At 44.8% G+C, this 1,153,433-nt stretch overlaps 3 protein-coding genes and 2 long non-coding RNA genes across 6 annotated transcripts; 2 read left to right on the top strand and 3 right to left on the bottom strand.

The window, feature by feature from the left end:
• Positions 1-83,011: 83,011 nt before the first annotated feature.
• LOC141084370 (uncharacterized) lies at positions 83,012-112,459 on the bottom strand. The gene is made up of 3 exons (XR_012230988.1): positions 112,025-112,459; positions 107,314-107,437; positions 83,012-83,633 (listed from the first exon to the last, which is right to left on the bottom strand). It is a non-coding gene; the product is annotated as an uncharacterized lncRNA (long non-coding RNA).
• An 11,407-nt stretch (positions 112,460-123,866) lies between these two features.
• LOC141084369 (hexokinase-2) lies at positions 123,867-165,419 on the top strand. The gene is made up of 18 exons (XM_073569067.1): positions 123,867-124,066; positions 136,817-136,979; positions 146,895-147,043; positions 148,154-148,273; positions 148,879-148,974; positions 149,907-150,006; positions 150,092-150,275; positions 151,252-151,407; positions 151,992-152,225; positions 152,335-152,639; positions 154,170-154,318; positions 154,451-154,570; positions 156,368-156,463; positions 156,923-157,022; positions 158,624-158,807; positions 160,318-160,473; positions 160,833-161,066; positions 163,671-165,419. Exons 1-18 carry the CDS (start codon positions 124,004-124,006, stop codon positions 163,813-163,815), a joined length of 2,754 nt encoding a protein of 917 aa, XP_073425168.1. The 5' UTR covers positions 123,867-124,003; the 3' UTR covers positions 163,816-165,419.
• A 47,049-nt stretch (positions 165,420-212,468) lies between these two features.
• Positions 212,469-222,795, bottom strand: LOC141084442 (uncharacterized). The gene is made up of 3 exons (XM_073569165.1): positions 222,225-222,795; positions 220,747-221,731; positions 212,469-212,551 (listed from the first exon to the last, which is right to left on the bottom strand). The coding sequence occupies exons 2-3, from the start codon at positions 221,717-221,719 to the stop codon at positions 212,469-212,471; spliced, it is 1,056 nt and encodes a 351-aa protein (XP_073425266.1). The 5' UTR covers positions 221,720-221,731; positions 222,225-222,795.
• A 252,954-nt stretch (positions 222,796-475,749) lies between these two features.
• TACR1 (tachykinin receptor 1) lies at positions 475,750-841,296 on the bottom strand. Of its 2 annotated transcripts, XM_073569066.1 has the most exons (6): positions 840,442-841,296; positions 690,169-690,366; positions 524,864-525,014; positions 522,839-523,029; positions 516,565-516,617; positions 475,750-479,983 (listed from the first exon to the last, which is right to left on the bottom strand). In XM_073569066.1, the coding sequence occupies exons 1-6, from the start codon at positions 840,825-840,827 to the stop codon at positions 479,847-479,849; spliced, it is 1,116 nt and encodes a 371-aa protein (XP_073425167.1). In that variant the 5' UTR covers positions 840,828-841,296; the 3' UTR covers positions 475,750-479,846. The 2 variants fall into 2 exon arrangements, with proteins under 2 accessions (XP_073425167.1, XP_073425166.1); XM_073569065.1 differs by lacking the exon at positions 475,750-479,983 and having other exon boundaries at positions 509,963-516,617; positions 840,442-841,294.
• A 7,635-nt stretch (positions 841,297-848,931) lies between these two features.
• Positions 848,932-956,668, top strand: LOC141084366 (uncharacterized). The gene is made up of 2 exons (XR_012230986.1): positions 848,932-849,161; positions 954,636-956,668. It is a non-coding gene; the product is annotated as an uncharacterized lncRNA (long non-coding RNA).
• The last annotated feature ends 196,765 nt before the right edge of the window (positions 956,669-1,153,433 follow it).

Below are 1,153,433 nucleotides of genomic sequence, written 5' to 3'. Positions count from 1 at the left end.
TTCATATTTTCTTCCTCTGTTTAGTGATCATTACATGATATTTTGTCTACACCGCATTGATGACGGATGGTGACACTTGTTAGTCATGGAACTTTCCCTGGGTCACAACAGCCGACTCCTGTCAGTCTTCTGTGACCCTTGCCTCACACATTCTGGTGTTACTCCCATTGATGAAGCTTGCCGCTTTCTGACTTTTGACCCCTTGTCATTTACTTCTACTTTCTGGACTAAATTTACCTGCTGACAGCTGATGGGAATTTCACTGCTATGTTCAACAATGTTTAATCGTAGCAATGAAATATCATCATAAATAAAGCAGAACTTTAGTATATACTGTATAAGACACTGTGTGTGATGTTTCCTGTATTTTCTCTCTAAGTCTTCCCTATTGGAAGGTATAGGTACAAGGAACGACCAATGTTCTAAAATAACAGCGGTTGCATGGGAGCAAGAACAAACCGAACTGTAAAGGAACAGGTTTAAGATATAAAAACAATATACCGCACTTAATCAAGAGGATGTGTCACCTCTCCTGATTTGTCATTTAGTAAGTATCTCTGATAGTAGTGTTAAATGGCTGTTCACTAGTTTTATGCTAATGACCCATCTATAAAACAGAATAACAATATCAGATTGTGGGGGTTCAGGGCCATGGACCCCATGGATCTCTGCCAGATGTTTGCAGTTGCGTAGTAACCGCAGCCAGACGCTGCAGATCCACCTCTATTTGAATGACTAGGAACAGATCTGCAGTACCTGGCAGCAGCCACTACACAGCTGGAGGAGCTGTGCTGAGTGCTGTTGAGCTTTATCTCTACTACTACATGGTGGTGCTGGGTTTTGGATGACCCCTACCAAGCTTTGCTGTTGACTTTTTCTTTGGATGGGTCATCAATATTAAAGTATTGGAACAGCCCTTTAAAGCAGGATGTTGCATTGTCTATATTTGTTGTCTCCCTGAAATGAGTTTGTGAAAGACAAGTGTGTTTTGCATAAATTATTGTGAATCATGGTACACTTGTCCAGCAATTGTCCAGTCAGGACAAAAAAAATTTACTGTTAAAATTTGGGTTTCTTAGTTTTGCTGTTTTGCTTCGTCAAAGAACCAAAACAGAGAAATTATCAGAATGCAGGATCAGTTATCTTCTGAACTTCCGGTTATGCGCAGTTCACTCCTCTGAAGCTGGGAAGCGTACACCAGAGACGCAGTGACACTGCCGAAATGAGCAGCACACATGCGCGAGATTTGCATGAGCTGGTGATGAGACTGACCCGTACAAATTATGTGATCACACCCACAGGGGCGTGATAACATGGAAAGAGGGCTGACTAGTCTGGGGAACTAATGCCCCATCGAATAGTCAACGCCCTCATTAGGAAAAGAGGAGGTTATAAATTATTTTTTAAAACATTTATTTAACTGAATAATATTATACAGGGCTGGTTAGGCAGGGAGATAACTCATATATAGGTGAATGCTGCTGGGTTGGAGGGCATGGGGAACCTGACAGGTTCCCTTTAACTGGGGACAGGTCTTAAAAGGGGCACAGTTTGCCAGGCTAATGAACCCTCACAATCTACAACATTTCCGTCATCCATTTTGTTATTTTCTGTGTGCCATGTTAACACACTCAAAGTGCATTTGTCTCCATCTTTACAGCTTTGTATAATGTACCTGGCATTAATGTGCCATTATAGCCTTATGAATGTGCACTATATTGACAGAAGCGATAAGCCCTCAAGTGACTGCGTTATCAGCCGGTGGGTAAATATTTGAACAGAATCTAATAGACTGATGTTGGCAGAGAGAGCATAACAAATATCCTGGTGGCGCAATTAGCAGTGTCCAGCCTACCTCTATGTGTGTGCCTTGGCTGCAGGTCTTCCTCGTTATCAGTCCAGTGTTCTAGAAATGGGCTGAAGAGTTGTGATTAGTGAACTTCTACATTGGCATAACCACAAAACATGTATTATAAAACTATAACCAATATTAAATATTAAAACTAATGCTTTATCTGAACTACACTAGTTACTGTCATGTAGCAAGACCAAACAACCATGAATCCAATACAGTTTGTTCCCCAGGATGATTTGGAAAAACACAGAAACATATTTAGATCTGTTGGACAAATTTGGCCACAGCTTTACTTAAGATTTATTTTAACCAAACTCTTCTGCCCATTCATGTGCAGCAAGACATTTCTTAAGTGCTGTTCCAGCTATGGCCATTAGATGTCATAGTTGTCCTCTTTTCCCTATTCTTGAAGATAGGGGCTCCTCTCCCTTTAATTGTTGTTCTGTTCAAAACCACCCCTTCATCTTCCCGGGCTGTAGCATGTAGCCATTTTCCCTCGGATCCCTGAGGTACTCACAGGTGTCCAGCTCCCTGCAGAATCATTGCTTCAACCAAGCGGATTCCGGTGGGGGTTTAATGCAGTTATGTGTTGTGCTATGTATCTGTGTTGGTTAGCCATAATGCAGCCCCCCATGATATTTGCTATGTATTTTCAGCTCCTTGTAATGCTCTTGCTCTGCCTGTAGTTATATGCATTTCTGTTTGTGGTAGTGCAATGCTAGCAGCCTAAGTTTGTTTAGATATCTCTTTTCACTGCATTGTGTTGTATCACTCAGCTTCTGTAATAATGCCTGCTACTGATATAACAACACTCTGTATCATTGCTTTACTGTTATGATAGCACCTTGTATTATTGCTGTGATTTTATATGCCAGCACTAACATACTGCAGTTTATTTCTTCATAGTTTTTACCTGATCTCATCCACTATTGTGTTCACCAATCTCCCCCACTATATCATCCATTATCATCTACCATTGTTTTTCATGTCATCCTAATAATTATAGACTTAAGCACCCATACAGTCTTTTTACTGGGAGTGGATAAAGGGTTTAGCCATTTGCTGGAATCCACACAGCGTCATACGTGGAAGAAGGCAGAACACAAACAACTCTTTTACACACAACACCAGAACCTGAAACTATGCCCCAGCAGACTCCTGTTGGGCAAGCCCATGTTCAGTTCTTTTAACTGTCCAACCAGATAATTTTAACCGCCATGGAGAGGTTTGTATAAAACTACACTGAGCCCAAAACCCCACTCCACAGAAATTATGCCTATTCGACCCTATACTTTAGACCAGAAAGAATTGTGTCCAAGCCTATATCATTTAAGTGAACACCATCTTAGCCCATAAGATGACAATTTTCGTTGTCTATGTGCTGTTCGGCTAATCGTGGAGGAATATTGGCAGTGTATTATACTATATGGAGGACTATAGGGTGTGCATTATACAATATGTAGCACCGTGGTGCACATTATACTATATGGAAGACTGTGGGGTGGATTATGCTATGTGGAGGACTATGGGGTGTATTATACTAAACAAGCAAAATGCTGCCTATTCATCAAGTGATTGAATTGTTTATGCCGAAACAAAAATCATTGTTCACAGCAGCATATTGCCCAGAGAAAACTGCAGATATGCTGCTGATAACATGATACTGTACGGGGACAGATTTATCTACTAGTGATTGTTCTCTCCCCATCATTGTTCCTCAGCCAGTGTAAAGAGGCCGGGAAATAAGTGGTGAACGACTTCAATATTGTTGATCACACTCGTTTAGCAGCTTGAAATCAGCACATGAAAATACAACAAAAATGCTTCTGTGTGATGTGCAATATGCTAGCATTTGAGGCCCCATTTTAAACTTTTTCCCAGGGCCCCACTTTGTCTAAAACCGATCCCGGATAGAGTAGACAGAGTGAGACAGTTGGGGGCTGGGACATGCAAGGAACATAGGTGAGAGGAGTAATAAATGTGCTAATAGTATTAAATGTCTACTCGCAAATGAAAGACGTCTATTCGAGACTTTCATGTCAGCCACAGAATACGATGTGGTGGGCATTACATAAAACTGGCTGGATGAAAGCCATGACTGGGTGACAAATATAGAGGGTAATACTACATTTAGAAAAGACATGAAAGACAGAAAAGTGGAGGCCATGGCACTCAGCAAAGGTTCAATATACATTGTCTAGGTCAGGAGCAGAGAGGTCAGGTCAGGCTGTTACAGAACACAGTAGAGACAATACCAGAAAGCACCTTGCAGGAACCTAGACAGGAACTGAACTAGCACATAGATCAGAAGAACAATAGTGGGAGGAGTTGCCCAATTAACGCCCTGCTGTTTGGGGATAGGCCAGAGAATCTAACCTCTGCAATACACTAAGACAGGTTGGGGTTAAGTCCCTGAAGAAAGTGGCCATGCCTACCTATAGGCAGGTGGAGACTTATCAGCAGCAGGAGGATTCAGCAGTGTTTAAAATTCAAAATAGAAGCAGCTCAGTGAGACAGGCCATATCTGGGTAGAGCAGAGCGGTGATCGCAGTGAGTAGGACAGCGCTTATTGCCCATGCGAGTGACCAGCGTGACACTCTGATCGTATCACATCTGCTGCACCCTGTAGTAATTGAAGTTATACAACATTGGAATCAGTGTCTCTTTTCCTACATTATGCTGCTATCAGATGAAGTAGAAAAAAACCTGTTGACAAATTGTCTTTAATCATATTAAAAGTATGTCAGAAGACAAATGCACAACAAGAGAATGTACAGGGGTTAGACTAGAAACACCTAATGTTTTGGCATCATAATCTTCGAACATGTTATAAACATGCAAACCGTGACATATGGTAATGTTTTGTAGTTGATTATTTGTGTTATGTGATATGTGTATGAAAATTAACTGTTTGTTTTGCAGAATTGTAAGAACATTGATGAGAACCTGATACCAATGGCAGACCTCTCAGTTTTCAAAGAGGCCAAATTGTTGATGCTCGTATGGCAGGTGCTAGTGTAACAGAAAGTGCCTGTATGCTTGGCGTGTCAAGAGGTACTGTCTCCAAAGTAATGACTACGTTTGAAATAGAAGGAAAAACGTCCGCAGCAAAGGACAGGTCCGGCCGAAAGTCGAAGTTGACTGAGGGAGACCGTCGGACTCTAAAGCGAATTGTGAGAGAGGATCGCAAGACCACGGATCCAAAAATCACTGCTGAGTTCAATGAACACCTACAGAACCCAGTTTTCCACGAAAACTGTTCGTCGGGAGCTGCACAAATCTGGATTCCACAGAAGAGCTGCAATTAGAAAACCGCTGCTTTCAATGACAAATGTTTCCAAGCATTTAGAGTGGTGTAGAAACCTCCAGAATTGGTCCCTCGAGCAGTGGAAACATGTGATATTCTCAGACAAATCATCGTTTACCCTATTTCCGACCTCCGGCCGAGTGTACGTTTGGAGACAGCCGAAAGAAGCATTCCATCCAGACTGCCTTCTCCCAACCGTAAAACATGGCGGAGGTTCTGTGATGATCTGGGGTGCTATTTCGGGGAGATCCGCCAGGCCAATGATATCCCTTCATGGAAGAATTAACAGCCGAGATTATTTAGGCATTTTGGGCGACCAAGTGCATCCTATGGTTCAAGCACTGTTCCCGGAGGGGAACGCCATCTTTCAGGATAATAATGCACCAATTCATACAGCTAGAATCGTTAAAGCATGGCACGAGGAACATTCTCATGAAGTTGAGCATCTCATCTGGCCCCCACAATCCCCAGACCTCAACATTATTGAGCATTTATGGTCGATTTTAGAGATTCAAGATAGACGTCGATTTCCGCCGCCATCGTCGCTCAAAGAACTGGAGGGTGTTTAAACTGAAGAATGGGCTAAAATTCCTTTGGAAACAATTCACACCTTGTATGAATCCATACCTCGGAGAATTGAGGCTGTAATCGCCGCAAAAGGTGGACCTACACCATATTAAACTAACTTTTGTTGATGTTTCCAGGTGTTTCCATTATTTTGTCCAATCCCTGTAAAACAAACTCTAATGAGAACAGGAAAGGTGTATATCTTTGTACCGTGTTAGCCAGTAGATAGAAAAATATTCAGAATTGAGAGTCCTCAGTGGTTGATACCTTTTAATGGCTAACTGAAAAGATGGTAACACATTGCAAGCTTTCGAGACTACTCAGGTCTCTTCATCAGGCATAGACGAATACAAAATCTGAAGAGTCACATATTTATGCACAATACAACACAGAAAAAATGCAATAGATGAGATCTAATGAGAACATACTAACTTCTTCTGTGACTTGACCCTAGAACTTTCTGAAACACAAGATGGCATTACTACATACTATCCCACTATTTTATCCTCCAAATAAAATGGACAATTTGAGTCATAAAGCTTATACATTATCATGGGATAGTTTGAGAAATATAAAGTAGTTCAGCTGTAACTGCCTACAACATGCACGGGAAACGTTGTGTGCCATGAGAGAACAATACAAGCAGGCTCCATTGGGGAGGCGGTCACAGTCTACTTCGCTGGCAGGTTGTGCGTGACTATTTGTAACAAAAATGGCAGTGGATAAGTAATGTCTCATAGAACAATTGGATGCAATAGCCAATCCATACAGGAATCACAAAGCACACTGACTAGAGGGTATTTTTTGCCAGGCGGCTTATGGATGCATCTTTCACAAGAGAATGGGAGAGTGATTTTCCAAGAATCCCAAGGTCAAAGGTTATGTATTATTCTAGTCAGCACATTTTTACTCTAATCGTTTGATCCATGGTGGACTTTATGCACGAGATCCATGTTTATACAGTATGATGTATAAGCCATACAATGCTTCTATAGACGTTTTGTCATCAGGTATATACGTGTTTGGCTATCTTTCAGTGCAGTAGTCCTGTTGACCGTGTGACCTAAATACAATACAGCGCTGGCAAAAATTAAGAGACCACTGCACAGTTTTATAAAAATCAGCTTCTCTACATGTCTGACAGCCATTCCATACCAGTGTCAGTTGAATTCCAACCAGAGTACACATCATTCTACTTAATGTGCTTCTGATTAGGTGATCACCTGAACCAAATCTTATTTAACGAATGAAGGTATAAAAAACTCTGCTTTGGTGTTCACAATCCTCTTGCAATAGGACAAGCTGGATGGCAAAACAAGTGCTAATAATATCCCAAAAGTAATAGGAATGAAAAAATAACTTTTAAACATGCCAAAGGAGTTGAAAAGAAAAGTCTTGAGTCAGGAAAAGAAGGGCTCAATTCTGGTCTTACTAGCAGAGGGTAACAGTGATCATCATGTTGTCTCCATCCTTAAAATTTCTAAGACGGCAGTCCATTACAACAAAGTCAAGCAGTAGACATTTGGGACATCAAAAGCACAGACCGGCAGAGGGCGAAAACGACTCTCCACTGACCGGAATGACTGTCATCTTATTTGAATGTCACTCAGCAACCGCAGGATGACATCAAGTGACCTACAAAAGGATTGGCAAATGGCAGTTGGGGTGATGTGCATGGCAAGAACAGTTTATAACAGGCTCCTAGAGGCAGGGTTCAAGTCATGTAAAGCTAGAAAAAAGCCTTTCATCAATGAGAAGCAAAGGAGAGTCAGGTTGAAGTTTGCCAAAGACCATAAGGATTGGACCATAGAGGACTGGAGTAAGGTAATCTTCTCTGAAGAATCTAATTTTCAGCTTTACCCAACAACTGGTCATCTAATGGTTAGACAGAGACCTGGAGAGGCGCACAAGCCACAGTGTCTTGCATCCACTGTGAAATTTGGAGGAGGATCGGTGATGATCTGGGGATGCTTCAGCAAGGCTGGAATTGGGCAGGTTAATCTTTGCGAAAGATGTATGAATCAAGCCACGTTCAAGGTTATCCTGGAAAAACAGTTGACTCCTTCTGCTCAGGCAATGTTCCCCAACTCTGAGGACTGGTTATTCCAACAGGACAATGCGCTATGCCACACAGCTAGGTCATCAATGTGTGGATGAAGGACCACCTCATCAAATCCCTGTCATGGCCAGCCCAATATCCAGACCTGAACCTAATTGCAAAACTCTGAAATGTAATCAAGAGGAAGATGGATAGTCACAAGCCATCAAACAAAGGAGAACTGCTTAAATTTTTGTACCAGGAGTGGCATAAGGTCACCCAAAAGCAGTGTGACAGACTGGTGGAATGCATGCCAAGACGCATGAAAGCTGTGATTAAAAATCATGGTTATTCCACAAAATATTGATTTCTGAACTCTTCCTGAGTTAAAACATTAGTGTTGTTGTTTCTAAATGATTATGAACTTGTTTTCTTAGCATTATTTGAGGTCTGCAAGCACTGCATGTTTTTGTTCTTTTGACCATTTCTCATTTTCTGAAAATAAATACAAAATTTAGTGTGCTTGGAAATTCAAAGACATGTCAGTAGTTTATAGAATAAAAGAGCAATTTACATTTTACTCAAAAATATACCTATAAAGAGAAAAATCAGACAAACTGAAAATTTTGCAGTGGTCTCTATTTTTGCCAGAGCTGTATATTGATTCTTGCTTTAGATAAACATGCAGATTGTTTCAGAGTGGTGATTGGTTTGTTATCTTCATAGAACTTTCTAGTTTGGGATAGTTTGTGTTTCCTCTCTAATGTTTGACCTCTGTATTCATAATTCTGACAATGTTTAATGTATCACAAAAGGCTTGTGCAGGACCAAATGAACTATCTTGGTGTTATGGTTCAAAGCTGATCACCAACATATCAGAGGCTCCTCTAATGGTCCCAATTTATAATACCGTAATAGGCCCAGAATGTGCAGAATGACTTTATTTGGGGTTAAATATGGAGTCAATATAGATCAATCTGGGCTCCCACTGTGGTACAGAGCTTTACCACTCAAGACCGGCCAATTTCTCACTCTCTTGTAGACCAGTTCCGATGCAGAGAAGACTCGACGAGCAGCAAAAGGTCAAAAAGCAGCGCGATAATCACAAGTGTAATCTTGTGTGTAGTCCCTTTGGAAAAAAATCCTCTAGTGACATTCAAGAAATTCCAGCAGGTCAGAAATATCGACATGAGAAGCTGTGACTAATATACGTCCAGTCTGAACAGTAGGAGATCATGCCTGAGGAAGGGAGCTAAAAGATAACACAGTTGTTCTGATAACTGACCTTTCAAGGGGTCGTCCCATTACTAATATATTTCCATAGGATAAATAAATGATCTCTGTGGGTCTGGCTGCTGAAACCCTCATTGACAAGAAAAATAGGCAATCCAAAGTCCACTACGTGAATGAAGCTTTACTGAGCATGTGGAACCACTTCTCCATTAACTCTCTATAAATTCTATGTATCAGTGGTTACACATGCTCAGTAATGCTTTATTCACGATTGGGACTTTAAGTCCTTGTTTTCCGGGATCAGTGGAGTCTCAGCAATTGGGACCCCAGAAATCATACAATTGTCAGATGACAATTGTAGCCACAACATATAGCCACAATCCTGTGCATTGGTGATATATGTTGATTGAGACAACCCCACTAGTAGGTGGTGTATGAGATATCCCTATAACTTAGAAAGCAGGGAAGCTTACAAATTTGTGGCTATAATACCCAAGGAGCTTCTTGCGTCACAGGTTAAAGCTATATGCCAATGTTGCTATGATGCTGTGAGACTTCATTGTCCATGTACCCATCTTAAAGTATCCTGCATGCCCTCTGGCTGTTCCTATGCCTATGCTTATGCAAAGGTTTACTGGCATTATCCTTTCACCTTTTAAGCAACTGCTTCTAATGTCATTCATTGACTTCTGCATTAAAAAGAATAAGCAGAAGTGTTAAGCATACCGACCTACGAAAATTCTCCACCAATTAATAGAAATAACCCCTTGATAGCCTATATGAAGCCAAAGTTTTAATTTTCCAGAAGGGCAAATGACTGCAATGTCAATGATGGACAGAGGAAAAAAGTAAAAAAAAACAACAAAGGGGCAACCAAAACAGTAAAATATTGCATAAGGTTTATTAATAATAATAAATAATTAGAAGATAAACAAAAATGGTAGGAAAAGGTAAGACTAAAGAACATACATAGGAAATTGGATGGAACTGGATCCACAATAAGGATCAAATAATCCCTAAGGGTTCTTTCTCACTGCGATTTGTCCCATGTTCATTGGTCCAGTCGGGGTTTACGTCCGAATCGCCCGCAAAACAGGAATTAGGCATATACACTGATGGGGCCATAGACTATAATGGTGCCAAAAGAGTCAATCTGTGCTGACGTGTATCAAATTCGGGCTTATGCGCCTCCTGGAGGTGTCGCACCGCCTTGTGGGATGCAGGCCCTAGTATCTCGGGTGGTTCCGTCGCGGTGACTCCGATGGCTCTAACAATCCCTAGGTTAGGTGGCAATTATAAAGGTGGAGTTGACGGATATATTAGACTGAGTTATGTCGATGCCCGCAAGGTATGAGGCCGCAAATGAAAGAAGCATACACCGGGGGTCTCATGCAAACTTGAAAGATAAACTTTACTGAAGACTGGTAACAATTATTATATTTTTTTCAATATAAAAGTCTTGGTAGCAGATACAGCTTTCCTTAAGCATTGTGTTGGTCACAGCCTTTTCTCCGTCCTGGCCTTGGGAAGATGGCAGTAACTTTTCATTTGACTAACTGTGCTGCGTGCTGGGGGAGGATCAGCCGACCTTAATCGGATTGGAGTATCCATGAAATCTGCTGCGCAGTTCCTTCTCTTGTCTCAGCACTCTGTGGCTGTAAAAGCAGGGCACTCCGAATAGGGTGCTATTTGTACTCCTCGCTTGTCCCAGTCAAGAATCCACAATTTTCTACCTCCTCTCACCACCAAAACCGCCCGTAACTGGACCTTTTCAGTCTCTCACACATTACCTCCAACTGCCACTTATTTTCAAATCAGAAAAACAAGTTGCAATGCCAAACTAAGGCAGAAGAGGGCAGCATAGTACTACAAGTTGTAATACCAAAACAAGGCAGGAGAGGGCAGCAAAGTATTAAATTTACCTCCTCCCAACGCAAGACGGGAAGCCGGTGTCACAAATGTAATCATGTAAGGAATAGAGAACACACTTACCATATGACATATACATACATTAGTAATGGTTTTTCTGGTCACTACAGAGGCAGACACTCAAACTTAGACTGGAGTCACACTAGAGAGGAATACGAACGAGTGCTCTGCTATAAAAAATCGCATAGCACTCGGACCAATGTTAATCTATGGAGCAGCTTCCATCATGCGTTTTTTTCTCTGCCATATTATATGTGCGAGAGAAATTGCAGCATGCTACGATTTGCACCATATCTTTGCCAAGACTCGCCAGTGCAAGTCTATAAGTGCAAGAAAAAAACGGATACCACACGGACCATGCGTGTGACTTGCGAGAAATACACACCGGTGTCCTTTGAAAAGCCAGCAATTCATATGCGGCCTTACAGTAAAATCACACTGACATGTTATAATAGAAGAGATAGAATACATGTATACACATAGAATAGGTGTATGTATGTATATATATATATATATATATATATATATATATATATAGTCAGTGACACACATATATATATATATATATATATATATACATATCTTTATATTTCATAGAGAGATACATAGTAGAATAGCCATTAATTCATTTGTTGGCTTGTGAAAAATCATTGCAGAACCCGACAGGATAGAAGACATGGTTTACATACAGTAAACCATTGCAGAACAATTAGATTTATATATGTCAGTGACTAGTAGTGTTAGTAGTGTCTGTAAAATTTTGGACCTGTAGGTATTTAATAAAAGACTGTATTCATGGGAAAAACTGGCGTGGGCTCCCTCGCAATTTTCTGCACCAGAGAGGGAAAGCCAGTGACTGAAGGCAGATATTGATAGCCTAGAGAGGGACCATGGTTATTGCACCCCCCTGGCTAAAAAAAAATCTGCCCCCAGCCACCCCAGAAAAGGCGCATCTGTAACATGCACCAATTCCAGCACTTAGCCTCTCTTCCCATTTCCCTGTAGTGGTGGCATATGGGGTAATTAAGGGTTAATGTCACCTTTGTATTGTAAGGTGACATTAAGCCTGGTTAATAATGGAGAGGTGTCTATAAGACACCTATCCATTACTAATCCTGAAGTTTGTAAAGGGTTAAATAAACAAACACACGCAGAATAAAGTATTTTAATGAAGTAAAAGAACACACAATTTAGCCATATTTATTCTTCTGCTAAATCCAAATGAATCCCTCGATCTCTTATAAAAATAAAAAACAAACAATATACCATACCTCTCCAGCGTACAGTCAGTCCCACGGCGTAAATCCATATCAGGGGGTTAAATAGTTTACAACCGGGAGCGGTGCTAATGTTATCGCACTGGCTGTAGTCCACAGAGGAATGAATGAGAAGCTGCCGGCTTCAGCATCAGTGACGTCAGCGCAGCCTCCCAGCCTGACCTGCAATAAACTCGGCAGCATGGGAAAATGAACTGTCACTTTCCCACACTGCAGAGTTCACCGTGGGTCAGGCTGGGAGGCTGCGCTGACGTCACTGATGCTGAAGCCGGCAGCTTCTCATTTACTCCTCCGTGGTTTACAGCCGGGGCGGTAGCATTAGCATTAGAACAGATCCATGGTGGGTAACCCGTAGCAGCCTACACTTGGGGGCTGTCCTTGTGAGGACTGGAGCAATGAAGAGGTATGACAGGGAATAAGATGAAAACTCCCCCTTCACATATGGACTATATTTATTATTTTGGTATAACGTGAACCTGCTACAAAGATCGTTCAACATATTGGTGAGACCAAACCATTTTTTATTGAACACTGGTTAAGCACTAGCACTTTATGTATGTGTCTTTTGTAGTTTTGTGTCACTTTTTGTTGTGTCCGAAGCAATTTATTTTAATTTTATTCAAATGAAGGTTATATTTTATATAAAGGGAGATTCTCCAAGCTATAGTCCTGGCATGTCTTGTGCACACTGCACTTCCTGGCAGCGTGCCTAGTGTTAAAGGGGCAGCGCACATATAGTGAAATGCCTTCACCCTATTGCTGAAAGGCATATAGCATAATTGTTCACCTGCAAGATTGCGCCCAGCCAATTGCTGAGAGGCATTCTATATAAAAGACTTCCTCTCCCTTAGGGAGTCACCGAAGCAACAGCATTCAATAGTATGCTAAGAAACAATTGGCAAGCCGTCATGAGGTCCCACAAAAGATATACAGTTAAGGTTTGGGCACCCCTATTAATGTTAACCTTTTTTCTTTATAACAATTTTGGTTTTTGCAACAGGTATTTCAGTTTCATATATCTAATAACTGATGGACTCAGTTATATTTCTGGATTCAAATGAGGTTTATTGTACTAACAGAAAATGTGCAATCTGCATTTAAACAAAATTTGACCGGTGTGACCTTCTTAACATTGTCCCCTGATCCTGGTGCGGTCAGTCCTGTTCCTGAACTCCCCTGGTCCTGGGACAGCCAGATCCTGAATATTGTCCCCTGGTCCTTTTGAGGACAGTCCTGTTCCCGAAGTCCCCTGGTTCCGGTGCGGCCAGTATCTGAACATTTCCCTATCTGAATCTGTTTCAGTTACATTTCTGCAGTTCCTGACCTAAACCTATTAGTATGAACAGAGCCCTATTCAGTGTCAGCATACCTGACCCATGGGAGTCTGCCAAGGAGTAGTACCTGGCGGCTAACTGCTGCACAAGCCAGACCTCACCAATACAGGCTCCAGTGAACACCAGGTAGCCACTTAGTTAAGCCCCTTCCTGGGTAGACCCGATCCTGTGGCATAGTGGGTCTACTAATCCAAGAGCGCCACCATCGGGCGTAACAAAAGCTATTACAGTCTATATATCTAATCCAAAAAAAGTAGGCTGCGTTTATAAAAATATACAAAAAATGTTACAAAATGGACAAAACAATACAGTATAAGCAATTACATAAAATAAAAGGGATAAACTGAAGAAATGTCCTAAACCTGATGACGAAGGGTTGACATTGACTTTTAAGAAGGGGAGCTCTTCGGTTTTGTGGGGCAACGGCCAGAACTATAGTAAACTGCATCTACCAGGATTGACAAAGATTATAATTTGGGATTTACTTTTATTAACACAGGTTACGCCCACATGGCTCCCCTCCAGTGACTCAAAACAGGGCTGGTCTAGATGCCTCTATTGCAGATTCCTAGGAAGAGGTAAATTGTTTGTCACCAGATTTCATAATACAAATTGCGTTCATTACTACGTAGATCTCTTAAACGTGATGAGGCTGGTGTACTTTCTTTGTATATGCATGTCAGAATGGATGTATGATTCTTTTTGAAAGTTTAAACTCCATCTTCTACCATCTAGCCTGATTGATAGCTTCTCAGTGTTCCTCCTCTTCTGCTGAGATCTCACACCACTCCGTACAAGCTGCAGCTGTCAATCTGGCTGGTTAGGCAGAGACTGAGTACAATTAGACTTGTGACCTCTCATTCCAAAACTGGAAAGCCATTCTGACATGGATTTCTTTAGTAAGTACATCAGATTCAAGTCTGCGAGATCTATTTGATAATGTATGCAGTTTATGCTTTAAAATCTGGTGATGTATCTGCTTTAAAGAGGTGGCTGGTTGGGTATGTGTAATGTGCAGGAGCTGAGGCTGTCACCCCGGATCAGAGACAGACCAAACGTTAAAGGGTTTATTTACAGGGGACAGAATCTCCTTGCAGGGAGAAGCAGTGGGGGTTAAACTGACAGAGTAAACGTGATCTAACGGTAAAATTAAGCTAAGCAGGGTTATCAAACATTTCAGCAAAACATCAGGAGTTAAACGTGTATTCTTGCAACTTATCAGTCTGATGAAGCCTTGACTGAAGGGTCTATACAGGCAAAAGAGAGGAACAGCATCCAAATCCAGGTGAAAAAATCTTCAATCTTTATTCTGCCATCATTAGATACAACGTTTCGACCCCATCAAGGTCTTTATCAAGTACAAATCATGACAATAAGTGCGGCCATATAAAGTGTGGACAAACCAATCACCATCATGGCAACGCCTCATAATATAGAATCACATAAAAAATGATCATACAAAACATCAAATGCATACAAAAGTACATACATCACATACAATATATTGTGCAACTATATTGACACAAAATTCATTTAAAAAAAATAAGCACCAATACTTATAAGCAAAAATCCAAAGAATACCGATCTAATCGCCATGTTGTATAACTGTCACCATGGTGATGACCCACCTATCACCGTCTCACTTCCACATACCACTCCCTCAGACCTATAGGGTCGCTACATAGCGTTTTGCGCCAAAAAATATAGCCAATAGCTGCATCCAATGTAGGCGGTACACATCGCACCAGCCGCCTTGTTAACTATATGGTACCTTATGGGTAGATCATAATAGCATCGCGCGTCCATAGGGGGATGGAGAACAGGCAAAATCCCGCGATGCATCAACGTCGGAACTCCCGCGCATGCGCGGTAATAACGACGCGACGTCATCAGCGGGAATAGAGTGTTTCTATATTATGAGGCGTTGCCATGATGGTGATTGGTTTGTCCACACTATATATGGCCGCACTTATTGTCATGATTTGTACTTGATAAAGACCTTGATGGGGTCGAAACGTTGTATCTAATGATGGCAGAATAAAGATTGAAGATTTTTTCACCTGGATTTGGATGCTGTTCCTCTCTTTTGCCTGTATGTACTGCTGGTCCTGACGGGCCCCGGGACCTTTGGAGCGTGCATCCCATACATCTGTGTGCTGTTGGCTGCTTTTTCTATATACTGCTGTGGACCCTGGCAAGCGTGCACTGGATACAATATGGAACCTATTAATCCAGAGGTGGGTGAACTGGATAATGCCATGACGTTTTCGTATACGGATGATGATGCAATGCGGATTCTATCTGGCACTCAGGCCGATATGTCTTTTTTGAACAAACCCACTGCAGATATGCTCCGGAAAAAAACTTGAGAGCGAAAAAAGAAGGCTCATTTCATTTGAGCTGCATGCCACCACACTGTGAGTACTATAAGATATATAGGATACCATGTGGTCTACGGCCACATTTACGGCGGACACTAATGGCGGACAATATACAGTTCTGCAAGAGGTTTGAATTCATTTCAAATAAATTTGCATTTGATTTAATGCTCTTAAACATAGAGTTTCTCCATAGTGAATTGGAAATTATCAGGAAGAGGATATCTGATATTGAACAGCAGTTATCAGCCCAGATGACAGCACATGATGTTGATGCCTTCAAAATCCAATTGGATGAAAAGTTGGTGAAATATCGCAATGACATCGAGGAGACTAAGAGAACTAAATGGTTTCGTGATGCAGATGACTATAAATCTGGCCGTGTTTTTTCTTGGCAGGCTGGTATTAACAATTTTTCTCACCATAGAAGGGACAGATTTGTCAAACCTGGATGAAAAAGGAGACAACAAATGAGAGAACAGTATAAGTTTGGTTTTACAAAAGCAGAATCAGAATCTACGGATGATTCAAGTGTGAGTGCTGCTCCAACTTCCGTTTTTTTAGGAAAGGAGAGGTTGGACAAACACGCAGCAAGAGGAGGTCCCGCCGTGGTGGGAGGAAACACAGGAGGAAGAGGTACACAGAGTTCCGTACGCAACAGTCCGGTGAGGACACGCAACATGGAGGGGAAGAAGGGCCAGTGAGACATCAGAACCTGGTGGTAAATATATCCTCATATGTATTATCTGATATTGAGGTTAAATTGCTGTCTAAGAGGTTGACATTTTGCCCTACGAACTCACCGGACTGGTTTGAACTTGAATGTGACCTTTTTGCTTTTTTTAGGAGATTAAGATTGACCTCCCATTTTTCTGAAACACAGGGGACATCCCCTATGTCCGAGAATGTGATCTCTAATGGCTTTACTTTACAAGGCGTCGGTTTACTTAATAAGAGTGATTTCCAGCCTCCTGTGAAAAACAATTTTGTTGAGGCATATATTCAATTGGTAGAAAAGGATTTTCTTTTAATAAAAAAGATTTTCATAGATCTACAAAGGGGAACCTTAATAGTGCTGAGAGAAGGGCCTTGACACATTTGTCCAATAATTCTACCATTACGATAAAAAGTGCGGACAAGGGTGGGGCTGTGGTGATAATGGATACCACTAAGTATAAAGCAGAGATCTTACGTCGGTTATCAGATACAGCTGTGTACTCGAAATTACCCTGCAATCCTACAATACAGTTTCAGAGAGACCTACAGCTCTTGATCAGTGAGTCTCTGCATGATGGACTCATTGATCAGAAACTTTATTCCTTGTGACACCATTGCAGTATACCTTACCGAAGATCCACAAGGATCTATTGAACCCCCTGGACGCCCTATAGTGTCAGGGAGGGGTTCAATGTTTAATAATATTTCTATCTTTTTGGATAAGGTTTTGAGACAATTTGCCACTTCTGCTAGGTCATATATTGTGGATACTAATGATTTCCTAAGTAAGATCAATGATTGTGATGTGACTTCCTATACAGTGCTGGCTGTTATGAATGCGTCACCGAAGGATAAAAAACTGAAACCCAATCATCCTGATCAGCAGAAATAAAACATCTCAAATACGACTCCAAAGTCTGGTTTGTTCTCTCCGTCTGCCCATTGGTCTGAGGGTGAAACGCAGAGGAGAAGGACAACTGAATTCCCAACTTGGAACAGAAAGTCCTCCAAAATCTAGACACAAACTGAACTCCTCTGTCAGATACAATATTCTCAGGAATCCCGTGCAAGCGAACCACCTGTTGAAAAAACAAAGGCACCAACTCTGAGGAAGATGGCAACTTAGGGAGTGGTACAAGATGGACCATCTTAGAGAATCTATCACAAATCACCCAAATAACAGTAATTCTCTGAGAGACAGGCATATCAGAGATAAAATCCATTGAAATATGGGTCCATGGCCTCCTGGGCACCGGCAAAGGCATCAACGACCCACTAGAGCGAGAACAAGGTTTAGACCGAGAGCAATTCCCACAGGACTGCACAAAATTCCTGACATCACGAGACAAGGCGGGCCAAAAAGACCGAGTCACCAAATCTCTAGTACCAAAAATACCTGGATGACCAGCCAATGCAGAGCAATGAACTTCAGACATCACTCTCTTCCTCCACTGGTCAGGAACATACAATTTTCCAATGAAACTCTTCCAGAGCACGTCTCAAATCGGGAGAGATGGCAGAAAGAACTACCCCCTCACCTAAGATGGTAGCAGGCTTGGTCACAACAGGAGAATCAGCAAAGATATTCCTAGAGAGGGCGTCTGCCTTGACATTCTTAGTGCCCGGAAGAAAAGAGACCACAAAATCAAAACGTGTGAAAAACAAGGCCCACCTAGCCTGTCTGGCCGACTCAAGGTAGATCAAATTCTTGTGGTCAGTAAGGACCACGACTTGATGTTTAGCTCCCTCCAACCAATGTCTCCACTCCTCAAATGCCAATTTCATGGCTAACAGTTCCCGATTCCCCACATCATAGTTACGTTCGGATGGGGAGAACTTTCGGGAAAAGAAAGCACAGGGATTCATTTTAAATGTTACAGGATCTTTTTGGGACAAAACAGCTCCTGCACCAATCTCAGAAGCGTCCACCTCTACCTGAAACGGGAGTGAGACATCAGGTTGCCGCAAAACCGGAGCAGAAGTGAACCTTCGCTTCAGCTCCTGAAAGGAAGAAACAGCCTCCGGAGACCAATTCAGCACACCAGCCCCCTTCTTAGTCAAATCAGTCAATGGTTTGGCAATACCAGAAAAATTAGCTATAAATTTCCAATAAAAATTAGCAAAACTCAAAAACTTCTGGAGGGCCTTCAAAGAAGTGGGCTGAACCCAATCATAAATGGCCTGTACCTTGGCCGGGTCCATTTCAATAGTTGACGGAGACAAAATAAATCCCAAAAATGAAATCCTCTGTACACCAAAAAGGCATTTCGATCCCTTGACATACAGGGAATTCTCCCTCAAAATCTGGAACACAGTCCGAACATGTTCCACATGAGAGTCCCAATCCTTGGAAAAGATCAAAATATCATCCAGATAGATGATCAAAAATTTATCCACCAAGTCTCGGAAAATATCATTCATGAAGCACTGGAAGACAGAAGGGGAATTAGTGAGCCCAAAAGGCATCACCAGGTACTCAAAATGTCCCTCTGGAGTATTAAACGCCGTCTTCCATTCATCCCCATGCTTAATGCGAATAAGATTATACGCCCCCCTGAGGTCAAGCTTTGTAAACCAGCAAGCACCTTTAACTCTGGAGTATAGATCAGAATTCAGGGGTAACGGATACTGATATTTAACAGTAATTTTGTTGAGGGAACGATAGTCAATACAAGGCCTTAATGACCCATCTTTCTTAGCCACGAAAAAAGCCCCAGCACCTAAGGGTGAAGAGGATGGTCTAATATGACCCTTCTCCAACGACTCCTTAATATAGGATAGCATAGCCTCGTGCTCGGGTACAGATAAATTGAAAAGTCGACCCTTGGGAAATTTACACCCAGGGCTCAGCTCAATTGCATAGTCATAACTCCTATGAGGAGGCAAAGACGCAGACTCATTCTCACTAAATACATCATAATAATCAGCCAAATAGTCAGGAACATCATGCGACTGGGGAGAGGTGGAGAAAACAGGAGCATCACTAAGGGCACACCGACAACCCCAACTCACCACAGACACAGATTTCCAATCCAAAACTGGATTATGGATTTGCAACCAGGGAAACCCCAGAACAATGGTATCATGCAAATTATGCAACACCAAAATCTGCAATTCTCTTGATGGTCTGGGGCGACCCGCATTACCACCTGGGTCCAAAACTGAGGTGTATTCTTCGCCAAAGGAGTAGCATCAATACCCCTCAAAGGGATAGGCGTCCGCAGAGGTGTCATAGGAAATCCACAACGTTTAGCAAAATCCAAGTCCATCAGGTTCAGAGCTGCTCCCGAATCCACAAAAGCCTTAGCGGAAAATGTGGACAGGGAGAAGATCAGAGTAATTGCCAGAAGAAACTTAGGTTGAACACCACCCACAACAAATGTGTGTGCAAAACGTTTCTCTCGTTTAGGGCAGACAGAAATAATATGCGAGGCATCACCACAGAAGAAACACAGCTTATTACGCCTTCTGAACTCCTGACGTTGCGCCCTAGACAAAACTCTATCACATTGCATAGGTTCAGACATTTGTTCAACAGGTGGCAGCACCTCTCGTGCGGTTTTGCGTTCACGCAAACGCCGATCAACCTGAATGGCTAATGACATAGAATCGTCAAGACCAGAGGGAACAGGAAATCCCACCATAGTATCTTTTACGGTTTCTGACAAACCCTTCCGAAAGAGAGCTGCCAAGGCACCATCATTCCAGGTAGTAAGGACCGCCCACTTTTGGAATTTTTGACAGTACAACTCTGCAGAATCCTGACCCTGGCTCAATGCCAACAGGGCCTTTTCAGCCTGATCAATTGCATTAGGTTCATCATACAATAACCCCAAGGCTTGAAGAAATGCGTTCACATTAGTAAGAATAGGATCATCTGGTTTCAAAGAAAACGCCCAATCCTGGGGATCGCCACGCAGCAAAGAGATGACAATTTTAACCTGCTGCACGGAGCTCCCCGACGAGTTAGGCTTCAAGGCAAAAAATAATTTACAATTATTCTTAAAATTCAAAAATTTAGACCGATCCCCAAAAAACACATCAGGAGTAGGATCTTTGGTTCAGCAGCATGTGAATGAGCAAGATAGGCGGAAATTCCCCGCACTTCAGCAGTGAGCTGCTCCACACGATCAGACAATTGCTATGGGCAGCATGGTGGCTCAGTGGTTAGCGCTGCAGCCTGGAGTCCTGGGTTCGAATCCCACCAAGGACAACATCTGCAAGGAGTTTGTATGTTCTCCCCGTGTTTGCGTGGGTTTCCTCCGGGCACTCCGGTTTCCTCCCACACTCCAAAGACATACTGATAGGGAATATAGATTGTGAGCCCCACCGGGGACAGTGATGAAAATGTGTGCAAACTGTAAAGCGCTGCGGAATATGTTAGCGCCATATAAAAATAAAGATTATTATTATTCATCTCCATTGAGAAAGAAAAAAAAATTCCCCCTACGGCCTCAGAGACATTGAGGAAAAAATATACACACACAAAAAAAAAAATTCTGACACACTTTTTTTTTTTTTTTTACAATTCTTTCCTGCTATTGAGTACCCTAGGATCTGTGGTATGGCTGGTGATTCTGTTATGAATGAGTCACCGAAGGAGGAAAAAAACAAAAATACAAGCTAAGTCCAGAAAACCGGAGAGGTTGGTAGCTATCGGATTGCAGACCCCTGATCCTATCCACAACAACTAACAGTAGCCATGGGGGGTTCCTACGATGCCCTAGACCCCTCGAACACAGCCGGAGAACTAAATAGGCCTAAAGAAAGAAAGGGGAAATCTAAACTGCCCCAGAGCAGACCCCAAAGCAATAGGTAGCCCCCAACATATAATGATGGTGAAGCAAGATGAAAACACTAACACAGATAGAAAGATAGGTTGCGCAAACGATGGGGCCCAAGCTAACTAAAAAGGACAGGATAGAAAAGCTGCTGTCTGCAATCCGTAAAAAACCCTACCAAAATATGTCCCAACCGTCTGATAGGAAAAACAGGCCCTGAAGTCGCTAGGACTTCAAAAAGACTATATCAGCACTCAGGTAAATTCTGAAGACAGAGCAAAGAGACAAACTGATCAGAGACAAAAATGGAACTCAGCACACCCCCGACCGGGGATGGCTGAACTCCTAAAAACAAGGTAAACAAAACAAAACTAATAAGTTCAGTAGCAGAGCAAAAACTTATCTTTGGGAAGCAGGAATCAGACTGGTCTCCAAGAATCCAGCAGAGAAATCACCAGCGACTTAGAAGGGCGTCGGCTGCCTTATATCCAGTCAGAATTTCCTGTTACCCAGTCATCATCTACCAGATCAGGTGTTTGGTAATCAGCCTCACTACCTTCCTTCACCAGAAGAGGGAGTTCATCAGACATCGACGGTGAAGGGGAAAATGAACTCACAACAGCTGGCCTCATTTGATGTGGTCTCGCTATACACTTCCATTGAACATGAGAAGGGTTTACATGCCATCGATGTGCTATCGAGCTCTGACATGGCTTCCGGGTGTGCAAAGCTGGTCCTCTCCCTGTTAGGTTTCATTCTCAGAAGGAATTTTTTTGTTTTTGAGGATGATTATTACCTACAGGAGAGGGGTACCGCCATGGGGTCCAATGTGGCCCCCACGTGTGCTAACATCTATATGGCAGTATTCGAGGACCAGCATGTGTACTGTTCCAACTACTGGTGCCATGTCCGGGCCTGGTGGCGCTACATCGACGACATATTTTGTATTTGGGATGGGAGTATTGATGATTTGCTGAGCTTTCAGGTTGAATTGAATAATATATTCCCTGAATTGAAATTTATTTTGACATACTCGATTGATAGAGTTCAATTCTTGGATACTATGGTATACAAACATGATGGAGTTTTATGTGCTGATATTTTTGTGAAAGAAACAGATAGGAACAGTCGTCTTTCTTATTGTAGTAATCACCCCAGGAAAATGGTTGAATCATTACCTTGGAGTCAAATGTTGTGGGTTAGAAGAATTGTTAAAGATGGAGGTAGAGTTGACTCCAGACTTGATGAAATGTGTGACAGATTTATTAAAAGGGGTTATCCGACCAAGGATGTTAAGCGCTACAAAGAAAAAGCTTTGGTTTTGACACATGATGAGATTTGCCACAAACTTGATAGAGGGACCACTAAACGTGTTCCGTTTGTATCTACTTTTTGTCCAGTGAGTAAACAAATTGGGGACATCTTAAATAGACACTGGAGTTTTTTACAAAAGGGTTTACCGCAGATTGATGAATTCATCAATAGACCTATTCTTTCATACAGGCGGGGCCGTAATTTGAAGGATAAACTTGTTAAATCTGATGTGGTTAGCACTAGAGGTCTAGTTCAACAAACACTCTGTCCACCAAGGTTTGGAAATTTTCCATGCCTGGGGTTTGTGAGCTGTGGCAATATGATCAAGGGGGATAGCTTTAGTCATCCAAGGTTGGGTAAGAAGTTTTTTATAAAAGAAAGATATACTTGCTCTTCTAGTTTCGTTATTTATTTGATTTCCTGCCCTTGTGGATTTATGTATGTGGGAGAGACGTCCATGGAATTTAGGGCGAGGATCAGCAAACACAAGAGTACTATCAGAACTAAACTTTTAGATCTACCTGTGCCTAAACATTTTGTTGAGTGCAAACATTCAGTGAATCAATTGCGCTTTAGAGTTATTGATGGAGTCCCTGTGTTGAGGCGTGGAGGGGATAGGGTCAAGCTTTTGAAACTAAAAGAATTTAGGTGGATATCCACTTTGGACACATTACAGCCGAGAGGCTTGAATGTGGATTATAATTTGCATATTTGTACCCATTAAATCCTTTTCTTGTCCTCTTATCACATTGACATCATTTTCCTTTTGTCAAGTGTATATATTTAATTGTTTTTAATTTTGTATTTCTTAAGTTATAGGTGGTGTTTGGGGAACGACTGGAGGTCATAGGGACAGAATAGTCCCAGAAGCACTTAGTCCATTGATGTTCTATTGTTCTGTCCGGTCCCTGTGCCCTCTATCTTTCCCTACATACCATTATTATTGTTGCTATTAAAATAAAGATTGAGTCTTTTCTGCATGATATATCTATATGTTTTTTTTATAATATCTATGTGCACACTGTTTATATTGCCATGGATTTGGCTATTTTTTGCTTTCTGACTCATGCTGGCTTTTGTGGGAGGTGTCCTAGTGGCGATGGGATGTTTGTTTACATGGCAGGTCTTGTGACCTGTCATGTGACATACACCCTTGTCCGATTGGCCCCTGCTGCTGGGCCGATATGTTTGAGCCATGGATTGTGCCCATTGCCATTTTGGAAGCTTCTGCGCATGCGCCATTGTGTTGAGATGGGGCGGGACTCTATTCCCGCTGATGACGTCTCGTCGTTATTACCGCGCATGCGTGGGAGTTCCGACGTTGATGCATCGCGGTATTTTGCCCGTTCTCCATCCCCCCTATGGACGCGCGATGCTATTATGATCTACCCATAAGGTACCATATAGTTAACAAGGCGGCTGGTGCGATGTGTACCGCCTACATTGGATGCAGCTATTGGCTATATTTTTTGGCGCAAGACGCTATGTAGCGACCCTATAGGTCTGAGGGAGTGGTATGTGGAAGTGAGACGGTGATAGGTGGGTCATCACCATGGTGACAGTTCAGTGGCGTAGCAACTGTTTGTGGCGCCCAGGGCGGTCGAAAAATTTGCCGCCCCTTTGGTCGTTGATAATCCGGAAGCATCCGAAGAGCCCACACTACACTCAAAGATCTAATTTTTAGTCTGCTACTAACTCTGCTGTTATTATTTCTATATTTCTAGACTTTCATCCAGCCTGTGATCAGGATGACAGCTGCCTGCACACAGGGCCGCCGGGGGCAGCCGCAGATCACCTTACCCCAGCCCCGCACTCACCAGCTCAATGCTTGGCTCTTCCTAACATGGCTCCTTGTGTGCATCACATTCCTAGCAGCCGCGCACCATCCCACCACGACAGTCCTCCAGTGCAGCGGGGCTGTCGTCAGCACTGCCTCTGCCCAGCGCAGCGCTGCTCACTGAGGGTCCAGGCGGAGAGGAGGGAGAAGCTGCTAGGTAGCAGGGGTACAGCGGCTCCCGATAGGCGGAGGAGAAGGATGGAGGAAGGGTGGGAAGAAGAGGCTGCATTACCCCCTCACTGCACAGCCCCGCAGGCCGAAATGTACAGTCTGTGAGTCCAGGCTCTGCGCTTCTCCCACAGAGGAGAGGAATTGCTTCTGCTGCTGCGCCGCCCCCACACGCGTGCCGCCTGGGGCGGACCACCCCCCCCCCGCCCCCCACGCTGCGCCACTGTGACAGTTATACAACATGGCGATTGGATCTGTATTCTTTGGATTTCTGCTTATAAGTATTGGTGCTTATTTTTTTAAAACGAATTTTGTGTCAATATAGTTGCACAATATATTGTATGTGATGTATGTACTTTTGTATGCATTTGATGTTTTGTATGATCATTTTTTATGTGTTTCTATATTATGAGGCGTTGCCATGATGGTGATTGGTTTGTCCACACTATATATGGCTGCATTTATTGTCATGATTTGTATTTGATAAAGACCTTGATGGGTTCGAAACGTTGTATCTATTGATGGCAGAATAAAGATTGAAGATTTTTTCATCTGGATTTGGATGCTGTTCCTCTCTTTTGCCTGTATGTACTGCTGGTCCTGACGGGCCCGGGGACCTTTGGAGCGTGCAGCCCATACATCTGTGTGCTGTTGGCTGCTTTTTCTATATACTTGATTGAAGGGTTGTCTTCTCCAACATAGGCACCGTCAATAGCGGCACTTGTAGTCTCTGCAGTCTCTCTCCTCACTTGGGAAACGGGAACTCCGGGGTTAAAGCGGTAGGCAGGGGGACGCTGTGGAACTGGGTCTTTTCTGCTCTGAGTCTCTTTATATCTAGCTAACAGTCTCTCAGCAGGAACGATGTTGCGCACACTGAAAAGTCTCTCTGCCACACTCAGGGCTCTGACCTGTCACCGCGGGCACAGGGGCTGCGCGCACGTGTTTCGGTCTCTGTACTGTCAGGGGGGGAAGTCTCCTCTGGTCACCGGGGCTTCCGCGTTCACGTACTTACAGACAGCACTCTCTATAACACATCCTTCTGTCTCAGTACTCTGACCGGGAGTCCACTCTCTCCCAAAGCGCGATGCTGCAGCCTGCTCTCTCCGTGACGCGCGCTCTCTGCTTTCGCACCCTTAGCCTCTCTAGCTTTTGGTCCACCGCGCTTTCCCTTCCCCCACAGCTCCTGACGGTCACATGGTGCAGTCGGTCCAGGTCAGTAAGTCTTCCCCCCCGGCAACCCCGCTGCCCAGCTATCTGGTTCCGGACACGGTCTTCACCCCCTTACACATGCACCGAACCACACTTTCCACAGCCTATGGTACTGACAAACAGACGAGAACTGCCTTTGGCTGTCATCATCTCTACTTCTGACAATGTATGCAGCGTCAGGACGCATGTGCCATCAGCTGCTCCATTCAACTTGGAGAATGTAAGTCCCTTGTGGCAATTGGTGGCATTCCCATATCCAGTGAATAGGTGATCATTTTTATAGACTGGAATACCCCTTTAAGCACATTGTGCTGACATCATTTAGAACAATGAAGTTGAGAGCACAATGCAGAACAGGTCGGATTGAACCAGGTCATTGTGTTCCAGCTCTGCCTGGCTGCACGCCGTATACGCTGGGACCTTTGGATCACCTTCTTGCCTGTACTCCCTCTCTTACCTAATCGAACATGTTCTGCACGATATAGGAACGTGATAATGTCTAGGTGGAGTGCAACAGAAATGCTTGCTTAGGCCGCACCCTGAACACTCCATCTAGGTGTCAAGGGCTGGCAAAAATCCAGCTTGAGGCTGATTATATGATGTTCAGTCTCAGATAAAAGGACTTTATAAAGACATACAATCTTAATAGTCTATCCTTAAACTAGGTCAGTAATATCATACGTGTCTGAGCTAAGCCCTAAATCAGTATCAGCGTACCTGACCTTTGGGGTCAGCAGCTGCAGTACCGGGACCACCACCAAGTAGCTGGTGAAAGGGACCAGGCCCTCCTTACTAGGCATAGTTCTGTAGGGTTCGGAATAACTGTGTCTGGTATTAGCTCTCATTAAAAGTCTATACTTAAAGAGACTGTGTCTTGTTGAAAATGGTATCTGATTTGTAGGCAGGATATTATAGAGCAGGAGGAGCTGATCAGATTGATACACATTTTTGAGGGAAAACTTAAAAAAAAATTTATTTTATTCATTGAAACCTCTAGTGTTTGTATGTATGTGTCCAGTAGGTGGTCCTACTAACGATTGACAGTCTTCCTATTATGACTGTTCATACCTTGGACCAGGGTATGCTCCCATCCTCTACTACTCGACCTGAACTACGCCGTACAGAGCGGACAACAGCCAGAGTACCTCCCACTCATTATGATCAAGACCAGTTTATTTGGCAGCGAATTGTTCAAGAAATGGAATAGTGTGAATGACTGATAAAGGAACTCTCGCCCATGGAATGGTGAGCTAAAGGAGAGGGGGAGTGTAAGAAGGAAGACTGGGCGGCGGGTGCCTGCACCAGGTCGAGTCAGGAACTGCTAAGGCTGCGTCCCATGTTGCCCGGGAGAAAGATAGGGGACCAGACAGGCCCCATGACCTGGGGAAAGGGGGTGTGGCTAAGCCGGGAAATGAGGAGAAAGCGTGCAAAGGAACAGTCAGTTTCCCACCATTAGGCAGAGTGCAGCAGGGTGTGCAGCATGCTCTGCACCCAGAGCAGCAGCGCCGACATGTGCCGCGACTACTTACCCGCACGCTCCAGCAAGACAATGGACGGTGGAGAGCGCCGTGTGCCCGGATGGGCAGCGTTCGTACGGAGAAGTGTGGGCTGGCTACAGGACGCTGAGGTGCGGTTTCCCTCGCTGGCCAGCATGCATCAGCCCATGCTTGATACAGGGACTCCTGCAGCTTCCTTTACTTTGGCTGCACAGGTTTACGGACTAGGGGCTCAGTGGGCAGAACCAGAGACCACCCATTGTCGCCAGAAGTCGGATTGTTAACTGTGGACCCCTTCTGAGGATTCTACGCTGGCAATTGCCGTCACTACAACCCCCATCAGACTGTATACGAAGATAGACCAGCCGATGTCACAATAAATGCTGTTTAAACTTCAGACTGTTGCATTAATCCTTGTTCTTTCCTTAATTGTTGCTTACTGTTTATCAACTCACTGCGAGGAGATTTGCAACTTTACTGTTAAATTAAACAATATTGTTATACTGCATTGCTCTGCAATCCCTGCGTACTGCATCTCAGCACCTGCTTACATCAGATTCCTCCCACACTCCAAAGACATACTGATAGGGAAATTAAATTGTGAATTCCAATGGGGACAGTTCAGATAATGTCTATAAAGCGTTGTTGAAATAATGGAGCTATATACAGTGGGGCAAAAAAGTATTTAGTCAGTCAGCAATAGTGCAAGTTCCACCACTTAAAAAGATGAGAGGCGTCTGTAATTTACATCATAGGTAGACCTCAACTATGGGAGACAAACTGAGAAAAAAAAATCCAGAAAATCACAGTCTGTTTTTTTTTCATTTTATTTGCATATTATGGTGGAAAATAAGTATTTGGTCAGAAACAAAATTTCATCTCAATACTTTGTGATATATCCTTTGTTGGCAATGACAGAGGTCAAACGTTTTCTGTAAGTCTTCACAAGGTTGCCACACACTGTTGTTGGTATGTTGGCCCATTCCTCCATGCAGATCTCCTCTAGAGCAGTGATGTTTTTGGCTTTTCAATGGCAACACGGACTTTCAACTCCCTCCAAAGGTTTTCTATAGGGTTGAGATCTGGAGACTGGCTAGGCCACTCCAGAACCTTGAAATGCTTCTTACGAAGCCACTCCTTCGTTGCCCTGGCGGTGTGCTTTGGATCATTGTCATGTTGAAAGACCCAGCCACGTTTCATCATCAATGCCCTTGCTGATGGAAGGAGGTTTGGACTCAAAATCTCACGATACATGGCCCCATTCATTCTTTCATGTACCCCGATCAGTCGTCCTGGCCCCTTTGCAGAGAAACAGCCCCAAAGCATGATGTTTCCACCACCATGCTTTACAGTAGGTATGGTGTTTGATGGATGCAACTCAGTATTCTTTTTCCTCCAAACACGACAAGTTGTGTTTCTACCAAACAGTTCCAGTTTGGTTTCATCAGACCATAGGACATTCTCCCAAAACTCCTCTGGATCATCCAAATGCTCTCTAGCAAACTTCAGACGGGCCCGGACATGTACACGCTTAAGCAGTGGGACACGTCTGGCACTGCAGGATCTGAGTCCATGGTGGCGTAGTGTGTTACTTATGGTAGGCCTTGTTACATTGGTCCCAGCTCTCTGCAGTTCATTCACTAGGTCCCCCCGCATGGTTCTGGGATTTTTGCTCACCGTTCTTGTGATCATTCTGACCCCACGGGGTGGGATTTTGCGTGGAGCACCAGATCGAGGGAGATTATCAGTGGTCTTGTATGTCTTCCATTTTCTAATTATTGCTCCCACAGTTGATTTCTTCACTCCAAGCTGGTTGGCTATTGCTGATTCAGTCTTCCCAGCCTGGTGCAGGGCTACAATTTTGTTTCTGGTGTCCTTTGACAGCTCTTTGGTCTTCACCATAGTGGAGTTTGGAGTCAGACTGTTTGAGGGTGTGCACAGGTGTCTTTTTATACTGATAACAAGTTTAAACAGGTGCCATTACTACAGGTAATGAGTGGAGGAAAGAGGAGACTCTTAAAGAAGAAGTTACAGGTCTGTGAGAGCCAGAAATCTTGATTGCTTGTTTCTGACCAAATACTTATTTTCCACCATAATATGCAAATAAAATGAAAAAAAAACAGACAATGTGATTTTCCGGATTTTTTTTTCTCAGTTTGTCTCCCATAGTTGAGGTCTACCTATGATGTAAATTACAGACGCCTCTCATCTTTTTAAGTGGTGGAACTTGCACTATTGCTGACTGACAAAATACTTTTTTGCCCCACTGTAAGTGAGAAAAATAAATAGACAGAATAAGAAAAAATGTGTTGAGAAATGGACAGTATTATTAAAGTTGATCTAGTTGGACGTTTTCTTGTAGAAGATGAAATCAACACCCAAACCTGCTGCCATTTTTGTATAATACACTTTCTTACGCTTCAGTTTGCCTACAAGGAGAATCGTTCGGCAAACGACACTGTCAATCTGGCACTAAAGTACATTTTGGATCATACAGATGAACTGCACTTATATGTCCGGATTCTTTTCATGGACTTTAGCTCAGCGTTCAATACCATTGATCCGAATTTACTTCATAAGAAAATGGTAGCTCTTGGAGTCCCTCTCAACTTATGCTTGTGGATTTATAACTTCCTGACAGCCAGGATACAGAGTGTAAAAGTTGGACCATTCACTTCGGACACCTTGGTCACAAACATCGGGGCACCTCAGGGGTGTGTTTTGTCCCCGTTACTGTTTTCTCTCTATACGAATGATTGCATCTCTTCAGCAGACTCAGTAAAAATCTTGAAATTTGCCGATGATATGACACTGATTGGTCTCATCAGGGGAAATGCTGAAGACTTGTATCGGAGTGAGGTGGAAAGAATATGTGACTGGTGTAAAGCCAATAATCTTGTACTCAACACTAAAAAAAACTGCTGAGATGGTTGTGGATTTTAGGAAAGATCAACATGAGATACTTCCAATCTACATCCATGACGAAGTGGTTCTTAGGGTCACAGAGACCAAATTCCTTGGTGTTATCATCTCTCATAATCTTAAATGGGGGAAAAACGTGGATGCTGTTATAAGAAAAGCACAACAGAGGATGTTCTTCCTGCGTCAGCTGAAAATATATGGTTTGTCTAAGAATCTGCTCATCTTATTCTTTAATGCTGTCATCAAATCTGTGATTTGTTCCTGATAGTCTGGTATGGGGGAGCCACTGGGCATGACAAACTCTGCTTACAAAGGACTTTCAGAACAGCAGAGAGAATTATAGGTTCCCCCTGCCTAAAATCCAGGATCTTTATGATAAGAGTATTCGATCCCACGCATTGAAAATTTCATCCGATCCCTCTCACCCGGGACACTCCTCATTCCAACTACTCCCTTCAGGACGTCGCTTCAGAGTCCCCAAATGCAGCACCAACCGCCATATGAACAGCTTCTATCCACTCTCTGTTCAACAATTAAATCGTCACGTGTAGACTATATACTTTATCTGTCTTGTTAGATGTTACTTGTTGTATCTGTTGTTATATATTATGTTGCCTCTTTGCCACAAATAATTCCTTGTATATATGTAATATGTACTTGGCGATAATAAATTTGATTTGATTGATTTGATTTGATTTACAAATAGTACAGGAAAAAGTCTGTCTTTAAAGAAAACTATGATAATTATGCAGGACAATTTTCCAACATAAAGGCCTTAGAGATGAAAGAATAATACATGGCCCCTTCTCACATAAACCCTATTGAAAACTTGTGGTTCCCTTCTTAAATGGGATATTTTTGATGAAGGAAAATAGTTATCGTATTTTTCGGACTATAAGATCTACTGGACCATAAGACGCACCTAGGTTTTAGAGGAGGAAATTCGAAAAAAAATTGAAGCAAAAAATGTTGTACTGCCTTCATACACGTTGACACGGTGTGCATTTTAGCATACAGCATAAACCACTTCTCTGTCTTCCATATAAGCACACTGTTCTCTGTAGTCTAACTTGTTTATTGGTGAAGAGTATAGAACATGCGGTAAAATTATAAAGAATGCAAACGACATGGGGGTTAGTATTGGGCAGATGATCACACAGCTAACACAATTACAGGAAGCATTCAGTGTGATGCAAACTTTACATAGAAACACACAGGTGCCTAATTACATCAACTGAACACTGACTGCTATACAGCTAATAACATCTCTGAACAAAACTGCATTGCAAGAAAGATATTAATCTTACCAGATATGCTTTACCCAGATAACAAACTCAAGTAGGGGAGTTACAGGAGGACAAATAAACACGTGTGTCCTTATGAAATACACTGAAGAAAATGGCATCTCCCTCATCCCAGAATACATTGCTTCAATTCCACAATGCATTGTTTCAATCTAATAGTGCAACACTCTGTTAAAGACACAGGCTGTAAATGCTATCAAAGACACAGCTATAAATTCAGCCACCACTAGATAGTTCTATAACTAAACCAGCACATAATACAAACATATTTGCCCTATTCAGAGGGCAGAACACTCCCCGCTTGGCATTAACTAATTCCACTTCATTTTCCAGGTTTGGAGCGGTAAAGGTGTGCTTGCAGTGGTGCCAACCTTTACAGGACTTCTGACTGGTGGGTGATGTTGACTTGTAAGACTGAGCCACATGAATTAAACAAGCAATGGCACGAACAAGCGAGTTCCAGTTTGAAAACCTGCTGAAATGCTGGGATGTGAGGTGATTATCTGAAGTCACCGTACTTAGAACGGATACCTGAGAGCATATTTCTTCATCTGCATCTGGATCTACCAGTTCAAAAGTGTCTGATTCATCACTGTAAGACGTTGAACGGTATAAGAATGCAGGGCCCATACACCAGGTTGTGCCCTTATGGTGTCTAGATTCAACGGCTCTAGTTGTGTGGTCCGCAGGATTGTGGTGTGTGGACACATAGTGCCACTGTTTAGGGCAAGTGGATCTCCTGATCCTTAGCAACCAATTGCTGACGTAATCATAAAAGCATCGCGTTTCGTTGCAAATGTACCCAAGCACTACCTTGCTCTCTGAGTAAAACTCAACGTCCTTGATTTCCAGGTCAATTTCTGTAGAGATAAGTTCAGCTAACTCTACTGCTAGCACAGCCACACAGAGTTCCAGTCTGGGTATTGTGTGCTCCTGGACTGGCGCTAGTTTTGTCCGGCTCATAAGAAGCCTTACATGGCCTTGTTCTTTGATGTCAGTAGTTTTCAGAAATGCTACTGCTGCAGTCACTTTGGATGAGGCATCGCAGAAGATACAGAGCCTTTGCGTCTTGACTTCTGTATGGTCGTGCCACGTAAAGATCTGACAAGGCTTCTAAAGATTTCTTCCATCTTGCCCACAGATCTCTCTTCTCCATGGGAAACGGATCATCCAATTCAGACATCTTTTGGGTAAAGTCTCTCAACATCATTTTACCTTGGATAGTTACAGGGGTTACAAATCCTAGAGGATCGTACAGGCTGTTTATTACGGACAGGACGCCTCTATGTGTGAAAGGTTTTTCTTCATTGATCCGAAAGGTAAATGCATATCTCTTCAAATCCCAGAGCAAACCAAGGCTCCGTTGCATGGGAAGGGAGTCTGTGTCTAAATCCAAGTCTTTTAGGTCAGTTGAGTAATCGAGAGGGAAAAGCTGTCATCATTTTTTGGCTTTGGAAGCAATTTTGTGTAGCCTCAAATTGGACAAAGCAAGCATTTCTTGTGTCCTGTTTAGGAGACTGACTGCCGATTCATCTGTGGGTGTGGATTTCAAGCAGTCATCCACATTGAAATTCTTCTCCACAAACGATCTAACATCCGACCCATACTTTGCTTCGCCCTCTCTGGCTGAATGTCTAAGACCATAGATGGCGACAGCAGGGGAAGGGCCATTCCCGAAGATGTGTACTTTCATCCGATACTCCACGATGTCTTTGTAGGGGTCATTATCGCGGTTACAGAAAAATCTCAAATAGTTTCTATGTTCTTTTTTGACAAGGAAGCAATGAAACATCTGTTGTATGTCAGCCGTGAATGCCACTGCATCTTTGCGGAAGCGAAGAAGTACTCCTAGAAGTCTGTTATTGAGGTGCGGGCAAGACAAAAAGACATTGTTTAGCGAGACACCTTCATATCTGGCGCTTGAGTCAAATACTACTCTTATCTGACCAGATTTCTTAGGAAGATACACGCCAAAAATGGGTAGATACCAACATTCCTCGGAACCTTGAAGTACAGGTGCAATTTCTGAATGGCTGTTCTGAAGTATTTTGTCCATGAAGGCAAAGAAGTGCTCTCTCATTTCAGGCGCCTTCTGAAATTTACGTTTGAGGGAGACAAATCGACCGTAGACAGGTTCTCTGTTGTTGAGTAAGTGTTGCCTCTGGGGTTTAAATGGTAGAGGGGCCATCCAACTCGTTGACTCATCTCTTACCATCTCTCGATCCATGATGTCCAAAAACAGTCTGTCTTCTATGGACATTGCTACCTTGTTGTCTTCTCTTGTTCTGTGGAAAACTGCACACCCTATGTGATCTTGGTCGCCGTCACATGTGTGGTCTTCACAGGAAGGATCAACTAACCAACAAGGTAGAGGAGCATTGTGTGGCAACTCTTTATCCAGGAAGCTACTCTTACATGGCTGGAAAAGAGACGGACGTCCATTTTCAAGAATATTGGTAAGCATGCTGTCATCTAAGACCGGCATGTGTGCTCCTACTAGGAAGACTTCTATGATAACCCATCCAAGGTCGTGCCTGTGTGTACGGAGCGTTCCTGGAGCCATTTATACATTCTCTAGCCTTGTGGACTTGTAATATATCTCTTCCCAGGAGTAGAGCTATTGGGGTTCCTGGATCCATCTCAGGTATCAGGTGGGCTATACACTTTAGATGGGGGTGATGTGTCGCCACCTGCCGTGAAGGTATTTCTGACCTGTTGTCAGGAATCTGGTTGCACTCCAGGATGGTCGGTAACGATAGGCAGGTTTGGCCATCTATGGACTCCACCTTGTATCCGGTAGCTTTTCTCCTCATCGTCTCAACGGTACCTGAACACGTCCTCAGGGTGTAGGGAGAACCAGGGCCTACAATGCTGAAGTTGTCAAAGAAGATGGACCTGGCTAGGGACCTGTTACTTTGGTCATTCAGGATTGCGTTTATCTTGAGGGCTTTGTCCTTGTGGTCTGCAGGATAGACTCGGACAAAGCAGATTTTTGAACAGGACCTTCCTCCTGTGAGTCCCTTACAGATCTCAAGAATGTTTCCTGACATCCTGAGGCTTGCTTTCATCCAGAGGAGGTTTATTCACGTTGTGAGTAGGGCCTGTGGAAACAATGTTAGTTTTGTGGACTACCATGGGTGTCCTACTGGGTTTGACAGCGGGGGCAGTGGAACAAGACCGAGTAAAGTCAAAACTAGGGTCATTTCTAATCCTAGATTATTTGATGCCAAAATCAACAAATACAGTGAAAGGAGGGAATGATACATTATGATTTTGTTTATACTCTGAACCACATGTAATCCACTTTTCTTGTAGGTTGTAAGGAAGTTTCTGTACTATCGGATTGACACCCTTAGGCTGGTTTCACACTAGCATTTGATTGCGCAGCGCATCGTGCGCTATCGGGCGCACGCGCAATGTTACCCTAGCTTTAACATGGTGATCGCAGGGTCTTGAGAATGTACGCGCTCATCAGCGTTTAGTGTGCGCTGCGCATTTTACAGGTGTGCGCCCAGACGCGCCGAACGCTACATGTTGCATTTTTTGTACCGCCTACATACTTAAAAAAAAATTGCGTGCGCACGTGTGCGCTTCGTGTGCGCCCAAAAATAGCATTACAGTCTATGTGGTCGCTGACGAGCGCTTGGCACCGCGCACATCAGCGCCTTGTGCGCGCACGAACTTTGAGTAAACAATGTCTAGACACTTGTCTAAAACTCCCCCTAAACAAGCAACATTGTTTGGGAGGAGTGTAGATAAAAGAAGGTGTCTTCAGGGTCAGACCATTACTCTACAGACAGCCTTGGAGAGAGCAGACAAAAGCCCAGAAGAGCCTTCCAAGTGTGGATTCAAGCTTCAGGAGCCAAAATGTGAGTATTCTTCAACATAATGTCTGTGTGTCCTGTGCAATTTTATAATGTACTAATGTTTAATTTGTTTTCATTTCAGCATGTCTTCTTCTGGATCGGTCTATTCGCCATCTCAGCAAGAACTGGCCCAAGCTGATCGTGAGGTGAGGATGTTGCTGCCTTTTGGTAAGTATAGCTGCCTCTAGAAATGTGTTTTAATTTTTTATTTCTTTACAGACATTGGACACGGGCAGTGAAGATGGAGTGCGGGAGCGGTCTGAGCGGGAGCAGTCTGAGCGGGAGGATTCTGAGCGGGAGCAGCATAGTCAAGTCGTGGCGAGGAGACGCAATGTGAGTAAATAATGTGCTTTTTTTTCTGACTTTATTTTCATTCTTTTGTCTTGCTTCCTTTCTGTTTCTTTTTCTATCTTTTTCATTCTCCAAAATTACAAATATTCTAATATATTTCTTTTTTTCTAGGTTCCACAACGGGAAGACAAAGAAGTCTACATCGACAACAAGCACCTGATCCGCCTCGTTGAGGAGCGTATCCCATTGTGGGACAGCCATGACCAGCAGTACAAAGACACAGTGGTGACCCGGCAGCGCTGGAATGAGGTGGCCGCAGCGATGATGGATGGCTGGGACAGTGCCTCTGCAGCTTCCAAAAGGGCGTTCAGTAAGTATAAAGATGCTCTGTGATACTGCATTGATTTTTTCTCCTGATGGTGCTGGTGTTTTTTTGGCAAGATATATTCTTGAATTGAAAACACCAATGCCATGTGGCACACGGTGATTGATTTTGGTCTTCAACTGCTGCATTGATTGATGGTCCAGATGGTGCTGGTGTTTTTTTGGCAAGATATATTCTTGCCTTAAAAACACCAATGCCATGTGGCACACTGTGATTGATTTTGGTCTTCAACTGCCGCATTGATTGATGGTTCTGATGGTGCTGGTGTTTTTTTGGCAAGATATATTCTTGCATTTTTACATTTTGGCAAGATATATTCTTGCATTCTTGCATATATATATTTAGCTCTGGTTGGGATAGCCCGCGTGCGGGCTCACGCGTGCAACAGATATTAAGTGCAACGGGATCAAGTGTTTTGCAGTTAGACAATGCATTGAAGCTGATGTTCCTCTCTTCTCTTCTTCACACAGGTATTTCATTCCATCATCCATGTATGCTGTCTGACAAGTGTGAACTGCATCATATATTGCCAGATATTTTTATAGTATTTCATTCCATCACTCCTGTGGTGGGTCTTTAATTTTTTTTTTTAACTATTTGGTTTCTGCTTTGAAGTGTAGAAAGGTTTTTTTTTTTTTTTTTTTTTCTTCCCTTTCTCTGTTTGATGGCCTTGTCCAGCGTTAGTTATTTACCCTGCATAGTAATGCCTGCTCTGGCCTTGTGCTAATTGGTTAATTACTGAATGTGGCCTTTTGGTGGCTGAAGCTAGCAGACATTTCATTTCATATATATTTAGCTCTGGTTGGGATAGCCCGCGTGCGGGCTCACGCGTGCAACAGATATTAAGTGCAACGGGATCAAGTGTTTTGCAGTTAGACAATGCAGTTGGACAGGGCAGGAGACAGGTAAGGTGCATAAGTTTTTCATGCACGCATGCTTCTTGGTCAGTCGTACTACATTTGCATTGATCATATCAACCTGCTGCTTTTTGTCTTCACCTCTGCTTTCTAACAACTCGCCTGCCCTTTTACACATTCTGTGCACTCTCTGCATATCTACCCCTCCCTTTTCCCCTCTCCCATGTATAACTCTGAGGCTCTATTGACATTTCTTACCCACACCAAACCATCCAAAACCACCATGCAGCACTCAAAACGTTCATACAAATCATCCCACCACCTGCTTTTTCTGTTTTTTCTCCTTTTAATAGTTGCAGGTGACATCTCCCCCAACCCTGGGCCTCCCTCCACCAGCATACGTTACTCTCCTCCATCTGCATATAGAAACCCTGCTAATCTTATTAACATTCAGTGCATGCCTTCTCCTCTCACTTTCCAATGTGCTCTCTGGAATGCACGGTCTGTGTGTAACAAACTGACTTACATTCACGATCTTTTTCTCTCTAATTCCCTTAACCTTCTGGCTATTACAGAAACCTGGATCCAGCATTCAGACACCACCGCTGCTGCCGCTCTCTCGTTTGGTGGGCTAAAATTTTCACATACCCCCAGACCTGAGAACAGACAGGGTGGAGGTGTTGGTTTGCTCCTTTCATCACAATGTGCTTTCCAGGTCATCCCCCTGGTTCCCTCACTTACATTTCCTTCCTTTGAAGTCCACGCCGTCAGACTCTTTAAGCCCTTCTCCTTACGAGTGGCGGTCGTTTATCGCCCTCCAGGCTCCTCCCGCCAGTTTCTAGACCACTTCACCACCTGGCTTACTCACTTTCTATCCTGTGACATCCCCACCCTCATCATGGGAGACTTTAACATCCCCATCAATGATCCGCTCTCCCAGTCTGCCTCTCATCTTCTTTCTCTAACTTCTTCATTCGGCCTCTCACAGTTTACTAATTCTCCTACACATGAGGACGGGAATACTCTGGACCTGGTTTTCTCCCGTCCCGGCTCGCTGCACGACTTTACTAATTCGCCCTCCCGCTCTCGGACCACAACCTTATTTCCTTCTCTGTCAAGAATTGTCTCCTCACCCGGAACACCCCCACTTACCACACTTATCGGAATACACGTACCATTAATACCCAACAGCTTAGGGACAATCTCCACACATCTTTAGCCCCCATCTCCACCCTCTCCTGTCCAGACATAGCATTGTCACACTTCAATAATACACTGAAGAATGCCCTAGATGAAGCAGCACCTTCTATACGCAGAAAGACCAGACACAGACAACGGCAGCCCTGGCACACAACGCAAACACGCTTTCTTCAGCGCTGCTCGAGGTGTGCAGAGCGGCAGTGGAGAAAATCTCTCTTAGCAGAAGACTTCATCCACTATAAGTTCATGCTCAAAACCTATAACTCTGCCCTTCATCTGGCCAAACAATCCTACTTCACCACCCTCATCACCTCACTATCCAACAACCCAAGACGACTTTTTGAAACCTTAAACTCCCTCCTGAAACCTAAAGTACAGGCCCCCATCACCAACCTCAGCGGTGAGGATCTGGCCACTTATTTCCTAGAAAAAATCAACCACATCCATCAGGATATCTCAGCCCTATCTCCTCAGTGCCTGGATCCCCTTCCCTGCCGCACCTCAAGCTCACTAGACATCTTTGAGCCTGTTTCAGAAGAAGAAGTTTCCAAGCTCCTCGCTTCTGCTCGGCCTACAACCTGCAACAGTGACCCTATTCCTTCACAGCTCCTGCAGTCTCTCTCACCAGTGGTCACCACTCACCTGACTAAAATATTTAACCTCTCTCTTTCTTCAGGTATATTTCCCTCCTCATTTAAACATGCCATCATAACCCCTTTACTTAAAAAGCCATCCCTGGACCAGAACTGCACTGCTAACTACAGACCTGTCTCTAACCTTCCCTTCATCTCTAAACTCCTGGAACGCCTGGTCCACTCCCGTCTAATCCGCTATCTCTCGGATAACTCTCTTCTCGACCCCTTACAATCTGGTTTCCGCTCTTTACACTCTACTGAAACTGCCCTCACTAAAGTCTCTAATGATTTAATAACAGCTAAATCGAAAGGTCATTGCTCCCTGCTGATTCTCCTGGATCTCTCTGCCGCATTTGACACTGTGGATCACCAGCTCCTCCTCACTATGCTCCGCTCTATAGGCCTCAAGGACACGGCCCTCTCCTGGTTCTCCTCCTACCTCTCTGACCGCTCCTTCACTGTATCTTTTTCCGGCTCCTCTTCCTCTTCTCGTCCCCTTACTATCGGGGTCCCGCAGGGCTCAGTCCTAGGCCCCCTCCTCTTCTCTTTATACACTGCCCCTATTGGACAAACAATCAGCAGATTTGGGTTCCAGTATCATCTCTATGCTGATGACACCCAATTATACACTTCTTCCCCTGACATCACCCCTACCCTAATTCAAAATACCAAGGATTGTCTGTCTGCTGTCTCTAGCATCATGTCCTCCCTCTATCTGAAACTAAATCTCTCTAAAACTGAACTTCTTGTGTTTCTCCCCTCTACTAACCTCACTCTACCTAACATCGAAATAACCCTGGAGGGTTCAACCATAACTCCCAAGCAGCATGCCCGCTGTCTTGGGGTCATATTCGACACTGAACTTTCCTTTACTCCGTACATCTGATCACTCAGTCGCTCTTGTCACCTGTATCTTAAAAACATCTCCAGAATCCGACCTTTTCTCACCTTTGAAACTGCTAAGACTCTTACTGTCGCTTTTATTCATTCTCGCCTGGACTACTGCAACTCTCTTCTGATCGGTCTCCCTCTTACCAAACTTTCTCCTCTCCAATCCATCTTGAATGCGGCAGCCAGGGTCATATTTCTGTCCAGCCGCTTCACCGATGCCTCCATCTTGTGCCAGTCATTACACTGGCTACCTATTCGCTACAAGGTCCAGTATAAACTCATCTCTCTCACCCACAAAGCTCTCCACTGTTCTGCACCGCCTTATATCTCCTCTCTCATCTCTGTCTATCGCCCTACACGTGCCCTCCGTTCTACAAATGACCTAAGACTAACATCCCCCGTAATCCGAACCTCGCACCTCCGCCTCCAAGACTTCTCTCGTGCTGCTCCAGCTCTCTGGAATGCACTTCCCCAGGCGATCAGACTGATACCTAGCCCTGACCTATTCAAGCGCGCTTTGAAAACCCATCTCTTCAAACAAGCCTACCACATCAACTACCCAGCAAGCTAACTTTGCCCTGTTCCCTCCTTCCAAATATTATTCTGAATCTGCACCCTACTATTCATCTGTCTCCACACCCTTCATGCACATGATAACTGCACTTGATACTTGTCTATTGCACTTAAACACACGGGCTGATGACCGGATCATGCAGCTTTATATGAAAATCCCTATTATAATTGCCAGACCTGAATTAACAAGCATTTTTCACCTACTGTGTCCCCCCATTTCCTTGTAGATTGTAAGCTTGCGAGCAGGGACCTCACTCCTAATGTCACTGTTTGAATTGTCTTAACTTGTATTGAATTTATTGTCTGTACATGTCCCCGCTTAATTGTAAAGTGCTGCGGAATATGTTGGCGCTATATAAATAAAAATTATTATTATTATTATTATTGCATTGAAAACACCAATGCCATGTGGCACACTGTGATTGATTTTGGTCTTCAACTGCGGCATTGATTTATGGTCCTGATGGTGCTGGTGTTTTTTTGGCAAGATATATTCTTGCCTTAAAAACACCAATGCCATGTGGCACACTGTGATTGATTTTGGTCTTCAACTGCCGCATTGATTGATGGTCCTGATGGTGCTGGTGTTTTTTTGGCAAGATATATTCTTGCATTGAAAACACCAATGCCATGTGGCACACTGTGATTGATTTTGGTCTTCAACTGCCACATTGATTGATGGTCCTCATGGTGCTGGTGCTTTTTTGGCAAGATATATTGTAGTGAAAAGTTCAATCTGTTGTGTGTACTGATAATTAAGTTGCCTTAAGTGCATTTTATAATTTATTTTTTTTTAATTATTTTTTTTTTTTCCTAATAGTGATCAAAATCTGCACACGTTGGCGCTCGATGAAGGACCGCTTCAACACTGATGTTCGTGCTGAGGGACAGGTTCGGAGTGGTTCAGCGGCAAGGCGCAGAAGAAAGTACCGCTACTATCGAGAGTTGGCTTTCCTGAGACCGGTCCTTGCCAGCAGAGCGTGTTTTTTTTTTTTTGTTTTGTTTTGTTATTACTATGTGCTTTTCAATTCAACAGGTGATGCTTCTTGTAAATACATGATACTAATGTTTTCCCTTTCTTTCCACAGCACTTGGAGCAGCACCCTGCAACCTGTCCCGGGAGCGGTTCTTCATCGATCGACCTCGGACCCGTCCCAGCCATCCGACAGCCAGGAAGCATTTTGCAGGTCAGCAGCACAGACAGCTGGTGACCAGGAAGCTGGTCCATCAGGTGTTCCCCTGTCCGAGGTCTCTGTCACTGGTTATGCGGGCACTACCCACCAGCGGCAGAGGGCCTCAGACAGGCCTGTCATGCCCGAGTTCATGCTCTTGAGCGAGGCCTTTAAGGGCAGCCTCAAGGCGCTGTCCGCCAGAATGGAAAGCGTTTTTTCCCTGATGGAACGTGGTTTTAACCACATGGAACACCGCTTCCACTCTGTCAACCAGCGCCTTGACTGTCTGGAGGCCGACCTCAACAGACCGGCGCACAATTTTTTCAGTAAAATTGAACAGGGCATGGCGGAACACCTTAGTCCTGAGCAACAGCTGAGTGTGTTACAGGCCTGCAACACTGCTTACTTGTAGGCTATGCAGCAGAATCGGTATGTTCAGCAGTCAGTGGTGTCATTTCCAACAGTTCCACCGCTGACTCGCTTTACCACACTACAGACTTCTGCTGCATACCACTGCATGGCCACCTGCATTCCCAACGAAGCGGACACCACTACACCACCCCAAGTCTGAGTGCTGCTGGACACTCCTCCACCACCACCATCAAAGGAGCACCACCACCACGCCTCATCGAAAGATAACCGCCACCAATTCTCCTCCTCGGAGTCCCCAAAGAACTTTGCCTGAGATACCAGACAGGCAGCCTCCTGCTCGGAGCACCGACCCAACTTTCTCCCCTTCTAGGAGCACCGTCACTGCCACTTCCAGCAGCACCGCCACCACAGAGCAGCAAAGTGGGGATCCGCATTCCCTTTTTTACAGGACAACGCCACAGTCCACCGTCACCAGGCGGTCAACAAAAGTAAGGCGTTCACAGGCTGCCAGTCGGTCCGGGCAGTATATTCCTGCGCCAAAGAAAAAGAAAAAAAAAAAAACTTTGTTCGTCCATCCACCCTCTCCTCCTAATGTCTCTCAACATGCTTCCTTGTCCATTCCAGAGCTCCCTTCCCCCAGGACTTTCGTCGCCCCTTCTCCTAGAACCCCTTCCTCAACCTCCAGTCGTTCCTCGTCTCTCCACACACCCAAAGTATCCCAAACTTCCACCAAAGGTCATTCCTAATAAAATATTTTTTTTTTGTTTGTTACAAAATAAATGTGCACTTGTGCTTTCACAAAATCTGGATTGGTTACTGTGTCTATCGCCAACTACACACACTGCACCATACACACACTGCGCCGTACACTTAGCGTTTTTGCCACCAGATATCTCCATTACTGACATGTTTTTGTGTCAGTCTTGCAGATATGTGTTGTCAACGCAACAAATCTACATAACTTGTCTTTTCCACAGCAATCTCTACATTCTTGTAATATTGCACGGTTCCCCAACTCCAGTCCTCATGGGCCACCAACAGATCATGTTGTATGGAATCCTCTTTTTATTTCATTACAACTTGATCTGTTGGTGGACCTTGAGGACTGAAGTTGGGGAACCTTGAGTATTAGTGAATTCATGATGCACAAAACACAGCATCATGATGCACAAAACACAGCATCATAAATTCACTGATACACCTGGCTACTTGCTAATGGTATTGGGAGTGTAAAAACAGAGAATGCACTCAGTACAGGTATCAAAACAGTTTTTTTTATTAACATACCAGAAACATGCAATAACATTTTTTTACAACATTTGCTCTTGCCATTCCACCCATCCTACATCTGAGTTGAAGTAGGCCGCAAATTGGTCCCTCATTTGGCCAACTTCAACGGATGACCTGAGAGGGTGCTGTGTAAATTCTGGCAAAGGATTAGGAGCAACATCATCAAGATCAAAGTTAAGGTGCTCTCGAGAAATTACAAAATTATGTAGAACAACACAGGCCTTGACCACCTCATCCAGTGTTTCCAGTTTAAGATTAATAGCTGTGCCAAGAATGCGCCATCTCGATACAAGTATACCAAAAGCACACTCTACTGTTCTGGCCCTGATCAGCCTGTAATTAAAAATTCTTTTTTGTAGGTCCAAGTCCCGGCTGGAGTAGGACCTACAGCCGGGACTTGGACCTTAAGCCTTTGGTTCAATACATGCCATGAAAAAATTACCGCAGCTTTTATTAGTTAACGACATGGCAGAACTGTAATTCTGCAAGATTTGGAAGAGTACATGTCACAACCAAGAAAAATCAGCAGCCATTGGTTTATGAAAACTACGTACCTTAATGTGACCAGGAACCGTTCCTCAGGAGTAATCGCACGCCGGAGCTGCGTGTCCTGTCTCCGGATGACTTCTGGTACCCGACCAAGCAAATAGTGAAAGGTTTCTTGGGTCATCCGGGTATAATCCGTAAATTTCTCCGGGTTTGCCTGGAGCTCGCTGTAGAGGGTGTGGTACGCTCCACGGCTCTCCCGGAGTTCAATAATGGGATGTATCCACATACGCCGCTGCTGCCGTCTTCGCTGCCTCTCTCTCTCCCTCTGTTCATGGCAAGCAACGGCATAAGCCTGAGCCATCCTCATGTCCAGATCCAAGACACAGTAAAAGCTCTTCCAGCGCAGATCCATGTTTCTCAAGTCAAATGCAAGCAAATGTGAAGAATTCAGCTGTAAAAAGGGGCTATATAAAGAATTTCCATAAGACACGCCCACTGATTTCCCATTGCTTGAGTGTGTTGCAAGAATTTTCCAAGGATTTTTTCTCTAGTTTATTGCGCATAAAAAATGTAAACGCATGAAAAACGCTTACAAACGCATAAAAACGCTGCGATTTTTGGTCGTTATGCGCACAATAATGCTACAAAAAAATGCAGCGTTTACAAGCGTTTGTATGTGCTTTTCACATGCGTTTCATGTGCGCTCCTAACGCAGCGCAAAAAAAACGCTAGTGTGAAACTAGCCTTAGCATTGTCTTAGTATGCCAATCCGGGCAAATCTCCTTCCTCCTGGGCAACCTGTAACTCTATCAATAAATCACTCAAATCTCTGAGCTTTTGATAACCTTTAGGTCCTATCTTAGGAAAATCATCAATTATTTTATATAAAGCATTTTCTATGACTTCTACTGTCCCATAGCATTCATCAAGTCTTTCCCACACTTTACGTAGACCTGTGCGGGGATGCTTAACATTAATGTCTCTCAGTCTTGGCATGTTCGACCGACTCACTTCCGAGCCACTTTACTAGGAGATCTAACTCCTCACTACAAGAAAGGTCCAGACCATGAATGGTGTTCCTGAACGAGGCTCCCCATGACCAATAGTTCTCGGGTTTGTCAGTAAACTTTACAAGTCCTTTTGTAACCAGTTCTTGGCGGGCAAAGAACTTTGCAAAGGGCATGGTGGCTCAGTCAGTGCTGGCATGAACCGGTGTATTATAGTCATGTCTAGTGTGTGGTGTATGACCATACCTGTAAGACGCTTCTGACTCTGGATAGTCTGCGGTACCTTGTCGGAGAAGAATGTGTCTCTTTAAGGCGGGATGGGATCTGTACCACCTTCTCAGTGGAACGGTAGCTGTGGTTGACATCTCTGTGCTGGACGTCACCTCGCCGATGGTAGTGAGGTTCAGATTTGGATCGCTGGTAATCGGCATGGGCTGATCGATATGATGCTTCAGGGCTGTCATCCACACCAGAATGTTGACGGACGTACTCTGTGACACGCTGCACTGGATCTTGCTGCTCTAGATTTGGTCCGGGAATGCTGCTGCATCTCTCATAATCAGGATTCTTCATAGCCTTCAAATACTCAGCCTTAGCTATTGCAGCTGCTGTCTCTTTGTCTGCCGCAAGTCTTTCTAGCTTTGCCTGCAGACGTGCAGTTTCGGCTTGCAAGCAGGCAGTTTCCATTTGCAGTCGTGCAGTTTCTGTATCTTGATCTGCTTGTCTCAGCTTTAGATGCATCTCTCGTTTGGTGAAGGAGGATCTTGCTTTGGCTGTTTTGGCCTCGGCATGAGAGACAGCAGCGAGCTCTGCTATTGATGACCTGCCAGAACTTGCTTGTAACCTAGTTCTGAGTGAGGATATGCTGTTTCGAGACATTGTGCGCTTAGCTGCGTACTGCTGAATATACTGGCGGGAAAGTCAATGCACAGTGGGCTTCCGCGTGGCAGGAAAAATGAAGCACTTGATGGTGGGCTGCACTCTCGGTACTTGTGACTGTATGATGGCCGCTGCAGTATCTGCAGGCAGTGCAGTGTGGATACAAGCGGCTCCTTAAGTCGTTTTCACTATCGCAGGCGTCTAGCATCTGTTTTACTTTTCTGCCTTCATACACGTTGACACGGTGTGCACTCTAGCATACAGCATAAACCACTGCCCTGTCTTCCAAATAAGCAGACTGTTCTCTGTAGTCTAACTTGTTTATTGGTGAAGCGTATAGAACATGCGGTAAAATTATAAAGAATACAAACAACATGGGTAAGTATTGGGCAGATGATCACACAGCTAACACAATTACAGGAAGCATAAAGTGTGATGCAAACTTTACATAGAAACACACAGGTGTCTAATTACATCTACTGAACACTGACTGCTATACAGCTAATAACATATCTGAACAAAACTGCATTGCAAGAAAGATATTAATCTTACCAGATATGCTTTACCCGGATAATAAACTCAAGTAGGGGAGTTACAGGAGGACAAATAAACACGTGTGTCCTTATGAAATACACTGAAGAAAATGGCATCTCCCTCATCCCAAAATACATTGCTTCAATCCCAAAATGCATTGCTTCAATCTCACAATGCATTGCTTCAATCTCATAGTGCAACACTCTGTTAAAGACACAGGCTGTAAATGCTATCAAAGACACAGCTATAAATTCAGCCACCACTAGATGGTGCTATAACTAAACCAACACATAATACAAACATATTTGCCCTATTCAGAGGGCAGAACAAATGTAGTCAATTCTATACTTAACCCCTTTACCCCCAAGGGTGGTTTGCACAGTAATGACCAGGCCAATTTTTACAATTCTGACCACTGTCCTTTTATGAGGTAATAACTCTGGAACGCTTCCATGGATCCTGGTGATTCTGGCAATATTTTCTCGTGACATATTGTACTTCATGTTAGTGGTAAAATTTCATTGTTATAACTTGCGTTTCTTTGTGAAAAAAAATGGAAATTTGGCTAAAAGTGATACCATTCTAAAAACTGCACCCAAGGTGCTCAAAACCACATTCAAGAAGTTTATTAACCCTTCAGGTGCTTCACAGGAATTTTTGGAATGTTTTAAAAAAAAATTCACTTTTTTTCACAAAGAAATTATTTCAGGTCCAATTTTTTTTTACATTTTCCCAAAGGGTAACAAGAGAAATTGGATCCCAAAAGTTGTTATCCAATTTGTCCTGAGTACGCTGATACCCCATATGTGGGGGGGAACCACTGTTTAGGCGCATGGCAGAACACGGAAGAGATGGAGCGCCATTTGACTTTTTCAACGCAATATTAGCTGGAATTGAGATCAGACGCCATGTCACATTTGGAGAGCCCCTGATGTGCCTAAACAGTGGAAACCCCCCACAAGTGCCTCCATTTTGGAAACTAGACCCCCCAAGGAGCTTATTTAGATGTGTCGTGAGAAGAAGTGCTTCACAGAAGTTTATAATGTAGAGCCATAAAAATAAAAAATCATATTTTTTTCCACAAAAATGATATTTTCGCCTCCAATTTTTTATTTTCCCAAGGGTAACAGAAGAAATTGGACCCAAGAGTTATTGTGCAATTTGTCCTGAGTATGCCGATACCCCATACACCATTTGACTTTTTCAACGCAGAATTGGCTCGACCCCAACACACCCTTAACCCCAATCTCAACCCTAACCATAATGGGAAAATGGAAATAAATACATTTTTTTAAATTTTTTTATTTTTCCCTAACTAAGGGGGTGATAACAGGGGGTTTGATTTACTATTTATAGCGGGTTTTTTATGTTTTTCAGCTTTTCTTTATTTAGGAATTTTTAAAAAATATTTTTACACGTTTTTTTTTTCACTTTGTCCCAGGGTGGGACATCACTGTATTATAGCAGATCGCTGATCTGACACTTTGCAGAGCACTGTATCAGATCAGCGATCTGACAGGCAGTGCAGGAGACTTCTCAGCGCCTGCTCTCAGCATCCACTGAGAAGCCACCTCCCTGCAGGACCCGGAAGGAATCCATGGCCATCTTGGATCTGGGGTCCTGCAGGAAGGAGACCCTCGGAACAACGCAATCACATCGCGTTGTTCTGAGGGTCTCAGGGTTAAAGTTCCGGGTGTCAGCTGTGATAATCAGCTGACACCTGGCTTTGATCAGCTGCCCTCCCCCCGTGAGCACGGCTGATCGCGTATGATGTACTATCCCATCCATGGGCATTAATGCCCAGGGCACATGGACGGGATAGTACGTCAAATGTCAGAAAGGGGTTAATATCCCCCATCCTGGTATGCATGGCCCCCTCATCCCTATCCTGGTATCCGTGGCCTTCTCATCCTTATCGTATGTATAGCCCCCTCATCCCTATCCTGGTATGCATAGCCCCCTCATCCCTATCCTGGCATGCATGGTCCCCTCATCCCTATCCTGGTATCCATGACCCCCTCATCCTTATCCTGGTATACAGTGGGGCAAAAAAGTATTTAGTCAGCAATAGTGCAAGTTCCACCACTTAAAAAGATGAGAGGCGTCTGTAATTTACATCATAGGTAGACCTCAACTATGGGAGACAAACTGAGAAAAAAAAAATCCAGAAAATCACATTGTCTGTTTTTTTTCATTTTATTTGCATATTATGGTGGAAAATAAGTATTTGGTCAGAAACAAGCAATCAAGATTTCTGGCTCTCACAGACCTGTAACTTCTTTAAGAGTCTCCTCTTTCCTCCACTCATTACCTGTAGTAATGGCACCTGTTTAAACTTGTTATCAGTATAAAAAGACACCTGTGCACACCCTCAAACAGTCTGACTCCAAACTCCACTATGGTGAAGACCAAAGAGCTGTCAAAGGACACCAGAAACAAAATTGTAGCCCTGCACCAGGCTGGGAAGACTGAATCTGCAATAGCCAACCAGTTTGGAGTGAAGAAATCAACTGTGGGAGCAATAATTAGAAAATGGAAGACATACAAGACCACTGATAATCTCCCTCGATCTGGTGCTCCATGCAAAATCCCACCCCGTGGGGTCAGAATGATCACAAGAACGGTGAGCAAAAATCCCAGAACCACGCGGGGGGGACCTAGTGAATGAACTGCAGAGAGCTGGGACCAATGTAACAAGGCCTACCATAAGTAACACACTACGCCACCATGGACTCAGATCCTGCAGTGCCAGACGTGTCCCACTGCTTAAGCGTGTACATGTCCGGGCCCGTCTGAAGTTTGCTAGAGAGCATTTGGATGATCCAGAGGAGTTTTGGGAGAATGTCCTATGGTCTGATGAAACCAAACTGGAACTGTTTGGTAGAAACACAACTTGTCGTGTTTGGAGGAAAAAGAATACTGAGTTGCATCCATCAAACACCATACCTACTGTAAAGCATGGTGGTGGAAACATCATGCTTTGGGGCTGTTTCTCTGCAAAGGGGCCAGGACGACTGATCCGGGTACATGAAAGAATGAATGGGGCCATGTATCGTGAGATTTTGAGTGCAAACCTCCTTCCATCAGCAAGATTGATGATGAAACGTGGCTGGGTCTTTCAACATGACAATGATCCAAAGCACACCGCCAGGGCAACGAAGGAGTGGCTTCGTAAGAAGCATTTCAAGGTCCTGGAGTGGCCTAGCCAGTCTCCAGATCTCAACCCTATAGAAAACCTTTGGAGGGAGTTGAAAGTCCGTGTTGTCAAGCGAAAAGCCAAAAACATCACTGCTGTAGAGGAGATCTGCATGGAGGAATGAGCCAACATACCAACAACAGTGTGTGGCAACCTTGTGAAGACTTACAGAAAACGTTTGACCTCTGTCATTGCCAACAAAGGATATATCACAAAGTATTGAGATGAAATTTTGTTTCTGACCAAATACTTATTTTCCACCATAATATGCAAATCAAATGAAAAAAAAACAGACAATGTGATTTTCTGGATTTTTTTTTCTCAGTTTGTCTCCCATAGTTGAGGTCTACCTATGATGTAAATTACAGACGCCTCTCATCTTTTTAAGTGGTGGAACTTGAACTATTGCTGACTGACTAAATACTTTTTTGCCCCACTGTATACAGCCCCCTCATCCCTATCCTGGTATGTATAGCCCCCTCATCCCTATCCTGGCAAGCATAGCCCCCTCATCCTTATCCTAGTTTGCATGGCCCTCTCATCCCCATCCTGGTATGAATGGAACTCTCATCCTTAAACTGGTATGATTGGCCCCATACCTATCCTGGTATGCATGGCCTCAATCCCTATCCTGGTATGCAGGGACCCCATCTCCATCCTGGCATGCATGGCCCCTCATCCCCATCCTTGTATTCAGGGCCCCCATCTCTGTTCTGATCTGCATGGCCCCATCCTTATCCTAGTATGAATATCCCCATCCACATCCTGGTATGCATGACCCCCTCATCCCTATCCTGTATGCAGGGATCCCCTCTCCTTCATGGTATGCATGGCCCCTTCCTTGTCCTGGTATGATTGGCCCCATCTCTATCCTGGTATTCAGTGATCCCATCTCTGTCATGGTATGCATGGCACCAATCCCTATGCTGGTATGCAGGGACCCCATCTCCATCCTGGTAGGCATGGTCCCATCCCTCGCAGTGTCTTGTTCCGATGCCAGCAGCTGCTTTATGCTTGTAAGCATCACTTGGCAGTGATGTCATGTGCTGCTTACAAGCCGAGGACATCTGCCAGAATACTCACCTCTCTCCACACCAGGACTATGTGCATGGAGGGCAGTGAGTATTCATTGCTGTTTAGTGAGCATAGTGTTAGCAGCAGCTGGCTGTTTCCTGCAGCTGCCGAACTTTCATGTGTGCTGCTAATAAAGGGAATGCATATTCATTGCATTCCACACCTATGGGAGTGGAATGCAGTGAATATTCATTACTTTAAGTGGCGAGTATACGTGAACGCCCGGCAGCTGCAGGAAGCCGGCTGATGAGGCTAACAACGTGTCCGCTATTAAACAGAAATTAATATTCACTGCCCTACACACCCATGGGCGTGGAATGTAGTGAATATTAATTTCTCTTTAGTAGTGGGCACCTGGAGTTAGTTGCAGTAGCTGTCTCCTGCCCCTGGTGAGATGCACTGCTCCGCCGCTGCCGCTCCCCCACCTCCCCACCACAGCCAGACAGGTACATCCAGACTATAAGATGCACCCCCTATTTTCTTCCACATTTTTGGAAGAAAAAAGTGCGCTTTATAGTCCGAAAAATACGGTACATTTCTCAAGTGTCTAAGAGGCTATGGTTGGTACTGCCCAAAAAAGTTTGTCAAAAGTTTGTCAAGGAACTGACATACTCCATGGACAGAAAAACCAGTACCAGTGTTATCTGTGTTTGAGTGTTATCCGTGTGACATCCATGTGGATGTGTGTGCTGTCAGGGTGCAGTCCGTGTACACCATCCATGTGAAATGTACTGGAATTGAATGTGTTAAAGATATGCAAAGATACAGATAGATCGATAGATAGATAGACAGCTATCCCTGAGATATCTGAATAGTGTCTTGCATGTGTAGTATACTGTAGTTGTTAATAAATAAATGAAAAAAAAACTACTTGGGGTCCTCCCTATTTTTGATAACCAGCTAAGGTAAAGTAGACAGCTGCAGGCTCATATTATCAGTCTGGTTATTTGACCATTCCCAGCCTACAAATAAAAGCCCACAGCCTCCCCACAATTGGCACATCACATTAGATGTGTCTGTGCCAGTTCAAGCGCTTTGCCTGCCTCTTCCTGCTTGCCCTGGAGCTGGGGTAATGGAAGTTGGGTTTGATCACAGCTTTGATTTGTCAAAAATCACATCTGCCATCACGCCCTGAGGTTAGTAATGAAGTGTCACATAGTGACAAGGGACTGTAAGCCGATCCATCCCTCCGTATTGCCCTGAATGGTGGAGATGCCAGGGTCTCACACCTATGCTCCTATATTACACTTTTCTGTTTCCTTATATCTTGATGCAACAAACAGAAATCATAAGGTGGAAACAGCTTGTGACATCGGCGGCTGAGCCTCTCACCTCCGCCGCTCCTCTGTCAGCGCGCTCTCTTACCCGGCCTTCCGCTCTGCTGCATCCCCGCGCTCTGTCCTTAGGTCGCGGGCGCGCGCCCGTCCGCTTCCTTCATCCAGCGGTGGGCATCGCTGAAGGCGGGGCCTGCCGCTCACTTCCTGGCCAGTAGGTATTTCAGGCGTCCTCCCTATGGGGAAGACACCTGATGATTGTGTGGCATCCCTGAACTCTCTGTCCGCTATAGTTTTCCCACAGTACACCTGCCTTGTGTCTTGCTCTGTTCCCCTCTGCCTGCCTCAGCCTTTTCCTTCCGTCCTCTTCCCCAGTTCTTCTCCTGCCTGCCTTCTGGGTAACTTACCTCCAGGTCCCCCACCTCCCTTCCTGGGTGTCCCTTCCCTCCGGGGTTCCTGTCCTAGGCCCGTCCGCTCCTTTCCTCCCTCCCGTGGCTCTCTCCTCTGTACTTCCTTGCCTCCTGTGGCAAAGTCTTGCTACCCTACTGCTAATTTCTGCCTGGGTTCCTCCGTTACCTCGCCCTGGTACTCTGGTCTCTGTCCGACTTCTCTGCCACCCCTCTGTCCTACCGTGTCCTTCGAGCCGTCCCTCTTGGTACCGGCTGTCGCGGTTCTGCCCCCTGCGGTCCTGCCCCTAACGATCCCTGTATAGGGGTCGGTCTTCACCTGACGTGCTCGGCCCAGGGGCTCCAGGTCCGCGACCCAGAGGGTCCACACTTGGACGTAGTCGGTTCCGAACATCACAGTATCATCAGGCCATGGATCCCGCCGGTGCCGCGGCCGCTACACAGAAGTAACTACTTTTTCTACGTGAAAACCAGACCCGGATAATGTCCTTCATGAAATCCATGGACACCCGGCTGTCTGCCCTGCAAACCTCTGATCCAGGGCATGCCCCCCTCTTAGCTAGTCTCCAGCAGGAGCTCGCGCAGCAACGCGATGCTCAGTCTCACATCTTGGGTTACATGGCATCCGTTGACGATTGACTGCTTGCCTTGCAGTCCTCGGCGGCCGCTTCAACCCCATCCCGGGACGCAGCTTCATCCCCGCTCCCTCGTCTGGGAAAGCCTCCCAGGTATGGCAGAGACCCTAGGTTGTGTCGGGGCTTCTTAAACCAGTGCAGATTGCACTTTGAGCTTTTGCCCCAGCAATATCCCACAGATCGCGCCAAGGTGGCGTTCATTGTATCCCACCTTGAGGGAGAGGCCCTGGCCTGGGTGAATCCTTTATGGGAGAGGGATGACCCCATAGTTTCTAGTATCTGGAACTTTCTGGAGATGTTCCGCCAAGTATTCGACGAACCCAGACGCGTAGCATCCACCACGGAGGCCCTTGTTAACCTTCGCCAGGGTTCCCTGACTGTGGGACAGTACGCCATAGGCTTTCGGACATTATCGTCGGAGCTGGGGTGGAATAATGAGGCACTTGTGGGTGCCTTTTGGAGGGGTCTCTCAGGTAAAATCAAGGACAAGCTTGCCGGGCGAGATACCCCTACCACCCTGGAGGATCTCATATCCCTGGCCACTCGTATCGATCTGCGGATTTTGGAACGCGCTCGAGAATCGGCTGGGGAGAAAAGACCCTTTAGGCACTATCTGGCTCCTATTCCACGCTCCTCTGTGCCCTCCACTAGCGTCGCCCCAGAGCCCATGCAGGTTGATTAGCTCCAGATTCCGGTCGTCATCCTAAAAGACCCGCGCTATCGCCTCCGTTGATGGCAAACCTCTCCCCGAGCTCGTCACCAGGGTTACAGCTGAAGTAGACCTGCAAATTGGAGCACTTCATCTCGAGAGGATTGCCTTTTACGTCCTGCCGCAATTATCCCATGCCGTTCTCCTTGGATTACCCTGGCTCAGGCTGCACGAGCCGGTTGTTGACTGGCGCTCTGGGGAGATTCTCCGGTGGGGTCACTCCTTCCTTGAACGTTGCCTGCGGTCCATCGTCCTTCCTCGTCCGCTGCCTAAGCCAGTCGAGCTCCCGGGCCTTCCCGAACCGTATCACGCGTATGCCGATGTCTTTAGCAAAAAAGAAGCGGATTCACTGCCTCCACATCGGGCCTATGACTGCCCTATCGACCTGATTCCCGGGGCCACCCCTCCCAGAGGGAGAACGTATCCTCTATCCCCAGCAGAGACCACGGCTATGACGGAATACATTCAAGAAAACCTGGCCAAGGGGTTCATTCAGAAGTCCTCGTCCCCTTCTGGCGCAGGCTTTTTCTTTGTTTGGAAGAAAGACGGATCACTCCGACCATGTATTGACTACCGGGGTCTGAACAACATCACCGTTAAGAATCGATACCCGCTTCCGCTCATCCCTGAACTCTTCGACCGGCTGAGGGGGGCTCGGGTCTTAACGAAGTTGGATCTGCGGGGAGCTTATAATCTAATCCGGATCCGTGCAGGGGACGAGTGGAAGACTGCCTTCAATACCCGGGATGGGCATTATGAATATTTAGTCATGCCATTTGGCCTCTGCAACGCTCCAGCCGTGTTTCAGGAATTCGTTAACGAGGTGTTTTGGGATCTACTGTTTTCCTGCGTGGTGGTGTACTTAGATGATGTTCTCATCTTTTCGCCCGACCTATCCTCTCATCGGAGAAGCGTTCGCATGGTCCTGCATCGCCTTCGGGAGAATCATCTCTACGCCAAGAATGAGAAATGCCTCTTTGAGCAAACCTTATTACCCTTCTTGGGTTATATAATCACAGATTCCGGCCTGAAGATGGATCCAGAGAAGCTCTCAGCGGTGCTCAAGTGGCCTCGTCCTGTTGGTATAAAAGCCATCCAGCGTTTCCTCGGATTCGCTAATTATTACCAACAGTTTGTGCCTCATTTTTCCACCGTGACCAAGCCCCTTACGGCTCTGACCAGTAAAGGAACCAAGTCAAACAGCTGGTCTCCCGAGGCTGAAGAGGCCTTCCTTGCCTTGAAACGCTCTTTTGCATCAGCACCGATCTTACATCGCCCGGTGGTTAGTAGGCCTTTTGTCCTAGAGGTGGATGCCTCCTCCACGGGAGTCGGGGCGGTCCTTTCCCAGCAGGCTCCATCTAGACGGCTGGCTCCCTGTGGGTTCTTTTCTAAATCCTTTCCACCTGCAGAGTGCAATTACTCCATTGGTGACCGGGAATTGCTGGCCATTAAGATGGCTCTGGAAGAATGGCGGTACCTGCTTGAAGGGGCAGTGCACCCCTTTACTATCTTCACGGACCACAAAAATTTGGCCTATCTGCAGTCCGCTCAGAGACTCAATTCCAGACAAGCTAGATGGGCTCTGTATTTTTCTCGTTTTGATTTCAAGCTGCACTTCCGTCCCGGCAATAAGAACATCAAAGCGGATGCTCTCTCCAGGTCCTTGCAGTCGCCTGAAGGGGATGAGGGTCCTTCTTATATTATCGAACCTGTCAAAGTTATCACTGTGGCTCCTGTGAATTTCTCTTCCCCTCCACCAGGCAAAACCTTCATTCCCCAGAATAAACGCCCGGAGGTGCTGTGCTGGGGGCACTCCTCCAAGGTTGCCGGGCACGTTGATACCAAGAAGACCCTCCTGCTGCTCTCCTGTTACTACTGGTGGCCCTCCCTTCTCCAAGACGTGGTGGATTATGTAGCCTCTTGCACGACCTGTGCTCAGAACAAGGTTCTGAGAACCCGGCCTCCCGGTCTTCTTCACCCGCTACCGGTTCCGGAGTCTCCTTGGCGGCAAATCGCAATGGATTTCGTAACGGACTTGCCCCGCTTAGCTGGATGCACTACCATCTTAGTCGTAGCAGATCGCTTCTCCAAGATGGCCCATTTTATACCTTTGCCCGGACTGCCCTCAGCCCCAAGGTTGGCCGAGATCTTCATCCACCAGATCTTCAGGCTACATGGCCTTCCTCAGCGGATTGTGTCTGACTGTGGGGTCCAATTTACCTCTCAATTCTGAAGGGCTCTCTGTCGGCGTATGGGCACATCCCTCGACTTCTCCGCTTATCATCCACAGACCAACGGGCAAGTGGAATGGATTAATCAGGTTCTAACAATCTACCTATGCCACTTTTCCAACGCCCATCAAGACAATTGGGTCTCTCTCCTACCTTGGGCAGAATTTGCCCATAATAATCATCCCAGCGAATCCACCACCAAGTTGCCATTCTTTGTAGTCTCTGGTCAGAACCCGGGGGTTCCGCTGCCCTTTTTCACGTCATCAGGAGTTCCCGCGGCAGATACTCTTGCCATGGAATTTTTGCAAATCTGGAAAGAGACCAGAGAAGCCCTCGTGAAGGCCAGTACCTGAATCAAGAAGCATGCGGACAAAAGACGAAGAGACCTTCCTCCGTATCATCCTGGCGACAAAGTTTGGCTTTCGACCAAGCATATCCATCTAAAAGTTCCTTCCTACAAGTTAAGTCCCCGATACATCGGGCCTTTCGAAGTACTTGGACGCATTAATGAGGTGGCTTATAAGCTGAGGTTGCCGGCTTCGCTTCGAGTCCCTAACGCCTTTCATGTCTCGCTCCTGAAACCTGTGGTTCTGAATCAATTTCAACCTACCTCCACTGCTCCTCCACCAATTGGGGCTGAAGACGTCTTTGAAGTAAAGGACATTTTGGCTATGAAAAGAGTTAGGGGGAAGACTCTTTTTCTCATTGAGTGGAAGGGTTTTGGTCCTGAGGAGAGGTCCTGGGAACCTCGAGAGAATGTTAATGCCCCTCTTATACTGAAAAAGTTTTTGGCCACTCTCAGAAGGGGGGGACGTAAGGAGGGGGGTACTGTGACATCGGCGGCTGAGCCCGCCGATGCCCCTTCTGCGGCGGTACCCGCCGCTGCCTCTCACCTCCGCCGCTCTTCCGTCGGCGCGCTCTCTTACCCGGCCTTCCACTCTGCTGCATCCCCGCGCTCTGTCCTTAGGTCGCGGGCGCATGCCCGTCCGCTTCCTTCATCCAGCTGTGGGCGTCGCTGAAGGCGGGGCCTGCCGCTCACTTCCTGGCCAGTAGGTATTTCAGGCGTCCTCCCTAAGGGGAAGACGCCTGATGATTGTGTGGCATCCCTGCACTCTCTGTCCGCTATAGTTTTCCCACAGTACACCTGCCTTGTGTCTTGCTCTGTTCCCCTCTGCCTGCCTCAGCCTTTTCCTTCCGTCCTCTTCCCCAGTTCTTCTCCTGCCTGCCTTCTGGGTTACTTACCTCCAGGTCCCCCACCTCCCTTCCTGGGCGTCCCTTCCCTCCGGGGTTCCTGTCCTAGGCCCGTCCGCTCCTTTCCTCCCTCCCGTGGCTCTCTCCTCTGTACTTCCTTGCCTCCTGTGGCAAAGTCTTGCTACCTTACTGCTAATTTCTGCCTGGGTTCCTCCGTTACCTCGCCCTGGTACTCTGGTCTCTGTCCGACTTCTCTGCCACCCCTCTGTCCTACCGTGTCCTGCGAGCCGTCCCTCTTGGTACCGGCTGTCGCGGTTCTGCCCCCTGCGGTCCTGCCCCTAACGATCCCGTATAGGAGTCGGTCTTCACCTGGCGTGCTCGGCCCAGGGGCTCCAGGTCCGCGACCCAGAGGGTCCACTCTCGGACGTAGTCGGTTCCGAACGTCACACAGCTAGAGGTTGATATAATCCTATTTATATACAACAGTAACTTTTAGACTGCTTTTACATACCTTAACCTGGATGATCTTGTATAGCCTGAATAATGAAAACAGAGCAACTTACAGTTGGGTGGAAAAATGGCCACAGCTTTGTTTATTAATTTCCATCATTAAAAACACCACAATCACTTGACCCTATTTTTTCCTTAACCACTCTCAACATGCCTCTCACTGTACCACAGTGAGCATGTTATCTCACTGGGTCAAAATTTTCTGCTAAGTGAAGAGGTCAAAAAACCTCTTCAGCCCTCCGAACACCGCCACCCAGCAAGGATAAAGCATTTTCAACTCCCTCTTGCAAACCAGTTAGCAAAATGTCATTACCGAGAGTATTCAAATGAACGCAGTCGACTAACAAAAGATCTTTATTGTCGTCCTCCAGCATACGATGCAGAATGGCCACCCCTCCTGTAGAATGCGTAAAACGGGACACCCGCATGTTGAGCAATCTCTGATCCCTCTCCAGGGCCGCTAAATCACATGCTCCTCTCCAACATCTCTGAGGGACTACCTCGGACCAAACTAAAATGCATTTCTGAGTAAACAGTTTTCTAAACCTACCACAATTCGATTTTATTAGACCAATGAGTTCAACCATCTTTATTTTACCCAAATCATTACCCCCTGCATGTATTACTAGCACAACTGAAGTCCCGCAGGTCTTGATTACTGTTTCAATCCTAACAAGCATTTGAAACCACTGTAAACCTCGATAGCCTTCCCAATGAAAAACGGTATCAATTTGACCTAGATTCAAACCCAAAGGGAGCATGCTCACCTGTCTCTCTGCCCGATATATGTTTAAGGGAGGGACAGGACTGTAGTTGTGACCTGTATTCTGGTGGCAGCTGTGTCCAGTCCTTCCCCTACATGAAACAATACTATGCTCCTCGGCATACATGCATCTCCAGATTCATCTTCACCCGGGCACTTCCCAGGCCATAACGGTCCCTCTTCTAGGTGACCCCCATCAATGGAGACACAGTCCGAGACAACTTTAACACTTTCTTTACTTAGGATTTCGCACGTTACATTCACAGTTTGGTACATTATAACATTCACTTGCTTCCTGATCTTTCCCTTGCTTGTTGTCACTTCTGTGCAGTACACGCCCGGACCGGACCGGACCGTACTAGACTGCTTCCCAGTTTCTTCCAGGCCTGATCTCACTGTAATGACATTTCCTTCAGCCTGTTTCGCCCCAGACATGAATTCATCAATCACTACGTTTGGTGACCCCTGGTGAAGCATCCAGCCCGTCTGTACCGATCTCGTCGAAGCTCCAACTCCTTTCATCTCTTTAGTCCAGCCAACAAGCATTGGTCCAGGCGGTAAGATGCCACATCTTGCTTTTCCTGTTCTGACCCACTGCTAAGGCCCGCAGTGGCTGTGGGTAACGTGGGCTATAATGACTTAACGTTACGTGACTGCCAAGGTGTCCAGGCCTATAACCCATGTGGACACTTGGGCGACCTGGCCCCGTCTGACTAAACCACTCTTCAACACCAACCTTAACTCTCAGCAGCCCCTCCTATAATTAACCCTCTAAGAATCTCCTATCAGGCCCCACTAGTATACCCCCATCTAGTGGCCTGCAACATACTTACAGCTACCCGGTCTATGGGGGAAACTATATGCTAAGAGTGCCCTCCTCTAAGCAGTAATACATAGTTATACATGTAGCAGTACCGCAGGTAAACATTTAGAACTGGAAGACGATCAGAGGGAAGGGGAGCATGAAAGAAATCATATCTTACCCCCTTACATATATATGAATGACAGATTATTCAGAAATCAGGAGTTGATGTATCTGAAGTGATAAAAAAAAGAAAACAACAAATTTCTATCTATCATTTTACAAGTCCGGTCTCACATATGTAAGGACCATGAAAAAGGGAGGATGATTGACCTCATGGAGATCAACATCCGACACTGCGGAGACACCATCACGTGTTTCTCAACGCAGTGATTCTAGAGCAATGCCCCCATCCCTTATGGGAAATATGTAAAACATGCAAAAACATAAGCCGCGGAGACACCATCACGTGTTTCTCAACGCAAGCAATGACTAGCCAGGTCTTTCACCGGGAAGGAACAACCACGGGAAGGGCAGTCTCCAATGAAGGAAACCACCTATGCCAAAACATGGTATCCATCCACAGACAGCTGTTTCGGGGTATTGCCCCTCATCAGTGTGGAGTAGGAAACTGGCTAGTAGGAGCAATGCCTAGTAAAAGACCATGAAAAAGGGAGGATGATTGACCTCATGGAGATCAACATCCAACACTGCGGAAACACCATCACGTGTTTCTCAATGCAGTGATTCTAGAGCACTGCCCCCATCCCTTATGGGAAATATGTAAAACATGCAAAAACATAAGCCACGGAGACACCATCACGTGTTTCTCAACGCAAGCAATGACTAGCCAGGTCTTTCACCGGGAAGGAACAACCACGGGAAGGGCAGTCTCCAATGAAGGAAACCACCTATGCCAAAACATGGTATCCATCCACAGACAGCTGTTTCGGGGTATTGCCCCTCATCAGTGTGGAGTAGGAAACTGGCTAGTAGGAGCAATGCCTAGTAAAAGACCATGAAAAAGGGAGGATGATTGACCTCATGGAGATCAACATCCGACACTGCGGAGACACCATCACGTGTTTCTCAACGCAGTGATTCTAGAGCACTGCCCCCATCCCTTATGGGAAATATGTAAAACATGCAAAAACATAAGCCGCGAAGACACCATCACGTGTTTCTCAACGCAAGCAATGACTTACATATGTAAGGAAACACGAAGACTTCCATCAACCCAATTTCTTTACTGCCTAAGGCATTTGCTTCGGTGGCTGCCTCTATTCTAAAAGAATGCGTTCGGAACTGTGACACATCCTTATCCACATGTTTCAAGCATGCTTTGAATATGGCTTTAAACTGATACAATGTCAAAGAAGCACCAGAATCATTAACCAAAAATTGCCCGCACGCAGGGTGTCTAAACATGTACTCTAACTAATTGAACAGGGCAAAATAAACCATCTAAAGACTTTATTGTGAGCCAGAACCCTTTTTCCTCTTGATCTGTTTTTGACCTGCGTACACAAACAATCAGACAACCGTGTTGTATGATAACATCACCTGCTGCCAAATGACCCACACCCTTTGTGCTTGGGGCTACCAACTCGCTGACGCGCAATGCAGCAAAAAAGGCCAACGAAAAAGCTGCTGAAAACAAGCATGATTCGAAAGAACTATTAGTAACCACCACTAAGCAATTAATGAGCTGTGTCAATAAAGCAAAAGACTCTGGACGTCTCTTGTACTGTGATTGCTTCTCCTTCCAACCTTTCAAAATCTGCCTGATAATAAATTCCTTCATTACACCTCCAAAACGCCAAAGCTTTAACATAAAAGCTATGCCAGTGAGCCTTTTTTATATGCTAAAACCTGACAGACCTCTTTCCTCCAAACATCCAACAAGGACAAAGTAGCTTCTAGATGACACCCATCTGACAACATTCACTATTTATTCCATGGCATACCATGACCAACTAAATGTGCCAGCTCTACTCTACGATGATCCACAAGTGGTCTGGGCAGACGAAACCTGTTTCTTCTACCCATGGATGTGGATCCCTGAAAAGTTCCATCTGCGAACGACACAAAGCATCCGCGACTTTACTATCCGCTCCCTGCATGTTGTGCTCTCCGAACCATGGTCTGTCTGGAGTTTCTCTTACGGTCCTTCTAGGGTTAATCCTATGTGACCTCTCTTTGCATTGGGGAGGGCTATAAGTAGCAGCACTGGTGCTATGCTCGTTGTCAGTGATACATCTGTTCCTGGCTGAGTAGCTGACCCTTGTATACCTGTGTATATTGCCTGCCTCTGTACGATTGCTCTGTGTATGACCCGGTCTGTTTCCCATTTGATATTCGTCTGCTGATTCTGTACTTTCTGTGTTACTCTTGGTTCGACCCAGCTATGTCCCTGATTTCCTGTCCGCCTGTTCCCCTGGCTTCTGACTCCCGGCTTGCGCCTTACCATTCTATTTGTGTTACCAGCTTGTTACTGCGCTGCCCTCTGGTCTGACCTCAGCTTTACTGACTATTCTCTCGGCTCTGCTGGGTCCCACTATCCCCGCTAGGAGTTCAGGACGTAGCTCTGCCCCCAGTCACTCCTCCAGTGGTCACGTGCTTCAGGTCCTGTTCCTCCAGCACACTTTCATCCGTGTTCACATTCCACTACAGGAGTCGTCGGGTTTCCCCAGCAAGTCTTTAGGACACGCGTAAAGTCTCTAGTGGTGAGTGTCTACCACATTATCACTGACCTCTTAAAGTTTTTCCCTCTCTCTGTGTGGGGCTTCCTGGAACATTTGTGTGTGTGTTATGGATCCTCTGTGTGCTCTATCTGAACAGGTTAGCAATCTCACTCAGATGATGCAAAAGCTGTCTGTTGAGCAGAAAACCCTGGCTCAGTCTCAGCAGCAAGTTCACAGGGAGGTTGCTGCTGCCGTGCAGGGTGCTTTCTCCTCTGGGGCTTGGGGTGCCGATGCCGGTGATATCTCACTTATTACCCCTGAACCGCAGGTTAAATTACCTGATACCTTTTCTGGTTGGTTTTTTTTTCACTGTGACCCCGTTCTTCAGGGGATGAGAGTTAGAGGGTGGGAGTCATTATTTTGTTATTAAGGGAGGCTCCGCAAGCTTGGGCTTTCTCTTTCTCCCACGGCCCTTAAAAGAGTTTCTGTAGATCGATTTTTTCAGGTCCTCGTGCACTTTTATGATGAGCCTGATCGTGTGCGTTTGGCTGAGGACATGGTGATGAGTGTGGCGCAGGGAAAGCACTCAGCCAAATGGTTCTGTTCAGAGTTCATGCATTGGGCTGCAGAAGTATCATGGGACGACACAGCCCTCAGGGGTTTGTTCTGACAGGGGGGCCTATCTGAATGTCTGAAGGACACATTGGCATTACATCCTCCTCCTGACTCGCTTGAGGACGCCAAGACACAGGCTGTCCTCATGGACTGTAGACTTCATGCCAGGGGGATGATGCAGCTAGAAACCCCTATATATTCCAACAAAGATGATATGTCATCGGTTGCTGATCCCATGGAGGTGGGAGCTATCTCATTAAAGGAGAAGTAGAGGAGGCGCCGCAGGGAAAAACAGCTATATTTCTACTGTGGAGCTGCAGGTCACTGGTAAAAGGACTGCCCTTCTTGCCATTCATCTGTAAAGCCATCAGGAAATGTCTAGGTCTGGGTAACGGTCGAGGAAGTTACCCAGATCCTCAGGTACAATTTTCCTTATTCTCTAAGATTTTACTCCAGGTGGAGCTGGAGGTAGACGGTGATCTATCACTAACCACGGCTTTTGTTGATTGTGGCTCTACCATCAACCTGATTGACTCTCGCTTGGTGATTCAATGTAAGACAGGGACAGTTAGGCTTGAGACTCCAGTCAAAATTGTAACCATTTACTCCTCTCCTCTCACCAAGAAGGGGATCCTCTTTGTCTCAGAGGTCTTCTCACTCAAGGTGAGCCCAGTTCATGTTGAAAATATAAGTTGCTTTGTGGTGGACAATTTACTTGCGGGGTTGGTTTTGAGAATGCTTTAGTTACAACGTCATAACCCTGTTATTAATTGGGAAACTGGGGAAATTGTTCAATGGGGATCAAACTGTACCAACCAATGTTGTAAATCTGTGTCCTTAGCTAAACCCTTGAGATCTGTATCTGTGTCTTCTGTCAGTCTGGAAGGTATTCTGGAGTACCTGAACAACTTTGAAGACATGTTCTCCGAAAGCAAGGCTGAGGTTCTACGCCACATCGATCTTTTGATTGCTGTTTAATCTGTCTGGTCCTGAGCGGCTGGCCATGACAGAGTATATTGCTGAGAGTCTCCGTAAGGGGCATATCCGTCGTTCTGTTTCTCCTGTGTCAGCTGGCTTTTTCTTTGTGAAAAAAAGATGGTAGTTTGCGTCTTTGCCTCGACTTTCGGGAACTTAACAAGATCACTGTGAGAAACACGTACCCACTCCCTCTCATCCCTGATCTGTGTAACCAATTATCAGTAGCAAAGTGGTTTTCTAAATTGGATTTACGGGGAGCCTATAACATGATAAGAGTTCGAGAGGGGGATGAGTGGAAGACGGCATTTCTCACATCAGAAGGTGTTTTTGAGAATCTAGTTATGCCTTTCGGCTAGACAAATGCCCTGGCCATTTTCCAAAATTTTATTAATCTGATGTTTGTGGACCTTATCGGTCGCTTTGTTGTTATTTACCTTGACAAAATCTTAGTTTACTCCTCTGATAGTCAGACCCATTTGCAACATTTACGTACTGTTCTTCAGAGAATCAGGGAGAACCAACTCTTTGCAAAATTGGAAAAATGTTCATTTTTTGTACAAGAATTGTCATTTTTTGGGTTTAATTGTTTCTAATGAGGGGTTTCGCATGGATCCTAAGTAGGTGCAGGCTATTAGGGATTGGGTTCAGCCCCGGGATTTGAAGGGTTTGCAATGTTTCTTGGGGTTTGCAAACTACAACCCGAAGATCATCAGGGGTTTTTCTCAGGTGGTTAAGCCACTTATTGATCTCACGGTCAATGGGGCAGATGTAGAAAATTGGTCAAAGTCTGCTGTAGAATCCTTTTTGAAGTTGAAAAGAGTGTTTTAAGACAGCCTCGGTGTTGGTTCAGCCGTATCCATCCGAACCTTTTATTGTGGAGGTTGACGCTTCTGAGGTGGGGGTGGGGGCAGTTTTGTTCCAGGGCCCGCCACTTTGACCAATCTCAAACCATGTGTTTTATTTTCCAAGAAGTTCTCTTTAGCAGAGAGAAATTAGGATGTGGGCAACAGAGAAATTCTTGCGGTTTAGTTGGCTTTTTAGAGGGCATTTTGTAAAAAATTGGGGATTGCTTTGTCTTTTTCATCGGCTTTTCACCGTGAGTCTAATGGGAAAACCGAACATACTAATCAGTCCCTGGAGCAAATTCTGCGGTGTTTGGCCTCTACCAGGCAGGATTATTGGTGCAAAGCTTTGCCTTTGGTTGAGTTTGGTTTCAACAGTCGTGTGAGTCAGTCCACTGGTATGTCTCCCTTTCTCGTTAACTATGGGTTTAATCCGCATTTTAAGGAGTTTTCACGCTTGGACGCTGGTTGTGCTGGGGCTGAAGGGACTGTGCAGTGCTTGAAAGGTCTGTGGGCGGAGGTCTGTCGAAACATCTCTAAGGCTCAGGGGAGGTATAAGTTTTTTGCAGACAAGAAAAGCATCTCAGGTCCTACGTTTCAGGTTGGGGAGAAAGTCTGATTATCCACACGTAACATAAGGCTCAAGGTTCCCTTTGCCAAGTTGGCTCCGAAGTTCATTGGTCCATACGAAATTGTGGAGATTATTAATCCGGTAGTCTGTAGGATACGTCTCCCAGCTGTTCCCCGGTATTGGTGAAGGGTCACATGGAGTATGAGGTGGCATACATTGTGGATTCCCGACGGGTGAGCTGTACCTTGCAGTATCTGGTACACTGTAGGGGGTATGGTCCAGAGGATCGGTCGTGTGTCCCGGCTCATCTGGTCCGGGCGTTTCATGCCAGGCATCCTGAGAAGCCTGGGGGTCCGATGGCCCCCCGTTGAGAAGGGGTACTGTCATGGTCTGCCTGGAATTTCTGTTACGGTCCTTCTAGGGATAATCCTATTTGACCTCTCTTTGGATTGGGGAGGGCTATATGTAACCGCACTGGTGCTATGCTCCTAGTCAGTGATACTTCCGTTCCTGGCTGAGTAGCTGACCATTGTATACCTGTGTATATTTCCTTCCTCTGTACGATTGCTCTGTGTATGACCCGGTCTGTTTCCCATTTGATATTCGTCTGCTGATTCTGCACTTTAAGTGTTACTCTTGGTTCGACCCCAGCTACGTCCCTGACTTCCTGTCCCCCTATTCCCCTGGTACTGCATTGCTCTCTATGGCTTCTGACTCCCGGCTTGCTTCTTACCACTCTATTCGTGTTACCCACTTGTTACTGCGCTGCCTTCTGGTCTGACCTCGGCTTTACTGACTATTCTCCCGACTCTGCTGGGTCCCACTATCCCCACTATGAGCTCTGCCCCTGCTCATCTTTAGGACATGCGTACAGTCTCTGGTGGTGAGTCTGATACGGTGTCCATCACAATATACAGCTAGAGGCACCTAAGCACTAAATGTCTAAAGGTGCTGTCACACTTAGCGATGCACCAGCGATCCCGACCAGCAATATGACGCGGTCAGGATCACTGGTGCATCGCTAAGTGGTCGCTAGTGAGCTGCCACACAGGCAGATCTCACCAGCGACATAGCAGGGGTCGGGGGTTGCTACTTACCTGTCAGACGCGGCGATCCTGACGTCCTCCCGCCCGCGTCCACGCGTCGCTCGTCTCCACAGCAGGAAGCCCAGCAGGAAGCTGACGACGAGAAACGGCCTAGGTCGTTCTCGCGCGATCAGCGATAACCAGCGGGGGGAGCCATCGATGGTAAGTATCAGTCAGACATAGCGATATCGCTAGCAATATCGCTATAACGTCACAAAAAACAGTGACGTTATAGCGATATTGCTAGCGATATCGCTTAGTGTGACAGGCCAATAAGCAAAGCTAGCACCAACAGAGAAGATGATAATGAAGAGCATGAACTACAGATAGATTATCAGACCAGAAATGAATACGTTTATTCATTAGGACATGACCCCAAATCTCAATAGCCACAATATTGGTAAACAGTTCCAACAAAGAAACATTATTAGAGGTAAATCATGCCACGCAGGTGGCCAATCCAATCGGAACCACTACAAATTGAAAACTGCACCTAACCCACAGCGACCTGGCGCATCTGTAACTAACTGCAAATAGAAATTTGACACTTCGTCCTCTTGAAATATCAATTTACCATCAAACGTGTGCAAAAAGTTTGCCATACAAACAAATCCTCCTTAATAGCCCTAGAAATTCTAACAAGATAATTGCGTCTCTCTATGCCAGTGACAGACGCTTGGGAAAAACACGGCCAATCGGAATTATCCAACAGGCAAAAACTAGCAAACCTAAAAGGGATTGAACCTGTTTAAACTTGGCTTTCTTAGCCACTATGAACTGATCGATAAGAGATGTCAACTTTACTAATTTTTTCGTCTGGCAAATGGAAAACCATCAAAACTGTTTTTAACTCAGTGCCCCAAAATTAAAGGTTTGTAACCGAACCTTCGGTCTTTTCTACTGCAATCGGTACCCCTATTCTATCCATCAAATGGCGGAAAACATGCAACATCTACGCGCACATGTTAACGTTGCCTGGACCGATAAAAAGGAAGTCGTCCAGACAGTGTATGACTGATGGGGTGGTCCCACTTGAACCTTACAATCCATTCAAGGAATGAAGAGAACACCTCAAGATAGTAGCATGAGATCGCGCATCCCATGGGCAAACACATATCCACGAAATAATAATCATCCAAGCAACCTAAAAGATTGTAGCATGAAGGATGAACTGGCAACAGCCGAAAAGCTGACTCTATATTTGCCTTAGCCAACCCGTAACAATTCACCCATTGCACTGCTACAGCGAAAGAAGTGCCTCCTTTGAAATGGCGTTGTTAACCGAATCACCTGGTGGATATGTTGTATTAGACAGAACTTTTCTGGTTCCATTTTTGGAACCAGACCCAGAGGGGTCACTCTCAGGTTAGAGAAGGGGGAGGGGGAAAGGGGCCCACCATGCGAGATGCCCTGACCTCCTTTCATTTTTTTTCCCTTGTCTCCTCTGGGGGTTCCAAAACTCATTTTAAATTCTTGGAAAATGTACAGCCGGATGAGGGTTAAAAATGTATCCAAAAGCAAACTGAAAAACCTTCAAAGAGATGGTTTGCCTCCCCTTCCATGGGGTACTGGTCTAGCCAATGCCACATCTCTTGAATGTGAACTGGTGTTTTTTTCTGAATGGGGTACCGCAGCTTTTTCACACTGTCTGACTCCTCTAAAGTAGCGGAATGCCAAATGCGTGCCTCTGCACACTAGCCACTCGTGCCTAAATTTGCATGTAGCAAAAAACCTGCTGTGCCCCTCATTGAATAGCTAGCAAGCTGCTGTGGTGCGCTGTGCCGCTGCTGAAGTCGACGGTGCTCCCTTATCAACTTCCCCGTGAAAGGAAGAGTGTAACTGTGGTCGCTGTATCCACACGTCAGTTGCCTTCGACACCCATCCTATGGCAGGGGACAAAGCCAACTGACTAAACTCTTCATCATAGCGCCACCAAGCTGCGCCTCTGTGGAGCTTAGAGGCACAATGATTCATGTCTAAATAAACAAAAGGCTCAGGCCCTCTCTCTGGAAAGCGCTGAGCAAGAATATACGATCCAATTTCTGAAAGTTTTTGCTTACCTAGCCTTCTTGTCTGAACCCCGCTCATAAATTCACTCCTTGTCCACCGTCACATAACCACGAATTTGTGTATTAGCATTTTTTCCCTCACTTCCGCAGACACGTGAGTCCCTAAAGGGGCTTTACCGCAAAACATCATATCCCTAAACGCAAAGTTGGCACTAAGGTCTGGCTCGCCAGGCGAAACCGGATGTTTCCCTGTTGGACCCATACTCACGGACCTGTCATCCTTCTGCTCCAACTCTGCTAAAAGCCTTTTAACATATCTAAAAAATTATCACATTTTGATTGAGAAACAGCAACTGCCGTGGGCCACGCTGCACTGCAGCTCAACTCACCCCCAGCGGGTGTTTCAGCTGGTCCAGCTGCTGCCCCAGCTGCTGCCTCGGACTGTGGTGGAAGTATTAATCCAGGATGGACCCAACCAGAGGTCCCTGAGCCTGGTCTTAGGCGACTGTTGTTTTGCTTCTCCCTTGGCTCCTGACGACTGTCTTTGCGATGCCTTCTTGTTCGACGTCTATGCCTATGACCTACATTTGCTGACGATTCTATGGTGGATGTAGAAGTAGCCTCAGAAGATGAAGGGGTCTCTGGACTTTTTCTGTGATCATGTCTACAGGTTTCTTTCCTATGCTTGCTGCGGTGATGGATAGGCTTCGGACACCACTGCTGCCTTCACTTCCTGTAAAAATTAACGGAGAGCCAGAGACCGGCCTGGTGCTATTTGACGTATTGTCCCGCCTACTGGATCTACAGTCATATGTTAAAGTTTAGGCACCCCTATTAATGTTAACCTTTTTTCTTTATAGCAATTTTGGTTTTTGCAGCAGCTATTTCAGTTTCATATATCTAATAACTGATGGACTCAGTTATATTTCTGGATTCAAATGAGGTTTATTGTACTAACAGATAATGTGCAATCTGCATTTAAACAAAATTTGACCGGTGGAAAAGTATGGGCACCTCAACATAAAAGTGATATTAATATTTCGTAGATCCTCCTTTTGCAAAAATAACAGCCTCTAGTCGCTTCCTGTAGCTATTAATGAGTTCCTGGATCCTGGATGAAGGCATTTGTGACCATTCCTGTTTACAAAACAATTACAGTTCAGTTAAGTTTGATGGTCGCCGAGCATGGACAGCCCGCTTCACATCATCCCACAGATGTTCAATGATATTCATGTCTGGGGACTGGGATGGCCATTCCAGAGCATTGTAATTGTTCCTCTGCATGGATGCCTGAGTAGATTTGGAGCGGTGTTTTGGATCATTGTCTTGCTGAAATATCCATCCCCTGTGTAACTTCAACTTCATCACTGATTCTTGCACATTATTGTCAAGAATCTGCTGATACTGAGTTGAATCCATGCGACCCTCAACTTTAACAAGATTCCTGGTGCCGGCATTAGCCACACAGCCCCAAAGCATGATGGAACCTCCACCAAATTTTACTGTGGGTAGCAAGTGTTTTTCTTGGATTGCTGTGTTTTTTAGCCTCCACGCATAACGCCTTTTTGTATGACCAAACAACTCAATCTTTGTTTCATCAGTCCACAGGACCTTCTTCCAAAATGTAACTGGCTTGTCCAAATGTGCTTTTGCATAACTCAGGCGACTGTTTGTGGCGTGCTTGCAGAAACAGCTTCTTTCGCATCACTCTCCCATACAGCTTTTCCTTGTGCAAAGTGCGCTGTATTGTTGACCGATGCACAGTGACACCATCTGCAGCAAGATGATGCTGCAGGTCTTTGGAGGTGGTCTGTGGATTGTCCTTGACTGTTCTCACCATTCTTCTTCTCTGCCTTTCTGATATTTTCCTTGGCCTGCCACTTCTGGGCTTAACAAGAACTGTACCTGTGTTCTTCCATTTCCTTACTATGTTCCTCACAGTGGAAACTGACAGGTTAAATCTCTGAGGCAACTTTTTGTATCCTGCCCCGGAAAAGCTATGTAGAATAATCTTTGTTTTCAGATCATTTGAGAGTTGTTTTGAGGAGCCCATGATGCCACTCTTCATAGGAGAATCAAATAGGAGAACTACTTGCAAGTGGCCACCTTAAATACCTTTTCTCATGATTTGATACACCTGGCTATGAAGTTCAAAGCTCAATGAGGTTACAAAACCAATTTAGTGCTTCAGGAAGTCAGTAAAAAGTAGTTAGGAGTGTTCAAATCAAGAAAATGATAAGGGTGCCCATACTTTTGCACTGGTCAAATTTTGTTTAAATGCAGATTGCATATTTTCTGTTAGTACAATAAACCTCATTTGAATCCAGAAATATAACTGAGTCCATCAGTTATTAGATATATGAAACTGAAATAGCTGTTGCAAAAACCAAAACTGGTATAAAGAAAAAAGGTTAACATTAATAGGGGTGCCCAAACTTTTACATATGACTGTATTTTGACCCCCAGTCCCAATCATGTTGTTTTATCCCCATTAGAGAAGTCTATAGTGTATGGGGGCTGAATCCATACTGACACCAGGCACAGTTTCTCCTAACTACCCTGTGGGATTGTCCCTCCTAACCACTGTTGGTGGAGGGGTATAACAGTTCCCTTGCATGGGGTTCCCAGCCACGGTCCTTCCTCTTGATCATTGAGCCCTACTACTTGACCCGTGATCCTGGCTACTGTGAGCGGGTGGCCTACTATACAAGCTTGGCTGCCTACCTGAGGTATATACAGATGCCACCCAGCCTGCAGCTCCTCTCACTGTAGGCCCAGATTCAAACACAGGAGAGACCCACCTCTGCCCTTGCACGCTGCAGTCCCCAGCTCCCAAGATTGTAAGGACCTGCCCTGGCCGTCAACCCCGCCTTCAGGTCCTGTCTCCCTGCGCGCCTCAGGCACCGCCGACTGCTGGCAGTCTAACCCCTCTGTGTGTGCCCGATGATGACCAGCAGCCGCGGGTCTCAAAGTGATGGCGTCACCAGCTGGTGACATGCTATCTGGTCTGATTGTGCATGCGCAAGGTACCGCTCGTGTGGCGCCCCCAGGAGTATGGCCACCACAGTGGCTTTGTCTTCCTCCAGGGGAAGGTAATGCCAGGCTTGGAGGCAATGATGGGTCTCTCTCGCAGTCAATCCATACATGCAACACAGTTCCACTCCAGGCCAGCAGGGGGAACTCTGAACCAGGATTAAGGGGAGGGGTGCCCTCTGAGGGCCAAGAAGAAGGTGTCGTCAGTCTGCGGAGGGTGAAGTGTGCAGACGTAGAGAGAGAAGCTGGAGGTTGAGCTAGGAAGGAGAGCTCCCTCAGCTTGAAAGTGCATGAACTGGAGCCTGGTCTCCACGGCTATACGGAGACTAACGGTCCTACAGCAGATACCAGAGGAGTAGGAGGCTGTAAATGCCCTACTCCCATCTAAGACTTGAGGCACAACAGCAGCTTGGATAGAGAACCAGGACTCAGAGAAAGAGGAGTCCCCGAGAGAGGCTACAGCTGTCTGACGTGCAAGTACGGTTCTTGGGAACATCTGACAGGAGGAACTTCAGAGTAACTTAGTACTGGATTAATTCATTCAAACAAGCGCTAGGAAAGAGACTGCACAGCCCGTCTGCTGAGAGAGAATCCCTGAGTTGCTTCCAGGCTAGCCTGCTCCGTTACCATCTGTAATCAGGACCCTGGACTGCAGTTATCAAGTTAAGGTACAGAAATTGCACCCTGCTGTGTCTTGTCTGCTTCCTACCCTTACAGCACTGCTACATCACCGTGCCATCCACCTCTACACTGCCCTGGGACTATAGCTTCACCTGTGGGGAGCTTTTACACCCTTGCTGCACCCTTCCATCAGTCCCAGCGGATCTGTATGCAGCGTCGGCTTAACAACTCCCTTGCCGAGCACCACAGGTGGCGTCACGAACTATTCCATTCCATTAACTACATTCCCCCATTGCTTGGGCGCCCAGGGCCACGGACCGGGTCACCGCTGCTGACACATTCCCCTGACACCGGCCCGGTACCGAGTACCCCACAGCCCTGGGAGGGCAACCCACTCGCACAGCTCTCAGGCAGGGGTGAGGATACAAGCGGTTTGGAATCTGTTACAACCACGTCAGATGGGGTCCGCCGCACTCTGTTGCTGGGTCCACACCAACACCTTCAGGAGCCTGTACGAGCCTTGCTGTGCCACCCGGTTCAGCACCATTCTTTCCAGGGCGTTACTCATTGTGGTACCCACTCTGCTCCTGATGTTAGGACAGAGGTAGGAAAAAGGGAGTTTTCTTCCCACCCTTAACCTATATATCCCCTTTTTGACCCTCCCTCTTTCACTATAACCAATTATCATCCCCCCATGTACCATATTCAAAAGATATCATCCCAAACGTGATTTTATTTAACCCTTGCAGTCCCTGGCACCTTCATTAACTATTGTGCTAGCAAAACAATTAGTGCTAATAGCTAAGCAATTTAACAGTAGAGGGAATAACAACAGGTTTAGAATAAACAAAAAAGTCTTTCACTACTTAAAGGGGTTGTCCAATACTTTTTATTAACCCCCCATTGTACCCCCCGGGGCCCCTAATGAATATTGTCATTACCTTGTGCTGCCAAAACTGCCTGTGAGTGGCGCTATGCAGGCAGCTGAGTCTGGGTCACGTGACCCCCAGGCTGCAGCAGCCACTCATATGCTCCAACGTCATGTCACATTGCTGACTCTGAAAACTGACGTGACGTCAATAGCAGGCGTGCCCCAGCCTCTGCACACTGCTGTCACTCATCAATAGTGACAGCAGTCTGTGGGCGGAGCTGCACCGCACGTCACGGGCAGTCGCATCACTCTGTCTGCACTTTGCAGCGTCTGTCTCCTCTCTGCATCCAGAGTGATGGGGCTGTGTGTGCCGGCTGTTGGGGGAGCTGTGCAGTCTGCGAGGGGGGGGCTCTGCTGGCTGCGTGGGCTGTCCGCTGGTGTGTGGGTATGTATGCAGGCAGGCATCGTTCGATGGGACTACAAGTCCCATCGGGCGATGCCTGCTACCCTGACAGTGAGTGACACATTAGCCAATGATGGGACAGTAGTAGTAGTAATGGGTTGAATGTAAAACAAAAAAAAAAAACACATACAGAACATACAACATAGAACATACAACACACAGAACATATAACATACAACATATAACATACAGAGCATACAACATATAACATTCAACATAGAACATACAACATATAACATAAAGAACATACAGACCGTATAACATACAGAACATAGAACATATAACATACAGAACATACATATAACATACAGAACATACAATATACAGAACATACATAAAACATACAGAATATTTAACATACAGAACATATACAGAACATACATATAACAAACAGAACATACAACATCACGGTATCGGTCCATCAGAAAGTACCACTGTACCACTCCAAACGGAATAGAAACGCTTAGAGCTAACTAGTGAGTACAGTGAATATACAAGGGTCAGTGTGGGTTATTAACACTACTGTTATTTTAATTTTACTTTTATTACTTTATTAGCATCATCGGCTACTACAAGAAAACATCACCACAAAACCATTGGCGAAGTATTCGCTAGAGAGCCACCTCAAACTACAGAGAATATTCTACAACTCCTTCATTTGAAGTAAGTGCTAACAACTAAATCAATGTCTTTTATCCACCCACAACCAAAGACCTCTCCCCTTTTTCTTCACATCCGCTCAGTATAGCGCGGTAAGCCACATAATTACATTTTTTTCAGTTTTAAAACAGGAACCGACACAGTCCTGTCTCCTTACCAGCTGCATCTGAGTTCTAGTTCTAAGGTAGCGCCCGTGTACACTATATCCTATATTTACCTTTCCGTTGTAGTCCAATTAATATCGAGGGTCCCACGACGATCTCCCGTGGAGAACAGCCACATCAGCTGATGCGACCACTCTCCAGGGGCTCCAGCACTGAAATGACAGAAGGTAATCCTCAACAGTGTATCCCTCCGCAGGGAAAGAGGTCTCTAACCCTAACCCTATTTCTCACGCAGCAGTGCTGTAAAGTGAGACTCTGAACTCAGGTAACCTCAGTGATGGACTGCAGGAGGTATTGTCTCCCGTCAGTTCATCAGTTTAACTATCCTTCTATCCATCTATCTATCCATCTATCTATCCATCTATCTATCCATCTATCTATATATCCTTCTATCTATCCATCTATCTATATATCCTTCTATCTATCCTTCTATCTATCCTTCTATCTATCCTTCTGTGTGTAATGGAGTGTGGGTTGGACAAATGTAAATGAGGAGGTTAGACAGAAATTACATCACAACTCTTTTTTTTTGTTAAATAACATATCTTTATTTAGCTTACAAAAACGCATCAAATCCGCGTGTGCACATAGCCTTATGCTGCGGATTTCACCTGCGGAATCCGCACAAAGAATTGACATGCTGCAGAAATGAACCCGCAGCGTTTATACTGCACATTTTTCTGCAGCATGTGCACATTGTTTTTTGTTTTACATTGAAATTATGGTACTGTACAATGCAGGAGAATCTGCTGCAGATCCGCAGAATCCAAAACGTGTGCACAGACCCTTACAATAAGATACTTCAGATTTAAGCTAGAGGATGGAGGGGTTTGGGTGTGTTTAGGAGTGGGTGTGCTTGTTGCATGTAAGACAGCAGTGCAATGCATCATGGAACTTGTAGTATTAGAGCACAATAAGTCAGGAGAAAGGAAGTTGTTGATTAACCCCATGAGAGCTGAAGCCAGCACTGAAAATGTGCTGCGCGAGGATGATAAAAGGTAATATTGCTAAAATAAACACAGTGGATGTTTTTAGTGGCACATAATAGCAAGATTTATGAAAAAAAAAAAAAAGTTATAGTAGTGGACAACTTCTTTCACGTTAGTGTCCTTTTCACATAGGTGATGCACCCAGTCTTGGGGGTCACCACATGAGTTCTCATTCAAAGCTCTGGCCCTAGCGGGTGTCATCGGGTTTTCCCGCTAGGCCGCAAAGCATTTCCTGACGTAGTCTATTAACCCCTTCACGACCTTTGACGCCACGTAGGCGTCATGAAAAGTCGTGCCAGAACAACCCATGACGCCTATGTGGCGTCATGACTTTAAAGGCCCCCTGCGGGTCGGGTGACCTAGGTCACTGAAATGTCACCCGACCCGCAGATACAGGGGGCTTTGTTCTTCACCGCAGGGGGCGTGGCTTCGCCCCCACGTGGCTACGATCGCTGATTGGCTGTTTCACTTTTAACAGCCAATCAGAGCGATAGTAATATTTCATCAATGAAAATTGATGAAATATTACAATCCAGCCATGGCCGATGCCGCAGTAGCATCGGACATGGCTGGAGACCGTGATCCGACCCCCCCCCCCCCACGGCTCACGGGGCCGATCGGCCCCAGATACCGACTGACGGCGGCAATGTGCCGCCGCCGTCATTATCGGCTCCCCTCCCCCTTCTCTGGACTCCCCCCACCTTCCGTCCCCCCCAGTACCTCCGATGTCCCTCTCCGCCTCCCGGTGTCCCGGGGTCCCGGACCATGGGCGCCGCCATCTTGAAAATGGCGGGCGCATGCGCTGTCCGCCCGCCGGCTGCAATTTCCCTTCATTCTATTATGATCACTGTGATAAACTCTCACAGTGATCAAAATAGAATGAAAAGTAAATAAACCCCCCGTTTATCACCCCCATAGGCAGGGTCAACTAATAAAATAAAGAAATTATTTTTATTTTTCCATTAGGGTTAGAGTTAGGGTTGGAAAGAGGGTTAGGGTTAGGGTTGGAAAGAGGGTTAGGGTTGGAAAGAGGGTTAGGGTTGGAATTAGGGTTAGGGTTGGGGTTAGAACTAGGGTTAGGGTTGGAATTAGGGTTAGGGTTGGAATTAGGGTTAGGGGTGTGTTGGGGTTATGGTTATGGTTGGGATTAGGGTTAGGGATGTGTTGGGGTTAGGGGTGTGTTGGGGTTAGGGTTGGAGTTAGAATTGTGGCGTTTCCACTGTTTAGGCACATCAGGGGGTCTCTAAACGCGACATGGTGCAACCATTGATACCAGCCAATTTTGCGTTCAAAAAGTCAAACGGTGCTCCCTCCTTTCCAAGCCCCGACGTGTGCCCAAACAGTGGTTTACCCCAACATATGGGGTATCAGCGTACTCAGGAAAAATTGCACAACAACTTTGGTGGTCTACGTTCTCCGGTTACCCTTGGGAAAATAAAAAATTGGGGGCTAAAAAATTATTTTTTTGGAAAAGAAATGATTTTTTTATTTTCACGTCTCTGTGTTATAAACGTCTGTGAAGCACTTGGGGGTTCCAAGTGCTCACCAGACATCTAGATAAGTTCCTTGGAAGGTCTAGTTTCCAAAATGGGGTCACTTGTGGGGGTTTCTACTGTTTAGGCACATCAGGGGCTCTGCAAACGTAACGACGACCGCAGACCTTTCCATCAAAGTCTGCATTTCAAAATGTCACTACTTCCATTCTCAGCCCTTACGTGCACCCAAACAATGGTTCCTCCCCACATATGGGGTATCAGCGTACTCAGGACAAACTGGACAACAACTTTTGGGGTCCAATTTCTCCTGTTACCCTTGGGAAAAAAAAATTTGTGAGCTAAAAAATCATTTTTTGAGGAAAAAAAATGATTTTTTATTTTCACAGCTTTGCGTTATAAACTTCTGTGAAGCACTTGGGGGTTCAAAGTGCTCACCACACATCTAGATAAGTTCCTTGGGGGGTCTAATTTCCAAAATGGGGTCACTTGTGGGGGGGGTTCCACAGTTTAGGCACACCAGGGGCTCTGCAAATGTAACATGACGCCCGCAGACCATTCCATCAAAGTCAGCATTTCATAATGCCACTACTTCCCTTCCGAGCCACGACGTGTGCCCAAACAGTGGTCCCCACCCACATATGGGGTATCAGCGTACTCAGAACAAACTGGACAACAACTTTTGGGGTCCAATTTATCCTGTTACCCTTGTGAAAAAAAAATTGTGTGCTAAAAATCTTTTTTTTTGAGGAAAAAAAATGATTTTTTATTTTCACGGATCTGCGTTATAAACTTCTGTGAAGCACTTGGGGGTTCAAGGTCCTCGCCATACATCTAGATAAGTTCCTTGGGGGTCTAGTTTCCAAAATGGGGTCACTTGTGGGGGGTTTCCACAGTTTAGGTACATCAGGGCTCTGCAAATGTAACATGACGCCCGCAGACCATTCCATCAAGGTCAGCATTTCATAATGTCACTACTTCCCTTCCGAGCCCCAACGTGTGCCCAAACAGTGGTCCACACCCACATATGGGGTACCAGCGTACTCAGGACAAACTGGACAACAACTTTTGGGGTCCAGTTTCTCCTGGTACCCTTGTTAAAATAAAAAATTGTGCACTAAAAAATAATTTTTGAAGTTAAAAAAAATATTTTTTATTTTCACGGCACTGCGTTATAAACTTTTGTGAACCACTTGGGGGTTCAAAGTGCTCACCACACATCTAGATAAGTTCCTTGGGGGGTCTAGTTTCCAAAATGGGGTCACTTGTGGGGGGTTTCCACAGTTTAGGCACACCAAGGGCTCTGCAAATGTAACATGACCCCCTCAGACCATTCCATCAAAGTCAGCATTTCATAATGCCACTACTTCCCTTCCGAGCCACGACGTGTGCCCAAACAGTGGTCCCCACCCACATATGGGGTATCAGCGTACTCAGGACAAACTGGACAACAACTTTTGGGGTCCAATTTATCCTGTTACCCTTGTGGAAAAAAAATTGCTGGCTAAAAATCATTTTTTTTAGCAAAAAAAAATGATTTTTTGTTTTCACGGCTCTGCATTATAAACTTCTGTGAAGCACTTGGGGGTTTAAAGTGCTCACCACACATCTAGATAAGTTCCTTGGGGGGTCTAGTTTCCAAAATGGGGTCACTTGTGGGGCGTTTCCACAGTTTAGGTACATCAGGGGCTCTGCAAATGTAATGATGCCTGCAATCCATTCCATCAAAGTCTGCATTCCAAAACGTCACTACTTCCCTTCCGAGCCCCGACGTGTGCCCAAACAGTGGCCCCCACCCACATATGGGGTACCAGCGTACTCAGGACAAACTGGACAACTTTTGGGGTCCAGTTTCTTCTGGTACCCTTGTGAAAATAAAAAATTGTGCACTAAAAAATAATTTTTGGAGTTAAAAAAAATATTTTTTATTTTAACGGCACTGCGTTATAAACTTTTGTGAAGCACTTGGGGGTTCTAAGTGCTTACTATGCATCTAGAAAAGTTCCTTAGGGGGTCTAGTTTCCAAAATGGGGTTATTTGTGGGGGAGCTCCAATGTTTAGGCACACAGGGGCTCTCCAAACACGACATGGTGTCTGCTAACGATTAGAGGTAATTTTAATTTCAAAGTCAAATGGCGCTCCTTCCCTTCTGAGCCCTGCCGTGCACCCAAACAGTGGTTTATGACCACATATGAGGTATCGGTGTACTCAGTGGAAATTGCCCAACAAATTTTAGATCCATTTTATCCTGTTGCCCATGTGAAAATGAAAAAATTGATGCTAAAAGAAAATTTTTGTTGTAAAAATTAAAATGTCCATTTTTTCTCTCCACGTTGCTTTAGTTCCTGCGAAACACCTGAAGGGTGAATAATCTTCTAGAATGTAGTTTTGAGTAGCTTGAGGGGTGCAGTTTTTAGAATGGTGTCACTTTTGGGTATATTCTGCCATATAGACCCCTCAAAGTGACTTCAAATGTGATGTGGTCCCTAAAAAAAATGGTTTTGTAAATTCTGTTGTAAAAATGAGAAATCACTGGTCAAATTTTAACCCTTATAACTTCCTAACAAAAAAAAAATTTGTTTCCAAAATTGTGCTGATGTAAAGTAGACATGTGGGAAATGTTATTTAGTTACCACTTTGTGTCACATAACTCTCTGGTTTAACAGAATAAAAATTCAAAATGTGAAAATTGCAAAATTTTCTAAATTTTTACCAAATTTCTGATTTTTTCACAAATAAACGCAAAAATTATCGACCTAAATTTACCACTAACATGAAGCCCAATATGTCACGAAAAAACATTCTCAGAATCGCTAGGATCCGTTGAAGTGTTCCTGAGTTATTACCTCATAAACGGACACTGGTCAGAATTGCAAAAAATGGCCAGGTCATTAAGGTCAAAATAGGCTGGGTCATGAAGGAGTTAAAGCTTGTGGCACCTCCTACGCACTAACTGGCCCCCTCCAAACCTGTACTCCTAGCGCCAGCCGACCCCGGTACTGTTTATGATAGCTGGAAGTGACGTCCCTGCTCATTCGCACTGTTCCTCCGCAATCGCAGGCGTGCCTCTTCTGTTGCAGTCTCCGCACGGCTCTTCTCAGCTTGAACGTTGGCAGAAATATCTCAGGCTCAAGGTGGAGAGGACTGGGCCTCAGCTTTTGACAGACGTAGTCGAGCCTCAGAGACTTACCAGCGCAGGGCGCAGCTTCTGTCTCTGACCAGTGTTAGCTGTTCTTGGGGATATCTTCTGAGGAATCTGGACCTTGCCAGGCGGTGACCGGCACTTAGGTAGTGTAAACTCCCCGCTGAGGGCTGTCACGTTGGTCTCAGTGGTGGCTCTGGCGCACGTCTGCCCCGCTCCCTTCCCTGGTGCCAAATCTCCTCATGGTTGGGCACACATGGCTTTTTTACTGGAGAAGTCCTTCCTGTGGGTCACCTGATCCAGTCCAGCACATGAGGTCACTCCCCCTGCAAATCTTCCAGCATACTTTGGTTCTGCTTGTTTTCGGCTGGCCAGCAGATGGCAGCCTCTCGTCATCAATGGCACCTCGTGCAAGAGGTCTCAAGATATGTCATGGCTTCTTGTTACAGATGAACATGTGTAACAGTCTCCAGTAAGTGTGAAAACTGTCACCACACATACTGGAGACACTGACTTGTGAAGGGGGCCTAACAGATGAAAATAAACAAATGAGATGGGGAAAAATAGTTGACCAAACATTCTGCACACATAAATATTCTTCTAAGAAAGGCAAAACCTCACTTTTACTTTCTTAAATATTCAGGTTTATTCTTCTTTTTGATCGACCAACAGCTCTGTAGCTGATTAATAATAAAATGAATCATCAGAAATACAAATTGCCCTATAGTTGTGAATACAGTGTATGTACATCATCCATAATAAATGAAACCTGACTGACAAATGACTACAAATAAAGGTGAGGATAACCTGACAGCAGACATGGATGGCGTCTGGTGGAAGTCTGTAATCAGCAGTCTGGGCGGCTATGTGTGCTGCATCACGTCTGCTTGTCTGGAGAAAGTCCTGCCGCACTTTATATGCACTTCAGATTAAGTGTTGTGCTTTCACACTAAGTTCTCATTAAGCTTCATTGGTTTTTATGAAGCGTCTTATACCAACAGCGGAGACTTTATGAGACTTATGGCATTAGACATTTAAAATGATATAATTACATTTGAATACAATTTGCCTTCACCGAATTTGTATATATAACCCCAATAGAAGAAAGAACTTTGTCACCCAAAAAATGTAAAACTTTATTTATACAAATATACATAAAAGAGTATAAACCATATGTATATAAGAAGATAGCACAGGTGAGGCTGATGATGGGTACACCTGGAACTAAGCATTTCAGTGGGAAACGCGCGTCGGGTGAGGTGTGTCCCTACACAAATATCCCAAAGGTAATATATATCTCTGCTTTACTATATTAATGATTATTAAATACAATCTGTACTCAGGAATTTATACCTACTCTTATTGGATAACCTCAGATGGATGGGTTTGATGCATGTGTATATGTATCATAAAATTGTTATTATGGTTATTATTTATTTTAGAGCACCATTTATTTCCATGGTGCTGTATATGAGGGAGGTTTGCATACAAAATACAGTGAACAAATTAATAGTAACAGACAGGTACAGAGGGGAGAGGACCCTAACAAACAGGCAATCCCCACATGTATTCAGGCTGACTAGCGGCCACAAATTATGCAGCTACAGCGACAGAAACTAAATCTCCGAGGACATCCAAATATTCGGAGGTCACCCAAGCATGCTGGGGAAATCTCGAGTGACGAGTATACTCGCTCATCACTAATCGGGAGATTAGTTTGACGGAATATGGATGAGACAGATTATAGATGGCTTGTAGGTCAGTGCTAGTAGTTTGAACTGGATATGTTGGAGAATTGGGAGACAATGAGGGGGTTTGCAGAGGGGAGAAGCAGAGGAGAAACCAGGGGAGAGGTGGATTAATCGTTCAGCAGAGTGAATGAAGGATGGACTAGAGAGGTGCGAGAGTGTTAGCAGAGAGGCCACAGAGGAGGATATTGCAGTAGTCGAAGCGGGAGGTGAGTAGGGCATGCATTAACATTTTTTAGATTGAGGATTCAGAATAGGATGGATTCTGGAAATATTTTTGAGTAGGAGGTGGCAGGAGGTGGTGAGGGGTTGGATGTGCAGAGTGAAGGAGAGGGCAGTGTGGAGGGTTACTCCGAGGCAGTGAAGTATGTATAAATGTATGCGAAGTATGCAAACAATGTATATATTGTAGATATCGAGCGGCATATTTGATTTTGTTTTTGCCATACTTCTCATTACTTTGCAATATTTGAATATAATTCATTATATACTACCATTCTCTGTGGCGCATATCAATGTGTGGTGTAGATGACTTTATTGGTTGTCATTATTATTATATCTGTTACTGAACTGCAGAATACAATATATCACATATACTATAAATGTGTGGAATATTTATATTCCCTTTTCTGTTGTACCCATCATCAGCCTCACTTGTACTGTGTCATTTTACACATATGGTAGGTTTTTAAACTCTTTTATTTATATTTGCATGAATAAAGTTATGAATTTACTTGGCTTGTGATTTTTTTTCTTCTATTGACTTTATTTATAGCTATGCTTTTTGGCCCAGTTACATGAATTGTTTTATTTCAGAAAGATCGTTCATTACATTATTACAGTAGTGGTATTGTGGATGAGATTTTACAAAATCTCAATCAAAAACTGCAGAGGAAATCAATTTATGCTTTAGATTTCGCCGTTGGTTTCATACTTTGCAATACAACAGTATGTCTCTACTGTGGAGTTGCTACAGTGTTGAATCTGCAATGAAATCCACAGCTGTGTTACATAAAGCAGTCTCGCAAGGTGAGGGAGATCCTCCAAGTTCAAGGTCCAGTTGGGCACAAGGGCCAAGCACATCGGTAGAGCAATCGAAACTTGGACAGCTGAGAGGTTGAAAACTGCAGGTAGATAGGTGGAATGCTGAATGCTGGAAACCGAAGGCAAGCGGAAGATGTCCAAGAAACCACAGGCAAGTAGGCGGTCATATAGAAGGCAAACTAAAAGTCTAAAAAGAGTCCGTGAAATCGCAGGCAAGCGGGCGGGACGCTGGAAATCACAGGCAGGGGGGAAAGGTCCAGGGGACCACAAGCAGGTGGGATGCTGGTAACCCCAGGCAGGTGGGAGACATCAAGAAGATCACTGGAACGCAGGCAGGATACTGGAAACCACTGGCAGGCGGGAGACATCCAGGAAATCACAAGCAGATAGCAGAGTTACAGGAGACGTTAGGCAGATTGCAAAGTTACTGAAGAACGTAAGCAGACAGCAGAGTTAAGGGCCTGTCACACTAAGCGATATCGCTAGCAATATCGCTATAACGTCACTGGTTTTTGTGACGTAGTAGTGATATTGCTAGCGATATCGCTATGTGTGATACTTACCTCCGACCGGCTCCCCCGCTGATTATCGCTGATCGCGCGAGAACGTCATGGACCGTTTCTCGTCGTCAGCTTCCTGCTGGGCTTCCTGTGGCGCCGACGAGCGACGCATGGACGCGGGCGGGAGGACGTCAGGATCGCCTCGTCTGACAGGTAAGTAGCGACCCCCGACCCCTGCTATGTCGCTGGTGAGATCTGCCTGTGTGGCAGCTCACTAGCGACCACTTAGCGATGCACCAGCGATCCTGACCGCGTCATATCGCTGGTTGGGATCGCTGGTACATCGCTAAGTGTGGCAGTACCTTTACTGTAGACCTTGGGCAGATTGTAGAGTTACTGAAGACCTCGGGCAGATAGCAGAGTTACTGGGGAACGTATGCAGAAAGCAGAGTTACTGAAAGCCTTGGACAGATTTCAGAATTTCTGAAGAGCTCGGGAAAATTGTAGAGTTACTAAAGAATGCAGGAAGACAACAGAGGTACTGAAGACGATAGGCAAATAGGAGAAAATAAAATGGACCGGGGCATGTGCACAACAAGCTGCAAAAACTTATGCTGATTTTATTGTACAAACACAACTGATTTGCTGCCTATTTCACCCTTCACGTTTTAAAGGATGAAATCCGCAGTGTGAATTGACATGTGGGACTTTCATTTATGCCAATTTATGTTGTGGATATTCTCTGAAGCATGCGATTTTAAGAAATAACATCCACAATGCTGCATCTGTGATAAAAAATTGATTTTTTTTCCTGGAAAAATTCCACTATTTATTCCCTCAGTTGGAACAAACCCAAGAGGTTGCAATGTGCAGCAAATCTGCAGCATTTCTGCAACAAAATCCCGCTGCGTTTTTTGCTGTTGCTCATGTCACTTCTTTTTTCGATGCCCCACGGGAACATACCCTGATGGTTTTAGTCTTCTGAAATTGAAGAAAAATACACCAAAACCTTGCATTACACTGTAGTCTGCTACGTCAGTGACATCCATCATGAAATACGGCTTCCAGCATCAGACATCCCGACAATGTGAATCTGGTCATTCTGTCTGAGCTCTCTCCCGCTCTTCTGCTTAATTCACAGGTTTCAGAGGGGAGTGGAAACTTCCCAAATGTGCATGCCTTCCCTCACGTAGTAACAGCCACTCATGGAAAGTGGGCTCAGCTGTGGAAACAATTGTACAGCACAATTATCGGATCCTTTGACGGTATTTGGTGAACAGTAAATGATATATACACATGCAGGGATCACTTAGGGTTTTCATAGGCTACGAAATTATTTCAAAGATAAAGGAACAATAGTAAATGTTTTATTCATTGACGTGTACTGACATTTTTATACATTGACAATTCTGTTATAGGATAATACAACAAGAAAGAGTTTGTCCCCAGAGCTAACAGTCTATTTACTGTCAAGGAACACCATTAAATGAAGGTCTTATTATTTAGCGCATTATTATACATTGACCATATCTATGTATATATATATATATACACACACACCAAGAAAACCAGGCAGCACTCCAAATTATATGTGAAAAAAGTGTATACTTTACTGATCCTTGGTTGTTTTACAGATTTTCTGGCTTTTTTGTTTAGTTTTCCCTGACATTTAGTTTTGCCTTTTTTTTTTTTACATTTTTTTAAGTACAGTCAGAAGGTATTCTTGCGCAATACATGAAATTCATGGCTTTTTTTGTAAACCAATTAAGGCCTGTTTCACACTTCCGTTTGCAGGTGTCAGTCACAATTCGCCGTTTGGGGAAAAAAACAGATCTGACGGATTTGCCTCACAGATCCGTTTTTCTCGCCATAGACTTGTATTGGTGGCGGATTGTGACGGATGGCCTTCCATTGCGTCCGTTGGGCGGCAGATCCGTCATAAAATTGAGGTCCGTCTGGAAAATAAACGTCCATAGGAACGTTTTTTGTCTGCGTCGAAAAGGCGGACGGTGACGTATCCGTCGGCGTCCGTTGTCTGGTAGATTGGATGCCTATGGGTGATGGATCCATCCCTGTCAGACACATGATGGAATCAGTTGACGGATTCCATTTCTTTCAACTGAGCATGCCCGGAAGAATTTCCTTTCATGAAATTTAATCCCAAAACTGGTTCAGGCACAAAAAATATATCTCTCTCTCTCCAGAATCTGTCCCTTTAACATTCCACCAATTACTGCTTCAACGGATCCGTCAAAAAACGGATCCGGTGCATCAGTTGTTTGCAATAATAATAATAATTAATAATAATTTTTATTTATATAGCGCCAACATATTCCGCAGCACTTTACAATTAAGCGGGGACATGTACAGACAATAAATTCAATACAAGTTAAGACAATTCAAACAATGACATTAGGAGTGAGGTCCCTGCTCGCAAGCTTACAATCTACAAGGAAATGGGGGGACACAGTAGGTGAGAAATGCTTGTTAATTCAGGTCTGGCAATTATAATAGGGATTTTCATATAAAGCTGCATGATCCGGTCATCAGCCCGTGTGTTTAAGCGCAATAGACAAGTATCAAGTGCAGTTATCATGTGCATGAAGGGTGTGGAGACAGATGAATAGTAGGGTGCAGATTCAGAATAATATTTGGAAGGAGGGAACAGGGCAAAGTTAGCTTGCTGAGTAGTTGATGTGATAGGCTTCTTTGAAGAGATGGGTTTTCAAAGCGCGCTTGAATAGGTCAGGGCTAGGTATCAGTCTGATCGTCTGGGGAAGTGCATTCCAGAGAGCTGGAGCAGCACGAGAGAAGTCTTGGAGACGGAGGTGCGAGGTTCGGATTACGGGGGATGTTAGTCTTAGGTCATTTGTAGAACGGAGGGCACGTGTAGGGCGATAGACAGAGATGAGAGAGGAGATATAAGGCGGTGCAGAACAGTGGAGAGCTTTGTGGGTGAGAGAGATGAGTTTATACTGGACCCTGTAGCGAATAGGTAGCCAGTGTAATGACTGGCACAATATGGAGGCATCGGTGAAGCGGCTGGACAGAAATATGACCCTGGCTGCCGCATTCAAGATGGATTGGAGAGGAGAAAGTTTGGTAAGAGGGAGACCGATCAGAAGAGAGTTGCAGTAGTCCAGACGAGAATGAATAAGAGCGACAGTAAGAGTCTTAGCAGTTTCAAAGGTGAGAAAAGGTCGGATTCTGGAGATGTTTTTAAGATGCAGGTGACAAGAGCGACTGAGTGATCGGATGTACGGAGTAAAGGAAAGTTCAGTGTCGAATATGACCCCAAGACAGCGGGCATGCTGCTTGGGAGTTATGGTTGAACCCTCCAGGGTTATTTCGATGTTAGGTAGAGTGAGGTTAGTAGAGGGGAGAAACACAAGAAGTTCAGTTTTAGAGAGATTTAGTTTCAGATAGAGGGAGGACATGATGCTAGAGACAGCAGACAGACAATCCTTGGTATTTTGAATTAGGGTAGGGGTGATGTCAGGGGAAGAAGTGTATAATTGGGTGTCATCAGCATAGAGATGATACTGGAACCCAAATCTGCTGATTGTTTGTCCAATAGGGGCAGTGTATAAAGAGAAGAGGAGGGGGCCTAGGACTGAGCCCTGCGGGACCCCGATAGTAAGGGGACGAGAAGAGGAAGAGGAGCCGGAAAAAGATACAGTGAAGGAGCGGTCAGAGAGGTAGGAGTAGAACCAGGAGAGGGCTGTGTCCTTGAGGCCTATAGAGCGGAGCATAGTGAGGAGGAGCTGGTGATCCACAGTGTCAAATGCGGCAGAGAGATCCAGGAGAATCAGCAGGGAGCAATGACCTTTCGATTTAGCTGTTATTAAATCATTAGAGACTTTAGTGAGGGCAGTTTCAGTAGAGTGTAAAGAGTGGAAACCAGATTGTAAGGGGTCGAGAAGAGAGTTATCCGAGAGATAGCGGATTAGACGGGAGAGGACCAGGCGTTCCAGGAGTTTAGAGATGAAGGGAAGGTTAGAGACAGGTCTGTAGTTAGCAGTGCAGTTCTGGTCCAGGGATGGCTTTTTAAGTAAAGGGGTTATGATGGCATGTTTAAATGAGGAGGGAAATATACCTGAAGAAAGAGAGAGGTTAAATATTTTAGTCAGGTGAGTGGTGACCACTGGTGAGAGAGACTGCAGGAGCTGTGAAGGAATAGGGTCACTGTCGGATCCGTTTTTTCAACACTTTGATGGATTGTGTCTGACACCAGCAAACGTGAGTGTGAAACAGGCCTAAAGCACGAAAAAACACTACATATGAAACAAGGGTAATAGACTAAGCCCACCTCAGATACACATTATTACCCTTTCTCAATGCCACTTTAAGTGTCTACACCTACAGACCATTTAGGGTATGTGCACACCATGTTATTTTAGATGTGTGTAAACCCGGAGAGTTTTTGAGGAACGAGTGCATCTTTTTGATGTGGAAATGCAACAAAAAAACACAACAATACAATTCCAGTTCAGTTATTTTTTACCTAGAGATTTAGGATCCCCATTAAAATCCCTCCAAAAAGTGCGTTTCTGCAACAGAAATTAATATTTTAAAAAAGTAACAAAAGCCAATATCCACACAGATTATGCACCAAAACAAAACTACAACTCATCCCGCAAAAAAAAAAAAAAAAAACAACAAGCCCTCAGACTGCTGTGTGGATGGACAAATAAAAAAGTTATGGCTCTTGCAAGAAAGGGAGTAAAAAATTAAATGGCAAAAACAAGAAAAAACACCCAAAACGTTCCATTCATAAAAGTGTTAATGCCTATGGATTTACAATGGGATGTCATAAAAACCCCTGCAGGTGCAATGTGTATTTCAGCCTTAACTTCTGTCCTTCTGTACGAACTACTACTGGTAATGATAGTGAAGGGGGTCTGCTGTCCCTCCATCTGGGAGCTCTCTTCCTCCTTATTTCTCACCATTTTACACCTGGAAGGATTTTAAAATTTAACAATTGGCCAAGGCAAGCGAAGGCCAACGTAGAAAGCCACTACAGCCCCTGTAACACATAGCGACGCACCAGCGATCCCGACAACGAAATTACCTGGTCAGGATCGCTGGTGTGTCGATACATGATCACTGGTGAGCTGCCAAACAGGCAGATCTCACCGGTGATCAGGCCCAGCGACGATGCGGGTAACAAGCGCGCGCGTCGCTTAGTTACTGGCTGTTTACCTTGAATACCAGCTCCCAGCGCCAGCACGCTGGTATCCAAGGTACACAACGGGTAACTAATCGATGTGCGTGCTTAGTTACCTGCGGTTTACCTTGGATACCAGCTCGCTGATCGATGGTCTCCCGCTGCCACACGCAGTGATGTGTGCTGGCCAGCGGGAGACCAACGATCAAAAAAATGTCCAGGGCATTCAAGCACGATCAGCGATACCCAGCGGGGGGGGCCGGTCGCTGATTCATGTCACACACAGCGAAATTGCTGGTGAGATCGCTGTGGCGTCACAAAACTTGTGACTCAGCAGCGATCTCGCTAGCGATCTCGCTGTGTGTGACGGGGGCTTTAGGGGTCAATTGAGGAGGGAGGCACAGTTTATGCATAAAAAAAGTTCTGCCTTTATACTTCTTTATACAACCTGTTGGATGCTGATAAAAATGTAGAAAAGGATCAACAAGGGACAGTAAAATGAATAAATGCATAAAGCATAGCAATCTGGGAATGATCATACTGAGTGTCAGGGACAAAGGGTGGACACATTCTGAAATACCAGTCCAGGACACTCAAGGTAAATACAAACATAAATCCACTCAAAAGCCAAATAGATGTAAACATAATTACAAAAGACAATAACATTACATCATATAGTTATTAATAAACAAATTGATAATACAAAACACAAACATGAATACCACAAGCCAAAATTAAAAATTACATATTACAAAGAGGAAGAAGCTAACGAGAAATGAGCGTTGGATTGCGGGGCGGAGGAGTGGCACTATTTATGGTATAGTGGATCGCCCGCCAGGGATCGCCAGGACGGCGGGGTACTCGGAGCCGGGCGCGGTGGATTTCAATGGGAGATGTCACGGTAGCTGTGACCCGGTCCGTGGCCCTGGGCATCCATTGTAAAAGGGGAATGTGGAGTGTGCGGATGATGATGAAAGTTTGAGTGAATGATTCGTGATGCCACCTGTGGTGTTCGGCAATGAAGATGTTAAGCCGACGCTGCAGACAGATCCTCTGGGACAGATGGTGTGGTGCAGCAATGATGGTGTAGCCCTCCACAGGCAGGGCTGTAGTCCCAGGGCAGTGTAGATGGAGAGCTAGTGAGGAGAGCGTAATGGTGCAGTGTTAAGCACAGAGATGTAGCAGTGCTGATTGGGTTGGCGCAGGAATAAGCGGAGGACACCAGGGCATGTAGTTCCAAAGCTTTACTCAGTCTGTTGTGCATACAGATGCCTGCCTCAGTGCCGTGTCCTCCAGGTCAGGGGCTCAGCCAACCACCAGGCAAGATGAAGTACTCCGTTCCACCACTCCGCCAACATATGTGCCTTTTCTGAACGTCTCCCTCCTTAGCGCTTGTAGTGAAGTACTCACAGTACTGAGTTACACTGGAGTGCCTCCTTTCAGATGTTCTTAGAACTCTACTTGTACGGCAGACAGCTGTAGCCTGCGGCGGGGACTCCTTACTACTAAGTCCCGGCTCACTCTCGTTGCTGTTGTGCCCCCAAGTCTTGTGTGGGAATAAAGTGGTGACAACTTCTATTCCTCCGGTGTCTGTCGCAGGACCATTAGTATCCATACAACCTCGTGGTCCGGACCCCGGCCATGCGCTTAGAACTTGAGGAAGGGCTCTGCTCTAACCCTATCCTTAGTTCTCTTCTCCTTACGTTCCGTACAAATCAATCTTTCTTATGGAGAATTAGGCTTTCTGAATATCTCTTTCCTGTGCCAGCAGACTCAGGTCACTGAGGTCTGCTGCAGGACTTCCTTCATCCATCCCTCTCCGGGGAGCTTCTCTCACAGACTCCTAGTCAGACTGACTGGCTCCTAATGAACTCCAGCTCTCTTGTGCAGACTAAGCTTCACCCACCTCCCACCACTCTTCGTGTTCCAAGCAGTGAGCCACCAAAGGTGCTTTGCTGCACTACTATGTTGTGTGGGATGCAGGTGTTGGAGTGTGGTCAGGGGTCTCCACCTTACCTGAATGGTGGGGTATCACACCTCAGGGGGAGGTGCAGTACCTCTGTGGCGACTGAACCCTCAGGGGCGCCACAATAGCATTTACTTTCGGTCTGATCTGCAATTGCTTATGTTATTACCTATATTGTTTATATACACATGTGGTCAAAATTGTTGATACCCCTCGTTTAATGACAGAAAAACCAACAATGGTCACAGAAATAACTTGAATCTGACAAAAGTAATAATAAATAAAAAAATCTATGAAAATGAACAAATGAAAGTCAGACATTGCTTTTCAACCATGTTTCCACAGAATTAAAAAAAAAAATTAAACTCCCCCTGAAAATAATGTGACAAAAGGGAGATGTTAAATGACGGTGTGTCCACTTATTAGCATCATAGGTGTCTACAGTCTTGGAATCAGTGAGTGGCCTGTACAGACGGTTACAGATACTCACTGTGCTGTTTGGTGACATGGTGTGTATCACACTTAACATGGACCAGAGGAAGCGAAGGAAAGAGTTGTCTCAGGAGATTAGAAAGAAAATTATAGACTAACATATTAAAGGTAAAAGTTATAAGACCATCTCCAAGCAGCTTGATGTTCGTTCCAGTGACTACAGTTACACATATTACTCAGAAATTTAAGCTCCATGGGACTGTAGCCAACCTCCGTGGACGTGGCCGCAGGAGGAAAATTGATGACAAATCAAATAGACGGATAATACGAATGGTAACAAAGGAGCCCAGAAAAACTTCTAAACAGATTAAAGGTGAACTTCAAGCTCAATGAACATCAGTGTCAGATCGCACCATACGTCGCTGTATGAGCCAAAGTGGACTTCATGAGAGACAACCAAGGAGGACACCATTGTTAGAAAAAAAATCATAAAAAAGCTAGACTGGAATTTGCCAAACTACATGTTGACAAGCCACAAAGCTTCTGGGAGAATGTCCTATGGACAGATGAGACAGAAATGGAACTTTTTGGCAAGGCACATCAGCTCTATGTTCACAGATGGAAAAATGAAGCATATCAAGAAAATAACACTGTCCCTACTGTGAAACATGGAGGAGGCTCTGTTATGTTCTGGGGCTGATTTGCTGCATCTGGCACAGGGTGTCTAGAATCTGTGCAGGCTACAATGAAATCTCAAGACTATCAAGGGATTCTAGAGAGAAATGTGCTGCTCAGTGTCAGAAAGCTTGGTCTCAGTTGCAGGTCATGGGTCTTGCAACAAGATAATGACCCAAAACACACAGCTAAAAACACCCAAGAATGGCTAACAGGAAAACATTGGACTATTCTGAAGTAGCCTTCTATGAGCCCTGACCTAAATCCTATTGAGCATCTTTGGAAAGAGCTGAAACATGCCGTCTGGAAAAGGCAACCTTCAAACCCGAGATAACTGGAGCAATTTGGTCTTGAGTAGGCCAAAATACTTGTCGAAAGGTGCAGAAGTCTCATTGACAGTTACAGGAATCGTTTGATTGCAGTGATTTCTTCAAAAGGTTGTGCAACAAAATATTAAATTAAGGGTACAGTCATTTCTGACCAGGCCTATTTCATGAGTTATTTTTTTAAATTCTGTGGAAGCATGGTTGAAAAGCAATATCTGACTTCCATTTGTTCATTTTCATAGATTTTTTATTTATTATTACTTTTGTCAGATTCAAGTTATTTCTGGGACCATTGTGGGTTTTTCTGTCATTAAACCAACAATTTTGACCAAGTGTGTACACTTGCCATGTTGTCTTTGTGGGTCCCTTTGGGCACAGAACACTTGGGATTTAATATAGTTCCTTCACATATTATTTACATCATTGATACTTGCTTTATGTGGTTTATACCAGGGGTGGGCAATTAATTTTCCCAAGGGGCCACATGAGAGACTGTGACTGTTGTGGAGGGCAGAACAAATAGGATGAAATTGACAATCAATATACATATTATAATTATTATATTAATTGTGTCACTTAATATTGAGCAGAGTTAAGAATGCTGACATCCCCCTGTATATCTTTTGAACCCAAGTACAGCCCCTTCTGTATATTGTATGAGCCCCCCCACAGCCCCTTATTTACTGTAAGAGCCCCACACCTTCCTCCCCCATAGGCGGCATGAGCCCCACAGCTTCTCCCCCATAGGTGGCATGAGCCCCACATCTTCCTCCCCCATAGGCGGCATGAGCCCCACACCTTCCTCCCCCATGGACGGCATGAGCCCCACGCCTTCCTCCCCCATAGGCGGCATGAGCCCCACGCCTTCCTTCCCCATAGGCGGCATGAGCCCCACACCTTCCTCCCCCATAGGTGGCATGAGCCTCACACCATCCACCCCCATAGACGGCATGAGCTCTAAACAGCCTTGCCCATATGCAGCATGAGCCCCACACAGTCTCCATATATACACTGCATGAACCCCACACAGCTTCCCTATATACACTGCATGAGCCCCACATAGCCTCCCTATATACACTGCATGAGCCCCACATAGCCTCCCTATATACACTGCATGAGCCCCACATAGCCTCCCTATATACACTGCATGAGCCCAACACAGCCTCCCTATATACACTGTATGAGCTCAACACAGTCTCCCTATATACACTGCATGAGCCCCACACCGCCTCCTTATATACACTGCATGAGCCCAACACAGGCTCCTTATGTACACTGCATGAGCCCACACAGCCTCCCAATAGGCATTGCATGAGGTCCCCATAGCCTCCTCAAGTGCAGCATGACGACCCCATATGCAGCACCATGTGCAGCATGTCGCCTCCATATGCAGCACCATGTGCAGCATGTCTCCCCTATGCCCACCCAAACATCCCATACACATGAAAAACAAACAAAAAAAACAACACGCATATGGAGACAGCGAGCGGGCAAGCACCGTGCAGCCCGTGGACCTCTGGTTTCCAGCCCTACGGCTGTCTCTTGCCCAGGTCTGGTTTATACACATTGTGTGTACAGTATGTGTGCATACAGTGCCTTGCGAAAGTATTCGGCTCCCTGGAACTTTTCAACCTTTTCCCACAGATCATGCTTCAAATATAAAGATACCAAATATAAATTTTTGGTGAAGAATCAACAACAAGTGGGACATAATTGTGAAGTTGAACGAAATTTATTGGTTATTTTAAATTTTTGTGGAAAATCAAAAACTGAAAAGTGGGGCGTGCAATATTATTCAGGCCCTTTAACTTAATACTTTGTTGTGCTACCTTTTGCTGCAATTACAGCTGCAAGTCGCTTGGGGTATGTCTCTATCAGTTTTGTACATTGAGAGACTGAAATTCTTGCCCATTCTTCCTTGGCAAACAGCTCGAGCTCAGTGAGGTTTGATGGAGATAGTTTGTGAACAGCAGTTTTCAGCTCTTTCCACAGATTCTCGATTGGATTCAGGTCTGGGGACTTTGACTTGGCCATTCTAACACCTGGATACATTTATTTGTGAACCATTCCATTATAGATTTTGCTTTATGTTTGGGATCATTGTCTTGTTGGAAGACAAATCTCCGTCCCAGTCTCAGGTCTTTTGCAGACTCCAACAGGTTTTCTTCAAGAATGGTCCTGTATTTGGCTCCATCCATCTTCCCATCAATTTTAACCATCTTCCCTGTCCCTGCTAAAGAAAAGCAGACCCAAACCATGATGCTGCCACCACCATGTTTGAAAGTGGGGATGGTGTGTTCAGGGTGATGAGATGTGTTGCCTTTACGCCAAACATATTGTTTGGCATTGTTGCCAAAAAGTTCGATTTTGGTTTCATCTGACCAGAGCACCTTCTTCCACATGTTTGGTGTGTCTCCCAGGTGGCTTGTTGCAAACTTTAACACTTTTTATGGATATCTTTGAGAAATGGCTTTCTTCTTGCCACTCTTCTATAAAGGCCATATCTGTGCGGTGTACGACTGATTGTTGTCCTATGGACAGACTGTCCCACCTCAGCTGTAGATCTTTGCAGTTCATCCAGAGTCATCATGGGCCTCTTGGCTGCATCTCTGATCAGTCTTCTCCTTGTTTGTGATGAAAGTTTAGAGGGACGGCTGGGTCGTGGCAGATTTGCAGTGGTATGATACTGTTAGGAGTCAGGTTCCTGTGTCTGCTCTGCAGGAATCCAGACCCTTACATTCTGCGGTCTCTTGCTCTTTATCTACCGCAGAGGAGATTGCCTTGCAGCAAATCTCTCCAGGGGCTAAGTCCCTCTGTCCTCCTACTGAGCATGCTCATGAGACGGAAGGTCCCGGCTGCTATAAACAGCGTGCATGGCCGTACCGCCATGCGCTAGTATAGACTATACTGCTATGTGTGAATGATGACGGATGTATGATTCTGGTGACTGACTTATTATGAAACCCCTTCCCTCTGATATTACGCTTGTGGTTAGTGAATTAGTTCAGTAGGCTGCGACAGTGTGGCAAGCCTTAGGCCACTGTGCACACCGCACCTCTGCGCTAGCGTCCGACATAGCGCCTGCTTTGTATCTGTGTCATCCAGCGGCAGTGTGTGCGCCACACTGCAGTTGCAGCCCTTCTTGGCATTCGCAGTAGCGACGCCGCACACACGGTAGGTCTAGACGGACGCAGCCCCTCTGTCTTAGTTCCTGCTCCTGTGACCTTATACCGTGTGTGCATTTACCTGAGGCCTGTGACTCTAACAGGCTCAGCCTTTTTGTATGTTTTTGTTGCGGCGCCTCTGTGTGAACAGAGCCCGCTCTGCAATCTTCGGGTGAAGTTGAACCCGTGCGCATTATATCGCCATATTGCTCATCTGCCATTACTCAGCAGCGGTTGTAACACCTACTACACGGTGGACCCCGAGCGGCGAACGCACTTTATTATTTTTATTTAGTGCGTTCCGCCATTCCTAACATTATACTAGCGCCAGGGTCTGGCTAGTAATGGCAGATCAGCAGCAACTCCTTCAGTGTATTCGCCAGCTAGAGGGCCGGTTGGCTACTCTTGAGAGTGTTATCGCAGCGGCGAAGTCTTCGGAGGCTGCTGTACAGGCAATCGCAGAGGCGGTTTCTTGTATGTCCACGTCCTCCCACGCACTGACAGTTACCCGCCTCCCGTTGCCCGATAAATTTTCTGGCGAAGGCGCCTCCTGTAGGGGTTTCGTCAGCCAGTGCTCTATCCAGCTGGAGTTACTGGCTGCGCGATTCCCTACGGAGCGTGCCAAGGTGGTTTATTGTTTCCCTTCTGTCAGGCAAGGCATTGGAGTGGGCTACACCACTATGGGAGCGTGGTGACCCAGAGGTTCGGACCGCTGCTCAGTTTTTAACCGCTGTTAAGCAGGTCTTCCTGGGACCACGGGTCACGCACGACACCTCTCTACAGCTACTGGCTTTGACTCGGATCCCTCTCGGTTAGTCAGTATGCCGTTCGTTTTCGGACACTGGCTTCCGAGCTGGAGTGGTCTGACAAAGCCCTCATCCCTGTGTTTTGGAGAGGTTTAGCTGAGCATGTTAAGGATGCTCTTTCTACAAGAGAGGTTCCTGCAAGTCTGGAGGAGCTGATTGCCATTGCCACCCATATTGATCTCCGTTTTTCGGAGCGCGGGCTGGAGCGTGCTCAATCCAGACGGAAGGTTACTCCGGCTCCCAAACTCTTTGAACCTCTGGAATCACCCGAGCCAGAGTGTTCACTCCCAGAGCCCATGGAGGTGTCTCACGCCAGTCTCGAGGCGCATCTGACACTAAGTTCCACTTGCGGCTGCCACTGTCAGCACTCCGTTCACCAGGATAACGGGGCCCCGCAATGGCCAAACTCTGTGCTGCCGGGCAAGACCTTTGTCCCCCCTCGCCTTCGGCCGAAGGTCCTCACGTGGGCACACGCGTCCAGGGTGGGTGGTCACTGTGGCTACATGCAGACCACAAAACTCCTGGTAGGGTCGTATTGGTGGCCGCACAGGGCTCGGGACATTAAGAAATATATTCAGGCATGCGCCTAGTGTGCTCGGGTAAGCTTCCTTAAACAGAGAGTGGAGACGGTCGCCGACACACCTCGGCGTCCCACTTCAACTTATGCTCCGGGCGGTTTTGCCGCTCCTGTGGTCTCCCACGTGTCCCTTCTTAAACCTGGCGATCTTGCCACCTCTGATACCTTCCACGTGTCCCGGTTTTCAGTGTCACCTACCGGGACATCAGACTTGCCTTCGGACGAGTCTGAGGCATATGCCTCTGATAGGCACAGGGTGGTGGAATGGAAGGCTCAGAGAGGAGGGGGCACTAAGGGGGGGTAATGTTAGGAGTCAGGTTCCTGCGTCTGCTCTGCAGGAATCCAGACCCTTACATTCTGCGGTCTCTTGCTCTTTATCTACCGCAGAGGAGATTGCCTTGCATCAAATCTCTCCAGGGGCTAAGACCCTCTGTCCTCCTACTGAGCATGCTCATGAGACGGTTTCGCATTGGAGATCGGGAGTCATGTGCTCAGGTCCTGCTCCAGATCTCTTTGGTCCATCTCGGAGATCTGGAAACTTCTGGAAGGTCCCAGCTGCTATAAAAAGCGCACATGGCCGTTCCGCCATGCGCTAGTATAGACTATACTGCTATGTGTGAATGGTGACGGATGTATGATTCTGGTGACTGACTTATTATGAAACCCCTTCCCTCTGATATTACACATGAGGTTAGGGAATTAGTTCAGTAGTCTGCGGCAAGCCTTAGGCCACTGTGCACACCGCACCTCTGCGCTAGCGTCTGACATAGCGCCTGCTTTGTAGCTGTGTCGTCCAGCGGCAGTGTCCTGCGCCGCGCTGCAGTAGCGACGCCGCACATACGGTAGGTCTAGATGGACGCAGCCCCTCTGTCTTAGTTCCTGCTCCTGTGACCTTATACCGTGTGTGCATTTACCTGAGGCCTGTGACTCTAACAGGCTCAGCCTTTTTGTATGTTTTTGTTGCGGCGCCTCTGTGTGTGAACAGAGCCCGCTCTGCAATCTTCGGGTGAAGTTGAGCCCGTGCGCATTATAGCGCCATATTGCTCGTCTGCCATTACTCAGCTGCGGTTGTAACACCTACTGCACGGTGGACCCCGAGCGGAGAACGCACGTTATTATTTTTATTTAGTGCGTTCCGCCGTTCCTAACAAATACTCCTTCCATTTCAATATGATCGCTTGCACAGAGCTGCTTGGGATGTTTAAAGTTTTGGAAATCATTTTGTATCGAAATCCGGCTTTAAACTTCTCCACAGCAGTATCACAGACCTGCCTGTTGTGCTCCTTGGTCTTCATGATGCTCTCTGTGCTTCAAACAGAACCCTGAGACTATCACAGAGCAGATGCATTTATACGGAGACTTGATTACACACAGGAGGATTATATTTATCATTAGTCATTTAGGACAACATTGGATCATTCAGAGATCCACAATGAACTTCTGGAGTGAGTTTGCTGCACTAAAAGTAAAGGGGCCGAATAATATTGCACGCCCCACTTTTCAGTTTTTGAATTTCCAGAAAAATTTAAAATAACCAATAAATTTCATTCAACTTCACAATTGTGTCCCACTTGTTGTTGATTCTTCACCAAAAATTTACGTTTGGTATCTTTACGTTTGAAGCATGATAAGTGGGAAAAGGTTGAAAAGCTCCAGGGAGCCAAATACTTTCGCAAGGCACTGTATATATATGCATACACTGCTCAAAAAAATACCAGAATGGGAGACCATATACCAATAAAAATGCTCGCCACCTCGGTGTAGCACGGGTTCATAGCTAGTAAAAATATAAGGAAAAAGGAAGGTGAATCAGTTTCTGGCTAAGCTGGTGGTGACTCAGTGCTGTACAATATCTCCCTAGATATAAACAGCCGGCCTAGGGATCCTCTGGAGCTAAACAGCCCCGACTCCAGACTGATAAACTTTACTTTTCCTAATACACAGAAGTAAACTATCAGCCAGGAGAGAGTCTTGTGCTGCTGTTATGATTTACCCCAAGACATTGCCTGGACTGGAGGCCGTGGAGCAAAACGGCTGACTGCAAAAAGTCTCAGTCTCTGCAAGTGACAAAGTTTCTGAGTTTATTTTGACAATTAGGCTATGTGCACACGCTGAGGTTTTTGCTGCGGATCCGCTGCGGTTTTGGCCACTGCGGATCTGCAACAGTTCTGCAGACAGTGTACAGTAGCATATAAATCTATGTAATTTACAATCTGCTGTGCACATGCTGCGGATTTTTAACTGCGGATTTGCTGCGGTTTTGAACCCGCAGAAAGAAATGACATGTGACTTCTTTTCTGCGGATTCTGCTGCGGTTTACCACCTCCTCCATTGTAGAGGTGATAAACCGCAGGGGAAAACCACAGGCCAATCCGCAGGTCATTTTACCTGTGCTTCCGCAGATACAAATCCGCAGCGTGTGCACATAGCCTTATAATCAATGAGATTAGCTGCTAAGTGGGTGTTCCAAAATTAAAGGGGTTTTCCCACAAAGATTATGTTAATCACCAGCTCTTGGAATAATAATTACCACAATTAAATGTGTTGAAATAAAATGTTCCTGTGCGGAGATAATTGTATAAATGTGCCCCTGCTGTGTTCTGTGTAATGGCTGTGTCTCACCATGCAGGGACATGGTCCGATCATACCACAGCTCCTGGGCAGGGGAGGAAGCAGAAGAGAGAATACAGACAGGACAGCACAGGATCAAAGTTGATTTTTTTTTTTTTGTGAGGTAAACCCATTTGCTTGCTTGTTTTTAAACAATGTTTTACCTCACAGAACCCATCATCTGTGGTCCCCTGCTGTAATGTCTGTATACTCTCTTGCTTCCTCCCCTGCCCAGGAGCTGAGGTATGATCAAACCATGTTCCTGCACGGTCAGACACAGCCATTACACAGTACATAGTAGGGGCACATTTATAAGATTATCTCAGCACAGGAACATTTTTTTAACTCATCCAATGGTGGAACTTATCAGGGCCGGCGTCAGCACCCGGAGCACCCAGACAAGTGCCAAGGCCCTGACGAGACGGTATCCCACTCACGCTGTGTGGGATACCCGCCACCACGCCCCCCCATGCACCGACCCCATTCTCGCCCTACCAGACACCCACCGCAGCCAGCAATGAGTCATTTCTGGGCTGCTCTCTTCTGGCACAGGACCTGTGATGAGGTCACAGGAGGGGAGGACTCAGGGGTCACATGATCAGAAGCCGTGTCTGCAGGACTCTGCTGTGCTGGTGGTCGTCATGGTGCTGGATGAGGGGTCCACCATGCGGTAGGTGTAGAAACCGCTGCTAGATGGTAGCAGAGCACTATGGCGGTAATGTGCACGGTTAATATCACCCAGGTGCAACAAGCAATCTCTGTTGTAGACACAGAGCTGCTATAACAAATAATAAATATGGCAACGCTTGAGCCTGTTAGCAGCACAGAGACTCAGCGGCACACATGCGGTAGATGGTCACCGGAGTAGTTGAATATAACAGCACTACATCCGAAAAGACCTACCGTAGGGACTTGTGTGCAGAGCGTCGCAACCGCGGACGCACAATTAAGCTGCAACTGCAGCGCGGCGAGGAAGGTGCCGCAGAGAGACACCGCTGCAAATGCAGGCGCGATGTCAGGCGCTAGCAGGTGTTGCTGTGGAGCTATAGCGCGCTGGCGCAAATACTGGCTCTAACACATTCCCTCCCACATCTGTAATATCATAGGAATGGGGGTTTCAAATGAGTCATTCACCAGATCATGCATCCATCAACAAACACACAGCAGCAAGTATGGCTATACTAGCGAATGGCGGAACAGCCATGCACACTTTTTATAGCAAACGGGACCCTCTGGAAGTCTCCAGAATCCTGAGCTGAACCAATGGAATCAGGAGCAGGACCTGAGCACCTGACTCCTGAACTCCAATGGGAGATCGTCCCACGAGCATGCTCAGAAGATGGAATGAAGGATTTAGCCTCCGGAGAGAGTTGCTGTAAAGCAATCTCCTCTGCAATCTCTTCTGCAGTGGAAAGAGAGCAGGAGACTGCAGGATGTGAGGGTCTAGATTCCTGCATAGACAGGGCAGAAATCTGACTCCTAACAGTTAATATCTTTCTACTGAGCCTGCCAGGTCTTCTCCTGTGAATCTACTCCTACTCTGGAGGAATACTCCTTGTCTTGCCTAGTACCTTTGTCCTTGAGTCTTTGTCCCTGTACCTTGTCTGAACTCTGTCCTACCCCTGCCTCCTTGGCTTCTTTCCCTGTTGTGTCTTTCCTTGTGTCCTCCCTGTCTGTACTCTGCACCCTTGCAGCTCCGCTTGCCCTGCAGCCTTGTAGCTCCGCCTGCTCTACTCCCTTGCAGCTCTGCTTCCTTGCAGCTCTGCCTGCTCTGCTCCCTTGCAGCTCTGCCTGCTCTGCTCCTGCTGCTGCAGAACCTCTTGCTGCAGCTTCTTTCCACAGACCTTGTGGTTCAGCTTTGCTCCGCTCCTGCTGCCGCTGCAGAACCTCTTGCTGCAGCTTCTCTCCGCAGACCTTGTGGTTCAGCTTTACTCCACACTCCTGCGGCTCCGCCTACTCCGCACTCATGCGGCTCCATCTACTCCGCACTCATGCGGCTCTGCCTACTCCGCACTCATGCCTGTATCCATACCTGCATGTCCTGCGTGAACAGGTCCAAAACCTGTTTCTTCATATTCCACTCCTTCCTGCCTGTATCTGTACCCGCTATGTGAACAGGTCCAAACCTGTTCCTTCATATTCTACTCCTTCCTGCCTGTATCCGTACCGGCACCCGCTGTGTGAACAGGTCTATACCTGTTTCTTCATATACCACTCCTGCCTGCCCTGTGTCTCAAGCCGTGCCCGCCTGCCCTGTGTCTTAAGCCGTGCCCGCCTACCCTGTGTCTCAAGCCGTGCCCGCCTGCCCTGTGTCTCACCCGTGCCCGCCTGCCCTGTGTCTCAAGCCGTGCCTGCCTGCCCTGCGTCTCAGCCTGCCTGTCAGTCACACCTGTCCAAGTGACTTGTCCCCGAGTGGGATCAGCAGCCACAGCCAGACACCACCCTGGAGTCGTACCCGGCAGCTACCTGCCGCACAAGCCTGACCTCGCCATCAGAGGCTCCAGCGAAGACCGAGGTAGCTGTTGTAGTCACGCTTCCAGGGTAGTCTGGTTTGTGGCACAGTGGGGCCACAACCCCCCGGCTCGCGCCAATCAGCCAAGGCGCGAGCGTGACACTTTATTTTTCTTTCCTTCTCTTTCTTTCCCCTTGTTCTCTCTGTTCGTTCTCTCTCTCTGTTATTTCTTTCCCCTCTTTATTTCTGTTCTTTCTCCCTCTCGCTTTCTTTCTTTCCTCTTTCTCTCTCTGTTCTTTCTCTCTGTTTTTTCCCATCTTTCTTTCTCTTTCTCTCGTCCTTCCCCTTTCTTTCTCTCTACCTCTCTGTTCTTTCTTTCCCCTCTTTCTTTTTTTCTCCCTGTTCTTTTTTTCTGTCCACTCTTTCTTTCTTTCTGTTCCTTCTTTCTTTCTCTGTTCTTTATTTCTTTCCCCTCTTTCTTTCTCTCCCTCTCTGTTCTTTTCCCCTTTCTTTCTCTTTCTCTCTGTTCTTTTTTCTGTCCACTCTCTTTCTCTCTGTTCTTTCTTTCCCCCTCTGTTCTTTCTCTTCTTTCTTTCTATTCGTTCTCTCTCTCTCCCGTTCTTTATTTCCTCTTTTATCTCTGTTCTTTCTCTCTTTCTTTCCTCTCTCTCTCTCTGTTCTTTCTTTCTCTGTTCTTTTTTCCCCATCTTTCTTTCTCTCTGTTCCTTCCCCTCTTTCTCTGTACCTCTTTGTTCTCTTTCTTTCCCCTTTCTTTTTTTCTCTCTCTCTGTTCTTTTTTTCTGTCCACTCTTTTTCTCTCTCTGTTCTTTATTAATTTCTTTCCCCTCTTTCTTTCTCTCTCTCAGTGTTCATTTTTCCCCTCTTTCTTTCTCTCCTTTTTTCTGTCCACTCTCTCTCTGTTCTTTCTTTCTCCCTTTCTGTTTCTCTGTTCTTTCTTTCCCCTCTTTCTTTCTCTCTCTAATCTTTCATTCTCTCTGTTCTTCCTTTCTTTCTGTTCTTTCTTTCCTTCCTCTCTGTTCTTTCTTTATTTTCTCTCTCTCTGTTCTTTCTCATCTTTCTTTCATATATACACTACTAATCAATAGCCTCCTTCACATGAACATGTTTTCCCACAGAGCATATGTCCGTGTGGACCACATGTGTGTCCGTGTGATCCACACGGAGAAAAGTCAGTTTTTGGCTGGCACCACGGATGCCACACGGCATGAATCGTGGTATGTGTTAAAGGGGGGCCCACTGAGACTCTTTCGCCCGGGGCCCTCAAAAACCTGGAGCTGGTGATTAAAATGAACTTTAAGTTACCACCAGTCCATAAGATAAGTGATGACTACTAGTTAACCCACATTTGTGACCAAAGTGCCGGACTTGGGTCCCTTTTTTAATTGGTCATTCTTCTCACATGCACGCTACTGCTCCAATTAGTCATTATGGCACTAATGATTCCCTACAGTGTTTCCTTATCTCCACCAGTGCCATAGTGATTAAAGGCAGTGTTCAGGCAGGAGTGCAGCTTTAGACATAAGTCCCCCAATTCTGGTGATCTATGGGGGTCTTCACAGATAACTCATGGTTATCACTGACGGATAGGTATAATTCCAGGAATTCTCCTTAGGGTGATAGTACACACTAGGGCTGACCGCATGCCTCCGAATCACCGCCCAATATAATGGCCATTGTCTTCATGATTTGGTGTGAAAATCTTTCGGCATCATGGTGGGCAGAGTTTCAGACTGGTCCCTTCACTATAAAGTAATGTTAAAGTGTCCCCTTGCTGGTACCCCAGCAATAAGTCATTATGTTATGGAGAAAAGTCAAAGTTTCCATGCATGTCCCCACACGTACATTGCACATTAATTTCACAGTGCTGTATGCATTATTTAGGAAAAGACAGGTTTTTCAGATTAAGACCACATTCACATGCTCAGTATTTGGTCAGTATTTTACCTCAGTATCTATAAGCCAAGACCTGGAGTGGGTAACCTCATCAAATACTGAAGGTTGAATGTGGCCTAACAGATATTTTTGTATACCACTCTCTGCTCTGACAAAGAATTAAGAATCTTGAAAATGGGACCCCCAATTAATTAATTCAGAATTACATAATAAGGGAAGGAAAATTAACATTCTGAACTGGACAATCCCTTTAAATAATTTCCTAAAATATATATTGCTGCTGGTTTTGTTTTACAAATTCTGATGCAAAATTCTGACCAAGTTACTGCCAGGTGAATACAGTTGTGGCCAAAAGTATTGACACCCCTGCAATTCTGTCAGACCTGGAGCCGTTTGCCAAAGAAGAATGGTCTAAAATTCCAGCAGAGCATTGTAAGAAACTCATTGATGGTTACCGGAAGCGGTTGGTCGCAGTTATTTTGGCTAAAGGTTGTGCAACCAAGTATTAGGCTGAGGGTGCCAATACTTTTGTCTGGCCCATTTTTGGAGTTTTGTGTGAAATTATCAAGGTTTTGCTTCATTCTCTTTTGTGTTTTTTCATTTAAGACAAATTAAATGAAGATAATAATACCAAAGAATTTGTGTTTGCAATCATTTTCAGGAAGAAACTGAGTATTATCTGACAGAATTGCAGGGGTGTCAATACTTTTGGCCACAACTGTAAGAGCAAAGGAGGAGCGAGTCTCAGAACTCCAACATTTGCAGTCATGAGTTCTAAAAACTCATTTTGAGAAACTTCTGCCCTCATAAATACTCCACCATTACCTGTGAGTGGTATTATACATAAGTGTAAGGAACCGCAGCAAGTCCTAAACGAAATGGAGACCACATAAAATTACAGAGCAGGGTCACCCAGTGTTAAGGAGCATAACAGTCACCAAAGCTCTGCTGACTCTGTAACTGTAGAGTCCAAACCTTGTTTGAGTTTCCATGGCCGAGTTGCTGACTGCCAGCCTTACATCACCAAGCACAATGTCACATATCACATGGAGTAGTATAAAGCCACTATTGGAGTCTGGAGCAGTGGAAATGTATTCGGTGGAGGGATGGATCATGTTTCTCCATCTTTCATCTTTTGGACAGGTCTGAGTTTGGTGAATACGAGGAAACCGTTACCTGCCCGATTTCAATGTGTCAGCTGTAAAGTTTGGTGGAGGAGGGATAATGTTATGGGGTTGTTTTTAATGATTTGTCTAGGCCCCTTAGTTCTAGTGAAGGGAAATCTTAATACTTCAGCAAACCAAGACATTTTGGACAATTGTCAGAACAGCTTGATGAAGGGGATATTCTGTTCCCCATGATTGTGCCCCAGTGCAGAAAGCAAGGTCCATAAACTCATGGCTGGGGAAGTTTTATGTGGAAAAACACGACCAGCCACACTGAGCCTGGACCGCAACCAGCACCTTTAGGATGAACTAGAATGGAGATTTTGAGCCTGAGCCTCTCCTCCAACATCAGTTTCTGATCTCATAACTGTTCTATTGGATGAATGCGCAAAAATTCCCACAGACTACTCCAAAGGTTTGTATACATCCTTTCCAGAAGAGTGGGAGCTGTTACTGCTGCAAAGGGAGGACCAACTCCATATTAATGGCTATCTACTATATAATCGTCTAATTCTGTCTGTCTGCCACACACACACACAGCCACACACAGCCACACACAGCCACACACACAGCCACACAGCCTCACACACAGCCACACAGCCTCACACACATACACACACACATAGCCACACACATAGCCACACACACAGCCACACACACAGCCACACACACAGCCACACACACACATACACACACACACACAGCCACACACACAGCCACACACACACACACACAGCCACACACACATAGCCACACACACATAGCCACACACACATAGCCACACACACACAGCCACACACACACAGCCACACACACACAGCCACACACACACAGCCACACAGCCACACACACATAGCCACACACACAGCCACACACACACAGCCACACACACACATACACACAGCCACACACACATAGCCACACACATAGCCACACACACAGCCACACACACACACATACACACAGCCACACACACACACATACACACAGCCACACACACACAGCCACACACACACAGCCACACACACACAGCCACACACACACAGCCACACACACACAGCCACACACACACAGCCACACACACACAGCCACACACACACAGCCACACACACACAGCCACACACACACAGCCACACACACACAGCCACACACACACATACACACAGCCACACACACACAGCCACACACACATAGCCACACACACATAGCCACACACACAGCCACACACACACACATACACACAGCCACACACACAGCCACACATACACAGCCACACACACACAGCCACACACACACAGCCACACACACACAGCCACACATACACAGCCTCACACACATACACAGCCTCACACACATACACAGCCTCACACACATACACAGCCTCACACACATACACAGCCTCACACACATAGCCACACACATACAGCCACACACACACAGCCACACACACACAGCCACACACAGCCACACACACAGCCACACACACACACACACAGACACACAGACACACACACATACACACAGCCACACACACATAGCCACACACATAGCCACACACACAGCCACACACACAGCCACACACACATAGCCACACACACATAGCCACACACACACACATACACACAGCCACACACACACAGCCACACACACACAGCCACACACACACAGCCACACACACACAGCCACACACACATACACACAGCCACACACACAGCCACACACACACACAGCCACACATACACACAGCCACACACACACAGCCACACAGCCACACACACAGCCACACACATACACACACACACAGCCTCACACACACAGCCTCACACACACAGCCTCACACACACAGCCTCACACACACAGCCTCACACACATACACAGCCACACACACATACACAGCCACACACACATACACAGCCACACACACATACACAGCCACACACACATACACAGCCACACACACATACACACACAGCCTCACACACACACACACACACAGCCTCACACACATAGCCACACACATAGCCACACACAGCCACACACAGCCACACACACACAGCCACAGCCACACACATACACACAGCCACACACACACAGCCACACACACAGCCTCACACACATACACACAGCCACACACACACAGCCACACACACACAGCCACACACACACAGCCACACAGCCACACAGCCACACACACACACACAGCCACACACACAGCCACACACAGCCACACACACAGCCACACACACAGCCACACACACAGCCACACACACAGCCACACAGCCACACACACACACACAGCCTCACACACACAGCCACACACACACAGCCACACACACACAGCCACACAGCCTCACACACATACACAGCCACACACACATACACAGCCACACACACATACACAGCCACACACACATACACAGCCACACACACATACACAGCCACACACACATACACAGCCTCACACACACACACACACACAGCCTCACACACATAGCCACACACATAGCCACACAGCCACAGCCACACACACAGCCACAGCCACACACACAGCCACAGCCACACACACAGCCACAGCCACACACACACACACAGCCACACACACACAGCCACACACACACAGCCACACACACACAGCCACACACACACACAGCCACACACACACAGCCACACACACACAGCCACACACACACAGCCACACACACACAGCCACAGCCTCACACACATACACACCCTCACACACATACACACACACAGCCACACACACAGCCACACACACAGCCACACACACAGCCACACACACAGACTCTCCTCTGTGGTGTCGGGGAGGCTGGTGTACATGTACAGCTTTTTAGCTTCTCCTGCTCACAGCAGCACTCTCCTCTCTACCGGGATACTAGCAGATGAGCGCAGGAGAAGCTGTCACCTGCTGACAGGAGCTTCTCTCTCCCTGGGAGCAGCCACCTATGCTGACTTGACCTTTTGCTGACGTTTCATCTTGATGCTGCTCTGGCTGTCTCCCCCAGAGGAGCTGCACAGGAGGACAAGAGCCCCGGAGTTTTCATAGTGAAGCCCCTGGAGGAGAGCAGAGAGGCGTCCTGTGCACGCCCAGGCAGCCCTTTCAAATTTCTGACCTGGGCCCTGTGTGCGCGCACTCTCCTGCCTGCCCGCGCTCACACACTGCGGCCCTTATCAGCGCGTGCACCAACAGGAGCGGGAGCGCACACAGAGCCTAGTCAGAAGTTTTAAAGGGCCAGCAGCCCATTTTGTAGTTCAGAGCCGCCAGCCCACTGGGAATCTGCCTGGTTCGCCAATTATCAATCCGGGCCTGGTGGAACGTGTAGGCATCCAGATGCTTTATTCCATATAGTCTTGTTACCAACATTGCTGTTAGCAAGGACGTTTCAGCCTCGCTCTTCACATCAGCATCCATTCATGAGAGTTCATCAGAGGTTCCTCTGGGACCTGCTAGATAGACTGACTAGTACTGATTCTGTCTGTCTGTTGCCTTTTTAAGCCAATGGCTTCAGACAGACTATAGAATAGCTAACCTTAAAGGGAACCTGTCTCCTTGAATAAATGCCGTTTACCTGCAGGTATAGAGTTAATCTGAAGGTAAATAGTGTTACAATGCTGACCAGCCTCCTTACCGAAAGTGCAGCTACTGGTAGAAAATTAACTTATTTCCTCTCTGAAGCCACTGGCTTCTAGTCACAGGGGAGTTTATGGAGAGGATCCGGTCATCATTCCAGATGAGCTGTCAATCAAAGTAATCTAATAAGATAACAAAAAAAGAGAAAGGTTTTAAATGTCAGAGAGAAAAACAGAAGAGCGTAGAGAATTTAGCACACAACAGTAACCCTGTACTGGCTATATATAATATTCATTTCCAGTTTATGTTTAACTACAAATTATACTTTCAAAACACTCAGGCAATCCCAATGAATAAAGCAGGGATTGAGCATGTGCACCTCCGCTCCGCTCCACATGGGGCCCTGCAGACCCCAATACTTGGGTTCTTGAGTTCGGTATTGAGATGGTGGGGGTCCCCGCAGCTAAACCCCCAGCGATCAGTGAGTTATCCCCTATCCATTAGATAGGGGATAATTTAATATTTTGTTCCTTTAATCCAGCCCACTATGAGAATTGCCAATCTGACACAGCTTTGTGAAAGAAGGTCATGAGCTTTGATCATGCATCCATACTATGGGATGGAAACATCTCTTGGCCATGTGGGTTTGCTTCAGCAGGTCCATCAGAATAAACAATGGGATTTCCAGGAAAAAATGACCGTGTTTCAAATTTTGGAATAAGTAATATGACATGTTGAAGCGATTTCCGAAACTCCTGCAGAAAAATCTAAAGGCAATGTGTATTTTTCTTAGAAACTATGGGAGGTTTCTTTGCGGTTTTTAAGTGGGTTTTGACTCAGAAGACGAAACAAAATCCAGGTGTATCAAGATCCTTGTGATGGAATCCTAACTCTATAGGACCAGAGTGATGTAACTTGAAGCTCGTGGGCCCCAGTGCAAAATCTCCAACAGGACCCCCACATTTCTTTAATAGTATTTATCTTCTTATGGGCCAAAGGAACCTTTTGGTTCCCCTCAACTCTAGGTCCAGGGTACAACCACAACCCCTGCATCCACTAAAGTTAGACTCCTCACTCTGTACTGTGACCATGTATTACATGGTTGACTAATTCAAATTAATAGGTGCAATCAGATACCATTCCCCTAGCTTTGCACACTACTGATTGTGCCAGTGGGTTCACTTTTAGAAAAGACCAGTCTGATAGTCCAGCACCCAACATCAAGAATCAAGAGATTTCGATGATTAGAAAAAAAGGCAAATATAGCGCCACTGCTGTCTATTGGCTATGTCAGGTATTGCAATGGGATGGGGCTCAGCTGTAATATGAAACAAAGCCCAAGGAGTTGTGCTCTTTCTAACAAAACCCAAAAGTAGGCATATAGGGTCATGTGTCGAGAAACCTGAAGACTCTTTATCTTCCATGTATTCTGTCCATTGTACTCATTGTCGTCAATTACGAGATTGCATCAGCCTACATCCGGTGTAAGTATACATTCCTGGTGACATTGCAGTGCCCAACCCACGGCCGAGCCTCCAGCATGCTGACAATGACACAATGCAAAATGCTGCCCTGGAAACCCTACAGACATAGTAACCATGTCCCTGGGAGGTGACAGCGCTCTCGTCACGCTATCTCGGAGGAAGATGATGGGACCAATGTGAAATACTGAACCACTCTCTGGCATTACACATATCCTGTGATGTCCCATGTGCGACACCGCGCTGCAACCTCCAGTCATCAGTCACTATTGCTGCAGGCTACTATTAACCCCTTCACCTCCGGGGTTCCGTTTACATTTTTCGCTCCCCTTCTACCCGGAGCCATACAGTTTTTATTTTCCCGTCAATATGGCCGTTTGAGAGCTTGTTTTTTTACGGAACGAGTTGTACTTTTGCCCGACAACACTGAATTTACCATAAAATGTACTGGAAAATGTGAAAAACTTCCAAGTGCGGTGAAATTGCAAAAAAGTGCAATTCCCAAATTGTTTTTTTTTTCTTTTACCATGTTCACTAAATGCTAAAACTGACCTGCCATTATGAGTCTCCAGGTCACTATTAGCTCAAATATACCAAACATGTCTAGGTTCTTAATTTAAGTGGTGAAAAACAAAATCCAAGGTTTGTAAAAAAAAAAAAAATTCAGTGCCATTTTCCGAGACCCGCAGCGTCTCCATTTTTCCTGATCTGGGGCTGGGTCAGGGCTGACGTTTTTATTGATACAATTTTGGTGCAGATATGATATTTTGATCGCATGTTATTGCAATGTTGCGGTAACCAAAAAAACATAATTCTGGAGTTTTGACTTTTTTCTCATTACGCTGTTTACAGATTGGGTTAATTATTTTTATATTTTGATAGATTGGGCGATTCTGAACGTGGCGATACCAAATATGTGTATTTTTTTATTATTATTTTACTTTGAATGAGGCAAAAGGGGGGTGATTTGAACTTTTATATTTTATTAACGTTTTTAAAAACTTTTTTTTTTTTTTTTACTCTTTTTACTTGCTTCAGCAGTCTCCTTAGGCCTCTTTCACACTTCCGTTTTTGACCATCAGTCAAAATCTGCCAGTTTTTGAAAAAAACGGATCCGCCATGTTTTTTGGCGGATCCATTTTTTTCCCCATTGAGTTGCATTACCGGCGGATCTTGACGGATGGCCATCCGTTGGATCCGTTTTTTTGCGGATCCACCAAAATGTTTGCGTCCGCCGGCATGCCTGGACGGAGCCTGCAACGTTTTTTTGTCTGTAGGATCCGCACTTTTCAGTGCGCATGCCCAGAGAAAGGAAGTCAGCCGGGGATTTAACCCTGAAATCCCTTCTGGTGGTGGAAAATTCTCTCTCTCTCTCTCTCTCTCTCTCCCCCCCCCCCCCCCGAACTGCGGTTCCCTTAAAATTCTGCATTCAACGGATCCGTCAAAAAAACGGTCCGGTGGCATCCGTTTGCATCAGTTACAAACGGATCCGCTTTCCGCCATTTTGGCGGATTTTAACTGACAAGAAAAAACGGAAGTGTGAAAGAGGCCTTAGGAGACATGAGGCTGTGATCTTCTGGTCGCTTGTGCTACAAACACATGTAGCAGAAATGATCATCTGTTATGAGTGCCGGCTACCAGGCGGCATTCATAAAACATCAGCAATGACAAGCAGGTTGAGATTGACAGCAGCATTTAACATGTTAACAGCCCTGAGTGGATTGCAACTTCAACCGTGGCTGTTATGGGCGCTAAGCCCAGAGAATATGAGGGCTCAAGACTGGAGCCCGCATCAAAGGAGGAGATACAACATATGATGTGCATATGAAAATGTCATATGTCATGAAGGGGTTTTCATTCATTGTGACTGCAGATTGGCAATTTCTGATGGTTTGCATTATGGTCACAATGTCAGGATTCCTCAGATTGATCCGGCGGTCACGTGCCAACTGGATTCTTATCCGCTTTTTTCAACAGGACATTGAAATAAGTGGATGAGAATCTACAATCTGGCAATTAAAGGGTGTTCCCACAAGCAAAAGTTGATTTTAATCTATAAATCTTGGAATAATAATAATAACTTTCACAATCGGATTTAAATAAAATGTTCCTGTGCTGAGATAATCTTATAAATGTGCCCCTGCTATGTACTGTGTAATGGCTGTGTCTGACCGTACAGGAACATGGCCTGATCACACCACAGCTCCTGGGCAGGGGAGGAAGCAAAAGAGAGTATACAGACAGGACAGCAGGGAATCACAGCTTATTCTTTCTTTGACGTAAAACATTGTTTAACCCCTTAATGACCGCCAATACGTCTTTTAACTGACCTGAGATATAAGAGAAATAGCATCCCCATACAGGAGACAATCCAGCAGCTGTTGACTGTACACTATAGCTGACAACTTGCTGTATCAGGCACAGTCATTGTTGGCATCGTCCATATCTGTTTAACCCCTTAAATTCTGCTGTCAATAATGACTATATCATATAAATGGTTAAAAGAGTGTGGGGGCTTCCTCTTTATCCCCTTCAGCACCCTGAGATCGTGATTGTGCAGTTCTGATGTTTGCCATGGCAGTTCAGACTCTAAGTCTCATGGCTATAGTGGCCTGTTCAGAAGTTACTGACATTTAGGTGGTAAAAATACGCTTTTTCATTTCTATCATGCCACTTTGTATTAATTCCTGAAAAGCACCTGAAGGGTTAATAAACTACCTGACTGCAGTTTTCAGAATGTCAGGGGGTATTGTTTTTAAAATTGTATCACTTTTGGGGGTTTTCCAATATGGAGGACCCTCAAAGTCACTGCAAACCTGGATAGGTCCCTAAAAAAAATAATTTTGTAAATTTCCATGCAAAAATGAAAAATTACTGCTACATTTTAAAACCTCCTAAACTGCTAACAAAATAAAAGAACATTTTACAGATGATGATGCTGATGTAAAGCAGACATGTGATAAATGTTATTTATTAATGTTTTTTCTGTGGTATGACTCTCTGGATTAAAGGGATAATCATTCAAAGTTTGAAAATTGCTAATTTTTTTACATTTTTGTCAAATGTCTGATATCTTTTATAAACAAACACATCAATCTAAATTTATTATTATCATAAAGTATACTGTGTCACAAAAAAACAAAAATCAAAATCACTAGAATTTGTTGAAGCGTTCCAGAGTTATCACCACATAAAGTGACACTGTTCAGATTTTTAAAATTTGGCTCTGTCACTAAGGGGTTAAAAATAGGCAGGGAAATGTTTGACACAGCTTCTCCCACACATTACCTTGTTCTCTATCCAGTCACGGTAGTCCAGGTAAATCAGACTCCAAGTAGGCAACTGTTGTCCAACAGGGAATAACTTCTAATGAACAGGAATGGAATAGAATGAAAAGAGTACAACACTGGATTCCTGATCCCTCCCTGACACTCTCCACAGCTGCACCCACTGCAGCAGCCGAAGATTTACAGTGGTCCAGGCGCTGAGATCAGGGTGCCCAAAACCCCTACTGTGGGGACCTTCCAGAGTCCTGGGGCCTGTGTTGCGGTTCTTAGTCCTTTTAGTCTTTGAGACCCCTCTTGAGTCCTCTCAAGTCTTTTAGGCCCCTCTGAGTCCGTGGAGTCTGGGGCAACAGATCTCTCCCATCTGGAAGTCTGGCAGTGCCCTGTTCCTTTTTGAATGTCTGCTCAGGACTCATGTACCCAAGCTTCTGACCCGGGACAGCAGCTTCCTCCCGCCTTTCTGCTGCTGGCCCAGCCCCTAACTTAACCCCTGACTATCTATTAGCAACAGCAATTAAAGGGGAACTCCCCATAACACAATACATAGTAAACAGGTGCAACATATGGCGGTATACACATTACGAACACATCACAGCATTATACACAGCATAACAAATACAGCACATACATTAAGAACATGTTTATATAAGGTGCACGTGGGGGCCACACAAAGAAGGAAAGGGCGCAACTGAGGGGACCTGCCTCCTCCTTACACCTGTACGGTCAGACACACCATTACACAGTACACAGCACGGGCACATTTATAAGATTATCTCAGCACAGGAATATTCCTGGACAGAATCAGCCTGAAAAAGCAGCAAAAAAACGCCCCATAAAATCAACATAGTACACAGCAATGTCAACACGGCACCACTGCGCACATGTTCCGTCCTGTGTCACTTCTTTTAATGGCTTCAGGGTTAGTAAATTGTGAAAAGGTTAATAGAAGTGACATATTCATTCTTCACAGTATAGAGTGGTGGACATCAGCGGTGGAGCTGCTGCAAGAACAATGGCAAAGCAGCCTCAGGAAAATGACCGCCGATGTTCTCCTCAAGTGGCTTTGCCTGGGAAAGCTCAACAGCCTCTAAATAACGCAGTGTACACATAGTCTGGGGGTGTGTGCACACAATGTCTTGTGCTGGTTAATTCCATCTGGAACCGGCATGAAAAAACACTAAAAAAAAAAGCAAACACGAATAAACAGTCAAAAGTGAAAAAGATTCAAAAAGCCTTGCCGTGCACATATTCTGTTTTTTTGCAACATATTTTGATGCCTTCACTCTTCGAAAGCTGTGAAATGCCTAAAAAACTAATATTATCTGTATCGAAAACACAGTTGTCTGAACCCTGCCTTAGAATAAGGGCAGGATGAGATGGCTGTATAACTCGTGCGAGAATCGCATTGCACTGCACGGACTTGCTCGGAACCTCTCCTGACCTGAGCAAGACAGCATGATGGAATACTATGCAGCTGTCAAGCTCAGGTCAGGAGAGCCGACAGCCAGGAGGAGGTTTACCATGCGATTCTTGCACGAGTTATACGGCCGTCTGACCCTGCCCTAAAACAGATTAACATCAGTTTTTTCTCTCAATGGCATAAAAAATGTATATGGCGCGGTGGACTTTGTTTTTGATGGTCAACCCCTTCCTGACCGTGTTATTTCCGTTTTTTTTCGTTTCTGTTTTTACAGTGGGTTCGGAATCTATTCAGACCCCTTTAAATTTTTCACTCTTTGTTTCATTGCAGCCATTTGGTAAATTCAAAAGAGTTCATTTTTTTTCTCATTAATGTACACTCTGCACCCCATCTTGACTGAAAAAAATAGAAATGTTGACATTTTTGCAAATTTGTTAAAAAGGAAAAACTGAAATAAGTATTCAGACCCTGTGCTCATTATTGAGTAGAAGCCCCCTTTTGAGCTAGTACAGCCATGAGTCTTCTTGGGAATGATGCAACAAGTTTTTCACAACTTGATTTGGGGATCCTCTGCCATTCTTCCTTGTAGATCCTCTCCAGTTCCGTCAGGTTGGATGGTGAACGTTGGTGGACAGACATTTTCAGGTCTCTCCAGAGATGCTCAATTTGGTTTAGGTCAGTGCTCTGGCTGGGACAGTCAAGAATGGTCACAGAGATGTTCTGAAGCCACTCCTTTGTTATTTTAGCTGTGTGATTAGGGTCATTGTCTTGTTGGAAGGTGAACCTTCGGCCAAGTCTGAGGTCCAGAGCACTCTGGAAGAGATTTTCATCCAGGATATCTCTGTACTTGGCCACATTCATTTTTCCTTCAATTGCAACCAGTCATCCTCTCCCTGCAGCTGAAAAACACCTCCGAAGCATGATGCTGCCAGCACCATGTTTCACTGTTGGGATTGTATCGGGCAGGTGATGAGCAGTGCCTGGTTTTCGCCACACATACCACTTAGAATTATCACCAAAACGTTCTATCTTCGTCTCATCAGACCAGAGAATCTTATTTCTCATAGTCTTGGAGTTCTTCATGTGTTTTTTAGGCTTTCATATGTCTTGCACTGAGAAGAGGCTTCTGTCGGGCCACTCTGCCATAAAGGCCCGACTGGTGGAGGGTTGCAGTGATAGTTAACTTTGTTGAACTTTCTACCATCTCCATACTGCATCTGAGGAGCTCAGCCACAGTGATCTTGGGGTTCTTCTTTACCTCCCTCACCAAGGCTCTTCTCCCACAATTGCTCAGTTTGACTGGACGGCAAAGTGTTGGAAGAGTTCTGGTGGTCCCAAACTTCTCAAGGAGGATCACAAGGAAATGGACAGCATGTGACTTAAATATGAGTGTCTGAGGAAAGGGTCTGAATACTTGATACTTGTGATATTTCAGTTTTTCTTTTTCAATAAATTTGCAAAAATTTCTACATTTCTGTTTTATTAGTCAAGATGGGGTGCAGAGTGTATATTAATGAGAAAAAAAATGAACTTTTTACCAAATGGCTGCAATGAAACAAAGAGTGAAAAATTTAAAGGGGTCTGAATACTTTCTGTACCCACTGTACCTCCCTTTCTTCCAAGAGCCATAACTTATTTTTCATCCCCCATAGCCGAATGAGGGCTTGTTTTTTGCGGGATGAGATGTACTTTTGAAGGATGCCATTCATTTTATCATGTCATATACTGGAAGGTGCATTAAATTTGCAAAAAAGTGCAATTACACAATTGCGCCTCTTACATTACATTTTATTGCAATGTTGCAGGGTCCAAAAAAAGTAATTCTGGCGTTTCAATTCCATTTCTTGTTACACCGTTTACCTATAGGATTCATTTATTTTATGTTTTGATAGATCAGAATTCTCTGAATGCAATCATACAAAATATGTGTATTTTTTTAATTGCTTTATTTTTAATGGGGCAAAGGGGGGTAATTTGAACTTTTGTATTTTTATATTTTATTCATATTTTTCAATTTTTTTTTCACTTTTTACTCTATTTGTCAGTCCCCTTAGGGGGCTTCAAGCTGCGATCATCTGATAACTTGTGCTATACAAGCGATTATCCTACTGCTTATACTTCAGCACTGCTATGTATAGCAGAAATCATGATCTCTTATGAACGCCGGCCTGGGCTGGCTTTCACAGGAGTATCGCAATGACAGGTATGGGGGGCTGTCATAGCAAACCATCAGTACCCTGCAATCACATAACTGGCACGCTAACGGGAGCATGAAATGATGCCCCCCTGCCGATGCATTTTGAATGCCGCTGTCCGAGATTGACAAAGGCATTTAACATGTTAACAGCTGCCAATGGAATTCGGCGTGCGAGTTAACATCAAAGTCAGGGACCCGACATATGATGTAACTGTATGTCATATGTTGTGAAGGGGTTAAAGAAAGGATTCCAATGCATACTACGCTGACATAGAACTTGTTTTGGCCTCAGTCAGATGAAAGACGTCCTATTGATTTATTTGACGTATGTGACGACACAGCATTTAATCTTAATTATGCCAGATGTCTATTTTCAGTAGGTGAGGAGACATAGGCTATTGTCTGAACGTTGACTATTGAATTTATGTGGTTTTCTTCGGTTGGTCAAGAAACACAGACTATTATTCGCATGACATACAACAAGGCCTATAAATAACTAGACCTCAAACAAAAATGAAGGAAGTGTGGACCACAATTTCATAACAGACATTCAATTTGGTTAAAGCCAACATTTATCTCTTTCATAAAGTGCTATGTGCAAAGTGCAATAAGATATATACTTACCCCCCTATTGAAGAAGCTCACGCGAAACGCGCGTCGGGGAACTGCTGCCACTGACAGGTCAGGTATTCGCATTTAGCTGCCGTATGAGTTGATTCTTGAATTGATATTTGTGAATTTCTGAATGGCTGCTGTTTACCTCTTATATCAGTGCCTACAGGTTATTGTCTGCTAACCTTAGAGGACAAGGAAGCAGGGTCATTGAAAATCGATGTTTGCTAATATGTTGATTACCCATTGTACCAGACAAAGCACTTTGTTGACTTGCAAACAATGAACCCTCAAACAATGTGATATGAGATCCTGCCACCTTCCCCAATACTATGGAAAAATGCCCGAATAAGAGATGTGAAATACAAAAGGGGGATATGCCTCTGTTTCCAGGAACACTCTACAAAACAGCAGCCAGGACACCATGGCTCTGGGTCGCCCTCCCAGGGCTGTGGGGTACTCGGTACCAGGCCCAATGAGCTTCAATGGGAGATGTCACGGCAGCTGGGACCCGGCCCGTGGCCCTGGGTGCCCATTGTAAAAGGAGTTGTTGCAGTGTGCTTATGGTGATGAAAGTTTATAAGTGATTCGTGATGCCACCTGTGGTGTTCGGCAATGGAGATGTAAGCCGACGCTGCAGACAGATCCTCTAGGACAGATGGTGTGGTGCAGCAATGATGTTATAGCCCTCCACAGGCAGGGCTGTAGTCCCAGGGCAGAGTAGGTGAAGTGACATGTAGATGGTATAGTGTCTGGCGCAAGGGATGTAGCAGTGCTGGGCAGGTTGGCGCAAGAATGAGTGGAGGACACCAGGACATGTAGTTCCAAAGCTTAACTCACAGTCTGTTGTACAAACAGGTGCCTGCCTCCATGCCATGTCCTCCGGGTCAGGGACTCAGTCAACCTCCAGGCCAGATGGAATACTCCTTTCCAACACCCCGCCAACATGTGCCTTTCTGAACGTCTCCTCTTATAGCGCCTTTAAATGAAGTACTCCTAGTACAGAGTTACACTGGAATTCCTCCTGTCCGATGTTCTTATGAACTCTACTTGTACTGCAGACAGCTGTAGCCTGCTTCGGGGACTCCTTGCCACTAAGTCCTGGCTCACTATCCAGTTGCTGTTGTGCCCCCAAGTCTTGTGTGGGAATAAAGTGGTCACTACTTCTATTCCTCCGGTGTCTGCTGCAGGACCATTAGTATCCATACAACCTCGGGGACTGGGCCCCGGCCTTGCGCTTAGAACTTCTAGAAAGGGTTCTCTTCTAACCCACGTCCTCTGTTCTCTTTTACTCCTCACGTTCCGTGCTAATCTTTCTTTCTTTGCTAATCAGGCTTTCAGTCTATGTTACTCTCTCTCTCTCTTCCTTTCCTGTGCCAGCAGACCCAGGTCACTGGGATCTGCTGCAGCACTTACATCCATCTATCCCTCTCTCCGGGGATCTCCTTCTCTCTCCAACTCACTAACCAACTAACCTCTAAATCCTAAACTCTTCCCGCTCTTTGTAATGTAAACTAACTCCACCCACCTCCCAGCACGTTTCGTGTTCCAAGCAGGGAGCCACCAATGGGTGCTTTGCTATACTCCAAGCAGGGAGCCGCCGAAGGTGCTTTGCCACACTACTTTGTGGTGTGGGGTGCAGGTGTTGGAGTGAGGTCAGGTGTCTCCACCTTACCTGGATGGTGGGGTACCACACCTCAGGAGGAGGTGCAGTACCTCTGTGGCGACTGAGCCTCAGGGGTGCCACAGCTCCATCAAGAGTGACTTGACAGAACAACAGCCAGGACACCATGACTCCATAAAGAGAGAGTTTCTACAGAACAACAGCCAAGGCACCATGGCATCATCAAGGCATACACAGATTTGACATTCTACTGGTCACCAGCTTATGGAACTACAGTCCTAGCTGGGAGAATACAGAACTGTTCCATTGACCATTACTGAACCCATGGAGACGTTTGTGGAAGTGAGGATTGAGACCCACTGGTCACCTGGCGCCATTGAGACACTCAGAGTGGCCAGATTGTGACCCTCCAGTCACCTGGCCCCATAGAGACATTCAGAGAAGCCAGGTTGTGATCCTCCGGTCACCAGGCCACGTGCCTCAATGGACTGTCAACTTCCTCAGATTGTCATTACCTCCTCTCTGTGGATGCCCGCCAAAAGCGGGTTGCCACTGGTGGAGGTAGTCGGCCCTGGAAGCTCAGAAGTTGTAGCTGCTCTAATCCAGTCGAGTCTGTGGAAAATTGAGACTCTGTAATTTTGCACCATCTTTGGTATTTTGCTAGGATTATTCTATGTGTTATTGCCTGTTTTGTGGTTAAATAAAGTATTGCCGCACTGTTTTACTGTCACCCTGTGTTGTCTGAGTAGTATTCTGCCTACGGGAAAGGAGAGCGAGCATTTAGTGGGTTGAGCCCTGATCCATGCGGTCTCGGGCCAGCGGACTATAGCACCATTGACCTCCAATGTATATACTGAAAACCTTTCTTGGAGAATATGCCAGATACAAGGATCGTACACTGTACGCACAGGGCCGAGCATGGCTATGTACTGATCCTTGTCCCAGTACCTACTGTTTGATTAGATCAGTCCCACTTCTAAAGGAACAAATCTGAGAATTGCTGCCTTAACCAAATCTACAATATCCATAACAACGTCCCTAGCATCACCCGTGTCACTGTGTAGACTCCTACTACGAGTTTTCATAGGAGACCTGAAGCAATCAGTCTTCTTCCAGAGCAGATGCTGACAGCAGACTTCTCACTTCTCAGTCGCTGTGGGCTACACCGGCTGTCTCCATTGTGTTTGCTGTGCCCGTAGAACATCATCCTGGTTATCGGGTCAGGAGTTATGTTCTTCAGTATGATTAGGACTAATAGGAGGTCAGCAGGTGACGGTCTCTTGTAATAATAAATGGGTTAAACAGGTGCATGCTGAGTGCGGAGCCGCAGGCCACATATCAGGAGCAGCCCTACCCAAGAGACGTCTCCTGATCAGACATAGCTGAGGGGAGCGGTGATCATGTGCTGCTGTGACCTAAATGCTGCAGGTGATAAATGTACGTACAGTGTGGAGATGGACGCTCCCTGTAGCCTGCAGAGCCGCTCTGACCTCCGCTATATATAAACCTATTTACTGCTGACCTCAGTGCTGAGGTCTGAGCTCCGGCCAGGGTCAGTAATGACAGTCAGGGACAATCCTATACTTATACAGTTGTGGCCAAAAGTATTGACTCCCCTGCAGTTCTGTCAGATAATACTCAGTTTCTTCCTGAAAATGATTGCAAACACAAATTCTTTGGTATTATTATCTTCATTTAATTTGTCTTAAATGAAAAAACACAAAAAGAATTGTCCTAAAGCCAAATTGGATATAATTCCACACCAAACATAAAAAAGAGGGTGGACAAAAGTATTGGCACTGTTCGAAAAATCATGTGATGCTTCTCTAATTTGTGTAATTAACAGCACCTGTAACTTACCTGTGGCACCTAACAGGTGTTGGCAATAACTAAATCACACTTGCAGCCAGTTGACATGGATTAAAGTTGACTCAACCTCTGTCCTGTGTCCTTGTGTGTAACACATTGAGCATGGAGAAAAGAAAGAAGACCAAAGAACTGTCTGAGGACTTGAGAAACCAAATTGTGAGGAAGCATGAGCAATCTCAAGGCTACAAGTCCATCTCCAAAGACCTGAATGTTCCTGTGTCTACCGTACGCAGTGTCATCAAGAAGTTTAAAGCCCATGGCACTGTGGCTAACCTCCCTAGATGTGCACGGAAAAGAAATATTGACAAGAGATTTCAACGCAAGATTGTGCGGATGTTGGATAAAGAACCTCGAGTAACATCCAAACAAGTTCAAACTGCCCTGCAGTCCGAGGGTACAACAGTGTCAACCCGTACTATCCGTCGGCGTCTGAATGAAAAGGGACTGTATGGTAGGAGACCCAGGAAGACCCCACTTCTTACCCCGAGACATAAACAAAGCCAGGCTGGAGTTTGCCAAAACTTACCTGAAAAAGCCTAAAACGTTTTGTAAGAATGTTCTCTGGTCAGATGAGACAAAAGTAGAGCTTTTTGGGCAAAGGCATCAACATAGAGTTTACAGGAGAAAAAAAAAGTCATTCAAAGAAAAGAACACGCTCCCTACAGTCAAACATGGCGGAGGTTCCCTGATGTTTTGGGGTTGCTTTGCTGCCTCTGGCACTGGACTGCTTGACCGTGTGCATGGCATTATGAAGTCTGAAGACTACTAGCAAATTTTGCAGCATAATGTAGGGCCCAGTGTGAGAAAGCTGGGTCTCCCTCAGAGGTCATGGGTCTTCCAGCAGGACAATGACCAAAAACACACTTCAAAAAGCACTAGAAAATGGTTTGAGAGAAAGCACTGGAGACTTCTAAGGTGGCCAGCAATGAGTCCAGACCTGAATCCCATAGAACACCTGTGGAGAGATCTAAAAATGGCAGTTTGGAGAAGGCACCCTTCAAATATCAGGGACCTGGAGCAGTTTGCCAAAGAAGAATGGTCTACAATTCCAGCAGAGCATTGTAAGAAACTCATTGATGGTTACTGGAAGCGGTTGGTCGCAGTTATTTTGGCTAAAGGTTGTGCAACCAAGTATTAGGCTGAGGGTGCCAATACTTTTGTCTGGCCCATTTTTGGAGTTGTTTGTGAAATGATCAATGTTTTGCTTTTTGCTTCATTCTCTTTTGTGTTTTTTCAATTAAGACAAATTAAATGAAGATAATACCAAAGAATTTGTGTTTGCAATCATTTTCAGGAAGAAACTGAGTATTATCTGACAGAATTGCAGGGGTGTCAATACATTTGGCCACAACTGTATAATGTCTGCATGGATTATTGGAGGAGACTTAATGTTACCCCATCCATAGGGGAGAAGCATCGCTAGGAGTAGCTGTCAGGTGACTGATGGTTGGGTAGATCGCTCTGCTGGCAGTTGTCTCGCCAGCCTCTCCCAAACACAGGAGCACTCACTCTGTCGAGCACTGTGTTCTCTATGAGAGCATGGCTGGCAGACACCCCCAGCGGTGGCTTATCTCACCAAAATAAAAGGATCAGCAGTCATAAATCGGATATGCTGTGTCGCAATCATCTGTCAGGGACCCTCATGCACAGTAGACTGTTGGCCGAGCCCGTCTATATCAGTGGGTCCGGCTGACAATAGGATTATGTGGATGGGGGTCTTAGAATATGAAATGGAAAGAATTCAAAAGCGCAAAAAAATCACAGTAAGGCCTCATTCACATGTCACTTTTTCACATATTTATTCTATCATCAGTGTTTTTCTTGGAGAGAACACAGAACCATTGCAGTCCCCAGCTGTTCACCTCTGTACAAACTGAGCTCACCTACAAGACACAAGGTAGTTATACTGCATCAGCAAGCTCTGTCCCAGGCAACCATGTCAGAGCTGACTGGGGGGTCAACATGTGCAGCTCCAGCTTAGATGCACTGAGAAATGGTCAATACTGAGGACCACAGATGGGGCGGCCGGCCACGGACACAGTGCAGCAGACGGAAAGCTCATCATGTAAATTGGCAGAGTGCCAGCAGCTCAGACATAGCAGTAACCAATGGGATCAGCTACTAGTTAGGGAAGTCTGACCAGAAGTGATCTTCATGAAATAATTGAAGCCACAAAGCATAGTCTGACATGGAAAGGACAATTGACTATAGAATTCCCCAGGGGATGATTGTGTGGCGCCCTGCGTCTTTGCCACCACAAAATGGTTAAATATGTAATGTTTTGCATGTGTTTTGTGAGCAATGGAAGTTATGCTTTCTCTGCTAGAGACCACAACACACACAGAATTTACCTCACTCCCTTACTCGTCTGAAGCTTAGAGCTTTGCAGACATGCCCTAACTGGGAGGGGGAGGAGTCGAAAGTTGTTGTTTTCAGTGGTGAAGATGGTGGAGGAAAGATTGGAAGCCAGGCCATGTGCTCCCTCCAGGAGTAAAGCTAAGACGCATCAGGGAGTCAGCCGCTAGTCCATCCATGCTTTCAGAGCAGGGTGGTAAGCTGAGAGACTGTGTGAGTTTATACAACCAACAGCATTGTGTTTTCCCCGGGAAAACTGCCGCAAACTAGGATCAGTGAAGGATTGTGCAAGAAAGAACTGGAGCTTCACACAGGATCCAAGCTGCAAGTTGCCAGAGGAGGCATGCACAGTGAGTAGTGACTATACTGGACGTTCCCAGCTCCGGGAAGCCTTGGTCCCAGAAGGGACTAGAATAGCAGGAAGCTTACACCGAGGCATAGCAGGGAAAGATAACTCCCATTCTGCAGAACAGACTGTAACCTGGTGAGAGTTGTAATATCTCCTCTGAACTACAGTAAATGATAAAGTGACTGTCCTTGTCTCCTGCCTTATTACTCTGTTCTGTCTACTTCCATCACAATCTCTTGGGGGTCAGCCCTGGTTGGAGAGGGTTAAACATCTGCACTGCCATCACCATCTACTCCCCCAGGGATCATCTGCAGTGCCAGCTATACTACAGTCTACACTCCAACTGGCGTCACGGATCACTACATAAACTTTATCCCTAATCAATACTCCCCTTTTACATGACTGCCTGGGGTCGCAGACCGGGTCACTGCCACTGTGACGCATCCCTTTAAGACGACCGGCCCGGTACCGAGTATCCCACGACCCCTGGGGCGCATCAATTGCATGGCCTATCAGCCTCCTCACCCTGACATGTCACTCTCCACAAGCTCCCTGCATAGAGGGCTGTCACCTATACACTGTGTGTGTGTGATCCATCCCTGCTCCACCATCACAGCTGTACACCCCACATTACATAACCCCCTCCCCCGCCAGATGCGGACACGTGACCGCTGCTCTCCGCACGTTCCTGCACATGACGTAGTCGGGGGCGGTGCCAGTCATTGTCACCTCTCCATCCTGGGGGAAATTCCAGGACCACCAAGAGCGGCCGCAGACAGCCCCGCCCACCTCCATCAGCCCAACTACTGACCAATTCTGGTGCAGCATCCATCACACACCCCATTCCCAGCCAATAGGCTGCCGTGCCGGCTCTTGCTGATGTTAACCACTGAAGTGCCGTTCGGGATGCTGCAGACATGTATATACATAGCGGTCCATGCTGAGTATACAGACGGTGCAGTGTGGTGTGCACGGAGGAGGCTGTCACCTCCCGGCATTAGTCATCACTGGTGGCGGCAGCTGTGACTCACCCGGGACATAGGATGCTCCGGACGTGCAGCGGCAGTGCAGGGGTTAATCACGGGCGTGACGTCAGTGGGGGCTTGGCTGCCGGGTATCAGTGAATGAAGTAGCACATTGTAAAGAGAGACAGAGAGGGAAAAAGCCGGCAAAGAGGAGCAGAGCAGAGAAGAGAGGAGCGCGGAGTACAGAGGAGCAGAGCAGAGAGGAGCAGAGCATCGGGCAGCAGAGCAGAGAGGAGCAGAGCAGAGAGGAGCAGAGCACCGGGCAGCAGAGCAGAGAGGAGCAGAGCAGAGAGGAGCAGAGCACCGGGCAGAGGAGCAGAGCAGAGCACCGGGCAGCAGAGCAGAGAGAAGCAGAGCAGAGCACCGGGCAGCAGAGCAGAGAGGAGCAGAGCAGAGAGGAGCAGAGCACCGGGCAGCAGAGCAGAGAGGAGCAGAGCAGAGAGGAGCAGAGCACCGGGCAGCAGAGAACAGAGGAGCAGAGCAGAGAGGAGCAGCGGGACAGAGCTGCTACATCTCTGGGGCGGCCACAGACATGATCGCCTCACATCTACTGGCATACTTCTTCACAGAGCTCAACCATGACCAAGTGCAGAAGGTGAGGAAAGAATCTATCTATCTATTATAAATTCCAAAATATGCAGCAGCGCTCCAAAGTCACATGATGAAAAAATGGATTTAATTAGCTTAATTAAGATTATTCTTTCCATGGAAAAGTGCGACCTATCTATCTATCTATCTTTCATCCATCCCTCTATCCCAGGTAGGTGCCGGAGGACACCACATAACTCCCATATAGTCACTGACGCCCACACATCTTTCTACAATAAAGTGGTCCCTGCTGGATGACTTCACCACAGTGTCCTATCCTCAGATGAGATCTTCTGCAGAGCAGTCGGCCATATTTGCCATTTTTGGTCCATTCCTGAACTGTCATTGCGTGTCACCAATATCTCCTCCGGCCGTACATCGGCCACTACTCGCCTGGTGCAATCTGACAATCAGTCTGGCTGCTGTGAACCACTAGAATAGCCAATAGCAAGGGAAAAGAAAATGTATATGGCGGAGCGATCGGTCACCTGATCAATGGTTGTTTAACCATCAACCTACTTCTGTCTGTGTATGGTCATCTAAAGGGGACGTGTCTGATAATAGAGTCCAGGGAAAGGGGGTGGGAGTCACGCTAGAGCGCGGCAGGCGGAGGCGAGTCTGTTGCCAGAGCGCGGCAGGCGGAGGCGAGTCTGTTGCCAGAGCGCGGCAGGCGGAGGCGAGTCTGTTGCCAGAGCGCGGCAGGCGGAGGCGAGTCTGTTGCCAGAGCGCGGCAGGCGGAGGCGAGTCTGTTGCCAGAGCGCGGCAGGCGGAGGCGAGTCTGTTGCCAGAGCGCGGCAGGCGGAGGCGAGTCTGTTGCCAGAGCGCGGCAGGCGGAGGCGAGTCTGTTGCCAGAGCGCAGCAGGCGGAGGCGAGTCTGTTGCCAGAGCGCGGCAGGCGGAGGCGTGTCTGTTGCCAGAGCGCGGCAGGCGGAGGCGTGTCTGTTGCCAGAGCGCGGCAGGCGGAGGCGTGTCTGTTGCCAGAGCGCGGCAGGCGGAGGCGTGTCTGTTGCCAGAGCGCGGCAGGCGGAGGCGAGTCTGTTGCCAGAGCGCGGCAGGCGGAGGCGAGTCTGTTGGTAGAGCGCGGCAGGCGGAGGCGAGTCTGTTGGTAGAGCGCGGCAGGCGGAGGCGAGTCTGTTGGTAGAGCGCGGCAGGCGGAGGCGAGTCTGTTGGTAGAGCGCGGCAGGCGGAGGCGAGTCTGTTGGTAGAGCGCGGCAGGCGGAGGCGAGTCTGTTGGTAGAGCGCGGCAGGCGGAGGCGAGTCTGTTGGTAGAGCGCGGCAGGCGGAGGCGAGTCTGTTGGTAGAGCGCGGCAGGCGGAGGCGAGTCTGTTGGTAGAGCGCGGCAGGCGGAGGCGTGTCTGTTGGTAGAGCGCGGCAGGCGGAGGCGTGTCTGTTGCCAGAGCGCGGCAGGCGGAGGCGTGTCTGTTGCCAGAGCGCGGCAGGCGGAGGCGTGTCTGTTGCCAGAGCGCGGCAGGCGGAGGCGTGTCTGTTGCCAGAGCGCGGCAGGCGGAGGCGTGTCTGTTGCCAGAGCGCGGCAGGCGGAGGCGTGTCTGTTGCTAGAGTGCACATGTTATACCGTAAAGTGCATAAGAGTGTACACTTTGAGGTCACCTCGGGGGCTGGCAGAGATCTATGTAGCATTCTAGGACACTGGTAATTCATGCGGCACGTCCTGTAAGACGCAGCCTCCCCAGCCTGTGCACGTCTAGTAATAGGCTTGTAATGAGGGGAAGCGATGTGACGATACCATGGCTGTGATGACACCTATGTCACAGTGGGATTTTCCCTGCTCCATCTTTCCTCATCACTAAGCATTGATTACCACAATGTGGAAAATGTAAATTCCGCCTCAAACAGGAAGTTTGTTTAGTTGCGTAAAAAACTGACATAAAATCCTGCCCCGATCTCGGTCTGCATATTAACCATTTCCTTCCCCTTGACACGAGCGGGTGCCATCCTGTAACACGGTGACACCGTTGATTTGATGTGAGGCGACGTTTGTTGATCCCTCTGCAGTCCAGCAGTCAGGGCTGTAATATTCATGGCGATGATGGAAGTGGATTATTCTTAGCTTCTAATTGGGATCAATATAAATTTGTCATTTAAAAGGGAACTTCTGGGAATAAAACATGGCCACACTATTGTGGAAAACCCTAGGCTGTGTGCACACGCTGCGGATTAGGTGCGGATTTTGTAAAATCCGCAGGTGAAACCGCAGGTCAAAATACCTGCGGCTTTACCTGCGGATTGCTCTGCGGTTTTGCCCTGCGATTTTTCATCTCCTCAATGGAGGAGATGGCAAACCGCAGCGGAATCCGCAGAAAGAATTGACATGTCAATTCTTTCTGCGGATTGAAAACCGCAGATAATCCGCGTGGAAAACTCCGCACCGTCTGCATTGCGGTGTTTGATTCCCATAGGGAATCATGGTACTGCACACCGCAGCAAAAACTGCTGCGAGTCCGAGGCGGCCGGAACCGCAGCAAAATCCGCAGCATGTGCACACAGCCTTAGGGATGACCGTCCCAATAGCAGGAATCCCAGGGCCGGTGTGACTTCTGAGTCTTTGGGCTGCACTGAGGAGAAATCCGCACCTGCATGGATAAGAGGAGCTGTCGCCATTTTTCTAGAAGTATTCCCTTGAAGGGGGTCTCCAAGAGTCTAAAAATGTTAAGAAAGAAAGGAAAATGTCATCATGAATACTTTCCTGAGCACCTTTTAATTAGCAATTTACACTCCTTTTTGCCTAGAGGTAATGATGATTAGAGAAAGTAAAATGGCCGCCGTCTTTTTCCAATGACAGAGGCTTGTCCTGGAATATTAACGGTTCAGGGGTCTGTGAGCGCGTGCCCTGGGGGAGCTTCACAGTCGCTAGGTCACGGCAGCGGAGATGCATATTGCACATGCTCACGGCCCACAGTCCTGTTCACATTGTAGGATAGATTTCTGTCAGTGTAACAAGACAGCGGCCATCTTAATTCCATTGTCATTACCTCTCTAGACAAAATGAGTGTAATTAAAAGGTATTAAGGAATGTATTCACAATGACATTTTCTTTCTTTACATGTTTCTGTTCCTGGAGACCCCCTTTCAGGGTAATTACAGGTACCTCGCTGCTGGAACACGCAGTGATCCCTGAGGAAATATGTCAGCGTCACCAGGGTGACTAAGCCTTTACATGGGGCGTGTTGGAGCGAGCGGACTGTCCATGTAATGCACAGATATGACGGTGATCTCTGATCTGACTGGCTAATGAACGTCCTAAATGGGGGGGGACCCTCCTATTCAGTCAGAAGGGTTTTCAAACGCAAATGACAATTGACGCCGGGAGCCATTTTGATTTTTCTAGTAGCCAGGCGATATGAACCATAGACCTCTATAGAAGAGATGATGTCAGCAGTCTGTCTATGGGAATTTCTCTGTTGGCAGACTTCCCATATCACTGTAGATAATAATTGCTTTTCCTCCATGTTCATTGTCCGCTGGATTGTGTATAGTAATTTATTGGTTGCTAGGGTGTTTCTAGGAGAATTCTCTGAGCAAGCGAGCTGATGAGCATGCTTTATCCTAATGGGCAGAGTGGTGATGGCATTTCAAGGTTTGCTGAAATCTCAAGGACAGGAATGGAAAGTCTGTATGGAACGATCCAGGTCAACGAAGGGGAAATCGATGTTAGAATTCGTATGGCATTAGCGTCTGAAAATCTTTGTAGCTACCGTTGTATGTAGTGTACCTGTTGTCACCAGTGGCCATTAGTGATGAGCGAGCGTGCTCGACACTCGAGTGAACATCGATGTGCTCGGGCAAGCATTGAGGGTAAAAGTTGCCAGTAGTGATGAGCTAGCGATGTCGCTGTTGCATCACAAAATCGGTGACGCTTTAGCGATATCGCTAGCGATCTTGCTATGTGTAATAGGCCCTTAATTTCATTGAAAAGATAACGAGACTTCTGAATGAAGTTGAGTCATTATAGATCTGCATAAATGAGTCAGAGTACAGAGATGAGCGGCACGTGGTTGTATCAGCTCTTCGTTATATTCCTTCTCATCTAAAATCCTATATTGAATGGTGCCAGTACATGATAAATGTATGAAACACATTCTATAATGCAGCTGCAGCATTTTAGCCTGTTGGTATTTTAATTTTTAAAGTGGATTTGATGAGGCTGATGTGTTGGCTATGAAAGTCTGTCAGAATGGCTGTATAATCTTTTTGTGAAAGCTTTGTAGGAAGAGCATCTGGACTGAAAATGGTCATGTTAATATCAGTATTGTACAGCCATTTTGACATGGATTTTCAGAGTAAGTACACCAGTCTCATTAAGGGGTTATGTAATAATGTATTCTGAAATCTGGTGACCCATCCTCTTTAATCTTTAGTCACTCTCCATTAATATGTATGTTTTTTACTACCTAGTGTAAATGGCGCTGTGCTACTTTTCTTTTGTTCCTGTTTGTCCTCTCTTCCCGGTCTATAAATCTAGTTTGTGTTTTTTTTTTTTAGTTTTTTTTTTAGCTAAGTGGGTGTGATCCTAGAGAAGACTCCTACTGTTCTCTATGGGACTATTCAAGACTTTACCCACTTGGCTTAAAAGGCTAGATTTATATACGCTGAAGAAGGGAGAGGAGCGGGAACAAAGGAAATGCACGCCAAATTCAGGAGAACAGGGGCAGGTAAAAAAAATGACATATTAAAGGCAGATGTCGGGATATCTTTAAAAATAAATGGAGCGCCCCATGCCAGGGCTGTGGGGTACTCGGTACCGGGCCCGTTGGTTTCAATGGGAGTTGTCACAGTGGCAGTGACCCGGTCCGTGGCCCTGGGCATCCAATGTAAAAGGGGAATGTCGAGCTTGTGGGTGATGATTAAAGTTTGAGTGATTCGTGGTGCCACCTGTGGTGTTCGGCAATGAAGATTTTAAGCCGACGCTGCAGACAGATCCTCTGGGACAGATGGTGTGGTGCAGCAAGGATGTTATAGTCCTCCACAGGCAGGGCTGTAGTCCCAGGGCAGTGTAGGTGAAGTGACACGTAGATGGTGCAGTGTCAGGCGCGGGGGGACGTAGCAGTGCTTAGTAGGTTGACGCAGGAATAAGTGGAGGACACCAGGGCATGCAGTTCCAAAGCTTTACTCACAGTCTGTTGTGGTACAAGGGCCCGCATCCGTGCTGTGTCCTCCGGGTCAGGAGCTCAGCCAACTTCCAGGCAAGATGAAGTCTTCCTTTCCAACACTCCGCCAACATGTCCCTTTTCTGAACGTCTCCCTCTTAGCACCTAGAATGAAGTACTCAAAGTACTGAGTTACACTGGAGTTCCTCCTGTCAGATGTTCCTATGAACTCTACTTGTGCGGCAGACAGCTGTAGCCTGCTTCGGGGACTCCTTACTACCTAGTCCCGGCTCACTCACGATGCTGTTGTGCCCCCAAGTCTGGTGTGGGAATAAAGTGGTGACAACTTCTATTCCTCCGGTGTCTGCTGCACGACTATTAGTATCCATACAACCTCGGGGACCGGACCCCGGCCTTGCGCTGTGAACTTGGGAAGGGTTCTGCTCTAACCCTAGTCCTTAGTTCCCTTCTTCTCCTCACGTTCCGTACAAATTCTTTCCTTCTTATGGAGAGAGTCAGGCTTTCTATCAATGTCCATTTTTTGTGCCAGCGGACCCAGGTCACTTAGGTCGGCTGCAGCACTTCCTTCATCCATCCCACTCAGGGGATCTTCTCTCACAGACTCTCACAGACTCCCTCAGTCACTCTCTGCCTGACTGACCGAATCCTAAACTCTTCCCGCTCTTTTTGTGCAAACTAAACTCATGCACATCCTTTAGCCAAAATAACTGCGACCAACCACTTCCGGTAACCATCAATGAGTTTCTTACAATGCTCTGCTGGAATTTTAGACCATTCTTCTTTAGCAAACTGCTCCAGGTCCCTGATATTTGAAGGGTGCCTTCTCCAAACTGCCATTTTTAGATCTCTCCACAGGTGTTCTATGGGATTCAGGTCTGGACTCATTGCTGGCCACCTTAGAAGTCTCCAGTGCTTTCTCTCAAACCATTTTCTAGTGCTTTTTGAAGTGTGTTTTGGGTCATTGTCCTGCTGGAAGACCCATGACCTCTGAGGGAGACCCAGCTTTCTCACACTGGGCCCTACATTATGCTGCAAAATTTGTTTGTAGTCTTCTGACTTCGTATCGCCATGCACACGGTCAAGCAGTCCAGTGCCAGAGGCAGCAAAGCAACCCCAAAACCTCCGCCATGTTTAACTGTAGGGACCATGTTATTTTCTTTGAATGCCTCTTATTTTTTCTCCTGTAAACTCTGTTGATGCCTTTGCCCAAAAAGCTCTACTTTTGTCTCATCTGACCAGAGAACATTCTTCCAAAACGTTTTAGGCTTTTTCAGGTAAGATTTGGCAAACTCCAGCCTGGCTTTGTTTATGTCTCGGGGTAAGAAGTGGGGTCTTCCTGGGTCTCCTACCATACAGTCCCTTTTCATTCAGACGCCGACGGATAGTATGGGTTGACACTGTTGTACCCTCGGACTGCAGGGCAGCTTGAACTTGTTTGGATGTTAGTCGAGGTTCTTTATCCAACATCCACACAATCTTGCGTTGAAATCTCTTGTCAATTTTTCTTTTCCGTCCACATCTAGGGAGGTTAGCCACAGTGCCATGGGCTTTAAACTTCTTGATGACACTGCGCACGGTAGACACAGGAACATTCAGGTCTTTGGAGATGGACTTGTAGCCTTGAGATTGCTCATGCTTCCTCACAATTTGGTTTCTCAAGTCCTCAGACAGTTCTTTGGTCTTCTTTCTTTTCTCCATGCTCAATGTGGTACACACAAGGACACAGGACAGAGGTTGAGTCAACTTTAATCCATGTCAACTGGCTGCAAGTGTGATTTAGTTATTGCCAACACCTGTTAGGTACCACAGGTAAGTAACAGGTGCTGTTAATTACACAAATTAGAGAAGCATCACATGATTTTTCGAACAGTGCCAATACTTTTGTCCACCCTCTTTTTTATGTTTGGTGTGGAATTATATCCAATTTGGCTTTAGGACAATTCTTTTTGTGTTTTTTCATTTAAGACAAATTAAATGAAGATAATAATAACAAATAATTTGTGTTTGCAATCATTTTCAGGAAGAAACTGAGTATTATCTGACAGAATTGCAGGGGTGTCAATACTTTTGGCCACAACTGTAAATATTTCCTGTTAGTCCCAAGATTGCATCCTTCATTCGCAGCAATGTTTAGTATCCATAATTTATACATCTAAAAAATCTATAGAGAAGAACAACTATGACTATATCCTGACTAGCAGAATGGGAATAGTAGTAAGGTTTGGACACTCCTCCATTTCTTCTATTCCGAGAAAACCCCTCTGCAGTTAGAAGTTCTCCCCCTGTCACGTACATTGGGCTGAAACCAGACACCCTGGCTGGAGGAAACTGAGTCATTTCACCATCCACCTCCTGCACTGCTGCTGCCCCAGCCTGGAGAGAGCGCAGCATGTGCTGTGGGAGCATCATTTGTTTAGAGAGCGGACCGGTTTCTGGCAGGCGTGGCGGTGGCTTACACAACTATTAATTACCTATAGCATTCCCATGAAGACGCTTGTGTCTCGTTTTATAGCACTTATCTCAAGACGGTATTAAATCTAGGAGAGTGGGCTCACTTCTCAGCCCCTGCGCTCAGCGAAAGGGACCTCTGAAGGGATCACATATTTAGAACACCTTGATAAGTTTTACCTATTAGGCTGCGGTCACATACCCGGGAGCAATCTCCATTATATATATATATATATATATATATATATATATATATATATATATACATATATATATATAAAATAAATCTTTATATAGCGCTAACATATTCCGCAGCGCTTTACAGTTTGCACACATTTTCATCACTGTCCCGGGTGGGGCTCACAATCTATATTCCCTATCAGTATGTCTTTGGAGTGTGGGAGGAAACCGGAGTGCCCGGAGGAAACCCACGCAAACACGGGGAGAACATACAAACTCCTTGCAGATGTTGCAGCGCTAACCACTGAGCCACCGTGCTGCCATATATATATATAAAAAAAAAAAATATTATATATATATATATATATATATATATATATATATATATATATAATGTATAATAATTTTTTTTTTTTTTATATATCAGAAAGCAGTCAGACTCATCTGAATTAGTATTGAGCGAGTATACTCATTGCTCTGGTTTTCCCGAGCATCGGGCGATCTCCGAGTATTTGGATGTGCCCGGAGATTGTCTCTGTCACAGTAGCTGCATGATTTGTGATTTGCGGCTGCTAGCCAGCCTGATTACATGTGGCAATTCCCTAACAAACAGGCATTCCTCACATGAATTCAAGCTGTCTAGCAGTCACAAATCATGCAGCTGCGGCGACGAAAACTAAATCTCCGAGCTTTCCAAAATACTCGGCGGACACCCGAGCAACGAGTATACTCGCTCATCACTAATCTGAATACATCCATTCTACCCAATATCTGTTACAATCACAGATCTGAGAGTGAAATCTGTCAGACTCGAATCGTGTCCTATTTTCATCCAATTTTGAGGATCAGAATCTGCCATTACACAATGGGTCCGTGGGCTGTTCGATTGAAAAAAAAAAAATCAAACAGGAAATGGACATTTCACAAGGATGTCTGAAGCTGGAGACACACAACGTTTTTTGTTCCAGGCCACATTGAACCACTTCAGCAGAGGCAATCAATAGTAAAGCTATGGCCATCCGAGACCTTTATGGCATATATTTCTGAGATGTCATAAATGTCTGATCTCGGCTCTGGGTTTCCACCTACTGGGAGGGTGAGGATGTTCTGTGACCAGTCATCACTTTCAGAGATGAGGGAACCATGAGTCCACGTGGTTCTCTCCTCTGCAGAATATGTGGGTAATTAGGGCCTAACATCCTACAACTACCATAAACTACAATGAGAAGAACCACATGCACAAACCACCACCTTTGTGCGCTCTCGTACATTTTACTAGCGGTGGACGCCGCAGCATCACACAGGTGCTGAGCTCCTAGCATTCTCAATATTGCAATCTGCACAGTATCATATACACTTTTCCCACTTGTTTGCAAACCACCATCTTTAACTCATTTACTCTTTCAAGGGCCCCATTCTCCATGTATTTTGGAGGAATAGAGATGGCCACACAAAGTAACATTAGTACGTGCTCCAAAAAAAAAAGAAAAAATGGGGTCTGCACACCTTTAATATTAATAAACGGGTGCAGAAATCTGCTATGTGGCCAATGCACTAACATATATATGGGTCGCCCCGTCCCAGGGCTGTGGGGTACTCGGTACCGGGCTGGTGTCAGGGGGAGAATGTCACAGCAGCGGTGACCCAGTCCGTGGTCCTGGGCGCCCAATATCAATGGCGGGTGATGTTTGTGATGTAGTTTATATGGATAGTTCGTGACGCCACCTGTGGTGTTTGGCAAGTAAGATGTTAAGCCAACGCTGCTTGCAGATCCACTGGGACTGATGGTGTGATGCAGCAAAGATGGTATAGCTCCCCACAGGTGGAGCTGTAGTCCCAGGGCAGTGTAGGTGCGATGGATGAGGAGAGGCGCAGAAGGGTATAGATGTAAGTACCCAGATGTAGCGGTGCTGAAGGTGCTAGCGACGAATCAATGGAGGACACCAGAGCTTGCAGCTTCAAATCTTTACTCACAGTTCGTGGTACACACTGGTGCCTGCCTCCATGCCGTGTCCTCTGGGGTAGGGACTCAACCTCCAGGGCAAGTCAGGGCTCTCCTCTCCAACACTCCGCCAACATGTGCCTTTCCTGAACGACTCCGCTATTGCGCCTTTTAGTGTGAAGAGCTCCAGTACCGTGGTTCTCTGAAGTTCCTCCTGTCAGATGTTCCTAACAACTCTACTTGTATGACAGACAGCTGTAGCCTGCTCGGGGATGCTCCTGGATCCCGGCTCTGTCAGTTTGCTGTTGTGTCCCAAGTCTTGGATGGGAGTAGTGCATTTACAGCCAACTACTCCACCGGTGTCTGCTGCAGAACCATAAGTGTCCATACAACCTCGGGGACCGAGCCCCGGCCTTGCGCTGAGAACCTATAGGCAGGGTTCCAATCCAACCCACGCTTCCTCTCTGTTCTCTCTCCTTCGTTCCGTACTTGTCTTTCTCTCTATGGAAACTTAGGTTGCAGTTCTACGTCTTTCTCCTTCTCTTCTCTTTCCCGTGCCAGCTGGCTCAGGTCACTGAGGCAGCTGCAGCACTCCTTCCTCCATCCCTTCTTCCCGGGATCCCTCACTCCTCACTGAGTGGCTTCCTACTCCGCCGACCTTCTGTCAGACTGACCCGTGAGGGACTGAGCCCTCTCAGGGACTGAACTCCAATTCTAAACTTTCCCACTCTTTTATATGGATCTCAACTCCACCCACCTCCCAGCACATCTCGTGTTACGAAGCAAGGAATCACCAGAGGTGCTCTGCTACCCTCTAAGCATGAGCCGCAATGTGATCAGTGCTGAACTATCCTGTGTGTGGGATGCAGGTGTTGGAGTGCGGAGAGGAGCTCCCAACTTACCAGGATGGTGGGGCACTACACCTTAGGAGAAGGTGCAGTACCTCTGTGGCGACTGAGCCTCAAGGGCGCCACATATACACGATACGTCAGCACACTACGACTAATGAATACATGAACTCCAATATTGCTGCAAAACGTTACAAATGTAAAGGTACTTTGCGTTTTATGATCAAAGAGCGCCAACCATGCCAAGGTGACCTTTTTAATATGGATGGTCCCTAGCCACTAAGTTACTTCTCTGTGTGCCAAACCAACCTCATGTGAATGGGGAGTGAGAAGGAAACTAGGTGTAGCGCTGAATTAAATCTTAAGTGGGCAAAATGTGCATAAGGGTACTGAGCCCTGGAGGGGGCAACACTCCCCCAATATGTACTGCACAAAAAGGAAAAAAATAGGGCCTGCACACCTTCAGGGACCAAAAAAACCCCGCTAAGTACCTTTTACGTTTTTAATATTTGCAGCAGTGTTGGAGTTTGTGCATTCATTAGTCGCAGTGTACTGACGCATCGTATGTGCGGTATATATTAGTACGTGCCCATCCTGCGCTTTGCACCATTCCTCTCTGACATGTATGGTGAAGAAACCTTCAGTAGGAAAAGCACATAATTTTAATTCTAACACTTTAGTAGTCAGTACAGTTATTACCTTATTGAAGTGGAAACGATGCCGTATAATCAGACTTTCTTGACTATCAGAATCTGGAATAAAGGCACTACTGTAGATATGTTTTTACAGATTACCATAGGCGTAAAGAGGAAGATCCACAATCCGTTATCATCTATCCTTACTATAGATGTTGTGAGTAGTGAGGCAGTGTACGTGTGACCATGGCTTTCTTCAGACAGGATTTACAGGGCTGAAATTTCCCAAACCATTAGAAAAATAAGTGTTTCCAAACACAAGACAGTGCCACTCTTTTCTTGGGCTGTATGTGCTAATACAACATAGGCAACAAAAATAGCTGAGCGATAATACCATGTCTGGCTTAAAGACCAGAATATACAGTATGTGCATGCAGCTTCTGTCACTCCAGCTCTATTCCCCGACAAATGCCGCCTGCTTCTGCTTGATAGCCTCTATGCTGTGTGACTTCAGGCAAAGGAACCATCAGTTAAGCAGAAGGAAGTGGAGCTGGGGTGACAGAGGCTTGAGATCTACCATAGATCTTTAGCCTCATTTGCATATAAATTTAAGCACTGCTTTCTCAGTACCGCGGTAACAGACTGGCCATGTAAAGGTATTGCTGTACTTGTGTTATGAAAGGGCTATATGCGCATATAAATAGTTTGTGAGGTGAAATCCTGTTGACATTTTCCCTTAAGTCTCAAACAACACCCCTAGTGTGTTTAAGACTGCATGAAAATCCACAGCCACACCAATTTTACATATTTCGCCTGTGAAAACAATCTCACTTAATTTTGCAGGGAAAGGCTGTTTCTATGAGCTGTTCAGTTTTGAGGGTGAGTCGCCTGTTGGGCGCTAACGGTAGATGCCACCCTGAGAGAATGGCCGTCTTATGTAACACGTGATACTGGATCAGGCAGGAGGACACAATGAGACTTCCCTGTAAGGCCTTTTCCAGTCCAGTTTAGCGTACACCTCGCCCTCTATGTTCTGTTTCGTTGGCAGCGTCTTCGACAGACCATAGCCCGATACTGCCATGGTCATCACGGCCGCTTACCAGGTGACTGGAGATGTTGATGTCAACCAGGAGGCTTTTTTAGCTCTGAGTCTATGTTGCACTAAGGTTACATCTTCATTATTTAAGGATTAACACAATCTCTGAGTTCTGGCTTCAGGACATCCTGGAGAAGACGGAAAGCGTGACTAGGTATTGTAGGGAGTGTTCTGCCATTACAGTGTAATTACAGGCCATACCAGAATCATCATGGACTGCTTAACTCCTTCTGTCTCAGACGTTCTTTTGTTCCTTCTTTCTTATTAGCATCCTATTATCATATATGGTAACATTTCGTAAACAGCAGCACGCCCGGCTTTTGTCTCTAGACTTAGAGGACATAGAGTATCTATACCGTGAAGGGTGCCCCCGTGTGCCAGCCATGCCTTGGCTTTGGTATCAAGTCCGCTCAGATCTGTGGGAAACCAGTAGAAGAAATTAGCAGCAGAAGCTCACAGCCAACTGTTGTGTTTTCTCTCCAGGTGGACAAGTACCTCTACCACATGCGCCTCTCTGATGAGACCCTGTTGGAGGTATCGAATAGATTTGGCAAGGAGATGGAGAAAGGACTCGGGACAGAAACCAATCCCACCGCCTGTGTGAAGATGCTGCCCACATTTGTCCGGTCCACACCAGATGGCACAGGTAGGTCGGGGCAGGTGTGACACCAAAAGGGACAATGCTAGAACTTCATGATAGTGTGACACGTAATGCAATTGTCTATTTTAGACCAATTCATTGTCTAAAGCTCCACCTTGAAGCCAGACTGATAATGGTGTTGGAACAACTTTATGATCCGTTTCGAAAATATCTATTCCCATAATATCTGACTTTACAAGTGAGAGAAGTATTGGATGCAGAGTATGGGAGGGGAGGAACCAAGTTTTTCCTGAATCGGCATGGTCGTAGAATTCGGGCCATGTTTTTGTCAGCCATGTTGACAAGTGGAGTGTTGAGGTTGGGTTCATTTAATGACAATCTAATGGGTATTTATATCTTGTTATTTGTACAGCTCCAACATATACCGCAGCACTTTACAGACATCATCGCTGACCCCATTGGGTCTCACCATCTAATTCCCAATCAGGATGTCTTTGGAAAGTGGGAGGAAACACACCTATTTAGGGGAGAACATAGAGTAGAAGAAAGGAACCTCGACTCTCCAAGGGATGCAATCCGAAATCCTATGTACCGTAGTTTTATTTTGGTATACTGGTCATTGCACACGCTGGGGCGATATGCTGACATTACAAAAAAAAACTACTTATGATTTTATGATTGCATCCCTTGGAGTGCGGAGGTTCATTTCTTCAAAATTTGGATGGATTTCCAGGACTAGTGAATGCCCAACCATTATGTTTAGCGGCACAGACACCATGCACATGTAGGCTGTGTCTCAACTGCCCCCACAGCAGGCAATGTCGAGAAATCTGCCATTTTACATTGCAACATGACTACCTTAAAGGGAACCTGTCACCAGTTTTGGCCGATAAAAGTTACGGCCATCACTTTTCAGGGCTTAGCTACAGCATTCTATAATGCTGTATATCTGCCCCCAACCCGACCTGTAAGAGAAAAAAAATTTACCTTTTATTATACTCGCCTGGGGGGCGGTGTGGTCCGAGGGGTTTGGCTCTTCTTGGTCTGGCACCTCCCATCTTATGATCGCCGCCCTCCTGCTTGCTTTGCGTGGATGAGGCGTCCCTGCATCATCCACACAGACTCCTCGGCTCCTACGCAGGTGTACTTATCTAGTCAGGGCAGATCAGTACGCCTGTGCTGGAGAACGATGCCGAGCAGACTGTGTGGATGATGCAGGGGTGCTTCAGCTACACGAAGCAGGAGGGCGGCGATCATAAGATGGGAGGTGCCGGACCAAGAAGAGCCAAACCCCTCGGACCAGACGCCCCTCAGGTAAGTATAATAAAAGGTTTTTTTTTTTTTCTCTTACATGTCTGGTAGCATTTTTTTTTTTTTTTTTTCCCCTGTTCTTACCACAATGATGAAACAAATACCCACAGACAAAGACTTTAATATTGGAGGTGGTCTATGTTGGATGGAGAGGCGTCAATGGGTATGTTGGGTGTATGTACCAAGAGCTTTCTTGGGTCATCCGCTCCATTATAAACAGTGAGTAGAAAATTCCCCAATTCTAGACTGTAGTTCATGCTGTAGTGTACAAAAGCAGACTATGCCCCCCAAAAATGATCCGGTGATTAGCTGTTCATCCCAGGGAAAGCTCCTTTCCTCTTTCCAGTACCACAATACATATGTTTGCTCCCTTGTAAGATTCCCTTGTGGTTTCCGTCCTCTATACTTAGAGCAGCAGACGTGCCACAGCCTGGCATTTTGGCAATTATGCAAACACAAGAATGTCTTTGGGCAGTGAATCTCTCCCTCGTAGAAACATGTCTTTGTGCTAAAACACTGGAAGGACTGTAGTCGGCAAAACTCCGGTACGCTGGCACGGTGCATGGCTGCCACATTGATAACATATCCTGCTATCGCTGCAGGATCGTTTTATTGCCCTTGTAAAGCACAATGGAGCGTCTGTTAAAGCCGTCTAAGCATGCCAATTGTGTGTACTGATATTATAGTCAGATTTGGAGAGAGCTGTGCAAATTACTGCTCCAAACAGTAAAAATGACACATATCGGGAGTCTGCGATTGTAAAAGAGGGACTGTATAATGAAGCTACACATAGTATGTCCTCATAGTAATATCCGATAAAATGAAAAACTGGCACTCAACTTAATGCTTGGTGAGGCAGTTTATTGTAGCACCAGAAAACGTTTCGGTCAATATAGACCTTCATCAGTTACGTGCTAGTATGTTTGAAAGTAGCTTGAAGGAGGGCGCTTTTTATGTTATTCACTGATAACACCAGCCTGGTCCTTCTGGACGTGGGTAAACACCACTTGTGGACAAGTGGTGTTTACCCAAGTCCAGGAGGACCAGGCTGCGCTGATATTTTCAACCATTAAGATTATCCTGCGTTACAGCAGCATTCTGACCATTTGATTACTGGCGTTATCAGTGAATAACATAAAAAGCGCCCTCCTTCAAGCTACTTTCAAACATACTAGCACGTAACTGATGAAGGTCTATATTGACCGAAACGTTTTCTGGTACTACAATAAACTGCCTCACCAAGCATTAAGTTGAGTGCCAGGTTTTCATTTTATCATATATGGTTTGGGAACCTAACTTGGCACCACTACAGTAGTGCACACTGTGTTTTCTACTCCTAGTAATATCCAACATGATGGCACCATTACACATGCCACCATCGTTATGTCAATGTCTGTCCATGTGAACAACTTGTTTCTGGGAAGACTCCACTCTAATAAACATTGCCCAAGATATATGGCAGCACAGGCATGTCACCATTCTCACTAGTAAGGTCATATGTGGCCTTATGTAAGGGATAAAGGGGATGTGTCAGTTCTCCTGACATGTCAGTTTTTTTTCCATGAAATTCCAGTTGTTGTGGTTCCATTCTTGCTATTTTACATTTTCAGCCCCTCTGTTATTCATGCCTAAAACATGCATAAACCGACAACTGGGGTTACCACTTGCCATATCACAGGGGCGTGTTCATACAGTGTAATACTAGCTGCACTGATTGGACAGTGTAAGTATTCAGTGACCCACCCCCAACTTGTAACTCTCAGTTGTCATTTTACTCATAAGTTTATTACACAGAATAAAACAGACATGTCGGGAGAGCTGATGGGGCCACTTCAAGGTTTTCTTGGCTAAACTGATAGAATGTTAGAGTTGGAAGGGACCTCCAGGGTCATCGTGTCCATCCCCCTGCTCAATGCAGGAGTCACTAAACCATCTCAGACAGATGTCTGTCCAGCCTCTGTTTGAAGACTTCCATTGAAGGAGAACTCACCACCTCTCGAGGCAACCTGTTCTACTCATTGGTCAAAAATGCATCACTGTCAAAAAGTTTTTTCTAATATCTAATCTATCTTCTCCCTTTCAGTTTCATTCCATTGCTTCTCGGGTTACCATGTGCAAATCAGTATAAAGATGATCCCTCTACACTGAGAGATCCCTTCAGATATTTGTAGACAGCTATTAAGTCTTCTCTTTGCCTTCTTTTTTGCAAGCTAAACATTCCCAGATCCTTTAACCGTTCCTCGTAGGACATACTCTGCAGTCCGCTTACCATCCTGGTAGCTCTTCTCTGAATTTGCTCCAGTTTTTCAGTGTTTTTTTTTTTTTTTGTCAAAATGTTGTGCCCAGAACTGGACACAGTATTCCAGATGAGGTCTAACCAGGGAGGAGTAGAGGGGGATAATTACTTCACCTGATCTAGACTCTATACTTTCCTTAATACATCTTAGAACTGTGTTTGTCATTTTTGCTGCTGCATCACACTGTTGACTCATGTGCAGTCTGTGATCTATTAGTATACCCAATTCTTTTTCACACATGCTGTTGCTTCCTCCCATTCAGTTGATGTAATTTTCATTTTTCTTCCCCAGATGTAGAATTTTGCATTTCTTCCTGTTAAATACCATTTTATTAGTCGCTGCCCATTGTTCAAGCTTATCTAGATCCTTCTGAAACCTTTCTGTCTTCTCGAGTGTTAAGCCCCCGTTACACACTGCGATATCTCTAGCAATATCGCTGTAAAGTCACCGATTTTGTGACGTTACAGCGATATTGCTAGCGATATCCCTGCATGTGATACTTACCTCCGACCGGCTCCCCCGCTGATTATCGCTGATCGCGCGAGAAGCTGCTGGTGCCGGGGCGGGAGGACGCAGGATCGCCGCGTCTGACAGGTAAGTAGAGATCCCCGTCCCCAGCGATGTCGCTGGTGAGATCTGCCTGTGTGGCAGCTCACTAGCGACCACCTAGCGATGCACCAGCGATCCTGACCGCGTCATATCGCTGGTCGGGATCGCTGGTCCATCGCTAGGTGTAACGGTACCCTTAGCTATCCTTCCTAGATTTGCATCGCCTGCAAATTTGATTAGTTTACCTTCAGCTCCCGTTTCTAGATCATTTATAAAAATGTTGAACTGGGGCCAGGACAGATTCTTGTGGTACCCCTCTTGAAACACTTTTCCAATTGGATGTTCAACCATTTATTACTGCTCCTTGAGTATGATCACTGAGACAGTTATGAATCCATCTAACTGTAGCCTTGTCAGTCCCATTTTTGGTCACTTTTTCAATAAGGATAGCATGGGATACTTTATAAAATGTTTTGCTGAAGTCGAGATATACTATAGCATTTCCCTAATCCACCCAGTCAGTGATTCAATCATAGAAGGAAATTAGGTCAGTCTGGCATGAGTTGTTTGCTACAAACCCATGCTGACTCTGGTTAATTACTGTATTCTTATCCAAGTACTTACATACATGTTGTTTAATGGTGTGAACCTGTGCAGTGGGGAATGTCTTCCACAGATTGCTCCCAGATTCAGAGCAGATCAAAGTAACTCAAAAGAGCATTTGTGTGGTGGGAGCAGCCATGTCTCCTCTCCACAGCTGTGCACATAGAGGAATAGCTCAGGTTATTGGTTTCCATTATGTTTACACAGGTTGGGCACCCATTGTTTGAATACATAGGGCCGGTGTCATGTAAGAAAAGCCGCTGCTGTCATGCATGTGAGACGTCAGCCCATCAGGACAATAGTTACATCAGAACAGGGTGGAAAAGTGCACGGAGCAACAACTGTAAATCCTGTGATTGCTTTGTGCGCAGACCTTATACGATACCTCTAATATCTGAAGTGTTACAAGATCCTTTGGGCTCCACTTATTATAAGTAGAAATTAAGATTATGACCCAGATGAAATATTAACAAGACTGATTCACTTTATATCAAAAGTAGTAAAAGTGAGCATGATGGCTAATGTCTTCCTAGATCAGAGTTTCCCAAACTCCAGTCCTCATGGCCCCACAGGTCGTGTTTTCAGGATTTCCTTAGTATTGCACAGATGGTGGAAGTATCATCAAGACAACAGCGATTCTCTCACCTGGCTAATAGTATGGAAATCCTGAAAACATGACCTGCTGCGGGCCGTGAGGCCTGGAGTTAGGGAAACGATGGCCTAGAGGAGACTATTCTGATGGTCACACATGGACACCAGCTGGACATCAGCTTTCCATGTGGATCTCCTCTATATGATACTATCAGCCATTGAGCCTTGTATATACCACTAGGGCAGGCACAAAGTGGCGGCAGTGCCCATCACGACCAAACTGAGTCTCGCCTGTCACATCCTGGATCTGGACTGTCATTAGCGACTGTCAGACAGCAGCTGCTATTACTGGAGGAGACCAGGGTAATCGCGAGACAGCTCAACAGAATATTAGATTCTACCCAAGAACGAGTATGGTTGGGGTACTGTTGGATAACAGCTCAAAAGTAATGCTGACCATACATATGCATATTAGCTGAACCCTCCAATTATGGCGACACCGGATGTTCTAAGGACAACAGGTGTCAGCGGAAAGGAGGATCAGGCATGTTAAGGGATTTCATCTGCTTGGCCCTTTTTGGTTCTCCGAGAAAAATGATTTCGGGACACAGTCATTTGGATTACTATCCAGTTTGCCTAATGGTAAGAGTTTTAAAAAATGCTATGTCCCTCTAGACAGATACTCAGTGCACACACCCTGTACGAGGCCGGGGCCCGAGGGTTGGATTAGACGAGTTTTCATAGTGAGACTGCAGCCAACTAATAGCAAAGCCTAGATAGTGACGTATACTTGATATGCAAGAAATTCCAGTCAAGCCCCTACAAGGCAGTGTTATTAACAGTATCTGCTGCTAAGTTACAGCCATTATAGGGATTTTTTTTAAATTAATTGCTCCTCCTGTAATAAATGAAGACTTTGGCGCCTTTTGTGGTGTAACTTTCCTCTAATGGGTATACCATGCTGTCCCTTTCTGATGTGTACCAGTCCCCAACTAACCTACATGGCTTTCTATCAGTTGTCAGGCAGAATTCATCGCCTCACTGATGGAGGAAAGACGTGGTGCTGTTGTAGGGTTTTTTTTTTCTCTCCCTTTTTCATTTTTAAACCTCTGAAATAGATCTGACTGGTGCGATCAACATGGTTGTTTTCACACAGCAATCTAGCTTTAATGGGTTAAATCCGTTGGTATCCTTTGGTTTGTGCTGCCATCTGATTGTAGGAGCACAATGGTGTAATCCTACATATTACTGCCAGCGCAGCAGATCCACTGCCTGGGATGGAGAGTTGGGGTCATTCCAGGGCGTCTACGCTCATCCCAGGCCGTGCCAAGCAGGGTCTCACTATGGGAGACGCTGATTCACGTTTATACCAGCAGGCTGCATGCTCCATTGACGTCTGTGTGCACCATTATGGGGTCCTCTAAGACGAAGGATATGGGCCCTTCAGTGCCACTCTTGAGCGATTGGATGTCACGAGATTGCCAGCTTTCTTCTTAGGCTATGTGCACACGCTGCTGATTCACCTGCGGGTTTTTCCGCGCGGATCCGCAGGTAATACCGCCGGTAAAGTGACCTGCGGTTTTCCTGCGGATTAGCCTGCGGTTTTGCCCTGTGGTTTCACACCTCTACTATGTTATAGGTGTGAAACCGCTGCGGAATCCGCCCAAACAATTGACCTGCTGCAGTTTGTAAACCGCAGCAAAATCGCACGGAAAAAACCGCATCGTGAGCACAGCAGTTTTGAAATGCCATTGGATAACATGGTACTGTACCATGTCTGCGGAACTGCTGCGGAAAAAAACGCTGCGGAAACGCAGCAGAATCCGCAACGTGTGCACATAGCCTTAGAGGACAACTAGTTGGCATTGCCAATAATTTTACCTACACCACCGTCGTGGTTGCTGCAAATTTGCATTGTGAACTGCCCCAGATCTCCATGTCATCCAGTGGGGCCAATCCTTGGCTCTTCTATACAGATCATCTTAAAAAGTAGCACACACTGGGTTTTTCCTGTTACATTTGCTTTGGATTTCATAAACCTCATGCAATGTACCGGTATGTGGTTTATCAGAAACATTTTTTTGGTGCTTTTAAAAAAAAAAAAAAAAAAAAAAAAATTGTTTTGGCTAAAAATCAGTTTTGCAATTGGGCTTTATTAAGAGTTTTGTATCATTTCGCTTTTACCGGATTTTTGTCTTCCTGCACATTCTACTTTTTTGTGGTTGGTGGTGATAAATCAGCAGAGAAGAGCTCAGAAAAAGACAGATCATCAGGGTTACAAAGTCTCCCATCCGATCATCCCTACAAGCTGACTGATGGATTATTAGTTTACTTAGGCCGGTTTCACACGTCAGTGTCTCCTGTACATGTGGTGACACAGACACACGTAGACTCATTCCCGCAGACATGTCCGTTTTTGAGCGACAGCACGGATCACACGAACCCTTATAAGTTAATGGGTCCGTGTAAACACGTACCCCACATGGATGGCGTCCGTATGCCATCCATGTGCCATCTGTGTGTGTTTTAAAAGTCATAGGGTTAACATTGAAACAAACATGGATGCCACACGAATATGACAAATTGACACACAGACGTGGATATCTCCAGCTCCGTTTTTTCCGGTACCGGAAATATCAGGACGCGTGAAACCGGCCTTAATGGAGGCTACAGAAGGAAACCGTGCAAAAATTTTAATGAAACACAACCGAAAAAATGATTTTAAGTCCCAATGACATGCAATAAGAAAAAAAAAAACAAAAAAAAATTACGGTACTCCCAAAGGGGGACAGCTTCTGGATTTTGGTGCAGAATCTGCACTAAAATCCGTCATATCCCACCCATGTTGACTTTTCCTAAGCGATGTTGCTATTCTAGGTGATGATGTGACTATTCCCAGCCCCTGGTCTGGAGACTGGTTAGATCCTTTCTGAGATGTAGTTTTTGTAGTGCCTGTATATTGTGTAGGATGACATCTTTTTTTGGCCTCCATAAATAACCAGAATTATTGGTGTCTTCCATACATTAATCATTATTACTGAATATCCCAATTATCTCCAGACCCTGAAGACACATTTCCCCAGAAGATGTCCATGAAAAAGGACAATGTGGATGTAGGCGTCTTCCTGTTCCTACATCTTCATTGGACTTTTATGATTAGTTCTGGGAATATCTGGGTCGCCCTCCCAGGGCTGCGGGGGTACTCGGTACCGGGCCGGTGTCAGTGGGATGTGTCACAGCAGCGGTGACCCGGACCGTGGCCCTGGGCGCCCAAGTAATAGGAAAATGTGAATGGTGGAATGTAGTTAAATGAATAGTTCGTGACGCCACCTGTGGTGTCCGGCAAGTGAGGTGTTAAGCCGACGCTGCATGCAGATCCTCTGGGACTAATGGTGGGTTGCAGCCAAGATGGTGAAGCTCCCCACAGGTGGAGCTGTAGTCCCAGGGCAGTGTAGATGCTGGTACCCAGATGTAGCGGTACCCGGTTTGTTGGCGCAGGAATGAATGGAGGACATCAGGGCTTGTAGTTCCAAAGCTTTACTCACAGTCTGTAGTACACACAGTTGCCTGCTTCCGTACTGTGTCCTCCGGGGCAGAGGCTCACCTAACCTCCCAGTCCGATGGAGTGCTCCCTTCCACGCTCGCCAACATGTGCCTTTCTGAACATCTCCTCTGTAGCGCCTTTAAGTGTGAAGTACTCCCAGTACTGAGTTACACTGGAGTGCCTCCTGACAGATGTTCCCAAGAACTCTACCTGTATGGCAGACAGCTGTAGCCTGCTTCAGGGACTCCCTACTCTTGAGTCCCGGCTCACTATCCAAGTTGCTGTTGTGCCCCCATGTCTTAGATGGGAGTAGTGCATTTAAAGCCCACTACTCCACCGGTGTCTGCTGCAGAACCATTAGTGTCCATACAACCTCGGGGACCGGGCCCCGACCTTGCGCTTAGAACTTCTAAGCAGGGTTCTTCCTCTATCCCACGTCCTCTCTGTTCTCTTCTACTCCTTCGTTCTGTACTATTCTTTCCCTCTTATGGAAGATCAGGTTTTAGTTCAATGTCTTTCTCCTTCTTTCCTTTCCCGTGCCAGCTGGCTCAGGTCACTGAGGCAGCTGCAGCACTCCTTCCTCCATCCCTCTTCCAGGGATCTCCTTTCCTCACTCCTCTCTGAGTGACTTCCTCCCTCAGACTGACCTGTAATCCTAAACCTCCCTGCTCTTTTATGTATTCTCCTCTCCACCCGCCTCCCAGCACGTTTTGTGTTCCAAGCAGGGAGCCACCAAAGGTGCTCTGCTACACTCTAAGCAAGGAGCCGCAATGTGGCTTTGCTGAACTACTCTGTTGTGTGGGGTGCGAGTGTTGGAGCGTGGTCAGGAGCCCCCAACTTACCTGGATGGTGGGGCACCACACCTTAGAAGGAGGTGCAGTACCTCTGTGGCGACTGAGCCTCAGGGGCGCCACATATCCATGAGCTCCTAGACTTCTGTTCTCTTCATTTAGCCACTTCCCTATAGTAATCCAGACCTTGGAAATGTGTATTTTATCTCGATGGAGAGACGACTAATAAACTCTTTGGATTACATACATCTCCTATGTTCTTTATTTTGTTCAGAAAATGGAGATTTTCTGGCTTTGGACTTGGGAGGAACGAATTTTCGAGTCCTTCGGGTGAAAGTTTCTGATAATGGAATGAAGAAGGTGGAAATGGAAAACCAGATTTATGCCATACCGGAAGACCTGATGAGGGGCAGCGGAGGACGGGTAAGAGCGCAGATAAAAAAGAGAGACATTGGTGACTGGAATTTTTTCATGTGGGCAACTCATGGATTTAATTTGCCTAGGAGTTTTCTTTTTCATCATGTAATTTTCCATGGCCGTATATCTTGTACAGGTCGTGTGTAAGTGGTGACTTGAACAGTTTTCCTATACATTACTATACAATGACATGACTGAGGGGAGTCATGCTGAATGCAGCCAAAGTTCAGAATGTGCCCCCCTCAGCACCGCCGGCTGCACGCTGCTCCCCGTCACACGCAAGTGTCGTTTTTCTGCCAACGAGTGATTTCCAGAATAATAGCACAAATGCCCAAATACAATAACTCGCACAATGCCGGCTCCGATCTGCCCGGCTCCTGCCATCTTTAATGCCGTGAATCACTTTGACATGTTTTGTTGGGGGCTTGGACAAAGAAAACCGTTCTGCCGGCCGCGACTGAATGTCCCTTTATAGACAGGGGGCATGTTATCAGATAATACGTGCTTGCCGTAATGGAAATCTGTGACTGGCCAATGTTGTGGTAGCCACGTGGCCCCTTGTGGACTCTGTAGCACTAAGGGATAGTGCACGCGATCGGCTTTCTGGGGGAAGTGCTATCCGTGGTATTCATGGCTAGCACTCTTGCCTATAATATTTTATGAGCCTGTGCACCTGTCCGATATTATTTTGTCTCTTTTTCTTGAACGGAGCGGTCCGATTTTTGATCAATGTCTGATTAAAATTGGCAATACTAGTCTATGGGTCCGTGAAAAAAATCTGATGTCATCAAGTGCAGTCAGTCCACACTGACAGAATGGAAAAAGTGGAGAAACTTTTTTTTTTTTTTTTTTTTTTTTTTTTTTATTCTCTCCATGCCTGAGAGAAAAATGATCAATAAGTCTGATTTTGACGGTTTTGGTGACATCAGTCTTATGAACCTACCCTACGACTGGTTCCATATGGCCAACATTCATGATTTCAGTACAGACGGCGATCTCTGGAGATTGAGGTCTTGATTTGGATCATGAAGCTGGAAGCCTGTCTTTGGGGTCTTCTCAGGGTAACCTAGATTGGTCTCCATTACTTCTCATATTGTGTTCCTTCTCCAATTCCAGCTGTTTGACCACATTGCTGAATGTCTGGCCAACTTCATGGACAAGCTGCACATCAAAGACAAGACGTTGCCCTTGGGATTCACCTTCTCGTTCCCCTGCCACCAGAGTAAACTGGACGAGGTGAGTGGCAGACAGTCCAGTGTGATGGACATTTCCTTGTAGAACTTTTTCAGGTTTCTTAGATCATTATCAGGACACCAGAGCTTTTATATTAAAAGCTGAGGACAGACGTAGCCAGGGGGACACAACTATACACACTAAGGTCTAGGCTAATCTGCACTACGGCCGCTAGGGGCAGATCAATGGCTGTCATTGGTGGCCTACAAAAAACATATTTTCTGCCTTTGGATAATCCCTTTTTGTTATGAGTAAAGCAGATGGCAGGGCGTCCTGGTGCTGCAGGCAAACAATGGCCTGTGATCTCTTGGGGAACGTTTAGAATTACAGTGCCACCACAGGACAAAGTAAGCATTGCATGATGCCCATCGGGCAGTCCTAATACTTTGTAGCTGATCTGGCTAATTGGGGACTCCTCAGTTTATAGGGTATTTGTGCAGGTATTTTGAATGTCTTCATTATGGCAATTACAGATTTATAAATCCATAATAATGGGGTTCTTGTTCCTGACCCCAACGTTCTAAGCCCTGGGGTTTTAGATATGGAGTCTGACATTTTCACAAGTTTTTCCAGCATAATGTTAGTTGTTCCAATTAATCTCTCTGCAGAGCATCTTGGTGAACTGGACTAAAGGATTCAAGGCATCCGGAGTGGAAGGAAGAGATGTGGTTACTCTGTTAAGGAAGGCTATTAAGAGACGTGGGGTAAGCGGGAGCTTCATTGTGCCCGGCCTGGGCTATAGTAGGTATCCTCTGCCTGTTATGGAGGTGAATTCTAGAATAATCTTATTTATAACGCAGACTTGACATGGGGAAACTGCATACGACTGTTACCAAGCTGCCCATCCCCTCTGTCGTCGATGCAGTTACCAATCTACCTAGCTCCGGGGAATGAATGCAGTGCCGGCGTGTATGTGCCTGTCTGTGACACTGACGGAGATAAGAAAATGCTTGGCTGTCTCCATCAGTCCCACAGACTCTGAAAGGGGTGGCAAGGCAAATGCTTATATCCCTGCTCTAGTCATAATGAAGGCCCTAAGGCCCCTTTATTGGTGGAGGTCCCAGCTTTGGCACCCCCTAAGGTCAGAGCACCTATCCTACAGGCAGGTGCTGAGTTGTACATGTACGACATTCCCTATAAATGGGGCTGTGTGTCGCAGCTCCTTGGCCATCTGGTGGAATTCTTCCATCATCCACACTTTTCTTACACAATTGCCTCCATGTTAATCACATTTTGTAACCATAGATTCTGGTTCTGAGCGCAGCATGATGTAAGGGTGAAGATCATGATTCCAGTGATGTGTCACTTTCTGGTCTGCATGTTGTCATTTTGATACGATCACAGTTTTCTGCTGCCGCCGACATCACTGATTGGCAGCTTTCTGTCAACCAGTGGAGAGACAGGGTTACACAGAGCAGTTGACCAGGCACGAGTCACCTAGTCCTGTAGTGATAATCTCCTGCTGATAAAACACTGATTTTTATTGAAGAATCTGTGTGGTGCAGTCTGGGCCAGTGGTGAGACAATGCCGCTGGTCCGAGCGGTCACTCATTCATGGGCAGCAGGGAGCGGCGCGCGCTTCTGGAGAGAGATCGTTAGAATGATCCTTTTACCATTCTCCCTCTTCTGATTTCAGGACTTTGACATTGATATTGTTGCGGTAGTGAACGACACGGTGGGCACGATGATGACCTGTGGATACGACGACCACAACTGTGAGATTGGACTGATCGTTGGTCAGTGGGTTATTGTGTACTGTGCGCACTATAGCTGTACATACCTGGCCTATTGGAGCTCATCAGCACTTTCTGTTCCTTTCAGGTACCGGTACCAATGCCTGCTACATGGAAGACATGCGACATATAGACCTCGTAGAAGGTGACGAGGGGCGTATGTGCGTGAATATGGAGTGGGGAGCTTTTGGGGATGACGGATCTTTGGATGACATCAGAACGGAGTTTGATCGAGAGATTGACAGGGGATCCCTAAATCCCGGGAAACAACTGTAAGCATCTAAGGGTGGAAAACGTAAACTTCCCGAGTGCCGTTCTATTCAACACAGATTGGCGCATTGCACCATATATTAACACCAAAAAACTTCTTACAATGGCGTCTTATGATCGCATTTGTCACGTGATCGTCTCACACCGGTGCCTGGGACAGCCTGTTCTGCAAGTTGTGTCACTCTGCTCCTCTAGTTCCAGCTCCTATTATTCATGGCGCCGGTCCATTGTTCTCCTGTGATATCAGATTGTGAAATAAGAATACGACTCCTTCCCAGCCATATGATTTACACCCTAGATTTTTGATTTGGGTAACCCTCCGGGTGCTTTCACACTGTGCTTATCTTCATTTTTATGGGACCCTTCAGGGCTTCCGTCCGAACCCCATGGCCATGCCTTACAGTGGTGCCAGCAGAGCGAACCTGCCCTCTGCCGTGCATCATCTTCAGTCATATACACCTACTGGAAGTGGACACTCAGATGCAGTGTACTGTAAGTGTATACGCCTGAAAGTGATGCACGTGCTCTATGCCGGCACCTCTATAGTCCTTGGCACCATTTGGGTCATACATCCGAATCCCGTTTGCGTGGGGGGAGGGGGTCCGGACGCAAGCCCCTACGAGACCTACGAATCTGCAGGAAAGGTTAATGTGAAAGCCCCCCCTAAGGCAACATAGCTGTTCCAGTAGACCCTGTAACATGGCACTAGGTGTTGTGCTGTGCTATAGAGCAGTGGTTTTTTGGTACAGAGGTGCCGAGTGCAGATGCAGGCGGTAATAATCACAACGGTATTACACAAGGGCCAAGATTTTTACAACTGTAAAAGATCGCCACCTGCTGGTGGATACTGACACCTAGACCCAATGACGATGCAGCCATAGTGGATATTGTGTCTGCTGTATTATCTGGGTACTGTAAGTGATGTAGATGTTTGTGAAGTGCAGCTGATATCCGTATAATGGAGACTGTCTCCCGCAGGTTTGAAAAGATGATCAGCGGGATGTATATGGGTGAGCTAGTCCGGCTTATCCTGGTCAAGATGGCTAAGGAGGATCTGCTATTTGAAGGAAGGATCACTGCTGACCTTTTGACCACTGGACATTTTGAAACCCGCTACGTCTCTGAGATCGAAAAGTAAGGTCCATAGATATTTTGCTAATTAACTTTAAGCAGTTCAGTTAGCTATCTTTAAGTATTTAAAGGGGCAGTGCAATGAACAACATATACACAAGATGGCTGATAAATGTATGATCACTAGGGGTTCAACTGTTCAGACCACCACAGATTACAAGAACTGGAGTCCCCTGCGTGAATGGAGCTGTAGCCACCATGTGTGACCCCTGCTATATGCACCGTCTATAGGAGTGGTGGTCTCACATGTTCACTACTGCTCCATTCACAAGGGGGACCCTCATTCTTGTGATCCATGTTGGTCCCCAGAGGTTATTTATAATTATTCCTGAATATAGATTGATGTTTTTTTTTTTTTTTTTATGAAATAACTTTTTTAAAATGTTTCCCATCTATAAAAAAAACATATTTACCCATCGTTGGCAGCACTATAATAATAGTGCAGCTTTCTTGACTCTTGGTGCCACCATCTTTGAGCCATGATGTCATACTCTGTGTATGATGTCATCGCCCTATATATGATCTACATATTACCTTATAAATGTCATGAGCTGCTATTAACTCTGTGGATTCTGCTGTTCTTACAGAGATAAGGAAGGGATCAAAACTGCTCATCAGATCCTGAGTAAGCTGGGGCTGGAGCCCTCCCACGAGGACTGTGTGGCCACACACCGCATCTGTCAGATAGTCTCTTCTCGCTCCGCCAACCTGTGCGCTGCCACGCTTGCCGCTGTTCTGAGACGTATCCGAGAGAACAAAGGTGTGGAGCGATTGAGATCAACGGTTGGCGTGGATGGGTCCGTCTACAAGAATCACCCCCAGTGAGTCCCTGAGATACTGATGGGTGATAGAAGCCACTATGCCTTTTCTTGGTGACATGAATATAAAGCTGCCCGATATTTAGTTCTGTCCCCTCATCTCTTTCCTTAGCTTTGCACGGCTACTTCAGAAGACCGTCCGCAGACTTGTGCCGGAATGCGACATCCGATTGATCCGATCAGAGGACGGCAGTGGTAAAGGAGCCGCCATGGTGACAGCCGTAGCTTACCGACTGGCTGACCAGCGCCATGAACGTGAGAAGACGCTTGAAGGTCTCAATCTCAGCACCAAGCAGCTGCTAGAAATAAAGAGGATCATGAGGGTGGAAATGGACAGGGGTCTTAAAAAGACGAGCCATGACGAGGCCACAGTCAAGATGCTACCGACCTATGTAAGGTCAACGCCGGATGGCACAGGTAAGACGAGGCTGCCAGCGCTGTGCTCACGGGATTCAGGAGCTAGAAGTTGCTGTCAAGTGATGCAGACTCTTTATGGTGTTCACACTGCATCTTATTTCTGTCAAAAATTTCCTTTTTCCATTCACGCAGAAGGCACTTTAGAAATCGCTCCTTCTGTCTGGCGTTTAGAATTCTATCTTTTTTTTCACATGATTTTTTTCTTTTTTTTTTTTTCCCCACAAGTATTTATTTTTCGATGCTAGCGTTTCCCCCCCCTTTTTTTTCCATTGCTTTATGGATTTCATAAAACTTTCAGTGATCTAAGGGGTAAGGTTTCTCCTTGCGGAGAGTGACATGCCAGGTCTGGCATGCCAGTATGAGGAGACTTAAATCCTGAAAAACGGCTTTTTTTTTTTTTGACATGTTAGAAAAGCAATGAAGAAAAACCCTAGCGGCATTTCAGATAAAAATGCCTACAAACCACTATAAAAGATGCCCTGGCGCTTTCTGAGCCTCTTTATAGCCTTCCCGCTGACTTGCATTGTATAGGGTGTAGCATCTTCCTTGCAGCAAACGCCGGAAGAATGGGCAAGTTCTTCTTTTAAACGTTTGAACATCTGATGATGAATAGGATAAATCTTTCTAGTGTTTTGTGAGCGCTTTCTGCTGCGTTTATATGTGCAGACACGCCCAAAAATCGCACAAAAAACACCCAGTGTGAACATACTCTTATACAAATTCTTTTTGAGAGAGCATGCTACATATAATTTAAAGGGAATCTGTCAGCGGGTTTTTACTATGTAATCTGAAGACAGCAGGAGATGAAGGCTGAAGCACAGAATTCAGGGATGTGTCACTTGTCACAGTGTGTGCTGTTGTTTACAAACTGTGAAGGACTTGGCATTCAGAGATTAACATTGCCAGACTAGTCCGACTAGACTAGTCCGACTCCGCCCCCTTCCTGTGATAAGCAGCTCACTGTCTATGGACTTTGTACACAGAGAGCCTGGTGTGGGCGGGGTTAGCTTGCTCACCTCTGCCTCATGCTAAATCTTATAGTCCTGATTGTGTGAGAACGGCTACACCCGGTATTGTAAGTGACACATTGTTGGATTCAGCTTCTCTTTCCCTACATTATGCTGCCCTCATATGAGGTACAAAAAACCTGCTGACAGACTCCCTTTAAGCAGCTTTCCAGGTGATAACGTTGATGTTCTATGCTTGGGATGATTGCTTTCTCCACCAACTATACTGTGATGGGACGTTAATCCAGGGAACTAGTCAGATGTGGGGTCTGGAAGGAATTTTTCTCCTTCTGTGAGGTAATTGGCATCTGCCTCATGGGGTTTTTGACTTTCTCAGGATCAACATTTTTTGCTGTAGGATTTGGATCTTCTTTCAACCCTAAAACTATGAAAGTCTCCAGTCACGTGCTATCGCCAATCTTGGATAGCTCGTGAATGTATCCTAGAAAGCTGCGTTACTTCTGGAATGTAATAGTTCAGATCCTCCGCTGTAAATGCTGAATGACACACTGTAATCTTTCAGAGAGAGGTGACTTCCTGGCGCTGGATCTCGGGGGCACAAATTTCCGCGTTCTGCTGGTGCGTGTCCGTAACGGTATGAGACGTGGGGTGGAAATGCACAACAAGATCTACACCATCCCACAAGATGTCATGCAAGGAACCGGAGAGGAGGTGAGCATTGCTGTCCATTATTTCCCCCATGTGGAGACTACACCTCAGCCTCATACTGTCTGTACCCCCCGATATTGCGATCATATTGTTGGTATAAGATATTCATTCTATATCATCTGTGCTTTATTGCAGCTGTTTGACCACATAGTTCACTGCATTGCCGATTTCCTAGAGTACATGGGGATGAAAGGAGTATCTCTGCCCCTGGGGTTCACCTTCTCCTTCCCGTGCCATCAGAACAGCCTGGATGAGGTAATTGGAGGCGATGGCAGACTGATCGCTGCCGGATGTGACCCATAATTGGATGATTGGTCCTGATCTGATTGCTAGTACATCAGAGGAGGCCATACCCTGCTGAACGTGTCTGTGCTTTCATTGTGGAGAGGGGAATAAGGCACAGTAGGGCATAAAAATTCACGAGCCTGATTCTCTCGCTCTCTCCTAAAATCTGCTGTGGGGGTGTGTGTGGCCAATCCAGGTGCATATGAGATGGTCGACCATTCCGACTGCAATCTCCTGGTTTGTCCAACGTTAATCTAATGTGCATGGCCACGATTAGGGAAGAGCCAGACTGCTGTATAACTCAGAAGAGGATGGCAATGCAATGCTCAGACTGGCCGAGCATTGTGTGATCCTCGTCTGTGTTATATGACTGTCTGACTCTTCATGTAGTCTGTGCAGCAGAAAGATATGGTGGTAACAGAGCTGAGTTATGCCATCATGGTTGTCTTTCTGCAGCTTTACGTTGCACTGCAGGTAAAGCCATTTCTTTTTCACTATTATGCGACATAACTCCTTTAGCTCCAGTGAGTCAATAACAGAGTCAGCTCTGCTACATCTATTCACTGCACACTCAAGGTGGTTTAATTGCAAATAAAGTGTTCAATTTAATAAGGATGAACAAGTGATTTCAAGGGAGCATACAAAAAAATATAGATGGCAAAGTGACAAGAAAACGCGACCTTTCGACCCCTCCTGGGTCTTAATCATACAGTCGCTGAAAGACAAAATAATAACATATCAGATAAAAAATCCAAGGTGTAAATAAAATTAACAGAATTACAATAAATACACAATCATAAAGAAGTCCCCAAAACAGCAAGCTAATGTAAAGGAGAAAGCAAGGAAGTCAGTTATGGAGGAGAGGGAAGAGAGGATGCAGGTGGTAGTTTCTGTGTGGCATAAGGAGCATGTGGAGTTGGGTCCCAAATTGCTGAACACAAAGATATTTATAGTGCTGGTGAGAAAAGTCTAAACAAGGTACCTGATAGAAGGGGCTCAATACCCACAGTGTTTTGTCTGCCTGGATGTATAAGGACCTAAGATATAACAAGGTCAATATTGGCTAAAATGAATTGGGGAGAAGAGATTTAGTTGGCTCAGTAGTAGAAGATGGTTACCTAGTTGTCAGGATCTGTAAAAGTGTCTTCTGTAATGTCGCGTTTTCTAGTCGCTTTGCCATCTATGTTTTTTTTTTGCATTCTCCCTTGAAATCACTTGTTCATCCTTAATAAATTGAACACTTTATTTGCAATTAAACCACCTTGAGTGTGCGGTGAATACTGACTCTTTAAGAGGCTTATACAGTCCGTTACACCAGCGCCTCACATTTTTCGGACAGAGTGCATACTATTGGGACTTGTTACATCTATTCTGTGAACATCCATTCTTGGAAGTCTCTTCAACGTCACACCCTTATGACCCACTTTCTGAGTATGTATATCGTCCCTTTTGTAAAACAGATCAATATGATTATGCGAGCTTTTCCCACTGAGCCTAAATCCCATAATTTTCACCAGCATTGTACAGTAATCGCTGTGGATTAATCAGCTTCTGAAGCAATCAAAGATTTTCTTAAGTTCTAATAGTTCAGTTGAGTTCAGCTAAAAAAAAAACCCCAGAAAGTGTGAGAGGCCACGACTGAGTATATGAGCCTGCTTTGGGGCCTTGGTGACTCCTCTGCCGCTCTAGGACTTCTCGTCTTCATCCCCCATCCCATAGCTTTCCGATCTCGGGCCGTACAAATAAATGTCTTTTTTTTTTCCATAGGGCATTCTCCTGAAGTGGACCAAAGGTTTCATAGCATCTGGCTGCGAAGGAGAAGATGTGGTAAATCTTCTGAAAGAAGCCATCCATAGACGGGAGGTAGGTGTCCTGCACCAGGCACATAGGAGATGCACGACCACACGGGCTACACGGAGATGAGTCGCACAACCAATAGCCCCTTTGCACCTTGTCTGTGATTTGTCACATCACTATATTAGGGTTGCCATTTTGCTTTAAAAATCCGCCAAGTCGCATGTGACCTGTAGTGGCTAGTGAGTCACATGCGATCAGCGTCATAAAACTGAACTAATTTGTAAGAATTTGCAGCTGCATCGCAAATTGTTAGATGCCATGTCACGCTGTCATGTAGCCTTGGCCGTATTCTGTCAGTAAGTGGCATGGCTAATGAGCAGATTGTCCAATATGTGGATCGGGCCCCTGCGACCTCGCCCAGAAGACTATATACCGTCCACCGCCTTCTGCCAGGTCTCCAGATTTACCCTTGTTGCCTCCATTACTTGTGTTCTAGTCTTCACTCATCTGTTCTTTTATCTGTAGGAGTTTGACCTGGATGTAGTAGCTGTCGTGAATGACACCGTGGGGACTATGATGACTTGTGGCTATGAAGACCCTTATTGTGAAATGGGACTGATTGTCGGTAAGACAGAACATTACCCTGTGGTGTAAACGGAGCCATAACCAAGTGGCCAGACTGGGAAACGTCGTCTGTCTTTTTACAGTATTAGGGAGAAGCCGTGTCGTTATTCAGTGGTCCTCTTAGGCCTTATTACTAGTTGTGCTAAAAGGAGTTTTACCCAAAATCCAACTCCACTAGGTGGCACTAGTGAGACTGTTTGTTTTCTTTCTTTCCTTCTGGGAGAGGGCTAATTTACATTTTTTCCCATACTTAATAAAGCCAATACATTAGCCGGGCATCCCATTCATCCAAGAAAGTACCCCGAAACTGCAGTCTACAGACGGTTGTCTGGTTTAGCTAATATGGCCAGTAATGCTGTAAGGGTCTGATATTGACGTACAAGGTATCTTCCATAGGCAAAACCAGCGAGATCATTTTCTTTTCCTCAAGATAATTAATTTGCAAGCCTTCATTAATAATTCATTATCTTACAAAGTGAATATCTGTCAAACGAAGCTAAAGAAGGCCGGCATTAGATACATTTTAGCATAATGATCACCTACAGAATATTGTGATTTATTTTACTGTTTTGATCATGCTGAAGTGCAGGATAAACATTGATTGTGATTCCTGTATCCGTTCAGCAAAGTGTTTCATTGCTTAAGGTGGTGTTCCAATACCTATGAATCCCTTTATGAATATCATTAAGCACTAACCACTTGCGTAGTTAGATTTATTAGTGAGCTCCCTAAACTTCTCCCTATCCTCTTTTTTTTTTTTTTTCCTATGTGTTTTTTTTTATTTACTTTCTGCAACATTTCATTGAGAGGAGTCTCAAATGGGACATCACAGGCAACTGGGGCTGCACTTGCTTTCCTGCAGTGTCCATCACCCCTCCTGAAACAGCACATCATGAGGGGGCAGCGGTGCGGTCACTTGCCAGAGCTACTGTCACCACTGTCCCCAGATGACATCCTGGTTCAGTAGAGATGATCAAGAAGTGATCGTATTTTCAGTCGCCACCACCGCAGTGATACGTCACTGCTTCTAACAACGCAGCTTATTTCCCTGAAACAAATCATCATCGGGACGGTGATGGAAGCAGTGTGAGTAACACCAGTCCCACCCCGATGTCCCCTTTAGGAATAATCTGCAGCTAAATGGCATTACAATGCTGTCCGGTCGCCTTACTGAAGGTGCAGGTAATGGTAGAAAATGAACTTTATTCCTCCTGGGAGACATCAGCTTTCAGTCATACATGTGTTCCCGGTTGGCTACAGTAGTGATGTGAGCGGTGATTGTCTCCACTCCGTGCATGCCTTTGACAAAGTTGGCAACTCCCGGGAGGGATAAAGTTAGTTTTCCCCCGGTGGCCAGGCAAAAAGAGAATGCTGTTAACCCTATATCTACAGGCTAATACTGTTTGTGAACAAGTTTCCTTTAAAAGACCAGGACCATTATTGTATATGGAGTTACTGGCTTGGGAAAAAATTAGTAAAAAGGAGTGATGGGAATATAATCCATCTCCTCGTGTTTGGCAGGTCATTACTCAGACTAGTTTCCATACTCGTGTATATGGGTTTTATATGGATCATCATTTTTTCTTCCTTTTTGCTCCTCAGGTACTGGCAGCAATGCTTGTTACATGGAGGAGATGAGAAACGTGGAGCTGGTAGAAGGGGAAGAAGGCAGGATGTGCATCAACATGGAGTGGGGAGCGTTCGGGGATAATGACTGCCTGGAGGATTTCAGGACGGAGTTTGACAGAGTGGTGGATGAACTGTCGCTGAATCCTTGCAAGCAGAGGTATGCTACCTAGTACAACAAATGGCCCGAATCCTAGAACAACACGTCAGCTCACAAGCCTAATGAGCTGTCATAGACCCGCGCTGGGCTTATGTAACATGACGTGTTATTGCAGCTGTGGGATTGTCTTGGCGTCCTGTTCCTTACAGAATATTATTGGTGTCATACTGTGCACAAAGGAAGGTGGGAGATGAGAGGACCTGCCTGAGCATGGGACATGTCTCCTGAAGTCCTGGCCCTGTTCTCTTGTAATCATGTACATCGCAGTGCTGTACGCCGGCAATATTGTCCCTTTTCTGTATTCACCTTGCATTACTCTTAGAGTACTATAGTGGTAGATGAGGTTTATACAAATTATTTTATCTAGGGAAACTATTTGTTGGGGGAAGAATTGCTTCTGAGATTGCCTATCGGCATGTTTGCTTCACACACGTAGTGGAGCGTATCTTTAAGCAGTTTCGATTAAAGATTGAAAGTGATCCCCTTATTCATCTGCCTTGAAGGAATAGAGGTCATGCATATGTACCTCTGCTCCATTCATAGGCTACGGACAGCCAAAGCACTCGTCTATCGGGGGCAGTCCCATAGACAGTGAGTGGAGCGGAGGAGTGCAGGCTTGACCTCCATGTTATTCAGATGGCACACTACAAGATCACTGGAGGTATGAGCAATCCGATCCCTAGTGATCTGTAACTTTATCCTATCTATAATTTATTACCCTTTTAGCGGGTCATGGATTTTGGACAAATATGGACATGTCCGTCCTTATCTCACCATCTATAATTCAGAGACATGTTAAACGCAGATGGAAGATAAAAATGAATACGTGCTATATAGATTCCTTGAAATATCCCATCTGTCAGCTATCCATCACCTAAAGGCTTCCATGTTTAAAAAACTAAAACAAAACTATGATTTTTTTTTTTTTTTTTTTTTGACTGGATGTCACAACATTTGTATTAAATTGGTATTGTGATGAATTGTATAACTCCATGCAGTCCAATGAAACACTATGTGAACAGATTTGTAAACTGGGCATCCTGCTGTTGAGACCTCCATCACCTGGCCGTAAAGTATAGAAACCTGACTGCAGGGTTTTAATTAACTACAGCTCCACCAAAGGGGGGAAAAAGCATTACACAGTTCCCATTGATAATGATGGCCAGCAGATGTTATAAATGGATGTAGCCGCTCCTTTAGAAGAGAACAAAGCGGCTTCTGTCTTCATAATAGATAAGGGGCCTAATTGCAGGACCCTCCTCTATTAGGCTTTATCCCCCTACTATAGGACAATAAAATAGGATATCTGGTTTAGAAAACCTAATAAAGTGTCCAGAACCTTTAGGACTAATATAGATGAATTAATTTTTTTTTAACATGTAACGCGGGAGGTAGACCTTACGTTTTTGGTTGAATTTAGCGGTGTGCTTCAAGGCGTAATAAACTCCTCTAAAAATGTCCATTGTTTAATTGCCAAGCTCATTAGTAACTGTGATCTTTCACCTTGCAGGTTTGAGAAGATGATCAGCGGCATGTACCTGGGGGAGATCGTTAGGAACGTCTTGATTGACTTCACTAAACGGGGGCTGCTTTTCCGTGGAAAGATATCTGAGAGGCTGAAGACGAGGGGCATTTTTGAAACCAAGTTCCTGTCTCAGATTGAGAGGTGAGTGATGGTACTTTTTGATTGTAAGGCTAGGTACACATTAGTAAAGTACTCCCTGCCGTGCACTATCATGATTTCTGTCAGAATCTTCAGAAAACTATTCCAACGGGATCCTTGACGGAGCCATTCACTTGAATAAAGCTGACAGTCACCGAAACACGGTTTGCCACAGTTTCTCATCAGCTTCATTTCAGTGAATGGTTCCATCAGAATACAGGGTTTGATTCTGATAGAAACCCTTTTGTAGATGTAGTGCTTGGCGCAGACCCCTGTACAAATGTGAACCTAGTCTTGGCCCATATGAAACAACTCATGAGTCGTGGGCCTTAACTTATTTCTTTCTCATCTTATGTTGGCAGTGATCGCTTGGCATTGCTTCAAGTTCGCTCCATCCTTCAACATCTCGGCTTGGACAGCACATGTGACGACAGTATCATTGTAAAAGAAGTGTGTACGGTGGTGGCACGGAGAGCTGCTCAGCTTTGTGGGGCTGGAGTAGCTGCGGTTGTTGACAAGATCAGAGAGAACCGAGGGTTGGAAGCCCTAAAAGTCACTGTGGGCGTAGATGGCACCCTTTATAAACTTCACCCACAGTAAGTTATCTGGGCATACAATTACTGTACTGATCCCTACCACCATACAGTGCCCAAATGACACCGCCACGCAGTGCCCAAATGACACCGCCACGCAGTGCCCAAATGACACCGCCACGCAGTGCCCAAATGACACCGCCACGCAGTGCCCAAATGACACCGCCACGCAGTGCCCAAATGACACCGCCACGCAGTGCCCAAATAGCTTTGCCACTCGGTGCCCAAAGAACACTGCCATACATAGCCTGAATGTAAAGACTAATGCTAATAATAACAACGCCAAATGTATGGCATATATGCATACTAAAATGGTGATGGCTTAGCTTGGGGTGCTGCGTGAGGAACACAAAAGCAGCAAATAAAGAGACAATACCACCTAAACAATAAAATAATAATTATAATTATATAAATATTTGCGCTAAAAAAGTGTGTCCTAAAATCCAAAGAAAAAACACCCTAAGGTGTAACATGCAATACCCATAAAAAATAATAAATAAAGATAAAGCACTAATATGCCTAGAGGAATGGGCTCGGGGTGATTTTAAGATAAAGCACAGTTATGTTAACCAGACGAGTACCTTTGAACACCTTCAGGTGTTGCATGTTACACCTTATGGTGTTTTTTCTTTGGATTTTAGGACACACTTTTTTTAGCGCAAATATATATATATATATATATATATATATATATATATATATTATACAGTTGTGGCCAAAAGTATTGACTCCCCTGCAATTCTGTCAGATAATACTCAGTTTCTTCCAGAAAATGATTGCAAACACAAATTCTTTGTTATTATTATCTTCATTTAATTTGTCTTAAATGAAAAAACACAAAAAGAATTGTCCTAAAGCCAAATTGGATATAATTCCACACCAAACATAAAAAAGAGGGTGGACAAAAGTATTGGCACTGTTCAAAAAATCATGTGATGCTTCTCTAATTTGTGTAATTAACAGCACCTGTAACTTACCTGTGGCACCTAACAGGTGTTGGCAATAACTAAATCACACTTGCAGCCAGTTGACATGGATTAAAGTTGACTCAACCTCTGTTCTGTTTCCTTGTGTATACCACATTGAGCATGGAGAAAAGAAAGAAGACCAAAGAACTGTCTGAGGACTTGAGAAACTAAATTGTGAGGAAGCATGAGCAATCTCAAGGCTACAAGTCCATCTCCAAAGACCTGAATGTTCCTGTGTCTACCGTGCGCAGTGTCGTCAAGAAGTTTAAAGCCCATGGCACTGTGGCTAACCTCCCTAGATGTGGACGGAAAAGAAAAATTGACAAGAGATTTCAACGCAAGATTGTGTGGATGTTGGATAAAGAACATCGACTAACATCCAAACAAGTTCAAGCTGCCCTGCAGTCCGAGGGTACAACAGTGTCAACCCATACTATCCGTCGGCGTCTGAATGAAAAGGGACTGTATGGTAGGAGACCCAGGAAGACCCCACTTCTTACCCCGAGACATAAAAAAGCCAGGCTGGAGTTTGCCAAAACTTACCTGAAAAAGCCTAAAACGTTTTGGAAGAATGTTCTCTGGTCAGATGAGACAAAAGTAGAGCTTTTTGGGCAAAGGCATCAACATAGAGTTTACAGGAGAAAAAAAGAGTCATTCAAAGAAAAGAACATGCTCCCTACAGTCAAACATGGCGGAGGTTCCTTGATGTTTTGGGGTTGCTTTGCTGCCTCTGGTACTGGTCATGGCATTATGAAGTCTGAAGACTACTAACAAATTTTGCAGCATAATGTAGGGCCCAGTGTGAGAAAGCTGGGTCTCCCTCAGAGGTCATGGGTCTTCCAGCAGGACAATGACCCAAAACACACTTCAAAAAGCACTAGAAAATGGTTTGAGAGAAAGCACTGGAGACTTCTAAGATGGCCAGCAATGAGTCCAGACCTGAATCCCATAGAACACCTGTGGAGAGATCTAAAAATGGCAGTTTGGAGAAGGCACCCTTCAAATATCAGGGACCTGGAGCAGTTTGCCAAAGAAGAATGGTCTAAAATTCCAGCAGAGCATTGTAAGAAACTCATTGATGGTTACCGGAAGCGGTTGGTCGCAGTTATTTTGGCTAAAGGTTGTGCAACCAAGTATTAGGCTGAGGGTGCCAATACTTTTGGTCTGGCCCATTTTTGGAGTTTTGTGTGAAATGATCAATGTTTTGCTTTCTGCTTCATTCTCTTTTGTGTTTTTTCATTTAAGACAAATTAAATAAAGATAATACCAAAGAATTTGTGTTTGCAATCATTTTCAGGAAGAAACTGAGTATTATCTGACAGAATTGCAGGGGTGTCAATACATTTGGCCACAAGTGTGTGTGTGTGTGTGTGTGTATATATATGTGTGTGTGTGTGTGTGTATATATATATATATATATATATATATATATATATATATATATATATATATATATATATATATATATATATATATATATATATATATATATATATATATACACACACTAATCAGTAATTATACAGGATACAACTAAAGGTTGGCTTCACACATCATAATACACACTATGCAGTTATAACTGGTTGTTCCTGAAATGTTCAGAACCATTTATATATTTTTATATTTTTTCCCCTTGTAGCTTCTCTTCCATCATGCATGAAACTGTGAAGGAGCTTTCTCCAAAGTGTCAGGTGACATTTCTCCAGTCTGAAGATGGCAGTGGAAAGGGAGCCGCCCTCATCACGGCTGTCGCTTGCAGGATTCGGGAAGCAGGACAGCGTTAAAGAGGAGAGGAGCCAAAAGATTTTTTTTTTTTTTTTTTTTTAAGCGCACTCCTGTATAGAGACTTATTACTGGTTCCTTACAGCCTCATTAACTTTTGTCTCCAACCCTTGGGAAGGGTCGCTTAGTTGGATGCGGCTTAGGTGACAAGGAGCATGTTTGCCCACACCCAACCAGGGACATGTAAATAGGCAATTTATTTTTATAGAATAGACTCTTGGAAAAAGGCCACAAAGATTATACGTAAGAAACTAAGCCTGGTAGATTATATATATATATATATATATATATATATATATATATATATATATAATCTCCCGTTGGCTCATCTGTCTAGCAGTGATTTCTTCTGAAACCCTCCCCATAAACATGCATGCTCGGCTTGGCCAAACGTGCATGTATGCCGAACAGGGAGAGAAAAGTAAGCACCCCTGGTGATAGCTTATCTACCCAGGGAACAAAAGTAAAGGTGAAAATGTACTATGTCTTCCTCCTTTACCTGGACATCTGTTGGGGCAGTCTCGGGAGGCCTCCATATGCATTACATGGTCGGAGGGTCCTGCCAACTTTTCGGTATTGTGTTTGGGCTTCTGTACTCTGTTTACATGCCTCTGCAGAATCTGGTTTCTTCTCTTTGGGTTTGAGTTGTGACCACCTTTAAATTTAAAGTATTGGTCACAGGAAGTTGCTGTACCGCAGACTGCCTCTCCATTCTGTACAGACTTGTTTTAGGTTCCCCTAAGTTTAAATGAAGATAAGGCTTTCAATTTTACCCTTTATCTGGGTGAACAGAACATTAGGTAACGCCGCATAGGAGAAAAATGCCTTAATTTACTTTTCGTTAGGAAATATTTACCTTTGTATTTTCCGAATAGTCTAATTCTATTTTCTGTGTCACTGAATGTGTAAATTAATGTATACACGTGAGTCATGATATCCTGCAAGACTTGAAAACCTCATGCAGCCTTGAGGACTGTACATTGTGGCTCTAGGAATAAAGCTTTTGGGATTAGTCTCGGGCTAACACATAAGTTCAGCAATAATTCATCTCTCTAGGGTGAGCCACCTCCTAATGGACCATGTACTTTTTTTTTTTTTTGTGGATTATTATATTATAATTATTATTGTAATATTCCTTTATGCTCAGGTCACGTAGGATGCTAGAGGCATGTTACCGGTGTGAAACGCCTTGTAAACCCTTGAATGCTGCTCTTTCCCAAAGAATCACAATGTAGGAAGCGTCAGACTGATGGAGAATTCTCCGTGCGTACCGGACAGACGCCAGGCGGCCGCAGCATCTGGAATGTGCGCAGAGTTTACTTTTTTTATGTATAGACCTCACTGTATTTTGTAGTTGTACAGGTACGTAAGACTCTTCCCCTAACTGAGGGTCGCCGCATAGAACGTGGGGACTCCTCTTAGGATCTGACGGTCGCGCTGGTTGGGGTCCGCTCTTCGTGCACCGTAGCACTGTCCGTCTGGTAGACTCCATCGGTTTCATGTACATAGTTTTACCGTAGTTGTGTTTTATTTATATTTGCTATTTTATTGGCTTTCTGTACCTGTAACTTAATAAACTTGCTGAATGCTTTATAGAAAGATGAAATCTGCCTGGATCTCCTTTTTTGTTTAGTAATAAACGTAAAGGGATTGTCCAGGACTTGGATACAGATGACCGAGCTTTACATTTTATAAGACTTTCTAACTAGATTAGTAAATATGTCCTAATGTGTATTGGCTAGGTTCAGCATCGGCAAATGGCAAAGCATACCTGAGTGGGCTATAGAGAAGCTATGGAGATTTTGTGTAATTATAGGGGGTACACCTTAGCAGATCGCCATGCTGTTACTGAATAACGTTCACTACACAAAGACCAAAACCTATATCGCCACCTTATAGTGGTAGACACTAGAAAATTAGAATTGGCCTGTTCATGTCAATTTTTTTTTTTTCCCCTGAAATTTGATTTCCGTATAAGTTATTCTCCACCAAATTAATTCCCCTTGTTATGCTCTGGGGGGGGGGGCTCTCCAGAGCATAATAAACAGAAGAGCAAACAAAAATGTTTAAAAAAAAAAAAAAAAACCCTGATACTTCTCACTGCTCACATCTCTGGCCCCTGCGCTCCTCACCATCCGTCTGGTCCTCATGGCGTCTTCAGTTCGCCGCTGCTCACTGTTGTCCTTTCTGATGGGAGTCGTTCACTTTTCCCATCTTTTCCACCAGACCCAGATCGTTAAAACAAATTCTCCCAGCTACAAGTTTGCAACAAAGATACAGCTGACTGTTCCCAAACGGCACAAATTCCTCATCCTGCTGACAATCCGAAAGCTGACCCACCCTGCTGCTGCAGCCGTATGTGTCCCCATTACTGCCCCTGCTGTGCTGCGCAGTATCCGCTCCGAGTACTAATACCCCTTGTTTATGTCATCTAGACAGTAAAACTGCCACCTAAAAAAATAATAATGCAAGGGGGATTATTTTAATCCCATATCTGCCCTTCTAGTAATAATGTCATCTTTTTGCCCCCTAAAAAAGTGATAATGTTCCCTGTGTGCACTTTTTTTGAAGATTATAATACCCTAAGTGCTCACTATAAACTAAAAATACTCTTTTAATGCTCACTTTACAATTTTATCCCCAAGCACCCCTAAAAAGTAGTAACTCCCCCTGAGTGTTCCCTTAATAATTCCCCTTAGTGCCCTCAGAGAGTCAAAATGCCCCCTGCCATGGGTCTACCATGGCATAGAGCAGGGGTGGGGAACCTCAGGCCCCAGGGCCATTTACAGCCCTCGATGACCTTTAATCCGGCCCCCGGGCAGAATGTCAGGGACCACAGAGCCTTGGCAGGGAGTTATATTTTGATTGCCACCAGGTCCTTAATTTCTTCTTGCTCTGTGAGCATACACAGGCAGTGTTCACTACAGAACACTAAAGGGCATGCAATGAAAGATTACGTCCTGACACCAGTGCCAGAGTCGGGGTGTACTTTGTGGGCGGAGATTGTACGGCCCCCGAAGGATGGAATAAATATCCAAATGGCCCTTGGCAGAAAAAAGATTCCCCACCCCTGGCATAGAGAGTCCAGAAGATTGCCGCTTCCTCCTGCACTGATTAAAAGCACTTCATCTTCATAGTAAACAGTGCAGGTTTCAGATGGCAGTGCAGGGGTTAATCTCTTCTCTCAGCTGATCAGTATTGGTTACTTCCCTCTACTATACTGTATATACTTGTCTCTGGTGGCAATCTAGATTGCCAGTGCTAAGTCCTGTACTGCCTGGGGTGGATCGGACAAGTCTGTTGTTGGTAAGGGCGTTTTGGAGCGTTTCTTTGACTGCTGCTAGGTGTTTCGGCTGTGTGCGATCCCTTGTCCTCTCCTATTTAGTTTCCCTATCTTTTCTACCCGGTGTTCCCCTCTGTTGCCTGTGAGCGCATATTTGTATGATTGCTAGATTCATTTATCCTTGTATATCCTCTCTTGTTTGTCTGGTTTGTGTATATACATACACTATTCCTCCCCACTTCCCTGGGTGGGGGGCAGATACATAGCTGATCCAGGAGTTCAGCAAGATTCATGGCCCCAGCATCTTCACCACCACAAGTAATCTGGTGAGCAGGGATAGCTGGGGTGCCCCTAGGGGCAGGGAAGGAGCGAGCCCCTGGTAATCTGACAACAGAAACATGACACCCCCTCAGTGCCTGACAAATAGTAATGCCTTCTGAGTCCCTCCACACAAAAAATTATTGTGCCTTGAGTAATCTAAAAAGGAATATATTATAGTAATAGAATATACAAGTGCTTCTCACAAAATTAGAGCATCATTAAAAAGTTAATTTTATTTCAGTTCTCCAATACAAAAAGTGAAACTCGTATATTATATAGAGTCATTACAAACAGAGTGATCTCTTTCAAATGTTTATTTCTGTTAATGTTGATGATTATGGCTTACAGCCAATGAAAACCCAAAAGTCATTATCTCAGTAAATTAGAATAATTAACAAACACCTGGAAAGGCTTCATAAGGCCTGTTTCACACTTCCGTTTCTTGACGGAAGGCCAAATCGGCCAGAGCTGTTAAAAACGGATCCGCTGCCGTTGCGGGCCAAACGGTCGTCACTGGATCCGTGTTGTGTACGGATCCGCTGGAGTCGGCATGTGGGCAAAATTTAAAGTAGCCGCGGTCCGGGAAGGACAGAGATTTTTTTTCGGCGCTTCTAGAGCGGTATACTCACAAGGGGAAATCTGCCGGGAATGCGCACTGTAAAATAGACTGTCGCTGCAAAAAAAGTTGCATCTTCCGTCTCTTCCGCCCGGGAGACGCTAAAATTTTCACGGATCCATCAAAAAACGGATCTAACGGACGATCATTAGTCAAAATCCGCCGCTAATGCAAGTCTATGGGGGAAAAAAAACGGATCCGCCGAAAAATGGGCGGATCCGTTTTTTTTCTAAAAGTGGTGGATTTTGACTGACGTCAAAAAACTGAAGTGTGAAATAGGCCTAAGCGTTTATAAAGGTCCCTTAGTCTGTTTCAGTAGGTTCCACAATCACGGGGAAGACTGCTGACTTGACAGATGTCCAGAAGGCAGTCACTGACACACTCCACAAGGAGGGTAAGCCACAAAAGGTCATTGCTAAAGAAGCTGGCTGTTCACAGAGTGCTGTATCCAAGCATATTAATGGAAAGTGGAGTGGAAGGAAAAAGTGTGGTGGAGAAAGGTGCACAAGCAACCGGGATAACCGCAGCCTTGTAAGGATTGTTAAGAAAAGTCCATTCAAAAATTTGGGGGAGATTCACAAGGAGTGGACTGCTGCTGGAGTCATTGCTTCAAGAGCCGCCACACACAGACGTATCCAGGACATGGGCTACAAGTGTCACATTCCTTGTGTGAAGCCACTCATGACCAATAGACAACCCCAGAAGCGTCTTACCTGGGCCAAGGAGAAAAAGAACTGGACTGTTGCTCAGTGGTCCAAGGTGTTGTTTTCAGATGAAGGTAAATTTTGCATTTTATGTGGAGATCAAGATCCCAGAGTCTGGAGGAAGAGTGGAGAGGCCACAATCCAAGCTGCTGGAGGTCTAGTGTGAAGTTTCCACAATCAGTGATGGTTTGGGGAGCCATGTCATCTGCTGGTGTAGGTCCACTGTGTTTTATCAAGGCCAAAGTCAGCGCAGCCGTCAATCAGGAAATTTTAGAGCACTTCATGCTCCCCTCTGCCGACAAGCTTTTTGGAGTTGGAAATTTCATTCTCCAGCAGGACTTGGCACCTGTCCACACTGCCAAACATACCAATACCTGGTGTAAAAACAACAGTATCACTGTGCTTGATTGGCCATAGAGAATCTGTGGAGTCTTGTCAAGAGGAAGATGAGAGACACCATACCCCACAATGCAGACGAGCTGAAGGCTGCTATCAAAGCAACCTGGGCTTCCATAACACCTCAGCAGTGCCACAGGCTGATCGCCTCCATGCCACGCCGCATTGATGCAGTAATTGATGCAGAAGGAGCTCCGACCAAGTACTGAGTGCATTTACTGAACACACATTTCAGTAGGCCAACATTTTGGATTTTTAAATCATTTTTCAAGCTGGTGTTATAAAATATTCTAATTTACTGAGATAATGACTTTTTTGTTTTCATTGGCTGTCAGCCATGATCATCAACATTAACAGGAATAAACACGTGAAATAGATCATTCTGTAATGACTGTAAATAATGAGTTTCACTTTTTGTATTGAAAAACTGAAATTCACTTTTTGATAAAATTTTGTGAGAAGCACCTGTATATGTGTGTGATCGACAAACGCACTAGCACAATCTGCGTCGAGGTGTACCCTGAGGAAAGTGATGATGACGTTGTGCTGCCAGTGTGGGGATGCTGACATCCTGTGCGTGTCCCCAGCCCCTCTGGTTTCCATTGGTCTAAAGCAAACTGTAGACTAGAAAACTGAGAGCAAGTTCCCTGCTCAACCACAGGGTTTATCTTTATGCCCTATGCTGATGCCGTTGAGGATGGACATTGCTCTGGGTGGTCCCCACTATGTATGTTGGCCTTACACCCTGCTAGCTATGCTACTCGTGTGTGGGTATCCTGTGCTGACATAAACATCTGCCCAGGAATCTGTCCTCAGGTTTATGCTACCTCATATAGGAGCAGCATCATGCAGGAAGAGACCCCGATTCCAGCGATCAGTCATTTAGTTTACTGGGTGCTGCAGTTGGGACACAATTAGAGTTTTAGATGTTGACATGTAGCAGAGCTTAGAAAACTAATCCCGCCCAACACCCATGATTGGCAGCTTTCTGTGCACAATGTTCATTGACAGTAATGTGCTAACGATTAGTTCTAGTTGATGTTGGACCAGTGGGCATATGGGCACCAGGCCGGGCAGTGATAATCCCCTGCTGATAAAGCATTCATTGTATTGAAACGGTGCACAGCCAAGTAAGTGACACATCTCTGAAATCAGTGTCTCAGCCTCCACCTCACTCTGTCCTCAGATTACATAGCAAAAACCTGCTGACGGAATCCCTGTAATTTATTCTAATGCAACTGCGCCAAATTAGAGTAATTTGTCAAAGGAGACCAGTTGGAGGACAATGAGTACTGCGCTCCACTATTTGGCCTGTAGGGGCGCAGAATAACTGTATAACAGAAGCACAGCCCAGTATGCCTCCATATTGCAATGTGAAAAGTCCTAATTATACGTCTACTGTCGGGTTATTGTCCCATGAGATTAGCGTGATTTAATCGCTGCCCACTACAAGTGAGAACTTTCCATTAAATGAAACAAATCCACTTTGTTTAATCTGCTAATGAATTACTGATTGAATAGAATAATTGGATTTCTTGGTAACGTGTTCTGTACAGTGGATTCCTGCTAGATAATAACAATCATCCGGCTGCAGGTCATAATTACCATCATCCTGCAAGTGCAATCGTTTCACTAGACGTTAGCTCCGCCCGTATACACGCTTTAACCTGTTCATCCCCATGACTGTATTACAGTGCGATTACACAATGGGGCAGTTATCAAGCGTTACCCATTAGCAACCAATCACAGCCCAACTTTCATTTCGTAACCTGTTCTGGTAAAATGAAAGCTGTGTTGTGATTGGTTGCTATGGGTAACAGACAGTTTTGCTTTTAGACACTGGATAAATCAACCCCATGATTTATCTGTTAAAAAAAAAATATCCCAAAAATTGACATATTTGGTATCGCCACCTTCGTAAAGACCTATACTAAGCAACTGTACTATAAAACTGTGTTAAATTTCATCCCATACAGTGAATGCCGTAAAAAATAATTAAATATTATCCATAATTTACTTTTTTTAAATAGCGCATAGTGCATCGGTGTCCCCGACGGTGAGTGGGCCCTCCGTCTGCATTTGACCGAGAGCCCCAGGAACTGATGCCGGCCATGGTTGGAGACACCTGATTCAGGACATGTGGGATCATTCCCTAGGGATGGAATCTCAGAATGTCAAGTAGTAGAGATTTTTTTAACTTTTATTCAAATCCACAGTTTAATAGATCACAAACTGGTTTTCGTCCCCGGACAAGAGCCTTTCATTAGGTGTGTACACAAAAGGTGCATCGGGAATTGTTTAAATGCCCTTCTTGGTGGTAAAAAACTGAGAAAAAGTTTTACATTTATGAAAAACATAATAAACAATTAGAGAAATAGCTCTATAAAGACAGTACAGACTTTTGTAGCAAAGATCAACAAATAGAATTAACTAAATTCTTAATCCGATAGACTCTCAATTAATCCTAATTATGATATTATGAATGTATTAATGTATTTTTAACTTTTTATTCTTAATTTGCAGTTTTTATCTGTTATTATTTTTATATTAATTAATTTTCTGAATCAATCAGTGTTGATAGACAACATTGAAGCTATGGCTCTAATTGTTTTTTATATGTTCTTCATAAATGTAAAACTTTTTCTCCATATTTTTACAGCAAAAATAGGGATTTAAATAGCTTCCCCGCTCACCTTTTTGTGTAAATACCTTGTAGGAGGAGGAGGGGTCCCCGCTATGTGTCCGGGCCCGAACCAAGGGGACTGTCACCAAGGTTCCTAGGGGGACTGTTTCCGGGGGACAGAATTGGAGGATGGACCACAGAGGGTTCCAAAACAGTTGGGGGTGGAGCGACTATAAAAAGGGGGGAGGGCGCCCAGAGACATCAGACGCTAGAGCAGGAGAAAAGGCGTCAGGAAGCTTAAGGGCGCCAGAGAGCCAGAGCAAGAAGGAGAGCACAGCGACGAGAGACTGAAGGGAAGCTCACCACCGACAGAAGGGGGACAACACCGAGCTGCCCAACAGAAGGACACTGACCGCCTGGCCGCACTCCCAGCATCCACGACCGCTACCGCCTGCCTCCATCCCGCGACTGCAGCCTGTCAGCTACCGCCCACAGCCGCTCCTCTCCATCCCGCAATCGAGGCCCGTCCACTACCGCCACCACAGCTTGGCTCTGGACCATGGCTGCGGACAGTACACTGCCTCCTGCGACCTTTGCTGCCTGCCTGCAGCTGGTGGCCGCGGCTGACATGTCCCGGTCCCCAGGCTACGCCAACCCGCCTTCATCAGGAGATGCAACGCAGAGGGAGTCTTCATGGGCCTGCTGTACCCCCACTTCGCTGGGGCGTAGGGACACTCAAAGTCTTCGCCAGATCCTCGTTAGCTGGGCCCAGCGGCTGAAACGCCGAAGCAGCACCGACCATCACTCTGCCGGACGTCAGATAGGATAAGTGACATGGTGTAACTAATACTTTGGACCCGTAGTCGGCCATACCGTGGCCCTATAGTGACCAGTCATCGCCGGATTAGTTGTGTTTGTGTTGCCATTGTATTTTGTGTTTGATCCCTGCATGGATAACCATTGTTAGTTTGCTAGTTGCTCAAGCTAGCCTAAGGAATATATATATAAAAGTTACATCTTAAGTTCATCCCATCTCCCGTCTCGTCACTGCATCCTGTGTACCTGCTATTACTACATTTGGCGTAGTCGGCAGGATGCAGTCTCCGAGCGCGAGCGGAGATGCCGTAGACAAGGGAGGGGCCGTGGACTCGACAGGCAATGATGGCCCCCGGTCCAGTATATCCCTGGGGGCTATGTTGCTCACCTGCCCAGGTTCTCCGGCACTAACACCATGCTGTGGAGCTGGACTGAGTGGATGTGGGGAATGTTTCGCATGCATCCAATGACCCCCGACTTAGAAGCCGAGGTGGCCCTTATGGCCTTGGACGGAGAGGCCCGGGATTCCGTGATGTTGAGACCCCCAAAAAAACGTAACACCTTTGTTAGGGTCCTACAGATGTTGGAGGAGACCCATGGGGATCCAATGAATGTGGGGGAACTGAGAACCCGGTTGTTCAGTTGGATGCAGGGGGAGGGAGAGACTGTCACCCAGTACATGAACGCCCTTCAGGAATTATACACGGCCATCGAGGTCAAGGATGGAGTAGGCGTAGGACCCATTGATATCACCCTACGCGACCTTTAAATGACTGGACTCCGCGACACTCTGACTAAGCAGGCATTACGAGAACAGGTCCGGGTCAACCCGTGTATAGCTTTCTCTGAGGTGGGAAGTCAGGCGCGTGCGCAGGAACAGGGACCGACAGTCCCCGTGGGGAAGGTCCGGAGCTATTGGGGAGCCCCAATGGGTAGAAGAAATGAAGCAAGAGTTGAAGAACATCAGGGGCGAACTGGCCGAAGTAAAGAAAAGGGCCGAGGCCACCAGCGAACGGCCTGGTGCGGGTCTGGGGCCCTGGGGTCCTCGCAATCCCTGGAGCGGGCGGCCCCGGGAATGTTATGAATGTGGAGCACCTGGCCACTTCGCTCGAGAGTGCCCGTGGCGTGGGAGATACCCACCCCGGCGGCCATTAAACTAGAGGGCTCTGAGCTGGGGGGACGCCGCTCGGAGCCAGAAACCACAGCATGGGCTCGTGGAAGTCTCAAAAATTTGATCACAAAGTGTCCAGTGATATGGGCAGAGTTCGAAGGCCATGCTGTAAGTTGCTTGGTGGATACAGGGTCACAGGTAACGACCATGCCAGAGACTTATTTCCGGCGGCATTTTCCTGAAGCAGTGAGATCTCAGTGGGGGTCCGTGATAAAGTTGCTAGCCGCCAATCAGTTAACAGTTCCTGTTGTCGGGGTACTCTGGATGCAGATTTCACTCTGCGGCAAACTCCTCGGCCACCGAGGAGTGATCCTGACCCAGGGGGATACAAACAGCAAACATCCCGTTACCCTGGGTATGAACATACTGCAGGAATTCGGCAGCCTACTCCTCAACGAGCCCACCCAAGAGACTCTGGGCCAGTGGGGCTCCCGCATACCCCAAGGACAGGTCTTCCAGCAGTTGGTGCGGGGAGCGCCGGTCCTGCAGGACTGCCAGGAGGGTGAGGTGCTGGGGAAGGTGATGGCGCCGGCAGCTCCTCCGCTCATGCTACCGCCCGGGCAGACAGTAGTGGCCTTGCCTGTCCGGGCCCCTGTGCCCCTGGAAGGAGTGAAGATGCAGGTGGAGCTGTGCTTCTCTGAGCGCTTACCCCCTGGAGCCCTGGTGGCCTGCGCTCTGACCACTGTGCGGAAAGGGACTGTTCTGGTGCGCTGCATCAACTTAGAAGACCAAGACATCATCCTGAAACCGCAGGCCGAGCTGGCAAAACTGGTGAGACCTCTGGAGGAAGTGTTCCAAACCCCCGCTTTCCAATTGAAAGTGCAGGCAGTGGACCCTCGGGAGGTGTCTATTCGATCTTTTCAGACCCCTGGGTCCTCGGCCGAAGAGAAGGGCCGAACCATCCTGAAGAAAATACGAGCAGAGCTCTCTGGCCTTACTCCGGCCCAAATATTGCAGGTAGAAACACTCCTGGGGCAATACCAAGAAGTCTTCGCCAGCCATGAGGATGACTTCGGATGTAACACGGCTATCATGCACGGCATTCCCACTGCCGGAACGGCTCCTATCAGAGAGAGGTACCGACAGATTCCCCCACAACTATATCAAGAAGTAAAAACCCTGCTAAGCCAAATGCTCCGGAAAGGAGTCATCCGAGAAAGCCAGAGTCCCTGGGCGGCCCCCATCGTGCTTGTCCACAAGAAGGATGGCACCTTACAGTTCTATGTGGACTATTGGAAACTGAACGCGTGTACCATCAAAGACTCGTATCCACTGCCTCGGATAGAAGAATCCCTATCCGCCCTGGAGAAGGCAACATACTTCTCAACCCTAGATCTGGCCAGCGGGTACTGGCAGGTGCCAATGTCAGAAGAAGACCGCGCTAAGACTGCATTCATCCTCCCCATGGGACTATTTGAATTTAATCGGATGCCATTCGGGCTGGCCAATGCCCCAGGGACCTTCCAACAGCTGATGGAACGGTGTCTTGGAGATCTCAATTTCGAGGCCACGTTGATATACCTGGACGACATTATCATCTACACCGCCACATTTGAGGACCATTCGCGGTGGTTGGGGCAGGTGCTCGGACGGTTGCAGCAGTACGGGTTGAAGGTCAAACCCCAGAAATGCCACCTGTTTCGTACACAGATCGAGTACCTGGGGCATACTGTCACTGCCGACAATGTTAGACCGACCGTGGAGAAGGTCGCCGCGATCCAAGGGTGGCCTACTCCTGAGATGGTAAAAAACGTCCGAGCTTTTCTGGGGTTGGCTGGATACTACCGGCGTTTCGCAAAGAACTTCGCCCGTCGAGCCCGGGCCCTGCAGGACCTACTGAAGGGGGCCCCCGCCGGAGCAAATGGATGGAAGATTCAGTGGCGGAAACCGCAAGAAGAGGCCTTCCGAGATTTAAAGGCCGGATTCTCAGACGCCCCAGTGTTAGCTTATGCGGATTTCTCGCAACCGTTCATACTGCACACCGACAGGAGTCTACACAGGCTAGGAGCTGTCACAAATCCAGGACGGTCGGGAAAGAGTGATCGCTTACGGCAGTCGGTCACTCCACGACTCAGAATGTAATCCCGACAATTACATCTCCTTCAAGCTTGAGCTCCTCGCGGTAGTGTGGGCCATGACGGAGCGGTTTGCAGAGTACCTGGCGGGCTCTGACGTAGTGGTAAGAACCAACAACAACCCGCTTACCCACCTCGATAATGCCCAGCTAGGAACCCTGGAACAGCGATGGGTGGCCCGGATGGCCAAATTCAAATACAAGATCATTTACAAGTGGGGAGCGGAGAATATACATGCCGACGCACTCTCCAGGATTCGAAGTACAACCCCAGGGCGAAGCCGAGATGGCGTGCTGGAGGGGGAAGAGACGCCGTTCGCCCTGGTCCCCGCCGGGCTCACAGCTATCACTCAAGAACAATCCCACATAGGACTCACCAGGGGCCTGTTAGAACAGTCCCGGGACAAATGGATCCAGCAGCAACAAGAGGATGGCGAAATCGGGCCTCTACGGCGATGGGTGGCGGCAGGCAAAGTACCCACTGACACTCAGTGACAGACTTTGACCCAGGATGCATTGTTAATGTTATGACAGTGGGAGAAGTTGGTACTCAAATGAGGACTGTTATACCGCAAACCAGTATCGCCGACAACATCAGCAATAGCTTGGCAAGTAGGAGTACCCGGCACCCAACTTGGTGAACTAGCCCGAGGGGCCCATGAAAAAGGGGCTCAGTTTGGGCCTCAAAAGACTTTTCAGTGGTTACGACAAATGGCCTACCACCGTTGCCTGCAGACCGCAGTGGAAGAGGCCTGCCGTGCGTGTCGCCCGTGTGAACTGACTAAGCCACCCACCTAGCGGGCCCCAGTCCAAACCATCGTGACGGCAGCACCTCTGGAGCTCTTAATGATAGACTATTTGACCATTGGCCCTGCGCACCAGAGGTATGAACACTGTCTTGTCATGGTGGATCATTTCACTAAATCCTGAACCACAACGTACCACCCACAAGGGAATGGGGCTTGCGAACGATTCAATCGGACATTGATTCAAATGTTGCACACCCTAGAAAGCGACCGAAGGGCCTGCTGGCCTGAATATATCCCCGAATTGGTGTGGGTTTATAACAACCGGGTACACTGGGTCACCGGGTACACCCCTTACGCGCTATTATTCGGCCGGGAAGGCAAAGGGATCACGGAAGTGGAATTAGACCCAGAAGAGGAAAAACCATGGACAGGGTCCTCCTCGTGAGTCCGGAATCACCGACACCGGCTACAAACCCTGCACCGAATTGTCCACACGAAACTTCAAGATCTGGAACATCCAGGGGGGACTCTGCCTCAGGCCACTGACCTCCGGTCTGGAGATCGAGTACTCGTACGGGAGCAGCGCCCTCAAAACAAGCTAGAGCCGCGCTGGGAGGAAAGCCCCTATCGGGTGTTACGCCGAATAAGCCCCGACAGACCGGTATATGAGATACAATCTGAAAACGATGGGGCCCACTCTACCCATACCGTACACCGTAATATGTTACCACCCTGTACCTCTACTGATCCCGCACGACCTGAGGCCCCTCCTCAGGTCTCAGAACCCCCGCCAGCAGTATGGGATGAGGATGACGAGGAAGATCACCCCACCGTACAAGCGGACACTTTGAAAGATAGTACTTCGGTGACCCTGGTCGACCCACCAAGCACGGTCGACTCTCCACCTTCCATCACCCCAGAAGATTCCACCATCATTGAACCACGACGCTCCAAACGGTCAACAGCTGGAAAACCCCCCGAACACTACAAACAGGACCAGTTTCTATGGCAAAAAAGACTGATCACTCAAAGAAGCGGCCCAGGCCGGCCCTCACCCTCGCCCCAAGGACTGGCAAGCATACAGGATGGGGGAGTGTAGGAGGAGGGGTCCCCGCTATGTTTCCGGGCCGGAACCAAGGGGACTGTCACCAAGGTTCCTAGGGCGACTGTTTCTGGGGGACAGAATTGGAGGACGGACCACAGAGGGTTCCAGAACAGTTGGGGGCGGAGCAACTATAAAAAGGGGGGAGGGAGCCCATAGACGTCAGACGCCAGAGCAGGAGAGAAGCAATCAGGAAGCTAGAGGGTGCCAGAGAGCCAGATCGAGAGCCAGAGCAAGAAGGAGAGCACAGCGACGAGAGAGACTGAAAGGAAGCTCACCACCGACAGAAGGTGATGACACCGAGTTGCCCAGCAGAAGGACACTGACCGCCCGGCCGCACTCCCAGCATCCGCGGCCGCTATCGCCTGTCTCCGGCCCGCGGTTGCGGCCTCTCCGCTACCGCCCACGGTCGCTCCTCTCCAGCCTGCAGTCGCGGCCTGTCTGCTGCCGCCCCCGGCCACCGCAGCTCGGCTCCGGCCCACGGCTGCGGACAGTACGCTGCCTCCTGCGGCCTTTGCTGCCCGCCCGCAGCTGGTGGCCGCGGCTGTCACGTCCCGGTCCCCAGGCTACGCCGACCCACCTTCATCAGGAGATGCAACACAGTGGGAGTCTTCAGGGGCCTGCTGTACCCCCACTTCACCGGGGCGTAGGGACGCCCGAAGTCTTCGCCAGATCCTCATCAGCTGGACCCAGCAACTGAAACGCCGAAGCAGCACCGACCATTACTCCGCCGGACGTCAGAGAGGATAAGTGACATGTTGTAGTTAATACTTAGGACTAGAGTTGAGCGAAACGGGTCGAAAAAATTCAAAATTCGCCGACTTTTGGCAAAGTCGGGTTTCATGAAACGAAACCCGACCCTAGGATGAGGTCGGCCACGAGGTCGGCGACTTACGCGCCAAAGTCGCGTTTCAAAAGTTTGTTTTGCGCTCTTTTTCAGCCAATCAGGATCCACGGACACTGTGGGCAACGTGATGACATAGGCACGGGTCACCACCATCTTTCAGAAGGGCATTCAAGTGATTGGCTTGCTTTGGTGGGCGTCACAGGGGGTATAAAAGGGCGTGCACGCCGACCGCCATCTTACTTCTGCCGATCTTAGTATAGGGAGAGGTTGCTGCTGATTCTGTAGGGAGAGCGTTAGGCAGGGAAGAAGACAAAAAAACTGCTTCTGCTGCTAGCGATTTGGCCTGCACAACACACAAGTCACTGTGTGTGCAGTGCAAGGGGAGGCTATATTGTGGTGTATCAGTGGTGTTGGTTGTTGGGCTGCCTTCTAAGGCTTCCTGACACGCTGGCATAGCTGTTTACCCACTGCTCCGCAAACTGCTTTTTTAAAAGCAATCCAATCTCCCTTATCCTCTCGTCACTTTGGTCACAGGCAGCTGTGCCATCGAGCGTGTCACATAGCGCTCAGATATCAGTGGGCCGCACACAATCCACAAGTGTCCACTGTCCACAAGTGTACGCAGAGATTCAAAATCTCCATTATCCTCTCGTCACTTTGGTCACAGGCAGCTGTGCCATCGAGCGTGTCACATAGCGCTCAGATATCAGTGGGCCGCACACAATCCACAAGTGTCCAGTGTCCAAAAGTGTACGCAGAGATTCAAAATCTCCATTATCCTCTCGTCACTTTGGTCACAGGCAGCTGTGCCATCGAGCGTGTCACATAGCGCTCAGATATCAGTGGGCCGCACACAATCCACAAGTGTCCAGTGTCCAAAAGTGTACGCAGAGATTCAAAATCTCCATTATCCTCTCGTCACTTTGGTCACAGGCAGCTGTGCCATCGAGCGTGTCACATAGCGCTCAGATATCAGTGGGCCGCACACAATCCACAAGTGTCCAGTGTCCAAAAGTGTACGCAGAGATTCAAAATCTCCATTATCCTCTCGTCACTTTGGTCACAGGCAGCTGTGCCATCGAGCGTGTCACATAGCGCTCAGATATCAGTGGGCCGCACACAATCCACAAGTGTCCACTGTCCACAAGTGTACGCAGAGATTCAAAATCTCCATTATCCTCTCGTCACTTTGGTCACAGGCAGCTGTGCCATCGAGCGTGTCACATAGCGCTCAGATATCAGTGGGCCGCACACAATCCACAAGTGTCCACTGTCCACAAGTGTACGCAGAGATTCAAAATCTCCATTATCCTCTCGTCACTTTGGTCACAGGCAGCTGTGCCATCGAGCGTGTCACATAGCGCTCAGATATCAGTGGGCCGCACACAATCCACAAGTGTCCACTGTCCACAAGTGTACGCAGAGATTCAAAATCTCCATTATCCTCTCGTCACTTTGGTCACAGGCAGCTGTGCCATCGAGCGTGTCACATAGCGCTCAGATATCAGTGGGCCGCACACAATCCACAAGTGTCCACTGTCCACAAGTGTACGCAGAGATTCAAAATCTCCATTATCCTCTCGTCACTTTGGTCACAGGCAGCTGTGCCATCGAGCGTGTCACATAGCGCTCAGATATCAGTGGGCCGCACACAATCCACAAGTGTCCACTGTCCACAAGTGTACGCAGAGATTCAAAATCTCCATTATCCTCTCGTCACTTTGGTCACAGGCAGCTGTGCCATCGAGCGTGTCACATAGCACTCAGATATCAGTGGGCCGCACACAATCCACAAGTGTCCAGTGTCCAAAAGTGTACGCAGAGATTCAAAATCTCCATTATCCTCTCGTCACTTTGGTCACAGGCAGCTGTGCCATCGAGCGTGTCACATAGCGCTCAGATATCAGTGGGCCGCACACAATCCACAAGTGTCCAGTGTCCAAAAGTGTACGCAGAGATTCAAAATCTCCATTATCCTCTCGTCACTTTGGTCACAGGCAGCTGTGCCGTCGAGCGTGTCACATAGCGCTCAGATATCAGTGGGCCGCACACAATCCACAAGTGTCCAGTGTCCAAAAGTGTACGCAGAGATTCAAAATCTCCATTATCCTCTCGTCACTTTGGTCACAGGCAGCTGTGCCGTCGAGCGTGTCACATAGCGCTCAGATATCAGTGGGCCGCACACAATCCACAAGTGTCCACTGTCCACAAGTGTACGCAGAGATTCAAAATCTCCATTATCCTCTCGTCACTTTGGTCACAGGCAGCTGTGCCATCGAGCGTGTCACATAGCGCTCAGATATCAGTGGGCCGCACACAATCCACAAGTGTCCACTGTCCACAAGTGTACGCAGAGATTCAAAATCTCCATTATCCTCTCGTCACTTTGGTCACAGGCAGCTGTGCCATCGAGCGTGTCACATAGCGCTCAGATATCAGTGGGCCGCACACAATCCACAAGTGTCCACTGTCCACAAGTGTACGCAGAGATTCAAAATCTCCATTATCCTCTCGTCACTTTGGTCACAGGCAGCTGTGCCATCGAGCGTGTCACATAGCGCTCAGATATCAGTGCGCCGCACACAATCCACAAGTGTCCACTGTCCACAAGTGTACGCAGAGATTCAAAATCTCCTTTATCCTCTCGTCACTTTGGTCACAGGCAGCTGTGCCATCGAGCGTGTCACATAGCGCTCAGATATCAGTGGGCCGCACACAATCCACAAGTGTCCACTGTCCACAAGTGTACGCAGAGATTCAAAATCTCCATTATCCTCTCATCACTTTGGTCACAGGCAGCTGTGCCATCGAGCGTGTCACATAGCGCTCAGATATCAGTGGGCCGCACACAATCCACAAGTGTCCACTGTCCACAAGTGTGTGCAGAAATTCTAAAACTCCCCTGTCCTATAGACACCTTGTACCTTGTTTTACATTACTATATAGTTTGTTGAATTTTGTCTACATTTCTACCAAAAATGAGGAAGGCTGGTGGAAGAGGCTGTGGAATTGGGCGGGGGTTGGCAGCTGGTAATGATGGTGTTGGTGGTGGATCTGATGGTAGTGGCAAGAGCAAAATAGGACCAAATGCAGGAGGTGCTGACCCTGCGTCATCGTCTGTCTACATAAGGCCTCGAACGCTTAGTTTTCTAGGAGTTGGCAAACCGCTTTTAAAGGCAGAGCATCAGGAAAAAGTTTTGTCTTACATTGCTGACTCAGCCTCCAGCTCTATCGCCTCCTCTTCTTCAGTTGTAAAAAGTAAAAGCACTGAGTCGTCATTGGAGGCTCATGTTCATGAACCACACCTTTCCTTGTGTCCTTCACCCCAACCAAGATTGAAGGATGACGCAGGCCATACTACTGATTACTCCATGGAGCTGTTTTCACATACCATGCCTGGATTATCAAGTGAAATGGTGAATTACCCAGGCCAAGATGAATCTGACATGGAGTGCACTGATGCACAGCCGCTGATGGATGATTCTGCTGGTACATTCACTCAGAGCACTACATTGTCCTCGCAGTGTACAGAGCCAGATTTTGACCCTGATGAGACTCAGGTGCCCCTTCCCGCACACTATACCACCATACACGGTGACACAGAGAAAGGTGCACATGACATAGAAGAGGAGGTGATGGATGACCCAGTTGTTGACCCAGATTGGCATCCATTGGGGGAAGAGGGTGCTGCTTCCAATAGCTCAGATGAGGAGCATCCACAGCAGACATCGACATCGCAACAGCTGTTATCTGGCAGGCCCGGAGCACTCCAAAGACAGGTTCCAAACATCAAAAGAGTTGCTGGACAGCTTGTCCAGAGGGTCAAAAGATCACAGCGTGCTAGGCCACAAAATGTCTGCCAAAGTAGGAAGAGTGCAGTGTGGCAGTTTTTTGAACAAAATCCTCATGATCAGGCCAAGGTTATCTGTAAGAAGTGCGCAAAGACCTTTAGCCGAGGGAAAAATCTGAAAAATTTGAATACCAGTTGCATGCTTAGACATTTAACCAGCATGCACTTGCAAGCGTGGACACAACACCAAACCTCAAGTGCCACATGTGCAACTGATCACAACGAAGGTAGTCAGCAACGCTACATTGTTTCCCCCACTGTAAGCCCACCGGTTAGCACAGCAGCAAATGTTGAGGTGTCGTTGCAAGGCCACAGCAGTCAGGGAATCCCACTGTTATATCAACGAAAGACTGATTCTAGGCCATCAGAAGGAACACCAACTCCATCACCATCATCAACCCTCTCTCAGTCCGCCCTGTCCACCGCTACTTCCACCATATGCAGCTCTCAAGTCCAGCTCACCCTCCCAGACACTATGAGTAGGTCAAGAAAGTACTCAGTCTCTCATCCGCGTACACTGGGTTTGAACGCCCACATTTCCAAACTAATCTCGTTTGAGATGATGCCCTTTCGGTTGGTGGAAAGCACAGCTTTCTGCGAACTCAAGGCCTATGCAGTACCACGCTATGACCTACCCAGTCGCCACTTCTCTCGCAAAGCCATCCCAGCCCTCCACCATCATGTGAAAGACCGCATTGTCCATGCACTCAAGCAGTCAGTGAGCGGAAAGGTGCACCTCACAACTGATGCATGGTCCAGTCGGCATGGCCAGGGCCGTTACGTGTCCATCACTGCGCACTGGGTTAATGTGGTGGATGCAGGGTCCACAGGGGACAGCGGTGGTGGGACAGTGCTGCCTAGCCCACGGTATAGGAAACAGTTGGCTGTAGGCGTTCAACCCTCCTCCTCCTCCTCCTCCAGAAGCGACAGCTCGTCCACAGAGCGCAGTCGTACGAGCACTCCATCTGCAGCTGCCACTGTTGCACACGATGTGTCCCCCTATCGAGCAGCTAGTGGAAAGCGTCAGCAGGCTGTGTTGCAGATGATGTGTTTGGGCGACAGACACACCGCCGAGGTGCTGGCCGAGTACTTGAAGCGACAAACTGAGTCATGGCTGGGCAGTGTACATCTTGAGGCAGGCAAGGTAGTTAGTGATAACGGCCGTAATTTTGTGGCAGCCATAGCCCTTTCAAAACTCAGCCACATACCTTGCTTGGCTCACACCTTGAACCTGGTGGTGCAGTGCTTCCTCAAAAATTATCCGGAGTTAACAGCCCTGCTCCAGAAGGTGCGAAGACTGTGCGCGCACATCCGCCGGTCGCCTGTACACTCCGTTCGTATGCAGAAGCTGCAGCGATTGCTCCACCTTCCCAACCACCGCCTCATTATCGACATTGCAACAAGGTGGAACTCCACCCTGCACATGGTGGAGCGGCTGTGCGAGCAGAGGCAGGCCATAATGCATTTGTGGGAGGATACACGGCCAGGCACTTTGAGAGCAGACATGGAGTTGACAGGCGTGCAGTGGTCGAAGCTGAAAGACCTTTGTAAAGTCCTTCAGTGTTTTGAGGAATGCACACGGCTGGTAAGCACAGACGACGCCATCCTAAGCATGAGCATCCCACTTATGCGTCTGCTCATGCAAACTTTGACGCACCTTAAGGAGCAGGCGTCTGCAGCCAATGTTGATGAGGAGGAAGAGGAGGAGGGAATCCTTGATGACATTCAGCCATTGTCTGCTCAGGGACCTCTCCTGGACGAGGTGGAGGAAGAAGAGGAGGAGGAGGAGGAGGATGATGGGGATGATTACTTAGGGGAGGAGGATGCATCTCGTGGGGCAAGTGAAAATGTTGGCGTGGCAAGGTCTGGTACAGGGTTTGTGCGTGACTGGAGGGATGTGGATTTGCCAGAAAGTGCTCCTCCACCCAGCACTCGCAGTGCATCATTGACACCGGGAACATTGGCCCACATGTCAGATTATGCCTTGCGGATCCTAAAAAGGGACCCCCGCATTGCCAAAATGATGAACGATGACGACTACTGGTTGGCCAGCATCCTGGATCCACGCTATAAAGGCAAATTACAAAACATCATGCCACAGGAGAACCTTGACCTAATATTGGCTAATAAACAAGCAACTCTGGTAAATCGGTTGCTTGAGGCATTCCCAGCACACAGCAGCGGTGATGGTTCTCACACGAGCCGTACGGGCCGGGGGCAGCTTGGCAGAGGTGTTTGTGGTGCACACAGCAGAAGTGGCGTTGGAGACAGGGGTTTCATGACAATGTTGTGGACTGATTTTTCAAATACCGCTCACACAACTGGTAATACTGCATCGCTGGAAAGTGACAGGAGACAGCAGTTGTCAACTATGGTTACAAACTACTTTTCCTCCCATATCGATGTTCTCCCACACAGGTCATTCCCCTTTGACTATTGGGCCGCTAAACTGGACACCTGGCCTGAATTGGCACAATATGCCTTACAGGAGCTCGCTTGCCCAGCTGCAAGTGTGCTATCGGAAAGAGTCTTCAGTGCAGCTGGATCAATCCTGACAGAAAAAAGGACCCGTCTGTCAACCCAAAATGTGGATGATCTAACCTTCATTAAAATGAACCACGCATGGGTTTCCAAGGATTTTGTCCCACCTTCCCCTGATGACACATAGGGTGACAGAAAAATGGCTTGCTTTGGTCCACCTCTTCCTGGTACTTCACCTATTTCGCCTTTTGCATCAGTTGAATGTCCAACATCAACATATGCCACTTTCTAAAACTCCCTAACTGTGCTGACTCCCCCCCCATGGCCGGGGTCACCACCTAGCGCACGACACCGTGCGAGTGCCGTTGCCCTGGACAGGTGGGTAGGCCGACTCTTGGGCGCGGGCACTGGCACAGGGTCCCTCATAGTGCAATCAAGTGTCTCTGACGGTGGTGGTGCACACCCGCCGTCAGACACACCGCTGTACTATGAGGGGCCCAGTGCCAGTACCGACGCCCACGAGTGGGCCCCCCTTGCTTGGCCAGGGCCCCAGCATTTGCAATCTTTACCTCTCCCTGCTCCTCCGCTGTGTAATCTGGGCCGTCAAATCCATACTGTGCCTGACACCGTCTGAGCCTGCCTCCTGATGTATAGACATATATTTTGAATGTGTACGCTATCCATACATGTTATCCGGGGATACGTTACCCCTTCTAAACTTTGTGCAATGACGTGCAATCCATACTGGGCCTAACACCGTCTGAGCCTGCCTCATGCTGTATAGACATATATTTTGAATGTGTACGCTATCCATACATGTTATCCGGGGATACGGTACCCCTTCTAACCTTTGTGCAATGACGTGCAATCCATACTGGGCCTAACACCGTCTGAGCCTGCCTCATGCTGTATAGACATATATTTTGAATGTGTACGCTATCCATACATGTTATCCAGGGATACGGTACCCTTTCTAACCTTTGTGCAATGACGTGCAATCCATACTGGGCCTAACACCGTCTGAGCCTGCCTCATGCTGTATAGACATATATTTTGAATGTGTACGCTATCCATACATGTTATCCGGGGATACGGTACCCCTTCTAACCTTTGTGCAATGACGTGCAATCCATACTGGGCCTAACACCGTCTGAGCCTGCCTCATGCTGTATAGACATATATTTTGAATGTGTACGCTATCCATACATGTTATCCGGGGATACGGTACCCCTTCTAACCTTTGTGCAATGACGTGCAATCCATACTGGGCCTAACACCGTCTGAGCCTGCCTCATGCTGTATAGACATATATTTTGAATGTGTACGCTATCCATACATGTTATCCGGGGATACGGTACCCCTTCTAACCTTTGTGCAATGACGTGCAATCCATACTGGGCCTAACACCGTCTGAGCCTGCCTCATGCTGTATAGACATATATTTTGAATGTGTACACTATCCATACATGTTATCCGGGGATACGGTACCCCTTCTAACCTTTGTGCAATGACGTGCAATCCATACTGGGCCTAACACCGTCTGAGCCTGCCTCATGCTGTATAGACATATATTTTGAATGTGTACGCTATCCATACATGTTATCCGGGGATACGGTACCCCTTCTAACCTTTGTGCAATGACGTGCAATCCATACTGGGCCTAACACCGTCTGAGCCTGCCTCATGCTGTATAGACATATATTTTGAATGTGTACGCTATCCATACATGTTATCCGGGGATACGGTACCCCTTCTAACCTTTGTGCAATGACGTGCAATCCATACTGGGCCTAACACCGTCTGAGCCTGCCTCATGCTGTATAGACATATATTTTGAATGTGTACGCTATCCATACATGTTATCCGGGGATACGGTACCCCTTCTAACCTTTGTGCAATGACGTGCAATCCATACTGGGCCTAACACCATCTGAGCCTGCCTCATGCTGTATAGACATATATTTTGAATGTGTACGCTATCCATACATGTTATCCGGGGATACGGTACCCCTTCTAACCTTTGTGCAATGACGTGCAATCCATACTGGGCCTAACACCGTCTGAGCCTGCCTCATGCTGTATAGACATATATTTTGAATGTGTACGCTATCCATACATGTTATCCGGGGATACGGTACCCCTTCTAACCTTTGTGCAATGACGTGCAATCCATACTGGGCCTAACACCGTCTGAGCCTGCCTCATGCTGTATAGACATATATTTTGAATGTGTACGCTATCCATACATGTTATCCGGGGATACGGTACCCTTTCTAACCTTTGTGCAATGACGTGCAATCCATACTGGGCCTAACACCGTCTGAGCCTGCCTCATGCTGTATAGACATATATTTTGAATGTGTACGCTATCCATACATGTTATCCGGGGATACGGTACCCCTTCTAACCTTTGTGCAATGACGTGCAATCCATACTGGGCCTAACACCGTCTGAGCCTGCCTCATGCTGTATAGACATATATTTTGAATGTGTACGCTATCCATACATGTTATCCGGGCATACGGTACCCCTTCTAACCTTTGTGCAATGACGTGCAATCCATACTGGGCCTAACACCGTCTGAGCCTGCCTCATGCTGTATAGACATATATTTTGAATGTGTACGCTATCCATACATGTTATCCGGGGATACGGTACCCCTTCTTACCTTTGTGCAATGACGTGCAATCCATACTGGGCCTAACACTGTCTGAGCCTGCCTCATGCTGTATAGACATATATTTTGAATGTGTACGCTATCCATACATGTTATCCGGGGATACGGTACCCCTTCTAACCTTTGTGCAATGACGTGCAATCCATACTGGGCCTAACACCGTCTGAGCCTGCCTCATGCTGTATAGACATATATTTTGAATGTGTACGCTATCCATACATGTTATCCGGGGATACGGTACCCCTTCTAACCTTTGTGCAATGACGTGCAATCCATACTGGGCCTAACACCGTCTGAGCCTGCCTCATGCTGTATAGACATATATTTTGAATGTGTACGCTATCCATACATGTTATCCAGGGATACGGTACCCTTTCTAACCTTTGTGCAATGACGTGCAATCCATACTGGGCTTAACACCGTCTGAGCCTGCCTCATGCTGTATAGACATATATTTTGAATGTGTACGCTATCCATACATGTTATCTGGGGATACGGTACCCCTTCTAACCTTTGTGCAATGACGTGCAATCCATACTGGGCCTAACACCGTCTGAGCCTGCCTCATGCTGTATAGACATATATTTTGAATGTGTACGCTATCCATACATGTTATCCGGGGATACGGTACCCTTTCTAACCTTTGTGCAATGACGTGCAATCCATACTGGGCCTAACACCGTCTGAGCCTGCCTCATGCTGTATAGACATATATTTTGAATGTGTACGCTATCCATACATGTTATCCGGGGATACGGTACCCCTTCTAACCTTTGTGCAATGACGTGCAATCCATACTGGGCCTAACACCGTCTGAGCCTGCCTCATGCTGTATAGACATATATTTTGAATGTGTACGCTATCCATACATGTTATCCGGGGATACGGTACCCCTTCTAACCTTTGTGCAATGACGTGCAATCCATACTGGGCCTAACACCGTCTGAGCCTGCCTCATGCTGTATAGACATATATTTTGAATGTGTACGCTATCCATACATGTTATCCAGGGATACGGTACCCTTTCTAACCTTTGTGCAATCACGTGCAATCCATACTGGGCGTGAGAACGGCTGGCGAGCTGTTAAGCAAGCTACAGCACCTGTCCAGACAAGTACAGGGATTCCCTAGCGAGGAGACTTATTTGATTGTTTTCTATGTTGGGACAGCAATTTTTGGGGAGCACTATACTCTGGAGAATGATAGATGGGGCCCACCATACACTGGAACATTCCAAAGGTGGACATCAGACACTGGAGCAGCATTTACAGGGCCCATTATACACTAGAGCATTAGAAATGGGACCCATTATGTTTGGAGCATTATTTGGGCCCATAAGACAGTGGAGCTTCATCCATGGGGACCAACATATACTGTAGCATTATGTGGAGCTCATCATATACTGTTTCAAACATTATATGGGACCAATGATTTTGTATGGAGAAATAGATGGGCCTCGTCATGAGATGTAAAAAGTGAGGTATTTTTCATTGTACTATACCGCTATTTCTCTGCCGTATCGGAGCATGATGAGTTGTGGTATGTGTTAAAGGGGCGCTCTTTCGCCCAGGGCACATGAAAACCTGCAGCCAGCCCTCCCCCCCCACAAATTTAGCCAAATAACCCCCATTTTTCAGTGCGTAACTTGTATTATGAAGTTAATTAAGGTTGACAAGCTTAAGTAAGAAGAATTGATGCTTTTGGCATTCAAATGGGCACTGTAGGTGTGTTTCCTGTCCTCCTCTCACTGCCGACTTTTATTCCCCATTGACTTACATTGGGTTTCGTGTTTCGGGACGACCCCGACTTTTCCCTATAATCGGACGATCTTGCTTGACCCGACTTTTGGAAAAGTCGGGTTTCACGAAACGAAACGCGACCCTAAAAAAGAAAAAGTCGCTCAACTCTACTTAGGACCCATAGTTGGCCATACCGCGGCCCTATAGTGACAGGTCCCGTCTCGTCAACCTGATGAAGGCTCCCGTCGCAAACAACTTGGTAGCAGACTTATTAAAGTGAATCTGTCAGCAGATTTTTGCTATGTAATTTGACAGCACTATGAGGTAAGGACAGAGGCCGATTTCAGCAGTATGTCACTTACTGGGTGCAAAAGTTATGAGAGAGTCACAGTTTTCCCTACTGAAGATCCAGTAGAGCTCAATTGTTGATCTCTGTAAAACCTGGCCATATAACTGCTTTCTGTGTACATTGTTTAATGACAGACAGCAGCTAATCAGTGAGGTGATGGTTGGACTAACCTGCACGTGCCAAGTTGTTCTGTAATGATAATCTTCTGCTAATAAAACACTGATTGCATTGAGGCAACAAAACAAAGCCACATAAGTGACACATCCCTATATTCAGGGACTCTTCTCCTACATCACATTGATCTCAGATTTTACAAAAACTGGTGACAGATTCACTTTAAGCTCCCAGACTGATTCAGGAGGAGTGGTCTCTCAATCAGGAAGTCTTGATGCACATATTCCAGTTATGAGAGAGGTCAGCGATATATAGATGCCGCAAGAAAGAACACGAAATGCCTGAGATATTTCTGTCGTTTTCCCAAGGATCGGCCCATGGAGTTGGATGCCCTTTCTCATGCTTGCAAGGGATTTATGGCTTATGCATTTTCTTGCCGTTGTCATCCGTCAAGGGTGATTCATAAGACAGGACAAGATCGGGCTCAAATAATCCTAATAGACCATTTTTTGCCAAGAAGAGTTGGGATCACTTGACTCAAGAAGCTCTCCCTTTCATATCTATGAGTATTCCAGTGATGAAAGACTTTCGGTCTCCTGGCTGAGTGTCTTTCGTCCAGAAAACGAAATGCTCCACATTACAGTTTGGAACTTGAAGGGAAAATGTTAAAAAAATAGTTGTTTTTTCTGCCCATGTTATTTTTTCCCTTCTACCAAGCAGGAAGAAGGATCTACATGAGAATTTAGATTGCCTTTTTTACATTTTTCGGTCAGTCTCTAGACGTTGCTAACAATGCTAATTTTGCTTGATTTTTTTTTTTTTTGCAGGAAAGTCTTAATAGACATAAATGCTGCTATGCATTGGGGTGGCTAGGGGGTCATTCCCTCTTTTAAAGAGATCCTGGAGGAAGTCCGTTCCTGTTTTCTCCCTGGATAAGGAGGGCCTACTCACTGGGTCTGTCTGCGCTCACGTAAAAGTCTACAACTTAGTGCAATCTAAGTGTTTTTCGGTCTAGAGGTTTGGTATGATCAGTGATACTGGTCCATCCCATGGGATGGGAGTGTTGCAGGTATAAGTGGTAACTGGAAATATAGATAATGTAAAGGCAGATTCACATGCAACATATATTTGTGCTACTGTAGTACATGTGCCGACTGGGGGGTGGTCCTTTTTGGCTACGAAACAGACTGGAGCCAGACGCAGAAGTACGTTCAATCAGGTCCACTTTATTGGGTGTCTTCTTTGACATCCAGAGCAATACGACAGCTCCTGCACACAGGCCTGGGTACCTGTCACCTCCTCCTGTTTGTGACTGCCCTCTAGGTTGTTTCACTGTGGCTGCCATAAGGCCCATGGCCACAGAACTTCCCCCGTTCGAGTCCGTCCGCTGTGACACTTACTACCCTTTCGGTGTCCTGCCGTCCTGGGAATTCCCCTCCTTAGTCCCCGTAACTCCGCCCACCATGACTTGGTGTTTCCTAGCTACAGCTGCTGTTAGGTCCTCTTCTCACTATCCCTATGTCTCCATCTAGTGGCCAAAACAGTACTACACTGTCTCTAACTAATTCTTGCTGTTGTTGACTTGCCCCCAGAGGCCGTGGGGTACTCGGTGCCGGGCCCGTTGATTTCAATGGGAGATGTCACAGTGGCAATGACCCGGTCCGTGGCCTCAGGTGATCAATGTAAAAGTGATGGGGATAAAGTCATTGAGAAGATTCGTGACGCCACCTGTGGTTTCTTGTCAGTTTGACCAGCGCTGCAGGGTTGCCTCTCTGGGACAGATGGTGTGGTGCAGCAATGATGTTGTAGCCCTCCACAGGTAGGGCTGTAGTCCCAGGGCAGAGTAGATGAGGCTGTCAAATGAGAAGATAGTGAGAAGTAGATGGTGCAGTGTTAGGCACAGAGATGTAGCAGTGCTGAGTGGGTTGGCGCAGGAAGAAGGCAATGAGACAGATGAATGCAGTTCCAGTTCTTTTCCTCACGTTCTTGGCACAGACAGGTGCCTGCTTCAATGCTGCGGTCTCCAGATCAAGGGCTCAGCCAACTCCCAGGCAGGCGGAATTTACCTTTCCAGCTCTCCCTTTCGTGTGCCTGTTCTGAAGTCTCCTTTCTATCGCTTATACTGAAGTACTTGTAGTTGTGTGTTAAACCCAAGTTCCTCCTCTCAGATGTTCCTTGGAACTCTACTCGCATGACAAGTGACTGTAGTGTTGTGAGTTCATTTTCCCCTTCATTACTGAGGCCCAAGGAACTCCCTCTTCTGGTAAAGAAAGGTAGTGAGCCTGATTATCAAACACCTGAGGCTGATGATGATGACTGGCTGAGTGGAGTTACTGACTGGATATAAGGCTGCCGACGCTCTTCTGCCCTGCGGGTGATTTCTCTGTGGGATCCTTGGAGACCAGTCTGAATTCCTGCTCCTCTAAAGCTAAGTTTGCTGCTCGGCCTTTTGCTTTGGTGCTTTGACTTTGTTTTGCTTTGTTTTTCTGGATTTCTGCCATTCCCTGCTGGGGTGTGCTGAATTCATTTAGCTCTGTCTTCTGAAAATACCTGAGTGCTGATTTAGTTTTTGAAGCCTAGCTGCTTCAGGGCCTTTTTCATATCAGCTTGTTGGCTTATATCTTTGATAGGGTTTTGGCAGATTGCAGACAGCAGCCTTCCTGTCCTTTCCTATCTAGGTAGTTTTGGGCCCCGTCTTTGCTCAGTCTATCTTTCTGTCTGTGTTAGTATTTTCACCTTGCTTCACTGTCATTATATGTTGGGGGCTGCCTATTGCTTTGGGGTGTGCTCTGGGGCAGTTTAGATTTCCCCTTTCTTTCTTTAGGCCTATGTAATTCTCCGGCTGTGATCGAGGGGTCTAGGGCATCGTAGGAACCCCCCACGGCTACTGCTAGTTGTGTTGATAGGTTCAGGGGTCTGCAATCTGATAGTTGCCAACTTCTCTGGTTTTCTGGACTTGTATTTCTGCTTTTGCCTCCTACGGTGACTCATTCATAACAGAATCACCCGCCATACCACAGATCCTAGGGTACTCAATAGCAGGAAAGAATTGTAAAAAATATACGGTGTATATTTTTTCCTCTATATCTCTGAGGCCGTAGGGGGAATTTTTTTTTTTTCTCTCAATGGAGATAAAGCAATTGTCTGATCGTGTGGAGCAGCTCGCTGCGGAAGTGCGGGGAATTTCCGCCTACCTTGCTCATTCACATGCTGCTGAAGCAAAGATTCCTACACCTGATGTATTTTTTGGGGATCGGTCTAAATTTTTGAATTTCAAAAATAATTGTAAATTATTTTTTGCCTTGAAGCCTAACTCGTCAGGGAGCTCCGCGTAGCAGGTTAAAATTGTCATCTCTTTGCTGCATGGCGATCCCCAGGATTGGGCGTTTTCTTTGAAACCAGATGATCCTATTCTGACTAATGTGAACGCATTCTTTCAAGCTTTGGGGTTGTTGTATGATGAACCTAATGCCTTTGATCAGGCTGAAAAGACCCTGCTGGCATTGAGCCAGGGTCGTGATTCTGCAGAATTGTACTGTCAAAAATTCCGAAAGTGGGCAGCACTTACTACCTGGAATGATAATGCCTTGGCTGCTCTCTTTCGGAAGGGGTTGTCAGAAGCCGTAAAAGATACTATGGTGGGATTTCCTGTTCCTTCTGGTCTTGACGATTCTATGTCATTAGCCATTCAGGTTGATCGGCGTTTGCGCGAACGCAAAGCTGCATGAGAGGTGTTGCCACCTGTTGAACAAATGTCTGAACCTATGCAATGTGATAGAGTTTTTTCCAGAGAGCAGCGTCAGGAGTTCAGAAGGCGTAATAAGTTGTGTTTTTTCTGTGGAGATGCCTCGCATATTATTTCTGTCTGTCCTAAACGAGAGAAACGCTTTGCACACACGTTTTCTGTTGGGGGTGTTCAACCTAAGTTTCTTCTGGCTATTACTCTGATCTGCTCCCTGTCCACATTTTCCGCCAAGGCTTTTGTGGATTCGGGAGCAGCCCTAAACCTAATGGACTTGGATTTTGCTAAACGTTGTGGATTTCCGATGACACCTCTGCAGACGCCTATCCCTTTGAAGGGGATTGATGCTACTCCTTTGACTAAAAATAAACCCCAGTTTTGGACCCAGGTGGTAATGCGGGTCGCCCCAGACCATCAAGAAATTTGCAGATTTTTGGTGTTGCATAATCTGCATGATACTATTGTTCTGGGGTTTCCCTGGTTACAGATTCATAATCCAGTTTTGGATTGGAAATCTGTGTCTGTGGTGAGTTGGGGTTGTCGGTGTGCCTTTAGTGAGGCTCCGGTGTTTTCCACCTCTCCTCAGTCACATGATGTTCCTGATTATTTGGCGGACTTTTATGATGTATTTAGTGAGAATGAGTCTGCGTCTCTGCCTCCTCATAGGAGTTATGACTGTGCAATTGAACTGAGCCCGGGGTGTAAATTTCCCGAGCACGAGCACGAGGCTATGCGATCCTATATTAAGGAGGCGTTGGAGAAGGGTCATATTAGACCATACTCGTCTTGGCCGAATTTGCTTTAAATATTAGAGCTAGTTCTGCCACTTTGATGTCACCTTTTTTTTGTAACTTTGGGTTTCATCCTCGATTTTCTTCAGGGCAGGTGGAGCCCTCTGCCTGCCCAGGTGTTGACACTGTGGTGGAGAGAATGCACCAGATCTGGGACCAAGTGGTGGATAAGTTATCTCTCTCCCAGGAAAAGGCCCAGCGGTTTTCCAACCGACATAGGACCATTGGTCCTCAGTTTAAGGTTGGTGATATGGTGTGGTTATCATCAAAAAATATTGCTATGAAGGTGGCTTCTCCTAAGTTTAAGCCTAGATTTATTGGACCTTACAAGATTGTGGAGATTATTAATCCGGTCTCTTTTCGTTTGGCTCTTCCTGTCACATTTAAAATCCATAATGTGTTCCATAAATCTTTGTTGAAGAGGTTTGTTGAACCTGTTGTTCCGGGGGTGGCACCTCCAGACCCTGTATTGGTTGAAGGTAACATGGAATATGAGGTAGAGAAAGTACTGGATTCCCGTCTGGCTAGACGGAGACTCCAGTATTTGGTTAAGTGGAAGGGTTATGGTCAGGAGGATAATTCCTGGGTCTCTGCCTCTGATATTCATGCCAAAAGATTGGTGCGTGCCTTTCATCGGGCTCACCCTGATCGCCCTGGTGGCGTGGTTGAGGGTTCGGTGACCCCTCCTCAAGGGGGAGGTACTGTTGTGAGTTCATTTTCCCCTTCATTACTGAGGCCCGAGGAACTCCCTCTTCTGGTAAAGAAAGGTAGTGAGCCTGATTATCAAACACCTGAGGCTGATGATGATGACTGGCTGAGTTGAGTTACTGACTGGATATAAGGCTGCCGACGCCCTTCTGCCCTGCGGGTGATTTCTCTGTGGGATCCTTGGAGACCAGTCTGAATTCCTGCTCCTCTAAAGCTAAGTTTGCTGCTCGGCCTTTTGCTTTGGTGCTTTGACTTTGTTTTGCTTTGTTTTTCTGGATTTCTGCCATTCCCTGCTGGGGTGTGCTGAATTCATTTAGCTCTGTCTTCTGAAAATACCTGAGTGCTGATTTAGTTTTTGAAGCCTAGCTGCTTCAGGGCCTTTTTCATATCAGCTTGTTGGCTTATATCTTTGATAGGGTTTTGGCAGATTGCAGACAGCAGCCTTCCTGTCCTTTCCTATCTAGGTAGTTTTGGGCCCCGTCTTTGCTCAGTCTATCGTTCTGTCTGTGTTAGTATTTTCACCTTGCTTCACCGTCATTATATGTTGGGGGCTGCCTATTGCTTTGGGGTGTGCTCTGGGGCAGTTTAGATTTCCCCTTTCTTTCTTTAGGCCTATGTAATTCTCCGGCTGTGATCGAGGGGTCTAGGGCATCGTAGGAACCCCCCACGGCTACTGCTAGTTGTGTTGATAGGTTCAGGGGTCTGCAATCTGATAGTTGCCAACTTCTCTGGTTTTCTGGACTTGTATTTCTGCTTTTGCCTCCTACGGTGACTCATTCATAACAGAATCACCCGCCATACCGCAGATCCTAGGGTACTCAATAGCAGGAAAGAATTGTAAAAAAAAAAAAGGGTGTATATTTTTTCCTCTATATCTCTGAGGCCGTAGGGGGAATTTTTTTTTTTCTCTCAATGGAGATAAAGCAATTGTCTGATCGTGTGGAGCAGCTCGCTGCGGAAGTGCGGGGAATTTCCGCCTACCTTGCTCATTCACATGCTGCTGAAGCAAAGATTCCTACACCTGATGTATTTTTTGGGGATCGGTCTAAATTTTTGAATTTCAAAAATAATTGTAAATTATTTTTTGCCTTGAAGCCTAACTCGTCAGGGAGCTCCGCGTAGCAGGTTAAAATTGTCATCTCTTTGCTGCATGGCGATCCCCAGGATTGGGCGTTTTCTTTGAAACCAGATGATCCTATTCTGACTAATGTGAACGCATTCTTTCAAGCTTTGGGGTTGTTGTATGATGAACCTAATGCCATTGATCAGGCTGAAAAGACCCTGCTGGCATTGAGCCAGGGTCGTGATTCTGCAGAATTGTACTGTCAAAAATTCCGAAAGTGGGCAGCACTTACTACCTGGAATGATAATGCCTTGGCTGCTCTCTTTCGGAAGGGGTTGTCAGAAGCCGTAAAAGATACTATGGTGGGATTTCCTGTTCCTTCTGGTCTTGACGATTCTATGTCATTAGCCATTCAGGTTGATCGGCGTTTGCGCGAACGCAAAGCTGCATGAGAGGTGTTGCCACCTGTTGAACAAATGTCTGAACCTATGTAATGTGATAGAGTTTTTTCCAGAGAGCAGCGTCAGGAGTTCAGAAGGCGTAATAAGTTGTGTTTTTTCTGTGGAGATGCCTCGCATATTATTTCTGTCTGTCCTAAACGAGAGAAACGCTTTGCACACACGTTTTCTGTTGGGGGTGTTCAACCTAAGTTTCTTCTGGCTATTACTCTGATCTGCTCCCTGTCCACATTTTCCGCCAAGGCTTTTGTGGATTCGGGAGCAGCCCTAAACCTAATGGACTTGGATTTTGCTAAACGTTGTGGATTTCCGATGACACCTCTGCAGACGCCTATCCCTTTGAAGGGGATTGATGCTACTCCTTTGGCTAAAAATAAACCCCAGTTTTGGACCCAGGTGGTAATGCGGGTCGCCCCAGACCATCAAGAAATTTGCAGATTTTTGGTGTTGCATAATCTGCATGATACTATTGTTCTGGGGTTTCCCTGGTTACAGATTCATAATCCAGTTTTGGATTGGAAATCTGTGTCTGTGGTGAGTTGGGGTTGTCGGTGTGCCTTTAGTGAGGCTCCGGTGTTTTCCACCTCTCCTCAGTCACATGATGTTCCTGATTATTTGGCGGACTTTTATGATGTATTTAGTGAGAATGAGTCTGCGTCTCTGCCTCCTCATAGGAGTTATGACTGTGCAATTGAACTGAGCCCGGGGTGTAAATTTCCCAAGGGTCGGCTCTTCAATTTATCTGTACCCGAGCACGAGGCTATGCGATCCTATATTAAGGAGGCGTTGGAGAAGGGTCATATTAGACCATACTCGTCACCCTTAGGTGCCGGGTTTTTTTTTGTAGCCAAAAAGGATGGATCATTAAGACCTTGTATTGATTATCCTGCCCTCAACAAAATTACTGTTAAATATCAGTATCCGTTACCCCTGATTTCTGATCTATTCTCCAGAGTTAAAGGTGCTTGCTGGTTTACCAAGCTTGACCTCAGGGGGGCGTATAATCTTATTCGCATTAAGCATGGGGATGAATGGAAGACGGCGTTTAATACTCCGGAGGGACATTTTGAGTACCTGGTGATGCCTTTTGGGTTCACTAATGCCCCTTCTGTCTTCCAGTGCTTCATGAACGATATTTTCCGAGATTTTGTCGATAAATTTTTGATTATCTATCTGGATGATATTTTGATCTTCTCCAAGGATTGGGATTCTCATGTGGAACATATTCGGACTGTGTTCCGGATCTTGAGGGAGAATTCCCTGTATGTCAAAGGATCTAAATGCCTTTTTGGAGTACAGAGGATTTCTTTTTTGGGATTTATTTTGTCCCCGTCAACTATTGAAATGGACCCGGCCAAGGTACAGGCCATTCACGATTGGGTTCAGCCCACTTCTTTGAAGGCCCTCCAGAAGTTTTTGGGTTTTGCTAATTTTTATCGGAAATTTATAGCAAAATTTTCTAGTATTGCCAAGCCATTGACTGATTTGACTAAGAAGGGTGCTGATGTGTTAAATTGGTCTCCGGAGGCTGTTTCTTCCTTTCAGGAGCTGAAGCGAAGATTCACCTCCGCCCCGGTTTTGCGGCAACCTGATGTCTCACTTCCATTCCAGGTAGAGGTGGATGCTTCTGAGATTGGTGCAGGAGCTGTTTTGTCCCAAAAGGATCCTGTAACATCTAAAATTAATCCCTGTGCTTTCTTTTCCCGAAAGTTCTCTCCATCTGAACGTAACTATGATGTGGGGAATAGGGAACTGTTGGCCATGAAATGGGCATTTGAGGAGTGGAGACATTGGTTGGAGGGAGCTAAGCATCAAGTCGTGGTCCTCACTGACCACAAGAATTTGATTTACCTAGATTCGGCTAAGCACTTGAACCCTAGACAGGCTAGGTGGGCCTTGTTTTTTACACGTTTTGATTTTGTGGTTTCTTTTCTTCCTGGAACAAAGAATGTCAAGGCAGACGCCCTCTCTAGGAGCTTCTTTGCTGATTCTCCTGTGGTGACCAAGCCTGCTACCATCTTAGGCGAAGGGGTAGTTCTTTCTGCCATCTCGCCCGATTTGAGACGTGCTCTGGAAGAGTTCCAGGAGGACAAACCTGAGCGTTGTCCCAGTGGAAAGTTGTATGTTCCTGACCAGTGGAAGAAGAGAGAGATGTCTGAAGTTCATTGCTCTGCTTTGGCTGGTCATCCAGGTATTTTTGGTACTAGAGATCTGGTGAGTCGGTTTTTTTGGTGGCCCTCCTTGTCTCGTGATGTCAGGAATTTTGTGCAGTCCTGTGGGACGTGCTCCCGGTCTAAATCGTGTTCTCGCTCTAGTGGGTTGTTGATGCCTTTGCCTGTCCCCAAGAGGCCATGGACCCATATTTCAATGGATTTCATCTCTGATATGCCTGTCTCTCAGAGGATGACTGTTATTTGGGTGATTTGTGATAGGTTCTCTAAGATGGTTCATCTTGTACCACTCCCTAAGTTGCCGTCTTCCTCTGAGTTGGTGCCCCTGTTTTTACAACAGGTGGTTCGTTTGCACGGGATTCCTGAGAACATTGTATCTGACAGAGGAGTCCAGTTTGTGTCTAGATTTTGGAGAACTTTCTGTTCCAGGCTGGGAATTCAGTTGTCCTTCTCCTCTGCTTTTCACCCTCAGACCAATGGGCAGACAGAGAGAACAAACCAGACCTTGGAGTCATATTTGAGATGTTTTGTTTCTGCTGATCAGGATGATTGGGTTTCATTTTTGCCCTTGGCCGAATTTGCTTTAAATAATAGAGCTAGTTCTGCCACTTTGATGTCACCTTTTTTTTGTAACTTTGGGTTTCATCCTCGATTTTCTTCAGGGCAGGTGGAGCCCTCTGCCTGCCCAGGTGTTGACACTGTGGTGGAGAGAATGCACCAGATCTGGGACCAAGTGGTGGATAAGTTATCTCTCTCCCAGGAAAAGGCCCAGCGGTTTTCCAACCGACATAGGACCATTGGTCCTCAGTTTAAGGTTGGTGATATGGTGTGGTTATCATCAAAAAATATTGCTATGAAGGTGGCTTCTCCTAAGTTTAAGCCTAGATTTATTGGACCTTACAAGATTGTGGAGATTATTAATCCGGTCTCTTTTCGTTTGGCTCTTCCTGTCACATTTAAAATCCATAATGTGTTCCATAAATCTTTGTTGAAGAGGTTTGTTGAACCTGTTGTTCCGGGGGTGGCACCTCCAGACCCTGTATTGGTTGAAGGTAAAGGTAACATGGAATATGAGGTAGAGAAAGTACTGGATTCCCGTCTGGCTAGACGGAGACTCCAGTATTTGGTTAAGTGGAAGGGTTATGGTCAGGAGGATAATTCCTGGGTCTCTGCCTCTGATATTCATGCCAAAAGATTGGTGCGTGCCTTTCATCGGGCTCACCCTGATCGCCCTGGTGGCGTGGTTGAGGGTTCGGTGACCCCTCCTCAAGGGGGAGGTACTGTTGTGAGTTCATTTTCCCCTTCATTACTGAGGCCCGAGGAACTCCCTCTTCTGGTAAAGAAAGGTAGTGAGCCTGATTATCAAACACCTGAGGCTGATGATGATGACTGGCTGAGTTGAGTTACTGACTGGATATAAGGCTGCCGACGCCCTTCTGCCCTGCGGGTGATTTCTCTGTGGGATCCTTGGAGACCAGTCTGAATTCCTGCTCCTCTAAAGCTAAGTTTGCTGCTCGGCCTTTTGCTTTGGTGCTTTGACTTTGTTTTGCTTTGTTTTTCTGGATTTCTGCCATTCCCTGCTGGGGTGTGCTGAATTCATTTAGCTCTGTCTTCTGAAAATACCTGAGTGCTGATTTAGTTTTTGAAGCCTAGCTGCTTCAGGGCCTTTTTCATATCAGCTTGTTGGCTTATATCTTTGATAGGGTTTTGGCAGATTGCAGACAGCAGCCTTCCTGTCCTTTCCTATCTAGGTAGTTTTGGGCCCCGTCTTTGCTCAGTCTATCTTTCTGTCTGTGTTAGTATTTTCACCTTGCTTCACCGTCATTATATGTTGGGGGCTGCCTATTGCTTTGGGGTGTGCTCTGGGGCAGTTTAGATTTTCCCTTTCTTTCTTTAGGCCTATGTAATTCTCCGGCTGTGATCGAGGGGTCTAGGGCATCGTAGGAACCCCCCACGGCTACTGCTAGTTGTGTTGATAGGTTCAGGGGTCTGCAATCTGATAGTTGCCAACTTCTCTGGTTTTCTGGACTTAGCTTGTATTTCTGCTTTTGCCTCCTATGGTGACTCATTCATAACACTGTAGCCTGCTTCGGGGACTCCATCTGTCATGTCCCGGCTCACACATAGGTTGCCACCGTCTCTTCGAGTCTTTTGTGAGAATAGAGTGGTCACAGCTCCTACTTCCTTCACTCCATCCCTCTCAGGGGATCTTCTCTCACCAACTGACCTTTTCCTAATATTCTCCGGATGTGCAGTCTAAGCTCCACCCACCTCCCAGCACTCTTCGTGTTCCAAGCAGGGAGCCATGAAGGTTTCTCTGCTTCACTACTGTGTTTGTGTGGGATGTGAGTGGCGGAGGCTGGTCAGGTGTTCCATCATACCTGGAGCGTGGGATACTACACCTCAGGAGGAGGTGCAGTACCTCTTTGGCGACTGAACCCTCAGGGGCGCCACATTGTCCCACACATATATATAAATTAAAATAAAGCATTGTACACAGCACCTTTTACATTTGACTTCTTCATCAGACACGTCCACATATCAGTCTACCCTCCTACACTACCATGCAATGCAGAGGTTGTAATCTGCAGCAATTCCAAAGTAAATCCACATCCATTTCTGCACCATAATCTGCATGTAACATGTCATATCCACAAAGCTAAAATACTATATTTATAAATCGAGTCATTGACATCAGTCTACCATGCTGAAAAAAGTGCAGTAGTCACAATATATGGGCAACAATCATCCCCAGGGGGCAGGACTTGTGCCCATTGATACAGACTGATAATGTGGCACCAAGACAACAGTGCCTTGGCTAAGGAATTCAGATAGAGGACAAGTCCGCAAACTTAAAACTTTACCGTTGGTGTAAAAGCGATTTGTAAAACTGAGCTACACCACTGCCCAAATGGCAGGTTTCAATAAATGAGACAGCTGCTCTTTCGGGATATGAGTGTGTGATCACCTAATATGACATTAATCCTGAATCACACAGAGCAGATTCTCCTGGGGACTCATTGTACGATGTGAGAGCATTGTATGGTGTAATCACGTTGGGCTTTTCATGGAAGGTTTTTCCGAAAGAAGTCTAATAAGCGGTGACTATCCATTAATCTTCCATTTCTCGCTGACAATACGAATGTTAATAACACTTTGACTAATTGCGTACATTTAAGAACCGTGTATGCTGTATTTCAATTTATGTATTAAATATACAAAGGTTTGGAAAGTAACTGGTATTAGTTCAGTCGACTGTGCAGATTGCCCCTGACTAGGAAGCATCATCGCATATCCTGAGTAATTACAGACCTTGTGTAATTGGATTAATGGAAAAGAATTACCTTAATTATAATGCAATCAAACTCACATTCAGAACTCACAGTTAAAGACTGAAAGATGCGAGACGAGATGTAAAGAATTTAATGAAACCGCTTAAATGATATTAACTAATTATTTGCTGGTGGGAACAGGTAAGCTAAAGCTCCGATTTATTAAGTCTGGCATTTAGTATGCTAGTCTTAATGAGGGGTGTGCCAGAATAAGATGCCCTGAATTCATTAAGAGGCACACACCACTTAAATGGCACATCTTATTGGTAGCATGCAACTCCCTGCGCCTCACCAGAAATGTTACTTCAGTTAAGCAGTGGAGTAAAAGTTTTGGCATAAGAAACGCAGCCACTTTCCGTAAATTTTACAAGTTGGCATAGCTACGTCCTGTCCCACAGAATGTTAAAGTAGGAAGGGACCTCGAGGGTCATCGTGTCCAACCCCCTGCTCAATGCAGCACAGGATTCACTAAGCCATCTCAGACAGATGTCTGTCCAGCCTCTGTTTGAAGACTTCTATAGAAGGAGAACTCACCACTTCTCGAGGCAGCCTGTTCCACTCATTGATCACCCTCACTGTCAAAAAGTTTTTTCGAATATCTAATCTGTATCTTCTCTCTTTCAGTTTTATTCCATTGCTTCTCGTGTTTCCATGTTCAAATGAGAATAAATGTGATCCCTCTACACTGTGACATCCCTTCAGATATTTGTAGACAGCTATTAAGTCTACTATTTGCAAGCTAAACATTCATAGATTCTTTAATCGTTCCTCGTAAGACATACTTTAGAGTTCGCTCATCATCCTGGTAGCTCTTCTCTGAACTTGCTCCAGTTTTTCAATGTCTTTTTGAAAATGTTGTGTCCAGAAGTGGACACAGTATTCCAGACGAGGTCTGACCAAGGAGGAGTAGAAGGGGGTAATCACTTCATGTGATCTAGACTCTATGCTTCTCTTAATACATCCTAGAACTGTGCTTCTTTTTTAATGCTGCATCACACTGTTGACTCATGTGCAGTCTGTGATCTTTTAGCATACCCAAGTCTTTTTCACACTTGCTGTTGCTTAGTTCTATTCCTCCCATTCTGTCGATGTATTTTTCATTTTTCTTCATCAGATGTAGAATCTTGCATTTCTTCCTGTTAAATACCATTCTATTAGTCACTGCCCATTGTTCAAGCTTATCTAGATCCTACTGAATCCTTTCTCTGTCTTCACTTGTGTTAGCTATCCATCCTAGCTTTGCGTCGTCTGCAAATTTGATCAGTTTACCTTCAGTTCCCTTATCTAGATCATTTATTAAAATGTTGAATAACATTGGGGCCAGGACACAGCCTTGTGGTACCCCACTTGAAACACTCTTCCAATTAGCTGTGCAACCATTTATTATCACCCTTTGAGTACGATCACTGAGCCAGTTATGAATCCACCTAACCGTAGCCTTGTCAATCCCATACTTGGTCATTTTTTCAATAAGGGTAATATGCGATACTTTATCAAATGCTTTGCTGAAGTTGACATATACTGAATCTACCACATTTACCTGATCCACCCAGTCAGTGATTCCATCGTAGAAGTAAATTAGATTTATCTGGCATGAGTTGTTTGCTACAAACCCAATCTCTCTCTGGTTAATTACTGTATTCTTATCCAAATACTTGCATACATGCTGTTTAATACTTTGTTCAAAGATCTTTAGCTAAGTGTTCCCTCACTATGTCTCTGTTTATAAATAGTGTGGATTATTTTATTCCTTCAATAGCACTGTGAAGATCAGTTGATCTTACAGCTGCTTTCTTAGAGAACACAGATGCAAAATAAGAATTTAAACGTTCGGCCTGCTCAACGTAATTTTTGATCAGTTCACCCTTGTCATCCTGTAAAAATCCTATAGCATCTTTGAATGTTCTTTTGCTTTTGACATACCCCCAAAATCCTTTTTTACTGCTTTTGGACTCCCTTCCAAGCCTTACTTAATTACTGGCTTTAGCTCTTCCAATGCTTGCCCTGCATTCCCTGCAAACAGCATTATATTCTTGTTTACAGGGCAGGCATCACCAAACGATGCACCTGGGCAAATGCCGGGCCCTGAGCAAGTGGGGGGTCCACTCACCATCAGTGACACTGGCACAATATGGGGCTTATGAGTCAGGGGTGCTTGATGCCAGTGCTCTCGAGTGGACTCCCGCTTCCCCAGGGCTTAGGCAGTTGCAATACTTACCTCTCCCTGTTCTTGAGCAGCTCCAATGTCTTTTGCGTCTCCTGACTCTGTGACATCTCAGAGCAGAGGGCGCGATGACATCACTACTGTGCGACCTCTGCTCTGAGCAGTCAGTGCAGAGAACTGGAAGACTGCGACAGTGAGGAGTCTGGATCTGGAGCCAGTGAGGAGAGGTGAGTATATCATTTTTTTACTGTACGTAGCAATATGTGGGGCCAATGCCATATGGAGCATTATATGTGGATAATACAGTATGGAGCATTATATGGGGTCCAATCTGTATGGAGCATTATATGGAACCCATTCTATATGGAGCAATATATGGGGTCCATTCTGTATGAAGCATTATGTGGGGTCCATTCTGTATAGAGTATTATATGAAGCATTATATTATATTGACCATTATATGGGGCCCATTATTCCATCTCGAGCATTATATGGTGCCTATTATTCTGTTTGGAGCATTATATGAGGCCCATTATTCTGTTTGGACCATTATATGGGGTTCATTATACTGTATGGAGCAATATATGAGGTCCATTATTCTGTATGGAACATTATATGGGGCCCATTATACTGTATAGAACAATATATGGGGCTCATTATACTGTATAGTGAGCTATAAGGGACCCATTATAACCATTACAGCATAGCATAGCAATAAACACAGAATGAGGGCCCTGCTCACAAGCTTACAATCTACACTCACTGGCCACTTTATTAGGTACACCTGTCCAACTGTGTGTTAAGACTTAATTTCTAATCAGCCAATCACATGGCGGCAACTCAGTGCATTTAGGCATGTAGACATGGTCAAGACAATCTCCTGCAGTTCAAACCGAGCATCAGTATGGGGAAGAAAGGTGATTTGAGTGCCTTTGAACGTGGCATGATTGTTGGTGCCAGAAGGGCTGGTCTGAGAATTTCAGAAACTGCTGATCTACTGGGATTTTCACGCACAACCATCTCTAGGGTTTACAGAGAATGGTCCGAAAAAGAAAAAAAATCCAGTGAGCGGCAGTTCTGTGGCCGGAAATGCCATGTTGATGCCAGAGGTCAGAGGAGAATGGGCAGACTGGTTCGAGCTGATAGAAAGGCAACAGTGACTCAAATTGCCACCCGTTACAACCAAGGTAGGCAGAAGAGCATCTCTGAACGCACAGTGCGTCGAACTTTGAGGCAGATGGGCTACAGCAGCAGAAGACCACACTGGGTACCACTCCTCTCAGCTAAGAACAGGAAACTGAGGCTAAAATTTGCACAAGCTCATCGAAATTGGACAGTAGAAGATTGGAAAAACGTTGCCTGGTCTGATGAGTCTCGATTTCTGCTGCGACATTCGGATGGTAGGGTCAGAATTTGGCGTAAACAACATGAAAGCATGGATCCATCCTGCCTTGTATCAACGGTTCAGGCTGGTGGTGGTGGTGTCATGGTGTGGGGAATTTTTTCTGGGCACTCTTTGGGCCCCTTGGTACCAATTGAGCATCGTTGCAACGCCACAGCCTACCTGAGTATTGTTGCTGACCATGTCCATCCCTTTATGACCACAATGTACCCAACATCTGATGGCTACTTTCAGCAGGATAATGCGCCATGTCATAAAGCTCGAATCATCTCAGATTGGTTTCTTGAACATGACAATGAGTTTACTGTACTCAAATGGCCTCCTCAGTCACCAGATCTCAATCCAATAGAGCATCTTTGGGATGTGGTGGAACGGGAGATTCGCATCAGGGATGTGCAGCCGACAAATCTGCGCCAACTGTGTGATGCCATCATGTCAATATGGTCCAAAATCTCTGAGGAATGCTTCCAGCACCTTGTTGAATCTCTGCCACGAAGAATTGAGGCAGTTCTGAAGGCAAAAGGGGGTCCAACCCCTTACTAGCATGGTGTACCTAATAAAGTGGCCAGTGAGTGTATAAGGAAAAAGGGGAGACATGAAAGGTGGATGATAACAATTGCTTCTTTTGGTTCTATTGTTTAGACCATCCCTAGTGTAAGAATCGGGTGTTCCTGTTGCTGCATGAACCAGTTAACAGTCTAAATATGTAACAGTACAGACACAGAGGGCTATTAAATGCAAAAAGCATGTGAGAACATGATGCGAGGAACCTGGTTATGGTTAAAATTTTTGAAATGAGCCACACAGGGATATTAAGGTTAATGCGTTGAGGCGATAGGCCAGTCTGAACAAATGCATTTTTAAGGCACGCTTGAAACTGTGGACATTGAGGATTAATCGTACTAACCTGGTAGTGCATTCCAAAGAATTGGCTCAGCACGTGAAAAGTCTTGGAGACGGGAGTGGGAGGTTCTGAGGATGTTAACCTCAGGTCATTAACAGAATGGAGGGCATGGGTAGGGTGGTAGACTGAGACGAGGGAGGAGATGTAAGGTGGTGCTGAGCCATGGAGGGCTTTGTGGGTGAGGGTAATAAGTTTATACTGAATTCTGGAGTGGGTGGGTAGCCAGTGTAAGGACTGGCACAAGGTAGAGACATCGGTATAATGATTGGTGAGGAATATGATCCTAGCTGCAGCATTCAGGACGGATTGGAGAGGGGAGAGTTTGGTAAGAGGGAGACCGATTAGTAGAGAGTTACAATAGTCCAGATGAGAATGAATAAGAGAACAGTAAGAGTTTTTGCAGAGTCGAAATTAAGAAAGGGTCGAATTCTAGAAATGTTTTTGAGGTGCAGATAGCAAGAGCGAGCCAATGATCTGATATGGGGGATGAATGAAAGCTCTGAATCAAGTATGACCCCAAGACAGCGGGCTTGTTGCTGGGGAGTAATGGTGGAACCACACACGGAAATGGCATAGTTAGGTTAGTAGAGGGATGAAACACGTGGAGTTCAGTTTTTGACAGGTTCAGTTTCAGATAGAGGGAGAACATGATGTTAGAGACAGCGGTAAGACAATCACTGGTGTTTTCCAAAAAGGCAGGTGTGATATCAGGAGAAGTGTGTCATCAGCATAGAGATGGTACTGGAACCCAAATCTACTGATTGCTTGACCAATATGGGCAGTATACAAAGATAAGATGAGGGGGCTAGAACCGATCCTTGAGGAACCCGAACAGTAAGGGGAAGATCAGAGGAGGAGGAGCAGCAAAAGATACAGTAAAGAGATAGGAGGAGAACCAAGAGATAATAGTGTCCTTGCGGCCAATGGAATGGAGCATAGTGAGGAGGAGCTGATGATCCACAGTGTTGAATGCTGCGGAGAGATTCAAGAGAATTAGCATGAAGTAGTGACCATTAGATGTAGCTGTAAGAAGATCATTAGAGACTTTAGTGAGGGCAGTTTCAGTAGAGTGTAGAGAGCGGAAACCGGATTGTAGAGGGTCGAGGAAAGAGTTATCTGAGAGATAACTGATAAGATAGGTGTGGACCAGGCGTTCCAGGAGTTTAGAGATGAAGGGAAGATTAGAGACAGGTCTATAGTTAACGGCACAGTTTTGGTCGAGGGATGGTTTTTTAAGTAATGGCTGGATAATGGCATGCTTAAATGAGGAAAGAAAGATACCAGAAGAGAGTGAAAGATTGAATATTTTTGTTAGGTGAGTGGTGACAGCAGGGAAAAGGGACTGGAGGAGATGTGATGGAATGGGGTCACTGGTGCAAGTGGTAGGGCGAGAAGATGCAAGGAGCCTGATTACTTCTACTGTCACTGGTTCAAAATCAGAGAGTGAGCTAGATGCAGTGGGGGAGGGGGGACAGTGCATAGTATGAGGTGATTGGGAGATAATTTCCTTTTGGAAATGGTCAATTTTTTCTTTGAAATAATTAGCCAGATCATCAGCATGGAGATCCATGGTTAGGGCCTGCACTCTTGGGTTAAGTAGGGAATGAAAAGTGTCAAAGAGACATTTCGGGTTATTGGATAGTGAGGTGATGAGGGTGTTGAAATAGGTTTGTTTTGAGAGGTAAAGGGCAGTGTTGTTTGTTTTAAGCATAAACTAAACATATAATGGATGAAATCTTCGGGTAGATTGGATTTTCTCCACAGACGTTCGGAGCACCTGGAGCCCCGCTGTAGGAAGCGTGTTTGCAGCATGTGCCAGGGTTGTCGCCGTCTGTGCCAAGTTGTTCTATGTATAGGAGGTGCATTTTCATCCAGGGCACTTTGAAGTGTTTATTGTAATGCTTCAGTGCAGAATCAGGACATGAGCGTTTCCTTCCGGTTGGTAAGAATTAGGTCCAAGATTGCAGATCCTCTTGTTCTCTCTTTTACCTTTTGAAAGATAAAGTGACAGCAAGGAGCAGATAAGAATTTTCTGGGCCCAGAACTTTTGCCTGAGAGAGATTCCCGACTATATCTGGATAGGTAAAATCTCCCACAATCACTATGTCATACTTTTTTGCGAACAGAGACATCTGATGTAAAAAGAGTTCATCCATATCTTCAGTTTGTCCAGGTGGCCTATAGTAATCACCAACAATAGTGTCCTTTCTGTTCTCTCCTTGTATTCTTACTCAAACTGTTTCTACAGAGCTACCAGTCTCTGAAGCTTGGATCTCTTTGGATTTATGGTTTCCTAACATACAATGTAACACCTCCTGCTTGTTAATCCTGTTTCTAATAAATAAATTGTAACCTTCAAGGTTTATAGTCAAATCATGTGTATCATCCCACCAACTTTCAGTGATGCCTATGACATCATATCTCTCTTCCTGTGTTAGGAGTTCCAATTATCCTTGTTTATTTCTCATGCTCTGTGTTCCTCTGTTTTCACTCAGAGTTTGTTATTTTTATTTTTTTTATTTCCATTTCTAAGAGCAGGATTCTCAAAAGAATTCATTAGCTGCTTATTTTTTCTTGGCCATATATTTTCTATCCCATATTGCTCTAGTTTAAAGCTCTCCTGATGAGTGTAGCAAAGCATCTATCAAATATGTATTTTCCTGTTTTCGTAAGATGCAACCCATCTCTAGCAAGTAGTCCATCATACAGATAATTCACTCCATGGTCAAGAAACCCAAAACCTTGCTCACGGCATCATCAGCGTAGCCAGTTGTTCACCTGTAGAATCCTGTTTAATCTCCTTGGTCCATATCCATCCGCTGGGAGGATGGGTGAGAAGACGACCTGAGCTCCCAGTTCTTTCATTTTCTGGCCTAAGTCTGCAAAGTCTCTGCATACAGATTCCATTTCTTTTTTTTGCTGCGTCATTTGTTCCTATGTGTATTAATAGCTAGCCATCTCTAGTCGTCTGTAGCACTAAAGAGTTTTGATACTCTATCAGACACATCTTTGATTTGGACACCTGGAAGACAGCACACTTCTCGTGAGGTAATGTCCGCAGATGGTGGCTTCTGTTCCTCTCAGTAGAGTATCCCCTACGACCATAAATCTCCAGTTCTTCTTAACCACAGTGCTTCTTTTTCTCCCTTCAAGAGGCTTCTGATTTCTTACTAGAGTGTTCTTTGTGGGCAAAGCAAATTTTTGATGTACATCTTCAGAATTGTCCTGCATGAAAGTGTGTTGTTCGTTCTTCAGAGGTATGGATGCTGACTGCTTCCTCAACATCCTGCTTCTTTGGGTCATGTGCTGCTTCCATTTCTCTTCTTCTGCAGGTACATTGAAAGTTGCTTCTCTTTGGACATTCTAAACAGTTATTTCTACTCTGTTGTTAGCTTCTGCATGAACACTGAAAGGTTCTTCTTCTGCAACTGTAGGAGTGGGAGTCGCCGCTATGAAACTGGTCCGGAACCAAGGCGGCTGTCACCAGGGTTCCCAGGAGATCTGTTTCCGGGGGACATAATTAGAGGACGGACGGGAGACAATTCTAGAAGGTGTGGGGATGGAGCGGGTATAAAAGGAGCACCGTACGCCAGCAGGGGGCACTCTACGGAGAGGGAGAGAAGGAGCAGGAAGCCTAGGTGGTCCCGGAGAGCTGAAAGGAAGCAGCGCCTGCCTGAGAGACTAGACGGGGACTCACCGGTACCAGGAAAGGGACTGCAGCGAACAACACAGCAGAGTGACACTGACCCAACCCTCGTGGTTGCGCTCCTGACACAGACACCCGCGACTGTTGCCACTGCGGCTGCGGCCTGTACGCTGTCACCCGCGGCCACCACTATTCACCTCCGTCCCGCGGCTGCGGCCTGTACTCTGTCGCCCACGGCCACCACTGCCCTCCTCTGTCCTATGGCTGCGGCCTGTACGCTGCCACCCGCGGCCTCTACTGCCCCACTCCATTCCATAGCTGCGGCCTGTACGCTGCCACCCGTGGCCGCCACTGCCCCACTCCATCCCGCGGCTGCAGCTTGTACGCTGCCACCCGTGGCCGCCACTGCCCCACTCCATCCTGTGGCTGCGGCCTGTACACGACCACCCGCGGTCGCCACCGTCCCAATCCACACTGTGGCTGCGGCCCAGATGCTGCACCCCGCGGCCGCCACTACCCCACTCCAGACAGCAGCTGTGGCCTATACATCCCGGCCAGCGGCTGCCACCACCTCGTCTCCACGAGGGACCCCATCACTGAGGAACTCACCTCGGGCCTGTTGTGCCCCTTCTACACCTGGGCATAGGAACGCTCGAAGTCTACGACAGCTCCTCATCAGCAGAGCCCAGTGGCTGAGACGCCGAACGGACATCGCCAGGACAACAACTCTGCAGGACGTCAGAGAAGGATAAGTGACACTCCGTGTGTAGTTAATAATAAGTCCAGGACTCGTAGTAGGCCATATCGGGGCCACCTAATTACCGGCACTGGCCAGATAGTTTAAATCGGGTTATTCATGTGTATTATTGTTTAACTCCCCACGTGGAAAACTGTTGTCAGTTTACCAGTTACCCCTATAACTCATATATAAAAGTTGTGTTTAAGCTTGCTCCGGCTCCGACTCGTCACTGCATCCTGCGTACCTGTGAATCTCACATTTGGCGTAGTCGGCAGGATGCAGTCTCTGAGCGCTAGCAGGGATGCTGCGGACCCCGGTCCAGTTTATCATTAGGGGCTATGCTGAGCAACCTGCCTAGGTTCACCGGCAGTAATACCAGGCTGTGGAGCTTGACGGAGCGGATGCGAGGGCTGTTTAGAATGCATCCGATGACCCCTGACCTGACCGTCCCCTAACGGCGTTGGACGGGGATGCCCAGGACTCCGTGATGTTAGGGCCCCTGGGACAACGGAACACATTTGTCAGGGTATTACAGATCTTAGAGGAGACCCATCAGGACCCGACTGATGTGGGAGAATTGAGAACCCAGATGTTCAGCTGTATGCAGGGGATAGGGGAGACGGTCACACAATGCATGAACGTCCTACAGGAGCTATACATGGCCATTGAAAGGAAGGATGGGGTAGGTGTAGGGCCCATTGATATAACCCTACGCGACCTCTTAGTGACTGGACTGCAGGACCCCCTAACCAAGCAAGCCTTGCGGGAGCTGGTAAGGGTGAACCCGCATATGACCTTCTCCGAAATAGGGAGTGAGGCATGCACACAAGAACGAGAACAGGGGGTGACAGCCCCCGTGGGGAAGGTCCGGAGCACTGAAGTTTCCATGAACGTCATGGGTGAGCCCAAATGGGTGGAAGAAATGCGACAGGAGCTGAAGAACATTAAGGGCGAATTGGCCGAGGTGAAGAGAAGGGCAGAAACTACGGGTCCCCGAGGCGGCCGGTCCACACGGCCTCTGGCTTGTTTCGATTGTGTATCACAAAGATTATGTCACTGTCAGGTGACCCAATAACCAAGAGTGTCACTCATTTCATAAAATACATGTTTTATTAAACATTAATTGACAAAGAACCATAAAACCATTGCCTCAAACCAACACTTATAGGAAGGAGAAACAGCAAAAGGATACAAATTCAATTATATAATGAGTCAAAATTTAAAGAAAATGACTACAGTATCCTGGCATATTACCTAAGCAGTGTGCAAAGTGGAGTTAGGCATAGAGTAGGATGCTGCTTCCCCGCACCCCTTCTTTTTAACGCTCGTTTCACCCGTGCTTCTTCCTGGGGTTGTGTCTAGTTCTCCCACGTCACCCTTCTTATACTCATCGCAGTCCAATGAACACAGGGAAAACTGGGAGGGCATTGTTTTTGAATCATGAAAGTAACGTCCAATGAAATCATTGAAAGGAGGAGCTATATGAATCAAGACCGCCCACTTGCAGTCAAAGTATTCTAAGAGGAGTATTTGCCTGATATAACGCCTCCCATCAGTCAAATCATCATACAGAGCTACCATTTACCCTCAGCGCACATTGAAACAAACACACAGCGCTGACCATCAAACCTGCACATGGCTGAGCAGAGCGCAGACAGTCTCCCCTGCAGGAAGGAGACACGCCGCACTTCTTACCCACCAAATGCCTGAAAAACAGACAGCCGTGCGAGTGAGACAAACCAGGCCGGTTTATTGTACCAGAGTTCACTATTTTAATTCCCACTAAAACTACAAATAGCGTGCAAGTGAATAGAATTATTATTGACTTAATTTGATACACTTAATATTATCACTGACCTAAACAGCCAGTGCCTAGATTTATTTAATATTAATATATAAATGTGTGACGCACTAAATACAATAAAGTGCGAAGTGACATAAAAAAGTGCAGTGAAAATTAATTATTATTTTTAAAAAAATTTTAATTACAAATTTTTATATTTTTATAAAAACCTATCCATTAAATATAATGCATATAGGTGCAAAAAAGTGAAGTGAACCCAGTCTTTATATTTATGTTTTTATATATTTTTAACTTTAAAAAATAGTGAATATATATTGATTATAGTGACTGTATATCATATGCCACTACTGAGGTGACTAAAAATAAATCTAAGGCTGGTTTCACACTTGCATTTTTTTGCGCTGGATTTTAGCGCTAAAAAACGCATGCTTTTTTTCCCCCTATATTTTGCATGGGATGCGCTTATGTGCGCATACACATGCGTTTGTATGCGTTTTTCCGCGCATGCGGTTTTTTGCGGTATGCGCTCGGGCGCACAAAATGCATCCTGTTGCATTTTTGGGCGTCCGACTTGCCTCAAAAAAACGCATGCGCGCGCAATGCGTTTTTTTTACAGCAAGACACCCATTATAAGTCTATGGGTGCGCATATGTGCACATTGGCATGCTTATGTATGCTTTTTTTGCGCATGTGTTTTTTTTTACCATTAGTTAGACAATGGAATTTAGGGGTTTGGGTTAGAGTTAGGGTTAGTTAAGGGGGTTTAGGGTTAGGGTTAGCTAGGGTTTAGGGTTAGGGTTAGGGTTTGGGTTAGGGTTAGGTTAAGGGTTAGTAGGGTTTGGTTAAGGGTTAGGGTTAGGGTTAGTATGGTTTGGTTAAGGGTTAGGGTTAGGGTCAGGGTTAGGGTTAGGGTCAGGGTTAGGGTCAGGGTTAGGGTTAGGGTTAGGGTCAGGGTTAGGGTTAGGGTCAGGGTTAGGGTTAGGGTTAGGGTTAGGGTCAGGGTTAGGGTCAGGGTTAGGGTTAGGGTTAGTAAAGTCATGGTTTGGGTTAGTGTGAGGGGCCACCTAATGTTGGAAAAAAACGCAAACGCAGTAAAAACGCACTAAAAACGCATACAAACGCATAAAAACGCTGCGTTTTTTTCATGCATGCTCAAAAAAATGCTTGAAAAAAAGCAGCATTTGTATGCATCTGTATGCGTTTTTTCAATGCGTTTTTTTGCGGGAAAAACGCGCTGCAAAAAAAGCAAGTGTGAAAGTAGCCTAAGAAAGAGAAAAAAAAAAAAAAAAAAATACACCGCTCCGATACACTAACATAAGCTTTGGTACTGTATATTGTGTTGACACCACCAAAAGTGGAGATATTAATGAAATAATACATTCCTACCAGCCCTACCCTATCTGATCCCCCACATAATAATAATCATCTCCTCTTATTTCTCAATAACACAATCTTGATGGACGAAAAAATGTCACATATACTTCCAAGTTCTGTTGAATTTTATAATAGTTGACACCCAATATTCATTTTTCAGACTTGATTCTTCCATTTTTCTTTTATCCACCCTGAGAACTTGGAGAAAGGGTTCACATTCATTAAAATGCATATCAGACTGCAGATAATGGGTGATCCATCTAGGTGAGACAAAATGACAATTACTCATGTGCTAAAACCATACATGTAAACATATCCTAATCCCACCCTGATAAAACTAGATAAAATCAAAATAAAAATAAAAAACTGATGCACCAATATGAAAGAGAAGAAAAGTCTACTAGCTGAACCATTAACAGAAATGCCCCAAAGCTGAGATTCTCATTCAGGCCCTGAGGAGTGAGGGTACCTAATCTAAAAATCCATCGACTTTCTATCTGGGCCAACTGTTTACCCAGATCCCCACCCCTCGGTCCCACAGATACCATATCTATACCTTTAATCTGTGAACTGCGAGAATCACAGTTATGACATTTCTTATAGTGTCTTGGAATAGTTTTAAGACTAGTTATATCCTCCATAGTTTTTGCCTTCTCTATATCTAAAATGTGTTCGCGGACACGAATCCTCAATTCTTGGGTAGTTAATCCTATATATATTTTCCCGCAGGCAGAGGTGGCATGGTAGATAACCCCTTTAGATGTGCAAGTGATGAATTTTCTAATCACATAGATTCTTGATCCATCAAAATTTTTGAAATCTTTTGCTTTTACACAATTTGCACATGCCTTACACCGCCCGCATGGGAAAAAAACGGGCATCTGGGAATCCATAACTGGCTGTTGTTTTTTTGGTTCATAGTGACTATGCACCAAAATATCCCTTAGGTTTCTAGATCTTCTTGCTACAATAGAGGGAGCTGCTGGCAAAATATTCTTAAGTATAGGATCCGTGTGTAATATTGGCCAATGCTTGGTTACAATATTAGGGAATTCTCGCCACTTATTATGGTATGTCGTTATGAGACGCACTTGGGCATCTCTGTTAATTTGCTCTTTCTGTTTGTTTTTATACAGGAGCTCATTCCTTGTTATGGTCTTGGCCCGATTATATCCTCTATAGATAGTCCTTTTGCCATATCCTCTTTCTTGAAATCTTTTCACTAGATCTTTAGATTGTCTTTCAAAATCATTTTCTTGAAAGCATATTCGCTTTACTCTGAGGAATTGACTGATGGGAATTCCTCTTATCGTTGATGGCAAATGGGCCGACTGGGCGTGCAATACTGAGTTTGTAGCCGTAGCTTTACGGAACACATCAGTAGAAATACTCCCATCGGGCCGGATGTCAATCTGCAAATCCAGGAAATCCACCCTGGTGCCATAATTGAAAGAGAGTTTTATATTAGAATTATTTTGATTCAAATTAGCCATAAATTTTTCTAAATCCACAATACTGCCCTCCCATATAAACAAAATGTTGTCAATATATCTCATCCATTCCTGGATGAGATGATTCTGGGGAATGGGGTTACATTGAAAAATATGTCTCTTTCCGATGCCCTCAAAAAAAGGTTGGCGTATGAGGGGGCACAGCAGGCCCCCATTGCGGTCCCCTGAAGTTGCAGATAGACATCCCGCCCAAACAAGAAGACATTATGTGTCAATATGAAATTTAATAACTCCAACAGGAGACCTATCATTGATTTATCCAAATTGCTAGCTTCCAAATACATTGACGCTGCTTTTATCCCATCCACATGCTTGTTTGTTTTAATGTTTTATTTATTGAAATCTGCAAGTTACATCCGAAAGAAAGCAATCAACAGGGTAGCTTACAAAATTATTATATAACCTACAAATTCCACTTTTCGGGAGATAAACAGATAGTTTGAAATATCAATTCATGGCAAAAACTATTGATATATAGAGGTTTAAGGACACCAACAGCCTTAAAGGAACTTCCAGCAGCAGGATTATCTGGGTTCAAATCTGGGTTCTTCCCATCCACACGCCCCTGCTACATCACATATGCCATGATTTCAAACAAAGATGAAGAAGAACAAAAAAGAAGAAAAGAGAAGAGAAAAAAAAACAGTATAGGGAGTAAAGGGACAGGAGGTCAAGTAATTAGAGGAAGAAGTTGGGATATAGGGGTGGAATATAAGGGAGATAAGGGGAGGGGGGGGGGAACACTAGGCAACAAGGATTTCGTCCACTCTGATAAAGCCAAGCAAGGAGGCCACCATAGCCTTATCAACTTCTACTAATGGATCTGAATCGGGTCCATGGGTGCCATACTCTTTCAAAAGCTGAAAGTGAGCCATTCACCAAGGCAGCCAGTTTGGCTACTTGATATAGCATATCTACCTTCTCTTGCAATTGGGATATAGATGGAATGGTAGTTGACTTCCAGTTCATAGGTATCAAAAGTTTCGCTGCTGAAAGAATGTGTTGAGTCAACAGAGCAGTATTTTTATGTCCAGTCGGTGACAGAAAATTTAAAAGCACTATCTCCGGTGTCAATGTAAGCTTTTTGCCCACAATTTCCCCGATATAATCCTCTACTAGTCGCCAGAACTGCAGCAGGGGTGGACAGGACCACCACATATGTAAGTATGTTCCCTCCGAATCACAGCATCTCCAGCATCTAGCAGAAGACCCCGTCCGCCAATAAGTGTTCTGCTGTGGTGTAATATACCATCTGGCGACTATTTTAAAGGAATTCTCTTGTGCTCTAACACATTGTGATGGGCCATGAGATGAATTATAAATGTGTGATATTTGATTTGGGGTAAACTTGAATCCCAAATCCTTTTCCCAATGTGTTATATAAGCTCTTTTGAGACAACAGTCAGTTATATTTAAAATCTGGTAAATAGACGACATTATCTTTTTGGGTTTATCCTTTGTTGCACAGAGAGTCTCAAATGCAGTCAGTGGGCGGGTAACGTCTGCTCCTAAAAGATACCGTGCCAAGGAGTCTCTTATAGAGCCGAATTGTATAAAGGTCAAGTTGGAAAGCCCTGGTTGCTTCTTCAGTTCCTGAAAGGAGGGGAGTGCCCCGTCCGCCAAGAGGTCATCAACCGCTACATTTGCCAGGGAACCGGGTTTGATTACATCATTGTCTCGGGAATAAGATGCATGTGGCATTATATCTGCCAACTTGAGTAAGGGGGACAAAGGGGGAACTAGAGTTTTCACCAATCCCTTCCATAATTTTAAGGTAGCTTTGGTGTGTATATTAGGTAGATTTTTGTTTATGTTTTTACAAGGATATGCCAAAAGGATGGATCTCAGGGGATAAGGTGCTAGGGCTTCCTCCACCTCAATCCACTGCTTATTGTTAGGAGACCGCAACAGGTCTACCACTCTGGTAAGCATTGTCGCTTGGTAGTACCTCATTATGTCTGGTGCACCCATCCCACCCCTCGATTTGTTTAATGTTAATGTCCTGTATGCTAATCGGGGCTTTTGCTTTTTCCAAACATATCTGCGGAATAATGTATTAATTTTAAAAAGATACGATTTGGGGATGGTGATAGGGAGCATTTGGAAAATATATATGAACTTGGGTAAGATTAGGCTCTTCAGTAAATTTTTCCTTCCCATCCACGACACATACGAGTCCCTCCATGATTTCATGATGGTTTCTACTGAGGCAATTAGGGGGGGAATATTCTGTTGAAAAAGGTCTCTATCCGATCTTCCTATCTTTACACCTAAATATTTGATATATTGTTTTGGCCAGGTGAATGGGTATGTACTTTTTAGTTTAGCTAAGGTATTCGGGGATATATGTATGTCTAGCGCTTCCGACTTAGACATATTTACTTTAAAATTGGAAATTTTGCTATATTGATCTATAAGAGCCATCAATGTTGGGAGTCCCAGCAAAGGATTAGTCATCAAGACTAAGAGATCGTCCGCAAATGCCGCTATTTTATAGTGTGTCTTATTGATGCGAATACCCTCTATTCCCTCATGTACTTGTATGGCCTTTAAGAGAGGTTCCATTGCTAGCACAAATAACAACGGGGATAGGGGACAGCCCTGTCTTGTTCCGTTCTTTATAGTAAATGCATCTGTTGTAAAATCGTTAATCCTAATATGTGCTGTGGGCTTATCGTACATTGCCATTACGGCTGCTATAAACGCTTCGGGTATCTCAAACTTGATCAGCACTTCCCGTAGGTATACCCAGTCCACCCTGTCAAAGGCCTTCTCTGCATCTGTTCCAAGAAGCATCAATGGTAGTTTACGATTTTTTGCGTATTGAAGAAGGTGCAATACTTTATGGACATTATCCCTTCCCTCCCTTCCACCCACAAACCCGGTCTGATTTAAGGAAATCAAATTTGGCAATGACTTGGCCATTCTTTTTGCCATCAGCCCTGCTAGGATTTTTAGGTCCACATTAAGGAGAGAGATTGGCCTATAGCTACTACATTGTTCAGGATCCTTCCCCTCTTTGTGTATTAGGGATATTCTGGCTGTAAGCATTTGGTTTGGCAATGGGTGGCCTTGTAAAACTGCGTTGCAAACGTTCAATAAATGTGGGAGTAGGAGGCCAGAGAAGGATTTATAGTAAAGTGCTGAGAATCCATCTGGACCGGGCGCTTTCCCCTTCGGGCACTTTGACAGGGCGGACTGCAACTCCCCCAGTGAAAAAGGTCTAGTAAGATATTGTTTTTGGGAATCAGACAAGACAGGCAGATCTAAAGTGCTTAGGAAGGACCTAGTGTCCATGCTTCTTTTAAGTGCGGAATCGGCGTTATCTTCCGGACGGAGATTATATAATTTCTTATAGTAGTCAAGGAATGCCCGCTCCATGTGCTCAGGAGCTTGCGAGCTGAACCCTTGTTCATTCTTAATTGAGTTAATCAGCGTACGTGACTGCCGCTTCCTTAGTTGCGATAACATTAATTTGGATGCTTTGTCTCCATGGACGTACATTCTGTTTTTCCATGTTGCATATAGCTTAGCAGATCTCGAGTTTAATATGTCTTTAAGTTGCTGTCTTTTTTGTTGCAGCTTCTCTAAGCTATGTTGATCTATTTTATGTTTATGTGTAAGCTCCAGCTGTGATATACTATCATAAAGATCCTGGATTTCTTTTTGTTGCAGTTTATTTAGAAAGGAAGTGATAGATATCAACTCCCCTCTGACAACTGACTTATGTGCTTCCCATAGTATCTGTGAGGAAATTTCTGGTGAAGCATTTTGCTCAAAATATTGGGAGAGCACTTTGTTTATACGTGTCTGTACCTCGGTACTTCCAAGTACTGACTCATTGAGCCGCCATATTCTATGTCGGGGAAAGGCTTTAGATAATGAGAATTTTAACAAAACCGAAGAGTGATCGGAATAAATATTCGGAATTATTTTCGCCTGTTGTATATTGGCAAGCATTTTACTGGATATAAAAATATAGTCTAAACGGTGGTAAGATTTATGAGGGTGGGAGTAGAAGGTGTAGTCTCGGTCAGAGGGGTTTAGATATCTCCATGTGTCAATCAATTGTAGAGATCCCAGTTGTGACTTTATTCTGTAAAGATCTTTAGGTGAGAGCGAACTTTTCTGTTTAGTCGTGTCTAGCAAAGGCTCTAATGCAACATTCAAGTCCCCACCCACTATCAATGCACCCTCTCTAAAGCCATCAATTTTTTTCAGTGTTGAGAGTACCCATCTCAATAGTTTTTTATTTGGTGCGTATAAACTGCACAATGTTACCAGGGCACCGTTTAGTAGACCTTTGACAAAGATGTAACGACCCTGAGGGTCCGCCATAGTTTCTCTTAGCTGGAAGGGCACTCCCCTTGCCACTGCTATTGACACTCCTCTGGAACCGGACTGGGTGGTTGTCGCATGAAACCATTTATCATAAATCGAGCTTTCAAAGGAGGGCAATTTATCCGGTTTGAAGTGCGTTTCCTGAATAAGCAATACTGCTGCCTGCTGTTTTTTGAATAGTTGTAATGTGTGGCGTCTAGTGTTTGGAGAGTTCAGCCCATGTGCGTTAAAAGAGATGAATGTGTGTACCTTATCCGAATCCATCATGTTTCTGTACACAGCAGCATCCTTGCAGCTCACGACGGGGACGAATCCTTGTGCCTATAGGTGTGGGGAGGGGGTCTAGGACAAGTAGACCAGACGAAAGAAAGAAAAGGGTAGAGAAAACAGAAAGGTAAAGAGGGGGAGAACACGATATTAACATTATCCATGTTATTAAGTTGCACAATATCATTGACCAATATGCCAACGTACCATAGTTACCTACTGACATTGTTTCATAGAATGCCAGCTTGAGGAAAATTCCAATCAACCTATAAACTAAATATGAAATATGAAATGCTCCATTCTAGGAGAATGCCCAGTTTGGGCTGTAACTAAATCTAGGTTGAAACCTTACAACGAATTATTGGATAGATGTGGCAGCAGTGCTTACCCATATTTGGAAAAGCACGCCAACCCCATCAGATTTGCTTCAACCACATTCAATACCCCAACTGGGGTAGACACCAAGAAAAACTTAACTGCAAAATCTGGGTCTAACCCAAAGATCAAGTATTGTCTCTGGAGTCCTTAGGAAGCGAGGTCTTTGTCAGCTTCCTTTTCAGCCTTTGTGATTTTGGCGTCAGGGCTATCTGCCACGCCGGGTCACCTGGCAGCGGATGCAATAGGGTCGCCGAATGGAAGGACTCCAGATCCGGGTAGGCCTCCAGCTCAATCCCCAAGGACTCACATGCCTCTTTGATGTCTTGTGATGTTCTTGCTGAGATACCTTTGTCTCCATTTGTGATATGTACTCCAAACGGGAACAACCATCTAAAACGGACGCCTTTTTTTATCAATGCTTCAGTGAACGGTTTCAAGATCCTCCGCTTCCTGAGAGTGCTGGCCGATAAATCCTGGAAAAGTTTAATTTGTGAGCCTTCATACGAGATCTCCTGCGCCTCCCGCGCTCTGCGAAGAACTAAGTCTTTTGCTCGATAATCGAGGAAGCGACAGATCACATCTCGTGGAGTTTCCCCTTGAGAAGGCCTCGGACGCAATGCTCTGTGTACTCTCACCAGTTCGATTTCCTGCGGATCTGATTCATTAAGTAGTTCTTTGAATATCTCTTGTGTTGCTTTCCATAACGCCTCAAAGGCCACCGTTTCAGAAAGGCCTTTAACTCTTATGTTGTTACGACGTTCTCTGTTCTCATGATCTTCTAGCACCGTGTGAATTGTATGTAGTTGGATTTCATGGACTTTTAAAGAGTCTAGTACAGCGTTCGAACTTTGCGTCATGGCAACTTGCGAATTTTCCAATGTCTCAAGTCTGTGGCCTTGAAGTTTTAGGTCGTGTTTTATCTCTGCAAGTTCTTGTCCTATTGGCTCAAGAGCTTTAGACAATATGCGTTTGATGAACGAACGAGTGACTAAGGCCTCTCTCGCTGTGCTGCCCGTGTCAGAGTCACTCTCCGGTTCAGAATCTGAATCTCCTAATGAGGTCAAATCACGAAGCTTGGATGGTTTAAGAGAATCTGACGGAACCGTTTGTTTTGTAAGAAAGTCATCCATGTCTGTTTGCGTAGTGGACTTTGTAGGTTTGGGCATGCTCTTTTGCGTTTTTACGCTGGATCTCCCCATTTTTGCAGTTATCTAAAGCAGAGAAGAATAGAGCAGTTTGAAGATTAGAATTCCTCTCGCTGGCTATGAATTTAGCTAATGTTCCATTTTATGCCCAATCTTATAAGTGATAAACAATGGAAAGAGATGTCGTTCTGGCTCTGGTCACTAGATGGCAGTCTATAACCACTTTCTGCTGGTTTTCCAGAGAATCCTCTCTTATATTCGTACAGCTAGGTATAACATGGGTTAATTAGAAAGCAAATAAGGGGGGGATGAAAGATGTAGGGACAGCACTGGTGGGGGGGGAGCGCTTAATACAGATCTAAGGCTCCTTATATTACTCCCTTCTCTCCTCGCACCCCTCGGGTCAGACAGTCTCAGGCCCCCACTTGATTAATTGATTATCTCCTTTATTGCTACGGAGTTAGGGAGAATGACCATGCTCTCCTGGTCCTCTGTCCCCTGAATCAGACCCCTCTGCTTAAGACACTCCGTCACCTTGCTTCTGTTATTTCAATGTTACCTCAGCTCCAGGAGACGCTTGAATTCCTCAGATCTCTCTCACTGACTGCAGAGAGGGGAGGAGGCTGAAGCGTGCCGCTGCACGTCTATTCTAGGTCCCGGGCCGCGTGTCTTCTGCAAGCCCGACGGGACTATTTTCAATGCTGCGGCGTGATACACACTCTCTGTAGCCGTCCCCCAGCTATGAGAATAGTAGCGATTTTATGTGTCCTGGTCAGGGGGTTTCGCAATGGTACCTTATTTGCAGGGGAGGGTTAGCTCCGGGGTCTCTCTTATCTGACAGCCTTGGGTCAGGGGTGAAGTCCTCTACCCGAGGCGATGGTGCTGTTAGCAGTATATCCTTCCGCCACTCCGGCAATCTCCCGCCTGCAGGGCCACAGTTATATGAATCCCTTCTTTATCCCGAACGTGACTTGCCACCCAGGGTCTATGCGATCCAGTGGGGTCCTGGTTTGGGTTGTAATGCGGGGATGGTATAAAAAGAAGGCTCTGGTGATATTAGAGCCCCTTTTGGTGCATTTGTCCGGGAGCTCAGGTTTCCTGCTTCTTGCTCCACCAACGTTCAGGCTCCGCCCCCCCATCCACATGCTTAATCGACGTATATAACGCCTCTACATCTGCCGTGACAAAAATACTATCTGGGTTTAAATTTAAATTGTCCAGTTTTCGTAACACTGCCGTAGTGTCTTTTACGAAAGACGGGAGTTCACTTACCAGAGGTTTCAGGTAGTAATCCAAAACTTGTGTTATAATTTCACACAGTCCCCCATTGCCAGACACAATGGGCCTCCCTGGGGGATCTGTAGGGTCTTTATGGATTTTTGGGATCAAATATAGCATCGGCATACGCGGGTGCAGGTTCTTTATTGTAGCCCACATTTTCCTAGGGATAATTCCCTCCATAAATGCTTTTTCCAATATATTGCACAACTCCTCCTGAAAAGATTTAATAGGATTAATTACCATTTTTTTATAACAATTTTTATCATTGAGGAGTTTCAACGCCTGTTTTTCATACATCGTGTGGGGCCAAATTACAAGATTCCCACTTTTGTCGGCAGGTTTGAAAACTACATCCTGCCAATTTTTCATTTCTTCCAATGCTGCTCTATCCAATTGATTAAAGTTGGTATGTCCATACCCCCTTTGATTAAGTAATTCAATGTCTTGTGACACCATCTTGGTGAATACCTCTACCGCTGGACAAAGGCTCAATGCTGGAAATTTTTTAGATTTTCCTAATAGATGTGACGGGAAATTACTTACCTCAATGGATTCGTTCTCCATAGCCAGAGATTCAAGGGCCGCTAATGCCTCTTTTTCTTCAATAGTATCAAAAGTATCTTTCCCTTGGCTTTTATTGTGCCATCTGTTTAAAATCAACTTTCTCGAGAACAAATGTAAATCCTTTATGGATGAAAACGCATCTGGAGAATATGAAGGGGAAAAGGTAAGTCCTTTTTCTAGAATTTTAGTTTGGTTATCAGTCAGAATGTGAGAAGACAAATTTATCACCTTAAATTGATCATTTCTTTTGTTCGTTTTTTTCTTAAAGAAATCAGCTGCTTTCTGATTATTGCCATATCTTGTTCGTCCATTCCAAGATGCATTATTCTCGATATTGGACTGAGATGTACTAGTGTCAGAAGCAGATGACATGGAACTATATGAAGTTTTTCTGAAGCTCTTATCCTTCTCTCCAGTTTTAGGATTCTGCCATTTGTAAACCTTCTGATTTTCATAATCCATGCGGTCTCTTTGATATTTCTTAGCTTTAGTTTGACATATATCTTTTTCCCATCTTTCAAGATCATTATTTATATCCTTCAAAAGGTCCTCAAGATGTTCTTTCCTCATGTCTTTTTTGAGGTTAGTTTCCAATCTTCCTATTTCTTCCTCAATCTTATTGATGGACATGGAATTGCTTTCTATAATAATTTGAAGAAATTCCATAGAGCATGTGGTAGCAGCTGCCATCCATCGTTCAACCAATTTCTGTTCCCCAAGATCAAAAGTTGGGAATAATTGTACTCTCAGACCTCTAGGGATAATTTTTTGGCTCACATAATTTTCAAGTGTAGTTTTTGTCCACCAAATTTTAGTTTTTTTGTGAACAAAATTTTTATATTGTTTAATCAGATCTCTTTCACTATTGGATGCATCAGTAGATGGTTGTGAGGCAGTAGTACGAAAAATATTCGACACTTTAAGACGCCAAGAAGATTCCTTAGGCGAAAAATCCATAAATTTACGGGTACACTGTCTAAACACAGAGAAACAATTGGTAAGCACAATACCCAAGCCCATTATCCTTCAAAGGAGCGGGCTACACTCTCAATGCACAAATATATCACAAAGGTTATGTCACTGTCAGGTGACCCAATAACCAAGAGTGTCACTCATTTCATAAAATACATGTTTTATTAAACATTAATTGACAAACAACCATAAAACCATTGCCTCAAACCAACACTTATAGGAAGGAGAAACAGCAAAAGGATACAAATTCAATTATATAATGAGTGAAACTTTAAAGAAAATGACTACAGTATCCTGGGCCTGTAGGATACTGTAGTCATTTTCTTTAAAGTTTGACTCATTATATAATTGAATTTGTATCCTTTTGCTGTTTCTCCTTCCTATAAGTGTTGGTTTGAGGCAATGGTTTTATGGTTTTTTGTCAATTAATGTTTAATAAAACATGTATTTTATGAAATGAGTGACACTCTTGGTTATTGGGTCACCTGACAGTGACATAACCTTTGTGAGATATTTGTGCATTGAGAGTGTAGCCCGCTCCTTTGAAGGATAATGGGCTTGGGTATTGTGCTTACCAATTGTTTCGATTGTGGCGGAGTGAGCCACCTCGCCCGAGAGTGCCCTCGGTGTGGGAAGTACCCACCCCGGCAGCCATTAAACAAGAGGGCTCTGAGCTGGGGGGATGCCGCTCACAGCCAGAACCCACAACACAGGGTGGTGGAAGTCCCGAAGATTTAATTGCAAAGTGTCCGCTGATACTGTATGGGCAGAGTTTGAAGGACGTGCGGTGCGCTGCCTAGTGGATACGGGGTCACAGGTCACGACCATGCCAGAGACTTATTTCCGGCAGCACTTTCCCGAAGTCATAAGGCCCCAGTTGGGGTCTGTGATAAAGCTACTGGCCGCCAACCAGCTACCAATCCCCGTAGTCAGAGTGGCATGGATGCAAATCTCGATGTGCAGCAAGCAATTGGGCCGGCGAGGTGTGATCCTGACCCAGGGGGATACGAATGATAGACACGCTGTCTCCCTGGGCATGAATATATTGAGGGAATTTGGCAGCCTGCTCCTCAGCGAACCAGCCCAAGAGACTCTAAAACAGTGGAGCCCCCGCACTCCTCAAGGGCAAGTCTTCCAACAGCTGCTGAGGGGGGTGCGGGTTTGGGAGGCCTGCTAGGAAGGGGAGGTGCTGGGGAGAGTGACTGCGCCTGCGGCCCCCCAGCTTGTGTTACCGCAAGGACAGACAGTAATTTCTCTGCCCGTCCGGACCCGTGTACCGCTGGAGGGAGTAGAGGTGCAGGTGGAGCCATGCTTCTCCAAACACTTTCCCCCTGGCGTCCTGGTGGCTCACGCCCTGGCCACCGTGTGGAAGGGGACAGCCCTTGTCTGCTGCGTCAACCTGGAAGATCAAGACTTCATCCTAAGACCTCGCGCCGAAATGGCGAAACTGGTGAAACCCCTGGAGGAAGTGCTCCCTACCCCGGCGTTGCAGCTCGAAGTAAATGCGAGGGACCCTTGGACTGTAACTATACAGTCCATCCAGACCGCGGGGTCCCCGCCCGAGCAGGAGGGGATAGCAATCTTAGAAAAGATGCTAGCGGAACTCTCTGGCTTAGCTCCCACTCAAATACATCAGATAGAAATTCTCCTGGGCCATTACCGAGAGGTATTCGCCAGCCACGAAGACGACTTCGGGTGCACCACAGCCATCACGCACGGCATTCCCACTGAAGGAACGGCCCCCATCAAAGAGCGATATAGGCAGATTCCTCCGCAACTATACCAAGAGGTGAAAACACTGCTGAGTCAAATGTTGCGGAAAGGGGTTATCCGGGAAAGCAAAAGTCCCTGGGCCGCCCCCATCGTGTTGGTGCGGAAAAAAGACAGTACGTTGCGGTTCTGCGTGGACTACTGGAAGTTGAACGCCTGTACCATCAAAGACTCATACCTGCTTCCCCGCATAGAGGAATCCCTGTTGGCCCTGGGAATAGCGACGTATTTTTCTACCCTGGGATTGCCAGCGGATATTGGCAGGTGCCGATATCGGAATAAGATCGTGCAAAAACCACCTTCACCTTACCCACGGGAGTGTTCGAATTTAATCGTATGCCGTTGGGGCTAGCCAACGCCCCCGGGGCCATTCAACGACTGATGGAGCAGTGTCTGGGTCACCTCAACTTGATATACCTGGATGACATCATCATCTATGCCGCCACGTTTTGGACCACTTGCAACGTCTGGGTCAGGTGCTCGGTCGGCTGCAAAAGTACAGGCTGAAGGTAAAGCCCCAGAAATGCCACCTGTTAGGCACCCAAATCGAATATCTGGGACATGTCGTTTCCGCCGAGGGTGTGAAACCGTCGATAGAGAAGTTCGCCGTGATACGGGAGTGGCCTACCCCCCGAGACGGTGTAGGATGTGCGGGCCTTTCTGGGGCTGGCCGGATATTACCGTCGCTTTGTAAAAAACTTCGCCTGCCGAGCCCGAGCCCTACAGGACTTGCTGAAGGGAACTCCCGCCAGAGCCAACAGCTGGAAGGTGCAATAGCATGAACCACAGGAAGAAGCTTTCCGAGACCTCAAGACCGCACTCGCGGAAGCCCCGGTATTGGCCTACGCAGATTTCTCGCAAACGTTCATCCTGCACACCGACGGGAGCTTGCACGGGCTGGGAGCTCTGTTGTCCCAAATGCAGGATGGCCGAGAGACTGCAAACGCAATCCCGATAACTACAGCTCCTTTAAGCTCGAGCTTCTCACGGTCGCATGGGCCATGACAGAGCGATTCGCGGAGTACCTGGCAGGCTCTGAGGTGGTGGTACGAACCGACAACAACCCTCTGGCCCACTTCGAAAATGCCAAATTAGGGGCTCAAATGTGGGTGGGTGGCTCAAATGGCCAAGTTCAAATACAAAATCATTTACAAACGGGGAGCAGAGAATGTGCACGCTGACGCCTTGTCCCGAATTTGACGCACGGCTCCCGGACGGAGCCGAGATGAAATGCTGGAAGAAGAAACACCTTTTTCCCTAGGCTCCACCGAAACCACAGTGGTGACCCGGGGACAGTCTCACGTGGAACCCCCCAGGGGCATCCTAGAACAGTCCCGGGATGAATGGATACGACAACAACAGGAAGATGGGGAGATCGGCCCCCTACGTCGATGGGTGACCACAAGACAGCTGCCCAATAACGCCCAAAGAGAAACGCTGTCTAGAGACACTTTGCTAATGCTACGCCAGTGGGAGAAATTGGTGATTAAAGGAGGAATATTGTACCGAAAGGCAGTACTACGTACAGAATCGATGGTAGCATGGCAGGTGGTAGTACCGGGGGCCCAGCTCACTGAACTTACTCGGGAAGCTCACGAAAAAGGAGCTCATTTTGGGGCACAAAAGACTTTGCAGTGGCTGCAACAAATGGCCTAAGATCCCCGATTACAAGATGAGGTGGAGGAAGTTTGCCGTACATGCCACCAATGTGAGCTGACTAAAGCACCTGAGCAATGGGCTCCTGTACAAACGATAGTAACAACAGCACCCCTCGAACTACTAATAATAAACTATCTAACCATTTGCCCGGCCCATCAGGGGTACGAACACTGTCTGGTTATGGTGGACCATTTTACCAAATTCGCCGTGGTGACCCCGACCCGAGATCAAACATCGGAATCGGCCGCCTATGCGATCTGTAAGAACTTTATTCAAGTTTACGGCTGCCCCCAACGGATTCATTCGGACCAAGGCACCTGCTTCTTGGGGAATGTAATGGAGGAACTACATCGTCTGTACGGCATCGACAAGTTCCAAACCACATCATACCATCCGCAGGGGAACGGAGCCTGCGAAGATTTAACCAGACCCTAATCCAAATGTTACGTAGCCTGGAGGACGATCGAAAGACCTGTTGACCCGAATACATCCCTGAGCTGGTCTGGGTATACAACAACCTGGTACACCGAGTCACCGGCTACACCCCATACTCGCTACTCTTCGACCGAGAAGGCAAGGGGATCACCGAGGTGGAGTTGGACCCAGTGGAAGAGCAACCATGGGCAGGGGTCGCCTTGTGAGTCCGAAATCATTGGTATCATCTGCAAACTCTGCACTGACTAGTACAAACCAAACTCCTGGAACACCCAGGGAAAGCCCCGTCACAACCCGCCAAATTCCAGACACGGTATCGCGTACTCGTACGAGATCAGCGCCCCCAAAACATATTGGGCCACCGCTGGGAAGAGTCACTAGCTGGGTACTGCGACAGATAAGTCCGGATGGACCGGTGTATGAGATACAGTCTGAAAAAGAGGGGGATCACCCCACCCGAACAGTACATCGCAATATGTTGCGACCCTGTATATCCACAGACCCCGAGCAGCCTGAGGCCTCTCCTCAGGCTCCAGATCCTCTACCAGTTGCATGGAATGAAGACGAGGAGGACCTTCCGGTAGTACAAGCGGACACCTCTGGGACCAATACCCCTATGGTCCAAATCGCCCAACCACCTTCCACCACCCCAAAAGACTCCATCACGACAATCGAACCGTGAAACCGGTCCGGAACCAAGGGGGCTGTCACCAGGGTTCCCAGGAGATCTGTTTCTGGGGGACATAATTAGAGGACGGAGGGGAGACAATTCTAGAATTCTAGAAGGTGTGGGGGCGGAGCAGGTATAAAAGGAACATCGTACACCAGCAGAGGGCACTCGACGGAGAGGGAGAGAAGGAGCAGGAAGCCTAGGTGGCGCCAGAGAGCTGGAAGGATGCAGCCTGCCTGAGGGACTAGTCGGGGACTCACCGGTACCAGGGAAAGGACAACAGCGAGCAACACAGCAGAGTGACACCGACCAAATCCCCGCGGTTGCGCTCCTGACACAGAGACCCGTGACCGCCGCCGCTGCCCGATTCCGTTCCGCGGCTGCAGCCTGTATGCTCTCACCCGCTGCTGCCACTGTTCTCCTCCGTCCCGCGGCTGCGGCCTGTACGCTGCCACCTGCGGCTGCCACTGCACCACTCCATCCCGCGGCTGCTCCTTTCGCAGTGTCTGATGAGCTGAACTGCCAGTGAACCGCTCAGCGCATCAGACACTGCCAAAGCAGCAAAACTAAAGAGGAGGAGGGAGATGTAGGCAGACGAAGCTAAAGCTGTTCAATGCGCAGGTGCAAGATTCCCAGCCCCGCAGTGTGAATACTTCATAACACACTGCGGGGAGAGATGAGGGGATTCCAAAACATGCAGGCTTCATAGCCTGATGTCAGTTCTCGGCACCCTCCAGCATCCAACACAGGAGGAGGCAGTGCCGGACGCTACAGGGGGGTTTATGGACAGATGGGAGGCGGCTTATACAGAGGGACACGCCGTACCTCTCTGACTGATTGCAGGTATGAGGACCTAGTTATAAAAGTCAATATTTCGCCATTAATGGGGGTCAGAAACAGAAGAGCCACCTGAAGGTGGCTCTTTTAGTTAAAAACGTCCAGGGTGGTGACAGGTTCCCTTTAAACCCTCACCGGAATCCGCTTGAAAGAAGCAGTAATTTTGAAGAGCAGGAAACATGTGAGTAGCTCAGTGATCCAGGAGAAAATGGCTACAAGCTTCCAAGCCCGGGAAACCTGAAGGGGCGGTTCTAAACAGAACAACTATTAAAGGGAATGGATTCTAAATCCATGAACAGGAAAGAGAAGGGAAACTATGACATCTAATGGCTATAGCTGGAACAGCACTTTAGAAATTTCTTGCTGCACATGAATGGGCAGCACAATGTCTAAGGATGTGGACTGTCTTGCTCTGCTCCTTCCCCTGAAGACAACAATCGCGCTGTGTGTATAGTGTCATGGGGGTTATACATGTAATAGTGATGCGCGTCTTATGTAATGCGCTAGGGTAATGTAAAGTGTTAATGCATAATATGAGTAGTGCATAGCCAAGATTAGATTAGGGATAAAATGAGTACTGCTTATATAGTAAGTTGTTTAGCAATGGCATAGGACATGGACAATAGGTTTAGTCTATAGCAGACCTTGGCAAAGTGCGGCCCACGGGCCACATCCGACCCTCTGGTTGACTCCGTCTGGCCCGTTGACCAAGACAGCCATGAGGCTGGAAATCAGAGGTCCACAGGCCGCACGGTGCCCGTCCACTTGCTGTTTCCATGTGCGGCTCTGCGCCAGCTGGGTATTCCGGAGAGTCCGAGCACTGGAAACAGGGAAAGAAGCAGAGCGCCGGGGCATGGAACCGAGCTGAGTATGAGGTGTTTTTTTTTCTCATGTGTATGGGCTGTTTGAGTGGGCATGGGGAGGCTATTGGGGTGTGATATGGTGCTGCATATGTGGCGCCCCTGAGGATCAGTCGCCACAGAGGTACTGCACCTCCTCCTGAGATGTGGTGCCCCACCATCCAGGTAAGTTGGAGGCTCCTGACCACGCTCCAACACTCGCACCCCTCACAACAGAGTAGTTCAGCAAAGCCACATTGCGGCTCCTTGCTTAGAGTGTAGCAGAGCACCTTTGGTGGTTCCCTGCTTGGAACACTAAACGTGCTGGGAGGTGGGTGGAGTCAGAGTACATAAAAGACCGGGAAGGTTTAGGATTTGAAGTCAGTTAGTAAGTGAGTCGGAGGGAGGAAGCCACTCAGAGAGAGGAGTGAGGATCCCTGGAAGAGGGATGAAAGGAAGGAGGTGCTGCAGCAGACCTAAGTGACCTGGGTCTGCTGGCACGGGAAAGGAAAGAAAGAGAAAGACATTGAACTGAACCCTGATCTTCCATAAGAAGGAAAGAATAGTACGGAACGAAGGAGTAAAAGGGAACAGAGAGGACGTGGGTTAGAGGAAGAACCCTGCCTAGAAGTTCTAATCGCAAGGCCAGGGCCCGGTCCCCGAGGTTGTATGGACACTAATGGTTCTGCAGCAGACACTGGTGGAGTAGTGGGCTGTAAATGTACTACTCCCATCTAAGACTTGGGGACACAACAGCAACTTGGATAGTGAGCCGGGACTCAGGAGTAGGGAGTCCCCGAAGCAGGCTACAGCTGTCTGCCGTACAAGTAGAGTTCTTGGGAACTTCTGTCAGGAGGCACTTCAGTGTAACTCAGTACTGGGAGTACTTCACACTTAAAGGCGCTATAGAGGAGACGTTCAGAAAGGCACATGTTGGCGGAGCGTTGGAAGTTAGCATTCTATCTTGCCTGGAGGTTGACTGAGTCCCTGACCCGAAGGACACGGCACGGAGGCAGGCACCTGTGTGTACTACAGACTGTGAGTAAAGTTTTGGAACTACAAGCCCTGATGTCCATCATTCATTCCTGCGCCAACACACCTGGTACCGCTACATCTGGGTACCAGCTTTTACACTGCCTGCGCCTCTCAGCTTCCCCTGCATCTACACTGCCCTGGGACTACAGCTCCACCTGTGGGGAGCTTCACCATCTTGGCTGCAACACACCACCAGTCCCAGAGGATCTGCATGCAGCGTCGGCCTAACATCTTACTTGCCGAACACCACAGGTGGCGTCACGAACTATTCATTCAAATCATTACATTAATTCCCCCATTACTTGGGCGCCCAGGGCCATGGACCGGGTCTCCGCTGCTGTGACACATCCCGCCGATACCGGCCTGGTACCGAGTATCCCACAGCCCTGGGAGGGCGACCCAACTCATCGGGTGACATGGTGCTGCACACATGGAGTGACATGATGCTGCACACATGGGGTGACGTGGTGCTGCACACATGGGGTGACATGGTGCTGCCCACGGGGGGGGGGTTGACATGGTGCTGCACACAGGGGGTTGACACTGCTGCACACAGGGGGGTTGACATTGTGCTGCACACAGGGGGGTTGACATGGAGCTGCACACAGGAGGGCTGACATGTTGCTGCACACAGAAGGGTTGACATGGTGCTGCACATAGGAGGGGTGACATGGTGCTGCACATAGGAGGGGGTGACATGGTGCTGCACATGGGGGGCAACATGGTGCTGCATATAGGGGGGTGACGTGGTGCTGCACATTGGGGGTGACATGGTGTGGCACATGGTGCCACACATGGGGGGTGACATGGTGCTGCATATGGGGGCAACATGTGGCACATGGTGCTCCATATGGAGGTGACATGCTGCACATGGGGAGGCTATGGGGGCGAGATGCAGTGTATATAGGGAGGCTGTGTGGGACTCATGCAGTCTATATAAGGAGGCTGTGTGGGGCTTATGCAGTATATGGGGAGGCTGTGTGGGGTCATGCAGTGTCTATAGGAAGGCTGTGTGAGGCTCATGCCGTATATGGGGAGGATGTGTGGGGCTCATGCTGCATATGGGGGAAGCTGTATGGGGCTCATGCCGCATATGGGGGAGGCTGTGTGGGGCTCATGCTGCATTGGGGGATGTTGAGTGGGTCTCAAGCCGCATATAAGGGGCTGTTGGGGGCTCATACGATATACAGAAGGGGCTGTGCTCGGGTTCAAATGATATATAGGGGGATGTCAGCATACTTAATTCTGCTCAATATTAAGTGATACAATTAATATTAATAAAACTATCAATAATATTATAATTATAATATATTAATATTGAGCAGAATTAATTTCGGCCTATTGGTTCGGCCCTCCACAACAGTCACGGTTTCTCATGTTGCCCCTCGGGAAAATTAATTGCCCACCCCTGATCTACAGTATAGGATATAAAATAGTTAAAAGTAGAAGTAGCCCAGTGGGTGGGAACTAGTGTTAATAAAATAGGGGCACTTCCTGCTAGTGGTTGGTTGGTAGAGAAGTGCAGTGTCAAGGTCAAGTTCAGGTGCAGTGGGCTGCTAGGGGCAGCATGGGTCAAGTGTTTGAGGCAGTAGGAGGCCGTACTGAGATCTCTGATGCACATTTCTGTAACACCTGGGGCATAGGGTATTAAGGGAGTTAAGTATTGTGATAGACAGGCCTCTACTCCTTATATTTAAAGACTCTATAGAAACAGGGTCTGTTTCTTTTGATTGGCGGCAAGCAAATGTGGTACCAATATTCAAAAAGGGGTGTAAAAGGGAACCTGGAAACTATAGGCCGGAAAGCTTAACATCTGTTGTGGGTAAAATTTTTGAAGGGTTTCTAAGGGATACCATTATGGAATATCTCAATGTTAATAAATGTTTAACTCCATATCAACATGGATTTATGATTATCGCTCCTGTCAAACTAACCTGATCAGCTTCTATGAGGATGTAAGCTCTCAGATGGACCAAGGAGAATCATTGGATGTCATTTATCTCGACTTCTCTAAAGCATTTGACACTGTCCCACATAAAAGATTGGTAAGTAAGATGAGAAAGCTTGGGCTAGGGGAAAATGTGTGTAGATAGGTAGGTAGCTGGCTTAGTGATAGAAAACAAAGAGTGGTTATTAATGGTGCATACTCAGATTGGGCCAGGGTTACTAGTGGGGTACCACAGGGTTCTGTATTGGGCCCCCTACTATTTAATATATTTATTAATGATCTAGTGGATGGCTTACACAGTAAAATATCAGTATTTGCAGATGACACAAAACTATGTAAGGTAGTTAACACAAAGGAGGACAGTTTGCAACTACAGACAGATTTGAGTAAATTGGAGAACTGGGCTGAAAAATGACAAATGAGGTTTAGCACATGGGAAGGAGAAGAAGATGCTACAATTACTTACTAAATGGGAAACTGCTGGGGAAATCAGACATGGAAAAAGACTTAGGCATCTTAGTCAATAAGAAGCTAAATTGGAGTGCCCAGTGTCAGGCAGCTGCCACCAAAGCAAATAGGGTCATGGGATGCATTAGAAGAGGTCTGGGGACACGAGAGGAAAACATAATTCTCCCTCTGTACAAATCACTCGTCAGACCACACTTGGAGTATTGTGTGCAATTTTGGACGCCGGTGCTCAAGAAAGACATTACTGAACTTGAAAGGGTTCAAAGGCGGGCTACTAAAATGATAAATGGAGTTGGTTCACTACAATACCCAGAAAGGTTATCAAAATTAGGTCTATTTACTCTAGAAAAGAGAAGACTTAGGGGAGACCTAATATATATGTACAAGTATATCAGAGGGCAGTACAGAGATCTCTCCAATGAACTGTTTGTACCAAGGACTGTGACAAGAACAAGGGGGCATTCTCTTCGTTTGGAGGAGAGACAATTTCTGCACCAGCATAGAAGAGGGTTCTTCACGGTAAGAGCAGTGAGGCTCTGGAATTCTCTTCCTGAGGAAGTGGTGATGGCCAACTCACTGAATGAATTTAAGAAAGGAATGGATGCTTTTCTTGTGAGTAATAGTATAGAAGGTTACGAATAACATAATATTATAGGTAGATGGTTGACCCAGCTTAGGGGAAGGAATTTTTTTCCCTATGGAGAAAATTGGCTTCTACTCTGTGGGTTTTTTGCCTTCCCCAGGATCAACAATGCAGAACAGCTGCACTAAAAATAGGCTGAACTAGATGGACATAAGGTCTTCCTTCAGCCTTCAAAACTATGTTACTATGTATGGCCAGGTACCAAGAAGCGGGCCTGGTCTTCTGATATCTTGAGGTAAGTTGACATGGAATTACATGTCACTTACCTCAATTACATTACATTGCACTCCTGAAGTGGACAGGAAATCCCTGAAGTTGATGGAGTGAACGCGTTTGGGGGTAGTCCAGGACAAATGAGTGGCAGGGCTGAAGAGGTACTGTACTAAGAAAGGAAGAAACATGGCCTAATCTACATGTTATCACCAGATGAACATGAATTGAGTAGTAAATATTTGCCTGCTGTCAAGAACTTAGTGTCCCCTGAATTTTGGTGACACTGTTTGTCTGTGAAGTGCCAGAGCGTAACTGGACAATAACTCAGTTGCGACTACCGCTCTGCCGCACTTCACACATGCATGATTTAAATATTTGATGGCCAGCTTTGTACATGCTAGCAATTCTCACAGAGGAGAATTTCTAAAAGTTGGCAAGTATGCCTGTAATCATTGATGTTGACCGGGACAATGTTTCACATCTTGAAGTAAATTTTTCATAAAATCTTTTAGCTTTTTTTGTGCATGAAAAATTGCTTTTGAAACCTGTGCAACATTCCCTATTATTCCTCTGCTTATTGAAAAAGTAATAATTAATAAAAGGGGAATTAGGCAGTGACAGTAATGTTGGTAATGTTATGTATGCTATGTTGTAAAAAAAAAGCCACCGCATTTGGTTATGTCCAGATGTCTTCTATTATTGCACATTTGCTGCACTATATGATGTCTGGCCTTTCTACTAAATGTAATAAAGCCACCTAAGTAATCATATAACTTACAAGGTAAATGTGATGCCATTTTTACATAATCACAACTAAACCATAAGAATTGCTGCAAAATTGGGATGTGTGATGGCAGCCTTGCAGTGAAAAAGTTGCCCATTGTTGCCTTCACTAACGTCAAAAAGTGAAAAGCTGCCTTAGCCTAAAGGGATCTTCTGATCACATGTCAGTTTCTACAAATAGCCGGACATGGCATAAAATAATAGTAGGAGTAAGAGCTGCTTGACTGTTCTGTAAGAGGGTGAACTGTGATAACATCGTGAGAGCACTAGGACCCTGCAGGGTTTGCCTGTTGGAGCTAAGAGCAGGTGCTGCCTGGGAAACTGTGTGTGCTGTGGGGTGGGGCCTAGTGTCTGCTGTCAAGAACGCTGTGAGATGAAACTTCCAGAAGCTGAAAGACTGCCATGTGAGATGCAGCGTGATGCAGCTCATGAGAAGTAAGAAGTCTGGACTTTGTAAAGACTGTTTGCTGCCAGCGTTTTTGTGAGAGTGTTAACCCCTTTTGCTAGTGAACTGGTGGTTTTGCTGTGAAACAAGGACTCTGAGAGCTGTGTGACTGTGAAGCTTCATGGAATCCCTGCCCTGCTGAGCTGAAAAAGGACTGAAGTCATCCTTTCAAAAACTGAACTTCTGCTCCCGCCATCTACTAACCTCCCTAAATCTGACATTTCCCTCTCCGTGGATGGCACCATAATAACACCCCGGCAGCAGGCACGCTGTCTGGGTGTCATGTTTGACACCAACCTCTCCTTCACATCCCATTTACAATGTCTTGCCCGCTCTTGCCGCCTACACCTAAAGAACATCTCCAGAATTCGCCCTTTTCTCACCATGGAAACAACAATAACCCTCACTGTAGCAATGATCCACTCCCGCCTGGATTACTGCAATGCTCTGTTAATTGGCCTCCCCGCTACTCGACTTTCCCCTCTCCAGTCCATACTTAATGCAGCAGCCAGGGTCATCTACCTGGCTAATCGGTACTCGGACGCGTCCGCTCTTCGCCAGTCCCTACATTGGCTGCCCATTCATTATAGGGTCCAATTCAAAGTACTTGTTCTCACCCACAAAGCTCTCCACAGTGCAGCATCCCCCTACATCTCCTCCCTCATTTCTGTCTATCAGTCTAGCCGACCGCTGCGCTCTGCAAAAGACTTTCAACTAACCTCTGCACTAATCCGCACCTCTCACTCCCGACTCCAAGACTTTTCCCATGCTGCGCCAATCCTCTGGAATGCTCTACCACAAGAAATTAGGACTATCCACACTTTGCACAGTTTTAGGCGCTCTCTCAAAACACATCTATTCAGAGCAGCCTATCACGTTCACTAATCTGTCATTTTATGTGCAAGTGTGAGTATGTAGCCCATTCACTATCTCTGTCCCCCACCTTCTCAAGATGGCTGGACCCATCATTGTAAATACATCATTGTAAATACACACCTGTACTTTGTATATCCCCCACCTCATTGTAGATTGTAAGCTCTCCCGAGCAGGGTCGTCTTATTTTACTTTAATTACTGTTTTGTTAGCGTTGTTACTTATTACTTGTGTTTTGAAACTGTTAAACTGTAAAGCGCTGCGGAATATGTTGGCGCTATATAAATAAAGATTATTATTATTATTATTATTATTATTATTATTATTATTTCTGTGCAGATTCAGGTGGTCTGCTCCCAGAGGAAGCTGCTATTGACTGTTAGAGGAGAGACGGTATCCTGTATCATCCATATTGAGAGGGATCCCCGCAAGCCCCATTGAAGTGTTATTGTAATACCATGGTCGCCGAGGGGTAGCCTCATCAGCCGCTCCAGTACTCACTGTGCTGGAGGCTGCTTCATCCCTGGTACGTTGCTCACTTTTGGGGTTCAAAAGACTAGGCAGAGGCCGGAATAACTTTAAACAGTTCAACTATATTTTCCTCAGGACACAGCACATCCCACACACCTTTAGGACTCTTGACACGGTACCAACAATACATCTTCATCTACAGCAGCACATCAATTCTTCAGACACACTTGGGTGGACCACACAATGACAACGGAACGAGGAGATCGGTGAATATGACACTTTGACCTCTCTTCCTGCGACCGACTTCAGTCCAAGAAGGTACCCGTCTACTAGGTCGTTCACCCCTTTATGGTAATCCTGTCCATGCAATCGGCTAGTGGTGGCCCACTCGACTTCTTGGTCAGCTTCCACACACTGGCTGTCATCTCCACAGGGACTCTTCTACTGATCTCCCTGGCTTAACAGCTCCCAGATTAAGGCTGACTTTTTTCCACAGACTGGCTTCACTATCACATCAGCTTCCAGTCCCAGGCTGACGTGTTATGAATGGGTCACCGAGGAGGAAAACAAGAACAAGCCAAGTCACAGAAAACCAGAGAGGTTGGTAACTACGCGGATTGCAGACCCCTGATCCTAACCACACAACTAACAGCAGCGGTGGAGCGTACCTACCATGATTCTAGACGCCTCATCACAGCCGGAGGACTAAATAAGCCTAAAGCAAGAAAAGGGGAATCTAAAACTTCCCCAGAGCAGTAGACAGCCCCCACACATGTATTGACAGTGAGACAAGATGAAAACATAAACACAGGTAGGAAAATAGGCTGAGCAAACGATGGGGCCCACACTAGCTAGAAAGGACAGGAAAGGAAAGATACTGTCTGCAATCATGCCAAAAAACCCTGCAAAAATGTCCAACACTTCTGATAGCAAAAAATAGCCTGAAGTCACTAGACTTCTCCTACTATATCAGCACTCTGGCATATTCTGAGAACAGAGCAAAATATGCCAATATAATAGGGGACAAAAAGCAAACTGGCACATACAGTGACATAAGAGTGGGAATTCAGCATAGCCCCAGCCGGGGCTGGCTGACCACAGAAAAAACTGAATAGACCAAACCAAATCAAATGTGAACATTAGCAAAGACAACTTAGCTTGAGAAGGCAGGAACTGAGCTGGAAAGTAAGACCTCAGGAGGCAGGAAAAAATCAACAGCATGGGAATAGGGAGTTGGCTGTCTTAAATCCAGTCTGAGACTTCAGATGTCCACTCCTCTTCCTCATTATCAGGTGGCAGGTCTCTGTTAATTAGATGAGCTTCACTACCTCCTGCCACCACCAGACGGAGCCCGGAAAGAGAAGTCACAATTCCTCTGTCAGCACAACCAGCTCCCTCACCAGAAACCAGAGGCAGACCAGAAAATGAGTTCACAACAGTACCCCCCTTGAGGAGGGGTCACCGAACCCTCATCCACGCCACCAGGCTGATCAGAATGGGCCCGGTGAAAAGCACGAACCAATCTATTGGCATGAATGTCAGAGGCAGAGACCCAAGAATTATCCTCCTGGCTATAACCCTTCCATTTGACCAAATACTGGAGTCTCTGTCTAGCCAAACGAGAATCCAATATTTTCTCTACCTCATATTCCACTTTGCCTTCAACCAATACAGGGTCAGGAGGTGCCGCCACAGGAGCTACTGGCTCAACAAACCTCTTCGACAGAGATTTGTGAAATACGTTATGGATCTTAAACGTAACTGGAAGAGCCAATCGAAAAGAAACAGGATTAAGAATCTCCAAGATCTTATAAGGTCCAATAAATCTTAGCTTGAACTTTGGAAACAAAGAAATGGGGGCACCACCGAAAGGATAATTAAGGGGATCCAACCTAGACCTAAATAGTACATATGTTTGACAAAAAGGAGAGAAAGAAATAGGCCATGAGCAGGGGATCACCCTGAATAGGACATAGCATATATAATACAAATTTTATTAAACACAGCAAACAGCAAAAATTCTTAAAAACATTAAAAATGGTCACAAATGTGACACATACACAAATAATACAATGCTCATAAGAGAGCAACCCACCTGCTACCAACTATCACCCTCACAGAAAATGATGCCTATATCCCTAGGTCCATGTAAACAGGATTCTCAATAGGAGAATTAGTAAGCCCACACTTAGGTAATATAGAGCATATGAGTCAGAAACACCAATAATATACAAATACAATGAAAAAATGATGCAATTCCAACCCAATAATTACAAAAAACAGTACAAGGGATAATGTAAACCCAAGAAAGTGGCTTCGCCCCCTAGAGTGGCGACACGCGTCGGGTCTCTGGCTCTACCTGCCCCACTTCACTTCTCATGGGTTTTGTATTGTGCTGATTTGTATGTGTGGTTATCATTTGGGGTGGTTATGGATATTTTCTCTGTCCACTTAGACCCTCTCTAGCCCCTAATGGTCTGGCTGATCTGGTCCTTGATGTTCCCTATGCCTGATCTTGGGCTGGGGTACCTCTACGCATATATGAGGTCTATTTAGTGTGCATTTCTATCTTTTTTGTACACCTCATAGTGATCAGCACTTTCTTGGGTTTACATTATCCTTTGTACTGTTTTTTGTAATTATTGGGTTGGAATTGCATCATTTTTTCATTGTATTTGTATATTATTGGTGTTTCTGACTCATATGCTCTATATTACCTATGTGTGGGCTAACTAATTCTCCTATTGAGAATCCTGTTTACATGGACCTAGGGATATAGGCATCATTCTCGGTGAGGGTGATAGTTGGTAGCAGGTGGGTTGCTCTATTATGATGAGCATTGTATTATTTGTGTATGTGTCACATTTGTGACCATTTTTAATGTTTTTAAGAATTTTTGCTCTCTGCTGTGTTTAATAAAATTTGTATTGTATATGCTATGTCCTATTCAGGGTGATCCCCTGCTCATGGCCTATTTATTTCTCTCCTTTTTGTCAAACAGCTTGAACTTTGGAGACGCAACCTTCATAGAGATATTCTTTGACGACAACCAAACCATATCACCCACTTTAAACCGGGGACCAATGGTCCTAGTGTGGGAGGAACGGCCCCCGTCGAGTGCCCGGGCCGGAACCATGGGAGCCGTCATCTGGGTTCCGGGGGAAACTGTCCCCGGGGGACAGGATTCAGGGACGGACCCCTGTGACAGACAGATGGGCTAGGGGAGGGACCAATATAAAGAAGGTGGGGAATTCCCGCTGCGATGAGTCAGCAGACCGACACAGAGATAGCAGGAGACAGTGGAAGCTGCTGCAAGGGAGAGCGAATCACCAGTGCCAGGGAGGACGCTCACCGAGGACTCCAGAGGGCCGGTACCGAGGTGACTATCTGTGACTTGCTGCCCCTCTCCAGCCCGCGACAACTGCGGCCCCAGTCCAACCCGTGGCCACTGCCGCTCCCCTTCAGCCCGTGACCACTGCGGCCCCAGTCCAACCCGCGGCCGCTGCCGCTCCCCTTCAGCCCCTGACCACTGCGGCCCCAGTCCAACCCGCGGCCGCTGCCGCTACCCCCTCAGCCCGCGGCTGCGGCCTGTTCGCGGTCACCCGCGGCCGCTGTCGTCCCACCCGAGCCCGCGTCGGCGGCCTGTTCCCCGCCGCCGGCAGCCGCCCTGTCCTCACGAGTGGCCGCGGCAAGTACAGCACCGCCGGCGGCCATCACTGTCCCGCTCCGGTTAGCGGCAGGGTCCGGGCCTCTGCTGGCCGCGGACTCCCCGTCGCCACCGTTAGCTGCGCAGGTGGCGTGTCACCTGCCACCACCCATCGCTGCCGCTTGCCCCAAACCGGGGGCTGCGGCCCAATCGTCCAAGGACCCCGCCGGAGCCTGTGGGACTCCAGTGTCATCAGTGCGCCGGAGCGCGCGAAGACTTCGCCATCGTCTCAGCAACTGGACCCAGCAACTACTACGCCGAAAGACCACCAACCCGAACAGCGAGGGACATCTGAACGGCTAAGTTGACTTTATGATTAAGGACCCGTAGTCGGCCATACCGCGGCCCTATAGTGACCGACTATTGCCGGAAGTAGTCGTGTTCTATCGTTTGTGTTTATTTGTTTTGAGCCCCTGCGAGGGCAACCCGTGTTCCCCCTTTTTGCCGGTCAGGCCGAGCCTGAGGAAAGTCACCTCTAGGCCCATAAACGTTATTACAAAAACACCAAACCGTCTCGCGACTCGTCACTGCATTCTGCGTACCTGCTAGTACCACACTATGCCGGTTGGAAAACCACTGGGCCTTTTCCTGAGAGAGTGACAACTTATTCACCACTTGGTCCCAAATCTGCTGCATTCTCTCTACCACAGTGTCCACACCTGGGCAGGCTGAAGATTTCACTTGCCCTGAAGAAAATCGAGGATGAAACCCAAAGTTACAGAAAAAGGACGACATTAAAGTGGCAAAACTAGCTCTATTGTTTAGCTCAAACTTGGCCAAGGGCAAAAATGAGACCCAGTCATCCTGATCAGCAGATATAAAACATCTTAAATAGGACTCCAAAGTCTGGTTTGTTCTCTCAGTCTACCCATTGGTCTGGGGATGAAACGCAGAGGAGAAAGAAAACTGAATTCCCAGATTGGAACAAAAGGCTTTCCAGAATCTGGAAGCAAACTGGACTCCTCTGTCCGACACAATGTTCTCAGGAATCCCATGCAACCGAACCACCCGTTGTAAAAACAAGGGCACCAACTCTGAGGAAGATGGCAACTTTGGGAGTGGTACAAGATGGACCATCTTCGAAAATCTGTCTCAAATCACCCAGATAACAGTCATTCTCTGAGAGACATGAAGATCAGAAATAAAATCCATTGAGATATGGGTCCATGGCCTCTTGGGCACCGGCAGGGGCATCAACAACCCACTAGAACGAGAACAGGGTTTAGACCGAGAACAAGTCCCACAGGACTGCACAAAATTCCTGACATCACAAGATAAGGCAGGCCACCAAAAAGACCGACTCACCAAATCTCTGGTACCAAAAATACCTGGATGACCAGTCAATGCGGAGCAATGAACTTCAGACATCACTGTCTTCCTCCACTGGTCAAGAACATACAATTTTCCCATAGGACAACGCTCAGGTTTATTCTCCTGAAATTCCTCCAGGGCGCATCTCAAATCGGGCGAAATGGCAGAAAGAACTACCCCCTCACCTAGGATGGTATTAGGCTTGGTCACAATAAGAGAATCAGCAAAGAAACTCCTAGAAAGGGCGTCTGCCTTAATCTTAGTGCTAGGAAGAAAAGAGACCACAAAATTAAAACGCGTGAAAAACAAGGCCCACCTAGCCTGTCTAGGATTCAAGCGTTTGGCTGACTCCAGATAAATCAAATTCTTGTGGTTGGTGAGGACCACAACTTGATGTCTAGCTCCCTCCAACCAATGTCTCCACTCTTCAAATGCCCATTTCATGGCCAACAATTCCCGATTCCCCACATCATAGCTGCGTTCAGATGGGGAGAACTTTCGAGAAAAGAAGGCACAGGGATTCATTTTAGAAGTCACAGGATCTTTTTGGGACAAATCAGCTCCCGCACCAATCTCAGAAGCATCTACCTCCACCTGAAATGGAAGTGAGACATCAGGTTGCCGTAAAACTGGAGCAGAAGTGAATCTCCACTTAAGCTCCTGAAATGCCGAGACAGCCTCTGGAGACCAATTCAGCACATCAGCGCCCTTCTTGGTCAGATCAGTCAGTGGTTTGACAATACCAGAAAAATTACCTACTGTATAAATTTACGATAGAAATTAGCAAAACCCAAAAACTTCTGGAGAGCCTTCAAAGAAGTGGGCTGAACCCAATCATAAATGGCCTGTACCTTGGCCGGGTCCATTTCAATAGTCGACGGAGACAAAATAAATCCCAAAAATGAAATCCTCTGTACACCAAAAAGGCATTTCGATCCCTTAACAAACAGGGAATTCTCCCTCAAAATCCGGAACACAGTCCGGACATGTTCCACATGAGAATCCCAATCACTGGAAAAGATCAAAATATCATCCAGATGGATGATCAAAAACTTATCCACAAAGTCCCGGAAAATAGCATTCATAAAGGATTGGAAGACAGAAGGGGCATTAGTGAGCCCAAAAGGCATCACCAGGTACTCAAAATGTCCCTCCGGAGTATTAAACGCCATCTTCCATTCATCCCCGTGCTTGATGCGAATAAGATTATATGCCACCCTGAGGTCAAGCTTAGTAAACCAGCAGGCACTTTTAACTCTGGAGAATCAATCAGACATCAGGGGTAACGGGTACTGATATTTAACCGTCATCTTGTTAAGGGAATGATAGTCAATATAAGGTCTTAATGAACCATCTTTCTTGGCCACAAAAAAAAACCAAGCACCTAAGGGTGAAGAGGATGGTCTAATATGACCCTTCTCCAACGACTCCTTAATATAGGATCGCATAGCATCATGTTCGGGTACTGATAAGTTGAAAAGCTGACCCTTGGGAAATTTACACCCAGGCATCAACTCAATTGCACAGTCGTAACTCCTATGAGGAGGCAAAGACGCAGACTTACTCTCACTAAATACATCACAAAAATCAGCCAAATAATCAGGAATATCATGAGACTGAGGAGAGGAGGAGAAAACAGGAGTGTCCCTAAGAACACACTGACAACCTCAACTCACCACAGACCCAGATTTCCAATCCAAAACTGGATTATCAGTTTGCAACCAGGGAAAACCCAGAACAATAGTATCATGCAAATTGCACAGCACCAAAAATTTACAATTTTCTTGGTGGTCTGGGGCAACTCGCATTATCACCTGGGTCCAAAACTGAGGATTATTCTCCGCCAAAGGAGTAGCATCAATACCCCTCAAAGGAATAGGCGTCCGCAGAGGTATCATAGGAAAACCACAACGTTTAGCAAAGTCCAAATCCATCAGATTCAAAGCTGCTCCTGAATCTACAAAAGCCTTAGTGGAAAATGTGGATAAGGAGCAGATCAGAGTAATTGCCAAAAGAAACTTAGGTTGTACACTCCCCACAGCAAATGTGTGTGCAAATCGTTTCTCTCGTTTAGGGCAAACAGAAATAGTATGAGAGGCGTCTCCACAGAAAAAACACATAGAATCTTAGAATTATAGAATCGTAGCATTGGAAGGGACCTCCTGGGCCATCTGGTCCAACCCCCTGCTCAAAGCAGGATTCGCTAAATCATCCCAATCAGATGTCTGTCCAGCCTCTGTTTGAAGACTTCCATTGAAGGAGAACTCACCACTTCTCATGGCAGCTTGTTCCACTCATTGATCACTCTGTCAAAAAGTTTTTTCTAATATCTAATCTGTGTCTCCTTCCATTCAGTTCCATCCCATTGCTTCTAGTCTTTCCTTGTGCAAATGAGAATAAAGTTGATCCTTCTACAATGTGACAGCCCTTTAGATATTTGTAGACAGCTATTAAGTCTCCTCTCAGTCTTCTCTTTTTCAAACTAAACAATCCCAAATCCTGCAACCTTTCCTCATAAGACAGGGTTTGCAGTCCGGTCACCATTCTGGCTGCTCTTTTCTGAACTTGCTCCAGTTTGTTGATGTCTTTTTTAAAATGTGGTGCCCAAAACTGAACACAATATTCCAGGTCTGACCAAAGAGGAGTAGAGGGAACAGCTTATTACACCTTCTAAACTCCTGACGTTGCGCCCTAGACAAAACCCTATCACATTGCATAGGTTCAGACGTTTGTTCAGAAGATGGCAACGCCTCTCGTGTAGTTTTACGTTCACGTAAATGCCAATCAACTTGAATGGCTAATGACATAGAATCATCAAGACCAGAGGGAACAGGAAATCCCACCATCATATCTTTTACGGTCTCTGATAAACCCTTCCGAAAGAGAGCTGCCAATGCACCATCATTCCATGTAGTAAGGACCACCCACTTTCGGAATTTTTGACAGTATAACTGCAGAATCCTGACCCTGGTTCAATGCCAATAGGGTTTTCTCAGCTTGATCAATAGCATTGGGTTCATCATACAACAACCCCAAGGCTTGAAAAAATGCATCCACATTAGTCAGAATAGGATTTTCAGGTGTCAGAGAAAAAGCCCAATCCTGAGGATTGCCTCGCAGCAAGGAGATGACAATTTTAACCTGCTGCACAGAGCTCCCCAATGAGTTAGGCTGCAAGGCAAGAAATAATTTACAATTATTCTTGAAATTCAAAAATTTAGACCGATCCCCAGAAAACACATCAGGAGTAGGGATCTTTGGTTCAACAGCATGTGACTGAGCGAGATAGGCGGAAATTCCCCGCACTTCAGCAGCGAGCTGCTCCACACGATCAGGCAATTGCTTAATCTCCATTAGAGAAAAAATCCTCCTACGGCCCCAGAGAAAAAGAGGAAAAAATACATATAAAAAAACAAATTCTGACACTTTTTTTTAACAATTTTTTCCTGCTTTTGAGTACCCTAGAATCTGCGGTATGGCTGGTGATTCTGTTATGAATGGGTCACCGAGGAGGAAAACAAGACCAAGCCAAGTCACAGAAAACCAGAGAGGTTGGTAACTATGCGGATTGCAGACCCCTGATCCTAACCACACAACTAACAGCAGCTGTGGAGCGCACCTACGATGACTCTAGATGTCTTGTCACAGCCGGAGGACTAAATAAGACTAAAGCAAGAAAGGGGGAAATCTAAAACTGCCCCATAGCAGACCCCAAAGGAATACACAGCCCCCACACATGTATTGACGGTGAGACAAGATGAAAACATGAACACAGGTAGGAAAATAGGCTGAGCAAACGATGGGGCCCACACTAGCTAGAAAGGACAGGAAAGGAAAGATACTATCTGCAATCAAGCCAAAAAAACTGCAAAAATGTCCAACACTTCTGATAGCAAAAAATACCCTGAAGTCACTAGACTTCTCCCACTATATCAGCACTCTGGCATATTCTGAGAACAGAGCAAAAAGAGGCCAATCTAATAGGGGACAAAAAGCAAACTGGCACATACAGTAACATAAAATTGGAAATTCAGCACAGCCCCAGCAGGGACTGGCTGACCACACAAAAAACTGAATAGACCAAATCAAATGTGAACATTAGCAAAGACAACTTAGCTTGAGAAGGCAAGAACTGAGCTGGAAACTAAGACCTCAGGAGGCAGGAAAAAATCACCAGCATGGGAATAGGGAGTCGGCTGTCTTAAATCCAGTCTGAGACTCCAGATGTCCACTCCTCTTCCTCATTATCAGGTGGCAGGTCTCTGTTAATTAGATGAGCTTCACTACCTCCTGCCACCACCAGAGGGAGCCCAGAAAGAGAACTCACAACTCCTCTGTCAGCACAACCAGCTCCCTCACCAGAAACCAGAGGCAGACCAGAAAATGAGTTCACTGACGGTTCCAGTGGCTCGCCCACTGACTGCTGCTGTAGGCACTTCACTCTTCTCCTCTACCTAAGATGGCTGAGGGACTCTGCCTCCACATCAATACAAGAGGCTCCCCGAACTGATCAAACCAGGGAACCACTCCTCTAATGTCCCCCTAGTTAACTCTCTAGTGACTTCTCAATGACTCCAATAGAAATATGCTCATTACCCCCATCTTGTGTCCATTCTCTATAATTACCCTATCTCTACCAAGTATACCTATATAACACAATATGGCAGTAAACACATATACACATGTTACATATAATACACACAAACATGTCAATCATAACAAGATAAACAATGTCAGCAATATCTACAGGACCTAGTCCTGGCACCTTCTTACACTATCCCGGATCGTATCTGAAGGCTTCAGAACTGTAAGCGTGTGAGCTCGGCAATGGCCGTCAAGACACAGAGCTTTGTTTTGCTGTAACTGTTTGGTGCCGAAAATTCTGGGACTGGCTGCAACCGATGCAAGATATATACCTGAGTAGAGACTCATCTCAGGTTAACGGTACCATAGTAATAGATACCTGGGTATCCCTAGATTAACTGTTTAGGAACATTTGTTATATTTACATATATATTCATATTGTTGGTATTTGGTATTTAGTCAGTGTGCCATCCCAGAGTCTCAAACACCTCTCCATTAGATTTACACCTGCTTTTCAGATAGTTCACTAGAAGACTTTTTTTAACCTAGTGGTTAGGTAAAATTCTTTTGTCACTTCAGTGTAATACACATAACTTGGAGATTTTGGGATTGGCACGTTGATTTCAAGCTTGGCTGATTGAGTGTAAATAATTGGGAAATCTCAGACAGTTTCAAATAATCTTGAATTTCATTTCAATTCATATCCCAGTAAAGGGAGTTTTGGTATTTCTGTCTCTGCCTCAGTTTGTTACCCACTGGATTTTATTAGGACCTCTAGTCATTACAGTTCTTGGATGAGAGGTTGCCTTTTTGACTATTAAAGGGTTGTCCTGTCCAATCACAGAGTGACTGCAGACTTATGAATCCCCCAGCCCATGTGCTGTGGGGATTCACTGGTTTGTGAGCCGAGACCTGAGTGTATATACTGTATGAGTAAGCCCAGGGTCAGACATGCAAGAAACTCGCATGAGTCTTGCATGTCAATACCCGGCTCTGCCACCGGCACTCGAACTGGAGCGTGCGGCTCCATGTATTTCTATGCAGCCGCACGATCCGATCCCGAGTGCCGGCGGCAGTGTCGAGTATTGACATGTGAGACTCGTGCGAGCCCATCCAGTCAGCCCGACCTTGCTCTCCACGCAGTTGTATGGAGCCTGTAGTCGGCCACAATCACTTGATGGCCGCGTCACTAGATGGGGCACGGCCTAGCTCAGTACAAGTGTATGGAGCGAGACTGCGCCCACTGGACCAGTTTGGCTAGGGAGTTTGTAGGCCCCTGTCATCTAAGTCTAACACTGAGTACACATTGATATTATACTTTAGTTTGTAGAGCGATGCATTTAAATCCAATAATGTTCACCCTCATTATTTGATATCCGGGTCGTGATCTGAAGGCTCTCCATAATGATATCCTATAATCATTGGCATGCTAATTATGAAGAGAGAGGCATAGGATGAGAGGTAATCTCTGCTAGTGTCTGTCCTGTGAATCAGATGCTGATTGTAAGTATAGATCATTGACATTGCTCTGAAAGCAGCTGACGATTCTCCACATTGATAAACAGCTGCATAGCTAAATACTCTTATGTTTATTTCCAAAAGAATGAGAAGGTCCCGTCTGCCCGTCCACCCTCCACCGATCCTCACAGGAGTGGACAATGCATATTCAGTCTGTGCTGCATGTTTTCCTGAGATTCTGAGAAGTTGGCATCAGTAGGTGCTCAGAGTAGAGGAATGTGTTCACATTTAGGTTCTCCAGCTTTCTATGCAAAAATGTAATTTACATGGCAAGAATGTGCAGAGAAATCATAGGGCCCTATAGCAAAGCTCAGAATGGGCCCCGCTCCCTGAGAGCTCGTCCAAATGTAATATTATAGCGGTATTGTACACAATTTGTGATGATTCATTTCATATCATATCACCTAATGGAGATTAGGTTTTCAAATGCTGAATTATATAATTGCTTTTGAAGTGGTGGCTGGAGGTGCCAGCTATAGAAAAATCATGGCATATAAAGGTATTGGGTGGATTAGTTGTTGGAATTTGGTCTGTGTATTGGAGTGAAACGCTTTTATAAGACAACATTTAGGATGGCGTGCTCATTTACATCTAATAGTTTGTGGTGGCCCTTGATGGTAGTAGAGTGGTTTCCAATTTAGAGATGGCAGAAGGGATGCAGGTGAACACTGTTTTGCACTGAACCTCACTCACAAAGGGGCAACAAGCATTATGGTTTCAGCAGTCTCACATTAGTGTAAGTGGACTCTAACCACTCTCTTATCAAATATGTTGCCATAAAGTTCGGTGAGGTTGACCCTCCTTGGTAATTTTAGGCAATTTTATATACTTGCCTTGTCCCACTATAAGAAGATGGAAGTTGTGCCCATGTCCCCCTTTGGTCGTACTGACCGAAGCATAAAAAACGGCCTTATCAATTTTACCACACACAGAATGGCATAACCCCTTCCAAAAAAGTCCTGAATTGCTGTTTTTTTGTTCATTCTGCCTCACAAAAATCAGAATAGAAAGCGATCAAAATATGTCATGTGCCTGAAAATGGTACCAATAAAAACATCAACTTGTCCAGCAAAAACAAACCATCATATGACCCTGTGGGCCAAACATATGGCAAAATTATAGCTCTCAAAATGATGCAAAAACTATTTTTTGCAATATAAAGCATCTTTTAATGTGTGACGTCAGCCAAACATAAAAACCAGCTATAAATCTGGTATCGCTGTAATCACATGACCTGAAGAATAAAGTCGCCTAATCACTATGTCTGTCGTTTTAGAATTGCATAAAAGTGCCGTCGGCCACAGTTTTGTGCACTTCTGAAAAGAAGGACACCGCTGACCAGACGCAAATGGCATTCAGAGTAACTCTGCTGCCTCATTATAGTGAATGGATCCCTCAGGGGTTTCATCTGAATCACGTCATTCTGAGATTTAGATGGAAACCCTTAAGTAAGTGGTCAGTGTAGAGTGCCGGATAACTGTGATCCTAAAAGTTATGTAAAATGTTCCCAATAAAAGTTTCAACTCAATCCACAAAAAAAAGCAAGTCCCCACTCAGATCAGTTATCTGTTAATAGAAATATAGGGGGGTTACACGTTACTGGTAGCACAAAGGCTCTGGAAAAGCAAAATGGCTCCTCACCCGCCAAAAGAAATTCAGCAAATTTTTCGCTCCCAAATCTAAATGCCCCCCTCCTTTCTGAGCCCCATAGTGTACCTAAACCACATAATGCATCCACATTTGGCATTTCTGAAGCATTGATAGCCAACCTAACTTACGGGTGCATGCCATCAGAAGCACGGGCTGGGCATAACGTACTGGTGACTGCAATGTGGTGCTGGTGACTAACTTCTGGTACCTTTCCTTCTGCTTTCAAACATGCCACAATCATGCCTATCCTTAAAAAGCCAACCCTCGATCCAACAGCCACGTCCAGCTATCGCCCAATATCGCTGCTCCAATTCCCTTCTAAACTCCTGGAGCAGCATGTCCACGCTGAACTTTCCTCCCACCTCTCATCTAACTTGCTCTTTGACAATCTCCAATCTGGCTTCCGCCCCCATTATTCTACTGAGACAACCCTGACCAAAATTACTAATGACCTACATACAGCCAAAGCTAACGGACAATATTCTATAATCCTGCCTCTAGACCTGTCCTCTGCTTTCGACACAGTTGACCACTGCCTCCTACTACAGATCCTCTCCTCCTTTGGCATCAAAGACCTCACCCTATCCTGGATCTCCTCATACCTTTGTGGCGCCCCTGAGGGTTCAGTCGCCACAGAGGTACTGCACCTCCTCCTGAGGTGTGGTACCCCACCATCCAGGTAAGGTGGGGACACCTGACCACACTCCAACACCTGCATCCAACACAACATAGTAGTGTAGCAAAGCACCATTTGGTGGCTCCCTGCTTGGAACACGAAGAGTGCTGGGAGGTGGGTGGAGCTAAGTCGGCATCAAAAGGATTGGGAAGAGTTTAGGATGTGGTCAGTCAGTCAGTGAGTCTGACGGGGTGAGAAGGAGAGAGAAGATCCCTGGAGTGGGATGGACGAGGGAAGTGCTGCAGCGGACCTCAGTGACCTGGGTCTACTGGCACAGGAAAGAGACATTGATGGAAAGCCTGACTCTTTATAAGAAAGATAGATTTGAACGGAACGTAAGGAGACGAGGAGGACTGAGGATTAGGTTTAGAGCAGAACCCTTCCCAAGTTCACAGCGCAAGTCCGGGGTCCGGTCCCCAAGGTTGTATGAATACTAATGGTCCTGCAGCAGACACCAGAGGAATAGAAGTTGTCACCACTTTATTCCCACACAAGACTTGGGGGCACAACAGCAACGTGAGTGAGCCGGGACTTTGTAGCAAGGAGTCCCCAAAGCAGGCTACAGCTGTCTGCCGTACAAGAAGAGTTGATAGGAACATCTGACAGGAGGAACTCCAGTGTAACTCAGTACTGAGAGTACTTCACTATAGGTGCAAAAGGGGAGACGTTCAGAAAAGGCACATGTTGGCGGAGTGTTGGAACAGAGTACTTCATCTTGCCTGGAGGTTGGCTGAGCCCCTGACCCGGAGGACACGACGCAGATGCGGGCACCTGTATGCACAACAGACTGTGAGTAAAGCTTTGGAACTACATGCCCCGGTGTCCTCCACTTATTCCTGCAGTCACACACTCCACACTGCTACATCTCTGTGCCTGGCACTGCACCATCTAAGTCTCCTTTCTATCTCCTCACCTACACTGCCCTGGGACTACTGCCCTACCTGTGGAGGGCCACAACATCATTGCTGCATCACACCATCTGTCCCAGAGGATCTGTTCGCAGCGTCGGTTTAACACCTCTCTTGCCGAACACCACAGGTGGCGTCGCGAATCATTCCTATACCAACTTTCAACCATTGCCCACACGTGCAATGAACATTTCCGCTGTCTACAATGGGCGCCCAGGGCCACGGACCGGGTCATAGCTGCCGTGACAAAACCCCCTCTTGGAGAACCACCGGCCCGCTACCGAGTACCCCACCAGCCCTGGGAGGGTGACCCAAACTTGGCATCACGAACAGGATTATGAAGCCCGGTACCACCGGGTTCTGTGTGCCGAAGATTTATTGGACTTAATTGCTGAGAATGTGCAAAATAACCAAAATTATAGACTGTAAAATGGACTCTCAAAATGGCCGCCGGCGTGGTGAAAAAGGGTGTGACAACATGGGTGGTCCCAAGAAAAGAGTGCTGACTGTCCTGGGCCTCCCCTGCCTTAACTTCTATGCTAAAGCAACATGGCCCACCCCCAGAGGGGTTCGTATACTGGCTTGGTATGGAGGAGTAGGAAGAAGACGCCGCCCCCAGAAGGAGGAGCGAGGCCCTGTGGCGGGAAAGGAGCCCGGGAGGGAGAAGGAATGCCAGGACACCATGATGGAAGAAGGACGGAGGCCAGGAGAAAGCGGTGGAGAAAAACAACTCTCCCCCAGGCAGTACCTGCGGAACATACGACCGCTGCGATACCCTTTGCAGCGCCAGCCACCACCGCCAAGCCGGTACTGCCACTGGATGCGGCCTGCAAGGAGGAGATACATGAGGGTCCCGGAGCCGACTGTGGGGCAGGGACCGAGTCCCGGCCCGAACCTGGCACGGCCGCGGTTCCCATCAGAGGCCTCGGCGGTTACCAATCCTGTGCCAGCTCGGATCCAGCTGCCGCCCGCTCACCAAGCAGCTCAGGAGGTTGCAGCTATCACCGTTCACCATATGGCACCCGCGCAGGAGCTGGAATATCCGCAGGAAACACCAGTTTTTCTTCAAGTTGCCTAGTTGCGTTGGCAGCCTTTATTATGAAAAATTGAACTGCTGTGATCATGAACTTGGAGTGTATCACAAACTTTCTTGTAAATAGTTGCACCTCTTTAGGTGCCCTTTCTTAGTTTTACATAGGCCTTTTAGGAATAAGGACTACTTCAACTTGGAGCATTGCTCCAACCTAAGGACACTGCAAGAAATCCCGGCTGGGAGCGGTGTCCAGCACTTACAAGAATTGTCATGTTTTAATGTGAAGAGTTATATAATGTGTCTTATGAGAGTATTAATAGTTATAGAATAGCTTTTATATAAAATTTAAACTGATAGTAATGACTAGGTATCTGATTAGGAGTAAAGAGATGGAAATTTGAATAAAGAATATTCAGGTGACCAACCAGGTACCAGCGATGGTCACTTATGGTCAAGAAGAAGTGAAAATGTGGAATGTGATAAAAGGGTATTGAATAGTACTTTAAATTAGGTAACATAACTTTAAAATAAGGTAATGCAATAAATCATAAGTTAAGTTGTTTGCAATGTTCAAGAGTCACTGCCTCCCACATTGGGAAGTTTAGATAAGAATTGTTTATCAGCATCCCAAAAATTTTTGTATGTTCCTTTGTTTTGTCTAACTTTGTTCACTTGCAGCCCTTGGACATGCTGTGTTTAATGGGGCGGTATGTGGCGCCCCTGAGGGTTCAGTTGCCACAGAGGTACTGCACCTCCTCCTGAGGTGTGGAACCCCACCATCCAGGTAAGGTGGGGATACCTGACCACACTCTAACACCTGTATCCCACACAACATAGTAGTGTAGCAAAGCACTCTTTGGTGGCTCCCTGCTTGGAACACGAAGAGTGCTGGGAGGTGGGTGGAGCTAAGTCGGCACCAAAAGGATTGGGAAGAGTTTAGGATGTGGTCAGTCAGTCAGTGAGTCTGACAGGGTGAGAAGGAGAGAGAAGATCCCCGGAGTGGGATAGATGAGGGAAGTGCTGCAGCGGACCTCAGTGACCTGGGTCTGCTGGCACAGGAAAGAGACATTGATGGAAAGCCTGACTCTTTATAAGAAAGATAGATTTGAATGGAATGTAAGGAGAAGAGGAGGACTGAGGATTAGGGTTAGAGCAGAACCCTTCCCAAGTTCACAGCGCAAGTCCGGGGTCCGGTCCCCGAGGTTGTATGGATACTAATGGTCCTGCAGCAGACACCGATGGAATAGAAGTTGTCACCACTTTATTGCCACACAAGACTTGGGGGCACAACAGCAACGTGAGTGAGCCGGGACTTAGTAGCAAGGAGTTCCCGAAGCAGGCTACAGCTGTCTGCTGTACAAGTAGAGTTGATAGGAACATCTGACAGGAGGAACTCTAGTGTAACTCAGTACTGAGAGTACTTCACTATAGGCGCAAAAGGGGAGACGTTCAGAAAAGGCACATGTTGGCGGAGTGCTGGAAGGGAGTACTTCATCTTTCCTGGAGGTTGGCTGAGCCCCTGACCCGGAGGACACGGCGTGGATGCGGGCACCTGTATGCACAACAGACTGTGAGTAAAGCTTTGGAACTACATGCCCCGGTGTCCTCCACTTATTCCTGCAGTCACACACTCCACACTGCTACATCTCTGTGCCTGGCACTGCACCATCTACGTCTCCTTTCTATCTCCTCACCTACACTGCTCTGGGACTACTGCCCTACCTGTGGAGGGTCACAACATCATTGCTGCACCACACCATCTGTCACAAAGGATCTGTTCGCAGCGTCAGCTTAACACCTCTCTTGCCGAACACCACACGTGGCGTCACAAATCATTCCTATACCAACTTTCAACCATTGCCCACACATGCAATGAACATTTCCGCTGTCTACAATGGGCGCCAAGGGCCACGGACCGGGTCATAGCTGCCGTGACAAAACCCCCTGTTGGAGGACCACTGGCCAGGTACCGAGTACCCCACCAGCTCTGGGAGGGTGACCCACCTTTCCAACCGCACATTCAGCGTCTCCCACTCCCACAATACCTCCTCATCCCACCCTCTCTCTGTTGGAGTCCCCCAAGGCTCTGTTCTAGGACCCCTACTCTTCTCAATCTAGACACTTGGCCTGGGGCAACTCATAAAGTCCCACTGATTCCAATACCACCTTTATGCCGATGATACTCAGATCTACCTCTCTGGCCAAGACATCACCTCTCTGCTCTCCAGAATCTCAGAGTGTCTATCAGCCATATCCTCCTTCTTCTCTTCTCGCTTCCTCAAACTCAATGTGGACAAATCTGAACTGATCAGCTTTCCCCCATCTCACAGATCATCCTTACCTGACCTTTCTATAACAATCGACAACATCACGCTTTCCCCCGTACCAGAGGTCCGCTGCCTCGGAGTAACCCTTGACTCTGCCCTGTCCTTCAAACTGCACATCCAAGCTCTCTCCACCTCCTGTCGCCTCCAGCTCAAAAATATTTCCAGAATCCGTCCCTTCCTCAACCCTCAATCTACTAAAATGCTTGTGCATGCCCTCATCATCTCCCGCCTCGACTATTGCAACATCTTTTTCTGTGGCCTCCCTGCTAACACCCTTGCACCTCTCCAGTCCATCCTCAACTCTGCCGCCCGACTAATTAATCTCTCTCCTCGCTACTCCTCCTCTTCTCCCCTCTGCAAATGTGGCGCCCCCAGGAGTATGGCCGCCACAGTGGCTTTGCCTTCCTCCAGGGATGGTAATGCCAGGCTTGGAAGCAGTGAAGGGTCTCTCTCGCAGTTAACCTATACATGCAACACAGTTCCACTCCAGTCCAGCAGGGGGGACTCTGAACCGGAATTGAAAGGAGAAGTGCTCTCTGAGGGCCAAAAGGAAGGAGTGGTCAGTTAGTGTGAGGAGGGTGAAGTGTGCAGACGTGAGGGAGAAGTGCGGAGATCGAGCGGAGAGGAAAGGCTCATCTCCAGTGAGAGCGCATGAACTGGAGCCTGGTCTCCACGGTTGTACGGATACTAATGGTCCTGCAACAGACACCAGAGGAGTAGGAGGCTGTAAATGCCCTACCCCCATCTAAGACTCAGAGGCACAACAGCACAGAGTGAGCCAAGAGAGGAATAACGGCTACAGCTGTCTGCCATACGAGGAGTGCTAGTAGAAGAGAATTAGGAGGAACTTCAGTGTAACTCAGTACTAGGAGTACTTCACTCAAATAAGCGCTAGGAAAGGAGACTGCACAGCCCATCTGCTGAAAGAATCCTGAGCTGCTTCCAGGCTAGCCTGCTCCAGCACCATCTGTAATCAGGACCCTGGACTGCATTTATCAAGTAAAGGTACAGAAATTGCACCCTGCTGTGTCTTTGTCTGCTTCCTACCCCTCCGGCACTGCTACATCCCCGTGCCAACCACATCTACACTGCCCTGGGACTACAGTTTCACCTGTGGGGAGCTTTTACATCTCTGCTGCACCATACCTTCAGTCCCAGTGGATCTGCATGCAGCGTCGCTTAACATCTCACTTGCCGAATACCACGGGTGGCGTCACAAACTATTCATTTAATCAACTACATTCCACCATTCAATCTCCCCCATTACTTGGGCGCCCAGGGCCACGGACCGGGTCACCGCTGTTGTGACACATCCCGCTGACACCGGCCCGGTACCGAGTACCCCACAGCCCTGGGAGGGTGGCCCACAAATCTCCTCACTGGCTCCCATTCCCTCAGCGTATCCAATTCAAATTACTAATACTGACCTATAAGGCCATCTACAACCTGTCTCCTCCATACATCTCTGAACTAATCTCCCGATACCTTCCCTCACGTAATCTCCGATCCTTCCAAGACCTCCTTCTCTCCTTCACACTTATTCGCTCCTCACCCAACCGCCTCCAAGACTTCTCCCGAATAGCCCCCATCCTATGGAATTCCCTGCCCCAACACGTCCGGCTATCAACCACACTCGGATCCTTCAGACGAAACCTGAAAACCCATTTCTTCAGGAAAGCCTACAGCCTGCAATGATCCCCGCTGCCTCCTCACCACTACTGGAGCTAACGTCTCACCATCACTGGAGCTGCTGCAACCCCCAACCTACTGTCTCCTTACCCACCATCCTGTAGCATGTAAGCCCGAAACGGCAGGGTCCTCTCTCCCCTCTCTATCAGTCTGTGATTGTTAGTTTGTTTACTGTAAGTGATATCTGTAATTTGTATGTAACCCCTTCTCATGTACAGCACCATGGAACCAATAGTGCTTTATAAATAAATAATAAAAATAATAATGTGCTGGACACTATGGCAGTTTGCAATTTTCACTCGGCAACATTCATTGCTGCTTGTTTTTGGAAAATACCCATGGAGTCAAAATCGTCACTACACCTGTAGATAAATTCCTCAAGGGATATAGTTTCCAAAATGGGGTCACTTGAGAGGGGATTCTGCTCTTCTAACAATTAGGGGCTCTGTATATGGAATCTGCAAACTGTTCTAGGAAAATCTGTGCTCCAGGAGGCAAATAGCGTTCCATTCCTCCCGAGTCTCTCCATATGGCTAAGTAGTACTGTACAGCCACATATGGGGTATTACTACGTTCAGTAGTAATTGTGAGACAAATTTTGGTGCCATTTTTACCCACTTCTTGTTTGAAAATGTAAAATCTGGGGCTAAAACAAAATTTTGGTGGTAAAAATTTAATTATTTTGTCTTCACTGCCCAATGGTATAAAATTCTGTGACACACCCATGGTGTCAATATGATCACTGCACCCCTAGATGAATTCATTGAGAGGTTTAGTTCGTAAAATGGGGTCACTTATGGGGAGCTCTGCTGTTCTGGCATCTCATGGGCTCGCCCAGTGGGTCATGGCACCTGCAAACCATAACAGTAAAATCTGGCGCTCCTTGCCTTCTGAGCTTTGCACTGTGCCTGAAAAATATTTCCCGATTACATGTAGGGCAGTGGTCCCTAACCTTTTTTGCACCAGGGACCGGCTTCCAGCAAGACCATTCTTCCATGGCCCAGCGGGGTGGAGGTGGGGTGGGGGGGTATATATATATATATACCCACGCACGCACACAGATACACACATGCACAGATACACATACATACATACACACACACATACATACATACATACATACATAAACACATATATACAAAAAAAAACCCTCTCTTCCTCTCTTCATTCTCTGCTGCTTCAGTCGGGCCACGGCTGCAGTGTTACCATGGCCACGGGCGGGAAAGCAGAGGGCTTGCTCCCTGCCCACAGACAGTGCTGACACATAACAATGTCAGCGTGTTCCCGCCTGCAGCCACACATGCGTTGCAGTGTTCACATGTGATGAGCGCTGCGTGCCTCTACGCGCGACTCGCCCTGGTGATAATGAACAGCCAGGTCAGAGCACACTGTCAGTTTTTACTGCTGGTCTGCGGCAGCTCCACGGACCGGCAAAAGAACCCCAACGGCCTGGTCCTGGGCTGCGGACCGGTGGTTGGGGACCCCTGATGTAGGGTATTGGCGCATTCAGGAAAAAACAGAGCTGAGTGTGTTGTAAAATCCTATTAGCCCTCAGAAAAATTAAAAACTTGGGGCTAAAAGAACATTTTAATGGTAACAATGTAAATTATTCTTTCTTCACCCCTCAGTGGGATAAAATTCTGTGAGGCACATGTGATGTTAATATGATCACTGCACCCCTATATGAATTCATTGGGGAGTGTAGTTTGTAAAAAGAGGTCACATATAGGGGGGTTTCAGTTGTTCTTTCACCTCAGGGGCTCTGCCAATGTGACATGGCACCTGTTACGTGTTACAGAACCACTCAGCACCCAGAATATGTTGTGCAGTTATATGTAAGTATAATAGGTTCTATGTGAGATGCATGTCCCTAATGCATCAGCCCACAGGCTGCACCCTGGGCAGAGGGGACACAATATTCTCCTTTTCTCCGCCCTCCCCCCACCTTTGTAATTCCCACAGTAAACATCGGCAGGCTCCGGCCACCTGCGGCTTTTGTAATGCATGTCTGGCCTGCCGATTTTCTATTGGCCTGCCCTCTGTATCTGTGTGATATATTCTGTGTCCTGTGAGTAAAGTGTTGTCAGACTGGAAATACGTGGAGAAGCAGTGATCTTTTATAAGCGCCCATGTAACCAAGGAATTCCAGCCAGCGTCATTCATTCAGACTCCAGCCAACACAGAGCGGACCTCCGAAAACACGGGGTGGTACTGAAAGAGGTACTCCAGCTTGGTAGACCCCGTTACACTGGTGGCAGACAGCGGGATATGATACCCCTTCTACAGGAGGAAAGGAATGAATGGAAAATAACTACCAGAAGTTAAAGAGGACTACATTAAAAGATCGGGTGGAAGCCCGAGTGTTGATCGCCAGCAACAAAACAAAAGCGGATTTGATAGCAGCCATCATGGAACATGACAGTGCAGTGCCCCCCAATGTGAATGTGGAGGAGACCGAATTCCAGAGGGATGTAAAGAACAGACTGGCGTTCTATGGCCTAAACCCTGCAGTAGAAATCATACGAGAAGTGATGGCTGATGTGCGTACTGATCTGAAGGAAAAGATGGCCGAGCGGACCAGGATAGAGCTAGCCAAGATGGAGATGGCAGAGCGGACCAAAGTGGAGCTGGCCAAGATGGAGATGGCAGAGCGGAGAGAGGAGAGTCAGCGAGCAGGGGGAGCTCTGGCCTTCGACCAGGTACCTTCAACAGTAAGCCACAAAAAGATCCAGTATAATGCCTTCCGACAGTTGGGGGAGGCAGAGGAAGACATTGATGGCTTTCTGCAGGACTTTGAGCGGCAGTGTGCCCTTCATCAAGTGAAGCCGAAGGAACGGGTTCAGATTCTGGCCAGCAAGCTGACAGGCCGGGCAGCGGACGCCTATCGCACGGTACCTGATGAGGACTGTATGGACTATGACTGGATCAAAGAAGTGATCTTGGCCCAGTATGCGCTGACACCAGAGGCCTACCACCAAAAGTTCCGCGGACTTATAAAACGCGTAACCGATAACCACGTTGAATGGGCCTGTAAATTACGGCGGTCACTACTACAGTGGGTACAAGGAAGCCAAGCAACCACTAAGGAGGACGTCCTCCAGCTCTTCCTGTTAGAATGATTCTTTAATGGACTAAACCCCGAGACACAGGAATGGCTTCGGGACAGGCGGCCAACGACTCTTGAGGAAGTCGCTCGTCTGGGCGATGAACATCATGATGCCAGGAGGCCGCAGTTGTCCGGATCAAAGGTGGCCACTAGGGGCCCGCCCATGGACCTGGAGGACCCCAAACCACCGAAGATTGTAGGGGGACCAGCTAGAAACCCGGCCTACCACAGTCCCCCTGGGGCGCGATGCCACACCTGTCGTCAGCTGGGCCACCTGCAAAGACAATGCCCCAACCGGACTCAGCATACCCAGTAGCCAAAGGCGGGAACAGCTACCTTCAGCCGGGCTGCTGTACACTGCTACCAAGGCGAAGCTGACCCGGCATTGGGGGCTACGACTAACAAGGGGTGGAAGAGATGGAGGAAGAGCTGCATGAAGTAGACCCCGTGCAGGCAGCCCAGGCAGATAATCGACAACTGCATCGACAGGTCGTGTGGGTTAATGGGAAACGTATGCAGGGACTAAGAGATTCTGGGGCAACTTTGACCCTTGTGAAGCCTCATTTCATCCGGGACCAAGAGAATACGGACCGGACAGTGGCAGTCCGTGTAGCAGGGGGAGCTATACATCGACTGCCCATTGCCAGGATTCACCTGAACTGGGGAGTCGGGGATGGCCTTGTTGAGGTCGGCTTGATGGAGGATTTGCCAGCAGACGTCTTGCTGGGAAATGACTTGGGGCCCATGTTGTCTGCATTCTCGGTGGCCCCTCAGGCTGAGACCTATCCTGTGACCACCCGGAGACAAGCTCGAGCTGCGGAGGCGGAATCACACTCAGAGGAGGCTCAGGTAAGACATCCCAGCCCTACATGTATTCCCATAGCCAGACACATTTCTTGGGCCACCCCAGATGAATTTAAGAGGTAGTTACTTGAGGATCCTTCATTAGAGGGATATCGTGGGAAGGCACAGGAGGGGAGAGGAGTACTGGAAGAGGAACAGTTTGTATGGAAGCAGGGACTCCTCTACCGGATCACAGAGCAGCACCACACAGGGACGAGCCCCACTATAAAACAGCTGGTAGTTCCCAAGAAGTATAGGCAGGAGTTACTGCGAATCTCTCATGATATACCCTTGGCTGGGTACTTCAGCATCAGTCGCACCAGGCATCGTCTGACACAAAACTTCTTTTGGCCGGGGGTGACCTATGATGTTCGTCAGTACTGCCAGACCTGTGACAGTTGTCAGCGCATTGGCAAGAGGGGGGATCGATGCAAGGCCAAATTACGCCCCTCCCCATTGTGGAGGAACCATTTAGCCGAGTAGCGGTCGATCTGATAGGGCCGTTAGCCAAACCCAGTCCGTCAGGGAAAAAGTATATATTGACAGTGGTAGATTATGCCACACGGTATCCAGAGGCGGTTGCGTTACCAAACATACTGGCAGAGACGGTGGTGGCTGCCCTGCTCCAGGTTTTCTCACGGGTTGGATTTCCCCGGGAGATTATCTCGAACCAGGGTACCCAGTTTACAGCAGAGGTGACCAACCAACTGTGGAAGCTGTGCGGTGTAAAGTCCATTAGAAGCGCCCCATACCGCCCGCAAACCAATGGGTTGTGTGAACGCTTTAATGGGACATTAAAACAGCTCATTGGGACTTTTACCAGGACCTACAGGGACTGGGAGAAATTCTTGCCACACCTCCTGTTTGCCTATTGGGAGGTGCCCCAAGAATCCACAGCGTTCTCCCCGTTCGAGCTGGTATACGGGAGACGGGTAAGGGACCCCTAGACTTAGTGCTGGAACACTGGGAGGGGGAGGGCCTCATAGAAGGGGTACCTATTGTACCCTATGTGCTGGAATTCCGGGACCACCTACAGGAGCTGACCCAGCTTGTACGTGAGAACCTGCAGGTGACCCAGCGGCACCAGCGCGTATGGTACGATCGGAGGGCCAGATAGCGCACTTTGGAAATAGGACAGAAGGTCCTGGTGTTAGAGCCCACTAAGCAGAATAAGTTTCAAGCTGCATGGCAGGGGCCCTATCAGGTAGTGGGGAAAATAGCCGACACAACCTATAATGTCGCCGATTGTGACGACCCCAGGGTTATCCGCATGTTCCACGTGAATATGCTGAAGCCCTACCGGGAGCGCCTTGAAGAGGTAGTGGCCATCTGTGCACCTGAAGCAGAGGATTTAGCCGGACTTCCCTTGCCGGATGTCTTAGGGGAAAGGACTCAGTTTAAAACATGGGACCAGGTACACTTGGGTGAAGACCTAGGCCCCCGGGAGAGACAGCAGGCGGAGGCGTTGTTGAGGCTGCGACAGAGGATGTTTTCAGAGAGACCGGGGTACACTCGCCTGGCACAACACAAGATTGAGACCCAGGATCAGACCCCCCTATGACAAAACCCCTTCCGTGTCCCTGAGTCTGTACGAGAGGGGATGCGACAAGAGATACAAGAGATGCTGCGTTTAGGGGTCATTGAAGAGTCAGATAGTCCCTGGGCATCCCCGTAGTGTTAGTGCCCACTAAGTATTTGACCACCATCGATCTATGCAAAGGCTACTGGCAGATTCCCCTTAGTCCTGATGCTATTCCCAAGTCGGCATTTCTCACCCCGTTCGGCTTATTCCAGTTTCGAGTTATGCCATTCGGGATGAAGAATGCCCCGGCGACCTTCCAAAGGCTGGCTGACCGGCTTCTGGATGGTCTCCAGGACTATGCTTGTGCCTACCTGGACGACATCGCCATCTACAGTGCGACAAGGGAAGAGCATCTAAATCACCTAGAGACAGTATTGGACAGGATCCACCAGGCCGGAATCACCCTGAACCCAAACAGATGTCACGTGGGCAAAGCAGAGGTTCAGTATTTAGGGCATTGGGTGGGAAGTGGGAAACAGCGACCAGAACCAGCCAAGATTGAGGCCATAGCCAAATGGCCCATCCCACGCACTAAAACCCAGGTCATGGCGTTTCTAGGGACAGCGGGGTATTACAGGAAATTCGTTCCCAATTACAGCAGCGTAGCCAAGCCCCTCACTGATCTGACCCGTAAGAACCAACCCCGCCAGGTAACCTGGACCTCAGAGTGTGAGGAAGCCTTCCGCCAACTAAAGGACGCCCTCACGAATACCCCTGTATTGGCCGCACCCGATCCAACTAAACGTTTCCTGGTTCACACAGACGCTTCTATGTTTGGATTGGGGGCAGTACTGAGCCAAGTCAGGCCGAACGGCCAAGAACACCCGGTAGCTTACCCGAGTCGGAAACTACTGCCCCGTGAAGCTATGCGGCCATCGAGAAGGAGTGCCTGGCGGTAGTATGGGCACTCAAGAAGTTGCAACCATATTTGTATGGATGACAGTTTTCCCTCCTAACGGACCATAATCCCCTAGTCTGGCTTAATCGGGTCTCCGGAGACAACGCCAGATTGCTGTGGTGGAGTTTAGCCCTACAACCTCTGGACTTCACCATCCACCACAGATCCGGTAAACAAAACGGTAACGCCGATGGACTAAGTCGACAAACGGAACTTATACCAACCCCATAAACTTCGGTCATCCCCAAACCGATCCGTTGAGGATCAGACTGTGTATGGTACTCCAGCTTGGTAGACCCCGTTACAGCACCCTCAAAACCATTCCATCAAAATCTGAACTCCAATATGGCGCCTCTGCCCTTCTGAGCTTTGCATTGTGCCTCAAAAGTAGCAATCCCCCACATATGGGGTTTCGGCATACTCAGGAGAAATTGCACAACAAACTATATCGTGCAATTTCTTCTGTTACCCTTATGAAAATGCAAAATTTGGGACCAAAATAACATTTTTGTGGGGAAAATATGACTTTTTTTTACTTTCATGGCTCAATGTTATAAAGTTCTGTGAAGCACCTGGGGGTTTAAGGTGGTCACCACACATCAAAATACTTTCCTTGGGGGGGTTCTAGTTTCTAAAATGATGTCAGTTGTGAGGAGTTTACACTGTTTAGGCACATCAGGGGCTCTCCAAATGGGATATGACGTCCGCTAATGATTCCAGGAAATTTTACATTCAAAAAGTCAAATGGTGCTCCTTCCTTTCTGAGCCTTGCCATGCGCCCAAACAGTAATTTTCTCCCTCATACGTGGTATTGGCATACTCAGGAGAAATTGCACTACAAATTGTATTGTGCAATTTCGCTTGTTACCCTTATGAAAATGGAATATTTTGTGCTAAAATCATATTTGTAGGGAAAATTTTATTTTTTGATTTTTACGCCTTAACGTTATAAACTTCTGTTCAAGGTGCTCAATACACATCTACAGAAGTTCCCTGAGGAGACTAGTTTCCAAAATGGTGTCAGTTATGACTTCAAATGTGATGTGGTCCCTAAAAAAATGGTTTTGTAAATTTTGCTGGGAAAATGAAAAATCTCTGGTCAACTTTTAATCCTTATAACGAAAAAATTTTTTCGTTCCAAAATTGTGCTGATGTAAAGTAAACATGTGGGAAATATTATTTATTATTTATTAACTATTTTGTGTGCCATATCTCTGTGATTTAAGGACATGAAAATTCAAATTTGGAACATTGCTAAATTTTCGCCAAATTTCCTTTGTTTCCCACAAATAAATACAAGTCATACTGAAGACATTTTACCACTATCATGAAGTACAATATGTCACGAAAAAACAAACATTCTCAAAATCACCGGGATCCGTTGAAGTGTTCCAGAGTTATTACCTCATAAAGTGACACTGGTCAGAATGGTAAAAAATTGGCCCGGTCATTATTGTGCAAACCACCCTCGGGGGTAAAGGAGTTAAAGGATCTGGGAATGTTTAGCTTGCAAAATAGAAGGCTAAGATGAGACTTAAAATACCAAAACCAAAGAAATAAGGCGCATCAAAGATGAAAATAAATGCAATAAATTTTATTAAAGCCCATATAGCATCAACAAGGAGAAGAAACAAACAGGTGTGAACATCACCCAATGGAGAACATGGATACACATCAATGGGCCACATAAAAAGGAGCCCCAAAAAATTGTACATATGCTCAATAGAGTCAGTCTGCAGTAATATCACATAAACTATGTTAGTAAAAAGCTCCAACTATAATCCACTGAAAATGAAAGCAGAGCAGATAGAATAAAGTGCCATGTGCATATCTAGGTACATTGTGTATAGTCATTTACTATTTGGCATAGATATACCCACAAAAAACGTTAAAATAAAATACATATACCGTGCATGTCGTAATATGAAGGAGGTCACAAAGACCAACACAGGGTAAATACCCCAAAAAGTGTATACACTAATAGTAATACACGGAATATGTAGTTAACGCATAGTAGCAAATTGACATAACCATACTATTGCATCAATGCCCACTTATCTATTAGCCCAGATGCTGGCGTATAATCAAATATACACCAATTGGTAGCGCCAGTGTCAGGCCAGTATAGTATACAGGCATCCATGAAATTTAGACACCAATTATTGCACAATGCCCACTTCCATAATGGCCCATAGTCTTGCAAATAAACTTCCAGTGAAGTATCACATGCATACCTGAGGGTGAAGAGGTAAACCCTGACGCGCGTTTCGCGTCAGCTTCCTCGGGGGGTTGTAAAGAAGTGGAGAGAAGATGGCCATTATATAGTCCAAGTAAAAACCTCATAGTACTGCGGTGTAGCGGCTCTTCCGGTACTAGCGCCGAAAACCGGAAGCCACGGAGCCCGCGTCCGACGTCACAGGGGCCGGCCAAGCAGCGACGCGTCAGCTGAAGGGCGGGACCCGTGACGCTGGAAGGACGCGCGTCCATGGCAACCATCAAGCGGCCGAGCTCCCGGAAGCACTCCATGCAGAGAATAGACTGAGAGTTCATATACAAATTAATTCATATATCTAAAGTGCGGTGCTATATTGACATGCATACTTGTCCCTCAATTTGTACTACAATGTAATAATCACAGAGGAGTAATAAGAGACTATAACAGACAAATATATAATATTGTTGCAGCATATAGCACCAAGCTGGTGGAGTGCCACACGTTACAACACACAATCCCATGTTCCAGTCTATATTGGTCAATCCGTACTGCATTATAATCCCAAAAGAATATTAAGAGATATATACACACAGATCAGATATATAGTATTTTTTGCAGCGTATAACACCATGATAAGAGGATTTAAAGGCATATCAACATATTATCTACATAAATCAGACTGGACATATATATACACATACATATATCTTCCATAATCTTATATACTTAGTCAGTCTTCAAGCCATGTCATTCAAAAAAACACACATGTCCAGCTGATCAAACCCTCAAACAAAAGGAGAAACCAGACAAAAATTCAAGAGACAAGAAAGAGAACTCTTCATTCTTTTCATCGTAGATGGAATATCTTCAGAACTGTGTTAGATATATGACGTGATGAACATGTCACCCAGCAATCCAGGAGCATAGAAATACATGGACTAATGGCCTAGGAAATCTAGAAAAGAGAAATAAAAAGTTAAAACAAACCAACAACAATAAAACATTTTATAAAAATGGAGCAAAGCTCAAGACCTCATTGAGGCCTTTGGGTCGTACACAATCCACCCTCATAATCCACTTGGCCTCCAACTGAGAGACTCTTTTTCCAATCACCTCCCCGACCATCCATGTCAATATAGCACCGCACTTTAGATATATGAATTAATTTGTATATGAACTCTCAGTCTATTCTCTGTGTGGAGCGCTTCCGGAAGCTCGGCTGCTTGCTGGTTGCCATGGACGCGCGTCCTTCCAGCGTCACGGGTCCCGCCCTTCAGCTGACGCGTCGCTGCTTGGCCGGCCCCTGTGACGTCGGACGCGGGCTCCGTGGCTTCCGGTTTTCGGCACTAGTACCGGAAGCGCCGCTACACCGCAGTACTATGAGGTTTTTACTTGGACTTTATAATGGCCATCTTCTCTCCACTTCTTTACAACCCCCCGAGGAAGCTGACGCGAAACGCGCGTCGGGGTTTACCTCTTCACCCTCAGGTATGCATGTGATACTTCACTGGAAGTTTATTTGCAAGACTATGGGCCATTATGGAAGTGGGCATTGTGCAATAATTGGTGTCTAAATTTCATGGACGCCTGTATACTATACTGGCCTGACACTGGCGCTACCAATTGGTGTATATTTGATTATACGCCAGCATCTAGTCTAATAGATAAGTGGGCATTGATGCAATAGTATGGTTATGTCAATTTGCTACTATGCGTTAACAACTACATATTCCGTGTATTACTATTAGTGTATACACTTTTTTGGGTATTTATCCTGTGTTGGTCTTTGTGACCTCCTTCATATTACAACATTCACGGTATATGTATTTTATTTTAACATTTTTTGCGGGTATATCTATGCCAAATAGTAAATGACTATACACAATGCACCTAGATATGCACATGGCACTTTATTATATCTGCTCTGCTTTCATTTTCAGTGGATTATAGTTGGAGCTTTTTACTAACATAGTTTATGTGATATTACTGCAGACTGACTCTATTGAGCATATGTACAATTTTTTGGGGCTCCTTTTTATGTGGCCCATTGATGTGTATCCATGTTCTCCATTGGGTGATGTTCACACCTGTTTGTTTCTTCTCCTTGTTGATGCTATATGGGCTTTAATAAAATTTATTGCATTTATTTTCATCTTTGATGCGCCTTATTTCTTTGGTTTTGGTATTTATGGTATTGAGAAAGGGCGGTATACATAGACCTCTTTTGGACTAAGATGAGACTTAATAGCTGTCTACAAATATCTCAAGGGCTGTCACACTGTAGAAGAATCATCTTTATTCTCATTTGCACATGGAAACACGAGAAGCAATGGAATGAAACTGAAAGAGAGAAGAAACAGATTAGATATTAGAAAAAATGTTTTTAAAGTGAAGGTTATCAATGAGTGGAAGGCTGCCACCAGAGGTGGTGAATTCTCCTTCAATAGAAGTCTTCAAACAGAGGCTGGACAGACATCTGTCTGGGATGATTTAGTGAATCCTGCTTTGAGCAGGGGGTTGGACCAGATGACCCAGGAGATCCCTTCCAACTCTACCATTCTATGATTCTATGAGTTGCTCAATGCACTTGTTTGCTGCATTATATGTGCTGTGTGTTTACAGAGAGGCCTCAGTTATGCCAACGTTGAAGAAGCCACGCCAGTTAGAGGTTATGTTTGTCGATGACACATGTGAATCTATGCAGAAAGAGGGAATCTAGGTGATTTGCCTCTGTGACTGTGCCTTGCATAGTAGACTGGCTTCCCCTAAGTGAAAGAGGATATTCCTAGGAGGTGGTAGGAGCTTGGGTAATCAGGGCAAGTACATGCCTCCTGAAGTTGCTATAATAGATAAACCCTGGGTGAGCAAAGTTATAGAGAGACTAAGGGACCAGTGTTGGCCATCTGAAGTGACAGCTAGGTGGGGAAGCCAAGTGGGGAAGATTGCAGCCCATCTCTCTTTGTAACGTTGTAACGGGCAGGGTGGAAGTCATGGCCGAGGTGTGTAGTCATGCCCCATCACACTACAGAACAATGGGGATCCTGGCTGAGTGTGTGTGCTGTTATTACACCTCTGGAGACCCCATGCTACCTCTTGACATGACAGGCTAGGACCAGATGGAATAAAGATGAATGAGGGAGTCTGGTGTCCAGAAATACACTTTTCTTTACTGAACAACTTGATGAGAAGTATGTACATCAGATAGCGGACACAACACTTTGCGAATATTTCTTATGGACAATCAAGAGGCTGGAACTTCACGATTACAGGTGGCGGTACATTACTTCCATTACATGTTACATTAGTCCAGCAAACCATTATGGAAAGCGCCATCTTCCCCTGTGTGAGGTGTGTGGCTACGGTGCGTCGGTACAACTCCTCACTACTATTTTCAAAGTCCATTCGATGAGGGCCACACGCTCCTTGTTGTGCCACTGCATCTTCAGTTCCCCTTTGGAGAACTCATGTCCCATCCTGGCCATTTTCTCCTTTATAATGCTTGGGCCTCTTTACCCTTTAGCTTCTTTTATAGTATAGATAACGGGTAGCTTTAGGCCTCCTTGTCTGAGTTAAATCTTTCTGACATTTAGTACTTGTTTCCTTCAGAACATACTATCCAATTTATGATTGTCATGATCCAGGTTGGATTATGACAGATAAATGCACTAGTAACCTTTTTTATTCTTCAAGACCTTTGGCTTTAAGGTAGTTTTGCCCCCGGTGGCCATTAGGGTCATTGCACTGTGGTGATTTCAGTTCTAGTTTTGACCCCGGTGGCCGGTAGGGTCATTGCACTTTGGTTACTTTAGTTTAGTGCACGTGATTATGAATCAGGTGTGATTGCTGGCTCTTACCTATAAAAGAGTGTCAGGTGGTTGCAATCACTGTTGGTGATATTGCTCATTTCCAACCAAGTCTGGTGGAGGAAGGAACTACAGAGAGGAGTTACTTGCAGCTCAGGCAGAGCTCTGGTGTAGTAGCTTAAGGTGGAAGCTGAATTCTGGTGGTGGACTCTGTTGCTGGGAGCAAGAGCAACAGAGCAAAGCTAAGTGGTGTTACCCCTGTTTTGTAACTTTCCTTTTGTGTGTTTCAGTGCAGTGGTGGGATTAGTTTCTGCACCGTCCATTTCACTAGTAAGGGCTAGGTGCAGGGCGAGCTAGGGTTTTTAGGTTCCTGATCGGCGCCTGGTGCGGAACCGGCCGAGGGATCGTTAGGAGTGTAGAGACACTGACTCAGGGGAGTTCAGGAGGTCTCCATGCCCCCGTTCCCTATCGCAGGGCCCTCCATTGTATCAGTTTCCCTGGTGTTTCCCTTTATTATTTAAATTCGCCCTGCTGGAGGCGGTGTATCCAGTTATACGTGTAATTCTGAAATTCGCCTGCTGGAGGCGGTGTATCCGGCTGCACGTTATATTATTTAAATTCGCCCTGCTGGAGGTGGTGTATCCAGGGTCACGTGTGCCATAGAAATTTGCCCTGCTGGAGGCGGTGTGTCCAGTCACACGTTGACCATCACATTATCACCATCCATATATTTTTTTTTCTGCTGAGCCATGGACCCAATGCAGACCTTTGCTCAAATGCTGCAAATCTTTACTGATGAGATTAGGGGGTTACGCGGTGAGTTGCTGCAGCAGCTGCAGCTGTTGGTGGGCTTTGGGGGTCTGGTTCAGGCACAGGCTCAGCCAGAACCCAAGATATCCCTCCCTGACAGGTTTTCTGGAGGGAGAGATCAATTCTTGGTATTTCAGCAAGCTTGCAAATTATATTTAAGGCTGCGTCCTCGTTCATCAGGGAGTGAAGAGCAACGGGTGGGAATCATTATGTCCCTCCTTAACGGGGATCTCCAATCCTGGGCCTTCTCCCTGCCAGACGATTCACCATCATTAGAGCCCGTGGACGAGTTTTTTGCGGCTTTAGTGCTAGTGTATGGAGATCCTGATGGCGTCGCCCTGGCAGAATCCCGACTTCGTAGGTGTAAACAGGGAGCCCGTATTGCTGAGGAGTACTGCTCAGAGTTTAGGAGGTGGGCCAATGACCCTGCATTTAGGAGTCAATTTGTGCAGGGTCTGTCTCCAAAGTTGCAGGATACTTTAGTGCAGTACGCCGCCCCCAGGTCGCTGGAGGCCGCCATGTCCCTTGCCATCCGGGTGGATAGACGCCTTAGGGAGAGACATACACAAAATGTGCCCTCTGTAGTCCTCGCTAGGGAGGAGGACCCACCAGTGCGGATGGAGGAACCCAAGCAGCCCGGTGTGTTTGGTACAAAAAAGGGGTTGTCTGCGGTTCGTCGTGGTGGTGGGGTATGCTTTTTCTGTGGGAAGCCGGGCCATTTCATGAGAGCCTGCCCAGTGCGTGCCAAATCTCCAGATGAACCTATGCAAGTAGGAGGAGCTAGTTTGTGTTCAGGCTTGCCTACGGTTCAGGGTGTGGTGGAGGCATGTTTTTTCTGTGGGCTGACTGGTCATGTCTTGAAGGCTTGCCCAACACGCGCCAAATTATCTGTGCCATCTCAGAAGCCCCAACCCCCTGGTCGCTTGGAGGGAGGTGACCAGGGAGTGTATATTTCCTCCATTTTGCCCTCCCAAGGTACTATGTCAGCAGAGGTGTTGGCTGGTGGGGTACCGGAGGTGATAACGGTGCTTGTGGACAACGGAGCAGGAGTCAGTCTGGTGGATGCTCGCTTTGTCCAGACTCATGGCCTGAGGTGTAGGACGCTAGCCCATCCTATAAGCGTTCAGGCCATAAACTCTGTTCCACTGAGCCAGGGGAGCTTGACCCAAGTCATAGAAAATATCCACCTACGTATAGGACATCATGAGGAGTCCTTGTCATGCTACGTCTTGGAGGGAATGCCAGTACCTATCGTTTTAGGCCTCCCTTGGCTGAAAAAACACAACCCGGTAAAAGATTGGCGGGCGAGGGAAGTGGTCAGCTGGGGGCAGTCGTGTGAGGGCTGCTGCCTAGGGACTACTGTCTCTGCCGTCTCTCTTCAACCGACCCCTTTCTCTCCAGTGAGAGCAGCAGATGTGCTGCAGGAGAGTAGGGGCAAGTCTCAACCCTCGTCATTAGCCAACCCTGGGAGGCGCAGACCTCGTGGTGGAAGGGGTTGGGGGGTGGTGTACCCCGTGGTGAATTGCGGGGGTGTGAGTGTGGTGACACAGGGGGACGCCTCTGTTGTCAATCCCAGAAAGAGTTCACTGAATTGTGACAAACGAGTGTGTGGCAATAAACGTTCAGGTCCGGACCTGTGTGTGAACGAGCATGTATGGGTGGCCACCAAAAAACATCCAGTGTAAGCGTGTTGCGGAGTCTTACCAGCTCGAATTACCCCCAAACATACACATACAAAACTCGTTCCCGAGGTCGGCGCTTCGGAGATGTGTGGTGCCTCCAGAACATACATTGCCGATACCAGCGGTGCTCGTTTGCAATAAACCTGAAGTTCAGGAAGTTGCTGGGGTGAATTCTGGACTTGGGCATCCCCGTTGTAGGTGGTTCCCTGATGAGGGGCAGTCTTGAGGGTCCAGAGGCCCCTCATTGAGGGAAGGTACTGTCATGATCCAGGTTGGATTATGACAGATAAATGCACTAGTAATCTTTTTTTTTCCTTCAAGCCTTTGGCTTTAAGGTAGTTTTGCCCCTGGTGGTCATTAGGGTCATTGCACTGTGGTGATTTCAGTTCTAGTTTTGCCCCTGGTGGCCGGTAGGGTCATTGCACTCTGGTTACTTTAGTTTAGTGCACGTGATTATGAATCAGGTGTGATTGCTGGCTCTTACCTATAAAAGAGTGTCAGGTAGTTGCAATCACTGTTGGTGATATTGCTCATTTCCAACCAAGTCTGGTGGAGGAAGGAACTACAGAGAGGAGTTACTTTCAGCTCAGGCAGAGCTCTGGTGTAGTAGCTTAAGGTGGAAGCTCAATTCTGGTGGTGGACTCTGTTGCTGGGAGCAAGAGCAACAGAGCAAAGCTAAGTGGTGTTACCCATGTTTTATAACTTTCCTTTTGTGTGTTTCAGTGCAGTGGTGGGATTAGTTTCTGCACCGTCCATTTCACTAGTAAGGGCTAGGTGCAGGGCGAGCTAGGGTTTTTAGGTTCCTGATCGGCGCCCGGTGCGGAACCGGCCTAGGGATCGTTAGGAGTGTAGAAACACTGACTCAGGGGAGTTCAGGAGGTCTCCACGCCCCCGTTCCCTATCGCAGGGCCCTCCATTGTATCAGTTTCCCTGGTGTTTCCCTTTATTATTTAAATTTGCCCTGCTGGAGGCGGTGTATCCAGTTATAAGTGTAATTCTGAAATTCGCCTGCTGGAGGCGGTGTATCCAGCTGCACATTATATTATTTAAATTTGCCCTGCTGGAGGCGGTGTATCCAGGGTCAGGTGTGCCATAGAAATTCACCCTGCTGGAGGCGGTGTGTCCAGTCACACGTTGACCATCACAATGATCTCCCCTCCTTGCGCACAACACTCATTTCATTGCAGGTTTGCTTCATAGGTCCTTTCTCAATACTTTTCTCTATCTGTACAACAACAGGAAACTGCTTTTTGTATGCCCACTTAACTCCTCCCATCATGGGCTGGTTCCAATAGTAATCCCTATCTGCAGCTAACCTACTGTTGTAGAGCACAAACCAGATAAAACATTTAACTCTTGATAAAGCACTATATAACCATGAGATCTTCAAGGGGGGGTGTGGGTAGCGTCTCTCTAGTCCTTTACAGTATGGTGATATATAACCTTTAAAGCCTGTTACAGGCAAGTAGGATTCCACATCTATCATGTGCCCAGTTTCTACGGTGTCCACACCACATAGAGAAAAACCTGTTTGCGTCCATCTCTGTTGTTATCTTAATTCAAGGGAACTGGAGCGCCCGCCAGGGCTGTGGGGTACTCGGTATCGGGTCGCTTCTTAAAGGGGCAGTGTCACGGCGGCGGTGACCCAGTCCGTGGCCCTGGGTGTCCAATAAAAGGGGATATTTACAAGGAAATGATAAAGAGTTTTTGTAATAAGTGTTTGTGACGCCCCCTGTGGTATCTGGTCAGAAGGGACCAGCGCTGCAGTACAGATCCTCTGGGACTGATGGTGGAATGCAGCAGAGTTGGAATAGCTATCCACAGGCAGAGCTTAGTCCCGGGGCAGATGAAAGATGTTGAGGAAGATAGTGATGTAGTATTTGGCAAGAGATGTAGCAGTGCTGAATGGATGTTGCAGAAAGAATTCAGAGGACACAGCTGTGTGCAGTTCCAAAGCTTTACTCACCGTTCTGGTTCGCACAGATGCCCGCTTGGTGCCATGTCCTTCAGGTGAGGGGCTCAGTCAACTCCCAGGCAGATGAAGCACACCTTTCCAGCACTCCCTTCAGTATATGCCTTTCCTGGTCATCTCACTGTGTTGCTTTCTAGCCTCTTCCTGCACAACACGTCACAGCCAGTGTCCCAGGCCAGCAGCCACGGACCTTATCGGATAACATGCACAGTTCGTTTCCTTGCTTCCTTTTGGCTGCCTTTCCGGCGAAGATAACCGTGGTTAGTGGCTGTGACCCATAAAGTTGCCACAGCTGTTGGCTTTCTAGCTGAGTCCTGTTGACCACTCTACTAGGCTAGGGGCCAAGACCCTTCTGTGGCCTGATGCCTCCACATGATGGCCGTCAGCATGTAACGAGCCCCACGGGTGGCCTATGCTCTGCCCGTACCTCTGGGATCCCTTCCCTCTACAGGGAGCTTCCTTCAAAAGCTACTCCATCCAGCAGCTCCTCCCAACTAGGAGCTGCTCTATCTATGTCCTTCCACTGATCTTGACTTCCTTTCAGTTCTCCCACTCTGAAAACTTAAGCTCCACCCACCTCCCAACACCCTTTCCTATCCAGCAGGGATGAGATCATCCTCCCTTAGGGTCCATACAGGGTGCTCTGCGGCTATAAGTGAGTGTTGGATACAGGTGTAAGAGTGTGGTCAGGTGCCCCCACCTTACCTGGGTAGTGGGATACTACACCTCTGGATGAGGTGCAGTACCTCTGTGGCGACTGAACCCTCAGGGGCACCACAGAACCTGCTAGGAGCTATAGGGCCACCAGACGACTTACATTGTTGGTTAGGTAGTAAAGGATAGGTGGAGACATAACTTCACAGACACAAAGTTCTATTCATTGCTGAGAAAATCAACATTGAATCTTTACATAAATGCGTCTGTAAGTGCGCTGAGGACGGAAAGCGCATTATAGCTCTCTGAGCACCGCTAAATTATACTATTAGAAATAACTTAAAGGGGTTTTCCTCTGGCTGCAGTTTTTCTCAAGAAAACAAACCCTGCTTTACTTATCCTCACCGGGTCCAGGGCTGAGCCTCTGCTGTTTGTTAGGGACTGCAGTGCTGATGTCAAATCGTCGACAGCGCTGCAACCAATCACTGAGCTCAGGAGCTCTGCCCGAGTTGACAGCTGCTGAGCTTTCTGATTAGCTGCAAGGTCAGCGCTGCAAACAATAACAGAAACCCAGTGAGCAGCAGTGGAGACTCAATGTTGAATCTGGGGAGGATAAGTTAAGAAGGGTTTCCTGAAATCTGAAAAACCCTTTAAGTCACCTAGAGTTTCATTTAAATTGTTATTTCTTAAAGAATGTGGTCTGGGGTCTCAGCTAGATGAAGGGCCCAAGCCTTTTTCACCAATGACTTTTAGTGATATTTGCATCATGCATTTTTCCAAACTAAATGCTGACCATTCTCCCTTTCTTGCTCCAATATTCCTGTTCTTAAGCAGTTCAATGAATGTCCACTAGATGTCGCCACAGCTCAATAAAAGCCTGAACTCTCCTCCACCTGCGCCCAGAAGCATTGTGTCTGCACAGTACAGATACACGCCCGGTGACGTGCTGCTGAATTACTGTAGAGAGATTGCTTCCCTTTACTCACACTCTGTCAATGATAGGGTTAAACGTTCCTTGATTTTACATCCTCCCTGCCTCCCTGTACTGGCTCAGTATTTGCCTCATCGCCCCATCCCCTCGTTGCTATGTCAACAGTACCCGGGAATAAATTAAAAGTTCCAAAAACCCTATCAGGAGATGGGATCAGAGCCCGCAGAGGATGGCGGGTTTTTAGCGATTCTCCTCGTACTTTTCTTATTAGTTGTAAATCTTTTGCTTCTGGGATACGTCATCTTTCCCAATTATATCAATAGCCTTAAAATGTCTGAAACCACTAAGCTTACACCTATACTAAAACTAACCATGCCACACAATGCAGCTATAATACCGCCATACAGTGCGGCAACCAGACAATGCAGCCATAATACCGCCATACAGTGCGGCAACCACACAATGCGGCCATAATACCACCATACAGTGCGGCAACCACACAATGCGGCCATAATACCACCATACAGTGCAGCAACCACACAATGCAGCTATAATACCGCCATACAGTGCAGCAACCACACAATGCAGCCATAATACCGCCATACAGTGCGGCAACCACACAATGCGGCCATAATACCGCCATACAGTGCGGCAACCACACAATGCGGCCATAATACCGCCATACAGTGCGGCAACCACACAATGCAGCCATAATACCACCATAAAGTGCAGCAACCACACAATGCAGCTATAATACCGCCATACAGTGCGGCAACCACACAATGCAGCCTTAATACCACCATACAGTGCAGCAACCACACAATGCAGCTATAATACCGCCATACAGTGCATCAACCACACAATGCAGCCTTAATACCACCATACAGTGCAGCAACCACACAATGCAGACATAATACCGCCATACGGTGCGGCAACCACACAATGCGGCCATAATACCGCCATACAGTGCGGCAACCACACAATGCAATATGTGACGAACAGCCCACCGCCGTTCGTCCAAATACGGAGGACTAACGGGGGTCCCGCTGCCACCAAAACGCGACGGACAGCGGACCCTGCTTCACCACTATGTCACAGTCCCACCACTGACACGGGTGTATCAGCGGACGGAGGGACGAGACACAATGCCGGCACACGGCTATCACAGGCACAGTTGGGGCTTATCTTAGTTATCCCACCACTGGCACCATGTGACAAAAATATCCAGCAAGCTAATCTCGCTCTACAATTTGCCGCAGGGGGAGTTTAATTTGGATGCCCCACCACTGCTATCAATCTTCCAAGTACTGCGGGGATTTATGTACATCCCACTTTCTCAGTTCCACTTTGGAACTCGCAGCTCTCCGGCGCCCCCCTTACCCTCAGGTCAGTCAGGGAACTGCACCTAGGATAATTAGTCGCCGGACGGGCTGCCTGTTGTGAACCGGCAATTAGGCTTCTGCAGTAAGGGAATTATCAATGCTGTGGCCGCAGCCCCTCATTCAGCAATATAAGACCCTTCTGTACTGCCAGCAAGCCGCAATAGCCGTACACAACGTGCTGCCACCAGTCACGGTTACTTAATTCACAGTGTTAAATTAAGAGGGTCCGTGGCAAACCCCTTGAATTAGTAGCGATTATCTAACAAAGGCGTATAGTTCGAGTCTTAGAGCATGGAGACAGATCTAAATAATTATATAATTTATTCCCCGAAAAAGTAGGGCAGTGATTACAGATAAAAGTTGCTATAAAATTGAGACATAAAATATGTACATTAGACAAGTATAAAGCAAAGTGGATGAAAGAAGAAGGTACACTCACATTTAGTCAATTGTTGTTAGGCATCCCATGTGGCTTTAAGGGGGGTGGAGACGGAGCTGCACGTCTCCGCTCATCTGGGTTCTGCTCAGCACAAGGATTGGAGCTCTTCTTTAGTGTGATTTCTATAAGTGTGTTCTAGAAGTGTGAAGATTAATTTAAGAATTAAAACCAGAATTGAACCAGAAGTGAACTGAAGGTAACTGTACACAGTCACTGTAAACAATGTTTCTGTTTGTTTTCACCCCTATAATCCTTCACTTTCTGCTAATTCCCCTAATCCCTACTCCTAGTAAGGAACTGTTCATCTCTTCTTCAATCCTCCCCATCCACCTCACCTCTGCCTCAAAACTGTTCCTTACCATACAATCCTCTGTCTCCAAACACAGACAGCCCCCTCATTCCCTCTCCTGCTCCCACCTGCTAACACTTTCTCTGCTCCTTCTCACTGCTGGTGATATCTCCCCAAATCCTGGTCCTCCTCACCACATTCCCACAGTCATTTCTACCTCCCATCCACGCTCTATCACAACCTTCCGTAACCTCTCCAACCTTATACCCATTCACCCAGCCCCCGCTTCCCCAGTCCCACTAACAGGAGCTCTGTGGAACACTTGCTCTGTCTGCAGCAAGCTTTCCTACATCCATGATCTTTTTGCTACTACCAAACTTTCCTTCCTCGCCATCACCAAAACCTGGCTCACCCCTTCTGACACAGCCTCTCCTGCTGCACTTTCATATGGTGGCTTCCACCTTTCTCACACCCCCCGCCCCAGCAGCAAACATGGCGGAGGAGTTGGTTTTCTCCTGTCAGATACCTGCTCCTTCACCCCAATCTCACTGCCACCCTCTGTTACCCTCCCTTCCTTTGAGGTGCACTCTGTGCGCATCTACTCCCCCTCCAACCTCCAACTGGCTGTCATCTACCGCCCCCCAGGGCCAGCCACCACCTTCTTTGACCACTTCACCACCTGGTTACTTCATTTCCTTTCCGCGGACATCCCTACTATCATTATGGGCGACTTCAACATCCCCATTGACACTTCCCTCTCAGCTGCCACTAAACTCCTATCTCTCACTTCCTCCTTCGGCCTCACTCAATGGTCTTCTACAGCCACCCACAAAGATGGCCACACACTGGACCTCATCTTCACCCGCCTCTGCTCCCTATCTAACCTCTCTAACTCACCTCTTCCTCTCTCCGACCACAACCTTCTCACATTCTCTTCCCTCTTCACTCCATGTCTACAATCCCCACCCCACAAACTTTCACACCCTCGCAGAAATCTTAAACACCTTGACCTACACTCATTCTCTGAATCCCTTCTCCCTCTCACAGATATAAGTTCCTTACACAATGCGGATGACGCTGCCGCTCTATATAACACCACAATAGCTGTAGCTTTGGAATCCGCTGCCCCACTTACACATACCAAAGCTCGCAAAATCAACAGACAGCCCTGGCACACCAGCCTGACCAAAGAGCTGAGGCGAGCTTCCAGGGCTGCTGAGCGCAGATGGAAAAGATCCCACTCCAACGAGCACTTCATCGCATTCAAACAGTCCCTCACTACTTTCAAGACCACACTCGCCACAGCTAAACAAACCTACTTCTCATCTCTCATATCCTCCCTGTCTCACAACCCTAAACAGTTATTCAACACCTTCAATTCTCTCCTCCGCCCCCCAGCACCTCCTCCCTCCCCACTCATCTCAGCTGAAGACTTTGCCTCATTCTTCAAGCAGAACATTGATAACATCAGAGAAAGTTTTGGTCAACAACCCCCAGAACTCTTCCTCCCGACTTCCCAGCCCTCCACCTTCAAAACCAACTTCTCCACCATTACAGAAGATCGACTCTCCACTCTACTCTCAAGATCACATCTCACCACCTGTGCACTCGACCCGATCCCATCCCACTACATACCAAACCTCACCACAGTCTTCATCCCAACCCTAACCCATCTCTTCAACCTATCACTAACAACTGGTGTTTTCCCCTCAAGCTTTAAACATGCCTCCATCACACCTATCCTCAAAAAGCCCTCTCTTGACCCATTCTCTGTATCTAGCTATCGCCCTATATCACTTCTCTCCTACGCCTCCAAGCTACTGGAACAACACGTCTACCTTGAACTGTCCTCCCATCTCTCTTCTTGCTCCCTCTTCGACCGCTTACAATCTGGCTTCCGGTCACACCACTCCACTGAAACTGCCCTTACTAAGGTCACCAATGACCTCTTAACCGCCAAGAGCAAGCGACACTACTCTGTCCTCCCCCTCCTGGACCTGTCGGCTGCCTTTGACACAGTGGACCATTCCCTATTATTACAGACCCTCTCATCCCTCGGCATCACAGACTTGGCCCTATCCTGGATCTCATCATACCTAACAGACCGGACATTCAGCGTCTCCCACTCACACACCACCTCCTCACCTCGCCCCCTATCTGTCGGAGTCCCACAAGGTTCAGTCCTTGGGCCCCTGCTGTTCTCTATTTACACCTTTGGCCTGGGACAGCTCATAGAATCTCATGGCTTTCAGTATCATCTCTACGCTGATGATACACAGATCTACATCTCTGGACCAGATATCACCTCCCTACTAACCAGAATCCCTCAATGTCTGTCCACTATTTCATCCTTCTTCTCCGCTAGATTTCTGAAACTCAACATGGACAAAACAGAATTCATCATCTTTCCCCCATCTCACGTGACCCCCCCTACGAACCTATCAATTACAGTAAATGACTGCCCACTCTCCCCAGTCTCACAAGCTCGCTGCCTCGGAGTAATCCTTGACGCTAATCTCTCCTTCAAACCACATATCCAAGCCCTTTCCACTTCCTGCCGACTTCAACTCAAAAATATTTCACGAATCCGTTCATTCCTCACCCAAGAATCTGCAAAAACCCTAGTCCATGCCCTCATCATCTCTCGCCTTGACTACTGCAACCTCCTGCTCTGTGGCCTCCCCTCAAACACTCTCGCACCCCTCCAATCTATTCTAAACTTTGCTGCCCGACTAATCCACCTGTCCCCCCGCTATTCCCCAGCTTCTCCCCTCTGTCAATCCCTTCACTGGCTCCCAATTGCCCAGAGACTCCATTACAAAACCCTAACCATGACATACAAAGCCATCCACAACCTGTCTCCTCCATACATCTGTGACCTCGTCTCCCGGTACTTTCCTGCACGCAACCTCCGATCCTCACAAGATCTCCTTCTCTACTCCCCTCTTATCTCCTCTTCCCACAATCGCATACAAGATTTCTCTCGCGCATCACCCCTACTCTGGAACTCTCTACCACAACATATCAGACTCTCACCTACCATCGAAACCTTCAAAAAGAGCCTGAAGACCCACCTCTTCCGACAAGCCTACAACCTGCAGTAACCACCGATCGACCAAACCGCTGCACGACCAGCTCTACCCTCGCCTACTGTATCCTCACCCATCCCTTGTAGATTGTGAGCCCTCGCGGGCAGGGTCCTCTCTCCTCCTATACCAGTTATGATTTGTATTGTTTAAGATTATTGTACTTGTTTTTATGTATACCCCTCCTTACCTGTAAAGCGCCATGGAATAAATGGAGCTATAACAATAAATAAATATTATTATTATTATTATTATTAATAATAATAATAATAATAACAATAATAATGCGGCCATAATACCGCCATACAGTGCGGCAACCACACAATGCAGCCATAATACCACCATACAGTGCGGCAACCACACAATGCGGCCATAATACCGCCATACAGTGCGGCAACCACACAATGCGGCCATAATACCACCATACAGTGCAGCAACCACACAATGCTGCCATAATACCACCATACAGTGCGGCAACCACACAATGCGGCCATAATACCGCCATACAGTGCGGCAACCACACAATGTGGCCATAATATCACCATACAGTGCAGCAACCACACAATGCAGCCTTAATACCGCCATACAGTGAGGCAACCACACAATGCAGCCATAATACCGCCATACAGTGCGGCAACCACACAATGCGGCCATAATACCGCCATACAGTGCGGCAACCACACAATGCGGCCATAATACCGCCATACAGTGCGCCAACCACACAATGTGGCCATAATATCGCCATACAGTGCGGCAACCACACAATGCGGCCATAATATCACCATACAGTGCAGCAACCACACAATGCAGCCTTAATACCGCCATACAGTGCGGCAACCACACAATGCGACCATAATATCATCATACAGTGCGGCAACCACACAATGCGGCCATAATACCACCATACAGTGCGGCAACCACACAATGCGGCCATAATACCGCCATACAGTGCGGCAACCACACAATGCGGCCATAATACCGCCATACAGTGCGGCAACCACACAATGCGGCCATAATACCGCCATACAGTGCGGCAACCACACAATGCGGCCATAATACCGCCATACAGTGCGGCAACCACACAATGCGGCCATAATATCACCATACAGTGCGGCAACTACACAATGCGGCCATAATATCACCATACAGTGCGGCAACCACACAATGCGGCCATAATACCGCCATACAGTGCGGCAACCACACAATGCAGCCATAATACCACCATACAGTGCGGCAACCACACAATGCGACCATAATATCACCATACAGTGCGGCAACCACACAATGCGGCAATAATATCACCATACAGTGCGGCCACCACACAATGCAGCCTTAATACCGCCATACAGTGCGGCAACCACACAATGCAGCCATAATAAAACCATACAGTGCTGCAACCACACAATGCGGCCATAATATCACCATACAGTGCGGCAACCACACAATGCAGCCTTAATACCGCCATACAGTGCGGCAACCACACAATGCAGCCATAATAAAACCATACAGTGCGGCAACCACACAATACGGCCATAATATCACCATACAGTGCGGCAACCACACAATGCGACCATAATACCGCCATACAGTGCAGCAACCACACAATGCGACCATAATACCGCCATACAGTGCGGCAACCACACAATGCAGCCATAATAAAACCATACAGTGCGGCAACCACACAATGCGTCCATAATATCACCATACAGTGCGGCAACCACACAATGCGGCCATAATACCGCCATACAGTGCGGCAACCACACAATGCGGCCATAATACCGCCATACAGTGCGGCAACCACACAATGCGGCCATAATAGCGCCATACAGTGCGGCAACCACACAATGCGGCCATAATATCACCATACAGTGCGGCAACCACACAATGCGGCCATAATATCGCCATACAGTGCGGCAACCACACAATGCGGCCATAATATCACCATACAGTGCGGCAACCACACAATGCGGCCATAATACCGCCATACAGTGCGGCAACCACACAATGCGACCATAATATCACCATACAGTGCGGCAACCACACAATGCGGCCATAATACCACCATACAGTGCAGCAACCACACAATGCGGCCATAATACCGCCATACAGTGCGGCAACCACACAATGCGGCCATAATACCGCCATACAGTGCGCCAATCACACAATGTGGCCATAATATCGCCATACAGTGCGGCAACCACACAATGCGGCCATAATATCACCATACAGTGCAGCAACCACACAATGCAGCCTTAATACCGCCATACAGTGCGGCAACCACACAATGCGACCATAATATCATCATACAGTGCGGCAACCACACAATGCGGCCATAATACCACCATACAGTGCGGCAACCACACAATGCGGCCATAATACCGCCATACAGTGCGGCAACCACACAATGCGGCCATAATACCGCCATACAGTGCGGCAACCACACAATGCGGCCATAATACCGCCATACAGTGCGGCAACCACACAATGCGGCCATAATACCGCCATACAGTGCGGCAACCACACAATGCGGCCATAATATCACCATACAGTGCGGCAACTACACAATGCGGCCATAATATCACCATACAGTGCGGCAACCACACAATGCGGCCATAATACCGCCATACAGTGCGGCAACCACACAATGCAGCCATAATACCACCATACAGTGCGGCAACCACACAATGCGACCATAATATCACCATACAGTGCGGCAACCACACAATGCGGCAATAATATCACCATACAGTGCGGCCACCACACAATGCAGCCTTAATACCGCCATACAGTGCGGCAACCACACAATGCGACCATAATATCATCATACAGTGCGGCAACCACACAATGCGGCCATAATACCACCATACAGTGCGGCAACCACACAATGCGGCCATAATACCGCCATACAGTGCGGCAACCACACAATGCGGCCATAATACCGCCATACAGTGCGGCAACCACACAATGCGGCCATAATACCGCCATACAGTGCGGCAACCACACAATGCGGCCATAATACCGCCATACAGTGCGGCAACCACACAATGCGGCCATAATATCACCATACAGTGCGGCAACTACACAATGCGGCCATAATATCACCATACAGTGCGGCAACCACACAATGCGGCCATAATACCGCCATACAGTGCGGCAACCACACAATGCAGCCATAATACCACCATACAGTGCGGCAACCACACAATGCGACCATAATATCACCATACAGTGCGGCAACCACACAATGCGGCAATAATATCACCATACAGTGCGGCCACCACACAATGCAGCCTTAATACCGCCATACAGTGCGGCAACCACACAATGCAGCCATAATAAAACCATACAGTGCTGCAACCACACAATGCGGCCATAATATCACCATACAGTGCGGCAACCACACAATGCAGCCTTAATACCGCCATACAGTGCGGCAACCACACAATGCAGCCATAATAAAACCATACAGTGCGGCAACCACACAATACGGCCATAATATCACCATACAGTGCGGCAACCACACAATGCGACCATAATACCGCCATACAGTGCAGCAACCACACAATGCGACCATAATACCGCCATACAGTGCGGCAACCACACAATGCAGCCATAATAAAACCATACAGTGCGGCAACCACACAATGCGTCCATAATATCACCATACAGTGCGGCAACCACACAATGCGGCCATAATACCGCCATACAGTGCGGCAACCACACAATGCGGCCATAATACCGCCATACAGTGCGGCAACCACACAATGCGGCCATAATAGCGCCATACAGTGCGGCAACCACACAATGCGGCCATAATATCACCATACAGTGCGGCAACCACACAATGCGGCCATAATATCGCCATACAGTGCGGCAACCACACAATGCGGCCATAATATCACCATACAGTGCGGCAACCACACAATGCGGCCATAATACCGCCATACAGTGCGGCAACCACACAATGCGACCATAATATCACCATACAGTGCGGCAACCACACAATGCGGCCATAATACCACCATACAGTGCAGCAACCACACAATGCGGCCATAATACCGCCATACAGTGCGGCAACCACACAATGCGGCCATAATACCGCCATACAGTGCGCCAATCACACAATGTGGCCATAATATCGCCATACAGTGCGGCAACCACACAATGCGGCCATAATATCACCATACAGTGCAGCAACCACACAATGCAGCCTTAATACCGCCATACAGTGCGGCAACCACACAATGCGACCATAATATCATCATACAGTGCGGCAACCACACAATGCGGCCATAATACCACCATACAGTGCGGCAACCACACAATGCGGCCATAATACCGCCATACAGTGCGGCAACCACACAATGCGGCCATAATACCGCCATACAGTGCGGCAACCACACAATGCGGCCATAATACCGCCATACAGTGCGGCAACCACACAATGCGGCCATAATACCGCCATACAGTGCGGCAACCACACAATGCGGCCATAATATCACCATACAGTGCGGCAACTACACAATGCGGCCATAATATCACCATACAGTGCGGCAACCACACAATGCGGCCATAATACCGCCATACAGTGCGGCAACCACACAATGCAGCCATAATACCACCATACAGTGCGGCAACCACACAATGCGACCATAATATCACCATACAGTGCGGCAACCACACAATGCGGCAATAATATCACCATACAGTGCGGCCACCACACAATGCAGCCTTAATACCGCCATACAGTGCGGCAACCACACAATGCAGCCATAATAAAACCATACAGTGCTGCAACCACACAATGCGGCCATAATATCACCATACAGTGCGGCAACCACACAATGCAGCCTTAATACCGCCATACAGTGCGGCAACCACACAATGCAGCCATAATAAAACCATACAGTGCGGCAACCACACAATACGGCCATAATATCACCATACAGTGCGGCAACCACACAATGCGACCATAATACCGCCATACAGTGCAGCAACCACACAATGCGACCATAATACCGCCATACAGTGCGGCAACCACACAATGCAGCCATAATAAAACCATACAGTGCGGCAACCACACAATGCGTCCATAATATCACCATACAGTGCGGCAACCACACAATGCGGCCATAATACCGCCATACAGTGCGGCAACCACACAATGCGGCCATAATACCGCCATACAGTGCGGCAACCACACAATGCGGCCATAATAGCGCCATACAGTGCTGCAACCACACAATGCGGCCATAATATCACCATACAGTGCGGCAACCACACAATGCGGCCATAATACCGCCATACAGTGCGCCAATCACACAATGTGGCCATAATATCGCCATACAGTGCGGCAACCACACAATGCGGCCATAATATCACCATACAGTGCAGCAACCACACAATGCAGCCTTAATACCACCATACAGTGCGGCAACCACACAATGCGACCATAATATCATCATACAGTGCGGCAACCACACAATGCGGCCATAATACCACCATACAGTGCGGCAACCACACAATGCGGCCATAATACCGCCATACAGTGCGGCAACCACACAATGCGGCCATAATACCGCCATACAGTGCGGCAACCACACAATGCGGCCATAATACCGCCATACAGTGCGGCAACCACACAATGCGGCCATAATACCGCCATACAGTGCGGCAACCACACAATGCGGCCATAATATCACCATACAGTGCGGCAACTACACAATGCGGCCATAATATCACCATACAGTGCGGCAACCACACAATGCGGCCATAATACCGCCATACAGTGCGGCAACCACACAATGCAGCCATAATACCACCATACAGTGCGGCAACCACACAATGCGACCATAATATCACCATACAGTGCGGCAACCACACAATGCGGCAATAATATCACCATACAGTGCGGCCACCACACAATGCAGCCTTAATACCGCCATACAGTGCGGCAACCACACAATGCAGCCATAATAAAACCATACAGTGCTGCAACCACACAATGCGGCCATAATATCACCATACAGTGCGGCAACCACACAATGCAGCCTTAATACCGCCATACAGTGCGGCAACCACACAATGCAGCCATAATAAAACCATACAGTGCGGCAACCACACAATACGGCCATAATATCACCATACAGTGCGGCAACCACACAATGCGACCATAATACCGCCATACAGTGCAGCAACCACACAATGCGACCATAATACCGCCATACAGTGCGGCAACCACACAATGCAGCCATAATAAAACCATACAGTGCGGCAACCACACAATGCGTCCATAATATCACCATACAGTGCGGCAACCACACAATGCGGCCATAATACCGCCATACAGTGCGGCAACCACACAATGCGGCCATAATACCGCCATACAGTGCGGCAACCACACAATGCGGCCATAATAGCGCCATACAGTGCGGCAACCACACAATGCGGCCATAATATCACCATACAGTGCGGCAACCACACAATGCGGCCATAATATCGCCATACAGTGCGGCAACCACACAATGCGGCCATAATATCACCATACAGTGCGGCAACCACACAATGCGGCCATAATACCGCCATACAGTGCGGCAACCACACAATGCGACCATAATATCACCATACAGTGCGGCAACCACACAATGCGGCCATAATACCACCATACAGTGCTGCAACCACACAATGCGGCCATAATACCACCATACAGTGTGGCTAACACCATACACAGCTCTATAAATGTCTGCACAGTGCTCCTCGCCTCAGACGGCAGACTGAGGTGTCTCCCAGGGGACGGCAGCCTCTCTTCAGCCAACACATTTTTGTCCAAAGTTTAAAGTAAGTGAACGGGTGTGATGTGATAAATCCTACCTGTTAGGATTCCCCTTAGTATTGCTGTGCCAGGACCTCTCATATCTGCACACTCACGGTCACAGACTGACCACTCTCCTGCTTCTCTCACTGAAGTATTCCCCGCTGTTAGGAATCCGTATGCTGAACCCGATCATTAATCTTAAGCATGGACCAGGATTATTACTGTAATGTCTTCCCCATTCCTCAGTGGTGCCTGATTCTCCCCCACCATCACCCTTTTATTCCCAATGTATGATTATATAGATGTATATTTCTTGGGTCACCAACTCCCAAATTCACTGACAGATGAAAATATTTGTGGACATAAACCCCACACCATTATAGAGACCATGCCTCCAAGTCACATTATTATTATTATTATTATTATTATTATTATTATTATTATTATTATTATTTATTTATATAGCACCATTGATTCCATGGTGCTGTACATGAGAAGGGGTTACATGCAAATTACAGATATCACTTACAGTAAACAAACTAACAATCACAGACTGATACAGAGGGGAGAGGACCCTGCCATTTCAGGCTTACATGCTACAGGATGGTGGGGAAGGAGACAGTAGGTTGGGGGGTTGCAGTACTTTAAGAAGAAGCTCACGCGCGTCAGGAATCAGCATGCCTAACTCAGGTCATATGCCCTTTACTATCTATTCATTGTCATCTATTCTGATGTGGTCATAGTTAGGAAGTGCCTTTTTTTCTAGGCCCTATATACTTTGACAAGAGTTAAGGATGGACTAAAGAGGTGCGAGGGTGTTAGCAGGGAGGCCAGAGAAAAGGATGTTACAGTAGTCGAGGCGGGAGATGATAAGGGCATGCACAAGCATTTTAGTAGATTGATGGTTGAGGAAATATAAAAAAGAAACAAAACAAAATAATGCCCTTAAATGGAATCTGTCAGCAGGATTTTGCTATGTAATCATCTGACAGCATGAAGTAGGGGTTAAGACACTGAATTCAATGAGGTGTCACTTATCAGGTTGTGTGCTGTTGTTTACTTACACTGAATGTTTCATCACCAGGATATTATCATTGCTTTGACTAGCTGGCAGGAGCTTGCTACTCTGCCCCCTCATACAGAGCCTGGTGGGGGCGGATTGTATCCCAACTACTGCACCCAGTAAACTAAGTGAAGAAGGAGATTCCAGCAGCAGGCGAATCCAATAAAAAAATCCAATGTTTTTTAGATTATATAAAATTCATAGAAAAACCTAACCCATCACCACTTGAAAATTTTTTAAGAGTTTGGCAGACGTGTTTTGGATACATGTCTTTAGTCATTGCACTAGTAAACTAAGTGGTACATTGCTGGAATCAGGGTCTCTTTCCGACATTATGCTGCTCTTAGATCAGGTAGCAAAAACCTGGAGTCAGATCCCTTTAATATAGAAAGAGCTCAAAAAGAGTGGTCCAGGAATAAAACAATGTGTGCAGTACTGCAAACCCTCTTGAAATTGCAATACACTGCCGAAGAGCTGCTTGTAATTCTCATATGCTGGAAAAGAACCTCCTGCAATTCCCACACACTGCTGCAGAACCTCTTATATTTCCCCTATGATGTTGCAGAACCTCATATATTTCCCCTATGATGCTGCAGAACCTCTTATATTTCCCCTATGATGCTGCAGAATCTCTTATATTTCCCCTACGATGCTGCAGAACCTCTTATATTTCCCCTATGATGCTGCAGAATCTCTTACATTTCCCCTATCATGCTGCAGAACCTCATATATTTCCCACTTACTGTTGCGGAATCTCCTATATTTTCCATATGCTGCTGTAGTATCTCTTATAGTACCCATACTCTGCTGCAGAACACCTTATATCACTTACATGCTGCTGCAGAACCTCTTATATCTCCCATATGCTGCTTCAGAAGCTCTTCTATTTTCCATATTCTGCTGCATTATATCTTATATTTCCCATATCACATCTTGCTGCAGAACAAATTCTACTTTCTATATACAGCTGCAGAACCTCTTATATTTCCCCTATACTGGTGCAGAACCTCTTACATTTCTCATATGTCGTGACGTGTCAACATGTAAAGGCAGCTTTGTAGATGCAGTAAATGAGTAAAGTTCTTTTTGTTATTTTGACACTGGACATGCTTAGGGAGTAAAATAATTAAAGTGGTTGTCCAGAACTTGGGCAACCCCTTCTCTGTTGGTATGTTTGCCCTCAGTAAAATAATAACACTTATACTCTCCTCCGTTGTCGGCAGCATTCCAGCGCTGACGGCACTGGATCTCCTGGGGATTGCGTGACATTGGCCACAGGGATTGCATAACACAACGTCATGCGATCCCTGGGGGAGCCAGTGCGGACACCACTGGAGGGGAGTATAAGTGTTATTATTTTACTGAGGGCAAACATACGAATTTAGAAGTGAACAACCCCTTCAATCCTGGAAAACCTATTTAGCTTAGGTTGCAAAGGCAATAATAATAAAGCAATAACCACAATACTCATTTTTGCATAAAGCTATTATTTTTTATAAATATACAAATAAACAGACTTACTAAGTAATAAAGTAATCAACAATTCAAACAAGAGGAGGGTGGACATTGCTATCTAAGAGTAAGTGTGGATGACAAGATGTATGTGCTTGTTCAGTAAAATGTTCCTGTCACCGATTATCCATTAACCAGTCACCCAGCTATTACCTATGGAAGATGAGAGGTTTAGGCACAAGAAATGTCTTACAAGAAGAAGTCAGGATCTGAGAGCAGGGGTCATCTGGAGGAATTGGTTGATATGAGCGTGCGATGTAGGTAGTGAAGGAAATATCGATATCAAAGATAACCCTGAGGCTGCGGGCGTGCTGACCAGGGGGGATGGTAGTGCCGCACGCTGGAATCAAAATATTCAGCTTAAGTAAGCAAGAAGAGTCAGAATTTCCTGCATTATTTATGCGTAGAAAGACTAAATAGGGAATTAATCTAAAAAGAAAACTATGAATAAGAAACTGTTTAACCTACAAAGAAATGGCGACCCTTTAAGCTGTAAAGTACATGTAAAGTACATTATCAGGTTACTGGTTCGGGAAAATAGTAAAATATTAAAAGAAATACATTGAATCAATGAAACATAACCGTGCATGTCATCTGGACAGAGTTGTGATGTATCTGAGTACACCGTGTCACAACCCTGACAACCTCTGTCATACTGGATGAGTTATACACACGAAATGCAAGTATATACATATATATATATATATATATACATATATGTATATGATATATATATTTTAATGTATGTGTTGTATCTGTTTGCCTTCATTTTTTTCTATTTTTGAATGGATCCTTTTTGTTAAAGACATGGAGGGAATGTCAGGAGTTCATGTGACTCGCCATCTGGTAAAAGAAAGTGAACAAAAAATAAAACAACAAACATGAACAAAAAATATATGGAAGAATGGATACAAATGCATTATGTCTACATTTGTCTTCCATAGACTTCCATACTTGGTCCATGCACACCATGGCTGAACGTCCCAGTGCTAATCGATGATTGATCTCTGCTGTTGAATCACCAGTGTGATTAATGGGGAGCTCAAGAAAAATGAAGCTGTCGACCGCCTCTATTTCTTTAGTGTTGATCTTTATGTGGACTTCCTTGTTGGTGGTTGTCATGATTTTAGTTGTTGGAGTATGTTTGGTGCATCACCTTCATTCCTGTCTATGAGTGTTCAGTTGCTAGAGTTGCCTGCTGTTCATAAAGAACAAAAAAAAAAATCTCCCAGAGGCTCACACAGGGATAGCATGTGACTTTATTTCCTGTTTTCCTGTGTCTGTGTATGGAAGATGAAGCAGCCTGCTGTAGATGCTGAACAGATAGAGAAACACAAATGATTTATTCCTGATCTATTAAGCTTATCATATATTGTTCCTGATTGTTCCTGAATAAAGAAGCTCTGTTGTCACACGCTTGGAGAGTATCCTGAATAATCCACTGCCAACAGGTTATTGACCCAGAGTGACACAGAACCCCAGAGTAGCACAGCAACAGAAGCCCAAAGCAAAAGCAACAGAGAACATGTCCACTAGCAGCAATCATGTCAAGTTCTCAGTGCCAAGCCTCGCTAACCAGAACTACCAGTCCTGGAAATTAAAGGTGAAGATGCTGCTCATAAGAGAAGGTACGTGGAAATATACTCAGGAACAAGTGCCTCATCCATTACCAGATGATTGGCTAGAGAAGGATCAGAAAGAACAAAGCACAATCTCCCTCAGTGTAGATGATAATCAGATTGGGCATATATGCAAGTGTGCAACTGCAAAGGAGATGTGGGATGAGTTACAGAAAGTGCATGAAAGATCAAATCTCAGCAATAAGCTTAATCTCATGAGAAAGCTGTATGAGTCTAAGCTAAGTGATGGACAGAATATGCAGGACTATATAAGAAACACCCTAGAGATTGTGGAGCGTCTCAGGGGTATTGGAGAAGAAATTAAAGATTTTCATGTTGCTGCACTTCTATTAAGTGGTCTTCCAGAAAGTTATGACACACTCGATGCACTGCCAGATGATGAGCTGACACTAGAGCATGTTAAAGGAAAACTTGTGGATGAATTCAAGAGAAAAATGCAGCATGTAATCCTCAGTAATGAATCCAGAGCAGAAACAGTATTAAAGACACAGGATTTCCCTAAATATAAGAGCAATATAAGAGAAACTCATGAATGTTTGTCTGTAAAAAGCCCGGCCACCTTAAAGCAGACTGCAGAATTTGGAAAGCAAGAATGAGTCAGCTTAAAAAGCAGAACAGTCATCAAAGGGTTAAAATAGCTGTAAAGGAAGATTCTGCATGTGTTTAAGCTGCATTTAATGCCAGTACAGGCCCATCTGCAAAGCATATATGATGTATACATTCTGGTGAAAGCTGTCATATGACAAATAACAGGATTTCTTCACCTACCTTAATAAAAGCGAGTCAGAAAAGGTCATCTTAGCTAATGGTCACTATATGACTTCAAAAGGAGTAGGAGACTGCTACCTCCACTGTCCAGTTTACTCAGCACAAAGCAGAAACATCCCAATAAAGGATATTCTCTATGTTCCCAGCATTGAAAGCAATCTTCTGTCATCTTCTGTCAGTAAAGAAGCTCACGCAAAAAGGGAATATCGTAACTTTTAGAGATAACAGCTGCATCATCTCAAAGAAGGGTCACACTCTTGCAGAAGGAAAAATCCAAGATGAACTTTATCAGCTAAAATGCAAAGAGAGAGTGTACAGTGCTAGACAAGATCTACATAAGAACTGTATCCATGTATGGCACAGTTGTCTTTGGCACAGAGACCCAGAAGCAGTAAGGAAGCTAGCTCAATTTGCAAATGGTACTGAAATCAACCAGTGTAGTCAAATGATGAAGTGCACTAGCTGTCTTAAAGAGAAAATGTCCAGAAAATCCTTTCCTAAAATAAGCACCACTAGATCTGCACAGCCACTGGATCTGATACATACAAATGCATGTGGTCCAATGAGTGTTCAAGCTCCTAGCAAGAAGAGATATTTTCTCACATTTATTGATCACTACTCCAGATATACAGTTGCCTACCTGCTTCACAGTAAGGATGAAGTTCCACAGAAACATGAAGAATATCTTGCTGTGGTGCTTAACAAATTTAGAAGAATGCGAAAAGCCCTGCGTGCAGATAGTGGAACCGAACATACAAGTGGTAAGGTGCAAACCATTTTGAAAAAAGATGGAATCCTGTTCCAGACTACCATTCCATACAACCCAGAACAAAATGGTATTGCAGAGAGAAAGAACCATACTCTCTGTGAAAGTGGAAGAAGTATGTTGTTTGATGCAAATCTACCTACAATGTATTGGGGAGAAGCCATCATGACAGCTTGCTATCTTCAAAACAGAGTGTCAGGTAAGGCAACAACTAAAACTCCATATGAGCTATGGAACTGTGAGAAGCCTAACCTGAAGCACCTCAGGATATTTGGAAGCAAAACGTTTATGTATGTTCGCTGTGATGACACCTAAGGCGTCACTGACGCTGCCTAGGGGGCGCTATCAGGGGTCACGTGAACGAGCGCAGGGAGTGCAGGAACGCAAAGACCTGAGACTAATGCAGTGAGCACAGGACCTGGCACTATGCAGTCACAGCGGGTGGAGTCACAGCGGGTGAGTACAAGGAAGAAAACTGAGCAAGCTGAGTGCAGGGCACAGACAGTAAACGTTGTCAAGGAGAGGCGAGAGTCAAAATCCAGACAAGCACGTAGTACAAAGAGTAAACGGAGACAAGCCAAGGGGTCAGAGAACCACGAGGGACAGGGCAGTACAAAGCAGGATGCAGAGGTGAAAGTCAGGGGACAAACTGGGTCATACACAGCAAACCACACAAGCACAGAAGCACAACGTTTACGGATGAGTAACCTTGGTCAGCAACCACAAACCGAGTATACGGAAATATCCAACACAAAATCCAGGAACTGCCAACATTAAATAGCTGCCCCAGAACCAAAGAGAGGCGGACTAAAATTAACCCTTACCTGACCAGGATGGAGGCATAACCATCGTGTCCAGAGTCATGACATTCTCAAAGAAAAACGTTCCAATTGGGAATCACATGCAAAGCATGGAGTCCTAGTGGGCTATAGCAAAACTCAAAAGGGATACAGAATCCTGCACCCAGAGACCAACACAGTAACAATCAGCAGAGATGTAGTAATTGATGAAAACTCTGTATCCCTCAAATTCCATGAAGTTACACCAGTTATTCAACTTAAGAAGCAAGAACAAGAATCTCAATTACCAAACTCAGACACCGAAAAGGAAAACACTGAAGTGTGGATAAGCTCTGAAGCCACCAAGGAAGACACAGAAGAACCAAGTCATCCTCCAGTCAGGAGATCAGAAACGCCAAACAAAGGTATCCCAGTTAGACGCCTTTCTTATATGGTCAAAACACTTCCTAAACCAGTTTGGATTGTCAGAAGCCAAAGGTGTGTCATCACCAATGGATCCATCCTACTTAAAGTTGGATGGAGAAGATCTGCTACCCAGCAATGAGAGGTACAGACAAGCATTGGGGGTGCTTCTGTACATAGCAACCACAACTTGTCCAGATATCACAGCCACAGTCGGAATTCTCTGCCGACTTGTAAGCAAGCCGTGCCAAAGAGGCTGGAATGTAATTAAGAGAATTCTTCAATATCTTAAAGAAACTGAAAGGCTAAATCTTAAGATATCCACATTAGTAGATCTCACTCTCAGAGGTTATGTGGATGCAGATTGGGCTGTGGATTCAAGTGATCGGAAATCAACAAGTGGTTACTTGTTCAGGTTATGAGAAAATTCAATTTCTTGGTTCAGCAGAAAGCAAATGTCAGTCGTATTATCTTCTACAGAAGCAGAATATACAGTATGTCTGCTGCTTATGCAAGTTAAGAAGTAATTTGATTGAAACAACTTTTGGAAGATTTTGGCAAGCCATTAGCTCAACCAACAATTATCTATGACGACAACCAAGGATGCATTAAACTTGCCAGCAGTCACAAGATTAGTGCAAGGACTAAGCACATTGATGTAAAACATCATCACTTACATGACTTAGTGGAACATGGTGTACTCGAGTTTGTTTATTGTGAGTCTGGCAAGATGATAGCTGATGGTATGATGAAGCCATTATCAAGAGCCAAGTTTGTGGACTTCAGAACCACAGTGGGGCTAACAAGATAAGTAGTTGTTGAGTGGGGGTGTTGGAATATGTTTGGTGCAACAACTCCATTCCTGTCTATGAGTGTTCAGTTGCTAGATTGGTATGCTGTTTATAAAGTTAAAAATAACAAACTCCCAGGGGCTCACACAGGGATAGCATGTGACTGTATTTCCTGATTTTCCTGTGTCTGTGTATGAGACAAGCAGCTTGCTGTAGATGTTGCACAGATGTTCCTGAATAAAGAAGCTCTGTTGTCACACACTGGTAGAGTATCCTGAATAAACCGCCAATCCTCTCACTTTCTTTTTTCAACTTCAAGATCAACTTCTTCAGGTTCAGGTTAGATTGCTGCTGGGTTTTCACTTTTCTTCAACCCAACACTCGAATAGTCTAAGTCCAGCTTCTTAGTGATTATTTCTGCATAGAGGTTTAAAAAAAAGGAGAGAAGTTTGAATTGGCCCACTGGGGAAAACTGGTGGGTTTCTGATCCTTAATAGGCCCCTGAAGCAGGGCATAACAACCACAGTTACACTGTGTTTGGCCTGGGTGGAAGGTGGCCAACCTGTTACCACCACTAGTTTCATCCGGTTGTGCGTCGTCGAATATACATGCAGTTGAAAGATATTGCAGACCAGAGAAGCACTGTCTCTTTACCCCACAATACCTACACATGCCGCCAGCCTAACAGAGGCCAGCGGCAGTAGATGACGTATATGTCACTGCACTGTGCCGCACCCGAAATGCGTGTTATGGAACCAGAAGAATGAGCCACTCATCATAAGAGCAGGTGAAGGTGAGTTGGATTGTGTTTAATTTTTTTCATTTCCATGAGTGCCAGAGAGGGGGATATTATACAATATGGGGCCAGATAGGGGTCATTATATTACATAAGAGCCAGAGCGGGGGACATTATACAATATATGGGCAAGAGAGGGGGACATTATATTTAATGGGGGCCAGGGATGGGGATATTTTGCTACGTTGGGGTCAGAGAGGGGGAAATTATACCAACTGAGAGCCGAACAGGATCTTTACACTGTATGGGGGTCACAAAGGGGGGCAGTATACTGTTGGAGAACCTCAGAGAAGGATATTATACTACAATAGAGGCAAAGAGGGAAACAGTATACTGTATGGAGACCACAGAAAGGTATATTACTATTATATTGGAGGCCAGAATGGGAGACATTATACTATTTGTTGTGAGTTCTTTATTTATGTATGTGGCCACAATGGGGGTATTGTTAATTTAGACCCATACATTAATAGTTAATAATGACTCAGTTGAGACTTCATACATTACCAATGCCCTCCATGTTGCCTCATACATTAACAGTGTCCCAATTGCGGCCCCATACATTAACAATGCCATCATTTTGGCCAATGCATCACCAATGCCCACCTTGTCGCCTCATATATTATTAATTTATTTGTTTGTGGACATTTCATAGAAATAAGTAGGGTTGTCTTACAAATAAGAGGGTTTTCTTAGAAGTGGCACATTGCGCCCAAACACATAATAATAATCACTGATATAATATGATCTGCCAATCTTGCTTTTTTCTCTGCCAATACAGTGGCAAACAAGAATTTAGTCAGTCACCAATTGTGCAAGTTCTCCCACTTAAAAAGTTGATTTCATCACACCAAGCTGCTTGCCTATTGCAGATTCAGTCTTACCAGCCTGGTGCAGGGCTACAATTTTGTTTCTACTGTCCTTCGGCAGCTCTTTGGTCTTCACCATAGTGGAGAGGTTGGAGTCTGACTGATTGAGGTTGTGTCTTTTATACTGATAACAAGTTCCAAGAGGAGCCATTACTACAGGTAATGAGTGGAGGACAGAGGAGCCTCTTAAAGAAGAAGTTACAGGTCTGTGAGAAATCTTGCATGTTTTTAGGTGACCAAATACTTATTTTTCACCATAATTTGCAAAATAAATCTTGCAAAATCAGACAAGGCGATTTTCTGCGTTTGTTTTCTCATTTTGACTCTCATAGTTGTGGTCTACCTATGATGTCAGTTACAGGCCTCTCTCATCTTTTTAGGAGAACTTGCACAGTTGGTGGCTGACTAAATACTTTTTTCCACAGCTGAACTTTTAACATCTGAATATAAATGACTATGACTCCAGAAGCATGTAAGTGCCTTACAATTATTTTTTTTCCTAATATTAATGTTTAGCAATAGTTTTGTCCTGAAAACTGGAGGCTATTTTGTGGTAGTTGTAAAATTTTGGTTCTTTTTCTTTTATTAATTTCATGGTTTTTAAATGTTTTTTTTTTTTGCATCTGATTTTGTGTACTCTCTTTTCATACATCCCTATAATGGTCACTGATTACTTTTAGATTGCAGAAATTGAGAAAAGATTAGACATTCTAAGCGGATTTCTAACCTGTGCCTGTCACGCACACTGCGCTTGAACTCGGGGGTGCCAGAGATGCGCCTGATCCAGGGTTAAGTCATGTGTTGTAGAGTTAAGACCACAGTGTTGGGCAATGTTTGGTTTGGATACTGCTTGTCTATTTTGGTTGTTATGTGCTTTGCTGTTTCTAGTACTGCAATGCCTTTAGGGTGTGAAAGCTTCTATTTTGATGTATTGTTAAGTTTGAAATGTACAGAAACATATGTGCTACAAGTATATTATTCCATGTTCTTCCTCTGAGATGTGTACGTTCTTTGTCTTTGAACTGTAGGTTGGGAATTCCAATTTTAGTCCCATCGTATAGTGGTCTAATAACCTCAAGCGGGTGGTGCAAGTTAAAGATTATCTATTGCATTATCAACCACTGAAGACTCTCAATTCTAAATATTTTTCTGGCCAATAATTAAAAATTATTCAATTCTATCACAAATCTTACCCGAGAACCCCAACATTATTTTCCATAGGAGCATGAATTCAAAGAATTATATTGTGCCTACTAGGATTAAATTGATTAGACCACCAAATATAACCTAGTAAGTCACCAATGTTAATTTCCTATACAATCAGTACATAATAGAATGAATAAACACAGGTATGACATTTGTAATGGAGTCACTAATCATAGTTTATCAAGACATTATTTGACAGAACACAACAAAGATCAGAGTGACCTAAAATTAATACTAATAGAGCAAATACCAGACAATATTTCCAATCGCTATCAAACATCAAAAAAGAATCTTTTTGGATTTTTAAATGATCAAGGCTAATACCCGATGGTCTGTATGAGTGCATTGAAAACACGAGCTAAGAAAGGGTTAAATTGATAAGTCCCTCTAGTGTTTGGCCCCTACTAATATGATGCATCATTGCAGCAGGAAATAGTCTTGCTTTTGTAATACTATATACATATGATTGTAATAGAATATTTTATATTTTTTTTGTGATTACTCAATGTAAAATTAATTACGTCAGCAAGTTGTATAAAAGCATGCTCGGGTGCTAACTGAGTGACTTCGGCGTGCTTGAAAAATATATTCCAATCCCCGCGGCTGCATGTCTCACGGCTGTTCGACAGTCGCAACACATGCATGGTAGGCCTGTTTGTTAGACAGTCCCTGCATGTGTTGCAGCTGTCAAACAATAGTTAAACATGCAGGTGAGGGAACTGGAACATATTCTTCAAGCATGCCAAAGTCACTCAGTTAGCACACGAGCATGCTTGGATAACACCTTGGCTCATCACTAGTATGTCCAGGGGTGGGCTGGGCCGGGTGGCAGGGAGGCAAATGCCCCCCCGGGCCGCTTCTCCAGCAGCTGTGCAGGGCAGGCCGCCTGATGGCCCTGCACAGTGATCTGCGTGCGGCCGTGTCTGCTGTCATGTGATGTGATGCGGCCATCGTACTGTATATATGGGGGGGTTTGAAACTGTGGCCATCATACTGTATATATGGGGGGTGAAACTGCGGCCATCCTACTATGTATATGCGGTGGAACTGGGACCATCATACTGTATATATGGGGGGCTGAGGCCATCATACTATATATATGAGGGAACTGGGGCTATCATCCTTTATATATAAGGGAACTTGGGTCATCCTACTATATATGAGGGAAATGGGGCCATCCTACTATATATATATGGGGGAACTGGGGCTTTGCTACTATATATTATATATATAGGGGAACTGGGGCCATCATACTATATACAGGGGTGAAAATGGGGCCATCTTACTATATATATGGGGGAACTGGGGACATCCAACTATATATATGGGGAAACTGGTGGCATCATACTATATACAGGGGGGGTGTCTGGGGCTATCATACTATATACATGGGGGAACTGGGGCCATCATACTATATATATGAGGGAACTGGGGTCATCATACTATATATATGGGAGAACTGGGGCCACCTTACTATATACATGGGGGAACTGGAGTCATTCTACTATATACTGTAAATAGGAGTGAACTGGGGTCATCACATATATATGAGGTGAGCTGGGGATATATATATGGGGCTGTGGGACCATCATACTTTACATATGGGGGGACTGGGACCATTCTACTATATACATGGGGGCAACTGGGGCCACCAAACTATTTATTTGGTGCAGTGGGGACCTTTATACTATATATACAGGGCAGTGGGGCCATCATACTATACAGTTGAAACCAGAAGTTTCCATACATTATATAAAAATGACCTAAAACAGGAAAGGTTTTTTCTGATTTCATGTCAGATATTGAGAAAAACATGCAGATTTGTATTTTTATACAGTATATAGTGGATGTACACTTCTGGTTTCAACTGTATATACATAGGGGGCAGTGGGGACTTTCATACTATATACAGGGAGCAGTGGGGACCTTCATACTATATATAGGGGGCAGGGGGACCTTCATGCTGTATATAGGGGCAGTGGGGACCACCATACTATATATAGGGGCAATGAGAACATCTTATTTTATATAGGGGCTATGTAACCATTTTACCATACAGTGGGGCAAAAAAGTATTTAGTCAATCAGCAATAGTGCAAGTTCCACCACTTAAAAAGATGAGAGGCGTCTGTAATTTACATCATAGGTAGACCTCAACTATGGGAGACAAACTGAGAAAAAAAATCCAGAAAATCACATTGTCTGTTTTTTTTTTCATTTTATTTGCATATTATGGTGGAAAATAAGTATTTGGTCAGAAACAAAATTTCATCTCAATACTTTGTGATATATCCTTTGTTGGCAATGACAGAGGTCAAACGTTTTCTGTAAGTCTTCACAAGGTTGCCACACACTGTTGTTGGTATGTTGGCCCATTCCTCCATGCAGATCTCCTCTAGAGCAGTGATGTTTTTGGCTTTTCGCTTGGCAACACGGACTTTCAACTCCCTCCAAAGGTTTTCTATAGGGTTGAGATCTGGAGACTGGCTAGGCCACTCCAGGACCTTGAAATGCTTCTTACGAAGCCACTCCTTCGTTGCCCTGGTGGTGTGCTTTGGATCATTGTCATGTTGAAAGACCCAGCCACGTTTCATCATCAATGCCCTTGCTGATGGAAGGAGGTTTGCACTCAAAATCTCACGATACATGGCCCCATTCATTCTTTCATGTACCCGGATCAGTCGTCCTGGCCCCTTTGCAGAGAAACAGCCCCAAAGCATGATGTTTCCACCACCATGCTTTAGAGTAGGTATGGTGTTTTATGGATGCAACTCAGTATTCTTTTTCCTCCAAACACGACAAGTTGTGTTTCTACCAAACAGTTCCAATTTGGTTTCATCAGACCATAGGACATTCTCCCAAAACTCCTCTGGATCATCCAAATGCTCTCTAGCAAACTTCAGACGGGCCCGGACATGTACAGGCTTAACAGTGGGACACGTCTGGCACTGCAGGATCTGAGTCCATGGTGGCGTAGTGTGTTACTTATGGTAGGCCTTGTTACATTGGTCCCAGCTCTCTGCAGTTCATTCACTAGGTCCCCCCGCGTGGTTCTGGGATTTTTGCTCACCGTTCTTGTGATCATTCTGACCCCACGGGGTGGGATTTTGCGTGGAGCACAAGATCGAGGAAGATTATCAGTGGTCTTGTATGTCTTCCATTTTCTAATTATTGCTCCCACAGTTGATTTCTTCACTCCAAGCTGGTTGGCTATTGCAGATTCAGTCTTCCCAGCCTGGTACAGGGCTACAATTTTGTTTCTGGTGTCCTTTGACAGCTCTTTGGTCTTCACCATAGTGGAGTTTGGAGTCAGACTGTTTGAGGGTGTGCACAGGTGTCTTTTTATACTGATAACAAGTTTAAACAGGTGCCATTACTACAGGTAATGAGTGGAGGAAAGAGGAGACTCTTAAAGAAGAAGTTACAGGTCTGTGAGAGCCAGAAATCTTGATTGCTTGTTTCTGACCAAATACTTATTTTCCACCATAATATGCAAATAAAATGAAAAAAAAACAGACAATGTGATTTTCTGGATTTTTTTTTCTCAGTTTGTCACCCATAGTTGAGGTCTACCTATGATGTAAATTACAGACGCCTCTCATCTTTTTAAGTGGTGGAACTTGCACTATTGCTGACTGACTAAATACTTTTTTGCCCCACTGTATATAGGGAGATGTGGGGTCCTCAATGTATAATAAAGGGCTTTGGGGACCATCGTATTTTGTTTTGTGGTATGTAGGACCATCATTCTGTATATTCAGAGCTTTGTGGGCACTCAGAGGACATTATTTGTTATAAATGGGGACATTATTAGTTTTGATAGGGACACTCACATTCCATTATTTTTTTCTTAGGGCTCAGTTCTGCTCCCATATCTCTGTAGTAAGCTCCGTTCTGCTCCTATACTTCTGTAGTAAGCTCAGTTCTGCTCCCATATCTCTGTAGTAAGCTCCGTTCTGCTCCTATACTTCTGTAGTAAGCTTTGTTCTGCTCCCATATCTCTGTAGTAAGCTCCGTTCTGCTCCTGTACTTCTGTAGTAAGCTTTGTTCTGCTCCCATATCTCTGTAGTAAGCTCCGTTCTGCTCCTGTACTTCTGTAGTAAGCTCAGTTCTGCTCCCATATCTCTGTAGTAAGCTCCGTTCTGCTCCTATACTTCTGTAGTAAGCTCAGTTCTGCTCCCATATCTCTGTAGTAAGCTCCGTTCTGCTCCTATACTTCTGTAGTAAGCTTTGTTCTGCTCCCATATCTCTGTAGTAAGCTCCGTTCTGCTCCTGTACTTCTGTAGTAAGCTTTGTTCTGCTCCCATATCTCTGTAGTAAGCTCCGTTCTGCTCCTGTACTTCTGTAGTAAGCTCAGTTCTGCTCCCATATCTCTGTAGTAAGCTCCGTTCTGCTCCTATACTTCTGTAGTAAGCTCGGTTCTGCTCCCATATCTCTGTAGTAAGCTCAGTTCTGCTCCTATATCTCTGTAGTAAGCTCGGTTCTCCTCTCATATCTCTGTAGTAATCTCCGTTCTGCTCCTATACTTCTGTAGTAAGCTCTGTTCTGCTCCCATATCTCTGGAGTAAGTTTGGTTCTGCTCCCTTATCTCTGCAGTAAGCTCCGTTCTGTTCCCACATCTCTGTAGTAAGCTCCGTTCTGCTTCTATACTTCTGTAGTAAGCTCTTTTCTGCTCCCATATCTCTGTAGTAAGCTCAGTTCTGCTCCCTTATCTCTGTAGCAAGCTCCGTTCTCCTGTACTTCTGTAGTAAGCTTTGTTCTGCTCCCATATCTCTGTAGTAAGCACCGTTCTGCTCCTATACTTCTGTAGTAAGCTCTTTTCTGCTCCCATATCTCTGTAGTAAGCTCAGTTCTGCTCCCTTATCTCTGTAGTAAGCTCCGTTCTCGTATACTTCTGTAGTAAGCTTTGTTCTGCTCCCATATCTCTGTAGTAAGCTCCGTTCTGCTCCTATACTTCTGTAGTAAGCTCAGTTCTGCTCCCATATCTCTGTAGTAAGCTCCGTTCTGCTCCTATACTTCTGTAGTAAGCTCGGTTCTCCTCCCATATCTCTGTAGTAAGCTCAGTTCTGCTCCTATATCTCTGTAGTAAGCTCGGTTCTCCTCTCATATCTCTGTAGTAAGCTCCGTTCTGCTCCTATACTTCTGTAGTAAGCTCTGTTCTGCTCCCATATCTCTGGAGTAAGTTTGGTTCTGCTCCCTTATCTCTGCAGTAAGCTCCGTTCTGTTCCCACATCTCTGTAGTAAGCTCCGTTCTGCTTCTATACTTCTGTAGTAAGCTCTTTTCTGCTCCCATATCTCTGCAGTAAGCTCCGTTCTGCTCCCATATTTCTGTAGTAAGCTCCGTTCTGCTCCCATATCTCTGCAGTAAGCTCCGTTCTGCTCCCATATCTCTGTAGTAAGCTCCGTCCTGCTCCCATATCTCTGTAGTAAGCTCCGTTCTGCTCCGTTATCTCTGTAGTAAGCTCCGTTCTGCTCCCATATCTCTGCAGTAAGCTCCATTCTGCTCCCATATCTCTGTAGTAAGCTCTGTTCTGCTCCCTTATCTCTGTAGTAAGCTCCGTTCTGCTCCCATATCTCTGCAGTAAGCTCGGTTCTGCTCCCATATCTCTGGAGTAAGCTCGGTTCTGCTCCCATATCTCTGTAATAAGCTCCGTTCTGCTCCTATACTTCTGTAGTAAACTCAGTTCTGCTCCCATATCTTTGTAGTAAGCTCAGTTCTGCTCCCATAGCTCTATATTAAGCTCAGTTCCGCTGCCATATCTCTCTAGTAGGCTCAGTTCTGCTCCCATATCTCTGTAGTAAGCTTGGTTCTGTTCCCATATCTCTGTAGTAAGCTCCGTTCTGCTCCTATACTTCTGTAGTAAGCTCGATTCTGCTCCTATACTTCTGTAGTAAGCTCCATTCTGATCTCATATCTCTGTAGTAAGCTCCGTTCTGCTCCCATATCTCTGTAGTAAGCTCCGTTCTGATCTCATATCTCTGTAGTAAGCTTGGTTCGGCTCCCATATCTATGTAGTAAGCTCAGTTCTGCTCCCATATCTCTGTAGTAAGCTCAGTACTGCTCCCTTTGTAGTAGGCTCCGTTCTGTTCCCATATCTTTGTAGTAGGCTCAGTTCTGCTTCCATATCTCTGCAGTAAGCTTGGTTCGGCTCCCATATCTCTGTAGTAAGCTCCGTTCTGCTCCTATACTTCTGTAGTAAGCTCAGTTCTGTTCCCATATCTCTGTAGTAAGCTCAGTTCTGCTCCCTTATCTCTGTAGTAAGCTCCGTTCTGCTCCCATATCTCTGTAGTAATCTCAGTTCTGCTCCCATATCTTTGCAGTAGGCTCCGTTCTGTTCCCATATCTTTGTAGTAGGCTCAGTTCTGCTCCCATATCTCTGCAGTAAGCTTGGTTCGGCTCCCATATCTCTGTAGCAAGCTCAGTTCTACTCCCATATCTCTGCAGTAAGCTTGGTTCGGCTCCCATATCTCTGTAGTAAGCTCTGTTCTGCTCCCATACTTCTGTAGTAAGCTCAGTTCTGCTCCCATATCTCTGTAGTAAGCTCAGTTCTGCTCCCTTATCTCGGTAGTAAGCTCCGTTCTGCTCCCATATCTCTGTAGTAAGCTCAGTTCTGCTCCCATATCTCTGTAGTAAGCTCCGTTCTGCTGCCATAGCTCTGTAGTAAGCTCCGTTCTGCTCCCATAGCTCTGTAGTAAGCTCCGTTCTGCTCCCATATCTCTGTAGTAAGCTCAATTCTGCTCCCATATCTCTGGAGTAAGTTTGGTTCTGCTCCCTTATCTCTGCAGTAAGCTCCGTTCTGTTCCCACATCTCTGTAGTAAGCTCCGTTCTGCTTCTATACTTCTGTAGTAAGCTCTTTTCTGCTCCCATATCTCTGTAGTAAGCTCAGTTCTGCTCCCTTATCTCTGTAGCAAGCTCCGTTCTCCTGTACTTCTGTAGTAAGCTTTGTTCTGCTCCCATATCTCTGTAGTAAGCTCCGTTCTGCTCCTATACTTCTGTAGTAAGCTCAGTTCTGCTCCCATATCTCTGTAGTAAGCACCGTTCTGCTCCTATACTTCTGTAGTAAGCTCGGTTCTGCTCCCATATCTCTGTAGTAAGCTCAGTTCTGCTCCTATATCTCTGTAGTAAGCTCGGTTCTCCTCTCATACCTCTGTGGTAAGCTCCGTTCTGCTCCTATACTTCTGTAGTAAGCTCTTTTCTGCTCCCATATCTCTGTAGTAAGCTCAGTTCTGCTCCCTTATCTCTGTAGTAAGCTCCGTTCTCCTATACTTCTGTAGTAAGCTTTGTTCTGCTCCCATATCTCTGTAGTAAGCTCCGTTCTGCTCCTATACTTCTGTAGTAAGCTCAGTTCTGCTCCCATATCTCTGTAGTAAGCTCCGTTCTGCTCCTATACTTCTGTAGTAAGCTCGGTTCTGCTCCCATATCTCTGTAGTAAGCTCAGTTCTGCTCCTATATCTCTGTAGTAAGCTCGGTTCTCCTCTCATATCTCTGTAGTAAGCTCTGTTCCTATACTTCTGTAGTAAGCTCTGTTCTGCTCCCATATCTCTGGAGTAAGTTTGGTTCTGCTCCCTTATCTCTGCAGTAAGCTCCGTTCTGTTCCCACATCTCTGTAGTAAGCTCCGTTCTGCTTCTATACTTCTGTAGTAAGCTCGATTCTGCTCCTATACTTCTGTAGTAAGCTCCGTTCTGATCTCATATCTCTGTAGTAAGCTCAGTTCTGCTCCCATATCTCTGTAGTAAGCTCAGTACTGCTCCCTTTGTAGTAGGCTCCGTTCTGTTCCCATATCTTTGTAGTAGGCTCAGTTCTGCTCCCATATCTCTGCAGTAAGCTTGGTTCGGCTCCCATATCTCTGTAGTAAGCTCCGTTCTGCTCCTATACTTCTGTAGTAAGCTCAGTTCTGTTCCCATATCTCTGTAGTAAGCTCAGTTCTGCTCCCTTATCTCTGTAGTAAGCTCCGTTCTGCTCCCATATCTCTGTAGTAATCTCAGTTCTGCTCCCATATCTTTGCAGTAGGCTCCGTTCTGTTCCCATATCTTTGTAGTAGGCTCAGTTCTGCTCCCATATCTCTGCAGTAAGCTTGGTTCGGCTCCCATATCTCTGTAGCAAGCTCAGTTCTGCTCCCATATCTCTGCAGTAAGCTTGGTTCGGCTCCCATATCTCTGTAGTAAGCTCTGTTCTGCTCCCATACTTCTGTAGTAAGCTCAGTTCTGCTCCCATATCTCTGTAGTAAGCTCAGTTCTGCTCCCTTATCTCGGTAGTAAGCTCCGTTCTGCTCCCATATCTCTGTAGTAAGCTCAGTTCTGCTCCCATATCTCTGTAGTAAGCTCCGTTCTGCTCCCATAGCTCTGTAGTCAGCTCGGTTCTGCTCCCATATCTCTTTAGTAAGCCCGGTTCTGCTCCCATATCTCTGTAGTAAGCTCAGTTCTGCTCCCATATCTCTGTAGTACGCTCCAGTCAGCAATCTTGGTTCCGGTCTCGTGTCTATGTAGTCAGCTTACTTCTGTTACATTTTCTATGTAGGCAGTAAGCTTGGTTCTGCTTCCATATATATGCAGCTAGCTCCGTTCTGTTCCCATATCTATGTACCACCCTGTTTTTAAAGCCTGTTATCTCTGCTTTTTTAATGCAGCGGCCAGAGACAAACAGGGCAAAAGCACCGCAACTGGAGGGCCACTGCCTTGTGATTGCCCCCCAGGCTGATAAGTGCCAGCCAGCCCCTGAGTATGTCGTTATATACCTGATGAAGGGGCCAGACCAGTTCTGAAACGCATAGTTTTAATAAAGGTTTACTCCCCCTTTGGATCCTTCTCCTCCTGGCAGTGTTTGACCAGCACTTAAATTTTGTTCCATATTTCTTTAACAGAAATATTTGGAAAAGAAGAGGATAATATAGTCTATAAAAGCACTAGGTAGAACAAATGTTAAAAATAGCTGTCTCTGTAGCCTATAAGTTTTTATTATCAAAACTTGAAACACCTAATTATGTAAAGGAGAGGGAGGAAGAACTGAAGAACCCCTTCACAAATGAGAAGAAATCACATAGTCTTAAAAATGCTCACTCAGTTTCCGTTTCGACTAGACTCCAAGAACTTAGTTATAAAGTGGTAACTAGATGGTAGAGAGCACCATGACTTTTAGAAAATATATAGAAATTATAGTCCTTTATGTTGGCATTGTAATAAAGAGATATACAGCTTTTTACATATGTGGCATAGCTTTGATAAAATCCATTTCTGCTGGATTACAGTTCAAATTATTATAATCGATTATTCAGAAAAGTGATACAATTTACTTTAGAAATTCTTCCACTAAACCTAGATAAGACTTAAAATGCAGAATAAATCCACAGGTATCCATCATCTATTACAGGAAACCTGATAGCTCTTACATGCTGCCCGTGGAGCGGGCAGCATGTACCTGGCACTGGCTGTATGATCTCAGCTACGTACTCGTATGTCTTTCTATGAAATACTATTCAATCCGGAGAAAAACAAACTTTAAAAACTGGCCGGGGACTGAGCTGCATGGGAAAAAAGATTCTTCCTGCATGCGTGTATAGGAAGAGACCTGTCACTCAAGGGGAGTGGGAGGACAAAACTAGCTGGGGATCTCCAGCTGCGACTAGTTTCCCGTGTTGCTCAGTCCCTGGTGGCTTCTAAAACATGTTTTTCTCTGAAATGCTGCCAGCGTCTCAGAGTCAACCATACCTGGCTGAGATCATACAGCCAGTGTCTGATACATGCTGAATGTGAATCGAACACCATGTATCAGCTGTCAGATTCCTTTAAGATACCAGCAGAGGTTTTCCTAAGCAAAGCTTCAGGAAAAAGCTGGCGGCAATTGGATTGGCAGCATGTATCAGCGGTCAGGTTCTCCTTAAGTTCAGCCAAAGCTAGCTAGGCTTTGGAAACCTGAAGCCTAGCCCTTGATTCCCTAATGGTTGGAAGAAATAAGTATCTTGATAAAATATGAAAAATTAAGATAGCAAACTGCACATAAATTCAATTTATATACCAAAAATATGGAAGTACTGGCACATCTTTCAAGAAACTGGCAAGATGGACCCTAAGCTGCTCACTTGCGAGAAGAAATTACATTTTGCACAGTTGTCAGTGGACACAAATCTTCTTCTTACTGTCACCTTTGTTACTGTTTTCTTCTCTACTTTGTATCTGTTTCTGATAAAGCAAAATAAAGAATATAAAATTGTAAAATGATAATTTTTATACTGATGGAACCAGTGTACTGTATAATAATTTTAACAGAGTATTTGTAGAGGCCACTTAAGTTACCAGCCTGTGGCAATTATTAAAAGGTTGATGAAGCGTCCTCCTTCCCAATATGTAATAAAACAGCTGTGATACGACCATACCGAGAGTTGTGATATGACCATACAAAGTGCTCGGCACAGCCTGCAGCCCCAGCGTAATGATCTGATGACTGCGCCTACTGAGGTGAAATGACAAAAGTCTTATAAGAAATGGAAAAGGAAATTGTCTCTTTGCCGTTCTTTAATGTCTAGTAATGTTCTAAATCTTGCAGATTTCGAGTCAAGAGGGAATATGAGTCAGAGACATCTAAAGTGTTTGTCGCTCAAATCAATGACACAAAATATTTTTGGATTTATTGAGTTTGAAATGAAAATCTTGGTGACGTCAAATGATGTGTGAAGGAGAATTACAATGTGCAAGACCAATCTCTATTACAATAGTACCTTGCAGCATGCGGAGATTATTTGGCACAGAATGTAGCTCTGAATTATAATGCTGTCATGGTGGAGCTGTAAAGTCTTATTTCTCGTCTTATTTTCGTACCTAGATACATTGAACTGTTTTTCACAACCAATAAGAAGTTTTTTATTGCTTTTTTCCTATTGAACGTGGATATAAATAAAGAGCGCCATATACCTGTCGACCAGGCAATCTGCAGAAGTTTAATATCAAAATGGGGTTCTGGATGTACACTAACATGATTGACTCCCAGGTGCTGGTCCTTGATTGGTGACAGCACAACCAGATGTAGATTGATTCAATTTACCATATGGTGACCAAATAATAAAAGTCTAAGTTTTGAAACAACACAATGCATTGATTTTATTTCAAAATCATGTACGGTATATTATAAGAAATCCTAAATTACTACAGCCATTTACTTCCTCCCTGCCGAGAAAGGTGCATAGCTAGAGTAACTGGAATATTTTATCCTGTGTGTCTGGTTATGGTTAGAGCACAATTTGCACTAATATAAATGAAGAATATCTTCATAGTTACAACTCCTGAAAGTAGTGGAAGAAATATGCAGCACTCACCAGTTCGAAAAAAGTGTAATAGTCCTTTATTCCGTACTTAGGGACATGGACAAAGGCGAGGCATGCAGATTACAGAGGCATGCGGAAATTGACAGAGTGGACAACGGCTGTTTCGCGTAGCAGCGCTTCAACGAGTCCACCTGAAAGTGTGTGTACCTAAAGAGAGTTTGTGAGTACAAAATAGTTGTTCAAAACAAACCCAGTAGATACACTCTTGGCGTGACTCAATTGTTCTGTGCCTCTTCCTACCTACTTGTCTTGCATCTACACCTCCTCTTCCCTGGTTGACAGCTCTGGCTTTACAGAATCAAGAGGTGAACAGATATAGATGAAAAATAAGTAGATGGGAAGGAGGGAGCTCTTACTAAGAACTAAAGAGTCACAGATTTTATAGAAAACTGACAATAATAATTTATTTAACGGCCTTCTGCTCGATCTCAAGCCACGGAGACTTGATCAATGAACGCTCTGTAGGAAGATAGATCTTATGCAAGCCTAGATAGGTCCATCAGGGTCTTTTACGCTGTTATCGTGATTGTATCAAGCCATCAAGTTGCTGGTCTTCCTGCTCACCATGTTCCTTCTTTTCTTCTGACCATGATGTCATATGTACCTATTACTCCAAATTCTTGCTTTCCCCTGTGACTGCAGCAGTATATGGCACCCTTAGGGCATGCAGTTAGCTCTGTCCACAGATGCCAAAGAGCAAACTGGCTTTACGCACCCTCCCAGCGTCCAGCACTGAGTCTCTGCCGCTGCTCCTCTTCTCTGTTCTCATCACGTCTATAGCACTGCAGCGGCAGAGTCATTGAGCTCAATTATTGGCTGCATTGCTATCTAAATGATGTCATCATTACAGAAAAGTGAACATTCCTCAGTTCCACCTGTCATGAAAAAACGAAATGGATGCCAAACCAGAGTAGTTTGAATATTTTTGATCATCATTTATTTTTCATGAAATAAGAATACTGGGGCAACTTCTCTTACAGCTTTGTGCTGCAGCACCTACTGTTAATTCTCCTATACGCCTTTTATTAAGACTTCCTTAAAGGAGACCATACCTTAGTGGACACATGAGGGTTATAGAAAACTGACAAAACTCAAATGATCATTTAACCCTCCTGGAAATACAAACTCAAACCAGAATATCCATCTTGTTTCACATTGAAGGATTTTTTTTTATCATAATCCCCTAGTCTAACCAGGGGATTGATCACCTCAATGACCCTAAATGAAAGCATATTGATGTCACCATTGTGAATCTTATAAACACAGAGTGAAAGAGCTGTGTCCCTGCCATTATGAATATCCCCCAAGTGTTCACTGATACGTACTCGAAGTTGCCTCTTCTTGCTTATATGATCCATAGAACAAGAACATGTGCATAAATAAACCACACCAAATGTTCGGCAAATCGCAAAGTGTCTCATGGTGCATTTTCTCCTTGTTACAGTGCTTTTGAATGATTTACATAATGTAATATACTGACAAAATCTGCATGAACCACATCTAAATGTGCCCAGAGGTCTTCGGTGGCACCAAGTACCAGTAGAATTGGGTGATGTACAATGGCTATGGATCAAATGGTCCCTCAGGGATTTTCCCTTCCTGAAGTTAACGGATGGTGTTGGTAAGATACAATTTCCAATATCCAGGTCCGCTCTAAGAAACCCCCAGAATCTTCTCAGGATACCAATAATTTTAAAGATTTAATTATCAAATGAGGCGGTGTTAATAAAGTCCTCCTATCTCTGAAAAGTGCATGATGGTATGCTACATAACTTCCATTTGTTGGGTACCCTTTCCTCCCAAATCTCCCTTTCAGGTCATTACCATGCTGTTGGAAATCCATGAGATGTCAGCTGTTTCACCTTAGTCAAAGAAATTGGCCCTTGGGGATGCCTCGCTTTAAATTGGTGGGGTGGGGGGTGACTCTCCCATCTAAACAAATTGTTAGCTGATGTTTGTTTGCAAAAGATAGACCCGTCCCTTTCTTTTGAAATGATTATGGAGAGATCCAGAAACGTGATGTTGTCCCCTCCTTTTTCATACATAAAGGCCAAACCTATACAGTGTGAATTGAGAAGAGTCACAAACGATTCAAAGGGCAATCTATGCCTGTCCAAAGTACCAAAATGTCATCTATGTAACTCCCCCAATATCTAATTTGCAGGCACCACGTGGCATCTTCCTCCCTGAACACAATTGTGTCCTCAGACCAGCAGAGGAGCAAATTTCCATATGAGGGAGCACAATTATTGAAATATTGTGCTTACAACAACCCTGTTGATATTACTTAATTTCTAAGGCTATTGCGCAAGTGCAATCTGTATTTATAGTTCCCCAAAGAACATTACTAGACTCAGATATTAATGAGGCTTTTTGTTATTCTGAATGGTGCTTGCTATCAGCTTCTTGGCTAATGAGTCATATGTGACATGTGAATATGTTTGTATGGGATTATTTCCCACAATGGACTGTCTAAAGATCTCTCATTTGTGATCTTGGTCACATATGTTTCTTTAATTTCTATCTTTCACTGTGGTGTCACTTTTTGCAGGGCACAACAGGGTCATGGAGGGTAACCCAATGGTAAGCAGGGGTGCCATTTCGCTTTTTAAGGTGCCAACCTCAGCGGCAAGGCAAGGTAAGTAATAGGCTGATTTAGGGCCAGGACCCCTGCTCTATTACGTGTGGCCCATCCCTGATATACTGAACCCTCCTTTTTAATATTCATGTATTAAAGTTGTTATAATATAGTAGGAGGCTCTTTTTTACCTATTTGTTAAAAACAAGTCAGGATAGCCGACAGGTCCTTTTTATGCAAGCAGTCTTACTCTCAGCAGTGTGAGAAAATTGATGGTATAGTTACCAAGTGTAATGTAAGCTAGCAGTCCTGTAGAAATAGGGACCATTAGCCAGCTGTAACGTCACAGTATTGGTAACATGGCAGACAATATTAAAGTGAACCTATCAGTAGGCTGAAACCTTCTAAGCCATCTACAGTATATGGGCATGCAGGTCATAGGAAGCTGAATATATTGATATGTGTGATCCGATGTCTTATTCTAGAGATGTACAATTTTTTCTTAATATGTAAATAATCTGCTAAGATCCATAGGCCGGACATAGATCTCCATGAGAATCTGCCTCCAGAGCTCATTATAAATGAAAGGAGGCGTTACCAGTGTGAGACATGTAATGACTGACAGGTGTCTCTGGAGTAAGACATCAGATTGCAGATATTAAGCATTGGGTTCCTGCAGCAGTTCAACAGGAATCCAGAGCCTCACATTCTGTGGTCTCCCATTATCTTTCGACCGCAGAGGACATTGCTCAGCAATCCTGGCTTCCCAGATGCTCTGCCCAGACCTGCTCTGTTGGGTTGGCTATCGCTGCCACCTTTGGGTCGGCTATTGCTGCCACCTTTGGGTCGGCAATGGCAGTGCAGGCTGCTCAGCAGCAAATCTCTCCAGAGGCTAAGTCCCTCCGTAGCTCTACTGAGCGTGCTCACAAGACGATCTCCCATTGGAGATCAGGAGCCACATGTCCAGGTCCTTGTCCAGATCTGATTGGTACATCTCAGGGATCTGGAAGCTTCGGGAAGGTCCTGGCTATAAAAGTTTGCATGGCCGCTCGGCCATGCGCTAGTATAGACTCTAGTGGCTAACTGTGTGAATGATGATGGATGCATGTATCTGCGAATTACTCAATAAGATCCCCTCCCTCTGATATTACGAGTGTGTTTAGGGACTTAGGTTTAGAGTCAGCGCCAGCCAGTGGCAAGCTACAGCCACAATAGCATCCTCCACAGTGCTAGCGTCCGACAGTGCGCCTGCTACCGGGCATTGTCGATTAGCGGCAGTGTCTGTCGCTGCGCTGCAGTCTGCAGCTCCTCTTGGCGTCCGCAGTAGCGACGCCGCACGCACGGTAGGTCTAGATGGACGCTGACCCGCTGCCTAGGGCCCAGCTCCTGTGACCATATACCGTACGTGCACTTCTCTGAGACCTGTGATGTAAACAGGCTCAGCCTTTTGTGTTTAGCACATAGGCGTCTCTGTGACTAAACAGAGATCGCTGAGTGCACCGGGGTGATGTTCAACCCGCATACGTTATACCGCCATATTGTACGTCCACCATTATCTAGCAGCAGGGTTCACACCTTCAGCACGGTGGACCCCGGGTGGCGAACGCACTTTACGTTATTTAATATTTAGTGCATTCCGCCGTCCCTAACATTATACTAGCGCCAGGGTCTGGCTAGTAATGGCCGACCAGCAGCAGCAGCAGCTATTGCAGTACATTCGGCAGCTGGAGGGCAGGTTGGCGACTCTTGAGAGTTCTGCCTCAGCTGCGAAGGTTACTGAGGCTGCTGCGCAGGCAGTCGCTGAGGCTGTCTCGCGTGTGACCACGTCCATGCCTGTGCCGATAGTTTCCTGCCTGCCGCTGCCAGATAAAATTTCTGGCGACAGCGCCTCCTGCAGGGGTTTCGTGAGCCAGTGCTGCATGCAGCTTGAGTTACTGGCCGCGCGATTCCCTACAGAACGGGCTAAGGTGGGGTTTATCGTTTCCCTTCCGTCGGGCAGGGCGTTGGAGTGGGCCACGCCACAGTGGGAGCAGGTCTTTTTGTGGCCATGGGTCACTCATGATACCTCTCTCCAGTTACTAGCATTAACACAGGGATCCCTCTCGGTCAGCCAGTACGCTGTCCCTTTCCGGTCACTGGCTTCCGAGCTGGAATGGCCTGATAAAACCCTCATCCCTGTGTTCTGGAGAGGTTTGGCGGAGCATGTTAAGGATGCTCTATCTACCAGGGAGGTTCCTGTAAGTCTGGAAGAGCTGATTGCTATTTCCACCCGCATCGATCTCCGTTTTTCGGACCGTGGGCTGGAGCATGTTCAATCCAGACGGAAGGTTAGCTTGGCTCCCAACCTCTTTGAACCTCTAGAACCTCCCGAGCCAGAGAGTTTACCTCCAGAGCCCATGGAGGTGTCCCGCGCTGGTCTCAAGATGCGTCCGGCACAAAGCTCCACACGCTGTTACCAGTGTCGACAGTCTGGTCACCTGGCTAACAGGTGTTCGCAGCGGCCGAAAAAACAAACGCATCCACTGGTAATTGGTGGGGGTCTATTCGCTATGGAGACCTTCTTCCCCAAACCGGCGCTCCAAGGGACGTTAGATAGCGGTGATTCCTCCTGGGAGGTACAGGTCACAGTGGATTCCGGGGCAGAAGAGAACTTTATGTCCTCGTCCTTCGCCCAACAGCACGCTATCCCGTTGGTACCACTTCCTCACCCATTGCCAATTAGGGTGGTAAACGGGTCGACCTTGTCATCCCAGATTACCCACCAAACAGCACCCCTTAGGCTCTCAATTCCACCATCTCATCAGGAGACGCTGTCCCTGTTCATTATGCCAGAGGGCATCGATCAGGTGCTCCTCGGGGTTCCATGGCTCCGTTGCCATTCCCCTCATATAGAGTGGTCCTCGGGGAAAATATGGGGATGGAGCAAGGACTGTGTGGGAAGGTGCATGGGGGGCAGCATCCAGGTAGCCCCTGTGGAGGTGCCTGCGGATCTTTCCGCACCCCCTACTGGGAATCTGAAGACCGTGGCTCCGGTCGTCCTCGAGTCAGTGCCGCCATGCAAGACCTTTGTCCCGCTCACCTGCGGTCCAAGGCTCTTGCGTGGGCACACGCGTCCAGGGTGGATGGTCACTTTGGCTTCAAGCAGACCTCAAAACTCCAGGCAAGGTCATATTGGTGGCCACACAGGGCTCGGGACATTAAAAAATACATTCAGGCATGCACCTCTTGTGCTCGGAGCAGCTCATCTAAACTGAGACCGGCTGGATTACTGAATCCCTTGCCGTGGCAGAACGGGCAATGGAGGTTCGCGACAATCTGGGTCGCACCCTGCATGTCACTCTTTCCTCTAAAGTGAGAGTGATGACGCCCACCGACACACATCGGCGCCCCCCTTTAACTTCTGCTCCTGGCGACTTAGCCATCCCTGACGCCTTCCACGTGTCCCCTCTCAAACCTTTTCACATGTCCCGGTTTTCCGAGTCATCTGCCGGGACATCAGACTTGTCTTCGGACGAGCCTGAGGCCTATGCCTCTGTGGGACACAAGGTGGTACGTGGCAAAAAACTTTATTTGGTGGATTGGAGGGCTCAGGAGGGAGAAGGCCCTGGGGGGGTAATGTTAGGCGTCGGGTTCCTGCAGTGGTTCAACAGGAATCCAGAGCCTCACATTCTGTGGTCTCCCATTATCTTTCAACCACAGAGGACATTGCTCAGCAATCCCGGCTTCCCAGATGCTCTGCTCAGACCTGCTCTGTGGGGTTGGCTATTGCTGCCACCTTTGGGTCGGCAATGGCAATGCAGGCTGCTCAGCAGCAAATCTCTCCAGAGGCTAAGTCCCTCCGTAGCTCTACTGAGCGAGCTCAAGAGACGATCTCCCATTGGAGATCGGGAGCCACATGTCCAGGTCCTTCTCCAGATCTGATTGGTACATCTCAGGGATCTGGAAGCTTCGGGAAGGTCCTGGCTATAAAAGGTTCTCATGGCCGCTCGGCCATGCGCTAGTATAGACTCTAGTGGCTAACTGTGTGAATGATGATGGATGCATGTACCTGCGAATTACTCATTTAGATCCCCTCCCTCTGATATTACGAGTGTGTTTAGGGACTTAGGTTTAGAGTCAGCGCCAGCCAGTGGCAAGCTACAGCCACAATAGCATCCTCCACAGTGCTAGCGTCCGACAGTGCGCCTGCTACCGGGCATTGTCGATTAGCGGCAGTGTCTGTCGCTGCGCTGCAGTCTGCAGCTCCTCTTTGCGTCCGCAGTAGTGATGCCGCACGCACGGTAGGTCTAGACGGACGCTGACCCTCTGCCTAGGGCCCAGCTCCTGTGACCATATACCGTACGTGCACTTCTCTGAGACCTGTGACGTTAACAGGCTCAGCCTTTTGTGTTTTGCACTTAGGCGTCTCTGTGACTAAACAGAGATCGCTCAGCGCACCTGGGTGGCGTTCAACCCGCGTGCGTTATACCGCCATATTGTACGTCCGCCATTTTCTAGCAGCAGTGTTCACACCTTCTGCACGCTGGACCCCGGGCGGCGAACGCACTTTACGTTATTTAATATTTAATGCGTTCCGCCGTCCCTAACATTAAGGTATCATTTTATTCAGTCAGATTCCTATGACCAGTGTGCCCAGATCGATGGCTTAGGAGGATTAATCCTACTGACAGATTCCCTTTAACAACTCCCTCTTAGTGAAGTGGAAGTCTCTGGTAAAAAAAATGGCTGAGATTTGAAGGTAAAGGCTTTAGATGGCACACAACAGGATCTAGGAGCATTGTGAAGTTTTTAATTTTCACCCAAATTATACTTTAAGTATATCCAACCATACTCTGCCTGAACTGTAATATTTCAATGGCACGTGAATAATAATTATTTTCCTACTATACTTGGTGCTCAAATCTTTGTGCCCATCAGGCACGGCAGGGCGTACCTTTCTAAGCATGGTTTTAATTCGTGCTGGATCCTACTCTCACTTTTAAATTTGTAGGCCTCATCCTAGGAGCGGTAAGTCTAATAAAGTTAGGAACCCATCAAAGAAAAGTACTCCTTGCTTTGATATGGCTGGTGGGCACACATGAATTTAACAATTTGTACTCTAAGTTCCTCACATTTATAAGTACAGTCTATTTGGCAATAATACTGTTTTAAATTCATATTGTTCTGTCTCTGACATCTAATTTGCAATCTCTGATTATCTGTTTGTTAATATTTGCAGTGTTTTGGCTCCCTCTAGTGGCCAGAGTCATATTCACAGTCTTTGTTGCTGTTTTTTCCATTCTTAATGTCTGAATCTCCTCCCTTCTTTTGCAAAGCATTATGGTAGCTTTCCCTCCACTTTCCTCCATTTTCCTTCAGTCTGTATCTGAGAAGGATCTCTCCCATTGCTTTCCCCTTGCGATTGCATTGCCGGTAGGTATTTATGTTCTTTATAGCTAATTCCTGTCTTACTTTCAGCCTGGTTTAGTCAGTCCTGCTCCCTGGTCAGCTACTAGTGTGTAAATGTTCATTCACAATGTATGTCATGTATAATGTGTATATCTGTTGTACCCTGTACTGATTATGTGTATTATATTGTTTTCAGTTTCACCGCATCATTATACCATCAAGTTCAATAAAAGCACAGACCCAACCACAGTCTCCTTATTGGTTTAGCTGTCTGGATAGCTGCAATAGTCTGCTTCATTCAGTGAGGACAGAACACATATAATCAATGTATGTATTTATCTTGGTACAGGCAGTAAGCTGATGGCAATATACTGGTAATATGCTGTGAGTTCTTGCTAGGAGGGAGAAGCAGAGTTACTTCTTTTAATTTCAGTGTTCTGATGTGTTTACATGTCTGAGACACTATAACAAGTGAATTATTCACAAATTAATGAAAATGAGATGAAAGTATTTTTCACAAATGTCATGTACATGGGGAGGTTTTTGTGCTTGCAACCTCTTTAACACCTACTTTGACTATGATGAGGCTCATTACACCAGAGTGCACAGAGCTCACTTTCTCGTGGCATTGTCAAGTCAGGTGTTAATTAATCCTGTAATTAATGCAAATTTGTGAATTTACTGAACTAAAAGACTTTTTCTAATTTTAGAAACAATAACAATCTTTAATTGTACTTTTTGATAAGCCGCGTTTCATTGCTGGAGCCATTGTCTCATGGTGAGGTGATTAGGTAAATTTGATTGAAATTAATAATGAGATTCAATCAATGTAATTACATGTTACAGTAAATAATGAAATACATAGCTGGTTGTGTTCTTACATGCTAGAAAATGCAAGAAGTGCAAAGTAACAAAAATAAATAATCAAAAATAATGTCTGAGATCTATTCCCGATTGCAAAATAGAGATTTTTGAACTTGGTGAAATAAACCCATAATAAAGTGTACAACCCATTTGCAATAGCTTCTGCCGCTGTCTTTCTGTCTCCAGTAATATCTATAAAAATAATCTAACCCAATACAAAATTATAATGGATTTATTTGGGTCACCTGGTGAATCCTCCTAGTCTAAGGTGGGCACACGGGACATGGGTGTCGATGCAGCAGGCAGGGGAGAAACGTGTAATAGAGGCACTAGAGGCCGCAGGCAGACAGGAGACCAGGAAGTAGGTAGTAGAGATACTGGAAGCCGCAGGCAGACTGGACTCAGGGACACAGTCTAAATACCAAGACACTGGTGTGTGTCTTGGTGAGATTTATATAGGCCTAGGAAGATGATCACATGGGAGCCTGCCGGACCACCTGCAAAGCCCAACAATGAGCAGCAGACCTGATTGAGGGAAGCGAAGCTCGGATCCAGGATTTGTGTGTAACAGGATTGCACTAACATAAAGGACTACCCAAAATTTTTTCGACCTTACAACAAGAACATTTTTGGACCTTTTATGCAGTGCAGAGCACAACTATAAATTTAGCCTACATCAAATAACTTTATGAGTGTTTTGCCCAGTGACTTGTGGTCTGTGATGTCTGGTGCCACTGTACCCCTATGATTCTTAAGACAGCAGACATGAATCCACTATAGAATGGGTAACCCTAATAAAAAAAATGTATAATATAAGCAGTCTCAGGAGTAACTTATTGACTTGATCACATTTCAGAAAAGATCAACATGCACAGTTCTTCTACAGTGGCTGACGAAAGTATTCAACCCCCTTGCCATTTTTTGTGCTTTGCTACCACACAACATGGAATATCACTGTGTTTTTTTTGGTTTTGCATCAGTTTATGTAAAGAACATGTCTACAACTGTGAACATTTTGTTTTCTTTTTATTGTGAAGCAAACAGCAAATAGGACAAAAAAACTGAAAACTTCAGTGTGCACAACTATTCACCCCTCTAAAGTCAGCACTTTCTAGAGCCTCCTTTTGGAGCAATTACAGCTGCAAGTCACTTTGGATAAGTCTCTAAGAGCTTTCCACATGTGGCCACTGGGATTTTTGCCACTTCCTCAATGCCAAACTGCTCCAACTCCTTCAAGGTAGGTGATTTCCATTGGTGAACTGTAATCAGACCACAGATTCTCATTTGGACTAAGGTCTGGGATTTGACTAGGCCACTTCAAAATTTTTACACGTTTCCCTTTAAACCACTTGTGTGTTGCTTTAGCAGTATGCTTTGGGTCATTGTCTTGTTGGAAGGTGAACCTCTGTCCCAGTCTCAAATCACCGACAGACTGAAACAGGTTTTGCTCAAGAATATCCCTGTACTTCACACTATCAATCTTCCCCTTGACTCAGGCCATTTTCCCTGTCCCAAAAACATCCCCACAGCATGAGGCTGCCACCAACATGTTTCATTGTGGGGATGGCATTCTTGGGGTGATGAGCTGTGTTGGTTTGGCATCAGATTTAACATTTACCTTAGTGTCCAAAAAGATCAATTTTGGTCTAATCTGACCACAGCACCTTCCTCCATACATTTGGGAAGTCGCACACATGTCATTTACATTATATATTAACATTGTTCCTAGGTATGGCAACACAATTCTGAAAATGGACAGATAGCATAGAATATGAGATACCAGAACCCTAGATCTTAGTTTTCATACTATTAAAATTTTAATGGTAGTAGTGATATGGTGATGATTACGGTATATGAAATTAGTGGCACACAAGCCTTAAAACGAGCTGCTCTGATTCTTTTTCCAAATGTCAGTGGATATTTCAGGTACAGATATTGGCCCCATAAATGGCAACTCTTACAAATCACAGTCTCATGTGCAAGATCTATAAATAAAGCGAGATGAGAGATTCTTGCTGACCTGTGGTTTTCACTGCGGTAGGTTTTAGCATATTGATGGGTTCAGCAAATAAATGTTATTAAAGAGGAACCACAATAATATTGTTCTTCATTAAGTCTATGTATATGTGTATGGTGTGTAGTCTGTTTGTGTTACAGGATCTAATATTTTTTTGCTCCAAAAGATGGTTTAGGGCTTATATCCAGGGGATGCCTTATGTTTTTTCCATGAGCAACAGTCCACATATATTCTTTAACAAAAAAATGAATACTTATTCAAATGTAATCATGTCATCACGCACACACACACTGCACATATATATGTATACACACACATGTACAGTAGATACACACACTGCACATACAGAAGTATTCTGCTGTAAAGATTTATCTCATGTAAGCTCCAGCAGCTGCCAGTGCCAAATATAAGTGTTCAAATCCAGGCACAGTTCACACTGAACAGACTACAGCTTCCACATGTTACGCTGCAGCTAGAACACACAGATTGCCAGGCTTGCCTAATTGATCCATGCAGTCTTCATTTAGAGACTCTGGCTTGTTTCTCTCCCAGCTACAGCTCACATTTTGGATGGCCACTCACCAGCTTCAACAAACTCCACTCTGCTCAACATCCTTAGCAGACTGAGAGCTTCCTAGTGAACACATGCCCTGATTCTTAATCAAAGCTAGTCAGGTACATCTAATCAAGACCGCAGTGCTAGGATTTAACCCTAGTCCACCTGGCCTTGCTACAATATAAACACACCCTGCACATACACATGTATATACACACATACACTACACATACATACATACACATGTATATACACACACACTGCAAATATATTATATACCAGCCTAGTTCCTCTAGGCTCCATAATTAATGGACCTTTAGTGACATCATGGTCACATGACTGCGATGTCAGCAAAGGGCCTTAAGCAGTCTTAACTTCAGAATATAAATGCTGGGGGCCCCTAAGAGCGTGAAGGCCCTGAGAAATCATCCAGTTTGCTCTCCTCCTCATAACCCCGGCTCTGCATACCAGCCTTTCTCCTCTTCAGTTCCTCTAGACTCCCACATATAAAGAGCCTTCTGTAACATCATAGTCACATGACCACAATGTCACCAAAGGTCCTTAAGCAGTCTTAACCTTGGATTGTCATTGCACAAGGGCAATTGGGAAGATCCACGGCGAAGTGCCATAATTGGTGCTTCTAATGTGATGCGCCAATTCTGAGGTGGCTGCAGGCTTATATTTTTAGGCTGGGAAGGGCCAAAGCAGGGAGTAATCTCTTGCTCCTGGGATATAGTACCTCTGTAGCGCAGGATGGAGCTTCTGTCACTCTTCTATTTGACCTTATCTAGGTTCTTGTGATGACACACTGATTGGTAAATATTATTCACTAGCTTTATATTTCAGTTTTTTTGCTTTGCTACACTTTGAAAACATCTAGAGGAATTAGCACCACCATGTCTGTTCTACAGGTAGCAATAGGTGATCACACAGTAATACTCTGTGATATTTACAACGTGCTGGGGAACCCATTTTCAATCCTCTTTCACTGTCCCTGACACATGTTTCTGGAAACAAACCTGACAAAATCATCAGTGGATTATTCTCCATCATGAATGGATGATGCTTTATCATCAACCATTGTAGACCCAGTTCATCCGCTCCATTTGTTTATGATTACACCGTCTCTGGGTTGGTTATTGCTCTACATGCATTTTCACTGTAGCTGCTACGACAGGGAAAATGTAGTATAACATGTAGGGACAGAATATCCTCAAGCCATGAAAATGAAAGCAGTTTCTAGTGAGTGTCTCTCCATTCTGATTCTTTCCGAAAGTTTCCTTCCTTTCTTATCTCTAAATTGCCTAAGTATGTGCATTTTTCACCTTTGCCATCCCATTCAATCATTTATTCACTGATGATCACTGTCAATCCCTTAGTTAACAATTTTTTTGACATATACAGAATTTTACTAGGAGGTCTTCCTTGAGTTCATTACTTGTTTAGTCATGAACTCTTCCATCAGCTACTGTTGAAAATGAAGGAATCCTTCATTACCTGCTGAAGAGAGCACTGAGCAGAACTCCTCACTAGTATTGCTGACTATTCCTTTTCCTACCCTAAATAATGATTTGGGAACACATCAGGCAGAGTCATAGCATTAATTTAGCTGCAATTATCCGTGGAGACTAAGAATAATTTAACAATTTCTGATTAGGTGCTTTGCTTTCCTGTTTTTCTTTTCATTTTTGTTGGTTGAAAATTAGATTAAGTCATATAATAGAAGCAAGAATAAAGTTTTGTTAAGTTCTCCACACAATGATGCTTCCTGTGAATGTGACACACAATAGAAAAGTAAACTTTAGTTTGGAAGAGAAGTTTGTTCTCCAATGCGTTTCTGTAGCACAAGAGGCAAATATTTTGAGTAAGTTTATAACCATCATCATGTGGTCTAACATCATGGGGTCTAAATATGAGCTAAGCAATTGGCAGGGTCTACCTTTTATAGATTTCCTCTACCTGGAACGAGTTTAGAGAAACCCACAAGGTAAATAGTTTAGAAATACACACAGCTGCTGTGTCTCCTTTGGGGTCAGTGGGCCCATTCAAGTGCAGAAACATTATGACTTTTGTGCCGAAGAAACACATTGAGGAATTTGCCGTAGTCTACTTCCATGTTGACTTCTCTTTGTGTAGAAGGTCTCGTGTATGACTGCTACAGCTCATCCTTTCTTTTCTGCTTTATTCAGATTGATAGTAATTCCAATTCTACAGCTCATTAATGTCAATAAGGATAGGACTTGTTCCATAGGTTCCAAGACTAAAATCAGCTGGATATGAAGAAAATGGGTATTGTTATCATGGAAGACTATTTGCATATCTAGATAAATATGGGGAGATGGCAGTGGACTTGTGAAATGCTTAACTCTGTTCCAATGATTTTAAGTTCAATACTGGAAGTCATTCCTATTTATAATACAAAGATTAAAAGATGGACATTGAAAAATCACCCTTCCTCTGTGACCACCTGCGGTGTGATACCTTTGCCTGAAACAGCAGTATAGATTCTGTCCTGTGTGTGAATGGTCTGTTGTCTGTGGTCTGTACACTTAATGATGCTGGAGCCAGAGGGCCTGTAGAGGAAGATGTGATCAGAGGTGACTAGTTCTGCTGTGGCCTGAAACAAGAAGCTAGCTGTGATCTGAATAACAAGCTTTCCATGACCTGAGACAACAAGAGCGAGATTATGGCTTGCAATCGGAGACTTGTATTGAGTGCATTTGTGTCTATAATTGTAATTTGCATCTGTCAGTGCAACGTATGCCTGATAATTGGCAGGAAATACAAACTTGCTGGGCTGTTTTTCTTGTTGACTGATTGCCTTCAATCTGGAACAAACTTTGTTATTCCACAAACTGTCAAATTTGGTGTATTATAGCAGTATAACCCACAAGCTCTAGGTGTACTGGTCATATAAAAGCCAAGCTTGGATACAGTTTCTGCTGTAGCGCAACTACCAAGCTTGGTGCTTCAACAATGAGGTGAAACCAACAAGACTTGTGCCCAAATTCCTCATCCTAACAATTAAGCGTGTGCCCTTTTTGCATGACTATGACTAACATACTTGCCTTCCTTTTCCTGATTAAAGTTGTATTGGTTAATTTGTCACTATGCTATCCTTGAATCAAGATACATGTTTGGAGACAGAGGGCCAGACACAAGTTTTATCTGCTAAGCTTAGTAGATTTTTAGTAGTATAACCATCAAGCATAGGTTTAATTGTAGTACAAAAGCCAAGCTTAGAGACTACCAAGCTCATTACCTCAAGATTGAGGTGTAACTAACAAGAACTGTGCCTACATTCTGCTGTGTAACCATTAAGCTTGTGTCCTCATTGAGAGTCTGTGACCTCCATGTTTTTCTGCCTTGTTTGGAGCATGGTTGTCACTATGCCACCCTAGAATTGAAATCTGTGTTTGAAGTCAAAGGACCACATATAACTTTAAAAATATATTCTTACATACAGACTTTCCCATATTCTCATGTCTCCTTAAGTAGAATCATATACTACCTTTTAAAGGCCTTAAAACTGGATCTCCTTTTGCCCCCTTCCAGTAGAAGTTCATTGTTCTCCATTATGGAAAATTTCAGCAGAATCTTACGTCATACGGCTCATTATGTAGGTAGTGTTCCTAGGAGAACCTGGATCCAATCTTCTCGTCTTTGTTTGACCGCTTTATCGTAAATGTTATAAACACTCTGCCAACTAGCATTTCAAACAAAGTAGTCAACCACTGTTTTGATCACCTTCCAAAAGCTAACCAAGACGCTTAAGTCACACTCCACATTCTACAAAAAGGAGAAATGGAATGTGAATTATTAATTATCATTTATAGCGGATGATGTGGGGGTTACATTTGCTCAGAATAATTTTTCGGACACTGAGCTTAGAGTGGTTCTGGTCTAACGCAGCAATAAATCGCTTCCTATTCATATTGGCTCATTTTGTTTTTAATACACTTAACCACGTTGATTGAGGAGCACGAGTCAGCGGAATATTTCTAAGCTGAGGTCTGCTTTAGTCAAACCAGAGATGCAATATATACTATATATATACACACCACTTGTATTAGCGGGATGAAGTAGAAACAGTAAAATCCTATTTTGGCTTTGTCTGATTATGTGTTTTCACCGTCAGTAATCCCATTGTGGCAGTAGGGCTATTAAAACTGTGCATTTTAAGCCAACGTGATGGAAAACGGCATCCCACTTGGACATAATTGTCATTTCATCTGAAGGCTCTAATGAGGTTGCCTACTGCTATTTAATCTTATTGATTTGCTAAGGACGAAGACCTAGGAAATTGACAGAAAAACAGAGAACTGAAAGGAGACTTGTACTATTAACTCTTTGTTGAAAGAAAAACTAAGATGGATTGTGGATGTTCTGTCCTCACTAAATGAAGCAGAATTCATGTAGCTATACAGGCAGCTAAATCGCTATACCGGGGTCCAATAAGGAGACTGTGGTTGAATCTGTGCTTTTATTGAACTTGATGGTATATTGATGCGCAGTGAAACTACAAGCAAAACATATATATATATATATATATATATATATACTCAATCAATACAGGGTACATCACAAGTACATATTATACATAATACATTATTAAATCAACATCAGCACTAATAGCTAACTAGGGGAAGGACTAATTAACCAGGCTAATATGAGACAGGAATTAGATACAGGAAGCATAAATACGTACCAGCGATACTATCACAAGGGGGGAAGAGAAATGAGATGCTTCCTGAATGCAGGCTGAAGGAAAATGGAGAACTGGAGGGAAATGGAGGCTGAACTAACCATAATGCTTTGCAAAAGGCTACCAGGATACACTGCAAAACTTACCAGAATGCACTGCAACGGAGGGAATAATACAAGCATCAAAGTGAAAGTAAAATAACACAATAACACTGTGGTTATGACTCTGGTCACTAGATGGAGCCAAAAACACTGAAAGCATTGACAAGCATAGATAATCAAGGATTACAAATTAAATTTTGGAGACAGAACAGTGGAATTTGCTTCTGTTATGCTCTAAATACATAGGAACAACAGAGAGAATATCCATTGCCACAGGGTGAGGTGATGAAAAGTAGGAATCGATATCTCTTTCTTGTTTTATCTCATAGTCAAGGATAAGCTCCCACCAAGTCGTTGTCCATATGTCTCCACCAATCCACAGGTGATGGAAGGAGTTTTAGTATAAGCCACATTAAGTGAGAATAAATCACTAAATCACAAAATATCACTAAGAAAATTTGTCTTTTTGCTTATCCTTTAGGCTACATTGCCACTGGGCATTCATAATGCGGAGGAAATGATATCTGCAGTATTGGTGTTCCTCACACTTCACCAGATGCATTGAAAAAAATGCAAAACACAATATCCACTGTGGGTTTAAAATCTTCAGTACTAAAAAGTGCGCTGTTCTTCTATTAAGCCTCCTGGAAATGTATAAATGACTTAGCTAGACACGTGTAAGACACAAGCGTATTTCATGGTCTGTACGCGGACTTCAATGCCCGGACTGACCTTCGTCAGAACTTAGAGTCTCGTAAACAAATATGAGGCTGCATATTTAGGTCAGCTGACTCGTGCTGATATTCAGGCACTGTGGTCCAAATCAAGAAATGAAATGCGCGTGTGTGAACCTGGCCTTATATACAGTCACATATTATTATTAGTTTCAAAGAAATAGTGATTTTCAATTGTTAATATTTGGTTATGCAGAAACATCTGATGCCTTCCCAGAAGTGTTGGCCTGAGACTTCATACCAGGAATGTATTCTTTTAGTATGACTTTTGTATCTCAGCGTATTTAAATGGCTGAAGGTGTCACAAAAATTGTAGGATTTCATTTTTATCAAGACCAGTAATTAAGTCTTAATATTTGCAAACTCAATGCAGAGCGCAAGTCCCACTGAGCCCAAATTAGACTGCAGAATGCAGGAGGGAAAGGAACGAGGAGCTCGGGGCCAGAACGGGACATCCAGCCTTATAAATAAAGAACGAGGTACAGGGAGAATTCATTAGTGTGAGCAATGCCGCCGCATGCAGGGAACATACGCTTTTCATTAATAACTGCTAATCAGCGGCGTCTATTAAATCATTAATGCAGTTTAAAAAAGACAGGAGAAAACATTGACTTTTTATCCACAAACAAGGGATTTAACTATTTCACTAAGTGATATGCATTTTTTTGGTATTGGTAGTAAAAACTAGCTTTGAAATTTAAGGGGCTCTGTCAGCAGGTTAAGGCCCCCAAACCACCTCCAGGTGGTTATCAAGGATTGTGACCTTTACATTAATAAGTTAAAAAAACTTTGCAATGCTAAAAAGTTCCAGGGGGGGAGCCATGTACCTGAACAGTCAAGCTGGTCCCCCCTGATGTCTCGATTGTCTCACAGACTGGTTATGTCTTTACAAGTGGCCCCCGCAGCATCCTGTGTGTTAGTAGTGAGAGGGATTTGTACTGGTCTCAAAGCTTCTCCAAAAGCTGCTGATGGAGCTTGGTGGCTCATACTGCAGCCTTGCAGTGCTGGGGTCCTGGGTTCAAATCTCTGAAAGAAGTTTGTATGTTCTCCTGGTGTTGGCGTGGGTTTCCTCCGGGTTGTCCGGTTTCCTCCCACACTCCAAAGACATACTGATATGGAATATAGATTGTGAGCCCCATCGGGGACAGTGATGATAATGTCTGTAAAGCGCTGTGGAATTAATGGCGCTATATAAATGACTAAAATAAATAAATGGAGGCTTGTTATACTATAACCAGCCTGTGCGAGAGCAATCAAGAGTGCGGTCCTACCTTTGTGCCTTCTTCTTGCAATTTCAATATATAAAGATCAAGATTTTTCTTCTATGTCAAATCTGTCACAGGTAAAAATAAAGCATAATTGTGCACAAGTATTTATTGGTGGAATTTTAAGAGCTTAAATCTTGCTGATTGGTTTCCCTAATTTTGCTTCTGCTTTGTTATAAGTAAAACTAATACCTTACAGGGGTTGTTCCTTTCTGTGGTTGTGGATGGTATGAGCCGCTAAGACTAGTGACTAGCTTCAGCGGTTATGTAATCGTGTTGACACCAATGCAGCTGATCCACAATGAGAAGCAGCACAGGACCTGGTTGGAGAGAGTAAGGGTATGTGCACACGTTGCGGATTCTTGTGCAGATGCGCAGCGGATTTGGCCCTGCGGATCCGCAGCAGATTCTCATGTAGTGTACAGTACCATTTTATCCAATGCAAATGAAAAACACTGTGCACATGCTGCGGAAAATTCCACGCGGAAACGCAGCAGTTTATTTTTCACAGCATGTCAATTCTTTGTGCGGATTCTGCAGCGTTTTTACACCTATTCCATTATAATAATAATAATAATAATAATAATAATAATAATAATAATAAATTTTATTTCTATAGCGCCGACATATTCCACAGCACTTTACATTTCAGAGGGGACTTGTACAGACAATAGACCTTACAGCATAACAATAATCACATAGATCATAACAGATACGAAGAGAAATGAGGACCCTGCTCGCAAGCTTACAATCTATGAGGAAAGAGGTAGACACGAAAGGTGGGTGGTAACAGTTGCCCTGATTGTTTGGACCAGCCATAATGTTAAGTGTGTAACAGTACAGACACAGAGGGCTAATGGATGCATAAAGCATGTCTGAACATGATGCGGGGAACATGGTTATGGTAAAACTTTTTGACTGTGCCACCCAGGGATAGATTAGGTTAATGTGTTGAGGCGGTAGGCCAGTCTGAATAAATGCGTTTTCAGGGCACGCTTAAAATTGTGGGGATTGGGGACTAATCGTATTGACCTGGGAAGTGCATTCCAAATAATTGGCACAGCACGTGTAAAGTCTTGGAGACGGGAGTGGGAGGTTCTGATTATTGAGGATGTTAACCTCAGGTCATCAGCAGAACGGAGGGCGCCGGTAGGGTGGTATACTGAAACAAGGGAGGAGATGTAGGGTGGTGCTGAGCCATGTAGGGCTTTGTGGGTGAGGGTAATAAGTTTATACTGAATTCTGGATTGGATGGGTAGCCAGTGTAATGACTGGCACAAGGTAGAGGCATCGGTGTAACGATTGGTGAGGAATATGATCCTGGCAGCAGCATTCAAGACAGATTGGAGAGGGGAGAGTTTGGTAAGAGGGAGACCGATTAGAAGAGAGTTACAATAGTCGAGACGAGAATGAATAAGATAAACAGTAAGAGTTTTTGCGGAGTCAAAAGTAAGAAAAGGTTGAATTTTAGAAATGTTTTTGAGGTGCAGATGACAAGAACGAGCCAGTGATCGAATGTGGGGGGCAAAGGAAAGCTTGGAGTCAAGTGTGACCCCAAGACAGCAGGCATGTTGCTGGGGAGTAATAGTGGAACCACACACGGAAATGGCAATGTTGGGTATAGGTACATTAGTAGCGGGAGGAAACACAAGGAGTTCAGTCTTTGACAGGTTCAGTTTCAGATATAGTGAGGACATGATGTTAGACACAGCGTTTAGACAATCGCCGGTGTTTTCTAGAAAGGCTGGCGTGATGTCAGGAGGAGAAGCATATAATTGGGTGTCGTCAGCATAGAGATGCTCCTGGAAACCAAGTCTACTGATTGTTTGACCAATAGGGGCAATGTACAAAGAGAAGGGGAGAGGGCCTAGGACTGATCCTTGAGGAACCCCAACAGTAAGGGGAAGGTGAGAGGAGGAGGAACCGGCAAAAGATACAGTAAAGGAGCGGTCAGAGAGATAGGAGGAGAACCAGGAGAGAACGGTGTCCTTGAGGCCAATGGAACGGAGCATAGTGAGGAGGAGCTGATGATCCACAGTGTCGAATGCTGCAGAGAGATCCAAGAGAATTAGCATGGAGTAATGACTAGAGTTGAGCGAAACGGGTCGAACAATTTCAAAAGTCGCCGACTTTTGGCAAAGTCGGGTTTCATGAAACGAAACCCGACCCTAGGATGAGGTCGGCCACGAGGTCGGCGACTTACGCGCCAAAGTCGCGTTTCAAAAGTTTGTTTAGCGCTCTTTTTCAGCCAATCAGGATCCACGGACACTGTGGGCAACGTGATGACATAGGCAGGGGTCACCACCATCTTTCAGAAGGGCATGCAAGTGATTGGCTTGCTTTGGTGGGCGTCACAGGGGTTATAAAAGGGCATGCACACCGACCGCCATCTTACTTCTGCCGATCTTAGCATAGGGAGAGGTTGCTGATTCTGTAGGGAGAGCGTTAGGCAGGGAAGAAGACAAAAAAACTGCTTCTGCTGCTAGCGATTTTGCCTGTGCAACACACCAGTCACTGTGTGTGCAGTGCAAGGGGAGGCTATATTGTGGTGGATCAGCGGTGTTGGTTGTTAGGCTGCCTTCTAAGGCTTCCTGACAGCTGCATTGCTGTTTCCCCACTGCTCTGCAAACTGCTTTTTTAAAAGCAATCCCAATTTTTTTTTTGTCCTGCTAAGGTACTGAGCGTGCATTTATTCACACCATACAGCGGTGTACGCTCCTCACACAGTACCGTGTAACGGCTGTTATCACAGCCACAGTGAAGCTATCTGTGTGTCACTGTGGAAGGATAAGTGGAGGACTTGTTCCGTTCTTACAGACCTACACTCTAGGGAGATTCCTATTCTGCCCAATTCTACAATTCACTTTTTTCACACCTGTGCCATCGAGCCTGTGACATAGCGCTCTGATATTCAGTGGGCCTCACTCAATCCAAAAGTGTCCAGTGTCCACAATTGTCTGCAGAAATTCAAAATCTCCCTTATCCTGTAGTCACTTTTTTCACACCTGCTGCATCGAGCCTGTGACATAGCGCTCTGATATTCATTGGGCCTCACACAATCCAAAAGTGTCCAGTGTCTGCAGAAATTCAAAATCTCCCTTATCCTGTAGTCACTTTTTTCACACCTGCTGCATCGAGCCTGTGACATAGCGCTCTGATATTCATTGGGCCTCACACAATCCAAAAGTGTCCAGTGTCCACAAGTGTCTGCAGAAATTCAAAATCTCCCTTATCCTGTAGTCACTTTTTTCACACCTGTGCCATTGAGCCTGTGACATAGCGCTGTGATATTCAGTGGGCCTCACACAATCCAAGTGTCCAGTGTCCACAAGTGTCTGCAGAAATTTAAAATCTCCCTTATCCTGTAGTCACTTTTTTCACACCTGTGCCATCGAGCCTGTGACATAGCGCTGTGGTATTCAGTGGGCCTCACACAATCCAAGTGTCCAGTGTCCACAAGTGTCTGCAGAAATTCAAAATCTCCCAGAAATTCAAAATCTTCCTTATCCTGTAGTCACTTTTTTCACACCTGTGCCATCGAGCCTGTGACATAGCACTGTGATATTCAGTGGGCCTCACACAATCCAAGTGTCCAGTGTCCACAAGTGTCTGCAGAAATTCAAAATCTCCCTTATCCTGTAGTCACTTTTTTCACACCTGTGCCATCGAGCCTGTGACATAGCGCTGTGATATTCAGTGGGCCTCACACAATCCAAGTGTCCAGTGTCCACAAGTGTCTGCAGAAATTCAAAATCTCCCTTATCCTGAAGTCACTTTTTTCACACCTGTGCCATCGAGCCTGTGACATAGCGCTGTGATATTCAGTGGGCCTCACACAATCCAAGTGTCCAGTGCCCACAAGTGTCTGCAGAAATTCAAAATCTCCCTTATCCTGTAGTCACTTTTTTCACACCTGTGCCATCGAGCCTGTGACATAGCGCTGTGATATTCAGTGGGCCTCACACAATCCCAAGTGTCCAGTGTCCACAAGTGTCTGCAGAAATTCAAAATCTCCCAGAAATTCAAAATCTCCCTTATCCTGTAGTCACTTTTTTCACACCTGTGCCATCGAGCCTGTGACATAGCGCTGTGATATTCAGTGGGCCTCACACAATCCAAGTGTCCAGTGTCCACAAGTGTCTGCAGAAATTCAAAATCTCCCTTATCCTGTAGTCACTTTTTTCACACCTGTGCCATCGAGCCTGTGACATAGCGCTGTGATATTCAGTGGGCCTCACACAATCCAAGTGTCCAGTGTCCACAAGTGTCTGCAGAAATTCAAAATCTCCCAGAAATTCAAAATCTCCCTTATCCTGTAGTCACTTTTTTCACACCTGTGCCATCGAGCCTGTGACATAGCACTGTGATATTCAGTGGGCCTCACACAATCCAAGTGTCCAGTGTCCACAAGTGTCTGCAGAAATTCAAAATCTCCCTTATCCTGTAGTCACTTTTTTCACACCTGCTGCATCGAGCCTGTGACATAGCGCTGTGATATTCAGTGGGCCTCACACAATCCAAGTGTCCAGTGTCCACAAGTGTCTGCAGAAAATCTAAATCTCCCGTATCCTGTAGTCACTTTTTTCACACCTGTGCCATTGAGCCTGTGACATAGCGCTGTGATATTCAGTGGGCCTCACACAATCCAAGTGTCCAGTGTCCACAAGTGTCTGCAGAAATTTAAAATCTCCCTTATCCTGTAGTCACTTTTTTCACACCTGTGCCATCGAGCCTGTGACATAGTGCTGTGATATTCAGTGGGCCTCACACAATCCAAGTGTCCAGTGTCCACAAGTGTCTGCAGAAATTCAAAATCTCCCAGAAATTCAAAATCTCCCTTATCCTGTAGTCACTTTTTTCACACCTGTGCCATCGAGCCTGTGACATAGCACTGTGATATTCAGTGGGCCTCACACAATCCAAGTGTCCAGTGTCCACAAGTGTCTGCAGAAATTCAAAATCTCCCTTATCCTGTAGTCACTTTTTTCACACCTGTGCCATCGAGCCTGTGACATAGCACTGTGATATTCAGTGGGCCTCACACAATCCAAGTGTCCAGTGTCCACAAGTGTCTGCAGAAATTCAAAATCTCCCTTATCCTGTAGTCACTTTTTTCACACCTGTGCCATCGAGCCTGTGACATAGCGCCGTGATATTCAGTGGGCCTCACACAATCCAAGTGTCCAGTGTCCACAAGTGTCTGCAGAAATTCAAAATCTCCCTTATCCTGTAGTCACTTTTTTCACACCTGTGCCATCGAGCCTGTGACATAGCACTGTGATATTCAGTGGGCCTCACACAATCCAAGTGTCCAGTGTCCGCAGAAATTCAAAATCTCCCTTATACTGTAGTCACTTTTTTCACACCTGTGCCATCGAGCCTGTGACATAGCGCTGTGATATTCAGTGGGCCTCACACAATCCAAGTGTCCAGTGTCCACAAGTGTCTGCAGAAAATCTAAATCTCCCTTATCCTGTAGTCACTTTTTTCACACCTGTGCCATCGAGCCTGTGACATAGCGCTGTGATATTCAGTGGGCCTCACACAATCCAAGTGTCCAGTGTCCACAAGTGTCTGCAGAAATTCAAAATCTCCCAGAAATTCAAAATCTCCCTTATCCTGTAGTCACTTTTTTCACACCTGTGCCATCGAGCCTGTGACATAGCGCTGTGATATTCAGTGGGCCTCACACAATCCAAGTGTCCAGTGTCCACAAGTGTCTGCAGAAATTCAAAATCTCCCAGAAATTCAAAATCTCCCTTATCCTGTAGTCACTTTTTTCACACCTGTGCCATCGAGCCTGTGACATAGCGCTGTGATATTCAGTGGGCCTCACACAATCCAAGTGTCCAGTGTCCACAAGTGTCTGCAGAAATTCAAAATCTCCCTTATCCTGTAGTCACTTTTTTCACACCTGTGCCATCGAGCCTGTGACATAGCGCTGTGATATTCAGTGGGCCTCACACAATCCAAGTGTCCAGTGTCCACAAGTGTCTGCAGAAAATCTAAATCTCCCCTGTCCTATAGACACCTTGTACCTTGTTTTACATTACTATATAGTTTGTAGGATTTTGTCTACATTTCTACCAAAAATGAGGAAGGCTGGTGGAAGAGGCCGTGGAATTGGGCGGGGGTTGGCAGCTGGTAATGATGGTGTTGGTGGTGGATCTGATGGTAGTGGCAAAAGCAAAATAGGACCGAATGCAGGAGGTGTTGAGCCTGCGTCATCGTCTGGCTCCATAAGGCTTCGAAGGCTTAGTTTTCTAGGAGTTGGCAAACCGCTTTTAACGCCAGAGCATCAGGAAAAAGTTTTGTCTTACATTGCTGACTCAGCCTCCAGCTCTATCGCCTCCTCGTCTGAAGTTGTAAAAAGTAAAAGCACTGAGTCGTCATTGGAGGCTCATGTTCATGAACCACACCTTTCCTTGTGTCCTTCACCACAACCAAGATTGAAGGATGACGCAGGCCATACTACTGATTACTCCATGGAGCTGTTTTCACATACCATGCCTGGATTATCAAGTGAAATGCTGAATTACCCAGGCCAAGATGAATCTGACATGGAGTGCACTGATGCACAGCCGCTGATAGATGATTCTGCTGGTATGTTCACTCAGAGCACTACATTGTCCTCGCAGTGTACAGAGTCAGATTCTGACCCTGATGAGACTCAGGTGCCCCTTCCCGCACACTATACCACCATACACGGTGACACAGAGGAAGGTGCACATGACATTGAAGAGGAGGTGATGGATGACCCAGTTGTTGACCCAGATTGGCATCCATTGGGGGAAGAGGGTGCTGCTTCCAATAGCTCAGATGAGGAGCATCCACAGCAGACATCAACATCGCAACAGCTGTTATCTGGCAGGCCCGGAGCACTCCAAAGACAGGTTCCAAAAATCAAAAGAGTTGCTGGACAGCTTGTCCAGAGGGTCAAAACATCACAGCGTGCTAGGCCGCAAAATGTCTGCCAAAGTAGGAAGAGTGCAGTGTGGCACTTTTTTGAACAAAATCCTCATGATCAGGCCAAGGTTATCTGTAAGAAGTGTGCAAAGACCTTTAGCCGAGGGAAAAATCTGAAAAATTTGAATACCAGTTGCATGCTTAGACATTTAACCAGCATGCACTTGCAAGCGTGGACACAACACCAAACCTCAAGTGCCACATGTGCAACTGATCACAAAGAAGGTAGTCAGCAACGCTACATTGTTTCCCCCACTGTAAGCCCACCGGTTAGCACAGCAGCAAATGTTGAGGTGTCGTTGCAAGGCCACAGCAGTCAGGGAATCCCACTGTTATATCAACGAAATACTGAATCTAGGCCATCAGAAAGAACACCAACTCCATCACCATCATCAACCCTCTCTCAGTCCGCCCTGTCCACCGCTACTTCCACCATATGCAGCTCTCAAGTCCAGCTCACCCTCCCAGACACTATGAGTAGGTCAAGAAAGTACTCAGTCTCTCATCCGCGTACACTGGGTTTGAACGCCCACATTGCCAAACTAATCTCGTTTGAGATGATGCCCTATCGGTTGGTGGAAAGCGCAGCTTTCCGCGAACTCATGGCCTATGCAGTACCATGCTATGACCTACCCAGTCGCCACTTCTTCTCTCGCAAAGCCATCCCAGCCCTCCACCATCATGTGAAAGACCGCATTGTCCATGCACTCAAGCAGTCAGTGAGTGGAAAGGTGCACCTCACAACTGATGCATGGTCCAGTCGGCATGGCCAGGCCCGTTACGTGTCCATCACTGCGCACTGGGTTAATGTGGTGGATGCAGGGTCCACAGGGGACAGCGGTGGTGGGACAGTGCTGCCTAGCCCACGGTACAGGAAACAGTTGGCTGTAGGCGTTCCACCCTCCTCCTCCTCCTCCTCCTCCAGAAGCGAAAGCTCGTCCACAGAGCGCAGTCGTACGAGCACTCCATCTGCTGCTGCCACTGTTGCACACGAGGTGTCCCCCTATCGAGCAGCTAGTGGAAAGCGTCAGCAGGCTGTGTTGCAGATGATGTGTTTGGGCAACAGACACACCGCCGAGGTGCTGTCCGAGTACTTGAAGCGACAAACTGAGTCATGGCTGGGCAGTGTACATTTGGAGGCAGGCAAGGTAGTTAGTGATAACGGCCGTAATTTAGTGGCAGCCATAGCCCTTTCAAAACTCAGCCACATACATTGCTTGGCTCACACCTTGAACCTGGTGGTGCAGTGCTTCCTCAAAAATTATCCGGAGTTAACAGCCCTGCTCCATAAGGTGCGAAGACTGTGCGCGCACATCCGCCGGTCGCCTGTACACTCCGTTCGTATGCAGAAGGTGCAGCGATTGCTCCACCTTCCCAACCACCGCCTCATTATCGACATTGCAACAAGGTGGAACTTCACCCTGCACATGGTGGAGCGGCTGTGCGAGCAGAGGCAGGCTATAATGCATTTGTGGGAGGATACACGGCTAGGCACTTTGAGAGCAGACATGGAGTTGACAGGTGTGCAGTGGTCGAAGCTGAAAGACCTCTGTAAAGTCCTTCAGTGTTTTGAGGAATGCACACGGCTGGTAAGCGCAGACGACGCCATCCTAAGCATGAGCATCCCACTTATGCGTCTGCTCATGCAAACTTTGACGCACCTTAAGGAGCAAGCGTCTGCAGCCAATGTTGACGAGGAGGAAGAGGTGGAGGGAATCCTTGATGACATTCAGCCATTGTCTGCTCAGGGACCTCTCCTGGACGAGTTGGAGGAAGAAGAGGAGGAGGAGGATGATGATGGGGATGATTACTTAGGGGAGGAGGATGCATCTCGTGGGGCAAGTGAAAATGTTGGCGTGGCAAGGTCTGGTACAGGGTTTGTGCATGACTGGAGGGATGTGGATTTGCCAGAAAGTGCTCCTCCAACCAGCACTCACAGTGCATCATTGACACCGGGAACATTGGCCCACATGTCAGATTATGCCTTGCGGATCCTAAAAAGGGACCCCCGCATTGCCAAAATGATGAACGATGATGACTACTGGTTGGCCAGCATCCTGGATCCACGCTATAAAGGCAAATTACAAAACATCATGCCACAGGAGAACCTTGACCTAATATTGGCTAATAAACAAGCAACTCTGGTAAATCGGTTGCTTGAGGCATTCCCAGCACACAGCAGCGGTGATGGTTCTCACACGAGCCGTATGGGCCGGGGGCAGCTTGGCAGAGGTGTTCATGGTGCACACAGCAGAAGTGGCATTGGAGACAGGGGTTTCATGACAATGTTGTGGACTGATTTTTCAAGTACCACTCACACAACTGGTAATACAGCATCGATGGAAGCGATAAACGCTGGCCTTTTCAGTGTAGCGCACATGCAGCCACGTACATGTAAGGGCATGACACACCAGTTATTGGCCAATCTCATGTGCCAGAGCCTCACGTGTCCCTCTAGTAAGCCGGACTCGGACCGCGGGGCATGACGGAGTCTCGTTCGTTAACGGAATTAAGCTTGCAATGTGTGCATCTGTTCTGTAGCTGGCATGGTTGAGGTTGCCCGTGTTGAGTCAAATTACGCCGTAGGCTCCACTCCTGGTGGTGCCCTTCTGGACATTCCTTTAAGGTTCAGCTTTGCAACCATACTGCCCACGTAAAACAAACACTTTGCCTTCATGAACGCTGTTTGGAGGGTCATGACTCGTGGGAATAACGCCGCCCAATCAGTTAACCTGCTAGAGAGATCCTTCGTTGCTCCCAAGCATGACATCACACTCCCTAGGAGGAAGGTAATGCCACTGTGGCGACCGTACTCCTGGGGGCGACACAAGTGCACTGATGCCCAGCCACTGCTCGATGAATCTGCTGGTACATTGACCCAGACCACTACATTCCCCTCGCACGCTACCCGGCCTGAATCTGACCCTGATGAAACTCAGGTTACCCTTCCCATATACAGTTCCATCTTACATGGTGACAAAGAGGAAGCTGCAGATGAAAGTGCAGGTTCGGCCCACCCGCCATTAGACACACCACCGTACTATCAGGGGCCCTGTGCCAGTGCCGTCGCCAACGAGTAGGCCCCCCCTGCTTGCTCAGGATCACAGCACTTGCAAGGTTGAAATACTGTGCAGTGAGATGGAAGATGGGGACGACGAGGAGTCCAGACTAGTACAGGGATTCCCTAGCGAGGAGACTTATTTCATTGTTTTCAATGTTGGGACAGCAATTTTTGGGGAGCACTATACTCTGGAGAATGATAGATGGGGCCCACCATACACTGGAACATTCCAAAGGTGGACATCAGACACTGGAGCAGCATTTACAGGGCCCATTATACACTAGAGCATTAGAAATGGGGCCCATTATGTTTGGAGCATTATTTGGGCCCATAAGACAGTGGAGCTTCATCCATGGGGACCAACATATAATGTAGCATTATGTGGAGCTCATCATATACTGTTTCAAACATTATATGGGACCAATGATTCTGTATGGAGAAATAGATGGGCCTCGTCATGAGATGTAAAAAGTGAAGTATTTTTCATTGTACTATACCGCTATTTCTCTGCCGTATCGGAGCATGATGAGTTGTGGTATTATGTGTTAAAGGGGCGCTCTTTCGCCCAGGGCACATGAAAACCTGGAGCCAGCCCTACCCCCCCACAACTTTAGCCAAATAACCCCCATTTTTCAGTGCGTAACTTGTATTATGAAGTTAATTAAGGTTGACCAGCTTAAGTAAGAAGAATTGATGCTTTTGGCATTCAAATGAGCACTGTAGGTGTGTTTCCTGTCCTCCTCTCACTGCCGACTTTTATTCCCCATTGACTTACATTGGGTTTCGTGTTTCGGGACGACCCCGACTTTTCCCTATAATCGGCCGATCTTGCTCGATCCGACTTTTGGAAAAGTCGGGTTTCACGAAACGAAACTCGACCATAAAAAAACAAAAGTCGCTCAACTCTAGTAATGACCATTTGATTTAGCTGTTAGTAGATCATTAGAGACTTTAGTGAGGGCAGTTTCAGTAGAGTGTGCAGAGCGGAAACCGGATTGGAGATGGTCGAGAAGAGAGTTATCAAAGAGATAGCGGATAAGACGGGAGTGGACCAGTCGTTCCAGGAGTTTAGAGATGAAGGGAAGATTAGAGACTGGTCTATAGTTAGTGGCACAGTTTTGGTCGAGGGATGGTTTTTTAAGTAGTGGATGTATGATGGCATGCTTAAATGAGGAGGGAAAGATACCAGAAGAGAGAGGTCAAATATTTTAGTTAGGTGAGGGGTGACAGCATGGGAAAGGGACTGGGGGAGATGTGACGGAAATGGGTCACTGGTGCAAGTGTTTGGCCGAGAAGATGCAAGGAGCCTGCTTACTTCTTCTTCTGTGACTGGTTCAAAATCAGAGAGTGAGCTGTGACGGCTGTCTGCGAATCTGGGCTGCAGTAGGAACAGCCCCCCGAGTAACCCCATGACCCTTAACCCCTATACAGGGATCTGGAATTGTAGCAAGGCTCAGGGGGTAGCTGTTTAGAGGAGCAGTGGACCAGAGCAGGACGGCCGCAAAGAGGTCAAAACTAAAACCCATAATCAAAGTCAGGAGGCAGGAGTCGGAGGCCAGAGGGCAGCAGAGGTACGAAATCAGTAGACAGAAGGAGAGTCAAAAGTCCAGGCCAGGGTCAGTAAAACCAGGAGGGCAGCAAGGTACAAAATCAGCAGGCAGAAGGAGAGTCGGGAATCCAAGCAAAGGTCAGAGTCAAAATATCAGAATAGAGGCAGAGGTACAAAAACGGCAGGCAATAGAATGGTCAGAAATCCAGGCTGAGGTCAGAGTTTAACTATAGCAAAATACACAGTAGCACGCAGGGGAACCAAGAATATATCCGGCGGCTTGCAAGATCAGTCCCAAGGTATTTGAGGGATCAGGTCATCCCTCACAGGTTCCCGGACTGATGATGTAACCAGGACCGCCCCCAGGACCAGGCCAGACGGACATGCTGTAAGCCCTACATGATTGACAGAGGGGCGGAGCCTGCAGCCACCAGATGCTTGCGCAGGGGCCTCTTCTCTGTCACCACCCTCACCCTGAGGCGAACCATGGCGCCTCCCAGTGGTCGAGGCAGGAACAGCCGTCCCCGAGTCTGACGGCGACGTGACGGCCCGGCGCCTCCTAGTGACCGAGACCAGAACAGCAGGCCCCGAGTCTGGCGGCGAAGTGTCAGTCCGGCACCTCCTAGTGGCCAGAGCCAGAACAGCAGGCCCTGAGTCTGGCGGCGACGTGCCAGTCCGGCGCCTCCTAGTGGCCGAAGCTGGAACAGCAGGCCCTAAGTCTGACAGCGACGTGACAGAACTAGATGCAGTGGGGGAGGGAGGACAGTGCATGGTATGAGGTGATTGGGAGATAATTTCCTGTTGAATCTGGTCAATTTTTTCTTTGAAGTAATTGGCCAGATCGTCAGCTGGAAGCTCCGTGGTAGGGGCCTGCACTCTTGGGTTGAGTAGAGAATGAAAAGTGTCAAAGAGACGTTTAGGGTTATTGGCCAGTGAGGTGATGAGGGTGTTGAAATAGGTTTGTTTGGAGAGGTGAAGGGCAGTGTTGTATGTTCTAAGCATAAACTTATAATGGATGAAATCTTCGTGTAGATTGGATTTTCTCCACAGACGATCGGCGCACTTGAAACACCGCTGCAGGAAACATGTTTGCAGGGTGTGCCAGGGTTGTCGCCGTCTGTGTTGTGGTGTTCTATTTATAGGATTATAAGAATCCACAGGTATAAAAATGCAGGGCAAATCCACACAAAATCCACAGAAAATCTGCAGTAAATCTGCAATGAATCCGCAGGTAAAACGCAGGTAATTTTACCTGCGGATTCTGTAGATTCCAAGCGGAAAAATCCGCACAGGAATCCGCAATGTGTGCACATACCCTGATAGCTCTGTTTATTAATTTAGACCTCTGTAACCCTATGGTGTGATAACAATTTAAAAGGGACAACCACTTTAATAATTACAAATAAGCCTGTTACAAAAGTTCTAAAGTATAAAGCTAACAGAGGTGGTATAAAAAGTTCCATCTTGGATCTTAAACCCAATGAATGTCTGTACACTATTCCTTGAATTTACTGTTGGCAGTTGGAAACGTAAAGACCCGTCATTTGCCATAGGTGCTTTACTTGATGCATCCACTTCAATAGATACTAGCTGAAGAGCCGGGCGCTGCCCGGGCATAGTAACTAACTACGGTTAGTTATAGCAAATTATAATGATTCTATCTATCTATCTGTATATATATAGATATATATAAAGCTGAGTTTATAGCCACATTCACTATAATATACCACATCATCCCGTCAGCCAGGGCTACCAGACTACTACCCCTAATATCCCACATCGTCCAGTCAGCCAGAGCCACCGGACTACTACCCCTAATATCCCACATCATCCCGTCACAGCTGCCGGACTACTACCACTAATATCCCACATCATCCCGTCAGAGCCACCGGACAACTACCCCTAATATCCCACATCATTCCATCAGAGCCACCGGACTACTACCCCTAATATCCCACATCATTCCGTCAGCCAGAGCCACCGGACTACTACCTCTAATATCCCACATCATTCCGTCAGACAGAGCCACCGGACTACTACCCCTTATATCCCACATCATCCCGTCAGCCTGGGATCAGAACCAGAGCGCTGAGTGGAATGGTCCTAACTTCCATACCAATGATCTCTTTAATAGAAGCCTGGGGTGAGAATCAGAGCACTGAGGGATTTACCCTAACTTCCATACTGGAGATCCCTTTAAGAGAGGCCTGGGGTCAGTACCAAAGCGCAGTTTGGATTTGCCCTCACTTCAATACCGGGGATCCCTTTAAGAGGGGCCTGGGGTCAGAATCAGAGAGCAGAGTGGATTTGCCCTCACTTCCATATCATGGATCCCTTTAAGAGGGGCTTGGGGTCAGAACCAGAGCGCTGAGTGGAATTGCCCTAAATTCCATACCAATGATCCCTTTAAGTGAGACTGGGGTCAGAATCAGAGGGCTGAGTGGAATTGCCTTAACTTCCATACCGGGGATCCCTTTAAGAGAGCCTGGGATCAGAACCAGAGCGCTGAGTGGATTTGCCCTGACTTGCATACCAATGATCCCTTTAATAGAATCCTGGGGTCAGAATCAGGCGCTGAGGGATTTGCCCTAACTTCCATACAAGAGATCCCTTTAAGAGAGCCTGGGGTCAGTACCAGAGCATTTGAAGGTAATTGCCCTGACTTCTATATGGGGATCCCTTCATGACCCAGCCTATTTTGACATTAATGACCTGACCATTCTTTGCAATTCTGACCAATGTCCCTTTATGAGGTAATAACTCAGGAACACTTCAACGCATCCTAGCGATTCCGAGACATTTGAAGTCACTTTGAGGGGTCAATATGGCAGAAAATACCCAAAAGTGACACCATTCTAGAAACTGCACCCCTCAAGCTACTCAAAACTACGTTCAAGAAGATTATTAACCCTTCAGGTGCTTCACAGGAACTAAAGCAACGTTGAAGGAAAAAATGGACATTTTAATTTTTTCAACAAAAATTTTATTTTAGCATCAGTTTCTTCATTTTCCCATGGGTAACAGGATAAAATGGATCCTAAAATTTGTTGGGCAATTTCTCCTGAGTACACCGATACCTCATATGTGGTCATAAACCACTGTTTGGGCGCATGGCAGGGCTCAGAAGGGAAGGAGCGCCATTTGACTTTTTGAATGGAAAATAAGCTCCAATATGCTTGAATATTTAGCGGTTGCCATGTCGCGTTTGGCGAACCACTGTGCGGCTAAACATTGGAGCTCCCCCACAAATGACCCCATTTTGGACACTAGACCCCCAAAGGAACTTATCTAGATGCATAGTGAGCACTTTGAATCCCCAGGTGTTTCACAAATTGATCCGTATAAAAAAAAAGTACTTTTCTTCCACAAAAATTTTATTTAGCCTCAGTTTTTTTCATTTATACATGGGCAACAGGATAGAATGGATCCTAAAATTTGTTGGGCAATTTCTCCTGAGTACATCGATACCTCATATGTGGTCATAAACCACTGTTTGGGCACATGGCAGGGCCCGGAAGGAAGGAGCGCCATTTGACTTTTTGAATGGAAAATTAGCGCCAATCGTTAGCGGACACCATATCGCGTTTGGAGAGCCCCTGTGTGCCTAAACATTGGAGCTCCCCCACAAGTGACCCCATTTTGGAAACTAGACCCCCGAAGGAACTTATCTAGATGTGTAGTGAGCACTCTGAACCCCCAAGTGCTTCACAGAAGTTTATAACGCAGAGCCGTGAAAATAATAATATTTTTTTTCCTCAAAAAATGATTTTTAGCCCACTATTTTTTATTTTCACAAGGGTAACAGGATAAATTGGACCACAAAAGTTGTTGTCCAGTGTGTCCTGAGTACCCTGGTACCCCATATGTGAGGGGGACCACTGTTCGGGCACACGTTGGAGCTTGGAAGGGAAGTAGTGACGTTTTGAAATGCCGACTTGATGGAATAGTCTGCGGGCGTCATGTTACGTTTGCAGAGCCCCTGATGTACCTAAACAGTGGAAACCCCCCACAAGTGACCCCATTTTGGAAACTAGACCACCCAAGGAACTAATCTAGATGTGTGGTGAGCTCTTTGAACCCCCAAGTACTTCACAGTAGTTTATAACGCAGAGCCGTGAAAATAAAAAATAATTTTTTTTCCACAAAAATAATTATTTTAGCCCCTGATTTTTTATTTTCCCAAGGGTAACAGGAGACATTAGACCCCCAAAGTTGTTGTGAAATTTTTCCTGAGTACGCTGATACCCCATATGTGGGGTTAAACCACTGTTTGGGCACACGTCGGGGCTCGAAATGGAGGGAGCACTGACTTTTTGAACGCAAAATTGGCTGGAATAAATGGTGGCGCCATGTCACGTTTGGAGACCCCGTGATGTGCCTAAACAGTGGAAACCCCTCAATTCTCTCTCCAACCCTATCCCCAACACACCCCTAACCCTAATCCCAACCCTAATCATAACCCTAACCCCAACACACCCCTAACCCTAATCCCAACTCTAACCCTAATCACAAACCTAACCATAATCCCAACCCCAACCCACCCCTAACCCTAATCCCAATCCTAATTACAACCCTAACCCTAATCCCAACCCTAATTCCAACCCTAACCCTAATTCCAACCCTAACCCTATTTCCAACCCTAACCCTATTTCCAACCCTAACCCTATTTCTAACCCTAACCCTAATTCCAACCCTATCCCTAGCCCTAACCCTAACCCTAGCCCTAACCCTAGCCCTAACCCTAACCCTAATGGAAAAATAAAAAAAAGTATTTTCTTTGTTTTATTATTAGTCCCTTCCTATGGGGGTGATAAGGGGGGCGGTGATTTACTTTTTTTTATTTTGATCACTGTGAAAGTTTATCATAGTGATCAAAATAAATGAATGAATTTGCAGCGTTGCAGATTCGATTCGGCGCACTGCGCATGCGCCTGCCATCTTCCAAGATGGCGGCGCCCATGATGCTGGACAGCGGGCACCGGGACGGCTAGAGGGAGTTCGGAGGCACCGTGGAGGGTGAGAGGGGGTGATCGGAGGGCGGGAGAGAGCGGAGGGAAGGCGGGGGGGACAGATTATGACGGTGACCGCTGATCGGTGCCGTCAGTCGGTGTGGGGGGGGGTCAGGTCTTGGTCTCCAGCCATAGCCGATGCTATTTCAGCATCGGCCATGGCTGGATTGTAATATTTCACCAGATTTCATTGGTGAAATATTACAATCGCTCTGATTGGCAGCTTCACTTTTAACAGCCAATCAGAGCGATCGTAGGCATGTGGGGGCTAAGCCACACCCCCAGGGGTTAACTATGAAGGGTCCTTTGTGTGCGGATCGGGTGACCTTTCAGTGACCCCAGTCACCCGACCCGCAGGGGGGCAATCAATTCATGACGCCACATAGGCGTCATGGATCATATTGGCACGACTTTACATGACGCCTACGTGGCGTCAAAGGTCGGGAAGGGGTTAACAGAGCCTGGGGTCAGAACCAGAACGCTGAGTGGAATTGCCGTAATTTCCATACTGGGGATCTCTTTAAGAGAGGCCTGGGGTCAGAATTAAAGCGCTGGATGGATTTGCCCTGACTTCCATACCAATGATCCCTTTAAGAGGGAAGATGTGCCTATGGGATGGATGTGTGATGGGTATATGGGCAGGGAGGGGGTGGTTCATTTCTGTCATGTGCTCTCTGCTCTTTTCTGGGGGGGCAGACAATGGCTGGGAGCTTATGTTCCCGGGGATGCTAGATTTCTCCCATCTGGTCAGTGTGTGCAGAGGTGTTGTCGTGGAGTGGCCAAACTGTTGCTCATAGCAACCAATCACAGCTCAGCTTCTTTTAAACAGCTCTGGTGAAATGAAAGATGCTTAGTGAATGGTTGCAAGGAAAACTGTTGCTCATATCAACCAATCACAGCTCAGCTTCTTTTAAACAGCTCTGGTGAAATGAAAGATGCTTTGTGATTGGTTGGTGATACGCACATACACACATACATTCAGTTTTATATATATAGATGAACACTTGTGAGGTTAATATATTTTTCTTTTTGCAGTAGTCTTTCAGTAAATATTTTGGACAATTTGGATTCTGTGGATCACATTACATAGAAGACTACAGTGAATCTGTTAGCGATCGGACGGCTGGGTCTGTAACTCTTATCTCTACTCTGTTGACCCAAGTTTGAAGCAGATTTATGACCAAATCAAAATTCAGTTCTTATCTGGTCATAAATTATGTTGCAATATTATTCAAGAGGAGGTAGATTACAGAAATATGTCATTTAACCAACTCATCTGTCTGACTTGGAGGGTTGTCTCATTGGCACATGCAATTTCCACCACCCTCATTCAAGTAAATGTGAGAGATGCAGAACTTTTTGGAATAAATCTGCCATGTGTAAACTTACATTAAGGGTAGGTTCACAAGAACAAATGAAAAGTTGTTCAGAGTGTCACCCAGATAAAAGGGATGATCTTTCGATCTTTTCTCACTTGTCATCTGTTCACCAAAGTTCATCAGCTGATCAGCTCCGGTGATCTCCCTTACGGCACCACCACTGCATGAGCGGTGGTGCCATAAGTGAGAGCATCAGAGCTCATTGTTGATGAATTCCAGTGAACTCTCTCACAGCAGCTCAGTGATTCACTGCGGGAGTGATTACCTCCTGTCAGTGTATCGTTGGTGGCCGGGTGTGTGTTGTGTTTTTTTAAGTGTGAGCACAGGCGCTGTCTGACAAGAGACTACTTCTTCCATCAGCGGCTCCTGCTATCACTGTTATCAGTGACAGCAGACATAGCCTGATGGGATGAGTAGTTTCACCAGCCCACGCCTGCTGACCTACGGTATCACAGTATCTCTGCAGGATCATGCTGACATCTGACAGCATGAGCCCGCAGCGCTCTGACCGATGGTCTTACCGGCTGTAACTTTACAGCCGTTAAGAACCACCGCGCCAGTGTTTACCACGCTGTCACACAGATGACATCAGGGGAAACACCATAGGAAGTCAGTAAAAACGAAACAAAAACTGCAATTATTTTTATACTGTACCTGCGATTTTGCTGCTGATTTGATGGACTCAATTGAAGTCAGTGCATGAAAAACTCCAAAAATCCGCACAAAAAATTGACATGTTGCTGAAAAAATGCCCTGCAAATACTCAAAGAAAATTACTGATCATGTGCATAGCACTTCAGGATTCTCTTTGAATTAGCTGGCATAAGGATTCCATAACGTTTTTGGCCCATTTCCGAGCGGAAAAAATGCAGCGAAAACGCACCAAAACCACACCATGTGCACATAGCCTAATAGTATCCTGAAATAGGGCTTGGACAGCCAAATCAGAATAAGTACAGTGAAGGAAATAATTATGTGATCCCTTGCTGATTTTGTAAATTTGCCCACTGACAAAGACATGAACAGTCTATACGTGATGAACAAAGCAGGATTTAGGGCTCCAATGTTGAATAACCAGGCCTTTTAGTATGATAATGAGATAAGGCCCAAAACAGAACTTTAAAGCTTGAGTAGGAGCCACGTCAGCATGGGGTAGGGAGGCGCCAGGGGGGCCTCAATTAGAATATACCTGTCAGCTACACACAGGAATACACATCCATTGTCTCTCCCAGCCGCTCTGGCCCCATCCTAGGATCATGGATTATGAGCACATCTTTCAAGTTATGGACTCATGGAAAATATCCGAGTGACCCTGAGGAAATCGAGCATCTGGCAGTGCGACTCCTGAGGTGGTGAGGGTTCTGGGGCCTGAGATACATAGATTGGCCCTCCACAGTGACCCAATGGGGCCATGTTTGCTCTCCACACAACAGGCAAAACAAACCACATTCAAACCACATTCACTGGTACCTCTCATGTCCTGATCCGATCATGCTGTTGAAAGTTACCCCCCTTTCTTAAATATTGGGAATAAGTTCTGCAGGGAGCTACAGTGTGGAAATTATTAGCCCACCTTCTGACACAGGGGGAGGGACCTAGCATTCTTAAGAACTAGCAGCCCATGGCAGAGGGTCACTCTCAGAAAAAACAGACGATGATGATCTAAGAATGAACTGGTGACAGATCTGCCAAGGGGAACAGTGGCCAATGCTTTGGTGTCTGTCCGGCAGCTAAGATTCTTGTACCTGTGGACTGCAGAGCACCCGGCAACCAAATGCAACCTACAAGCTGGTAAATTGACCACCAGCTTAATATGTCTAATTCTTGTACTCTTATTGTTATATTTTACTCTGACTGCAAATCCACTGTAATTCCATTGTATAGCTTGCTGTATATTTCTGTAATTATCTCGTGCGCCCTTAAGGCAATTAAACCATAAAATTAATTTTGGGCTGATGCTTTTACTCTGATTACGAATCTTAGAATACCCAGCGGGTAACAGGACATCCTCCCCGGCGGCCATTTGCTCTAGGTGCAGTTCCCTTACTGACCTGAGAGACAAAGGGGACGCCGGAGAGCCGTGGCTGTGTAGTTACGTCACATTGGTGACGTGGGAGGAACAGGTCCTGTTTCCTCCACACTGGTGGCAGTGGTGGGATCAGAGTAATAGTGTGCGTGGGACCCCTACTCCCAGACACTAGAGACTACCAGTGGTAACTTTCACTGCTGGGGTCTTAAGGTCAGCCCAGCACTAGACGGTCAGAGTGCAAATATAATAAGTTGTGTGCGAGGTCAGGGTGGCAGCTGTGTCAGTAACCAGAGGTTCCCAAGATGGCAGAAGGCACCAGGAGTAAGGCAAAGGGGGAGGTCAATGCTATGGTCTATGAGGAGGCGGTGGAGGACAATACCATTGAAGGCGAGGGGGAGCTCAGCCAGGGCTCCCCAAGGAGCCAGACCCGCATGATCAGTCCCACAGTGGACTGTCCACCACCTGCCCGCCCCAGCCTGTCCAGATCGGAGGCCCTTTTCCAAGCGGCTATGGCACAGCTCGAGGCTGGTAACGACGCCACCCATGACAGACTCCTGGTGGCGGCAGAGAAAGCAGCGGAGTGTGAGCAAGTGGCGGCAGAGAAAGCAGCAGAGCGTGAGCATGCCGAATGTGTGCTGCAGGCTGCAGAACGCTGTGAAGCTGCGGAGCGCCGGCACCGACTGGAGATGGCTCAGCACCGGCTCCCGCTGGACGCTCCAGCCCCACCGGGGACCAAGGCTTCCAAGGTCCGGGTGGAGGACTTCCCCCTGCTTGAAAAGGATGGACCCCCGTTTGAGGGGTAAGTCCCTGGAAGTTTTGGGGGACTTACCTGCCATGGAGGAGCAGGACTACAACAGCATCAAGCGGGCCCTGATCCAGCACTACAACCTCACCCCAGAGTCGTACCGCAGGAAGTTCCGGAGCCTGCAGTGGGGCTCAAAGGACACCTGGACCGACCACATGCGGGCACTGCTGAGAGCTGCGGAGCACTGGACCTCGAGTCTAGAGCTCACCACCCGCCAGGAGGTCCAGGAACTGTTTGTCACGTAGCAGTTCTTGTGGAACTGCCCAGAGGACCTCCCGCAGTTCCTTCGTGACCGGAAACCAAAGGGGGCTTCTGCTACAGCCGCCCTGGCAGATGAGTATGCCGACAACAGGGCGTCCGAGCCAAAGAAGCCTGCCAGCAGCACCTGGAGAGGGGGTAAGCCCAATCCTGCCCCTATCCCCTCAGCCCCCAGAGTGCAATAGGTGTACCCCCCTGCTGCCCTCTGCAGGCCAGGAACAGTACCCAGACGTTGTCATCATTGCAACCAGCCGGGACACTTTAAGGCTGCGTGTCCCCAGCGCCAGAAGGCCCCATCCCTGTCCCAGAAACCGTCCACTGTTTTGTGTGTGGGAGGGGGTGGTGGGAGGTCCCTGGACAATTACCAACCCGTCACCATCGGCCGCTCAGCGGTCATAGGACTGCGGGACACAGGCGCTGAACGAACCCTGGTACGTCCTGAGGTGGTGTCCCCTCAAGAATTTGTGCCTGGGAAAACCCTTTCCATCTCCGGAATTGGAGGTGTTGAACCGTCGCTGCCCGTCGCCAAGGTGTTTTTGGACTGGGGCGCCGGGAGGGGAATGCGGGAGGTGGGAATAACGCCAAATATTCCTGCCAATGTGTTGCTTGGGACCGATTTGGGGTGGCTAGTGTCTCAATATGTGGCCACTGAACCCCCAAGTCCGGCTCCCCAAGAATGTCATGACTCTACTGTGACTGCTAATGTTAATGTGTTGAATGTGCCTCCAACAGTGAAGGTGGGAGTAACGCCTAATATTCCTGCCAATGTGTTGCTTGATGCCGATTTGGGGCGGCTAGTGTCTCAGTATGTGGCCACTGAACCCCCAAGTCAGGCTCCCCGAGAATGTCATGACTCTACTGCGAATGCTAATGTTAATGTGTTGAATGTGCCTCCAACAGTGGAGGAGGGAGTTAAACCTGATGGTAAGCCATGCACTGACACTACACACATAGGGCTCACAGTGAGGACAGGTGAGAAGACTGCAGGGGAGAGCTCAGAGGTGGAAGGAGGGGCTGCTATGGGCAGTGTAGGGCCCCTAAGTGAATCCAGCCTGCTGAGTCTAGGGCCTATGCAGAAAGAGGAACAGGCCATGGGGGGAGGGGGCATCCAGGGAGAGGAGCCACCAGGTAAGACCCAAGGGCAGGAGTTCCCCGCATCCGGGATGTCAGGAGGCCAGGGAAGTCTGTCTGACCCGGCGACTTGGTCGGGTGCCGAGGCGCTACCGGTGGTCTCAGCGGTCGTGGCCGCTGTTACCAGGAGTAGGAGCGCTGGAGCCCAAGGAGCCTCGCGGAGGTCTGACTGTTTCCCCCTCTCCGACCAAGTGGCTGCCGAGTCAGACAGCAGCCAGGAGACAGATCCCGGGGAGCTGACAGAGGATGTGGCAGTTTTGTCAATTCTTGTCACATCGAGTCAGGGATTTCAGGCAGAGTTGGAAGCTGACGCTAGCCTGAAAGCTCTCAAGGAGCAGGTGGCACAGCCTCCCCTGGAGTCCGACCGCGAGCGAGTGGTATGGGACCAGGGACGGCTGTACCGGGTAACGGTCCAGCAGGGTTCACCGGAGGCGTGGCCCAGGGACCGACAGTTAGTGGTACCCTATCCGTTCAGGGCAGAATTGTTGTGGATCGCACACGAGATTCCCATGGCCGGACACCTAGGTATCACTAAAACCAGGGCCAGGCTAGCTCAGCATTTCTACTGGCTGGAAATGAGGACCGAGGTGATTGCCTACTGCCGTTCGTGTGACATCTGTCAGAGGGTGGGGAATGCGGGGCGGCGCCCCAAAGCCCCACTGGTAACTCTGCCCATCATCGAAGAGCCTTTCTCGAGGGTGGCTGTGGATCTCATTGGACCTCTGTCCACTCCCAGCCGCTCCGGGAAATGCTTCATACTAACGGTAGTGGACTATGCCACCTGGTACCCGGAGGCGGTAGCTTTGTCATCCATTTGGGCTGACAAAGTGGCCACTGCCTTACTGGAGATTTTCTCCAGAGTGGGGTTTCCCCAGGAAATGCTCACCGACCGAGGGACCCAGTTCATGTTGCAGCTGATGAAGTCTCTCTGTAAGCAGGTACATGTGCAACATCTGGTAGCCAGCCCGTACCACCCACAGACCAATGGCCTGTGTGAGCAGTTCAATGGCACCTTAAAGCAGATGCTGAAGATGTTGGTCGACTCCCACGGGAGAGACTGGGAGCGGTATCTCCCACACCTGCTGTTTGCCTACCGGGAGGTCCCACAGGCCTCAACGGGGTTCTCCACTTTTGAGCTCCTGTTCGTGCGACGTGTACGGGGGTCCCTTGCTCTGGTGAAGGAAGCATGGGAAGGGGATTTGGCCACCCCTTGAGTGTCGGTTATTGAGTATGTTGTGCGCTTCCGGGACAGAATGATGGCCTTGACACGGCTGGTGCATGACAATATGGCCCAAGCCCAGGCTTACCAGAAGCGGTGGTACGACCAGAATGCTTGTGAGCGGACCTACCAGGTGGGTCAAAAGGTGTGGGTACTGGTCCCCGTACCTCAAAACAAGCTTCAGGCGGCCTGGGAGGGTCCATACCTCGTGCACGAGCGGCTCAACGCTGTCACCTATCTGGTCACCCTGCACCACGCCCGTGGAAGGAGGAAGGCCTTCCACGTGAACATGATGAAGGCCCATCATGAGCGGGAGGCTTGTTCCCACCCAGTGTGCAACCTTCCCGAGGAAGGAGAGGTAGAAACCCTCCTGGATCTGCTCACCCAAGTCAAGGCGGGTGGATCCATCGAGGATGTGGGGGTTGGCCACCAGCTCTCGGAGGACCAACGTTCCCCGCTGGGGGTCACCCTACACCCCTTTTGGGAGCTGTTCAGCAGCCTGCCCAGAAGGACTGAGACAGCCGTCCATGACGTGGACACTGGCAATCACCCCCCGATCCGGCTTTCAGCATATCGGGTCTCCCTTGAGGTGCAGCAGCACATGCGCCAAGAGATAGACGAGATGCTGAAGCTGGGGGTGATCCAAGTGTCCAACAGCGCGTGGGCTTCGCCTGTAGTCCTCGTCCCTTAAAAAGACCGAACTACGCGGTTCTGCGTGGACTACCGGGGGCTCAATGCTGTGACAGTCACCGATGCGTACCCAATGCCACGCATCGATGACCTGCTCGATCAGCTGGCCAGGGCCAAGTACCTGACCATCATGGATCTGAGCATTGGGTATTGGCAGATTCCCCTGGCCCCTGGGGCACGGGAACACTCTGCCTTTATCACCCCATTCGGACTGTACGAGTCCACGGTGATGCCATTCGCATGAAGAATGCCCCTGCAACTTTTCAGAGGATGGTCAACACGCTGCTCGAGGGACTGGAAGGGTATGCAACCGCGTACCTAGATGACATCGCCATCTTCAGTCCCACCTGGGAGGATCACCTAGAGCACCTGGCGCAGGTGCTCGGGCGGATCCAGCGAGCAGGCTTGACCATTAAGCTGGAAAAATGCCAGCTGGGTATGAGTGAGGTCCACTACCTGGGACACCGGGTAGGTGGGGGAGCTCTGAAGCCAGAGCCCGGGAAGGTGGATGCCATCGCATCCTGGCCCACCCCCAGGACCAAGAAGCAGGTGATGTCCTTCTTGGGGACTGCCGGGTACTATAGGAGGATTGTTCCACACTATAGTGCCCTGGCCAAGCCCCTGACCGACCTCACCCAGAAGAGGCTGCCCATCGCAGTCGACTGGACAGTCACCTGCAAGACAGCTTTCCAGGCGTTCAAGACCACCCTTTCTAGCTCTCTTGTACTACAGGCAGCCAACTTCACGTGGCCGTTCGTATTGCAGACCGACTCCAGCGACTTTGGCCTCGGTGGTGTGCTCAGCCAGGTCGACACTACGGGCCATGAACACCCCATTCTGTACCTGAGCCAGAAGCTCCTGCCGAGGGAAGTGGCCTATTCCACGATGGAGAAGGAATGTCTGGCAATTGTGTGCGCCCTGCAGCATCTGCAGCCATACTTGTACGGACGCCAATTCACCGTGGAAACAGACCACAACCCCCTCAGCTGGTTACACACGGTCTCTGGGACGAATGGGAGGTTGCTACACTGGAGTCTCGCTCTCCAGCAGTATCACTTCACCATTCACCACAAAAGAGGCAGGGACCATGGTAACGCTGATGGGTTGTCCCGGCAAGGAGAGGGTGCGGAAGGGTGCATGGGGAACACAGGAATGTGATACCCCCTAATGCCCTCTAAAGCAGGGAGGTGTAATGAACAAAGCAGGATTTAGGGCTCCAATGTTGAATAACCAGGCCTTTTAGTATGATAATGAGATAAGGCCCAAAACAGAACTTCAAAGCTTGAGTAGGAGCCACGTCAGCATGGGATAGGGAGGCGCCTGGGGGCCTCAGTGAGAATATACCTGTCAGCTAGACACAGGAATACACATCCATTGTCTCTCCCAGCCCCTCCGGCCCCATCCTAGGATCATAGATTATGAGCACATCTTTCGAGTTATGGACTCATGGAAAATATCCGAGTGACCCTGAGGAAATTGCACATCTGGCAGTGAGACTCCTGAGGCGGTGAGGGTTCTGGGGCCTGAGATACATAGATTGGCCCTCCACAGCGAACCAGTGGGGCCATGTTTGCTCTCCACACGACAGGCAAAGCAAACCACTTTCACTGGTACCTCTCATGTCCTGATCCGATCATGCTGTTGAAAGTTACCCCCTTTCTTAGATATTGGGAATAAGATCTGCAGGGAGCTACAGGTGGAGATTATTAGCCCACCCTCTGACACAGGGGGAGGGACCTAGCATGCTTAAGAACTAGCAGCCCATGGCAGAGGGTCTCTCTCACAGAAAAAAACAGACAATGATGATCTAAGAAGGAACTGGGGACAGATCTGCCAAGGGGAGCAGCGGCCCATGCTTTGGGGTCTGTCCGGCAACTAAGATTCTTGTACCTGTGGACTGCAGAGCTCCCGGCACCCATATGCAACCTACAATCTGGTAAATTGACCTCCATCTTAATATCTCTAATTCTTGTACTCTTATTGTTATATTTTATTCTGACTGCAAATCCACTGTAATTCCATTGTATAGCTTACTGTATATTTCTGTAATTATCCAGTGCGCCCTTAAGGCAATTAAACCATAAAATTAATCTTGGGCTGATGCATTTACTCTGATTACGAATCTTAGAAAACCCAGCGGGTAACAGGACATCCTCCCCGGCGGCCATTTGCTCTAGGTGCAGTTCCCTTACTGACCTGAGAGACAAAGGGGGCGCCGGAGAGCTGTGCCTGTGTAGTTACTTCACATTGGTGACGTGGGAGGAACGTGTCCTCTTTCTTCCACACTATAATTTTAAGGGTAGGTTAATTTTAACATTGAGAGATAGGATATCAAAACTAAAATCCAGAAAATCACATTGTATAAATTATATAAATTTGTTTGCATTTTGCAGAGAGAAATAGGTATTTGATCCCTCTGGCTAACAAGATTTAATACTTGGTGGCAAAACCTTTGTTGGCAAGCACAGCAGTCAGATGTATTTGCAGTTGATGATGAGGTTTGTGCAAATGTCAGGAGGAATTCTGGTCCACTCCTCTTTGCAGATCAACTCTAACATAGTAACATTAAGATTTTGAGGCTGTCTCTTGGCAACTCTGAGCTTCATCTTCCTCCATAAGTTTTCTATGGGATTAAGTTCTGGAGACTGGCTAGACCACTCCATAAGCTTAATTTGCTTCTTTTTGAGCCACTCCTTTGTTGCCTTGGCTCTATGTTTTGAGTCATTGTCCTGCTTAAAGACGCAGCCTCGACCCATTTTTAATGTCCTGGTGGAGGGAAGGAGGTTGACACTCAGGATTTTACGATACATGGCTCCATCCATTCTCCCATTGTTGCAGTGAAGTAGTCCTGTGCCCTTAGCAGAGAAACACCCCAAAAACATAATGTTTCCACCTCCATGCTTGACAGTGTTCTTTGGGTCATAGGCAGCATTTTTCTTCCTCCAAACATGGTGAGTTGAATTAATGCCAAAGAACTCAACTTATCCAGGTGCTCATTGGCAAACTTCAGATGGGCCTACACATGTGCCTTCTTGAGCAGGGGGACATTGCGGGCACTGCAGGATTTTAAACCTTTGTGTTACCAATGGTTTTCTTGGTGACTGTGGTCCCAGCTGCCTTGAGATCATTAGCAAGTTCCCCCGTGTAGTTTTAGGCTTATCTCTCACCTTGCTCATGATCAAGGATAGCCCACGACGTGAGATTTTGCATGATTACTCAGATCAATGTTGATTGACAGTCATTTTGTGTTTCTTCCACTTTCTTACTAATGCACCAACAGTTGTCTCCTTCTCACCCAGCATCTTACGTATGGTTTTGTAGCCCATTACAGCTTTGTGCAGGTCTATGATCTTTTCCCTGACATCCTTAGAAAGTTCTTTGGTCTTGCCCATGTTGTAGTGATTAGAATCTGACTGGTGATTAATTGAGTCTATGGACAGAAGTCTTTTATAAAGGTGACTATGTAAGACAGCTGTCTTTAATGCAGGTAACAAGTTGATTAGGAGCTTCTAACTGGTCTGTAGAAGCCAGAACTCTTAACAGTTGGTAGGAGATCAAATACTTATTTCTCACTGCAAAATGCAAATAAATTTATATAATTTATACAATGTGATTTTCCAGATTTTATTTTTGATATTCTATCTCTCAATGTTAAAATTAACCTACCCTTAAAATTATAGATTGCTCATGTATTTGTCACTGGGGAAACATACAAAATCAGCAAGGGATCAAATATGTTAGGTGTCGGATTTCTGGCTCTTCACATCAGGAATCCAGAGCCATACATTCAGCGGTCTCCCATTCGGCTCCGACCGCTCGGGGCCCTGCTCAGCAATCACGGCGAGCCAGGCGTGCTGCTCAGACTTATTCTGTGAGCCTGGATGTTGCTGTCACCTCTGGTGCAGCAATGGTAGTGCAACCTGCTCCGCAGGGAACCGCTCCAGAGGCTAAGTCCTCGTGCCGTGCTACTGGGCATGCCCGCAACTTGACCTCTAACTGGAGAACAGGGGTCACGTGCTCAGGTCCTGCGTCGGATCTGATTGGTCTCTTCCAGGGTACTGGAAGGTCCCGGAAGCGCATGGCTATATAAAGCCCGCATGGCGGCTCGGCCATGCGCTAGTGTAGCATATTATGCTGAGTGTGAATTGTGATGGATGCATGTCCAGGTGACTGACTTATTAAGAAACCCCTTCCCTCTGATATTACGAATGGTGACAGAGTGTTGGTGATAGTCAGCTCCCATTGGTGGCAAGCTAAGCGCCACTGTGCTTCCTGCACTGCACACTTCCGGTGCCGTCATTCAGTGGCTGTAGTTATTGCCGCGCTGCGGTAGCAGCGTCCATTGGCGGGTGCGGTTGCAACGCCAGCCGCTGGTTATCCTGTGAGGCTAACAGGGCCAGCGTCTTTATATCCGTTACTGTGTAGCGACTCTGTGTCTGAACAGAGCCGCTTTTAGCGTTCGGGTGACGTTAACCCGAGTGCAGTACATCACCTTGTGGTGTATCTGTCATTGTCCAGCAGCGGTCTTATCATCTACTGCACGGTGGACCGCGGGCGGCGAACGCACCTCCTATTATTTATATCTGGTGCGTTCCGCCGACCCTAACAAAATACTTATGTACATCACTGTAACTTTTTTTAATGTTACTTCTCCGTTTTTCTTGCTGTAAGCAATGGAGAATTCACAGTCCCGCTAGTCAAGCGTATGTAAATCCAAAATGAATACGCTGTGCTCCCCACCCCCTAATCCTCTCGGCACCAAAGTTTAATCTTCACTGTAATTTACTATCACTGACGTCGGTGCTGAGAGGTGGGCACTACTGATTGACTGCAGAGGTCTTGTGACAAAACAATGTCACATAACCGGTTGGAAATGGCAGCGCCATCATCACTTTAAATATAATCTGCAGTCCATCACAGTCAATTAAAAGAAGCATGGAGACTGGTGCAGCGTGGTGGAATGGCACTGGTTTATTAGGTGACTAAATGTGAGTTTATAACCCCATCGGGCTAATTTATTATAAAAAAAATGAACCAGACGATCCCTTTAATTCGAGGGACCTTTGGAAAAAAAGGAATTGTCCAAAGAGCACAACTCCTGTTTATTTTTAATCATAAAAAAAAATAACATATAAAATCCACCTTTATTTAGAAATTACCTTGAGAATATCTTGTTTGCATGGCATTTATACATTAAAATTCTTCAGGTTGTCTTCTCGGTATGGCACGCATTTGGCCATTTTTTCAAATAACAAAATATGAGGTCTGATGATCTTGTACTGCTGAATGAGTTCATTGCGTTCAGCAGAAGCTATCATAAATGATATTTAATCAAAAGAACATTTCCTTTTGTGGCCACTGTGAATATGTTATTGGTTTTCCTGCAACTCATTAGGAACAATGAAGAATTTGTCTTTTGAACACCAGTCAACCAAGAGTAGATTCAGCCTTTATAAAGAGGGTTTATAATCAGACCTCAATCTATTTATCTTTTTATTTCCAGAATTTCCAGTATGTCAGGTTGCTTGCCCATTTTCTCGTATATCAGGATCAGTTGAGTAATTTTTCACCTGTAAATACTGATTCTTTCATTTGATTGACAGTTATTAGGCTTTTAGGATCTGCAGTGTATATTTTATTTTTGAGCATATAGCATTTTACAGACTAAGTGCCCATGGCATTCACAGAAATGTACATTATAACTTTGCTAGAAAAGTTTAGGTATTCTTTAACAGCATACATTTACAATTGTATAGATTCTCTTAAGTGCTAGATTAATAAATCATGAAGCCAGGTTACGTGGGGCAAACATTCTGTATGTAAGTTCACCTACCATCATTTGGGATGAAATGTAACATTTTGATTTTACAGGCTGAATAATCGGCATTCATTATTAACAGTTCCTAAATATTATCACCATACAGTAGCAAATAGCATAATTCTGGAAGAATCTAATCACCACTGTCCTCTGATGACATGCAGAATCAATAACCAAGATGGAGGCAAAGAGAAGGGACTGCAGCGCTGGCTCACAGCTTTATCACCACTGCCACACTTCTGTTGCTGCCCCCCTCTGTGTTTGCGCTTCCTCTTTCTATGAAACAAGAAGTCATCAAGGGGCGAATATAGAAGCAAGGTGAGTGACAGCACTGCCAAGTTGGTGACAGAAGCTGTGGGATGGTGCTGCTCTCACGCACCCTATTTCTATCACCACCCACTGATGACGTATCTTTCACATAAAACATAACTGTAAGTTAAGTATCAAATATCCAAGAAGTATCATTTCTCCTTGCGGAGAATGACATGCTTCATTTTCCGCAAGGAGAAATGATACTTCTTGGATATCGGTCAGACGCCTCTCTCACAGCCAAACCAGATCTCCCACTTTGCACTGACGAGGGGCAGTACCCCAAACACAGTGTCTGCAAATGGAGATTCTGGCTTAGATTTTATCCTAAGTCATGTAACTAGGCTCGTTAAAGGGTTAACATTGACTTTTAGGATTGCTACCTCCAATAGGTGGCACTAGAGTTCTTGTCCTCTTCCTCTCTGAAGAGACAATTTGCACATTCTCCGCAAGGAGAAATGATACTTCTTGGATATCGGTCAGACGCCTCTCTCACAGCCAAACCAGATCTTCTCCCACTTTGCACTGATGAGGGGCAGTACCCCGAAACACAGTGTCTGCAAATGGAGATTCTGGCTTGGCTTTTATCCTAAGTCATGTAACTAGGCTCGTTAAAGGGTCTACATTGACTTTTAGGATTGCTACCTCCAATAGGTGGCACTAGAGTTCTAGTCCTCTTCCTCTCTGAAGAGACAATTTGCATAATTAAGTATCAAAAAAACATATACTGTGCGTGAGGGGCTATTGGGGAATCATGCTGTATGTGGGGTGCATCATACTTTAGGGGGAGCTGGAGGAGCATCAGATTGTGTCGGCATGGACTCTGTTGGAAAATCATACAATACGTGTCATGGCTGCGGAGACAATATACTGTGTGTGGTAGGCTGTGGGGGAATCGTACTGTATGGAGACTGTTGGTACAAACTGTGTGTGGGGGCAACATGCTGTGTGCAGGCTGTGTGGGCATCATTCCATGTGTGGGTGTGGCATAATACTGTGTGTGGGGGGCTGTGGATGCATCATACTGTGCATTGGTTGGGGACAGTGGGAGCATCATATTGTGTGTGGAGAACTATGGGAACATCATACATTATGTGTGAGTGACTGTAAGGACATCATTCTGTGTGTGGGAAAGCTGTGGGGGGCATTATACTGTATGTTTTTTGGGGACTTTGGGGTTCATCTTACTGTGTTGGGAACTGTGGAGACATACTGTGTGTAGGGGCTTGTAGAGGCATCATAGTGTGGGTATGGTTGTGTGGGGGCATCATATTGTAGGCTGATGTGGCATCATGATGTGTGTATGGGGGCCAGAGGCGTAGCTAGGGTTTCGGTTCAGGAGTGGTGAAACTTCTGAGTGGGCCCCTAAGGCCTCTTTCACACTTCAGTTTTTTGTGTCAGTTAAAATCCGCCAAAAGGACGGATAGCGGATCCGTTTTAGTACTGATGACAAGGGATGCCACCCGTCTGTTTTTTTTTGACGGATCCGCCAAATGAAGAATGTTAAAGGAATCGCAGCCTGGAAAAGGAGAGAGAGAGAGAGAGGAGAGAGAAAGAGAGAGATTTTTTGTCCGGCACCCAGACAGAATTTCGGGTTAAATTAGTGTCTGGAGGGTCCGCCGGCCAAAAAAACATTGCAAGCTCCATTTGGAAGTCTTTGAGGATGTTGACGGACAGCAACATTTTGGCGGATCCGCACAAAAACGGATGCAACGGACGGCAATCCGTCAAGATCCGCCAATAATGAAAGTCAATGGGTAAAAAAACGGATCCGCAAAGAAAAATGGCGGATCCGTTTTTTTTCCAAATCGGCGGATCTTGACTGATTGTCAAAAACGGAAGTGTGAAAGAGGCCTAACTAGGTAACTGTGATTACAACTCGGTGACGCACCCTAATAGTGGATGTAGGAGATGACTGCGCTGTTACTGAAAATAATCCCTATATAAAGACCAACATGGATATTACCGCAATATGGTCAGTGGTAAATACCAGTCCTACAAAACATATGTGGTTACTGCACAGGTATAGTTGGTGTCTTACCGCTGACGTTCTTTCTGATGGAATCGGTCACTTTTCACGTCTTTTCCATCTGGTCCAGACCAACATGATGACTCCTCCAGCCAGGACTCGGTTACAGAGAATACAACAATGACACGTTTCACTTCTCATATTCCAGCCCCATCACCATCTCCAACCTGCACAAACCCGTCATCCTGCTGATACCCCAATACTGAGCCGCTGCTGCCGTATGTGTCCCTATTACAGCACCTGATACCCCAATGCTGAGCCGCTGCTGCCGTATGTGTCGCTATTACTGCACCTGATACCCCAATACTGAGCCGCTGCTGCCGTATGTGTCCCTATTACTGCACCTGATACCCCAATGCTGAGCCACTGCTGCTGCCGTATGTGTCCCTATTACTGCACCTGATACCCCAATACTGAGCCTCTGCTGCCGTATGTGTCCCTATTACTACACCTGATACCCCAATACTGAGCCTCTGCTGCCATATGTGTCCCTATTACTGCACCTGATACCCCAATACTGAGCCTCTGCTGCCGTATGTGTCCCTATTACTGCACCTGATACCCCAATACTGAGCCTCTGCTGCCGTATGTGTCCCTATTACTGCACCTGATACCCCAATGCTGAGCCGCTGCTGCCGTATGTGTCCCTATTACTACACCTGATACCCCAAATGCTGAGCCGCTGCTGCTGCCGTATGTGTCCCTATTACTGCACCTGATACCCCAATGCTGAGCTGCTGCTGCCGTATGTGTCCCTATTACTGCACCTGATACCCCAATACTGAGCCTCTGCTGCCGTATGTGTCCCTATTACTGCACCTGATACCCCAATACTGAGCCTCTGCTGCCGTATGTGTTCCTATTACTGCGCCTGATACCCCAATACTGAGCTGCTGCTGCCGTATGTGTCCCTATTACTGTACCTGATACCCCCTATACACACACGGCTCTGCTCCATACCCCCTATACACACACGGCTCTGCTCCGTACGCGCTGTACACATGCGGCTCCGCTCCGTACACCTTGTACACACCTGGCTCCGCTCTGTACACCTTGTGCATACACGGCTCTGCTCCGCACATACGCGGCTCCGCACCATACACCTTGTACACATACAGCTCAAATCCGTACACCTTGCACACATGGCTCCTCTCTGTACACGCCGCACACACACGGCTTCGCTCTGTACACCCCGTACACACACGGCTCTGCTCTGTACACCCCGACCCGTACACACTTGGCTCCGCTCCGTACACAAATGACTCTGTTCACCTCATACACACGCGACTCCGCTCCTCTGTACACCTCATACATGCATATCTCTGCTCCGTACACCTTCTACACACACGGCTCCACTCTGTACACCTCATACACACAGCTCTGCTACATCCACCCTGTAAACCCCTCCTGACCCCACACAGAAACTTACTTCACCTCATCCAGCACCATGACAACCAGCACAGCAGAGCCCTGTGCTGAAGCCCCTGATCATGTGACCCCCTGACTCCACCCCTCCTGTGACCTCATCACAGGTCCTGTGCGCACAGAAAAGCTCAGGGCGACGTTGCTGGCTGTGAGGTGGGGGGCCCACTGCTGGCACCGGTGCACCCCACCGCCCTCTCAGGGGCCCATAGCGGCTGGGCGGCAGAGTAGGGAGATCGATTCTCCCTGCTCTGCCGCAGAATGTAACTGTATGGGCGCACTGTGCACGCCGATACAGTTGCAGTAGCATAGCTCAGTGGGACCCTCAGAGCTCGGGGCCCAGGGCGATCGCCCCCTCTGCCCCCCCGGTAGCTACGCTACTGATGGGGGCATTATATTGTATGTGTGTGGGAGGCTATGAGGGCATTATACTCTGTGGGTGGTCGGCATCATACTGTATGTGGGGGGAACTATGGATTTGTAAGGGGTGTACCGGACGCTATAATGCTCTACTCCCTTCCTTTATGTAAATATTGCCTTTATGTATAACTGTGTGTGTATATTTATATATATATATATATATATATATATATATGTGTGTGTGTTTTGCTATGTGTACAGGAATATGAGAAACATCCGGTCCCCCCCGAAGAAGCTACCGCGAAACGTGTGTAGGGGCGCGTGCCTGCATATGGACTCCAGCACGGGTAATAGATGAGTATACTCCTTCCATCCCCTTCATGCCCCTCCTTCCTAGGCAATTTAGCCATGTTACTATTAGATTTGTGGCAGTGTCTCGGTGTTAGATGCCAGAGGGAACAAATGTGTTGTGGATGGAGTAATTAACTTGGCCTTCCATGTACCAAATCTGACTGCACAGGCAGCTTATATCATTCTTTAATGTCTTTTTGTACTGCTATGGATGATTTTATTATGACATATACGCTGAACATAGTGGACCTTGCCCATGCTGTGTGATCATGTAATGGCATGGTTTTTCATAACCGGTGCACCTTGATTCGTACCGTCTGATCTCTGCTTTTGTTTATCACATTAACTAAATAATTGCAGTCTGTTCTTATATATGTGTATAATTAAAAGCATTTTCATATTTATACCTTTTCAGACTTTTTTTTTGTAGTGGATTATATGCTCCATGTTCTCTGTGTGCTTTTTTTGTGTATAGGAATATGTAATGTTGTAATATAGGGAAAACGTAGTACCCTGTTCGGCCCACTAGATGGGGCACATGACACCGTAGTATAAAAAGTAGTGTATATAGTTAATTGTAGGAGAAGTTAACGGGGGGGGGGGTAAGGCAGGAACAGTTGCCTATCTCGCACAATCACCTGCTGTTGAACCAAAAATCCCTACTCCTGATGTGTTTTCTGGGGATCAGTCTAAATTTTTGAATTTTAAGAATAATTGTAAACTATTTCTTGCCTTAAAGCCTAACTCATCGGGGAGCTCTGTGCAGCAGGCTAAAATTGTCATCTCCTAGCTGCGCGGCGATCCCCAGGATTGGGCTTTTTCTCTGACACCTGGAAATCCTATTCTGACTAATGTGGATGCATTTTTTCAAGCCTTGGGGATGTTGTATGATGAACCTAATGCTATTGATCAAGCTGAGAAAACCCTATTGGCATTGAACCAGGGTCAGGATTCTGCAGAGTTATACTGTCAAAAATTCCGAAAGTGGGCGGTCCTTACTACATGGAATGACGGTGCCTTAGAAGCTCTCTCGGAAGGGTTTACCAGAAACCGTAAAAGATGTTATGGTGGGATTTCCTGTTCCCTCTGGTCTTGATGATTCTATGTCATTGGCCATTCAAGTTGATCGGCGTTTACGTGAACGTAAAGCTACACGAGAGGCATTGCCGCCTTTTGAACAAACGTCTGAATCCATGCAATGTGATAGGGTTTTGTCTAGGGCGCAACGTCAGGAGTTCAGAAGGCGTAATAAGCTGTGTTTTTTTTGTGGGGACGCCTCTCATACTATTTCTGTCTGCCCTAAACGAGGGAAACGTTTGCGCACACATTTGCTGTGGGCAGTGTACAGCCTAAGTTTCTTTTGGCAATTACTCTGATCTGCTCCTTATTTTCATTTTCCGCTTTTGTAGATTCAGGAGCAGCTTTGAATCTGATGGATTTGATCTTTGCTAAACGTTGTGGTTTTCCTATGATACCCCTGCAGACTCTTATCCCTTTGAGGGGTATTGATGCTACTCCTTTGGCGGATAATAAACCCCAGTTTTGGACCCAGGTGATAATGCGGGTCGCCCTGGACCACCAAGAAAATTGTAAATTTTTGGTGCTGCACAATTTGCATGATACTATTGTTCTGGGTTTTCCCTGGTTGCAAACTCAAAATCCTGTTTTGGATTGGAAATCTGTGTCGGTGGTGAGCTGGGGTTTTCAGTGTGTTCTTAGTGACACTCTTGTTTTCTCCACCTCTCATGATATTCCTGATTATTTGGCTGATTTTTCTGATGTATTTAGTGAGAGTAAGTCTGCGTCTTTGCCTCCTCATAGGAGTTATGACTGTGCAATTGAGTTAATGTCCGGGTGTAAATTTTCCAAGGGTCGGCTTTTCAACTTATCGGTACCCGAACATGATGCTATGCGATCTTATATCAAGGAGTCGTTGAAGAAGGGTCATATTAGGCCATCCTCTTCACCCTTAGGCGCTGGGTTTTTTTTGTGACCAAGAAAGATGGTTCATTAAGGCCTTGTATTGACTATCGCTCCTTTAACAAAATCACTGTTAAATATCAGTACCAGTTACCCCTGATTTCTGATTTATTTTCCAGAGTTAAAAGTGCCTGCTGGTTTACGAAGCTTGACCTCAGGGGGGCGTATAATCTTATTCACATCAAGCACGGGGATGAATGGAAGACGGTGTTTAATACTCTGGAGGGACATTTTGAGTACCTGATGATGCCTTTTGGGCTCACTAATACCCCTTCTGTCTTCCAATCCTTTATGAACGATATTTTCCGGGACTTTGTGGATAAGTTTTTGATCATTTATCTGGATGATATTTTGATCTTTTCCAGTGATTGGGATTCTCATGTGGAACATGTCCGGACTGTGTTCCGGATTTTGAGGGAAAATTCCCTGTTTGTTAAGGGGTCGAAATGCCTCTTTGGTGTACAGAGGATTTCATTTTTGGGATTTATTTTGTCTCCATCGGCTATTGAAACGGACCCGACCAAGGTACAGGCCATTTATGATTGGGTTCAGCCCACTTCTTTGAAGGCTCTCCAGAAGTTTTTGGGTTTTGCTAATTTCTATCGTAAATTTATAGGTAATTTTTCTGGTATTGTCAAACCACTGACTGATCTGACCAAAAAGGGCGCTGATGTGGTGAATTGGTCTCCAGATGCAGTCTCGGCATTTCAGGAGCTTAAGCGGAGATTCACTTCTGCTCCGGTTCTACGGCAACCTGATGTCTCACTTCCATTTCAGGTGGAGGTAGATGCTTCTGAGATTGGTGCAGGAGCTGTTTTGTCCCAAAAAGATCCTGTGACTTCTAAAATGAATCCCTGTGACTTCTTTTCTCGAAAATTCTCCCATACTGAACGTAACTATGACATAGGGAATCGGGAATTGTTGGCCATGAAATGGGCATTTGAAGAGTGGAGACATTGGTTGGAGGGAGCTAGACATCAAGTTGTGGTCCTCACCGACCACAAGAATTTCATTTATCTTGAATCCGCCAAACGCTTGAATCCTAGACAGGCTAGGTTGGCCTTGTTTTTCACGCATTTTAATTTTGTGGTCTCTTTTCTTCCGGGCACTAAGAATGTTAAGGCGGACGCCCTTTCTAGGAGTTTCTTTGTGGATTCTCTTATTGTGACTGAGCCTACTGCCATTCTAGGTGAGGGGGTAGTTCTTTCCGCCATCTCGCCCGATTTGAGACGTGCCCTGGAGGACTTTCAGGAGGACAAACCTGAGCGTTCTCTATGAGGAAATTGTATGTTCCTGACCAGTGGAGGAAGAGAGTGATGTCTGAAATTCATTGCTCTGCATTGGCTGGTCATTCAGGTATTTTGGTACCAGAGATTTTGTGAGTCGGTCTTTTTGGTGGCCTGCCTTGCCTCGTGATGTCAGGAATTTTGTGCAGTCCTGTGGAACTTGTTCTCGGTCTAAACCCTGTTCTCGTTCTAGTGTGTTGTTGATGCCCTTGCCGGTGCCCAAGAGTCCATGGACCCATATCTCAATGGATTTTATTTCTGATCTTCCTGTCTCTCAGAGAATGGCTGCTATCTGGGTGATATGTGATAGATTTTCTAAGATGACCCATCTTGTACCACTTCCAAAGTTGCCATCTTCTTCAGAGTTGGTGCCATTGTTTTTACAACAGGTGGTTCGGTTGCATGGGATTCCTGAGAACATTGTGTCAGACAGAGGAGTCCAGTTTGTTTCCAGAGTTTGGAGAACTTTTTGTTCCAATCTGGGAATTCAGTTATCTTTCTCATCTGCGTTTCATCCTCAGACCAATGGGCAGACTGAGAGAACAAAACAGACTTTGGAGTCCTATTTGAGATGTTTTATATCTGCTGATCAGGATGACTGGGTCTCATTTTTGCCCTTGGCCAAATTCACGCTAAACAATAGAGCTAGTTCTGCCACTTTGATGTCGCCATTTTTCTGTAACTTTGGGTTTCATCCTCGATTTTCTTCAGGGCAAGTGGAATCTTCGACCTGCCCAAGTGTGGACACTGTGGTAGAGAGAATGCAGCAGATTTGGGACCAAGTGGTGGATAAGTTGTCTCTCTCTCAGGAAAAAGCCCAACGGTTTTCCAACCGGCATAGGACCATTGGTCACCGGTTTAAAGTGGGTGATATGGTTTGGTTGTCGTCAAGGAATATTCCTATGAAGGTTGCATCTCCAAAGTTCAAGCCAAGATTCATTGGACCTTATAAGATTTTGGAGATTCTTAATCCTGTTTCTTTTCGATGGGCTCTTCCAGTTACGTTTAAGATCCATAACGTGTTTCATAAATCTCTGTTGAAGAGGTTTCTGGAGCCAGTAGTTCCTATGGCGGCACCTCCTCACCCTGTATTGGTTAAAGGCAATGTGGAATATGAGGTAGAGAAAATATTGGATTCTCGTTTGGCTAGACGGAGACTCCAGTACTTGGTCAAATAGAAGGGTTATGGCCAGGAGGATAATTCTTGGGTCTCTGCTTCTGACATTCATGCCGATAGATTGGTTTGCGCTTTTCACCGGCCCATCCAGATCGGCCTGGTGGCGTGGATGAGGGTTCGGTGACCCCTCAAGAGGGGGTACTGTTGTGAATTCACTTTCTGGCCTACCTCTGGTTACTAGTGAAGGTAGTGGAGCTGGTTGTATTGACAGAGGGGTCGCAAGGTTCTCTTTCTGGGCTCCCTCTGGTGGTTACTGGAGGTAATGGAGCTGATCTAATTAACAGAGGCCTGAGGTGCTGAATTTCCATCCTTATGTTATTGCTTGTGCCAGTTTGTTTTTGTCCCTTTTTAGATTGGCTTCTTTTTGCTCTGCTTTCAGAATATGCCAGAGTGCTGATATAGTGGGTGAAGTCGAGTGACTTCAGTATTTTTCTATCCGATGTTTTGGACATTTTTTTTCAGGGTTATTTTGCGCGATTGTAGACAGTGTCTTTCCTTTCCTGTCCTGTCTAGTTATTGTGGGCCCCATCGTTTGCTCAGCCTATTTTCCTACCTACGTTTGTGTTTTCATCTTGTCTCACCGACAATATATGTTTGGGGGCTATCTTTTCCTTTGGGGTCTGCTCTGGGGCAGTTTAGATTTCCCCTTTCTTGCTTTAGGCTTATTTAGTTCTCCGGCTGTGTTAAGGTGTCTAGAATCACAAGGTACGCTCCACGGCTACTGCTAGTTGTGTGGATAGGATCAGGGGTCTGCAATCCGCTTAGTTACCAACCTCTCTGGTCTTCTGTGGCTTAGGCTAGTTTCACACTTGCTTTTTTTTGCAGCGCGTTTTTCCCGCAAAAAAACGCATTGAAAAAACGCATACATAAGCATACAACTGCTGCGTTTTTTTCAAGCATTTTTATGAGCATGCATGAAAAAAACGCAGCGTTTTTATGCGTTTGTATGTGTTTTTAGTGCGTTTTTACCGCGTTTGCGTTTTTTTCCAACATTTTTAGGTGGCCCCTCACACTACCCAAACCATGACTTTACTAACCCTAACCCTGACCCTAACCCTAACCCTGACCCTAACCCTAACCCTAACCCTGACCCTAACCCTTAACCAAATCATACTAAACCCTAACTAACCCTAACCCTAACCCTAACCCTGACCCTAACCCTAACCCTAACCCTGACCCTAACCCTAACCCTAACCCTAACCCTGACCCTAACCCTAACCCTAACCCTGACCCTAACCCTTAACAAAACCATACTTAACCCTAACCCTGACCCTAACCCTAACCCTAACCCTAACCCTGACCCTAACCCTTAACCAAACCATACTTTAACCCTAATCCTGACCCTAACCCTGACCCTAACCCTAACCCTAACCCTAACCCTGACCCTAACCCTTAACAAAACCATACTTAACCCTAATCCTGACCCTAACCCTGACCCTAACCCTTAACAAAACCATACTTAACCCTAACCCTGACCCTAACCCTAACCCTGACCCCAACCCTAACCCTAACCCTGACCCTAACCCTAACCCTAACCCTGACCCTAACCCTTAACAAAACCATACTTAACCCTAATCCTGACCCTAACCCTGACCCTAACCCTTAACCAAACCATACTTAACCCTAACCCTGACCCAAACCCCAACCCTAACCCTGACCCTGACCATAACCCTAACCCTAAACCCCCTTAACTAACCCTAACTCTAACCCAAACCCCTAAATTCCATGGTTAAAAAAAAAAAACGCATATGCAAAAAAACGCATACATGAGCATGCCAGTGCGCACATATGCGCATCCATAGGCTATAATGGCCATTTTTAGCGCAAAACGTGCGCATATGTGCGCATGCGCTTTTTTGCAGGGCCAAAAAATGCAACATGCTGCGTCTGGAAAATACCAACGCACACCCCAAAAAAATGCAGCGCATGAAAATCGCATACATGCGCTTACCAGTGCGCAGGTATGCGCACCCATGTTAAATATAGGGGAAAAAACGCATGCGCAGGTATGCGTTTTTTTCCAGCGCTAAAAAACGCAAATGTGAAACCAGCCTTAGCTTGGTCTTGCTTTCCTCCTCTGTGATCCAATCATAACAGATGTGCTGCGACAAGGAAAAGCTCTAAGTACATCTTGCCTTAATGGGCGAGATGTGGCTTCATTTTACTGTGTATGAGGAAGATGTGGGGTATCATACTATGTGGGGTCACTCAGGGAGTATCATATTATGTGTGGAGGAGCAGTGGGGTATCAAACTATTCTGATCAACATTAAACAGGTTGTCTGGGGACTTTTTTTTTCTTAAATGTATATATATGGTGCTAAAAATCAATCTTGCAGTTGGGTTTGCATCATCTTAAAGGTGCTGAGATAAGATAAAAAAAAACCCAGACTATCAGGATAACCTCAAGGACATGTATTATTAACACAGTAAACATGTGATTAAACTGCAGCACAGGTGACACAACCGGCACCTGCCTGGAGAAGGTTTTTTTTTAAATTCAGTATGTACAGTATATTACATACAGTATATTCATTATGCAAACTAGGGGGCGGTAAAATTACATGCAGTTAATAAAAAAAAATGTCCTCAAAGGTGGACAACCCCTTTAGGAAACCTGTCACTTGATTCATGATGCCCAAACTGTTAGTATATGTCCACTGAACTTTCACCTTAGAATGTATTACTATTATTATTATTCTCTTTGTATATCTTGTATGTATTTTCTTATATCTTTTGCTGCTTTTTGTTAAATATGCTTTTGATTATCAACCAAGACTGCTGTATTCCATTGTTTCCAAATGACATATTAGTACATGAAAGAACAGATATCTGGATGAACCCCCAGTAACTCTATCATTAAAAGCACAATATTTTTTAATGTGATTGATGCAATCATTTTCCTTCCCTTTTTCTTCTCTGCTCTATGACGTGACTGTAAAACACATGAAGGATGCATGTAGAGATTTTCACAATCTACAGATTTTTTTATTTGTGCAACCCTGCAACCCAGTAGCGTAAGACAATGTTCCACTAATTGTTAGAGAAAGTTTGGAGAACAGAGGATTTCCTACTGGATGGTAACATACATCTCACTTGAGATCGCACATTCCTCTGTCATGGTTAGACTCACCCATAGAAGTTTATTTAGCAAACACTGAGGACACAGAATGCCTTGTATACAGTTCAGTGAACCAGAGACAAACTGATTGATGCAGTAAGTTACATGTATTGCTTTGTGTTCTAGTACATAACTTGGGATTTTCAGTTTTATCAATTTTTGATTTTTTTTAAATAAATTTTACTGCAGAAATTCACTATTCACCAGGTTAGTACAAGATATTCACAGCCACCTATTTTCTTTGGAACTTCTACTTATCGCCAAACCATCCTAAAACCAGTGGGACATTGATGGATTTTGAAAGATCTCTGGTTACATTAGTGATATGTTGTGGTTTGAAGTGTATATTCCCCTTTAGGACATAGAGACTGTTGAAATTAATGGTGGAGTAGGGAGCTGTCAGCTCCCTGCTCCACATCCAGCTTGTGCATATTCCCTGCGCTGTCTGAGGCCCAACAAAGGAGACATTACTATTATTGCCGTTATTAGAAGATGCCCGCTGAGCCAAACCTCATACGGCATAAAGCTGTCTGGTCTATTTGTGCCACTTATGAGGTGGCACTATGAAGGCATTATCCTGTGCGAAAGGGCATGAAATGGGTATTATAGTGGGAGGGAACCCAAAGGAGCTTCGCTAAGGGGACTAATTTTGTGAATGAAAAGGCATTCACAGAGATGTGGCTTATTAAATGAAAAATTTTCAGTGTGCATGTCGCATTGCTTGTGCCTCTTTGTAATAATAACACATTTTATTTCTATAGCGCTGACATATTCCGCAACACTTTACATTTCAGAGGGGACTTGTACAGACAATATACATTACAACATAACAATAATCACATAGATCATAACAGATACCAAGAGGAGTGAGGGCCCTGCTCGCAAGCTTACAATCTATGAGGAAAAAAGGGGAGACACGAAAGGTGGGTGGTAACAGTTGCCCTGATTGTATGGACCAGCCATAATGCTAAGTGTGTAACAGTACGGATGCAGAGGGCTAATGGATGCATAAAGCATGTGGGAACATGATGCGGGGAACCTGGTTATGGTGAAAACTTTTGGCTGTGCCACATAGGGATAGATTAGGTTAATGTGTTGAGGCGGTAGGCCAGTCTGAATAAATGAGTTTTCAGGGCATGCTTAAAATTGTGGGGATTGGGGACTAATCGTATTGACCTGGGAAGTGCATTCCAAAGAATTGGCGCAGCACGTGTATAGTCTTGGAGACGGGAGAGGGAGGTTCTGATTATTGAGGATGCTAACCTCAGGTCATCAGCAGAACGGAGGGCGCGGGTAGGATGGTATACTGAAACAAGGGAGGAGATGTAGGGTGGTGCTGAGCCATGAAGAGCTTTGTGGGTGAGGGTAATAAGTTTGTACTGGATTCTGGAGTGGATGGGTAGCCAGTGTAATGACTGGCACACGGTAGAGGCATCGGTGTAACGATTGGCGAGGAATATGATCCTGGCAGCAGCATTCAAGACAGATTGGAGGGGGGAGAGTTTGGTAAGAGGGAGATCGATTAGAAGGGAGTTACAATAGTCGAGATGAGAATGAATAAGAGAAACAGTCAGAGTTTTTGCAGAGTCAAAAGTAAGAAAAGGTCGAATTCTAGAAATGTTTTTGAGGTGCAGATAACAAGAGCGAGCTAGTGATCGGATGTGGGGGACAAAGGAAAGCTCGGAGTCAAGTATGACCCCAAGACAGCGGGCATGTTGCTGGGGAGTAATAGTAGAACCACACACGGAAATGGCAATGTCGGGTATAGGTACATTAGTAGTGGGACGAAACACAAGGAGTTCAGTCTTTGACATGTTCAGTTTCAGATATAGTGAGGACATGATGTTAGACACAGCGTTTAGACAATCGCCAGTGTTTTCTAGAAAGGCTGGCGTGATGTCAGGAGAAGAATCGTATAATTGGGTGTCGTCAGCATAGAGATGGTACTGGAAACCAAATCTACTGATTGTTTGACCAATAGGGGCAGTATACAAAGAGAAGAGGAGGGGACCTAGGACTGATCCTTGAGGAACCCCAACAGTAAGGGGAAGATGAGAGGAGGAGGAGCCAGCAAAAGATACAGTAAAGGAGCGGTCAGAGAGATAGGAGGAGAACCAGGAGAGAACGGTGTCCTTGAGGCCAATGGAACGGAGCATAGTGAGGAGGAGCTGATGATCCACAGTGTCGAATGCTGCAGAGAGATCCTAGAGAATTAGCATGGAGTAATGACCATTTGATTTAGCTGTTAGTAGATCATTAGAGACTTTAGTGAGGGCAGTTTCAGTAGAGTGTGAAGAGCGGAAACCGGATTGGAGAGGGTCGAGAAGAGAGTTATCAAAGAGATAGAGGATAAGACGGGAGTGGACCTGGCGTTCCAGGAGTTTAGAGATGAAGGGAAGATTAGAGACAGGTCTATAGTTAGCGGCACAGTTTTGGTCGAAGGATGGTTTTTTAAGTAGTGGAAGTATGATGGCATGCTTAAATGAGGAGGGAAAGATACCAGAAGAGAGAGAGAGAGGTTAGATATTTTAGTTAGGTGAGGGGTAACAGCAGGGGAAAGGGTCTGGAGTAGATATGACGGAAATGGGTCACTGGTGCAAGTGGTTGGGCAAGAAGATGCAAGGAGCCTACTTACTTCTTCTGTGACTGGTTCAAAATCAGAGAGTGAGCTAGATGCAGTGGGGGAGAGAGGACAGTGCATGGTATGAGGTGATTTGGAGATAATTTTCTGTCGGATCTGGTCAATTTTTTCTTTGAAGTAATTGGCCAGATTGTCAGCTCGAAGCTCCGTGGTAGGGGCCTGTACTCTTGGGTTGAGTAGAGAATGAAAAGTGTCAAAGAGACGTTTAGGGTTATTGGACAGTGAAGTGATGAGGGTGTTGAAATAGCTTTGTTTGGAGAGGTGAAGGGCAGTGTTGTATGTTCGAAGCATAAACTTATAATGGATGAAATCTTCGGGTAGGTTGGATTTTCTCCACAGACGTTCGGCACACCTGGAGCACCGCTGCAGGAAATGTGTTTGCAGAGTGTGCCAGGGTTGTCGCCGTCTGTGTTGTGGTGTTCTATGTATAGGAGGAGTAAATTCATCCAGGGCACTTTTAAGAGTTTCATTGTAATGCTTCAATGCAGAATCAGGACATGAGAGGGAGGAGATAGGGGCCAATGAAGACTGCAAGTTCTTCATAAGTTTCTGGGTGTTAATGGATGGAATGTTTCTATAAGTATGGACAGTGGGGGTGACCTGAGCAGCCTGGCAGTTATTGATAGAGAATGAAAGAAGGTTGTGGTTAGAGAGCGGGAGAGGGGAGTTTGCGAAATCATCCACTGCACAAAGCCGAGAGAAGACCAAGTCGAGGGAGTTTCCATCTTCATGCATTGGAGAATTAGTAAGCTACAAAAGGCCAAACGAGGAGGTTAGAGATAAAAGGTGAGTAGCAGATGGGGAGAGGGGAAGAGCAATGGGGATGTTGAAATCTCCCATGATGAGGGTAGGGATGTCACAGGAGAGAAAATGTGGAAGCCAAGTGGCAAAATCATCCAGGAACTGATGGGAGGGGCCGGTAGGACGATACACCACCACCACTCGCATGGAGAAGGGGATGTAGAGTCTGACGGCATGGAACTCAAAAGAAGGGAAGACTAGTGAGGGTAGTTCAGGGATAACCTGAAAGGTACATTTTGGTGATAGAAGCAGACCAACGCCTCCACCTGCTCTATTGTCTGATCTTGGGGTATGAGAGAAGTGTAGTCCACCATATGAAAGAGCAGCAGCAGCGGTAGTGTCTGACTGCTGGATCCAGGTTTCAGTAAGAGCCAGGAGATTAAGAGAATTAGAAAGGAAAAAGTCATGAATGAAGGAGAGTTTGTTTCACACTGAGCGAGAATTCCAAAGTGCACAATTAAAAGAGACAGAAGGCATGCAGAGAATATTAATAAGATTAGAGGGGTTTCTGAGTGTAGCAGTTGGGGGGGTTTGACTTGCAATAACATGGGGGGCCGGGGTTGGGAGAGATATCTCCTGCAACTAGGAAAAGGAGGATACTATTTTATATGATGCAAAGATGAATGATAAAGGTTGAACACATGCAGGATTCAGTGAAGTTGCTTTGTATAGTATTTAGGCTGCCATTAACAACTTCAATACTATTACAATGCTGACTAGTTGATCATAGGGGATTTGATTCTCAGGCAGTCTGCAAAGTTATTATCCATAACCATTAGAACACAAATTGTCACGATACAGCTGTTGGGTGACTCAGGCTGAGTGGCTCCTTTCCTGGCCTTAACGCTAGGGGGCACCCAAGCTCACCCTGCTCCTCGGGAAACTTCAGATGGTTAAGATGACGGGACCTCAGCCCTTGCCTTATCTCCTAAGTTAGCCCTCCGTCTGTTCCCTTCCCCCACCCAGGGAAGAGGGGTCGCTACTGTGCACCTCAGTACACCAACCTGACAAGCAGAGCAACACAGACAAGGGTTAATGGAAAACTACAGACACATAAAATATTCACTCATATATAACAGAGGAATCCACCGGGGTGTGTAGGAAGGGGAAAAAAGCAAAATAGGCACTAAGAACTCCTCCAGCTCTCCATCTCATACCAACTTCTCTCCCTCCTTTAGCCATGCAGCAAATGCTAACTGATGAGGATTAGTAGCAGAGACCAGATTATATAGGGAAAAGGAGTGGGTTACTGAGCACAGCTGAGCACAAGGATTTCCAACATAGCCGATTAACTAACCCCTGTTCTGCAGGGAGAAATAAACAAATTTAATATGATGAAGAAGTGCTTCTTCTCAGAGCCGTCTGCAATCAGAGGCTGGGTCCTCTGGCTCCACTCTGTCACGGTAACCTCGTGAAACTAATTCATATTCTTTAAATGGTGAATTAAATTTACAGTATCTGAGTAAATCTTGATTTTATTATCTTTAATTACAAATATTATTATTAATTTATCCACAATTCAAATACTTGCCTTGCCCTGAACGCAATGTCATACAGGATGCTCCAGCAAAACAACCACCTATCACCTGTGCAGCAGATAGCACACAAGTATGTAGCATACATACAATTGCTTCTCAAAAAGTTAATTTATTTCAGTTCTTCAATACAAAAAGTGAAACTCATATATTATATAGAGTCATTACAAACAGAGTGATCTATTTCAAGTGTTTATATCTGTTAATGTTGATGATTATGGCTTACAGTCAATGCAAACCCAAAAGTCATTCTCTCAGTAAATTAGAATACTTTTTAATACCAGCTTGAAAATTAATTTTAAAATCCAAAATGTTGGCCTACTGAAATGCATGTTCAGTAAATGCACTCAATACTTGGTCGGGGCTCTTTTCGCATCAATTGCAGCATCAATGCGGCATGGCATGGAGGCGATCAGATGAAAGCAGTCCAGTAAAGGATACATCTGTCCCTACATTATGCTTCTCTCGGATTACATATCAGCAACCTGCAGACGGATTTTCTTTAAAACAAATAAGGCTCCCTGTGTGCCCACTTTAGAAAATATTAATGTATCCTTAGCATATCTTAAAGAGTAATGATGCCCCCTGTATTCTTACTCCATAACTAGGTTGTGAGTGTGGGGCTCTTGAGACAGAATTTCTATGGATGTCTTTATGTACTAGTACTCCCACCAAAAAACTTCATCACATAGCTTGACTCGACCACAGAGGCACATATAAAGATTCTACAGTAGAAGAAGGTTTTTTCTCAATCTGAATTCTTGTATTACGCACAATAGTAACAGCAGTAGCTGCAACAGCTGCAGTAGGTGAAAAGACAATTCTGAACCAGAGATGTACAGAGATGAACCTAGCAAGATGGCTGACAAACACTAACTGGGGAAGAAGGGAGGGGTTACTGACATCAGATCTGGGCTACAGGAAGAGAAACAGGATAAACTTATAGAATGCAAACTGATTCCATAGCAGTGTAATAGCAACAATACAATGACAATACAATACTGTATGATTCCCAAGTTGTGGGACATGACATACTGACTACCCCCTCGAAAAGTATGAATGCAACTTTGTGCCACCGTTCAGAAAATAAATTATGAAAATCTGAGCCCCCAAGTCCTTTTCTCTTCTGCAAACAAAAAGGGCCAGCACAAGAGTGGCAATGTAGTGACGTCATTGTACCACACCCACTGGGACGCTGATGGCTTGTAAGTCAGGTCAAAGTGTCTCTCGCCCGTAGATCCTGTCCACTGTCCTAAATCTTCAGTAGTTAGTTCCTTCTCATTTTTTTAATTAAATTTTGCTCCTCTAATTATTTTGTGCCCAAAACAGCTGTTTATTCCCCTATACTACTATGATGGGGTGGACAAGCTGTCATGCTCCTCCCATGAAGACATCATTGAGTTAAAGTTGAAATATGTTTTATTATGTGTTATTATAAAAAATTATTTATCCTTATGGCCGTGATCTGTGTCAAGTTCCTGCAGGGTTAACTGCAAGGGCGTCCTCTGATGGGAGGCGGATTGCTAGGGGGGACAGTGGAGAGTTATTAGGTATGGAGGTTGGAGAGGAGGTGAAAGGGAGTTCACAGGTGGACGAGTGGTGAAATTTACAAGGCTCAGCATGAAGAGAGACTAGTTACAGAGGCCCATTACATCTCAGGCAAGTGGGAACCCCCTTGAAAGGAAAAGGCTTACAGTCCAGAAATCGCACTATCCAGCGGAAAAAGAACCTTAAAGGAATATTTAGCACCCTGCTGTGTGTGCTGATATGGGGAGAAACTATTCTATGAGTGGCCCCTTGAACTAGACTAAGCAAAGAAACAAGGTAGGAGGGTAATAGTGACACTCTGGGACCTGTTTGTCCCTTCAACCCGGAAAATGCAGGCATTTCAAGTGTCTCCCTATTCCTTTGCTGTACCCATTGCTGGGAACAAAATGCTAACTGTAACTATGGAGAAGGGGCCAGTATACGGTTTGGAAGGCAATGGAAAATGCATAACCAGTTACTCCCTGTTCACCAGTTTGTCCATGCATAAAAATGACATTGTTTGTAAAAGCTGGTTTGGCCTCCTGATTGAAAGGGTTAAAGGGAATGGTGCTGCACCAAGTGTATGTGGAAGTATCAGAATCTGAAGTAAGCACACTCACAACACTCATCTTTCTGTAACTGGCCCCTGCGTGGAAAAGGCGGCCCACTCACACTACTACCATCTTGGGTCCAGTTACTGACTGTGTAGTCTACATCAGTTGGCCCCAACCTTTCTGACCTTGAGAGCCACATTCAGCACTGAGAGAGGGTCACGAACCACATTCAGCACTGAGAGAGGGTAATGAGCCACATTCAGCACTGAGAGAGTGTCGCGAGCCACATTCAGCACTGAGAGAGGGTCACAAGCCACATTCAGCACTGAAAGAGGGTAATGAGCCACATTCAGCACTGACAGAGGGTCACGAGCCACATTCAGCACTGAGAGAGGGTCACGAGCCACATTCAGCACTGAGAGAGGGTTACGAGCCACATTCAGTACTGAGAGAGGGTCACGAGTCACATTCAGCACTGAGAGAGGGTCGCGAGCCACATTCAGCACTGAGAGAGGGTCGCGAGCCACATTCAGCACTGAGAGAGGGTAACGAGCCACATTCAGCACTGAGAGAGGGTAATGAGCCACAATCAGCACTGAGAGAGTGTCGCGAGCCACATTCAGCACTGAGAGAGAGTCACGAGCCACATTCAGCATTGAGAGAGGGTAACGAGCCACATTCAGCACTGAGAGAGGGTAATGAGCCACAATCAGCACTGAGAGAGGGTCGCGAGCCACATTCAGCACTGAGAGAGGGTAACGAGCCACATTCAGCACTGAGAGAGGGTAATGAGCCACAATCAGCACTGAGAGAGGGTCGCGAGCCACATTCAGCACTGAGAGAGGGTCACAAGCCCCATTCAGCACTGAGAGAGGGTAATGAGCCACATTCAGCACTGAGAGATGGTAATGAGCCACAATAAGCACTGAGAGAGTGTCGCGAGCCACATTCAGCACTGATAGAGGGTCACAAGTCACATTCAGCACTGAGAGAGGGTCACGAGCCACATTCAGCACTGAGAGAGGGTCACGAGCCACATTCAGCACTGAGAGAGGGTCACGAGCCACATTCAGCACTGAGAGAGGGTCACGAGTCACATTCAGCACTGAGAGAGGGCCGCGAGCCACATTCAGCACTGAGAGAGGGTCGCGAGCCACATTCAGCACTGAGAGAGGGTCACAAGCCACATTCAGCACTGAGAGAGGGTAATGAGCCACATTCAGCACTGACAGAGGGTCACGAGCCACATTCAGTACTGAGAGAGGGTCACGAGTCACATTCAGCACTGAGAGAGGGTCGCGAGCCACATTCAGCACTGAGAGAGGGTCGCGAGCCACATTCAGCACTGAGAGAGGGTAACGAGCCACATTCAGCACTGAGAGAGGGTAATGAGCCACAATCAGCACTGAGAGAGTGTCGCGAGCCACATTCAGCACTGAGAGAGAGTCACGAGCCACATTCAGCACTGAGAGAGGGTAATGAGCCACATTCAGCACTGAGAGAGGGTAATGAGCCACAATCAGCACTGAGAGAGGGTCGCGAGCCACATTCAGCACTGAGAGAGGGTAACGAGCCACATTCAGCACTGAGAGAGGGTAATGAGCCACAATCAGCACTGAGAGAGGGTCGCGAGCCACATTCAGCACTGAGAGAGCGTCACAAGCCCCATTCAGCACTGAGAGAGGGTAATGAGCCACATTCAGCACTGAGAGATGGTAATGAGCCACAATAAGCACTGAGAGAGTGCCGCGAGCCACATTCAGCACTGATAGAGGGTCACAAGTCACATTCAGAACTGAGAGAGGGTCACGAGCCACATTCAGCACTGAGAGAGGGTCACGAGCCACATTCAGCACTGAGAGAGGGTCACGAGTCACATTCAGCACTGAGAGAGGGCCGCGAGCCACATTCAGCACTGAGAGGGTCGCGAGCCACATTCAGCACTGAGAGAGGGTCACAAGCCACATTCAGCACTGAGAGAGGGTAATGAGCCACATTCAGCACTGAGAGAGGGTAATGAGCCACATTCAGCACTGAGAGAGGGTCACGAGCCACTTTCAGCACTGAGAGAGGGTCACGAGCCACATTCAGCACTGAGAGAGGGTCACGAGCCACATTCAGCACTGAGAGAGGGTCACGAGTCACATTCAGCACTGAGAGAGGGTCGCGAGCCACTTTCAGCACTGAGAGAGGGTCACGAGCCACAATCAACACTGAGAGAGGGTCGCGAGCCACATCCAGCTCCCACCGCCCTCAAAGTTGTGTTATCTAAAGCCCCCATTAAAGGTATAATGATAACCAAAGCTTTTCACAGAAATTACTCCAAAGCAGTACACTGAGATCCAGGGGTTCCCACAATACCCCCATTCAGTAAATTCACCATTTTAAGATGTACTCTTCATATCTGTTTGCTAGACCTGGACTTAATGCACCAAGCTGGCAGACAGTCGCGAGCCACAATTCATGGGACCGCGAGCCACATGTGGCTCCCGAGCTACCGGTTGGGGACCCCTGGTCTACATTCACTGCAATAAAGGCCTCATCCATCAGCCCTTACTACTATGGCCTTATGATATCGAAGCTATTTAGCGAGGAGAAGCCACACACTGTGGAGGGAACGTGCTTCTATGAGAGAATAGCTTTAAATCCAAGAGATCAGAACGTAACCTCTAGTAAATCATTTTACTAACATGAGGTTTTAAGAATAATATAGAAAACTCCATTAATGCTACCAACTATCAGATCTTTGAAAAATATAAAGTGAAAACTTTTAATACAGTGAGAAATTCTGACTTTGACACAATAATCCGAAAAATAAAGGCTCATAAGTCATAACTGCTGAGCAAAGGGATCATATTTTCCTCCAGTGCACAGAGGACAAAGCTGAAATACCTGTTATTACAGAGGTCTTTGCTGTCTATGGAGCACTCTGCCTGCGCTCTCATGGACTCCGGGAACATCGATTATAATATGCATCATCTTCTCAGTACATTCTGTGAGAACATATGTCACACCTGCTATAAGGATACATTATATAATAGGAAGTAAAGTGATTTATACATTAGATATCTGAGCGGGAATCACAACCCATTCACAAAGAACATGACTTTCTATGACACCACCAGGGAAGAATGGTTTATTGGGACTTGTTTCAAGTATAATATACCAGACACATTCCCTGTCCTTGTATCCTAATGTGATCTTACAACAGATATCATATCACGATTAACGTCTTCATGACCGGAGGTATTTTGGTTTTGCGTTTTCATTTTTTGCTCCCCTTCTTCTCAGAGCCATAACTTTTTTACTTTTTTGTCAATCTGCCCGTGTGAGGGCTTGTTTTTTGCGGGATGAGTTGTACTTTTTAATGACATCATTGGTTTTACCATTTCATGTACTACAAAACTGGAAAACAATTCGAAGTGCGGTGGAATTGCAAAAAAAGTGCAATCCCACACTTGTTTTTTGTTTGGCTTTTTTACTAGGTTCACTAAATGCTAAAACTAACCTGCCATTATGATTCTTCAGGTCATTACAAGTTCATAGACACCAAACATGTCTAGGTTCTGTTTTGTCTAAGTGGTGAAAAAAAATTCCAAACTTTGTTAAAAAAAAAAAAATTGTGCCATTTTTGGATACCCGTAGCGTCTCCATTTTTCATGATCTAGGGTCAGGTGACTGAGGGCTTATGTTTTGCGCACCGAGCTGATGTTTTTCATGATACCATTTTGGTGCAGAAATGATCTTTTGATCGCCCGTTATTGCATTTTAATGCAATGTCGCAGCGACCAAAAAAACGTAATTCTGGTATTTTGACTTTTTTCTCACTACGCTGTTCAGCGATCAGGTTAATCCTTTTTTTTATTGATAGATCAGGCGATTCTGAACGCGGCAATACCAAATATGTGTATGTGTGATTTTTTTATTGTTTTATTTTGAATGGGGCGAAAGGGAGGTGATTTGAACTTTTATATATTTTTATTTTTTTAAAAACCTTTTTTTTTAACTTATGGCATGCTTCACTAGAAGCTGCCACAACCTGATCGGCTCTGCTACATAGAGGTGATGTATCAACAAAGAGCCATATCTCAACTATTAAGTGAAAATTAAGGACCAAAAGAGTTTTAGCATAAAAAATAAATTTTATTGCATAATAATTAAAAACAACAGCAGAGCAACAATGCTAAAACAGGCAGTGGTAGACATAAATGGTAGATGATATCTAGAAAAGAATCCAAGTGGAAAGGGCATTACTCCCTCAAAGTACTCAATGATAAATCACATCCATGTAGTGTAAATATAATCTAGAGTGCCTTATTCATGAATCTGCCATATTTTATATAGTAGAGGTAATAGAGAGTATATCTTTTGCCAAAGAATTTATTTTAATAAATTCACTAGAATGTAATTCTCAGCTGAGAAAAAAATGGGACCAATATAGTGTAATGTACATGACGCCGTGAGCAGTAACCACCACACGGAGAATAGATTAAATAGGTTACAAAAAGCTGCACCAAACATATGAGCTCACATAAAGTGGCAAAAGTTACAAATAAATACAAGTAATTGCCACAATGTGAGCCGGCATATTCACGAAGAGCAACATAAATAAACAGTTAGTTGCTCAGCAGAATAAACCACATATTAATGTGAATAAAACTGGGTGCAAATTGAAAAGAAAATGCAAATAATAACCTCAGCAAATATTGGCACATAGAGGTGATGTAGTAGAATTGCTCACTTGGTATGAGCGCCAACCGCCGGAATCAAAGATCTGCACCGTCGCACATCCCTGTGCTCTACTGAACAACCAGGGAGCTGGTGACGTACAAGAGAAGCCTGCACCTTACTCACTCTCCACTGCGCCAAGGTGAGACTTTGAGCAGTATGTGATTGGTGTAGAGACGTCATCAACTTCCATCCAGATAGAGGCAGCGTTTGAAGGGACTGGGGACGTCGCTGATTGCAATCTGCATTTGCCCATCAGACCGGACCGCACAATTTACATGCAGCTCGGGACATGTATAAAACTTTTTCAGAGGTACACAGGGGCACCTCTGAGAGTATAAAGGGATTGTAGAAACCCTATTTACATGATTTTAAAGGTGATGGGCACAGTTTATAAGTAAAAAAATTAGTGACAGGTTCCCTTTAACGCTTTCACGCCGTCCAATGTTCCTTTTGTGCCCCCCCTTCTACCAAGAGCCATACCTTTTTCTGTCATTATAGCTTGTGTTCTTGTTTTTTGCGGGAAGAGTTGAACTTTTGAATGACACTATCCATTCTACCACATAGTGAACTGGAAATGGAAAAAAATCCAAGTACAGTAAAATTCCAAAAAAAACGCGCAAATCCGCAATTCTTTTTTTTTTAACCATGTTCACTCTATGGCAAAACTGACCTAGAAATATCATTTTCCTGGTCCGTATGCAAAGCTCCCAACCTTCCCGGATTTGGCGGGACAGTCCCATTTTTGATTGCAAGTCCCGCTGTCCTGGGCGGTAGTTTATTTGTCCCGCATTTCACTGAGCCGCACACCCGCAATGACATCGCCAATCATCATCGCCGGGCTGTTCAGTGCGCACAGAACTTGTGATGAGGTCACAGGAGTGGAGGACTCAGGAGGTCACATAATCAGGGGACTCCATCCAAGGCCACTAAAACATGACCCCTGACTCCTCCCCTCCTGTGACCTCATCACAGGTCCTGTGCGGACAGCCCTCGTGTCTGCAGGACTCTGCTCTGCTGGTTGCCATGGTGCTGCATGAGGGGAAGTTTATGTGTGGGGTCAGGAGGGGTTTTCAGTGTGGATGTAGCAGAGCCGAGCATGTACGAGGTGTACGGAGCAGAGGCTAGCGTGTACCAGATGTACAGAGCCACGTGTGTATGTGTGGTGCCCCTGAGGCTCAGTCGCCACAGAGGTACTGCACCTTCTCCTAAGGTGTAGTGCCCCACCAACTAGGTAAGTTGGGAACTCCTTTCCACACTCCAACACCTGCATCCCACACACAGGATAGTTCAGTAGATCCGCCTAGCAGCTTCAGGCTGGGGGTAGCAGAGCACCCTTCGTGGAACCCTGCTTCGTAACACGAGATGTGCTGGGAGGTGGGTGGAGTTGATATAAAAGAGGGTGAAAGTGAAGACTTGTAGGTCAGTCTGACGGAAGGTCAGGCGAGAGAAGTTCAGTTCTGAAGTTAGTTTTGAGTTCAGTTTAGAAAGAGTGCTGCAGCTGCCTCAGTGATCTGAGCCAGCTGGCACGGGAAAGAGAAGAGAAAGAGAAGGACATAGACCTGCAACCTAAGCTTCCATAAGAGAGAGAAGGAACACCGCGGAACGAAGGAGTAAGAGAACAGAGAGGAGTTGTGGGTTGGAAGAGGAACCCTGCCTATAGGTTCTCAGCGCAAGGCCAGGGCCCGGTCCCCAAGGTTGTATGGACACTTATGGTTCTGCAGCAGACACCGGTGGAGAAGTTGGCTGTAAATGCACTACTCCCATCCAAGACTTGGGACACAACAGCAACCGATTTGCAAGCCAGGACTCTGAGAGGAGTCCCCGATAGAGGCTACAGCTGTCGTCATACAAGTAAGGTTCTAGGAACATCTGACAGGAGGAATTCCAGAGAACTATGGTACTGGAGTTCTTCACATTAAAAGGTGCAATAGAGGAGTCGTTCAGGAAAGATACATGTTGGCGGAGTGTTGGAGAGGAGAACCCTGACTTGCCCGGGAGGTTGATTGAGTCTCTACCCCGGAGGACACGGCACAGAGGCGGGCACCAGTGGGTACCACGAACTGTGAGTAAAGCTTTGAAACTACAAGCCCTGGTGTCCTCCATTCATTCGTCACTAACACCTTCAGCACCGCTACATCTGGGTACCAGCATCTATACCATTCTGTGCCTCTCCTCGTCAATTGCACCTACACTGCCCTGGGACTACAGCTCAACCTGTGGGGAGCTACACCATCTTTGCTGCACCACACCATCAGTCCCAGCGGATCTGCAAGCAGCGTTGGCTCAACATCTTACTTGCCAAACACCACGGGTGGCATCACTAACTATTCCAATAAACTTTAACACCATTAACATCACGCCCATTGTTATTGGGCGCTCAGGGCCATGGACCGGGTCACTACTGCTGTGACACCGACCCCTGACACCGGCCCGGTACCGAGTACCCCGCTGCCCTGGGTGTGAGGGTGACCCATATGAGGTGTACGGAGCAGAGCCGTGTGTGTACGAGGTGTATGGAGCAGAGCCACATGTGTACGGAGCGGAGACGTGTGTGGACGAGGTGTACAGAGCGGAGCCGCGTGTGTACGACGTGTACGGAGCGGAGCCACGTGTGTACAAGGTGTACGGAGTGGAGCCGTGTGTGTATGAGGTGTACGGAGCAGAGGCACGTGTGTATGAGGTGTACGGAGCGGAGCCGCACGTGTACGAGGTGTACGGAGCGGAGCCGCACGTGTACGAGGTGTACGGAGCGGAGCCGCATGTGTACGAAGTGTATGGAGCAAAGCCGCATGTGTAAAAGGTTTACGGAGTGAAGCCATGTGTGTACAAGGTGTACAGAGCATGGCCGCATGTGTATGAGGTTTACGGAGTGGTGCCATGTGTGCGAGGTGTACGCAGCGGAACCATGTGTGTATGAGGCATGCAAAGGGGAACCGTGTGTGTATGAGGTGTCCCGGATCCAGCGGGACAGTCCCGATTTTGAGAGTCTGCCCCGGCCGGGAGCTTACTTTTCCTGCGAACACAGGAGTACACGGCGGAGCCCCGAGGAGCACTTTAAATTTCACACTTGACTTTCCACCGGAAGCGACGTGCTAGAAGCTGACCGGAACTGAGGTAATTTCGGGAGGAGATTGTGATGGAACCATGGATGCACTTCAGGGAATGCTTCAGATCCATCACCGTGTCCTCCTCCAATAGCGCGGACAGCGGGATCGCCTTGGACTCAGGGATGCCGGCCATGTGAGTGGATCATGATATGTCCTGCACCGGGAGGCTCAGATGGGCATTACAATGGGAGCCTGGCTGCTATAGTATCTTTATAGAATCTTTCTTTTTCTCTCTGTTTCTTTCTTTCTCTCTCTAATCTTTCTTTCTTTCCTCTCTTTCTTTCTCTCTGTTCTTTCTTTCCCCTCTTCCTTTCTCTCTCTCTCTGTTCTTTCTTTCACTCTGTTCTTTCTTTCTTTCCCCTCTCTCTAAGCTTTTTTTCTCTCTGTTCTTTCTTTTGTTTCTTTCTCTCTTCTTTCCTCTCTTTCTCTCTTCTTTCTTTCTTTCTCTCTCTCTACTCTTTCTTTTGCTCTCTTCTTTCTTTCCCCTCTTCCTTTCTCTGTTCTTTCTTTCCCCTCTTTCTTTCTCTCTCTGTTCATTCTTTCTCTCTCTCTCTGTTCATTCTTTCTCTCTCTGTTCTTTCTTTCTCTCTCTGTTCTTCCTTTCTCTCTCTTTCTCTGTTCTCTTTCTTTCTTTTTCTTTCTTTCTCTCTGTTCTTTCTGTACCATCTTTACCATCTCTCTCTCAGTTCTTTCTTTCTCTCTGTTCTTTCCTTCTTTCCCTTCTTTCTTTCTTTCTTTCTTTCTTTCTCTCTCTCTGTCCTTTATTTCTTTCCCCTCTTTCTTTTTTTCCTCTCTCTCTGTTCTTTCTTTCTCTCTGTTCTTTCCTTCTTTCTTTCTTTCTTTCTTTCTTTCTCTCTCTCTGTCCTTTATTTCTTTCCCCTCTTTCTTTTTTTCCTCTCTCTCGGTTCTTTCTTTCTCTCTGTTCTTTCCTTCTTTCCCTTCTTTCTTTCTTTCATTCTTTCTTTCTTTCTCTCTCTCTGTCCTTTATTTCTTTCCCCTCTTTCTTTTTTTCCTCTCTCTCTGTTCTTTTTTTCTGTCCACTCTTCCTCTCTCTGTTCTTTTTCTTTCTTCTTTCTTTCTTTCTTTCTTTCTTTCTCCTTTCTTTCTCTCACTGTTCTCTTTCTTTTTGTTCTTTCTTTCCCCTTTCTTTCTCTTTCTATGTTCTTTCTTTCCCCTCTTTCTTTCTCTCTCTAATCTTTCTTTCTGTCTTTCCTTCTCTCTATAATCTTTCTTTCTTTCTATGTTCTCTTTCTTTCCCTCTCTGTTCTCTTTCTTTCCCTTTTCTTTCTTTCTCTCTTTCTCTTTCTTTCTCTCTTTCTTTCTCTCTGTTCTTTCTTTCCCCTCTTTCTTTCTCTCTCCCTCTCTGTTCTTTTTTTCCCTTCTTTCTTTCTTTCTTTCTTTCTTTCTTTCTCTCTCTGTTCTTTCTTTCCTCTCTTTCTTTTTTTCTATCTCTCTCTTGCTGTTCTTTTTTTCTATCCCCTTTCTCTTTCTCTCTGTTCTTCCTTTCTTTCTCTCTGTTACTTTCTTTCTTTCTTTCTCTCTGTTCTTTCTTTCTTTCCCCTCTTTCTTTCTCTCTCTCTCCTTTCTCTCTGTTTTCTTTTTTCTCTCTCTGTTCTTTCTTTTCCTCAGTACCAGTCAGTGTGCCCACAGTACCAGCCACTGTGCCCTCAGTACCAGTCAGTGTGATCAGCAGTGCTAAATGGGTGTGTTTGGGGCAAGGACATGGGTGTGACTAGTTGTGAAATGCATGTGGTAGGGGGTGTGGCCTAAATTTTGCCACGGTGCGCTGTGAGCCGCAGCCTTTGTCTCTCTTTCTCTTCTTCAAAGAATAGGAGGTATGCATATGAGTACACAGATAACAAACATATAGTATATACAGGTGCTTCTCACAAAATTAGAATATCATCAAAAAGTTAATTTATTTCAGTTCTTCAATACAAAAAGTGAAAATCATATATATAAAGTCATTACAAACAGATTGATCTATTTCAAGTGTTTATTTCTGTTAATGTTGATGATTATGGCTTACAGTCAATGAAAACCCAAAAGTCAATATCTTAGTAAATTAGAATACTTTATAACACCAGCTTCAAAAAATGGTTTTAAAGTCCGAAATGTTGGCCTATGGAAATGTATGTTTGTAAATGCACTCAATACTTGGTCTGGGCTCCTTTGGCTTCAGTTACTGCATCAATGCAGCGTGGCATGGAGGTTATCAGTCTGTGGCACTGCTGAGGTGTTATGGAACCCCTGGTTGCTCTGATAGCAGTCTTCAGCTCGTCTGTATTGTTGGGTCTGGTGTCTCTCATCTTCCTCTTGACAATACCCCATAGATTCTCTATGGGGTTAAGGTCAGACGAGTTTGCTCGCCAATCAAGCACAGTGATACTGTTGTTTTTAAACTAGGTATTGGTACTTTTGGCAGTGTGGACAGGTGCCAAGTCCTGCTGGAGAATGAAATTTCCATCTACAAAAAGCTTGTCAGCAAAGGGAAGCATGAAGTGCTCTGAAATTTCCTGGTAGATGGCTGCGCTGACTGGTATTGAGAAAACACAGTGGACCTACACCAGCAGCTGACATGGCTCCCCAAACCATCTATGATTGTGGAAACTTCACACTAGACCTCAAGCAGCTAGGATTGTGTGCCTCTCCACTCTTCCTCCGGACTCTGGGACCTTGATTTCCAAATGAAATGCAAAATTTACTTTCATCTGAAAACACCTTGGACTACTGCCTAGCAGTCCAGTTCTTTTTCTCCTTGGCCCAGGTAAGACACTTCTGGTGTTGTCTATTGGTCATGAGTGGCTTGACACAAGGACACTTGTAGCCCATGTCCTGGATACGTCTGTGTGTGGTGGCTTTTGAAGCAATGACTCCAGCAACAGTCCACTCTGTAAAGACACACACACACTGTGTGTCTTTCTAGCAATTGCTGCTCGTGAGACGCAGTCAGAGAGTGCATGGGCACCACAGTGCATGAGGTGCACGGAGCAGGGGCTGACAGATCACAGCCTGGCAGATGACAGCCATGGAGGCGCCTGGAGGGGGCCGAGTCAAGCTCTGTAAACGGACGAGAGCTGACAGCTAGATGAGAGCTGAACACCTAGTCAGGCAAGCCAAGGTCAGAAGCCGGGAAGACGAGCAGTAGCCAGGGACGAGACAGAAGGATGGTGGGGGAAAAGCCGAAGTCGGTAGCCAGACGGGAGCGCGGGTTCAAAGGGCAATACAGAGAGTGGTCAGGGACAATCCCGGGACTCAGGACCTAGGAATACAAAGCAGTACTGAATCATGAGACAGAAGGAGAAACAGAGTCTTAGCCGGGTCATCCACTGAAATACACAAGCACACAGAGGCACAACGATATCAGAACGATAACCAGGGTCAGCAACTCAAGCCGTGTAAGCAGAAGTATCACTGACACAGAACCAGTCCAGAAGCAGACCTAAATAGCCCTCCCTGAACCAAACAGATGCTCAACAAAGTTAACCCCAACCTGACCAGGATGGGAGAAAAAACCCCATCCTGTGTCATGACAGACTCCTTGTGAATCTCACCCAAATTTTTGAATGGCCTTTTCTTATCAATCCTTTTTCTAACACACTTTTTCATTCCACTCAACTTTCCATTAATATGCTTGGATACAGCACTCTGTGAACAGCCAGCTTCTTTAGCAATGACCTTTTGTGGCTTACCTTCCTTCTGGAGTGTGTCAATGACTGCCTTCTGGACATCTGTCAAGTCAGCAGTCTTCCCTATGATTGAGGAGCCTTCTGAAACAGACTAAGCGACCTTTTGAAAAGCTTATGAAGCCTCTGCAGGTGCTTTTTGTTAATTATTCTAATTTACTGAGATGATGGCTTTTGGGTTTTCATTGGCTGTAAGCCATAATCATCAACATTAACAGAAATAAACACTTGAAATAGATCACTCTGTGTGTAATGACTCTATATAATATGAGTTTCACTTTTTCTATTGAAGAACTGAAATAAATTCACTTTTGGATGATATTCAAATTTTGTGAGAGGCAACTGTTGTTTTTTGTTAAAGTGGTGATTAAAAATTTCCTAAAATTTGAATGGCATTCTTTATATTTTGTTGCCCTTTTCTGAGATCTGTACAGTTTTCCTATTTTGGGATATAAGGCTGTGTGATAGCTTATTTGTTGTGCCCTGAGCTGACGTTTTTACTGATATAATTTTGGAGTATATACTACATATTGTTCGCCTTTTACTGCAATGTAGTGACAACCTCAAAAATATAATTATAGAGGTTTGAATCTTTTTTTATTACACCGTTTACCGATCATATTAATCTATTTTATGTTTTGCTAGATCAGAAATTTCTGAATGTAGTGATACCAAATATGTGTATTTTTTTCTAAATGTTTTATTTTCAATTGGGTAAGGGGGAGGGGGTGATTTGAACTTTTGTGTTTTTGGATTTTTTTCATACTTTGAAAACTTTTTAAATTTTTTTTATTGTATTTAATAGTTGAAATTGGAATTATTTGATCACTTGTGCTATGTAAAACAGTGTATTAACACTGCTATGAATAGCAGAAATCACGATCTCCTATGAGCGCTGGCCACAAACCGGCGTTCACAGAAGGATCATAATGACGGCTCTCATAGCAAACCATAAGCACCCGTGATCATCTCATCGCTCATCAATCCACCCACTACTATTAAAGGCACTTGTCAGTGGATTAAATGAGCCATCAAGTGCAGGAAAAGATGCGGGCTCAGCGTGGTAGCCCGCATCAAGGGCAGGGACACAACATATGATGTAAATATATGTTGTCATATATGTCGTGAAGGGGCTAAAATATATGATTTGTGCATCAAAAAGAGATCCCAGACTACTTTAAATGTCTTCTTTACTCCATTGACCCAATAATGACCATATCATTCTCATCAGTCCCAATGTTTTAGGCATGATATGATAAACGTGCTTGATTTGTATTCAGTGTAGATTTCAATGTTTTCTTTGTCTACAAGTTTCATGCTGATCATGTTTTACCCTGATTAGAGTTTGCTGCTTATTTGTAAACTTGAGCTTTTTAATCAAGCATAATAAAAAAAAATTAAAATATCCCCAAAACAAAAACTGAAAAAAAACAAACAACAAATGTCCCTATTCATCATAGTCTTTTCTCATTTTTTTTTCTAAAAAACTTTTTGTTTGGGCCTTATTCATTAATTAATTTGTGCTTTTTCTGAGTTTTCGACTATTTTTTTTATTGTTTGAGGATGTAGATATGATTTTCCTTATTCAGATGTTTTAGCCTAATTCATCATTTGTGACTTTTTGAAATTATGCTAAGTTCTTGCCCAATTGTACTCTAGTACCCAGTACTCCTGTATCCTACTGGAATACAAAGTCAATCTAATTTTATTTTTTGCACTGTTAAAGACGATCTTGTAACTTGTGCGATCGATGTCATGTAAGATAAGCGCTTATCCTCCGCAGCATCGATCGCACACCACAACACGCTGTCCTGCGCAGGCTCCTCTCCGGCATCCAGAAATCTTGAATTCCTCTTGGAGTATCAATACACAGCAGGATACCTATATCGGGATATAGAATCTTCTCACCTACTCTACCGAATCAGTTCTGATGCAGGTCCTGGTGTGGACCGAAAATGTTTAACGTGATTATTGGATGCTAAATAAATGGAACCTTTTCTTTCATGCCAAATTGCTCTCTGAGAGCCAAGTTTCTTCTACTTTTGATATTACGGGCTGTATACCCTACTTGGGCACCACTAACTGTCCATCGTATGAGTGCCGTGTCCTTCTACTTCATTCAGTCTAAGAGAAAAATAATATATATGAAAGGATTATAAAAGGAGGTGGAGAATTGTTGGATGATTAGAAAAAGGATCACTATATATTACATAAAATGTGGAAGCAGGATTCTAACTGATGAGAGGAGTGCAGTGATTTTAAGTGTAAAGAGCACGCACAACACCAAATATAAGGAGCAATAAGTGCTATATGTAAAATGAACAGCTAATATTAAGTGAATGTGAAAAATGAATCAGTTTCAACAGGAGCATGCAGTTAAATATTAGAGGGGATAAGTACCATAGGTGTCGGAAGAACGATATGAGCGGATGCACTTCTGAAATAAAAGCACACTATACCAGAACTTTAAGGTTTGAATATGTGTAAACCAGTGAAAAAATAATAATTATTAAACATCACTTGTTCCCTTACCAAAGCGGTTACTGGGATTGTCAATTTAACGACCGACAGGTGGACAAGCGCTTGTGGCCATGAACACTACATTTCCCTGATATAACACTGGATGAACATTGTGGAGGCCAGGGCCGAGTCCTGCCCTGGCATGGCATATGTGCTACCGATGCCAAGGATTGCTGGTCCTACTTCTACCATGGTTTCCTCTACCTCCTACACCAGTTCCTGCACCCTCTTCTCATCCTCCATCTCTGATGTGCTATCTCAGAGCCTCTTTTGCCTCAGCGAAGTGGCAACAGGCTCTGCTGCAGCTAATTTGTCTAGGAAACAAACCACACACCGTAGTAGAGTTATTGAAAGGAATAACAGATCAGACAGACCTGTGGCTTTCGCTACTGTGCCTCCAACCAGGCATAGTTGTGTGTGATAACGGCTGTAACCTCGTGGCGTCTGTAAAGCTTGGCAAGCTCACACATGTATCATGCTTGGCCCATGTACTCAACTTGGTAGTTCGGCGGTTTCTGAAAACCTACCCAGATTTGCCAGAGTTTCTGGTCAAGGTACGTTGCGTCAGCGCCAATTTCCGCAAGTCAGTTACAGCTGTCGCCGCTCTGACAGTGCTGCAGCTGCCCATGCAAGTGACAGCTCACCAACTGGTGTGCAACATGATCATGCTCTGGAGCTCCATACTGCACATGCTGGCAAGGATTTGAAAGCAGCAGAAGACAGTTGTGGAATACCAGCTCCAACAGGCCATCAGTATTCTGGCCAGCCTCCACACATAACAGCTGAAAAGTGGGCATGGTTTTGTGACATTTGTGTGGTTCTCCAAGTCTTTGAGGACTCCACAAAGATGGTGAGAGGCGATGATGAAATCATCAATGTGAACGATCTCGCATCTGTGCCTACTTAAACAGTTGCTGCTGACATTTAAACATGCTCTGAGCAGATGAGATGAGGCTGGGCTGGGTAGTATCTCCCTTCTTGCATCTCTCTTTCCTTAGGTGGAGAGGTCTACTAAAATGGTGCTATACCAGAAGGCAATTGTGGGAAATATGTTGAAAAAATTCCCATCAGACAACGCAAGCGGCAGGAGGAAAGTTTCATTGTCCAACTGAGGAGGAGAGGCAAGAGAGACACACACCAGGTACAGCAGTGGCACACTGTGAAACGCCTAGGCCAATTTAATGACACCCTCCCAGCATCCATGCCTTGATGATCAGGTGTTTTTGACAAGGAGGAAAAAGTTTCTAAAGATGGTGAAGCAATACCTGGCCGACAAAACCAGCACACTCCATAAGTCCTTTGCGATCTTCAGCTATTGTGGCTCAAAACCTAGCATGAGCTGTTCCTCTATGCCTTGGTGGTGTTGTGCTGCCTTGCTTCTAGCATCTTGTCTGAGCGGATTTTTAGTGCCGCCGTGGGGGCCTAACAGACAGGTCCGTTTGCCTGTCAACAGAAAGTGCTGACAGGCTCACATTGATAAAAAATTAACAAAGCCTGGATTAGACCTGATTTTTCCACACCACCAGATGATAACAGCACATAAAGTGTTTTAAATGTTCAATATTTCAATGAGGCCTGCCTGTTTTTGCCAGTTGAATGGCCACCAAGGTCTCCCGATCTGACCCTCTTAGACTTTTATCCTTGGGGTCATCTGAAGGCAATTGTCAATGCTGTGAAGATACGAGACGTGCAGCATCTGAAACAATGGATACTGGGAGTCTGTGCTAGCATTTCTTCTGCAGTGTTGCTATCAGTGTGTCAAAAGTAGGAGAAGAGGGTTGCATTGACAATCCAACACAATGGGCAGCACTTTGAACACATTTTATGTGTTCATAAACTTGTAAATAACTCATGAAAGAATAAACTTATGTTAAAACCAAGCAAACCATTGTTTTTCTTGTGAAATTATCAATAAGTTTGATGTGACACATGACCCTCTTCCCATTGAAAAAAATAAAGTTGGATCCAAAATGGCCAACTTCAAAATGGCCGCCATGGTCACCACCCATCTTGAAAAGTTCCCCCCCTCCCATATGTGCCACAAACAGGAAGTTTATATCACCAACCATTCCCACTTTATTTAGGTGTATCCATTGAATTCTCTGAGGTATTCAGAGCCATACTGTGTGCTCAGATCCAGCCAAATGAAGCCAAACTGATTGGTCATCTTGGTCGTCGTTTCATACTACAGATGGACAATGACCCAAAACATAAAGCCAAAGCAACCCAGGAGTTTATTAAAGCAAAGAAGTGGAATATTCTTGAATGGCCAAGTCAGTCACCTGATCTCAACCCAATTGAGCATGCATTTCACTTGTTAAAGACTAAACTTCAGACAGAAAGGCCCACAAACAAACAACAACTGAAAACCACCGCAGTGAAGGCCTGGCAGAGCATCAAAAAGGAGGAAACACAGCATCTGGTGATGTCCATGAGTTCAAGACTTCAGGCAGTCATTGCCAACAGTAGCGTACGCTACTGTAACTGTATCAGCGTGCACAACGCGCCCATACAGTTACATTCTGCGGCAGAGCAGGGAGAATCGAACTCCCTACTCTGCCACCCAGCCGCTATGGGCCCCTGAGAAGGCGGTGGGGGGCCCCGGTGCCAGCAGTGGGCCCCCCACCTCACAGCCAGCAATGTCGTCCTGGGCTATTCTGTGCGCACAGGACCTGTGATGAGGTCACGGGAGGGGTGGAGTCAGGGGGTCACATGATCAGGGGCTTCAGCGCTGCAGTGCTCTGCTGTGCTGGTTGTCATGGTGCTGGATGAGGTGAAGTAAGTTTCTGTGTAGGATCAGGAGGGGTTTACACGGTGGATGTAGCAGAGCTGTGTGTTTATGAGGTGTACAGAGCGAAGCTGTGTGTGTAGAAGGTGTACGGAGCTGAGATATGCATGTATGAGGTGTACAGAGGAGCGGAGCCGCGTGTGTATGGGGTGAGCGGAGCTGTTTATGTACAGAGCGGAGTCAAGTGTGTACGGGGTGTATGGAGCAGAGCTGTGTGTGTACGGGGTGTACAGAGCAGAGCCGTGTGTGTGCAGGGTGTACGGATTAGAGCCGTATGTGTACGAGGTGTATGTTGCGGAGCCGCGTGTGTACGGGGTGTGCGGAGCAGAGCCGTGTGTGTACAAGGTGTACAGAGCGGAGCCAGGTGTGTACAAGGTGTACGGAGTGGAGCCGCATGTGTACAGCATGTACGGAGCAGAGCCGCGTGTGTACGGGGTGTGGGGAGCAGAGCGGTGTGTGTACAAGGTGTACGGAGCAGAGCTGCATGTGTACAAGTGCACGGAGCGGAGCCAGGTGTGTACAAGGTGTACGGTGCGGAGCCGCATTTGTACAGTGTGTACGTAGCAGAGGCGCGTGTGTACAGCGTGTACGTAGCAGAGGCGCGTGTGTACAGCGTGTACGTAGCAGAGATGTACAAGGTGTACGGAACAGAGCCGCATGTGTACAAGGTGTACGGAGCAGAGCTGTGTGTGTATAAGGGGTGTGGAGCAGAGCCGTGTGTGTATAGGGGGTATCAGGTGCAGTAATAGGGACACATACGGCAGCAGTGGCTCAGCATTGGGGTATCAGGTGCAGTAATAGGGACACATACGGCAGCAGAGGCTCAGTATTGGGGTATCAGGAGCAGTAATAGAGACAAATACGGCAGCAGTGGCTCAGTATTGGGGTATCAGGTGCAGTAATAGGGACATATACGGCAGCAGCGGCTCAGTATTGGGGTATCAGGTGCAGTAATAGGGACACATACGGCAGCAGCAGCTAAGCAGTGGGGTATCAGATGCAGTAATAGGGACACATACGGGAGCAGCGGCTCAGCATTAGGGTATCAGGTGCAGTAATAGGGACACATACGGCAGCAGCGGCTCAGCATGGGGTATCAGGTGCAATAATAAGGACACATGCAGCAGCAGCGGCTCAGCATTGGGGTATCAGGTGCAGTAATAGGGACACATACGGCAGCAGCAGAGGCTCAGTATTGGGGTATCAGGTGCAGTAATAGGGACACATACGGCAGCAGCGGCTCAGCATTGGGGTATCAGGTGCAGTAATAGGGACACATATGGCAGCAGCGGCTCAGCATTGGCGTATCAGGTGCAGTAATAGGAACACATACGGCAGCAGCGGCTCAGTATTGGGGTATCAGGTGTAGTAATAGGGACACGTATGGCAGCAGCGGCTCAACATTGGGGTATCAGCAGGATGAGGGGTTTGTGCAGGTTGGAGATAGATGGTGATGGGGCTGGAATATGAGACGTGAAACAAGTCGTTGTTGTATTCTCTGTAGCCAAGTCCTGGCTGGAGGCGTTGTCATGTCGGTCTGGGACAGATGGAAAAGATGTGAAAAGTGAATGATTCCATCAGAAAGAACGTCAGCAGTAAGTCACCAACTATAACTGTGCTGTAATCACTTATATGTTTTGTAGGACTGGTATTTACCACTGACCATATGGCGGTAATATTCATGTCTTTAGATACAGTTTATTTTCAGTAACAGCGCAGTCATCTCCTACATCCACTATTAGGGTGCGTCACCGAGTTGTAATCAAAGTTACCTAGTTAGGGGCCCACTCAGGAGTTTCGCCCCCCCGAACCAAAACCCTAGCTACGCCTTTGATTGCCAACAAAGGGTTTTCAACCAAGTACTAGAAATGAACATTTTATTTACAATTATTTAATCTGTCCAATTAATTTTGGTCCCTTTAAAAACAGGGTGGCACATGTTAAGAAGCTGAAACTCCTAAACCTTTCATCCAATTTTAATGTGGATACCCTCAAATGAAAGCTGAAAGTCTGAACTTCAGCTGCATCTGAATTGTTTTGTTTAAAATTCATTGTGGTAATGTCTAGAACCAAAATTAGAAAAATGTTGTCTCTGTCCAATATATATATGGACCTAACTGTATACAGAGGAAAAGAGAATCACCTTGGATGAGATTAAATTGACTTTGAAATCTAAGGCTACGTTCACATGTCCAGTTAGAATGGATCCACAGCAATCCATTGACAAAAAAGTTGTGTAGACAACATTGGGAACAAAACTCCCCAATGACAGCAACATCATTCATTAGGAGGGCACTAAGTATGTTGACATACTACATGTGTAGTCAAATTTTCATCTTGAGGTAGATGCCTCCTATAAGTAACAACATCAGTTGGGTTGGCAAATGCCAATTTGCAGTTACCACCCAGTATCTTGGATTGTTACTATACAATAAACCAGACCTATTGTATTCCGTCAACCTACATTAGGAGACAGTTTGATATTAAACATGAGATGACCAATATAAGACTTTCATTGCTGCTATTGCTGTAGACCTTAGTAAACTGACAATCTTTATGTTATCTCCAGCAAATCAGCAGTGTTGATCAGTTACTAGCTGCCAGGTTCAGTAATGTCATGTTTTATATTTTTCTTGATGTTAAAATATAGTTTTGTATTTCTGTGTATTTAGTATTATAGTGTATTGGCACTTTGTATTTATTTTTTTATTATCATGCTTACTACATGCAAAATAGGTAGGTTTCTCAATAGTCCTTATTTTCAATTTCCTGCTGCAGCAGAATTAATCCAACGACTTCCCATAGTAAGTTGTCCTGCTATTTCTGACAAAGATCCAAGAGTACAACAGTTCACCTTGCTGTGCTTTCACTGTCCTCCATCTCCATTCTCTCAAATATTCCAAATTGCACAAAACAGATCTAAGGCTACTTTCAGACTTGCGTTAGGAGGTGCAGCACAGAGCCACCGCTAAGCTCCACCCCCGGCCACGCCTCCTCCGGTCAGCTCCTCCTATGGGCGCATGACGCTGCATGGGATCAGCGTACCCTATATTTAGCGTTGGGTATGCTGGCCGTGCGCTGGTATGGTTTTGCTGAGCGCACAAAAATACGACATAGTGCGTTTGGCGCACGTCGGCGCAGAGCAAAAAGGGCGCATGTGTCGGCAAAACCATATCAACACACGGCCAGCATACCCATCGATAAATATAGGGTACGCTAATCGCATCCAGCGTCATGCGCCCATAGGAGGAGTTGACCGGAGGAGGTGCGACCAGGGGCAGAGCTTAGCGGCGGCCCTGTGCTGCGCCTCCTAACGCAAGTCTGAAAGTAGCCTAATTGTGGAGAAAAGCCCCCAGGTTCACATAGACGACAGATCACAAAGGTACTATTTTATAGTGTGGATAGGGATGAAAACAGAAGATGAAAATGGTGTGACTTACATCAGTGCTGTGAGGCAGTGAGGGAAATCATATATGAAGGTCGTTCGTTACGAATTCCCCAAAATGTCCATAGAAGCATAATAAACCCCTGGAGAGCATTGTGGTTACAGTGAAAAGTAAAAGAGAGTGAGGACTTGGTCAAGCTATTTGACCAAGTCTGATTTAGGAAAACGTGAAATGGGCTTTATTTTTGGAGAGATCTGCAGGATGGTGGTGGGGTGGATCTCTCACACCACACTGGGTCTTGGGAGTGTCCCATGTCCACGATTCCCATTTAAACTTTCAGTTAAAGTTTGGCAGTGTCACTGTTTTCTTTGGAAGTATCTGAGCACGAGGCTCTATATGCTGTACAGGTCTGTGTGAAACTGCACACAGAGCCAGAGAAAGCAAAGCCTCCAACGAACCTACGAGTGATACGGTGGTGCAGTTGCCCACGGCAAAAGACTGATATGGACGTTCCAACTGCGAATGAGGATAAAGTTCTTGATTTTGCTTGTGAGTTTGTCAATAAAGATGTTTATGTTGAACTTTTTTGGGTCACTGCCTAATTACTGCATGGACAAGAAAGTCGCTGCCTTACAGTGCACAGAAAGAGGGGAGTACCCCCTGAAAACTGGAAGCATGCACCTCCTAGAATCAATGATGCAACTTAGATGACCTTAAACAGACCTCAGATCCATCATTTATTGCAGGAACAGACACTCCCAGAGAAAAACCTGAAACTAGGAGGAGGTTGCAAAATGCATATCATAGTGTTTGAAAATAAAAGAAATAGGGGAAATTTCATCCCTAAACTCAGTGCAACTTTTTAACTTAACCACTAACAAACTTAATATTTTTTATGTGTTTTTACAGTTTCTAAAATAAGTCTGTTTTTCAGTAGATGATGTCTAGTAACTATTTTTCATCAGACCGTTTTTGTTTGCTCTTTACAATTTTGCTCATTAAGTGGAATAGAAAAAATACCCAATATCAAAGTTTATTTAATTGCTTTCTCCATTCCAAGTAATTATTTTACAAAAATGACTAAGCAACATTTAAGCAGACTTTGTACTCTCAAGGCATGTAAATGGGTGTAAAGTTAGGGCTATCATAGAATCATAGAATCGTAGAGTTGGAAGGGACCTCCTGGGCCATCTGGTCCAACCCCCTGCTCAAAGCAGGATTCGCTAAATCATCCCAGTCAGATGTCTGTCCAGCCTCTGTTTGAAGACTTCCATTGAAGGAGAACTCACCACTTCTCGTGGCAGCCTGTTCCACTCATTGATCACTCTAACTGTCAAAAAGTTTTTTCTAATATCTAATCTGTGTCTCCTCCCATTCAGTTTCATCCCATTGCTTCTAGTCTTTCCTTGTGCAAATGAGAATAAAGTTGATCCTTCTACAATGTGACAGCCCTTTAGATATTTGTAGACAGCTATTAAGTCTCCTCTCAGTCTTCTCTTTTGCAAACTAAACATTCCCAAATCCTGCAACCTTTCCTCATAAGACAGGGTTTGCAGACCGGTCACCATTCTGGTCGCTCTTTTCTGAACTTGCTCCAGTTTGTTGATGTCTTTTTTAAAATGTGGTGCCCAAAACTGGACACAATATTCCAGATGAGGTCTGACCAAAGAGGAGTAGAGGGAAATAATGACTTCACGTGATCTAGACTGTATGCTTCTGTTAATACATCCTAGAATTGCATTTGCCTTTTTTGCTGCTGCATCACACTGTTGACTCATATTCAGTCTGTGATCTATTAGTATACCCAAGTCTTTTTCACATGTGCTGTCACTTAGCCCTATTCCTCCCATTCTATATATGCTTTTTCCATTTTTATTGCCCAGATGTAGTACTTTGCATTTCTCCCTGTTAAAAACCATTCTGTTAGTTGCTGCCCACTTCTCCAGTTTATTTAAATCTTTTTGAATCCTCTCTCTCTCTTTTCTAGTATTAGCTATCCCTCCTAGCTTTGTGTCATCAGCAAATTTAATCAGTTTACCCTCAATTCCTTCATCTAAATCGTTGATAAAGATGTTGAACAATACAGGGCCCAGGACAGAGCCCTGTGGTACCCCACTTGAGACATTCTTCCAACTGGATGTGCAGCCATTTACGACCACTCTTTGGGTCCGATCACTAAGCCAGTTATGAATCCACCTAACAGTTGCCTTGTCCATTCCATACTTAATCATTTTTTCAATAAGGATTGTATGAGAGACTTTGTCAAATGCTTTGCTGAAGTCAAGATATACTATATCTACAGCATTTCCTTGATCCACCCAATCAGTGATACCGTCATAGAAGGAAATTAAGTTAGTCTGACATGACTTATTAGTTACAAACCCATGCTGACTCTGTTTAATCACTTCATTCTTATCCAGGTATTGACATACATGTTGTTTAATAATTTGTTCAAAGATCTTTCCTGGTATAGAAGTCAGACTCACCGGCCTATAGTTACCTGGGTCCACCTTCTTCCCCTTTTTGAAGATAGGAACAACATTTGCTCTTCTCCAGTCTTCTGGCACTTCTCCTGTTCTCCAAGAATTTTCAAAGATTATAGAGAGGGGTTCAAAAATTTCTTCTGCTATCTCCTTCAGTACTCTGGGGTGTAATTCATCTGGACCTGGAGACTTGAATTCATTTAGGCTAGCTAAGTGTTTCCTCACTATCTTTCTGTTTATAGATATCCTGGATTCTTCTATTCCCTTAATAGGACAGTGAATAACAGTTGATGTTACATTTCCTTTCTGAGAGAAAACAGATGCAAAATAGGAATTTAAAAGTTCAGCCTTCTCAACATCCTGTCTTACCATTTCATCATTTTCATCCTGTAAAAATCCTATAGCATCTTTGACTTTTCTTTTACTTTTGACATATCCCCAAAATCCTTTATTATTGCTTTTGACATCTCTTGCAAGCCTCAATTCATTTTCAGCTTTAGATAATCTGATTTGTGCCCTGCAGGTTCTGCAGACAGCATTATATTCTTCTTTAGATATGCCTCCCTCTTTCCATTTTATAAACATTTTTTTCTTCCTTTTTAGCATGTGCTTAAGTTCTGTGTTCATCCATCCTGGTTTCCTTAACTGCTTCCTATTCTTCCCTCTTTTCGGAATTGTTAACAACTGTGCTTTGAGAATTTCATTTTTCAAGATTTCCCATCCTTCCTGGACATTTTTGTCTTTAAGGATATCCAGCCATTGGATCCCTCCAATTCTCTTTCTGAATCCCTTAAAATCTGCCTTTCTGAAATCTAACCTTGACGTCTGAGTCTTCACAGGTCTTCCGCCTCTAGTTATCCAAAATTCTAAAATAGCATGGTCGCTACCTCCTAGGGTCCCAGCCACTTTTACCTCCTCAACCATTTCCTCCCTGTTTATAAGGATTAGATCCAAGGTAGCAGTTCCCCTTGTTTTCTCCCTTACCTTTTGGAAGATAAAGTTGTCAGCAAGAGAGGATAAGAATTTCCTTGACCTGTTAGTTTTGCCTGAGAGAGATTCCCAACAAATGTCTGGATAGTTGAAATCTCCCATGACAACTATGTCATATTTTTTGGAGAACTTGGCCATTTGATGCATAAAGAGTTCATCCATAGCTTCAGCTTGCACAGGCGGCCTGTAGTAAATGCCTACAATGGTGTCCTTTCCATTGTTCTGTCCTTGTATTCTTACCCAAACAGTTTCCACAGAACTCCCAGTCTCTGAAGCTTCAATCTCTGTGCAGATATACGCGTTTCTAACATACAATGCGACACCCCCTCCTCGTTTATCAAGTCTGTTTCTTGCAAATAAGTTGTATCCTTCTAGTCTTGTATTCCAATCATGTGTATTGTCCCACCAAGTTTCAGTGATTCCAATGACATCATATTTCTTTTCCTGTGTTAGTAGTTCCAATTCTCCTTGTTTGTTGCCCATGCTTTGTGCATTAGTATAGAAACATTTTAGTTTGTGATTGGTTTCTCTTTCTCCAATATTTTTATTAATTAGATTCTTTCGTCTTTGTTCTTCCTTTCCACTTCTAATAGCAGAGTTCTCAATAGCATTTGTCAGGTGTATGGCTTTTTCTGGTCTTTTGCTTCCCTTCCCATGTTGTTCTAGTTTAAAGCTCTCCTTACAAGTGTAGCAAGGCGACTTCCAAATACATGCTTACCAGTCTTCGTAAGGTGCACCCCATCTCTAGCAAGTAGTCCATCGTATAAGTAGTTCACTCCGTGATCCAGAAATCCAAATCGTTGCTGACGGCACCATCGACGTAGCCAGTTGTTCACCTGCAGAATCTTATTCCACCTCCTTGTTCCATGGCCATCCACTGGGAGGATGGAAGAGAAGACCACCTGCGCTCCCAGTTCTTTCACTTTCTTGCCTAAGTCTTCAAAGTCTCTGCAGATGGTTTCCAGGTCGTTTCTTGCAGTGTCATTTGTCCCCACATGTAGTAGCAGGAATGGGTAGTCATCTGTAGGTCTGAAGAGTCCTGATATCCTGTCAGACACATCTTTAATTTTTGCACCTGGAAGACAACACATTTCTCTTGAAGTTATATCCGGTCTGCAGATAGCGGCCTCAGTTCCTCTCAACAGGGAATCCCCCATGACCACCACTCTCCGTTTCTTCTTCACAACATTTTTCTTTCTCCATCCAGGAGGACTCTGAAGGCGTACAAGGTTGCTGCTTGTTGGCAAAGTCTTATCCTGATGTATTTCTTCATTGTTTTCCTGCGTGAGAGCCTGGTACTGGTTTCTGAGCAGTATGGGTGCTGACTGCCTCCTGATCCTCCTGCTTCTCTGGGTCACATGTCTCCATTCCTCTGTTTCTTCAGGTGCACTTCGAATTTCTTCTCTTTCTGTAACATGAAGAGATAATTCTGCTCTGTCCAAGAACTCTTCACCTTCCTTAATGATCTTCAACGTAGCTAACCTCTCTTCGAGATTTTGCAACTTTTCCTCCAACAGGGACACAAGCTTGCATTTGTGGCATGTGAAGTTTGGCTTTTCCACTGGTAAGTCTGTGAACATGTAGCAAGAAATGCAGCTCACCAAATGGCTCCTGGCCTCTTCCATCTTGAGATTTCTTAAAAACGATGAAAGATGAGCCCAAATTCCGATTTCCTCTTTTCAGCTGCAACGGCCAAAACCCAGTGATCGTTGAGCTCGCGGAGACTCTTCACTTATCCCAGAAGGCACTGGGAATATGCAAATGATCTCCTCAAGACTCTTCCCCTGGTTTTCCGATTTCCTCTTTTCAGCTGCAACGGCCAAAACCCAGTGATCGTTGAGCTCGCGGAGACTCTTCACTTATCCCAGAAGGCACTGGGAATATGCAAATGATCTCCTCAAGACTCTTCCCCTGGTTTTCCGATTTCCTCTTTTCAGCTGCAACGGCCAAAACCCAGTGATCGTTGAGCTCGCGGAGACTCTTCACTTATCCCAGAAGGCACTGGGAATATGCAAATGATCTCCTCAAGACTCTTCCCCTGGTTTTCCGATTTCCTCTTTTCAGCTGCAACGGCCAAAACCCAGTGATCGTTGAGCTCGCGGAGACTCTTCACTTATCCCAGAAGGCACTGGGAATATGCAAATGATCTCCTCAAGACTCTTCCCCTGGTTTACATCTGTATCGGAGCCCTCATTCTAAGACCTCAAAAGGAAAGTATAATATAAAAGGAAGGGCTTGCACTTCTTCCTGCTGAATCCATATCTGTATTTCACTTGTTTCAGTCTTCAGAATTTATCAAGTCGGAAAGTAATAGACCATACCCACAAGTAGTAAAACTTTCCAACTCTTTGGTACTTTTCAAAACTGTCAGAAATACATTGTACACCATGATTTGCAACTTTTCTACATAAAAACCTGGTGGAAAACCATTGTATTATATCATGTTTTGATACCGTTTTGGAGCATATCTGACGTTTTGCTCAATTTGCCTATTTAACCCCTCCCCGAGATGCACTGTATGCTCAATTTGCCTATTTAACCCCTCCCCGAGATGCACTGTATATACTGTATACAGCACTGTGGGAGCTGCATTGCTGCAAATCGTCGTATATATACGGTGTGAGGATCGTGTGGGCTCATGCTGAGCGCCACCACGATTAAATATGGCTGTCAGCTCTAAATGAGAGCTGATACCCTGCTTCAATGCCCACGATCGGTGCTAGCACCGTTTCCATGCGTTTAACACCTCAATAGTGACAGCGACATCGCGGGGTATCGCAGAGGAAGGAGGCTCCCTCTGTGCTCCCATCGGCACAACACAATTATGATCGCATTGTGCCACTGGTCTCCAAGGTGACCCCGGGCGGAAAGATGATCGTAGTGTCACCCAGGGACGGAGGCCTGTCAGCTCCTGCTCAGAACAGGAGCTGACAGGCCTCCTCTGTGTGTGAGAGATGCCAATACAATGCCCTGCAATGCAGAAGCATTGCAGAGTATTAGATCAGCGATCTGTCAGTATAAAGTTGATGTCCCATCCTGGGACAATGTAAAAGAAATTATTAAAAATTGTAGAAATATTTTTAAAAAATCACTAAATAAACAACAACAAAAAAAGAAAAAATATTAATCTAATAAGTACATTTATTTACAGTATGTAAAATTAAAACAAGCAACAAAAGTACACATATTTCGTATCGCCGAGTCCGGAACGACCCGACCTATAAAACTGTTGCACTAGTTAACCGCTTCAGTGCACACCGTTAAAAAAAAATTAAAAATAAAAAACAAAGCAAATACTATGATTTATCATCATACCGCTGAACAAAAAATGGAATAAAATGTAATAAAAAAGATGAATGTAAATAAAAATGGTATCTCTGAAAACCTAATCTTGTCCCGCAAAAAATACGCTGTCATACAGCTCCGTCAGTGGAAAAATAAATTAGTTATAGCTCTCAGAATAAAGCGATGCAAAAATAATCATTTTTTCTATAAAATAGTTATTTTTGCGTCAAAGCACCAAAGAATAAAAAAAGATAGAAATATGGTATCGCTGTAATAGTACTACTGACCCAAAGAATAAAGTTGCCTTATAAATTTACCACATGTGGAACGGCATAAAAAAAGCAAACAAAAAAACAATTCCTGAATTATTGGCGATTGTTCACTCTGCCTCCAGAAAATGATAGCAGCCAAACATAAAAACCCGATATAAATTTGGTATCACCGTAATCGCACGGACACGTAGAATAAATTTGTCTAATCACTTTTACCGCATGAGGAACGGCGTAAAAAATAAATAGAACCAATTCTTCACCTGCTGTTAATTTTTTTCATTCTGCCTCTGAACGCTTAGATGATTTCCTATCGTGAGGCAGACAGAGGCATTGAGGACACCGTCTGACCTGTGGTTCGGTGATGACAGTCTTTATAGAATTGCATAAAGCGGTTGGCTACAGTTTTGTGAATTTCTGAAAAGAAGTACACTGCTGAACTGAGGCCAGATGGAGTCCAGAGTAACTCTGCTGCCTCATTATAGTGGGTGGATTCCACGGGGTTTCATCTAAATCACATTACTCAGAGATTTAGATATAAACCCCGATGAAAGTGCTCAACGTAGAGCTGAGATTGCTAGATAAATGGGATCCCAAACATTTTGTAAAATGTTCTCAATAAAAGTGTTCTGCCTTCTTCCACGTATGATGCTGTGTGTATTCCAGCATACAGCTAAACCCTTCATCCACTCCCAGTAAAAAGACTGTATGGGTGCTTAAGTCTATGTTTATTGAGATGATGATGAACTTAGTAATGGAGAACATCAATGGTAGATGATAACGGATGATATAGTGGATGAGATTGGATGATATAGTGGATGAGATCGGATGATATAGTGGATGAGATTGGGTAAAAACTACAAAGAAATAGACAGTACAGTACATCAGTACTAGCAGATAACAAACAAAAGCAGTAATACAGGGTGCTAATACATCAGTAACTGGACTGTTACAGAGGTTTCACAATACAGTACATTATGCATTTAAGAGGATATCTAAGGCATACTTAGGCTGTCAGAATTGCACTACCCTAAACAAGGATGCATCTATCTAACATGCAGTGCAAAGAACATTACAACTAGCTGGAAAATACATTGCACCATATACCTCTCTAATAAGACACTGCATGGAGGTTGCATAATGGCTAGCTTACACAGATTCATTGCACAAACACACAACTGCATTAACCCTCACTGGAATCCGCTTGACAGAAGCAGTGATTTGCAGAGAGCAGGAACAAGTGTGTCAGTAACTCAGAGATCCGAGGAGAAAGTGGCTACAAGTTCCCTAGTCCAGGGGAAACTGAAGGGGCAGTTCCCATCAATCGGTGGTTTAATATAGCTCTCTGGTACCGGATAATAACTGGGCCCTGGCATCGCTAGATGCAGCTAAGGCCTTTGATTCCCTTGAATGGCCATTCCTGTCTGCATGTTTGCAGAGATATGGCTTTGGTGCTAAATTTCAAAAATGGATTGGTGTAATATATGCAAAACCTAAAGCTTGTATAATCATAAATAACTCTGTATCTGAATCCTTTTCTCTATCTAGGGGAACGCGCCAGGGGTGCCCTCTTTCCCTGGCCCTCTTTGCCCTTGCTATAGAAGCATTAGAAATACGTGTGAGGTTCTCTCCGAGTATTAGAGGTAGAAATATAGCAGATTGTCTAGACACTATTGGTTTATACACTGACGACATGGTGGTGTTTATGGATAAAACAGGTGAGACATTGCCACACGTGATTACTACCATAGATAAATTTAGCAAATACTCCGGCCTATATATCAACTTGAGTAAATCCGCTCTCTTGCCACTCTCTCATGGCCCTACGACCCATCCTAATTCTTTGTCCTTATTGCCTATGGTTTCTCATTTTAAATATTTAGGAATCAACATATCTAAAAGTAGTGAGCTTGACTTACAACTTAATATCCTCCCATTACTGGAACTAGTCAAACTCAAATTTGCCTCTTGGAGTAAACTTCCGCTATCTGTTGCCGGGCGTATTAATCTAATTAAAATGATTCTACTTCCCAAACTTGGTTACTCTCTCCAGCATAGTGCGGTGCTGATTCCTAAATCCATCTTTACCCGTCTGAACTCGGTGACCACCTCCTTTATATGGGGGAAATCTAGACCTAGGCTTTAACTATCTACTTTACAGAGGTCTAGGCGGATGGGAGGAGCGGCGCTGCCGGATTTTTATTTGTATTATCTAGCAGGACAGATTAAAGCTTTGAGTAAGTGGATGACGGATAATTATTTGCCCAACTCGGAAAATCGTCTTGTTCATGCTGCCGAGATTGCCTGTGTATTGGGTTTTCTTGAAACAGATAAACTTAATGCCCCCCGATTGTTACCTCTACTTCGTTTGGCGAGGTCGGTCTGGAGACAGGTGAAAAAAGGGATCCACTTTAAGGGTACTATAGCTGGAATGCCACTGTGGAACAAAAACTATTTCCCGGTGCTGTTGAACCACCCGTCTGCTGGCTTTGGATCTCACATAATGCTTCCTCGATTAAAAACTTACACGAAGGTAATATCCTAATGTCTTTTGAAAAAATCCAACTTAAATATAATGTCCCTAGATCCCAATTCTTTCGCTATCTGCAACTCAAATCAGCTGTCCAGTCGCATCTATGTTACTCAGGCACGACCCAACCTATCTCATCTCTCCCTTTAATGGGAATCCTTAAATCCAAAGGTCCTCAGGGCCTTATCTGTACTCTTTATACGTACATGTTTTCTGCGGGAACTGACTCTGCTATGATGATGATTAGAGGGAAATGGGGAGATCTCATTTCTGATGCTCAGGCTGAGGATTGGGAGGAGATTCTTGAATCTTCAACTAAAGTATCTCCATCTATTAATAATAGAATGACTCAATTATATATCTTACACCAGTCGTACCTAACTCCATCACGACTTTTCAAAATGGGTCGTTTCCAGTCCTCGGAATGTTTGAGGTGTCATATAATGGAAGCAAATTTTATACATATGGTGTGGGGATGCCCCATTGTCTTTCATACTGGTCTGTAGTAACATCATTGTCAACATCCTTAGTGCAAACTTCTGTTCCTCTCAGTCCATTAGTTTGTTTATTCGGGATTAGTGTTGAGCATTCCGATACTGCAATATCGGGTATCGGCCGATATTCGCGGTATCGGAATTCCGATACTGAGTTCCAATACTTTTAGTATATTGAATACCAGAATTGGAAGTTCCCATAATGCAGTGAGTCAGTTTGATTTTATTCAGCCAATGAGGATTCTAAGAAGTGTGGGCACATCCTGTTAGAGCATGTTAGGCATGTAACTAATGGCATGGCTGTGATTGGCTGCTGAAATGATGTCATGATGCACTATAAAAGCCGCCGCCACCATTTTGGGCTCACTCTGCTGTGAATTCAGTTAGGGATAGGATGCTGCTGTTCTGAGGGACAGTGTGACCTAGCAATTTGCTATATTGTGCTTTACCCAGGCTACTTTATCAACCGCTGTAGCTTTCTTTTACCTTGCAGCGCTGTTCACGGCTGTCTGCGAGGTCTCTGTGTGTGAGTGCAGCTCACACTGTAGTGTGTTCTGCAGCCACCTCCGGTTGTAGTCCGCTCAGCGTGTGTCACTGCCTCATACATTGTCCTTTTTTGCATTAGTGCTGCTCATTTTTCCAGATTTCTCCTATTAGTGTGGTTCCATCCGTATCCAGCTAGAATATTTGCAAACACTATATAGGAGTAGATAGAGGAGCCTTTCTGCTGGCTTGTGCCCTGCAGCCCCAGCCAGATTAGTATTAGCCTATTTTTTGGAGCCTCATCTATTGCATTGTAGGTTACCTTCCTGCATTGTAATAGCTACAAAAAGTTTATTATACTATTGGTTTTACATCTTTGGGCACATCCAGTGTCTTTTTGTGAAGAAAAAAAAAGTTAATAAAGTTCACCAAACACTCCACTTTACAGTTGTGTAGGCCACATTAGCTCATATTAAAGTCTAGTACACACTTTATAAAATTAGTGTTTCTTATACCTGTTAGCAGCTGTTCAGGAATAAGCACACAAAGCCCTTAGTGCTTTTCTGCCTATCTTTATCAGTCTACCAAGATGAAGAAGGCAGGGAGTAAGGCACGTGGTCGTGGGCGTGGAGTTTCTCCAGGGAGAGGACGTGGGGATTCTGTGCCTGCTGCGGGCACCAGTGACTCAGCATCCCCCAGTTTTCCCAAGGAACAGTCCTTTATGCGCAGCTTTGTAGGAGCTCGCTGTACCCCACTGCTGCGGGATGAACAAATTGAAGCCGTTGTCGGATGGATCGCAGCTAACGCATCGACTTCAATTAGTTCCAGATCCTCTCAGGTCCAGAGCACTGAAGAGCTCCCATCTGTCTCTTCACCACCTGCCTAATTGCCCAGGCAGTCAGAGAGCCCTGGGCAGGAGCCATCTCTACTTCTGTTCTCTGAATCTGTTGGCTTGGAAAGAGGGGGCCAGCCAAGCAGCATTCGAGAATTTGAAGAAGAGGTAGTATGCAGTGATGCGCAACAGCTTTGTCTCTCTGAATCTGAAGAGGCAGGTGGGCCAGTGCCTATGGTCAGCACACCTCAGTACGCATCTGATGATGAGACTCAGGTGCCACTTTCTGGTGCGTACTGTGCTGTCGAGACTACCCAGGAGAAGCAGTTGTTTGAAGAGGGTAGTGTAGATGATGAGGTCCTTGACCCATCATGGCGTGAGGTACAGGAAGGTGGTGGGAGCAGCTCTGAGGAAGAGATTCCCCGAAAGGTCAAAAAAGGAGTGAGAGGGAGGGGGCAGACTCGGTTGTCTGTAGCCTTCACTTCGACACCCATTAGGAGCATGCTTCTTCCAAAACCCAAAACGGGCGCTCCCAAGACTTGCAGTGCCTGGTCCTTTTTTGACACAGTTGCAGATGACATTTGCTTTGTCAAATGCAAGCTGTGTAATCAGAAATTGAAAAGAGGGAAAAGTGTCAGCAACCTCAATACCACGAATATGTGGAAATATGTGCGGACCAAGCACGTGGTGGAGTTACAAAGACACACTGAAGACCTAGGCCAACCTACAGCACCACCTACCACCTCTTCAGCTCATGTTGTAGCCTCTTCCTCCAGCTCACACACAGCTGGTTCGGCTTCCTCACAGGATCGCCATGGAAGAACCTCTGGCCCTGTTGTACAGAGACACAGTGTCTTTCCACCCTCAGCACCACGTTCCCTGTCATCCTCACACTCCCAGGCCAGTCTACAGCCATCGGTAGCACAGGCATGGGAGAAAAGGCGCCCATACTCGGCAAACCACCCCCGAGCACAGGCTCTGAATGCTGGCATTGCAAAACTACTGTCCCTTGAAATGCTCTCATTCAGGCTGGTGGAGACTGACACCTTCCGTAACTTCATGGCATTAGCAGTCCCACAATACAACGTGCCCAGCCGCTTTTATTTCAGCAGGCAAGCCGTCCCTGCCCTGCTAAAGCATGTGGAGGGAAAAATTAAACATGCGCTACTAAACGCCGTCAGTAGCAAGGTCCACCTGACCACCGATGAGTGGACCAGTAACCATGGACAGGGACAATATCTTTCCCTCACTGCCCATTGGGTAAATGTTGTGGAGCTGGGTACAGATCTTGAGAGTGGCGCTGTACGTGTTCTGCCAACTCCAAGGATTGCAGGAATCCAGTCTGTACACATTGACTCCTCCTCATACTCCTGTTCCTCTGAATCAGCGCTGCAGGAGCCGTCACAGTCTACCTCCACATGGACCCGTGAACGCGTACCTGTTATGACCGATATGAGCACAGCCGTGGCCAAACGTCAACAGGCTGTATTGAAATTAATTTCTTTGGGGAATCGAAGCCACACAGCGCAGGAGCTCTGGAATGCCATCAAGCAGGAGAGCGACGTGTGGTTTGTGCCAGCGAATCTCCAGCCAGGCATGGTAGTGTGTGACAATGGCCGAAATCTGGTGGCAGCTCTGGGCCTAGGCAACCTCACTCACATCCCATGTCTGGCACATGTGCTCAACTTGGTCGTGCAGAGTTTTTTGAGGGACTATCCGGATCTTGATGCACTGCTGAACAAGATCCGCATAGAGTGCGCTCACTTTCGGCATTCCAGCATGGCAAGATCACGCATTGCAGCTCTACAGCGCCGATTCCGCCTTTCGGAACATCGCATCATATGTGACCTACCCACCAGGTGGAATTCAACTTTACATATGTTGGAGAGGTTGTGTGAGCAGTAGGCAGGAGTAATGGAGTACCAGCTGCATCAGCCGCAAAAAAGTCGCACTGCGTGCCGTTCACACTTCACCACCACTGAGTGGGCCTCTATGAAGGACATCTGCCACGTTTTGCGTGCCTTCGATGATTCCACGTGGATGGCGAGTGCAGATGATGCACTAGTCAGCATGACTATCCCCCTTATCTTCCTGCTTGAAAAAACACTGCAACCACTAAGGGAGGAGGCAGTGGAAGAGGTGGAGGATGAGGAGTCACAAATGCCATCTGCTTCTGGACAGTCTGTGCAACATGGTTCCTCACAAAGGCCTAGGCAGGGGACACTTTGTGAGGTGGATGAGGAGGAGTCAATGGAGGAGGAAGACATCTGTCCAGAGGAGGGAGGTACACAATGCTCTAGTAGTCAGTATGTAGAGCGAGGGTGGGGTGATGCAGAGTAGGCAGAGATGACCCCTCATGCAGGGGACAGCGTTTCTTGGCCAGTTGGCAGTCTGCAGCACATGGTTTATTTCATGCTGTAGTGCCTGAGAAACGACCCCCGCATCGCCCACATTCTCAACACGGCTGATTATTGGGTGCACACCCTCCTAGATCCTCGCTACCGGGACAACTTACAAAGCCTCATAACACCTTTGAACCGGGAGCATAAAATGCGGGAGTACCAATACACACTGGTGCATTCCATCATGTTCTCCATTCCGAGAGCAGTGCTGCTAGTGCTTTACAAAACAGCTCAGTGCGTCGAGGCAGTGGAGGAAGCTCTGCACAAAGAGGAAGCAGATGCAGCGCCTCAGCACAAGGCAAGACCAGTATGGCCCAAATGTGGCAAAGTTTTGTGTCCCCGCTACAAATGTCTACACCATCACAGAAGACTCCAGTCAGCAGGAGGCAACGTTTCCGTCAGATGGTGACAGACTACATGTCTTGCCCTCTCAGTGTTCTCCCACACGGCTCTTCCCCCTTCAAGTTTTGGGTCTCTAAGCTGGATACATGGCCAGAGCTTAGCCAGTATGCATTGGAGGTGCTGGCTTGCCCTGCTGCTAGTGTATTATCGGAAAGCATCTTTAGTGCCACAGGTGGTGTACTAACAGACCGTCGCATGCGACTATCCTCCAATAACGTTGACCAGCTTACTTTTCTGAAGATGAACAAGGCCTGGATTTCGCAGGAATTTGCCAGTCCTCTTCCAGATTAAATAATTGGTTGGCAACAGTATCCAGGTCTCCTGTTGTGTTCATGTTTCTACCACCTGAACTGTAATCCCTGGGCTCCAACACCGCCAGTTGCTGCTCATAAGTGCCGTCTGCACAGTCAACACATGCTCCAGTGTCATTGGGGTTCAGTAACGTCAGCTGATCCCCTGCTGTGTGTCCGGCAATTTCTCCTGCTCTGTCCACATTCACACTTCTACAGATATTAAACTTGCTCCAATTAGGCCTCTGCCTCCACTCTGTTTCTATTATTTACCCTGGGCTCCAACACCACCAGTTGCTGCTCAGAAGTGCTGTCTGCATCTGCACAGTCAACACATGCTCCAGTGTTATTGGGATTCAGTAACGTCAGCTGGTCCCCTGCTGTGTGTCCGGCAATTTCTCCTGCTCTGTCCACATTCACACTACTACAGATATTAAACTTGCTCCAATTAGGCCTCTGGCTACACTCTGCTTCTACTGTAATCCCTGGGCTCCAACACCACCAGTTGCTGCTCAGAAGTGTCTTTGGCATGGGTACTCCCACCTGCCCAGCCTGGTTCCAGCACGCCAGCTGTTTCCGGGTAGTGTCAGCGTCACTTTGCCTCCAATACGTTGTACTGTCGTGTTGCGGTCGGGTTAGCCGACTCTATGGTGCCTGCAGATTAGGTGCTTCCTATGTGGGCTGCGGGATCTGGCAATGAAGGCTGGTTCTGTAGTGCCAATAGGACAAGCTCCCCCTGTAGGACTGTGGGTTTCAGTAACTCCGGCTGGCTCGCGGCCTTGCAACTTTTTTTTCATGTGTACCTTCTGCTGCCTATCTGAGTTCCAGTACCATTAGCTGGTTCTTTGGAAGTCAATCTTGAATATGTCCCCCTGGGTTCCAGTAACGTCAGCTGCTTCCGGGCAGAGCCTTTGGCTTAGATGCCTCCTTCTCGATATCCGAGTTCCACCAACGTCTGCCGGTCCTTGGTAGTGCTTTCTGGCACAGGTACCTCCTGCTTAGTAACCGGGTTCCAGTACCATCAGCTGGTCCTCAGTAGTTCCATTGGCTCTTGTACCTTTGGCTACCCATCCAGGTTCCAGTACCGTCAGCTGGTTCTCAGCAGTTCCTCAGCCTTCTTGTACCTTCTGCTACATTTCCAAGTTGAAGCTTTTTGAAATGCTTTTTGGTAATAAGTCTGGATCTCCCTGACGACTACCCTAAAGACGACAACCCTGAAGACCACCCCGAAGAAGACGACGACCCCGAAAACGACGACCCTGGAGACGACGACCCTGAAGACCACCCCGAAGAAGACCAAGAAGATGACCCTGAAGAGGATGGTGAAGGAGAAAGTGTGGGAGAATTAAAAACGAAGGTGAAGGGCATGGAAGTAGTGAAACTTAAATATCTGACAAAATATAAAAAAGCTTAACATAGTCAATATCTTTGTAACTCCGAACGTCTTACAAAAAAAATTAATTCCTGCTATTCCATTTGATTGGGCTAAACCTCTATGCCTTTAATGTCTCCTCCACCTCCCCCAATACATTCTACATTATTCCTAGTTGTTTTCCTTCATGTAGAATTAACCTACAAGGAAAGTAAGGGTTTATTTTCATTACGATATTTGTGTCCCATTGACTTGCATTGGTTTCCGGTATCGGAATCGGCGATATCCAATATTTTTGGGGTATCGGTCTGATCCAATCCGATCCGATATTTCCCGATATCGGAAGGTATCGCTCAACACTATTCAGGATGCTAGTCAAGGATACATGGGGACACTATGCTAGTATCTTTCTATGTGAGACACTTTTTTTTGGCTAGGAAGGTGTTGGCGCTACGTTGGATGGGAGGGTCATACCCCTCTCTTAGAGCCTGGATTGACCTGGTAAACTCGGTCATTCCATATGAGCGAACACTCTACCAAAACAGGGGTTGTCTAGGGAAATTCGACAAAATCTGTGATAAATTAAATTCCTCTCATCTCAATATTTCGGGGAGTGGAGGCTCGGTATCACCGTGACTGTTATAGTTGAAATACATTGAGATATATTTATGGCATCACATAATTTTTTTTTAATACTGTGTAATGTACTAGGCAGCATGTTAGATATAGTTGTAGTTTAGTTAGATTTGTAGTGTCTTGGTGATATATACTTTCAAAGGATATAGAGCTTAACAAAGCTTCTGTTCACCTGTTCATCAATCTACTATTTAAGCAGTAACTCATAGACCTGTGAAACTAACATTGTATAAACAATTTAATGTGTGAATTGCTATTCTCCCATAATTATTTTGACAAAATGCACTTGTATTATTTTGATGTATGCATATGTGTACATGTTGTTTTCTTGTTTTTCTTGGTTAATAAAGAAATTAAAAAAAACAAAAACTTTGGTCCACTTCTTACCCATTTCTCAGTGTAAAATGTAAAATCTGGGGATAAAACAAAATTTTGGTGGAAAAAATATAATTATTTTTTTCTTCACTGCCCAATGGTATAAAATTTTGTGACACACCTGTGGTGTCAATATGATCACTGCACCCCTTAGATGAATTCATTGAGAGGTATAGTTTGTAAAATGGGGTCACTTATGGGGGGTTCTGCTGTTCTGGCACCTCAGGGGCTCTACCAATGTGACATGGTACCCTCTAACCAGCCTAGCAAAATTTGATCTCCAATATGGCACTTATTCCCTTCTGAGCTTTGCACTGTGCCTCAAAAGCAGTTTTTCACCACATATGGGGTATCGGCAAACTCAGGAGAAATTGCGCCACAACTTTTAGGGTTCATTTTCTCATACCCTTGCTAAAATAAAAAAAAATTGGGGCGAAAATAACTATAGAGGAAAAGGGAAGTCAGGGAGGTGGAGCTACCACAACGGTGGTAGAGGAAAAGGCTACTTTCTCAACCAGGGATATAGCACAGGGAGACAATGATGCCTGAGGCATCTGGGGGAGGCTTTAATACTTCCTAGAGGGTTGACAGGGAATATCCACAAATCAATGGATACTTCCGACAGTCTCTCACGGATACAAAGTAAAATTCACCCACACGCCTCCCAAAAGAATCTGCCTTACATCTGCCCAGTCCAGCAAACACTTCTAAAAGACATAAAGGCGCTCCTAGATTTAGAAGTGGTGGTGCACGTACCACATTTGTAAGGAACTGACCGGTCCCTCCAATTGCGCCCGCTCCTCATTCAGTATTATCCTCTTGCCTTCTATGTCTTAACCGCCTTAACCCCCAACTGGTGAGGTGGGGTTTGCCACACCCCAGGGAATTTTTGTTCGGCTGCCATTCATTGAAAAATGCTGGTATGAGGATACGTGTCTCACTAGCTTCCATCCATTTCCTTGTCAACAGGATGTCGTCAAGGCCTCTCTCTTCTGGCCATGCATAACAGAGCTACCTATCGCGAAGTGCTGTCTTGGCCTTGCTGAACCCCACATCACCACTCATGTAATTCTTTTTTACACATTTTCAAATTTCAAAAAAGACAATATTCCTTCTATTTTTCTCTTGAACGGCTTGTGGTGTTTTCAATTTTCATGTTAATATTGACATTCACTTGTTTTTGAAAAATTTTTGTGATTTTTATTTACATTATCCTAAAAGTCATGTTTCATAAAGCCCTCGGATTGAATCATCAAAGTATTACATTTTCAGATACTTGTGGGTGTCAAAAATTTGTGTAATCAATCGCCAATAAGAAAAGGATTAAAACAAACGTGATCTTTGCATTTTCTGTAAAAATAAGAGATTTCTAAACACTGGGGTATAGGAAACCCCACATCATCAGATGCGTGACAAAAACCCCACCTCACCAGTTGAGGGTTAAGTGTACTGTGTATCCTTATATTTTATGTAATGTGTGTGTTGTAACTATTATACCTTGTATTGTGGGTGTTTTACTGCATAAGTAATGTATAATATCCTGTAGTTCCATTGTAAGCTGCTGTGCTATGTTCCTGTTGATGTCACTGTGGCAGAGCTATGGACAGTCGATGGTTAATAGTTGTGGGCTGGACTTGCAGCGAGGTGAGGGGAATCTGCCGTTTCCCTCCAGAACTGCCTGGGACCTGAGACAGGACAGACACATATGGACACATGAAGTTGCCAGGCCTCCAGGATGGGAGGGAACTGTTGCCCTGACCTAAGGATTGGACAATAAGGGCAAGGACTGCAATACGGGCCTCAGGACTTCCAAAAGGCCCCTGCTTCTGCAGGGCTATGCCCAGCATGTGGAATTCCTCCTAACTTTGACTGCTGCAACTGCGGTTGGAGAGCGTGACAGGGAGAGAGCAGGAAAACCAGTATTGTATCCGTGCTGTTCCTTCATTTCACTACTGTTTATTAAAGAATCGATTTTTTTCCCCGTTGGAACGCGGTTGCCTTTTTGTGGATCCCGTGTCACCTGGACTGCTAAGATCAGAAGAAAAGGTAACTCGTGGGGAAGAACTGCAGCAAACCAGTATTGCATGTACCATGGATTGGGGGGGAAGTACTCGCTGACTGTGTTCTCAGTAGACTCCGTGTGGGAACTGTCTCTTTAAATATCTCGACCACAACTAACACCCCTGTTGCCCTTGTATTACATTTGGCGTAGTTGGCAGGATGGACCCCCGCAGCCTAAAGACTTGTGAATCTGAAAGGGGCGATGTGCTGTCCGAATTGGAAGAAATGGAGCAGTCGGCTGACAGTGATTCTAAATTTTATTACTGTGAATTTGGAATTTGTGCTTTATTGCCCGCTGTTACAGTGTTGCAGGCAGATGATAGAAATTTTGAGCAGTGGACTGCCGCAAAATAAGTAAAGATGGCGGATGTTGCTGATTTACAAATGACGCTGACCCCTATGGAGAAGATGGCGGTCGTTGGCGTGAAAAATGGGGAAATTGCCGCCTTTTGGGGGCACCAGGCAGAGAATTTGGTACCAGGAGAAAATAGGCCACACCCTGTGATGGAGGCCCACCTTAACTGGGTGCTGGTGAAGACAGAGCTCCCGCCCCCCACAGTGAAACTTAGAGAAACGGGTGGAGCCGCAGGAAGTAACCCCACCCACGAATGGGTGGAACCTGGAAAAGATGGACTGCTTGTCAACAAATGAGGTGCTCTTACCGGCTGACATGGAGAGGAACAGCATGTCGTTCTACCATGGCATCAGCCGCTGGGAATGGAGGCGATCCAAGGTCTGGGTAGAGGTGGGCCGGAAGTTTAATGCCTGGTGGTCAGAAAAGTTAGAGGAGTGACCCCGATTCCGCGGCTGAATAAAGCAACCAGTGGAGGACGACAAGGATTACAGGGGCCTGGTCATGCCCTGATGGGAATCTGCGGGAGACCGGAAGGCTCTGGAAGCGGCTCTTCAGCGCATGATGTTGGCCGCAATCAGTGATGTGGGAGGCCACGCCAGAGTACTACCAATGGCTTTGACAGTGAGTGAGAAATCCCTGCCCCACCATCCTGCTGCCCTGCCTGTGGCTCTCTTACCCCCCTTGCCTCCGCCGTCATCTCCAGAGAAGTCCCGGCCATCTGCCCCTTCACTGGCATAGGAGGCGCCTCGACAACAGACTTCGCCGTTGCCTGCAGCAGTGATGGTCCCTGCGCTTCATTGCGCTGCCCCCATTCCGGCTGCCGCCCGTGGTAGAGAAGTGGAGAGGCCCTGTGCACCTGCGGCCACGGAGGACCCATGAATCCAGGAGGACATCCAGGGAAAGAGGCGACGGGAGCATCAGATCGTGTGGGAACTACAGCGCCCTGGCAGAGGGACCACAGCAGGCCGGATGACTCGCGGCCTAGTCCGGTATTTGAATAGGAAGCAAGGTTATGGCTTTGTGTAGGAGTTAGAGACCGGAACCAAGGTCCATATTAACATTGGCTCCCTCATGTTCCGTGGACCCCTCCGAGAGGGGGATTACATCTCCTTCATCGAGGAAGAAAGACCTCGGGGGCCTTTTGTGATGGCCATAAACCTGGCCTCAGGTTGGGAGGCTAGTCCGCCATAGGAGGTCCCGCCTGATGAACGGCCGGCTGCTATGGTCGCAACTGACCCGGCTGCACAGGAGCAAGCGGTGCCTCGGAGCAGTGAAGCAGCCGCAGAGGTGTTTACAGAGCCAGAGACTCAAGGAGTTGCAGGACCACCACTGGAGGGAGTGCGGAGCCAGTTGAATAGTAGGGACTCTTCCTTCTCTGGTGGGTCCTCATCTATTGTGTACGTAGTAGAACAGGATCCCCATGCGGCCCATTATGCAACCCAGAGGCTGTCTACGGACTAAGTGACCCCTTTAAAAAAAAAAGTTGTTGGTGCCCGTTGCACTCTATGGAGCAACACTGAGGGACTGTTCCGCATCCCCAAGAGGACAATGGACCTCACATGGTGACCAAGGATGATGCCATTTGTGGTGGCCACCTGTTGACGGCCAAATTTGTTTGTTTTCCCCTCCTCCCAGTTTTGTGGACACCCATTGGTGTCCTCCCTGTTGGATAACGGAACCAAGACCCAATGGGGGTTAATGATGGTGGAGTCCGGATGAGGGCAGGACTGCCTGTTCCTGAACTTTGTCCCCATTCTTATCCCTGGACTGGCTCCATGTTCAAACGCAGTCCACTGCTGTCAAAATGGCCCATGATCCGCTGAAAGGAGGGAGGGGGAGACTGTCCTCAGAAGGACTGCCGGGTCTGAGTGAGCCCTGCTTTAAAGACTTTGGCCGCCCAGGTTAAAAAGGATGAACGGCCATTTAAGAACTGAATGTATTTTATGGACTGCTGTTTTATGCGTTGCCAAGTTTGCCATGACTAGGAACGGCCATGTTTAAGGAGGGAGGAGTGTAAAGAGGTGTCCGGGTCCCCTGTTTCGCCATCTCCTCCTTCGGTATCATCCTCGTGCCTTCTATGTGTTGACCGCCTTAAGTATACAGTTTATCCTTGCATATTTTATGTAATGCATGTGTTGTAACTATTATACCTTGTATTGTGGATGTTTTACTGCATAATATATAATATCCTGTAATTCCATTGTAAGTTTCTGTGCTATGTTCCTATTGATGTCACTGTGGCAGAGTTAAGGACAGCCGATGGCTAATAGATCCTTCATATCAAAAATTCCTCCAGTTTGCAGTAAAAGGTTAGGTTAAAATTCTGCATTTCCATTTTTGCTGCCTACTATTCAGATACTCTACCACACTCCGGATTTTTACAAAACTCATGGTAGAGGTAATCACCTTTCTAAGGAAGAAAGACATACTAATCATGCCATACTTAGATGATCTACTGTTAATAGAGGATTCACCAGACCAGATGAACTCTCATCTGACCACAACCAATTCAGTGTTGGAGAGTCTGGGATGGCTAATAAACTTTAAAAGATCATAGCCCACACCAGAATGGAAGAAAATCTTCCTAGGAGTACTGTACTTCTGGACTCAGAACAACATTACTTCCTGCCACTACACACGCAAGAGACAGTCAGGGAAGAGATCCAGGCCATCCAGAATATAAAGAGGATTTTGATTAGGAAAGCAATGAGGATCTTGGGTTTAATGACGTGATTCAACATTCAGTGGAGTCAATTCCTCTCAAGGGTCTTACAGCGAGAAATTCTATCAGCCTGGGATGGCAACAAAATGGAGAAATTTCAGCGCACACTCCAAAATAATGCAAGTTTTTATATCTTAATCCAGGAGCAGGTAGAAGACAAGATTAAATATATAGTGCAAATGATAAAAAGCGACCTAACGTTTTGACCGGATCCCAGGTGTTGTTCACATAGTCGCTCTAAAGGGGAGGGGACACAATGAACAGATTGTCAGTATATATTGATAAACAATATATACATACAGTACAATATATACAACATATATAAACTTGAAAAGACCCAATTTTAAATGCTTGTATGGAAATAGTCAAATAGAACTATGACTTTTCATTTCATTGATCCAGCGTCCATAATACTGGAACATTGTAGTGCACTTTAAACACAAAAGCGATCACACTGATTGTGGTAACAAGTAATGAGTCAGGACAGAGCCCTCAGGTTATGAGGGAGGAAGGAAAGGGAGAATGAGGTAGATGTATATATACCTTGATATATTGAGTCTGTTCATGAGATGTTAGAATTCCCTGATGGGATGAATTGTATAAGTATCCCCTGGCAGGAGCGCTCATTCAGACCCCCCCCAATAAAGGTTATGACTATGGGGGTCAGCATCTTGCACCTCTGAGAGTTCTCTTACTGCCTATTCCCTATTTTACCTCACAAGAGATACTCCTACACTTCATCCCATCAGGGATTTCCAATATTTCATGAAAAACTCAATATATCAATGTATCAAGGGATTTTCAATTAACAACCGCCTTTCACTCTTCCTTGTCCATCCTAGGAGCTTACTTTTCAACCCCCCCATACATCTACCTCTACCCATATGAACATTCAGACCAGGCAGACCTGAAGTCCATATCACTTAAGACTGTCTTCCTAGTAGCAATAACATCAGCAAGACGTAAGCTGAAATTCAGGGCCTTCTTAAAAAAATAAGATCCGTGTTTGAAAATTCAGGACGATTGTCTCTTTCTAAGACTGGATCCCACATTTCTACCTTACGTGGTCACTGACTTCCACAGAAAGCAAGAGATTATCTTGCCTTCCCTTTGCCAAAATTATAGCAATAGCAGTAGTTTTCATTCCACTCCTTGGACGTAAGGAGCGGTCCTACAATACTTTAGTGTCACGGAGGATTGGAGAATCGGCTCAAACCTCTTCATCCAATTTGGGGGGAAAAAGAAAGGGAAGAAATCATCGAAATCTACACTTGCTACCTGGATAGAATCAACCATCAGCTCAGTGTAAGTTGCAAAAGGATGTTGTCCCCCAGAAAACATCAGAGCTCACTCAACGAGAGCAGTATCGACTTCATGGGCGGAGAGCAGGTGCCTCAGTAGATCAGATTTGCAGAGCAACAGCTTGGTCAAACTTAAATACTTTTTGTAGACATTACAAATTGGATGTTCTGTCAAATCAACAGTGGCCTGTGGAAGGAAAGTCCTTCAATCTGCAATCCCAACCTAAAGGAGTTATTTGGTATTTCTCTTGGTGGTATTGTCAGAAGAGATCTTCAGGAAACTAGGAATTAATTGTACCTGTAATGATGTTTCCAGGAGTCCATCATGACAGCACCCCTTATATTCCCTCCCTTGGATTTCCTATATGCTTTGTGAGGCAAATGTATGTAGAAGGAAATTCAATAAACAGATTGTTATGGTACTTAAAAAATCACTGTTGGGTGGTGGGGATGAGGGGCTATTAACCTCTTCTGTGTTCCTGTCCCTATCAAGGATAAGATGGACTACCTCCTGGTGGTGCTGTCATGATGGACTCCTGGAAACATCATTACTGGTAGGACTTATTCCAACCTTTAAGGCAATATCTAAAAAGATAAGGTTGTAGCATTACTTTACATGATAAATAAACCTAAAACCAATAAATACATGGATTAAAAAGAATAAAAACCTTTTTTTTTACCTGTACTGAGGCCTAATGGGAGAGCGGTTAGCAGGAGAGGTTACATGGAGAATTGCATGGAAGAAGAGATTCTTCCAAAAGAACATTGATACTGGCACTGATAGGAGTTCTTTCTCTTTTCTGCCTGTCTCCGATAAGAGCTCATGGGGATGTGCACAGGGTAAGAGCCACCACATGACCATACATTTTTTCAGTTGAAAGGGTAGCTAGTCATGAGGCGCCCCCCGGAAGAAGCATTTTTCGAAACGGCACTCGTCGGATGTGAGGGGAACCCAGCCAGCCTCACAGTCCTCCTTGTCTCCTGGTACTACTCTCCATTAGGTAACACCCATAGTATATTATATGATTATTTACTATGGTTATCAGTTCCAGGGGATCCATGAGGGATCTTCTTCCCTTGGTGTTTCCAATCAATGTGGTGTAGTGCAGATTCCATGACTGCACTCACACACTGACATATTGGCTTCCCAGGATTTTCAACTGGGCATGTGATATTCAACACCAGCATCATAATTCACTATATTGCACCTAATTAGCAGTCCATTGCAACCTCAGTGTAAAGCATTATTCTATGTGACCACTGAGGTCTTGGTGTCATTATTTTCTGGACACATTAATCCTTCTGACATGGTTTTTCTTTTTTTCAGCTAGTCCAAATTTCCTCCCTCCCATCTACCTGTTTGACATATACTAACAATTGCTGCTTTCGTCCCTTCTTTGTTGGAGACTCCATTGCCCTGTCTTTTTAATTGCTTTTAAATATATTATTTTTATATCTAATAAAAACTTTTGTTTTAACATAGTTAGAATTGCTTCTTATCTTATGGTGGTCAGCCATAGATTATATTGATTTACTTGTCACAATTGTATAGTAAAAAAGGAGTAATCTGTTAAACTGTCTCGAGAGGGGATGTGTCACCCTCATATTGAGCGTAGAACCATGGCTTTATTAGTAATAGAAAATGAAAAAAACCTTAAACTCCCATTTTGATTTCTTTAGTCTATGACCCCCCGCTGTCATGTAGTCACCTCCTGTGGAGTGGACAGTGGGAATAGTATATAATAGGCTTGTATGATGATAAGTCTTTCCTAGCTTCAAAGCAACACATGGCCATGATTGCAGATTCGATGCAGCTGCATACCAGATATGAGTATTGTTTTTTTGTGTGACAGGTGTAGATTCTAAAGTTATGGGAGACATATTTTCATCATCGTGGCGTAGTAGTGAACAAAACACATTTGCTTCCATTGCCGTGCAGTCTGCGAATCAGCCCACAATTAATATCAGACAGATGGATAATGCCATTTATGCTATCTCTCATATCTATAGAAAGCTAAAATCAAGATAGGAAAAATGTGTTAATATCTCCCACCTGGGACCTATAGAGGGGCAGACATCCTTAACATTGGAGATATCATAATTTTTGGGACCCAAGTGGCATCTGATTTACCGGCTCCCATATGTGGCCACAAGGGGAGTGACTCATACCTGGTAAGAGTGTTTTTTGACCTGTTCAGCACTTGGAGTTATAATTCACTGTAAGACTGCACCATTTCCTAATTGGAGTGCTCCCCTCGCAAGATCTGTGCAATTCCCATGACAACAGGTCTAGTAATTTTCTTTTGTTTCTGCCTTTTATTTTTATGTAACTATATACTGTATAGTTTTATACCCTTTGCAACATTTTGTACATTTATACAAACCCTGCCTAATTGTTGGATTAAATGAAAAAAAAACCCACTTTTTTCTTCCAGCTTTGTAAACCACAACCCTGAAGCCTCATGAGGCCCCATGTGACCAGTAACGAGTGTTCAATCTAGTTGTATATACGATTGATGATGACAGCTCATTTTTGTGTGGTAATTGTGTTATTTGGCAGTGACCATATTGAACTACTGTATATATACATATAACCATTTGTTGGAAGCGGGTGTGTTTATACTATACGTTCACTGGGAAGTGCTCAATAACCTGCCTAGTGCTAAAGCAGCCGTTGCCTCGTCCCTCAGTTGTCAGTGAATTGTGTGTTTGTCCTGACGATTGTTGGTAAGTGGAGTGCTGTTTGTGACCCTATTATCATTATTTCATATTATTATTAGTAGCATTTAATAATAATAATAATAATAATAATAATAATAATAATAATAAATAATAATTATGATGATATTGTTATTAGTTAGTTAAATCCTATTGTTTAGTGTATATTAACCATTAGGCTGGTGTTGCTAAATTCTGAAATAATTGACTTTAAATAGTAAGCCCTCATTAAAACCTGTCCTGTGGATCCCCACACATGAATAATTAAAAATAAAACCTGAAACCCCCAAAATTGTTAAAAATGTATGTTATTATTTGGGAAACAAGATGAGAAAATGAAGTACATGTTTCGAGATGCTCAAAATAGGTTCTCAAGGTTGAAAAATATCCTATAAAATATTCAGTACTGTGATCAAACATGATGAGACTTCAGTCCCAGGATAGTTAGTGAGAAAGACACATTAAAGGGCCTCGGCATACGTGCTGCGGGTAATCATGATACTTTATAGCCTATATTTTTTGCCCATAAGGGCACAATGATTCTAGAATCTACTGAATTACAGAAAATGGAAACTAATTGTGTGTTTTTGTTTTAGATATTCTTACTACTGATTTTATATAAAAATATCGTAAACTTTAGTTGCTAACATAATTAACATAATTCTAATATTCAGTTACTGTGGATTACTCATAAGTGTAGAAGTCAAAGAGGTCTTTTCACCAAATCTTTCATCTTAAACTGGACACACAATTTATTATTATTTTCTAATAATAACAAAATAACACAGGGTCCTCACATTTCTTGGGACTTAAATAGGAAAGTAAGAATCTCTCCTGTTTGTGTTGGCCTTTGTAAAACAATTTTTGCATTGACTGTCTCAACTTTTGTTGTAAAGGCTCTGGTTCAGCATAGGTGATTATAAAAGCCAAATGACTGTCTCATTTACTTTTTTGCTGTTGTTGAATCTATGAGAACATTTAATTTTTCTGATTTGCCTTTTGTTCATAGTGAGTTAAGGCCCCCATACTTGTAAGACTAACATCAACTGAACTCACCAATATCAGTAGGTTTGGCTGAGAGTCTAGTGTTTCCCCCAACAAATGAGATTTCGACCTGTTGAATATCACTGTCCAATCTTCTTGTTCTTACCACATATAAAGGCCTGCCAAATGTGACTCTCTCATGAAGAACACAGGAGTGACTGAATGTTCCTATTATGCACGTGGTTTGTGGAACCACTGTACCACGGTCCGGGGAGAACCTAGAGGGGCCTAACGATGCAAAAACATGGTTATTCACTTGAGACCCTGATGTTGGGTAGAGATGAGCGAATTTGTTTGGATTTTGTCCCGGAGTCAGATTTTGACATATTAGAGCCATATTCGAACAATATTCATGCCGAATGTATATCTTATGATTGGTTCCGACCATATTTGGTAATTTCTACTCCCATTGACTCTAATGACGTTCGGCTGTGTTCGACGAATATTGCAAAAACAATATTCGATTTTGATTGTATTTGGAACGGAATCTGAACAAATTTGCTCATCTCTAATGGTGGGGTTAGACTTGAACCCAGGGGATGCCAGATACTTCGCCAGAAAGGACCCTTGTACCAATGGCAGCTGACCCCCAAGGAGATAGGGAAGCAGGAATGACCAGAAACTGGATTAACAAGAGGCATACAGCTGGTAGACAGATGCAAAATTGAGGCACAGGCCGGACATGTAGAGGAACATGGGATGGCCACAGATACGGTATCTCAGGACGTGGCCTTTAAGAGGCAGGGAGTGCGAGCACGCAGGAAGCACTCACCCAGGAGACTTGCTTGCTGTGCGCAGGTCCTGGGAGGATATAGATGCTGAGGGAGCGAGGATGAGTACGGGAACACGTCCCTTCAGGGAGATGGAAAGGGACATCTGTAGGGGCTGTACTAACAGATCATATGTATGTGTAAAGGTAGTCGTTGGCAAGCTGTGGCTCCTAAACGCTCTGGCACTCTACAGACATCACTTGTCCCCATCTCGGTGTGCTGCTATATGTGTGGTGCATCACATTTACTTCTGGCCCACGGGACTCCATTGGCTCCAGGTTTTCCTCTTCTGGAACCTCAGCAGCAATCAATTCAGGGGACACAAGGTTTTAAAAAAAACAGTCCAACTTTTACTTAATGAATGGCAGACTTTACAAGCAGACATACAGGATAAGGCCCAAAGGGTTGTTGTCTTTCCCATAGCTATTGTACACAACTTTTGCCCTAGTTCTCAGTATGGGTGGAGTGTTACTCTCGCTATATTCTCTAGCACTAGAAATTCTTCTCCACCTCTAGCAGGACACCCTGATTGCAATACCTTCCGCTCCATGTAGTCTGAGTACATCTTTCCCTGTAGCTTCACAGGCTGAATGCATCCAATGGGTCCAAGTCCATTTCGAGGTACCCCAGGCTGGTAGACGGAATCACATGGAAGGGTATTCTTGGCAATCCACTGCCACGAGGATTAAGTTCACATTGTCCCTAGCAGTCCAATGTGTGAGACTGCTGCTGAATCTTCACACTAGTATCTGTTGTGAATTCGCTTTCTGGCCTACCTCTGGTTACCAGTGAAGGTAGTGGAGCTGGTTATATTGACAGAGGGGTCGTGAGTTCTCTTTCCAGGCTCCCTCTGGTGGTTACTGGAGGTAATGGAGCTGATCTAATTAACAGAGGCCTGCCACATGATAATGAGGAGGATGACTGGAGATCTGGAGTTTCTGACTGGATTTAAGACAGCCGAATCCCTCTATCCCTGCTGGTGATTTTTTCCTGCCTTCTGAGGTCTTAGTTTCCAGCTCAGTCCCTGCATGCACAGCTAAGTATTCTTTTGCTATTGTTCACATTTGATCTGGTTTTGTCTGTTTCAGTTTTGTGTGGTCATCCAGCTCCAGCTGGGGCTGTGCTGAATTTCCATCCTTATGTCACTGCTTGTTTTTGTCCCTTATTAGATTGGCCTCTTTTTGCTCTGCTTTCAGAATATACCAGAGTGCTGATATAGTGGGCGAAGTCTAGTGACTTCAGTATTTTTCTATCAGACATGTTGGGCATTCTTTGCAGGGTTTTTTGCATGATTGCAGACAGTCTTTCCTTTTCTGTCCTGTCTTGTTAGTGTGGGCCCCATTGTTTGCTCAGTCTATTTTCCTACCTGCGTTTGTGTTTTCATCTTATCTCACAGACAATGTATGTTTGGGGGCTATCTATTCCTTTGGGGTCTGCTCTGGGACAGTTTAGATTTCCCCTTTCTTGCTTTAGGCTTATTTAGTTCTCCGGCTGTGTCGAGGCGTCTAGGATCATCATAGGTACACTCCACGGCTACTGCTAGTTGTGTGGATAGGATCAGGGGTCTGCAATTGGCTTAGTTACCAACCTCTCTGGTTTTCTGTGGCTTAGCTTGGGCTTGCTTTCCTCCTCGGTGACCCAATCATAACAGAATCACCAGCCAGAACCGCAGATTCTAGGGTACTCAAAAGCAGGAGAGAATTGTAAAAAAAAAAAAAAAAGTGTCAGAATTTTTTTTTTATATATATATTTTTTCCTCTTTTTCTCTGGTGTCGTAGGAGGATTTTTTTTCTTTGATGGAGATTAAGCAATTGTCTGATCGTATTGAGCAGCTCGCTGCTGAAGTGCGGGGGATTTCCACCTATCTCGCTCAATCACATGCTGTTGAACCAAAAATCCCTACTCCTGATGTGTTTTCTGGGGATCGGTCTACATTTTTGAATTTTAAGAATAATTGTAAACTATTTTTTGCCTTGAAGCCTAACTCATCGGGGAGCTCTGTGCAGCAGGTTAAAATTGTCATCTCCTTGCTGCGTGGCGATCCCCAGGATTGGGCTTTTTCTCTGACACCTGGAGATCCTATTCTGACTAATGTGGACACATTTTTTCAAGCCTTGGGGTTGTTGTATGATGAACCTAATGCTATTGATCAAGCTGAGAAAACCCTATTGGCATTGAACCAGGGTCAGGATTCTGCAGAGTTATACTGTCAAAAATTCCAAAAGTGGGCGGTCTTTCAGAAGGGTTTGGCAGAAACCGTAAAAGATGTTATGATGGGATTACCTGTTCCCTCTGGTCTTGATGATTCTATGTCATTAGCCATTCAAGTTGATTGGCGTTTATGTGAACGTAAAACTACACGAGAGGTGTTGCCGCCTTTTGAACGAACATCTGAACCCCTGCATTGTGATAGGGTTTTGTCTAGGGCGCAACGTCAGGAGTTTAGAAGGCTTAATAAGCTGTGTTTTTTCTGTGGAGACGCCACTCATACTATTTCTGTCTGCCCTAAACAAGAAAAACGTTTTGCGCACACATTTGCTGTTGGCAGTGTACAACCTAAGTTCCTTTTGGCAATTACTCTGATCTGCTCCTTGTCTACATTTTCCGCTAAGGCTTTTGTAGATTCAGGAGCAGCTTTGAATCTGTTGGATTTAGACTTTGCTAAACGTTGTGGTTTTCCCATGATGCCCCTGCGGACTCCTATCCCTTTGAGGAGTATTGATGCTACTCCTTTGGCGGAGAATAAACCCCAGTTTTGGACCCAGGTGATAATGCGGGTCGCCCAGGACCACCAAGAAAATTGTAAATTTTTGGTGTTGCACAATTTGCATGATACTATTGTTCTGAGTTTTCCCTGGTTTCATAATCCTGTTTTGGATTAGAAATCTGTGTCTATGGTGAGTTGGGGTTGTCAGTGTGTTTTTAGTGACACTGCTTGTTTTCTCCACCTCTCCCCAGTCTCATGATATTCCTGATTATTTGGCTGATTTTTCTGATGTATTTAGTGAGAGTAAGTCTCCATCTTTGCCTCCTCATAGGAGTTATGACTGTGCAATTGAATTAATGCCCGGGTGTAAATTTCCCAAGGGTCGGTACCCAAACATGATGCTATGCGATCTTATATCAAGGAGTCATCGGAGAAGGGTCATATTAGACCATCCTCTTCACCTTTAGGTGATGGGTTTTTTGTGGCCAAGAAAGATGGTTCATTAAGGCCTTGCATTGACTATCGTTCCCTTAACAAAATCACTGTTAAATATCAGTACCCGTTACCCCTGATTTCTGATTTATTTTCCAGAGTTAAAAGTGCCTGCTGGTTTACCAAGCTTGATCTCAAGGGGGCGTATAATCTTATTCGCATCACACACGGGGATGAATGGAAGATGGTGTTTATTACTCCGGAGGGACATTTTGAGTACCTGGTGATGCCTTTTGAGCTCACTAATGCCCCTTCTGTCTTCCAATCTTTTATGAATGATATTTTCTGGAACTTTGCGGATAAGTTTTTGATCATTTATCTGGATGATATTTTGATCTTTTCCAGTGATTGGGATTCTCATGTAGAACATGTCTGGACTGTGTTCCGGATTTTGAGGGAAAATTCCCTGTATGTTAAGGGGTCGAAGTGCCTCTTTGGTGTACAGAGGATTTCATTTTTGGGATTTATTTTGTCCCCGTCGGCTATTGAAATGAACCCAGCCAAGGTACAGGCCATTTATGATAGGGTTCAGCCCACTTCTTTGAAGGCTCTCCAGAAGTTTTTGGGTTTTGCTAATTTCTATCGTAAATTTATAAGTAATTTTTCTTGTATTGTCAAACCACTGACTGATCTGACCAAAAAGGGCGCAGATGTGGTGAAATGGTCTCCAGAGGCAGTCGCGGCATTTCAGGAGCTTAAGCGGAGATTCACTTCTGCTCCGGTTCTACGGCAACCTGATGTCTCACTCCCATTTCAGGTGGCGGTAGATGCTTCTGAGATTGGTGCAGGAGCCGTTTTGTCCCCAAAAGATCCGGTGACTTCTAAAATGAATCCCTGTGCCTTCTTTTCTCAAAAATTCTTCCCATCTGAATGTAACTATGACGTGGGGAATCGGGAATTGTTGGCCATGAAATGGGCATTTGAAGAGTGGAGACATTGGTTGGAGGGAGCTAGACATCAAGTTGAGGTCCTCACCGACCACAAGAATTTGATTTAACTTGAGTCAGCCAAACGCTTGAATCCTAGACAGGCTAGGTGGGCCTTGTTTTTCACGCGTTTTAATTTTGTGGTCTCTTTTCCTCTGGGCACTAAGAATGTTAAGGCGGACACCCTTTCTAGGAGTTTCTTTGTGGATTCTCTTATTGTGACCGAGCCTACTACCATTCTAAATGAGGGGGTAGTTCTTTCCGCCATCTCACCCGATTTGAAACGTGCCCTGGAGGAATTTCAGGAGGACAAACCTGAACGTTGCCCTATGGGAAAATTGTATGTTCCTGACCAGTGGAGGAAGAGAGTAATGTCTGAAATTCATTGCTCCGCGTTGGCTGGTCATCCAGGTATTTTTGGTACCAGAGATTTGGTGAGTCAGTCTTTTTGATGGCCTGCCTTGTCTCGTGATGTCAGGAATTTTGTACAGTCCTGTGGGACTTGTTCTCGGTCTAAACCCTGTTCTCGTTCTAGTGGATTGTTGATGCCCCTGCAGGTGCCCAAGAGGCCATGGATCCATATCTCAATGGATTTTATTTCTGATCTTCCTGTCTCTCAGGGAATGACTGTTATCTGGGTGATTTGTGATAGATTTTCTTAGATGATCCATCTTGTACCACTCCCAAAGTTGCCATCTTCTTCAGAGTTGGTGCCCTTGTTTTTACAACAGGTGGTTCGGTTGCATGGGATTCCTGAGAACATTGTGCCGGACAGAGGAGTCCAGTTTGTTTCCAGATATTGGAGAGCTTTTTGTTCCAAACTGGGAATTCAGTTATCTTTCTCCTCTGCATTTCATCCTCAGACCAATGGGCAGACTGAGAGAACAAACCAGACTTTGGATTCCTATTTGAGATGTTTTATATCTGCTGATCAGGATGACTGGATCTCATTTTTGCCCTTGGCCGAATTCGCGCTAAACAATAGAGCTAGCTCTGCCACTTTGATGTCGCCCTTTTTCTGTAACTTTGGGTTCCATCCTCGATTTTCTTCAGGGCAAGTGTAATCTTCGACTTGCCCAAGTGTGGACACTGTGGTAGAGAGAATGGAGCAGATTTGGGACCAAGTGGTGGATAAGTTGTCCCTCTCTCAGGAAAAAGCCCAACGGTTTTCCAACCGGCATAGGACCATTGGTCCCCTGTTTAAAGTGGGTGATATGGTTTGGTTGTCGTCAAAGAATATTCCTATGAAGGTTGCGGCTCCAAGTTCAAGCCAAGATTCATTGGACCTTATAAGATTTTGGAGATTCTTAATCCTGTTTCTTTTCGATTGGCTCTTCCAGTTACGTTTAAGATCCATAACATGTTTCATAAATCTCTGTTGAAGTGGTTTGTGGAGCCAGTAGTTCCTATGGCGGCGCCTCCTGACCCTGTATTGGTTAAAGGCAATGTGGAATATGAGGTAGAGAAAATATTGGATTCTCGTTTGGCTAGACGGAGACTCCAGTACTTGGTCAAATGAAAGGGTTATGGCCTGGAGGATAATTCTTGGGTCTCTGCTTCTGACATTCATGCTGATAGATTGGTCCGTGCTTTTCACCGGGCCCATCCTGATTGGCCTGGTGGCGTGGATGAGGGTTCGGTGACCCCTCCTCAAGGGGGGGTACTGTTGTGAATTCACTTTCTGGCCTACCTCTGGTTACTAGTGAGGTAGTGGAGCTGGTTATATTGACAGAGGGGTCGCGAGTTCTCTTTCTGGGCTCCCTCTGGTGGTTACTGGAGGTAATGGAGCTGATCTAATTAACAGAGGCCTGCCACATGATAATGAGGAGGATGACTGGAGATCTGGAGTTTCTGACTGGATTTAAGACAGCCGACTCCCTCTATCCCTGCTGGTGATTTTTTCCTTCCTCCTGAGGTCTCAGTTTCCAGCTCAGTCCCTGCATGCTCAGCTAAATGTTCTTTTGCTATTGTTCACATTTGATCTGGTTTTGTCTGTTTCAGTTTTGTGTGGTCACCCAGCTCCAGCTGGGGCTGTTCGGAATTTCCATCGTCATGTTACTGCTTGTGCCAGTTTGCTTTTGTCCCTTATTAGATTGGCCTCTTTTTGCTCTGCTTTCAGAATATACCAGAGTGCTGATATAGTGGGCGAAGTCTAGTGACTTCAGTATTTTTCTATCAGACAAGTTGGGCATTTTTTGCAGGGTTTTTTGCGTGATTGCAGACAGAGTCTTTCCTTTCCTTTCTTGTCTAGTTAGTGTGGGCCCCATCGTTTACTCAGTCTATTTTCCTACCTGCGCTTGTGTTTTCATCTTGTCTCACAGACAATATATGTTTGGGGGCTATCTATTCCTTTGGGGTCTGCTCTGGGGCAGTTTAGATTTTCCCTTTCTTGCTGTAGGCTTAGTTAGTTCTCCGGCTGTGTCGAGGCGTCTAGGATCATCATAGGTATGCTCCACGGCTACTGCTAGTTGTGTGGATAGGATCAGGGGTCTGCAATCTGCTTAGTTACCAACCTCTCTGGTTTTCTGTGGCTTAGCTTGGGCTTGCTTTCCTCCTCGGTGACCCAATCATAACAAGTATCCCTCAACTGTCTGACACTTCCTGAACCTGACACTCTGACACAACCCTGCCTAGGCTAGACTGCAGCCCCAGTGAGTGCTATCCTTTTAGAACAGGCATGATATAAAATACAATTAACCCTTTAGAGTGTCAAGGAGCAGACCATCAGCTCCACCACTCCTACATATGGGCGAGTCCAGACAGATAGCTGTCAGCCAAAAGACAGGAAAGGAGCTTTCATATTGGGCAAGACGGGAGTTTAGGGGTTATGTATACACACCCTCCACCACCCCATTTCTTTCTAGTGCAGTGCCTCCATGAACAGGTGTCTCAAGATAAGGTGAGATCCCTCCATTTTTTACTTACACTGGATGCATTGTGGGCACTTTATATGTTATATCTGAAACCATGTACGGTATTGTTATATATATTGTATGCTTATAGCTAATCTAATACCCAATTGGGGATTTTATTTGGTTTAATTAAAAGTTATGTTGTAAGGTACTCTTTGCTGTATACACACCGAAGAACCGAAAAGCAACAAAAATCCACGTGTGAACATACAGTGTGAGGATACAACACTCTGTGAGCAGCCAGCTTCTTTAGCAATGACCTTTTGTGGCTTACCCTCCTTGTGGATTGTGTCAATGACTGCCTTCTGGACATCTGTCAAGTCAGCAATCTTCCCCATGATTGTGGAGCCTATTGAAACAGACTAAGAGACCATTTTAAATGCTTAGGAAGCCTTTGGAGGTGTTTTTTTTGTTAATTCTAAATTACTGAGATTATGACTTTTGGGTTTTCATTGGCTGTAAGCCATAATCATCAACAATAACAGAAATAAACACTTGAAATAGATCACTCTGTTTGTAATGACTCTATATAATATATGAGTTTCACTTTTTGTATTGAAGAACTGAAATAAACTAATTATGCAAATTGTCTCTTCAGAGAGGAAGAGGACTAGAACTCTAGTGCCACCTATTGGAGGTAGCAATCCTAAAAGTCAATGTTGACCCTTTAACGAGCCTAGTGACTACATGACTTAGGATAAAAGCCAAGCCAGAATCTCCATTTGCAGACACTGTGTTTCGGGGTACTGCCCCTCATCAGTGCAAAGTGGGAGATCTGGTTTGGCTGTGAGAGAGGCGTCTGACCGATATATAACTGAAATAAAGTAACTTTTTGATGATATTCTAATTTTGTGAGAAGCACCTTTATATGCTGCCACTTGAAACGGTAAAACATGTACCTCTGTATAGTGCAGAAGATTTAATTTTTCAGTTTAATTCCTGCTACATATGTTCTCCCTACCAATTCAGAAAAAAACACTTTTATATTCCTGATTGTCTCCTTCCTTAAGAGATTATTGGCTCCTGTTCTGTTATATCATCCAGCGTTATGTGGTCTGAAAACTGATCCAACTATCACACACCCAGGGACGCATGCATTTGGTGATTAGGGCCTCTGAGTCACTCCTTGGCCAGAGTTATCTCTTATATCTATACTAACAAAAATTGTAAAGCTTTAACTAATGGCATATTAATTGTAGTGACAGAGATTGCGGCCATGGTTCAGCTTGGAGGGGAGAGTGGTCTGCCTGGATCTCAGGACAGGCACAGCTTTCAAAAATGTCCATGTCTTCATGAAGCAGATAGAGTTTAAAATTGTGGCAAAGTAGGGAACCATTGACTCCCTGCTCCACTCTTAGTCTATCTTACGCTATTCAGCCACATTCTACTTTAGGTCTGTGGCTTACCAAATGTCTGAAGAGCAGGGAGCCTCTCAGGTGGTGAAAAAGCATCACTTCATCACATTGCCTGCATGGAGAAGGAGCAGAGCTCTGTCCCTCATACAGGTTAGGTGAGTTTCAACATTTTTTTTAAGATACAAAGAAAGTATGGTGCTATTATTTTAAAGGGGCACAAAGGGGATGCTAACAATACGGCCTGGAATGGCTATATCAGGATTTTCCAGGCCTCTAAAAATGGTTAAGAACCTATCTAGTTAACTAAACTTTCTAATAAAAAGACTAGTGATGAGCGGACCCGTGGAAGTTCGGGTTCTTTGGATTTTGCCAAACTTTTGTCCAAAGCTCTGTTCCGGTACCAGAACTTGTACCTCACTTGATCCCGAACCTGAACCCCAAAGAAGCCAATAGGGACCCGAACTTTGGTGCTGTAGAAGGGCTGTAAATTGCCCTGTAAACAAACGTGGACTTTCACAGCCTATTAATACAGCCCCCAGCTGTCTGCATAACCTTAGCTGCTTATTATAAATATGGGAGACACCACATAATTGTCATGATCCAGGTTGGATGATGACAGTTAAAAGCACATGTAACCTTTTTTTTTCCTTAAGCTGTGTGCTTAAGTTTGGTTTTACCCCCGGTGGCCATTGTTAGCACCGCACGCGGCAAGGCGGAATTCACTGGAGTGGACCCTCTGGGCCGTGGCACCGAGGGGCACCGGACGAGCAACCAGGTGTGGCCGACCCCTATACAGGGACCGTTTGGGGCAAGTCCAGGGACTCAAATGCCACGAGGGGCGGCTCGGAATGGATCACAGAGCTGCAGACGGGAAGAAGAACTGCGTAAGGACGGCTGGAACAGACACCGGTAGACTAGACTAGAACAGGACAGCAGGTTGAAGCCCGGGTAGGCAAGGCTTGAGGCTGACAGCAGGTACGGACTCGGGTAGGCAGGGCTGGAGCAGGTACGGAGACAGGACTGGAACAGGCACGGACACAGGACTTGGAGCAGATACGGACACAGGACTTGGAGCAGGTACGGACACAGGACTTGGAGCAGGTACGGACACAGGACTTGGAGCAGGTACGGACACAGGACTTGGAGCAGGTACAGACACAGGACTTGGAGCAGGTACGGACACAGGACTTGGAGCAGGTACTGACACAGGACTTGGAGCAGGTACGGACACAGTATTTGGAGCAGGTATGGACACAGGACTTGGAGCAGGTACGGACACAGGACTGGAGCAGGCACGGACACAGGGACTGAAGCAGAGCTGGAAGGAAACACAAAGATTAGGAAGGGAGTCTGATGCCAGGCGAGAGCACAGGGCCTAAGGTGCTGCAAGAACAGCCACGGTCAGGCGCCTCCACTAAGGGAGGGCGGCCTGATATAGCTGCCGCTGTGCCCTCATTGGTCCGGCGGCTCAATCGGGGCAGGGCACCGCCAGAGACCAGCTCAGATGTGGAGAGCCGGCTGCGGCCTACGGCGCATGCGCGAGGCCTGCGGTGACGTCACCAGCCGCGGGCCGGACGGAGAGAGACGCCGGGGCTGGAGGGACCGCGACTGCCGCGCTCTGGGACGCCTGGCTGGGAGCGTGACTGGGGAACTGGGGGCCGTGATGGCAAGGCCAGGGGCCGTGACAGCCATTAGGGTTATTACACAGTGGGGTCTTTTGCTCTAGTTTGCCCCTGGTGGTGGTTAGCGTTATTACATGGGAATCACTAACAGTGGAGCAAAAGTCAGTCTGGTGGATGCTCAGTTTGTCCAGACTCATGGTCTGAGGTGTGAGACGCCGGACAAACCCATAAGCGTCCAGGCCATTAACTCTGATGGGTCAAGAGAGGGCTTTTTGAGGATAGGTGTGATGGAGGCATGTTTAAAGCTTGAGGGGAAAACACCAGTTGTTAGTGACAGGTTGAAGAGATGGGTTAGGGTTGGGATGAAGACTGTGGTGAGGTTTGGGATGAAGTGGGATGGGATCGGGTCGAGTGCACAGGTGGTGAGATGTGATCTTGAGAGTAGAGTGGAGAGTCGATCTTCTGTAATGGTGGAGAAGTTGGTTTTGAAGGTGGAGGGCTGGGAAGTCGGGAGGAAGGGCTCTGGGGGTTGTTGACCAAAACTGTCCCTGATGTTATCAATTTTCTGCTTGAAAAATGAGGCAAAGTCTTCAGCTGAGATGAGTGGGGAGGGAGGAGGTGCTGGGGGGCGGAGGAGAGAATTGAAGGTGTTGAATAACTGTTTAGGGTTGTGAGACAGGGAGGATATGAGAGATGAGAAGTAGGTTTGTTTAGCTGTGGCGAGTGTGGTCTTGAAAGTAGTGAGGGACTGTTTGAATGCGATGAAGTGCTTGTTGGAGTGGGATCTTTTCCATCTGCGCTCAGCAGCCCTGGAAGCTCGCCTCAGCTCTTTGGTCAGGCTGGTGTGCCAGGGCTGTCTGTTGATTTTGCGAGTTTTGGTATGTGTAAGTGGGGCAGCGGATTCCAAAGCTACAGCTATTGTGGTGTTATATAGAGCGGCAGCGTCATCCACATTGTGTAAGGAACTTATATCTGTAAGAGGGAGGAGGGATTCAGAGAATGAGTGTAGGTCAAGGTGTTTAAGATTCCTGCGAGGGTGTGAAAGTTTGTGGGGTGGGGATTGTAGACATGGAGTGAAGAGGGAAGAGAATGTGAGCAGGTTGTGGTCAGAGAGAGGAAGAGGTGAGTTAGAGAGGTTAGATAGGGAGCAGAGGCGGGTGAAGATGAGGTCCAGTGTGTGGCCATCTTTGTGGGTGGCTGTAGAAGACCATTGAGTGAGGCCGAAGGAGGAAGTGAGAGATAGAAGTTTAGTGGCAGCTGAGAGGGAAGTGTCGATGGGGATGTTGAAGTCGCCCATGATGATAGTAGGGATGTCCGCAGAAAGGAAATGAAGTAACCACGTGGTGAAGTGGTCAAAGAAGGTGGTGGCTGGCCCTGGGGGGCGGTAGATGACAGCCAGTTGGAGGTTGGAGGGGGAGTAGATGCGCACAGAGTGCACCTCAAAGGAAGGGAGGGTAACAGAGGGTGGCAGTGGGATTGGGGTGAAGGAGCAGGTATCTGACAGGAGAAAACCAACTCCTCCACCATGTTTGCTGCTGGGGCGGGGGGTGTGAGAAAGGTGGAAGCCGCCATACGAAAGTGCAGCAGGAGAGGCTGTGTCAGAAGGGGTGAGCCAGGTTTCGGTGATGGCGAGGAAGGAGAGTTTGGTAGTAACAAAAAGATCATGGATGTAGGAAAGCTTGTTGCAGACAGAGCGAGCGTTCCACAGAGCTCCTGTTAGTGGGACTGGGGAAGCGGGGGCTGGGTGAATGGGTATAAGGTTGGAGAGGTTACGGAAGGTTGTGATAGAGTGTGGATGGGAGGTAGAAATGACTGTGGGAATGTGGTGAGGAGGACCAGGATTTGGGGAGATATCGCCAGCAGTGAGAAGGAGCAGAGAAAGTGTTAGCAGGTGGGAGCAGGAGAGGGCATGAGGGGGCTGTCTGTGTTTGGAGACAGAGGATTGTATGTTAAGGAACAGTTTTGAGGCGGAGGTGAGGTGGATGGGGAGGATTGAAGAAGAGATGAACAGTTCCTTACTAGGAGTAGGGATTAGGGGAATTAGCAGAAAGTGAAGGATTATTGGGGTGAAAGTGAAAACAAACAGAAACATTGTTTACAGTGACTGTGTCCAGTTACCTTCAGTTCCCTTCTGGTTCAATTCTGGTTTTAATTCTTAAATTAATCTTCACACTTCTAGCACACACTTATAGCAATCACAATGCAGACTGGAGTCTATGCAGACTTGTGCTCTGCAATATATGTACAACTAAGTGCAGTCAGGTGTGAAGCAGAGAGGAGTGGTCTCTGCTCATTTTGGTCAGACAATTAAGAGTGGACCAGATGTATATGATCAAGCCAGAGTAAACAAGGTCATAAATAACACTGGGGTAAGCTGGGGTTAGCTGAAAGGCATACCATGTGAATGCTAGGTGCAGCGGCAAGTCTATGTGCAAAGCTGGGTGATGCACTGTGTGTCCTTCATAGACAGACAGCAGGAGAGCAGGAGAGCTGGGTGGATGGACATACCATGTGAATGCTAGGTGCAGAGGCAAGTCTATGTGCAAAGCTGGGTGATGCACTGTGTGTCCTTCATAGACAGACAGCAGGAGAGCAGGAGAGCTGGGTGGATGGACATACCATGTGAATGCTAGGTGCAGAGGCAAGTCTATGTGCAAAGCTGGGTGATGCACTGTGTGTCCTTCATAGACAGACAGCAGGAGAGCAGGAGAGCTGGGTGGATGGACATACCTGTCGGAAGAATAGAGATGCTTGTTAGAGTGCGATGGTGGCAGGTAGCAGGGCACAGTCTGTATACATCTTTCTGGTTTTAATTCTTAAATTAATCTTCACACTTCTAGCACACACTTATAGCAATCACAATGCAGACAGAAATCCAGCACCTATCGTTGTGGGCCCCCTTGGTCTAAAAAACACAACCCGGTTTTAGATTGGCGGACTAGGGAAGTAGTCAGCTGGGAGCTGTCGTGTGAGGGCTGCTGCCTAGGGGCTACTGTCCCTGCCGTCTCTCTACAATCGTCCCCTTCCTCTCCAGTGAGAGCAGCGGAGATGCTGCAGGAGAGTAGGGGCAAGGCTCAACCCTTGCCATTAGCCAACCCTGAGAGGCGCAGACCTCGTAGAAGGAGGGGTTGGAGGGTGGTGTTTTCCTTGGTGAATTGCGGGGGTGTGAGTGTGGTGACATAGGGGGATGCCTCTGTTGTCAATAAACGTTCAGGTCCGGACCTGTGTGTGAACGAGCATGTTTGGGTGGCCACCAAAAACATCCAGTGGAAGTGTGTTGCAGGGGTCTGGAATTCTCAGGTGATCGGGCCGTATCTGGCGTCGGCTATCCAGGGCCCGGAGCCTTACCAGCTCGAGTTACTCCCAAACATGCACATACACAACTCGTTCCCCTGGTCGGAGATTCGGAGATATGTGGTGCCTCCAGAACATACATTGCCAATACCAACGGTGCTCGTTTGTCATAAACCTGAAGTGCAGGTAATTGCAGGTGTGAACTCTGGATCTGGGCATCCCCGCTGTAGGTGGTTCCCTGATGAGGAGCGGTCTGGAGGGTCCAGAGGCCCCTCATTGAGGGAGGGCACTGTCATGATCCAGGTTAGATGATGACAGTTACATGTAACCTTTTTTTTTCCTTAAGCTGTGTGCTTAAGTTTGGTTTTGCCCCCCGGTGGCCATTAGGATTATTACACAGTGTGTCTTTTGTTCTAGGTTGCCCCCGGTGGTGGTTAGCGTTATTACACGGGAATCACTAACAGGTGTGATTCCTCTGGCTTAACTATAAAGGTGTGTCATGTGCTCTCACTGGTGTTGGTGATAGTGTTCATTTCCAACCATCCTTGGGGGAGAAAGGAGCTAGAGAGAGTTCCTTGCAGCACAGTCAGAGTTCTGGTGTGGAAGGAGTCAGAGGGGATTTCCTTGCAGCTCTGACAGAGCTTGGTGGCAGCTGTTCAGGAGGAAAGCTGTGTTCTGGTGGTGGACTCTGTTGCTGGGAGCAAGAGCAACAGAGCAAAGCTAAGTGGTGTTTCCCTGTTTGTGCCTTTCCTTTATGTGTGTTTCAGTGCAGTGGTGGGATTAGTCTCTGCACCGGCCATTTCACTGGAGGGGGGTAGGTGCAGGGCGAGCTGAGATTTAAAGGTATCCTGAGCGGCGCCCGGTGTGGAACCGGCCTGGGGATCGGTGGGAGTGTAGAGGTGCTGACTCGGGGGAGTAGGGGGGAACCCGTTCCCTATCGTGGGGCCCACCATTGTAATTGTTTCCCTGGTGCTTCCCCTTATTATTTAAATTCGCCCTGCTGGTGGTGGTGTATTCAGTTTCATGTGTATTTCTGAAATTCGCCTGCTGGTGGCAGTGTATCCGGCTGCACGTCTTATAATTTAAATTCGCCCTACTGGAGGCAGTGTGTCCAGGATCGCGTGTGTCATAAATTTGCCCTGCTGGAGGCGATGTGTCCAGTCACACGTTGACCATTACAATAATTGTTTAAGGGTCCCTCATTTTTAATAACCAGTCAAGGGAAAGCAGACAGCTGTGAGGTGGTCTTAGTATGCTGGGAAGTGGCCAATATCCATCGACCTTCCAGCAGCCTATTAATATCAGCTCTCAGCTGACTGGTTTGCCTTTGCTAATTATTAAAAATGGGAGGACCTTTAAAAAATAATATGGGGTCACTCCTATTTTTAATAACCAGCTAAGGCAAAGAAGACATCTGGGGTTGATATTAATAGGCTGGTAAAATCCATGGATATTGGCCCCTTCCCATCCTATTAAGACCAGCCTTCATTCACCCCAGAAATGGCACATCCATTAGATGCGCCAATTCTGGCGCTTAGCCTCGGCTTTTTCTGATTGCCCTGGTGCGGTGGCAATCCGTGTAATAGTTTTTTGGATTTATGTCAGCTGGCATCAAGCCCGATTACTATCCCTGCATTTAAAAATAAAAAGACACACACAGGAAAAATAAGTTTATCTGAATAAAGACACCCGACACATTTCCTGGTTCACCCTTTTATTATTGAAAAATAATTCCCTCAGTTCTGATGTAATCCATTACTTGGCATGGCTGTGATGGTTGCGGAAGTGCTCACAGCCTAAAAGCTTGTTGATTGGCTGCGCTGGAGTCTTTTAATAAACCTTTTTTTCAAAACCCAAACCTGAACAGTAAAACAATCTTAAGAAAAAAGTCTGTGTTCGGAGTTTGCTTATTCCTAAAAAAGACATTTTATTAAAATAAGAAACATATTCTGCATTTCTGGTATTAATGTATTCTTGAGTTTTACACTAGTTATCCGTGGTAGACACATGCAACCAAATGGCATTTAGCATATAGCGCATTACATTTTCCCAGGGTATAAATACTTTGTACTTGCTGGATGAGCTCTATTAAAGTTTTAATTTATCAATAAAAAATTGATACTTATTTGGAACAATTAATTTCTGTCTTCAAAAACCTTGAATTCTGCATATCACAATTAATAAAAAGGAGTGAGGTTGATGGTGATGTGATTGGAGATATTGGTAACCTCATGTGTAAGGTTACATGGCCACAGGGTTCCATAGAGGTCACATATCGCTGCTTCCCCAGTGTTTGCAAAAACTAAAATATTTTAAGTAGATGCCCTGAGCTATACTGGACATTTCTTGTTTCTAAACATTTAGATGCTTGATGCTCATTTCGCACCATGTGGGCAAAGACGGAAAAAATTTCTGAAATTTCCCAAATTTTGAAAAATTAGAAATGTTCAAACTTTGAATACTTACACCTTTAAACAAGATAGTTATACGCACAAACTAGTTAACAAAAACATTTTACATACAGGTATGTCTAATTTAAGTCACCTTCATTTTTTAAATTACATTTTATTTTTTTAGGATGTTTGAAGGGTTAAGAATTTGTAGCAACCTTTCATTTTTTCAAGAGAATTGCAAATCCAATTTTTTTAAATAACCTATTCAGGTTTGAAGGGCCTATGCATGGGAAACCTCCCAAAAGTGATGCCATTATAAAAATTGCTTCCTTGAAATGTGTTAACCCTTCAAGTACATCACAGAAATTAATGCAAAGAGGAATTAATTTTTTTTTTTTTTTTAAATTACATTTTTCCACTGAAATATTGATGTAGTCCCATATTTGTCATTTTCAAAAGGGGTAGTAGAAGAAAACGGAAAAAGAATTGTCACGCTACTTCTCCTAAATGCGGCAATTTCACATTTATGCTCAAAAACCGATGTCTTATCACATGGCAGAGTTCAGAACAGATGAAGCGCGCTTTGATTTTTAGGGTGCAAATTTGGCTGGAATATATTGCATATGCCATGGCTTATTTACAGGCCAGCTGAGGTGCCAAAACAACAGAAACCCCCACAAGTAATGCTATTTTTGAAAATGTAACCCCTCAAGGAATTAATCTAAGGGTGTAGTGAGCATTTTGAATCCACAGTTGCTTCATAGAACTTAATAAGATTGGGCCATGAAAAAAAAAAAAATTGCCTCAAATTTTTCAATCTCCCAAGAGGTAAAATAGGAGAAAATGGACTCCACAGTTTATTAAGTAATTTCTACAGAATGCAGAAAAACTAATGTAGGGGGAAAGACATATTGCTTTTCCAAAGCTTTTATGCTACCAGTAAATGATCTGTTCGAAAACTAATGTTTGAGTGTAGGGCTCAGAAGGGAAGGGGCTCGATTTGATTTTTGGACTGTAAATTTGAATTGAATAGATAGTGAATGCCATGTCAAATTTTCTGAGCCCCTGAGGTGCCAAAACAACAACCCCTTCCATCAGTGACCTTATCTTGGAAACTAAACCCCTTAAGAAATTCATCTAGGGGTGTAGTGAGAATTTCTAATCCACAGAAGTATCAGAGAATATTATAAGACTGGGCAATGAAAATGAAAAATTAATTTTTTTCCACTGAAATGTTACTTTATCCTCAAATTTTTCATGCTCACAAGGGTTAATAGGGAAAAATAGATATTACAATTTGTTATGAAACTTGCCTCATATATTATCGGAAACTTTTCTTTGGCTGCAGCACTCAGAAGAAAGGAACTCCATTTGACTTTTGAAGTGCAGATTGAATCCATTTTGAAAACTAGACCCCTCGATTAATTAATTTACAGGTTCAGTGACTATTTTAACTCCAAATTTGTTTTCCAGAAAAGAATGGATGTTAAAAATTCAAATATGCCAGTTTATTTCCCAATAGTGCCCAATGTGCCCAGCTTGTGCTTCCGGAGACCCATAACCCGCAAATGGTTAAGTAGGCACTTCCTGCATACATGGCGATACTAATTGCGGAGCTCAGAAAAAAGGGGCCATTTGGATTCGTGAGAGAAGATTTCACTGGATTTTATTTGGAGGAGAAGCTTGTTGCTTTTCTAGAGCTTATGCGCTACCAGTAATATGAAAACCTCTATATTTCCATTGACAGACGATGGACCGGAATGGGGGCTTGTTATTTGGTGGATGAGATGAAGTTTTCATTAGTACCATTTTGTGGTACATAACATTTTTTGATGGACTTTCAGGCTAGATTCACATTTAATTTGTGCTCTATTCTGAGCACTTATGTATGGGTTTCCATCTAAATCCCTCAAAAATAAGATTCATATCACATGAGATTATTTTCCTTCTGGGAATAGTGTTGTTATGCCAAGGGATGCCTCCAATGGGATCCATACACAAACTTTCCCCACTAAGGAATTAGAGCCTTCCGGATCGGCTCTTCCTGAAGGACAATTTTGTTCTTATTGTTTTTGTGTCTGTTTTGTTTTTGGTTTCAAATAGGTATATAGTTTGAGGTTTTTGGACAACTAAGTCTACAAAGGTAGGTGCACTCTGGTTTCTGCATTTCCTTTACCCCACTTCATACGAACCCAGCCATTCTTGTAACATGAAAATAAAATTTGTATCATACAATGTCAGGGGGCTAAATAGCCCTTGGAAGAGATTTTCCATTGGTAGGGAGATTAACGGGATGCATCCTGAGGCTGTATCCCTTCAAGAAACCAAGTTCAAAAAAGACAACCACCCTTCTATAAATCTCAAAAATTTCCCATTTGTATTTGAATCTTGCGGCCCACGAAAGAAAGCTGGGGTTTTAACCCTGATTAATAACTCAATTTCCTTTGAATTGCTTTCTGAAGTTAAAGACGAAAAAGGACATTATCATATTCTCCTGTGCAAATTGAACAGCCAAACCTTCACAATAGTTAATACTTATGTTCCCACCATCAGACAAATTAGCTTCCTGAATAAGCTAATGAAAAAATTAGACACCTTACGATCAGGAACCCTACTTTTGTTAGGGGACTTTAATATGGTGCCAGATGGTGTACTAGACTCCACCTCTCCCAGCAGACAAAAAACGCAATCCTTGAACAGCTGGATTTATAATCACAAGCTATTCGACTCATTCCGCTGTTTGAACACCACATCTAGAGAATTTACTCATTTTTCTGATGGCCATCAGTCGGCATCTAGAATAGATCTGATACTCACAGATGTCTTCTCCGTGCCAAGGTTCTCCTCCAGCTCCATACTTAATAAATCTATTTCAGATCATTCCCCGGTAACTGCATAACTGATAATAGGGTCCCCAATTCATCCCCAATTCATGTAGAAATTCAACTCCTCTCTGCTTCATAACCCCACCATCAAATCTGAAATCAGCTCAGCCTTCAAAATTATTTTAGTGAAAACGAATCAAACCTCCTCAATCCGTTTACCTATTGGAATGCTCACAAGGCGGTGTTGAAGGGAGTCTTGATTCAAATTTCCTCCAAGCAAAAAAAATGAATAGGGATAAAATCCTTACCCTACAACAGTCTATTAAATCTAAAGAAGAGGAACTATGTCGATCCTCTGTTTCCTCTAACAAGCTGTATTATCAGAACTTACTGATCTCAGGTTGCAGTTAAGGAAAATCATATTCAATTTTTACGACTCAGCTATTAGATCAGCAAAATGCAAACATTACTTATCTATAAATCGCCCTTCAAAATACATGTCAAACAGAATTAAGAATATACGGAAACGGAATAGAATTGACAGTATAACTTCCTCTAATGGTACATCCCTGGTCCACCCTGAAGATATTGTAGGAGCTTTTGCCGATTATTACAAAAATCTGTACAATATCAACCAAGACAACCACAATATGCAGCCATCTACCTCAGGGATTGGATCATTTCTTTCCAGCATGAACCTTCCAAAGGTTAACCCTGAAGACTTATCATTTTTGTCTTCTCCCTTCAATGAACAAGAAGTCATAGATAAGATAAACAAACTTAAAACATTCAAATCACCCGGCCCAGGCGGGTTTAGCAATGATTATTTCAAGTCTTTTAGTAATATATTAACCCCCCACCTTGCCAAAGTATTTAACTCAGCTTTCCAAACAGGTCAATTTCCTAAAGAGATGCTGGAAGCGACAATTATCGTAATCCCAAAACCAAATTCTGACACTAGCCAAGTTTTTAATTATAGACCTACAGTTGTGGCCAAAAGTATTGACACCCCTGCAATTCTGTCAGATAATACTCAGTTTCTTCCTGAAAATGATTGCAAACACAAATTCTTTGGTATTATTATCTTCATTTAATTTGTCTTAAATGAAAAAACACAAAAAGAATTGTCCTAAAGCCAAATTGGATAGAATTCCACACCAAACATAAAAAGAGGGTGGACAAAAGTATTGGCACTGTTCAAAAAATCATGTGATGCTTCTCTAATTTGTGTAATTAACAGCACCTGTAACTTACCTGTGGCACCTAACAGGTGTTGGCAATAACTAAATCACACTTTCAGCCAGTTGACATGGATTAAAGTTGACTCAACCTCTGTCCTGTGTCCTTGTGTGTACCACATTGAGCATGGAGAAAAGAAAGAAGACCAAAGAACTGTCTGAGGACTTGAGAAACCAAATTGTGAGGAAGCATGAGCAATCTCAAGGCTACAATTCCATCTCCAAAGACCTGAATGTTCCTGTGTCTACCGTGCGCAATGTCATCAAGAAGTTTAAAGCCCATGGCACTGTGGCTAACCTCCCTAGATGTGGACGGAAAAGAAAAATTGACAAGAGATTTCAATGCAAGATTGTGCGGATTTAGGATAAAGAACCTCGAGTAACATCCAAGCAAGTTCAAGCTGCCCTGCAGTCCGAGGGTACAACAGTGTCAACCCGTACTATACGTCGGCATCTGAATGAAAATGCACTGTATGGTAGGAGACCCAGTAAGACCCCACTACTTACCACGAGACTTAAAAAACCCGGCTGGAGTTTGCCAAAACTTACCTGAAAAAGCCTAAAATGTTTTGGAAGAATGTTCTCTGGTCAGATGAGACAAAAGTAGAGCTTTTTGGGCAAAGGCATCAACATAGAGTTTACAGGAGAAAAAAAGAGGCATTCAAAGAAAAGAACACGGTCCCTACAGTCTAACATGGCGGAGGTTCCCTGACGTTTTGGGGTTGCTTTGCTGCCTCTGGCACTTGACTGCTTGACCGTGTGCATGGCATTATGAAGTCAGAAGACTACCAACAAATTTTACAGCATAATGTAGGGCCCAGTGTGAGAAAGCTGGGTCTCCCGCAGAGGTCATGGGTCTGCCAGCAGGACAATGACCCAAAACACACTTCAAAAAGCACTAGAAAATGGTTTGAGAGAAAGCACTGGAGACTTCTAAGGTGGCCAACAATGAGTCCAGACCTGAATCCCATAGAACACCAGTGGAGAGATCTAAAAATGGCAGTTTGGAGAAGGCACCCTTCAAATATCAGGGACCTGGAGCAGTTTGCCCTTAAGAATGGTCTAAAATTCCAGCAGAGCATTGTAAGAAACTCATTGATGGTTACCGGAAGCGGTTGGTCGCAGTTATTTTGGCTAAAGGTTGTGCAACCAAGTATTAGGCTGAGGGTGCCAATACTTTTGTCCGGCCCATTTTTGGAGTTTTGCGTGAAATGATCAATGTTTTGCTTTTTGCTTCATTCTCTTCTGTGTTTTTTCATTTAAGACAAATTAAATGAAGATAATAATACCAAAGAATTTGTGTTTGCAATCATTTTCAGGAAGAAACTGAGTATTATCTGACAGAATTGCAGGGGTGTCAATATATTTGGCCACAACTGTATATCCCTCATCAATACAGACGTAAAAATGTATGCAAAGATCCTGGCCAATAGACTAAATCAATTCCTCCCGAGTTTAATTTCCAATGATCAGATAGGCTTCATCAAAGGAAGACAATCCATAGATGGTACGAGAAGGCTTATTAACATAATTAAGCTTATTTGCTCAAACAAACTCAGGGCCATTGTTATCTCTCTTGATGCTGAGAAAGCGTTCGACAGCCTTAATTGGTCATATCTCGAAGCAGCTCTCAAAAAATTTGGAATGGCTTCTCAGATCACGAGAGGTATTATGGCTTTGTACTCCGACCCTGGTGCGAGGGTTTATTCCAACAATCATCTTTCCACTACGTTTAATATAGCTAATGGGACCAGACAGGGTTGCCCATTATCACCGTTGCTTTTTGCATTAGCTATTGAACTTCTGGCCCAACTAATCAGGAACAGCACAATGATCTCGGGAATCAAAACTTTGCACAGAGATTTTAAAATAGTGTTGTAGGCAGACAATATTATTCTTACCCTCACAGATCCAAGCAACTCTATCGCTGCCTTACAAACCTTAATCCAGACTTTTGCTAAAATCTGTTATTTTAAAATAAACGACTCAAAATCCAAAATAATTGGCTTTAACCAAGGATCAGACCAAGAGGAAATTGAGGGCCTCTCACCTTGGGGGTGGTCCACTGATGGGCTGACATATCTAGGCCTAAAATTCGTCAAAAGCGTAAACTCTCTAATTAAAATAAACTTTGAGCTGCTTACTAAAAAGCTTTTTAATGAATTTTCCCAAAAATCCTACATCTACTTCACTGCCTTTAAAAATACCCACTTCCTCTCTCACAAACCTTCAAGCCTCATTAAACTCCTTTATATGGAATAACAAAAGACCCAGAATAGCAAAAAATATTCTATACAACCATAAATCTTATGGTGGAGCTGGTTCCCCAAATATTACGGCCTATTACATTGCAAATTTAGTCAAACAAAGCTCATACTGGTGGCCTCATAATACGACACCAGCTTGGCATGAACTAGAACTGTTCTTTAATAATTATAAACCTCTTCACCTACGAATTCTTTTTTTTTTTTTTTTTAAATTCTTTATTTAGAGTTTTCAAAAAACAAGAAGTAACAAATCAACAATGACCTACATCTGCGCCAAAGAACAAAAAAGATCAGGAGGCTAGTCATAACCTCCAGAAATTCACAAAACAGCAGACTAGAGTCATACAATGAATGTAAAAGAACAACTGTCAGGTATATAGCGATAGGCAAAAGATCCTTGACCAATGGTTCCGGGGAACATGACCCCAAAAACCCAAGCAATTTACGGAATCAAGACATAAAAAAGAATATATGATGGGCAAAGGATCTTTGACCAATGGCTCCGGGGAATATGACCTCAAAAACCAGAGCAAATTACAAATTCGAGACATAATGAACCAAATAAGATAATGGAATCCAAGTTAAAGAACATGTCGAGTAGACAGAGCAACAGGAAGGCTAAGCTGAGAAACAAATTAAATTAAGAGTTCAAGTCCATCCACTGTGGCCTAGGACAACATGCAAGGGCGTATGTAAACAGATCAATAGGGGAGGAGTGCAGGAATCATGTGGGCGCAGAAGTAATGCGTAGCCAGGGAAGCCAAATATTAAGAAATTTGTCATGTGTGCGTGAGTCCCAACTGGACAGTTCTTCCATCCTACGAATATCATTGAGTTTAGTTATCCATTCGCTCAATGAAGGAGGGGACGTTTGTCTCCAGTGTAAGGAGATCAGATGTTTGGCTGCGGCCACCAATAGAGGGAGCAAGTCATGTTTCTTAGGGTTATATGATTTAGTGGGAAGAGACAGCAGAACTTCTTGAGGAGTTAAGTTTTTTTTATTAAACCTAACTGACGAAAGTATTGAAATATTTCGCCCCAATAAAGAGCAATTTTTGGGCACTGCCAGAAGATGTGGAAAAAGGAACCCACCGAACCCAAACATCTCCAACAGAGAGGGGAAGAAGCAAGGCCTAAGTGATAGAGTCTTTCTGGGGTTCTATACCAGCGTGAGAGAATTTTAAAAGTGTTTTCCTGTAGTAAAACACACCTGGAAAAACCGTGTGCATTACCCAGAACCTGTCCTGTCTCCCGAGAAGACAAAGACAGTTTAAGTTCTGTTTCCCAAGAAGATAGATAAATTGATTTAAATTGCACAGGGGGAGAAGTAAGATTGACGTATAATTTAGAGACAAGTTTAGGGGGTATGGATTTTAACCTAAGGAGAAGCTCAAGCCAGAGCCACTCAGTGTTATGCATGACTTCGGACTTGAACTTTGAGACGACATGTCGTACGTGGTATATTTGTAAAAAGTAACACTATCGTTTATTGGCCTGCCTTGGCCACATATCCTCGTACCGAATTTGATTAGAGAGAAGATGCAAGATAGGCATATTAGGTAAGGTGTCCCACAAACCATATGCATCAACATAGTTCGAGTCCGTAAGCCAAGGGATGACTTTTAAAGGGATGTTATCCAGAAACAGGCACTGCGGTAGTCCATTGGGGTTAAGATCTCTTCTAATAGCTAGAGTGTTACTTGTTATAGCATCTATAGAATGGGGCAGGGGGACACAAGAGGTCCATAGATAGATCTCCGCTTTCTTACCCAACAGAGTAAGTTCGAGGTTAGAAGTTTTGCGGTCAGGTCTAGGCTTAACCAAGTTCAACCACCGAGCCATGTGAATAGCGTGGTAGTATGCCCTGAAGTTGGGAAGGCCAAGGCCCCCGGCATTTTTTGGTAGGGAGAGTATTTTAAAGGGAAGTCTAGCTATCTTAGCTCTCCATGCGAATTTAGATACCAGTCTATTCAGAAAGGAGAAAAACAACTTAGGGAGAGATATTGGGATCATGTTCATAAGGTAGAAAATTTTGGGGAGAATATAGGATTTGATTATATTAATCCTTCCTATCCAAGAAAGGTAGGGCAAATCATATGATTTGAGTAGGGATTGCAATTTATCTATCAGAGGAGGTAAATTATATTTGTAAAGCATGGAGGGATCTTTTGTTAGGAAGACACCAAGATATTTTAGTTTCTCAGAAGGCCATTTAAAAGGAGTAATTTGTTTAAGTCTAAAGACAACTCTCTCCGGAGCCAGGACATTTAAAGCTTCGGATTTGTCCATATTGACCTTAAAATTGGAAACAATTCCAAACTCCTCAAGTAATGTCAGAAGTCTGGGAAAGGCCGTCTCAGGGTTCGAGACAAGGAGCAAGAGGTCATCAGCAAAGGCTGCCATCTTAAATTCGGATTGTTCTATTATGAGGCCTCTAACCTCGGTCTCCTGTCTTAGTCTCTTAATCAGGGTCTCCATCACCAGCACGAAAAGGGTAGGGGAGAGAGGGCAGCCTTGTCTGGTGCCATTTCCAATCACGAAGGGGCCTGACAGCAAACCATTCACTCTGACCCTGGCAGTCGGAGCAGAGTAAAGAGTCACAATGGCATCGACAAATGGAGGGGGAAAATCAAATTTTCTTAAGGTGCAAACCATATAATGCCAACTGATTCTATCAAAGGCCTTCTCGGTGTCAGTTGATAGGATAGTCAGAGGAAGACCCGAGCGCTTCGCATAGGAAACGGCTAAGAGAATTTTCGTGGCATTATCCTTACCCTCGCGGCCTTTAACAAAGCCAACTTGATCAGTGTGGATCAGAGAGTCCAGAACAGTGTTGATTTTGGAGGCAAGGATTTTTGCCCATAATTTTATATCCGTATTAAGCAGCGAGATAGGTCTATAATTGCCACAAAAGCCGCCATCTCTCCCCTCCTTAGGCATAACAGCGTGTGAGCCTCTAAGGAATGCTTAGATGGGGTGTCTCCTGTAAGAAATGTATTGAAGAGAGAAACTAGATGAGGAAGGAGCAAGTCCAAAAATTTCTTGTAGTAACCCACAGAAAAGCCGTCTGGGCCTGGAGTTTTATTATTCGCCATTGATTGTAAGATATCCTTAATCTCTTGAGGAGTGATTTGGGAAAGTAGAGCTGAGTAATCTTCGGGTTGAACTTTTAGGAGGGAGAGGGGGGACAAAAATTTCTGGAGCCTTTCCTCACCTACTAATTCTGAACCAACTCCTTCATAAAAAATTAATTACAAATTCTCATCCAATTTTTCAAGCTATTTCTGAAGCTTGGAAAAAATGTTCTGCTCCAAAAAGAGGCTCTAACAAAGAAGTCACAATAAAAAATCTGGCTCTATCAGTTATCTTTCAAGCATCTAATCAGACCATTGACCCAATTTGGTCTGAACTTGGACTTAAAAAAATTAAAGATTTATGCGATGGCGTTACTTGTACAAATTACAATAAACTCAAGGAAAGATTTCAATCTACTACCCCTGCTTTCTTACAATGTTATCCTCAAAGACATAATCCATGAGTTCCTTACTATCTACGCGAGAATCTCTGAACCAGCAGTTAACCTTATTTGTAATATAGATCATAATATTTTTTGGAGCTTTGAATACACGTACAAATGGTGTAACAATAGCTTTGAAGCGGTAAAGACTCAAAATATTGTTAAATGGGAAACCGAATTGCACACGACAATTGACCCTTCTGACCTTGAACAGGCATGTACCCTCTCGTATGCCTCTTCCATTTCCTTATCACTACAAGAGACCCACTTCAAGCTTTTAACGAGATGGTATTATACCCCCGTTAGACTTCATAGAATCAACCCTGACAATTCTCCGCTCTGTTGGAGGGGTTGTGGAAGGCCAGGAAATATCTTGCATATATTTTGGCAATGTCCCAAAATTGTTCCCTTTTGGAGAAAGATTTCTAACCTAATTGATTTTATCCTAGGAACACAACTTATTTTGTATCCTCGTCTGGCCCTTCTTTCTCTGGACGCAGACAAAATTGATACTTCTAACAGGCTATTGATTATGCACATTTTACTAGTCTCCAAACATAGTATTGCCTTTCTTTGGAAAAACCCAAAACCTCCACAAATTAATGAAATTATAGACAAACTTAGCCTTCATCATTCTTTTGAATTGAAATTTGCAAATGTGCACGATCAATTTGCTAAATATTCTAGGAAATGGTCTAGATGGCTGGAGTTCTCTTAAGTCTTCACCCAGAGTGCACCTGCCTAAGGCCCCTTGTGTTTGGGTCTTTGGAACATATATATTAATATATTATATGCTTAAATACCTACCTTTGTAATAATTCACTGCATAATATGCTTCTGCATTAACTTGTTTCATTTTATGTCTTCTTTATATTTGGACCTTATTGTCCTTCCTTTTTCCTTCTTTCCCTTTACATTTTTCCCTCCCCCCATTTTTTTCCCCATCTTTCCTCCCCCATCCTCCCCTTTTATTGAAACTCAAATAAAACATTTGGAAAACAAAAATAAGATTCAGACAAAACTGCTAATGGACCCATTCACAATAATGAGGCATATGCAGTCATTTTGAGCACTGTCTGGCCTCTATTCTGGGGTGTTCCAATTTTATAGTCATGAAAAATATGTGGTCAACACTTTTGTGCCCTAAAAAAGATTTCTAAAAAGGAGGGACACTGCCAGATCAGAGGGACTCCATTTGCTTCATTATAGTGAATGGATTTGGTGGGGATTTTGTCTGAATCACATCTTTTGTGGAATTAGAAACCGTGAAGTAAGTGCTCAGCGTGGAGCACAGGATAAATGTCAACCGAGCTGTGTTCGGGACAGTACAATTACAGCAATACCAGATGTATATTTTTTTATGCTTCTGCTTGTTTTACACAATACAAATTTTTTTCTTAATCAAAAAATTTTTTTTCATTGCCATATTCTGAGAGGTAAAGCTTTTTTTGTTTGCTGACACAGCTGTATGAGGGCTTGTTTTTTGGGGGAAGAGTTGTAGTTTTTCTTGGTGCCATTTTCAGGTAAATAACATTGTTTCATTGTTCTTTTATTCAGAACTATTTGACACACAATGAACAACAACCAGCAATTCTGAAATTGTTTTAAATTATTTATTTTTATGCCATTCACTGTGCGGTAAAATTGGTAAGACAGATGTGTTCTCCAGCTTAGTAGCTTTATGGCAATACTAGGTTTATACACAGGTTTTTTATGCTCACTAAAAGCAATATCTTATAAAAATGTATTTTGTTTTTGCATTGCCATATTCTGAGAACTGTAACTTTTTTAATTTTGGGCCAGCCAAGCCTTATGAGAGCTTCAGCTTTGAGGATAAAGTCAATGTTTTTAGTGATATCATTTTTTACGGATGTGTTTTGATCACTTTTTATTCCCTTTTTGTGTCAGTATGATGATATACTGTAGCTACATTTTAGTTTTTTGTTCATTTTATTTACAATGTTTACTACATTGAATAAATAATGTGACAGTTTTATAGTTTGACTAATTCCGGGAGTGTGATATCAATAACGTGTACTGTGTTTTGTTCATTGTTATTGTTACTTAGAGAGTTCATTGGCAAAACAGTTTTTCTCAGTTTTTGGGGCTTTTTTTGTGTTAATTTTTTTTTTTACATTTGTTTCACAATTTTTGTTCGACTTATTTTTATATTTTTTTACTTGGGCTTGAATATTTTTCACTTTGCTAGTATGATACACTGCAATCAATACTTCAGTAAGACAGTGCATGAGACTTGTCAGTCCTCCAAGGTGTGTCATGGCAACTATCGAGAATTGCAATAATGGGTTTTCTGATAGGGTTGCAGAGGGAGCCCTCTCCTGTCAGCCATCTAGATGCTGCTGTAATAACTGAAGGGTTAAGAGGCCATGATTGGTACTAAAACTGATCGTGGCCAATGCAGCAGGCTATCATCAATAATATACAGTTTATACAACTTGTAGGGGGCGCTATTCACTTAGTACTTAGCACTGTCAAAGAAAGTGTTGAGGATTAAAGCCCCTAAGTGACTGCTGTATTGGCAGATGTAAAGGGGTTAAAATCTAAAAATATAATGACGCAATTATCTTCATTCTTCAGGACACATTTAAACTTTCACTGGGCCACATCTTTTAAGTATCTTCATTTTATGGCCTACGTTAATGAAAACTAATTTGTATATTTTTCCCATGAAGCATGTGCAGTCAGTAAGTGTTCATAAAGCAGCTGGGTCTCCTTGATGGAAAATCAGTACTTCGCTGACGGTGATTCATCCAGACAATCAGGTCTCCAATCCGAACCGATGAGAGGAAGGAACACTGAAACAAATATCTACAGATATGTATCCCTTTCTTTTGGGGAAGTTTCTGGTGTAGCCACAATGAGCTAGTTTCTACCTTCTCGAGGAGAGTTCATTTATATATTACACCTCTTACTAATATATGTCAATTATCTTCTTACTCCTGTATTTTAAATTGGTGTACAAAGTTCTGTGGAAGCTCATGGATTGTTATTACAGAGTCAGGTTATCCAAAAGGGCTATTTAGAAGTTTTGATTTCGACCCATTAATGAGCATTCCTTGACTACAATGGCTTGTGAAAGTATTCATTCCCCTTGAATTTTTACCCATTTTGTTTTTAAACATTATTGTAATCTGATTTGTGTGCAATCCATCAGCACTAAATAATCTAAGTTGGTGAAGTGAAGTGAGAAAAATATAGACATATATTACATTTATGGGATAAAATGACTAAAAATTGGCATGTGCATATGTATTCGCCCCTTTTGCTATGAAGCCCCTAAAAATTTCTGGTGCAAGCAATTACCTTCAATTCTGTGAGCAATCTAAGTGTCACCTGGTCTGTCGGTATATACACACCTTTTCTGAAAGGCCACAGAGGATGCCAAACCATTAAGCAAGAGGCACCACTAACGAAACAACACCATGAAAATTCTCAACACGGGCAAGGAGGGCATTAATCAGAGAGGCAGCACAAAGACCAAAGGTAACCCTGAAGGGGCTGCAGAGTTCCCAACAAGAGTCTGGAGTATCTGTTCATACAACCACAATAAGCTGTACACTGTATAGAGGTGACCTTTATGGAAGTGTAGGCAGAAGAAAAGCCTTTACTTTCACACAAAAATTGTAAAGCTTTTTTGAGTTTTCCAAAAGATATGTAGCAGACTCCCCAAATGTATGGAGGAATGTGCTGTGGTCAAATGAGACCACAACTGAACTTTTTGGCCACCAAGGTAAACACTATGCCTGGTGCTAAACCAACACAGCCCATCACCCCAAGAACCTCATGTTTTTTGGCAGCAGGGACAGGGAATATGGTCAAGGGAAAGATGGATGGTGTAAAATACAGAGATATTCTTGAGCAAAACCTGTTTCAGTCTGTCAGTGATTTGAGACTGGAATGGAGGTTCCCCTTCCAAGAAGACAATGACTCAAAGCATACTGCTAAAGCAACACTCGAGTGATTTAAGGGGAAATGTGTAAATGTTTTGGAGTTGCCTAGTCAAAGCCCAGACCTTATTCCAATTGAAAATCTGGGGTCAAGCTTGAAGATTGTTGTTCACCAGAGGAAACAGTCTTAATTGAAGGACCTGGAGCAGTTTTTCCTTGAGGAATGTGCTAAAATCCCAGTGGCAAGATGTAGAAAGTGTTAGAATACAGCTGGTGCCCCTGCACGAGTCCCCCTCTTCCTCCCTGCACAGACGTCGGCATGTTAACTTACCCGTTCTCACTCTCTCGGAAGCTGCTTACTCCCAGAACATTTGCACGGGCGTGTGCTCCCTGCTTCCCTGCCTCTTAAAGGGACAGCATGCACACTTCTGAAAAGTTCCCAGTCAGTCAATAACTGGGAGACGTCTGACATTTCAGGCACCTTCGACTCTTGGGAGGTGTCTTAACAAATTCAGTATTCAGTCTGTTTTCTGCTACCAAGTTGTAAGGCCCCTGTACCCCATCTGAATCTGACTCTGTCCATCCTGCCCACCCAGTCTGAATGAGAGCCTGTCCGTCCTGACTACACCTGATCCTGCCTGCCCTATCTGAACTCGTTCCTGTCTGCCCTGTTGTATCCTGTTCCAGAGCCTGTCCTGCCTCTTCCAAACCCTGAGCATGATCGATCTCGTTCGCACCTATACTGCTACCCTCACCTGTCCAGTCTGGACCTGCACCTGCACTTTACACCCACAGTCTGTCCTGTGTTCTTAAACTCATCCTGTTATGAGCTCATTTTCTGCTCCACCAGTTGAGAGTTCTCCTTCCATTCTCCCTCTTGTGGTGACAGGAGGTAGTGAGGTTGGTTTAATTGTAGTGATCTGCCACCTGATGAGGAGGATAGCGATTGGATCTCTGGAGTATCAGACTGGATATAAGACAGCTGACGCCCTATCCTGGTGCTGGTGATTCAGTCTGCTTCTCAGGTCTTGGACTTCAACTCTGTTCCAGTCTTCTCAAGTTAAGTTTGTTTTTGCTAATGTTCACAATTGTCTGGTTGGTCAATTCAGTTTTTTGTGTGGTCAGCCAGCCCGGCTTGGCTGTGCTGAATTTCCACTCTTATTTTTCTGTATTTGCCAATTTGCCTTTTTTTTGTCCCTTATTAGATTGGCCTCTTTTTGCTCTGTCTTAGAATATTTCAGAGTGCTGATATAGTGGGAGAAGTCTAGTGACTTCAGGGTTAATTTTTCTATCAGAAGTGTTGGACATTATTTTTGGTAGGGTTTTTGGCAGATTGCAGACAGTGTCTTTCCTTTCCTGTCCTTTCTAGTTAGTTTGGCCCCATTGTTTGCTCAGCCTATTTTCCTGCCTTTGTTTGTGTTTTCATCTTGTTTCACCGTCAATACATGTGGGGGGCTGTCTTTCCTTTGGGGTCTGCTCTGGGGCAGTTAGTTTTCCTCTATTCCTGCTTTAGGCTAATTTAGCTCTCCGGTTGTGACGAGGCGTCTAGGACCATCGTAGGAACGCTCCACGACTGCTGCTAGTTGCGTGGTTAGGATCAGGAATCTGCAGTCTGCATAGTTACCAACCTCTCTGGTTTTCTGAGACTTAGCTTGTGTTGTTTTTTTTTTTCTCCTCGGCGACCCATTCATAACATCATCCTGTCTGTTCCTGATCCAGTACCTGTTCTATCTTCCAGCTCCATACCCCCCTGTGATCCAGTTCCTTGCCTGTCCTGCTTACCTGTCCCTTTGGAGGTCAGCTGCTGTGGCTCCGGGGTCTATCCTGAAAGTGCACCTGGCATCCACCTGGGCTTAATTTTAACCACACTATCAGGGGTTCTAGTGAAGACCCAGGTGTTTGCAGGGCCAGTTTTAGACAAAGTGGGGCCCTGGGTAAAAGTTTAAAGTGGGGCCCCATATGTTCAGAAATTGCACCATCACACAGAAACATTTCAGTTGTATTTACATGCGCTGAGTTCAGGTTGTTAAATGAGCCTGATCGACAATATTGAAGTCGTCTGACGCTTGTTCCCGAGTTTCTTTACACCGGCTGAGGTAGAATGATGGGAACAGATAGTCCTCGATACAGAATAATGCAGGTCCCATGTAGTACATATAGTATAATGCACTCCCCATGGTCCTTATAGTATAATGCAGTCCCCTCATAGAATATAATGCAGCCCCCCATACATATACAGTATAATGCAGACACACACACAGTATAGTACACCTGCCACACACAGTATAATGCAGGCCCCCCACCCACACAGTATAATTCAGGTCCCCCACATACAGTATACTGCAGCCCCCACACAGTGACACAATATAATGCAGCCCTCTTCATAGAGTATAATGCACCCCCCCAAACACACACAGTATAATGCAGCCCCCTCAAATGATAATGCAGCCCGCTTAGACTATACTACAGCCCCCTCAGAGTATACTGCAGCCCCCTCAGAGTATAATACGGTCCCCTCACAGTATACTACAGCCTCTCTCATAGTATACTGCAGCCCCCCTCAGAGTATACTGCAGTCCCCACACACAGTATAATGCAGCCCCTTCCACATAATATAATGTAGGCTCCCCACACACACAGTATAATACAGCCCCCCACTCACAGTATACTGCCACACAGTGACACAGTACAATGCAGCCCTCCTCAAAGAGTATAATGCAGCACCCTACACACACAGTATAATGCAGCCCCCACAACACAATATAATGCAGCCCCCCACACAGTGTGACACAGTATAATGCAGCCCCTCCCACAGTATAGAGCAGCCCCCCACACAGTACAGTGCAGCCCCCAACACACAAAGTATAGTGCAGCTCCCCCGCACACACACAGTATAATTTTATGGCACCTATTGATGTATTATGGCCAGTGGCCTTGGGCAGAATTATTGTCTCGATACTTACATAAATTTTTATGGCCATATCCCTTGTTAATTATCAGTTGCATGGGGAATTTTTTGCCATCTTATGGGTCTGAGCGTCCTTGTGTTTTTATGGCACCACTGTGCCTAATGGTTGTAACCAACTGGCACTGTTTCTGTATACCTGTTTAATAAAGATTTATATATTTGTGCAAATGGACTGTGTGGTCGTAATTGTGGTCCAGACAGACCACCTTTGCCTTGCACACACAGTATAATGCAGCCCCCCACTCACAGTATAATGCAGCCCCCTCACACATAGTATAATGCAGAGACACACAGACTATAATGCAGACACACACACTGTATTGCAGCCCGCATAGTACACACACATACATTCACACACACAATACTCATCTCTCCTCCTTGTTCCACGCGCTGCTGCAGGCTCTGCTCCAGTCTCAGCAGCGCCAATCCTGGCACAGCGTGGCGCACAATGATGTGACATCCTCATGCACCCTCTCACCCTCATGCATTGTTCACCCTCTGTTTTTAATTGGTATGTCTGCTGAACCCGCTTCAGAATACTCACTGCATCCCTGAACCCTCATGCATTGTTCGCCCTCTGTTTTTAATGGGTATGTCTGTACTCTGTTTTTTCCCCTGACTTTAATTCCATGTATCATACTTTAAATTGACTGTATGCATATTAATATACCCATCCTCCTCACACCTAGTCTTATCTGTCCATCCTGTCCTACCTCTTTCTTCAACTTTGGTGCTAGTCAAATGTCCCATTAACTACAATCTGTTAATTGCCCCCTGCTGTGAACTGTCCTCCAGCCCCCTTCTCCCCCCTCCCTCACCTGGCTTAATTTCATGGACATTTGAATGGTATAAGTTGAAGAGAGCAGGTCAGATATGACTTGGTCAGATGTGACATCATATGAAGTGACATATTTAAAGTGATACATGAGAAATATTACCAGAAATAGTCCAGAAATCGGTCAGACGGTAAGACTAACCACTGCTTTCTTCCTTTACTTGCTTTTTTTTCCCTCCTCTTTAACCATACTCACTAGAGTTGAGCGAAACGGGTCGAAAAAATTCAAAAGTCGCCGACTTTTGGCAAAGTCGGGTTTCATGAAACGAAACCCGACCCTAGGATGAGGTCGGCCACGAGGTCGGCGACTTACGCGCCAAAGTCGCGTTTCAAAAGTTTGTTTTGCGCTCTTTTTCAGCCAATCAGGATCCACGGACACTGTGGGCAACGTGATGACATAGGCACGGGTCACCACCATCTTTCAGAAGGGCATGCAAGTGATTGGCTTGCTTTGGTGGGCGTCACAGGGGGTATAAAAGGGCGTGCACGCCGACCGCCATCTTACTTCTGCCGATCTTAGTATAGGGAGAGGTTGCTGCTGATTCTGTAGGGAGAGCGTTAGGCAGGGAAGAAGACAAAAAAACTGCTTCTGCTGCTAGCGATTTGGCCTGCACAACACACAAGTCACTGTGTGTGCAGTGCAAGGGGAGGCTATATTGTGGTGTATCAGTGGTGTTGGTTGTTGGGCTACCTTTTAAGGCTTCCTGACACGCTGGCATTGCTGTTTACCCACTGCTCCGCAAACTGCTTTTTTAAAAGCAATCCAATCTCCCTTATCCTCTCGTCACTTTGGTCACAGGCAGCTGTGCCATCGAGCGTGTCACATAGCGCTCAGATATCAGTGGGCCGCACACAATCCACAAGTGTCCAGTGTCCAAAAGTGTACGCAGAGATTCAAAATCTCCATTATCCTCTCGTCACTTTGGTCACAGGCAGCTGTGCCATCGAGCGTGTCACATAGCGCTCAGATATCAGTGGGCCGCACACAATCCACAAGTGTCCAGTGTCCAAAAGTGTACGCAGAGATTCAAAATCTCCATTATCCTCTCGTCACTTTGGTCATAGGCAGCTGTGCCATCGAGCGTGTCACATAGCGCTCAGATATCAGTGGGCCGCACACAATCCACAAGTGTCCAGTGTCCAAAAGTGTACTCAGAGATTCAAAATCTCCATTATCCTCTCGTCACTTTGGTCACAGGCAGCTGTGCCATCGAGCGTGTCACATAGCGCTCAGATATCAGTGGGCCGCACACAATCCAAAAGTGTCCACTGTCCACAAGTGTACGCAGAGATTCAAAATCTCCATTATCCTCTCGTCACTTTGGTCACAGGCAGCTGTGCCATCGAGCGTGTCACATAGCGCTCAGATATCAGTGGGCCGCACACAATCCACAAGTGTCCACTGTCCACAAGTGTACGCAGAGATTCAAAATCTCCATTATCCTCTCGTCACTTTGGTCACAGGCAGCTGTGCCATCGAGCGTGTCACATAGCGCTCAGATATCAGTGGGCCGCACACAATCCACAAGTGTCCAGTGTCCAAAAGTGTACGCAGAGATTCAAAATCTCCATTATCCTCTCGTCACTTTGGTCACAGGCAGCTGTGCCATCGAGCGTGTCACATAGCGCTCAGATATCAGTGGGCCGCACACAATCCACAAGTGTCCACTGTCCACAAGTGTACGCAGAGATTCAAAATCTCCATTATCCTCTCGTCACTTTGGTCACAGGCAGCTGTGCCATCGAGCGTGTCACATAGCGCTCAGATATCAGTGGGCCGCACACAATCCACAAGTGTCCACTGTCCACAAGTGTACGCAGAGATTCAAAATCTCCATTATCCTCTCGTCACTTTGGTCACAGGCAGCTGTGCCATCGAGCGTGTCACATAGCGCTCAGATATCAGTGGGCCGCACACAATCCACAAGTGTCCACTGTCCACAAGTGTACGCAGAGATTCAAAATCTCCATTATCCTCTCGTCACTTTGGTCACAGGCAGCTGTGCCATCGAGCGTGTCACATAGCGCTCAGATATCAGTGGGCCGCACACAATCCACAAGTGTCCAGTGTCAAAAAGTGTACGCAGAGATTCAAAATCTCCATTATCCTCTCGTCACTTTGGTCACAGGCAGCTGTGCCATCGAGCGTGTCACATAGCGCTCAGATATCAGTGGGCCGCACACAATCCACAAGTGTCCACTGTCCACAAGTGTACGCAGAGATTCAAAATCTCCATTATCCTCTCGTCACTTTGGTCACAGGCAGCTGTGCCATCGAGCGTGTCACATAGCGCTCAGATATCAGTGGGCCGCACACAATCCACAAGTGTCCAGTGTCCAAAAGTGTACGCAGAGGTTCAAAATCTCGATTATCCTCTCGTCACTTTGGTCACAGGCAGCTGTGCCATCGAGCGTGTCACATAGCGCTCAGATATCAGTGGGCCGCACACAATCCACAAGTGTCCACTGTCCACAAGTGTACGCAGAGATTCAAAATCTCCATTATCCTCTCGTCACTTTGGTCACAGGCAGCTGTGCCATCGAGCGTGTCACATAGCGCTCAGATATCAGTGGGCCGCACACAATCCACAAGTGTCCAGTGTCCAAAAGTGTACGCAGAGATTCAAAATCTCCATTATCCTCTCGTCACTTTGGTCACAGGCAGCTGTGCCATCGAGCGTGTCACATAGCGCTCAGATATCAGTGGGCCGCACACAATCCACAAGTGTCCACTGTCCACAAGTGTACGCAGAGATTCAAAATCTCCATTATCCTCTCGTCACTTTGGTCACAGGCAGCTGTGCCATCGAGCGTGTCACATAGCGCTCAGATATCAGTGGGCCGCACACAATCCACAAGTGTCCAGTGTCCAAAAGTGTACGCAGAGATTCAAAATCTCCATTATCCTCTCACCACTTTGGTCACAGGCAGCTGTGCCATCGAGCGTGTCACATAGTGCTCAGATATCAGTGGGCCGCACACAATCCACAAGTGTCCACTGTCCACAAGTGTATGCAGAGATTCAAAATCTCCATTATCCTCTCGTCACTTTGGTCACAGGCAGCTGTGCCATCGAGCGTGTCACATAGCGCTCAGATATCAGTGGGCCGCACACAATCCACAAGTGTCCACTGTCCACAAGTGTACGCAGAGATTCAAAATCTCCATTATCCTCTCGTCACTTTGGTCACAGGCAGCTGTGCCATCGAGCGTGTCACATAGCGCTCAGATATCAGTGGGCCGCACACAATCCACAAGTGTCCAGTGTCCAAAAGTGTACGCAGAGATTCAAAATCTCCATTATCCTCTCGTCACTTTGGTCACAGGCAGCTGTGCCATCGAGCGTGTCACATAGCGCTCAGATATCAGTGGGCCGCACACAATCCACAAGTGTCCACTGTCCACAAGTGTACGCAGAGATTCAAAATCTCCATTATCCTCTCGTCACTTTGGTCACAGGCAGCTGTGCCATTGAGCGTGTCACATAGCGCTCAGATATCAGTGGGCCGCACACAATCCACAAGTGTCCACTGTCCACAAGTGTACGCAGAGATTCAAAATCTGCATTATCCTCTCGTCACTTTGGTCACAGGCAGCTGTGCCATCGAGCGTGTCACATAGCGCTCAGATATCAGTGGGCCGCACACAATCCACAAGTGTCCAGTGTCAAAAAGTGTACGCAGAGATTCAAAATCTCCATTATCCTCTCGTCACTTTGGTCACAGGCAGCTGTGCCATCGAGCGTGTCACATAGCGCTCAGATATCAGTGGGCCGCACACAATCCACAAGTGTCCACTGTCCACAAGTGTACGCAGAGATTCAAAATCTCCATTATCCTCTCGTCACTTTGGTCACAGGCAGCTGTGCCATCGAGCGTGTCACATAGCGCTCAGATATCAGTGGGCCGCACACAATCCACAAGTGTCCACTGTCCACAAGTGTACGCAGAGATTCAAAATCTCCATTATCCTCTCGTCACTTTGGTCACAGGCAGCTGTGCCATCGAGCGTGTCACATAGCGCTCAGATATCAGTGGGCCGCACACAATCCACAAGTGTCCAGTGTCCAAAAGTGTATGCAGAGGTTCAAAATCTCCATTATCCTCTCGTCACTTTGGTCACAGGCAGCTGTGCCATCGAGCGTGTCACATAGCGCTCAGATTTCAGTGGGCCGCACACAATCCACAAGTGTCCACTGTCCACAAGTGTGTGCAGAAATTCTAAAACTCCCCTGTCCTATAGACACCTTGTACCTTGTTTTACATTACTATATAGTTTGTTGGATTTTGTCTACATTTCTACCAAAAATGAGGAAGGCTGGTGGAAGAGGCCGTGGAATTGGGCGGGGGTTGGCAGCTGGTAATGATGGTGTTGGTGGTGGATCTGATGGTAGTGGCAAGAGCAAAATAGGACCGAATGCAGGAGGTGCTGACCCTGCGTCATCGTCTGGCTACATAAGGACTCGAACGCTTAGTTTTCTAGGAGTTGGCAAACCGCTTTTAAAGGCAGAGCATCAGGAAAAAGTTTTGTCTTACATTGCTGACTCAGCCTCCAGCTCTATCGCCTCCTCTCCTTCAGTTGTAAAAAGTAAAAGCACTGAGTCGTCATTGGAGGCTCATGTTCATGAACCACACCTTTCCTTGTGTCCTTCACCCCAACCAAGATTGAAGGATGACGCAGGCCATACTACTGATTACTCCATGGAGCTGTTTTCACATACCATGCCTGGATTATCAAGTCAAATGGTGAATTACCCAGGCCAAGATGAATCTGACATGGAGTGCACTGATGCACAGCCGCTGATGGATGATTCTGCTGGTACATTCACTCAGAGCACTACATTGTCCTCGCAGTGTACAGAGCCAGATTTTGACCCTGATGAGACTCAGGTGCCCCTTCCCGCACACTATACCACCATACACGGTGACACAGAGAAAGGTGCACATGACATAGAAGAGGAGGTGATGGATGACCCAGTTGTTGACCCAGATTGGCATCCATTGGGGGAAGAGGGTGCTGCTTCCAATAGCTCAGATGAGGAGCATCCACAGCAGACATCGACATCGCAACAGCTGTTATCTGGCAGGCCCGGAGCACTCCAAAGACAGGTTCCAAACATCAAAAGAGTTGCTGGACAGCTTGTCCAGAGGGTCAAAAGATCACAGCGTGCTAGGCCGCAAAATGTCTGCCAAAGTAGGAAGAGTGCAGTGTGGCAGTTTTTTGAACAAAATCCTCATGATCAGGCCAAGGTTATCTGTAAGAAGTGCGCAAAGACCTTTAGCCGAGGGAAAAATCTGAAAAATTTGAATACCAGTTGCATGCTTAGACATTTAACCAGCATGCACTTGCAAGCGTGGACACAACACCAAACCTCAAGTGCCACATGTGCAACTGATCACAACGAAGGTAGTCAGCAACGCTACAATGTTTCCCCCACTGTAAGCCCACCGGTTAGCACAGCAGCAAATGTTGAGGTGTCGTTGCAAGGCCACAGCAGTCAGGGAATCCCACTGTTATATCAACGAAAGACTGATTCTAGGCCATCAGAAAGAACAACAACTCCATCACCATCATCAACCCTCTCTCAGTCCGCCCTGTCCACCGCTACTTCCACCATATGCAGCTCTCAAGTCCAGCTCACCCTCCCAGACACTATGAGTAGGTCAAGAAAGTACTCAGTCTCTCATCCGCGTACACTGGGTTTGAACGCCCACATTGCCAAACTAATCTCGTTTGAGATGATGCCCTTTCGGTTGGTGGAAAGCACAGCTTTCCGCGAACTCATGGCCTATGCAGTACCACGCTATGACCTACCCAGTCGCCACTTCTTCTCTCGCAAAGCCATCCCAGCCCTCCACCATCATGTGAAAGACCGCATTGTCCATGCACTCAAGCAGTCAGTGAGCGGAAAGGTGCACCTCACAACTGATGCATGGTCCAGTCGGCATGGCCAGGGCCGTTACGTGTCCATCACTGCGCACTGGGTTAATGTGGTGGATGCAGGGTCCACAGGGGACAGCGGTGGTGGGACAGTGCTGCCTAGCCCACGGTATAGGAAACAGTTGGCTGTAGGCGTTCGACCCTCCTCCTCCTCCTCCAGAAGCGACAGCTCGTCCACAGAGCGCAGTCGTACGAGCACTCCATCTGCAGCTGCCACTGTTGCACACGATGTGTCCCCCTATCGAGCAGCTAGTGGAAAGCGTCAGCAGGCTGTGTTGCAGATGATGTGTTTGGGCGACAGACACACCGCCGAGGTGCTGGCCGAGTACTTGAAGCGACAAACTGAGTCATGGCTGGGCAGTGTACATCTTGAGGCAGGCAAGGTAGTTAGTGATAACGGCCGTAATTTTGTGGCAGCCATAGCCCTTTCAAAACTCAGCCACATACCTTGCTTGGCTCACACCTTGAACCTGGTGGTGCAGTGCTTCCTCAAAAATTATCCGGAGTTAACAGCCCTGCTCCAGAAGGTGCGAAGACTGTGCCCACACATCCGCCGGTCGCCTGTACACTCCGTTCGTATGCAGAAGCTGCAGCGATTGCTCCACCTTCCCAACCACCGCCTCATTATCGACATTGCAACAAGGTGGAACTCCACCCTGCACATGGTGGAGCGGCTGTGCGAGCAGAGGCAGGCCATAATGCATTTGTGGGAGGATACACGGCCAGGCACTTTGAGAGCAGACATGGAGTTGACAGGCGTGCAGTGGTCGAAGCTGAAAGACCTTTGTAAAGTCCTTCAGTGTTTTGAGGAATGCACACGGCTGGTAAGCGCAGACGACGCCATCCTAAGCATGAGCATCCCACTTATACGTCTGCTCATGCAAACTTTGACGCACCTTAAGGAGCAGGCGTCTGCAGCCAATGTTGATGAGGAGGAAGAGGAGGAGGGAATCCTTGATGACATTCAGCCATTGTCTGCTCAGGGACCTCTCCTGGACGAGGTGGAGGAAGAAGAGGAGGAGGAGGAGGAGGATGATGGGGATGATTACTTAAGGGAGGAGGATGCATCTCGTGGGGCAAGTGAAAATGTTGGCGTGGCAAGGTCTGGTACAGGGTTTGTGCGTGACTGGAGGGATGTGGATTTGCCAGAAAGTGCTCCTCCACCCAGCACTCGCAGTGCATCATTGACACCGGGAACATTGGCCCACATGTCAGATTATGCCTTGCGGATCCTAAAAAGGGACCCCCGCATTGCCAAAATGATGAACGATGACGACTACTGGTTGGCCAGCATCCTGGATCCACGCTATAAAGGCAAATTACAAAACATCATGCCACAGGAGAACCTTGACCTAATATTGGCTAATAAACAAGCAACTCTGGTAAATCGGTTGTTTGAGGCATTCCCAGCACACAGCAGCGGTGATGGTTCTCACACGAGCCGTACGGGCCGGGGGCAGCTTGGCAGAGGTGTTCGTGGTGCACACAGCAGAAGTGGCGTTGGAGACAGGGGTTTCATGACAATGTTGTGGACTGATTTTTCAAATACCGCTCACACAACTGGTAATACTGCATCGATGGAAAGTGACAGGAGACAGCAGTTGTCAACTATGGTTACAAACTACTTTTCCTCCCATATCGATGTTCTCCCACACAGGTCATTCCCCTTTGACTATTGGGCCGCTAAACTGGACACCTGGCCTGAATTGGCACAATATGCCTTACAGGAGCTCGCTTGCCCAGCTGCAAGTGTGCTATCGGAAAGAGTCTTCAGTGCAGCTGGATCAATCCTGACAGAAAAAAGGACCCGTCTGTCAACCCAAAATGTGGATGATCTAACCTTCATTAAAATGAACCACGCATGGGTTTCCAAGGATTTTGTCCCACCTTCCCCTGATGACACATAGGGTGACAGAAAAATGGCTTGCTTTGGTCCACCTCTTCCTGGTACTTCACCTATTTCGCCTTTTGCATCAGTTGAATGTCCAACATCAACATATGCCACTTTCTAAAACTCCCTAACTGTGCTGCCTCCCCCCCCATGGCCGGGGTCACCACCTAGCGCACGACACCGTGCGAGTGCCGTTGCCCTGGACAGGTGGGTAGGCCAACTCTTGGGCGCGGGCACTGGCACAGGGTCCCTCATAGTGCAATCAAGTGTCTCTGACGGTGGTGGTGCACACCCGCCGTCAGACACACCGCTGTACTATGAGGGGCCCAGTGCCAGTACCGACGCCCACGAGTGGGCCCCCCTTGCTTGGCCAGGGCCCCAGCATTTGCAATCTTTACCTCTCCCTGCTCCTCCGCTGTGTAATCTGGGCCGTCAAATCCATACTGTGCCTGACACCGTCTGAGCCTGCCTCCTGAGACATATATTTTGAATGTGTACGCTATCCATACATGTTATCCAGGGATACGGTACCCTTTCTAACCTTTGTGCAATGACGTGCAATCCATACTGGGCCTAACACTGTCTGAGCCTGCCTCATGCTTTATAGACATATATTTTGAATGTGTACGCTATCCATACATGTTATCCGGGGATACGGTACCCTTTCTAACCTTTGTGCAATGACGTGCAATCCATACTGGGCCTAACACCGTCTGAGCCTGCCTCATGCTGTATAGACATATATTTTGAATGTGTACGCTATCCATACATGTTATCCGGGGATACGGTACCCCTTCTAACCTTTGTGCAATGACGTGCAATCCATACTGGGCCTAACACCGTCTGAGCCTGCCTCATGCTGTATAGACATATATTTTGAATGTGTACGCTATCCATACATGTTATCCGGGGATACGGTACCCCTTCTAACCTTTGTGCAATGACGTGCAATCCATACTGGGCCTAACACCGTCTGAGCCTGCCTCATGCTGTATAGACATATATTTTGAATGTGTACGCTATCCATACATGTTATCCGGGGATACGGTACCCTTTCTAACCTTTGTGCAATGACGTGCAATCCATACTGGGCCTAACACCGTCTGAGCCTGCCTCATGCTGTATAGACATATATTTTGAATGTGTACGCTATCCATACATGTTATCCGGGGATACGGTACCCCTTCTAACCTTTGTGCAATGACGTGCAATCCATACTGGGCCTAACACCGTCTGAGCCTGCCTCATGCTGTATAGACATATATTTTGAATGTGTACGCTATCCATACATGTTATCCGGGGATACGGTACCCTTTCTAACCTTTGTGTAATGACGTGCAATCCATACTGGGCCTAACACCGTCTGAGCCTGCCTCATGCTGTATAGACATATATTTTGAATGTGTACGCTATCCATACATGTTATCCGGGGATACGGTACCCCTTCTAACCTTTGTGCAATGACGTGCAATCCATACTGGGCCTAACACCGTCTGAGCCTGCCTCATGCTGTATAGACATATATTTTGAATGTGTACGCTATCCATACATGTTATCCGGGGATACGGTACCCTTTCTAACCTTTGTGCAATGACGTGCAATCCATACTGGGCCTAACACCGTCTGAGCCTGCCTCATGCTGTATAGACATATATTTTGAATGTGTACGCTATCCATACATGTTATCCGGGGATACGGTACCCCTTCTAACCTTTGTGCAATGACGTGCAATCCATACTGGGCCTAACACCGTCTGAGCCTGCCTCATGCTGTATAGACATATATTTTGAATGTGTACGCTATCCATACATGTTATCCGGGGATACGGTACCCCTTCTAACCTTTGTGCAATGACGTGCAATCCATACTGGGCCTAACACCGTCTGAGCCTGCCTCATGCTGTATAGACATATATTTTGAATGTGTACGCTATCCATACATGTTATCCAGGGATACGGTACCCTTTCTAACCTTTGTGCAATCACGTGCAATCCATACTGGGCGTGAGAACGGCTGGCGAGCTGTTAAGCAAGCTACAGCACCTGTCCAGACAAGTACAGGGATTCCCTAGCGAGGAGACTTATTTGATTGTTTTCTATGTTGGGACAGCAATTTTTGGGGAGCACTATACTCTGGAGAATGATAGATGGGGCCCACCATACACTGGAACATTCCAAAGGTGGACATCAGACACTGGAGCAGCATTTACAGGGCCCATTATACACTAGAGCATTAGAAATGGGGCCCATTATGTTTGGAGCATTATTTGGGCCCATAAGACAGTGGAGCTTCATCCATGGGGACCAACATATACTGTAGCATTATGTGGAGCTCATCATATACTGTTTCAAACATTATATGGGACTAGTGTTGAGCATTCCGATACCGCAAGTATCGTTCCGCACTGTATTCCTCCGCCACTTAAAAAAAAAAAGTCCCTAGTCTCACTTTATGCCATTGCTGCGTGGGAAATTCCCACACAGCAATGGCATAAAGTGAGACTAGGGACTTTTTTTTTTTTAAGTGGCGGAGGAATACAGTGCGGAAGGATACCTACCTTCCGTCATTGGATTCCTGCAGCCCGTAGAGAACGGCAGCATCATCTGATGCTGCAGTTCTCTACCCAAGATCGTCGTGGGACACACTCGTGAACTGCTTCGGATCGTGGGTGAGTATTTTTGTGGTTTGTTATGTTAATATTTATTCCGGAAAAGACAATGGCTTCGGGGAACAATGTGACAAGTATCGGTAAGTATGTTACTCTATGTTATATGTACTGTATGTCTATGTATGTATTGTATGAATGTATTGTATGTATGTAGTATATATGTGGTATGTATGTAGCATGTAGTATGTATGTAGTATGTATGTAGCATGCATGTAGCATGCAGTATGTATGTAGCATGCATGTAGTATATATGTAGTATGTATGTAGCATGCATGTAGTATATATGTAGTATGTATGTAGCATGTAGCATGTATGTAGTATGTATGTGGTATGTATGTAGCATGTAGTATGTATGTAGCATGCATGTAGTATATATGTAGTATGTATGTAGCATGTAGTATGTATGTGGTATGTATGTAGCATGTAGTATGTATGTAGCATGCATGTAGCATGCATGTAGTATGTATGTAGTATGTATGTAGCATGTAGTATGTATGTAGCATGTAGTATGTATGTAGCATGCATGTAGTATGTATGTAGTATGTATGTAGTATGTATGTAGCATGTAGTATGTATGTAGCATGCATGTAGCATGCATGTAGTATGTATGTAGTATGTATGTAGCATGTAGTATGTATGTAGCATGCATGTAGCATGCATGTAGTATGTATGTAGTATGTATGTAGCATGTAGTATGTATGTAGCATGTAGTATGTATGTAGCATGCATGTAGTATGTATGTAGTATGTATGTAGTATGTATGTAGCATGTAGTATGTATGTAGCATGCATGTAGCATGCATGTAGTATGTATGTAGTATGTATGTAGCATGTAGTATGTATGTAGCATGTAGTATGTATGTAGCATGCATGTAGCATGCATGTAGTATGTATGTAGTATGTATGTAGCATGTAGTATGTATGTAGCATGTAGTATGTATGTAGCATGCATGTAGTATGTATGTAGTATGTATGTAGTATTTTTTTTTTTTTTTTTTTTTAACATTTAACACATTAGCCGGATGATGGGACTACTACTGTCCCATCATTGGTTAATGTGTCAATCACTGTCATGGTAGCAGGCATCGCCCGATGGGACTTGTAGTCCCATCGGACGATGCCTGCACAGACCCCCGAAGCCTGCACAGACCACTGGCAGGCCGGCACAGCCCCCCGGCAGGCCGGCACAGCCCCCCGGAGCCTGCACAGACCACCGGCAGGCCGGCACAGCCCCCCGGCAGGCCGGCACAGCCCACCGGAGCCTGCACAGACCACCGGCAGGCCGGCACAGCCCACCGGAGCCTGCACAGACCACCGGCAGGCCGGCACAGCCCCCCGGCAGGCCGGCACAGACCACCGGAGCCTGCACAGACCCCCTGGCAGGCCGGCACAGCCCCCCGAAAGGCCCGTACAGACCCCAGAGAGGCTGTACAAGGCAAAAACAGGGTTTTTCTTATTCCGATACCGGAAGTCCCATAGACTTGAATGGGACTTCCGGTATCGGAATCGGCGATACCGATACTTTTTTTAAAGATCGGCCGATCCATTCCGATCCGATACTTTGAAGTATCGGACGGTATCGCTCAACTCTATATGGGACCAATGATTTTGTATGGAGAAATAGATGGGCCTCGTCATGAGATGTAAAAAGTGAGGTATTTTTCATTGTACTATACCGCTATTTCTCTGCCGTATCGGAGCATGATGAGTTGAGGTATGTGTTAAAGGGGCGCTCTTTCGCCCAGGGCACATGAAAACCTGCAGCCAGCCCTCCCCCCCCACAAATTTAGCCAAATAACCCCCATTTTTCAGTGCGTAACTTGTATTATGAAGTTAATTAAGGTTGACAAGCTTAAGTAAGAAGAATTGATGCTTTTGGCATTCAAATGGGCACTGTAGGTGTGTTTCCTGTCCTCCTCTCACTGCCGACTTTTATTCCCCATTGACTTACATTGGGTTTCGTGTTTCGGGACGACCCCGACTTTTCCCTATAATCGGACGATCTTGCTCGACCCGACTTTTGGAAAAGTCGGGTTTCACGAAACGAAACGCGACCCTAAAAAACCAAAAGTCGCTCAGCTCTAATACTCACGTTTGCCACCACCGTTTTTGCTCCACTAATCTTCACTCTCCTTCGCTATCCCCAAACCCCTGCACCCTTAAACCAAATAACTATCTCCCCCTCCTTCTTACCCCCCCACCCCACTTTATCTGCAGACATACTCCTTAACCTCAGGCCTCTCCTACTAACATACAATACAAGACGATCACTCTCCTTCACCCACCTGCTTTCCCTTTCTCTGCTTCTTCTCACTGCTGGTGACATATCCCCCAATCCTGGCCCCCCTGCCTCACACATCCCACTAATTCTCACCCCTATCTTTCTCACACTAAGAGAAACTACGGCAATCCCTCACACTTAAAACCAGTGCCACTGACCCCTTCCCTCCAGCACCCTCTTTCTGGGGCACTTTGGAATGCTCGCTCCATCTGCAGAAAGCTCCACGTGATCCACAACCTCTTTACCTCCCGCAACCTTTCCTTCCTGGCCCTCACTGAGACCTGGTTGACACCCCCTGACACGGCCTCCCCTGCCACACTGAGTTATGGCGGCCTCCACTTTACCCACACTCCTCGCCCTGGCAACAGACATGGTGGAGGAGTGGTTTTCCTCCTTTCTAAAAACTGCTCCTTCAACCCTATCCAACCCCCAGCATCCCTGATCCTCCCTTCTTTCGAGGTTCACTGTCCGTATCTACTCTCCCTCTAATCTCCAAATGGCTGTCATATACCGACCACCTGGCTCAGCCACTACCTTCATTGACCAATTTTCCACCTGGCTCCTCCACTTTCTCTCTCCCGACGATCATCATGGGGGACTTCAACATCCCCACTGACACCCACCAACCAGCAGCCTCCAAACTCCTGTCACTTACCTCATCCTTTGGACTTACTCAGTGGTCCTCCACAGCCACCCACACAGATGGACATACATTAGACCTCATCTTCACCCGCCTCTGTTCCCTATCTAATCTCACAACCTCTCCGTTCCCCCTATCTGACCACCATCTACTCACCTTCTCATCCTTGTCCTTCTCACCTGCCCCCCATGTCCAGCCACTAGCACATCCTCGCAGTAACCTCGCACACCTAGACATTCACAGACTCTCAGACTCTCTTTTACCTCTGTCCTCCATATCTTCACTCCACAACACGGACAGTGCCACTGCTTTCTACAACGCCACCCTCACATCAGCCATAGACTCAGTCGCTCCTCTCATGCATGGCAAAGTGCGACAAACCAATAGGCAACCCTGGCACAACAACCTCACCAAAAAACTTTGACAAGCATCCAGGGTCGCAGAATGGCGTTGGAAGAAAACATGCCTGCCAGACGACTTCACTGCTTTCAAACAAGCTACACTTGCCTTTAACCCTTTAAGCCCCAAGGGTGGTTTGCACGTTAATAACCAGGCCAATTTTTACAATTCTGACCACTGTCCCTTTATGAGGTAATAACTCTAAAACGCTTCCATGGATCCCAGTGATTCTGACAATGTTTTCTCGTGACATATTGTAGTTCATGTTAGTGGTAAAATTTCATTCAAATAACTTGCGTTTATTTGTGAAAAAAACGGAAATTTGGCGAAAATTTTGAAAATTTTGCAATTTTCCAACTTTGAATTTTTATGCCCTTAAATCACAGAGATACAGCGCACAAAAAACTTAATAAATAACATTTCCCACATGTTTACTTTACATCAGCACAATTTTGGAACCAAAATTTTTTTTTGTTAGGAAGTTATAAGGGTTAAAAATTGACCAGCGATTTCTGATTTTTGCAACACCATTTTATTTTTAGGGACCACATCACATTTGAAGCCACTTTGAGGGGTCTATATGATAGAAAATACCCAAAAGTGACACCATTCTAGAAACTGCACCCCTTAAGGTGCTCAAAACCACATTCAAGAAGTTTATTAACCCTTTAGGTGCGTCACAGGAATTTTTTGAATATTTAAAAAAAAATGAACATTTAACTTTTTTTCACAAAAAAAATACTTCAGGTTCAATTTTTTTTATTTTACCAAGGGTAACAGGAGAAATTGGACTGCAAAAGTTAATGTGCAATTTGTCCTGAGTACGCTGATACCTGATATGTGGGGGGAACCACTGTTTCAGCGCATGGCAGACCTCAGTAGGGAAGGAGCGCCGTTTGACTTTTTCAATGCAAAATTGGCTGGAATTCAGATCGGACGCCATGTCGCGTTTGGAGAGCCCCTGATGTACCTAAACAGTGGAAACCCCCCCAAATGACCCCATTTTGGAATCTAGACCCCCAAGGAACTTATCTAGATATGTGTTGAGAACTTTGAACCCACAAGGGCTTCACAGAAGTTTATAACGCCCGGGCGTGAAAATAAATCATATTTTTTCCACAAACATGATCTTTTCACCCCCAATTTTTATTTTTCCAAGGGTAAGAGGACCCTAAAAGTTATTGTGCAATTTGTCCTGAGTATGCTGATACCCCATATGTGGGTGTAAATGACTATTTGGGCGCATAGCAGAGCTCGGAAGGGAAGCAGCGCCATTTGACGTTTTGGGCTGGAATTGAGATCAGACACCATGTCGGGATTGGAAAACCCCTGATGTACCAAAACAGTGGAAACCCCCCACAAATGACACCATTTTGGAATCTAGATCCCCCAAGGAACTTATCTAGATGTGTGGCGAGAAGTTTGAACCCCCAAGGGCTTCACAGAAGTTTATAACATACAGCCATACAATTAAAAAATCATATTTTTTCCACAAAAATGATCTTTTCACCCTCAATTCTTATTTTTCCAAGAGTAACAGGACCCTAAAAGATATTGTGCAATTTGTCCTGAGTGCGCTGATACCCCACATGTGGGGGTAAACCACTATTTGGGCGCATGGCAGAGCTCGGAAGGGAAGCAGCACCATTTGACGTTTTTGGCTGGAATTGAGATCGGACACCATGTCGCGTTTGGAAAGCCCCTGATGTACCAAAACAGTAGAAAGCCCCCACAAATGACAACATTTTGGAAACTAGACCCCCCAAGGAACTTATCTAGATGTGTGGTGAGCACTTTGAACCCCCCCAGTGCTTCACAGAAGTTTATAACGCCCGGGCGTGAAAATAAAAAAATCATATTTTTTCCACAAACATGATCTTTTAGTCACCAATTTTTTCATTTTCCCAAGGGTACCAGGAGAAATTGGACCCCAAAAGTTGTTGTCCAATTTGTCCTGAGTACGCTGATACCTCATATGTGGGAGAAAACTACTGTATGGGCACACGTCGGGGCTCGGAAGGGAAGTAGTGACGTTTTGGAATGTAGACTTTGATGGCATGGTCTGCGGGTGTCATGTTGCTTTTGGAGAGCCCCTGATGTACCTAATCAGTGGAAAACCCCCACAAGTGACCCCATTTTCGAAACTAGACCCCCTAATGAACTTATCTAGATGTGTGGTGAGCACTTTGAACCCCCTAGTGCTTCACAGAAGTTTATAACGACCGGGCGTGAAAATAAAAATATCGTATTTTTTCAACAAACATCTTTTAGTCCCCATATTTTTTCCACAAACATGATCTTTTAGTCACCAATTTTTTTATTTTCCCAAGGGTAGCAGGAGAAATTGGACCCCAAAAGTTGTTGTCCAATTTGTACTGAGTACGCTGACACCCCATATGTGGGAGAAAACTACTGTATGGGGACACGTCGGGGCTCGGAAGGGAAGTAGTGACTTTTTTGATCGCTTTTTATTCCGATTTTTTGGGACGCAGAATGAACAAAAACCAGCGTTTCATGAATTACTTTTGGGGGGGTGCGTTTACACCGTTCCGCGTGCGGTAAAATTGATAAAGCGTTTTTATTCTTCGGGTCAGTACGGTTACAGCGATACCTCATTTAGGTCTTTTTTTAATATTTTGTCGGTTTTTTGCAATTAAAACAATTTTATATAAAAAATATTTATTTTTGCATAGCTTTATTCTGAGAGCTATAACTTTTTTATTTTTTTGCGGATGATGCTGTATGGTGGCTCGTTTTTTGCGGGACAAGATGACGTTTTCAGAGGTACCATGGATATTTATATGCGTCTTTTTGGTCGCGCGTTATTGCACTTTTTGTTCGGTGGTATGATAATAAATCATTATTTTTTGCTTCGTTTTTTATTTTTATTTTTTAAGGGGTTCGCTAAAGGGGTTAACTAATGGGACAGTTTTTTTTACTAATCTATTTAGAGATTTTTTAAAATTATTTTTTACACTTTTTTTTTTTTAACTTTATTACATAGTCCCAGGTGGGACATCACTGTCCTGTGACAGATCGCATCTGTCTAATGGCAGAAAGGGGTTAAATCAGCCCTCACCTCTGCTAAACAGACCTATTTCACAAACCTTGTTTCTTCACTATCCCACAACCCAAAACAACTGTTCAGCACATTCAACTCTCTCCTCCGCCCTCCAACTCCCCTCATCTCTGCTGAGGACTTTGCCACCTACTTCAAAAACAAGATTGACCAAACAAGGCAAACCTTTACAGTTCCACCACCCCAACCGCTCCACATACCAGACCTCTGCTCCTCCCTAATAACCTCCCTCTCCAACATCACTGAAGGAGAGCTTACTCATCTCCTTTCCAAATCACGCCTCACCACCTGTGCACTTGACCCCATCTGTTATGAGCTTATTTTCTGCTCCAGCAGTTGAGAGTTCTCCTTCCGTTCTCCCTCTGGTGGTGACAGGAGGTAGCAAAGTTGGTTTAATTGGTAGTGATCTGCCACCTGGTGAGGAGGATAACGGGTCCCGTTGAAGCGCAGTAGCACGAAACGGCCATAGTCCGTACTTTGCACATTTCTCCCGTGCTGATGCCTGCATATTCCTGAATAAAGCCTTGCATCATTGAATGGTGAGTGCATCCTTCATTCCTTTGCATTTGGATATTCGATATTATGGCTATATGGATTGAGCACCCGTTCTAACCTCTTGGATTGCATTTTGAGGTTGGGGCGGCACAGCGGTGCTAAGTTTTTTCTTTCACTTGGCATTTATGTATATGCCCGAGAATGAGAAACCAGATCTATTGTCTCTGGGACTAAGCAGCGCTCAGGAATATGTTGCTGCTACATAGAAAGCAGAATGAAAATATTAAAGTACTAGAAAGCTCTTTCCCTTGAGTACTCAATGCATGCCAGACAAAGTCAATTCAGTGAATGAATGCACATTTTTTTGGTAACACCTCGTGACGCTCCCTGCATTCACGATGTTTCGATTTCTTTCCACAAACAGACAACACAAAATTGAAGGACTCATTGAAATAATTCACATTTACTTTTCACAAAATAAACCACACGATTGTCACTTAGCACAGAATAAAAAAGAGTCACATCTTTGCACCCTGCAGAGAGTACACTGGTAAGTACCTTCTTGTATATTCTGCTTCTGTAAACCCATCGATTTGTAAGAAAAGCTGTTGATTTGTAAGAGGTAGATCCCATTTTACAGTAGAGGAAACAAACAAAGACAAAACGATCATGTAAGCAGGACATCAGTTGTTTGTGTTTTAAAGCATAGTGAACTTTAAAGGCATTTTCAGAGGACATGTCGTTAATTTATGATGGCGGGGATTCTACTTCCCGGAGCTCATAGTGATTAAAGGAAAGAAGGCACAATGTCAAATCCATGTCCACGTGAGTGCGGCTATGCTTGGCACTGCAGCTCAGACCTTTCAAGTAAATAAGGGTGAGGCGCAGTATCAGGCATGGCCAACCTTAGATTGAAGTTACTCTTTCTGGTGTTGGCGTTGAAGAGGTTGTCCACTAGCTGAACAACCCCTTCTTAAAGGGAACCTGTCAGCAGGACTGTGCTCAGTAAGCTACATGCAGAGTCAGGTCGGTGCTGTTATACTTATTAAAATGATATCTTGGTTGGTGAAATCTGTCTTGTGGTTGTTATGTAATCTTTATTTTCAGTTTTGAGTTAATGATATGCTCGTGCGTCAGGGCGGCCTGTGGGGGGTCTTTATGTGGTGCTCTGATTAGGCATTCATAATGAAGACTGCTGACAGGTCACTGATCCCTCACTAACCTGCCCCCTAGTTTACATAAACCTCTTCTGTAGGCACGCACCAGCCATGGCACCTGCACTGTAGCATAATTGCATATGTACTGTGCATATAATTATTATAGTTAATGTTATCCTGATATTTTAAAAAAAATCCAGTAGCAGCTATTGGTGCATATAGAGATGGTCCGATAGCTGCTACTGCGCTTCGGGGTGGCCTGTGGACAGGTCTTTCCTTGGTTTCTCTGGCTTAGAGCAGGATGATAAGACTCTGCTTACAGTCCCGCCCCAGAGCACGGGCATCCCATTAACTGAAAACTGAATACACAAGAACCACAAGACGGATTTTTTCACCGCAGTTATCATTTTAATCAGTATAATTCTGCCAACCTGACAGTGTCTGTAGTTTACTTTACAAAATCCTTCTGACAGATTCACTGTAAATAAAGTCACCCTTATAACATAGAAACACCATATACCCACCACCCATACAGGTGTCATCCTGGCAATGTTAGCACTGGATCCCGGGGCACGTGCCCCATAGTTATGCCACGTGAGCCCTGCAGCTGATCAGCGGTCCATATTAGACTTCTTTATTCATTTTTTTGGGCTGAAGGTGTGAACGTCAGACAAAAAGAAGTGAGCGTGCAGCAGCCATTAGCAGGCATCACAGGGCATAACAATGTCACATGAGCCCCAGGAGACCCAGCGCCAAAATCGTTGGAACAGTGCTGCTACAGGAGTCGAGTATAAAGTGTTTTTTTAATTAGGGAGGCTACTTTATTTAAAAAAGGGGGTCAAGTAGTGGACAACACATTTAAGAATAAAATATAATTAGAATCCCTCTAAAGACGACATTCGTGGTCATAGATTTTCAAATTACAATAATATCTTAATAGTTTCTGGTGTAAATTATTGTCTGCCATATGTGATAAAAACAAAACAGGCGATGACACAATTGAGGCCAATCACTCATTGTTCCTGCAAATTTGACTGTATGTGTATGGTGCATAAAATATTATATTATATTTTCTAGTAATATTATGTTTACAATGTTGCAAAAGCCAATACTCTTTTTAGACACTTAAATGGAATGTTTCATAAGAAAATGACATACTGTTTAAATCAGGTTTTTGTTTTTAGGCTAAAAGTTTGTTAATGTTTTTTGTTTTGTTTTTTTAACTTTTTTTCTCCATATCATGTACAAAAAAAGAAATATAAATTTTGCAATTTTCTCACTGTCCACTGGGGACAATCTAGATTCATACTTACTGTTCTTTCAGAAAATACACAAGTACATTAGCAGCAATATAGTGTCTCAGTCCCTATCTTTTGTACTGAAGCATCTACTGAGCATGTGCAAAGGTCATTGTGAAGGGAGGGGGAGCAAGGTCTGCTGTGCCATCGCCTACTGTAATTGGGGGATCCTGCATAATAATGTGACAATAATGATACAGGAAGTATGAGTCTAAAATAACATTAGTGGTCAATGTGAAGATTGAAAGATTTCCTTTTTTTTTCAATATATCTACAAAATCGTAATTTTAAACAACAGATCTTTTCTTGATGATACAATCTCGTTAGGTGCCCTGCTATTAGGTAGTTCTAACATGTCGAGTTACAGAAGCTTTATGGGTTTGCCCAGTCTTAAACTACAAGTCTGCAGTCACTCTATGTGACTGTACACATGTGAAACCTCACATTGCGCACACTGTGTGCGGTACGGGTTCTCAGGTGCCAGCACTGAGAGAGGAGGGGGTATGTCTGCAACTATGTGATTTGCATTCATGCGGCCACCTGCCCACTAGACTGTATCCGGCCTCTCTCAATGCAAGTGTATTGAGCGTGGCTGGAAACAGTCTTGTTGGAATGTGGCCTGGAAGTATGCAAATCGCCCACTTGACTACTTGCTGCTAATGCTGGCACTGGAGAGTCCTCACATCACAGTGTGCATGATATGAGAACTCACAAGTCTATAGTCACAGAGTGACTGCAGACGTGTAGTTTAAGATAAGACAATTCCTTTAAGTGCTTGGACATTGAATGATTTCCATTTGTTGTGGATTTCATTGTAGAAAGCTCTAGTTGCTATAAAAAGTCATGGCAAATATGTGCGATTGTCACATTGGTTTTTGCAACATAGTGGCAGCCAATAAAGGGAATCTGTAAGTAGGATCAGCCCCCTTAAGCTATCTATATGGCATGTAGGTCATGGCCATAGGAAGCTAAATAAACTGGTCTATGGGCTGGACACTGGTTTGTAGGAGAATCTGCCTCCAGAGATTATTATGAATAAAAGGAGTTACTAGTATGATATGTAACTAACAGAGGACAGAAGAACTGCACTTTGTCTTATGACAAATAACTTAGCAGCTGCAGCTTTCACACCTCTGCTGAATATGCAAACCTGGCTGCCTGTCAAATGGAAGGTTAAGCTGAGAGGAACCTGCATATGTGTCAGGTATAATCACACACAGCTCTGCAGTGGGATCGAGAGAGCGGAATGCTGCCATTACACATCACACTGGTAATTCACTGGTACTACACTCTGGTAATTGCCATTGCACATCACACTGGTAACATAGATCTTCCTGAGAATCTGCCTCCAGAGCTTATCTTACATATAGGGGGTTATGTAAAGCTCTGGAGGCAGATTCTCAGAAAGATCCATGTCCAGCCCATAGACCTAGCAGCTCATGAAACATAGCAAAAAAAGTGAATTTCTCTGGCGTAAGATGTTGGATCACAGATAACAAGGTATCTTTTTTTTCAACTTTCTATGACCTAGACTTAGAAAGATGACTCCTACTGACAGATTCCCTTTAACTGGTCAGATGGCCGGACATGACATTAGTAGACTTCTAAATCTAATAAAGTAGACATCATCTACAACTGAATTCTCCATTATTTTCCCCCAGAGGTTTATCATCATCTGAGCAAGGCTTCATAAAGCTAAATTGTTTACTTCTATGACATTGTTGAACATAAATGTTGATAAAAGTGATAAATGAAGCTTTCCTACTGGTTGTACTGATAGTGATCCTGAATACATTTCACAGTGCTGCTTAAACCTATATTTAGACTACAGTTTCATAAAATCCATATTTCTAAAATAGGCTTGACCCTTTTCATTTTGGGTCTTAGGTAAAATTAATCCAACATATATTATATGGTCTTGAGTTATAAAAAATAAAGTACACAAGTTTTCTATGTGGAATCTATCAAAACAACGGCCATAAACAAGTCCAAAAAAAGTTTGCAAAGCGTGAAATCTAAAGTTGTAACATAGAAAAATAAAAAACAGATTGTGCTTTGGTTTTCCATGTAATCACGTCCTCATTGCTCAGGGAGTCTCCTCCTTTGCTCCTTGTAGGGTGCCATTGTTTGCTGGGCTTTTCTGTTGACCATTCATGTTTTCATTTCTCCTAGACTCAGAGGGCTTTCTTGTTCTCATGTTATCAAGCTCTTTATGGTTCTCTCCTGTCATGACAATATGAGGAGGTTGTCACTCTTTGCCCATAAATATTACTGCTAAGATTGGATGGATACATACTGATTTTTGCAAGATTAGGTTTAATAAAGAACTCCACACTAATCACAAATAACAGACTACAAGCACTCCCAGCAAATATGATATCCCCTCTTTATAAATTTTTCTAAATACATAAGCATATCGTGTGTGTGCATAGTCTTACCTTGTGGAAGAGACTAACAGTCTACACATAAACCGCTGTGTAATCTGGCTAGCCTGATTTCAGCTCAAATGACCGAGAAGAGGACCACTGGAAACTGGGGAAGACCGTGATGAGCAACTAATTTAATGCAACTACACTACATCACATAGACAGAAGAGATTACAAGATGACATTTTAGATGTAGATCATTTTTAAAAGAGGTTGGCCACTACTTTTCTATTGATATTAATAGGATAGGCCATCAAAATCAGATCGGTGATGGTGCGACACCCGATATCACCACGATCAGCGGTCACCAGTGGCAGACGGAAGTTCTCAGAAACACAGAAGCTTGGTTAAAACTATAGGGGCCACTAAGTACTAGAGATCTAGAAGCTGGGCTGGACTCTATTTTTCCCCTGACTATAGATCTACCCCCCTTCACTATAGAAAATTACGGAACTACTGTGTTCTGCCAACATCTGATAACGTCTGGCTGTCGGAAACAAGTGATCGGTGAGGGTGATATGTGTCTCACCCAAGACCAGACATACCATTAGTATAACCTGTGCAGCCATACAGGGGCCCAAGAGGTAACAGAGCCCATTTCCACCTACAAAGCCCATGAAATTGTACATTATGATGAGCTATAGGACTGCGAAGGGCCCAAATATTGTTCTTACACAGGGGCCCTGTTCTGTTTGTGTCCACTACTGGTCACACTTCCACAGATCAGCTATGGATGGCTTATGAGAAATAAAGTCCAGCTCACCATGATTGCATCTTGAGGGTGTTAGGAGCACGGAAACACCTTGTCAAGACACGAAGAAAGCAGAAACGAGGAAAATCCAGCTCCACAAACTGTGATTCTTTTATTCACACGAAATATATGGAGGACATACAGAGTCAGCAATACAACTTTATATGACACGCGGCCACTCGATTATCCTCATTTCTGCATTACTGGCTTATCCCAAGGATAGGCCATCACATAAAAAGTAGAGATCAAAATATCTCTTAGTTGTAGAAATGTTAAAAATATTTTGTACTCTTACACATTTACGTTTGTAGAGGAAGAAAACGCGGAAAAATCAGTGGCAATTAAACAAATTGGATGGCTGCTAAACATCTGAACCCTTTGGTAGAGAAAACATTTTCCAAAAACTGATTCCACTGTTGGTAGATTTCATATCTAGCGATCAATTGCATTCACTAATGCTAGGAATACACTGGTGTAAGGCGTTGTCAGAAGGGGCCCCTTTGGTAAGGCTGAGTTCAGACACCTGTGTTACACATTCCGTATGCGGCATGCAACGCCCGCACCATTTCGGTGTGTCCTGACCTGCACTAAATGCCTCATATATGGCAGTTTATGAATGCATTATTCCGTTTTTAATGGCTTAAAAACTGTGATACATAACATAGGGCAAAAAAATTGCAAGTTGTATGCATACAATATATTTTTGGACCTATTGAGCTATTACTACATAATTTAAAAGCAGCAAATATAATATTTTATTCAAAAAAGTGTCTTAAAAAAATCTATAAAATAATCCTATAGAAAAGTATCAGTGTTTTTTTTTTTTATCCCTTTGCCTTTCCGTAGTTAACATCCCTCACATTGGCTAATGAAAAGAAAAATCAAATAAAAATAAATGGACCCGATTTGTCTACGCCGATCTTGATGAGGAGGTGTGCTGGAGTCAGACACTACTGATTTATGAAGAGGCACATTCCTCTTAGTGAACCATGAACCAGGAGCATCTGATGAGTGGTGTGCTCCTCCATGTGCGCCTCACACAAATTCTACTCCAGTTACTGTTGGAATAAGATTTGTTAAATAGCGAATGCTACGGCTTGTCATAAATTTGACGATCGGTACCACCAGTTGTGCCAGAATTTTGCGACTTTTCAATGCTTTTTAGCCTTGGTGAATCGGGCCAAATGTATATAAACTGTGTTATGTGAACCTGAAAAAAAGAGTTTGAAGGAGATCGGTGAAATTTTATAGATCTTCTTGAGGAGTAACTCAATGGTACTAGCTAGGAAGGCGTTATGAACCATTGTAGGAAAAATGTGGTGTAAAGAAGAGCCAAATCAATGACTTGTTCTAGATTATACATTTTGTGCATCTCGATAAACCTGTTCTGATTAATGTTTTTGCACTTTAAACTGTGCCCCATGAGTGTTCTGTATTCTCTAGTGGACAAATGGCACAGTATTTTCCTCCCAGAAGAAAGGATATGAGCGCAATTCATGGGTTTGTTTAGTAGATCATCATCACACGTTTGCAGGATGTATGGAAGCTGATTAGGCAGGTGATGGTGTGGGTTACGTCAGATAGGTGTTACGTCATGGGATAATTCTAGAAGCCTATTATTCACGTGTAAGATACCAGCTAGCGTTAGGTCAGGTTATATCACAAAGTTGTTCAATTATGTTTCAGAAAAAAAAATGGACCAAGAAGACCATTGTTAGCTGAGCTCCATGTGAGAAGTCACCAACAACAAATGCTAGAAGATAATAAATGTAGGACTTTTACTCCAAATCTTGTTCCCTCGTGTGACACTATATAATCTTTATTGGGTACTAGCTGAAGAGCCCGGCGCTGCCCGGGCATAGCAACTACGGTTAGTTATAACAAATTGTAATGATTATATCTATAGCTATAAAGCTGAGTGTAGAGACCCGCCCAATCCACATAGCCACATTCACTATAATATCCCACATCATCTCGTCAGCCAGAGCTACCAAACTATTACCCCTAATCTCCCACATCGTCCCGTCAGCAAGTGCCACCGGACTACTACCCCTAATATCCCACATCATCCCGTCAAAGCCACCGGACTACTACCCCTAATATCCAACATCATCCCATTAGCCAGAGCCACCGGACAATTACCACTAATATCCCACATCATCCCGTCACAGCCGCCGGACTACTACCCCTAATATCCCACATCATCCCGTCAGCCAGAGCCACCGGACAACTGCCACTAATATCCCACATCATCCCATCAGAGCCACCGGACTACTACCCATAATATCCCACATCATCTTGTCCCCCAGAACCACCAGACTACTACCACTAATATCCCACATCACCCCGTCAGCCAGAGCCACCGGACTACTACCCATAATATCCCACATCATCCCGTCAGCCAGAGCCACCGGACTACTACCCATAATATCCCACATCATCCTGTCAGCCAGAGCCACCGGACTTCTACCCCTAATATCCCACATCATCCCGTCAGCCAGAACCACCGGACTTCTACCCCTAATATCCCACATCATCCCGTCAGCCTGAACCACCGGAGTACAACCCCTAATATCCCACATCATCCCGTCAGCCAGAGCCACCGGACTACTCCCCCTAATATCCCACATCATCCCGTCAGTCTGGGGTCAGAACAAGAGCACTGAGTGGAACGGTCGTAACTTCCATACTGGGGATCCCTTTAAGAGAGGCCTGGGGTCAGTACCAAAGCGTAGAGTGGATTTGCCCTCACTTCCATACCGGGGATCCCTTTAAGAGAGGCCTGGGGTCAGTACCAAAGTGCAGAGTGGATTTGCCCTCACTTCCATACCGGGGATCCCTTTAAGAGGGGCATTGGGTCAGAACCAGAGCGCTCAGTGGATTTGCCCCAACTTCCTTACTGGGATCCCTTTAAGAGAGCCTGGGATCAGAACCAGAGCGCTGAGTGAATTTGCCCTTACTTGCATACCAATGATCCCTTTAATAGAACTCTGGGATCAGCATCAGAGAACTGAGGGATTTGCCCTAACTTCCATACAGGAGATCCCTTTAAGAGAGCCTTGGGTCAGTATCAGAGCATTTGAAGGCAATTGCCCTGACTTTCATACCGGGGATCCCTTTAAGAGAGGCCTGGGGTCAGAACCAAAGCGCTGGATGGATTTGCCCTGACTTAAAATACCGGAGATCCCTTTAAGAAAGGCCTGGGGTCAGTACCAAAGTGCAGTGTGGATTTACCCTAGCTTCCATACCAATGATCCCTTTAAGATACCCTGGGGTCTCTCTCTCCTTTTCCAGAGTTCTATTCCTTTAAATTTCATACACCGGCTACTGCGACGGATCCGTCCAAAAACTGGATCCGGTGCATCAGTTTTATATATATAGATAATGCATTTCTTGTTACTCCCAACTAATCAATACACAAGGAGGATATTTCAGTTACTGATGTTTTGGGACTGAATGAAAAGATTTTGCTTATCTAAGATTGGGGTCTTTGAACAGAATTTTTCTAATATTAGTGCACTTATACTCTTAGCACAGATCCAGCTGTTATCCTATTATACATATTAGAAATGATAAGGAAACGGATTGAACAAATTGTCCTAATTCTAAAACCATGATGTTAAGTTGAAGGAAGGCAGAGCAATGCATTCCCCATTGAGTAGTCTGTAACACTGAGCTTAAAGGGGAGCGGTCATGTAAAATAGAGCTTTTAACCTGCAGATATGGGGTAATATGCAGATTAATAGTGTTCTGCGGCGTCAGCACGTAGAGCCCCGCTGCCGGGAGGGGTTGAATTTTATTCCTTCCCCCGGCAGCGTTCGACTTCCAGTCATAGAGTCGGTGCCGAAACCATTTCATTCACCACTCTGTGACAAGTCTCTCAGTATTAGGGCCGGCTGTCAGTCAGTGTCGGGGGCACTGTTACATCCCCCACTCTCTATACACAGAGTGGTGACTGAAACCAAGCCAGTGTAAGGAAGTGAGGGCCTAGCCCTGTAAATATTGTTATTATGTATTAACAGTGTTCCTTACGTGTCTGTGTGCAGGATATATGTCATGTATATGTGTGTTTGCGGCCGCATGACAATAGTTAGAGAGAGAGTTAGTTGTAATATCATTAAGGGACACTAGATGGGCCACCGAGCATAACTGAGGGAACCTTTGGAGAGGGTTAATTTAGAGGAGTGGCTAGCCTGGACAAAAAGAAGGTAGCTTTTCCCTCATGAGTTAGTTGAGCCGGGGGTAGCCATACTGGACATTGGAGTACAGCAGATGCCTACAGCAGCAGTCAGTGAGGAAGGTCACTGGAGGTCCTACAGTTTGAGAATGGGAACTGCAGGACTAGGGAGACTCAGGAGTCTCAGCGGTCAAGTCAGCTAGCAAAGAAGAGCTGAAGTGACAACCAAGCCAGTCAATGGAATTGTAAACTAAGGGAGGCCCGTGGGAGAACCGCCTGTAGAAATGGCAGCTGGAGTACGGGAGCTTTGTGAAGAATCTAGTGAGCTGCAAATCTAGGACACGAACAGGAGCAACAGTGCCGTAAAGGGGTGAGCTGTAACGGATAAGTCAGGTACCTTCGTGGGCTGAAGTCGGTCTCAGGAAGAAGGGTCATAGTTCAGTGTTCACCGTGTTCCGTGTGACGTGTCCGCTTGCTTGTGTGGTTCATATGTGTGTAACGGAGGAAGAAGTGACATACTGCTGTAGATGAAGTTGTATTGCTGTTACCGAGTAAAGAGCCCTGTAGCCATTGTGGATATGCTGTGCCCTGAAGAGAATAAAACTGAGCTGTTTAAGTTGTTTCTAGCCTCTGTCTGCAGTCAATTGAGTGCCCAGAGTGAACAACATACCGGAGATGGAATAACCTCCAGCACAGTGAGTACTGGAGCGACCGAAGAAGCTACCACCCGGCGCCCATGGTATTACACCAGTACCGCCCCTATGATTGGAAGCCGAACACTGCCCGGGGGTAAAAAAAAATAGTTAATTTGCACCATACAGTGTTCGAACACTATAACCTTCAGATTAACCCAATATCTGCAGGTTAATAGAGTTATTTTACATGAGATTATCCCTTTAAAGGGAACCTGTCAGCAGTTTTTTAAACAATAAACTAATGTCATGTATCTAAAGTCCCTGTAATGGTTTTATAGGTCTATGACTCCATTTTATATAAATACATTTTCTTGCAAATGAGTGGCAAGGGCATGAGCTTGGCCATACTCTTACACTTCGGCTGCCTTTCTCACACTTTCCCCGCCCACTGTCGGCTTCTTGTCAATGACTGACAGGTCACTCTTCTCTGTAAACTGCTCCGTGCCTGAGATCTAGGGAAAGTGCCATCATTCCCGGAGGTGACATAAACACAGATCGATAATCCTAGTTTCACAATGACAGCACTTACATGAGATTATGGGTGGAGGAGCAGGTCACAGAGAAGTGTGACCTGTTAGCAGAGGTGTAATTAGGTTTTCAGGCACCCTGAGTAAGAATTTAGTTTGGTGTCTCTTCCCCAGCACATACTGTATGTGATTTGCACACTTAGTCACGTGCCAACGAGCTGCTCTCCGGAATTCAATCTTCTGTGAAAAACTGAGAGAAGCTGGAAAAAAAGCTAATTGCTATGTTGCTATAAGATTGAAGATCGCATATGAGTGAAGTGTCCATGTGATGACTGCTGGAACCTGCAAGCAGAGCAGAGTCTTGACAGTGACGATATTACATGATGTTAGAATTGGCCACAGGGCTTCATTTTATAATTAAAGGGCTCGCCCAGGTTTGAGATGTAAGGGCCCCGTCACAAATAGCGACACACCAGCGATCCCGACAATGATATTACCTTGTCAGGATCGCTGGTGTGTCGCTACATGATCGCTGGTGAGCTGCGAAACAGGCAGCTTCACCAGCAATCAGCACCAGCGACACGTGGGTAGCAAGCAACGCACGTCGCTTAGTTACCCACTGTGTACCTTAGTTACCAGCGCGCTGGTGCAGGGAGCTGGTGACCAAGGTACACATCGGGTTTCTAAGCGGCGCGCGGCACTTAGAAACCCGATGTGTACCTTGGTTACCAGTTCCCTGCACCAGCGTGCTGGTAACTAAGGTACACATCGGGTTTCTAAGCGCTGCGCGTAGCTTAGAAACCTGACGTTTACCTTAGTTACCAGCTCCTGCTCGCTGATCGCTGGTCTCCCGCCTGTCACATGCAGCGATGCGTGCTGGCCAGCGGGAGACCAGCGATCAAAAAAATGTCCTGGCCATTCCAGGACGATCAACGATACAGGGGGGCGGTCGCTGAGAAATGTCACACACAGCGATCTCGCTGGTGAGATCGCTGTTGCGTCACAAAACTTGTGACTCAGCAGCGATCTCGCTAGCGAGAACGCTGTGTGTGACGGGGGCTTAAGTCTGCAGTTACTTTATGTGACTGCCAGCTTCAGAATTCTCACAGAGTATGCATTAGCATTCTCCCTTGGACAAGTATGTGATTTGTATACTTCTGGCCACCTTCTAAATATACTTGTCCAGCCTTGTTCAATTCATTTTCATTGAGTGAGGCCACATGTCTAGTCAACATGTGACCACATGTATACACAAGAGTGCACTGCGCACTGTGAGAATTCAGAAGTCTGCAGTCAAATATAATGACTACAGACTCATCTGAAACCTGGACAGCCCCTTTAATGCGCATAACATAAATAAAAATATGAGAATTAGTCAGTATCACAAAAAACATTTACATAGTAACATAGTAACATAGTTATTAAGGTTGAAGGGAGACTTTAAGTCCATCTAATTCAACCCATATCCTATCCTAACTTGCCCTAACATGTTGATCCAGAGGAAGGCAAAAAAAACCCATGTGGCAACAGTAAGCTTCACATTGGGGAAAATATTCCTTCCCGACTCCACATACGGCAATCAGACTAGCTCCCTGGATCAACGCAATATTAAGGAAACTAGTGTATATACCCTGTAATATTATACTTTTCAAGAAAGGCATCCAGTCCCTTCTTAAATTTTAGTAGTGAATCACTCATTACAACATCATATGGCAGAGAGTTCCATAGTCTCACTGCTCTTACAGTAAAGAATCCGCATCTGTGAGTATGCTTAAACCTTCTTTCCTCCAGACGTAGAGGATGCCCCCTTGTCCCCGTCACAGGTCTAAGAGTAAAAAGATCATTAGAAAGGTCTTTGTATTGTCCCCACATATATTTATACATTGTAATAAGATCACCCCTAAGCCTTCGATTCTCCAAACTAAATAACCCCAAGTGTAATAACCTGTCTTGGTAATGCAGACCCCCTAGTTCCCTAATAACCTTGGTCGCTCTTCTCTGCACCCGCTCCAGTTCAGCTATGTCTTTCTTATACACCGGAGACCAGAACTGTACACAGTATTCTAAGTGTGGTCGCACTAGTGACTTATATAGAGGTAAAATTATGTTCTCCTCATGAGCATCTATGCCTCTTTTAATGCATCCCATTATTTTATTTGCCTTTGCAGCAGCTGCTTGACTCTGGCCACTAAATGTGAGTTTGTCGTCCACCCATACACCCAGGTCTTTTTCAGTGACTGTTTTGCCCAGTGTTTTACAATTAAGCACATAATTATACAACTTGTTCGTTCTACCCAAGTGCATGACCTTACATTTATCCCCATTAAAGCTCATTTGCCATTTATCAGCCCAAGCTTCTAGTTTACATAAATCCTCCTGTAATATAAAATTGTCCTCCTCTGTATTAATTACCCTGCAGAGTTTAGTGTCATCTGCAAATATTGAAATTCTACTCTCTATGCCCCCTACAAGGTCATTAATAAATATGTTAAAAAGAAGCGGGCCCAAAACTGACCCCTGTGGTACCCCACTGCTAACCGTGACCCAGTCTGAGTGTGCTCCATTAATAACCACCCTTTGTTTCCTATCCCTGAGCCAGCTCTTAACCCACCTACACATATTTTCCCCTATCCCCATTGTTCTCATTTTATGTATCAACCTTTTGTGTGGCACCGTATCAAAAGCTTTTGAAAAGTCCATGTACACCACGTCCACTGCATTCCCTTGGTCCAGTCCGGAACTTAACTCTTCATAAAAGCTTATCAGATTAGTCTGACAGGAACGGTCCCTTGTAAACCCATGTTGATATTGGGTCATAAGGTTATTGTTCTCCAGATACTCCAGTATAGTATCTCTTAGAAAACCCTCCAGGATTTTACCCACAGTTGAGGTTAAACTTACTGGCCTATAATTTCCAAGTTCAGTTTTTGTCCCCTTTTTGAATATTGGCACCACATTTGCTATACGCCAGTCCTGTGGTACAGACCCTGTTATTATGGAATCTTTAAAGATTAAAAATAGTGGTCTATCTATGACTGTGCTTAATTCCTGCAGTACTCGGGGGTGTATCCCATCCGGGCCCGGGGATTTGTCAATTTTAGTGATTTGTAGACGCCGCCGTACTTCCTGCTGGGTTAAGCAGGTGACATTTAATGGAGAATGTTTATCCCTGATCATGTTATCCGTCATGGTATTTTCTTGTGTAAATACTGTTGAAAAAAAGTCATTTAGCATATTGGCTTTTTCCTCATCCTCATCCACCATTTCACCCAGACTATTTTTAAGGGGACCAACACTATCATTTTTTAGCTTCTTACTATTTATGTAGTTAAAAAATATTTTGGGATTATTTTTACTTTCTCTGGCAATGAGTCTCTCTGTCTAAGTCTTTGCTGTCTTGATTTGCTTTTTACAGAATTTATTTAATCTTCTGTATTTATTTAATGCCTCATCACTACCTACTTGCTTTAATTCTCTAAATGCTTTATTTTTATCTCTTATTGCGCCCCTTACAGCTCTATTTAGCCATAGTGGTTTCCTCCTATTTCTCGCATATTTATTCCCATACGGTATATATTGTGCACAGGTCCTATTCAGGATGCTAATAAACGTCTCCCATTTTCTTTGTGTATTTTTATGTCTCAGGATATCGTCCCAGTTAATTGCACCAAGATCATCTCTCATCCGTTGGAAATTTGCCTTCCTGAAGTTTAGTGTCCTTGTAACCCCTCTACTACACATCTTATTAAAGGATACATGAAAACTTATTAATTTGTGATCACTATTACCCAAGTGACCCTCAACCCTTACATTTGATATGCGGTCTGGCCTGTTGGTTAATATTAGGTCTAGCAGTGCCCCCCCTCTTGTTGGGTCCTGAACCAGTTGTGAAAGGTAATTGTCTCTCATCGTTGTCAGAAACCTATTACCCTTGCTGGAACTGCAGGTTTCGGTTCCCCAATGTATTTCAGGGTAGTTGAAGTCCCCCATAATAATGACTTCTCCTTGAGTCGCAGCTTCATCTATTTGCTTTATGAGGATATTCTCTGTAGCTTCCATTATTTTTGGAGATTTATAACAAACCCCTATCAGTAATTTATTATTTTTCCCCCCTCCCCTTATCTCTACCCACAGGGACTCTACATTTTCATTAGATTCATATATATTATCACGAAGGATGGGTTTTAAGGATGATTTTACATATAAACACACGCCTCCCCCTCGCTTATTTGTACGGTCATTTCTGAACAGACTATAGCCCTGTAAATTAATAGCCCAGTCATGGCTCTCATCCAGCCATGTCTCAGATATCCCCACCATGTCATAATTATGTTCCAACAACATTAACTCCAATTCCTCCATTTTGTTGGCGAGACTTCTGGCATTAGTATACATGCACTTTATGTATCTCTCTGTACCTCTATTCTTTCTTAAATTATTAACTGTTCTAACCCCACCCCCCATGCCACCTCCACCCCCAATGTCATTATTTGTGCCCAGGTCTCTATCTGCACTGTCTTCCCCTCCTATAAAAGGAATACCCTCCCCCCCGTCCCTAGTTTAAACACTCCTCCAACCTTCTAGCCATTTTCTCCCCCAGCACAGCTGCACCCCCCCCATTGAGGTGCAGCCCGTCCCTAGCGTAGAACCTGTAGCCAACTGAGAAGTCGGCCCAGTTCTGCAGGAACCCAAACCCCTCCTTCCTACACCAATTCCTGAGCCACTTATTAACCTCCCTAATCTCCCGTTGCCTCTCTGGCGTGGCACGTGGTACAGGAAGTATTTCCGAAAATACCACCTTGAAGGTCCTTGCTTTAAGCTTACAGCCTAATTCCCTGAAATCATCTTTAAAGACCTTCCACCTACCTCTAACTTTGTCATTTGTGCCAATGTGCACCATGACCGCTGGATCCTCACCAGCCCCTCCCAGTAATCTGTCAACCCGATCAGCGATGTGTCGGACTCGAGCGCCAGGTAGGCAGCACACCGTTCGACGATCCCTGTCTTCGTGCCCTATCTGTTCCCCTAATAATTGAGTCTCCCACTACCAGAACCTGTCTGGCCTGCCCTGCTCTCCTACTTCCCCCCTTAGTGGAGCAGACACTCCTCCGGCTTTCAGAGGACATGCCTTGCTGCAGCAGTGCTACTCCTGCACTAACACTCCCCTGATCTGCCAACTAAGCAAACTTATTGGGGTGTGCCAGATCAGGACTAGCCTCCCTGGTGCGCTTCCCTCTACCCCGCCTTCTAACTGTCACCCAGCTAGCTGCTTCATTGTCCTGCAGCTCCAACCTAGCATCCCCCCTCATCTATCCCATTGAGCGTCTGCTCAGTGAGCAGAAGACTCCTTTCCATATTGTCTATGGATCTCAGTGTTGCCAGCTGCACATTTAGATCCAGTATCTGGGCTTCCAAATGCACAACGTGCTCACATCTTGAACAGCAGTATGCACCCTCGACCGGCTGTTCAAGGATTTCATACATGCGGCAAGACATGCACCAGATGGCATTGGCAATAGTGGAGCACATCGTAATGGGGATTGCACCAGACAATAAGATAAGCAAAAATAAATAAAAAAAGTATTAATATAACAGCAATTCAGTAAGACCTCCCTTGGAAACTCCCTGAATCTAAAGTCACTGAATTTCAAGTCACACACTTACCACAGTTCACACTTACGCTCAGGTCACACTCGCTCAGGAAGAAGATTTAAAAGAGTTTTTTTTTTTTTTTTTTTTTCCCCCTTTTACCAGCACACCACCTTGCTGCTCAATGCACTTCCAAAAGGTAGGTACCTTATAGATGACGTCGTCTCTTGAGTCGTTCTCTTTCTTTTCATCTTCATCTTGTCTGGACGCCATGATGAATTTTCTCATCCACTTCTCATGTCTGCAGACCTCCATTTTCTCAGGTCTTCTGCAGCACATCTCCACATGAAGCTCTTAAAGATAGCAATGTCATTATTAGAGATGGGCGAACTCGAACAGTAAAGTTTGGCGTCCGTACCGAACACCTACTGTTCGGGCACAGACACCGAACACGGACTTCACCAGGACGTCCGTGTTACTGTTCAGGTTCGGCTGCCCGAATACCAGGTGTTTGTCGCGATGTCTTGTGTCACAGCGCGGCAAACATCGCTTCTGAACGGTGGTGAAATCATCTCTGCCGGTCAGAGAGCTGCGGTTCCCACTCTGTCAAAAGTCAGCGTGAGCGCTCAGCTGTGATCGGAGGTATAAATTTTACCTCCGGTCACTGGTGTCAGCTGATGGGACTACTGATCCCATCATCCCGACACCTCCTGCCGCTAATTAGAGTGAGTGCAGAAGTGGCGGATGGGAGTATTCATTAGCCGCTCCTGCGCTGTAAATAAATTATTAAAAAAAAAAACAGCCAGGCAAAACTCACAGCTGGGGGCTGCAACCCTCAACTGTCAGCTTCAGGAAGGCTGGTTATCAAGCATAGAGGGGTCCCCACCCTGTTTTTTAATTATTATTTTTGACAACCAACCTTGCTAAAACTGACAACTGGGGGCTGGTATTCTCAGGCTGGTAAGGAGCCATGGATATTGGCCCCCCAGCCTAAAAATAGCAGCCCGCAGCTGCCCAGAAAGGGCATATCTATTAGATGCACCAATTCTGGCACTTTGTCCAGCTCTTTCCACTTGCCCTGTAGTGGTGGCAAGTGGGGTTCATATTTGTGGGGTTGATGTCACCTTTGTATTGTCAGGTGACATCAAGCCCACGGCTTAGTAATGGAGAGGTGTCTGTAAGACACATATTAATTACTAATAATATTAGTGTGCGCTTGGAACACTCAAAGAAGAGGGAAATCTAAATTGGGTGGTTATAGAAAAAAAAAAAAAACCTCTTATAAGTGCTCTTTATGTAGCTGGATAATAGCGAGAAAATAGCAATTAGTAATAGTCAATTGTAAGACCTCAGAAGAAGTGCTTAAGGGAAAAAGAATATATATAGATGCTGGTGGTAATCTTAGTTCCAACCTGAACAATCACAAACTAAAAAGGCATGAGTGAGGGTAAAAACCTGGACTCACTGAACAGGTTATATACTGCAGGTTAATTCTCCCTGATAGCGGCTTAAAAAAAAAAAAAAAAAGTCAAAGTCAAATTGCAGCCTGTGAACGGCTGTGCAGAGTAGCCGCTATAGTAAATGCACAAGTCAGAGAGTGGTACCTGTAAAGATAATGCGATGCGAAGTCCTCACTCCAGTAAGCGGTGCAAGTTAAAATAGCGCTTTTTGCTCCAGCGCTTGGAAAAGGAGGGGGGGGGGTTTGTACACTGGGGTATAGACGAGTTACAGGGGCTGCCCCGGCCGGTGGCAGCCTCCTGTCAGTGTACCTCCAGCTGTGGAGCAGACGTGAGCGGCCTCTCGTGCTCCCGGCGTCTGTGAGCTTCTCCAGGTATACAGGACCTTCGTGATGTGAGTCAGCACATGACCACGTCAGTTTCACTTGCTGGTGGCTGCGACGGGGACCAATGGACTTTCCAACATGTTTCAAAGACTAACTGTCTTCTTCCTCAGTCCATTGTTTTTTTTTTTGTTTTTTTTTCTATAACCACCCAATTTAGATTTCCCTCTTCTTTGAGTGTTCCAAGCGCACACTAATATTATTAGTTATTTTACCTTATTTCTTTGACACCCTTGTGACAGGTGTCTTAGTGTTTGCTGCTGGAATTACACTCATACACAAGCGCCACTGAATCTCCATTTACATATTAATTACTAATTCAATAGTTGTATGGTAAATAAAGACACAGCCAGAATAAAGTCCTTTATTTGAAATAAGACTAAACATAGTTTTCTATTTTCATTTAAATGCCTAATTCCACCGAAGCCCTCGATTGCCTGTCATAAAACTAACATAAAAAAAAATATACCATACTTGTCCGTCATTCTGTCCTACGCTGTAATCCATGTCTGGGGGATAAACAGTTTTCAACATGGACAGTGCCAAGATGCGACCGTCCATGCTGAGAACCACTGGTGACTGAACTGCTGCAAGCGCAGCCTCAGAGATCGCTGGTGACGTCATCGAGGTTACCTCTGGTCAGTGAGGCTCCGTTCTCAGCCGGGCTGAACTGCCGTGACCTCGGTGACATCCCCACTAGCACTGTGAGAGTTTTTCTCACGGCGCTAGCGGTGATCTCACCGAGGTCACCGCAGTTCAGCCCGGCTGGGAACGGAGCCTCAGTGACGTCACCGCTAGTCACTCAGGCTGCACTAACAGCAGCTCATTCACCAGTGGTTCTCAGCCTGGACTGTCGCATCTTGGCACCGTCCAGGTTGAAAAACTGTTTTTCCCCCAGACATGGATTACGGCATGGTACAGAACGATGGACAGGTATGGTATATTGTTGTTTTTTAATTTTTGATTTATTACAGGAGATCGAGGGCTTTGGTGGAATTAGGTGAGGAGTCTGTGTCATTCTTTTAATTAAAGGACTTTTTTCTGGGTGTCTGTGTTTTCTTACAATGTGACTATGGGATTAGTAATGTAGGTGTTTTATTGACGTCTCTCCATTGCTAACCTCAGGGTTTGATGTCACATGACAATACAAAGCTGACATCAACCCCCCAGCTATCACCCCACTTGCCACCGCTACAGGACAAGTGGGAAGAGCTGGGCAAAATGCCAGAATTGGTGCAATAATAATAGATGTGCCTTTTCTGGGCAGCTGCGGGCTGCTATTTTTAGGCTGGGGGGGGCGAATATCGATGGCCCCTTAACAGCCTGAGAATACCAGCCCCCAGGTGTCTGCTTTAGAAAGGTGTCTTGTCAAAAATGGGGGTGGAGCCCACGCTTTTTTAAATTATTTATTTAAATAATAAAAAAAACAGCGTGGGGACACCTCTATTCTTGAAAACTAGCCTTGCTGAATCTGACAGCTGAGGATTGCAGCCCCCAGCTGTAAGTTTTGTCTGACTGGTTAGCAAAAATACAGGGGAACCCATGCCATGTTTTTTTAAATTATTTATTTACAGCGCAGAAGCGGCTGAAGAATACTCCCATCGTCCGCTCCTGCTCTCACTGTAATTAGCGGTAGCAAGTGTCAGATGATGGGATCAGTAGTCTCATCAGCACACACCAGTGACCAAAGGTAAACTTTATACCTCCGATCACAGCTGAGCTGTCTTTTGACAGCTTGGGAACCGCGTCTCTCTGACCGGTGGGGATGATTTCACTGCTGATCAGAAGCGGTGTTTACCACGCTGTCATGCACAGCGCGGCATTCAAGTGAATGGGGTCCGGGTTCGAGTCCGGGTACTGTTCTGGTACCCGAACTTTTTGTAACTGTTCAGCCGAACCGGCCGGACCCGAACATCCAGGTGTCTGCTCAGCTCTAGTCATCATAATTAGAGATGGCTGAACCCAAACAGTAAAGTTTGGTGTCTGTACCAAACACCTACTGTTCAGGCATGGACATCAAACACGAACTTCACAAGTGTTACTGTTCGGGTTTGGCGCCCCTGAACACTTGGTGTTTGTCGCGCTGTCCTCCATTTTGATAACCCACCTTGCTAAGGCCTGTTTCACACTTTAGTTCTGTTTTTTGATGGATCTGCCAAAATTTTTCTGTCTCCCGGGCGGATGGAACAGACTCTGCCACGTTTTTTGTGCTTGACGGTCCGCAATATTCATGTGCGCATGCCCGGAAGCTTTGCTCCGGGATTATTTTTAACCCAGAAATGCCGTTCCGGGATCGTCAAAAATTCTTTCTCTCTCTCTCATATCATGGAGGCCCGCGAGATCGCGGCGATATCATGGATGGCTGCGGTCACTTTAAATCACGCTGCTTTCAATCTTCCATGGATCCGTACTACAACGTGGTCCGCTGTCATCCGTGCATCACTGAACGACGACGGATCAGTTGTTTTTCTCCTTTGTCGGATTTCAGCTGACCGCTGACAACGTAAGTGTGAAACAGGCCTTAAGCAGACAGTTTGTTCCTGGTAGTCTCAGGCTGGTAAGGAGCCATAGATATTGACCCACCCAGCCTAAAATAAGCAACCTGCAGCCACCAAGAAATGACACATCTATTAGCTATCAGTTTTGCCTAGCTGGTTATCAAAAATACAAGGGAACCCACACTGTTTTTTTTAAATTATTTATTTAGCGTGCAGGCGCCAGCTGATGATTACTCCCATCAGCTGCCGCCTGCTCTCATTCTTATTAGCGGCAGCAGGCGTAGTCTGATGGGAGCAGTAGTTCCATCAGTCTGCGACAGTGACCAGACGTAAACTTTATACCTCCGATCACAGCTGTGGGCTCATGCTGTCATTTGACAACGTGGGAATCGCGGCTGTCTGACCAACGGTAATGATCTTACCACTGATCAGAAGCAGTGTTTGCTGTGCTGTTATGCACATGTAAGCATGGCAAACACTGGATGTTTGGCCCCCCATTAAAGTGAGCCCAAATCCGAACTTTTTTAACAGACTTTCCAGACCCGAACATCCAGGGGTCTGCCCATCTCTAATTATAATGCCCCTGAATAAAAATATCTTTCCTCTCCTGAGTCCCTCAATAAATAATTGCCAGTCACTGTATTCGCTGCACAAAATATGATCCCCACACTGTCCCTCTTATGGTACATGACCTTCACACTGGCCTCTCCTTTCCATACTGGGCCCCCACTTCATACTGGTTCCCTCGTATAGGGCCCAGTCTCTATACTGTACCCCCTCAACACACTTTTCTTTGGAATACTGTTCCGTCCTGGCTTTGCCCGTACACTGATCTCCCATGCTGCCCCCCACACTGCTCAATCTCTAGTCTGTCCCCACTCACACTTTTCTTCCCCCATACTGTCTGCTCGCACTATTCCCCTCAATAATCTCCTCACATGTTTCCACCTCCCTCTTCATATGTTTACCCTCTCACTTTTCATACTGCCTCCTCACACATCCATCCAACTCTCCATACTGTATCCACATACATTTTCCCCTCGCTCCTCATACTGTGTCTGAACCCATCCCCCATGCATGCCCACCATTTCATACCTTCCTCCTCATATTTTGTCTTCAAATTTCTCATGCTGCACCATTCCCTTCTTTGCTTCCCTCTTACACTAAATAACCCATATCCAAGAAGTATCATTTCTCCTTGCGGAGAATGACATGCTAAGCATGTCGAGATGAGGTGAAGAGATGAGGAGACTTAAAGCTGCAATGCTCCTCTGGGAAATATGCTAATTATGCAAATTGTCTCTTCAGAGAGGAAGAGGACTAGAACTCTAGTGCCACCTACTGGATGTAGCAATCCTAAAAGTCAATGTCGACCCTTTAACGAGCCTTGTTACATGACTTGGCTTGGCTTTTATCCTAAGTCATATAACAAGGCTCGTTAAAGGGTCGACATTGACTTTTAGGATTATTACTTGTCTGAAGAGACAATTTGCATAATTACTAAATAACCCATCACAGTAAATCTCCCCTACACAAATGCCCCCCTAAACACATAGTAAATACCCCCACACACATTAAATACCCCCCACATGCAGTAACTACCCTCCATGCGATAAATATGACGCGGTCAGTGATTACTCTGTGCTGGCAAAGAGTTGCGATCTGCAGAACAGTCCTTAGTCTTAAGGGTACAGTTACACTTAGCGATGCACCAGCGATCCCGACAACGATATGGATCGCTGGTACATTGCTAAGTGGTCGCTAGTGAGCTGCCAAACAGGCAGATCTCACCAGCGACAAAGCAGGGGTCGGGGGTCGCTACTTACCTGTCAGACGAGACGATCCTGACGTCCTCCCGCCCGCGTCCACGCATCGCTTGTCGGCGCCACAGGAAGCTGACGACGAGAAACGGTCCAGGACGTTCTCGCGCGATCAGCGATAATCAGCGGGGGAGCGGGTCGGAGGTAAGTATCAGACATAGCGATATCGCTATAATGTCACAAAACCAGTGATGTTACAGCGATATTGCTAGCGATATCGCTTAGTGTGACAGGCCCTTAAGACTGTCAGCTTGACAGCCGACTCAGAGAATGGCTCATTCCCATTCCAGGGGGCAGCAGAATGTCGGCGCCAGGGGAGACACTTCTGAATGCTGCATTAGGCAACCCGACTGCACCCACATGCCTCAGCTGCCCCCCCCAGATACGTCACTGCCTGTTAGTCACTGATTGGAGGCTGGTGGTGATGGGGGAAGAGGAAGAGAGGCTAGAGATGTCTAAATACATGGACAAGCCTCCTGTGGCTCATTTGCATAACATTTTGCAGATTAATTTCCATAAGGCTGGGTGCAGAGAATCGTATTTTCTCTCTTCCGAAAGAATCTGGCCGGATTATGCAAATCACACTCTGATCAAAACTGTGATTTAATTAGTGTGTGATCATAGTGAGATATGATTATCTTGAATGAGAATGCAGAGAAAAAAATGTGTCCATCTTTTCCCTTCTGTCAGTGCGCGGAAATCGGACTGCACTCAGTTGTCATCCGAGTGAAGTCCGAAGTTTTCTATGGACTCACTGACTTGCTGAGTGCAATCTGAAAATCAATCAAACTCAGGCATGACACGATTTTTTTCACGGGGGTGGTTCTGAGAAAAAAATCAGACGTGTGTGGCTACATAGTAACATTTACAAAATACGACCATGTGCACAAGCCTTAAAATGGGGACAAGGCCTTCTATAACAAAGGTATAGAAGTTATCAGCATTACAGGGACTTTCCATAGACTGTTAGTTTGGGGTCTAAAAACCTGCTGGCAGGTTCACATTAAGCCCAGGTTCACTAGAACATGAGTAAAATCATCTTTTTTTTATTTAGAAAAAATAAGGATTCTTCATATGTATTGTCCTCCTATGATATCTGTATGTTTATTTTTTTAACACCCATTGCATTCATTTTTATACATTAACTAGCTGAAGAGCCCGACGCTGCCCAGGCATAGTAACTAATTGTGGTTAGTTATAACAAATTATAATGATTATATATATATATATATATATATATATATATATATATATATAAAGCTGAGTGTAGAGCCCCGCCCATTCCACATAGCCACATTCACTATAATATCCCACATCATCCCGTCGGCCAGAGCCACCGGACTACTACCCCTAATATCCAACATCATCCCGTCAGCCAGAGCCACTGGACTACTACTCCTAATATCCCACATCATCCCGTCAGAGCCACCGGCCTACTACCCCAATATCCCACATCATCCCGTCATCCAGAGCCACTGGAGTACTACCCCTAATATCCCACATCATCCCGGCAGCCAGAGCCACCTGACTACTATCCCTAATATCCCACATCATCCCATCAGAGCCACCGGACTACTACCCCAAATATCCCACATCATCCCGTCAGCCAGAGCCACTGGACTACTACCCCAAATATCCCACATCATCCCGTCAGCCAGAGCCACTGGACTACTACCCCTAATATAATAATAATAATAATAATAATAATAATAATAATCTTTATTTATATAGCGCCAACATATTCCGCAGCGCTTTACAGTTTAACAGTTTCAAAACACAAGTCATAAGTAACAACGCTAACAATACAATAATTAAAGCAAAATAAGACGAAATGAGACGACCCTGCTCGTGAGAGCTTACAATCTACAATGAGGTGAGGGAGATACAGAGTACAGGTGTGTATTTACAATGGTGTATTTACAATGAAGGTCCAGCCATCTTGCGGGAGTGAAGGATGGATGGAGATAGTGAATGGGCTACACACGCACACTTACACAGAGAATGACTTTGATTAGTGAATGTGATAGGCCGCTCTGAACAGGTGTGTTTTGAGGGAGCGCCTAAAACTATGCAAATTGGGGATAGTCCTGATTTCTTGGGGTAGAGCATTCCAGAGGATAGGAGCAGCACGGGAGAAGTCTTGGAGTCGGGAGTGGGAGGTACGGATTAGTGTAGAGGTTAGTCAAAAGTCGTTTGCAGAGCGCAGCGATCGGCTAGGCCGATAGACAGAAATGAGAGAAGAGATGTAAGGGGGTGCCGCACTGTGGAGAGCTTTGTGGGTGAGAACAAGTACTTTGAATTGGATCCTATAATGAATGGGCAGCCAATGTAAGGACTGGCGAAGAGCGGACGCGTCCGAGTACCGATTACCCAGATGGACGATCCTGGCCGCTGCATTAAGTATGGACTGGAGAGGGGATAGTCGAGTGACGGGGAGGCCAATTAATAGAGCGTTGCAGTAATCCAGGTGAGAGTGGATCAATGCAACAGTGAGGGTTTTTGTTGTTTCCATAGTGAGAAAAGGGCGGATTCTAGAGATGTTCTTTAGGTGTAGGCGGCAAGAGCGGGCAAGGGATTGTATATGGGATGTGAAGGAGAGATTGGTGTCAAACATAACACCCAGACAGCGCACCTGCTGCCGGGGTGTTATTGTGGTACCACCCACGGAGAGGGAAATGTCAGATTTAGGGAGGTTAGTAGACGGCGGGAGCAGAAGAAGTTCAGTTTTGGAGAGGTTGAGTTTCAGCTAGAGAGCGGACATAATATTGGAGACTGCGGACAGACAGTCACTGGCGTTCTGTAGTACAGCGGGGGTAAGGTCGGGGAAGACGTGTATAGTTGTGTGTCATCAGCATAAAGATGGTACTGAAAGCCAAATCTGCTGATGGTCTGTCCAATTGGGGCTGTGTAGAGAGAGAAAAGAAGGGGGCCAAGGACTGAGCCCTGAGGTACCCCGACAGCAAGAGGAAGAGGAGATGACGTGGAGCCAGAGAACAAAACACTGAAGGAGCGGTCAGAGAGATAGGAAGAGAACCAGGAGAGTGCAGTGTCCTTAATGCCTAGTGACTGGAGCCACTGGACTACTACCCCTAATATCCCACATCATCCCGTCAGAGCCATCGGACTACTACCCCTAATATCCCACATCATCCCGTCAGAACCACCGGACTACTATCCCTAATATCCCACATCATCCCGTCAGCCAGAGCCACTGGACTACTACCCCTAATATCCAACATCATCCCGTCAGCCAGAGCCACCAGACTACTACCCCTAAAATCCCACAACATCCCATCAGAGCCACTGGACTACTACACCTAATATCCCACATCATCCCGTCAGCAAGAGCCACCGGACTACTACCCCTAATATCCCACATCATCCCGTCAGCCAGAGCCACCGGACTGCTATCCCTAATATCCCACATCATCCCGTCAGAGCCATCCGACTACTACCCCTAATATCTCACATCATCCCATCAGAGCCACCGGACTACTACCCCTAATATCCCACATCATCCCATCAGCCAGAGCCACTGGACTACTACCCCTAATATCCCACATCATCCCATCAGCCAGAGCCACCAGACTACTACCCCTAATATCCCACATCATCCCGTCAGAGCCACCGGACGACTACCCCTAATTTCCCACATCATCCCGTCAGCCAGAGCCACTGGACTACTACCCACAATATCCTACATCATCCCGTCAGCCAGAGCCACCAGACTACTACCCCTAATATCCCACAACATCCCGTCAGAGCCACCGGACTACTACCCCTATTATCCCACATCATCCCGTCAGAGCCACCGGACTACTACCCCTAATATCCCACATCATCCCGTCAGAGCCATCGGACTATCCCACATCATCCCGTCAGAGCCACCGGACTACTACCCCTAATATCCCACATCATCCCATCAGCCAGAGCCACCGGACTACTACCACTAATATCCCACATCATCCAGTCAGCCAGAGCCACCGGACTACTACCACTAATATCCTACATCATCCCTTCAGAGCCATCAGACTACTACCACTAATATCCCACATGTTAGACGTCGTATTCCTGACTCTGCACAGGAGGAATCTCGAGCCTTGCCTTCTGCGGTCTCCCATTCAGTCCCAGCTGCAGAGGAGCCTGCTCAGCAAAGACGTCGTTGCTCAGGCTAGTGCGGTCAGGATGGTTGCTTCTGGCACCTCTGGGTCAGCTTTGGCAATCCGCACTAGCCAGCAGCGAGCAGCTCCAGAGCCTAAGTCCTTTTTGCAGCCTTCTGAGCATGCCCATGGGACGACCTCTCATTGGAGGTCGGGGGTGACATGCTCAGGTCCTTCTCCAGCTCGGATTGGACCAACAGGAAGGTCCCGAAAGGACGCTGCTATAAAAGGTTTGCATGGCCGCTCGGCCAGGCGCTAGTATGGTCTGTAATTTATAGTGGTGTGTGTGATGATGGATGCCTGTGAACCGCTGACTGACTCATTATGAAACCCCTTCCCTCTGATACGCATGTTAGTAGGGTTTAGAGTCTCGAGTCAGCGCCGAGTAGTGGCACTGCCTAGCGCCGCAGTGCCTCCAGCTCCTATCACATGTTAGCGCCAGTGTGTGCCACGCTACATTAGGCACTATGGTACCGTACGTTCAGTGATATCAGTCAGAGCGGCGCTATGCGCCATTAATGCACTTTCCAGACCAAAGCTTAGGCTGGTTAGTGGCGTCCGCCAGAGCTGCGCTGTACGTACTCCGTGCGGTATTCTTCTATCAGCTGCACCCTGTGTCTGTTAACAGGGCACAGCGTTCAGTAAGGGTTTCTCCCTGGCATTGCAGTTGCGGCACTGGACGCTAGTGGGTCTAGAGGGACTCTAACCCCGTGTCCTTGGGGCAGGCCCCTGTGACCAAGACACTAGCGTTCACTCTGCGGTATCGCGGCCCTCTGAGGCAACAGGGTCCGCCTCCTATTAAGCGGGTGAAGTTAACCTGAGTGTGTTTGCCATACCGCCAGTTTCTGTCCACCATTACCGAGCAGCAGTCTACCATCTCTACACGGTGGACCCCGGGCTGCGAACGCACCTCATTACCATATTTTATTATTTGACGCGTTCCGCCAGCCCTAACCCAACATCATCCCCTCAGAACCACCGGACCACTACCCCTAATATCCCACATCATCCCATCAGCCAGAGCCACCGGACTACTACCACTAATATCCCACATCATCCAGTCAGCCAGAGCCATCGGACTACCACTAATATCCTACATCATCCCATCAGAGCCATCAGACTACTACTACTAATATCCCACATGTTAGACGTAGTATTCCTGACTCTGCACAGGAGGAATCTCGAGCCTTGCCTTCGGCGGTCTCCCATTCAGTCCCAGTTCGCAGAGGAGCCTGCTCAGCAAAGACGTCGTTGCTCAGGCTGGTGCGGTTAGGATGGTTGCTTCTGGCACCTCTGGGTCAGCTTTGGCAATCCGCACTAGCCAGCAGCGAGCAACTCCAGAGCCTAAGTCCTTTTTGCAGCCTTCTGAGCATGCCCATGGGACGACCTATCGTTGGAGGTCGGGGGTGACATGCTCAGGTCCTTCTCCAGCTCGGATTGGACCATCAGGAATGTCCCGAAAGGACGCTGCTATAAAAGGTTTGCATGGCCGCTCGGCCATGAGCTAGTATAGTCTGTAATTTATTGTAGTGTGTGTGATGATGGATGCTTGTGAACCGCTGACTGACTCATTATGAAACGCATGTTAGTAGGGTTTAGAGTCTCGAGTCATCGCCGAGTAGTGGCACTGCCTAGCGCCGCAGTGCCTCCAGCTCCTATCACATGTTAGCGCCAGTGTGTGCCACGCTACATTAGGCACTACGGTACCGTACGTTCAGCGATATCAGTCAGAGCGGCGCTATGCGCCATTAATGCACTTTCCAGACCAAAGCTTAGGCTGGTTAGTGGCGTCCGCCAGAGCTGCGCTGTACGTACTCCGTGCGGTATTCTTCTATCAGCTGCACCCTGTGTCTGTTAACAGGGCACAACGTTCAGTAAGGGTTTCTCCCTGGCGTTGCAGTTGCGGCACTGAACGCTAGTGGGTCTAGAGGGACTCTAACCCCGTGTCCTTGGGGCAGACCCCTGTGACCAAGACACTAGCGTTCACTCTGCGGTATCGCGGCCCTCTGAGGCTACAGGGTCCGCCTCCTATTCAGCGGGTGAAGTTAACCTGAGTGTGTTTGCCATACCGCCAGTTTCTGTCCACCATTACCGAGCAGCAGTCTACCATCTCTACACGGTGGACCCCGGGCTGCGAACGCACCTCATTACCATATTTTATTATCTGACGCGTTCCGCCAGCCCTAACCCAACATCATCCCCTCAGAACCACCGGACCACTACCCCTAATATCCCACATCATCCCGTCATCCAGAGCCACCGGAATACTACCCTTAATATCCCACATCATCTTCTCCACAACTTTATCCATGACCTGACTGGTGTGTTCCTTGGATTTCATGATGCTGACTGATCCCTCATGTCCTCACACAAACAATTGAGGCCTTCACAGAACCGCTGTAGTTATATTGAAAATACAATACACACAGGAGGACTCAATTTACTATGTAACTTCTTGAAGCAATTAGCCACAGGATTTTATTTAAGGGTATCAGACTCCAAGGGTCTGAATTCAAATGCACGTTGCAATTTTCAGATTTATATTTTTAAAATATTTTGAAAACCATGTATCAAATACTTTCTACTTTATGTTGGTATATCACATAAAATCCCAATAAAATACATTTAATTTTGTGAATGTAATGTGAAGAAATGTGGAAAAATTCACGGGTATGAAAACTTTTTCAAGGCACTGTAAATAGCATTCTTTTTTCCCCAGAAATAGTGCTACTCCTACTTGTTAATACCCTATAAGCTACTGGAATTGGCTGCAAATCTTCCAACATATTCTACAACCAAAGGTTTGGATGTTTTTGGATGGAACACCGCTTTAGCTGTAGCCCCTTTATATAAGCTATACGTTGCTGTGCTTTGATTCCTTGCACCTTGTTATATCAGTCACTATGTATAAACCAGGCCGGCAGCCTGTAATCGAGGCTCCTTTCTATAAATATGTGTTTTAGAAATACTTTAGCTTCAGCGGGGTCACATTAATACGGGTGTGTTAAACGCTATGTCAGACTGCATTAAGGCGCTGAATCACTTTGGTTTGCCGCTCTGTGACACAGAGATTGCATGGCGGGTTACTTGACAGTATATTGTGACAAGATATATAAATTCCACATCTCCTGAGATCTTTGCACCCACTTCATTACCGCTGTCGGATATCGTAGGTTTGTTTAAGCAGATTTTCGCAGATTTCGGCAGTACAAGTGGAAAATCTTGAATGTGTCCCTACGTGTATTGTCAGAATCTTATATTCATTGGGTGACGGCTTTATTTCACTTAAAGCCGCTATCAGATGATATATCTGCTCATCTGCTCTGGTTTATCTTCTGTCATCACCGGTGATGTTAAAGGGTAAGTACTCATATCCCATATATAATTCATTACAGACATTCCCATGGAGATAATGGCTGAGAAGGATCTGCGCTTTGTACACAGATTCTTTCATCGAGCAATTCAATATCTTGGTCCAGATGAAAGGGGTTAAAAGTAGATCTTTACTTTGAATGACATTTTGTGCTACTCATAAGCATCAGTGTACTTAGCAAACCATATTCTATTGTGCATGTAAGAGCACGTTCACATAGCAAACCACATTTTGTGCCACCCGTAAGGGCCCATACACTTAGCAAACTTCATTTTGCGCTCCCGAGATGGTCCGGGCACTTAGCAAACTACATTTTGTGCTGCTCATAAGGGTCCATGCTCCTAGCGAACCCTATTTTATGGTTCCTGTAAAGGCCCATTCACATAGTGAGCCACACTTTGTGCCTCCTGTAAGGGCCCGTGCACATAAAGAACCAAATTTTGTGCCGCCCTCAAGGGTACTCACACATACCAAACCACATTTTTTGGTGCCCATAAATGCTTTGGCATACAGTGAACCACAATTTGTGGTGCCCGTAACAGCCTCTGCACCTAGCGAACCACATGTTAATTAATAGGTCATTTTCTAGTGCTAGCTACCCCCCTCTTGAAATCTTGTCATAGGTTCTTAGACCGGCACACAGAGATTGTGTCTTAATGGTTAAACTGCAGTGATCAGAGCTTTGTTTTTTGATCTTTGAGGCAGGTCTTAGCTGTATAGTACTGCCGGCACCTGCCTGATATGTTCCTGAGCCCATTCCATACACCACAACACGATGGTATGTCATGGTGCGGGAGGTTTCCAAGATCACTTGGTATGGAAGTTCAATTGCCACATCAGTATGGAGATGTGTTGACACCTTTTGCCACCTTGCCGAGGCACAGACCATGACATAGTGGTCCTGTCAGTGACGTAAAAGTTTCAGAGGTAGCAGTGGTACCAGGACCCTGATGCCTAAGGAGTTTAAAGACCTCTTTGTCTCATAAGAGGACAACAATGTTGGAAAGAGCTAAGGGAATGGAGTGGGCAGTTACAGATTTTGCATTGGTGCCTGGAGTGGTGCTTCAAGGTTTGTCTATCCTCACTATAGTCCTCACATCAGTGAGAAGTCAGTCAAATGCCCTGAAATACTCTGATCAGTTAGTTATTAATTTTCTGTGGCTACTTTGGATGTCATGTAAGATTACTTCTAAAAAGGTGTCTACGTTGCCTGTAGCCACCAATTAGAATTTGGATTCCACTTTTCAAACAGTGCATTGTTATGGGCAAGAGTGGCTCCTTCTTTTAGTCTGTTTTCCTTCACCAGGCCTATTAAATCCTACAATATTGACAGAATGAACGTGGAGATCCGACCAAAAGTGTCCAAGCCTCAGTCGTAAGTAAGTAAACGTTCTGTATCGTCTGTCTCCACTGACTGGTGACTGCACTTGGAAGTGATTTCTGTGTGTAAATCTATCAAATTGCTGAGTAATGAGAAATAAAATCTAGATCTATGTCTACTGTGCTGACAGTTCGAGACACTCCAGACAGAAAAACTTCACACATAGTTGGAAATAATGCTGGAGGGGTGTATATCGATTTGGTGGGATCTCGGGAACATGTATTCTTTGTTCTTGTCATTGCACCCACAGGACGTACCATCAATAAGATTGAATGACTAGTAATGGGAATCAATCCATAATAGACCCTGGTGGCAAGTGATTGGTCCTAATTAGTGATGAGCGAATGTGCTCGTTACTTGAGTTTTCCGAGCATGCTCGGGTGTTCTCCGAGTATTTTGGGCGTGCTCGTAAATTACGTCTGAGTCCCCTCAGCTGCATGATTTGCGGCTGCACGACAGCCTGAATACATGCAGGCATTGCCTGTTTGTTAGGGAATCCCCACATGTATTCAGGCTGTCTAGCAGCCGAAAATCATGCAGCTGCGGGGACTCAGACATAATTTACGAGCACACCCAAAATACTCGGAGGACACCCGAGCATGCTTGGAAAACTCAAGTAACGAGTATACTCGTTCATCACTAGTCCTAATGTCAGTTCCAGATGGGAGATTCTACTAGACCAGTGGGGTGTTAGGGACCCCTTAGTGTCTGTCTGGGTCTCTGAATGGGCCAAGTCCAGCTCTGGATATGCATATGGTTAGGCTTTATGAAATACGATTTTGACAATTGTACACAATAGAATCAGACATAGATGATAAATATTTTAGACTGGAATACCCCTTTAGATGTTTGGCTTTTTAGCCATACAGAGCCACAGCCTTGTTAATCTGATGTGAGTCTTTAGGTGATAAATGAAGTCATTTTGTTAATGTGCAGATAAATACAATGATAAGTGGAATTATCGTGGCTAATACTTTAAAGCATTTACACTCCTCCGAGGGTAATGTTTTTATATTTAAGGACATGTATTTTGATCTAAAAAATATTTTTTGCAAATGGGTTTCATTAAAAAGGTTGCTTTTTTTGGCTTTTTCACGCTCTTTTTGACCTTTACATTGCTGGCTGTATAATGAGATGGAGGGCTCGGGCACATGTCTGATTTTTTCTTCTACAGCATGTCCGAGTTTCATCCATTATTGGGATCACACCCAGACATGCAAGTCAATGAGTGCATACATTAGACTGCACGCAGATCACATCTGAGTGCAGTCTGATTTATACAGACTGACACAAAGGAGAAGATGGAGACATTTAGCAAAGACCACTTGGCTTTTACAGGATCTTTGTTTCCTAGCACATTCCACTTTTGATTTGGCCTGTGGTCACAAATCAACTGAGAGGAGCTCAAAAAGGGCAGATAAAAGAGTTAGAAACTCTCCCTCTTGACAATCAGAAAGAGTTCACGGACAGACTCTCATTAACCTATACTAAAGCCAGACAATAACATGTCATATTGAGACTATAGAAAGCAATTTGTGTGTTTTTTTAATGAAACCCAATAAAAAAAAAGAAGTATACATATACAGTATAGTTGTAAGAAGAAGTACCCAAACGTGGACAACTCTTTTGAAGTCTCAACCACTTTAAAGGGAACCTGTTATGTAAAATATTGCTATTAACCTGCAGATACGGAATTAATCTGCAGGTTAGTAGCATTCTGACACCGTGCGGCACCGGCACTGATAGCTCAGGTGCCAGGAGGAAATGAGCTTTCAGTCATAGGGGTGGTGCCAGAACAGTTTCAGTCACAGCTCTGGGTATAGAGAGTGATGGCTGTAATCGCACTCCCAGCACTGACAGCCGGCTCGTCACTAGAGCTCATATTAGAACGATGACTGAACCCACACTGGCACCACCCCTATTGTCATGGGTGTGTTAGGTGTGACAGACAGTCATCCCAGATCTGGCTGTAGAAGGTCTTTGCGATTAGCTCAAGCACTTTCTTGATTTTTGCATCTCTGTAATGGAGCGATATCCTTCTCCCTCTAGGACCCAACAGTTACCTCCACCTTCTGCTGCTAATTACACACCTTTGCTGAAGGTTTAAATACATTCAGTTTCTGCAGCATGGTGCTGGTGTTAGCTCAAATTTGCCTCTGTCTTGTTGGAAGTACTAGCAGTCGGTTAGTGTCTTCTCAGAGGACTCTTGGAGGATTGCTGTCTTGCCATCTCGGTGGTTTTCTCAAACTAAATGTACCCCCTCATTCGTCCACCCCTCTGTCTTTAGTTGTAGTGGGGGTTGACTAGTGCTTACCCTGTCCCCTTCCTATCCAGGGCCTATCGCTAGGGGCAGTCAGGGATTAGGTTCCTGCTCAGTGATAAGTGCAAAACGTTTTTAGGGACATTTAGTGTCGACAGGGTGTTGTTATATCTGCCTAGGGGTCTCCACTTCCCCTTCCCTAGTGTTTGGGCCTCCCTGTCCCTCTCCCTGTTGTTGTGCCCTTTACTTCTCCCTCACCCAGCATGACACCTATGACTTGAAGCCGAATGCTGTTGAGGGGAATAAAGTGAATTTCCTCCTGGCAGCGGGGCTCTTAGTACAGTGGCCACACGGTGTCAGAACACTACTAACCTGCAGACTAGCCCCATATTTGCAAGTTAGTAATGCTATTTACATGATAGTTCACTTACCCTAACACTGCCATTAAGGGAACCTAAGAGTTATCATATGCAAAGCCAAATACCTGCTCTGCCCCCTACTCAGAAAAAGGAAAAATTATAAATTGACAAATACAGACAAAAATATTGTTACAAAAAACTGATGAAATCATGTCAGTGAAAATAAAATCTGTTTCCAAAAATGTTGACAAAATTGATTGTGTGTCACAAAGTGCCCCATGCACAGAAGTGGCGACATATGTAGGTGCGAAATTCAGGAAAATCGCCTTTAGAGAATTGCCGTTGGGCACTCTATCCACATGAATCCCCTTCAGTGCAAGATTACGATTCTCCACTACAGACCACGTAATGAAACAACATGTTTATTTGTGAAAATACTGCTTTTGTCTGAACAGTGAAAACATGTACAGCGTTTTACAGATATAACAAAGGCAGATCATACTCATATACAGCACATCTATATGACAGCTCTTGGAGCACAACGTACAGAGTTATATACTGGGTTTATCAAGAAGGCTGCACAACAACATCTTAAAGGGGTTGACTGGGACTTTAACATTGATGGCCTATTCTTAGATTAGATCATCAATACCTGATCGGTGGGGGTTGCGACAACCAGCACCCCGTCGAACAGCTGTTCCCAGTGTCGGACGGAACTGCTAAGTAACGGAGCTGTACAGCACAGCTTCATCAATAGTGGCCGCGGCAGGGTACTGTACATCCACACCCTAATGATTTGAATAGAGGGCGGATGTGCAGTACTCACTCGCGGCCACTATACTGTCAAAAGAGCTGTTTAACTTTGTAACTGAGCAGTTCCAGCCGCCGCCAACACTGGGAACAGCTGATCGTTGGGATGCCAGGTGTCACACCCTCATCGATCAGATATTGATGACCTATCCTAAGGATAGGCCATTAAAGTTAAAGTCCCGGACCAACTTTATGCCCGAATTCTACATTGCAAAAATACACCAAAAATAAATTCCCTTTAGGTCTAAGGGTTTATATACACTAGTAATTAAAGCAGTAACCATCGGATGGCTTCATTCTAGGCTATACTCTATATACATTCCTTCTAGAATGGAACTTTCCATCAGAGAACACTAAATCCATCATATCAACAATGGCCACCAACCCTCTCGACAATGTTCCATTGCACTGTAATGCGGAAGTACGGGTGGCTCAAGATATATTTTATTCACATATTTTTCACATTCATATTCAGTAGATACCCTGTTAGAATCTTTTGTTGAACACTATATTCATCTGAAGACATATAAGAAACATAGGTTTCACTTCTACAACATAATATGATGTTTTTGAAATAAAATTACAAAAAAAAAAATATAGAACTACAATCTGAACCACAGAGGCTAAGATGAAGCATTTGCAAAATAAGTGGAATAAAGGCAGTGCCCTTTTGAATGCAAAATATACATCTATAAAGAATATATTAGATTTTGATCAACACTTGTGTTTTCTCCATGACGGAAGCAGCAGGAATGTGTGGAAAATACTGATTTTCTTTTTTTGGTGTGTGTGTGCTTACTTTGTAACGAAAAAACATTTGGCACTTAATAAAGTAGAGTAAAAAAAAAAGAGAGACAAAAAGTAGAATTGCTAAATCCCCTCACAATATACATGTCAAGTAACTAAATTTACATAATACAATCATAAAAGTAGCATTAATGCATATTACTATTAAAGCTAAACTCCGCCCCAAACCCCAAGATTCAGGTAACCTGAAAATCTTTTATCAAACTCCCACTGGTCCAAGAAATTGAGATTTGGGATTTGGAAAGATGTTTTGCAAGGCTTCTTCCTAGTCCAGGAAGGTCAAAGAAAATCCTTTTTTTGAGCCCTTGCAGGTGTTTTCCAGGACTATATTAATTTTTACTGAAGGCCTAAAGACTAAAGGGCCTGTCACACTAAGCGATATTGCTAGCAATATCGCTGTAACGTCACCGATTTTGTGACGCAGCAGCGATATTGCTAGTGATATCGCTACATGTGATACTTACCTCCGACCGGCTCCCCCGCTGATTATCGCTGATCGCGCGAGAACGTCCTGGACCATTTCTCATCGGACGCTTCCTGTGGCGCCGACGAGCGACGCGTGGACGCGGGCGGGAGGACGTCAGGATCGCCGCGTCTGACAGGTAAGTAGCGACCCCCGACCGCTGCTATGTCGCTGGTGAGATCTGCCTGTTTGGCAGCTCACTAGCGACCACTTAGCGATGCACCAGCGATCCATATCGTTGTCGGGATCGCTGGTGCATCGCTAACTGTAACTGTACCCTTAAGACTAAGGACTGTTCTGCAGATCGCAACTCTTTGCCAGCACAGAGTAATCACTGACCGCTCCGGTCGACAATTCTAACAGTGGCTTCCCCTCTGCTCTATTGACTTGGTGTGACTGCCGATGTCATGCTGATTGACAGCCGGCTCCCTGCTGACGTACTGCGGAGAGCTGGCAGTCAACAGCAAGATGTAGGAAGTCACACTCTGTTGATAGAGCTCTCCAAAAAAGAGCTACTTTGTTGAAATGAAGCGACCGCTCTGAGCCGAGGTTGGCAAGCTGCCTGTTTTTTAGATTTCTGGTTCGTAGTAAAAAAATGATTTAGCTTTGGATAAACCCCTTAAGGTTATCCCCAGCTTAAAAATTGATTGTATATTACTAAGATATGGCATATTTTCATGATTTCTAGGCCCATCATTGACCCTGAGATGAAGAGATTGTGAAGGAAAGCGATACGGCGCTCTTTCATTTCCAGGACTGGTGAGGGTCCCAAAAGTCGAATTACCACCGATTATAAAGACTAATATGACTTGACTTTATAAGTTGGGAATACCACTTTAACCTCATAGAGAAACTGTTTTCTTTGGCCACCAACTTTGTTATGTGATAATTCCTCAAATCTTAATTTCTTGGATCAGCCCCGGACATCCTGGACCATGTCGGTGTGGACTGCACAGGATATCAGAATAGGGCTTTAAAATATTAGTATTGAATATATACATTCAAATAGAATATAGTCACACAGCATATTGCACGTTTTTTCCATTTTTTTTTTTTTTTTGCTTGAAAAGAGTAATTACATTGTCAAAGAATTTTGACACTACAGAAATAAGGTACATTTGGGTAATTCTACTCAGATAGAAATAACCCATAATCTCCTCCGTGTCCCTTGGTCATGGATATTTTTGAAAGACAGAAATTTAATTCTTAATTGTTTTTTTTTTTTTAGTTATTTTGGCTTAACTAGATAAAATCTCCTTAAAATACCAATATTGTGTGTTACCATATAGCATGAAAAAGAGAAACCCCTTTTCATCAGACTTTAAGACACATCTGAACCTAAATGGACAATTAGCATTAAAGATTTATTTTTTTGTGGCTTTGAATAAAATTAAATACAATTGAACTCTTTAATATTTATTAAAAAAGCAACACAGATGCATTTTAGGGAATAACCACTATAGTAGCGCAAGACAAACGAAAATGTTGGTTTTAGGTACTCACTAGGGGGTCTCCCCAATGCTTAGTAACAGCTAAAATGGTGATTAGGGGATGATCCATGGACTGATCTCACGGGAGTATCCCCAATGGGGTCCGGGCAATAAAGAGCCCTTACCTACTTTGCCAGACATAATGCAGGGTCATAAACCTCTCCGGTACAAGTGCCTGTGGGCACTGATATAACGCCCTAATGGTCAATTGACCATTTTGTGCTGTTACTGTTTATAAAGTGGGACCTACCCTTATGCGCCCAAGATACAGACTTGAATTTTTATTAAAATTAAACATATTAAAATATGTCATTTGTTTCTGTGAAAATCAAATTCTATCATTTGCCAAACTTACTTTATTGGACAGGCTTATATTGGCAACCTTACCTCTATACAGGAGTGTATAAAGCCAGTTCATGATCCTTAATAATGGGCAATAGTCTGTTCTTTTCCACTTTTACATATGACTTTTTTTTTTATTACAAGTTATGAACAAATCGGGAAACATTTAATTCAAAGAACTGCAGTACCTCTTAGAGCCTGTAGGTGTCTCTGTATTCTGTATAGACAAAAAAGCCAGAAACTAAAGAAAACAGTAGAACAATCAAATCTAGTTCTGTAAAGAGTTCACTTATATTTAATTTTATGTTTTAAGCCAGATTCCTATTTTTGTGAGTCAACATTGAGTTTCACACGTGTCTGGAAAATGAAGTGGTTTTATTTTCTTCCTTCATCTATGTGCTTATCTGAGGTGTCCAATACTAAAGTGCGTTTTTTCCTAGGCATGGATAGTTTTAAAACCATAAATGGAGGTCCTGCACCGACTCCACAAGCCGTGTCTGTTCTGGAAGTCATCACGACTGCTGCAACCTGTGATTGGCTGCAGCTGTCAGATAAGTAGAAGAGCGTGTCATCAGATGTTTTTCCGATGACACCCTCTTCGGTTCACCTGATCGCTGCAGCCAGTCACAGGCTGATGTGGTCCTGGTGACTATCGAATTAAGCAGACATCACTCCTGGAGATGACACAGACCTCGGAAGTGGCGGTGCCAAAGGTTAGTATGCCTCCATTTATAGTTTTAAAACCAACCATACAAGAGAAAAAAAAAATCAGTATGAGACAAGCCCTATCTAGACCTAGACAACAGTTCCATCCTGAAAAATACATTTCCAGAATGAGAAACAGGTCAGTCTTTCACAAAGGGACGCTTACTTGGAGGCAGCGATTAGTATCTGGACTGAACCTCTTGTTTAAACAGCGTGTAACATCCTTCACTAACCGGTGTTTATATGCGCCTGGTCCTAACCCCATTACTGTCACTGGAGATGAATGATCCCGACAGTTCATACACATTTTATTCCGATAATCACTAAAAAAGGTGTTTTTTAGTGATTATCGGAATAAAATGTGTTTTTAAGGAGATTTGCATGTTCACACATTTATTTTTTCAAATTTCCATGAATTGGTTGATATTTTCTTTCTTCGACAGTTCATACAACAGGAATATTATTAGGATCCGGCTGGCACAATGGAAGCCTGTCATCGTCTGCAGTTTAGTTCTCACTTTTATAATTTTGGATCAATACTAGGAGGAACCCCTTAAAACATTTTTCCGATCCTGGGGAACCAAACTGCTTTCTTACTTAATAAAGGATTTTTTAAGGGTAGATAAAAAAAATAATTTATTCTATGTTATGGCTTTAAATTATTATTTGGCTGCGCAAAACCAGGTATCCTTCAGGAGGCAGAAAACAAGTGGCGAAAGTTTTCTTTTCATTTTCATATATGCAATGAGAAAACTATCTCCTATACGCCAAATCAGGCAGTCATGGATACAGATGGGGGTCTTATTTGGCTAATATGAGATAGATTTCTTCCCGGGGAGCTTTGCCTGTAGGTTCAGCCTCCATTTGCCATCCTGGATGTTTTCTCTTATCAATGGACCTGAAAGCTCTTAACGAAATCCCACACAAGGACTGGGATTTCCATTTAAAATCAATCTGTCAGCAGGTTTTTGCTATTTAATCTGAGAGCATCAAAAGCTAGGAGCTTAGAGACTGATTTCAGTGATGTATTACTTATTAGGCTGTGTGATGTTGTTTCAGCACAATGAGTGTTTTATCAGAAGGACATTATCACTGCTGGACTAGTGCTCCTGTGCATCGTGGTCCAACCGTGCCCCCTCATCTGATAAGAAGCTCACAGTGGGCGGGGTTAGCTTTCTGAGCTGTGCTACATGCTACATCTAAAAACTCTGATTGTATCATAACTGCTGTACCCAGTAAACTAAGTAACACATCACTGAAATCAGTGTCTCTTTTCCTACATCATGCTGCTTTCAGATAAGGCAACAAAAACCTGGTGGCAGATTTCCTTTAATTATACCTGTGATTAGATTTCTGTACATTAACCACTTGTATGATGGTATACTGCTGGAAAATAGCATTTTAAAAGTTGCCTCTTTTACTTATGGAGTTTTATATAACACAGAATGATATATGTAAATTACTGGAGAGGGGTCAAGGAGCATATGGCTCATATGCAGTGTGTAGATGAAGCCGAAGCGTAGACTTCTCCCTTCACTGGTGACATGGCTATGCTCACGGAGCTATTTTAGTATTAGAGCGGCATGGTGGTGGTATATTGTACAAGAATCTAGTGACAGATTACATTTCAGGGACGGTATATGTTATACAAGTTTCCTTTTTAGGATTCTGCATCATCATTATTTTATTTGGATCATCTTTGAGGGGACTACAACGTGAACTACTTAAAGAAAACCCTCATTCCCAGCTATGGCATCTAGAAATATGGTCTTCAAAGAACATTCATCATTCCCTGAGGTGCAACAAGGAAAATTATTTAGATTTCATGTTGGAATTTTGTTAAATGTGTGGAAAATTTAACCAGATTGTGACTGGGTTTAGTGTCTCCTAGACCTTGACCTTCTTCATGTTTGGCGAAACCTAAATAAAATATCTATAGATGGAAAACTTGTCAGGATGTAAACATCTCTCAATCACAAAAGGAACAGAAAAGACCCTGACACTGTAAACAATATCTATTTCACTTGCAGTCAGGGCAAAGATGGATAAAAAAAACGATAGTACCCCATAGTAAGGGTAAAGTAGCCTAGCGCAGGTTCGAACCACGGAATGAACACCTAGGGATATCCTGGTGTTGGTGGGACATAACTTATGATAAATTATTGGAGTAGAAGCTGGATGAGTCAGACATGGTCTTACAGACACTGCGAGAAGAACCATTGGAAGTGAGGTCCAATGACAGACGTTTGTTGCTCTTCCCATTCTCCTCGGCTTCTTCATCGTTGGCACTTAGGACAGACGATACGGTGGTCTCAATACGACTGATTTTGTACATGCTGCTCTGGGTTTGAAGGTAGCGTGTAGATTTCATTTCCAGACCTTCATACTCACCCGCACGGATGAACGGGCACCATCGAAAGACATGCTTAAATCCTATACGGAACCTTGGGATAAACAAAGGTGAACTTTAATTTTATGCACACGTTTTACTTCATAGGCAATGTCTGATCATTTGTGGAAATATTAATTACATAGGAGAAACCAGGAAATGGAAAAAATATTTTATTCATTTAAAAAAAAAATCATAAAAGGTGAAAATATGCTCTTGATTTTTCACTTTTCTACTGCTAGCATAATGCCTTAATATGGATCACAGAGTAATTTCAGACAAGACTGGATGCTATGGCTTTTTAATGCCTATCAACCATTCTGTAGTGGTTTACTTACAGTTGTGGCCAAAAGTATTGACACCCCTGCAATTCTGTCAGATAATGCTCAGTTTCTTCCTGAAAATGATTGCAAACACAAATTCTTTGGTATTATCTTCATTTAATTTGTCTTAAATGAAAAAACACAAAAGAGAATGAAGCAAAAAGCAAAACATTGATCATTTCACACAAAACTCCAAAAATGGGCCAGACAAAAGTATTGGCACCCTCAGCCTAATACTTGGTTGCACAACCTTTAGCCAAAATAACTGCGACCAACCGCTTCCGGTAACCATCAATGAGTTTCTTACAGTGCTCTGCTGGAATTTTAGACCATTCTTCTTTGGTAAATTGCTCCAGGTCCCTGATATTTGAAGGGTGCCTTCTCCAAACTGCCATTTTTAGATCTCTCCACAGGTGTTCTATGGGATTCAGGTCTGGACATATTGCTGGCCACCTTAGAAGTCTCCAGTGCTTTCTCTCAAACCATTTTCTAGTGCTTTTTGAAGTGTGTTTTGAGTCATTGTCCTGCTGGAAGACCCATGACCTCTGAGGGAGACCCAGCTTTCTCACACTGGGCCCTACATTATGCTGCAATATTTGTTGGTAGTCTTCAGACTTCATAAAGCCATGCACACGGTCAAGCAGTCCAGTGCCAGAGACAGCAAAGCAACCCCAAAACATCAGGGAACCTCCACCATGTTTGACTGTAGGGACAGTGTTCTTTTCTTTGAATGCCTCTTTTTTTCTCCTGTAAACTCTATGTTGATGCCTTTGCCCAAAAAGCTCTACTTTTGTCTCATCTGACCAGAGAACATTCTTCCAAAACGTTTTAGGCTTTTTCAGGTAAGTTTTGGCAAACTCCAGCCTGGCTTTTTTATGTCTCGGGGTAAGAAGTGGGGTCTTCCTGGGTCTCCTACCATACAGTCCCTTTTCATTCAGACACTGACAGATAGTACGGGTTGTCACTGTTGTACCCTTGGACTGCAGGGCAGCTTGAACTTGTTTGGATGTTAGTCGAGGTTCTTTATCCAACATCCGCACAATCTTGCGTTGAAATCTCTTGTCAATTTTTCTTTTCCGTCCACATCTAGGGAGGTTAGCCACAGTGCCATGGGCTTTAAACTTCTTGATGACACTGTGCACGGTAGACACAGGAACATTCAGGTCTTTGGAGATGGACTTGTAGCCTTGAGATTGCTCATGCTTCCTCCCAATTTGGTTTCGCAAGTCCTCAGACAGTTCTTTGGTCTTCTTTCTTTTCTCCATGCTCAATGTGGTACACACAAGGACACAGGACAGAGGTTGAGTCAACTTTAATCCATGTCAACTGGCTGCAAGTGTGATTTAGTTATTGCCAACACCTGTTAGGTGCCACAGGTAAGTTACAGGCGCTGTTAATTACACAAATTAGAGAAGCATCACATGATTTTTCGAACAGTGCCAATACTTTTGTCCACCCTCTTTTTGTTTGGTGTGTAATTATATCCAATTTGGCTTTAGGACAATTCTTTGTGTTTTTTCATTTAAGACAAATTAAATGAAAATAATAATAACAAAGAATTTGTGTTTGCAATCATTTTCAGGAAGAAACTTAGTATTATCTGACAGAATTGCAGGCGTGTCAATACTTTTGGCCACAACTGTAGGTCTTCAGCTTAAAGCACCTCTCCAGTGTTTTTTTTTTAATTTCACCATTGGAGTGGTGTCACTAAAGTAAGTTTCCTGTCTGTAGTAACATACTTATCAGCCACCGTCTTATTCTGTTATAGATGCTGCTTCGGTCGTCTTCTGTAGGTTGTGACCTGCCGGATCGCTCCAGCGTTTGCTGGATGAGCCGGAACTGACAACTCAATGTAAGGTGCCTGAGTGTTGCGTCTGTGGATGAGCTGCTGCTTCTGCATGCTCTGGCACTCTACAGGAAAATCGTGTCCCAGGCCTGGTGTGCTGCTATGTGTGGAGTGCATCCACAGACTTGTGGCCCATAGGACTCCACTGGCTCCAGGCTTCCATCATACAGAAGTTCACAATCCAGGGGACACTGAACAATTTAAAACAGTCAAACTTTTACTGAGCAGTTTGCTGTCATTACAGTGGAGCATGTGGGACAGGGCACAACAGGTTACAGTCTTTCCCCCAGGTATCGGACATAACATCAGCCCTTGTTATCGGTCTGGGTAGAGCATCTCTCTTGCTAACTTCTCTAGCACTAGGAATTCTTCTCACCGAAGGAAGTGCACCTGGATTCCATTACCTTCCACCTCTGAGAGACTGAGTCCATGTTTTCTTGCAGCACCGCAGGCTTAGTGTGCCCAAAGGCCCTGATGTTCATTTTGTGGTTCATTTTGAAAATGTATATATACAGAAGGGTTCCATGGCAATCCACTGCCCAGAGTAAAAGACTCATGTTGGCCCTTGCAGCCCACTACATATGACCACTGCTAGCACTTCGCCACACTCCCTTGAACGTGACACTTCCTGACCTTGACAATAACTCTCAGTTTTTCCCTGCCCAATCGTGGCCGACAATTACAGTTAACCCTGTTTAGGAAATACTGCAGCCCCAGGGCGATATACTTTCAGATAATATACATTACTATAAAATACATTTAACCATTTGAGATGTCAGAGAATGGAACACCATCTTCACCGCTTGCACATCTATGAGAACCAGAACAAGGCCAGAACTATGCTCTCATAAACTCACACTAACAGCTTGTGACCGTTACCTCTGACTTTCGCTCAGTAAAGAGCTGAAGTCACAAGATGGTGGAACTGGACTGGAGCGGCACCAGGAAGAGCAGAAGACAGCGGCAGGTAAGAATAATGCTAGGGGCAAGAAACCTGCAATATTGGTAGCACTCCAGCACTGAAATAAAAAAAGTGGTGGAATGGCGATCTAAAGGGAACCTGTCGTCAGGTTTCCAGTTATTAGACTGCTGCCGGTTTATCCTGTCCCTCCTAATTAGAATCATAACAATCATCCCATGTGCCACTGTATCCTGCCGGGTACCAGGGTCTAGGTGTGACTGTTACCCCCTTGGCTATTTCTAGTAATGTCCGACACACAGTATAACAAAGATGCTTCATACTTAAAGGGAATATACATATTGAGGGTTCTTCTTGGTTAGAAGAATTTTATACAACCAGTTTGGAGAAATCATAATTTAATAAGATTTTCTGTAACAAAACACATCATCATGGCCTGTAGTAATGGATGATACAAATCTAAATGGATTTTCTCTATGGCAGCAGATGCCCTGCAGCACCAATTACATTTTTATATCACTATACTTAAAAAGAAATTGTTTATATGGTGTATAAAATGCCCGTGTAATACTATTATTTTTATCTATTACCTTACAAGTGCTACCGGCACCCACAAAAGAAAGGTGCTCTGATTGCTGATAAATTGACTGACTGGAGTAAATTACTCATTTTCTGCACTTTGCTTTATAGTCTATGTTTTTCATTAGCTGAATTTCGTATATCATCTTTATTTTGCCTTAAAATAGTGTAGGATTTTATAATATTAGAAAAAAAAAGTCTTTCTTTATGTAGAAACAGCGCCACTCTTGCCTTTGAAGAGTTTCTGGTACTGCAGATCATGACGTAAAAGAACTTAAAGGGGTTGTATCAAGTTTTCAAATTGTTAAATGTATTTAAAAAAAAATGAGCGACTTTGGAATGTTATCGCTTATTAAAAATCCTCTCTGTTCTCAAGAATGGGTGGATTTTTAATTCTATAATTTACGGTTTATTGCCTATGCTACTGGTCACCATACGGTCTCAGAGTGGCTGCTTATCTAGATAATGAGCGACATTAGCAGGCTCAATGCTTTAGAGCGGGCTCATGCTGCTTTAGAGGTGGACAGATTGTTGGCCACCTTTATTCCTTTTGTGCTTCTTCGACGTTGCGAAATGTGTTTAGCATGTACTGCATACCAAAAAGATGTATGAAGAGCAGTATACTTTTTTTTCAATATATGTCAATGACAAAGAAATTGAACTGTATATATACAGTTGTGTGAAAACGTGTTTGCCACCTTCCTGATTTCCTATTCTTTTACATGTTTGTCACACTTAAATGATTCAGATCAGGAAACAAATTTAAATATTAGACAAAGGCAAGACAAGTAATCACAAAATGCAGCTTTTTAAAAGAAGGTCTTTATTAGTAAGGGAAAAAGAAATCCAAACCTACAGGGTCCTGTGTGAAAAAGTGATTGCACCCCCCCTTAAAACCTAAATTAACTGTGGTTTATCACTTGCCCAAATTTTCTAGCCACACGCAGACCTTATTACTGCCACACCTGTTCTCAATCAAGAAATTACTTAGATAGGACATGCCTGACAAAGTGATGCAGACCAATAGATTGTCAAAAGCTAGACATCATGCCGCCATCTAAAAAAATTCTGGAACAAATGAGAAACAAAGAAATTGAGATCTATCAGTCTGGAAAAGGTTATAAAATCATTACTAAAGCTTTGGGACTTCAGCAAACCACAGTGAGAGCCATTATCCACAAATGGCGAAAACACGGAACAGTGGTGAATCTTCCCAGGAGTGACCGGCCGAACCAAAATTACCCTAAGAGCTTATTGAAGACTCATCCAAGAAGTCACAAAAGACTCTACAACCACATCCAAAGAACTGCAGGCTTCACTTGCCCCAATTAAGGTCAGTGTTCATGACTCCACCAAAAGAAAGAGACTGGGCAAAAATGGCATGTATGGCAGAGTTCTAAGATGAAAAGCACTGCTGAGCAATAAGAACATAAAGGCTTGTCTCAGTTTTGCCAGAAAACATCTTGATGATCCCCACCACTTTTGGGAGAATACTCTGTGGATTTATGAGACAAAAGTTGAACTTTTTGGAAGGTGTATGTCTCATTACATTTGATGTAGAAGTAACACAGCATTTTATGAAAGGAACATCATACCAACAGTAAAATTTAGTGGTGGTAGTGTGATGGTCTGGGGCTGTTTTGCTGCTTCAGGTCCTAGAAGACTTGCTGTGGTAAATGGAACCATGAATATTGCTGTCTATGAAAAAATCCTGAAGGAGAATGTCCAGCCATCTGTTCATGATATCAAGCTGAAGCGCATTTGGGTTATGCAGCAATACAATGATCCAAAACACACTAGCAAGTCCATCTCTGAATGGCTTAAGAAAAAATTAAGATTGCAGTTGTTGCTGCAAAGGGTGGCCCAACCAATTATTAGGTTTAGGGGCAATCACTTTTTCACACAGGGCCCTGTAGGTTTGGATTTCTTTTTCCCTTAATAATAAAGACCTTCATTTAAAAACTGCATTTTGTGTTTACTTGTGTTATCTTTGTCTAATATTTAAATTTCTTTGGTGATTTTAAACATTTGTGACAAACATGCAAAATAATAGAAAGTCAGGAAGGGGGAAAATATTTTTTCACACAAGTGTAGGTAGACAAGTAAAAACGTCTGGGGCATATATTTAATAGAATATTAAAATACTAAAGCTGTCATAAACATTAGATTATTGGTCGATAAACTCACCAATTTTGGCATTACTGTCTGATCCTCTAGTGCTTATGGGAGTGTCCCGACTTTCCCAACAGCAGATACAATGGGACTTGCCAAGTTAGGCATTCCCGATTAGGTATTTGGTTCTCCTGGGAGACAACCTGCTTCCAAAGATGTCTGGCATTATCTTACTTTCTTCTTCTGAGTCATGCTCAATCAAGCTGAGAGTACATGTGTGTGGAGGGTGGCAAGGAACAGCAGCAGGCTGAACGCTGTCAGCTGCCATCTAAAGTTTATGGTTGGTCTTAGCCATACTAAGAAGCCATTGAGTGAAGCATTAAGAATCTAGAACTTTCTCTTGTAACTAAAAAGTATTTTTCATATTACACGAAGCAGAGAGAGACGCTTTGGTATAAGATAGGCTCAAGTCCATGCAGTAGGTGTGGTACACTCACCTATCATTCAGGCAACAATAAATGATGGGGTTGTACATGGTGGAGCTCATTGCAAGCCACATAATGGCCAGGTAAAGTTGCTGGTATAACTTCTGATTGCTGTAACTGAGGGTCTGCAGCAGAAAGTAAATATGATACGGCAGCCAGCAAGTCGCAAATGTGCAAACCACCACGATCATCATCTTCACAACCTAATGGATGCAGAAGAGAGCAGTTAGCCAGATATCGATCAGGTCAATCACAATGGACATAAGATTCAATGGTCAACAAGGCGTTATCATACTACAGAATGTCTTGGAGTTTGAGAATAAAGGTGGACGCCATACAGTTTTGAAGCCATCATTTATCCTGGTCTCATCAGTCCAGAGTCTAGAGTCCCAGTAGTCTTCATATTTTTCAGCATGGGCACTGGCAAATAGTAGCTGTTTTTTGGGCATTGGCTTTCGGAGAGGCTTCCTTTGTGGATGACACCCATGTACGCCATTTCTCTTCCGTGTGCACCTTATCATGTCACGGGAAACACTCACATCTAGACCATTATCGGGAATGAGACTTCCAAGTAATGCTTGTATTCTGATAATTGTGCATTGTAAACAGGCTGCCGGATGCTCACTCGTCGGCAGCCTTAAAAATGATTGTTCTCGGCAGCACCTTGTCCTGTATAAAGGGATCATGTGCTGCTGAGAACAATGGCAGCTTAGGTGCAGAAAATAATCTAGTGCAGATTGTTCTGTGTACATTGGAAGCACGTTTGGCCTATCTAAACAGGTTCCAAAACGACTGCCTATCAGGAAACATGTAGCCAATCGTCAGTCTCTTAATGACGCATGTCGGCCAGTGTAAACCCACCCTTAGGATGCGTCCACAACTACTTATTTTCTGCTTACTGATTGTCTGCAATTTTGGCTGTGTATTTTGCTGCATATTTGCCATAGATTGCACTCTGCATTGTGAAAGGTGATATCTTGCATTAAAATAGTACATGTTGTAGAAATAAAATGGGCACCGCAGGTCCGTGTCCGCAGCGGATAGATTAGTTTTGTTACAATTATATCCACTTTGCTTCTACTGTAATACATCATAGGCCAGAGGGGCAGTGCATGGCACGGAGATGATGATCAGTTTTCTTTCCCTTAAATCCCTGTGTCATGCCCCGTTCCCTCGGGCCCATAACTGGGAATAATACAGGTTATACGTTTTGCTCGAAGTGTTCCTATAAATGGAAATTGGTAAATTTGCAAATCATTCCAATGTAAGAAGCTAAACAGTCCAGCGGGAGGTTGTAGAGAATGATGCTACTGGACATATTTTTTTTTCCATATTTAAAGGCCAGGGGGATAAAGGGATTGTCTGGGATTAACAAAATAAATCTGTTAAAAATACGCAATGGTAAAGGGATGGTTTGCTTTTTCTTTTTCTAAACCAGTGCCATGCTTGTACATGGGCTATATCTGGTATCACGGCAGGGTCGGACGCACCGCTGCTGCACAGGGGCCCGAGAGGTTTATGATGATGAACTAATGCTCTTGCACAGCGGCTCCCTTCTGTCCATGTCCACCATGAATAGAACTGTACTGCTATACCAGCCACAATATGCCGTGTTTCCGTGGGTTTCCTCCAGGTTCTCCGGTTTCCTCCCACACTCCAATGACATACTGATAGTGAACCAAGATTGTGAGCAAAAATGGGGACAGCGATAATAATGTGTGCAATATAAATAAAAAATAAATAAATTGTCCCATATTAAATGGGACTCCTGGGCTAAAAGGGTTGTGGTTTCTGTGAACACCCCCCAAAAGCAGAAATTGTGGGGTAGGTTGGGCTGGGGGTATTATTGTGAGGGGTAGGAGTGTTTATAAAATGGGCAGAGTTGGGACAAGACTTTAGCTTCTATATAAATTTGGGCAACGGAGTATTCACTTATTGTGTAGATAAAAAAAGTCAGCTAACTTACATGTGTGAAGACACCCACATGGGGTACTGTTTTAAATAACCAGCCAATGGTTAGATGTCTATATCACTTACCTTACGTTTTGCAACCACCTGCTCGTGGTATCGGTCTGATGAGTCTCCAGGGATCTCACTGGCCCAAAGAGTCATCCCAATGAAGGTGTAGGCACACCCTATTACCAGCAAAGGCAGGACGTAGATGAGGCAAAAAACAGAAACCTGATACCTATAGGAATAAGATATATCACCAGGTAAATAATCTGAAGGATAAAACTTGTAAGATGATTTCTATGCATGGTAATATGTGAGATGTTCAGCTATTCATATTGTATAGAAGAGGTTTTTTTTTCAGTGATCGGATTTCAAATTTTGGGACTACCACTATGCATGGATAAAGCCTGGTGTTCCTGAGTAATAGAGGCATATACTTAAAAAATTCCACTACTTTGATATTCATTACACAAGGATGGGTCATCAATATCAGATTGATGTGGGTCCGACACCTGGCAACTCCACCAATCAGTTGTTTGCCGTTCCCGTTGCATTCGGATATACACAGTGTATGGAGCCAGAACAGCACAGTTCCGTACACTATGTAGTGGCCATTCTCAGGTACAGTAACTCATTTCCTATTGAAGCAAGCTGAGATTCAGTACCTAAAATCAGCCAACACATGGTGTACAGAGTTGTGCGGTTTCGGCCCTTCCCATTGTGTACATTTGGCCTCAGTGGGAGATGCCAACAACTGATGGCTGTCAGATCTCCACTGATCTGATATTGATGACCTATACTGAGCTAAGAAATCAGTTTACAGGTCTCTTTAAGCTTGATGGACGTATATTTTTTTTCAACCATACTAACTAAGAAACCATGAGTTTGTGGCATGTATTGAGTTTGACGCTTTGCTCATCTCTCCTAGATTTATTTGTGAGGTCAGTAGAAATCTTGTGACATGGACTTCACCTATCCAAACTTCTGACATGTCAGACGTCGTCGGAAACAACAGAGATCCTTTTTATCCTTGCATAGACCTTGAACGGTGATATACGGGCGGCAGTGATTCTTCTCCCAAAACCATCACAATTGAGTATAAATCCGGATGTCCAGCACCAGCACATGACTTGAGTTGGCAAGCGACTTCAGAGACTGCTTGTGCGGCAACCTCTAAGAGCTTCTAATGACTGATTATGTTACTGGAAGAGGGACACACATCCAAACACACTCTTCCGATAAATATACAGTTTAATTCCTTTATTTAGCAGACACAAGGCAGGCTGCAATCAGCTGGATGTATTGACAATATATTATTACGAGAAATAAACAGTTTAGACATTGATATTGTTTTTTTTCGAAACAAGAAACGTGATTTAATATCCCCGTCAGTGCTGGGCCCAAGTGTGTGGAAACTGATCACAACACATTTGTGCTAACAATCACCATGATGTAGCATGTCTTGTTATACTATAAAACAGACAGTTGTCAGAGTATACTGCATAAATGGTCACTGTCGTTGTAGCAAACTTTACATCAATTTAGTACAAGTAAATATATAAAACATTGTGACATACTTTATGTTATCAGAGTATACTACTACTTTCTCCACTTATAAGCCACTTCTCCTCCCTCTGTCTCCTAAATGCACCATTCACTCTGAAAAACATCTAAAACCAGTCTTATAATAAGACCCCTAATGAGATGTCAGATTACAGCTACATTTTCAAGTCTACAGAGAGGGTTGGAGGGAAGAGTGGAGTGAAAAGAAGAGTGGACGCGATAAAGACACCGCCACCAACTGACAGCTGCAGCTGCTCCCTTTAGTAAGTGTTCTATCTCACTCCAGAGCTGGATTCACAATTACACTGCTCAGTTCTGTTTTATAATGTCCTCCATGCTACTGCTTCTGAACATGTGCCACATACTGTAGACACAGAAACACAGGAATCCCTCATGTTTGTATGTGATGTGTATGGAAACATCATAACTAGGGACTTTACCAGAATTTGAACAAGAACCTGAACCTCATTGAAATGTATGGGTATCGAGCTGGAAAATTCTCTCTTTCCTGCACGCGAAACTCCGAACATTTAAAGGGACTTCAGAGAAAAGTCTGTGTTCGGAGTTCACCAACCCCGATCTTTAAAGTTCAGGTCTGCTCATCTCTAATGATAACAGCTAATCTCCTTCCACTAGCTCAAAGATTACTTAAAACTAAAGATAGAGGCTGGAAAGGGGAAAAACTGGTGAGAAAAACAAAGAAAGAAACAGTATAATCTTGCAATTTTCTCACTGGCCAATTGGACTTTTTTAGACTCATACTTCTTGTCCTTTCTGGAAAGGTTTACAGCAAGACTTTATATTATCAGTGACAGGGTTATAATGATAGGTAACACCTATGAACAGCTGATAACACAGGATCCACCATTCACATTAACTGATTTTAAACCTGGCCGTGGCCGTACTCCTCCGCCTTTCACAGTGACCTTTGTACACGCTCAATCACTTCAATACAAAGTATATGGTTAGAATCCCACCATTGTGACTATGTACATGTGTTGTTTCCTGAAACAATAGGAAGTTAAGCCCTGATTTATCATTGCTGTTTCTCCACATTTTTTAATAGCTTGCTAATTTTCATTGGCTTTACTATTTTACTTTTTAAGTTGTCATTCATTTTTAAGTCTTTTTTTATTTTGCCTTGACTACTTTGCTTATCCAGATATTTTATGAAAGATTCAAGATATACGACTTTTCTCAGACGTTGCTTTTTATTTGCACATATACCTGCAATACCACCTGTTTGTGACAGAGATTTCACTTTGACGCATTTTTTTTAAACTTCTTGAAGGTTTTGCGACTTTTAGTTTTAAAAAGATGCAAAAACAATTAAAGACAAACATAAAGAACATTTTTATTATTTTACGTCAAATTCAGAAACCATAAACGCTGTTTTGTAGAATTGGCAAAAAAATGTCAGTGAATACCACAAGATGTAATAAGAAAAGTGACTTCAAAATGTCACATATGATGAATAGGGATGAGCGGACCCATGGAAGTTCGAGTTCTGGTACCCTACCCAAACTTTATTCCACACTTAGGTTCAGGTTCAGAACTTTACCCGAACCTGAACCAGATCCCGAACCCCATTAAAAGCAATGAGGACCCAAACTTTCGAGCTGAAAATCTTTCTCTCTCCTTGACTTCCCTGAACACTGAACATTGCAACGGACTTCCGGAAGAATTCTGTGTTCAGTGTTTACCTCCGAACACAAACTGCCCGACACCAACCTCAAACATTTACATTTGGGTTCTCTCATCTGTAATGATGAATTTCATAGTCTATAAAAGCTGTAATGGCAAATAGGTAAATTGCAAGATTTGTATTTTTTATTTTTAATATAGATTGTGAAAAAATACATGTGTAATACAAAAGCTGAATTTAAACAATAGGTCATTTTCTGATGATAGCTTCACTTTTATGGAAAGAAGGCACAATGGACAATGTGCAGAAATCCTAATATTCTCACAAGGCACATGTGGCACACATGTAAGGGCTGTTACTATACTTTGAAATAATTTATAGCATGTTTAGATGTTTTTTCAGCATTTGTTTTTTCTTAAATAAGCACTGTCATAAAAGTTTTATTCTCTTAATATATTGCAATCATCATATCATATTATATAGCACTGTGTACTTACAGTTACTCATTTTGCCTTTCTACCCTGTTAACTCTTCTCTTTTCTCTTCTCTATGTAGAAACAGGAAGTATTTTTTCTCTGCATAAATCATTCTCCTCTTCAGCTCCTGACCCAGCTGCTCCGCTTCACTCCCTGCCAGAGACTTTTGCAGTGATGAGATTCTATGATTCTATGAGTGATGACTCATGCAGGAAAAGAGACTTCCTGTTTCTACATGGAACTTAGAAGGATTCAGCTAGTCAGTTTTTAATCATGTGATGTCGTAGATCTAATGGAAAACAGAAGAATTAGCTGGGTAGAAGGGCAAAATGAGCAATTGCATCTACACAGTGCTATATAATGGATGACTGCAATATATTAAGAGAATAAAAACTGATGGGAGGAGGAGAGCTTCTTTAACATTTATTCTTATGATTGTAATAACAACTTATACGCGTGCTTATACACACGCCTCCTGAAGAAGTTACAAAGACGAAACGTGCGTTGGGGCGACGGGGACGCTTTCTCCTATTTATTCATGTAAGTGTGCTCTTCCTGCTGTTTTTTCTTATACATGAGCTGTGTGAATTAATGCTTAGCTAGGCACAGAGAAAGGTGAATGTATATAAGTAGTCAGTAAAGCAGCTTCAGGTTGTTACCAGTCACTACAATATATGTCCTGTTTGGATATTACTTTAGCATCCCTCTTCATTTTATTTTGTATTTTGATCTTCAGTAGCATTGTCTTTATATTTTAATGTATTCCTTTGTGAAGATAAATAAATAAAACTTATTTTTAGGGTTTATACTCGTTCTGGGTTATTTTTTAACCATTTTTTTTGTAGTTCATATACTATTGAGTTAAATTACCCATTTATTTTGGTGGGCTTTCTTGGTTATTCATTTGCTTAGCATTGTAGAACTCTTTCCCTAGCTCTGTTCTTTTACTCAGTTCATGAATCTTCACAATGATGCACAGTGGACACTAAAGTTCGCACATAAACTAAGACTTTATTAATAAACGTCATTTTCCTTATCTACTAACTATAGTTGGTCGATGTATTTTGAATCTATTTTTTTGTGTCCAAAATCACCATTAATGCTTTACATATGCTCAAGGTTGTAATAAGCTAGGCCACAATTTTTGCTCTATAAATGTTTTTTGCAAAGATGTTGATCAAAGATAAAGTGTAGTTTGGCTGACACAAGACATGCAGTAGACTGGTGGTCCATGAATCTCTGTGTCATGCTGGTCCCCACAGGCCATACAATGTCTACAATATGTCGGGGGCGCTCCTTTACATGTCGCTTGCAGGGTTCATATGAAGAAAGACAATAAGGATGTAGTTGACTGAAGTCTTTGTCTTCAGTGTCGCCTTGAGGAAAAACACTGACCGGATAAAATGAAGTTTCTGAGCAGAGTAGTATTTCAGAGCCTCTGTTCCCTCACTTTCCTTATATCTATGTCCTATTTATGGCCACATTTGTTTTTATAACTGATTTGATCAGTAAGAATGCAGTTTTTGTACTCCATGGCAGAAGATCAAAAAGTCTTTACTCTTCACTTACGCAACTGGATCATTTTTAATGTTTTGATGTGCTTTGGACATATATCCTATATCAGTGGGTACTGTAAGCTTATATTTATTATGCTATCTAAATCTTGAGATCAATATGAATGTTACTTACGCAGGGGGTCAAGTACTTTCCAGAGATTTCAGAACCTAATACTTGGAAATGCGTGGATATTTTCCTTCTGGAAAATGAAATTTGATATTACACCTGGTTATGGGTTTGCTAAAAAAACCTTCCCTAGCTTTTATTTATTTTTTAACCCCTTTCTGCCATATGACGTACTATCCTGTCCATGTGCCCTGGGACTTAATTCCCAGGGACGGGATAATACGTCATAGCGATCAGCAGCGCTCACGTGGTGAGTGCCGCTAATCGCGGCCGGGTGTCAGCTGATTATCATAGGTGATACCCGGACCGCCCCTGACACGTTATCCCCTGGCACACTGCGATCAAACACGATCGCTGTGTACCAGGGGTTTAGGGAAGCATCGGCAGGCAGGGAGGGGGGCTCCCTCCGTGCTTCCCTGAGCCCCCGGAGCAGCGCGATGTGCAGCGCTGCTGCGGGGGTCTCATTCCCTGCAGGTCCCTGGATCCAAAATGGCAGCGGGGACCTTCGGGGGCCTGCAGGGAGCCGGCTTCCTCATGCCTGCAAAGCGCCGGCACGAGGAAGTCTGCAGCACTGCCTGTGACAGATCGTTGATCTGTCACAGCGATCTGTGATGTGACAGATCAGCGATCTGTCACATGACAGTGATGTCCCCCCTGGGACAATGTAATAAAGTTAAAAAAAAAGTGTAAAAATAATTTATAACAAAAATCGCTTAATAAATAAAAAAAAAATATACTCTAATGAATTCATTTTTTGTAAAAAAAACCAAAACAATAAAAGTACATATATTTGGCATCGCCGTGTCCGTAACGACCCGTCCTATAATACTGTCCCATTAGTTAACCCCCTTAGCGAAGCCCTTAAAAAATAAAAATAAAAAACAAAGAAAATAATGCTTTATTATCATACCGCTGAACAAAAAGTGCAATAACGTGCGATCAAAAAGACAGATATAAATAACCATGGTACCGCTGAAAACATCATCTTGTCCCGCAAAAAATGAGCTGCCATACAGCATCATCAGCGAAAAAATGAAAAAGTTATAGCTCGCAGAATAAAGCGATGAAAAAATAATTATTTTTTATATAAAATGGTTTTCATTGCATAAAAGCGCCAAAACATAAAAAAACTATAAATGAGGTATCGCTGTAATCGTACTGACCTGAAGAATAAAACCACTTTATCAATTTTAACGCACGCGGAACGGTGTAAACGCACCCCCCAAAAGAAATTCTTGAAATGCTGGTTTTTGTTCATTCTGAGTCACAAAAATCAGAATAAAAAGCAATCAAAAAATGTCACATCCCGAAAATCATACCAATAAACCAATCAACTCGTCCCGCAAAAAATAAGACCTCACATGACTCGGTGGGTCAAAATATGGAAAAATTATAGCTCTCAAAATGTGGTGATGCAAAAACTATTTTTACAATAAAAAGCGTCTTTTAGCATGTGACAGCTGCCGAACATAAAAACCGCCATAAATAGTAAATCAAACCCCCCGTTTGTTAGGGAAACCACCCCTTTAGTTAGGGAAAAATAATAAAATTAAAAAAATGCATTTATTTCCATTTTCCCAATAGGGTTAGGGCTCGGGTTAGGGCTGAGATTAGGGTTAGGGGTGTGTTGGGGTTAGGGCTGGAGTTAGAATTGGGGGTTTTTCACAGTTTGGGCACATCAGGGGCTCTCCAAACGCAACATGGTGTCTGATCTCAATTCCAGCCAATTCTGCGTTGAAAAAGTCAAATGTTGCTCCTTCCCTTCCAAGCTCTGCCATCCATGTGCCCAAACAGTGTTTTATATATATATCAGCCTACTCAGGACAAATTGCAAAACAACTTTTGGTGTCCAATTTCTCCTGTTACCCTTAGGAAAATAAAAAATTGGGGGCAAAAATATCCATTTTTGTGGAAAAAAATATGATTTTTTTATTTTCACGCCTGGGCGTTTTAAACTTCTGTGAAGCACTTGGGGGTTCAAAGTGCTCACCAAACATCTAGATAAGTTCCGTGGAGGGGGTATAGTTTCCAAAATGGGGTCACTTGTGGGGAGTTTCAACAGTTTAGGCACATAGAGGTTCTCCAAACGCGACATGACACCCACAGACCATTCCATCAAAGTCTGCATTCCAAAATGTCACTACTTCCCTTCCGAGCCCTGATGTGTCCCCATACAGTATTTTTCTCCCACATATGGGGTATCAGTGTACTCAAGACAAATTGGACAACAACTTTTGGGGTCCAATTTCTCCTGTTAGCATTAGAAAAATAAAAAAATTGGGGACTAAAAGATCATGTTTGTGGAAAAAATATGATTTTTTTATTTTCACGCCCGGGCATTATTAACTTCTGTGAAGCCCTTGGGGATTCAAAGTGTTCACCACATATCTAGATAAGTTCCTTGGGGGGTCTAGTTTCCAAAATGGTGTCATTTGTGGGTGGTTTCCACTGTTTAGGCACATCAGGGGCTTTCTAAACGCGGCATGGCATCCAATCCCAATTCCAGCCAAAAAAGAAATGGCACTGCTTCTCTTCCGAGCTCTGCCATACGCCCAGTAGTGGTTTACCCCCACATGTGGGGTATCAGCGTACTCAGGACAAATTGCACAATAACTTTTAGGTCCTGTTACCCTTGGAAAAATAAAAATTGGGGCTGTACGTTATAACCTTCTGTGAAGCCCTTGTGGGTTCAAAGTTCTCACCACATATCTAGATAAGTTCCTTGGGGGGGTCTAGTTTCCAAAATGGGGTTACTTGTTTGGGGTATCCACTGTTTTGGTACATCAGGGGCTTTCCAAACGCGACATGGTGTCCGATCTCAATTCCAGCCAAAAACGTCAAATGGCGCTGCTTCCTTTTCGAGCTCTGCCATGCGCCAAAATAGTTGTCTACATCCACATATGGGGTATCAGCGTACTCAGGACAAATTGCACAGTAACTTTTAGTTCCAGTTACCCTTGGGAAAATAAAAATTGGGGGTGAAAAGATCATTTTTGTGGAAAAAAACATGATTTTTTAATTGTACGGCTGTACGTTATAAACTTCTGCGAAGCCCTTGTGGGTTCAAAGTTCTCACCACATATCTAGATAAGTTCCTTGGGGGACCTAGTTTCCAAAAGGGGTTTACTTGTGGGGGTTTTCCACTGTTTAGGTACATCAGGGGCTCTCCAAACGTGACATGGCGTCCGATCTGAATTCCAGCCAATTTTGCATTGAAAAAGTCAAATGGCGCTCCTTCCCTTCTGAGCTCTGCCATGCGCCGTAACAGTGGTTCCCCCCCAAATATCAGGTATAAGCGTACCCAGGACAAATTGCACAATAACTTTTGCAGTCCAATTTCTCCTGTTACCCTTGGTAAAATAAAAAAAAAATTGTACCTGAAGTAACTTTTTGGGAAAAAAAGTTAAATGTTCATTTTTTTTTAAACATTCAAAAAATTCCTGTGAAGCACCTGAAGGGTTAATAAACTTCTTGAATGTGGTTTTGAGCACCTTGAGGGGTGCAGTTTTTAGAATGGTGTCACTTTTGGGTATTTTCTATCATATAGACCCCTCAAAGTGACTTCAAATGTGATGTGGTCCGTAAAAATAAAATGGTGTTGTAAAAATGAGAAATCGCTGGTCAACTTTTAATCCTTATAACTTCCTAACAAAAAAAAAATTTGCTTCCAAAATTGTGCTGATGTAAAGTAACCATGTGGAAAATGTTATTTGTTAAGTTTTTTGTGTGCCGTATCTCTGTGATTTAAGGGCATAAAAATTCAAAGTTGGAAAATTGCGACATTTTCAAAATTTTCGCCAAATTTTCATTTTTCACAAATAAATGCAAGTTATTTGAATGAAATTTTACCACTAACATGAAGTACAATATGTCACGAGAAAACAGTGTCAGAATCACCGGGATCCATGGAAGTGTTTCAGAGTTATTACCTCATAAAGGGACAGTGGTCAGAATTGTAAAAATTGGCCCGGTCATGAACGTGCAAACCACCCTTGGGGGTTAAGGGGTTAAATAGTCCCAGGTGGGACATCACTGTCCTGTGACAGATCGCTGATCTGTCACATCACAGGCAGTGCAGAAGGCTTCCTCATGCCTGCGCTTTGCAGGCACTGAGGAAGCCAGCTTCCTGCAGGCCCCCAAAGGCCCCCGTCGCCATCTTGGATTCGGGGGCCTGCAGGAAAGGAGCCCCCCGCAGCAGCGCTGCACATTGCGCTGCCGTGGGGGGCTCAGGGAAGCACGGAGGGAGCCCCCTCCCTGCCGATGCTTCCCTTTAACCCCCGGTACACCGCGATCATGTTAGATCGCGGTGTGCAAGGGGTTAACGTGTCGGGGCGGTCCGTGACCGCCCCTGACACATTGTGTCGGGAGTCAGCTGTGATAATCAGATGACACCCGGCCGCGATCAGTGGCGCTCACCACGTGGGCGCCGCTGATCGCGGTAGACGTAGTATCCCGTCCATGGGCATAGGGGCCCGGGTCCCATGGACGGGATAGTACGTCGGATGTCAGGAAGGGGTTAATAAAGTTAAAAAAAGATTAAAAAAGTGTTAAAATAATTTTTAAAAAAATCGCCAAATAAATTAGAAAAAAAAAAAAATATTCCCCCAAATAAATCCATTTTTTGGAAATAAAAAAGACAAAAAAACAATAAAAGTACACATATTAGGTATCGCTGCGTCCGTAATGACCCGCCCTATAAAACTGTCCCATTAGTTAACCCCTTTAGTGAACCCCTTAAAAAATAAAAATAAAAAACGAAGCAAAAAATAATGATTTATTATCATACCGCCAAACAAAAAGTGTAATAACGCGCGATCAAAAAGACGCATATAAATATCCATGGTACCGCTGAAAACTTCATCTTGTCCCGCAAAAAACGAGCTACCATGCAGCATCATCAGCGAAAAAATAAAAAAGTTATAGCTCGCAGAATAAAGCGATGCAAAAATAATTATTTTTTATATAAAATAGTTTTCATTGCATAAAACCGACAAAACATAAAAAACGACCTAAATGAGGTATCGCTGTAACCGTACTGACCCGAAGAATAAAACCGCTTTATCAATTTTACCGTACGCGGAACGGTGTAAATGCACCCCCCCAAAAGAAATTCATGAAACGCTGGATTTTGTTCATTCTGCGTCCCAAAAATCGGAATAAAAAGCGATCAAAAAATGTCACGTGCCCGAAATTGGTACCAATAAAAACGTCAACTCGTCCCACAAAAAATAAGACCTCACATGACTCGGTGGGTCAAAATTCGGAAAAATTATAGCTCTCAATATGTGGTGATGCAAAAACTATTTTTACAATAAAAAGCGTCTTTTAGCGTGCGACAGCTGCCAAATATAAAAACCGCCATAAATAGTAAATCAAACCCCCCGTTATCACCCCCTTAGTTAGGGAAAAATAATAAAATAAAAAAAATGTATTTATTTCCATTTTTCCATTAGGGTTAGGGTCAGGGCTAGGGTTAGGGTTAGGGCTTGGGTTAGGGTAGGGTTAGGGCTAGGGTTAGGGGTAGGGCTAGGGTTAGGAGTGTGTTGGGGTTTGGGTTGGAGTTAGAATGGGGGGGTTTCCACTGTTTGGGCACATCAGGGGCTCTCCAAATGCAACATGGCATCTGATCTCAATTCCAGCCAATTCTGAGTTGAAAAAGTCAAATGGTGCTCCTTCCCTTCCAAGCTCTGCCATGCGCCCAAACAGCGTTTTACCCCCACATGTAGGGTATCAGCCTACTCAGGACAAATTGCAAAACAATTTTTGGGGTCCAATTTCTCCTGATACCCTTAGGAAAATAAAAACTTGGGGGCAAAAAAATCATTTTTGTGGAAAAAAAATGATTTTTTTATTTTCACGTCCGAGCGTTATAAACTTCTGTGAAGCACTTGGGGGTTCAAAGTGCTCACCACATATCTAGATAAATTCCGTGGGGGGTCTAGTGTCCAAAATGGGGTCACTTGTGGGGAGTTTCAATAGTTTAGGTACATCAGGGGCTCTCCAAACGTACATAACACCCGCAGACCATTCCATCAAAGTCTGCATTCCAAAACGTCACTGCTTCCCTTCCGAGCCCCAACGTGTGTCCATACAGTAGTTTTCTCCCACATATGGGGTGTCAGCGTACTCATGACAAATTGGACAACAACTTTTGGGGTCGAATTTCTCCTGTTACCCTTGGGAAAATGAAAAAATTGGGGACTAATTGATCATGTTTGTGGAAAAAATACAATTTTTTTATTTTCGTGCCCGGGCATTATAAACTTCTGTGAAGCCCTTGGGGGTTCAAAGTTCTCAGCACACATCTAGATAAGTTCCTTAGGGGGTCTCGTTTTCAAAATGGGGTCATTTGTGGGGGGTTTCCACTGTCTAGGTACATTAGGGGCTCTCCAAAGGCAACATGACACCCGCAGAACATTCCCTCAAAGTCTGCATTCCAAAACGTCACTACTTCCCTTCCGAGCACCGACGTGTGTCCATACCAGGGCCGCCATCAGGGCATGACAGCCCTTACTGCTGTATGGGGCCCGATGAACAGCAGTATTGAAGGGGGCCCGCAGATCAGGGGCCCCGCTCCTGTGCTGCCAGTCATCGGGCCCCAAGTGCTGTGCGTCATAGGGGCACCGGGCAGGCCCCAAGTGTGCGCTGCGATCGGGCCTGCAGCGCACACATCAGCAGAGTCGCCACAGCGCCCGACATCGGAAAGATAGAGAAGAGCTGAAGGACCTGTGGTGACGTCATCATTATCACAGGCCTTCAGCATTGATCAGATCCGCCCCCTGATCACATGACGATGACGTCACCACAGGTCCTTTCAGCTCACACAGCAGCAGCTCCATCTTCAGCGCAGGAGCGAGGTCAGGTAAGAAGAAAGTTTTTATTTTTGAAAGGAGCAATATGTATCCCTGGCAGAATGGAGACAGGGGGGGCAGGACTGGAGACACACAGTGGCAGGATTGGAGACACACAGGGGCAAATATGGAGACAGGGGGCAGGATTGGAGTCACACAGGGGCAAATATGGAGACAGGGGGCAGGATTGGAGTCACACGGGCAGGATTGGAGACACACAGGGGCGAATATGGAGACAGGGGGCAGGATTGGAGTCACACGGGCAAATATGGAGACGGGGCAGGATTGGAGTCACACAGGGGCAAATATGGAGACAGGGGGCAGGATTGGAGTCACACAGGGGCAAATGTGGAGACAGCAGGCAGGATTGGAGTCACACAGGGGCAAATATGGAGACGGGGCAGGATTGGAGTCACACAGGGGCAAATGTGGAGACAGGGGGCAGGAGTGGAGTCACACAGGGGCAAATATGGAGACGGGGCAGGATTGGAGTCACACAGGGGCAAATGTGGAGACAGGGGGCAGGATTGGAGTCACACAGGGGCAAATATGGAGACAGGGGGCAGGATTGGAGTCTCACAGGGGCAAATGTGGAGACAGGGGGCAGGATTGGAGACACACAGGGGCAAATATGGAGACAGGGGGCAGGATTGGAGTCACACAGGGGCAAATATGGAGACAGGGGGCAGGATTGGAGTCACACAGGGGCAAATATGGAGACAGGGGGCAGGATTGGAGTCACACAGGGGCAAATATGGAGACAGGGGGCAGGATTGGAGTCACACAGGGGCAAATATGGAGATAGGGGGCAGGATTGGAGTCACACAGGGGCAAATGTGGAGACGGGGCAGGATTGGAGTCACACAGACGCAAATGTGGAGACAGGGGGCAGGATTGGAGACACACAGGGGCAAATGTGGAGACAGGGGGCAGGATTGGAGACACACAGGGGCAAATGTGGAGACAGGGGGCAGGATTGGAGTCACACAGGGGTAAATATGGAGACGGGGCAGGATTGGAGTCACACAGGGGCAAATGTGGAGACAGGGGGCAGGACTGGAGTCACGCAGGGGCAAATATGAAGACGGGGCAGGATTGGAGTCACACAGAGGCAAATGTGGAGACAGGGGGCAGGATTGGAGTCACACAGGGGCAAATGTGGAGACGGGGCAGGATTGGAGTCACACAGGGGCGAATATGGAGACGGGGCAGGATTGGAGTCACACAGGGGCAAATGTGGAGACAGGGGGCAGGATTGGAGTCACACAGGGGCAAATATGGAGACGGGGCAGGATTGGAGTCACACAGGGGCAAATGTGGAGACAGAGGGCAGGATTGGAGTCACACAGGGGCAAATGTGGAGACGGGGCAGGATTGGAGTCACACAGGGGCAAATGTGGAGACAGGGGGCAGGATTGGAGTCACACAGGGGCAAATATGGAGACGGGGCAGGATTGGAGTCACACAGACGCAAATGTGGAGACAGGGGGCAGGATTGGAGACACACAGGGGCAAATGTGGAGACAGGGGGCAGGATTGGAGACACACAGGGGCAAATATGGAGACAGGGTGCAGGATTGGAGACACACAGGGGCAAATATGGAGACAGGGTGCAGGATTGGAGACACACAGGGGCAAATGTGGAGACAGGGGGCAGGATTGGAGTCACACAGGGCCAAATATGTAGACACGGGGCAAAATGCAAGACATGGAGGCAGAATGCAGACATGGGGGCAAAATGCAAGACATGGGGGCAGAATGCAGACATGGGGGAAAATACGAGACATAGAGACAGAATGCAAGACATGAGGGCAGAATGCAAGACATGGGGGCAGAATGCAAGACATGGCAGCATGCAGACATGGGTGCAGAATGCAGACATGGGGGCAGAATGCAAGACATGGGGGCAGGCAGAATATGACAGTGAGACACAGGAGGGGGCTGAATGTGACAGTGAGACATGGGGCAGAATGTGAGACATGAGGGCAGAATGTGAGACGTGAGGGCAGAATGCAGAACGTGAGGGCAGAATGCAAGACATGGGGGCAGAATGTGACAGTAAGACACAGGGGGGCAGAATGGGACATTGAGACACAGGAGGGGCAGAATGTGACAGTGAGACACAGGAGGGGGCAGAATGTGACAGTGAGACACAGGAGGGGGCAGAATGTGAGACATGGGGCAGAATGTTACAGTGAGACACAGGAGGGGGCAGAATGTGACAGAGACACAGGAGGGGGCAGAATGACCATGGGGGCAGAATGTGAGACACGGGGTCAGAATGGACATGGGGGCATAATGTGACAGTAAGACACAAGAGGGGGAAGAATGTGACAGTGAGACACAGGAGGGTGGAGAATGTGACAGTGAAACACAGGAGGGGACAGAATGTGAGGCACGGGGGCAGAATGTGACAGAGACACAGGAGGGGGCAGAATGTGACAGTGAGACACAGGAGGGGGCAGAATGTGAAACGTGGGGCAGAATGTTACAGTGAGACACAGGAGGGGGCAGAATGTGACAGTGAGACACAGGAGGGAGCAGAATGACCATGGGGGCAGAATGTGAGACACGGGGTCAGAATGGACATGGGGGCATAATGTGACAGTAAGACACAAGATGGGGCAGAATGTGACAGTGAGACACAGGAGGGTGGAGAATGTGACAGTGAAACACAGGAGGGGACAGAATGTGAGGCACGTGGGCAGAATGTGACAGAGAGACACAGGAGGGGGCAGAATGTGACAGTGAGACACAGGAGGGGACAGAATGTGAGACACAGGGTACAGGATGGGAGACACATGGTGCAGGATCATGGGGCAGGATGGATACGATATAGACAGATGGGGCAGGATCTGGAGATCATGTGGGGGCAGAATGGATACTCATGAGGGCAGGATGAGAGAAAATATGGCTGGAGCCAGGATGGGGGATATTATTACCATAGGGGCTAATTAAGGGATATTATTAATGCAGTGATGTATTTATTTTATTTTTTTGAGGATACTGTTTTAAATGGGGGGAGGTTCTGTTACTGTGCAGAGCGACACTATGTCGCCTTTTTTTCTTCATCTGGTGTAGTGTAGAAGTTGGGGAAAAAATTAAGTAATGTGTTCTGCAAGTGGAGCTCTAGATAACTGTGTTATTTCCTGCAGAGACAAGCCCTGGCTGGAAGACGTGATGGCGATCTGTGTTGGATGAAAGATGAAAAGCAAAGATGAAGGACTTCACCTAGAGACATCACTGGTGAGTTTGTGTTACCTGTACAATGACACTATACACTATATACAGAGTGCCTTTGTACAATGTCACCAGTGATCACTGTATTACCTGTACACTGACACTATATACAGAGTTACTGTGTATAATGTCACTGGTGATCACTGTATTACCTGTACACAGACACTACATACTAAGTACAGATCTCCTGTGTATAATGGCACTTATGGTGATAGTAATATGTTTTTTTTATTAATGATCAGTATTGTAGTATTCAGTCACCATGTGCTGGTAATATGTGGTCTGGTCATGGTGCGGTGGTATTTGTCCCTTGTATGTGCTATTATTCTGTCACTGGTGGTAATATGTGGCCTGGACATGGTATGGCTGTATTTGTTCCCTGTATGTGGTATTATTGGTCACCATGTGGTGGTAATATGGTGTCTGGGCATGGTGTGGTTGTATTTGTCCCTTTGGATGTGATATTATTGGTCATTTTAAAAATTGAAAAATAAATAAAAAAATATACCTAAATTGTATTGGATATTTTAGCAAATGTTTAGTAGGTTAGAGTAGAATAGGTCATAACAAGAGCTGCTGGCTATGTGTGTGATCTGGAGATGGGAACTGTTAATGTGTGATTGGTGAGAAGTGGAATTTTTCTAAGAGAGAGCGGTCGGGCTGTGGACAGTTTGAGGGGTGAAGGGCGGGGCTGGGGTGGAGCCTGGGTGGAGTCTCAAGGGGGCCCCAAAAATTTTGCCAGTATGGGGCCCCAAAATTCCTAGAGGCAGCCCTGGTCCATACAGTAGTTTTCTCCCACATATGGGGTGTCAGCGTACTCAGGACAAATTGGACAACAACTTTTGGGGTTCAATTTCTCCTGTTATCCTTGGGAAAATAAAAAAATTGGGGACTAATTGATCATGTTTGTTGAAAAAATACGATTTTTTTATTTTCATGCCCGGGCATTATAAACTTCTGTGAAGCCCTTGGGGGTTCAAAGTGCTCACCACACATCTAGATAAGTTCTTTAGGGGGTCTCGTTTCCAAAATGGGGTCATTTGTGGGGGTTTCCACTGTTTAGGTACATTAGGGGCTCTCCAAAGGCAACATGACACCCGCAGACCATTCCATCAAAGTCTGCATTCCAAAACGTCACTACTTCCCTTCCGAGCCCCGACGTGTGCCCATACAGTAGTTTTCTCCCACATATGGGGTATCAGCATACTCAGGACAAATTGGACAACAACTTTTGGGGTCCAATTTCTCCTGGTACCCTTGGGAAAATAAAAAAATGGTGACTAAAAGATCATGTTTGTGGTAAAAATACGAATTTTTTATTTTCACACCCGGGCGTTATAAACTTCTGTGAAGCACTGGGGGGTTCAAAGTGCTCACCACACATCTAGATAAGTTCCTTGGGGGGTCTAGTTTACAAAATGGTGTCATTTGTGGGGGGTTTCCACTGTTTAGGTACATCAGGGGTTTTCCAATCGCGACATGGTGTCCGATCACAATTCCAGCCAAAAACGTCAAATGGCGCTGCTTCCCTTCCGAGCTCTGCCATGCGCCCAAATAGTGGTTTACCCCCACATGTGGGGTATCAGCGTACTCAGGACAAATTGCACAATAACTTTTAGGGTCCTGTTACCCTTGGGAAAATAAAAATTGGGGTGAAAAGATCATTTTTGTGGAAAAAATATGATTTTTTAATTGTACCGCTGTACGTTATAAACTTCTGTAAAGCCCTTGTGGGTTCAAAGTTCTCACCACATATCTAGATAAGTTCCTTGGGGGGTCTAGTTTCCAAAATGGGGTCACTTGTAGGGGGTTTCAACTGTTTAGGTACATCAGAGACTCTCCAAACGTGACATGGCGTCCGATCTGAATTCCAGCTAATTTTGCATTGAAAAAGTCAAACGGCGCTCCTTCCATTCTGAGCTCTGCCATGCGCCGAAACAGTCGTTCCCCCCCACATATCAGGTATCAGCGTACTCAGGACAAATTGCACAATAACTTTTGCAGTCCAATTTCTCCTGTTACCCTTGGTAAAATAAAAAAAATTGAACCTGAAATATTTTTTTTGTGAAAAAAAGTTAGATGTTCATTTTTTTTTAAATATTCAAAAAAATTCCTGTGATGCATCTAAAGGGTTAATAAACTTCTTGAATGTGGTTTTGAGCACCTTAAGGGGTGCAGTTTTTAGAATAGTTTCACTTTTGGGTATTTTCTATCATATAGACCCCTCAAAGTGGCTTCAAATGTGATGTGGTCCTAAAAATAAAATGGTGTTGTAAAAATGAGAAATCGCTGGTCAACTTTTAACCCTTATAACTTCCTAACAAAAAAAAATTTTGGTTCCAAAATTGTGCTGATGTAAAGTAAACATGTGGGAAATGTTAGTTATCAAGTTTTTTGTGTGCCGTATCTCTGTGATTTAAGGGCATAAAAATTCAAAGTTGGAAAATTGCGAAATTTTCAAAATTTTCGCCAAATTTCCGTTTTTCTCACAAATAAACGCAAGTTATTTGAATGAAATTTTACCACTACCATGAAGTACAATATGTCACGAGAAAACAAAGTCAGAATCACCGGGATCCATGGAAGCGTTCCAGAGTTATGACCTCATAAAGGTACAGTGGTCAGAATTGTAAAAATTGGCCCGGTCATGAACGTGCAAACCACCCTTGGGGGTGAAGGGGTTAAACTGGATTCTGTTCAGCTCGGAAAGCTATCAGATAGCAAAACGCCTAACTCCATTACTGTGCGTCTGTTGATGTCCTGTCTACACAGAAAAAGTACATACTATTGCTTCATTGAATGCTCAGAAACAATTGTTTTACAGCACACCTGGATGTACGCCAGAGGAGATTTACAGAAGAAGCGTGATTATTACCCCCTGTATCCACGACCACAGAATCCATGGGCCAAATCTGTATAAATGCCAGGTGTAATACATATATGTGGTGGGATACATGGTTAGTTACAGGGTGACTTTAGCCATTTACTGTTTGGCACAATCACAAAATGTCACATAAATTACATAAAGTGGGATCTGATGACATAGTTTTAGTATATTGAAATCAATGGAAGCTTATACTTCTCTTGTAACTGTTTTTTTCCCGTTGACTTTTTCACTGCCAGAGTGGACTATACAAGAGGGGCCTGTTGCAAATCTGAATGCTACAAGAAGTTAATGAGTAACCTGTTTGCAGCAAAAGTATAGCACATGAGGATGGTATAGTCAGCTATAATCAAAATTATTGACTCCCCATTTCTAGTTAGGTTATCAGCAAAATGTACAAAATTCTCTGCTGTTTGCTATAAACCAATCTAACAAGAACAATGTAAAAATGCCACTTATACTATCAGAACGCCTTCTATACAAGCTTGCTTAATACTGAGTAAAGCCCCTTTGGCTGTTACAACCTGCTGCAAATATGGTGCATAGCTAAAATCAACTGCTGATAACGTTCCTTAGTAATCTTAGCCCATTCCTCAAGGGCATTGGCTTCCAGTTCATTAATTTTCTTGAGTTTTCTTGCTTCAATCACAATTTTCAAATCCCACTATAGATTTTCCAATAGGTTCAAGCCACGCGGCCACTCCCAAAACTTTCAGGAATCTACTGAAATCAAGCCTGGGTGGACTTTGAAGTGTGCTCATTGTATGATCCTTGTCCTATTAGAATGTCCAATGACACCCAAGTTTCAACTCCCTCACAGAAGGCATGAGGTTCCCTTCTAGGATTTTCTAACCGTTGAATTTTTCTTGCCCTTTAAGTGCTACAGGTTTCAAGTGGCAGAGGAAGAAAAACCGCCCCAGATCATCACTGAGCCCACCTACATGCTTCACTATAGAGTGCTCTTTTCTTCCTATGCTTTAGTCTTTCTCCTATAGTCATACCGCTAATCTATAAGTACAAAAAGGATCATCATTCCACAGAACAAAAACTCAAAACTTACGCTGCTTATTTACTTGGGTTTCAGCATATTGGAGCATTTTTTTTTCTTTCTTTGAGTCAGCACAAGTGTACATCTTGGAGATCTGACATGTGGACCTTCAGCCAGCAGAACTGTACAAACTGAGCCCCAAATCTTGGTGCGTGTCTTTTGCAGTCACTTGAGGGTTTTTGACTTTCTGCCTCTTCAGGAATCTGATGGCAATCAGTGATCGCCTCCTCTTTCTGCCATGACAGGTTGTGTGAAAAGATGATCGTTCTGCAATGTGACAGCCCTTGAGATATTTGTAGACAGTTATTAAGTCTCCTCTCAGTCTTCTCTTTTGCAAGCTAAACATTCCCAAATCTTGCAACCTTTCCTCATAAGACAGGGTTTGCAGACCGGTCACCATTCTGGTCGCTCTTTTCTCAACTTGCTCCAGTTTCTTGATGTCTTTTTTAAAATGTGGCGCCCAAAACTGGACACAGTATTCCAGATGAGGTCTGACCAAAGAGGAGAAGAGTGCAATAATGACTTCACGTGTTCTAGACTGTATGCTTCTGTTAATACATCCTAGAATTGCATTTGCCTTTTTTTGCTGCTGCATCACACTGTTGACTCATATTCAGTCTGTGATCTATTAGTATACCCAAGTCTTTTTCCCTTGTGCTGTTGCTTAGTCCTATTCCTCCCATTCTGTATATGCTTTTTTCAATTTTATTGCCCAGATGTAGTACTTTGCATTTTTCCCTGTTAAAAAACATTCTGTTAGTTGCTGCCCACTGCTCCAGTTTATTTACATCTTTTGGAATCCTCTCTCTCTCTTCTCTAGCATTACGTATCCCTCCTAGCTTTGTGTCATCAGCAAATTTAATCAGTTTACCCTCAATTCCTTCATCTAAATCGTTGATAAAGATGTTGAACAATACAGGGCCCAGGACAGAGCCCTATGGTACCCCACTTCAGACATTCTTCCAACTGGATGTGCAGCCATTTACGACCACTCTTTGGGTCTGATCACTAAGCCAGTTATGAATCCACCTAACAGTTGCCTTGTCCATTCCATGCCTAGTCATTTTTTCAATAAGGATTGTGTGAGATACTTTGTCAAATGCTTTGCTGAAGTCAAGATATACTATATCTACAGCATTTCCCTGATCCACCCAATCAGTGATTCTGTCATAGAAGGAAATTAAGTTAGTCTGACATGACTTATTAGTTACAAACCCATGCTGACTGTTTAATCACTTCATTCTTATCCAGGTACTGACATACATGTTGTTTAATAATTTGTTCAAAGATCTTTCCTGGTATAGAAGTCAGACTCACCGGCCTATAGTTGCCTGGGTCCACCTTCTTCCCCTTTTTGAAGATAGGAACAACATTTGCTCTTCTCCAGTCTTCTGGGACTTCTCCTGTTCTCCACGAATTTTCAAAGATTATGGAGAGCGGTTCAAAAATTTCTTCTGCTATCTCCTTCAATACTCTTGGGTGTAATTCATCTGGACTTGGAGACTTGAATTCATTTAGGTTAGCTAAGTGTTTCCTCACTATATTTCTGTTTATAGATATCCTGGATTCTTCTATTCCCTTGATAGGACAGTGAAGAACAGTTGATGTTACATTTCCTTTCTGAGAGAAAACAGATGCAAAATAGGAATTTAAAAGTTTGGCCTTCTCAACATCCTGTCTTACCATTTCATAATTTTCATCCTGTAAAAATCCTATAGCATCTTTGACTTTTCTTTTCTTTTTGACATATCCCCAAAATCCTTTATTATTGCTTTTGACGTTTCTTGCAAGCCTCAGTTCATTGTCAGCTTTAGATAATCTGATTTGTGTCCTGCAGGTTCTGCAGACAGCATTATATTCTTCTTTAGATATGCCTCCTTCTTTCCATTTTATAAACATTTCTTTCTTCCTTTTTAGCATGTGCTCAACGTCTGTGTTCATCCATCCTGGTTTCCTTAAATGCTTCCTATTCTTCCCTCTTTTTGGAATTGTTAACGATTGTACTTTGAGAATTTCATTTTTCAAGATTTCCCATCCTTCCTGGACATTTTTGTCCTTAAGGATATCCAGCCATTGGATCCCTCCAATTCTTTTTCTGAATCCCTTAAAATCTGCCTTTCTAAAAACTAACCTTGACGTCTGAGTCTTCACTGGTCTTCCTCCTCTAGTTATCCAAAATTCTAAAATAGCATGGTCGCTACCTCATAGGGTCCCAGCCACTCTTACCTCCTCAACCATTTCCTCCCTGTTTATAAGGATTAGATCCAAGGTAGCAGATCCCCTTGCTTTCTCCCCTACCTTTTGGAAGATAAAGTTGTCAGCAAGAGAGGATAAGAATTTCCTTGATCTGTTAGTTTTGCCTGAGAGAGATTCCCAACAATTGTCTGGATAGCTGAAATCTCCCATGACAACTATGTCATATTTTTTGGAGAACTTGGCCATTTGATGCATAAAGAGTTCATCCATATCTTCAGCTTGCACAGGCGGCCTGTAGTAAATGCCTACAATGGTGTCCTTTCCATTGTTCTGTCCTTGTATTCTTACCCAAACAGTTTCCACAGAACTCCCAGTCTCTGAAGCTTAAATCTCTGTGCAGATATACGTGTATCTAACATATAATGCGACACCTCCTCCTTGTTTATCAAGTCTGTTTCTAGCAAATAAGTTGTATCCTTCTAGCCTTGTATTCCAAACATGTGTATCGTCTCACCAAGTTTCAGTGATTCCAATGACATCATATTTCTTTTCCTGTGTTAGTAGTTCCAATTCTCCTTGTTTGTTGCCCATGCTTTGTGAGTTAGTATAGAAACATTTTTGTTTGTGATTGGTTTCTCTTTCTCCAATATTTTTATTATTTAGGTTCTTTTGTCTTTGTTCTTCCTTTCCACTTCTAATAGCAGAGTTCTCAATAGCATTTGTCAGGTGTATGGCTTTTTCTGGCCTTTTGCTTCCCTTCCCACATTGTTCTAGTTTAAAGCTCTCCTGATGAGTGTAGCAAGGCGACTTCCAAATACATGTTTTCCAGTCTTCGTAAGGTGCACCCCATTTCTAGCAAGTAGTCCATCGTATAGGTAATTCACTCCGTGATCCAGAAATCCAAATTCTTGCTGACGGCACCATCGACGTAGCCAGTTGTTCACCTGCAGAATCTTATTCCACCTCCTTGTTCCATGGCCATCCACTGGGATGATGGAAGAGAAGACCACCTGCGCTCCCAGTTCTTTCACTTTGTTACCTAAGTTTTCAAAGTCACTGCTCATGGTTTCCAGGTCGTTTCTTGCGATGTCATTTGTCCCCACATGTATTAGCAGGAATGGGTAATCATCTGTAGGTCTGAAGAGTCCTGATATCCTGTCAGACACATCTTTAATTTTTGCACCTGGAAGACAGCACATTTCTCTTGAAGTTATATCCGGTCTGCAGATAGCGGCCTCTGTTCCTCTCAATAGGGAATCCCCCATGACCACCACTCTCCGTTTCTTCTTCACAACATTTTTCTTTCTCCATCCAGGAGGACTCTGAGGGCGTACAAAGTTGTTGTTTGTGGGCAAAGTCTTATCCTGATGTATTTCTTCATCGTTCTCCTGTGTAAGAGCCTGGTACTGATTCCTGAGCAGTATGGGTGCTGACTGCCTCCCGATCCTCCTGCTTCTCTGGGTCACATGTTTCCATTCCTCGGTTTCTTCAGGTGCACTTCGAATTTCTTCTCTTTCTGTAACATGAAGAGATAATTCTGCTCTGTCTAAGAACTCTTCACCTTCCTTAATGATCTTCAATGTAGCTAAACTCTTTTCGAGATTTTGCAACGTTTCCTCCAACAGGGACACAAGCTTGCATTTGTCCACAGGCTGTGTCCAGTACTGTAGTTTGGGCTCATTTCCTTTAATGTAATTTGGATTTTCATTTAACACAGCTGCCCTCTCAGGTTTGAGAGTAATAATTCTGATGTAGATTGTGTGGCAGCAGAGATTTCAGGCTCTTACAGGGCTCTAGTGTAACTCAACCTATGCAACTGATAAAACTAAATACTTGTCAGTCTTAAAACCTAGAGCCCTTATGCCATACCACTGACAATACTTGGTACTAGCCGGCTTTTGTATGTTAGAACAAATAAAACACATTCCTAGAAGCAAACGTGACCACTGAGACGCAGATTGGACATAGATGCATTGGCAGCAAAAGTGCTCTATGTCGGGGCTAGTGTTATCAATGTTCAGTAATTCCACCTACTACCTGACTCACAAGATGAATGGACCTCCCGGGGCTATAAAGCCAAGGACATAGCAACTATGGAGACTGCATACTACATCAACTGATACAGCCAGCTGTGTCCCTTGCTCTTTGACCTATCCTGTAAACCTTGTGCTATGTGACTGGATGGAGGGGATTTGGTATCTAACTAGAATCTCATTACTCCCACAATCCTGTAGCTAGCAAAACACCTGGGAATTAGTCATGGAAATTGCAGCTTGGTAAGTGGAGTTTTACAATTTTTGGTATCTCTTAATGGAGCCTAAAGATGAAGTTCAACCTTGTCCTATCTCTAAACGATGGGTCCAGAATTGAGATAACAGCACAGTACTGACTAGACTGTACTTACACATGTCTGAATAAGACTTAAAGCCTCCCTGAAAAGGACTCACTTATCACAGCTATCTTCACTCCTGTGCAGAATTGTCTGGCCTCATACTTCATGTACCAATATATGGTAATTAATTGCCAGCAGTGTTAAATGGTAGATAGGATTCTCTGACATCTCCAATTAATTGCTGGGTAGGGATGAGCAGACCTGTAAAAGTTCGGGTTCGTCGGGTTCGACCAAATTTTAGTGAAAGTTCAGTTTGGGTACCAGAACTCTACCCGAACTTGGAACCTGAACACAAACCCCAGAGAAATCACTCTCTCATTTCCGAAATGTAAAATGGACATCCAAGAGAAGTCCGTGTTCAAAGCTCAGCATGAACCTCGAACTTTACAGTACAGGTTTGTTTATCTCTAGTGGTGGGGTGTTGTTGGGGCATCTGGTCTGGAACCCATTACCTCCCATGCAGAGTGATGGGGGATTTGCACATCAGCCGTCACCACGTTGTGACACAGAATTGCAGTTTTTTTTCAGTTGTTGCAGCTCCCCTGCATGAAAAATCAGTCTAAATATACAGGTGCTTCTCGCAAAATTAGAATATCAACAAAAAGTTAATTTATTTCAGTGAAACTCATATATTATATAGAATCATTACAAACAGAGTAATTTATTTCAAGTATTTATTTCTGTTAATGTTGATGATTATGGCTTACAGCCAATGAAAACCCAAAAGTCATTATCTCAGTAAATTAGAATAGTTACCAAAAAACACCTGTAAAGGCTTCCTAACCATTTAAAAAGGTCCCTTAGTCTGTTTCAGTAGGCTCCACAATCATGGGAAAGACTGCTGACTTGACAGATGTCCAGAAGGCAGTCATTGACACACTCCACTAGGAGGGTAAGCCACAAAAGGTCATTGCTACAGAGGCTGGCTGTTCACAGAGTGCTGTGTGCAAGCATATTAATGGAACGTTGAGTGGAAGGAAAAAGTGTGGTAGAGAAAGGTGCACAAGCAACCGGGATAACCGCAGACTTGAAAGGATTGTTAAGAAAAGGCTTTTCAAAAATTTGGGGGAGATTCACAAGGAGCGGACTGCTGCTGGAGTCATTGTTTCAAGACCCACCACACACAGATGTATCCTGGACATGGACTACAAATGTCACATTCCTTGTGTCAAGTCACTCATAACCAATAGACAACGCCAGAAGCGTCTTACCTGGGCCAAGGAAAAAAACAACTGGACTGTTGCTCAGGGGTCCAAGGTGTTGTTTTCAGGTGAAAGTAAATTTTGAATTTCATTTGGAAATCAAGGTCCCAGAGTCTGGAGGAAGAGTGGAAGGGCCACGATCCAAGCTGCTTGAGGTCTAGTGTGAAGTTTCCACAATCAGTGATGGTTTGGGGAGCCATGTCATTTGCTGGTGTAGGTCCACTGTGTTTTATCAAGACCAAAATCTACCAGGAAATTTTAGAGCACCTCATGCTTCCCTCCGCCGACAAGCATTTTGGAGATGGAAATTTCATTCTGCAGCAGGATTTGGCACCTGTCCACACTGCCAAATGTACCAACACTTGGTTTAAAAATAACAGTATCATTGTGCTTGATTGGCCAGCAAACTTACCTGACCTTAACCCCATGGAGAATCTACGGAGTATTGTCAAGAGGAAGATGAGAGACACCAGACCCAACAATGCAGATGAGCTGAAGGCTGCTATCAAAGCAACCTGGGCTTCCATAACACCTCAGCAGTGCCACAGGCTGATCGCCTCCATGCCACGTCGCATTGATGCAGTAATTGATGCCAAAGGAGCCTCGACCAAGTATTGAGTGCATTTACTGAACATACATTTCAGTAGGCCAACATTTCGGATTTTAAAATAATTTTTTCAAGCTGGTGTTATAAAGTATTCTAATTTACTGAGATAATGACTTTTGGGTTTTCATTGGCTGTAAGCCATAATCATCAACATTGACAGAAATGAACACATGAAATAGATCATTCTGTAATGACTCTATATAATAGATGAGTTTCACTTTTTGTATTGAAGAACTGAAATAAATTAAATTTTTGATGATATTCTAATTTTGTGAGAAGCACCTGTATCATGGCCCCTGAAAAAGGTAAAATAAAATGTATAGCTCACCACATAAAATAATACAAGCCCTCACACATCCATCCACAGAAAAAATTAAATAAGACTTATAAATCTCAGAAAATGGTGACACAAACTAAAATCTACAAAGTTCAGATTTTTTGTACATTCTAAATTCTAAAAGAAACTATACAAGTTTAATATTGCTACAATCATACTCACCTGGTAAATCACATTGCCTTGTCAAATTATACCACAGAATGATTACTTTAGAAGTTAAATTCCAAAAATAGCAGAAATCAATTTTTCTTTTTCCACCACACTTGTATTGTTTTTTTTGCCATTTTACAGTAAATTGCATAGTAATTTTATTTATTTAGTGCCAACATATTCCGCAGCACTTTACAAATGAATATTGTAACATGAATGCTGTCATTCAAAACCACACATAAAAAACAAGCCCTAGACACTTGTTGGAAAAATAGGAAAACAAGAAAGTGCAAAAAAAAAAAAAAATGACCATGGCGGATAGAGGTTATTGTGCAAAACACATAAAATCAGATTAATCCATTGGTGGCCACATAAATTAGTAATTTTTCTCTTAATGCAAATCGATTCCATATTTTCTTCATTCTGCCTGGTTTTGCAGCCTACTCTACCTGCCCCGTCCTCGTAATGAATAAGTCAACATGTGGTCATGGAACATATTGAGGGCACTGAACTAATTTGCTTAAAATTACCCAGAATCCTTAGCAGCTGCTTAAGCGACAGTCTTGACAAGTGGAAAAAGAATTTTGGATCCTTCATGTAAATCCCAAACACCCAGCTGTCTTTGCTTTATGGACGCAGCCACTGGGAATGGCTGTGAAGTTTTCATGGGTGATTTAAACATTTACTGATCTGCTTTCCTGCAGTTTCCTTGAGAGGTCTCTGGCTTCCTGCACAATAGAGGGAGCTTACACAGGAGGTTTAGAGAGGGAGCCCGAGCCCCGCGGCTCCTCTGTCTTCTCTCCTCATTAGCAGAGACTCCGTGCCAATGTATACGGAGCTGATAAATATTCCAGCCTTGCAGCAGCAGCAACTCTCAGGAGCACAGACAACTTTGCATTCCATTATCATCGACTAAAGGCCCCAAATTTTCTTATAAGGAATTAAGGATGTGAAGAACACCATCATTACCATTAATTATCTGCAGTATTTCGCTTTTTCACTAGATGCATAAATCAATCACTGATCGCATCACTTGTCATGTTGCTTCAACAAAAATAATAGGTGATAGATGGAAATTTGCTTTTACCTCATGTTATCAGTATCAAGTGTGAAGCATAATAGATAATGGGCCAAATGGTATTTAAATACTTACCAAAAATATGATAGTCGTCATGAAATCTGCAGTTTTTTCTCCACGCGGACAGGGATTCATGACCTGTGTGTTTACAGAGGGAGCATCAGCTGTTCCTGATGAATGGGGAGCCCCATATGTCAAGTCACTTGCAACTTGTGATGGCCACCAATCCTATTTGTGCAGCAGTATTTTTGAAGAATGTAATAACATTCTTATTAAACTACCTTACATGTGGAGTTCGTATTTGTTCACTATATGTTGATATCTTTTGAGCACTGTCCCTACTAGACTGCATCAATATATGTTGGAATATGTTTGGTGCAACAACTCAATTCCTGTCTATGAATGCTTATTTGCTAGATTTGTATGCTGTTTATAATGTAAAAAAAAACTCCCAGAGGCTCACACAGGGAGAGCATGTGACTGTATTTCCTGTTTTCCTGTGTCTGAGTATGAAAGAAGCAGTCTGTTGTAGATGCTGCACAGATAGAGACACACAAATGATTTATTCTTGATCTATTAAGCTTATCATATATTGTTCCTGATTGTTCCTGAATAAAGAAGCACTGTTGTCACATGCTTGGAAAGTATCCTGAATAATCCGCTGCTAACAGGTTATACGCCCAGAATGAAACAGAACCCAGAGTAACACAGCAACAGAAGCCCAGAGCAAAAGCAGCACAGAGCGACAGAGAAGATGTCCTCTAGCAGCAATCCTGTCAAGTTCTCAGTGCCAAGCATCACTAACCTGAACTACCAGTCCTGGAAATCCAAGGTGAAGATGCTGCTCTAGAGATGAACGACTTTGCCTTTTTTAGGGTCGAGTCGGGTTTCATGAAACCCGACTTCCTCAAAAGTCGAGTCGAACGAAATCGGCTGACTATAGGGAAAAGTCGTGAAAAGTCGTGAAACACGAAACACAATGCAAGTCAATGGGGAGAAAAGTCGGCAGTGAGTGGAGGACTGTAAACACACCTGGCATGAATTTTAACCCTAGAGGCGGTGAAATCTCTCTCTCTCTCTCTCCCACTCCCACTCCAGCTATGTTCCCGCTTCGCTTCTCTCATTCGCTGAAAAAAGTCATGTGCAAGCATTCGGCGAAACCCGACTATGACACTTGGGTCACCGACCGCATGGCCAACTTCACACTGTGGTCGGGTTTCGTTTCATGAAACCCGACTTTGGCGAAAGTCGGTGACTTTTGAATCTGACCGACCTGTTTCGCTCAACTCTATACTGCTCATAAGAGAAGGTATGTGGAAGTATACTCAGGAACAAGTACCTCATCCATTACCAGATGATTGGCTAGAGAAGGATCAGAAAGCACAAAGCATAATCTTCCTCAGTGTAGATGATAATCAGATTGTGCATATATGCAAGTGTGCAACTGGAAAGGAGATGTGGGATGAGTTACAGAAAGTGCATGAAAGATTAAATCTCAGCAATAAGCTTTATCTCATGAGAAAGCTGTATCAGTCTAAGCTAAGTGATGAACAGAATATGCAGGACTATATAGGAAATACCCTAGTGATTGTGGCGCGTCTCAGTGGTACTGGAGAAAAAATTAAAGATTTTCATGTTGCTGCCCTTCTATTAACTGGTCTTCCAGAGAGTTAAGAAAAACTTGAGACTGCACTAGATGCATGGCCAGATGATGAGCTGACACTAGAATATGTTAAAGGCAAAGTTGTGATTGAATTCAAGAGAAAAACGCAGCATGTAAGCAGCAGTAATGAATCAATAGCATAAACAGCATTAAAGACACAGGATTTCCCTAAATATAAGAGCAATCTAAGAGAAACTCGTGAATATTTTGTCTGTAAAAAGCCCGGCCACCTTAAAGCAGACTGCAGAATTTGGAAAGCAAGAATGAGTCAGCTTAAAAAGCAGAACAGTCATCAAAGGGTTAAAACAGCTGTAAAGGAAGATTCTGCATGTGTTGAAGCTGCATTTAATACCAGTACAGGCCCATCTGCAAAGCACATAAGGTGTTTAGATTCTGATGCAAGCAACCAAATGGCAAATAACAAGGATTTCTTCACTGACCTTAATGAAAGCAAGTCAGAAAAGGTCATCTTTGCTAGTGATCACTATTTGACTTCTGCCTCCACTGTCCAGTTTCCTCAGCACAAAGCAGAAAGATCCCAATAAAGGATGTTCCCAGCCTTGAAAGCAATCTTCTGTCAGTAAAGAAGCTCACGCAAAAGGGGAATGTAGTTACTTTTAGAGATAACAGCTGCATCATCTCAAAGAACGATCACACTCTTGCAGAAGGAAAAATCCAAGATGAACTTTATCAGCTAAAATGCAAAGAAAGAGTGTACAGTGCTAGACAAGATCTACATAAGAACTGTATCCATGTATGCCACAGACATCTTGGCACATTGACCCAGAAGCAGCAAGAAGCTAGCTCAACTTGCAAATGGTATTGAAATCAACCAGTTTAGTCAAATGATGAAGTGCACTAGCTGTCTTAAAGTAAAAATGACCAGAAAATCCTTTCCTAAAATAAGGACCACTGGATCTGCAGATCCACTGGATCTGATACATACTGATGTATGTGGTCCAATGAGTGTTCAATCTCCTAGCAAGAAGAGATATTTTCTCACATATATTGATGACTACTCCAGATATACAGTCACCTACCTGCCTCACAGTAAGGATGAAGGTCCACAGAAACTTGTAGAATATCTTGCTGTAGTGTTTAACACATTTGGAAGAATGCCAAAAGCCCTGCGTGCAGATAATGGAACCGAATATAGAAGTGGTAAGGTGCAAACCATTTTGAAAAAGGATGGAATCGTGTTCCAGACAACCCAGATCAAAATGGCATTGCAGAGAAAAAGAACTGTACTCTCTGTGAAAATGGAAGGAGTATGTTGTTTGATACAAATCTACCTAAAACGTATTGGGGAGAAGCCATCATGACAGTTTGCTATCTCCAAAACAGAGTGTCAGGTAAGGCCACAAATAAAACTCCATATGAGCTATGGAACTGTGAGAAGCCAAACCTGAAGCATCTCAGGATATTTGGAAGCAAAATGTTTATGTATGTTTCCAAAGAAAAATGTTACAAGTGGGAATCACATTCAAAGCAAGGAGTCCTGGTGGGCTATAGCGAAACTCAAAAGCGATACAGAATCCTGCACCCAGAGACCAAAACAGTAACAATCAGCAGAGATGTAGTGATTGATGAAAACTCTATATCGCTCAAATTCCATGAAGTTACACTAGTTATTCAACCTAAGAAGCAAGAACAAGAATCTCTATCACCAAACCCAGATGCCGAAAAGGAAAGCACTGATGTGTGGATAAGCTCTGAAGCCACCAAGGAAGACACAGAAAAGCAAAGGTCCCGTTACATTTAGCGATGCACCAGCGATCCCGACAACGATATAACCTGGTCAGGATCACTGGTGCATCGGTAAATGGTCGCTAGTGAGCTGCCAAACAGGCAGATCTCACCAGCAATGCAGCAGCGATAAGCGATTCGTCGGCGGTCGCTGTTACCTTTCACACCGCAGCGATGATGACTACTTCCGCCTGTGTCCATGCGTCGCTAGTCGGCGGCAGTGGGACACCAACAACGAAAAAATGGTCCAGGACATTCAAGCGCGATCAGCGATATCCAGTGGGGGGGCTGGTCACAGGTACGTGTCACACAAAGCGAGATCGCTAGTGATATCGCTGTTGCGTCACTAAATCGGTGACGCTTTAGCGATATCGCTAGCGATCTTGCTATGTGTGAAAGGCCCTCAAGTCAACCTCCAGTCCGGAGATCAGGAGGGCCAAACAAAGGTATCCCAGCTAGACGCCTTTCTTATATGGTCAGAACACTTGCTGAACCAGAGCCACAGTCATGGCAAGAGATGCAAAAACTGCCTGTTCACGAGAAGCAGAAGTGGATAAATGCTGCTAATGAAGAGATGGAGTGCCTTCACCAACTCCAGACATGGGAGCTTACTGAGCTACCACAATGAAATAGAGCTATCAGATGTAAGTGGATCTTCAAATACAAATATGACTCAGAAGGTAAAGTTCACCGGTTTAACCGCTTCCCGACCGCCCACTGTAGATAAACGTTGGCGCTTGCTGGGCTTTGTGCAGCGCCAACGTTTATCTACTGTCGGCGGTTTTGTGCCCCCCGGGATCCCCACATACCTTACGCGGGGATCCTGGTGCACAATGCATGCTGGAACCCCCGATGTCATCGAGACCTGATTGGTTCAGGTCCTGATGATGTCAGCGTCACAGCAGCCAATGGAAGCGATCGCTGGGAAAGCTGCTTGTTTCCCGGCGATCTCACTCATTGTAACGCGGCTTCTCCTCTGATCTCACACTGACAGATGATCAGAGGTGAAGCAGCGTTACTGTGTGACTAGATCGCTGCCTGGCACAGCTGATCGCTGCCTGGCACAGCTGTGCCAGGCAGCGATCTTGTCACACAGTAACGCTGCTTCACCTCTGATCATCTGTCATTGTGAGATCATAGGAGAAGTCGCGTTACTATGTGCCAGGCAGCGATCTTGTCACATAGTAACGCTGCTTCACCTCTGATCATCTGTCAGTGTGAGATCAGAGGAGAAGTGGCGTTACTATGAGTCAGATCGCAGGGCAGCGATCTTGTCACAAAAAGAAAAAAGTAAAGAAAAAAAAAGCAGGTACTCAGGTTAGGGCTAGGGTTAGGGCTAGGGTTAGGGTTAGGGCTGGGATTAAGGTTATGGGTGTGTTGGTGTTAGGTTTGTGGTTAGGGTTATGGTTAGGGCTGAGATTAGGGTTAGGGGTGTGTTGGGGTTAGGGTTGGAATTAGAATTGGGGGTTTCCACTGTTTAGGTACATCAGGGGCTCTGTAAATGCAATATGATGCCTGCAGACCATTCCATCAAAGGCTGCATTTCAGAACGTCACTACTTCCCTTCCGAGCCCCACCGTGTGCCCAAACAGTAGTTTTCTCCCACATATGGGGTACCAGCATACTCAGGACAAATTGGACAACAACTCTTAGGGTCCAATTTCTCTTGTTACCCTTGTGAAAATAAAAATTGGGGGCTAAAAGATCATTTTTGTGGAAAAAAAATGATTTTTTTATTTTCACGCCTCTACATTATAAACTTTACTGAAACACTTGGGGGTTCAAAGTGCTCACCACACATCTAGATAAGTTCCTTGGGGGGTCTAATTTCCAAAATGGGGTCACTTGTGGGGGGTTTCCACTGTTTAGGTACATCAGGGGCTCTGCAAACGCGACATGACACCCGCAGACCATTCCATCAAAGTCTGCATTCCAGAACATCACTACTTCCCTTCCGAGCCCCACCGTGTGCCCAAACAGTAGTTTTCTTTGACATATGGGGTACCAGTGTACTCAGAACAAATTGGACAACAACTTTTGGGGTCCAATTTCTCCTGTTACCCTTGGGAAAATAAGAAATTGGGGGCTAAAAGATCATTTTATGGAAAAAAATGATTTTTTATTTTGATTGCTCTACGTTATAAACTTCTGTGAAGCACTTGGGGGTTCAAAGTGTTCACAACACATCTAGATAAGTTCTTTAAGGGGTCTAGTTTCCAAAATGGGGTCACTTGTGGGGGTTTCCACTGTTTAGGTACATCAGGGGCTCTCCAAATGCGACATGGCATCCGATCTCAATTCCAGCCAATTCTGCATTGAAAAAGTCAAACGGCACTCCTTCCGTTCTGAACTCTGCCGTGTGCTCAAACAGTGGTTTAGCCCCACATAAGGGGTATTGGCGTATTCGGGAGAAATTGCACAAAAAATTTTGTGGTTCATTTTCTCTTTTTACACTTGTGAAAATAAAAAAAATGGTTTTGAAGTAAAATGTTTGTGAAAAAAGTTAAATGCTTATTTTTTCCTTCCATATTCCATTCATTCATGTGAAGCACCTGAAGGGTTAATAAACTTCTTGAATGTGGTTTTGAGTACATTGAGAGGTGCAGTTTTTAGAATGGTGTCACTTTTGGGTATTTTCTGTCATATTGACCCCCCAAACTCACTTCAAATGTGAGGTGGTCCCTAAAAAAAAAATGGTGTTGCAAATTTTGTTGTAAAAATGAGAAATCGCTGGTCAACTTTTAACCCTTATAACTTCCTAAAAAAAAAAATTATGTTTCCAAAATTGTGCAGATGTAAAGTAGACATGTGGGAAATGTTATTTATTAACTATTTTGTGTGATATCACTCTCTGATTTAAGGGCATAAAAATTAAAAGTTTGAAAATTGCAAAATTTTCTAAATTTTCGCCAAATTTTGATTTTTTTAACAAATAAGCGCAGATCATATCTAAGAAATTTTACCACCATCATGAAGTACAATATGTCATGAGAAAACAATGTCAGAATCAGTAGGATCCGTTGAAGCATTCTAGAGTTATGACCTCATAAAGTGACACTGGTCAGAATTGAAAAAATTGGCCCGGTCACGAAGGCAAAAACAGGCTCGGGTGCGAAGGGGTTAAGGCAAGATTGGTCGCAAAAGCGTACTCTTAAAAGAATGGTGAAGATTATGATGCTACATTTTCTCCAGTTGCAAAGCAAATCACATTCAGAAATTCAATGTCCGTAACTGTAGTTCAACAGATGACCGCAAGAAATTTTGACATCAAAACAGCCTTCCTACATGGTGACATTGAAGAAGAGTTGTACATGAGCCAACCCGGGGATTATACTAAAAAGGGTGAAGAGCACCTTGTTTGTAAAATGTAAAAATCTCTCTATGGACTTAAGCAGTCGGCAAGAGCTTAGAACTCGAAAATGAACAGAGTTTTGATGGATGAAGGATTTAAAAGATCTCAAGCTGATCCATGTTTGTATATGAAAAATGTAGCAAAGGAGTGGATGTATGTTCTCCTATATGTAGATGATGTAATCATGTCTCATCAAGATGAAAATGAAATTGCAAAAGGACTTTGAGACTAAGGACCTTGGAAATGTTATATATTATTTGGGAATCCAAATTCAGAGAGAGGAAGATGGGAGTTTTCTTCTCAACCAAAAAGTTCTAAAATTTCCGCAATCCTAAACCAGTTTGGAATGTCAGAAGTAAAAAAATGTGTCAATACCAATGGATCTATCCTACTTAAAGTTGGAAGCAGAAGATCTGCTATGCAGCAATGAGAGTTACAAACAAGCAGTGGGGATGCTTCTGTACATAGCAACCACAACTCGTCCGGATATCACAGCCACAGTTGGAATTCTCTGCCAACGTGTAAGCAAGTCACGCTATAAAGACTGGAATGCAATTAAGAGAATTCTTTAATATCTTAAAGAAACTCAAAGGCTAAATTTTAAGATATCTTCATCAGGAGATCTCACTCTCAGAGGTTATGTGGATGCAGATTGGGCTGTGGATTCAAGTGATTGGAAATCAACAAGTGGTTACTTGTTCAAGTTAGGAGAAAATTCAATTTCTCGTTCAAGCAGAAAACAAGTGTCAGTCGCAATATCTTCTACAGAAGCAGAATATATGTCTGCTGTTTATGCAAGTCAAGAAGTAATTTGGTTGAAACAACTTTTGGAAGATTTCGGCAAGCCATTAGCTCAACCAACAGTTATCTATGAGGACAACCAAGGATGCATTAAACTTGCCAGCAGTGAGAAGATTAGTGCAAGGACTAAGCACATTGATGTAAAACATCACCACTTACGTGACTTAGTGGAACGTGGTGTAATCAAGTTTGTTTATTGCGAGTCTGACAAGATGATAGCTGATGGTATGATAAAGCCATTATCAAGAGCCAAGTTTGTGGACTTTAGAACAGCAATGAGACTAACAGGATAAGTAGTTTTTGTGTGTGGGTGTTTAAATATGTTTGGTGCAACAACTCTATTCCTGTCTATGAGTGTTTAGTTGCTAGATTTGTATGCTGTTTATAAAGTTAAAAAAAAACCTCCCAGAGGCTCACACAAGGAGAGCATGTGACTGTATTTCCTGTGTCTGTGTATGAGAGAAGCAGCCTACTGGAGATGCTGCACAGATAGAGACACATAAATAATTTATTCCTGACCTATTAAGCTTATCATATATTGTTCCTGACAGGGAAAAACAGCGAAATGGATATGGTACACCAGCCCATGAAATATGAAATGGAAAAACTTTTTTCCGGCATGTCAAACTGTATTAAAACCATTGGAAATATATAGAAAGAGAGCTTATTTCCAGTAGCACAAGGGCAGAATAGTTATAAAATACAGTTTACTAAACCCCAAGAGAAAAAAAATCTGAAAATGTGTTATAGAAAATGGGCATTATAAGAGGGAAGTCTTAGTAAAGGGCAGCCTGGAATCCTGCTTCAAGGGTAGGATACCTACCAAAGGTGGCATGCAATTTTGCCTGTATTCGTGCTTTCATATACTAATGATGTGATTTATTATATACTGTACATGACCTGTACACTGCATAAGACTTCTATATCACTTTCTAACCCTCTTTCTACAACTAGTAATGTTTTTTAAAAATTTTTTACTTTCTTTAAATATGCAGTTTTTTTAACCTGGTGTAAATGCCACGGTTCTAAATCTGAGAGGTGTAGTGGATATCCACATTTGTGGTGCTGCGCTGCTTGGCACATGGCTTCACATGGAAAGAGATGCACAAGAAGACAGTAGTTTATTCAGTCCATGTGTTTTGGAGCCATACCTGTCCTTTTTCAAGACAAAAACCACTGTTATAAAACTGTTCTAAATCTGACATTCTTCCTGTATCTCTGTTCCTAAAGATGTGCCCTCCTTTTCCAATGCATCTTCGGATGTTTTCATGCCATTCACTGAGGTGTAATGGGACTGACGTGGTGACCCTCCACTTGTCAAATTTATAGCAAGTGGCGTTGTTCACTTTGCTCTGTCAATCTTACTTAAGCAGAGGCTGACACAATTTCAGAATTACAATAAGTAAACCAGTTGTTCTAATATTGGATCCATCACATTACAATAATTCAAAGCCTTTTTTTATATGCTGTAAGAAAAAGTGGGAGTATTATAGAAAAAAACATAAAGAGGACCACATGATGTTAAATGGGTCACATCATAGAATAGTGGCTGCAGAGCAGTGTAGCTTTTATTTTTGATATCACGATATTGCGTTGATCCAGGGAGCTAGTCTGATTGCCGTATGTGGAGTCAGGAAGGAATTTTTTTCCCCAATGTGAAGCTTACTGTTTGCCACATGGTTTTTTTTTTTGCCTTCCTCTGGATCAACATGTTAGGGCAAGTTAGGATAGGATATGGGTTGAACTAGATGGACTTAAAGTCTTCCTTCAACCTTAATAACTATGTTACTATGTTACATTAGATTGCAAAGTTTAGGTTACAGTTTATCATAAAGCCCAACAGAAATTTTCAGAAATTTTTCTGAGTCCCAAGGACTCTTCCGGAAAAACAACCCTGGAGCCCTGGAAGTGTTCTCTGTGTGTATGCTTTTCCTCCTACATGATGTTGACAAATCTTCAGGAAGCGAATAGCAGGGGAAAAAAGAACACGTCCTCTGAAGGTCAGAAGAAAAGTTTTTCTCTTGTGAGACATGTAATGACAGACTGCCCTACTCTCCTCTGTGATTTCTGTAACTACTGTGTGGTACAGATCAGCGCTGAGAGAGATTACAATCACTTCCAGCTTTCAGATCACAGCAGTCAGTGATGGTGGGAGGGGGATTACACTAGAGCTGACAGCACTGTGAGAGGAAATCTGAAGCTGTAAATATGTTTGTAATCACAGTCATCTCAGCTTTACTCTCCCTTTCCCCACTCTCCCCTAGCTGACTGCTGTGATATAAAAACTGGAGGTGTTTGTAATCACACTCAGTTCTGCTCTGAACTACACAGTGGATGCAGAGATAGACAATAGCAGATCTGTGGGACATTATATGACTTACAGGGAAAGGCATGTTCTTCCGACCTACTGGGAGAGTTGTCTTTCATTCTCTGAAGTATCCTGCTTATTACTGGTCAACATCACGCAGGGGAAGAAGCATACTCCCCCAGATTGGAATCACTGCTAATGCCTAATTTGGCTTATCATTAATTATAACCTATGCAATGGAGACATTTTATTCAACTCTACAGCCACTATTCCATGATGTGGCTAGTTCAACATACTCTAAACTGATGAAAGGTCCTTTTTAATAAAGTGAATGATCATACAGGGAACGCATGTGACTGCTATTGTGCAAGGGGTTTGAAGAGATTCATTCAATTGACCTTATTTATTTCAGAGAACTCGAAATAGATAAGGGTTAAGCTATAAACCTTCAAAACAACTGAGGATGAAGCCAGCCCCAAGGTCATGCCGCGTTCCTCTTCTACAAGAGATCAGTAGGAGCATGAACAGCCACTCTCCTCCATAAGAACTGAATTTCTGAATTTGTGTACAATTTGAAGCTTATTGTTATCATACTCACCCCAAGTCACCCCACCATATTTTACCAACTGAACCGTGCTAGTCGCCCTAACCAGAAGTGCCACGTGCCTGATGCTGCAATCATGAGGAGGGCAATTCAGCATCAGAAATGTGGTACTTCTGGAAATGACGCTCCTGATATTATACCATCTACCAGCATGACATCATGATCTGATACACTGTACCCTACATTTCCTGCAAAATAAAAAAGCAGTACTCTATCACATGAAAATGGTAATGCAAGATATATGTATGTTGTGGTATATACAACTATGGATGAATTTTAGAGATGAGCGCATCTTTTGAAAAAAAAAAACCCCCAGATTTGAAAAAATTTGCTAGGAAATTCAATTTGCGGTGAATTGATTAGCCAAAAATCAAAGGGCTGCGATAATCCCTTCAGATAGTCTGTGCGGAAGATGTAAGGTAGGATAATGTAGCCCACCTAGCTGCGCCTGAGGTCATGTGATCATTCTTTAGTTGATCCAATCTTTTGCAATGTTTAAAATGGCGACAGCAATTTTAGGTGATTTGTGTGAAACAAATCGCATATTGTTCGAATTCGCTGGGTCCATAGAATGCCTAAAAATTTCACACAAATTCAATTTGCATTAATTCTATATGCTCATCTCTAATTAATTTACTGTCTATTTACAGTAGGTGTGACAGATTTGTGAAGAAATGGCATACAAAGTAAAACATAAGGTTAGACAAAAACTGTCAGTTATGATTGCTTAATAGGTAGGAAATCTAGTCCACAATGTTTCAAAGACGATTTCTGTTCTAAATTAGGAGGCCCGCTTTCTTTTTTATGTGAAATAGTAACACATTTTCACATTTTGCATGGGGAGTTATGCTGCTATTCATGTGATTTTATATTATTACTAATAGTAATTAATATATATATATATATATATATATATATACACCCCATCTGTGGATGTCAGGCACTCAGACCATCCTCATGGAGTCGGTTTTTAACCGTTTGTGCAGACACATGCACATTCATGGCCTGCTGGAGGTCAATTTGCAGGGCTCTGGCAGTGCTCCTCCTGTTCTTCCTTGCACAAAGGCTGAGGTAGCGGTCCTGCTGCTGGGTTGTTGCCCTCCTACGGCCCCTTCCACGTCTCCTGGTGTACTGGCCTGTCTCTTGGTAGCGCCTCCAGCCTCTGGACACTATGCTGACAGACACAGCAAACCTTCTCGCCACAGCTCACATTGATGTGCCATCCTGGATGAGCTGCACTACCTGAGCCACTTGTGTGGGTTGTACAGTCCGTCTTATGCTACCACGAGTGTGAAAGTACAACCAACATTCAAAAGTGACCAAAACATCAGCCAGAAAGCATTGGTACTGAGATGTGTTCTGTGGTCCCCACCTGCAGAACCACTCCTTTATTGAGGGTGTCTTGATAATTGCCAATAATTTCCATCTGTTGTCTATTCCATTTGCAAAAAAGCATGTGAAATTGATTGTCAATCAGTGCTGCTTCCTAAGTGGACAGTGTTCCCTTTATTTTTGTGAGCAGTGTGTATATATATATATATATATATATATATATATATATATATATATATATATATATATGATTGTTATGGCAATGGCAGGGAAAAGCAAGAAAGTAACTTCTAAAGAAAAAATGATTGACAAGTATGTGTCCTGCACAGGACCTTGGGCCCTGCAGGTAGGCAGAAAAAGGGAGAGATTTGGAGAATTGTAGAAACAGGATTATCCAAGGTCTGAGGAACAGAAAAAAAAGTCCTGACGGCTTTTCGAAGACGGCGTGCTGTGTAGCACACACACTAACTCTAGCGCACATTATCGGATTAGCAGAAGATTACAGTAATTAACAGAAGGACCAAATTAACTACGCTTCCAGCTGTTTTTGAAAGGGATCTGGGTATTGAAGAGTGAACCGAGTCACCAGGATAGTAGAACTTACAGACTACTAGTACTGTACTGTCATAAATGGGCCAGGTTACATTTACAGGCACTCTACATAATAATTGTGAATTTGTGTACTTGGATCCGAGTAGAAAGAGGAAATGACATAACACAATGAATTCAGTTGCCTTACAAGCAGAATTTTGCTTATATGGCAGAAATAGCTATGATTACTTAAAGGGGTTGTCCACTACCTGGACAGTTCCTTTTTAAATTAAGCAGTCCCCCTTGTAAAAAAAAAAACAAAAACATACAAGGTATACTCACTTCCCAGATCGGTGCTGTTCCAGGGATGCCAGCATCAGCTTTGCCAGGGTTCGCTTGGCAATTTTATGCCCCATGAGCCTTGCAGCCAATAAGAGGTCACTAGTGGATAACTGCACTGTTACTTCCCCTACACGAATGTCAGACAAGAGGAAAACATGAGAGCACAGAAGCCCAACAATGGCTGCTGTTTGGCTGCAGAACCCACAAGGCAAAATAAATCTCACGCAAATCCTGGCACCGGCATCACTGAAACACTGCCAGTATAGGATGTGAGAAAATGTTTTTTTCCTTTTGTAACTTGGATTAATTTAGAAAGAGGTTGTCAAAGTAGTGGACAATTCTTGCAAAGCAATTGCACCTTTTTCCAAGCAGTTTTGTTTGCTTGACGGCCATACTTATACAACCTCGGCCTTGGTCAGACTTACTAATATCTTATCACGTGAGAACATTATTTTGAATAGAGAAATATCAATAACTTTTTTTATCATTATATTCCAAGAAGAACTTTATTGAAGGCGCAGAGCAACAACGTGTTTTGGAGACGCTCTCTCTTCTTTGCCAGATAAGTAACACCCTATTATGAAGTAACACCTGACGTCAGGGTGTTACTTAGGCTAGTTTCACACTAGCGTTTATTCGACGCAGTGCACGGCGCTGCTAAGCCCCGCCCCCTGCCGGCTCCCTGCCCGCCCCATCCGGTCATCGCCGCCTACTATCGCACATGGACACTTGCGATCTGCGCACCCTATCTTTAGCATAGGGTGCGCAGATCGTGCGCTGGCCGTGCGCTAATAGAATTTTGGCGTGCGCTGCGCACTTTTGAAGGTGCGCCGTGCACGACGAAATGCAACATGCGTTCGGCGCGCACGGGCGCACCTTCAAAAGTGTGCAGCGCACGCCAAAATCCTACTAGCGCACGGCCAGTGCACGATCTGTGCACCCTATGCTAAAGATAGGGTGCGCAGATCGCAAGCGTCCATGTGCGATAGTAGGCGGTGATGACCGGATGGGGCGGGCAGGGAGCCGTCAGGGGGCAGGGCTTAGCGGCACCGTGCGCTGTGTCGAATAAACGCTAGTGTGAAACTAGCCTTAGTTGATAAAACACAAAAATTGAGCTTGGTTTGAGTTGGTACACATGCAGCATATAAATGCATGTTCACATGGCCAAAAAGCATACAAAACCTACAAAAGACAAAATGAAAAAACCCTGCTGTAATTAAGTAAGTAAAAAGCAAAAGTGCATTTAAATCATACAGAGTTCTTAGTAATACTGTATTTGATCAAACATAGCATAAAAGCCGACCCACCATCGACAAGGTGACTCTGTGGTCGGGGCGGTCCTACACTGTCTAGTATTAGTAACCTTATCATGTGTCAAAGTTGACGTCTGTGTGAATAAGGGCAGACACGGACCTGGTCCCAACCACCAGACACCAGTCAGGGGAAGCCTTTAAATGCAATTTCCAGCTCAGGAGAGGGAGGCCACACCCCAGCTTGCACAGAATGCAAAAATACAAATACTTATTTAATTATAGCAGGGTTTTTTTCATTTTGTCTTTTGTAGGTTTTGTATGCTTTTTGGCCATGTGAACATGCATTTATATGCTGCATGTGTACCAACTCAAACCAAGCTCAATTTTTGTGTTTTTTCTTTGTATTTTTGCATTCTGTACAAGCTCCCTAGTTTTTACTCCCTTCTCTTTCCTTTCCCATCCCTTTCCCTTAGAGTTAATTCCCTTCCTCTCCCCTCCCTTTCAACCCTATATTATTACTAAAATTCAATAAAAATGTTTGAAAAGAAATGTCCTTATGATAGGAGCAGAGCTCCCAGTCCGAGGTAGTTCATATTTAAAGAAGGCCTATGTAAAACCAAGAGAGGGCACCTTAAAAAGGCGCAACTATATACAAGAAAGTCTGTGAATCATTCCAAGTTCATGTTCACGGCAGTTTTTATTTCAACAATACTAATGCCAACAGGCAAAACCGAAGAAAACATGATAACCAACTGGGGCAGAATGGTGCTAATACCCTCCTGGGTAACAGTTATTTAGCTATGAGCATGTTCTTTATTGGTGGTCTTCTCCTGGGGTAGTGGAAGCTGACTTCTTTTGCTGCTTCCAGGAAAGACTGTCTGCTTTTCCTCCTGGTGGGTTAATGAATTGTTGGTATTCCTTCTCCCAAGGAGTTAAGTTGGTGGCTGCCTGTGTAGATGAGGTGGCAGCTGGTGGAACTGCTGCCTGTGGTACAGCAGGGGTAGCAACTTGTACCAGTGGATGTTGTACTGGAGTAGAGGTGGCTTGCTTAGCCTTGGCTTTTGGTCTGACAGCGGGTGAAACTTTTGCCTGTGGCCGCTTGTAGGGTGAAATGCGGGGATCATGAATCTCTGGAAGGGGGAACCCATGATGCATAGTAACACCCATCAGCTGCTCAGACTCCTCTGCTGAGATCAGAAGATGTCGAATGGGACACGCCTGTTCCAGCCTTGCTCTTTTTAGCAGAGCCCTCTTCCACTTTCCCATCGCAGTCAGCTTAGTGCCTTGGAATTGAGATCACAGCTCTTCCATTTGTCCCATGCGGAGTACAGGCCCGTTGCACGAGGTGAATGGAAACTCAGGGAGCAACCCGCTTGCAGGGGCGGCGGTCATACCTGATGCTTCCCGGTGGTGTCTTGGCTCCGGTGCCGGTACTGGACAGCAGCCGGTGGCAGCGGTGGTTGCTGGAGCTGCCTGGTCAGAGGCCAGATACAGTGGTGGAGCGGATGGAGTCTTCGGGTCCGCAAGGGCCTCCAGCGGGACCTGCACGGCCGCTCTAGGTCCAGGTGGGAGCACAGCGTCTTCCTCCTCAGCTCCCAGGCCCTCGGGTGCCTCCTCCTGGCAGGCAGCGGTCAGCAGCGGTTGCAGCGTGGAGGTGGTAACAGGCGCTTCCGATGGCATCACAGCAACCTCAGGTTCCGCAGGTGCTGCCTGTGGGAGAACCAGTGCATCAGCGGTGGGTACCGGTGGTGAAGGTACCGTTGGTGTAGGCCCCTCCTGGGCGCGCTGCAGGTTCAGAGTCCAGAAAGCATCCTGCTTCAGCCGCAGACAGTGGGTCAGCTGGGCAATTTCGTCCTCCAGCTGCTGGCGGTCCATTGTGGAAGCGGGGTTGGAGCCTTCAATCAGTGCACCAAGGAAGATCAGCTCGGCCTCCTCACGCTCTTCAGGCCTCCGTGCTTCTTCCAATATGGCGTCCTGGCGTTCTCTCTCCTTCCCAGGCTCCTTTCCCGCCACAGGGCCTTGCTCCTCCTTGTGGGGGCGGCGTCTCCTTCCTCTGCCTCCATACCAAGCCAGTTTACGAACCCCTCTGGGGGTGGGCCATGTTGCTGTCGCATAGAAGTTCAGGCAGGGGAGGCCCAGGACAGTTCGCGCTCTTTTCTTAGGTCCACCCATGATGTCACGCCCTTCTTCACCGCGCCGGAGGCCATTTTGAGAATCCATTTTACAGTCTATTAATTTGGTTCATTTGCACATTTTCAGCAATTTTAAGTCCAATGTAATAAATCTTGAGCACACAGGACTCGGTGGTACCGCACTTCGTCATTCTGTTCGTGACGCCAAGATGGATCGCCCGCCAGGTGGGGTGCCAGGGCAGTGGGGTACTCGAAGCCGGGCCCGTTGATTTCAATGGGAAGTGTCATGGTAGCGGTGACCCGGTCCGTGGCCCTGGGCGTCCATGTAAAAGGAAATAGTGTGGCTGATGATTAAAGTTTATAAGTGGATAATTCGTGACGCCACTTGTGGTGTTCGGCAATGAAGATGTTAAGCCGACGCTGCAGACAGATCCTCTGGGACAGATGGAGTGGTGCAGCAATGATGTTGTGGCCCTCCACAGGTAGGGCTGTAGTCCCAGGGCAATGTAGATGGGGAGATAGTGAGGAGAGCGTAATGGTGCAGTGTTAAGCACAGAGATGTAGCAGTGCTGAGTGGGTTGGCGCAGGAAAAAGCGGAGGACACCAGGGCATGTAGTTCCAAACCTTTACTCACAGTCTGTTGTGCATACAGGTGCCCGCCTCAGTGCTGTGTCCTCCAGGTCAGGGGCTCAGCCAACCTCCAGGCACGATGAAGTACTCCGTTCCAACACTCCGCCAACATGTGCCTTTTCTGAATGTCTCCTTTCTAGTGCTTGTACTGAAGTACTTGTGGTTGTGTGTTAAACCCAAGTTCCTCTTTTCAGATGTTCCTTTGAATTCTACTTGTACGGCAGACAGGTGTAGCCTGCTTCGGGGACTCCTTGCTGCAAAGTCCTGGCTCACTCACGTTGCTGTTGTGCCCCCAAGTCTTGTGTGGGAATAAAGTGGTGACAACTTCAATTCCTCCGGTGTCTGCTGCAGGAACATTAGTATCCTTACAACCTTGGGGACCGGACCTCGGCCATGCGCTTAGAACTTGAGGAAAGGCTCTGCTCTAACCCTAGTCCTTAGTTCTCTTCTTCTCCTCACGTTCCGTACTAATCTTTCTTTCTTATGGAGAATCAGGCTTTCTAGTTCTCTTTCCCGTGCCAGCAGTCTCAGGTCACTGAAGACTGCTGCAGCACCTCCTTCACTCCATCCCACTCAGGGGATCTTCTCTTCCAGACTGATCTAGTCAGACTGACGTCATCCTAATAATCTCCAGCTCACTTGTGCAGACTAAGCTCCACCCACCTCCCAGCACTCTTCGTGTTCCAAGCAGGGAGCCACCAAAGGTGCTTTGCTACACTACTATGTTGTGTGGGATGCAGGTGTTGGAGTGTGGTCAGGTGTCTCCACCTTACCTGAATGGTGGGACACCACACCTCAGGAGGAGGTGCTGTACCTCTGTGGCGCCTAAACCCTCAGGGGCGCCACAATAACACCATAGAAATGATAAGAATAATAGGCCTCAGTTATCACAACTGTCTACAAAGAAAACTGTTGCTGATACCAACCAATCACAGCTCATTTTTCATCTTTTAAACAGCTCTGGGACAGCGTGGCGAGTTTTGAGTGGCGACTTTTGTGTTTCGACTTTTACGTGGCGAGGTTGGTGTATGTGTGGTGAAATGTGTGCTGAGGGTGGTATATGTGTTGAAGCATGTGGTAGTGTGTGGCGCATTTTGTGTGTGTTCATATCCCCGTGTGTGGTGAGTATCCCATGTCAGGGCCCCACCTTAGCAACTGTATGGTATATACTGTTTGGCGCCATCGCTCTCATTCTTTAAGTCCCTCTTGTTCACATCTGGCAGCTGTCAATTTGCCTCCAACACTTTTCCTTTCACTTTTTCCCCATTATGTAGATAGGGGCAAAATTGTTTGGTGAATTGGAAAGTGCGGGGTTAAAATTTCACCTCACAACATAGCCTATGACGCTCTCGGGGTCCAGACGTGTAACTGTGCAAAATTTCGTGGCTGTAGCTACGACGGTGCAGATGCCAATACATACACTTTTTCCCCATTGTGTAGGTAGGGGCAAAATTGTTTGGTGAATTGGAATGCGTGGGGTTAAAATTTCACCTCACAACATAGCCTATGACGCTCTCGGGGTCCAGACGTGTGACTGTGCAAAATTTGTTGCTGTAGGTACGACGGTGCAGATGCCAATGCATACACTTTTTCCCCATTATGTAGATAGGGGCAAAATTGTTTGGTGAATTGGAACGCGTGGGGTTAAAATTTCTCCTCACAACATAGCCTATGACGCTCTCGGGGTCCAGATGTGTGCCTGTGCCAAATTTTGTGGCTGAAGCTGCGACGGTGCGGATGCCAATCCCGGATACACACACACACACACACACACACATACATACATACATACACACACATACATACACACACATCAACATTGAGCTTTATATATTAGATAACACAGTCTCTTATTATGCACTATCCTCTCTAGTAATGTATGGGGCCGTCCCTTATAATATAGCTTCCTCTGCTGTTATGTACAGAACTATCTCTTACGTAGTGTATTCTTGTTATTTTTTGTTACTCACAGCGCCCTCTTTTATTACATAGTGCCCTCTCTTGTTAGATATAAAATGACTGCTGATGTAGCAGCCGGTAACCAGAAGACCAGTCCATCAGCTCCTTCATCAGAAAACAAGCTTTCCCATGCTCCATCAGCCATCAATACATTATATATCTAACAAGAGAGGATGGTATGTACTAAAAATCAGGGCACTGTATAATTCGATATGTAATGCACGGTGCTGTATATATAGTTGTGGTCAAAAGTATTGACATCCCTGCAATTTTGTCAGATAATACTCAGTTTCTTCCTGAAAATGATTGCAATCACAAATTCTTTGGTATTATTATCTTCATTTAATTTGTATTAAATGAAAAAACACAAAAGAGAAAGAAGCAAAAAGCAAAACATTGATCATTTCACACAAAACTCCAAAAATGGGCCAGACAAAAGTATTGGCACCCTCAGCCTAATACTTGGTTGCACAACCTTTAGCCAAAATAACTGCGACCAACCGCTTCCGGTAACCATCAATGAGTTTCTTACAATGCTCTGCTGGAATTTTAGACCATTCTTCTTTGGCAAACTGCTCCAGGTCCCTGATATTAGAAGGGTGCCTTCTCCAAACTGCCATTTTTAGATCTCTCCACAGGTGTTCTATGGGATTCAGGTCTGGACTCATTGCTGGCCACCTTAGAAGTCTCCAGTGCTTTCTCTCAAACCATTTTCTAGTGCTTTTTGAAGTGTGTTTTGGGTCATTGTCCTGCTGGAAGACCAATGACCTCTGAGGGAGACCCAGCTTTCTCACACTGGGCCCTACATTATGCTGCAAAATTTGTTGGTAGTCTTCAGACTTCATAATACCATGCACACGGTCAAGCAGTCCAGTGCCAGAGGCAGCAAAGCAACCCCAAAGCATCAGAGAACCTCTGCCTCTTTTTTTCTCCTGTAAACTCTATGTTGATGCCTTTGCCCAAAAAGCTCTACTTTTGTCTCATCTGACTAGAGAACATTCTTCCAAAACGTTTTAGGCTTTTTCAGGTAAGTTTTGGCAAACTCCAGCCTGGCTTTTTAATGTCTCGGGGTAAGAAGTGGGGTCTTCCTGGGTCTCCTACCATACAGTCCCTTTTCATTCAGATGACGACGGATAGTACGGGTTGACACTGTTGTACCCTCGGACTGCAGGGCAGCTTCAACTTGTTTGGATGTTAGTCGAGGTTCTTTATCCAACATCCGCACAATCTTGCGTTGAAATCTCTTGTCAATTTTTCTTTTCCGTCCGCATCTAGGGAGGTTAGCCACAGTGCCATGGGCTTTAAACTTCTTGATGACACTGCACACGGTAGACACAGGAACATTCAGGTCTTTGGAGATGGACTTGTAGCCTTGAGATTGCTCATGCTTCCTCACAATTTGGTTTCTCAAGTCCTCAGACAGTTCTTTGGTCTTCTTTCTTTTCTCCATGCTCAATGTGGTACACACAAGGACACAGGACAGAGGTTGAGTCAACTTTAATCCATGTCAACTGGCTGCAAGTGTGATTTAGTTATTGCCAACACCTGTTAGGTGCCACAGGTAAGTTACAGGTGCTGTTAATTACACAAATTAGAGAAGCATCACATGATTTTTCGAACAGTGCCAATACTTTTGTCCACCCTCTTTTTTATGTTTGGTGTGGAATTATATCCAATTTGGCTTTAGGACAATTCTTTTTGTGTTTTTTCATTTAAGACACATTAAATGAAGATAATAATGCCAAAGAATTTGTGTTTGCAATCATTTTCAGGAAGAAACTGAGTATTATCTGACAAAATTGCAGGGGTGTCAATACTTTTGGCCACAACTGTAACAAGAGAGCGCACTGTGTAATAGAGGACGGTAATATCTAATATATAAAGCTCAAAGTGTGTATGTATGTATGTATGTGTGTATGTATGTATGTGTGTGTGTATGTCCGGGATAGGCATCCGCACCGTCGCAGCTACAGACACAAAATTTGGCAAAGTCACACTTCTGGACCCCGAGAGCGTCCTAAGCTATGTTGTGAGGCAAAATTTTAACCCCCCGCGTTCCAAGTTTCCAAACAATTTTGCCCCTATCTACATAATGGGGAAAAAGTGTGTGCGCTTCAAGCCCTGCCCCTCATTATGATGTCATAATGCCCCTATTTACATAATGGGGAAACAGTGTGTGCATATCAAGCCCCGCCCCTCATTATGATGTCATAATGGTTGCCATGTCGACGCTGATGTCATCATAGGTTGCAAGCCCCGCCGCTCATTATGATGTCATAATGGTTGACTATGGGATGGAGTATGTGTGATGGGTATATGGGCACTGGACTATGGTATGGAGGATATGTATGACGGGTATATGGGCGCGGGACTATGGGATGGCAGATATGTATATGGGCACGGGACTATGGGATGGAGAATGTGTGATGGGTATATGGGCACTGGACTATGGGATGGAGGATATTTATGACGGGTATATGGGCACGGGACTATGCGATGGAGGATGTATGATGGGTATATGGGCACGGGACTATGGGATGGAGGATGTGTGATGGGTATATGGGCACTGGACTATGGGATGGAGGATATGTATGATGGGTATATGGGCACGGGACTATGGGATGGAGGATATGTATCATGGGTATATGGGCATGGGACTTTGAGCTGAAGGATGTGTGATGGGTATATGGGTACTCGACTATGGGATGGAGAATATGTATGATGGGTATATGGGCATGGGACTATGGGATGAAGAATATGAATGATGGGTATATGGGCATGGGACTATGGGATGAAGAATATGAATGATGGGTATATGGGCATGGGACTATGGGATGGAGGATATGTATGATGGGTTTATGGGCATGGGACTATGGGATGGAGGATATGTATGATGGGTATATGGGCACGGGCCTATGGGATGGTGGATATGTATAATGGGTATGTGGGCACTGGACTATGGGATGGAGGATATGTATGATGGGTATATGGGCACGGGCCTATGGGATGGCGGATATGTATGATGGGTATATGGGCACGGGACTATGGGATGGAGGATAATTATAATTTGTTATAACTAACCACAGTTAGTTACTATGCCCGGGCAGCCCCGGGCTCTTCAGCTAGTACATAATAAAGAAGATTATGTAAGATATATATGTGTCTGCTTATATATATCTGTAGCTTTGTCACCTTAAAAGGAGCGGGGCCCAGACACATTTCTTGCACAGGGACCCCATGCTGTCAGTTTCTGCCCCTGTGTGAATGTAGCCTATAAGTGACACTGAGATCCTGCTGTAGCTTCCCCTTCTCTCTTTCTAATAAGTACCATTTCAATCTAAAATTCAATTTATTTCCTACACTAACTTTTAGCTCCTATTATTATTATGCATCATTTATTTTACATTAGCCATGTGGATGGATAATATTATACTGTACATAATGTAAAATATAATGTATTTCTTCAACCAATATCCCCTTGTTGAAAAAAATGCCTATTTTTTTTCTAACCAAGCATTTTCAAAGACTCTTTTAAAGTATCAAAAAGTGAAGTGACTCAGTCATTGAATTGTTCTTATTCAACAACTCTCTGACTGGATGAAAAGAGACATCTTCTTGACCAGAAATTAGACTTTAAGTGAACTCAAGTATTCTATCTATGGGATGAAGGAAAAAAAATTGTTGATTTGTCTTACAAGTCTCATCATTCCTACCACCAAGTTCTTTAAACCGACCTATAAGGCTGTGTTCACACGTTCAGGATTTTTCACATTTTTGCCCCATTTTTCCGCGGCAAAAACACTGAAAAAATGCATACATTAAGCGTCCAATTAATAGAATGAAATCTGCAATTTTTGTGCCCAAGATGCGTATTTTTCCGCAAAAAAAATGCATCGCGGAAAAAAACGCAGCATGTTCATTAATTTTTCAGAAAATTTTCGGATTTCATTGTATCAGGAAGCTCAGAAAAAAAAAACGCGAAAAAAACGTGATAAAAACGCAAAAAAAATAAAAAATGGCAGATTTCCTGGGAAGGAGTCCAGTTTTTCTCAGGAAATTTCTGCATACGCGGGCACATAGCCTTACTGTTATGTATAATTGCTGTATACTATCTATGGCAGCATATCGTCATTTGATTTATTGTTGACCAGTATGGACTGATAATAATTTACTTTTACATGGCAAATACAAGGTTATCACTGATGAGCAAGATCTACTTCTTAGTTCCGATAATTGGCCTTTCTAAACCGTCTGCCCGCTTATTTGTGTGAAATGATTTTGAAAAGGGAATCTGTCACCACATTTGACCTATCTAAACTATTAATATGGGCATACTATAAACAGCTGAGGAGAGTGATACATGTATGTCTCATTTCAGATGCCTTGCTGTTGAGAAATCATCTTTTATTACTTTATGTCAATGACTTCTTCCAGGCTATGGGGAGGACACTGCCCGGAGATAACTCTACCTCCAGAACCTATTTTACATGAAGAGAGAGTTACCAGTGTGATGTGTGATGGGCCGCTCTCTGCTCTCCTAATCTCACTGCAAAGCTGTGTTTGATTATAGCTGATACATCTGCAGGTTCCTCTCAGCTTCAGCTTCCATCTCACAGGCAGACAGGGTTTTAATACAGCAGAGCTGTGAGAGCTGCAGCAAATGTGCTTGCAAGAAGACAAATTTAATTTCTCCTGTCCTGTGTTAGTTACTTGTCGCACACTGGTAACTCCCCCTCATGTAAAATAAGCTCTGGAGGCAGAGTTATCTTCCAAGCAGCATTATCTCTATAGCCTGGAAGAGGTCATTTACATATAAGAAAAATGTGGATTTCTCTGGAATAAAACATTAAATTGCAGATCTCAAAGTATCATTTTATTCAGCTTCCTATGACCTACATGCCCACTTCGACAGCTTAGAAGGGTTGATTCTACTGACAGATGCCGTTTAAGCTGGCCGAAAAATCATCTTTCTTGGCAGCACAGTGTCTTGTGTAAACTGGAAATTGGCTGCTGAGAACAGTGATAATCCATGTGCACAGACTGATCATATTAACAATCTTGCTGTTCACATGGAAATGTGGAAAGCTTATCTATGCATGCTATTAACCAACCACCGATAACTTCTATGTAGCTGAATGGAGTTTGGTTAATGAACACTGGTGGGCCAGGGTAAATGTACTCTAAGCCAGTCATATGATTTAATGTGTATGGGTAATCTTGAATATTAAACTACTGGGAAAATCCCTTCTTGAGCTAAATGTTTGGCACCAATTAAAATAAAAAAGCTTATATTTACCTCCAGTGCCGGCGTAGTTCCAGCGGTGTCGGCACTCGTGTTCCCGGGGCTCTCATTCAGTTGTTATGACACGTGAGCTCTGTGTTCAATCACCACTGGCCTCACTGTACCAGCCTTCTGACGTATTGAACATCAAGAGGAAGCCAGGGCTATGGCTGCTCTCTCACTTCCTCTTGATGTTCAATTTGTTCGAAGGCGGGGGCAGTGAGGCCCGCGCTGATTGGGTCCAGGGCTCACTTGTCATAATAACCGTTCGAGAGCCCCGGGAACACAAGTGTCAACACCGCTTCGGCACGGGAGGTGAGTATAATCTTTTTTATTCTATTAGCACCAAACCTGTAGATCAAGAAAGGGTTGTCCTAGTAGTGGGCAACCCCTTTTAGAGAAGGAAAATTAGGAAGTTTAACACTTTTTAGGAGATAACAAAAACAAAAAATTGACCAGAACCTCTATATAGTGTGAACATGTGCAAGCTGCAATGACTGCACAACATACAGAAAAAGAACACAGCAGTAGTAGAGATAAGCAAATTTGTTCGGAGTTGGCTCCGCATATGATCGAATTCGAATATTGTTTTTGCAATATTTGTTGAGCACAACCGAACGTCATTAGAGTCAATGGGAGTAGAATTTACCGAATATGTTCGGATCTGATCATAAGACATACATTCGGCCCGAATAGTGTTCGAATATGGCCCGAATATGTCAAGATCAGATTCGGGGCCAAAATCCAAACAAATTTGCTCATCTCTAAGCAATACTCTGTAAGGGCCAAGATATATGTAAACACTGAATACATGAGATCTGTACTGCATTATTGCTAAATAGAATGTACTTACAAAAATGAAGGTTCTTAGCGCATAAACTGGCCAATTTATGTATGCCCATCAACCAGGTGACTTTTCTCCAATGGATACCTAATCTAATACTTATCAAACATGTCTCTCCCTTACTATAAGCTTATATTTAATTGCACAGGTAGGAACCAGCAAACATACTGTTCAGAGCTCATGTGTTCAGTGTTTGCATAAATTGTGGCCCTTACAAAGCATGCTGTGGTGTTCTTTTTCTCATGTTGTGCAGTCAATGCATATTGCAGCGGTTGACACTATACAGAGGTGCTAGTCAGTTTTTTTTGCAGTTTACTATTGGAAGTTGTGACTGCCTCCTTTTCTGACTCTGCACTCCTCTCATTAGCACAAGGGTGCTTTTAATTAGTGCTGGTTCCTATCTGCCCATTTAAACGTAGGCTTATAGCCCGGGAGTGGCAGTTTTGATAAGTGTTAGGTACCCATCAAATAAAGGTCACCTTGCCGTGGTTGATGGACATACATGAATTGGCCAATTTATGCATCAAGAACCTTCATTTTTGTAAGTAATATTTGGCAATAATGCAGTTCAGATCTCATGTATTCAATTTTTAGGAGATAATCCAAAGCTACAGGCTGTTGTCAGTGACCTATTGCCCTTTTCCTATTAATATTGGTGGTTTGGGAAATCTTGTCTCACAGCTATCTCCTGTATTTGGCCATTGGGCTTGATTTAGTTAACCCCTTCACGACATGCGCTGTACATGTACAGCGCATGTCGTGTCCCTCCCTTTGATGTGGGCTGAGCCCACATCTTTCCCGGCACATGTCAGCTGCTTTCAACATTAAACTAAATATTTATATTGTCTCTTCAGAGAGGAAAAGGACTATAACTCTAGTGCCACCTATTGGGAGTAGCAATCCTAAAAGTCAATGTCGACCTCTTAATGAGCCTTGCCACATGACTTAGGATAAAAGGTTTGGCTTTGCAAGGTTTGAGAAAAAAATACTTGTGTGTAACTATTGTGTCTTTATTTTTCTGTTTCTTGAGCCCCTGTTTTATATTATTCACACTAGTCACTGGATATGCCAATGGGTTGGGCAGCATGAATCAACTAACAGGTTCACTTTAAAATGATTTTTCCATTTTGGAAATGTTAGCATATCCAAAAATAATCCACATACCCAACATCTCCCTCTCCCGTCTCCAAGACTACTCACGAGCTGCACCACTTCTCTGGAATGCACTACCTGGGACAATTTGAAGAATTCTGAATACGCACAGTTTAGAGCGTGCCCTAAAAAGGCATTTATTTACACTGGCCTATGGCCTCACCTCACTTATGTAGCAATTTACACTTTGCCCTTCCAAAAATTTCTTGCAAATCTGGTCCCTCACAGCAAATAATAATAATAATAATAATAATTTTATTTCTATAGCACCAACATATTCCACAGAACTATACATTAGAGAGGACAAGGGAGGCAGCGGCAGCAGCAACATGATGGGGCCACACACTGTGCCGAAAAGCTGGGGCCACTCACTGTGCCGAAAAGCTGGGGCCACTCACTGTGCAGAAAAGCTGGGGCCACTCACTGTGCAGCAAAGCTGGGGCCACTCACTGTGCAGAAAAGCTGGGGCCACTCACTGTGCAGAAAAGCTGGGGCCACTCACTGTGCAGAGAAGCTGGGGCCACTCACTGTGCAGATAACTGGGGCCACTCACTGTGCAGATAACTGGGGCCACTCACTGTGCAGATAACTGGGGCCACTCATTGTGCAGCATAACGGGCCACTCATTGTGCATGATAACTGGGGCCACTCACTGTGCAGCATAACTGGGGCCACTCACTGTGCATCATAGCTGGGGCCACTCACTGTGCATCATAACTGGGGCCACTCACTGTGCATCATAACTGGGGCCACTCACTGTGCATCATAACTGGGGCCACTCACTGTGCAGCAAAGCTGGGGCCACTCACTGTGCAGATAACTGGGGCCACTCACTGTGCAGATAACTGGGGCCACTCACTGTGCAGATAACTGGGGCCACTCACTGTGCAGATAACTGGGGCCACTCATTGTGCAGCATAACTGGGGCCACTCACTGTGCAGCATAACTGGGGCCACTCACTGTGCAGCATAACTGGGGCCACTCACTGTGCAGCATAACTGGGGCCATTCACTGTGCAGCATAACTGGGGCCACTCACTGTGCAGCATAACTGGGGCCACTCACTGTGCATCATAACTGGGGCCACTCACTGTGCATCATAACTGGGGCCACTCACTGTGCAGCATAACTGGGGCCACTCACTGTGCAGCATAACTGGGGCCACTCACTGTGCAGCATAACTGGGGCCACTCACTGTGCAGCATAACTGGGGCCACTCGCTGTGCAGCATAACTGGGGCCACTCGCTGTGCAGCATAACTGGGGCCACTCACTGTGCATCATAACTGGGGCCACTCACTGTGCATCATAACTGGGGCCCAGGGCCGGCTCCAGGTTTTTGAGGGCCCCGGGTGAAAAAGTCTCAGTTGGCCCCCCCTTAACACATACCACGACTCATGCCGTGTGACATCCGTGGTGACGGCCAAAAACGGACTTCTCTCTGTGTGGATCACACGGACACGCATGTGATCCACACGGACACTCGCTCTGTGGCAAAACACGTTCATGTGATGGAGGCTACTGATTAGTAGTGTACGCATGAAAGAAGAGAGGGGAAATAAAGAACAGAGAAAGAAAGAGAGAATGGAAGGAAGAACAGAGAAAGATACAGAGAGAGAAAGAAAGAAAGAACATAGAAAGAACGAACAGAGAAAGAAAGAAAGAAAGAAAATAAAGAACAGAGAGAAAGAAAGGAAGAACAGAGAGAGAAAGAAAAGAACAGAGAGAAAGAGAAAGAAAGAGGGTAAAGAAAGAAAGAACAGATAGAGAAAGAAAGAGGGGAAAGAAAGAACAGAGAGAAAGAAGAAAGAAAGAAAAAGAACAAAGAGAAAGAAAGAGTGGACAGAAAAAAAGAAGAGAGAGAGAAAGAAATAAAGAAAGAAAGAAAGAAAGAAAGAGGGGAATAAAGAACAGAGAGGGAGAGAAAAAAGGGGAAAGAAAGAACGGAGAGAGAAAAAGAGTTGACAGAAAAAAAGAACAGGGAGAGAGAGAAAAAGAAGGAGGGGAAAGAACAGAGAGGAAGAGGGGAAAGAAAGAACAGAGAGAGAGAAAGAAAGAGAGGAAAGAGAGAACAGACAGAGAGAAGAACAGAGACAGAAAGAAAGAAAGAGAACAGAGAGCGAAAGAACAGAGAGAGAGAAAAAAAATTAGAGAGAAAGAACAGAGAGAGAAAGAAACAGAGAAAGAAAAATTCTATAAAGATACTATAGCAGCCCAGCTCCCATTGTAGTGCCCACCTGAGCCTCCTGGTGCAGGACATATCATGATCCGCTCACATGGCCGACATCCCCGATTCCAAGGCGATCTCGCTGTCCGCTGTCAGAGGAGGACACGGTGATGGATCTGAAGCATTCCCTGAAGTGCCTCCATGGTTCCGTCACAATCTCCTACTGAAATGACCTAATTTCTGGTCAGCTTCCAGCACGTCACTTCCGGTAGAACGTTACGTGCAAGTTTTAAATTGCTCCTTGGGGCTCTGCTGTGTACTCCTGTGTCCGCGGGGAAAGTAAGCTCCCGACTGGGGCAGTCTCTCTCTCAAAATCGGGACTGTCTCACTGGATCCGGGACAGTTGGGACTCGGGAGGTATAAATGCTCCCCACCATACACCTCGTACACGCACGGCTCCGCTTTGTATGCCTCGTACACACACGGCTCCGCTCCGTACACCTTGTACACACGCAGCTTCACTCCGTACACCCCCGGCTCTGCTCCGTTCCATAAACACACGGCTCAGCTCCGTACACACAGGGCTCCGTTCCGTACATCTCGTACACACACGGCTCTGCTCCGTACACCTCGTACACACACGGCTTCGCTCCGTACACCTCGTACACACACGGCTCTGCTCCGTACAACTTGTAAACCCCTCCTGACCCCACACAAGTACACACACGGCTCTGCTACATCCACCTTGTAAAACCCCTCCCTGACCCCACACAAGTACACACACGGCTCTGCTACATCCACCTTGTAAAACCCCTCCTGACCCCACCCAAGAACACACACGGCTCTGCTACATCCACCTTGTAAACCCCTCCTGACCCCACACAAGAACACACACGGCTCTGCTACATCCACCTTGTAAAACCCCTCCCTGACCCCACACAAGTACACACACGGCTCTGCTACATCCACCTTGTAAAACCCCTCCCTGACCCCATACAAGTACACACACGGGTCTGCTACATCCACCTTGTAAACCCCTCCTGACCCCACACAAGTACACACACGGCTCTGCTGCATCCACCTTGTAAAACCCCTCCTGACCCCACACAAAGTACACACACGGCTCTGCTACATCCACCTTGTAAACCCCTCCTGACCCCACACAAGTACACACACGGCTCTGCTACATCCACCTTGTTAAACCCCTCCTAACCCACACAAAGTACACACACGGCTCTGATACATCCACCTTGTTAAACCCCTCCCTGACCCCACTGTCCCACACATAAACGTTACCTCATCCATCCAGACCAGCACCATAATGAAAAGCGACCAGCACAGCAGAGTCCTGCAGCCACCCTGATCATGTGACCCGACTCCTCCCCTCCTGTGACCTCATCACAGGTCCTGTGCTGGCACCGCACACAAGATTACAGCCGAAGGAAGCGATGATCATTGCTGGCTGTAAGGGGCTGCGTCACTGCGTGGGTCCCTCGCGGAGGGCGCAGGATGGGGTCAGTACATGGGGGGCGTGGCGGCGGCCGACGGGTATCCCAGACAGCGTGAGTGGGCCCTCCCATCTCGCCAGGGCCCCGGCACTTGCCCGGGTGCGCCGGGTGCTGACGCCGGCCCTGCTGGGGCCACTCACTGTGCATCATAACTGGGGCCACTCACTGTGCCGAAAAGCTGGGGCCACACACTGTGCATCATAACTGGGGCCACTCACTGTGCATCATAACTGGGGCCACTCACTGTGCAGCATAACTGGGGCCACTCACTGTGCATCATAACTGGGGCCACTCACTGTGCAGCATAACTGGGGCCACTCACTGTGCAGCATAACTGGGGCCACTCACTGTGCAGCATAACTGGGGCCACTCACTGTGCATCATAACTGGGGCCACTCACTGCAGATAACTGGGGCCACTCACTGTGCAGCATAACTGGGGCCACTCACTGTGCATCATAACTGGGGCCACACACTGTGCAGCATAACTGGGGCCACTCACTGTGCAGCATAACTGGGGCCACTCACTGTGCATCATAACTGGGGCCACTCACTGCAGATAACTGGGGCCATTCACTGTGCAAATAACTGGGGCCACTCACTGTGCATCATAAACTGGGGCCACTCACTGTGCAGAAAAGCTGGGGCCACTCACTGTGCATCATAACTGGGGCCACTCACTGTGCATCACAACTGGGGCCACTCACTGTGCAGAAAAGCTGGGGCCACTCACTGTGCAGAAAAGCTGGGGCCACTCACTGTGCAGCAAAGCTGGGGCCACTCACTGTGCAGATAACTGGGGCCACTCACTGTTCAGATAACTTGGGCCACTCACTGCAGATAACTGGGGCCACTCACTGTGCATCATAACTGGGGCCACTCACTGTGCATCATAACTGGGGCCACTCACTGTGCATCATAACTGGGGCCACTCACTGTGCATCATAACTGGGGCCACTCACTGTGCATCATAACTGGGGCCACTCACTGCAGATAACTGGGGCCACTCACTGTGCAGATAACTGGGGCCAGTCACTGTGCATCATAACTGGGGCCACTCACTGTGCATCATAACTGGGGCAACTCACTGTGCATCATAACTGGGGCCACTCACTGTGCATCATAACTGGGGCCACTCACTGTGCATCATAACTGGGGCCACTCACTGCAGATAACTGGGGCCACTCACTGTGCAGGTAACTGGGGCCACTCACTGTGCATCATAACTGGGGCCACTCACTGTGCAGATAACTGGGGCCACTCACTGTGCAGATAAGTGGGGCCACTCACTGCAGATAACTGAGGCCACTCACTGTGCACCCTTGGCTTATACACGAGTCAATAAGTTTTCCCAGTTTTTTGTGGCAAAATTAGGGGAGTCGGCTTATACTCGGGTCGGCTTATACTCGAGTATATACAGTATATTGTGTTTGCATTATGTGCTGGGTTTAGTTAGCACCATCTAGTGGTGGCTGAATTTATAGCAGTGTCTGCAATAGCATTTACAGCCTGTGCCTTTAACAGAAGTGTTGAACTATGGGATTAAGGCAATGCTTTGTGGGAAGGAAGCAATGTATTCTGGGACAAAGAAGGTGCCATTTTCTTCTTGTATTTCATAAGGACACACATATTTATCTGTCCTCCTGTTAACTCTCTAACTTGAGTTCATTATCCGGGTAAAGCATATCTGGTAAGCTTAATATCTTTCTTACAATGCAATGTGTGCAGAGATGTTATTAGCTGTATAGCAGTCAGTGCTCAGTAGATGTAATTAGACACCTATGTTTTTTCTATGTAAGTTACATCACACTGAATGCTTCCTGTATTTGTGTTAGCTGTGTGATCATCTGCCCAATACTTATGCATGTTATTTGTATTCGTTTTAGTTTTACCGCACGCTCACTCGCATGTTCTATACTTTTCACAAATAAACAAGTTAGACCACAGAGATCAGTCTGCTTATTTTGGAAGACAGAGCCGTGGTTTATGCTGTATGCTAGAGTGCACACCTTGTCAACGTGTATGAAGGCAGAACAGTAAAACAGATGCTAGATGCCTGTGATAGTGAATTCAGGCTGTAAGAGAACGCTATCACCCAGACTGCTCCGCATACCGGTACTACAGCAGCAGCCATACAGCCGCAGGGGACAAGTCCAGGGCCCAGTAAAACAGATGCTAGACACCTGTGATAGTGCATACGACTTAAGGAGCCACCTGTACCCACACCGCACTTCCTGCAGATACTGTAGCGGCCACCATACAGTCAAAAGTACTGAGAGTGCAGCCCGCCATCAAGCGCTTCATCATTCCCGTCACACGGAAGCCCGCCACGCATAGACTCAGTTTCCTGCCAGCATATTCAGCAGCATGCAGCTGAGCTCACAATGTCTCGACACAGCACATCCTCACTCAAAATGAGGTCATGAGCAAGTTCTGGCAGGTCATCAATAGCAGAGCTCACTGCTGTCACTCGTGCCGAGGCCGAGGCAGCCAAAGCAAGATCCTCCTTCGCTGAATGAGAAATGCATTTAAAGCGAGACAGGCAGAGCAAGATGCAGAAACCACAAGTCTGCAGGCAGAGAGAGAGGCAGAAACTGCACGCCTGCAAGCCGAAGCCGCACGTCTGCAGGCAGAGAGATAGGCAGAAACTGCACACCTGCAAGCTGAAACCACATGCCTGCAGGCAGAGAGTGAAACGGAAACTGCGCGTTTGCAAGCAGAGCTAGAAAAACTTGCGGCAAACAAAGAGATAGCAGCTGCAATAGCTAAAGCAGAGTATCTGGAAGCTATGAAGAATCCTAATTCTGAGAGACGCAGCAGAATTCTCGGACCAGATCTAGAGCAGCAAGATCCAGCACAGCGCGTCGCAGAGTATGTCCATCAACATTCCGACATGGGGACAGCCCTGACGCATCATATCGATCAGCCTATGCCAATTACCAGCGATCCAATCCCAAGCTTCACTACCATAGGCGAGGAGACGTCCAGCACAGAGATGTCGACCACAGCTACTGTTGCACGGAGAAGGTACAGCTCCCATCCCGCCTTAAAGAGCCATCTTCTTCACCGACAAGGTATGGCACAGACTATCCGGAGTCAGAAGCGTCTTACAGGTATGGTGATGCACCACACACTAGACATGACTATTACACACTTGCTCATACCAGCACTGACGGAGCCACCATGGACCTTGCAAAGTTCCTTGCCCGCCGAGAACTGGTTACAAAGGGACTTGTAAAGTTCATTGATAAACCCGAGAACTATCGGTCATGGTTAGCCTTGTTCTGGAACGCCATTCATGGTCTAGGCCTTTCTTGTAGTGAGGAGTTAGATCTCCTGGTAAAGTGGTTTGGAAGTGAGTCAGTCGAGCATGCCAAAATACTGAGAGACATTAATGTAAAGTATCCTCACACAGCCCTACATAAAGTGTGGGAAAGACATGATGAATGCTATGGGACAGTAGAAGTCATAGAGAGTGTTTTATATAAAAGAATTAATGATTTTCCTAAGATAGGACCTAAAGGTTATCTAAAGCTTAGAGAACTGAGTGATTTATTGAATGAGTTACAGGTTGCCCAGGAGGAAGGAGACTTGCCAGGGGAAGAGTCTTGAGGAGATCATTTGCATATTCCCAGTGCCTTCTGGGATAAGTGAAGAGTCTCCGCGAGCTCTACGATCACTGGGTTTTGGCCGTTGCAGCTGAAAAGAGGAAATCGGAAAAACCGCGCTCATCTTTCATCATTTTTAAGAAATCTCAAGATGGAAGAGGCCAGGAGCCATTTGGTGAGCTGCATTTATTGCTACATGTTCACAGACTTACCAGTGGAAAAGCCAAATTTCACATGCCACAAATGCAAGCTTGTGTCCCTGTTGGAGGAAAAGTTGCAAAATCTCGAAGAGAGGTTGGCTACGTTGAAGATCATTAAGGAAGGTGAAGAGTTCTTGGACAGAGCAGAATTATCTCTTCATGTTACAGAAAGAGAAGAAATTCGAAGTGCACCTGAAGAAACAGAGGAATGGAGACATGTGACCCAGAGAAGCAGGAGGATCAGGAGGCAGTCAGCACCCATACTGCTCAGAAACCAGTACCAGGCCCTCACGCAGGAAAATGATGAAGAAATACATCAGGATAAGACTTTGCCAACAAACAGCAACCTTGTACGCCTTCAGAGTCCTCCTGGACAGAGAAAGAAAAATGTTGTGAAGAAGAAACGGAGAGTGGTGGTCATGGGGGATTCCCTGTTGAGAGGAACAGAGGCCGCTATCTGCAGACCGGATATAACTTCAAGAGAAATGTGCTGTCTTCCAGGTGCAAAAATTAAAGATGTGTCTGACAGGATATCAGGACTCTTCAGACCTACAGATGACTACCCATTCCTGCTACTACATGTGGGGACAAATGACACCGCAGGAAACGACCTGGAAACCATCTGCAGAGACTTTGAAGACTTAGGCAAGAAAGTGAAAGAACTGGGAGCGCAGGTGGTCTTCTCTTCCATCCTCCCAGTGGATGGCCATGGAACAAGGAGGTGGAATAAGATTCTGCAGGTGAACAACTGGCTACGTCGATGGTGCCGTCAGCAACGATTTGGATTTCTGGATCACGGAGTGAACTACTTATACGATGGACTACTTGCTAGAGATGGGGTGCACCTTACGAAGACTGGAAAGCATGTATTTGGAAGTCGCCTTGCTACACTTGTAAGGAGAGCTTTAAACTAGAACAACATGGGAAGGGAAGCAAAAGACCAGAAAAAGCCATACAACTGACAAATGCTATTGAGAACTCTGCTAATAGAAGTGGAAAGGAAGAACAAAGACGAAAGAATCTAATTAATAAAAATATTGGAGAAAGAGAAACCAATCACAAACTAAAATGTTTCTATACTAATGCACAAAGCATGGGCAACAAACAAGGAGAATTGGAACTACTAACACAGGAAAAGAAATATGATGTCATTGGAATCACTGAAACTTGGTGGGACAATACACATGATTGGAATACAAGACTAGAAGGATACAACTTATTTGCAAGAAACACACTTGATAAACGAGGAGGAGGTGTTGCATTGTATGTTAGAAACGCGTATATCTGCACAGAGATTGAAGCTTCAGAGACTGGGAGTTCTGTGGAAACTGTTTGGGTAAGAATACAAGGACAGAACAATGGAAAGGACACCATTGTAGGCATTTACTACAGGCCGCCTGTGCAAGCTGAAGATATGGATGAACTCTTTATGCATCAAATGGCCAAGTTCTCCAAAAAATATGACATAGTTGTCATGGGAGATTTCAACTATCCAGACATTTGTTGGGAATCTCTCTCAGGCAAAACTAACAGGTCAAGGAAATTCTTATCCTCTCTTGCTGACAACTTTATCTTCCAAAAGGTAGGGGAGAAAACAAGGGGAACTGCTACCTTGGATCTAATCCTTATAAACAGGGAGGAAATGGTAGAGGAGGTAAAAGTGGCTGGAACCCTAGGAGGTAGCGACCATGCTATTTTAGAATTTTGGATAACTAGAGGCGGAAGACCTGTGAAGACTCAGACGTCAAGGTTAGATTTCAGAAAGGCAGATTTTAAGGGATTCAGAAAGATAATTGGAGGGATCCAATGGCTGGATATCCTTAAAGACAAAAATGTCCAGGAAGGATGGGAAATCTTGAAAAATGAAATTCTCAAAGCACAGTTGTTAACAATTCCGAAAAGAGGGAAGAATAGGAAGCATTTAAGGAAACCAGGATGGGTGAACACAGAACTTAAGCACATGCTAAAAAGGAAGAAAAAAATGTTTATAAAATGGAAAGAGGGAGGCATATCTAAAGAAGAATATAATGCTGTCTGCAGAATCTGCAGGGCACAAATCAGATTAGCTAAAGCTGAAAATGAATTGAGGCTTGCAAGAGATGTCAAAAGCAATAATAAAGGATTTTGGGGATATGTCAAAAGTAAAAGAAAAGTCAAAGATGCTATAGGATTTTTACAGGATGAAAATAATGAAATGGTAAGACAGGATGTTGAGAAGGCTGAACTTTTAAATTCCTATTTTGCATCTGTTTTCTCTCAGAAAGGAAATGTAACACCAACTGTTATTCACTGTCCTATTAAGGGAATAGAAGAATCCAGGATATCTATAAACAGAAAGATAGTGAGGAAACACTTAGCTAACCTAAATGAATTCAAGTCTCCAGGTCCAGATGAATTACACCCCAGAGTACTGAAGGAGATAGCAGAAGAAATTTCTGAACCACTCTCCATAATCTTTGAAAATTCTTGGAGAACAGGAGAAGTGCCAGAAGACTGGAGAAGAGCAAATGTTGTTCCTATCTTCAAAAAGGGGAAGAAGGTGGACCCAGGCAACTATAGGCCGGTGAGTCTGACTTCTATACCAGGAAAGATCTTTGAACAAATTATTAAACAACATGTAAGTCAATACCTGGATAAGAATGAAGTGATCAAACAGAGTCAGCATGGGTTTGTAACTAATAAGTCATGTCAGACTAACTTAATTTCCTTCTATGACGGTATCACTGATTGGGTGGATCAAGGAAATGCTGTAGATATAGTATATCTTGACTTCAGCAAAGCATTTGACAAAGTCTCTCACACAATCCTTATTGAAAAAATGACTAAGTATGGAATGGACAAGGCAACTGTTAGGTGGATTCATAGCTGGCTTAGTGATCGGACCCAAAGAGTGGTCGTAAATGGCTGCACATCCAGTTGGAAGAATGTCTCAAGTGGAGTACCACAGGGCTCTGTCCTGGGCCCTGTATTGTTCAACATCTTTATCAACGATTTAGATGAAGGAATTGAGGGTAAACTGATTAAATTTGCTGATGACACAAAGCTAGGAGGGATAGCTAATACTAGAGAAGAGAGAGAGAGGATTCAAAAAGATTTAAATAAACTGGAGAAGTGGGCAGTAACTAACAGAATGGTTTTTAACAGGGAGAAATGCAAAGTACTACATCTGGGCAATAAAAATGAAAAAAGCATATATAGAATGGGAGGAATAGGGCTAAGTGACAGCACATGTGAAAAAGACTTGGGTATACTAATAGATCACAGACTGAATATGAGTCAACAGTGTGATGCAGCAGCAAAAAAGGCAAATGCAGTTCTAGGATGTATTAACAGAAGCATACAGTCTAGATCACGTGAAGTCATTATTTCCCTCTACTCCTATTTGGTCAGACCTCATCTAGAATATTGTGTCCAGTTTTGGGCACCACATTTTAAAAAAGACATCAACAAACTGGAGCAAGTTCAGAAAAGAGCGACCAGAATGGTGACCGGTCTGCAAACCCTGTCTTATGAGGAAAGGTTGCAGGATTTGGGAATGTTTAGTTTGCAAAAGAGAAGACTGAGAGGAGACTTAATTGCTGTCTACAAATATCTAAAGGGCTGTCACATTGTAGAAGGATCAACTTTATTCTCATTTGCACAAGGAAAGACTAGAAGCAATGGGATGAAACTGAATGGGAGGAGACACAGATTAGATATTAGAAAAAACTTTTTGACAGTTAGAGTGATCAATGAGTGGAACAGGCTGCCACGAGAAGTGTTGAGTTTTCCTTCAATGGAAGTCTTCAAACAGAGGCTGGACAGACATCTGACTGGGATGATTTAGCGAATCCTGCTTTGAGCAGGGGGTTGGACCAGATGGCCCAGGAGGTCCCTTCCAACTCTACGATTCTATGATTCTATGATTCTATGATTGACATTCTTAGACACTGCTAAGTGTGTCAATCTGATAGTACAGAAACTTCCTTACAACTTACAAGGAAAGTGGATTACATGTGGTTGAGAGTATAAACAAAATCATAATGTATCATTCCCTCCTTTCACTGTATGTGTTGATTTTGTCACCAAGCAATCTAGGATTAGAAATGACCCTAGTTTTGACTTTGTCGTGTTCCACTGCCCCCCGGTGTCAAACCCAGGACACCCGTGGTAGTCCACAAAACTAACATTGTTTCCACAGGCCCTCCTTACAATGTGAATAAACCTCTTCCGGACAAGAGCAAGCCTCAGGATGTCAGTAAACATTGTCCTCTACACAAGAAACCACATCCTCTACTAAAACGCAGAGTCGTCAGGGAGAAGTCTTTAAAGGATCGCAAAGGTTTCCTCAAGGAGAACAACATCTGCTTCAAATGTTGTGCCACAACCTCTCACTTCGCCAGGAACTGTGAAGCTAGTGTGAAATGTGCAGAATGCAGCAGCACAGATCACAATACAGCCATGCACCCTAGATCAACCTCACGAGTGTTGTCACAAGTAGAGGAGCACAATGAGAAGCAGAAAGACACAGACGAAGACATCCCTGAGGTCAGCTCTAAATGTATGGAGACCTGTAAGGGACTCACAGGAGGAAGGTCCTGTTCAAAAATCTGCCTTGTCCATGTCTATCCTGCAGGCCGCAAGCACAAAGCCCTCAAGATATATGCAATCTTGGATGACCAAAGTAACAGGTCCCTAGCCAGGTCCATCTTCTTTGACAACTTCAGCATTGTAGGCCCTGGTTCTCCCTACACTCTGAGAACGTGTTCAGGTACCGTTGAGACAGCGGGGAGAAAAGCAACTGGATACAAGGTGGAGTCCATAGATGGCCAAACCTGTCTATCGTTACCGACCATTCTGGAGTGCAACCAGATTCCTGACAACAGGTCAGAAATACCTTCGCGGGTAGTGGCGACACATCACCCCCATCTAAAGCGTATAGCCCACCTGATACCAGAGATGGATCCAGAAACCCCAATAGCTCTACTTCTAGGAAGAGATATACTACAAGTCCACAAGGCTAGAGAATGTATAAACGGCTCCAGGAACGCTCCGTACGCACAGAGGCATGACCTTGGATGGGTCATCATAGGAGACGTCTGCCTAGGAAGAGCACACAAGCCGGCCTTAGTCGACAGCATGCTTACCAATACTCTTGAAAATGGACGTCCGTCTCTCTTCCAACCATGTAAGAGTAGCTTCTTGGTAAAAGAGTTGCCACACAATGCTCCTTTACCTTGTCTGTTAGCTGATCCATCCTGAGAAGACCACACATGTGACGGCGCCCAAGATCACATAGGGTGCACAGTTTTCCACAGAACAAGAGAGGACAACAAGGTAGCAATGTCCATAGAAGACAGACTGTTTTTGGACATCATGGATCGAGAGATGGTAAGAGGTGAGTCAAAGAGTTGGATGGCCCCTCTACTGTTTAAACCACAGAGGTAATGCGTACCCAACAACAGAGAACATGTCTACGGTCAATTTCTCTCCCTCAAATGCAAATTTCAGAAGGAACCCGAAATGAAAGAGCATTTCTTTGCCTTCATGGAGAAAATACTTCAGCATGGCCATGCAGAAATTGCACCTGTACTTCAAGATTCCGAGGAATGTTGGTATCTACCCATTTTTGGCGTGTATCATCCTGAGAAACCTGGTCAGATAAGAGTAGTATTTGACTCAAGCGCCAGATATGAAGGTGTCTCGCTAAACAATGTCTTTTTGTCTTGCCCAGACCTCAACAACAGACTTCTAGGAGTACTTCTTCGCTTCTGCAAAGATGCAGTGGCATTCATGGCTGACATACAACAGATGTTTCACTGCTTCCTTGTCAAAAAGGAACATAGAAACTATTTGAGGTTTTTCTGGTACCGCGATAATGACCCCTACAAAGACATCGTGGAGTATCGGATGAAAGTACACATCTTCGGGAATGGTCCTTCCCTTGCTGTCGCCATCTATGGTCTTAGACATTCAGCCAGAGAGGGCAAAGCAAAGTATGGGTCGGATGTTAGATCGTTTGTGGAGAAGGATTTCTACGTGGATGACTGCTTGAAATCCACACCCACAGATGAATCGGCAGTCAGTCTCCTAAAGAGGACACAAGAAATGCTCGCTTTGTCCAACTTGAGGCTGCACAAAATTGCTTCCAATAGCCAAAAAATGATGGCAGCTTTTCCCTCTCAAGATTACTCAACTGATCTAAAAGACTTGGATTTAGACACAGACCCCCTTCCTATGCAACGGAGCCTTGGTTTGCTCTGGGATTTGAAGAGAGATGCATTTACCTTTTGGATCAACGAAGAAGAAAAACCTTTCACACGTAGAGGCATCCTGTCCGTGATAAACAGCCTGTACAATCCTCTAGGATTTGTAACCCCTGTAACTATCCAAGGTAAAATGATGTTGAGAGACTTCACCCAAGAGATGTCTGAGTGGGATGATCCGCTTCCCATGGAGAAGGGAGATCTGTGGGTAAGATGGAAGAAATCTTTAGAAGCCTTGTCAGATCTTGGCACGACCATACGCTTCCGTGCCATCAACAGAAGTCAAGACGCAAAAGGCTCTGTATCTTCTGCGATGCCTCAACCAAAGCTATTGCAGCAGTAGCATATCTGAAAACTGCTGACATCAAGGATCAATGCCATGTAAGGCTTGTTATGAGCCGGGCAAAACTAGAGCCAGTCCAGAAGCACACAATACCCAGACTGGAACTCTGTGCGGCTCTGCTAGCAGTAGAATTAGCTGAACTTATCTCGACAGAAATTGACCTGGAAATCAAGGGCGTTGAGTTCTACTCAGACAGCAAGGTAGTGCTTGGGTACATTTGCAACGAAACTCGACGCTTTTATGTGTAAGTCAGCAATCGGGTGCTAAGGATTAGGAGATCCACCTGCACTAAACAGTGGCGCTATGTGTCCACACACCACAATCCTGCGGACCACGCAGTTAGATCCATTGAATCAAAACACCTTAAGGACACAACCTGGTTTACGGGCCCTGCATTCTTATACCGTTCAATGCCTTACAGTGACGAATCAGACACCTTTGAACTGGTAGGTCCAGATTCAGATGAAGAAATTCACCCTCAGGTATCCACTCTAAGTACGGTGACTTCAGTGAGTTTTCAACCTGGAACTCACTTGTTCATGCCATTGCTTGGTTAATTCATGTGGCTCAGTCTTACAAGTCAACATCACCCACCAGTCAGAAGTCTTGAAAAGGGTGGCACCACTGCAAGCACGCCTTTACTGCTCCAAACCTGAAAAATGAAGTGGCATTGGTTAATGCCAAGCGGGATGTGTTCTGCCCTCTGAATAGGGCAGATGTGTTTATATTATGTGTTTGCATTATGTGCTGGGTTTAGTTAGCACCATGTAGTGGCAGCTGAATTTATAGCAGTGTCTGCAATAGCATTTGCAGCCTGTGCCTTTAACAGAAGTGTTGAACTATGGGATTGAAGCAATGTTTGTGGGAAGGAAGCAATGTATTCTGGGACAAAGAAGGTGCCATTTTCTTCTTGTATTTCATAAGGACACACATATCTATCTGTCCTCCTGTTAAATCTCCAACTTGAGTTCGTTATCCGGGTAAAGCATATCTGGTAAGCTTAATATCTTTCTTACAATGCAGTGTGTGCAGAGATGTTATTAGCTGTATAGCAGTCAGTGCTCAGTAGATGTAATTAGACATCTGTGTTTTTTCTATGTAAGTTACATCACACTGAATGCTTCCTGTATTTGTGTTAGGCTAGTTTCACACTAGCGTTTATGAGCGCAGCGACGGCCTGCGCATGGCCGCCGCTAAGCCCCGCCCCTGCAGCGCCCCCGCCGGTAGCTCCGCCCACCGGCGCATGACGCTGCATACGCCCTGCATCCCCTATCTTTATCACGGGGCGCAGGCTGTGCGCAGTATGCATTTGGCGGCGCATGCGCCTTTTTGACGGTGCGCCGATGCAACCAAACTGCAGCAAGTTGCGTTTGGCGCAGGTCGGCGCACCGTCAAAAGGACGCATGCGCCGCCAAACGCATACTGCGCACGGCCTGCGCCCCCTGTGATAAAGATAGGGGATGCAGGGCGCATGCAGCGTCATGCGCCGGTGGGCGGAGCTACCGGCAGGGCGCGGCAGGGGGTGGGGCTTAGCGGCGGCTGTGCGCAGGCCGTCGCTGCGCTCATAAACGCTAGTGTGAAACTAGCCTTAGCTGTGTGATCATCTGCCCAATACTTATGCATGTCATTTGTATTTTTTATAGTTTTACTGCATGCTCGCTCACATGTTCTATACTCTTCACAAATAAACAAGTTAGACTACAGAGAACAGTCTGCTTATTTTGGAAGACAGAGCCGTGGTTTATGCTGTATGCTAGACTGCACACCGTGTCAACGTGCATGAAGGCAGAACAACAATAATACATAAATCAGCAGATACCAGGAGGAGTGAAAGCCCTGCTTGCAAGCTTACAATCTATGAGGGAATAGGGGAGACACGAAAGGTGGATGGTAATAATTGCTTTCATTGTTCTGAGCAGCCATAATGTAATAAATCGGGTGTTCATGTAATGCTGAATGAATTGGTAACCAATCAGTACATGTTAAAGTACAGACACCGAAGACTTTTAAATGCATTTAGCGTGTGAGAACATGATTCAAGGGTCCTGGTTATGAAGAAAATTTTGAATGGACAACATAGGGATAGTTAGAAAAATATGTTAAGGCGGTAGGCCAAACTGAAGAAATTCGTTTTTAGAGCAAGCTTAAAACTGTGGTTGTTTGTGATTATCCTGAGTAGTGTATTTCAAAGAATTGGAGCAGCACGCGAGAAGTCTTGAAGACAGGATTGGGAGGCTCTGATTATTGAGGATGTTAACCTTAGATGATTAGTAGAATGGAGGGCATGGTTAGAGTGGTAAATTGAGACGAGGAGCCACTACAGGAAGGAAAGAAGAGGACGGCATCGTATGAAGATGGGAGGCGCCGGACCGGATGCCGGGGTGAGTATAATCTAACTCTTTTTTCTTCTCTTTCAGGTTACATTGGGGGCTTATCTACAGCATTACAGAATGCTGTAGATAAGCCCCTGATGTCGGTGCCGGCAGCTCCTATTTGAAAAAAGGGGTGACAGATTCCCTTTAATAGCACTCTGTATCTGTCCTGTACAGATACTCTCTGGTCACCAGTTCATGCAGTGTTCTTTGAATACCTTATGTATTACTATATATTAATGGCTGGACCATACAGTCATGGCCAAAAGTATTGACACCCCTGCAATTCTGTCAGATAATATTCAGTTTCTTCCTGAAAATGATTGCAAACACAAATTCTTTGGTATTATTATCTTCATTTAATTTGTCTTAAATGAAAAAACGCAAAAGAGAATGAAGCAAAAAGCAAAACATTGATCATTTCACACAAAACTCCAAAAATGGGCCGGACAAAAGTATTGGCACCCTCAGCCTAATACTTGGTTGCACAACCTTTAGCCAAAATAACTGCGATCAACCGCTTCCGGTAACCATCAATGAGTTTCTTACAATGCTCTGCTGGAATTTTAGACCATTCTTAAGGGCAAACTACTCCAGGTCCCTGATATTTGAAGGGTGCCTTCTCCAAACAGGTTTTCTATGGGATTCAGGTCTGGACTCATTGCTGGCCACCTTAGAAGTCTCCAGTGCTTTCTCTCAAACCATTTTCTAGTGCTTTTTGAAGTGTGTTTTGGGTTATTGTCCTGCTGGAAGACCCATGACCTCTGAGGTAGACCCAGCTTTCTCACACTGGGCCCTAAATTATGCTGCAAAATTTGTTGGTAGTCTTCTGACTTCATAATGCCATGCACACGGTCAAGCAGTCCAGTGCCAGAGGCAGCAAAGCAACCCCAAAACATCAGGGAACCTCCGCCATGTTTGACTGTAGGGACCATGTACTTTTCTTTGAATGCCTCTTTTTTCTCCAGTAAACTCTATGTTGATGCTTTTGCCCTAAAAGCTCTACTTTTGTCTCATCTGACCAAAGAACATTCTTCCAAAATGTATTAGGCTTTTTCAGGTAAGTTTTGGCAAACTCCAGCCTGGCTTTTTTATGTCTCGGGGTAAGAAGTGGAGTCTTCCTGGGTCTCCTACCATACAGTCCCTTTTCATTCAGATGCCGACGGATAGTACGGGTTGACACCGTTGTACCCTCGGACTGCAGGGCAGCTTGAACTTGTTTGGATGTTAGTGGAGGTTCTTTATCCAACATCCGCACAATCTTGCGTTGAAATCTCTTGTCAATTTTTCTTTTCCAGCCACATCTAGGGAGGTTAGCCACAGTGCCATGGGCTTTAAACTTCTTGATGACACTGCGCACGGTAGACACAGGAACATTCAGGTCTTTGGAGATGGACTTGTAGCCTTGAGATTGCTCATGCTTCCTCACAATTTGGTTTCTCAAGTCCTCAGACAGTTCTTTGGTCTTCTTTCTTTTCTCCATGCTCAATGTGGTACACACAAGGACACAAGACAGAGGTTGAGTCAACTTTAATCCATGTCAACTGGCTGCAAGTGGGATTTAGTTATTGCCAACACCTGTTAGGTGCCACAGGTAAGTTACAGGTGCTGTTAATTACACAAATTAGAGAAGCATCACATGATTTTTCGAACAGTGCCAATACTTTTGTCCACCCTCTTTGTTATGTTTGGTGTGGAATTATATCCAATTTGGCTTTAGGACAATTCTTTTTGTGTTTTTTCATTTAAGACAAATTAAATGAAGATAATAATACCAAAGAATTTGTGTTTGCAATCATTTTCAGGAAGAAACTGAGTATTATCTGACAGAATTGCAGGGGTGTCAATACTTTTGGCCATGACTGTACATGGCAAGCACTTTTTACCATTTACGTTTCTTGATTCCCCTATTTCCTCATAGATTGTAAGCTTTGCGAGCAGGGCCCCCACTACTCTTGGTATCTGGTAATTATGTGTTATTCTGTAACGTGTATACAAATCCCTCTGAAATGTAAAGTGCTGCACTATATGTTGGCGCTATAGAAATGATAATTATTATTTATTATTATCCCCCCCAAACAAAAAAATCCAGCACCCTACAAACCATACAAAATGGAAAAAAAAGTGCAAACCTTAGGACTTAACCCAGCTCCTTCTTACGCCCATAAAACAAGGAAGATAGCAGCACGCACAAAATATTCCACCTTGGCTTATAGACTAGACTTCCAACTAGAAGATTATTATTATTATTATTTATTGTTATAGTGCCATTTATTCCATGGCGCTTTACATGTGAGGAGGGGTATACATAAAAACAAGTACAATAATCTTAAACAATACAAGTCATAACTGGTACAGGAGGAGAGAGGACCCTGCCCGCGAGGGCTCACAATCTTCAAGGGATGGGTGATAATACAGTAGGCGAGGGTAGAGCTGGTCGTGCAGCGGTTTGGTCGATCGGTGGTTACTGCAGGTTGTAGGCTAGAAGATGACTACCTACTGGGGAAATGACAAGGTTAATTGCTTTTAGATGCTTCTGTATATGGCATAACCTGTGACTATACCATATACTGTATGTTGAATGTGCGTAACCCTCTTTAAGTCTTTAAGGGGTTATATCAAGATAAGATTGACATTCAACCAGAATAAAATATGGGGGTTAGGTAAACTGGATTAGCACTGAGAAATTATTTACCACAATAAAATTGAATTTGGTGTCTTGCATGTACTTGCCCATATCACTGTACTATTGAGGCAACAAAGAGGTTAATCTCATTATATATCAAGCTTGGTTACTTCAGTGCTCTCCCTGGGCTGCACTGAAGCGTAATTTGTCTCCAGACCTTACAGATATTGTGTGGGAAACAATAAAAAAGGAAAATAGAAAAATGCAATTTAAACCTAATGTGTGAGGATCTCCGCTGCGTGCTGGCTGGTTTATCAGCCACATGAAGGAAATTGTAATAGTCTGGAAGGGTCACAATAGTCTGGAATCCTTCCTCTTCGATGCTACATCAGTGAACAGTTCCACTAAGACTATGAGCTCAAAATAAATCAAACCTGAGGTTCACACTTACAGTTGTGTGGAAAAGTGTTTGCCCCCTTCCTGATTTCCTATTTTTTTGCATGTTGGTCACACTTAAACTTTTCAGATCACCAATCCAATTAAAATATTAGACACAGATAACAAAGATAACACAAAATGCAGTTTATAAATAAAGGTCTTTATTATTAAGGTCTTTTTGGGAAGCTGAGTTCAAATTCCCTAATCACACCTATAAGACTCCTGATCTTATAGTCAGTCATATTGTTAATAAACACACAGCCAGAATAAAGTCCTTTATTTGAAATAAAAAGACACACCGTTTTACTTTTTTACTAACAAATACAGCTATACTCATCTTACGCCCATTCCATTGAAGTCTTCTTCCCCTGTAAAAAAAACAAAATAATAAACAACAACACTCATCTAATGCTCATTCCATTGAAACCCTGGTCTCCTGTAAAAAAAAAATAAAAAAAAAATAAATAAAAAACAGCCATATTCCTCAGCGGTCCGACGTTCTGTCCCACGACATAATCCGCATCTTCGATAAATGGTTTTAATCTGGACGGTGCCAAAATGTGACCGTCCAGGCTGAAAACCATTGGAGAATGACCTGCTGCCTTAGTGACCAGCGGTACATCATCGAGGTTACCGCAGGTCACTGAGGCTACGTTCCCAGCTGGGCCAATGAACTGCAGTGTCTCACGGTGCAGCGCAGAGCTCAGTGAGTTTTCTGCAGTTCACAGTGAGAACGGTGATTTATATAAAGTTTGGTGAATTACAAGTTTTGAGGTGAGCTACAAGACTTATGTACCATTCTGATTGGGTACACCTTGTTGCAATGGGATCACCTTTACATTTTTTTTAATTAAAACAATGTCAACTAAGTAACTTATGTTATTTACATGTACTATTACTATTTATTCATTTACCGTAGTTCCTACAGGTTATTTGCTCATTTTGTTTTATATCCTACGTTTTGTCTGTTAAATGGTCTCAGTGTGAATGTGCACCTACACATTCCACTTATAACAACATATGTTCCGGCTCATTTTTTTGGCTTGTGTATTCCCTTTTTATAGTTATTGTGACCCATTCTGTCCATAAAGTAGACAGCAAAGATATGTCCATGGAATTTAATACTGCCTCTCCCTCAAAAATCTGCCCTTTGACTAACTTGAAAAGCAGATAATACATTACAATTTTATTTCAGGTATTTCATATTATTTTATACTTGCCACAATAAAAAGCAAATACAAAACAAAGTTCAGAAATAATAATGTCAGCAAATAATAGTGTAACTGCCCCCTTAAAGTTTCTAAAACCCTCTCTGATTTCAGTGGAAAGGGGCCATGCAGACGCCTGAAAGAAGGAATCTGATCTTGATAGCGAGAAGGGTTACAGAACCAACGACTCCCAGCTGACTATGGCCCAACATGGAGCGCATTATACCCTGCTGCTGATTATTAGTTCCAGCCTAGCTCTGACAGTATTTCTTCATTAAATCATCTCACCCAAGGCATTTAAAGCTGACTTCATGAAAAAAGGCAGGAACTACATGATAAATCCCTCCAATTAAAGCAGCATCTACCAACTCTACCTACCGTCAGTAACATTTCATCACTAGGTTATCAGGCAGCAAGGAAAACGTGACCATTTTTTATTCTACAGAAAAGTGGTAATGCAACATGACCATGCTGATATTTTCTGCCAAAAGGAAGATTTCTACCTGTGCACAATAAACTTCCAATATAAATGTATCCATCAGATATCAGATACAATAACAGGAGAGAGATCAAAATTATTTTCTCTTTTATTATACTTTTTTTTTTCATTTTCAACTAAATCGGATTAGGATTTGACATTCAAGAGACATTAAATTTCAAGCTTCCTACGATGTGAGGCAAATAAAGGGAAGGAGGGAATCTCATCTGATCAAAGACTGATTTTGTATTGTATAAGAATTGGTAAATGGATACTTTGTAGCACTGTGTAATGTGGAGTTCTGATGTGCATAATGTACATGGATTACACTTTTGGAGCACATTATACCCCCCACAGTACAAATTAAGGCTAGGTTCACATTCTCTGTGAATCTCCACCCACTGCCGCACCTCCTCCAAACAGCTCCGCCTACATCTGCATGCTGTCTGCGTACCCATCTTTAACATTGGGTACGCAGATCATGCGGATGTATGCGGATGCCTCAGAATGTGTCGTTTTGACACATTCTGAGGCATCCGCGGTGGTGCGGCAGTGGACGGAGCTTCACAGAGGAAGTCCGCAGCCCTCCGCAGCTCGGCCAGCCGCAAATGTGAACCTAGCCTAACCAAGTTAGTGACACAATACTGAAAGAAAAAATGTATAATCAGCTTGGATTCTTAGGCTAGTATTAGTGTATATGAAATGTATTATTGTGACGATAGTGTATCAACTCACTTGGGAAAATAAGTAACACCCTAAAAACTGCAACTGACCCTGCCAGTTTCTGTACAGTAGAGAAATTCTGAACCCGCAAATCTCTAGTGGTTCCTGCATGAGCTGAGATAGCCCCAATCACAGACTCGACGATGGCAACTCGGACCTATGCTGCATAAAAGGTTGTTGAGCGTTTCATTTTCCTCCTAAAGAACTGGAGGGCAGAGCAGAGTGCAAATTATCTACAGAAGGAGAAGTGTGCTCAAATAGATAGAGATTTCTGAGTGTATCAAACAAACCACGAAATACAAAATGAAGGATTAAATGCGTACTGTTAGAGACTATGCCACCTACTTCCTAAAAAGAAACAGAAGATAGGTGCAGGGTAAAGAACATAAACAGCAGACAGATATACCCTAGCTGGTCTTTCACTGACTGGCTTACACTACAGCAGTATGGCTGGATATCCAAATGAGGCTATCACCAGCAGGAAACACCAGCAGGGGGAAGTATATAAAGCTGCACCCAAAAGGTGATAGGGCAGAAAAATGAGTAAATGAAAACACCTGTTACCTAAAATGACTGAAGTAAGGAAAACAGAAACTAAACACCTGGAGAAAAAGGGTATCTTGCATGGCTCAGTGGACCGAGAAGCTGACCACAAAGCACCCAGGTTCAAGCGTTTGAAGACTGACACATTACAGTTATACAGTAGGTGTAAGTTTAATAAAGAATAATTATCACAATTAAGTTTGCTGATCATGTATTTAGTAAGTACAAAATACTATTATGCATTTTAAGGCAAAATTGAATTCAGTATTCTGCTAGTTTTTTGCTGGAAGCAGACAACAGTTACACCATTATACCTCACCCAGATGTTTGTGAATCACATTTGTGTTCTAGCCTTGATATTTTCAGCAAGAACATGTATCCATCAAAGTCTATGGTGCTATTCACATGACCGGGTTTATATATTCTGGGTGTCTGCCTGAGAGTAAAATCACCCATGCAAATCTATGAGTTCATGAAGATCACGGACAGTACATGTATGCCATCCATGTGCAATTTGTGTGCTGTCTGTTTCTAACATTGTCTTGGATAGGAGAAGCTTTGCAATCTTTATTCTAAAGCAACACTATAACATCACTAAAGTGCGGACACTGAGAGCAATCGGTTTTCCTGTGAGAATTGTCTTTGAACCCCACTCTTTAAAAAAGGTTTTCCATTTTAATTGTCCATATGCTAGCATAAGGGAAAAATCATACCAAAGTTGATAATCCTTCCCGAGTTAAGCAACACCTCTTCATTACAGTTCCTTGTCTGCTTACAGTAGTCATGAAGTTATGACTACACCTCACATGAATACTATAGCGAAACAATGGGTTCAATAGCTTGTGCTTCTACCTCAGCATGATTGTGGAGCTCAGTGATTGGCTGCAGTGGTTACATGTACAGTAGTTATAACGTCACCCCTATCATCTAAAACCAGAGCAGTAGTGGATAGGTATTGCTTGACCTGGGAAGGATAAGGGAGTGTGATTTTATTATTTTTGACTAGCATAAGAAAAAAAAATGGAAAATCGTTAAAAGCAACACATTTCATACAACAAAAACATATTGGACACACTTATAAGTATAAAGCACACTTCACACAAGCATTCCGCACCTCTCACAAGCATAGCGCACGCATCAGACACAACAAAGGCATAAAACACATGTCGCATAAGTACTCCGCACATTTCATATACCCACAGCACACACATCATACATGTTGCACAACCACAGCGCTCACATCAGAAACATAAGCACAACATATATACATCACACATGGTACACGAGCTCAGCACACACATCAGACACGTCACACAAGCAAAATGCACACGTCAGCACTGCATACACATTGGAGACATCACACAAGCCCTGCAAATATGTCAAATATGTCACACAAGCACAGCGCATGCATCACAAAAGCACTGTATACACATCAGACGTATCACACAAGCACTGCGCCCACACATCTAACACATCACACAAGCACTGCACACATCACACAAGCACAGCACACACATCAGACACATCACACAATCACAGCACACACATCAGACACATCACACAAGCACAGCACACACACATCAGACACATCACACAAGCACAGCACACACATCAGACACATCACACAAGCACTGCACACACATCAGACACATCACACAAGCACTGCACACACATCAGACACATCACACAAGCACAGCACACACACATCAGACACATCACACAAGCACTGCGCACACATCAGACACATCACACAAGCACTGCACACACATCAGACACATCACACAAGCACAGCACACACACATCAGACACATCACACAAGCATTGCACTCACATCAGACACATCACACAAGCACTGTGCACACACATCAGACACATCACACAAGCACTGCACACATCACACAAGCACAGCACACACATCAGACACATCACACAAGCACAGCACACACACATCAGACACATCACACAAGCACTGCACACATCACACAAGCACAGCACACACATCAGACACATCACACAAGCACAGCACACACATCAGACACATCACACAAGCACTGTGCACACACATCAGACACATCACACAAGCACTGCACACATCACACAAGCACAGCACACACATCAGACACATCACACAAGCACAGCACACACACATCAGACACATCACACAAGCACTGCACACATCACACAAGCACAGCACACACATCAGACACATCACACAAGCACAGCACACACATCAGACACATCACACAAGCACAGCACACACACATCAGACACATCACACAAGCACAGCACACACACACATCAGACACATCACACAAGCACAGCACACACATCAGACACATCACACAAGCACTGCACACACATCAGACACATCACACAAGCACTGCACACACATCAGACACATCACACAAGCACAGCACACACACATCAGACACATCACACAAGCACTGCGCACACATCAGACACATCACACAAGCACTGCACACACATCAGACACATCACACAAGCACAGCACACACATCAGACACATCACACAAGCACTGCGCACACATCAGACACATCACACAAGCACTGCACACACATCAGACACATCACACAAGCACAGCACACACATCAGACACATCACACAAGCACTGCACACACATCAGACACATCACACAAGCACTGCGCACACATCAGACACATCACACAAGCACTGTGCACACATCAGACACATCACACAAGCATTGCACTCACATCAGACACATCACACAAGCACTGCACACACATCAGACACATCACACAAACACTGCGCACACATCAGACACATCACACAAGCACTGCGCACACATCAGACACATCACACAAGCACTGCACACACATCAGACACATCACACAAGCACAGCACACACACATCAGACACATCACACAAGCACTGCGCACACATCAGACACATCACACAAGCACTGCACACACATCAGACACATCACACAAGCACAGCACACACACATCAGACACATGACACAAGCATTGCACTCACATCAGACACATCACACAAGCACTGCACTCACATCAGACACATCACACAAGCATTGCACTCACATCAGACACATCACACAAGCACTGCACACACATCAGACACATCACACAAACACTGCACACACATCAGACACATCACACAAGCACTGCGCACACATCAGACACATCACACAAGCACTGTGCACACATCAGACACATCACACAAGCATTGCACTCACATCAGACACATCACACAAGCACTGCACACACATCAGACACATCACACAAACACTGCGCACACATCAGACACATCACACAAGCACTGCGCACACATCAGACACATCACACAAGCACTGCACACACATCAGACACATCACACAAGCACAGCACACACATCAGACACATCACACAAGCACTGCACACACATCAGACACATCACACAAGCACTGCGCACACATCAGACACATCACACAAGCACTGCACACACATCAGACACATCACACAAGCACTGCACTCACATCAGACACATCACACAAGCATTGCACTCACATCAGACACATCACACAAGCACTGCACACACATCAGACACATCACACAAACACTGCACACACATCAGACACATCACACAAGCACTGCGCACACATCAGACACATCACACAAGCACTGTGCACACATCAGACACATCACACAAGCATTGCACTCACATCAGACACATCACACAAGCACTGCACACACATCAGACACATCACACAAACACTGCGCACACATCAGACACATCACACAAGCACTGCGCACACATCAGACACATCACACAAGCACAGCACACACATCAGACACATCACACAAACACTGCACACACATCAGACACATCACACAAGCACTGCACACACATCAGACACATCACACAAGCACTGCGCACACATCAGACACATCACAAAAGCACTGCGCACACATCAGACACATCACACAAGCATTGCACTCACACCGAACACAACATCATCTCCACATGACACAAGTCCAATTGATTCTAATTAGTCTTCATTTAGTATTTCTTCCATTTTGCTGCGGCAGAGTGTCTGCAAGTTCTTAATTTACCACCATCTCCATTTATTCAGTGTCAGAGAAAGCAGCAGTTAATAAATTGCAGAGTTCTCCAGTGTTATAAAAGGAGACAGTTTCTACAGTCTCAGAGAGGGCATATAAAATATGCAGCAAAAATGGAGGAAAGCATATATATAGGACAGAAGCTGGGCTAATACTTGTGCTAATGAAAACAGCAGCAACCTGAGTACATACAAGTCTCACATCCTGCCTGTATTACTGGAAGGGACACTCCCACAAGAGAAAATCTGAACCATGCAAACTGCATTTCAGTGAGTCTGAAAATGAATGAAGAAAATAAGAATGCAGATTGAAATGTCAATTGTTTTTTAACTAGGGGTAACCAATAGCATATAAAATTATTTTGGCAATGTTAAATGAGTCTCAAGCCTTTAAAGCAGGGATGGGGAACCTCAGGCCCCAGGGCCATTTACGGCCCTCGATGACCTTTTATCAGGCCCCCGGGCAGATTTTCAGGGACTGCATTCTTGTGCAGGGAGCTGTATTTTGATTTCCACAAACTCATTAATTTCTTCTTGCTCTGTTAGCACATACACGCAGTGTTCACTAATGAACACTGAAGGGCATGCAATGAAAGATTACGTCATGACACCAGTGCTAGAGTCAGGATGTAATTTGTGGGCGGAGTTTGTACGGCCCCCGAAGGATGGAATAAATATCCAAATGGCCCTTGGCAGAAAAAAGATTCCCCACCCCTGCTTTAAAGCAACCTGACAGCTGACACATGCTGCCCAAGCCACAGGTAGCATGAACCTGGCCATGGGTGTGTGGCGCCCCTGAGCCTCAGTCGCCACAGAGGTACTGCCCATTCTCCTAAGTTGTAGTGCTCCACTAAATAGGTAAGTTGGGAACTCCTTTCCACACTCCAACACTCGCATCCCACACACAGGATAGTTCAGCACTGATCACATTGCAGCTCATGCTTAGAGGGTAGCAGAGCACCTCTGGTGATTCCTTGCTTCGTAACACGAGATGTGCTGGGAGGTGGGTGGAGTGGAGATCCATATAAAAGAGTGGGAAGGTTTAGAACTGCAGGTCAGTCTGACGGGAGGTCAGGCGAGAGGAGTTCAGTTCTGAAGTTAGTTTTGAGTTCAGTTTGAGTTCAGTTTAGAAAGAGTGCTGCAGCTGCCTCAGTGATCTGAGCCAGCTGGTACGGGAAAGAGAAGAGAAGGAGAAAGACATAGAACTGCAACCTAAGCTTCCATAAGAGAGAGAAGGAACAGCGCGGAATGAAGGAGTAGGAGAACAGAGAGGAGTTGTGGGTTGAAAGAGGAACCCTGCCTATAGGTTCTCAACGCAAGGCAGGGGCCCGGTCTCCGAGGTTGTATGGACACTTATGGTTCTGCAGCAGACACCGGTGGAGTAGTTGGCTGTAAATGCACTACTCCCATCTAAGACTTGGGACACAACAGCAACACGGATAGAGAGCCGGGATCCAGGAGGTCCCTGATCAGGCTACAGCTGTCTGTCATACAAGTGAGGTTCTAGGAACATCTGACAGGAGGAACTTCAGAGTAACCACGGTACTGGAGGTCTTCACACTAAAAGGCGCAATAGAGGAGTCATTCAGGAAAGGCACATGTTGGCGGAGTGATGGAGAGGAGAACCCTGACTTGCCCGGGAGGGTGATTGAGTCTTTACCCTGGAGGACACGGCACGGAGGCAGGCACCAGTGGGTACCACGAACTGTGAGTAAAGATTTGAAACTGCACGCCCTGGTGTCCTCCATTCATTTGCCGCTAACACCTTCAGCACCGCTACATCTGGGTACCAGCATCTATACCATTCTGCGCCTCTCCTCATCCATTGCACCTACACTGCCCTGGGACTACAGCTCCACCTGTGGGGAGCTTTACCATCTTTGTTGCACCACACCATCAGTCCCAGTGGTTCTGCATGCAGCGTTGGCTCAGCATCTTACTTTCCAAACACCAAGGGTGGCGTCACGAACTATCCATATAAACTACACTATTAACATCACCGCCATTGATATTGCATGCCCAGGGCCACGGACCGGGTCACTGCTGCTGTGACATCCCCCTGACACCGGCCCGGTACCGAGTACCCCGCTGCCCTGGGTGTGAGGGCGACCCAGGTGCAGAACTTCAGCCATTTATGTCTGACTCTGAAACACTGCTGCTGCTAGGGACCGAGCGGCACGCAAGACTAAATGGAAAGGTGGGTCCCTGACAGATGTATTTTCATTACCGTGTGTGAGAGATAAGAGTGAGTATGAAGCATTTTAATATAGAATTTAGGGAGTTGTATAGAAAAGAACAGTGATATAAAGTCAGATCCATTTTTCAGCAGGATAACACTGTTATGACATGTATACAAAGTTACACTCCGGACAGTTCCACTGGAAGCTAGGGTACTACTGAATGTATATAGCCATTATCCTAACGTATGATACACATTCCTAGACAGACTAAACACTTTTAGACTAGATGACCAGCTAAGATTATTAAACCCTCGAAACAGAATGGAATTAGACGAGAACGGAGCCACATTCAAATGCTTGTGAAATCATCCATAACAATGTAGACTTCAGGAAACCAAACGGAGGAGAACTGTCGACAAGCTGATTTCTTGGATGCACAAAAACTTTTTACGCATGGCCATACAAATTAGAGAGGGACACTTGGATACGGCGTTTCTTCCAGACCTCCAATATATACATGCTTGCTTGGCTTGTCATGTGTTCTCTACTGGGAGAAGGACAATGCGCTGGCACACACCTCTGGCAGTGACTTAACCTCTTAAAAACAAAGAATTAGGTACGAAAAATCTAGTATGTGCAATCCTTCTTCCTCTGACATCTACAGTCATGGAAAAGCTGTAAACCCTACATACAAGCCTGATACCCGGCTGTTTCCAATGAAATGTATGAGTTCAGTCAACTTTCTGATTCAAAGGAGAGCTATGGATGCCTGTCTATATAGCATCATGTGCTTTTAAATATCCATATGCATTATTTGTGTTTATATAGATTTACCTGTCTTGTATTTTATTATTTGGTTTACTTTATCCATTTGTCGTCTATTCTACAACTATACGGCTGTAGTGAAAATAGCCCGAGTACATATTTTACATGGATCATATACGAATTAGGTACCTTTAAAAGCTAAAGCCGTTTTAACCATTTGTTTAATTAAAAATATTTTATTGTTGGGTGTCTACAGCTCCAATGCAGACAAAAGCATCTCCATTATACGAGGCAGCAAAGATGACTGTAAGCAACGAGAAGGATAAAAAGTGAGAGAAAATGGACAGCTGCGCCAGCCCACGATTTGTTGTCTGCTACTATTAAGTTACATAAGCCCTGCAATGTGTAGCTAAAATGATCCTTTGATATGAGAGCTGGCCACAGGGTGGTGCTCATAGCACATCAGTAATGACTGAGAGCCACAGGGATTTCCTGCAGATCCAGGGTTGTCATGCCAACCCATCGGCAATGGGTGGGATTAGTGACGCGCCTCCGGCGGGGCCATGTTAAATGATGCTGTCGGAGATTAACAGCGACATGTTAACAGCCATGAGTGGACCGCGATTCCACCCGTGGCTGTTAGGGACACATGTCAGCTGATGAAATCAGCTGACATGTGCCGGAGCCCACATGGAGTGCAGGGACATGTTCAATGGTCGTGAAGAGATTAAAAAAAATATATACTTTATTGCATTTTTGTCACAACTCATTTTTGGAGTTGTGACAGCTCTGGTTCTGCTATAATTTAAATGTGTTTTTTACTTTTGGGCCAGCAAGTAGTGATGAGCGAGTATACTCGTTGCTTGGGTCTCCACGAGCATGATCGGGTGGTCTCCGAGTATTTTGGCGTGCTCGGAGATTTAGTTTTTGTCGACCTCAGCAACATGATTTGCGCCTGCTAGTCAGCTTGAATACATGTGTGGAATGCCTGATTGTTAGGAAATTCCCACATGTATTCAGCCTGCCTACAAGTCGCAAATCATGCAGCTGAGAAGACGAAAACTAAATCTCCGAGCACGCCAAAATACTCGGAGACCACCCGAGCAACCATGCTACTCGCCCATCACTACAGCAAAGGTTAATGTCAGTTTCCTTGCTGACACCATGGCCAGGTGTCAGGCCAGGACCATGACCATGGCAGGTTGTCAGGCCAGTTGTTTTGAAGCTAAGACCAAAGCAATGAAACTCTCAGAACCTTCTTAAGTTTAGAGTTGAAAATCTATATCTGTTAAAATATTAGATAGGTTGTTACTTGCTCCAATAAATCTTTCAGGATATGGAATAAGAATTTATCCTGCTGACAATTTTAGCACTGCTCTTAGCAAGGGAAATATAAATATAAAATGGTCGGTGCTCAGTCTACATCCTGAAGCCACACTACACCAAGACTCCTCATGATCCTTCATCCTGATCCTAATTGATTTTGAGATAACATGATTTTTTTTTCTCATATAAACACAGCATAATGGATTTTTGAGTTGTGATGGCCCCTGGATTTTCTTGAAATTGTTTATCTTTCATTGCTAATGCTTCAAGTCAAATACCAGTATGCAAAATTGTCAATGCACTACCGTGCTCGCACTATAGTGAGCCAACCACAGTACATGGGAAAATCAGTTAGGATTTGCTTTGTGGATTTTGGGGACCTAAAATCTGTTATTACGATAATGTTTTAGAAGACAGGCACTGCGACCATTACAAGCAAGTCACAAAAAATCCAACTGGCTCTGACTTCTGTGTCTGGCTTCTCATGCAATCATACACCTGCATTATGTTGGGATGTAGCAATGCTATACTGCAACTTCTGGGCATCAGACCTGTGTTGCGGTCAAAGTTGTCAAGTAGTCCCAGCGGTAAAGCGATCTGTTGCTTATATGGCATATATTATTAATTACAGTAGATCTCTTAGATCCAGTGTCATACATAGAAAATCATAGGGCCCTTCCTTGTAGTATGATATCTCTCATTGGTAGGGCCTGCACACACAGTATGATGGTCCCCACAGCCTCCACTGGCGGGATGAGGTACACCAGCCCATGAACACAGTATATTCCTCACAACCCCTTAGACAATTTGAAGGCCCCCACAACCTCAACACAGTATGATGTCCTCCACATCTCGGAGATCTGGTAGCTTCCGGAAGGTCCCGGCTATAAAAGCATGCATGACCGTTTGGCCATATCCGTTTGGCCATGCGCTAGTATAGTCTCTAGTTGCTGCTGTGTGAATGGTGATGGATGTATGAACCTGCGAATGACTCATTAAGATCCCCTCCCTCTGATATTACAAATGTGTACAGGGACTTAGATTAGAGTCAGCGCCAGTGCGTGGCAAGCCTTAAGCCACTACACCATCATCCACAGTGCTAGCGTCCGACATTGCGCCTGCTTCCTTGCTTTGTCGACTAGCGGCAGTGTCCTACGCCACGCTGCAGTTGCAGCCCTCCTTGGCGTCCGCAGTAGCGACGCCGCACGCATGGTAGGTCTAGACGGACGCAGCTCCTCTGCCTTGGGTCCTGCTCCTGTGACTAGATACCGTGTGTGCATTTTCCTGAGGCTCAGCTTTTTGTATGTTTATTTTACAGCGCCTCTGTGAGTGAACAGAGTCCGCTTTGCGCACTTTGGGTGAAGTTGAACCCGTGCGCATTATATCGCCATATTGCTCGTCTGTCACTACTTAGCAGCAGTGTAACACCTACTGCACGGTTGACCCCGAGCGGCGAACGCACTTTATTATTTATTTTTATTTAGTGCGTTCCGCCGTTCCTAACAAAAAGTTGGAGTCCTTTGAAAAAAGCAGTTTGCACAGCAGTGTGCACACAGCAATGCAGCTATCAGGGAGCCTTAAAAGGCAGCCTAATCACCACCAGCACTGCTGCACACAACAAAAGTCCTCAACTTTCACTGCACACTAACTGTGGTCTGTGCTGTGCTGGTTACGCTATATAGACGATATTTTGTTACTGTGGCGGGGGACGGTGCAGCAGTTGAGGATTTTATGGTAATGCTAAATACCAATTCTTTCAACATAAAATTAACATACAGATATGACTTGACAAAGATTGATTTCCTGGACATCAGTCTTGAGGTGGACAGTACCCAGTCCATCCAGACTGATGTTTTCTGAAAAATGACATCTGTAAACTCGTTTTTATATGCCAAGTCAGCACATAACCATACTATAGTCGGGCCATCCTGGTCGGACAGTTTTTGAGGATGTGGCGGATCTGCTCCACGGGCCAAAAATTCGAGGCACAGGCTGGTGACCTTAGGGAAAGATTTAAGCAACGGGGTTATAGTGGGAGAAGCATAAAAAGAGGTTACAATAGGGCTAAAGCTACGCCACAAAACCAATTGTTGTATCACAAGGTCAATAAAAAGAGAGATGACAATATACGCTTTATTTCTGTTTTCAACCATGAATGGGAGAACATGAGAGAGATTTTTGTTGGCACTGGCCAGTACTGATGACCGAACCCTGTTGTGAGTTAATTTTCCCCTTCGTCACTGAGGTCTGGTGAACTTCCTATTCTGGTAAAGGAAGGTAATGAGCCTGATTATCAGGCACCTGAGCCTAATGAGGATGACTGGCTGAGTGGAGTCACTGACTGGATATAAGGCTGCCGACGCCCTTCTGCCCTGCGGGTGATTTCTCTGTGGACTTCTAGGACACCAGTCTGATTCCTGCTTCCCTAAAGCTAAGTTTTCTGCTTTGCCTGTTTGCATTTATGTTTTGTTTTTGTTTTCCTTGCTTTTCTGGATTTTGCCATTCCCTGCTGGGATGAGCTGAATCTCCTTTTGCCGGTTGCTCTGTCTTCAGAATATTCCTGAGTACTGACATAGTTTTTTTGAAGCCTAGCGTCTTCAGGGCCTTTTTCACTGTCAGTATATTGGCTCTTATTTTCATAGGGTTTTTCACGGATTGCAGACAGCAGCCTTCCTGTCCTTTCCTATCTAGGTAGTTTGTGCCCCGTCTTTGCTCAGTCTATCTTTCTGTCTGTGTTAGTGTTTTCATCTTGCTTCACCGTCATTATATGTTGGGGGCTGCCTATTGCTTTGGGGTATGCTTTGGGGCAGTTTAGATTTCCCCTTTCTTTCTTTAGGCTTATTTAATTCTCCGGCTGTGATCGAGGGGTCTAGGGCATCGTAGGAACCCCCCACGGCTACTGTTAGTTGTGATAGGATCAGGGGTCTGCAATCCGATAGCTGCCAACTGCTCTGGTTTTCTGGACTTAGCTAGCATTTCTGTTTTTGCCGCCTACGGTGACTCATTCATAACAGAATCACCCGCCTTACCGCAGATCCTAGGGTACTCAATAGCAGGAAAGAATTGTGTTTAAAAAAAAAAAAAAAAAAGTGTGTATATTCTTTCCTCTATATCTCTGAGGCCGTAGGGGGAATTTTTTTTTCTCTCAATGGAGATAAAGCAATTGTCTGATCATGTGGAGCAGCTCGCTGCGGAAATGCGGGGAATTTCCGCCTACCTTGCTCGTTCGCATGCTGTTGAATCAAAGATCCCTACACCTGATGTATTTTTTGGGTATCGATCTAAATTTTTGAGTTTCAAAAGTAATTGTAAATTATTTTTTGCCTTGAAGCCTAACTCGTCAGGGAGCTCCGCGCAGCAGGTTAAAATTGTCATCTCTTTGCTGCGTGGCGATCCCCAGGATTGGGCGTTTTCTTTGAAACCAGATGATCCTATTCTGACTAATGTGAACGCATTCTTTCAAGCTTTGGGGTTGTTGTATGACGAACCTAATGCTATTGATCAGGCTGAAAAGACCCTGTTGGCATTAAACCAGGGTCGAGATTCTGCAGAGTTGTACTGTCAAAAGTTCCAAAAGTGGGCGGTCCTTACTACCTGGAATGATAATGCCTTGGCTGCTCTCTTTCGGAAGGGTTTGTCAGAAGCCGTAAAAGATACTATGGTGGGATTTCCTGTTCCCTCTGGTCTGGACGATTCTATGTCATTAGCCATTCAGGTTGATCGGCGTTTACGTGAACGCAGGATTGCACGAGAGGTGTTGCCACCTGTTGAACAGACGTCTGAACCTATGCAATGTGATAGAGTTTTGTCTAAGGCGCAACGGCAGGAGTTCAGAAGGCGTAATAAGCTGTGTTTTTTCTGTGGAGATGCCTCGCATATTATTACTGTTTGTCCTAAACGAGAGAAACGCTTTGCACACACGTTTTCTGTTGGTGGTGTTCAACCTAAGTTTCTTCTGGCAATTACTCTGATCTGCTCCCTGTCCACATTTTCCGCCAAGGCTTTTGTGGATTCGGGAGCAGCGCTAAACCTAATGGACTTGGATTTTGCTAAACGTTGTGGATTTCCGATGACACATCTGCAGACGCCTATCCCTTTGAGGGGGATTGATGCTACTCCTTTGGCTAAAAATAAACCTCAGTTTTGGACCCAGGTGGTCATGCGGGTCGCCCCAGACCATCAAGAAAATTGCAGATTTTTGGTGTTGCATGGTCTGCATGATGCCGTTGTTCTGGGGTTTCCCTGGTTGCAAATTCATAATCCAGATTTGGATTGGAAGTCTGTGTCTGTGGTGAGTTGGGGTTGTCGGTGTGCCTTTAGTGAGGCTCCGGTTTTTTCCACCTCTCCTCAGTCGCATGATGTTCCTGACTATTTGGCGGACTTTTATGATGTATTTAGTGAGAATGAGTCTGCGTCCTTGCCTCCTCATAGGAGTTATGACTGTGCAATTGAACTAAGCCCAGGGTGTAAATTTCCCAAGGGTCGGCTCTTCAATTTATCTGTACCCGAGCATGAGGCTATGCGGTCCTATATTAAGGAGGCGTTGGGGAAGGGTCATATTAGACCATCCTCTTCACCCTTAGGTGCCGGTTTTTTTTTTGTGGCCAAAAAGGATGGTTCTTTAAGGCTTTGTATTGATTATCGTGCCCTCAATAAAATTACTATTAAATATCAGTATCCGTTACCCCTGATTTCGGATCTATTCTCTAGAGTTAGAGGTGCTTGCTGGTTTACCAAGCTTGACCTCAGGGGGGCGTATAATCTTATCCGCATTAAGCAGGGGGATGAATGGAAGACGGCGTTTAATACTCCGGAGGGACATTTTGAGTACCTGGTGATGCCTTTTGGGCTCACTAATGCCCCTTCTGTCTTCCAGTGCTTCATGAACGATATTTTCCGAGACTTTGTCGATAAATTTTTGATTATCTATCTGGATGATATTTTGATCTTCTCCAAGGATTGGGATTCTCATGTGGAACATATTCGGACTGTGTTCCGGACCTTGAGGGAGAATTCCCTGTATGTCAAAGGATCAAAATGCCTTTTTGGAGTACAGAGGATTTCATTTTTGGGATTTATTTTGTCTCCGTCAACTATTGAAATGGACCTGGCCAAGGTACAGGCCATTTATGATTGGGTTCAGCCCACTTCTTTGAAGGCCCTCCAGAAGTTTTTGGGTTTTGCTAATTTTTATCGGAAATTTATAGCAAAATTTTCTAGTATTGCCAAGCCATTGACTGATCTGACTAAGAAGGGTGCTGATGTGTTGAATTGGTCTCCGGAGGCTGTTGCTTCCTTTCAGGAGCTGAAGCGAAGATTTACCTCCGCCCCGGTTTTGCGGCAACCTGATGTCTCACTCCCGTTCCAGGTAGAGGTGGATGCTTCTGAGATTGGTGCAGGAGCTGTTTTGTCCCAAAAGGATCCTGTAACATCTAAAATGAATCCCTGTGCTTTCTTTTCCCGAAAGTTCTCTCCATCTGAACGTAACTATGATGTGGGGAATCGGGAACTGTTGGCCATGAAATGGGCAATTGAGGAGTGGAGACATTGGTTGGAGGGAGCTAAACATCAAGTCGTGGTCCTCACTGACCACAAGAATTTGATTTACCTAGAGTCGGCTAAACGCTTGAACCCTAGACAGGCTAGGTGGGCCTTGTTTTTTACACGTTTTGATTTTGTGGTCTCTTTTCTTCCTGGAACTAAGAATGTCAAGGCAGACGCCCTCTCTAGGAGTTTCTTTGCTGATTCTCCTGTGGTGACCAAGCCTGCTACCACCTTAGGCGAAGGGGTAGTTCTTTCTGCCATCTCGCCCGATTTGAGACTTGCTCTGCAAGAGTTCCAGGAGGACAAACCTGAGCGTTGTCCCAGTGGAAAGTTGTATGTTCCTGACCAGTGGAAGAAGAGAGTGATGTCTGAAGTTCATTGCTCTGCATTGACTGGTCATCCAGGTATTTTTGGTATTAGAGATCTGGTGAGTTGCTCTTTTTGGTGGCCCACCTTGTCTCATGATGTCAGGAATTTTGTGCAGTCCTGTGGGACTTGCTCCCGGTCTAAATCTTGTTCTCGCTCTAGTGGGTTGTTGATGCCTTTGCCGGTCCCCAGGAGGCCATGGACCCATATTTCAATGGATTTCATCTCTGATATGCTGGTCTCTCAAAGAATGACTGTTATTTGGGTGATTTGTGATAGGTTCTCTAAGATGGTTCATCTTGTACCACTCCCTAAGTTGCCATCTTCCTCTGAGTTGGTGCCCCTGTTTTTGCAACAGGTGGTTCGCTTTCACGGGATTCCTGAGAACATTGTATCTGACAGAGGAGTCCAGTTTGTGTCTAGATTTTGGAGGATTTTCTGTTCCAAGCTGGGAATTCAGTTGTCCTTCTCCTCTGCTTTTCACCCTCAGACCAATGGGCAGACAGAGAGAACAAACCAGACCTTGGAGTCGTATTTGAGATGTTTTATTTCCGATGATCAGGATGATTGGGTTTCATTTTTGCCCTTGGCCGAATTTGCTTTAAATAATAGAGCTAGTTCTGCCACTTTGATGTCACCTTTTTTTTGTAACTTTGGGTTTCATCCTCGATTTTCTTCAGGGCAGGTGGAGCCTTCTGCCTGCCCAGGTGTTGACACTGTGGTGGAGAGAATGCACCAGATCTGGGACCAAGTGGTGGATAAGTTCTCTCTCTCCCAGAAAAAGGCCCAGCGGTTTTCCAATCGACATATGACCATTGGTCCCCAGTATAAGATTGGTGATATGGTGTGGTTATCATCAAAAAATATTGCTATGAAGGTGGCTTCTCCTAAGTTTAGCCTAGATTTATTGGACCTTACAAGATTTTGGAGATTATTAATCTGGTCTGTTTTCGTTTGGCTCTTCCTGTCACATTTAAAATCCATAATGTGTTCCATAAGTCCTTGTTGAAGAGGTTTGTTGAACCAGTTGTTCCTAGGGTGGCACCTCCAGACCCTGTATTGGTTGAAGGTAACATGGAATATGAGATAGAGAAAATACTGGATTCCCGTCTGGCTAGACGGAGACTCCAGTATTTGGTTAAGTGGAAGGGTTATGGTCAGGAGGATAATTCCTGGGTCTCTGCCTCTGATATTCATGCCAAAAGATTGGTGCGTGCCTTTCATCGGGCTCACCCTGATTGCCCTGGTGGCGTGGTTGAGGGTTCGGTGACCCCTCCTCAAGGGGGAGGTACTGTTGTGAGTTAATTTTCCCCTTCGTCACTGAGGTCTGGTGAACTCCCTATTCTGGTAAAGGAAGGTAATGAGCCTGATTATCAGGCACCTGAGCCTAATGAGGATGACTGGCTGAGTGGAGTCACTGACTGGATATAAGGCTGCCGACGCCCTTCTGCCCTGCGGGTGATTTCTCTGTGGACTTCTAGGACACCAGTCTGATTCCTGCTTCCCTAAAGCTAAGTTTTCTGCTTTGCCTGTTTGAATTTATGTTTTGTTTTTGTTTTCCTTGCTTTTCTGGATTCTGCCATTCCCTGCTGGGATGAGCTGAATCTCCTTTTGCCGGTTGCTCTGTCTTCAGAATATTTCTGAGTACTGACATAGTTTTTTCGAAGCCTTATGTCTTCAGGGCCTTTTTCACTGTCAGTCTGTTGGCTCCTATTTTCATAGGGTTTTTCACGGATTGCAGACAGCAGCCTTCCTGTCCTTTCCTATCTAGGTAGTTTGGGCCCTGTCTTTGCTCAGTCTATCTTTCTGTCTGTGTTAGTGTTTTCATCTTGCTTCACCGTCATTATATGTTGGGGGCTGCCTATTGCTTTGGGGTCTGCTCTGGGGCAGTTTAGATTTCCCCTTTCTCTCTTTAGGCTTATTTAATTCTCCGGCTGTGATCGAGGGGTCTAGGGCATCGTAGGAACCCCCCACGGCTACTGTTAGTTGTGATAGGACCACCCCTATCACCCCTGCAATCCGATAGCTGCCAACTGCTCTGGTTTTCTGGACTTAGCTAGCATTTCTGTTTTTGCCTCCTACGGTGACTCATTCATAACAGAACCCTCCCTGAGACCTTTCTTAACAGACCGACCCTGATGACCCCACGGAGGTCAAAAAATCTAAGGGACATTCTGGTTAAAAGCCATTATGTAGCACCCAACAAAAATTTATTTGGAAATAAAAAAACAACGAAGTGTTATTTTACCTGTGGACATTGTGTGGCATGCGCTAATGTTCTCCGCAGTACATCTTTTGAGTCAGCAGACGGTACGAGGAGTTATGAAATTAGGTGAATACATCTCATGTGGTACAAGCAACATAATTTATTACGCAACATGTAGTTGTTCCCTAATTTACATCAGCCTAACGTCAAGTGAGCTCAGACTCCGAGTTAGAGAACATGTTCGAGACATTGCCGCAGCGAGCACGGCGGAAGATATTGCAAATTTAAAAACCATCCCTAAACATTTTCGGATAGCTCATAATTGTGATCCCACACAATTCTGGGTTCGGGGTATTGAGGTGGCACATACGGGAATTAGAGGGGGGAATGTCAAAAAACTTTTGGCACAACGGGAGTTAAAATGGATCATTACACTTGGTACAATGAAACTGGTTGGTCTTAATGACTCTCTGAATTTGGCCCTGTTTTTATAAAACCATGTAGTTCCATGCAAATTGCCTCTTCAGAAAGAAAGAGGACTTTTACTCTACAGCGCCACCTATTGGTAGTAGCGATCCTACAAGTCACAATCAACCCTTTAACGAGTCTTGTAGTATGACTTAGGATACAAGCCAAATCAGAATCTCAATTTGCAGACACGGTGTTTCGAGCTGTTGGCTCTCGTCAGTGCAAAGTATGAGATCTGATTTGGCAAGGTGAGAGGCTCTGGACTAGGGTCTAAGAAGTAAGGTTTCTCCTTGCGGAGAGTGACATGCCAGCTGTGGCTTGTCAAGGTAAGGAGACTTATTCGCCGTGCAATGCTCCTCTGGGAAAATAATATGCAAATTGCCTCTTCAGAAAGAAAGAGGACTTTTACTCTACAGCGCCACCTATTGGTAGTAGCGATCCTACAAGTCACAATCAACCCTTTAACGAGTCTTGTAGTATGACTTAGGATACAAGCCAAATCAGAATCTCAATTTGCAGACACGGTGTTTCGAGCTGTTGGCTCTCGTCAGTGCAAAGTATGAGATCTGATTTGGCAAGGTGAGAGGCTCTGGACTAGGGTCTAAGAAGTAAGGTTTCTCCTTGCGGAGAGTGACATGCCAGCTGTGGCTTGTCAAGGTAAGGAGACTTATTCGCCGTGCAATGCTCCTCTGGGAAAATAATATGCAAATTGCCTCTTCAGAAAGAAAGAGGACTTTTACTCTACAGCGCCACCTATTGGTAGTAGCGATCCTACAAGTCACAATCAACCCTTTAACGAGTCTTGTAGTATGACTTAGGATACAAGCCAAATCAGAATCTCAATTTGCAGACACGGTGTTTCGAGCTGTTGGCTCTCGTCAGTGCAAAGTATGAGATCTGATTTGGCAAGGTGAGAGGCTCTGGACTAGGGTCTAAGAAGTAAGGTTTCTCCTTGCGGAGAGTGACATGCCAGCTGTGGCTTGTCAAGGTAAGGAGACTTATTCGCCGTGCAATGCTCCTCTGGGAAAATAATATGCAAATTGCCTCTTCAGAAAGAAAGAGGACTTTTACTCTACAGCGCCACCTATTGGTAGTAGCGATCCTACAAGTCACAATCAACCCTTTAACGAGTCTTGTAGTATGACTTAGGATACAAGCCAAATCAGAATCTCAATTTGCAGACACGGTGTTTCGAGCTGTTGGCTCTCGTCAGTGCAAAGTATGAGATCTGATTTGGCAAGGTGAGAGGCTCTGGACTAGGGTCTAAGAAGTAAGGTTTCTCCTTGCGGAGAGTGACATGCCAGCTGTGGCTTGTCAAGGTAAGGAGACTTATTCGCCGTGCAATGCTCCTCTGGGAAAATAATATGCAAATTGCCTCTTCAGAAAGAAAGAGGACTTTTACTCTACAGCGCCACCTATTGGTAGTAGCGATCCTACAAGTCACAATCAACCCTTTAACGAGTCTTGTAGTATGACTTAGGATACAAGCCAAATCAGAATCTCAATTTGCAGACACGGTGTTTCGAGCTGTTGGCTCTCGTCAGTGCAAAGTATGAGATCTGATTTGGCAAGGTGAGAGGCTCTGGACTAGGGTCTAAGAAGTAAGGTTTCTCCTTGCGGAGAGTGACATGCCAGCTGTGGCTTGTCAAGGTAAGGAGACTTATTCGCCGTGCAATGCTCCTCTGGGAAAATAATATGCAAATTGCTCTTTTCCTCATATATGCATCTTTTAACCCCTTCACCCCCAAGGGTGGTTTGCACGTTCATAACCGGGCCAAATTTTACAATTCTGACCACTGTACCTTTATGAGGTCATAACTCTGGAAAGCTTCCATGGATCCCGGTGATTCTGACATTGTTTTCTCGTGACATATTGTACTTCATGTTAGTGGTAAAATTTCATTCAAATAACTTGCGTTTATTTGTGAGAAAACGGAAATTTGGCGAAAATTTTGAAAATTTTGCAATTTTCCAACTTTGAATTTTTATGCCCTTAAATCACAGAGATACGGCACACAAAAAACTTGATAACTAACATTTCCAACATGTTTTCTTTACATCAGCACAATTTTGGAACCAAAATTTTTTTTTGTTAGGAAGTTATAAGGGTTAAAAGTTGACCAGCGATTTCTCATTTTTACAACACCATTTTACTTTTAGGACCACATCACATTTGAAGCCACTTTGAGGGGTCTATATGATAGAAAATACAAAAAAGTGATACCATTCTAAAAACTGCACCCCTTAAGGTGCTCAAAACCACATTCAAGAAGTTTATTAACCCTTTAGGTGCGTCACAGGAATTTTTTTGAATATTTAAAAAAAAAATGAACATCTAACTTTTTTTCACAAAAAAAATATTCAGGTTCATTTTTTTATTTTACCAAGGGTAACAGGAGAATTTGGACTGCAAAAGTTATTGTGCAATTTGTCCTGAGTACGCTGATACCTGATATGTGGGGGGGAACGACTGTTTCGGCGCATGACAGAGCTCAGAATGGAAGGAGCGCCGTTTGACTTTTTCAATGCAAAATTGGCTGGAATTCAGATCGGACGCCATGTCACGTTTGGATGTACCTAAACAGTGGAAACCCCCTACAAGTGACCCCATTTTGGAAACTAGACCCCCCAAGGAACTTATCTAGATATGTGGTGAGAACTTTGAACCCACAAGGGCTTTACAGAAGTTTATAACGTACAGCGGTACAATTAAAAAATCATATTTTTTCCACAAAAATGATCTTTTCACCCCAATTTTTATTTTCCCAAGGGTAACAGGACCCTAAAAGTTATTGTGCAATTTGTCCTGAGTACGCTGATACCCCACATGTGGGGGTAAACTACTATTTGGGCGCATGGCAGAGCTCGGAAGGGAAGCAGCGCCATTTGACGTTTTGGCTGGAATTGAGATCGGACACCATGTCGCGATTGGAAAACCCCTGATGTACCTAAACAGTGGAAACCCCCCACAAATGACATCATTTTGTAAACTAGACCCCCCAAGGAACTTATCTAGATGTGTGGTGAGCACTTTGAACCCCCCAGTGCTTCACAGAAGTTTATAACACCCGGGCGTGAAAATAAAAAATTGGTATTTTTTCCACAAACATGATCTTTTAGTCACCATTTTTATATTTTCCCAAGGGTACCAGGAGAAATTGGACCCTAAAAGTTGTTGTCCAATTTGTCCTGAGTATGCTGATACCCCATATGTGGGAGAAAACTACTGTATGGGCACACGTCGGGGCTCGGAAGGGAAGTAGTGACGTTTTGGAATGCAGACTTTGATGGAATGGTCTGCGGGTGTCATGTTGCCTTTGGAGAGCCCCTAATGTACCTAAACAGTGGAAACCCCCACAAATAACCCCATTTTGAAAACTAGACCCCCTAAGGAACTTATCTAGATGTGAGGTGAGCACTTTGAACCCCCAAGGGCTTCACAGAAGTTTATAATGCCATGGCATGAAAATAAAAAAATCGTATTTTTTCCACAAACATGATCAATTAGTCCCCAATTTTTTTATTTTCCCAAGGGTAACAGGAGAAATTGGACCCCAAAAGTTGTTGTCCAATTTGTCATGAGTACGCTGACACCCCATATGTGGGAGAAAACTACTGTATGGACACACGTCGGGGCTCGGAAGGGAAGCAGTGACATTTTGAATGCAGACTTTGATGGAATGGTCTGCGGGTGTCATGTGCGTTTGGAGAGCCCCTGATGTACCTAAACTATTGAAACTCCCCACAAGTGACCCCATTTTGGACACTAGACCCCCCACGGAACTTATCTAGATGTGTGGTGAGCACTTTGAACCCCCAAGTGCTTCACAGAAGTTTATAACGCTCGGACGTGAAAATAAAAAAATCATTTTTTTCCACAAAAATGATATTTTTGCCCCCAATTTTTTATTTTCCTAAGGGTAACAGGAGAAATTGGACCCCAAAAATTGTTTTGCAATTTGTCCTGAGTAGGCTGATACCCTACATGTGGGGGGTAAAACACTGTTTGGGCGCATGGCAGAGCTTGGAAGGGAAGGAGCACCATTTGACTTTTTCAACTCAGAATTGGCTGGAATTGAGATCAGACGCCATGTTGCATTTGGAGAGCCCCTGATGTGCCCAAACAGTGGAAACCCCCAATTCTAACTCCAACCCGAACCCCAACACACCCCTAACCCTAATCTCAGCCCTAACCCTAACCCTAACCCTAACCCTAGCCCTAGCCCTAACCCTAGCCCTAGCCCTAACCCTAACCCTAGCCCTAACCCTAGCCCTAATGGAAAAATGGAAATAAATACATTTTTTTTATTTTATTATTTTTCCCTAACTAAGGGGATGATAACGGGGGGTTTGATTTACTATTTATGGCGGTTTTTATATTTGGCAGCTGTCACACGCTAAAAGACGCTTTTTATTGTAAAAATAGTTTTTGCATCACCACATATTGAGAGCTATAATTTTTCCGTATTTTGACCCACCGAGTCATGTGAGGTCTTATTTTTTGCGGGACGAGTTGATGTTTTTATTGGTACCATTTTTGGGCACGTGACATTTTTTGATCGCTTTTTATTCTGATTTTTGGGACGCAGAATGAACAAAAACCAGCGTTTCATGAATTTCTTTTGGGGGGGTGCGTTTACACCGTTCTGCGTGCGGTAAAACTGATAAAGCGGTTTTATTGTTCGGGTCAGTACGGTTACAGCGATACCTCATTTAGGTCGTTTTTTTATGTTTTGTCGGTTTTATGCAATGAAAACAATTTTATATAAAAAATAATTATTTTTGCATCGCTTTATTCTGCGAGCTATAACTTTTTAATTTTTTCGCTTATGATGCTGTCTGGTGGCTCGTTTTTTGCGGGACAAGATGACGTTTTCAGCGGTACCATGGATATTTATATGCGCCTTTTTGATCGCGCATTATTACACTTTTTGTTTGGCGGTATGATAATAAATCATTATTTTTTGCTTCGCTTTTTATTTTTTAAGGGGTTCGCTAAAGGGGTTAACTAATGGGACAGTTTTATAGGGCGGGTCGTTACGGACGCGGCGATACCTAATATGTGTACTTTTATTGTTTTTTTTTTATTTCCAAAAAATGGATTTATTTGGGGGAATATTTTTTTTTTTTCTAATTTATTTGGCGATTTTTTTAAAATTATTTTAACACTTTTTTTAATTTTTTTTTAACTTAATTAAATAGTCCTAGGTGGGACATCACTGTCCTGTGACAGATCGCTGATCTGCCACATCACAGATCACTGTGACAGATCAGCGATCTGTCACAGGCAATGCAGAAGGCTTCCTCATGCCTGCGCTTTGCAGGCACTGAGGAAGCCAGCTTCCTGCAGGCCCCCGAAGGCCCCCGTCGCCATCTTGGATTCGGGGGCCTGCAGGAAAGGAGCCCCCCGCAGCAGCGCTGCACATTGCACTGCAGTGGGGGGCTCAGGGAAGCACGGAGGGAGCCCCCTCCCTGCCGATGCTTCCCTTTAACCTCCGGTACACCGCGATCATGTTTGATCGCGGTGTGCAAGGGGTTAATGTGTCGGGGGCGGTCCGTGATCACCCCTGACACATTGTGCCGGGTGTCAGCTGTGATAATCACCTGACACCCGGCCGCGATCAGCGGCGCTCACCACGTGGGCGCCGCTGATCGCGGTAGACGTACTATACCGTCCATGGGCATAGGGGCCCGGGGCCCATGGACGGGATAGTACGTCGGATGTCAGGAAGGGGTTAAAGTTGTCTGTGTTTGTAATATTGTATTTTAATTATCCTTATTTTTTGTTATTGCCTTTTTATTCAGTACTCGTTCCTGACTCCACCTGTCTAAGGACCTTTGCTAATCACCTACAGTTGTGGCCAAAAGTGTTGACATCCCTGCAATTCTGTCAGATAATACTCAGTTTCTTCCTGAAAATGATTGTAAACACAAATTCTTTGGTATTATTATCTTCATTTAATTTGTCTTAAATGAAAAAACACAAAAAGAATTGTCCTAAAGCCAAATTGGATATAATTCCACACCAAACAAAAAAAAGAGGGTTGATAAAAGTATTGGCACTGTTCGAAAAATCATGTGATGCTTCTCTAATTTGTGTAATTAACAGCACCTGTAACTTACCTGTGGCACCTAACAAATGTTGGCAATAACTAAATCACACTTGCAGCCAGTTGACATGGATTAAAGTTGACTCAACCTCTGTCCTGTGTCCTTGTGTGTACCACATTGAGCATGGAGAAAAGAAAGAAGACCAAAGAACTGTATGAGGACTTGAGAAACCAAATTGTGAGGAAGCATGAGCAATCTCAAGGCTACAAGTCCATCTCCAAAGACCTGAATGTTCCTGTGTCTACCGTGTGCAGTGTCATCAAGAAGTTTAAAGCCCATGGCACTGTGGCTAACATCCCTAGATGTGGATGGAAAAGAAAAATTGACAAGAGATTTCAACGCAAGATTGTGCGGATGTTGGATAAAGAACCTCGACTAACATCCAAACAAGTTGAAGCTGCCCTGCAGTCCGAGGGTACAACAGTGTCAACCCGTACTATCCGTCGTCATCTGAATGAAAAGGGACTGTATGGTAGGAGACCAAGGAATACCCCACTTCTTACCCTGAGACATAAAAAAGCCAGGCTGGAGTTTGCCAAAACTTACCTGAAAAAGCCTAAAACGTTTTGGAAGAATGTTCTCTGGTCAGATGAGACAAAAGTAGTGCTTTTTGGGCAAAGGCATCAACATAGAGTTTACAGGAGAAAACAAGAGGCATTCAAAGAAAAGAACATGGTCCCTACAGTCAAACATGGCGGAGGTTCCCTGATGTTTTGGGGTTGCTTTGCTGCCTCTGGCACTGGACTGCTTGACCGTGTGCATGGCATTATGAAGTCTGAAGATGACCAACAAATTTTGCAGCATAATGTAGGGCCCAGTGTGAGAATGCTGGGTGTTATGAATGGGTCACCGAGGAGAAAAAAACAAAACAAGCTAGGTCACAGAAAACCAGAGAGGTTGGTAACTATGCAGACTTCAGATCCCTGATTCTATCCACACAACTAGTAGCAGTCGTGGAGCATTCCTATGTTGGTCCTAGACGCCTCGTCACAACCGGAGAGCTACACAAGCCTAAAGCAGGAAAAGAGGAAAACTAACTGCCCCAGAGCAGACCCCAAAGGAAAGACAGCCCCCCACATGTATTGACGGTGAAACAAGATGAAAATACACACAAAGGCAGGAAAATAGGCTGAGCAAACGATGGGGCCTGACTAACTAGAAAGGACAGGAAAGGATAGCCACTGTCTGCAATCTGCCAAAAACCCTGCCAAAAATAATGTCCAACACAACTGATAGCAAAATTAACCCTGAAGTCACTAGACTTCTCCCACTATATCAGCACTCTGAAATATTCTGAGGCAGAGCAAAAAGAGGCCAATCTAATAAGGGACAAAAAAAAAGGCAAATTGGCAAACACAGATAAATAAGAGTGGAAATTCAGCACAGCCCAGCCGGGCTGGCTGACCACACAAAAAAGTGAATTGACCAACAAGAACAAGTGTGAACATTAGAAAAAACAAACTTAACTTGAAAAGACTGGAACAGAGCTGAGTCCAAGACCTGAGAAGCAGACTGAATCACCAGCAACAGGATAGGGCGTCGGCTGTCTTATATCCAGTCTGATACTCCAGAGATCCAATCATTATCTTCCTCATCAGGTGGCAGATCACTACCAATTAAACCAACCTCAATACCTCCTGTCACCATCAGAGGGAGAACGGAACTGTTGGAGCAGAAAATGAGCTCATAACAGCTGGGTCTCCCTCAGAGGTCATGGGTCTTCCAGCAGGACAATGACCCAAAACACACTTCAAAAAGCACTAGAAAATGGTTTGAGAGAAAGCACTGGAGACTTCTAAGGTGGCCAGCAATGAGTCCAGACCTGAATCCCATAGAACACCTGTGGAGAAATCTAAAAATGTCAGTTTGGAGAAGGCACCCTTCAAATATCAGGGACCTGGAGCAGTTTGCCAAAGAAGAATGGTCTAAAATTCCAGCAGAGCATTGTAAGAAACTCATTGATGGTTACCGGAAGCGGTTGGTGGCAGTTATTTTGTCTAAAGGTTGTGCAACCAAGTATTAGGCTGAGGGTGCCAATACTTTTGTCTGGCCCATTTTTGGAGTTTTGTGTGAAATGATCAATGTTTTGCTTTTTGCTTCATTCTCTTTTGTGTTTTTTCATTTAAGACAAATTAAATGAAGAAAATACCAAAGAATTTGTGTTTGCGATCATTTTCAGGAAGAAACTGAGTATTATCTGACAAAATTGCAGGGTTGTCAATACTTTTGGCCACAACTGTACATGATGTATTTATGAATAACTTTTCAATCTGTATCCGTGGACACTGGAGCGGCGCCACAATGAAAGCCACTGAAACGCTACATGCTTCATGCTGACAGATACCTTGATTAAAATGGACTGCATTACAGTTGTAATTATGAAGCTTTGTATAGCATATTATGTGGATCACTGCTTTTTTGTTTGTGCTGCGGTGCGCGTGCGTGTGCTGGTCACTTGTGGCCACCTCCCGTCATCTGGCAAAGTCCCGCCGACGCACGGCAGATGCCCTGATTGGGAGTTCGTCTGTGAGGTGGGCTGGACACGTCCGGGTCACGTGGGGCTGGTGCAGTGATGATGCACGCACGCGCCATTTGAACACAGCCATACTAGACAGTATCACGTGATGATCATGTGACTGGTATCCTAGGATACAAAAGGTCCTGTAGGTATGCAGTATTACACCTCCCCTTGAGAAAGCGAGGCTGACAGCAGTGAAACGCATGTCGGGGTGCACTTAGGACACCACAGCACATGGTGAGAGACCTGTCCTTTGTTGCTTGAGTCCCCTTTGTCCCCCTTTGTCCCATATTCACGGGTTATTATGTAAATGAGGTATGGGGTATGTGGACTCTATTCAAGCCATGGGAGTGACTCATGCAGGACATTTTGCCAGTGATTAACACTTAATAGTCAAGGTACTCTAATAGGTGACTTTGTCTCTGCAAACTATTTCACCCTATGACGTCACTGAATCTCATTGTATATGAAGTTTGTGCTGTGGGGTGTTAAACTTTTCTGGTGTCTGTTTTTAAACACATCTTTTTTTCATTGTATGTCTATTTAGTGTATGGTGCAAATAAAAGTGTTTTTTGATATTTTTTCTAAAAACCCTTATGTTTCTCTGGTTTTTGATATATTCTAAGAGGGTGGGGGGGCTACATTATACCCTATGAGGGGGCTACATTATATTCTATGAGGAGCTGCATTATTCTATATTGGTGGGGTTGCATTATATTCTATGAGGGGGCTACATTATATTCTATGAGGAGGGCAGCATTATACTCTGTGAGGGGGCTGCATTATACTCTATAAGGGGACTGTATTATAGTCTATGGGGGTCATTATACCCCATAAGGGGGCTGCATTATATTCTATGGAGGTCCCGCATTGTACTCTATGAGGGGGCTGCATTATATTCTATGAGGGGGCTACATTTCTATGGAGTCTATATTATACCCTATGAGGTGGATGCATTATTTTCTATGGGTTCCTGCATTATACTCTATGAGGGGACTACATTATATTCTATGGGGGGCTGCATTATACTATATGGGGGGCTGCATTATACTATATGGGGGGGCTGCATTATATTCCATGGGGGGGCTGCATTATACTTTATGAGGGGGCTACATTATATTCTATGGGGGTCTGCATTAAAGTCTATGGGTGTCCTGCATTATACTCTATGAGGGGGCTACATTATATTCTATGGGGGCTGCTTTATACTAAGTGAGGGGGGCTGCATTATATTGCATGGTGGGGCTACATTATATGCCATGGGGGTTGGCTGCATTATGCTCTGAGAGGGCTACATTATATTCTATGGGGTGTCTGCATTAAATTCTATGGGGGGGCTGCATTATATTATATATTATATTTTATGGGGGGGCTGCATTATACTCTATGAAGGGGCTATATTATATTCTATGGGGGGCTACATTATGCTATACTGGGTGACTGCATTATGGTCTATGAGGGGGCTACATTATATTCTGTGGGGTAGCTGCATTATACTCTATGGGGTGGCTGTATTATACTATATGGGGGATGCATTATACTCTATCGGACTATGGGCAGTGCATTATACTACATGTACTACATGGGACCTGTGTTATCCTGTACCAAGGACTATGGGGAATACATTATAATATATGAAGAGCAATGGGGTGCATATACTATGGGAAGTGAATTGTACTACATGGAGGACTATGGGTGCTGCATTATGCATTAACAGGGGACTGAGGGGTGTATTTTAATATATAGAGGATTATGAGGCAGGTAATACTATATGGAGGTCTATGAGGAGTGCATTATACTATATGGAGGACTATGGGGCACATTACATTATATGGAGGACTATGGGGTGTGCATTATACAATATGGAGGACTATGGTGTGTATTATACTAAACAAGCTGGAACACTGTTAGAATCATGGAATAGTAGAGTTGGAAGAGACTTCCTAGGTCATCTGGTTCAACCCCTTGCTCAATGCAGGATACACTAAATCATCCCAGACAGATGTCTGTCCAGCCTCTGTTTGAAGACTTCTATTGAAGGAGAGCTCACCACCTCTTGTGGCAGCGTGTTCCACTCACTGAACACCCTCACTGTCAAAAATATTTTTCTAATATCTAATCTGTGTTTCCTCCCATTCAGTTTCATCCTATTGCTTCTAGTTTCTCCTTGTGCAAATGAGAATAAAGATGATCCTTCTACAATGTGACAGCCCTTGAGATATTTGTAGACAGCTATTAAGTCTCCTCTTAGCCTTATTTTTTTGCAAGCTAAACATTCCCAAATCCTGTAACCGTTCCACATAGGACATGGTTTGCAGACCGGTCACCATTCTGGTCGCTCTTCTCTGAACTTGCTCCAGTTTGTTGATGTAATGTGGTGCACAAAACTGGACACAGTATTCCAGATGAGATTTGACCAAAGAGGAGTAGAGGGGAATAATGACTTCACGTGATCTAGACTTTCTCAGCAGCACTTCGCCCGGTGAAAACTGCAGAGATGCTGCTGATAAGATGATGCTGTATGGGGACAGATTGATCTAATAGTGATTGTTCTGTCCCAATCATTGTTTCTCAGCCATTGTAAAGAGTCCGGGAATCAAGCGTCAAACAACTTCAATATTGTCAATCACACTTGTTTAGCCGCCTGAACTCAGCGCTTGTAACTACAACTGAAATGTTTCTGTGTGATGTGCAATATGTCAGCATTTGGGGCCCTAACTCTTACCCAGGGCCCCATTTTGCCTAAAACTGGCCCTGAGGAGAGATATATGACCTTGCTGACCATAAGAGCTTAAACTATACAGGAGAGACAGACTTGGTGCGGGGTCTCATGAACACTGATTCTCATGCAAGAGACTTGGCTCTATTATGCTAATAACACTCGGCTCAAAATCTGACCTGGGTCTGATCTGAGTATCAGCTTACTGTAATCCGATTCTCCAAGATGAAAGAGAGCACAGGTGCAGAAAAGATGGAGAGCTTAATTTCTCCATCTTCTACATTGTCTTAATGAGCGTATAACGGACTTATCATATAGTATTCGTTCAATGTATATGCTCTTGTGAGCGAGCCCTTACCCAGTGACTCTGGAGATGGAACTGACTTCCGTACAAACTGTGTTCCATTGGGAACCACTGATCTGTGATGTCCCAGGTACTGACCACCATTGTACAAGGTAGGATAACCTACTAGATGTCATAGCTGGAGGGCATTATGGGGAAGCCCACGTGGCAAAGCAAAACAACATTAATCTGCTCTTTGATGCCTCAGCAGAGTGGGAAATGGTGCCAGCCTTTCAGGCAAGTTTTTTTTTTTTCTTTGTGAACCGCAAATCGAATCTAAAAATGTTAAGGCTGGTTTCACATTAGCGCTTTTTAAGCGCACGCACGGCCGGGGGTAGCTCCGCCCCCGAGCAGGCTCTCTGCCCGGCGTGCCCGCCCCTTGCTTGTAGCGCCGCCTCCTAGCGCACAGCGGCGCCTGCGATCGGCGCACCCTATCTTTAGCATAGGGTGCGCAGATCGTGCGCAGGCCGTGCGCTAGTTGCGCTTTGACCTGCGCTGCGCACTTTTGACGGTGCGCCGTGCGCGCCAAAATCCGAAAAGTTCGATTTTGGCGCGCACGGCGCACCGTCAAAAGTGCGCAGCGCAGGTCAAAGCGCAACTAGCGCACGGCCTGCGCACGATCTGCGCACCCTATGCTAAAGATAGGGTGCGCCGATCGCAGGCGCCGCTGTGCGCTAGGAGGCGGCGCTACAAGCAAGGGGCGGGCACGCCGGGCAGAGAGCCGGCTCGGGGGCGGAGCTACCCCCGGCCGTGCGTGCGCTTAAAAAGCGCTAATGTGAAACCAGCCTAACAGAAACATCATGTGGACATTTAGGGTCCACGTTTTTACAAGTTAACTGCTTTTGTTTTACATACTATTCAGATTTTCACCCTTTGTAAGTTGCTTATCATACTCTTTGAGTGACCATTTCCACCATGTGATGGGTCTGTCTGTGTGCAATGGAATGCCTGCCCCAAACTCAAAGCTTGGCTCTCTGTTATATCTGCAGGGAGTTTGTCAGACAGGAGGCAGAAGATGATAAAGTCCCGCTGCACTCCTTGTTACACATCTAGGAGTCTCTGTTGCTAGATTCAGATTACAGTTGATACTAGGCTGTGGAGCGCACTTTTACCTGCACAATTTTTAGGGGTAAAATAATGTAATTTTATGACTACAGCATTTTGCAGATTATCTACCAATTAAGATCAAGTTGTCCGAAAGTACAGAGACTACTTTATAGGGAAAGCAGGTAGGTTATATAAGGTTATGTAGATTCTCACAGACAGATTATATAAGATCAGGCATTGTACAGCAGAGGAGCTTCAGGACTATATATCCTTGCCAAGTAGAATCTCAGCTGTTTCATCACGTCTGTGTATCTGATTCATGGTCTCAAGCTATCTATTTCTGACAATGCCACCTGCCCAATAACCCAAGGGTTTGGCCATGGTGGTGAGAACATTCCCTTCTCTCCCTCATATTCACTGTTCTAACATTTCACTACTTTCATTCTTCTTTGCTCCAAGCAGCAGTCTGTGCTCTTGGCACCCAACATTTCTTTCCTGCTGAGACCACATGTAAATTATTGATGTTCAGGATAAAGGACAGATTGAAATCATTAAGGAAATTAACACATTCTTTTAGGAGAGAAATCTTATAGGATCCTTTATAGTTCAGTCAGGCTTCTTGGAAAAAGCTACCTAAAGGGGTTGGTCACTTTATTGCAATTTAATCCCTTCACCCCTAAACCTGTTTTCACCTTCCTGAAGAGTCCGTTTTTGCAATTCTGACCAGTGTCAATTTATGAAGTAATAACTCTGGAACATTTCAACTGATCCCACCGATTCTGAGAGAGTTTTCTCAAGACATATTGTACTTCATGACAGTGGTAACATTTGCTTGATACGACTTTCGTTTATTTGTAAAAATATCGCAAATTTGGCAAACATTTTGCAGTTTTCAAACTTTTAATTTTTATGTCACATAAAATAGTTAATAAATAACATTTACCACGTGCCTACTTTACATCAGCACAATTTTTGAAACATAATTTTTTTTTTGGTGGGAAGTTAGAAGTATTAAACAGTTCACCAGCAATTTCTCATTTTACAACAAAATTCATAAAACTTTTTTTTAGGGACCACATCACATTTGAAGTGACTTTGAGGGGCCTATATGACAGAAAATACCGAAAATTAACACCATTCTACAAATTGTTCCCCTCAAGGTTCTCAAAATCACATTCAAGAAGTATATTAACCCTTCAGATGCTTCACAGGAATCAACAGAATGTGGAAGGTAAAAATAAACAATTTTGACCCATATTTTTTTATTTTCACAAGGGTAACAGGAGAAAACGAACCCTGCAAGGAACTTATCTAGATGTGTGGTGAGCACCTTGAACCCACATGTGCTTCACAGAAGTTCATAACGTTGAGTTGTGAAAATAAAAAATCAAATTTTTGCCACACAAATGTTCTTTTAACCGTATTTTTTTTATTTTTACAAGAGAAACATGAAAAAATGTACTGTACAATTTGTAGTGCAATTTCTCCTGAGTACGAAGATACCCCATATGTATAGTAAAACTACTGTTTGGGACACTGGGCTTGGGCACCGACGCACTGACAGGGAGCCTGCACTGCTTGGCTCTGACACCTCATGCTCCCCTCCTGCCTCTCCACACGCGCTGACATCTGCTAGCAGGCTGCACACATCACCTGCCTCCTGCAGAGGAACATGGTGATTCTCTCCAGTGCCCCTCGCTCTCCTGTTATCTGCCTGCCACTGTGGTTTGAGGCTGCCTGAGCAGTGTCTGGGGTTGTGCTGGTGGTGTGCCTTGGCCAGCGCCATATTGCTTGGAGAACCACAACGCTGGGAGCTGAAGCTGTTGGCTAAGCACTGACCGGGACTGTGTGAAAACACCACATACGGGGCTGTTGCTCAAGAGAGGGGAGGACAGGAGGATAAGAAGTGAGGGAGAGGAAATATAATATAAAAATATAAATTGCGACTTCCGGGAGGCGGACCTTGGAAATGGCCGCTTCTTCTTGAGCTCCTCATCAGCCCAGAGCCATCCAGGGGCATCGCAACGGTGGTGGGCCACAATCGCCTAATTGAGGAGACCGACAGGGCGAGACCAGCGGGAGTGATCTGGCCGCCCAGTTTCCCCGGAGGTCCCGGTGTGTGTGCAGCTGAGGCCCTCATGGCGGACGCCACGTGATTAGCAGCGGAGGAGACGCACGGCGGCCTCTGAGGAGGCATAGATAAAAGCCTGCTGTGAGAGGCACAGGAGAACAGGAGACTCGGAGGCAGCACATAAGCAGCGTAAAACGAAGGAGGACGGTTACCGGAGCACCGGTCTGTGCCAGCAGTGGTCGGGTAGCGGTGAGTGTGAAGGGGGTGGGCTCACTAGATTCAGCGCCATCTTGCCCGGGGTGAGGGGCAGCACAGCAGGCCCTTCCACATCATCCCAGAAGCATAGAGACAACAGACACACATTTTAAAATTGCTACCTAAAAGCTGCATATTATCAGCAAAGCCTATCAGACTTTCTCCCTCTGCACATGAAAAGCCATTTAACCCCTACAGTACTGTTACCAAGCGACTAATGCCTATCTCCAGTGCACTAAAGGCCCTCCCTATTGATCATGTAACGTGTTATTATACCTAAACGGGCCACTGGGGAGCAGTCTCTGTCGGGGAATAGTGAACATTATTACCCTATGCTGAAAGCGGACAAAAGTGACAAGACATTGATGTAGCTACCTGTTAATGTAGACATCACCAACTTTTCTAGCAGCATTACCAGTGTCCATCATAATGGAGAAATTTATGGGCAAACAGAACAAAGGGGTCGTACATCCTCCCGGAATCAGCCGGGTCCCCCGTCACCCAATTTGATTCAGGCTACCGGTGGTGACAACTCCCACTCCATAGCAGACATCATACTAGAACGCCTGATGCCTGAAATCGACTCCAGATTCACTACCTTCCAGGCCTCAATAGATACCATACTCTCACAGGTAGCGGCTCAGGGCTCTAGAATAGTGGAGGTGGAGCAGCGTATTTCAGATCTAGAAGACGCCGCTAAAGCAATGGAGAAGCGCCTGGAGGGCAAAGAGAGGATAATCTCTGATTTGCAAAACAAAATGGATGGCCTGGAGAACAGATCCAGATGTAACAACTTGAAATTGGTGGTATTGCCGGAGTCAATCTACCCTGCGGAGCTACTAAAGCTAACATCCCAGTGGCTGCCGCGGGCCCTAGAGGTCCCCTTGGAGTCTGGTCGGATCACTATTGAGAGAGCACACAGAGTGGGTCCGCCTGGGGGGGAGAGAAAGCCGGTCCGAGGCCAGTTTTGTTTAAGGTTCTGGACTACCAGTATAAAATTCGGCTTCTAACAGCATATAGAAAGAGACCTCAACTTCTTTATGAAAACCATAACATTTTGATGTTCCAGGATTACTCGGCTGCGGTGGCGACCCGGTGGAAGCCCAAAAATGTATCCAGGAAGCCACAAAACCGCCATGATGGTAATCGCATACAATTTGGCTGAGGACACTTCAGTATACCGATTGAGGTGATGTTGCAGCAGGTTCTGCACTTACATGTATATGTTGCAACTGTTCCTTTTGTTTATGTTGTTATTTGGCATACATACCGTACAATGTTTTTTGTCACGGGAAGGAAATAGAAAGTTGGGGTCTATCTTCCCGTTGACAAGGGGGGATTGGCGGGAGGGGGGGTTGGTTGGGGAAAATCTCTGCTTCTGGTTGGAAGAATCTCATCTTACTGGGATTTCGAGGCCTACTCGCTGGGATGGGTGGGGGTCCCATTCACTTTTACTCATTTTTTTCATCTGGATAACACGTACAGGAATAGGTTAAATGGCAGCGGATTCTAAAACTGCAAAGTTGGACCTGGTGTTTCTTCACTGGTGTTCCTGGAACGTTAACGGGTTAAACTCCCCGGTAAAAAGAAAAAAAATTCTTAATTATTTACATCAGAAAAACTTCCATGTGGTCCTCCACCAGGAGACCCACTAGATAAGAGGTAACCACCCAATGTTCAGAAGCAAAAAGTTCTCTCTTTGTGTAGAGGCCTCATACGCGAAAAAGCAACGAGGGGTGGCCATACTGATTAACAACAATGTTAAATATGAGGTGGTGGACACAGTGGAGGACCCTGCAGGCAGATTTGTCTGCGCTAAAGTCAATATTGAGGGGACGACTTACAATGTGGTTAACATTTATGCACCAAATACACCCGATCCCCAGTTTCAGGCCTCCGTGTTGGAATACATTGCAGGTGGGGATACGAATTCTCTCATAGTGGGTGGGGATTTTAATGAGGTATATGATGTAAACATGGATAAATCTAAACACCAATCGCCACCTATACGGACCTCGGGGAGCTTCCTACAATCTCTCTCTGATCATCTAGATTTAGTGGACGTGTGGAGGTTACAGCATCCGCTAGAAAAGGATTTCTCCCATTATTCGCATGCACAGGACTCCCACGCCAGAATTAACTATTGGTTGCTGAGCACTACACTTTTGTCTCTCATTCAACAGACAAAAATATTAGATATTTACATCTCAGACCACGCACCAATCACCTTCCACCTCAAACTAAAGCAGCCTGTTCATTGTAATAGGAGAGGGAGATTCCCCTCATATTTATATCAGTCGGATGACTTTAAGAAACACCTAAATTTCGCTTGGAACACATTTAAAGCAGACAACTCAAAACACATTGAAACACCCCATTTGTTTTGGGACACCTCCAAAGCAGTTATGCGAGGAAAAATAATATCCTTTGTGAGCAATAAAAAAAAACCTATTACGCTTAACTTTAGAATCACAAACAGCATTGACTCTTGCATACAAAAGATTTAAAGCCAATAATACGCCCCTTACGAAAAGCCAATACCTAGAAGCGAAGAAAACAGCGGACGTTCTGACCCATGAGAGACTACCAAAAACAAAAATATTTCAATAGGGGCAACAAACCTGGCAAACTGCTAGCATCACTTGCAAGGCCATACCGTAAAGCCACAAGAATTCACAAAATTAAAAACAAGCATGGCACAGTCCAGACCGACAATGAGGAAATTATTGAAGAGTTTAGAGCTTTTTTTGAGTCTCTCTATAGTGCAGCCCCAAAGACAGGGAATGATGCCCCTGAGTTCTTGAAGCCGGATGTACTACCTAAATTGAGCGAGGAGCACAGAGAAACCTTGAATGCTCCAATATCCATAGCAGAAGTCGTCCAAACCATAAGTACCCTAAAAATATCTAATTCCCCTGGCCCCGACGGATATAGTGATGAGTACTACAGAATACTGGGAGGAGCACTAGGCCCTCACTTGTGTGCGGTTTACAACCAAATTGTCCAAACGGGACGGCTACCTGATGGGTTCATTGATGCAGATATAATTGTACTTCCCAAACCGGGCAGGGACCCATTGCGAGTAGATGTATACCGTCCGATCTCGCTGCTGAACTCAGATTTCAAAATTTTCACGAAAATATTAGCAGAGTCCAACAACTAATCCCCCAATTAATATCACCCCAACAGATTGGCTTTGTGCATGGGAAATCAATAACGTAGAATATACGCATGGCCCTGGGGGCTATTTCTTATGGGAGAGTGAGTGGGGATTTGGGGGCTATTGTGGTCAGTCTGGATGCCGACAAGGCATTTGACAGGGTCGCTTGGGACTATCTCCATGATGTCTTGGCACTTAGAGGCTTTGGATCATGGTTCTGTATGGCCATCACTATGATATATCATGAACCGGTGTCCAGGCTGGCCATAAATGGGTCACTATCATCGACTTTCATGATTCAAAGGGGCACCCGTCAAGGTTGCTCCTTATCACCCCTATTATTTAACATAGCCTTGGATCCATTGATTAGGACTTTACAGGGTATGTCGGAGTATGAGGGAATGACCGTAGGGAAAGCTGCAGTTAATATTGCGGCGTTTGCCAATGATATCCTATTATTTATTTCCAACCCAACCAAGGCACTTCCCATAATAATAGAGGCACTTAAAAAATTCAGCCACTGTTCTGGCTTTAAAATTAACTTTACTAAATCCGAGGCATTGGCCTTGTTCAAACAAGGAAGATCGATCCCATCCTTTCGTTTCAGATGGTGCACATCCTCTATAAAATATTTAGGAATCCATCTTCTGGCTCATTTAGCTGACTTATACCAAATAAATATAAAAACACTGATTGCCTCGATACTTGGTCTTTTAACCTCCTGGAAACGTTACACCCGGTCCTTCTCCGGACGATGCATCTGATCAAAATGATTATATTTCCAAAATTCATGTATTTATTTCAGACCTTGCCCTTATTATTATCTAACGCGGACGTGCATCTGCTAAATAAAGCATTCCGTTCATTCATCTGGGGAGCGGGGAAGAGGGCTATTGATATGCTATTGATTGGTTGCGGGGAACTTCTCACTTTGCCAATGTGGATATGGACCAGCAGTTCTACCCACACATTGCGCTCTCTGCCTTGTTACACTTAAGAAACAACAGCCCTTCTACCGACGTGGATCAACACCCAACCATATGGCAGACCATACGGGTATGTAGGAAAATATGCCATATGCACACTGATTCTTCACTTTTCATGCCATTTTTGGGCAACCCCAGATTTCTGCATGGTAAACCGCCCTTACTTTATGCAGCTCTGGCCAGACAGGGGTGTGTGATGGCACTGGACTTGCTGGACGATAGTTTTTCCTTACTTACGTTCAGCAACGCGGTACATCGATTCCCTATATTTGCTAATAGGCCCTTCCTCTTCCTTCAGGCACGAAGTTTAGCCCAAAAGAGCTTGGGGGATGGTCAGCAGGGGAAGGGGAGCCACAAAATGAACAACTTTCTAAGGAACACTAAGACACAAATCGCGTCAACTAGCATCATTTACTCTTTGATACGTAACAGATGGTTATGGGAGAGTAGAACCACAGGTCCGGCGAGATGGGCGGGGGACATACATGATATAACGGTTGGCGATATTTTGGAAGCCACCAACATACAAAGACAGGTTGTTTCATCTAGCAGTTATACAGACATGACCCTTTTGCTCCTTCATAGAGCCTATGTCACCCCATATACTAAATCCAAGATGTCGCTCCAGGGCACGTTTGCTTGTACCAAGTGTGGCATGGAAAACACGGACATCCTGCACCATATGTGGGGATGCACAAAAATCCATAAACTATGGGAGCGCATCCATGCAGAAGTTCAGCAGATGTCCGGAATAACGTTCAAACTCACTCCTCAATGGGCGCACTTTAACATACTCAGTCAGAGATCAGACAAGCTCCCCAAACATATAAAAGCCACACTGATACTATGGGCCTCCGCAGTTAGAAAGAGTATTCAACAGCACTGGTTGAACCCAATGCCACCACCTAAGACACTCATACAATCTAAGATAATGTTTATTTTTCGCATGGTTTGGTTGGATGCCTTGACCTGTAAGGAGAGAATGGTGGGGAGGTTTTTGACCACATGGTTGTTATTTATCCCGACACTACCTCAGGACACCAGGGACCAGCTCAGATCCCAATTTGAAAACACTCAATTGTACCTTTTTAAAAGAATTGGTGGTCATACACCAATACCACAAACATCTTCTAACTAATCAGAGTGCAGAGGACTATGAAGGGGGTTAGGAAGGGGGGCGGAGGGAAGAAGTTGGGTATTTGGGGAATTTATAAGATACTAATGTCTTGCATGACCAAACGAATTGTATACCTTGAAATTGTATACCTTGAACTTGTTTTGAAATGCTGTTTCCTTTCAATTCTGCATGTTATTGAAATTAATAAAATATATTTAAAAACAAAAACAAAAAAAAACTACTGTTTGGATGCACGGCAATGCTCAGAAAGGAAGGAGTGACGTTTTGTAACGCAGATTTTGATGGAATGATCTATGGGTGTCGTTTCGCCTTTGGAAAGCCCCTGATGTGCATAAGCAGTGGAAACCCTTAACAAGTGACCACATTTTTGACACTAGACCTATCATGGAATTTATCTAGATGTGAGGCAAGTACCTTGAACCTATAGGTGCTTCACACAATTTTACAACGTTGATCTGTGAAGATGAAAATTTTAGCCCCATTTTTTCCATTTTCACAAGGATAGCAAGAGAAAATATACCCCAAAATTTGTTGTGCAATTTCTCCTGCGTACATGGATACCTCATATGTGGTCAAAGACTGCTTTTGAGCCACAGTAAAAAGCTCAGAAGGGAAGAAGTGTCATATTTGAAATCAGATTTTGCTAGACTGGTTTGATAGTGCCATGTTACATTGATAGAGCCTCTGAGGTGGCTGAACAGCAGAACCTCCCCATAATTGACCCCATTTTACAAACTACAGCTCTCAATAAATTCATACACGGGTGCTGTGACCATATTGACACCAGAGGTATGTCATCTCCTGTTCTGAGGATACATGTGTTCAATCCTGAGGAAGAAGTAATTTTGTACTTCGAAATGCGTCAAATAAACCACTACCATTTCACTAATTATACCGGAACATACATCTCAGATCATCTAGCAATGCAGAAAGCATCCACAAGTATCCTTATATTTGATGTCTAATGGGCACTGACTGACCCGTGGATCCGCTGCAGCTGATGTTCACATTTCATGCTTTTTTAACAGATACATCAGGTTAGTTTAATCTAAGTAATACCTATTTTGTATATCGGATAAGACCCTATTTGCACTGATTTCTCCTACAGTGCCTTGATAGCTCCTGCTCTGAGCAGGAGCTTACAGGCCACTGTCCATGGGTGACCTCGCTGCCATCTTTCGTCCCAGGGTCACCATGGAGACCATCAGCACACACCGGTCACAATTGCGTTGTGCTGATGGGAGCAGAGATGGAGCTCACTCCCTCTGTGATGCAACTAGATGTCACTGTCACTAATGACTGCGGCATCAGAGGAGTTAAACGCCTGTTATCAGTGCTAGCACCAATCATGGGCATTGCTGCATGGTGTCAGGTTTCATATAGGAGCTAACACCCGCATTTGATTGCGGCGGTGCTCAGCATGAGGGCGTGCGATCATCACACCGTATATATATGGTGGCTTGTGGGAACAGCTCCCGCAGTGCATGTCTGGAAGGGGTTAAACAAATGCGTTGGTAACATTATTTTATGGCACTTACTAATATATAAGTATTACACGTTCTGCTCTCGCTTGATACTAGAGCTTCCTCACAGTTTGTACATCTCTCCTCTTCTCAAAATGGCTGATCATAGAATCATAGAATTGTAGAGTTGGAAGGGACCTCCTGGGCCATCTGGCCCAACCCCCTGCTCAAAACAGGTTTTGCTAAATCATTCCAGTCAGATTTCTGTCCAGCCTCTGTTTGAAGACTTCCATTGAAGGAGAACTCACCACTTCTCGTGGCAGCTTGTTCCACTCATTGATCACTCTAACTGTCAAAAAGTTTTTTCTAATATCTAATCTGTGTCTCCTCCCATTCAGTTTCATCCCATTGCTTCTAGTCTTCCCTTGTGCAAATGAGAATAAAGTTGATCCTTCTACAATGTGACAGCTCTTTAGATATTTGTAGACAGCTATTAAGTCTCCTCTCAGTCTTCTCTTTTGCAAACTAAACAATCCCAAATCCTGCAACCTTTCCTCATAAGACAGGGTTTGCAGAACGGTCACCATTCTGGTTGCTCTTTTCTGAACTTGCTCCAGTTTGTTGATGTCTTTTTTAAAATGTGGTGCCCAAAACTGGACACAATATTCCAGATGAGGTCTGACCAAAGAGGAGTAGAGGGAAGTAATGACTTCACGTGATCTAGACTGTATGCTTCTGTTAATACATCCTAGAATTGCATTTGCCTTTTTTGCTGCTGCATCACACTGTTGACTCATATTCAGTCTGTGATCTATTAGTATACCCAAGTCTTTTTCACATGTGCTGTTGCATAGGCCTATTCCTCCCATTCTGTATATGCTCTTTTCATTTTTATTGCCCAGATGTAGTACTTTGCATTTTTCCCTGTTAAAAAGCATTCTGTTAGTTGCTGCCCACTTCTCCAGTTTATTTATATCTTTTTGAATCCTCTCTCTCTCTTCTCTAGTATTAGCTATCCCTCCTAGCTTTGTGTCATCAGCAAATTTAATCAGTTTACCCTCAATTCCTTCATCTAAATCGTTGATAAAGATGTTGAACAATACAGGGCCCAGGACAGAGCCCTGTGGTACCCCACTTGAGACATTCTTCCAACTGGATGTGCAGCCATTTACCACCACTCTTTGGGTCCGATCACTAAGCCAGTTATGAATCCACCTAACAGTTGCCTTGTCCATTCCATACTTAGCCATTTTTTCAATAAGGATTGTATGAGATACTTTGTCAAATGCTTTGCTGAAGTCAAGATATACTATATCTACAGCATTTCCTTGATCCACCCAATCAGTGATTCCGTCATAGAAGGAAATTAAGTTAGTCTGACATGACTTATTAGTTACAAACCAATGCTGATTCTGTTTAATCACTTCATTCTCATCCAGGTACTGACATACATGTTGTTTAATAATTTGTTCAAAGATCTTTCCTGGTATAGAAGTCAGACTCACCGGCCTATAGTTGCCTGGGTCCACCTTCTTCCCCTTTTTGAAGATAGGAACAACATTTCCTCTTCTCCAGTCTTCTGGCACTTCTCCTGTTCTCCAAGAATTTTCAAAGATTATGGAGAGGGGTTCAAAAATTTCTTCTGCTATCTCCTTCAGTACTCTGGGGTGTAATTCATCTGGACCTGGAGACTTGAATTCATTTAGGTTAGCTAAGTGTTTCCTCACTATCTTTCTGTTTATAGATATCCTGGATTCTTCTATTCCCTTAATAGGACAGTGAAGAACAGTTGATGTTACATTTCCTTTCTGAGAGAAAACAGATGCAAAATAGGAATTTAAAAGTTCGGCCTTCTCAACATCCTGTCTTACCATTTCATTATTTTCATCCTGTAAAAATCCTATAGCATCTTTGACTTTTCTTTTACTTTTGACATATCCCCAAAATCCTTTATTATTGCTTTTGACATCACTTGCAAGCCTCAATTCATTGTCAGCTTTAGATAATCTGATTTGTGCCCTGCAGGTTCTGCAGACAGCATTATATTCTTCTTTAGATATGCCTCCCTCTTTCCATTTTATAAACATTTTTTTCTTCCTTTTTAGCATGTGCTTAAGTTCTGTGTTCATCCATCCTGGCTTCCTTAAATGCTTCCTATTCTTCCCTCTTTTCGGAATTGTTAACAATTGTGCTTTGAGAATTTCATTTTTCAAGATTTCCCATCCTTCCTGGACATTTTTGTCTTTAAGGATATCCAGCCATTGGATCCCTCCAATTCTCTTTCTGAATCCCTTAAAATCTGCCTTTCTGAAATCTAACCTTGACGTTTGAGTCTTCACAGGTCTTCCTCCTCTAGTTATCCAAAATTCTAAAATAGCATGGTCGCTACCTCCTAGGGTCCCAGCCACTTTTACCTCCTCAACCATTTCCTCCCTGTTTATAAGGATTAGATCCAAGGTAGCAGTTCCCCTTGTTTTCTCCCCTACCTTTTGGAAGATAAAGTTGTCAGCAAGAGAGGATAAGAATTTCCTTGACCTGTTAGTTTTGCCTGAGAGAGATTCCCAACAAATGTCTGGATAGTTGAAATCTCCCATGACAACTATGTCATATTTTTTGGAGAACTTGGCCATTTGATGCATAAAGAGTTCATCCATATCTTCAGCTTGCACAGGCGGCCTGTAGTAAATGCCTACAATGGTGTCCTTTCCATTGTTCTGTCCTTGTATTCTTACCCAAACAGTTTCCACAGAACTCCCAGTCTCTGAAGCTTCAATCTCTGTGCAGATATACGCGTTTCTAACATACAATGCGACACCTCCTCCTCGTTTATCAAGTCTGTTTCTTGCAAATAAGTTGTATCCTTCTAGTCTTGTATTCCAATCATGTGTATTGTCCCACCAAGTTTCAGTGATTCCAATGACATCATATTTCTTTTCCTGTGTTAGCAGTTCCAATTCTCCTTGTTTGTTGCCCATGCTTTGTGCATTAGTATAGAAACATTTTAGTTTGTGATAGGTTTCTCTTTCTCCAATATTTTTATTAATTAGATTCTTTTGTCTTTGTTCTTCCTTTCCACTTCTAATAGCAGAGTTCGCAATAGCATTTGTCAGGTGTATGGCTTTTTCTGGTCTTTTGCTTCCCTTCCCATGTTGTTCTAGTTTAAAGCTCTCCTTACAAGTGTAGCAAGGCGACTTCCAAATACATGTTTTCCAGTCTTCGTAAGGTGCACCCCATCTCTAGCAAGTAGTCCATCGTAAAGGTAATTCACTCCGTGATCCAGAAATCCAAATCGTTGCTGACGGCACCATCGACGTAGCCAGTTGTTCACCTGCAGAATCTTATTCCACCTCCTTGTTCCATGGCCATCCACTGGGAGGATGGAAGAGAAGACCACCTGCGCTCCCAGTTCTTTCACTTTCTTGCCTAAGTCTTCAAAGTCTCTGCAGATGGTTTCCAGGTCGTTTTTTGCGGTGTCATTTGTCCCCACATGTAGTAGCAGGAATGGGTAATCATCTGTAGGTCTGAAGAGTCCTGATATCCTGTCAGACACATCTTTAATTTTTGCACCTGGAAGACAGCACATTTCTCTTGAAGTTATATCCGGGCTGCAGATAGCGGTCTCTGTTCCTCTCAACAGGGAATCCCCCATGACCACCACTCTCCGTTTCTTCTTCACAACATTTTTCTTTCTCCATCCAAGAGGACTCTGAAGGCGTACAAGGTTGCTGTTTGTGGGCAAAGTCTTATCCTGATGATGTAGGAGCATGTGACCAGACTTATGCATCAGCCTCCACCAATTGAAAAACACCTCACATGCGACAGCTTTTTTTTTTTTTTTCAATTGATGGAGGCTGGTGGACATTTTTGGTCACATAATGCTCCATCATCAGGAATTTTGAGAAGAGGAGAGCTATGCAAAGTAAGGAAGGTGGCACCAACAAGTGCAAGCATAATGTGCCCAACTAAGGCTGGTTTCACACTAGCATTTTTTAGCGAAGCGCATCGTGCGCGTACATGCGCATGCATCCTGATCCCCTATCTTTAACATGGGGGTGCATGGTCTAGCTTTTGCACGTGTTCGTATGCGCTTTCGTGCGCATGCGTTTTTGTGGTGTGCGCCTAGGCGCGCCGGACGCAACCTGTTGCATTTTTGGTCCGTCCGACCTGTCTCAAAAAAACGCATGCGAACGCGTGCGCACGGAATGCAACAAAAAAATCACATTACAGTCCATGGGAACGCAGACCATTTGGGTCTAGTCACAATGCTCTATAGCAGTTCCACATACAATAGTCTTGTGACAATTTAGGCCTCAGTCCTCCCATTCATGCTGCCTATGAGGAAATAAAGGAAGCATCCAATCAGACATTGCTTCTATAACCTTCTGTTTGGCCTTGTACAAGCGATCCCTGGCAGATTCTTTCCACTGGGGCATAATAGATGTAGTCAGAGAATTGATCATTAATCAATCGTCACTTATTTTTTTTAATTGAAGGTCAACACCTGAAGTGAGGTGTGCAATGTCCCTTAAAGTTGGTGTACCATTATATAAAGGACATGCAACTGTATAAAAAATGTCTAAAATGGTCTTTATTGCCCATCGCGTCAAATTAAAGCAAAGAGAAAATGATGAAAAGAAAACCATACTTTTCATGGTTGCTATAGGCAACAAAGAGTTTTTATTTTTGACAGTTTTGCTTAATGTTGTCAAAATTATTCATGATGCTGCTTCAGCCCTAAAGCAAGAAAACAATCTCCGTTAATAGAACATTTCCATGATACTGTACATTTCAGGTGTGGTGCAAAGAACTATTTTATGAGGAATGGAAGGAAGTACAGTATGCACCATAATGGACCCTTGACGATAGGAGGTTCAGACCAAGTAATTAATACAATGGAGAAATATACAGTTAGGTCCATATTAGAGTTGAGTGAAACGGGTCGAAAAAATTCAAAAGTCGCCGACTTTTGGCAAAGTCGGGTTTCATGAAACGAAACCCGACCCTAGGATGAGGTCGGCCACGAGGTCGGCGACTTACGCGCCAAAGTCGCGTTTCAAAAGTTTGTTTTGCGCTCTTTTTCAGCCAATCAGGATCCACGGACACTGTGGGCAACGTGATGACCTAGGCACGGGTCACCACCATCTTTCAGAAGGGCATGCAAGTAATTGGCTTGCTTTGGTGGGCGTCACAGGGGGTATAAAAGGGCGTGCACGCCGACCGCCATCTTACTTCTGCCGATCTTAGTATAGGGAGAGGTTGCTGCTGATTCTGTAGGGAGAGCGTTAGGCAGGGAAGAAGACAAAAAAACTGCTTCTGCTGCTAGCGATTTGGCCTGCACAACACACAAGTCACTGTGTGTGCAGTGCAAGGGGAGGCTATATAGTGGTGTATCAGTGGTGTTGGTTGATGGGCTGCCTTTTAAGGCTTCCTGACATGCTGGCATTGCTGTTTACCCACTGCTCCGCAAACTGCTTTTTTAAAAGCAATCCAATCTCCCTTATCCTCTAGTCACTTCGAGCGTGCCATCGAGCGTGTCACATAGCGCTCAGATATCAGTGGGCCTCACACAATCCACAAGTGTCCAGTGTCCAAAAGTGTGCGCAGAGATTCAAAATCTCCATTATCCTCTCGTCACTTTGGTCACAGGCAGCTGTGCCATCGAGCGTGTCACATAGCGCTCAGATATCAGTGGGCCTCACACAATCCACAAGTGTCCAGTGTCCAAAAGTTTGCGCAGAGATTCAAAATCTCCATTATCCTCTCGTCACTTTGGTCACAGGCAGCTGTGCCATCGAACGTGTCACATAGCGCTCAGATATCAGTGGGCCTCACACAATCCAAAAGTGTCCACTGTCCACAAGTGTGTGCAGAAATTCTAAATCTCCCCTGTCCTATAGACACCTTGTACCTTGTTTTACATTACTATATAGTTTGTTGGATTTTGTCTACATTTCTACCAAAAATGAGGAAGGCTGGTGGAAGAGGCCGTGGAATTGGGCGGGGGTTGGCAGCTGGTAATGATGGTGTTGGTGGTGGATCTGATGGTAGTGGCAAGAGCAAAATAGGACCGAATGCAGGAGGTGCTGACCCTGCGTCATCGTCTGTCTACATAAGGCCTCGAACGTTAGTTTTCTAGGAGTTGGCAAACCGCTTTTAAAGGCAGAGCATCAGGAAAAAGTTTTGTCTTACATTGCTGACTCAGCCTCCAGCTCTATCGCCTCCTCTTCTTCAGTTGTAAAAAGTAAAAGCACTGAGTCGTCATTGGAGGCTCATGTTCATGAACCACACCTTTCCTTGTGTCCTTCACCCCAACCAAGATTGAAGGATGACGCAGGCCATACTACTGATTACTCCATGGAGCTGTTTTCACATACCATGCCTGGATTATCAAGTCAAATGGTGAATTACCCAGGCCAAGATGAATCTGACATGGAGTGCACTGATGCACAGCCGCTGATGGATGATTCTGCTGGTACATTCACTCAGAGCACTACATTGTCCTCGCAGTGTACAGAGCCAGATTTTGACCCTGATGAGACTCAGGTGCCCCTTCCCGCACACTATACCACCATACACGGTGACACAGAGAAAGGTGCACATGACATAGAAGAGGAGGTGATGGATGACACAGTTGTTGACCCAGATTGGCATCCATTGGGGGAAGAGGGTGCTGCTTCCAATAGCTCAGATGAGGAGCATCCACAGCAGACATCGACATCGCAACAGCTGTTATCTGGCAGGCCCGGAGCACTCCAAAGACAGGTTCCAAACATCAAAAGAGTTGCTGGACAGCTTGTCCAGAGGGTCAAAAGATCACAGCGTGCTAGGCTGCAAAATGTCTGCCAAAGTAGGAAGAGTGCAGTGTGGCACTTTTTTGAACAAAATCCTCATGATCAGGCCAAGGTTATCTGTAAGAAGTGTGCAAAGACCTTTAGCCGAGGGAAAAATCTGAAAAATTTGAATACCAGTTGCATGCTTAGACATTTAACCAGCATGCACTTGCAAGCGTGGACACAGCACCAAACCTCAAGTGCCACATGTGCAACTGATCACAACGAAGGTAGTCAGCAACGCTACATTGTTTCCCCCACTGTAAGCCCACCGGTTAGCACAGCAGCAAATGTTGAGGTGTCGTTGCAAGGCCACAGCAGTCAGGGAATCCCACTGTTATATCAACGAAAGACTGATTCTAGGCCATCAGAAAGAACACCAACTCCATCACCATCATCAACCCTCTCTCAGTCCGCCCTGTCCACCGCTACTTCCACCATATGCAGCTCTCAAGTCCAGCTCACCCTCCCAGACACTATGAGTAGGTCAAGAAAGTACTCAGTCTCTCATCCGCGTACACTGGGTTTGAACGCCCACATTGCCAAACTAATCTCGTTTGAGATGATGCCCTTTCGGTTGGTGGAAAGCACAGCTTTCCGCGAACTCATGGCCTAAGCAGTACCACGCTATGACCTACCCAGTCGCCACTTCTTCTCTCGCAAAGCCATCCCAGCCCTCCACCATCATGTGAAAGACCGCATTGTCCATGCACTCAAGCAGTCAGTGAGCGGAAAGGTGCACCTCACAACTGATGCATGGTCCAGTCGGCATGGCCAGGGCCGTTACGTGTCCATCACTGCGCACTGGGTTAATGTGGTGGATGCAGGGTCCACAGGGGACAGCGGTGGTGGGACAGTGCTGCCTAGCCCACGGTATAGGAAACAGTTGGCTGTAGGCGTTCGACCCTCCTCCTCCTCCTCCTCCAGAAGCGAAAGCTCGTCCACAGAGCGCAGTCGTACGAGCACTCCATCTGCAGCTGCCACTGTTGCACACGATGTGTCCCCCTATCGAGCAGCTAGTGGAAAGCGTCAGCAGGCTGTGTTGCAGATGATGTGTTTGGGCGACAGACACACCGCCGAGGTGCTGGCCGAGTACTTGAAGCGACAAACTGAGTCATGGCTGGGCAGTGTACATCTTGAGGCAGGCAAGGTAGTTAGTGATAACGGGCGTAATTTTGTGGCAGCCATAGCCCTTTCAAAACTCAGCCACATACCTTGCTTGGCTCACACCTTGAACCTGGTGGTGCAGTGCTTCCTCAAAAATTATCCGGAGTTAACAGCCCTGCTCCAGAAGGTGCGAAAACTGTGCGCGCACATCCGCCGGTCGCCTGTACACTCCGTTCGTATGCAGAAGCTGCAGCGATTGCTCCACCTTCCCAACCACCGCCTCATTATCGACATTGCAACAAGGTGGAACTCCACCCTGCACATGGTGGAGCGGCTGTGCGAGCAGAGGCAGGCCATAATGCATTTGTGGGAGGATACATGGCCAGGCACTTTGAGAGCAGACATGGAGTTGACAGGCGTGCAGTGGTCGAAGCTGAAAGACCTTTGTAAAGTCCTTCAGTGTTTTGAGGAATGCACACGGCTGGTAAGCGCAGACGATGCCATCCTAAGCATGAGCATCCCACTTATGTGTCTGCTCATGCAAACTTTGACGCATCTTAAGGAGCAGGCGTCTGCAGCCAATGTTGATGAGGAGGAAGAGGAGGAGGGAATCCTTGATAACATTCAGCCATTGTCTGCTCAGGGACCTCTCCTGGACGAGGTGGAGGAAGAAGAGGAGGAGGAGGAGGATGATGGGGATGATTACTTAGGGGAGGAGGATGCATCTCGTGGGGCAAGTGAAAATGTTGGCGTGGCAAGGTCTGGTACAGGGTTTGTGCGTGACTGGAGGGATGTGGATTTTCCAGAAAGTGCTCCTCCACCCAGCACTCGCAGTGCATCATTGACACCGGGAACATTGGCCCACATGTCAGATTATGCCTTGCGGATCCTAAAAAGGGACCCCCGCATTGCCAAAATGATGAACGATGACGACTACTGGTTGGCCAGCATCCTGGATCCACGCTATAAAGGCAAATTACAAAACATCATGCCACAGGAGAACCTTGACCTAATATTGGCTAATAAACAAGCAACTCTGGTAAATCGGTTGCTTGAGGCATTCCCAGCACACAGCAGCGGTGATGGTTCTCACACGAGCCGTACGGGCCGGGGGAAGCTTGGCAGAGGTGTTCGTGGTGCACACAGCAGAAGTGGCATTGGAGACAGGGGTTTCATGACAATGTTGTGGACTGATTTTTCAAATACCGCTCACACAACTGGTAATACTGCATCGATGGAAAGTGACAGGAGACAGCAGTTGTCAACTATGGTTACAAACTACTTTTCCTCCCATATCGATGTTCTCCCACACAGGTCATTCCCCTTTGACTATTGGGCCGCTAAACTGGACACCTGGCCTGAATTGGCCCAATATGCCTTACAGGAGCTCGCTTGCCCAGCTGCAAGTGTGCTATCGGAAAGAGTCTTCAGTGCAGCTGGATCAATCCTGACAGAAAAAAGGACCCGTCTGTTAACCCAAAATGTGGATGATCTAACCTTCATTAAAATGAACCACGCATGGGTTTCCAAGGATTTTGTCCCACCTTCCCCTGATGACACATAGGGTGACAGAAAAATGGCTTGCTTTGGTCCACCTCTTCCTGGTACTTCATCTATTTCGCCTTTTGCATCAGCTGAATGTCCAACATCAACATATGCCACTTTGTAAAACTCCCTAACTGTGCTGCCTCCCCCTCATGGCCGGGGTCACCACCTAGCGCACGACACCGTGCGAGTGCCGTTGCCCTGGACAGGTGGGTAGGCCGACTCTTGGGCGCGGGCACTGGCACAGGGTCCCTCATAGTGCAATCAAGTGTCTCTGACGGTGGTGGTGCACACCCGCCGTCAGACACACCGCTGTACTATGAGGGGCCCAGTGCCAGTACCGACGCCCACGAGTGGGCCCCCCTTGCTTGGGCAGGGCCCCACCATTTGCAATCTTTACCTCTCCCTGCTCCTCCGCTGTGTAATCTGGGCCGTCAAATCCATACTGTGCCTGACACCGTCTGAGCCTGCCTCCTGAGACATATATTTTGAATGTGTACGCTATCCATACATGTTATCCGGGGATACGGTACCCTTTCTAACCTTTGTGCAATCACGTGCAATCCATACTGGGCCTAACACCGTCTGAGCCTGCCTCCTGAGACATATATTTTGAATGTGTACGCTATCCATACATGTTATCCGGGGATACGGTACCCTTTCTAACCTTTGTGCAATCACGTGCAATCCATACTGTGCCTGACACCGTCTGAGCCTGCCTCCTGAGACATATATTTTGAATGTGTACGCTATCCATACATGTTATCCGGGGATACGGTACCCTTTCTAACCTTTGTGCAATCACGTGCAATCCATACTGGGCCTAACACCGTCTGAGCCTGCCTCCTGAGACATATATTTTGAATGTGTACGCTATCCATACATGTTATCCGGGGATACGGTACCCTTTCTAACCTATGTGCAATCACGTGCAATCCATACTGGGCCTAACACCGTCTGAGCCTGCCTCCTGAGACATATATTTTGAATGTGTACGCTATCCATACATGTTATCCGGGGATACGGTACCCTTTCTAACCTTTGTGCAATCACGTGCAATCCATACTGGGCCTAACACCGTCTGAGCCTGCCTCCTGAGACATATATTTTGAATGTGTACGCTATCCATACATGTTATCCGGGGATACGGTACCCTTTCTAACCTTTGTGCAATCACGTGCAATCCATACTGTGCCTGACACCATCTGAGCCTGCCTCCTGAGACATATATTTTGAATGTGTACGCTATCCATACATGTTATCCGGGGATACGGTACCCTTTCTAACCTTTGTGCAATCACGTGCAATCCATACTGGGCCTAACACCATCTGAGCCTGCCTCCTGAGACATATATTTTGAATGTGTACGCTATCCATACATGTTATCCGGGGATACGGTACCCTTTCTAACCTTTGTGCAATCACGTGCAATCCATACTGGGCCTAACACCGTCTGAGCCTGCCTCCTGAGACATATATTTTGAATGTGTACGCTATCCATACATGTTATCCGGGGATACGGTACCCTTTCTAACCTTTGTGCAATCACGTGCAATCCATACTGTGCCTGACACCGTCTGAGCCTGCCTCCTGAGACATATATTTTGAATGTGTACGCTATCCATACATGTTATCCGGGGATACGGTACCCTTTCTAACCTTTGTGCAATCACGTGCAATCCATACTGGGCCTAACACCGTCTGAGCCTGCCTCCTGAGACATATATTTTGAATGTGTACGCTATCCATACATGTTATCCGGGGATACGGTACCCTTTCTAACCTTTGTGCAATCACGTGCAATCCATACTGTGCCTGACACCGTCTGAGCCTGCCTCCTGAGACATATATTTTGAATGTGTACGCTATCCATACATGTTATCCGGGGATACGGTACCCTTTCTAACCTTTGTGCAATCACGTGCAATCCATACTGGGCCTAACACCGTCTGAGCCTGCCTCCTGAGACATATATTTTGAATGTGTACGCTATCCATACATGTTATCCGGGGATACGGTACCCTTTCTAACCTTTGTGCAATCACGTGCAATCCATACTGTGCCTGACACCGTCTGAGCCTGCCTCCTGAGACATATATTTTGAATGTGTACGCTATCCATACATGTTATCCAGGGATACGGTACCCTTTCTAACCTTTGTGCAATCACGTGCAATCCATACTGGGCCTGACACCGTCTGAGCCTGCCTCCTGAGACATATATTTTGAATGTGTACGCTATCCATACATGTTATCCAGGGATACGGTACCCTTTCTAACCTTTGTGCAATCACGTGCAATCCATACTGGGCGTGAGAACGGCTGGCGAGCTGTTAAGCAAGCTACAGCACCTGTCCAGACAAGTACAGGGATTCCCTAGCGAGGAGACTTATTTGATTGTTTTCAATGTTGGGACAGCAATTTTTGGGGAGCACTATACTCTGGAGAATGATAGATGGGGCCCACCATACACTGGAACATTCCAAAGGTGGACATCAGACACTGGAGCAGCATTTACAGGGCCCATTATACACTAGAGCATTAGAAATGGGGCCCATTATGTTTGGAGCATTATTTGGGCCCATAAGACAGTGGAGCTTCATCCATGGGGACCAACATATACTGTAGCATTATGTGGAGCTCATCATATACGGTTTCAAACATTATATGGGACCAATGATTCTGTATGGAGAAATAGATGGGCCTCGTCATGAGATGTAAAAAGTGAGGTATTTTTCATTGTACTATACCGCTATTTATCTGCCGTATCGGAGCATGATGAGTTGTGGTATGTGTTAAAGGGGCGCTCTTTCGCCCAGGGCACATGAAAACCTGCAGCCAGCCCTCCCCCCCCCCACAACTTTAGCCAAATAACCCCCATTTTTCAGTGCGTAACTTATATTATGAAGTTAATTAAGGTTGACAAGCTTAAGTAAGAAGAATTGATGCTTTTGGCATTCAAATGGGCACTGTAGGTGTGTTTCCTGTCCTCCTCTCACTGCCGACTTTTATTCCCCATTGACTTACATTGGGTTTCGTGTTTCGGGACGACCCCGACTTTTCCCTATAATCGGACGATCTTGCTCGACCCGACTTTTGGAAAAGTCGGGTTTCACGAAACGAAACGCGACCCTAAAAAAACAAAAGTCACTCAACTCTAGTCCATATGTATTTGGACAGAGACAACATTTTTCTAATTTTGGTTCTAGACATTACCACAATGAATTTTAAACAAAGCAATTCAGATGCAGTTGAAGTTCAGACTTTCAGCTTTCATTTGAGGGTGTCCACATTAAAATTGGATGAAGGGTTTAGGAGTTTCAGCTCCTTAACATGTGCCACCCTGTTTTTAAAGGGACCAAAAGTAATTGGACAATTGACTCCAAGGCTATTTCATGGACAGGTGTGGGCAATCCCTTCATTATGTCATTCTCAATTAAGCAGATAAAAGGCCTGGAGTTGATTTGAGGTGTGGGGCTTGCATTTAGAAGGTTTTGCTGTGAAGGAAACATGCGGTCAAAGGAGCTCTCCATGCAGGTGAAACAAGCCATCCTCAAGCTGCAAAAACAGAAAAAACCCATCCGAGAAATTGTTACAACATTAGGAGTGGCAAAATCTACAGTTTGATACATCCTAAGAAAGAAAGCAAGCACTGGTGAACTCATCAATGCAAAAAGACCTGGGCGCCCACGGAAGACAACAGTGGTGGATGATCGCAGAATAATCTCCATGGTGAAGAGAAACCCCTTCACAACAGCCAACAAAGTGAACAACACTCTCCGGGAGGTAGGTGTTTCAATATCCAAATCTACCATAAAGAGAAGACTGTATGAATGTAAATGCAGAGGGTTCACTGCACAGTGCAAGCCACTCATAAGCATCAAGAATAAAAAGGCTAGACTGGACTTTGCTACAAAACATCTAAAAAAGCTAGCACAGTTCTGGAAGAACATTCTTTGGACAGATGAAACCAAGATCAACCTCTACCAGAATGATGGAAAGAGAAAAGTATGGCAAAGACGTGGTACAGCTCATGATCTAAAGCATACCACATCATCTGTAGAACACGGCGGAGGCAGTGTCATGGCTTGGGCATGCATGGCTGCCAGTGGCACTGGGTCACTAGTGTTTATTGATGATGTGACACAGGACAGAAGCAGTCAAATGAATTCTGAGGTATTCAGAGCCATACTGTGTGATCAGATCCAGCCAAATGCAGCCAAACTGATTAGTCGTCGTTTCATACTACAGATGGACAATGACCCAAAACATAAAGCCAAAGCAACCCAGGAGTTTATTAAAGCAAAGAAGTGGAATATTCTCGAATGGCCAAGTCAGTCACCTGATCTCAACCCAATTGAGCATGCATTTCACTTGTTAAAGACTAAACTTCAGACAGAAAGGCCCACAAACAAACAGCAACTGAAAACCACCGCAGTGAAGGCCTGGCAGAGCATCAAAAAGGAGGAAACACAGCGTCTGGTGATGTCCATGAGTTCAAGACTTCAGGCAGTCATTGCCAGCAAAGGGTTTTCAACCAAGTACTAGAAATGAACATTTTATTTACAATTATTTAATCTGAGCTGAAACTCCTAAACCCTTCATCCAATTTTAATGTGGATACCCTCAAATGAAAGCTGAAAGTCTGAACTTCAACTGCATCTGAATTGTTTTGTTTAAAATTCATTGTGGTAATGTCTAGAACCAAAATTAGAAAAATGTTGCCTCTGTCCAAATATATATGGACCTAACTGTAATTGTCTTATTGTCTCTACCGTTCTGTCACTTTGCTTGATACCATTTGTGTATATGGTCCACCTCCCTCCCCCACTGCATCTAGCTCACTTTCTATGTCTTTGAACCAGTCACTTAGACGAAGTGATCAGGCTCCTTACATCTTCTCAACCTACTACTTGTACAAGTGACCTTCCCCAGCTATCACTAGTCACCTAACAAAAATATTCAGCGTCTCTCTCGCATCCGGTATCTTTCACTCCTCATTTAAACACGCCAGCATACATCCATTACTTAAAAACCATCCCTTGACCAGAACTGTGCTGCTAACTATAGAGCTGTCTCTAATCTTACCTTCATCTCTAAACTCCTGGAACACTTGGTCCACTCTCGTTTCATCCTCTATCTCACAGCTAACGCTCTTGGTAACCCTCAACAATCCAGTTTCTGCTCTTTACACTCTACTGAAACTACCTTCACTAAAGTTTCTAATGATCTGCTAACAGCTAAATCTAATGGTCACTACTCAATGTTGATTCTCCTGAATCTCTCTACAGCATTCAACACTGTGGATCATCAGCTCCTCCTCACTATGCTACGCTCTTTCGGACTCAAGGACACCGTTCTCTCCTGGTTTTACTCTTACCTCTCTGACCGCTCCTTCACTATCTTTTGCTGGGTCCTCTTCCTCTCCTATTGCCCTTACTGTCGTGGTTCCTGAAGGAAAGCCACCTTCTCTTCTCCTTGTATACTGTCCCTATTGGACAATCAAAAATAGATTTGGTTTTCACTACCATCTCTATGCTGATGACACCCAATTATACACATCATCTCCTGGCATCACTCCTGCATTACTACACAACACCAGTGATGGTTTTACCACTGTCTCTAACATAACGTCCTCCCTCTATCTGAAACTGAATCTTTCAAAAACTGAACCTCTTGTGTTTCCTCCCTCCACTAATCTGCCTATGCCTGATTTTGCCATTTTCGTGTGTGGTTCTACCATTACTCCCCAGCAACATGACCACTGCCTTGGGGTCATGCTTGATTCAGATCTTTCATTCACTCCTTATGTCCAATCACTGGCTACATTTAAGGAATTTGACCTTATCGTTCTTTCGACTCTGCAAAAGCTGTGACTGTTGATCTTATTTATTCTTGTCTGGACTATTGCAACTCTCTACTAATCCATCTCCCTCTTACCATACTCTCCCCTCTCCAATCCGTCCTTAATGCAGCAGTCAGGAACATATTCCTCGCCAACCGTTACACTGATGCTTCCACCCTGAGTCAGTAGTTGCACTGGTTACCCATGCGCTACAAAGTTCAATATAAACTTATCACTCTCACCTACCAGGTGCTCAATGCTTCAGCAGCACTCTACAACTCCTCCCTCGTCTCAGTCTACCATCCTGTCGGTGCCATCCCTTCTCCTAATGACCAAAGATTAACATTTTCAATAATCCGAACCTCCTACTCCCGTCTCCAAGACTTCTCACATGCTGCACCAATTCTTTGGATTGCATTAACCAGGACACTTCGATTAATCCCCAATGCAGTTTTAAGCATGCCCTAAAAATGCATTTCTTTAGACTGCCCTATCGCCTCAACATATTTATCTAACTATCCCTAATTTGCCCATACAAAATTTTCTTTAAAACCAGGATCCTTGTATCATGTGTTCTCACATCCTTCACGCAATTGTAGGAATAGTCAGGGGAGGGTTGCCTCCTCTGCTCCATGCCCGGAACTATTAAGCAGGACAGCAGGTTTCCCGGGGAACAGTAAAGTAGCCGGGAACAGGAAGAGACCAGGGCAGAGAGCGGGAAAAGTGCGCAAGCTTTCCTCAGAGCAGCCTGGACAGCAGACAGGAGAGGATGCTGACACAGACAGGGAGAGAGATAGATCTCCCGTTCACCAGTCAGAGACCGAGGAACCGCGCACAAAGACTGCAAACCGAGAGTACGTGAAGCCAGGTACTGCAGTGTCAGCAAATCTGCGCTCTCATCCCTGTGATAAGACTGTGCTGTTGTGAATTCTCTTTCTGGCCTCCCTCTGGTGGTTACTGAAGGTAGTGGAGCTGGTCAGATTGACAGAGCTGTTGTGAGTTCTCTTTCTGGGCTCCCTCTGGTGGTTACTGGAGGTAGTGGAGCTGGTCAGATTGACAGAGGCTTGCCACCTGATAATGATGATGACGATTGGAGATCTGGGGTTTCTGACTGATGTATTTAAGACAGCTGACTTCCTTCAATCCCTGCTGATTTTCTTCCTGTGCCTTCAGAGGTCTGATGTCTCCTGCTCTGTTCCTGCATGGTTCAGCTAAGTGTTCATTTGCTAATCTTTTTGCATTTGATCTGGTTATGTCTATCTTTGCTTTGTGCGGGTCAGCTTGCTCCTGCTGGGGCTGTGCTGGATCGCCGCCCATATGTTACTGCTTGTGTCAGTTTGTTCTGTCCCCTGTTATATTGGCCTCTTTTTGCTTTGCATTCAGTATATACCAGAGTGCTGATATAGTGGGGGCGAAGTCGTGTGACTTCAGGGTTTTTTGTGCATCAGACATGTTGGATTTTTCAGGGTTTTTTGCGTGATTGCAGACAGTGTCTTTCCTTTCCTGTGCTGTCTAGTCAGTTTGGGCCCCATCATTTGCTCTGTCTATTTTTCTGCCTGCATTTGTGTTTTCATCTTGTCTCACCGACAATATATGTTTGGGGGCTATCTATTCCTTTGGGGTCTGCTCCGGGGCAGTTTAGATTTCACCTTTCTTGCTTTAGGCTGAGTTAGCTCTCCGGCTGTGCCGAGGCGTCTAGGGCATCGTAGGTACGCTCCGCGGCTACTGCTAGTTGTGTGGATAGGCTCAGGGGTCTGCAATCTGCTTAGTTACCAACCTCTCTGATTTTCTGGTGGCTTAGCCTGGTCCTTCTATCCTCCTCCATGACCCATTCATAACACTGTGCACTGCAAAGAGACTGCACTCTGTGATAAGACTGTGCCCTGCAAAGAGACTGCACTCTGTGATAAGACTGTGCCCTGCAAAGATACTGCACTCTGTGATAAGACTGAGCCCTGCAAAGAGACTGCGCTCTGTGATAACTGTCCCCTGCAAAGAGACTGCACTCTGTGATAAGACTATCCCCTGCAAAGAGTCTGTGCTCTGTGATAAGACTATCCCCTGCAAAGAGACTGCGCCCGTCGACTGGGCTGTGACCTGTTTAGAGAGACTGCTAAATGACTTTTTTTCAACAGTATTTACACAAGAAAATCCCATGACGGATAACATGATCAGGGATAAAAATTCTCCATTAAATGTCACCTGTTTAACCCAGCAGGAAGTACGGCGGCGTCTAAAAATCACTAAAATTAACAAATCCCCGGGCCCGGATGGGATACACCCCCCGAGTACTGCAGGAATTAAGCACAGTCATAGATAGACCATTATTTTTAATCTTTAAAGATTCCATAATAACAGGGTCTGTACCACAGGACTGGCGTATAGCAAATGTGGTGCAATATTCAAAAAGGGGACAAAAACTGAACTCGGAAATTATAGGCCAGTAAGTTTAACCTCAACTGTGGGTAAAATCCTGGAGGGTTTTCTAAGAGATACTATACTGGAGTATCTGGAGAAGAATAACCTCATGACCCAATATCAACATGGGTTTACAAGGGAACGTTCCTGTCAGACTAATCTGATAAGCTTTTATGAAGAGGTAAGTTCCGGACTGGACCAAGGGAATGCAGTGGACGTGGTGTACATGGACTTTTCAAAAGCTTTTGATACGGTGCCACACAAAAGGTTGATACATAAAATGAGAACAATGGGGATAGGGGAAAATATGTGTAGGTGGGTTAAGAGCTGGCTCAGGGATAGGAAACAAAGGGTGGTTATTAATGGAGCACACTCGGACTGGGTCACGGTTAGCAGTGGGGTACCACAGGGGTCAGTTTTGGGCCCGCTTCTTTTTATCATATTTATTAATGACCTTGTAGGGGGCATAGAGAGTAGAATTTCAATATTTGCAGATGACACTAAACTCTGCAGGGTAATCAATACAGAGGAGGACAATTTTATATTACAGAAGGATTTATGTAAACTAGAAGCTTGGGCTGATAAATGGCAAATGAGCTTTAATGGGGATAAATGTAAGGTCATGCACTTGGGTAGAACAAATAAGATGTATAATTATGTGCTTAATTGTAAAACACTGGGCAAAACTGTCACTGAAAAAGACCTGGGTGTATGGGTGGACGACAAACTCACATTTAGTGGCCAGTGTCAGGCAACTGCTGCAAAGGCAAATAAAATAATGGGATGCATTAAAAGAGGCATAGATGATCATGAGGAGAACATAATTTTACCTCTATATAAGTCCCTAGTGCGACCACACTTAGAATACTGTGTACAGTTCTGGTCTCCGGTGTATAAGAAAGACATAGCTGAACTGGAGCGGGTGCAGATAAGAGCAACCAAGGTTATTAGGGAACTAGGGGGTCTGCAATACCAAGACAGGTTATTACACTTGGGGTTATTTAGTTTGGAGAATCGAAGGCTTAGGGGTGATCTTATTACAATGTATAAATATATGCGGGGACAGTACAAAGACCTTTCTAATGATCTTTTTACTCTTAGACCTGTGACAGGGACAAGGGGGCATCCTCTACGTCTGGAGGAAAGAAGGTTTAAGCATACTCACAGATGCGGATTCTTTACTGTAAGAGCAGTGAGACTATGGAACTCTCTGCCATATGATGTTGTAATGAGTGATTCACTACTAAAATTTAAGAAGGGACTGGATGCCTTTCTTGAAAAGTATAATATTACAGGGTATATACACTAGTTTCCTTAATGTTGCATTGATCCAGGGAGCTAGTCTGATTGCCGTATGTGGAGTCGGGAAGGAATTTTTTTCCCAAATGTGAAGCTTACTAATTGCCACATGGGTTTTTTTTGCCTTCCTCTGGATCAACATGTTAGGGCAGGTTAGGACAGGATATGGGTTGAACTAGATGGACTTAGGCTAGTTTCACACTAGCATTTATTCCACGCAGCACACGGCACCGCTAAGCCCAGCCCCCTGCCGGCTCCCTGCCCGCCCCATCCGGTCATCGCTGCCTACTATCGCACATGGACGCTTGCGATCTGTGCACCCTATCTTTAGCATAGGGTGCGCAGATCGTGCCCTGGCCGTGCGCTAGTAGGATTTTGGCGTGCGCTGCGCATTTTTGAAGGTGCGCCGAGCGAGCCGAAATGCAACGTGCTGCATTCGGCGCACATGGGCGCACCTTCAAAAGTGCGCAGCGCACGCCAAAATCCTACTAGCACATGGCCAGCGCACGATCTGCGCACCCTATGCTAAAGATAGGGTGCGCAGATCGCAAGCGTCCTTGTGCGATAGTAGGCGGCGATGACCGGATGGGGTGGGCAGGGAGCCGGCAGGGGGTGGGGCTTAGAGGCGCCGTGCGCTGCGTGGAATAAATGCTAGTGTGAAACTAGCCTTATAGTCTCCCTTCAACCTTAATAACTATGTTACTTTGTTACTATGTTACTGTCCCACGTACGAAGTTCCGGTAATCTTGCTGTAGGTGCAGAGCCCCTGATTCTGGTGAGAGAGCATCGCTGCAGAGTTGGAGAGAAGAACTCGGAGCAGAGGGGATCTGGTTTGCCTCATACTCCTCTGGCTTCCGCAGTAACCCCTCATATCTCGGTTGGACATTGTTAAAGACACAGGATACAGAGTACTACAGACGACAAGTGCTGCTGGTGATTCGGCGCCAACGTGGGAGAAGAGTGACCCTTCAATCAAGACCCCTTCAGACTGATAAGTTCCTTCATAGGAAAACTTCTAAACTTCTTCTAATACGGTTTAATATTGTTTATACTTTTTTCTCTGCTTCCATAACTCGTTCTCATAATATTCATATTTGCACTGTTATTTCGTCAGTGTTATCCTCTGTACATAAACCTCCCTTTAACTGTTGGTCCGTCTGTTCCGTGGTGACATACTCAGGTCCTGCACTTTATTACACAATTAATAGCCCTCCGTGTCTGCACTTTTACACATACTGGTTGGTTACCGGTTCATGCAGCATTATGTGAACACTTTATTTACTATATTAATGGCTGGACCGTACAATACAAGCAATCGTTACCATCCACCTTATGTGTTTACCCTATTTTCTCATAGATTTTAAGTTTGTGAGCAGGTCCCTCACTCCTCTTGGTATTAGTCAATTTATGTGATTTTTCTTATTCTGTAATGTCTTTTATTGTCTGTACAAGTCCACTCTAAAATGTAAAGTGCTGTTGAATATGTTGGCGCTATAGAAATAAAATTATTATTATTGTGATTGCCACGTGACTGGTTCAGTTGATTTTTACACTTGGAGGTTCGTAAATCTAAAATATTTTTACAGCTAATAAGTGTCGGTATGGTTCCTTATAAAATGGAGCATGTGCTGTCAATTTACTCAATATTTGGATTGAATACTACTACTTTGCCGGACGGTCCAGCCCTATAAATTCAGCACTGTTAAGACTAGGTAAAGAGCGGGATTGATACCAGCAGGCAATCGTAAGGAGATGGCAGGAAGCGAGGCAGAAACAACACCCTACCTGCCTGTGCTGCCTGAGAATTAGGAAGCAGAAGAGCATACCCACTTACTATAGGTGGTTTTACAATGTACTTTGCAGTGTCCATTTTCTGTGATGTTCCAGAGTCCAGTTCTTGGGATCATGGAGATTTCTAGAGGTTGAACCACCGACAAACAGTAAGTGTTCCCTATCCAACGTGTAAGGGTTAGCTTCATAATTTAGAAATAACAGTTTACAGTATGTAGTTATACTAGTAATACAAGGTGTACATATAGTATTTTAGTAATAGCTAATTGCTGATCAGATCATTTATCTGTAAAGTAACAGGAAACTTTATATTCTTCATTCTACAGTAAAGTGGGTGACGCAGATACAGTATATCGTCTGCTTTTGTAAGAGTAAAGGTTAAGTGGCAAAGGCACATTGGATTCTATTCTAGTCTCCACTGACAGATGCCACCTGTCCTTTATCTGCTATTTATGGACTTCAAAGAGCAACTACACCCTGCATGAAATGAGCTAAGCTGAGCTGAAAGTGATAGATGCCTTTAATCAAGTTGTGAACTTGGCTTAAAGGGGTTGTCCCTTTCTTAACCATTCCAAAATAATTTAGCACCAGAGTGATTCATGCTCTTTGATGCTACTCTAGTCCACTAGTCCACGGCTGATTCTCCATGTGCAGGTCAATGTGTAACAGGTGGTGACAATACTCCTGAAACCCCCAGCACTGTGTCATTGCTGCAAGAATGCTGCCATCTACCATTCAGATGTGACAATGTGGAGCTAACCGAAAGAGGAAGAGTTGCAGGGTTGACGAGTTTGGATGTAACACCTAGTCATGTGCCATTGATGATGGAGTTCCTCAGTGTGAAAGGTCTACAAGCCAAACCGGAGTGGGTTTTGGCACCAAAGGAGAGAGGTCTAGAAAGGAGTAGATGCTGCAGCTGGAGTGACAGGCCTCAGTAGGAAGTGTGTGCCAGAGGACTGCTGTCCGCTTGCAAACATGACCCAAGCGGCACCAGGTCAGGCTCAGAGTCCAGAATATGCTGGTCAAGGCCCTTGGACCAGATCTGCAATGGTCATGACTCAGAGCCCAGACTACGCCAGTCAAGGCTCGAATCCCAGACATGCGCCAGTTAAAACCTAGATCCCAGACAATGCCAGTCAAGAGCCGGAGCCGAGCCCTCTTTTCCTCAGACCTGGGAGACACCCGCTGTAAGTCAAGCACCAAAGATCTGTGAGGAAACTTCTCACGGAAGAGGATGCCTGTGGTGGTAAACAGGAGATATGAGTGAGCCATGCCATTGCTTCCAACACTGACATACAGTACCGGGTTTGGCCAGGGCTAGGACAATAGACAGGGTGGATGTCGATTGAAGTGAAGGAGGCCCCACTTTGCTGGCAGTGGATTCCAGTGCAGAATTTCCATCTGCAAAGTCAGACAGAAAATCTGCAGCATGTCCGCAACATGTGATGCATTAAGCGTTAGAAATGGAAGCTATTTTGGTTCCTACCAATACACATTTGAATTGTTTGCATTGAAATTCCTTTTTGCAAATTTATTCTTGGATTGGTCCCATAAACATTGGAACTAGGGTTGTACTTTGGGATGCCTGGCGAGATATGCATTGAGTGCAGGGAGCCGGAAGGGACAGCAACAAACAACTCTGCTTTGGCCAGAGGTAATAAATTACCTCTATCAGTGTAAACAATTGTATAAAATCAGAATTGTATAAAATCAGAAATGGGCCATAGAAAGAGGGCCAAACACTTCATGGAGTAAAAATAGCTCCATATTAAAAAAGCATCTGGAGATCACTTTTAGTTTGAATCCAATTTTTCTGCAATATTATGGAAAAAAGATCAATAAGTGTTCACATTCTTGTCCTACTTGTCTGAACTTTTTTTTTCAAAGCTTAAAGCTAAATTTACAGAGAGTTTTAGGAATTTTAAGGCGAATCTTCCTTAGAAAATGCTTTTTTTCAGACGAGTCTTTTTACCTAAAGCATTTCCTTGGGATAGGGGCTTTTGTCCTTTACAGATGAATTCCGCCATGAAATCGCATGAAAATCAAAAAATGTTCAAAAGAATAAACAGAAGCAATTCTATGTAAAAACGACTTGTTGTTCATATGTTCAAGCTTTTGAATGTCATGTAACCACTTTAGATTTCTAGAAATGCGAAACAGTTAAAAAGTGACCTGGACATTAGCTTTTTCCACTCAGAAAACACTTTGTACTATATATAGTACAAGTCATTGAGAAAGCTCAAAAGATGACTGGACGTTTTTTGGTAATTTTTGCCATAATTTTTGCTTTAAAAATCGCTAGTGATTTCTTCTTTATTCTATGGATTGAAAAAAATCAACAAAAAAAGACTTCTCAAAACCCATAGGAAAATCTTCCAAAAAAACACCAGTGGCTAAAACCATCAAAAGGCGCTCAGGAAATGACTGAAAACAAAACCCAAAAGACGTTTCACAAAAGAAAAACTCCTGAATTGTTTTCTGCGTCAAAACTTGTTGGGTTGGGTTGAGTGCACAGAGTTGAGAGCTTTAACCCCCCCATTTTGAAGAGGTTAAAGAGTTTTTGAAGTTTCTTTTCTTCCACACAGTGTTTTGAAGCCTTTTGACTTAACAGTGCCAAGTTTGGAGGACATTTCACCAGGAATCTGGTTTAAGGAAGTGACAACGTGACATAAAGAAGTATTTGAAGCAGTTTTCGAAGCAGATTCTCTCCATCAAACTTTGTGTGAACCTAGATCTGCCCTTTACTGAATTGTTATATTTCCTCTGTCTTATCAAGTTCACACCAATATATAATACTTGTTTAATATAAAGTTCTTTGGAAAAGGCGGTCAATATTTGATTGAATTTGCAAACAAATTATTCCAAAATTTTATCTAAAAGTGTCCTTATAGGTCTAGGTAATATTTCTAATAACCAAAAATAAAAGTGATGGTAAGGTCAAATAATATATTAGAATAACTGCAAATATGAAATAACAAGCAAATCCGAGTCCGACATTTCTTATGCAAACAATAAAGTAGCATAAGAATTTAATAAAAAAAAATGCACAGAACGGGAAAATGGCTAAAGAAGGGCTGTAAGATGGAAGATAAACAAGGGGAAAGGATGGTGGGATTTATTAAACTCAGGAAGGGAGGGACCTTCCTTGCTGCAGATGTGTTTGGAGAAGAAACCGATATAAACCATGCGATATAATGAGCGTGAGGAGGAAATCATTACTCAGTATGGGAAACTCGGCCTCGCTGTATATAAAAACGGCCCCTTATAAACTCAGTGCATCCTATTTACACAACGCCTTGATAGATAACACCAGCTATAGTCGTCGTAGTAGGTTACATAGAATCTGATTCCAAGCCATTTATCATTTCCAACGTTTCGGAATTACAACTTTACATCTGAAATGTTTTCTTTTTTTTTTTCCCAAATTATCTTTTCAATTAATTGTGACTTTTTAAACACATGTTTTATTTAGTTTCCCACTTATTTCTTCTTAATTTTAATGTTCACTTTTCCAAGTTATTACCACATTTATTCAATGGAAAAAATGCGAGAAGAATCCTTGGAAGACATTTTCTTAAGCATTTTCCATTATTTACTAAGATATAAAGGAAATATTTTATGGGGGGGACACGTTTCTCCCTTTAATTACCCAAAGAAAAGAAAAAAAAATTCTCATTAAAGTGAAATTATTCTCAACAGTATAGAATTCTATAGTGGGTACAGTTTTATAGAAATAAATAGACCCAGCCAGTGTTGGACTGGGGTGGCAAGGGCCCACCAATAACTCTGGGGGCCCACTGTTCAGCTACATACAAATTTTATATTACCCCATTTACAAAATTAACTTGACTTCTTTGTAGCAGTTTTTGGGCGAATGAGGAGACTCTGCTTCTGCATGTAGATATAATTCATCAAATGTATTGGGCCACCTACAGCTCATGTTGGAGGGTAAATGGCTTACTTCTGCATAGTGGCCCACCGGGGAATTCACTAATTCTCCTGTGGGCCAGTCTGAGCCTGGTCCCAGCCAATAACGGTTTCACATAATTTTACTTGTAAGATCAAACAACACATTTTTTTCTCCTTTCTTCTATTCTTTACTCTCTCTCTCTTTCTATCCTATCCTATATTTGTGCTGAAAGACCTTAGTTTCTTACAGCCAATGGATTGCCACCTGGTGTGAGTAACCTTGGCTGGGGTCATATAATCTTTTGCCAAATACAAACTCTATGATGTTTTATTCTAGGTGATTCTCAAATATTTACCTGTTTTGACATCTCAAAAGTTTAAATGCTCCTCGATTTCTCCTCTTGTCACTTGTTTCTATTGACATAAAACATATGATAAAAATAAAATGCTAAATACATAAAGTATGTAGTCCAAGTTGGTCGGAAATATTCCGGCCTCCTAATCAAAATTTGATTTTAGTCATAAATCAGTTTAAGTGTATATACATATAGAGATTTTGGACCAGAAAGTGAAAAGAAACTCTCCAAGTCTACCTTAAACACACAAAACCCATCCTGAACTTAGCAAAAAGGCTTATTGTGAACATAGGCTCAGGGTATATGCACAATGAGCATTTTTTTTAAAGGTTTTAGAACAGAAACTGGTTTTCGATAAGTTTTTTGAGCCAGAACTGTCCAAATTGATACTAAAAAAACCTGGACGTTCTTCTCAGTTTCTGCTCCAAAAATTCTGTAAAAAAACTCAGTGTGCTATACCCAGTGAGTGAAAACTGAGCAGAAACTTTCCATATTCTCCTCCAAATCCCCAAATTCCTCAAGAACCTTAAAGAGAACCTGTCAGCAGAATTGTGCTCTGTAACTTCTCAGTTTATGATCCAAAAATTCTGTAAAAAAAACTCAGTGTGCTATACCCAGTGAGTGAAAACTGAGCAGAAACTTTCCATATTCTTCTCCAAATCCCCAAATTCCTCAAGAACCTTAAAGTGAACCTGTCAGCAGGATTGTGCTCTGTAACCTACAGACACTGTCAGGTCATTATACTGATTAAAATGATACCTTGGTTGATGAAATCCATCTTGTGGTTGTTGTTTAATCTTTATTTTAAGCTTTCAGTTAATTAAATTCTGGTGCTTTGGGATGGCCTGTGGGGGGTCTTTATGTGTTGCTTTGCTTACATATTCATCAGGCAGGCTTCTGTGACCTGTCACAAGCCTATACAGAGGTACCCTGACTGCCATTATGTAGATCATCAGACCCATTGTGGGGTTCTTTCTGATGCATAGCAATGTAAGGCCTCATATGGCTGAAGTGTGTCAGCAGTTCCTGCGTGATGAAGGCATTGATGCTATTGACTGGCCTGGCCGTTTTCCAGACCTAAATCCAATCGAACACATAGTAACATAGTAACAAAGTTAGTAAGGCCGAAAAAAGACATTAGTCCATCCAATTCAGCCTGGATCTGGGACATCATGTTTCATTGTGAGGAGATCCCTCAGGAGAACATTCGCCGCCTCATCACGAGAATGCCCATGCTTTGAAGAAGGTCATACAGGCATGCGGACGTCACACATACTTCTGAGCATCATTTCCTTGTCTTTAGGCATTTCCACTGAAGATGGATGAGCCTGTAATTTGATTTTCCATTTTGATTTTGAGTATCATTCCAAATCCAGACCTCCATGGTATATTAATTTTGATTTACATTGGTCGAATTTATGTTTTATTGTTTTCAACGGATTCCACAATGTAATGAATAAAGATTTGCAACTGGAATATTTCATTCAGTGATATCTAGGATTTGGTATTTTAGTGTTCCCTTTATTTTTTTGGAGCAGTATATATTTTTTGTCAAAACTGTCCCCATAAATAGTAGAGTAAGATACATTGAACGCATTCATCCTGTTGCAGACATGGACTTTACTGCTGTAGCAAAACCTGTCATTAGCTTAGGGGATGATATTTTTTTTAAAATGTCACACGGCTTCTGATAAATGTCTTTAAGGCCGTATTCAGACAGCTATAATAGGGCTCCGTGCAAATCAAGCCTTTGGGAAAGGTTTCCCCGCTTTGTCTTGATAGGAGCCAATCCCATTCTAGGCACAAAATTTATAGTCCTCGATCAGGGCTGTATTACAGCCACCTAAATGTATCCTGATACTAATGAATGGTCTGATTGAGGCACAAGCTCTACTCCATGTCTGGAGACAGGTCTGACATTGACAAATGTACTCACAGCTGTGCATAACCAGCCATTCCGCTGCCGCCCCAAAGAAAGCCCATTTTGAAGGACAAAATTAGGTGTAAATTGTGCTGTGCCTTCATAAATATGGCACACATGACCTGTTTTATCATTGTCTCCACTTTACCAGACGCTTAAACTTATTTATGTCTTTGTTCTGCATCAATATCCATCTCCTACTTTACCCAGCCTGGCATTTCAAACCTGGTAGGCGTCATGTCATTTCATTTGCTCCCTGATGCCCATGTCTTGAAAAGTGATTGTTGTTCTGTGACTACTTTGTAATGAGCTTAGTTTGAGACACATCAGATACTATTTAAGAAGTCCAGAATTTTTTAAAAAATAAGCTCTCAGCACCGCTACAGTACAACTTACTCCTATAAAATGCTGGTTTCTTATGTGCAAATTGCCCACAACTAGAAATGTTTGACCAAGGTATCTTAAAGAATCCAAAAATTTATAGGAAAATCACCTCATAAAATTATAATATTTATTAGATATGTCTTAAAAAGCACAAATTAATTATGATTCAGTCACACAGAAAGGTGTAAAAAAGACTAGTGTCATAGACATATACTTATAAGCTATTTGTGATGGGGGATCAGATGGTCAGTAAAATGGTTGTGGCCTTTGGACGCCATCAGGGCTCACTAGATATGTATACAATTATCAGGATTCCTCCAGTCGGGATGTATTGGTGCCTGACATTTCATGTAGGGGGTGAAGGGAGATGAAGACGCTGTGGCAACAGAAGGGTTATTACGTGTGATGTATTAATGTGTTATGTTTATATAAAAGAGGGGATTAGTTTCATTTTTATAAGAAAAGGTTTTTCCGGGTTAGTCAGTCAGAGTCCAGGACTCAGTCAAGTGCAAGTTCTAAGAGAGAAAGGAAGGAAAGTGGAAGTAAAGCTGGACAAGGCAGCGGTAACAGGTGCTAGAAGAGTGAAATGCAGCAGAGCTGAACAGTTGCTGTCAGGTCAAGTTTTCCCCCAGCATAGGATACATTCTGAGGTTTGTCTAGATGCTGGGACAGTCTTGGGCTTGAGGTCTGGAAGGAATATTGATCGTCAAACCCCTGTCACCCCTATGAGGAAGATGTCGGCCAGGTCGTAGAGAAAGGGAAGGATGGTGATTCTCGGGAAAGCTGTTATTTCATGACGAGAGTAAGTAGGGCGGACTAGAGCAGCTGGGCCAGGGATAAGTCAGACAGAAAGAAGACGAAGACTGACAGGCAGTGAAACAAAGAAAACATCACTAAAATGGGACTATGTCTTATTCTGTATGCTGCAGCTGTGTGTAACCAAATTGCGCAGTGAAGCTGAACCTGTTAACATGGACCTGTCTTGTCTGAAGCTATAGCTGGACCTGCTCCCACGGACGGGGAGGTAGAAGGCACTCCTGAAGGAACAGTGAGGAAAGAGCCAACTCCACAGCACAACACCCTTCACTTAATAGACTGTTTAGAAAAGGGGTTTCAGGGCACAGTAAACTCACTTGCGGCCCACAGCAAACCGGCCCTGTGCCCCCCTTCAGTCACACAGGACTTTTAGCAGACAAGATCAATCTGTATCGATGTTGATTATACATAAGCCATGCCACGACCTGTACAGTCTGAATACATATCAATTATGTAAGCCTTCATCTGTCTCACTGTAGATGGAGACACAGATTATCTCGTATATACCGTATACATTTTTTTCTATGAACTTATTAACCCTATCATATAGAAGAGAATGAACATTAACTACACCAACACCATCCTTTTATATGATACTGCCCACTGTAGTACCTTATGTTATTGTCCTCTCATGGACACAAGGAGTAGAACACGTCATAATGATTGATTTCAAGTTTTTTATTCAGTCCTATTGCTACAGGTGTATGGCATCCAGCCCCTCACTATGCCATGTACTTTTAATGTCTTTTGCTAAAGATCTCACTGATACTAGTGTTGTCCTGTAATAGCATGTCACCACTCTAAGTCCGTTCATAAGATTTCTTCTGCCATAAACTGTGAGTGCTATTTTGCAGGTGAACAACTGGCTACATCGATGGTGCCATTAGCAAGGATTTGGATTTCTGGATCACGGAGTGAATTACCTATATGATGGACTACTTGCTAGAGATGGGGTGCACCTTACGAAGACTGGAAAGCATGTATTTGGAAGTCGCCTTGCTACACTTGTAAGGAGAGCTTTAAACTAGAACAACATGGGAAGGGAAGCAAAAGACCAGAAAAAGCCATACACCTGACAAATGCTATTGAGAACTCTGCTATTAGAAGTGGAAAGGAAGAACAAAGACAAAAGAATCTAAGTATTAAAAATATTGGAGAAAGAGAAACCAATCAAAAACTAAATGTTTCTATACTAATGCACAAAGCATGGGCAACAAACAAGGAGAACTGGAACTACTTACACACAAGAAGAAATATGATGTCATTAATATCACGGAAACTTGGTGGGACGATACACATGAATGGAAGACAAGGCTAGAAGGATACAACTTATTTGCAAGAAACAGACTTGATAAACGAGGAGGAGGTGTCGCATTGTATGTTAGAAACGCGTATATCTGCACAGCGATTGAAGCTTCAGAGACTGGGAGTTCTGTGGAAACTGTTTGGGTAAGAATACAAGGACAGAACAATGGAAAGGACCCCATTTTAGGCATTTACTACAGGCCGCCTGTGCAAGCTGAAGATGTGGATGAACTCTTTATGCATCAAATGGCCAAGTTCTCCAGAAAATATGACATAGTGGTCATGGAAGATTTCAACTATCCAGACATTTGTTGGGAATCTCTCTCAGGCAAAACTAACAGGTCAAGGAAATTCTTATCCTCTCTTGCTGACAACTTTATCTTCCAAAAGGTAAGGGAGAAAACAAGGGGGAACTGCTACCTTGGATCTAATCCTTATAAACAGGGAGGAAATGGTTGAGGAGGTAAAAGTGGCTGGGACCCTAGGAGGTAGTGACCATGCTATTTTAGAATTTTGGATAACTAGAGGAGGAAGACCTGTGAAGACTCAGACGTCAAGGTTAGATTTCAGAAAGGCAGATTTTAAGGAACTCAGAAAAAGAATTGGAGGGATCCAATGGCTGGATATCCTTAAGGACAAAAATATCCAGAAAGGATGGGAAATCTTGAAAAATGTGATTCTCAAAGCACAATCGTTAACAATTCCAAAAAGAGGGAACAATAGGAAGCATTTAAGGAAACCAGGATGGATGAACACAGAACTTAAGCACATGCTAAAAAGGAAGAAAGAAAAGTTTATCAAATGGAAAGAGGGAGGCATATCTAAAGAAGAATATAATGCTGTCTGCAGAACCTGCAGGGCACGAATCAGATTATCTAAAGCTGACAATGAATTAAGGCTTGCAAGAGACTTAAAAAGCAATAAAAAGGATTTTGGGGATATGTCAAAAGTAAAAGAAAAGTCAAAGATGCCAAAGGATTTTTATAGAATGAAAATGATGAAATGGTAAGACATGATGTTAAGAAGGCCAAACTTTTAAATTCCTATTTTGCATCTGTTTTCTCTCAGAAAGGAAATGTAACATCAACTGATCTTCACTGTCCTATTAAGGGAATAGAAGAATCCAGTATATCTATAAACAGAAAGCTAGTGAGGAAACACTTAGCTAGCCTAAATGAATTCAAGTCTCCAGATCCAGATGAATTACACCCCAGAGTACTGAAGAAGATAGCAGAAGAAATGTTTGAACCACTCTCCATAATCTTTGAAAAGTCTTGGACAACAGAATTCCCAGAAGACTGGAGAAGAGCAAATGTTGTTGTTCCTATCCTCAAAAAGGGCAAGAAGGTGGACCCAGGGAACTATAGGACGGTGAGTCTGACTTCTATACCAGGAAAGATCTTTGAACAGATTATTAAACAACATGTATGGAAGTACCTAGATAAGAATGAAGTGATTAAACAGAGTCAGCATAGGTTTGTAACTAATAGGTCATGTCAGACTAACTTTCCTTTTATGACAGAATCACTGGATCAGGGAAATGCTGTAGATATAGTATATCTTGACTTCAGCAAAGCATTTGACAAAGTATTTCACACAATCCTTATTGAAAAAAATGACTAAGTATGGAATGGACAAGGCAACTGTTAGGTGGATTCATAACTGGCTTAGTGATTGGACCCAAAGAGTGGTTGTAAATGGCTGCACATCCAGTTGGAAGAATGTCTCAAGTGGGGTACCACAGGGCTCTGTTCTGGGCCCTGTATTGTTAAACATCTTTATCAAAGATTTAGATGAAGGAATTGAGGGTAAACTGATTCAATTTGATGACGACACAAAGCTAGGAGGGAGAGAGAGAGTATTCAAAAAGCTATAAATAAACTGGAGCAGTGGGCAGCAACTAACAATGGTTTTTAACAGGGAAAAATGCAAAGTACTACATCTGGGCAATATAAACAAAAAAAGCGTATACAGAATGTAAGGAATAGGGTTAAGCAACAGCACATGTGAAAAAGACTTGGGTATACTAATAGATCACAGACGGAACATGAGTCAACAGTGTGATGCAGCAGCAAAAAAGGCAAATACAATTCTAGGATGTATTAACAGAAGCATACAGTCTAGATCACGTGAAATCATTATTGCCCTCTACTCCTCTTTGGTCAGACCTCATCTGAAATACTGTGTCCAGTTTTGGACACCACATTTTAAAAAAGACATAAACAAACTGGAGCAAATTCAGAGAAGAGCGACCAGAATGGTGACCAGGCTGCAAACCATGTCCTATGAGGAACGGTTGCAGGATTTGGGAATGTTTAGCTTGCAAAAGAAAAGATTGAGAGGAGACTTAGTTGCTGTCTACAAATATCTGAAGGGCTGTCACATTGTAGAAGGGTCATCTTTATTCTCATTTGCACAAGGAAAGACTAGAAGCAATGGGATGACACAGAATGGGAGGAAACACAGATTAGATCAGAGGTCTCAAACTGCATTCCTCAAGGGCCGCAAACAGGTCATGTTTTCAGGATTTCCTCGTATTGCACAGGTAATAATTTTATCACCTGCACAGATAATGATTCCAGCACCTTGTGCAATGCTAAGGAAATCTCAAAAACACGCCTGGTTTATGACCCTCGAGGAATGCAGTTTGAGACCCATGGATTAGATATTAGAAAAAAACTTTTTGACAGGGTGATCAATGAGTGGAACAGGTGGTGAGTTCTCCTTCAATAGAAGTCTTCAAATAGAGGCTGGACAGACATCTGTCTGGGATGATTTAGTGAATCCTGCTTTGAGCAGGGGGTTGGACCAGATGGCCCAGGAGGTGCCTTCCAACTCTACCATTCTATGATTCTATGAAAGGGAACCTGTCAGAAGGATTGTGCACAGTAACCTAGAGACAGTGTCAGGTTGGCGCCGTTATACTGAATAAAATAATACCTTGGGTGATAAAAATCCATCTTGTGGTTGTTGTTTAATGTTTATTCTCAGTTTTGAGTTAATGATATGCCCGTTCTCTGGGGGTCTTCATGTGGTGCTCTGCCTAGGTATTCATAATGAAGACCGCTGACAGGTCACATATGCATCTGTATGACTTCTGACAGGTAACATGCCCCCTTTTTTACACACTGGATTTTATATGTCTTGAAAGAAAAAAAATATTTCCTTCAGTAGGCAAGCGCCGGCGGTCATGTTCACACATTCAGTATTTGGTCAGTAAAACCCTACTATACTAACCACAACAGCAGCTAGAATATTAGTGCACTGATCTATCCCAGACAATATGCCAGTCACAATAGCCTATATCTGAAGCTTCGGGGGGGTTTGCATGCTCATGGCATTAAAAATATATGGCACATAGCGCTGTTGAAGGTTATTCTTTGCACACTCTAATTCTCTAATGTTGCTGGGTAATGACAGTCCCATCTTAGACACAAAGGATCAATTATTGCCTTCTCCCCTTACTAATACTTGTATCAAAGGTCATAAATGTGCCCACTTTTGTGGAACAAGCAAGCTAAAATCCCACTCACTCCCCAAACTCTCCAAAGGATCCAGTTCAGTCTCAGGTTTTGCATTTCTAGTCTGGTTCATATATTACCATAAACTGCTGATTTGGATGCAGACAGAAGAGGGTCCTTGTGCAAGAACAGTATATGGGCCCACTGGAGTCCAAACGCTCATCATAGTGCACCCATTTATGTGTCCGTAACAGAAGCTGCTTTGCAGGGAGAAGTGGGTCCACCAGCCGCTTGGACCACTGTCTACCCCTGGTAACCTGTATTTCTCTAGCACTTATTCTTACTTTCTGTGAACATATTAATGTATTGAATGATGCCCTAAACAATATAGTCCAATTTGCTTTCCCAAATTGCGCTGCCAGTCTAGCAGCTAAATAGCCATTTAATATGCAGCTCATACACAGTGTAAATGAGCTATTTCTTTTCTTCTCCAGCATCATTGCTGTTCCTGTCTGCATGACGGTTCTGTAACTAGCTCGACAACAAATCTCTCAATCAGCCGTAGCCCACCTGGAACATGACACAATTCTGGTTTTTAGACTGAGGAATACATTTCCTTTTAATGTTTCATTATATGTCACAGATGGTCCAGAGAGAAGCGCCACATGATCTTAAATGAATTATTTCTGAATGTCAGCTACTGTGCCAATGTGACCCAGTTTGCTGAAGAAAATATATGCACTGCAGTGTAAAAATGCTTCTACAGTACCTGGACTATGCTCATCATCTTCTTTCTGGTTCCAATAACTGTCCAGCAAACTTAAAGTATTACCCCAAAATGTACTAGAAATGAAGTAAAATCCTGACATGTACAGCGCGTGGCAGAGTAAGAAGCTGGTGGCGAAACGCGCGTCAGGGTGAGGGGAAGCCTGGGCTCTGGTTTTGAGGCAACACCTTTCAGGTAGCTATCATTCATGTACTGCTATGTCTAGGTTTGACTAATAGGATTATTTAGCTGCCATTGCCACTCAAAGAATCTGATTACTAGGTAGACGGCCATGCAACTTCATATGATGCTGCACTTGTAGTAACGTGCATTCCTAGAAACCAATCTGTCTAAGGCTCTGTTCACACATTGCTTTTTTTTGCTGCTTTTTCTATAGACAAAAAAAACTGCTCTTATTGCAATAAAGAAGTCACTTTCAAAAAACAGGTTTTCCTGTATTTTTTATGCATTTTTTGCAGCATCTACAGTACATGTATAATAAACTTAGTTTTATTAACCAAAAGCGTAGCAAAAATGCATGGTTCTGTTTATGTTTTTTTTTTTGCAAGGCTTTTGCACATTCTTATTGCTTCCTATGGTGAAAAAACGCTGCAAAAAGGGTGAAAGTATTAATGCAGCAGATGCAAAAAAAAAAAGATCAGCAGTTTTCCAGTTCAGTCAGGAATAAAAAGCTAGTGTGTGCATGAGATTTCTAAAATCTCAGAGCTTTTCTGGTACTGTAAAAAGCAGCATTTAATTTGCATGAAAAAAATGCAATAAAAACGCTGAAAAAAACGCAACGTGTGAACATAGCCTAAATGAATAGCCGTTAGTTTTCCTGACCAGTTAGTTTTCCTAAATACTGTATTTGGATGGTCCACAATATATGGACAGTGTCCAAACAATGTCAGACTGCAGACATGCGCCTCTTACAAATAGAATTTTAATATTCAGTTGTCTATTTATTAATATGCTGCTTGAAGGAATTATAAAGTATTCTAATTTACTGAGATAATGACTTTTGGGTTTTCATTGACTGTAAGCCATAATCATCAATAAAAACAGAAATAAACACTTGAAATAGATCACTCTGTAATGACTCCATATAATATATGAGTTTCACTTTTTCATTGAAGAACTGAAAAAAATTTACTTTTTGATGTTATTCTAATTTCATGAGAAGCACCTGTATATATGTATATACAGTGGGGAAAAAAAGTATTTAGTCAGTCAGCAATAGTGCAAGTTCCACCACTTAAAAAGATGAGAGGCGTCTGTAATTTACATCATAGGTAGACCTCAACTATGGGAGACAAACTGAGAAAAAAAAATCCAGAAAATCACATTGTCTGGTTTTTTTTCATTTTATTTGCATATTATGGTGGAAAATAAGTATTTGGTCAGAAACAAAATTTCATCTCAATACTTTGTGATATATCCTTTGTTGGCAATGACAGAGGTCAAACGTTTTCTGTAAGTCTTCACAAGGTTGCCACACACTGTTGTTGGTATATTGGCCCATTCCTCCATGCAGATCTCCTCTAGAGCAGTGATGTTTTTGGCTTTTCGCTTGGCAACACGGACTTTCAACTCCCTCCAAAGGTTTTCTATAGGGTTGAGATCTGGAGACTGGCTAGGCCACTCCAGGACCTTGAAATTCTTCTTACGAAGCCACTCCTTCGTTGCCCTGGCGGTGTGCTTTGGATCATTGTCATGTTGAAAGACCCAGCCACGTTTCATCTTCAATGCCCTTGCTGATGGAAGGAGGTTTGCACTCAAAATCTCACGATACAAGGCCCCATTCATTCTTTCATGTACCCGGATCAGTCGTCCTGGCCCCTTTGCAGAGAAACAGCCCCAAAGCATGATGTTTCCACCACCATGCTTTACAGTAGGTATGGTGTTTGATGGATGCAACTCAGTATTCTTTTTCCTCCAAACACGACAAGTTGTGTTTCTACCAAACAGTTCCAGTTTGGTTTCATCAGACCATAGGACATTCTCCCAAAACTCCTCTGGATCATCCAAATGCTCTCTGCAAACTTCAGACGGGCCCGGACATGTACAGGCTTAAGCAGTGGGACACGTCTGGCACTGCAGGATCTGAGTCCATGGTGGCGTAGTGTGTTACTTATGGTAGGCCTTGTTACATTGGTCCCAGCTCTCTGCAGTTCATTCACTAGGTCCCCCTGCGTGGTTCTGGGATTTTTGCTCACCGTTCTTGTGATCATTCTGACCCCACGGGGTGGGATTTTGCGTGGAGCACCAGATCGAGGGAGATTATCAGTGGTCTTGTATGTCTTCCATTTTCTAATTATTGCTCCCACAGTTGATTTCTTCACTCCAAGCTGGTTGGCTATTGCAGATTCAGTTTCCCAGCCTGGTGCAGGGCTACAATTTTGTTTCTGGTGTCCTTTGACAGCTCTTTGGTCTTCACCATAGTGGAGTTTGGAGTCAGACTGTTTGAGGGTGTGCACAGGTGTCTTTTTATACTGATAACAAGTTTAAACAGGTGCCATTACTACAGGTAATGAGTGGAGGAAAGAGGAGACTCTTAAAGAAGAAGTTACAGGTCTGTGAGAGCCAGAAATCTTGATTGCTTGTTTCTGACCAAATACTTATTTTCCACCATAATATGCAAATAAAATGAAAAAAAAAACAGACAATGTGATTTTCTGGATTTTTTTTTCTCAGTTTGTCTCCCATAGTTGAGGTCTACCTATGATGTAAATTACAGACGCCTCTCATCTTTTTAAGTGGTGGAACTTGCACTATTGCTGACTGACTAAATACTTTTTTTCCCCACTGTACATACACAGCAATATATACTGTGCTCACTCACATTTTTTACATCTAGGCTGTGAGATTATTCTCTGCTTCTTCTTGAAGACATTGATCTATCTGCGCCTCGTTGTTGCTCGCTCGCTGTGTGGGATCCGATCCAAATCTAAATAGAGACGATCACAACTTATCATATGGGGACAGAGCTGTTTTATATCCCAGTGTATTGTAATGGAACAAATGTCATCCAAATGAATTGTAATTGTTCCTCTGTTGTTCTGCTCCACATCTTCCATAAGTATTCTCGTGATCTATGCACTTGGCGGTAGATTTGTAATCTCGGTGCGCCCAGGATGCCAGATTCCAACTGATTTAATATGAAGAGAATTAAGGCCTGGATTTATATATTACTTTCATGGTATTTTACATGTCATGTCCTATATTACAGAAGGACTTGTTTGATTTTTACAGTGGGATAAAGCTAATTATTATCCTTGTCTTTTTTATATAGAATGAAGCTCACTGGTGGCTACTTTATAGCCCATGGGCTGTGTACTAGTTCACTCGATTGGTGTTGTCAGTGGGGAATGGGTGGGAATAATATTATACATTATAGCTTGAATGTCAAAAAACACCTCTTTGAGAGCACGGCTGTGCAGTGTGTCAAGAGTTGACTCAGGGGGTTTTGCACTGTGACCCAAAACTAATGTATTTACTAGGCTTTAGTAAAAATAGCAGGGTTATAGGACAGCATATTATCATTCCTCCTGAGAAAGCAAAAAAGGCATTAGAAGAGGAATCAGACAGTGCAGACAGTCAAAGGATGTTGTGCTGAACGCCTGCGAATAAGCACTTACTATGAAAGCGACCTTGTCAGCAAGATTTAGCCCTACAACCTAAAGGCATGGCTTTAATGGTGCTACGATGCTGTTTGATATGATACCTGATGTGAAGTGATCCACTCAGTGATTGTTTAATACTCACCTTATGAAGTTTTCAAAAAATTACATCTTCTGTGGGCTTCGGGGTGGGATGTAGGGGCAGGATCCTAGTCTCGTTCTCCGCCCCCACCAGGCTCCACTGTTTCTTGTGAAGAATTGAGCCGAAATTTCGATCTGGTCATGCTCCGCCTCCGGCACCATTTTCTTAAAGTCCTGCACACAGGATGCCAGCTCCCAATACGCACGCGCCACTCACACACTGATGGAGGCAGCGCCGGCTGAATTCTTTAAAGGAGGTGGGTCACTGAATCATCAGTGACCTGCAGTAGAAAAAAAATAGGCTGGTGGAGGGACAGAGAATGAGAAGAGGACCCTGCCCCCGCATCCCGCCCCAAAGCACAGAAGATGTTATTTTTTGAATACTTCATAAGGTGAGTATTAATCAATCACCAAGCGGATCCCTTCACATCAGGTATCATATTAATCAGTACTGTAGTGCCATTATAGGCTTGCCTTTAATTTATATGGCTAAATTCTGCTGACGGGTTCACTTTAAAGGAAATGTCCACTACTTGCCTCTCTGGCAATCCAGGCTGAGATATGGCTTTAAGTACTCAGGACATATTTTATACATCCTGGTCTACAGGTTGACACCCTGCAAGGATGTATGAGATATGAGATACATCCTTGGCAGAAAAAAAGATAATAGCAATTATGTGAATGTCATGTAGGACACTGTTCGCACCAGGGTGTCCGGCAGATGGCAGTAATACCCCATCCTACCACTTGGTTCTTAGCGGCGCTGGTTGGTCTTCTGATCCGGCTTGGATTGGGTTAACCAGGTTGTCATTCTGGCTGAGGGCTTAGCCATGCCCTCTGTCTTTAATTTGTCCTGCATGACTATGGGCGTCGCCGACTATAGCTCTTGCCTTGTGCTAGCGATACTGGTCTGGAGTGGTGGTCTAAGGAGCATACGGTTTCTGGTGTAGTATATTCCGTTGTTGCCATTTTGCCTCCCTGTGTTGTATTTTTTGGTTGCCCTTGCACATTATTGTATTCTCCTGTGAGTACGTGGTGTGGTGCGTTTCATTTATCCCTGTCCATACTTATTTGTGGGGTCTGGTGTTTGGTCTCCTCACTGGGTGGAGGGTGGTGGGTTCAGCTTAGGGCTGGACAGGAGACAAGGACAGGGTGGAGGCTCAGGCAGGCACACCTTCAGTGTAAACCCTGGGTTGAGGGACAGACAGGGTTTCCCCTAGTCTGAGGGACACCGCAGGGGCCCCGGGGTTTCAGCCTAAAGTTACCTAGGCTTCCCATGACAGTGAATTAATGTTTTCTGTATGAATCCATGTCTTTGATAATATTCTGGAGGAATTTTAACCTACTCAACTTTACAACGTTGCTTAAGATCATTGAGGTTTGTGGGCATTCAGTTATGTACAACATTTCTTAAGTCTCACATTAGCATTTTATTTAATTCAAGTTGAGGTCTGGACCATGACTGGGCCATTACAACACAATTATTCTCTTCTTTTTCAGCCATTTTGATATGGACTAGATGGTATTCTTGGGATTATTGTCTTTTATCATGACCCAGTTTCACTATGTTGCATGACTCAATTTCGACCAAGCTGAAGCTTTTGGATAGATGGTATCACATCTCACTCCGGAATACTTAGGTATACAGGGTAGAGTAATGACAACAAAGTTCCCTGAGAAGCAGGCCTTTGTGGTTGAATCACTGCAAAGAACTACAGAGGACCAAAAACAAGAAAAGACTTGATTGTGCAAAGAAACACAAGGACTGGACATTAGTTCAGTGGAAAAATGTACTGTGGTCTGATATGACAAAATGGGAGATTTTTGGCACCAACCGACATGTCTGTGAGATGCAGAAAAGGTGAATGGAGGGGCAGCATGGAGGGGAAGGCGTGACACTGTTGGTGATTTATTCCAAATTCAAGGCACACATAGCCAGCATAACTGCAACAGCATTCTGTAATGACATGGCATCTCATCTAGTTTGCACTTAGTGGGACCATTATTTGTTTCGGATCAAGACAATGACCCAAAAGATATCTCCATACTATGTAAGGGCTATCTGAGCAAAAACAAGAAGGATGGAGTTCTGTGTCAAATGACATGGCCTTCGCAATCACCAGAACCCATCAACACTTTCCTCATGTCTACAAAAATTGTCAATAGCGGTAGGTGGCACTTATGGATGGAATAGGACCCACCCAGGGCACTCCTGTATTGGTGGTGTCTGAGGGCAGGTTTTGGAGTGCCCGTGGTGTGGGAGCAATCTCAAGCAGCCAGACACGCAGGTGAACTTGTAAACATAACAGTTTTACTGAAAGAGGTAACTGGGTACAGTCTCTCTCTTAAAAGCAAAGTTCACAGTATATTGTGCATATGAAGGTAATGATTCTCGCCTCATGAGACAAGTGAGGTTATGGCCTCTCGGGGAGGCTAGAGCAGAGTTCTCTTCACTTGCTATTAGAGGAAGGGTTGTGCGCAGTCCAAGAAATATTACACTGATGGAGTGACCTTCAAAGTTGGCTCTATGTGGAAACACACTAAAATGTGAAAGTCCAAGTATAGATAAAGTCGCACTCAACGAGCTGTTGAAAATGTAGCTTGATTTATTGGCACATGTTACACATGTCAGGTCGGGGGAGTGATATCAGGAGTGCAGAGGGAGCTGATAACGGCCGTTTCGCGCTGTCCGAGAGATTCAACGGGTCATCTGATGACTCGTTGAGTGCGACCTTATCTCTACTTGGACTCATACAGTACTGTGAATTCCCAGGTCTAGCACCCAAAGCTGCCAGTCATCAGTGCTCCGAGTGCCATCCGTGCTTTTTCTTTCATTTCATGCATAAAGTGTGGAAGTACTCACAGTTTTGAGTCTACCGTTCCATTTCACAGGGGGTAGGTAAGGCAAAGTCAATGGCGTGGCAGCCACTTGGATCTGGTCCTGGCTAGAAGCACAGCAGGATAATCAGCATACAGGAGAGCACATGTGCAGTGTTATCTCTCCTGACAGGATGAGACTTCACTTCTTTGTAGAGGAGATTATATGAAGAAAGATGTCCCCTCAGCTGGACTCACATGGAAAACTATGATGGGATCAGTAGTGTTTGCCCCTCAGGCAGCTTGAACCGCCCAGAACTGGAAGTTACCTTAGGAACTGTGTGTGAGCCCTGAGCTGGGAGGCTCCTCCAGCCGTTTCTATGGTAGCTTGTTGTGAGGAGAATAATCACTTAGATTTCACATACACACATTGGCCAGTAGATGGCAGCAAAGCACATTTACGAGTCGTCAGTATACAATGCAATGTATTACATTTTCTAACTCACAGGTCCCAAACTTATTCTGACACACTGGAACAAATCTACTGCCACACGACAACTGCCTCATTCAGCAGCAGTAGAACATGTACCTGGATGCCACAATAGTTTAGGATAAGTTGGACTTCAGAGTGAAGGCAAAGCAGCCAACAAGTGCTCAGCACTTCTGGTAACTCCTTCATGGCTGTGACTACCTGAATAAGCTACTTGAGAGAATGCCAAGGGACTGTAAAGCTGTCATAAGAATTAGGGCTCACTCAGACAACAGTATTTTTCATCATTGCTTGAATGCCAAAACCATGAGTAGAATATACAGAGAAAAACTATAATTTAAAGATTGACAACTGTTCTCTGTTTTGGAGACACTACTGGTTTTGGCATACAAACACTCATGACAATCTGTGATGTCAGAATGAACCCTTAAAGAGGTTACTTTAATGAATCTAAGGTTTTACACATATTCTGGTTTATTTCACATGTGTTTTATTTCCATATGTGTTCTTTCGTGGTTTTGTTGCCTTCAGTCTAAATCTACAATGTGCACATAACATTAACAACAAAGAAAACCATTGGATGAACAGGTGTGTGCAAACTTTTTTCTGAAACTCTATATATAACAATATAATGTCCTGGCAGACTACAGGGGCTAGAGCTAAGTGAAAAAGATTAATAGAACATGGCAACGTGTCTGGTGTTTGAGACTACCGTCAGGTCAATACACGAAAATGCTTCATGACTCACTTTGCATCCAGATTAAGGTGCAGCTATCTGGACAATATATGAGCCGCTCACAATAACAGTATAAATCTCTGTTGGTATGACATTGAGACCGAATGACACAGGTCACTGAGAATTTACAGTCTTGTTTTTATCAACGGTAAGGATGAGAAATACAAGGCAGAGTGAAGATATAGGTGGAAATGCGGCTGAAGATCGTTTATGCAAATAGAAGAATTACTTGTCTGGTGCATACAGATATGAAAATCATTGGTAAAGTAAAAGTACAATATGACAAAATCTCAATTCAAAAATTCAACTTCATGTTGTCACAGATTTGGCAAATTTTGCAAAGCCAAAATAAATAACACAGTTGCCCTTATATTTTTTTGAAAAATGACTGAATGTACAATTTATCATGGAAAAGACCCTCACTGATTTATTGTTTGTTTTTTTTAATCTGTAATATTTCTTGTCTATTTGGATCAAATACACAGAAATGTAGACGTGTCAAAACTGAAACGACTTCACTTTACTCTCCATAAACAAATCAAAGTGATTAACCAGTATAGTACAAATGGCACATTATTACTAGTGAAAGTGATGGGGAGCACAAAGTCGACTAGATGGTAACACATATGACGGGTACAGACTGCCCTGCTGAGCAGTAGAGGGTATCTTGAAATTAAATGAAAAGGTCTTTGCTTATTGCAGTAACACTTGAATGGCGCCAACTGTCTATCACAATGTACAGGGACCCTGCATGCTGGCATAGCATCTGGTGATGTCTCTTTGCATGTATTACACGCTACACAAATCTTCTTATGAGTTTGCAACTTTCAAAAACTTTAGATAATTTAACATCCTATAAGATCTTATTCTGTGTAATTTATTCAACATAGAGGAACATTGCATTTTTTTTTTACTTAACCATATATTCTTTCCAATATTATGGAACATAGACCACACAGGCAGCAAATCAGGGAGTGACTGATGAAAACCCAAAAATGTTGTAAATGGGGGCTATGAAGTTATTGACATTGTCTAGACTCTCCATGCCCTGAGAGTGTTTTTAGATGCTGAGTCTCTATCTCACGACAGAGCATCCCAGTATCATGGAAACGTAAATGAAAACTTCTGGAAATGATGCTTTCTATTAGTTTTGGGGACAGTTTAGAGGCCCCTGGTAGATTTTTCCATTTCTTTTCTGAGCCCAGCAGGTATTTCCTTTCTTCCAAGAGCCTCCTGGATGACAAGTATGCTATAAAGGACAAATATACAGCTGGATGATTGGACCTAGGTGATTCTAGGTGTATGGAGGAACTTAATCTGCAAACTTTTGAGCATGTCCTTATGTGAGGATGCTAACACAGTAGAAAGACTCCTCTTTTGGGTCTTGTCTCTTCAACCCACCCTCCTCACCTATTTAGCAGCCCCTTATCACCTCTTCCATAGTTGAATAATTAGATAGGTTGAAATAAAGACACAACACTGGTCCGTCAAGTTCAACCTTTCTCCACCAGTTATACATACTCTATCGCTAGAATATTTATGACCCGCAATGCCATTTTTTGTGAAGAAATCATCCAGCCCTTTTTTAAAAGCTGTTATAGTGTTTGCCATAACTATCTCTGACCATTGGGCATTTGAAAGTCTGACTGCTGTAATCGTAAGGGCTCATCCCTCAGTCTAGTCTTAGACTGCAATGAATGGACTGGTTGTGTTACTCTAAATTCTTATGAGGCTGTCAACCTCGGGTTGGGAGAGCCATGGCCATGGCATTAGCGTTCCGTGTTCAAACTGAAATGCACAGATGTCTGCATGAGCCCTTCAGACCCCTTTCCTACTTAGTTGCCGGAAACCCCTTTCCTCTGCAAGTAACAAATGTCCCCTGGTCCTTTGTAAAGTCTTTGGCAGGAATAACTCATGTTTTGGTCCATTGTATTTATCACACATGTAATTAATCATACATATAAATTAGATCTCCTCTGAGCCTTTTTTTTCTAAGCTAAACATGCCCAACTTTTCCAACCTGTCGTTGAGGTAGAGAGACCTTCCAGCCCCTGTAATAATCTAGTTGCATGAGTGGAATAAACCTTCCAGACACTCTGCATTTAGGAGATTTGCCAACTCTTCCTGGAGTCCGCAAGCTTACCTGTTTTCTGGAAGCATCTCCGACATTTGGGAGCGTTGGCGAGTATAGCTTGAAGTACTTTAGTCTGACACTGGCTTGCTAGTGGCTCATTTACCAAGATAACATCCACAGAGCGATATGGATTTCACTGAACTGTATACAGCTTTTAACATTAAAAATCCAGAGAGCCATAAACATCTACTTTGTGCTTTAAAATCAATTCCAAGCTTTGCAGCCATATTTATTGGCCTGCGTAATGTATTACTGTTATACTCTGGAAATAGAGCTGTAGATGGTGGGTGACATACGGAAGGGGAGGAAATGTAATTTATAGCTTTAATATCAATGCAATAAGCAAACCTGCCTTTCAATGAGACATTAGTAAAGATGCATGCTTGGACAAGTTTCTTCCTTGAGCAGTCATAGACGGAGAGGCGAGTTGATAATAGCAGATAAGGATATGGTGGCAGACTTAATATAACTCCCAAATGTGAACTGATCTGAGCAGCCACTTTATTCTCATGTAGAAGACCTGCAGTCTAGAATAGCTTAATAATATGGTCAAATCAAGGGATTAGCTCCGGACTCAAGCATGAAATGTATTGAGCAGTAACTCGTGATGTGCAGTGATTAGAAATCCATTAAAATGTAACTGGTGCACACGTACCTCTAAACCAATAGGGAAATTGCATTAAATATTTACTAGCCACACACATCTCTAGTCACATTCATTCCAAGTAAATATCTGCCTTTTAGCCAAATACTGACTTTGGGTCCACTAGGAGGAGCATATGAGCTTCTTGCGTATTGTTTAGTAATAAGTAGAGTTGAGCGATACCGTCCGATACTTCAAAGTATCGTATCGGATGGTATCGGCCGATCTTTAAAAAAAGTATCGGTATCGCCGATTCCGATACCGGAAGTCCCATTCAAGTCTATGGGACTTCCGGTATCGGAATAAGAAAAACCCTTTCCTGCCCTTGTACAGCCTCTCTGGGGTCTGTACGGGCCTTTCGGGGGGCTGTGCCGGTCTGCCAGGGGGTCTGTGCAGGCTCCGGTGGTCTGTGCCGGCCTGCCGGTGGTCTGTGCAGGCTCCGGGGGGCTGTGCCGGCCTGCCGGGGGGCTGTGCCGGCCTGCCGGTGGTCTGTGCAGGCTCCGGGGGTCTGTGCAGGCATCGTCCGATGGGACTACAAGTCCCATCGGGCGATGCCTGCTACCATGACAGTGATTGACACATTAGCCAATGATGGGACTGTAGTAGTCCCATCATCCGGCTAATGTGTTAAATGTAAAAAAAAAAAAAAAAAAAAAAATACATGCTACATACATACAACATGCATACTACATACATGCTACATTCATACTACATACTACATACATGCTACATTCATACTACATAAATACTACATGCAACATACATACTACATATATACTACATGCATGCTACATACATACTGCATGCTACATACATACCACATATATACTACATACATACTACATGCATGCTACATGCATGCTACATGCTACATACATAACACATATATACTACATGCATGCTACATACATACTACATGCTACATACTACATATATACTACATGCATGCTACATACTACATGCTACATACATACTACATATATACTACATGCATGCTACATACATACTGCATGCTACATGCATGCTACATACATACTACATACATACTACATGCTACATACATACTACATACATACTACATACATACTACATGCATGCTACATGCATGCTACATACATACCACATACATAACACATATATACTACATGCATGCTACATACATACTACATGCTACATACATACCATATACATACTACATGCATGCTACATACATACTACATGCATGCTACATACATAATACATGCTACATACATACTACATATATACTACATGCATGCTACATACATACTACATGCTACATACATACTACATATATACTACATGCATGCTACATACTACATGCTACATACATACTACATATATACTACATGCATGCTACATACATACTACATGCATGCTACATACATACTACATGCTACATACATACCACATACATACTACATATATACTACATGCATGCTACATACATACTGCATGCTACATGCTACATATATACTACATGCATGCTACATACATACTACATGCTACATGCATGCTACATACATACTACATACATACTACATGCTACATACATACCACATATATACTACATACATACAATACATTCATACAATACATACATAGACATACAGTACATATAACATAGAGTAACATACTTACCAATACTTGTCACATTGTTCCCCGAAGCCATTGTCTTTTCCGGAATAAATATTAACATAACAAACCACAAAAATACTCACCCACGATCCGAAGCAGTCCACGAGTGTGTCCCACGACGATCTTGGGTAGAGAACTGCAGCATCAGATGATGCTGCCGTTCTCTACGGGCTGCAGGAATCCAATGACGGAAGGTAGGTATCCTTCCGCACTGTATTCCTCCGCCACTTAAAAAAAAAAAGTCCCTAGTCTCACTTTATGCCATTGCTGTGTGGGAAATTCCCACGCAGCAATGGCATAAAGTGAGACTAGGGACTTTTTTTTTTTTTAAGTGGCGGAGGAATACAGTGCGGAAGGATACCTACCTTCCGTCATTGGATTCCTGCAGCCCGTAGAGAACGGCAGCAACAGCTGATGCTGCAGTTCTCTACCCAAGATCGTCGTGGGACACACTCGTGGACTGCTTCGGATCGTGGGTGAGTATTTTTGTGGTTTGTTATGTTAATATTTATTCCGTAGACGACAATGGCTTCGGGGGAACAATGTGACAAGTATTGGTAAGTATGTTACTCTATGTTATATGTACTGTATGTCTATGTATGTATTGTATGAATGTATTGTATGTATGTAGTATATATGTGGTATGTATGTAGCATGTAGTATGTATGTAGTATGTATGTAGCATGCATGTAGCATGTAGTATGTATGTAGCATGCATGTAGTATATATGTAGTATGTATGTAGCATGTAGTATGTATGTAGTATGTATGTAGTATGTATGTGGTATGTATGTAGCATGTAGTATGTATGTAGCATGCATGTAGTATATATGTAGTATGTATGTAGCATGTAGTATGTATGTAGTATGTATGTAGTATGTATGTGGTATGTATGTAGCATGTAGTATGTATGTAGCATGCATGTAGTATATATGTAGTATGTAGTATGTATGTAGTATGTATGTGGTATGTATGTAGCATGTAGTATGTATGTAGCATGCATGTAGCATGCATGTAGTATGTATGTAGCATGCATGTAGTATGTATGTAGCATGCATGTAGTATGTATGTAGTATGTATGTAGTATGTATGTAGCATGCAGTATGTATGTAGCATGTATGTAGTATGTATGTAGCATGTAGTATGTATGTAGCATGCATGTAGCATGCATGTAGTATGTATGTAGCATGCATGTAGTATGTATGTAGCATGCATGTAGTATGTATGTAGTATATATGTAGTATGTATGTAGCATGTAGTATGTATGTAGCATGCATGTAGTATATATGTAGTATGTATGTAGCATGCATGTAGTATGTATGTAGTATATATGTAGTATGTATGTAGCATGTAGTATGTATGTAGCATGCATGTAGTATATATGTAGTATGTATGTAGCATGCATGTAGTATGTATGTAGGATGTATGTAGTATGTATGTAGCATGCAGTATGTATGTAGCATGTATGTAGTATGTATGTAGTATATATGCAGTATGTATGTAGCATGCATGTAGTATGTATGTAGCATGTAGTATGTATGTAGCATGCATGTAGTATGTATGTAGCATGTATGTAGTATGTATGTAGTATATACTGTATGTAGTATGTATGTAGCATGTAGTATGTATGTAGCATGCATGTAGTATGTATGTAGTATTTTTTTTTTTTTTTTTTTAACATTTAACACATTAGCCGGATGATGGGACTACTACTGTCCCATCATTGGCTAATGTGTCAATCACTGTCATGGTAGCAGGCATCGCCCGATGGGACTTGTAGTCCCATCGGACGATGCTTGCACAGACCCCCGGACATCAGCACAGCCCCCCGGCAGGCCGGCACAGCCCCCCGGCAGGCCGGTACAGACCCCCACAGGGTGCACAGACCACCGGCAGGCCGGCACAGCCCCCCGGCAGGCCGGTACAGACCCCCACAGGGTGCACAGACCACCGGCAGGCCGGCACAGCCCCCCGGCAGGCCGGTACAGACCCCGGGCAGTCCACACAGCCCCCCGGCAGGCCGGCACAGCCCCCCGGCAGGCCGGCAGAGACCCCCGGAAGGCCCGAAATGACGGCGCATCATGATGCGCACACACCGCGCATCATGATGACGTCAGGCCGTCAATCAACTGAACTTCCGATTCCGATGCCGAATTCCGATATTGAAAAAATATCGGAAGTCGGTATCGGAATTCCGATACAGCAAGTATCGGCCGATACCCGATACTTGCGGTATCGGAATGCTCAACACTAGTAATAAGCATCAATGTGTAAACAGTACTCAGTAAGCTCCCCCTAGTGGTGACTGCAAGTAGCCAAAATGTTAACATTTATAAGGAAATATCTGGGACTATTTTATATATTTAGAAGTGTCTAACAAATAAGAGGCAGGTAGTTGCTATTTTCTTGCCTGCTGCGCCGAGCGCCAACCTCGGCTGACACAGATTGGTCACAGACCCCTCCTGAAGGTGATTCAGCAGCTTCCACTGATGTCATGTCAACAGAGCAGCGACTTCTCTTCCGGACTGCCGATGTCATGCTGATTGACAGGTGTCTCCCCAGTGCCTAAGTGCTGGAAGCCAGCTGTCAATCAGCATGACGTGAGCAGTCACGCCCCGTATTCAGAGCAGCCCGGAAGACATAACATGGAGAGGCTGAATTGCTGGCAGGAGAACACTCTGAGCTGGTGTTGCGTTAAACGGACTCATTGTAAAATAAAAAATCCTTGACAAAACCTCTTTAATTTTGTCTATGTAGGCGATTTTGGAAGACTATATCCAAAAAACAAAGCTCTGACGTGCTACAATCATACATAAAAATGAATTAGCATACAACTGCTCTCATATTTATGCTAAGAAAACAACATCACTGTTTGCCTCTATTAACATTGTGCAAAAAAAAAACAATTTTTCTGGCAGAAATTAACACTGAGCTGCAATGGCAACGCAATACGGGGAGCTAAGACTGCAGCAACACACTGGCCCTGATACTTAAAGGGGTTTGCAAACCTTTAGATGAATCCTTCCTTATTATTTTTTTTTTATTTTCTGATGTCTACTTATTAGTGAGTAAATCCTACCTTCTTGTGTTCTGTTTTGGTAGAACTATTGGCCACCACTCATCTCTAGAAGACATTGGGTTGGCTACTATTGAACTAGATTAGTTTTTTTTATCAATATACTGTATATTCTAATATGAAGCCAATCTCAACCCCATTTCCTGTCAATCAAAACTAACAATTTCCAGATGCTTTCTGCTGGTTATAATATGCAACAAAAGAAATGAATCAATAACACTAATGAGCTGGTAGTAAAGTATTGGCTCTTCCATACTTTGTATAACCATACTCTATTAGGCCGTGGAGCACCATTTTGATGGTTGTGTGTACTGAAAAGGGGACCTGTAAGATACAAGAAAGAATACTATTTCCCTGCAGATATAAAGGTAATCTGCAGGTAAAAGCCTTTAAGTCAAATTTGGTTGCTTTTCTAGATGTAATATAAGCACTATTACCTGCATATTATTGACTTACATCATGAATGGCAGCGTGTGTTTGCAATGTGTGCATGCGGAACAGGCTGTCAGTCAAGATGCAGGGGAAGTAGTCACCGCTCACCGCACTCTGACAGTGTAATTTGTGGTGACCGTTTGGTCTCATGTAGATGACCGTTTAACTCCGATGAGAGCAATGTACCATTTTGACATACAGCTTTTGACCCCATGTTATTCTACAGGGCTGTGGAAATGTCCCAATTTTTCCTTCAACTGAGGTGGTTCTAAGAAAATATTGTAGCATGCCACAAGTTGCCTTTCAAGTCTTGAAGTCCATTTTAAAAAAGTCCAATTTTCACGGACAGAGTCAGGGAGAAGATTGTTTGTTTTTTATTCTCCACATCCGAGACCTTAAGCCCCCGTTACACACTGCGATATCGCTAAATATCGCTGTAAAGTCACCGATTTTGTGATGTTGCAGCGATATTGCTAGCGATATCGCTGCATGTGATACTTACCTGCGACCAGCTCCCCCGCTGGTTATCGCTGATCGCGCGAGAAGCTTCTGTACCATTCCTCGTCGGTCACTTCCTGCGGCGCTTCCTGTGGCGCCGACGAGCGACGCGTGGACGCGGGCGGGAGGACGCAGGATCGCCGCGTCTGACAGGTAAGTAGCGACCCCGACCGCTGCTATGTCGCTGGTGAGATCTGCCTGTGTGGCAGCTCACTAGCGACCACCTAGCGATGCACCAGCGATCCTGACCACGTCATATTGCTGGTCGGGATCGCTGGTGCATCGCTAGGTGTAACGGTACCCTTAGGCTAGATTCACACTATTATGCTAATCACACTCCGATCAGACTCTGTTCATAGTGTGAGACAATTTTTTGGGAGGTGGAGAATGAAAAAAAAATCTCCATCTTCTCCCTTCACTGTGTCCTAGAAAATCAGAAACTTGGATGACATCAGAGCGCGGTACAATATTTTCAATAGACCCATAGACTTGAATAGCCGAGTGCTTTCCAATTAGAGGCAAATCATGCAGACGTATGAACAGCCCCATAGAATCACATGGTGATGAGTGCTATCCATGAAAACGATGGACAGCACTCATCTAAGTTATTCGGTTGTCTGTATGAACCCTTAGCACCCCTGCACCACTCTGATGACTGGAAGTGAGCAGCTGCAGGGATAATAAAACTTAATTTTCTCCCTGTTGCCGCTGTTCCGGTAAAGCAACCTTATATGATTTAAATGCTGCTTTCCTACAGAGTATCACTAAATAGGCAGGTAAATAGTATTTTTTGCAGATGACAGGTTTCCTTTTTTCTGTATTATTCTGGATAACAGTAAAGTTTAAAAAATACATTTGGTGATAAAATTCTTTTTTAAAAGTTTCACACTTACATTTTTTCATACTTCCGGTTCAGTTCATAGCCTGGCCAGTCCAAGTAGCACACATCTCGGCCAGGAATATTATCCACATCTGCATAATAGCCCAGTGGAAAGGCCATGCAAAAGGAGAAGCCCCAGATGACACAGATGACAATTTTAGTGGCGGTAGCAGAAAGTCTTGGCTTCAGCGGATGGATAATAGCCATATACCTGGGAAAGAATACAGATATAGGTAAGATGAAATAACCCTGAACATGATCATTGCATTATGTATTGTTGGCAGATGCTGGATTAATAAAAACAGATTGCTCGGCTTGGCTGGACATATGGAGCTTCTATAATTCACAGCATGTGAGTTCATGTGCACTGCATTGGTTTCGGATTGCTTTTTGCTTTGAACAGGTGTGCAGTTTTCTATCTTCTCTACCTGCTCATACACCAATAAAAAATGTTTTCAATTAAAAATAGTAAGAAACATTTTTATGGTTCAGTATTCAGTGAAGACAATTGTGCATATAAACCCCTTGCTTATATAACATGGAGTTTGAGGATGGGTCATAATCCTTTAGATGAATATTATACAACATTAAATGTGGCATGTTCTGATTTCATTGTGTAAATTAAATAGCAGTCTACCAACTTATACAAATCTAACACCCATCTCAAAATCTGCCCAAATCATCGCAATTTGGCCAATCACACCAATCTGTACTGGGTCCATAGTGAACGTACAGTGGCATGAACTGTTGAAGATGAAATGATCTCTTAAAGGGCTAAAGTTAAAGATAACACATTTCCTTTCTATTTTAGGCCAAAAAATATATTGTCATTTTTTTTCATTTAAATAAATTACAAAAAGGCAAATGGGCCGATGCAAAAGTTTGGGTAGTCTTGGACCATAATTAGCCTATTAGGGTTATGGCTTGCTCACTATCATCTTTAGGAAAGCCTAGCAATCTGAAAATGAAAATGGTGGAGGCCCACAAAGCAGGAGAAGGCTATATGAAAATAGCAAAGCGTTTTCAAGTTGCCCTTTCCTCAGCTCGAAATGTAATTAAGAAATGGCAGTTAACAGGAACAGTGGAGGTCAAAATAAGGTCTTTAAGACCAAGCAAAATTTCAGTGAGATCTGCTCGTAGGAATGCTAGAGAGGCAAATCAGGACCCCCAATTGAATGCAAATGACCTTCAGAAAGATTTAGCAGACTTTGGAGTTGTTATACATTGTTCTACTGTTCAGAAACACCTGCACAAATATGGTCTTCATAGAAGAGTCACAAGGAGAAAACCTCTCCTACGTCCTCACTGTAAAATTCAGAGACACAAGTATTCAAAAGAACATCTAAACAAGACTGATGCATTTTGTAAACAAGTCGTGTGGACCACTGAAATTAAAACAGAACTCTTTGGCCACAACAATCAAATGTCTGTGTGGAGAAAAAAAGGGCCCAGAATTTCAGGAAAAGAACATCTCTCCAACAATTAAGCACAGGTGTGGATCCATCATGCTTTGGGGTTGTGTTACAGCCAATGGCATGGGGAACATTTCATGGGTAGCTGGAAGAATTGATGAAATTAAATTTTAACAAGTTCTTGATGCAAACATAACACCATCTGTAAAAAAGCTGAAGTTGAGAAGAGGATGGCTTTTACAAACGGATAATGATCTTAAACACACATCAAATTCTGCAATAGACTACTTCAAAAGGCGCAAGTTGAATGTTTTTCAATGGCCTTCACAGTCCCCTGATCTGAACATCATTGAAAATCTGTGGCTAGACCTCAAAATAGCAGTGCATGCAAGAATACCCAGGAATCTCACAGAACTGGAAGAATTTTTCAAGGAAGAATGGTTGAAAATCCCTCAAACAAGAATTTGAAAGACTCTTTTCTGGCTACATAAAGTGTTTACAAGCTGTGATACTTTCAAATGGGGGTGTTACTAGGTCCTAACCATGCAGGGTGCCCAAACTGCATTGTCCCATGTACCTTTTTGTAATTTTTATAATGTAAAAAAATGAAAAAAAAATATATATCTTTGCCTGAAATAAAAAGGAAATGTGTCATCTTTAACTTTAGCCCTTTTAGAGATCATTGCATCTTAATCTTGCTTAAGTGTTCACAATAAAAGTAATTTTGACCAGGGGTGCCAAAACATTCACATGCCACTGTGAATTGTAACCATCAGGCAAAATTTAAATTCTCCTGTTTGTGCGGATTTTACCGGGGAACTTGATTTGCAGAGAAGTTATTTTCCAGAAATGTAATGTCCCTTATTATACTGTGTTGTCCCTGTGGACCATAGAGCATAAGAAACGTAAGATGCAAAAATAAAACAAATGCTTGTACTCACCTCATGGCTGACTTCCCTGGCAACTCCCACTGCTTCTTGCCCCTTGTCCTTCGCACCTTCGTTGCATCATATCTCCAGCCTGGTTGTTCACTCTAGGCCAGGGCTTCCAGATATCAGCAGACCCCAAAATTACTACGCATATGCTGCCTGGAAGTTACTGCTCTGTGTTCATTCTAGGCCTGAGCATCTGGTTGCGAGTAGACCCCTTTGCACGTGCAGTGAATTCCATGGCCTGCTAGCCGTCGTAAGCCTAGAGTGAACGCCGGGTTGGAGATGTGGTGCGACAGAGGCTCGAACAGCAGGCAGGAAGCAGTGGGGGCAGTTAGAAAAGCAAATGGTCAGCAAAAGATAAAAAAGAGAAAAAGAAATAGAGTCATAGCACCGCTCAGTGGCGGATTAAGTGGACTATGGGCCCGGGGCTGTTCATAAAACCTGGGCCCCTGTACCCCACTTCCCAGGAAAACATTTTCTGTCAAAATTTTGTGGCTCTTCTCACAAAAACACTGCATATGCTGATTTTTAGGTATACAAATTGTAACATTTATTAGACCATAAAAACAAAGAAAAATTACTTTTTTCTCACAAGAAATTGTATTGTATGGTCAAACAATATAAATAATATTAAATCGGCTGTTCCCGAATTTGGCGCCCCCCCGGGCGGTGAATGGCCTGCTCGGATGCGGGGTCTGGAAAGGAATAAAATGGCCGCGCTTGGGAGGGGGTACCGGCCTGGCCGGCTACTGGTTAGGGATGTTAATGATTAATCACACAGTCACAGACAGACATTCATTTCTGACACACTGCCTGCGACAGTGCTCCCAGGCAGCACAGACAGTAATGTGGAGGCTCAGCTCCGCCTCCTCTGCCCCTGGCCGCAGTATAAGTTACACATATATATATATATATATATATATATATATATATATATATATATATATATATAACAATACCAAATGGAACAATTCGCAATGTACCCCAGGCGAGTCACCATTTGTAAAATTATGACTCAAAGGGGATCGATAATGGACACTCCCACATAACATGTTAACACAAAAAAATGGAGTGAAAGTCCAAAATATTTTAGAAACGTAAGAAATTTATTGTACATAAAAATCGTACTGACAATTATAAACAACATCTACAATGAAGGAATCGGGTAATATCAGCTGCTAATTGTCCTGTCCATATAATATTAAGTGAAAAGGAGCCAAGTGCTTCTTGTAATGATGGGCCATAAAACCGGGACACAAAGTGTAGGGAAGAACCCAGGTGCGCACCCTGAGGAACAACCCCGTTATCCCATGCTAAAGTGCTTACCCATCATGTGCTCCAGCCTCCAGGACAAGTGCAGCGCCGCCACGCTGCACTTGCGCTGGTGGCGGCGCTGCACTTGTCCTGGAGCACATGATGGGTAAGCACTTTAGCACGGGATAACGGGGTTGTTCCTCAAATAAATTTCTTACGTTTGTAAAATATTTTGGACTTTCACTCCATTTTTTTGTGTTAACATATAAGTTACACTTAGGCTGTGTGCACACGCTACGGATTAGGTGCGGATTCATCCGCGCGGATTTTGTAAAATCCGCAGGTGAAACCGCAGGTCAAAATACCTGCGGTTTTACCTGCGGATTGCTCTGCGGTTTTGCCCTGCGGTTTTTCATCTCCTCAATAGAGGAGATGGCAAACCGCAGGAGAATCCGCAGAAAGAATTGACATGTCAAAAACCGCTGTGGAACCGCAGCAAAATCCGCAGTGTGTGCACACAGCCTTACACAGGCTGCCTGCGACTGCCTGGCTGCTGTGTGTGTGAGTGTGAGTGACTCTGTGTGACACTGAGGAAGGAAGCCGCCCGCAGGGAGAGCTCAGCAGCTGACTGAGCATGGAGGGAGGCTGGGGAGAGGCAGAGCATCCTCCTCCCAAATGGTGAGTGACCTGTGACCCACCTGCGCTAGCCGCTGCCAAAATCTCCTGCTAATACTCAGTCCTCTTCTCTCCTCACTGTGCCTCGGCCGGCCGCCTCCACGCTTCTCTCCTGAGTCCCACTGCACAGAGAGGAGGAATTTCTGCTCCTGCCATGCTGCGCCGCCCCCACACACGTGCCGCCTGGGGAGGCCCACCCCCCCGCACCCCCCCGCAACCCCCTTCCTACGCCACTGGGCGGCGGCGGCTCACACAGATGCCGACCGGATTGGCCCCTGCCCTGGGCCCCCAAAAAACCTTGGGCCCGGGGCGACCGCCCCATCCGCCCCTATTAAGATCCGCCACTGGCACCGCTCACCTTTCCTGCTATCTCCACTGCTGCCTACACACTGTCTGATCCTGTGAGTCTCCGTCACATCTCCAGCCCAATCTAGGGTGAGCACCAGGCCTGAGATGCGAAGTGATGACCATATGATGCAATAGAAATCTGGAGGGCGAGACAGCGAGCAGGGAGCAATGAAGAGTGATAAGGTTAGTTTTTTTCTTTTTTAACCTTTTGCTGGCTCTCTACTGTTCATTAAAATGGCAGCCGCCATTTTGCTGAATTCGGACGAAGTGTATTACAAAAAAATCTGTATTCTCCAGAATGCTAATTTTGCTAATTTTTGTAAGATTCAATTCCACTCAAATAAATTTGCCATTTTCTAGTGGGATTGCATCACCTAACCCAGAAATTATTTGTTTTTGATGTTTTTTCACTCACCAATTAATGTATTCTCAAGTTATCTTTTAAAAAAATGTGGAAAATCTATCTTTATGATCTCAGATACTCGCAAAAAAACACAATGGCGTTCTGCTATTTTCCGGAAACAAACTATTTATGTGTGTCAGAGATATAAATAAAGCTCATAAATCTTTACATAATAATAGAAACAACGCATTTCTTTGTCATTTTACATGACTGTTGTAACCAAGTGATTATGGGACAAAACATTCATTAAAATTCATGACACGGCTTTCTTACCCATCATCTCAATTAATGGTCGGTAATTATGTAAATTGGATTAAATAGAAAATCTTTCAGAAAACTTGGAACACAACATCCATAAAAATACAACTGACAAAGCCAGGCTAACATTATATGGACACTCTGGGCTCCTGTTGAATAAAAGAATGGTGACTACTGTTTTGGGAAAAGAGGACGTTACACCTTAGAGATTGCATTCAAATTAATGGTAAATAGACTGAAAAATGAAAAAGGACAAAGAGGACTTTGATGACAAAAGACTGATGATAACTGAAAAGAAAGAACCAAATGCCTTTCTTCAGCTAATGTAACAAAGAATTATGTCCACGGGAGGTAAAAATATAAGATTTCTAAAATACAACATAGACGTATACAGAGGGGGAAAAGAGTATTTGATCCCTTGCTGATTTTTAAGCTTGCCCACTGACAAAGACATGAACAGTCTATAATTTTAAGGGTAGGTTAATTTTAACATTGAGAGATAGATCTAAAATAAAATCCAGAAAAACACATTGTATAAATTACAGTGGGTACGGAAAGTATTCAGACCCCTTTAAATGTTTCACTATTTGTTTCATTGCAGCTATTTGGTAAATTCAAAAAAGGTCATGTTTTTTACTCATTAATGTACACTCTGCACCCCATCTTGACTCAAATAAAAGCTGAAATTTAGAAATGTTCACAAATTTATTAAAAATGAAAAACTGTAATATCACATGGACATAAGTATTCAGACCCTTTGCTCAGACACTCATATTTACATCACATGCTGTCCATTTCCTTGTGATCCTCCTTGAGATGGTTCTACTCCTTCATTGGAGTCCAGCTGTGTTTAATTAAACTGATAGGACCTGATTTGTAAAGGCACACACCTGTCTATAAAAGACTTCACAGCTCACAGTGCATGTCAGACCAAATGAGAATCATGAGGTCAAAGGAACTGGGCAAGGAGCTCAGAGACAGAAGTGTGGCAAGGCACACATCTGGCCAAGGTTACAAAAGAATTTCTGCAGTACTCAAGGTTCCTAAGAGCACAGTATCCTCCATAATCCTTAAATGGAAAAAGTTTGGGACCACCAGAAGTCTTCCTAGACCTGGCCATCCAGCCAAACTGAGCAATCGTGGGAGAAGAGCCTTGGTGAGAGAGGTAAAGAACTCCAAGATCACTGTAACTGAGTTCCAGATATGCAGTAGGGAGATGGGAGAAAGTTCCACAAAGTCAACAATCACTGCAGCCATCCACCAGTCGGGCCTTTATGGCAGAGTGGCCTAACGGAAACCTCTCCTCAGTGCCAGACATATGAAAGCCTGCATAGAGTTTTCTAAAAAACACATGAAGTACTCCCAGTCTATGAGAAATAAGATTCTCTGGTCTGATGAGATGAACATAGAACTTTTTGGTGATAATTCTAAGAGGCATGTGTGGACAAAACCAGGCAGTGCTCATTACCTGCCCAATACAATCCCAACAGTGAAACGTGGTGGCAGCATCATGCTATGGGAGTGTTTTTCAGCTGCAGGAACAGGATGACTGGCTGCAATTGAAGGAAACATGAATGCGGCCAAGTACAGAGATATCCTGGATGAAAACCTCTTCCAGAGTGCTCTGGATCTCAGACTTGGCTGAAGGTTCACCTTCCAACAAGACAATGACCCTAAGCAGACAACTAAAATAACAAAGGAGTGGCTTCAGAACAACTCTGTGACCATTCTTGACTGGCCCAGCCAGAGCCCTGACCTAAACCCAATTGAGCATCTCTGGAGAGACCTGAAAATGGCTATCCACCAACGTTCATCATCCAACCTGACGGAACTGGAAAGGATCTGCAAGGAAGAATGGCAGAGAATCCCCAAATCTAGATGTGAAAAACTTGTTGCATCATTCCTAAGAGGACTCATGGCTGTACTAGCTCAATAGGGTGCTTCTACTCAATACTGAGCAAAGGGTCTGAATACTTATGACCATATGATATTTCAGTTTTTCTTTTTGTAAAAATTTAAAAAAATGTCTACATTTCTGTTTTTTTCAGTCAAGATGGGGTGCAGAGTGTACTTTAATGAGAAAAAAATGAACTTTTTTGAATTTACTAAATGGCTGCAATGAAGCAAAGAGTGACAAAATTAAAGGGGTCTGAATACTTTCCGTTTCCACTGTATATAAATTTATATAAAATTATTTGCATTATGCAGCAAGAAATAAGTATTTGATCCCTCTGGCAAACAAAACTTAATACTTGGTGGCAAAACCCTTGTTGGCAAGCACAGCAGTCAGACAATTTTTGCAGTTGATGATGAGGTTTGCGCACATGTCATGAGGAATTTTGGTCCACTCCTCTTTGCAGATTATCTCTAAATCATTAAGATTTTGAAGCTGTCGCTTGGCAACTCGGAGCTTCATCTCCCTCCTGTGATGGCCGTCTGGGAATCTGGGCTGCAGTGGGGACAGCACCCCGAGTAACCCCGAGACCCTTAACCCCTATACAGGGATCTGGAATTGTAGCAAGGCCCAAGAGGTAGCTGTCTAGATTAGCAGTGGACGAGAGCAGGACGGCCACCAAGGGGTCAAAACTAAAACCCGTAATCAAGGTCAGGATGCAGGAGTCTGAGACCAGGGCACCGCAGAGGCACGAAATCAGCAGACAGAAGGAGAGTCAAAAGTCCAGGCCAGGGTCAGTAAAACCAGGAGGGCAGCGAGGTACAGAATCAGCAGGCAGAAGGAGAGTCAGGAATCCAAGCAAAGGTCAGCGTCAAAAAGTCGGAAGAGAGGCGTAGGTACAAAAACGGCAGGCAATAGAATGGTCAAGAATCCAGGCTGAGGTCAGAGTATACACTATAGAAATTCACACAGTAACACGCAGGGGAACCAAGAATATATCCGGCGGCTTGCAAGACCAGTCCCCAGGTATTTGAGGGATCAGGTCCTCCCTCACAGGTTCCCGGCCCGATGATGTAACCAGGACCGCCCCCGGACCAGGCCAGATGGACATGCAGTAAGCCCTACATGACTGACAGAGGGGCGGAGATGCCTGTGCAGGAGCCCCCTCTCTGCCACCACCCTCACCCTGGTGCGAACCACGGCGCCTCCCAGTGGCTGAGGCAGGAATAGCCGTCCCTGAGTCCGACGGCGATGTGACGGTCCGGCGCCCCCGAGTGGCCGAGACCGGAACTGCAGGCCCTGAGTCTGGCAGTGACGTCCGGCGCCTCCTAGTGGCCGACGCCGGAACAGCAGGCCCTGAGTCCGACGGCGACGTGACGGTCCGGCGCCCCCCGAGTGGCCGAGACCGGAACTGCAGGCCCTGAGTCTGGCAGTGACGTCCGGCGCCTCCTAGTGGCCGACGCCGGAACAGCAGGCCCTGAGTCTGGCTGCGACGTGACAGTACCCCCCCTTCTAAGAGGGGCCTCCGGACCCTCAAAACCCGGTTTGTCCGGGTGAAGGAGGTGAAATCTTCTAATTAACCCCTTGGCATGGATGTCACCAGCAGGGACCCAGGACCTCTCCTCTGGGCCGTAGCCCTTCCAATGCACTAAGTATTGCACGGACCCTCTCACTAAACGGGAATCAAGGATACCTTGGACTTTGTACTCCAAGGTACCCTTGACTAAAACTGGAGGAGGAGGGGACTGGACAGCTTGAATTGGGGAGCGGTACGTTTTTAGGAGGGATTTGTGGAAAACGGGTATTTTGAAGGACTGAGGGAGCTTTAAGCGAAAGGCTACCGGGTTAATTACCTCCAAAATCTCATAGGGACCAATAAATCTGGGGCCCAGTTTGGCAGATGGTACCTTAAGTTTAATGTTCTTGGTAGACAGCCAAACTTTGTCCCCAACTCCCAGGTGCGGCCCCTTGGACCGCCGTTTATTTGCCGCCGCAGCCTGTCTGACTTGGGAGCCTTTCAAGTTTGAGTTCACCTCTGACCAGATGGTCCTTAAGTGATGTATGGATTTCTCTACCCCCAGGAGGTCCGACATCTTAGCCGAAAATGAACCAAAACGTGGGTGTAAACCAAGATTACAGAAGAACGGGGTGGTTTTGATGGATTCTTGGTATTGGTTATTTAGGGCGAATTCGGCTAACGGGAGATGTTCCACCCAATCAGATTGATGTTCCGAAACATAACAGCGGAGATACTGCTCTAGGCCCTGGTTAGTGCGCTCAGTTTGACCATTGGTCTCAGGGTGGTAAGCGGAGGAGAAGGATAATTCAACGCCAATCCGTTTGCAGAACGCCCTCCAGAATTTAGAAACGAACTGGGTTCCTCGGTCGGACACGATATTCACCGGGGCGCCATGCAGTCGTATTACATGAATAACGAACAATTTACTCAGCGTTTCTGCATTAGGTAGTCCAGACAGGGGAACAAAATGGCACTGCTTACTGAACCTGTCTACCACCACCCAGATACATGTCTTCCCTTCTGAGGGTGGCAGGTCAGTAATGAAGTCCATGGAGATGTGGGTTCATGGACTCTCTGGGGCAGGCAAGGACTGGAGCCAGCCGGCAGGCCGATTATGGGGGGACTTAGCACGAGCACAAGTTTCGCAAGACAGTACGTAATCCTTGCAGTCCTTAACCACCGTCGGCCACCAAAAATTCCTGGTCACTAGTCTGGCTGTATTATTAACACCAGGATGGCCTGCCAGGACAGAGTCATGCGACTCTTTCATAACTTGTAGACGCAACGGGGCCGGAACGAACAATTTCTGGGGGGGCGTCGTGTCCGGGACTTGTTCTGAGGATCTACGGATCTCCTCCAGAAGGTCCAGAGACACGGCCGACACGACGATCCCATTGGCCAGTATTGGGACTGGTTCCGAGTCCTCAGCCTGTGAGGGGCAGAAACTTCGAGAGAGGGCATCAGCCCTTACATTTTTCGTCCCTGGACGAAACGTGATCACAAAGTTAAACCTTGAGAAAAATAAGGCCCACCTGGCCTGCCTAGGATTCAGTCTTTTAGCTGACTCCAAGTAGGTCAGGTTCTTGTGATCTGTGATCACGGTAACCTTGTGTTTAGCACCTTCGATAAAGTGGCGCCATTCTTCGAAGGCCCACTTTATCGCCAACAATTCCCGATTCCCTATATCATAATTTTTCTCAGTAGGGGAGAATTTTCGGGAAAAGAAGGCACATGGGCGGAGTTGAGTGAGAGAGGCAGTGCCTTGGGAAAGCACTGCACCTACCCCAACCTCAGAGGCATCAACCTCTACCACAAAGGGGCGATCTAGATCAGGCTGAATTAATATTGGGTTGGCAGAAAAACACTCCTTTAAAACAGAAAATGCCTGAAGTGCCTCTGGCTTCCAATTAACCACGTCAGCCCCCTTCCGGGTCAGATCCGTGAGCGGTTTGGCGATCTCAGAGAAGCCTTTGATGAATTTACGGTAGTAATTAGTAAATCCCAAGAATCGCTGCAGCGCTTTTAGAGTTTTAGGTTGTACCCATTCTCTAATGGGTCGGATCTTGGCAGGATCCATGCGAAACCCCTTAGCAGAAATCATGTACCCCAAAAATTGTACCTCCTCAGCCATAAAAACACATTTCTCCAACTTGGCGTATAGAGAATGTTCTCTAAGTCTCTGGAGTACAGAACGGACATGTTGCACGTGTGTAAGAACATCAGCGGAGTAAATCAGGATGTCATCCAAATAAACCACTACATATACCCCACAAATATCCCTGAATATATCATTCACAAAGTGTTGGAACACGGCAGGCGCGTTACTCAATCCAAACGGCATCACAAGGTACTCAAAATGACCAAGAGGTGTGTTAAAGGCTGTTTTCCACTCATCCCCATTTCTTATGCGAACCAGATTGTAAGCCCCCCGGAGATCAAGCTTAGTGAACCAACGGGCTCCTAGTAGCTGATTAAACAGATCAGGGATGAGTGGAAGCGGATACTGATTTTTCACAGTAATCGCGTTCAGCTCACGATAATCAATACACGGTCTGAGTCCACCATCTTTTTTTTCTACAAAGAAAAACCCAGCCCCTACAGGTGAAGTGGAGGGTCTAATAAAACCTTTTTGCAAGCTGTCCGCTATGTAGTCCTTCATGGCTACACGCTCAGGACCAGAGAGGTTAAATATTCTCCCCTTAGGGAGACGAGCACTTGGGACCAAGTCTATAGGACAGTCATACTCTCTATGAGGCGGTAATTTCTCAGACTCCACTATGGAAAAGACGTCCTCATAGTCCCTTAATGCGTATGGTATAAAGGGTGTTTTAATTTTAATTTGGTTCACTGACAGCGACATACAGTGATTCTGACACTGTGGACTCCAGCGCACGATATCCCCTTGGTGCCAGTCAATAATAGGATTATGCTGGCGCAACCATGGCATACCTAACACAACTGCATGTGATAAATTGGAAATAACAAAAAATGACATATGTTCGGTGTGTAATGCCCCCACTGACATAACAGTCTCTGTAGTAACAAATTCCACTCCACCCTGGATAATGGATGTACCATTAATCGCCGTGGTTTGAATAGGGGCATTAAGCCTTAAAAGAGGTACACCGAGTTTCCTTGCAAGCAAAAAATCTATGAAGTTGCCTGCGGAACCACAATCCACATAGGCCTTCACACACAAAGATTTCTTTGAAAATAAGAGAGAAACGGGTAACAAAAGTTTAGCCGCATTTGCGGGCAATACCTGAGCCTCTGGGACAGCACGACCAGAGCTGCCCAGAGGCAAACGTCCCAGGAATGTGGATTTCTGACGCTCAGCATTTCCCTTGAAGCCTCCAGGCTGCAGCTTGATGGTATAGGAAGATGGGAGTATTCCTTCAGACTGTGCTCTGGAGCAGGTGTAGGCCAGGAAATCAGCTCAGGGAAAAAAAAAAAATCAGGAGACTGCTTTTATATATGATGGAAATATACACAAAAAGCAGTTCTTTTTTGGGCCGGATATAATGTGACGGCCGTCTGCGAATCTGGGCTGCAGTGGGGACAGCACCCCGAGTAACCCCGAGACCCTTAACCCCTATACAGGGATCTGGAATTGTAGCAAGGCCCAGGAGGTAGCTGTCTAGATTAGCAGTGGACCAGAGCAGGACGGCCACCAAGGGGTCAAAACTAAAACCCGTAATCAAGGTCAGGATGCAGGAGTCTGAGACCAGGGCACTGCAGAGGCACGAAATCAGCAGACAGAAGGAGAGTCAAAAGTCCAGGCCAGGGTCAGTAAAACCAGGAGGGCAGCGAGGTACAGAATCAGCAGGCAGAAGGAGAGTCAGGAATCCAAGCAAAGGTCAGCGTCAAAAAGTCGGAAGAGAGGCGGAGGTACAAAAACGGCAGGCAATAGAATGGTCAAGAATCCAGGCTGAGGTCAGAGTATACACTATAGAAATTCACACAGTAACACGCAGGGGAACCAAGAATATATCCGGCGGCTTGCAAGACCAGTCCCCAGGTATTTGAGGGATCAGGTCCTCCCTCACAGGTTCCCGGCCCGATGATGTAACCAGGACCGCCCCCGGACCAGGCCAGATGGACATGCAGTAAGCCCTACATGACTGACAGAGGGGCGGAGCCTGCGCCCACCAGATGCCTGTGCAGGAGCCCCCTCTCTGCCACCACCCTCACCCTGGAGCGAACCACGGCGCCTCCCAGTGGCTGAGGCAGGAATAGCCGTCCCTGAGTCCGACGGCGATGTGACAGTCCGGCGCCCCCGAGTGGCCGAGACCGGAACTGCAGGCCCTGAGTCTGGCAGTGACGTCCGGCGCCTCCTAGTGGCCGACGCCGGTACAGCAGGCCCTGAGTCCGACGGCGACGTGACGGTCCGGCGCCCCCGAGTGGCCGAGACCGGAACTGCAGGCCCTGAGTCTGGCAGTGACGTCCGGCGCCTCCTAGTGGCCGACGCCGGAACAGCAGGCCCTGAGTCTGGCTGCGACGTGACACCTCCATAAGTTTTCTATGGGATTAAGGACTGGAGACTGGCTAGGCCACTCCATGACCTTAATGTGCTTCTTTTGAGCTACTCCTTTTGATGCCTTGGCTGTATGTTTTGGGTCATTGTCTTGCTGGAAGACCCAGCCACGACCCATTTTTTATGTTCTGGCAGAAGGAGGTTGTCACTCAGGATTTTAAGGTACATCCATTCTCCCATTGATGCTGTTAAGTAGTACTGTGCCCTTAGCAGAGAAACTCCCCCAAAATATAATGTTTCCACCTCCATGCTTGACAGTGGGGATGGTCTTCTTTGTGTCATAGGCAGCATTTCTCTTCCTCCAAACACAGCAAGTTGAGTTAATGCCAAAGACCTCAATTTTTGTCTCATCTGACCACAGCACCTTCTCCCAATCACTCACAGAATCATCCAGGTGTTCATTGGCAAACTTCAGGTCTAGTTTACAAAATGGTGTCACTTGTGGCGGATTTTCACTGTTTAGGCCATCAGGTGCTCTCCAAACACGATATGGTGTTCACTAATTGTTCCAGCAAATTTTGCATTCAAAAGTCAAGTGGCGCTCCTTCCCTTCCAAGCTCTGCCATGCACCCGAACAGTGGCTTTTCCCCACATATGAGGCATTCTTATACTCAGGAGAAATTGCACAACACATTTTGGGATACATTTTTTTCCTGTTATCCTTGCGAAAATAAAAAAAATTGGGTCTACAGTAAAATTTTTGTGAAAAAAAATAAATCTGTGAAGCACTTGAATGGTTAAAAAACCTCTTTAATGTGGTTTTGAGCACATTGAGGGGTGCAGTTTTTAGAATGGTGTCACTTTTGTGTATTTTCTATCATATAAACCCCTCAAAGTGACATCAAATGTGATGTGGTCCCTAAGAAAAAAATGGTGTTGTAAAAATGAGAAATCGCTGGTCAACTTTTAACCCTTATAACTTCCTAAGAAAAAAAAAAATTGGTTCCAAAATTGTGCTGATGTAAAGTAGACACGTGGGAAATGTTACTTATTAAGTATTTTGCGTGACATATCTCTGTGATTTAAGGGCATGAAAATTCAAAGTTGGAAAATTGCAAAATTTTTGCCAAATTTCCAATTTTTTCACAAATAAGCGCAAGTCATATCAAATAAATTTTACCACTATCATGAAGTACGATATGTCACGAGGATCCATGGAAGAGTTCCAGATTTATTACCTCATAAAGGGACAGTGGTCAGAATTGTAAAAATTGGCCTGGTCATTAACATGCAAACCACCCTTGGGGGTAAAGGGGTTAAAGTCATATTTAGAATGTGGCTACTTCATGTAATTAAAGCCACCTATACCTCAGAAACACCCCCTCAAAAAGATTATTTTACAAAAATATTTAATAGCAAATACTTATCTGTTGACCAGTTGTCTGGTTATGAACTGTGTTAACCATAACTTTGGCTTAGGACGCCACAGCGGATGATCTAAAGGGCATATAGAGCACCAAAATTGTTTGCCTTGAGTTAAGAGGCATTTATACGGCAAGATAATTGTGAACAAGTATTGTTAAAAAAGATCATTTCACGATTATCTTGCTGTGTAAGCCTGATTCCAGTCAATCGATGAACAAGCAAAACGCTCATTCATTGGGCGAAATGATCCTTTGCGCACCATAAAAGATCCTTGCCCATGGTGGGGTATCATCCTATGTAAACAAGACTTGCGCTGCTGAGAACCGTGGCAGCCTATGGGCATCTAGCGATCTAGTATAGTATAGATCCAGTATAGATCGTTGTGTGCAAATCATTTGATTTGGTCTGCCTGTGTAAACAGGAAGTTAAACAACTGCCAATCGGTAAAAGTTTACTGATCAGCGGTCGTACCGTACCGCCGGTCGGCCCACGTGAACAGACCTCTACATTTTATTATTCTATTCAGAACATCTGAGTCATTGAATACAAAATTCTGGGCGATAATCACTATTATTCCCACATTATTATATACATCATTCCTTTTCCCATCGATGAGCTTGGGGATTGCAAATCACAATCATCTTAATAAAAATTAAGAGTAATGACCAAGTATTGAACCTTTTTTTTCACGTGATTGAGAATTGTGTTGGTGTGTACAAACTATTGCCCTAATGAAATCTACTGGGAAACAAGAGAAAGAAACGATTGCTTGAAGATGGTTCCAGCCAGTCCATTTAACAACCCACTCATAGCAACATACAAAGAATGTTATGCCCTAGTGATGCAAGAACCGATCCTTTTAGTTTTTCTTTTTTACCTAATCATTATTTTTTGCTGGCAATTGCCTTTTGAATCTGAAACCCTCAATTGCAGCAAGACAGAGACATCATGAAAAGCCATTTAAAGTTATACGCCTGATAGCAATCATTAAAGGGATGAGTTTAGCTTTTGTGTTTAATCGAGGTCAGGGCAGAAAAAATGAAGGGAGCAATCTGAAGCTGTCAACAAGCTCTTGAAAATGAATCCTTTTAGGGTCAGAATGCATTGTCCGCTGTCACGTTCTCTCAATTGTAAAGTCATAATATCATCAGCTGAAGACTGTGTAACTGATTCTAAGTCATACGGATACAGTCATCATGACATTGCACATAATCGCTTAGCGAATGCCATAAAGAGATGATGGCATTTGAGCAGTACAGCATTCACCCAGCTGTAATAAGAGGAAAAATGTGATTGGAACATGAGACCCCTAATTTTCATCAATTATGGATAGGTTGCCCATTGGATCATTATTGCCTTGACAATAAATCAACTTTTCTATCACAAAGAATAAAAGCTCTTCCCAACAATAGAACTGTTAGGATGCTTTGTTTCTGATCTGTTGAAGACATTCATTATTTAGGGGTGAAGGAGGGAGGGAAAACCAGGGTGTGTCCTGGGCGCTATGTGATAAGAGAGTGCCAACAAACCACATTGCCTTGACCAGGATATTTAGAATCCAAGCTAGAAAGAAGTAATATGAACCACTCCTCTGGGTGAAAGAAAGGTTCTGATACCATTTTCCTTAAGTAAAATCATTGCCATTTTCAAGGATTTTCCAATACTGTGAACAATCTCTAATGCTTAAAAAGCTCTAACTTCCCACAATACATTCTCACGCAGACACATCTAGCAAAAACAATGCATGACAGTAATGTTCTTTTTCATTATTATTATTTTTAAGTTGATTCACTCTCATTTCTGGAGCCATAATGTTAGGAAGAACACATCTGCATATATGATGAATGAATGCTTCCATCCAATTTACAAATTTGTGGTCTATACCCAAAGTTCTCAAGTTGAGGAATATGCACTCTATTAGGAACATGCCAAGACTTTCTTTGAGGATTCTGTGAACACTCTGAATGGTCATATCCTTGAGAGTGCTCTGAAATAATATGTTTCAATAGAGCGCATTTGTTTGGAGAGCTGGGCAGATAAACCCCGCTGCCTTTTTTCTGATTTTTTAAAACATTTTTGGAGGATTTGCAGTTCTCTTTTTGTGGCTTTGCTTTTTAGTATTAGGACTCACAAGCGTGAGGATCCTTGGCGCGGGTTGCGAGCTTGCATACCTTTTTATGTGTATTTTCTTTACTTTATTTTTCAGGGTTAAGCTGGGTCAATTTGGACACTGTTGTGTCTGTTCACATGGGATGCATTTGGATAGCGCTGGGCAGCCCACCTGATCTAATAGTGTGTGCATCATTAATAGGCTGCTAACCTGGATGCTGTGCATTACCTATATGTGAACAGCACCACATACAAGCCTCTATTGTGCAATAATATACCAAGCAACAACTCCCTTCAAGGATTGGTAGGCCGTGAGTGGTTGTCTCATCCGTGTTTTTGCACCTGTGTCAACTACATGGGTCTGCTGCATCCTGACAGTGCATTTGTTTGGAGACCTGGGCAGGTAAGCATCTCTGCCTTTTTTCTGCTGTGCTTCAGTAGAGGGTATATCAGTATGGATAGTACCAGGTACTTATCTACAGTACATGAGCTTTCAACCACTCAGACTCTCAAAGTCTGGGTGTAATACCTACTCAGGAAGTATAGTCTTTATCTGACTATGATCAGGGTAAATTATACAAACTCTCATACCACCCACATCAAAATACCTTAAAGATAAATTTGCCCTTTGGATAAATCATCTTCTGATTAGCTCTAAAGGGAACCTGACAGCTGATCAGGTGTCCGATCGACGAGCAGCAAGAATCAAACTCTGGCTGGATCAGCTCAGCCAGGCATGTTTGACTCTGAAGTGCTGCAGCATTTCGTTAAAAACATACTTTCAAAGCTGCCGGACCGAGCCTCGCTGGAGACCGGTTGACAGATGGGTCACAGGTATGGCTTCTCCCCACCTGCTGATATGGATTGAAAGGTCTCTGCCTATAATCTGCCTGTCCGATTAGTCTCTAGTGCTTCTCGGTAGCCGTTGACTTACAAAGTATGTTTTTCTCTGAAATATTGTAATGTTTCAGAATCAAAAATACTTGGCAGTGTCTGATACATGATGCTCCTGGTTCGGACAGCATGTATTAGTTGTTGGGTTTCTTTTTTATCATGTCTATCATCATATAAGCGGTCGTAAAAGTGTCCTTCCTACAATAAGTATTGAAAAAGATCATCTGCTTTGGTGCACATCACTAAGTGGAATTGACAATTGTAGGACAATTAAACTCATTGTTTGAAACAAACCCCGTAGGAATCTAAAGAGCAGATATGACATTCTGGAGCTGAGTCTTACTACTGTTACGATCGGGTACCTTATATTTAGCACAAAATGACATTCATTCCAAGAATGAGAGACTTCACAAATAGAATTAGAACTTCTCAGGAGAGGAAGGGTCACCAGAGACCGTAGACTCACTTTGCATTTCACAAGGAGCTGCTTGAAAAGTTTCGGGAGATGGGAAAGCTTGACATATCTAAATTTATAAAAAATAATCCCAAGGTGGTCTACCAGAATTTGTAATCATATTTAGTGGATTGCTTCTTGTATAAACATATAATTGGGCTACAGCACATCCTCCCATGTAAAGACAGAAGATATTGCTGAAAATAATCACGGTAGGGGAAAAAGTTGCTAGGTGAAAATGGACTTTAACGAGCGTCAATCAACCTTCTACATTATTATAGGCAATGTACCTGCCTTTGTAACTATTATATAAAACAGTACAAAAAATAGTTATCACAAAATTTTAGAGATAACGTTTCCAAGATTCCACAGAAATAAGATAAATCGTATAATTTAACAATGAATGATCTAAATTTTAATGCCGAGGCAGCTCAAATATAACAATGTGGGCTTTAAGAAGGGTTTTAACCCCTTCACCCCCAAGGGTGGTTTGCACGTTCATGACCGGGCCAATTTTTACAATTCTGACCACTGTCCCTTTATGAGGTCATAACTCTGGAACGCTTCCATGGATCCTGGTGATTCTGACATTGTTTTCTCGTGACATATTGTACTTCATGTTAGTGGTAAAATTTCAATCAAATAACTTGCGTTTATTTGTGAAAAAATGGAAATTTGGCAAAAATTTTGAAAATTTCGCAATTTTCCAACTTTGAATTTTTATGTCCTTAAATCACAGAGATACGGCACACAAAAAACTTGATAAGTAACATTTCCCACATGTTTACTTTACATCAGCACAATTTTGAAACCAAAATTTTTCTTTGTTAGGAAGTTATAAGGGTTAAAAATTGACCAGCGATTTCTCATTTTTGCAACACCATTTTTTTTTTACGGACCACATCACATTTGAAGCCACTTTGAAGGGTGTATATGATAGAAAATACCCAAAAGTGACACCATTCTAAAAACTGCACTGCTTAAGGTGCTCAAAACCACATTCAAGAAGTTTATTAACCCTTTAGGTGCGTCACAGGAATTTTTTGAATATTAAAAAAAAATGAACATTTAACTTTTTTTCACTAAAAAAATACTTCAGGTTCAATTTTTTTTATTTTACCAAGGGTAACAGGAGAAATTGGACTGCAAAAATTATTGTGCAATTTGTCCTGAGTACGCTGATACCTGATATGTGGGGGGAACCACTGTTTCGGCGCATGGCAGACCTCAGCAGGGAAGGAGCGCCGTTTGACTTTTTCAATGCAAAATTGGCTGGAATTCAGATCGGACGCCATGTCGCGTTAGGAGAGCCCCGGATGTACCTAAACAGTGGAAACCCCCCCAAGTGACCCCATCTTAGAAACTAGACCCCCCAAGGAACTTATCTAGATATGTGGTGAGAACTTTGAACCCACAAGGGCTTCACAGAAGTTTATAATGTACAGCGGTGCAATTAAAAAATCATATTTTTTCCACAAAAATGATCTTTTCACCCCAATTTTTATTTTTCCAAGGGTAACAGGTTCCTAAAAGTTATTGTGCAATTTGTCCTGAGTACGCTGATACCCCATATGTGGGTGTAAATGACTATTTGGGCGCATGGCAGAGCTCGGAAGGGAAGCAGTGCCATTTGACATTTTTGGCTGGAATTGAGATCGGACACCATGTTGCGATTGGAAAACCACCGATGTACCAAAACAGTGGAAACCCCCCACAAATGACACCATTTTGGAAACTAGACCCCCCCAAGGAACTTATCTAGATGTGTGGTGAGAACTTTGAACCCCCAAGGGCTTCACAGAAGTTTATAACGCCCGGGCGTGAAAATAAAAAAATCGTATATTTTTTCCACATACATGATCTTTTAGTCACCAATTTTTTCATTTTCCCAAGGGTACAAGGAGAAATTGTACCCCAAAAGTTGTTGTCCAATTTGTCCTGAGTACGCTGATACCTCATATGTGGGAGAAAACTACTGTATGGGCACACGTCGGGGCTCGGAAGGGAAGTAGTGACGTTTTGGAATGCAGACTTTGATGGAATGGTCTGTGGGTGTCATGTTGCTTTTGGAGAGCCCCTGATGTACCTAAACAGTGGAAACCCCCCAAAAGTGATCCCATTTTGGAAACTAGACCCCCTAAGGAACTTATCTAGATGTGTGGTGAGCACTTTGAACCCCCCAGTGCTTCACAGACGTTTATAACGACCGGGCGTGAAAATAAAAATATCGTATTTTTTCAACAAACATCATCTTTTAGTCCCCATTTTTTTATTTTCCCAAGGGTAACAGGAGAAATTGGACCCCAAAAGTTGTTGTCCAATTTGTCCTAAGTATGCTGATACCCTATATGTGGGGGTAAAACACTGTTTGGGCGCATGGCAGAGCTTGAAAGGGAAGGAGCACCATTTGACTTTTTCAACGCAGAATTGGCTGGAATTGAGATCAGATGCCATGTTGTATTTGGAGAGCCCCTGATGTGCCCAAACAGTGGAAATCCCCCAATTATAACTCCAACCCTAACCCCAACACACACCCCTAACCCTAACCCTAGCCCTAACCCTAGCCCTAACCCTAATGGGAAAATGGAAATAAATACTTTTTTTTAATGTTATTATTTTTCCCTAACTAAGGGGGTGATAACGGGGGGTTTGATTTACTATTTATGGCGGTTTTTATGTTTGGCGGCTGTCGCACGCTAAAAGACGCTTTTTATTGTAAAAATAGTTTTTGCATCACCACATATTGAGAGCTATAATTTTTCCATATTTTGACCCACCGAGTCATGTGAGGTCTTATTCTTTGCGGGGCGAGTTGATGTTTTTATTGGTACCATTTTCGGGCATGTGACATTTTTTGATCGTTTTTTATTCCGATTTTTGGGACGCAGAATGAACAAAAACCAGCGTTTCATGAATTTCTTTTGGGGGGGGTGCGTTTACACCGTTCCCCGTATGGTAAAATCGATAAAGCGGTTTTATTCTTCAGGTCAGTACGGTTACAGCGATACCTCATTTAGGTTTTTTTTATGTTTTGTCTGTTTTTTGCAATGAAAACAATATTATATAAAAAAATAATTATTTTTGCATCGCTTTATTCTGCGAGCTATAACTTTTTTATTTTTTTGCGGATGATGCTGTATGGCAGCTCGTTTTTTGCGGGACAAGATGACATTTTCAGCGGTACCATGGATATTTATATGCGTCTTTTTGATCGCACGTTATTGCACTTTTTGTTCGGTGGTATGATAATAAATCATTATTTTTTGCTTCGTTTTTTATTTTTATTTTATAAGGGGTTCACTAAAGGGGTTAACTAATGGGACAGTTTTATAGGGTGGGTCGCTACGGACGCGGCGATACCAAATATGTGTACTTTTATTGTTTTGGGTTTTTTTATTTTCAAAAAATGAATTTATTGGGGAATATTTTTTTTTTTTTTTTTTACTAATTTATTTAGCGATTTTTTAAAAATTATTTTTACACTTTTTTTTTTACTTTATTACATAGTCCCAGGTGGGACATCACTGTCCTGTGACAGATCGCTGATCTGTCACATCACAGATCACTGTGACAGATCAGCGATCTGTCACAGGCAGTTCTGCAGACTTCCTCAGCGCAGGCAGTGAGGAAGTCAGCTCCCTACAGGCCCCCGGATCCAAGATGGCGACGGAAAGGTGTAGGAAAGGAGTCCCCCGCAGCATCGCTGCACATTGCGCTGCCGTGGGGGGCTCAGGGAAGCACGGAGGGAGCCCCCTCCCTGCCGATGCTTCCCTTTAACCCCCGGTACACCGCGATCATGTTTGATCGCGGTGTACAAGGGGTTAACGTGTTGGGGGCGGTGCGTGACCGCCCCTGACACATTGTGCCGGGTGTCAGCTGTGATAACCAGCTGACACCCGGCCACGATCAGCGGCGCTCACCACGTGGGCGCCGCTGATTGCGCTAGACGTACTATCCCGTCCATGGGCATAGGGGCCCGGGTCCCATGGACGGGATAGTACGTCTGATGTCAGAAAGGGGTTAAAGGGAAGGTGACATCCAAAAAAAAATTTTTCAGCAATTGAAAAAATGTAAAGAATTAATGTTTACATTTTCTTAAAAAATATTATCATTTGTTTTTAATTTTGTAAAATAGGAAAAATAATTTTAAAAAGTTTGGCATTTCCACTTGTTAACACTAGGGGGAGCAGCTACTGAAGTTTGGCACAAAAACCTAGTGCAACTAGCTCACATTACTGCACTGGAGTAAATATGGGCGGAGTCTTCTGACATGGGTGTGGTGTCACTCCTCTTCTCCCCTTCTGGGTGTTTGCTAAGGGAAAAGAGAGGATGACATCTAGGAACACAGTGAGCAGCCATTTTGATGGGGCCTGCAAAGTTACTGACGGTCTTTGCATGTAAAGTCTGGATCAGAACAGGCCATCAGTCAGCAGACATGTTTCCTGGATTTCTGTGGAGCAGACAAGCAGACGGTCCATCCATGTGTATAAAACACAGCGCTCTATGTACAATCCCTGGCACTGAACAGGGCGCCCCCCATAGACCAGCACACTGCTCTCCTGAAATACTCTGTGCTGCTGTAACTCTGCTCCTTCCACCATATATCAGGCCCCTGTCGCCTTGCTTTCACACATCGCCAGGACAGGATTTGAGGAGAGGAATGGGGTCTTCGGTCACTGAGGATAGCAGGCAGCAAGGATTCTGATTCTGGGAGCAGGGTGACAGCAGCACAGAGTATTTCAGGAGAGCAGTGTGCTGGTCTATGGGGGGGCACAGAGGGAGGTATATGGGGGAGGAGCAGGGTGACAGCAGCACAGAGTATTTCAGGAGAGCAGTGTGCTGGTCTATGGGGCACAGAGGGAGATATATGGTGGAGGAGCTGGGTGACAGCAGCACAGAGTATTTCAGGAGAGCAGTATCACACAGGATAGGATTAGATACACGGCTCAGCAGTCAGTATCACACAGGAGAGGATTAGATACACAGCTCAGCACACAGTATCACACAGGAGAGGATTAGATGTCCAGCAGATTGCCAAGTGTTTTGTAAGAGCAGGGAGCAGCTCCTCCTATATTTTGCAAGAGCAGGGGCAGCAGCTGGTCGGGTGTTTTGGAAAGAGCAGCTCGGTCCCCAGCAGCTCGTCCTGTATCCTCTCCTACAGCTGGTATGGGCAGAGTGAACATCTAAGCCATTATGCTGGAACAGTACAGCATCCAGGGCTTGCAATAGAGTGTAAATGGAGCTAAAAGGAAAGCACTGAGCTCTAATAAGATGGCGCCTGGCCACACCTACAGCTGTGAATTGAGCTGCCCACAGAGGCGTGGCCAGTTCACTCCTGATGCAGCTGCAATGAAAGAGATAGGGTCGGCAGCCGACTATTATCTCTTATGCCCAGGGACTGCCGTAAATGAGCATGGAAAGTGTCGTTCAGCAGCCAGAGAGGTAAGATGGCAGCCCCCAGTGGCTGCATTACTACAGAAAAAAAAAATCCATACACACCACTTAGTCAAGCTTAGGGGACAATATCTTTTTATACTATTTTCTTTTTTACATTAAATTATGAAAAAACACGGCACCTTCCCTTTAAAGTCTTTGATGCAACGAAAATACTCACCTATTCACAACTTAATTGGCTATGACATTATTTGGCAAAGTCTGAAGATGCAGATATCTCTATTTATAGCTTTATTCTATAAGTCCGCAATGATATGAGCGCTGGCACTGTCTTTGTGATTGTAATTTTCTGCAATGTAATGCACCACATAGATCTGAACAGTCAGCAAAGCCTAGACGCAGAACAGTAAATCCTAAAGATGTAACGTTTCAATTGTCTCTTTCAGCTTTTCCTAAGTGTTCCGGGAGGTGAAGGTTGATTGTAGTTTACGATGTTACTCAGAGAACAGAGAGTCACAGTGATCAGCCCTAGAAACGTTAGTGTCTCTTATTAATCAGCTGTAATTTTATTCCTTAGCATAATGAATATCAAATATCTTTGATCAGAATTTGGCAGAGTCCAGCCCCATTCAATTTTTTTTTCTATAATCAGATAATTCCTTTCCGTACTATTCCTACATTTATGAAATCGGCAGCAATTACCTCTTGCACTGTGGTAGAAATATATGGCATTATGGTGGTTAATGGGTATTAAAGGGTGCACTTAATGGGTATTAATATGGCCATACAAGTTTGATAAAAGTAGGCTGATGGCTGAATAACTGTTAATTGAATGATGATTCAGTCTACAATCTTTACATCACCAAAATCATGTGTATTTTCCTAAATGGATGGATAGCTAGTAAGTAAGAGTTAAGCATTAGTGCTGAGCGAGTATACTCGTTGCTCGGGTTTACCCAGAGCATGCTTGGGTGATCTCCAAGTATTTTGGCGTGCTCGGAGATTTAGTTTTCGTTGTCTCAGCTGCATGATTTGCGACTGCTAGACAGCTTGAATACATGTGTGGAATGCCTGTCTACAAGTCGCAAATCATGTATATGAGACGAAGAAAACTAAATCTCTGAGCACGCCAAAATACTCGGAGGACACCCGAGCAACGAGTATACTCGCTCATCACTAATAAGCAACTCTTGCCAGTTGGTGTGCCAACCCAGGGAACTATAAAGGACTATAGAGGAGCATGAAAGTAGTCACTTCTAGCATGGAATTTGTTGTATGCTGAATGAGGAAGAGATTAGCCCTTCTGGATGAGAGAACCAACCCTACAGAGAGAGGGCGAGGATTGCCACCACAGAGGGTAGCATAAAGGCTTATTTTTGTGAACAAAGAATATATCTGCTGGCAAGCCAAGTTTAGCTACCATTAGAACATACTGTAGATGGAAGGAGAACAGAGGTTTGCCCGATTGTGAAAATTGACACACAGGAAATGTCTAAGTACTGAAACCAATGTTTAAAGAGAAATACTACATCAGAGACAGCCAAAGGCAAGTGTCTGTGTGAGGAACTGTGACTTAATAAATGAGTAGGCCGCTTTAGATACCCGCTGTTTACATTGGAAACCAGCTTGCTCGCTGGTCCTGATCGCTGGAGGGGCTGTCTATGTGACAGCTCACCAGCGATCAGCTAACTATGTCCCAGCGATCCCATCCACATCGGATCGTTGGTGGGATCGCTGGGACATTGATACGTGTAACGGGGCCCTAAGAGCCGCGCGGCTCTTAGATACCCGCTGTTTACATTGGAAACCAGCGTCCAGCATCGCTGATCGCTGGTCTCTCGCTGCCACACGCAACAATGCGCACTGGCCAGCGGGACACCAACGATCAAAAAATGGACCAGGACGATGGAGCGTGATCAGCGATACCCGGCGGGGGGGCCGGTCGCTGATCCATGTCACACACAGCGATGTCGCTGGCGAGATTGCTGTGGCATCACAAAATCAGCGATCTTGCTGGCGATCTCGCTGTGTGTGACGGGGCCTTAAAACAATCGTTTGTTGTTAAAAATCACCTTATTATTATTGTTTTGTTGAAAATTACCTTTAGTCTAGTGCTTATGGCCGCCTTTAAGATCTGTGCATGTGTCGTCACCCTTGATCGCATTATCTAATATATAAAGCTCAATGTGGGTGTGTATGTATGTGTGTATGTGTGTGTGTGTATGTCCGGGATGGGCATCCGCACCGTCGCAGCTGCAGCCACAAAATTTGGCACAGTCACACGTCTGGACCCCGAGAGCGTCCTAGGCTATGTTGTGAGGTGAAATTTTAACCCTGCGCGTTCCAATTCACCAAACAATTTTGCCCCTATCTACATAATGGTGAAAAAGTGTGTGTGTGTCAAGCCACGCCCCTCATTATGATGTCATAATGGTTACCATGGCGACGCTGATGTCATCATAGGTTGCAAGCCCCGCCGCTCATTATGTCATAATGGTTGACTATGGGATGGAGCATGTGTGATGGGTATATGGACACTGGACTATGGGATGGAGGATATGTATGACAGGTATATGGGCATGGGACTATGGGATGGAGGATGTGTGATGGGTATATGGGCACTAGACATATGTATGACGGGTATATGGGCACGGGACTATGGGATGGCGGATATGTATGATGGGTATATGGGCACAGGACTATGGGATGGAGGATATGTATGATGGGTATATGGGCATGGGACTATGAGATGGATGTGTGATGGGTATATGGGCACTCGACTATGGGATGGCGAATATGTATGATGGGTATATGGGCATGGGACTATGGGATGGACAATATGTATGATGGGTATATAGGCATGGGACTATGGGATGGAGGATGTGTGATGGGTATATGGGCACTCGACTATGGGATGGAGGATATGTATGATGGGTATATGGGCACGGGCCTATGGGATCATGGATATGTATGATGGGTATATGGGCACGGGACTATGGGATGGAGGATAATTATAATTTGCTATAACTAACCACAGTTAGTTACTATGCCCGGGCAGCGCTGCGCTCTTCAGCTAGTATACAAATAAAATCTCAAGGTAACAATCAGGTTCAGAGTTAGAAAAAAAGAATGAAAACAAAGTAGCAGCCAGACGAGACCCAGAGGGTTGGAGGGGAGGCGGGCATGACATTGGCAGGGAGCGAGTGACGAAAGGGCAGATGGAGCCATGGACACAACGGCGCTAGCCAGTATTGAGGGCTAGCAGAGATAAAAAACAACAGTGTCGGCCATTACTTAGGGCGGGCAGAGCGATGAGAGGTGTCTTTATTATATATGAATTCCATATGGTGGGTGAGGAATGAGTCAACATAGGGCTCGGTGACTAATGGGGATAGTCCGATGTTGTGGTGCGCTCAGCGTAATTTTTTCTATTACATGGCAATGGCTTGGTCCAGGACAAAAATCCTAATAATTATAATGGTCCCGGTGGGTGAACCCAAAGGTCATAGAAAGGAGGACCACCGCTTGTTGTTCATGTGAGTTAGGAATGCTGCGGCATAGATCTTGACTATTATATTGACCAACTCTTGTTTCTTCAAAGCTGACCGCTGGACAAGCAGTAATCCAGTGCAATAAACTGAAGAGGAGTATACCTAATCAGAGGGACCTTCAGTCAGGTGGAGCAACTAATGAAAGAAGTGGTCAAGTGCATTAACTCAAATGGCAATATGCCTATTCCCAGTGCCCGTCAGCCAGGGGAGCAGGAGCGGTTAACAGTGTAGCATAAGTTTAATTCAATTACTACGTCCAAGTATTATGAAGGTTATTTAATAGTCAGTTATAATGTTGATGTTACAATGGGTAGAGCTTTCAATTACTCTATATTTATGATATCTCCCCCTTTATATATACCCATCACTTTCCGGGGATAGACGTAGGTAAATTTTAAAAAAATATTACTGCACAGCTATTGTACATATGGGTGTTTCTAGAACAAAACCTGGAAATTGGTGAACTGGGTATAATACATGCAGAATAATAGTTTTGAAGCATGATACATGTCATTAGACAGGTATGCATTCTGTTTATAAAAAAAAAACAAAAAAAACAAATGGAGACTGGAATTATTAGCACCAGAGAAAACCAGGGTAAGGGGCATTTAGCCGGAGACATCATGGCCACCCAAAAAGGGGTAGAATTTTGGATCAGGAAGTCAAAAACGAACTAGGGGGAAAAGGGGAAGAAGGTAATGTTGGGAAAGGTGAAGGATTTGGTGCCCGTTGCGATGTTTTCGAATATTCATGGTTTCTAGGCCAGGAAAGAGGAACCCTTGTTATGTCATGAGGACGAGTCCTGTTTACCAAAATATCTGTTTATTAAGGTGTTTTTGAAGTGCTTGGAAGGAGCTTGCATGGAGCCGCACAGCTATGGAGATCATTCCTTCCATATCGGGGCTGCAACAGAAGCAGTGGTTGGAGGTTTAAGTTCAGAAATTGTAATGAGTATTGGCTGGTGCGAGTCACCATTGTACCGGTCCTACGTATGATCTCACGGATGTGAGGGGGCTAATCTTTCGGGTAACTAAAAGATTTCACTAACTTATGTTTGTTTTATTACAGGGCAGGTTCCACTGCTAGTCTGGATCCTAGGTCAATATTATGTTCACTGGGGAGCGCTGCGAGCAAATGGATGGGAGACAAATGGGTTTCGAAAGGATTGTGGCGTTAATTAATCGGATTGGGTTTAGGGGTTTAACAAGGGGTTCGGGTAATTCACAAGTTTCATCGAGCTATTCTTCGCCATAGAGCTCCAGATATTTTAGTTTTGCATGTGCGGGTAATGAGCTGGAAGTCTCTGGGAAGGGATTGGTTAGCGACATCAAAACAGACTGGAGGCAACTATGGGTGAGGTTCCCGGGCTTGAAAGTAGTGTGGTCTGACATTGTGCCTATTTAAGGCGGCTGGGGTGCACATGCCCAAATATGGGAACAGTGTGGTCTGACATGGTACCTAGAAAAAACTGACAGGGGGCGCGATCAGGGCAGAAGATTAACAAGGCCCGTATTAAGGTCAACAAGGAGATATCCAAATTTGTGGTATGGAATGGGGAAGTGGCGGTACACCATGCGGGGTTGGATTCCACAGAAAAAGATTACTGATCGGCAGACGGAGTGCACTTGAATGCACGGGGACAGATTTGTGGATCGGGAGGTATACGAGTGGCCACAGCATTGTTAGTTGGTGGGGTCTCGAGCACTTGAAAGGGGTCAAGATGCTCTCTGTGTGGCGTTGATGGGTCCTCGAAGCTGGTAAAAATGATGGAATGGGGGATTCCTGCATTGCGGGGATCCCCTCCATTGGATGGTTAGATGTTGGTGGTGGTCTGGTGAGACTTGGGTGATACCTGGTGAGGAAATCGGGGTCACATTATGGGGGGCACCCAACGATGGAAGTCGGGTGCACGGTAAACATTATGGGGGGCACCCGACGATGGAAGTCGGGTGCGCTGAAAAGATGTGGGTACCTGACGACGGAAGTCGGATACAGGTTAACACTGTGGAGGCAACCTCTTCCCTCGATTCATGGTGCTTCTGAGCAGGAACAAGACACGGCTGGAAGTAAAGCTGGGAGGGAAGGGGCAATGCCAACGAAACAATCACCAGACCAGGACAAAGGTAGCTTTGAGGGCCCCACCAAGTGTCTTTAATTATTAATAAAATTGGCTGCTGTGGCCATTTATATCCAAAGACTAAGGTTGTGGTGTGTCCTTTATTCGGCAAGGGGAACGTATGCTGGGAAGGGGGGGGCAGGTGTGTTGGATGAGTCATGGGAGGTCGACCCTTCCAGGGTCATGGATATTTGCTATTGATGCAATTGTGATGACACAGAGTAAAGGTTTTTTTTCACACAATGAGCTTTGCAGGAAGAAAAGGAGATAATGAGACTAATGTCATTTTTTTCAACATAGTCAGTTCAAACCTCAACAACTTTCTTCATTCTGAGAAAATGTTATCTGAATGGAACAACCTCTTTAGCCAATTACAGAACATGTATACACATTACTCTTATTTGTATAACATTTCTTCATGTGTTTTAGTATTAAATGCTTTTGAAAAATCAAGATGTACATTTAAAACTGGCAAAATACATGAAATATTTGTCAGCCAAAGACTCTTGGATCAGATGTGTCTGTTGACTTTAGAAGTAAGATGGAGATAGGCTGCTGACAGAGACATTGGCTGCTCCTTATGCCCTTGGAAAACAAAAAAACAAGACATGTTGAAATCCAACAAGGCCCATTGCTCTTTTTTTTTTTAAAGAATGGGTTTTCCTTATACACCTACATGCATCTCAATCTTTTCAAAGTCAGTGTGTTTGGATTTTTTTTCTTCATGTTCATGATTATCTTTACCAAGGTTCACGTTAATGAGACTGTCCACTTTTTTTAACATTGATGACCTAGGTCATCAGTAATCTGATCGGGGTGGGGGGTGTCACAACAGGCACCACCTCCGATCAGCTGCTCTTGGTACCGGCGGTGGCTGGAAGTGTTCAGTTATGGAGCTGCTCCATCTACTGATAGTGACAGCTATCCGTCCCCTATTGATTTAAATAGGGGGCGTATGCACAGTACTCGGACGTGGCCACTATCAGGCAGAAGACCTCTGTAGCTGAGTACAATGTTAAAGATGTGGACAACGTCTTTAACATGTCTGAAAAATATTTTTTGTTAAAATAGAAGGAATCCAAACCCTCAGTCAGGTGCCAAACCAGACCTTCTACGACAAAGATGACTCGATTTTAATCACCGCTGTGAAAAATTAATGACTTACTTGGTACAGATAACAAGCATGTGAAATACCTGGAATAATCTTTCTCTGCAGGGTTAAGGATGCCGAAATATAAAAAAAAAAAGAAAAAAAAAGTACCCTGGTGACAGATCTTTGTAAATATAGGGCCTTACATATTAAAATCTGTAGCAATTATATAGACATAGGAAGGTACTGCTGCCTGCTTCTGCTTTGATATAACATCTTTCAGATGTCTGGAGTTTGTTCCACACTTCACTTATCTGTTAGAAATGTTCAATTCCTTTTAAATCATTAATTTTCCCCATGCAATTCTCTTCTGCTTGTCAATAATATCCTTTGCCTGCGCTCTCCTAGGATCTCCCTTCTGTATAGTGGAACGTTTTGATCATGTAGCTTTTTGTACTCACTTATAGTTCATGCTCCTTTCAGGGCCCACCGGGGACTGCTGACCACCTCCAGACAGCACATGTCATATTTTCTCATTCTTTTTAAACATTAATTCAAAGCATCCTCAATACATTGAGCTTATTAGAGCACATCCAGCACATGGCGGGTAAATGAATAAAGCTGACAACATTTTTGACTAGAAAGACTGACTATTTTAGCTGAAAAATAGTTTTGAAAAACTTTTTCCTCCAATAATTAAGTACGAATTATGTCTTTGCTCTCCTTTATTTTGCCTTTAGCTAAATCACAACATTTGGTTACACACAAGTCTTAGTAAAAATGTTGGATTGCCACATTCTCAGTGTTTCTCTACGGAAAACAAAGTCATCGTGGACATAGACATTTTGTGAATGTTTGAGATTTCCTAAGCACTTGTTTCCAAAAAGTGAATATTGAGGCTATCTAACAGTCACTGTAGCTCATGGCAATCAGAACAACCAAATGTTGCTGAACACCTGAGAGCAGAATAATGTAGGACAAGTGATCCTGATTCCAGGAATGTGTCACTGCAGCTTCAATACAACCAGTGTATTATCAGCTGGAGATTATCACTACAGGACAAGGTCTCCAGTGCTGAACAGTCAGGCTAATCTGTGAAACCCCACCCCCACCACTGATTGGCAACTTGCGGTCAATGTACATAGGAAGCTGCCAATCAGTGGTGTGGGTGGGGTTATACAGCGCTCAGCATTGTGACCATCGATACATCTACAGCAGCAAAAACAAGGTTTCTATCAAAACTGCACCAAGTAACCCAGTAGGTGATAAATAGCTGGAATCAGGCTCACTTGCACTATATTGTGATGCTCTCGGATTCCATCACAAACATCTGCTAACGGATTCCCTTTAATGTAAACTTGGATGCATAGCATCTTAGTTTGTAATTTAATCAAAATCTGTAAGCATTCACCTTCACACAGTGTATACAGTATATTTAGTTTTTGACACTTTAAGGTATTGAATTGTACTGTTTTCCTACTTGAATTATTAGATTATCTTTCTAATGTAAAGCTAGTTAATAGATTATCATTACCAATTACGTATCTCATATTGGAAGTAAGTTGCCAGAGTCAGTGTCTTAGTCACAGAATCAACGGCAACACTTGGCACAGACCGCAGCCTCTAGTTGTCTCCTTTATCTTCTGTTATCATTTTATGTTCCGCTGCCACCACTTTCTGGGCAGCCATGTGGTCTTGAAATACAAATTCAGTGTTCAAAATTATATATATATAAATATATATATATATATATGTCGTGCTTTGGGAGACCGAATAATAGACTTCATCCATCTATGTCATAGCAGGACATCTGCGAGTGGCAAGGAGCGGCCTACAGAAGGAAATCTTCCTGAATATCCTGCTGCTCGTATTTATTTTGGAATGTAACAGATCACCTAGAGGACCAATATGTTTGTAATATTGTCAAGGAAATCTCAAGTGATGCAAAATAAATGACAAAACCTACTGTAGCTTAAAAGATCAAAAGGGAAAAGAAGGAAACAGTAGTACAGATCCTTGGAGGCATTTTCATATTTTCACCAGGGAACGTTATTTAATTTCCATTGACTCGTGCAATAAATTTGTGGGATTGCTCACTATGTATCTGGTTATTCCTCTTCTTGCTTTAGAGGCTGAGCGGTCGTGCTTCATTGCTGGTGAACATGTCCTAAGGTAACCAGATTTTGGTCCAGAATCTATCATATTATCTTGTACAAACTCTTTGATATCATATTATGCCACGATCCTTGAGTTTCCCCTCTACATTACAACATACCAGACCTCACTCATTCACAATTTCAACTTCTTTCTTTCTTGCTTTTGGTAACCTGACTATTTCAAATTATTGAAATCGACAATCTGTCCCCACTCAAAAAAAAAAGGTCAAAAAGGATGGATTTAAGATAAAGCATTTTATTAGGCAAGCATGAAAATTTTGATCAGATTTGGGCATTGTGGATGGAATAAGTTCCCCACATTCACCTATCCTCGAAGTTGCCCTAATGCTACATGACATCCATTCACTTTCTCCTTCAAATATATTTTTTCTCTACTTTTTTTATTTTGCATTTTGCTCACTAAGATGAATTCTTCCTTCCTTTCTAACTCCTTTAACCCCATCACATTTCATTATATCTTACTTTACTCGTATGCATGTGAGGACCCTTGAAGAGGTTGACTTTAGCCTATTTTGGCTTTATCACACTGCACAAAGGAATACTCTTTGTCTAATTCATTTCCTGTGCTCCGTGCTCCATCTAAAGATATCAGCTACCTATGACCTATATGCACATATACTCGGCTTAGGCTACTTTCAGACTAGCATTCTGAGGCGCAGAGCAGGGCCGCCGCTAAGCTCCGCCCCCGGCCTCACCTCCTCCAGTCAGCTCCTATGATTGCATGATGCTGCATGCGATCAGTGTACCCTATATTTAGCGCTGGGTACGCTGGCCATGCGCTGGTATGATTTTGCCGGCACTTGCGCCCTATTGGCGCTGCGCCGAGCACACAAAAATGCACCATGTTGCATTTTTGTGCGCTCGGCGCAGTGCCAAAAGGGCGCAAGCGCCGGCAAAATCATAGCAGTGCACAGCCAGCATACCCAACGCTAAATATAGGGTGTGCTAATCGCATGCAATGTCATGCGATCATAGGAGGAAATAACCGGAGGAGGCGCGGCCAGGGGTGAGCTTAACGGCGGCCCTGCGCTGCGCCTCAGAATGCTAGTCTGAAAGTAGCCTAAGCCGAGTATATGTGCATATAGGTCATAGGTAGCTGATATCTTTAGATCTGCGATCTGATGTCTTATTCCAGAGAAATCCACTTTTTTATATGTAGATGAGCTGTTAAGATTTATTGACCTGACACTAATTTCGGTGAGAATCTGCCTCCAGAGATTATTCCTTAAAAACACATTTGCTGCAATTCTCACAGCTCTGCTGTATTACAACCCTGTATCCCTGTGAGATGGAAGCTGAAGCTGAGAGGAACCTGCAGATATGTCAGTTAAAATCACACACAGCTCTGCAGTGAGATTAGGAGGGCAGAGAGCGGCCATTACACAACACACTGGTAATGCTGCTTTTATTTAAAGTAATCCCTGGAGGCAGATTCTCATGCAGATCAATCTTGAACAGCTCATTTACATAGAAGAAAAATGTGGATTTCTCTGGAATAAGACATCAGATCAAGGTATCATTTTATTCAATTTTCTATCACCTACATGTACTAATAGATGACTTAGGAGGGTTGATCCTACTGACAGATTCCCTTCCATTTTTACTTTAACTGCATTTGGTAAATATTGACATGCACTAAATTTATCTTTGGCTGTGTAAAGAAATAAGTAAATCAAATTTGATGCAAATCAAATTCTTGTTGACTCTTAGGAATTTCATTGGATCCAGTTGATTCGAACAATATTGAATCACCCAAAAAATTTCTGCTGCCATTTGATGTAATGCAGAAGATTGCATCAGCCAGAGAAGGATAAGGTGACCTCAGGTGCAGCCAAGTGGGCTTCTCCATAATGCCTTACAGCTATTACATCACAAGGTATAGCACAGCCCATCAGGAGGGACTATCATAGCCTATAGGCAAGGAATGAAGCAGCATTTTGTGGTGAATCTGGATAATAAGAAGATGTCACAGTTTAGCAAAATCCAAACTTCCTCTTTAAAGAGGAAGATGACAGGATGCAATCGTAAGGGTCAATATTGATTGCTTAAAGGGCCTTGACATATGACTTAGGGAAAGAAGCCAAACCAGAAATTCCATTAGCAGACGTGTTTTGAGTTGTTTGCCCCTCATCAGTGCAAAGTAGGACAACTGGTTTGTCTGGGTGACATGACTGCTTTATGTGCAGTTAATCACTTCTTGAGTTGCCATGTGGTGTTCACATCTACTTCCAGCGCCCAAGGAGGTTATAAACAAGTCATACTCTGGAAAACCTAGGAATAGATTTCATTCATCTATGTCAAAAAATGCATCTGCGCGTGGAAAGAAGCAGCCCACAGAAGGAAGTCTTCCTGTTTATCCTGCTGCTCATATTTGTTTTGGATCGTAGCAAATCACCTTGAATCCAAATAAAACTGTATCACAGTCATCTAAACCTCGAGGACAAATGACAAAACATAGACGGGCAAGGCAGATATATTAGAGCCGCCACCTTATGGAACAAACTGTATCTAAAACACATAATAAATAGGTATAAACTCAACATTTTCTGGCCAAATTGGCAAATGTTAGCATAGACGTAGCATAAATGACGCAGGTCTTAGTAGGTAGTAAGGCTCATAGTGACTAATGCTATAGTGCCCTATAGTCCATCCCTAGTTTTTCATGCATTGAATTTAGTTATTCTTTCATGTTCAAACTGTTTCTGAAAAAGTATAAAATGGTACTGTATGGAAAAGCCGCAATCATCAAGAATACTCCCTGTACTGTAGAATATTGCTCGCAAGAATATTTAGTAAATTTAAGTATAAACGTCACCCATTATATGGATTCTTTTCATCACTTCTGCCACAGTTAAGATGTTATTATTCTGATCTTTTTAGTATATAATGCAAAGATATATAGGGGCATCATGCTGTTAAAGCAAATCTGCAAATCCCTAAGAGGAAACATTACGCAACATTTGTTCCTCATGTAATTGTCGCTTATTTATGTGCAGTTCGGTGGCATGATAAACCTATCTGCAAGGAAAGATAACGTCAGAGGTGCCTACTGAACAGCCCCATGCTGATTTCTGAGCACAAACACAACCATAACTGCACATCTTCACGCTTTATGTATTTACTTCCAACTCACGCATTCAGACAGTACGAGTTTTTTTCTCCGATGATTTTTTTTAAGGAAATCAACCTTATTATTTACTATCAATGAAATAACTTTGGTGCCATTTTATTCATCACGTTTGTTAAACGTGTTGTCCGGTCCTATTTTTCAGGAGCGCACTTCTCTTCAGCCAGCGACTGCCTTATTGCTGGGAATCAGGTTCTCCTGCTTGATTGACAGTTTAGGTCAGCAGCATTTTTGCTCCACAAACCCAAACGGCGTGCCCGATGCTGCTCTATGAGGCTGCATAGTGTTGTTGACGTGAAAAGACCATTGAGCATTGTTAAAATATTGATGATCGTAGAAGTAATTTGAAGCTCTTGGCCCCAATATAAAATCTGTAACTTGCCCCCACCTGCAATGTGCTGTTTATTATCCTGGAGGGCTTAAGGCATCTTTAGGCACAATGGGGCAAATTCATTAAAGCTTTTACGCCACAATAGTGTCTAAAAAGCTTTGAAAAGTTGCAAATAATTTTACAACTTTGGCCAACGTCTTTATTTTTTTAGCTTGAATAAACTAGTAAGTGGATTCCAAGCAGAAGCCATCTGTAGAAGGGTCAGGTCACTTCTTTTAACTATTTCACATCTTTGGAAACCTGATGATGTGGTTAAAATACACTCAAAAGACTGAACATAAGAACGGCATTGTAATTCATAAGTTCATTCTTTTGAGCATTTATTTAGTGCTTTTTCAGATGGGTTAAGGAATAAAGCCACTTGAAAAAAAAATCCCGAAGCTTATCGAGACAACTTTCAAGAAAAAAAATCCATGCACATACCCTAACCCAGGGTTCCCCAACTCCGGTCCTCAAGGCCCACCAACAGGTCATGTTTTCAGGATTTCCCTTGTATTGCACAGGTGATACATACTAAGGAAATCCTGAAAACATGACCTGTTGGTGGGCCTTGAGGACCGGAGTTGGGGAACCCTGCACTAACCTGTCATCGAAAAAGGCCTCCTTACATTAGGACATACTGTATTGGATATATGCTAATAATCTTGAACTCATAAAATGGCCAATGCTCAATAGGGAGCTGATAGTTGCTTGCCAGACTTAAGGCTAGGGTCAAATCTCATCCGAGAAAATTGGTCCAATTATGCTAATCACACTGAGCATAGTCTAAAAAGCATTTGATCAGAGTTTTATCTGATTTCCTCAGAGGTGGGGAAAAAAAGTTTCTCCATCTTCTCTATATTGTCAGTCCATGAAAATCAAACTTCATTTGGAGGTCGTCCCAAGTGGGGTTCGATTTGTTCCATAGACCCGTAGAGTTGAATGGACGAGTGCCATCCAATTCATGGAAGCAAATCCTGAATGCTGCAACATTTTGCTTGGACTGACGTGGTCAGAGAAATAAACTGGACGTGTGCACAGCCCAACAGATTAACAAGGGGATGAGTGCTATCTGTCAAAACAACAGGTAACACCTGTTCAATTTTTACGAGCCCTTGCTATGAAACAATGCTCAAGATAAAATTCCTTGTATTCCTAACTTGCTCTCAAGAGTCAGTAGTGTGGAGCCTCCTCCTTACTTTAATTCATCTGCTATGCATGCTAGGGGATTACAGACGCATTCGTCTAAATGTTTTAAAACGCAGTGTGATTCAGCAGTAAGAACACTGTACGGTAATGGTTAAGGAAATCAGCCGGCAGCTTTCAAAGAAAGAGATATTGGTCCATCTCCAAAGGGTTAACTCTGCCAGGCAAAAAGATTAGTGTGATAACATTCCATTTGATTGTTAACCAATACAAGCGTTTCTCCTAATTGCTCTGACACTCCATCAGACACATCCACGAATTAGGCTCAGATCTCGGCTCTGTAAAGTGACATGTTTTATTACTCCAAAAATTAATAATTACTGCTCCGAGTCATTCCAATTCACTGCCGAACACCACCAGTGCGAGGAGAGATATTTTTAGCTGAAACCAGGTTATTTTTTTTTTCTTTCAACTTGGCAGACGGAAGGTTTGTTATGACTTGTGAGATAACTGATAGCGTTTTATTACTTACTATCAGTGTGGGTTTTTTATTTGCTAAATTCAATATGTGATAACTATGAAAAGGAAATATGGCTGGTCTACTGGCTGATCCTATCAAAGAAGAGGGTAATTGAAGCACTGGACTTTTAAGAAAAATCAGTTTACTCCAGGGGAGCAGTTATAAGTAGAGTTGAGCGATACCGTCCGATACTTCAAAGTATCGTATCGGATGGTATCGGCCGATCTTTAAAAAAAGTATCGGTATCGCCGATTCCGATACCGGAAGTCCCATTCAAGTCTATGGGACTTCCGGTATCGGAATAAGAAAAACCCTTTCCTGCCCTTGTACAGCCTCTCTGGGGTCTGTACGGGCCTTTCGGGGGGCTGTGCCGGCCTGCCAGGGGGTCTGTGCAGGCTCCGGTGGTCTGTGCCGGCCTGCCGGTGGTCTGTGCAGGCTCCGGGGGGCTGTGCCGGCCTGCCGGGGGGCTGTGCCGGCCTGCCGGGGGGCTGTGCAGGCTCCGGGGGGCTGTGCCGGCCTGCCGGGGGGCTGTGCCGGCCTGCCGGTGGTCTGTGCAGGCATCGTCCGATGGGACTACAAGTCCCATCGGGCGATGCCTGCTACCATGACAGTGATTGACACATTAGCCAATGATGGGACAGTAGTAGTCCCATCATCCGGCTGTGTTAAATGTAAAAAAAAAAAAAAAAATTACATGCTACATACAGTACATACAACATGCATACTACATACATGCTACATTCATACTACATACTACATACATGCTACATTCATACTACATAAATACTACATGCAACATACATACTACATATATACTACATGCATGCTACATACATACTGCATGCTACATACATACCACATATATACTACATACATACTACATGCATGCTACATGCATGCTACATACATAACACATATATACTACATGCATGCTACATACATACTACATGCTACATACTACATATATACTACATGCATGCTACATACTACATACATACTACATGCTACATGCATGCTACATACATACTACATACATACTACATGCTACATACATACTACATATATACTACATACATACTACATACATACTACATGCATGCTACATGCATGCTACATACATACCACATACATAACACATATATACTACATGCATGCTACATACATACTACATGCTACATACATACCATATACATACTACATGCATGCTACATACATACTACATGCATGCTACATACATACTACATGCTACATACATACTACATATATACTACATGCATGCTACATACATACTACATGCATGCTACATACATACTACATGCTACATACATACCACATACATACTACATATATACTACATGCATGCTACATACATACTGCATGCTACATGCATGCTACATACATACTACATACATACTACATGCTACATACATACCACATATATACTACATACATACAATACATTCATACAATACATACATAGACATACAGTACATATAACATAGAGTAACATACTTACCAATACTTGTCACATTGTTCCCCGAAGCCATTGTCTTTTCCGGAATAAATATTAACATAACAAACCACAAAAATACTCACCCACGATCCGAAGCAGTCCACGAGTGTGTCCCACGACGATCTTGGGTAGAGAACTGCAGCATCAGCTGTTGCTGCCGTTCTCTACGGGCTGCAGGAATCCAATGACGGAAGGTAGGTATCCTTCCGCACTGTATTCCTCCGCCACTTAAAAAAAAAAAAAGTCCCTAGTCTCACTTTATGCCATTGCTGTGTGGGAAATTCCCACGCAGCAATGGCATAAAGTGAGACTAGGGACTTTTTTTTTTTTAAGTGGCGGAGGAATACAGTGCGGAAGGATACCTACCTTCCGTCATTGGATTCCTGCAGCCCGTAGAGAACGGCAGCATCATCTGATGCTGCAGTTCTCTACCCAAGATCGTCGTGGGACACACTCGTGGACTGCTTCGGATCGTGGGTGAGTATTTTTGTGGTTTGTTATGTTAATATTTATTCCGGAAAAGACAATGGCTTCGGGGAACAATGTGACAAGTATTGGTAAGTATGTTACTCTATGTTATATGTACTGTATGTCTATGTATGTATTGTATGAATGTATTGTATGTATGTAGTATATATGTGGTATGTATGTAGCATGTAGTATGTATGTAGTATGTATATAGCATGCATGTAGCATGTAGTATGTATGTAGCATGCATGTAGTATATATGTAGTATGTATGTAGCATGCATGTAGTATATATGTAGCATGTATGTAGTATGTATGTGGTATGTATGTAGCATGTAGTATGTATGTAGCATGCATGTAGTATATATGTAGTATGTATGTAGCATGTAGTATGTATGTAGTATGTATGTGGTATGTATGTAGCATGTAGTATGTATGTAGCATGCATGTAGTATATATGTAGTATGTAGTATGTATGTAGTATGTATGTGGTATGTATGTAGCATGTAGTATGTATGTAGCATGCATGTAGCATGCATGTAGTATGTATGTAGCATGCATGTAGTATGTAGGTAGCATGCATGTAGTATGTATGTAGTATGTATGTAGTATGTATGTAGCATGCAGTATGTATGTAGTATGTATGTAGTATATATGTAGTATGTATGTAGCATGTAGTATGTATGTAGCATGCATGTAGCATGTAGTATGTATGTAGCATGCATGTAGTATGTATGTAGCATGTATGTAGTATGTATGTAGTATATATGTAGTATGTATGTAGCATGTAGTATGTATGTAGCATGCATGTAGTATGTATGAAGTATTTTTTTTTTTTTTTTTTTTAACATTTAACACATTAGCCGGATGATGGGACTACTACTGTCCCATCATTGGCTAATGTGTCAATCACTGTCATGGTAGCAGGCATCGCCCGATGGGACTTGTAGTCCCATCGGACGATGCTTGCACAGACCCCCGGACATCAGCACAGCCCCCCGGCAGGCCGGCACAGCCCCCCGGCAGGCCGGTACAGACCCCCACAGGGTGCACAGACCACTGGCAGGCCGGCACAGCCCCCCGGCAGGCCGGTACAGACCCCCACAGGGTGCACAGACCACCGGCAGGCCGGCACAGCCCCCCGGCAGGCCGGTACAGACCCCCACAGGGTGCACAGACCACCGGCAGGCCGGCACAGCCCCCCGGCAGGCCGGTGCAGACCCCGGGCAGTCCACACAGCCCCCCGGCAGGCCGGCACAGCCCCCCGGCAGGCCAGCAGAGACCCCCGGAAGGCCCGAAATGACGGCGCATCATGATGCGCACACACCGCGCATCATGATGACGTCAGTCTGTCAATCAACTTTGAACTTCCGATTCCGATGCCGAATTCCGATATTGAAAAAATATCGGAAGTCGGTATCGGAATTCCGATACAGCAAGTATCGGCCGATACCCGATACTTGCGGTATCGGAATGCTCAACACTAGTTATAAGTTATTACAGACTTTCTCGAACCAAGACAACCATCTCTGTGGGATATTAAGGGTAGTAGTCCGGTGTCTCTGGCTGACGGGATGATGTGGGATATTAGGGGTAGTAGTCCGGCGGCTTTGACGGGATTATTTGCGATATTAGTGGTAGTTGTCCAATGGCTCTGGATGACGGGACGATGTGGGATATTAGTGGTAGTAGTCCGGTGGCTCTGGCTGAGGGGATGATGTGGGATATTAGGGGTAGCAGTCCGGTCGCTGTAACGGGATGATGTGTGATATTAGTGGTAGTAGTATGGTGGCTCTGGCTGACAGGATGATGTGGGATATAAGGGGTAGTAGTCTGGTTGCTGTAACGGGATGATGTGGAATATTAGAGGTAGTAGTCCAGTGGCTGTAACAGGATGATGTGTGATATTAGGGGTAGTAGTCCGGTGGCTCTGGCTGACAGGATGATGTGGGATATATTAGGGGTAGTAGTCCAGCGGCTGTGACGGGATTATTTGGGATATTAGTGGTAGTTGTCCAATGGCTCTGGATGACGGGATGATGTGGAATATTAGAGGTAGTAGTCCAGTGGCTGTAACATGATGATGTGTGATATTAGGGGTAGTAGTCTGGTGGCTCTGGCTGACAGGATGATGTGGGATATTAGGGGTAGTAGTCCAGCGGCTGTGACGGGATTATTTGAGATATTAGTGGTAGTTGTCCAATGGCTCTGGATGACGGGATGATGTGGAATATTAGAGGTAGTAGTCCAGTGGCTGTAACAGGATGATGTGTGATATAAGGGGTAGCAGTCCGGTGGCTCTGGCTGACGGGATAATGTGGGATATTAGGGGTAGTAGTCCAGCGGCTGTGACGGGATTATTTGGGATATTAGTGGTAGTTGTCCAATGGCTCTGGATGACGGGATGATGTGGAATATTAGAGGTAGTAGTCCAGTGGCTGTAACAGGATGATGTGTGATATTAGGGGTAGTAGTCTGGTGGCTCTGGCTGACAGGATGATGTGGGATATGATAGTGAATGTGGCTATGCAGAGTATGCAGGGCTATACACTCAGCTTTATATATATATAGATATAATCATTATAATTTGTTATAACTAACCGTAGTTAGTTACTATGCCCGGGCAATGCCGGGCTCTTCAGCTAGTACTATATAACGGCCTTCAGCTCGATCTCGAGCCATGGCAACTTGGTGGATGAATGATCTGTAGGAAGATCGATCTTTTGCAGGCCTAGAGAGGTCCTCCCAGGTCTTTTGATGTTATCTTGATAGTATGAAGTCATCTGGTTGCTGATCTTCCTCTTCGCCTTGTCCCTTCAGCGTCATTGGAGGCAGTGGTGCTGGCCAAAACTGCTCAATTGCACAGCTGCTCCACTTTCTGATAGTGGCTGCGGCAAGGTGCTACACATCCACCTCCTATTCAAATCAATAGGAGGCAGATGTGTAGTACCCTGCCGCGGCCACTATCAGAAGACGGAGATTCTCCACAATTGAGTAGATCTGGCCGATGCCGCTGACACTGAGAGTAGCTGATCGGCGAGGGTGCAGGGTGTCAGACCCCTAATGATCAGACATTGATCCCACACCTCAGGATAGGCCATCAATGAAAAAGTAGTGGACAACCAGTTTAACTCAAAAGGGATCAGTATTTGCTGTTACTTCATATTGTTTTTATTTATTTTAAATCTGCCATACAGTTTGAGAGATTTCGGTCTTTTTATTTAGTGTACATTTTTATGGTCTTTACTATGGGGGCGTAACTCACAGGATTCTACGTGGGTGAGTTAAAATGAGATAGGAGGAGCTATTCTGCAGTGCACGGCCAGAGCTAATGACAGCTGATCAGAGCGGGTGTCGGGAGTTGAACATCCATTAATCTGATACTGATTACCTACCCAATATATACAGTAGGTCATCAATATGTTGTGACTGGACAACCTCTTTAATGATCAGTAGGGATTTGACCTATGAGATTGCCACCAATTCTGAAATTTAAGGGCAGTTGTGCTCATTTAGTGCTCAGTCCCCATGTGCTTCAGACTTCCCAGCTGTGCAGAGGACTAAAGCATTCCACATTTATTTCAAGTCTCCAGGGCGCTGCCCTGCAGGAAATATCTGTAAATGGGTCTTAGGGAAATACTCGTGCTGCAACTTTTTCATATGTTGTGGGGTGTTTTCAGACCCTGCTTTTAAACTTAAATGCGTTGGACTTGGCAACTGTAGGTCCTGTGTGTTCATGAACCCACACACACTGCCCGTATGGTCAGTCTACACTTGCATGTACTTTGCAGGGTACTAGAAAATTTCTGCTATGAAGTCAGCAGCATTAATAATGCAATTATGTGCACATGTACTTGTGGCGCCCTTGAGGGTTCAGTCGCCACAGAGGTACTGCACCTCCTCCTGAGGTGTGGTGCCCCACCATTCAGTTAAGGTGGAGACACCTGACCACGCTCCAACACCTGCATCCGACACAACATAGTAGTGTAGCAAAGCACCCTTTGGTGGCTCCCTGCTTGGAACACGAAGCGTGCTGGGAGGCGGGTGGAGTTTAGTTGGCACCAAAAGAGCAGGAAGGGTTTAGGATGTCAGTCTGACAGAGTCAGTGGAAGAGTGAAGATCCCCTGAGTGGGATGGATGAAGGAAGTGCTGCAGCCGACCTCAGTGACCTGGGTCCGCTGGCACAGGAAAGAGACATTGATGGAAAGCCTAACTCTCTCCATAAGAAAGAAGGATTAGTACGGAACGTAAGGAAAGGAGGACTAAGGATTAGGGTTAGAACAGAACCCTTCCCAAGTTCACAGCGCAAGGCCGAGGTCCGGTCCCCGAGGTTGTATGGATACTAATGGTCCTGCAGCAGACACCAGAGGAATAGAAGTTGTCACCACTTTATTCCCACACAAGACTTGGGGGCACAACAGCAACGGGAGTGAGCCGGGACTTGCTAGCAAGGAGTCCCCGAAGCAGGCTACAGCTGTCTGCCGTACAAGTAGAGTTCATAGGAACATCTGACAGGAGGATCTCAAGTGTAACTCAGTACTGAGAGTACTTCACTTTAGGTGCAAAAGGGAGACGTTCATAAAAGGCACATATGTTGGCGGAGTGTTGGAACGGAGTACTTCATCTTGCCTGGAAGTTGGCTCAGCTCTTGACCCGGAGGACACGGCACGGATGCGGGCACCTGTATGCTCAACAGACTGTGAGTAAAGCTTTGGAACTACATGCACTGGTGTCCTCCGCTTATTCCTGCGCCAACACCCTCGGCACTGCTACATCTCTGTGCCTGACACTGCACCATCTACGTCTCTCCCCTATCTCTTCACCTACACTGCCCTGGGACTACTGCCCTACCTGTGGAGGGCCAAAACATCATTGCTGCACTACACCATCTGTGTCAGAGGATCTGTCTGCAGAGTCGGCTTAACACCTTTCGTGCCGAACACCATAGGTGGCGTCACGAATCATTCAATGAACATTTCTGCTATTTACAATGGGCGCCCAGGGCCACGGACCGGGTCATAGCTGCCGTGACAACAACCCCACTCGTGAAGATCCGCGGGCTCAGTACGGAGTACCCCGCCGCCCTGGGTGTGAGGGCGACCAAATAGCATACACAGTCTTAACTGATTCCTGTTCTCTTTTCTCTTTGTAGTACACATCAATAAAACAATTATACAGCAGTACTGAGCTGTGTAGCTGTAAATCCAGCCACTGGATGAGAACCAAACCTTACCAGTAAGCAGGATGGGCCAATATTTGTCTCCCTGCTTCTGCTAACTCTGCTTCTCATGTTGCTCTTCACTTTTCCTATTCTCCTTATCTCAACATGTACTTTAATAGACATCTATAATCTAAACTGGCAGTGGGTCTTGATTTTAGGAAGATGGATTTTAGCTGTGTTTCTGAGTGAACGATAAGTTCAGGATGCATTAGGTGGTAGAGTAGAAAAAGAAGCACATTTCTCCGGTAAGATATACACTACTGTTCAAAAGTTTAGGGTCAATTAGAGATTTCCTTATTTTTGAAAGAAAAACACAGTTTTTTCCAATAAAGCTAACATTAAATGATTCAGAAATACACTCTATACATTGTTAATGTGGTAAATGACTATTCTAGCTACAAACATCTGGTTTGTAATGCAATATCTTCATAGGTAGTGTTGAGCGACTTTTGGTTTTTTAGGGTCGAGTTTCGTTTCATGAAACCAGATTTTTCCAAAAGTCGGGTCGAGCAAAATCGGCCGACTACAGGGAAAAGTCGGGGTCGTCCCGAAACACGAAACCCAATGTAAGTCAATGGAGAATTAAAGTCGGCAGTGAGAGAAGGACAGGAAACACACCAACAGTGCCCATTTGAATGCCAAAAGCATAAATTCTTGTTACTGAAGCTTGTCAACCTTAATTAACTTCATAATACTAGTTACGCACTGAAAAATGGGGGTTATTTGGCTACAGTTGTGGGGGGGGAGAGCTGGCTCCAGGTTTTCGTGGGCCCAGGTCCAAAGAGCGCCCCTTTAACACATACCACAACTCATGATGCTCCGATACGGCAGAGAAATAGCAGTATAGTACAATGAAAAATACTTCACTTCTTACATCTCATGACTGATATCCATTTTAAATTCTCCAATACCTCCAAAAACGGACAGTATATAACTCCATACAGTATTATGGCCAGCGCTTAGTGCGCTATACAGAGTAATGAGGCAAATATATTTCTCCATACGGAATCATTATTCCCATATAATGTTTCAAACCGTATATGATGAGCTCCACATAATGCTACAGTATATGTTGGTCCCAATGGATGAAGCTCCACTGTCTTAATGCTCCATATATAATGGGCCCCATTTCTACTGCTCTAGTGTATAATGGGTCCTGTAAATGCTGCTCCAGTGTCTGATGTCCACCTTTGGAATGCTCCAGTGTATGGTGGGCCCCATATATCATTCACCAGAGTATAGTGCGCCCCAAAAATTGCTGTCCCAACACTGAAAACAATTACATAAGTCTCCTTGCTAGGGAATCCCTGCACTACTCTGAACTCCTTGTCGTCCTCATCTTCGATCTCACTGCACTTGGCTGTTTAGGCCCTCCCACCGGCAGAGACACTTTTGCGTACTATGCGGTGCCCTGTGCCAGTGCCATCGCCCATGAGTATGCCCCCCCACCTGCTCAAGGAACCTGCACTTTCATCTGCACCTTCCTCTTTGTCACCGTGTAAGGTGGTATAGTATGCGGGAAGGGGAGCCTGAGTTTCCTCTGGGTCAGATTCTGGCTGTGTAGAGTGCGAGGGGAATGTAGTGGTCTGGGTCAATGTACCAGCAGCATCATCCAGCAATGGCTGGGCCTCAGTGCACTTGTGGCGTCCCCAAGAGTACGGTCGCCACTGTGGCATTGCCTTCCTCCTAGGGAGTGTGTTGTCAAGCTTGGGAGCAACGAAGGATCTCTCTAGCAGTGAAACCAACACACAACACATTTCCCACTTCAGGCCAGCAGGGAGACCTCTGAACCTGACTGCTGAGGAGCTGCTCTCTGTGGTCGGGAGGAGGTAAGTTAGGGCACTCTGTGCAGGGAAGGGGAAGTGTGTGGACGTGAGAAGGGGAGCTGGAGGATGAGCAGAGTTAAGGCTCACTCCTAGCTGGAGCGCATGGACCGGATTCCGGTCTCCGAGTTTGTAGGGACACTGACGTTCCTGCAGCAGAAACCGGGGGAAGTAGCAGCTATAAATGCTCTGTACCCAACTAAGGCTTGGAGGCCCCAGCATCGACGTGTGCGAGGCAGAAGGAAAAGGCTAAGCTGTCTGCCATACAAGTAAAGTCTGAGGAACATCTGTTAGACAGGAGGCGTTTCAGTGAACCACGGTCCTGTGAGTGCTTCCCCCACAAGCGCTAGAAAGGAGACGTTCAGGAAGGTACATGTTGGCGGAGTGTTGGAAGGGAGCTTTCCATTCTGGTCCCGGAGATTGGCAGAGGTCCTGACCCGGAGGACACAGCACGGAGGCAGGCATCTGTGTAACCTGCAGACTGTGAGTAAAGCTTTGGAACTGCACGCTCTGGTGTCCTACAGTTATTCCAGCACCGCTACATCTGGGTACCAGCACCTACACCACCTGTGCCTTTCCCCCATCACAACATCTACACTTCTCTGGGACTCCAGCTCCACCTGTGGGGAGCTTCACCATCTTTGCTGCACAACACCATCAGTCCCAGAGGATCTGCATGCAGCGTCGGCCTAACATCTATGTTGCCGAACACCACAGGTGGCGTCAAACTATCTATATAAACTCTTTACCATTATACCACGCCATTTACATGGGCGCCCGCTGCTGTGACACATCCCACTGACACCGGCCCGGTACCGAGTACCCCACAGCCCTGGGAGGGACGACCCATATGCCGACTGCTGATCGGGCGGCGTTATTCCCACGAACCTCCAAACAGCGTCCCTGAAGGCAAAGTTTTTGGTTTCCAGGGGCAGTATGATTGCAAAGCTGAACCTTAAAGGAATGTCCAAAAGGGCACCACTAGGAGTGGTGCCTGTGGCTTAATTGGACTGCACCCGGGAAACCACTACCATACAAGCTACAGAAAAGATGGACAGATTGCAAGCTTTGTCGATTCTGTGTGTGGTGTGGTATGTCCGTTTGTAGTTGTGCTAGTGATTTCTCAGCTTTATTCCGTTAACGACCGAGACTCCGGCATGGCCCCGCGGTATGCGTCAAGCTTACTACAGGGATACGCGAGGCTGTGGCACATGACATCGAGCAATAACAGGTCTAGCATTCCAGTACATGTCCGGGGCTGCATGCACGCTACACTGAAAGGACCAGCTTTTGTCGCTTACAGGTGCAGATAACCTGCTGAACTCCGTTAGTGATGGGGATCTGGGATTTAGATTATTCCCCGCGAACGATGATTTCCCAGTAAGTTCAGGTCAACCGCAATTCCGGAGTTAGGCCTAACCGTCATTCCTGAAAAAATTACGTGTCCAAACCACAGGTGCTGTAGCTTGCTTAACAGCTCGGCAGCCGTTCTCAGGCCCAGTATGGATTCAACAACATTGTAGAAAGTTGATAAAGGGTACAGTTTCACCGGATAACACGTATATATGTAGCCTAGTTTACACATTAAAAATATATGTCTATAGATCAGGAGGCAGACTCAGATGTTCTCAGGCCCAGTATGGATTTGACCAGATTGTACAAAGTTGAGAAAGGGTACTTTATCACTGGATAGCAGGTATATATAGCATAGTTTAAACATGTAAAATCTCCGTGTTCTCAGTATGGATTACACAGCAATCTAAAAAGTGGAAAAAAGGAAATGCATTTGAGGCGTACACAACTATATACTTTTGGTGTTATTTTTAAATCTTCATATATATTTCTGTCTCAGTAATACAGTCCAGCCTCTCCGCAATAGGAAATGAGATGCATACAATTAGTGACATAAAAGCTATTGATTGCAGAAATCTAGGAATTATTATTCACGGGAAAAACTTCCGTCACAATTCTCATAGGCGATGCTGACCCTCAATTAATTTGTGTGTTGAGACAGTGAAAACAATTTTTTGTGAATAAAGTCTTGCTGTATCGCACTTCCGTTGATTCCATCACTGTTACTCATCTCAATCCAATTTTTATCACAGGGAGCGGTGTAAACATGGTGCTCACTGGCTATCATGATCTGTCACGTAACTTTGGAGTGCAAAAGACAGAAGCCACAGGCCGTAGGCGATTCTATTTGATTGGCATGAGAGGGCACATTTTGAAATGTGCGCCGGAATGTCACACGTTTGTGAGTAGGAAAACTGTGAAAGCTGATGATAAACCACCACTGCATGTAATTGTGATTCGACATCCATAAGAAATGGAAGTCACTGATCATCTGGAGCTAGAGCCCGGCCAGCAGGACAGGGCATAGCTACATCTTAACCATCATCTTTCAGTTCAATCAATTTGTAGTGGCAGTCCCAGTGAAGGATTTGACAGCCCAGACTACACAGCGGAGGAGCAGGGAGAGGTAAACATTGCAAATGCTGGGGCCCTGCCCAAGCAAGGGGGGCACATTCGTGGGCGTCGGTACTGGCACTGGGCCCCTCATAGTACGGCGGTGTGTCTGACGGCGGTTGTGCACCACCACTGTCAGAGACACTTGATTGCACTATGAGGGACCCTATGCCAGTGCCCGCGCCCAAGAGTCGGCCTACCCACCTGTCCAGGGCAACGGCACTCGCACGGTTTTGTGCGCTAGGTGGTGACCCCGGCCATTGGGGGGGGATGCCCACTTAGGGAGGTTTACAAAGTGGCATATGTAGATGTGGGTCATTCAGCTGCTGCAAAAGGCGAAATAGGTCAAGTTCGCGGAATAGGAGGAGGACCAAAGCAAGCCATTTTTCTGGCAAACTATGTGTCATCAAGGGAAGGTGGGACAAAATACTTGGAAACCCATGCATGGTTCATTTTAATGAAGGTTAGATCATCCACATTTTGGGTTGACAGTAGGGTCCTTTTTCCTGTCAGGATTGATCCAGCTGCACTGAAGACTCTTTCCGATAGCACACTTGCAGCTGGGCAAGCGAGCTCCTGTAAGGCATATTGTGCCAATTCAGGCCAGGTGTCCAGTTTAGTGGCCCAATAGTCAAAGGGGAATGACCTGTGCGGGAGAACATCGATATGGGAGGAAAAGTAGTTGTTAACCATAGTTGACAACTGCTGTCTCCTGTCACTTTCCATCGATGCAGTATTACCAGTTGTGTGAGCGGTACTTGAAAAATCAGTCCACAACATTGTCATGAAACCCCTGTCTCCAACGCCACTTCTGCTGTGTGCACCACGAACACCTCTGCCAAGCTGCCCCCGGCCCGTACGGCTCGTGTGAGAACCATCACCGCTGCTGTGTGCTGGGAATGCCTCAACCAACCGGTTAACCAGAGTTGCTTGTTTAGTAGCCAATATTAGGTCAAGGTTCTCCTGTGGCACGATATTTTGTAATTTGCCTTTATAGCGTGGATCCAGGATGCTGGCCAACCAGTAGTCATCATCGTTCATCATTTTGGCAATGCATGGGTCCCTTTTTAGGATCTGCAAGGCATAATCTGACATGTGGGCCAATGTTCCCGGTGTCAATGATGCACTGCGAGTGCTGGGTGGAGGAGCACTTTCTGGCAAATCCACATCCCTCCAGTCACGCACAAACCCTGTACCAGACCTTGCCACGCGAACATTTTCACTTGCCCCACGAGATGCATCCTCCTCCCCTAAGTAATCATCCCCATCATCATCCTCCTCCTCCTCTTCTTCCTCCACCTCGTCCAGGAGAGGTCCCTGAGCAGACAATGGCTGAATGTCATCAAGGATTCCCTCCACCTCTTCCTCCTCGTCAACATTGGCTGCAGACGCCTGCTCCTTAAGGTGCGTCAAAGTTTGCATGAGCAGACGCATAAGTGGGATGCTCATGCTTAGGATGGCGTCGTCTGCGCTTACCAGCCGTGTGCATTCCTCAAAACACTGAAGGACTTTACAAAGGTCTTTCAGCTTCGACCACTGCACACCTGTCAACTCCATGTCTGCTCTCAAAGTGCCTGGCCGTGTAACCTCCCACAAATGCATTATGGCCTGCCTCTGCTTGCACAGCCGCTCAACCATGTGCAGGGTGGAGTTCCACCTTGTTGCAATGTCGATAATGAGGCGGTGGTTGGGAAGGTGGAGCAATCGCTGCAGCTTCTGCATACGAATGGAGTGTACAGGCGACCGGCGGATGTGCGCGCACAGTCTTCGCACCTTCTGGAGCAGGGCTGTTAACTCCGGATAATTATTGAGGAAGCACTGCACCACCAGGTTCAAGGTGTGAGCCAAGCAAGGTATGTGGCTGAGTTTTGAAAGGTCTATGGCTGCCACAAAATTACGGCCATTATCACTAACTACCTTGCCTGCCTCAAGATGTACACTGCCCAGCCATGACTCAGTTTGTCGCTGAAAGTACTCGGCCAGCACCTCGGCGGTGTGTCTGTCGCCCAAACACATCATCTGCAACACAGCCTGCTGACGCTTTCCACTAGCTGCTCGATAGGGGGACACCTCGTGTGCAACAGTGGCAGCTGCAGATGGAGTGCTCGTACGACTGCGCTCTGTGGACGAGCTTTCGCTTCTGGAGGAGGAGGAGGAGGGTCGAACGCCTACAGCCAACTGTTTCCTATACCGTGGGCTAGGCAGCACTGTCCCACCACTGCTGTCCCCTGTGGACCCTGCATCCACCACATTAACCCAGTGCGCAGTGATGGACACGTAACGGCCCTGGCCATGCCGACTGGACCATGCATCAGTTGTGAGGTGCACCTTTCCACTCACTGACTGCTTGAGTGCATGGACAATGCGGTCTTTCACATGATGGTGGAGGGCTGGGATGGCTTTGCAAGAGAAGAAGTGGCGACTGGGTAGGTCATAGCGTGGTACTGCATAGGCCATGAGTTCGCGGAAAGCTGCGCTTTCCACCAACCGATAGGGCATCATCTCTAACGAGATTAGTTTGGCAATGTGGGCGTTCAAACCCAGTGAACGCGGATGAGAGACTGAGTACTTTCTTGACCTACTCATAGTGTCTGGGAGGGTGAGCTGGACTTGAGAGCTGCATATGGTGGAAGTAGCGGTGGACAGGGCGGACTGAGAGAGGGTTGATGATGGTGATGGAGTTGGTGTTCTTTCTGATGGCCTAGATTCAGTCTTTCGTTGATATAACAGTAGGATTCCCTGACTGTGTGGCCTTGCAACGACACCTCAACATTTGCTGCTGTGCTAACCGGTGGGCTTACAGTGGGGGAAACAATGTAGCGTTGCTGACTACCTTCTTTGTGATCAGTTGCACATGTGGTACTTGAGGTTTGGTGTTGTGTCCACGCTTGCAAGTGCATGCTGGTTAAATGTCTAAGCATGCAACTGGTATTCAAATTTTTCAGAATTTTTCCCTCGGCTAAAGGTCTTTGCGCACTTCTTACAGATAACCTTGGCCTGATCATGAGGATTTTGTTCAAAAAAGTGCCACACTGCACTCTTCCTACTTTGGCAGACATTTTGCGGCCTAGCACGCTGTGATATTTTGACCCTCTGGACAAGCTGTCCAGCAACTCTTTTGATTTTTGGAACCTGTCTTTGGAGTGCTCCGGGCCTGCCAGATAACAGCTGTTGCGATGTCGATGTCTGCTGTGGATGCTCCTCCTCCTCATCTGAGCTATTGGAAGCAGCACCCTCTTCCCCCAATGGATGCCAATCTGGGTCAACAACTGGGTCATCCATCACCTCCTCTTCAATATCATGTGCACCTTCCTCTGTGTCTCCGTGTATGGTGGTATAGTATGCGGGAAGGGGCACCTGAGTCTCATCAGGGTCAGAATCTGGCTCTGTACACTGCGAGGACAATGTAGTGCTCTGAGTGAATGTACCAGCAGAATCATCTATCAGTGGCTGTGCATCAGTGCACTCCATGGCAGATTCACTTTTGGATTGTGTGAGGCCCACTAAATATCACAGCGCTATGTCACAGGCTCGATGTCGCAGGTGTGAAAAATGTCACTAGAGGATAATGGAGATTTTGAATTTCTGCACACACTTGTGGACACTGGACACTTTTGGATTGTGTGAGGCCCATTGAATATCACAGCGCAATGTCACAGGCTCTATGTCGCAGGTGTGAAAAATGTCACTAGAGGATAACGGAGATTTTGAATTTCTGCACATACTTGTGGACACTGGACACTTTTGGATTGTGTGAGGCCCACTGAATATCACAGCGCTATGTCACAGGCTCGATGTCGTAGGTGTGAAAAATGTCACTAGAGGATAACAGATATTTTGAATTTCTGCACACACTTGTGGACACTGGACACTTTTGGATTGTGTGAGGCCCACTGAATATCACAGCGCTATGTCACAGGCTCGATGTCGCAGGTGTGAAAAATGTCACCAGAGTATAACGGAGATTTTGAATTTCTGCACACACTTGTGGACACTGGACACTTTTGGATTGTGTGAGGCCCACTGAATATCACAGCGCTATGTCACAGGCTCGATGTCGCAGGTGTGAAAAATGTCACTAGAGGATAACGGAGATTTTGAATTTCTGCACACACTTGTGGACACTGGACACTTTTGGATTGTGTGAGGCCCACTGAATATCACAGCGCTATGTCACAGGCTCTATGTCGCAGGTGTGAAAAATGTCACTAGAGGATAACGGAGATTTTGAATTTCTGCACACACTTGTGGACACTGGACACTTTTGGATAGTGTGAGGCCCATTGAATATCACAGCGCTATGTCACAGGCTCGATGTCGCAGGTGTGAAAAATGTCACTAGAGGATAACAGAGATTTTGAATTTCTGCACACACTTGTGGACACTGGACACTTTTGGATTGTGTGAGGCCCACTGAGTATCACAGCGCTATGTCACAGGCTCGATGTCGCAGGTGTGAAAAATGTCACCAGAGGATAACGGAGATTTTGAATTTCTGCACACACTTGTGGACACTGGACACTTTTGGATTGTGTGAGGCCCACTGAATATCACAGCGCTATGTCACAGGCTCGATGTCGCAGGTGTGAAAAATGTCACTAGAGGATAACGGAGATTTTGAATTTCTGCACACACTTGTGGACACTGGACACTTTTGGATTGTGTGAGGCCCACTGAATATCACAGCGCTATGTCACAGGCTTGATGTCGCAGGTGTGAAAAATGTGACTAGAGGATAACGGAAATTTTGAATTTCAGCACACACTTGTGGACACTGGACACTTTTGGATTGTGTGAGGCCCAGTGAATATCACAGCGCTATGTCACAGGCAGAAATTGGATAGTGTATGACAAACTACAAGGTGTATATAGAATTGGGCAGAATAGGAATCTCCCTAGAGTGTAGGTCTGTAAGAACGGAACAAGTCATAGACTTATCCTTACAGAGCGACACACATATAGCTTCACTGTGGCCGTGATAACAGCCGTTACACGGTACTGAGAGAGGAGTGTGCACGTACACGGCTGTCCGGTGTACGTAAAATTGTCAAGCTCCGTGTTTTTTAAGTATACGGACTGACACACGGTCTCTCTATAGTTTTGAATGTGATCAAACAGCAAATATATTTAACTGTTTGAAAACTAGACAAAACTAGAAGGTGCAGGTCTGTAAGAACGGAACATGTCCTCGACTTATCCTTACAGAGCGACACACAGATAGCTTCACTGTGGCCGTGATAACAGCCGTTACACGGTACTGAGAGAGGAGCGTGCACGTACACGGCTGTCCGGTGTACGTAAAATTGTCAAGCTCCGTGTTTTTAAGTATACGGGCTGACACATGCTGTCTCTCTATAGTTTTGAATGTGATCAAACAGCAAATATATTTAACTGTTTGAAAGCTAGACAAAACTAGAAGGTGCAGGTCTGTAAGAACGGAACATGTCCTCGACTTATACTTACAGAGTGACACACAGCTTCACTGTGGCCGTGATAACAGCCGTTACACGGTACTGAGAGAGGAGCGTGCACGTACACGGCTGTCCGGTGTACGTAAAATTGTCAAGCTCCGTGTTTTTTAAGTATACGGACTGACACACGCTGTCTCTCTATAGTTTTTAATGTGATCAAACAGCAAATATATTTAACTGTTTGAAAGCTAGACAAAACTAGAAGGTGCAGGTCTGTAAGAACGGAACATGTCCTCGACTTATTCTTACAGAGTGACACACAGATAGCTTCACTGTGGCTGTGATAACAGCCGTTACACGGTAAAGTGTGAGACGTGTGCACCACTGCACTGGTGTGAAAAAATGCACGCTCAGTACCTCACCAGGACAAAAAAAAAAAATTGGGATTGCTTTTAAAAAAGCAGTTTGCAGAGCAGTGGGTAAACAGCAATGCAGCCGTCAGGAAGCCTTAGAAGGCAGCCTAACAACCAACACCGTTGATCCAGCAAAATATAGCCTCCACTTGCACTGCACACACAGTAACTGGTGTGTTGTACAGGCAAAATCGCTAGCAGCAGAAGCAGTTTTTGGTGTCTTCTTCCCTGCCTAACGCTCTCCCTACAAAATCATCAGCAGCAGCAGCTCTCTCTATTCTGAGATCAGCATGAGTAACATGGCGGTCGGCGTGCACGCCCTTTTATACCCCCTGTGACGCCCACCAAAGCAAGCCAATCACTTGCATGCCCTTCTGAAAGATGGTGGTGACCCCTGCCTATGTCATCACTTTGCCCACAGTGTCCATGGATCCTGATTGGCTGAAAAAGAGGGCAAAACAAACTTTTGAAACGCGACTTTGGCGCTTAAGTCGCCGACCTTGTGGCCGACCTCATCCTAGGGTCGGGTTTCGTTTCATGAAACCCGACTTTGCCAAAAGTCGGTGACTTTTGAAATTTTTCGACCCGTTTCGCTCAACTCTATTCAGAGGTGTATAGAGGCCCATTTCCAACAACCATCACTCCAGTGTTCTTATGGTACTTTTTGTTTGCTAACTGTGTAAGAAGGCTAATGGATGGTTAGAATACCCTTGAAAACCCTTGTGCAAGTATGTTAGCACAGCTGAAAACAGTTTGGATGATTAGAGAAGCTATAAATCTGGCCTTCCTTTGAGCTATTTGAGAATCTGGAGCATTACATTTATTGGTTCCATTAAACTCTCAAAATGGCCAGAAAAAAAGAACTTTCATGTGAAACTCAACAGTCTATTCTTATTTTTAGAAATGAAGGCTATTACATGCGAGAAAATTGCCAAGAAACCGAAGATTTCCTGCAACGGTGCGTACTATTCCCTTCAGAGGAGAGCACAAATAGGCTCTAACCAAAGTAGAAAAAGAAGTGGGAGGCCCAGCTGCACAACTGAACAAAAAGACAAGTACATTAGAGTCTGTAGTTTGAGAAATCGATGCCTCACAGGTCCTCAACTGGCAGCTTCATTAAATAGTACACGTAAAATGCCAGTGTCAACGTCTACAGTGAAGAGGCGACTCCGGGATGCTGGCCTTCAGGGCAGAGTGGCAAAGAAAAAGCCATATCTGAGACTGGCTAATAAAAGGAAAATATTAATGTGGGCAAAAGAACACAGACATTGGACAGAGGAAGATTGGAAAAAAGTGATATGGACAGACAAATCCAAGTTTGACGTGTTTGGATCACACAGAAGAACATTTGTGAGATGCAGAGCAACTGAAAAGATGCTGGAAGAGTGCCTGACGCCATCTGTCAAGCATGGAGGAGGTAATGTGATGGTCTGGGGTTGCTTTGATGCTGGTAAAGTGGGATATTTGTACAAGGTAAAAGGGATTTTGAAAAATGAAAGCTATCATTCCATTTTGTAATGCCATGCCATACCCTGTGGACAGCGCTTGATTGGAGCCAATTTCATCCTACAACAGGACAATGACTCAAAGCACACCTCCAAATTATGCAAGAACTATTAGGGAAGAAGCAGGCAGCTGGTATTCTATCTGTAATGGAGTGGCCAGCGCAGTCACCAGATCTCAACCCCAATGAGCTGTTGTGGGAGCAGCTTGACCGTATGGTGTGCAAAAAGTGCCCATCAAGCCAAACCAACTTGTGGGAGGGGCTTCTGGAAGCATGGGGTGAAATTTCTCCAGATTACCTCAGCAAATTAACTGCTAGAATGCCAAAGGTCTGCAATGCTGTAATTGCTGCAAAGGGAGCATTCTTTGAAAATAGATTGTTTTTAAGTTTCCTTCATGGTGCTTGTATAATGCGTAAGTGCATGTTTGACCAACCCCATAATGTGGAGAAATGCCAAGACTCCAGCTGAACAATGCAAGGAGGAAGCTCACTTAGGTCACCTGTGGCTACAGAACGTATTAGATTTATCTGTCAGCAGATTGTTTGATTGTTTTGTATAGGAGTAAATCTAACAGCACAGTTTTCCTTTACCCGTCTGTGAAAGGATATTACATTATTAATGTCTTGGCCAAAATCCGAATACTCATCTCCTGCTGCTGCAAACAGATGATCAGGAATAAATCAGGAGAGTGTTTTAAATGAAAAACTGAAAACGGAATTAGGGGTGTCCTGTATCATGATTCCCAGGTGACCCACTAGCCTCTACTTTCTTGTTCCCCCTAACACACAGGAAAGTGGGGGGGATTGGAGAGCATTGCTTCTTTTATTATTTTTTTAACATATTAATAAATATATACAGTACAGGCAGTTGCAGGTTAAAAACTAGATAAGGTTACAAACAAACCTACAGAACCCAATTTGTAAGTTGGAACAGGGCCAACAAAACTAATGCTCATTTCATTGCTGATCCCTCCAGACACCCCTTTGCTCTCTGCCCACAATGTCCTTTTCTTTCTTCCACATTTCTGACCACTTTACTCTGGGACTTCGGATTATTTCTGTTAATTTCCATTAGACATAACTATACATCTAAGGTAGGAAAGGGGTTAAAGGCGTTATCTGGGTCCATTTTATTTTTCTTTTCATTGAAGTAATAATTTGGAGGCAGTTGCTAACTACCTGCCTGTTGTGCCCAGGGCCAATCTCCACCTGCTCAGTGTGGTCACAAATCACTCCTGCCGGCGATTCTGGGGCCTCTGGTGACATCATGTCGATAGAGCAGTTGCTCCTTTTCCACTCTGCTCTGTTAATGGGATGTTACCACTGATGTCATGCTGATTGATAGCTGGCTCCCAGTTGCATAACTTTGGGGTACCAACCGTCAATCAGCATTACACAAGCAGTGACACCCTGCCTATAGTGTAGACTGGAAGAAGAAGAGCTGCTCTGTTGATATGAAGCATCTGCAGGAACTATCAATGATTTCTCTGAGCTGGTGCCAGATGACTACCTGCATGTTCATTCTTAGCACCATGAAGAAAAGTGCCAGTGAACCCCTTTAAGTATATCAAAAAAAGAAAAAATAGAATGGCACTAAGAAACAGTCTACTTACTGGTGGAGTGGGTGGACTCTGAGTCAGCAACACTTTGCAGGGTGAAAGCATGGTAGTGAAGGTGCTTGCTTGAAGAAGCACACATGAGGCAATCGAAACAAAAAAAATAAGGGAAAAAGCAGCACACTCAGTTTACCGTATCATAAAAAACCTAACTCCTTTATTTCAGAAAAGCATATTATCCTGCCCTCAAAAACCTTGCCTATGTATGCTTTTCTGAAATAAAGGACTTAGGTTTCCTTATTTTTTTGGGGGGATTGCCCTTTAAGTATATGACAACCAGCTATCTTGGCTACACAACAACTTTGGCCACAACACAATTTGGGCTGGCAAAGTTCATTATATGTTACTGCTACATCACAGTGCAATACAAGTGAATGGGGTCACACTATGACCGCACAGTATTACATTAACAACAAACAAGTTGCATAAGGTCAAACACAGTCAAGGTACCACTGGAGTCACAATGTAACACCATTCACTGGTATTAGACTGGAATGCAGAAGAAACACATAGAGAACTTTGGTCGTGTGACTCATGTTGTGGCCAAAGTCGCCGTGTAGCCCTAGGTTGAATCTAACATGGAGCCGTCTTGAGACCAATTTCAAACTCAAATGCATACATTCATCTAATATGATATTCTGGGCTGATACAAGAGGGCTTGGACACGTAGGACCTCTTTACCTATATATGCCACAAAGAACGCCTCTCCAAGGAGAAAACCATCCATTGATTTTAATGGGCATCATAGAACTCTATTTTCCTTTACATTGTGGAACACCCAATTATGGGATAGGAACAAGCCTCACAGGGCTCTTTGTGAATATCTTTCCACAAAAAGGCACGGCACTTGATCATTTTCATATCAATATAGCACCTGTTAGCATGGTACATTCATAGCAAGTGGTTGGCTGTGGTGACCTCTCTCTGCAGCTCTACCCTCTCCTTGTGCCTACACAACCTTCTGGCCACTCAGTCCATTGGTTTAAACAGTCTATCACTTGCAGGCTGCAACTTTAAGTGGTTGGTCACCCTTGGGGACAATTTTTTTCACGTATTGGGTTTAATTAATAACTTTGCAGCTTTTTCTTCTCTAGCTTCTGTGTTGCACTGTCTATTGCCGGCTGCAGAATGAGTTAAATAAGAGTCTGTCTGTAAGCTGGTTTTGATGGTCTGATGGCAGAGCTTGTAAATTTTTAATTTTTCTTTTTTTTTTTTTTTTTTTTCCCTTTGAGCTCCTCTCTAATAATATGTAATCATATACCCCTTCAAAGATGAATGTGCAGGGAAGAAAAAAGACTTTAAAAGCCAAGCGGTACAACATTTTTAATAAAACCCAAATTCAAAAATGATTTTTATTCCCAAATACATAAATTTAAGTAAAGAAAAAGTCTCCAAATCCCTTAAAGGATTAGAGAGACTTGAGATTAGAGGAAAAGCACATAGAATCTATTTGTGCCTTCTCTAGGGGCTACATTAATGGCTCTAGCTCTTGGCTGATGCAGTAGTCTTTCTCAGAAACTGTGTCACATTATCTATGTCAACATTTCTGGATTTCCCTGTGTCATCAGATCAACATTTATCTCTATGGGCCCCGTCACACATAGTGACTCACCAGTGATCCCGACAACGATATGAACTTGTCAGGATCGCTGGTGTGTCGCTACATGATCGCTGGTGAGCTGCCAAACAGTCAGCTTCACCAGTGATCAGCACCAGCGACGACGAGCGCGCAACGTCGCTGTGTACCTTAGATACCAGCGCGCTGGTGCAAGGAGCTGGTAACAAGGTAAACAGCGGGTTTCTAAGCGCCGTGCTTATAAACCCACTGTGTACCTTAGATACCAGCGCGCTGGTGCAAGGAGCTGGTAACAAGGTAAACAGCGGGTTTCTAAGCGCCGTGCTTATAAACCCACTGTGTACCTTAGATACCAGCGCGCTGGTGCAAGGAGCTGGTAACAAGGTAAACAGCGGGTTTCTAAGCGCCGCGCGGCGCTTAGAAACCCGCTGTTTACCTTGGTTACCAGTTCCCTGCACAAGCGCGCTGGTAACTAAGGTACACAGTGGGTTTATAAGCACGGCGCTTAGAAACCCGCTGTTTACCTTGGTTACCAGCTCCTGCTCGCTGATCGCTGGTCTCCCGCCTGCCACACGCAGTTATGCGTGCTGGCCAGCGGGAGACCAACGATCAAAAAAATGTCCAGGGCTTTCCACAACGATCAGCGATACCCGGCAGGGGGGCCGGTCACTGATAGGTATCAAACACAGTGATCTCACTGGTGAGATCGCTGTTGTGTCACAAAACTTGTGACTCAGCAGCGATCTCGCTAGCGAGATCACTGTGTGTGCCGGGTGCTTATATAAAACAGTATATTTTCCATTTTGGCTGCACCTTTGGGAACGTTAGAGTGTGCGATCCCCACCAATTCTCACAGAGGCCAGGAAGTCCCCTTTATGAAGGGCAGGGCTACCCGCTATACACTGGCTTGGACAAGGTGATTGAGTCAGCATTTTACTAATCATCAATCGGCATCTCACATAAGCTAAACTAATGCTGATACAAAAGAAAGAAAACCACCACTGCCAACCGTCAAAATCCAGAACAAACCTTCCCTGGGTGTACAGCCCAACAACACAAAGATCAATGACTCTGAGCATATATATTTTACATTTGCTGCAAATAGAATTAGGGTTTATCCGGGTTGAAATGAAAAGTCAGAAGTCACTCTGTTAGTGTTGTAGGGTTTTATGATCTCAGCTAGGTATTACGTAGAGTTCACAAAATGTGACCTTTATTTCCACAGGTTGCACATCCAAAACCAAATCATAAACATAAACCCCTAGCCTTTTCCAAGAGCTAACTAAGCAACACAGACTATAACTATGAGCTAGTCCCAATCCGGTCAAACACAACAGTTGTTGTCCATAGTAACCACTGATACTTGCTGATGGGGGCACACGGCCTGTCCTGTGCAGACTCTCCTCAAAGAGAGATTCTTTCTTGTACCTCCCTTTAGCGCTAACAAAAATCCACACTGGTCAGCTTCCATCAGCTGACTGACTACCTAGTCTGTTTATATGCAGAGCTAGCCAGGTGCACCTAATCAGAGCCTGCAGAGCTAGATTTTTTCACTTGCCTACCTAATATTGCTATATATCCTCTCAGTCAGCACAAAGCCAAGGACTGGGCACTACGTGCCAACCCACCGTGCTACAGGGGGCCACGTTACCAAAACTGACTGTGATGGGGCGTGGCCAGTTCTGTATTGCCTTCTCTGACACTACCTCCGCAGGAAGCTCATGTTTGATGACACAAGTGTGTCCTAGTAACTCCAAGAACCTGTTTCCATTTTGGGGTACCAATTTTTAGCCATGTTGTCTTTGGGAAGGTGACAAATTTCATGATACTTTGACATCCGGAAGGTTGGCTTCTACCTGAGCTAACAAGCAAGGGGTTTCTAGCGGTTTCCTACCCTTTCTGGGTTTTAGCAGGTTGCCATAATACATGGGCAAGGGCAATTAAATAAATGTTTTAAAAAAACATTTATAATTTCCGCTTTTCCTATGCTAATTAGGGTTTTGACTAGTTGATGGGGCATTAGTTTCCCCAGATTAGTCAGCCTTCTTTCTACATTATCGCGTCCCTGTGGGCGTGATAACATAATTTGTACGAGTCGTCGTCATCTCCAGCTCCTGAAAATCATATTTGTGATCGTGCTGGGATCTTTCAATAGAAATTAACTGAGATAAGCGCAGAATCTAGTCTGTACTTGACCGCAAGTACTGAATTCACATACATGGGGTGATGTGAGCGTTCATGCGCTAAGGGAGTACAGGTGAAACGCACACTGGCACGATTCAGCACTTTGCAGTCACATAGACTGCAGACTTTTCATTTCAACCAGGACAGTGCCTTTAAGGCAGAAACATAATACCAACATCCTAAAAACGTTGACGTTAAATTGCTACTGTATTGCAAGAACGTTATGTCTCTAACACTTATTTTAGAGGCCTCCGCTAATGAATCTCTGGCAAGTCCCAGCAAGTCTCTAGGAGCCAGTACAGTTTCTTATAGATATTGACCTTAAACATGATGGCAACCTGTCATTAGTGTAAAACAAGGCAAACATACCACTATACAAAATCAACAAACATGACTAAGAAATCGCCTCCGGGAAAAGTTCTATACTGAGTGGTTCTTCAGTTTACTTAAATGTCTGTTGGCCTTTATCTCTGTAGAATATAGGTTAATGCAGATTATGGGATCAACAAAATATAGGCCCCGAGGGAAAATGCTACAAATTAATAAAAGAAGCATTTTACCTGTTAAATTCCCCGCTGTTCAGTACCACTGCTCAGATGCTCTCCACTGGTCTTTGGTTACTCATGGTGGTCATCTGTGTCAGTGTTAGGTCATCGCAACAGTGGAACAAGTGATAACTGGTGAGGAGCATCAGACGGTGGAGTAGGAGCAACAGGGGAATTATCAGGTGAGTAATGCTTCTTTTATTATTTTATAGCGTTTTCTTTCCCCGGGTTTGTTTTCTGTTAATACAGGAAAATGCTTTGGAACAATGGGATATTTAATAGAAAGTTTACTTAGCTTGTAGTGTCAGATTTATAGTAAGTAATGAGAAGATGACATAGGTGATGTTTATGATTTAGAACCACCATAAAATCTTTAATCACTCTATGGAATCCTCTAAGTATGGACATCATTTCTGGTTAGGGGCCATTAACATAGCAAAGTGTCTTTTATTATCTTAAAACCTCTTTCCCATAAAATTGTGCATAGATAGTAGGATCTCCACTTGATGCTCATCCAAAGAGTAGAGTGTGATCCAATTTATTATCAAAGTTCAGAAGGTGGCCATAGACAATAATTCCCACTGAAACCAACAATTTTGGTGGAACTGGATGACCATTTAAAGATGACCTCTCACCAAGACAAAAGTGGACAGTCTTTTTTTTTCTTATTTTATTCTTGCTGCTTTTCTGAGTATTCTGGATTTTTGTTTAATCCACCATATGGTTCCATAAAATTTTTAATTTAATGCTAATTTTTATTGCCTTTATCAAGTGATCTTCTGTGCCATGCCCGTTAGGTAGACAACCTCCAAAAAATGGCTGGAGCGCAAAAGAATCATATCACTAGAAACATGGGAAATTTAAAAAAGAAATCAAACAAACCAAAACAGCATACTCAGGAGAGTGACAGGAATAATATAAGAGCTAAAATTGTCTACTCTTGACCTAGTGACAGGTCCCCTTTAATTTATATGGTGGTATATTACTGAAGACAGTTGTTGAGGGAACTAGCCCCCACACACCTTAGATATTTGCCAAAAAAACGATGATTTGTTTGACTCTCCCAAACATGAGTGTTTGCCCTGTCAAGCGCTAGGTCTACATTTCTATCATAATGTTGCTCAAAAACGTCTTCGATGTAGGCTTGAAGATCTCTTGGAGAACAAAGAGACTGACAGCTGGAAGTTGGACATGCTGGATCCTTATCTCTCCCGACATTGTTTGTTGGGTGGCTCCATGCACATTAAACTGTCAGCCAAACACGTTGATATCGTTGGGCCTGGCTAATATTAGTATAGTGTGTATGGAGACTGTAAGCAAGGATAGGTAGATGGATTTTGAACATTCCTGCTTTGTTCTCAAGGTATATATGCCGCTAAAGCTGTATAAAGTCTATGGCCGCCTTTAGGTGTATGAGAACATTTCCATGCATTGCCTCACTTGTAAATTCCTACATTTAATTTATACTAAGTAATAATAGCTTATTAACCATTAATGGGCAAGAAATTGTAGCAGGTCCTGACTAAAAGGCTTAGATATCCAAAGAATAAAAATTAATGATCTTAATTACTGTATGTCATGACCAGGCTCCTGCAGAGGTGAGAAGTACATCACTGTGTTTTGTGCTTTCTCCGTGTACCAGTACCATGGTTCTATGTTTCTCCCCATCCCGTGGGTATGTAGCTATTGAATTAAGAATGCACCATGTTCTTTTCTCCTTCTTAATACAATGCCTCAGTACAGCACTGGTGTCCCTGCTGTCCCTACACTGTGCGTTTCCTTGTCTGCTCCTACCTGAAATCTGGTTTCTTACATGCTCCAGGCAAGTCTATGATCCTGTTTACTCTTTATCCTATCTAATAAGATGGGAAGATGGATTTAGAATACAAAACAGTGCTCTAAATGAAAGAATAATCCAAAAGTATACACCAATAAGTGCTCTAAACATCAATGTATGCTACCCAAAAAAGTAGAACGGTAGGCCACATGGGATCGTTTGCTCCTGAGAACATCTACAAGCTTTTGACAAAGAACCTCTAGGGGTGTAGACTTCGGCTCGCAATCTTCATTTTTGGAATTTCTGTACCCACAGCAAATTAGAAATTGTTATATGCATCACAATGTGAACAATTTATGGTTAAAAACCTGTGGATAACAAAGGCCAACTGCATTATATATCCCAAGTTATCCAGAACATTTTTATAAGCTCCTGAACTTTCTTGAATTATTACATTTTGACTGGATTTTCAATGATGCTAAGTTTTGTTTGACAAAAGGCAGAATAATTACATTTCCATGAATATTTCACTATTCAGAAAGCCACCGCTGCTCAGACGAGACCTGAAACAGCAGGTCATCCACAAATACTGAAATGAGCAAATGTTATTCCAGCGTCGGTAAGGGTACCTTACTGATAGACTGAATAGCAATCCTACTGGCACTAATACCAATGATTCTAACTATAAGATAATAGTCAGCAGTTTCCAGCTATTTTGTCATATAAAAGTCATATTAATCAAAGATATATTACAATACAATTAATCTCTTACTATACCTAATATAAAGAGGAAATATACTCTACTTGTCATAATCAGAAAAAAGCTGTAAATTCTTGTTTTGTTACTGGATAATGTATGTTGCATAAGGAAAGGGAAATGTGACAACTGAATGAAACACATATCGGGCTCAGAAAAGTTGTCCAGACCATTCACTTCTTCCCCTGACCCATTTTGCCAGGAACAAGACGCAGAGGTAGCAGCCACATCCACATTTGGGCCTTGCTGCTTGTGGGGGAATGTTAGAAGAACACTGTTACACAAGACAGATATACTGTAGAATTATTGGCACTACGGGCCATGTTTGCCAACATTGAGGAGTTTCTGAGACAGTCCCGCAAAATAGACCTCAAAAGGTCATTGCTAGACAAAACCAAGCCTAAAATCGGGTGGTTTGGGGATGTCCCTGGATACTTGGGGTGGTGCTGAAATGTCCTGAATTTAGTGTTGTAAATATTGGTAATCATAATTACCCCCTGCCTTTGACATCGTCCTCTCAAAATGGGTAAAGAGTAAACTCACTTGTAAAACAATGCTCTAATTTGCTCAGACCAGAAGAATTAATAAAATGACCTCCTTTAATATGTAGTTAGAAGGTTGGGGACAGGAAATTTTGTATTGGGCTACATACTATACTATAAGTGATATTTTAGAGGGAGTTATCTGGTACCGCTTCCTTCTGCATCAGAGGACCCAACACTTCTGGCGAGATATGTACATGATCAGCAGGCATCATTCACATTTCCTATTCTGATGAACGCATGCAAACATCTCGGCAGCTGCATGTGGTCATAACTAGAGATGCGCGATACTGAGATTCAAATTCAGAAAATTTCATGGATTTTACTGGGAAATTCCAATTGCAGTGAAGTTATTATATACAAATCGAAGGTTCATTATTATGCTATGGGTTCTCCCTAGTCTCCAGAATATACTAAATGTTGGATTAAAAAAAAAAAAAAAGAGATTAATACTCACCTTACCGCTCAACTGTCCCACAGTCTGGTCCTCTGCACTACTTCTTTTCCGCTTTCCTCATCACGCACAAAGCTCTTTGGTCTCTTCACTCCTCGCCAGGACATCTGTTGCGTCTATTCTTCAGATGTCACTCAGGCGACATGACATATTATCGCGAAATCACAATGTGCTCCACGATGGCGCCCAAGATCGTCAGATGGCTTGTTATTTTGGTAGTCCTGACGGTGACCAAAAAAGAAGAGGTTGAAGAGCATGTGTATGAGGTGAAAAGAAGAATTGTGGAGGACCAGGCTGCAGGGCCAGCAGGACAGGTGATCTGTGAGGAAAGTATTATTTATTTTTATTTTTAAAATATTTACTTTGTCCTTTATGGTTGAGCAAAATGGCAGCAACTGGCCCCCATTTTGCTAAAATTGTGTGGAAAAAATTACAAATATCCAAATGTTTGAGTATAATAAATTTGCTCCTCTCTGGTTAAAACATCATTGGCCCCTGTCACCTCTGTTGCAGAAGTATATTTTCCATTTCTTTACATACAAGCAAATTCATTTATATTATAAGGACACTTGATTCAGATACTGTTCCAGACTTTCATTTGTTTTACATCTCTGTGTTATCCAGACGTAGCTGCTTCTATGAGAAAAAAATGATGTTTACTCACAATATACTTTTTTACCAATCAATTGGGTTTGCAGCCTGCTTTTACACCTCTTTGGCAATATCCATACATAGCATTATAAGTAGAGTTGAGCGATACCGTCCGATACTTCAAAGTATCGTATCGGATGGTATCGGCCGATCTTTAAAAAAAGTATCGGTATCGCCGATTCCGATACCGGAAGTCCCATTCAAGTCTATGGGACTTCCGGTATCGGAATAAGAAAAACCCTTTCCTGCCCTTGTACAGCCTCTCTGGGGTCTGTACGGGCCTTTCGGGGGGCTGTGCCGGCCTGCCGGGGGGCTGTGCAGGCTCCGGGGGGCTGTGCCGGCCTGCCGGGGGGCTGTGCCGGCCTGCCGGTGGTCTGTGCCGGCCTGCCGGTGGTCTGTGCAGGCTCCGGGGGGCTGTGCCGGCCTGCCGGGGGGCTGTGCCGGCCTGCCGGGGGGCTGTGCAGGCTTCGGGGGTCTGTGCAGGCATCGTCCGATGGGACTACAAGTCCCATCGGGCGATGCCTGCTACCATGACAGTGATTGACACATTAGCCAATGATGGGACAGTAGTAGTCCCATCATCCGGCTAATGTGTTAAATGTAAAAAAAAAAAAAAAAAAATTACATGCTACATACATACAACATGCATACTACATACTACATACATGCTACATTCATACTACATAAATACTACATGCAACATACATACTACATATATACTACATACATACTACATATATACTACATGCATGCTACATACATACTGCATGCTACATACATACTACATGCTACATACATAAATACTACATGCAACATACATACCACATATATACTACATACATACTACATACATACTACATGCATGCTACATGCATGCTACATGCTACATACATAACACATATATACTACATGCATGCTACATACATACTACATGCTACATACTACATATATACTACATGCATGCTACATACATACTACATGCTACATACATACTACATATATACTACATGCATGCTACATACATACTACATACATACTACATGCTACATACATACTACATATATACTACATGCATGCTACATACATAATGCATGCTACATACATACTACATACATACTACATGCTACATACATACCACATATATACTACATACATACTACATACAATACATTCATACAATACATACATAGACATACAGTACATATAACATAGAGTAACATACTTACCAATACTTGTCACATTGTTCCCCGAAGCCATTGTCTTTTCCGGAATAAATATTAACATAACAAACCACAAAAATACTCACCCACGATCCGAAGCAGTCCACGAGTGTGTCCCACGACGATCTTGGGTAGAGAACGGCAGCATCAGCTGATGCTGCCGTTCTCTACGGGCTGCAGGAATCCAATGACGGAAGGTAGGTATCCTTCCGCACTGTATTCCTCCGCCACTTAAAAAAAAAAAAGTCCCTAGTCTCACTTTATGCCATTGCTGTGTGGGAATTTCCCACGCAGCAATGGCATAAAGTGAGACTAGGGACTTTTTTTTTTTAAGTGGCGGAGGAATACAGTGCGGAAGGATACCTACCTTCCGTCATTGGATTCCTGCAGCCCGTAGAGAACGGCAGCATCATCTGATGCTGCAGTTCTCTACCCAAGATCGTCGTGGGACACACTCGTGGACTGCTTCGGATCGTGGGTGAGTATTTTTGTGGTTTGTTATGTTAATATTTATTCCGGAAAAGACAATGGCTTCGGGGAACAATGTGACAAGTATTGGTAAGTATGTTACTCTATGTTATATGTACTGTATGTCTATGTATGTATTGTATGAATGTATTGTATGTATGTAGTATATATGTGGTATGTATGTAGCATGTAGTATGTATGTAGTATGTATGTAGCATGCAGTATGTATGTAGCATGCATATAGTATATATGTAGTATGTATGTAGCATGCATGTAGTATATATGTAGTATGTATGTAGCATGTATGTAGTATGTATGTGGTATGTATGTAGCATGTAGTATGTATGTAGCATGCATGTAGTATATATGTAGTATGTATGTAGCATGTAGTATGTATGTAGTATGTATGTGGTATGTATGTAGCATGTAGTATGTATGTAGCATGCATGTAGTATGTATGTAGCATGCATGTAGTATGTATGTATGTAGCATGCATGTAGTATGTATGTAGTATGTAGCATGTATGTAGTATGTATGTGGTATGTATGTAGCATGTAGTATGTATGTAGCATGCATGTAGTATATATGTAGTATGTAGTATGTATGTAGTATGTATGTGGTATGTATGTAGCATGTAGTATGTATGTAGCATGCATGTAGTATGTATGTAGCATGCATGTAGCATGCATGTAGTATGTATGTAGCATGCATGTAGTATGTATGTAGTATGTATGTAGCATGCAGTATGTATGTAGCATGTATGTAGTATGTATGTAGTATATATGTAGTATGTATGTAGCATGTAGTATGTATGTAGTATGCATGTAGTATTTTTTTTTTTTTTTTTTTTTTTTAACATTTAACACATTAGCCGGATGATGGGACTACTACTGTCCCATCATTGGCTAATGTGTCAATCACTGTCATGGTAGCAGGCATCGCCCGATGGGACTTGTAGTCCCATCAGACAATGCTTGCACAGACCCCCGGACATCAGCACAGCCCCCCGGCAGGCCGGCACAGCCCCCCGGCAGGCCGGTACAGACCCCCACAGGGTGCACAGACCACCGGCAGGCCGGCACAGCCCCCCGGCAGGCCGGTACAGACCCCCACAGGGTGCACAGACCACCGGCAGGCCGGCACAGCCCCCCGGCAGGCCGGTACAGACCCCGGGCAGTCCACACAGCCCCCCGGCAGGCCGGCACAGCCCCCCGGCAGGCCGGCAGAGACCCCCGGAAGGCCCGAAATGACGGCGCATCATGATGCGCACACACCGCGCATCATGATGACGTCAGTCTGTCAATCAACTTTGAACTTCCGATTCCGATGCCGAATTCCGATATTGAAAAAATATCGGAAGTCGGTATCGGAATTCCGATACAGCAAGTATCGGCCGATACCCGATACTTGCGGTATCGGAATGCTCAACACTAATTATAAGCATTTGGAGCTGACAGTGAAGTTGACTGAGCTGATAGTAAGGACGAAGTCTGTAATTACATTCATGACCAAATCCTACTGAAGAATAGAATCTGCGATTCATGCATGACCACGCTGACTGCCGGCTCCAATACAACTCCGCTTCTTATAAATTCACCACCTTTGCAATCAAACCCTATAATACTTTTCCCAGTTTTCCCCAGAGCTTGACACTTGTCTGCCATGACCTCTTGTTCTAGCACTTTCTCCTGTACATTTCTTTAATCCCTTAATGTATGCGAAGATCTCTCTTACAAGCGTCTATCTCTCTTTTACTACTCATTTCTGTAATCCTTCAATCACCTCATTGGAGATGAGAATTACGGGAGGGAGTGACCTTGAGAGGGACCCAGCTCTGCGCATCTTTAATATTGCAAAGGGATTCCTATTTTATTGCAATTATGCTAAATGGATCTGTATTTAGGTTACATAGCTCTATCTCATCCACATGTACAGCGAGTCATTTTTGTCAGCACCCATGACTGGCCCGCTTTTGGAAATGGAATCCGGATATGGTACATAGGCAAAAAAGTGAAATCTTAAACATACATATATCCAGTGTGGTTAATATAGTGATTAAATCCATTACCTTTCAGTGTAGTTCTCATGGAGGGTTTGGCAACTGTTGATTTTGCAAAAAAATCTAATTTTCTCCACCAGCAATAAAAGCATCACTGCTCTCCTCCCCATTCCCCAATCCTCCAACTTTGTACATCTAATCCATGGCAGCAACAACAATATTGGACATATTCTGGGGCTTTTGCAGTGGTCATCTATTTCTATATGATCTTTATTTTCAGCACTATAGCATCCAAGGACAGCGTCTAATGTCCATGGATGTCCCAAGTGGGAATTGCTCGCTTTTTGAAGCTAAAAATAATCAAAGCTCTAAATATCCATCATCAAAGATACAAACAGAGGATGATTATTACTTAAAGCACCATACCAGCATTTCTTTTATTTCACTGCTGAAGTGTATCTCTAATGTAAGGTCCCTGGTTTTTGTATTGTACTTACCAGCAGCCGTATTCAGCTCTTCCCGATGTTGCTCCATTCCCAAACTGCCATCTTGTGACCACAACATCTGACGGGTCGGTAGTCGGAGGTAACGGTCACAAGCTCTCACTGTAAGTTTATGGCTGCGCTCACACGTTGCGTTTTTTTCGCGGCGGTTTTTAACGCACGTTTTTGCCGTGAAAAGGCAAAAAAAAAGCATCCCATGCAATCCTATGGGATTCCGCAATGCTGTGCTAATGCTGCGGATTTTTCCACGACGGAATCGCATCGTGGAAAAAAACGCAGCATGCTCATTATTTTGCAGAAGCGCGGCGATTCTGCCCACATAGGAATACATTGTTCTGCTTATTTTCCGCATGTGGCTGTACCCACCATGCGAAAAGTAAGCAGAACATTTGCGGATGGTACCCAGGGGGTGGAGGAGTGGAGACTCTCCTCCAGGCTGTGGGTACCATATCCCTGTAAAAAATAGAATAAAAAATAAAAAATTGGGTTATATTCAACTTCCGGCTTCCCGCGCAGCCTTACCGATGCTCCCGCCAACTCCCGTTCCCAGTATTGCTTTGCGGCAAGGACCTGTGATGATGTAGCGGTCTCGTGAGACGCTACAGTGTTGCGAGACCGCTACGTCATCAAAGGTCTCATAAGGTATTACTGGGAACGGGAGCATCGGTGAGGCCCGGGAAGGCTGCGCGGGACGTCGGAAGGTGAGAAAAACCCAATTTTTTATTTTTTTATTATTATTAACAGTAGATTTTTTACTACTGATGCTGCATAGGCAGCCTCAATAGTAAAAAGTTGGTCACACTAGTCAAATACTATGTTTGGCGAGTGTGACCAACCTGTCAATCAGTTCTCCAAGCGATGCTACAGATCGCTTGGAGAACGCTAGCATTCTGCAAGCTAATTACACTTGCAAATCGCCAGTTTTTCTGCGGGAAAATTGCGGGAATTTAAAATGCAGTTTTCCCGTGGAATTCCGTAACGTGTGCACATAGTCTATGAGAGCCTCATTCTGCGTCTCGTAGACTTACATTGAGTTTTCACTTCTAGATCACCCAGAAGGTCACAAATTGTAGGAGACTGACCGGAGCAGTGCCGAGAACAGATAGTGACTCCATGAGACTGGGGTCAGGGAAATTAGATTATAAACACCACATTAACATTGCAATATAAAATGTTTTAGTTGAGCTTTAAAGGGGTTGTCCGATCTAATCTCATAAGATTGCACTCACTTTTTGTGACTGCAGAATTCTGAAGCTAGGAACAGCGGGTACGTACAGTATGTGTTATGCATGTTATGGAGCAAGTACTTGCCCACTAGACGAGCTTTGGCCATGAGTATGCATAACGAATACGTACCCGTCGGTCCCAGCTCAGAAAACAGTGAATCCTTGCAGAGTACAGTGCGTGCACTGAGGGGATTCATTAGTCCGCAGTAACACAGAGTGACTGCAGACTTATCCAATTAGACTGGACAAACCCTTTAATTGTTGTACTATTGAGGGTCTCCTTGCTCTCCAATGGATCAATATCTGAGTGATTGCAAAACCCCAAAGAAACACTTTGGAGCATTTCATTGTGGGGTGTACATTGCCAGCCATTTAGACCAAGAATTGCTAAGAAAAATTTGGTTCACCCTATGATTAGACAAAAAGTTGCTAATTTCTACTCCACCCTTAATGCGATTATGCCACCTTGTCGTGAACCCCATACAAAAAGTAATATTATATCCTTGAATAACATATATTTAGAAGTTTTTTCAATAGTGATCAATTCTATTTCAAATCTATATTTCTTACCAAATGCACTTGTGTATCTCCAATTTTTTTTAAATTATGGTCAATGACTTGACAATTATATGACAGGTTTCTCATGAAGTTGAGAGTGATCTAGCATTCTAGACCCCTGGCATTCAAGGAAACTCACCTCACAAATTATTAATATGTACATGTAACCCTTTTAAAGCCAAGTGCAGCAATACCTTTACATAGCCAGTCCATTCCTGAGAAATCAGCATTTCAATTGATATGCCAATGAGGCTGAAGAGCTATAGTAGATCTGAAGCCTTTGTCACCCCAGCAAGTGTTGCCTCCTCCTGCTTGACTGACAGCCTCTGTTTTATGGAACTTCAGGCAAATGAGCCATCAGGAGGAAGTGACACTGGGCAGGGAATAGAGCTGGAGTGACAGAAGCTTCAGATCTACCATAGCACTTAAGCCTTAGTTACATATCAATTGAAACACTGATTTTTTATTAATGCACTGGCCATGTAAAGGTATTGATGCACTGGTCTTTGAAAGAGCTGCACATGCATATAAATAGTATGGGGTGTGAAATCCTGCAGACAGATTCCCCTTTAAAGATCACAGACATTTCTGAATGAGTATGATTAACAGGCAGTGCCTTGATGCCCATTCTTTCTTCCATATGCTGTATGAATTTATTAGACAAGACTTTGAAGCCTCTTTATGGTGAACAGTCTGATATTGGCATACTCCCAGTCTGTGACCAGAAAGGCACAATATTGTGAGACAATTGATGGATGATTTATACAATGCAAATGCTGGGCAAGGATCTGTGTTTATTCAGTATAACCCTGCTGGCACGTGTAATGTTGCTAACAGAGAATGTTAGAAGGATAACAAAATGGCACAATCATGTTCCTGGGTGGAGCTGTCCTTTGGCCAATGTCCATTGTTAGAATCGCACTCTGCTCTGAACATCCATAAACACGGGATAATCCCAGAATCTCAATGTTTGGGTAAATAATAATTCCATTTGATTTTTCTTTCTAAAAGTGCAGATTTACACTAATGCAAGCAAAACCAGATGAATCGCTAAAAAGGGTGCATATAACATTTTAAAAATAGCTCTCTCAGACTCAGTGTGCTCCCATAACCAGAATGCAATTTCATTAGATTGTTTTATGCTTCCAAAAGCTACGAAAACATCATGAACTCAAAATATAAACCAAGCCAGACTCAATTTTACACATAATATGAAAGAATGTATGAAAAGTATTATTGTGTCCGACGGGTGCCAGTAAACTATATTGTCTTTGCCCAAGCTTCGTTTTTACATATTCTGGCTCAGTATTTTCACTCCAAGTCTCCATTTCTAAAGATGCAACTGGTTGACTATCCTTTTTGTAAGGAGGTCTAATGACTCTCCACTGAGAAAAATTAGGCAACTGGACTTCATGTTGCCCAAAACTTTGTCTCCAAGGGAGATAATTGCCTGCCAGTGGTTTCTAGCAGCAACTTAGTCCCATCTCACTATACAGAACACTCAGCTAAATCGAGGGCTTGAGAGAGATAGGTACTACTGTCCTAGGGGAGTTTGGCCAACAAGTATGATATACAGTATATATGGCTGGGCATAAAAAAAATGCAGTCAGTATTAAGATGACCACCATGCAGTTTACAAGGGTTGTCTAGTACCTTTGTGACAATTTGTACTTTACCTAAATGCTGGCTACCAAATGAGAGAACTGAAAATGACAAGCTGATGGGTAATTTTTCATATGAAATTTTTCTCCACATAAAGCTCATTATAATTCTTAAGGCTCGCTCACACACACAAGCATGTACATCAGACGAGTGCTATCCGATGTTTTACCAGATAGCAATCAAACCAATGTTATTCTATGGGGCAGTGATGATCGGCATTTTTTTTTCTCACACCTATTTGGCTTGCACAAAAAAATCGTGCACGTCGGATCACACTCACCCATTCAAGTCTATGGGTGTGTGGAAAACACTGGACTGCACGTCACTGACATCCAATTATAGTCCGATTCCTACAGATTCACAGAATGGAGAAGAAGGAGAAATTTTGTTCTCAGTCATCTCCTTACTTGTGCTACAATTCTCTCATTCGAGAGAATCGAATCACACTAAGTTGACACTTGGCTCAATTTCTGATCAGAGTTTTATCCAAGTGTCCTTTACATAATTGAGCCGATTTTCTCAGAAGAGGGAATCTATGCGCGGCCTTACAACATGAACTACAAAAAGTTTGGGGTCACCCAGACAATTTTGTGTTTTCCATGAAAACTCATACTTTTATTAATTAAATGAATTGCCAAATTAATTTTATATCTAGTCCGGACATTGACAAGGTTCTAAAAAAAAGATTTTTATTTGAAATAATAATTTTCTCCTTCAAACTTTGCTTTCATCAAAGAATGCTCCCTTTGCAGCAATTACAGCATTGCAGACCTTTGGCATTCTAGCAAGGATATTAGGGAACTGGGGGGTCTGCAATACCAAGACAGGTTATTACACTTGGGGTTATTTAGTTTGGAGAATCGAAGGCTTAGGGGTGATCTTATTACAATGTATAAATATATGCGGGGACAATACCAAGACCTTTCTAATGATCTTTTTACTCTTAGACCTGTGACGGGGACAAGGGGGCATCCTCTACGTCTGGAGGAAAGAAGGTTTAAGCATAATAACAGACGCGGATTCTTTACTGTACAAGCAGTGAGACTATGGAACTCTCTGCCATATGATGTTGTAATGAGTGATTCCCTACTAAAATTTAAGAGGGGACTGGATGCCTTTCTTGAAAAGTATAATATTACAGGGTATATACACTAGTTTCCTTAGTGTTGCGTTGATCCAGGGAGCTAGTCTGATTGCCGTATGTGGAGTCGGGAAGGAATTTTTTTCCCCAATGTGAAGCTTACTGTTTGCCACATGGGGTTTTTTTGCCTTCCTCTGGATCAACATGTTAGGGCAAGTTAGGATAGGATATGGGTTGAACTAGATGGACTTAAAGTCTCCCTTCAACCTTAATTACTATGTTACTATGTTACTATGTTAGCAGTTAACTTGCTGAGGTAATCTGGAGAAATTTCCCCCCATGCCTCCAGAAGACCCTCCCACAAGTTGGTTTGGCTTGATGGGCACTTTTTGCGCACCATACGGTCAAGCTGCTCCCACAACAGCTCAATGGGGTGGAGATCTGATGACTGTGCTGGCCACTCTATTACAGATAGAATACCAGCTGCCTGCTTCTTCCCTAAATAGTTCTTGCATAATTTGGAGGTGTGCTTTGGCTCATTGTCCTGTTGTAGGATGAAATTGGCTCCAATCAAGCACTATCCACAGGGTATGGCATGACATTGCAAAATGGAGTGATAGCCTTCCTTACTCAAAATCACTTTTACCTTTGTACAAATCTCTCACTTTACCAGCACCAAAGCAACCCCAGACCATCACATTACCTCCACCATGCTTGACAGATGGTGTCAGGCACTCTTCCAGCATCTTTTCAGTTGTCCTGCATCACACAAATGTTCTTCTTTGTGATCCAAATACCTAAACTTGGATTCATTGTCCTGTTGTAGAATGAAATTGGCTCCAATCAAGCACTATCCACAGGGTATGGCATGACATTGCAAAATGGAGTGATAGCCTTCCTTACTCAAAATCACTTTTACCTTGTACAAATCTCTCATGCCTGACAGATGGTGTCAGGCACTCTTCCAGCATCTTTTCAGTTGTCCTGCGTCTCACAAATGTTCTTCTTTGTGATCCAAACACCTCAAACTTGGATTCGTCTGTCCATAACACTTTTTACTAATCTTCCTCTGTCCAATGTCTGTTCTTTTGCCCATATTAATCTTTTCCTTTTATCAGCCAGTCTCAGATATGGCTTCTTCTTTGCCACTCTGCCCTGAAGGCTAGCATAGCGGAGTCACCTCTTCACTGTAGATGTTGACACTGGCATTTTGCGTGTATTATTTAATGAAGCTGCCAGTTGAGGACCCGTGAGGCGTCGATTTCTCAAACTTCAGACTCTAATGTACTTGTCTTATTGCTCAGTTGTGCAGTGGGGCCTCCCATTTCTCTTTCTACTCTGGTTAGAGCCTGTTTGTGCTCTCCTCTGAAGGGAGTAGTACACACCATAGGAAATCTTCAGTTTCTTGGCAATTTCTCTCATGGAATAGCCTTAATTTCTAAGAACAAGAATAGACTGATGAGTTTCACATGAAAGTTCTTTTTTCCTGGCTATTTTGAGAGTTTAATGGAACCAACAAATGTAATGCTCCAGATTCTCAGCTAGCTCAAAGGAAAGTCAGGTTTATAGCTTCTCTAATCAGCCAAACTGTTTTCAGCTGTGCTAACATACTTGCACAAGGGTTTTCAAGGGTATTATAAAATCCATTAGTCTTCTTACACAGTTAGAAAACACAAAGTACCATAAGAACACTGGAGTGATGGTTGTTGGAAATGGGCCTCTATACACCTATGAAGATATTGTATTACAAATCAGATGTTTGCAGCTAGAATAGTCATTTACCACAGTAACAATGTATAGAGTGTATTTCTGAATCATTTAATGTTAGCTTCATTGGAAAAAACTGTGCTTTTCTTTCAAAAACAAGGAAATTTCTAAGTGACCCTAAACTTTTGAACGGTAGTGTAATTCTAGGATCTGTGTAATAACTGTAATGGTCAGGATTAGCTACTGCCAATTTTATACAAAAAGGTGTTAGAATTTAAAATTGAAAAAGTAAAATTGTCCCAATTCTAAATTCTACACACAATAAAGTGATTCCATACAGCAATGTCTAGTTTCCTTCAATACTCTGGCTGGATATACGTCTTGTATGAGACAGCTGAAAAAGATCTGAAAACAGACGAACATTTCATAAATCAGCCAGGCAGAAAGTTAAAAGCCAGCTGAGAGTTCTCGCCAGACCGGATAGCTCCAAATTAAACAACATGTACTTGTAAAAGAAAAAGTTCTGATATATAAAAAAAAAAAAAGAAAACAAGGTCTGGTGGCTATGGATTTATTCTGTATGTTTACTGTTAGATGGAAGTTCTGGCTCTACAAAGATGTAGATTAGCCCAAGGACAGAACTCAAGGTGCCAGCTCCATTGTGTTGGACCCGGTCAAGCTGACATTGTTCAGGGCTACTGAACACTTTGCTTGTAGTAGTGATAAGAAATATCTGGGCAGTGTGAAGCTTGGCACTCTGACAGCCCAGAAAGTGAGATGAAGGAAGTAAGAGGTAAGGCTTGGGGCCCATATCATGTACAGCAGGCTTTCTCAGTCTTCATCCATGTCTCACCATGGAATCTCACCATTCATTCTAACTGATCCCAAAAATTCTAAAAAGTTGTCTTAAAATACGTCTCCAAAAAAACACAACTTGATTCGGTTATCTCACTAAACCAAAGATTGCTGCACAGAAAAGATCTGTTAAGCATATACAGTCCTACTAAACCAATTTTCTAGCTGCACTTCTACAGCAGCTGTGAAGGGTGGTGGTGGTGGGTGTTTCAGCTTGGTAGTTCACCTCACAGTTTGAGAAGTACTGATCTACAGTGTAGGCAGGAAAATTTTTACAAAAACACCAACGATTGAAGGAAATAGACTATTGCAGCTATTGAACTGCACTTGAAGAACCACAAGAAGATGAAAAATAAAGAGCTGATTTCTCAAAGGTCTTATTTACTTGTTTATGAGCTTCCTGAGAGGTGTGGTCCCTGGAATGAAGCTGTGCTGATACATGTGTATTAGAGAAGATAGGGGCATCATGGCTTCACAGACCTCACATCCAGCATGTATTACTGGGTTTGATATGTGTTATGAGCTCATTTTCTGCTCCACCAGTTGAGAGTTCTCCTTCCGTTCTCCCTCTGGTGGTGAAAGGAGGTAGTGAGGTTGGTTTAATTGGTAGTGATCTGCCACCTGGTGAGGAAGATAACGATTGGATCTCTGGAGTATCAGACTGGATATAAGACAGCCGACGCCCTATCCTGGTGATGGTGATTCAGTCTGCCTCTCAGGTCTTGGACTCAGCTCTGTTCCTGTCTTCTCAAGTTAAGTTTGGTTTTGCTAATGTTCACACTTGCTCTTGTTGGTCACTTCAGTTTTTTGTGCGGTCAGCCAGCCCGGCTGGGCTGTGCTGAATTTCCACTCTTATTTATCTGTATTTGTCAATTTGCCTTTTTTTGTCCCTTATTAGATTGGCCTCTTTTTGCTCTGTCTCAGAATATTTCAGAGTGCTGATATAGTGGGAGAAGTCTAGTGACTTCAGGGTTAATTTTGCTATCAGTTGTGTTGGACATTTTGGTAGGGTTTTTTTGCAGATTGCAGACAGTGTCTTTCCTTTCCTGTCCTTTCTAGTTAGTTTGGCCCCATCGTTTGCTCAGCCTATTTTCCTGCCTTTGTTTGTGTTTTCATCTTGTTTCACCGTCAATACATGTGGGGGGCTGTCTTTCCTTTGGGGGTCTGCTCTGGGGCAGTTAGTTTTCCTCTTTTCCTGCTTTAGGCTTATTTAGCTCTCCGTTTGTGACGTGGCATCTAAGACCACCGTAGGAACACTCCACGACTGCTGCTAGTTGCGTGGTTAGGATCAGGGGTCTGCAGTCTGCATAGTTACCAACCTCTTTGGTTTTCTGAGACTTAGCTTGTGTTGTTTGTTATTTCCTCCTCGGCGACCCGTTCATAACAGCTATGTACACATGAAAATCATATAAAACCAGGTGCAGATTACAAAAGGGTTGGAAAATTAGTGAAAGAATGGAGCTGACAGCCTGAAACTGAGTGCAACTCTTTTTAAATCCAGTTTATAGCTGTCTACACCTTTACTTATCAGCATATGAAAGACTAGAGCTTAAAGCACCACTCTGGAACTTTTTTTTATTTTACAGCCAGAGGGATATCACTAATGTATGTTCTATGTCCATAGGGAATTACCAGGCGTTGTCTTCTGTTCTTGGCACCACTTCTGTCTGTCTCCGGCAGTTTGGGACCTGGCGGATTGCTCCAGTGTTTGCTGGGCGACCTGGAGATCACTTTTAAATGTAAGTCTATAATAGCTAGAACAAAAGATCTAGTAGACTTACAGTGAGCGCTTGTGAACGTTACCTCTTAAATCTGACCAATCAGGAACTACGTCATTGGGAGGAGCAGAAGACAGCGTGAGGTAAGTATAATGCTGGGGTCAGGGAACTTACATTAGCGATACACCACTCCAGTAGTAAAATACAAAAAACTACACAGTGGCCCTGTAATTTGCATGCTCATAATAAAGTTTCTGTTGTGGTATTTATGGCACTTTTCTATGGCTTAGATACTGGAATTGGTATCTCAACATTGAGGAGCCCTGAGTAAAGATAAAAATAATGTTTCTGATGTGTATGATCATCTTAAGGTTGCAGAAATGAAAAATTGCCCATTAGGAAATTTAGATGTATTTTTTGTACAAACCAATCAACTATTTTGCCGTTATCACAGGATCAATATGTAATAAAGAGCCACCAGTTTCTCATTCACTGTCTGTGAGAAAAGCTGCATAATAAAGTACAACATAAATCATGGTTAGTCTAGGGTGTTGCCCAGAATATTAAAACAGGATTTAATTTCTCTGCAAGAAATACTTCGATATTTTTGCCCATAACCAGCGATGGACAAATCTCAATGCCAGGTGGCTATTGTGTCTGGAAATCTTCTGCCAAAGGTTTAAGCTAAGTTCCCATGTTCCAAATTTGGACAACCTTCCCTGCAGCATATTTACGTTGCGTAAAAAACACAACGTATTACAGTTCCAGAAGGGAAGATAAGATTTATGTAAACCTAATGCCAACTTGGCTGTTCTTTAATTTTGCAGACATTGACCTACATTTTTTTTTAAAATCTGTAATACGTCAATTTCTTTTGTGGTAAATGAGCAATTTATTTGCAGATTTTGCCTATAGACTTCAATAAGATGTGGAAAATCCACATATGAAAACGCCATGTGTTGGTTTCCACAGTAAAAGTGCACATAATCCACATATGACTTTATCAAAAAGATGCTATATCAAAGCTAAATAATTCGGTAAAATGAAATTTCAAAAAGTTTGTTTTATTTAAAACTTGATATACCAAAAAGAGACAAAGCACGCAGCTGAAAAAAACATGATGAAAATGTATAAAAATAAATTCACTAAAAAATATAATAAAAAATTCAAGTAGCCTGAAAGAGCTAATTGGTGCAGAAATACTGCAGTAAATCAAAAACACACCAAATACTCATCGTGGGGATGTACAGTAGTGTTTCACATCTTATTGATACCTAATAAAGTTCCTTTTAGCTGGCCACTGGAAAAGTCCAATAAAAGGAATGATGTAGATGGCTCTATGGTATGCTGCCTGTACTGACCAGTATTTTGCTTTTTTGTGGTACAGAGCTGTCCCCCATAATAGTAGAAGGTAAAACCCCTCAATTCGTAACATTTCCGATCTTGCAGTGTGAAAGATTGTAACTTCCATGTTCGGAAATTCCTGGTTTGAGTAGAATACTTTATTTGCTTACATCCTAGCATTGGATGGGTTTTCAGCTAAAATTTGCGATAGACAGTAAATGTTTAATCTTTGCGAGCCTGACATGTGGGACTACTCCAATTGCCAAAATAGGCAGCCCAAAATAATGTGTGTGAATGAAGCACTTGTAGTGAGCATGTGTGACCACCACTTATACAGACTGTAATCACAGCAGTGGTCGCACATGCTCACTACAGCTCCATTCACACAGGAGACTTTGGGAACCAGTTTTCTCAATCATGGAGTCCCAGTGGTTGAACTCCCAGTGATAAGACATTTATCACCCATCTAGTGGATAGCTGACATACGTAATTTATGAGTAAATCGCTCATCATTACCAAGAAAAGGTCAACTTTGAATAATGATTGGCATTTCACAAAAAACAATCAATATTACGAGTAACTGTATAATATTTTTGACCTTTTCCTGAGTTCTTCATAATTATGTTTTATTCTATATCAATGCCCAGGAAGTGACAATTTCTGGTAGAATATACACTCACTGGCCACTTTATTAGGTACACCATGCTAGTAAGGGGTTGGACCCTCTTTTGCCTTCAGAACTGCCTCAATTCTTCGTGGCAGAGATTCAACAAGGTGCTGGAAGCATTCCTCAGAGATTTTGGACCATATTGACATGATGGCATCACACAGTTGGCGCAGATTTGTCGGCTGCACATCCCTGATGCGAATCTCCCGTTCCACCACATCCCAAAGATGCTCTATTGGATTGAGATCTGGTGACTGAGGAGGCCATTTGAGTACAGTGAACTCATTGTCATGTTCAAGAAACCAATCTGAGATGATTCGAGCTTTATGACATGGCGCATTATCCTGCTGAAAGTAGCCATCAGATGTTGGGTACATTGTGGTCATAAAGGGATGGACATGGTCAGCAACAATACTCAGGTAGGCTGTGGCGTTGCAACAATGCTCAATTGGTACCAAGGGGCCCAAAGAGTGCCAAGAAAAAATTCCCCACACCATGACACCACCACCACCAGCCTGAACCGTTGATACAAGGCAGGATGGATCCATGCTTTCATGTTGTTTACGCCAAATTCTGACCCTACCATCCGAATGTCGCAGCAGAAATCGAGACTCATCAGACCAGGCAACGTTTTTCCAATCTTCTACTGTCCAATTTCGATGAGCTTGTGCAAATTGTAGCCTCAGTTTCCTGTTCTTAGCTGAGAGGAGTGGTACCCAGTGTGGTCTTCTGCTGCTGTAGCCCATCTGCCTCAAAGTTCGACGCACTGTGCGTTCAGAGATGCTCTTCTGCCTACCTTGGTTGAAACGGGTGGCAATTTGAGTCACTGTTGCCTTTCTATCAGCTCGAACCAGTATGCCCATTCTCCTCTGACCTCTGGCATCAACAAGGCATTTCCGGCCACAGAACTGCCGCTCACTGGTTTTTTTTTCTTTTTCGGACCATTCTCTGTAAACCCTAGAGATGGTTGTGCGTGAAAATCCCAGTAGATCAGCAGTTTCTGAAATACTCAGACCAGCCCTTCTGGCACCAACAATCATGCCACGTTCAAAGGCACTCAAATCACCTTTCTTCCCCATACTGATGCTCGGTTTGAACTGCAGGAGATTGTCTTGACCATGTCTGCATGCCTAAATGCACTGAGTTGCCGCCATGTGATTGGCTGATTAGAAATTAAGTCTTAACACACAGTTGGACAGGTGTACCTAATAAAGTGGCCAGTGAGTGTATGTTTTAATTTGAGAAGAAAGCTTTTTACAATCCGCTCAACCATCTATTAAAATATATGCTCGTCACGGGCTGGTGGCCCGTTGCTTGGAAGACGTTCGTAGAGATTGCTGAATAACAAAGAAAGAATAGTTTGGGTAAGTCTTTAGGGCTTTTGCTGCGTAATAGGACTTTTATCTTAGAACTGTCATATACCAGATTATTTCATATTTACAACCAGGCCATATTGTCAACACCATTAATGAATGAGTCCTAATTTGGCAATTGGTCAAAGCAAATATAGGATTATGTCTATGGTCAAATGAATGTTGCCTAAAGTGTATTGATTTCTTCAGGTGCTTGAAATTCCGTTCCATGCATTGTTAGCCATCATTTCGGTAATCAGTTATTCCAATCAGGTTGGAGACTTCCAACAACGCTATGTTTTTGCATGATGTTTGTGTAATTTGAAAAAGTTCTCCACCTAAAGAGCTTTGTAGACAATTCTGCTTGATATCTCAGACTGAGAAAGGGATTGCATAGTGTAACTGCTGCCAAGCTGTTAGCCCCTCGCTACAGTCAGCACAGCGCCAGTCTAGCTTCAAGCTGAACAGTTCGGTTAAGTGCGCCAGTCTGTACACTTCAGATAAAAAGCTTACCGGCCTTTTATGTAGAGTTGTTAGACAGGGCGCCTCTAGCAACTAGTCTGTTTTAGATATCTCAGATCTTTAACTTAGAAGTATGTTGGCTTTGTGCTGGGGATAGACATGGGTAGATGGAGAAACTCATTGTGAAAGCTAACAGTTTTCTACTCCTACGTATTAGTTACCATTAAGGTGCCCGTATACCTTAGATAACAGACTAAAAATGCCCTTTTGCAGACAGTTTTCTCTCCTGACCTCCCATACACATGTACGATCAGTTCTGTTCCACGTGCAAGTGTTTTGTATAATCCTTTAAAAACTCCTTTAAAGCGGTTTTCTTGAAATAGGAAAAAAAATAAATTCCAAGAGTAAATGTCATTTTCAATAAATTTCTGCACTGCACACTGTCAATTAGGAAATCAAACAGGCTTTGTCTAGAGACTGAGAAGTAATTACTATAGAATTAAAATGGCCACTGTCTTGTAACCCTGACATAAACTGTACTAGAATGTTACTAAGACTGGTGCCTGGGAGGAATGTGCAGTCGGAAGCTCTACCACCTCCCTTCATGGAAAGAAAGATGTGCTCCAACTGGATATTCTGATCAAATGCTGGATATACCAGGGGTGTAGAAGTAAGAGGAGGCTGCTTACACTGCTGTCCACCCTGTCTAATTGATCTAACACTTGACATACCAGGAGTGTAGAGGAAACAATAGGCTGCTCACACTGCTGTCCACCATGTCTTTCTGATCTAACACTGGAGATACCAGGGGGGCTGAGGTAAAAATAGGCTGCTCATACTGCTGTCCACCATGTCTTTCTGATCTAACACTGGAGTTACCAGGGGTAGGGAGGTAAGAAGAGGCTGCTCACAGTGCTGTCCTCCGTGTCTTTCTGATATAATATTGAAGATACCAGGGGAGGCTGAGGTAAGAAAAGGCTGCTCAGACTGCTGTCCACTTGTCTTTCTGTTTTAATTTTGGAGATACCATGGGTGCTAAGGTAAGAAGAGACTTGTAACACTGCTTTCCACCCTGTCTTATTGATTCAATACTGGAGATATCAGGGTTCTGAGGTATGAAGAGGCTATTCACACTGCTGACTACCTTGTCTTTTTGATCTAATACTGGAGATACCATTGGTGCTAAGGAAAGAAGAAACTGCTTTCAATCCTGTCTCCCCTGTGTCTGATCTAATAATGGCAACACTAAATGTGCTGAGGTAAGGGGAGGCTGCTCACTCTGCTGTCCTTCCTGTCTTACTTATCTAATACTGGACATACCAAATGTGCTGTTGTAAGAAGAGGCTGCTCACATTGCTGTCCACCCTGTATTTCTTGTCTTGTCAGATTTCCCCATAGGTGTTTGATTGCGTTCAGATCAGGAGACATACATGCAACAGTGGCCTTAGATGTATGATTTTGGTTCATTGTCAAGTTGGAAAAATGCACATCTACCATGAGCAAAGAGTGATGCTATGATCTTCTCATCTGTATAGAGCACCACATCTGTGAGTTCATGATACCATCAATGAAATCTAGCTCTCCGACACAAGCAGCACCAATGTAGCCACACATAAGGGCACTGTCACACAATTATGGGTCACTGTAGGCACTATGCACTTTTTTTGTACTCACGTTTGTGACACCATACAGTTTTGAAACCATCAGTTGCCAAAACATTTATCTTGGGTTCATCACTCCAGAATACAAAGTGTATTCTGGTATAGAGTTCCAGTATTCTTCGTATCTTTCTGCATGGGCCCTGGCAAAATATAGGAACGCTTTAAGTGCATGGTCTTTCAGCAAGGCTTCCTTCATGGACAGCCCTATGTATGCCTTTCCTCTGCAGTGTACGCCATATTGTGTCCCGGGAAACACAGCTGTTTTGGCTTTCTACTTCTTTAGGTAATTGTATTGAACCTGCATGTCAATTTTCCACATCCCTTCTCATCAGGAGACACTTAAAAGTGTTAACTTCCGTGGTTGGCCATGATGTTTCCGTGAGATGGTTGCACTTCCATCTTTGTTCAATTTTTGCATCACTTGTTACAGTATTCTGACTGATAATTAAAGTTTTGCTGATCTTCTTGTAGCCATCACCTTTCTTTTGTCAAGAAAATCATTTTCTCTTTCTCAAGTCTAGTGACATTTCTCTTCTATGTGGTGCCATTGCTGAGAGCATGAAATGGGAAAAAGTTTTCCTTGTTAAGTCATGCAATTTTATAGTTAACTGTCGGCTGGACACGTGTTTAATGAATAATTAGACCTACCTGTGGTTGTATTCTTGTTAATTAGAATTGCGCAGTCTAAATGTTAGCTTTTCTCCTAAGACTTTCATTGAGGTGTACTCATTTTTACAACAAGATCTTGAATTCATTTGTTAAGAAAATTACGTTTTGGGTTGTGTAATACAACAAATCTTGCTTGCAATCACATTTTTGGGAGTATTCTGTAGTATGGTATCCTATACAAAATGTTGACTTTTGAAGGAAACTAAAAGGTTTCCCGACAAATCTGTTGGGGTGCACTCATTTTTACTGAGCAATGTGTATTTCTACAAAGTTTGGACAATAGTGGTATTTATTTATTTTTTTTAGAATTGTATTTTTTCCAATTATACCTATTATCTTCTGCAAAACTGTTTATTGTCAAGTTAGACAACAAAATGGCATCACTTGTCGTGAAGTCTGTGGATAGGCAAAGCTTCTCAACTAAGGTGGTAAAGGAAGCCTCAGACTCATGAACACGGGATGGAAAAATACCTCTGTGAGTAAGATTAATGAGTATCCAGCTATAATGTACATTGCTGCCTAAACACAGAGATTACTTCTCATTTTTTTTACTAATGGGGGCAAGAACACAATGAAGTGCAAGTGTTTAACACAGTCGAATTCAAACAGAATTATGGTGGAAAGAAATATTTAATGTAGAGATATCTTTTATATACAGAACTAAAAGCATACTTGAAATTGAGATCTCTGAATAGTTTCCCTGTCTTGTTGGATGAGCAAGACTGTATTTATCCCGTGGTGGTCTGCATTCACTAACTATAAGAAGAGAAAGTCTATATGATGCCTCCGGTATAAAGTATGGTATGAGGGAGATTTTCCTTCCATTCTCTTTATATAAACCAGCACCATGATGCATGATCTCATCATGACAAAATATTGACCAGCCATGAAAACATGAGTATAGTCTAAAATATGAAGTTGGTCTCAACTTGTCCAGTGATGGGCAACCATCTCCGATGAAGAAAAAGTGAAATTTGAAACAGAAATTTAAGATAAAAGAGAATGAGCAAGAGATTATTCACATTTGAGCTATGGTGGCTTCCATTTATAAGGAAAGCCTAAACGACCAGCTGGTGCAAATCATCTTTGCCCAATGGTTCCCATCGGGTTCTGCGAAAGAGTCGGCTATTTTGAACCGAACTGTAGTTCTTTTTTTGATACCAAATCTGTTGCTGCCAATCAGTCCAGTTGTGGAATTACAAGATAAACCATAAATGTAGCTGTCCCACAGATATCTACATAAGGAGGCATCACTTGTATCTATAGCTAGAGAAGAGGAGGGATGAGAAACCAACCAATTCAACACTGATAGAGTAACTGCGTGACAGCACCAGAACAAAACGGAAGAAAACGTACAGGAGCTGTAGATAGCACTGAAAGAGTCCTTAAAGGGAATCTGTAAACAGTTTTTCATTATGTAATCTGAGGATAGCATGAGGTAGGGGCTGAGACACTGATTTCAGCAATGTGACATTTATTAATAATAATAATCTTTATTTTTATATAGCGCTAACATATTCTGCAGCGCTTTACAGTTTGCACATATTGTCATCACTGTCCCCGATGGGGCTCACAATCTAAATTCCCTATCAGTATGTCTTTGGACTGTGGGAGGAAACCCATGCAAACACGGGGAGAACATACAGACTCCTTGCAGATGTTGTCCACTGAGCCACCGTGCTGCTGTTTCAATATAATGAATGTTTTATCAGCAGGAAATTATCACTGCCCGGACTGGTGCACATGTGCCTCCTGGTCCAGTCACTCAACTAACACTGATTAGCAGCTCACTATCACTATACAGTGTATACAGTAAGGTGTACTGTGGGCGCGAGTAGCTTTCAGAGCTCTGCTACATACTACAGCTAAAAACTCTGATTGAATCACAACTGTTACACAAAGTGGCACAATACTGGAATCAGGATCTCTTCCTATTTTATGCTGCTCTCAAATGAAGTATGAAAAACCTTGTGACAGATTCCCTTCAAAGTGTTGGCGGAAGCTTCGCAGAACCTCGCTGTGTCGGTCCCTGTAGGCTTTCCTGTGCGTAATGTTGGGATTCTTCATCTTAAGACAGGGCACAGTGATCCAGAACCACATTCAATGGAAGGCAATGAGGTGTGAAAAGGGGAGATGTCTGTGAAAGGACTCAGATCCTCATGGAGGTGCATTATGACAATCTGACATGTGTGTAATAACGTCACCCTCAGACTTTATGGAATAGATAACACCACACCAAGTAGGTAGGGGCAGTGGTTACTAACATCAAAAACTCCTGTACAGAAATTGATTAAAAATCACCAATTCAGAAGCCATTGAGGCTAATCAGGTCAGATGACCTGTATGTTTTTAATTAACAAACTAAAGTTTAAAACATATATTCAACCCTTCTTTGGGTAACGTCATATTATTTCCATTCTAAAAGGCTTTAATGGTTCCGAAAAAAAAAACAGCTCCCATATTATCATCAGGGATGTTAAAGCCAGCCGGCAAACTCATCCCGCTCAAATATGCTTGGCATGGCTACAGGCAAATCAGTCAACAAATCGCAGCCAAGTAATGAAATGACAGAACGACCAGCGCTCTCCTACAGGGAGTTTTATTGAAGTAGAAATGGAAGTAGGATTTTCTTTGTGTGAACAACCCCCTTTGTCAAAGTGTATATGAATATATATGTATAATTTATATAGATACATGTTATATTTATATTATATATACATACATATACTGTATATATATATATATATTTAAAAATAACGTGTATACGCGCAATATATATAAATATATAACAGCATAAACGCTGGGTGGGATATAAGAAATTCATGGAAGCTGGATATTCCTTGCAAAGTATGGTTTGTTAAAATGAATCTGACAAAAGGTTTTTACTATTTGTTATGAGAGCAGCATAATATAGGGCACAATAGCCTGATTCCAGGGATGTGTTACTTACTAAGCTGGATGCTGTAGTTTCAGCACAATCAGTGTTTTGTCAGCAGGAGATTATCACTACCTGACTAGGTCTCATGTGCACGGCATGTGCATAACACATCGCTGAAATCAGGGTCTCTGTCTCTACATTTTGCTGCTCTCAGATTAGGAGGAAACAACTCGGTGACAGATTCTTTTAAACCTCAACTGTGCCGAGTGATACTTTTTTCCAACTGAATTCATAATATCTATGTAGCTTGGACCCGACTGTATCATCTAGTAGACACCTGTAGTGACTTTTACAGGTTGAGAAATGTTAATATTAATTGTCTTAGCTACTTTTTATTGGTTACTCTCGTAAATGTATAGAGATTTAATTGGAGAAATGCTTCTGCTGAAGGGATGAGTGGCTCTCCAGGGATATGACAATTTCTAGGAATCCGGAGATTCCTCCATACATAACAGTGACGGCGATTATAGACAGAATGACACACGACACAGCAAAAATTAACTTTAGAAATCCCCAGTGGTAAAATGGCCTTATCCACTGTTATTCATAAGCGTCTATGTGATTACATTGTTTAATCAATCTGTCTGCTTGATAAATCACTTCCTTAGCCCTGTCTCAGAAGTGAGGAGGCTTTCCGTACCGCTGACTGTAGAAGGTGATGGTGACGTTTGTGGTGTTGGGATATTAAACTTTATTGACCAATCAAAAACTAACGGTACGTCCAATGTGTTCGATTTGCGTAGAAAGCCACAGGGAAATCTGCACAATGAATCAAGACTAAAATCAAATGGGTTTTAATGCAATCTTTTTAGTGATTTTCCCTGTGGAAAACAGTTGAGCATCTAAAATAAAATAAACACTGTGGGCCCAAAGTGCTACGACTGTGGTGTTGCGCACGGCAGTATTAATGAAGGGTGTGATTGGCACACTTTATCACAGGGCCTGCCCAGCAAGAGGCATAGCTAAGTGGCTACCTGGTGTTCGCTGGAGCTCCTGATGGTAGAGACAGACTGAGCTGCAGGTATCCGCCAGGTACCACTCCTAGGCAGGCACCGATACTGCAGCTGCCGATCCCAGGGGTCAGGTTCGCTGATGCGGGGAGGTCAATAACTGGAAACGGAGACCAACGGACTGTACGGACAACTTGAATATTGAAGATAGGTTATTTTTCACACACACAAGTATAAGGAAAGAATTCTGAAGCTGGCCACACAAGGATCACCAGGAGCAACGGACACAGGACTGGTGGCACCAGGACCAGGAGACTAGGTATACGTACCGCGGATGTGGAATCAGGATTAGGATACCGAAGTGGTCACAGGAACACAGACAAACTATACTAGGCTAATGGGAGCACAGGATATGGGAATAACTTTAACAGACTAAGGACAGGGAACTTGACAACATACAGTTGCACACACAAACACCACTAAGCTATAGGGGTGCTCAGGCACCTCTCTATTTGGGAGGGTGCCTTTTGTACAAGATTTACCATATGCGTCCGCTACCTCTTTAAGAGCAGGGGAGAGTGCGCACACACGCAATAGATGCGTCGCTGAGCACAGTGCGGCATGCACAGGGAAGGAGGCAGCTCCGGGGGACACTGTTGCAGCCGGGGCGGCGAGTAAGAAGGTGTCCCCGAATGGTGGGAGGAGGGGAACTATGCGGAGGTGCCGGCAGATGATACAGAATCCCCCATTACACCCTCTCTTGTTCAAGGCCCCCAAGGACTCCTTGCAGAGAAGATGGAGCCAGATTCTTCTTCCTGAACTCCCACTACCTCTCATCAGGACCACAATATCTCCACTGGAAGAAAGGTTACATCTCCCACCTTAATCTTGGCCATGATGCCTCTCACCGGCTAGACATCCTCGGATAAGAGAGGAGCGGATTTGGAAACAGGAACATTAACTTGCTGAGTCTTTTTTAGTCTGGTCGGAATAGCTGTTAGTTAGCTGTCCCCTTGGAGGAAGCGAAGATGGATTGTTATTCCTCCTTCTGGTCATTGGACAGTGGAGACTTGGCTAGATGCCTGCGCCTTGACATTTCCATCCTGCAAACACCTGGAACTAGACAATACCTTCTATGGGTCGATCTTCATATTGGCTTACCCAGGATATGTCCCTTAGGCCTAAGATTTTCAGGAAACTGGCCATTGAAACCATTGCCTGTCGGAGATGATAGCAACACTGGTGAATGAGCTGGAAGCACACTAACCAGACCTTGTGACATGTCTCTCCCCATCTAAGCACCTCATCATACTTCCAATCTAAGACAGGCTCATGAATCATGTCAGCCAGATAGAAAGCAATTTTCTCCAAATGGAGTGCTCCTATCTGGAGCTCAATAGGTTCCATGACAAGTTGAATGACTTCAGGTATGTCCTTCACTTCAACAGATGACACTTAGCAGACTCTGAAGGCATTGAACGGGAATTTGATACCGGTCCACCACGACATGTTGTATGAAATTTCCCGCCAAACCAAAATTAAGAAAGTCTATTTTGTTGAACTGGACTTCTCCACAGGACACAAAAATGTTTGAAGTCAGTGATGAAGAATCTCCTCTCTCACCTAGAGAAGCTTCACCCACAGGCCCCAGGTTTAGGACTTTAGACCTCTTAGGACAGTCACAAATAAAGTGTTCTTCGCTAGCGCAGCCGAAGCATACTCCCTTGGCATGACCACTTTTGTGCTGCCGCTCTTCCAGTCCAACACAATCGACCTGCATGGGTTCTGTGAGGATGGCTATTTCTGGAGGCTGAGGAAAGAGGAGTCTTTGAAAAGATGGAGCTAGACATGAAAGTTTCCTTTCAAGTGTTACCTCTTTGGTCCATTCTTGAAACCTGAGGTAGATCCAGATTGCCAGAGAGAATAATTCATCTAGAGAGGTTGGGATGTCTCGTTCAGCCATCTCATCCTTCATCATTCCGGATATTCCCTCCCAGAAGGCAGCTACCAAACCTTCGTCATTTCATGCAAGTTCAGAAGACAAGGTGCGGTACCGGACAGCATACTGGCTGACAAACAATTCTCCCTGATGCAATATGAGCAAGGGAGATGCAGTGGAGCAAACATAACTAGGTTCATCAAAGACCTTCCAGAAGGCCACCAGGAAGGCCTGTAGATCCACGGTCACAGGATCCCCTTTCTCCCACAAGAAGTTAATCCATGCTAGGGCTTGTCCTGCAAGGTGGGACATCAGGAATCCCTCTTTAACCTGATCAGTCGGAAACTGATGGGACAAAAGTTCATAGTGTAGGGTTCACTGGTTCAAGAATCCACGGCAATGCTCAGGGTCTCAGCTTTTAGCTGGGAGCATTTTACCATGTGCTCCTTTTAGAGCGGAGCACAATGCGGCGTGCACAGCGAAGGAGGACGAAGCTCCAAAGGGTGCTGCTGCGGCCAGGGAGGTGAGTAAGCCAGTGTCCTCACATGGTATAAGGAGGGGAACCATGCGGAGGTGGCGGCAGACGTTACACATTTAAAGGTGTTATCCAGGACTATTTTTTTCACTAAGAACTAGGCAGGTATTTGCTAACTACCTGCCTGTCGTGCATGGCATCGATCTCTGCTGGCACAGAGCTGTCACAGATCACTTCTGTTGACTTCACATCAACAGAGCTGCAGCTTCTCTTCCACAATGCTGTTGTCAGGCCATGATTGCCAACGTCATGCTGATTTACACCCAGCTCCCCGCTGCCTAACTGCGGGGAGCCAGTTATCAGTCAGCATGATGTTGGCAGTCACAAACTGTTGAAAGAGTAGCTCGGAAGAAGAGCTGCTCTGGTGATGATGAGCAGTTGAATCCCTGGCAGGAGCACTCAATGACCACTCTGTACCAGAGCTGGATACAACAGGCAGGTAGTTAGCATCCTGTAGTTACCTGCCTGTTTTTTTTTTTTGTGTTTTTTGCTATTGGTCTAAAAACTTAGCCCTGAATAAACTCGTTGTGTGCCTTCATCAGAAATAAAATCCAATCAGGAACAAAATATATTTCTGGCATAAGATACACTATTAAAGTGTATTAGTATGGGAAGGTCTGGGTAGTTGTTGAATCGTAGATGAAAGTCGATACTTGACTATATCAAGTCCTGCCTGATTTCTGTAGAATATGAATAATCGTAAGATCCAGGTCACTGGACAAAACAAATTTGAGGATGAACATCAATAAGGGTTCTTTTACATGGGCAGAATTCTTCCCTGAATTGGTGCTGATCAACAATATGGCGATCAATTAAAGGGCTTTTTATCTGGGCTGATGTAAACTGAATCAGGGCAAAATGATTGCTAGGTCCCATTAAGTTTTTGCATGTCATCGACAACAGATAATCTGTTTACTGTACATGGCAAAATATATTGCTGAAAATTATTTTTTATTTGGCATACAAGTTGCAATTAGCTATCAAATAAGTTGCCATGTATTCACTGGTCAATGATCTTAAAGCACCAGTCCAGCATTGTTTTCTTTCTGTAATTTGCACCGCTCTATCTTCTGCAGTTTGTCACCTGCTGGGTCACTACAGTGTTTGCTGGATGATCCGGAGGTCACAACTCAGTTTAAGTCTATGCGAGCCCGAACGAGGACAGAATGAGGTTCTCATAGACTTACATTGAGAGCTTCTGACTGTTACCTCTGACTTCTGACCAATCAGAAGTTGCATCATAAGATGACAGATCAGAACCAAAGCGGCGCCAAGGAGAGCAGAAGACAGCAGCTCGCAAGTATATTACTATATTACTAATGGTAGGCAACTTACATTATCAATACCATTCCACTGGTGAAATAAAAGAACAGCTGGAGTGGTGCTTTAAGAATGCTTAATAGGGTCCTAATACAGATGAAAACAAAAATGATTATCATTCAAACGAAGAGCCATAAGTCCTGTACAAGACATTTTTAAGAAGGTAATTTGAGGCCTCAAAAATACCAACAATCTAAATCCCTTTATTTACTGCCGCCGGCACTTGGACAGGAGCGTGCGGTTGCATAGAAATACATATAGCCGAACGATCCGGTCCGAGTGCCGGCGGCAGTGCCAGGTTTTCATGCAAGAGACTCTCGCAAGTGAGTATGAGCCCTTAAATGTAAATGAAGGTCAGGATGTGAATGTTCCACAAATGGTTTTTAATCTGGAAATGATTGGCAAAATATTCCTTCCAAATCCTCTATTCATATAAGATATACACATCATGGCCATAGAGATTTCTCTGTATTTTTTGAAAGAGTACCTGTACATGAGGAGAATAAATTCTGTGTATTGAAATGATGTCAAGAACATGTTTATTGTGTGTCTGAAAGAAAAGGGTCATAGCAGGTCGCTGGAATGGTAAGTGCCCACCCTTATCATGGTCATTGAGTGGAAGCACAGCTACCAGCAGAAAAAGTAAATAAAGTTTTAATAGTAATGGGTATACATGTTATTTTGGCAGCAAACTAACATTACTTTGTAGAAGTGATCATGTGTAGGAATGTGGACTGTCCTACCCTGTTCCTCACCCTGAAGACAACAATCGTGCCATGTGCATTTTGTCATACAGTTTTACATGTAATAGCAATGTGCGTCTTATGTAATATATTATAGGCCAAGGCCAAGTCGACCTGTCATTGGCTACAGCAGAACAAAGTGAAGGTTTTGGAGTGGCCATCTCAGTCTCCTGACCTCAATATCATTGAGCCACTCTGGGGAGAGCTCAAGTGCGCAGTTCATGCTAGACAGCCCAGTAGTTTACAGGAACTGGAGGCTTTTTGCCAAGAAGAGTGGGCAGCTTTACCATCTGAGAAAAAATAGAACCTCATCCACAACTACCACAAAAGACTTCAAGCTGTCATTGATGCTGATGGGGGCAATACACGGTATTAATAAGTGGGGTATGTCAACTTTTGATCAGCGTCATTTGGATGTTTTGGGTTGTCATTATGATTTAAAAAGAGAAAACCATGAGTCATATTCTCTGGAAAAAGGCCAAGAAAGCAAAAAATCTGTCAGGGTATGTAAACTTTTGAGCACAACTGTAGGTAATTATAGGACTAGCCCATTTGGTGGAAACTAGTATTAATAAAAATGTGGGCACTTCCTGATAGTGTGTTGTCAGTGAAAGTGCAGTGTCGAGATCAAGTTCAGGCGCAGTGGGCTGCTAAGGGCAGTATGGGCCAAGCATTCAAGGCAGTGGGAGGCCATATTGAGTTCTTTGATGGACATTCCTGTAATGTCTTGAGCCTAGGGCTTGGGCCAGTTACCAAAGAGCAGACCTGGACTTTTGACATCTCCAGGTCGGTGGACATGGAATTACATGGGGTCAGATGGTCGGTCCTGGGTGCACTGTCAAAATGGACAAAAAATCCCTGAGGTTGAAGGAGTCAGCTGGCTTGGGGGTAGTCCAGGATGAACGGGTAGCAGGGCTGAAGAGTTACTGCACTAAGGAAGGAAGAAACGTCAAATGTCCTATCCTACATGTTACCACCTAATGAACATGAACTCACCAGTAAACATTTGCCTGTTGTAAAGAACATGGTGTCCCCCTGAATTGTGTGTGGTGGCTCCTGAGGGCGGAAGCCTGGAGAAAGCAGAGGTCTATGGTCTACAAGTGAGTGTGATGCACCCCACATCTGACAGCACACTGGGACACCGTTTGCCTGTAAAGTGCCAGAGCATAACCGGCCAGCGACTCGGTCATGACGCTCTGCAGTATTTTACAAATGAGCAGCAGAAGCGCAGCTTTGGGGGAGGAATCAACTTAAGACAGCAACATTATTATAAGCAGTAGCTGGGAAGCCATACACAGATTTTGTATTAGGGCCTAAAGCGTCAAGTATTCACGAGGCAAACTAGGCTGATGACTGACTAATCTACAGTATGTATCCACATCAGCATAAAGAGACTCACATATATTACTTTGATTGTAAAGGCACCAGAGAGGATATTTTCCATTTACTTTTATTTCTGATGAAAGTCTAGGTAATCTTTGTAATAAGCCACTCTCGGCAAGTTTCCAACTTTCTGTAGTTGGCTTCCACCTGAAATGTTAAAGTCATTATATGTAAAATTAAGAACCACAATAGACAAAGAAACCTTTATACCGGGAAATACAAATATTTCTAGAAGAGCTGTAATTCCAATCTAAACACATAAAGATAATTAAGAAAAAATGACAGATGGGAGGCCTGGAAGGTTGGAGCTGTTATCAGCTAATGATGTGTCTGCTGTAACATGGAGGAGACCATAATGACATGACAGTAAGATTCCCAGACACCATGTAGACTCTGAACACACATATAGATAACACATTCATTTCCTCAATAGATCATTGGTTAAGGTAGTTAACTATGGTGGTGTCCCAATTTACCACCAAAAGCAGAAGTTAGGGGAGATGAGGATTAGGCTGTTTGGTTTTAACATGCCCAATTGGTTTGTTCTTTGAGAAATAAGCATAGGGAGTTGGCCGTAAGCATCTTCACCACTCTCGCCATTAAGAATAACTGGATGTTTAACTGAATCAAACAACTATGTATATGGGGGCATGAAGGACAGAAATAGAGTAGGGTAAGCTTTAGGCACCTTGGTTTATAGTGCTATCTATTATTAGAGATGGGAGAATCAATTCACAGGATTCCAGTTTATTGGCCACGTCAGTAATCTCATACCTTCCGGCATTGTTGGCTTCTCTTTTCATATCCGGGTGTAATGTACACATGACATTTCGCCAGCCATCTAATTAATGGAAGAGTCGGGAATCTTGGGAGGTAAGGTGATCCACAGTCCTCCCATCTAGCAGCCACAGAATACTGACTTGGATGATGGACCAGAGTCCTGCAAATCGATTCTCCCACATCTAATTATTAATCATTAGATACCTAGGCATATGACATAAGTCAAAAATTAGCATAAAGTAAAAAGAGGCTTGGAGAGCATAGATAACTGCAGATTCAGTTCTCCAACATAGTTGCCCAAGCCATCATTTTCAGTGGGTCTTATGTATTAAGTGTCTACAGCTATCCAGACACATTGCTTAAAATGGTTAAAAGGGTCCACAATATCTTTTAGAAATATGTTGGGGGTCCTGATTTTTTGGCTTACTTACAATTACTTTATATAGTTATTACAGGTTCTCCTACTGCTCTTGATAATTCAGTCTTCCTCACACGCAACTCTCATATTCTCAAAATGGCCACCAATGGAGGAACATGTCGCTAGACCTGTCCATCAGGCGCCACCAATAAAAAAACCCACTGTACATGGCAAGCATTTTTGAACTGTTGGAGGCTGATGGACAGGTCTTTCACATGCTCCTCTGTTATGAATGAGTCACCGTAGAGGCAAAAACAGAAATACTAGCCAAGTCCAGAAAACCAGAGAAGTTGGCAGCTATCGGATTGCAGACCCCTGAACCTATCAACAACAACTAGCAGTAGCCGTGGGGGGTTCCTACGGTGCCCTAGACCCCTCGATCACAGCCGGAGAACTAGATAGCCTAAAGACAGAAAGGGAAATCTAAACTGCCCCAGAGCAGACCCCAAAGCAATAGGCAGCCCCCAACATATAATGACGGTGAAGCAAGAAGAAAAAACACTAACACAGATAGAAAGATAGACTGAGCAAATGATGGGGCCCAAGCTAACTAGATAGGACAGGATAGGAAAGCTGCTGTCTGCAATCCGTGAAAAACCCTATCAAAATAAGAGCCAACAGACTGACAGGGAAAAAGGCCCTGAAGACGCTAGGCTTCAAAAAGACTATGTCAGTACTCAGGTATTTTCTGAAGACAGAGCAAACAGACAAAAAAGGAATTCAGCTCACCCTAGCAGGGAATGGCAGAGTCCAGAAAAGCAAGGCCAAATAAAACCAAAACACAAATGCAAAAAGGCAAAGCAGAAAACTTAGCTTTTGAGGAGCAGGAATCAGACTGGTCTCCTAGAATCCCTCAGAGAAATCACCAGCAAGGCAGAAGGGCGTCGGCTGCCTTATATCCAGTCAGAAATCCCCGTCGCCCAGTCATCCTCTACCAGCTCAGGTGCTTGGTAATCAGCCTCACTACCTTCCTTCACCAGAAGAGGGAGTTCATCAGACCTCAATGGTGAAGGGGAAAATGAACTCATAACACTCCTCCATTATTTGTGAGGACTGTGGCATTAACAAGAGGAGGAGGAGAACCTGTGATACTTATATATTCGTAAGTGACAGAAAATCATGTCCACAACATCTGCTGTAATAAAAATAAAGTGAACAACTTTTTTAATGAGCACATTAAACTTTGGCATATATGTTCCCAACCCCCAAAAATGAAATGTGTACTTACTTAACAAATAAAGGTCAAATTATAATCTCTGTGCAAAGATTCCAATATAAACCAGACAGACAGAATCCTGGCCGCCAGTATCACTATGCGGCAGGAGGCATGTTTAATTATGACCTGCTAGTTTCCTGCTGGATACACAAAAAAGTCAAGTGTGTCTGCCATCATATGGACTTACAATAATATGATGACTGCTAGATCCCTTCTGACTCAATCTTAAAAGATCTACTGTATAATTCCACTTCTTTACATTGGCATGCGGATTTCATCTTGCCATGAATGTGTCAGTTGACTGCAGACCCGTGTGCACACAACCCCTTCAGAGTGAAATCAAGCTGTCATTGCAATATGGAGCATGAAAGTGTACAATACACAGATACCGGATACAACTCATCATTAAAAGGTTTTCCATTTTCCATTATTGTCTCACACGGACTATTAAAGCTTCATGCCACATGGAGGTCCATGGAATTCCTTCGTTCTTTGTATGGCGCTGCATTACAGGATTATTCTAGGGGAGGCTGAGATACGGCATTAGATGAAGCAAACATCAGATGGAGCAACAATTCCACGATATAAAAATAAAATCAGAGGCATACGGAGGTAGAGTAGGACCCCACAGACTTCTAGAGAAGCAATAGTGATGGTTGGTACCACCGGTATGACATAGTGAATGGTAGTACGGTCATGTGCATGAGGTGTTACCAAACAATTAATGCCATTAGGAGAAATAATTTCAATTACTGCTACTAATAAGTGTCTAAATATTCAAGCCTTGACAGAGCCATTCACTATAATGAGGCAGACAGAGTCACTTGGTGCTCCGTATGGGATTCATTTATTATGCTTTGCTTATATAGTGGTATCTTATTCCGCAGCGCATTACAGACATTATCATCAATGTATAGGGCTCCTAATCTAGAATCCCTATCTTTGGAATGTGGAAGGAAACTGCACTACCTGGAGAAAACCCAAACACAGGGGAGAACATACAAACTCCTTGCAGATGTTGTCCTTGGTGGGATTTGAACCCAGGACCCCATCTCTGCAAGGCTGCAGTGCTAACTACTGAGCCACTATGGGATACATTCTGGTAGTATCTGTGGTTCTTAGACTTTCACAAAAGTGTGTTTTTCCACAGTTTTGAGCCCACCTAACAAAGGCAGACACTGTCAGTACAGTACAGAAGTCAGATGGACTGTCTCGTTATTGAAGATGGCTCTATCAGGGGGTCTTATCCGAATCCCGTTTCTCTGGGCTTCAGACAGAAGAATTAATGGAACCATAGAGGTGTGACCCAAATAGGATTTAAACATGGCCAAACAAGTTACACCTAAAAGAGTGGGATACACTTCAGACCAGTAAGATCTGCAAATTATGGAAATTGCTGAACCTGTGTGCACATCTGTGAACTCATTGAACTGTGTGCCATGTGGCATAGTTGAAAGCAGCCATGTCTTATGTGCGTAACAGACAAGACTAGAGCATGCAAATAATGGCAATGTGAGAAAATACATAAAATGTTCTAGCTATTTAAATATCACCGCTTTATATATGACATACAACACATTGGCCTAAGCTTGGATACCTCCAAATATCAGTGGATTTATGGCAAACATAATCATTCTATTATCTCTACCAATTCATGTGTGACGCGGAATCGGGATACCCTTGAGATGCTGCTATCCTTATGTTAAAAGAATAATTTAGAAGACATCTGACAACTATTTTTCCCAGGCCACTCATGAAGGCTGATAGACCATTAAAAACTATAAAGTATAAAAGTCAGAGATGATCAAATCTTGGGAGATTCAAAATTGTCAGGTTTTACAAAAAAATGTAGATATGCAACAAAACTTGGTATTGCAAAACATTTAATTGCCCTGAAAACGACATGTACAACATTCTGATGTCTCCTAGGACTGTATCCAACTATTTTCAAGCTCCTGAAAACAAATATCGCCTTAGCAATGCCAAAGTGACCTCAACATAGAGACAGATGACAACCCTTTAGGAACCAACAGCTCATTTAATCACAAAGTGCATTGACAGACTTTTCATGTTTTATAAAATTAAGATAATGGTACAAAAAATATCAGTTTAAGTCATTTGTGATCAGGCAGAGCGTTCTGTGCAGAACACTGACTCAAACTAATGTTGTCGCTGCCAGAGGTAACATCAGATGAGTGATTTGCTATATATGCTATAATGTCCTCTACTTTCTCCACACTAATTCATTTGCTGGAGGCAAAGGAGGCTAATTGTGTCCTGTGTTGGGTACAGTTACTGCCCGGACTACCGATGCTTTTTGTGGTCATTGTGCCTCTGCTGCTGCTAGCAGCTCCCACATTCTTAGCCATCATATGTTTTATTTTTTGTTTTAATTTTACACTACCCCATCCATTGTCATTGCCATTTTTTTCTTTCTAACCGTACATTTTCTAAAACACCATAATTAACTTTTGTAATATTGTCATCTCTAATTATTTAACCCTTGACAAAAAGGACAGGAAATGCTAGATAGACAGGTACATGAACGTACATGTGCTGGAAGCAAAATGTGTCAGCAAACTGCATTATAGGTTTAATGTGAATGATTGTCAAGTTGGACTAGTAAAAAAAAAGTTGAGCAAAAACAGACATGCACAGGAAAAGGTCTACATTTTTTCACTATTTAATAAAAATTCATACCCCTTCCCAAAATAAAGAAGAAATACAAGATAGCTATCCATCCAAAAAGTCAGCATCTGCACCAGGGCATTGTGTTGGTGTGGCATGTACATATGTAAAATTTGACTAGTAAAACAGATGTGCTCAAGAAAAATAATTTCATAACATGACCATTTTGTGAGGTATAAAGTCACAGTTAAGGCTTTATGCACCCGTAAGCTTTTTTGGGCTTTTTTAAGCATTTTTACCAGCAAAGACACTTAAAAACGCTTACAATAAGCATCCCATTCATTTTAATGAATTCTGCACTCTTTGTGCATATTGAAGCGTTTTTTTCCGAGAAAAAAAATGCATTGCGGTAAACAACGTAGCATGCTCATTAATTTCGCAGAAAAATCCGCATTTCTAACTATTTTCTATGAGACTGGGGACGCACTGGAAAAAAACGCATAAAAAGTGCGTTTTTTGCGCAAAAACGCGCGGAAAAAAATGCGCGTTTTCTTGGAAGGAGTCCGATTTTCAGTCAGGAATTTTCTGCATACGTGGGTACATAGCCTAAATGCTTGAATTTTGATGACGATGCCATACTCACTTATTCTACAACCTTCTGGATCCACTTTTCATTCCATCTGGACCGCCTCAACCAGTAACGCCCAAGCCTCAATATTTTTCCCCAAACTTTAAGTATTTGCATGGATGCCCAGACATCACAAGTTCTCATGAGTAGCTGCTGCAGTTGTTTCCTCGAGAACTCAGATCTACAGCAAATGCTGACCCCGAGTTCTTTGCTTGCTCCCTACACAACTTCCTAAGGTGAACAGTTTTGCGGTGAGCAGCCTGGGGTTACAAGTCAATCTTAACGATATTGCTCCAGGGCATGCCATGTTTTCTCACTTTTTCTTTGTACTCCATCTCAATGTCTCTGATTGACACTGATTTCAGATTTTTTTCTGAAAAAATATTGCATTGGCTTGCTGCAGTATTTTAGTGCATTAAGAATGAATATAAATATGAGTATATATAATTTAAATGCAGCATTAGTGATACCAGTTTCACCATATCACGTATCAATCACATTAAGTTTGGCATTACTATTATCTTTCTGTCCCTGTCAATTAAATCTCGACTATTTTCAGACTTAATTCATATTCCTCACTGCTGCAGCTGTACAACTGAATACTGTCCTCAGTATTTTTGCAATGTTTGATGGTTTTATGCTTCTATCTTTATTGCTGAACTGTGGGAACTGTCACCCTCTCATTACACAGGTCAACGAAAAAAATTTTTTTTTCTGGTGTCCAAAATATTTTAATGAATTTGGGGTATTTTTGGGGTGCTGATTCTGAATATGTCATCAGTTTTGCCAGATTGGCTCAAGTTTTTGAGATTTTTGGTATCTTATTTATAGCACTTGTTGGTAAATGCGACGCATCATCTCATTAATTTCTTTGGATTAGTACTTGAACTGAGCAGTTCTCAATATAGTTTTGTGTTAATTAGTGTTCTAAAAGTTTGTTCATAGCTTGATTTTTGCACTAACTTTATGTTGTTGTCTGTTTTCCAGTGAAAAGCATGAACTCATCATGAAGAAGTTGTCTTAACGATCCAGACTCATTCTGTTACATTTGTGGTGAATATACACTGCCAAAACATAGAAGAAACATAACAGACTTCGTAAAAAAAGTGTATTTTGCCTATTTTGGGGTTATGCTTGGGGACCAAGACAAGTTTTGGGCACCACACATAGTGTGCAAAGCATGTATCGAATTATTACGAAAATGGAGCAAAGGACAAAGAAAAAGCTTCAAATTTGGTGTTCCAATGGTGTGGAGAGAGCCAAAAAATCATCATGATGACTGTTATTTCTGTGCAGTGCAAGTGCAAGGATTCAATAAGCATAAGAAACGAAAATGGGAGTAACATGGAATCTGCAAGAAGGCCTGTCCCTCATTGTGAAGATGTGCCTGTACCTGTGTTTACCATAAATAACAGTCATCATGATGATTTTTTGGCTCTCTCCACACCATTGGAACACCAAATTTGAAGCTTTTTCTTTGTCCTTTGCTCCATTTTCATAATAATTCGATACATGCTTTGCACACTATGTGTGGTGCCCAAAACTTGTCTTGGTCCCCAAGCATAACCCCAAAATAGGCAAAATACACTTTTTTTACGAAGTCTGTTATGTTTCTTCTATGTTTTGGCAGTGTGTATTCACCACAAATGTAACAGAATGAGTCTGGATCGTTAAGACAACTTCTTCTTGATGAGTTCATGCTTTTCACTGGAAAACAGACAACAACATAAAGTTAGTGCAAAAATCAAGCTATGAACAAACTTTTAGAACACTAATTAACACAAAACTATATTGAGAACTGCCCAGTTCAAGTACTAATCCAAAGAAATTAATGAGATGATGCGTCGCATTTACCAACAAGTGCTATAAATAAGATACCAAAAATCTCAAAAACTTGAGCCAATCTGGCAAAACTGATGACATATTCAGAATCAGCACCCCAAAAATACCCTAAATTCGATGAAATATCTTTGGCACCAAAAATGCTGTTGACCAGTGTTATCCTTAAAATCACTCTGAAATGGCTGCTCCATTTCCTGCCTTGGCTTTTATACAGACTTTCAAAGTTATTCCTGATTGAATGTGAAGAAACCTTTACAAGGCATTAAAGCTTTGTTTTTGAGATCAAATCAGCCTTTTGTGGCTGATGCAATCTTCTGCAATGTGTAAAATGAAAGTGCATTTTTTGGCAATTCAGGCGAATTGATTCATAAATTGTTCCAATTTATCGGACCTGTGAATTTCATAAAATATGTCACAAGTAAGAACAGTTAGTTCCAACTGCATGCTTTCTCATGGCATGCGTTGTAGATTTTCTTCCACAATCTCTTAGCAATAGTTGCAGGACTTATCAAAGAAAAGAAGAAATATGTGTTTCTCGATGATAAAAGGGTTAACAATACCTGTTCTAGAATATTATATATAAAGTATAACTTGTTCAAAACTTGAAAAGCCAATTACACCATAATAACAAACCCAGACCTTTATAACTCATACTTAAAAAAAAATACCTTCACTTTTGGCTTCAATGAAATAAAGTAGTGAAATAACTATTGCTTTTGACCTTAAGACCTGCTTTGATAAAATCTACAATATAGCAGAATGTGTTTTCTGGCTTTCATTCAGTTAAAAAAATAAGAGAAAATCAGCTCACGGATCTGTGAACATCTATAAAGACAATCTTCGGCATATTGGAGGTAGAAGGTGATTATACTGTATATAGCTTGTCGAACTGGAGGGATGGTATGTGTTGGCAATGAAGATGCAGTCTGGCATCATTCATATAAAATGCTATTCTTCATTCATGTCCAAACTAAGATAAGAGCATTGTAATAGTAACATGATATCACTCATTACTTTCTTTTATTCTGTTGCTTGAAATGAAAAAGAATGAGTATAAATCTGCCCAAAAAATATCCTGTAGATTGAATAGATACTGATTTGGCTTTTTCTGGGTTCGGTAAAACCTCACATTTTTCTCACCCTTGGCCTTCAAGCTTTGGAGGTCATTTATTTTCAAAGGTCTTGTTTTGGGTAAAACCGAGTCTCTTCTTTGTGTGTACATAGGGAGATACCTGTCAATCGATGGCAGCAGTGTGGGGTTGCGCTGGCCAGGGAGGAGCAGAACTAGTCTCATCTGTGATCTTTGGCTCGGCCCTTAAAGTATATCATCGGAACGTTTCATAGAAACAATATGTGGAGCAAGACTCTGATTCATGCTGTCCGTGAATTGGGCAGCATGATTCAGATGACTCTGTTGCCTCAAGCACGTCGTAAAGATTTACAGAGAAATTCTCATAAAATACAGACCAAATACTTGAAGTCTGAATGTGGCCTAAGAAGGAATCAAAGAAACATTATACCATGTCTGTAACAATATAGTGACAGAGGAGAATTAAAAATATATATATATATATATTTTTAAGTTTGGTTATTGATATAGATTTTTTATTTTTTTGTGTTTAATATTTATATATTCCAGTTACCAAGGTTCCTCTCTAGTGACCTCCGGTGTGCAACAATAAGGTGCTCTCCCCACTTCCTCCCTGCATAGTCATTGCCATGTACACATAGTTCCTAGCGATGACTGTGTAGGGAGGAAGTGGGCAGAGTACCTTATCATCGCACGCAGCGGGGGTCACAGTGACTCGCCGGCGCCTTCACAGAAGATCCCTGAATGCAGTGCCCATAGAAGGGATGATGAGGTATGTATTTTTGAGGGAGTGCAGGGCACAGGCATGGGATTCCAGGGCCATAATTGATGCTGATGGGAGGGGGGTAAGTATTATAATGAGACCAGGAGGCTGGAATTTCTTCTAGGCACTGCACGCCAGGAAGCCTGGAAGAAATAATTAGCATAAAGACAGAATACAACATTTCTCAGCATTTAGACCATTTGTATGAGGCATATAGGTAGGACTAGTGTAACATTTCTATTACCTGTATACCCATATTAATAGGTCATATATGTTCCGGGTCAGTTACAGATTCCCTTTAAAGAGAAACAGTCATCAGGAATATCCATGTTAAACAAAAGGTATGGGCATAATGGTGCTATCATACTAATTTAAAGAAGCACTCCTCCCATCAAAGTTTTTGTCCTCTCAATATATTGCAGTCATCATATTATATAGCACTGTGTACTTACAACTGCTCATTTTGCTCTTCTACCCAGCTAATTCTTTTCTTTTTTCTGATCTATGTAGAAACAGGAAGTCTCTTTTCACAGCAAAAATCATTTGACTCAACCTCCTGAGACAGCTGCTCCACTCCTCCTCCCGCCAGGGAGTCTTGCAGTGACTCATGACTCATACAGGGAGTAGAGACTTCTTGTTTCTACAAAGAGCTTATAAGAAATCAGCTAGTCAGTTTTTAATCGTCATAGACCTAATGGCAAAAAATAAGAATTAGCTGGATAGAAAGGCAAAAAGAGCAATTGTAAGTCCACAGTGCTATATAATATGGTGACTGCAATATGATGAGAGTATAAAAGCTTTGATGGGAGGAGCGCTTCTTTGATAGATACCTTCAGTGTAGAAATCTGCTGCCTGATATTTATTAAATCATCGTGAGAAGTTTCAGACTTCTAAACTCCTCATGTAGAGAGGCGGGACTGTGGGGCTGGACTGTGGGTAGGGTCTTCGGCTCTGCTATGGCCCCGTTGCAGCCACTGGTGTCTTTATGTTCTTCCTCTTTGAAATTTTGCACTGGCGCTGTCATAGCAGAGCTTTCTCAGATTGATTTGTCGGCAGGCTTCAGGAAAAGGGCGCCTGTGGTGACACATGTGCAGATTTAGAGTCTGGCTCAATGAACGGCCCAAATCTTATTCTGCGCATGCGTCACTACCGGCTCCATTTGACCGAAAACCACTGGAGGTTGATCTACACATGCTCTGCTTCCGGCGCCATTTTTCCTAAAGTCCACCACCAGATCAATCTGTGCAAGTGCTGCCTGCAGCTAGGACGACAACAGCGTCAATTATGAATGGGAAAAAACATAAAGACACCCCAGGTAGCACCGCGGCCCCACAGTCGCACCTCGATGCAAGGAGAATTTAGGAATCTGAAACTTCTGATAATGATTTAACAAAAACTAGGCTGCAGATTTTTACACTGAAGTTATCTATTAAAGCAGCATAACATCGGCATTATGCCCACGCCTTTAGATTAACATGGATAATGCGGGTGACAGGTTCTCGTTAAGCCTTTTTTCTCTAGTTGTGTATTTTTCACCTGTTTTCAATTTGTAACCATATTCATCTTTTTATTTGCTCCTTTTTTGAAGTTAGTATTTTAACTGAGGGTTCTTTTGTCACAATTTTAGGAGGGTCTTAGGCTTTCCAGGTGATTTACACCTTTTCGAGAAGTTGCACAATTTTTGTGCAAAAGTACAGTTCCTTTTGGAGTGATTCTTTGTATGCCAGTATTTTTCATAAGCAAACTGTGCACATTTTTTCCCCCAAAAAAATGCCAAAAAAGATAACAACGAAAAAAAGACGACTTTTGATTACGCAAATTTTATGAACCGATTGCTCGTTCCACTTCGAAGAGTTAAGCATGAAAAAACAGCAACGGATGCTGCAAGAGAAAAAGAAATGTGACTTAAAAAGAACTGAAAGTGATCTCTCAGTGCCTTAGTGGTCAGTCTGGTCATGCAGGTACTTTTTACCTGGCTTATAGTATGTAATATGCATATATAAATTAGGTAATTGCAATATCGCCACTTAAACGATATTCTGCAATTACATCTCGACCTGGGAGAAATTAAGATTCTGCCTTTTCAAGCTCAAAATCTCTTATCCCCAACAACTGCTGCAACATTTCATTACAGCACCAGCCTCCTGTGTAATTCTACGGATTGATGAATCTTTGTTTTTCTTTATTAATAAAATCTGGCAAACTAATCATCTATATTGTAATAGATATACGTCTGTGTAAAAGATAATACATCGTTGGCTCATGGCAAACACCGATTGTTGAAAACTACAATCCTCTGAAGGCTACTGCAATCTTTAGAAATAAAGATTACAAATCCTGGCGTGACTCTGAGAAGGCAATTAAATGAAATGAAAACCTGAATTATAGTCCAGTGAATGGCGCTAAGGTGCAGTACCAGACACGGCCTGTGGGCAGGCATGGCGCTGGTTGGGTGTAAAAGATGCACTGAGTTTACAGTACCCCTAAGTAAGTGATGTTCATTTTTCATCGTACCCATTATAATATATGGGGCTGCTCATATGTCCGTGTTTTTTTTTGCGGATCGTGTGTCTGCAAGAAATCATGGAGACTTGTCCGTTCTTGATCTGCGTCATAGATCAAAATTACAGTTTCTATACAAGTCTATGGGTCCGAGAAAATCACTGACAATACCCAAGTGGCGAATGGAAGGAAGGAACTGCACGGCATAAGGCACACGGAGATGGGTAATTAGGATTTATTCAGAATATCTCATATCCATAGATTACACCGCCGTCAGTATAGAAAAAAGGAATGTTTCAGCTAAATACTGTGTCCCGTCAGACTGCGAAAATATATACAAGAATATATACATGTATTAGTGGAATGCTGGCAATAAATCTCAAAATCTCAAAACAGTATGAAATACACCATAACAAAGTACATGAACACGAGTGATGTCAGTTTGCAGTCCGTGATTAACACTTAATGTATAGGAAAAGATAGGCAATTTATGTACTCATTTAAGCTGTCACCTAGTAAATACTTATGAAACACTGACTGTTCTTGTGTATGTGAGAAAACAGATGTCTGAATGAGGCCTAAGGTCTTTTTCACACATCCTGATATTAAAGATACTGGAAAAAAGTACCGCTGCTATGTGAGTCCGTATGTCCATGTGTCACATCTGTGTTATATCCATGTGGCATCTGTGTGCCGTCCGTGTGCACCATTAGTGTGTCGTCATCGCTCACCAAACTATCTGGAGGTAGCCGATTTGGGGATCGTCGTGGGACCCCCATCATTGAGGATTAACGGCAGACAGGGGAGGATTACTTCCACATTACTATCCCCTGGGCATGATGTGAAAGGACATAAAATAGCTGACATCAACCCCAAAACTATTACCCCACTTGCCATCACACCAGGGCATGTGGGAAGAGCTGAGGCTAAGCACCAGAATTAGCGCATTTAATGGATGCGTCATTTCTGGGGTGGCTGAGGGCTGGTGTTCTCAGTCTGGGAAGGGGCCAATATCCATGTGTCAAAACTGTCACCGCAAGTATTGGAGACCCTGACATGTGAAGGGGCCTAAAGGATGTGTGCAATGACTTCTGCTGGTGATGGTGGCTGTATATCTCTAGATGATGCAAATCTTGGAAACTCTTAGCTACAGCAAGACAAAAAAGGGAATTTAGATTGCAAAAAGAAACTTATCTTTACTGTAGCGCTTGGATAACAGTATACACAGATGATGGCAGGCACAGTTCTTAATGGTTACAGCTTCTGTCATTGAAGAAGCCCTCCTCCTCCTCCCATCAATTTTTTTCCCTCTTAATATATTACAGTCATCATATTATATTGCACTGTGTACTTACAATTGCTCTCTTTGCCTTCCTATTTAGTTAATTCTTCTCTTTTCCATTAGGTCTATGACATCACGTGATTAAAAATTGACTATTTGAACCCTTCTAAGCTTTATGCAGAAACAGGACGTCTCTTTTCTGTCATCACTGCAAAAGTCCCTGGCAGGGGGAGGAAAGGAGCAGCTGGGTCAGGAGTTGAAGAGGGAATGACTCATGAAGGGAAAAGAGACTTTCTGTTTCTACCTAGAGCAGAGAAAAGAGAACAATTAACTGAGAGAAGGGCAAAATTGTAAGTACACATTGCTATATAATATCATGATTGCAGAATATTAAGAGAATAAAAACTTTGATGGGAGTGCTTCTTTATCAGAGATTTCCGCTTAGCAGTTATCAGTGGCACTCATCACTTAAAAGGGTTGTCCGGCCTTAAGTTACAAGTCTGCAGTCACTCTCTGTGCAGTCAGACTTGTGAATCCTCACATCACACGCATTGCGAGCCCGGCCTTTCCCAGCTCTACACAAAACACAGAGAGGGCTCATCCTCACACAATATGGGTGGAAGAAACTGGACTCATAGACTCATCTCTTGTATCCAGAAAAGATTTGTCTAGTTTATTATCCTATATTACAGACCATTACAGACCCCCAACTAACCATCCCAGACATGGTGATTATAGTAGATGAGGGTCCTTTTCTGTAGTCTTGTCTTCATAGGACTGCTGCTACTGTACCATAGTTATAATGAATACCATCAGTAAACCAACAACTGTTACACATCTTGTTTTTGTTGAGCTTCAGGAGCTGAAATTTTTCAACTCTCGAATCAAAATATGCAATTTTTTTTTAAATGCTTGGAGTTCTTCAAGAGCTTCAGCTCCCGAAACTCCGCAAATAAAAACAACTCAGTGTGAACACTCCATAAATCCACGTAAACGTTGAGTATTTGGTGAGTATTTTACTTTAGTATGTGTAAGCCAAAACCAGGAGTGGGTGATAAATCCAGACGTGGTGACGTGTTCCTATTATACTTTTCCTCTCATTGTTCCTCTCCTGGTTTTGGCTTACAAATACTGAGGTAAAATACTGATCAAATTCTGAATGTATGAACGTTGCCCAAGTGTCCTGAATGTTTGGACTTTGTACGCCACTGATCGCCCAAGTTATCTATTCGTCCCTCCTGAAGAAGTCTGGGTGACAAGCCTCATTGTAACGCTCAGGTATTTGATTTATGATTGTCACCAAGTATTTGAGACCCATGTTGGAGGCAATAAACTCTCAGAATTAAGGATAAGGATCTTTTTTTGGCACATATACTATAAATTGTAAAAATATTGCTCAACTATCTCACTCCACAGTTTGGTGCATGGCAATAAATATGTGAATAAAACCTCAGCTATGTACAAGGAAACATTCTGTCACAGAGGGCTGGAGACACGTGAAAAAGGCGGACAATCCTATAACGCGCCAGTAAAATACGCACAGCTGTTTCTCGCAATGTACCTGCCAAATGTGGGCTAATCAGGCACTTTGTCTAGAGCAATTGGATGCCTTTATTCTCTAAATAGTTGCATTCCCAATCCCAGACTGATTACAGCCATAGGAGCCAATTAGTACCTCGAGTGAGAATACATATTTACCTCGATGACTCCGGCATGAACGGTGCACACTTTTCATCCACAGCTTCAATGAAGTATTGCAAAAAAAAAAAAATTGAAAAATAATATTTTGATTGACAAAACCATTACTGAGATTTTTCTTACAATTCTAATCCAAGGCCTGAGGCACATAAGTGTCATCTTACTCTTCATACATCTCAGCAAAAAACAGATCTGCACACTCTCAAATCGGAGAGGTAATTGTCTGGGTTTGGACAGTTCCAGAGTAAATGTGATATCACATCTGCAAGCCAGATGAAATATTCAGGAATATCCTGTGTGGTGAAATTTTGTTTGGATATATTCCTATGTATCCATGTGAGCTATGCAACATCAATAACACATGGAGCTAGCAGAGACTTTCACTCTCGCAGCGAGCAATCAGAGCAAAAGTGGTTTCTGCCCACTTAGAAATCACGGCACATCTATGTTTCATGGTCAACAAAATCAAATTTCTTGATTTTGTTAAAATGGAACATTGAAGGACAAAGCTAAAGAAGTCCGAAATTATATGGAGGAAAATTGGATGCTATGGTACCAAAATGTTCTGGATGTCCGGAAACAGCTTTTTTAACAACACTTTGAGTTCCTTCGATTTGGAAATACAGTACTTTCCATGTCTTTAACCTCAACATCGAGCATTACATCTAGAGTGCTGCCTCAATGTCCCTTAGCAAAGAACTCTCTGAGACATACTATCCCCACCTTATTACCATCAACTGTACTACACGTATTTACCCCTTCCTGACAAAACAATTTCTGATTTTTGTGTTGTAGTTTTTTTCCCTCTTCGACTTCAAAGAGGCATGATTTTTTTCAGCTATGTGAGAACTTTCAGTTTGGTTCAGTAACTGAACATGTGCCCTTGGATGCATATTCAGTTAAAATCTATTGTCATGTGGGAAGGGTTCCTGCACGGCAATAATTAACAGCTATACTGAACGCCATACTATGAGGACAGAATGGAGACACATGGGGCAGAATGGAAGATCATAAGAGGCAGGATGGATACACATGGGGCAGGATGGGAGATCGAATGTGGCAGGATGTGAGAACATATAGGGTAGGATGGAATGTCATATGGGGCAGGATGGGAGATCATAAGGGGTAGGATGGAGACACATAGGGCAAGATGTGAGATCAAAGGGGGCAGGATGGGATAACATAGGGGGAAGGATGAAAGAACATAGGGGGCAAAGTGGAGACAGATGGGAAGAGTGGAGACACTTGGGGCAGAGTGGACTCACATGAGGCAGAGTAGAGACACATGGGGCAGAGTAGAGACACTGGATAAATATGGTGTCAGAGTGGAGACACATATGGGGCAGGATGGGAGAACATATGGGGCAGGATGGTAGATCATATGGGACAGGTTGGAGACACATGGGGGCAGGATGAGAGAACATATGGGGCCAGGAATGAGACACAATGGGCCAGGATGGGGGATGTTATAGGAAGGGACATTATCACTGTAGGGGCTGATTAATGGATATTATTACTGCTGTGATATATTTTTATTTTGGAGGATACTGTTTTCAATGGGGGTCCTGTTACTGTGCAGGGTGGCACTATGTTGCTTTTTTTCCTTCAAATTATGTGGTGTAGAACTTTGGGGAAAAGTTGGGGAATGTGCTCTGGAAGCAGTGCTTTAGATAACCATTTTACTTTCTGCAGAGACGAGTCGTGGCTGGAAAAAGAGATGGTGGTCTGCGCTGGATGAAGAAGAAAAGTGAACATGAAGGACTTCAACTAGAAACGTCACTTATTATTCCGTGTATTACCTGTATACTTACACTATACACTATATATTATATACATAGTTCCTGTGTATAATGTCACTGGTGATCACTGTATTACATGTACACTGAACTACATACAGAGCTCCTGGGTATAATGTCACTGGTGATCCCTATATTACCTTTACAATGACGCTATATACAGTGCTCCTGTGTTTATGGCTCCAGTGATCACTGTATTACCTGTACACTCACACAGTACATGGTATACTATGTACAGTGCTACTGTGTATAATGTTACTCATGGTAATATTAGTATTATTTTTTTAAATTAATGATAAGTATTGAAGTATTTTGTCTCTATGTGGTGGTAATATGGTCTGGTCATAGTGTCGGTATTCTGCTCTTATTTGTGGTATTATTTGATCATTATGTGGTGGCAATATGTGACCTGGTCATGGGATTGGCGATATTTCTGTCTTTATTGTGGCATTATTCAGTCACTGTGGTGGTAATATGTGATCTGATCATGGTGTGGTGGTATTTGCTCCTTATATGTGGTATTATTTGGTAATTATGTGGTGGTAAAATGTAGTCTGGTCATGGTTTGTTAGTATTTGTATCTTGCATGTGGTATTATTCGGTAACTGTGGTGGTAAAATGTGATTTGGTCATTGTCTGGCAGTATTTTTTGCTTGTATGTGATGTTATTCAGTCACTATGTGATGATAGTATGTGGTACGGCTGTGGTGTGATGGTATTTGTTCTTTGTATGTGATATTATTCTCTTACTATGTGGTGGTAATATGTGGTCTTGTCATCGTAAAGCTGGATTTGCTCCTTATGTGTGGCATTATTCGGTCACTTTGTGGTGGTGATATGTGGTCCAGTCATGGTGTGATGATGTTTGTTCCTTGTATGTGGCATTACTCTGTTACTATGCGGTGGTAATATGTGGTCAGGTCACAATGTGACAGTAAATGTCCCATTTATGTGGTATTATTTGGTCACTATGTGGTGGTAATATGTGGTCCAGTCATGGTGTGACGATATTTGTTCCTTGTATGTGGTATTATTTGGTTACTATGTGGTGGTAGCACATGATATGGTCATGGTATGGCTGTATTTATTATTTGGTCACTAGGTGGTGTGTTGTGAGCTCATCTGTTCATTCATCTTTTGTGTCCGAGGATCTCCCTCTTCTGGTGAAGGAAGGTAGTGAGGATGATTTGGATGAAAGAAACCAAACACCTGATCAGGTGGATCGTGACTGGGTAACGGGAACTACAGACTGGATATAAGGCAGCCGACGCCCTTCTGAGTCGCTGGTGATTTCTCTGCTGGATTCTTGGAGACCAGTCTGATTCCTGCTTCCCAAAGATACGTTTTTGCTCTGATATTGAACTTATTAGTTTTGGTTTTGTTTACCTTGTTTTTTGAGTTCAGCCATCCCCGCCCGGGGTGTGCTGGATTCTTTTTCCTTGATCAGTGTTCTCTTTTGCTCTGCTTCCAGAATATTCTGAGTGCTGATATAGGGTTTGAAGTCTAGTGACTTCAGGGTCCTTTTTGCTTATCAGTTGTGTTGTTAGTATTTTTTGGCAGGGTTTTCTCAGATTGCAGACAGCAGCTTTTCTGTCCTGTCCTTTTTAGTTAGCTTGGGCCCCATCGTTTGCTCAACCTATCTTTCTATCTGTGTTAGTGTTTTCATCGTGCTTCACCGTCGTCATTATATGTTGGGGGCTGCCTATTGCTTTGGTGTCTGCTCTGGGGCAGTCAGTTTTTCTCTTTTCTCTCTTTAGGCTTGTGTAGATCTCCGGCTGTGACGAGGTGTCTAGGATCACCGTAGGAACACTCCACGGCTACTACTAGTTGTGTGATAGGATCAGGGGTCTGCAATCCGCTAGTTTACAACCTCTCTGATTTTCTGGGCTGAGCTTGTGTTTTGTTTTTTTCTCGGTGACTCAATCATAACAGTGGTGGTAATATGTAGTTCGGTCATGGTGTGATTTTTTTTTCATTGTATGTAGTATTATTGGTAATTTTAAAAAATGTATGTGACACATCAACTTAAGGAAAAATAAAGAAAAAATATAGTTAAAAAGAGTATTGGATAGTTTAAGAAATGTTCAACAGGTTAGAGTAGATTAGGGTGCTGTCAAAAGACTCTACCTTGTCGTGGTGACGAGCTGAAAAAATATCTTGGCCAAAACAAAAGCTGCTGGCTATGTATGTGATATGTTGTTCCATGGGAACTGTTAATGTGTGATTGGTGAGGATGTGGTACAGAAGTGCAATTTTTCCAAGAGTGGGCAGTGGGCCTATGGAAAGTTCGAGGGGAGGAAGTGGAACCTGGACGGAGTTTCAAGGGGGCCCAAAAATGGTGCCAACATGAGGCCCTGAAATTCCTGGTGGCAGCCCTGGTTCAGACACAGACTGCTCAGCTTTCCTAGCTGACCCGTGAAGTCTCCATTCAGAGAGAGACCCTAGCTTGTCTCTCTCCCAGCTAGAGCTCACATGTTTGGCCGACCACTCACCAGCTTCAACACACTCCACTCTGCTCAACTCTCTGCAGACTGACAGAAGATGAATCCATTTACTTGTTCTTAGTTAAAGCTAGTCAGGTGCACCTAATTAAAACCTGCAGAGCTAGGATTTAACCCAGTCCTACCTGGCTTTGCTACACCTTATAATGTACCAAAGGATGGTAAAAAATGTTAAATGAGGTTAGATGCATGCAATTCCCCCAATATATTTTGAGTTTTGTTTTGACGGTATTCAGTGTGCAGGGAAAAGGACTTAATGACATATTTATCCAGGTCAGTACAATTACAAGGAATACCAAACTTTCAGTGACTAAAAAAATGAAAATCTTCGTAGAACATTTTGGGTTTGGGTCACCATTTTTTGAGATCTGTAACTTTTTTCAGTTGGTGGACCTATATGAAGACTTGTTTCATGTGTGGTGAGCTGACATTTTTATCGACAGCATTTAAGGTACATCACTTTTGATCACTTTTTATTGCAATTTTTAGGCCTGTAAGGCTGGTTTCACATTAGCGCATTTTCAGCGCGCGCACGGCCGGGGGTAGCTCCGCCCCCGATCCGGCTCTCTGCCCGGCGTGCCCGCCCCTTCCTTGTAGCGCCGCCTCCTAGCGGACAGCGGCGCCTGCGATCGGCGCACCCTATCTTTAGCATAGGGTGCGCCGATCGTGCGCAGGCCGTGCGCTAGTTGCGCTTTGAAATGCGCTGCGCACTTTTGATGGTGCGCCGTGCGCGCCAAAATCCGAAAAGTTTGATTTTGGCGCGCACGGCGCACCGTCAAAAGTGCGCAGCGCAGGTCAAAGCGCAACTAGCGCACGGCCTGCGCACGATCGGCGCACCCTATGCTAAAGATAGGGTGCGCCGATCGCAGGCGCCGCTGTCCGCTAGGAGGCGGCGCTACAAGGAAGGGGCGGGCACGCCGGGCAGAGAGCCGGATCGGGGGCGGAGCTACCCCCGGCCGTGCACGCGCTGAAAATGCGCTAATGTGAAACCAGCCTAAGGAGACCAAAAACAGACATTTTTTCTGTTTTTTAAATTTCTTTATTTTTAAACTGGGAACAGGGATGTTATTTAAACTTTTTTATTTTTTAATGCATTTTGCAATTTCTGTATGTTTTAGTCCCCCTAGGTAACTTAAACTTCTATCATTTGATCACTTGCACTATATGCTGCAATTCTAAAGGACATAGTAAAATTACCGATCTCTTATTACTGACCTGCTTCAGTAGGCCCCGGCTGCCACGACAAGCTACAAATTTGTGCCATTTAGGCCTGTTTCACACTTCCGTTTGCTGGCGTCAGTCAAAATCAGCCGTTTGGGGAAAAAAACGGATCTGACGGATTTGCCTGGCGGATCCGTCTTTTTCCCCATAGACTTGTATTGGCGGCGGATTGTGACGGATGGCCTTCCGTTGGGTCCATCGTGCGACGGATCTGTCATAAAATTGGCATCCGACAGCCAGAAAAAAGTCCCTAGGAACGTTTTTTGCCTGCGTCGAAAAGACGGCTGGTGACGGATCTGTCGCCGTCCGTCATCTGGTATAATGGACGTCTATGGGCGGCAAATCCGTCGCAGGATGGAATCTGTTGACGGATTCCGTTTTTCCAAACTGAGCATGCCCGGGAGAATTTCCCTTCCATAAATTTAACCCCAAAATCCGTTCTGGCACAGAAAAGTCTCTCTCTCTCTCTCTCTCTCTCTCTCCAGAATCGTGTTCCTTTAAATTAAAAAATCTGCAGCTTTGAAGGATCAGTCAAAAGAAACGGACGAAAAAAACGGATGCGACTGATTAAACGGATCTGTTTTTTCGGCGGATCCGCTAGACGGGTAAGTAAAAAAAAATGATCGTTTGCATCCGTTTTTCACTAATTTTGACGGATCCGTCTTTCTGTCAAAACGGCGGATTTTGACTGACGCCAGAAAACTGAAGTGTGGAACAGGCCTAAAAAGCCACTTTGAGAGACTGAGTGTGGCATTTAAGTTATATAGCCATGTTAGACACAGATGCCGGCTATATAATTCCAATATAATAATTTTAATGATTAAAATTAAAAATATTAAAATATTTCAGAATATAAATTGTTTTATTATTTTTTTATGTCTTAATCTTTTTTTGTATTTGATAATTGTTGTAATAATGATAATGAGTGCTGCTTCACAGTGGATGTGATACATTGAATTCTAGGGGAGGATTTTCTAGAAATGCATCGTGGCCTGTGTAGAGATCTTAGTGCAGGGAAGGGGAGGGGGTGAGCTGTGACCATCACCTATCATTAATGTTGGATCCTATGTTATCTGTTTTATGTAAAGATTATCTGTCATTGTAATCCTGCCTGTAATGATAAGAAGATGATGACTGCCGAGTAGTGATCTCTGCATAATAGGAAATATCAGTCTATACAAGACAGAGACAACAATGTGAAAATCAAAGATTTCAGGATTTGTTAAACATAGAAGTGATTTGGACTTTTTTTAAAAGCAACATTTAAGAACATGTCTAGCATAAAATCTTGTTTCATTTTCTAAATAGTGACAACTTTACAGTCACAGCATGAGGACAGTACAAGCACCTCTTAAGGCCCCGTTACACATAACGATGTCCCAGCGATCTCACCAACGATCCGACATGGATGGAATCGCTGGGACATCGTTAGGCTGATTGCTGGTGAGCTGTCACATAGACAGCCCCTCCAGCGATCAGGACCAGCGAGCAAGCTGGTTTCCAATGTAAACAGCGGGTAACTAAGAGCCGCGCGGCTCTTAGTTACCCGATGTTTACGTTGGAAACCAGCGTCCAGCGTCGCTGATCGCTGGTCTCTCGTTTTAATCTCCAGGTATGATCCTGTTCTTTCTACCATTGAGTTATTCTGGTTCTTCTCAAGCACTGTCTGCTTAACTTCAGCATTAACTCTTTCATGCTCAGCCATGGGAGCTGCTTGAGTATCACCACTATTTAAGTGGCATTCATATTTGGAGGGACTCCATTGTGTGAACATTGTGTGTACATTTTTGGCATTTTGGTTGCAGGGCACTTTTGGGGACTTGAGGAATCTTATCAGACCATGTCTAATGATTTTACATAGATAAAACATGCTAATTATTGATTGAGAGATACTAATAAATTACCTGTGAAATTCTTAAGGCAAGGACTGTAGGATCCCTTTCGGAGAAAATTTCGAAAGCATTGTAGAATAATACCACACAAGAGTAGATAGAACTTGACGAACTTTATTTGAGTCTTAAGGCTCATTCAGACAAAATAATCTATCCATGTGCGCTAAGAACTACATCTGTGTGCCATGGAGCACTCACACCCATTTTAGCCAAGGTGCCAGTGCACAAGGCCGATGTTCCACCTGGATCAATGGTCTGAGGGGATAAGTAGGAGCATGCGCTACTTTGGTCTTTCTTACAGAACCGAAGGCGTTCAACATAAAGGCATCTCCTGTACCCATCTGTAATACGGACAAGCACAGGGAGCTGCACACGTTGCCCGTCACATCCACGGTTTGCGTTCACAACTGGCCCCATTTCCAATACAGCCGACTAAACCAAATCTTACTTTTAGTGAAACATTTAAACTGATATTTCCTAGTTTACTGTAATACAGTGAAATAGTTAATAGCAGCAAATTAGGACCAGTGAAAATTAAAACAAAACAGTCAAAAGGATTTCATATTCCCAGTCGGTTTCTTGCCAACCCATAAGCGGACTGTAGATTAATTTATGAGTCTATAGCTAGAGTGCTAATTGCAGTCTCTACGCTGCAGTAAATGACTAAAGCTTGGCAATGAGATACCCCAGGAAACGGAAACTGTTCTTCATAGATTTTTTTAACGGTACATTACTATATTTATGGACTCCACAACTGTTGCAGGTTATGTATGAGCTACATAAAGGCAATCAAACCAGGTCAACAATAAGAAACTAGTTGTTCATTGCTGTGACGTTAATGTCTGACCTTAAATGGATTACTGTGGTCAATGCCGTTTATCAATCTCTTGACCTGACCAAGCCTCAAAATCACATTATATGTAATGTGTAGATGTCACAGTGTAAATATGGACCTACACATTGCACTTATGCCAGCATATTTGCTGGCCCATGTTTTTGGTTTTGCTTTTATACTTTGTAAATTTAGGAGTGTGTCCTGCTCCCTTGGACTTTCTACCTTGTCTATTCAGCTTTCCACAGGAAGGTGTAAAACACAGTCAGATCCAGGTCCTATTTTGACAATTTCAAGGCCTACTGGCACATAGCGAGGTGAGATGCTAACGTTAGGGACCTTCCTGATAGGGTACACCTTGTCGCGGTAAGATGGCTTTTACGCTTTTTTTATTTAAAAAAATGCCAACTACATATCCTATATATTTATATTTTTTACATGCTTTTCTGCAGGGTACACATTCAATAATTTTATTCAAAGTTATATTACTTAACAAAAAGGAGTTTGAATGAGGAAACATGAATTTGAGGTGGAGGCTTGAGCTGTCAAACCCTCATTGATCGAACATTCATCATCTAGCCATTGGTCATTTATTGCTTGAATAACCCTTTTGATCTGCTGCTAGGAACACCTCGGACAGTGATGCTGTAGTCATATTGCCAAAAAATTCATCAAATGTGGTGAGACTTATTTGAATTAAGCCAAAAGTTTTATGAATGTGGCCTATAGTATTTTCCCTAGCGGAAAAAAGTCAACTTATGTGCCCCAAAAGCCCACTATGTCATGAAGAAATCAAGTGAGGAAAACTAAAAAAAGCCATTACTTTTAAACAATCCAGATCCCGACAATGTTATGTTAAAGTATAACATTATTTCTTAAAATTGCCAGTTTGCATATCTACAGACAGGCTCGAATGGACAAGAGGCTTTTATCTTCCTCAATACTTTCCGTGCTCCTCTAATGAATGAACAGTCACACTATATTCAGCCTGCTATAAAAATTCTTAAGAGACAGGATGGCTTTTGTCAGTAGCCCAGTTTATTTTTTCAATGAAGCTGTACAACCCAAGACTTATTAAACATTTGATTTATTAGCCAAAATCCACTGTAATGAACATCTTACTTTTGTAGAGCCACTTAGACAAAAGTACACTGCAGCTCAAGGAAATTGAAAATATTCAGCACTTAACTCTCCTACTGTTTGGTCTTAGCTAGAAAGCCAAGAAAGAAGAGGATACACAATGGAACCGAGTTTACGACACTTCCATAGCTCTAACTCTTAAGGCCCCATCACACATAGCGACTCACCAGCGATCCCGACAACGATATCAACGTGTCAGGATCGCTGGTGAGTCGCTACATGATCGCTGGTGAGCTGTCAGACAGCTTCACCAGCGATCAGCACAGCGACGCCGAGCGCGCGGCGTCGCTGTGTTCGTTAGTTACCAGCGCGCTGATGCAGGGAGCTGGTAACTAAGGTACACATCGGGTTTCTACCAGCTCCCTGCATCAGCGCGCTCGTAACTAAGGTACACATCGGGTTTCTAAGCACAGCGCCGTGCTTAGAAACCCTGTGTTTACCTTAGTTATCAGCTGATCGCTGGTCTCCCGCCTGTCACACACAGCGATGCGTGCTGGCCAGCGTGAGACCAGCGACCAAAAAAATGTCCAGGGCTTTCCAACAGCGATCAGCGATACCGGCAGGGGGGCGGTCGCTGATCGCTGTCACACACAGTGATCTCGCTAGCGAGATCGCTATGTGCGACGGGGCCCTTAGTAAAAATTGTTATGGATAGTAAAGTCATTAGAGACCTAATGATAGAATTGAGGACCATACTGTCTTCAAAAACAAACAGGAAAGATGGCATCATATTGTCAGTCATATCTTAGAATAAACCTCTGACAGGACCCACAAGTCTCATATGTCAGACCCCCACAATTACTTTTATGCTATGTCTGATTCACAATTTGCATATAATGGTCATCACACCTCAAGCTACTGCCAATATGTAATCTTATAGATGGCTTTTGGCACTAGTGAGCGGATCAGGCAAAATCTGAAATAGCCTGTTTCTATGATTTTCTTGGGAAATTCAATTCACGGAAAAGTTATTCTCCATCTCCACCTATTTAACGTCTCTTATGCCCTTGGGTCTCAGACCAGACCCCAGAGCACAATAAACATAAGATGTGAAAAAATTCTTATGCTCACCTTAGAGCTCACCCTTCTGGACCCAACGCTACTCACCTTTACGTGTCTGGTGCTTGCCACATCTTTGGATAGCTGTCGCTCAACCCCTGGCACTTTGACAGCCGGCTCAGCAGTGCATCAATATCTAGCTAGCTGTCAGTCAATGTGCTCACAGCCATGGCTCACAGTGCAGTGAGCGGTGACTGTAAATACCTTGAGGCTACGATCACACGACCGAGTGTGATCATAGTGTGATCCGATTTCCTTGGATGTGGAGAAGATGGGGAAAAAAATTCTCCATCTGCTCCATTCTGGCAGTCTGTAAAAATTGGATTACACTCAGTTGACATCCGAGCATGGTCCAATGATTTCCACAGACCTGTGGACTTGCATGGCTGAGTGTCTCCTGATGTATGGATGCAAATTGTGCATGCTGCAACATTTTCATCAGAAAGCCTTGGTCCAAAGAAAAAACTGGACGTGTACACAGCCCTGGAGAATAAAATTGGTCTGAATGCAATACAATGTTTTGTCGAAACGAATTTGGACCGAAAATGTGGTCGTCTGCACGAGCCCTAAAAGTACAAGAGTGATAGGGCACGTCTACACAGCTTGATCTAATCTCATACTTATCAACACTGGATGTTGTCCAAGTACAGTGCAATTTTTTTTCAAAGACGCATTGACATGCCGATTTTTATCTCACCCTCGGATCAAAATTGGACAAGCTCTCAATATTTTCCACGGACCACTTGGCCTGAGGAAAAAAACCATGGACATGTGAATGGTCCCATAGACTATCATAGGTACAAGTGCTAACCGTGAAAACCATGCACATAAGCTTAATCCTCTTTTAGTGATGCCAGCCATGTTCACATATTACATAAGAACTGAAAGCTTATTTTTTATTTCTAAACTTTCCATTTCGAAATGTAATATTTGCAGGGGCGACTTTGATACATAATTTCTAATAAAACTTCCCTTTATAAAATTTTATTCCCTAAACTATCTCCCTTTGCTTTCTCAGCTGTAGAAATGCAGCAGAACAACAGATGGTAAAGGCAGAGATACAATCTTGGTTTGTGTACTGCGGGTTTCGGCAGCAGACAGCATGCTTTTACCCCCACTGGGTGCACACTTAACTTTCAGTATATATTACACTGTTGGCTTCGTGCTGCTCCTGAACGATGGAAAATAATAATAATAACCTCGCTTAGCTTTCACAATAACACAGCGGAGGAGAGACGGGGCATTTTCCAGGTGCTGCAGCAGAGGCTGGGAATTGGTAAGTTATGGAGTAATATCTATCCTCACATATAATCTGCGCAGTGTAATAACCCTGTGAATGCAGCGCACACACCAATAATGGCCAGGGAGTTTATAGAGTGTAATAGATAAGACAATAGTTAGTAGGAAAGGATGGGTTAGGTTACGCATAGACACTGCCGAAACAGGATAGATGTTTCATCCTACAGGGACATGGTCAGAGAGCTAAACTGAAAGCTTGGGGCTTTGATACAAATTGTAGAATTTATGGTAATGTGGTAAATTAGCAATCTTTTCTATTATTTCTAAACACTGTTTTTCGGTGATTTCTTTGTATCCCCGATTATACTGCACCCACACACACAAATGATACACCATTTGAAAGGTAAACTTGCTCCCTTCAGCAAGAAAATAACCAAACAAACCACTCATCCATGATTTGATCACAAAATACAGTTTAAACATTAATTTTCATAAACCTGCCGTAAGGAAAAGTGACCTGCAGGTGGCACCACAGTACCCCAAAGCACACTATCAAACACATTTGTAGACATGCACTGCTTGTTCGCTGATTACTTCGCCCCACACACACACATGATACACCATTTGAAAGGTAATCTTGCCCTATTCAGCAAGAAAATAGCCAACCAAACCACACATCCATGATTTGATCACAAAATACAGTTTAAACATTCATTTTCATAAACCTGCAAAAAGACACAATGACCTGCAGGTGGCACATCAACTGGAAGACATTTTTTTGGCCTCTACTTATCAAAACAATTTATTGTATTACCAATCTACATATATAAATACCCGTCTGTGTTCATCATTTCATGAAATACATTTATATTTGACCAGCTTGCTTTTGTTGAAATTGCCTGCGCCCCCGATGATCAATGTGTGAAAATTTCACACGGGCTAAGCTAGTATGTATATATATATATATATATATATTTACACACACACGTAAAACTTTGAGCATCTCTGGTCAAAATTACTATTATTGTGAACAGTTAAGCAAATTGAAGATGAAATCACCTGTTTGGCTGTGTTCACACACAGCGTTTTTTTAGCGGTTTTTACCACGGTTTTCACTATAAAACCACTATAAAACCGCTAAAAATAAGCTTCCCAGTCATTTCTATGCATTTTGCACTTTTTGTGCACATTGATGCGTTTTTTACCACGAAAAAAACCTCATTGCGGTAAAAACCGTAGCATGCTAATTAATTTGACGGATTTTTCAGTGGTTTTGGCTTCTTCCATGTGGTTTGAAACCGCTGCGGAAAAAAATGCATCAAAAACGCATCAAAACTGCGCAAAAAGGTGCAAAAACCGCCGTGGAAAAATAGGTGCGGTTTCTGGGAAGGGATTCAGGTTTTTGAGCAGAAATTTTCTGCAACGTGTGCACATAGCCTAAAAGGGCTAAAGTTAGAGGATGACACATTCCTGATGTATTTTAGGCAAAATAATGTATATATTTTCATCTTTTACATTCTAAAAATTAAAAAAGGAAAATCAGTCGATGCAATCGTTTGGGCACTCGACATGTTTATTACCTAGTAACACCCCTGTTTTTGCAGGTATCACAGCTTGTAAACCCTTTTTTGTAGGCAGCCAAGAGCCTTTCAATTCTTGTTTGAATGATTTTCATCCATTCTTCCTTAGAAAATTCTTCCTGTTCTGTGGGATTCCTGGGTCGTCTTGTATGCACTGATATTTTGATGTGTAGCCACAGATATTCAATGATGTTCAGATCAGGGGACTGTGAGGGCTATTGTAAAACCTTCAGCTTGCACCTTTTGAGGTAGGGTATTGTGAATTTTGACGTGGTTACAATCATTATCCATTTGTAGAAGCCATCCTCTTTTCAACGTCAGCTTTTTTACAGATGGTGTTATGTTTGCATCAAAAATTTCAGTGAATCCATTCTTCCATCTACACATTAAATATTCCCCATGCCATTGGCTGCAACACAACCCCAAAGCATGATTGGTCCACCCCCATGCTTAATGGTTTGTGAGATGTTCTTTTCTTGAAATTCTGTGCCCTTTTTTCTCCACACATACCTTTGATCATTGTGGCCAAAGAATTTTATTTTAACCCAATCGGTCCCCAGCACTTGGTTCCAAAATGTATCAGGCTTGTTTAAATGTTCTTTTGCATATTTCTGATGCTAAATTTTATGGTGAGAATGAAGGAGAGGTTCTCTTCTGATGACTCTTCCATGAAGGCCATATTTGTGCAGGTGTCTCTGAACAGTAGAACAATGTAGCACAACTCCAGAGTCTGCTAAATCTTTCTGAAGGTCTTTTGCACTCAAGCAGGGGTTCTGATTTTCTTATCTAGCAATAATATGAGCAGTTCTCACTGAAATTTTGCTTGGTATTCCAAACCTCAACTTGACCTCCACTGTTCTTGTTAATTACCTGCCATATCTTAATCACATTTTGAACTGAGGAAAAGACAACTTGAAAAAGCTTTGCTATCTACTTATAGCTTTCTCCTGCTTTGTGGGCCTCAATTATTTTCATTTTCAGTGGTAGAGTGCTAGGAAGCTGTTTAGAAGAAACCATGGCTGCTGTTTTCTGGCACAAGGTTAGAGAAGGTTGGGTTTTTATAAAGCTGGGAAATTTGCATCACCTGGCCTTTCTTAAAGATGATAGTGAACAAGCCAGGTTAATTAAGGTCTGGAACCTTTGTAAAAGCTATCTGAGCACATAAATCTCCAAGGGTGCTCAAATGTTTGCATCAGACTATTTTCCTATTTTCCCTTTTGCAATTTTTAAAATGTAATAAATGACTATATACACTCACTGGCCACTTTATTAGGTACACCATGCTAGTAACGGGTTGGACCCCCTTTTGCCTTCAGAACTGCCTCAATTCTTCGTGGCAGAGATTCAACAAGGTGCTGGAAGCATTCCTCAGAGATTTTGGACCATATTGACATGATGGCATCACACAGTTGGCACAGATTTGTCGGCTGCACATCCCTGATGCGAATCTCCCGTTCCACCACATCCCAAAGATGCTCTATTGGATTGAGATCTGGTGACTGAGGAGGCCATTTGAGTACAGTGAACTCATTGTCATGTTCAAGAAACCAATCTGAGATGATTCGAGCTTTATGACATGGCGCATTATCCTGCTGAAAGTAGCCATCAGATGTTGGGTACATTGTGGTCATAAAGGGATGGACATGGTCAGCAACAATACTCAGGTAGGCTGTGGCGTTGCAACGATGCTCAATTGGTACCAAGGGGCCCAAAGAGTGCCCAGAAAAAATTCCCCACACCATGACACCACCACCACCAGCCTGAACCGTTGATACAAGGCAGGATGGATCCATGCTTTCATGTTGTTTACGCCAAATTCTGACCCTACCATCCGAATGTCGCAGCAGAAATCGAGACTCATCAGACCAGGCAACGTTTTTCCAATCTTCTACTGTCCAATTTCGATGAGCTTGTGCAAATTGTAGCCTCAGTTTCCTGTTCTTAGCTGAGAGGAGTGGTACCCAGTGTGGTCTTCTGCTGCTGTAGCCCATCTGCCTCAAAGTTCGACGCACTGTGCGTTCAGAGATGCTCTTCTGCCTACCTTGGTTGTAACGGGTGGCAATTTGAGTCACTGTTGCCTTTCTATCAGCTCGAACCAGTCTGCCCATTCTCCTCTGACCTCTGGCATCAACATGGCATTTCCGGCCACAGAACTGCCGCTCACTGGATTTTTTTTCTTTTTCGGACCATTCTCTGTAAACCCTAGAGATGGTTGTGCGTGAAAATCCCAGTAGATCAGCAGTTTCTGAAATTCTCAGACCAGCCCTTCTGGCACCAACAATCATGCCACGTTCAAAGGCACTCAAATCACCTTTCTTCCCCATACTGATGCTCGGTTTGAACTGCAGGAGATTGTCTTGACCATGTCTACATGCCTAAATGCACTGAGTTGCCGCCATGTGATTGGCTGATTAGAAATTAAGTCTTAACACACAGTTGGACAGGTGTACCTAATAAAGTGGCCAGTGAGTGTATATATATATATATATTGCCTAAAATACAAAGGAAATGTGTCATTTTTAACTTTAGGCCTTTTAGAGATAGTTTCTTCAACTGCTTAACCGTTCACAATCACAGTAATTTTAACCAGGGGTGCATAAACTTTTACATCCCACAATATATATATATATATACACATATTTGGAGGTTCAACTTTGGGACTTATTTCCTGAAATTTGGAGGTCCCCACCATTTCGAACACTGTGATTTGATTCATGAAGATCGATGAAAAAAAAGTCTGGTGATCTTTAACACACTGCTTAGGCTGGTTTCACACTAGTGTTTTTTAGCGTAGCGCATCGTGCGCTTACATGCACATGCGTCCTAAGTCCCTATCTTTAACATGGGGGCGCATGGTCTAGCGTTTGCATGCGTTCGTATGTGTTTTCGTGCGCCTGTGGTTTTTTTTGTAGCTTGCGCCCAGGCGCGCCCGACGCAACCTGTTGCATTTTTGGTCCGTCCGACCTGTCTCAAAAAACGCATGCGCACGGAATGCGCAAAAAAACACATTACAGTCTATGGGAACGCAGGTGTGCGCATGGACATGCGCACGCCTGCGTTTAAAATCGCATGCGTTTTAATAGTCAATATGGCTACAAACTGGTTAAAACACATGCGCATAAAATAAGCAAACGCATGCAAAACGCTTGATGCGTTTTTGTATGCGTTTGGACTGCGCACGCAGCACAGCACAAAAAAAGCTAGTGTGAAAGTAGCCTAAGACAGTGGGCTAGTGACATCAGGTGTGGTCACCTGGGCTTCTTCATAATTTTCTGCAGCTATTCAATCAAGTGGTCTAGCCCAGCCAATCATTGTGGACTATTACAGCCAGTATAACTAATGGATAATCGTTGCAAAGCAAATTTTGGGGAAAAATTTGGCAAAATTGGCGAGTTTGAATTTCAAAGATATACTCAGCTGTACTTTGATGCATACATATATACATCGGGATGCCTACACATTGCACCTACAGGAGCTTTAATGACCTCCCATTCTAAATCTATGGGCATTAATAAGGAGTTGGTCCCTATAGCTACAACTACTTTTACTTTTCCGGGAAGGCTTTTTGCAAGATTTTAGAGATCTGTGAGAATTTTTGTCCATTCATCTAAAAGAACATTTGTGATGTCAGACTCTTATGTTGTTCAAAAGTGCCTGTCTCACAATCTCTGTTCTATTTCACCCAAAGGTGTTGGATTGTGTTGAAGTCAGGGCTCCTTTGGCTAGTCATGTTATTTCATACCAAACTTAACTAATGGTTTTGTGAATCTTGTTTTGTGCATTGGTCATAGTCTTGAAGATCAGAATATCATCCCCAAACAGGGAGCATATATTTGTTAAAAATATCTTATGTTGAAACATTAAGATTTCCCTTCCTGGACTTACATCTGAAAAACAACCTCATAGCATTATACCTCTTCTACCGAGCTTTATACATTGCAGTCAGGAAGGTAAGTTTCTCCTCCCTTTTGCCAAACCCAGACAAGTTCATCAGCCCCGGATAGAGAAGTGTGATTTATCACTACCACAACTCCAGAGTCCAGTGGTGATGGCTTTACACCACTCCACCCAACATTGGGGATTGTGAAGTAAGGCTTGCATGTAAGTTTCTCAGCAGTGAAGATCCAGGTGATCAATTTTTGTGTTGATATTAATGTAAGAGAAGGCTTGGACTCTGCAGTTATGTAGTAAGTTGAGCGTTGGCGACCTTTATGCACTATGTCCCACAGCACTTCATGACTCCACACTGTAACATTACATGGTTTCCACTTTGTGGCTGAGTTGATACAATTCTTCCAATTTTGCATAAAAAAGCTCACAAGTGATGGTGGAATTTTAGGAGGGAAGAATTTCATGAACTGACTGGTTGCAGCAGTGATGTTCTATCACAGGAACAAGCTGGTATCACTGAACTCTTTAAAATGAGCCATTCTGTTACAAATGTTAGTGTGGCGCCCCTGAGGGTTCAGTCGCCACAGAGGTACTGCACCTCCTCCTGAGGTGTGGTACCCCACCATTCAGGTAAGGTGGAGACCCCTGACCACGCTCCAACACCTGCATCCCACACAACACAGTAGTGTAGCAAAGCACGCTTTGGTGGCTCCCTGCTTGGAACACAAAGCGTGCTGGAAGGCGGGTGGAGTTTAGTTTGCACAAAAGAGCGGGAAGAGGATAGGATAGAGAGAGTTAGTCACAGGAGTCTGACGAGGTTGGACCTGTGTAAGGAGATCCCCTGAGAGGGATGAAGGAGGGAAATAGCTGCAGCCGATCTCAGTGATCTGGGTCCGCTGGCACGGGAAAGGAACACTGAAAGAAAGCCTGACTCTCCATAAGAAGGAAAGGATTAGTACGGAACCAGAGGAGAGAAAGCGAACAGAGGATTGAGGGTTAGAGGAGAACCCCACTCAAGTTCTAGGAGCAAGGCCGGGGTCCGGTCCCCGAGGTTGTTTGGATACTTATGGTCCCGCAACAGACACCGGAGGAATAGAAGTTTGTCATCACTTTATTTCCACACAAGACTTGGGGGCACAACAGCAACGAGAAAGAGAGCTGGGACTTAGAAGCAGAGAGTCTCTGAAGCAGGCTACAGCTGTCTGCCGTACAAGTAAAGTTCATAGGAACATTGGACAGGAGGAAATCCAGTGTAACTCAGCACTAGGAGTACTTCACTTAAAGGCGCTAAGAGGGAGACGTTCAGAAAAGGCACATAAGTTGGAGGAGTGTTGGAAAGGTGTGCTTCATCTTGCCTGGAGGTTGGATAGACTCCTGACCTGGAGGACATGGCATAGATGCGGGCTCTTGAGCCACCACAGACCGTGAGTAAAGCTTTGGAACTACATGCCCTGGTGTCCTCCACTTATTCCTGCGTCAACCTGCCCAGCACTGCTACATCCCTTGCGCCCGACACTACACCATCTAAGTGTCGCTACATCCACTCTGCCCTGGGACTACAGCCCTGCCTGTGGAGGGCTATACCATCACTGCTGCACCACACCATCTGTCCCAGAGGAACTGTCTGCAGCGTCGGGTTAACATCTACATTGCCGAACACCACAGGTGGCATCACGACTTACACATTCACACTGAACATTTACAATGGGCGTCCAGGGCCACGGACCGGGTCACCACTGCTGTGACACTTCCCTGTGAGATACCAGCCCGGTACTGAGTACCTCACAGCCCTGGGTGTGAGAGCGACCCATTAGTAAAACCAAACAGCATAGTGAGGGGCTGGATTGTATACAAGGTGGGCAATGGGTCTGAATCTGATGAGAAGCCTGAATTCAATAACTAAGAATCACGTCCTGATACTTTAATACGTTATAGCCTATAGGCACCTAGTCATCATTATATGTATACCCCAAACATGTTTCAGTTCGGAATGTAAATATACTATTTATCTGTATGTACTGTATGTTATTGCCTTGTAATGCTGCTAGAATGTATATTATATTTTGTATTTTAGGGAGAGCGTAGTAACCTTATTAGGCCATTAGATGGGGACGTTAGTAAACTTAGGATAGATATTAGCAAATATAGGAGGGGCCAACCGTGGATAAGATAGAGGGTTTTTCCTGTTTATAGCAGTAGGGCCTTAGATCCAGTACAGTGCGGTTGCCTCCGCAATGTTTTAGTGAGAAACCCAGCCGTTCAGGGGCAGTGGGCCAGAAAGGCAGCAGTGTCAGCAGCAGTGGGGAACAGAAGCTGTAGCCAAGCAACAGCAGGACAGGGACTCAGGTCGCTCATCATGTGGCAGCTTACTTCATGGGCAGATGCTCTCTTGTCTGGGGCAAAGCAGACGAGGGAACTCCTGAACAGGGAGAACCCTGCGGTACCGGATGGAACGGTACGACCTGGACACCCACTAAAAGACGTAAGGAAGAGTATAGGAAAAGTGAACGTTGTGAACTGTATGTTACCCTATACTGATGCTGTATCTGATAAGGATGTGCTGCAAAAGGAAAGAAGTAAAGCTATTCCTTTACAGTTGAAACTGGACTGTGTCTCTGTTTGTGCGCGATCGTATGGAGGGGGTCTTCAGCAATTCAGAGGAGACCCTGAAGGTGCAGAGAGCAGAGAGGCAAGCACACTGACAAAAGGACATTGTATGTGACAGGAGATCAGGGTGCACAAGAGCCATTAGCTTCAGCCACGGCTACGGCCCTGGCACTCCCTCACATTACTAATGGTAATGTTTGAGACTGTGATCCTAGCTCTATTCATTTCACTGACCAGGTCTTCCACTGTAGTTCTGGGCTGACTTTTCTCACAATCATCCTTACCCCTTGAGATGAGATAATTGTGGCAAAAGTTTTTGCCTTCTCTACACACTGCTGCTTGTCTATTGTCTTGTAGCACATCCCAGCCATGTGTAGGTCTACAACTTTGCTGCTGTAGTATAGGAAGTAAAAACAGCTTAACACACCGTGCCATGTGAAGTCCTGGTTCGATATGTTCCTGGAAGGTGCTAGTCCAGCCGGTAATTGCAGCAACGTCGAACAAACTTCCAGTAAATAAAATTCAAAAATGTATTAAGTAAAAAACATGATTAAAAACAAAACCTGAAGCGTTTCTGGCACGTCAGGTTGGTAAGTGATCAAATACTTATCTCACGGAATAAAATGCAATTTAATTATTTAAAGGTCATACAATGTGATTTTCTGATTTTAGTTTTAGATTCTGTCTCTCACAGTTGAAGTGTACCCACGACAGAAATTTACAGACCCCCCTCTCCATTGGCAGTGTATCAAGTACTTACCGTATTTTCCCCCATTTTATATGCACACACATCAAGCTAAAATATTTCAACAGTTTACTTACATTTTCTGGACAAATGAATTCAGGAATACACAGGAGAGAGTCAGCTCCATAGTTGACAGGTCATATATTTAGATGGATATGCAATAGGGATAAGAAGCAATAGGCTCCACCATTCCACCATTCGGGTGCCAGAAATAGAAGTCCATCATATTTTCCATAATTTTTTGGGAGCACCACCTTTCTTTCTTGGATTATTAGATAGATAGATTTTATGTATCTAAGTTACTGGGGCTTCATTTAAATGTGTCTAATGGAAAACTTTTTCTCCTGCATTTGGACATCTCGCATCTAGAATCTGTCTTGGTAATCTTGCGCCTTCCCTCAAAAGTGGATTACTTATTTAGGTTGGCAATGTACAGCAAAGTGAGCAGAATAGACTTGAAGGCACTTAGCAAGGAGCCATATGCCACTGAAATAGAAATCTACAATTGAGACTGATTGGTGAGGCTTTAACAAGAAAACCAAAGCGGTAACTGCCTCAGGGTTTCCAAACATGGTGCTGCAGCATGGCTCAGTGATTAAGTGACAAGGACGTGTCACTGTTAACCCTTGTTTGGACTACAAAGCCAGGGTAGAGATAATTGCTGTACAAGGAAAAGTTTCAAATGTTACATGGAAACACTGTATTACTTTACAGCAAATGAAAGGTCGATACGGTTCTTGGCACAGTCAGTAAATTTATAGGCTCTTCACACAAACTTTTAGCTCTTGCAAAAGTGGAATACATTTCAAGGTTTGTTTAAGCATTTTTACAAGAATTTTTGGACAAGATTTTTCTTTTTTCTTTTTCCGCCTTTTTATTTTTACATTTTTTTTCAGTTGTATTTCATATTCTTTTGAAAACAGTATAGGAAGAACAAAGGAAAAGAAGAAAAACACCATACCCAGAGTGTGTTACAAACCCCAAAATTGCCACAATGTATTTGGTATATGGTTTTATATTTTAATAAAGTTTTAAAGTAAAATCTGGTTGCAGAGATTATATACAATTAAAATGCACACAAAAAGATGTCCTGAATAATGCTATGAAAAACAAGGTGCTCTTCAAAGGGTTCCCTCCATGAGCATAGAGATAGCCAACAAAATGAACAAGACATCAATACCCAATACCCTTTTCCTGACAGATGAAGTCAGGGAGAAAAGATCTGGCATGTTAACTTTACAACTGATGTTTTTTTACTCTGGGAGGTAAGCCATGATCAGAGATATCTGGCATTGGCTCTCTCGTAGAGAACACAGAAGGGCCAAGAACTCCCTCGTACAGAGAAATCGAAAGAGTAACTGTTGGCCAACAGCTATTGTGGATGGGGTCTTAAAAGAGGAGCAAAATCTGATACCTCGACCTATCATAGAAACAAGTTTGGGCCAATTACTTCTACCACTTTATTATGATAATACAATTTAGAGTAAATCTGTCATTGGATTTCACATTACAAACTGAATACATTATTAAATAGATCTTTTGGATCCTAAAGAGGAATCTATCGACAGGATTTCACGCTCCCAGACTATTTATCTGTGCAAGTAGTTCTTTCAATGACAAGTCCAGAAAGCCTCTGTCACTCCAGCTCTATTCTCCACCCAGTACCACCTCTTCCTGCTTAACTGAGGGTTCATTTGCCTGAAGTCATAGCATAGAGGATGATAGTCAAGTAGAAGGAGGTGGTGCTGGGCAGAGAATAGAGCTGGAGTGACAGAGGCTTCAGATCTGGACATGTAAAGATTTTGCTGGACTTTTCTTTGAAAGAGTTACAGACACATAAAGTTTGGATTGTGATCATGCTGAAAGACTCCCTTTCAGAGCTTAGAGCACTTACTTTGTAAACCTGTCAGAATTTCTGAACATTCATTTTTCCTATCTGATTTTAGGATATTAATTTTGATATCAATGTCAAAACTTTCAGAAAATACTATGATTAGAATTTATTACCCCCTTACTCAAGTGTTCTGGTTTAGCTCACAAATTACGGCACACGCCATATTTGTGACTCCTTTACCTTTTCTACCACCCACACCACTTTTCTAAAAATTTGAAACGTTTCTTATCACTGTTCAACAAATTTGCTAAAATCAACATCACAAAACTGGTTTGGACAGCCCAAAGATATGCCAAATATAAATATAGGCACGTGCCTCTTAATAAACGTGCCTCCCCTACTCTCAGTGGGATATATATATATATATATATATACTGTACATAAATATATATACACACATATATATTTATATACAAGACTGGCATATCGAACACCAGCTTTGATAAATCTGGTGCCAGTATTTTTTTTGTTATGGGAGATGGTTTGAATTATGTTCAATTTATTAAATGGCCTATGCTACCTAGAAAACACATATTTTTAACAGTATTTTTTTTCAATATCCTCATTTGATAAATATAGTGTAAAGGAACCTTCCTGCAAGACCATGCTCATTTGTCAAAACTGAAGAGAAGTTGCAAAGTATTTGTCCAACTGTGACCCATATTCAATGTGTTTTTAAAAAATTGCACAATATAAGCCAAAAATGGGCACACAAAGGTACATTGTCCAATATGTCGACTTCATCTTCTCTCCACAGATACAGATGGTATATATTGTTTTGTATAGAAGAATTTCTGAAAACATATTCCTCTCGCCCACGACACACTGTGATCCAAGATCTAAGTAAAGACTTCATTTCATCTATGTTTACATCGGCAATATTCTAATTAGTCACTTCTCTCAATTAAAATAGAAAACTGTGGATAATTTCATTTGTAAACTGCTATAAATTCTACACCGCATCTATTAGCGATTGGTTTTTTTAAAAAAAAAAAAACAAGGAAGATAAATTGCTGCATTTTAATTCAACATTAAGGCCGGAACTAAGTGGGGTCATGTAAGATCATTCGCAGGGCAACTTTCATGACTTTTCAAAGCCATAACCTTAGGAAGAAAGGTCAATCAAATTTCTGAGAAAGTCGGAAACAACTCAACATTGACATCCAACGCCAAAGACTAATACTGGATTGCCGATAATGCAATGCAGATTACAGCAAACGCCATTTTTGCTCTGCCCACTGGACACTTTACGTTCTGTAGAGATCATTTCTTAGTAGTCATCTTTTTATAACCACAGAACACAGTTTCACATTATTCACAATGGGGGACAATCACAGCTCACCTCATCCTCCACAATGACCTCTGCACAGGTCACAAAGCATGTCAAGAAAATTCCATCATAGAAGTCATTGAGTCATCACAATCATTGCTAACATGGACCACCAATAATTAAGATTTTTCACTTGTTCAGTGGAATCTCTTTACGCCTTGACACAATCTACTGCTTAACTGTCATGGATAATTCTAAGGAGAAGTGATAAGATACTTAAAGAAGCACCCCCCCATGAAGTTTTTTTTCACTAAAACATCTGTATTTAGTGTCAGTGTATTAATATGCTCACCTATTGCTGTCTTCTCCATTATTCCAGTATGATGGGGTACTATGTCACAGGGAAAAAGTGATATCTTACTGGCTCAAAGAAGAAAACATTGACAATTTGAGTCTATGGACAAACAACTCACCACATCTTAATCCCATTGAGAACATCCAATAGCGGGTGGACAAACGAAAAGACAGAAAATGGAATAAACTCAAAGCACTGATTAGGCAAGAATGGGTTGTCAGGATTTGGCCCAGAAGCTGATAGCCAGCATTTTGGGCCGAAGGCCAGAAGTCTTGAAAAATAAGAGTCAACATTCTAAATATTGAGTCTTTACATAAACTTGATGTATTTCTCAATAAAAGTTTAACAACATGTGAAACCTCAGTAAGTACAGAAACTGTAAGATCTAAAAACACTTAAGCAGCTAACATTGTGAAAATCTAAATTTGAGTAAGTCTCAAAACTTATGGCCAAGACTGTATGTTGAGCACATTTGTTCTTGCATGGTCTCTTCTAACCGCCCTCCCTGCCCAGTGGAGAAGGCCATGTACATATATGGCCAACTTCTCTTTATGCATCAAAAATAAGAGTAAGATTGCAGACAATAAGATGACAATACACACCCAGAAAATCTGCAGAGCCATTTTATAATCATAGGCAGGATTAGCAAGAAAGTGTAAGGGTTGCATGGGCAGCCCCTGAAGTTGTCTCCATCTATGGTCATTTACTTTAATATGGTACAGCAACCCCAGACTCTTAGTATAGATAAGGAAGAAGTCAGTCCTATCAGATACTGATGACCTATCCTAAGGTACAGTAGATCACCCAGGGGTTGACATATCATTCGTGCAACCTATGTAGCCGCACAGGGGCCCAAGACGTAAGGAGGCCTACTACCACCTCCATAGCAAGTAGAATTGCGCGGTGGTAACATAAAGACAAGTGTACGTCATTTCACAATGATGATATCACACTAGACCGCCCGGTAGAAGGTGGTTTTTAGGGCTCCCACGCAGCAGCCAGAGAATCATGACCTGGCCGCTGGACCAGGCCCCTGAAAATCACATCGCTCATCTTTAATAGACAGATAACCAGAAAGATTGATAAATACGGTAGATATGAGGTAAATAGATGGATTGATATAGGTTTTGTGGTAGATCAATAGAAATACATGTGACAGGCCGACGGATAGATCCGTCCTCAGAATGTAATCCTTTTGATCCCTATTGCAATAATGTTTTGTTTTTTTTATTGCCCTTTTAATACACTCACTGCCCACTCTATCCATTGGTAACAGAGGGGACAATGAGAAAAAAAAAAAACACCTGAGCTTTTTTAAAAACTATGAAGGAAACCATTTTTCTTCTGCAAAAAAAAACAAAAACATCCTTTGGATCCTTTCATCCATGAGCAAAACTGGACCCCCCCCACCAATACACTGCTGACAGGGCGGCAGCACCAGTATTAAGTCGGCGTGTGTTAAAGCAGCGTTCATTATGGCTGACTGCTTATGAAAATTAAATATTAATAGACCCTATTGCTATACATACAATATTAGGCAGAACAAACAGAGAAAAATACAGCGTCAAATATCCTAAGCAGCAACATCTCGTGAACAGATTATAAGTCTCCTGCTAACAGGGAACAGATGTGCACATTTTTATACACAGAGCTTATCGGTGTGCCCCCTTGTACTACATGGTGCCCCCATAAATGCAGGAATTCCTGGCATTAAGTATGATAGATCCCAGGGATGTTCTACGTTCCTCTCTATCACACTAGTAAATGAGGCGTGGGATAATTATATATTGATGTGACAAACCATTTTAAAGATTTGTTTTCTGCTCCGTTGCCCGGCGGACTAGCTGCTCCCCTGTGTCTAAGGGTTAAACAAGCCTTCCTCCAGAGACTGGTTCGTGTAAAAAGACCAATTTCATTAGTTAAAGAGATTAAGGAAGACACAGAATTGGAGAGAATATTGTGTCAGACAGCCTGTCCTCTCCGTTAATAAAGATGTGCTTCTGTGTCTGTGCATACATTGCATCTATGAGTATACAAGGGACGGAAAATGATCTCTTATTGTTTTCATTGTGTAACTGTATTCTTACCTGTCTCCATTCTTATCATACATCTGTGGCCAGCGTAGCTTTACACAACCGCCCTCCTTATTGAAAGGGTCCCTTAATGATAATCTGAGGGGGAAAAAAAGGCAAATGTGGTGTTTGCAGATCCAGGGGAAACAGGCTGACCAGGAATAAGAAAGAATAGAATTTTATTAGCAACGCGTTTTGGATTTTGTTAAAACTCGTTTATCAGGTACAAAATATGAAGACATGTAGAGAAATTAAATAGTGTATCTACAGTGCATTGCGAAAATATTCGGCTCCCTGGAATTTTTCAACCTTTTCCCACATGTCATGCTTCAAACATAAAGATACCAAATGTAAATTTTTGGTGAAGAATCAACAACAAGTGGGACACAATTATGAAGTTGAATGAAATTTATTGGTTATTTTAAATTTTTGTTCAAATTCAAAAACTGAAAAGTGGGGCGTGCAATGTTACTCGGCCCCTTTAACTTAATACTTTGTTGCGCCACCTTTTGCTGCAATTACAGCTGCAAGTCGCTTGGGGTATGTCTCTATCAGTTTTGTACATTGAGAGACTGAAATTCTTGCCCATTCTTCCTTGGCAAACAGCTTGAGCTCAGTGAGGTTGGATGGAGATCGTTTGTGAACAGCAGTTTTCAGCTCTTTCCACAGATTCTCGATTGGATTCAGGTCTGGGGACTTTGACTTGGCCGTTCTAACACCTGGATACATTTATTTGTGAACCATGCCATTGTAGATTTTGCTTTATGTTTGGGATCATTGTCTTGTTGGAAGACAAATCTCCGTCCCAGTCTCAGGTTTTTTGCAGACTCCAACAGGTTTTCTTCAAGAATGGTCCTGTATTTGGCTCCATCCATCTTCCTATCAATTTTAACCATCTTCCCTGTCCCTGCTGAAGAAAAGCAGGCCCAAACCATGATGCTGCCACCACCATCTTTGACAGTGGGGATGGTGTGTTCAGGGTGATGAGCTATGTTGCCTTTACGCCAAACATATCATTTGGCATCATTGCCAAAAAGTTCGAATTTGGTTTCATCTGACCAGAGCACCTTCTTCCACATGTATGGTGTGTCTCCCAGGTGGCTTGTTGCAAACTTTAAATGACACTTTTTATGGATATCTTTGAGAACTGGCTTTCTTCTTTCCACACTTCCATAAAGTCCAGATTTGTGCAGTGTACGACTGATTTTTGTCCTATGGACAGACTGTCCTACCTCAGCTGTAGATCTCTGCAATTCATCCAGAGTGATCAAGGGCCTTTTGGCTGCATCTCTGATCAGTCTTCTCCTTGTTTGAGATGAAAGTTTAGAGGGACAGCCGGGTCTTGGTAGATTTGCAGTGGTATGATACTCCTTTCATTTCAATATGATCGCTTGCACAGTGCTCTTTGGGATGTTTAACCCCTTAGTGACGGAGCCAAATTTTTTAAATCTGACCATTGTCACTTTATGTGGTAATAACTCTGGAATGCTTCAATACATCCCAGTGATTTTGAGATTGTTTTTTCGTGACACATTGTACTTTATGATAATGGTAAATTTAGGTCAATATGTTTTGTTTTTATTTATAAAAAATATCAGAAATTTGAGAAAAATGTTAAAAAATTAGCAATTTTCAAACTTTGAATGATTATCCCTTTAATCCAGATAGTCATACCACACAAAAACATTCATAAATAACATTTTTCACATGCCTGCTTTACATCAGCATCATCTGTAAAATGTTCTTTTATTTTGTTAGCATTTTAGGAGGTTTAAAAATGGAGCAGTAATTTTTCATTTTATCAAGGAAATTTACAAAATCTATTTTTTTAGTGACCTATCCAGGTTTGAAGTGCCTTTGGGGGTCCTATATATTGGAAACGCCCCCAAAAGTGACACCATTTTAAAAACAGCACCCCCTGACATATTGAAAACTGCAGTCAGGTAGTTTATTAAACCTTCAGGTGATTTTCAGGAATTAATGCAAAGTGGCCTGACAGAAATGAAAATGTGTATTTTTACCACCTAAATGCCACTAACTTCTGAACAGGTTACAACAGCCGTCAGGCTCTAAGGCCAGTATTTGGGCTTGAATTGCCATGGCAAACATCAGGACCACACAATCAAGATCTCAGGGTGCCGATCAGCATAAAGAAGAAGCCCCCACACTCTGTTAACCATTTATATGTTGTCACTATTGACAGCAGCATCTAAGGGGTTAAAAGGATTTGGACGGTGCAAACACTGATTGTGGCTGATTGTGTACAGCCGACAGCTACTGCATTGTCACCTGTATGGGGATGCTATTCTCTTATATCTCACGTCAGTTAAAAGACGTATTGGAGGTCATTAAGGGGTTAAAGTTTTGGAAATCATTTTGTATCCAAAACCGGCTTTAAACTTCTCCACAACAGTATCACGGACCTGCCTGTTGTGTTCCTTGGTCTTCATGATGCTCTCTGTGCTTCAAACAGAACCCTGAGACTATCACAGAGCAGGTGCATTTACACAGAGACTTGATTACACACAGGTGGATTATATTTATCATCATTAGTCATTTGGGACAACATTGGATCATTCAGAGATCCACAATGAACTTCTGGAGTGAGTTTGCTGCACTGAAAGTAAAGGAACCGAATAATATTGCACGCCCCACTTTTCAGTTTTTGAATTTCCACAAAAAATTAAAATAACCAATAAATTTCGTTCAATTTCACAATTGTGTCCCACTTATTGATTCTTCACCAAAAATGTACATTTCGTATCTTTATGTTTGAAGCATGATATGTGGGAAAAGGTTGAAAAGTTCCACGGAGCTGAATACTTTCGCAATGCACTGTATACGCCTCCCTATTTTGTACCCGATAAAAAAGTTAGAACAATTTTGAAACTCGTTGTCAATAAAATTCTCTATTTTTCTAATCTCCAGGTCACGGTTTCATCTGGACCCAGCAGCGTCCACATTTTCCTTTTTTTCCCCTCAAGTTACGTGTTAAAGTGACCTGGATCAGCGGGTGGTGCAGCAGCCACGTCCTACCATTCCACACACCAACAACATACTTTAAAAGCTGCCGGGAGCGAGCCGCGTTGTAGACTATTTGGAGAGATGGGTCTCTGGTGGCTTCTCCGCACCAGCTGCCCTGGATTGATAGGTCTCTGCCTTCGTGCCCTGAGACCCCTGTGGGGGAATGATACTGTGTGAAGAGCGCTGTGGGGGCATGATACTGTGTGTGCAAATTGTGGTTGGCATTATGTTGTGTGGGGAAATGTACTGTAGAGCATCATTTGTGCGGGGGCATGATATGGTGTGAAGGTGGGTTGTGGGGGCATCATACTTAGTGAGGACTGTGGGGGCACCACAAGTGTGTAGACTTTGGGGGCATTACACTGTCTTGTAGAACTGTAGGGGCTTCATAATGTGTGTGTGGGGCTGTGGGGACATCAAACTGGGTGAGGACCTTGAAAGGAACATACTGTATGTGAGGGACTGTAAGGAAAAATGTACGGTGTGGGGTCTGTGGAGACATCATACTGTGGGAGAAGGGCTGTGAAGGAATCATACTGTGTGAGATGGGTTGTTAGGGGATCATATTGTGTGGGAGGGGACTATGGTGGACATGATTTTAGGTAGGTTGGCTTAGGGGGTTTTTGTTTGGATTCATCATACTATGTGGGGGAAAGTACTCATGGGGAAATCATACTACTTATGCAGGGACCAAGGTGGCATCATAATGTGTGTGAAAAACTGAAATCTGTGTGGGACATTACACTGTGTGCATAAGAATATACAGCCAGGGCATCATACTTGATATGGAGGCTTGCACTTGTAACGCTGGTAGAAGCTCATGGACTGCTTCCAAACCACCAAGAGTTTAATGTGTTTTATGTACTTGTATGTCATACAGGTAGAATACCCCATGGGGCTGCAGTCAGCTGGGACAGGGTAGTGGCCAGCCCAGACGGGCCAGGGAATTGAGTGTTAGGGACAGAGGCATGAAGTGACAGTTCAGTTAATGCAAGGGCAGGAGTGCATATGCATCAGTGGGCTGCGAGGGACGATGTGAGCTCAATATTCGGGACAGCAGATTGCTGTAAATACCGTATATACTCGTGTATAAGCCAACCTGATTATAAGCCGACCCCACTAATTTTGCCAAAAAAACCTGGGAAAACTTATTGACTCAAGTATAAGCCGAGGGTGAGAAATACAACATGCTCCATATTAATATATGCCCCATATAATGCTGCACAAAGGTTAATGGTGGCCCATAACATGCTCCATAATATGCCCCATATATTGCTGCTGTGATTTAAAAAAAAAGACATACTCACCTCTCGTCACTGCCCACTGCTCCTCAGCATCGCTGGCTCTCTGCAGTGACTGGTCAGACAGGGAGCGCACACTAGACATGTCATCGCACCCTCTGACCTGAACGTCTCAGCCAGAGGACCCGGGAGACTGAGAGGTGAATATGGCATGGCTAGCTCACCCTCCCCCAGTCCTACTCACCCTCCTGGCATCTGCATATCCGGCACTGCTACATCTCAGTCCTGGCATCTGTATCTCCCTTCCTGTCTTCTTCCTGTGCTGGTCACATGGTACCACTCATTAAAGTCATTAATATGCAGCTCCACCCCTATGGGAGTGGAGACACCTCCATATTCATGACTTTAATGAGCGGTACCATGTGACTAGTGATGGGCAGTCCGGCTCTTTTTGGTGATCCAGCTCTCACGGCTCCACTCACCAAAAGAGCCGCCTCTTTTTGGATCCTAAATGGTTCCCTATTGCATCCATGTTCAGGCGTCCGAAACCCCGCTCACCTACCGCACAAACCCCGCCCACTTTCTAGGGACCAATTAAATTGTCGAATGGGCAGAGTTTTGCTTGGGTGGATGGAGTTACGTCTGCTGACCACCGGGATTTTACACCCAGTGAGAGCCATTCGGGGATTTTAGTGGCTCTCACTGGGATGCCGGCTCCCATCGTTCATAGCAGGGAGCCAGCTCTTTGTGTCGGATCGTTCACGAACAACACATCACTACATGTGACCAGCACAGGAAGAAGACAGGAAGGAAGATACAGACGCCAGGACTGAGATGTAGCAGAGCCGGCTTTGCAGACACCAGGAGGGTGAGTATCATGTCTCCTGCTCATTCGCTCCCCCTCCCTCGCCTGCTTTCAGGTGTATGACTCGTGTATAAGCTGAGAGGGTCTTTTTCAGCCCAAAAAAGGCGCTAAAAAACTCGGCTTATACACGAGTATATACGGTACCTTCCATGTGATTCCATCTAATGGCCAAGGGCAACCTTGAGATGGACGTGGGGGCCCAGGGGGCACACTTAACTTGCGAAGCTAGATAGGAGGATGGACATAGACTACATGGGGCAGTATGTATTGCAATTCAGAAATGCTGCTAGACGTGAGGAATATCCCCAATGGATAGGAAAGCCAGAGAGGGGGATATGATACCTATCTCGAGAACCAGGGTTAAAATTGCATCTGGTGCCTGTGGGAAAGATAACAACTCATTGGGCCTTATCCTTTAAACCTGCTTGTAAATATTGTAAAGACTGCCATTCTCTAAGTAAAAGTTTTTGTTTTGTTTGCTGCCTTGGTTCCAGAAGAGGGATTCCTGGACTCACAAAAGGCCTGCTGGCAAGAAGTAATTGGAAAGCACCCCATAAACAGCAGCACACCAGGACTGAGACACTCCTTGTCTGCAGGACGCCAGAGTGAGTGGGGACCAAATCTCACCCATGACTACCTCGCTTGGGCATCTTACATACTGTGGGAATATCATACTGTGTTCAGGGGCATGTAGTGTACGGAAATCATTCTGTGTGTGGGGAAATGTAATGAGTGAAGAGCATGATACTGAGCGTGGAGAATTGTACTCAGGGGAATCATACTGTGTGTGGGGGAATGTACTGTATGGACATTATACCGTCTGTATGGAATGTACTGCGAGATTCATCATACAGTGTGTGGGTGATTGTAGTGTGTGTGAGGCATTATACTGTGTGTAGGGTAATGTACTGTGGGGGAATCATACTGTGTGTGAATGTGCTGCGGGCGGCATTATACAGTGTGTGTTTGTGGGGGGCCAGTGGAGGCCAAGAAACTGGTACCATATTGTATTGGAATACTAATGGGTCTCACAAGGAGCAATGTTTCCGTGTGGGCACATATAAAGGAGTGGGCAAGGTTAGGGAATATGCTTAGCATAAAATAAAAATTGCCATGCTGTCCTTCCCACGGTATGTGTACCTTTTCTTACTTTCATAGTTGGGCGGTATATCTGTGGTAGTGGCGTACATTAAATACCAGCCCTGTAAGATGAAATGTAGATCTACAACATACAACATGCAGCTTATCTTCCCCATACACGCGGGTGCACTCGGTGTTCGTGTGTGTGTTCGGTGATATTGCTTATATTTCTGATATCAGGGTAGGTTTCCTGGAAACTTGAACTGGCCATACACACGAGATAACACATTTGCTCAGCACTTATCATTTTGATACTTTAATTAAGTGCCTTTGTGGTGTTATTTATGAGAAAGGACATCCCTGGCCTCATGAAAATGTTAACGTTTCCTATACACATTGGATTACAGGGAGTTTATTAGCAGAAAACTAATGTTCAAACCAAGCACAGGGGTCCGAAGCACCAACGGCAAGGGGGAGTAGCTTCTCGCCTATTGTTTGCCATCTATCTCGGTCCTCCTCGGGCTCCAGAAAAGCCAGAGCTGTCAATCAATGAAGGGGAGGCTGAGATCAACGGAATTCAACTAGGTGGAAGCACTGATCTGTTTGGCCACAACAAGCGCGCATTAAGAGCGAGCGTTTCCCTGGTATGATCAATCGTTCTGTGCTGACAAAGTCCCTTTAAAGTCAGCAGATATTTATGAAATTAGCCATCAATAATCTGATATGTTTTACAAATGTCTCCCAATGTCAGAAGTCTGAGGAAGTGAAGACTGTAGTTCGGACAGTCAATGAGATGCTAACAGATTTGCCTCCATCTCCCCATTGCAATAATTGTCTATGTTCAGCCTATAAGTTTGTGGTGTATGTAAGCACACTACCCAAGCCCATTTTCCTAAAGCCAGAATGGGCAACACTTCATGCAATACATAAACATACTGATCCCTGCAGTAATTAAACCACATCAGGATCAAGAAGTGTGTATAACAAGAAAGATTTTTTATTATAAAAAAAAATATCACTTTATTTTAATCAATATTTAAAAAACATACATATAAAAATAGGATACCTCAAACCCAATGACACCCCCAGGAAGAAGCATCAGCGAAACGCGCGTCGGGGTCTGAAGTGTCAGCTGTCATAGTCCAATTCTTGGATCTCTGTCAGATTCGGGATTCCCCCATTTAGACCTTTTTTTTTCCTTCCAGGCCTGGGAGCTTGGTGTGGGTTTTTGCCCCCGGAGGCCGTGGGTGTTATTGCATGTCTGTTGGCTTCCCTGCTGATGTGACCACTCCCTTGGCTATATAAGGTCACATGGTGTATCAGCAGGTGTTGGTTATAGCAGTTCCTTTTTGGATTCCAAACACGGTGAAGTGAACAGCTGGCTCTGAGGTGTTGAGCCACTGCTAAAACCTAGTGAAGTGAGCAACTGGCTCTAAGGTGTCGAGCCACTGCTCAAACTGGCGCTGAACTCTGCCTGCCCAGTGTCTACAGCAGAGATAGATGGTGAATGTAGCAGCTGGCTCTGAGGTGTCGAGCCACTGCTGAAAGTTAATCTGGTGCTGCACTCTGCTGCCTGGTGACTGCAGCAGAAAAAGAAGATGGTGAAAGTAGCAGCTGGCTCTGAGGTGTCGAGCCACTGCTGAAAGCTGATCTGGTGCTGCACTCTGCTGCCTGGTGACTGCAGCAGAGAAAGATAAGTGTTTTGGTGTTTTCCCTTTTCCTTCGTGTGTATTAGTGCAGCGGTGGGACCAGTGTCCGCACTATCCAGTTCCCTAGCAAGGGATAGGTGCAGGGATAGTGAGGGATTCAGGTATCCTGCTCGTCGACAGGTGAAGAGCCTGTATAGGGAACGTTACGAGTGTTCAGGGACACTGCCTCAGGGGAGTGCAGGAGGTCTCCACATCCCTGTTCCCTATTGCAGGGCCCACCATTGTAACTGTTTCCCTGGTGTTCCCCCTTTGTCTTGTTGTTTCAGTTACCGACCTGCGTTCCACTTGGCGTTACATGTGTTCTTGATCCTGATGTCGTTTAATTACTGCAGGTATCAGTATGTTTAAGTTTTTGGTGTTGTCTGGAATGATAGTTGTCTGCTGACGATATATGTAATATATTTATTTCCCCTAAAACAGTCAATTTTGTTAGCAATTTAATGTATGTGGAGGACAAATCCTTCACCTAGAAGGTGAAGACTAGGCTATACACATAGGATTACTCACAATCAAATCATTTTACACATATTTTAGACAAATCACTAGTTAAAATAATTTTTTAACATGGAATGACGCTAACTAAAGTTATAAAATTACACCATCGCTATGGCTGATAGTCACCATGTCAACTCTGAATTCTAAGATGACCACCGAGTCCTGATACTTGGTCGTGCTTACCACCAAATAAATGATGGTAAGAACAGGTGGAGCCAACATTGTATTCTCTCATCTGAGAGAATCGGGCAGATCATGCTAATCACACTCTGATAGGACTGATTAGAGTCGGATCGGAGCGTGCTCAGTCCAATAGTAGATTCATACACACCATTGACCAAATTTGTGCTTAGCTAAGCAGGGCCTCCCACCAGCTCCAAAAACAACATAGAAAATTTGTAGAAGCTGATGCACCAAAACCGCAGGTTCTAATAAAAAAACTTGAACTTAATCCTAAAAGGAGCTGTATTGTTTTAGGCTTGAGAATGGCCAATTATGGCCGAAACGTTGCCTGCTTTGTCTTCCTGTTTTAACTATGGAATAAAGTTCAATTTTTTTTTTCAAGCACCTGCGATTTTGGTGCCTCGGCTTCTCTGAATTTTCTAAGTCGATCATAGTGGGAACACAGTGTGATCCGATTCTCTCGGATGAGGAGAAGTTGGTCCTTGTAAATCGGACTGCACTCAGATGTCATCCAAGTGTGGTCCAATGTTTTCCATGGACTCATTGACTGACATAGCTGAGTGCGATCTGAATATCAGATGAAACTCAGGCATGCTGCAATTTTTTCCTTGGACTAACACAGTCTGAAGAAAAAAAATCAGACACGTGCATGGCCCCATAGAATAAAATTGGTCCAATTTTTAATTCTCTGGAGGATATAGGGGTAATTTAGAGTATATGGATGTCCGCAGCATTACATCCTATACTATAAGAGGGTTTTATAGATGCCTCGAAATTTTGACATATGGACATAAGCTGTGAATGTGTAGAAAAGAAGCATTTAGGAGCAGGACATATTTAAGGCACCAGTGTATACTTGCTGTTGGTCAACATGCCTAATGTTTTACCAAACTTAATAAATTATATTATCCTAAAAAAAATCAATTATTTTGATTACATACACACATTAATACATAGTCCACAGGATGGGTCATGAATGTAGGGTAAATGCAGGTTTCATCCTTAGGACCCATACCTGTCTGGAGAACGGGGAACATCTTACACTAATGTAAAGTGGAGAGATAACCGCGAATGTGCAGATCTCTACACTCAGTTCTATGAGAATATAAAATAAATGAACACCTGTATATTCAAGGTGATGCCAGACAAGTACAGGTGGAACACACATCTATCACATACCCTAAAGATTTGGCATCAATGTCTGAGAAGGAGAAAAAAATAGTAATGAGCTCACTGAGAACAATTCAGCTTCAAAACCTCTTGTATTCACATAGGAACCCTGGTGGACCTTGTTTGGTCAGGGTGTGGTGCAGGGAGTGTGGTATCCAGGTGAGAAACGGAAGAAAGTTTCATGAGGACTAAACTCCAACACCAATGAAAAAATGTTGAAACATAGCTTTTACCATGCAATTAAAATCATGATGAGAAAGAAAAAGATAAAACAAATAAAAGATCCAGAAGTTTACATGTTTCGGGTTAGCAACCCTTATTTATAACTGAATACGGGTTGCTAACCCGTGACTTCTAGATCCTAAATCTATTTTTTATCATTTTTTTTCTTTTTCTCACCATGTTTTTGATTGCACAGTAAAAGTTATGAGATATCTCACCTTCCAGGGAGGACAATTCAGCTTCAAAACCTCTTGTATTCACATAGGAACCCTGGTAGACCTTGTTTGGTCAGGGTGTGGTGCAGAGAGTATACAAACACATCAGGCTGGTTTCCAGGTCAGAGTAAGGATTCATAAACTTTCGCGTTTTGGGTTAGCAACCCTAATTCACAGCTATGAATAAGGTTTGCTAACTCGAAACGCGTAAGCTTATGGATCCTTTTTTATCTTTTATGCTTTTTCTTACCATATCTTTATTTGCTCAGCAAAAGTTAGGGTGTGTGTACACGCTGCGGAATCTGCTGCTGATTCATACGCGCGGATTTTGCAAAATCCGCTGATAAATCCGCAGGTCAAAAGACCTACGGTTTGGCCCTGCGGTTTCACCATCTCCACAATGGTGGAGATCGGAAACTGCTGCGGAATCCACAGAAAGAATCGACATGTCAATTCTTTCTGCGGTTTAGAAACCGCAGATAATGCACTGCGGTTTCCATTTCCCATAGGGAATAATGGTACTGTACACCGCAGCAGTTTCTGCTGCGGATCCGCAGCGGCCAAATCCACTGTGGATTCGCAGCAGAATCCGCAGCGTGTGCACACACCCTAATGTTTTAAAGGGAACCTGTCATGTGAAAAAAACGCTATAGACCTGCAGATATGGAATTAATCTGTAGGTTAATAGCATCTGAATTTGCCCGGTGCTGGCACTTAGAGCCCCGCTGCTTGGAGAAAATGAACTTTATTCCTCCTGGTAGCGCTCGGGTTTCAGTCATAGAGGTGGTGCCAGCACAGGATCAGTGGCTGTAACCTTGCCCTCGGCACTGACTGACAGCAGCTTAGCATTAGAGCCTGCTGTCAGTCAGCGCGAGGGGAGAGGTCACAGCCGCAACTCCTGTGACTGCAACCTGAATATTACCAGGAGGAATAAAGTGTGGGTGACGTGCAGGTTCAGAATGCTACTAACCTGCAGATTAATCCCCTATCTTGAGGTTAATAATGTCTCCTTTTAACATTTTCACATTGATGATGGAGACCAGTCCTCATGGACTCTTCTTCCCCAGGAAAAGTTATGTTTTACCATGTTTTCAATGGTGCTGGATCCCAGTCCTCGTGGACCTTCTCTTCCGTAAATGTCTAAGATTGGAACACTCCACCCCATAGAGAATTACTATTTACGCAATTGGATAATATCTTAGTGCAGTTTCAGCTGGTACAGTACGACTACATTAATGGCTTTTGTGGACTACGCTCACTTAACATGTTCTCCAGCCATGGAGACACTCGCCGACTGCGACTCTTGCGGAAACAGGATGGATTTCTGCTGCATACGTCTCGCAGCCGCGGCATGGACCACACATTAGTGAAATTCTGAGGCGGCAGAGCTCACAGATCTGATGTGTCCTACTGTGATAACAGCAAGTGTAAGATGCTTCAATGCCAACAAGTCTCCATGTCTAAGGCTGGCTTCACGTGTTGGGTTCGGATGAGGAGATACACAGCCAGTCCCGAAATCCCGCTCCATAAAACTCGGACATGTGAAACTGGCCGTAGTCAGGTTCTTTAGGCACAGAGCAATGGCAGCAATCGGATTCTTTGCTCTGGGTGTAGAGAGCGATAATAGAATTTTATGGCAATGTTGGCTTATGGCATCTACTGCATGTTGTGAGTGGTAAGAGCAGCGGTGCCGTCACTACAAGCAGAAGACTTTTCCACCAGCCTTTTTCCTCTCCATTCACAGAATACAATCTCTGTAAACAGCATCTGCCTTCCGTTGGCAGTAATGTGAAATTCACCACCAATTCTTTCATGGCGCACATCCAGCTGAGGATCTGCCACAATTCCGCAGCAAAATAAGTGAAATGTTTTTGTCAAAATTTGAGCTATTAAAATCCGCAACCCAAGTTCTATCTCTTGCATTTTTTTTCCCCATATCTTGTAGATTTGGTAATATCTCACCAAGGATGTGTTCACACGGAGTTTCTCGATTTGGATTTTGAAGCGGATCCACATCAAAATCCAAGATAAAATTCTCCGTGTGAACATACCCCAATACCCCATGGATTTCCAGCCTGCATATGGAAAACCTACAAGATATCCTCCATTTGTGAACATTCCCTTACACTGACAGTGCATTCATGCTCTGGGATATCTGTTTCTTAGTGCGCCCAGGTACACGCCACCTGTAATATCAATATAACGCCTTTACTATAGGAATCTTGTCATGAGACGGCCTAGAGAAGGGAACAATTTTCATTAATTGGTGAAAGTGCCAAAAATGTAGAGCAGCATATAACTGTCATGTGTGATGTATATGTCTCGGGTCACAACATCCACGACTCTCAGTGCAGATATAGCAGAGCTGAACTTGTCATTTTCCGATACTTTTATGCATGAACAGATCATACCATTAGGATATCTCATACATTTACATGCAGTCCCATGTAAAACCACAGATGACACGCTGCGCTAAGCAAAAAAAACAAGCTCAGATTAGCATATATTAACAAACTCAGCACTGCTTCATTTAGGTAGAAACTATCATCTACCATAGGTGCATCACATCCTCTGTCCATACTTTACCGCCTGTTGTATATTATATTTCTAACAAGCTATAGGACTCGTATGACACGTCCATATATCAGGATGCACATGTTTAATGCCGGAGAACAGCTGGAGTCCCAGACTGACAGCTTGTTACCTGATATAAACCCCCAGACGCTCAATCCTTCTAGTCTGAAAGGTGAATGTCTGTCTGTGCCCAATTCCCTTACATGCTCTTCTCAAGACTTTCCGAACAATCTATGCCAACTATTCTGCCCTCCGACTCCGGTTCAGTGCGCTCACGCGGTATATGGCATATGTCTCAGTATTACTGAACTTCTATACAGAGAACTAGAGATGGATGATCCCACCTGATAGCAGAGTGACCACAGCTTTAGAAGCAAGTCCTTGTGAAAACATCAAAGTGCTTCATCTATGGGGTCATGTATGGCTGCAGAGAGACATTGCCCACTATCTTCACCCAGTCAGTTATTAGCAAGTACAAATAATCCAGCCCCGAAGAGTAAAAAATAGACTGTTATGTGTATATATATATATGTGTGGGTATATATGTTTGTGAGTGTGTGTGTGCATATATATATATTGTATGTACGTGAGTGTGTGTGTATGTATATATATATATATATATAATGAATGTAATGTGCGTGTGTGTGCATATATTATATACATTCTGTATGTGTGTCTATATATATATATATATATATATATATATAGTGTGTGTATCTGTATTTGTATATGTGTCTGTTTGTGAGTGTGTATATATACACACGTATATATGTGTGTGTGTATACATACACACTCACAAACACACACATACAAACATATATACCATATACAAACACGGATGCACACACACTATATATATAGACCTATAGACCCCCACTTACAGAATGTATATAATATATGCACACACATTCATTTTATATATATATATATATATATATATAGACACTCACACAAACATGTGCACATATATATGGACACACATGCAATGACACACACATGTATAACAGTGTTGAAGATGACAGCTTTCCTCACTGCCCTGGACTCCTCTGCTACATTACGTCTCGTCCTGATCACACACCAGCCCTACTTCAGACTATTCCCTTTCCAGCAGTCCCAGGGAAGCTGTCACTCAACACAGGTCTCACCTGTCCAGGGCGATAGCTGTCATGGAGTAGATGCTGGTGAACACAGCAGAGATGGGGAAGAAGTTGTGGAATTTGCAGTAGATCAGTCCATAGTACCAGTGGTTGTGGACGGCGTAGGTGAAGTTCACCACAGTGTTGAAGGCTGACATAGAAGCTTCAGCAAAAGCCAAGTTTACCAAGAAATAGTTGGTGACAGTCCTCATCCTTTTGTGAGCTAAGATGATCCACATGACAATGATATTCCCAACCACAGAGACAATCACTATGGCGGAATAGGCTACAGCCCAGAGGGCGATCTGCCATGGTGGCTGGAGGAAGGGGTTGATGGCGACTTCAGTGCCATTTGTGGAATTAAAGTCTGAATCATTCTGGAGGGAGATATTCATGGTTATAGTCTTTCAGCAATTCCCCAAGAGGAGAAAAAGATGCCAAAAATGTAAGTCCAGGTGCAAATCAGCTGGAGGTGGTGATTCCACCAGGGAGGACACCTCCCATGGACAAGCTGTGGTGCTCCTCAAGCATCCAGAGACATTCCTACAGAAGGACCCTGACACCACAGAGCAATAGGCAGGAGGAGAGTCTGCTGCAGCTGCTGAAAAGAGAGAAGTCAGCTCTGTGCTGTGCAGGGGCTGCTGCCAAGAACTGCTGCAGGCAGGGGGCTCCAGCTCACACAGCCCTGGTGGTGGTGGCCCTTCTTCTGCAGAGTGTGGCTCCTCTGTCATTCATGTTTCCAAGTTCTACTACTATGAGAGGCTGAGAGGGGATTTAAAGTGTCATTGAGAGGGGAGGGCACTGGTGACAGTGGGCATGGCTGTGGGAGGCTGCTGCTCTGCTGGGAGGTAAGTCCTGGGTCTACAGAGGTAGACATATGGTGAGGACCCTCCATGGGATACTGGGGTGCAGAGGGAAGAGCTGCTGCACAGCCTCATGGGACTACGACCCCTTGTTCCCTCATATGGAAGAGGGATTCTTTACAGCCTGGAAGTGTTAACCATTTCATCACTGAGAAACTAGCTCTTGTGTATATATTGCATGCTTCTTCATTATTTATTTATTTTACTGTTTTATTAGATGTGTATTACACATGTTTACTATACAATGTGTCATTATATGTTTGTTATACAATGTTTTGCTATGTTTACTATACAATGTTGCGCTAGATGTGTATGATACAAGGTTTAATTAGATGTGTAGGATACAAGGTTTGATTAGATGGGCATTATATACAGTGTTTTGTTATACAGGGTGTGCCTAAAGTCTGGACACATGGTCAAAAATATATATTTTTAATAAATGACATTTATTAACATTTTATTCCATTGGGATATTAAATAACTTCTTCATTGTGATTTCCAACATTTGCAATCCGAAGGTTGATGCGCTTTGCAAAATTCTATTCTAGGTAAATGAAGTCAATTTATAGTTAATGATGAGAGCTCCTGTGTCCAGACTTTAGGGGCTCCCGATGAAATGTTTTGTTATATGCTTATTATACATAAAGCACTTGATGCGTTTGATAGGACATTTTATTAGATGTGTATGATTCATAGTGTTTTATTCTGCAATGTTTCATTATATACTTAATATGCAATGTTGCACTAGATGTGTGATACAATGCAGCAGAATTCCGGTACATAGTAAGACTTCTAAGGCTATGTGCACACGTAAAGTATTTTCAGCAGATTTTTCAGCAATAGCGTTGAGTGATCGAGCTTGGATGAGGTGTTATCTGAGCATGCTCGGGTGCTAGCCGAGTATCTTGGGTGTGTTCGAAAAATAAGTTCGAGTCCTAGCCACTGCGTGACAGTTAGGAAATCCCCACATGTGTTGCAGCTGTCGAACAGCCGCGAGACATGCAGGTGCGGGGACTCGAACATATTATAAGAGCACGCCTAAGTCACTCAGTTAGCACCCGTGCATGCTCAGATAACACCGGACCCCAGCTTGTTCGCTCATCACCGTTCAGCATTAAAACCCAGAGTGTTGGCAAAAGATTAAAAAAATTGTGTAAAGTACGCACGTTTTTTATTCACTTTTATGTGTGTTTTTTTCCTCATTCATTCAACTGGATAAAAAGTGGCTCAAAAATGCTGTGAGAATTGACATGCGGCAGATGTGGAAAAAAAAAAACCAAAAACACTTGGGTGGTTCAAATCCACAAAAAACTGCATGCGCATGCAATGTCAGAAATGTAATTCTCAGAGCTGGCATGGTAAAATGCTGCAAAGATGTGCAGAAAAAAATGCGTCAAAAATGCATCAAAAATGCAGTATGTGAACAAGCCCTAAAAGACGTTGCAAACGTAGACTAGTCTGATGCATATTCTGACAGTCTGCTCTAAGTTTGCATTGCCTAAGAATTAGACCGGATTGAGCAATCTGCCCCAGGGTATTTCTTGCCATCATACTTCTTATGCTTCTTCATTCTGGATCATGTTATAATTTTACATACCGACGCTCAACGTGACCGTTTTACGCCATGCTCCAATCTGTACGAGTGAGGGACGTGTCAGGGGCAGCGGGGGGCATAGTTTGCATGAGTAAGAGCCAATTATAACTCCAGACACTACACTGGCAGCTGCACCTGGTGCTATTAAGTCACTGGGCAGCAGCAGCAGTTTGCTTTTGGCAGGCACACAATGCTGCACACACAGAAGACACCTAGAAACATCCTGCGCATCACATCAATAGCAGGGCAGCCATATCAGATGGGGCTGGAAAGGATTTTAAATAGCGCTTGCACATAGGCAGCATTATCTCCGACACTTTGTAATGATTCCCATCTTTCCCAGTTATAACAGATGCTGCTCCTCACAGTCGCATGCTTTTTAGGAACAGAACATTGATAGGAAGAGAACGCGTGTCTGGGGCTGGAATATTAGATTGTGCACCGTACTGGGGCCGGCGATGATGTGATGGACAATAATCTGCGTTCTGCTGTAGATTGTATTACTGCCGCGTAAATGCTGAGGCTGAAATAACATAATTAAATGGCTGCATGATATTAGGATCTGTGTTTTTTATGGGAACAGCACCACAGGCATCCGCAGTCTGTGTCTGGTATCGCAGCGCAAGAGACAAGGTTTCTGGAGAGAAGTCAACCAGCCTATAAAAAGTCAACCAGCCGATGAAAAGTCAACCAGCCAATGAAAAGTCAACCAGCCAATGAAAAGTCAACCAGCCAATGAAAAGTCAGAGCTGATTTTTTTTCTCTTTTCTCCTTGCAGCAATTTATGTTTTTGTACATTATTTGAAAGATATTTTTTGCCAGTTTCAATCTCTCGCATAGTACCGGTTTAATATTTACACATCTGTCTGCCATTTTTTGTGTAAATTTAGTGAAAATCTCATCATTTCTCCATTTAAAAACTGTGTGCAAAAGGTTGGAAAAATTCCACTCAGGTTAAAGTGAGATTTCTTCATCAAAAATGTGTCTTTCGGCAGGAAAAAGAGTCCAAAAAAAAGCGTTTTTTTAGTGCGTTTTTTATTTTGGTTTTTTTATGTATTTTTCCCCATTCACTAGAATGAATGAAAAACACTGAAAGAATTGACATGATGCAGCTTTTAAAGTGCTTCAAATCTGCAAAGAAAAAAAATTAGCAGAATGAGATTTCAGAAACCCCATTCACTTTGCTAAGAAAATGAAATTCTCCATTTTTTCATTGTAAAAAAATAAAGAAAAAACACAGTTAAAACATGTGTGAACAGACTCTTAAAAAGGATTTCTAGTAACACTGACCTACACAGCCATCCATAATTTGTCTCCTCTGTATACAGCTCTGGCAAAAATTAAGAGAACACTGCAAAATGTTCAGTTTGTCTGATTTTTCTCTTTTATAGGTATATTTTTGAGTAAAATGTGAATTGCTCTTTTATTCTATAAACTACTGTCATGTCTTCAAATTTCCAAGCACTAAATTTTGTATTTATTTTCAGATAATGAAAAACAATCAAAAGAACAAAAAAATGCAGTGCTTGCAGACCTCAAATAATGGTAAGAAAACAAGTTCATAATCGCCTAGAAACAACAACACTAATGTTTTAACTCAGGAAGAGTTCAGAAATCAATATTTCGTGGAATAACCATGATTTTTAATCAGAGCTTTCATGCGTCTTGGCATGCTTTCCATCAGTGTTTCACACTGCTTTTGGGTGACCATATGCCACTCCTGGTACAAAAATTTAAGCATTTCTTTGTTTCATAGCTTGTTACTATCCATCTTCCTCTTGATTACGTTCCAGAGGTTTTCAATGGAGTTCACATCATCCCGTCAGAGCCACCGGACTACTACCCCTAATATCCCACATCATCCCGTCAGCCAGAGCCACCTGACTAATACTCTTATTATCCCACATCATCCAATCAGCCAGAGCCACTGGACTACTACCCCTAATATCCCACATCTTCCCATCAGCCTGACGTCAGAACCAGAGCGCTGAGTGGATTTGCCATGACTTCCATACTAATTATCCCTTTAATAGAAGCCTGTGGTGGGAATCAGAGTGCTGAGGGATTTACCCTAACTTTCATACCAGAGATCCCTGTAAGAGAGGCCTGGGGTCTGTACCAAAGCGCAGAGTGGATTTGCCATCACTTCCATACTGGGGATCCCTTTAAGAGGGGCCTGGGGTCAGAATCAGAACGCAGAGTGGATTTGCCCTCACTTCCATACCGAGGGTCCCTTTAAGACGGGACTGGGGTCAGAGCCAGAGCGCTGAGTGGAATTGCCCTAACTTCCATACCAATGATCCCTTTAATAGAATCCTGGGGTCAGAATCAGAGCACTGAGGGATTTGTCCTAACTTCCCTTTAAGGCCTCTTTCACACATCAGTTTTTTGCCTTCAGGCGCGATCTGGCTTTTTTTTGTAAAACCGGATCCGGCAAAATGCAATGCCGGATCCAGTTTTTCCCCATTGACTTGCATTAGCGCCGGATCGTGCCGGATGGCATTGCGTTTCATCCGTTTTTTGCCGGATCCGGCAACTTGTCTCATTCTGGCGTCTGGAAAAAATGGCTACTGTAAGGCCTCTTTTACACATCAGTTTTTTGCCTTCAGGCGCGATCCGGCTTTTTTTTGTAAAACCGGATACGGCAAAATGCAATGCCGGATCCAATTTTTCCCCATTGACTTGCATTAGCGCCGGATCGTGCCGGATGGCATTGCGTTTCATCCGTTTTTTGCCGGATCCGGCAACTTGTCTCATTCTGGCGTCTGGAAAAAACGGCTACTGTAACGTTTTTTGTCTCCGGCGAAAAAGCCGGAAGCGCCGGATCCGGCGCTTCCAGCTTTTTGCTACAATGAAAGTCTATTGGCGCCGGAATGCGCCGGATCCAGAAAAAGACGGATCCAGCCACCGGATCCGTTTTTTTTTAAGTCTGCGCATGCTCAGATCTAATTGGCCAGCCCCCAGGAACAGATATAACCTGCTAGATGGATCCAGCAAAAAAACAGATCCGTTTCTACAGTTCTCCAAAATTTATGCCGGATCTGTTTTTTCTAAAAATAGCCGGATCCTGCCTGACGGCAAAAAACTGATGTGTGAAAGTAGCCTAAGAGAGCCTGGGGTCAGTACCAGAGCACTTGAAGGCAATTACCCTGACTTCCATACCGGGGATCCCTTTAAAAGAGCCTGGGGTCAGAACCAGAACGCTGAGTGGAATTGCCCTAACTTCCATACCGGAGATCCCTTTAAGAGGGAAGATGTGCCTATAGGATGGAGGATGTGTGATGGGTATATGGGCACGGGAGGGGGGATCCATTTCTGTCATGTGCTCTCTGCTCCTTTCTGGGGGGCAGACAATGGCTGGGAGCTTATGTTTCCAGGTATGCTAGATTTCTCCCACATGGTCAGTGTCTGCAGAGGTGTTGTCGTGAAGTGGGAAAACTGTTGCTCATAGCAACCAATCACAGCTCCGCTTCTTTTAAACAACTCTGGTGAAATGAAGGATGCTTCATGATTGATTGGGGATACACATACATTCAGTTTTATATATATATATATAGATAGATAACTGCAACTGAGGCTGGGTTTACTTTTTCTATTTTTGATATGATCAGTGCAAGAATTTCCTGTTTTGTGACCAAGTATTTAAAAAATTCACTTTATACAATGCATCTGTGCTGTTGCTAATGCTGTTGACTATAATAAAGCAAAAAAAAAAGTTGCAAAACACTAAACAAACAAGAACTGTATAAGTAAATAAAAAAAATCACATTACTACAAGTGAGGTTTCCTACAACTGCTCCATTTAGAAAATCCATCCTTGTCTGGAATAATGCATAACCACATACAATATATTAAAAAAAGTAAAATCATCTTTCTCATTTGTAGTGAAAATTAACTTTATGTATCTGTAAGTAATTTACAATATTTTGGGGGTACTTATAAGCCATATTTAGGATTTTGTGAATGTGCGGGGGGAGGGTTCATTTCTAATAAGACTTGTCGGCCGTAGAGAGAGGCATCTTGCGAGAAGACCCGACATGGGAACGTCATTATCAATACAAGATTTTGGTAAGACCCCAATGGACCCACTGCAGATTTGTTGTCAATAATCTTGTGAGAGTTCATCTTCAGGATTGTCCAGAGGTGAAGCGCAGTAAGATCTATAGACCAGGTTTATCGATGTGCATCATTGCGGCACATAAAATATGCAAATCTAGCCAGAGACATATGGCAGGTGTGACACGCAATTACTACTTGATCCAAGGAGGAAATCCAAGGCTGATCCTTGGATTTCTACTGCAGATTCACCATGGCTGTGTGTCTTATTGTTATTCAGGAGGGTAAGGCCTCTTTCACAATTCAGTTTTTTGCATCAGTTGAAATCCGCCAAAAAGGCAGACAAGCGGATCCGTTCAAAGGGAAAGGGAAAATTTTTTTTTTTTTTGTTGTCCGGCACCCAGAAAGAATTTCGGGTTAAATCAGTGTCTGGAGGATCCGCCAGAGAAAAAAACGTTACAAGCTCCGTTTTGAAATCTTTGAGGATGGTGACGGACAGCAACTTTTGGCGGATCCGCAAAAAAAACGGATGCAACGGACGGCAATCCGTCACAATCCGCCAATAATGGAAGTCAATGGGGAAAAAAAACGGATCCTCAAAGGAAAATTGAGGATCCGTTTTTTTCAAAACCCGGCGGATTGTGACTGATTGTAAAAAACTGAAGTGTGAAAGAGGCCTAGGCTGGAGTCACACACAACCATTAAAAAAATCGGTCCCATTTTAACGGTACGAAATCGCACAAAGAATTCTTGGCCAGATATCCGTCTGTCATCCCATTTTCCGGCAAGAAACCAATTTTAATCGCATCTAAGCATCAAATTGACATCCAATGCCTGATGCCCTATCCTGTAGACCTGGAGAAGTTGTGCGATTTAATCGCAAGTCACACTTTTGGTGCGTTTTCCATGCGTTTTTTTATCGCATCCATAGACTTGCATTGGGGAATCCGATCCAAAAATCGGTGACAATCGCAGCATGCTGCGATTGTCTCGGTCAGAGGATCGGATGCGATAAAAAATCACATGATGTGAGCAGCACCATAGAATAACATGGGTTCGAATGCAATGCGATTTTTTTATCGCAATGCATTCGACCGTTTTAATCGCTAGTGTGACCCCGGCCTAAATCCTCTGCTTAATGCATAGACATATATTGCATGCTATAATAATCTCCAAAACAAATAGTTTGCCGTGACATCACAAAATGATAATATGGAAGTTTTCAATAGGATCCAAAGGAATCAATAGTTAGTATAGTGGCTCCGAAGTTAGATTTCCTCCTGCACTTCAAAGACATAAATTTACATTGGAAGCCCCATCATCAGGTATGATGATGTTACTGAAGTGCTGGAGAATATTTTAGGCTAGTTTCACACTAGCGTTTGAGGCGCAGCACACGCTTGGCGTGAAGCTCCACCCCCTGCTGCACCTCCTCTGGTCAGCTCTGCCTTTGGGCACATGACTCTGCATGGGACCTGTGTACCCTATCTTTAGCATTGGGTACGCAGGCCGTGCGCAGTTATGCTCTTGCCCTGACACTGCGCCGGGAGCACCAAAAAACAACACGGTGCATTTGGCGCAGCGTCAAAAGGGCGCATGCGCTGGCAAAAGCATACCTGCGCACAGCCTGTGTACCCAGTGCTAAAGATAGGGTATGCAGGTGGCATGCAGTGTCATGCGCCCATAGGCGGAGCTGACCGGAGGAGGCACGGGAGGGGGCAGAGCTTCACGCCGAGCGTGCACTGCGCCTCCAACCGCTAGTGTGAAACTAGCCTTAGTGCTGCTGTAGAAACCCAATCACATGCAGATTGTTCTGCCTACTTTATGTGATATTTTCGCTCCATAAACCCTTGTAACATCTAATGGTGTTTTTTTAAGTCTTAGTGCCCTCACATAATCAATGAGTGGAAAACAAGCTTTGAAGTCTGCACTAGTAGCAATGGTGCCTTGTGATAGGGGACGTCCCTCCATACAATAGTGCAACATATCAGAACACTTGCATTAAGGCAATCTGTTGTCAGGAACACCGCACTGCACTTGCTCACTGAGCCAGTGCGCATGTCCTGAGTACAAAAACAGTGCTCAAAGATACCTGTGGAGCAGGACAGCAGCGGTGATGATGCGTGCTTCAGACTATCAGGACCAGAAGCACGTGACTGCTGGCAGCGTGACCTAAGCTCTACAGAGCTAGGAACTGCAGGGAAACTCCTAGAAAGGTAACTACGGGACAAGTTACCAAGGGGCATAGACAGGGGCGGAAGCCAGATCAAGCCGGGGTCAGTGCGCGAGATAGCAGGACAGTACCAAAGGGTTAGACAGAGCGGATATTCAGGGCATAGCAATAGATCAGAACACCAGAACGGGCAATGGACGGTACAATAGGGGAAAACTGTAACGGAGTAACAATAGCCAAGCCAGGAGGTCAGAACCGGAGAAGACAATAATACCAAAACGTGAGATAGAGAACTGAGTGAGGGGACAGACCGGGTCATACACGGGAATCAAACAAGCAATGCAGTACATGCACACCAGGGGGGTTGGTCAGACACACAGCCAGAATAACAGTATAGCTGACAGGGAATCCTAGTCTGGAGTGAGTATAAATACCCCTCCCAGATCCAAAGAGAGGCCGGCAAAAGTTAACCTTGTGAGAACAGGACATTAACCATGTCCTAACTATGACATCTGTCAGTTGGTTTTCTTGCTATGTAATCCAATAGCAACATAATATAGGGCAAGAGAGCCTGATTCCGGAGATGGATCACTTACTGGGCTGCTTGCTGTAGTTTTGATAGAATCCCTGTTTTCTCTGCTGTAGAAGTAGCAGCGGTCAGAATGCTGAGATGTGTATAATGGATCCAGGTGGATGAACACATAGGTGGGTTGCGCTGCTGGAGTAAGTACATTTTTCAGAAAGGATAAGAAGAATAAGGTTTTTATCAAGTGAAATAAAATTAGGATTTTTCACTTGCGTAAAGAATCTGTAAATGAAAAAGCTTATTCTCATCATCATTCCTAAAAAATTGGTTTAATCCTGCAGTGCAACCCACCTATGTGTTCATCCATCTGGATCCAGTATATCCTGGAGGATTTAGCCACTAGACACGGAGCAGCTGCAGCTGTTTTTCTTCATGCCATTTTGAGCAGGTAATAAGATGCAGTAACGGGTCGGAGGCAGAGCAAGCGTTAACGTGGGGTTTAATTTAACAGGTATACTCCTCGCAGGGAGAAAACAGATAAAACAGTATAAAGGAACACAGGGGACGTAACTCAGGGGAAGCGAGTGTGAAGCATAGGGTAGGAAGTTCAAGGATAGCAAGCTTATCAGTCTGACGACTTCAGAATGTGGTTAGTTCAGGATGTGGACGTTGGCGCCAAAGCAGTGGGGCATAAGGGGTCCGGTATGGTCCTGGAAAAGATGGCGTCCTGGATCCTGGCGGCGGAGGTGATTCCTCATGGTCCGGTCTAGTCCTGAAAAAGGCAATGATGTTTCCTTGTGGTCCGATCGGTGTGTCAGGAAACGATGTGCCAGACAGAGCACTGTCTTTCCCCTTGTCAGCGTACAGGGACAATGAGCAACTCGATTCAGGTACAAAGGGAAACCCCTCACAGCGGGGGTCCCAATTCTCCAATCGGTGCGTGCGCAGGCTTATGTCCTGACTGGGCGTCCTGTCAATCACGGTCAGCGATGTCAGCGGGGACCAGGTACGTCGTTGTCGGCAGTCTCTGTTAGCAGCTTTTAGCCTCTTTTGGTTTTTGCCCGCTCTGCAGAGGCCCTGACACTGCCCTCCTGTGCGATGCATGTTCCCACGGCTACTAACTGATTTGCCGCATGCTGTGGCCCTTTTATCTTAGCCACACCCCCTACTCCTAGGTGCAGAGGTCGATCCGGAGCTTTAGGCTGAGTGCAGACGGAGTTTTGAGCCCTGCCGATTTTTCCGTGCAGAATGGAAGAAAACCGCAGGTCAAATGACCTGCATTTTTCCTGCGGATTTCTTCCATTTTTCACGCGGTTTTCATGCGGTTTTTGTGCGGTTTTCCATTGCGGTCTTCCCCCTGCGGATTTGGTAACAGGGGAGATAAAAAAACGCACAAAAGAAGTAACATGCTGCGGATTTTGTACCGCAGGAAAACCGCGCGGAAAAATCTGCAGCGTCTGCACAGCGTTTTTTTTTTTTTCATTCATTTTAAAGGTACTGTACATCACAATGCGGATATGCAACGTTTCTGCGCGGTAAAATCCGCTGCGGAAACGCTGCAAATCTGCATCGTGTGCACATGGCCTCAAGCTTTCCCCCGTGAAACCTGGGTGACAGCCCCGACAGTTCTGGATCAGTCAGGTGAGCAAAACCAGCACTCTCCTACTCTCCCTCCATAGGGTATCAACTTATTGTATGCTCCGTTTCCAGCTTCTAGATTTACACAAGCTGTGTATAACGCCACCCACACCCCTGATTGTCAGCTTTCTGTGTACACTGTACATTGTCAGCAAGCAGCCAATCACTGGGGGGAGCAGTTACACAGATTAGCTTGACTTGCCTGCACCTGAGACATAGTCAGGCTATGATGAGCTCCTACTGATAAAACACTGCATTGAAACTACAACACACAGCCTTATAAGTGATACATAGCTGGCATCAGACATTTTTGCCCTATATTATGCTACTCTCAGATTAAGTAGCAAAAACCTGCTGACAGATTCACTTTAAATATGGAATTAAAGTTGTATTCATACATCATACCACCACATAGAGTGTGATGTCTTTGTTCAGCGATGAGCCACTCAAGCAGTTTGCAAAGTGCCTATATACCGATAGAAATATATTTAGATTTGTGAGTCTTCAGTGGTTGATATCTTTTCCTGTATATACAGATATAAATATGTATATATTTCCTTCATATAGGGTGAGGTGAGGCACTCTCTTTCCTTATAGGGTGAGATGAGGCACTCTGTTTCCTTATAGGGTGAGATGAGGCACTCTGTTTCCTTATAGGGTGAGATGATGCACTCGGTTCCCTTATAGGGTGAGATGATGCACTCGGTTCCCTTATAGGGTGAGATGGGGCACTCTGTTTCCTTATAGGGTGAGGTGAGGCACTGTTTCCTTATAGGGTGAGGTGAGGCACTCTGTTTCCTTATAGGGTGAGGTGAGGCACTCTGTTTCCTTATAGGGTGAGGTGAGGCACTCTGTTTCCTTATAGGGTGAGATGAGGCACTCGGTTCCCTTATAGGGTGAGATGGGGCACTCTGTTTCCTTATAGGGTGAGGTGAGGCACTGTTTCCTTATAGGGTGAGGTGAGGCACTCTGTTTCCTTATAGGGTGAGATGAGGCACTCTGTTTCCTTATAGGGTGAGATGGGGCACTCTGTTTCCTTATAGGGTGAGGTGAGGCACCCTCTTTCCTTATAGGGTGAGGTGAGGCACCCTCTTTCCTTATAGGGTGAGGGGAGGCACTCTGTTTCCTTATAGGGTGAGGTGAGGCACTCTGTTTCCTTCTAGGGTGAGATGAGGCACTCTGTTTCCTTCTAGGGTGAGATGAGGCACTCTGTTTCCTTCTAGGGTGAGATGAGGCACTCTGTTTCCTTCTAGGGTGAGATGAGGCACTCTGTTTCCTTATAGGGTGAGAAGAGGCACTCTGTTTCCTTATAGGATGAGATGAGGCACTCTGTTTCCTTATAGGGTGAGATGAGGCACTCTGTTTCCTTATAGGGTGAGATGAGGCACCCTCTTTCCTTATAGGGTGAGATGAGGCACTCTGTTTCCTTATAGGGTGAGATGAGGCACCCTCTTTCCTTATAGGGTGAGATGAGGCACTCTGTTTCCTTATAGGGTGAGATGAGGCACTCTGTTTCCTTATAGGGTGAGATGAGGCACTCTGTTTCCTTATAGGGTGAGGTGAGGCACCCTCTTTCCTTATAGGGTGAGGTGAGGCACCCTCTTTCCTTATAGGGTGAGGCTCTCTGTTTCCTTATATGGTGAGATGAGGCACCCTCTTTCCTTATAGGGTGAGGTGAGGCACTCTGTTTCCTTATAGGGTGAGATGAGGCACTCTGTTTCCTTATAGGGTGAGATGAGGCACTCTGTTTCCTTATAGGGTGAGGCACTCTGTTTCCTTATAGGGTGAGGCACTCTGTTTCCTTATAGGGTGAGGTGAGGCACTCTGTTTCCTTATAGGGTGAGATGAGGCACTCTGTTTCCTTATAGGGTGACATGAGGCACTCTGTTTCCTTATAGTTTGAGATGAGGCACTCTGTTTCCTTATAGGGTGAGATGAGGCACTCTGTTTCCTTATAGGGTGAGATGAGGCACTCTGTTTCCTTATAGGGTGAGATGAGGCACTCTTTTTCCTTATAGTTTGAGATGAGGCACTCGGTTTCCTTATAGGGTGAGATGAGGCACTCGATTTCCTTATAGGGTGAGATGAGGCACTCTGTTTCCTTATAGGGTGAGATGAGGCACTCTGTTTCCTCATAGGGTGAGATGAGGCACTCTGTTTCCTCATAGGGTGAGGTGAGGCACTCTGTTTCCTTATAGGGTGAGATGAGGAACTCCGTTTCCTTATAGGGTGAGATGAGGCACTCTGTTTCCTTATAGGGTGAGGTGAGGCACTCTGTTTCCTTATAGGGTGAGATGAGGCACTCCGTTTCCTTATAGGGTGAGATGAGGCACTCTGTTTCCTTATAGGGTGAGATGAGGCACTCTGTTTCCTTATAGGGTGAGGTGAGGCACTCTGTTTCCTTATAGGGTGAGATGAGGCACTCTGTTTCCTTATAGGGTGAGATGAGGCACTCTGTTTCCTTATAGGGTGAGATGAGGCACTCTGTTTCCTTATAGGGTGAGGTGAGGCACTCTGTTTCCTTATAGGGTGAGATGGGGCACTCTGTTTCCTTATAGGGTGAGGTGAGGCACCCTCTTTCCTTATAGGGTGAGGTGAGGCACCCTCTTTCCTTACAGGGTGAGGTGAGGCACTCTATTTCCTTATAGGGTGAGGTGAGGCACTCTGTTTCCTTATAGGGTGAGATGAGGCACTCTGTTTCCTTATAGGGTGAGATGAGGCACTCTGTTTCCTTATAGGGTGAGATGAGGCACTCTGTTTCCTTATAGGGTGAGATGAGGCACTCTGTTTCCTTATAGTTTGAGATGAGGCACTCTGTTTCCTTATAGGGTGACATGAGGCACTCTGTTTCCTTATAGGGTGAGAAGAGGCACTCTGTTTCCTTATAGGATGAGATGAGGCACTCTGTTTCCTTATAGGGTGAGATGAGGCACTCTGTTTCCTTATAGGGTGAGATGAGGCACTCTGTTTCCTTATAGGGTGAGGTGAGGCACCCTCTTTCCTTATAGGGTGAGGTGAGGCACTCTGTTTCCTTATAGGGTGAGATGGGGCACTCTATTTCCTTATAGGGTGAGGTGAGGCACTGTTTCCTTATAGGGTGAGGTGTGGCACTCTGTTTCCTTATAGGGTGAGATGAGGCACTCTGTTTCCTTATAGGGTGAGATGGGGCACTCTGTTTCCTTATAGGGTGAGGTGAGGCACCCTCTTTCCTTATAGGGTGAGATGAGGCACTCTGTTTCCTTATAGGATGAGATGAGGCACTCTGTTTCCTTATAGGGTGAGAAGAGGCACTCTGTTTCCTTATAGGGTGAGAAGAGGCACTCTGTTTCCTTATAGGATGAGATGAGGCACTCTGTTTCCTTATAGGGTGAGATGAGGCACTCTGTTTCCTTATAGGGTGAGATGAGGCACTCTGTTTCCTTATAGGGTGAGATGAGGCACCCTCTTTCCTTATAGGGTGAGGTGAGGCACTCTGTTTCCTTATAGGGTGAGATGAGGCACCCTCTTTCCTTATAGGGTGAGATGAGGCACTCTGTTTCCTTATAGGGTGAGATGAGGCACTCTGTTTCCTTATAGGGTGAGGTGAGGCACCCTCTTTCCTTATAGGGTGAGGTGAGGCACTCTGTTTCCTTATAGGGTGAGGTGAGGCACCCTCTTTCCTTATAGGGTGAGGTGAGGCACTCTGTTTCCTTATAGGGTGAGATGAGGCACCCTCTTTCTTTATAGGGTGAGATGATGCACTCTGTTTCCTTATAGGGTGAGATGAGGCACCCTCTTTCCTTATAGGGTGAGGCACTCTGTTTCCTTATAGGGTGAGATGAGGCACTCTGTTTCCTTATAGGGTGAGCTGAGGCACTCTGTTTCCTTATAGGGTGAGATGGGGCACTCTGTTTCCTTATAGGGTGAGGTGAGGCACTCTGTTTCCTTATAGGGTGAGATGGGGCACTCTGTTTCCTTATAGAGTGAGGTGAGGCACCCTCTTTCCTTATAGGGTGAGATGAGGCACTCTGTTTCCTTATAGGGTGAGATGAGGCACTCTGTTTCCTTATAGGGTGAGGTGAGGCACTCTGTTTCCTTATAGGGTGAGATTAGGCACTCTGTTTCCTTATAGTTTGAGATGAGGCACTCTGTTTCCTTATAGGGTGAGATGAGGCACTCTGTTTCCTTATAGGGTGAGATGAGGCACTCTGTTTCCTTATAGGGTGAGGTGAGGCACCCTCTTTCCTTATAGGGTGAGGCACTCTGTTTCCTTATAGGGTGAGATGTGGCACTCTGTTTCCTTATAGGGTGAGGTGAGGCACCCTCTTTCCTTATAGGGTGAGGTGAGGCACCCTCTTTCCTTATAGGGTGAGGCTCTCTGTTTCCTTATAGGGTGAGATGAGGCACCCTCTTTCCTTATAGGGTGAGGTGAGGCACTCTGTTTCCTTATAGTTTGAGATGAGGCACTCTGTTTCCTTATAGGGTGAGATGAGGCACTCTGTTTCCTTATAGGGTGAGATGAGGCACTCTGTTTCCTTATAGTTTGATATGAGGCACTCTGTTTCCTTATAGGGTGAGATGAGGCACTCTGTTTCCTTATAGGGTGAGATGAGGAACTCCGTTTCCTTATAGGGTGAGATGAGGCACTCTGTTTCCTTATAGTTTGAGATGAGGCACTCTGTTTCCTTATAGGGTGAGGTGAGGCACTCTGTTTCCTTATAGGGTGAGATGAGGCACTCTGTTTCCTTATAGGGTGAGATGAGGCACTCTGTTTCCTTATAGGGTGAGATGAGGCACTCTGTTTCCTTATAGGGTGAGGTGAGGCACTCTGTTTCCTTATAGTTTGAGATGAGGCACTCTGTTTCCTTATAGGGTGAGGTGAGGCACTCTGTTTCCTTATAGGGTGAGGTGAGGCACTTATAGGATGAAATTATACACTCTCCAGACACTGAAAAATGACTGCCTCTGGAGGCCAGCTATTTAAGCCTCAGACCACTCCCTGGGGTGGAGAAAAGAGGGACAACCTCCCACCCGCTCCATGGTTGTCTGCAAAAAACACAGCGCATTAAAAAAATGCGCTGTTAATGTTAGCACTTAATGTGCTGGAGGAAGATCTCTGGGCTTTACATCACTGACACCATTAAGCGCAGGAAAACATATCTCACTTGCAGTACTTTACCAGTGACTTTGTCACAACATCTATACAGCTAGAGTAGCGATTGAGAACTGTAACCTGTATCGTGATCAGGAGGCAGCACTATCAGTCAGGTGGCAGCGTGACCAATGACTAGAAATGAGCAAACATTGTTGACGACCTCCTTTTTATTCGGCAAGCTATAGCGCTCACCGAGGACGCTGCAATGGAACCCAGATACCTGAATCACTCCCGATGATCAGCTGTTCGGCTCCGCAGCTGCATGTGTCACGGCTGTGTGACACTCACAACACACAGGCTCTCCATACATGTGCTGTGACTGTCGCACAGCCGTGACACATGCAGCTGCGGAGCCGAACAGCTGATCATCGGGAGTGATTCAGGTATCTGGGTTCCATTGCAGCGTCCTCGGTGAGCGCTATAGCTTGCCAAAAAAGGAGGGAACCGACGATGTTCGCTCATCTCTACTAATGACGCTCCCTTTTGGTTGCTCAGGTGGTTTCCTGATACGTGCTGTTATGGACGCAGAGACAGTGATCAGCCCTTTCTGCCCTTCATCTGCTGTGATATGGCCTCTGGACACTTGTTGAATGTTTTTTTATGGTAATTGGTTGTAAATCATTTTTATATTACATTATGGGTGATCTGTTTTTTTCCAATGTAATCTATCATGTTATTTTGTATGTTATGAATCCTGTTTGGTCATTTTGTTTTTGTGATCTTTATTAATCCATTCGGCACTCTAATGCACTTTTTGCCCCAACAATGAATGGAGCCTTGTCATGGAGTTATATCTGTATGTGTGTGGTCTTTTTCATATTGTCTTGCTAAGCTTCATAGCAGATACAGGGGCATCCAGTCATAGGACCGAGAACCATAGGATGTAAACAGCGTCGGACTGGAACACCTTGGGCCCACCAGAGAAAATCATTCTTGGGGCCCACTATGTAGCTGCATAGAGTTAAATACCAGACCACCAATTATGTGGTAAAACACGCTAATATCCGGGTATAATATAAGGTTGTACATGTCTTAATTATGTAGCAGGAGTTGGAGTAGCCCCCTCATAGAATATAAAGCAGCCCCCTCACATAGTATAATACAGCCATCTCATAGAATATAATGCAGCCATCTCATAGAATACAATACTGCCCCCCTCATAGGGTATAATGCACCCCCTCATAGGGTATAATGCACCCCCTCATAGGGTATAATGCACCCCCTCATAGGGTATAATGCACCCCCTCATAGGGTATAATACTGCCCCCCTCATAGGGTATAATACTGCCCCCCTCATAAGGTATAACACTGCCCCCCTCATAGGGTATAATGCACCCCCTCATAGGGTATAATGCACCCCCTCATAGGGTATAATACTGCCCCCCTCATAGGGTATAATACTGCCCCCCTCATAAGGTATAACACTGCCCCCCTCATAGGGAATAATGCACCCCCTCATAGGGTATAATGCTGCCCCCTCATAGGGTATAATACTGCCCCCCTCATAGGGTATAATACTGCCCCCCTCATAGGGAATAATGCACCCCCTCATAGGGTATAATGCACCCCCTCATAGGGAATAATGCTGCCCTCCTCATAGGGTATAATGCTGCCTCCTCATAGGGTATAATGCTGCCCCCTCATAGGGTATAATACTGCCCCCCTCATAGGGAATAATGCACCCCCTCATAGGGTATAATGCTATATAGATATATAGATATAGAGTTAGATAGATAGAGATAGAAAGATAGATGTAGAAATAGATAGATATAGAGATAGATAGCAGATAATGGATAGAAAGTAGATAATGGATAGATATAGATAGAAAGATTCATAGAGATAGATAGAGATAGATAAAGATATAAAGATAGATATAGAAAGAAAGATAGATAGATAGATCGATAGGTAGATAGATATAGAGATAGATAGAAAATAGATAATGGATAGATAGATAGATAGATATAGAGATAGATAGCTATAGATAGAAAGATAGATAGATATATAGATAGAGATAGATAATAGAGATAGATAATAGATAGAGATATACAGATATAATAATAATAATAATAATATAATATAGACATATAGAGATATAGAGATAAATATATATAGATACATGGCTATAAATAAAAATAGATATAGAGATATATAGAGATAGATAGATATAGAGATAATAGATATAGAGATAGATAGATAGATATAGAGATAGATATAGAGACAGATAGATATAGAAAGATAGATATAGAGATAGATATAGAGATAATAGCTAGATATAGAGATATGTATAGAGATAGATAGATATAGAGTTAGAAAGATAGATATAGAGAGATATAGAGATAGATAGAGATAGCTAGATAGATAGATGGATAGATAGATATAGATAATAGAGATAATAGATAGATATAATAGATAGATATAGAGATAGATATAGAGATAGCTGGATAGATCAATAGATAGATAGATAAAGAGAGATAGAGATAGAGATTGATAGATAATGAGATATAGAGATAGATATAGAGATATAGTGTTAGATAGAAAGATAGCTATAGAGATAGATAGATATGGATATAGAGATAGATATGGATATAGAGATAACATATATAGAGATAGATAGATAGATATAGAGATAGATAGATATAGAGATAGATAGATAGATATAGAGATAATATATAGATAGATAGATATAGAGATAATATATAGATAGCTATAGAGAGAGATATAGAGATAGATATAGAGAGAAACAGATATATATATAGATATAGATATAGAGATAGATAGGTAGATAGATATAGAGATAATAGATATAGAGATAGATAGATAGAGATAGAGAGAGCGGTAGATAGAGAGAGAGATAGATACAGAGATCGATAAATAGATAGAGAGATAGATATAGATATAGATAATAGATAGAGATAGATAGATAAAGATAGATAATAAATATAGAGATAACAGATAGATATAGAGATAGAGTAAGATAGAAAGATATAGAGATAGGTAGATATAGATAATAGAGATAGCTAGATAGATAGTAATAATAGATATATATAGATATAGATAGATTTAGATAGAAAGATATAGAGATATATGTAGAGATAGAAAGATAGATATAGAGATATAGATATAGATAATAGATAGAGATAAATAGATAGATAGAGAAAGATAGATAGATATAGAGATAGATATAGAGATAGAAAGATAGATAGATATACAGAGAGATAGATATAGAGATAGAGATAAATAGATAGATAGATATAGAGAGAGATATAGAGAGAAATAGATATAGATATAGAGATAATAGATATATATAGAGAGATAGATATAGAGAGAGATAGATACAGAGAAAAGATATAGAGATAAACAGATAAAGATAGATAGATATAGAGATAGAAAGATAGATATAGAGATAGAGCGATAGATAGATATACAGAGAGATAGATATAGAGATATATAGATAGATAGCTATAGAGATATAGAGATAGATATAGAGAGAAATAGAGATAGATATAGAGATAGATATATAGATATAGCTATAGAGATAGAGCGATAGATAGCGAGAGATATAGATATAGAGATAGATAGATACAGAGAAAAGATATAGAGATAGATAACGGATAGATAAATAGATAGATAGGTATAGAGATAGATAGATATAGATATTAGATAGAGATATATATAGATAAAGATAGATAGATATAGATGGTAGCTAGATAGATAATAAATATAGAGATAATAGATATAGAGATAGATAGAGTAAGATAGATAGATATAGAGATAGATAGATAGACATAATAGATAGATATAGAGATATATATAGAAAGATATAGAGATAGATAGATAGATATGGAGATAGATGTAGAGATAAAAGATAGATATAAAGATAGAGCGATAGAGATAGATATAGAAATAGATAGATATAATAGATAGAGATAGAAAGATAGATAGATATAAGAGAGATAGAGAGAGAGATATATAGAGAAATAGAGATAGATAGATAGAGAGAGACAGAGAGAGCGAGAGAGATATATATAAAAAAACAAACCACAATACTCACCTCTCCTCCTCCCTCCCACGCTGATCCCGGCTTCAGTGTCAGGAGCTGCCCCCTCTGCCAGACACACAGCGGGTGCGCGATGTAGTGACGTCATCGCGCACTGGCTGTGAGTCAGGAGCAGAGAGGACTGAGGGCGGCGCCGGCCCTGATGCAGAGCAGCTTACTGGGCTGGGGGCGGGGCCTCTGGGGGTGGAGACTGTGAAATGATATTCACTGCTTCGCAGTGAATATTCATTTCTCTTTAGCAGCGGGGACAGGGGCTCCTGCCTCCTGACACCCGCTGCTGCTCCGCTGGCAGGGGCCCCCATAGCAGCTGCATGGTGTGCGACACACCACTGGCTGGGGGCCCCTGGAGCAGTGGGGGCCCTAGGCAACTGCTGGCCCTGTATGCCAGCAGGTGCCAGGGCCCACCAGATGCCAGGGCCCACCGGAGAATCCACCGGTTCCCCGGTGGGCCAGTCCCACGCTGGATGTAAACCATGATCAAGATCATGAACAACCCTAAACAATGGCTGTCCTTTCTATTTATGCTGACTTATCAACAAAACTTTACCTGGATCAAAGAATTGAAGAATTTTCTGAGGCTCCTGACTGTGGAAGAAGCTGACATGGTAGATGATAAAAATGACCACTGTTGTTTCTGCAAACTTCCTATCATAAGCTGTTATGTGTGTACACAAGGAATAAAACTATTTCTGGCCGTTATATCAGCTGTTTCCTGCCTTTTTAACCAATTTCCCGCTCTGCAGACTGCTGCTATTTTCAGTTCTCTCTGAGGTTGCAGGTGAAGACTAGCTGCAATGGCATCTCCCATACACAGCACACAAAGAAAAATGAAACCCTGGCCTTCTTTTTCTAAAGCACACAGGCAGAAGTAACAGCAGTGCCAGCACGTAGGACATTACTGAGCTGTGTAGCTATGAATCCAGAACATAAGTGAAAAACATTTGCTAACAGCTGCCATTTTGCTTGCCCATGTCTTCCTGGTTTCTCACTTTTTGGCGTTCTCTCCACTCATGTCCATAGCATTTAAAGGGAATCTTTCAGTAGAATCAACCTTACTAAGCCGTTTATATGGGCATGTAGGTCATAGGAAGCTGAATAAAATAATACCTTGATATCTGCAATCCGATGTCTTATTCCAAAGAAATCCACATTCTTCTTAGTATGTAAATGAGATATTATGATCAAGGGGACGGACATAGATCTTCCTGAGAATCTTTCTCCAGACCTTATTTTGAATGGGGGCGTTACCATTGTGAGACATGTAGATTAGGAGAGCAGACTATCTGTCATTACATGTCTCACACTGATAAGCTCTGGAGGCAGATTCTCAGGTAGATCTATGCCCGGCCCATAGATCTTAACAGCTCATTTGCATATTAAGAAGAATGTGGATTTCTCTGGAACAAGACATCAGATCGCAGATATCAAGGTACCATTTTATTCAGTTTCCTGTGACCTATGTCCATATAGAGACCTTAGGAGTGTTGATTGTACTGACAGATTCCCTTTAATAGAAGGTGTAACATTATACTTCTTTGAGCTGGCAGACCATCTTGCTTTGACTGATACATAATTGAATTGTTTTTGTCAGACTGCATGATGTGTTCACCAGGGAGAGGAAGCAGTGGCTGATAAGGAAGCAGAATTTTCTGATAAGATATACTATAAGAAACATTTCTTACTGTCAGGGCTCCTACCCATGACGTTGGTATTGTCAAGTTGTTTACCTGGGGGGGGAAACCAGAGCATCACCTAGCCCCCCACCTGTATAACATTCATTACGCCACTCACCAAGACACGGAGACTAGAAATTTCTTTAGATTTTATATGGCCACAGCAGCCTTTATTAAACACCAAACAATAAATCATACATCACATAAATACGATCACTTGAACACTGAGAAGGAGTCCTTGAAAGCCCCAAGATCTTGGTGAAGAAGCCCGAAATGCTGTGGACAAAACCCATCATATTGCTCCAAGCCATTACCCCACTGGCTCGGGAGCATCAACACCGATATATATTGTCCACTAAGCTACTTGGGAATCCGCTCACTTCTGTCGGAAACTCCCCATCCGCCTTTCACCAGATCACCACCAACATACCATTGAACGAAGGAGACCCTAGACACAGTTTCCAAAACCAATTTTCAACCGACTTAAAGGACTCCCCCCCCCCCCCCCCTTTCCAAACCGCCATGACCCAAAATAAACTTGATTGTCATCATGTACCAAAAAACAGGGAGGGAGGGTGGAACTGCTTGTGCGTTGGGGAGCAGGATCTGAAAGGGGAGGGGGATGCCCCTGCCCCTCCCCTATATACCCCCCAACACCCCTCCTCCTGAGTACTCCCCCTGTTAAACCTTACCACCCCCCTGTCATGCTGGCCTCCGCCTATGCCTCATGTGGGAGGGTGGGGAGGCTCAGCTCCGGCCATTTCTTGACATTGGTATTGTCAAGTTGTTTACCTGGGGGTGGGGGGAACGAGAGCATCACGGCATCACCTAGCCCCCCACCTGTATAACATTCATTACGCCACTCACCAAGACACGGAGACTAGAAATTTCTTTGGATTTTATATGGCCACAGCAGCCTTTATTAAACACCAAACAATAAACAATGAATCATACATCACATAAATACAGTCACTTGAACACTGAGAAGGAGTCCTTGAAGCCCCAAGATCTTGGTGAAGAAGCCCGAAATGCTGTGGACAAAACCCATCATATTGCTCCAGCCGTTACCTCACTGGCTCGGGAGCACCATCACCGATATATATTGTCCACTAAGCTACTTGGGGATCCGCTCACTTCTGTCGGAAACTCCCAATCCACCTTTCAACAGATCACCACCAACATACCATTGAACGAAGGAGACCCTAGACACTGAGTCTCCAAAACCAATTTTCAACCAACTTCAAGGATTCCCCTCCCTTTCCAAACCGCTACAACGAGGGCCCTTGAACACCTCAACGGCCCGAGACCCCCCCAACTCGCCATGCTATGGCCCGCTCTATGCCCTCCTGACGAGCGAGAGCCCAAATATTGGAGCCAACCGAATTCAGATGGACCCCATCGGCCGGCCAAAAATCACCCTCTCCCTTTTTCAAATCAAAGTGTCGCACAACCACTCCCCCATTCCTGATGACAAAAGAAGACACTGCCCTTTTGACCTTTATCCTGGCCTTGTTGACCTTTATCCAGGACCTCATGGAACGCCATCGCCTACGAGGAACAATGTCGGACCAAACAATAGTGACCCCCCGATATAGCAACCACAGCCGCAAACAATCCTGCTTAATGTCCCTTATCAATTCCCGAAACGGTCGAACCGCCAGATCGTTACCCCCGACATGAAGCACCAGAATGTCCAGTGCGCGGTCCAACCGAACGCACTCGTGTATTTCCTGCAAAACCCGTCTCCACTCTATCCCCCTAAAACCACACCATTTCAACAAGGCCGTGGTCCTGGAAAAGTCCAACTGTCTGCCTTCGTTCCGGACATCGGCTCGCAATGCTCCCCAATAAACGAAGGAATGACCAAAAATCCACACCAGCAACGGCTCGACACCTGAAATAAAAAAGGCAGTGCAAACATCAAATCCAACCTAAATTAAACATGGATGCAACCCTCTGAATCACCAGTCACCTCCCACCGGCCTAATATAACTTCGGTAACGATTGGACGCCCAACCGCCAATGCGCTGTATAGAAAATGAACCCAAACCCCTATCCTGAAAGTATGAGAGCAAAATGGGATTCGTCCAGTCCCAACAATCGAATGGACTTCTTAAGAACAGCGCCAAATTGGTATCTGGACATACTGGTGCCATCCACGTGACACAACAGGGAACCGCTCAAGTTGGGATGAAATTCTCAAAAACTCTGCAAACACTGAATGGGACACATTAAAGAACCAGGCACACTGCCCAACACCACTCGACAGCCTTTTCCTGACTGATCCGTCTTGAATCGCCGTAGCCAAAACTCAACGCCCCGTGCGGTCAACACAACATCCCTGGCCAGTATGCCACCGATCGATTCTTTATTGCCCGACACGAGCTCCCCTACCCTCAATGCGCCAAAGAATGCAAACGAAAAGGCTAGACGAAACAACAAAACCTCGTAGCGTGAAGAACACGCTGACTCCAAAATGCCGCCCAACTGTTCCAATACATTAAAAGATATCGGACGCCTCAAATCGCCCCCGCTTTTTTGCCGCCTGTTTCACCAAAAATGTCTTTGTCAAATCACGATGGCCGCGCAAGCGGAAGCCAAAAGACAACCCTGACAACACCTGCATGGCTTTCGCACCAGACCAACCCTCGGAGGCCCTGTGCCCCAACCAAGACAAAATTCCCTCCTGATCAAGCCCGGGCCCAACAACCGCGGCAGCTGCAAGAACCTACTCCCACTTGCGCCAGACTGCCCGGTATGCCTCCCAAGTTTCTGGGGCTAAAGAAGATTCAATCGGCAACTCCGCGGCCCGTAAGCCACTTTCCACAGCTCCTCCGGACAAGCTAAACTCATGATCTCTGCCTCTGGCGCCAAAGAGCGGAACCGATCCCACTGCGAACGAGAAAGAGAGTCAGCTATATCGTTCTTGACACCTGGAACATGTGTCGCAGTCACATGTGCATTCAAATCCAAACATAGTAAGACCAACTGTTGCAACACTCGAACGACTGGGGGAGACGATGCAGTAAAACCATCAATCGCGCACACCACGCCCGTGTTATCGCAATTAAAACGCACGCGCCGGTCCCGAAACTCCCGTCCCCACAAATGTACAGCTATGAGAATTGGAAAGATCTCCAACAAAGTGATGTTGCGTACCAAGCCATCCGTAATCCACTCATTGGGCCACTGGGACGCGCACCACTGCCCCCTGAAGTAAGCCCCAAATCTGACACCGCCAGCCACATCCATGAACAACTCCAACGTGTCGTTGCTGACCACCTCTTCCATTACCAACGAACGGCCGTTGTACCCCTCCAGAAAAGACTCCCAAATCGCCAAATCTGCCCTGAGTTCCGCCGATAATCGGATGAAATGATGAGGGGCTCGAATCCCTGCAGTCACGCTTGCCAGCCGACGTGAGAAGACTCGCCCCATCGACATACAGTGGGGAAAAAAAGTATTTAGTCAGTCAGCAATAGTGCAAGTTCCACCACTTAAAAAGATGAGAGGCGTCTGTAATTTACATCATAGGTAGACCTCAACTATGGGAGACAAACTGAGAAAAAAAAATCCAGAAAATCACATTGTCTGTTTTTTTTTCATTTTATTTGCATATTATGGTGGAAAATAAGTATTTGGTCAGAAACAAGCAATCAAGATTTCTGGCTCTCACAGACCTGTAACTTCTTCTTTAAGAGTCTCCTCTTTCCTCCACTCATTACCTGTAGTAATGGCACCTGTTTAAACTTGTTATCAGTATAAAAAGACACCTGTGCACACCCTCAAACAGTCTGACTCCAAACTCCACTATGGTGAAGACCAAAGAGCTGTCAAAGGACACCAGAAACAAAATTGTAGCCCTGCACCAGGCTGGGAAGACTGAATCTGCAATAGCCAACCAGCTTGGAGTGAAGAAATCAACTGTGGGAGCAATAATTAGAAAATGGAAGACATACAAGACCACTGATAATCTCCCTCGATCTGGTGCTCCACGCAAAATCCCACCCCGTGGGGTCAGAATGATCACAAGAACGGTGAGCAAAAATCCCAGAACCACGCGGGGGGACCTAGTGAATGAACTGCAGAGAGCTGGGACCAATGTAACAAGGCCTACCATAAGTAACACACTACGCCACCATGGACTCAGATCCTGCAGTGCCAGACGTGTTCCACTGCTTAAGCCTGTACATGTCCGGGCCCGTCTGAAGTTTGCTAGAGAGCATTTGGATGATCCAGAGGAGTTTTGGGAGAATGTCCTATGGTCTGATGAAACCAAACTGGAACTGTTTGGTAGAAACACAACTTGTCGTGTTTGGAGGAAAAAGAATACTGAGTTGCATCCATCAAACACCATACCTACTATAAAGCATGGTGGTGGAAACATCATGCTTTGGGGCTGTTTCTCTGCAAAAGGGCCAGGACGACTGATCCGGGTACATGAAAGAATGAATGGGGCCATGTATCGTGAGATTTTGAGTGCAAACCTCCTTCCATCAGCAAGGGCATTGAAGATGAAACGTGGCTGGGTCTTTCAACATGACAATGATCCAAAGCACACCGCCAGGGCAACGAAGGAGTGGCTTCGTAAGAAGCATTTCAAGGTCCTGGAGTGGCCTAGCCAGTCTCCAGATCTCAACCCTATAGAAAACCTTTGGAGGGAGTTGAAAGTCCGTGTTGCCAAGCAAAAAGCCAAAAACATCACTGCTCTAGAGGAGATCTGCATGGAGGAATGGGCCAACATACCAACAACAGTGTGTGGCAACCTTGTGAAGACTTACAGAAAACGTTTGACCTCTGTCATTGCCAACAAAGGATATATCACAAAGTATTGAGATGAAATTTTGTTTCTGACCAAATACTTATTTTCCACCATAATATGCAAATAAAATGAAAAAAAAAAAACCAGACAATGTGATTTTCTGGATTTTTTTTTCTCAGTTTGTCTCCCATAGTTGAGGTCTACCTATGATGTAAATTACAGACGCCTCTCATCTTTTTAAGTGGTGGAACTTGCACTATTGCTGACTGACTAAATACTTTTTTTCCCCACTGTAACTCGACATGCAAAGTTTAGCTTCCCCAACAAAGACTGGAGGTCGCGCAGTGACAACTTATTCAAACGGCGCACTCGGACCACCTCTGCCCGCAGATCCGCCAACTTATCCCCAAGCAGCTGGAACTCACAATTCACCGTGTCAAAAAACAGGGAGGGAGGGTGGGACTGCTTGTGCATTGGGGAGCAGGATCTGAAAGGGGAGGGGGACGCCCCCGCCCCTCCCCTATATACCCCCCAACACCCCTTCCTCCTGAGTACTCCCCCTGTTAAACCTTACCACCCCCCCCCCCGTCATGCTGGCCTCTGCCTATGCCTCCTGCAGAAGGGTGGGGAGGCTCAGCTCTGGCCATTTCTTATGTGAGAAAAAGAACGTTCCGATATCAGGACCGAAAAAACAGAACGGAACATGCGTATGCAATGCGTTTTTTTTCTCCTGAACTATTTTTCTACAATCATTTACAGGACCATTTACATGTTCTATTCCACAGAATGGAAGGTATCTGTAAAAAATGAATGGCATACGCATGGTGCCAGTGCTGTGCGATTTTTTTCTCACATCCATTGACTTGCATTGGCGAGTTTCGTCCGAGATACGCAGCAATACGCAGCATGCTGTGATTTTTTTTATCAGTCTGATTTTAGCTGAGAAACAAAATCGCAGATGAGATGTCACCCACTGAATAACATTGGTCAGAGTGCAATCTGATTTTTTTCTCGGATTGCACTCGTCCGTTTTTCTCCCAAATGAGTATGAGCCCTTATTTGCACTATTGATTTATACAAAGTTTGTTAAAACAAAGTTTTTCGAATCGACTGATCATTAAAGATAAAGCTTGATTGACGTAAAGTTTAACCTCTTACCGACATCAGACTCATTATTACACTGATGTTGGTATCCACCACTTTGATGTGGGCACCGGCAGTGAGCCCACATCTTTTCCGTGACATGTCAGCTGTTTTGAACAGCTGACATGTGCCCACAATAGTTGCATGTGGAATCGCGATCCACCCACGACTATTAACTAGTTTAATGTCACTGTCAAACGCTGACAGCGGCATTTAAATGGCACTTCTGGCCATCCGTCTGGAAATGCGTTCACCGGTGACCCAAGTCACGTGATCATGGGTCATCGGTGCGTCAGCATGACTCGAGGTCTCCTGGAGACCTCTATGGTTGTCAGTGGCAGCTTCCTGTGAGCACCACCCGGGGGTCGGCGCTCATAGCAAGTCAGTAATTCTGCTGCATAGAGGCAATTTGCTCATCACCTCTATGTAGCAGAGCTGATCGAGTTGTGCCGGCTTCTAGTCTCCTATGGAGATTATTGAAGCATGGCAAAAGTAAAAAAAAAAAAGTGTTTAAAAATATATATATAAAAAAAATAAAAGTATAATTCACGCCCCTTTCGCCCCATTTAAAATAAAACAATAATAAAAGAATCACACATACACATATTCGGTATTGCTGCGTTCAGAATCGCCCGATCTATCAATAAAAAAAGGATTAACCTGATCTCTAAACGACGTAGCGAAAAAAAAATTCAAAACGTCAGAATTACGTTTTTCTCCAGTCATCTACAAAGACAGCAGCATCGGAGGATGTCTCCCCGCCCTAATGGGGGACAGGAAACACAGAAGAGGTTAAATACCCCTCCCCTTCCTTCAACCTCCAGTGTTTTTCCTGTCCCCTATGGGGCATGAAGAGGTTCCGGATGGTGCTGCCGTGGCCGGCGATCTGAAGCACCCAACGTTACCTGCCTAAATGCAGGGCAGACGAGGTCGGGGGCTCTGCTTCCCTTCGGGGCTGCTCCCATCTCCACGAATTTCATGTGACTCGGGACCCCCCATCCCGCCCCTCCTGCGCCTCCTCGGGGGGGCAGAGCAGGGCAGAGATGTGTGGCCGGGGTCCTCTCGCAGCTGCCCAGCATCTTCCTCCCCTCATGCCTGTGAATGCCAGAGACCCTGCGCACCGGAAGTGACGTCGGCCGAACGTCAGGTTTATTTCCGGGTGCGTTCCACACTGGAACGCACACGCTCCCGGCCAGTGTCGGGCCTCTCTAGATCCAGGGGCATGATTGGGGATGTCCCCTTCCGGGCCCCCCCCTGATGACCTGTGGGAGCAGGGGCACAAGATTCAATGCTGGACCTCAGTTACATAAATCCTGGTCGGGGAAGGCCTCCAGGTAAGGCCTTTTGTCTGTGTTCCTCTGTGACTGTTGTACGGTCTGACCATATGGACAGCAACAAACCTTCCCTGCCTGCTTCTGCAGAGCCCAGCATTTACCCTCCTGCTGTGAGTAGTGGATGAAGGTTCCTCACTGTTTAGTCATAGTCTGTGGGTACTTAGCATACCTCTCTCCCTCTTTTAGGTGCCTGGCTGCAGGTGTAGTGTGTGTGCTTCCAGGCTTCCCTCCTCATACAAAAACAAGATCTGTCAGCCCTGCACGGATGACGTCTTGCGTGCCGAACAGTCCTCCCTACTGGACAGCATCAAAACTCTCATTAAACAGGAGGTTCAATCCTCTATGGCTGCCCTTTTCCAGGCCCCAACACTGCAACCCCCTCCTACAAAAAAAAAAGAGAATGGCATCAGCGGAATCTGAATCAGATTTGGGGGAAGTCCATACCTCTGGTTCAGAGGACATTTGGGAGAATGAGGGTTCCACTTCCACCCCCAAGTCCAATAATAACAAATATTATTTTTCTTCTGACGATATGGAGGAATTGGTAAACATGGTGAGGGGCACCATAGGGGTGAGGAGAAGGAAGTGAGATACATTGTGCAGGTTGAGATGTTTGGGGGGCTCAAACCCAAAAAACAGAAAGGATTTTCCATACATAAAATTATTCAAAGCCTTATCCTTCATGAGTGGGATCTTCCTGAGAAGGGTCTTAGCATCCCATCTGAGTTAAAAAATCGCTTCCCCCTAGATGGAGATTGTTCTTTATGGAATACTCCCAAAGTGGATGTGCAGGTGTCCAGAGTGGCCAAAAAGACGGCTCTTCCTTTCGAAGACTCGTCCCAGCTTAAGGATCCCATGGATCATAAAATTGAGAGCTTGCTAAGAAAGTCCTGGGACACCTCCACCAATCTGCTTAAAGCAAACGTGGCCTCAATATGTGTAGCCAGGTCTCTATTCCGCTGGTTGCGTACGTTAGCAGACCACCTTACACAGGGGACGTCTATCTAGGGAGGAAATACTTGATTCTCTTCCTCTCCTTCAGAGAGCAACGGGGTTTCTTGCTGATGCTTCGGCTGAGTCCGTCTGGGTAGCAGCTAGATCTGCAGTCCTCTCCAATTCAGCTAGGAGAGCACGGTGGTTAAAGTCATGGGGTGGTGGCCTCACATCCAAGACTAAGCTGTGTGCCATCCCCTTTCAGGGGCATTATGTGTTCGGTCCAGCTCTAGACAAAATCCTAGAGATAGCTTTGGATAAGAAAAAAAAAATGACTTCCCAAGCAGAGTAATCCTAGGAAACGCCTTTTTTGTCCCCCCCTTGAACAGTCTTCCCAGAACCGGAAGGAATTCAGGGGGAAAGGCAAGACGGACCGTTGGAGCTATCCAAAAGGTGGTAAGGGCAAAAACATCCTTGTCCCCCAACACCAGCAGACCTCTGATATACAATGACTGGCCTCCAGTCGGGGGTCGACTCTCGATGTTCCTCACCCAGTGGCAATCCATCTCCACAAACAAATGGGTTTTCCGTACCATACAGGACGGACTAAAGCTAGAATTCGAGAGTCCTCCCCCTCAATGCCTAAAAGTTACCTCTTTGCAGTCTCCATACCTTCAGAAGGCCTTGCTATTACATCTCCAGGGTCTACTTCAATTAGAGGCGATCTCTCGGGTGCCACAACAAGAAGTCGACAAAGGCTACTATTCTCACCTGTTCCTGGTGAAAAAACCCTCTGGAAAACACAAGGTTATTATAAACTTGAAGCCCTATTCTCGCCTGTTTCTGATGAAAAAACCCTCTGGAAAACACAGGGTTATTATAAACTTGAAGCCCCTGAACCAAGTGATCAAATACAGACGATTCAAAATGGAGTCAACCAAATCAGCAATACCACTCATTGGACATAATTGGGCGATAGATCTGAAAGATACTTATTATCATATGCCAGTGCATCCAGACCACAGGAGGTTCCTCAGATTTGCAGTCTCCCATGGTCACCAGGTCAGCCATTATCAGTTCAAAGTCCTACCGTTCGGCATTTCAACCCCGCGGGTGTTTACAAAAATTATGGTGGAAGCGGTGATCTTCATCTGATGTCAGGGAGTCTGCATCATCCCATACCTAGACGATTTGCTCATTGTCACTCCGTTCATCCATCTTCTCAATCTAGATGTGTCAAAAACCCTGGAAATCCTGGAATCCCTGGGCTGGATCCCGAATTTGGAAAAATTGGATCTTCACCCTTCCTCCTGTAAGAAATTCCTGGGAATTCTGTTCGATTCAGAGGAGAGAACATGATTCTAGCCCAAGGACCGTCAGCTCAATTTGGTCCAGAGAATCTCCTGGTTCAGAAATCAGAGGGTTCCTACCCTGAGGGACTCAATGTCTATCCTGGGATCACTGACGTCGTGCATCCAAGCAGTCTCCTGGGCTCAAGCCCATACACAAGTCCTTCAGTCCCATGTTCTCTCATCCACAAGAAAGCACCAAAAAGTGCTGACCAAAAGAGTTTCCCTTCACGGTCATGTGACGGCTTCTCTTTCATCGTGGCTAGACTAGCGAAACCTTCAGCGGGGAGTCAGCTGGGACCAGCTTCCCCTAAAGATACTCACTTCAGATGCAAGTGGGAGAGGATGAGGTGCCGTGGTGGAGAGAACTCACTTCCAGGGGTTGTGGACTCCAGACATCAGATCCAGCTCCTCAAATGTGAGGGAACTAAAAGAAGTGGAAGAGGCATTAAAAGCAGCATCCGTTCTCATCAAAGGTCACCACGTATGGGTCTATTCCGATAACATGACCACAGTAGTTTACCTCTGGCATCAGGGAGGCACAAAATATGCCAGCTTCAAGTTAGTCGCTGCAAGAATTTTTTCCTGGGCGGAAAGACATCTGTTGTCCATCACAGTGGTACTCCTAAGAGGATCTGACAACACCCAGGTGGATTTCCTCAGCAGGAAAGGCATCCATCAAGGGGAATGGTGCCTGGACCAAGCGGTCTTCTTGTCCCTGATATCAAGGTGGGGGAACCCAGATGGAGATATTTTTGCCAATGGCCAGAACGCAAAAGTAAAGACTTTCTTTTCCCTAAATCCTACGGACAGAGCGAAGGGAATAGATGCTTTTTCCTATCCTTGGAGGTTCAACCTAGCCTATGCCTTCCCACTAATCGCGAGTCTAGCAAAGACTTTGCAGAAAATTTGGTTGGAGCGGGTCACCATGATTTTAATCACTCCCATGTGGTTGGGAAGAAGTTGGTACAGCGCTTTGATAGACATGGCTCAGGAGAACCCACTACTTCTACCCCAGAAGGTCAACCTCCTTCACCAGGGCCCTCTGCTACACCTGGAACTAAGCAGATTGAATCTTGCAGCCTGGCTACTAGCTAAAAGCCAAGGGGCTCTCAGATGAAGTAATACACACTATCCGGTAGGAAGCCAGTGACCAACTCCATCTATGACAAGGTTTGGAAAAAATTTTCATCCTGGTGTTTACCGAGTACCCCTGATCCCTGCCATCTTAACGTCGCGCAAGTTCTAGACTTTCTCCAAAGGGGGTTGGATCTGCGGCCATGTACACACGGTGCAGATTCTGCTGCGGATCTGCAGCGTTTCAGGCTCTGCGGGTCCGCAGCAGTTTCTGCTGTGTTGTACAGTACCATTGTTTTCAATGGTAAACTGAAAAACGCTGTGTACATGCTGCGGATTTTTACGCGCGGATTTGCTGCGGGTTCAAATCCGCAGCATGTCAATTGTGCGGATTCCACTGCAGTTTCACAACTTCTCCATTGTAGAGGTGTGAAACCGCAGGGCTAAACCGCAGGCTAATCCGCAGGTAAACTGCAGGTCTTTTGACCTGAGATTTTACCTGCGGATTTTTAGAAATCTGCGCAGAAAAATCCGCAGGACCAAAATCTATGTTGGATATAGCCTTACACCTAGTACACTAAAAGTGCAGGTGTCAGCTCTTAGTTCCTTTTTTGATCAGGACTTAGCTGGCCATCGCTGGATTAAACGCTTTATGATCTCTACTGCTAGGATTCGCCCTAGATTTCGTAGCCAGGTTCCCCCAGGATCTAAATCTGGTCCTAAATAGTTTGACACGAGACCCCTTTGAGCCTCTATCATCCACGAGTTTAAAGAACCTTAAAACTGTTTTTCTAGTAGTAACAACAGGAGGGAAGGATCCAGCAAGAAAATAGCAGTCTAAAAAATAACTTTTAATCCATTATTTAAAACATGGACGGCACAAAGTTGTCAGGCAAAAAAACGCATTCTTGGGATTCGAACCCAGGACTCCAGCGCTATCTACTGAGCCACTGTGCTACCCCCATTTGGCAGACGAGTTCTGCAGGCCATTATCCCTCCCTAAGAAATTGTTGGTATTACTACGATGCTGCTGTCTTGGAAGGTGACTGGAGAAAATAGAATTAGTCTTACCGGTAATTTGGTTTCTAGGAACCTTCCACGATAGCATCAATTTCCCTCCCTATCTGATATACTTATTGGATGATTCCTGCACCTTGGTGGTAATTATACATGCTAGCGTGTCCAGAAAAAACACTGGAGGTTGTAGGAAGGGGAGGGGTATATAACCTCTTCTGTGTTTCCTGTCCCCATTAGGGCGGGGAGACATCCTCTGATGCTGCTGTCATGGAAGGTTCCTAGAAACCGAACTACCGGTAAGACTAATTCTATTTTTTGGTCGCCATGACATTGCATTAAAATACAATAACGGGCGATAAAAGGAACGTATCTGCACCAACATGGTATCAATAAAAATGTGAGCTCGGCATGCAAAAAATAAGCCCCCAGCCAACTCGAGATCACAAAAAATGGTGACGCTATGTGTATCCGAAAATAGCATCATTTTTTTTAGCAAAGTTTGGATTTTTTTTTTTCACCCCTTAGATAAAAAAGAACCTAGGCATATTTGGTGTCTATGAACTCATAATGACCTGAAGAGTCATAATGGCAGGTCAGTTTTAGCATTTAGTGAACCTAGCAAAAAATCCAAACAAAAAATTAGTGTGGGATTGCACTGTTTTTGCAATTTCACCGCACTTGGAATTTTTTTCCCGTTTCCTAGTACACAACATGCTACAACTAATGGTGTCGTTCAAAAGTACAACTTGTCCTTCAAAAAACAAGCCCTCACATGGCCATATTGATGGAAAAATAAAAAAGTTATGGCTCTGGGAAGAAGCGGAGAAAAAAAAACGAAAACGCAAAACCAAAAAAAAGCTCCGGTCATGAAGGGGTTAAAATCTTCTTTAAGCATGTTGTACTTTTTAAATTCCTAATGAAACGCAAATTACTTAGAAACTCCTGGCCCCATCGTGAATAAAGCTTGGGGTTTGAACATTCAGACTTTTACTCATGATACAAATCCAAATTACATTCAGTTAATTCCGCTTATCAAATTTAACCCCTTCACTACCAAGGGTGGTTTGCACGTTAACACCCGGGCCAATTTTTACAATTCTGACCACTGTACCTTTATGAGGTCATAACTCTGGAACGCTTTCATGGATCCCGGTGAATCTGACATTGTTTTCTCATGACATATTGTACTTCATGGTAGTGGTAAAATTGCATTCAAATAACTTGCGTTTATTTGTGAAAAAAACGGAAATTTGGCGAAAATTTTGAAAATTTCGCAATTTTCCAACTTTGAATTTTTATGCCCTTAAATCACAGCGATACGGCACACAAAAAACTTAATACATAACATTTCCCACATGTTTACTTTACATCAGCACAATTTTGGAACCAAAATTTTTTTTCGTTAGGAAGTTATAAGGGTTAAAAATTGACCAGCGATTTCTCATTTTTGCAACACCATTTTATTTTTAGGGACCACTTCACATTTGAAGCCACTTTGAGGGGTCTATATTATAGAAAATACCCAAAAGTGACACCATTCTAAAAACTGCACCCCTTAAGGTGCTTAAAACCACATTCAAGAAGTTTATTAACCCTTTAGGTGCGTCACAGGAATTTTTTGAATATTAAAAAAAAAATGAACATTTAACTTTTTTTCACAAAAAAAATACTTCAGGTTCAATTTTCTTTATTTTACCAAGGGTAACAGGAGAAATTGGACTGCAAAAGTTATTGTGCAATTTGTCCTGAGTACGCTGATACCTGATATGTGGGGGGTAACCACTGTTTCGGCGCATGGCAGACCTCAGTAGGGAAGGAGCGCTGTTTGACTTTTTCAATGCAAAATTGGCTGGAATTCAGATCGGACGCCATGTCGCGTTTGGAGAGCCCCTGATGTACCTAAACAGTGGAAACCCCCCAAGTGACCCCATTTTGGAAACTAGACCCCCCAAGGAACTTATCTAGATATGTGGTGAGAACTTTGAACCCACAAGGGCTTCACAGAAGTTTATAACGTACAGCGGTACAATTAAAAAATCATATTTTTTCCACAAAAATGATCTTTTCACCCCCAATTTTTATTTTTCCAAGGGTAACAGGACCCTAAAAGTTATTGTGCAATTTGTCCTGAGTACGCTGATACCCCATATGTGGGTGTAAATGACTATTTGGGCGCATAGCAGAGCTCGGAAGGGAAGCAGCGCCATTTGACGTTTTTGGCTAGAATTGAGATCGGACACCATGTCGCGATTGGAAAACCCCTGATGTACCAAAACAGTGGAAACCCCCCACAAATGACACCATTTTGGAATCTAGACCCCCCAAGGAACTTATCTAGATGTGTGGTGAGAACTTTGAACCCCCAAGGGCTTCACAGAAGTTTATAACGTACAGCAGTACAATTAAAAAAATCATATTTTTTCCACAAAAATGATCTTTTCACCCTCAATTCTTATTTTTCCAAAAGTAACAGGACCCTAAAAGATATTGTGCAATTTATCCTGAGTACGCTGATACCCCACATGTGGGTGTAAACCACTATTTGGGCGCATGGCAGAGCTCGGAAGGGAAGCAGCGCCATTTGACGTTTTTGGCTGGAATTGAGATCGGACACCATGTCGCGTTAGGAAAGCCCCTGATGTACCAAAACAGTAGAAACCCCCCACAAATGACACCATTTTGGAAACTAGACCCCCCAAGGAACTTATCTAGATGTGTGGTGAGCACTTTGAACCCCCCAGTGCTTCACTGAAGTTTATAACGTCCGGGCGTGAAAATAAAAAAATCGTATTTTTTCCACAAACATGATCTTTTAGTCCCCATTTTTTTATTTTCCCAAGGGTAACAGGAGAAATTGGACCCCAAAAGCTGTTGTCCAATTTGTCCTGAGTACGCTGATACCTCATATGTGGGAGAAAACTACTGTATGGGCACACGTCGGGGCTCGGAAGGGAAGTAGTGACGTTTTGGAATGCAGACTTTGATGGATTGGTCTGCGGGTGTCATGTGCGTTTGGAGAGCCCCTGATGTACCTAAACAGTGGAAACCCCCCACAAGTGACCCCATTTTGGAAACTAGACCCCCTAATGAACTTATCTAGATGTGTGGTGAGCACTTTGAACCCCCCAGTGCTTCACAGAAGTTTATAACGACCGGGCGTGAAAATAAAAATATCGTATTTTTTCAACAAACATCATCTTTTAGTCCCCATTTTTTTTATTTTCCCAAGGGTAACAGGAGAAATTGGACCCCAAAAGTTGTTGTCCAATTTGTCCTGAGTACGCTGATACCTCATATGTGGGAGAAAACTACTGTATGGGCACACGTCGGGGCTCGGAAGGGAAGTAGTGACGTTTTGGAATGCAGACTTTGATGGATTGGTATGCTGGTGTCATGTGCGTTTGGAGAGCCCCTGATGTACCTAAACTATTGAAACTCCCCACAAGTGACCCCATTTTGGAAACTAGACCCCCCACGGAGCTTATCTAGATGTGTGGAGAGCACTTTGAACCCCCAAGTGCTTCACAGAAATTTATAACGCCTGGGCGTGAAAATAAAAAAAACATTTTTTTCCGCAAAATTATATTTTTGCCCCCAATTTTTTATTTTCCTAAGGGTAACAGGAGAAATTGGACCCCAAAAGTTGTTTTGTAATTTGTCCTGAGTAGGCTGATACCCTACATGTGGGGGTAAAACACTGTTTGGGCACATGGCAGAGCTTGGAAGGGAAGGAGCACCATTTGACTTTTTCTACGCAGAATTGGCTGGAATTGAGATCAGACGCCATGTTGCCTTTGGAGAGCACCTGATGTGCCCAAACAGTGGAAACCCCCAATTATAACTCCAACCCTAACCTCAACACACCCCTAACCCTAATCTGAGCCCTAGCCCTAACCCTAGCCCTAACCCTAACCCTAGCCCTAACCCTAGCCCTAACCCTAGCCCTAACCCTAGCCCTAACCCTACCCTAACCCTAACCCTAGCGGGAAAATGGAAATAAATACATTTTCTTTTAGTTTTATTATTTTTCCCTAACTAAGGGGGTGATAACGGGGGGTTTGATTTACTATTTATGGCGGTTTTTATGTTTGGCGGCTGTCGCACGCTAAAAGACGCTTTTTATTGTAAAAATAGTTTTTGCATCACCACATATTGTGAGCTATAATTTTTCCGTATTTTGACCCACCGAGTCATGTGAGGTCTTATTTTTTGCGGGATGAGTTGACGTTTTTATTGGTACCATTTTCGGGCACGTGACATTTTTTGATCGCTTTTTATTCCGATTTTTGGGGCGCAGAATGAACAAAAACCAGCGTTTCATGAATTTCTTTTGGGGGGGTGCGTTTACACCGTTCCGCGTGCGGTAAAATTGATAACGCGTTTTTATTCTTCGGGTCAGTACGGTTACAGCGATACCTCATTTAGGTCTTTTTTTATGTTTTGTCGGTTTTTTGCAATGAAAACTATTTTATATAAAAAATAATTATTTTTGTATTGCTTTATTCTGCGAGCTATAACTTTTTTATTTTTTTGTGGATGATGCTGTATGGCGGCTCGTTTTTTGCGGGACAAGATGACGTTTTCAGCGGTACCATGCATATTTATATCTGCCTTTTTGATCGCGCGTTATTGCACTTTTTGTTCGGTGGTATGATAATAAATCATTATTTTTTGCTTCGTTTTTTATTTTTATTTTTTAAGGGGTTCGCTAAAGGGGTTAACTAATGGGACAGTTTTATAGGGCAGGTCATTACGGACGCGGCGATACCAAATATGTGTACTTTTATTGTTTTTGTTTTTTTTTATTTTGAAAAAATGGATTTACTGGGGAATATTTTTTTTTTTTTTTTTACTAATTTATTTAGCGATTTTTTTTTAAATTATTTTTAACACTTTTTTTTTTTTTTTTTTTTACTTTATTACCTTGTCCCAGGTGGGACATCACTGTCCTGTGACAGATCGCTGATCTGTCACATCACAGATCACTGTGACAGATCAGCGATCTGACACAGGCACTGCTGAAGGCTTCCTCATGCCTGCGCTTTGCAGGCACTGAGGAAGCCAGCTTCCTCAGGCCCCTGAAGGCCCCCGTCGCCATCTTGGATTCGGGGGCCTGGAGGAAAGGAGCCCCCCGCAGCAGCGCTGCACATTGCGCTGCCGTGGGGGGCTCAGGGAAGCACGGAGGGAGCCCCCTCCCTGCCGATGCTTCCCTTTAACCCCCGGTACACCGCGATCGCGTTTGATCGCGGTGTGCAAGGGGTTAACGTGTCGGGGGCGGTCCGTGACCGCCCCTGACACATTGTGCCGGGTGTCAGCTATGATAATTAGCTGACACTCGGCCGCGATCAGCGGCGCTCACCACGTGGGCGCCGCTGATCGCGATGACGTAATATTCCGTCCATGGTAATTAGGTCCATGGTCACATGGACGGAATATTACGTCAATTGTAGGTAAGGGGTTAAAGTGACTCTGTCAACAGGTTTTTGCAATATATTGTGAGAGCAGTATAATATAGGGCAAGTGAACCTGATTCCAACAATGTATCACTTAGTTTACTGGGTGCAGTAGTCTTTGATACAATCAGAGTTTTTAGATGCAGCACAGATGAGAAAGCTGCCCTTGCCCATATTAGGCTCTCTATGTACAATGTCTATTGACAGTGAGCTGCTTATCACAGGAACGGGCATGGTCGGACCAGAATTCATGCAGCAGTGAATACTTAATGGTCACTTCATTAAAACCTTCATTGTAAGTGTAAGTGTGACATTGTTGAATTCAGTGTCTAGCTGCAACCTCATGCTGTGATCAGATCACATAGCAAAAAACCTGCTGACAGATTCCCTTTAAAAATAAACTATTGTGGCTTTGTTTTGTATTTTGCAATGATTTGCAAAAAATGTGGGAAAAGCACAACGTTTTCATTTCAGAACATTACTACAAAAATGCTACAGCTTGGCTGTAGTTTCAAAAATTGTGGCAAAAAACCCCCCCAAACACATCGCAGTTCCAACAAGTAGAAATCACCCAACTTTACCAGATGTAAATTGGCACATTTACCAATTTAAGGGTAATCTGTCAGCAGGTTTTTGGCATCTAATCTTAGAGCAGCATAATATGATTCCAGTGATGTGTCACTTACTGGGCTGCTCTGTGTAGTTTCACTATGATCACTGTTTTATCAGCAGGAGATTATCACTAGAGGACTAGTAAAACTGCTGCCATGTAGTCCTCCATATTCATGAGCTCTCTAACTCCACCCTCACCTCTGATTGGCAGCTTTCTGTGTACTCTGCATATGGGCAGAAAGCTGCCAATCAGTGGTATGGGCGGGGTTATACAGAGCTCAGTATTCAAGAGAACTGCTAGATCTGCAGCAGATAAAACAGTGATTTTATTAAAATGACAAGCAACCAAGTATGTGACACATCACCGGAATCAGGGTCTTTGCTCCTACATTATGCTGTACTCAGATGGGGTACTAAAAATCTGGTGACAGATTCCCTTTAAGCAGCAGTATTAACCCTTGTGTGCATAGTAATGGTAACCATAATTGTTTTCTCCCTTCTTTCTAGAAAAAAATGAAGAAGTGACTTAAAAGGGAATTACTAAAAAGCCCACATTTTCTATATTTACATTAATGGGAAATTTCCGCTATGATAAGGATGATCATTTTGGATCTACAATTAGTATAATCAGGTTATAATAGAAATCTCCTTCTAGTCTTTCTGTAATTGCAGTTCAGGATAAGTGCATTTAATATCCCTTGCTTGTAAAAAATAATCTGCTAAATTCCCAAACATTACAATATATTGTGTATTCTGTTTACCAGCAGTATAAAATGTAATCAATAGGTGGCGCCATAGCCGGCTTCTCTTACATTTTCAACCCTACAAACAAAATATTTTAGATGCATTTGTATTTAAATGGAATTTGTTACCATAACTGATGACTGCTGCTATAAAGAAAGGAGGCACCCATATTTTTAAACTCTATCCAATGCACAGTATTTCACAGCTTTACATGATGTCACCCAAATGCACAGCAAGACATGCACTTTACAGCACTCCATGTCACAGTAATCCACACGAGAGATGAGCGACTTTGCCTTTTTTCGGGTCAAGTCGGGTTTCTTGAAACCCGACTTTCGCAAAAGTCGGGTTGAACGAAATCGGCCGATTATCGTGAAAAGTCGGCAGTGAGTGGAGGACAGGAAACACACTTACAGTGCCCCATTTTAATGCCAAAAACATCAATTCTTATTACTTAAGCTTGTCAACCTTAATTTACTTTATAATAATAGTTAGGCTTTGAAAACTGGGGGTTATTTGGCTAAAGTTGTGGGGGGGGGGGGTAGGGCTGGCTCCAGATTTTCGTGGGCCCTGGGCCAAAGAGTGTCAATGGGCTCCTTTAACACATGCCATAATTCATGATCCTCTGATACAGCAGTGAAATAGCGGTATAGTACAATGAAAAATACTTCACTTCTTACATCTCATGACTGATATCCATTTTACATTCTCCAATAGCTCCAAAAATGGACAGTATATTACTCCATACAGTATTATGGCCACCGCATAGTGCGCCATACAGAGTAATGAGGCCCATATATTTCTCCATACAGAATCATTGGTCCCATATAATGTTTCATACAGTATATGATGAGCTCCACATAATGCCACAGTATATGTTGGTCCCCATGGATGAAGCTCCACTGTCTAATAGGCCAAATAATGCTCCATATGTAATGAGCCTCATTTCTAATGCTCTAGTGTATAATGGGCCCTGTAAATGCTGCTCCAGTGTCTGATGTCCACCTTTGGAATGTTCCAGTGTATGGTGGGCCCCATCTATCATTCTCCAGAGTATAGTGCTCCCCAAAAATTGCTCCCAACCTTTAAAACAATTAAATAAGTCTCCTCGCTAGGGAATCCCTGTACTGGTCTGGACTCCTCATCGTCCCCATCTTCCATCTCTCTGCACTTGGACTGTTTAGGCAGAGGGCGTACAGACGTGATGTCATCGCGCTCTCTGACCAGAATGTCACTGTCAGGAAATGCGGAAGACGTCACGGTGGTGGAGCAGGGAGAGGTAAGTATTTCACCTTTGCAAGTGCTGTGATCCTGAGCAAGCAGGGGGGGCCCACTCGTTGGCGACGGCACTGGCACAGGGCCCCTCATAGTACGGCGGTGTGTCTGACGGCGGGTGTGCACCCCCACCGTCAGAGACACTTGATTGTACTATGAGGGACCCTGTGCCAGTGCTGTCACCCAAGAGTGGGCCCACCCACCTGTCCAGGGCAACAACGGCATTCACACGGGTGCGTGTGCCAGGTGGTGATCCCGGCCCTGGGGGGAGGCAGCCCAGTTAGGGAGGTTGAAAAAATGGCATATGTTGATGTTGGACATTCAGCAGCTAAAAATGGAGGAATTGGAAAAGTCCGAGGAAGAGGAGGACAAAAGCGAGCCATTTTTCTGGCAACATATGTGTCAGCAGGGGAAGGTGGGACAAAATCCTTTGAAACCCATGCATGGTTCATTTTAATGAAGGTTAGATCATCAACACTTTGGGTCGACAGATGGGTCGTTTTTTCTGTCAGGATTGATCCAGCAGCACTGAAGACTCTTTCGGATAGCACGCTAGCAGCAGGGCAAGCGAGCTCCTGTAAGGCATATTGTGCTAATTCAGGCCAGGTGTCCAGTTTACAGGCCCAATAGTCAAAGGGGAATGACCTGTGTGGGAGAACATCGATATGGGAGGAGAAGTAGTTTGTAACCATAGTTGACAACTGCTGTCTCCTGTCACTTTCAATCGATGCAGTATTACCAGTCATGTGAGCGGTACTTGAAAAATCAGTCCACAACATGGTCATGAAACCCCTGTGTCCAACGCCACTTCGGCTGTGTGCACCACGAACACCTCTTCCATGATGCCCCCTACGGCTCGTGGGAGAACCATCACCACCGCTGTGTGCTGGGAATGCCTCAAACAAGTGGTTTACCAGAGTTGCTTGTTTGTTAGCCAATATTAGCTCTAGGTTCTCCTGTGGCATGATGTTTTGAAATTTGCCTTTATAGCGTGGATCCAGGATGCTGGCCAACCAGTAGTCGTCATCGTTCATCATTTTGGCAATGCAGGGGTCCCTTTTTAGGATCTACAAGGAATAATCAGACATGTGGGCCAATGCTCCAGGTGTCAATGATGCACTGCGAGTGCTGGGTGGAGGAGCACTTTCTGGCAAATTAACATCCCTCCAGTCACGCACAAACCCTGTACCTGACCTTACCACGCCAACATTTTCTCTTGCCCCCTGAGAAGCATCCTCCTCCCCTAAATAATCGTCCCATCATCCTCCTCCTCCTCTTCCTCTTCATCCTCCACCTCGTCCAGGAGAGTTCCCTGAGCAGACAATGGCTGACTGTCATCAAGGATTCCCTCCTCCTCTTCCTCCTCGGCTGCAGACGCCTGCTCCTTAATGTGCGTCAAAGTTTGCATGAGCAGACGCATAAGTGGGATGCTCATGCTTATGATGGCATCGTCTGCGCTTACCAGCCATGTGCATTCCTGAAAACACTGAAGGACTTTACAGAGGTCTTTCAGCTTCGACCACTACACACCATACAACTCCATGTCTGCCCTCAAACTGCCTGCCCGTGTATCCTCCCACAAATGCATTACAGCCTGCCTCGGTTTGCACAGCCTCTGAACCATGTGCAGGGTGGCGTTCCACCTTGTTGCAACGTCGATAATTAGGTGGTGCTTGGGAAGGTGGAGCAATCGCTGCAGCTTCTGCATACGACTGGAGTGTACAGGCGACCGGCGGATGTGTGAGCACAGTCTTCGCACCTTATAGAGTTAACTCCGGATAATTATTGAGGAAGCACTGCACCACCAGGTTCAAGGTGTGAACCAGGCAAGGTATGTGTCTGAGTTTTGAAAGGGCTATGGCTGCCACAAAATTCCGGCCGTTATCATTAACTACCTTGCCTGCCTCAAGATGTAGACTGCCCAGCCATGACTCAGTTTGTCGCTGCAAGTAGTCGGCCAGTACCTCCGCGGTGTGTCTGATGTCGCCCAAACACATCATCTTCAACACAGCCTGCTGACGCTTACCACTAGCTGTTCGATAGTGGGACACCTCGTGTGCAACACTGGCAGCTGCGGATGGAGTGCTCGTGCGACTGCGCTCTGTGGACGAGCTTTCGCTTCTGGAGGAGGAGGAGGAGGAAGAGGAGGGTCGAACGCCTACAGCCAACTGTTTCCTATACCGTGGGCTAGGCAGCACTGTCCCACCGCCGCTGTCCCCTGTGGAGCCTGCATCCACCACATTAACCCAGTGCGCAGTGATGGACACGTAACGGCCCTGGCCATGCCTACTGGACCATGCATCTGTTGTGAGGTGCACCTTTCCACTCACTGATTGCTTGAGTGCATGGACAATGCGGTCTTTCACATACAGGTGGAGGGCTGGGATGGCTTTTCGCGAAAAGAAGTGCCGACTGGGTAGGTCATAGCGTGGTACTGCGTAGGCCATGAGCTCGCGGAAAGCTTCGCTTTCAACCAACCGGTAGGGCATCATCTCTAACGAGATTAGTTTGGCAATGTGGGTGTTCAAACACTGTGTACGTGGATGAGAGGATGAGTACTTTCTTGTCCTACTGAGAGTCTCTGGTAGGGTGAGCTGGACTTGAGAGCTGCATATGGTGGAACTAGCGGTGGACATGGCGGACTGAGAGAGGGTTGGTGATGGTGTTGGTGGTCTTGCTGATGACCTAGATTCAGTCTTTCATAGCAATAACATTGTGATTCCCTGACTGCTTTGGCCTTGTGACCTCACCTCGACATTTGCTGCTGGTGGTGTGCTAACCGGTGGGCTTACAGTGGGGGAAGCGATGTAGTGTTGCTGACTACCTTCATTCGGAGCAGGTGCACATGTGGTACGTGAGGTTTGGTAGTCCGTCCACGCTTGCAAGTGCACGGTGGTTAAATGTCTAAGCATGCAACTGGTATTCAGATTTCTCAGATTTTTCCCTCAGCTAAAGGTCTTTGCACACTTCTTACAGATAACCTTTGCCTGATCATTAGGATTTTGTTCAAAAAAGTGCCACACTGCACTCTTCCTACTATGGAAGACATTTTGAGGCCTTGCACGCTGTGCTAATTTAACCGTCTGGCCAAGCTGTCCTGCAACTCTTTGGGTTTTTGTAAACCGTTTTTGGACTGCTACGGGCCTGCCAGATAACAGCTGTTGCGATGTCGATGCCTGCTGCGGATACTTCTCCTCCTCTTCTGAGCTATTGGCCGAGGCACCCTCTTCCCCCAATGGATGCTAATCTGGGTCAACAACTGGGTCATCCATCACCTCCTCTTCAATTTCATGTGCACCTTCCTCTGTGTCACCGTGTAAGGTGGTATAGTATGCGGGAAGGGGCACCTGAGTTTCAGCAGGGTCAGATTCTGGCTCAGTACACTGCGAGGACAATGTAGTGCTCTGAGTGAATGTACCAGCAGAGAAATCTAGCAGTGGCTGTGCATCAGTGCACTCCATGTCCGATTCATCTTGGACTGGGGAATTCACGATTTGACTTGATAACACAGGCATGGTATGTGAAAAGAGCTCCATGGAGTAATCTGTAGTGTGGCCTGCCGCATCCTTCACTTTTGGTAGGGGTGAAGGACACAAGGAAAGGTGTTGTTCCTGACCAGGAGCCTCCACTGACGACTCAGTGCTTTTATTTTTTGAAACTTCAGAAGAGGAGGCGATAGAGCTTGAGGCTGTGTCAGCAATGTAAGCCAAAACTTGTTCCTGAAGCTCCAGCTTTAAAAGCGGTTTACCTACTCCCAGAAAAGGGAGCCTTCGAGGCCTTGTGGAGCCAGACGATGATGCAGGCTCAACACCTCCTGCCTTAGGTGCTATTGTGCTTTTGCCACTACCAGCAGATGCACCACCACCCCCACCTCCATCAGTACCAGCTGGCAACCCCCGCCAACTTCCACGGCCTCTTCCACCATACGTCCTCATTTTTGGAAAAATGTACCCAAAATACCACCAGCTATATGGTACTGTAAAACAAGGTACAAGGTGTATATAGTATTGGGGAGAATTTGAGTCTCCCTAGAGATTTTAGGAGGCTGAACTATTATCTCAGGCCCACTATAGATTACACCTCAATTTAACAGGCTGAAATTGGCTGGTGTATGACCAGGCACAAGGTGTGTATATAGTATTGGGGAGAATTGGAAGCTCCCTAGAGATTTTAGGAGGCTGAACTATTATCTCATAATAAAGTAACTTGGCACTCAACTGAATTGTCCTTTTTAAGTGAAGTTTTTATTTATGTGCAGTCCTACAAAAAGACGTTTCGAAGACACAAAAAAAAAAACACACAGTATGACAAACGTGCATAAATACTCTGTTGTAAAATATATATGTAACAGTAAGCAGCAAGTGCTAGTGAAAGGTGTCAACAAAACCAGGGTATTTTGTTGATATGTTTTTTTGCAAAAAAATGTACGGTAAGCCACTCCGCCACGTCAAGGCATACCCTTCTTGGAGCAGTCCTATCTAATATATTTAAAACCTGAACATGTGAACAATACCTTCATGAGCAGGGTTCAGAAAGGTGCTGCCCGGTATGGGCTCGCTGGCAAAATGGCTTTTTATGTGCATGTCCCAAAAGAGAGAGGCGGGGATCTCCCAAGGCTTGCATAAGCAAGAAATCAATAGATTCAGAACACATGACACATGCACAGAAAATGAACATCTTAGTAAGAGCCTGTTCACACCACCCAAGAACTAAGACACAGAAAAAAAAACAAAAAAAACACACAGTATGACAAACGTGCATAAATACTCTGTTGTATAATATATATATATGTATATTTTTTTTTCTGTGTCTTAGTTCTTGGGTGGTGTGAACAGGCTCTTACTAACCTGTTCATTTTCTGTGCATGTGTCATGTGTTCTGAAAAAGACGTTTCGGCCTACACTTGGCCTTCGTCAGACCGACTGCTGTCTATAAAGTATGAACAAACGTATGTCCACAAGCAAAATAATTTTTTTGTAAGTTCCTGCTTCCAAATATGGTGTAGGCATATAGCAGGCTTCCAGCTACCCTTAAGGTGTGCTGTGCTGGTAATTCAATTAGATGCAATATATTCCATAAGGAAATGAGGAGAGGTTCCCGCTGGATCGCTGAAGCAATTTGCCTGTAGAAAATGTCTGTACTGAGACCGGTAGCAAAAGGCCCGTATGGGGCATATAATAGTAGCTTGCAGGTGTGCAGGTGAGACCGGCAGCCTAAGGCTAATATGGGGCTTATAGAAGTAGGTTGCAAGTGTGCAGGGCTGAACGCGGTATCCATATCTATAGATTACACCTCAATTTAACAGGCAGAAATTGGCTGGTGTATGACAAAGTACAAGGTGTATATAGTATTGGGGAGACTTTGAATCTCCCTAGAGATTTTAGGAGGCTGACAATGATGCTCTCAGTCCAAGTATGGCAGCAGGCAGCCTAATAAGCAGGACTGCTGCACACAAAAGGGTGGAAAAAGGAACGCTTGGTAACTGTGCAGAAGAGAGGAAGAAAAGTATTTTTGCTTTTAAAAAAGCAGTTTGCACAGCAGTGTGCAAACAGCAATGCAGCTATCAGGGAGCCTTATAAGGCAGCCTAATAACCAATAGAGCTGATGCACAAAAATATATCCTCCTCTGTCACTGCACACAAAGTGTTGTGTTGTACAGTGGAAATTGCTAACAGCAGAAGCAGTTTTTTTGGTTCTTCTTCCCTGCCTAACGCTCTCCCTTATTCAGAATCAACAGCTGCAACCTCTCCCTATGCTAAGATCGGCAGAAGTAAGATGGTGGTCGGCGTGCACGCCCTTTTATAGCCCCTGTGACGCCACACAAAGCCAGCCAATCACTTGCATGTCCTTCTCAAAGATGGTGGTGACCGATGTCCATGTCATCGCGTTGCCCACAGTGTGCGTCCTCCATCATTGGCTGAAAAAGGGCGCTGGAAGCATCTTTTGAAACGCGACTTTGGCGCTCTGGTCGCCGACCTCATGGCCGACCTCACGCTATGGTCGGGTTTCGTTTCATGAAACCCGACTTCAGCGAAAGTCGGCGACTTATGAATTTGACCGACCCGTTTCGCTCAACTCTAATCCACACCACTGTGTAAGCTCTTCAGGTGAACACACTATATATCACTGTACGCACCATCAATAGACTCTGTACCACTGCACTCCATTCCACAGGACCATGCACCTCGCCACTGCTCAGAAAGCCAAGCTGCATTGTTATACTCCATGTCATTGTACTGGGAAACAGCTTTTTCAGATGCAAGATGAAATGATCATGCACAGGAGCAGTGGTAAGATTGCACTAGCATTGGTCTACTGTGGTTTTAGGTTGCAATGCAGCCGTTGTGTCCGAATGTAGCCATAACCCCTTAAGGACTGAGCCACTTTTTAGGTTAATGACAGAGTCACATTTTTTAAATCTGCCAGTCACTTTGCTGATAGTCATAGAATCATAGAATGGTAGAGTTGACAGGGATTCAAAGCAGGATTCACTAAATCATCCCAGACAGATGTCTGTCCAGCCTCTGTTTGAAGAATTCCATTGAAGGAGAACTCACCACCTCTCGTGGCAGCCTGTTCCACTCATTGATCACTCTAACTGTCAAAAAGTTTTTTCTAATATCTAATCTGTGTCTCCTCCCAATTCAGTTTCATCCCATTGCTTCTAGTCTTTCCTTGTGCAATTGAGAATAAGGCTGGAGTCATACTGCTGTATTCCTCGTGTGATAATCGCATCGCACTGCACGGACTGACTGCCACCTCTCCTGACCTAAGCATGACAGCGTGATGGATTACTATGCAGCTGTCAAGCTCCGGTCAGGAGAGCCGACGGCCAGTGCGAGTTTTACGATGCGATTCTTGTACGAGAAATACGGCAGTGTTTCTCTGCCCTAAAGATAATCCTTCTACAATGTGACAGCCCTTGAGATATTTGTAGACAGCTATTAAGTCTCCTCTCAGTCTTCTTTTTTTCAAGCTAAACATTCCCAAATCCTTTAATCGTTCCTCATAGGACATGGTTTGCAGACCCGTCACAATTCTGGTCGCTCTTCTCTAAACTTGCTGCAGTTTGTTGATGTCTTTTTTAAAACGTGGTGCCCAAAACTGGACACAGTTTTCCAGGTTAGGCCTGACCAAAGAGGAGTAGAGGGCAATAATGACTTCACGTGATCTAGACTGTATGCTTCTGTTAATACATCCTAGAGTTGCATTTGCCTTTTTTGCTGCTGCATCACACTGTTGACTCATATTCAGTCTGTGATCTATTAGTATACCCAAGTCTTTTTCATATGTGCTGTTGCTTAGCCCTATTCCTCCCATTCTGTATATGCTTTTTTCATTTTTATTGCCCAGATGTAGTACTTTGCATTTTTCCCTGTTAAAAATCATTCTGTTAGTTGCTACCCACAATTTGTTCTATAGAATTTGCATTTATTTGTGAAAATATTGAAAATTTGCTGAATATTTAGAGAATGTCACAATTTTCAAAATTTTTATTGTTATGCCCTTAAGCCAGAGAGTTATGTCACACAACAAAGCTCATAAATAACATTTCCCACATGTCTACTTTATATCAGCACAATTTTTGAAGCAACATTTTTTTTTTGTTAGGAAGATAGAAGGGTTAAAAGTAGTCCACCAATTTCTCAACAAAATGTAAACCATTTTTTTAGGAACCACATCACATTTGAAGTGACTTTGGGGGAGGGCTATATGACAGAAAATAGCCCAAAGTGACACCATTGTAAAATCTGCACCCCTCAAAGTCCTCAAAACCTCATTCGAGAAGTTTATTAAACTTTAGGGTGCTTCACAGGAATTAATGCAATATTGAAAGGAAACGTGAAGATTTTCCTTTTTTTCACAAAAATTTTACCTTAGTCCCAAGTTTTCTGTTTAAACAAGGGTAACAGAGAAATTGAACCTTGTTGTGCCATTTCTCCTGAGTACACTGATATTCCATATGTGGGGGGACAACTACTGTCTGTCTGCATGCACGGCAGAGCTCAGAAGGGAAGGAGCACCGTTTGACTTTTTGAAGTAAAAAATGGCTGGAATTGAAAGCAGGCGACATGTCATGAGAGCCCCTGATGTGCCTAAACAGTGGAAAACCCCCACAAGTGACCCCATTTGGAAAACTAGACCCCTCAAGGAATATCTCTAGAAGTATGGTGAGCTCCTTGAACCCCCAGTTGCTTCACAGAAGTTTATAAAAGAGACATGAAAATAAAAAAACACATCTTTCCCACAAAAATGTTCTTTTAACCCCTTTTTTTATTTTCATATTGGTAACAGGAGAAATTGGAACTCAAAATTTGTTGTGCAATTTCTCCTGCGTACGCTGATACCCCATATGTGGGGCAACTACTGTTTTGGGGCATGGAAAGGCACAGAAAGGGAAGGAGCACAGTTTGACTTTTTGAATGCAAAAATGACTGGAGTCCAGAGCGGACGTTATGTCATGTTTGAAGACCCCATTTTGGAAACTAGAGCCCTCAAGAAATGTATTTAGATGTGTGGTGAACATAGGTGCTTCACAGAAGTTTAAAACTTTGAGCCGCAAAAATGAAAAAAAAAAACATTTTCCCACAAAAATGTTCTTTTAGCCCCAAATTTTTTATTTCACAAGTGTAACAGGAGAAAATGCAAAGTACAATATTTTGTGCAACTTCTCCTGAGCACGCCGATACCCCATATGAAGTCAACTACTTTTAAGGTACAGTGCAAAGTTCAGAAGGGAAGAAGTACCATATTGGAGTTCAGCTTTCGCTGGACAGGTTTAAGGGTGCCATGTCACTTTGGCAGAGCCCCTGAGGTGCCACAACAGCAGAAACCCTACTTAAAGGTGTCATGAGTTTACAAACTACACTTTTCAGTTAATTCATCTAGGGGTGCACTGAGCATGTTGACACCACAACAGAAATTTATACCATTGGGCGGTGAAGAAAGAATAATTACATTTTTACCAATAAAATCTTGTTATAGCCCTAAATTTTTAATTTTTATAAGGGCTAATAGGCATAAATAAATGGGCCTCACAGTTTGATGTGCAATATCTCCTGATTGCGCCAATACCATACATGTAATTGGGAACTACTTTTCAGGCACATTACAAAGCTCAAAAGAGGAGAGTCATATTATAGTGCAAATTTTAGTTTTGAGGCTTGTGGGTGCCATGACCCTCTGGAAAAGCCCCTGAGGCGCCAGAACAGCAGAAGCCCCCTCATAAGTGAACCCACTTTACAAACTATACCTCTCAATGAATTAATTTAGGGGTGCAGTGATCATATTGACACCACTGGTGTGTTACAGTATTGATAAACAGCTGTGATAAAGATCGATCTGTCATTGAAACGCGTTCCTGTACCTTACCTGTCATGAGTGAGGTTCAGGAGCTGTGAAAAATGCTTTAATTGAATTTAATAAATGTTGGATTTTATTGAAGAAGCTGGAACATTGCAAGTTTTACAGCATTTTATACCATTTGGCAGTGAAGAAAAAACAATTGCATTTTTACCACCAAAATGGTGTTTTAGCCCCAGATTTTCACATGGGGAAAACGGTAAAAATGGCACCAAAATTTGTCACACAATTTCTGCTACACATGGCAATATCCCATATGTGGCTGTACAGTACTGCTTAGCCACGTATTGAGAATCCGGAGGGACAGTGTCCTATTTGCCTTCTGGTGTGCAGATTTTCCTAGAATAGTTTGCGGATTCTGTATACAGAGCCCTTAAGTGTTAGAATAGCCGAACACCCCCCTCAAGTGACCTCATTTTGGAAATAATACCTCTACCAAACATGTGGATGCTAAATATGGTTTAGATTTCAAAAACTGACTGTCACATCCAAGCATAAGCATAGTGTGAACAGGTGCTTAACCTAGAGTCACCAACTCATATACATTCAAGCAAAAAAGGAAGCACACTGTAGCGCTAAACCATGCAAACATAAAAAATGAATAATGAATTGCATTACTGCATTAGAAGTATGAAAAATTGAGAAAGTTTAGCGCATAAAATGGCCAAATTTATGTGTACCTGGAAGCCACGGTAAGGCATTTCTCGTTTTCCAGGACCCTATCTATGCCAGTCTTACTTAGACTGAAGTCCTTATCTGAATGGGAACCTATGTAAATCCTCTGTTTAGACTGAAGTCTAAACAACTGAAGTTGTCTGAATGTATATGAGTTGATCTGTCTCATTTTAGGGAATCTTCTGCTCAGGGATCTGTCTGAATCACGCATTAAAGAGATTTACACGAAAACCTTTATGTAAGCGCTCAGCTTAGATCGCAGGATAAATGTGCGCTGAGCCTTACTGCGATATTTGGGAGGCATAATGAACAAATCAACAGCAGTTGAAGAACTTGTCTAATTAATTTTTTATTTAGTTCCTCATGCGGCATAAGTGATTAGATGACTTTATTCTTCGGGTAGTGCGGTTATAGCGATGCCAGATTTATATCGGGTTTTTTACCTTTAGCTGCTGTTACACACTAAAAGATGCTTTATTTTTGCAAAAAATAGTTTTTCCAACACCATATTTTGAGAGCTAGTATTTTCCCATATTTCTGCCAGTCAGAGACATTGCTTTTTTTACGGGATGAGTTAATATTTTTATTGGTACCGTTTTTGGGCACATGATATTTTTGATCACTTTCTTTTCAGATTTTTGGGACACAGGATGAATAAAAACCAGCCATTCAGGAATTTTTTTTAATGCCGTTTATCATGTGGTAAAATTGATAGGGAAGCTTTATTCTTCTTCATGTTTATACCTTTTTTATGTTTTGGCGCTTTTACAGAATAAAAACTTTTAATGAAAAAATAAATATTTTTGGATTGCTATATTTTGAGAGCTATAAGTTTAATTTTTCTGCTGATGGATCTGTATGGGAGCTTGTTTTTTTGGGGGGCAAAATGTTGATTTCTGCAATATCCTTTTTATGTACATTCGTTTCTGTTGGTCGCGTTTTACTCCATATGTTTGCAGTAGTATGATGAAATGCATAGTTTGCTACTTCTTTTGGGGGGTTTCACTGAAGGGGTTAACCAGTGTGATACTTTTCTAGATCAGATCTTTCCAGACACAACAACACCAAATATCTGGACTTATTTGTTTATTTTTTTGTTTTATTTAATTTATTTTACACTACTAAATACACATTTTTGTGTAATATATTTAATTTTCTTTTTTTACTATTTTGTATTTTCTTTTTTTATATTTTTACCATTATCTTTTATTTTTTTTAAACTGTTTTACTCAGTCCCTTATTGGGACTTTCACTTTTTTCACATTAATTGCAGGTATATTGCATTGCAATCCACAGATTACTAGGTAATATCTGAAATGTAAGGGTATGTGCACACATTGCGGATTTGCCTGTGGAATTTTCTGTGCGGTTTCTTCCTCTCTTGGCAGAAAACACAGTTGAAAATCCATGCAGATTTGATGCAGATTTTATGCGGATTTTCATGCGGATTTGTTTGCGTTTTTGTAAGCTAAATAAAGATATATTATTTAACAAAAAAAAAAGAATTGTGATGTAATTTCCTTGCCCAACCTCTTCTTTTACATATTCCATTGAATACCATAATATCATCACTAGTGTTGAGCATTCCGATACCGCAAGTATCGGGTATCGGCCGATATCAGCGGTATCGGAATTCCGATACTTAATTCCGATACTTTTTTCATATCGGATTCCGGGATCGGAATCGGAATAGGAAGTTCCCATCATGCTATGAGCCTGCTTGCTTTGATTAAGCCAATGGGAATCCTCCGAAGTGTGGGCACATCCTGTTAGGCATGTAGGCATGTTAACTATTGGCATGGCTGTGATTGGCTGCCGAAATGATGTCATGATGCACTATAAAAGCCACCGCAGCCGCCATTTCTGGTCACTCTGCTGTGAATTCAGTTAGGGACAGGCTGCTGTAGAAGACTGTGAGGGACAGTTAGAAATAGCGATTCTAAAAACAATATTGTGCTTTATCCAGGCTACATAAACCACCACTGTAGCTTGCTTTTCCCTAGCAGCGCTGTTTTCACAGCTGTCTGCAAGGGCTGTGTGAGTGCAGCTCACGCTGTGGAGTGGGTCCTGCAGCCACGTCAGGCTGTAGGCCACCCAGTGTGATCACTGCTGCCTCATACATCTTTTATTTTTTGAGCTGCATTTTTTAAATAATTTCAATCTAGTGTGCTTCCATCCGTATCCATATACGTTGGTTGCAAACACTAGTAGTAGACAGCGGAGCCTTTCTGCAGCCTTTCAGTGCTAGTGTCCACTTTGCTGCACTGTTCACGGCTGTCTGAGAGGTCTCTGACTGTGTGTGAGTGCAGCTCATGCTGAGTAGTGTGTCCTGCAGCTACGTTTGGCTGTAGGACGCTCAGCGTGCGTCACTGCCTCACACATATTTTTATTTGAGTGCAGCTCATTTTTTCTTCTATTAGTGTGCATCCATCCGTCTCCATCTACGGTGGTTGCAAACACTATATAGGAGTACACAGCGGAGCCTTTCTGCAGCCTGTCAGTGCCAGTGCCCACTTAGCTGCACTGTTGACGGCTGTCTGAGAGGTCTCTGACTGTGTGTGAGTGCAGCTCACGCTGAGTAGAGTGTCCTGCTGCTACGTCTGGTTGTAGGACGCTCAACGTGCGTCACTGCCTCACACATATTTGTCTCTGAGTGCAGCTCATTTTTTCTTCTCCTATTAGTGTGCATCCATCCGTATCCATCAACATTGGTTGGTTGCAAACACTATATAGGAGTAGATAGAGGAGCCTTTTTTTCTGGCTTGTGCCCTGCCGGCGCAGCCAGATTAGTATTACCCAATTTTTTTGGAGCCTCATCTTTTGCATTGTAGGTTACCTGCCTGCATTGTAATAGCTCCAAAAAGTTGGTGATACTATCAGTTTCAATTCTTTGTTCTCATACTTTGAGTTTGTTTCAAACAAAGAAACCACATAAAAAGTTCACCAAACACTACATTTTGAACTTGTGTAGGCCACATCAGCTCCTATTAAAGTCTAGTCCACACACACACACTTCATAAAATTAGTGTTTCTTGTACCTGTAACCAGCTGTTCAGGAATAAGCACACTAAGGCCCCCCTTTGTCCTTTTTTGCCTATCTTAAGCAGTCTTGCAAGATGAAGAAGGCAGGGAGTAAGGCGCGGGGGCGTGGGCGTGGGCGTGGAGTTTCAGCAGGGAGAGGACGTGGGGATTCTGCAGGGAGAGGACGTGGGGATTCTACAGGTAGAGGACGTGGGGATTCTGGGCCTGCTGCGGGCACCAGTGGATCAGCATCCCCCAGTTTTAGCAGGCAACAGTCCTTTATGCGCAGCTTTGTAGGACCTCAACGTACCCCACTGCTGCGGGAGGAACAAATTGAAGCCGTTGTCGGATGGATGGCAGCTAACGCATCGACTTCAATTACTTCCGCATCCTCTCAGGGTCAGAGCACCGAAGAGCAACCATCTGTCTCTTCACCACCTGCCAAAGTGCCCAGGCAGTCAGAGAGACATGGACAGGAGCCATCACAATCTCTACTTCTGTTCTCGGAATCTGTTGGCTTGGAAAGAGGGGGCCAGCCAAGCAGCATTCCTGAATGTGAAGAAGAGGGAGTATGCAGTGATGCGCAACTTCTTTGTCCCTCTGAATCTGAAGAGGCGAGTGGGCCAGTGCCTATGGTCAGCACACCTCAGTACGCATCAGATGATGACGAGACTCAGTTGCCACTTTCTGGTGCGTACGGTGCTGGCGAGACAACCCCGGAGAAGCAGCTGTTTGAAGAGGGGAGGGAAGATGATGAGGTCCTTGACCCATCATGGCGTGAGCAACAGGAAGGTGGTGGGAGCAGCTCGGAGGAAGAGATTCCCCTACCGGCCAAAACAGGAGGCAGAGGGAGGGGGAAGACTTGGTTGCCTGTACCCTCCACTTCGGCACCCATTAGGAGCATTCCTCCTTCCAAAGGCAAACCGGGCGCTCACAAGAGTTGCAGTGCGTGGTCCTTTTTTGACACAGTTGCAGATGACATTTGCTTTGTCAAATGCAAGCTGTGTCATCAGAGAGTCAAAAGAGGGAGAAATGTCAGCAACCTCAATACCACAAATATGTGGAAACATGTGCGCACCAAGCACGAGTTGGAGTTGCATAGACACCCTCAAGACGTAGGCCAACGTACAGCACCACCTACCACCTCTTCAGTTCGTGTTGGGCCCTCTTCCTCCAGCTCACACACTGCTGGTTCGGCTTCCTCACAGGATCGCCAAGGAAGAACCTCTGCCACTGTTGTCCGGAGACCCTGTCAGATTCCACCCATAACAGCACGTTCCCATCCATCACAGCCATCGGTAGCACAGGCATGGGATAAAAGGCGCCCTTACTCGGCAAACCATCCCCGAGCACAGTCTCTGAATGCTGGCATTGCCAAACTTCTGGCAGTTGAAATGCTGTCATTCAGGCTGGTGGACACTGACACCTTCCGGGACTTAATGGCATTGGCAGTCCCCCAATACAACGTGCCCAGCCGCTTTTATTTCAGCAGGCGAGCCGTCCCTGCCCTGCAGAAACATGTTGAGGGCAAAATAAAACATGCGCTACTAAACGCCGTTAGTAGCAAGGTCCACCTGACCACCGATGCGTGGACCAGTAACCATGGACAGGGACGATACCTTTCCCTCACTGCCCACTGGGTCAATGTTGTGGAGCCGGGTACGGATCTGGAGAGTGGCGCTGTACGTGTTCTTCCAACGCCACGGATTGCAGGACTCCAGTCTGTACACATAGACTCCTCCTCCTACTCAAGTTCCTCAGAAACAGCAGAGCAGGAGCCTGTTACGACCGATATGAGCACAGCCGTGGCCAAACGTCAACAGGCTGTACTCAAATTAATTTCTTTGGGGAATCGAAGCCACACAGCGCAGGAGCTCTGGAATGCTATCAAGCTGGAGAGCGATGTGTGGTTTGGGCCAGCGAATCTCCAGCCGGGCTTGGTAGTGTGTGACAATGGCCGAAATCTGGTGGCAGCTCTTGGCCTAGGCAACCTCACACACATCCCATGTCTGGCACATGTTCTTAACTTGGTCGTGCAGAGCTTTCTGAGGGACTATCCGGATCTTGATGCACTGTTGCACAAGGTCCGCATAGAGTGCGCTCACTTGCGACGTTCCAGCACGGCAAGATCGCGCCTCGCTGCTCTGCAGCGACGATTTGGCCTTCCAGAACATCGCATCATATGTGACCTACCCACCCGGTGGAATTCAACGTTACATATGTTGGAGCGGTTGTGTGAGCAGCAGGCAGCAGTCATGGAGTACCAGCTGCATCAGGCGCAAACAAGTCGCACTGTGCGCCGTTCACACTTCAGCACCATTGAGTGGGCCTCTATGAAGGACATCTGCCTCGTTTTGCGTGCCTTCGATGAATCCACGCGGATGGCGAGTGCAGATGATGCACTAGTCAGCATGACTGTCCCCCTTATCTGCCTGCTTCAACAAACACTGCAAGCACTAAGGGATGAGGTTTCAGAAGAGGTGGAGGATGAGGAGTCCCAAATGCCATCTGCTTCTGGACAGTCTGCGCTACGTGTTTCCTCACAAAGGCCTAGGCAGGGGACACTTTGTGAGGAGGATGAGGAGGAGTCGATGGAGGAGGAAGACATCTCTCCAGAGGAGGGAGGTACACAAACCTCTACTCAGTATGTACAGCGAGGGTGGGGTGATGCAGAGCAGGTCGAGGTCACGCCTCAAACAGGGGACAGCGGTTCTTTGGCAGTTGGGAGTCTGCAGCACATGGTTGATTTCATGCTGCAGTGCCTGAGAAACGACCGCCGCATCGCCCACATTCTCGTCTCGGCTGATTATTGGGTGTACACCCTCCTAGATCCTCGCTACCGGGACAGCGTACAAAGGCTCATACCAACGTTGAACCGGGAGCGTAAAATGCGGGAGTACGAAGAGTCACTGGTGCAGTCCATAATGTTTTCCATTCCACCCGACAGCATTGTTGCAAGTGCTTTACAAAGCAGCTCTGTGCGTCGAGGCAGTGGAGGAAACTCTGCACAAAGAGGGAGCAGAGGCAGTGCCGCAGCACAAGGCAAGACCACTATGGCCCAAATGTGGCAAAGTTTTGTGTGTCCACCACAATTGTCTACACCATCAGCGACGCCTCGAGTCAGCAGGAGGCAACGCTTCCGTCAGATGGTGTCAGACTACATGTCTTGCCCTGTCGCTGTACTCCCAGATGGCTCTTCCCCCTTCAAGTTTTGGGTCTCTAAGCTGGATACATGGCCAGAGCTTAGCCAGTATGCATTGGAGGTGCTGGCTTGCCCTGCTGCCAGTGTATTATCGGAACGTGTCTTTAGTGCCGCAGGTGGTGTACTAACAGACCGTCGCACGCGACTATCTTCCGATAATGTTGACCGGCTGACTTTTCTGAAAATGAACAAGGCCTGGATCTCCAAAGACTTTGCCATTCCTCTTACAGACTAAATTAGTGGTTGGCAACTGTATCCAGGTCTGCTGGTGTGTTCATTTTTCTACCACCTGAACTATAATCCCTGTGCTTCAACACAGCCAGTTGTCGCTCAGATGTGTCGTCTGCACAGAGAAACACACTAGCTCCTGTGTTACTGGGGTTCAGTAATGCCAGCTGATCCCCTGCTGTGTGGACGGCAGAGTCACCAGCTCCATCAACATTCAAACCACTACTGATTTTTAACCGTGCCCAACTTAGGTCTCTGGCTCCACTGTCTCTACTATTTCCCCTGACCTCCAACCCCGCCATCTACATCTCTGAAGTGGCGTCAGCACAATCTACACTTGTTCCTGTGTTCCTGTGGCTCAGTCCCATCAGTTTATCCCCTGATGTGTGTCCGGCAAGGTCTCCTGCTCTGTCCACATTCCCATAACCAGTAGTGGGAATGAGGACAGAGCTGGCGAACTTGCCGGACAAACATCAGGGGATCAACTGATGGGACTGAGCACCAGTAACACAGGAACAAGTGTAGATTGTGCTGACGCCACTTCAGAGATGTAGCTGGCGGGGTTGGAGGCCAGGGTAAATAGTAGAGACAGTGGAGCCAGAGGCCTAAGTGGAGCATGGTTAGAATCAGTAGTAGTCCACAACCTCCATAAAAACCGCTGCCCATTGGCCTCTGCATGCGGCATGCGTAATCCTGGGCACCAACAGCGTCAGTTGGTGTTCAGAAGTGTCGTCTCCACAGAGCCAAACACATTCGTTCAAGTGTTAGTGGGGTTCAGCACTGCCAGCTGTTCCCCTGCTGTGGAGATGGCAAGTCTCCTGCTGCCTTCACCTGCCCAAATCCAGTAGGCCCCAGCCTGCTCCTCGCCTAATCCTGGGCTCCAACAGCGTCAGTTGGTGTTCAGAAGTGTCGTCTCCACAGAGCCAAACACATTCGTTCAAGTGTTAGTGGGGTTCAGCACTGCCAGCTGTTCCCCTGCTGTGGAGATGGCAAGTCTCCTGCTGCATTCACCTGCCAAAATCCAGTAGGCCCCAGCCTGCTCCTCGCCTAATCCTGGGCTCCAACAGCGTCAGTTGGTGTTCAGAAGTGTCGTCTCCACAGAGCCAAACACATTCGTTCAAGTGTTAGTGGGGTTCAGCACTGCCAGCTGTTCCCCTGCTGTGGAGATGGCAAGTCTCCTGCTGCCTTCACCTGCCAAAATCCAGTAGGCCCCAGCCTGCTCCTCGCCTAATCCTGGGCTCCAACAGCGTCAGTTGGTGTTCAGAAGTGTCGTCTCCACAGAAACAAACACATTCGTTCAAGTGTTAGTGGGGTTCAGCACTGCCAGCTGTTCCCCTGCTGTGGAGATGGCAAGTCTCCTGCTGCCTTCACCTGCCAAAATCCAGTAGGCCCCAGCCTGCTCCTCGCCTAATCCTGGGCTCCAACAGCGTCAGTTGGTGTTCAGAAGTGTCGTCTCCACAGAACCAAACACATTCGTTCAAGTGTTAGTGGGGTTCAGCACTGCCAGCTGTTCCCCTGCTGTGGAGATGGCAAGTCTCCTGCTGCCTTCACCTGCCAAAATCCAGTAGGCCCCAGCCTGCTCCTCGCCTAATCCTGGGCTCCAACAGCGTCAGTTGGTGTTCAGAAGTGTCGTCTCCACAGAGCCAAACACATTCGTTCAAGTGTTAGTGGGGTTCAGCACTGCCAGCTGTTCCCCTGCTGTGGAGATGGCAAGTCTCCTGCTGCCTTCACCTGCCAAAATCCAGTAGGCCCCAGCCTGCTCCTCGCCTAATCCTGGGCTCCAACAGCGTCAGTTGGTGTTCAGAAGTGTCGTCTCCACAGAGACAAACACATTCGTTCAAGTGTTAGTGGGGTTCAGCACTGCCAGCTGTTCCCCTGCTGTGGAGATGGCAAGTCTCCTGCTGCCTTCACCTGCCAAAATCCAGTAGGCCCCAGCCTGCTCCTCGCCTAATCCTGGGCTCCAACAGCGTCAGTTGGTGTTCAGAAGTGTCGTCTCCACAGAACCAAACACATTCGTTCAAGTGTTAGTGGGGTTCAGCACTGCCAGCTGTTCCCCTGCTGTGGAGATGGCAAGTCTCCTGCTGCCTTCACCTGCCAAAATCCAGTAGGCCCCAGCCTGCTCCTCGCCTAATCCTGGGCTCCAACAGCGTCAGTTGGTGTTCAGAAGTGTCGTCTCCACAGAGCCAAACACATTCGTTCAAGTGTTAGTGGGGTTCAGCACTGCCAGCTGTTCCCCTGCTGTGGAGATGGCAAGTCTCCTGCTGCCTTCACCTGCCAAAATCCAGTAGGCCCCAGCCTGCTCCTCGCCTAATCCTGGGCTCCAACAGCATCAGTTGGTGTTCAGAAGTGTCGTCTCCACAGAGCCAAACACGTTCGTTCAAGTGTTAGTGGGGTTCAGCACTGCCAGCTGTTCCCCTGCTGTGGAGATGGCAAGTCTCCTGCTGCCTTCACCTGCCAAAATCCAGTAGGCCCCAGCCTGCTCCTCGCCTAATCCTGGGCTCCAACAGCGTCAGTTGGTGTTCAGAAGTGTCGTCTCCACAGAACCAAACACATTCGTTCAAGTGTTAGTGGGGTTCAGCACTGCCAGCTGTTCCCCTGCTGTGGAGATGGCAAGTCTCCTGCTGCCTTCACCTGCCAAAATCCAGTAGGCCCCAGCCTGCTCCTCGCCTAATCCTGGGCTCCAACAGCGTCAGTTGGTGTTCAGAAGTGTCGTCTCCACAGAGCCAAACACATTCGTTCAAGTGTTAGTGGGGTTCAGCAATGCCAGCTGTTCCCCTGCTGTGGAGATGGCAGTCTCTCCTGCTGTCTCCGCATTACAAAGACAGTAGGCCTCTGCCTACACCCTCCTATTTCCTGGGCTTCAACACAGCCAGTTGTAGTTCGGAAGTGCCGTCCACACGGAAAGAGATACTTGCTCCCGTGTCTCAGTGGGGTTCAGTAACGTCAGCTGATCCCCTGCTGTGTGGATGGCAGTCTCTCCTGCTGTAAACTCATTCAAAATACAGTAGGCCTCTGCCTACACCCTCCTATTTCCTGGGCTTCAACACAGCCAGTTGTAGTTCGGAAGTGCCGTCCACACGGAAAGAGACACTTGCTCCCGTGTCTCAGTGGGGTTCAGTAACGTCAGCTGATCCCCTGCTGTGTGGATGGCAGTCTCTCCTGCTGTAAACTCATTCAAAATACAGTAGGCCTCTGCCTACACCCTCCTATTTCCTGGGCTTCAACACAGCCAGTTGTAGTTCGGAAGTGCCGTCCACACGGAAAGAGACACTTGCTCCCGTGTCTCAGTGGGGTTCAGTAACGTCAGCTGATCCCCTGCTGTGTGGATGGCAGTCTCTCCTGCTGTAAACTCATTCAAAATACAGTAGGCCTCTGCCTACACCCTCCTATTTCCTGGGCTTCAACACAGCCAGTTGTAGTTCGGAAGTGCCGTCCACACGGAAAGAGACACTTGCTCCCGTGTCTCAGTGGGGTTCAGTAACGTCAGCTGATCCCCTGCTGTGTGGATGGCAGTCTCTCCTGCTGTCACCTCATTCAAAATTCAGTAGGCCTCTGCCTACACCCTCCTATTTCCTGGGCTTCAACACAGCCAGTTGTAGTTCGGAAGTGCCGTCCACACGGAAAGAGATACTTGCTCCCGTGTCTCAGTGGGGTTCAGTAACGTCAGCTGATCCCCTGCTGTGTGGATGGCAGTCTCTCCTGCTGTCACCTCATTCAAAATTCAGTAGGCCTCTGCCTACACCCTCCTATTTCCTGGGCTTCAACACAGCCAGTTGTAGTTCGGAAGTGCCGTCCACACGGAAAGAGACACTTGCTCCCGTGTCTCAGTGGGGTTCAGTAACGTCAGCTGATCCCCTGCTGTGTGGATGGCAGTCTCTCCTGCTGTCACCTCATTCAAAATTCAGTAGGCCTCTGCCTACACCCTCCTATTTCCTGGGCTTCAACACAGCCAGTTGTAGTTCGGAAGTGCCGTCCACACGGAAAGAGATACTTGCTCCCGTGTCTCAGTGGGGTTCAGTAACGTCAGCTGATCCCCTGCTGTGTGGATGGCAGTCTCTCCTGCTGTCACCTCATTCAAAATTCAGTAGGCCTCTGCCTACACCCTCCTATTTCCTGGGCTTCAACACAGCCAGTTGTAGTTCGGAAGTGCCGTCCACACGGAAAGAGACACTTGCTCCCGTGTCTCAGTGGGGTTCAGTAACGTCAGCTGATCCCCTGCTGTGTGGATGGCAGTCTCTCCTGCTGTCACCTCATTCAAAATTCAGTAGGCCTCTGCCTACACCCTCCTATTTCCTGGGCTTCAACACAGCCAGTTGTAGTTCGGAAGTGCCGTCCACACGGAAAGAGATACTTGCTCCCGTGTCTCAGTGGGGTTCAGTAACGTCAGCTGATCCCCTGCTGTGTGGATGGCAGTCTCTCCTGCTGTAAACTCATTCAAAATACAGTAGGCCTCTGCCTACACCCTCCTATTTCCTGGGCTTCAACACAGCCAGTTGTAGTTCGGAAGTGCCGTCCACACGGAAAGAGATACTTGCTCCCGTGTCTCAGTGGGGTTCAGTAACGTCAGCTGATCCCCTGCTTTGTGGATGGCAGTCTCTCCTGCTGTAAACTCATTCAAAATACAGTAGGCCTCTGCCTACACCCTCCTATTTCCTGGGCTTCAACACAGCCAGTTGTAGTTCGGAAGTGCCGTCCACACGGAAAGAGATACTTGCTCCCGTGTCTCAGTGGGGTTCAGTAATGTCAGCTGATCCCCTGCTGTGTGGATGGCAAAGTCTCCTGCTGCCTACACAGTCGTACCACTACTGATTTTTAACCGTGCTCCAATTAGGCCTGTGGCTCCACTGTCTCTCGTATTTCCCCTGTCCTCCAACCCTGCCAGTTACAGCTCCGAAGTGGCGTCTGCACAATCCACACTTGTTCCTGTGTTACAGGTGTTCAGTCCGATCAGTTAATCCCCTGATGTGTGTCCGGCAATGTCGCCTGCTCTGTCCACATTCCCATTATCGGAATGTGGACAGAGCAGGCGACATTGCCGGACACACATCATGGGATTAACTGACCGGACTGAACACCTGTAACACAGGAACAAGTGTGGATTGTGCAGACGCCACTTCGGAGCTGTAACTGGCGGGGTTGGAGGACAGGGGAAATACGAAAATCAGTGAATCCACAGGCCTAAGTGGAGCTTGGTTCAAATTAGTAGTCTACAACCGATCTTAAAATTTCTTCAATGCAGCCTAAGCCTGCTCCGTGCTTGTCCCTGGGCTTCAACACAGCCAGTTGTTGCTCGGAAGTGCCGTCTTCACAGAGTAAAACACTAGCTCCTGTGTTTGTGGGGTTCAGTAACGTCAGCTGTTCCCCTGCTGTTTTGATGGCAATCTGTCCTGCTGCCTCCCAATTGACAGCACATCAGGCCTCAGCCTGCTAAGTGCTTGTCCTGGGCTCCAACATCGCCAGTTGCTGCTCATAACTGACTTTGGCACGGGTACTCCCTCCTGCCCAGCTTGGTTCCAGCCCTGCCTGCTGTTTCCGGGAAGTGTCAATGTCAGTTTGCCACCCCAAGTTGCCATGTCGTGTTGCGGTTGGGTTAGCCGAGGCTAGGGTGCCAGCAGTTTAGGTGCTTCCTATGTGGACTGCGGGTTCTGGTAAGAAAGGTTTGTTCCATAGTGCCAGTAGGACAAGCACCCCCTGTAGGACTGTGTGATTCGGTAACTGCGGCCAGCTTGCGGCATGCCAACTTTGCTTTTCAGGGGTAACTTCTGATACCCCTCCGGGTTCCAGCACCGTCAGCTGGTTCTCATCAGAGCCTTTGGCCTAGGTGCCTCCATCTCGGTATCCGAGTTCCAGCAACGTCTGCTGGTCCTTGGTAGTGCTTTGTAGCACAGGTACCTCCTGCTTAGTAACCGGGTTCCAGCACCGTCAGCTGGTCCTCGGTTGTGCCATTGGCTCTTATTCCTTCTGCTGCCCCTCCGGGTGCCAGCACTGTCAGCTGGTCCTCGCTATTTCCATTTGCTCTTGCAGCTTATGCTACCCCTCCGGGTTCCAGCACCGTCAGCTGGTTCTCGTCAGAGCCTTTGGCCTAGGTGCCTCCATCTCGGTATCCGAGTTCCGGCAACGTCTGCTGGTCCTTGGTAGTGCTTTGTAGCACAGGTACCTCCTGCTTAGTAACCGGGTTCCAGCACCGTCAGCTGGTCCTCGGTTGTGCCATTGGCTCTTATTCCTTCTGCTGCCCCTCCGGGTGCCAGCACTGTCAGCTGGTCCTCGCTATTTCCATTTGCTCTTGCAGCTTATGCTACCCCTCCGGGTTCCAGCACCGTCAGCTGGTTCTCGTCAGAGCGTTTGGCCTAGGTGCCTCCATCTCGGTATCCGAGTTCCGGCAACGTCTGCTGGTCCTTGGTAGTGCTTTGTAGCACAGGTACCTCCTGCTTAGTAACCGGGTTCCAGCACCGTCAGCTGGTCCTCGGTAGTGCCATTGGCTCTTGTTCCTTCTGCTGCCCCTCCGGGTGCCAGTACCGTCAGCTGGTTCAAGAGGACAAAGAACAGGAAGACAACCACCAAGATGCAGAACAACAAGAGAGAGAAGACAAAGAAGCATAAAAAAAACAAAGCAGAAGAACATTAAGCATAAGACTAATACTCTGAGCAAATGATATTATCTTATTTATAAGCAGAAGAAGACTAAGCAGTGTATGGGGGTGAGTCCGTTCCTCCTCGTGGTGCCCCTGGAAAAGGCCTGCTTCTGCAGGCCAAACTGAACGCGGACAAATCCTGTTGTAAATCTTTTGTGACAGGCAGAACGGAAGGTGTAAACTTCTAACTTTTCTAGATAACAACTACAGGAATGCCTGACACAAACAAGAATATGATGAAGAAGAATAGGAAGAAGATGAAGAAGCTGAATATGTAGAATAATAATTGTTGAATAAGAAGAATATGAAGAATGTAAGAAAAGGAAGAAGAAGAAGAAGAAGAAGAAGAAGAAGAAGAAGAAGAAGAAGAAGAAGAATGTAAAAAAAGGAAGTAGAAGAAGAAGAAGAATGTAAAAAAAGGAATAAGAAGAAGAATGTAAAAAAAGGAAGTAGAAGAAGAAGAAGAAGAATGTAAAAAAAGGAAGTAGAAGAAGAAGAAGAAGAATGTAAAAAAAGGAAGTAGAAGAAGAAGACATACATGTCTGGCAAAATATAAATGAGGCTAACATAGTCAATATCTTTGTAACTCCTAACATCTTTAAAAAAAAAAGTTTAATTCCTGCTATTCCATTTGATTGGGCTAAACCTCTATGGCTTTAATGTCTCCTCCACCTCCCACAATACATTCTACATTATTCTTAGTTGTTTTTCTTCATGTAGAATTAACCTACAAGGAAAGAAAGGTTTTTTTTTAATTCCGATATTTTGGCCCCATTGACTTGCATTGGTTCCCGGTATCGGAATCGGCGATACCGATACTTTTTTTTAAGATCGGCCGATCCATTCCGATCCGATATTTTCAAGTATCGGCTGGTATCGCTCAACTCTAATCATCACATAACATGTTCAAATATAATGTTTACACACACAAAACAAATATAAGTGAATATCTATAGGTAGATATTACCAAGCCTGATGTTTAGTAATGAACATAATAAAATGGTACATAAAGAGTTAAATAAAGACAAACCCACAAAATCTGCGTTAGGCCGAGGTCGTACTTGCAAGACACTTGAACGAGTCTCGCACCTCAGTACCCGGCACTGCCACCGGCACTCGGGACCGGAGCGTTCAGCTGCATAGAAATACATGCGAGTTTCTTGCAAATGTGACCCCGGCCTTAAACCCAATATCTGTTTAATTTAAAAAAAGGGAAAAAAAATTGCTTGGGCTCCCGCGCAATCTTCAAAACCGGAACAGGGAAAGCCAGTGACTGAGGGCGGATGTTTATAGCCTGGGAAGGGGGTAATACCCATGGATCTTCCCAGGCTATTAATATCAGCTCACAGCTGTATATTTAGCCTTTACTGGCTATTAAAATAGGGGAGCCCCAAAATAAAATGACATGGGGTCCCCTATAATTAATAACCAGAAAAGGCTATGCAGACAGCTGTGGGCTTATATTAATAGCCTCGGAAGGGGCCATGGATGGCCCCCCCTGGCTAAAAACACCAGCTCTCAGTTGCCCCAGAAATGGTGCATCTCTAAGATGCACAAATTCTGGCACTTAGCCTCTCTCTTCCCACTTTCCCTGTAGCGGTGGCAAGTGGGGTAATAGTTGTGGGGTTGATGTCACCTTTGTATTGCAAGGTGACATCAAGCCCATGGCTTAGTAATGCAGAGGTGTCAACAAGACACCTCTCCATTACTAATCCTATGGTTGTTACATGCTAAATAAAGACACAGCCAGAATAAAGTATTTTAATGAAATAAAATGCAACACAGTTTGCCATATTTATTTTACGCCTAATTCATGTGACGCCCTCGTTCTCCTGCAAAAAAAAAGTAATAAACCAACACAAATACACCCTGTTCCCTGTTAATAACGAGTGTCCCACGACGAACACTGACCGGAGTTAACATTCCTGCAGTTTAGTTTATCGGAGTTCGTGATCTCACTTTACGGCACTGCTGCTGCATGAGAATTTTCTCACGTGGCTATGTCACAAGTGAAAGGACAAACTCCGGTGACCTCTAGACGGCGGAGTGATCCACTGTGGGAGGATCACCTCCTGTCACTGTGTCACGGAGCCCTGTAGAACGGTCACATCTCCCAATGTGACAGCTCTACACAGGAGATCGTCGTGGAACAATCGTTATTAAATGGATTACATCCGAACAGGGAGTATACTGTTGGTTTATTTTATATTTTTGCAGGCGATCGAAGGCATCGGGGATTAGCTGTTTGGTGAGTATGTGTACTGTTTGTGTATGTGGTTTTTTTTTTACTATTCAACACAGTAGCCGGATAATGAGACTACTATCCCATCATTGGCTAATGCTGTCACTGTCCTATGTGACAGCAGACATAGCCGGATGGGACTAGTAGTCCCATCACACGATGCCTGCCTACACACAGACCCACACACACACAGCCACGCACACACCTGCAGACATACGCACACACACAGATACACACAGACATCCACAGACAGACATGCATATGTTCACCGCACACAGTCTCCGCCCACACACTCTTCCTCCTCCCTATCTGAAGCATTTTAAGCACGCAACTCTGCAGCAAAACAGCAAATCTTTTTTCAACTGTGGTTTTGATGCGGATTTGACTGACTCAATTGAATTCAATGGGTGCAGACTCCCAGTTACTTAATTGTCTCTCAACAGTTCAATATTCACTGTGTGTAGGTAGTCCTGCTCAAGTAGTTCTTCTCAGATCACCTCCCATACAGCCTTATTGCACAGCACTCTGACTTTATAGTGCACTAATGATCCCCGATTACTTGTCGGTAATCCCATTGTCAAACATTTCTGCTGCTCCGTCAACCCATATTGATATACTGTAGGTGATCCTCAATAGTCAAATTGATCTGATTCCGCTTTGACAAGATTGGCTGCCTGTTATGCTACTGGAGTGCAGTATAGCGCAACTTTCACCAGGAAGTGCTGGTGAGGGAAGAGAGTCTGCACACACAGCATAGCAACACTGAGCAGCAACACAAGTGCCACCAGGTGGGAAAAGAGTGGTCAGACGAGCTGAGTCAGAAACAGTCAGGAGCTGAAGTACCAGAGGTCACAGCAGTACACGTGGTCAGAAACAAGCCAGGGAATCAGCAACGGTCGGAAGCGGATAAAACAAAGACAAAAGACAGAAGCAGGTCAGAATGCAAGCCAAGTCAATAATAATAATAATAATAATAATCTTTATTTATATAGCGCCAACATATTCCGCAGCGCTTTACAGTTTAACAGTTTCAAAACACAAGTCATAAGTAACAACGCTAACAATACAATAATTAAAGCAAAATAAGACGAAATAAGACGACCCTGCTCGTGAGAGCTTACAATCTACAATGAGGTGAGGGAGATACAGAGTACAGGTGTGTATTTACAATGGTATATTTACAATGAAGGTCCAGCCATCTTGCGGGAGTGAAGGATGGATGGAGATAGTGAATGGGCTACACACGCACACTTACACAGAGAATGACTTTGATTAGTGAATGTGATAGGCCGCTCTGAACAGGAGTGTTTTGAGGGAGCGCCTAAAACTATGCAAATTGTGGATAGTCCTGATTTCTTGGGGTAGAGCATTCCAGAGGATAGGAGCAGCACGGGAGAAGTCTTGGAGTCGGGAGTGGGAGGTACTGATTAGTGCAGAGGTTAGTCGAAAGTCGTTTGCAGAGCGCAGCGATCGGCTAGGCCGATAGACAGAAATGAGAGAAGAGATGTAAGGGGGTGCCGCACTGTGGAGAGCTTTGTGGGTGAGAACAAGTACTTTGAATTGGATCCTATAATGAATGGGCAGCCAATGTAAGGACTGGCGAAGAGCGGACGCGTCCGAGTACCGATTACCCAGATGGACGATCCTGGCCGCTGCATTAAGTATGGACTGGAGAGGGGATAGTCGAGTGATGGGGAGGCCAATTAATAGAGCGTTGCAATAATCCAGGCGAGAGTGGATCAATGCAACAGTAAGGGTTTTTGTTGTTTCCATAGTGAGAAAAGGGCGGATTCTAGAGATGTTCTTTAGGTGTAAGCGGCAAGAGCAGGCAAGGGATTGTATATGGGATGTGAAGGAGAGATTGGTGTCAAACATAACACCCAGACAGCGCACCTGCTGCCGGGGTGTTATTGTGGTACCACCCACGGAGAGGGAAATGTCAGATTTAGGGAGGTTAGTAGATGGCGGGAGCAGAAGAAGTTCAGTTTTGGAGAGGTTGAGTTTCAGATAGAGAGCGGACATGATATTGGAGACTGCGGACAGACAGTCACTGGCGTTCTGTAGTATAGCGGGGGTAATGTCGGGGGAAGACGTGTATAGTTGTGTGTCATCAGCATAAAGATGGTACTGAAAGCCAAATTTGCTGATGGTCAAAACCAGGGAGTCAACAAACTTACATGGAAACACTAGACAGAGGGGAAAAACAGACACGGGGCAAGTCAGGGATCACAGCAGGACAAATAAGGATATACCAGACTGAGATACATATGCCGAAGGCAGAACTATAGCTGACACCACCTGCAGGATGCAGCGGAGCTAAATAGCAAACCTGAAACCAGACTGAGGCTGAGAAAGTTAACCCCTGAAATGACCAGACTCTGAGCATGGAAAGGACTCAAAACCTGGTATGGATCATGACACTGCCCAACTGGATTCTTTTTAACCCCTTTCCTACATTAGACGTACTATTCCGTCCATGTAACCTGGGACCTAAGTCCCAAGGATGGAATAGTACGTCTAGCGCGATCAGCTGCGCTCACGGGGGGAGCGCAGCTGATCGCGGCCAGGTGTCAGCTGATTATCCCAGCTGACGCCCGGCACTATGTGTCAGGGGCGGTCACGGACCGCCCCCGACACGTTGACCCCTGGCACACTGCGATCAAACATGATCACAGTGTACCGGGGTTTAGGGAAGCATCAGCAGGGAGGGGGCTTCCTCCGTGCTTCCCTGCAACCCCCGCAGCAGCACGATGTGCAGCGCTGCTGCGGGGGCCTCCTTCCCTGAAGGTCCCCAGATCCAAAATGGTGGTGGGGATCTTCGGGGGCCTGCAGGGAGCCGGCTTCCTCACTGCCTGCACAGCGCAGGCAGGAGGAAGCCTGTGAAGTGCCTGTGACAGATCGCTAGTCTGTCACAGCGATCTGTGATGTGACAGATCAGCGATCTGTCACATGACAGTAATGTCCCCCCTGGGACAATATAATAAAGTTAAAAAAAAGCAAAAAAAAAGTGTAAAAATAATTTATAAAAAAATTGCTAAATAAATAAAAAAAAATATTCCCTAATAAATTCATTTTTTGAAAAAAAAAAAAACAATAAAAGTACACATATTTGGTATTGTCACGTCCGTAATGACCCGCCCTATAAAACTGTCCCATTAGTTAACCCTTTATTGAACCCCTTAAAAAATAAAAATAAGGCTACTTTCACGCTAGCGTTTTTTTGCGCTGCATTTCTTGCGCACATCAAACGCATGACAAAAACGTATACAAACGCTTGTAAACGCTGGTTTTTTGTCGCCTCATCGTGCGCCTTAAGTAAAAAAACGCAGCATTTATATGCATTTTCAAGCATTTTTCATGCGTGTGCTTTATTTTTGCGCAAGAGTTAGTTTCAAAGTAGGAAAATTCTAGAAAAATTATTGCAACAGACAACACCAATGGGACATGAGGGGGTGTGTGTAATGGTAATTCTTTATATAGACTCTGTGTACAGCTGAATTCTTCACATTTGCTTGCTTTTTCTCTGGACAACATGGATCTGCGCTGGAAGAGTTTTCACTTCAACTTGGATCTGGACATTAGGATGGCTCAGGCTTATGCAGTTGCTTGCCATCAACAAAGGGAGAGAGAGACTGCGAAGACGGCAGCGGCGGCGTTTGTGGATACATCCGATTGTTGAACACCCTCTACAGCGAGCTACAGGCAAACCCGGAGAAATTTAGTGATTACACACGGATGTCCCAACAAAGCTTCAGGGATTTACTTGCTCGTGTTGAACAATCCATCCGGAGACAGGACACGCAGCTCCGTCGTGCGATTCCTCCTGAGGAACGGCTCCTGGTAACTTTACGGTATGTAATAATATTTACCAAACAATGCCTGCATAATTTTCGTTTTTCTGACATGTACTATTCCATAGCATGCAGATTTCTGGGTCTGCAATGCACTAAATATTTGTTTTCTTTTATGTTTTCAAATAACCATATACAGCAATATTAAAATTTTATTTCCATGTCTTTTTCTCAGATTCCTTGCCACTGGAGAGACCCTATCTTCACTCCACTTTCTGTACCGGATTGGAATTTCCACCTTGTCGGGAATTGTTTCGGACACCTGCCGGGCTTTGTGGAACGTTCTTTGTCCAGAATTTATGCCCCTGCCCACCGCTGAAAAGTGGATGGAAATTGCTGACAAATTCTGGACAGTCTGCAATTTCCCCAACTGTTTGGGAGCTGTTGATGGGAAACACATACGGATAATCAAACCCAAAAGAACTAGATCAGAGTACTATAACTACAAAAAGTACTTTTCTACAGTACTCATGGCCATTGCGGATGCCGGATGTATGTTTGTAGCAGTGCACATTGGTGCATTTGGCCGTGGGAATGACTCCCAGGCTTTTAAGAGCTTGAACATGGGCCAGAGGTTGCACGGCAACCAATTTAATTTCCACATGCCACGGCCTCTTCCCCACACCGAAGCTCCGCCACAGCCCTTTGTAATGGTTGGGGATGAGGCTTTTCAAATGTGCGCAAACCTGCTGAAACCCTACTCCAGCCATGACTTGGACCACACAAAAAAATATTTAATTACAGGCTGACCAGGGCCAGAAGAACTGTAGAGTGTGCATTTGGGATTCTTGTCTCCAGATGGCGCGTTCTCGGCACAGCCATTAATCTTAAACTTGAAACAGTGGATGAGGTTGTGAAGGCGTGTGTGGTTCTACATAATTTTGTGATGGCTAAAGAGCACCCTAACTTTGAACTAGATGAACCTGCTGCAAATCCATTGCCTGAATTCACTCAGCACCCTCTCAGGTCATCGGTTGAAGTTGGCCAACTGAGGGACCAATTTGCGGCCTACATCATCTCAGATGTAGGACGGGTGGAATGGCAAGAGCAAATGGTGTAAAAAATTTTTATTGTGTGTATATATTAATAAATAAACCTGTGTTGATACCTGTACCAAGTTCACTAGGTCTTTTTACACTGTAATACAATGATCAACTGTAAAAGTATTCCTGTGAATTCATGATGCTGTGTTTTGTGCATCATGAATTTACTAGCACTACTGACTAGGTGACTATGTGGGTCGCCCTCACACATCCAGGGCAGCGGGGTACTCGGTACCGGGCCGGTGTCAAGGCAGGAATGTGTCACAGCAGCGGTGACCCGGTCCGTGGCCCTGGGCGCACAATATCAATGGCGGTGATGGTAATGGTGTAATAGTTTATTTGGATAGTTTTTGACGCCACCCGTGGTGTTTGGCAAGTAAGATATTGAGCCAAAGCTGCATGCAGATCCGCTGTGACTGATGGTGTGGTGCAGCAAAGATGGTGTAGCTCCCCACAGGTGGAGCTGTAGTCCCAGGGCAGTGTAGGTGCAATGGATGAGGAGAGGCGCAGAATGGTATGGATGTTGTTACCCAGGTGTAGCGGTGCTGGAATAACTGGAGGACACCAGAGTATGCGGTTCCAAAGCCTTACTCACTGTTTGCAGTTCACACACAGGCCTGCCTCCGTACTGTGCTCTCCAGGCCAGGGCTCCAGCCAACCTCCAGGCCAGATAGGATTCTCCCTTCCACACTCCGCCAATATGTACCTTACTGAACAACTCCTCCAATGTGCCTTTAGGTGCGATGCACTCCAGTACTTAGTTACCCTGGAATGCCTCTCTCTAGGTGTTCCTAGTCTCTACTTGTATGACAGACAGCTGTAGCCTGCTTCGGGGACTCCTCTCTGTGCCCCGGCTCTCTATTCAGTTGCTGTTGTGTCCCAAGTCTATGATGGGAGCAAGGCATTAGTGGCTCACTACTCCTCCGGTGTCTGTTGCCGGACATAAAGATCCAATCAACCTCGGGGACCGGGCCCCGGCCTTTGCGCTCTGGACTGGAAGGGTTCTCTATCTTTCTTCAACCAGCTTCCCACCGTCCTTCTGTTCTCCTTCATTCTGATCTGTTCTATCTCTCTTATGGAAGGTTAGGTTATCAATCTTATCAGTCTCTTTCTCTGTCGTTCTCGTGCCAGCAGCCCAGATCACTGGGACCTGCTGCAGCACGTCCTTCAGACACCCATCTCTCTTCTCTCTCCTCTAACCAACTGCCCCCTAACTTTCACTCTTCCCACTCTTCTGTATCATCTCACTCCACCTGCCTCCCAGCACATCTCGTGTTATGAAGCAAGGTTCCACGAGGGGTGCTCTGCTAACCCCCAGCCTGAAGCTGTTAGGTGGCCCCACTGAACTATCCTGTGTGTGGAATGCAGGTGTGGAGTGTGGTCAGAAGTTCCCACCTTACCTGGATGGTGGGCACTACACCTTAGGAGAAGGTGTAGTACCTCTGTGGCGACTGTAGCCTCAGGGGCGCCACATATACATACACCCAATTTGTATGCCCTTTATCAACTGTAGAGTTTCTGTTCAAGTTTTAGCGACAGTGGATAATACAAATAATATTTGTGTCACATGAAGTTAAAAATTGTGATTTGGGTATGCACTCGCAACCGTCATTCTTTATGGGACACCTGACCATGTGACTCTAAATATTATTTTTTGGATCACCACTGTGGCTTGAGTTTGAACTGAGACCTGACAGATAATAAAGTTTATACAACTTCAACAATCCCCAAGGCCTAGTGTCATGATGAAGTGAGGACGCCCAAAATAATGCATCCTGACTTCGGAATGTTATCACATCTGGCCAGGTAAATACACATATGAGTTAAACTGCAGCATCGCTATAGTCTGCGTGAAATATGTTCAGACTGAAGCAATGCTGCAGGTTAAAAATCATATGTGTATTCACCAGCCCAGTTTTGATATATAGTTGTGATACTAGGCTTGGGTATTGTACATATGACATGTTTTTTAACCATCATTTCCTCAGTTAATTCAACACACACTGAATAGAGGATGTGGATATTTACAAGGTATATCTAGAATTCCCCGGGCTGGTCTCACAAAAAGGAGGATGGTAAAAAAAGACCATCATCAATTAAGTTTTTATGATACCTGCCAAGGTGAAAATAGATATGCCTTGCACTCAACAGCATCCTCTAATAAGTCTGTGCAATTTGGGCAAACTGAAGAGACTGGTAGTGAAAATACAAGTCATATATTTGTTTGGTTGACAACAACACATACTGTATCTCCTTGAAACACACAAGAAACATGTGTCAGTAGTGGAGATATGAGTGGGCAAACAAACAAAGTGTACGGCGCAGTGTGTATACGGCGCAGTGTGTGGAGGCGGCGACAAAGACATTAATAAAACGTTATCATGGTAAACCATAACTGCACGTTTATTTTAAACAAAATAAAAATTTTTTTTATTTTTTCCCTCTTTTGGGGGAACTACGTATCATGTTTGGGGTGTGCAGTGACGAGGAACGACTTATAGTGGACGAAGGTGTTCTAGGGGAAGGGGCAACAAAAGTTGTGGGGGAAGGGAGGTCACTGATGGAAATGGGGATAGACAAATTAGGAGGAGAGGTACTGTAAAATTTTTTAGTCTTTTTTTTTTTTGTCTCTTTAAAGTAGCCTGCCTGGACCTCCTTGTGCCCAATGCCCGCCTTGAGTCTTGTGCACACATAGAACTTTGAGCAAATATGGAATGGGGGTCCCCCGTTTGCGGAAGCTGCAGCTGCTGCTGTGGCGGCTGCTGCTCAGTGGTGGTGGTGGCAGTGCTCGTCCTTGCAAGAGGACTGGTGGCGGCAGTGCTGGTCCATGTTTGTGGAGCGGCGGAGGCAGGGCTACAACATTTAGGAGGGGTGGCGGCAGGGCTGTTCCACATTGGAGTAGTGGTCACAGTGGCAGTGCTCCAAGCAGGCGTGTGGGTGGTGGTGGTGCTCCAGACAGGAGCCGCGCTTGCCATGATGGTGGCGGTGAGGTGACCAGCAGCTCTCAGACTTGTGGTGCTGTAATGGTGGCTATCAAGGCTTTGCATAGAGGTGACCGTGCAGTGGTATGCAGCAGAAGTCGGTACTGTTGTGAAGCGAGTCAGTGGTGGCACAGGTGGGAATGACAACACTGACTGCTGCATGTACCGATCCTGCTGCATAGCCTGCAAGTAAGCAGTGTTGCAGGCCTGCAACACACTCAGCTGTTTCGCAGGACTAAGGTGTTCTGCCGTGCCCCGTTCGATTTTACTAAAGAAATGGTGCGCTGGTCTGTTGAGGTCGGCCTCCAGACGGTCAAGGCGCTGTTCGACAGAGTTGAAGCGGTGTTCCATTTGGTTAAAACCGCTTTCAACTCTGTCTGACAGCGACTTGAGACTGGCATGAAAGGCCTCGCTCAAGTGCATGAACTCGGGCAAGACAGGCCTGTCCAAGGCCCTCTGCCACTGGCGGGAAGTGCCCGCATAACCAGTGGCAGAGACCTGGGACAGGGGAACACCTGATTGACCAGCTTCCTGGTCATCAGCTGTCTGTGTTGCTGACCTGTAAGGTGCTTCCTGGCTGTCGGATGACTGGGACAGGTCAGAGGACATCCGATGAAGAACCACTCCAGGGACAGGTTGCAGGGTGCTGTGGAAAGAAAAGAAAAATATTACTGTCATGCATTTACAAGAAGCATCAGCTGTGGACTAGAAAAGCATTTATTTTTAAAACCACCAAAAAAATAAATAAATACTTACGCTCTGGTGGCAAGGACCGGTCTTAGGAACTCCAAATTGCGATGGCACCGGTATTTGGTTCTGGTCCTTGCCGCTGAACCACTGCGAACCAACCCCTCAGCACAAACATCAGTGTTGAAGCGGTCCTTCATCGAGCGCCACCGTGTTCTGACTTTGTTCACTGTTGGAACAAAAAATAAATAAATTTATGACTAGGATGCAAGATATATTCTATGAGTAAACACAACTGTGCCATCAGTAAAAACAGTCAATGCAGCAAAATTCAGCAATACAATACCCAAAGCAGTGACTGTTGATCCTGATATTACGGTTGTGTTTACACATAGAATATATCTATGAGTAAACACAACTGTGCCATCAGTTAAAACAGTCAATGCAGCACAATCCAGAAATACAATACCCAAAACAGTGACTGTTAATCCTGATATTACGGTTGAGTTTCCACATAGAATATATCTATGAGTAAACACAACTGTGCCATCAGTTAAAACAGTCAATGCAGCACAATTCAGAAATACAATACCCAAAACAGTGACTGTTAATCCTGATATTACGGTTGAGTTTCCACATAGAATATATCTATGAGTAAACACAACTGTGCCATCAGTTAAAACAGTCAATGCAGCACAATTCAGAAATACAATACCCAAAACAGTGACTGTTAATCCTGATATTACGGTTGTGTTTACACATAGAATATAACTATGAGTAAACACAACTGTGCCATCAGTAAAAACAGTCAATGCAGCACAATTCAGCAATACAATACCCAAAGCAGTGACTGTTGATCCTGATATTACTGTTGTGTTTACTGATAGAATATATCTATCAGTAAACACAACAGTGTCAAGGTCAATAGTCACTGCGGCATCACAGAGCAGGTAAATACTTACGAAACGCCTTTTTGGAGGTTGCAGGGGCGCTGTCCCAGCCATCCATCAATTCTGCGGCCACCTCATTCCATAGCCTCCGGGTCACCACATTGTCCTTGTGCAGCTGGTCACGGCTGTCCCACAACGGGACACGCTCCTGGACAAGTTGTATCAGGTGTTCATTATCCAGGTAGACGTCTTCATCCTGTTGTGGAACCTAGAAAAAAAATCAAACATTATAATCTTTGTGTGAATGAAAAAGTTTAAAAAAAAAAAAAGGAAAGACGAACGATAGAAGATCAAACAAAAAAAAAAAAATTTACATTCAAAATGATGACTTACATTACATGTCACCGCTGGGACTTGGCTTTGCTGCTCACGCTGTTCGGTGTCACTACACGGGTCCGATGATGATGTCTGAAAAAAAAGAATAAAAATTATTAGACATTTGTATAGGCAGCAGCTATACTTACCCAAAGGCACAAAAAAATCACCTCACGCTCAGCTTGGGCCACTTCCTCCTGGGATGGGGAATAAGGCCTCTTTCACACATCAGGTTTTCGCCGTCAGGCGCGATCCGGCGCTTTTGACAGAAACCGGATCCGGCGAAATGCAATGCCGGATCCGGTTTCCCCCCCATTGACTTCCATTTGCGCCGGATCGCGCCGGATGGCCATGCGTTTCATCCGGTTTTCGCCGGATCCGGCAATGTGTCGCAATGTGTCGCGATCCGGCGTCTGGAAAAAACGTCTACTGTAACGTTTTTTGTCTCCGGCGAAAAAGCCGTACCCGCCGGATCCGGCGCGTCCGGCTTTTTCACACAATGAAAGCCTATGAGCGCCGCAATGCGCCGGATCCGGCGAAAGCCGGATCCGGTGGCCGGATCCGTTTTTTTTGGTCTGAGCATGCTCAGTAGCTCTGCCCACAGGAGATAAATAAAAGCAAGACAATGGGACCCTCAGCCACACCCAACATGCCACCCAAGCCAAGAACCAGGAGCAGGAGAAGGCAGCAGACATCTGCAGCAGCAGCACCATCAGCACCACCCCAAATGGAGCAGCATGCTGAACGGGAGGGGAGTCCAGAAGCAGATGAGAGACGGTAATTATCAAATCCCCCATTCCTCCAAACTAGGGCCATGGAATATCAAGATATTCATTGGCCCTTTGTTTCTCTTTATTCAACAGCCGCCAAAGAGATGCAGCAGCAGCAGCAGCAGCAGAAATGGCATCACTGGCAGCAGCAACACCACCCACAGCCATGGAGTCTGGCCATCAACAGGACAGCACATCTTCTTCTGGGAGCCCTCCCTCGCATCGTCAGCGTTTGACGGTAAGTTTTTATTTCCAAAATCCATCATCTCTGTAATATATGTCTATTCATTGCCTTTTATTTCAAAACAGGAATCACAAGATGAAGAGGAGCTCCCAGAAGAAGAAGGAAGGGGTGGACAGACACCTGGAGTGGGCTCACAATTCGTAAGTTTTTTGCATCAAACGCAGAAACACAACATCACACTACACACAACACATAGAAAACAATGTTCTGCAGACCACACACAGCAAACAAATGCCTACATCCAAAGACATAACATTTTTTGTTTTCTTCTCTAGTCTTCCCAATCTGGTGCTCGGCCAAGAGGTCCTCGCAGTGCCTCCCAGGGTCGTCGGCGACAGCAACACGGCGGTCACCAGCGTGTAAGTATAAATATTTTTGCTTTGTTTTTTTGCACTTTTTATTTCATTTCTTTTGTGGAGGCTAATTATGTTATTTTTGTCTTTTTCTTTAACAGCCTTCACAGCGTGCTCCCGACTCTGACGGTGAGGATGGAGGGATTGATGTGGACCGCCTCATCGATCTCGTCAGAGAAAGGGAGCTGCTCTGGAATATGGCTGACCGCCGCCACGCTGACCTGATCATTACCCGACGACTCTGGGAGGAAATCTGTTCTCTCCTTGTGGGCCGCTGGGAGGACCTCGAAGCTCGGGCCCAGATTAAAGAGCGTAAGTATATACAGTAACGGTTGCTTGATGTAAACTAGTGTTTCCCGAACTCCAGTCCTCGTGGTCCCCACGGATCATGTGTTCAGGATTTCTATTTACTATGGAAATCCTGAAAACATGACCCCTGGGGACCATGAGGACTGGAGTTTGTGAAACACTGATGTTGTATACTAACCACTCCATTCTCGTTTCACGGAACAGAATTGTGAATCGGTGGCGGTCTGTGAGGGATCGTTTCAAGAAGGAGTTCAATAAAGAGATGCGGGCCCCGAGTGGATCTGGAGGACGCAGGAGCAAGTACAAGTACGCACAAGCCCTGTCGTTCCTCCGGGAAACAATGCTCACCAGAAGGTAAATATTACACACCACATGTGAAAAAAAATGTTAGATGTAACTTTTTTTTTTCAGCCAGGGCCATACCATGTCACTATTTTAATTGTTTTTTTTTCTCTTTATTCCACAGCACGGTGAGCAGCACTCGGGAGCCTGCACGATTGGACCCTTCTGAGGCAATCCCTGAGGAGACCGGCACCGAGGGACACTTTGACCGCCCCGGTACATCTGCACCTTCCCAGCCTTCCCACACATTCGACCCATCTGTCCCATCCACCAGCACAGGAGCATCGTGGCCGCCTACATTACATGAAGCTGCTGGTGAGGAGATCGCTTTCCCTTTACCCCACCCTTCTGCCCCTGCCGCCTCTAGTACACCTGTGGGTACTGGGCGGCAGCGGCAGAGGGGTCAGGAAAAGAGTTATGCGCAAGAGTTATTGCATCTGAATGCATCTTTCCAGAACTGTCTCAAAGTCTTGTCAGAGCAAATCTCTGCAGGCTTTCAGCAGATCAACTCCAGCATTCTGGAGGTGAAGACACTTCTGCAAACCATGCATTCAGAAGCAAGATCTTCGCCAAACCACACCTTTTTCAGGTCTGTTGTGGAGCGCATGGCAACACTATCTCCTACCCAGCAGATGCATGTAATGCATTCGTGCCACGGTGCTCTACAGCAGGTTACCTCCCAACCTCCACCTCCCACCACTGTAGTTCCTCCACCTGCACCCCCTCCAGCCACTTTCCATCCTCCCCCTCCTATTACATCTGCACCCCCTCCAGCCACTTTCCATCCTCCCCCTCCTACTACATACCAGCAACCTGCCCAGTACCAGCAACCTCCCCAGTACCAGTCATCTCCCCGCTTCCAGCAACCTGCCCCGTACCAAACTCCTTCCCCGTACCAAACTCCTTCCCCGTACCAAACTACTTCCCCATACAACTTTCCATCAACATCATCTGCTCCTACAGTCCCTGCCCAACCCTCCACTCCACCACCCACCACCTCTTCTGCTTCCCACATGTCCACCCATTCTGTAGTTTTTTCCACACCTTCACCTCTAACTGTTCCTTCCCCACCACGATCCCAGTCCTCTCTCCACACACCCAGTGTCGAAGTGTCCCGCAGCCCCTCCAGCAGTATTTCCACCCCACAGTACACAGAATTGTAATGTGTGTTTTTTGTAATAAAAATGCCCATTGGGTTTAAAACCTTTATTAAAAAAGTTTTTTGCACTTTAAAAACATTTTACAAAAAAAAAAAAAATTTAAATAAAAGTTAAATTATCGTTTCACAATGGTTGTCTGTCATTTCTTTCTGCGGCGAACTATGTTTTAAAAAAAGGTTAAATACAGGGTATTTCAAAGGTAAAAAGGTATTCAAAACCAGGTATAACTGTGGGTAAATTTTAGCTTTTTGCCACAGTTGTGTTCCTGGTTGTGTTTGAAGCAAAGTATTTCACCGAAAAAGTTGTGTTTATTGTTGGTGATTTCCTACCAATGTACACAACTTTTGTTAAAAGGTGAAATACTTTGCATAAAACACAACCAGGTACATACCTGTGGCCTAAAGGTAAAAATAGTAAGACCATGACAAGATTGCCAACTTTGGTTGGCAAAGGTATATACTGTTGGTCCAGAAGGTACACAAGTTTAGGGCAAAAATCTCTCACACTCTGTCATCCCAGTGTTCTCTGCCTTGAGGTGACATAAAGTATAGTGGAAAATTGTCCCTGAAACCGTCACAGAACTTCTAGTGGTAATATTTCCAATGACAACATCCATCTTCGCCAGTAACTTGCTCTTCTCTCCAACCTGCACTTTCTTCTCTACAACCTGTCAAAGAAGGGCTGTAGGAACATGCTATATCTAGTTTTCCAGTAGCCAATCCCATTCGGAAGGCCACAAGGGTCAATTTTAAAAACCGGATCCGGCGTAATCCGTCGAAAAACGGATAGAAAAACGGATAGAAAAACGGATGAACCGGATGAGACGGATCCGGTTTTGTCTGTCAAGAACAAGACGGATCCGGCAGAAAACCGGATCCGGCACTTCAGGTTTTACAAAACATTTGCCGGATCCGGCATTCCGGCACGACGCCGGATCGCGCCTGACGCCGAAAACCTGATGTGTGAAAGTAGCCTAATTGGATCCAGAACAAGACATACTGCATGTAAAAAAAAAATACAATCCATTAGTACATAATAAACTTGACAAGACAGGCATACGTTTAGATGAAGAATACTCACATTCTTGCTGCTGAAGCTCCAAAATTCTTTGTGGCTTTGCTGTCTGTAGAGTTGTGGTACAGTGCAGACAGACACCTTCTTTATCTAAACTCATCCCAAACAATGTTGCTTGTGTAGGGGGTGGTTTGAACCAGTGTCTAGACATTGCTTACTCAAAAAAAGCATGTTCTGATAAGCGCTGACGTGCGCTGAGCCATGCGCTCGTCAGCGCACCCATAGACTGTAATGTTAGATTTTTGCACATTTAGTGCGCACACGTGCGCATGCGCATTTTTTCAGCTGATGGGCGGAACAAAAAATGCAACATGTAGCGTCTAGGAGCACACCTGGAAAAAACGCAGCGCACAAAAATCGCTGATGAACGCTTACATGCGCTAAACCATGCGCGCACATGTTAAATATAGGGGAGCAATGCCTATGCGCACTATAGCACACAAGGCGCAGCGCTAAAAAACGCTAGTGTGAAACCAGCCTAAAAAAGAAGCACAAAATAAGGCTTTATCACTATACCGCCGAACAAAAAATGCAATAATGCGCGATCAAAAATACGGATATAAATAACCATGGTACCGCTGAAAACATCATCTTGTCCCGCAAAAAACGAGCCGCCACACAGCATCATCAGAGAAAAATAAAAAAGTTATAGCTCGCAGAATAAAGCGATGCAAAAATAATTATTATTTATATAAAATTGTTTTCATTGCATAAAAGCGCCAAAACATAAAAAAAGACAAATGAGGTATCGCTGTAACCGTACTGACCCGAAGAATAAAAGCGCTTTATCAATTTTATCGCATGCGGAACGGTGTAAACGCACCCCCCAAAAGAAATTCATGAAACACTGATTTTTGTTCATTCTGCGTCCCAAAAATCGGAATAAATAGCGATCAAAAAATGTAACGTGCCCAAAAATGGTACCAATATAAACATCAACTCATCCCGCAAAAAGTAAGACCTCACATGACTCGGTGGGTCAAAATATGGAAAAATTATAGCTCTCAATATGTGGTGATGCATAAACTATTTTTACAATAAAAAGCATCTTTTAGCGTGCGACAGCTGCCAAAAATAAAAAACCGCCATAAATAGTAAATCAAACCCCCCCGTTATCACCCCCTTAGTTAGGGAAAAAAAATAAAATAAAAAAAATGTATTTATTTCCATTTTCCCATTAGGGCTAGGGTTAGAGCTAGGGTAAGGGTTAGGGTTGGAGTTAGAATTGGGTAGTTTCCACTGTTTTGACACAGTGAATGAGTTTGGGTCTAAATCCCATTGAATACCTGTGGAGAGATTTTAAAATTGAAGTTGGGAGAAGGCGCCCTTTAAATATGAATGACGTGGAGCAGTTTGCAAATGAAGAGTGCAAAATTCCACTTTTTTGAAAGAAGTTTGTTGATGGTTAGCGCTTGTGCACACGTTGCAGATTTGGTGCATTTTTGCCATGCAGAGTTTCTAGAAAAACCTGATGCCAGCAAAGTGATTGAGAACCCTGAAGTGTCATGCACATGTTGAGTAGTTTTGACTTGCAGATTTGGTACAGAAAATAATCTGCAGCATGGCAATACTCTGTTCGTTTTTACCAGCATTTTTCACCATTGACCGCACTCAAATCAGTAAAAAAAAATGCAGGCAAAAACGCGTCAAAAATGCATGTTTTAGCAGCTGCGTTTTTCCTGCCAAGAGATGCGTAAATGGTGCAAAAATTTCTGCGTCCATTTACTCAATGTCTGCACATAGCCTAAGGCCAGGGTCACACATCCGAGTGCAATGCAAGAAACTTGCGCAAGTCTCTCTCATCAATACCCGGCACGGCCGTCGGCACTCGGACCGGAGCGTTCAGCTGGATAGAAAGACATGCAGCCGCACACTTCGCTCCTGAGTGCCGACAGAAGTGCCGAGTATTGATGCGAGAGACTTGTGCAAGTTTCTTGCATTGCACTCGGATGTGTGACCCCGGCCTTATAGTGATTGATTGCAGATATTTATCTCAACGGGTATGCAACCAGGTATTAAGTTGAGTTCAACAAACTTGTCTGGCTCATTTTTTTGCGTTTTATATGAAATTATGTTATATATATATACTGTATTTATTTATTTTTTTCCTTAAGTTTTCCCTCCCTTGCTAAATGTTGACCATTCCTTTAGTCAATGAATTTGCCATTCCCTTTCCTTGCTACTACATATTTTTATATTGGGACAACCACTTCAATGCCTTAGCAACCCCCAATTTTGGAATTAGTGACTGTCTGTTGACCCCCACTATATGCAAAACTGATCTAGCAATGCACGTTATACATTCTTCCAGTTGAGCATTACATGATCCTGCTCCTGTTTGTGCCACATATTTGCTGTGGATTGTGGCCAAGAGTGTGAATGGAAGAGCGGTTTGCACACACATCATTTCCTTATTAACTGGCCCAAGTGAAGATGAGTAATCATGGAGTAAATAGAGAAAGGGTGTATATTAATGGTGTCCTAACAGGAGACATGAACACCTCGTTTTATGGTTTCTTTCATGCCATTCCATTAAGACAACGATCAAACGTTCAGTATTTGGCAGTATTTTACCTCAGTATCTGTTAGCCAAAATCAGGAGAGGAACAATCACAGGGGAGGTATAACAGAAACACGTCTCAAATTTTGCATTTCTCACTCAGTTTTTTATTTTTCCTGGTTCTGGCTTACAAATACTGAGGTAAAATACTGACCAAATACTGAACGTGTGACCGAGGCCTAGCTTGTATGGTTGCCTATCAAACTTTTATCCACATCAACATATGGATATGGCCGATTCATCATTTGTGATTTTTTTCAAAGTCACTTTCTTTTTTTTTAATCTATTTGCTGACTTTTTTTGATCCAAATTCATCAAAATGGCGTACACAGTTTACAAATTTTGCGCAAAGTCAAAAATGTTCCTTTTTTTTGCTATTTTTACCCATCTTTGCAAAAAAAAAAAAAAATGCTTACAAATAATTACTGGTGAACATAGAATTACTCCAGTGGTTAAATGGGGTATATGTGGAACACATTTTGCGACCTTTGAAAAGTTGAAAATGATGAACTGGGTGAATACGTCTGGAAACTTTAAACTCTGTCCACAATGGTGAACTAAGAAACTAACAAAAAAAGAAAAAAGTGAGCGCATATAAAATAAAGTAACAAAAAATATGTTCAAATGGAAATGTGAGTGCAAGAGAAAAACGGTGCAAAATACCAAAAACTCAACAAGAAACAGATGCAAACGCAACAATGAATGTGACCCATAGTTTCCATATCAAGGACAGTGCCACACCTGCCTACAGGATCTGTGTGGTATTGCATCTTGACCCCATTTACTCCTGTAAAGCTGAGCTGATAAACCAGACACCAGAGTTAAGCCCCCGTTACACATAGCGATATCGCTAGCAATGTCGCTGTAACGTCACTGATTTTGTGACGTAGCAGCGATATTGCTAGCGATATCGCTATGTGTGATACTTACCTCCGACCGGCTCCCCTGCTGCTCATCGCTGGTCGCGTGAGAAGGTCCTGGATCATTTCTCGTCGTCAGCTTCCTGCTGGGCTTCCTGTGGAGAGACGAGCGACGAGCGTGGAGCCGGGCGGGAGGACGTCAGGATCGCTGCGTCTGACAGGTAAGTAGCGACCCCCGACCCCTGCCTGTGTGGCAGCTCACTAGCGACCACTTAGCGATGCACCAGCGATCCATATTGTTGTCGGGATCACTGGTGCATCACTAAGTGTAACGGTACCCTTAAATTCCAAGCAATTCTAATATGGTAATACCAGCTTGTGCCATCCAGCTTTTATTAATGAAGATCATTCACTAAAGCCTATGGTACGTTGGGTCTGAATTAAGCAAGAATAGACAATCTCAAAGGGAGTAAGGCCTGGGGAGAGAACAAGGTCAGGGAATGTGGTTTTGTTGGAAGCTTTCCCGGGTTTCAGTATTGATTGTCTGTTGCACAGTGATAAAAAAAGTCATTTTTGCGATTGACTTTTTATCGTCAGAATCAGAAGATAAGCTGTTAAATTGCACAAGTATTTACTTTTCAGTTGGCAGAACGTTAGCTTTCAGGCAGAAAATGATAGAAATGAAACAATCCTGGTCACACACACGTTCCGCTGGTGGTATTTTTCTCAAGCAGCCAGGTGTAAGATTTTATTCTGCAGATAAAAAGAACATCTTAACTGGACCCAATTGGCCCAAATTTAGAAAGATTTTAGAAAGGAGCCATTCAATGGAGAGAGCAATGGTAAAACCAGTCCTATTCCAGAGAATACACCCAATTACATATCAGGTTAGGGGGCATACTGTGTTATTACAGTCAGAATATTGGGTTCTAGAAATGACAACACCTCTAGAACCTAATTAGTCTAGAAAATAGCTGTGTAGAAATTACATTTTTGGCTAAAAATGCAATAATTCTGTAACCTCAATTATTTATAAGGCTACATTGACCCACCAGCACCTGGAGCATGATGACGAAAACCTTGAAACGCGTTGGTGAAATAAGCTGCATTCATGCTTAATCTTTGTGTGTGATCATACTTTTGGACCCTTGGCAGCACGGACTCTGAACCACCGTATTCCTCATCTATTGCATCGTATCTCATTGGTGGTCCGGCAGTAGCTTTTTACATGCTTCCATAGGAGTGGTGATTGTCACAACCGTACCTGGTGAGCCCACCTTTAATATTCTGTACCGCATAAGACCCTATTTTGCACCTTTTTATCTCTCCACTTACCCTATCTGATTGACTTTTTTTACCTTGTGTAAATGTCACTGTTCTCTATGAACTTGAATGACTTTTCTTTTGTTCCTGCACCTTTCCACTCGTGAAATATGGCCCTCTCTTCCCTGTACATAAATCTAGTCTTTTTTAGCCAAGTGGGCAGGATCATTAGTACTTGACCTTTCCTTGTTGGATAAAAAGACTAGATTTATATTCAGGGAAGAAGAGTCCATATCTCAGGAACTGAGAGGTGCAGGAAGAAAAGAAAGCCTATGCCACATTCAGGAGAGCAGTGGCCTTTGCATCAGATTTTTTTTATTGCAAGCGACAGGTTGTCTCTAAGTTACGATAAACTATTAAAAGCATATCCATTATCCTTTTTCAGCAATTTCCTTATCTAATAAGAACTGTACGTGTTATTAAGCAAAACTTCTACACTAAACTTCTGCCTCGTATATGATAATACATCACTGCCTCTTTTACATTAGGTGCTAATTTTGATGACAGCACAACTTTAATGGATTTTAGGCTGGAGTCACACTAACCTGCGCAAAATACGCTCCGTATTTTACATGCGTAATACGGATCAATGACCCCTAAACAGTGCTCCGTAGGTCATCCGTAAGCAAGGTGTGGTCGCGTATTTTGCGCATGTGTGCATCCGTATGTAATCCGTGTGGCATCCGTATGCAATCCGTATGGCGAGATTTTCTCGCAGCCTTGCAAAATGGACATTTTTACGGTTTTGAGGCCTGCAAACAATTGAAATCATTAGCCTGCACCCTATTTAGACACTCAGAAACAGGTGGCTGCCTACATTCTGTACATTTCTCACCTTGCTTTCACGAGGTGTGTTGGTGTTCTTTGTGCAGCATGGCAGAGGGTCTGACATTCAATACAACCGAGCAGGTTCTCTTTACCTGGCTTTTGTCACGGCACTTTGGCCAACCATATCCTGTGATAGTGGATCCGCGGAGGAGGAGACGCATGTGGGTACATCCACTTTTGAGGCAACGACTTACAAGAGGTCATTTTCACCGCCTCTATTCGTCTCTGCGGGAGCATCCAGTGAAATTTTACCAGTACTGTCGTATGAGCATTTCCACATTTGATCACCTCTTGGAGACAGTGCGCCCTGGGATAACCTTTCAGGACACTAGGATGCGCAAAGCCATATCTGCAGAGGAGCGACTTCTACTCACAATACGGTATGTACTACACAACCACATTCTCTATGTTCATAATGTGTGTGTTAATTTATGTTTTTTGGCCTTCTTGGACAAAGTTTAATACCCTCATCTTACTCAAAATATGTTTCACCTGACACAGCAGAATGTTACATCTAATATGTACTGCATATCACTTAGTCATTATGCCACCAAATATGTGTGTGTTGTTCTCTCTCATTTCCTACCAAGTTTGGTCGGCATGTAACTGATTTTTTTTTTACTTTAGCCATTCTAACCTGTACTATTTCTGTTGTTCTACAGCTTCCTGTCCACTGGCCTGTCTTATGCCGCCCTCCACCATGAGTTTCTCATTGGAAAGTCCACCACTTCAGGCATAGTGAGTTCTACATGTGCAGAAATCTGGACAAGACTCCATCAGGTGGTCCTACCCGAGCCCAGGATGGAAGACTGGTTAAGGATTTCAAGGGACTTTGAGGAGGACTGCCAGTTTCCAAATTGTATTGGGGCCCTGGATGGCAAACATATCAGGGTGCGTAAGCCGCCGAACTCAGGCTCCCAATTCTTCAATTATAAGCAATACTTTTCTGTTGTATTATTGGCTCTGGTAGACCCTCAATACAAGTTTATAATTGTTGACATTGGGGCCTATGGAAGGACGGGAGACTCTAGAGTCTTCAATACTTCCATAATGGGTCGGCGGCTACGCACCAACCAGTTGGATCTACCACCACCACGCCAGCTACCAGGCTCCCCCGAACAATCAGTCCCTTATGTCCTTGTGGCAGATGAGACCTTTCAGTTATCACGTAATGTCATGAGGCCATATCCCCGGCGCAACCTTGACCACAGGCGCAGAATTTTTAACTTGCGCCTATCACGTGCTAGGCGACTGGTGGAGTGTTCCTTTGGGATTCTTTCTGCCAAATGGCGAGTACTCCAGTCTGCCATTCAGTTGAGTGAACAAAATGTGAATGAAGTTGTCAAAGCCTGTGTTGTTCTGCATAACTTCACCAGGATACATGATTGCTCCTCCTCTGATGGTGTTGTGCGTAGGCCGGACAATGTGCGCAGGGTGAGACCACCTATCATCCCTCAACGTAGACCGCTCTCTGGCCTCAAAGTGCGTGATATATTCACGAATTACTTTATCTCACCTGAGGGGGCAACTTCTTGGCAAGAGAATGCTGTGTCTATGTTCTAATTTTTTTTTTTCAAAGTGTGTCTAAATATATATTACTCAAGCCTTTTTATGATTCTATGAGTGTTTCTTTGCATTGGTTGGTGTCTGTAAGTATGTTGTGAGGGATAGTGAGAAATCACACAGAGACGTTAACTAGAGTAGACAAATTTTTAGTTTTACCTTTTTTTTTTGGGTTTTGCTTAAAGGCAAACATAATTTTGCCATAACACAAATTTGGCAATGGCCAAAATGACCCTTTGGGCCTTCTTTAACTTGGTGTAACATTAACATTACAGAAAAAAACTGCAACAAACATTATGCAATAACAACATTGCTGCATGCCTACATTAACCTTGATTAGGCAACAAAGGGTGAGCTCCATCACCAAAATAAAGTCAATAAGATAACACTCACATTTCCTCATAATGTTTTCCAATCATAGAAAGCTTCCACCATGACAGGCAAGGCTACCTCACATCTTTCACACAGATATTACCTGTCTGTAGAACAGACAATATTTAAGCATGCTATACTGGAAAGGATGAAAATACAAAACTCACTTGTTAAGACATAGAGAGAGCGTTATATTCTGTATGCTGGTCGCCTCAAATTGTTTTACTAGAGAATGCTAATAACAAAGTTGACTACTTAACTAAAGGCAAGCACGCCTTTCCTATGCGTTAGCAAGTGAGTAGTGTATTTTCATCCTTTCAGGTAACAGTATAGCGCATTTAAATATTCTCTTTTATACACACATGTAATATCTGTGTGAAAGGCGTGAGGTAGCGTTGCCTGTCATGATGGATTGTTTCATATGTTTGGAAAACATTGTTTAAAAATGTGAGTGTTAAATTATGTTCTAAATGTTGGTGAAGGAGAACACCTGTTTTTTTGACTAGATTAGAAGCACCAGTTACCTGTTACTGGACATCTCCAAACTTTGGATTCATAAATCCTCATATGTAGGGGAAGGGGAATGGGGAGGAACAGCCTGTGGGTGCTGCTGGACATTGTGGCCAACATCGCCCTGTGTGGGGCCATACTGTTGCCCATGATGCTGTTGTTGTCCAGCCTCCTGGGCCTGTTGGTGATACTGGCCAGAGTAATAATGATGATGGTGAGGGGCTTCTTGTTGGCTCTGGTAGGCCCGTGGCTCATACCCACCAAGATAGCCAGATCGTCCCCAACCAGGTTGGGACCAGCCTCCAACACTGGGTGGGTACAAGTGGCCATATTGGTGGGGTTGGCTTGATGAAGACATTTGGGGCTGCGGAATAGAAGGATGGGTAGGGGGAGGAAGGGGTTGAGGTGTTGGCCCACGTATTAGGGGCTGTTCAGACCCTGCTTGAGCAAGCATCTGTGTGGATGGTCTCATGCGCATTAAATTTCTTGGTGAGAGCTGCCACCTCTCCAGAAATTCAAACACCTCATATGGGGTATTGGGGGGGGTGCTTGCATCAAGCAGGATCTGAAAACACCCCCTAATACGGAGCCTGACCTCACGGGTAAGGGCACGGAGATAAAGGGTGAGGCTACGTGCATAGGCCTCCTCACCATCATCTGTAGTGACTCTGGACAAGTAATTCAGCACCCCAGTGTCCACATTGGTCCTGCTCTCTTGAATGGTGACCTGGCGCCTTCTTCTTATTCGCCATGATGCTAGAGCAGCCTGTGGGGAGGGCCTGATCAGGGCAGTTGGGCTGCTGCTCAAGTTGCCCATCTCTTCCAGGATGGGTGAGGTTGCAGCTGCAGACCGTCCTGGTGGTGTGTTGTGTAGGGCAGCCATTGTGTGTTCTGGTGATGCCTCCTCTTCAGCCATCCTTTTTGTAGGGGGAGAAGATGGGCCAGCCACCTCATCCCCTACAGGATCTATAATGGGCTCTGCCTCTGAGGCCGTTCCTCGATCCGTAAGGTTGGATTGAGTTCTGTTATGAAATAGAACAGAGGCAAAAATACATCAATATTTTTGTCCCTGTAAAGTATTTGTGTAATGTTTTTGTGTCATGTGGTGTGAGGTATGTACTTACGGTCTCAGAGCCAGAATTGGGGCGAGGAAGTTCAGCCGGTCATAGTAGATATATTTTCTCTTGACATGGCCAGCATCCCCACTCCTGGACCGCTGCTGGCGTTCCCGGCGGTACTGGTCCCGGATGCTTCTCCACCGTTTCATCACATCTTCCACTGCAATGTGACAGGAAAGATTGTCAAAATCAGATATTTGAGAGGTCACATTTTCAAACAGTAGTCTAGGCATGGGGCCTTCTGGGGTGTGCGTTCTACCCATGGTGGCATATGTAATTGTGCCGATACCCAGGGTCTCATTAGCTCCCCTGAAACTAATTTTTGTGGCTAGGAGGATGAGGAGCTTGTGGCCTAAACCCCTAATTATGGCTGTGTGAAGCCACGTGTCACATCCTAATGTAACGGCCTCATGAGGCTAATAAAAGTACATGCACAGGAAGGGGGGGGGGGGGGGGCTGATTGTAGATTCATTTTATAGCGCGCGCTAGCGTTAATTATATTTTTATGGTTGCACTTACGAATTTTATGCTGCTCATCACGTGGTCTGTCACCAAAGTCATGGTACATCTGGCGACAGATGCGCCTCCATGACGCCTCCTTTCTTGTGCGGTTCGCATAGTTTGCGTCGCGTGGGTCCCATATTTCTGGACGCTCCTGCACCAGCACAATTAGCATCTCTACATTAATATATGTGGACGCCATGCTGCTGCTGTACTCCGTGGAGGAGTACTTCCTGGATGTCTGGAGCGCTTTTTGAGCTCATTTGCATGTCTAGGCTTCCTGATGATGGATTGGCCCATTTCCTGTTCACCAGCCAAAAGACCTGCGTATTTCTCACAGGTCACACGTGTGTTCCGTGTGTACTGCGTATTTTTTGCGCACCCATAGACTTGCATTGGCGCACTACGGGCGTAGTACGCTGACAATCGCAGCATTCTGCGAGTGGCACGGAGCGTAGGATACGGAGGAGAAAAAAACGCCTGGTGCGAGTGACCCCATAGAGAATCATTGGTCCGTGTCTAATGCGCCTCTCACTCTCCCGTATTCCTCGCCAGTGTGACTCCAGCCTTAATCTCCGTGTTCTGTAGATTAAGCCTCCACTTCCTATTTTATATATAGCAGCTATCACTTAATGTATTCGCCCCGCCATACCAGTACGGTTGTTACATTTTCATTACAGCACCTATTCATTTGTGTAGCTATGGATTTTAATTATATAGGGAAACATTTGAAAAACGTAATGCACAATGTCACGACACGCGAGTCTGGCCAGCGTAGAAAAGGTTAAATGTTAAAAGTACATTGCGATGGATTTTGTGCTTGCGGTTAGATATATTTCTGCAGGGGAAAAAAAGACTCAATCACTTTAAGTGAAGAGCAATTGATTGGTAGAAAAAAAAAAAAAGAAAATGAAAATGATCTGATCGTCTCTTGCTTCGCACAATATTATTTGGAAGGGTTCAGAGAAGAATTGGTTACTAAGCAGCTGAGCTTTACTCGGTGTTCGAGGGTAATCATGTATTAATTGTGGGATTACATTTGTAGTGTCGTTAATGGAGTCTGTGTACTGAACACTAAATGAGACCACTTAAGTCCCGAACACAATGTTTAGTCTCAATCCTATCATTTGGTCACATCGTTCTCATCAGAAAACATATCCGCATCAGAGAATTGAACGTCCACTCCCAGAATCTTTTGTTCTCACCAAATCTCGTCTCGATGAAATGATTCTCTAGCTTCATTAAAAATAAAATGTGTCAATTATTCAAAATTAACCCCTTCACTACCAAGGGTGGTTTGCACGTTAACTACCGGGCCAATTTTTACAATTCTGACCACTGTCCCTTTATGAGGTCATAACTCTGAAACGCTTCCGTGGATCCCGGTGATTCTGACATTGTTTTCTCGTGACATATTGTACTTCATGTTAGTGGTAAAATTTCATTCATATAACTTGCGTTTATTTATGAGAAAAACGGAAATTTGGCGAAAATTTTGAAAATTCCGCAATTTTCCAACTTTGAATTTTTATGCCCTTAAATCACAGAGATATGGCACACAAAAAAGTTAATAAGTAACATTTGCCACATGTTTACTTTACATCAGCACAATTTTGGAACCAAAATTTTTATTTGTTAGCAAGATATAAGGGTTAAAAGTTGACCAGCGATCTCTCATTTTTGCAACACCATTTTATTTTTACGGACCACATCACATTTGAAGCCACTTTGAGGGGTCTATATGATAGAAAATACCCAAAAGTGACACCATTCTAAAAACTGCACCCCTTAAGGTGCTTAAAACCACATTCAAGGAGTTTATTAACCCTTCAGGTGCGTCACAGGAATTTTTTGAATATTTAAAAAAAAATTAACATTTAACTTTTTTTCACAAAAAAAATTACTTCAGGTTCAATTTTTTTTTATTTTACCAAGTGTAACAGGAGAAATTGGACTGCAAAAATTATTGTGCAATTTGTCCTGAGCATGCTGATACCTGATATGTGGGGGGGAACCACTGTTTCGGCGCATGGCAGAGCTCAGAAGGGAAGGAGCGCCGTTTGACTTTTTCAATGCAAAATTGGCTGGAATTCTGATCGGATGCCATGTCGCATTTGGAGAGCCCCTGATGTACCTAAACAGTGGATACCCCCCACAAGTGACCCCATTTTTGAAACTAGACCCCCTAAGGAACTTATCTAGATATGTGGTGAGAACTTTGAACCCACAAGGGCTTCACAGAAGTTTATAATGCACAGCGGTACAATTAAAAAATCATATTTTTTCCACAAAATGATCTTTTCACCCCCAATTTTTATTTTCCCAAGGGTAACAGGACCCTAAAAGTTATTGTGCAATTTGTCCTGAGTACACTGATACCCCATATGTGGGTGTAAATGACTATTTGGGCACATGGCAGAGCTCGGAAGGCAAGCAGCGCCATTTGACTTTTTTGGCTGGAATTGAGATCAGACACCATGTCGCGTTTGGAAAGCCCCTGATGTACCAAAACAGTGGAAACCCCCCACAAATGACCCCATTTTGGAAACTAGACCCCCCAAGGAACTTATCTAGATGTGTGGTGAGAACTTTGAACCCCCAAGTGCTTCACAGAAGTTTATAACGCCCAGGCGTGAAAATAACAAAAAAAAATTTTTTCCACAAAAATGATATTTTTGCCCCAAAATTTTTATTTTCCTAAGGGCAACAGGAGAAATAGGACCCCAAAAGTTGTTTTGCAAATTGTCCTGATTAGGCTGATACCCCATATGAGGGGGTAAAACACTGTTTGGCTTGGAAGGGAAGGAGCACCATTTGACTTTTTCAACGCAGAATTGGCTGGAATTGAGATCAGATGCCATGTTGCGTTTGGAGAGCACCTGATGTGCGCAAATAGTGGAAACCCCCAATTCTAGCCCTAGCCCTAACCCTAACCCTAGCCCTAACCCTAACCCTAGCCCTAACCCTAATGGGAAAATGGAAATAAATACATTTTTTTAATTTTATTATTTTTCCCTAACTAAGGGGGTGATAACGGGGGGTTTGATTTACTATTTATGGCGGTTTTTATGTTTGGCAGCTGTCGCACGCTAAAAGACGCTTTTTATTGTAAAAATAGTTTTTGCATCACCACATATTGAGAGCTATAATTTTTCCATATTTTGACCCACCGAGTCATGTGAGGTCTTATTTTTTGCGGGACGAGTTGACGCTTTTATTGGTATCATGTTCGGGCATGTGACATCTTTTGATCGCTTTTTATTTCGTTTTTTGGGACGCAGAATTTACAAAAACCAGCGTTTCATGAATTTCTTTTGGGTGGTGCGTTTACGCCGTTCTGGGTGCGGTAAAATTTATAAGGCGGTTTTATTCTTCGGGTCAGTACGGTTACAGCGATACCTCATTTAGGTCGTTTTTTTATGTTTTGGCGCTTTTATGCAATGAAAACAATTTTATATAAAAAATAATTATTTTTGCATCACTTTATTCTGCGAGCTATAACTTTTTTATTTTTTCGCTGATGATGCTGTATGGTGGCTCATTTTTTGCAGGACAAGATGACGTTTTCAGCGGTACCATGGATATTTATATGCGTCATTTTGATCGCGCGTTATTGCACTTTTTGTTCGGCGGTATGATAATAAATCATTATTTTTTTGCTTCGTTTTTTATTTTTATTTTTTAAGGGGTTCGCTTAAGGGGTTAACTATTGGGACAGTTTTATAGGGCGGGTCGTTACGGACGCGGCAATACCAAATATGTGTACTTTTATTGTTTTTTTTTTTTTATTTCAAAAAAATGAATTTATTGGGGAATATTTTTTTTTTTTTTTAATTTATTTGGCGATTTTTTTTTAAAATTATTTTTACTTTTTTTTTATTTTTTTTTTACTTTATTACAATGTCCCATGGGGGACATCACTGTCCTGTGACAGATTGCTGATCTGTCACATCACAGATCACTGTGACAGATCGCCATATTGGATCCGGGGACCTGCAGGAAAGGAGTCCCCCGCAGCAGCGCTGCACATTGCTCTGCCATGGGGGGCTCAGGGAAGCACGGAGGGAGCCCGCTCCCTGCCGATGTTTCCCTTCAACCCCCGGTACACCGCGATCGTGTTTGATCGCGGTGTGCAAGGGGTTAACGTGTCGGGGGCGGTCCGTGACAGCCCCTGACACATTGTGCCGGGTGTCAGCTATGATAATTAGGCCGCGATCAGCGGCGCTCACCACGTGGGCGCCGCTGATCGCGATGACGTAATATTCCGTCCATGGTAATTAGGTCCATGGTCACATGGACGGAATATTACGTCAATTGTAGGTAAGGGGTTAAAGAAATTCTCTGATACACTTGTTGTGACATCAACCACTCCCCGTAGCCTTTATTACAACATGCCATGGACCCTGAGACGGTACAAACTTTAGGTTTCTTTATTCTCACGGAGAGGCACAAATCTGAAGGATCACACTTAGGACTCACTCACATGACCCTATTTTTTGGTCCAAGAGCTGTCCTTACCGAAAAAAAAATCGACAGCACGCGGACCAATATTATTCAACAGGGCATTGCAGATGAGCAATTTTTTTCACTGATGAAATATGCATGTGAAACAAATGGCAGCATGCGCTTGTTTCTTCTCTAAATTGAATGAGACTCACCCATTCAAGTCTATGGGTGCATAAAAAAAATCTGATGCCGTATGGAGCTACAGAGAAGCATCCAATTATTACAGATACATTGCAATTCTGTAACATAGGAAACTGTGCATGGTCTTATAAATGATTAGTATGTGCTGTAAAAAACAGACCGCACACAGATGACAAGTAAGAAAAACAACTGTAGGGGGGTCGATGAGGCAGAGGGTACCTGCATGCTGGGTCCAGAACTAGAGAGGCTGCATCCACTGTTCCTGGGGGGAAGCCTGAGTGAGGCAGACCTCCCACTGTTGCCTAGGTGAAACTCTAGAGATGAGGGGCTTCCTGCTGTCGGAAGGGCGGAAGAGGAAAAAGGAAAAGCTCATGAAGGGAGGCAGTGTGGTGCCAGGTCAGAGCAGCGCGCTGTCAGGTGAATGCTGTGCTCCGCTTCCCATCCTGACACAGAGTAAAAGCGCTGCGACAGGACATGCTGCAGTCAACCAGAAGGGCAGGGAGTGCTGTGCTGAGGGAAGCAGTGTGCCCAGCAGTAATCCAGAGAGAGAACTGTGCAGAGCAGAGCCATGCAGAGCAGAGCCATGCAGAGCAGAGCCGTGTAGAGCTGTGTACACAGAGCAGAGCCAAGTCGGGTGTTGCAGCAGGCACAGAGAGTAGTGCTCCGGCCGGGAGCACTAGGGCCAAGCAAATCAGTGTCACCCGCCACCAACATTAGGGACCAGGGAGAGTGGGATGTGCGGTGTGTGTCCATTGACCATCAGAGAGAACCAGGTGCGGTACACTACGTGACCATGAGTACTGCACATGCACTGCCCCAAGAGAGACCACACATGGGACTTACACTTGCGCCCTGACATGGGCACAGAATAGTTGTCCTGACCCTTGAAACTGACTACCCCAGTTAAGATAGTTAAGGAGCCACGTTGTGCTTGCACAGGACTGTGGCATGCTTTTGTTAGCCACATCAGTACATGGACAAGGGGCAGTGGAAGGTACCGGAGACTGACCACTGCTGCCAGAAGACGGAACCAGTGACTACAGTACCATCCTGGAAAAGGCACTGCGCCCGCCATTGCCAATGCTATTGAGTGCGCAGCAGGAGCTGCTGTGTTAGGTGTTATGATTGGGTCACCGAGGAGGAGAGCAAGCCCAAGCTAAGCCACAGAAAACCAGAGAGGTTGGTAACTAAGCGGATTGCAGACAGTGATCCTATCCACACAATTAGCAGTAGCCGTGGAGCGTGCCTACGATGATCCTAGACGCCTCGGCACAGTCAGAGAGCTAACTAAGTCTAAAGCAAGAAAGGGGAAATCTAAACTGCCGCAGAGCAGACCCCAAAGGAATAGATAGCCCCCAAATATATATTGTCGGTGAGACAAGATGAAAACACAAACGCAGGTAGGAAAATAGACTGAACAAACGATGGGGCCCACACTGACAAGACAGGACAGGAAAGGAAAGACACTGTCTGCAATCATGCAAAAAACCCTGCAAAAAGGTCCAACACGTCTGATGCAGAAATGCTGAAGTCGCACGACTTCGCCAACTATATCAGCACTCTGATATATTCTGAAAGCAGAGCAAAAAGAGGCCAATCTAATAAGGGACAAAAACAAACTGGCACAAGCAGTAACATAAGGATGGTGATTCAGCACAGCCCCTGCCGGAGCTGGCTGACCCACACAAAACTGAAATAGACAAAACTAGATCAAATGTGAACAGAAAAGCAAAAGAACACTTAGCTGAGCATGCAGGGTCTGAGCTGGAAACTAAGACCTCAGGAGGCAGGAAAAAATCACCAGCAGGGATAGAGGGAGTCGGCTGTCTTAAATCCAGTCAGAAACCCCAGATCTCCAATCGTCATCATCATTATCAGGTGGCAAGCCCCTGTTAATGAGATCAGCTCCACTACCTCCAGTACCCACCAGAGGGAGCCCAGAAAGAGAACTTGCAACCCCTCCGTCAAACTGACCAGCTCCACCACCTTCAGCAGTAACCAGAGGTAGGCAAGAAAGCGAATTCACAACAGTTACGATTTCCTGATACTCTTGCTATCTAATTGTCGTGATTTGAACCGTTGTATTGTACTGTGCCTTTAATACTGTTTAAATCTTTATCTCCCTGCATGGAGTATTTCCCCTGTAAATAAACCTGTTAACCCTTGTTCTGCCTCCTGCGCGTTTGCTGCATCCCGCGTTCCTGCGGTTTCTACATAATCATCCCACTTTTCTGGATAAAACTCTTAACTATTTTTATACACTTGGGTAAACCTTTCTTTATTCAAAAGGTTTAGTCCGTGAAGTGGAAACAGGGAAGCCTAATGGGTACAGTTGATGAATTTAGCTTCTTAACATATAAAACACAAGCCTAGGAGACTTATTCGAAACTACAAGTGTATATTCAGTGTGTGTATGCATTAAAATACCGTTCACTGTTTTCTGCTGTTTCCAGTGAGACTCTAGTCCTCTGCTGCATCATGTGACCACAGTTGTGATCTTCCAGTTCATGCATCGTCTTCTGTCTGAACAGGAGATCAATATAATCAGAACTAAATCGTGACAACTCTCATTAGGACTCGGAGTACAAAAAGAGAAAAAAAAAAGGATTTATTCCTTTGTGCAGAAATGACAAGCAAAAATAGGAGCAACATTCCGACCTACGTGGTTTTTTTAACAAGCTAACATTTTTGTTAGGTTAAAATGTATTTTTTTTTTAGCTTGATAAAGACAATGTAGGTTGAAATGTTGCTTCCATTTGTTGTCATTTCTGCATGGAGGATTTTAATTTTTTATGTTTTGTGTACCCCCGACGAGTGCGGTCATGATTTTATTTTAAAGATTGCCCAAGACAAGTTGATTCTTGCCTTTTTTTTCCACTTTGTTGCTCTTATCACTGAGAGAGCTGATGACATTTGTTTTTACTTTCTCAATGTAAGTTTTAGAATAACACTATCATAGCCTAACATTTAGGCCATGGTCACATATTCAGTTATTTGGTCAGTTTTTACCTCAGTATATGTAAGCCAAAACCAGGAGTGAGTGATAAATACAGAACATGTTACTATTATACTCTTCCTCTCATTGTTCCTCTCCTGGTTTTGGCTTATAAATACTGAGCTAAAATACTGATCAAATACTCAACGTGAGCAGGTTGTCTAACAGTGGAAATAAGGGTCCATTATATTAGTCAGCAATCAGATGTAGGAGCGGACCGCAGCAGCAATAGGAACTAGAGATGAGCAAACTTGTTGGGAAAACTGTTGTGAGTTCATTCCCTGGTTCACCAGTTGTGAGTTCTCCTTCCAGACTCCCTCTGGTGGTAACAGGAGGTAGTGAGGCTGATTTGATCGGTGGAGATCTGCCACCTGAGAATGAGGATGAAGATTGGACCTCAGGAGTCTCAGATTGGATTTAAGACAGCCGACGCCCTATTCAGTTGCTGGTGATTCGTTCTGGCTTGTCAGCTCTTGGTTTTCAGCTCTGTTCCAGTCATCTAAAGCTAAGTTTTTCTGCTAATGTTCACACTTGATTTTGTTGGTCTATTCAGTTTTTTGTGTGGTCAGCCAGCCCCGGCTGGGGGCTGTGCTGAATTTCCACTCTTATTTATGAGTATTTTGCCAATTTGCTTTTTGTCCCTTACTAGTTTGGTCTCTTTTTGCTCTGTCTCAGAATATTTCAGAGTGCTGATATAGTGGGAGAAGTCTAGTGACTTCAGGGTTAATTTTGGTATCAGAAGTGTTGGACATTATTTTTGTAGGGTTTTTTGCAGGTTGCAGACAGTGTCTTTCCTTTCCTTTCTAGTTAGTTTGGGCCCCATCGTTTGCTCAGCCTATTTTCCTGCCTGTGTTTGTGCCTTCATCTTGTTTCACCGTCAATACATGTGTGGTGGCTATCTATTCCTTTGGGGTCTGCTCTGGGGCAGTTAGTTTTCCCCTTTTCATGCTTCAGGCTTATTTAGTCCTCCGGCTGTGACGAAGCGTCTAGGAACATCGTAGGTACGCTCCACGGCTGCTGCTAGTTGTGTGGTAGGATCAGGGATCTGCAATCTGCATACAGTTGTGGCCAAAAGTATTGACACCCCTGCAATTCTGTCAGATAATACTCAGTTTCTTCCTGAAAATGATTGCAAACACAAATTCTTTGGTATTATTATCTTCATTTAATTTGTCATAAATTAAAAAACACAAAACAGAATGAAGCAAAAAGCAAAACATTGATCATTTCACACAAAACTCCAAAAATGGGCCAGACAAAAGTATTAGCACCCTCAGCCTAATACTTGGTTGCACAACCTTTAGCCAAAATAACTGTGGCCAACCGCTTCCAGTAACCATCAATGAGTTTCTTACAATGCTCTGCTGGAATTTCAGACCATTCTTCTTTGGCAAACTTCCAGGTCCCTGATATTTGAAGGGTGCCTTCTCCAAACTGCCATTTTTAGATCTCTCCAAAGGTGTTATATGGGATTCAGGTCTGGACTCATTGCTAGCCACCTTAGAAGTCTCCAGTGCTTTCTCTCAAGCCATTTTCTAGTGCTTTTTGAAGTGTGTTTTGGGTCATTGTCCTGCTGGAAGACCCATGACCTCTGAGGGAGAACCAGCTTTCTCACACTGGGCCCTACATTATGCTGCAAAATTTGTTGGTAGTCTTCAGACTTCATAATGCCATGCACACGGTCAAGCAGTCCAGTGCCAGAGGGAGCAAAGCAACCCCAAAACATCAGGGAACCTCCGCCATGTTTGACTGTAGGGACCGTGTTCTTCTCTTTGAATGCCTCTTTTTTCTCCTGTAAACTCTATGTTGATGCCTTTGCCCAAAAAGCTCTACTTTTGTCTCATCTGACCAGAGAACATTCTTCCAAAACATTTTAGGCTTTTTCAGGTAAGTTTTGGCAAACTCCAGCCTGGCTTTTTTATGTCTCGGGGTAAGAAGTGAAGTCTTCCTGGGTCTCCTACCATACAGTCCCTTTTCATTCAGATGCCGACGGATAGTACGGGTTGACACTGTTGTACCCTCGGACTGCAGGGCAGCTTGAACTTGTTTGGATGTTAGTCGAGGTTCTTTATCCAACATCCACACAATCTTGCGTTGAAATCTCTTGGCAATTTTTCTTTTCCGTCCACATCTAGGGAGGTTAGCCACAGTGCCATGGGCTTTAAACTTCTTGATGACACTGCGCACGGTAGACACAGGAACATTCAGGTCTTTGGAGATGGACTTGTAGCCTTGAGATTGCTCATGCTTCCTCACAATTTGGTTTCTCAAGTCCTCAGACAGTTCTTTGGTCTTCTTTCTTTTCTCCATACTCAATGTGGTACACACAAGGACACAGGACAGAGGTTGAGTCAACTTTAATCCATGTCAACTGGCTGCAAGTGTGATTTAGTTATTGCCAACACCTGTTAGGTGTCACAGGTAAGTTACAGGTGCTGTTAATTACACAAATTAGAGAAGCATCACATGATTTTTCGAACAGTGTCAATACTTTTGTCCACCCTCTTTTTTATGTTTGGTGTGGAATTATATCCAATTTGGCTTTAGGACAATTCTTTTTGTGTTTTTTCATTTAAGACAAATTAAATGAAGTTAATAATGCCAAAGAATGTGTGTTTGCAATCATTTTCAGGCAGAAACTGAGTAATATCTGACAGAATTGCAGGGGTGTCAATACTTTTGGCCACAACTGTAGTTACCAATCCTCTCTGGTTTTCTGTGACTTAGCTTGTTTTGCTTTTTTCTCCTCGGTGACCCATTCATAACAGAATCACCAGCCATACTGTAGATTCTAGGGTACTCAAAAGCAGGAAAAAGTTGTTAAAAAAAAAAGTGTCAGAATTTTTTTTTTTTTTATATTTTTTCCTCTTTTTCTCTGGGGCTGTAGGAGGATTTTTTTTTCTTTTTTCTAATGGAGATTAAGCAATTGTCTGATCGTGTGGAGCAGCTGGCTGCTGAAGTGCAGGGAATTTCCACCTACCTCATTCAGTCACATGCTGCTGAACCTAAGATCTCTACTCCTGAAGTGTTTTCTGGGGATCGGTCTAAATTTCTGAATTTTAAGAATAATTGTAAATTATTTCTGGCCTTGAAGCCTAACTCATCGGGGAGCTCTGTGCAGCAGGTTAAAATTGTCATCTCCTTGCTGCGCGGCGATCCCCAGGATTGGGCTTTTTCTCTGACACCTGAAAATCCTATTGTGACTAATGTGGATGCATTTTTTCAAGCCTTGGGGTTGTTGTATGATGAACCTAATGCTGTTGATCAAGCTGAGAGAACCCTGTTGGCATTAAACCAGGGTCAGGATTCTGCAGAGTTATACTGTCAAAAATTCTGAAAGTGGGCGGTCCTTACTACATGGAATGATAGTGCATTGGCAGCTCTCTTTCGGAAGGGTTTATCAGAGACCGTAAAAGATGTTATGGTGGGATTTCCTGTTCCCTCTGGTCTGGATGATTCTATGTCATTAGCCATTCAAGTTGATCGGCGTTTACATGAACGTAAAACTACACGGGAGGCGCTGCCACCTTTTGAACAAATGTCTGAACCTATGCAATGTGATGGGGTTTTGTCTAGGGCGCAACGTCAGGAGTTTAGAAGGCGTAATAAGCTGTGTTTTTTTCTGTGGAGACGTCTCTCATACTATTTCTGCCTGCCAAAAATGAGAGAAACGTTTTGCACACACATTTGCTGTGGGCAGTATACAACCTAAGTTTCTTTTGGCAATTACTCTGATCTGCTCCTTATCCACGTTTTCCACGAAGGCTTTTGTGGATTCAGGAGCAGCGTTGAATCTGATGGATTTGGACTTTGCTAAACGTTGTGGTTTTTCCATGACGCCTCTGCGGACGCCTGTTCCTTTGAGGGGTATTGATGCTACTCCTTTGGCGGAGAATAAACCTCAGTTTTGGACCCAGGTGACATTGCGAGTTGCCCCAGATCACCAAGAAAATTGTAAATTTTTGGTGCTGCATAATTTGCATGATACTATTGTTCTGGGTTTTCCTTGGTTCAAACTCATAATCCAGTTTTCGATTGGAAATCTGGGTCTGTGGTGAGTTGGGGTTGTCAGTGTGTACTTAGGGACGCTCCTGTTTTCTCCACCTCTCCTCAGTCTCATGATATTCCTGATTATCTAGCCGATTTTTCTGATGTATTTAGTGAGAGCAAGTCTGCGTCTTTGCCTCCTCATAGGAGTTATGACTTGCAATTGAGTTGATGCCTGGGTGTAAATTTCCCAAGGGTCGGTTTTCAACTTATCAGTACCCGAACATGATGCTATGCGATCCTATATTAAGGAGTCATTGGAGAAGGGTCATATTAGACCATCCTCGTCACCTTTAGGTGCTGGTTTTTTTTGTTGTGGCCAAGAAAGATGGTTCATTAAGACCGTGTATTGGTTATCATTCCCTTAACAAGATGACGGTTAAATATCAGTACCCGTTACCTCTGATGTCTGATTTATTCTCCAGAGTTAAGAGTACCTGCTGGTTTACTAAGCTTGACCTCAGGGGGGCGCATAATCTTATTCGCATCAAGCATGGGGATGAATGGAAGACGGCCTTTAATACTCCGGGGGGACATTTTGAGTACCTGGTGATGCCTTTTGGGCTCACTAATGCCCCTTCTGTCTTCCAGTCCTTTATGAATGATATTTTCCGGGACTTTGTGGATAAGTTTTTGATCATCTATCTGGATGATATTTTGATCTTTTCTAGTGATTGGGATTCTCATGTGGAACATGTCCGGACTGTGTTCCGGATTTTGAGGGAGAATTCCCTGTTTGTTAAGGGATCAAAATGCCTCTTCGGTGTACAGAGGATTTCATTTTTGGGATTTATCTTATCTCCATCGACTATTGAAATGGACCCGGCCAAGGTACAGGCCATTTATGATTGGGTTCAGCCTACTTCTTTGAAGTCCCTCCAGAAGTTTTTGGGTTTTGCTAATTTCTATCGTAAATTTATAGGTAATTTTTCTGGTATTGTCAAACCACTGACTGATCTGACCAAGAAGGGCGCTGATGTGCTGAATTGGTCTCTTGAGGCTATCTCAGCATTTCAGGAGCTTAAGCAGAGATTTACTTCAGCTCCAGTTTTACGGCAACCTGATGTCTCCCTTCCATTTCTGGTGGAGGTAGATGCTTCTGAGATTGGTGCAGGAGCTGTTTTGTCCCAAAAAGACCCTGTGACTTCTACGATGAATCCCTGTGCCTTCTTTTCTCGAAAGTTCTCCCCATCTGAACGCAACTATGACATGGGGAATCAGCAATTGTTGGCCATGAAGTGGGCATTTGAGGAGTGGAGAAATTGGTTGGAGGGAGCTAGACATCAAGTTGTGGTCCTCACCGATCACAAGAATTTGATTTATCTGGAGTCGGCCAAACGCTTGAATCCTAGACAGGCTAGATGGGCCTTGTTTTTCACGCGTTTTAATCTTGTGGTCTCTTTTCTTCCGGGCACTAAGAATGTTAAGGCAGACGCCCTTTCTAGGAGTTTCTTTGCCGATTCTCTTAGTGTGACCGAGCCTACTACCATCCTAGGTGAGGGGGTAGTTCTTTCTGCCATTTCGCCCGATTTGAGATGCGCCCTGGAGGAATTTCAGGAGGATAGCGTTGCCCTATGGGAAAATTGTATGTTCCTGACCAGTGGAGAAAGAGAGTGATGTCTGAAATTCATTGCTCCGCATTGGCTGGTCATCCAGGTATTTTTGGTACCAGAGTTTTGGTGTATCGGTCCTTTTGGTGGCCTGCCTTATCTCGTGACGTCAGGAATTTTGTACAGTCCTGTGGGACTTGTTCTCGGTCTAAACCCTGGTCTCGTTCTATTGGGTTGCTGATGCCCTTGCCGGTGCCCAAGAGGCCATGGACCCATATCTCAATGGATTTTATTTCTGATCTTCCTGTCTCTCAGAGAATGACTGTTATCTGGGTGATTTGTGATAGATTTTCGAAGATGGTACATCTTGTACCACTCCCAAAGTTGCCATCTTCCGCTGAGTTGGTGCCCTTGTTTTTACAACAGGTGGTTCGGTTACACGGGATTCCTGAGAACATTGTGTCCGATAGAGGGGTCCAGTTTGTTTCCAGTTTCTGGAAAGCCTTTTGTTCCAATCTGGGAATTCAGTTATCGTTCTCCTCTGCGTTTCATCCCCAGACCAATGGGCAGACTGAGAGAACAAACCAGACCCTGGAGTCTTATTTAAGATGTTTTATATCTGCTGATCAGGATGATTGGGTCTCATTTTTGCCCTTGGCCGAATTCGCACTGAACAATAGAGCGAGTTCTGCCACTTTGATGTCACCCTTTTTCTGTAATTTTGGGTTTCATCCTCGATTCTCTTCAGGGCAAGTGGAATCTTCGTCCTGCCCAGGTGTGGACACTGTGGTTAAGAGAATGCAGCACATATGGGACCAAGTGGTGGATAAGTTGTCACTCTCTCAGGAAAAGGCCCAGCGATTTTCCAACTGGCATAGGACCATTGGTCCCCGGTTTAAAGTGGGTGATATGGTTTGGTTGTCGTCTAAGAATATTCCTATGAAGGTTGCATCTCCTAAATTTAAGCCAAGATTTATTGGTCCTTATAAGATTTTGAAAATTCTTAATCCTGTTTAGTTTCGATTGGCTCTTCCAGTTACGTTCAAGATCCATAACGTATTTCACAAATCTCTGTTGAAGAGGTTTGTTGAGCCAATGGTTCCTATGGCAGCACCTCCTGACCCTGTGTTGGTTGAAGGCAATGTGGAATATGAGGTAGAGAAAATATTGGATTCTCGTTTGGTAAGACAGAGACTCCAGTATTTGGTCAAATGGAAGGGTTATGGTTAGGAGGATAATTCTTGGGTCTCTGCCTCTGATATTCATGCCAATAGATTGGTTCGTGCTTTTCACCGGGCCCATCCTGATCGGCCTGGTGGCATGGATGAGGGTTCGGTGACCCCTCCTCAAGGGGGGGTACTGTTGTGAGTTCATTCTCTGGTTCACCAGTTGTGAGTTCTCCTTCCAGACTCCCTCTGGTGGTAACAGGAGGTAGTGAGGCTGATTTGATCGGTGGAGATCTGCCACCTGAGAATGAGGATGACGATTGGACCTCAGGAGTCTCAGATTGGATTTAAGACAACCGGTGCCCTATTCATTTGCTGGTGATTCCTTCTGGCTTGTCAGCTCTTGGTTTTCAGCTCTGTTCCAGTCATCTAATTTTGCTATCAGAAGTGTTGGACATTATTTTTGTAGGGTTTTTGCAGGTTGCAGACAGTGTCTTTCCTTTCCTTTCCTTTCTAGTTAGTTTGGGCCCCATCGTTTGCTCAGCCTATTTTCCTGCCTGTGTTTGTGCCTTCATCTTGTTTCACCATCAATACATGTGTGGGGGCTATCTATTCCTTTGGGGTCTGCTCTGGGGCAGTTAGTTTTCCCTTTTTCATGCTTCAGGCTTATTTAGTCCTCCGGCTGTGACGAAGCGTCTAGGAACATCGTAGGTACGCTCCACGGCTGCTGCTAGCTGTGTGGTAGGATCAGGGATCTGCAATCTGCATAGTTACCAACCTCTCTGGTTTTCTGTGACTTAGCTTGTTTTGCTTTTTTCTCCTCGGTGACCCATTCATAACAGAAAACGTTAGTAAATCTCAAAGTCGGCACAAACATTGCAAATTCCGATTTGTGTTCGGATTCAAAATCAGCAAAACTCAGTCAAAATACAATAAATGATTGAGTTTCCACTAAAGATATGTGCATATGGCTTCTCTGATCAGCGGTAGTGTTATTGCCGGTAAGATTGTTACTGTCAATCAGAGAGCTGCCTGGTCACACTGTCAGATGTCAATGTGACCCCCGCAGCTGTGACTGACCCATGACAAAAATCTTACCACATGTCACAGGTATCGGCTGATGAGAGACTACTATTCTCCCATTTGTCTATGCCTGCTGTCGCTAATAGCAGCGAGAGCAGGCGGCGGATGATGGGTGTAGTCATCAGCCGGCGCCTGTGCTCAAGAAAAAAAAAGTTAAAATAATGAAATAATATTGAAATAAAAACACAGTATATACTCACCTTATACCTAATCCCTGAAGCCCAGGTCACCTGGAAAAGAGAAAAAATAATAAACCACCATATCCATACTGTCCCATGACGATTCGGATAACTTGTAGAGCAGTCATAACATTGCCCCTAAGCCTTCACAGCATAAAGTCTTTCTTGACATCGGTCCACTTCTCACTAATGCTCTGAAGGAAATTGCGGTATACTGTTTCAACTTAGAAGTCAGCAACATCAATTAGAAACCATTCTGTCGCCAAATGTTTTACAGTAGAAAATCTCCAAGAAACTGATATAATTAATTATATAAACAGTAATTATGCTACTACACCTGGCAATACCTTACTTCCCGGGTCCCTTGCGCATCTCGCCTGCTCTTCTGGGTCCTTAGTTGCGCTGGGGATCCCGATCCCCACGATTGCACATGCACGCTAGGCCGCTTAGGTTGCGGTCGTGTGCACTCCCAGCTTTATGATGCCGAGTTGTACTGACCCGGAAGCGCTGTCCTGCCTGGGCAGCGGTCTACGGGTATATCAGGACGCTTCCTGCTAAAGGAAGTGCCTGATTATTATTGTGCCTTACCTCTGTAGGTCTTCTCCAGGTCCTCTAAGGCTGGTTTCAGATTAGCGCATTTTACATGAAGTGAACGGCGCCGCTAAGCCCCGCCCCCTGCCCACCCCGTCCGGTCATTTCCTCCTACTATCGCACACACGGCTGCATGTGATCTGCGCACCCTATCTTTAGCATAGGGTGCACAGACCGTGCGCTGGCCGTGTGCTAGTAGGATTTTTGCGTGCGCTGCGCACTTTTGAAGGTGTGCCGAGCGCACCAAAATGCAACATGGTGCGTTCGGCGCACACCGGCGCACCTTCAAAAGTGTGCAGCGCATGCAAAAGTCCTACTAACGCACGGCCAGCGCACGGTCTGCGCACCTTATGCTAAAGATAGGGTGCGAAGATCGCATGCAGTCGTGTGTGATAGTAGGATGAAATGACCGGACAGGGCAGGCAGGGGGCGGGGCTTAGTGGCTCTGTGCACTGCATGTAAAATGCACTAATCTGAAACCAGCCTTAGATACTAGCACATCAGGTTCCCGTACCCTTCAGGTTTCTGTCCCTCCCATTACCCTCACCGTTATTCTGTCCTTGTTTTATTTGTCCCTGTACGCGTCCAGTGCGTGCTCTGCTCTGTCCCTGTACACTCGCAGTGCGTGCTCTGCTCTGTCCAGGATCCTGTACCCTCTGTGTGAACTCTGCCAAGTCCTGTACCCTGGGTCTCTCTGTGGCTGCTCTGCTCCGTCTGGTCCTTGGTGAGTATCCTGATTTTTCTCGTTGTCCTTGAGCCATCCCTCTGGCACTAGCTAATGTGGTATACCTTACTTCCAGGCCTGCCCCTAATGGTCCCTGTATAGGGGTCGGTTCCACCTGACCAGCTCGCCTGAGATCGGTCGGTACCGCGATCCAGTGGGTCCACTCCAGGATTCATAACAAATTAAAGAGAAAGTCATAATGAAATGTGGGAAGTGATTGGTCACTAAGTTTCATCTCTTTCTTGATGCACAACTTTGGAAAAGCTATGGACTAAATGCATATCTAATCTACTTCATATTTCGTGTATTACGTTAAATATGGAAATTCCAACAAAAAAAGATTGTAAGGTTTGGAAATTTCCCCCTATCTCACCAGTTGTAATATGCTGAGAAAAATGCTGAATGTTTTTTTCTCACATGTTGCTTTCATATGTTTATGTAAGACCAAAATATTTTATACCTTTGTAGTTGAGTTGCATTTTGCTGTTCTCTGTGGGTGGTGCTTTGTCCTTTAAAAGTAGTCTGTCTGTACAAAATGACTGTAAAAAACAATCACTTGGTCACTTGGCAGTAAATGATTTTTGAGGCATAGACCAACTGCGGAGAACTTTACACATGCAGAGAGAGAATTATGATCCATCATTTGTAGCACAGTAGTGGGACTCTATGTCTGGAGAGTAGTGTGAGATTTTAATAATGTTGGGGAAGTGATACGTCCCTCATATTGTCTTAATGTCATTGACCAAAAAAGAAAGAAGCAAAATAAAATATTCAGAAGATGCTCAATCTATCAGAATTAAAAGCTCAGGGGACGGAGCTTCTGCTGCTTCTGCACTGCTAATCTATGAGTTTGTACTGCAAAAGCAGCTTAATATTCAGCAGTCAGCACTTAAAAGGACATGTCCACCTTTGTAAAAATCTTTTTATCATTCTGATGCATCTGATGTGAGCAATGTATCAACCTTAGGGCTTGTTCAGATGAGCATACAATCAGTCGATGTGCTATGGACTGAAAATGGCGAGCACACGGACCCATTAAGGCCAGTAGGCCAGCGTACATGGTCAATTTTTCAAAGCGTTAGAAAAATAATCACAGCATGCACAGCTTTGTTTTGATACATGGACTAAAATAATGCATGCAGCTCCAGGACTTGTCCTCGATACAGAAAAGCAAACAGAACTGCAAATGGTGCCAGGCACCGCCACAATTTAGACACAACTGGCCTGTTTTTGCATATGGCTGTCTGAACCTGCCTTAGAAATGAAGACTAGTTGTAAAGTTGATTTATTTTTCATGCTGAGATGATGAACATATTTTTTCACTTATTCCCTGTCAAGGGTGAGCTCTGTCAAGGAAGGTCTTCAGTTGCCCAAGATTTAATAATAAATAATAATAATAATAATTTTATTCCTATAGCGCCAACATATTCCGCAGCACTTTACATTATAGAGGGGACTTCTACAGACAATAGACAATAAAGCATACCCATAAACACATAGATCAAAACAGATACCAAGAGGAATGAGGGCCCTGCTTGCAAGCCTACAATCTATAAGGAAAAAGGGGTGACACGAAAGGTGGATGGTAACAATTGCTTTTGTTGTTCGAACCAGCCATAGTGTAAGAATTGGGTGTTCCTGTGATGCTGCATGAACCAGTTAACAGTCTAAATATGTAACAGTACAGACACAGAGGGCTATTAAATGCACAAAGCATGTGAGAACATGATGCAAGGAACCTGGTTATGGTAAAAATTTTTGAATGAGCCACACAATGATATTTAGGTTAATGCGTTGAGGCGATAGACCAGTCTGAACAAATGCGTTTTTTAGGCACGCTTAAAATTGTGGGGATTGGGGATTAATCATATTAACCTGGGTAGTGCATTCCAAAGAATTGGCGCAGCACGTGAAAAGTCTTGGAGACGGGAGTGGGAGGTTCTGATTATTGAGGATGTTAACCTCAGGTCATTAGCAGAATAGAGGGCACGGGTAGGGTGGTAGGCTGAGACGAGGGAGGAGATGTAGGGTGGTGCTGAGCCATGGAGTGCTTTGTGGGTGAGGTAATAAGTTTATACTGAATTCTGGAGTGGATGGCTAACCAGTGTAATGACTGGCACAAGGTAGAGGCATCGGTATAACGAATGGTGAGGAATATAATCCTGGCTGCAGCATTCAAGACAGAATGGAGAGGGGAGAGTTTGGTAAGAGAGAGACCGATTAGTAGATTTATGTCTTTTATGTTCCTACTACTAAAACACTGGATGACGGCTAAAGCAGCTAGACAACATTGGCTTTAAAACTAGATCAGGAATCTGGTACAAGTTAGCCAAAGACGAGATGCTGTTATTATTAAGGCATGATCCCTCTGCACACTTCTCCCAACTGTCCCAGCTCTAGTAGGACATTCCCAGAAATTGGAAGTTGTCCTGCTGTCCAGGGAAGTCGGCGACATGTTCCTACTTTAACTGTATCTGTGTTGTTAGGAATTAGGTACAGAAAGTGTAATGGACCTTACTTCACTACATGCCAGGGCATCTTGGGGACCATCTTTTGTGTGGTAGGCACTTTGGGCATCATGATTTATGCATGGGAAGGGCTCCTTGACTCATCTATGTTGGTGTCATACTGTATAAGGAGGCACCTCGGGGCTCCAAACTTAATGGGACAATAGGAAGAACCATGTTTGGAGGCACCGTGATGACATTATCTGTGTAGGCACTCTGGTGGCATAATATATGAGGCACTGCAGTGGCGTATTGAGTGGGGGCACTGTGGTGGCACAATGTATGAAGGCACTGTGGTGGCATAATGTATGATGGCACTGTGGTAGTGTAGGAGGAGAGGCCTCCGCCGAGTACTCAGGCCGGAACCGAGGGGACCGTCTTCCAGGTTCCTGGGGCATCTGTTTCCAGGGAGCAGAGCTAGGGGATGGACTGCTGAGACTGACAGGGCAGTTGGGGGAGGAGTCCAGAGAAGAGGGGTGGAGACGGCCAGACTGTGTGAGTCAGCAGAACGAGGGAGAAGAAGGTGGAGACTTGGGGAGGGCCAGAGAGCGAGAGCCACGAGCAGCTTCCAGAGAGGAGGACAGCGACAGGAGGGAGACTCTCGGTGGACCGCAGGGAGACGGCGCCGAGCTTACTGACAAAAGAAGACTGCTGCCTCACTCCAGCTCTCGGCTGCGGCCTACTTGCAGCCGTCCGTGGCCGACACCGCCTCACTCCAGCTCACGGCTGCGGCCTCCTCGCTGCTGCCCGCAGCCACTGCTGCTTTACTCCTGACCACGGCAGTGACTACTCCTTTGCCGCCCGCAGCTGCCACTGCCCCGCTCCAGTCTGCGGTAGAGACTGGGCATGTGCCCGCTGCGGATCCTCCAGTGCGGCCTCAGACTGCGCCTGTGGCCTATCAACCACCACTTATCACCGCCGCTGCCACGGCCTCCCCTCTCCCACTCCCAGGCTGTATCCCGCTGCCTCCGCTGGGGGACATCCCACCAAAGAACTCGCCACAGACCTGTTGTGCCCCTACTCCTCCTGGGTGTCGGAACACCTGAAATCTACGCCAGATCTTCAGCAGCTGGGCCTAGTGGCTGCGACGCAGACACACCGTGGAACAAAACGCTGAGGGACGTCATTACGGATAAGTGATACATAGTGACTAAGGACCCATAGTCGGCCATTCCGCGGCTTATAGTGACCGGTCTTTGCCGGATTAGTCGTGTTCTCCCAATCCTTGTTTATGTGTATTGGCTCCCTGCGAGGACAACTACTGTTATTCTGTTGATTGCAGCATTTATCTATAAAAGTTAACGTTTAAAGTAATTTCTGTCTCGCGACTCATCACTGCATCCTGTGTACCTGCTATTACCACAGTGGCATAATGTGTGGGAGCACTGTGGTGGCATGATGTGTGGGGGCACTGCAATGGCATAATGTGTAGGGGCACTGTGGTGGCATAATGTATGATGGCACTGTGGTGGCATAATGTATGGGGGCACTGTGGAAGTGTGAGCAGGTAACGGGATGCAGGGACAGATGGGAGGCAGAGCAAGGTTAACAGATTTATTAACAGAGGTATACCTCAAGCAGGGAGGTAATGGGTTAAGCAGGGGGCATAGGAGGTGATATTATAATGCATGGTATGAGAGCGGGGTGAGGTAAAAGGTAAAGCAACTGTTCATGAAAGGGTTAACTTATCAGTCTGCCGGCTTCCTGGCTGTAGAGCCTTAGGTTCCAACGGTGGCACCCACGCAACTGGCGCGTGATGACTCCGGTGTCGTTCTGAAGAAGTTGAGGGTCCAGTTCCTGGCAATGGCAGTGAGACCTCATTGTCCTAAGCAGGGTCCTGAATCCAAAGTTTGTTGTACGGGGTGCAGCACAGTCTGTAACACAGGCGGAGTGTGACTCAGCTCGGCAGTAGTATCCGGGTGAGGAATGATACAGTTCTAGATCAGTTACCCGGTCTGTATTAGGTGGCACGTGCATAGTAGCCACCAGCCCAGAGAGTCTGTAACTTTCGGTCACAGGAGACAACGGGCACATGGCAGTTCTCTGTCCACAGTCAGTGAACCTGGACAGAGGGAATCTATAGAGCTGGCCTGCGCTATCAGGATGCTCTGAGGGTGGAGCATCAACCTTCCTCTGCTTCGCACTCTGTCTTCCCGCCATGTCCGCACCCCCTTTCCCGCACATGGGACCTTTTATCATAGTCACGCTCCCTGCAGTCAAGTGCAAATGTTGGTCTGGGTTGGAAAGCTTTCCCCCTGGCAACAATGGTGACAGCCCCGACAGTTTTGGACCAGGCGCAAGAGAGGTACCCCCCCCTGTCCAGTCCATCTTCTTACAGTAGGATAATGTATGAGGGTGTTGTGGTGGCATAGTGTGTAAGGGGGCATTGTGGTGGCCATCATTCTGTGTGAGGGAATGTACTGTGACATCATTCTGTCATACTGTGTACAGGGGAATACATTGTGTGGGAGTCCTGCTATGTGTTTGTTGGAGGCATTTTTGAGGCATAATACTGGTGTGAAGGCGCACCATTGGTGTATCATACTCGGTGGGGAGGTATTATATTGTATGGGCCATAAAAGTGGTATCATTCTGTGTAGGAATTCAAAGGGTCTTTAGCAGTGGCACAATTTCTGTGTGGACACCAAAAAAACTTGTGAGGCTAGTGGTATGGCTCAGTGTAAATAAAATTTCTGCCAATATGTGTCCCTCATTCCTGTCTTTCAAAGCAGCAAGATATTATATAATAAATGTATGGGGAATGCCCCAAAAAGGGGAGGGCACCAAGTGTGAACCACATTTCACAGAAAGGCATTATTATGGATCTTTCCTGGCACAAGTAACTTATGCTCTATACTGCCCAGCTCCAAACGTCAGTCTTGACATGTCAGCAGTTCTAATGGAACTACTGAAGGCTGCTGGAAAAAGGAGACTTAAAGGAAAAGTTTTCATTATTAATCTGATACCATAATTGTATAGTACTTACTATTACATTCTAAAAAGTCTTCATAAAATAGTCTGTTTCACTATTTTGCAGAAAAAAAGCAGTTTTAAATCAGAGTGTACCAGCGTACCAGGAGTTGTCTGGGTAGTACTGAAGTAGTGAAGAGTTATGGTGCCCAGAGAGCTGGCTTCCCCATACTCCCATGATTGGCATTCCCCTTTCCCCCAATAACTGAAACTCTATGATTCTTCGCCGTGCTGTACTTCCCAAGTAGCTACCACTGAGCTATATGGCTGTTAACACAGTCTGTACAGACTTTGAGCAATATACCACCAAAATGTCAGATATACTCACAGCCACAGGTGTGTATCCTGGGGAAAGACAAGGTTCGATTGCATGGTTTATTTAAAAAATTGAATTTTTAAAGAATCAAGTATTTAAAGTTAATAAAAATAATAAAAATTCAAGCACAGAGGACAAAAGTAGTGCGTTACACTACACAAAGTAGCTCAACATGTACAAAGTAAGCAAATCTCATAAAGGTACATCGAACACACTGTGATCTAACCCAAGGTGGGCATAGCATATGTCCTATAGGCAATGTGATGTTGATCCATGAGTGACTGGGTTTCTCAGGACTTGTTCTATTTGATGAAGTGCCAAAATTCACTTATATATGAAAAGGTCCATGTAAACAAATTATAAAGTGCAGGTGCATTCAATTTCAGTATGGAGACCTGAACTAGAAGGAAGGAAAATCTTTAGCCTGGGTAGGCCAGTCTCAGCTGATTCTATGGGGAATCATATTGTTTGGTATCTTAGTCCAACAGTAGGTAAAAGTATTTGGAAATCAAGGACATGATAAACAAGAAAAGAGAGGAAAAGAGGAAAAAATTCCCCAATAGCCCACTGAGCTATATGACACTCTCCGATAGGCAAACACCTCATTTTAAATTGGGCGTGTACTACAGCATCAGATGTTGGTTTAAACATGTGAACTCCGGTGACAGGTTCCCTTCCTCCCTTCCTTGAGCAGTTGGAGGACAGAGACATAGGAGATTAGGGAGAGGTCTTACCTGAATCATAGGCCCTTGTCTTGGTGCAGATATATGCACTCTCCACTAGGAAGGCTGCAATGGGAATTCTCTCTATAAAGTTTTGGCTGTGGTAAAATACACTTGTAATGCAATAGGAAATAGAGGCTGCAACATGGCCTATGTGGAAAATAAGGAAAACCAGCACCAAACAGCTTATAACATAACTTTTCAATCTTTCTCCAGCAGTATACAGCTTGCAAAATCCCGGGTGCAACACCTGAAGCGATCAGCGTCAAAGAGAAAAAATTAGGTGGCATGCCGTGATGCAGTAAAGCACTCCTTTCTTTATTCAATACAAGTAGTACATGGATGCAGAGGAGCAGGTGCAGCGGAGGCGATGGCCGTTTTGCGACAATCAGACGCTTCAATGGGTCCAGTTATGTAACATGGCCTACACACCTTTGAATCCAGTCAAATGCTGTGAAGTTCAGACACTTAATTATCGATGGCAACAGCAAGGCAGCCAGTCAACTCTAATGGCAGGGACTGCATTGGAGATATTGTTTGACGGAAGGACCAGGAGATGGATGTAAGCGAGTCATCTCCTGCGTGCCCCTGACAAGTTTCACCTCTCTTGAGTAATCAAGAAGCTAATTTATGTGTCAAATTCGCATTGTACACTGTTGTGTGTTTTTGCTTTATTGTCACCTGGAGCTAGTTCTAGCAGAACTCAACTGTTCTGCACTTTTCCACAATGCCAGTTCAGAGCTGATTCTGTTGCCTGCTGTTGACAAGTCAGTGATGTGATACTGCACATTCTGCTCTGTTGATGCATATGACAGAAGATTATCCTCTTTTATATGCATAAACAAGTGGCAGTTTCAATTTCACATCACTGGTCTCAACAAACACAGCTCGAGTGGACCATGGATAGCACTCACATGAGAAAAATCAGTACTGTGAATGATCCTTAAGGCTATGTTCACACATCTTTTTTAAACTCAGGTGAACCTTTAGAGTTTTTTTTAAGCAGATGACACTTTAGGCAACTCTAGTGTTTTCTTTTTTTCCTGAAGTGCCTTTTTGGTAATTTTGTGAGCATCTTTCCAAAGGATTTGGCTGCCAACGTATTTTTGGAGGGTTTTCCCATGATTTTTAAGATATCTGTTTTACTGTTGTTTATCGATCTTTTTTCCACTCTATGAAATAATGAAGAACTTGCTAGCTTTTTTTTTAAACAAAAATGATGACAAAATACTCCAAAAGGTGGTTGGGTGTCTTCTGAATGTTAGAAAAATATATTCACTCAGGCACAGTGTCATCTGAATCAAGACAGTTCTTTATTCTGCTCTTGCAGCCAGTGGACAAGGCATTTTTTCACACAAAATGCATATGCTCATTCTTTTGAAGGTATTCTTGTAGGTTTGTAATATTCTGCCTGAAAAAGATGTTGTGTGCACATACCCTAAGGCTGCTTAAAGAAGGGGCAAAGAGGATCAACAATTATTAAACCAGGATTTTCTCTTTTACTTCTCTATTCCGTAAAACAAAAGCAAAATAAAATCATTTAGATGGCGGATTTCTTTGGACATTCTTCAGCTGATGATTTATTGGTTTTCTGTAACGGCACATTTTGTGTCATGTAGGCGTTTCTTAGAATTTGTCATCTAATTCCTCATATATACAGTAATTTATTTTCAGATCCGTGTAATGTGATTTTCCCCTGACCTGTCCCTCTTTCCACCTGTAACTAATAGTACAGCTTTTTCACATTCCTCAGTACACCCTTGTTCTCATAGTCTTGGATGTTTTCTAATTGTGACCATTGTTCAGGTTACAATCCTGTGTGTTATTTCAAGGTAGAAGGAAGCAGGCGCTGATGTTATTTGAACAGTTACCAAAAAGTTGTTAGTTCTAAGCTTGATATTCATAACTTCTCTATGTAATGTCCTGTTTGCCTGCTTGCTGTAGTTTAGAACCCTTATTGTTCCCAATCCCAACTAAAAAAATGCTATATTATATCTGCAATATTTTAGGTTATTAAATGCTAGAATGATCCTATACTAAAAAAAAAAAAACAGGGCCGATGTAAGATCAGGTGGGGTTGGCAGTTCCTTAGAGTAAATCAGGATTTTCATCCCAACACTTTTTAAAGTCATTGTCTCATCTTCATTGTTTCCATCATCATCTTCATTCATTAAAAACGAGAAATGTTGCAATTTGTTGTTTATTAAATATCCTCTCTGTTCTCAAAAATAAAGCTATTTTTCATTCTATTCTGTATAGCGTGGTGCCTAAGCTACCGGCCACCCAGGAGTCTCATAATGGCCCATTAACACTGGTCAACACAATTTTTCTGGCAAAAGGTTTTAAAACATATTTTAAGTCAATTTTGGCTGCTGATTACGAATATGAACTCCGTTTTTGGCTATTACATCAGGATTTCGAGATATTTTCAATTTTTGATGAAAATTACTCCTTTCGAATGTTTTATGATAAAAACACTCTTAAAAAAAAAAAGACTCGTTTGGTAGATAAAGATCTCTAACCAGATCATTCAAAGCAGACTGAGTAAACAGAATTGGTTTGTCACAATCTTCATCACATGGCTGAAAAATATCTGGACTGTCTTCTTCATCAGTATAACAATGTGAGGAGAGATCTGTGTCAACGTTTTCTGGAAGCTCAGTAAATTTTGGAACAGCTATGTCTTCACTATGGGCAACTGGTCGAATAGCTGAAGGGATACTCGGATATTGCAAATATTGCTTGTTTTTCTTATTGAAACCTTTTAAAGTTGTGGCCAAAAGCATTGACACCCCTGCAATTTTGTCAGATAATACTCAGTTTCTTCCTGAAAATGATTGCAAACACAAATTCTTTGGTATTATTATCTTCATTTAATTTGTCTTAAATGAAAAAACACAAAAGAGAATGAAGCAAAAAAGCAAAACATTGATCATTTCACACAAAACTCCAAAAATGGGCCAGGCAAAAGTATTGGCACCCTCAGCCTAATACTTGGTTGCACAACCTTTAGCCAAAATAACTGCGACCAACCGCTTCCGGTAACCATCAATGAGTTTCTTACAATGCTCTGCTGGAATTTTAGACCATTCTTCTTTGGCAAACTGCTCCAGGTCCCAGGTATTACAAGGGTGCCTTCTCCAAACTGCCATTTTCAGATCTCTCCACAGGTGTTCTATGGGATTCAGGTCTGGACTCATTGCTGGCCACCTTAGAAGTCTCCAGTGCTTTCTCTCAAACCATTTTCTAGTGCTTTTTGAAGTGTGTTTTGGGTCATTGTCCTGCTGGAAGACCCATGACCTCTGCGGGAGACCCAGCTTTCTCACACTGGGCCCTACATTATGTTGCAAAATTTGTTGGTAGTCTTCAGACTTCATAAAACCATGCACACAGTCAAGCAGTCCAGTGCCAGAGGCAGCAAAGCAACCCCAAAACATCAGGGAACCTCGCCATGTTTGACTGTAGGGACTGTGTTTTTTTTTTTTGAATGCCTCTTTTTTCTCCTGTAAACTCTATGTTGATGCCTTTGCCCAAAAAGCTCTACTTTTGTCTCATCTGACCAGAGAACATTCTTCCAAAACGTTTTAGGCTTTTTCAGGTAAGTTTTGGCAAACTCCAGCCTGGCTTTTTTATGTCTCGGGGTAAGAAGTGGGGTCTTCCTGGGTCTCCTACCATACAGTCCCTTTTCATTCAGATGCCGACGGATAGTACCCTCGGACTGCAGGGCAGCTTGAACTTGTTTGGATGTTAGTCGAGGGTCTTTATCCAACATCCGCACAATCTTGCGTTGAAATCTCTTGTCAATTTTTCTTTTCCGTCCACATCTAGGGAGGTTAGCCACAGTGCCATGGGCTTTAAACTTCTTGATGACACTGCGCACGGTAGACACAGGAACATTCAGGTCTTTGGAGATGGACTTGTAGCCTTGAGATTGCTCATGCTTCCTCACAATTTGGTTTCTCAAGTCCTCAGACAGTTCTTTGGTCTTCTTTCTTTTCTCCATACTCAATGTGGTACACACAAGGACACAGGACAGAGGTTGAGTCAACTTTAATCCATGTCAACTGGCTGCAAGTGTGATTTAGTTATTGCCAACACCTGTTAGGTGTCACAGGTAAGTTACAGGTGCTGTTAATTACTCAAATTAGAAAAGCATCACATGATTTTTCGAACAGTGCCGATACTTTTGTCCACCCTCCTTTTTATGTTTGGTGTGGAATTATATCCAATTTGGCTTTAGGACAATTCTTTTGGGGTTTTTTCATTTAAGACAAATAAAATGAAGATAATAATACCAAAGAATTTGTGTTTGCAATCATTTTCAGGAAGAAACTGAGTATTATCTGACAAAATTGCAGGGGTGTCAATACTTTTGGCCACAACTGTACATCGACAAGGCAGAAATAGCAGTCTTCTAAATGATTGTTTGGTTCTCTCCAAACCATAGGAACTCCAAACTGAAGTTTAGCATTCTTTCCTTGAGACCATGATCTCAAGCTCTCAATACAGGTTTTGCACACTTTGTGAGTAGCCCAATGCTTGTCTTGGTCTCCAAGTTTTACTTTGAAGTACGCAAAATACACTCTCTTAACAAAGTCAGTAATGTTGCGCTTGTGAGTCTTCACAGTAAAGTTTCCACAGATGTAACAAAAAATATTTGGATCATTTGAGCACTGTCTTCTGCGAGATGTAGAGGCCATTGTTAGATCAGCAAAACATCCTGCAGAGAAATACAAGATAAAAGTTGTTAGCTACCTGAGTTGTTCATTGAATTTCTGCCCCCCCACACAAACACACCTTAGGTATTGATTCACAAACAAAAAACAGAAAAACAGCAGCATAAAAACAATAAATATCAAAATTCATTGAAAATTTCAATAAATAAGACAGTACCTGCACACGACTGTTGTGTACGTTGAAAACTGTTTCTTTCTTATCATAACAAATGGGAATTATGCATGTTCAAAGAAAAGAAAGATGTTCTCACATTTATTGGGAAGCTAAATGAAAACTAAATTTACCTTAGTGAACCGTATAAACCGGCACTTTTCATACACTACTTATATTTTTCATCGAAATTCATGAAAATGGGCTATACACCTATAGCGAAAAAACGTGATGTGATAGAGAAATTATAAGATCAGATTTGAATTCAGCACCCTCAAATTAGTATAAAACTGTTCTTAAAGTCCATGCCAGAAAACATTTTTTTTTTTTGTAGACCAGTGTTATCTAGGCAAGGAGCATCTCCCACTAGCAGGCTCTTGTCATTAGAGCCTGTAAGCCCCCTCAAAACTAGGCAGATTGCTGGGTCTGGCCAGCTTCAGAATCCATGCTCTTCTCTCATGCTTAAGAGACCAGTTTAGACCAATGATTTCATTCAGGTTTGTTTGCTTTTTAAAGAAAAACATGTTTTAAAAGCAGCCAGGGGTCGAGCTGGGAGACTAGTTGGACAGATGGGTTCCTGACAGCTTTCCTGGAGTGACAGGCCTGTCCCTATACATGTACACAGAGAGAGACCTGCACTGCAGGAGAGCGGCCAGGGAAAAGCCACAGGGGACCTGCCTTTTCCCCCCCCCCGATGGGTTTTAACCCTTTCGCGCCTGAGCCTGTTTTTGCCTTCGTGACCAGGCCAATTTTTTCAATTCTGACCAGTGTCACTTTATGAGGCCATAACTCTAGAATGCTTCAACGGATCCTGCTGATTCTGACATTGTTTTCTCATGACATATTGTACTTCAGGATAGTGGTAAAATTTCTTAGATATGAACTGCGCTTATATGTTAAAAAAATCGAAATTTGGCAAAAATTTTGAAAATTTTGCAATTTTCAAACTTTTAATTTTTATGCCCTTAAATCAGAGAGTGATATTGCACAAAATAGTTAATAAATAACATTTCCCACATGTCTACTTTACATCTGCACAATTTTGGAAACATCATTTTTTTTTTTTAGGAAGTTATAAGGGTTAAAAGTTGACCAGCGATTTCTCATTTTTACAACAAAATTTACAACACCATTTTTTTAGGGACCACCTCACATTTGAAGTGAGTTTGGGGGGTCAATATGACAGAAAATACCCAAAAGTGACACCATTCTAAAAACTGCACCTCTCAATGTACTCAAAACCACATTCAAGAAGTTTATTAACCCTTCAGGTGTTTCACATGAATGAATGGAATGTGGAAGGAAAAAATAAACATTTAACTTTTTTTCACAAACATTTTACTTCAGAACCATTTTTTTTATTTTCACAAGTGTAAAAACAGAAAATGAACCACAAAATTTTTTGTGCAATTTCTCCCAAATACGCCGATACCCCGTATGTGGGGCTAAACCACTGTTTGAGCACACGGCAGAGCTCAGAAAGGAAGGAGTGCCGTTTGACTTTTTCAATGCAGAATTGGCTGGAATTGAGATAGGACGCCATGTCGCATTTGGAGAGCCCCTAATGTGCCTAAACAGTGGAAACCCCCACAAGTGACCCCATTTTGGAAACTAGACCCCTTAAAGAACTTATCTAGATGTGTCGTGAGCACTTTGAACCCCCAAGTGCTTCACAGAAGTTTATAACGTAGAGCCATGAAAATAAAAAATCATTTTTGTTCCACAAACATGATCTTTTAGCCCCCAATTTTTTATTTTCACAAGGGTAACAGGAGAAATTGGACCCCAAAAGTTGTTGTCCAATTTGTCCTGAGTACACTGGTACCACATATGTGGAAGAAAACTACTGTTTGGGCACATGGTGGGGATCGGAAGGGAAGTAGTGACGTTTTGGAATGCAGACTTTGATGGAATGGTCTGCGGGTGTCATGTTGCGTTTGCAGAGCCCCTGATGTGCCTAAACAGTGGAAATCCTCCACAAGTGACCCCTTTTTGGAAACTAGACCCCCCAAGGAACTTATCTAGATGTGTGGTGAGCACTTTGAACCCCCAAGTGTTTCACTAAAGTTTATAATGTAGAGCCGTGAAAATAAAAAAATCATTTTTTTTCCACAAAAATGATCTTTTAGCTCCCAATTTTTATTTTCACAAGGGTAACAGGAGAAATTGGACCCTAAGAGTTGTTGTCCAATTTGTCCTGAGTACGCTGGTACCCCACATGTGGGGGGGACCACTGTTTGGGCACACGGTGGGGCTCGGAAGGGAAGTAGTGACGTTCTGGAATGCAGACTTTGATGGAATGGTCTGCGGGCGTCATATTGCATTTACAGAGCCCCTGATGTACCTAAACAGTGGAAACCCCCAATTCGAATTCCAACCCTAACCCCAACACACCCCTAACTCTAGCCCTAACCCTAGCCCTAACCCTAGCCCTAACCCTAGACCTAACCCTAGACCTAGCCTCTAGCCTGGCTACCTGCTTTTTTTTCTTTACTTTTTTTTTTATTTTTGTGTTTTTTATTTTTTGTATTTTTGACTCATAGTAACGCCACTTCTCCTCTGATCTCACACTGGCAGATGATCAGAGAAGCAGCGTTACTATGTGACAAGATCGCTGCCCGGCACATAGTAACGCCACTTCTCCTCTGATCTCACACTGACAGATGAGCAGAGGTGAAGCAGCGTTACTGTGTGACAAGATCGCTGCCTGACACAGCTGTGCCAGGCAGCGATCAGCTGTGCCAGGCAGCGATCTAGTCACACTGTAACGCTGCTTCACCTCTGCTCATCTGTCAGCATGAGCTCAGAGGAGAAGTCGCGTTATAATGAGGGAGATCGCCGGGAAACAAGCAGCTTTCCCAGCGAGCTCTCTCATTGGCTGCTGTGGCGCGACGTCATCAGGACCTGAACCAATCAGGTCTCGAGGACGTCGGGGGTCCCAGCATGCATTGTGCACCGGGATCCCCGCGTTATAAGGTATGAGGGGGTCCCGGGGGGCACAAAACCGCCGACAGTAGATAAACGTCGGCGCTGCACAAAGCCCAGCAAGTGCCAACGTTTATCTACTGTGGGCGGTCGCGAAGAGGTTAAAGAATATATTTGTTATGCACGCAGGTAGTGCATGTGGTTCGTGGACCCTCTGTGCCACGGCACCAGACTTACCTAGGAGGGATGTAGTTAAGCGACTAGCAAGTATTCACTGGAGCACCTGATGGTGGAGCTAGACTTAGCTGCAGCTATCCACCAGGTACCACTCATAGGCAGTCGCTAGTACTGCCGCTGCTGATACGCAGACACAGATAGGACAAGGGCTTGGGATCCTCTGCAGAATGGTTACTAATACGGAGACTGAAACATGACTAATTCGGAGACTAGTTGTAGTAGTCCGGATATATGCGGTAATCAGGTAGGCACACATTCAGACACACAGGACTATGATACTGTTTCAGGGACTGGTCTCACATGGACCATAGGACAAGGCTCAGGCACTGGCCACACTAGGACCAGGGATTACAGGCTCAGGACACTGGCCCCACCAGGACCAGGAGACCTCAAAACTCACAAGTAGACCACCTCACTCACTAATGATTCACTGTGTTGCTCAGGAACCTCCTTATTGGGGAGGGTGCCTTTTAGAAAAGATGCCTCCCAGCTATTGACTGTGGACTTTGTGATGGTAATAGTTATAATAATATAACTATCTTCTCTTATCATATGAATCTACTTGAGTTATTCCCGAAACTAGTCAAATCCAATAATTACATAACTTAAATGCAGTAGCGATCCCACATCAGACAAGTAGTGAGTACCCATAACTGAATCTGCTCTTATCTCACCATCCCTGTGTCTTCATTGAGGCTCATGTGCTGACTGATCACATTTTAGCAGCTCTGACCTGTAATTTTCCTAACAGCTGCTAATGAGGTTCTGTCAAGTCTGCCGATGATGAGATATTTACATGCCAGTCAGTGCGTTGCCGGTGCTGTCTGTTATCCAGAATAAATTAATTGCATCCTTTGTTAAAGCTTCTCTATCACATCCCACACAGGGAGTCTGTGCATGTAACATAAGTTTTTAATTATATGCTAGATGTTCACAACCTGATTGGCAAGGCTACTCTACTTTTGCAGTTTGGGATGTAAGTTTTCGGAATTGCAAAACAACAAGCAAAGAGCATGTAACAGTCGACAGTCTTGATTATTAACTCAGTGAAAGAACATTCAACTATTTAGGTGAGGATGTGTCCATGTCCAGTAATGATGTACACAGGAGAAAAGTGATGCTAGAGCACAGATCACTATGGCCCCCCTATGTAGCCTTAGATTTTTTTCACTTCTACGATAAAGAATCTGGTGACGTTCCCTCCATGCTCTTTCTACCACCATCGAGTTTATTTCCAACGCCATTGTTTGCAGCCATTGTTAGGCTAATTCAACATAAGTTCTAGCCAGGCTTGTGGAGCTAGAGTTGTAAATTCAGAGTCCGTTTAGTTGAAGTTTGAGTTGGTAGAAATGCACCAAGTCTGGCTTTTGTATGAAAATAACAAAATCTAATATATAAAGCTCAATGTGTGTGTGTATGTTTGTATGTATGTATGTATGTCCGGGATTGGCTTGTGCACCGTCGCAGCTACAGCCACAAAATTTTGCACAGTCACACGTCTGGACCCCGAGAGTGTCATAGGCTATGTTGTGAGGTGAAATTTTAACCCTGCGCATTAAAATTCACCAAACAATTTTGCCCCTAGGTACATAATGGGGAAAAAGTGTATGTATGTATGTATGTATGTATGCATGTATGTGTCAGGCTGGTTTCACATTAGCACTTTTTAAGCCCACGCACGGCCGGGGGTAGCTCCGCCCCCGAGCCGGCTCTCTGCCCGGCGTGCCCGCCCCTTGCTTGTAGCGCCGCCTCCTAGAGGACAGCGGCGCCTGCGATCGGCGCACCCTATCTTTAGCATAGGGTGCGCAGATCGTGCGCAGGCCGTGCGCTAGTTGCGCTTTGACCTGCGCTGCGCACTTTTGACGGTGCACCGTGCGCGCCAAAATCCGAAAAGTTCGATTTTGGCGCGCACGGCGCACCGTCAAAAGTGCGCAGCGCAGGTCAAAGCGCAACTAGCGCACGGCCTGCGCACGATCTGCGCACCCTATGCTAAAGATAGGGTGCGCCGATCGCAGGCGCCGCTGTCCGCTAGGAGGCGGCGCTACAAGCAAGGGGCGGGCACGCCGGGCAGAGATCCGGCTCGGGGGCGGAGCTACCCCCGGCCGTGCGTACGCTTAAAAAGCGCTAATGTGAAACCAGCCTCAGGCGTCGGGTTCCTGCCACTGCACAGCAGGAATCCAGAGCCTTGCACCCAGCGGTGTCCCATTCTTCTTCGGCCACAGTGGAGCCTGCTCAGCGGAATTGGCGGTCCCGGCGCTCTGTCCAGGCCAGCTCCGTGGGTTTGCTTGCTGCTGCCACCTCTGGCACAGCTATGACAATGCATGCTGCTCAGCAGCGAGATTCTCCAGGGACTAAGTCCTCATGTCGGGCCACTGAGCATGCCCGTGGAGTGATCTCCCATTGGAGAATGAGGGTCACATGCTCAGGTTCTGCTCGTGTTCAGATTGGCCCATCCGAGAAGCCAGGAAGGTCCCGGACGCCGGTGGCTATAAAAGGTTCACATGGCCGCTCGGCCATGCGCTAGGATAGACTGTATTTACAGACTATAAGGTGTGAGAGATGTATGCACGTATGAATGTTTCTGTTGACTGACTCATTATGAAACCACTACCCTTGGTACGCATGTGTTGTGCAGCCTAGCATGCTAGCGCCCAGGCTTAGGTGTAGGTAGGTCAGGGTTTGAGTTAGACATTGTTCCTCACCAGTGATCCAGCACGCCTCAGTGCACATGCTCCACACTCCACTGCCAGCGCCTTTAGCGGCGCTCGTGGCAGCGACGCCGCGCGCTAAATGGGCCTAGAGGGACTCTAACCCCGTGTCCTTGGGGTAGCGTTCTGTGGCCGTAAACTGTGCGCTCTTTTAGCCGAGCTCTATGAGCACAAACAGGCTCCGGCGTTTATGTTCAGCGGTAGTGCGGCTCTGTGAAGCAACAGAGTCCGCCCCCGTATACACCGGGTGACGATAACCCACGTGCGTCTTTATAGTATACCGCCATATAGCATCCGCCATTATTGAGCAGCAGTTTACCACCCCTGCATGGTGGACCTCGGGCTGCGAACGCACCTTATTACCATCTTTCTTATTTGGTGCGTTCCGCCAGCCCTAATAGTATGTGTGTATGTCCGGGATTGGCATGTGCACCATCGCAGCTACAGCGACAAAATTTTACACAGTCACACGTCTGGACCCCGAGAGCGTCATAGGCTATGTTGTGAGGCGAAATTTTAACCCCGCGCGTTTCAATTCACCAAACAATTTTGCCTATTATTCTTATCATTTCTATGGTGTTATCGTCCTTCTGTAAAGCTGGAAATAACACAATTTATTACCGTGCCAACACAGACCACCCTCTGACACAGACTGCAGGGGGAGCCCGGTATCACACAGGATAGGATTAGATACACAGCTCAGCAGTCAGTATCACACAGGATAGGATTAGATACACAGCTCAGCAGTCAGTATCACAGAGGATAGGAATAGATACATGGCTCAGCAGACAGTATTACACAGGATAGGATTAGATACACAGCTCAGCAGTCAGTATCACACAGAATAGTATTAGATAGATGGCTCAGCAGACAGTATCACACAGAATACGCCTCCAGTTTCCAGTTCAAACAGAATAGGATTAGATACATGGCTCAGCAGTCAGTATCACACATGATAGGAGTAGGTACACAGCTCAGCAGTCAGTATCACACAGGATAGGGTTAGATACACGGCTCAGCAGACATATCACACAGGATAGGATTAGATACACTGCTCAGCAGTCAGTATCACACAGGATAGGATTAGATACACGGCTGAGCAGTCAGTAACACACGATAGGATTAGATACACAGCTCAGCAGAAAGTATCACACTGGAGAGGATTAGGTACACAGCTCAGCAGACATTATCACACAGGATAGGGTTAGATACACGGCTGAGCAGTCAATAACACACATGATAGGATTAGGTACACAGCTCAGCAGACATTATCACACAGGATAGGGTTAGATGCACAGCTCAGAAACAGGATGTGCCAAAGGAGTGGACATTTTCATTCCAAGAATTCCACTCATTCCATCTGATTTGTTTTTTGATTTTAAACGCCTCCAGTTTCCAGTTCAACTGCTATTTGCAATGTCCATTAACAATGCTCAGGGACAATCCTTGAAAGTACTAGGGATCGATTTAAGTAGTAGGGATCGATTTGCAATCTCCATGCTTTTCTCATGGTCAACTTTACGTGGTCTGTTCAAGAGTTTGAACTGCCAAAAATCTGTTCATCTTTGCACCGAAAGGAAAAACCAAAAATGTTGTTTATCAAAAGGCTCTTGAATGAGTTGAAAATAAAATGCTATCAATACTTGGGTAATCATTTAATTTGTGTTGCAAATCTGTAGTGTTGAATATATGATGTGAAATGTTTTTATGTGCAATATAATCATTATAATTTGTTATAACTAACCACAGTTGGTTACTATGCCCAGGCAACGCCGGGCTCTTTAGCTAGTATAAAATATACTAGTATTTTTTATATTATTGTATTTGTTTGTTTATGTTCATAGGAATTGTTTGCAAATTTTATATTAATATTTGTAATGTTAGCTTAATCTAAGACCCCTACTATTTTTTTTATATACATGAGCCATTTAAGAGTAAAATAAAATAAAGAAGTTTGTAAGTTTTATGGACTCCACAGCTTTGGTTACCCAAGAAGATCGAACTTACAAGGAATACATGGGTTGCCTTTATGCTACGTGTTCCTTTGGTGGAAAGTTGTTTTGGAAAATAGTAGTTTGTTTAATGGATATTATTCGAGTCTTTATATAAATTCCAATTATTGGCTTAAATAGAAGATCTGCCTCAAGTCTATTGGCAGATAATTGGCAGCTTGAAGGCAATTCAGTGTCAATTTGTCAGTGTAGACATCTCCTCATATAGACATCTGTCTATCTTGAGTGATCATCAACAGCTTCAGCAGCCAATAATACAGTCTTTATATGTCGCATGTAAAAGTTGTCTTGGTTGTCTGACAGAACACAACTTATGTAGCTTTTAAATTAAACTAAATTGGTCACTGGTGTCACATGTCACAACACTGAATCACGGCCTCGGGATTGTGAGTGCCGACACTGTGAGAACGCCGCTGCCACGGGAGATAAGTATCAGCTTTATTATTTTATCGGGGTCTGAACATTTGGTTTCAGAAGGGATTGTCCTAGTAGTGGACAATCCCTTTAAAGGGGTTGTCCAGTACCTAAAATGTCCTTTCTAAATATTTATCTTTACAAGCTAGCCACTTTTATAATTCGCTTTCTCACACCGTATGCTACACTTCTCACTATCTACCTAATTCCAAAATTTCTTTTTTTTTTTACTGCACTTCCTGTGACATTTTGTTTGAGCGGAGTCTCAAAAAGGACATCATAGAAGGCTGGGGCTGCACATACTACCCTGAAGCGTACATCGCCCCTCCTGCAGGAAGATGTAAAAAAAGGGTGATGCTGCGGTTACTTAACACAGATTTTGGCATCACCGCCCCCTCAAGATATCCTGCATCCATAGCCACAAACGCTGCAGGAGACGGGAGTGCAGCGCCAGCACTTTGCATCCTCTGACTATGCAACTAGATGGATTCTAGCATGCCTTTAAATTAATCATCATCAGGGATGGAGGCAGAAGTCTCCTGTGCTGACTTTGTGTTCAGTAGAGAAGAGGACTTGGTCACTTTGATCAGGTGGATATGAGTATAAACTCCTTTTTTTGTGTGGGGGTGGACAAAGGTGGTATTATTACTTTTGGAGGGGGCATCGTTACTTTTTAAGGGGGCACTAAGGGGCAGTAATACTTTCTGAAGGGGTTTTTCAGATGTTATTATTTGTTTAAGTAGGCATTATTACTGGCTTAGGTGGGGTAAGGAGTAAGGACTCATCAATTAATATCAGATACAAGGAATCTAATGGAAGGCAACCCTTTTCCAATGAAACATAGTTACTAATTGGTTCTGGCGGTATAGATAGGAAGTAACAGCAAATTATTACATATATACAGTATTGATGTAGAGATATGTCTACATAGCGACATTGTTCTCATCATAAAGTAAGTTTCATGTGACTAACAAAGTTTTCCAGTAATCCTAGCCTGCCACTGTGCAGTGGTTACAAGCGCAACATGAAAGAGCTTGTAAGCATTGTGCATATTTGGCCACTTCTCCTAGACAGCGGCAGTGTCCGGCTCTCTTGAAATTAGGGAAAGTGAGACAGGGGAGGACATTATACTGTGTGAGGAAACGGTGAGTGGAATCATACTGTGTAGGAGAGACAGTAGGATCATCATACTGTGTGGCAGATACAGGAGGCATTATACTGTGTGGGAATGATGGTGTGGCAGACACCAGTGTCTTCATAGTGTGTGTATGTGTGGGGAGGGTACTGTAGGGCATCATACTGTGTGGGGACTGTATAGGCATCACACTGTGTGAGAGGGGTGACTGTGGGCTGCTTCATACTGTGAGGGCACACTGAAAGCACCAAACTGTGCTGAGGAGACTTTGAGGTCATCACACTGTGTGTGGAAGACACTTCCAGCTCATACGATAAGGAGACTGTGAGAAGCAATATACGGTATGTGGCAAATATTGTAGGCATCATACTTGATGGAGGGCAGAGTATGGGAGGAGACTTCTGTAGGGGATTATATTGTGTGGGATGGTGACTATATAGGCAACCATTCACAGCTCAGCTACTTTTAACCACCTCTCGTGAAATAAGAGATACTTAGTGATTGGTTGCAAGGAAAATTGTTGCTCATAGCAACCAATCACAGCTCAGCTTCTTTTGAACAGTTCAGGTGAAATGAAAGATGCTTTGTGATTGGTTGGTGGTACACACATACATATGTGGCGCCCCTGAGGCTTCAGTCACCACAGAGGTACTGCACCTTCTCCTAAGGTGTATGTTAGCGTGGGTGGTCAGGAGCGGGAGCTCCGAGAGTGGACCCTCTGGACCGTGGCACCGAGGGACCCCGGGCGAGCTGCCAGGTGGAACCGACCCCTATACAGGGACCGTTAGGAGCAGGCCCAGGGGTTCGAGTACCACGGTAGCCGGTACCGAGAGGGGCGGCTCAGGATGGACCGGAGTAAGACTGAGACTGGAGTAGGACGGCAGGAGCACTGAAGACAGGACTGGAGTAGGATGGCAGGAACACAAGGCAGGACTGGAGTAGGACGGCAGGAACAGTGAAGGCAGGACTGGAGTAGGACGGCAGGAACACAAGGCAGGACTGGAGTAGGACGGCAGGAACAGTGAAGGCAGGACTGGAGTAGGACGGCAGGAACACAAGGCAGGACTGGAGTAGGACGACAGGAACACAAGGCAGGACTGGAGTAGGACGGCAGGAACACAAGGCAGGACTGGAGTAGGACGACAGGAACACGGGTAGCAGGACTGAGAAGCTGCTGTGAGGAGCAGCCGAGACAGGAACTGCAGGAGCAGAGTGTGCACGATGGAGCGAGGCCAGAGTGTCAGGAAACACAACGATCAGGCGCCTCCCTCAGGGGGAAGCGGCCTGATATGGCCCCGTCTGGTCAGCCATTGGTCCAAATGTGCTTCCGGGTCAGGGCACAGCCGGAGCATAAGAAGCAGGAAGGAGGCGCGGCCGCGGCCTATGGCGCATGCGCATAGCATGCAGGGAAGGCATCGGTCGCGGGTCTGTCTCAGGTGACCGCCGCGGCCGTCGGGTGGAGAGAGGCTGCGGCGTGGGAGCGGAGGGTGACTGCGGCGTGGGAGCGGAGGCCGGGTGAGTATGGCGGAGCGGTGTAACAGTACCCCCTCCCCTAAGCCGCCCCCCCCGGAGATTAACAAGAAACCTCTTGAGGATACGGGGAGCATTAATATTCTCCCGAGGCTCCCAGGATCTCTCCTCAGGACCAAAGCCCTTCCAATCAACGAGAAAGAAAGTCCTACCTCTAACCCTTTTCACAGCGAGGATGTCCTGCACTTCAAAAACGTTGTCGGCACCCACCGGCTGAGGACCAAGATCAAGCGAGGAATGGAAACGATTCAGCACCACAGGCTTCAGGAGAGAGACGTGAAAGGTGTTCGGGATCCGGAGCGAAGCAGGCAACCTCAATTTGTAGGCAACTTCGTTAATACGTCCCAGAATTTCAAACGGACCGATGTAGCGTGGACCCAACTTGTAGGAGGGCAGTTTTAGTCGGACGAATTTGGAGGAGAGCCAGACCTTGTCGCCAACACGATACGGAGGAGAATCCAACCTCTTTTTGTCTGCATAGTTCTTCATCTGATCAGCGGATCTCTTGAGTGATGTGTTGGTCTCAGCCCAAATCTTAGAAAATTCCGAGGACAAGGCATTGGCCGCGGGTACCTCAGAGGCAGGGGTTATCGGAAGAGGGACACCAGGATGTCTGCCAAAAACAATGAAAAACGGAGACTTGGCCGAAGACTCACCAGCATGGTTGTTATAAGCGAACTCTGCCCAGGGGAGTAAGCTGACCCAATCGTTCTGGTGGGCGTTAGAGAAGTGGCGTAAGTATCCCGTAAGCGTCTGGTTGGTACGCTCTACTTGTCCGTTGGACTGTGGATGGTAGGCCGAGGAGAAGTCGAGGGAAACGTTCATAAGCTTACAAAGCGAACGCCAGAACTTGGAGGTAAACTGAACCCCTCGGTCAGACACAATGCGTCGAGGTAGTCCATGAAGCCTGAAGACTTGATGAATGAAGATCTCGGCCAGCTCCGGTGCTGAGGGAAGACCGGGCAGAGGGATGAAGTGAGCCATCTTGGAAAAACGATCCACCACCACCAGAATGACTGAGCAGCCCGCAGAGCAGGGTAGGTCGGTGATGAAATCCATGGCGATGTTCTCCCAAGGAACCGTAGGGACAGGCAACGGAAGCAACAAGCCAGACGGAGATCTCCGTGGTACCTTGTTCTTTGCACAGGATGGACAAGAAGCCACAAAATCGAGTACATCTTGGCAAAGTGAGGGCCACCAGTAGTGACGTTTGATAAGATCAAGGGTCTTCTTAGTTCCGGCATGGCCGGCCAGTTTGGAGGAGTGCCCCCATAGAAGAACCTTTTGCTTGAGATTCTCTGGCACAAGCGTCTTGCCAGGCGGAGGAGTAAGCCAGTTCACTGGAGCCACGGTGATGATCCTAGTGGGATCAATGATATGTGACGGTTCCTCCGTGGATTCGTGTGGTTGGAAGACCCTGGACAGGGCGTCGGCTTTGGAATTCTTGCTGCCGGGACGGAATCGGAGCTCGAAATCAAATCGGGCAAAAAATAAAGACCATCTGGCCTGGCGAGGGTTTAGTCTCTGGGCAGACTGGAGATAGGCCAGATTCTTGTGGTCCGAGAAGATGACAAAAGGATGGACAGCTCCTTCCAGGAGGTGGCGCCATTCCTCCAAGGCCAACTTGATGGCCAAAAGTTCCCGGTCACCGATCGAGTAGTTACACTCGGATGGAGAAAAGGCCTTCGAGAAGAAGCCACAAGGGTGCAGGCGACCGGAGGCGGTTCTCTGGGACAGCACCGCCCCGGCACCAGTCGAGGAAGCGTCCACCTCGAGTACAAAAGGTCGATCGCTCTCAGGGCGATGCAGGACCGGAGCCGTGGAGAAAGCCCGTTTTAGGGACAGAAAGGCCTCCTCTGCCTCAGGAGACCAATCCTTGGAAGCAGACCCTTTACGGGTGAGCACAGAAATGGGTCTTGTGATCGCGGAGAAGTGGGAGACAAATTGCCGGTAATAGTTGGCGAACCCGAGGAATCGTTGTATCGCCTTTAATCCGACGGGGCGAGGCCATTTGAGGATGGCAGACAACTTCTCGGGATCCATCCTTAGACCAGCGTCAGAGATAATGTATCCCAGAAATGGCAGAGAGGTCTGTTCGAAGAGACATTTCTCGATCTTTGCATACAGACGGTTCTCCCGAAGACGCTGAAGCACCAGGCGGACACTCTTTCTGTGGGACGAGAGGTCCGGCGAGAAGACGAGGATGTCGTCTAAGTACACGACCACACAGGAGTACAAGAGATCCCGGAAGATCTCGTTGACGAACTCTTGAAAGACTGCAGGAGCATTGCAAAGACCGAAGGGCATGACCAGGTACTCGTAATGGCCATCTCGAGTGTTGAAAGCGGTCTTCCACTCGTCACCTGCACGGATACGGACCAGATTGTAGGCTCCTCTGAGGTCCAGCTTGGTAAAGACCCGAGCCCCTCTGAGACGGTCAAACAGTTCCGGAATGAGTGGAAGAGGGTACCTGTTCTTGATGGTAATCTCATTCAAGCCCCTATAGTCAATGCATGGCCGTAGAGTCCCGTCCTTCTTTTTGACGAAGAAGAACCCGGCTCCCGCGGGCGAAGAGGATTTCCGTATAAAGCCTTTGGCGAGGTTCTCTTGGACGTACTCGGACATGGCGGTGGTCTCCACGGGAGACAGAGGGTAGATTCTGCCCCTTGGGGGGGTTGAACCAGAAACAAGTTCAATTGGGCAATCAAACGGCCGGTGTGGAGGGAGGACCTCTGCTTCCTTCTTATCAAAAACATCGGCGTAGGAGCTGTAAGCTGGAGGAAGACCCGGGAGGTCTGGAGGTGACCGTGGAGCGGCCGCCAGGCGGACAGGAGTCAGACAGCGAGCTTGGCACGGGTGCCCCCAGCGGAGTATCTCCCCAGAAGACCAGTCGAGAACAGGCTGATGAGTCCTTAACCATGGAAGACCGAGTAGAATGGCGTGAGAGAGCTTAGGTAAAACGTAAAAGGCTATCTTCTCTCGATGTAAGGCTCCGATTTGCAATTCCACCTCTTCAGTGACCAAGGTGACGGTCACCTGTAGCGGTTTGCCATCCACGGTGGCAATCTGAATTGGGTTAGATAGAGTGACTACAGGAATTTGGTATTTGTCTACCTCTTCCGGCCGAATGAAGTTACCCGCTGAGCCCGAATCCACGTAGGCCACCTCGGAACCACGCCTCCCTCCTGAAACCAAAAGCACAGAAATCGTAAGGGGTTGAGAGGAATCATCATCATCACCTAGGAAGGCCTCTCTTACCTGACCTAGGTGGAGTCGTTTCCCTGTCTCTTAGGACAGGTGCGGATATAGTGTGACGAATGACCGCAATAGAGGCACAGACCTTGTGCCCGTCTCTCTCTCTGACGTAACTCGGCCAACCTGAGATGATCTATCTGCATGGGCTCACCCGAAGAGAGGGAAGAAGATTCGACTGAACGTGAGCTGGCCGACTGAGCGAAAGGAGGAACTGACCTGGAGGAGCGCCTGTCTCTCACTGACTCCCGAGCGCGCTCCAGGAAGCGCAGGTCAATGCGGGTAGCCAGCGAGATAAGGTCCTCTAAGGTGGACGGGGTATCTCGACCAGCGAGTTCATCCTTTATTTTACTAGAAAGACCGCGCCAGAATGCCCCCACCAAAGCTGGGTTATTCCAGCCGAGCTCAGAGGAAATAGTGCGAAAGCGAATAGCGTACTGTCCGACCGTGAGAGAGCCCTGGTGTAAGTTAAAGAGTGACTCAGTGAGAGAGGCTAACCGGCCCGGCTCATCGAAAACCTTACGAAACGTATCCAGGAAAACCGGGAGACTCGAAACGACCGGGTCGTCACGTTCCCAGAGCGGGTTTACCCAAGAAAGGGCCTCTCCCTCCAGATGGGACATGATGAAGGCCACTTTGGCCCGGTCCGAGGGATAATGCTGCGGCAGCCATTCAAAGTGGAGACTACACTGATTTAAGAACCCCCTACAGAGCTTGGGATCCCCGGTGAAACGAGGCGGCTTGGCGAGGCGGGGCGTCGGATGAGCAGCAGACGCAGGGGGAGGAGTCGGCACTGCAGCGGCAGCCTGGAGGGCCGACAAGCGACTATCAAAGGAGGCCATGTAGGACAAAATGTGGGTTTGAGTATCTTGCTGCTGGCCCAGCTCCTGTTGGAGACTGGCCAGCTGAGTGGCATTTCCAGGATCGGCCACCTGTAAGGCCGACAAACGGATGTCCATCGACTTCATGATTGACATAATGCGCCCCTGATTCTCCCGTAGGAATAGCAACTCTTTCTGGGTAGCAGCCGTAGTACCGGCGGAGTCCATGGCCTGATCGTACTGTTAGCGTGGGTGGTCAGGAGCGGGAGCTCCGAGAGTGGACCCTCTGGACCGTGGCACCGAGGGACCCCGGGCGAGCTGCCAGGTGGAACCGACCCCTATACAGGGACCGTTAGGAGCAGGCCCAGGGGTTCGAGTACCACGGTAGCCGGTACCGAGAGGGGCGGCTCAGGATGGACCGGAGTAAGACTGAGACTGGAGTAGGACGGCAGGAGCACTGAAGACAGGACTGGAGTAGGACGGCAGGAACACAAGGCAGGACTGGAGTAGGACGGCAGGAACAGTGAAGGCAGGACTGGAGTAGGACGGCAGGAACACAAGGCAGGACTGGAGTAGGACGGCAGGAACAGTGAAGGCAGGACTGGAGTAGGATGGCAGGAACACAAGGCAGGACTGGAGTAGGACGACAGGAACACAAGGCAGGACTGGAGTAGGACGGCAGGAACACAAGGCAGGACTGGAGTAGGACGACAGGAACACGGGTAGCAGGACTGAGAAGCTGCTGTGAGGAGCAGCCGAGACAGGAACTGCAGGAGCAGAGTGTGCACGATGGAGCGAGGCCAGAGTGTCAGGAAACACAACGATCAGGCGCCTCCCTCAGGGGGAAGCGGCCTGATATGGCCCCGTCTGGTCAGCCATTGGTCCAAATGTGCTTCCGGGTCAGGGCACAGCCGGAGCATAAGAAGCAGGAAGGAGGCGCGGCCGCGGCCTATGGCGCATGCGCATAGCATGCAGGGAAGGCATCGGTCGCGGGTCTGTCTCAGGTGACCGCCGCGGCCGTCGGGTGGAGAGAGGCTGCGGCGTGGGAGCGGAGGGCGACTGCGGCGTGGGAGCGGAGGCCGGGTGAGTATGGCGGAGCGGTGTAACAGTGTAGTGCCCCACCATCCAGGTAAGGTGGGAACTCCTGACCACACTCCACACCTGCATTCCACACACAGGATAGTTCAGTGGGGCCAGCTAACAGCTTCAGGCTGGGGGTTAGCAGAGCACCCCTCGTGGAACCCTGCTTCGTAACACGAGATATGCTGGGAGGCGCATGGAGTGAGATGATATAAAAGAGTAGGAAGAGTGAAAGTTAGAGAGGGAGTTGGTTAGAGAAGAGAGAAGAGAGAAGATGGGTGTCTGAAGGACGTGCTGCAGCAGGTCCCAGTGATCTGGGCTGCTGGCACGAGAAAGACCAGAGAAAGAGACTGATAAGATTGATAACCTAACCTTCCATAAGAGAGATAGAACAGATCGGAACGAAGGAGAATAGAAGGACGGTGGGAAGCTGGTTGAAGAAAGATAGAGAACCCTACCAGTCCAGAGAGCGCAAAGGCTGGGGCCCGGTCTCCGAGGTTGATTGGATCTTTATGTCCGGCAACAGACACCGGAGGAGTAGTGAGCCGCTTACACCTTGCTCCCATCATAGACTTGGGACACAACAGCAACTGAATAGAGAGCTGGGACGCAGTGAGGAGTCCCCGAAGCAGGCTACAGCTGTCTGTCATACAAGTAAAGACTAGGAACACCTAGAGAGAGGCATTCCAGGGTAACTAAGTACTGGAGTGCTTCGCACTTAAAGGCGCATTGGAGGAGTCGTTCAGTAAGGTACATGTTGGCGGAGTGTGGAAGGTTGGCTGGAGCCCTGACCTGGAGAACATGGTACAGAGGCAGGCAGTTGAGTGAACTGCAAACAGTGAGTAAAGCTTTGGAACCGCACACCCTGGTGTCCTCCAGTTATTCCAGCACCGCTACACCTGAGTAACAACATCTATACCATTCTGCGCCTCTCCTCATCCATTGCACCTACACTGCCCTGGGACTACAGCTCCACCTGTGGGGAGCTATACCATCTTTGCTGCATCACACCATCAGTCCCAGCGGATTTGCATGCAGTGTTGGCTCAACATCTTACTTGCCAAACACCACGGGTGGCATCACAAATTATTTTACCATTAACTACATCACCGCCATTGATATTGGGCGCCCAGGACCACTGACCGGGTCACCGCTGCTGTGACACATTCCCGCCTTGACACCGGCCCGGTATCGAGTACCCCGCCGCCCTGGGTTTGCGAGGGCGACCTAATTTTGGCGTCACGAACAGGATGACGAGACCCGATGCCATCGGGTTCAGTGTGCCTTGGATTTACAACTTTTGAAAATGTGCAGAAGACCAATTTAATAGACTGTAAAATGGACATTAGAAATGGCCACTGGTGCGGAGAAGAAGGGCGTGAAGAGATGGGAGGTCCTAAGAAAAGACCGCAAAGAGTCTTGGGCCGTCCCTGCCTGAATTACTACGTGACCGATGCATGGCCCACCCCCTGAGGGGTTCGTATACTGGCTTAGTATGGAGGCGGTGGAAGAAGACGCTGCCCCCGGAAGGAGGGGCAGAGGAAGCCAGTGGTGAACAGAAGGGTGGAGCAAGAGCAAGAGGAAGAACGCCAGAACGCCATCTTGGAGAGCAAGGGAAGGAGGCCTGCGGAGCGCGGGGAACTGAATCTCCCCGGCGCCATGGCTGACGGTTCCAACCTTGATTCTGGAATGAACTGCTGGCAATTAGCCGAGGAAATTATGGAACTGACCACCCGCCTGCAACAGAAGAAGGAAGCTTTGGAGAAGCTGAGACGGCAGCGCGCCCCGGCGGGGCCTACACCGGCGGTACCACCCTCTCCATCGGTACCCGCTGCTACCGCATTGAACTATCCAGGGGCGGCGCTGACCTACACATCTACTTTGACCGTGCGGTTGAGCACCACCGGCCCGGAGAGGTTACCGGAGGATCCGGGAGTGGAAGCAGAGCTCCCGCCTGGACCTGGCGCGGCTGCGCCGATTCCCACAGAGGCACCTGCGGATCCAGAAACCGCAGCTGCTCCTTTATCACCTGCACCAGAGCCGAGGCCGCACCACCGGGAGACCTCAGGTATGTCCGGTGCCCCTTCCCCTGAGAAGACCCGGGGTTGCCCAACCGTTGCAACGGCCGGCCAGGTTGTGTTAGACCTGGTCTGGGACCGGGAAGCTAGTCCCCAGGGGGAGATACCGGAACCCCCAACGATGGCACCGCAGGCCCCAGTAGGCCAAAGCAGGTCCCGGGAGGAGCAGAATGAGGCCTATTGCCGAGCCACCATTAAAAAGCTGGCAGATGAGTACCGGGAGACGGAGCAGAGGAGATTGACTGTACTGGGCCCAGATCTGAAGAGAAAAGAGAGGACCCGTGCTGGGCATTACGGTTCCCAGGATGCCGCAGGATGGGGGCAGGTCCTTAACGTCAATCGAGAACGGGGGTTTGGATTTATTGCAGACCCCAAGAGGATAAGTGACTTATTCTTTAATCGGAGGGACGTTGAATCCCACTTGCCTAAAGGACACCCTAAAAGAGACCTGCAGCCTGGGGAGTATGTGACCTTTACCCGGCATGAGGGACTCAGGGGATGGTATGCCCTGAATGTACGACGTATCCCTGCAGATTTCATTGAGAGGTACCTGCCATCAAGACCAGTCAATGCTCCATCCACCGGTACCCCACAGACTGATCAGGTACCTGTTTCCAAGAACCAGGCTGCTAATGCATCACCTCCAGTTTGGCAGCCCAAACCAAAGATCTCTGGCTTGACACCGTGGGAAGAGGAGTACCTGCGAATTGCTAATGACTACTTGGAATCTAGTAGCCGTTGAAATAATTTTCCAAATCTCGTTACCCAGGAGGGTTTGTTGCACCAGTTGTGCCTTTGCCTTTTTGTTCATCATGTTGCCCAGTTTTTGACTCGCAGCGTTGTTTTTGAAATGGAACTGTGGAGATCATAGACGCTGATTGATCCCAAAAAAACTTTTATTGTAAATAGTTGCACCTCTTTAGGTGCCCTTTCTTGGTTTTACATATAAAGACACTTTGCGAAGATAATGTTTTTGCATGGACACTTTCGAAGAATGATGTCTACCTCAAGGGACACTGCAAGAAAGCCCGGCTGAGAGCAGAGTTCAGCACTTTGCAAGAATCTTTGAATGTTTTATGATAACGTATTTGATAATGTTGTGTCTTGTGAAAAGTAAATGTCTTTTATAGAATATTTGATACAGGGAATTAGAAAAGTTTTGAGATAGAAGGTGAGAATTGAATAAAGACTGAAGAATTGAAAGTGACAGGTGACAGGCCAAGTACAGATGGTCAGTGTCTTGCGTCCAGTAGAAGAAAGAAAAAGAGAATATTTGATAGAAAATGTACTAAAGAAAATGTGTTGAGAATAGCACTTTGAACTAGGAATTGCACTTAAGGAAATTTTTGATACTAAGATAGGAAGTTAACCTGTTTGTAACGTTTAAGAAATGTGCCTCCTACATTAGGAAGATTAGATAAGTATTGTTGAATAGCATTTAAAAATTTTTGTGTGTTCCTGTATTGTACCTTTTGCTGTCTTACAGCCCGTGGACGTGCTGTGTTTAACGGGGGGGTATGTGGCGCCCCTGAGGCTTTCGTCGCCACAGAGGTACTGCACCTTCTCCTAAGGTGTAATGCCCCACCATCCAGGTAAGGTGGGAACTCCTGACCACGCTCCACACCTGCATTCCACACACAGGATAGTTCAGTGGGGCCAGCTAACAGCTTCAGGCTGGGGGTTAGCAGAGCACCCCTCGTGGAACCCTGCTTCATAACACGAGATGTCGTGGGAGTCAGGTGGAGTGAGAAGATATAAAAAAGTGGGAAGAGTGAGAGTTAGAGAGGGAGTTGGTTAGAGAAGAGAGAAGATGGGTGTCTGAAGGACGTGCTGCAGCAGGTCCCAGTGATCTGGGCTGCTGGCACGAGAAAGACCAGAGAAAGAGACTGATAAGATTGATAACCTAACCTTCCATAAGAGAGATAGAACAGATCGGAACGAAGGAGAATAGAAGGACGGTGGGAAGCTGGTTGAAGAAAGATAGAGAACCCTACCAGTCCAGAGAGCGCAAAGGCTGGGGCCCGGTCTCCGAGGTTGATTGGATCTTTATGTCCGGCAACAGACACCGGAGGAGTAGTGAGCCGCTTACACCTTGCTCCCATCATAGACTTGGGACACAACAGCAACTGAATAGAGAGCTGGGACGCAGTGAGGAGTCCCCGAAGCAGGCTACAGCTGTCTGTCATACAAGTAAAGACTAGGAACACCTAGAGAGAGGCATTCCAGGGTAACTAAGTACTGGAGTGCTTTGCACCTAAAGGCGCATTGGAGGAGTCGTTCAGTAAGGTACATGTTGGCGGAGTGTGGAAGGTTGGCTGGAGCCCTGACATGGAGAACACGGTACAGAGGCAGGCAGTTGAGTGAACTGCAAACAGTGAGTAAAGCTTTGGAACCGCACACCCTGGTGTCCTCCAGTTATTCCAGCACCGCTACACCTGAGTAACAACATCGATACCATTCTGCGCCTCTCCTCATCCATTGCACCTACACTGCCCTGGGACTACAGCTCCACCTGTGGGGAGCTATACCATCTTTGCTGCACCACACCATCAGTCCCAGCGGATCTGCATGCAGCGTTGGCTCAATATCTTACTTGCCAAACACGACGGGTGGCGTCATGAATTATTCTACCATTAACTACATCACCGCCATTGATATTGAGCGCCCAGGGCTACGGACCAAGTCATAGAATCATAGAATCATAGAATCGTAGAGTTGGAAGGGACCTCCTGGGCCATCTGGTCCAACCCCCTGCTCAAAGCAGGATTCGCTAAATCATCCCAGTCAGATGTCTGTCCAGCCTCTGTTTGAAGGCTTCCATTGAAGGAGAACTCACCACTTCTCGTGGCAGCTTGTTCCACTCATTGATCACTCTAACTGTCAAAAAGTTTTTTCTAATATCTAATCTGTGTCTCCTCCCATTCAGTTTCATCCCATTGCTTCTAGTCTTTCCTTATGCAAATGAGAATAAAGTGGATCCTTCTACAATTTGACAGCCCTTTAGATATTTGTAGACAGCTAGTAAGTCTCCTCTCAGTCTTCTCTTTTGCAAACTAAACAATCCCAAATCCTGCAAGCTTTCCTCATAAGACAGGGTTTGCAGACCGGTCACCATTCTGGTTGCTCTTTTCTGAACTTGCTCCAGTTTGTTGATGTCTTTTTTAAAATGTGGTGCCCAAAACTGGACACAATATTCCAGATGAGGTCTGACCAAAGAGGAGTAGAGGGAAATACTGACTTCACGTGATCTAGACTGTATGCTTCTGTTAATACATCCTAGAATTGCATTTGCCTTTTTTGCTGCTGCATCACACTGTTGACTCATATTCAGTCTGTGATCTATTAGTATACCCAAGTCTTTTTCACATGTGCTGTTGCTTAGGCCTATTCCTCCCATTCTGTATATGCTTTTTTCATTTTTATTGCCCAGATGTAGTACTGCCCACTTCTCTAGTTTATTTATATATTTTTGAATCCTCTCTCTTCTCTAGTATTAGCTATCCCTCCTAGCTTTGTGTCATCAGCAAATTTAATCAGTTTACCCTCAATTCCTTAATCTAAATCGTTGATAAAGATGTTGAACAATACAGGGCCCAGGACAGAGCCCTGTGGTACCCCGCTTAAGACATTCTTCCAAATGGATGTGCAGCCATTTACATTTGCTGCTGTGGCACATTCCCGCCTTGACACCGTCCCGGTACCGAGTACCCCGCTGCCCTGGGTGTGCGAGGGCGACCCACATACATACATTCAGTTTTATATATAGAGATTATTAATTTACATTTGAATTGAAAACCAATGACAAACTTTTTCTGTCTATGGAGAAACCTTTTAAAGGGAATCTGTCACAGCATTTTTGCCCCATAAGCTGGGGCCACCGCCATCAGGGACTTATCTACAGCATTCTGTAATGCTGTAGATAAGCCCCCGATGTAACCTGAAAGATAAGAAAAACACGTTAGATTATACTCACCGGGGGCGGAGTCGGGTGTGGTGGGTGTCATGGTCCTTTTCCGGCTCCTCCCATCTTCAAAAGATGATGTCCTCCTTCTTGTTTCTCCCTTGGCTCCTGAGCACACGTACTTTATCTGCCCTGTTGAGGGCAGAGTAAAGTGCTGTAGTGTGGAGGCGCCGGAAAAGGTCAGAGAGGTCCAGTGCCTGCGCACTGCAGTACTATGCTCTGCCCTCAACAAGGCAGATAAAGTATGTGTGTGCAAGAGTTGAGGGAGAAGCAAGGAGGAGGACATCATCGTATAAAGATGGGAGGCGCCGGAGTGGACGGCGACACCCATCGGACCAGACAAAATGCCGGGGTGAGTATAATCTAACTCTTTTTTCTTATCTTTCAGGTTTCATTGGGGGCTTATCTACAGCATTAAAGAATGCTGTAGATAAGCCCCTGATGGCGGTGGGGTGGAAGATCCCCTTTAAGAATAATGTAACTGTTCACAAATAACTCATCATTATAAAATACTTGTATGAGTCCAGGATATTAATCAGTTGGTTAAGGATAATTCACATAATAATATGTATAACCCACTGTGCATGTAAAATAAAAACTTTTAAATAGAGTTGAGCGAAACGGGTCGGTCATATTCAAAAGTCGGCGACTTTCGCTGAAGTCGGGTTTCATGAAACGAAACCCGACAATAGCGTGAGGTTGGCCACGAGGTCGGCGACCAGAGCGCCAAAGTCGCATTTCAAATGATGCTTCCAGTGCCCTTTTTCAGCCAATGATGGAGGACGCACACTGTGGGCAAAGCGGTGACTTAGGCACACAGGTGACACAGCCTCCAGCTCTCTCGCCTCCTCTTCTGAAGTTTCAAAAAATGAAAGCACTGAGTCGTCATTGGAGGCTCCTGGTCAGGAACAACACCTTTCCTTGTGTCCTTCACCCCTACCAAAAGTGAAGGATGTGGCAGGCCACACTACCGATTACTCCATGGAGCTCTTTTCACATACCATGCCTGGGTTATCAAGTCAATTCCCCAGTCCAAGATGAATCTGACATTGAGTGCACTGATGCACAGCCACTGCTAGATTTTTATGCCGGTACATTCACTCAGAGCACTACATTGTCCTCGCAGTGTACTGAGGCAGAATCAGACCCTGATGAAACTCAGGTGCCCCTTCCCGCATACTATACCACCTTACACGGTGACACAGAGGAAGGTGCACATGAAATTGAAGAGGAGGTGATGGATGACCCAGTTGTTGACCCAGATTGGCATCCATTGGGGGAAGAGGGTGCCGATGCCAATAGCTCAGAAGAGGATGAGGAGGATCCGCACCAGGCAACGACATTGCAACAGCTGTTATCTGGCATGACTGTAGCAATCCAAAAACATGTTACAAAAACCAAATGAGTTGCAGGACAGCTTGGCCAGACGGTCAAATTAGCACAGCGTGCAAGGTTTCAAAATGTCTTCCATAGTAGGAAGATTGCAGTGTGGCACTTTTTTTAACAAAATCCTAATGATCAGGCAAAAGTTATGTGTAAGAAGTGCGCAAAGACCTTTAGCCGAGGGAAAAATCTGAAAAATTTGAATACCAGTTGCATGCTTAGACATTTAACCACCATGCACTTGCAAGCATGGACGGCCTACCAAACCTCACGTACCACATGTGCACCTGCTCCGAATGAAGGTAGTCAGCAACGCTACATCGCTTCCCCACTGTAAGCCCACCAGTTAGCACACCACCAGCAACAATTGTCGAGGTGTTGTCGCAAGGGCAAAGCAGTCATGGAATTACAATGTTATAGCTACGAAAGACTGAATCTAGGCCATCAGCAACACCACCAACACCATCACCATCACCAACCCTCTCTCAGTCCACCATGTCCACCGCTAGTTCCACCATATGCAGCTCTCAAGTCCTGCTCACCCTACCAGAGACTCTCAGTAGGACAAGAAAGTACTCATCCTCTCATCCGCGTACACTGGCTTTGAACGCCCACATTGCCAAACTAATCTCGTTAGAGATGATGCTCTACCGGTTGGTTGAAAGCAAAGCTTTCCACGAGCTCATGGCCTACGCAGTACCACGCTATGACCTAGCCAGTCGGCACTTCTTTTCGCAAAAAGCCATCCCAGCCCTCCACGTGCATGTGAAAGACCGCATTGTCCATGCACTCAAGCAATCAGTGAGTGGAAAGGTGCACCTCACAACAGATGCATGGTCCAGTAGGCATGGCCAGGGCCGTTACGTGTCCATCACTGCGCACTGGGTTAATGTGGTGGATGCAGGGTCCACAGGGGACAGCGGCGGTGGGACAGTGCCGCCTAGCCCACGGTATAGGAACAGTTGGCTGTAGGCGTTCGACCCTCCTCCTCCTCCAGAAGCGAAAGCTCGCCCACAGAGCGCAGTCGCACGAGCACTCCATCCGCAGCTGCCAGTGTTGTACATGAGGTGTCCCATTATCGAACAGCTAGTGGTAAGCGTCAGCAGGCTGTGTTGAAGATGATGTGTTTGGGCGACAACAGACACACCGCGGAGGTACTGGCCAACTACTTGCAGTGACAAACTGAGTCATGGCTGGGCAGTCTACATCTCGAGGCAGGCATGGTAGTTAGTGATAACGGCCGAAATTTTGTGGCAGCCATAGCCCTTTCAAAAGTCAGACACATACCTTGCCTGGCTCACACATTGAACCTGGAGGTGCAGTGCTTCATCAATAATTATCTGGAGTTAACACCCCTGCTTCTTAAGGTGCGAAGGCTGTGCTCGCACATCCGCCGGTCGCCTGTACACTCCAGTCGTATGCAGAAGCTGCAGCAATTGCTCCACCTTCTCAAGCACCGCCTAATTATCGACGTTGCAACAAGGTGGAACTCCACCCTGCACATGGTTCAGAGGCTGTGGAAATAGAGGCAGGCTGTAATTCATTTGTGGGAGGATACACAGGCAGGCAGTTTGCAGACAGACATGGAGTTGTCTGGTGTGCAGTGGTCGAAGCTGAAAGACCTCTGTAAAGTCCTTCAGTGTTTTGAGAAATGCACATGGCTGGTAAGTGCAGACGACACCATTATAAGCAGGAGCATCCCACTTATGCGTCTGCTCATGCAAACTTTGACGCACATTAAGGAGCAGGCGTCTGCAGCCGAGGAGGAAGAGAAGGAGGGAAGCCTTGATGACAGTCAGCCATTGTCTGCTCAGGGAACTCTCCTGGACGAGGTGGAGGAAGAAGAGGAAGAGGATGATGGGGATGATTATTTTGGGGAGGGGGATGCTTCTCAGGGGGCAAGAAAAAATGTTGGCGTGGCAAGGTCAGGTACAGGGTTTGTGCGTGACTGGAGGGATGTGGATTTGCCAGAAAGTGCTCCTCCACCCAGCACTAGCAATGCATCATTGACATCTGGAACATTGACCCACATGTCTGATTATGCCTTGCAGATCCTAAAAAGGGACCCCTGCATTGCCAAAATGATGAACAATGACGACTACTGGTTGGCCAGCATCTTGGATCCACGCTATAAAGGCAAATTCCAAAACATCATGCCACAGGAGAACCTTGACCTAATATTGGCTAACAAACAAGCTACTCTGGTAAACTGTTTGTTTGAGGCATTCCCAGCACACAGCTGCGGTGATGTTTTTCCAACGAGCCGTAGGTGGCAACATGGAAGAGGTGTTCGTGGTGCACACAGCCGAAGTGGCGTTGGACACAGGGGTTTCATGACCATGCTGTGGACTGATTTTTAAAGTACTGCTCACACGACTGGTAATACTGCATCGATCGAAAGTGACAGGAGACAGCAGTTGTCAACTATGGTTGCAAACTACTTCTCGTCCCATATCGATGTTCTCCCTCACCGGTCATTCCCCTTTGACTATTGGGCCAGTAAACTTGACACCTGGCCTGAATTGGCACAATATGCCTTAAAAGAGCTCGCTTGCTCTGCTGCTAGTGTTTTATCTGAACGAGTCTTCAGTGCTGCTGGATCAATCCTGACAGAAAAAATGACCCGTCTGTCGACCCAAAATGTTGATGATCTAACCTTCATTAAAATGAACCATGCAAGGGTTTCAAAGGATTTTGTCCAACCCTTCCCTGCTGACACGTAAGTTGCCAGAAAAATGGCTTGCTTTTGTCCTCCTCTTCCACGGACTTCTCCAATTACTCCATTTGCAGCTGCTGAATGTCCAACATCAACATATGCCAATTTCTCCACCTCCCTAACTGGGCTGCCTCCCCCCACAGGGTCGGGGTCACCACCTGGCCCACGCACCCGTGCGAGTGCCATTGCCCTGGACAGGTGGGTGGGCACATTCTTTGGCAACGGCACTGGCACAAGGTCCCTCATAGTAGAATCAAGTGTCTCTGATGGTGTGGGTGCACACCCGCCATCAGACACACCGGCGTACTTTGAGGGGCCCTGTGCCAGTACAGCCGCCCATGAGTGGGCCCCCCTACTTGCTCAGGGCACCAGCACTTGCAATACTTACCTCTCCCTGCTCCACCACTGTGTAGTCTGGCCTGTTAAATACTTCACTGGGACTGCCAATACAAATTTGGTGAAATGATAGATGATGGTTAAGACGTAGCTATGCCCTCTCCTGCTGGGCTCTATCTTCAGATGATCAATGGCTTCCATTTGTTATGGACGTCGACCCACAATGAGATGCAGTGGTGGTTTATCATCAGCTTTCACGGTTTTCCGACTCACAGACGTGTGACATTTCTGCCCACATTTTTAAATGTGTCCTCTCATGCCGATCCAATAGAATCGCCTACGTCCTGTGGCTTGTGTCTTTTGCTCTCCAAAATTACCTGACAGATCATGATAGGCAGTGAGGACAATGTCTACATCTGTCCCTGTGATCACAATTTGATGGAGATGAGTAACGGTGATGGGTTCCAAGGTACTGCGATACAGCAAACCTTTCTTCACAAGAACTGTTTTCGCTGTCTCCACAGACAAAGTAATTGAGGGTCAGCATCGCCTCTGATAATTCTACCTGGAGTTTTTACCATGATTAGTAATTCCAAAATTTCTGCAATCACTCGACTTTCCATTTGTACTTGTATCCATCTCGTTTCGTCTTGCGGAGAGTCCTTACTGTCTTACTGAGACTGAAATATACGAATATGAAGATTGAAAAATACCCCAACAGTGTATACTGGTGTACGCTTCGAATACATTACCCTTTTTCTACTTTTTAGATTCTTGTCTAATCCATACTGAGGCTGTGAGTGTCTTTGACGGACTCAGGAAATATACACGCAGATTTTTAATGTTTAAACTATGCTATATATACCTGCTATCCAGTGATACTGTACCCTTTCTTAACTTTCTACAATCTTGTCGAATCCATACTGGGCCTGAGAACGTTTGAGTCTGCCTCCTGATTAGAGATGAGCGGTGTTCGAGTCGACCTGTTCGCCAAGTTAAAATTCCAGCTGTTTTGGGCGGAGTTCAAGCTGTTCTTCGAACTCGAACACTTTGCTTAAAATTCGGCTGTTCGAGGTTCCGTTCGTTCACCAGAAGCGTAACTTCATTTTCACATTAATAATGGTTTTCAGTGTTAATAGACTGTTTCATGGCATAGAAAAAACACAAAAATTGAGCTTGGTTTGAGATGATAAACATGCAGCGTATAAATGCATGTTGACATTGGCCATAAAACATAAAACCTGCAAAAGACAAAGTGAGCAAAAACCCTGCTGTAACTAAATAAGTAAAAGCAAAAGTGCATCTAAATAATACAGAGTTTTTAGTAATACTGTTTTTGATCAAAAAGTAGCATGAAAGCCATCCCACCACGACAAGGTAACTCTGTTCGGGATAGTCCTACACTGTCTAATATTAAAAACCTTGCTTTGTGTCAAAGTTGACCTCAATGTGTGAACAAGGGCAGACAAAAGGACTGGGTCCCAAACACTAGACACCAGTCTGCGGAAGCCTTATATACAATTTCCAGCTCATGAGAGGGAGGCCACACCCCAGCTTGCACAGAATGCAAAAAATACAAAGAAAAAACACAAAAATTGAGCTTGGTTTGAGATGATACACATGCAGTGTATAAATGCATGTTGACATTGGCCATAAAACATAAAACCTGCAAAAGACAAAGTGAGCAAAAACCCTGCTGTAACTAAATAAGTAAAAGCAAAAGTGCATCTAAATAATACAGAGTTTTTAGTAATACTGTTTTTGATCAAAAAGTAGCATGAAAGCCATCCCACCACGACAAGGTAACTCTGTTCGGGATAGTCCTACACTGTCTAATATTAAAAACCTTGCTTTGTGTCAAAGTTGACCTCAATGTGTGAACAAGGGCAGACAAAAGGACTGGGTCCCAAACAGTAGACACCAGTCTGGGGAAGCCTTATATACAATTTCCAGCTCAGGAGAGGGAGGCCACACCCCAACTTGCACAGAATGCAAAAAATACAAAGAAAAAACACAAAAATTGAGCTTTGCTTTTACTTATTTAGTTACAGCAGGGTTTTTGCTCACTTTGTCTTTTGCAGGTTTTATGTTTTATGGCCAATGTCAACATGCATTTATACGCTGCATGTGTATCATCTCAAACCAAGCTCAATTTTTGTGTTTTTTCTTTGTATTTTTTTCATTCTGTGCAAGCTGGGGTGTGGCCTCCCTCTCCTGAGCTGGAAATTGTATATAAGGCTTCCCCAGACTGGTGTCTACTGTTTGGGACCCAGTCCTTTTGTCTGCCCTTGTTCACACATTGAGGTCAACTTTGACACAAAGCAAGGTTTTTAATATTAGACAGTGTAGGACTATCCCGAACAGAGTTACCTTGTCGTGGTGGGATGGCTTTCATGCTACTTTTTGATCAAAAACAGTATTACTAAAAACTCTGTATTATTTAGATGCACTTTTGCTTTTACTTATTTAGTTACAGCAGGGTTTTTGCTTACTTTGGCCATAAAACATAAAACCTGTAAAAGACAATGTCAACATGCATTTATACGCTGCATGTGTATCATCTCAAACCAAGCTCAATTTTTGTGTTTTTTCTTTGTATTTTTTGCATTCTGTGCAAGCTGGGGTGTGGCCTCCCTCTCCTGAGCTGGAAATTGTATATAAGGCTTCCCCAGACTGGTGTCTACTGTTTGGGACCCAGTCCTTTTGTCTGCGCTTGTTCACACATTGAGGTCAACTTTGACACAAAGCAAGGTTTTTAATATTAGACAGTGTAGGACTATCCCGAACAGAGTTACCTTGTCGTGGTGGGATGGCTTTCATGCTACTTTTTGATCAAAAACAGTATTACTAAAAACTCTGTATTATTTAGATGCACTTTTGCTTTTACTTATTTAGTTACAGCAGGGTTTTTGCTCACTTTGTCTTTTGCAGGTTTTATGTTTTATGGCCAATGTCAACATGCATTTATACGCTGCATGTGTATCATCTCAAACCAAGCTCAATTTTTGTGTTTTTTCTTTGTATTTTTTGCATTCTGTGCAAGCTGGGGTGTGGCTTCCCTCTCCTGAGCTGGAAATTGTATATAAGGCTTCCCCAGACTGGTGTCTACTGTTTGGGACCCAGTCCTTTTGTCTGCCCTTGTTCACACATTGAGGTCAACTTTGACACAAAGCAAGGTTTTTAATATTAGACAGTGTAGGACTATCCCGAACAGAGTTACCTTGTCGTGGTGGGATGGCTTTCATGCTACTTTTTGATCAAAAACAGTATTACTAAAAACTCTGTATTATTTAGATGCACTTTTGCTTTTAATTATTTAGTTACAGCAGGGTTTTTGCTCACTTTGTCTTTTGCAGGTTTTATGTTTCATGGCATAGTAGCGGTGTGTGGTAGCAAGCGGTGTAGTACACCTGTCAAGGAGCTACACCGTGTGTGTTTCTAATTATTTTTTACCGCATCTTGTTCAGAAAATCCTTTTGGGCCTTGTAGCACTGTCTGCTACTCAGCAGAGGAGCCCACCAGTGAGCCAAGCTATGCCGCCTGTTTATGTAAGAGCTGCGTGCTACTCAGCATAGGAGCCCAGCTGTTAAGCAAGCTACAGCACCTGTGGTTTGGACACTTAATTTTTTCATTTTTTCTGGAATGCCAGTTAGGCCTAATTCCGGTTGACCTGCACTTACTGGGAAATACTCGTTCGCGGGGAAGAATTGTAATCCCAGATCCCCATAACTAACGGGGTTCAGAGGGTTATCTGCACCTGTAAGCGACACACGCTGGACCTTTCAGTGTAGCGTGCATGCAGCCCCGGACATGTAAGGGCATGACAGACCTGTTATTGATCGATCTTGCGTGCCAGAGCCTCGCACGTCCCTCTAGTAAGCTTGACGAGTACCGCGGGGGCATGCCGGAGTCTCGTTCGTTAACGGAATTAAGCTGACAAATCGCTAGCACAACTAAAAACGGACATCCACCACCACCCACAGAATCAACAAAGCTTGCACTCTGTCAATCTTTTCTGTAACTGGCATGGTTGAGGTTTCCCGGGTGGAGTCGAATTAAGCCGCATGCTCCACTCCTGGTGGTGCCCTTCTGGACATTCCTTTAAGGTTCAGCTTTGCAACCATACTGTCCCTGGAAACCAAACACTTTGCCTTCATGGATGCTGTTCGGAGGTTTGTGGGAATAACGCCGCCCGATCAGCAGTTGGCCTAATTTATGGTGGGAAGTCTGACGGTATATGATCGTCTTCCATTTCAGAATTTTACTGTTTTTTGGTATTTTACATTTTTATTCCAGCCTTTCTTGACTTTATAAGGGCATGACTTGCCTATATCTGTGTCTCCTCCTCCTTTTACTCCTCCACCTCTTTTCTATATGTAGTTGCCATTTTCCATATGTTACTTTTGTATTCTGAGCATTTTGTCTGCTTTGGGACACCTTTTAAGGTGTTTTGTAATTGTTTTCTATGTGCTTGTATTTGTTTGTGTTTGCCTGCCATTGTTTTCAATGGTGTTCGACGTTGTTCGTCGAACGTTCGACAAACATTCGACGAACTTGCCTCCTGTGCGACGAACCAAAACTAACTGGAACACTAGCGGGGTGGTTCAACACTACTCTTGAATATATAGACATACATTTTTAATGTTTAGACTATGCTATATATACCTGGCATCTGGTGATACTGTACCCTTTCTGTCAGGAAGTCCTCCTCCACCCACCACTCTAAGTGTATCATTGACACCTGGAACATTGTCCCAGATGTGTGATTATTTCTTGCGGATCTTCTTGTTATATTGTGGTGTGATCCATCCTGAGCGTGTGAGAGTCTGCAGGTTACTCCTGCAATTTATATGTGGATTTAAAAATTACCCCAACACTAGTGTATACAGCTCTACGCTTGTGATACATTACCCATTTACTGCTTTTTATATTCTGGTCTAATCCAAACTGACCAAGTAAGAGTTATTTTCTGACTGTGGAAATAAATACTGAGATTGACAACAATGACCCCTACACTGTGTACAGCTGTACTCTTCAGATCCATTACTGTTTTACGGATTTTTATATTGTGTTGTAATCCATACTGAGCCTGAGAGCGTCTGTGTCTGCATCCTGAAATATCTATGGAGATTTAGAATGTTTAAACTATACTATATATACCTGCTATCTGATGATACTGTACACTGTTTCTACTTTTTATATTCTTGTCTAATCCATACTGAGCCTGTGAGCGTCTCTGTGTGACTGATGGTATATATAGGGAGATTGACAATCATCCTTTGACTGTATAGAGCTGTACGCTTCTGATACAGTACCATATATCTGATGTTATTTTGGGTTCATTTTCTACAACGTTTTGAAGTTTGGTGGAAGAGGCCGTGGACGTGGGCGTGGGGGGGCCAGCTGGTGCTGATGGTGGTGGTGCATCTGCTGGTAGTGGCAAAAGCACAATAGCAGCTAAGGCAGGAGCTGTTGAGCCTGCATCATGGTCTGGCTCTGGAACGCCTGGAAGGCTACCTTTTCTGGGAGTAGGTTAACCACTTTTAAAGCCGGAGCATCAGGAACTGGTTTTGGCTTACATTGCTGAAACAAACTCCAGCTAATATGCCTTCCTCTTCTGAAGTTTCAAAAAATACAAGCACTGAGTCGTCAAGTATGGCTCCTGGTCAGCAAGAACCCCTTTCCTTGTGTCCTTCACCCCCACCAAAAGTGAATGATGCAACAGGCCACACTTCACATTAGTCCATGTAGCTCTTTCTATCATACCATGCAGGGGCGGACCTACCGCCCGTGCAGCCCGTGCATTGCATGGGGGCCCCGGGGGAGAGGGGGCCCATCCAGCACAGCATGGCTAATTATTCAAATTAGCCATGTGGAGTGCCAGGAGCAAGGAGGAGAGGAGCCAGCCCTGAGGTGAGATGATATCAGCATCAGTCACTGCTGTGCTGCGCTGCTGCTGTGGGGGAGGAGAAGAGGAGACAGACTGCCTCACTCACTGTGCCTGTGGCGCCGGCCGGCTGGTGGCTGCAGCCACAGGTTAGTCAGTCACTTGTATGTGTATATGTGTATGTGTGTATGTCTGTGTGTGTATGTATGTGTGTATGTCTGTGCATGTATGTGCGTATGTCTGTGTGTATGTGTGTCTATATGTGTCTGTGTGTATGTGTATATGTGTTTGTGTATGTCTGTGTGCATGTTTGTATGTGTGTGTATGTCTGTGTATGAGTATGTCTGTGTGTGTATGTGTGTCTGTATGTATGTATGTGTGTCTATGTGTATGTCTGTGTGTATGTATGTGTGTGTATGTATGTGTGTGTATTTATGTGTCTGTGTGTATGTCTGTGTGTGTATGTGTGTATGTATGTGTGTATGTCTGTGTGTGCACGTGTGTATGTCTGTATGTATGTGTGTATGTCTGTGTGTGTATGTATGTGTGTATGTCTGTGTGTGTATGTGTGTATGTATGTGTGTGTATGTCTGTGTGTATGTGTGTCTATGTGTGTCTGTGTGTATGTGTGTATGTCTGTAAGTATGTGTTTGTTTGTGTATGTTTGTATGTGTGTGTATGTCTGTGTGTATGTATGTATGTGTGTATGTGTATGTCTGTATGTGTATGTCTGTGTGTGTATGAGTATGTCTGTGTGTGTATGTGTGTATGTATGTGTATATGTCTCTGTGTGTACGTGTGTATGTATGTGTGTATGTCTGTATGTATGTATGTGTGTATGTCTGTATGTGTGTGTGTCTGTATGTATGTGTGTCTGTGTGTATGTATGTGTGTGTATGTCTGTGTGTGTATGTACAGTATGCGTGTATGTCTGTGTGTGTGTATGTATGTATGTCTGTGTGTATGTGTGTGTATGTCTGTGTGTGTATGTCTGTGTCTGTGTTTATGTGTGCGTGTATGTGTGTATATCTGTGTGTGTATGTATATGTGTATGTCTGTCTGTGTGTGTGTATGTCTGTGTGTATGTCTGTGTGTGTGTATGTATGTATGTCTGTGTGTATGTATGTGTGTATGTATGTGTGTGTGTGCGTCTCTGTGTGTGTGTAGGTGGAGCCTGGCCCTGGAGGAGATGCGGACATGAGGAGAAGACTGTGATGAGGAGAGAAGGCCATGATGCCCGGGGTGATGGGAGAATGCCATGAGGGGTCATGGGAGAAGCTCATGAGGGGTGATGGAAAGAAGGCATTGATGGGATCATGGAAGTGATGGGGAGAAGGCAATGATGAGAGTGATGGAGAGAAGGGAGTGACGGGGAGAAGGCAATGATGGGAGTGATGGGGTGATGGAGTAGGCAATGATGGGGAGAAGGCAATGATGGGAGTGATGGGATGATGGAGCAGGCAATGATGGGGGTGATGGAGCAGGCAATGATGGAAGTGATGGAGAGAAGGCAATGATAGGAGTGATGGTGTGATGGAGCAGGCAAAGATGGGAGTGATGGGGAGAAGGCAGTGATGGGGTGATGGAGCAGGCAATGATGGGAGTGATGGGGAGAAGGCAATGATGGGAGTGATGGGGAGAAGGCAGTGATGGGGTGATGGAGACAGCAATGATGGGAGTGATGGGGAGAAGGCAATGGTGGGGGTGATGGAGAGAAGGCAATGATGGGGTGGTGGGGAAAAAGAAATGATGCGGTGGTGGGGGAGAATGCACTGGTGGTGGTGGAAAGGGCAATAATGGGGGTGGTGGAGGAGGAAATGATGGAGGTGGTGGATGGGCAATGATGGGAGTGGTGGATGGGCAATGATGGGAGTGGTGGGAGAGAAGAAAATGATGGAGGTGGTGAAGAGGGCAATGATGGGGTGGGGGAGAGGACAATAATGTGATGCAAGGGGAGGAGGACAATGAGGGGTGTGGAGGATTGGGATGTTAGGAAGGGGGAGTTATAATGGCCTTAGGAACAGGGGGAGGTGGAGGAAGACGTTATCGCCTATTATGTCTAACACAGTCCCTTAGTATATAGTGTACTCACTTTGTCTAACACAGTCCCTTAGTATACAGTATAGTGGACTCACTAATTCTGTATAACACCACCCTTAGTTACAAAGTTTCCTCTTTTATTATGTATAACACGTCCCTTATTATGTACCATCCTCTCTAGTCATATATGGTGCCGTCCCTTATTATATAGCTTCCTCTGCTGTTATGTATAGTGCTGTCTCTTACATAGTGTATTCTTGTTAATTTTGTTATTTGTTTTATTACATAGTTCCCTCTCTTGTTAGATATAAAATGACTGCTGATGCAGCAGATTGTGACCAAACTACCAGTCCATAAGCTCCTCCATTAGAAAGGAAGCTTTCCCATGCTCCTTCAGCCATCATTGCATTATACAGCTAACAAGACAGGACAGTATGCAATAAAAAAGAGGGCTCTATATAATTCAATATGTAAGGGACGGTACTGTACATAAGAGAGGGCACTGTGCAAGGGACAGCAATATACATAATAAAGGAGACTATGTAATATATATACAAGTATATGTGTGTGGCTATATAATATCAATATATATATATATATATATATATATATATATATACACACATGCAGCTTTGACGCCATAAAAGGAGGGGGGCCCAGACACATTTCTTGCACAGGGGCCCCAAGCTGTCAGTGTCCGCCCCTGATACCATGCCTGGGTTATCAAGTCAAATCGTGAATTCCCCACTCCAAGATGAATCTGACATGGAGTGTGGGTGGCCAGCCAGGGCAGTGGGGTTAATCGGAACCGGGCCGGTGTCTCAGAGGGATGGGTCACGTTGGTGATGATGACCCGTTCCGTGGCCCTGGGCGTCCATGCAAAGGGGTGAATAACATTTATAGGTGAATGATACGTGACGCCACCTGTGGTTTCTGATCAGATTGACCCGCGCTGCAGTGTCGCTTCTCTGGGACAGATGTTGTGGTGCAGCTAAATGTAGAAGCCCTGCACAGGTAGGGCCGCAGTCGCAGGGCAGATGAAAGAGTTGGTAGATGGGTGCAGTGCAGGATGTAGCAGAGCCGTGCGCCAGGCGCAGGAGAGAGATGACAGACACAGTCGTGCAGTTCCTTTACCTGTACTTGGTAAGTGCCCTCCAGGACCCAGAGTACAGATGGAGAAGGAGTTGGTCAGCCTGGAAGCAAATTTGGAATTCTCTCTCTGCAGATAGGTAGTGTGGCCTCCGTTCTAGCGCTTATCTGAGGTACTCGCAGTACTGAGTTCACTGAAGTTCCCCCTGTTGACTCTCTTTTGAAACTTTCTCGTATGGCAGGCAGCCATAGCCTTTTCCGTCTTGCTCACACACGTCGCTGCTGGGCTTTCCGGGCCTTAGTTGGGAACAGAGCATTTACAGCTGCTACTTCCTCCGGTTTCTGCTGCAGGACCGTCAGTGTCCCTACAAACTCGAAGACCGGAATACCGACCATGCCCTCCAGCTAGGAGTGAGCCTTAACTCTGCTCATCCTCCAGCTCCCCTTCTCACATCCACACACTTCCCCTTCCCTTCACAGACTGCCCTAACTTCCCTCCTCCCGACCACAGAGAGCAGCTCCTCAGCAGTCAGGTTCAGAGGTCTCCCTGCTGGCCTGGAGTGGGAACTGTGTTGTGTGTTTGTTTAACTGATAGAGAGATCCTTCGTTGCTCCCAAGCATGACATCACACTCCCTAGGAGGAAGGTAATGCCACTGTGGCGACCGTACTCCTGGGGGCGCCACAAGTGCACTGATGCCCAGCCACTGCTAGATGATTCTGCTAGTACACTGACCCAGACCACTACATTCCCCTCGCACTCTACACAGCCAGAATCTGACCCTGATGAAACTCAGGTTCCCCTTCCCGCATACTATACCACCTTACACGGTGACAAAGAGGAAGGTGCAGATGAAAGTGCAGGTTCCTTGAGCATGTGGGGGGGCATACTCATGGGCGACGCACTGGCACAGGACCCCTCATAGTACGCAAAAGTGTCTCTGCTGGGGGGAGGGGCCCACCCTCCGTCAAACACTCCGCCGTACTATGAGGGGCCCTGTGCCAGTGACATTGCCAACAAGTGGGCCCCCCCTGCTTGATCAGGATCACAGCACTTGCAAAGTTGAAATACTTACCTCTCCCTGCTCCACCGCCGTGACGTCTTCCGCATTTCCTGACAGTGACATTCTGGTCAGAGAGCGCGATGACATCACGTCTGTAAGCCCTCTGCCTAAACAGTCCAAATGCAGTGAGATGGAAGATGGGGACGACGAGGAGTCCAGACTAGTACAGGGATTCCCTAGCGAGGAGACTTATTTAATTGTTTTCAATGTTGGGACAGCTATTTTTGGGGAGCACTATACTCTGGAGAATGATATATGAGGCCCACCATACACTGGATCATTCCAAAGGTGGACATCAGACACTGGAGCAGCATTTACAGGGCCCATTATGCACTGGAGCATTAGAAATGGGGCCCATTATATATGGAGCATTATTTGGGCCCATAACACAGTGGAGCTTCATCCATGGGGACCAACATATACTGTAGCATTATGTGGAGCTCATCATATACTGTTTCAAACATTATATGGGACCAATGATTCTGTATGGAGAAATATATGGGCCTCATTACTCTGTATAGCGCACTATGCGGTGGCCATAATACTGTATGGAGTAATATACTGTCCGTTTTTGGAGCTATTGGAGAATTTAAAATGGATATCAGTCATGAGATATAAGAAGTGAAGTATTTTTCATTGTACTATACCGCTATTTCTCTGCCGTATCAGAGGATCATGAATTGTGGCATGTGTTAAAGGAGCCCAGTGACACTCTTTGGCCCAGGGCCCACGAAAATCTGGAGCCAGCCCTCCCCCTCCAACAACTTTAGCCAAATAACCCCCAGTTTTCAATGCCTATCTATTATAAAGTAAATTAAGTTTGACAAGCTTAAGTAATAAGAATTGATGTTTTTGGCATTAAAATGGGCACTGTAGGTGTGTTTCCTGTCCTCCACTCACTGCCGACCTTGGTTCCCCATTGACTTGCATTGGGTTTCATGTTTCAGTCGGCCTTTGACTTTTCACGATAATCGGCCAATTTCGTTTTAACCCGACTTTTGAGAAAGTCGGGATTCATGAAATCCGACTCGACCCAAAAAAAGGCAAAGTCGCTCATCTCTACTTTTAAACACTATGGTAGAATTGATGTTTCCACCTTAGAAGAAAAAAGTTTATGAATAATTTTTAGACACCAAAATTGTGCTAACAAATAGGAAATATAACTCGTACTACAAAAATCATGCCTTCATACTGCTAAGTGGATGACAGAGTTCAAAGTAATGACTCTTGGAGCATAGTGATGAAAAACTAAAATAAAAAGTAATTCTGTCCTAAGGGACTAACTCCTTGGGGGTTAACACTCGGTAGTCTCTAGAAAAGCAGCACTTGTCTGAACAGATTCTACTCCAGTTCACCACAGCCTGTACAAACAATAAAATAATCCATTTCTTGTGGAATTGCTTGGAGTGCTTTTATTCTTATCTCAAAGCTCCTTTAAAAAAAAACCTGCATTATGCACAACACAGAAAAGTAACAGACCATCTTTTAGGCACAAATCTGATAACATCTAAACGTCCTTTTACATTTTTCTCCCTTACGGAAAATTGAACAGGAAAATATTATTTTTGTATTTACCTTTCTAAAGACATTTTCAACATGAACGACTTTCTTTTCATACAATTTTAAGAATTGCTTTTTCCTAGACGTCTTCTCGCTTCACCCTTTAGTTTTATTTCCTATGGGGGTTATTTTAGGGCAACACACATATCATTTGCATTCAAACTTTATCTATCCTTGGATGTTGCACATGATTAAAATACTTCCCCATTTCCATTTTCCTATTGGTGATTTTTTTCTACTTTGTCTACTTGGTTAGAGTACATGCAAATAATATATTTTTAGGAGCATTCCTCCTGGAATCTGCTTGAAGAAGTGCCCTGGAAAACCACCGCAAAAATGAACATTGTAAACTGCAATGTAAAAACGTCATTTGTTACTTTTTTTAAACACTTCAGGGTTGGGAAACCATGAAACCATGAGACAAAAGAAGTAGTATGGTCATTCTTCGAGCAGCTTCCACTAGGAGATCACTCGCTAGTCATACTTTAGGTGACAGAAAAAAGGCACCGTAAAAATGACAGCAAACTCACCAGCCAAGCCACATCAGGAAAAAGACAAAGGATCTTCGCTTAGAAAAATCTCTTCCGGTCCGCAGGCAGTGCAGTAAGAATAGGAACCTGTTCATATCACTCAGTCTAAAATGGACAAAGAGTTCAGATATGTCCACTTTTACGTTTTAAGTATAAGGTCTGAATGTTACCACAAAATCAAATCAAGCAAAGAATAAAGCCCTTCTAGGTTTTCTAGGCTTTAGTCTCTTAGCTGTTTGTTGATTCTAGACAATTCAGGTTTTTGTGGTTACAAACCTAACAGACATCTGACACAAATAGTGAAGTGAAAGTTCCAATGAACCCTCTTTGCACATTCCTTACTTTTTAGATTTTCACGGCCTGACATTCTGGACCTGAAAGAATATATACTTTTCCCATAGGAAGGCAGGCGTTTGGTACCAGAAAAATGAGACAATAATTTATCTCATATAGCAGTAGCTGTTCAGTATACCAAGATGGACTTACTCTGTGACATCCAACAATATTGGTCATAACCTCTCCTCTATCACCAGCGTCTCCCACAGGATGAATACCGCGGCACCTGTTAACAGTAGAGTTGAGCGAAACGGGTCGGTCAAATTCATAAGTCGCCGACTTTCGCTAAAGTCGGGTTTCATGAAACAATACCCGACCATAGCGTGAGGTCGGCCACGAGGTCGGCGACCAGAGCGCCAAAGTCGCGTTTCAAATGATGCTTCCAGCGCCCTTTTTCAGCCAATGATGGATGACGCACACTGTGGGCAACGCGAAGACATGGGCATCGGTCACCACCATCTTTGAGAAGGGCATGCAACTGATTGGCTTGCTTTGTGTGGCATCACAGGGGCTATAAAAGCGCGTGCATGCCGACCGCCATCTTACTTCTGCCGATCTAACCATAGGGAGAGGTTGCTGCTGCTGATTCTGAATAAGGGAGAGCGTTAGGCAGGGAAAAAGAACCAAAAAACTGCATCTGCTGTTAGCGATTTTCACAGTACAACACAACAGTTTGTGTGCAGTGACAGGGGAGGCTCTATTTTTTGTGCATCAGCTCTGTTGGTTATTAGGCTGCCTTATAAGGCTCCCTGATAGCTGCATTGCTGTTTGCACACTGCTGTGCAAACTGCTTTTTTAAAAGCAAAAATACTTTTCTTCCTCTTTTCTGCACAGTTACCAAACGTTCATTTTTCCACACTTTTGTGTGCAGCAGTCCTGCTTATTAGGCTGCCTGATGCCATACTTGGACTGAGAGCATCATTGTCAGCCTCCTAAAATACTATATACACACCTTGTGCATGGACATACACCTGCCTATTTCAGCCTGTTAAATTGAGGTGTAATCTATCATGGGCCTGAGATAATAGTTAAGCCTCCTAAAATCTCTAGGGAGCTTCCAATTCTCCCCAATACTATATACACACCTTGTGCATGGTCATACACCTGCCTATTTCAGCCTGTTAAATTGAGGTGTAATCTATAGTGGGCCTGAGATAATAGTTCAGCCTCCTAAAATCTCTAGGGAGATTAAAATTCTCCCCAAAACTATATACACCTTGTACCTTGTTTCACAGTACCATATAGCAGGTGGTATTTTGGGTACATTTTTCCAAAAATTAGGAAGTATGGTGGAAGAGGCCGTGGAAGTGGGCAGGGGTTGCCAGCTGGTACTGATGGTGGTAGGGGTGGTGGTGCATCTGCTAGTAGTGGCAAAAGCACAATAGCACCTAAGGTAGGAGGTGTTGAGCCTGCGTCATCGTCTGGCTCCACAAGGCCTCGAAGGCTCCCTTTTCTGGGAGTAGGTAAACTGCTTTAAAAGCCGGAGCTTCAGGAACAAGTTTTGGCTTACATTGCTGACACAGCCTCCAGCTCTATCGCCTCCTCTTCTGAAGTTTCAAAAAATAAAAGCACTGAGTCGTCAGTGGAGGCTCCTGGTCAGGAACAACACCTTTCCTTGTGTCCTTCAACCCTACCAAAATTGAAGGATGCGGCAGGCCACACTACAGATTACTCCATGGAGCTCTTTTCACATACCATGCCTGGGTTATCAAGTCAAATCGTGAATTCTCCAGTCCAAGATGAATCGGACATGGAGTGCACTGATGCACAGCCACTGCTAGATTTCTCTGCTGGTACATTCACTCAGAGCACTACATTGTCCTCACAGTGTACTGAGCCAGAATCTGACCCTGATGAAACTCAGGTGCCCCTTCCCGCATACTATACCACCTTACACGGTGACACAGAGGAAGGTGCACATGAAATTGAAGAGGAGGTGATGGATGACTCAGTTATTGACCCAGATTGGCATCCATTGGGGGAAGAGGGTGCCGCTGCCAATAGCTCAGAAGAGGAGGAGAAGGATCCGCAGCAGGCATCGACATCGCAACAGCTGTTATCTGGCAGGCCCGTAGCAGTCCAAAAACAGTTTACAAAAACCTAAAGGGTTGCAGGACAGCTTGGCCAGACGGTCAAATTAGCACAGCGTGCAAGGCCTCAAAATGTCTTCCATAGTAGGAATAGTGCAGTGTGGCACTTTTTTGAACAAAATCCTAATGATTAGGCACAGGTTATCTGTAAGAAGTGTGCAAAGACCTTTAGCCGAGGGAAAAATCTGAGAAATTTGAATACCAGTTTCATGCTTAGACATTTAACCACCATGCACTTGCAAGCATGCACCTGCTCCGAATGAAGGTAGTCAGCAACGCTACATTGCTTCCACCACTGTAAGCCCACCGGTTAGCACACCACCAGCAGCAAATGTTGAAGTGTCGTCGCAAGGCCAAAGCAGTCAGGGAATAACAATGATATTGCTACGAAAGACTGAATTTAGGCCATCAGCAAGACCACCAACACCATCACCTACCCTCTCTCAGTCCACCATGTCCACCGCTAGTTCCACCATATGCAGCTCTCAAGTCCAGCTCACCCTACCAGAGACTCTCAGTAGGACAAGAAAGTACTCATCCGCGTATACAGTGTTTGAACGCCCACATTGCCAAACTAATCTCGTTAGAGATGATGCCCTACCGGTTGAAAGTGAAGCTTTCCGCGAGCTCATGGCCTACGCAGTACCACGCTATGACCTACCCAGTCGGCACTTCTTTTCTCGAAAAGCCATCCCAGCCCTCCACCTGCATGTGAAAGACGGCATTGTCCATGCACTCAAGCAATCAGTGAGTGGAAAGGTGCACCTCACAACAGATGCATGGTCCAGTAGGCATGGCCAGGGCCGTTACGTGTCCATCACTGCGCACTGGGTAAATGTGGTGGATGCAGGGTCCACAGGGGACAGCGGTGGTGGGACAGTGCTGCCTAGTCCATGGTATAGGAAACAGTTGGCTGTAGGTGTTCGACCCTCCTCCTCCTCCTCAAGAAGCGAAAGCTAGTCCACAGAGCGCAGTCGCACGAGCACTCCATCCGCAGCTACCAGTATTGCACACGAGGTGTCCCACTATCGAACAGCTAGTGGTAAGCGTAAGCAGGCTGTGTGAAGATGATGTGTTTGGGCGACAACAGACACACCGCAGAGGTACTGGTCGACTACTTGCAGCGACAAACAGAGTCAGGGCTGGGCAGTCTACATCTTAAGGAAGGCATGGTAGTTAGTGATAACGGCCGGAATTTTGTGGCAGCCAAAGCCCTTTCAAAACTCAGACACATACCTTGCCTGGCTCACACCTTGAACCTGGTGGTGCAGTGCTTCCTCAATAATTATTCGGAGTTAACACCTCTGCTCCATAAGGTGCGAAGACTGTGCTCGCACATCCGCTGGTCGCCCGTACACTCCAGTCATATGTAGAAGCTGCAGCGATTGCTCCACCTTCCCAAGCATCGCCTAATTATCGACGTTGCAACAAGGTGGAACTCCATCCTGCACATGGTTCAGAGGCTGTGCAAACAGAGGCACGCTGTAATTCATTTGTGGGAGGATACACGGTCAGGCGGTTTGCGGGCAGACATGGAGTTGTCGGGTGTGCAGTGGTCGAAGCTGAAAGACCTCCTTAAAGTCCTTCAGTGTTTTGAGGAATGCACACGACTGGTAAGTGCAGACGATGCCATCATAAGCATGAGCATCCCACTTATGCGTCTGCTCATGCAAACTTTGATGCACTTTAAGGAGCAGGTGTCTGCAGCCGAGGATGAAGAGAAGGGAAGCCTTGATGACAGCAGTCATTGTCTGCTCAGGGAACTCTCCTTGACGAGGTGGAGGAAGAAGAGGAGGAGGAGGAGGATGATGGGGATGATTATTTAGGGGAGGATGCTTCTCAGGGGGCAAACGAAAATGTTGGTAAGGCAAGGTCAGGTACAGGGTTTGTGCGTGACTGGAGGGATGTTGATTTGCCAGAAAGTGATCCTCCACCCAGCACTCGCAGTGCATCATTAACACCTGGAACATTGGCCCACATGTGTGATTATGCCTTGCAGATCCAAAAAAGAGACCTCTGCATTGCCAAAATGATGAACGATGACAGCTACTGGTTGGCCAGCATCCTGGATCCAGGCTATAAAGGCAAATTCCAAAACATCATGCCACAGGAGAACCTAGAGCTAATATTGGCTAACAAACATGCAATGCTGGTAAACTGTTTGTTTGAGGCATTCCCAGCACACAGCGGCAGGATTGGTTCTCCCACGAGCCGTAGGGGGCAACATGGAAGAGGTGTTCGTGGTGCACACAGCCGAAGTGGCGTTGGACACTGGGTTTTCATAACTATGTTGTGGACTGATTTTTCAAGTTCCGCTCACACGACTGGTAATACTGCATCGATTGAAAATGACAGAAGACAGTAGTTGTCAACTATGGTTACAAACTACTTCTCCTCCCATATCGATGATCTCCTTCACAGGTCATTCCCCTTTGACTATTGGGCCTGTAAACTTTACACCTGGCCTGAATTGGCACAATATGCCTTACAGGAGCTCGCTTGCCCTGCTGCTAGTGTGCTATCCGAAAGAGTCTTCAGTGGTGCTGGATCAATCCTGACAGAAAAAAGGACCCGTCTGTCGACCCAAAATGTTGATGATCTAACCTTCATTAAAATGAACCATGCATGGGTTTCAAAGGATTTTGTCCCACCTTCCCCTGCTGACACGTAGGTTGCCCAAAAAATGGATCGCTTTTGTCCTCCTCTTCCTCAGACTTTTCCAATTCCTCCATTTTCAGCTGCTGAATGTCCAACATCAACATATGCCATTTTTTCAACCGCCCTAACTGGGCTGCCTCCCCCCCAGGGCCGGGGTCACCACCTGGCGCATGCACCCTTGCGAGTGCCGTTGCCCTGGACAGGTGGGTGGGCCCACTCTTGGGCGACGGCACTGGCACAAGGTCCCTCATAGTATAATCAAGTGTCTCTGACGGTGGGGGTGCACGCCCACCGTCCGACACACCGGCGTACTATGAGGGGCCCTGTGCCAGTACCGTCGCCAACAAGTGGGCCCCCCCTGCTTGCTCAGGATCACAGCACTTGCAAAGTTGAAATACTTACCCCCCTGCTTGCTCAATGCCCCGGCACTTGCAATACTTACCTCTCCCTGCTCCACGGCTGTGTAGTCTGGGCTGTTAAATCGTTCACTGGGACTGCCAATACAAATTTGGTGAACTGATAGATGATGGTTAAGACGTAGCTATGCCCTGTCCTGCTGGGCTCTATCGTCAGATGATCAATGGCTTCCATTTGTTATGGACGTCGACTCACAATGAGATGCAGTAGTGGTTTATCATCAGCTTTCACGGTTTTCCGACTCACAGACGTGTGACATTCCTGCCCACATTTTTAAATGTGTCCTCTCATGCCAATCCAATAGAATCGCCTATGGCCTGTGGCTTCTGTCTTTTGCACTCCAAAGTTACCTGACAGATCATGATAGGCAGTGAGGACAATGTCTTCATCTCTCCCTGTGATCACAGTTTGATGGAGATGAGTAACGGTGATGGGATCCACCGTACTGCGATACAGCAAACCTTTCTTCACAAGAACAGTTTTCGCTGTCTCCACAGACAAAGTAATTGAGGGTCAGCATCGGCTCTGAGAATTCTCCCGGGAGTTTTCCCCGTGATTAGTAGTTCCAAAATTTCTGCAATCACTCGACTTTCCGTCTGTACTTGTATCCATCTCATTTGCTCTGTCAAGGAGCTACATCGTGTGTGTTTCTAATAATTTTTTACCGCATCTTGTCCAGAAAATCCTTTTGGGCCTTGTAGCACTGTCTGCTACTCAGCAGAGGAGCCCACCCGTGAACCTAGCTATGCCGCCTGTTTGTGAAAGAACCAGTTTTTGACTGTATTTAGCGCAGTTAATACTTTGGGCCTAGTAACTGTGTCTGCTACTCAGCAGAGGAGCCCACCCGTGAACCAAGCTGTGCCGCCTGTTTATGTAAGAACCATTTTTGAACTCCATTTGCCCAGTCAATACTTTGGGCCTAGTACCTGTGTCTACTGCTCAGCAGAGGAGCCCACCCGTGAACCTATGCTATGCCACCTGTTTATGTAAGAATTGTGTGCTACTCAGCAGAGGAGCCCAACTGTTAAGCAAGCTACAGCACCTGTGGTTTGGACAATTAATTTTTTCACATTCTTTCTGGAATGCCGGTTAGGCCTAATTCCGGAATTCCAGTTGACCTCCACTTACTGGGAAATCCTCTTTCGCGGGGAAGAATTGGAATCCCAGATCACCATCACTAACGGGGTTCAGCGGGTTATCCTCACCTGTAAGCGACACACGCTGGTCCTTTCAGTGTAGCGCGCATGCAGCCCCGGACATGTAAGAGCATGACAGACCTGTTATTGCTCGATCTCGCGTGCCAGAGCCTCGCGTGTCCCTCTAGTGAGCTGGACACGGACTGTGGGGTCATGCCGGAGTGCCCTTCTGGACATTCCTTTAAGGTTCAGCTTTGCCACCATACTGCCCCCGGAAACCAAACACTTAGCCTTCATGGCCACTGTTCGGAGGGTCGTGGGAATAATGCCGCCCGATCGGCAGTTGGCATAATTTATGGTGGGAAGTCCAACGGTATATGATTGTCTTCGATTTTAGAATTTTAGATTTTTTTTATTTTAGATTTTTAGTCCAGCCTTTCTTGACTTTACAAGGGCATGACATGCCTATATCTGTGACTCCTCCTCCTTTTACTCCTCCACCTCTTTTCTATATGTAGTTGCCCTTTTCCATATGTTATTTTTGTCTTCTGAGCATTGTGTCTGCTTTGGGACACCTTTTAAGGTATTTTGTAATTGTTTTCTATGTGTTTGTGTTTTCCTGCCATTGTTTTCAATGGGGCTCGACGGTGTTCGTTGAACGTTCGACGAACATTCAACGAACTTGCCTCCTGTTCGACAAACTGAACCGAACTCGAACACTAGCGGGGTGGCTCAACACTACTCCTGATATATAGATGTACATTTTTAATGTTTAAACTATGCTATATATACCTGGTATCTGGTGATACTGTACCCTTTCTGCCAGGAAGTCCTCCTCCACCCACCACTCTCAGTGTATCATTGACACCTGGAACATTGGCCCACATGTGTGATTATTTCTTGCGGATCTTCTTTTTATATTGTGGTGTGATCCATCCTGAGCGTGTGAGAGTCTGTGGGTTACTCCTGCAATTTATATGTAGATTTAAAAACTACCCCAACACTGTATACAGCTCTATGCTTGTGATACATTACCCATTTACAGCTTTTTATATTCTGGTCTAATCCAAACTGACCAAGTGAGAGTCTGTTTCTGACTGTGGAAATAAATACTGAGATTGACAATGACCCCTACACTGTGTACAGCTGAACGCTTCAGATCCATTACCGTTTTACGGCTTTTTATATTGTGTTTTAATCCATACTGAGCCTGAGAGCGTCTGTGTTTTCCTCCTGAAATATATACGGAGATTTAGAATGTTTAAACTATACTATATATATCTGGTATCTGATGATACTGTAACCTTTTTCTACTTTTTATATTCTTGTCTAATCCATACTGAGCCTGTGAGCGTCTCTGTGTGACTCATGAAATATATAGGGAGATTGACAATTATCTTTTGACTGTATAGAGCTATACACTTCTGATACAGTACCATATATCTGGTGTTATTTTGGGTACATTTTCTCCAAAATTTGGAAGTATGGTGAAAGAGGCCGTGGACATGGGTGTGAGGGGGTCAGCTGGTACTGATGGTAGTGGTGCATCTGCTGGTAGTGGCAAAAGCACAATAGCAGCTAAGGCAGGAGGTGTTGAGCCTGCATCATGGTCTGGCTCCGGAATGCCTGGAAGGCTACCTTTTCTGGGAGTAGGTTAACCGCTTTTAAAGCCGGAGCATCAGGAACTGGTTTTGGCTTACATTGCCGAAACAGACTCCAGCAAATATGCCCTCCTCTGCTGAAGTTTCAAAAAATGCAAGGACTGAGTCATCAAGTGCTGGCTCCTGGTCAGGAAGAACCCCTTTCCTTGTGTCCTTCATCCCCACCAAAAGTGAATGATGCAGCAGGCCACACTTCACATTAGTCCATGTAGCTCTTTCCCACACACCATGCCTGGGTTATCAAGTCAAATTGTGAATTCCCCAGTCCAAGATGAATCTGACATCGAGTGTGGGTGGCCAGCCAGGGAAGTGGGGTTAATCGGTACCGGGCCGGTGTCTCAGAGGGATGTGTCACGGTAGTGGTGACCCGGTCCGTGGGCAAGGGCGTCCATGCAAAGGGGTGTATAACTTTTGTAGGTGAATGATACGTGACGCCACCTGTGGTTTCTGATCAGATTGACCAGCGCTGCAGTGTCACTTCTCTGGGACAGATGTTGTGGTGCAGCTAAGATGTAGAAGCCCTGCACAGGTAGGGCGGTAGTCGCAGGGCAGATGAAAGAGTTGGTAGATGGTGTGCAGTGCAGGATGTAGCAGAGCCAGGCGCAGGAGAAAGATGACAGACACAGTCGTGCAGTTCCTTTACCTGTACTTGGTAAGTGCCGTACAGGACCCAGAGTACAGATGGAGAAGGAGTTAGTCAGCCTGGGAGCAAACTAGGAATTCTCTCTGCAGATAGGTAGTGAGGCCTCCGTTCTAGCGCTTATCTGAGGTACTCGCAGTACTGAGTTCATTGAAGTTCCCCTTGTTGACTCTCTTTTGAAACTTTCTCGTATGGCAGGCAGCCGTAGCCTTTTCCTTCTGGCTCACACACGTCGCTGCTGGGGCCTCCGAGCCTTAGTTGGTTACAGGAGTCAGTGATAAGCGGTCATAGAGGAGCGCTTAGGAAGCAACCCAGGGGCAGACAAAAATGTCAGGTCTCCACCGCAGCTCCAGCCGAAATCCTCCAATGGAGGATAGGAACAATGAGAAAAAGGAAACGGTCTTAGGAGCGCAGGAAAGAGACTCAGACAAGAGATGGGGTTAAACAACAACGAGTTTCGATGGAGAATCCGTCTTCATCAGGTGAAACTTCCACCGCCGTGACGTCTTCCTCGTTTCCTGTCAGTGACATTCTGGTCAGAGAGCGCGATGACATCACGTCTGTACGCCCTCTGCCTAAACAGTCCAAGTGCAGAGAGATGGAAGATGGGGACGACGAGGAGTTCAGACTAGTACAGGGATTCCCTAGCGAGGAGACTTATTTAATTGTTTTAGAGGTTGGGAGCAATTTTTGGGGAGCAGTATACTCTGGAGAATGATATTGGGGCCCACCATACACTGGAGCATTCCAAAGGTGGACATCAGACACTGGAGCAGCATTTACAGGGCCCATTATACACTGGAGCATTAGAAATGGGGCCCATTATATATGGAACATTATTTGGGCCCATAACACAGTGGAGCTCCATCCATGGGGACCAACATATACTGTAGCATTATGTGGAGCTCATCATATACTGTTTCAAACATTATATGGGACCAATGATTCTGTATGGAGAAATAGATGGGCCTCATTACTCTGTATAGCGCACTATGCGGTGGCCATAATACTGTATGGAGTAATATACTGTCCGTTTTTGGAGCTATTGGAGAATTTAAAATGGATATCAGTCATGTGATATAAGAAGTGAAGTATTTTTCATTGTACTATACCTCTATTTCTCTGCCGTATCAGAGGATCATGAATTGTGGCATGTGTTAAAGGAGCCCATTGACACTCTTTGGCCCTGGGCCCACCACGAAAATCTTGAGCCAGCCCTACCCCCCTCACAACTTTAGCCAAATAACCCCCAGTTTTCAATGCCTAACTATTATTATAAAGTAAATTAAGGTTGACAAACTTAAGTAATAAGAACTGATGTTTTTGGCATTAAAATGGGCACTGTAGGTGTGTTTCCTATCCTCCACTTACTGCCGACTTTTCTTCCCCCATTGACTTGCATTGGGTTTCGTGTTTCAGTCAGCCTTCGACTTTTCACGATAATCGTCCGATTTCGTTCGACCCGACTTTTGCGAAAGTCGGGTTTCATGAAACCCAACTCGACCCGAAAAAAGGCAAAGTCGCTCATCTCTAGTTGACAGGAGAAAATGCTGCTAGAGCAAGTCTGGGTAGATGTAACAAAACTAGAAAGGAACTTGTGAGCCGAGACCTCTTGTCCCACCAACATCAGTGTCTGACCTCACAAATACATTTTTAACCTGATTAGTAGTGTTGAGCATTCCGATACCGCAAGTATCGGGTATCGGCCGATACTTGCTGTATCGGAATTCCGATACCGACTTCCGATATTTTTTCAATATCGGAAGTCGGCATCGGAATCGGAAGTTCAAAGTTGATAAAAAAAAAAAAAAAATTACTACCTACATACTACATGCATGCTACATACATACTACATGCTACATACATACTTCATACATACTACATACATACCACATATATACTACATACATACTACATACATACTACATACATACTACATATATACTACATGCATGCTACATACATACTACATGCTACATACATACTACATACATACTACATGCATGCTACATACATACTACATGCTACATACATACTACATATATACTACATGCATGCTACATACATACTACATATATACTACATACATACTACATACATACTACATGCATGCTACATGCATACTACATGCTACATACATACTACATACATACCACATATATACTACATACATACTACATACATACTACATACATACTACATATATACTACATGCATGCTACATACATACTACATGCTACATACATACTACATACATACTACATGCATGCTACATACATACTACATGCTACATACATACTACATATATACTACATGCATGCTACATACATACTACATATATACTACATACATACTACATACATACTACATGCATGCTACATGCATACTACATGCTACATACATACTACATATATACTACATGCATGCTACATACATACTACATGCTACATACATACTACATATATACTACATGCATGCTACATACATACTGCATGCTACATACATACCACATATATACTACATACATACTAAATACAATACATTCATACAATACATACATAGACATACAGTACATATAACATAGAGTAACATACTTACCAATACTTGTCACATTGTTCCCCGAAGCCATTGTCTTTTACGGAATAAATATTAACATAACAAACCACAAAAATACTCACCCACGATCCGAAGCAGTCCACGAGTGTGTCCCACGACGATCTTGGGTAGAGAACTGCAGCATCAGCTGTTGCTGCCGTTCTCTACGGGCTGCAGGAATCCAATGACGGAAGGTAGGTATCCTTCCGCACTGTATTCCTCCGCCACTTAAAAAAAAAAAAGTCCCTAGTCTCACTTTATGCCATTGCATGTAGTATATATGTAGTATGTATGTAGCATATATGTAGTATGTATGTAGCATGTAGTATATATGTAGTATGCATGTTGCATGCATGTAGTATATATGTAGTATGTATGTTGCATGTAGTATGTATGTAGTATGTATGTTGCATGTAGTATATATGTAGTATGAATGTAGCATGTATGTAGTATGTATGTAGTATATATGTAGTATGTATGTAGCATGTAGTATGTATGTAGCATGCATGTAGTATATATGTAGTATGTATGTAGCATGTAGTATGTATGTAGCATGCATGTAGTATGTATGTAGTATGTATGTAGTATGTATGTAGCATGCATGTAGCATGCAGTATGTATGTAGCATGCATGTAGTATATATGTAGTATGTATGTAGCATGCATGTAGTATGTATGTAGTATGTATGTAGTATATATGTAGTATGTATGTAGCATGTAGTATGTATGTAGCATGCATGTAGTATATATGTAGTATGTATGTAGCATGTAGTATGTATGTAGCATGCATGTAGTATGTATGTAGTATGTATGTAGTATATATGTAGTATGTATGTAGCATGTAGTATGTATGTAGCATGCATGTAGTATATATGTAGTATGTATGTAGCATGTAGTATGTATGTAGCATGCATGTAGTATGTATGTAGTATGTATGTAGTATATATGTAGTATGTATGTAGCATGTAGTATGTATGTAGCATGCATGTAGTATGTATGTAGTATGTATGTAGCATGTAGTATGTATGTAGTATGTATGTAGTATGTATGTGGTATGTATGTAGTATATATGTAGTATGTATGTAGCATGTAGTATGTATGTAGCATATATGTAGTATGTATGTAGTATGTATGTAGCATGCATGTAGTATATATGTAGTATGTATGTAGCATATATGTAGTATGTATGTAGCATGTAGTATATATGTAGTATGCATGTTGCATGCATGTAGTATATATGTAGTATGTATGTTGCATGTAGTATGTATGTAGTATGTATGTTGCATGTAGTATATATGTAGTATGAATGTAGCATGTATGTAGTATGTAGTATGAATGTAGCATGTATGTAGTATGCATGTTGTATGTATGTAGCATGTAATTTTTTTTTTTTTTTTTTACATTCAACACATTAGCCGGATGATGGGACTACTACTGTCCCATCATTGGCTAATGTGTCAATCACTGTCATGGTAGCAGGCATCGCCCGATGGGACTTGTAGTCCCATCGGACGATGCCTGCACAGACCCCCGAAGCCTGCACAGCCCCCCGGCAGGCCGGCACAGCCCCCCGGAGCCTGCACAGCCCCCCGGCAGGCCAGCACAGCCCCCCGGCAGGCCGGCACAGCCCACCGGAGCCTGCACAGCCCCCCTGGCAGGCCGGCACAGCCCCCCGGCAGGCCGGCACAGACCACCGGAGCCTGCACAGACCCCCTGGCAGGCCGGCACAGCCCCCCGAAAGGCCCGTACAGACCCCAGAGAGGCTGTACAAGGGAAAAACAGGATTTTTCTTATTCCGATACCGGAAGTCCCATAGACTTGAATGGGACTTCCGGTATCGGAATCGGCGATACCGATACTTTTTTTTAAGATCGGCCGATCCATTCCGATCCGATACTTTGAAGTATCGGACGGTATCGCTCAACTCTACTGATTAGCAAAACTACCCTCTGATGCACTCAAAAATCTTGTAGAAAGCCTTTACAGAAGAGTAGAAGCTATTAATGCAGAAGAGATTGGTAATGGAATGCCAAACAAGCTCGCGACCAGGTGGCATTGTGAGCTACGCTATTAGCTTTCTATGTCATTCACATAGAGTCAAACATTTACTTTGCATGAGAGCAGCCATGCTGTGGTACATTTAGAGGTCTGATGGTCAAGCATTCATGTATGTATGGCCACATGGTGTAAGTCCATCCTTGAGAGATGCACTTAGACTATAACACTAGACACGCAAATCCTGCAAATCCTGACACACACACATATATATATATATATATATATATATATATATATATATATAATGCGCATAATTCATATTGTCACACACTGTTTCACTGTACAGTACATCTCTCTGGATAATTGTTGTTTGTTCCTTACCTGGGAGTTCAGTGGATAGTTGCTGTCGGCATGAAGTGGATTTTAATTCCAGTTATTTGTAGAAATCACACTTTCTTCGGCCACCTGGTGTTTTCCCGCTGCCCTTTTATTTGACAGTGTACAATTCTTCATAACATAGCTTCAAGGCGTGTGAAGTTCTAAATCTGCGAAGCAGAGTCCAAAGGGCAGCGTTGAGCAGATTGTCTTGTGGAAACTGTAGTCATGCTGACCTTTGGAGTAACAGGATGACTTTACCCCAAATTACAAGATTCTCTAATGTGAAGAAGATTTTTGTCATGTCTGCTAATGTATATACTGTATTATAACGAATACACCACAATTGATTTGCTGGCTTAGCACAACATGTAACCTTAATACCTTATAACAGTTAATTATAAACATTGCTCAGGCCACTGTCTCGGAATAAAAATTGATTTATTACAAAGATTTTCCCTACAGATTTAGTTAAAAGCAAAGTGAACACATCACTATGAGGACACAGAGTGGGTCATATAAGGTTAAGTTCCAACAAGAAGTTTTTGACGCTGTGTATTTTTCCTGCAAAAAAAACGCAGCATCTTAAAGTTCCAGGAAAGGGAATAGGATTTCTGGAAATAGAAAGGTAATAGATGCGTAAGATCTGTAGGTAGAAATCACATGTGTTTTTAGTGCATTTCCACTGTGGACACACTTAAAACACATGGAATCCACACGTCTGTATCAATAAAGTTTTGTCTAAACCAAATACCAGAAATTATCAAAAACAAAAGCCGCTTTATTTAAAAGATGACATAGCAAAACGACACAAAAAAACGAAGTCAAAAGTACATTAACATCGCACTCATAACCAAAATGCAAAACCTTAAAAGGGTTCTTCCCACAAACAAAGTTCATTCTTATCAAAAGATCTTGGAGTGAAAATAATTTCCACAATTGGATGTGTTTAAATATAATATTCCTGTGCTGGGATAGTCTTATAAATGTGCCCCTGCTGTGTACTGTGTAATGGCTGTAAGAACATACCAGAACTGATTCGATACAGAAAAATGCATATTCTTTAACAAAGGATACAAAAAACTATAGATAATAAATAAGAACAATAGAGAATTTCAATATCCCAGTATTGATGTGGGTTGACTACCCTAAATTGCAAATATCAAAAACTTGCTATGTCAAAAAGTACAAAATATCTTTATTGATTCAAAAAGTTACACATAGACAAGATAATACACATAGCGAATCAAATCCATACATTATTTTATATTTAAAACAGGGTGGGCGGGCAGCAATACAACCATGGAGCATAGGACAGGCATAGTACATAAACCAGTAGGAGACCTTAGACACTCAGCAATAGTATATACCACAATGTGTACTGCTAAATGTAAAAGGTATATGCATGTACTAAGGTACTCCCACCAGACTCATAAGAATGGACAAAGAAGAAAATTTGGTTTCCATTTGTTACCACCATTTCCCAATACCTATTTAAGTGTAAATGGAAGGCCAAACACAACATAAAGAAATTATAAAGTGCCATATGTGCAAGTACAGAAATAGTATGGTTGACTCTTACCCATGACTTAAGCCAGACCCATGGGCCGGAGCCCCAATGCGCGTTTCGCTGTTGCTTCCTCACTTACAGTTTGTCTGGTATCACCAGCCCCCCTTGATCTCAGTAATCCACCCTCCCTTACCACAAGCCTGTGTGATGACAATCTGGAACTTTGAGACAATGTTATCCCTTCAGCATCCTCCTTTGCTTCCTCCTCTTCCTCTGGAACACCATCTCCTCCCGAAGGCTATTCAAAGTCTGCCCAAGCATATAAATGACCAGAATAGTGATGCTGTTGATGTCATTGTCAGTGCTAAACATCTTAGTAGCCATTTTGAAACTGTGCAGAAGGTTACACAGGTCTTTAATCTGTGCCCACTCTATAAACGTACTACATTGGCCCAGGCTATACGACATAGCATACTGCGTCAGGGCTCGATGCATCTGCCACAGCCACTGCAACATGTGCAGAGTGGAATTCCACCATGTCACCACATTGCATATCAACCTGTTAATTGGCATGGGTAAAGACCTCTGTATTGAAGGAAGTCAATGACCTGAGGGGTACGAATAACAGAAGTGAGCACACGGCTTCTGTTCTTTCTGCAGCAGCTCACCTAGGCCAGGATAGTGGTGATGAATACGCTGTACCGCCAGGCTGAGGACGTGAGCCATGCAAGGCATGCGTGTGAACTTACCTCGGCGTAGGGCTGCCACCAGGCTTGCACCGTTTTTGGACACGGCCTTTCCTGGATCCAAGTTCAGCGGAGACAGCCATTGCATTTGCACTGTTGTCGGACACGGCCATCCCTGAATCCAGGTTCAGCAGAGACAGCCATTGCTCAAACTCGGCCTGGAGAGCTGTCCAAAACTCTTCAGCTATGTGACTGCGATCTCCAAGGCATATCATTTTTAACATTGCCTGATTGCGGTGAGCCGTGGCTGCGCAGTATGGAGGTAGTGGCAACTTGCTCTGCACTGTTGGAGCGCATGTCTCATTAAGGCAGTGGTTGAGCGTGCAAGTGGAGGCCCTAGAGGAGGTGAAGCAGTGGAGGAAGTGTTAAATATAGAGGTTCGTCTTGCAAGCCTTGGGGATTCCAATACATGTGGAGCAGCACCTTCCCCGCCTGCCCCCACAGCCACCAAAATCACCCAGTGCTCTGTTAGAGAGATATAGTGCCCTTGGCCATACTTACTCGTCCAAGTATCTGTGGTGAAATGCACCCTGGCAGACATAGATTTAGTCAAGGAATGGGTGATATTGTCTGCAACATACTGGTGCAGCACAGACACAGGTTTCTTAGAGAAGTAATGGTGACTGGGCAACTGGTACTGTGGGACTGCGATGGCCATCAGCTTTCGGAAACCGTCTATCAGGTGGAAAGGCAGCATTTCTGTGGCCAACAGACTGGAGATGGTGGCGTTCAATCTCTTAGTTTTGTCATGTGTAGGAGGAAGCAATCTTTTATGTGACCACAATTGTGGGCTGGCTGTAGTGCTGAGAGAGGGAAGAATTCATTGAACCGGACAAACTGCTGGACCGTGAGGGAGGTGCAGGCGGAGATGTTACGGTGGATTGATAAAGTTGTGGTGTGCTCATTCTCTGAGATCTGTCAAAAACAGCAGGCATGTCCGCTTGCGTTACAGCTGATGGGCTTTCACGCAGCCTGACTTGAGCGAATAAAGAACCCGAGTTTCTGTGATCGGAGCCCTTTATCACAATACTTGGCATGGTAACTGAGGAGGAGGAAGCAGCAGGTGCGATTGATGGGGTGGCTAATGGTTATTGAGGTCCGATAGTCCATATTTTTGTGCAGTGGGATTCCCAGAGTAATGTATGTTGATTGCGCATGTAAAGGTTTATGCATGAAGTAATCAAATTATTGCACTTTTTCCCCTCTACCCAATTGTTTTTTTTTTTTGGAAAGTTGGCAGATAATGTCAGTTGGCTCATCCTTTGTGGTGTCAAAAAAAGCCCAGGCTAGGCAACCCTTGCTGCCCTTGTGAGCTGCAGACCTGCGAACGCTGCTGGCCACAGCCACAGTAGTGGTTGAGGATGCATTACTCATCTTGGACGTATCACTACATGACTGTGCCATATGGCACAACGTAACACCCTCGTCTTCCTCCTCCTCCACCTCCCCAGATGACCTACTCATCTGCATTAAAAGTGGGATCTACCACCTCATCATCATCCTCTGTTATCACATTCCTCAACCCTGAGAGTCACCCTTCTCTTCCTGCCCTGACAGCACAGTACAGTCCGAGTGAGCCTCATCAGAATCACCTCCCCCTGGGAGGTTAATGTCTGGTGACGAGGGTCAGGATGCTGCTCAGACTCTACTTCTTCCAGTCCTGGATCCAAGCTAAAAAATTTTTGGACATCAGTGCAAATTATTTCCTCCTCTTGACTCTGTGAATTTTTGAGTACATTCCTGTTGCCCGTGGCATAGAATGTGTGAACAGTAGTGTTGAGCGATACCGTCCGATACTTAAAAGTATCGGATCGGAATGGATAGGCCGATCTAAAAAAAATATCGGGTATCGCCGATTCCGATACCGGAAGTCCCATTCAAGTCTATGGGACTTCCGGTATCGGAATAAGAAAAACCCTATTTTTGCCTTGTATAGCCTCTCTGGGGTCTGTACGGGCCTTTCGGGGGGCTGTGCCGGCCTGCCGGGGGTCTGTGCCGACTGCCCGGGGGTCTGTGCAGGCTCCGGGGGTCTGTGCCAACTGCCCGGGGGTCTGTGCGGCCTGCCGGGGGGCTGTGCCGGCCTGCTGGTGGTCTGTGCAGGCTCCAGGGGTCTGTGCCGACTGCCCGGGGGCTGTGCCGGCCTGCCGGTGGTCTGTGCAGGCTCCAGGGGTCTGTGCAGGCATCGTCCGATGGGACTACAACTCCCATCGGGCGATGCCTGCTACCATGACAGTGATTGACACATTAGCCAATGATGGGACAGTAGTAGTCCCATCATCCGGCTAATGTGTTGAATGTAAAAAAAAAAATAAAAAAAATACATGCTACATACTACATACATGCTACATACATACTACATACATAATACATATATACTACATGCTACATACTTGCTGCATACATACTACATACATGCTACATACATACTACATACAACATATATACTACATGCATGCTACATACATGCAACATACATACTACATACATGCTACATACTACATGCATACTACATACATACTACATACAGTCATGGCCAAAAGTATTGACACCCCTGCAATTCTGTCAGATAATACTCAGTTTCTTCCTGAAAATGATTGCAAACACAAATTCTTTGCTATTATTATCTTCATTTAATTTGTCTTAAATGAAAAAACACAAAAAGAATTGTCCTAAAGCCAAATTGGATATTATTCCACACCAAACATAAAAAAGAGGGTGGACAAAAGTATTGGCACTGTTCGAAAAATCATGTGATGCTTCTCTAATTTGTGTAATTAACAGCACCTATAACTTACCTATGGCACCTAACAGGTGTTGGCAATAACTAAATCACACTTGCAGCCAGTTGACATGGATTAAAGTTGACTCAACCTCTGTCCTGTGTCCTTGTGTGTACCACATTGAGCATGGAGAAAAGAAAGAAGACCAAAGAACTGTCTGAGGACTTGAGAAACCAAATTGTGAGGAAGCATGAGCAATCTCAAGGCTACAAGTCCATCTCCAAAGACCTGAATGTTTCTGTGTCTACCGTGCACAGTGTCATCAAGAAGTTTAAAGCCCATGGCACTGTGGCTAACCTCCCTAGATGTGGCCGGAAAAGAAAAATTGACAAGAGATTTCAACGCAAGATTGTGCAGATGTTGGATAAAGAACCTCCACTAACATCCAAACAAGTTCAAGCTGCCCTGCAGTCCGAGGGTACAACAGTGTCAACCTGTACTATCCGTCGGCATCTGAATTAAAAGGGACTGTATGGTAGGAGACCCAGGAAGACTCCACTTCTTACCCCGAGACATAAAAAAGCCAGGCTGGAGTTTGCCAAAACTTACCTGAAAAAGCCTAAAACATTTTGGAAGAATGTTCTCTGGTCAGATGAGACAAAAGTAGAGCTTTTAGGGCAAAAGCATCAACATAGAGTTTACAGGAGAAAAAAGAGGCATTCAAAGAAAAGTACACAGTCCCTACAGTCAAACATGGCGGAGGTTCCCTGATGTTTTGGGGTTGCTTTGCTGCCTCTGGCACTGGACTGCTTGACCGTATGCATGGCATTATGAAGACAGGAGACTACCAACAAATTTTGCAGCATAATTTAGGGCTCAGTGTGAGAAAGCTGGGTCTACCTCAGAGGTCATGGGTGTTCCAGCAGGACAATAACCCAAAACACACTTCAAAAAGCACTAGAAAATGGTTTGAGAGAAAGCACTGGAGACTTCTAAGGTGGCCAGCAATGAGTCCAGACCTGAATCCCATGGAACACCTGTGGAGAGATCTAAAAATGGCAGTTTGGAGAAGGCACCCTTCAAATATCAGGGACCTGGAGTAGGTTGCCAAAGAAGAATGGTCTAAAATTCCAGCAGAGCATTGAAAGAAACTCATTGATGGTTACCGGAAGCGGTTGGTCGCAGTTATTTTGGCTAAAGGTTGTGCAACCAAGTATTAGGCTGAGGGTGCCAATACTTTTGTCCGGCCCATTTTTGGAGTTTTGTGTGAAATGATCAATGTTTTGCTTTTTGCTTCATTCTCTTTTGTGTTTTGTCATTTAAGACAAATTAAATGAAGATAATAATACCAAAGAATTTGTGTTTGCAATCATTTTCAGGAAGAAACTGAATATTATCTGACAGAATTGCAGGGGTGTCAATAGTTTTGGCCATGACTGTACATACTACATACATACAACATATATACTACATGCATGCAACATACATACAAAATATATACTACATGCATGCAACATACATATATACTACATACAATACATACATATAGACATACAGTACATATAACATAGAGTACATACTCACCGTCACTTGTCACTTTGATCCCCGAAGCCATTGTCGCCTGAGGAATAAATATCAAAATAAAAAAACACCAATATACTTACCCCGATCCGCAGAAGTCCACGAGGGTCCCACGTCGATCTTACGTGGAGAACAGCGGCATCAGCTGATGCTACCGTTCTCTACCAGCTCCAGGAATACAATGACGGAAGGTAGGTATCCTTCCGCACTGTATTCCTCCACCACTGTAAAAAAAGTCCCTAGTCTCACTTTATGCCATTGCTGCGTGAGAAAGTTCCCACGCAGCTTTTGCCATAAAGTGAGACTAGGGACTTTTTTTTTTCAGTGGTGGAGGAATACAGTGCGGAAGGATACCTACCTTCTGTCATTGTATTCCTGGAGCTGGTAGAGAACGGTAGCATCAGCTGATGCTGCTGTTCTCCACGCAAGATCGACGTGGGACCCTCGTGGACTTCTGCGGATCGGGGTAAGTATATTGGTGTTTTTTTATTTTGATATTTATTCCTCAGGCGACAATGGCTTCGGGGATCAAAGTGACAAGTGACGGTGAGTATGTACTCTATGTTATATGTACTGTATGTCTATATGTATGTATTGTATGTAGTATATATGTATGTTGCATGCATGTAGTATATATGCAGTATATATGTAGTATGCATGTTGCATGCATGTGGTATATATGAAGTATGTATGTTGCATGCATGTAGTGTATGTATGTAGTATGTATGTAGCATGTATGTAGTATGTATGTAGTATGCATGTAGTATGTAGCATGTATGTAGTATGTATGTTGCATGTATGTAACATGTAGTGTGTATGTTGCATGTATGTAGCATGTAGTATATATGTAGTATGTATGTTACATGTAGTATATATAGTATATATGTAGTATGCATGTTGCATGCATGTAGTATATATGTTGTATGTATGTAGTATGTATGTAGCATGTATGTAGTATGTATGTAGCAAGTATGTAGTATAGAATCATAGAATCATAGAATCATAGAATCGTAGAGTTGGAAGGGACCTCCTGGGCCATCTCGTCCAACCCCCTGCTCAAAGCAGGATTCGCTAAATCATCCCAGTCAGATGTCTGTCCAGCCTCTGTTTGAAGACTTCCATTGAAGGAGAACTCACCACTTCTCATGGCAGCCTGTTCCACTCATTGATCACTCTAACTGTCAAAAAGTTTTTTCTAATATCTAATCTGTGTCTCCTCCCATTCAGCTTCATCCCATTGCTTCTAGTCTTTCCTTGTGCAAATGAGAATAAAGTTGATCCTTCTACAATGTGACAGCCCTTTAGATATTTGTAGGCAGCTATTAAGTCTCCTCTCAGTCTTCTCTTTTGCAAACTAAACATTCCCAAATCCTGCACCCTTTCCTCATAAGACAGGGTTTGCAGACCGGTCACCATTCTGGTCGCTCTTTTCTGAACTTGCTCCAGTTTGTTGATGTCTTTTTTAAAATGTGGTGCCCAAAATTGGACACAATATTCCAGATGAGGTCTGACCAAAGAGGAGTAGAGGGAAATAATTACTTCACGTGATCTAGACTGTATGCTTCTGTTAATACATCCTAGAATTGCATTTGCCTTTTTTGCTGCTGCATCACACTGTTGACTCATATTCAGTCTGTGATCTATTAGTATACCCAAGTCTTTTTCAGATGTGCTGTTACTTAGCCCTATTCCTCCCATTCTATATATGCTTTTTTCATTTTTATTGCCCAGATGTAGTACTTTGCATTTCTCCCTGTTAAAAACCATTCTGTTAGTTGCTGCCCACTTCTCCAGTTTATTTAAATCTTTTTGAATCCTCTCTCTCTTCTCTAGTATTAGCTATCCCTCCTAGCTTTGTGTCATCAGCAAATTTAATCAGTTTACCCTCAATTCCTTCATCTAAATCGTTGATAAAGATGTTGAACAATACAGGGCCCAGGACAGAGCCCTGTGGTACCCCACTTGAGACATTCTTCCAACTGGATGTGCAGCCATTTACGACCACTCTTTGGGTCCGATCACTAAGCCAGTTATGAATCCACCTAACAGTTGCCTTGTCCATTCCATACTTAGTCATTTTTTCAATAAGGATTGTATGAGAGACTTTGTCAAATGCTTTGCTGAAGTCAAGATATACTATATCTACAGCATTTCCTTGATCCACCCAATCAGTAATACCGTCATAGAAGGAAATTAAATTAGTCTGACATGACTTATTAGTTACAAACCCATGCTGACTCTGTTTAATCACTTCATTCTTATCCAGGTATTGACATACATGTTGTTTAATAATTTGTTCAAAGATCTTTCCTGGTATAGAAGTCAGACTCACCGGTCTATAGTTGCCTGGGTCCACCTTCTTCCCCTTTTTGAAGATAGGAACAACATTTGCTCTTCTCCAGTCTTCTGGCACTTCTCCTGTTCTCCAAGAATTTTCAAAGATTATGGAGAGGGGTTCAAAAATTTCTTCTGCTATCTCCTTCAGTACTCTGGGGTGTAATTGATCTGGACCTGGAGACTTGAATTCATTTAGGTTAGCTAAGTGTTTCCTCACTATCTTTCTGTTTATAGATATCCTGGATTCTTCTATTCCCTTAATAGGACAGTGAATAACAGTTGATGTTACATTTCCTTTCTGAGAGAAAACAGATGCAAAATAGGAATTTAAAAGTTCAGCCTTCTCAACATCCTGTCTTACCATTTCATCATTTTCATCCTGTAAAAATCCTATAGCATCTTTGACTTTTCTTTTACTTTTGACATATCCCCAAAATCCTTTATTATTGCTTTTGACATCTCTTGCAAGCCTCAATTCATTTTCAGCTTTAGGTAATCTGATTTGTGCCCTGCAGGTTCTGCAGACAGCATTATATTCTTCTTTAGATATGCCTCCCTCTTTCCATTTTATAAACATTTTTTTCTTCCTTTTTAGCATGTGCTTAAGTTCTGTGTTCATCCATCCTGGTTTCCTTAAATGCTTTCTATTCTTCCCTCTTTTCGGAATTGTTAACAACTGTGCTTTGAGAATTTCATTTTTCAAGATTTCCCATCCTTCCTGGACATTTTTGTCTTTAAGGATATCCAGCCATTGGATCCCTCCAATTCTCTTTCTGAATCCCTTAAAATCTGCCTTTCTGAAATCTAACCTTGACGTCTGAGTCTTCACAGGTCTTCCGCCTCTAGTTATCCAAAATTCTAAAATAGCATGGTCGCTACCTCCTAGGGTCCCAGCCACTTTTACCTCCTCAACCATTTCCTCCCTGTTTATAAGGATTGGATCCAAGGTAGCAGTTCCCCTTGTTTTCTCCTTTACCTTTTGGAAGATAAAGTTGTCAGCAAGAGAGGATAAGAATTTCCTTGACCTGTTAGTTTTGCCTGAGAGAGATTCCCAACAAATGTCTGGATAGTTGAAATCTCCCATGACAACTATGTCATATTTTTTGGAGAACTTGGCCATTTGATGCATAAAGAGTTCATCCATATCTTCAGCTTGCACAGGCGGCTTGTAGTAAATGCCTACAATGGTGTCCTTTCCATTGTGCTATCCTTGTATTCTTACCCAAACAGTTTCCACAGAACTCCCAGTCTCTGAAGCTTCAATCTCTGTGCAGATATACGCATTTCTAACATACAATGCGACACTCCCTCCTCGTTTATCAAGTCTGTTTCTTGCAAATAAGTTGTATCCTTCTAGTCTTGTATTCCAATCATGTGTTTTGTCCCACCAAGTTTCAGTGATTCCAATGACATCATATTTCTTTTCCTGTGTTAGTAGTTCCAATTCTCCTTGTTTGTTGCCCATGCTTTGTGCATTAGTATAGAAACATTTTAGTTTGTGATTGGTTTCTCTTTCTCCAATATTTTTATTAATTAGATTCTTTCGTCTTTGTTCTTCCTTTCCACTTCTAATAGCAGAGTTCTCAATAGCATTTGTCAGGTGTATGGCTTTTTCTGGTCTTTTGCTTCCCTTCCCATGTTGTTCTAGTTTAAAGCTCTCCTTACAAGTGTAGCAAGGCGACTTCCAAATACATGCTTTCCAGTCTTCGTAAGGTGCACCCCATCTCTAGCAAGTAGTCCATCGTATAAGTAGTTCACTCCGTGATCCAGAAATCCAAATCGTTGCTGACGGCACCATCGACGTAGCCAGTTGTTCACCTGCAGAATCTTATTCCACCTCCTTGTTCCATGGCCATTCACTGGGAGGATGGAAGAGAAGACCAACTGCGCTCCCAGTTCTTTCACTTTCTTGCCTAAGTCTTCAAAGTCTCTGCAGATGGTTTCCAGGTCGTTTCTTGCGGTGTCATTTGTCCCCACATGTAGTAGCAGGACAAATGTATGTATGTTGCATGTATGTAGCATGTAGTATATATGTAGTATGTATGTCACATGTAGTATATATAGTATATATGTAGTATGCATGTTGCATGCATGTAGTATATATGTTGTATGTATGTTGCATGCATGTAGTATATATGTATTATGTATGTAGTATGTATGTAGCAAGTATGTAGTATGTATGTTGCATGTATGTAGCATGTAGTATATATGTAGTATGTATGTTACATGTAGTATATATAGTATATATGTAGTATGCATGTAGTATATATGTTGTATGTATGTTGCAGGCATGTAGTTTATATGTATTATGTATGTAGTATGTATGTAGCATGTAGTATGTATGTAGTATGTATGTAGTATGTAGCATGTATGTTGCATGTAGTATATATAGTATATATGTAGTATGCATGTTGCATGCATGTAGTATATATGTTGTATGTATGTTGCATGCATGTAGTATATATGTATTATGTATGTAGTATGTATGTAGTATGTATGTAGCATGTGATATGTATGTAGCATGTATGTAGTATGTAGCATGTATGTAGTATGCATGTAGTATGTAGCATGTATGTAGCATGTATGTTACATGTAGTATATATGTAGTATGCATGTTGTATGTATGTAGCATGTATGTAGCATGTAAAATTTTTTTTTTTTTTACTTTTTACATTCAACACATTAGCCGGATGATGGGACTACTACTGTCCCATCATTGGCTAATGTGTCAATCACTGTCATGGTAGCAGGCATCGCCCGATGGGACTTGTAGTCCCATCGGACGATGCCTGCTCAGACCCCCGCAGCCTGCACAGACCACCGGCAGGCCGGCACAGCCCCCCGGCAGGCCGTTACAGACCCCCGGGCAGTCGGCACAGACCCCCCGAAGGCCCGAACTGACGGCGCATCATGATGCGCACAGACAGCGCATCATGATGACGTCATTTCGGCAGCCAATCAGAGCCAAAAAAGTGGCTCATTGCATTTTGGACTTCCGATTCCGGTATCCGATACGAAAAAAGTATTGGTACTCTGTATCGGAATTCCGATACTGCAAATATCGGCCGATACCCGATACTTGCAGTATCGGAAAGCTCAACACTAGTGAACAGCTCTTTAGACTCACCCATCTGTGGTTCCCTACAGTCAGTTGGGCGGTTGGAGAGCTGTGATGCCGGGGGAAGCAAGTGTAATTGGGGTGCCACCTCTGTGGACTGTACTGCGTGTGATGTTGAGGTAGAAGAATAGGAGGAGAGGCCATTTGAAGCTGCGCTTGCCATCCACTCAAGCAAATGCTCTTTCGGGGCCTCATCAACAAAGCATAACGTGGTGCGTCTGCTAAAGAAAGGTAGTGGAGTAGCCAGTCCAGTAACAGAAGTTGTCAGTTGTCTTTGTATAGGACATCACGTTGTTGGTTCACTAGTGCTTTCACAAACATTACCACCTACCCCACGTACACCTTGAACACCAAGCCTAATCTCCCACCACAACCTCACTTTTTCCCAGTCATGTTGCTCAGATATAAATTTCAAAAACTGACTGTCACATCCAAGCATAAACTAAGTGTGAACAGGTGCTTAACCTAGCGTTACCAACTCATATACAATCAAACAAAAAAGGAAGCACACTGTAGCGCCATAGCATGCAAACATGAAATATGAGATATAGATTTCTAAGGAGAGGATTTCCATAGGTTCCCATACAGAAGAAGACTTTAGTCTAAGTGAGGATTGGCATTAGGGTCCTAGAAAATGAGAAACGCCTTACCGTGGCTTCCAGGTACACATAAACTGGCAATTTTATGCTCTGAGCTTTCTCAATTTTTCATATTTCTAATGCAGTAATGCAATTCATTTCTCATATTTCATGTTTGCATGCTATGGCGCTACAGTGTGCTTCCTTTTTTGTTTGAATGTTGCTCAGACAGTGTGGGAGGAGCATAGTATTAGCAACTAAAAAATAGATTTTTTTTTCTGTGCACCACCTCTGCACACTGCTAAATTTCAGTGGCACTAAATGAAACGGTGAAATATGACATGCTGAATCACGTTAGTCAAAGAAGAATTAATTGTTTAAATGTGAATGAGGCCTGTCTTACAAAGAAGATATACTCCAAACAATTTCAAACTGAGATCTCCCTTTCTGCATGATGTTAGTAACAGAATATTTGTTTTTTTGTGTGGATGAGGCCTGTATAACACAGACTAGCTGCTCCAAACAATTTTAAAGTGCGATCTGCCCTATTGTATCATGTTAGTAACAGGGCAAATATGTTTTTAGTGTGGAAGAGGCCTGTATAATCTAGAATATATGCTCCAAACAGTTTCAAACTCAGATCTAGCCTGCTGTACCATGTTTGTAAAAAAATATATATATTTTTTTAAATGTGCAACAGCTCTGCAGACAGCTTAATTTCACCACTACAAAATTACAACATGAAATATGGTGTGCTGAATCACTTTAGTAACAGCTCAAAAAATATTTTTTTTACTGTGTAACAGTTCTACGCACAGAACAATTTCACCGCCTCAAAATTACAGCGTGGGATATGGCGGGATGTATCACGTTTAGCTACAGAAATCTGCATGAGCTATGCAGACAGTTGAATTTCACCACCACTAAATCACAAAGTGAGATGTGGCATGCTGAACCATGGTAGCAACTACCCCAAAAAATATTTTTTTCTGGCCAGCAGCTCAAAACACAGAACAATTTCACCACAACTAAATGACAAAGTGACATATGCCTTGCTGAATCCCATTTAGCAAAAAATAAGATTTAGAAAGGTCAGCTTGTGCATGGAGCATTTCTAAGAAATGTGCCATGCTGTCTTTGTCTGTAGACCTCAGTAATGGCACCATAAGACACTAGCTATCGAAACTATCTGACTTAGAAACAACTATCTAGCTATCTAGCTAAAATCTACCAGCAACCAGTACCAACGTCAGGAGCAGCCTCTTTGCGCTGTTAGATTGTCAAAATGGTGCTAAAACAAGATATCCGCTCTTTTAATGGCGAGGGACATGTGGTTTCAGTAGCAAATGACACAAGCCATTGTGTCAGGACATTGTGGATGTTTCCTGCACCCTGATTGGCTAGCCACAATGTGCACACATGAAGTTAGAAAAAAAATGAATAAAGTTTACAAGCACGCGACTCCTCTGAGCTCTGCCAACTCCTTATCTTCATCAAACACATGCCCCACGCTCATCATACACCACCATTATCCTGGCCAAAGTGCTCAAAGTGCTTTAGTAAAAACAGCACAAAAATCCGGTCATATAGGAGCGCAAAAATGGAAATGGGGAGTTAAAAAGCTTCTTTATTATCCACAACGTGTTTCAACAGAATAATCCATCTTCATCAGGTGGTACTGCCACCTGATGAAGATGGATTATTCTGTTGAAACGCGTTGTGGATAATAAAGAAGCTTTTTAACTCCCATTTCCATTTTTGCGCTTCTTTATGACCGGGTTTTTGTGCTGTTTTTAATCTCCGTCCTCTTCTGAGGTGCCCGGCTGGAGCTGCATTCTCCCCTAATTCACACACGGCTAGCGCTCCTTCTTGACCATCCTTACATCACCCTGACAAAGTGCTTTAGTGGCAACGTAAATATTTTCCTGCACTTTTAACCCCTTAATGTCTAATGACGGACAAAGTCCATCATTGGACGCTTTCCTGTTATGAATAGGTCACCGAGGAGGATGGCAGGAACAGGCTAAAACACCAGGAAACCAGAGAGGTTGGTAACTCAGCGGATTGCAGACCCCTGATCCTAACAACACAACTAGCAGTAGCCGTGGAGCATTCCTACGATGCCCTAGACGCCTCGGCACAGCCGGAGAACTAACTAAGCCTAAAGCCAGAAAGGTGAAATCTAAACTGCCCCTGAGCAGATCCCCAAAGGAATAGACAGCCCCCAAACATATATTGTCGGTGAGACAAGATGAGACACAAACATAGACAGAAAATAGACTGAGCAAATGATGGGGCCCAAACTGTTTAGATAGGACAGGACAGAAAAGCTACTCTCTGCAATCACGCAAAAAAAGAAAAAAACTGACTCGTGATGTGAGAAAAAAGCAAGGATAGATGAATATGTGTAAATAAAGAGCTTAAGAAAAACCAAAATAAATAAAATAATATAAAATAAGCCTGTATTGTAAATTGTGGCCAGACAACAAACAACAACATCAATTAAAAAATATTATAAAAATATATAAAAATTATTATTTGGCAAAGAAACCGCACAATATCTTAATAATCTAGTATCATACTAATGATAATATCACTACTGTACAAGAGATTGTGCAAATTAGGTATATATAATAGCAGTCCCCAAGTGAAGCAGCAAAAAACATAAATATATAAGTGCATGAAAAATAATAGTGATCAAAAAATAAAAAAATAAAAAATATAATTATCAAATACAAATCACTACACCAAAAAATAAAATATGTGTATGTGTAACACAAGTGTATGTGAAGACCCCAATAAAAACAGTGAAAAGATGTATATATACAATAATATAATGATATTATAATAAAAATTACAGTGAGATCACTCAAAATTGTGAAGAAAATTTTTTGATAAAAAAATGGGGCAAAAAATAATAAATAAAAGCTGAGCTCACATGGGAAGTACTAGAGCATAAAATTGTAATAGCGCTGTATTGAATTACCAAGCAAAACCTACACTGTATAAAAAGTATCCTTTTAATACAGATGCACTTGTATAATTAGTAGCCAATGTGCACCATATAATTGCTATATAGAAAAACCACTAAAAAGGTGCCATATAAAGTGCTATGTAGTAAAAATGGGCCAAAACCAGGGATAAAGCTACCCGCATATTAAATGATAATATGGAAATCACATGGGCCACATTAAAGACAGAGATACCATGTGTAGCGCTGTTCAATGAACAAAATGTCTAGTGCTTATACAGCAGAAAAAGCATGCAACATAATACAGCGTGGTATATTAGCTAGTATAAAGCGTTATGTAGTAAAAATGGGCCAAACCAGGAATGAAACTACCCACATGCTGAATGATGATATATAAATCACATGGGCCGCATTAAGCACAGGAATACCGAATGTAACACTGTGCAATAAACAAATTGTCTAGCGCTTATACTGCAAGAGAGGCATGCAACATAATACAGCATAGTATATTACCTAGTGAGCCAGATAAAGGACAGTGGGAAAAGCGGATTGCCAAATGAACGCGCCCCGACGCGCGTTTCGGAAAAGCTCCTTCGTCAGGGGGATAATACTGACTCAGTTAGAAGGTCTATTTGTTAACATGCACTGCTGTGCGGTGATTAATTGCATGACGCCCATTAGCTTTGTATGTCTCGGGTTGACGGTGACAGCCCACGCGCCGTTCTGCTTTAGACACCGGAATTTGTGCACTATAAATAGACCTTCTAACTGAGTCAGTATTATCCCCCTGACGAAGTAGCTTCTTCACGCCCCTGGAAGAAGCTACTTAGTGAAACGGCATTCGTCGGGCGGGGGGAGACAGCTTGCCACAATCAATTATCTTTCACTGGTGGATGCTGCACCTAACCTGGCACACGTCTTAATATCAGGTACTAACCATCAGTCCTTTGCTTTATAGATAAGCACATCCATTATAATCTTTTTACTCTGTGCAGCTCCCTGGTGTATTCCAACCAATTAACCCTACATTATACCCAGCTTTCTAACAGTCATATGGGCAATGGGCAATACTGCTCCTTTTGCAGATACTTGGTAGTAACTAAACTATGGCTAATTTTTGTCTAATGAGGCATGCTGAACCTTGTTGTGACTAATTTGCATGTTAAAACCTCATGTATTTACATCTAACTTATTTATCCAGATTGTGTTTTTTATATAAGCACTTTAAATACCATCTTGTTATTCTGTGTAGCTCCCTTGTGTATTTCAACCTATTAACCTCACATTTTACCCAGGTTTATAACAGTCACATGGGCAATGTGCAACACTGCTCTTTTTGCAGATACACAGTAGTAACAAAACAATGTCTAATTTTTGGCAAATGAGGCATGCTGAACCTTGTAGTGACTAATTTGCATGTTAGAACCTCATGTATTCACATCTAACCTATATATCCAGATTGTGTTTTTTACATAAGCACTTTAACCCCTTTACTACCAAGGGTGGTTTGCACGTTAACTCCCGGGCCAATTTTTACAATTCTGACCACTGTCCCTATATGAGGTAATAACTCAGGAACGCTTCAACGGATCTAGGCGATTCTGAGAATGTTTTCTCGTGACATATTTTGCTTCACTTTAGTGGTAAAATTTCTTCGCTATAACTTTCGTTTATTTATGAAAAAAAACGGAAATATGGCAAAAATTTTGAAAATTTTGCAATTTTCAAACTTTGAATTTTTATGCCCTTAAACCAGAGAGCTATGTGACACAAAATCATTAATAAATAACATTTCCCACATGTCTACTTTACATCAGCACAATTTTGTAAACAAATTTTTTTTTGTTAGGAAGTTATAAGGGTTAAAATTTGACCAGCGATTTCTCATTTTTACAACACCATTTTATTTTTAGGGCCCACATCACATTTGAAGTCACTTTGAGGGGTCTATATGATAGAAAATGCCCAAAAGTGACACCATTCTAAAAACTGCACCCCTCAAGGTGCTCAAAACCACATTCAAGAAGTTTATTAACCCTTCAGGTGTTTCACAGGAATTTTTTGAATGCTTAAAAAAATGAACATTTAACTTTTTTTCACAAAAAAAATTACTTCAGGTTCAATTTTTTATTTTACCAAGGGTAACAGGAGAAATTGGACTGGAAAAGTTATTGTGCAATTTGTCCTGAGTACGCCGATACCTGATACGTGGGAGGAAACTACTGTTTGGGCACATCGCAGAGCTCGGAAGGGAAGGAGCGCCGTTTGACCTTTTCACTACAAAATTGGCTGGAATTCAGATCGGATGCCATGTCAAGTTTGGAGAGCTCCTGATGTGCCTAAACAGTGGAAACCCCCCACAAGTGATCCCATTTTGGAAACTAGACCCCCAAGGAACTTATCTAGATATGTGGTGAGCACTTTGAACCCCCAAGGGCTTCACAGAAGTTTATAACGTAGAGCCATACAATTAAAAAATCATATTTTTTTCCACAAAAGTGATCTTTTCACCCCCAATTGTTATTTTCCCAAGAGTAACAGGACCCCAAAAGTTATTGTGCAATTTGTCCTGAGTATGCTGATACCCCATATATGGAGGTAAACGACTATTTGGGCGCATGGCAGAGCTCGGAAGGGAAACAGCGCCATTTGACTTTTTTGGCTGGAATTGAGATCGGATGCCATGTCGCGTTTGGAAAGCCCCTGATGTGCCAAAACAGTGGAAACCTCCCAATTCTAACTCAAACCCTCACCCCAACCCCAACACACCCTTAGCCCTAACCCTAGTCCTTACCCTAACGGGAAAATGGAAATAAATACATTTTTTTAATATTATTATTTTTCCCTAACTAAGGGGGTGATAAGGGGGGGTTTGATTTACTATTTATGGCGGTTTTTATTTTTGGCAGCTGTCGCACGCTAAAAGACGCTTTTTATTGTAGAAATAGTTTTTACATCACCACATTTTGAGAGCTATAATTTTTCCATGTTTTGACCCACCGAGTCAAGTGAGGTCTTATTTTTTGCGGGATGAGTTGATGTTTTTATTGGTACCATTTTCGGGCACGTCACATTTTTTGATCGCTTTTTATTCCGATTTTTGGGACTCAGAATGAACAAAAGCCAGCATTTCATGAATTTCTTTTGAGGAGTGCGTTTACACCGTTCCGCGTGCGGTAAAATTGATAAAGCGATTTTATTCTTTGGGTCAGTACGGTTACAGCAATACCTCATTTATGTCGTTTTTTATGTTTTGGCGCTTTTATGCAATGAAAACAATTTTATATAAAAAATAATTATTTTTGCATTGCTTTATTCTGCGAGCTATAACTTTTTATTTTTTCGCTGATGACGCTGTGTGATGGCTCGTTTTTTGCGGGACCAGATGATGTTTTCAGCGGTACTATGATTATTTATATCTGTCTTTTTGATCGCGCGTTATTGCACTTTTTGTTCGGCGGTATGATGATAAAGCTTTATTTTTTACTTCGTTTTTTATTTTTATTTTTTAAGGGGTTCAATAAAGGGGTTAACTGGTGGGACAGTTTTATAGGGCGGGTCGTTAAGGACGCGGCGATACCAAATATGTGTACTTTTATTGTTTTTTTTTATTTTCAAAAAATGAATTTATTAGGGAATATTTTTTTTTTAATTTATTTAGCGATTTTTTATAAATTATTTTTACACTTTTTTTTTTCACTTTATTACAATGTTCCAGGGGGGACATAACTGTCATGTGACAGATCGCTGATCTGTCACATAACAGATCGCTGTGACAGATCAGCGATCTGTCACAGGCAGTGCTGCAGGCTTCCTCTTGCCAGCGCTTTGCTGGCATGAGGAAGCCAGTTCCCTGCAGGCCCCTGAAGGTCCCCACAGCCATATTGGATCCAGGGACCTACAGGGAAGGAGGTCCCCGCAGCAGCGCTGCACATAGCACTGCTGTGGGGGTCTCAGGGAAGCACGGAGGGAGCCCCCTCCCTCCCAATGCTTCCCTAAACCCCCGGTACACTGCGTTCGTGTTTGATCGCAGTGTGCCAGGGGTTAACGTGCCGGGGGCGGTCCGTGACCACCCCTGACACATAGTGCCAGGTGTCAGCTGTGATAATCAGCTGACACCCGGCCGCGATCAGCTGCGCTCCCCTGTGAGCGCAGCTGATCGCGCTAGATGTACTATTCCGTCCTTGGGACTTAGGTCCCAGGTCACATGGACGGAATTGTACGTCTAATGTAGGAAAGGGGTTAATTAGCATCTTTTTACTCTGTGCAGCTCCCTGGTGTATTTCAACCTATTAACCTCACATTATACCCAGGTTTCTAACAGTCACATGGGCAATGTGCAATACTGCTCTTTTTGCAGATACTCAGTAGTAACAAAACAATGGCTAATCTTTGTCTACTGAGGCATGCTGAACCTCATAGTGACTAATTTGCATGTTAGAACCTCTGTGTATTCACGTACAGTATTGCTTTTTGCAAAATTTAGTACTTACAGACGATGGTGATTATTGTCATCTACTAAGGCATGTTGATTTTTGTAGTGACTAATTTGCATGTAAGAACCTTTTTGTATATATACATACCTATAGGGTTATTTATTGTTTCTTTCATGTTTTTGTTTACTTTCTTTGCCCCCTCTTTTTTTGGAGGCCGATTGCCCTGTCTTTTTAATTTTCCTATTTTTTAATATATTCAATAAAGAATAAATTTTTAACAATTTATATTTTCTGTTATCTTCACTTTCTTTGCACATGACATATATCATTGTGGAATATGTTGAGCTCAGTATTGAAGTGACCTTGCCTAAAAGAAAGGACTATGAGATTAATTAATACAGACAAACAAGGCCCACAATAATCCGCTGTTTGGTCTACAATGAGAAATGTAGAGTAGCACTAGTCAACCACTGTTTTTACCCTACCTTGCTGCCGAGGTTGGCACCCTAGGACCTGCGCTGTGGCGCCCCCGCTCACTGTCGACTCTCCCTAGTACTCTGTATTAGGCCCTCAAGTGAGGGAAAGGGCAAAAATCAAACAGCAGACCAAAGTACTGATTCAGATGTAAAGTTGTCATAAAGGTGCATTCAGATCAGAATTATTATAGGAGTGGAACCCAAATAAGGGAAAGAAATATATATACAGGTGAACAGACAATAACACCATATACTGTATATTGCACCTATTCCCAGTTGTAACAAATAGCCTCTTGTCTCATGGGTAAAAGGGTATTTATTAAAGAGAGTGGTGATTAGTGTTGAGCATTCCGATACCGCAAGTATCGGGTATCGGCCGATATCAGCGGTATCGGAATTCCGATACTTAATTCCGATACTTTTTTCATATCGGATTCCGGGATCGGAATCGGAATAGGAAGTTCCCATCATGCTATGAGCCTGCTTGCTTTGATTAAGCCAATGGGAATCCTCCGAAGTGTGGGCACATCCTGTTAGGCATGTAGGCATGTTAACTATTGGCATGGCTGTGATTGGCTGCCGAAATGATGTCATGATGCACTATAAAAGCCACCGCAGCCGCCATTTCTGGTCACTCTGCTGTGAATTCAGTTAGGGACAGGCTGCTGTAGAAGACTGTGAGGGACAGTTAGAAATAGCGATTCTAAAAACAATATTGTGCTTTATCCAGGCTACATAAACCACCACTGTAGCTTGCTTTTCCCTAGCAGCGCTGTTTTCACAGCTGTCTGCAAGGGCTGTGTGAGTGCAGCTCACGCTGTGGAGTGGGTCCTGCAGCCACGTCAGGCTGTAGGCCACCCAGTGTGATCACTGCTGCCTCATACATCTTTTATTTTTTGAGCTGCATTTTTTAAATAATTTCAATCTAGTGTGCTTCCATCCGTATCCATATACGTTGGTTGCAAACACTAGTAGTAGACAGCGGAGCCTTTCTGCAGCCTTTCAGTGCTAGTGTCCACTTTGCTGCACTGTTCACGGCTGTCTGAGAGGTCTCTGACTGTGTGTGAGTGCAGCTCATGCTGAGTAGTGTGTCCTGCAGCTACGTCTGGCTGTAGGACGCTCAGCGTGCGTCACTGCCTCACACATATTTTTATTTGAGTGCAGCTCATTTTTTCTTCTATTAGTGTGCATCCATCCGTCTCCATCTACGGTGGTTGCAAACACTATATAGGAGTACACAGCGGAGCCTTTCTGCAGCCTGTCAGTGCCAGTGCCCACTTAGCTGCACTGTTGACGGCTGTCTGAGAGGTCTCTGACTGTGTGTGAGTGCAGCTCACGCTGAGTAGAGTGTCCTGCAGCTACGTCTGGTTGTAGGACGCTCAACGTGCGTCACTGCCTCACACATATTTGTCTCTGAGTGCAGCTCATTTTTTCTTCTCCTATTAGTGTGCATCCATCCGTATCCATCAACATTGGTTGGTTGCAAACACTATATAGGAGTAGATAGAGGAGCCTTTTTTTCTGGCTTGTGCCCTGCCGGCGCAGCCAGATTAGTATTACCCAATTTTTTTGGAGCCTCATCTTTTGCATTGTAGGTTACCTGCCTGCATTGTAATAGCTCCAAAAAGTTGGTGATACTATCAGTTTCAATTCTTTGTTCTCATACTTTGAGTTTGTTTCAAACAAAGAAACCACATAAAAAGTTCACCAAACACTACATTTTGAACTTGTGTAGGCCACATCAGCTCCTATTAAAGTCTAGTCCACACACACACACTTCATAAAATTAGTGTTTCTTGTACCTGTAACCAGCTGTTCAGGAATAAGCACACTAAGGCCCCCCTTTGTCCTTTTTTGCCTATCTTAAGCAGTCTTGCAAGATGAAGAAGGCAGGGAGTAAGGCGCGGGGGCGTGGGCGTGGGCGTGGAGTTTCAGCAGGGAGAGGACGTGGGGATTCTGCAGGGAGAGGACGTGGGGATTCTACAGGTAGAGGACGTGGGGATTCTGGGCCTGCTGCGGGCACCAGTGGATCAGCATCCCCCAGTTTTAGCAGGCAACAGTCCTTTATGCGCAGCTTTGTAGGACCTCAACGTACCCCACTGCTGTGGGAGGAACAAATTGAAGCCGTTGTCGGATGGATGGCAGCTAACGCATCGACTTCAATTACTTCCGCATCCTCTCAGGGTCAGAGCACCGAAGAGCAACCATCTGTCTCTTCACCACCTGCCAAAGTGCCCAGGCAGTCAGAGAGACATGGACAGGAGCCATCACAATCTCTACTTCTGTTCTCGGAATCTGTTGGCTTGGAAAGAGGGGGCCAGCCAAGCAGCATTCCTGAATGTGAAGAAGAGGGAGTATGCAGTGATGCGCAACTTCTTTGTCCCTCTGAATCTGAAGAGGCGAGTGGGCCAGTGCCTATGGTCAGCACACCTCAGTACGCATCAGATGATGACGAGACTCAGTTGCCACTTTCTGGTGCGTACGGTGCTGGCGAGACAACCCCGGAGAAGCAGCTGTTTGAAGAGGGGAGGGAAGATGATGAGGTCCTTGACCCATCATGGCGTGAGCAACAGGAAGGTGGTGGGAGCAGCTCGGAGGAAGAGATTCCCCTACCGGCCAAAACAGGAGGCAGAGGGAGGGGGAAGACTTGGTTGCCTGTACCCTCCACTTCGGCACCCGTTAGGAGCATTCCTCCTTCCAAAGGCAAACCGGGCGCTCACAAGAGTTGCAGTGCGTGGTCCTTTTTTGACACAGTTGCAGATGACATTTGCTTTGTCAAATGCAAGCTGTGTCATCAGAGAGTCAAAAGAGGGAGAAATGTCAGCAACCTCAATACCACAAATATGTGGAAACATGTGCGCACCAAGCACGAGTTGGAGTTGCATAGACACCCTCAAGACGTAGGCCAACGTACAGCACCACCTACCACCTCTTCAGTTCGTGTTGGGCCCTCTTCCTCCAGCTCACACACTGCTGGTTCGGCTTCCTCACAGGATCGCCAAGGAAGAACCTCTGCCACTGTTGTCCGGAGACCCTGTCAGATTCCACCCATAACAGCACGTTCCCATCCATCACAGCCATCGGTAGCACAGGCATGGGATAAAAGGCGCCCTTACTCGGCAAACCATCCCCGAGCACAGTCTCTGAATGCTGGCATTGCCAAACTTCTGGCAGTTGAAATGCTGTCATTCAGGCTGGTGGACACTGACACCTTCCGGGACTTAATGGCATTGGCAGTCCCCCAATACAACGTGCCCAGCCGCTTTTATTTCAGCAGGCGAGCCGTCCCTGCCCTGCAGAAACATGTTGAGGGCAAAATAAAACATGCGCTACTAAACGCCGTTAGTAGCAAGGTCCACCTGACCACCGATGCGTGGACCAGTAACCATGGACAGGGACGATACCTTTCCCTCACTGCCCACTGGGTCAATGTTGTGGAGCCGGGTACGGATCTGGAGAGTGGCGCTGTACGTGTTCTTCCAACGCCACGGATTGCAGGACTCCAGTCTGTACACATAGACTCCTCCTCCTACTCAAGTTCCTCAGAAACAGCAGAGCAGGAGCCTGTTACGACCGATATGAGCACAGCCGTGGCCAAACGTCAACAGGCTGTACTCAAATTAATTTCTTTGGGGAATCGAAGCCACACAGCGCAGGAGCTCTGGAATGCTATCAAGCTGGAGAGCGATGTGTGGTTTGGGCCAGCGAATCTCCAGCCGGGCTTGGTAGTGTGTGACAATGGCCGAAATCTGGTGGCAGCTCTTGGCCTAGGCAACCTCACACACATCCCATGTCTGGCACATGTTCTTAACTTGGTCGTGCAGAGCTTTCTGAGGGACTATCCGGATCTTGATGCACTGTTGCACAAGGTCCGCATAGAGTGCGCTCACTTGCAACGTTCCAGCACGGCAAGATCGCGCCTCGCTGCTCTGCAGCGACGATTTGGCCTTCCAGAACATCGCATCATATGTGACCTACCCACCCGGTGGAATTCAACGTTACATATGTTGGAGCGGTTGTGTGAGCAGCAGGCAGCAGTCATGGAGTACCAGCTGCATCAGGCGCAAACAAGTCGCACTGTGCGCCGTTCACACTTCAGCACCATTGAGTGGGCCTCTATGAAGGACATCTGCCTCGTTTTGCGTGCCTTCGATGAATCCACGCGGATGGCGAGTGCAGATGATGCACTAGTCAGCATGACTGTCCCCCTTATCTGCCTGCTTCAACAAACACTGCAAGCACTAAGGGATGAGGTTTCAGAAGAGGTGGAGGATGAGGAGTCCCAAATGCCATCTGCTTCTGGACAGTCTGCGCTACGTGTTTCCTCACAAAGGCCTAGGCAGGGGACACTTTGTGAGGAGGATGAGGAGGAGTCGATGGAGGAGGAAGACATCTCTCCAGAGGAGGGAGGTACACAAACCTCTACTCAGTATGTACAGCGAGGGTGGGGTGATGCAGAGCAGGTCGAGGTCACGCCTCAAACAGGGGACAGCGGTTCTTTGGCAGTTGGGAGTCTGCAGCACATGGTTGATTTCATGCTGCAGTGCCTGAGAAACGACCGCCGCATCGCCCACATTCTCGTCTCGGCTGATTATTGGGTGTACACCCTCCTAGATCCTCGCTACCGGGACAGCGTACAAAGGCTCATACCAACGTTGAACCGGGAGCGTAAAATGCGGGAGTACGAAGAGTCACTGGTGCAGTCCATAATGTTTTCCATTCCACCCGACAGCATTGTTGCAAGTGCTTTACAAAGCAGCTCTGTGCGTCGAGGCAGTGGAGGAAACTCTGCACAAAGAGGGAGCAGAGGCAGTGCCGCAGCACAAGGCAAGACCACTATGGCCCAAATGTGGCAAAGTTTTGTGTGTCCACCACAATTGTCTACACCATCAGCGACGCCTCGAGTCAGCAGGAGGCAACGCTTCCGTCAGATGGTGTCAGACTACATGTCTTGCCCTGTCGCTGTACTCCCAGATGGCTCTTCCCCCTTCAAGTTTTGGGTCTCTAAGCTGGATACATGGCCAGAGCTTAGCCAGTATGCATTGGAGGTGCTGGCTTGCCCTGCTGCCAGTGTATTATCGGAACGTGTCTTTAGTGCCGCAGGTGGTGTACTAACAGACCGTCGCACGCGACTATCTTCCGATAATGTTGACCGGCTGACTTTTCTGAAAATGAACAAGGCCTGGATCTCCAAAGACTTTGCCATTCCTCTTACAGACTAAATTAGTGGTTGGCAACTGTATCCAGGTCTGCTGGTGTGTTCATTTTTCTACCACCTGAACTATAATCCCTGTGCTTCAACACAGCCAGTTGTCGCTCAGATGTGTCGTCTGCACAGAGAAACACACTAGCTCCTGTGTTACTGGGGTTCAGTAATGCCAGCTGATCCCCTGCTGTGTGGACGGCAGAGTCACCAGCTCCATCAACATTCAAACCACTACTGATTTTTAACCGTGCCCAACTTAGGTCTCTGGCTCCACTGTCTCTACTATTTCCCCTGACCTCCAACCCCGCCATCTACATCTCTGAAGTGGCGTCAGCACAATCTACACTTGTTCCTGTGTTCCTGTGGCTCAGTCCCATCAGTTTATCCCCTGATGTGTGTCCGGCAAGGTCTCCTGCTCTGTCCACATTCCCATAACCAGTAGTGGGAATGAGGACAGAGCTGGCGAACTTGCCGGACAAACATCAGGGGATCAACTGATGGGACTGAGCACCAGTAACACAGGAACAAGTGTAGATTGTGCTGACGCCACTTCAGAGATGTAGCTGGCGGGGTTGGAGGCCAGGGTAAATAGTAGAGACAGTGGAGCCAGAGGCCTAAGTGGAGCATGGTTAGAATCAGTAGTAGTCCACAACCTCCATAAAAACCGCTGCCCATTGGCCTCTGCATGCGGCATGCGTAATCCTGGGCACCAACAGCGTCAGTTGGTGTTCAGAAGTGTCGTCTCCACAGAGCCAAACACATTCGTTCAAGTGTTAGTGGGGTTCAGCACTGCCAGCTGTTCCCCTGCTGTGGAGATGGCAAGTCTCCTGCTGCCTTCACCTGCCCAAATCCAGTAGGCCCCAGCCTGCTCCTCGCCTAATCCTGGGCTCCAACAGCGTCAGTTGGTGTTCAGAAGTGTCGTCTCCACAGAGCCAAACACATTCGTTCAAGTGTTAGTGGGGTTCAGCACTGCCAGCTGTTCCCCTGCTGTGGAGATGGCAAGTCTCCTGCTGCATTCACCTGCCAAAATCCAGTAGGCCCCAGCCTGCTCCTCGCCTAATCCTGGGCTCCAACAGCGTCAGTTGGTGTTCAGAAGTGTCGTCTCCACAGAGCCAAACACATTCGTTCAAGTGTTAGTGGGGTTCAGCACTGCCAGCTGTTCCCCTGCTGTGGAGATGGCAAGTCTCCTGCTGCCTTCACCTGCCAAAATCCAGTAGGCCCCAGCCTGCTCCTCGCCTAATCCTGGGCTCCAACAGCGTCAGTTGGTGTTCAGAAGTGTCGTCTCCACAGAACCAAACACATTCGTTCAAGTGTTAGTGGGGTTCAGCACTGCCAGCTGTTCCCCTGCTGTGGAGATGGCAAGTCTCCTGCTGCCTTCACCTGCCAAAATCCAGTAGGCCCCAGCCTGCTCCTCGCCTAATCCTGGGCTCCAACAGCGTCAGTTGGTGTTCAGAAGTGTCGTCTCCACAGAACCAAACACATTCGTTCAAGTGTTAGTGGGGTTCAGCACTGCCAGCTGTTCCCCTGCTGTGGAGATGGCAAGTCTCCTGCTGCCTTCACCTGCCAAAATCCAGTAGGCCCCAGCCTGCTCCTCGCCTAATCCTGGGCTCCAACAGCGTCAGTTGGTGTTCAGAAGTGTCGTCTCCACAGAGCCAAACACATTCGTTCAAGTGTTAGTGGGGTTCAGCACTGCCAGCTGTTCCCCTGCTGTGGAGATGGCAAGTCTCCTGCTGCCTTCACCTGCCAAAATCCAGTAGGCCCCAGCCTGCTCCTCGCCTAATCCTGGGCTCCAACAGCGTCAGTTGGTGTTCAGAAGTGTCGTCTCCACAGAGCCAAACACATTCGTTCAAGTGTTAGTGGGGTTCAGCACTGCCAGCTGTTCCCCTGCTGTGGAGATGGCAAGTCTCCTGCTGCCTTCACCTGCCAAAATCCAGTAGGCCCCAGCCTGCTCCTCGCCTAATCCTGGGCTCCAACAGCGTCAGTTGGTGTTCAGAAGTGTCGTCTCCACAGAACCAAACACATTCGTTCAAGTGTTAGTGGGGTTCAGCACTGCCAGCTGTTCCCCTGCTGTGGAGATGGCAAGTCTCCTGCTGCCTTCACCTGCCAAAATCCAGTAGGCCCCAGCCTGCTCCTCGCCTAATCCTGGGCTCCAACAGCGTCAGTTGGTGTTCAGAAGTGTCGTCTCCACAGAGCCAAACACATTCGTTCAAGTGTTAGTGGGGTTCAGCACTGCCAGCTGTTCCCCTGCTGTGGAGATGGCAAGTCTCCTGCTGCCTTCACCTGCCAAAATCCAGTAGGCCCCAGCCTGCTCCTCGCCTAATCCTGGGCTCCAACAGCGTCAGTTGGTGTTCAGAAGTGTCGTCTCCACAGAGCCAAACACGTTCGTTCAAGTGTTAGTGGGGTTCAGCACTGCCAGCTGTTCCCCTGCTGTGGAGATGGCAAGTCTCCTGCTGCATTCACCTGCCAAAATCCAGTAGGCCCCAGCCTGCTCCTCGCCTAATCCTGGGCTCCAACAGCGTCAGTTGGTGTTCAGAAGTGTCGTCTCCACAGAACCAAACACATTCGTTCAAGTGTTAGTGGGGTTCAGCACTGCCAGCTGTTCCCCTGCTGTGGAGATGGCAAGTCTCCTGCTGCCTTCACCTGCCAAAATCCAGTAGGCCCCAGCCTGCTCCTCGCCTAATCCTGGGCTCCAACAGCGTCAGTTGGTGTTCAGAAGTGTCGTCTCCACAGAGCCAAACACATTCGTTCAAGTGTTAGTGGGGTTCAGCACTGCCAGCTGTTCCCCTGCTGTGGAGATGGCAGTCTCTCCTGCTGTCTCCGCATTACAAAGACAGTAGGCCTCTGCCTACACCCTCCTATTTCCTGGGCTTCAACACAGCCAGTTGTAGTTCGGAAGTGCCGTCCACACGGAAAGAGATACTTGCTCCCGTGTCTCAGTGGGGTTCAGTAACGTCAGCTGATCCCCTGCTGTGTGGATGGCAGTCTCTCCTGCTGTAAACTCATTCAAAATACAGTAGGCCTCTGCCTACACCCTCCTATTTCCTGGGCTTCAACACAGCCAGTTGTAGTTCGGAAGTGCCGTCCACACGGAAAGAGACACTTGCTCCCGTGTCTCAGTGGGGTTCAGTAACGTCAGCTGATCCCCTGCTGTGTGGATGGCAGTCTCTCCTGCTGTAAACTCATTCAAAATACAGTAGGCCTCTGCCTACACCCTCCTATTTCCTGGGCTTCAACACAGCCAGTTGTAGTTCGGAAGTGCCGTCCACACGGAAAGAGACACTTGCTCCCGTGTCTCAGTGGGGTTCAGTAACGTCAGCTGATCCCCTGCTGTGTGGATGGCAGTCTCTCCTGCTGTAAACTCATTCAAAATACAGTAGGCCTCTGCCTACACCCTCCTATTTCCTGGGCTTCAACACAGCCAGTTGTAGTTCGGAAGTGCCGTCCACACGGAAAGAGACACTTGCTCCCGTGTCTCAGTGGGGTTCAGTAACGTCAGCTGATCCCCTGCTGTGTGGATGGCAGTCTCTCCTGCTGTAAACTCATTCAAAATACAGTAGGCCTCTGCCTACACCCTCCTATTTCCTGGGCTTCAACACAGCCAGTTGTAGTTCGGAAGTGCCGTCCACACGGAAAGAGACACTTGCTCCCGTGTCTCAGTGGGGTTCAGTAACGTCAGCTGATCCCCTGCTGTGTGGATGGCAGTCTCTCCTGCTGTAAACTCATTCAAAATACAGTAGGCCTCTGCCTACACCCTCCTATTTCCTGGGCTTCAACACAGCCAGTTGTAGTTCGGAAGTGCCGTCCACACGGAAAGAGATACTTGCTCCCGTGTCTCAGTGGGGTTCAGTAACGTCAGCTGATCCCCTGCTGTGTGGATGGCAGTCTCTCCTGCTGTCACCTCATTCAAAATTCAGTAGGCCTCTGCCTACACCCTCCTATTTCCTGGGCTTCAACACAGCCAGTTGTAGTTCGGAAGTGCCGTCCACACGGAAAGAGATACTTGCTCCCGTGTCTCAGTGGGGTTCAGTAACGTCAGCTGATCCCCTGCTGTGTGGATGGCAGTCTCTCCTGCTGTCACCTCATTCAAAATTCAGTAGGCCTCTGCCTACACCCTCCTATTTCCTGGGCTTCAACACAGCCAGTTGTAGTTCGGAAGTGCCGTCCACACGGAAAGAGATACTTGCTCCCGTGTCTCAGTGGGGTTCAGTAACGTCAGCTGATCCCCTGCTGTGTGGATGGCAGTCTCTCCTGCTGTAAACTCATTCAAAATACAGTAGGCCTCTGCCTACACCCTCCTATTTCCTGGGCTTCAACACAGCCAGTTGTAGTTCGGAAGTGCCGTCCACACGGAAAGAGACACTTGCTCCCGTGTCTCAGTGGGGTTCAGTAACGTCAGCTGATCCCCTGCTGTGTGGATGGCAGTCTCTCCTGCTGTAAACTCATTCAAAATACAGTAGGCCTCTGCCTACACCCTCCTATTTCCTGGGCTTCAACACAGCCAGTTGTAGTTCGGAAGTGCCGTCCACACGGAAAGAGATACTTGCTCCCGTGTCTCAGTGGGGTTCAGTAACGTCAGCTGATCCCCTGCTGTGTGGATGGCAGTCTCTCCTGCTGTCACCTCATTCAAAATTCAGTAGGCCTCTGCCTACACCCTCCTATTTCCTGGGCTTCAACACAGCCAGTTGTAGTTCGGAAGTGCCGTCCACACGGAAAGAGATACTTGCTCCCGTGTCTCAGTGGGGTTCAGTAACGTCAGCTGATCCCCTGCTGTGTGGATGGCAGTCTCTCCTGCTGTCACCTCATTCAAAATTCAGTAGGCCTCTGCCTACACCCTCCTATTTCCTGGGCTTCAACACAGCCAGTTGTAGTTCGGAAGTGCCGTCCACACGGAAAGAGACACTTGCTCCCGTGTCTCAGTGGGGTTCAGTAACGTCAGCTGATCCCCTGCTGTGTGGATGGCAGTCTCTCCTGCTGTCACCTCATTCAAAATTCAGTAGGCCTCTGCCTACACCCTCCTATTTCCTGGGCTTCAACACAGCCAGTTGTAGTTCGGAAGTGCCGTCCACACGGAAAGAGATACTTGCTCCCGTGTCTCAGTGGGGTTCAGTAACGTCAGCTGATCCCCTGCTGTGTGGATGGCAGTCTCTCCTGCTGTAAACTCATTCAAAATACAGTAGGCCTCTGCCTACACCCTCCTATTTCCTGGGCTTCAACACAGCCAGTTGTAGTTCGGAAGTGCCGTCCACACGGAAAGAGATACTTGCTCCCGTGTCTCAGTGGGGTTCAGTAACGTCAGCTGATCCCCTGCTGTGTGGATGGCAGTCTCTCCTGCTGTCACCTCATTCAAAATTCAGTAGGCCTCTGCCTACACCCTCCTATTTCCTGGGCTTCAACACAGCCAGTTGTAGTTCGGAAGTGCCGTCCACACGGAAAGAGATACTTGCTCCCGTGTCTCAGTGGGGTTCAGTAACGTCAGCTGATCCCCTGCTGTGTGGATGGCAGTCTCTCCTGCTGTAAACTCATTCAAAATACAGTAGGCCTCTGCCTACACCCTCCTATTTCCTGGGCTTCAACACAGCCAGTTGTAGTTCGGAAGTGCCGTCCACACGGAAAGAGACACTTGCTCCCGTGTCTCAGTGGGGTTCAGTAACGTCAGCTGATCCCCTGCTGTGTGGATGGCAGTCTCTCCTGCTGTAAACTCATTCAAAATACAGTAGGCCTCTGCCTACACCCTCCTATTTCCTGGGCTTCAACACAGCCAGTTGTAGTTCGGAAGTGCCGTCCACACGGAAAGAGATACTTGCTCCCGTGTCTCAGTGGGGTTCAGTAACGTCAGCTGATCCCCTGCTGTGTGGATGGCAGTCTCTCCTGCTGTCACCTCATTCAAAATTCAGTAGGCCTCTGCCTACACCCTCCTATTTCCTGGGCTTCAACACAGCCAGTTGTAGTTCGGAAGTGCCGTCCACACGGAAAGAGATACTTGCTCCCGTGTCTCAGTGGGGTTCAGTAACGTCAGCTGATCCCCTGCTGTGTGGATGGCAGTCTCTCCTGCTGTCACCTCATTCAAAATTCAGTAGGCCTCTGCCTACACCCTCCTATTTCCTGGGCTTCAACACAGCCAGTTGTAGTTCGGAAGTGCCGTCCACACGGAAAGAGACACTTGCTCCCGTGTCTCAGTGGGGTTCAGTAACGTCAGCTGATCCCCTGCTGTGTGGATGGCAGTCTCTCCTGCTGTCACCTCATTCAAAATTCAGTAGGCCTCTGCCTACACCCTCCTATTTCCTGGGCTTCAACACAGCCAGTTGTAGTTCGGAAGTGCCGTCCACACGGAAAGAGATACTTGCTCCCGTGTCTCAGTGGGGTTCAGTAACGTCAGCTGATCCCCTGCTGTGTGGATGGCAGTCTCTCCTGCTGTAAACTCATTCAAAATACAGTAGGCCTCTGCCTACACCCTCCTATTTCCTGGGCTTCAACACAGCCAGTTGTAGTTCGGAAGTGCCGTCCACACGGAAAGAGATACTTGCTCCCGTGTCTCAGTGGGGTTCAGTAACGTCAGCTGATCCCCTGCTTTGTGGATGGCAGTCTCTCCTGCTGTAAACTCATTCAAAATACAGTAGGCCTCTGCCTACACCCTCCTATTTCCTGGGCTTCAACACAGCCAGTTGTAGTTCGGAAGTGCCGTCCACACGGAAAGAGATACTTGCTCCCGTGTCTCAGTGGGGTTCAGTAATGTCAGCTGATCCCCTGCTGTGTGGATGGCAAAGTCTCCTGCTGCCTACACAGTCGTACCACTACTGATTTTTAACCGTGCTCCAATTAGGCCTGTGGCTCCACTGTCTCTCGTATTTCCCCTGTCCTCCAACCCTGCCAGTTACAGCTCCGAAGTGGCGTCTGCACAATCCACACTTGTTCCTGTGTTACAGGTGTTCAGTCCGATCAGTTAATCCCCTGATGTGTGTCCGGCAATGTCGCCTGCTCTGTCCACATTCCCATTATCGGAATGTGGACAGAGCAGGCGACATTGCCGGACACACATCAGGGGATTAACTGACCGGACTGAACACCTGTAACACAGGAACAAGTGTGGATTGTGCAGACGCCACTTCGGAGCTGTAACTGGCGGGGTTGGAGGACAGGGGAAATACGAAAATCAGTGAATCCACAGGCCTAAGTGGAGCTTGGTTCAAATTAGTAGTCTACAACCGATCTTAAAATTTCTTCAATGCAGCCTAAGCCTGCTCCGTGCTTGTCCCTGGGCTTCAACACAGCCAGTTGTTGCTCGGAAGTGCCGTCTTCACAGAGTAAAACACTAGCTCCTGTGTTTGTGGGGTTCAGTAACGTCAGCTGTTCCCCTGCTGTTTTGATGGCAATCTGTCCTGCTGCCTCCCAATTGACAGCACATCAGGCCTCAGCCTGCTAAGTGCTTGTCCTGGGCTCCAACATCGCCAGTTGCTGCTCATAACTGACTTTGGCACGGGTACTCCCTCCTGCCCAGCTTGGTTCCAGCCCTGCCTGCTGTTTCCGGGAAGTGTCAATGTCAGTTTGCCACCCCAAGTTGCCATGTCGTGTTGCGGTTGGGTTAGCCGAGGCTAGGGTGCCAGCAGTTTAGGTGCTTCCTATGTGGACTGCGGGTTCTGGTAAGAAAGGTTTGTTCCATAGTGCCAGTAGGACAAGCACCCCCTGTAGGACTGTGTGATTCGGTAACTGCGGCCAGCTTGCGGCATGCCAACTTTGCTTTTCAGGGGTAACTTCTGATACCCCTCCGGGTTCCAGCACCGTCAGCTGGTTCTCATCAGAGCCTTTGGCCTAGGTGCCTCCATCTCGGTATCCGAGTTCCAGCAACGTCTGCTGGTCCTTGGTAGTGCTTTGTAGCACAGGTACCTCCTGCTTAGTAACCGGGTTCCAGCACCGTCAGCTGGTCCTCGGTTGTGCCATTGGCTCTTATTCCTTCTGCTGCCCCTCCGGGTGCCAGCACTGTCAGCTGGTCCTCGCTATTTCCATTTGCTCTTGCAGCTTATGCTACCCCTCCGGGTTCCAGCACCGTCAGCTGGTTCTCGTCAGAGCCTTTGGCCTAGGTGCCTCCATCTCGGTATCCGAGTTCCGGCAACGTCTGCTGGTCCTTGGTAGTGCTTTGTAGCACAGGTACCTCCTGCTTAGTAACCGGGTTCCAGCACCGTCAGCTGGTCCTCGGTTGTGCCATTGGCTCTTATTCCTTCTGCTGCCCCTCCGGGTGCCAGCACTGTCAGCTGGTCCTCGCTATTTCCATTTGCTCTTGCAGCTTATGCTACCCCTCCGGGTTCCAGCACCGTCAGCTGGTTCTCGTCAGAGCGTTTGGCCTAGGTGCCTCCATCTCGGTATCCGAGTTCCGGCAACGTCTGCTGGTCCTTGGTAGTGCTTTGTAGCACAGGTACCTCCTGCTTAGTAACCGGGTTCCAGCACCGTCAGCTGGTCCTCGGTAGTGCCATTGGCTCTTGTTCCTTCTGCTGCCCCTCCGGGTGCCAGTACCGTCAGCTGGTTCAAGAGGACAAAGAACAGGAAGACAACCACCAAGATGCAGAACAACAAGAGAGAGAAGACAAAGAAGCATAAAAAAAACAAAGCAGAAGAACATTAAGCATAAGACTAATACTCTGAGCAAATGATATTATCTTATTTATAAGCAGAAGAAGACTAAGCAGTGTATGGGGGTGAGTCCGTTCCTCCTCGTGGTGCCCCTGGAAAAGGCCTGCTTCTGCAGGCCAAACTGAACGCGGACAAATCCTGTTGTAAATCTTTTGTGACAGGCAGAACGGAAGGTGTAAACTTCTAACTTTTCTAGATAACAACTACAGGAATGCCTGACACAAACAAGAATATGATGAAGAAGAATAGGAAGAAGATGAAGAAGCTGAATATGTAGAATAATAATTGTTGAATAAGAAGAATATGAAGAATGTAAGAAAAGGAAGAAGAAGAAGAAGAAGAAGAAGAAGAAGAAGAAGAAGAAGAAGAAGAAGAATGTAAAAAAAGGAAGTAGAAGAAGAAGAAGAAGAATGTAAAAAAAGGAATAAGAAGAAGAATGTAAAAAAAGGAAGTAGAAGAAGAAGAAGAAGAATGTAAAAAAAGGAAGTAGAAGAAGAAGAAGAAGAATGTAAAAAAAGGAAGTAGAAGAAGAAGACATACATGTCTGGCAAAATATAAATGAGGCTAACATAGTCAATATCTTTGTAACTCCTAACATCTTTAAAAAAAAAAGTTTAATTCCTGCTATTCCATTTGATTGGGCTAAACCTCTATGGCTTTAATGTCTCCTCCACCTCCCACAATACATTCTACATTATTCTTAGTTGTTTTTCTTCATGTAGAATTAACCTACAAGGAAAGAAAGGTTTTTTTTTAATTCCGATATTTTGGCCCCATTGACTTGCATTGGTTCCCGGTATCGGAATCGGCGATACCGATACTTTTTTTTAAGATCGGCCGATCCATTCCGATCCGATATTTTCAAGTATCGGCTGGTATCGCTCAACTCTAGTGGTGATCACCAATATTGATCGTTGTTTAATAGGTATGATATCACAATGAAAAAAAACGAAAACAACATCCAATATTCAATTAAATTAAATGTTTATTAAGAAAGATTCAAAACAATAGATGCAGGGGGGTGGTAATAAATTACCAAAAGAAGGGGCAACACAAGGGGTCTATTGCACAGATATTATGCACTTCAATATACTATGACTATATAGAATATAATATAGTTGTAAAAAGAATTAATAAGCCACAAAAAATGAGAAAATTGATATACTGATATTATACATGATTATAACGTGCAAGGAGTGAAAAAGTAATTCATAAAAAAGCACAAATTTGTTAAAAGCAATCCACATATAAAGTGCAATGAGCTAGCATTCATACATAGTGGGCTTAGGTCCAGGTAAGTAAAAAATAAACCATATATAAAGTGCAATATGCAGGAATTCATAAACAATGGGCTGAGGCACACAACCGCATAAATGTGTATCACTAATTCAACAAATGACTAATATAAATAGCCATATGGACAAAGAAAAATATATGTCACAGCAGATAACCATATAAAAATGCTCAGTGGCAGGTTCTAAATAGAGGTGTCCAATGACAATTAGTCATATGTGCGGCTGCAAACAAAATGTTTTCAAAAGTACATATACATATATGTGTGCCAGAAAAGTTGCGCCCAATCAATACCTTATGTCAATGTGCGATAGATCCCCAGGATGCGCCCATCCCCAACGCGCATTTCGGCATCCGACATCACTATAAGGTCCTGCCCAGCCGTCCCAAGTGATCCTCGAGGCCGCGAATGGATATCGCGGCGCCGAGGGACGTGGACACAGTAGGCGGAGGCCTCTAGGACGCGGATACCAGCGTGCATTCCACCCAGCCCTCTGTCATTGGTGGACAGGTAAAGAAAAAAGAAAGGAAGGTCCTAGTGAAAAAATGTGCTGTATTTAGGAAAGAGATTATAAAGTTCTCTGTCATAGGTAGACATACATCAGTATGTCCTGACAGATACAGAATATAAGAAAAGTAAGAAAGGTCCTAATAGAAAGACAATATTTAATAATAAAGGACAAAAAGCAAAAGAACTGGTGCATTGTGATATATATAAAGTCATATGTAAAGCCAAAAGAGGAATAATATAAGAAGAAATATAACTATATATATATATATATATATATATATATATATATATATATATATATATATATATATTAGAAAGGGGAAAAAATAGAGAAAAAAATTATAAAAATAATAAAGAAAAAATATATAAAAATAAAATAAAAGTAAGAAAAATAAATAATAAGCCCCTTAAATTCATGAAAGTTGAAGGTCACAGTTTTGAGTAAAATGTGTACTATCTTAGTAACAGTGACTGTCAAGGATGTAAACCCTGGAGGAAGATCTGGCTAGTCCCGTGTTTGAGACTCTTAAATGAGGCGCCACGGACTTTATTTGCATATTCGTATTTCCCAGGGAACATTGCACCTAGGATTTCACTGTGATTGAGCGCCTTTGCCGGCTGCCGCAGTGTTTTCTTTGACTGGTCTCCCTGAGGTCAGTGATTGTTTCGTAATGAAGGATGCAAACTAGAAGATCGTGGATGAGATAGAAAAAACAGTCTAGTCTGGGAGAACGGAGGAGGAAGTTGCCTACCACTTCAAGATCAGGAAACCTCAGGACACATATCATTAGCCCTTCCTTTACCCACTCCTGTGAATGTAAGTATGCCTGCTGTCATGACTTAAAATATTTGTGTCTAGGAGATAAAAACCAGTGATTGCTGGGGATATTTTTTTCTGCTTTTCACGCAGCTCTTTACGGGTATATAATTCCTTAAATTCTCCACAATTTCTTGAAAGACAGGTTATTTTGAGTTTGTATCCTCTGCAAGGCTGGCTCCATACTTCCTATTTCACAGTTTTGTGTATTGCTATGAAAATCTTGGCAAAGCAACACAAGTGGCTAACGTCACAATATGTTGACAATAAACTGTGACAAATTTACCCTGGATTGGCTTCCTGCCACCATTGAGCTGGTGGAGTATGATAACATCTATTTCTCACAACACAACTTCCTATAACGATGGATCACAGAATTAATATAAACTGTGTACGTATTAAATGCTAAGTGCAAAACAAAAAGAAACACAGAAATAAATGGTGGATTCTACAAATAAGAGTCAAGTGTGATATGCATGGGTCATTGAAATTTATTTTCTTTTATTAAAGTGGAAGCATTATCAGACTTCTAAATACAAACTGAATAGATTGTTACAGGTCTGCTTGTATAAAATTGTTTGAAACATAAGAGGTGATTTTTCCATACTTTCGATCCCTGAACTCAGTAAAAATATAAAATCATAGAATTGTAGAGTTGGAAGGGACCTCCTGGGCCATCAGGTCCAACCCCCTGCTCAATGCAGGGGTCGCTAAATCATCCCAGACAGATGTCTGTCCAGCCTCTGTTTGAAGACTTCTATTGAAGGAGAACTCACCACCTCTCGTGGCAGCCTGTTCCACTCATTGATCACTCTGTCAAAAAGTTTTTTCTAATATCTAATCTGTGTCTCCTCCCATTCAGTTTCATCCCATTGCTTCTAGTCTTTCCTTGTGTAAATGAGAATAAAGATGATCCTTCTACAATGTGAAAGCCCTTGAGATATTGAAGCTATTAAGTCTCCTCTCAGTCTTCTCTTTTGCAAGTTAAACATTCCAAAATCTTGCAAAACTAGACAAAATTCCATCAAGTAGCCTAATGCCCAGTTTTAGATTCTGTTCCTACATGGAAATATCCAAATATTTCATAAAGTGAGTCTCTGCTTTTTGCACCGTGATGTCCAGTGAAGTCACAGAGCTTGTACTGCGGTGACCTCATCACTGACATTTTCTCACGGTGCTGAGGTCATGGCAGTTCAGGCCTGCTGGGAACACAGCCTCAGTGACCGGAGGTAACCTCGATAACATCACTTTTTTATTTTACTAAGGGTAACAGGAGAAATTGGACTGCAAAAGTTATTGTGCAATTTGTCCTGAGTACGCTGATGCCTGATATGTGGGGGGAACCACTGTTTCAGCACATGTCAGAGCTCAGAAGGGAAGGAGCACCGTTTGGCTTTTTCAAAGCAAAATTGGCTGGAATTTAGATTGGACACCATGTCGCATCTGGAGAGCCCCTGATGTGCCTAAACAGTGGAAACCCCCCACAAGTGACCCTGTTGTGAACTCATTTTCTGGTCTGCCTCTGGTTTCTGGCGAGGGAGCTGGTTGTGCTGACAGAGGAGTTGTAGTTCTCTTTCCAGACTCCCTCTGGTGGTGGCAGGAGGTAATGAAGCTGATCTAATTAACAGAGACCTGCCATCTGATAATGAGAATGAGGATTGGACATCTGGAGTCTCAGACAGGATTTAAGACAGCCGACTCCCTATTCCCATGCTGGTGATTTTTTCCTGCCTCCTGAGGTCTTAGATTCCAGCTCAGTTCCTGCCTTCTCAAGCTAAGTTGTTCTCCGCTTATGTTCACATTTGATTTGGTTTGGTCTATTCAGTTTTTTGTGTGGTCAGCCAGCCCCGGCTGGGGCTGTGCTGAATTTCCACTCTTATGTCATTGTATGTGCTAGTTTGCTTTTTGTCCCTTATTAGATTGGCCTCTTTTTTTTGCTCTGTTCTCAGAATATGCCAGAGTGCTGATATAGTGGGAGAAGTCTAGTGACTTCAGGGTATTTTTTGCTATCAGAAGTGTTGGACATTTTTGCAGGTTTTTTTGGCGTGATTGCAGACAGTATCTTTCCTTTCCTGTCCTTTCTAGTTAGTGTGGGCCCCATCGTTTGCTCAGCCTATTTTCCTACCTGTGTTTGTGCTTTCATCTTGTCTCACCATCACCGTCACTGTCTATTCCTTTGGGGTCTGCTCTGGGGCAGTTTAGATTTCCCCTTTTCTTGCTTTAGGCTTATTTAGTCCTCCGGCTGTGACAAGGCGTCTAGAATAATCATAGGTACGCTCCATGGCTGCTGTTAGTTGTGTGGTTAGGATCAGGGGTCTGCAATCCGTGTAGTTACCAACCGCTCTGGTTTTCTGTGACTTGGATTGGTCTTGTTTTCCGTTAGGAACGGTGGAACGCACTAAATAAAAATAAATAATAAAGTGCGTTCGCCGCTCGGGGTCCACCGTGCAGTAGGTGTTACACCGCTGCTAGGTAATGACAGAGGAGCAATATGGCGGCATAATGCGCACGGGTTCAACTTCACCCGAAGTGCGCAGAGCGGGCTCTGTTCACATACAGAGGCACCGCAACATAAACATACAAAAAACGCTGAGCCTGTTAGTGTCACAGGCCTCAGGTAAATGCACACATGGTATCTGGTCACAGGAGCAGGATCTAAGACAGAGGAGTTGCGTCCCTCTAGACCTACTGTGTGTGCGGCGTCGCTACTGCGAGCGCCAAGAAGGGCTGCAACTGCAGAGCGGTGAAGGACACTGCCGCTCGACGACAAAGCTAGAAAGCAAGCGCAATGTCTGATGCTAGCGTAGAGGTGCGGTGTGCACAGTGGCCTAAGGCTTGCCACTGACTGGCACTGACTCCTGAACTAATTCCCTATCCACATACGTAATATCAGAGGGAAGGGGTTTTATAATGAGTCAGTCACCAGAATCATACATTCGTCACCATTCACACATAGCAAGTATAGTCTATACTAGCGCATGGCCGAATGGTCATGCGTGCTTTTTATAGCCGTGCGGGACCTTCCAGATCTCCGAGATGGACCAATGAGATCTGGAGCAGGACCTGGGCACATGACTCCCGATCTCCAATGGGAGATCGCCTCATGGGCATGCCCAGTAGGAGCACAGAGGGACTTAGTCTCTGGAGCAGTCTGCTGCAAAGTAATCTCCTCTGTAGTAGAAAGACAACAGTAGACCGCAGAATGTGAGGCTCTGGATACCTGCAGAGCAGATGCAGAAAGCTGACGCCTAACAGTTTTCCTCCTCGGTGACCCATTCATAACAGAATCACCAACCATACTGCAGATTCTAGGGTACTCAAAAGCAGGAAAGAATTGTTAAAAAAAAAAAAGTGTCAGAATTTTTTTTTTATATATATATGTATTTAATGTATTTTTTCCTCTTTTTCTCTGGGGCCGTAGGAGGATTTTTTCTCTAATGGAGATTAAGTAATTGATCGTGTGGAGCAGCTCGCTGCTGAAGTGCGAGGAATTTTCGCCTATCTCACTCAGTCACATGCTGTTGAACCAAAGATCCCTACTCCTGATGTGTTTTCTGGGGATCAGTCTAAATTTTTGAATTTTAAGAATAATTGTTAAATATTTCTTGCATTGAAGCCTAACTCATCGGGGAGCTCTGTGCAGCAGGTTAAAATTGTCATCTCCTTGCTGCACGGCGATCCCCAGGACCCCAGGATTGGGCCTTTTCTCTGACACCTGAAAATCCTATTCTGACTAATGTGGATGCATTTTTTCAAGCCTTGGGGTTGTTGTCTGATGAACCTAATGCTGTTGATCAAGCTGAGAAAACCCTGTTGGCATTGAATCAGGGTCAGGATTCTGCAGAGTTATACTGTCAAAAATTCCAGAAGTGGGTGGTCCTTATTACATGGAATGATGGTGCAATGGAAGCTCTCTTTCGGAAGGGTTTTTCAGAGACCGTAAAAGATGTTATGGTGGGATTTCCTGTTCCCTCTGGTCTTGATGATTCTATGTCATTAGCTATTCAAGTTTATCGGCATTTATGTGAACGTAAAACTACACGAGAGGCATTGCCACCTTTGAAGAATCGTCTGAACCTATGCAATGTGAGAGGGTTTTGTCTAGGGCGCAACGTCAGGAGTTTAGAAGGCGTAATGAGCTGTGTTTTTTCTGTGGAGACGCCTCTCATACTATTTCTGTCTGCCCTAAATGAGAGAAACGTTTTGCACACACATTTGCTGTGGGCAGTGTACAACCTAAGTTTCTTTTGGCAATTACTCTGATCTGCTCCTTATCCACATTTTCCGCTAAGGCTTTTGTAGATTCAGGAGCAGCTTTGAATCTGATGGATTTGGACTTTGCTAAACGTTGTGGTTTTCCTATGATACCTCTGTGGATGCCTATTCCTTTGAGGGGTATTAATGCTACTCCTTTGGTGGAGAATAAACCTCAGTTTTAGACCCAGGTGATAATGCGAGTTGCCCCAGACCACCAGGAAAATTGTAAATTTTTGGTGCTGCACAATGTTATGAATGAGTCACCGAAGGAGGAAAAAACAAAAATACAAGCTAAGTCCAGAAAACTGGAGAGGTTGGTAGCTATCGGATTGCAGACCCCTGATCCTATCCACAACAACTAACAGTAGCCGTGGGGGGTTCCTAAGATGCCCTAGACCCCTCGATCACAGCCGGAGAACTAAATAGGCCTAAAGAAAAAAAGGGGAAATCTAAACTGCCCCAGAGCAGACCCCAAAGCAGCAGGCAGCCCCCAACATATAATGACGGTGAAGCAAGATGAAAACACTAACACAGATAGAAAGATAGGTTGAGCAAACGATGGGGCCCAAGCTAACTAAAAAGGACAGGATAGAAAAGCTGCTGTCTGCAATCCGCAAAAAACCCTACCAAAAAATGTCCCAACCGTCTGATAGGAAAAACAGGCCCTGAAGTCGCTAGGACTTCATAAAGACTATATCAGCACTCAGGTAAATTCTGAAGACAGAGCAAAGAGACAAACTGATCAGAGACAAAAATGGAAATCAGCACACCCCCGACCGGGGATGGCTGAACTCCAAAAAACAAGGTAATCAAAACAAAACTAATAAGTTCACTAGCAGAGCAAAAACTTATCTTTGGGAAGCAGGAATCAGACTGGTCTCCAAGAATCCAGCAGAGAAATCACCAGCGACTCAGAAGGGCGTCGGCTGCCTTATATCCAGTCAGAATTTCCTGTTACCCAGTCATCATCTACCAGATCAGGTGTTTGGTAATCAGCCTCACTACCTTCCTTCACCAGAAGAGGGAGTTCATCAGACATCGACGGTGAAGGGGAAAATGAACTCACAACAGCACCTCCCCCTTGAGGAGGGGTCACCGAACCCTCATCCACGCCACCAGGGCGATCAAGATGGGCCCGATGAAAGGCACAAACCAATCTTTCGGCATGAATATCGGATGCAGGGACCCAAGAATTATCCTCCTGGCCATAACCCTTCCATTTAGCCAAATACCGGAGTCTCCAACTAGCCAGGCGAGAATCCAGTATCTTCTCAACCTCATATTCCACATTACCTTCAACCAATACCGGGTCAGGAGGTGCCACCACAGGAACTACTGGCTCAACAAATCTCTTTAACAGGGACTTATGAAACACGTTATGGATCTTAAATGTAACAGGAAGAGCCAATCGAAAAGAGACTGGATTAAGAATCTCCAAAATCTTGTAAGGTCCAATAAATCTAGGTTTAAACTTTGGAGAAGCCACCTTCATAGCGATATTCTTTGATGACAACCAAACCATATCACCCACCTTAAACTGGGGACCAATGGTCCTATGCCGGTTGGAAAACCGCTGGGCCTTTTCCTGGGAGAGAGACAACTTATCCACCACTTGGTCCCAGATCTGGTGCATTCTCTCCACCACAGTGTCAACACCTGGGCAGGCAGAAGGCTCCACCTGCCCTGAAGAGAATCGAGGATGAAACCCAAAGTTACAAAAAAAAGGTGACATCAAAGTGGCAGAACTAGCTCTATTATTTAAAGCAAATTCAGCCAAGGGCAAAAAATGAAACCCAATCATCCTGATCAGCAGAAATAAAACATCTCAAATACGACTCCAAAGTCTGGTTTGTTCTCTCCGTCTGCCCATTGGTCTGAGGGTGAAACGCAGAGGAGAAGGACAACTGAATTCCCAGCTTGGAACAGAAAGTCCTCCAAAATCTAGACACAAACTGAACTCCTCTGTCAGATACAATGTTCTCAGGAATCCCGTGCAAGCGAACCACCTGTTGCAAAAACAAGGGCACCAACTCTGAGGAAGATGGCAACTTAGGGAGTGGTACAAGATGGACCATCTTAGAGAATCTATCACAAATCACCCAAATAACAGTCATTCTCTGAGAGACAGGCATATCTGAGATAAAATCCATTGAAATATGGGTCCATGGCCTCCTGGGCATGGGCAAAGGCATCAACAACCCGCTAGAGCGAGAACAAGGTTTAGACCAAGAGCAAGTCCCACAGGACTGCACAAAATTCCTGACATCACGAGACAAGGCGGGCCACCAAAAAGACCGACTCACCAAATCTCTAGTACCAAAAATACCTGGATGACCAGCCAATGCAGAGCAATGAACTTCAGACATCACTCTCTTCCTCCACTGGTCAGGAACATACAATTTTCCAATGGGACAACGCTCAGGTTTGTCCTCCTGAAACTCTTCCAGAGCACGTCTCAAATCGGGTGAGATGGCAGAAAGAACTACCCCCTCACCTAAGATGGTAGCAGGCTTGGTCACAACAGGAGAATCAGCAAAGAAACTCCTAGAGAGGGTGTCTGCCTTGACATTCTTAGTCCCCGGAAGAAAAGAGACCACAAAATCAAAACGTGTGAAAAACAAGGCCCACCTAGCCTGTCTAGGATTCAAGTGTTTGGCCGACTCCAGGTAAATCAAATTCTTGTGGTCAGTAAGGACCACGACTTGATGTTTAGCTCCCTCCAACCAATGTCTCCACTCCTCAAATGCCCATTTCATGGCTAACAGTTCCCGATTCCCCACATCATAGTTACGTTCGGATGGGAGAACTTTCGGGAAAAGAAAGCACAGGGATTCATTTTAGATGTTACAGGATCTTTTTGGGACAAAACAGCTCCTGCACCAATCTCAGAAGCGTCCACCTCTACCTGAAACGGGAGTGAGACATCAGGTTGCCGCAAAACCGGAGCAGAAGTGAACGTTCGCTTCAGCTCCTGAAAGGAAGAAACAGCCTCCGGAGACCAATTCAGCACATCAGCACCCTTCTTAGTCAAATCAGTCAATGGTTTGGCAATACCAGAAAAATTAGCTATAAATTTACGAGAAAAATTAGCAAAACCCAAAAATTTCTGGAGGGCCTTCAAAGAAGTGGGCTGAACCCAATCATAAATGGCCTGTACCTTGGCCGGGTCCATTTCAATAGTTGACGGAGACAAAATAAATCCCAAAAATAAAATCCTCTGTACACCAAAAAGGCATTTCGATCCCTTGACATACAGTGAATTCTCCCTCAAAATCCGGAACACAGTCCGAACATGTTCCACATGAGAGTCCCAATCCTTGGAAAAGATCAAAATATCATCCAGATAGATGATCAAAAATGTATCCACCAAGTCTCGGAAAATATCATTCATGAAGCACTGGAAGACAGAAGGGGCATTAGTGAGCCCAAAAGGCATCACCAGGTACTCAAACTGTCCCTCCGGAGTATTAAACGCCGTCTTCCATTCATCCCCATGCTTAATGCGAACAAGATTATACGCCCCCCTGAGGTCAAGCTTTGTAAACCAGCAAGCACCTTTAACTCTGGAGAATAGATCAGAAATCAGGGGTAACGGATACTGATATTTAACAGTAATTTTGTTGAGGGACGATAGTCAATACAAGGCCTTAATGACCCATCTTTCTTAGCCACGAAAAAAACCCAGCACCTAAGGATGAAGAGGATGGTCTAATATGACCCTTCTCCAACGACTCCTTAATATAGGATCGCATAGCCTCGTGTTCGGGTACAGATAAATTGAAAAGTCGACCCTTGCAAAATTTACACCCAGGGCTCAGCTCAATTGCACAGTCATAACTCCTATGAGGAGGCAAAGATGCAGACTCATTCTCACTAAATACATCATAATAATCAGCCAAATAGTCAGGAACATCATGCGGCTGGGGAGAGGTGGAGAAAACAGGAGCATCACTAAGGGCACACCGACAACCCCAACTCACCACAGACACAGATTTCCAATCCAAAACTGGATTATGGATTTGCAACCAGGGAAACCCCAGAACAATGGTATCATGCAAATTATGCAACACCAAAAATCTGCAATTCTCTTGATGGTCTGGGGCGACCCGCATTACTACCACCTGGGTCCAAAACTGAGGTTTATTCTTCGCCAAACGAGTAGCATCAATACCCCTCAAAGGGATAGGCGTCCGCAGAGGTGTCATAGGAAATCCACAACGTTTAGCAAAATCCAAGTCCATCAGGTTCAGAGACGCTCCCGAATCCACAAAAGCCTTAGCGGAAAATGTGGACAGGGAGCAGATCAGAGTATTTGCCAGACGAAACTTAGGTTGAACACCACCCACAGCAAATGTGTGTGCAAAACATTTCTCTCGTTTAGGGCAGACAGAAATAATATGCGAGGCATCACCACAGAAGAAACACAGCTTATTACGCCTTCTGAACTCCTGACCTTGCACCCTAGACAAAACTCTATCACATTGCATAGGTTCAGACATTTGCTCAACAGGTGGCAACACCTCTCGTGCGGTTTTGCGTTCACACAAACGCCGATCAACCTGAATGGCTAATGACAAAGAATCGTCAAGACCAGAGGGAACAGGAAATCCCACCATAGTATCTTTTAAGGTTTTTGACAAACCCTTCCGAAAGAGAGCTGCCAAGGCACCATCATTCCAGGTAGTAAGGACCGCCCACTTTTGGAATTTTTGACAGTACAACTCTGCAGAATCCCGACCCTGGCTCAATGCCAACAGGGCCTTTTCAACCTGATCAATAGCATTAAGTTCATCATACAACAACCCCAAGGCTTGAAAAAATGCATTCACATTAGTAAGAATAGGATCATCAGGTTTCAAAGAAAATGCCCAATCCTGGGGATCGCCGCGCAGTAAAGAGATGACAATTTTAACCTGCTGCGCGGAGCTCCCCGACGAGTTAGGCTTCAAGGCAAAAAATAATTTACAATTATTCTTAAAATTCAAAAATTTAGACCGATCCCCAAAAAACACATCAGGAGTAGGAATCTTTGGTTCAGCAGCATGCGAATGAGCAAGATAGGTGGAAATTTCCCGCACTTCAGCAGTGAGCTGCTCCACACGATCAGACAATTGCTTCATCTCCATTGTGAAAGAAAAAAAAAAAATTCCCCCTACGGCCTCAGAGACATAGAGGAAAAAATATACACAAAAAAAAAATTCTGACAACTCTTTTTTCTTTTTTTTTTTTTTTTTACGATTCTTTCCTGATATTGAGTACCCTAGGATCTGCGGTATGGCTGGTGATTCTGTTATGAATGAGTCACCGAAGGAGGAAAAAACAAAAATACAAGCTAAGTCCAGAAAACTGGAGAGGTTGGTAGCTATCGGATTGCAGACCCCTGATCCTATCCACAACAACTAACAGTAGTCGTGGGGGGTTCCTACGATGCCCTAGACCCCTCGATCATAGCCGGAGAACTAAATAGGCCTAAAGAAAAAAAGGGGAAATCTAAACTGCCCCAGAGCAGACCCCAAAGCAGCAGGCAGCCCCCAACATATAATGACGGTGAAGCAAGATGAAAACACTAACACAGATAGAAAGATAGGTTGAACAAACTATGGGGCCCAAGCTAACTAAAAAGGACAGGATAGAAAAGCTGCTGTCTGCAATCCGCAAAAAACCCTACCAAAAAATGTCCCAACCGTCTGATAGGAAAAACAGGCCCTGAAGTCGCAAGGACTTCAAAAAGACTATATCAGCACTCCGGTAAATTCTGAAGACAGAGCAAAGAGAAAAACTGATCAGAGACAAAAATGGTACTCAGCACACCCCCGACCGGGGATGGCTGAACTCCAAAAAACAAGGTAAACAAAACAAAACTAATAAGTTCACTAGCAGAGCAAAAACTTATCTTTGGGAAGCAGGAATCAGACTGGCCTCCAAGAATCCAGCAGAGAAATCACCAGCGACTCAGAAGGGCGTCGGCTGCCTTATATCCAGTCAGAATTTCCTGTTACCCAGTCATCATCTACCAGATCAGGTGTTTGGTAATCAGCCTCACTACCTTCCTTCACCAGAAGAGGGAGTTCATCAGACATCGATGGTGAAGGGGAAAATGAACTCACAACAGCACAATTTGCATGATACTATTGTTCTGGGTTTTCCCTGGTTGCAAACTCATAATCCAGTTTTGGATTGGAAATCTGTCAGTGGTGAGTTTGGGTTGTCAGTGTGTTCTTAGGGACACTCCTGTTTTCTCCACCTCTCCTCAGTCTCATGATATTCCTGATTATTTGGCTGATTTTTCTGATGTATTTAGTGAAAGTAAATCTGCGTCTTTGTCTCCTTATAGGAGTTATGACTGTGCAATTGAGTTGATGCCTGGGTGTAAATTTCCCAAGGGTCAGCTTTTCAACTTATCAGTACCCGAACATGATGCTATGAGATCCTATATTAAGGAGTCATTGGAGAAGGGTCATATTAGACCATCCTCTTCACCCTTAGGTGCTGGGGGTTTTTTGTGGCCAAGAAAGATGGTTCATTAAGACCGTGTATTGATTATCGTTCCCATGACAAGATGACGGTTAAATATCAGTACCCGTTACCCCTGATGTCCGATTTATTCTCCAGAGTTAAAAGTGCCTGCTGGTTTACTAAGGTTGACCTCAGAAGGGCGTATAATCTTATTCGCATCAAGCACGGGGATGAATGGAAGATGGCGTTTAGTACTCTAGAGGGACATTTTGAGTACCTGGTGATGCCTTTTGGGCTCACTAATGCCCCTTCTGTCTTCCAATCCTTTATGAATGATATTTTCCGGGACTTTGTGGATAAGTTTTTGAACATCTATCTGGATGATATTTTAATCTTTTCCAGTGATTGGGATTCTCATGTGGAACATGTCCGGACTGTGTTCCGAATTTTGAGGGAGAATTCCCTGTTTGTTAAGGGATCGAAATGCCTCTTTGGTGTACAGAGGATTTCATTTTTGGGATTTATTTTGTCTCTGTCGACTATTGAAATGGACTCGGCCAAGGTACAGGCCATTTATGATTGGGATCATCCCACTTTGAAGGCTCTCCAGAAGTTTTTTGGTTTTGCTAATTTCTATCGTACATTTATAGGTAATATTTCTGGTATTGTCAAACCACTGACTGATCTGACCAAGAAGGGTGCTCCTGTGCTGAATTGGTCTCCAGAGGCTGTCTCGGCATTTCAGGAGCTTAAGCGGAGATTCACTTCTGCTCCGGTTTTATGGCAACCTGATGTCTCACTTCCATTTCAGGTGGAGGTAGATGCTTCTGAGATTGGTGCAGGAGCTGTTTTGTCCCAAAAATATCCTGTGACTTCTAAAATGAATCCCTGTGCCTTCTTTTCTCAAAAGTTCTCCCCATCTGAACGCAACTATGACGTGGCGAATCGGGAATTGTTGGCCATGAAATGGGCATTTGAAGAGTGGAGACATTGGTTGAAGGGAGCTAGACATCAAGTTGTGGTCCTCACCGACCACAAGAATTTGATTTATCTGGAGTCGGCCAAACGCTTGAATCCTAGACAGGCTAGGCGAGCCTTGTTTTTCACGCATTTTAATTTTGTGGTTTCTTTTCTTCCGGGCACTAAGAATGTTAAGGCAGATGCCCTTTCTAGGAGTTTCTTTGCTGATTCTCTTATTGCGACCGAGCCTACTACCATCCTAGGTGAGGGGGTAGTTCTTTCTGCCATTTCGCCCGATTTGAGACGCGCCCTGGAGGAATTTCAGGAGGATAAACCTGAGCGTTGTCCTGTGGGAAAATTGTATGTTCCTAACCAGTGGAGGAAGAGAGTGATGTCTGAAGTTCATTGCTCCGCATTGGCTGGTCATCCAGGTATTTTTGGTACCAGAGATTTGGTGAGTCGGTTTTTTGGTGGCCTGACTTATCTCGTGATGTCAGGAAGTTTGTGCAGTCCTGTGGGACTTGTTCTCGGTCTAAACCTTGTTCTCGCTCTAGTGGGTTGTTGATGCCCCTGCCGATGCCCAAGAGGCCATGGACCCATATCTCAATGGATTTTATTTCTGGTCTTCCTGTCTCTCAGAGAATGACTGTTATCTGGGTGATTTGTGATAGATTTTCTAAGATGGTCCATCTTGTACCACTCCCAAAGTTGCCTTCTTCCTCAGAGTTGGTGCCCTTGTTTTTACAACAGGTGGTTCGGTTGCATGGGATTCCTGAGAACATTGTGTCGGACAGAGGAGTCCAGTTTGCTTCCAGATTCTGGAAAGCCTTTTGTTCCAATCTGGGAATTCAGTTATCTTTCTCCTCGGCATTTCATCCTCAGACCAATGGGCAGACTGATAGAACAAACCAGACTTTGGAGTCCTATTTGAGATGTTTTATATCAGCTGATCAGGATGACTGGGTCTCATTTTTGCCCTTGGCCGAATTCACGCTAAACAATAGAGCTAGTTCTGCCACTTTGATGTCGCCATTTTTCTGTAACTTTGGGTTTCATCCTCGATTCTCTTCAGGGCAAGTGGAATCTTCAGCCTGCCCAGGTGTGGACACTGTGATGGAGAGCATGCAACAGATTTGGGACCAAGTGGTGGATAAGTTGTCACTCTCTCAGGAAAAGGCCCAGCGGTTTTCCAACCGGCATAGGACCATTGGTCCCCGGTTTAAAGTAGGTGATATGGTTTGGTTGTCGTCAAAGAATATCTCTATGAAGGTTGCGTCTCCAAAGTTCAAGCCAAGATTTATTGGACCTTATAAGATTTTGGAGATTCTTAATTCTGTTTCTTTTCGATTGGCTCTTCCAGTTACGCTTAAGATCCGTAACGTATTTCACAAATCTCTGTTGAAGAGGTTTGTTGAGCCAGTAGTTCCTATGGCGGCACCTCCTGAACCTATATTGGTTAAAGGCAATGTGGAATATGAGGTAGAGAAAATATTGGATTCTCGTTTGGCTAGACCAAGACTCCAGTATTTGGTCAAATGGAAGGGTTATGGCCAGGAGGATAATTCTTGGGTCTCTGCCTCTGACATTCATGCCAATAGATTGGTTCGTGCTTTTTACTGGGCCCATCCTGATCGGCCTGGTGGTGTGGATGAGGGTTCGGTGACCCCTCCTCAAGGGGGGGGTACTGTTGTGAACTCATTTTCTGGTCTGCTTCTGGTTTCTGGTGAGGGAGCTGGTTGTGCTGACAGAGGAGTTGTGAGTTCTCTTTCTGGGCTCCCTCTAGTGGTGGCAGGAGGTAATGAAGCTGATCTAATTAACAGAGACCTGCCACTTGATAATGAGGATGAGGATTGGACATCTGGAGTCTCAGACTGGATTTAAGACAGCTGACTCCCTATTCCCACGCTGGTGATTTTTTCCTGCCTCCTGAGGTCTTAGTTTCCAGCTCAGTTCCTGCCTTCTCAAGCTAAGTTGTTCTCTGCTTATGTTCACTTTTGATTTGGTTTGGACTATTCAGTTTTTTGTGTGGTCAGCCAGCCCCGGCTGGGGCTGTGCTGAATTTCCACTCTTATGTCATAGTATGTGCTAGTTTGCTTTTTGTCCCTTATTAGATTGGCCTCTTTTTTTGCTCTGTTCTCAGAATATGCCAGAGTGCTGATATAGTGGGAGAAGTCTAGTGACTTCAGGGTATTTTTTGCTATCAGAAGTGTTGGACATTTTTGCAGGTTTTTTTGGCGTGATTGCAGACAGTATCTTTCCTTTCCTGTCCATTCTAGTTAGTGTGGGCCCCATCATTTGCTCAGCCTATTTTCCTACCTGTGTTTGTGCTTTCATCTTGTCTCACCGTCAATACATGTGTGGGGGCTGTCTATTCCTTTGGGGTCTATTCTGGGTCAGTTTAGATTTCCCCTTTTCTTGCTTTAGGCTTATTTAGTCCTCCAGCTGTGACGAGGTATCTAGAATCATTGTAGGTACGCTCCAGGGCTGCTTCTAGCTGTGTTGTTAGGATTAGGGGTCTGCAATCCACGTAGCTATCAACCTCTCTGGTTTTCTGTGACTTGACTTGGTCTTGTTTTCCTCCTCGGTGACCCATTCATAACATGACCCCATTTTGGAAACTATACCCCCCATGGAACTTATCAAGATTTGTGGTGAGGACTTTGAACCCCCAGGGGCTTCACAGAAGTTTATAGCGTACAGCTGTACAATTAAAAAATCATATTTTTTCCACAAAAATTATCTTTTCACTCCCATTTTCATTTTCCCAAGGGAAACAGGACTCGAAAAGTTATTGTGCAATTTATCCTGAGTACGCTAATACCCCATATGTGGAGGTAAATCACTGTTTGGGCGCATGGCAGAGCTCGGAAGGGAAGGAGCGACGTTTGACTGTTTCACCGCAAAATTGGCTAGAATAGAGATTGGGCACCATGTCACATTTGGAAAGCCCCTGATGTGCCTAAACAGTGTAAACCCCCCATAAGTGACCCCATTTTGGAAACTAGACCCCCAAGGAACTTATCTAGATGTGTGGTGAGCTCTTTGAACCCCCAAGTACTTCACAGAAGGTTATAACGCTCTGGCGTGAAAATAAAAAAATCATATTTTCTTCACAAACATGATCTTTTAGTCCCCAATTTTTTTATTTTCCCAAGGGTAACAGGAGAAATTGGACCCCAAAAGTTGTTGTCCAATTTGTCCTGAGTATGCTGATACCCCATTTGTGGGAGAAAGCTACTGTATGGGCACACGCCGGGGCTCGGAAGAGAAGTAGTGACGGTTTAGAATGCACATTTGATGGAATGGTCTGCGGGTGTCATGTCGAGTTTGGAGATCCCCTGATGTGCCTAATCTGTGGAAACCTCCCACAAATAACCCCATTTTGGAAACTAGAGCCCCCAAGGAACTTCTCTAGATGTGTGGTTAGCACTTTGAACCCTCAAATGCTTCACAGAAGTTTATAACGTAGAACCATTAAAATAAAAAAAAAAATTTCCACAAAAATTATATTTTTGCCCTCATTTTTTTTTTCTAATGGTAATATGAGAAATTGGATGCCAAAACTTGTTGTGCAATTTAGCCTGAGTACACTGATACCCCATTTGTGGGGGTAAACCACTGTTTGGATGCATGACAGAGCTTGGAAGGGAAGGAGCACCGTTTGACTTTTTCAATGCAGAATTGGCTGGAATTCAGATCAGACGCCATGTTGCATTTGGAGAGACCCTGATGTGCCTAAACAGTGGAAACTCCTCAATTCTAACTCCAACCCTAACCCTAGCACTAACCATAGCCCTAACCCTAACACACCCCTAACCCTAATCCCAACCATAACCCTAGCCCTAACCCTAATACCAATCCTAACCCTAGCCCTAACCCTAGCCCTAGCCCTAACCCTAACCTCAACACACCCCTAACCCTAGATTAAAAACACATGTGACATGCACACATGAACAAGTCGGTAGGACAATGTTCACACCACCCACTGACTCAAACACAAACAGAGAGCACAGAATGGCAATTGTGAAAAAATATCCTGCAGTAAAACATGTAACAGTAGTCAGCAAGTGCTGATAAAAAGATGATAACAAATACAGGGTATTTAGTTGATACTTTTTTTGCAAAAAAACGTATACCAAGCTGCTCCACCGCGTCAAGGTAACCCCTATTGAAGCAGTCCCTATCTAATGTATTTAAAACCTGAATATGTGAACAGTGTCTAAATGAACAGGATGAAGACAGGCGCTTCCTGGTATGGGCACGTGGTGTAAGCCAGCTCTTTATGTGCATGTCACACAAGAGAGGGGTGGGGTCTCTCAAATCATGCATAGGCACAGAAAAAATTGGATTAAAAACACATGTGACATGCACACATATGAACAAGTCGGTAGGACAATGTTCACACCACCCACTGACTCAAACACAAACAGAGAGCACAGAATGACAATTGTGCAAAAATATCCTGCAGTAAAACATGTAACAGTAGTCAGCAAGTGCTGATAAAAAGATGATAACAAATACACCCCTAACCCTATCCCAAACCCTAACACACCCCTAACCCTAATCGTAACCCTAGCCCTAGCCCTTATACACCCCTAACACTAACCCTAGCCCTAACCCTAGCACTAACCCTAGCCCTAACCCTAATTGGAAAATGGAAATAAATACATTTTTCTAATTTTATTATTTTCCCCTAACTAAGGGGGTGATAAAGGGGGTTTGATTTCCTATTTATAGCGGGTTTTTATGTTTGGCAGATGTCACATGCTAAAAGACGCTTTCTATTGTAAAAATAGGTTTTGCATCACCACATTTTGAGAGCTAAAATTTTTCCATATTTTGACCCACAGAGTCATGTGAGGTGTTATTTTTTGCGGGACTAGTTGACATTTTTATTGGTACCATTTTCGAGCACGTGATATTTTTTAATCGCTTTTTATTCCAATTTTTGGGAGGCAGAATGAACAAAAAACAGCAATTCATGAATTTCTTTTCTTGGGGGACGTATACACCGGTCCGCGTGTGGTAAAATTGATAAAGCGGTTTTATTCTTCAGGTCAGTACGATTACAGCGATACCTCATTTATATCATTTATGTTTTGGCGCTGTTATACAATAAAAACAATTTTATATAAATAATAATTATTTTTGCAAATATTATTTTATTATAATTCTGCGAGCTATAACTTTTTAAATTTTTTAACTGATAACGCTGTATGGCAGCTCGTTTTTTGCTGGACAAGATGATGTTTTCAGCGGTACCATATTTATTTATAGCCGTCTTTTTGATCGCGTGTTATTGCACTTTTTGTCCGGTGGTATGAAGATAAAGCATTGTTTTTTTATTTACAAAAAAAAATTTATTGGTGAATTTTTTTAAAATTTATTTAGGAATTTTTTATTAATTATTTTTACACATGATTTTTTTTTTACTTTATTATATTGTCCTGGGGGAGACATTACAATAAACACACAGCACTGTGTCAGATCAGCAATCTGACAGGCAGTGCAGCAGGCTTTCTCAGCACCTGCTCTGAGCAGGCACTGAGAAAGCCACCTCCCTGCAGCCTGCAGGACCCTGAAGGCCCTCACGGCCATATTGGATCCGAGGGCCTGCAGGGAGGAGACCCTTGGAACAGTGCAAGCACATCGCGCTGCTCCCTGCACGATTCTTCCCTATGCCCCTGGTACACTGTAATCATCATGTTTGATCACAGTGTGCCAGGGGCTAATGTGCTGGGGGCGATTCGTGACACCATGACAGCTGACACCCGGCCTCGATCAGCGGTGCCCCCCCAGGAACGATAAACCATACTGGTTGCTATTGATGTAATGGACAAAGTCAGGTATGGGGACACATTGCCCCTCCAAATGAACAGGAGGTCACCGATGTATCTCCCATACCAAAACAAACTGGAAACAAAAGGGTTAGTGTACACATATAGCCAGTTCAATTCCCAATAGGATATAAACAAATTTGCAAGAGACAGAGAGAACTTGACCCCCATTGAAACGCCCTTACACTGGAGAAAAAATTCCTTGTCAAACAAGGAAAAATTGTGTGTCATTAAAAAATAAACCAAATCCAAAATATATCCGCACAAATCCTGAGAATACCCGCTGAACGGGCATAAATTATATTTTAATGCCTGTAAAGCCACCTCATGGGGAATACAGGTGTTGAGTGAGACCACATCATAGCATAGCCAAGAGCAATTGGCATCTCAGGTTAACCGTGACAGCTGATTCAACACGTCATGGGAATCCTTGAGAAAATCGCAGGCCCGCTGAACTAGAGGCTGTAACATGGAGTCAAGCCATTCACCCTCTCGCTCCATTACAGAGCCAATTCCAGAGGTAAGTGGTCTCATAGGGGGTGGATAAAGTGCTTTGTGCATATTAGGAAGACCATACATGTGTGGTAATTTGGGTTGTTCAATAATCAAATAATCCCTCTGCTGTTTAGTAATCACTCCCAATTCAAAACCCTCTTTGATGATTGAGTGAGTCTCCTTTGTACAGGTCGATAATGGATTACCTGAAAACTTCATGTACGTGGTCACATCAATCAACAAAGAGCAAATTTGGTCATTATATACATCGGAATCCAAACCAACTGCCAATCCTCCTTTATCTGACATTTTTGCAATGATATTGTCCATTGATTTAAATTCCTCAAGAGCCAATATTTCTCCTCGGGCGAGATTAGTGAATGCCGAAGTCAGCTGCTGGCCTCTGATTGGCCGGCAGTATTTATTGCAGTGCATGGAAACCTGTGCCACAATATACATCAGCTGCATGTGCATACAATGATGCACATCCAGTTGAAGTTTGTGCTGGCTTCACCGAGCCCCTTACCCACATGGGTCGATTGTGTTCATGACCTCTGCGACGCCCCTGGTGATAAAGTTTGGGTATTTTAAATTTAAGCTCCTGAGCATTTAGTTTTCAGAAGAGATAAGTAACTGCCAGAGGAGTTTAAGAGCTGCTTTCTCCAATCTACCCATACTTTGCTTTGTTGAGTATTCATATGTATGGGGCAGTCAGAAGAGTCTGCTATCTAATATGTATGGCCAACGTATGATAATTGATGTCAGTACGAGCTCTTCCTATAGCACCGTTCACAAAAAGAATTGAGCATGGCTGACCCTGGACATTGACACACAACTTCATCTAAAAATTAAAGCGAGCAGAAGGAAGGTCATTGCTTTGTAAGATTTCCACAAGACTATTTCCGAAACATGTAGAAAACCCTGCAGACCTCTCCATTCTTTGTAGGTGGGAAAATTGTAAAACAGGCAGTGTATCATACACTTATTTTCCCCACTGTAGTCATTTTCTGTTTTTCATTTATAATTTTAAGATTTCTTTAGGATAACTCATTCGCTTACTAAGAAAACTCCACACCTTCTTCATATTTTTTTCATTATGCGTTCAGAATTTATTTGCTTTGCTGGATGAAGCTAAACAAACAAATATGTCAGCAAAATTGAATATGAAATGAGAACACAGGTGCAAGAACCCCACGGCTGCACTACAAACAAATACAGACACAATGTTACAGCACTCTGCAATCACTGAATACATGAATTACATTATTGCTACAAACATAAAAGTGTCAAGTTCTTACAGAACATTTTGATCAACGTGTTTGAGCCCATCTGCCAATGACAAGACGACCTCTTAGATGGGTCCTGACTCTAAATAAATTCTTTTTGTGTCTAAGCCTTAATTTACCTTGGGGAAATGTAGGATCCAATATTTTTTCAGACACGTTAGAATTATAATGCCTTGTTATGAATTTCCAAGTGATATATGTCTACAACCCCAAATTTTGATATGCATACATCAGCTGTATTAACTATAAAATGATCATAATTATAGTCAAAATTATCTATATAAGTTTCTTTAGCTTCATAAAAAAAAAATCAGAATAGTGCTCAGATTCCTGAAAAAACATAATTAAAGCATCCAGGGAGCCACTGAGTATTTTAAACCATACAAAAACTATTTTATGAAACACACATTAAAAGCACATACAATAACAGAGTATCACTACAAAAAGCAGGAAAATTTATTAAAGGATCCTCAATCTAGCATACAGCTATATAGGATATGTATCTATGCATCAAGTCAAAAAATGTTCCAATTGTATACCGCTATATGACATAAATAGCTTATGCCAGTCTAGATTAATGTAGATTTAGTAAAGCTTACCTGACGTGTGTTTGTTAGGGGCAAATTGGATAAGTATTGATCTATAGAAAATAATAAGCAGCCTGACCTACCACCTGTTTGTACCCGTACAGGGTGGCATGGCCGTCTAGTGGGAATAAGCATCAAGGCTAAGTAAGGTGCCTGTAGCAGAATACAAGAAAGTGCATGAAATGGGCTGATAGTTACTGAAAATATGGAAATATGGTGAGTAGGTTCTATCCTGCTGCCCCTACGCACGTTTCGTTGTTTCTTCATCAGGAGGCGAAGCACTGCAAACATAAATACAGATACAATGCATGAATTACATTATTCATGAAAGTGTCAGGTTCTTAGAGTTGATACAGGAAAGATATATATCTTTGCACCATGTTAGCCAGTAGATAGAAGAATATTTAGAATTTTGACTTCTCAGTGGTTGATACCTTTTAATGGCTAACTGTCGAAAGATGGGGTCATCACACAACACAGAACCAGACCCCAATCAGACGACAATAAAACTTTCACACTCGTTATCTATGAACTGTTCCAATATTTATGTTTATCCCTCTCCCATAATGACAATTCTGCTTCACTTCACTTTTATCTATTGCGTTATTTCTGTGCTGTTTTGTGTATAAATCTGTGATTCTTCAGATGTTGTATTAGTCTTTGCCTGATGAAGAGACCTGAGTAGTCTCGAAAGCTTGCAATGTGTTACCATCTTGTCAGTTAGCCATTAAAAGGTATCAACGACTGAGGACTCTCAATTCTGAATAATCTTCTAGGTTCTTAGAGAACATTTTGATGAACGTATGTGAGCCCATCTGACAACGACAAGACGACCTCTTAGATGGGTCTCAACTCTAAATAAATTGTTTTTGTATCTAAGCCTTAATTTAACTTGGGGAAATGTAGGATCCAGTGCCATAGAGGGTTGTCAATTTGACTTTGTCTGGACAGCTTATCAAAACATCACGGAAAGACAATATTTTTCACGGACACATTGGAAAACCATATCAAATCATTATAATTCTAAGTGACATATCGTATGTCTACAGCCAAAAATTTTGATATGTAAACATCAGTTGCATTCACTGTAAAATGATAACTTCAGTTAAAATTATCTATATAAGTTTCTTCAACTTTCTAAAAAAAATAATGGATGCCTTAAAACAATTTTATGGTCAGAGCAAATAAAGTGTCCTATTTTTATGGACTCTCCTGTAATTTCTGGATGTTTGGCAACCCTGGTGCCATTACAATTACAGGGGTCCAGCTTGGCAAGGAAGGGGGTCAGCCAACTGACAACACTTTTAATTTGATCTGTATCTAGGATGCAGATATATGGATTGTTGTGTGGCCCATATGACTTTCTTTAGGCCAATATTGTTCTTCCTATCTGCTGGATCTGAACTTCTCCTTAACCCCTTTCTGCCATGAGACGCACTATCCCGTCCATGTGCCCTGGGACTTAATTCTCAGGGACGGGATAGTACGTCATGGCATTTAATGCGACATCGCGACTTCAGTCGCGATGATCGCATTAAAATTCTGACCCCATCCTACCTTATGGTAGATGGCCTCGGCATCCAGGGGTCTGTCACCGCCCTCCCTTCCTCCCGAGCGCTGTGATTGACCTGGTCATGACCTGCCTTTGAATCGGAGCTGTGAGCTCCGATCCTAGGCGGTTGCCATGGTCACCAGGCAGTGCAGGGATTGGTGGATCGATATTATCATTCGATCCCACCAATGGCAGGTCACAGCAGCGATGTGACCACTCTGTGACCTGCCCCTGACCTGCCTGTGACCTGTATGACAGCTCTGCAGGGGGTCCTCACACTAGCTGAGGATTCCCTAGAGAGCGGTCATACGTCTGGATCTCCTGGTGTGCTGGGTATTGTAGTGCCACAGCAACTTGTAGCATCACAATACCTGCTAAAGAAAGAAGAAAGAAAACCCTACAACTGTAAGTATTGCCTAATCCCCGATCCCTGCCCAATCTAGCTTCACCCCCCAATCTAGCTTCACCCCCCCAATCTAGCTTCATCCCCCAATCCCCCTTCCCCCTACCCCCTCTTTTTACCCCCCCTCCACCCCCCCTTTGCGCCACCTCCGTGCGCACATTTAGCAGCCGCCGAGCGTTGATTGGTGACGCAGTTCACCAATCAACACTCGTGCTTGCTTTTTTTTCCCTAAGCCCCCTTTGCGCCAGCTCCGTATTCGCATCCTACAGCAGCCAAACTTTGACAAGTTGACATAGTTCACTTATCATAGCTTGTGCTTGCTGATTTCCTTTTTTTTCACCCCCTCTTTGCGCCACCTGACTACAAGTGTAAGTGCTAATCCCTGTCCAATCTCTCTTAATCCCCACCCTTCCCCCTTCCCCCTCTTTTTACCCCCTCAATCCCCCTTTGCGCCGCCTCTGTGCACACATTTAGCAGCCCCCTTTGCGCCAATCCGTATTCGCCTCCCACAGCCGCCAAACTGTGATAAGTGACATAGTTCACTTATCATAGCTTGTGCCTGCTGATTTCCTTTTTTTTACCCCCTCTTTGCGCCACCTAACTACAATTGTAAGTGCTAATCCCTGTCCAATCTCTCTTCATCCCCCCTTCCCCCACTTTTCCCCCCTCCATCCCCCTTTGCGCCGCCTCTGTGCGCACATTTAGCAGCCACCTTAGCGCCTTATTCGCATCGCACAGCCGCCAAACTGTGATAAGTGACATAGTTCACTTATCAGAGCTTGTGCCTGCTGATTTCCTTTTTTTCACCCCCCCTTGCACCACACCTGTACGCACACCCAGCAGCCGCCACTGAACTTTGATAAGTGACACCGTTCACTTATCAGAGCTACGGCCTGCTGTTTTAGACTTTTCTTTTCAAAGGTATTTTTCTCCCCATTTTCTTTTAGCTTTTTCTTTACAGGATAGTGTGCACCAATCACTAGCTCCCCACACCTCCACATAGTTGTAAATAAAGTACACCCAAGCACCACTTTCACAAAAAATGTCCCCCCCATCGCGTTCGTCCCAACAGTGCTATTCAATGGAGGAGGCATATTCTTACCTTGCCTCCGACACTGATAGCGAGGATGACGATCCGACTTTTTATTTTTCGGATTCTTCATCCTCTTCCTCTTCCCCCTCCTCATCTTCCTCCACGGGTCCTGCGGAACCACCACGCAGACGCTCCAGGACAGAAGATGAGGCAGTGCCCACCATGCCCGAAGCTGATTCAGTAGACCCTGTATGGACTTCGCCCCCCGAAAATTACGAGCCACTGATTCCTGATTTTGTGGCAGAATCAGGAATCAAGTTTGACACCACCGGCCTCACAGAAATAGACTTTTTCAAAGTCTTTTTCTCTGATGATTTTGTTAACCTCATGGTGGAGCAAACTAATTTGTACGCTCGTCAATTTTTGGCGGAAAACCCGATTTCAACATATTCCAACTGGTCTCCTGTGGACGCAGTTGAAATGATGCAGTTTTGGGACCTGGTCCTCCACATGGGGATACTGAAGAAGCCAGAAATTCGGCAATATTGGAGTGTTGATATTTTATACAACACTCCAGTGTTCCGAATGGTCATGGTCCGGACGCGTTTTGAGGCCATCCACAAGTTTCTGCATTATAATGCACTGTGTCCTGCACGAGATGACCCCAACTTTGACTGTCTGTTCAAAGTTCGGCTGGTCATCGAACACTTCAACAAAAAGTTTGCTGAAGTGTACGTGCCCCAAAGGAACACCAGCGTGGATGAGTCCTTGGTCCATTTCAAGGGAAGGCTCGGATTCCGTCAATACCTGCCCAGTATTGTGTGGGATTTGATTCACTCACTGCTGGATAAAGGTTATCACCTCTACACTGATAACTTTTATACCAGCATCCCACTCTACAAATCCCTCTCTGCGCGAGGTACCGCAGCGTGCGGTACTGTCTGCAAAAATCAGAGAGGCCTTCCAAAGACGCTACTTGGGCAGATGCTCAGAAAAGGTGAGAGCAGAGCCCAATGTATCGACCACCTGCTGGTGGTCAAGTACAAGGACAAGAGGGATGTCCATCTCTTGACCACCATACACGGTGATGGCAGCACCCTCTGCACTGTACGGGGTACCTCTACACAGGTCAGAAAACCGACCTGTGTAGTGGGGTGCAACAATAACTCCAACCGTACAATGCTCTCAGAAAGGCAAGGGCGTGGTACAAAAAGCTGGCCGTGCACATCGTACAAATGGCAATGCTCAACGCATTCCTGCTGTCACAATGTGCACACCCCACCGATACGTCGTACCTTCATTTCCAGGAGGTAGTGGTTAAGGCCCTGATGTTTGGCGCTCAGGAAGGAGCGGGTCCCAGTACTTCCGGAACTGATGGTGCTCGTATCGTACCAGGTCAGCGGGGGTGGTCCCGCCAACTGGTAGAAAAGGTAAGCCGCAAAAAAGGAGCCGAGTGTGTTAGAAAAAGGGAATACGCAAGGACACCATTTACCAGTGCGACACCTGCCCCGAAAAACCTGGCCTGTGTATGAAGGATTGCTTCAAATTGTACCACACCTCCATGCACTACTAATTTACATTAGTGTAGTTGGGGGCACATCTAGATTTGTTCTTTGGGGGTCTAGTATGCAAAATGATGTCTCATGTGGGTTTTTTCCTGTTTAGGCACATCAGGGGCTCTGCAAACGGAACATGACGCCAGCAGACCCATCAAAGTCTGCATTCCAAAACGTCACTACTTCCCTTTCGAGCCCCGACATGTGCCTAAACAAATTTTTCCCACATGTGGGGTACCAGCGTACTCAGGTCAAATTGGAAAACGTCTTTGAGGGTCCAATTTCTCCTGTTACTCTTGGGAAAATTACAAATTGGGGACTAAAAATAATTTATGTGGAAACAAAATAGGATTTTATATTTTCACGCCTGGGCATTATAAACTTTAGCGAAACACTTGGGGGTTCAAAGTGCTCACCACACATCTAGATAAGTTCCTTAGGGGGTCTAGTTTCCAAAATGGGGTCACTTGTGGGGGGTTTCCACTGTTTAGGTACATCAGGGGCTCTGCAAAAGAACATGACGCCCGCAGACCATTCCAGCAAAGTCTGCATTCCAAAATGTCATTACTTCCCTTTCGAGCCCTGCCGTGTGCCCAAACAGTGTTTCTCCCCCACATATGGGGTATTAGCGCTCTCAGGACAAATTGGACAACAACTTTTGGGGTCCAATTTCTCCTGATACTCTTGGGAAAATAACAAATTGGTGACTAAGAGATCATTTTTGTGGAAAAAAAATTTATACTTTTTTTTCACGCCCGGGCATTATAAGCTTTAGCGAAACACTTGGGGGGTTCAAAGTGCTCACCACACATCTAGATGAGTTCCTTAGGGGGTCTAGTTTCCAAAATGGGGTCACTTGTGGGGGTTTCCACTGTTTAGGTACTTCAGGGGCTCTGCAAAAGAACATGACGCCCGATTTCAATTTCAGCCAATTTTAGGTTGAAAATGTCAAACGGCGCTCTTTCCCTTCCGAGCCCTGCCGTGTGCCCAAACAGTGTTTCTCTCCCACATATGGGGTATCAGCGCACTCAGGACAAATTGGACAACAACTTTTGGGGTCCAATTTCTCCTGATACTCTTGGGAAAATAGCAAATTGGGGACTAAACGATCATGTTTGTGGAAAACATATGATTTTTTATTTTTACGCCAGGGCGTTATAAATTTCTGTGAAGCCCTTGGGGGTTCAAAGTGCTCACCACACATCTAGATGAGTTCCCTAGTGGGTCTAGTTTCCAAAATGGAGTCACTTGTGGGGGGTTTCCAATGTTTAGGCATATCATGGGCTCTCCAAACGGAACATGGCGTCCGCTTTCAATTTCAGCCAATCTTAGGTTGAAAATGTCAAACGGCACTCTTTCCCTTCCGAGCCCTGCCGTGTGCCCAAACAGTGTTTCTCCCCCACATATGGGGTATTAGCGCTCTCAGGACAAATTGGACAACAACTTTTGGGGTCCAATTTCTCCTGATACTCTTGGGAAAATAACAAATTGGTGACTAAGAGATCATTTTTGTGGAAAAAAAATTTATACTTTTTTTTCACGCCCGGGCATTATAAGCTTTAGCGAAACACTTGGGGGGTTCAAAGTGCTCACCACACATCTAGATGAGTTCCTTAGGGGGTCTAGTTTCCAAAATGGGGTCACTTGTGGGGGTTTCCACTGTTTAGGTACTTCAGGGGCTCTGCAAAAGAACATGACGCCCGATTTCAATTTCAGCCAATTTTAGGTTGAAAATGTCAAACGGCGCTCTTTCCCTTCCGAGCCCTGCCGTGTGCCCAAACAGTGTTTCTCTCCCACATATGGGGTATCAGCGCACTCAGGACAAATTGGACAACAACTTTTGGGGTCCAATTTCTCCTGATACTCTTGGGAAAATAGCAAATTGGGGACTAAACGATCATGTTTGTGGAAAACATATGATTTTTTATTTTTACGCCAGGGCGTTATAAATTTCTGTGAAGCCCTTGGGGGTTCAAAGTGCTCACCACACATCTAGATGAGTTCCCTAGTGGGTCTAGTTTCCAAAATGGAGTCACTTGTGGGGGGTTTCCAATGTTTAGGCATATCATGGGCTCTCCAAACGGAACATGGCGTCCGCTTTCAATTTCAGCCAATCTTAGGTTGAAAATGTCAAACGGCACTCTTTCCCTTCCGAGCCCTGCCGTGTGCCCAAACAGTGTTTCTCCCCCACATATGGGGTATCAGCGCACTCAGGACAAATTGGACAACAACTTTTGTGGTTCAATTTCTCCTGATACTCTTGGGAAAATAACAAATTGGGGACTAAACGATCATGATTGTGGAAAAAATATGATTTTTTTCTTTTTAAGCCCAGGCGTTATAAATTTCTGTGAAGCTCTTGGGGGTTCAAAGTGCTCACCACACATCTAGATGAGTTCCTTAGGGGGTCTAGTTTCCAAAATGGGGTCACTTGTGGGGGGTTTCCACTGTTTAGGCATATCATGGGCTCTCCAAATGGAACATGGCATCCGATTTCAATTTCAGCCAATTTTAGGTTGAAAATGTCAAACGGCGTTCTTTCCCTTCCGAGCCCTGCCGTGTGCCCAAACAGTGTTTATCCCCCACATATGGGGTATCAGCGCACTCAGGAGAAATTGGACAACAACTTTTGGGGTCCAATTTCTCCTGATACCCTTGGGAAAATAACAAATTGGGGACTAAACGATCATGTTTGTGGAAAAAATATGATTTTATATTTTTACAGCCGGGCGTTATAAACTTCTGTGAAGCCCTTGGGGGTTCAAAGCGCTCACCACACATCTAGATGAGTTCCTTAGGGGGTCTAGTTTCCAAAATGGGATCACTTGTGGGGGGTTTCCACTGTTTAGGCACATCATAGGCTCTGCAAATGGAAAATGGCGTCCGATCTCAATTTCAGTCAATTTTAGGTTGAAAAAGTCAAACGGCGCTCCTTCCCTTCTGAGACCTGCCATGCGCTAAAACAGTGGTTCCTCCCCACATATGGGGTATCAGCATACTCAGAACAAATTGGACAACAACTTTTGGGGTCTAATTTCTCCTAAAACCCTTGGGAAAATAAAAAAAAGTTGCTAAAAGATCATTTTTGTGACTAAAAAGTTAAATGTTAATTTTTTCTTTCCACGTTGCTTCTGCTCCTGTGAAACACCTGAATGGTTAATAATCTTCTTGAATGTAGTTTTGAGTAGCTTGATGGGTGCAGTTTTTAGAATGGTGTCACTTTTGGGTATTTTCTGCCATATAGACCCCTCAAACTGACTTTGAATGTGAGGTGGTCCCTAAAAAAAATGGTTTTGTAAATTTTGTTGTAAAAATGAGAAATCGCTGGTCAACTTTTAACCCTTATAACTTCCTAATAAAAAAAAATTTTGTTTCCAAAATTGTGCTGATGTAAAGCAAACATGTGGGAAATGTTATTTAGTAATTACTTTGTGCCACATATTTCTCTATTTTAAGGGCATAAAAATTCAAAGTTTGAAAATTGCAATATTTCAAAATTTTTTCCATATTTCCATTTTTTTCACAATTAAACGCAAGTTATATGAATGAAATTTTATGACTATCATGAAGTACAATATGTCACGAGAAAACAATCTCAGAATCGCCTAGATCCGTTGAAGCGTTCCAGAGTTATGACCTCATAAAGGGACAGTGGTTAGAATTGTAAAAAATGGCCCGGTCATTAACGTGCAAACCACCCTTGGGGCTTAAGGGGTTAATTATACTACCCATACTTGAACATGCAGTGAAAATCAACTCAAGGAAAAGTTTAGTTCAGTCTATATCATGCTATAACTGAAGAAGCTGAGTTTGCAAAATATGCAGCAGTGACCCCGTTCTGGAAGGAATATGCAATCCTGCAACTAAGTTTATTTGCTATAATGAAGTTTACATTTAAATTTCATATAGTCGAAAACAAGCAATTTATGGAGAAAGCTCCAGACAAATGAGGAAAAATTCCGCCGGACTGAAAAACATTACAGCAGAAGTAATTATTATAGTATGTTTTACCAGCAGACAGTATCTTGCATAGATTGCCTTTTAAAACTCTGAAAGGAGTTATCTGGGCTAATTTTACTATGTACCTAAGAACTTCTTACATTTCCTGATTGGGGTGTTTTTATCATCACATATACTGCTATACTACTCCTAAGTTAAAATGCGCCTTAAAGGTAACTTGACATAAGATTTGTGCTGCTCAAAGCAGGGTGGTTCAAACAATATATCCTTTCCACAGCTGTCCAGTCCTCCTTACATTGTTAGATCTCTTACCATACATACCCATTAATGAGTGATTTATGGTGGTGGTTAAGCAGCATCAATCTTCAAGTTCCCTTTAAAAATGCTAAGTGTTTTTCTGCGCCAGTGAATAAAAGAGGGGTTGACCAGTCATATGATAGCGATGACCTATTCTTATGATAGGTTGATAATGTTGGATTGGTGAGGGTCTGACACCCGGCACCTCCAATGATTAGCTATTATCGGCCACTGCCAAGTATTGAAGTTTTGCTCCATCAGCATTGATGAGCGGACCCATGGATGTTCAGGTTTGCCGAATACACTGTAAAAAGTTTGGTTCGTATACGAGCTTCACCTCAAACTTGACCCTGGACCCAAACCCAGTAGAAGTTAATGGAGACCCAAATTTTGGTGCTTTAAAATGTTCATAGTTAGGGAAAGAGGGATGCAAAAGGAAGCTAAATGGGGGTAAGAGCAGTACAATTGCCCTTCAAACACATGTGTCTTCCTGCTCACGGCCTCATATATTACAAACCCACAAGATGGAATCCATCATGCATATGCTGGAGAGACTGTGCAAGCAGCAGCAGACAATGATGGAGTTTAAGCTGCTGCACACATGGGTTAGTCGCACTGCGGAACAACACCACTTCATGAACAAGTGGGCCGCCATATAGGACATGTGCCATGTTGCGCTGGGTCAAAAACTCCACAAACATGGCCAGTGCTAATGATGCCATCATCAGCTTTACTATCACCCTTCTATACCCCCTAGAAAAACAAAGTTCCAGATAATGATGGATGAGGTGCTGGCACAGGAGGAAGAAGGGAGGAACAGGGACAGTTCACACCATTTTCAGGCCAGGTGTTGACACCAGTGATGAGCGAATGTGCTCGCCAATACTCGTTACTAGCCCGAGTATCACGATACTCGGTGAGTACCGAGTGTTTCCGGGATTACTCGGCGGGAACTTGGGTCTCCACCTAGCTTTTTTAGTGGACTTTAGAGACCCAATCACACTGCAGGGATTTTCTGCCAGGCAATGAAATGCCGCAGCCATCTTTGTCAGGGTCATGCAGTGATTGGCTGGCCGCACAGCATCATCAGGGGTATAAGAGATCGGACGCCGCCCTGCTTGGCGCATTCAGCTCCGGATTGAGATAGTGTAGGGAGAGCTGCTGCCAATATAGTGTCAGAATTGGGGATTTGTTAGTGTGAGGTCTACCATCCTAAACTACTCAAATCCAGCTAAACCAACAGTCCTTCTAAGGACTAATTCTGGAGTATATAGGTTCCAGTGTTAGGTAGGCAGGGTAATGTTCGTCGCTCTATACACATCAGTGCAAGGCCTGCAGGCACTGTATGTGTGTATATACAGCATTGCATATGTGGGGAGGAGGACCCCCATATAGTGACTGGGCCGGAACCAAGGGGACCGCCATCAGAGTTATTGAAGGAATCACATCAGGAGGATTACAAAGGGAGACATGCAACTGAGGTTGTCAGGGCAACAGGGGGCGGGGCTAGGGTAAAAGGAGCATGGGAAGCGCTGAAGTGGCAGTTGGGGAAGAGAGGGAGTGAAGGCAAGACGCAGGGTGACTTGCAGGGGCACCGAGAGGAGCCTGCGAGGAGAAAGCAACCGATTGACCGACTAGAGAGACGTGAGAAACTGTGCCCAGAGACTGCTCTCCGCTCCCGTTCTGAGAGAATTATCCCCGCTAACCCCCGCATTGAAGGGAGAGGAACTATACCTCCGGTTGTGGCCGTGAGTACTGGTAACCAGGCCTCAGAGACCTGGACCCTTCCCCCCTGCCTTCTCCCATCGCGCCGACCCGGCCATCATCGGCCTCAAGATACGCCACATTGTCTCAGGCGGGATAAAAGGCTCGCTACCCTGGTTTAGGAAGAAACTCCTTGGTAAAGGACGTCTACAGGCCTTTCTGGGGAACTGCGTCATCACCGCGCGCCACCTCCATCATTTACTTCAGAGCCCGTTGAGCCCCAACGGCGCTGCTTTCTTCAGGGCCTGTTGCGCCCCAGCGGCAGCGTTTTCTTCAGGGCCTGTTGCGCCCCAGCGGCAGTGTTTTCTTCAGGGCCTGTTGTGCCCCAGCGGCAGCGTGTCCTTCAGGGCCTGTTGCGCCCCAGCGGCAGCGTTACCTTCAGGGCCTGTAGCGCCCCAACGCCCCCGTTTCCTTCAGGGCCTGTTGCGCCCCAGCGGCAGTGTTTCCCTCAGGGCCTGTTACGCCCCAGCGGCAGCAATACCTTCAGGGCCTGTTGTGCCCCAACGTCCCCGTTTTCTTCAGGGTGTTATGAATGAGTCACCGTAGGAGGCAAAAGCAGAAATACAAGCTAAGTCCAGAAAACCAGAGAAGTTGGCAACTATCAGATTGCAGACCCCTGAACCTATCAACACAACTAGCAGTAGCCGTGGGGGGTTCCTACGATGCCCTAGACCCCTCGATCACAGCCGGAGAAATACATAGGCCTAAAGAAAGAAAGGGGAAATCTAAACTGCCCCAGAGCAGACCCCAAAGCAATAGGCAGCCCCCAACATATAATGACGGTGAAGCAAGATGAAAATACTAACACAGACAGAAAGATAGACTGAGCAAAGACGGGGCCCCAAAACTACCTAGATAGGAAAGGAAAGGAAGGCTGCTGTCTGCAATCTGCCAAAACCCTATCAAAGACATAAGCCAACCAGCTGATATGAAAAAGGCCCTGAAGCAGCTAGGCTTCAAAAACTGAATCAGCACTCAGGTATTTTCAGAAGACAGAGCTAACTGAATTCAGCACACTCCAGCAGGGAATGGCAGAAATCCAGAAAAACAAAGCAAAAACAAAGTCAAAGCACAAAAGCAAAAGGCCGAGCAGCAAACTTAGCTTTGGAGGAGCAGGAATTCAGACTGGTCTCCAAGGATCCCACAGAGAAATCACCCGCAGGGCAGAAGGGCATCGGCAGTATTATATCCAGTCCGTAACTCCACTCAGCCAGTCACAATCATCAGCCTCAGGTGTTTGACAATCAGGCTCACTACCTCTCTTCACCAGAAGAGGGAGTTCCTCGGGCCTCAGTAATGAAGGGGAAAATGAACTCACAACAGTACCTCCCCCTTGAGGAGGGGTCACCGAACCCTCAACTATGCCACCAGGGCGATCAGGGTGAGCCCGATGAAAGGCACGCACCAATCGTTTGGCATGAATATCAGAGGCGGAGACCCAGGAATTATCCTCCTGACCATAACCCTTCCACTTAACCAAATACTGGAGTCTCCGTCTAGCCAGATGGGAATCCAGTACTTTCTCTACCTCATACTCCATGTTACCTTCAACCAATACAGGGTCTGGAGGTGTCACCCCCGGAACAACAGGTTCAACAAACCTCTTCAACAAAGATTTATGGAACACATTATGGATTTTAAATGTGACGGGAAGAGCCAAACGAAAAGAGACCAGATTAATAATCTCCACAATCTTGTAAGGTCCAATAAATCTAGGCTTAAACTTAGGAGAAGCCACCTTCATAGCAATATTTTTTGATGATAACCACAACATATCACCAACCTTAAACTGGGGACCAATGGTCCTATGTCGGTTGGAAAACCGCTGGGCCTTCTCCTGGGAGAGAGATAACTTATCCACCACTTGGTCCCAGATCTGGTGCATTCTCTCCGCCACAGTGTCAACACCTGGGCAGGCAGAGGGCTCCACCTGCCCTGAAGAAAATCGAGGATGAAACCCAAAGTTACAAAAAAAGGTGACATCAAAGTGGCAGAACTAGCTCTATTATTCAAAGCAAATTTGGCCAAGGGCAAAAATGAAACCCAATCATCCTGATCAGCAGAAATAAAACATCTCAAATATGACTCCAAGGTCTGGTTTGTTCTCTCTGTCTGTCCATTGGTCTGAGGGTGAAAAGCAGAGGAGAAGGACAACTGAATTCCCAGCCTGGAACAGAAAGTTCTCCAAAATCTAGACACAAACTGCACTCCTCTGTCAGATACAATGTTCTCAGGAATCCCGTGCAAACGAACCACCTGTTGTAAAAACGGGGGCACCAACTCAGAGGAAGACGGCAACTTAGGGAGTGGTACAAGATGAACCATCTTAGAGAACCTATCACAAATCACCCAAATAACAGTCATCCTCTGAGAGACAGGCATATCAGAGATGAAATCCATTGAAATATGGGTCCATGGCCTCTTGGGGACAGGCAAAGGCATCAACAACCCACTAGAGCGAGAACACGATTTAGACCGGGAGCACGTCCCACAGGACTGCACAAAATTCCTGACATCACGAGACAAGGAGGGCCACCAAAAAAAACGACTCACCAGATCTCTAGTAACAAAAATACCTGGATGACCAGCCAAAGCAGAGCAATGAACTTCAGACAAGACTCTCTTCTTCCACTGGTCAGGAACATACAACTTTCCACTGGGACAATGCTCAGGTTTGTCCTCCTGGAACTCTTCCAGAGCACGTCTCAAATCGGGTGAGATGGCAGAAAGAACTACCCCTTCGCCTAAGATGGTAGCAGGCTTGGTCACCACAGGAGAATCAGCAAGGAAACTCCTAGAGAGGGCGTCTGCCTTGACATTCTTTGTTCCAGGAAGAAAAGAAACCACAAAATCAAAACGTGTAAAAAACAAGGCCCACCTAGCCTGTCTAGGGTTCAAGCGCTTAGCCGACTCTAGGTAAATCAAATTCTTGTGGTCAGTGAGGACCACGACTTGATGCTTAGCTCCCTCCAACCAATGTCTCCACTCCTCAAATGCCCATTTCATGGCCAACAGTTCCCTACTCCCCACATCATAGTTACGTTCAGATGGAGAGAACTTTCGGGAAAAGAAAGCACAGGGATTCATTTTAGATGTTACAGGATCCTTTTGGGACAAAACAGCTCCTGCACCAATCTCAGAAGCATCCACCTCTACCTGGAATGGAAGTGAGACATCAGGTTGCCGCAAAACCGGGGCGGAAGTGAATCTTCGCTCCAACTCCTGAAAGGAAGAAACAGCCTCCGGAGACCAATTTAACACATCAGCACCCTTTTTAGTCAAATCAGTCAATGGCTTGGCAATATTAGAAAATTTTGCTATAAATTTCCGATAAAAATTAGCAAAACCCAAAAACTTCTGGAGGGCCTTCAAAGAAGTGGGCTGAACCCAATCGTGAATGGCCTGTACCTTGGCCGGGTCCATTTCAATAGTTGACGGGGACAAAATAAATCCCAAAAAAGAAATCCTCTGTACTCCAAAAAGGCATTTAGATCCCTTGACATACAGGGAATTCTCCCTCAAGATCCGGAACACAGTCCGAATATGTTCCACATGAGAACCCCAATCCTTGGAGAAGATCAAAATATCATCCAGATAGATAATCAAAAATTTATCGACAAAATCTCGGAAAATATCGTTCATGAAGCACTGGAAGACAGAAGGGGCATTAGTGAGCCCAAAATGCATCACCAGGTACTCAAAATATCACTCCGGAGTATTAAACGCCGTCTTCCATTCATTCCCATGCTTAATGCGAATAAGATTATACGCCCCCCTGAGGTCAAGCTTGGTAAACCAGCAAGCACCTTTAACTCTGGAGAATAGATCAGAAATCAGGGGTAACGGATACTGATATTTAACAGTAATTTTGTTGAGGGCACGATAATCAATACAAGGTCTTAATGATCCATCCTTTTTGGCTACAAAAAAAAAAACGGCACCTAAGGGTGACGAGGATGGTCTAATATGACCCTTCTCCAACGCCTCCTTAATATAGGATCGCATAGCCTCGTGCTCGGGTACAGATAGATTGAAGAGCCGACCCTTGGGAAATTTACACTCCGGGCTCAGTTCAATTGCACAGTCATAACTCCTATGAGGAGGCAGAGACGCAGACTCATTCTCACTAAATACATCATAAAAGTCCGCCAAATAATCAGGAACATCATGCGACTGAGGAGAGGTGGAAAACACCGGAGCCTCACTAAAGGCACACCGACAACCCCAACTCACCACAGACACAGATTTCCAATCCAAAACTGGATTATGTATTTGTAACCAGGGAAACCTCAGAACAATAGTATCATGCAGATTATGCAACACCAAAAACCTGCAATTTTCTTGATGGTCTGGGGCGACCCGCATTACCACCTGGGTCCAAAACTGAGATTTATTTTTAGCCAAAGGAGTAGCATCAATCCCCCTCAAAGGGATAGGCGTCTACAGAGGTGTCATCGGAAATCCATAACGTTTAGAAAAATCCAAGTCCATTAGGTTTAGGGCTGCTCCCGAATCCACAAAAGCCTTGGCGGAAAATGTGGACAGGGAGCAGATCAGAGTAATAGCCAGAAGAAACTTAGGTTGAACACCACCAACAGAAAACGTGTGTGCAAAGCGTTTCTCTCGTTTAGGACAGACAGAAACAACATGCGAGGCATCTCCACAGAAAAAACACAACTTATTACGCCTTCCGAACTCCTGACGCTGCTCTCTGGAAAAAACTCTATCGCATTGCATAGATTCAGACATATGTTCAACAGGTGGCAACACCTCTCGTGCAGCTTTGCGTTCGCGCAAACGCCGATCAACCTGAATGGCTAATGACATAGAATCGTCAAGACCAGAGGGAACAGGAAATCCCACCATAGTATCTTTTACGGCTTCTGACAACCCCTTCCGAAAGAGAGCAGCCAAGGCATTATCATTCCAGGTAGTAAGTACTGCCCACTTTCGGAATTTTTGACAGTACAATTCTGCAGAATCACGACCCTGGCTCAATGCCAGCAGGGTCTTTTCAGCCTGATCAATGGCATTAGGTTCGTCATACAACAACCCCAAGGCTTGAAAGAATGCGTTCACATTAGTCAGAATAGGATCATCTGGTTTAAAAGAAAACGCCCAATCCTGGGGATCGCCACGCAGCAAAGAGATGACAATTTTAACCTGCTGCGTGGAGCTCCCTGACGAGTTAGGCTTCAAGGCAAAAAATAATTTACAATTATTTTTGAAATTCAAAAATTTAGATCAATCCTCAAAAAATACATCAGGTGTAGGAATCTTTGGTTCAGCAGCATGTGAATGAGCAAGGTAGGCGGAAATTCCCCGCACTTCCGCAGCCAGCTGCTCCACACGATCAGACAATTGCTTTATCTCCATTGAGAGAAAAAAAAAAAAAATTCCCCCTACGGCCTCAGAGATATAGAAGAAAAAATATACACACTTTTTTTTTTTTTTTACAATTCTTTCCTGCTATTGACTACCCTAGAATCTGCGGTATGGCGGGTGATTCTGTTATGAATGAGTCACCGTAGGAGGCAAAAGCAGAAATACAAGCTAAGTCCAGAAAACCAGAGAAGTTGGCAACTATCAGATTGCAGACCCCTGAACCTATCAACACAACTAGCAGTAGCCGTGGGGGGTTCCTACGATGCCCTAGACCCCTCGATCATAGCCGGAGAAATACATAGGCCTAAAGAAAGAAAGGGGAAATCTAAACTGCCCCAGAGCAGACCCAGCCCCCAACATATAATGACGGTGAAGCAAGATGAAAATACTAACACAGACAGAAAGATAGACTGAGCAAAGACGGGGCCCCAAAACTACCTAGATAGGAAAGGAAAGGAAGGCTGCTGTCTGCAATCTGCCAAAACCCTATCAAAGACATAAGCCAACCAGCTGATATGAAAAAGGCCCTGAAGCAGCTAGGCTTCAAAAACTGAATCAGCACTCAGGTATTTTCAGAAGACAGAGCTAACTGAATTCAGCACACTCCAGCAGGGAATGGCAGAAATCCAGAAAAACAAAGCAAAAACAAAGTCAAAGCACAAAAGCAAAAGGCCGAGCAGCAAACTTAGCTTTGGAGGAGCAGGAATTCAGACTGGTCTCCAAGGATCCCACAGAGAAATCACCCGCAGGGCAGAAGGGCGTCGGCAGTATTATATCCAGTCCGTAACTCCACTCAGCCAGTCACAATCATCAGCCTCAGGTGTTTGACAATCAGGCTCACTACCTCTCTTCACCAGAAGAGGGAGTTCCTCGGGCCTCAGTAATGAAGGGGAAAATGAACTCACAACACAGGGCTTGTTGCGCCCCAACGTCCTCGTTTTCTTCAGGGCTTGTTGCGCCCCAACGGTATTATTTTCTTCAGGGCCTGTTGCCCCCACCGACGTCACTTTCCTCAGGACAGCCGCATCAGCAACCTCAATGCGGCCACACTACTGAACCCCGCAGTCCCTGGAAGGCTAAGTGAAACTATACTTGGTTAAGTTTGTTGAGTCCCTGCGTGGACTGTTGGTGTTGTTTCTTTATCCTTGTTTTGTTCAGCCTAGCCCATCGGCTAGAGTTGTATAAATGTGATTTTGAAAACCACCATTCGTCTAGTGTCTCGTCACTGCATCCTGCGAATCTGTTCGACCCTACACTTGGCGTAGTCGGCAGGATGCAGTCTCCGAGCATAGACGTGGTGGCGCAGGTCAGGGGGAGGCTGTAGAATCTGTAAATAATGAGGGCCCCCGTACTAGCATTTCATTGGGGGCCATGCTGAACAACCTGCCTAGATTTTCCGTCTCCAATACTATGCTATGGAGCTGGACAGAGCGAATGCGGGGGCTCTTTCGGATGCACCCAATGACCTCTGACCTGGAAGCTGAAGTGGCACTCATGGCCCTAGACGGGGAGGTGCGGAGGTCAGTGATGTTAAAACCTCCGGGGCACCGCAACACTTTTGAAAAGGTGTTGCAGATAGTGGAACAGACCCACGGAGATCCCACTGATGTGGGAGAGTTAAGGACCCGTCTGTTTAGTCGGATGCAGGCAGAGGGGGAGACGATTACTCAGTATATGAATGTGCTCCAAGAATTGCATACGGCTATTGAAAGAAAAGACGGGGTAGGGGTAGGACCTGTTGACATTACCCTACGTGACCTACTGGTGACTGGACTGCGAGATCCACTGATAAAACAGGCATTACGGGAACAGATCAGAATGAATCCCCAAATAGATTTTTCAGAAGTGGGAAGTCAGGCACGGGTTCGGGAGCAAGAGCAGGGGATGGCGGTCCCCGTGGGGAAGGTCTGAGGTGTGGAGGCCTCCTCGAACACAGTTGAGGAACCCCAGTGGGTGGAGATGAAGCGAGAATTGAAAAATATTAAGAGCGAGTTGGCTGAAGTAAAGAGAAGAACCGAACCAGAGACTGGACGACCCAGTGTTAATCCCGGTCCCTGGGGGTCACGTTCTCCGCGGGGTAGTCAAACTATACCGGCCCGGTGTTATGAGTGTGGAGAACCAGGCCACTTCGCCCGAGAGTGTCCGCGGCGTGGGAGATACCCACCCCGGCGGTCATTAAACTAAAGGGCTCCGGGCTGGGGGGACGCCGCTCGGAGCCGAAAACCACAACTAGGGGTGGTGGAAGTCCCGAAGATTTGATAGCAAATTGTCCGGTAGTTTGGGCAGAAGTAGAGGGCCGGGCCGTCCGGTGTCTGGTGGACACGGGGTCACAAGTAACCAATATGCCCGCAGCGTACTTTCAACGAAACTTTCCAGAGGCAGCAAGGCCTCAGTGGGGACCCATGATTAGACTAGTAGCTGCTAACCAACTGCCGGTCCCGGTTGCCGGGGTAGTGTGGGTGCAGATGACGTTGTGCGGTAAACCCCTCGGCCGCAGAGGGGTGGTGCTGACTCAAGGAGAAGCTGATCAACGACACCCCCGTCACCCTAGGCATGAATATTTTAAAAGAGTTTGGTAACCTGTTGGTTAATGATCCCACACAAAGGACACTGAAGCAGTGGGGTTCTTGCACAGCTCAGGGAAAGGTATTCCAGCAGCTGGTGCGAGGTGCGCGGGTGCATCGGGACTGCCAGGAGGTTGAGGCTCTGGGTAAGGTCATCGCGCCAGCGGCACCCCTGCTTGTGCTGCCTCCTGGACAGACAGTGGTGGCCCTGCCAATTCGGGCCCCGAACCTTTGGAGGGCGTAGAGGTGCAGGTGGAGCCGTGTCCCTCAGAGCACTTATCTCCTGGCGTACTGGTGGCCCATTCCCTCGATACGGTGCGAAAAGGAACCGTCCTGGTCCGCTGCGTTAACCTTGAAGACCGAGATATCATTCTGAAAGCCCGGACTGTACTGGCCAAACTAGTAAAACCTTTAGAAGAAGTGCTGCCCGCTCCTGCAGTTCAATTACGAGTACACCCCGAGGATCCTTGGGAGGTAACAATACGAACCTTGCAGGCCCACGAAGTCTCGACACAAGAGAAGGGCCAAAATATTTTGGAGCAGATGCGGGCCGAGCTTTCTGGACTAACTGCGGCCCAACTTTCACAAGTCAAAGCATTACTGGGACAGTACCATGAAGTATTTTCTAGTCATGAGGACGACTTTGGGTGTACCACCGCCATCACTCATGAGATCCCCACAGCAGGAGCGGCCCCTATCCGAGAACGATATCGACAGATCCCGCCACAACTCTATCAAGAGGTGAAAACTTTGCTGGCTCAAATGCTGCAAAAAGGGGTGATACGGGAAAGTCAAAGCCTTGGGCGGCCCCCATCGTGTTGGTCCGGAAGAAAGATGGTACACTACGATTCTGTGTGGATTATCGTAAATTGAATGCTTGCACTATTAAAGACTCATACCCACTGCCCCGCATAGAGGAATCTCTGTCTGCATTGGGCAAAGCAACATATTTTTCGACCCTGGACTTGGCCAGTGGGTACTGGCAGGTGCCCATGTCAGAAGAGGACAGAGCTAAGACGGCGTTCATAATGCCCATGGGACTGTTTGAGTTTAATCGAATGCCATTCGGGCTGGCCAACGCCCCCGGGACATTTCAGCGATTGATGGAGCGATGTCTAGGGGATCTCAATTTTGAGGCCACGTTGATCTACCTGGACGACATAATTGTCTATGCCGCCTCCTTCGAGGATCACCTGAAGCGGTTGGGACAGGTACTCAGCCGGCTGCAAAAGTACGGGTTGAAGGTGAAGCCTCAGAAATGCCACCTATTTCGCTCTCAGATTGAGTATCTGGGTCATGTCGTTTCGGCAGAGGGTGTGAGGCCATCCCAGGAGAAGATTGCTGCTATCCAGGAATGGCCTACCCCAGAGACGGTGAAAGACGTGCGGGCTTTTCTGGGGTTAGCTGGATATTACTGTCGTTTCGTAAAGAATTTTGCATGTCGAGCTCGAGCCCTGCATGACCTGCTAAAGGGGGCTCCCGCTGGGGCCAATGGGCGAAAAATCCAGTGGCAACACCCTCAGGAAGAGGCCTTCCGAGATCTCAAGGCTGCACTCTCGGATGCCCCAGTGTTGGCTTATGCGGATTTCTCTCAATTACCCACTGATACTCAACGACAAGCTTTGACCCAAGACCTGTCGCTGATGCTGCGACAATGGGAGAGACTGATTATCTGAAAGGGACTACTGTACCGTAAAATCACTTCACAAACAACCTCAACGACTGTTTGGCAGGTGGTTACACCCGGAGCACAACTACACGAACTGGCTCGAGAGGCTCACGAAAAAGGTGCCCACTTTGGAGTCAAAAAGACTTTGCAATGGTTACAACAGAAAGTTTATCACCCACGCTTGTCGGCTGTTGTGGACGAAGTCTGCCGTACCTGCCGCTTATGTGAATTGGCCAAACCGCCTGCTCAGAGGGCCGCAACACAGACGATTGTGACTTCAGAACCCTTTGAGCTCCTGACGGTGGATTATCTGCACATTGGTCCCGAATTCCAGGGATACGAACACTGCCTCGTCATGGTGGATCATTTTACTAAGTTCGCTGTGGTAACCCCTACTCGAGACCAGACCGCGGAGTCAGCCACCTCCGCAATTTGCAGAAACTTTATACAAGTGTACGGCTGTCCTCAACGTATACATGCCGACCAGGGAGCATGTTTTTTGGGGAGAGTTATGGAGGAACTACATCATCTTTATGGGATTGATAAATCCCAGACCACACCGTAACACCCGCAAGGAAATGGAGCTTGTGAGCGATTTAATCAGACATTGATTCAAATGCTACGCACTCTGGAGAGTGACAAGAAAGCTCGTTGGCCTGAATATGTTTCTGAATTAGTGTGGGTATATAATAATCGGGTACATCGAGTAACGGGCTATACTCCTTATTTCCTGGTGTTTGGACGAGATGGTAAAGGGATCACGGAGGTAGAGTTGAACCCCGAAGAGCCTCGGCCCTGGACCGGAGTGTCGTCTTGGGTCCGAAATCATCGCCACAGGTTGCAAACTCTTCACCGAATTGTACATACCAAACTTCAAGACTGGGAACACCCAGGGAAAAATACAACCTCCCCTCCCCATCTCCAAAGCGGGGACCGTGTGCTTGTACTAGATCAACGCCCCCAGAATAAACTGGAGTCACGTTGGGCAGAGAATCCTTATCGGGTACTATGCCGTATCCATCCAGAAGGACCTGTGTACGAAATACGGCCCGAGCAGGATGAAACACTGCCCACCCGCATTGTGCATCGTAATATATTACGCCCGTGTATTTCCACTGACCCGAAGCAACTGGAACCTGTCCCGAAGACATCCGAACCGGAGTCCATATGCTGGGACTCGGACGACGAGGATTTCCCTCCAGTTCCCAAAGGCCCTTCACCCAATAATGAGCCAGTTGACACAATTAACCCACCGGCATCATGCAGTCCACCGACATCCACCACCCCAGAAGATTCCACCCCAGTCGAACTTAGACGCTCTGAGCGGTCAACAGCCGGCAAACCCCCCGAACGGTATGAACAGGACCAGTTCGTATGGCAACGAATATTGACACCTTTACAGGACAATCTCAATAGACTAACTCCCTCGCCCGAGGACTAGTGAGCTTACAGGGTGGGGGAATGTGGGGAGGAGGACCCCATATAGTGATTGGGCCGGAACCAAGAGGACCGCCATCAGAGTTATTGAAGGAATCACATCAGGAGGATTACAAAGGGAGACATGCAACTGAGGTTGTCAGGGCAACAGGGGGCGGGGCTAGGGTAAAAGGAGCAGGGGAAGCGCTGAAGTGGCAGTTGGGGAAGAGAGGGAGTGAAGGCAAGACGCAGGGTGACTTGCAGGGGCACCGAGAGGAGCCTGCGAGGAGAAAGCAACCGATTGACCGACTAGAGAGACGTGAGAAACTGTGCCCAGAGACTGCTCTCCGCTCCCGTTCTGAGAGAATTATCCCCGTTAACCCCTGCCTTGAAGGGAGAGGAACTATACCTCCGGTTGTGACCGTGAGTACTGGTAACCAGGCCTCAGAGACCTGGGCCCTTGCCCCCTGCCTTCTCCCATCACGCCGACCCGGCCATCATCGGCCTCAAGATACGCCACATTGTCTCAGGCGGGATAAAAGGCTTGCTACCCTGGCTTAGGAAGAGACTCCTTGGTAAAGGACGTCTACAGGCCTTTCTGGGGAACTGCGTCATCACCGCGCGCCACCTCCATCATTTACTTCAGGGCCCATTGAGCCCCAACGGCGCTGCTTTCTTCAGGGCCTGTTGCGCCCCAGTGGCAGCGTTTTCTTCAGGGCCTGTTGCGCCCCAGCGGCAGTGTTTTCTTCAGGGCCTGTTGCGCCCCAGCGGCAGCGTGTCCTTCAGGGCCTGTTGCGCCCCAGCGGCAGCGTTACCTTCAGGGCCTGTAGCGCCCCAACGTCCCCGTTTCCTTCAGGGCCTGTTGCGCCCCAGCGGCAGTGTTTCCCTCAGGGCCTGTTATGCCCCAGCGGCAGCAATACCTTCAGGGCCTGTTGTGCCCCAACGTCCCCGTTTTCTTCAGGGCTTGTTGCGCCCCGACGTCCTCGTTTTCTTCAGGGCTTGTTGCGCCCCAACGGTATTATTTTCTTCAGGGCCTGTTGCCCCCACCGACGTCACTTTCCTCAGGACAGCCGCCTCAGCAACCTCAACGCGGCCACACTACTGAACCCCGCAGTCCCTGGAAGGCTAAGTGAAACTATACTTGGTTAAGTTTGTTGAGTCCCTGCATGGACTGTTGGTGTTGTTTCTTTATCCTTGTTTTGTTCAGCCTAGCCCATCGGCTAGAGTTATATAAACGTGATTTCGAAAACCACCATTCGTCTAGTGTCTCGTCACTGCATCCTGCGAATCTGTTCGACCCTACACATACATTAAGAGGGTCCATTCCCTTCCTGTGTTCTGGTGCTGCTGCTATCTGTAGGATATATTGGCCATATATAGCTAGCCCCAGGTGTAATTGGAATACATGCCACACATACAGCAGTATTTAGCAAAAAAATAAAAAAATACAGGCCACACATTTTTTGGTGTGGTATCTCCATGGCAGCTCATATCTTTGTGTGCTCAAAGTTTGGCCAGTTTACGGCAGTTTTCTTTTTTTTGTCCTGGGTGTCACTTTAGCAAAAAAATAAAAAAAATACAGGACACACATTTTTTGGTGTGTAGGGTTCGTGGGCAGAGCTGGGGGGTGGTCCCTCTCTTACGGCGCAGAGATGTAACAGAGACACGATGGAGGCAGATATCAGGTACAACAGGTCCAAGTTTTATTCTCTTCACCGTCCACCTGACGGCCTCCGCAGTACACCGCACTTCAATACACTTTACCTCACTTGACTTCACTTCACTTATCAGCTCTCCGTTTCCAGAGCCGTTTCCCGCACACCGTACTTTACACCGGGGAGGTACATATACGTACAGGCCCCTCTTCACTCTTTGACGCTCCTGTCAGATCCGTCACTGTGGCCGCCTTAGGCCCGTAAACCAACAGTACTTTTACTGAACAGTCGTCTCCCTCTTTCAATACGGTATGCTTTACCTTGGTGCTTCGTCTATACTGCGGTATTTTCCTGTCAGGACCACCCCCCTGACGTTCTCTCTCATCAGTCCCCCTGGTTTGGTTTTCCTCAGAGTGCACAAACTGTCGTAGTCCTCCTGTCACTCGAGCTCGCCCTGGGGACTGGAACTTTCTGGAACCCTCCCTCAGTATTTATATCACTCCCGGTTCCCTGTAACTCTGCCCCCATGACCATTGGTTTCCTAAGCCCTAAGCTGATGTCAAGTCCTTTGCTCACACTCCTCCCTGCCCTCTAATGGTCAATCCAAGGTACTGCACGTCCTCTACACTTTCTCAGCTGTTTCCCCACTGTAGTAACTGACACCTATCTAAACTGTGCAAACCTTCCTTTCTCTATTCTGTCAAGTCTGTCCGTCCGTCAGGTCACCTTCCCTACAGTATCTCTGTGACAGCTCCTATCTGTGTGTGCTCAAAGTTTGGCCAGTTTACGGCGTTTATCTTTTTTTGTCCTGGCTGTCACTGTACTTAAATACAGCAGCATTTAGCCAATAGAACAAAAAAACAAAAAAATACAGCCCACACATTTGTCGTAGTGGTATCTCCGTGGCAGCTCATATCTGTGTATGCTCAAAGTATGACCAGATTACGGCAGTTTTCTTTTTTGTCCTGGGTGAAACTGTACTTATTTTTTTTGGCTAAATAGTGCTGTATATAACAAAAAAAAAAAAAATTGTCGTAGTGGTATCTCCGTGCCTGCTCATATCTGTGCATGCTCAAAATTTGGCCGGTTTATGGCAGTTTTCTTTTTATGTCCTGGACATCACTGTAATTAAATACAGCAGTATTTAGCCACAAAATAAAAAAATACAGGCCACACATTTTTCAGTGTGGTATCTCCGTCGCAGCTCACATATGTGTGTGCTCAAAGTTTGGCCAGTTTAGGCCGGTTTTCATTTTTTGTCCTGGGTGAAACTGTACTTATATACACCATTATTTAGCTTAAAAAAAAAATATTTGTCATAGTGGTATCTCTGTGGCAGCTCATATCTGTGCATGCTCAAAGTTTGGACAGTTTAGGCTGGTTTTCTGTTTTTGTCCAGGGTAAAACTGTACTTATATACACCACTATAAGAAAAAAAAGTTGAACGGGCACCATCAACTAATGTAAGCAAAAGGGGATCACCAGATGCATATTAACCCTTTTCTGACATCAGACGTACTATCCTGTCCACGGTACCCGGGCCCCTATGACCGGGGACGGGATAGTACGTCACAGTGATCGCAGCCGGGTGTCAGCTGATTATCACAGCTAACACCCGGCACTATGTGTCAGGGGCAGTCACGGACCACTCCCAGCACATTATCCTCTGGCACACTGCGATCAAACATGATCGCAGTGTACCGGGGGATTAGGGAAGCATCGGCAGGGAGGGGGCTCCCTCCGTGCTTCCCTGAGACCCCCACAGCAGCGCGATGTGATGCGCTGCTCTGAGGGCCTCCTTCCCTGCAGGCCCCCCGGATCCAAGATGGCCACGGGAGCCTGCAGGGAGGCGGCTTCCTCAGTGCCTGCAGAGAACAAGCAGTGAGGAAGCATCTGTCAGATCAATGATCTGACAGCGATCTGACAAATTACAGTGATGTCCACCCCTGGGAAAATGTAATAAAGTAAAAAAAAGTAAAAAAAAAGAAAAAAGTGTAAAAATAATGTATTAAAAAATCGCTAAATAAATAAAAAAAAAATATTGCCTAATAAACTCATTTTTTGGAAATAAAAAACAAAACAAAACAATAAAAGTACACATAGTTAGTATCGACGCGTCCGTAAAGACATGTCCTATAAAACTGTTCCACTAGTTAACCCCTTTAGTGAACCCCTTAAAAAAAAAACGAAGCAAAAAACAATGCTTTATCATCATACCGCCGAATAAAAAGTGCAATAATGCACGATCAAAAAGACGGATATAGATAACCATGGCACCGCTGAAAACGTCATCTTGTCCTGAAAATAATGAGCTGCCATACAGCATAATCGGCGGAAAAATAAAGTTACAGCTCGCAGAATAAAGCAATGCAAAAATAATTACTTTTTATATAGAATTGTTTTCATTGCATAGAAGCGCCAAAAAATAAAAAAAGGACATAAATGAGGTATCACTGTAATCGTACTGACCCGAAGAATAAAACCACTTAATCAATTTTACCATACTCGGAACGATGTAAATGCAACCCCCCCAAAAGAAAATCACGAAATGCTGCTTTTTGTTCATTCTGCGTCCCAAAAATCGGAATAAAAAGCGACCAAAAAATGTCATGTGCCCGAAAATGGTACCAATAAAAATGTCAACTTGTCCCGCAAAAAATAAGACCTCACATAACTCGATGAGTCAAAAAGTGGAAAAATTATAGCTCTCAAAATGTGGTGAGGCAAAAACTATTTTTACAATAAAAAGCGTCTTTTAGCGTGTGACAGCTGCCAAACAAAAACCTGCTATAAATAGTAAATCAAACCCCCCGTTATCACCCCCTTAGTTAGAGAAAAATAATAAAACTAAAAAAAATGTATTTATTTCCATTTTCCCATTAGGGCTAGGGTTAGGGCTGAGATTAGGGTTAGGGGTGTGTTGGGGTTAAGGTTGGAGTTAGAATTGGGGGGTTTCCACTGTTTAGGCACATCTGGTGCTCTACAAATGCAACATGATGTCTAATTTCAATTCCAGCCAATTCTGCGTTGAAAAAGTCAAACGGTGCTCCTTCCCTTCCAAGCTCTGCCATGTGCCCAAACAGTGGTTTACCCCCACATATGGAGTATCAGCCTACTCAGGACAAATTGCACAACAACATTTGGGGTTCTATTTCTCCTGTTGCCCTTAGGAAAATAAAAAATTGGGGGCAAAAATATCATTTTTGTGGAAAAAAAATATGATTTTTTTATTTTTATGGCTCTACGTTATAAACTTCTGTGAAGCACTTGGGGGTTCAAAGTGCTCACCACAGATCTAGATAAGTTCCTTGGGGGGGTCTAGTTTCCAAAATGGGGTCACTTGTGGGGGGTTTCAACAGTTTAGGCACATCATAGGCTCTCCAAACGCGACATGACACCCGCAGACCATTCCATCAAAGTCTGCATTCCAAAACGTCACTACTTCCCTTCCAAGCCCCGACGTGTGCCCATACAGTAGTTTTCTCTCACATATGGGGTATCAGCATACGCAGGACAAATTGGACAACAACTTTTGGGGTCCAATTTCTCCTGTTACCCTGGGCAAAATAAAAAAAAATTGGGGACTAAAAGATCATGCTTGTGGAAAAAATATGATTTTTTATTTTCACGCCGGGTGTTATAAACTTCTGTGAAGCACTTGGGGGTTCTAAGTGCTCACCACACATCTAGATAAGTTCCTTGGGGGGTCCAGTTTCCAAAATGGTGTCAATTGTGGGGGGGGGTTCTACTGTTTTGGTACATCAGGGGCTTTCCAAATGCGACATGACACCCGCAGACCATTCCATCAAAGTCTGCATTCCAAAACATCACTACTTCCCTTCCAAGCCCCGACGTGTGCCCATACAGTAGTTTTCTCCCACATATGGCATATCAGCGTACTTAGGACACATTGCACAACAACTTTTGGGGTCTAATTTCTCCTGTTACCTTTGGGAAAATAAAAAAAATGGGGACTAAAAGATCATGTTTGTGGAAAAAATATGATTTTTTTATTTTAACACACGGGAGTTATAAACTTCTGTGAAGCACTTGGGGGATCAAAGTGTTCACCACAGATCTAGATAAGTTCTTTGGGGGGTCTAGTTTCCAAAATGGGGTCACTTGTGGGGGGTTTCAACAGTTTAGGCACATCAGAGTCTCTCCAAATGCGACATGACACCCGCAGACCATTCCATCAAAGTCTGCATTCCAAAACGTCACTACTTCCCTTCCAAGCCCCGACGTGTGCCCATACAGTAGTTTTTTCCCACATATGGGGTATCAGCGTACTCAGGACAAATTGGACAACAACTTTCGGGGTCCAATTTCTCCTCTTACCCTTGGAAAAATAAAAAAAAATTGGGGACTAAAAGATCATGTTTGCGGAAAAAATATGATTTTTTTATTTTCACGCCCGGGAGTTATAAACTTCTGTGAAGCTCTTGGGGGTTCAAAGTGCTCACCATACATCTAGATAAGTTTCTTGGGGGTCTAGTTTCCAAAATGGGGTCACTTGTGGTGGGTTTTTACTGTTTTGGCACATCAGGGGCTTTCCAAACGCGACATGACACCCGCAGACCATTCCATCAAAGTCTGCATTCCAAAACATCACTACTTCCCTTCTAAGCCCTGACGTGTGCCCATACAGTAGTTTTCTCCCACATATGGGGTATCAGCGTACTCAGGACAAATTGTACAAAAACTTTTGGGGTCCAATTTCTCCTCTTACCCTTGGGAAAATAAAAAATTGGGGACTAAAAATCATGTTTGTGGAAAAAATATGATTTTTTATTTTCACGTCCGGGTGTTATAAACGTCTGTGAAGCACTTGGGGGTTTAAAGAGCCTACCACACGTCTAGATAAGTTCCTTGGGGGGTCTAGTTTCCAAAATGGTGTAATTTGTGGGGGGGTTTCTACTGTTTTGGCACATCAGGGGCTTTCCAAACGCGACATGGCATCCAATCTCAATTCCAGACAAAAAAAGTCAAATGGCGCTGCTTCCCTTCCGAGCTCTGCCGTGCACCCAAATAGTCGTTTACCCCCACATATGGGGTATCAGCATACTCAGGACAAATTGCACAGTAACTTTTGGGATCCTGTTACCCTTGGGAAAGTAAAATTTGGGGGTGAAAAGATCATTTTTATGGAAAAAATATGATTTTTTAATTGTACGGCTATACGTTATAAACTTCTGTGAAGCCCTTGGGGGTTCAACGTTCTCACCACATATCTAGATTACTTCCTTGGAAGGTCTAGTTTCCAAAATGGGGTCACTTGTGGGGGTTTCCACTGTTTTGGCACATCAGGGGCTCTCCAAATGGGACATGGCATCCGATCTGAATTCCAGCCAATTTTGCAGTGAAAAAATCAAACGGCTCTGGTTTCCTTCCGAGCTCTGCCATACGCCGAAACAGTGGTTCCCTCCACATGTCAGGTATGTGTGTACTCAGGACAAATGGCACAATAACTTTTGAAGTCCAATTTCTCCTGTTACCCTTGGTAAAGTAAAAAAAATTGGACCTGAAGTAATTTTTTGTGAATGTGGTTTTGAGCACCTTGAGGGGTGCAGATTTTAGAATGGTGTCACTTTTTGGTATTTTCTATGATATAGACCCCTCAAAGTGACTTCAAATGTGATGTGTTCCCTAAAAATAAAATGGTGTTGCAAAAATGAGAAATCGCTGGCCAACTTTTAACCCTTATAACTTCCTAACAAAAAAAATTTTGGTTCCCAAATTGTGCTGATGTAAAGTAAACATGTGGGAAATGTTATTTATTAAGTTTTTTGTGTGCCATATCTCTATGATTTAAGGGCATAAAAATTCAAATTTGAAAAATTACAAAATTTTCAAAATTTTTGGCAAATTTCCGTTTTTTTTCACAAATAAACGCAAGTTATACCAATGAAATTTTACCGCTAACATGAAGTACAATATGTCACGAGAAAACAATGTCAGAATCACTGGGTCCATGGAAGTGTTCCAGAGTTATTACCTCATAAAGGGACAGTGGTCAAAATTGTAAAAATTGGCCCAGTCATTAATGTGCAAACCACCCTTGGGGGTAAAGGGGTGAAGCATTGAAGACAAACCAGAGAAAAAGTATATGCATCAAGAATTGGGATCACCACAATAACAATTTCAATACAAAAAGAATTTTTGTTGTAAACACCACACAAAACATTATGAAAAACATTTAAAAGTTCCAAACTGGGCACATGTAAGGAAAATTTTGGGTCCAAGCAATAGCGAGTAAAATAGTCAAGAAACACCTACCAGCCAAAATAGTATAAATAACTGGTTAAATCAAATGTTTGAATAGCCCCCCAGGAATCAAACCAGATAATAAATTGTACAATATCACAGTGCTAAATGGCTAATATATGCATGCTGTTGTCACACCAAAATACAATAAATAAATAATAAGTGAAATGGCAAATAGTGTACACTATCACTGTTAAATAGCAAGGACCAGCATATGCAAATAAAAAACCCAAGAGTACCACAATGGCTCAAGCAAATAAGCAAGTGTCAAAAAAGTTTTCCTTTTTGGGGAGATAATAGAGCAAATACCCTCAAGGGACCATAGCATTGGTCAGTCTATATCTTACCCTAAGGGTCCCGTTACACATAGCGACGCTCCAGCGATCCCAACAACGATACGACCTGGTAAGGATCGCTGGTGCGTCGCTGCATGGTCGCTAGTAAGCTGTCAAACAGACAGATCTAGTCAATGACGCAGCAACGATACAGTGATCCGTATAATGACCTCGGCGGTCGTTGGGACCTTGCCACACAGCAGCTATTATGACGACTCAGACCTCGATTAGCGTGAGTTCTGAGTCGCCAACGAGGTCGCTCGTCGTTCTTATGGTGTCAAACACAGCGATGCATGCTGGCCAGCGGGAGTTCAACGATCAAAAAATGGCCTAGGACATTCGAGCACGATCAGCGATATCACAGCGGAGGGCCGGTCGTCGCTATGTGTCACACGTAGCGAGATCGCTGGCGAGGTCGCGGTTGCATCACAAAATCTGTGACATTTCAGCAATCTCGCTAATGATCTTGCTATGTGTGAAGTACCCCTGACATGCTAAACCAGTCCCCCTTAGGTCAAGTACACAGTGGGCTAGGTAGGTGCTATGACCTACACGTATCGACACCCCCAGGTGTCTTCCTCAAGGTCAGTGGTTTGTAGTGGTGTGTTACGATCTATACATACATAAAATAGATATCACTAAAGATCAACGACTTTGCCTTTTATCGGGTCGAGTCGGGTTTCATGAAACCCGACTTTCTCAAAAGTCGGGTCGAATGAAATCAGCCGATTATCGTGAAAAGTCAAAGGCCGACTGAAACACGAAGCCCAATGTAAGTCAATGGGGAACCAAGGTCGGCAGGGAGTGGAGGACAGGAAACACACCTACAGTGCCCATTTTAATGCCAAAAACATCAATTCTTATTATTTAAGCTTGTCAACCTTAAATTACTTTATAATAATAGTTTTGCATTGCAAACTGGGAGTTATTTGGCTAAAGTTGTGGGGGGGGGTAGGGCTGGCTCCAGATTTTCGTGGGCCCTGGGCCAAAGAGTGTCAATGGGCTCCTTTAACACATGCCACAATTCATGATCCTCTGATACGGCAGAGAAATAGCGGTATAGTACAATGAAAAATACTTCACTTCTTACATCTCATGACTGATATCCATTTTAAATTCTCCAATAGCTCCAAAAACGGACAGTATATTACTCCATACAGTATTATGGCCACCGCATAGGGCGCTATGCAGAGTAATGAGGCCCATATATTTCTCCATACAGAATCATTGGTCCCATATAATGTTTGAAACAGTGTATGATGAGCTCCACACAATGCTACAGTATATGTTGGTCCCCATGGATGAAGCTCCACTGTGTTATGGGCCCAAATAATGCTCCATATATAATGGGCCCCATTTCTCATGCTCCAGTGCAAAATGGGTCCTGTAAATGCTGCTCCAGTGTCTGATGTCCACTTTTGGAATGCTCCAGTGTATGGTGGGCCTCATATATCATTCTCCAGAGTATAGTGCTCCCCAAAAATAGCTGTCCCAACATTGAAAACAATTAAATAAGTCTCCTCGCTAGGGAATCCCTGTACTAGTCTGGACTCCTCGTCGTCCCCATCTTCCATCTCACTGCACTTGGACTGTTTAGGCAAAGGGCGTACAGACGTGATGTCATCGTGCTCTCTGACCAGAATGTCACTGTCAGGAAATGCGGAAGACGTCACAGAGGTGGAGCAGGGAGAGGTAAGTATTTCAACTTTGCAAGTGCTGTGATTCTGAGCAAGCAGGGGGGGCCCACTCATTGGCAACGGCATTAGAACAGGGCCCCTCATAGTACGCCGGTGTGTCTGACGGCGGGTGTGCACCCCCACCGTCAGAGACACTTGATTGTACTATGAGGGACCCTGTGCCAGTGCCGTTGCCCAAGAGTGGGCCCACCCACCTGTCCAGGGCAACGGCACTCCCACGGGTGCATGCGCCAGGTGCTGACCCCGGCCTTGTGGAGGGAGGAAGCCCAGTTAGGGAGGTGGAAAAAATGGCATATGTTGATGTTGGACATTCAGCAGCTGCAAATGGAGTAATTGGAGAAGTCCGTGGAAGAGGAGGACAAAAGCGAGCCATTTTTCTGGCAACCTACGTGTCAGCAGGGGAGGGTGGGGCAAAATCCTTTGAAACCCATGCATGGTTCATATTAATGAAGGTTAGATCATCAACATTTTGAGTCAACAGATGGGTCTTTTTTTCTGTCAGGATTGATCCAGCAGCACTGAAGACTCTTTCAGATAACACACTAGCAGCAGGGCAAGCGAGCTTCTGTAAGGCATATTGTGCCAATTCAGGCCAGGTGTCAAGTTTACTGGCCCAATAGTCAAAGGGGAATGACCGGTGAGGGAGAACATCGATATGGGAGGAGAAGTAGTTTGCTACCATAGTTGACAACTGCTGTCTCCTGTCACTTTCAATCGATGCAGTATTACCAGTCGTGTGAGTGGTACTTGAAGAATCAGTCTACAACATGGTCATGAAACCCCTGTGTCCAACGCCACTTCGGCTGTGTGCACCACGAACACCTCTTCCATATTGCCCCCTACGGCTCGTGGGAGAAACATCACCGCCGCTGTGTGCTGGGAATGCCTCAAACAAACGGTTTACCAGAGCTGCTTGTTTGTTAGCTAATATTAGCTCTAGGTTCTCCTGTGGCATGATGTTTTGGAATTTGCCTTTATAGCGTGGATCCAGGATGCTGGCCAACCAGTAGTCGTCATCGTTCATCATTTTGGCAATGCGGGAGTCCCTTTTTAGGATCTGCAAGGCATAATCAGACATGTGGGCCAATGTTCCAGGTGTCAATGATGCACTGCGAGTGCTGGGTGGAGGAGCACTTTCTGGCAAATCAACATCCCTCCAGTCATGCACAAACCCTGTACCTGACCTTGCCATGCCAACATTTTGTCTTGACCCCTGAGAAGCATCCTCCTCCCCTAAATAATCATCCCCAACATCCTCCTCCTCCTCTTCTTCCTCCACCTCGTCCACAAGACTTCCCTGAGCAGACAATGGCTGACTGTCATCAAGGCTTCCCTCCTCCTCTTCCTCCTCAGCTGCAGATGCCTGCTCCTTAATGTGCGGCAAAGTTTGCATGAGCAGACGCATAAGTGGGATGCTCATGCTTATGATGGCGTCGTCTGCGCTTACCAGCCGTGTGCATTCCTCAAAACACTGAAGGACTTTACAGAGGTCTTTCATCTTCGACCACTGCACACCAGACAACTCCATGTCTGCCCGCAAACCGCCTGACATGTATCCTCCCACAAATGAATTACAGCCTGCCTCTGTTCGCACAGCCTCTGAACCATGTGTAGAGTGGAGTTCCACCTTGTTGCAAAGTCGATAATTAGGCGGTGCTTGGGAAGGTGGAGCAATCGCTGCAGCTTCTGCATACGACTGGAGTGTACGGGCGACCAACGGATCTGCGAGCACAGTCTTCGCACTTTATGGAGCATGGCCGTTAACTTCGGATAATTATTGAGGAAGCACTGCACCACCAGGTTCAAGGTGTGAGCCAGGCAAGGTATGTGTCTGAGTTTTGAAAGGGCTATAACTGCCACAAAATTCCGGCCGTTATCACTAACTACCTCACTAACTACCAAGCCTGCCTCAAGATGTAGACTGCCCAGCCATGACTCAGTTTGTCGCTGCAAGTAGTCGGCCAGTACCTCCGCGGTGTGTCTTTTGTCGCCCAAACACATCATGTTCAACACAGCCTGCTGACGCTTACCACTAGCTGTTCGATAGTGGGACAAGTCGTGTGCAACACTGGCAGCTGCGGATGGAGTGCTCGTGCGACTGCGCTCTGTGGATGAGCTTTCGCTTCTGGAGGAGGAGGGTCGAACGCCTACAGCCAACTGTTTCCTATACCGTGGGCTAGGCAGCACTGTCCCACCGCCGCTGTCCCCTGTGGACCCTGCATCCACCACATTAACCCAGTGCGCAGTGATGGACACGTAACAGCCCTGGCCATGCCTACTGGACCATGCATCTGTTATGAGGTGCACCTTTCCATTCACTGATTGCTTGAGTGCATGGACATGCGGTCTTTTCACGAAAAGAAGTGCTGACTGGGTAGGTCATAGCGTAGTACTGCGTAGGCCATGAGCTCGTGGAAAGCTTTGCATTCAACCAACCAGTAGGGCATCATCTCTAAAGAGATTAGTTTGGCAATGTGGGTGTTCAAACCCAGTGTACACGGATGAGGGGATGAGTACTTTCTTGTCCTACTCAGAGTCTCTGGTAGGGTGAGCTGGACTTGAGAGCTGCATATGGTGGAACTAGCAGTGGACATGCTGGACTGAGAGAGGGTTGGTGATGGTGATGGTGTTGGTGGTGTTGCTGATGGCCTAGATTCAGTCTTTCGTAGCAATAACATTGTGATTCCATGACTGATTTGCCCTTGCGACGACACCTCGACATTTGCTGCTGGTGGTGTGATAATCGGTGGGCTTACAGTGGGGGAAGCGATGTAGCGTTGCTGACTACCTTCAATCGGAGCAGGTGCACATGTGGTACGTGAGGTTTGGTAGTCCGTCAATACTTGCAAGTGCATGGTGGTTAAATGTCTAAGCATGCAACTGGTATTCAAATTTCTAAGATTTTTCCCTCGGCTAAAGGTCTTTGCGCACTTCTTACAGATAACTATTGCCTGATCATTAGGATTTTGCTCAAAATAGTGTCACACTGCACTCTTCCTACTATGGAAGACATTTTGAGGCCTTGCACACTGTGCTAATTTGACCGTCTGGCCAAGCTGTCCTGCAACTCTTGGTTTTTGTAACCCATTTTTGGACTGCTACGGTCCTGCCAGATAACAGCTGTTGCGATGTCATTGCCTGCTGCGGATCCTTCTCCTCCTCTTCTGAGCTATTGGCAGTGGCACCCTCTTCCCCCAATGGATGCCAATCGGGGTCAACAACTGGGTCATCCATCACCTCCTCTTCAATTTCATGTGCACCTTCCTCTATGTCACCGTGGGTGGTGGTATAGTATGCGGGAAGGGGCACCTGAGTTTCATCAGGGTCTGATTCTGCCTCAGTACACAGCGAGGACAATGTAGTGCTCTGAGTGAATGTACCAGCAGAAAAATCTAGCAGTGGCTGTGCATCAGTGCACTCCATGTCAGATTCATCTTGGACTGGGGAATTCACGATTTGACTTGATAACCCAGGCATGGTATGTGAAAAGAGCTCCATGGAGTAATCTGTAGTGTGGCCTGCCGCATCCTTCACATTTGGTAGGGGTGAAGGACACAAGGAAAGGTGTTGTTCCTGACCAGGAGCCTCCACTGACGACTCAGTGCTTTTATTTTTTGAAACTTCAGAAGAGGAGGCGAGAGAGCTGGAGGCTGTGTCAGCAATGTAAGCCAAAACTTGTTCCTAAAGCTCTGGCTTTAAAAGCGGTTTACCTACTCCCAGAAAAGGGAGCCTTCGAGGCCTTGTGGAGCCAGATGATGATGCAGGCTCAACACCTCCTGTCTTAGATGCTATTGTGCTTTTGTCACTACCAACAGATGCACCACCAACACCACCACCATCAGGACGAACTGACAACCCCCGCCCACTTCCACGGCCTCTTCCACCATACTTCCTCATTTTTGTGAAAATGTACCCAAAATACCACCAACTATATGGTACTGTAAAACAAGGTAGAAGGTGTATATAGTATTGGTGAGAATTTGAATCTCACTAGAGATTTGAGGACGCTGAACTATTGTCTCAGGCCCAGTAGAGATTACACCTCAATGTAACAGGCTGAAATTGGATGGTGTATGACAAGGTGGAGGGTGTATATAGTATTGGTGAGAATTTGAATCTCACTAGAGATTTGAGGACGCTGAACTATTGTCTCAGGCCCAGTTGAGATAACACCTCAATGTAACAAGCTGAAATTGGATGGTGTATGACAAGGTGGAGGGTGTATATAGTATTGATGAGAATTTGAATCTCACTAGAGATTTGAGGACTCTGAACTATTGTCTCAGGCCCAGTAGAGATTACACCTCAATGTAACAGGCTGAAATTGGATGGTGTATGACAAGTGGAGGGTGTATGTAGTATTGGTGAGAATTTGAATCTCACTAGAGATTTGAGGACGCTGAACTATTGTCTCAGGCCCAGTAGAGATTACACCTCAATGCAACAGGCAGCCTAATAACCAACAGAGCTGATACACAAAAATATAGCCTCCCCTGTCACTGCACACAAGCTGTTGGGTTGTACAGTGGAAACAGCAGAAGCAGTTTTTTGGTTCTTCCCTGCCTAATGCTCTCCCTTATTCTGAATCAGCAGCAACAACCTCTCCCTAATGCTAAGATCGGTAGAAGTAAGAAGGCGGTCGGTGTGCACGCCCTTTTATAGCCCCTGTGATGCCACACAAAGCCAGCCAATCACTTGCATGCCCTACTCAAAGATGGTGGTGACCGATGCCTATGTCATCGCGTTGCCCACAGTGTACGTCCTCCATCACTGGCTGAAAAAGGGCGCTGGAAGCATCATTTGAAACGCGACTTTGGCGCTCAGGTCGCCGACCTCGTGGCCGACCTCACGCTATGGTCTGGTTTCGTTTCATGAAACCCGACTTCAGCGAAAGTCGCCGACTTTTGAATTTGACCGACCCGTTTTGCTCAACTCTAGATATCACTAGTTCCTACCAGCTGTGCAGCAAGTGAAGGCAGGAACCAGGCTGAGCGGCATATCAACACTTCTACTGCGCAGGTCCAGGTTAGACCAGTCACAGGAAGTGTAACACAAGAGTCTTTCCAAAGGAAATTGCGCATGCGCAATAAACCAGTGATACTATGGCAACATAACAAGCGTTCTGCGCATGAGTAAAATACAGGTGTCCGCCACAGAATTAGAGAAAGCCGAAGGACGTCATATCCAAACTACTACACATATCAATGTCCGGTTCGATCATAGGCAAAATAAACAAAACAAAATCCCTTCAATGAAGGGGTGCGCATGCGCACCATGACAGTTGTAATGATGCAGCCAAGTATTCATACTTCTCAAGCGTGTCTGACGGGAAAGAGACAGATATCCCACTATGAAGTGCGCAAGCGCTAGATCACAAGCTCCCACCACCAATAACATGTCCCATATGTGCAGCACAACAGATATGTAGGTACCAATACTGAAAAAAATGCACCTTTAGACTAAGTAGTCCAGTAGGAATGAAGCCCCAAGAAAGATTATATGTAGATAATATAGATACGATTCCAGTCCATTGTTATACCTTTTGAACAGATGGCCAAATCACATTATCTCAAACCATATATCTACGTTGTACACAATAGGATTCTAAACCAGGTCCCATAAGGACCACTGAAAAATGGTGAAGTGGGGAAGTTGAATGCTAAATCTAACAAAAGATTTTTTAGCAAAAAAATATTGTTTTTTACTCAGGATTAGTGTTGAGCGATACCATCCGATACCTTAAAATATCGGATCGGATGGTATTGGCCCGATACGAAGAAAGTATCGGGTATCGCCTATTCCGATACCGGAAGTACCATTCAGGTCTATGGGACTTCCGGTATCGGAATAAGAAAAACCCTTTTCTGTCCTTGTACAGCCTCTCGGGGGTGTGTACGGACCTTCCGGGGGTCTATGCCGACTGCCCGGGGGTCTGTACCGGCCTGCTGGGGGGCTGTGCCGGCCTGCCTGTGGTCTGTACCGACTGTCCAGGGGTCTTTGCAGGCTGCGGGGTCTGTACCGACTGTCAGGGGGTCTGTGCAGGCTGCGGGGGTCTGTGCCGACTGTCCGGGGGTCTGTGCCGACTGCCTGGGGGTCTGTGCCGACTGCCGGAGGTCTGTACCGGCCTGCCAGGGTGGCTGTGCCCGCCTGCCGGTGGTCTGTACCGACTGTCCGGGGGTCTGTGCAGGCTGCGGGGGTCTGTGCAGGATCGTCCGATGGGACTACAAGTCCCATCGGGCGATGCCTGCTACCATGACGGTGATTGACACATTGACACATTTTTTTTTGTGTATATTTTTTCCTCTATGTCTTTGAGGCCGTAGGGGGAATTTTTTTTCTTCTCAATGGAGATGAAGCAATTGTCTGATCGTGTGGAGCAGCTCGCTGCTGAAGTGTGGGGAATTTCCACCTATCTTGCTCATTCACATGTTGCTGAACCAAAGATCCCTACTCCTGATGTGTTTTTTGGGGATCGGTCTAAATTTTTGAACTTTAGGAATAATTGTAAATTATTTTTTGCCTAGAAGCCTAATTCATCAGGGAGCTCCGTGCAGCAGGTTAAAATTGTCATCTCTTTGCAGCGCGGCGATCCTCAGGATTGGGCGTTTTCTTTCAAACCTGATGATCCTATTCTAGCTAAAGTGAATGCATTTTTTCAAGCCTTAGGGCTGTTGTATGATGAACCTAATGCTATTGATCAGGCTGAAAAGGCCCTGTTGGCATTGAGCCAGGGTCAGGATTCTGCAGAGTTGTACTGTCAAAAATTCCGAAAGTGGGCGGTTCTTACTACTTGGAATGATGGTGCCTTGGCAGCTCTCTTTCGGAAGGGTTTGTCAGAAACCGTAAAAGATACTATGGTGGGATTTCCTGTTCCCTCTGGTCTTGACGATTCTATGTCATTAGTAGAGTTGAGCGACTTTTGGTTTTTTAGGGTCGCGTTTCGTTTCGTGAAACCCGACTTTTCCAAAAGTCGGGTCGAGCAAGATCGTCCGATTATAGGGAAAAGTCGGGGTCGTCCCGAAACACGAAACCCAATGTAAGTCAATGGGGAATAAAAGTCGGCAGTGAGAGGAGGACAGGAAACACACCAACAGTGCCCATTTGAATGCCAAAAGCATCAATTCTTCTTACTTAAGCTTGTCAACCTTAATTAACTTCATAATACAAGTTACGCACTGAAAAATGGGGGTTATTTGGCTACAGACTGTGGGGGGGGAGGGCTGGCTCCAGGTTTTCATGTGCCCTGGGAGAAAGAGCGCCCCTTTAACACATACCACAACTCATCATGCTCCGATACGGCAGAGAAATAGCGGTATAGTACAATGAAAAATACCTCACTTTTTACATCTCATGACGAGGCCCATCTATTTCTCCATACAGAATCATTGGTCCCATATAATGTTTGAAACAGTATATGATGAGCTCCACATAATGCTACAGTATATGTTGGTCCCCATGGATGAAGCTCCACTGTCTTATGGGCCCAAATAATGCTCCAAACATAATGGGCCCCATTTCTAATGCTCTAGTGTATAATGGGCCCTGTAAATGCTGCTCCAGTGTCTGATGTCCACCTTTGGAATGTTCCAGTGTATGGTGGGCCCCATCTATCATTCTCCAGAGTATAGTGCTCCCCAAAAATTGCTGTCCCAACATTGAAAACAATCAAATAAGTCTCCTCGCTAGGGAATCCCTGTACTTGTCTGGACTCCTCGTCGTCCCCATCTTCCATCTCACTGCACAGTATTTCAACTTTGCAAGTGCTGTGATCCTGGGCAAGCAGGGGGGGCCCACTCGTTGGCGACGGCACTGGCACAGGGCCCCTGATAGTACGGTGGTGTGTCTGATGGCGGGTGGGCCGAACCTGCACTTTCATCTGCAGCTTCCTCTTTGTCACCGTGTAAGATGGAACTGTACATGGGAAGGGTAACCTGAGTTTCATCAGGGTCAGATTCAGGTCGTGTAGCGTGCGAGGGGAATGTAGTGGTCTGGGTCAATGTACCAGCAGATTCATCGAGCAGTGGCTGGGCATCAGTGCACTTGTGTCGCCCCCAGGAGTACGGTCGCCACAGTGGCATTATCTTATTCCTAGGGAGTGTGATGTCATGCTTGGGAGCAACAAAGGATCTCTCTAGCAGGTTAACTGATTGGGCGGCGTTATTCCCACGAGTCATGACCCTCCAAACAGCGTTCATGAAGGCAAAGTGTTTGTTTTACGTGGGCAGTATGGTTGCAAAGCTGAACCTTAAAGGAATGTCCAGAAGGGCACCACCAGGAGTGGAGCCTACGGTTAAATTCGACTCCACCTGGGAAACCTCAACCATGCCAGCTACAGAACAGATGCACACATTGCAAGCTTAATTCCGTTAACGAACGAGACTCCGTCATGCCCCGCGGTACGAGTCCGGCTTAATAGAGGGACACGTGAGGCTATGGCACATGAGATTGGCCAATAACTGGTGTGTCATGCCCTTACATGTCCGTGGCTGCATGTGCGCTACACTGAAAAGGCCAGCGTTTGTCGCTTACAGGTGCAGATAACCCGCTGAACAACGTTAGTGATGGGGATCACTGATTACAATTATTACCCGCGAACAATGATTTCCCAGTAAGTGCAGGTCAACCGCAGTTCCGGTATTAGGCCTAACCGTCATTCCTGAAAAAATGAAAAACTTACGTGTGCAAACCACAGGTGCTGTAGCTTGCTTAACAGCTCGCCAGCCGTTCTCACGCCCAGTATGGATTACACGTGATTGCACAAAGGTTAGAAAGGGTACCGTATCCCCAGATAACATGTATGGATAGCGTACACATTCAAAATATATGTCTCAGGAGGCAGGCTCAGACGGTGTTAGGCCCAGTATGGCTTGCACGTGATTGCACAAAGGTTAGAAAGGGTACCGTATCCCCAGATAACATGTATGGATAGCGTACACATTCAAAATATATGTCTCAGGAGGCAGGCTCAGACGGTGTCAGGCACAGTATGGATTTGACGGCCCAGATTACACAGCGGAGGAGCAGGGAGAGGTAAAGATTGCAAATGCTGGGGCCCTGCCCAAGCAAGGGGGGCCCACTCGTGGGCGTCGGTACTGGCACTGGGCCCCTCATAGTACAGCGGTGTGTATGACGGCGGGTGTGCACCACCACCGTCAGAGACACTTGATTGCACTATGAGGGACCCTGTGCCAGTGCCCATGCCCAAGAGTCGGCCTACCCACCTGTCCAGGGCAACGGCACTCGCACGGTGTCGTGCGCTAGGTGGTGACCCTGGCCATGGGGGGGGAGGCAGCACAGTTAGGGAGTTTTAGAAAGTGGCATATGTTGATGTTGGACATTCAGCTGATGCAAAAGGCGAAATAGGTGAAGTACCAGGAAGAGGTGGACCAAAGCAAGCCATTTTTCTGTCACCCTATGTGTCATCAGGGGAAGGTGGGACAAAATCCTTGGAAACCCATGCGTGGTTCATTTTAATGAAGGTTAGATCATCCACATTTTGGGTTGACAGACGGGTCCTTTTTTCTGTCAGGATTGATCCAGCTGCACTGAAGACTCTTTCCGATAGCACACTTGCAGCTGGGCAAGCGAGCTCCTGTAAGGCATATTGGGCCAATTCAGGCCAGGTGTCCAGTTTAGCGGCCCAATAGTCAAAGGGGAATGACCTGTGTGGGAGAACATCGATATGGGAGGAAAAGTAGTTTGTAACCATCGTTGACAACTGCTGTCTCCTGTCACTTTCCATCGATGCAGTATTACCAGTTGTGTGAGCGGTATTTGAAAAATCAGTCCACAACATTGTCATGAAACCCCTGTCTCCAACGCCACTTCTGCTGTGTGCACCACGAACACCTCTGCCAAGCTGCCCCCGCCCCGTACGGCTCGTGTGAGAACCATCACCGCTGCTGTGTGCTGGGAATGCCTCAAGCAACCGATTTACCAGAGTTGCTTGTTTATTAGCCAATATTAGGTCAAGGTTTTCCTGTGGCATGATGTTTTGTAATTTGCCTTTATAGCGTGGATCCAGGATGCTGGCCAACCAGTAGTCGTCATCGTTCATCATTTTGGCAATGCGGGGGTCCCTTTTTAGGATCCGCAAGGCATAATCTGACATGTGGGCCAATGTTCCCGGTGTCAATGATGCACTGCGAGTGCTGGGTGGAGGAGAACTTTCTGGCAAATCCACATCCCTCCAGTCATGCACAAACCCTGTACCAGACCTTGCCACGCCAACATTTTCACTTGCCCCACGAGATGCATCCTCCTCCTCCTCTTCTTCCTCCACCTCGTCCAGGAGAGGTCCCTGAGCAGACAATGGCTGAATGTCATCAAGGATTCCCTCCTCCTCTTCCTCCTCATCAACATTGGCTGCAGACGCCTGCTCCTTAAGGTGCGTCAAAGTTTGCATGAGCAGACGCATAAGTGGGATGCTCATGCTTAGGATGGCGTCGTCTGCGCTTTCCAGCCGTGTGCATTCCTCAAAACACTGAAGGACTTTGCAAAGGTCTTTCAGCTTCGACCACTGCACACCTGTCAACTCCATGTCTGCTCTCAAAGTGCCTGGCCGTGTATCCTCCCACAAATGCATTATGGCCTGCCTCTGCTCGCACAGCCGCTCCACCATGTGCAGGGTGGAGTTCCACCTTGTTGCAATGTCGATAATGAGGCGGTGGTTGGGAAGGTGGAGCAATCGCTGCAGCTTCTGCATACGAACGGAGTGTACAGGCGACCGGCGGATGTGCGCGCACAGTCTTCGCACCTTCTGGAGCAGGGCTGTTAACTCCGGATAATTTTTGAGGAAGCACTGCACCACCAGGTTCAAGGTGTGAGCCAAGCAAGGTATGTGGCTGAGTTTTGAAAGGGCTATGGCTGCCACAAAATTACGGCCGTTATCACTAACTACCTTGCCTGCCTCAAGATGTACACTGCCCAGCCATGACTCAGTTTGTCGCTTCAAGTACTCGGCCAGCACCTCGGCGGTGTGTCTGTCGCCCAAACACATCATCTGCAACACAGCCTGCTGACGCTTTCCACTAGCTGCTCGATAGGGGGACACATCGTGTGCAACAGTGGCAGCTGCAGATGGAGTGCTCGTACGACTGCGCTCTGTGGACGAGCTTTCGCTTCTGGAGGAGGAGGAGGAGGAGGGTCGAACGCCTACAGCCAACTGTTTCCTATACCGTGGGCTAGGCAGCACTGTCCCACCACCGCTGTCTCCTGTGGACCCTGCATCCACCACATTAACCCAGTGTGCAGTGATGGACACGTAACGGCCCTGGCCAATGCGACTGGACCATGCATCAGTTGTGAGGTGCACCTTTCCGCTCACTGACTGCTTGAGTGCATGGACAATGCGGTCTTTCACATGATGGTGGAGGGCTGGGATGGCTTTGCGAGAGAAGTGGCGACTGGGTAGGTCATAGCGTGGTACTGCATAGGCCATGAGTTCGCGGAAAGCTGTGCTTTCCACCAACCGAAAGGGCATCATCTCAAACGAGATTAGTTTGGCAATGTGGGCGTTCAAACCCAGTGTAAGGAGGATGAGAGACTGAGTACTTTCTTGACCTACTCATAGTGTCTGGGAGGGTGAGCTGGACTTGAGAGCTGCATATGGTGGAAGTAGCGGTGGACAGGGCGGACTGAGAGAGGGTTGATGATGATGATGGAGTTGGTGTTCTTTCTGATGGCCTAGAATCAGTCTTTCGTTGATATAACAGTGGGATTCCCTGACTGCTGTGGTCTTGCAACGACACCTCAACATTTGCTGCTGTGCTAACCGGTGGGCTTACAGTGGGGGAAACAATGTAGCGTTGCTGACTACCTTCGTTGTGATCAGTTGCACATGTGGCACTTGAGGTTTGGTGTTGTGTCCACGCTTGCAAGTGCATGCTGGTTAAATGTCTAAGCATGCAACTGGTATTCAAATTTTTCAGATTTTTCCCTCGGCTAAAGGTCTTTGTGCACTTCTTACAGATAACCTTGGCCTGATCATGAGGATTTTGGTCAAAAAAGTGCCACACTGCACTCTTCCTACTTTGGCAGACATTTTGCGGCCTAGCACGCTGTGATCTTTTGACCCTCTGGACAAGCTGTCCAGCAACTCTTTTGATGTTTGGAACCTGTCTTTGGAGTGCTCCGGGCCTGCCAGATAACAGCTGTTGCGATGTCGATGTCTGCTGTGGATGCTCCTCATCTGAGCTATTGGAAGCAGCACCCTCTTCCCCCAATGGATGCCAATCTGGGTCAACAACTGGGTCATCCATCACCTCCTCTTCTATGTCATGTGCACCTTCCTCTGTGTCACCGTGTATGGTGGTATAGTGTGCGGGAAGGGGCACCTGAGTCTCATCAGGGTCAGAATCTGGCTCTGTACACTGCGAGGACAATGTAGTGCTCTGAGTGAATGTACCAGCAGAATCATCCATCAGCGGCTGTGCATCAGTGCACTCCATGTCAGATTCATCTTGGCCTGGGTAATTCACCATTTGACTTGATAATCCAGGCATGGTATGTGAAAACAGCTCCATGGAGTAATCAGTAGTATGGCCTGCGTCATCCTTCAATATTGGTTGGGGTGAAGGACACAAGGAAAAGTGTGGTTCATGAACATGAGCCTCCAATGACGACTCAGTGCTTTTACTTTTTACAACTGAAGAAGAGGAGGCGATAGAGCTGGAGGCTGAGTCAGCAATGTAAGACAAAACTTTTTCCTGATGCTCTGGCTTTAAAAGCGGTTTGCCAACTCCTAGAAAACTAAGCGTTTGAGGCCTTATGTAGCCAGACGATGACGCAGGGTCAGCACCTCCTGCATTCGGTCCTATTTTGCTCTTGCCACTTCCATCAGATCCACCACCAACACCATCATTACCAGCTGCCAACCCCCGCCCAATTCCACGGCCTCTTCCACCAGCCTTCCTCATTTTTGGTAGAAATGTAGACAAAATCCAACAAACTATATAGTAATGTAAAACAAGGTACAAGGTGTCTATAGGACAGGGGAGATTTTGAATTTCTGCAGACACTTGTGGACACTGGACACTTTTGGATTGTGTGAGGCCCACTGATATCTGAGCGCTATGTGACAGGCTCGATGGCACAGCTGTGACCAATGTGACTAGAGGATAAGGGAGATTTTGAATCTCTGCACACACTTTTGGACACTGGACACTTTTGGATTGTGTGAGGCCCACTGATATCTGAGCGCTATGTGACAGGCTCGATGGCACAGCTGTGACCAAAGTGGCTAGAGGATAAGGGAGATTTTGAATCTCTGCACACACTTTTGGACACTGGACACTTTTGGATTGTGTGAGGCCCACTGATATCTGAGCGCTATGTGACAGGCTCGATGGCACAGCTGTGACCAAAGTGACTAGAGGATAAGGGAGATTTTGAATCTCTGCACACACTTTTGGACACTGGACACTTTTGGATTGTGTGAGGCCCACTGATATCAGAGCGCTATGTGACAGGCTCGATGGCACAGCTGTGACCAAAGTGACTAGAGGATAAGGGAGATTTTGAATCTCTGCACACACTTTTGGACACTGGACACTTTTGGATTGTGTGAGGCCCAATGAATATCTGAGCGCTATGTGACAGGCTCGATGGCACAGCTGTGACAAAAGTGACTAGAGGATAAGGGAGATTTTGAATCTCTGCACACACTTTTGGACACTGGACACTTTTGGATTGTGTGAGGCCCACTGATATCTGAGCGCTATGTGACAGGCTCGATGGCACAGCTGTGACCAAAGTGACTAGAGGATAAGGGAGATTTTGAATCTCTGCACACACTTTTGGACACTGGACACTTTTGGATTGTGTGAGGCCCACTGATATCTGAGCGCTATGTGACAGGCTTGATGGCACAGCTGTGACCAAAGTGACTAGAGGATAAGGGAGATTTTGAATCTCTGCACACACTTTTGGACACTGGATGGACACTTTTGGATTGTGTGAGGCCCACTGATATCTGAGCGCTATGTGACAGGCTTGATGGCACAGCTGTGACCAAAGTGACTAGAGGATAAGGGAGATTTTGAATCTCTGCACACACTTTTGGACACTGGACACTTTTGGATTGTGTGAGGCCCACTGATATCTGAGCGCTATGTGACAGGCTCGATGGCACAGCTGTGACCAAAGTGACTAGAGGATAAGGGAGATTTTGAATCTCTGCACACACTTTTGGACACTGGACACTTTTGGATTGTGTGAGGCCCAATGAATATCTGAGCGCTATGTGACAGGCTCGATGGCACAGCTGTGACCAAAGTGACTAGAGGATAAGGGAGATTTTGAATCTCTGCACACACTTTTGGACACTGGACACTTTTGGATTGTGTGAGGCCCAATGAATATCTGAGCGCTATGTGACAGGCTCGATGGCACAGCTGTGACCAAAGTGACTAGAGGATAAGGGAGATTTTGAATCTCTGCACACACTTTTGGACACTGGACACTTTTGGATTGTGTGAGGCCCAATGAATATCTGAGCGCTATGTGACAGGCTCGATGGCACAGCTGTGACAAAAGTGACTAGAGGATAAGGGAGATTGGATTGCTTTTAAAAAAGCAGTTTGCGGAGCAGTGGGTAAACAGCAATGCAGGAATGTCAGGAAGCCTTAGAAGGCAGCCCAACAACCAACACCACTGATACACCACTATATAGCCTCCCCTTGCACTGCACACACAGTGACTGGTGTGTTGTGCAGGCCAATTCGCTAGCAGCAGAAGCAGTTTTTTTGTCTTCCCTGCCTAACGCTCTCCCTACAGAATCAGCAGCAACCTCTCCCTATGCTAAGATCGGCAGAAGTAAGATGGCGGTCGGCGTGCACGCCCTTTTATACCCCCTGTGACGCCCACCAAAGCAAGCCAATCACTTGCATGCCCTTCTGAAAGATGGTGGTGACCCGTGCCTATGTCATCACGTTGCCCACAGTGTCCGTGGATCCTGATTGGCTGAAAAAGAGCGCAAAACAAACTTTGGAAACGCGACTTTGGCACGTAAGTCGCCGACCTCGTGGCCGACCTCATCCTAGGGTCGGGTTTCGTTTCATGAAACCCGACTTTGACAAAATTCGGCGACTTTTGAATTTTTTCGACCCGTTTCGCTCAACTCTAGTCATTAGCCATTCAGGTTGATCGGCGTTTGCGCGAATGCAAAACTGCACGAGAGGTGTTGCCACCTGTTGAACAAATGTCTGAACCTATGCAATGTTTTTTCCAGAGAGCAGCGTCAGGAGTTCAGAAGGCGTAATAAGCTGTGTTTTTTCTGTGGAGATGCCTCGCATATTATTTCTGTCTGCCCTAAACGAGAGAAACGTTTTTCACACACATTTGCTGTGGGCGGTGTTCAACCTAAGTTTCTTCTGGCAATTACTCTGATCTGCTCCCTGTCCACATTTTCCGCTAAGGCTTTCGTGGATTCGGGAGCAGCTCTGAACCTGATGGACTTGGATTTTGCTAAACGTTGTGGATTTCCTATGGCACCTCTGCGGACACCTATCCCTTTGAGGGGAATTGATGCTACTCCTTTGGCGAAGAATAAACCTCAGTTTTGGACCCAGGTGGTAATGCAGGTCGCCCCAGATCATCAAGAAAATTGCAGATTCTTGGTGTTGCATAATCTGCATGATACCATTGTTCTGGGGTTTCCCTGGTTACAAATCCATAATCCAGTTTTGGATTGGAAATCTGTGTCTGTGGTGAGTTGGGGTTGTCGGCGTGCCCATAGTGACGCTCCTGTTTTCTCCACCTCTCCCCAGTCGCATGATGTTCCTGACTATTTGGCTGATTTTTATGATGTATTTAGTGAGAATGAGTCTGCGTCTTTGCCTCCTCATAGGAGTTATGACTGTGCAATTAAGCTGAGCCCTGGGTGTAAATTTCCCAAGGGTCGACTTTACAATTTATCTGTACCCGAGCACGAGGCTATGAGATCCTATATTAAGGAGTCGTTGGAGAAGGGTCATATTAGACCATCCTCTTCACCCTTAGGTGCTGGGTTTTTTTTCATGGCCAAGAAGGATGGTTCATTAAGGCCTTGTATTGACTATCGTTCCCTCAACAAAATTACTGTTAAATATCAGTATCCGTTACCCCTGATTTCTGATCTATTCTCTAGAGTTAAAGGTGCTTGCTGGTTTACCAAGCTTGACCTCAGGGGGGCGTATAATCTTATTCGCATTAAGCATGGGGATGAATGGAAGACGGCGTTTAATACTCCAGAGGGACATTTTGAGTACCTGGTGATGCCTTTTGGGCTCACTAATGCCCCTTCTGTCTTCCAGTGCTTCATGAATGATATTTTCCGAGACTTTGTGGATAAATTTTTGATCATCTATCTGGATGATATTTTAATCTTTTCCAAGGATTGGGACTCTCATGTGGAACATGTTCGGACTGTGTTCCGGATTTTGAGGGAGGATTCCCTGTATGTCAAGGGATCGAAATGCCTTTTTGGGGTACAGAGGATTTCATTTTTGGGATTTATTTTGTCTCCGTCAACTATTGAAATGGACCTGGCCAAGGTACAGGCCATTTATGATTGGGTTCAGCCCACTTCTTTGAAGGCCCTCCAGAAGTTTTTGGGTTTTGCTAATTTTTATTGTATATTTTTCTGGTATTGCCAAACCATTGACTGATTTGACTAAGAAGGGTGCTGATGTGCTGAATTGGTCTCCGGAGGCTGTTTCTTCCTTTCAGGAGCTGAAGCGAAGGTTCACTTCTGCTCCGGTTTTGCGGCAACCTGATGTCTCACTCAACCTGATGAATCCCTGTGCTTTCTTTTCCTGAAAGTTCTCCCCATCTGAACGTAACTATGATGTGGGGAATCGGGAACTGATAGCCATGAAATGGGCATTTGAGGAGTGGAGACATTGGTTGGAGGGAGCTAAACATCAAGTCGTGGTCCTTACTGACCACAAGAATTTGATTTACCTGGAGTCGGCCAAACGCTTGAATCCTAGACAGGCTAGGTTGTCCTTGTTTTTCACAATGGAAGGCTTATGGCCAGGAGGATAATTCTTGGGTCCCTGCATTCGATATTCATGCCGAAAGATTCGTTCGTGCTTTTCATCTGGCCCATCCTGATCATCCTGGTGGCGTGGATGAGGGTTCAGTGACCCCTCCTCAAGGGGGAGGTACTGTTGTGAGTTCATTTTCCCCTTCACCGTTGATGTCTGATGAACTCCCTCTGCTGGTGAAGAGAGGTAATGAAATTGATTGGGTTGGGAAGAACCTGTCATCTGAACAGGTGGAGCCTGATTGGACACCCGGAATCACTGAGTGGATATAAGGCAGCCGACGCCCTACAGGGGTGCTGGTGATCCTTTCTGCTCTGTGCTATTGCAAACCAGTTCAGTACCTGTCCTCTGAAAGCTAAGTATTTGCTCTCTTATTTTTCCATGAGATATTGTCTGTTTACTTGGTGTTTGTGTTCTGCCTGCCCTTGTTTGTACAGGCTGAGCTCCATTTTTGTCTCTGGTCAAGTTGATCTTTTGCTCAGTCTTCAGAATATACCTGAGTGCTGATATAGTGTCTTTGAAGTCTAGTGACTTCAGGGCCTTTTTTCTATCAGATGTGTTGGACATTATTTTGGCAGAATTTTTGCGGATTGCAGCCAGCATCTTTTCTGTCCTTTCCTATTTAGTTAGTTGGGCCCCATCGTTTGCTCAACCTGTCTTTCTGTCTGTGTTTGTGTTTTCATCTGCTTTTCATCGACAATACATGTTGGGGGCTGTCTATTGCTTTGGGGTCTGCTCTGGGGCAGTTTAGATTTCCCCTTTCTTTCTTTAGGCTTATTTAGTTCTCTGGCTGTGAACGAGGGGTCTAGGGCACCGTAGGAACCCCCCACGGCTACTGTTAGTTGTGTGAATAGGATCAGGGGTCTGCAATCCGATAGCTACCAACCTCTCCGGTTTTCTGGACTTAGCTTGTATTTTTTTTTCCCTCCTTCGGTGACTCATTCATAACACCAGCCCATATGCAAAGTGTATGGGCATTCCAAGTCTATGAGACCCGCTCCTAGAAATTGGGCCTAATTTTTAATCAGGCCTTCCTCCACGTCTGATCATCCACCGCCACTAGATCAAAAGGGTTTATGTGTTCCATACAGCTACAGCCAGTGTGGAATTAATAACAAGGGTGGGTGGTTAGGCTGTGCGTAAAATAATTGAAAAAGGTTGAGATGTACCCCACATGGGAAATGTTTGCCAGCCCATACATTAAGTGTTTGGGCATTCCAAGTCTATGAGACCGGCTCCTTTTTAATGGGACATTTTTTGTTAAGAAGCCCTCCTTCCTGTTTCTTCCAAGGGGGATTGGAGTTATTGGGGTGCATATGACTTGGTAGCAGGGCAGGCCTTGCAGTCAATGCATAAGAAAACAAAATGGGAGTACAAAATAAATAATGTGAAGTGGATCTTCCTGGGCCCATCCAGTACCTGGGTTCAAAGGCATATTGGGGTGCATATGACTTGGTAGCAGGGCAGGCCTTGCATTCACTGCAACATTTTTTATGGAAGCCCTCCTGGACATCTTGTGAAAGGGGTATTGGGGTGCGTCGGAATTCTTGGCAGCCCATCCACTTACTGCATAGGCTATAACAGTTTTGGAGACCCACTGTTTAACCCCTTAATGACCACCGATACGCCTTTTAACGGCGGTAGTTAAGGGTACTTAAACCACAGCGCCATTAATTCACGGCGCTGTGGAGAAAGTACATAGCGCCCCCCAGTGTCGGATTTTCTCCGGGGTCTCGGCTGCCAGGGGTAGCCGAGACCCCAGAGAACATGAATCGGTCGGTTTTTACCGACCCCGCTTTTGCGATCGCCGTTATTAACCCTATAACGGCAACCGCAAAAAAAAAAAAGCCGCGATTATGCATTAGATTTCTCTTTCCTCTGATGTGATCGCACATCAGAGGAGAGAGAAATAGGGTCCCCGATCCCCCCCAGTACCTCTCCGTGGTCCTCCGTCCCCTCCCGGTGGTCCCGCTTCCCGCCGCCGTCCTCCGATGGGCGCCGCCATCTTGAAAATGGCAGGCGCATGCGCAGTGCGCCCGTCGGGAATCTGCCGGCTCCGGCTGGCAGATTCCATTCATTATTTTGATCACTATGATAAACGATCATAGTGATCAAAATAAAAAAAATAGTACATAACCCCCCGTTTATCACCCCCTTATATAGGCAAACATAATGAAATAAAGTTTTCCATTAGGGTTAGGGCTAGGGTTAGGGTTGGGCTAGGGTTAGGGTTGGGCTAGGGTTAGGGTTAGGGTTGCGCTAGGGTTAGGGTTGGGCTAGGGTTAGGGTTGAGCTAGGGTTAGGGCTAGGGTTAGGGTTGGGCTAGGGTTAGGGTTAGGGTTAGGGCTCGGGTTAGGGCTAGGGTTAGAATTAGGGTCAGGGTGAACTAGGATTAGGGTTAGAATTAAGATTAGGGATTAGGGTTGTGATTAGGGTTAGGGTTGGGATTAGGGTTAGGGGTGTGTTGGGGTTAGGGTTGGAGCAAGAATTGAGGGGTTTCCACTATTTACCAACTTTGGGGTCTAAAAATTGGGGTCTAAAAAAGCACTTTTGTGGAAATAAAAAAGACTTTTTATTTTCACGGCTCTGCGTTTACAAACTTCTGGGAAGCGCTTGCGGGTTCAAAGTGCTCACCACACATCTAGATAAGTTCCTTAGGGGGTCTAATTTCCAAAATGGGGTCACTTGTGGGAGGTTTCCACTGTTTAGGCACAGTAAGGGCTCTCCAAACGCAACATGGCATCTGATCTCAATTCCAGCCAATTCTGCGTTGAAAAAGTCAAGCGGCCCTCCATCCCTTGCGAGCTCTGCCGTGTGCTGAAAAAGCGGTTTACACCCACATATGGGGTATCGGCGTATTCAGGAGAAATTGTACAACAAATTTTGTGGTTGATTTTCTCTTTTAACACTTGTGAAAATAAAAAAAATTGGCTCTGAAGTAAATTTTTTGCAAAAAAAAGTTAAATGTTAATTTTTTCCTTCCACATTGCTTTAGTTCCTGTGAAGCACTTAAAGGGTTAATAAACTTCTTGAATGTGGTTTTGAGCACCTTGAGGGGTCTAGTTTTTAGAATGGTGCCACTTTTGCATATTTTCTGTCATGTACACCCCTCAAAATGACTTTAAATATGATGTGGTCCCTAAAAAAAATGGTTTTGTAAATGTTGTTGTAAAAATGAGAAATCGCTGGTCAACTTTTAACCCTTATAACTTCCTAACAAAAAAAATTTTGCTTCTAAAATTGTGCTGATGTAAAGTAGACATGTGGGAAATTTATTTATTAAGAAATTTGTGTGACACATCTCTCTAATTTAAGGGCATAAAAATTTAAAGTTTTAAAATTGCAAAATTTTCAAAATTTTCGCCATATTTCCGTTTTTTTTTATAAATAAACACAAGACTTATCGAAGAAATTTTACCACTAACATGAAGTACAATATGTCACAAAAAACCTTCTCAGAATCAGCGGGATCCATTAAAGCGTTCCAGAGTTATAACCTCATAAAGGGACAGTGGTCAGAATTGTAAACATTGGCCTGGTCATTAAGCTGCAAACTGGCTCTGTCGCTAAGGTGTTAATAATGGCCCTTTAAGCAGATTAATGCTGCCTGATGCCCCTGTACAAATAGGCTCTGTGACTTTAAGAGTCCCTTCTTCATAAATGAAACAAGATGTGTCTGCTTATGTGTCACACACCACATGGCCAGCTAATGTTGGTAAATGTTGCAATGACATTTCCAAGTGCACGCATTTGTATTGGTTAAAAACAATGTTAAAGTTGAAAAACACTTCAAACACGCTGCGCCTGAACATAGCCCAAGTGGTGGAGGAACATTTTGGTCTGAGGTTAATTATTTTGCCTTATATACAAGTCATTAACCTGGAACATATTTCCCAGCAAAATCCGTTTTGGTTTCGTTTTGGTATGTTTTTTGGTGCACCGGTAAAAATGGCATGAAACTCTGATAGTCAGGAATGCTTCAGGAGCGATTCCCATCATGTCCCCGTTTCATTTGAGCAGTGTTTCCATAATTTTCAGACATTTCAGGCCCTCCTCCCTTTGTCTTCCAAGGGGGATTGGAGATATTGGGGTGCATATGACTTGGTAGCAGGGTAGGCTTTGCAGTCAATGCATAAGAAAACAGAGTGGGAGTACAAAATAAATAATGTGCAGTGGATTTTCCTGGGCCCATCCAGTACCTGGGTTCAAAGGCTTATTGGGGTGCATATGACTTGGCAGCAGGGCAGGCCTCTGCAAGGTACATGTATACAACTTGCATTCCCTTATTGATATTCTACGTTATCTACTTAATAGCATTTTCAGTGCATGTTCAGCACTTTCACTACTATTATATATGGGGTCTTGTCCTGCCATAATACTGTTAGTGTAGTTTATAATATGTTGGGTGCATATTACTATTTTCACAACTGTGGGTCTCCTAGCTCTTTGTATGATTGCTGATGTCGTTTCCACATTTATCCCCTGCTTTAATCTTTGCTCTGATTATATTTAATAAAGATTTGGATAATTTTTCAATATTTTGGACTTCATGACTGCTTTGTGTTGTTTTGGCTTGTTTGGTACTGCTTTGCAGTTGGTCCGAATTGGTTACTCTATTAATGGCTAAATTTACATCACTCAGTAGGTATACTATGCTTGCCTTCCATTTGTGACACAAGTAACCAGCCAGTTTTGGAAGATGAGTAAGAGGAGGAGGATTAGGAATTAATGGGTTCATGGCAGGTGGCACTCAAAGCAGCTCATGGACTTCACTGGATTGTGGCTGGGGGGGATAAAGACGATACGGAGGACCCAGACGATACACCTCCTACTGACGACAGCTTGTCGTTGCCTCTGGACAGCCTAACACACATGAGGCAATACATGCTGAAGTGCCTGTGCAATGACATGACCTCCTATACATAGAACAACACGACACAGACGGCGACAACCCTGGCACACCCTGCAAACATGTTTCCTGCAGCGGTGCTCCAGGTGTGCCAACTGTCTGTGAAGAAAATCCAATCTACATGAAGATTTCATCCATTATATGTTTATGCTCAGAACATGCAACACTGACCTTCACCTTTCCAAACAAACCTAATTCAACACCCTCATCACCTCACTGTCCAATGACCCTAAACGTCTCTTTGGCACTTTTCATTCTCTACTCAACCCAAGAGTGCAGGCCTCAACCACGGAGCTTTGAGCTGATGATCTGGCAAATTACTTCAAAGAAAAAATTGACCAGATCCAACAGGAAATTATCTCCCAATCCCCTCATACCATGCACTGTCCTCCCTTCCCCACCGCATCTTGCTCACTCTCTGATTTTGAACTAGTCACAGAAGAAAAAGTAAGCAGGCTCCTTGCATCTTCTTGCCCAACCACTTGCACCAGTGACCCCATTCCATCACATCTCCTCCAGTCCCTTTCCCCTGCTGTCACCGCCCACCTGACAAAAATCTGACAAAAATATTTAACCTCTCTCTTCTGGTATCGTTCCCTCCTCATTTAAGCATGCTATCATGCATCCACTACTTAAAAAACCATCCCTCGACCAAAACTGTGCCGCTAACTATAGACCTGTCTGTAATCTTCCCTTCATCTCTAAACTCCTGGAACACCTGGTGCACTCCCGTCTTATCTGCTATCTCTCTGATAACTCTTCTTTACCCTCTCCAATTCGGTTTCCGCTCTTTACACTCTACTGAAACTGCCCTCACTAAAGTCTCTAATGATCTACTAACAGCTAAATCTAATGGTCATTTCTGCATACTAATTCTCTTGGATCTCTCTGCAGCGTTCAACACTGTGGATCACCAGCTTCTCCTCACTATGCTCTGCTCCATCGGCATCAAGGACACCGTTCTCTCCTGGTTTTCCTCCTATCTCTCGGGCCGCTCCTTTACTGTATCTTTTGCTGGATCCTCCTCCCCACATCTTCCACTTACTGTTGGGGTTCCTCAAGGATCGGTTCTAGGCCCCCTCCGCTTTTCTTTGTACACTGCCCCTATTGGTCAAACAATCAGTAGATTTGGTTTCCAGTACCATCTCTATGCTGATGACACTCAATTATACACTTCTTCTCCTGACATCACAGCTGCCTTTTTAGAAAACACCACCGATTGTCTAAATGCTGCGTCTAACATCATGTCCTCACTCTGAAACTCAACCTGTCAAAGACTGAATTCCTTGTGTTTCCTCCCTCAACTAATGTACCTAAGCCCGACATTGCCATTTCTGTGTGTGGTTCCACTATTACTCCCCAGCAACATGCCCGCTGTCTTGGGTCATACTTGATGGCTTTCATTCACCCCCCACATCCAATCACTGGTTCGCTCTTGTTATCTGCACCTCAAAAACATTTCTAGAATTCGATCTTTTCTTACTTTTGACTCCGCAAAAACTCTTACTGTTTCTCTTATTCATTCTTGTCTGGACTATTGTAACTCTCTTCTAATTGGTCTCTCGCTTACCAAACTTTCCCCCCTCCAATCTGTCTTGAATACTGCAGCCAGGATCATATTCCTCACCAATCGTTACACCGACGCCTCTACCTTGTGCCACTCCTTACACTGGTTACCCATCTACTCCAGAATCCAGTACAAACTTATTACCCTCACCCACAAAGCACTCAATGGCTCAGCTCCACCCTGCATCTCCTCCCTCTTCTCAGTCTACCACCCTACCTGTGCCCTCCATTCTGCTGATGACCTGAGGTTAGCATCCTAGATAATCAGAACCTCCCACTCCCATCTCCAAGACTATACACGTGCTGCGCCAATTCTTTGGAATGCACTTCCCAGGTCAATGCGACTAGTCCCCAATCCCTACAATTTTAAGTGTGCCCTAAAAATGCATTTATTCAGACTGGCCGACTGCCTCAACACAGTAACCTAACTATCCCACGTGGCACAGTCAAAAGTTTTACCATAACCAGGTTCCCCTCATCATGTTCCCACATGCTTTATGGATCTATTAACCCTCTGTGACTGTACTGTTACACACTTAACATTATGGCTGGTCTGAACAATGAAGGCAACTGTTTCCACCCACCTTTCGAGTCTACCTTTTTTCCTCATAGAATGTAAGCTTGCGAGCAGGGCCCTCATTCCTCTTGGTATCTGTTATGAACTATGTGATTATTGTTATGCTGTAACGTCTATCATCTGCACAAGTCCCCTCTGAAATATAAAGTGCTGCGGAATATGTTAGCGCTATAGAAATACAATTATTATTATTATTATTATTAATAATGACCACAGAGTTGGCGGGATTGTTGCAAGTGCTGATAACTCTGTGGCCACCCTGGCAGATCCGCACTACAAGCACAACGTGCCATCCTTCTGTCACTACAGCATGATAGGAAAATGCGAGAAAACAAACGCACTCTGACAGACGCACTACTCAAGACATCCTCACCTGAGAGTGGGGGCTCAGTGGTAGAACAAGGCAGAGGAGAAGGAGGAAGTCACCAACATGACTGAGGCTTTGGCACCACTGCGGAAAGGAGGGTTAATATGGCAGAAATGGGGAAAACCTTACTCAGCACGTCGCAAAATCCAGCACCACCATCTGATACAGTCCGTATAAGCTGGAGGAAGCATATACGTTATGCCTTTGTAGCAACTCACTCGAGGTTATTTGGTTAGACACTCAAAAAAAACAACTTAGCCTGTCAGATCCTGTACAGACTAGATATCCTGATACGCACCACATTCCCAAGTGGTGCCTGCGGTTACAAAGGTAACCTTAACTAAAGAACAATTAGATGGCAACTCGACCTAAACTCCCTTAACAGCCACTGAGTTGCTTCACGTTCTTCCTAGAGAACAGGAGGGCAGAGCAGAGTGTGAATAACTACAAGAGGAGAAATGTTCTGAACAAAGGAAATATATTACAGTGATTAAAGTAAATGATGAAAAAACAAAGAATAAAGCAATTACTCTTAACAAATATGCAGTTAACAACTACTGACATATTGTATCTAAGCATACATATATGGGTCCAAGCAGAACCAGTTAATCAAAGAACCAAAAAAGAGCAACTCCTTACTATAATATATTCCTACAATAGCAATGGAGTAATGCGCTCTAAGCAGTAAAGTGAGATAAAAATCAATGCCAGTAATGATGTATAAAAAATTATTATTTATTACTTACATACCATTAAAGGGTATGTTCCCCAATGAAAAAACAAGATGTGTGTAAAAGGGAAAAGCCTGGCAACAACTGTAGTCACACAGATCTCACAGCCAAAACATGGACAAATAATCGCACAGAGCAAAATGCAGAGTGACACATGTATCTCACAATAACAACTATATGTGACAACCAGCAATATAGAGATTACATGTGGAAAAAATATGCTAAAGAGTAAGCAAATCTGCATAGTCTTAGGACTAAAGTGCCACTCATAGGCTTATCCATATGGGAAAGACCTAGGTGACAGGCTGTGTTTACCATATCCCTGATGCACGTTTCGCGCGGTGACCTTCCTCGGGGGCTGTGTGGACTACCAAACATGCTGCCATGTATATAGGGGCCCGCTCCAGATGTCCCTGATTAGTGCCGCACTCACATGGACGCATGCGCGGTGGGTCCGCGGCCACGTGTGCATCACATCTGGCTATTTAGGATGCAGTGCGTGTCAAGGAAAAACTTCCTGTGACATCACTGACCCTCACTGAGCCGGAAGAATGCCTTCTGAGATGCAAGTAGACCGGAGATCCATGGCGCATACGCACAGTGTGGCAGCCATCATAACTGTGGGAGAAGGTAAGGGCATATGTGGCATGTATGATATGATGAGAAGTACAAGTATGAAGTAATACGAGTGAAAATAAAACTGTGGAAAGGATTCATCGATAGCAAATATGGAAAGATACATAATGGGACATAAATAATTTCATGCGATGGTAGGATCCAGTCTTCTCCAGAGAATGCCAGATATATGTATGTCTTTAACAGTACTCCAGATTCACCTCCAATATTCAAGTCACAGGAGCGGTGTTCAGCTCATATATTGGGGGCATAAATTAAAAATAGATAATGAATGAAAATAAGAGTGCAGATAAAAAGGCGGGAAAAAAACGGAGATAAAAAGAAGGAGAAGGGGGAGGGACACGAATAACATAAAAAGAAAGAGGAGAGGGGGGAAAAGGGGAAAGAATTAATGGGAAAGGAGGGAGAGGGAAAAAGAGGAAAAAAAGAACAAAGAAAAGAAAACAAAAAAAGAGTAGCAATTATGAGCATGTCGATAACTCACTAAATGAAAAATGAAGAAAATTAAAAACATGAAAAAACATACAGTATTAAAAGCATGGGAAAAGAAGGGAAAAAAAACAAAATAAACATTTACACGAAAGGGACAAAGCATAGCTTCTCATTTAAGCCATGAGGGGACATTGTGCCAAGCGTGAAGATCCAATGGCACTCCAACTGCTCCAAAATACACTTGAGGTCTCCACTTCTCATGCTGCAGTGTATCTTGTCTATACCTCGTATTTTTAGAGTGGCTGGGTAGCAATTATGGCACAGCTTGAAGTGTCTTGGGATCGTTTTTAACTCAGAATAGTCATCAGAATTTTTAGTGGCCACAATATCCCTCATGTGCTCCCTTGCCCAAATTCTATGTTCTCGCGAGGTAAGCCCCACATAAATTAAATTGCAGGTGCAAACAGCATAATAGACCACATGGGTCGTGCTACACATAATGCAGCACGTAATCCGGTAGTCCCTACTTCCATCAGCAGATGTAAATGAGGTGGCATGCACTATGTTCTGGCATGCCACACAGGACCAACAAATAAAACTTCCCCATTTTTTTTTACCCGGCTCCAAAAGTGTTAGGGGATTAGAATTAGCCACATAGTGGCTCCTCACCAACAAATCCTTTAGATTGCGTCCTCTCATAGTCGTAAGGAGAGGGCGATCAGGGACAATTTGTTTAAGGGTCGGCTCTGTTTTGAGCACCGACCAGTGTTTCTTTAAAATTTGTCTATTGACCTCACTGATTGTTATAGGTGGCAATAAATCTCAGGGGTGGATCATTCTTAACGCTGGGCGGTGCTCGCCGGAGTAATTCATCTCGTGGTGCCCTTTTGCTGCGGACATAGCTCCGCTTTATGCTCCTACAGCTGTAACCGTGTTCCCGGAATCTGCTGGATAGGTCCCGGGCCTGGCCTTCAAATATACCATCCAATGAACAAATCCTCTTCATCCTCAAAAGTTGTCCAATTGGGACTGCTCTTATAGTTGAGGATGTATGCGCAGAGGTAGCATGTAACGGTGCATTAACTGATGTTTCCTTACGGAATTGTACCTGTTGCATCTATCAAGATTTTAATATCCAAGAAAACTATTTCTTTCTCTGCAATTTTGTATATTAATTTAATATTGCAGTTGTTCTGGTTAAGTTCATGGATGAAATCACGAAGGCCAGGCTCAGGACCTTGCCATATGATGAAAATATAATCTATATAGCGGTACCAGCACTGCATCTGGGTAGCGGTGAATGCACCATCCCCAAAAATCTCCCTCTCCCAGTACCCAAGAAAGAGATTTGCGTATGATGGCACACATGCCGCACCTATCACAGTGCCGCGTTGTTGTAAAAAGTACCAATCTCTAAAAGGTAAAATAGTTATATGTTAGCACAAATTACAGGAGTTCCAGAACCAACAGAACCGAGGAGCACAAGGCGGGATCCAGGCTACTCGCACCAAGAAAAAATTCCACTGCCTCCAAGCCATCTGAATGCCCAATGCTAGTGTACAATTACTCAATGTCCACTGAGGCAAAGAGCATATCGGATTCCAAGGTGAAGCCAGTAATTTTCCTCAGGATGTCCTTCTTGTCCCTGACATAGGAGGGCAATGTCTCCACAAGGGGATGAAGATAGTATTCAATGAATTTACAAACCGGATCACATATCCCTCCAATTCCAGAAACAATTGGACGTCCCGGGGGTACAAGGGGATCCTTGTGGATCTTTGGTAAAAGATAGAAAGTAGAGACTACCGGATTTTTAGCAGAGAGGTCCTCAAAAATCTTCATGGGGATAGTGCCCTGGATAAAGGCCCTCTCTAGGATCTAAGTAAGAGTCCCCGAGAATTTGGTCACCGGAATGTAAGGAAATGGCATTTATGATTCTTTGTCCCTGAGTTAGCAAAAAGATTCCTACTTGTACAACTCCGTCAGCCATATGACCACATTCCCCTTTGTCTGCAGGTTTAATAACAACGTCTCTCATAGATCTTAATTCATTTAGTGCTTTTCATTGTGCCCACGTGAGGTTATCTCCTTTTTTATTACTGGTGATGGCATTAAAGTCCTCTAACACCAATTTATTGAAAATCTCAATTTGTGAGCATAGAGAGAAAGGGGGGGACGTGGTAGACCTAGACACAACAGAGGTAGGAAAAGTACCTGAGATGGTGGGAGAACTGTCACTCTCAAGTTCCTCCAAAATGGACAAGGCCTCTCTTTCCATTGTGGTGTTCAAGCCGTCCGAGCCTGCTCGTTTCATGTGAAGCTTACACAAGATAACTTTGAAAGCAGTAATATATAAAAAGGAGAAATTGTAGAACCAAGATTAACGTACTTGTTGGGACTACAACTCTTTGAAAACCTATGCAGATTAAAAAAGGAAAAACAATACCAAGGGGTCTTTGAGTTAAAAAAAAACCCGACACGTTTATTCGGAGGATTTTTTTACTCATTGGAATAATAATTCTGTCAGAGTGTTCATTGAAACTTATGGATCTTATAGTTCAAAATGAGGAATCTAGATTGCAACAACTCAAAGGAAAAATTAATAATGTGAATGTATCTTCAAAGACCCATGCCAATAATCCAGAATACACTATGCAATCTATCACTAAAACTTAAAAATCTAAATTTAACAGAGATTTGATGGACTACAAAATATGTTCCATGGCTTGGGCCACTGATCTTTTCTGACCCTAGCAATGTTCCTGCAGCTCATACTGTTAAATCAGTAGCATAGCTACCGATAGAGGGTGCAGTCTCCCCGGTAACTACGCTCAGAAGGGACACACCTGGAAGAGCTTAGAGGAAAAAGAAGGGTAAGAGGACACTTAATAGCTGTCTACAAATAACTGAAGAGATGTCACAGTGTAGAGGGATCATCCTTATTCACATGGAAACACAAGAAGCAATGGAATGAAACTGAAAGGGAGAAGATACAGGTGTAATATTAGAAATATAATTTTAATAGTGAGGTTGATCAATGAGTGAGACAGGCTGCCACTAGAGGTGGTGAGTTCTCCTCCAATGGAAGTCTTCTGGACAGACATCTGTCTGAGATGGTGGTTTAGTGAATCCTGCATTGAGCAGGGGGTTTGACATGATGACCCTGGAGGTCCCTTCCAACTCTAACCTTCTATGATTCTACTATTTGTTTAGGGTGCACCACTGCAATTGTAATCAGGGATACCTGGTTAGCGGCTCACTCAGGTGTTCCCCCGAGCAGAACCCGTATCTCCACCTCTGTGTTAAATGACTCCTTGGGGCAATATAAAGGGACACATAAGAAATCCTAAGGAATCTGGCTGTGTATATGTTGGAGGGGTATTTTATTTCTAAATGGCACTACAGCAGCCGTAACCTGGAATCAGAACACAGATACAAAGGAAGCAAAAAGTGTGTTACAAACTTACAGCACATATGGTTTTTGTGAAGCTGAAAAATAATCTTGAGTTAGCTCCAGAAAATACATGGACTGAGAAGACATGGAAGAAGCAGGAATTATTCACAGTAGCCTGCGAGATGGAGAATATCAGGATAGGAAAGAGACAATATAAAAGAAAAGTTGCAGGGGAAGAAATCATGCTCACAAAAGAAGAAGATGCTGAGATTGTAAGAATGCAACATACAGACAAGGCACACAGTGATGCCGCTATCACGAGCGTCCTCCTTTGTACAGTTCTTAATGAACCATGATCCGTGCACTGCAGCACCGACCCCTGACATAAAGCATGCTGATGTTTGATGCTTGTAAATCACAACAATTATGTGGTTCGGGAGGGAAAGCATACCTTTCATGTTATGGAGGCAACTCTGCTGCGATTTCATTGAGTTAGGGACAGAATGGTGAAAGTAAAGTAATGGAATCTAAACCTGCAAGGGCATTCTGTAAGTTTTGGTAACAGAGTATCAGGAGTGTGTGAAAACCATACACACATTCTGAAATTCTTTAACCCATTAGTGACAGAACCAATTTGCAGCTTAATGACCAGGCCAATTTTTACAATTCTTGCCACTGTCACTTTATGAGGTTATAATTCTGGAACGCTTTAACGGATCCCGCTGATTCTGAGAATGTTATTTTGTGACATATTGTACTTCGTGTTAGTGGTAAAATTTCTTCAATATGACTTCCGTTTATTTATGAAAATATGGAAATATGGCAAAAAAAATTTAAATTTTGCAATTTTCAAACTTTTAATTTTTATGCCCTTAACCCCTTTCTGCCATGTGACATACTATCCCGTCCATGTGCCCTGGGACTTAATCCCCAGTGACGGGATAGTACGTCACAGCGATCAGCGGCGCTCACAGAGTGATTATGATTATCACAGCTGACACCCGGCACTATGTGTCAGGGGCGGTCACGGACCGCCCTCAACATGTTAACCCCTTGCACATCGTGATCAAACACGATCATGGTGTACCGGGGGTTAAAGGGAAACCTCGGCAGGGAGGGGGCTCCCTCCGTGCTTCCCTGAGCCCCCCACAGCAGCGCAATGTGCAGTGCTGCTGCGGGGGGCTCCTTCCCTGCAGGTCCTGGATCCAAGATGGTGACGGGGACCTTCAGGGGCCTGCAGGGAGCTGGCTTCCTCAGTGCTTGCAAAGCGCAGGCATGAGGAAGTCTGCTTCTATGCCTGTTACAGATCGCTGATCTGTTACAGTGATCTGTGATGTGACAGATCAGTGATCTGTCACATGATAGTGATATCCCCCCTGGGACAATGTAATAAAGTTTAAAAAAAAAATCGCTAAATTAATAAAAAAAAAAAAAATATTCCCTAATAAATTCATTTCTTGGAAATAAAAAAAAAACAATAAAAGTACACATATTTGGTATTGCCACGTCCGTAAAGACCCACCCTATAAAAATTGTCCCATTAGTTAACTCCTTTAGCAAACTCCTTAAAAAATAAAAATAAAAAACGAAGCAAAAAATAATGATTTATTATCATACCACCGAACAAAAAGTGCAATAACGTGTGATCAAAAAGATGCATATAAATATCCATGGTACCACTCAAAACATCATCTTGTTCCGCAAAAAACGAGCCACCATACAGCGTCATCAGCGAAAAAATAAAAAATTTATAGCTCGCAGAATAAAACGATGCAAAAATAATTATTTTTTATATAAAATTGTTTTCATTGCATAAAAGCGCCAAATCATAAAAAAGACATAAATGAGGTATCGCTGTAACCGTACTGACCCGAAGAATAAAAGCGCTTTATCAATTTTACTGCACGCGGAACGGTGTAAACGCACCCCCCAAAAGAAATTCATGAAACGCTGTTTTTTGTTCATTCTGCTTCACAAAAATCGGAATAAAAAGCGATCAAAAGATGTCACGTGCCCGAAAATGGTACCAATAAAAACGTCAACTCGTCCAGCAAAAAATAAGACCTCACATGACTTGGTGGATCAAAATACGGAAATATTATAGCTCACAATATGTGGTGATGCAAAAACTATTTTTATAATAAAAAGCATCTTTTAGCGTGCGACAGCCGCCAAACATAAAAACCGCCATAAATAGTAAATCAAACCCCCCCGTTACCACCCCCTTAGTTAGGGAAAAATAATAAAATAAAAAAAATGTATTTATTTCTATTTTCCCATTAGGATTAGGGTTAGGGCTAGAGTTAGGGCTGAGATTAGGGTTAGGGGTGTGTTGGGGTAAGGGTTGGAGTTAGAATTGGGGGCTTCCACTGTTTGGGCACATCAGGTGCTCTCCAAATGCAACATGGCGTCTGATCTCAATTCCAGCCAATTCTGCGTTGAAAAAGTCAAACGGCGCTCCTTCCCTTCCAAGCTCTGCCGTGCGCCCAAACAGTGGTTCCCCCCCACATATCAGGTATCAGCGTACTCAGGACAAATTGCACAATAACTTTTGCAGTCCAATTTCTCCTGTTACCCTTGGTAAAATAAAAAATATTGAACCTGAATTATTTTTTTTGTGAAAAAAAGTTAAATGTTCATTTTCTTTTAAATATTAAAAAAATTCCTGTGAAGCACCTGAAGGGTTAATAAACTTCTTGAATGTGGTTTTCAGTACCTTAAGGGGTGCAGTTTTTAGAATGGTGTCACTTTTGGGTATTTTCTATCATATAGACCCCTCAAAGTGGCTTCAAATATGATGTGGTCCGTAAAAATATAATGGTGTTGCAAAAATGAGAAATCGCTGGTGAACTTTTAACCCTTATAACTTCCTAACAAAAAAAATGTTGGTTACAAAATTGTGCTGATGTAAAGTAAACATGTGGGAAATGTTACTTATTAAGTTTTTTGTGTGCCGTATCGCTGTGATTTAAGGGCATAAAAATTCAAAGTTGGAAAATTGCGAAATTTTCAAAAATTTTGCCAAATGTCCATTTTTTTCACAAATAAACGCAAGTTATTTGAATGAACTTTTATCACTAACATGAAGTACAATATGTCACGAGAAAACAGTGTCAGAATCACTGGGATCCATGGAAGCGTTCCAGAGTTATTACCTCATAAAGGGAGAGTGGTCAGAATTGTAAATATTGGCCCAGTCATGAACATGCAAACCACCCTTGGTTCTGAAAACTGCACCCCTCAAGGTGCTCAAAACGATATTCAAGAAGTTTATTAACCCTTTATGTGCTTCAGAGGAAAACGACTGTTTGGGCGCACGGCAAAGCTTGGAAGGGAAGGAGCGTCATTTGACTTTTTCAACGCAGAATTGGCTGGAATTGAGATCGGACACCATGTCGCGTTTGGAAGAGCCCCTGATGTGCCTAAACAGTGGAAAACCCCCACAACTGGCACTATTTTGAAAACTAAACCCCTTAAGGAACTTATCTAGATGTGTGGTGAGCACTTTGAACTCCCAAGTTCTTCACAGAAGTTTATAACGTAGAGCCGTGAAAATAAAAAATCATATTTTTTCCACAAAAATGATCTTCTTGCTACCAAATTTTTATTTTCACAAGGTTAACAGGAGAAATTATACCCCAAAGTTGTTGTACAATTTGTCCTGAGTATGCTGGTACCACATATGTGGGGGGGAAACCACTGTTTGGGCACACATCGGGGCTCGGAAGGGAAGTAGTGACGTTTTGAAATGCAGACTTTGATGGAATCGTCTGCAGGCGTCATGTTGCTTTTGCAGAGCCCCTGATGTGCCTAAACAGTAGAAACTGTCCACAAGTGACCCCATTTTGGAAACTAGATGCCCCCAAGGAGCTTATCTAGATACATGGTAAGTGTCATGATCTCAGTGCGGGTTTGACTCGCACACGTGGGGTTAATGTCTGGAACCAGTGCTGATGACTGGCATTTCTGGGGTTAAAGGTTGTGATCCCAGTGCAGGCTTACCTGCACACCTTGGGCTATGATTGTGGCCTCTCCCTGGTTCTGGGAGAGGCTTCTTATAGTCTCAGGATGCTCCCATCCCCGTCAGTTATACTTTCGCCCTTGGCATTGTGTGGTGACCCCTGAGTGTGTTTGTGCTGTGTTCTGGTTGCTTGATTCTCTGTGTATGACTCGGTCTCTTCTCTGGATATTGCTTTGGATTCTGCTTGGTACCTTCTTTGTTTGGTTTTGACTTCTGCTTGGCCCTGACTATCAGTCCTGTCTCATCCCTGGTACTTTACTGATATCTCTGTGCATGACCTCCGTATTGCCTGACTCTGAGTATTTCTGTATAGTGTCCTGCCATCTCTGAAAGCAGGATGCAAAGCCCCGCCCCCTTGCTAAACTTCAGCGTCCACAGGTCCTGTGTATCTGTACTTTCCGGCTGTTCCTGACCCCGGGCCCCCCTACAGTGCAGGGGAGTCCCTGCTCAGCAGAAGCTGCATGCCGGTGCTGACAGGATCCTGACAGTAAGCACTTTGAACCCCAAGTGCTTCACAGAAGTTTATAATGTAGAGCCGTGAAAATAAAAAAAAATCATATTTTTTTCCACAAAAATTATTTTTTAGTCCCAAATTTTTTATTTTCCCAAGTGTAACAGGAGAAATTAGACCCCCAAAGTTGTTGAGCAATTTGTCCTGAGTACGCTGATGCCCCATATGTGGGGGGTAACCACTGTTTTGGCGCATGGCAGAGCTTCGAAGGGAGAGAATACCGTTTGACCTTTTGAACGTAAAATTGGCTGGAATCATTGGTGGCGCCATGTCGCACTTGGAGACCCCCTGATATGCCTAAATAGTGGAAGCCCCCCAATTCTAACTCCAACCCTAACCCCAACACACCCCTTAACATCTTCTCAAACCTAATCATAACTCTAATCACAACCCTAACCCCAACACACCTCTAACCCTAATTCCAACCTTTACCATAACCCTAACCACAACCCTAACCCCAACACCCCCCAACCCTAACCTCTCCCATGCTAAATTTAGGGAAACTTGGGCTCCATGGATATCATTTAGAGAGACTGATGAATATTATGGACTTCTTCAAAGATAGTAAGTTGAAAGATTCAAGAAAATGGTCTTCATCTTATACTAAAACTAGACCATATACTTAGGCATTGATAACACTATCTCTGAAATCCTTCAGGGATAGTCTGAATTTAGGCATCATTCCGCCCCCCTCCCCAGCCTTGGGAACTTTTCTATCACTCCATTCCTATCTCCTGTTTATTCTTTTTATATCTGTATTTTATACTGTTTAGCTTTTAGAAATGTACTAGCTGAAGAGCCCGGCGCTGCCCGGGCATAGTAACTAACGCGCGGGGTTAAAATTTCGCCTCACAACATAGCTTAGGACGCTCTCGGGGTCCAGACTTTTGACTGTGCCAAATTTTGCGGCTGTAGCTGCGACGGTGCGGATGCCTATCCCGGACATACACACATACATACATACACACACATACATACACACTTTGAGCTTTATATATTAGATGTAAAAGAATTAGTTTCCTAGAGAATAATTGTACAGGAGACCGAACTACATGGCTTTACAGTAGGATATCGGATCTCTACTGAGGAATTATTGCGGTATATATGAACGAATATGATTAAGGTCATGCTTTGTATACTTAGGCTGGTTTCACATTTGCGTTTTTTTGTGCTGGAAAAAAACGCTTACGTGCGCATGCGTTTTTTCCCCTATATTTAACATGGGTGCGCATACCTGCGCGCTGGCATGCGCACGTATGCGATTTTCATGCGCTGCGTTTTTTTGGGGTGTGCGTTTGTATTTTCCAGACGCAGCATGTTGCATTTTTTGGCCCTGCAAAAAAGCGCATGCGCACGTATGCGCACGTTTTGCGCTAAAAATGGCCATTATAGCCTATGGATGCGCATACGTGCGCACTGGCATGCGCATGTAAGCGTTTTTTTAGCGCTGCGTTTTTTTGGTGGTGTCCACTTGTTGTACTAGTTATAATCTTCTAAAGTGAAAAAAAAAAAGTCTATATAAAGGAGGTGCCTGCCAAAACTCTGCCACTACTACACTGACAGATTGGAGAGCAGACAGTCAACAAGGAACCCATCTTCTATCAGCGAAGAATGTGAGTATATTACATTATATGCCTGTCCTTTTAAATTATGTATGTACTAATGATTTTTATTATTTTTACATGCAGTATGTCTTCAGAATCCGAGTATTCCCCATCGCGGCAGGAATTGGCGCAAGCAGACCGTGAGGTGATTATTTTCGTGCATCTGGTAAGTATATCTACAGCTTCTCCAAATCTCTTACGTTTTTTTCAACTTTTTTAAGACATCGTCATCATCATCTTCTGCGGACGGGACTAGTGAGGGCGAAGAGCAGGAGCAGCGAAGCCAAGTCCCGGTGGTGATACGGAATGTATGTAGCAAATGATTTGTAATGTTCTTTATTTTTTATCTTCTACTTTTACTCTTTTTTATGTTTCTTTTTTTGTAACTTTTTATTCAATTTAAATTTGATTATTCTAATGAATGTGTTTTGTCTAGGTTCCACAACGGGATGAAGACGTCTACCTGGATAATGAGCAGCTCATCAGCCTGGTCCAGGAGCGTTCGCCGTTGTGGGACAGCCGTGACCGGCTGCACAAGGACATTGTGGTGACCCGGCGGCTATGGAATGAGGTGGCCGCAGCGTTGATGGATGGCTGGGACAGCGCCACAGCATCCTCCAAAAAGGCGTTTAGTGAGTATTTCCCTGCTCTGTATTGTGCCGCAGTGACTGTTGTCCTTGACGGCACTGTTGGGTTTCGTGCTAGGCATATTCTAGCAGGAAACCCAACAGTGTCATCGGGGTCTACAGTGACTGCTTTGAGTATTGTATTGCTACATTGTGCCGCAGTGACTGTTGTCCTTGACGGCACTGTTGGGTTTCGTGCTAGGTGTATTCTAGCAGGAAACCCAACAGTGTCATCGGGGTCTACAGTGACTGCTTTGAGTATTGTATTGCTACATTGTGCCGCAGTGACTGTTGTCCTTGACGGCACATTTGGGTTTCGTGCTAGGTGTATTCTAGCAGGAAACCCAACAGTGTCATCAAGGTCTACAGTGACTGCTTTGAGTATTGTATTGCTACATTGTGCCGCAGTGACTGTTGTCCTTGACGGCACTGTTGGGTTTCGTGCTAGGTGTATTCTAGCAGGAAACCCAACAGTGTCATCGGGGTCTACAGTGACTGCTTTGAGTATTGTATTGCTACATTGTGCCGCAGTGACTGTTGTCCTTGACGGCACTGTTGGGTTTCGTGCTAGGTGTATTCTAGCATGAAACCCAACAGTGTCATCGGGGTCTACAGTGACTGCTTTGAGTATTGTATTGCTATATTGTGCCGCATTGACTGTTGTCCTTGACGGCACTGTTTTTTTTTTAACAACAGTGGACAAAGTCCGAACACGTTGGCGTTCGATCAAGGACCGCTTCAACAGTGATGTTCGTGCTGAGGGCCAGGTTCGCAGTGGATCTGCGTCAAGGACCAGAACTAGATACCGTCACTATCACGCGTTGCAGTTCCTAAGACCGGTCCTTGCCACGAGATCGTAAGTATTATAAATTTTGGGTTTTTATTTTTATTAATCTGTGTTTTTCTAATCCACAGCTGATGCTTCTTGTAAAGGCATGGTAGTAATGATTTTCCTTTCTTCCACAGCACCTGGAGCAGCACCCTGCAACCTGGCCCTGGAGCGGTCCTTCCTCGGACGTCCTCTGACCCGTCCCAGCCATCCGACAGCCAGGAAGCACCTTGCAGGTCAACCACACACACAGCTGGTGACCAGGAAGCTGGGCCATCAGGTGTTCCCCTGTCCCAGGTCTCTGCCACTGGTTATGCGGGCACTACCCGCCAGCGGCAGAGGGCCTTGGACCGGAATGTCTTGCCCGAGTTTATGCATTTGAGCGAGGCCTTTAATTCCAGCCTCAAGTCACTGTCCGACAGAGTTGAAAGCGGTTTTGCACTCATGGAACGTGGTTTTAACCACTTTGAATACCGCTTCAATTCTGTAGAACAGCGCCTTGACCGTCTGGAGGCCGACCTCAACAGACCAGCACACCATTTTTTTAGTAAGATTGAAAAGGGCATGGCGGAACACCTTAGTCCTGAGCAACAGCTGAATGTGCTGCAGGCCTGCAACAATGCTTTCTTGCAGGCTATGCAGCATAATCGGTACGGTCAGCAGTCAGTAGTGTCATTTCCACCTGTGCCACCATTGACTCGCTTCACCTCACTACCGACTTGTGCTGCATACCACTGCACGGACACCTCTATTCAAAGCCAGGACACCCACCGTTACACCACCACAAGTCTGAGTGCAGCTGGTCACTTCACCGACACCACCATGGCAAGCGCTGCTCCTGTCTGGAGCACCACCGCCACTCCCATGCATGCGTGGAGCTCAGCCACCACTAGGCAAACATGGAACAGCCCTGCCGCTACAACAACATGTAGTAGCCCTGCCACCACCACTCTGCAAACCTGGACCATCACTGCCGCCACCAGTCCTCCTGCAAGGACGAGCACTGCCAACGAAGAGCAGCAGCAGCAGCCACCTCAGCAGCAGCAGCCACCTCAGCAGCAGCCACCTCAGCAGCAGCAGCAGCCACCTCAGCAGCAGCAGCAGCCACCTCAGCAGCAGCAACCACCTCAGCAGCAGCAGCAGCCACCTCAGCAGCAGCAGCAGCCACCTCAGCAGCAGCCGCCACCTCAGCAGCAGCAGCAGCCACCTCAGCAGCAGCAGCAGCCACACCAGCAGACGGGGGACCTACATTCAATATTTGCCCCTAGTTCAAGGCGAAATCTATCAAGGCGGGCATTGGGCCAAAGTCAGTCCAGGCACACAAGCCTACGGCGACATGCCATTACAACTAATGTACCTGAACAGATTTCCTCTCCTCCAAGTGTTCCTAGTTTAATTCCCTTAACTGGACTACCTTCCCCTACAAGTTTTGTTGCCCCTTCCCCTCAAACACCGTCTTCAACTGCAAGTGTTGCATATTCCCTGCACACCCCCAAATTGAAACCATCTGCCCCCAAACGCCGGAAAAAATAATTTTTTGGTTTATTTTTGTGATTAAAAATAAATTTACATTTGTGGTTCACCATTACAAAGTTTCATTAATGTTGTTTGCGCCGCTCACACACACTGATGGGTAAATACATGTTAAAAACCAACCCAAGGCCTAGTATAGTCATATGTGAAATAACACGGACTAGTATAGTAATACCAAAGCCTAGTGTAATAACTCGAGTTTTACCAACTTGGATCTGGTTTCATGAAAAACAAACTGTTGAAACTTGTCAAGTTTCACCAGTTTGTTTTTCGTGAAACAAGATCCTAGTTGGTAAAAATCGAGTAGGCCTTGGTATTACTATACTAGGCCGTGGTATTTCACATATTACTATACTACTAGCCCCAAGGCCTACTATACTCATATTTGAAATACCACGGCCTAGTGTAGTCATTCCAAGGCCTAGTGTAATAACTCTAGTTTTACCAACTAGAATCTGGTTTCATGAAAAACAAACTGTTGAAACTTGTCTAAAAAATAAGTTTCTTTCTAGTTTCACCAGTTTGTTTTTTGTGAAACAAGATGCTAGTTGTTAAAAATCGAGTTATTACAGTAGGCCTTGGTATGACTATACTAGGCCGTGGTATTTCACATATTACTATACTACTAGCCCCAAGGCCTACTATACTCATATTTGAAATACCACGGCCTAGTGTAGTCATTACAAGGCCTAGTGTAATACTCGAGTTTTACCAACTAGAATCTGGTTTCATGAAAAACAAACTGTTGAAACTTGTCAAGTTTCACCAGTTTGTTTTTCGTGAAACAAGATCCTAGTTGGCAAAAATCGAGTAGGCCTTGGTATGACTATACTAGGCCGTGGTATTTCACATATGACTATACTAGTAGGCCCAAGGCCTACTATACTCATATTTAAAATACCACGGCCTAGTATAGTCATTCCAAGGCCTAGTGTAATAACTTGTAAGTTGGAATGGAGCAGATTACATTCATCCACTCAATGCTGACTTGTATTCCCCATGGACTTTCATTGGGGTTGGGTTTTGAGGGTTGTGTTTTGAGAAAATCACATACTTTTTTTTCAACGAGTTGCACAATTTTCTCTTGAAAAAAATTGGTTTCCCGATTCATGGCCTGCAGCTTTGCTCGTTCCAATATATTTTTATTTAATTGGAGTTTAAAAAATATAGTGCACTCAGTAATGGTATCAAATAAGGTTTTTTATTACCATAAACAAACAAAAACATTACACCATTTCATCTTGCCAGTGCACCCGTCCTACATCAGAAATAAAGTAGGCCGCAAATTGGTCCCTCATTTGGCCAACTTCAACGGATGACCTGAGAGTGTGCTGAGTGAATTCAGGCAATGGGTTAGGAGCATCATCGTCCAGTTCAAAGGTCGGGTGCTCTTTAGCCATCACAAAGTTATGTAGAACCACACAGGCCTTCACCACCTCATCGACTGTTTCAAGTTTAAGATTAATGGCCGTGCCCAGAATTCGCCATCTGGAGACAAGAATCCCAAAAGCACACTCGACAGTTCTTCTGGCCCTGGTCAGCCTGTAATTAAATATTTTTTTGGTGTGGTCCAAGTCCCGGCTGGAGTAGGGTTTCAGTAAGTTTCCGCACATTTGAAAAGCCTCATCGCCAACCATTACAAAGGGCAGTGGCGGAGCTTCGGTGTGAGGAAGAGGCCGTGGCATAGGGAAATTAAATTGGTTGCCATACAACCTCCGGCCCATGTCTGAGTTTTTAAAAGCCTGTGAGTCATTACCACGGCCAAATGCTCCAATGTCCACTGCTACAAACATACATCCGGCATCCGCAATCGCCATGAGTACTATTGAAAAGTACTTTTTGTAATTATAGTACTCAGATCCCGTTCTTTGGGGTTTGATGATCCGTATGTGTTTACCATCAACAGCTCCCAAACAGTTGGGAAAATTGCATACTGTCCAGAATTTGTCAGCAATTTCCATCCACTTTTCAGCGGTGGGCAGGGGCATAAATTCTGGACAAAGAACATTCCAGAGAGCCCGGCAGGTGTCAGCAACAATTCCAGACAAGGTAGAGATTCCAATACGGTACTGGAAGTGTAGTGAAGATAGGGTTTCTCCAGTCGCCAGGAATCTGTGAACAGACAAAGAAGTAAAATTAATATTTATGTATATTATTTTAAAAAACTATAAAATAAAATATTAGTACATTCACGAAAACTAATTACCCAAGGTTTTGAATACTAAATTTAAAAAAAAAACATCAGACCGCACCCCTTGGTTTTTAAAACATACCGTAATGTCACCAGTAGCCGTTCCTCAGGAGGAATCGCACGACGGAGCTATGTGTCCTGTCTCCGGATGGATTGTTGGACACGAGCAAGCAAATCCATGAAACTTTCGTGGGACATCCGGATATAATCTGTAAATTTCTCCGGGTTTGACTGGAGCTCGCTGTAGAGGGTGTGGTATGCCCCACGGCTCTCCCGGAGTTCAACAATCGGATGTATCCACATACGCCGCCGTCTTCGCTGCCTCTCTCTCTTCCTTTGTTCATGGCAAGCAACTGCATACGCCTGAGCCATCGCGATGTCCAAATCCAAGTTGAAGTGAAAACTCTTCCAGCGCAGATCCATGGTCACGAGAAGAATCAAGCAAATGTGAAGAATACTGTAGACAGGGTCTATATATTAACATACCACACCCACAATGAAGTCCCATTGGTCTTGTGTGTTGTTGAATGGTTGTTTTTTCTTTTTTTTGGGGTTTTTCCAAAGTCTGTAAAAAAACGCAAACGCACAAAAAACGCATACAAACGCACAAAAACGCTGTGTTTTTTTCCTGCATGCGCATAAAAATGCTTGAAAAAAACGCAGCGTTTGTATGCATTTGTATGCGTTTTTTTAATGCGTTTTTTTGCGGGAAAAACGCGCAGCAAAAAAAAGCAAGTGTGAAACTAGCCTTAGCTATGATTAATCAGCAAAGGACTTTCAATACTCCATTGTAAGACTATATACATTTCAAAGAATGCTCTTCTTGTTTTGCACATAAAAATCAATAAAAAGATAGTAAAAAAAAATAAAAAATGAACCAATAGGAAAAATCTTACTATTGTTGTCGGGTGCCAGCCGGTAGATCTTGGCGGGCGCACTGCGCATGTGCCCACCATTTTCTTACCGGAAGAAAACGCCGGCATCTGTGGGGGGAAGCCAGGAGACCCAGGGACACTGGGAGGTACCGGAAAGATCGGGAACCTTATTTCTCTCTCCTCTGATGTGCAATCACATCAGAGGAGAAAGAAATTAAATGGCACATCTGACTTTTTTTTTGCAGTTGCCGTTATACGGTTAATAACGGCGATCGCAACACATGTTCTCTGGGGTCTCTGCTACCCTTGGCAGCCATGACCCCAGAGAAATTCTGATTCTGGGGGGCGCTATACACTTTTTTCACAGTGCCGTGAATTCACGGCGCTGTGGTTTAAGTACCCTTAACTACTGCCATTAAAAGGCATATCGGCGGTCGTTAAGGGGTTAAGCAGATCTACCACCACCAGATTCCCTACTTCAAACTGCATACAGTTTTATATATATATATATATATATATATATATATATATATATATATATATATTCAAATCTGATGAGGCTTGTGTACTTACTTTGAAAATCCATGTCAGAGAAAAAGACAATTTTTGTGAGTCCAGCTTAAACTGGATAGGGCTATTATGTGATTAGAGTACCTGGACAAAACCTACAGAAACACACTGATAACATGCAAATGCCATGAATTCTACATGATCACCAGGGCCAGACTACCAATTGTCAATTCCAAATGCCAAATGGGCCAGACCGGCAGTGAGCTCATACACCATACAATTTGGAACACTTTTACTCTATCAGTGTAACAGTCACTTATGCAGGCAGACTGTAGGCTGCTTCTGGCCTGTGACCTGCAAGATACCAGAGCCACACATGGGGCATCAGGAGCGTAATTTTATCAATTCATGTGTCGGTCATAAAACTGTAGTGAGCGGATCGCCACTCGGTGAGGGAGCAGGGTGAATTGAGCATTGTTTATTTTTTTTTTCCAGTCACAGTGGGGATAATTTTACTATGGAGGAATATTATTATTTTAAAATAAAAGGCATAATGGGGTCCATTATTACAATAAAGGGGCACAGGAAGGATTGATCTAAATAATAATAATATAATAATAAATTTTATTTCTATAGCGCCAACATATTCCGCAGCACTTTACATTTCAGAGGGGACTTGTACAGACAATAGACATTATATCATAACAGTAATCACATAGATCATAACAGATACCAAGAGGAATGAGGGCCCTGCTCGCAAGCTTACAATCTATGAGGAAAAATAAGGTAGACACGAAAGGTGGGTGGTAACAATTTCCCTGATTGTTTGGACCAGCCATAATGTTAAGTGTATAACAGTACAGATACAGAGGGCTAATAGATGCATAATGCATGTGGGAACATGATGCGGGGAACCTGGTTATGGTAAAACTTTTGACTGTGCCACACAGGGATAGTTAGGTTAATGTGTTGAGGCGGTAGGCCAGTCTGAATAAATGTGTCTTCAGGACACACTTAAAATTGTAGGGATTGGGGACTAAACGTATTGACCTGGAAAGTGCATTCCAAAGAATTGGTGCAGCACGTGTAAAGTCTTGGAGATGGGAGTGGGAGGTTCTGATTATTGAGGATGCTAACCTAAAGTCATCAGCAGAACAGACGGCACGGGTAGGGTGGTAGACTGAAAAGAGGGAGGAGATGTAGGGTGGTGCTGAGCCATGGAGAGCTTTGTGGGTGAGGGTAATAATTTTGCACTGGATTGTGGAGTTGATGGGTGATCGGATGTGGGGGACGAATGAAAGTTCAGAGTCAAGTATGACCCCAAGACAGCGGGCATGTTGCTGGGGAGTAATAGCAGAACCACACACAGGAATGGCAATGTTGGGTATAGGTACATTAGTAGCGGGAGGAAACACAAGGAGTTCAGTCTTTGACAGGTTCAGTTTCAGATATAGTGAGAACATGATGTTTGACACAGCATTTAGACAATCGCTGGTGTTTTCTAAAAAGGCAGGCGTGATATCTGGAGAAGAAGTGTATAATTGAGTGTCATCAGCATAGAGATGGTTCTGGAACCAAATCTACTGATTGTTTGACCAACAAGGGCAGTATACAAAGAGAAGAGGAGGGGGCCTAGGACTGATCCTTGAGGAACCCCAACAGTAAGGGGAAGATGAGAGGAGGAGGAACCAGCAAAAGATACAGTAAAGGAGTGGTCAGAGAGATAGGAGGAAAACTAGGAGAGAACGGTGTCCTTGATGTCGATGGAGCGGAGCATGGTGAAGAAGAGCTGATGATCCACAGTGTCGAACGCTGCAGAGAGATCCAATAGAATTAGCATGGAGTAGTGACCATTAGATTTAGCTGTTAGATCATTAGAGACTTTAGTGAGGGCAGTTTCAGTAGAGTGCAAAGAGCGGAAACCGGATTGAAGAGGGTCGAGAAGCGAGTTATCAGAGAGATAGCAGATCAGACGGCAGTAGACCAGGCGTTACAGGAGTTTAGAGATGAAGGGAAGATAAGAGACAGGTCTATAGTTAGCGGCACAGTTTTGGTCAAGGGATGGTTTTTTAAGTAGTGGATGTATGATGGCATGCTTAAATGAGGAGGGAAAGATACCAGAAGAGAGAGAGAGGTTAAATATTTTAGTTAGGTGAGTGGTGACAGCAGGGGAAAGGGACTGGAGGAGATGTGACGGAAATGGGTCACTGGTGCAAGTGGTTGGGTGAGAAGATGCAAGGAGCCTGCTAACTTCTCCTTTGACTGGTTCAAAATCAGAGAGTGAGCTAGATGCAGTGGGAGGACAGTGCATGGTATAAGGTGATTGGGAGATAATTTCCTGTCGGATATGGTCAATTTTTTCTTTGAAGTAATTGGCCAGATCGTCAACTCGAAGCTCTGTGGTTGGGGCCTGCACTCTTGGGTTGAGCAGGGACTGAAAAGTGTCAAAGAGATGTTTAGGGTTATTGGATAGTGAGGTGATGAGGGTGTTGAAATAGGTTTGTTTGGAGAGGTGAAGGGCAGTGTTGTATGTTCTAAGCATAAACTTATAATGGATGAAATCTTCGTTTAGACTGGACTTTCTCCACAGACGTTCGGCGCACCTGGAGCACCGCTGCAGGAAACGTGTTTGCAGGGTGTGCCAGGTTTGTCGCCGTCTGTGTCGTGTTGTTCTATGTAAAGGAGGTGCAAATTCATCCAGGGCACTTTGAAGTGTTTCATTGTAATGCTTCAGTGCAGAATCAGGACATGAGAGGGAGGAGATAGGGGCCAATGAAGACTGCAAGTTCTTCATAAGTTTCTGGGTGTTAATGGCCTGTATGTTTCTATAAATATGGACAGTGGGGGTGACCTGAGCAGTCTATATAAATAGATTCCATGGGGGCATTATTAAAATTAAGAGGCACATATATAGAAATAATAATTATTCTAAGAAAGCACAGTGGGATATTATTATTAAAAGGAAGCACATTCGAACATTGCTATTATAAGAAAGCATAGGGGGCATCATTATTACAATTTACTAGGGATACTATTTTGTGGAGGCACAGGGGCAGGACTGGGATGAATATAGGCAGAGGTAGGCTCCTGTACAGTGAACTGCCTCATGTGAAGCAGGGAGGTGAGCAATTTAAAAAGAAAACATTGTTTCAGTGGCAGCATTGATGCCGCTTATCCCTTGCACTTGTGACCTCTGACTGAGTCCTGACCATGCACTGAGGCCCTACTAACAGAGAGAGAAAAGTAGCTGCCCTGCTCACCAGCGCTCACAGCCAGTAGAGTAGCCAGTGGGAGTGGTTGGGTGCAAGCGCAAGGCAGAGTCTGATTGCTGCGCTGCTTGTTCCCCCCTACCACTGCTGAATGGGTGCTGCTGTAGGGTGGCCAGGGTGGTAGTCGTGGCAACAGGCTGTACAGTTCCCACACCCTGGCACCCCATAGATTGAATACAATATCCCCTCTTCTGCATGTGCAGCGTGCGCAGAAGCACACTTATATTCACTGCCTGGATGTTCTCAAGTTCTGTCACTACGGCTCCACATTCCCAAGCTCCACAAAATATCTCAGAGTCACAGTTCTTTTCCAACAGATTAACTTTACTTTTCAGCAAGGCATTCTTCACACTGGTAGCACAGGTTAAGCAAAGAGACATTTTATTATCTTTCCCTGCTGTGCGGGCAGCCTCTATCCTTTCTATCAGCTCTGTCACCCTTCTTCCGGCAATCCCTGCCATATCTCTAGGTAACCCATGTCCCATTCATGCCTTCAGTGTCACCAGCTCCCTGCCAGCCCCTCACCAAGTTCCAATAGGGAAAGGTGCCAGGAATGCCATCTCAGCTATTACCATCCTGGTCGTAGACCCCGGATCCTTCTTGGGATGATCCTTCTTAAGCTGGTGCCCGACTGCACAATCCTCCGCTTGGGGCCCCTTCTTGTTGTAGCAGCTTTATCCCCATGGCTGGTCTACCGTCTGCTTCAATACCCCTCACACCTCGCCCTGGGCAAGGCTGACCGGGATTCTGGCTCTACACTGGAAGTGCCTCTCCTATATCCCTATGACTCTGCCCTGCTCTGCTCTATCTCCTCCCCACTGAACAACTCACATGCTGCTTGTACCTTAGTAACATTCCTATCTATTCTATTCTATGATGCCCCCACTATTCTAACCCCCCTAAGCTTATACACAGTACACAACACAGTACACAACAAATGCATCACATTACAGTATACAAACATCAGTGAACATGCATAAACGTCAAGGTGCCGAACGGGATATATGCTCGCAGTGATCAGGAGAGAGGAGGCACGTGAGGGTTCCCGCCACCTCCTCACACTGCTTCAGCCTCAGACTGACAAGGAAGAATTGCTTTCAGAATTTGGCAAGGTCAGGAGGCACTATAGCTTCATCCTTGATGGCAGGGATAATATCAGAAGTAGAGTTGAGCGAAACGGGTCAAAAAAATTCAAAAGTCGCCGACTTTTGGCAAAGTCGGGTTTCATGAAACGAAACCCGACCCTAGGATGAGGTCGGCCACGAGGTCGGCGACTTACGCGCCAAAGTCGCATTTCAAAAGTTTGTTTTGCGCTCTTTTTCAGCCAATCAGGATCCACGGACACTGTGGGCAACGTGATGACATAGGCACGGGTCACCACCATCTTTCAGAAGGGCATGCAAGTGATTGGCTTGCTTTGGTGGGCGTCACAGGGGGTATAAAAGGGCGTGCACGCCGACCGCCATCTTACTTCTGCCGATCTTAGCATAGGGAGAGGTTGCTGCTGATTCTGTAGGGAGAGCGTTAGGCAGGGAAGACAAAAAAACTGCTTCTGCTGCTAGCGAATTGGCCTGCATAACACACCAGTCACTGTGTGTGCAGTGCAAGGGGAGGCTATATAGTGGTGTATCAGTGGTGTTGGTTGTTGGGCTGCCTTCTAAGGCTTCCTGACAGGCTGGCATTGCTGTTTACCCACTGCTCCGCAAACTGCTTTTTTAAAAGCATTCCAATCTCCCTTATCCTCTAGTCACTTTGGTCACAGCTGCGCCATCGAGCCTGTCACATAGCGCTCAGATATTCATTGGGCCTCAAACTGCTAAAGCAATCCCAATTTTTTTTTTTTGTCCTGCTGAGAAGAAAAAAAAACTGCTTCTGCTGCTGATAGAAATTTGGCCTGCACAACACACCAGTCACTGTGTGTGCAGTGCAAGGGGAGGCTATATAGTGGTGTATCAGTGGTGTTGGTTGTTGGGCTGCCTTTTAAGGCTTCCTGACAGGCTGGCATTGCTGTTTACCCACTGCTCCGCAAACTGCTTTAAGCAATCCAATCTCCCTTATCCTCTAGTCACTTTGGTCACAGCTGTGCCATCAAGCCTGTCACATAGCGCTCAGATATTCATTGGGCCTCACACAATCCAAAAGTGTCCAGTGTCCAAAAGTGTGTGCAGATATTCAAAATCTCCCTTATCCTCTAGTCACTTTTGTCACAGCAGTGCCATCGAGCCTGTCACATAGCGCTGAGATATCAGTGGGCCTCACACAATCCAAAAGTGTCCAGTGTCCAAAAGTGTGTGCAGATATTCAAAATCTCCCTTATCCTCTAGTCACTTTTGTCACAGCAGTGCCATCGAGCCTGTCACATAGCGCTGAGATAACAGTGGGCCTCACACAATCCAAAAATGTCCACTGTCCAAAAGTGTGTGCGGATATTCAAAATCTCCCTTATCCTCTAGTCACTTTTGTCACAGCAGTGCCATCGAGCCTGTCACATAGCGCTGAGATATCAGTGGGCCTCACACAATCCAAAAGTGTCCAGTGTCCAAAAGTGTGTGCAGATATTCAAAATCTCCCTTATCCTCTAGTCACTTTTGTCACAGCAGTGCCATCGAGCCTGTCACATAGCGCTGAGATATCAGTGGGCCTCACACAATCCAAAAGTGTCCAGTGTCCAAAAGTGTGTGCAGATATTCAAAATCTCCCTTATCCGCTAGTCACTTTTGTCACAGCAGTGCCATCGAGCCTGTCACATAGCGCTCAGATATCAGTGGGCCTCACACAATCCAAAAGTGTCCAGTGTCCAAAAGTGTGTACAGATATTCAAAATCTCCCCTGTCCTATAGACACCTTGTACCTTGTTTTACATTACTATATAGTTTGTTGGATTTTGTCTACATTTCTACCAAAAATGATGAAGGCTGGTGGAAGAGGCCGTGGAATTGGGCGGGGGTTGACAGCTGGTAATGATGGTGTTGGTGGTGGATCTGATGGTAGTGGCAAGAGCAAAATAGGACCGAATGCAGGAGGTGCTGACCCTGCGTCATCGTCTGGCTACATAAGGCCTCGAACGCTTAGTTTTCTAGGAGTTGGCAAACCGCTTTTAAAGCCAGAGCATCAGGAAAAAGTTTTGTCTTACATTGCTGACTCAGCCTCCAGCTCTATCGCCTCCTCTTCTTCAGTTGTAAAAAGTAAAAGCACTGAGTCGTCATTGGAGGCTCATGTTCATGAACCACACCTTTCCTTGTGTCCTTCACCCCAACCAAGATTGAAGGATGACGCAGGCCATACTACTGATTACTCCATGGAGCTGTTTTCACATACCATGCCTGGATTATCAAGTGAAATGGTGAATTACCCAGGCCAAGATGAATCTGACATGGAGTGCACTGATGCACAGCCGCTGATGGATGATTCTGCTGGTACATTCACTCAGAGCACTACATTGTCCTCGCAGTGTACAGAGCCAGATTCTGACCCTGATGAGACTCAGGTGCCCCTTCCCGCACACTATACCACCATACACGGTGACACAGAGGAAGGTGCACATGACATAGAAGAGGAGGTGATGGATGACCCAGTTGTTGACCCAGATTGGCATCCATTGGGGGAAGAGGGTGCTGCTTCCAATAGCTCAGATGAGGAGCATCCACAGCAGACATCGACATCGCAACAGCTGTTATCTGGCAGGCCCGGAGCACTCCAAAGACAGGTTCCAAACATCAAAAGAGTTGCTGGACAGCTTGTCCAGAGGGTCAAAAGATCACAGCGTGCTAGGCCGCAAAATGTCTGCCAAAGTAGGAAGAGTGCAGTGTGGCACTTTTTTGAACAAAATCTTCATGATCAGGCCAAGGTTATCTGTAAGAAGTGCGCAAAGACCTTTAGCCGAGGGAAAAATCTGAAAAATTTGAATACCAGTTGCATGCTTAGACATTTAACCAGCATGCACTTGCAAGCGTGGACACAACACCAAACCTCAAGTGCCACATGTGCAACTGATCACAACGAAGGTAGTCAGCAACGCTACATTGTTTCCCCCACTGTAAGCCCACCGGTTAGCACAGCAGCAAATGTTGAGGTGTCGTTGCAAGACCACAGCAGTCAGGGAATCCCACTGTTATATCAACGAAAGACTGATTCTAGGCCATCAGAAAGAACACCAACTCCATCACCATCATCAACCCTCTCTCAGTCCGCCCTGTCCACCGCTACTTCCACCATATGCAGCTCTCAAGTCCAGCTCACCCTCCCAGACACTATGAGTAGGTCAAGAAAGTACTCAGTCTCTCATCCGCGTACACTGGGTTTGAACGCCCACATTGCCAAACTAATCTCGTTTGAGATGATGCCCTTTCGGTTGGTGGAAAGCACAGCTTTCCGCGAACTCATGGCCTATGCAGTACCACGCTATGACCTACCCAGTCGCCACTTCTTCTCTCGCAAAGCCATCCCAGCCCTCCACCATCATGTGAAAGACCGCATTGTCCATGCACTCAAGCAGTCAGTGAGCGGAAAGGTGCACCTCACAACTGATGCATGGTCCAGTCGGCATGGCCAGGGCCGTTACGTGTCCATCACTGCGCACTGGGTTAATGTGGTGGATGCAGGGTCCACAGGGAACAGCGGTGGTGGGACAGTGCTGCCTAGCCCACGGTATAGGAAACAGTTGGCTGTAGGCGTTCGACCCTCCTCCTCCTCCTCCTCCTCCAGAAGCGAAAGCTCGTCCACAGAGCGCAGTCGTACGAGCACTCCATCTGCAGCTGCCACTGTTGCACACGATGTGTCCCCCTATCGAGCAGCTAGTGGAAAGCGTCAGCAGGCTGTGTTGCAGATGATGTGTTTGGGCGACAGACACACCGCCGAGGTGCTGGCCGAGTACTTGAAGCGACAAACTGAGTCATGGCTGGGCAGTGTACATCTTGAGGCAGGCAAGGTAGTTAGTGATAACGGCCGTAATTTTGTGGCAGCCATAGCCCTTTCAATACTCAGCCACATACCTTGCTTGGCTCACACCTTGAACCTGGTGGTGCAGTGCTTCCTCAAAAATTATCCGGAGTTAACAGCCCTGCTCCAGAAGGTGCGAAGACTGTGCGCGCACATCCGCCGGTCGCCTGTACACTCCGTTCGTATGCAGAAGCTGCAGCGATTGCTCCACCTTCCCAACCACCGCCTCATTATCGACATTGCAACAAGGTGGAACTCCACCCTGCACATGGTGGAGCGGCTGTGCGAGCAGAGGCAGGCCATAATGCATTTGTGGGAGGATACACGGCCAGGCACTTTGAGAGCAGACATGGAGTTGACAGGTGTGCAGTGGTCGAAGCTGAAAGACCTTTGTAAAGTCCTTCAGTGTTTTGAGGAATGCACACGGCTGGTAAGCGCAGACGACGCCATCCTAAGCATGAGCATCCCACTTATGCGTCTGCTCATGCAAACTTTGACGCACCTTAAGGAGCAGGCGTCTGCAGCCAATGTTGATGAGGAGGAAAAGGAGGAGGGAATCCTTGATGACATTCAGCCATTGTCTGCTCAGGGACCTCTCCTGGACGAGGTGGAGGAAGAAGAGGAGGAGGAGGATGATGATGGGGATGATTACTTAGGGGAGGAGGATGCATCTCGTGGGGCAAGTGAAAATGTTGGCGTGGCAAGGTCTGGTACAGGGTTTGTGCGTGACTGGAGGGATGTGGATTTGCTAGAAAGTGCTCCTCCACCCAGCACTCGCAGTGCATCATTGACACCGGGAACATTGGCCCACATGTCAGATTATGCCTTGCGGATCCTAAAAAGGGACCCCCGCATTGCCAAAATGATGAACGATGACGACTACTGGTTGGCCAGCATCCTGGATCCACGCTATAAAGGCAAATTACAAAACATCATGCCACAGGAGAACCTTGACCTAATATTGGCTAATAAACAAGCAACTCTGGTAAATCGGTTGCTTGAGGCATTCCCAGCACACAGCAGCGGTGATGGTTCTCACACGAGCCGTACGGGCCGGGGGCAGCTTGGCAGAGGTGTTCGTGGTGCACACAGCAGAAGTGGCGTTGGAGACAGGGGTTTCATGACAATGTTGTGGACTGATTTTTCAAATACCGCTCACACAACTGGTAATACTGCATCGATGGAAAGTGACAGGAGACAGCAGTTGTCAACTATGGTTACAAACTACTTTTCCTCCCATATCGATGTTCTCCCACACAGGTCATTCCCCTTTGACTATTGGGCCGCTAAACTGGACACCTGGCCTGAATTGGCCCAATATGCCTTACAGGAGCTCGCTTGCCCAGCTGCAAGTGTGCTATCGGAAAGAGTCTTCAGTGCAGCTGGATCAATCCTGACAGAAAAAAGGACCCGTCTGTCAACCCAAAATGTGGATGATCTAACCTTCATTAAAATGAACCACGCATGGGTTTCCAAGGATTTTGTCCCACCTTCCCCTGATGACACATAGGGTGACAGAAAAATGGCTTGCTTTGGTCCACCTCTTCCTGGTACTTCACCTATTTCGCCTTTTGCATCAGCTGAATGTCCAACATCAACATATGCCACTTTCTAAAACTCCCTAACTGTGCTGCCTCCCCCCCATGGCCGGGGTCACCACCTACCGCACGACACCGTGCGAGTGCCGTTGCCCTGGACAGGTGGGTAGGCCGACTCTTGGGCGCGGGCACTGGCACAGGGTCCCTCATAGTGCAATCAAGTGTCTCTGATGGTATTGGTGCACACCCGCCGTCAGACACACCGCTGTACTATGAGGGGCCCAGTGCCAGTACCGACGCCCACGAGTGGGCCCCCCTTGCTTGGGCGGGGCCCCAGCATTTGCAATCTTTACCTCTCCCTGCTCCTCCGCTGTGTAATCTGGGCCGTCAAATCCATACTGTGCCTGACACCGTCTGAGCCTGCCTCCTGATGTATAGACATATATTTTGAATGTGTACGCTATCCATACATGTTATCCGGGGATACGGTACCCTTTCTAACCTTTGTGCAATCACGTGCAATCCATACTGGGCCTAACACCGTCTGAGCCTGCCTCATGCTGTATAGACATATATTTTGAATGTATACACTATCCATACATGTTATCCGGGGATACGGTACCCTTTCTAACCTTTGTGCAATCACGTGCAATCCATACTGGGCCTAACACCGTCTGAGCCTGCCTCCTGAGACATATATTTTGAATGTGTACGCTATCCATACATGTTATCTGGGGATACGGTACCCTTTCTAACCTTTGTGCAATCACGTGCAATCCATACTGGGCCTAACACCGTCTGAGCCTGCCTCATGCTGTATAGACATATATTTTGAATGTGTACGCTATCCATACATGTTATCCGGTGATACGGTACCCTTTCTAACCTTTGTGCAATCACGTGCAATCCATACTGGGCCTAACACCGTCTGAGCCTGCCTCCTGAGACATATATTTTGAATGTGTACGCTATCCATACATGTTATCTGAGGATACGGTACCCTTTCTCACCTTTGTGCAATCACGTGTAATC

Source organism: Dendrobates tinctorius, unplaced genomic scaffold, assembly GCF_039654945.1.
Source record: "Dendrobates tinctorius isolate UK_male_01 unplaced genomic scaffold, ASM3965494v1 ptg000022l, whole genome shotgun sequence".
Lineage (NCBI taxonomy): Eukaryota > Metazoa > Chordata > Amphibia > Anura > Dendrobatidae > Dendrobates > Dendrobates tinctorius.
This window is presented reverse-complemented; position numbering and strand designations above follow the sequence as displayed.

Excerpts from the sequence above, each read along its gene's own strand:
- LOC141084369 (XM_073569067.1), top strand. The coding sequence starts at position 124,004 with ATGATCGCCTCACATCTACTGGCATACTTCTTCACAGAGCTCAACCAT. Across the intron at positions 124,067-136,816 it reads ACCATGACCAAGTGCAGAAG|GTGGACAAGTACCTCTACCA; the intron begins GTGAGGAAAGAA and ends TTTTCTCTCCAG. Across the intron at positions 154,571-156,367 it reads ATCAGAACAGCCTGGATGAG|GGCATTCTCCTGAAGTGGAC; the intron begins GTAATTGGAGGC and ends TTTTTTCCATAG.
- TACR1 (XM_073569065.1), bottom strand. The coding sequence starts at position 840,827 with ATGAATATCTCCCTCCAGAATGATTCAGACTTTAATTCCACAAATGGC. Across the intron at positions 523,030-524,863 it reads AGGTGGTTGCAAAACGTAAG|GTTGTGAAGATGATGATCGT; the intron begins GTAAGTGATATA and ends TGCATCCATTAG. Across the intron at positions 516,618-522,838 it reads TATTGTTGCCTGAATGATAG|GTTCCGTATAGGATTTAAGC; the intron begins GTGAGTGTACCA and ends GTTTATCCCAAG.
- LOC141084442 (XM_073569165.1), bottom strand. The coding sequence starts at position 221,719 with ATGGGGAGATCCAGCGTAAAAACGCAAAAGAGCATGCCCAAACCTACA. Across the intron at positions 212,552-220,746 it reads CCTATTGCATCCGCTGCCAG|GCATTTGGTGGGTAAGAAGT; the intron begins GTGACCCGGCGT and ends TCTGTTTTTCAG.